The sequence below is a fragment of the Malaya genurostris genome, chromosome 2 (assembly GCF_030247185.1).
Source record: "Malaya genurostris strain Urasoe2022 chromosome 2, Malgen_1.1, whole genome shotgun sequence".
Lineage (NCBI taxonomy): Eukaryota > Metazoa > Arthropoda > Insecta > Diptera > Culicidae > Malaya > Malaya genurostris.
Window position 1 is genome coordinate 36750241 of NC_080571.1, and position 1153433 is coordinate 37903673.

Below are 1153433 nucleotides of genomic sequence, written 5' to 3' on the forward strand. Positions count from 1 at the left end.
AAGGTCATTCGCCTCTTCGGACCAGAAAAACTTTCTGACCCTATGTACGGGGTTGGGAATCGAACCCAGGCGGGCTGCGTGAAAGGCATCGACTTACCCATCACACTATACCCGTCCCCTAATAAGATTCTAATTTTAATTGTAATACAGCAGTTCTGGAAGCACCAAAAAAGCGGTCAAAAATTTCAAAGTTTTACTTACATCGATCAACTCAAACCTATATTCAAATGAAAATCATTTGATGAGTGCCAAAACTGCATAAGCCTTCACAGCAACAAAAGCAATCTGGATGAAAGTTACATTTTTATAAAACCCTCTCAATGTCCATTTGTGGACCACCATAAGGCTACAAGGTTACAAGGCTTGCGATGGTGCGATTTATTTTAGAAGATCATTCAAAAGTAGCATGAAAATGAGTGGTCCAAGGACTTCTTATTAATGTTTCTCAAACCTTCTCCAATTTGTAAGTCATATAAGTTGATTGCCATACAAACTTTCTTGGGCGGTTCCCGATTTCTGGATCCGAATGTAGCGGTTGAAAATTCCAAAATGAAGCTCAGATCAATTTCTTAGAGATGGTTTGAGAATTTGGAACAAATAAGCGAAGGAGTTGGGTTGGGGAAGCAATTTGAACTCGAAACCGTTTTTAGCGGCGTGATGTTGACTTTTTTCGGTATTCAATCGCTCCAATAATGCACATTAATACAGTTTTATTTCATCATTTGGCGAACACAGAAAACCGATGTCATGATCTTTCCGACCCATTGAGCCAACACACTTCGAGATACTCCTGCCGGCTTGAGTACATTCTAGGATAATCATTCTGTTCTCTGGCGTATAATAATAGATCAAGGTTCCGCACACAGTTTCTAACAGACACCAAAAGTCGAACTGAATCTGCATCTGCATAGCCAAACACGCTTCCCAAGTGCGCTCGCGTTCGTCTTTTTAGTTTTTTATCTTTTTCATTGAAATTGTTTGAAATTTAATTCTTCACGCACCTTCGATAAACTGGTTGCACTGAACATGTAAATTCGGTGACATCAGCAGGTGTAGAACCGGCTGCATCACACGATTTGTCGAAAAAAATGGGGTGCTGGTAACCGAAATCGGTAGACATTTTGAAAATGACAAAACAAATCTTTATTTGCGAAAATTTTGATAGCATCCGGTATTAAATCACGAAATAGATCGATTTCATCTCATAAATATTCAATCCATTCACCTTTCCGATTGATGCTCTTCAATTTATGATACTATAAAAAAGTCAGAAAAATTTTTTGTGTTGATTTTCACACAATTTAAATTTGTTTTGAACGCAGCAAAAAGTACAAGCGTTTGTTTGCTTCGGCATTCGGCACAAAAAGAACGTGCTGCTCTTACACACACACATGACATTTGTCGGAATGACGCTATCTGCTTTCTGTCAAAAGTTATGGTGGGATGCCGGCAACCGAACACTTTCCCCTATATATAAATTTTGCGGTGAAAAAACTGATTGCGCTTGTGATAGAGTAAAATGAATAGTGTTGAACGGAAATGATTTTTAATGGTGTTTCGTATATCATATATTCCAAGCAGGGGTCTTACATTAGCAGGCTACATTACGCAATTTAATATTATTGGCCCAAGATAAACATTGCAAAATTTATCAATATTTTTTCCAAGAAATGGTCTGTTCAGAACAAGATCTACGACTATTGTTGTTTATACTTTACCTTCATCCCTTAAATATTACCTTTGTATCCATAATCCATTAATATCCATACTACCCATTGTAAGTGCAAGAAATTGTACAATCTTCATTTTTGTGGTGTGGTCTATGATATACGTACTACATATGAAGTAGGTAATACACAAATTTCTAACGCCGAAAAATTTGGTTCAGATTCGATCCTTAAAGTCTGAGGCCAGTGTGTTTTAGAGGGCTTTTTTAACGCTTCAAATCTGATTTTCTCAGAGAGGGTGACGAATTTCAAAAATCTCAACTGATAATCTCTTAGAAAATTGACTGATTTAGTGGTCGGGAAAGTATTTTTTCTGAAGGTAGAATTACATAGCTAAAAACGCAGTCTTTCAACTTGTTCATTGAATATCTCGCCTTCAAAAGCATGGATAAAAAATCTATCTTGACAATGTGTAGATAATTTAATTTAAATGCGATTAGTGCATAAATACATAGATTTTGTTGCGATGAAAATGAAGTGAATGTTATTTTTGTGAAGGTAAGTCGATTTCTATGCACGCGCCATTGTTTTTGCTCCAGTTTCCTGGTAACGTAACGAAAAATGAGAGAGAAATAAAATCGGCTCAGAAAGGCTGCCAAACAAGCGGTAGCTTTATTGGATTTTATGTGATGTAGTCAAACTTGTAACCGAAAATATCAAAACTTTCTTGGCTACCAGGCCCATCGAGAGTCATTTTGCACATATGCGAGAGAGCATGGAGAGAAATGTAATACGCATACCGAGGCACGTGTTTTTACGCGACCTACTGGCCTCAGTCCTTAAATCAACATTTTAGTTGAAACAACCATTGTAATATTACTATACTATTACAATTTTGTGATCTAGAGGTTCTCCGTGGACTTAAATCGCGTCGAACCGGATGTCGTGCTTGTACCAATTTCGTTCAATTTCGGAAGTAACTAAACTCATTACATTCACGCAAGTGGCGATGTATCATCGCCTTTGTACAGCCCAATCACCGCAATTATCGAATCTCAACTTAAACCTGTTTTCATTTTCTCGGATTCGGCAGTCGTCACGAATCGAAATAAATATATTTGTTCGTGATCATCGTTTCCTGGTTGGTCGTTATATGCATATTTAATGCATTCAGTACAGTTAAGAGTTCAATTCGAAAACAACTACGAGCAAATCACTTTCACCTTTCCACGCCTTCTTCCTTGCTTCCGGCCATCCGTCCTTCCGTCGACGGTCAGTGAATAATTGATTGATTACTCGCTCCAAACTTTTCCCTTTTCTGTACGGCCGGTGGTGGTTGTTATTGTTGTTTGGACCGAATGTATCGAACACGAACGGACAGAGTTTGCCTTACCCTCCGTTTGTCAGGTCATTACTGGCGGTCGTCACCTTTCACCTTTGGGAACCCCCAAAGGACACGGCCCTACACTAAAAACTGTACTGTACTGGTCGGGGCATAGATCTATCTTCGTTCGAGTTAAGCTTCAATGAACCATCAAAAATCACATCACGTGATGATAGACAGAGACAGTGGAAAAAAGCACTTATCGACGTTGGAAAACCGAATTTCCACAGCTAATGTAATTTTTTATGTGGATTATATCTAGCTATCATTTTAGTTCTATACGGAACTACCAACGGCAATTGCTATTACTTTTAGGGGAACCATATTTAGGCAAGATAAAATCCATGAAGAAGCCAACCCAGGGTCAATTACGAACAGCCGTTTATTGAATTTGATATTTCCGATCCGAAAATAGATTCAAACAACGCGGAAATTTTCTCAATTAAGGAACTAGAAATGCCTACTGACTTGTACCCATATGAAGCTCATGAGTACATAGAGCTAGTTAATCGATTACTGATTGCTCCTATATTTATCCTAGTGCAGCACCTTCCACGAACATAAAGGTATTGATGATTCCAAAATAATACCTTTCCAGACATCAGTTGTGCCGGAAATAATTCCTAGTAGGCAATCATGTTGTCCAATGTTTTTCGAACTGGCAGGTCGTTCGTGGTTTTATCCGTCACAATCTTCCCATGTGCCCTTGGACTAACTTAGCAGAAACCTGAGTCCAAACGAAGGACACAATACCCTTGTTGTTGTTTCTAATTCTAAATGAATGCCTTTTTTAATAACACAAAGTCGCCATCAATTTAGTTTCAACCTGGTTTGCTATCAATTCTCGAAGAGAAACAGAAAGGTGGACGAACCAAATGGTGGAGACGAGAGCTTCTTTATAAAGTTAAGACTCGAACCTTCTTTAATCTGTGGCTCAGCTCTTCCGTTTGAGCTACTCTTGAGCAGAGCTGAATGGCCGTAGTTGCACTTCGTGATAGAAAATGCACAAATGAAACGAGAAAAATTGTTGAATAGCTATTTTCGGTCTTTCTATTTTAAAATTTATATAGGATGCTATATAATAACATTACTGGAGCAGAAATCAAGCAATATTGCAGCTAAATATTTCACCTTTTGTGGTTTCATATCAGCTCTACCGGTGAATTGACGATAGTTCCTTACCTTTTGTAACATCCGATTAGCCTATCGATATTTAAGCTCGTCATATCGAGTCTAAGACATCGAATTCTGGAATTAAATCGGTTTTACGACACCGCGAAGCTACCATTTATACACAGTGAAAATAAAGTCCATAGGACTATAGCATACCAATAGGGGCATCAATCAGTGTCATATGTGCTGAGATGATGCCATGCAGCAAGAAGAAATACGAAAATAGAAATGAAAAAAAAAGAATACGTGAATACGAATAAAACTAATAAACTTCTACCACAATTCCAAATATCGATAGTTACTCTTATTAAATGATCGATTGTGCGGATTGTGTTCCCCGTAAGGAGTGTATCAAAAATAAACTATCAACATACATTTGCGTTATGCGCATGTATTTGTGATGGTTTTTTATGCTCAGATCACAGCATGCTGTTCGTTTGGCTGTCAGCTTTCGTTTGTTTACTTGTTTGTGCGGTTGAAATTCTGCGTTTTCAATATGTCTCGTATTGAAAAGGAAGTAAAAATTAAGGTTTCGGACACATGGCTAAGTGAAAAGGGTATTACTTTATGAAAATTGGCGAAGCGGTTTGAAATTCATTATACCAGTATTAAAACCATCATTAATAAGTTTGGGGAACACTATTCTTTGGATGAGCTACCAGGAAGAGGCAGGAAACCCGGTTCTTCCAATCCGAAACTGGACCAGAAAGTGGTATCTCTAATCATGAAGAACAAATCAATGTCAATACGTGATTTGGTCAAAAAAGCAGGAACGAGTGTCGGAATGATCCAGCATATCAAGAGGCGAAATCACCTGAATGCCTACAAGAAGCAGAAAATCTCATAACAAAGTGTAGAACAGAAGAAGAGGGCAGCAACAAGGGCCCGGAATTGTATTCGCGTCTTTTGAAGTGTCCGGATGCATGCGTTTTGATGGACGATGAGACTTATGTAAAGGGCTCAAAAATCCTTCCAGGTCCACAATACTTTACTGTCGTCGTTGGGGAGGATGTGAGCGATACGGACAGGTCAATTCAAGTGGAGCAGTTCTGTCGAAAGGTGCTGGTATGGCAAGCAATATGTTCCTGTAGTTTGAAGTCAACCATTTTTACATTCCCGGAACTATAAATGCAGAAATCTATCGATCGGAGTGTCTCCAGAAGAGATTGCTGCCTTTCTATAAGAAGCATAGTACACCTCCACTGTTTTGGCCGGAATTAGCGTCGGCTCACTATATCAAAACCACTCTCAATTGGCTTGCGGAAAAGGTAATTTCGTTGCCAAAAATTTCAATCCTCAGTTTCGACCCATCGAACGTTACTGGGCAATCGTGAAGAGGGTCTTCAAGAAGACTGGTAAGGCAGCTGGGAACATGCAGGAGTTCAAAAAAATTTGAGCACAAGCGTCCAAAAAATGCGATGCAACACTTGTCCGGAACTTGATGAAGAGCGTTTGATCAGAAGTTCGAAAATTCGTGAAGGAATAGCTTAAATTTCATCCGGTTTTCATAATGCTCAAGTTTAGCCTCGTATAATAAAGGATCAATTATTAGTTTGAATAGTATATCGTTTTTTATCATAATTTGAAAGAAAAATTTGTGGATAGCTTATTTTCGATACACTCCTTAATGGCGATACTGATAATAAATACTGAATGTGAAGCTTTTGCTGCTAAACTTTGATGAGAATAATTACCACTTTTTCGGTCGATACGGTGCTCCAAACAAATTTTCCGTTTGTTGGTGTGTGATGAACGCAAGGAAAACAATGCCCGCCTGAGGAACTGCACATTGTGCTAATTGGCTTTTGACTGACACTAGATGAAGAAAGTGTTTCTTTAGGAAAAAAATTGCACGTTAACCGTCAATAAGGCGGGGCCAACGAGACGAAAAATATAACAAACAAAACTTCCTTATTGTCATTGTTCTTGACAAGTATAAATTATTCGTATTCTATAATTTCTTCTGGATCAGGATCAGCGGATTTACACAATCAGTAGCTGGTAGTAGCAGCAGCAGCACTGGTAACCACCAAAGACAGCCGTACAGAAGGTAAAATTTTATTGCCGTTTTGATTATGCCAACACTCAAAACCGCTGTTCATACCAAGTTGGTAAAATTTATATCCAACATTATTCATTTCATTTCACTAGATCTGACAAATTTTAGAAGTAAGCTGTTTGTGGCATTCGCCTCGAAAAAGTTGCAATTATTTTCATAAAAATTCTGCCGGATAAAATTCTCATTTCAGAAAAATAAATACAGACTAGTTTATAAAAGATGAAATTAAACAATTCGGATCTTTCAAAATCCCGAAATCGATCTTAATGATCTATTCGATATTTTCTTTCGTTGTTTCTGGATGTGCTGAGCATTCTCAGCGATTGTTCTTCAAAACAGCGGACCGGTAAATTTTCTAGGCTCAGTAAGAGTTTTTCGGAGATAAAACGAAAAAACGAAAAGATTCACAAGTTAGTGCCCCCTGTTCAGTTATCTCGGTTAACGGCACAGCCTTATAAGCCCAATGGACTTTACTTTTACTGACTACACGGAACCACCCGCGATCCCATTTCAACCAGAATATTAGTTGATTTTCTGAATTCGATTGGTTAAAATTTGGTATAACTAATCGATTGTTGTTTTACTAAACTGTCATTTTTGTTTTTCGACTAGCAGAAACGATGGTTGAAACAACTAATTTTACTGTTTGAAAAAAAAAAATGCTGTCAATTAGTGAGGACACATACCTTTCAATTTCAACAAATATTTTAGTTGAAAGAACTGGTGTTGTTATTGAAACAAAATTCTGTTAGTTGAAAAATAAATCGGTTTTATTTGTTTTAGACATGAGTATTGAAAGTGAAAAAAAATGAGTATTGAAAGATGATGCCTTCAAACGGTTGAACTAAAGTTATGCACTGATAATTTTAGTCAATTTATATGAGCTTGGGTGCACCGCTGGGAATTGGAATTTTGCGACGGCAACTCAAACGCGCCATTCAATCGCAGCGCGTTCTGTGTGTTTGAAACCCTTCGCTCCTGTTACTTTTATAAATTAAATTCATGTCAAAAAGCGTTTTATTGCTAATGCATGAACATCATCATCGGTATCAAACAGCTGGAAGTAAAACAGTCTGCTGGAAGTAAATCAATGATCGAATTTGAACCATAAAATTTTTGCGCATACCTGAAAGATTACGAGATGATCATTCATTAACATTTTCTAATTTGACACCAAATCTTTTTCATCTTAAACAATTTTATCACAACACCGCTGTTAGATAAACACTTGTTATCATAAATTTCTCAAATCGAATGAACACAATTTCACCAAACGCTTTAACCATCGATCTTGTTTTCATTGACATTTTGAAGCGACGCGAACAGATTTCAACTAGAAAAGTTGTTGATTTTGCATTGCGATTATTGTTTTGCTTTCAACTGTCTCCGGTATTTGACAGCATTCAAAACAACATATTTTTCAACTACTTGAATATATGCAAATCAAAAACCGTTTTGGTTGAATCAAAAAGAAATTAGTTAAGGCCATCGTCCAAGTACCATGCGCGCGGGTGGTTTTAGGAAATTTTCGATGGAAATTTCGAAAAATTTGCCAAAACCAAAAACATAAAGACCTTTGAAATACATTTATCTATCTACAGGGTGAAAATGGTTAGAAAATTCGGAAGATTCAAAAATCAAATCTTATCAAAAATAGCTCTGAAAAATGAGTGTTTTTGTGATCTTTCACAATTATCTGGAAAAATAAAGCGATGACATAAACTTTTTTTTTCAAATAAACTTTATTATGGATACACAGATTACATTCGGACACATTTTTGGAAAACCTTTTCACGCTTTTCATAGGAAATCCACGAATTTCAAAAATTTCCACGAAATCGGTTATATGAAATTCGTTGATTTTCCATGAAAAGCGTGAAAAGGTTTTCCAAAAATGTTTTCGAATGTGATCCTTGTTGCCAGCATGAGGTTTTTTTTGAAAAAAAAATTTCATTCCATCGAATTATTTTTTCAAATAATTGTGAAAAATTACAAAAAAAGCTCATTTTTTCAGCGCTATTTTTGATAAGACTCGTAAAATCCTCCGAATTTTTCAGTCATTTTCACCCTGTAGATAGATAAAAGTATTTCAAAGGTCTGTATGTTTTTGGTTTTGTCAAATTTTTCGAAATTTCCATCGAAAATTTCCTAAAACCACCCGCGCGCATGGTACTTGGACGATGGCCTTAAATCAACTATCGCAAAAATCAAAAACTGCGATATCGCAATTTTATGATCGAAGGGTTCTCCGTGTACCAGTGAAATCCTAGCGGTGATTATGTAATGATTTGATACCGCACGGAAAAATATTGTCTGCACTAGTATTGAAAAGACGTAATTCTACGTTGAGAGCCGCACAGAAAGTGCCTTCATTTTAATTCACTAGTAAGCAGACCCTGTCAGCTTAGAGCGAAATCAATCTTCAGTTCAGCACCGCCATCGCACGGCATCACATTCAACATATCATGTCAATTGTATGGGTGCACAGTGCTGCTATTTTGGCGCGCACGAATTTGACGTTTCTCTCCCCTGTTTCTCTGTACGAGATTCGATGCGGAATCGCTTGAGGGCGCCATGTTAGCAAAAAAGGATGTTGCCAATGATTTGTTCGGGAAATGTGAGAGATGGATATCTTGTTAATATGATGTCTTTGGACACGCTGTTTATTTTAAGCAGAGTTGCACTGAGTCGTGACGTCAAAGTATACGAAATACTACCTTGATCAAAAAGTTTCCGAAATTCATTTAGAAAATAAAAATACAAGATTATTCATCAAAATCGATATTGTCCCCTTCAAAGTACTCCCCATCGACTGCAACACACTTATGCCAGCGCTTGGTCCATTTTAAATTCAGTTTTCGGTATGGCCATCAGGGCCATCTGCGTTTTTTTTTCATAATCTCGTCTCGGGTGCTGAAACGCGTTCCACGGAGCGGTTTCTTGAGTCGACCGAATAGGAAAAAGTCGCAGGGAGCCAAATCAGGTGAATTCGATGGTTGCTGAATTGTATTAGTTTCTTCCTTAGTCCACTAATTGTTTGTCTACAAATCTGGTCTTTTTCGGAGAATTACTTCACGCGAATACTCCTTGTTGACAATTTGGCCTTGCGGAAGGAATTCACGGTACAAGAAAACTTGTAATCAATGAAAACTGTGAGCATAGTCTTCTTTTTCGACTGAAAACGACGTGGACTTCACTGCCACATCTGAAACGTTTGTGCCACTGATAAACGACTGTTCTCTTCAGAGTATCGTTGCCGAAAAACTCTTCTAACATTTTCAATGTCGTCGCACCATTGAAATCATTTTTAATGCAAAATTTAATGCAAACTTGTTGTTGCAAATTCAATTCAATTTTGAAAATTGCACAAAATCGAGAACTCGCACAATCGCAGATGTACTCAATACAGCGTAACTTTTACACATGTCCAGATATCAATCTGAAAATTTTATAGAATATCGATGACTTTATGATATCGTTGTAATAAAGCCTACTTTGATATTCATAATTATTTTCTGACATCACCTATCGTACAAGATGATGCAAGCAAATGCAAATAATAATACCCCTAGGTCTCATACAAACAGAACGTAAATATTTGGTTCACCAAAATGAACAAGTTAGAAAACTAATCATTGAAAGCATGAAATCTGTGAATGAAAAATTCATTGAAAATTCGTTATTCGTGTCTCTTAGACTCGTCACTTCCTTGCATTTTTTTCTTTTCCTACATCACTAGCACCCTAATAGCGGTTGTGCTACCTAAAATGGCATTTGTTTAAATTTTACATAAGTGTCTGGCACACGCGATCCAATCGGCCAGTTTCAACAATACGGTACGCTCTGCCTTCGAATCCCAATTACAGAATAATGGCCCTGTTGGAGTGATAGATACTGTGTCTTATTGCATCCCCCCAGTCCGCGGTGGTGTGACGGAGTAACAACCCTAAGCCCACGGATTGCTCGTCTGCCATGTACACAGTTTTCGTGTCGTCTTCAATTCACCACTCCGCGTGAACGACAGTCCGGAGGACACCACCAAAGCGGGGTAATCTATTTGAAATGCCTGTTTCCAGAGGGTCTTGGAAATGTTCAACTGGTTTCGAAAGCTAATTTGCGTTTCCAGTGTCTGTTGCAGCTGTTGCACTGGTTTTCGAGGAGCAAGTATCTGTGCCAGAACAGTGTAATTGTTTCTAGTATTTATTGAAATTGAATAAACACGATGTCAAATTCACAAATAATTTGTCTGGCTCAGTATTTCAATGTTATCACAAATGTCGTATTCGACTACTGAAGAAGACCTCAACTAGTGGGGAAATCTCCCCCAGGAGGCCTGAATCCAAGTTCTAGTTTGTTGCAGTCATCTTTCAGAAGCCATTTCCGAAATTCAGATTAAGAGATCAGATTTATAATTTAGTTTAAGAATCCAGATCTATAATTCATATATTGAATTTTCTTCTAAAATTGTGAAGTTTAATACTTGAATCCGAATTTTGGATACGAACTCCGAACATGAATCAACATCAAACTAAATTCAGTTTCAAAATCTACTCAAGGGACCAATTCTAAAAATTTAGTCACAGAGCCCAGAATTAAATTGCAATTTCAGAAACTGTTTCTGGAATCCTGGATCGAAATTCTTAAACTGAATTCTAAACCTGAAATTACAAGAATTGGACCAGAATTCAGGTTCTGAATTTAGTTCAAAAACTCTGATTCAGAACAGAGTTCCAGAGTTCAATCCAAACTTCAATTCCTGAATCCAGATGCTGAATTAGACTTTCTGATCATCTGTTTTCGCTACTACTAGTTAAAGGTCCTCATCACGAAGTCCAGTTTCGTTTAACCAAAGACACCACATTAACAAGATATCCAGCTCTCACATTTCCCGAACAAATCATTGGCAACATCCTTTTTTGCGAGCATGTCCCTCTCAGGTGAGTCCGCATCGAATCTCATACACAGAGATGCCAGGTAAAAATTTCAAATGTCTGCAGACAGGGTCTGTTAATCTGAAAAAAAAAATCTGCAGTCAGCAAGTATGTCTTGCTGGCAGCAATTTCTCTATAAAGTATGACACGCAAAACTGACTTGACGAGGAAAAAAAAAAAAAAAGGTCGCGGAAATTTCAATTACAGACCAAAGTCTGCGATAATTTCGAAAGTCTGCAAAAGTCTGCGAGAATTTCAAAAGTCTGCACAACAAAATATGTCTGCAGCACTATACCCCAAATCTGCAGATTTACAGACAAATCTGCAGACCTGGCATCTCTGCTCATACATAGAAGTATAGAGGAGAGAAATGTCAAATTCGTGCGCGCCAAAATAGCAGGGCTGCGCACCCATATAATTGACATGATATGTTGAATGTGATGCCGTGCGATGGCGTTGCTGAACTGAAGATTGATTTCGCTCCAAGCTGACAGGGTCTGGTTTAACGCACGTTTTTTTCGACCATGGTTTACCTTTTATACTCATCCAGTTGAACGAGGGCGGCCGTTTGGCATAAGATCATTTGGTATAAAGTCATTTAGAAGAATAGTTGTTCGGTATAATGCCATTTGTCATAATAATTATTGGACTCGGAATATTTTAATCTAATGTGAAATTTCGTCTGTGTTTCGATCGAGTAATATTTTGTAAGGTAAAATCGAAAGAAATGTGTGAATTTTATATAGCCAGGGGCTATTCCTCAGTAAAGTTCAAACGAGTGGTAGCGAGGTCGGACAGCAGGTCATCAAAAAGGATACGGCATATCTGCATTAGATCGTTTACAATCTCAGCAAGTTACAATAAATTGTATTAAGTTTTGTTAAACGACCATCACAAAACAAAAGATTTGTAAATTTTATGCCAAACGACTGTTATACCAAATGACCTCAATTGCCATTTGCCAAATAACCATTATGCAAAATAATTTTATGCGAAACAGAGAAAATTGGAATTTGCGGGCTTTTGCTATACGTTGGTGGCCATTTTGAGAGAGAAACTGCCATGAGCCCGTAATATTGCAGACCCCCATTACATTGAACTGAATTCGGTTCAAATATTTGCGTGTATCTGGCTACACTAAATTTGAAAAGCGTTCCCTTCCAGAGAAACCAGATTTCTTATGTAGTGCTGCAGACGGAGATATTCGTCAAAATTTATAGTTTTGAAAATGTCGTGATGTTTTTTTTTTTGCTTGCAAAGCCAGTTTTGTGTATTATATTTCATAGAGAAATTGAAGCCCGCAATCATTTTCTCGGATTTACAGACTTTAGCAACCCTGTCTAATGATATTTGAAATTTTTACCTGGCATATCTATTTCGTTATAACAAAACCCACAATATAATATGCTTTACCGATTCCGAACGGTTCCATATTTTGCGCAGATTGAATATTTCACGGAGTTAAATACTACCCAATGAATTTTGTCAAGTCTTCTCGGTCCAATCATTGGCGCGATCTATCTAACAATTTTGCTCTAATGAGACACAATGAAAACGTCAAATTGATTCAAACACAATTGTTTGTTTTGCGCACGATTTATCCGACGGACGAAATTACTGGTTGTCCACACTCAGTCTAAGTAGAGCGAAATTGGGTTTTATATTATTTCGAATATAAAGCAGAACAATTTGATAAGTTTACTTAGTAAAATATGGCGTCAAATGTCAAACTCTCCTTGTATAAGAATTATATTTATATCTTACAAAAATGATTGTCACTATAACCTTTTCCGTGACACATGTGGGAATACTAATAGCGAAACTAGTTGCATAAAAACCATAAATTTCACACTAGTTCGTTCAAAAAGACTTTTCCCAACCTCAATTGGTTCAGATAACGGAATTGCAATACACACGTGCGATCTTCTTTGCTTCGGCTCAATGTCATCCATGATGGTAGTATTTTTGGATACACTGATACGAATTCCTTAACATTCCCGCAGCACATGGCACTTCCTATGTGGCCCTGAACTATTCCATGAGCAGTCATTAATTTCCGTCCGACTGACATTTTGTCCAGTACGAATATGGCAGGAATGTTTCAATCGTTCAACAGTAAAGAACGACTCTCGCGTAATAGTACAATTTAATTAAATTCTAGTAAAGTTATGTTGACATCGTGAAATATGCACAAATCGACTGTTCATTGCATTGATGCACGCACACCACTCCGCCACTTCATGCAGCAGTACGCGAGTGCGGGTGTATGCGAAATGAAAAATGCATTCTATTATGAAACGACTTCCGTTGCTGTCCTGGGAAGGCAGTCGGTTATTTCCTGCAGTATTTTTCTTTTTTTTCCCTTCATTTCTTTTGTCGACATATGACCACAAAGAGTGGCACTGTGAAAAGGGGTAGGGTTGTGTTCACAGCAAACAACCCGCCTACTGGTTTTGATGGATACGATTTGTTGCATTTCGTTACAGACGAAATGAAAGGAACGAACTAACGGGTTCTGGTGGGGTGGGGGCTCAACGAGCACTTAGTTGAGCTTTCAGAATTTTACAACTGAATTTCGGCATTGGATGGCTGAGTCGTTCATTTATAGATTAATTTACTGTGAGAAAGGATAGAGAATGAGAAATTCCTCTATGAGAATGAAACTGTTGGTTTATGTGCAATGAAGTAGAAATTGAAATATGTCCGTAACATTTGCATTCTCATAGCATTTGAATGTTATATCTTAAAGTAAGTGTAAAATATATATTAAAAAAGGGTAGTTAAATTTATTATTGTCTCCAAAACATGAGATAAAGATAAAACATGAGAATCCTCAACTAAAAAGGTTGTCAAATTTAAACTTAAAGTTCATCATAGTAAGCCGTAACTGTAATTTTGTTGCTAGCTACACACTTAAATTTTATTGCTTAATCTCGGCAAAAAATGCCGAGGTTTTCTCAGCCGACTGATTGGTAATTGTCTCGGCAAAATGTATAACTCCTGAGAATCTCGGCAATCTTAAATTTGTTAACTGTCAATTAATGCCGAACATGTCAGCAGCAATTTTGCAGTTAGCTCAGCAAAGCAATCAGGATTGAATAATTGCCTAGTCATCAGTAATCGAACACAAATAAATATCACAAAAACTATTGTTTGGGAAAGAGGGTGTTTTAATAATGTTCATCTTAATTCAGCATACAAAAAAGAAAAGCAAACCTCGATAAAAAATCACGACTAAAAACAATTATTTGCTCATCAACGCCTCTACCAGCAAATAAGCAGATATTTATAAGCATATATGAAAAGTGGAAAGTTTTTGATTTCACTTATCTTTTCATGAAATTTAAAAATCCCAATACCCAATATTTATGGTTACAAGCTCCAAGCGCAAAGACGACGTGGTGCTTTGCAAAATCGAAAAGAGTCATTAGATGACAAGTGTCTTACCGATTTTCAATAAAAGCTAACTCACTGTTCGAAATCTCGGCGAACGAATTTGCTGATTTCGTAACATTTGCTGTTTACTGACAATTGCGGTATAATATTATGCCAAACTTCTGCAAAAAACACGTTTTACCGAGGTAACCGAGACATACTACTATCGGAAAAGAGCATTTGGATTGCTAAACAATCATTAAAATGTGTTGCCGATTTAATTCGCCATATCATTATGCCGAGCTCTAGAGCCAGGTTTAAGTATGTACGAACCTCGCGTACCAAGAATAATAAACAATAAAAAAAAACAATTGCGTTGTCGTCATAGTTCGATGAATATTAGAAAAAGTTCTATGACAAATTTCACAGTATAATGTTCATTTGATTCCTCGTTCAGTAATTTCGCGTATTCCAGTGTTTTAAAAAAACTTCTTCAGTGTAGATTAAAAGTTTGTGGTTTCAGTCATTATTCTATGTAAAGAGTTAAGAGAAAGGATAGTTGACAATATCGTAATAATCAAAAGAAAAGCTGTCATTTACTTATGGGATATTTTTTTATGTTTGTTGTCATAAAATTTTACTTACTCGTATTACTAAGATTTTGATAGTTATTTTCTATCTGAGAAAATAAGATTTGGATAGTTACTTTCTATCTAGTACGTAGTTTAATTTGACTTAAGCGCCGATTCATCTAAAAATTTCACAAACCGAAAATTTTTAGAAAACTGTATTCCACTGTAATAAAAATGGCAACAAGAAGTATGAATAATTTAATATTGATAGCATATAAAAAACCATGAGAAAAACTTACTTCGATTGGAAATGTATTCTCCCTTTTTGTTGTGGTATTTTATTTGACGAAGAGAATTGAATTCCGTTATACAATAGCAATTTTATCAAAGCTCAGAGGGCCAGAACCACTATGCTCTCGAGAAGCGTTTTTCTGACAATAGAAAAATGTGAGTGGGTAATGTTACAGACATAGTTTGAGGACGTGAATACGAATAAAACTAACGAGCTTCTTCCACACTTTTTGAATATATCCAGAATCCAATTTCCAGCATGCAGGTTCTGAATCGTGGAAATGTAATATGAAACTGAATTTGGGAATTAAGTTCTAAAACTGAATTCAGGAATTAAATTAAGAAACTGAATTGAAGAATTCCAAAACCTAATCGAGAAACCTGAAATCCAGAATTAGAATTCAGTTTCAGAGTCATAGTTTTAATTTCTGAACCTGTAATCTGGAGCTAAATTCAATTTTTTGTGACTATTGAATAATTTTTAAGTAATCTCTGTAATGTTCAAAGGAATATTTTCTGTAGTTATTAAAAGCTGTGTAGTTATTGATGGCTACGTAAAAACAAAATAGTGAAATGATGACTGAGCAGAACAGTGAGTGATTTTCTGACTTAAAATTCCAAAAGGAACCAATCGCTTTTCAAGCTTGTGATCGACTTTGAATAACAATGATATCTCGCGTTTTTTGTGATAACGAGCAGTACGCCACCTATCAACATTCACTTTAAAAATGAATTCCGAAAGACTCGGTACTCGCTGTGAGTAAGTCATAACAGTAAATGCTAGAGTAAAGTTTTCTCTTCCGTCTGGCGCTGTTGGGGGCTCGAATCTGTTCCAATCGATAGGTTTTGTCAATTGACGGCCAAACATATCCATTTCGGTTTCACCAGTCCCCAGTTACCAGTTCTGGAAGCATCCCCTTTGTGTGCGTTTGCGCGTAAATGAAATCACGGATCATTTTGATGGTTTTAAACCATTCTATTGAGGTCGCATTAGTTGGAGAAAATATTCAACTGTTTTTGCAAACCTTTGAGATCCTCAATAAGATAGAACAATTTAAAATCGTTGGCGAAAGATAACTTTAAACATTGTATCGAAAGGTTCAAATCGTTCAAATATAGTGTGAATAAAAGAGTTCGAGATGACTGCCTTAAAGTACCTCTGAGTTAGCTCGAATTAGGCCCATATATTTAATAAAACTTATACTGAGCTTACACCTGCAGAAAATAACATGTTTTAACGATAGTAATATAAAGTTGAAACCGAACTGTTCACACTTGGTTTACGTTATACGCATGACATATTGGTAGTTATTGTGTTGGCATAGAAACAAATTGCAAAATTGTCTTTGTCGCAGAAATTAAGCACTTGTGCAGCATTTTTCTTTCTTATTCAACTATTCAATGCTCCAGGTACGTTGTAGTTTCGATTCGTGATCGGAGGGAAGAAACTATACATTAAATTTACATCCGGAAAATAAGATAAAAGCCAGTTACGTCGATATGGATGTTGCCATTGAGAGACCATGGACACTAGTAAGGAAAAATTGTTTTTTCAACTAGCCCTAGTACAAGTTTTCAGAAGAATTCTGTTGTCACAAAAAACATTCACGTCCAACCTTGAAGTTTAATCATCGAAACGGGAGCGGGTCATATCGCCGAAAGCCATTTCGCCGAATAGGTCATTTCGCCGAAAGTCGTTTCGCCGAAAGGGTCATTTCGCCGAAAGGGTCATTCCGCCGAAAGGGTCATATCTCCTGCATGTTATGTCTCCTGTATAACTGATGTGGCGCAGCCACATAACCGAAGCCAAGATGGCTCGGCGGCACAAAGCCGCCGAGCCGACGCCAGCTGAGTCGGCCGCCGACCCGCCGTCGGAGGCGGCGGCCTCTTGCATACAAACCTGTAACCGCCTCGTTTGGCCGGTCTACTCAAAGCTAGGTTTCTTTGCTTTAGTTAGGTCCAAACGAGCGGTAGCGAGGTCGGACAGCACATGAACTAAAACGATGTGGCGTAGCCGCATTAGTATTTTTTCATTTTCACTTAATAAACGGAAAATACCACCTACATTTGCCTGGTAGATACACCTATGCAATTGCTTTGATGCTTACTAGCTAATAGTCAACAAGTTTCCTTGGGAACTACTTTCTGAGGTTCATGAATCAATCTTTATTCAAGAAGTACAATGGTAAGTTAACAAAACGGGCGTTAACGCTATCATCTTTCGTTTGTCTTTAATTTAAATCAATTCTAATTACGATTTCAAGACGATTTCAGGATTCGGCGAAATGACCCTTTCGGCGAAATGGCTTTCGGCGGAATGGCATTCGGCGAAATGGCATTCGGCGAAATGGCATTCGGCGAAATGACCCATTCGACGAAATGTCATTCGGCGAAATAACGCTTTCGGCGCAATGACTTTCGGCGAAACGGCTTTCAGCGAAATGACCCTGATCCCATCGAAACAACGATCCAGTCATGATAATTAATAGCATATACTTACAATTTTACTCAAGAATGGTTCTTTTTATGGAACAGAAATCAGTACTTTTGAAAAAAAGAATACCGAATGAATTTAGATGAGTACTTTAAACAAAATGTATTGTAAACCATCTGGCCAACTTTGCAATATGCTCCCACATTTGCAATACATGGACACTACTCTTCAAAAAAAGAGTTGCGGTTACTCTTTACTGTTTGGGGTTCTGTACGGAGTTTCGTAGTATTGTAAACTTGTTCGGTATAGGGAATTTTACATCATTTCGGTTTCAAGAAGCTGGGTTTTCCACAATGCCTTTTTTCCATTTTTCCATCTCAGAACCAGTTTTGTAAATTTTCTTCTAGGTATGAAAATTGGGTTACCACCCTTTTTAACTTTTCTCGTCCGGCAAGCAAAAATCTATTTGCACGTAAGCGGGGGGATCGTTGGATGTAAGGATGTCGTAATATCGATCGATTAATCGAGTAATCGATTGATAACTCAGATAATCGAGTAATTTTTAATTGAATAATATGAAACCAATATTCGATTATTTAGCTAATCGAATAGTTTGAAAAATTCAATAACAATAATCGAATAATTAATCGAGTAATCGATTAATAACCCAGATAATCGATTAAAATTTAATCGGATAGTTTAAAAACTATACTCGATTATTGAATAATCGAGTAATTAAAAAAATCCGACATCCCTAGCTGGATGAGTTGAGGAAAAATAAAACTGAACACCAATGAAAACTAATGTTTTGAAAATATAATACAGGTGGTAGCCCTGAATAAAAAATGTCTGTCATTTGTTGGTTTTAATATTTGAATCACGTTTTAATATTTATTGTCAACATTTAGTAGGTGGTACTTCGACACATTGGCCTTTAACGTAAAGTAAATGTGATAAAGTTACAAATGATCAAAAAGGGTCTTCTATCAATACAAAAAACAAAAATGGTCGTACCCGTTTGCAGTTTTTTATTATGATTACATGACTACATTGATGAAAAACTGATTCGAAGATAAGCTGTCAATTGACATAGTCGAAAAATGACGGAAAATGCTTGCAGGGTTGTGCTTGACTGGCAATTATCTTATTTTATACTATGTTCACATCTGCAGAAAATAACATGTTTTAACGATAGTAATATAAAGTTAAAACCGCACTGTTCACACTAAGATTATGTTATACGCATGACATATTACTTGGTATTGAGTTTATTCATAAACAAACTGCAAAAATGCCTACGTCGCAGGTAGGAAAGAAAAAAGTAGTTTGACAACATACGAAAAATAAGAAATAAGCCAGATACTTCTCCTAGTTATGAAGGATATTATCGTTTCATGTTTATTGCCAACGTTTCGAATATTTTTGAGCAGCAAATGATAAAAAAATCATCTTTTAATTCAAAAACAAAAGTGGTTGTACCAGTCTACGTTGCCAGGTCGTTTTTCCAAAATCTGTATTCGGCGCAAAAATCGATCTGTACCATATTGGTCTCTTCTACATAAGTAGTAGAAAATTTCACCAAGAGGTGAGCAAAAAAAAGGTCCCACGACAACCTTTTCTCATGTCTATTTAAGCTAAAAACCAAAATCGGTACTTATCTGTATGATTCGTGAGTTATCGGTATTTCGGGAGTACATATCTGTATTGCGGTATAGACGGCAAAAATCTGTATAAATACCGAGAAATCGGTATACCTGGCAACGTTGGTACCAGTTTCCAGTTTTTTTTTATTATGATTACATGGCTACTTTGATGGAAAACTGCTGTTGTTGAACAGCTTGTCCACTTCCGGTGAAACTCTCAACGGGTGAGCACGTTGCATCGTGTTAGTCCGGGGAAAATTCGAGTATTTCGCAAGAAAGAAAGGATTTTCAGCCGTACTTTGACGATTCGACGCAGCCACACAGCGAGATTTTCGCTTGTAGTCAAGTGAAAAGAAAGTCCACTGGACTATAAACGAAAATTAACTGGCAATATAGCCTTAGTTGCTGTGCCATCAATTCGGCGTCATCTCAAGTGAGGTGACGCCAACCAGAAAGGAAGAAGAAGAACAGCTTGTCAATTGACATAGTCGTAAAGTGACGGAAAATGCTAGCAGGGTTGTGCTTTACTGAAACATGTTTTAATGTTTTAATGTGACGTTTCTGAATATGAAATAACGCAAACGTAAAACATGTTATTACGCTTAAAACATGAAATCAGAGTTAAAACTTGTTTTAACTCATAGTGTGAACATAGTATTATTTAGAGAACACATGTTTTAATGTGACGGTTCTGAATATGAAAAACGCGAAAGGAAAAATGTTATTTCGTTTACAACATGAGATCAGAGTTATAACTCGTTTCAACTCATAGTGTGAACATAGTAATAGATTTACATATTCGGTATAGGTGATTTTTTTTTGTTTGTGATTAAAGGAGACATCAATCGGTGAGTTCTATAAATTTTCTTTAACTTTAACTAAGTCCATTTTCAAACTTCTTTTATCATTGTTGCCACTTCAGTGATTCAACTGATTTTTTGACTAGTGTATGATGGTTTTAAGCTCATTATGAGTTGCAGAGACACTAATTAACCTGTTGTAGAACATTAGTCTGCTTGCTATTTAGTACTTAAGCGAAAAACTGTAGTAGAAAACCTTTACTGAATATTACATTACCCATATCTCGAGAGTATCATGCGTAACCAACGATTTTCTCCGATCAGAAAATGCATATTTCATTTACCGGCTTCGGAAAATTGACTCGAATATCCCTACTATCCCACTGAATACAATTAAACGGTTTTCCCTTTTTAGAAGCATTTCATCCACCTACTCACTCTACCAACGATTTTCGACGAATTTACCTTAGGAAAACTATGATCATTTGCAAAACTGTCTCGAAACCAAATCTCCACATGTTTCATCGAACATCAGTAGTAACAAAGCACTAGGCACGATAGAATAAAATCCCACTGACAATTGCACCGAGTTTTGAACTAATTTGAAAAAAAAAATCTTTCCCACATTTCAATGGTTTCCCAAAATAATGATTATCAAACAAAAAAAAAAACAAATTGGCCTTAGATTGAAATAAAATAACGACACCTATGAAAATCGATTACAAATTCGAAAAACAACACATTTGAACTAAAAGCATAGACAATTGGAACAAATTTCTTTAACCACCATCGCATATTTGTTAAGCACAAGATGATTGATCGAAATTGCAACTATAAGCCGTTAGGCACGACAGTAGATCGTGAGGTGGCGTAATACGAACAATTTGTATACACTCTATGAATATAGAACACTGTAAGCAAAATTGTCAAGATTTAGAATAAAACAATCACACAGTGAATTGAATTTGTACTGAACACACATTCAAGCCCTCGACTCGACGGAAATCTCTTAGACCCCCAACACGTTTTACCCTTTATCTTCGGAAACAAATCAGTAGGCGGTGAGGAGATTGTTGACAGGAACGGAAACTTATTTTCAGTAAAATGGACGCACAAAACATTGATTTACAGGAAGAGAAAATATTAAAATAAACTAAATATTACTAAAAACTGTAACTGTAACTGTGGATCGTGCATACATCACGACATACAAAAAGCGAATGAAAACCGTAAGCCTAAACAAACAATAACAAAACAGTTCGACGAAGGTCTGAATCAACTGAGTGAACACAGGACATTCACAGTAAATAACCCCCATAATAACGGTCCAAATATGAGCGCAAAGATGATTTGATGTTGCTGTTTTAGGATAAAATCAATTTTATTAGATGTAAAGGAAGTACATATAGCTTCAAGTGAGCATTGAAGGCGCAGGTAAAACGAAGGAGTCGAATTCGCTGAACGAAACTAACCCAAATGACATCAAAGCAATGTTTGTATACATAAATAACTAGAGAAAAAAAGAAACAAACGACGCTCAGAACAACATGTTGAAAAAATCAAGGCGAAAAATTTTAGGAGAGAAAGAATAAAAAAATATAATATATAATAAAATTCGGAAACCAAATACCGAGCCGAGTACTTTGCCGTACAGCGTAGGGCAAAGATGAAGACAGACGGTAAACTTAACCAAACCAAACCAAAATTAGCAGTAACACAAAAAAAAACTTATACTAACGAAAATCTCGAGTATCGAGCCCGCTATAAATCACAGTCCCCTCGTGTCGCATAAACATATGCGAAACTACACAATACATGAAATTCACGTAGAGTTTGAAGGCCGGACGCTGTTGTTATTTTTCATTATTTATTTTTGTAAAAAAAAAGGTAATACAATGGGATGACAGTAGGTAATCATTGTAACCAAAGCGAAGCAACTGTCAAACTGAAGAGGAGGAGGAAAAAACAATAGAAAATAAATATAAAACAAAGAGCGACTTGTTCGTATTTTGACTTCTTCGAAAGAAAGTTCGTATCCCAAAAAAAAGCGTGCGGTTTTACACGAGTCAATTTTATTGTCAATTCATTAAATAAGACGATTTGACAATACTTAATATTAACAATAATATTGTCTCATGTGAGGAACGTTTTTGAGTGGAAACCTCGATGAAGTGGCTGGATGTGGGAAAAGCAGGTAAGGAACCGTTGATAAAATTCGTAGATTGTAATTTAGGGCACTTGAACCCCTATGTTTGCCTTCGTAAACATCAAGAAAAAAACCATCATATAAAGTTTTACGATGACATTTCAGTTTTACTAAAATTTTGCACCCTTCACCTTAACATATGTGACAAATGTTCTGAGTGTTCAAATCGAGATACACGACTAAAGCTTGCTTCATTTAGAATTGGAACAAACTTTTGCTCATATTGTGACGCTCCTGGTGGAAGGATTTGGAAGTTCTTGGCGCCCACGTGTCGGGAATTTTGTCAGCTTCACGTATGATTTTTGACATTCCGCAAATCGACTGTATTTTGTAAACAATCAACATGGAAGCCGAAAGAAGGGTAAAAATTGTGCACAGTTATTTGGAAAATCCATTGTGGTTTGCATCTAGGCTAGCTAAACAGCTGAAATTGCCCAGAAATACCGGCGCGTTATCAACCGGTATAAGGAAATATTGACGACGATTCGGAAGCCTCAAGTCAATCATCGAAGTGGAACTGTCGACCGGAAACTGCGCGATAAGATTTTGAAGACAATTAAGAGAAACCGAGATAAGGTCAGAAAATTCGGTGCTGCCCATAGTACCGTGAGGAGAACTCGACTCCGGGAAGGAATCAAGTCGTATCGGGCTAGCAAACAGCCAAATCGGACCATAAAACAAAATAGTGTGGTCAAAATTGTGCTCGGAAACTATATGACCAGGTGCTGACCAAGTTCGACGGGTGTCTTCTGATGGATGTGAAGGCTGATTTCGGGCAAATCCCAGGTCAAAAATTTTACTTGGCAACGGCTCGGGGGGATGTTCCAGCCAAATTTAAATTTGTTTTTGCCGACAAATTTGCAAGAAAATTTATGATTTGGCAGGGCATTTGCAGCTGTGGCAAAAAAAACGAAAGTTTTCGTTACAAATAAGACAATGACATCGGAACTATACCAAAAAGAGTGTCTCTAAAAACGAATTTTGCCGTTCATTCGATCCCACGATTTTGGAAAGATTTTGCAAGCTGTCATTACAGCGAAGTCGTTCAAGAAGAGAAAGGGTTCCAGTTTGTTCCGAAAAACCTTAACCCACCTAACTGCCCCCAGTTCCGCCCTATTGAGAAATACTGGGCAATCATGAAGAGGAGACTCAAGACAAAGGGAAAGGCTGTCGAAGACATCAATCAGATGACGAACTGGTGGAATAAGATAGCTAAAACAATGGACGAAGAAGGTGTGCGCCGCCCAATGAGCTGTGTTACAGGAAAAAATCGAAAATTCCTTCGAAACCGTGACGAATAATTGTGTCCGTATTTTTTCTTAAAAATATGAAGAAAACGCTACATTTCTATAAAAAAAGATCTTGAATTCAATAATAAATAACTGAAATACAGGCAATTGTCTTTGTTCCAATTCTATCTGAAGCAAGTTTTGAATATAAACTCGGTGTCAAGAAATATCATACAACACCGAAAGAAAACGAATGTCCAAAACAACCCAAATTCACATGAGAAAATGTCGGTTTGATCAAATTTGAATGTTCAAATCAGATAGATAAAGAAGACACACGTACAATCTACAATCTTCCGCATATAACGATAAAATTTTGACATGAATACGTTTTAATAAAATGTGGGATGCATTCTCAAAGTTTACCCTCTAGGAGGATGATAATTTCTTGATCGTAAATATCTTTTATTGTATCTAACGCACAACATATTTTTTGCTACATGCTGTCGGAAATATTATCCGCAATTTCTGAACAAATTTCAGTGGTATTAAATAACTTATAATTAAAAAATCAAGTTTTCTTAAATGTTTAGTAAAAACGAGCATCGAAGAGGTAAATTCACGATGCCTATCAGGCGCGTATACAAGGGAGGGTTTTAGGGGTTCAAACCCCATGGTTCATGATATGAAAACTCTTCTCTAGAAATCTGACGAATTTCGCGTCAACTCGAACAAATGTTGACAACACCCTGTCTGATTTAAATAAAACTTTCTGGACATGTAGACTTTGCGTCTAAAAGCCACTTTGCATACTTTGGGCTAAATATTTTCAACGAATTTGTTCTTAAGAGCTATTGTCGAAAATGATCAAAAAATTCCAGAAAAACGAGTCAAATTCAGTCAAATTAAAAAAAAACCATGAAGTTAGGATTTTAACGAGTCCTACACTAAAAAGGCGGGTGAGTAATGTCAGAGACATAACTGGATGTCGTGAATACGAAAAAACTGACACGCTCCCATCACTTTTCCGAATATCAGTTAGTTGATTGATTGTATGAATTGTGCAAGCTTTCCTCTTTTTCACTAATAGAATTTGAAGCGATACACCTACATTGAAGTACAGATTAGTTACATTAAACAGCTACTATTCTACTACTATATATTCCAAACTTGAAACAATTCCTTTTTAATTTGCTAATATAGGAAGCTAGGTACGACAAATTTGTAGTTTATTTTTATTGAAGCTATGAAGTTCGAAGATATCTGATTCTTCTCGAAATTTCAGTACGAGACAATTGCAATGGCCTGGTCTGAAATGTATCTACGATCTTCGGTATGCAAGAGTGATTCTAATAATAATAATGATAGTAATAATAATAATACAGATTAACCTGTATATATGGCAACCCTGTTTCGCATGGCATATTTTCACACGACCCCATACTAGTATAAAGATGTGTTCAACATCATCACTTTCGCTTTCGCATTGCCGTTCGTAATTGAATGTGTTAGTGACGGTACAAATCTGTTTTTCTACCTGTTTTCGGAGCCATCGTTCTGACGGTGTCTCGTACGTACAGAGTAGCTGCTTTAACTTAAATGACGCTATTTCTCACATCACATTTCCTTTTATACGTGCTAGTGGTAGCACGGTAGGACGTCCCCTTTGTTAGAATTCCTTTCCTATACGCAGAACGGGAAACAGTGAAACGATATAAAAGAGAGAGTTAGCAGAGCGGCAGCCAGTAATACTGAATGGGTCATCGAGCTGCTAACAGCATGTTGTGGAGGAACAATTAAGGGCAAGGTAAAGTCCCGCTCAAACCGTGCTGGTCTGAAGTGCCCAGTTGGCGGCAGAATCCATCGTTTGCCTCGGAAGGGGAACTACGCCGAGCATCGGTCTATCTGGCGGCAGTGATGGAGTACTTGGTTGCCGAAGTGTTGGAGTTGACCGGTAACGCTGCCCATGACAACGAAAACGAAAATCATCCCTCGCCATCTGCAGCTGGCCATCCGTTGAAAACCCCGTCCTTTTCAGGATGACCACATCACTGTGATAAAGAAATATTTAGAATTGCTTTAAGTTTAGCCAGTTCTGATACGCCTGGAAAGTAGAATGCGCAAATCAAGTGGAAACATTTGTTCTAACAATTTTTGTTTTCGGCCGCATACTAAAGTAATCGCGACAAAAATACATATTGATCTGTGGCAAATCTGTTTCGCACGGCATATTTGTAAACTAGTATAAAGATGTGTTCAAAATCATCACTTTCGCTTTCGCATTGCCGTTCGTAATTCAATGTGTTAGTGACGGTGCAAATTATTTTAACACCCATCTTGATGAATCTTTTGGTAGGAAATATTGAGATCTGAGATGGTTCTCGTGTGTGTCTTGTTTCGGCAATGGGCCTTGCTGGACTTTTTGGCTGCCTTTTTCGGTGTCATTGTGCTGACGGTGTCTCGTGCATTCATATCGGGAAACAATGAGACGACAGGTCCTCGATGTTGCTCTCGTGTGCCTTGTTTCGGGAACAGTTGCTCAGCAAATGGTAGGAAAAATGAACCACTCAACTTTTATATGGATGCTCTTGTATAGAAGCAGACATCTCGCGTTCTGATTGGCTGGTGCTTTCATGGGTTAAATCAAACAGGTTTTTCAATAGTGTACTATTGAAAAACTTCAATATTGTTGTGATACACGTTCAAGTTGAAGATTTTCGATTCTATTGGTAGTTAGATTATATAAATCCTTCTACAGATCACTGAGCTATGAGCTTTCAAAATACGAGAAAGGCAAACGCGCCATATGAATTATCCTCTTTGATACTCGTTTATACCAAACATTTCAGAAAAGTTTCATTGTGAACTATTTAAGAATATGTCACACAACTGAAAGTTTTATCATAAAATTGTGATCATATTTCCGATGGCATGTAGCAAGAATTATGTTGATTCGTTAGATATAACAGGAGATATTCACGATCAAAAACTTATCACTCTCTCAGAGGGTAAATTTTGAAAAGGCGCCCCATAGTAAAGTAAGTCGTATTCACGACAAAATAATTGATTTTAATAATTTAAAATCGATTTATAAAAAAACTATTTTTTGATTTTGATAAAATTTTGTCCCAGGATTGATGATTACCTTCCATAAAAACCGTTCGTACATTGCAAGCCGGGCCAGACATTGCTCACTTGTTTTTCAAAGTTAATCTAAGCTATCGATCGAAAAGGACTGGGCGTTTTTAACAATCTTTCGCAATGAATTAGAGTAGAAAAATGACAAATCATTACATAAAATGTGCTTGTGATGTTCTCAAAATAAGTCTAACTTTCGAATTAATACACCGAAAAATTTACTAATCGAATTTTACACTGCAAAAAAATTATCTTAAAAATTTAAACTCAAATTACAAAAAAAACGCCATTCTTTATTTGAATGAAATTTTGTTCCAACATAGATAATTATCTTCCATATTTTGTAAGATGGGCGTTTTGGATGGAAAAAGGTTTTGTAACAAAAAGTCTTTCTAACAAAAACTTTTTCTTATTCAGCATTGAATGCTGTCAACTTCTAATACGAATTTGCGCGAAATTCGTCTATTCAAATCCTACACTGAAAAAAAATCGGCTTTCGAAATCTATAGTCAACTTACAACAAAAAAACACCGAATTCAATGAAACTTTGTTCTAAGATAGGTTATTAGGCAATAAGTCATTTTAAGGGCTGAGGACAGTACCGTAAAGTGGTAGGTTTTTTGCTATTTTCCCGTTTCAAATTAAATTTTCTTGGGAACGGTGCAGAATATAGAAAAACCCACATGACAATGTCTTCGAAATATAGTTGAGAATATTCTGTGAAATTTTCAGAATGATTAATTGAGTTTAGCGGTCGAGTTGTATTTTTTTCTGACTGAAGAACTGCTGAAAATTGGAACGCTCGGAAATGCATACCTCTACTTGTTCATCGAATATCTCGGCTTTGAAGGATTGTATCATAAATCTACCGTGACAAAGTCTAGATAATTTGGTTTAGATACGATTTGTACATAAAAACATATATGTTATCGCGATAAAAATCAAGTCTTGTATTTTTCTGTGAAACAAAGTCAGTTTCAATGCATCCACCATTTTTTATCGCTTTGGTTTCCTGATAGCATTTTGAAAAAGGAGAGAGATATAAAATTGGCTCGACAAGGCTGCCAAACACACAGACATTCAATCTTTGTGAAAGTTGAATATTTTTTCATTGTTCGTTGGAACCCATGTAATGTCCAATCCATACGAGAGAGTACAAAAAAAATACGATGCGCAAAGGGAATTGAGCGAGCCACGTGGTCGATTTAAAACTCAACACGTGGCCCTCTGTCCTCAGACCTTAAGGGCAGAGGCCAGTGTGTTTTAGGGTGATTTGGAGGGCTATTTTCACGCTTCAAATCTGATTTTCTTAGAAATGGCGACGAATCTCAAAAACCCCAACTGACAATCTCTTAGACAATTAGTTTAGATTTTTCTGTGAAAATTTCAGATTGAGTTATTGACATTAGCGGTCGAAAAAGTCTTTTTTTCTGAAGGAAGAATTGCATAACTGAAAACGCCGTCTTTCAACTTGTTCATTGAATATCTCGCCTCTATCAAAAATCTATCCTGACAATGTCTAGATAATTTAATTTAGATGCGATTAGTGCATAAAAACATATATGTTGTCGCGATAAAAATGAAGTGAATGTTATTTTTGTGAAGGTAAGTCGATTTCTATGGCGGCGCCATTGTTTTCTGCTTCAGTTCCTTGGTAACATAACGAAACACGAGAGAGAAATAAAATCGGCTCAAAAAGGCTGCCAAACAAGCGGTAGCTTTTTTTGTATTTTATGCGATGTAGTCGAACTTGTATCAAATATCAAAACTTTCTTGACCACCCGGGCACATCGAGAGTTGATTTGCACATTTGCGAGAGAGTATGGAGAGAAATGTAATAACTAAGGGCTGAGGCAAGTAGGTCGCGTGAAACCACGAGGCTCGCTGTGCGTATTGACTGTTCTCGATATTTTTTAGCAAAGTTGGTTAACTAACCTCCTATCCTAGGAGAAATTTTGAACATTACACTACCCACTAAATTCAGTGCAACACTAGCGAAGACCTTCCCTGTTTTATAAAGCTTAATTTTATAATTGGCCAGAAATTGGGCTAAGCTCTAAGCAAGTTTGGTGGAGTTGTCTAATTCGGTACAGTAACAATTACGTTGATTTCGGGCAATGGCACGTTGCCAGATCCCACCAAATCATAGTGTCAGATTTGTAGGACCTAAGAAAGGACAACAGGCACTCCTGGAGGCTTTCTGCTCAATATATTTGGCCGTTGTTGGCGCCGATCGTTATGTGCGGCTTGCTGGATTTAACGCACCCACAGATCATCTGCCAAACCAAGTAACTCCAGGCCGGAGATCTGCTTGATGTTCGCTTCAACTTACGTTTCGTCATCCACACGATGCATTTTGGATTCATGTACCATTCGTGGTACAGCTCGACTGTCGATATTCGGAAGTGTGCAAAAAGCATATCAGCTTTTTTCGTATTCACGTACTCAAGTTATGTCTCTGACATTACTCACCCTTCTTTATGCATTCCGGCCGTAGCATTCAAAGGTACTTTAACGAATTTTTCACATCTAAGCAGAATTTATTTGATTTTTGCATTATATTAACTTATGAAGAAGTAGCACAACACCCATCTTGACAGTGTCCGAGTCAGTTGAATCAACCCATCAACAAAAAATCACTTTACTAATACGCTTGTTTATATTCAGGAACAACTTTTCCCTTTCAAAGTTTGGTTTTGCGTGGCTACAACACTTTCGAAAGTATAAGGGATTAACGTACAGCCCTTCGTGTTCTGTGGTAATTGCTTATGAAAACCGTTGTTTGTATCCACCTAGCGGCTATATTAACGCCCTTTTGATCTATATAAAATTGCGAAACAAATCCGAATGGGCAAAAGGTTTTCATTCAGAATTCCATATTAAACTCAGGGTGAATTCCGAATCAATGCGGACTTCAGTGCAATAATCAGAGCTCATAGATATCATTTTCATTGATTCAAAATAAACTTTTGCACGTATCAACATGAACAAGGGCTCACTCTTGAGATACTTTGAAATGTAAATTTTAGTGAATTAAGACGTTCCTTTTATGTGCAAGGGGGGAAGGGGGGGGGGGGGCGTTGGCGAGGGGCTCTGGCTCAGAAACAGAAATGAAAAAAAAAATTAGATTATACCCTGAGACAGAGATTTTGAGAATTACGGGACGGTCAAAACTCTACTGCCGATAAAGCACTTAACGGCAGGCCCTACGAAGCAGAATAGAGCCAAAACCGCATAAAATGGAGGATGAAACCGGGGTAAAATAAATGACAATAATAACAATACAAAAAATAGTAGTTTAGTTTTTGAAGCTATATACGTTACGAAGTTCTTGAGGCCTATCTGAGTCAACGTTTGAGTAAAGGTACTATGATTTTTTTCCGATTACAGAGGTTTTAACCTTAAGGTCATTCGCCTCTTCGGGCTAGAAAAACATTCTGACCCTATGAGCGGGGTTGGGAATCGAACCCAGACGGGTTGCGTGAAATGTATCGACTCACGCTATACCCGTCCCCAATATGGAAAAATGTGCCATCTGATGAAGCGCTTCACTCGATATTATCGTAAAATGGGAAGCGTTGCATTGCGTTAAAGTTTCAAATCATATGAGTTGTTTTGTGGAAATTATGAATGTTAAAAACCGTTATAAGGGTTTGATTCTTGCAGTAAACGAGTTACGATGCGTTACTTTCAAGGAAGATATAGGTGTTAGAAGCGTTACATGTGTAACTTTTTTGTATGTTATAGACGTAACGAAGTGTTACATGTGTCACTTTTTTGTAGATTGTAGTCACGAAGCGTTACATGCGTTATTGTTTGTATGTAATATACGCTATGGAGCGTTACATGCGTTACATTTTGCAAATTATAGGCATTACGAAACTTTACATGCGCTACTTTTTTGTAAGTTATAGGTGTTACGAAGCGTTACATGCGTTACTTTTTTATAGATTGTGGACGTCACGAAGCGTTACATGCGTTATTTTTGGTATGTAATATACGTTACGGAGCGCTACATGCGTTAAATTTTGCAAATTATAGGCGTTACGAAGCGATACATGCGTTACATTTTTTTGATATATAGGCATTACGAAGCGTTACATGCGTTATTTTTTTGTATGTAATATACGTAACGGAGCGTTACATGTGTTACATTTTGAAAATTATAGGCGTTACGAAGCGATACATGCGATACTTTTTTGTTAGTTATAGCGGTTACACAGCGTTACATGCGTTACTTTTTTGTAAATTTTAGACGTTACGAAGCGTAACATGCGTTAATTTTTGTGAGTCATAAGTATTACGAAGTGTTACATGCGTTACTTTTTTGTGATATATAGGCATTACGAAGCGTTACATGCGTTATTTTTTGTATGTAATATACATTACGGAGCGTTACATGCGTTACATTTTGCAAATTAAAGGCGTTACGAAGCGTTACACGCGCTACTTTTTTGAAAGTTATAGGCGTTACGAAGCGTTACATTTTGCAAATTACGAAACTTTACATGCGCTACTTTTTTGTAAGTTATAGGTGTTACGAAGCGATTCATGCGTTACTTTTTTGTTAGTTATAGCGGTTACACAGCGTTACATGCGTTATATTTTGCCAATTATAGGCGTTACGAAACTTTACATGCGCTACTTTTTTGTAAGTTATAGGCGTTAGTTATAGCGGTTACACAGCGTTACATGCGTTACTTTTTTGTAAATTTTAGACGTTACGAAGTGTTACATGCGTTACTTTTTTGTTAGATATAGGCATTACGAAGCGTTGCATGCGTTATTTTTTGGTATGTAATATACGTTACGAAGCGTTACATGCGTTACTTTTTTTGTAAATTACAGACGTTACGAAGCGCTACATGCGTTACATTTTGCAAATTATAGGCGTTACAAAGCGTCACATGCGCTACTTTTTTGTAAATTTTAGACGTTACGAAGCGTTACATGCGTTATTTTTTTGTGAGTTATAAGCATTACGAATTGTTACATGCGTTACTTTTTTGTGAGATATAGGCATTACGAAGCGTTACACGCTTTATTTTTTGTAAATTACAGACGTTACGAAGCGCTATATGCGTTACATTTTGCAAATTATAGGCGTTACAAAGCGTTACATGCGCTACTATAGGCGTTACAAAGCTATACATGCCTTTCTTTTTTGTCAGTTATTGCGGTTACAAAACATTACATGGGCTACTTCTTTGTAAATTTAGACGTTACGAAGTGTTGCATGCTTTATTTTTCGTGAGTCATAGGCGTTACGAAGCGTTACATGCGTTTCTTTTTTATAAGTTATAGACGTTACGAAGCGTTACATGCGTTACTTTTTTGTGAGATATAATCATTACGAAGCGTTACATGCGTTACTTTTTGCAAATTATAGGCGTTACGAAACTTTACATGCGCTACTTTTTTGTAAGTTATAGGCGTTACGAAGCGATACATGCCTTTCTTTTTTCTTAGCTATTGCGGTTACAAAACATTACATGCGCTACTTTTTTGTAAATTAAGACGTTACGAAGCGTTACATGCTTTATTTTTCGTGAGTCATAGGCGTTACGAAGTGTTACATGCGTTACTTATTTGTGAGATATAGGCATTACGAAGCGTTACATGCGTTACTTTTTTATAAGTTATAGACGTTACGAAGCGTTACATGTGCTATTTTTTGTGAATCATAGGCGTTACGAAGCGTTACATGCGTTATGTTTTTGTTAGTTATAGCGGTTACACAGCGTTACATGCGTTACTTTTTTGTAAATTTCAGACGTTGCGAAGCGTTACATGCGTTATTTTTTTGTGAGATATAGGCATTACGAAGCGTTACATGCGTTACTTTTTGTATGTAACACACGTTACGGAGCGTTGCTTTTGTTGTAAATTATAGACGTTACTAAACGTTACATGCGTTATATTTTGCAAATTATAGGCGTTACAAAACGATACATGCCTTTCTTTTTTATTAGCTATGACGGTTACAAAACATTACATACGCTACTTTTTTGTAAACTTAGACGTTGCGAAGCGTTACATGCGTTATTTTTTTGTGAGTCATAAGCATTACGAAGTGTTACATGCGTTACTTTTTTGTAAGTTATAGACGTTATGAAGCGTTACATGCGCTTTTTTGTGCATCATATGCGTTACGAAACGTTACATGCGTTACTTTTTTGTATGTGATATGCGTTACGGAGTGTTACATGCGCTACTTTATAGTAAATTATAAGAGTTACATGCGTTCTTTATTTGTAAGTTATAGACGTTATGAAGCGTTACAAGCGTTACTCGTTTGTAAGTGACATCTGTTACTCTATATAAGTTTTTAGCATTACGAGGTGTTACAGATCTGCTCCAAGATTAACCTGATTAGTTTAGAAAGTATCTTTACTTTTAAAAAAATATCGATTCCCGCCTTTGGTACATGTGCCAAACTTGGTGTCGATTCGTTGCGCTACTTTGTTTCGTAGTTATGCTAGTAGACATAAATACACTCGCGTTCATAGGCAGATAAAGTTTATTTTCCCTTAGTTCTTTGAATTCCCCGGCAAAATGGAACCAGATCTTTTGAAATTATTTAAAGAAAATTGCCACTCTCTTGTTTTACAAAAAATGGGACATGGAAATTGTAGTCTAAATATCGATTCTCTTCAAATTATATAAATTTCGTTATTGACATCCTCCCTCCATGTTAAGGACACTTGCAACACACGCTCCCGCTTGAAAATGTTCCAATGATCATTTCTTAAAAGCAAGAAATATCTGTGCCAAATTTGATAGCAATTCGTTCAGTAGTTCCGGAGTTATTGAGTTACAAATATACAAACCTGCATCCATACAGAAGATAGAAGAAGATGAATCCGACATCAGAATACAGAGTTGCTCTAAAGCAAGAATGAATATTGATTCCGACTGAAATGAACTGATACAAAATTGTGTATTTCATCGGAATCAAAAGTCTTGCTTGAAAAACAGACTTTTAGAATGATCGCAAAACTTTTCCACGTTGGATAGCCAGAAAATAAATTCGACAAAGTGGTCAATCGGTCGATTACTCACCCGACAAGCCTACATTGGTATATCTATAGCTTGGGTAGGCGATTCATTAAATCATGTTGTAGTTCTGAAAGTCGAAAAATGGACTCGAAATTGATGTACCATCACCGTTTGGTGTGTTGCCGCATCGGGAAAGCCCTTTACTTCCTGTATTTAGTGAAATTTATTTTCAGAAATGAAAATTTGACAGCAATACTTTGGAGTACCATTATGGAAATTATGCATGCTGCATAAATCAAATTCAACATTAGAATCAAGAGAAAGTGTTTCACGAGCAAACCGTGTGTGAGAGCTGCCATAAAGGACGAGAAGCTACAAGTTGGAGTGCAATCAAAACTTTGTACGGTTTCAAGACCGAATACTCCGGTAACAGGTTTACCTTTGCTGATGATACTTCTGGATCGAGTAAAACTGGGTTACATCCAGTTTTTTCCAACTTTCAATGTTGTGTCCTTTTAACTATGGATAACTGCCAGTAATACTACGGGGACATGATGAATAGTCGATGAACAATGAATGATGAGCACGGGTTTGCTTTATCATTGTCCTAGCGTCTCTCCGGCGATTTGACCAATCTAGTTATAACAATGAGCATGTTTATACCATGTGGGAAATTCGTTACCGGTGAAACTTTTACAGCACAGGTTATGTTATGTAGCAGCACACTACCGTTGGTCAAGCTGAAATTGACGTCGTTAAGAGTCTCGAAACAGTGCAGTGGTCTTGACCTCCCTGTACCAGCCACCCTTCCCGGAGGAGTTATGTTAGCAACAACCAATCTTCATCCCGATGACGACAGTCATGGTGACGTTTTTTTTGCCACCTGAATTTAGCGTGAGCGATGGAACTGGAAAAAGACCAAAAAAGAAGCCGCAGGAGCTTTCAGCCTCATTAATTAGCTGTGGAATAGTTTCAGAGTGGTAGCGTGCGAGCGGAAGTTACTCATTTTAATGAATGTTTGAATTAAGTAAACGATTGCACGTAACCACGGCTTAGCTCTAGAGAGCAGTAGGATTACTAGCAAGCTCTGCAGGTAGGACCATTCTTTGCCTTTCTCTTAGAGAAAGGGTATGTAAACTCACTTTTAAGAAGGTTGGGTTTTAAGAACGGGACCGCAGAATTGATTGTTATATCAGGTGTACAACTTTGCTTCCGCCGTTTTCAGATAGGTGGCTGTACCGGCTAAGGCTGGTTAAAATACATAGATGATAATGCCTTTAAAGTGAGTGTGTACAGTGCCTAACGAATTGTCATTGCCGTTTCAGTAACAGTTGTTCTTGTTTTCGTATTATTCACGCTCGAAAATGTCTCTTTATGTGTCCAATTCTCGCCATTTGCGGGAAGCTTTACTTTTCTGTTACAATTCGAAAAAAAAATGCAGCTGAAGCGCATCGAATGCTCTCAGAAACTTACGGTGATGCTGCTCTGAGTAAAAGAACGTGTTGGGAGTGGTTTCAAAGTTTTAAAAATGGTGATTTCGATGTCGAAGACAAGCATGGTGGTGGAAGAGAAAAAACCATCAAAGATGAACAACTAGAAGCATTGAAGATTCGTGCCAAACCCAAGAAGAGCTTTCCGAATCGTTGGGAGTGAGTCAGCAAGCCAATTCAAAACGTCTCGCTAGAAGAAAAGCGGCCACAATATCAAGAGCGACATGACAAAGTCATCCTCCAACACAACAATGCTCGGCCTCACGTCGCAAAAGTGGTTAAAAAAACCTGGAAACGCTGAAATGGGAAGTCTTGCCCCACCCGAGTTGGCGGTTCAATGCATTGGACGTTGGTCTTACAAGCCAGTTGTCGTATGTTCGAGCCCCGACCTGGAAGGATTCTTAGTGTCAGTAGGATCCATAGTACTAGCCATGCAATGATTCTGTACACTAAGAATCGGCTGCGAAGTCTGTTGAGACAGAAAGGCCAAATTCCACAAAAGGAATGTAATGCCAGGACTTTGCTTTGCCCCACCCGCCGTATTCCCCAGATGTTGCCCCTTCTGACTTCCACCTATTCTGTTCGATGGCACAAGGCCTGGTAGATCAACATTTTCAATCCTTCTAAGAGTTGGAAAAATGGATTGCTTCATGGATAGCGTCAAAAGAGGACTCCTTTTTTCGAGCCGGGATCCGAAGATTTCCGGAAAGATGGGAGAAAGTAGTCGCTAGCGACGGACAATACTTTGAATAATACATCTGTAAGCACTTTATCGCAATAAAGCTTTTAATTTTGGAAAAAAACGGCGGATAAAAGTTGTACACCTGATATAACAATTGATTATGTTAGTCAAGATTGAATAGTGATCATCATCTAATTCAGAAACGAAACAAGTTTGAAGATCAAATGGCTGTGACTTCTGATTTCGAAGATATAATGTCATAATTGACGTAACCGACGAAACGCGTTTTTTTTTGCGCTCAATTTTCTCGAAGATGGCCTAACCGATTTCAACAAGGCTAAGCTCGTTTGAAAGCTACTATTGGGCCATTGAATAAGTTTGAATATCAAAGGGATGTTCCTTCCAATTCCTGATATACAAAACGCACTTTATTTCTTACCACTCAATTTCCTCGGAGATGACTGGGCCGATTTAAACATGTTTGACTTAGACATGTTTGAAAACTAATATTAGGTAATTAATCGAGTTCGATGATCAAATAGCTGTGATTTCTGGTTCCGGAGATACAATGGTATAAGTGACGTAACCAACTAAACACGCTTTTTCTCTCCGCTCAATTTCCTCGTGATGGCTAAACCGACTTCAATAAAGTTCGGCTCGTTTGGAAACTACTGTAGGTTCATCAAACAGCTTGAAAGGCTATCACTTACGGTTCCGGTGATATAATGGCATAAGTGACGCAATCGTCTAAACTCATTACCGCTCTGTTTTCTTGGATATGGATCAGTTGATATCAATAATTTTTGGCTCGTTCAAGACTAAAATTGGGCTGAGGGTCGATTTTGATGATCAACTGGCTGACATTTCAAGAGATATAATCGTACAAGTGACGTAATCGACAAAATGTATTTTTTTCTATTCTTATAATTGATTTTGTTCGAATGTTTTATTGCTGATACGTTCGGTCTGAGAAATATTACCGAAGCATGGTTTTGTGAACTACCCGAATCAATTTGAAACTGTAGCACTGTCTAAACTGTGCTCAAATTAGTGTTAGAAATTATCTCCATAAAATGACAAAAAATATTTGATTGAGACTGTGTCGATGAAAGAGAAAGACATTATCACACTACTAAGTTGAAAATAGGTTTTTAGGTTTCGTCTTAGACCAGGGACCGGGATTTTTTCGAGTCGAAAGAGCCGAATATGTTATTTACAAAATTACAAACTTTTTTAAGATGCACAAACTATTTTCTTCACGTCAATTAGTAGTACTTAAAAAACTTGATTGTCGCTTCTGCATTATATGTCGGTGCAATTTTCGGCTGCCTGCAGTACACCGTGTTTGCTTGAGTGTATTTAATATCATTTTGTGGTTCTTTTGACATATCCTATGTATTTAACAATCTGAACGACAGGTTGAAACCGGGTAAAAAACGACAATAATCATAATACATAAAATGTACTGGATGACCGGAAAGAGAAAGTGCACGAGCATGTCATAGTTGAGCAATATTCTGCAGATGAAAAAGATATCCTGCCGCTGAATCCCGCACATACTTATTTAAACCTGAAAAGACGAACGCAAGCGCACTTCAAACACATGTTAGGCTGGATCCATTATCATAGGCCAGAGAACAGAATGATTATCCGACAATGGACTGACGTCAAAACGAGCGCTTCGAAACGATATAGGTGCCCCAAAGGAGGCTCAATTAGTCGAAAAGATCATGATGTCGGTTTTATGGGAATAACCTGATTTCGGGCACAGTCACCATTGTTTTTTTTAAATACTCAATAATGACAGTTCCAGTTGGAAAAGTTCTGTGTGTAAAAAAACCTGAACATCATTCGCGAGCTCTGCCTGCCTTTGCGCAAGTTTTTATGATATTTATCGTCTCAAGAAACATTATTTTTCACTAGTGTGCAGTATTCTTAAATACGAAGTTACAATTTTTTTCTATGAAAGACTAATTAACTATTTGGATTCCATCAAATTGGTGTTATTGTTCGTGTTAACTATGATTGTTAGAGTGGTTTTATTGACTTTGAATTGCTAAAATCTGTCATCATATTCATCTTCAATTTTTTCTATAACAGTACTAAAGTAATTTGTGTCAACAGATGCACTGGTTTTATCGCAAAATAAAGTACTTTTTCATTCACAATTCTTCTTCAAAATCGATTTTTCTTCGAAGCAAATCAATTCTTGTGTCAAAACATAGGCTGAACTTTGTAAAATTGCACGTTTCGCCTTCGGCTCATCAGTTTAAATTAAAGCAGTTCAAATTGACCTGCCATCTTCGCCTAACAGTTCAATTTGGACCACTAAGCAGACGCAAAGTTCACAGTAGCCTTTCTGGTGGTTAAGATGTGTATCGAAAATAAGCTATCCGCACATTTTTCTTTCAAATTATGATAAAAAACGATATTTTATTCAAACTAAAAATTGATCCTCAATTGTAGGTTAAACTTGAGCATAATGAAAATCGGATGAAATTTAAGTTATTCCTTCACGAATTTTCGAACTTTTGATCGAACGCTCTTCATCAAGTTCCGGACAAGTGTTGCTTTGCATTTTTTGGACGTTTGAGCACCAGTGTTCTTGAAGACCCTCTTCACGATTGCCCAGTAATGTTCGATGGGTCGAAGCTGAGGGCAATTTGGTGGATTGAAATTTTTCCCAACGAAATTTATACCCTTTTCCGCAAGCCAATTGACAGTGGTTTTTGCATAGTGAGCCGACGCTAAATCCGGCCAAAACAGTAAAGGTGTACCATGCTTCTTATATAAAGGCATCAATCTCTGCTGGAGACACTCAATTCGATAGATTTCTGCATTTATAGTTCCGGGAGTATAAAAAATGGTTGACTTCAAACCACAAGAACATATTGCTTGCCATACCAGTACCTTTCGACCGAATTTCTCCACTTGAATCGACCTGTCCGCATCGCTCACATCCTCCCCAACGACGACAGTAAAATATTGTGGACCTGGAAGGGTTTTTGAGTACTCCTTCACATAAGTCTCATCGTCCATTAAAACGCATGCATCCGGACACTGCAAAAGACGCGAATACAATTTCCGGGCCCTTGTTGCTGCTCTCTTCTTCTGTTCTACACTTTGTTTCGAGATTTTCTGCTTCTTGTAGGTCTTCAGGTGATTTCGCCTCTTGATTCGCTGGATCATTCCGACACTCGTTCCTGCTTTTTTGGCCAAATCACGTATTGACATTGATTGGGTCTTCATGATTGGAGATACCTCTTTCTTGTCCAGTTTCGGGTTGGAAGAGCCGGGTTTTCTGCCTCTTCCTGTTAGCTCATCCAAAGAATAGTGTTCCCCAAACTTATTAATGATGGTTTTAACACTGGCATGATGAATTTCAAACCGCTTCGCCAATTTTCGTATAGTAATACCCTTCTCACTTAGCCATGTGTCCAGAACTTTAATTTCCACTTCCTTTTCAATACGCGACATTTTAAAAACGCAGAATTTCAACCGCACAAACAAGTAAAGAATCGAAAGCTGACAGTTAAACGCACAGCATGCTGCAATCTGAGCATAACCATCACAAATACATGCGTACCACACAAATGTATGTGGATAGCTTATTTTCGATACACTCCTTTTCAGAGAATGCCGTACGGAACCTAATGGTGACTACACCACAGAAAGTTAAAGAATTTTACAGAAACATCCTAATCAATTATTTCAAATGTACATATAACTATTATCAGAAAATAAACAATCGATTTTGTTGAATTACGTGTAAATATTTTTTGTTACCACTATTTTGGTGTCCGAAATTAAACGTGGACAGGCTTTACTCAACTCCGACAGATTTGAAATCAGAATCGGCTCTGCAGTTCGTCATGAATTCCACTTAGAATTTCGAACGAAATATTTTTTTTCCTATCCTGGAATGGATTCAGAATGCACGGATTCGACACAGATTTATATGTCACGATTGTGCATTGGTGTGTAAAACATCAACTGACAACTGAAATAACAGGGGCATAAAATCCTTGGCTTTGATAAATCCAGACAAAACTAGTAAAACTTGACCAGTAGGGGCTAGTTATGGCTCCCCGTTTGTCATTGGACCACCTGCTGCTACCTCAAATGTCCCCCAACTGGTCTAACTCCGTTGTACAGATTACACGACTTTGAACAATGTAGGTTTTATTACCGTACTGGGAGCAGTAATTTTGGGAATTTTCATCGGACAGCAGCAACGTAGAATAAAACGGTAAAAGCTCGGCAATACACAATTTTCATTGACATATGCAAAATGCAAAGTGGGTTTACAGTGCCTAATTGGATGAGCCACGATTTGGTAGGTCGAGCAGAAAATTTGTTAGGTGGTGCATGTCAAACGGTCATTATCTAGTGCCATCGGTGGAACAGGTCGAAGTCCCACGACCCGAGACGATCATCAAATTCTGTCCTGGCTGAACGATAACAAATATTATGATTCGCGACCGGTAGCCGGTCACTGATTCTTGTTCTGTGCTATTTCACATATGAGTAGAAATCGGTGGACCGAGCATTCCGGCATTCGGGCAGGCGGACGGCTGAGAACATTTTAATTATCGAAATCATAAATGGCTTTGTTGAAAACGGACGGTCAAGGGAATGATGTCTGTGCGAGTTTAGTTAGATTACCCATGGGAGCTGTTGCCATTTGAAACATGCAAAGCTAGAGTAGTGCGCTTTGAAATGTGGACAGTTGACGGTTGATTCGTTAATTGATTTGACCTCGTGAGACTAATGACGGCTACATATGTTCCGCTTTGCTATAGATGACCTTCAGAATGACCCAGAACTTGTTGAGCTGAGGACAGTTTCGAAGTTGCAGTGCTATTCAAGGCTATTAAATTATTAAATTCAAATGTCAAAGTTTTACAACAAGGAAGTTGAAATATTTCAAAACTTTTTCCTAAGTCGACGTTGACCAAATTAGGGCGATTATAATTGGGGAACTAACTGACTTTCATATTCACTGCTGTTAAATTAAACATTTGATCCGATGCCATCGAAACACTTCTAGACAGAACCTTCCATATCTTCTGCTTTCGGTGGTGAAAATATCTTGCTGTTTGTCATTCGACCCCAAAAAGAGGACGGAATAAAAAGTGAGCGAAACTCATTTCGGATGCAAATCTTTTTATGTGCTGACTTCTGAATGCCCCAACACCCGAGATTGGCTGTTGATATCTGGCACCTCTTCTCGTTGAGGCCACCATACACCATAGAACGCTATATTACTTTAGGAACATGTGTAAACATTACTTTTTCTATGGTTGTGTACTTTGTATTGAATGTACGCGTTTGTGAGTTTGGTCTTAAGAGTCGGATATATCCTGGATTATAACATAAATCTTACTTTATTGACTGGTAAAGCTGTCAATAAAGTCAGATTTCTCAGGATGCTTGTTTTCCAAATGTTGACACACCTTCGCGGATATTAACTAATTTCGTTTTTTTTTATAACACTCAGCATATGATTTAAAAAAAACAAAACATTAAAAATTTAAAATGATGTTATATGATTTAAAAAAAAAACAAAACATTAAAATGATTTAAAAAAAACAAACCATTAAAAATGGCCTTCAAAAATTCTCAATACGACAAGGTGTTCTACGGTGTCTGGTATCAATAAATGGTTCGAAGAACGTCTGACTGTTGATCGGAAGCGAAGATTCGGGAAAAGCCGTCAGGATAACGAGAAAGATCTCAAACGTTTGGTTGAGGCCTTTAAATGGAAACCAAACGCTTCAGTTCAAGATGTAGCTAAAACGGCGGGTGGGTAATGTCCCAGACATAACTGGAAGACGTGAATATGAATAAAACTGATATGCCTCTTTCACACTTCCGAATATAGATAATCATTCGTATTCGTTGATTGGTTGCGTGATTTTTTAAACTTTCATCCAGCTTCCTGCTACGACATCATAAAACTGTGGCCAGTATCATTCTGCAAAAACCAAAACAATGAAGAAGAATGGCAAACAAAAAATTGGATATTACAAACTACTTGTTTATTCAGTACCCTTTACCGCACTGCCTCGCAAATTATCGATCAGAATATCATCTTTACGATAAGGAAATTAAGATTTAACTCGATTTGAAATGCTCGAATGTTTATTTACCAGACTCTGAGCGCTCTGATTGCCCACCAAATGCCCCAGATGTTGGCTGCGATAGCACTTGCTGGAGTGCCCTATCCTTGCCACCGTGCTGCTTTCACCACGTCGCTGTCAGAATTGTAACGGTGTATCTATTTTTAACTACAACTTATTGAAGAATCCAACCAACTCTTTTGCGATCGCTGCGCTGCCCGAGTGGCGAGCTTTGAACTAAGCGATGGTGATAATTTTCAGATTTTGCTTGAAGATTCGAACAAAATGCAGGGTTTTTATTTTTTTTTCTCATGAATCGAATACTAACATACAAAAACGTGTGAAAATTTGGTAAAAAAATCGATCAATAATGATTCAGTAACTTTCCGTGGTATGTTTGATTGATATTTATGGAGAAATCGTAACATGAAATACCAAATTCGAAGAAGTGAGGTTTGGTACTGTTTTTAATTTGGGATATTCTTTGTTTTTTTAGGTTGGATTTTGAGATTAATTGATAAATTATGATCAAAAGTTTTATGACTAGTCTATTTACTCATGTTTTATCATCTAAATCAAATCTGTATGTGAACTGAAAATTTCAAATTTCATCCGCGATTGTCAAGAATATAGGACAATTTGAAATCATATGTTTGATGACAACACGTGAACAATCGTTTTTCTTACCCATATTTGCAAGGTTTTGCCATCTGCATTCATTCAAACTCAAGTAAATTGAAAAATTTGTCAAAAATTTTTCTAAATACATGGGATATGTCAAAACAATCACCATAACGCTATCTCGTGGTGACCACGCTGATTGGATTGTTCAATTAACGACAAACATATTCTACGTACTACAAAAAGATTTAAAAAATAGTACAGTTTTTATTGGGGTTTACATACACAGTAGAGGAAAACCTCGCATAACCCTATGCACGGAAAAGCCAGAGATCGCAAAACAACTAAAATATTGGTTGTTTTTATGATTTTGATTGGTTAAAATTTGGTACAACTAATCGACTGTTGTTTTAACTAATCTGTCATTTTTGATTTATCGTGCTGGCAGCTTAGCAACGACACCCAACAAGTAATGAAACGTTTCAGTTGAGCAATGCCAAACACCCTGAGCGAACAATGAAACTTATCAATGAGATGTCACTCGTGCAATTGAGCAAAGACACAATCCCAGCAAAGTTACTTGTATGCATGAAAGCAAAAAAAAAATGTCTCAGTTGTTTCAACCAATTATTCAGTTATTTGAACTTAAAACGCCAATTGCAATAAATATTATTTACTGTTACCCTCTTCGGGGGGCAGCTAATCGTTCACTGCTTGAGCAACGAAATTTTACCTAATTAACTGCTTATATCTTTATCACTAAACTCACAAAGGATATGGAAATGAACCAAAAGATTACAATTCTCAAAAGGGAACTCTCCAGAAAAATGGTCACAGGAAATTAGGAAACTTTTTCCTTCACTTGCAGAATGGCTCATTGGTAAACCTAATGCTACAGATACACTTTCAAGAAAATACAAATAGTACCACTTCACGTTAGCAGCAAATTTTTAAGCGTTAAGCGGTTTTAATAACATTGACATGAATTGTCCTAGAATACATTACTCTCAGATGAAATTAAAACATGTATACTGTAGGAATATATATTTAACACATGGAAAACTTGTTTTACAATTAACTGTTATATTATTCTGCATACTTTCACTTACATAAAACGACCACTACGTAACTAACATATATGACGTTCATTTACCATTGAAAATTTTCAATATGAAACGCTTCTGGTGAAATGAAGAGGTTTTTTGTTCTGCCTTTTGCTGTCTTCGTTCTCCGCCAAGTGACAGCATTTGAATACAACAATTTCGGTTACCTGAATGGTTATGTCAAAATCAACAGATATGTTAGTTAAATCAACATTTTAGTTGAAACAACCAGGGCGTGAAACAACAATTGCAATATTGTAATTTTGTGATCTGCGGGTTCTCCGTGTGGGAATATTTGAACGGTTCTAAAAAAATTGATTTGAGGATTACCATTCAAACCTCGATGAACTCGATTCACCGTCAGTCGCAGTTCAATGCTCATCATAGTTGATGTTTATTTTCATATTAGTAGCAAATCGTGATCAAATCACCCCGGTGGCACGATTGTCATGTGCATACAATTGGCTTGAAGCCGAAAATTTTGGTTCTTTGGTTCTAGTTCGCTGTCAAATGCTGTGTTTTTCGGTTTTGCCTTCCTCAATGCTGTGCAATCACTGTGAAAACCAACTTTTGAACCGAGGTCCGGAGGATCGAAAATCATATACCATTCGACTCAGTCGTCTAGTACGTAAAATGTCTGTGTGTGTGTATGCGTACGTATTTAACCAAAATGTGCACTCGATTTTGTCGGAGATAGTTGGACCGATTTTCTTAAACTTGAGTTCAAATGAAAGATGCACTGAAATAAATAATTAAATTTAAACAAAATGTAAATCAATAGTAACATGGAATAGACATGGGTTAAATTAGAAGTTTGATTGAAAACCATCATCGATGCGAAACTAAATTGGATTGCATTAAATTTTCATTTAATAGAACAGTATCTATCTATTAACCCTTAGTTTTGCGATTAAATTGTATTGAACCGTACAAAGTTGTAAAGTAACTGTAAAGGCTGATAAGTATAATAATTTCTTTTTCAGGAGCGTGTTTTATACAAGACACGGAAATATTGAGAAAAATTTCTTCAACTAGCCATATAATTCTTCAATTGAACATGTTTGATTATTTCATGACCAAATACGTTGACTTCGAGTATACAGGATCATTGTCCCGGGTTCCGGAAGTACCGGAAAAGTGCTGGTGGGTTCCAAACCGGAAATCACTCCAATTGCTCAGAAACGGTCAGACCGACTTTCGAAAACGCAGATTCAAATGAATAGTATTATGTTTCCATAAGTTGATGTAGAATTTGATCCATATCCAGCTTCCGGTTCCAAAAATACAGGGTCGTCTGCGTGAAATTACAACCTGCCATATAGAACGATGAGGCAAAAAACGTAAAAATTCTTCTAAATTTGGTTCAAAACTGTTTCAATTTATAAGTTGTGCTAATTGCTGGCTAAACGACCTCATTTCATTTTAAACTTACGAAAGATTGTAAGAGGAGAAAGACTATGAAAATTATAGAGCCATAGTATTCAAGAAAGAGCAAGGATGTGAGATAGAGTGAAGAAAAGAGATACGTGACAATTTATTTTTTAGCAAACTACTTTTAGTACATGTTTACATTTCGTCTTCTTCGATTGATCGTTGTCAATGTTTACCATCAACAGTCGAATAAAACCCGACTCCGAATGGCATATAGTCGCAAAACTGAAATGTAGAGGCGCTGCTTGCTTAGAGATGATACTTTCAGCTAGTGATGGGCAATACGGCTCATTTCAATGAACGGCTCTGAACCGAACGCTCTTTCGTAAGAGCCGGTTCATTTGAACGGCTCATTGGCTCTTTTTCAATAAACGTCAATGTGGAGAAGCGGTTCGAGAGAGTGAGTGTGAGAGCCACGGAAATGCATGAGCGGTATGGGCGATCTAAAATTGTGTTTCACAACTAGAGGTGTCCGTGTGGGAACCGGGATATTGAAATAAATTAGTTGAAATTGAATTTGAAAAAAAAATCTTTTTTCTTCTCCTATTACGACAGAATTCTTTGAAAATTTACTGCTAAATAAATGTTCCTATGAATTTTTGACAGCTTCATTAGAAAACATCTTTTAACCAACAACGCATTCAAATTTGGGCGTACACATGCACACAGATTTTCCAAGATGAAACGCAGATTTTAAAATGGCAACTCTGCTTGAGAGCCGCGGTTCAATTTTGAAGAGCCGTGGTTCGTTCGCTCATTGCTACGAGTCGGTTCAAATGAACGGCTCGTGAGCGCTCGCCCATCACTACTTTCAGCAAGAGCTGTCAAATCGGTAGCAAAATTTCTAATTACTCCACCTTTTCAACAATTTCTTGTGAAAACGGGCAAATTCATTTGAAAGATCATAGTAGAAGTTGAAAAAAAAAGTTTTTACTCTGAGGTGGTAATGTTGATCTTAGTTCATTGTGCGAAATCTACCATTTATTCAGAATAAGGCTCTCTGACAGCTCACTTACAACCACAAATGCAAATGAGATTGGTTTGTTTTCATCGGGAAACGCATGCATTAAACACGATTCAGACGATCAATCAACTTCTGTTGACGTCCAGATTATTTTTATTAATTTTTTTAGTCAAATATTGCTCACGTATCCGACCGTAAAATTTTCCGTGAACTTGACGTAGTGTCCTTTCATATAAATTGCTATACATTCTATTACTTGAGAAATCAACATTACACTGGTTTCTGTTTAAAAAAAATGTTGATCCGAAAAAACCTTACCCAATTTCACACATTTTTGAAGATTTTCCATGTTGAATCGTAGTTTACTCTAAAAAAGGAGTAGTCATTACTTTGAAATCGATTTTCTTCTACTCCGAGTGTACTATTATTGCTTATATATATATATATTTGTACTATTGAATAAACGATAAAAATATTGCAAATCACTACTGCCGATATAAAAATTTCCGAAAGAATGGTCACATTTTTGATTGGCAGGTGTCGCTACCGGTAAATCAGCTTTGCGACAATGTGCCAAATGGATTCCACCATCAACTGAATGGTTTTGAAACATGACAGAATTCAGGAAAAGTAAACTTAGTTGACGTAACGAGTTTCTTTTTCTTCTCAATCATCATGTTCTTTTCGTACTGATTTTCATTACTTTCTGAATGAAAATTTGTTCAAAAAAATGTCTTATTTTAAAATAACTTTTTTCGAATGTAGCTAAACAGTCATCGAATATCAATTCATATTTTTCTTTGAAAGATCTCACATTATATGGGGAGAGTTGGCATCACTGGGAGTGCGATGCGGTGTCCTGGTGCTGCTCTCAAAAAAGTATAATTTTGAGTTATTTTGAGTGATAGTGCAAGTGTAGCAAGTGCGTGTTTAGTAGTGAGAGTGCTATTTATCGAATAATATTAATCCGCGAAACTAAAGATGCTCAAGCGGCGGAAACTGAGAATTTACCGCCCGACAACTCAACGATGTTAACCTGTTAACCGATCGAAGCGCCGTCTGCATGTCATTGTCGGTGTTGTCGGATTTCTATGGAATATGTGAAAGTTTACAAGTCGATCGTATAATTCAGACTGAAGGTCTAGGGTTGGTCTACAGCGGACCCTTGCGCAAGTGTTTTTATTTTATTCCTTCAGTGGTCGTGTTTCATCTCGCGCTACTGACAGCAGAGTGAGTAGGATAAAAGCAAAGACATCATATTAACAAGATATCCAGCTCTCACATTTCTCGAACAAATCATTGGCAACATCCTTTTTTGCGAGCATGTCGGCCTCAGGTGAGTCCGCATCGAATCTCATACATAGAAGTAGGGGAGAGAAATGTCAAATTCGTGCGCGTCAAAATAGCAGGGCTGCGCACCCATACAATTGACATGATATGTTGAATGTGATGCCGTGCGATGGCGTTGTTGAACTGAAGATTGATTTCGCTCCAATCTGACAGGGTCTGATAAAAGGGATACAGGTGGGATCGTTCCTTGGAGATATTTTATATTTTTCTTGCTTATATTTCTCCTGAGTATCGAAAATCAGGTTTTGTTGAGATCATATTGTTTACCAGAACATATCCGGATCTCTTTCCCTCCCTACTAACAAATCTCCTATCCCGTGATGCTCGTGGAGATGCAGTGGTAACCGCGGTCTCTAGAAACAACGAATGTCGGACTAACATTCCTTCCTTTCCCTTAGTAGCATAGCCTTTGGTCGTAGCCAGCGTCGTTATTGATCATTTAATAAAAAGTTAAGAGTGAGTGGGTATGTACAGTGAAAATGATTTGCTTCTCCCAAGCTTCATTTTCTTGATTCATTGTAGATTTCCACTCATTCGGGCAATCAAGAAGTGCAACTACGGGCGATCTGCTTCAGCTCAGCTCAGCTCACATTATATGTTTATCAATATAAATATAGCCCTTTTTGTAGCATTCTCTATAGTAACGGAATAAAAAAATGTAACTTCCGGTAATCACAAACGGAAGCTGGCGAACAAGAGTGTAATATAACTCCCGGAGCACAAAAATTTACTAGAAAATAACTGTTTCGATTAATTTTGAGTGCAACGATGACAACTTGCGACGAGTTTCGGCTTGAATTTTTGTACAATTTCTGTTTTGCATGAATGCCTACACATTTTAGGCATTCTCTGATGTGAGTTGAATTTTTTTTATTAAAAATCAAAGATTGTTATTTTGCTTTATCGGTAACACTACCTTCGCTTGTATTTTCTGGTCATAAATTATTATTTACATGTAAAACCCTATGAGTCCAAGATAATATGAATGTTGAGCTGCCGATGCAGAGTATAGGTAACTTTTATGTGACGCCGTTGATCATTGAAAACTACGACTAATTTCGAAATGCTCTATGTTCAATCTATTGTTGGATTTTCAGATAAATTACGGCGAAGCCACTATTGTCATATATAAATATTGTAATGCACTAGAAAGGCTAAGCATGCCTTACTAAGATTGAGGTTAGGGCATTCAATAAATATCAGCTATATATTATACGTTCTAATTATTGTATTCCACTCGACAATAAACAATTAAAACAATATTTCATAACATAAAAACACAGACAGCAAACACCCATTTTCGAACGTTGTGCGAAAAAAAACGTTAGGCCTGCCTCACCAATAAAACTCAAACTATTGAAACTCGCGCAATGGACGTTCGCTCTCTGTGATAAAACTATTATCTTTTCACATTAGATTTAGTCTATATCTCTTGAGGATATAGTCCTCCAACCCCTAGGAACCTTTCCGTCTGCTAGCCTTTCTTTGTTCGTACAGCTGCCGCCGAAGGGCGTCGATTTGGGATCGTTTCAGGTTCCCGGGAACCGTGAACACATTTTTCATGAACGTATGGCAGTCCATCAGGGTGGTGTTCTTTTCCAGTGCCCGGAACAGGCCAATCAACGTAGAAATATCGTCCGTCGCAAGTATTTCCCGTTTCAAACTGATCACGATGCAAATACCGACTCGTAGGAGAATTTTGTTACCTTCGAGAAATACGCAATCCCATATTCGAAGGGCTGTTTCCGTTGGAACTACCTCCGCGTACAGACAGATTAGCCACTTGGTGGCTATCACAGGCCAGGGTAGACCTGAAACGAAGGTTAGCAATTATTAAAAAATTCATTCCAGTCAAATAACATTTCTTCGCGGCATCGAACTTACCTAAATCGGCTATATGTTTATGCACATCAGGTATCCGTATTCTAATTAATTCGCTAAGCACATCGATATCCGTGATTAAGTTATCCATCTTCTTTGTATGATAGAGTGGGACGATGTTCTCTACCAGTACTTTGAGCAGCCAGAACGTTGATTCCTCGTTCTTGGTAATAATTAATATTAGACCTGTGTTAGAATGAAAGAAAAAACAGCAAATAAGTAGTTATAAACTGTTGATAGCTACGGTGCAAAAACTGACTCACCGGCTATATAATTCAGTCCCTGGCAGTAGCCGACCGCTTTGTTGTGATGTGCGTACGTTATGAGCACGTTGTACAGGCCCAGCTTGTACTGTTCAAAATGGATATTGTCCGGGAATGTTCGCGGCAGGTCAATTTTTATTTGATCGGCTAAAAGAAAAATCATAATTTAAACACGATAACACGTAGCGCAGCACCAAAGTGTGTACTCACATATTTCCTGATCGAACTCGTACCGCAGTAGGGTTTCATAGAGGGTCGGTTCCTTTTGCTGCAGCCGGAAGGCTCCGGACGATTTCATCCAGACCTCTTCTCTCAACGGACCCGGAATACCTTTCCGAACGAATCGTTTCAGTTTGCGGGGATTCGTCAGGATGTCGGTCTCTTTGGCGAACTTCTGCCACCTAATGCTTCGAGTTGTGAGCACCGTGTAGTAACTGGACATAATATTTTCGTACGATTGGTAGTCGAAGTCGGGTTCACGCTTGAAGCCGTACTCGTCTACGTCACTGGAATGAAAAATGAAATTTCTAGCGATTAGATTACACAACCATAACATTATTGATTTGATCAATTACATTGTGTGATGCCGATCATTTTAACGATTTCCATGTTAGGTTTCAAATACCAACTGCTCAGTCATTTTTTTCAGATTAACAAGCACCAACTGCTTGAAAATGTACCAACGGGTTGATTGAAATGAATATTTTTTTTTAAATCCTGGTAAATAAAATTTTAGTTGTCTTTTTAGACCAATTACGGTAATAAAACACTGTTTGCTTACCAGATATACCAGGTGAAAATTTAAATATCTCAAGACAGAGTTTCAAAAGTCGGTGAATCCGAAAAAAATGTCTGCGGGTTTCCATTTCTCTATAAAGTATGACGCACAAAACTGGCTTGGCGAGGCTTGGTCTGTGAATTTTGACGAAAGTCTGCGAGAAACTTATTTTAAAAAGTCTGCAAAAAAGTCAAATCTGCAGACCTGGCATCTCTGTTGCTCACTGTCTTTCCCAATCAAGGACGATAATATTGAAAGAGTAAAAGGCTATCCGCATTAGGCCGATCCGACCGATCCGAGCTCTCCGGCGTTTACTTTTTTTCTGCTTCGGCTATGGCTGAGCTGCACATGCACACAGCTGCATGTGCAGCTCAGCCATAGCCGAAGCAGAGAAAAAGTAAACGCCGGAGAGCTCGGATCGGCATAATGCGGATAGCCTTTAAGTGACGCGCGATACTGCTGGATAGGTAGAAAAGCATTGTTCTGACAGCGAACCGAAAGCTCCGTAGAACTGCGGTTTCGGAGATATCCCACGGGTCTACGGATCTGTAGAAAAGATCTACGGAAATTGAAATTTTTCTGCTTAAACTAGAGTTCCGGGGAAAATGTCAATCTACGAAAATTTTACTACAACTATCTGGCATCTCTGACCATTATCAAACCGGTACGACTCGGTGCGGCTCGATAGTTCCGGATTTATCCGGATTTCTGTCTTTTCTACGGATCTACGAATAAATTGGTCCAACAATTTCGAAAAATCATATTTTTTCTTTGTATTTTGTCAAAATAAAACATTTCAAGAATGTTTTTAAAATTTTCATGTTAAGCATGCCTCTGCTCAGTATGAGATAAGTAAAGATAAAGTCTCACTTAACTTCCAGAGTTTTGTTTCGATAGGCTTGAGAATTTATCAGAATTTTCTTGAAATGTTTTACTATGAGAAAAAAAACAATGAAAAAAATAAATGATTTTTAAAAAGTGTTAGACTCTACCCGCCCCTAATTGAATTTTTCACTTGACTAATTATAAAAAAAGTGTTTTTTCGGCGTGTAGATTATAAGAGTGCCCAACTAACTTCGTGATTTGATGATGTTGGAATAGTTTTTGCATTCCTCTATAGAAAGGAATTGCTGGAAAAACCGACTTTTGAACGGAGCCTCGGAGACCCATAGTATTATATACCATTCGACTCAGTTCGAAGAGATCGGAAAATGTCTGTGTGTGTGCGCGCGCACTTTTCGAAGATATTTATACGCGATCACTTTTCTCAGAGATGGCTGAACCGATTTTAACAAACTTATGTTCGTTTGAAAGCTACTTTCGGGCCATTGATCAAGTTCAAAGAACAAATGGCTGTGACTTTTGGTTCCGGAGATATAATGGTATAAGTGACGTAACCGACAAAACACCTTGCGAAACCAAATGAGATGAAAACAAAGCGCAATCAAGTGAACTAAGTGAAAAATTTTCATCTCATATTTTTTTTGAAGACTTTTATTGCTTGTCGGGTATTTTTTGAAGTTTTTAATCGTTAACTAAACAAGTGTCAAGTGAACATTACTAATTATGAAGTCATCCAGCATTCAATGGTAGTGTTATTGTGCGAAATAGTGATCATGCTTTGAGACGAATCGATTAGTAGATAATCAGAAACATGACGAACTGTAAATCTTTAGTCGAAAATGTGTCCAAAATCACCGATCACCGAAGAATTTAAAAGTATTTCTTTCAATGGGAAAGTGTGACAATAGCTTCTAAAATCATTTTGAAACATTCCAAAGTTTGGTTCAGGTAGGTTGTAAAATATTATTCATATTACCCTATGGATTTTAGAAATGAGAACAGAAAATCTTGTCTAGGGTTAAGAAACTGAATATCAGAACTAAAATCTAAAATTGGATTCTGGAATCGTATTCTGGTCTGAAGTGAACGAGTCAACCACGCCAATGTAGAATAAATGAAACTTCTAATTTTTACCTTCTTTACTTATCACATTTCAAAAAATTTTAATTTCGAGTTAATTGTGGTTATTTCATATCACTGAAAATTCTACCACAAATTTCTTATCGTATCTCCGAAGTCGTGGAGAAAAAAATATGTTAATATGTTGAATAAAACCAGAGGTATTCACAATTGAAAACTTATCACTCACAAATACGATAAATTTTGAAAAGGCGTCCCATAAGACGTATTCACGTTAAAAAAAACATATAAGATTCATAATAACTGAACGGATTCGTCGACTCATCAAGTTGTAGTGTATTGTTATACATTTATTTATTTATTTTGGAAGAAGGGAAAAGCCCGATGGAGATGAAATATAGCCATCTCTTTCTCCAGCAGGCATAAAGCTTCCTCATCTTTTGTATCAAAAAATTACAATGATCCAACAGATACATTTAGGTTATGAATTAGAAATGGTCGGTAAAGTATTTTTTTTTTTCGAACCCTAACCCAGCCTGTGTCCGATAAAAAATAAAAATCTACCCGAATCCGAAAAAAGTCTGCAAACCCGTTGAAAATGGAAAAATCTTCTTTTGTACCCGAACCCGACCAATATCCGTCGGGTTCGGATTGGTGTTGGGTTTCGGGTGAAAAAAATACCCGAAACCCGACAATCTCTGTTATGGATAACCAGAATCTTACTATTCTTTATGCCTATGGGACGATATCTGAGTATTAAAAAGTTTTTAAGGAATTACATAGATATGTGTAAGAAATTACATATGCCGTTTTTGTGCAATTTTTTTATGGTGTTTTATTGTTATTTTTGCTCGAAAGTGCAAACCGAATCCACGTCACCAGTGTTTTTCAATGAAAAAGGACAATAGGTAGGTATAGGTAATCAGTCGACCACAACAAGTATCACAATCAGCATTTACATTTCTCGCTTATGAACAGAATGAGCAGTACACAGTTCATGCCATATGTTTTGTTTTGTAACAAAGAATGAACAATTTCTCTATAGATGAGACAATCAGTTAGAAGAGCATTTTGGCTATAAACTGAATGACTAAATTGACCGTCTAACATAACATGCACAAATATGTCTCCCTCATATTAGTTAGTGTCTCTTTTACTAGCGAACAAAACGTGTCGTAAGCCCACAGCACTCAATCACTGAAAATATGCCGTACAATACGCTTTGTGCGATGATTCGTTCAATTCATGTGTTTGGAATATTGCGCGCCTTTTGGTACTGAATTCTACCTTAATGCTCGTGCATACCAAATATTTTTGAAAACTTCAAAACTTTTTCATATCTCATACTACTGTACTGCAATTTTTATTATAAAGCGTTGCTTTCCGATGGTATGGAGAAGAAATTTTTTTGCTACCTTGAATACAACAAGAGATATTCACGATTAAGTTCTACCCATTTTTGTACAGGGTAAATTTTGAAAAGGCACCCCTTATTAAAGGTAGTCGTATTAACGGCAAAACATTTGAGTGTGAGATAAAGGAAGGTGTAGTCCGACGTCAAAAGGGATATTGCGATTTACAAAGTTGAAAATTGAATTGAAGTCCACTAGTTTTCGGTATCAACTTGATTCTTTATGAAATCCATAATCACGTTTAAAAATGACATTTGTTCACAGGAGTGGCTAAAACAATGTGCAAAACCCCCATTAGTATGAAGATTCATTCGTCGTTACATGCTAATTGATCAATCATCACGATAATGACGTTGAATAAAATGTTAGAAAATTAATCCGTTAATATAAATTGATTCACTTTTTTCAATAGAATTGCTATTCTTAATCTAAGTGGGTATTCAAAAAAACATCTTTGTATTATTGTTACAGTTCGTCAGCTCAAGAGCATGTACTTGCCGCAAGAAAAATCATTTACATTGTCTTTAATTCAACGTAACCCCAGCGAGAACACATAATGATATTGTTATTTTTTGCAGTCCCCACTTTGATTAGGTGACATTACTCAATTTCAACCAATTCCCCGTACAACACACGGTGTCAGGCGCAAGAGCATGGTGACTCACCTGAATTTTGATACCGCCATCCCTGCGCCGTGCGTTCAACCTAACGCGTCTCGTTTGTTTGTTTCGGTAATGATAAATCTTCGCTCGCTATCCGGCTACTTACGCCTTCACTGGCGACACTAACGATGGCGCTGTGACGTCGCCGTCGAACTCAGTAACCTTCTGAACGAACGTTGTTATTGCTGTTGTATCAATCCTGGGTAGCAAGCGAGTCTCACGCGTACGAGTCTCATGCTACAACACCCACTTCGAATTGGTTGATTTTATAGCAGAACGAAACCTATTTCCACGGATATCTATGGGTGCCAAGCTACCGTGCCGAAGTGGTTCATTCAATGTGTAGAAGGGGTCATAAAATTTTCTGCGATAAACTTGCACAATTCAAGAAAGTTTCACCTAACACCACCAAACGTTGCCGCTACTGAGAAAGGTTAACATTTTTCCACCAATCAATTCACTTCTCATACACTTATACATAATATCACCACCCTCATGCAACATTCGTTTACGGAATCACGGAACACATCACCAGAACAGTACTGTTTACAGTTTTTATTCTTTTATGTTTAGAATTACAACTGTTCTGTAATCAGCAAACTGAACACAAGTAACTGGTTGAGAAACAGACTCGGTTGCACTCGGACCACTCTTCGAAGAACTCTTCTCTGACACACATTTAGTGGAACATTAAAAGACAAAAAATTGCTACTCCTATAAATCACGGCAAACGAGTGGGTGTTATTCTTATTTTGAATGGAGTAGCAGCTTTTCTCGAAGTAAACACATGATCATTGATTGCTGTCCCAATGCATAGCGAAGGTGTACCGCAGTGCATCAGACAGTCTGATGGATGAAGAAAAAACCAATGTTGGTGCGATTTGTTTTGGTTGTTCTGTCACTGTCTGATACGCGTGGAAACATTCGACATGCGCATGGTGTTTCTGGAGGGCATAACGGAAGACTGCGCACTATTCAGGAAAGTTTCTGAAAACTGTTTAAATCGTGGAATGGATTTTTCTATTCTATTCTATGGAATAAAAAAGCGTAGACTGGGGAAAGAACGTGTTTTATGATGTTCATTTGAATATAGCTTAGTCTAGTTGACCGCCCGTGAGTTTCCCGTGATTTATCAGAAACCAGTTGAAATTGCATGTTGAACCAAATGCATGATACTTGAGGAGTCGTAGATCATGTTCAACGTGCAACCTAAACTGACTTAGAACATGGACTGATCAATAACGTAGAAGGGCACGCCCATACAGATCAATATAGGAGGGGAAGGAACGTAAGCTCAACACTTGTTGCAACTAATGACCGAGGAATTCGATAGTCCCACGACAAAAGGGCCTAACTGCAAATGAGAGGCTCTCTTTGTTTACTTTCTCTTTTGATTATTACGGAGCCATTATTGCAAATTCTCTAAAGTTTCCAATATAAATCGAAAGATTGTAGTTTTACCTTTAAAGTTTTGCGAAGAGTAAAGCGTCAAATATAAAATCAGTTCGGTAAAACGAGAAAGAAAAAGTAAACAAAGAGAAACTGTCATTTGCAGTTAGGCCCTTTTGTCGTGGGACGGTCGAATTCTCTGCATCATCTCAAGCGTCACAGGAAAGGTGTGGTGTTATTAGGGCGAGGAAAATGATCAGGATTTGTCTTGGTAGATAATGTGATCTACTTATTACTTATAATATTATCATGTGTTTATTGCTCTGGGTAGTCGGCTTCCGAGAATCTCGTTTTGTATTAATATGTGCCTCCTACTAGAATACGAGAATTTTTTCCGAAACTCGTAAAATTCCGGACAGCCGGCTGTCGGCAGGTTCGCTATCAATTCATACATTTAATTCATTGTATTCTTTCTGCAATAAGCAGTCGTAATACTAGAAAGATAGCACTTTATCATCATTAAGGGGCGGGTAGGGTCTAACACTTTTGAAAAATCATTTATTTTTTCTTTCTGTTTCTTATAGTAAAACATTTCAAGAATATTCTGTGAAGTTTTCAAGCCTATCGAAACAAAACTCAGCTAGTTATGGGCCTTTATCTTTGCTTATCTCATACTGCGAAGAAGTGAGAGTTCGGCACACAGGCCCAAGATTTCTGCTTCGATTGACTTAAAAACGTGACAAAACATTCTTAAAATATTCCATTATAACAAATTCTGGAAGAAAAAATGATTTTTTTTTTTTGATTTTTTGTAAACGTTAGAACCTATGGGCTTCCTTGAGTAACAAATTTTTTCCATTGATTTTATAGACAAAAAACTTCGCAAGTAACCATATGCATTATATCACTGCACATTTACCACTCTATTTTTACATTGTTAATGTATAATTACACTAACCCTTCATACTTTAAAGCAATGTCCATTAAATTTGCATTCAAAATGTAACTGAGCATAATTTTACAACAACCTTCCGCCGTGCTATATATCGACATTCAATGCTATATTTGGGAGCAACGAAACTTTAATAATAACTATAAGAGTAATAATCCTATAAGAGTCTAATAAACGCCCTTTTCCGCTTTTGAAAGCTGAATTAATGTAAAATTATAATGCGTCGTGTTTACTTGGGTTTAAACGCGTTTTTCTCGAAAGCAGATTTTGAAAGTCCGTGTCCATCGTCATTCAAAAACTACTGCACCAATTGTTTTCAAATTTTGCACACACTTTCTACATATAAAAAACCAGACCCCAAAGTTTTCCTTTTTGCTGTTTGTTATTTTGCGGAGGTTTTACAGCTACAAAATTGCGGTTTTTTCGTGAAAAATCGTAGAAAAACAACCACCAAATATTCAAAAAAAAAAAAACAAAAATAATCAAGCAGAAACGTTGAGGTCTAGAAAAACTTCTACTCTAAAACTTCTACTCTTACTACTCTGCTTTGATTTGTTCACTTCTGATTAGTCTGCGCTGAGATACAGTGGACACCGCAAAGCATGATTTTTAAGAAGCATTCTCAAAAGTACCTCTTCACCAACTCATTTATCAATATCTTTCCACGAAAAAATTACAAAATGTTGTTCAAATGATGCTTTTCATTATGCAAAACATTTGATTTTATTTTGTTGAGCTATAGTTCTGAAAAAAATCGCAAAAATGTTGACTTTTTTCATCATTTAGACCCTACCGACAATGATATGCAGATGGCGCTTCGATCCGTTGATTTCATTTAATTTTGGGCGGTAAACTTACAGCCTTCGTCGCTGGAACATTTTTCATTTTCGCGAATCAGCAATGTTCAATAATAACACTTTTCACTAAACAACACACACTTGCCACAGCTACACTATTACTCAAAATAACTGTTTCGAGCAACCACTTTACTATAAGTTGCCTGATACACATTCAAATTAGAAGACACCGCATCGCACTCTCAGTGATGCCAACTCTTCTTATGATGTTATATGTTAATATAGCATACAAAAAAGAAAACATCATGTGTAAAGCCATTTTTTCTATTGCTCCTCAACTCCTTTACTTGGAAATAAGCAGACATTAATAATTATATTTGCAAAGCAAATAGTTTTTGGTTTTACTTATCTTGTTACGAAATAGAATTTTCCAATTTATATGTTAATAGATAAAATAATTTTAGATAACAATAAACAACTAATGTTGATTTACTTTTGTATTGAATCTCGTGAGTTCCATGATCATCTGCAATCAATCTGCAAGTTGAAAAAAAACTTCCAAAAGGAAAATTTTTGTTAACATAGACAATCTAGATATTTATCCGATCATCCGCAAAAAATGGATGAAAAAATATTTTTAAGCAGTTTTATTCTATTTTTTTTAACAATGGCGAATATTTAAAATGATCAATCAAAAATCCGTTTTAAGTAACAATTTAATGAATTTAAAAAATCTATCATTGAATCTACTCACAATCACACGAAAGTCTGATTGTAGAAACAAAACTTATTTGCTTTGAATCAAATAACAACAGTATTTGATTCCAAGTGATATGAAATTAGATCCAGATTGAAATAAAATATATTTGGATGAAATATTCTTGAGTTATTTTCAAGAATTCAAATTCTTGATAGAAAAAAATAGCCGATTAATCAGTAAAAATTGATATTCAAAAACAACAAATTTATTCAAATATTTAGACATAGAATTGAAAAACCTCAGATTTTTGTTGAAATGCACAATTTTTTTACTAATCATTGTGACTCCGACACTGTTAATTGTAGATACGAAAATGGTGTTTCGAGTTCCTGATGAACAATCGTCAGTCAGTCGGTCAGCGGAAATGATGATCTAACATATCAAGTATTTTCCATTATTTATTAAACATTCTACAAAAGCAATATGGCCAATTATCTATATTATCACCATTTAGGAGCGATGATCACATTTCCGGAGAATTCCTTCTAGAATTCCACAGGAAAGACATCTCGGACATTTAATATTTTTACTGTACTTCAACGATATCAATATCTACATTATTCACAATTTTGAAAACGCAGCCTTTGTCTAACGGCAATTGTTAATCTCTACCGTGTGATGTAAAAATGAACCGTATAATAATAAATTCAGACAAATGCTTGCCCACTACGTTCGAAAGATCCATTTCAATAGGAATAATTTCCGGATGGATCTTGGTTAGGGAGATCTAGGGCTAAATATCTTGTCGTCCATATCGATTACATTACTTACATTGATAATTATTTTAAAAAAATAACATGACAAAGTAGAATTTTGTCAGATGAAACTATTCTTAGAACCTCGAAGAAATAGAAAAGAAAAAATTCTCTTTACAAATCGACAACAAATATTGAAAAAAACTGTTGAACTAAGATGTGGTTCAGTAAGAAAAAGAAACCAGATTTGATACTTTGAAAATATGAACAAAAACCGTGATTAGTGAGCCAATTAATCATCAATCTTCACAGGACAGCCTTTCCCTAAAAAAAAGGCACCTGATATAATAAAAGTTATTTGATTTTTTTTATATTCATTGTTAAATATTACTTTTGAAGGCTCTGTTTAGCTCCTTCGTTCGGGTCCGATAAATGTTTGTTGAGGCAGTAGAATGTTCAAAACCACAAAAATGGCTACAGACAAATATTCAAATTCTCTTTCTGTGTATGAACTAAGGAAATTGAAAGGAATCCAAAAACGATACTGAATCAAAATGGCAGTCATACATAGTAATACAGATCGGAAATTGTGACTACAGGCATTTATTTCTGTTTAAACAGTTGCATATCGGAACAGTCCAACAAGTCAGCTTACGTATAACTTAAATAAAAATTGTCAGCACTCTTCAAATCATCATCTTATAAACTAGCGATCAATACTTATGTAACTAATAAGAAGTCTTCCCTTTCACCATTGATTGTGAGCGTCTCATTGAAGAGTTAAAACGTATATCTAACACATTTGGGTATATTTATAAAATAACATTGTCAGATATGATTATATTTGATAAAACTTTCCACAAGGCACTGGATTGCGGTCGAAAACACTATTTAACGTCCTGCTGTTTTTAACGAAAATATTAACAATTAAATGCTGAATGCCGAGCGGGTTCACATCCTTACGACGGTTGCGTTTTCTTTTCACCTTTCTCAAGCCTGTCTAAATTGAGCTTAGCATTTGAAACGGTCAGTTCTCCGCCGGATGAGGAACTCATGTGAACGGACGATATTCTCGACTCACCCGAGAACAAACCAACGGCAGCGCTGAGGCTGGGTTCCCTGGTTCTTTCGGCCAGGCGTGATGAGCTGGATGATGATTTCGATGCCACCGGAGTCGACGTGCGCTGGACATTCTTATCCGTTGTTGTTTGTGTCAGCAGTTCCGGTGTCGAAGTATTGATGTGACTAATGTCCAGAAGAGATTTCAGCAACAGACTGCATGGGCTGGACGAATCAGAGAGCGAGTTCAGATCGGAATGTGTACGGATCATTAGCTCGCGGGCGATGAATTCTTTCAGGTTCAGTGGTTTACCGGATATGGGCTGAGAATCCCGCTGCTCCCTGATAGAAGATGTTTGTTTTCTTTCTGACCCCCGACGAATGTCTTCCACCAGCGACAGAGAGGAACTGCTAGAGTGATCTTGCTGTAAGACTTCTTGATTTTTCTTCAGCATTGAGGAAGCCCAACGAAGTCCTAGTTGGTTTAGATCTCTCTCTAGTGAATCCGTTTTTTGAACTGTTGATTCACCGGTATCATCCGGTTTCCGGTAATGTTTTCTTTTCGTTGGTGACTTTTCAACGACTGGGACTGGTTGAAAGATTTCTATTGATCCGGAATCAGGTGTAGATCGGTTAGAATCGTCGAGTGAATTGTTAAACGATTTATCGATTATGTTACGCAGTTTTAATTCAGCTATTACATCCGGCAGAGACGCACTGGAGCTAGAATTACTCGCCTGTTCTGACTGTTTGTTAACACTGGTATCGCCCTTGAGAGTTTCCTCGGTTACATTTATCTCCGGAGCGGGATCCAAGTACTTCTGGTATCGTAACTGTTCACTTTTATCGGTCATCTCCAACAGCTCGTTCACACGTGAGAAGTTAGTCTTCTCCGGGTCGAACTGTGCACCTTCCAGTTTCTTTTGGTGCACGTATTCGTCGTAGTTCGGGAATCCTTCGTATCCTAAAGCACGAGCGTGTTCCAATAGTTTATCACGGGCTTCCACCAGCAATCGATCGGCTGGATCCAGTTTGTCGCTGGGAGGAATCGAAATATTTGCTCTCGATGCCATCGGAGTTTCCACCTCTAGAATCGTAGACAACTCGTGAGCCGTTGCCGCTTCATCCAGCTGCGGACTGTATCGGGTAATGGCAACCGGAGGTTTGGTGCGTTTGCTGGGAGCTGGATCTTTTGCCGCGTGAACTTGGACTACCTGTTGTGTGCCCCCGCCGTTCTTAGATTCAATAATGCGAGGGGTGACCTGTTCAAAATTCGAAATAAAGGGTGCACAATTATTAAAATATCAACAATCAAATGTGTTCAGACTAGATTCTCCTAAATATAAAATATTTAGAAACAATTTTCTGATACAACTACAAAGAGAATGCCTCCCAATGCTTGGTGAGACAAATAAACCTGCAAAGCGTTTCTAAAACCTGGAGGATAAATTCATTTTTGTTACCAGGAACCAAACACTAGAGCATACTTTGTGCCAAGAAGTGTAGCTATTGGAGGCATTTTGTCGAGAGTTGGTCTAAAGAAATCTTAATGATTACTCCTTGAAAGACGGCCTAGAGAAATACTTGAATCGATGTATGTTCGACTTTGCTAGCACAGTTTGTCCAGATTCTGTTCCTATGCATATTTGTAGCCACTTTTTTATTGCGCTTATGTCTTGTAACAATAATGCTCCTGGGTTGAACAGAACTAAATTCAACTTGAAGAAGAATCTTCCTGACATCGCGGGATGATGCTTGTTAAAATTTTTCAACAACTTTCTTGTGTCAAATATTGCTACACCTGACTGGAGGCAAATGAAAATTATCTTCATTCAAAAACCGAGGAAACCAGCTTTCATTTACAACTTATACGGGTCATTTATAACGAACGGTTTGTTTTCTGATGCTCAGTTTGGCTTCCTTGATAATAAAGAAAGAAACGATTGCCTTGCATTGCTAAATTTTGGATGTCCTGAAAACGACCGTTTAGTTTGTTGGTGTTGCTCAGAAAATCTGATCAAAGAACTACTTAAAAAGCAGCTCGGAAACCTTCTCAAAAAAACTGGTCAAAAATTGCTAAAAAAACTGCGGAAATCTTCTCAAAAAAACTGCTGGAAAAATTTCTCGAAGAACAGGTTCAAAATCGGGTAAGGTTGAATTAAAAAACTGCTGGAGAAACTCCATCAAAAACTACTCAAACTACCAGAAAATCTTCTCCAAAATAAGAATTGCAAAAAAAAACTGCTAAGTAATCTTATCAAAAAATATGCTCGAAGAACAACCACAAAAGCAGATCGGAAAATTTCTCTACTACTCGAAAAACTACCACGAAATCTCAAAAACTGCTTGAAGAGATGCCAAAAAACTACTAGGAAATCTTCTCAAAAACTGCTCAAAAAACAACTTAAAAAGCAGCCCAGAAAACTTTTCAAGAACCTACTCTAAAAACTGCTAGAACATAAACTACTAAAAAACTGCTGGGAAATCTAAGAAACATCTAGGAAAAAAATTGTAAAAAAAACTGCTCGAAGAATAACTTTAAAAGTAACTCGGAAAAGTTCTCAAAAAAAAACATCTGGGAAACTGCTGGAAAAAAACTGCCCAAAAAACTTCTTGAAAAAACTGGTTGAAGAATTGCTAAAAAAAACTACTCGGAAATCTTAACAAAAACTACTGGAAAAGCTGCTAAAAAACTACTCGAAAAAATGCTTCAAGAATATCTCCAAAAACTGCTTGGAAGACTTCTCAAAACATTGCTCAAAAACTGATCATGCTCGGAAAGCTACAAAATACTACACGAAAATAAAAAAAAATACTACACGAAAATAAAAAAACCCTTCTTAATCCACCTAGTGGTGTGATAATGCCTTTCTCTTCTTTCATAACAGTCTCATGAAAATATATTTCATACTTTTATTAAATTACTTTGGATACTATTTTTGACACCAATTGATTCAGATTGTTCGAGTAGTTCACAAAAGCATGCTTCAGTGTTTATGTCACACAGTCAGCATAATTTTTCCAAACTAGTACTTGACATTTGCGTTGTGTATGAGAAGAGTGATGCTAATCTAATAAAAAAGACTTAGAATTGCATGAAACGTCGAGATTTAGTGTCATCTCTAAAAAAAATTTTTTTGAAAAAATCGACTTTTTGGGACTTAGAAAAAATATGAAAATAGTCCCAGAAAGTTGATTTTTTCAAAAAAAATTTTTTTTTAGATGACACTAAATTTCGATGTTTTGTGCAGTTTTAAGAGTTTTGGCATCAAAAAAATTTTTCGATTTTAGAAATTTCATGTACTCCCCCCTATGGTGCTTTTTCAAGATCGAAAATTGTCAAACCTTTACCACCGGGCAGCACCCCTTAAGCATGTCCGATTTAGGTCAAATTTTGCATGAAGGCTTTTTTCGAGGTGCTTAAACTTTTGAGCACTAGAACTTTACGAAAATAGAGTTGATCCCAAAATTTTGGCACCCTTATATATATAAGAGCGGCAAAAATCAACGTGTTTTGTCGGTTACGTCACTTATACCATCATATATCTGGAACCAAAAGTCACAGCCATTTGTTCTTTGAACTTGATCAATGGCCCGACAGTAGCTTTCAAACGAGCCCAAGTTTGTTGAAATCGGTTCAGCCATCTCTGAGAAAATTGAGCGCGTTCAAATACAACGCTTTTTGTCGGTTACGTCACTTATACAATCATATCTCCGGAACCAAAAGTCACAGCCATTTGATCTTCGAACTTGATCAATGGCCCGATAGTAGCTTTCAAACGAGTCCAAGTTTGTTCAAATCGGTTCAGCCATCTCTGAGAAAATTGAGCGCGTTCAAATACAACGCTTTTTGTCGGTTACGTCACTTATACAATCATATCTCCGGAACCAAAAGTCACAGCCATTTTATCTTCGAACTTGATCAATGCCCCGATAGTAGCTTTCAAACGAGCCCAAGTTTGTTAAAATCGGTTGAGCCATCTCTGAGAAAATTGAGCGCGTTCAAATTGTTACGGCTTGCGCGGCCGGTCCCAACGAGCCCCCTCGGTCTGTTGAGTTTTCAAGCGAGCGAGAACAAGAAGTGTTAGCTCAAAAGGTGACTTAGTTGTAAGACAGTAAGATTAGTTGGCAGCTCGGATAAATAACGAGAAAAAATACGTTGAACTTTCATTACGGTAAGACGCGTGAATTCGGTTAGATTTAATTTAATAATTTACTACGAAGTGAACTGAATTTATTGTAACAGTGAGTAAACTAAATTTGTATTTCTAAGTTAAACACCTAAACTATTGTACATTTATAGCTAAATATTACTTAACTGAATTGTTGGGATGTACTGCAATTAAAACTTTGAGGTTATATATTATGTGAGTATAAGTATTATTGATTTCATAAAACAAAGTATAAAATTAAATAAAATTTTAGCTTTTAGCTACATTCACTGGCGAATGACTGCTGTGTGTTTTGCTATAAAGACGCCGAAACAAGTACGACCAACAAACTAAAAGATAATATCTTCGTGTCAATATGCCAGCGGATTTGGAATCCACGTCGGTGAAATACAGTTGCAAGGGATGCAATAATGTGGACGACAGCCGGATGGTTGCCTGCGATAAATGCAATTCGTGGTGGCATTACAATTGTACCGAAGTAAGTGACAGCATCAGTGAGAAGGATTTCATATGTAAATTGTGTGCTGATGAGGGTGACAGCGTGGCTGCAGCGTCCCTAACCTCATCATCCAAAGTCAGAATGAATTTGCAACGGCTTGAGGAACAGAAAGCTCTACTGGAGCGACAGTTAGAACTAGAGCAACGGGATCAGCAGCGGCGTCATGAGCAAGAAAGACTTCAAAAAGAAGGCGAGCTTGAGAGGAAAAAACTTGAGCTAGATAAACAGTTCTGTGACGAAAAGTATCGCGTATTGGATCAAGATCCCGAAGATGAGATCGACGATATACGGAGTCACAAATCGCAACAAAGCAGCATCAGTAAAGTCAACGGGTGGAGATTCGAGCGACATCTAGGAGGTGAGGCCAATTCTACAATGGCCCCGAACAACCAAGAAACAGCATCCCGCCAGATTTCGACTACGACAGCTGCCGAGAAAGGCGTGATAGATCAATGTATCCCGATGCAGCCAGGGATTGAAACATGTGATAACGAAGAACAAGTATTTCCAATGGAATTCAATCGGAAGAACGTGCCCGATGAAGGAGCTGTCAGAAATTGTCCGCTGCGATCAACCGCAAACTCACAGCTTATTGGAAATAAGCAATCTACTCGTCCTCTTGGACAATGCCATCCTTTGGGGGAACCAGATGTACTCTATCATCAATGGATGTCACGACTAAGCCAACGCAGATGGTGGGGATGGAAGCAACCCGCTGGAGGACAGACCAGTTCTATGGTTCCAGCTAGCCAAGATACAGCACCTCGCCAAATGACGACTTCGACAACTGTACCCTTTCGGACGGGAGAGAAACAGGAAGATGCTGTCGAGATTAATGACCCTAGAGCGAATATGCAATTTGCCTCTACGCGTCCAGCTGGATCAGATAAGTACTTAGGGGAAAAGCATATATCCTATCCACCACAGATGCCGAGATTGTATGACGAATACCAATGTTCGAACCTTCCGCGTACCAATCCTTATTCTGCAATTGATAGTGGGCAACGCAGCAATTTTCCGAAGCCTCATTATGATCCACCATTTGCTTTGCCAGCACGACAAGCACTTTATGAACAACCTTTGTCTCAGGGACGGGATCTCGGACCGCAGCAACTTGCTGCTCGTCAGGTTATGCCGAAAGATTTGCCGATCTTCACTGGCCATCCGGAGGATTGGCCTCTATTCGTTAGTTCATTTTCTAACTCAACCCAAGCATGTGGCTACACGAATGCCGAAAATTTAGTTCGTTTACAGCGTTGCTTACGTGGGCCTGCGTTGGAGGCGGTGCGCAGTAGACTTCTTCTGCCGTCCTCAGTGCCGCATGTAATTGATACCCTTCAAACATTATACGGGCGACCGGAACTTTTAATACACACTTTGTTAAAACGGTTAAGAGATATTCCAACTCCCAAACCCGAAAAATTAGAGACGCTTATTTCTTTTGGCATGGCGGTCCAAAATCTATGTGATCATCTTACGGCTTGTAATCAAAATGATCACTTGAGTAATCCGACATTGCTTTTCGAATTGGTCGAGAAACTCCCAGCGCATCTAAAACTCGACTGGGCATTGTATAAAAGGCAGTATTCGGTCGTCGATCTTCGGGTTTTTGCGCAGTATATGACTACTATAGTGTCTGCCGCATCGGACGTCACTCTCGTTATTGACTCCAAACCGGTCAGTAAACACGACAGGACAGAGAAGAAGAATGTTGTATTCACACACAACGAGGAATTTACCAAAACGGTTAGGCTTCCTACTACACCCGAGGTAGTAGGTAAACAATGTCTAGTATGTCATGACCCCAACCATAGAATCAGAGAATGTGAGGTTTTTCGGAAATTAGATATAGACGAACGATGGAAAACAATTCAGAAGCACTCTCTCTGTAGGTGTTGCTTGTTTTCGCATGGACGTCGTCCCTGTAAGATGAAAACGCGTTGTGGCATTGGCGGCTGCGAATACAAGCATCACCCGTTACTGCATTCGACGAACGTAGTGCGTGCGAAGTTGAGCGGGTATGCTAATGTAAACAATCACAATCGGGAAGGATTTTCATCATTATTCCGCATTGTGCCTGTAATTTTGCAAGCGAGAGACCGTGTAGTGAAGACGTTCGCATTCCTCGACGATGGCTCTTCGATAACACTCATGAAGAAGAGTATCGCCGACCAGCTAGACGTGAAAGGCGAAAGTGAAGATTTGTGTCTTACTTGGACTGCGAGCGTCAAAAGGGTTGAAGAGGCGTCGCTGAAAATCGACTGTCATATATCCGGGTCTAACTCATCACGAGTTTATAAACTTTCGAATGCACGAACTGTGCATAATCTCGCTTTACCAAAGCAGTCACTCAATTATGGTGATTTGCTTCAACGGTATCCGCATCTGCAAGGATTGCCTATCGAAAGTTACGTAAAAATTACGCCGCGGGTTCTGATTGGAATCGACAACGCTCATTTGGCTGTTCCGCTCAAGACGCGCGAGGGAAATATGGGTGATCCCATCGCTACAAAGACACGATTAGGATGGTCAGTGCACGGAACTGCTACATTAGGTATGGAAAACGATTACAATTTGTACATACGTGAGAGTGCGGAGGATATGGCGACTTTGCACGAGCTTGTCAAGCACTATTTTTCGGTGGAATCGTTGGGAATATCGCTGCAAGAAGCTCCCGACTCCAGAGAAAATCAACGCGCCCTACACCTTCTACAGACAACCACGAAGCGCGTCGGAACACGGTATGAAACCGGTTTGTTATGGAGACACGACGAATTTGAATTGCCAGATAGTTACGCCATGGCCTTCCGAAGACTGATATGTCTTGAACGACGAATGAAAGAGAATCCTGAGATTGGTAGAAGTGTTACAAAGCAAATGGATGAATATCAGCACAAAGGTTATATCCATTTGGCTACCGCAGAAGAATTGAATGACGCCGATCCGCGGAGGATTTGGTATCTTCCACTTGGGGTAGCACTAAATCCAAAAAAGCCTGGGAAAATACGGATTTTTTGCGACGCAGCGGCTACCGTAGATGGTATTTCCCTTAACACTATGTTAATTAAGGGCCCCGATCTTCTCACTTCTCTTTCCGGCGTACTCAGCGGTTTTCGAGAGCGCAAGGTGGCCATTTGCGCCGACATTCGGGAAATGTTCCACCAGATCTTGATGAAAAAGGAGGACAGACATGCTCAGCGAATCCTTTGGAGAAACGACTCATCCATGATACCTCAAGTTTACCTCATGGATGTTGCGACGTTTGGGTCGACTAGTTCGCCCTGCTCGGCTCAATATGTTAAAAACATTAACGCCCGAGAATTTGCAAATCAGTTTCCACATGCGGCAGATGCGATTGAACGCAAGCACTATGTGGATGACTATTTGGACAGCGTAGACAGCGTAGCGGATGCCATCAAGAGAGCGGAGGAAGTAAAATATATCCACTCCCGCGGAGGTTTTGAGATACACTCATGGTTATCGAACAGTGAGGAGTTTCGGAAACGGGTCGGAGATACTAAGCCCGTCACAGAGAAAAGTCTTGCGGTATCCAGTAATCCGCACGGGATGGAGCGAGTGTTGGGAATGCAGTGGATCCCAACGGAGGACGTGTTCACATATACAGCGGCGTCCGATCCAGTGCCAGTTTGGCCGACGAAACGAGAGGTCTTGTCAACCGTTATGAAAATATTCGATCCTTTGGGCTTACTTTCGCATCTCATTGTTCATGGGAAAGTTCTCATACAAGACATTTGGCGTAGTAAGACTGGATGGGATGATCCCGTACCGGAAGCCTTAACGGCTCGATGGCAAAAATGGACAGAGCTGCTTCGTAAGCTGTATTTAGTTCGGATTCCACGTTGTTATTTTCCCGATAAAATATCGCCAGAAATCGAGTCTATTCAGCTGCACGTGTTTGTGGACGCGAGCGAATCAGCGTATGCTTGTGCTGCATACTTTCGTGCTATTGTTTCGGGAAAAATCCAATGTTCACTCGTGGCGGGCAAATCGAAAGTAGCCCCTCTCAAGAGTTTGACGATTCCAAAGTTGGAGCTGCAAGCGGCAGTGATAGGTGCGCGGTTGCCTAAAAGTATCTGTTCCACTCACACTTTACCCATCCATCAGAGGTTTGTCTGGACCGATTCGCGTACAGTGCTTTCGTGGATTGTATCTGATCAACGTATCTACCGTCAGTTTGTCTCGGTCCGCGTAGGTGAAATTCTCACTCTGACGAGCCCGGCGGAATGGAGATGGATCGCTAGTAAGCAGAACGTGGCGGACGAGGCAACGAAATGGGGAACCGGCCCTAATCTAGAACCCGACAGTCGATGGTTTCGAGGGTCCAGTATTCTATATGATTCTCAGAACCGATGGCCAAAACAACCGGAAGTGATTTCCGGTACCAATGAGGAACGGCGAGTTTGTGTAATTCAGCATACGAAAACAGTAAAGCTTATTTCATGGGACAGGTTTTCGCGATGGACCAGATTATTGCGTACGGTGGGTTATGTTTTGCGCTACGTGGACAATCTTCGATTGAAGCGCATCGCACTTCCAATCAATGTGAAATTCTTACAGCAAAAAGAGTTGCAGATGGCTGAAATGCTTATTTTCCGCAACATGCAAAAGGAAGCGTACGCGAGTGAGATAGCTATCCTGTCTTCGTGGAAGAAAATGCAAAGCAGTGGAATAGATCCGACGTTCGAGAGTGATAGTAAACTGAATTCCCTTTCTCCCTTCTTGGATGAGGATGGAGTTTTGCGCATGGAAAGCCGTATAGCTGAAGCAGCCTTTGCGTCATACGACATGAAAAATCCGATCATATTGCCACGTGATCACTGTGTTACCAAGCTTATTATAGCATGGTACCATGAGAAATATCTTCATTGTAACGCGGAGACCGTGGTGAATGAAATTAAGCAACGTTTTCACGTTTCACGGCTGAGAGTGATAGTGAGACAAGTTACCAAAAGCTGTATGCACTGCAAAGTACGCAAAGCTACACCTGCAATTCCACGGATGGGTCCGCTGCCGGGTGCAAGGTTGAGTGCGTTTATTCGTCCGTTTTCTTTCGTTGGGCTGGATTATTTCGGACCTATGCAAGTGCGAGTCGGACGAAGCAGAGTCAAGCGGTGGGTCGCCTTATTCACCTGCTTGTCGATACGAGCAGTGCACCTCGAGGTTGTGCATTCTCTTTCTACGATGTCGTGCAAGATGGCAGTTAGGCGATTTGTGGCGCGTCGTGGATCTCCACTTGAGTTTTACAGCGATAATGGCAGCAACTTTGTGGGTGCAAGCAACGAGTTAAAATGCGAAATGAAATCGATCAACGGACAGTTGTCGGAAACCTTTACTAATACCAACACAAAATGGTTGTTTAATCCACCTTCTTCTCCACACATGGGGGGATCGTGGGAAAGGCTTGTGCGTTCGGTGAAGATAGCCTTTGCGGCCATGAGTACGTCCAGATGCCCTGATGAAGAGACGTTCGCTACTATATTAGCCGAAGCCGAAGGAATTGTCAACTCCCGACCTCTTACGTTTATTCCATTAGACGTTGGTACCCAGGAAGCCCTCACACCGAATCATTTTATCTTAGCGAGTTCCAGTGGTGTGATACAACCAACGAAGACTCCGATCGAACTAAGAGCTGTGTGCAAGAGTGATTGGAACCTTTGCCGGCATTTGATTGATCTGTTCTGGCGAAGATGGGTGAAGGAATATTTACCAACGATTACTCGACGGACGAAGTGGCACAAGGATACGCGATCGTTGATGCCCGGAGATCTGGTCATAATTATTGAAGAATCTGTGCGAAACGGGTGGATCAGGGGACGCGTGATTGAAACGCGGCCTGGACGCGATGGACGTGTACGTCAAGCTGTAGTTCAAACCTCTACGGGAACTGTACTGAGACCGGCCACTAAGCTTGCTCGTTTGGACTTAGAGGAAAGTAAAACTGTACCGTATTCCGAGAACCAGTGTTACGGGTCGGAGGATGTTACGGCTTGCGCGGCCGGTCCCAACGAGCCCCCTCGGTCTGTTGAGTTTTCAAGCGAGCGAGAACAAGAAGTGTTAGCTCAAAAGGTGACTTAGTTGTAAGACAGTAAGATTAGTTGGCAGCTCGGATAAATAACGAGAAAAAATACGTTGAACTTTCATTACGGTAAGACGCGTGAATTCGGTTAGATTTAATTTAATAATTTACTACGAAGTGAACTGAATTTATTGTAACAGTGAGTAAACTAAATTTGTATTTCTAAGTTAAACACCTAAACTATTGTACATTTATAGCTAAATATTACTTAACTGAATTGTTGGGATGTACTGCAATTAAAACTTTGAGGTTATATATTATGTGAGTATAAGTATTATTGATTTCATAAAACAAAGTATAAAATTAAATAAAATTTTAGCTTTTAGCTACATTCACTGGCGAATGACTGCTGTGTGTTTTGCTATAAAGACGCCGAAACAAGTACGACCAACACAAATATCTTCGAAAAGTGCACACACATACACACACACATACACACACACACACACACACACACACACACACACACAGACATTTTCCGATCTCGTCGAGCTGAGTCGAATGGTATATAACACTATGGGTCTCCGAGGCTCCGTTCGAAAGTCGGTTTTTCCAGCAATTCTAATACCTTTCTATAGAGAAAGACAAAAAGGTTCAAACAACTGCTCAAAGAGTCGTTCAAAAACAATCCAAAAAATGGTTTAAAGAAGTACTGAAAAAACGTTTCAAAAAATTACTCAGAAAAACTTCTCAAAAAATTACTCAAAAAACTGCGTGGCAATCTTTTAAAAAACTCTTAGAAAAGACTTCTCCAAAAAACCGCTTGAAGAATTGCTAGAAATCCTGTTCATGAAACTGCTTAGAAAACTTTTCAAAAAACTGCTTAAAAAACTCAAAAACTACTAGAAAATCATCGCAATATTTTTTTAAAAAGCTACACGGATAAGAAAATTCTATAAAAACTCTTGAAAAGCTTAAAAACTCGTCAAAAAAACTACTCGAAAAACTGCTCGGAAATTTCTCAAAGATATGTTAAAAAAACAGCTAGGAAGTCTTTTAAAAAAGCTACTCAAAAAACTACTCCGAAAACTACTAGGAAAAAATACCCATAAAAACTTGTCGAAAAAAACATTAAGTATTGCTAAAAAAACTGACAATTTTCTCAAATAACTACTGGCAAACTGCTAAAATAAACTAATCAAAAAACTGCTAGAAAACAATGCTCTGATAGACTTCTTGAAAAAACTACTCGAAGAATTGCTCAAAAAACTACCCGGAGAACTAAACAAAAACTACTGGAAGAGCTGGCAAAAAACTACTCGAAAAAATGCTCAAAGAATATCTCCAAAAACTGCTTGGAAGACTTCTCAAAAATTTGCTATAAAAACTACTAAAAAAAGGTCAAACTTCTAAAAATACTTGAAAATGTGCTAGAATAATTGCTTAAAAATTGATCGAAAAACTTCTCAAAAACTGTCGGACAAATTGATCAATAAATTACTAAAAAAAACTTCAAAAACTGTTAGAAAAAACTTCCTGAAAAAGCCGCTCGAAGAATTGCTTGAAGAACTAATGGAAAATCTAAAAAAACTGCTGAAAAAATGATCAAAAAACTATCAGAAAATAATGCTCAATTTTTTTTTTCAAAACTACAGGAAAAACTGGAAAACACTTCTCGAAAAATTTCCTCAAAAACTACACACACGGGAATAAAAAAAAACAAAATAGTTCCAAAAAATGCTTGAAAAAACTACCCAAAACACTACTCGAAAAATGTTAGAAAAAACTCCTCGCAAAACTTCTCGAAGAATTGCTAAAAAAACTGCCAGGAAATTTTCTCAAAAAACTATTCCAAAAACGCTCGGAAAACTTCTCTAAAAAACAGATTGAAGAATTGCTCAAAAAACTTAGAAAATCTTTTAAAACAACTGCTACAAAATAATGTTCGGAGATTTCTTACAAAACTGCTCAAAGAACAACTTAAAAAGTAATCCGGAAAATTAAAAAAAAAACTACTAGAAGCAACTTTTCGGAATAGCTGCTTAAAGAATGTCTGAAAAACTGCAAGGAAATCTGAAAAACAGCTAGGAGAACATCGTGAAAAAACTGCTGGGAGAACAGCTTAAAAAGTAACTCGGAAAACTTCTCGAAAAAAACATCTGGAAACCTGCCAGAAAAAAATTGTTAGAAAAACTTCTCGATAAAACTGCTTGAAGAATTGCTCAAAAAACTACTTGGAGATCTAAACAACAATTACTGGAAGGGCTGCTAAAAACTACTTGAAAAATTGCTCGAAGAATATCTCAAAAAACTATTAGGAAATCTTCTAAAAAACCATGCCCGGAAAACTACTGGAACTACTGGAAGAACTGCTCGAAAAATTCGGAAACTGCAAAAAAATACTCGAAAAATTTCTTAAAAAACTACACAGAAATAAGACAGCTAATCGAAAACAATTCCAAAGAATGTTTGAACAATTACTCGAAAACTGCTAGAAAAATTTACTCGGAAAACTTCACGAAGAATTGCTAAAACAACTGCTAGAAAATCTAAAAAAAACTGCTTGAAAGAACTGTTGCAAAATTATGCTCCGTAAACTTTAAAAATAAGCAGTATTCAAGTTTTCCAAACATTATTTTGTAGCAGTTCCCAGCAACTTTATGAGAAAATTATCTAAACTGGAAAGCTACTAGAATTCATAAACGCTTAGAAAACTACCCAAAAACTGCTCGCAAAAGTTTCATGAAGAATTTGTAAAAAACTACTCCGAAAACTGCTAGGAAAAACATACTCCCAGAAACTTCTCCAAAAAACACTCGAAGTAATGCTCAAAAAACTGGAAATCTTCTTAAATAAATACTGGCAAACTGCTAAAAAACTACACAAAAAACTGCTAGAAAATAATGCTCTGATAAACTTCTCGAAGAAATACTTTAAAAAATACTCGGGAAACGTCTCAAAAACTCGAAAAACTACTAGAAAAAACTTCTCGACAAAACAAAACATTTTTTCAAAACCTTACACGGAAGTCTCGAAAAGCTACTTCAAAATCTGCTCGAAGAATTGCTTCAAAACTGATCGAAACACTTTTCAAAAATTGTTGAAAAAACTTCTCAAAAAAAACTACTCGAAATACTACTCGAAGAATATTTATTAAAAATTTGCTCAAAAATCAACTTCAAAAATTGTTTGAAAACATCTTAAAAAACCGCTAGAAGAATTGCTCAAAAAACTGCTACAAAATCTTCTCAAATAAACTGCTAGAAGATAATGGTCGGATTAAAAAAAAATTCGCTAAAAAAACTCGAAAGCTACTGGAAAACACTTCTAGAAAAATTTCTTCAAGACTACACGGGAATAAAAGTGAACAAAAGCAATTCAAAGAAAATTCTTAAAAAACTGCTCGGAACACTACTCGAATAATCGCAAAACTTATCGAAGAATTGCTTAAGAAACTTCTAGGAAATTTTCTCCATAAAATTACTCCAAAAACGCTCCGAAACACTTATCCAAAAAACTGCTTAAAAACTGCTACAAAATAATGTTTAAAAATTTCTCAAAAAACTACTGGAAAAACTACTCAAAAAGCTAGACAAAATTCATCGGAATTTTTTTAGAAAAACTGCTCGAAGAATTGCTTTAAAAACTGCTCAAAACAAGACAAATTGCTAAAAAAAAACTGCTCGGAAAAATTTCTCAGTTTTTTGAGTAACTGCTAGGAAATCTTAAAAAAAAGAAATTCAAAATCTGTTCGAAAAAAAAATTCTCGGAACAACTGCATGAAAAACCGCTTGATTTGCCAAAAAAAACTGTTAGAAAATCTTCTCATAAAACAACTCAAAATTTTTTTCAAAAAAATGCGAAGAGCAGAATTCTTATGAAAGCCTCTGGTGCGAGGCGAACGGCGCATTAAGTTAATTCGCAGAAGGTCCACATGCTGATGAGCACAGCACCCTTCTTTACGTTATTAACGAACCGCACAGAATCCAAATCGGTGTAATATTAATTCGAATTGTTTGAAGAGGCTCTGTTGGAATAGAAGCGAAATACGAAATTATTGTCTCTTTTAGGGGAAATCATGAAAATGGCTAGAGAATTAGAGAAAAATAGACATTGTTCGTAAGCAATTGAAGTATCGATTACTAATTATTGGAAAAGGTTTTGTTTTGTCCACACGAATCGATGCGCAGAAAAATTTCCGAGCAGTAGGAGAGATGAAATTGAGAATTTGTTTAAAATTTCCAGTTCAGTAGGTATTCAAATACTGGTCACTATTTGAACGTATTAATTTGTTATATTTTGAATTTGCACCCATATAAGAAAAAAAAATAGTGTCTATTAAACTCACCTTGGGAATATCCTTCAAGACAGGTTCGAACGATACCGGTGCAGTTGTCGCCGTATCTTGCACACCAAAATCTTTCGCCGGTTCAAGCTGTTGCACTACAGCATTCTGTGGCCGTGCATCCGGACTGTCACGAAAATCGGACGAGGTCACCGGTCGTGACATCGCAATTCCGCTGTCTTTGCTGAGCCCAATCTGCCGTGAAGCGATAAAAATGGCATTGATTTCCTCACTGACCGGATCGTCTCTTGTCGATTGAGGACTCGTCTCGAGCGGGGTCTTGGGAGGAACTAGGTTATTGTCCCGTTGAATCGATGCACCCATCAAAGGTTGCGGTATGTCCATATATTTAGTAGATTCTTGCTGTTCGCTAGAAGACAAGCTGTTCTCAATCAATTTTTTCTTTTCTTCGCGTACCTTCTGAATCATGTCCGATAGTTCGCTGATGCGTTTACTGCAATTTTCGGTAAGTTGGGCATATTTTTCCAACACTTCCTGCTCCTCTCGATCGCTCAAATTGATGATCTCAACGTGTCCCTGTGGGGTGATAATCTTTGCCACCTTGGCATCGGGAGTTCTCTTGGGAGACTTAAGTATCGATTTTAGTGAACTTTCCTTTACCGGTGGCGACTGTTGCACTGCCGGTTGCCTGACACTATCTGACGTTTTGGTTTGTGAGATTTTCTTCTGACGAATTTCGTTTTCCTTTCGGCTCAGTGTTCTCATCCAAATGTCACCCACTCGACTGATGTTCTCGTCCAATGTGCCATTCAGTTCCTGTTCCTTCAACGTCTCGTCGATTTCATTCAAAAAGTTGTAATTTTCATTGATGAATTTCCGTAATTTATCCAATCGCGACTGATCTTTAAGGACGTCATCTTCGGCGCTAGACTGATTCTCACTGACGTTGACAACCGAATCGTGAGGTGTAGAAATTGTCGTCGATGAGCTAACGCCCAGTTGATCGATTGACTGGCGGGACATTCCTAGCAGGCGAACAATGTATTGCATCAACACGGGATCCAAGTTCTGTCTACCAGGCGGCACTAGAGCAGGAGTGGTTTCTTTTCTCAGCTGATGCTTCGGAATAACCTTTGCAGACGGTGGTTTCGGAATAGGAATCTTGTCAGCGGTGGTTTGTTTTTGATCAATTTGTTTCAATAATTGACTCATGCGGTTTTCAATCTTCGCTGGTGGCTGCCGGTATACAGTTGAGGTGGTTGAACTAATAGGTGATTGGTCCGGTTCCGGTAGAGCTTTGGATGGTGGAATAACTTTTTTCGGTGAAGGTCGAGATACCTTCGCTTCGGTTGGAACTTTCGGTTGGCATTCAGGAGCTTCCAGAGGAGGGTTCGCAGCATCCTTGGCTTTTTTTCTTTTCCGAACTTCAGAAACGACTTTTTTCGGAGTCTTTTTCACTTTCTTTTGCATTTTATCGTTCAGAGTGATAACAATTTTGACGGGTATCTCCGAACCAGATTGGAAACTACCGTTTGAATCGCTTGACGATAAATCCGGGACCGTCTGTACATCGCCCTTCGCTACTCCATGCGTCTCTACTTGAACAGGCAATGTCGGTTTCAATTTATCTCTTTCCAATCGATTTAATTTTTCCTTCAATTGTTTTTCAAGTTCTCGAATTTCCTTTTCCTTCCGTTTTAGTTCCTGCTGCTGCTCGTCCAGTTGTTTCTGACGTTTTTGCAAGTTCAAAATACCGTTATCAGTTTGACTTTTGGTAGACTTCAAACTCTTTTCGGGAACTTTTAGTACCCGGTCTATTTCTTCTTCCTTTCTAAGTTCTTCCGTCAGCAGCTTTTTCTGTTCATTAATTTTCTCCAGTAGTTCCTTCAACTGCGCCACCTTATCCGGTTCCTTTTCCGCTGGAACTGAAATGTTCGCTCTCACCAGGCATGGATCATTCCCAAGTAAAATAGAACTGCAACTATCCGAACTATTGGTTGCACGAATCAGAGAATCATCGCCTGGTAAAGTGACGGCATCGGTCCGCCCTGCAGCCACATTAATTTGAGACGGTTGGCTTGGTTGCGGAACGTGTCTGGGAGGATCTCGAACTCTTGGACAGGTGATCAGAACGCGTCGTTTGGTCAAATCTTCGACGGCTTCGTTCATACGTTTCTGTCGGGTTTCGTTTTGCTTTCGATGCTGAGCTTCCGTCAAAAGAGGTTTCTTTGTCTGAAAAACAGAAACAATGAAATATTTTTACCAACAAAACTCTAGAATGCATTATTACCAAATCAAGCCCTTTAACTTGACTTTCAGCCTTAACCAATTTGTCTAGTTCGGCCTTAAGGTTCTCGTAATCCTTTCGAGTTTGCAATTTTTCAAGAGCCAGCTTCGAACGATCTGCGATCGCTGGTTGTCTGTAAAATACACACAAAAATAAGAACAGTTATCGATACTAATCACAAACCTTATATCATTTTACCTTCTCGCGTTAAGCATTTCATTTTGTAACCGCTCCAGTCGGTTGGCTTCTTGCATTGCGTTCGGTTCGCCCGCAGACTTATCGTTCCGGTGCACAATCGAATCCGGCTGATCATATTCCTTCCGATACTTGGTATTATAGTCGTAGTACTGTACCTTAGTGCTGGCGGTGGTGGCACTCGATTGCTTGGACGGACTGACCAGCAGTGAGCTTTTTGTTTTCGACGGTGGAATTGGAGCGGCACTTCTAGTGCCAACCGTTGGCAGTGCTTTCGGTTGTTCTACCAACTTGCGAACCGGCTTACGAGGCGAGTCCAGAATCGATCGATCCAGTGCTGTACTCGTGGGAAAAGAAAGCGTATTTTCACTGTAATCATCGAATTGAACATTTTTCTGCGAAGAGTAACTGCCCGGATCTTTCACAGTCTGATGTGATGCCATCGGTTGTGGCTGATGTTTGTGTGATCGATCCTCTCGACGCTTTTTGATGAATTCGGATACTTGTGTGAAAGGTTTCAACGCAGGAACCTTGGCAGATTGTGTAGTTTGAGGAGGTAAATTGTGTAATGTGTCCGGTGAGGTGAACGAGTTCGCGTTGTAATATAAAGTTTCTATCCCCTTCTTTGATGGCATGTTATAGACGGGGATATTTTCTTTATTTTTACCTGAAGCTAGTAATTCGTCATCAGACGATATGAAATCCGGTGACAGGTGCCTGCTGTGACTTTCTGCGCCGGGTAAGGATTTCGATTTACCAGCTTTTTTGAATTGCTCAAAAGCGCTCAATGTGTTTGCAGATGAAATACTTTCGTCTGCTAGACCATCAGTTTCTTCTTTCTTCTCCTTTTCAATCCCGGAAACTTGAACTCCGACGGATTTAGACGGCTTATACTCCTTTTTCTTTTTCGGCTTTTTATTCTCACGTTCCTGAATTTCTCCAGCAAGCTTCGATTCGGCCTGTTTTCCACGCATGAGAGCTGCAGCTTGCTGGGCGGCCTTTCTTTCCTGAAACCAAATTTCGCATTGTTCGGCTGCCTCTGCCGCTTTGTGAGCTTCACCAACATCTTCTAGGCAGTTTTGATAATCAGCTTGCAATTTAGCAATGTGTTTCCGTTTCCAGTTATTGAGTTCGTCCTGTTTGACCTTTTGTATATAAGCTAGCTGTTTAGTTTTAGCCGCTTGAAAGTTTTTTCGAACTTTTGCAGCAAGTTCTTTGGACTGTTGACGTACCTGATAAAATAGCATTGCACTAAAGATTATATATTTAACAAAGTTTTAACCGTGAATTACCTGTTCTAAACGTTCTTTCCTTCTCCTTTGATTATCTGATTGGCGAACACTATCAAGGCTTGAGAAAAGATTACAGTTTGCTGTTACTGACGACGGCGTCGGTTGCCCTTTGGCATGCACCGTAATATTGACGGACATTCTTCACAGGAACACAATTGACACCATATTTATTACGTTACACAAAATATCGTTACAAAATATATAACCAATTCGACGAATTAGCTCGATTTTGATCACTAAAATTACAGCGAAGGCACATTCAAACGGTCAGACGGATGACAGTTTCGTAACAACATTATGCTTTTTTTTCATTTCATCTTCTCCGCTTTGAACGAATTTTCTCACATCTCTTTTGGTGTGACTTTCTTATTAGCCGCTGGTCTGGCTCTTCTGGAATTTTTGTTTGTAACGGAATCGTCGCTATGGTGAATACACGCTAGATGCAGTTGCGTCGGTTTAGAGTAAAATCATATTCTGTTCGATTGCTTTTAAATACAGTAGATATATAACACTAGATTAGTACTCCTATTCTGTATTTCATTTGATTTCTAGTTTAAATTGAAATATTTCGATCGAATGCGAAATTTTCCTTACAAAAGTGCCATTCGATCGGTATACAGAATGCAAACTTTCACATTCAATCGAAATATTTCGATTCTATCGAAATACAAAATACAGGTGTATGTAGGTGTATAATAGAGTCAAAAATATTAGAACCTAAACTAAAGTTTCAAAGATTTTGAGGAATTTAACCAATGTATCGAAGACACGACCTGCCACTCGTTTATTAAAACTGTATCGCATGATATCTGCCATCGCTTCTGGTTCGAATAAACTCGTGTCACTTGTATTGCAAAATAATTTACTCTCTATAATTAGTACTGATCTAAGCGTAAATATAGTAACATGTTCATTTCTGATTCTCAGCTTCAGCGGAACTTTTCTCCATTAAACTTCGCTACATTTATATCACTTTGAAGAGAAACGGTGGTATTATAAGTAAAAGTTCTTGCACAGGATTACGAGCTATAGAATTCGTTGAGGGGAACTTTATCAATTACACCGTAATAGATTGTCATGGCTAGCATACATTTTAACCGAGGACTGATAGTCCTGTATTTAGGCAGTTTAATTTATTATTACAATTCCGCCTCACAATCAAACGTAGCGTTTCCGTAAATAAAATACTTGCATCCACGCTTACAATTGCAATCACTTCATGCCCATTAGAGTGCCTATAACCAGAATGACGACAGTTGTTCGTTTGGAATGACAGCTTCCAGTTCCAAACGACCTGTCAATTATACAATGTAAAGCTAACGACACTGGCAACATTTCGGATTAAATGTTTCGAATTGTTCCCAATACATAAAAAACATAAATTGCATGTAATCTTTTGTTCCAATGTTGATGTTGGTTGGGTCTACCGAGGTTAACAAACGTGATTAATTTTTTCCTGTATCTGTCTATGAAAATGCACCCTCCTGGCGTTTAACACATGGTCTGAAAAGTCCCGGGCCTAACAAAGAGAACACGATTTTTTTGGTTCAAAATTAACTTTATTCAGCAACGTAATCTATATCAAGAGCAACGCAATCATTTCAGTGTCACTGTAACATTTCAATACCACTATTGTAGAACGATTTATCTTTTGCCTCAAAATAGGCCTCAATTTCAGCGATAACCTCTTCATCAGTGCGAAATTTCTTGCCGACGAGAATTTTTTTCAACAGGTCTGCGAACAGCCAGTGGTCGCTGGAAGCCAAATCTGGCGAATACGGTGGATGTGGGAGCAATTCGAAGTTCAATTCATGTAGTTTTGCCATTGTTTTGATTGAATTGAGACACGGTGCGTTGTTTTGTCGAAACAAATTATTTCTTTGCCATATGTGGTCGTTTATTTGCAATTTCAGCCTTCAAACGCTTTAATAACACTATATAATATTCACTGTTAATGGTACTTCCTTTCTCAAGATAGTCGATGAATATTACACCACGCACATCCCAAAATACCGAGGCCATATCTTTTCCAGCCGACTGTTGTGCTTTGGACGAGGTTCGCCAGTTGATGTCCGTTCAGATGACGGTCGTTTCGATTCCGAAGTGAAGTGATGAACCCATGTTTCATCCATTGTCACATATCGATGCAAAAATTCCGGTTTGTTACATTTAAACATGTGCAAACCTTGCTCAGAATCATCAACACGTTCTCGTTTTTGTTCAACAGTGAGCAAACGCGGCACTCACTTTGAACAGAGCTGTCTCATAGCAGACCCTGTCAGCTTGGAGCGAAATACACCTTCAGTTCAGCAACGCCACCACACGGCATCACATTTAACATACCATGTCAATTGTATGGGTGCGCAGAGCTGCTTTTTTTGGCGCGCACGAATATGACATTTCTCTCCCCTACTTCCACAGACTAACAGACATGACAGTATAAGTAAATTCTTAAAAAAATAATTTTTCGTGATGCACTAGTTCCACCTATATTGTACTGTGCGAACTATTTACTATCGGTACACCCCTTGTGTTATGTAAAATTTTTTTTACTAGTTGGTTTCCCCTCGTTTGTCAACACCGATCAGCTGCTTGCAGGGATGCCTGATTTCATCATAATATTTGAAAATGAATCGTCACAATAAATTATAGGATTACGTTGATAATATATTTAATTTTTTTAGCGATGTTGGAAGGTAACCATTTATTTTTCTCAACGTTGTTCATAAAGACTATTTTTTATTGTGTTGGTAATTTTCACCCGAAATTAAGACCAGAAGCAAGTAAATATTTTAACAAAACGGGTTCGATTTTGTATTGCGTTGGAGGATGAGAAGTAGGCACAATTATGTATATAGTTTTGGCAATATGTATTAAATCGGTATCCTGCATGAAATTCGCATGGACGTATACAAATCAATACATTACAGGTAATACTGTATGAATGGCAACTCTGTTGGTAAATGAAAAAAATAAACACAGTCTAGATGACAGACAGGATGTTTTTGATAGGGTAACGTGGCACCACCATGACATATGCGAGTACTGTCCCAACTAAAGGAATATTCAAAATGACCGTTAAAATGATTGAAGAATGTAATTTGAGTGTCCTGTCTGTTAGTCTGTGCAACTTCTACTATGTACGAGATTCGATGCGGACTCGCCTGTGGGCGCCATGCTCGCATAGAAGGATGTTGTCAATGATTTGTTCGCGAAATATGAGAGCTGGATATCTTGTTAATATGATGTCTTTGCTCATAGTCAAATGCTCATGCAATATAAAGCCAACACGTTCTTCTGATATCTTTACGATTTCAGCTAACACACGCAACTTCACTTTTCGATAAATCAAAACGAATCTGATGAAGCGGAGTCTCCATAACACTTTTCAAGCGTTTGCTTCGCTTGAACTGTATTTTTTCCCATCAAGATGCAGTGTAAATTTAAAACACGAAATTGTTTTTGGTCCATTGTACTAAAAATAACAAAAGTAGCGTCACTCTTAGCACAATAACTCACAAACTAAAAAATAGAATATCATTAAATTGTAACAGCTGTCTTTTGAAAGTTAGTATTAATTGAAAAAAGTTGACTGCAATAAAACTAGCGCCATCTATGCGATAGGCCCGGCACTTTTCAGCACATGTGTTATGCAATCATTCCTGGAATTACAAAATTTGAGTTCGGAATACACGCTATAAAAACAATTTTATTAGGGTAATTTAGAAGTACTCTCAATTTTTTCACTTTTTTCTGTGTAAATGTAAACGAATTTTTCATAACAACATAAAACTCCGACTGTTTCCGATTTTCGTAAAATGTATCAATAAGTGCAACTAAACAGCGATCCTTTTGTATTGCGGATTCTGATACTGATTGATGGTGCCTTTTTGGAAATCTACAGGAAATCGAAGCTCGTATTAGCTAAACGAGAATAGATACAAGAAGGAAACTGTTCATTTGATAAAAACCAAATTCCAAAATTTGAATACTCTCCTTCTCTTTTGCTAGCTCTATTGATGACTGTGGTATCTGGTTCTGTCGTTCACATCAAATAGTTTCTCTTCCTCACAAAATTTACATAAAGACCACTGAATAAAATATAATTGAGTTTTCGCAGCTTTCTTCAACTTTTCATTTGTTTACTGTTGGCCTTTTTGAAACAGAGTTGCTTCAGAATAATAATTTTATCATTACCAAGGGGTTGCCTAATGATAGTGAACCGTTCAAGAACACTTTTCATGCCGAGTGACTTGTCGTGTCGTCAAATACATTGGCACATTATCGCATATCTGATACATAGAGAGATGTAATAATTCCCACAGGACCGGAAATACTGTCAGCATTTAAAACTCTTTGCATGGTTTTTACAGTATTCGGTATCAAATGCGAGCCTTCCGATAATTTTTTTGTATGCTACATGCTGGCAACAAATTTGTAAGCCTCCTTTAAATGTTAATAAAATGAATTTTTGATTCTAAATGGCGTGTTTATAATGTTGAGAAATTACAAACAAAATTAATCGACTAGATTTTTAATTACTGATGATTCGGTAATATATTTTTTCATTTTTTCGTTTTATTGGATTACCGAATATTCAGTGAACGTTTCACTGAAAAAAAAACAGTAAATCTTATGCTGACGATTTCGGCAATATTTGACGTTTGTCAAATTTGAGGGTGCCGAGACGCTCAGTAATTTTATTTTTGCCGAGATGATTGCTGATTACTCGGCTAAGCGAATCTCGGCATATTTTTGCCGAGACTCAGCTATAAAATTCAAGTGTGTAGTTTACTCTTGATCCTTAATGCATGGCGAATCAGAGGAGTTGTATACACAGCACCATTTGTTGGCCACGGAAAAAAATTAGGAAAAACTACATATCATACAAGCATCCAAACTTTCTGATAATATCATATATTATATGCGTTACCAAAAAGGGAGAGAAATGAAGCGTCAAACTAAAATAAAGTCGTGTTCAGTACAGCACAATTTTTTTAGTGGGAGTTTTTTAACAAAATAAATAAAGTTGTTGCAAACGTATCCGCTGTTTATCAAGTTTTTTTTTATTCACAAAAGTAAATGAATCGAGTTTTTCCTTCCCACGAATAAATGCTTCAAAATTTTCAAATTTTGCCTAGAAATTCGGATTCTACAAAACTCAAAGAAACCATTTGTTTACACAAGTTTCGCCCTCCGTGTTCCATGTCAACTGCAAAACTATTCGACAGTCCCACGACAAAAGGGCCTAATTGCAAATGACAGTTTTTCTTTGTTTACTTTTCCTTTCACGATTTACCGCACTAACTTTATATTTGACGCCTTACTCTTTGCCAAACTTTCAAGGTAAAACCACAAGCTTTCGATTTATATTGGAAACTTTGGATGAATTGCAGTTATGGCTCCGTAATAATCGAAAGAGAGAGTAAACAAAGAGAGGCTCTCATTTGCAGTTAGGCCCTTGTGTTGTGGGACTATCGTATTTATTTGTGTTAGTTTAGATGGTTTCCGGTTGATATGTTTTTTTCGCGTGAGACGATACAATTACCCGTAGATTTGTCTTAGTCGCGGACACGTGCCAATTTCACGAAAAATGAGCGAGGGCGTAGTTTCATAATTCACAGCATAATAAACAAATTGAAAAAGGGCGAAACACTTTTTATGTTGACATATTCAGTATATGTAGAGGAAAAGTGGAAAAATTGTATACCTTTCAAAGATAAACAGACAGTTCATCGATTTATCTAAAATTGATCATAGAATCATTTCTAAATAAGGGACTGAAACCAGTTTCTAAAATTTGCGAGCACAAATTATGAGTTAATGTGATTTACCACTTATAAATGAAACATTCCTATTTTTTCGAGATTGTCATCCCATATATTTTAACAATAACCGCTGTTATTATTTTGTAGTAAAATAACCTCCTATCCTTAATGGGATCCATGTACGCTAAAACATGTAAATAAAGTTTACTCATTTGTTTGTACAACTACCGTTTTGATTTATAATAGATCATAAATATAAGTATAATTGATTTCACTCTAACTTTATATTTCTTATTGTTTATTGTGTTTCAAGATCACTCTTTCAGACAAATGTCCTAGCAAAACCGTAGGACAGGTGACCGTTGAAGTCCAATGCTCTTTCTGATTATTAGATTGATAATAGACTTGAAAAGTTACTCTTAAAATTGGTTAGAAATATATGTTGTTCGGCGGTAGCATAACCCATCTGCTGACAAACCAAAAAGATCAAGCTCACCACACGGAGCGTTGTTCCGTTGTACAGTAGTAGATCCTTATTAATACACACTCACTTATTTATGGCAGCCGTGCTAAAAAACTAGCTAAACAAGTTACTGATACCAGGGGAAAGATAAACCGTCGAAGCCTTAGCTTTCCCATATTTCATCCCGTTGTTTGGCAGCGAGAAGTTTCCGTTCTAAAATCAAACACAATCAAACAAATAATTAGGTTCATTGGAAGAGAAACTGTTTCATTTTTTTTTTGTTTACCCTTGGCTTCCCGCAGAACGCGTCGTTCATTTTCTCGCTCCTCGGGGGCAGTTTTCAGTCGTACGCCCAGGGCGGTAGTCACAAGCCTACGTGCCAAGGCAGCGCATGTTTCCGGCCGGGGTCGATATGGTTGCAGTGAGCTGGAACACTTCCTGGCCTTGGACCGAGATTCGACGGTTGCTTCAGCAAGCGGTTTCAGTTTAACAAACGTATGACCATTGGCGAGTACTTCGGCGGCTAAAAAAAAACAGTTTCCTTGTAATTACCAAATTAAAGAGAGTATGCTAAACTTACCAATTTTGGAACTACTGAACACCGCTAAGGCATGAGTGTCATCAACCCATTTGATGTCAAACCCAGATTCCTTATACTGCGAAAAGAGCATCATGAGATCCTGCGTTTTGAATTCCACCGGAAAATTGGACACCTCCAAGACATGGGGGAATTCTTCCTCATTGAGGGCAGCGTGTTTCGATTGGTATAACTGCAATTGAATGAGTTTTGATGTAGAGAAAAAGTATTATATTGTTACTGGTGTTAGCTTGTTACTACCTTATAATCCGATTTAGGAACCTCGATAGAAACCTTCCCCACAGCCGACGTCAACTCCTCCATGAGCTTTGGATTAAGGCAGTCTCCATTATCATCGTAGATCGATTCCCAGTCGTCTTCCTCGGGATTAACCTGTCGCGTAGCTTCCGATTTGGTTTGACCATTTGCCTGATCTATTTTCTCGGTCGCTACTTGTTCGGAAATTTCCAACACATCGGAGGCAAATGTTTGCTTGATGATTCTTCTATTGCTACGGTTAATCTCTTGGGAAGCTCTTCGGAGTTCTTTCTCATCTCTATCAAGCTTATCCGCAACTTCTGTGCCATTAATGATCAACGGCGCAGCAGTCGACTGCTGCTTGGCACTGCGATGCTTATTTGATTTATTCATACTATCTACTGCTTTCGGATTTGTACTTCCGTTCACCACTTCGCCCGAAATGCTACTTGCGGAACGTTCTCTTTTAGAAGATTCCTTCTTGCTATTGGATTTTGGTACGAGATCACAGCCTTGAGCAAAGGCGTTCTCGCGTGGAGCTTCTTCGGACTTTTGCTTTTTCAGTTTAACTATTTCCTGGTCGATTCCAGTCTTGGCTACTCCTTCCTCTACGCTATGACTACGATTCTTTCCAAAGCTTAAAGCCGTATTCGAATATTCGCTGCGAATATCAGTCCGGCAATCATTCGAAGAATGGTTCCCTATCACAGAATTACAATCGGCTGGGGGCGGTTTATCTTTCGTTTTGGATTTATGGTCCTTATCAGTGGAACCATGAGAGCTACGCTCTTTCCTGGCCGCCTTTGGCGGAAAGCTTAGAGAGTACGAGATACCAGAAGTGACTGCTGCCGAGACTGACGGGGTAGGGGCGTCTGCTCTCAGACAGAAAGCGTTTGTTGAGGAAGAAGTAGTACTAGATTGCTGTTGTTGAACCAGTTGGTGCTGCTGTTGGGGTAACTGCGCCGTTACCGGTGGAGTAGTCTGACTACGGCGGGCCCGTGGAATGTAGACGGCGCGATCTGGGCGTCGTTCCCGGTGCAAACGGGCCGGTCTAGAAAACAAAAAAAATTAGCAAAATTTTACAGTGAAAAACTGCGAACATGAAGCGTTTATATTGTATTGAATTCCTTAGTCATGTGTTAAGTAGTACTGTTGAATTTTTGCCTATACTAAAATTGTATCGAAGACTCTAAAAATTCCAAACGAATCAGAATTATTATCAATGGGAACCGACATCTGGTTCCGGTATTACAAGACCGCGGAGGATCGGCTGTGAATTGTCATGACAATGAGACCCCAAAAAAGTCAAAAATCGATTGCAAAATTAATTTAGTTAGCAGAAACTCGATGATGGATGGTCAAATAAATATGCCTTGAATCGCTAGTTTCTCCGTAACTTCGGAGAAAGTGGACAAAAGTATCGATTTTTTAGAGATCCGAAATTGAAATCTGTTTTAAAATTGTCCCGGGTTGGTGGTTCAATGCATAGGGCGCTGGTCTTACAAGCCAGTTGTCGTATGTTCGAGCCCCGACCTGGAAGGATTCTTAGTGTCAGTAGGATCCATAGTACTAGTCATCCAATGATTCTGTACACTAAGAATCGGCTGCGAAGTCTGTTGAAACAAAAAGGCCAAATTCCACAAAAGGAATGTAATGCCAGGACTTTGCTTTTAAATTCTTAACGGTGCGATCACTACTCATACACCTATTGCAGAGCAGTCATTTGTCTATCTGTGCGTACAGTAAACAATCGTTGCTCCAACCAACTATGAATCACGTGCTCATTGAGAGTTATGCATAGTTTATGGACCTACTGAAATGAGTGGAGGAAAGGTTAGTGTCGTGATTTCAGCAGTGGATGATTAAAACTTTATGACGAAGTGCGAATTGGTAGGCCTAGTATGCAAATCGATAAATTTAATAATAACATTCAATGACACTACATAATCTTGGTTAAACCAAGATTGTGTAAATTAGTTCGATCATCTCAACCAAATCGGAAACCTTTGACTACTACTTTGTGGGACAAAATGGTCATGTTATCTAGTAAGATATGAATATTATGTGACCTTTATTTCGGAATTCGAATCCAGATAAATTCGAACAATGTTCAGTCATATTGAACATATTGGAAACTTTGGATATGGACTACATACTTTCATTTAAATTCAAGTTTCAGAAAATAAATTCAACCCTATCCGAGAAACTGTTGTGAGTCCCGGAACTGGAAATCGGGGGCCAGTATGGCATAACCGATTTGGTTTGACCATCAACTGACAAGTTCTTTAAACTAGAAACTTTTATAAGAGAATAGTTTCCCCGCAAGGTATCAATATATGGCCTTTAATATTCGCCCTATACGTCAACGATAGAGGTATCTTGAATCAGAACGGCTTTTTTAGAATGTTTGCCTATATATTATAAATTATTTCTAAGGTTAAACAGCAATTTCAACGGACTATTTGACAAAGTTATTTTGTTTTACCGGTTAGATTTACACAAATCGAGTCGAGAATGGTAGCATCGATTTAATATACTGCTTTAGCCAAAAGTCTCTTCATCATGTCTTTACGTACAAGATAATACCTAAACAATAGCATGCGAACTAGAAGAACTTTCCCGACGACAATACAATTTCAACATTTTATCTTATTACTTTATAGTTATCAAATTTTTGACATTGAAAATGCCATACCCTTTTACAATATAAAGCCTGGAGCCAATAAAAATAGCAAAATTAGTCGCGTGACGTTTTTCCGCCCTAATTTTGAACGCATATAGAGCAGTTTGTTGATGGATTTATACAGCTCAACTATCAATCGATTCGAAAACATTTAACTTTAAATTGAACATAATTTCAATATTATAGCATTGAAAAATCGGTTTGCATGTTGTTGTTTTAACGAGCCAATCACAGCATGTCATAATAATGTCACCCCCATTGATTCCTGTAACACTGCCGACGGTTTTGACCATCGCTTCACACCTCGTATTCAAAGATGCTAGGTTCGCAGATTAATCTGGGTTGGAACAGATTTTCAACACACAGATGTTTACATATTTCCGAAAGTGAACACAGACTGGCAGTGAGTCTTCAAATTGCTAGGGGGAAAACGGAGCAAAATTGTATCATCAACATTGCACTAGAACGTGATGAGACCTTTTAAACGATCCCGCCCTACAATGTATTTTATGGGAAAAGGTCACAGATTTTGCACAGATTGACTCGTATTTCATTCAGTAGCAATTCTGCTTCGGTCGATATTGAAGAATTCAGCCAACTCTTCTGCGAACGCTGTACTGCTCAACTAGCGAGCGTTGAACTGAATAATGATGATAATATTCAGATTTTGCTTGAAGATTTGAGAATATTGCTGTTTTTTTTTTAAATTTTCTCATGGATCCAAACTGACAAACGAAAACACATGAAAAATGCGTAAAAAACTCGATCATTAATATTTCAATGACTTTCCGTGGTATGTTCGATTCATATTTATCGAGAAATCGTAAAATGTAATATCAAATTCAAAGAAGTGAGGTTGAGTGCAGTTTTCGAATCTGGGAAATTTTAAGTTTTCATGGATGAATTTAAAGATACGTTGATAAATCTGTATGTGAACAGATAATTTCAAATTTCATTCGAGATTTTTAAGTAGATAGAACAGTTTTAAATCATAGTTTTAAATGAATTGAAACCCTAATTGTTTTGGAAAATGTTGTCGACGAGACAAACTCACTCATAGTTGCAGCATATGAAGAGGTTTGTCCACTTCGGATTGTGCGAGCTACTAGAGGAACTCCTTGGTGGAATGCTGAACTTGCTAGACTAAGGAATCTATGCAGAAGAGCTTGGAACCACCGACGCAGAGATGGGTCGGAGGCATTCGTGTTCGCTCGAAGGGCTTACAAAAATGCTCTTTGATCGTCTGAGCGAAGTGGTTGGAAAAGCCTCTGCACAAATGTCTCTAGTCTCAACGAGGCTAGCAGATTGAATAAGTTACTTTCGAAATCTAAGGACTTTAATGTCGGTTTCTTAAGAACTTCAGATAGAGAGTACTTGTCGGATGAAGGTGATGTCTTTCACTATCTTTTTAACACTCACTTTCCAGGATGTATGAAGCCATCACCGACAGCTCTTCATGAAACTTTTTCGGGTAGTCACGATTCTTGGGCCCTTGCTCGAAGAATTGTGACGATTGAATCGGTCAAATGGGCAGTTGAGAGTTCCGTACAAGTCTTCTGGAAAGGATGGAGTTTTCCCAGTGTTACTGCATTAAGGGTATGAACATGTTTGGAAGAAAATACTTACTTTTAATCTTGCGACAGGATATATTACAAAAGCTTGGAAGGAAATAATTGTCAAATTTATTTCAAAAAGCGGTCGCGACCCTTATGAAGAAGCCAAGAGTTTGGGCGTGGTGGTGTACTATCCGCACTTTTATGGAATCTAGTCGCTGATGGTTTGTTAAGGAAATTTAATAACCTTGGATTCCTGACTTACGGTTTCGCCAGTTACATTTATTGGATCTAAACAACTATTGTTAGACCAATTTTATATGGATGTCTTGTATGGTGGCAGAAAGGAGAAGTTGCGACAATTCAGTGAAAGCTAAATCATCTTTAAAGGATGATCCTGATGGCTATGACAGGAGCATTCACGACAGCTCTTACTGCTGCTCTAGAGAAGCTACGGCGCATTAAACCACCACATGTGTTCCTAAGACAAGAAGCATTATCTTGTACATACCGTCTTAAGGTTACAGGGCTTTGGAACAGTAACCCTATAGACTATGCTACTAGCCACACTCGCTCGTGGTCTCAAATGGTTACGGGGGATGAGTATTTACTCGCTCCTAGTGACCCAACAACCTCTTCGTGAGGAATGGTTGTCTGGTTATTTGGACCGACAACTTGATGAACACATAGTTTGTTATACGGGCGGTTCTCTGTTTAATGGTCGTGCTGATGCTGGTGTAAAATGAGGCTAGAGCAGTCTCATTCACTTGGTAGATACTGTACTGTGTTCCAAGCAGAAATCTACGCCATTCTGTGTGGAATACAATCGGCACTTCAGCAGAGAATCTGTGGTAAACGAATTGATTGAACAAACGACAGCCAGGCAGCTTTAAAAGCTCTCAGTTCGAATGATTCACGGTCGCATCTATTGATCGCATGTCGAACTCAAATTGAAGCTGTTTACTTCTTATGGGTACCCGGTTATTCTCGTATTACTGGAAATGAATGGGCTGATGAGTTGGCTACGGCTGGTCCAACGAATGATTTCGTTGGTCCTGAACCTGCATTTTTTCCAAGCATCATTGCAGTATTCTGGTCAAAGCTTTGACTGGACATTGCAAACTTAATTATCACATGGCTACTATTCAGCTTGCTGAGTATTATTCGTGTGATTTGAGTAACCGCGATTGCGTACCTCGTAGCATCTGATATGTAACTGACCCGCATTGACGTAACTACTTATTCGGGTTTTTGGTTCTCCATACTTGGTTGAATCTGTGCATGGGGAGCTAAAATAAAAAGGATATTCTATCGTCGATATTCTGAAGTGAATGAATTATTTCTAAATTGACCTTAAAATGTTTAAGCAGATTATTTGGCATCCCTTATGGGGTGCCGAGTTTACTTCTGCTCATACATACTGCGAATTGTTCTGCAATCTTCCGGGAATGCAGAATTGTGTCACTTTCGTAAAATCTCTTAATCCTCTCGGGGTTTGGAGATTTTATTGAATGTGCGTTTTGGTACCTACAGATCGTTCAAGATCTGTAGAACAATGTTTTTTTTTGTCGTGAATACGGTTTACTTTACTGTGGGGCACCTTTTCAAAATAAGCCATGTGGAAGAATGGGCAAAACTTAATCGTAAATATCTCGACTTGTATTAACGGTAGCAACATAATTCTTTCACCATTTCATCAAAACTATGATCAGGAATTTAGGATAATATATTGAACAGTGTGAGATAACCACAAACAACACAAAAATTAAGTTTTCTCAAACTTTGAAAACAACGCGGAAAACTCTTTATTTTTGCTTGGCTTTTTCGCGCAAGGACGACGATTTTGAGGTCGTCAGGCACATATCTTCAACTGAATGCGTATCAAAGGGGAACCGTGATCGAAAATCGATCATTTCTTTTCGTGCGTTCTATGGAAGCAGACGTCGTGGGAGTGAAATCATCAACCAGCAGCGACGGAGAGTGCACATTCTGTGTGGTTAAAACCTCAAACGCTCAGGTCGCAGTTCTCATTTGCTTTTCGGTAGTCGTAGCGAGAAATTCAAGTTTCAGATTTTAGTTCCGCAATATGGGTTTAGAATTCTGAGCCTGCGTGCTGAAACTGGATTCTGGAACTACATTCCGGATCTGATTTCAGTTTCGAAATTATAGTTCTAGAATTGAAACTGAATTCTGAGTCTATTGGTTCTAAATTTAGTTCTTGAACTCAGGTCCAGTTCATTATTCCAGACTTCTTCTATTCGGTTCTTTTTAGAACCATAAAATTACTTCCAAAGAATTATGCGAAATTGTGCTTTGCTGTACTCTATACAACGCATTTTGGTCGTCATGGCGAAAAATCGTCTTCAAGTTTGAGAGCTTAGTTCCGGAATATGGGCTTAGAATTCAGAGCATGCGTGCTGAATTGGAATCTGGAAAATGATTCCGGAACTGATTTCAGTTTCAAAATTGTAGTTCTAGAACTAAAATCCAACTGAATTCTGAGTCTGTTCTTAGTTCTGAATTTAGTTCTTGAACTCAGATCCAGGAATTCGAACTCAACTCGTCACTCTCCATCCTGAACGCTTTCATAAAAGGTTCTTTTCAGAGCCACCGTTATTTTATTATAAAGAACTATACAGGTTATTCTATAATATTTATTTGCGTTTCATAATGTTTAATGTAACCAGTGGTGTCTCGTGACAAAATTTACTAGTTGTGCACTGTGCTTATTTGCTTATGTGGTGTGATAGCAGATGTTATTGTTGTTGTTCGTTATAAGTGAAAACTTTAGATTTGTTTGTGTTTTTCAATACAATGAGATAACGATATACATTCGGATGGGATTTTCTATTAAACAAACAAATCTCAGAGCTGAGCTGAGTATTTTTTTCTCATCTTGAATCTGTGCAGTAACTCATGTGCACGGAAAAGACACTAACACAGCGACAACAGATACTTGAAATTATATATTTGATGTATATGAGATGCGTGTAAATACACGCAATTTCGGTGCGATCCAACCTGCTTTTATCGAATAAATAAAGATTCCAAAAAATAGTTGAATTTGGATGGAGTTGGGGACGCAGTTCATTCCTTCAATTCGATCGGTTGTGCAGTGCACTAGGTGCACATGAGGACGAGACGCCACTGAATGTAACTAATCTGTACTTTAGTCTAGACGCATCGTTCGAAATTCTAGTAGTGAAAAAAGGGAATGTTGCACAATTCACACAATCGATCAACTATCAATTCAAATTCGGAAGTATAAAGAAAGCGTACCAATTTCATTCGTATTCACGACATCCAGTTATGTCTCTGACATTACACACCCGTACTTTTTGTGCTGTTTTACCACCTTACTCACTTCACAATTCCCTTCTATATTCTTTTTTCCGTCCCCTCCTACCAGGAGAATGAGAAGCCGCGGCAAGGCACAAATCTCCAAATAACTAGGGGAACGTACCACTTGTGCCAATTAGTTCCTGATATACCGCCATTGGGAACCAGATAATTCTGATATTACTGGTGATCATTGAACTGAATTGAGCTAACAGTGACCAGTTTAATTGGTCCCAGAACAGCCTTATCATTGTCTATTAGCTAGATTTATACTTGGGCAGCATCAAAAGCAGCAAGACAAATTTTGAGAAAACATAGAAAACAAAGTCATTTTTACGAGATACAAATCCTACCATATCTATGAATCCACATATAAAATATGAGACTTTGAAATCGATTCGGCTCTTTAAATTCGACAAAATCCTAAAACGAGGAATTTGGTTTCCTTCTAGTTGAACTTTTATTCCTACAATTTGGAAAAATACGAATTTAGGTTGATTTTTTAGTCAGAATCGAGGTGTGGTTCGAAAATTCTTACTTTCTCCTACTATTTTTTTTCTATATAATTGGCAAGCGTACAAACGCATCTGAACTATAAATTAGTGTAGTAAACGAAAAAGTAAAAAGAAACCTTCGTGTATAATAAACAGATTCTGAGCAGTGAAAATTGTTATCCAGACTGAGATGTCTTTACACTACTAGACGATATTGAAAAATTACAGCTTTCATCTCAGACACGTCAGTCCAATTATGTCTCTAACACTACCCTCTCGACCGTTTTGCATTGCAGTTATGGTAATCATCTTTTACTTACCTAGTATCACTGGCGCATGAATTTCCTTGACTAGTGTCTACGGCGTTTGTCGACTGCTCTAGTTGCTGGGCCGGTTCGTTATTACTATTATTATTGTTTCTATCTGCTAAGGATTGCGCTAAATCAGAGTCATCTGCTACCGGTTTGTCGCCAGCTAATGCCAAATTCAGCGATGCACTAATGTCACCTTTTACGCAATCGTAATTTTCCTCAACCTTGCCGGGGTAGCAACTATGTTTGGAGCTATCGGTAGTTCCGGTACAGGACCCGACACCGGGTAAGCTTGTTCCACTGGATGTACCGGTCGTCGCTACCGCTGGTGACACAGATTTAGTAGTAGTAGCAGCTGTTGCGGACAGGGCAACTGTCACATACTGCTTATGGGTATGCTGGGGAACGGCAAGGCCGTAGTCGTTGCTCGGGTGTTCACAGGCAGCCGGCGGAGCAAGTTGCACTACGTTGTCCGAGAGTTTTAACGCTTTCCGGACGGCCGGTGGCCGATAGATGCCAACGGAGGAAAGTTTGCTACCGGCGGTGGCTGATGGCGGCGATGACGCTAGCGATGGAACTGCAATGGCGGAGAAATAGAAATAGAACTTGTTATTACCGTGCGGTGGTTGGTGGCTGGTCAGTGTTTATGCCTAGAGTAGTTGGACTTGCAAATAACCCGCGCACTTGTGTTAACAAACACGCAATCTGGTGCGCTATTACAAAACGTTATCGGGTGATCTTGTTTACGGAGGGAGCTCTCACACTACACTAGTTGAACGCTTAGTCTGGCAGCCAGTAATTGTATTTCCTGTCAACAGACTGGGCATTATGAATGCAAGTAAACCGACAACTCAATACGGCGTGATTTTGGTCGATTATGTACGAACTAGTAATCAGGTTAATTGTGAATAAACCTCTGATTAAATAATTTTTAAACTATGCAATTGTGGAAAGAGGACTTCGTTTTCTTAAATCGGTTTAAAATTAACAGCATAATAACACATTAGCATCCCAAAAGATAGGTGATTAACGGCTTTAAACAAATTATTTTTTTACCTCCACATATTTCAATAATTCATCTATCCTAAACGCACTACTGTTCATTACTTATAATACAAATTGGACTGGTGCTGATAAACTCAATCAACAAATTATCAATTCTGGTTTGATCGCAAACCCACCGGCAGATGTGTTTGCCAACATGCGCCCAATTGGTAAGCAAGGTGTGTGTGTGTTTTTTTTTGTCGATGACCGCATGTTGCAATTGATCACCACCCGAAGGCTAAAGCTAGTGCACAATGCAGCACCCTTCACGTAGCGTCCGAATTCAGTGCTCCACGAACGCATCGCAAACCCGGCTGCATTGTGGTTTGGATATTAAAGGCCACGAGGAGATTGACTCGTATTGCAACAGATTTCCACATCGCACCGACGATAATGGCTCTCGGCGGTCCAAAGAAGAAACCGAAAAGTGTTTTAAGGTCAATATTTGAATCCAACACCGGTCCGCCGCTGGCGCTCACGAATGTTGCGATCGTCGGCTCAGCACCAGCAGCACCGTATTGCAGCAAAGCACGTAGAAAGGTTGGTCGTTGAACGTGCGAATGTGGGTTATGTTTTTGTTTTTGTTACTACTGGGGTCTCGGTTTCGACAGTCGCCGAGGGGATTGTACTCGGATGGCCGCCCGGTTGTGGCTTTTGTCGTTGGAACTTTTGCTATCAAGTTCAACCGCGGAACGGTAGATGATCTGCATAGCGATAATTTGTCCACCGCAGTCACGTCAGAGTTGCGTATCGCGCGGAGTATCGTTATGCCGCCGGTGGTTTGTGAGGAATGTGGATCAAGTTCAATTTTTACGATCGTGCATGCATGTGATCTATGACCAACAGTAGATTCGGTCTGTGAAATGATAGCAATTTTAAATTTTAAACAGTATTTTTAAACTACCGTGCAACTTTGAGTTTTGAGATCAGTATTTCTGAAAAAAAAACTCCTCGCTTCAACAGTTCAACTTCAACAGCTAAGTGAACGTAACTGTGAGATGATGCCTCGTAACTGAATCAATATTCGTTCGTGTTGTCAATTTTTAAAACAAGGCACTTGCAATCGATTTAATTATAAAAATGTATGAGCTATCACTTTGAGTGAATGTGAATTTGAGTGTGAGAAAATGCTGAATTTTTAAAATATCTTGAAAACACGTCACAATTTTTTTTGACAAAATGTTCAGTTTTTTCTAACAAAATTGTCAGTTTTTCTTCTAACAAATTTTTCAGTTTTTCCAAACACAATTTTTTCGATTTTTTTAGTACGGTTCTTTTTTTGTAAACATAATTGATGTTTACAAAAAAAAATCGTACTAAAAAAATCGAAAAAGTTATGTTTAAAAAACTGAAAAATTTGTTAGAAAAAAATTGAAAATTTTGTTAGAAAAAACTGAACATTTTGTAAAAAAAACTGTTGTATAACTAAAAAAGTAACCATCGAATCTAAAAACAAAATCACTAGTGTACTTGCTAACGAAGAGACTACTCATTTGTGCTTCGATCCAGCCGGATCAGGGTCATTTCGTCGAAAGCTGTTTCGTCGAAGGCCATTTCGCCGAAAGGGTTATTTCGCCGAATGACATTTCGCCGAGTGGGCCACTTCGCCGAATGCCATTTCGCCGAAAGCTATTTCGCCGAAAGGGTCATTTCACCGAATCCAGAAATAGTAATTAGAATTGATTCAAAATAAAGACAAATGAAAGATGATAGCGTTCACGTCCGTTTTGTTGACCTACAATTGTATTTCTTGAATGCAAATTGATTCTTGTACTCTTGAATAAAGATTGATTCATGAACCTCAGAACGGAATTCCCAAGAAAACTTGTTGACTATTAGCTACTAAGCATCAAAGCAATTGCATAGGTGTATCTACCAGACGAATGTATGTGGTATTTTCCGTTTATTAAGTGAAAATGAAAAAATATCTAATGCGGCTACGCCACATCGTTTTGGTTCATGTGATATCCGACCTCGCTACCTAACTAAAGCAAAGAAACCTAGTTTTGAGTAGACCGGGCAAACGAAGCGGTTACAGGTTGTATGCAAGCAATGTGGTAGAAACAGGTGGGGTAAACACAAGTCTTTTGTGTTAGTGAAATTATTTTGCTTCAGCAAGCCAAGTAAAACTAAAAACCACGTGCTTGCTTTCGTCACACCGTTTGGACTAGTTGGCATTGAATCAAAGCATGTTTATTTTTCACGTATGTCGTCATACCGAACTATTTACAAAGTTTTGGTTATCAACGTAAGCAAGCCAAGTGGTCTGCCCCACCTGTTTATATCACATTGGTATGCAAGAGGCCGCCGCTTCCGACGGCGGGTCGGCGGCCGACTCAGCTGGCGACGCCGAACCCTTTCGAAATGACCCTTTCGGCGAAATGACCTATTCGGCAAAACGACTTTCGGCGAAATGGCATTCGACGAAATGACTATCGGCGAAATGAGCCGGTGCCGATCCAGCCACCTATCTACGCCTCTTTGTTCTGCACACACACAGTTAGGGCAAGGGTCACGAAATTTTTTTCCAAAGTTTGAGTGAATTCTATACTTATTTTTTATACGGGTAGGGTTTTTATTAATTAATTGATTTTCTGTAAAATGGCAGCCCTTTGAAAATAAAACCGCATTTTTTCATCACAAAACTGTTCATAAAAAAATATATTCAAAATTTTCAAAAACCTCTACGTACCTCTGTGGAGATAACTATCGAGAATATTCTGTACAATTTTTGAATCGACTGGTACACAACGTTTTGCAAAGAAAAAAAAATTCCGATTTTTTGAAAATCCTACAGTGGTGTAACCACTTAAGCGATGGTATACAATTTTAAACACACTTTACCCTGTAATTCCGGAACCGGAGGTCGGATCCGGATGAAATTCAGAAGTTTTGTATAAAACCCAGTGGCGTCTCGTCCTCATGTGCATCTCGTGCACTGGACAACCTGTCAAATTGAAGGAAATAACTTCATTCCCATCCGTGTTCAATTACACAAAATGCACAAGTTCACCCTAAGCTGCTTGTGCTGCTCAATGTCTGTCAAACGTTCTTTCCATATCGCATTGCCGTAGCCAGTACAGGGCGCTCTGAACTCGAGCACTTTGCTTTGTGCTGTGTTGTTTCCGTGCGCATGAGTTACTGCACAGATTCAAGAAGCGAAGCAAGTACTTAACTCAGCACTGAGATTTGTTGTTCTCCCTGTCAGAACTTTTATGCACACTTCCGGGAGAGGCTTCAGTGACTTGTGCTTATGGCAGTTGAAAATAAATTGCTGTCTCAGTTGGAACGTCAAAGCGGTTTTATTGATAAAGTTATTGACAGATTTGCTCGACGTGCAGAGCACCATATTCTTTTATTGTATCGATGATACAAAATAAGTTTGATAAAAAATCCCATCTAGAAGTATATCGTTATTTCATTGTATTGGAAAACACAAGGGAAAATTCATTCTTCAGTTTTCTCTTACAACAAACTGTTATATCTGATATCATAAGCAGTGCACATACCGTAAATTTTGATAGACACCACTGATAGAATCATAAGGTCATTCATTTAAACATAAGTTTGTAAATATCGGTCACGCCATCTCTGAGAAATTAAATTTTTTTGGACATTTTACCCCATAACTCCGGAATCGAAAGCCAGATCCTAAACAAAATTCAGGAATTTTGTATGTGATCCCAAGACCAAAGTCTGAATCTAAGTTTGTGAAAAACGGTTCAGTCATCTACGAGAAAAGTTTATGCACTTCTTTTAACGATTTTTTGCACGTTTGAACCCATATTTCCGGAACCGGAATTCGGATCCAAATCCAAATATTTCAAGAATAGAGATTACAACGTTGAAGGCAAGCCTCGCTCTCGATGACCAAAAATATTCGAAGACGAACAATTGAAGGCATTACTCGATGAAGATCGGAGGAAACGCAAGAGGAACTTGCAGAATCATTGGAAGTGACTTAATAAGTAGTTTCTGTACGATAAAAAAATATGAGAATTATTCAAAAGCAAGGCAGTTGGGTGCTTTATGAACTGAAACCGAGAGACATTAAAAAGCGATTCTTCACTTGCGAGCAGGTGATTCAAAGGTAACAAAGAAAGAGTTTTGTACATTGAATTGTTACTGGGGATGAAATATGGATATTCTATGATAACCGCAAGAAGAAAAAATACTACGCTATACCCGGTCAATTGTTGTCATCGATCTTAATATCAATACCAAAGCCGAATATTCATGGTTCGAAGGTAATTTTGTGTCAATAGTTATGAAAAAATATGGATTTTTAAAAAGGTGCGGCATCTCACTAGAATTTACCCTAAGTGTTGAAAACATTACGAGGACGTTTTTGCGTTTCTTTATGGAAAGGTAATAGAGTTGCTGAAAATCCCGACTTTTAAACGGAGCATCGGAGACCCATAGTGTTATATACTATTCCACTCAGCTAGACGAGATCGAAAAATGTCTGTGTATGTACCTTTCAACAATTCTTTTCTCCGTCAAATTTTCTCGGAGATGGCTAAACCGATTGTAACAATCTTAGAACAGTTTGAAAGATATTCTTGGAAGATCAATTGCCTTTCACTTTCGGTTCCGGAGATATAATGGTATAAGTGACATAACCGACAAAATGCATTTCCTACTCTTCGCTCAATTTTCTCGGAGACGTCTAAACCGATTTAAACAATTTCGGGCTGATTTGTGAGCCACTATCGGTTCCTTAATAAAATTCGAAGCTTCCGACAAATCTGAAGTACACTTCTATTAACTACCCGAATCAATTTGGAAGAAGTCAAGAATCATGGATTGTATTTTGGGCTGAGACTATTTGAATGAAAAAATATTGTTAATGAGACTGATTGAATGACAAGAGAAAGTACCACTAGGTGGATCAGGAAGTTTATCTAATTTTAAAATTCTAGAAAAAGTATCCTTCTTATTTATCAGTGTATTCTTTAGAGTGCTTAATTGTCAATTCCTACAACTTTTTTATTAAAAAAATATTCCTACAACTTTTTTATTGAAAATATAGTAACATAATAAAATTGTTCCAACAGCGTTACAACTTTTCTACACCCGGTTTATGCAACGATTTTTCCTTAGTAATATTTCCAAATCTCTTTCCAACAAGATTCCTCTTTTAAATCTGAGAACAGAAAATAGTCGCTGGGGGGCAAATCTGGCGAATATGGTGGATGCGGTAAAAATTTGAATCTCAATCCATGGAATTTAACCATCATAACAATAGGTTCTTATTGAGTAGCTATGAGAAAATACGGTATCCACTTTGTAATCAATCTTTTTTTCGTATTCAAGTGCTTATGGAAAATTGTGAATACACTTCCTTCTGATATCTGTACTATATCGGCTATCTCTAGCAACTTCACTTTTCCATTCTTCATAAAGATGGAATAAACTTTTGAGGCGATTTTCGAAACAACAGTCTTATTTGGACGATCAGAGCGTGATGCATCATGGTGCAAAATTCAGCATACCAGTCAATAATGGTGAATTTTATTTGGTCAGAGTCCGAATAATGCATATCAAGCCATTTCTTTGTTCGCCCACGAAATTCTTTTCTCTTCATTATTTCTAATTTTCCTCTAAAAGCACTATAACTTACACACGAAAAGTCGGATTGGTTGCCATAGAGGAGTATAATTAAATGCTGTGGCGCCCGAGCAAAGCGAAGCATGCTCGGTTCTTCTAGTTGATTAGGCTATCTTTTCATAAGTTTTCACATGCAGGGTAGTTCAATTGTCAAAACAATTTCTGGGTAGTTTTTTGCCTTTCTCATATAGAAAGGTTATGCAATCACTTGAAAAACCGACTAGTGAAAAGTGTCATATACCATTCGACTCAGTTCATCGAGCTGAGCAATGTCTGTGTGTGAGTGTGTGTGTGTGTGTGTGTGTGTGTGTGTGTGTGTGTGTGTGTATGTGTGTGTATGTGTCAAATAATCTCACTAGGTTTTCTCGGAGATGGCTGAACCGATTTTGACAAACTTCGATTCAAATGAAAGGTCTCGTGGTCCCATACGGAATTCCTGAATTTCATCCGGATCCGACTTCCGGTTCCGGAATTATAAGGTAAAGTGTGTTCAATATTGTACACAGTCACTTAAACTGGCGAAACAAAAAACGTAAAAAAAATTCTAAACTGGTCTCAAAACCACACAAATCGAAAGTCATTATCAGTAGGTAACTAAACAAACTAATTCCGGCTATCCTTGTTCCCGGTATCCGGTTCCGAAAGTACCGGAAATAGTGGTCATGTATACCAAAATGGATCTCACTCACTTTTCTCAGCGATGGTTTGACCGATTTCCACAAACTTAGATTCAAATGAAAGGTCTTCCGGTCCCATACGGAATTGCTGAATTTCATCCGGATTCGACTTCCGGTTCCGGAGTTATAGGGTAAAGTGTGTTCAATATTGCACACCGTCACTTAAACCGGCGAAACAAAACACGTAAAAAGTTTTCTCAACTGGTCTCAAATGAACACAAATCGATAGTCATTATCAGTAGGCAACTAACCAAACCGATTCTGGCTATTCTGGTTCCCTGTATCCGGTTCCGGAAGTACCGGAAATAGTGGTCATATATACCAAAATGGATCTCACTCGCTTTTCTCAGCGATGGTTTGACCGATTTCCACAAACTTAGAATTCGTACCAAAAATTTCTGCATATCTTAGGATACAACAAACATTTAAATCGTAATTTAGAGTGCGTCCTAGTAGAGTTTGTATGTCATGTTAGTTGGTGGCCGTACGAACTGACTTTGATTATGCCGGTTCTCGGGTTCCGGTGCCGGAAGTGCATATAATAGCGAGCCCACTTCGTTTTCTTCTTCGTTACGCAATCAAAGCTTTGTATTATTCTGGGTTATACTAGTTATTGCACAAACAATCTCTTGGTTTCTTTCAAAAATCGAAGAGAAAATTTTTGAATAGAATACCACAATATTATACATGAGAAAGGCATCATTACACCACTAGGTGGATTAAAACAGGTTTTTTAGATTAGTTTTAGTGGCCTGTGAATTTTTTTTCTGAAGTTGTCACTATGTTAACCTTGAATTTTTCCCATCTCTCAGGAAATTGAGAAAAGCTATCAAAGTCCCAAAAATCGACCATATTGCTATTCGGTAGTTTCCTTCAAAAGAAAGAGGCTACACTTGCGTTAAAATTTTATTTTGCTTGCTTTGAAATTAACAAATTTTGAAAACAAACAACATTATGGTTTGAACTTCAACGAATTACAGAACTCTTGCCCAAACGAAACCGCAAGACTTTTGAAGAGCATCTTCTTATTTGAATATTTAGATTTGATTTAATCTTTGAAATAGAATTTCTAAAACCGACACTCTGTGTGTAGCCTCGTATAGCAAGTAACAACAGACTCTCCTAAGCCCTTTTCTCTTCCAGGCAGGTAAGGATATGTTGTCCTTTTACCTCTTGGGGTGATGGTGAGCTCAACTCACTCGCGTCCCGGTTCTGCATTTTAACATACAGATTTTTATTTATTATCCCAGGGAGTCGTTCAAAGTAAATTTGGTTTTGATAAAATGCATCAAATATTTAAAAATTCATTCGGAAAAAACTCAACTCGCACAGGCAAATATGTGAATAAGTGGTAACACTCTCGACAGCCGGCTGCCCTGAGTTACAAAAATTAATTAATTTATGAAGACATAGCGTTACCAATACCAAATGAGATCCAGTAGAAATAACGAGTATCCAGCTAACATTCCTACCCCTACTGAGTAACATAGCCTCTGGTACTCATCAACTGATTCGGGCTCTGGACAAAGCAGTGCGTATTCATTTCTAGTAATCATTTGCCATAATCAGAAAGAATGAGAGTCGTCTAAATTTAACCGACTGCAGATTTTACGCTAGGTTTTGCTGATTTTTCTGAACTAGTGATTGGTACACTTCGCGAAGAGCTCGCAAATCAAGCAGAATCATGCTATAAAACAATACCACGCCTATCGGGTACATTTTTCGGCATGCTTCGTCAACTGTATCGTGTTGGTCGTATTTTTTTAACTCGATTGCAAATATGACATAAACTCGCTACCACGATGCAAGACTCAACGGCCTTCGTAAATTGATGGCACGGTTATGGGCTAATGCTTAGTGGCATGTGTTGCACTCAAATTTATGTTTCTCAGGTGTTCTTCCGCCATATAATAAAACGGGTTAGTGCGATCTGAGTCAGCAGGTTTTCGGTTTGCAAAATTACACAAAATTCAAACCTGCTGAAAAGTTTTTAATCCTAGTTCGACACGGTAGAACTTGAATCTGACGCCTACCCAAAGCTCCAATCATCATCATCATCGGTACCGGCTGATGCAGTCAGTGAACGTGAATTGGGTCAAGCATATGATGAACGCACGATGGTTTTCTTCGTTTTACCTGATCTCGTAAAGTTTCAAAGCACGTACCAGGCGGCGTCGAACGGTGCTTCAATCATCTGCCCTTGACAGTTTCTTGAAATTATTGTTTGCTATTTCGCACGTTTACAGATATTACGCTGTCCGGTAGCACCTTTCGCTTTTGGTCTTCCCTCTTGTCATTCCGCCTTCCGACTGAAGTCATGCGAACGTACGACGAATCTAGTAGCTCTGTTCGTTTGTCACACTGGCCGGTTCGAAAGTGTCTGAATTGGAGAACCCCGTCTTCGGGCCAGGTCAGTTTATTTCGTTTGTCATTCGAATTTAGCTCAATTTGACTAGTGGTTTGTAAACAAAGGTCGACCACAAGCTACGCTCACTTCGAGTGTATATCAGCTCGACTGACTGACTGACTGACTGAGCGGTGACGGAGGTAAATGTGTGGTTCTCACGAGAGTACCCACATATCCATGCGCCAAATTTACTGCCGATGGTGCAATAAGTAGAAATAACAGTAACTGAATATGGTGATTTCAGAAGGACACCTGATTGAAACCGGTTTGGTGTTTATTTGCGTGCTGCGGTTGTAATTCCCAATTGATGGTTTGCTGCAATTTGCGCTAGTTCCTATGACGCATGGTAAAAGTGTCCTCATTTTGTTGCGATGTTTGGTACTAAAACAATAGAAAAAACTACAATGATCAGCCCCATGGGGTTGTTCGAGCCATTGCTGTGGAACAAGGCAACCAAAATTTCTAATGATCGACATTTTCAATTAATCGTCACACTTTTGAATCCGCAAAGTCTCAGTCTGCTTAGATTGATCTTTATTAGGAACTAACACCGAACACGCGAACCCAGAATATAGACTCTATTTATCGTGATTTGTATTTGTTTTGTAGCCGACGAAATTACATCAACAGCCCAAATGTATCCAATTATATGTTTGTACATACTTGCGATACGGATATCGATATTTAATCTTCTCTTCGCCAAGCTTGTGTTCAAGTTTTGTATGCAAGCAGTTATTTTTTAGCGTTTCTCCACCATTACTACCATTCTACGATTTCGGTTGAAGCGATAAACTATTTCTCATTATCAATCGAGTTCATCTTATATAAATTAAAAATAATCATGCACTCAAAATTTATCCTGGGGTAGTTGTCAATTTCTCAGGCGAAACGACATATCATGTGATTTCATCCAATCTTGCATGGCACAAGTTCAGAGCATACCAATTAAAGCTTTAAATCGTTTTATGGCACTTTTTGTGTTGCTGTCTAGCAACAACCTACCTCTAGCATGCTACACGTAGGTCTGACACGTTAGCTATAATTTTGCTTATATTTATAGCTTCGCGTGCTTCCAACAGCTTCGCTTTTGCTTCGATTGACCAATCAGAGCGATGCTTTCCCTTTGAAATATCGCTTACTCCTTCAAAACCGTCCACTATGGCAGGGAAATCTGGTATGCCGGAGATTTTTTGCAGACAATAAAGGACACTGCTAGCTATTAATCAAAATTTCAATGATATACAATTAAAAATACATGGCTATGAACATTCAAATCAATACGTAGAAACATTTCCAATCAAATGGTGACATAATATTAATAATTGATACAAAATTGACTGAGCTGTAATTGTTCAAAACCTGACCACGTTTCTACGTGTATTTTTCTTGAGTTTCTAATTTGCACCCCTATATAGAAAACAAAAATGTGTTCCACATTAAAACATCACCCTTATTAAGTGATAGAAAATATTTTTTTATCCTGCATTTCTTTCTGTACACACGTTATGTTGTTAAGCAGGAACTACACATCTTATGTTCTGAAGTGAAAGATCTTACACGTGCAAAAGGCATTGGTCACGGATTCTATTTTATTAAGAAAAAAAATCTTGAACGGTAACAGCTATGATAAGATCAAATACATGCAATAAATGCATATTTATCAACAATAGCTAACAAACCAAGCGTAAGAATGATTCCGAGACCTAGGTCAATTGTTATTGATTTTAAGCTGGGTCGCATTCGATCTTCGTTACAACAAACAAATATGCACGATGCAAGTTTTTTTTAGATACAACTAAACAAAACTTATAGTGCAATATACGTTCAGTTTGTCGTAGTGACCGAGGGAACTAAATTCGAAGCTGACAACAAACGATACTTATTGCAGGGTGGCAAGTGAATTGCCGATTTCAATTTCCCGTTTTTTCCGGTTTTCCCGGTGCGCGAGACAACAAATTCCCGTTTTTTTAACAGGCTCAAATCGCCTATGTTCAGTATTTTTTTGAATATTTCTAGAAATCCCATATCCAAAAGAACATCGAGAGTTGAGAAATAACGTATTTTTTGGGTATCTCGATCTAGAAATAGAAAATATTCATTATGCCAAGTGCACATAACCATGGTAAGAAGTCTTTTTTGGCTGTCTCATATAGATAAGTTATGCAATCACTGTGAAAACCGATTTTAAAACCAAGGCCCGGAGAGCTGGGTGTCATATACCATTCGAACGTAACGTTTTTGAGCGATCAATTTTCTCAGAGATGGCTAAATCGATTTTCCGAACTATTCAGTCCTTTGTAAAACTACCACTAAATAAGTCTCTTTTAGGCTATCTGGGAAATCAGTAGTTCTTAAGACTCTTAGGATTCAAACTAGGAGTGTATTCTAGAGATGGGCAGAACCGTTCATTACAAAGAATCACTCAAAACTTGATAGTTCTACCGAAAGAATTAGTTCTGTTGAACCGTTCTTTCGTTCTTCTATTTTATATATAATTTGTTTTATCCCGGTTATAACCTTTTAGATTTCGTTCTTCTGAAACTTTGTATGTTTCTTCGAAAATAATATGAGAGATACAGATTACAGATTCAATAATAGCGAGCAGTGCAGTAAAACTTCATTCAATTCAATTGAAACTGAATGTGGAACACATTGACGATCACCCTACTGCAGTAAACTTCACACTCTGACACACACAACGTTCCCTGGCGTACCTAACGAGCAGCATTCAGTTCTTCACTCTTCACATTTCCAATCGAAGCTCAGTTTCACCACCGTCAGTTGATCAGTTGAGGTTTATGTAAACATTAGAATTGGTTCAAGACAATACTGCCCATACCCGCATGTCAGTCCCATAACGATTTTCGCCAATATTGGGTTAGCTTGAGGAATGCAAACTATCCTCAATTTTTTCCCAGAAATTGCAATAAAAGTTGAGGGTTTGTTCAGTAAAATGTGAAAAAAATATCAACTCATGTCTGTCCCATATGTGAAATACCCGGATATCAGTCCCATTCAGTGTAAATTTCAATAATTTCATTTGTTGCAATATTGGAATAGCAAAGGTGTATTACCGATTATTAATTTCATGTAATAATACCATAATTTAGCATTAGGTAGCACAATAAATAAAAAAATTCGAAAATAAAATTTTAATCGTCTTTTTCTCGACATGCCGATTTTGCATATGGGACTGATATGCAAGTATGGGCAGAATAGAAGAAAGACAAATTCGATAGCTGAAATATCAATTACAGAATACACATAAATTAATGGTTTCCTCCTTCAGTTTTCATTTTTAATGCTTTACTCCATTTATAATTCTATTCATTCGCACTTGCTCACTACCAACAGCGAAGCCAATGAAGCAGCAAGACTACTTGGCACTGACCAGGAAATCATCATATGACTAGGTACGATTATTCAACTGACGATGAATTCTGGGAGCTTCACTTGAAAATGGCAGCAAAAGTCAAATGCATTAGTAGGAATATGCTGACGGTCGGCGGCCATAAATTTCATTTTCATCTTATATTATTCAATTGAAAATGAAATTTTACCGCACTGATAGGGAGTACTTTTTGCATGTATTTCTACCAACAATCATTCTCTTTTCATACGTTATCACGAATGTGTGTAACATCTACCCGATTCCTCGGACCAGCAAACATTCTGTAAAACGCAACTAACTTGTATACATCCTCAAAAAATTCGATTACTTTCATTTCTATATAGAGAATTATCATTTTTAAATAAAGAACTAAAAATTCACTCACTTTTCGAGGAGATATAACTTGTTGAACTGTTCGTGAACGGATTGCCCATCTCTAGTGTATTCCAATACTATATTAGCCTAGTATAGTTTAAAAAAAGTATGCCTAAGGTTAAAAATGAACCAGAAATAATTCTCCTCCCGATTCCATCTAACAACATATACGATATTCTTTCAAAATTGAATTTAAGTGAAACAGAACAAAATCCTTCTAAAATTCTTGAAATGGACTCTTGTCGCTTTGGAAAAACAACAATAATCTATGCCTCTAGTGACTGAGATGATCTAAGTTTGATTCTTCGTCGACATCAACACATGCATTCTTGTGATCCTACTATGAAATCCATCTTTAATATAAATTAAACATTAAACATTCACTGAAGAAATCAAACCATCTTCTACACCTTTCTAAGGTTTTTCACAAACTCTCAGAAACCAATTTCAGCTCTCAAAGAAGGAAATCAAATACTCATTGCAAACGGTGGACAAGGTCAAAGTCGACAGATTTTGTTATTTTGTGAATCCTATTGAAATTAATATCAAGATCAGTGCGGTAAAATTTCATTTTCAATCGACTAATATAAGATGAAAATGAAATTTATGGCCGCTGACAGTCAGCATATCCCTACTAATTCATTTGACTTTTGCTGCCATTTTCAAGTGAAACTCCCGGAATTCATCGTCAGTTGATTAATCGTACCTAGTCATTTGAAGTTTTGCTTGCTCAGTTTCGAGTGCCAAGTAGTCTACCTGCTTCAATGCCTTCGCTCTTGGTAGTAAGCAAATTCGAACGAATAGAATTATAAATGGAGTAAAGTATTAAAAATGAAAACTAAAGGAGGAAACAATTAATTTATGTGTATTCTGTAATTGATATTTCAGCTATCTGGTTTGTCTTTCATCTATTATCTTGAACCAATTCGAATGATTACATGAACCTCATTTGAAGGCCGCTCTCACACTATTGAAAGAGATATTTTGTCATTTCAAAAGATCAACTGACGGGGGTTAAACTGAGCCTCGATTGAAGAGAAACGAGTGATGAATTGAATGCTGCCCGTTCGGGCCGTCAGCAAACATTGTGTGTGTTAGAGAGTGAAGTTTACTGCATTAGAGAGATCGTCAATGTGTTCCACATTCAGTTTCAATTGAATTGAATGAAGTTTTACAGCACTGATCAAGATTACAACACAAGTATTGTCTCAAGATGCCATTACTGAGACATCATGATGAAATTAGGACAATTATTAACCCTCTTAGGCTCCTAAGAATTTTTCATAATTTTATTAAACATGTTACCTGATATTTCTTTTGCAATTATATTTTGCAAACTTATTCTGAAATTTAACAGAAATCCAGTAAAAGCATCCATTCGATGTGCTGTTGTTGATAACAACTAAGAAAGTTTTAATGCTGCCAAACCCTTACAAAAATTGTTGAACGAAACATGGGATTTTGGCCCCATCTCCAATGGATTATGTACCATAAAACCTGTGTGGGACAATACGATGTTTCAAAACTTTTATTGAACTTCTCACTCAAACACAAAATTGAGTATTGTCTCCAACTTTTCATTTCTTTAATCAGGAAAATCATGATGCTGAAAATCTTTACTAAGATTAGGACTAGTAATTTTTTTCCTGAATTTGCACTAAAATTCCCGACTTTTTCCCGGTGAAACGAAGTTCCCGACTTTTTCCCGGTTTTCCCGGTCACTTGCCACCCTGTTAGTGCTTTGAAAAGATGAGGTACGTTAAGAATATGACAATAGCAGTGCGCAGTTGGTGTGATTTGTAGATAACCTACGAAAACCAGCAAACACATGTCAGTACTGTCAGCGAACCGTTCTCTATGGCTAACTGAAGCTCTGGCCAGTTGGGATGAGGAACTACTGCTACTGCTCGCAGTACCGTTCGAAGAATTCGTTTGCGAGCAGGATAGCGTTTTTATCGAGCCAGCAAGCAACCAAACAGAACGTTGAAGCAAAATTTCGTCACCAAAACTCTAGCTTGGAAAGGGTACCAGATGATTTTGACGAAGTACCAAGGATGCCTGCTCATCGACAATGAAACCTACGTCAAAAGGATTTCAGCATCCTGGCCAAAAATTCTACATGTCGACGGAGATGTTCCTACAGCAACTAGCAATGAACACAAGACTACTAACAACAGTGAGAAGAGAATCTCGGAATCCACTTGCAATAATACGGCAATGGACGACGAGACGAACCAGGAACAAACTGTCCCTTAATCCTTAATCTCCCTAGTTGGGGCCTTAGCATATGACTACCGGTAATATCAGAGACTTATGCTTTGAACTATCAACTCAAGCAACATTTTGAAGCTTACTGATTGTAAAATAATGTGAAATAGAATTTCACAAATTTATTTCTGTGTAATTTCCAATTTGCTGAAAGAACATTCTTACAATATTCATTCTGTTATACCAGATTTTAACCGAGTTCAGAAAAAAACAACTAATATTATAGTGGTATTGCGTTCACGGACAGTTCCGTGTCGCTATTGAAGACTAAGATTGATTATAAGTATTTCAACAATAAACATCTCAATTTTATTGAAATGTTCTATGGAACAATCAGGACTGATATACAAATTATGTGATTTGATATTGCTTAGCATTAGCTCAACCCACCACACCGTAGAAAATGTATTAATTACCTGACTAAGGAAGGCACTTGCACCTGGAACCTTATCTACGTGACAACAGCACTCGCAGCAGTTACCACCCAAGGCAGAAGTTACTACCGTGACTAAGTGGTCCCCTAACCGTGGTTTTCCGAAATATGGAATTCCGCTTGAATGTGACGGTATGTAGGTAACCAAACCGACCAAGGCGCGCGCACCGGCTAGGTTAAATTGCTTCTGGTGTTGTTCCGCCGATAGACTGTGCCTCACTTTTGATTCGTTATTCAAATTCTCGAGCCACTGCTGCTGGTGTAACCACGGCGATGCGCCAAGCCGATCCGGACTTCGAGGTGTATACTATGTATGTGCACAAAGTAATAGTTTGCCGGTGCTTAGTAGCGTTTGTTATTGTTTTCCTTTCATTGAAAGGGAAATTTATTCGCGATTTTACTGCTTTTCCGCAACCGTCTCCGTTGATGTAATTGCTATTCCTTCACTGTTAGTTTGTATAACTTTCCGCCAACAGAAATTGAATAATTAGCTGCACCGTATGCTGAGAAACACTAAGAAATTGATAGACTATATGTTGAAATACGCTTGAAAATTGAGAACTCGTAGAACGACGTGAGGAACGAACACACTGAAATAGTACACCTAACTACATAGAAGTTGAAAATATTTTTTTCATTTGTAGCACACACAGATTATTCTTTCCACTAACACTACGCCGTAAGAACCGATTTTCGTGCAGTAAGACAATACGTATTTCCTGCAAATATTATTTTACTATAATCTTTTCATGAATGTAATAGAATTTTCCACTATCTGAATGAACTTTTTATCCTGAAAAAGCACCGGATCCTAAACATAATTTTCAATATAGAAAAAAATTACATTCTTCAAAAGAACCATTAGAACCACCTAAATATCAATAGTAACGAAAGAAAAAAATTACAAGCACACCTTCAAATACACAATATCCAAAATAAACATAAATTCCCGTGCAAAAAAAACTTGTCTGATAAAAATCAAATGTCACAATCCCGCACAGTGAATGCTCTAACAAGAACAATCGCTTTGAATCCGAACCGATCAACTTGCACTCGCTGACTAAACGAAGCAATCGGCGACGTGCGAGGAAAAAACAGACACAAAAGCAACAACGGCTGGTTGCTCCGCTTCACGAACGTACCGAAACCGCAATTCCACTCCCCACCAATGTTACCGCTATTCGTACGGCACACGGCACGTTCGCAGAGGCAAGTAAGCAAGCAAGCAGCGTAAATATTATACGTTCTACGAACCAGTACGATAGAATTCGATGAATCGGCACAAGGTTTTCTCTGTATAGATGCGTACGTACATCGCACCCCAAGCCCCCCGGTAGTGTGAGTGTCAGCGGTGATGTCGAAATCAGCACGAAAAGAACATTACTGTGCGGGCGCATGACTGAAGCGGCGCGTTCGATTTCGCATAAAGCGACGACTACAGGAGAGGGCAATGTTTTGTCTGTATACAAAGCTTTTCTTCTGCTGGGTGCATTGTGGAGATCATACGATGTGCATCAAACAAACAGAATGGAATTTTTTGACATTATTTCGTGTCGGTCGGACATGGTAGGTTATATTGTACCTTACATCTAGTTACTCGAACATTAACATTTGTGTCACATGAACCTCCAGAAGAGGGCTTTCCGTGTTTTCTCCTTCTGAACAGCATACGGACATATTCGTTAGAAACAATGACAACAAATTCATTCTGATGAAGATGATTAATATACGAATTACTAAGCACACTCTGTATAACATATGCAATAGTGAATTGTACTAAAAAAAACTATTCGCATCCACCTAATGGCATAATGAACATTTTCTCATATAAATTGTGTCTTTTTTTGCTGGTATCTTTTGGGCAACACTGTATTTGACAGATCACGCGTGAATCGTGTCTTGTGTCATTGTCAAACTTGTTCAGTTTGGCCTATAATTCGATCATTAATGAGCGGCGGCAAATTTAGAGGAAGATCCACTTTTTTCGAAAAATTGTGTTCAGCAACGAAGCTCATTTCTGGTTGAATGGATACATCAACAAGCAAAAGCAAGCAAGAGCTACCAATGCATCCCAAAAAAGTCACTGTTTGGTGTGGATAATGGGTGAGCCAAAATTGGACCTTGCCCGTGAGCCATCTAAAGCAGAGTCATGGCCAGCATTTGCATTAAATCATCTTCAAACATTGAATATAATTGATCGTTACATCGATTCCAATAATGTTTTTATCAATTTTCTCATTTTTTTTGTTTTCTGTGCCTATTAAAAATCACCCTTTATTAAACTAGTTTTATGTAAACAATAAAACTACAAATGAGCTAGTTGTTTTACGTTTCGCCTTCAGTTCATCAGTGCATTAGCAGACTATGTAGGACTGCTAATGCCACATCGCGGATCAACATAATACGCTAAGCAGACGTAAAGTAAATGCTATTTGCATCTCACTTATTTTGCACCGAAGTGCAACGTCTATTCTGGTTTCACAAACAAAAAAACCGCAAATAAGCTGTTTAATAGTATTACAGATAAACGTATGAACAAAGCGTAGATGATTTGTTGTCTGTGCAAGGATGACGCACAAAATCGTGAGTAATTCACACTACCTAGAATAAAGTCAACTTAGACAAAAGTCATCTGGCACACAAGTCCTGATAACAGTCATTCCCTTTCGGACGAAAGCGGCAAATTCAAAGTCCCGAAATCGAAACATGTTCTTTAGTTATGCTTTTTAGTTTGTACATTTCCAAAAGAGTCACAAGACAAAAGACAGTTAGTCCAAAGTACAGATAATATCTCAAGTTTCGCACTCTCTCTTAACTTATGTTGGTTGAACTGTTTACACTGTTGTACTGCTAAGTGGAATAGCAGCCTGAAATAAACTGTTATGTACTGATGGTCTTAGAAACCAGTTGTCGTATGTTCGAGTCCCGACTTGGAAGGATTCGTAGTGTCAGTAGAATAGTAGCACCAGCCATGCAATGGTTCTGTACACTCTGAATCGGCTGCGAAGTTTGTTGAAACAGAAGGTTAAATTTCACTACAGGAATGTAATACCAAGGCTTTGCTTTGCACTGATGAGTCGGAGACGAAACTTAAAAAAAATCGGCTATGTGCCGGAAGTTACGTGACGACGTAGAAAAAGTTCAGAATTGTAGAAAAAGTACAGGTCTCAAAACTGTTGAAATTATTTTATTGTTGTTCGAGAGGAATAAAATACAAAAGACAGTTCACCCAAAGTAGAGATAATATCATATGTTTCGAATTCTCGCTCAACTTATGTTGGCTTATGTTGAACTGATTACATTGAACTGCTAAGTGGCATAGCAGTTCAAAACAAACTGTTACGCACTGACGAGTAGGAGGGCAAACTTTGAAAAACTAATCGGCTATGTTCCGACAGTTTCGAGACAATGCAAAAAAGTACGGAATCGAAAAAAATGATCCGGAAACTATTAGATTTTTTATACCTTTATACCTTGTTAGTTGATGGCCAAAAAACTTACTTACTGATGGCTAAAAAAACGCTACAAAATGGAAGAAATCAATTTATCACATAAACTTAATGAATAAGAATGAGATTCTGTGATATTTTTACTGGAAAAATCGTCACTTTGGTCGCTATTTAGATATAAATTGACAAGCTTTTTTGAACAAATCTAATCTGTTTAATAAACTAAAAAATCGAGTACATGACACATTCCCAGAAGGTCACTCATAATTACATTCGAAGGAACATGTTGCAGTACGCACAGGTTAAAATATTATGTGAATTTACATCAATTTTCATGCACATATTTAGAGCAGGTAATTGAATGGAAAATTACTTTACATTTATAAGCGTTTTTTTTAATATACAGTCTTATTCATTGGAAAATCTATGCAATAGAATTTAATTTTACATCGATTATGGGTTTAAATCAAATTTTCGATTCAACTTATGTCATTTTAATCACACTATTGATTTACATGTCGTTTAAATTGTCATTGTTTTTTCTGTGCGGAGAGATTCTTTCCGTCGAAAACAAAGTGTAGCGAAATTTCTTTTCTGGTATCCGAAATGGCATCTGTGTGATGCGTATGTAATTAAATAAAGCTATTTTTACGCGTCTTTGGGTTACTTCATCTACGTCTTCATCTACTGAAGCTTCAATTGTAACCATTGCAAACATTGAAACAAGGCAAACCCGATACAAGATACACTGATTTTTACATTCCAAGCTGTACTAAGTAGGTAGAAATGCCGCAAAGGATACCATCGATATCACTAACAACAAGAAAAACAGCAGCAACAACGACGAAGAAAAAATGGCCGAAGATGCGATTTGTAAATCAACCGTCTCTAATCCTCGATGGATAGTAAATAAGAACACTTTTCTCTCTAGAAAAACGCAGTCACATTTTAGTAAAAAAATATCGGCCCATCTAAGGGCTGTACAAAAGAGCTATAAGAATTATTCAACATTTGAAATATGCAAATATGATGTTAAAATAATTAGTTTGGTGAACCATTCGCAGTTAAAACTTCGTACCGAACAAGTGCAAATAAAAGTAACCACGCTACTGGTCGTTTGCATAGGAGACAAATAAAACGAAAAACGAAAAGTGGACAACATTATATGAAATCAGCCGTCCTAATGGCTCTAAATGATATCTAAAAAATTATTAAGATTACTTCTTTGCAAATCGAAGGTGAAAAAACAATCAGTTTAGTGAAAAACCAAAATAATTTGATTTGCTTCGTGCACTTTTCGCTGTGCGAAAATCGTTCGAGAAAAATGTTCCGAACTGTGCTAAATATCGTAGAGAATGGTCCTTCTAAAAGGCAGGAATGAATCTTGTACATCTATCTTGATAGTTTCTTTCAATGCATCTTGATAGTTTCTTTCAATGAAATATGCAAATTCGAACTGAGATAATCGTCGTCAAAAATCGTTTAAAATTCTAGTAGTAAAAAGGGGGAAAGTTTCACAATTCACCAAATCGATCAACTATTAATTCGAATTCGAAAGTATAAAGAAATCGTGTCAGTTTTATTCGTATTCGCGACATCCAATTTTGTCTCGGATAATACACACCCGTACTTTTGTCGTGAATACGACTTACTTTACTATAGGGTGCCTTTTCAAAATAGCCATATGGAAGAATGGACAGAACTCAATCGTGAATATCTCGACTTGTATTAAAGGCAGCAACATAATTCTTTCACCATTTCATCAAAAATATGATCAGGAATTTAGGATAATATTTTGAACAGTGTGAGATAACCACAAACAACTCAAATATTAGGATTTCCCAAATTTTGAAAACAACGCGGAAAACTCTTTTCTTTTGCTTGACTTTTTCGCGCAAGGACGACGATTTTGAGGTAGTCAGGCACATATCTTCAACTGACTGCGTATAAAAGGGGAACCGTGGTCGAAATTCGATCTTATTCGTCATCTAACACTCGATGTGGATAGACGAATAACCTATTACGACTAATTTCGATTTTGTTTTATTTTTTATTCGCAGTTGTCTACCTACCCAAGCTATGGGTAAAAACCGCCATAGATCCGAGAAGGATCCAAAGGATGCTAAGCGTCTGAAGCCAAGTGATGTACAGGTAAACGACCGTTTGCTGAGTAAAAACCAATATGCTGATCTGCCAGTAGATGTCGAAGAGGAACTGCAGAAGAAGGAAAAAATGCCGCCTTTCTACCTGAAGGGCTTCCCACCAACTCTACGCTCGGATTTCAACACACTGATCAGCAAAGGACTACAGGCAACAATCCGTTTATGTACTGAAGGCTACAAAATAACTGTTCCGGCTTTGAACCACTACAAAGGAGTGGAATGCTATCTGAAGCAGACAAAAGCGGAATACTTCACACACGATATTGCCGCCAACAAACCTATGAAGGTTGTACTTCGAGGACTACCCGACATGATGGAAGCCGAACTAAAGCAGGCACTGTCGGAGGCTGGACTAAAGCCTTTGATGGTATTTAAAATGAAGCGCCATAATACGGACAAAAAGTTTAGAGATCAACTGTACCTGATTCATCTGGAGAAGGGCTCCATCACCATGAGTCAACTGAAAACGATTAAATCGTTATTTCACATAATCATCGAATGGCAAAAGTATAAACCGGTACATCGGGATGTCACACAGTGCACGAACTGTTTGAACTACGGCCATGGAGCGAGGAATTGCCACATGAAAAGTCGGTGCGGGAAATGTGCCGAACCACACAATACCAACGATTGCCTACTAGATGACATCGCTGTAAAATGTGTGAACTGTGATGGCGACCATCCATCTACTAGCAAATCGTGTCCCAAACGTGCTGAGTTCACAAAAATTCGACAACAGGCGTCCCGCAAACAATCAACGCGCAAGAATGTTCCACAGAAGGATGAAGTTAATTTCCCACGGCTCCCACCGAAGAGGGATATTCCGAATTTGCCGCCACTTCCTCGCAGCAATCCAAAGACTTCAGCCGCTGGATCTCAAAAAGAATCTTCCTCAAGAATCCCTCCTGGATGGGGCAATAATCAACCACAAGCAAAGGATGACTCTGGTGATTTATTCTCTGCTGAACAACTGATCGTCATTTTTGAAACAATGACAACAAAACTACGAAACTGCAGAACGCGGTTAGAGCAAATCAACGCCTTAGGCAAATTCATCATCGAATATGCAATATAATGAATTGGTTATAGTAAATTGGAATGCTTGCTCACTCAGGAGCAAAACTGCTGAATTGTCCGACTTTCTTCAAGAGAAGAATGCCGATATTGCTATTTTAACTGAAACTCATCTTAAACCTGAAATTTCTATTTTTATTTCCAATTACAGGATTCACAGGCTCGACAGGGCAACTACCAGAGGAGGGGGAGTTGCCATTGCCATTAAACGATCCATTCAGCACAGGCTTCTGTCAGCCTTTAAATTGCAACTCATAGAAGCCATCGGAATTGAGATTACAACGACGATGGGACCCATCATCATCATCGCAGCGTACTGCCCCAAACAAACCAATCTTCGAGATGGTACGTGTGCATCATTGAAGCGAGATCTGGCTATGCTCACTCGACGACAGAACAAATTCATCATTGCTGGGGACCTGAACGCACGGCATGAGCTGTGGGGAAACAGAAGACAGAATCGAAACGGATTCGTACTTGCCGAAGATTACGAAGCTGGACAATACAACATCTTCGCTCCGGATCAACCAACGCGACTTTCCAGATCGGGAGTTCATTCCATTTTGGATATATTCATCAGCAACATCGCCATAGACAGCTCTCCGGTTGTCTTCTACGAGCTCTCTTCTGACCACTTTCCAGTAATATTGACGTTGGGATCTTCACCAGAAACAGTGCCTATTCAACCACGGAGGAACTATTATCGCACCGATTGGGTCCAATTTCAACAAATCGCCGACCAACTTATTAATATCAATGTTCCACTAGATTCCCCGATGGAAATCGATGCGGCCCTATCTTCCTTCCAGCATTCAATCACAGTCGCTCGTGATAGGACGGTTCCAGTACAACATATGCCGAGTTCCTCTCTTCAAATCGACAGTGTCACCAAGAAACTCATCCGACTTCGGAATATCTACCGGAGGCAGTATCAACGAACTGGCATCCTAGATAGGAAGACTACTTATAACAACTTAACTAGGATAATCCAGGAAAGGATATCTGAGCTTCGCAACAGGAACTTCCAGCAAAAGCTTCGAGAAATTCTCCCACATTCAAAGCCCTTCTGGTCCTTAACGAAGGTGCTTAAGAAAAAACCGAAGCCTATTCCTCCTCTGATGTCACCCCAGGACGCAGCTGAAGGAATACCTTTAATCACACCAGTAGAGAAGGCAAATGCGCTAGGCCAGCAGTTTGTGTGTTCTCACAATTTAGGACTCAACATTGTTAGTCCATATGAAAGAGCCGTTGCTGATAGCGTAGCTGAGGTTGACCAATCAGACAGCTTAGTTCCTGAGGAAAGTAGAGTCACTGCGAATGAGCTGATGGCTTTTGTGAAAAAATCCAAAAATATGAAGGCCCCCGGTTTCGACAACACATTCAACATTGAGCTGAAACATTTGAGTATTCGCTCATTTGTCTTCTTAGCTAAACTTTTTAACAGGTGCTGGGAGCTTGGTTACTTCCCTTCAATGTGGAAGTTAGCTAAAGTTATCCCAGTTTTGAAACCGGGGAAAGATCCTTCCTTTTCCAAGAGCTATCGGCCCATCAGCTTACTCTCTGCCCTATCCAAGCTGTTTGAAAAGTCAATACAAAGGCGAATTCTTGCTTTTGCAGATGAACAGGATATATTTCTGGAAGAACAGTTTGGGTTCCGGAAAGGAAGATCCACCATCCACCAGCTCACAAGGGTTAACAACGTCATCCAGCAAAACAAATCAGTGTCCAAAACGACTGCCATGGCAATATTGGATATTGAAAAGGCATTCGATAATGTGTGGCACGATGGACTGGTGTTCAAACTGCATCGGTATAATTTTCCCATGTATCTTATTAAAATTATCAAAAATTATCTTGCAGATAGAGCATTCCAGGTTTCTCTGAATAATACACTTTCAGAAAGATTTACTATTCCTGCTGGTGTACCCCAGGGAAGTATCCTAGGTCCCATTCTATACAACATTTTCACATCAGACATCCCACCTCTTCCAGGTGGTGGTGTTCTGTCACAATTTGCTGATGATACTGCCATTCTTTACAAAGGTCGTGTCATTAATGCTCTGAAAAATAAACTACAGACAGGTCTGGACGCTTTAACAGAATATTTTACAAGCTGGAAAATTGTGATCAATGCAGCAAAAACTCAGGTCATCTTGTTTCCACATTCAAGATCTCCAAAACTTGTTCCATCAGACGAATGCAGAATACGATTCGGTGATGAGGTCATTCAATGGTCCGATGAAGTTATCTATCTAGGACTCACCTTTGACAGACATCTGATATTCAGGTCACATGTTGACAAAATCGTTCAAAAATGCAGCATACTCATTAGGTCTCTGTATCCGCTGATTTGTAGAACATCTAAACTATGCCTGAAGAATCAGATGGCTGTCTATAAACAAATCATCTACCCCGCAATTGAATACGCAGTCCCTGTTTGGCGGGGCTGTGCACGAACACACAAACTTAGGCTTCAACGCATTCAAAGTAAGATCTTAAAGATGATTCTAAATCTACCCCCTTGGACAAGGACTAGTGAAGTACATGAGATGGCCTCACTGGATATACTAGAACAAAAATTCGAACAATACTGCACGAAATTTGAAGAGAGGTGCTCAATCTCTGAAATACAAATAATTCAAAATTTGTACGTATTAGGTTAGGGATAGTTATAAGTAGGTAGACATTTTATAAATAATTAAAATAAATATTATGATTAAACATTAGTATGTAAAACAAGAGTAACTAAAACACCTATTATTAATAACGAATCGTATGAACAACAAAGATGAAAGGCCAAAGGGTCAAAACACTTGTACTGTAAAATGTTGATGTAATACACAAAAATAAGATTAATAAACAGATATTTATGCAAAATGCGAAATTCGATCATTTCTTCTTGTGCGTTGGATGCAAGCAGACGTCGCGGGACCAGCAGCTTCAGAAAGTGCATCTTCTGCGTGGTTAAAAACCTCAAACGCTCAGGTCGCAACTCTTATCTGGACTTCAGTCGTCAGGTGGAGCAGTCGGCAATGAAAGCAGACTTTTTGCGTGGTATAAAGCCTCAAACGCTTAGGTCGAGCTTTCATTTCGACTTCAATTGTCGGGAGCAGCGGTCGTCAATAATGAGAGCAGACCTTTAGCGTGGTGCCAAACGTCAAACGCTCAGGTCGTGCTCTCATTTGGACTTCACTCGTCAGGTGGAGCAGTCGTCAATGAAAGCAGAACTTCTGTTCTTGGTTCTAAATTTAGTTCTTGAACTCAGGTCCAGTTCCTTATTCTAGAATTCTATTCGGTTCTTTTTAGAATCATAATAATACTCTTTAAAAGAATTATGCGAAATTTTGCTTTACTGTACTCTATACGGCCCATTTTTATTAAAAAGAACTATCTAGTTATTTCATTATATTTAATTGCGTTTCAGAATGATTGATGTAACTAATCTGTAATTTAGTCTAGGCGCATCGTTTGAAATTCTAGTAGTGAAAAAGGGGAAAGTTGCACAATTCACACAATAAATCAACTACCAATTCGAATTCGGAAGTATAAAGAAAGTGTGTCAGTTTTATTTGTATTCACGACATCCAGTTATGTCTCTGACATTACACACCCGTACTTTTTAAACAAATTATATTAATAATTCAACTGCTTAAACAATATTTTTACATTGGTATTCCCAACGAAAAAAAATTGAGTGCGCTATGCATAACCATGGCCTAAAGCAAATATGCACTTTTTAGCTGAAGAATGTTGTGTAGGAAAATGAAATTGTTCCGATCAGTAGAACTGGAGATAATATATTTCGAAGACAAGGTATTTTTGCATATCAAAATTAATTTAAACTATAAATAATTATAACTACGAAGAAATTTTTTGTTATCGAAAATCCTGATCAAAGTTCAAACTTAATTCATAAGAATATGCTACAAAAAAGATTGATGAGATTTAAAATCTCAAAATTCGATTTGTAAAAGAGTACCCCATATAACACATGGATCAATAAGTATCGAGACTAAAGCAGAGATGGCGCTCGTAGTAAACCAGTAACCACGTCTTTCTAGAGTACTATCCTTTGTTTGAAACGGGTCAAAATTTTAAGTCAATCCGACCAGAAACAGCTGAGTTATCGAGGTTGGAGTAAAGTCATTTTGTAGTTTGTTTAAAAAATGGAAAAAACCGAGTTCAGTGTTTAGATAAAACATTGTTTTTTAATGCAACCGTGCAAGCGAAACAATGGTTTGAAAAATGTTATCCGGACTCTTGTCCATCAAAAGCAACGATTTGTCGGTGGTTCGCCGAGTTTAAACGTGGTCGTACCGACACAAATGACGCGGAACGCTCGGGTAGACCTGTGGAAGCCGTTACACCGGAAAATGTGAGTGAAGTGACAAAAATTATAATGAAAGATCGTAAAGTGAAGCTCCGTGAGATTGCTGAGATTACACAGATATCATATGGAAGTGTATTAACTATCCTTCATGAAAAATTGAGCATGAAAATGTTTTTTCCAAGTGGGTGCCGCGATTGCTTTCGATGGAACAAAAACAGCAACGAGTCGATGATTCAGAAAGCAGTTTAAATTGAACGAATTGGGCTTTGATCTGCTTCTCCAACCCCCATACTCGCCAGATTTAGCCCCCAGTGACTACTGGCTCTTTGCTGATCTTAAAAAAATGCTCCGGGGAAAAAGATTTAGCTCAAATGAGGAGGTCATCGCTGAAACTGAAGCTTATTTTGAAGCGAAAGATAATTTTTTTTATAAACATGGTATTGAAAAATTGGAAAAACGTTGGGACCATTGTATCACCCTAAAAGGTGATTATGTTGATGAATGAAAAAAATTGCAAAAAAAATGTTGTTTCCATTGTTAGTCTCGGGACTTATTGATCCATGTGTTATGATTGAATCGATGTTTACACATTTATATTCAAATGTAGGAGTATTATACGAATGAAACCTAACCCGGTGAACGACCAAAATGGTTAAAGCCGGGATGAAATAAATGATGAAATCTTCTAAGCCGTTTTCTAAACTTTTTAAATTTGTAGTATTTCAATGAATCCTGCTGTAATATATAGAAGATAACAAATAATACGCGAGAGGCATCATAACACCACTAGATGGATTAAAATAGGTTTTTATTATTAAATCTTGATAAAAAAATAAATGCAATCCTTCTAATCAAGTCCTCGATAGTATAGTGGTAAGTATCCCCGCCTGTCACACGGGAGACCGGGATTCGGGACCCCGTCGGGGAGGTATTTATTTATAAGTATTTGTGGCTTACTCACCTAGAGCTCGCGTTAGTAAACTACCTTTTCACCCTCGGTCAGAGAAATTCAAAAAGGGATAAAAATTCAATCGTTTTGAAATGTGACTCACTATCGTCGTTAGATCGGCTGTTCTAAGCTCGTCAAAAGATGGAAAAAAATACCGAATGAAGTTTAGTGTGTAGGTAAAGACATTGATTCGTTGAAGATTCGTTCAACAAGATTTTCGTTTTCGTTTTCGCTTCATGTCTGATTAGTGGATTATGTTGCACTGATAAGTTGCATAGCAGTTCAACATGAACGGTTATGCACTTACGGGTCGAAAACGAAAAAAAACTAAATTCAATTTAAATTATTTGAATTGGTTTGTGCTTTTTACGACAATAATATAAACAACTGTTTAAACATATGCAGTCTCTAACCCAATTGTATGCTAATTTTATTGGCCCCTATTTATTGCATGGTACAATCTACCCACATCTCACCGGTGCCAGCGAAACCTCAATAACTCCTGATGTTGGTAACTAAAACATTGTTTATATTGCTTTCATATATTGAACTGCACAACCATTAACCGATGCATAACCTAACTCGTCAATTTACTTTTCACACTTCTACTTGCCACAGTCACAATCAGGCTCTAAACTACTTCACAATCGAACACTTCACCGTAACGCAATCGGTATAGCTGGTGCAATAAACAGCTTCGGTTACCCTACAACTGGCGGAGCCCACTGCTCTACAGGGGACTATATGAACAAGTTTATACTGTTTCGCGGGTTCTCATTATTCGACGTTTACAATGCATATATGTTGCTCTGGTTGCCCAATAATGGGTCCAATTACGTACGGCACGGTGCAACTATGGGAGAAATGTAAAAACAATAATATCGAACCTGCGAAAGCACCCAAGCTAGTAATAATACCTATCTAACCATTTTATGGGGCGCAACGGAACGTCAATCAACCTGTTATTGGTGGTGTAGTTGCATTTATACGCGTATTTGTTTATCGTCATGAGGTGCAAGCTATCCCAGTAAGCTGGGGCAGCCATCAAATGTTTTCATTGGAAGTTCAACAAAAAAACAAGAAGGCCCTTGGAAATTAACGAAATGTAAACACAACTCCGAAATTGCAGCAACTTAACGCCGGTTTCAATTAGTGACATAATGAACACCATCAAAGAAGAACTTTGCAAAAACAGAATTCACACCCGGCTGCCATGATTGCCTACGGCAGCGGTGCGAAACGAGGCCAGTAGTGCCAAGAGGTGAGATCCAAAGCAGATAAGAGCAGTCGAGAGCGGCGCTTAAGTAACCCGTTTATCTGTGAAACCGAAGGTACGCCTAGCTGGAAGGTAAAATTTTATGGAATTTATGTTTTTTCAAGTGTAGTATTTTGAGAATAGTTTGTTGAGTTTCTTAATTACCAAATGAAATGGTAGAATGCCGGACACGAAGAAAGCGAAATGATCCTTTCAATCGGTCTCAAAATCGAAGTAGTTCCAGCTAGGCGCGGTTGGCTGCTAACTTAAACAGGGTCCAACATGGAAAATGCATCAACCTTGTATGTAATTCAAACTCTTAATAATACAATATACTAGAGAACCAGCGCATTCGAATAGTCCTGACGAACTCATCGTCATCGCATTTGCAGCTGTACCCTCCGATTACAGACAGATTAATTGCAACGTGCATGCCTATGCGGCTGAATACGAACCCGTCCTACCCGTCACTTGGTAATCTTGTGCGGAGATCTACTACTGGGGACCAGGGTAAGCGAAGAGAAAGAAGAATTCGTATTTTGCATCACCAACCAACCAAGCAACCACCGATCTCCCCCTGGTCTTCCAGCCGGTCGGTATTCGTGATTGGTACAGTACCGTGGACAGCAGTGTGACTACTAGCCGGGAAAGCCGGTCTTGTGAGTTTCGCGTGTTGTTGGTGGATTCAGCTGACTGGCTTCGGTTATGTGCCGAGCGTGATAACTAAACGTTGCAGTTGCCAAATAGAAGCTGCACTTTTACTCTCGGCTGCTCAACTCCATTGGGCAATACCGCAAGTGACGTAAGCGGCACATGCATGGTTGACTGGGATTTGGCCCAGATTGATGCTGATTCTATCGCTGTTAGACACACGAATTCTCTGTTCGGCTTGAGTAGTTTGATGTGTTCAACAGGGACAGGAATGTTTAATATTGAACTAAAACTTTACTTACTTTTCAGTGTTCCATACTCGCTGTTGACCGAAAACAAGCTGTTCGTTTGATGATTGTGACCATGAGTGAAGGCAGCTGCGTCCACCCCCATCGTAGTACCGTCACCGGCATTGGCGGCCGAATCACGCTTCGTGCGTTTCTTGCCAACGTTTCCACCACCAGAAGCGACACTTTTTGTGGTCGATGTACAATTAAAATTGCTATTGTTACTGGCAACACTTGAACAGCAACTGTTCTGGACTGAACTGCAGTGCGGGGAGTTGCTAACTACTAATGCGTCGCTGCCACTGACGGTGTTGGAAGTCGTAAGAGTCGTAACACTCGTTGGGCCAACGGTTGTACTTCGCCAACTTAACGGTGTTCCGTCGGTCGATTCCTCGAAACTGAAAAAATAAGGGAAAAAAATTATTAAATTGCTCGTGTAAGTAAACTTTATCAGCAGTAGAACTCAAGGACGGGCGAGGTAGAATTTTTTTTAACCCTTCTCAGTCAAAAACTTTTGTGATTAAGGTCGAGCGTTGTGAGGAAAAACTACGGTTTCGTGTTTGATTTTTTATTCAAGCTGTTTTTAATTCTGTTAGATACTATCTAACATTTCGTGATCTCACGATTTCGCTTTGACGTCGCTTGGAGTAGTTTTTTTGCTATTCATAACTGTTTCAATAAATCCAATTTTCGTCTCCAGTGATAATACCAGGATGGCAAGTGAATTAGCAATTTCAATTTCCCGGTTTTTTCTCGGTTCTCCCGGTTTTGATAACAGGCCCAAATAGCCTATGTTCAGTATTTTTTTTAAATATTTCTCTCATTCAAGCTTCAAGTAGGAATCCCATGACCAAAAAACATCGAGAGTTGAGAAATAAGTATTTTTAGGGTATCTCCTTGGAACTACGATTAAAAATATCATCCACAGTTTATCCAAACGTCCATCTTCTGAAATAACAGTAATAACCATCCAGCACAATGTATTCCATCTTAATTTTGTCGTTCACTTCGACAGTAACTTCGATGTAACAATAGGATCAAAACAAGAAACATATCTGGCCAACGGTGATGGAAGTGATCAGTTCTGCATTTCACGAAGGAATGAAGCATAAAAATTCTTGCAATTTTCTTGAAAAATCAATGCATTTTATTTGAACTTCTTGCTTTTTCCAATAATGCTCTTGAGCGCAACTTTCACTTTATATTCAATTATTGGTGGTGTTTTGAGGTTCTCCAGAAATATCATCAGTTATTTTAAAGCCTAATGATGAAAACATAAATTTAAAGTCTTCCAATTAAAATTAAAATAATTATTTTTCGAACTATTCAATATTTTGCAAGACTACCACTGAATCAATCTTTTTAAGGCTATCTGGAAAATCAGTCCTTCTCAAAATTTATTCTAATAAGGAGTGTATTCTAGAGATGGGCCAAACCGTTCATTTCGAAGAACTGTTGAAAACTGAATAGTTGTACCGAAAGAATTAGTTCTATTGAACCGTTCTTTCGTTTTTCTGAAACTGTGTATGTTTCTTCGAAAATAATATGAGAATTACAAATTATATTTTGTAGTAAACAGATTCAATAATAGTGAGTGCTTTTTGCATGTGTTCTACCAATAATCATTCTCTTGACAAAATTTACGGATTGTGCACTGCTTATATGGTATGATATCAGAACCGTTTCGACGTTGCAACTGAGACAGCAATTTGTTTTCAACTGACATAAGCATAAGCCTCTGAAGCCTCTCCTGAATTTGTGCATACAAGTTCTCACAGAGCCAATTTGGCCAGTTGTGCAGTGCACTAAGTGTACATGAGGACGAGACGTCAACACACTATCGCCAAAGATGCTAACATATACATACGATATTCTTTCAGAGTTGGGGTTTGGCGAGAGAACAAAATCCTAGATTTCTTAAAATGTACGCTTGTCACTTTGGAAAAACAACAACAATCTATGCCTCTAGTGAATGAGATGATCTAAATTTGAATCCCCTATCATCGGCAATCTTCGACTGCTCCTTCGTCCAATTCAATAGCCTCATCATAGCTGATAACCTTCGAAAAAAATTAAACATAGATTCACTGAACAGGCTCTTACGAACTCAGAAAAAAAAACAAATTCAGCTGTCGAAGAAGGAAATCAAATACTCTTTGCAAACGGTGGATAAAGTTAAAGTCGACAACTTTGTCGATTTTGTGAATCCTATTGAAATCAATACCAAAATTAAAAAACAAGTATTATCACAATTTGACATAACTGAGACAAATTTTAATGCAATTAGGGGTATCATTGGCTGGAAACTAAAGCCACGGCCCCTAAGAATTCTTAAAAAATTTATTAAACATGTTACCTGATGAAATTTGAAGACAAACACTAGAAAAGGTCCTAAGTGCAAATGACAGTTCCTCTTTCTTTCGATTATTACGGTCCTATCGGCCATCCTTTTTCGGCCTTACACTTTGCATAGGATAACGACTGAAACTATCAACTTTCGATGTGCTGTTAAAAAAATGTTGGAAAATACAGGAATACGCCGTAATAATTGAAAGCGAAAATAAACAAAGAGAAACTGTAATTTTACTTGGAACCTTTTCCAACATTTGTCGAGATTTAATAGAAATCCAGCAGAAGTATCCACATTATCCTTATTTTTCGTTATGAGCATTCATTGTGCTGTTATTGATGACAACTAAGAAAGCTCTTATTGATTTTAAATTGCTGTCAAACCCATACGAAAACCGTTGAGACATGGGGTGTTGACCCCATTTTCAATGGATTGTGCACCATTGAACCTGTGTGGGACAATGAGATGTTTCAAAACTTGTACTGAACTTCTAGTTCAAACACAAAATTGAGTATTGCCTCCAACTTTTCATTTGTTGTATCAGGAAAATCACGATACTGAAAATCGTTGCTAAGATTAGGACTAGTAAATTTTTCCCGGATTTGCACTAAAATTCCCGGCTTTTTCCCGTTAAAATCTGATTTCCGACTTTTTCCCGGTAACTTACCACCCTGTAATACCGATTCAAAGCCGATTTATTGCTAACCAGTAACATTTCCGACATCGTCTATCGATATCTCTCGGTTTCAATCCGTACTGTACCCAATTTCCAACCTTTTAGATGTTTCATAGATCCAATGGATAGAATGAATAGAACGTCCAATGAAGCAACAATATCAACTGTTGGTATAGACACGGGTTGTCAAGCAGAAAAGCCTACAAATGTTTGTCTTTCGACAATTCCGTGGAAAATCCGGAGTGGTCCGATTCCGAGTGCTCAAAATCTGAAAGGAAGACTTGAGTGTGGAAAGGAATAAGCGGATCTGCAAAAAAAACTTGAACTAGAGGCCGCCAGCTGAACAGGTTAAAGTTAAAGAGTGTTAAAGCGTCTTTCAATCTGATATGTGGTAGAGATGGTTTCGGGTTTCGAGTATTTGTACCCGACGGGGTTGGGTTTGGGTAAAAAAATTTGATCGGGTTTCGAGTTTTTTATCAGGTTTCTGGACTTTTTTCGGGGTATAAGATTTTTTTTTAACGGGTACGGGTAAGGTTCGGGAATGGAAAAAAAATTCATCTCGGGTTCGGGTCGGATACGGGTAAAATTTTTTTAATTTTAAATCGGGTACGGGTCGGGTTTGAAGAAATGCTTACCATCTCTATTGTGTGGACAGGAGGTACCGGGGCAACTTTCAAACGATACAAACATACGAACCGGTACATGAAGTAGAGTTTTGTGTCCAAGAAGCGTGCAATGTTCTTGTACGAGCATGTTTTGACGCCACACAAGCGCTGCATTTTGATCTATGATAAAACATCAAACGTCAAACACAATTTTAAGCAATCTCCCGGTCAGAACCTTGCAATTAGTGTTTGACAACAAGTTCGCGAAGAAGGTCACGATTTGGCGAGCGATTTGTTGTTGTGGTCTGAGAACGGAACCAAATCGTCAATGATGGCATACCTCGTTGAGAATGGCTGAAAAATCGGGCCATTTAAGCGGGTTTTATGTCCTTTTGATGACTACCTACGGTCATCCACTGCTATCTGCATATCATCAATGGTGATAAAGAGTGATTTTTTAGGAGGTATAGGATTTGATTTAAAAAAAATAAAAAACCAAAAATAATTAAGAAAATTGATGAAATCTTTATTGGAATCGATAGAACGATCAATATAATTTAATGTTTGAAGATGATTTCATGCAACTGTTGACCGCGGCTCCGCTTTAGATGGGTCATGCGCAAGGTGCAATTTTGGCACACACTCTCCAACATATCGGCCGATATTTCACGAATACATTCTTCAATATTGGCTTCCAGTGCTTCATTTGTTGCTGGTTTATCCTTGTAGACATGAACCTTAACATGTCCCCATAAAAAATAGTCTAAAGGTGTTAAATCATACGATCTAGGCAGTCAATTGACGGCCATAAAACGTGAGATAAACTGTTCACCGAAGGCGGCTCTTATTTTGGTCATTATTTCGCGTGCCGTGTTGGATGTGGCACCGTTTTGTTGAAACCAAATGTCAGATATGTCCAATTCTTCCATTTTGGGCAAAAATGGTACTACCGTGTACCATGTACCATTCACAGTAACGTTCCGTTCATCGTCGCCTTTGAAGAACTACGGCCCGATTAAGCCACCGGCCCATAATCCAAACCAAACAGTGACTTTTTCGGGATGCATTGGTAGCTTGTATTGCAATGCTTCTGACTGGTCTTCACTCCAGATGCGGCAATTTTGCTTGTTGACGTATTCATTCAACCAGAAATGAGTTTCGTCGCTAAACGCAACTTTTCGATATAAAGCTGGACCTTCCGAGCAAAAATTTTGATAGTAAAATTTATTGATTTGCAAGCGTTGTTCGCTCTTAAGTCGATTCATGATAAAATTATAGACCAAACTGAACAGGTTTGGCAATGGCACAACACACGATTCCCCGCGTGATCGATCAAAAACCGTGTTGCCAAAATGATACCAGCAAAAATCACCCTTTCACATACCGAAGCAATTCGAATTACGATTTAAGTAATTTCGCCATCATATCGATACGTTGTTTTCGATATGCTGTAAGAAAACGCGGTACTCACTTTGCAAACATTTTTTTCATTCAATTCGTGCAAAACACTCATCATTTTGACATTTTTTTAAGATACTTTTCAGAAGATTTCCAAATCAATTGAAGAATCCAATCAGAGTGTGAACTGACAATTTCAAATTTCATCCGAGGTTTTCAAGTGTGTAAGACAATTATAAATCATATGTTTGATGACAACACGCGAATAATCATTTTTTACCCGTATTTGTAAGGTTTTGCCATCTGCATTCGTTCACACTCAAGTAAATTGAAGATTTTTTTCTAAATACATAGGATATGTCAAAAGAATCACCATAACGCTATCACGTGTGTGAACGAATGCAGATGGCAAAACCTTATAAATACTGGTAAAAAATGATTATTCGCGTGTTGTCATCAAACATATGATTTATAATTGTCTTATACACTTGAAAATCTCGGATGAAATTTGAAATTGTCAGTTCACATACAGATTTGATTTAGAAGATAAAACATGAGTAAATAGACTAGCAATACAACTTTTGATCATAATTTATCAATTAATCGCAAAATCTAACAATAAAAACAAAGAAAGTCCCAGATATGAACCTCACTTCTTCGAATTTGATATTTCATCTTACGATTTCTCCATAAATATCAATCAAACATACCACGAAAAGTTACTGAATCATTGATGATCGATTTTTTACCAAATTTTCACACGTTTTTGTATGTTAGTATTCGATTCATAAGAAAAAAAAACCCGGCATTTTTTTTCGAATCTTCAAGCTAAATCTGAAAATTATCAGCATCGCTTAGTTCAAAGCTCGCCACTTGAGCAGCGCAGTGATCGCAGGAGAGTTGGTTGGATTCTTCAATAGTGAGAGTGCTATTTATTGGCCTTCTAATGACAGTTAGACATGTTGATGGTGCTGTTGTACAAACGATGATGTTTTCGAATGAAGCTGTCAAAATACATAGTAATGTGCCGGCGAACGACTAAAATCAGGTTAAAGACGGGTATAAATAAACGATATAAAAAAACATAGGAATGTTTATTCTCCAGTGAATTTTTATTTGTCGTTGAAATTCGAATAATCAAAGAATATTCTCTTGTAATTAGGAAAAAAAACATTGATTTCTATCAATTAGAATTTCAACCAATGTTTTTAATATACCACTTGAGAATAAATCTAAGTTTTTTTCCTTTCAGAATGACCTACAGATTGATAATATTGACTATACTTGTTGACACCGCTCTGAAATAATTGGTCTGGCCGTTTATTCCACCCAGAAGTTGTTTAAACCTTTTCGAAATTTCGATTACGAAAATTGATGATATAACCTCACTTAGCAATAATATCTAAATATAGTTTAGTATTGAAGAAATTGAAGATTTACTTTTTATACATAAGTTGAATGAATGCAAAAGTTTTACCTATTCCGTAGGGTTGTTTAAGGAAAAATTATTATGTTAGTAACTACTTCCATATTTAATATTCGATTCCTATATTGCTCCATGTGATAATTTGCTAACATCATCGTTTTCTTGATCCATAAAATGAAACATAGAAGGCGCGGAGTTTATTTAAGTTTTGCGTTAGAAAGTCAATTGAATAATGTTGATTGGCACATTGTCGCGAAACTGAATTACCGGTAGTGACACCTGCCAATGAAAAATGAACCAAGAAAAGGAGGATTCTTTCGAAAAGTTTCATATCGGCAGTAGTAATTTGCAACATTTTTATCGTTTATTTAATAGTACAAATAGATATAAGCAATAAAAGTACACTCGGAGTAGAAGAAAATCGATTTCAAAGTAATTACTACTCCTTTTTTTAGAGTAAACTACGATTAAACGTGGAAAATCTTCAGAAATGTGTGAAATTGGGTAAGTTTAGGTTTTTTTCGATCAACATTTTTTCAAACAGAAACCAGTGTAATGTTGATTTCTCGAGTACTAGAATGTATAGCGATCGAGTACTATTTATTTTGGATACATTATTTGTTATTTCCAGGCATTTGAAAAATGGTATTAAACCAAGTTTCATGCTCCATTCTAAATAAACGTTAGTTCTCGCACAATGAATTAAGAATGAATCAACATTACCACCTCAGAGTAAAAACTTTTTCATCAACTTCTACTATGATTTTTCAAATGAATTTGCCCGTTTTTATAAGGAATCGTTGAAAAGGTGGAGTAATTAAAAATTTTCCTACCGATTCGACAGATCTTGTTGAAAGTATCATCTCTAAACAAACAGCGCCTCTACATTTCAGTTTTGCGACAATGTATCAATTTGCAAAACTTAAAATGCTCAATCGGCGGAAACTGATAATTTACCGCCCCAAAATTCAACGATATTAACCGATCGAAGCGCCGTCTGCATATCATTGTCGGTTATATCGCATATCATATCATTCTATGGCATGTGTAAAAATCTACAAGTCAATCGTGTTGTTCAAGCTGAAAATCTAAAATTGCTCTGCAGCAAATTCATTCGGGATTGTTTATTTTATTTTATTTTTTCAGTAGTAGTCGTGTTTCATCTCGCGTTGCTGACAGCAGAGTGAGCAGGAGAAAAGGGATACTGGTGAGATCGTTCCTTGGAGATATTTTATATTTTTCTAACCTATATTTCTCCTGAGTATCGAAAATCAGGTTTTGTTGAGATCATATTGTTTACCAAAACATATCCGGATCTCTTTCCCTCCTTACTAACACAAATGTTCTATCCCGTGATGCTCGTGCAGATACAGTGGTACCCGCGGTCTCTAGAAACAAAGAGTGTCGGACTAACATTCCTTCGTTTTCCTCAGTAGCACAGCATTTGGTCGTAGTCGGTGTCACTATTATTCGTTTAATGAAAGGTTAGGAATGAGTGGGCATGTATTGCCTCTCCCCCTGGCTCATTTTCTTGGTTCTTTGTGCATTTCCACTAATTCTATCAATCACGAAGTGCAACTACGGGCGATCTACTTCAGTTCAGCTCAGCTCAGCTCAGCTCAAACACACATTTTTTGTCAATTAAAGGATGTCTCTACCAAACGATTTCTAATTAGTGACGCCATCTGTCTGTCAGACCGGGTATTTATTGACCGGTGTGTTAGGATAGAATCATAATGTTTGGCCTAGTAAAATTATCTTCTTAAAAAAACAATCAGCATACTAAAAATCTCCTTCCCTGTCTCTGTGAGTTATCCCCTACTAGAAAACAAAAAGCTTGAATAAATACCTAAAAATCAAGTGAAACAGCTCAGAGACAGACACTGCAAACGAATAGACTCACAAATTGGCCACGGTCAGTTGGGCGCCGGCGAACTGTGAGCAGCATTCGTTGACCTGAATTATAGAAATATTGGCAAACTATTGAATTTTGTAACACGGTAAAGTTAGGTTTCGCCTTTTACTTTTAAGCGGTGCAACACGTAGATTAAAGTATAGAATGGCCAACGCATTGGTGTGAAAAATTTGATTCATCCAACTGTACGATTTCAATCGTCAATGAAATTTAAAACGTGAATAATGCGTGAAGGAAAGACGGCTATTTATAGCGTTTTCAAGTTTACACCATTTTGCCACCTGGTCGGCCGATGATTTTATTTTTAGCTCCAATTCGAACAAATAACCGAGAAATCGGAGGTCGTCTAGTGTTTGTTTCTAATTCTATAAATGGATTGTCTATATCTAATGTTATCTGATTTTCTGGTTATTATCCCTACAGGCAAGTGGACTTCAACCCAGAACTCACCTCTTGCTCGATGTCGCCTTGACGTCTCGCAGCAGCTGATGACGGTAACAGACCACGGTGCGCCTTTCGCCACCGACGCCGATCGAGAATGTTACCAGCTGATGGTCCCCGGTAAGACTTTCGCTTACCTTGTGAATCAGGAACCGTCGGTAGTTGTTGACCGGTGGAAAGATTAGTACACTGAAATGAAACCAAAAAAAAAAACACAAAACAATCAAATTATCATTTGTTACTATACTGTCAGAAATCACGAAGGCGTTTTTATGTTTGTTTTTCACCTGCCCCCGAATCGCAGTAGGTCTGTGTCGCAAGGCAATGAATGCCCCAGAGCCCTGGAAACGAAGTCGGTTTGCCCCAGTAGCTGACTGACTCTCTACAAACTGACCATAAGTCCGACGACTTAAGTTGTAATTCCGCGGATTTCCGTGTAAACTGGCCCCGCAGGTTGCCTGTTTGCAAACTGTTTCCAAAGCAGATCGACACTGTTAACACGACGTATCCAATCGCCCAGTTGACGGGGTACCGCCGTGCCAACATTCGTCGCACCACACACACACAAACTTGCCGGTACGGGAAGTTCACAATAGCCGGCCACAAACGCACTTCTTATGGGCGCCGTTGGTATGCTGCCTAGGCTTCACCGATAGGGTGAACTGAACTTTTCGCACATGGCTTGTAACTGCGTATGGTGCGGGAAGGGGAAGGGAAGTTTATGTCAAACAATTTTACTTGCATTAGATCCGTATATGTAACTGGCAAGCGAAACGCATTCGGTTTACGCTATAAGCGAGGATTTGTTTTCTGTTGATCGCTGAGTTGAAGTTAACGAGGAAATAATTGTTCGAACCAATGAACAAACAAGTTGGCCATGGTTTTTGTTCACCAGTGTGAGTTTTACCGAAATTTGAGTCACACACCTAAATTTGAATCAGGATTGCTTGCTGACCAATCTCAATCAGCTACAGAACCGTTTCGTGGATGCCGAGTTGCCTTGCTGGAAAACTATGTTTTCTCTCATATTTTCGATAAATGGAAAGATCACTTCCTGCATAGAAAACTGATATACAGGTTCACATAAGAACTGTATATAAAATTTGCTCCTTCAGCGTGACGAATAATTGCAGATGTCACCGCGATCGACGGTGATTTTGGGTGTCGCTTCCTCATAACACACTATTTTGGGTGCTACATTCACTTTACGGTAGATTCTGGTTTTACTGTTGGTTGAAATCACAAGTTTTTGTTTTGTTTTATTCCGATTGAATTCACGTGTGATTTAAACGACATGGAAAAAAAAGGTTGACTTTTACACTTATATGGAAGGAAATCGTGTGAGAAGTGTTCAAATTGTTGCAATTGGAATATTATTCTAATAGGCAGAAGTACTTGGTTATCGTTCCGAAACGTAGTGGAACGTTTTGAAAGATCGAGGCGAATAAGGAGTGTATCGAAAATAAGCTATCCACATACATTTGTGTTGTACGCATGGATTTGAGATGTATTCTTATACTCAGATCACAGCATGCTGTGCGTTTGGCTGTCAGCTTTCGTTTGTTTACATGTTTGTGCGGTTGAAATTCTGCGTTTTCAAAATGTCGCGTATTGAAAAGGAAGTGAACATTAAGGTTCTGGACACATGGCTAAGTGAGAAGGGTATTACTATGCGAAAATTGGCGAAGCGGTTTGGAATTCATCATGCCAGTGTTAAAATCATCATTAATAAGTTTGCGGAAAACTATTCTTAGGATGAGCTACCAGGAAGAGGCAGAAAACCCGGTTCATCTAACCCAAAACTGGACCAGAAAGTGGTATCTCTAATCCTGAAGAACAAATTAATGTCAATACGTGACTTTGCCAAAAAAGCAGGAACGAGTGTCGGAATGATCCAGCGTATCAAGAGGCGAAATCATCTGAAGACCAACAAAAAACAGAAAATCTCGAAACAAAGTGTAGAACAGAAGAATCGAGCAGCAACAAGGGCCCGGAAATTGTATTCGCGCCTTATGCAGTGTTCGGATGCATGCGTTTTGATAGACGATGAGACTTTTGTAAAGGATTACTCAAAACCCCTTCCAGGTCCACAATACTTTACTGTCGTCGTTGGGGAGGATGTGAGCGATGCGGACAGGTCGATTCAAATGAAGAAATTCGGTCGAAAGGTACTGGTATGGCAAGCAATATGTTCCTGTGGTTTGAAGTCAAGCATTTTTCACACTACCGGAACTATAAATGCAGAAATCTATCGATCTGAGTGTCTCCAGAAGAGATTGATGTCTTTATATAAGAAGCATAGTATAGATTTAGCGTCGGCGCATTATGCCAAAACCACTCTCAAATGGCTTGCGGAAAGGGTATAAATTTCGTTGGGAAAAATATCAATCCACCAAATCGCCCTCAGCTTCGACCCATCGAACGTTACTGGGCAATCGTGGAGAGTGTCTTCAACAAGACAGGTAAGGCAGCTGGGAACATGCAGGAGTTAAAAAAAATGGCCTCAAGTATCCAAAAAATGCGATGCAACACTTGTCCGGAGCTTGATGAAGAGCGTTCGATCAAAAGTTCGAAAATTCGTGAAGGAATAACTTAAATTTCATCCGCTTTTCATTATGCTCAAGTTAAAACCTCGTACAATAAAGGATCAACTTTTAGTTTGAATAAAATATCGTTTTTTCATAATTTGAAAGAAAAATTTGTGGATAGCTTATTTTCGATACACTCCTTAGTCGAGGAGGTGGCAGTGGTGAACTATTTCCAATGTATAGCAAATTTAAAATTTACAGACTTTTGGAAAATCTGTTATCTGTGCTTCTTCCAACAACTGTTTTGTGCAAAAAAACATACATTTTTTCACCTTCTCTATGTTTCGCTTTCGGTTCATCGGTGCATTAGCAGTTCAAATTGGTCTGCTATTGCAACCTATCATTTCTACTCGATCCGTTAGGCAGACGAAAAGTTTACTACACTTGTCTCTTCCAATGCCATTTTTTCATGCGGTTCTTTTCTGCGAATTTTCAAAGTTTTGCGGTTTTTGCCTTTCTCATATAGAAAAGTTATGCAATCATTGCGAAAACCGACTTTTGAACCGAGACCCGGAGGGCCGAGCGTCATATACCATTCGACTTAGTTCGTCGAGTACGCAAAATATCTGTGTGTGTGTGTGTGTGTATGTGCGTATGTGTGCATGTAACGTTTATTTGCACTAACTTTTCTCGGAGACGGCTGAGCCGATTTTTACAAACTTAGAATCAAATGAAAGGTTTTGTGGTCCCATAAAAAATTCCTGAATATTATTTGGATCCGACTTCCGGTTACGGAGTTATGGGGTAAAATGTGCAAAAAAAATGAAAATATGTGTTCTAACTTTTCTCATAGATGGCGCGACCGATTTTCACAAACTTAAGTTCAAATGAAAGGTCCTGTGATCCCATACGTAATTCCTGAATTTCATACGGATCCGGAAATATAGGGTAAAGTGTGCTAAAAATTTTAGACCATCACTGAAAAGTTCAAAAAACCGTAAAAAATTTTCTAAATCGACCTCAAATCTTCTCTAATCGATAGTTTTTATCAGTAGACGGTCAAACAAACCGATTTCGGTTATTCTTTTAGGAATCGAATTATTTTGAAGAATACTACAGTATTATATATGATAGTATGATTGATATGAGAAAGACATCATTACACCACTAGGTGGATAAAAAAAAAGTTTTTTATGCAAATTTTCAAAGTTTTGCGGTTTTTTTGCGAATTTTTAAAGTTAATCTTATATTGTCTCAAAAATTAACGAAACGCCGATCTAGTGTTATTCGGCTAAAGTACGATTCACACGTTATATCAGGTAACTGTTTCGGGCAAGGAATGGAAAACGAAGCTGTTTGTAACACACACTATTTCAACCTCATGGAACATTTTCACATCCGGAACGTGTAAAGGTTTCAATAATGAAAGCATTAAACTAATCTAAACTACCGGCGAGTCTCCCGTTCGGAAGTCAACTGCTCGTCTGAATCGTTCTTAAAAATGTTTGATGGTAGGTGTTTTGTGGTGAAAAAGAATACATTTCAAAATGGCGACTTAGCATTTGCGATTGTAAATGAGCTGTCAGATAGGCTGCCCGCATGTGCCTAGCAGATTTCCTCCAAAACGTCTGGCAGCGTCCGCCAGAAGATTTTGCCGGAATATTGGTAGAATTCCGGCAAGTGTCTGGCAACAATGCAATGCAAGTTTTGTATGCAAGCAGTTATTTTTATAGCGTTAAGTTTCTCTACCATTCAGCGATTTCTGTTGAAGCGTTAAACTTTTTCTCATTATTAATCGAGTTCATCTTATATAAATTAGGAATAATCTTAAGCACTCAAACTTTACCCTGGGGTAGTTGCAAATTTCTCAGGCGAAAACGACATAACATGGAATTTCATCCGAGCTTGCATGACACAAAGTCAGAGCATACCAATTATAGCTTCAAATCGTTTTATGGCACTTTTTCGTCTTGTTGTCTAGCAACAACCTACCTCTAGCATGCTACATGTAGGACTGAAACGATAGCTATAATTTTACTTTTATTTATAGATTCGCATGCTTCCTACAACTTCGCTTTTGCTTCGACTGACCAATCAGCGCGATGCTTTCTCTTTGATATATCGCTTACTCCTTCAAAACCGTCGTCTATGGCAGGGAAATCCGATATGCCGGAGATTTAGGACACTGCTCGCTACTAATTAAAATTTCAATCATTTATAATTGAAATACGTGGTTTGATACATTCAAATCGAATCTTAGAAATATTTCCAACCAAATAATGAAATAATATTAATAATTGATACAAAATATACTGAGCTGTAAGTGTTTAAAACCTGACCACACCACTTATATTTTTTCTTGAGTTTCTGATTTGCACCCCTATATAGAAAATAAAGATGTGTTCCACATCAAAAAGAAGGAAGAGCGATCTTGCAAGACGCCACGTGGTGCAAGAATAACCCTATTTCGCCTGTAAAATTTTGACAGTTGCCGGAATATTGCCAGGCTTTTGTCAGCTGTCCGAATTTCTCACAAGCGGGTAATAGCGGCCCTTACACGAGCCAATGTCATTTTATTGATTACTAAAGTAATGATATTCCATATTTGTATGGAGAATTCATCTTACACGTTCATTAAAAGTTGCATTACTTTTTAGTAATGACACTTTTAATGATCATGTAAAAGCCGCTCATAGTAACTTTTAAACATCCAAAATATCACAAAACATTACAAATGAATGAAATGAAAGATTAGCAAACTTTTTAGATCCATGTGATATTTAAGAATGAGCCTGTTCATCACGAGATTACATGATCGTGTTTTTATTCTGACAAATCCCATGTACTAAGAATATTTTTGGACGATTTTCCAGGTTTCAAAACAGCTCTCAACCTCACTTATTTGAATTTGATATTTCATCTTACGATTTCTTCATGAATATGAATTCAATAGGTTGTGTTTTGTTATTACTGGCTCGTGAGATGAAGACAATTCTCAGTTGCAGGAAAATATCAACTTGGTGCCAATCGCAAAGGATGCTGCAAAGTCAATATTCGGGACGTTTCTCGATAGGAAAGGAGGCAACGACTGACTTTCAAATACCTCGGAGTGAAGTTTGATTCCAAATGCTCGTGGGGAGGACACATAAGGTATCTGATCACGAAATGCCAACAAAGAGTAAATTTTGTTAACAATAGTTAAGTTCAAGCTGAGAAAATATTGTACATGGATGGATAACAAATTGAAGAGACTACTGGGTTTGGTATATTTAACAATAATGTTTTGGCCTCATTTAGGCTTCAACAACCTGCATCTGTTTATATAGCAGAGTTAGCAACAGTTCATTATTGCTTGAGTGTGATCATCACATTATCTCCAAACCATTATTTCCTCTTCACAGGTAGTCTAAACGCAATTTAAGCCATTCGCTCAAACACTGCTGTCCAAAAAGAACCGTTTTTCTTGAGCAAAATAAAACAGTGCCTGAGCGACATATTGAATAATAATTATTGAATCACTAAGATTATTTTCTTATTGGTCATGAGACTATAGTCCTTGTACGTGGTTAATAAATACTCTCTAATTGAGTATGCAGCATCTCCTAATATGTGATAATGCTTCATTCCAAATAAACATTAGTTTTCGCACAATAAATTAAGATTAACATTACCACCTAAGAGTTAAAACTTTTTCTTCCACTTCTACTATGATTTTGTCGTGAATACGACTTACTTTACTATGGGGCGCCTTTTCAAAATTTACCCTCTGAGAGAGTGATAAGTTTTTGATCGTGAATATCTCATGTTATATCTAACGTATCTCACATCATTTTCGCTACATGTCATCTGAAATATGATCATCAATTTATGATAACATTTTCAGTTGTATGACATAATCACAAATTATTCAAAACTAGAGTTTTCTGAAATGTTTGGTATCAACGAGTGTCAAAGAAGAAAACTTATGTTTGCGTGTTTGCGTTACCCGGACCCGCGTTACCGCGAGGTCCACAGCTCAGTTCCAGCTGCAGTATCGAGAATTCTGTTTCTGAATAAAATTTCAGAATTTAGTTCCAGATACAGGTTCAAGCATTCATTCGCAGTGTCAGTTACACTTCAAACAAAAGGCGATTGCGTCATCCAGCTGCTGGCCGTTTGTATTGGAGAAAAATACAACGAAAAGTGAACAAAAATGGGAAACATTATACAAAACCAGCCCTTCAAAGGGCTCTAATTTGTCATTTAAAGAACTTTAAGAATTACTTATCTGTTGAAATATGCAAATCGGAAGTGAAAATAATTAGTTTAGTGAAGATGAACAGTGTGATCGATTCTAATTGGAAAATTTTCGCTTACTTTTCTCGACTTTTTTGGCCTAAATACGTCTCACTTTACTATGGAGCGCCTTTTGAGAGCTTATTTTTTGTTCCATTTAACATAATTTTCTTTCCAAGTCATTGGAGATATGATCAGCAATGTGTGGTAGAATTTTCAGTAGCATGAGATAACCACAAATAATTCGAATTCGAGTTGCATTTTGTCTAAATATTTCATAAGTGAATGAGATAACAAATTGATATTTCTTTCATTCTAGCCTGCGTAGTTAACTCAGACCAGAATTCTAGAGCTCAGTTCTGAATTTCAGATTAAGAATCCAAGACCAGATTGTCTTTTTTATTTCCACAATTCATGATCTTAACTTCAGCTCCTCGTCCAGAATCCAAGGCCAGAATCGAGTTCCAGAATTCTGCATCTGTGGCTGAAACCGAATTTTAGGATTTGATTCTGCGCCTGGATTCTGGAACTGAGATCATGGTTTAGATTCTAGATCTGGACTCTCAAACTAAATTTCCGAAATGAATTCTGGACTTAGATCTGAATTTTGAAATTGAATTCTGGAACTGAAGATGCGAATCAGACCAGAGTTCAATTTCAAAATTTCTGTCCGGAGTTCAAAATTCAGTATCAGAATCCTAAAGTTGAGTTCTGAACCTGCAGTTCTGAAACATCAGACCGAAATCTAGGATTTCAATTCAGATTCATAATTCGAATGTATGTCCAGAATTCAGTTCAAAAATACACTACTACTACTACAGAATCTATGTTCAGAATTCAGTTCAGTGCAGGATTAGAATTTGGTTCAAGAATTTAGTTCTACAATCTAGAAGAAAAACTGAAATCAGGAAATAGAATCTGAAGATGTTGAACTAAATTAATTTGAATTTCGGAGCTGAGTTCGGGATCCGAATTTTAAAACTGAAACCTGAACCGGAATTCGGTACTAATATGTGATTAGGGCATATCGTGCGATATGCCCTTTTTAAAGTTACGAAAAATAATGCTCATTACTCAAGTTTTAAACATGAAATTCAAGCATATTGCGCACAATTTCGTAGATTGGGCTTCTATCTACGAGATTATATTGATTATTGTGTAAATGGTGGTTGTAGAGCCGAGCAATGAGCATTATATTTTGTAACATTCGCAAGGGCCTATCGTGCGATATGCCCTAATCACATGCTACTACCGAATTCTGTACCTAACATTCAGCTGTAGAATCTAGGTCCAAAGTACATTACTAGGATTATTAGGTTAAGAATTCAGTGTCGAGCCAGAACCCTGATCTCGAATTTAGTTCAGCAATCCCGAATTAAGTTCTAGAGTTCAGCTTCAGAATTCAGTCTCAGAATCTAGCATCAAAATTGAGAATTCAGATTCAAAATTCAATTTTAGCAGTCTGCTAAAATCTGGTTCCAGAAATCCAAGTCCAAAATTCAGATTGTTCAATTGAAGCATCCAACCATCTTTTTTGCGATCGCAGCGCTGCCCGAGTGACGAACTTTGAACTAAGCGATGGTGATAATTTTCAGATTTTGCTTGAAGATTCGAACAAAATGCAGGGTTTTTATTATTTTTTCTAATGAATCGAATACTAACATACAAAAACATGTGAAAATTTGGTAAAAAAATCGATCATTAATGATTCAGTAACTTTCCGTGGTATGTTTGATTGATATTTATGGAGAAATCGTAACATGAAATACCAAATTCGAAGAAGTGAGGTTGGGTACTGTTTTCATATCTGGGATATTCTTTGTTTTTTTGGTTGGATATTGAGATTACTGATAAATTATGATCAAAAGTTTTATGACTAGTCTATTTACTCATGTTTTACCGCAGTCTATTTACTCATGTTACTTTCCTTGCCGCAAACGAAAACGCGAACCATGATCTGATCATCGGGCAGCAGTGCGTAGGCTGAACCGCAGATTCAATCATCTTCACCGGACGTGGGAATTCCATATGTGAGCCCCGCAAATAAATGCGGCAAATCAGTTGATCTTTACTAATGTGTTTAAGTTATATATGTTGCTATGTGCATCTGGATATTTCATTATTAATAAACAAATGCGAAAAAAATATGATGTGTGACAAATTTTCTGTTCGGTAGGACACACTCGCCAATTGATTTTCCGCGAACCGTATACTTAAGGAGTCAAAGTTTTCCTTGTCGGTTCTATAAGAAAATTAAAATTGATTTGTTGTTGTTTTAAACAACAAATTTTATAAAAATAATTTCCGTTCCATGGGAGTACCATGTTGCTTTACGTTTCAACTAATGTGGCCCAGAATGTGCAACACAGTCCCACAATCCCCGTCTTCATTTCACATTACCTTTTTTGGTTGCCTTTCTGGACGAATTCTCGAATGTCCTGATCTACCGCCCAAACGAACTCGTCATCAGCTGCGCTAAGATATCGATTAACAATTGAGTTATCCAGTTTGAAGTTGACACTTTGGGACTGCAAAGGCCCAGTTGCGGATTATTCCGAAGGTTAACTGTTCCGTTAGAATGTGGGTTTCCAGAAGAACACAAAAATAAACTCAACCTTATTATCACTTCACCTTTCAAAGGACACTTTTTCCGTCAAAATTAATCACTACTCGATTCGAAGCATCCAAAACTTCACAATCCCGTACACGGCCTCGAGCACAATTTTTTCACCGATGCTCCTACTTTAGGCCTTGAAACTGGGGCAGCTCTCCACAGCACTCGTTCGCAGATATTTCTTTTTGTTTTCCCCTTTAGTAAATTTTGTTCACTGGTGAAAAAGTCTTCCGCTTTTGGCGTTGAAGCGGATTTAGAAGTTTGTTGCGTTGCAACCGCGATAGCCCGGGCTTCGGAACCGAAATAGCAATCCGGCGAAAGAACCGTGGAACACCCCGAGACCGTGAATCCAGAAATCGAGCGACATTCGTTCGGTACGAGATGGATAGCCAAGTATTTAGCCTATAACAGAGAGGACGAAGACGACACACGCAAGAACCCCGTTAGACGTTTAGCAAGTGAACAGATATTTGGCTCTCACACATACTACTTTGTCGAATGCACTGAACAAAAAAGGTAGAATATTTTTGTTCAGAGTAAACAGATTAAATAGATTCAGGCTGTCGCGAATAATTGTGAAGTTTGGTTACAATTTTACGGTCGAGTATTTCTTCAATCCTTTGTCAAAAATATTTCTGCTCAAGAGCATGTTTATTTTTGATGGTTCGATAAGTATTTTCCGACACCAAGAAAAAATCTATAGTCGAAGTTTAAAGTTGTGGGTTGATCAGCCACAACTACCTAAAAGGTGCCAATTCCTGATCTCTAGTACAAATAACTTCTGTGTAATTTCTTTTTCAATTTTGGGTCAAAGGAAATACTACAATAAAAAGTTTTAAGTTATCTGTATTAACATTGTTATACTGTTTGTTATAATTTTATTTTAAGTTCAAAACAAATCCAAAACACTTTCAATCAGTCAAACTCTATAGAAAATAACTATCGGAATGTAAAATTTACATCAAAAGATAAAGATGCCTTACAACTTTCACTGATAAAAATGAATGTTATTATAGTATGTTAACATTAGCACTGCTATTAAGTGATATGCAGATATATAGAGGTTTTAAGCTGGACATAGATTGTAACGGAATCGTCGCAGAATAGCGAATTAAAGAGCGGCAGAGCCACAGATGCCAGGTTTGCAGATTGGTATGTAAATTTGCTATTTCGTTTGTTAGCAGACTTTACAATTAAGCAGACTTTTTTTAGATTTCGAAGTTTTTATAAACAATGGTCAAATTTAATGACTTTTGCTATTACTGTAGGGTTTTTGTTTGGTTTTTTTCGTCATACTTTTAAATTTTGAGCTCGTATAGGTGCATTTCTAGTACGCAGACGTCCAAAAGTTCACTTGACATCTCTGCCAGAATATTGGATAGTTGTTTTAACCCTTTTCGCTGTATGTTGTATTGCATTTAACTAGTGTTACAGCCACAAGAAAAAATAATCGGATAGTGTATTGAAGTCAATTGCAGTACAAATGTATATCTGTCAAGGACGATCAACTTTTTGGAGTGGACGATTTACGGTTTTTGGTAATACAGGGTCCGGCACTCGAAGTGTAACCAATTAAAAAGGCCATAAATTCAGTTTGGAAAATTACTTTTACTTAATTCAAAGTACAAAATGTGTAAAAATAATACAAAATTCAAAGTCAATTCACTTTTGCTCGATATGACCACCTTTTGCCTTGACTTGATGACTTGAGAGAGCGAAGGAGTTACTTCGTTTGGCCGAAAGCGGTCAATTTCCGAAGATTGTATTTTCTGACGAGAAAATTTTTCCAATTGAGCAATTCGTAAACTCTCAAAACGATAGGGTTTACTTGACCGACCGTTCATACGAGAATTTGAGTCATCGATTGGCCACCAGGAGGCAGCACCCGCAACATATAATGGTTTGGGCCGCTGTAACCGCAGATGGGCGCTCTCCAATCGTTTTCATCGAGCCTGGCGTCAAGGTAAATGCGACATATTATCGTATTCTGGAGGTTGCTTTGAAGCCGTGGGCAGACAAACATTTCGGTGGCAGACCATGGACGTTTCAGCAGGACTCGGCACCGTCTCACAAAGCTCGAGTGAACCAAGAAAGGCTGAAAAACAACGTTCCGAACTTCATCACGTCCACACAATGGCTCTCGAATTCAATGGATTATTCTCTTTGGGCCATTTTGGAGAGCAAAGTCCGAACTAAAAGATACACCAGTCTCGAGGCGCTGAAAAAAGTTATTGTCCGCGAGTGGGCCAAAATACCTGCAAGTCACATTCGTCCAAACGAAGCAACTCCTTCGCTCTCTCAAGTCATCAAGTCAAGGCAAAAGGTGGTCATATCGAGCAAAAGTGAATTGATTGTGAATTTTGTATTATTTTTACACATTTTGTACTTTGAATTAAGTAAAAGTAATTTTCCAAACTGAATTTATGGCCTTTTTAATTGGTTACACTTCGAGTGCCGGACCCTGTAGTTTATTTTTATAGTTAAAAGAGACAATGTTTTGAATAAAGCACGAGGTTGTGAATACCAAGGCGTCGATTATTACAAAATATTAATGAAAAGGAAACATACTAAGCACAAAAAACCATTATGTCAAATCAATAGCACTCGCTTAAGAAATCCGTGCAAGTTGTAACCGATGGCAGATCACATACGCATTATCAAAATGAATTCATTATGATTGAAGTTTACTTAATAATTATTCTGCTAATAGTAATTTGTCATTATAACGGTCAATTTAGAAAATATTTGGTGGTGTGGTCTCGAATCGATGAGTTTCGCTATCTTATTGCATCGCAATCTTTTCTAGCCGACAGTGAAAATTACAATGTTTGATATCCGATGATATCATGTGCCATATCTCTTGGCATCCCCACTCAAGTGTCAGATTTTAACCAAAAGTTAAAATAAACCGCGAAACGGTTCACAGCCTTAGAGTAGAATCAGTTTTCAGGTCAGCTACGCCATCGCGAGGCATCACATGTAACGTATGATATATGAGTGCGCAGTGCTGCTATTTTGGCGCGTACGAATTTGACATTTCTCTCCCCTACTTATATGTACGAGATTCGATGCTGACTTATTTCGTTTGACAATGTGTTGAAATATTTCATTGGGCTATTTTTGTTACTGAAAGTATAAAAAGAAATTACACATAAGTAATTTTTATTGAAAATCTTGAATCATTTTTTGTGAAATATTTTTCAAAGTCGGAAAACAGCCATCGAATTGTCAAAATTTACTATGCTTCCGATAGGGTTACTTTTGACGACGATAAAATAACTATTTGACTATAAAATTTAAACTAAAAATTAAAAAAATTCGCAAGATGGTTCACAACCTTAAAATGACAAATCGATTAAATCCATTTTTGTGATTTAAATGACATGGAAAAAACTGGTTTTTACACTAAGAGAAATCGTGTGACAGTGGTAAAGTTGATCTAGTTGAAATATTCCTAGTGAAATAACACGCAGAGATTTTTTTTAAAGATAACAAAATTTGGGGTTCATACCACTAACGAATTTCCGACATGACAGTCACGATCTTTTTTTGGCGCACATCTACGGTCCTCCGTGAAACTGGCACCAATGGTGATAAATTGGTTGCACTGCTGAGTTCCCATCATACATCCATAATGCAAATGTCAAACCGTGAGTACCCTTTTGATTCGGTAGCTTATTTGTATATATTGAGATTTTATCACAGACTAACAGACAGGACACTCAAATTAGATTCTTTAATCATTTTAACGGTCATTTTGAATATTCCTTTATTTGGGACAGTACTCACATGTGTCATGATGGCGCCACGTTACCCTATCAAAAACATCCTGTCTGTCATCTAGACTGTGTTTATTTTTTTCATTTACCAACAGAGTTGCCATTCATACAGAATTACCTGTAATGTTTTGATTTGTATACGTCCATGTGAATTTCATGCAGGATACAGATTTAATACATATTGCCAAAACTATATACATAATTTTGCCTACTTCTCATCCTCCAACGCAATTCAAAATCGATCCCGCTGTGTTACAATATTTACTTGCTTCTGATCTGCCGCCACTTAATTTCGGGTGAAAACTACCAACACAATAAAAAATAGTCTAGATGAACAACGTTGAGTCAAATAAATGGTTACCTTCTAACATCGCGAAAAAGTTAAATATATTATCAACATAATCCAATAATTTATTGTGACGATATTTTGATGAAATCAGGCATCCCTGCAAGCAGCTGATCGGTGTTGACAAACGAGGGGAAACCAACTAGCAAAAAAAAAATTTACATAACACAAGGGGTGTACAGATAGTAAATAGTTCGCGCAGTACAATATAGGTGGAACTAGTGCATCACGAAAAATTATTTTTATAAGAAATTACTCATACTGTCATGTCTGTTAGTCTGTGATTTTATGGCACACTTTGGTTGAAATGATAACAATGCAATTAATCTCGCGCTCCACCAAGCGGCGAGAGAGGTCATTTCTGAAGGTACCGGGAACGAACCACATTTTTTAAAAATATTTATAAGCACGTACATGTCTTTATTATTTATCTTTGGTTCATACAACGATTTATTTTATTAAAATAGTGACAAAAGAAAATCAGGTTTGATGTAGCAAATATTGCTGCTTGAATCCCTAAAACATAACAATATATTTCTATCAGTGGATTAGTTTGATTCAATCAATATTTTGATAAAAATTACAAATATTTTACAAGTGCGTTCTTGTCAAATTCTTGACAAATGATGTCGTAGTAAATTTAATTTAAAAAAATTGTTCGAAATGAACGAACTCTAGTTAAAGTTAATAATTGTAGCGCTTTGAATTGAAACTTTCAAGTTGAAATAAATTAACTTAAATTTAATTATTTCAACTTACACTTTTGTCTGTTATAATCATATATTTTGGTTTGTTTTTAAGAATGCAATGATTTCATTCAAACTAATTTGCAAGGTAATTAATGATATCATTTTTATTTCGCTTTATATTCGGTTTCAAATTCATAATTCAAATGAAGTTTTTGATTGAAATTGCCAAATTTCAAGACATGACATGGCTTTAAGTCGCAATACGATCGAACCATTCACATACCACAAACCCTGGTATTTAAATTAGTATCCAATGACTTGGTGTTTTTCTCTAATAGAGTTTGAAGTGATGCACTTACATTAAAGTACAGATTAGTTACATTAAACAGCTACTATTCTACAACTATATATTCCAAACTTGAAACAATTCCTTTTTAATTTACCAATATAGGAGGCTAGGTACGACAAATTTGTAGTTTATTTTTATTGAAGTTAAGAAGTTCGAAGATATCTGATTCTTCTCGAAATTTCAGTACGAAACAATTGCAATGGCCTGGTCTGAAATGTATCGTCGATCTTCGGTATGCAAGTCATTTTAATAATAATAATGATAGTAATAATAATGATAATAATAATAATAATAATAATAATAATAATAATACAGATTAATCTGTACATATATGTATGAATAAATAAAATACAGATTAACCTGTATATATGGCAACCCTGTATCACACGACCCCATACTAGTATAAAGATGTGTTCAACATCATCACATTCGCTTTCGCATTGCCGTTCGTAATTGAATGTGTTAGTGACGGTACAAATCTGCCTTTTTTCCGGTTTTCGGTGCCATCTAGCTGACGGTGTCTCGTACGTTCAGAGTAGCTGCTTTAACTTAAATGACGCTATTTCTCACATCACATTTCATTTTATACCTGCTACTGATAACGGTGTAGGGACCTCACTTCGCAGAACGGAAAACAATGAGACGATATAAAAGAGAGAGTTAGTATTGCAGCAGCCAGTAATACTGAATTGGCTGTCGAGCTGTTTACAGCATCTTGTGGAATTTTTACGCAGAAACACAGCAGGAAGAGTTAAGGGCAAGGCAAAGTCCCGCTCGAACCGTGCTGGTCTGCGATTCCCAGTTGGCAAAATCCATCGTCTGCTCCGAAAGGGAAACTACGCAGAGCGTGTCGGTCCCGGTGCATCGGTCTATCTGGCGGCAGTGATGGAGTACTTGGCTGCCGAAGTGTTGGAATTGGCCGGTAATGCTGCCCGTGACAACAAGAAAACGAAAATCATCCCTCGCCATCTGCAGTTGGCCATCCGTAACGATGAGGAGTTGAAAACCCCGTCCTTTTCAGGATGACCACATCACTGTGATAAAGAAATATTTAGGAATGCTTTAAGTTTAGCCAGTTCTGATACACCTGGAAAGTAGAATGCGCCAATCAAATGGAAACATTCGTTCATCTTTTTCATTTGTTCATCTCTGTTTCCTCGATGTTGCTCTCCTGTGTCTTGTTTCGGGAACAGTTGCTCAGCAAATGGTAGAAAAATGAACCACTCAACTTTTATATGGATGCTCTTGTATAGATGCAGACATCTCGCGTTCTGATTGGCTGGTGCTTTCATGGGTTAAATCAAACAGGTTTTTCAATAGTGTACTATTGAAAAACTTCAATGTTGTTGCAATACACGTTCAAGTTAAAAATTTTCGATTCTATTGGTAGTAAGATTATATTATTCCTTCTGCAGATCACTGAGCTATGAGCTTTCAAAATACGAGGATACGCGCCTTATGAATTATCTTCTATGATACTCGTTTATAAAGGGTGATTTTTTAAGAGCTTGAGAACTTTTTTAAACAATAAAACGCATAAAATTTGCAAAATCTCATCGGTTCTTTATTTTAAACGTTAGATTGGTACATGACATTTACTTTTTGAAGATAATTTCATTTAAATGTTGACCGCGGCTGCGTCTTAGGTGGTCCATTCGGAAAGTCCAATTTTGGGCAACTTTTTCGAGCATTTCGGCCGGAATAGCCCGAATTTCTTCGGAAATGTTGTCTTCCAAAGCTGGAATAGTTACTGGCTTATTTCTGTAGACTTTAGACTTGACGTAGCCCCACAAAAAATAGTCTAAAGGCGTCAAATCGCATGATCTTGGTGGCCAACTTACCGGTCCATTTCTTGAGATGAATTGTTCTCCGAAGTTTTCCCTCAAAATGGCCATAGAATCGCGAGCTGTGTGGCATGTAGCGCCATCTTGTTGAAACCACATGTCAACCAAGTTCAGTTCTTCCATTTTTGGCAACAAAAAGTTTGTTAGCATCGAACGATAGCGATCGCCATTCACTGTAACGTTGCGTCCAACAGCATCTTTGAAAAAATACGGTCCAATGATTCCACCAGCGTACAAACCACACCAAACAGTGCATTTTTCGGGATGCATGGGCAGTTCTTGAACGGCTTCTGGTTGCTCTTCACTCCAAATGCGGCAATTTTGCTTATTTACGTAGCCATTCAACCAGAAATGAGCCTCATCGCTGAACAAAATTTGTCGATAAAAAAGCGGATTTTCCGAATGGACCACCTAAGACGCAGCCGCGGTCAACATTTAAATGAAATTATCTTCAAAAAGTAAATGTCATGTACCAATCTAACGTTTAAAATAAAGAACCGATGAGATTTTGCAAATTTTATACGTTTTATTGTTTAAAAAAGTTCTCAAGCTCTTAAAAAATCACCCTTTACCAAACATTTCAGAAAAGTTTCATTTTGAACTATTTGAGAATATGTCACAGAACTGAAAATTTTATTATAAAATTGTGATCATATTTCCGATGGCGTGTAGCAAGAATTATGTTGATTCATTAGATATAACATGAGATATTCACGATCAAAAACTTATCACTCTCTCAAAGGGTGAATTTTGAAAAGGCGCCCCATAGTAAAGTAAGTCGTATTCACGACAAAATTCTTAAATTATTTGATACTGGCATTTCCTGATGAAAACAAACCAATCTCATTTGTAGTTGTGGTTGTAAGTGAGCTGTCAGAAAAAACAGTTTCGATCACAGATAGGAGATTTTTGTTACCGTTCCAGAATTTGTCCAACGCATGGCAAATTCGGATTTTGAAAATTTTTCATCTAGCCTATATATCTGTTCAATGGACCGTTTCTAGATCGGCCTCCCGTTGGTTGAATTCATCGTATTGGACCAACGGAGGACTTCTGTTATACGTTTTTTTTGCTTAGGGCATATTCAGGAGTGTTCTAGTTCTAGATGCATAATTTATGTCAGTTTTAAAATTTAAATCTAGAAATTATAACAAAATAAACTGGCAGCCCCAGTAGCGTTTTATCTGTGTTTCAAATATAGAAAAAATAGAACGGCAGTGTATACCAGTTTTAAATTTGACAGTAGAACTGGTCGAATAAATAAAACTAAAACGGATTGCTGGGGATACGTTTGTTTCAGTTTCATTTACATTACAGACCACTCATATGAATCTTGCAGCTGCTGAATTTGCTCTTAGAAGGTTATTTATCAGTTGTTGTTGTTGTTGTTGTATGTGTTTGCAATTGGCCCGAGGATTTTGCCTCATAAACGCCAGTAACTTTATTTATCAGTGATTTATTTGATTTTTAACACGGGCCCTTCAGAAACGCTATGTTTCGGTTTTTGGAGCAAAGAGACCACTGCTGTTGTTGAGTAGCGTAATACGAATAAAAGTACCACATGGGCTATGAAAACCGATGACGTTATTCAAAACAATTACTGATAATTCTGTAGTTTCCAATTTCTGATATCAAAGCAAACGAAGGTGATGTGTGAATTGCATCGAATCTCAATTATTTCGTGCTTTCCGATTAGCTAATAATGAATTGTTGATAATACACTTCAAAAATTGCGACAATCGAATGGTGATGAAGACATGGAAACACTTTACTTTCAAACCAACAGCTTAATCCAACAAACGCAGCAATGTTTTCAACAGTTGAACAATGTACGTGTCGATTCGGTTTCGGTTGAAGCTGACATTCAAACCAAATTAACGGCAATCAATGCGTAAGTCGGAAATTGAAATGAATTAATAACTGGCGAGCCTATGATAATTATTTCGAAATTGATTGCAGCAACTGCGACCGGTTGGATGTGCTGCTGTACAAAGTCCCGGTCGCTCAGCGACCCAGTGCAAAAATGCGGGTGGATCAACTGAAGTACGACTTGCGACACTTGCAGGCCGCTCTGAAACAATACCAAGATAAGAAGGCACGCAAGGAGCTTGAGATAGCCGAACGGGAGAGCTTATTAAGTAAACGGTTCACGGCTAATTCGGATACCTCGATCGATATCGACTATTCGCTGCAGCACAACAATGCTATGCAGAATGCTCACCGGGGCGTAGACGAGATGATATGGACCGGTTCGAGTATTCTGGACGGGCTTCGCAATCAACGAGACACGTTGAAAGGAGCGCAGAGGCGAATCATGGACATTGGAAGCACCCTAGGGCTATCGAATCAAACCATGAAGATGATCGAACGACGACTTGTCGAGGACAAGCACGTGATGATCGGAGGAATGATTGTAACGCTATTGATTATAGGGTTGGTTATTTACTTTTTTGTATTTTAGATATTTATCACTATTATAATACAGATGGCTTACGAATGATAGCACTATTCCAACAAATCTTCATCTCTTACTACGGTAAATTTACTCCATTTGGAATTCACCCTAGTGCTTGTAGATTCCTCTACATTTGGCCGAAGATTGCTATCGATTGATGGCTCGAAGGAAGTTTGAGAAATAATGTTTTCTTGTATCGAACTTAAATTTTCCGATTTCGATTTTTTACCAAAGGCCATCATCGGAACGGTTTTATCGAAGCTTTTGTTTTTCAGGCCAAAGTTTTTATCGGCATATGGTTTTGTCGACTTGTTTGATATACTTTCTGATTTCGAATTCTGCGAACTCAAAGGTAGACATTTCTGATAGCTTTGAGAACAGTTTTTCGATTTCCACTTGAATTGCATTTTCTCTTTTTTATCCATTCGATGGAAATCTGCTAGAGGTACGACTTGTGTTGGACTTGTTTGGGTTTGAGAAGGTTTTGTGGAATAGTAATTGTTGATCGATGGCGACGGATTTGTCTGCACGTTTTCTCTAACAAAAAAGTTTGTAGAACTTCGAATGGTCGGGCTAACTTGCTTTTCACCTTCTTCTGTTGGTTCGCCCTTCTGAAAGACAGCCCATTTGCTTGTCCCAACCACACGACTATTCTCACAATGACTGATCATTCGTTCAGATTCCTCCGCATTTATATTAGGAATAGTCAGCTGTCCTGTTAGGAAATGTTCTGCAACTAATTCCTCCAGTCGATGATTATTCATTTCACGACTGCTTAACTGCTGCACCAGCAAACGACATTCTCGGCCGGATCCACGTGCAAACTCTTTCTTTAGAGACTGCTTGGAACCGCACAGCTTGCAGGTCCATTTTAAAGCCTTTTTGACTATATCCGACTAGAACCAAAGATAAAATATTAGGTGTTACAAGAATGAAAGCATTTTATTCATACCTGAAATTTTTTGCATTGGTAACAACGAACTACGCGTAACTCTTGAGGCATTTCCTGAGAAATAAGATATTTTATATTATCAACAGTTTCTTTTTTTTTTTTTTTTTTTTTTATTTGCTGTGTCACTAACGTGACAGGCTAAGGCCAGTGATGGCCCATCTTGCCTTTGTATTGTTAGATTATAATTTAATTTTGTGTTTTAATTCGATTGTGTTTTTTGCACATGTATTGTTCATTTATTTTCTTGTAGGTTATGTTTGGTTGTATTATTATTTTCGAGTATTTTATATTTTTCGATTGTAAATTCTTTTACATTGACTCCCGATGATGTTTCGCGGCGTCGCCACAGGGATTCACTCTAGGACGAGAAAAAATTTTTCTTCCGCGAACAGAAATACACAAAATTTTATCGCACTAGTGCGAAACGATATGCTAACACTTTGAGAGCTTCACTGGAAGTGTATCAACAGCAGTGCTGTCAACTGTTTTTTCCAAAAATCTGTATTTGGCGAAAAAAACTATCTGTACAATATCTTTCTCGAAAAATCAAACATCAATTTAGTGCGAAAACTGATTTTGCGACCAAAAAAAAAAAAAAAAAAGGTCGCTCGACCTGGTTTACCCCTATGGAATCCAACACAAAAACTGAAAATCGGTATTTATCTGAAAATTGAAATATCGGTATTTTGAGAGAGCATATCTGTATTCCTGTATCGAGTCCAAAAATCGGTATAAATACCGAGAAATCGGTATAGTTGGCAGCGCTGATCAACAGTTTCGTTGAGTAACAATTCTTGCCACTAAACAGTCACAAATTCTTATTTTGACGCATTTTGATTACATTACACGCTAATCCAAAAATAGTTAAATTTGGGAGTAACGTTACACAGTCAAAAGTTTCCTCTAGTTTCGTTTCTTTTGATAACGACCAATCAACTGTCAACATTTACTTTCAAGTGGAGCTCCTAATGAAATTTAGGAATTCAGTACTTGATAAGAGTTGATTATAAAAGGCGGGATTGACGTGAATATGAATAGCATTGGCTCCCTGAAAATGAAACTATGCCCTTATAAAGCACGATATCAACACCGCCGAACGACAAATACAGAGCAAAATTCTGGCTAAATCAAGGACAACACACAACGAAAGTATATTATAGATTCACTCTTCCCTAAACTCTATTGATTATTGTCAGAAAACAAATCCGGAAGGAGCGAAAGATCCAAAATGAAACTCACATCGATTTCTTAGAAATGGCTTATATGGATACGTATGCTTGATACAGCGAAGGACACCTGAAGGCCTTTTTTTCGTGAATACGACTTATTCTACTGCGGGGCGCCATTTCAAAATATACCCTCAGAGAGAGTGATAATACACTTATGGCTTTTTTGTTTTTAATTTGCACTACACCGGTGTAGTGCTACACGGAGGCATGAATAAACGAACAAAAATGACGAAAACATAAACAGTAACCATTGACTACCATAAACGATTCCATTGCACAGAGCTTCACCAAACTTTTGTTGAGTGCTACACCAGTGGTATCGGTGCAGAAAAAAATGTAGCACCGGTGTAGTGCAATTGGCAAAACGAACGGTTTAAGTGCAACCTTACCGAAAATGGCAGCGCTTGTAGACGCGCCCTGTTATATATAAAAAGGCCTTTGATTGTGTTTATGACCACATACTTTCTAGATCTCTTGGACAGTGACAATTGCGTATACGCTCCCTGCAAATCTAGTGCATACGAATATTTACATTGGCGGGTTGGCAAACAAATCACTAGCAACTGGCAAAGGATAAGTATGGGGAATAATCATTTTATTTATTGAAATTTTACAGTGTATAACCAAACGAATATCATTATTTTGTTTTTTGATAATGACCACCACTGGGGAGGCCCACTCGCTCGTTTTAATTGGTGTTATCACTTTTTCGCGTTCTAGCCTTTGCAAATAAGTTATGACTCTATCCTTTAGCTGATATGGAACATCATACGCTCTTTTGAAACTTTTTTTTGGCTGCCAGATGGCTGACTAAACGCTGTCACCTGGAGAAATATGGCTGGCAGACATTCTAGTGACCGACTGCCTTACCGCTGCCAGATATACAACTCAAACGATACAACCGTATCCACCAGGATTTTTCAACATTGAAATCTTTGACATTTTCAGCGAAGGTGAGAAGATGAAAACGCTCGGCTAACTTAGATACAGGCGACAATGTTTTGACAAATAGTGTGATGGAAATCGATGTAACAAGCGACGTGTCATTGCAAACGACGTAATAAATAAATAATAGAAAACGATGTATCGAAAAAATATATGCGGATATCGAAGATTCTCAGGAACTTACAGATATTATAATGTGGATTTGGTAGAATCATGAAATAGATATGAAGTCTTATATATAAAGAACAAACTTAAGTTTATTTTTCTTACATTTCAAATAATAGTTTTTATTAATTGCAAATACAAGGTATCTAGTTTTTAAGTTTGGCCAGCTTCACCAATATTGTGCAGATCATACGCTGCTGCTGCCCTACAATGGTGGCTCTTGATCGAGTCCCTTTATTTGGTACTAATTTAAAAAAGTAAATCTGCAGGAATTCCAAAGTTTTGGAAAAATTTGTTGAATAGAAATAATAGTAAATAAAGTATGTTATAATTAAAAATTGAATGGCTGAAGCAAAACTGCAAAAATTTTCGCTTATTCTGTGACGCTGTGCATGTATGAAAAATTGCTGAGTTGAACCTGTGAATAGGAATCCTTCATTTATAACACCATTTTTTCATTGAAAGTAATCAATACTATCGAAACCGCTTGAATATTAAAAAAAAAACATGAAGACGGCTAGTCGATTACTCAAAAAACTAAAACAAAACATTTGATTTGAGGAAAAAATACTTGCAATATTGAAGAAAAATCATTTCTCCATTCTTAGAAGTAAACAAAACAAATTGATGAATTTACTTACATATTGTATTTCCCGGAGAATTACTTTCTTTCCTGAACAGACTTCTTAAAAGTAACGTCTTTTGGCTGTAACGTCTTCCGATAGTTATGTGACTTTCGAGCTTTTTCCGATACAGGACCTGAAAACAGAGATCAAAAATTGTGTGTAAATATTTTAAATAGAATAAATAATATCAATTCATCTTACTTACTTGCAGGAAAGAACGCCAGATTGTTTCCCATCTACATAAATAATGAAAGGCGCACAAACAGAAACTCAGCACTGCACTAAAAAAAACTTTCTTTTATTTAAAAATGCATTGTGTCGTGTAATATTTCGGTTAATTTTTCAAAAGGGCATATAAGCAAGTGACAGTTTCCCTTTGTTTACTTTTTCTTCTATTAATTACCAAGCGGTTTCCACGTTTATCACTCAACTCTTTGCGTGAAATATTACCCGAAACTTTCGACTTTCAAACAGAATAGTGATATCAAAGAAAATCTTTTTAATCACATCACAATAATTGATTAAAGAGAAACTGTCACTTGCTTATACGCCCTTTTGAAAATTTACCCGAGATATCACAATATTTCGATGGAACTACCCACTTGTTCGCGGCAGGCAGATTTCCCCCCAGACGGCTGGTTATGTCTGCCAGCCATTGCCAAGTCTGGCAACAATGCAACAACCGTTTCCGGCAGAGAATTTCGCCTAGCGGTTATAAACGGTTCTTTTCTGTCGGATTCTTGCCATACAATATTGGCAGAACCGTTTTGAATCGGTTCTACATTTCAAGCGTCTGGTTTTTTTTACAATAAAAGATATATATGAAAGGCAATAAGTTATTGCCCTTCATATATACTAATCATGGAAATGTTATTGCCAATAACATTGCTTTCTCACTACCAAACATACCCATATTTCAATCTCATTTACCTCGTCTCAAGATTCGTTTTTTGTACGTACAAGCGGAATTGACGAATATCAAATGAAGTCGAATAAAAAAAAGGCGGGTGGGTAATGTCAGAGACATAACTGGATGTCGTGAATACGAAAACAACTGACATGTTCCTTAACACTTCTGAATATCAATTGTATGAATTATGCACGCATTCCCCTTTTTCACATTTTTCGCAAAAACAAAGAAAGCTTCCGACGACACGACCAGGCACTTCGAAGAAAAATCGCAATGAAAAGTGTTCGTGAGCGATTTACCGCCAGTTACCAAAAATATAGCGACCCCTTGATGACGATCAAAATAATCTTCTTGAGCAACACTGTTTAAGTTGCTACGAACTAGTTACCAAGAAGCCCCATAATAAACAAACAAACCAGTCGAGAATGTTTTGAAATAGTTTTTTAATTTAATTTTTGTGCCATCAACGTAAAATTAAAAGAACTCAGAAACTAAGATTGTGAAAGTTGCACGAGACACCGCAAGCTATCGGCCGGGGACTGGTACCCCTGAAAAATTTAATTATTAAATACGACAAAGTTAGACGATTTCACAATACGCTAGGTACGAGGAATGAATTAATAATAATTAAAAATTATTAATATATAATTTATCATGAATTAGAGAATTATCCTGCACCAGAGCCCACGTTCAATAGTTGATCATGAACGAATTTTAATATTAAATGATACATTCATCTATCAAGTGAAGGTTACAACGTTCTTTTTGTATTCGCGCCGACCGGAACAATATCCAAATCTGACACTAAATGTAGTGCTACGATAGACAGGCTTCATTCTATATAATCATCAAGTTACGGCCTATGTTCTGCTTGAGAACCAATTATAAAATTATTTAAAGTAAATTAAACATGAATTCTATTTATAAGTGTATTCGCATCTGCATATGAAATGCAATTGCATCTCGTAGAATAGTACTGATATACCGGATTGACTCAGCTTTGTCATTCATATTTCGGTACTAAATCATCAAATTGATAATAAGATTTATTATGACGGATTCAATGACTCTTGCAGTTTGCCAACATTTTAAAACTCATTTATTTAGTTTGCTAACATTTTAAAACTCACGTCACAGATCTGATCTGAAGACTGATTACTTTGAATTATTTAACAAGTATCAACGGATATTGAAATGTTATGTGAAACCGACAACTTTGCCGCGAAATAAGGATCTTCCACCTGTGGCAGCTTATTTTGTTTACATTCCTGAAGTCTTCAATATACAGTAACCATGGTTTTGGTAACTGTTATTCAAAATCAACAATTCATCAACTTGTGTTGCCAGTTTGAATAGTTTTTCAGGAGATTTCATTTTGACATTACCAGTTACTGAGGGGTAGTTCAATTTGCGATACAGTTTTGATAACCGAGTGGCAGGTCGTGTCGTCGAAGCTTCACTTGATCTCGATTACTGTGAATTTCACACAGCGAAAAGTGCACAAATCTAAGCAAACTATTTTTGATTTGCAGTAAACTGAGGATATTTTCCTACGATTTGCAAACAACAAATCCTAATAGTTCTTTAGAAAACTTTTAGAGCCATTAGAACGGCTGATATTGTGCAATGCTCTCCACCGTTGTTTTTTTCCCAATGCTAATGACTGGCAGCTGTGACGTAATCGCTCTTGTCGAAAGCGTGCAGACGACACAAAACACATCTGCTCGCAGTGGCGATACAATCCAAACTGATTCAAGTTTTGTTGAGAGGCTTTTTTTCCATAAGTACGTTTATTTCTTAAGGCAGTTTACATAAGTTTTTCTTCGCCGTAGCATCACTTTTACATAATATTCTTATCCTAATTTAATTCTAACATAGTCACAACGTTTTGAATTTATTAAAACATATTCTCTTATAGCTTAAATATCATCTTAGGTAACTCGTCATTAATTATGAAATCTACTCGGAAATATTATTTGAACCAAACGATTAACTTCTATAAATTATAAAATAAGCTGTTATTTTCAGACATTTTGTTGATAATTTCATAAACTGTTTCGAGTTTGTTTGTATCATTACATAATTTTTATTCTAATTTAGCTATTGGTTGAACTCATGGACGCAGCTGGGATCAGAACTAAGTCTTAAAAGGGGCCTTTATTAAATTGAAACTCCAATTTTCTTTATGAAATGATAAATAAGTTTCATGTATGAAAGGTCACGACAAGCAAGAATGTCTCGAACTGGGATATTGGATAGTCTACCTTGGGTACGCAAAGAATTTATTAGTTGAGATCTGACATCACGATACTCCACGCATGTCCAAACGACATGATCAATATCCCGATAACCTTCTCCGCAAGCACAATGATTAGTCTCGGAGAGCCCAATTCGAAGGAGATGTGCATCTAACGTGTAGTGATTGGACATGAGTCTGGACATCACACGAATGAAATCCCTACTCACATCCAGTCCCCTGAACCATGCCTTTGTCGATATTTTCGGAATAATTGAGTGCATCCACCGACCCAGATCATCTCTATCCCAAGATGCTTGCCAGCTGGCAAGTGTTCTTTGGCGAGACGAGCTATAGAATTCGTTGAAAGCAATCGGTCGCTCATAAATTTCACCCTCAATAGCACCACGTTTGGCTAAAATATCGGCTCTTTCATTGCCAGGAATGGAGCAATGAGCCGGGACCCAGACTATAGTGATTAGATAATTATTGTTCAATATGTCGTTCAGGCACTGTTTTATTTTGCCCAGGAAAAACGGTTCATTTTTGCCAGCAGCGTTTGAGCGAATGGCTTCAATTGCACTCAGACTATCTGTGAAGAGGAAATAATGGTTTGGAGATAATGTGACGATTACACTCAAACTATAATGAACTGCTGCTAGCTCTGCTATATAAACAGATGCAGGTTCTTGAAGCCTAAATGAGGCCGAAACATTATTGTTGAACATACCAAACCCTGTCGCTTCTTCAATTCGCGATCCGTCCGTATAAAACATTTTCTCAGAGTCAATATGCCTGAACTTACTTGAAAATATTTTTGGGATTTCCGTCGAGCGTAGATGATCCGGGATTCCACGCACTTCACGCTGCATGGATGTATCGAAAAATAAAGTTGAGTCAGGGGCACTTAGGATGCTGACACGGATAGGAATATATCTTGAAGGGTTGATTTCCTGTGACATATGGTTAAAATATACTGTCATAAATTTTGTTTGAGATCGAAGCTCGACTAGTCGTTCGAAATTATTAATTACCATGGGATTCAGCACCTCACATCTTATTAGCAGGCGTGATGAAAGCTCCCAAAATCGATCTTTTAATGGAAGAACTCCCGCCAGAACTTCAAGACTCATTGTATGTGTCGAATGCATGCAGCCTAAGGCAATTCGCAAACAACGGTACTGAATTCGCTCAAGTTTGATAATATGAGAGTTTGCAGCGGAACGAAAACAAACGCATCCATATTCCATCACTGAAAGTATCGTTGTTTGATACAATTTTATTAGATCTTGCGGATGAGAACCCCACCAAGATCCTGTTATTGTTCGAAGAAAATTTACTCTTTGTTGGCATTTCGTTATCAGATACCTAATGTGTCCTCCCCACGTGCATTTGGAATCGAACCACACCCCGAGGTATTTAAAAGTTAAAACCTGTTGGATCATTCTTCCCATCATATGGAGCTGAAGCTGCGCGGGATCATGCTTTCTTGAAAAGACGACTAACTCTGTTTTCTCCGCAGAGAATTCGATACCAAGATGAACAGCCCAAACGGACAAGTTATCTAAGGTATCTTGCAATGGTTTATGCAGATCAATAGCTTTGGGTCCAGTAACTGAAACCACGCCATCATCTGCCAATTGTCTTAGTGTACATGGGGTTACTAGACAGCTGTCAATGTCATTCACGTAAAAATTATAGAGGAGCGGACTGAGGCATGAGCCTTGCGGGAGACCCATGTAGCTAATTCTGAATGTTGCCAAATCGCCATGTGAAAAATACATGCACTTCTCTGACAAAAGGTTGTGCAAATAATTATTTATAACCGCTGGAAGTCCATGTTGGTGGAGCTTGTCTGAAAGAACATCAATGGAAACTGAATCAAATGCTCCTTTAATGTCTAAAAATACAGATGCCATTTGTTGCTTTTGAGCGAAGGCAATTTGGATGTCAGACGAAAGTAATGCAAGGCAATCATTCGTCCCTTTATTTCTACGGAAGCCAAACTGAGTATCTGACAACAAACCGTTCGTCTCGACCCAAGTGTCGAGACGTCGTAGAATAATTTTTTCGAACAATTTTCTGATGCAGGACAACATCGCAATGGGTCTATATGAATTGTGATTGGAAGCTGGTTTCCCCGGCTTTTGAATGGCGATAACTTTCACTTGTCTCCAGTCAGGTGGAACAATATTTTGCTCAAGAAACTTGTTGAACAATTCCAACAAACGTCTTTTTGCGAGGTCGGGCAGATTCTTCACCAAGTTGAATTTAATTCTGTCCAACCCAGGGGCGTTATTGTTACAAGACAAGAGTGCTATAGAAAATTCCATCATTGAAAATGGGTTATTAATAAAACCATTATTTGGAGGAGATTCCCGTATAATGCTCTGCGTAGGAACAGAATCTGGGCAAACTTTCCTAGCAAAGTCAAATATCCATCGGTTCGAGTATTCATCACTCTCATTGCCCACGTTACGATTCCTCATTCGTCTGGCCGTATTCCAAAGAGTGCTCATTGAGGTTTCTCTTGACAAACCTTCGATAAAATGTCTCCAATAGCTACATTTTTTGGCTCGAAGTATGCTCTTGTACTTGGTTTCTAAAACCATAAGTTTTTCAAAATTCTGAGGAGTTCCTCCTCCTCGTTTTAGAAACGTCTTGCAAGCATTTTGTTTTGCGAGTTTAGCCTCTGAGCACTCTTTGTCCCACCAGGGGTTGGGAGGCCTTCTGTTAGTCGTTGGCCCAGGAAAGCGTTTAGTTTGGGATTGTTCTGCGGCCTCCAGAATCGAACAAACGAGGAAGTCATATTCTTCAAGTGGAGGGAGCTCTTCCATTGAATTCAAAATACTAGAGATTCTACTTTGGTATTTAATCCAGTCGATATTTTTTGTCAAATCATATGGAATACTAGCTGAATTAGCAATAGATTTGTTACAGCTAATTGAGATGATGATTGGTAAATGATCGCTACCGTGTAAATCAGGCAATATTTTCCAGGTGCAATCTAGTCGAATTGATGTTGAGCAAAGAGATAGATCTAATGCACTTGGGCGTGCAGGAGGTCTTGGGATCCGTGTCATGCTACCCATATTTAATACCGTCATGCTAAAATTGTCACAAATGTTTTGTATTAAAGATGATCTGCTATCATTGTAAACGGAACCCCACATCATTCCGTGCGAATTTAAATCCCCCAGAATCAATCGTGGAGCAGGAAGGGCTTCAACCATTTCATTAAGCTGTCGCTGTCCAACTTGTGCTTTTGGAGGAATATAAACCGAAGCTATGCAAATATCTTTGCCTTTAATGTTTATTTGGCAAGCAACAACTTCTGTACTAGAAGTTGAAGGGATGTTTAATCTATAAAAGGAACAGCATTTCTTAATTCCCAAAAGCACTCCACCATACGGAGAGTCTCTATCGAGACGTATAATGTTAAAATCATTAAAATTTAAAGCTATGTTTGAAGTAAGCCATGTTTCGCATAAAGCAAATACATCACATTTTTGACTATGCAATAAAATTTTAAATGAATCAAGTTTTGGCATGATGCTTCGACAATTCCACTGCAGGACAGTGATTGTATCATTTGCGGCGGGTGATAAATTATCCATCAAAAGATACAAAACCTGAGACAATTGGCCATTGAGCTGATAACTGCTTCAAAAAATTTCTAGCTATTGGAAGGAATGCCATTATGAGGGTCTTTAAGGGTTCAGATATATTGAATGCTGAGAAAATCCATTCAACAATTTCCGAAAACTTCAGTAATCCTGTTGGTGGCTGTGAAATGGAGCCCACAGGATTATTACCTTTTTCTGTGCTAGATCCTGGATTGGTTTGTGGATTTGACAAACCAGGAGGCACAGTCTTTGGTTTTGACTTTTTTTGTTTAACACGGGGATCTTTTTTTGAAGATGAAACTTTAGGTGTCTTTTTTGGTAATTTGGAAGAAGACTTCTTTCTCTTAACTGACCCTTGGGTAGTGATAAACGAATTACCTTCACTATTTTCGTCAGAGTCAGAGTCCTCTGTTTCCTCTAGATTTGAAAACCCGTTTTCGGTTTCCAAAGGGGGGACATCAATGACCGTTTTAAGCATTTCTGCATATGTGCGCTTAGACCGTGCTTTTAAAGAAAGCTTAATTTTGTCTTTGTGCACTTTAAATGCAGTGCATACTGAAATATCCTCATGAGGACTTTCCCCACAATAAATACATTTTTCAATTTCCTTGTTGCAATCATTATCTTTATGAGGCCCTTCACACTTAATACATTTTGGTTTATTACTACAGTAAGTAGTTGTGTGGCCGAATTTTTTGCAGTTCGTACAATTCATTACATTTGGAACAAAAAGCCGAACAGGGAGGCGAATTTTATCGACATAGACATGGGACGGCAACGCAGACCCGGCAAATGTCACTCGAAACGAGTCTGATGGGCGATAAACTTTTTTTTCCTCTTCATGGACTACTGAGTACAGTTGTTTGCACTCCAGTATTTTCACACCCTCAAGCATAGAGTTCTTGAAACGACCAACACCATGCTTGAGTAAATCATCTACCGAAAGACTCGCTTCGGTAACAACACCGTCAATTTCGACATCTTTGGAAGGTATGTAAACTTTATACTCTTTATTGAAATGTTCCGAAGAGACAATATCATTCGCGTGTTTCAAATTATTTACCACAACACGAATTTTATCGTTATTTACTTTTATGATCTCTTTGATTGAAGAGAATCGTGATGTCAAACCTTTAGAAATTTGGTAAATGTTTAATGGCTTTGATATACGTCTAAAAAAGACTATCCAAGGCCCAGAAGAGCTCTCCTGATATTTTTTCGTTCGTGGGGGTATAGGATTCATGCAAGGATTTACGTCCATGGATTCATCCATCACATTAAAATTTTTAATCAAACTTTAAAGTAAAAAATGAAACCAACACTACACAGTACTCAATCAAAAGGAAAAGAAAAAACTTCTACCTTGAAATTGTTGTCTATCTCCGTTGCACTGCCGTGTAGATCCTCGTTGCTCTAGATGTTCTTGTTGGATGCTGATTGTTGGATGTGATGCTACTGCTACCTGACATCCAGCACCACTCGATTTCCGATTTACTTTCGTCTTCGCCAGCTGTAACCAGCGCAGGTCACCGGTGTATACCTGCGTGTTGTATGGCAGTGGAAAGACCGAGTTGTCTTGTCTCCTTCTTCCTTGTGCTCCGCACCGATATGCTTCTGCACCGAAGTGCCTTCGCACCGGTGTGCTTTTGCACTCTCCTGCTTCTGTGTGCCTTTGCACTCTTCTTCTTCAATGTGCCTTTGCACTCTCCTGCTCAGCACTTGTGGCTGTATATTGTGGCCTGGGTAGAGCTTGGGAAACGCCCTTTGTTGTTTCCTTCACCAGCTTGGCCCAGCACTAGGGCTCTCTTATGCAGCACGATTTTACGTTTTAACGGCTGCTGCCAACAGGTCTCTACCTGTAGTTCAACCGTTGTCGTATTTAACGCGTGTAAACTAACCAGCGTTATTAAACTGTACGCTTCTATACACAACCTTCTCGGTTGAACGGCTATTACTGAATGGGTTGAGAGGCTTGTTTCTACCTGATTTCGTTTGTAGCTTTTTCACTAATGGGCGGTCCTAACGGCTATAAAAATAGCCGCATACAGAATTTTAATGTCGATTATTTCATTTCGGATTTGCATATTTTATTGAAAGAAACTATCAATATGCTGTAGGGATTCGTTTCCAGCATTCAGAAGAGTCAAATTGCGTAATTCTCTACGACATTAAACTCTGGAACATTTTTCGCAAAAAAAGGCTTCACTTGATCTCGATTACTGTGAATTTCACACAGCGAAAAGTGCACAAATCTAATGTCGTTTTCGTTTTCAAATTGCACTACACCGGTGTAGCGAAAGCTCCACCTAAACCGTTCGTTTTTACCAATTGCACTACACCAGTGCTACACTTTTTCTGCACCGATACCATCGGTGTAGCACTCATCAAAAGTTTGGTGTAGCTCTGTGCAATGGAATCGTGTATTGTAGTCAATGGTTACTGTTTATGTTTTCGTCATTTTTGTTCGTTTATTCATGCCTCAGTGTAGCACTGCACCGGTGTAGTGCAAATTAAAAACGAAAACGCCATAAGCAAACTGTTCTTGATTTGCAGTAAACTGAGGATATTTCCCTACGATTTGCGAACAACAAATCCTAATAGTTCTTTAGAAAACTTTTAGAGCCATTAGAACGGCTGATATTGTGCAATGCTCTCCACCGTTGTTTTTTTTCCCAATGCTAATGACTGGCAGCTGTGACGTAATCGCTCTTGTCGAAAGCGTGCAGACGACACAAAACACATCTGCTCGCAGTGGCGATTGAATCCAAACTGATTGAATTTTTGTTAAGAGATTTCCTTTTATGTGATTTCGTTTGTAGCTTTTTCACTAATGGGCGGTCCTAACGGCTATAAAATTAGCCGCATACAGAATTTTATTGTCGATTATTTCATTTCGGATTTGCATAATTTATTGAAAGAAACTATCAATATGCTGTAGGGATTCGTTTCCAGCATTCAGAAGAGTCAAATTGCGTAATTCTCTACGACATTAAACTCTGGAACATTTTTCGCAAAAAAAGGCTTCACTTGATCTCGATTACTGTGAATTTCACACAGCGAAAAGTGCACAAATCTAAGCAAACTGTTCTTGATTTGCAGTAAACTGAGGATATTTCCCTACGATTTGCGAACAACAAATCCTAATAGTTCTTTAGAAAACTTTTAGAGCCATTAGAACGGCTGATATTGTGCAATGCTCTCCACCGTTGTTTTTTTTCCCAATGCTAATGACTGGCAGCTGTGACGTAATCGCTCTTGTCGAAAGCGTGCAGACGACACAAAACACATCTGCACGCAGTGGCGATTGAATCCAAACTGATTGAATTTTTGCATAAATATCTGTTTATTAATCTTATTTTTGTGTATTACATCAACATTTTACAATACAAGTGTTTTGACCCTTTGGCCTTTCATCTTTGTTGTTCATACGATTCGTTATTAATATTAGGTGTTTTAGTTACTCTTGTTTTACATACTAATGTTTAATCATAATATTTATTTTAATTATTTATAAAATGTCTACCTACTTATAACTATCCCTAACCTAATACGTACAAATTTTGAATTATTTGTATTTCAGAGATTGAGCACCTCTCTTCAAATATCGTGCAGTATTGTTCGAATTTTTGTTCTAGTATATCCAGAGAGGCCATCTCATGTACTTCACTAGTTCTTGTCCAAGGGGGTAGATTTAGAATCATCTTTAAGATCTTACTTTGAATGCGCTGAAGCCTAAGTTTGTGTGTTCGTGCACAGCCCCGCCAAACAGGGACTGCGTATTCAATTGCGGGGTAGATGATTTGTTTATAGACAGCCATCTGATTCTTCAGGCATAGTTTAGATGTTCTACAAATCAGCGGATACAGAGACCTAATGAGTATGCTGCATTTTTGAACGATTTTGTCAACATGTGACCTGAATATCAGATGTCTGTCAAAGGTGAGTCCTAGATAGATAACTTCATCGGACCATTGAATGACCTCATCACCGAATCGTATTCGGCATTCAAGTTTTGGAGATCTTGAATGTGGAAACAAGATGACCTGAGTTTTTGCTGCATTGATCACAATTTTCCAGCTTGTAAAATATTCCGTTAAAGCGTCCAGACCTGTCTGTAGTTTATTCTTCAGAGCATTAATGACACGACCTTTGTAAAGAATGGCAGTATCATCAGCAAATTGTGACAGAACACCACCACCCGGAAGAGGTGGGATGTCTGATGTAAAAATGTTGTATAGAATGGGACCTAGGATACTTCCCTGGGGTACACCAGCAGGAATAGTAAATCTTTCTGAAAGTGCATTATTCAGAGAAACCTGGAATGCTCTATCTGCAAGATAATTTTTGACAATTTTAATAAGATACATGGGAAAATTATACCGATGCAGTTTGAACACCAGTCCATCGTGCCACACATTATCGAATGCCTTTTCAATATCCAATATTGCCATGGCAGTCGTTTTGGACACTGATTTATTTGCTGGATGACGTTGTTAACCCTTGTGAGTTGGTGGATGGTGGATCTTCCTTTCCGGAACCCAAACTGTTCTTCCAGAAATATATCCTGTTCATCTGCGAAAGCAAGAATTCGCCTTTGTATTGACTTTTCAAACAGCTTGAATAGGGCAGAGAGTAAGCTGATGGGCCGATAGCTTTTGGAAAAGGAAGGATCTTTCCCCGGTTTCAAAACTGGGATAACTTTAGCTAACTTCCACGTTGAAGGGAAGTAACCAAGCTCCCAGCACCTGTTAAAAATTTTAGCTAAGAAGACAAATGAGCGAATACTCAAATGTTTCAGCTCAATGTTGAATGTGTTGTCGAAACCGGGGGCCTTCATATTTTTGGATTTTTTCACAAAAGCCATCAGCTCATTCGCAGTGACTCTACTTTCCTCAGGAACCAAGCTGTCTGATTGGTCAACCTCAGCTACGCTATCAGCAACGGCTCTTTCATATGGACTAACAATGTTAAGTCCTAAATTGTGAGAACACACAAACTGCTGGCCTAGCGCATTTGCCTTCTCTACTGGTGTGATTAAAGGTATTCCTTCAGCTGCGTCCTGGGGTGACATCAGAGGAGGAATAGGCTTCGGTTTTTTCTTAAGCACCTTCGTTAAGGACCAGAAGGGCTTTGAATGTGGGAGAATTTCTCGAAGCTTTTGCTGGAAGTTCCTGTTGTGAAGCTCAGATATCCTTTCCTGGATTATCCTAGTTAAGTTGTTATAAGAAGTCTTCCTATCTAGGATGCCAGTTCGTTGATACTGCCATATGTTGTACTGGAACCGTCCTATCACGAGCGACTGTGATTGAATGCTGGAAGGAAGATAGGGCCGCATCGATTTCCATCGGGGAATCAAGTGGCAGATCGATATTAATATGTTGGTCGACGATTTGTTGAAATTGGACCCAATCGGTGCGATAATAGTTCCTCCGAGGTTGAATAGGCACTGTTTCTGGTGAAGATCCCAACGTCAATATTACTGGAAAGTGGTCAGAAGAGAGCTCGTAGAAGACAACCGGAGAGCTGTCTATGGCGATGTTGCTGATGAATATATCCAAAATGGAATGAACTCCCGATCTGGAAAGTCGCGTTGGTTGATCCGGAACGAAGATGTTGTATTGTCCAGCTTCGTAATCTTCGGCAAGTACGAATCCGTTTCGATTCTGTCTTCTGTTTCCCCACAGCTCATGCCGTGCGTTCAGGTCCCCAGCAATGATGAATTTGTTCTGTCGTCGAGTGAGCATAGCCAGATCTCGCTTCAATGATGCACACGTACCATCTCGAAGATTGGTTTGTTTGGGGCAGTACGCTGCAATGATGATGATGGGTCCCATCGTCGTTGTAATCTCAATTCCGATGGCTTCTATGAGTTGCAATTTAAAGGCTGACAGAACACTAAATTTCTGTTTGAGCTGTTAGTAGAATGTTGTCACTAATAGTACTGTTGTTGTACCGTTGAATTCCACTATGTTATATCACGTCATTACACTCTCACAAAGTCACTATTTTCACAGTCACTATTTTTCCGAAAGTGTATCAAACGTTATAATACAGATACGTATTTCGGAATGCTATTTGCATCCTTCTTCAGTGTATCGGGCTGACAGAAGCCTGTGCTGAATGGATCGTTTAATGGCAATGGCAACTCCCCCTCCTCTGGTAGTTGCCCTGTCGAGCCTGTGAATCCTGTAATTGGAAATAAAAATAGAAATTTCAGGTTTAAGATGAGTTTCAGTTAAAATAGCAATATCGGCATTCTTCTCTTGAAGAAAGTCGGACAATTCAGCAGTTTTGCTCCTGAGTGAGCAAGCATTCCAATTTACTATAACCAATTCATTATATTGCATATTCGATGATGAATTTGCCTAAGGCGTTGATTTGATCTAGCCGCGTTCTGCAGTTTCGTAGTTTTGTTGTCATTGTTTCAAAAATGACGATCAGTTGTTCAGCAGAAAATAAATCACCAGAGTCATCTTTTGCTTGTGGTTGATTATTGCCCCATCCAGGAGGGATTTTTGAGGAAGATTCTTTTTGTGATCCAGCGGCTGAATCTTTTGGATTGCTGCGAGGAAGTGGCGGCAAATTCGGAATATCCCTCTTCGGTGGGAGCCGTGGGAAATTAACTTCATCCTTCTGTGGAACATTCTTGCGCGTTGATTGTTTGCGGGACGCCTGTTGTCGAATTTTTGTGAACTCAGCACGTTTGGGACACGATTTGCTAGTAGATGGATGGTCGCCATCACAGTTCACACATTTTACAGCGATGTCATCTAGTAGGCAATCGTTGGTATTGTGTGGTTCGGCACATTTCCCGCACCGACTTTTCATGTGGCAATTCCTCGCTCCATGGCCGTAGTTCAAACAGTTCGTGCACTGTGTGACATCCCGATGTACCGGTTTATACTTTGTAGCCCCTCGACTTGCTCAGTGGGTGGTTAGAGGGGAAATTATGTTCACAATCACTACTACTTGTTTGAGCCTTGCATATACTCACCACGGTACTCACTTCTAACGGGAACCGTATGAAACCGAAACACCGATAACCGTCGAGAACCAGGGTGGACAACCAAAAGGTTGATTCAATATTTTAGTTTTACTCAAAGGCGAAACCAGAAGGTCTTCTTTGGGAGAACACTCGAAGACGAGTGATGGCGACTCCTTTAGAGTCCGGAGAACGAGATCAAGAATGGTGTACTTGTACTAATTTCGCTCATTATATAGAAACTAGGCTAACGGTTCCTAATTAACATTTTCAACATTTATTCTGACTAACTGAGTTTAACTTAAAGCTAGTGACGTCACTTTATGGGTTTTTCTACTTGCGCTTTTGCTCGGTTTTTGTTGGTGCAGGTCTGGTGGGGAAAGTTTGGCGATCCCGGATGTATATTTCCTCGAAGTAATCGGTGATCTGGCTTTCCTGACAGCTCATAGCGCGACAACCGTCAGCGATGGTAATGGCGCCGGAGCTAGTAATGGCGTTGAGAATGACCATGGACGCTGGAATTTGTAATGGCGTCTTCGATGACAATGGCTTCTCCGATGACAATGACGTCGTTCGATTAATAGTTTTATAATTGCCCTTCGCGGTGAACTTAATTCCGGATTAATCGTCGCTCCTCGCTCGAGACATTGTGAGCCTGCGAAAAGAAACTCCGAACAACGTTCGAAGCCCAAGAATAAAAGGCCCGTTGAGGACCTGCCCAACAGATAATTAGCATAGAGCGCATGTAACTCCTAACCTACACCAACTTTACACCCATATTGATTTTAGAATTTTACCTTTTATAACGTTTTAATTTGTATAAATGTTGTGTATGTCTTCCGTATTTCTATCGGCTTTTTTTATCACTATCTAAAATATATAACTTTTTTTCTATTTTAATAATTATGACATTTTCAATCCTTGACTTACTAAACGTACTAACACAATTTTGCGTAATTTAAGAACTTTTAAATCTCGAACTTTTACTTTCCTAACGTTATCTACAAAAATGAAACACTATTAATACTTTACACCACTTTACTAGAATTAAAATGAAAATACAATTAAACTACAAATACCGCGCGCACTTCTGACTTCTTCAAGCGTTCACATGCGAAAGAATTATTCTGGCACTCTGCCGAGTGAAGATAAATACCGGTAGTATCAAGATAAATGTCATCGTTATCCCAATACTATCAGCTCTGACAATTATGTTATCAAATATTGGCAGCCCTTTTCCTGGCTGCAACCGCCATAGGTGACATATACCGTAACGCAATGTTCACACCGTCATAATGAAACACCCTGGTTGAGTACATGCAACACTTTCCGTGATAAGTGACCCATCCGTATTCTATAGCTCGTCTCGCCAAAGAACACTTGCCAGCTGGCAAGCTTCTTGGGATAAAGATGATCTGGGTCGGTGGATGCACTCAATTATTCCGAAAATATCGACAAAGGCATGGTTCAGGGGACTGGATGTGAGTAGAGATTTCATTCGTGTGATGTCTAGACTCATGTCCAATCACTACACGTTAGATGCACATCTCCTTCGAATTGGGCTCTCCGAGACTAATCATTGTGCTTGTGGCGAAGGTTATCGAGATATTGATCATGTCGTTTGGACATGCGTGGAGTATCGTGATGTCAGATCTCAACTAATAAATTCTTTGCGTACCCAAGGTAGACTATCCAATATCCCAGTTCGAGACATTCTTGCTTGTCGTGACCTTTCATACATGAAACTTATTTATCATTTCATAAAGAAAACTGGAGTTTCAATTTAATAAAGGCCCCTTTCAAGACTTAGTTCTGATCCCAGCTGCGTCCATGAGTTCAACCAATAGCTAAATTAGAATAAAAATAATGTAATGATACAAACAAACTCGAAACAGTTTGTGAAATTATTAACAAAATGTCTGAAAATAACAGCTTATTTTATAATTTATAGAAGTTAATCGTTTGGTTCAAATAATATTTCCGAGTAGATTTCATAATTAATGACGAGTTACCTAAGATGATATTTAAGTAATAAGAGAATATGTTTTAATAAATGCAAAACGTTGTGACTATGTTAGAATTAAATTAGGATAAGAATATTATGTAAAAGTGATGCTACGGCGAAGAAAAACTTATGTAAACTGCCTTAAGAAATAAACGTATTTATGAAAAAAAAAAAAGTGACCCATCCGTCTCAGCCATAAGACTGGACGTGGAAGGCTATCACCCACACTGTGACGGTAATGATCTGAGTTGGGTTCAGGAATCTGGGAACTCGAGCATGTGTCTTCGCTACATTTGGATTGTGGCGGAGCCAACAATTAATCAATGTAACATATGGTTACAACTTTTGCCATTCGATGATTATGTGAAATAACGATTTAATCGTTTTCAGTTGACTCATGGTGATGGAGCCCTTCTCCAGATGAATCAGGTATAGTTGATCTCTAAACTTTTTGTCCGTATTATGACGCTTCATTTTAAATACCATCAAAGGCTTTAGCCCAGCCTCCGACAGTGCCTGCTTTAGTTCGGCTTCCATCATGTCGGGTAGTCCTCGAAGTACAACCTTCATAGGTTTGTTGGCGGCAATATCGTGTGTGAAATATTCCGCTTTTGTCTGCTTCAGATAGCATTCCACTCCTTTGTAGTGGTTCAAAGCCGGAACAGTTATTTTGTAGCCTTCAGTACATAAACGAATTGTTGCCTGTAGTCCTTTGCTGATCAGTGTGTTGAAATCCGAGCGTAGAGTTGGTGGGAAGCCCTTCAGGTAGAAAGGCGGCATTTTTTCCTTCTGCAGTTCCTCTTCGACATCTACTGGCAGATCAGCATATTGGTTTTTACTCAGCAAACGGTCGTTTACCTGTACATCACTTGGCTTCAGACGCTTAGCATCCTTTGGATCCTTCTCGGATCTATGGCGGTTTTTACCCATAGCTTGGGTAGGTAGACAACTGCGAATAAAAAATAAAACAAAATCGAAATTAGTCGTAGTAGGTTATTCGTCTATCCACATCGAGTGTTAGATGACGAATGATCGATTTTCGACCACGGTTCCCTTTTTATACGCATTCAGTTGAAGATATGTGCCTGACTACCTCAAAATCGTCGTCCTTGCGCGAAAAACCCAAGCTAAAGTAAGGTGTTTTCCGCGTTGTTTTCAAATTTTAAGAAAACTTAATTTTTGAGTTGTTTGTGGTTATCGCACACTGTTCAAAATATTATCCTAAATTCCTGATCATATTTTTGATGAAATGGTGAAAGAATTATGTTGCTACCATTAATACAAGTCGAGATATTCACGATTAAGTTCTGCCCATTCTTCCATATGGCTAATTTTGAAAAGGCGCCCCATAGTAAAGTAAGTCGTATTCACGACAAAAGAAAAAAGAATGAGGAGGGAAATAAACAAAACACGTACGGCGAGATAATGACGCAATTTCGCCTGGACAATTTTGACAGCAGCCGGAATGCAGCCAGCCTTCTGACGGTTGCCAGAATTCCTCACAAGCGGGTAGAGATGTGCAGAATTTTCAATGTAAAAGCACATTCAAGCGTGTGAAAGTACACATGTCATCGGATACAATATTACACGAATGGAATTAAATCTACGTTCTTATGCTTATTATCATATTATTTTAATGAAAAGCATTTCTACATAATTTTGAATGTGATATTATGTCGTTTTTCATACAAGAGTCAGGCAATTTAATGTAATATGTTCAGCGTTGTTTGGTTTAGAAGTTTCGCATATTATCACTTTGGAAAAATAAAATATTGTATCTGATTGACTATTACGTCTTCATTTTAGGCACATCGTTAGATTTTACATCTGCGATTATTACAATTCTTTTTGCTGTGTATCATTAATATTTTGGTCGAGTAAATTATTAACCCTGAAAGAATTTTTAAAAATTTCCTCCAATCCGGGAAGAATGCGTCCAACCAAGGACGACCCACTAACGGAATAAAATCATTATCGTCCATCAACACTAAAAGTTTCAATTTTGCTTCTTTGAAATCAATTTTTACCCTTGCTACCGTCTCCCCTTCAATTTGTAATTTTAAACCGTTGATTACAATCAACCGTTTATTGCATTTAACTAATGGTTTAGTAAAAACAGCAAAATACTGTTTTTTACTTATAACAGAGACCGACGCCCCGCAATCTACTTCCATCTTAATCAGTTTGTTTTCTATAAGAACGTCTATAACACAGGGGTCCCTTATCTTATTAATAGACGACACATGCATGCAATATAATTCACCTTCAATTTCATGATCATCCTCGCTATCTGTGTCCTTCGTCTTCATGCGGCTCAATAACTCCGACAGATTTCCGGTAGTTTGTCCGCTCTCGTCTGATGAAATGAATTTTACTGCATCTCTCTACACATTTTTTATCTTAAAGCATTTCCTTTTGAGATTACCTTTTAATCCACAGTAACTGCATACACGACCTTTATAGCTCGAACGATGCTTGAATTGAACCTTCTTCCGTCTACTTGAATGAACATCCATGGAATTTTATCCCCATTTCTATCATATTCCTGCCTATAAGGCCTGAAACCCAACCGACTGTTTACCGGCTTACGACCTCCATTTTGCCTTCTTGCCAGCTCAACTGTGGCTATGAGCTTGTCCAATGTAGTACCGTTTTTTCCTTGAAACGAGCTTTTAAGATATCCAATTTGAGAATCGAAAGGATCCATTTTCGAGTTATCATTTAACGTTGTAGCATTACTACTAGCCATCTCCCATGTCATTAAAATTTGTTCTGGCGTTTCTAAAGTCAAATTATCCTCATTCAAGAGCCGTTGCTGGAGAGTTTTCTCGCTAACACCTCCCACAATACGAACTCTGATCAGGTTGCTGAACCCTATTATAAAATTTAAACCTTTGAATGAGATTCGATTCTGTTTTGTCCAACCTTGACTTCAATCTAGTAATCATATCAGCATATGCAATCTCAGAAAGATTTCCATTTGGGTATAACAATTTTAACTTGGTGTATACCGCTGGGCCACTAAGCGTGATAAAATGTGCTTTCTTCGCAGCCTCAGGAATATTGTTAGCAACAAAAACGTAACCTTATCTATCAACCGAATCAGTAAAGGATGTGCCCTCACGATAGGGTGCAATAGTGGTAGATAGGCTGGTTTGTGCCATTTATATTATATATATATATATATATATATATATATATATATATATATATATATATATATATATATATATATATATATATATATATATATATATATATATATATATATATATATATATATATATATATATATATATATATATATATATATATATATATATATATATATATATATATATATATAATTGATGACCAAAATATTTTTTTAAAGCTGAATTAATGTGAAGTTATAGTGCGTCATGGTTACTTGAGCATCTAAGTGTGGAATTCCGTACCTTTTTTCACTTTACTTCAACATACACAAATCACGAATTACGAGGAGCTGCTGAATGTTTCCAAAATAGAAAAGTCTTTTGTGGTTTTTGGAACAGCACAATAAAAAACAATGTTTTGGTCAAACTTAGCCTCATGCCACTATTCTAAAAGCATTCTAGATGCTTGCTTTATTGATTGTTATGTTCATACTAAAGCTATTAGTGTAAACATTTGTTTGCACTAAAATTGTAAACCAGAGCGTGTCGCATTTTCTATACATCCATCTTCATCGAATAAATCGTGACGGCTCCATCATAAGGTCCTGTTACTATCCATTTCCTGAAATACGTTGAAATTTTATGCATAATTAGGAACATTCCCTATCAGTTAAAAAATTCTTATCCTACTTGTTTGCACTGGTCTTGATGAAGCTTGGCCTTCCAATCAGCTCACTATTTTCGATGATTTCCCGTGAACCGTCATCGATGTTGTACACTTCTAGTGTACCATTGTCGCGAGGGCTCAGTATAAAACGCATATCATCTGTGCAGAAAATTCGATTTTTGAATGGCAGCGACATCTTGATGATCAATGATGGTGTTGAGTTCTGAAATGGAAATGGTTTAGATTTCTGAGAAAATGTTTGTTTATTTCAAAACTATATGGCTCACCATGACATCTGTAGTGTCATGAAAATAAACTTCTCCAGTTAGGTCGCAACTAAGTAGAAATTTTTTATTGGGGTTTTCTATATTTTGCAGAGTTGTGACTGCGAACGAGTGCGATTTAAGTTCGACCATTGACGGTGTAAACAAACTTCTCTGGTTGGAGACAGTAGAATCAACGGTTGCTCCGGGAACCGATTGTCCCACGGTGGTTAGCTGAGTGACCCAACAGACTCGAATATGGCCACTATCCGCACCGATGACAAATTTTGAGTCGGTAATTGTTAAAATTCGGGTTAATAATAAATCTTCGCGAGACGTTGAAGAAGCAGAAAATCGTAACCTGAAATAGATTTTATCGCATTATTATTCCGGATGAAATTTACTATTCTAATTACGGTAATTTACGTTTTATCTTTAACGATGTGTTTGCCAACTTTCCAAAGTATTACGATTCCGTCAGTATGACATGATAACAGACCAAAATCATCACTTAACGGATATGGTTTCATCCATGCCATATCAACTACTTTCCCGTAATCCGTAGTCTCGGAAAATAATTCCGCGAAAGAATTTTGTTCATTTTTCAAGTTCTGCTCATACTGCCAAATGTAGACATCACCGGAAACCGTCCCTCCTGCCAGTACATCCTTGTTGAAAGGATTCGTTACCAGTGTTTCAATGCAGGCTTTAACAGGATTGCTGCATAGCTCAACCCATTGAACTGAATCGAAAGAATCTCTTTTCGGAGTAAAAACCGTTACTGAAGCGTACGTGTGTTCACACCAGGCTTCGTGCTGTTGACTGCACGAAACTACCAGAAGAGGTGCATCTCGTGTACGAATGGAAAGCCACGTGGCAGAACCCGTGTTAAATTTGGTAGTGTTGTTCTGATCCGTCAGAAACTTTTGCAGCGTCAGCTGTTGATGCTTCCGTATGATGGGTCTTTCGGGGCCGATTTCACTTAAATTCTCGTTTTCGTCGTATACCTCGGTAATACCATAGGACAACTCCTCCTCAACCAACGGATACACTTTTCGCAGCCAGTGGCTAAGTTTGGCATCATCACACGACGCTATCTCTTGACTGGGTTCATCCGTTTGTGTCTGGAAAATTGATTTTTTTAGATGTAATATAGTTCGAACATAAAAAAAACTTCTACGAACCCCAATGTGTTTCTGTTCGACGACAATCGTTTCGGCATCGTGTTTCGGTGGAGGTGGATCGGTACCGATCGACGAATCTGTTAGAGTGACAGTTTCGTCGGTTCGCCACGTAGATTTGAATTCCACAACCTCATTCGAGATCAAGGTGAAACGATCGAAATTCATAAGTTATTTGCAGCTTATAATGATGGTGTTTGAATCGAAAGTAAAAGCAAGATTATACCGGAAAAGCGGCTCAATTTGTTTATCGATATTCGTTGTCATGGCGATTTCCTGCGCATGCGAAGAAGGACGAAATGTGTTGTTATTATATAATGTTTATAAAGATCCCTGTTGAACGGACAATTTGTATTTAGGCTACGTGTACGTGTTAACCAACGTTTGATCCTAATCCAATAGCCGCTACCATTCTTACCTTTCAATGATGTGTTTTAATGCTAGAGAAAGTTTTATGAATCACCCACCCCATTCCGGGCGTTAGTTTATTCAATTGTTTGAATTTTTATAGACAAATCAGAGTATCAAGGATTATATATCTTGATGGAAATGTCAGAAGACTATAGTGCCTATAAGCACTATAATTCAACCCATTTTCAAAAACTTAGACTCAATTGAGAGATCTTCCATCGGCGCAAGGAGTTGAACGTTCGAAACGAAATTAGTTAAGTAATGTCCTGAAATCTCTGAATAATATTTCAAACATTACCACTATTTTTTCAAAAAACAATTAAAGTTTCTCGTGCAAATCTATTTTATTCATCTATAAGTGTAATATATTTACAGGTTGCTTTAAAAGAAATGCAATTTTTACTGTTCATTTCAACAATAAAATTAATAGTATCTTCCAACAAATGGTATCATGAAAATATGAAGGATTTCTTGGTTTAAATGTAAATCATGTAACTTTTATTTACATGTAGTAAAAGTTTTATTCATTTACCAATAAAGACAGTTGGAACATATAAATTTACCTTTCTCATATAGAAAGGGTATGCAATCACTGTGAAAGCCAATTATTAAACCAAGGTTCGGAAAGCAGAGTGTTGGACACAACTCGAATTAGTTCGATCGCCAAATATTTGTGTGTATGTATGTATGTTTGTATATTTCAAGGGGAGAGGGGGGTATCCAAAAGGCGAAAAGGCGCCTCATCCACTATATTGACAATGTAAATCGAATTCTGACATACTCGTGCCCAGAAATCATTACAGGGGGGGATGGTGGAGGGGTTCGAATTATGTCAGTTTATAAATTGATAAAAAATATGAATTGTCAAGTTATTTGCACTTTAATATAAAATTCTTCATGGGGGGGGGAGGGGGGGTTAAAACCCCCAAACTCCTCCCTGCGCACGGGCCTGATTTGTGGAACTTGTTATTTGATAGCAACATAAAATAACTTTGATTGTGTTGGTTCAGGTCTTCTGATATTATGAGCAATGGTCAGACAACTCCGAAATTCATCGATATCTCAAATAAACGTTAATGAGAAAAACCTGTTTTAATCCACCTAGTGGTGTAATTATGCCTTTCTCATATTTCACATATTCTCATATATAAATGTGTGGTATTCTTCAAAATAATTTTCTTTGATTCTTAAAAAACAAAAGATTTGTCCATAAACTAGTTTAACCTGCAGAGTGAACAGTACTCAGGTCGGCTAGGCCATCTCCGAGGAAACGAAAAGAGGTATTTCCGAAACCGGAATCTGGAAACCGGCAGAATCGAAGTTGGCTCGAGAAAAGTGACTGGGATCCGTTTTTGAGTCTATGGCCACAATCTCCGGTCATTCATCAACACCCCAAGAACAAGGAAAGCCAAATTTTAGAAATTATTTTACTTTTTATTTCCGGTGCTTCCGGAATCAGAAACCGAGAACCAGCATAGCTGGAATCGGGTTGTTTGGTTCTCTATTGACAATGGCTGCTGATTGGAATAGTTTCGAGGCAAGTTAAGAATTTTTTTTACGTGTTTCGTTTTGCCGTGACGTTTTGCAGTGACAGTATTCAATTTTTACACACTTTACCCTGTAATTCCGGAACCGGAAGACGGATCCGGATGAAATTTGAAAGTTTTGTATGAGGCAATGAGACCTTTCATTTGAATCTAAGTTTGTTGAAATCGGTCACGCCATCTCGGAGAAAAGTGAGGAAGTAGTTTGAAATAAGAATTTTTTCACTAATCACACTGTAACTCCGTAACTTTCATTTGAATCTAGGTTTGTAAGAATTTCTTCAGTCGTCTCTGAGAAAAGTAAGTGCACTTATTTTCATTTTTTGAGCGCATATCACTCTGTAATCCCGGAACCGGAAATCGGATTCGAATAAAACTCAGGAACTTTGTGTGGGCTTACAATACCTTTCATTTAAATCTAAGTTCATGAAAATCGGTTCAGCCATCTCAGTAATCAAACATTTTGCCGAGACGATTACCGAGCACTCGGCTGTGCAAATCTCGGCATTTTTTGCCGAGATTCAGCAAGAAAATTTAAGTGTGTAGAACAGTAAAAAAGACGTTTTAAACATTGGAGTGTGTGTAGAACACAGAGATGCCAGGTCTGCAGATTTGTCTGTAAATCTGCAGATTTGGGGTATAGTGCTGCAGACATTTTTTGTTGTGCAGACTTTTACAGACTTTTAAAATTCTCGCAGACTTTTGCAGATTTTTGAAATTCTCACAGACTTTCGTCTATATTTACAGAATTTTGAAATTTCCGCGACCTTTTTTTTTTTTTTTTTTGCTCACCAAGTCAGTTTTGCGTGTCATACTTTATATAGAAATTGCTGCCAGCAAGACATACTTCTGACTGCAGATTTTTTTTCAGATTTACAGACCCTGTCTGCAGATATTTGAAATTTTTACCTGGCATCTCTGGTAGAACAGTAAAAAAGTCGTTTTAAAGGTACACTGAAATGAAAATCTTATTTATATTCATTAGATTTGTCATATGAATCATATGCAGAATATAATTCATAGAAATTATATGGAAACATATAATCTTTATTTAATGTGTACGTCAAATCTAAATGGACGTTATCATAATGAAAGTTACGAAAATATCCCATATAATTTATATGGAAATCCAATGAAAGTCGTGAATAGTTGTGTCCTCGATATTCATCAACTGCTCCAGACCATTTCTTCAGGAGGTTCTGCATCTCAATGTAATTTTAAATTGCTGTCAAGACAGCTCATCCAACTTCGTTCAAGGATATGCGTTAACGGACCATGAAATATATATCCGGTACATTTCATTACTCTATCTGTCTAGTAAGATTCATTTTTTTTATTTTCAGTCTCGGGATCTCACTTCTCTTTCTTCATGAGGTGCTCCCTTACCGAACGGAATACTAGTAAAGCTTGAATCCTCAAAGAAAAGTAGTAGTTGGCGATTATCTGCTATTCGTATGAGCTCTATTGAAAGTTATATATATATATATATATATATATATATATATATATATATATATATATATATATATATATATATATATATATATATATATATATATATATATATATATATATATATAAATTTTATAAAACTAGTCATATGGTATATATGAACCTATCTAAATAAATTCGAAGTGAATATAATATGCGCTTCATAAATTGTTTCAATGTATGTTGTACGGATATCTAGTAATGGTTATAAGACGCGCCAATAAATTTGACTCAGACTGGAAATTTCATTCGTTATATGGAAATCCTGTAAATATAACGTTAAGAAGAGTTTTATGTTTCATAAGATTATCTCATATATTTGACATGATGTTGAACACATCTTGTAACTATTATTGGAAATGCTAATAGTGCAAAATCATTAGAATATCATATAATGTGAAAAAGAAAATTTAGCTCAGTGTAGCGCTTCGCCGTGGTCACGGGAGTTCGCTGCCTATCCCGGGGTTTCACGCACTTTACCCAAAATTGTGAGAAAACGGGGAAGAAAACGGGGAAGAAAACGGAAATTCCAAGAACATACGATTCTAGATAATTAATTTTTCTATCGGTTCGTATATAAATTGTGCCTGATAAACATATTTATCGAAAGATTTCGTGCGAGTTATAAAAATGAATGAGTTTTTCCTTATTCTTTCGCACGCACACAATGTCAACGCATGCATTGGGGTGTGCAAAATGCTACATGCGGTAGACGATAACAACATTTCTTTTGTTTTCGTTGTCCGTTCTCTCTGCGTAAACGTTGAATATAGATGAGTAGAAAATGTAAGTAAGTGTTACTACTTTGTAAAATAATTTCTATTCATGTTTCAGTAGAACCAGAAATCAGTAATGATTTTCATCGCTACTAGCTTTGACGCTTTGTTGAAAACGTAGCACATCCCTACATATGCGAGTTGTTTATAGCGAGAAAAGGAAAAACGAAAACCAAATTTTAACAAAACTCGCACGAAATCTCGCGAAAGAAAAGCTTTCTAACTGATATTTTTCGCCAAATGCATAGTAAAATCATTTACCTACAATCGTATGTTTTTGATTTTTCGTGAATCGGGTTAGTATTTTAGAAATTTGCAATTTAGGGTGAAATTTCGGCGACAAAGCAAGAGGAAGCAGTGAGTTGTCTTGCTTCGACCTGACCACGGCGAAGCGCTACCTTAAACATCTGTTTTCAATTCACGTCGTACATTGCAATATCATATCTCGGTTGATTTTTCAGAAGGCCGTAAGAGCAAGTGACAGTTTCTCTTTGTTCACTCTCTATTTCGATTATTGTGATGTGATTTTGATGATGATTTTCTTGGATTTCACAGTTCTGTTTGAAAGTCGAACGTTTCGAGCATCATTCTATGGAAAGAGTTAAGTGATAAACGCGTAAACCGCTTGGTAATTAATAGAAGAGAAAGTAAACAAAGATAAACTGTCACTAGCTCTTACGGCCTTCTGGAAAATCAACCGAGATATAGCGATAACTTTTTGCATTTAAGTACACTGAAAATAATTTGCGCGCTAGCATCATGTGCAAAGCATTTGAACTATCACTCCTTGTAGAACACATGAAATTCATGAAAACATACACTTAACTTATAAAATGAGTGTAAAACTGTTGATATTGAGAGGGAAACATGCTACATTTATCTGAAATGCACATCAAAACGATAAGATATATCGTTGTATCTACATTCTCAATTATTTTAAATGAATGACACATTGTTTTCCTCATAGATTTCAATTGAAACGCAGTTGCCCATAGTTCGATTCAATAGCAAAACATCACATCTAAAGGAAAAACACTTCAAAGCTAAGTGAAAAATTATCTGATCTTGGATCTTAGTGAATTTACACATAAAATCTTGAAACAAATCGCGTTGGTTATGTATTGAAATGAAAAAGTACATTAAATTGAAGTGCAATTTACATATGAATCGATCGTACAAATTTTTATCAGTGTAGACAGATTGACAAATTACACTGAGCTAAATTCTCATTTTCATATTATATTATATTCTAATATATTTGCACTATTGGAAATTCCAATGAAAATTTCATGGTGTATCAATATCATGTCAAACATATAAGATAGTCATATAAAACATAATACTTTTTTTAAAGTTATTTTCATAAGAATTTCATATAGCGAATGGAATTTCCAGACTCAATAAAATTTATTAGCACCCCCTATAACAACTATTAGATAATCACACAACATATATTGGGACAATTTATGAATTGCATATTCTATTCAATCACAATTTATATAGATAGATTCATGTAAAACATATGGCTTGTTGTATAACATTTATAAATAGCCTTAAATGCAGGTCATTATAGTCCCATATACCAGTAATATATACATCAAATGATTACTATTGAATTAAACAAGTGATGCGAATATGCAATATTGTTAAAAACAATGGGCTTATTATATTAAGAGGAATTAAAAGCTGCAATAAAAAATAGTTGCATTATTATAAAAACTTTGTTATTTATTTTTATCATTTCAAAATAATTTCGTTTTCACACTTACGTCTATCGGTGATTTTCTGTTATCGCGCTGTTCTTTCAGGATTCGAGCTTTACTACTGGTGAATCCCTGGAAGCGCTTTCTGATATCAACGGTAAAGAAGTGTGACCCAAAACTATTGAATAAAAAATAAATCATTTTACTAGTCAGTAATGAAAAACTGAAACATACCTTATTATTTCATGATTCGTAAATATATCCTTAATAGGAGTTGAAAGAGCTAACGTGTCTGCGATTATAAATTGCTTTATGATGCAGAAATCCCAGGTGAACTGCCTGAAGCAGCTGATGAATATCGAGGACTCACCACATACCTGATGAAATGGGATAAGTTCTATCGAGTTTTCATATATATTGTATGTGATATGCTTATCAATTCATTATTGTTACACTAATTTAGACTTCATGTTCATTCTTAATAAAATATATAAATTTCCATATGGCTTCAATGAGTTATACGATGCATACGATTCATATGACGAATCTAATGAATATAAAAAAGATTTTTATTTCAGTGTACGCTTTGAGCAAACTAATTTGAATTTGAGTTAGAGATGACATTGTTCTATTGATAGCTAGAATAGCTTTAAAATCTAGCAATAGATTGAATCAAAGCCATTATATTACCAAGATATCCAGCTCTCGCATTTCCCGAACAAATCATTGGCAACATTCTTTTTTACGAGCATGGCGCCCTCAGGCGAGTCCGCATTGAATCTCGTACATAGAAGTAGGAGAAAGAAACGTCAAATCCGTGCGCGCCAAAATAGTAGCACTGCGCACAAATACAATTGACATGATATGCTGAATGTGATGCCGTGCGATGGCGTTGCTGAACTGAAGATTGATTATTTCGCTCCAAGCTGACAGGGTCCGGTTGAATTCAATTGGGGTGACGGAAATGAACGAAAAATATGATATTTGGAATCGATAATTACACACATAATCTCGATAGTGTCATGCACTCAAAATAATAATCATGTTACAGTTACGTGAAAAGTTATGTGAATATTTTCCACCCTACTTTTCACATAGGTTTTAATGAACTGGCATTTAAAAATTGTTTAATGCATAATCCAGTTAAAGCTACATGTTTCATAGGTAAAATATAATGTACTGCTCCTATCGCATTTACCTATCAATTCATATAAAATTTAGATACCAGAGAATCACTATTTTATATACTGGTTGAAGTCAAAAGGGAGATTTCAGATTTTTAGAAATCGTTTTGTTGTCACTGTCATCCAAACGAAGCTGAGGTCGAGATCCGAGAACTCCCCCAACACTACCGATGCAGTTTGATGTCGTATTACATGGTTCCAGTGTCTCTAGCTTCATACCAATTTTGAACTCGTTCTTAGGTGGACCAACGGCCTGTTTGAAGCATTCGACAGGAGCGGGCACACTTCCGGACTCATGCAGGCACTCGGTCCAGTCGAACACATGGAAACTTTCATGCTGGAATGGTCCGGTCGATGTAGTAAAAATTGTAATTAAAGAACATTTCTCGCAACTATTTACACTACTCACACTTTGAGGGACATTGTGCGCCGTTTTCAAAATCGAGTTTTTTACACGGGAAATTCACGCACGCTTACTTGTAGCTACTCAAAATTGAGTCAAAAGTCCCTACCCAACCTACCCAAAATTGAGTAGAACGGGAATTATGCAATTTTGGGTAAATATGCTTTTCGCAAAATTTGAGTAGAACTTGACATTTGTAAATGAGTAGGAAACACTCATTATTTAAATAAGAATTAATGTATTCAATTTTTCAACGATTTCTCAATAAATTAAAAGAAAATTATTATTTTGTAAGGTTTATTTTTCTTTAGTTCTTTAATTCTTTACATCTGCTTGGTTTTCATAGCTTCCTGTAATACGCTGGCGATTGTATTAACCGTTTTTCGAGTACTATGGCTAGTTTTGTACACTTCATTGGACATAATATCGTGCAGCATTCTGACTCGTGTAGGAATCTACACGAATCTAGGAATCTACACGAAGACGGTGAACGCTTTGGAATATACGACTACAGCATTTCTGATGGAAGTGTCCTTTACCATCAGGCAACCACGCACGGGACATTGGAAATTTATTCACAATGTACTTATATTTCACACTGTAAACATGCATAAACATAATGTATTTTACTTACCAACTAGAGCCTGATACGACTAGCTGTCCACAAAACTTTATATTTTCTCCATTCTAAAAACACTCGAAAATTTCACACATGAAAATGTCGGTCGGTGCGACTAGGTAATTTTGCATCAGTGATAGTTTTAAATTCTACTCATTTTTTGACGTTTTGACGTTCACAGCTGCCGAAAATGAGTACTTTTGATTCACTCATTGAGTAGCCACAAGTAAGCGTGCGTAGATTGTTTGACGTTTGGTCAATTCACGTAAATCTTATGTGATGAGTAATTACTCTATTCATTTTAGGAGATGTTCGTGTAACATTCAATTTCGTTACGTAAAATATTCAATTTGACATTTGAAACCATTTTACGTGATTTTTCAAGTGAATCGAACGTGAATTTTTATTTGAGTGTGTTACAACATGCTCCATATGGTAGAAAAGATGTGTATTAGTAATCTCTGTTTGAAATTTGACTGCTTCATAAAGTGGGCCAATATATATATGTTATACCCTAATCGTGCCATACACCCGCATTGAACATAACTCAAAATTGAGTGACACATCACTCAAATTCATAAAAAGTGCACGTACTCTAAACTTGAGTTACTCTATTCATTTTTGCGCTAAGGGACGAAATTGTCAAAATTTGAGTAATTTTTACTCAAAATAAGAAAAAAATATTTTGTTCAAAATTTGAGTAAGTTCAATTCAAAATTTGAATTCCTTTCTCTCAAAATGAAGAAATTTTTTTTCGTTAATTTTCATATATAAAGATATTCTTCTTTCTTGTGAATGCGCAAAATAGTGATTCAAAACCGTTTCCTTTTGAACGGTTTGGAGTCAAAATTGAATTATTTTGATATCCTTATGTCGCGCTTTCACTAAGCACAATTGAAACCACAAAACATCTATGATTGACGTTGATTCATGTTTTCAAAACCGGATCTAGAAACGACAATGGAAAACGATGTATTCTTTAATTCGATAAGAATATTCTGAGAATGAAAACGCACTGAAGTATTTTTTTCACTCAAATGCAAGAAGTATTTTTTTCACTCAAATGTTTAAAAACTCAACGCTTACTCTAATGCGAATGAATAAATGCGAGAGAACTCATGGCAACGAGTTTATTTTACTCAAATCCATACTCAAATTTTGACATATTCGCCCTTATTCTGAATAACGTCGTATCGTTTTTTCGCTCGTATTTCATTTGTATTCCCCATAACGCTAGCAAAATTAAAGGTAGCTATGATTCGATTGAACCACATTCGAACGAAAAATCAATACGTCGTTATTCAGAATAAGGGCGATTGTTTCAGTTTATGAATTTGAGTAGTCGCAACTCAAATCATGAGTTATATTCAAACAGCATGTTTTAAAAAGTGGAAGAAAGTTATTCACTTGCCGATAATCATTTCAACCCTGATATATTGTTATCAGTCCCTTCAGAAACGAACGAAGTATGTTTTTGTCTGCGGAAAGTTTAACCTCACTTGGCGAAAGGTAAACAAAAAACAGCTGGTTTTGTGTATCCGCGTTCGTGATGATTGTTTTTTCGCCGGTCCGTTCAACGGTTTTCTAATTTTAGTGCTGTAATTGTTGATGCGTTATTTTGGAAGCAGTTTCTCATAATACAATCTAGTGAAGCTTTTGAATTTAGTGATTTCATTGATATTATTCTGGTCAAACATTCCTAATTTTGTTATAGTAGTGAAAGAACACTCAAGTCGATAATTATCTGTGCTGAAGTGCTTGGTTTCTTGATTCTCTTAGTTAAGTAGCTAACGAACACGCAGGTAAGTTTTACAAGTTTTACGATCATTAGCAATCATCATCAAATCGTACAGATTTACCCACTTTGATTATGTCTTCGCCTTCAATTTGGCCCTGATGTCGCAGGCTAAGCTCATCGTTGGAGTGATACGCCTTTTTAATTTCTTCATCTGGAATGATCGGTGATGGACAGTCGTGACTACCGGGTTGTGTCAGGCTGAACTGTTCCTTTCGCGCAACATCATTGTCAGAACTAAGTTCAGTTAATCGTTTATCAACCTCCCCAATTCCGTGTGTATCCTTTTCTGTTTGCTTTGCGGAACCATACTGCTTACAGTCTTCCTCGATTGCCTTTCGAAGATCATCTTTCAAATGACCTTCCTGCAAGAGATAGTTCTGGACTGCCTGAATAGCATCCATTGAAAACATCTCCGGGTGGGCTTGCATGTACCGATAAACGTACAAATCGGCACTGACTATTTGAAACCGGTGGGAATGGATGATAATCGTTGTTCCGATGAAGAAATCCTTGGCCGTGTAGTATTCTGGTTCATTGGGGTCGCAGTTTGGTTTCCACACCTTGGTAGACGCCAGAAATCGTCCTCCCTGAATGCCTGAGTTACGAATTTTCGATTCCATGATCGAAACGGTTCCATCTGCCAGTGAAAAACTAAGTACAAAACGACGTATTTTGTCCTCCGGGTGAGCTGTATCGAGCACACAGCCATAACGAAGGAATTTGTTCATGTTGATCAAGTAGGTAACCACATCTTTCCGGGGACTTTTGGGCATTAAACTATGATAGGAGGCCAGTGAGTCTTCCGGTGTTCCCAAACCCAGATAGTTAGGCAGTTCGGCCCGGGGGATGTGCGAGTGTGGTTTGTCCAGACAAACCTTGTCCGGTTGAATGATCTTGAGGACCCTCTCGTAGTAGTTTCGCGTGAACCGATCGCAATTCAGAAGGAGAAATTTGCGCCCGTACACGAAAATAGTTTCCCCCACCAGTAGGTCATCGGGGGAGTAATACTGGGACACTTCCACATCCGAGAGTTCCATGTAGATGGCGGGGTACGTCACTGGAAAAAGGATAATCAAAAAGTATATGTTTGGATGTAACATTGCTCACAACTCACCAGGCTTCTCCTTCCAATTTTTCGGTAGTTTTTGCCTTCGTAGTAACATCGGGAAATAATCTCGTCCCTCCTGATTCTCCTTCAGCTCTTTAATAGACACGGTATCATCTTCCAAGTAATAGAACAGTTTATAGGTCATTCGTTCCCCGCCTGGCCGGTCCAGTTCGTCCAAAAGACAATCAAAACTGAAAGGGAAAAAGCAACATTAGTTTTAAAAAATCCTTTCCCTGTTCTTCAATCACTAACTGTAGCACTTTTCCTTGATATTCAAGGTACTTCCTGAGCTTATCTTCCGTCACCGAGTACATCTTGTGGTGCTTGAAGCTCTGTCGGGCGCTGATCGAACGCTCATTCATTGCTGGATCCGGCGGGGCGAATTCCATCTCGTTCAGTTCGATGCCATTGCTGAGCAGAAATTCCTTGGTGAACGGATCACAGTCCGTTATGTGAAACACGTAACCATGGATTTCCAAATCGATTCCGATGTTCAAATCCTTCCAGCTGTACGTATCTCCGAGACAATTTTTCATAATTTTTCCTCGCCGAACCAACCGTCCCTGTGGGAATCCGCAGTTTTCGATGACCGGTTCCAGCACCGTCATCGTGTCGTCCTCCAGGAAATACAGGATGTTCACGTATCGAATGCGGAATGTTTCCTTCGGTGACTCGGGAACGGCTTGTCGGAAAAAGGCATTGAACTTCAGTGTCTTCTGATCGTAGAGTACGAAATGAGGTCGGTAGGGTTTCACCGGAAGTTTCTGAACCCGACCGTACGTCAGAATCGGATCGTACAGCACGGAATCGTTCTCATCGGTACAGTAGTAGATGGAATCTTCGTTCAATTGCTCCCCTCCGAGACCACAAATGGGTTTCTCCGGAATGGGATAGCCATTCCGGTACTTGAAGCACTGTGGCACGTGGTGATTTTGACGTAATCGGTTCGCAAAATCGTATCCCGGAAGCTTGGGAAGACCTTCCATTATGGGAGCTATTTTTTGGAAAAAGTTGATTCGTTTCACGGAACACCGAAGACTAAACCGAAATTGCTAGAAAATAAACAAATTGGAGCGGCGATTCGTTGCTAGGAAAATAACTGGAAGCGATTGGAAACCGGCTGACTTGATGTCAAGGTTTTTGGCATGTTCGATACTGTTGTTGCCCGAGCAAACAACGTTTGTTTGGATGGGTAGACCAATGAGGGGAATCTCATTGAGTGACGGGCACAGATAACAACTTGTTGCACCTTTTCCAAAGCACTTTCAAAAGGGGACTATCCAGGAATGAATTATATGCGAATCAGGATACGTTTTGTGTTTATTGTACATCACCAAGTTTGGGTTTCTTTACGTTTCGTCTTAGCCCCGATAGTGCAGAACTGGTCATATCATACTACTAGTACAGCTTAGTAGTTCAGCATGAATCGTAGGGCTGACGTAAAGCGTGTTAACCGGTTGTGTTAGCACGCCTATATTAAAAGAAATGTTGTGTATTGAATCGAAGGCGACAAGCAAAAACAAAATTATTTCGGAGATGTTATTCCTTAAGATCTTATACATATGACATTAAAAGTAACTGTATTATTACATTGTTTTTCAGAAAAAATGTTTCGCGTTTCCAACATGGCAATACTGTTCAAAAGCAATGGACGCTCAATTGCAAAGCGAAGTCTCACTGATCTTTCGAAACTTCCGAGGTATGTATTGTATTTTTTTTATCAATCTTTGAACTGTTTCCATATTATAGAAAAAAGTTCCAGAACCCAAGATCCGAATTCAATTCCAGTATGCTGATTCTGAACTCTGGAAATGTATTTTGAAACTGAATTTAGGAATTAAATTCTGAAACTGTAATCAGGAATTAAGTTCTCGTTCCGAAGACAGTTAAAAAATTCTGGTGCGGAGCTCAGATCTAATTTTTTTTCTAGAATCCATATCTAGAACTCATATCTTGAATTTTGTACCAAAATTGTTACTGAATCAAAATTTTGAATACGTTTTCCGAACTTAAATTAAGGTTATAAATTCAGTTCCAAAATCTAATCAAGAGACGATTTCCAGAATTTAGAATTAAGATTCAGCTCTAGAATCTTAGTTTTAACTTTCGAAACTGTATTCTGAAATTGGATTCTGAAACCTAAAATTAAGTTCCGAATTCAGGTGAATCTGAATTCAGGTTCTGAAATCAGTTTAAGGTTCAAACCCCTCCCGAAACTTAACAAAATAATTATGTTATGAAAACTCTTCTCCATCAATATGCAGAATTTTGTACCAACTCGATTTGTTATGCTAGGAAGTCACTTTGAATACTTTGTTTTTCCAAAATTCATTCAAAAAAATGGGTTAAAAATTTTTTAACCAATTTTATTTTCAAAGAGCTAAGGTCGAAAATGATAAATCCTACAAAAATGAGTTATACTAGTGATTTTCACAAAATGATTCCAATTGTTCAATAAATATACTGAAAATAATGGTTTTAAAAACACAAAATTGATTTACAAAACAAAACCATTATCAGTTTTGATAAAATTTTGTCCCAAGATAGGCGATTAAATTCCCTACTAACCAATTATACATTGCAAGATGGGCACATTCAAGGAGAAAAAACCTGTTTTAATCCATTTAGTGGTGTAATGATGCCTTTCTCATGTACATATAATATTGTGGTATTCTATTCAAAAATTTTCTCTTCGATTTTTGAAAAAAAACAAGTGATTGTTTATGCATAACATACAGAATAAAACAGTGCTTTGATTGCGTAAGCCATCCTTAAGAGAACGAAATGGGTTCACTATTATATGCACTTCCGGCACCGGAACCCGAGAACCGGTATAATCAAAGTCGGTTCGTACGGCCACCGACTAACATGACACACAAACTCTTCTAGTACGCACCCTATAACTCCGGATTCGGAAGTCGAATGAAATTCAGGAATTCCGTATGGGACCGGGAGACCTTTCATTTGAATCTAAGTTTGTGGAAATCGGTCAAACCATCGCTGAGAAAAGTGAGTGAGATCCATTCTGGTATATATGACCACTATTTCTGGTACTTCCGGAACCGGATACCGGGAACCAGGATAGCCGGAATCGGTTTGTTTAGTTGCCTACTGATAATGACTATCGATTTGTGTAGTTTTGAGACCAGTTTAAAATTTTTTTTACGTTTTTTGTTTCGCCGGTTTAAGTGACGGTGTACAATATTTAACACACTTTACCCTATAATTCCGGAACCGGAAGTCGGATCCGGATGAAATTCAGGAATTCCGTATGACCTTTCATTTGAATCCTAGTTTGTCAAAATCGGTTCAGCCATCTCCGAGAAAACCTAGTGAGATTATTTGACACATACACACATACACATACATACACACACACACACAGACATTGCTCAGCTCGATGAACTGAGTCGAATGGTATATGACACTGACAATTTTCACTAGTCGGTTTTTCAAGTGATTGCATAACCTTTCTATATGAGAAAGGCAAAAAGTTTTCAAACGAAAACAATTTCTTGTCCAAACTAAATTATTCATCCAGTGTCTTTTTACTAAAAACCATTGCCAAATGCCCGATCTTTGCAGAAAGTATTAGTGTTGGATAAGAAAAAGTTTTCGTTATAAAAACTTTTTTCCCTTCGAACGCTCCGGATTTGTCATTTTTCTACTATAATTATTTGCAAAAAGATGGTTAAAAAGTCTAGTCCTTTTTCAAAAGATAGTCTAGATCAATTATGGAAAAACAAAGTGAGCAAAGTGGCTTTTTGTAATGGTCTATATGCTGCCAACTTTGAATACGTCTATTTTGTGCGACATTCGTCTATTCGAACCCTACACTGAAAACAAAAATTGGTTTCCAAAATTTAAAATCGATTTATAATAAAAAAAACACCTCTTTCGAATTCAACGAAAGTTTGTCACAAGTTATTATGTTACCTCCCAACCGTCCATTTAAGGCCATGTAAGGCGAGCAGGTTTAAAAAAAAGTGTTTTTAACTCAATTTTTTTTTGTCTATCATATTACTGATACTTTTTGCAGATATCGGGCAACCAGAATTTTGTGAGATCGCCTCTCAAATTAAGATTCATTGAGTTCTAGGATGAACTTTTAGTTTAGTTAGTTTTCGATAAAAAGACACTGTAATTTTTTTTATCATAATGGAAAATGTTTTGAAATTGATTTTATATTTTTGAAGTCAGTTCGATATGGAAGTTTTTCAGTATTTTCATTGGTAAATTTGACTGGTTTTGTGAAAATCATTAGTATAATACTTTTTTGTAGGCTGTAGGCCATATTTCGTTTCAACTATTTGAAAAAAAAAATGATTAAAAAAGTTTAGTCCTTTTTAAAAGACAGTCTAGATTAATTTTTGAAAAACAAAGTTAGGACAAAGTCTACACGTCCAGAAAGTTTTATTCAATTCGGAAAAAACTCTGCCATTTGCAAATATGATTTAGCGCGAAAGTTGTCATATTTAAGTCAATTATAACAAGGATTATTTTCTATCAAACGACTTTATCAAAAAAAATCAAGTAATTATACACATATTTCCATGTGTGAGGAAATTAATCAATATGTTCCTAAACCTCCTCAAAATTTTTTTCTGGGTACACGCCTGGCTTCAGACAATTCTAAAGAATTTGGCAAAAAATCTTTGTTTTCGATTTTGGAAATTTCAGAATTTTTCGAAGCCTTTAGAAAGTCGATATTATAAAAAAAATATTTATTTTGTAGATGACACTAATGCTCGACATTTTATGCAATTCTAAGACATTTAGTTTAGACAAAATTTGAGTTCTAGAGTTGAATTTTCTCAAAAAAACGTTCGACGTTGCAGTCATTTGGAATTAACAAAAATTTCTTCGATTTTGAAATCTCAACTGCAAGGCATTGGGTACCAACAAAAATTTCTTCGAGATCTTCGAAGTCGATCTAAATTTTTTTTTAAATGACACTAAATCTCGACGTTTTAGAAATTTGTAAGACATTTGGCATCAAAAAATATTTCTATTTCAGAAATCTCAAAGTTTTAGTTTCAGATAGTTGATGTTTTTCAATAAAAAAATTCTAGATGACACTAGATCTCGACATTTCAGATAATTCTAATGCATTTGGCATAAAATTTCTTCGATTTTGGAAAACTCAAAATTGTTACAAGTCCCAAAATCGTTTTTTTTTCAAAACAATTTTTTTTGTATGACACTAAATCATTTCATGACTTTTGGCATAAAAAAAGTCGACTTCAGAAATCCCAAAATTTAAGTCCAGAAATCCTAAAATTTAAGTCCCAGAGGTTGATATTTTTCAAAAAAGAAATATTTCGAGATGACACTAGATTTCGATGTTTCAGACAGCCATTTGAAATCAAAAAAAAAATTTCTTCGATTTTAGAAACCTCAAAATCCCAGTCCCAGAAAGTTGATCTAAAAAGAAAAATTTTTCTTGATGACACTGAATCTCAACGTTTCATGCAATTGTAAGATATTTCACATAAGAAAAATCGATTTCAGAAATGTCAAAATTCAAGTCCAGAAATCCTAAAATTTTAGTTCCAGAATCGAATTTTCTCAAAAAAATATATTTCGAGATGATACTAGATCTCGATGTTGGGAGTCTCGAAATTCCCAATCCCAGAATGTCGACGTTTCTTGGAATTCTAAGATTTTCGGCATAAAAAATTACGATTTCAGAAATTTCATGTGGCTTAACCACCTCCCCCCCTCCCCCCTATGGAGATTTATCAAGATCGGAATTAGAATTCTGGAACTAAAATTTGAAGATTTCTGGACTTGAATTTTGACATTTCTGAAATCGATTTTTCTTATGTGAAATGTCTTACAATTGCATGAAACGTTGAGATTCAGTGTCATCTCCAAAAAAAAAATTTGAAAAAATCAAATTTCTGGGACTGGGATTTTGAGGTTTCCAAAATCGAAGAAATTTTTTTTGGTTCCAAATGGCTTACAATTGTCTGAAACATCAAAATCTAGTGTCATCTCGAAATATTTTTTTTTTTTGAAAAACATCAACTTCTGGGACTTAAATTTTAGGATTTCTGGACTTAAATTTTGAGATTTCTGAAGTCGACATTCATGCCAAAAATCATGAAATGATTTAATGTCATCAAAAAAAAATTGTTTTGAAAAAAAAAACGATTTTGGGACTTGTAACAATTTTGAGATTTCCAAAATCGAAGAAATTTTATGCCAAATGCATTAGAATTGTCTGAAACGTGGAGATCTAGTGTCATCTACAATTTTTTATTGAAAAACATCAACTATCTGAAACTAAAACTATAAGATTTCTGAAATAGAAATATTTTTTGTTGCCAAATGTCTTAAACTTGCATGAAACGTCTTGATTTAGTTTCATTTTGAAAAAAAATATTATATCGACTTCGAAGATCTCGAAGAAATTTTTATTTGTTTGCCGATTTAGCTCAAATGTTGTGAAAAAATATGAAAATAAGTGCACTTACTTTTCTAAGAGACGGCTGAACCGATTCGCACAAACTTAGATTCAAATGAAAGGTACAAGGCTTTACAAAGTTCCTGAATTTTATTTTGATTCGACTTCTGGTTCCGGAGTTACAGAGTGATTAGTGAAAAAAACTGATTTCAAATTACTTTCTCACTTTTCTCAGAGATGGCGTAACCGATTTCCACGTGTTGGCGGGCGTCTTACCGTTGAAAAATCGATTTTGGGATCTCTCATATCGATTGCTAATCCGATGCGATATTTTGAATACGATGGTGATTGAAAACCTCGAAAGGCTTGTCGAGCTCAATTCTCAGACCCGTTTTATGTCCTTGTATTTTGATTACATGGCTCAGAATATTAACCCTTCTTCGTTTGTTCCCAACCGTGTCCATTTCTTGGATACTTCTGATTCCACTGTATTTTTCGACACATCCATGAGAGAAGAGATTCGTGGAATTCCGGATCACGTACGCCCTCAAGTGGCCCCCAATATTTTTTATAACAAATTCAGAACAGTCAACTGTGAAAAGATATTCTACACTGACGGATCATACATCAACGAGTCCACAGGCTTCGGCATCTTCAATCAAAACATCACCGCTTCTTACAAACTCAGTGATCCGGCTTCAGTTTACGTCGCAGAATTAGCTGCTATTCAGTACACCATCGAGATCATTGAAACCATGCCCAAAGACCATTACTTCATTGTCACGGACAGTCTAAGTTCAATAGAAGCTCTCCGGGCAATGAAGCCAGGAAAGTATCCCCCCTATTTTCTGGGGAAAATATGGAAACACTTGAGAGCTTTATCTGGACGGTCTTATTTAATATCATTAGTCTGGGTCCCATCGCATTGTTCTATTCCAGGCAATGAACAGGCAGACTCATTGGCTAAAGTGGGCGCATTAGAAGGTGATATTTATGAAAGACCAATATGTTTCAATGAATTTTTCAGAATCTCTCGTCAGAAAACTCTCGAAAGTTGGCAAACTTCATGGAGCAATGACGAACTGGGACGATGGCTACACTCCATTATCCCTAGGGTATCGACGAAACCTTGGTTCAAGGGGATGAACGTGAGTCGCGATTTCATTCGTGTTATGTCGCGGCTCATGTCAAATCACTACACTTTCAACGCACATCTCCGGCGTATTGGGCTCGCGGAGAGTGGTCTCTGCACCTGTGGCGACGGTTATCAGGACATCGAGCATGTCGTGTGGTCGTGCGTAGAGTATCGCGACGTCAGGTCGGAGCTACTGGAATCCCTTAGGGCCCGAGGTAGAACGTCCAATGTTCCGGTTCGGGATGTGTTGGCGAGTCGGGATAGTTTATATATGCTTCTCATATACCAGTACCTTAAACACATTAATATACAAGTGTAATCCGTAGTTTCCTCTCTCTTGTCGAGACTAAGAATTATCTCCACCTACAGGTTCGAGACTAACATTCGCCCGATTCTCCAAATCCCTCGCGTCCACCATCTCTGTAGAAAATAACAAGATCTTTTTGCTGTCACTAACTTCTTCGTTCCCCCTTTCTCCGTTTCTCCACCATCTCCATGTCAACTAATTAGATCTTTATCGTTTTTGGTCATTCGTTCTCATACCCCCTTTTTCACCCCGTTTTCCACAAAATTACTTCTCTATACTTCTTTCATTCTCTTAGGCAAAATCATCGCCCACCGGAAAACTGCTTCAGTCGATGAACAACATGCGGGCCACCCGCTGGGTCTCTGTGACCTGGGGGTGTTTTCCGCGGACCGATTGAAACGTATAATCGTCATCTGGAGGACACTAATGTCATATTTAATCCACCGACCATTGCCGATCGCCAGCTGCAGACTGAATCTGCCAGAATCGACCATTGCGACCGGAATAATACCCTAGTTTTAAGTTAGTTATAATTTAAAATAAGAAAATGCCCTTGGCATCTAAGAGCTTAAGCAGTGTGCCTTCAAATATGTTACTATTGAATAAAAAAAAACGATTTCCACAAATTTAGACTCAAATGGAAGGTCTCATGGTACCATTCAAAACTTCTAAATTTCATTTGGATCCGACTTTCGGTTCCGGAATTATAGGGTGAAGTGTGCTAAATTGGATACCATTACTTCTTAACTTGCCTCGAAACTATTCCAATCGGTGGCCATTGTCAATAGACAACCAAACAACCCGATTCCGGCTATACTGGCTCTCCGTTTCTGATTCTGGATGCACCGGAAATAAGACGTAAAATAATTTCTAATCTTGCTTCAAAACTATTCCAATTGGTAGTCATTATCAGTAGACGGCCAAACATTATTTTGGCTTTCCTTGCTCTTGGGTTTTTGATGAACGACCGGAGATTGTAGTCATAGACTCAAAAATGAATCCCAGTCACTTTTCTCGAACCAACTTTGATTATACCGGTTCCCAGATTCTGGTTTTCGGAAGCACCTGCAATAGTGGAACTCTTTCCGTTTCCTCAGAGATGGCTTAATCGACCTGAGTGTTTCACCTTTTTGTTGTTCAAGAATGAAAGAAAATTATTTTGAAGAATACCACACATTTATATTTGAGAATATGTGAGATACGAGAAAATCATCATTACACCATTAGGTGGATTAAAACAGGTTTTTGAGATGCTTAAACTTTTGACCCAAAAATATTGGCACCCTAATGTTTAGTGTAAAAGGATATTTGATTTTTCGTTTGACCACAAATATATAAAATCTATGGATCAGTTTCACTGAAAGAAAGTGGTTGAACCTGCTTCAATCTTTTCTACAGTTAAAACGGTCAAATCTCTAGAAATTGATTTTATACACAAATTATGTCTTTACCAAAAAAGGGTCATATAATCTTTTCTAAACACACTTTTACTTTTGAGTGTCTTTTGATCATCTCTGTTGTTAGATATCTCTCAGACTTGCAAATTCTTTTGGCCTAGTCGCTCTTGAAAAGTTTTTTTGTGTGCATATTTTATGTAAATTAGATTGAGTTTTAAACGTTTTAAAATGTACTTTTGAGCAAGTGTGATTTTTATAATTATGATTAGTGTTGTGTTGGTCGGTGCCGACTAACTTTCTAGATTGACTGAATTATGGAATACTATTGGTAACGACTTGGCGATGAGTGTGGAATGCTTTACATCTTACTTTACAAATAGTTGTGTCAGTGTTAAAATTGGTCTCACTACTAGGAAAGTTTTCCCGAACCAGTGTGGAGTACCGCGAGGCAGCAGTCTTGGTCGGCTGCTGTTTTTGATTTTCATGAATAACGTCTCCTTATTGTTACCCCCGGGTAGCATTCAACATAGACTTCAGCTAATGCACTGATGAGTCAAAGACGGATCATTTTTGAAGTATCAAAACCTACAAATTTCTTTACGTTTGCTAAGCGGTTTCTGTTGAACCACGAGGTGGCATTAGCAGTTCAACATAGACTGCTAATGCACTGATGAGTCAAAAACGAAACGTAAAACCAATGAAAAAACCGGTTAATCTTTTTACTGGTGTGAACACTTTTGGATTTAGATTACGTTGAGGGCAAGTTATGTCCTCTGAAACGTGATTCCATTTTGTGCTGAATTGCCAGAGTAACACCGATTTTCAGCACCAATTTTTAGAAAGACCTTTAGCATAAAAAACTATAATATAAACCATTAATTTAAAGTTATATCAGTTATTTAAGAATTTATAAAGCTTTTCAATTTTGTGACCCAGTTTTTAACAGTTTCTTTGTTTGTTTCGTTTCTCAGCTCCCTGATCAACATCAAACCGGACGTAGCCGAAGCCCTCCGGATGGCTCCACAGTCCGTGGTAGCACTCGAGTCAACCATCATCACCCATGGTATGCCCTATCCGCACAATCTCGAGACGGCCCTCGAGGTAGAGGAGATTGTTCGTCAAAAGGTTTGTGTTTCTTTCTGTTTTTTTTTCTTCTTCCCTTTTTTTCTATTGGACAATCATAGCCACGCAGAACAAGCAGTCGACTTGAGCCAAAAATAACCATTTCAACGACGACGACGACGGCGCCGTGTGCAGGTGAACCGTCCGGGTTTCCATTATGACCAACAGTAGTACACCGTTTAACAGCTGCAACCGGGGGCAATTGCATCAAGTATTCAGCAAAGTTTTTGGATCACCGCCGAATATAACCACCAGGTCGTCGTCGTCATCGTCGTCGCTGGCGCCCGGTAATAGAAAAGTTGTTCGTTCATTCGTTTGGATGCGGACTAGTTTTTTTTTGTGGTGCATCTGCAACGGTAACTTCGAGCTCCCGACCGACCACCCTGAAGCAATGTTTTGAATATCCGAGTCAAATAAAATGAAACGACAGGGATTTTGTTTCCGCTTTGACTGTCCCCTTAAAAATATGTAGGCTCCGGCCTTGCATCGTGCAACGGGAGAAAACTGCAGCAACCGCACATTCAATTAAAAGCAAAGTTTTCACTGGTATTACCCAATCCCTGCATTCAGCAACGTTTCGGATGCTAGCAGTAGGCTTTACCGTTGAATGATGTGTTCGAGTTTGAGGTTTGAGGCAGGGAAAAGTTTTTCGTTCCTTCTGGTGCAGTGTATGAAAACACGATAAATTAGTGATATGTTTTAACTTAATCTGTTTCTGATTTAACACATACCCTTGTTTTCTATTGTAAAGCGTATTTTGAAACTGTTACTTTGAAAGTGTGTAGCATTTAAATAAGACACTTATAGGTCAGTCACTTCAGATTAGACAACCGGTTTTATTTCACGTACTGAATTGGGAAAAATATGAAGCAATTCGAATTTACTAAACTTATATTTTCATATGTCAAGCATAATCGAACCTTCGAATGTAAACTACACTGCGTTAGTTTAGTGTGGCATTTAGCCGAGAATAAGCATTGTTATTACGGACACCTAGTACTGAACGCTCACTAATGGAATTTGTCAAATCGTTCAGTATATTTTCAAAATTTGCTTCACAATTCATCTAGTAATATAATAATGGCTTTTTCTTTTCATTCAAATGATAAAAATCTAATTTTCTAAAAATCGGTCTCTCGATCCGTGCAAAACAAAATTCTGATTTTGTTCCTTTTTCTGCTGTTAATTTCTGGAATTGTTCAAAATTGATTTTCAGGTTTTTTCTACCGAACAAAATAAACCCTAACGTTTTGTTTCACAATGTATACTTTCTCCATATAGTCCCAATAGTTACTTAAAACATTGCCGAAGACTCAACATTTATCTAAAAACCTTTTTTAACCCACCTAGTGGTGTAATGATGCTTTCTTATATCAATCCTACTATCATATATAATACTGTGGTATTCTTCGAAATCATTTTCTTCGATTCTTGAAAAAATAACCGAAATCGGTTTGTTTGACCGTCTACTGATAAAAACTATCAATTGGAGAAGATTTGAGGTCGATTTTTTTACGGTTTTTCCCTGTTCAGTGATGGTATAAAATTTTTAACACACTTTACCCTATATTTCCGGATCCGGAAGTCGGATTCGGATGAAATTCAGGAATTACGTATGGGACTACAGGACCTTTCATTTGAACCTAAGTTTGTGAAAATCGGTCGCGCCATCTATGAGAAAAGCTAGAAAACATATTTTTATACTCATATTACCCCATAACTCCAGAACCGGAAGTCAGATCAAAATGAAATTCAGGAATTTAGTATGGGACCTAAAAAACTTTCATTTGAATCTTAGTTTGTGAAAATCGGTTCAGCCATCTCCGAGAAAAGTTGGTGCACTTATTTTCACAATTTTTTGCACATTTTACCCCATAATTCCGGAACCTGAAGTCGGATCCAAATAATATGCAGGAATTTTGTATGGGACCACAAGACCTTTCATTTGTATCTTAGTTTGTGACAATCGGCTCAGCCATCTCCGAGAAAAGTTAGTGCAAAAATTCGTTACATACAAACATACATTTTGCGTACTCGACGAACTGAGTCGAATGGTATACGACACTCGGCCCTCCGGGCCTCGGTTCAAAAGTCGGTTCTCACAGTGATTGCATAACCTTTCTATATGAGAAAGGCAAAAGGTTTATGAGATATAGTTTTTTGATAATTTGGAAAGATTTTTTTACTTAGACTCTTCTGAAAAGTAACGCTAGAGTTAAAACAACATATTGATACATGTGGAATTGCTCAAAAGCCGCTTACGTCACCTAACAATTCCGGTTACAATGCCGGAACCGAAAGTATCAGCAACAATTCATTTGTCCTTAAAGTGTCATATAAATTGTGTGAACTTTGCATCTGCTTAGCGGTTCATTTGGAACTGCTTTAAACACTAAAACGCGAAGAAATCGAAAAATGTTTTTCGATCTCGGTATTTTTTTTTTCGATTTCGGAAATCTTAAAACCCCAGAGTCTATTGTTTTAAAACAATTTTTTTTCGAGATGACACTAGTTCTCGACGTTTCATGCAATTGTAAGACATTCGACAAATAAAAACCGGTAATGGCAAGACACCAAACGCAGCCAAAATAGAACGGAACAATTGCTCTGTTCATGAAAAGGGATTTTATGAACTCCTGATCATAAATTTCGGTACAGTTTATCGTTTCAATGATGAGTCGAATTGATCCGGAAACGCGAAAGAAAATTCTGCACACTTGGTGCTCAGCAAGTGGTGTCACGTACAACGAAATTGCAAAACGGGTGAAAGTGCACCACATCAGTGTCAAAAATACTATCGAGAAGTTCGGTAAGACCCTTTCCATGAAGGATTTGTCCCGATCCGGTAGGAAAACGGGTCCCAGCAAGCCCGGCCGGGACTTAAAAGTGGTTGAATACATCAGGAAAAACCCATCGGCATCGACGCGGGATTTGGCCAAGCGGTTCAACACCAGCATCGGGATGATTCAACGGATCAAAGTTCGGAACTCCCTGAAAACGTACAAGAAACAGATACAGCAAGTTCAGGCCAAAACAAGAGCGCGAAATCTGTATAACCGGATTCTACAGAATAAAGACGGATGCATCATGATCGACGACGAAACCTACGCCAAGGAAGACTCTCGAGCGCTGCCCGGACCGCAATATTATACGAAATCGGTGTACCAGGACCTGGACGACGCTGACACCACGGTGGCGATGGAAAAGTTTGGGCAGAAGGTGTTGGTCTGACAAGCAATTTGTATCTGTGGTTTGCGGTCGTCGATTTTCTTCACGAAGGGCACAATTAACGCCAAGCTGTACGAGGAAGAATGTTTGAAGAAGAGAATGCTGCCACTGTACAGAAAGCATAAGGCTCCTCCTATCTTCTGGCCGGATTAGGCTTCAGCCCACTACGCCAACTCCGTTCTACAGTGGTTGTCAAAAAATGATGTACAATTCGTGGAAAAGGACATCAACCCACCGAACTGCTCGGATCTTCGGCCAATTGAAAGGTATTGGGCAATTGTCAAGCGGCACTTTCGGAAGGAAGGTTCAGTGTCCCAAAACATGCAGGAGTTGAAAAAAACTGGACAGCTGCCACCAGGAAAGTCACAAAAGTAACTGTGCAGAATTATTGAAGAATGTCAAGTCCAAAGTGCGAGCGTTTCACAGAAACTAGGATTTTCTTCAATACAATCCGTGAAATGCATAAAAATGTAATTTTTCTACAATAGGTATATCGAAAACTGATGTCAAAATATGTTTTTTTTGCTTTTTTATTCAATAATCAATGTTGCTAAAAAAATCAAAATCGAAAGCAAAAAAGTATTCCGATGATATCAAACAGAAAACTATTTCTGCTATTAGTGAATACAAACTAAAATCTGAATAAGATATAGAATTTCTCGTGTTGATAACATAATTTGTTCTCAATTTTAAGTTCAGTTTTTGCAATGACTGAGCGGAAATATATATTGGAGAAGCCAAGTGAAAGAAAAACCAACAGAAAAGATGAATTTTTGGAAAAAGATACGCTTTCCAAAAATTCGTCTTTTCTGTTTTTTTTTTATTTTTTTATTTTTTAAATAACTATTTATTGGAATATGAGTTAAAATTAAATTATTAAGATTTAAATTGGGTGTTCAGCCACAAGTGGTGACTTTTCAGCCCTGTTATATATATATATATGATTTGGTTATTACCATGAAGACATCATTTGCTTCCGCAATTCTGAGATATTTGTGTAGGGAAAATTCTAAACCTACTTGTATTGTGTAATGGGGAAAAGGAACTTATATACTAACTTACTAACTAATACAGAGAGCGAATCGATTCAATTGAAGATTGCATCGATTTTTGTCGGAATTTGCTTATAATATTATGTGACATTACATCTAATGGTTCTATATTTGTGAGTCTGTGTAACTCATTTGTACTAAACCAGGGAGGACGCTTCAAAATCATTTTCAGAATTTTATTCTGAATCCTTTGAATCGTTTTCTTCCTGGTGGAACAACAGCTTGACCAAATTGGTACCGCATAAAGCATGGCTGGTCTGAAAATTTGTTTATAAATTAACAATTTGTTTTTTAGACAGAGCTTAGAATTTCTGTTTATAAGAGGATATAAACATTTAATATATTTATTACACTTTGCCTGGATTCCTTCAATGTGATCCTTGAAAGTGAGTTTTTTGTCATACGTTAAACCTAAGTATTTAGCTTGATCAGACCATGTCAATTCCAAGCCATTCAATTTGAGAATGTGATTATTGTTTGGTTTAGGAAAAGAAGCTCTTGGCTTATAAGGAAAAATAATTAATTGCGTTTTTGCTGCATTTGGTTTAATTTTCCATTTTGACAGATAATCACTGAAAATATTTAAACTTTTTTGTAGGCGACTGCAGATCACTCTTAGATTTCTACCTGTGGCTAACAGACTTGTGTAGTCACAGAATAGCGATTTCTGACAACCAACGGGTAGATTTGGAAGATCAGAAGTGAAAATATTATACAAGATTGGAGCTACACTCGAACCCTGCGGAACACCGGCTCGTACGGGTAGCAATTCAGATTTACAATTCTGATAGCTAACCTGAAGAGTACGATCAGTGAAATAATTTTGAATCATTTTGATCAAATAAATAGGAAACTGGAAATCAGACATTTTTGCTATTAAACCTTTGTGCCAAACACTGTCGAATGCTTTTTCTATGTCTAGAAGAGCAACTCCAGTGGATAACCCAGAAGATTTATTTGATTTTATCATGTTCGTTACTCTGACAAGTTGACGAGTAGTTGAATGTTCATGACGAAATCCAAACTGCTCTGGTAAAAAAATTGAATTCTCATTTATATGAGTCATCATTCTCAACAAGATAATTTTTTCAAAAAGTTTACTTATAGAAGAAAGTAAGCTAATTGGGCGATAACTTGATGTTTCTGCTGGGTTTTTATCAGGTTTTAAGATAGGAATTACTTTAGCGTTTTTCCATCTTTTTGGGAAGTAAGCTAATGAAAAAGGCAAAAGGCAACATCGGGAAGATTTTTAATAAGAATATTAAAAATTCCATCATTACCAGGAGCCTTCATGTTTTTGAGTTTCCTAATAATTGATTTAATTTCATCAAAATTCGTCTCAATAATGTCATCGTGTGATAACACTTGGGTTGAAATATGATCATATTTCAGTGAGACTTCATTTTCAATAGGACTCACAACGTTTAAATTAAAATTGTGGACACTCTCGAACTGCTGAGCTAGTTTTTGAGCTTTTTCGCCATTTGTAAGAAGTATTTGATTTCCTTCCTTGAGAGCAGGAATTGGTTTCTGAGGTTTCTTAAGAACCTTAGAAAGTTTCCAGAAAGGTTTAGAATATGGTTTAATTTGTTCAACTTCTTTAGCGAAATTTTCATTTCGCAAAAGAGTAAATCTATGTTTAATTTCTTTTTGTAAATCCTTAACTATGTTTTTCATAGCAGGATCACGAGAACGTTGATATTGTCGTCGACGAACATTCTTCAACCGAATGAGCAGTTGAAGATTGTCATCGATGATAGGAGAATTTAATTTAGTTTGAGCTTTGGGAAAGATTTCTAGCTTCGATAATATAATGATTCAAATTATCAATTGCTGTGTCGATGTCCGCAGAATTTTCTAAAATAGTTTCATGATCCACATGATTTTCAATGTGAGATCTGTAATCCAACCAATTAGCTCTATGATAGTTGAAAATAGAACTAATTGGATTAATTATAGCTTCGTTGGAAAGTCTGAATGTTACAGGAAGATGATCTGAGTCAAAGTCAGCATGAGTAATCGGTTCACTACAAATGTGACTTTGATCTGTTAGAACCAGATCAATCGTAGACGGGTTTTTCACGGAAGAGAAATAAGTCGGATTACTGGGATGAAGAACTGTGAAGTAACCAGCTCAGATTATGAAGTATTTTACCATTACTGTTATTTTGCCTACAATTCCACTGGACATGCTTAGCATTTAAGTCCCCTATTACGAAAAATTTCGATCGATATCTTGTAAGTTTTTGCAAATCGCCTTTAAAGAAATTTAATTGTTCGCCGGTGCATTGGAATGGCAAATATGCTCCAGCGATGAAATAAATTCCATGAATGGTTTCAACTTCGATTCCCAAGCTTTCAATAACTTTAGTATTGAAAGAAGGTAAAATTGGATGTTTAATTTGCCGTTGGACAAAAATGGCAACTCCACCACCCATTCCAGTGAACCTGTCAAATCGATGAACCACATAATGTGGATTACTTTTCAATTTTACATTTGGTTTAAGAAAAGTTTCTGTCACAATGGCAATATGAATTTTGTGAACTTTGAGAAAATTATAAAATTCATCTTCACTCGATTTCAAAGATCGAGCATTCCAATTTAAAATATTCAAATAATTATTTAACATCACTGTTAAATTTTAAATTCATTATAATATTATTTGCAAATTTCCATCCGATTTGAAATGCTTCAAAAAGTGATGAAGTCGAATTCAGATCATTTTATTTTCAGTTATATCGACTAAATCGACTTCATTTAAAGAAGCGAATGGCATTGAAGGAATATTTGTAGGTAGACTGCCATTAGAAGAAGATGATTTGGCCGGTCTACCTATTAATAAATTGTTTTCGTTAGAAGAAGAACTGCAAGGCGGTCCTGTGTTTTGATTATTTACATTAGAAGAAATAGGTGATAGATTTCTACCTAATATACCAGCATAACTGACATTAGAAGAAGATGATGACGAGGTCGATCTACCTGTCAATAAATTGTTTTCGTTAGAAGACGAATTGGCAGGCGTACCTGTTTTTTGTTTCGAAGAAATCAGTGCCTTAAAAGAATTAGGCGTGGCATTTGTAACGGTTTTTTGATTTTCAGGTATGTTCTGTAAATTTAAGGTCGTTGATTTGACTTGTTGTCGAAGCGAACGAGCGTTTAAAATTTTTTCCCTGACAGGACATTTCAAATAATTGGATTTATGATTTCCATTGCAATTTGAACATGAAAATTTATCAGTGGTTTCATTCATTGGACAAACGTCTTTCGAATGCGATTTACCACAATTCAAACACCGTATATCCATATGACAATTTTTGGTTCCATGACCGAAGCCTTGGCAACGACGACATTGCGTTATGTTTGCAATACGATTATGCCGTTTATAATGTTCCCAATGAATTTTAATGTGGGAAATGAAACGTACTTTTTCTAAAGTTTTCAAATTGTTTACATCACTTCGATTGAAGTGTATTAGGTAAAGTTCATGGGAAATTCCAGAGCGTGGTTTAGAAGTACCATTCGCTCTTTTTTTCATAAGTATTACTTGGGAAGGGGCAAAACCAAGCAATTCTTTTAGTTCATTTTTAATTTCATCAATACTTTGATCATTTGATAATCCTTTCAAGACAGCCTTGAAAGGTCTGTCTGATTTTATATCATATGAATAAAATTTATTAAGTTTCTCGGACAAATATCGAATAAGACGTTCGTAATCTTCCAATCCATCCACCAAGACTCGACATTCTCCTCTTCGTCCGATTTGAAATGAGACTTTTACTTCCGGGAGAAAAGTAGAAAGCTCAGTACGGAATGCTTTGAAGTCGGAAATCATCACCGTCACTGGTGGCATAGATTGATGTTTCTTCCCAGAACGACAAGCGTCCATTTTGGGAATTTTTGAAGAATTTTCTTCTATGTCGCTACAATCGGATTCAGGAAGAATCTCGTAAATATTGTTAGACGGCATAGAATCAACAGAAGGGAAATCCGTCCGTTGTCTTTTATTTTTACATTCAGATTCTATCAGATCGTGAATGTTATTAGAAAAATGTTGAATAACGGATTGTGATTTATTCCGTATTGAATTATTTTTAGCCTTAGGCTTGTTGCCTTTCCGGTTGGACGCAGGCATTTTTGAAATTAATGAAATTTTAAATTAAAATAACTAGGCTAAATTAGTCTTCGATTAGACTCCTAGCTAGCCTTAAAAAAGGCTGATTAATTTCTTAGTCACTCTAATATCACTTAGTCACTCTAATATCACTCTTTGTATCACTTAGTCACTTAGTTAGTGATTCAGGTAGCCTTGAAAAAGACTGAAGCCTTGAATCAATGAAACTCTAGGTAGCCAGAAAAAAATTCCAGGAGCCAAGAGCTATACGCGTGCGGTGCGAACGACTGTTCAACACCGACTGTCGTCTTTTCTGTTAGAAAACACTTGGCTTCTCCAATATATATTTCCGCTCAGTCATTGCAAAAACTGAACTTAGTCATGGCGGCTTTACGTCAAACTAAAATTAATAAATCGTTAATTTTAAGTTGTTATCATACTTGCAACAACAAAAAAGCGTAGACGGATTGGGTTTCGAACCTAAGTGATTCGGCATCTGAACTCTCTATGAATGCTATGGACTGTGACTGTAAGCTATAAGTAGCTGGAAAATTTTTGATTATATGACAAGCAGTGTTAATTCACAAAGCTGTATGTAGGTAGTTTCAACCGATGCACACTCGTTTCGTCGCATCCACCATGAATAGCAGTGCGGCTATTTGATAAGTATGAAAATCTATTCATTCTCGGGTAATTTTTCAAAAGGGCGTATAAGCAAGTGACAGTTTCTCTTTAATCACTTTCTCTTTCGATTATTGTGATGTGATTAAAAAGATTTTCTTTGATATCACTATTCTGTTTGAAAGTCGAAAGTTTCGGGTATCATTTCATGCAAAGAGTTGGGTGATAAACGTGGAAACCGCTTGGTAATTAATAGAAGAGAAAGTAAACAAAGAGAAACTGTCACTTGCTTATACGCCCTTTTGAAAAATTAACCGAGCATTATCTTTCTCGTATCCTGTAAAAGCTGTAGCATGGGAACATCATAACATCAAGTTGAGTTATCTATTTGATGTCACTCTACTCGAATATGTAATCACTTTGAAATACGAATTTTGAGGTTCAGCTGATCGAGCGCTTTCGAGTTAAGTCTTCTACAGCAAAGGCTTACTGGACTAAATAAGGAATCTTGTAATGAGGAATCCCAGATCATATGTTATTTCGAACAAGTGTCTTGCTTCTGTCCACAATGTTGTACTGGCAAATTTTTAGTTCTTGTGTGGACTTAAAATTATATAAAGAATTAATTAGCAATTAGCATTGAGTAATTCATTTGCTTGCTACAGATAAATTAGGTTAAGCATTGATATTTCGTGAAAATCTGATTATTTGGAAGAATACGGGTTTTAAACACGTTTTCTAAGTATTTCAAACATTAATGCGATATCGCTGGAGCTAGTGTGCTAAGATTGATCTAGCTCAAAACCTGAAATCTAATTCACCAAGTAGTGTTAGAGTGCTCAAAAGGTTCTGATAGAAAACAGATTTCGATACATCCCTGAATCATGTTGATTTAGAACGTCTGTGATTTTGGAAAGGATGTCCGGCGGCTCGAAAGTGGTAGTGATTCTTTCATTTGGTGGCGCTAAAATGCAATCAAATATTTAAACTTCCAGTGACTGTGTACTGAAGTGCTAAGACCTACTAGATGATTGATAAAATATTTCTCATACTATCTATTAGATTTTGCACGATGACCACTCGAATGAACCACCAATGAACTGCCGATGAATCAAGTTCACTTTTTGACAGCTATCAGTGGTTTGTTTACATATCTATTAACACGTATTCAAATTATAATGAACGCAATGAACACATAAACAAACCACTGCTAGTTGTCAAAATTGATTTATTTTGTTCATTTTTGTAAGCTTTAGGTTTTACACGCACATGACATAACCTCACAAAATGAACAGAATGAACTTTTTTTTGATAGCCGCTGGTAGTTCGTTTACAATTTAAAAGTTCATGAGAGGTTCATCGGTAGAATTTAAAAATTAGGTTTATCCGTCACTGCTAACCTCAATCGTATGAACACATTTTGACTGTTCAGCAGTGCAGTTTGTAAACAGAGAATTTTTTCCTTGTCTGTTGACAAATTGGATGAGACGGTCCATATCGCCCAAATAAAGTTTCAAAAGTTTTGTTCATGATTGAACACGGTTTGTTTTTGAGATTTATTAAACAAAAACGACTAACGATTTATTAATTTTTAGTTTGACGTAAAGCCGCCATGACTAAGTTCAGTTTTTGCAATGACTGAGCGGAAATATATATTGGAGAAGCCAAGTGAAAGAAAAACTAACAGAAAAGATGAATTTTTGGAAAAAGATACACTCAGAGACAGGACTCGAACCTGCGTTCTTATGCATTCCGTGCATACGCGCTACCATTTCGCCACTCTGATCTTGTTTTAGCCACTCCAAAACTCGAAACAGACATAGTAGCAACGTACATCGAACATTGTCTACATCCTGGCCGTCACCCGACCGATACCTTACAACCAGACATCTTCTCTGTCCATCAAACACTAGTCCTCTCGCTTTATACCTATTTCTCCGATCAAGCATTGAGTAGGAGAGTGTATTTATAATCGCTTGTCACCTTCTTAATGGTGCCAGTCGCTGACTGGACATCGTACCGCTGAACTGTCAAGGATGAATGATTGTTCATTTGTGACGTCACGATAATCTAAATCTAATTGCAAGTCGTCTCAAACTAAACAGATTTATACAAATATCGGTCATTGATTCTGGAAACGTATACAGGATTATCTTTTTAGTTCTTTTTACTGTGGAACACGTTTTCAACAGGCACTTGTTCGTTATTTTTCAATTTTCAATTTGCAGTCGCAAAACAAAACAAACCACCGGCAGCTGACAAAGATGAGCTTGATTCATCCGCAGTTCATTTGTGTCGTCATCTTGTAAAACCTAATTCAATTATTAATTGAAACAAAATAACCAGCGTCTGGTCGCTACGCACGTGGAACTATGACAATGTTTGTTTATCTAAAATCAATCTCAAGTTACAACATAAAAGAAATTTCAGAATTTTGCATTATAACAAGTGGTTCTTTAAAAATAAATATACTATGAGATAATAAAGTGATTGGTAGTAACAAAATATGTTCATGTTCTCTTCCTTCCAAACTTGTATTGTTGCCAAGGTATTTTACCGTCGTTTTCCAATGTTTATCGACGCTTTTTAAAGGAGGGTCAATAAAACTACACTATTACTAAAACCGTTTTCGTTTATTGATCAGAGCAGCCCGAGAGCTAACCCAGAGTCGCCAGAACAACTTTTGATGAGTTTGTTTTAGCAACCTGGGGTCATGTAAGGTGATAAGTGACTATCACCTCCTGGTGATAAAGAGGTGATCACCAAAATGTTTTACTATCACCATCACCGGTGATTGAGCCAACTTCACTTCATTTATCACCTGTCAAGAAACGTCAATTTTTCAGGAGTAAAATATGAATGTGGCGTATACCGTTGATATTAGGAGGAGTAACATATGAAAGTGGCGTATACCCATATACTATTTTAAAATCTAAATTTTTATTCCTATAGTTTTCAATCCTTTTCATTAATTCGAGTCAGTTTATCAACGATGATTTGTATGGATCGAAGAGTAACTTTGAAAAAAATTGCATCGTGAGTATGGCGAACTGCGCATAAACAAATAAAAAAATTCACTTGTTGGTTTAATTTAGTGCCGATTTTTATTTTTCAATGGAAATCAATGTCACAGTCAGTTCTTTGGGATAAATTTGCTAGCTTTGAAATGACACGAATTTTTAGATCTTCTTGATGATTCACAACGGATGGCGTTCCTCTCGAATGGGAAAGATCCGGTAAATAATTTTGTGTATAGTTTTCGTTCACTTTACGATTATGGCATTTCACAGAGCTTTCAAATGCTAGTTCCATTTTGGAAATTTTACCCACCGGTACTACGAATATCCACTATGATTAGCAGCAACTAATTGTCCAAAAATATTGCCTTATTTAGTTCAACTCACAAGAAGAAAATTAAGAACGCAGTTTAATCTTTTTTACTCGTTCAGATGAACGAGACTGATATGTCGCTCACTAAGTCACGGCCATCTAATTCTACTGAAAATGTTAGCATAGATTTTTTATGTTGTTACGTTTGTGCAACAGGAGATATCTACATTCATAAACTTACCACTTTTCCACTTTTACTTATGTGTCCTAGCACAAAATTTGGCTAACTCCATAAATGACCAAACCTGCATCGGCCAGAAATAGTCGAAAACACGTTTTCGTTCGGCACGTCAGAAAAGGCATTGCACTTCGTTGCAAAACAAAAAGTGTTCTGTAAGTAGCAGAAACTTTACGTCTGCTTAGCGGTTCAAATTGAACTGCCGAGTTTAGCACTAAGCAGTTCAATTTGAACTGCTCTGCACTGATGAGTCAAAGACGAAACGTAAAAAGAATATTAATCTTTATTATTTCCGCTTTATTATTTTAATTACTTATTAAAATTATTAATTGGTTATATTGGTTGATCTGGGCAGCCGGCTACCGAGAAAAATATTAATTTATTGTTTGAAATATTAATATCAATGTGTACATGTTTAATATATCGATATATGTTATCTCTGTTATTAACTTTGTAATATCAACGGATTTGCGCAATAGTTATAGATTATTTATTTATTTATCATTCAATTTATAATCCTGACAGACAATCAATAACATGGAAGAAGAAAACATTCCGAATAAAACTTTTTTTCGAAGTTAGACGGAAATTGATAGGTTGAATGAAGAGATAATTTAGTAAAATAGAGTAATCAGAAGTGAAACATTGAAAATATCTGATAACTAAAAAGAAAAAGAAACTCCTGCAATTGTCGCCTTTTACGACATGGAAGCAGGAACCCAGTGGATCTATTCTTGGTTCATTTTTTTCCACCGGATTCCACACGGCATCTAGGCTGGTACTGTCCGGAGAGAGCTAATAGGTACTATCAATCTCCTAGTGCACCCCAGCCCCTACCGGTGAACAATTAAATTTCTTTAGAGGCGATTTACAAAAACTCACAAGATATCGACCGAAATTTTTCGTAATAGAGAACATAAATCTAGAGCATGTCCAGTGGAATTGTAGACAAAATAACAGTAATGGTAAAATACTTTACAATCAATTCTCTGCTGGTTACTTTATAGTTTTGTATTCCAATAATCCGACTTGTTTCTCTTCCGTGAAAAACCCCTTCAACAATTGATCTGGTTCTAACGGATCAAAGTCACATTTGTAGTTAACCGATTACACATGCTGACTTTGGCTGAAATCATCCTTCTGTAACATTCAGACTTTTCAACAAAGCTACAATTAATCCAATTAGTTCTATATTTAACTATTACAGAGCTAATTGGTTTGAATACAGATCTCACATTGAAAATCATGTGCATCATGACATTGACCCTTATTACTGGTATCACTTCACTGTGGAAAGCAAGTGAAGTGAATGTAGGTCCTAATTACGAAAGTCGCTTCAGAGATACAAGTAATTACTTGGATGAACTTGATGCCATTATGAACATCACACCACCAACATTTTGTTGAAAAAAATAGTTTTTTCCACCACAGTGATCACTTCACTATGCGTGATACTGGTAATAGGTAAAATCAAGTGAAGTGAATGTGAAAGTGGAAGTGAGAACGGTAATAAGGGCCATTGGTTTAGAAAACTCTGCGGAAATCGACACAGCAATAGATAATTTGAATCGAAGCTAGAAATCTTTCAGTTCCAAAGCTCATAAATTCTCCTTTCATCGATGGCAATCTTCAACGACTCATTCAGATTTAGAGAAACAGTCTCAATATTTGACATAGAAACTGCAAGTGTATCATAAATCGCATAGAAAAATCGGAAAAAGCAACACTTTACAGCTTACACTTACACTTCGTATAAGCTTGATAATTTTTCTACTACTCAAGTTCTAGTACTGGAAATGAGTGAATATTTAGTTTTGGGAATCAATCTAGGTAACTATTAGTTTTTGATCACTACTTCCAGGACTGTCAGTACCGGAAACAGTTCCTTAGAATGCAGACTCTTGCGTCATGATTTAAAAAGGAATTTTTTAGCAGACCGCACAAAACGATCCGTAATTTGAATTCTGATAAAATTTATTCACGATCTATGGGTTTCAATTCATTCATTTCAATTCAAGTGTTTTTTTTCAATCGTTAAAATAATGACTAACTCATTAACTTTGCAAGCAAAAGCAAACAAAATCTTTACCGGTGCTTTCCGAAAACATGTCTTTATCTGTTTTTTAAAGTAAACCTTTTTATGTTTCTTACCCTTTATCGAATGTCACGACGTATCTTATCTTTCGCTATCGCGATTAATCTCTCATTTCAGCCCAGCTATGTACAAAAATACCAGGACATTTTTTTATCTCGACGAAGACTCACTATCATAATATATTTCGGATAAAAATAATTAATATGAGTGCTACGAGAAAGGCAATTTCGAGCGAAAAACAATGGTAATATTAGTATTGTTTATGACAATAAGAACATTTTTATTGTAATTCGGAAAAACGAATAAAATCGAAATTATTGCATCATTTCTGATACCGAATTTCTCGGAGAAAACACGAGTCTATAACGAGAAAATCGTAAAAATTTTCAACCAACAGAGATGCATTCATGAGACTTTTCTTGTCTTCTAATTCCGTAGTAACTAACTGGAGGAAACATGAAAAGTACTTTTAACACTCCGAGTACCAAGGGGGTAAAAAGTTACGCGGACTACCAAGGGTACCATGAAAAGTGGTGGAAACGCTAATTTTGACTGACTATATCTTAGCCATTTTTGGACCGATTCCAAAATTTTGTTTACCATTAGAAAGATAAATTCATTCGGAATAAAACCCATTTGAAACGAAGGGAAACCGAATGTTCTATGCAAAATTATTATAAGAAGTTCCAACTAAAGTCCGTAGTAAAAAAGTGGGACCGCTTACTTTAGATGGCTATATCTCAGATGTTAGAAGGCCTGCAGTCTTTTACCATTTACTATCCGAACCGGCAAAAGAAGAATGCAGTATCAAGAAAAAAGTAAAAACTTCCTCTGGTAGACCGTGAAAGGTAAGTTACTAAAAGATTTCTGCATGATCAAATGATCCTTCTTACATCTCAACTTCTATATCTTCACATAAATAAAATCACTCAAAATATTTTGACGTAGGACTACGTTTTTGTTTTCTATATCTATAATATAATAAGTTTCAGATAATTGGTGATCGAAACTTCAGTTAGTAACGAAAATTATTGACAGTTTCGTATGGATCAGTTCACGTTTTCCATAAGATTTCTGTGTTTCAATGAGTGCGTTTGCGTTCAAGAAAATCACTCATACGTAGAAAAAGTTGCTAACGCGTCGTCCAAAAAGTCCAGGAACTAACTAGGAAAACATAATCTTTTTTATTCATCAACATTATCACCTTCAAATGCCATAAAATCGTTCTAGTACTTTTATAATTTTTCGACACCATCCGTATAGATTGATTTGTCAATGGTCCAAACATAGGTTTCAGTTGGAAGGACTAGCAGTCGCTGAGGGCTAGGTTATTGTGAATAAGGTAGGTGAGGAAACAGATCGCAGCCCAATTCGTTTAGTTTGTTTCATTGTTTACACTGACCACGGTTAACGGGGATTTTTTGTACTTCTTATGAGGCCGTTTTTTTACGATTTCGCATTTTTTTAAAGATATTTTTTATTCAGGCCTATTTGCGTACAAACTTTACGTGGCCGAATTAGCCGATTTTTTAAATAGAGAATTTTTTGAAGTGGATCTCGTTGTCACTCTTTTTCTAGGAGGAGAAGAGCTTTCATTTCCCTCCTGCGAGGGTTGAGGGGCACTTTGCTCGTGGCTCGTCTCGTCATCCATTGCCTCATCGGTTGTATTGTTGTTGGTGGCCGTTTTCGTTCCGTTTTCTTTGTTGTTCGTAGTCTTGAGCTCGTTGCTAGTTGCTTTAGATGCGGTTGCAGTTGCTGGTTTGTTTGATAGTGAAACATGAGTACTGCGCTCACTACTTTTCGTTGTTGAGCGGTTGACCTTGTCTTTGGTTGAAGATGTCTTTTTTGCAGTTTCAGTGCAAGGTTTACCGTAGTGTGCAGGTTGTTCTCAAAACTGACATGTAACCAGCTGATTTTCATAGGTAATCAACGTTTTACACGGACGTGTCCCACCTTGATGTAAGATGGAATTGCCTTACGTAGTTGCATACGTACCACTCGCACGCCATTCCGGATGGCGGGGAAAAATTCCGCCATATTTCCCCTTCGATGGAAAGGATTTCACCGTACTGCGACATATTCTCCCGAACGAACTTATCGGTGGCCTGCGGGGGAAGGTCATGCACGCGTACCTCTATGGCATTGTCCACCATGTGCACAGGCATTTTGTATTTAATGTTATCACACTCAACGCTGTGCACCTCGTTGTTAACTGAAGCGAATGCAATTACATCGCTTTCACGTTTAAACATAATGTACACACAGTTAGACGCCTTGTTGAATTGAATCTCACTTACATTATTAGCGTCTGAATGCATTCGTTCTTTAAGTAAGATTTCAATTTCGGTTGCTGCTGGTCTAACTTTGCAACGCTTGAAATCTATACAAATTGAATTTGGTCTTGCAGGCCAAATTTCAGGCTTTGTTAAATCGTTTTTGACCATTCCGTACACTCTATTGTTTACTGCACTGTATTGTCTTTGTTTCTGTTGTTTCGACCGTAAACGATTTTCGACTGTGTCGGGTGAGATGCGAGCACGAACTGATTTCGCACTTCAAACGTATCAATAACTCAAAGTAATAATTACCTTTGATGGTACTTTCCTGTTCAAGGAAGTCGATATTAATTATACCTCGAGCATCTAAAAACTGACGTCATGATTGTTTCAGCTATCTGTAACGTTATCAGATGGTTTCCCAGTCTAAATACTAATCTAACGAACTTTGATTTTGCCTTCATACATCACGATTATCAAAACTTGCTTAATTTATTTCCAGTTGACTGCTACACACTTAGAAAATTTCGCAGTTGTGTTTGTGATGCTAGTTTACCGAAATTTCTCGTCAAGAATATTACCGAACAAAGGAATTAAATCTTAGTGTGTATATTTGGCCACGATCAAAATCAGAATACCACAAACCTTTATTTTTAATGGATCTGAGTGATTAGAAATGTCACTTATATGTCGGCAGGTTCAGTGTTTGTGATGCTATTGATGTGCAAATTTGACCCATGTTCTCTGAAGGATGGTACTTTCGAAAAATGAGGTTAGTTTGACATTTGGGTCAGCCCCGGGACTTTTGGATTAATCAGCGGCTGGACTGTATATGGATTTGGTGTGTGCACCGTTCGACTCGCACAAGACACATTTTGATCGGAAATCGACTGTTTCAGTCCTATTCAAGGAAATGAAGGATGACCTTGAAGATCATGGAGTACTGGATGAACGAATTCAGCAATTTCCTTCATCAACCTCAACAAACTAAACGATCAGTACAACCAAATTTTCAAAGAAATAATTCCGATTTTTCTATAAATACGTTTATTTCTTAAGGCAGTTTACATAAGTTTTTCTTCGCCATAGCATCACTTTTACATAAAATTCTTATCCTAATATAATTCTAAAATAGTCACAACGATTTAAGTTTATTAAAACATATTCCTCTTATCACTTAAATATCATCTTATAATTCGCCAATATTTATGAAATCTACTCGGAAATATTATTTGAACCAAACGATTAACTTCTATAAATTATAAAATAAGCTGTTATTTTGTTGATAATTTCATAAAGTATTGTTTCTATCATTACATAATTTCTATTCTAATTTAGCTATTGGTTGAACTCATGGTCGCAACTGGAATCAGAGCTAAGTCTTAAAAAGGGCCTTTATTAAATTGAAATTCCAATTATCTTTATGAAATGATAAAGAAGTTTCATGTATGGAAGGTCACGACAAGCAAGAATGTCTCGAACTGGGACATTGGATAGTCTACCTTGGGTACGCAGAGAATTAATTAGTTGAGATCTGACATCACGATACTCCACGCATGTCCAAACGACATGATCAATATCCCGATAACCTTCTCCACAAGCACAACGATTAGTCTCGGAGAGCCCAATTCGAAGGAGATGTGCGTCTAACGTGTAGTGATTGGACATGAGTCTGGACATCATACGAATGAAATCCCTACTCACATCCAGTCCCCTGAACTTTTGTCGATATTTTAGGAATAATTGAGTGCATCCACCGACCCAGATCATCTTTATCCCAAGAAGATTGCCAGCTGGCAAGTGTTCTTCGGCGAGTCGCGCTATAGAATTCGTTGAAAGCAATCGGTCTCTCATAAATTTCTTCCTCAATAGCACCACGTTTGGCTAAACTATCGGCTCTTTCATTACCTGGAATGGAGCAATGAGCCGGGACCCAGACTATAGTGATTAGATAATTATTGTTCAATATGTTGTTCAGGCACTGTTTTATTTTGCCCAAGAAAAATGGTTCATTCTTGCCAGTCATGTTTTAGCGAATGGCTTCAATTGCACTCAGACCATCTGTGAAGAGGCAATAATGGTTTGGAGATAATGTGACGATTACATTCAAGCTATAATGAACTGCTGCTAACTCTGCTATATAAACAGATGCAGGTTCTTGAAGCTTGAATGAGGCCGAAACATTATTGTTGAATATACCAAACCCTGTCACTTCTTCAATTCGCGATCCGTCCGTGTAAAACATTTTCTCAGAATCAATATGCCTGAACTTACTTGAAAATATTTTTTGGATTTCCGTAGAGCGTAGGTGATCCGGGATTCCATGCACTTCGCGTTGCATGGATATGTCGAAAAATAAAGTTGAGTCAGGGACATTTAGGAGGCTGACACGGATAGGAATATATTTCGAAGGGTTTATTTCCTGGGACATATGGTTAAAATATACTGTCATGCAGGGTTGCAAACGGTACTGGAGAATGACACGAAACAGCAGACATTCAAACTGCGCAAATGACAGCAGTCGCCGATTGTACTTCGCCACGACTGCAGGAGATGAAAAATGTCATAGGTCTCATGACATTTTTTCTCGTGAATGTCGCCGTTTGCTCTCATCGATAGCTGTTCGAATCTTTTCAATCTGAGAATGGCTAGCCACAATAAACAGTAGCTCCTTCCAAATTCAACAACTTTCGAGAGGCAGTCGCCAACAAGGCTTAACTTTGAAATTCGTTTTATGTCGATTCTCATGAGGTGTATGGGGACATGCACAAGAAAGTCTTGCTTTCCAATGCAGACGGTTTTTTTTGTGTATCCTTACGTGTTTTGTTTCTCTGCACTCCCGTTGGAAGGAAGCGGTTCAGTGAGAAAAGCAAAGTAAATGCTTTGACTTCCAGAATTGGGATGCACTTTTTCGATCAAACAATTGAAGCCCGTTTAGCATGAACAAGAATTGTAGAAGTAATAGGATCGCAAAACTTATTCTCTCTGCTGTAAGATTTCTTGCCTTTGCGTCATATTAGAAAGGCAAAAGCTGCGCTCCTGATACTTCGTGTATGAAATTTGTGTAAATAATTGTAATATTTTTGAAACATCTGCATGAACAAGCTTTGTGATTGAATTTTTTCAAAACTGAAATTGAACCGATAATAAAAACACCGCCGTTCGCATTAAATTTATCGCCACAGATCAATCACAGCGGATATAACAGTCCCGTTATGAAAATGTCATGACATTTTGAGCTCGTGACATTCTCGAAACCCGTGACCAAAAGTGAACAAAGCAGCTACTTATCCAGTATGTACCTACACTACCACAAAGCGAACGCTGTGGCTTTGACTGCTGTGAGAGAGTGCGACAAAATTAACTGCTCTCAATATTGCTGTCGTGTGTCGTGGCTCTAATGATTGCGCCAAGCTCTCGTGTCATTGCGAGTTGGCTACTGTTGAACGTAGCAGCTGCGCATATCGTTGGCAGTGACTGTCTTACGCTTGGCAACAGTATAAAAAAATGTCAAATTTTCGCACCCCTGCTGTCATGCATCTTGTTTGAGATTGAAGCTGGACTAGCCTTTCGAAGTTATTCATAACCAGGGCATTCAGTATCTCACATCTTATTAGCAGTCGTGATGAAAGCTCCCAAAAGCGATCTTTCAATGGAAAAACTCCCGCCAGAACTTCAAGACTCATTGTATGTGTCGAATGCATGCAGCCTAAGGCAATTCGCAAACAACGATACTGAATTCGCTCAAGTTTGTTAATATGAGAGTTTACAGCGTAACGAAAGAAAACGCATCCATATTCCATCACTGAAAGTATCGTTGTCTGATACAATTTTATTAGATCTTGTGGATGAGCACCCCACCAAGACCCTGTTATTGTTCGAAGAAAATTTACTCTTTGTTGGCATTTCGTTATCAGATACCTAATGTGTCCTCCCCACGTGCATTTGGAATCAAACTACACCCCGAGGTATTTGAAAGACAAAACCTGCGCGATCATTCTTCCCATCATATGAAGCTGAAGCTGCGCGGGATCTTTCTTGAAAAAACGACCAGCTTTGTTTTCTCCGCAGAGAATTCGATACCCAGATGAACAGCCCAAACGGACAAGTTATCTAAGGTATCTTGCAATGGTTTTTGTAGTTCAACAGCTTTGGGTCCAGTAACTGAAACCACGTAACTGTGCAAATAATTATTTATAACCGCTGGGAGTCCATGTTGGTGGAGCTTGTCTGAAAGAACATCAATGGAAACTGAATCAAATGCTCCTTTAATGTCTAAAAAAACAGATGCTATTTGTTGCTTTTGAGCGAAGGCAATTTGGATGTCAGACGAAAGTAATGCAAGGCAATCATTCGTCCCTTTATTTCTACGGAAGCCAAACTGAGTATCTGACAACAAACCGTTCGTCTCGACCCAAGTGTCGAGACGTCGTAGAATAATTGTTTCGAACAAGCTGGTTTACACGGCTCTTGAATGGCGATAACTTTCACTTGGCTCCAGTCAGGTGGAACAATATTTTGCTCAAGAAACTTGTTGAACAATTCCAACAAACGTCTTTTGGCGAGGTCAGGCAGATTCTTCACCAAGTTGAATTTAATTCTGTCAAACCCAGGAGCGTTATTGTTACAAGACAAAAGTGCTATAGAAAATTCCATCATTGAAAAGGGGCTATTAATAAAACCAGTATTTGAAGGAGATTCCCGAGTAATGCTCTGCGTAGGAACAGAATCTAGGCAAACTTTCCTAGCAAAGTCAAATATCCATCGGTTCAAGTATTCCCCGCTCTCATTGCCCAAGTTACGATTCCTCATTCGTCTGGCCGTGTTCCAAAGAGTGCTCATTGAGGTTTCTCTTGACAAACCTTCGACAAAATGTCTCCAATAGCTACCTTTTTTGGCTCGAAGTATGCTCTTGTACTTGGTTTCTAAAACTATAAATTTTTCAAAATTTTGAGGAGTTCCTCCTCCCCGTTTTAGAAACGTCTTGCAAGCATTTTGTTTTGCGAGTTTAGCACTCTTTGTCCCACCAGGGGTTGGGAGGCCTTATGTTAGTCGTTGGCCCAGGAAAACGTTCAGTTTGGGCTTGTTCTGCGGCCTCCAGAATCGAACAAACCAGGAAGTCATATTCTTCATATGGGAGGAGCTCTTCCATTGAAGTTAAGACACTTGAAATATTACTTTGGTATTTAATCCAGTCAATATTTTTTGTCAAATCATATGGAATATTAACTGAATTAGCAATGCCTTTGTTACTGCTAATTGAGATGATGATTGGTAAATGATCGCTACCGTGTAAATCAGGAAATACTTTCCAGGTGCAATCTAGTCGAATTGAAGTCGAGCAAAGAGATAAATCTAATGCACTTGGACGTGCAGGAGGTCTTGGGATCCGTATTATTATTAAAGATGATCTGTTATCATTGTAAACGGAACCCCACATAATACCGTGCGAATTTAAATCCCCCAGAATCAATCGTGGAGCAGGAAGGGCTTCAACCATTTCATTAAGCTGTCGCTGTTCAACTTGTGCTTTTGGAGGAATATAAACCGAAGCTATACAAATATCTTTTCCTTTCATGTTTATTTGGCAAGCAACAACTTCTATACTAGAAGTCGAAGGGATGTTTAATCTATAAAAGGAATAGCATTTCTTAATTCCCAAAAGCACTCCACCATACGGAGAGTCTCTATCGAGACGTATAATGTTAAAATCATTAAAATTTAAAGCTATGTTTGAAGTAAGCCATGTTTCGCGTAAAGCAAATACATCACATTTTTGACTATCCAATAAGATTTTAAATGAATCAAGTTTTGGCATGATGCTTCGACAATTCCACTGCAGGACAGTGATTGTATCATTTGCGGCGGGTGATAAATTATCCATCAAAAGATACAAAATCTGAGACAATTGACCATTGAGCTGATAACTGTTTCAAAAAGGTTCCAGCTATTGGAAGGAATGCCATTATGAGGGTCTTTAAGGGTTCAGATATATTGAATGCTGAGAAAATCCATTCTACAATTTCCGAAAACTTCAGTAATCCTGTTGGTGGCTGTGAAATGGAACACACTGGATTATCATCTTTGTTTGTGCTAGATCCTGGATTGGTTTGTGAATTTGGCAAACCAGGAGGCAATAATTCCGATTATTCGCAGATACAAATAAGTTGAAACGGATCACAAAAGACTGCTGCCTGAATATAAAAATTGGCAGTGATTTTGAAACCATCTGGGTTGTCCTACGTCAACAGTTCGAACAACTACACCGTTCTATGTCTTATTAATATCTTAGATGCGAAATTTTGTTTTAAAACTCTCCAAAATTCGAATTTATGCAAAGTTTTATAGAAACAAAATATATATATATATAAAAAAAAACAACCTTGCACTCTCAAGGGATAAATATCATTTTCATTAAAATAGAGGAATAGTTCAAAGTAGTGGGTCGTTCTCCCCAGTATGAAAAAATACCCACCTGAGTTTAACATGTTTAACCGGCCCTGCACATTTTACCCTCTAGATCTGGAACCGGAAGTCGGATCGGGATGAAACTAAACAAGCAACCTATGCGATTATAGGAGCTTTTATTTGAGCCTAAGTTTGTGGAAATCGATCAAATGATCTCCGAGAAAATTGAGTGAGTCTCGTTTTAGAGTTTTTGATATTATTTGACACATACTCACACACAGACATAGGCTCGATGAACTATGTCGAATAGTATAGAAAAATCAGCCCTCTGGTTCAATTTTCTCTATTCAATTTTTCAAGTGATTGCATAAACTTTCTGTAATATTATAGAAAAGCATCGTTGTCATGATATTGAATAAAAGATTTACAAATTTACATATTTTTCACCTGAAAATTATAATCCCCTTTTTATCATACCGATAACGATCGGCTTACTTTTGTGATAACAGCTTAAAATTTCCGGCCAAAATTATCACCATTATTGATTCGGCTCATGCCCAAAGAAGACGTTTATTTCTGTTTTGCTGTTCACTAATGTGAGTTTTAAATTGGAGCAAGTGTTTCAAATCATATCATATCAAAAGGATTCTTGTAAAAATCAGCGTTAAGGTAGGAAAAGTTATAATACTAATGCGGGACACGGTTGTAATAGTATTTTTGAATATACACAGATTCAGGTTTTGGAAAAGGAAACTGCAATTCAAACGCGAGTGAAATTAAAAGAAGATCGAAGTAACTGATATTAGGACACCTTTAGTGTGTAATCAGTGAATTTCATAACTGATTTTCTGTTGAATCGTGATTATAACTTTGAACGAATGCTATTCCTTTAGCTGCATCGAAATACAGTTGTTAAAATGGCCGAAGGCAACACAAAATATAAGAAGACTGGTACACTGGGAGGAGCTCGCCACGGTGACTCGTTCCAGGTGCATTTACTTATGCTGATGTATCAAGGAGCTGCTAGTGATGAAAGTTTTACAAATTTCCGCTTAGCAACCGAATGGGAAGATGCCGAAAAATTCGACGATGCGGCTCTGGCATGGGAAACAGATGAAGGTAAAACTCAAAATTATTTGTTCGTCCAAGCCAAACACAAGCAGTTTCCGGAAATCAACGAGAAACATTTTTTCCCGGTGAAGGAAGACGAGAAAGTAAAAGGAGAGTTTTCGATGCACAAATACTTTCAATCGTTTTGTGACATTATGAACAACAGTAAGTTCAATGGTGGGAACCTTGATTTTGTGATTTACACTAATGCAAAACTACATGACAGTTCGGGGTGGTTTACCAAAGCTGATATCCAAACTGAGATACTGAAGTTACTAGGAAGCAGCGGAGAATTTTTTAAGGTACAAAGTATCGATGAACGCATAAACACATTATTAGATTTTAGCAACAAAGCTTTCCACGATTTACTAGAAGAGATAGAAAATGCCTTTACATATAGAAAGGAAAAAGATAAAAATGATGAAGCTGAAAACGGAGAAGATAAGTTTCAAACAGATTTAATTAAAAAGTACAGCACTGAATTGAACAATAAAGTGCTTTTTGTTAAAAAAGGTGCGGTTCGATTTACTACTAGATTTAAGAAATATGAAAATTTGAGTCCCTTAGAACGAAAGCTATATGAGTATTTCTCGAAGGAAGACAAAATGAAAACTATGATGAGTGAAAGTAAGAAACTGATTGGAGCGCTAACTTCTAAAAACCAATCGAAGAGTAGACTTCGTTTGTTTGAAAAAACAGATGTTGAGAAGTTTCTTGAAAAATGTATCATTGCCACTAGTCAGCCAAATAACGAAGAACTTGAAAAAGACATAATAAAAAAATTCAGAAGGTCACCGATTTTCGGCTCATAAGAACACTATGCCAATCTGATGTACGCACATCTACGCAAAATTATCAACAATTGGTTGGACTGCATGCAAGATAAACTTTGTCCTTTTTTAACGTTTACCGAATTGAAAAACTACTCAAACGATGTTATTCGTACTATTGCAAAGTCAAAGTTAGAAGGTCAGACACAAACTTTCGATGGCATGATGGAAAACTTTCGCATCAAATTTGCAAGTTGCAGTCCTCTAGAAAATTTGATTGCCTCTAGTTTTCCTATGGTTGTATATAAAAGTACCGAAGAAGGGTTTCTAACCTATCTTAAAGTGTATCAGATTTTTCATTACCACAAACAAAACTATTACTATTTGAAATTAACAGACTTGCCTCACTTTGAGAAAGAAATAAATAGTTTCAAGAACTCGAATTCGGATATTTATATTCTACTGGACGATAATTGTCCATCGCCTAATATATCATATGAGTTTTTCCAATCAGATTCGGTGAGCAATGAAATCAAACTCATTTTCTTAACATTCACGGAAGACCGCGCCACAAATTTCTTCAGAAGTCAGCATCCGTTTCATTCGATTGAAGATTCCAAGAACAACATGAATCTGTTGGACGAAGATAACCAAGAAAGACTTTTGAAGAAATCGGTGTCATTTCAAGGTGTTGAACTTACTTTGCATGAATTACTTCCGACTAAAAATCTTCGTGCTCGCATAAGTGACGAAATAGTCGAAAAGTTGATACAACAAAAACGTATTGAAATTGGATCTGCTTTACCTGAATTGCAACTTAATTGTTATATCGCACAAATTATAAGTGATAAGGCGCCTAGTAGTGAATATGATTCGATGATTCGACAAGCTACGAAAAGCTATAGCGAAGAACAATTTCTCAATCATTCTTTCCAATTTAACACGATTCTGCTGTCCTCATTACCAGGTATGGGGAAAACCACCCTTTGGAAAAAATTAGCTCAGGATGCAAAGAAGTTGCATTCTACTGATTGGATCCTGTTCGTTCGATTGTCTGATTGTGCTAAAAAACTAGAGGAGCCAAACGAACTAACGAATTTAGAAGACGCAATTAATCTGCTCTGTGAAATTCTGTCGATAGCATCCGACTTTGAACGAATATTATTTTCGAAATATCTACAGGAAACAGAACGCAAAATTACCATCTTTTTCGATGGTTACGACGAACTACCTTTGACTGTAATGGAGAAAGCTATTTCATTATTTTGTATGCTAAAAAAGGCGCATATTTTTATCAGTACACGATCACACCAACAGAAAGTATTGGAAAAGGCAATGAAAGTGAAAACATTTTACTTGCAACCGATCGACGAAAGTGACCAGATAGTCCTTCTGAAACACCTTCTCGATGTTTTGGATATTCGTGATCCGACAAATGCATTCGTAGAGAAACTGATCGAGAGCAGACCGATGATGACCCTTAAAGAAACTGCTGGCACTCCTTTAATCATCAACATGCTAGCCGAGATCTATAAACCATATGTGATTGAGCTACGCAATCCAAATGAAAACACTTCTTTCCAATCAATCGATCCGGAAAACTTGGATTTTGTGGAGCTATTCGAAAACTTTGGGCACCATTCATTCAAACGCCAGCATAAAGTAAAACATGAATTGGGCGATAATTTTTTGGACAAAAAAAATCTTTTATATGTAAGTTATGTCAAGCTCCATAACTACCTCGGTCTCATGAGTTTAATTGGGAAAGAAGCGATGCACTTGATTGAAAGTGACGAGCAAGAGCGCACATCACTAGAGGAACAAGCAAATCGGGTAGACTCTCTAATTATGCCAAAATACTCGAATGGAATTCCGCACTTCATCCATGCCACGATAGCTGAATTCTTCGCTGCAAAGTGTTTGAGTGAGTGTCTGCGTCGTATGAGCTTCGAAACAATGAAACATCATTTTTACAGGCACGATAAAGGTAGATATATCGCCAAAATCAAGCAAATAGCAGATATCTATGACTTGTACATGGTTTTATTAGAACACTACCCCTTCGTTCGGACGATCTTGTTTTTGTTTGCAAGACCAAATGAAGAATTTCTGGATAAATTATTGCAAATGTTTTCGTTGGTGTATCCGTATTCGTTTAAGTGGTATGCAAAATTGATTTGTACAATGTCGAACTGCGATAGAAATTACTGCGAAATGAAGGAATACATCTCAAACTATATTAACTTCCCTTCAGATAACTTTTGGGCAAACAACCCTAACGACCTACCATTACATGCTGCTGTTCAGATGGGTAGTGCTGAATTTGTTAGTTTGTTGTTGAACCAAGAAGGATTAATAAATTCTAGAAATGCTAACGGTGAAACTGCACTAGATATTGCTTTAAAACTTGGTGACGCCAAAATTGTCAAGCTTTTTCTGGACAAGTCAGCCATCATACAAAGGATTTCAATGGCTGGTATACTTTTGCGGTCTAATGAATGCGCCCAATTGTTTTTAGACCGAGGAAACCCTGCAATTATCAAGAAAGCTATCGATAATGATGAGTCTACTTACATGGGTGAATATATTTATTATATAGCATTTAAAAATTTGGCACTAATCAAAAGAATTATTTCAAATGCCGTTATTTCTCATAATACTAATAGAAGCAATCCGTTGAATTTTTTGATAGATGAAAACGATGATTCAGCACGTGTAATTATCAATCGATTTCTACAATATATGAAAGCCTTGCTCGAGGGAGGAGCTAAAGTCGATAGCACTGCCTTTAGTGTTGCTATTTTATTAGGAAATCCAGCATCAAAGGAATGTATAGAGCTGCTACTAGAATACGACGTTGATCCAGCAAAGGTCCGCAGAGAACATCTTACTCCTTTACATTTCGCTGCATTCTTTAATAACCCCGAGTGTTTGGACATGCTTATTCAAAGAGGATTTTCAGTACTGGCAGACGATAAATATGATAGAATCCCTCTTCATATTGCCATTGAAAGGAACGCTGATAAGATTATCGAAATATTGCTAAATCATGAAAAAGCACCAGAAATGGTGCTCACTTCGGATAAAAATGAACGAACTGCTTTACATTTGGCCGCAATCTCTGATAATTACGAGCTCGTAAACCTTCTTATTGAACGCGGTGCATCGGTAATGGCAGACGATAAAGAGTATAGAATCCCACTTCATATCGCCGTTGAAAAGAACGCTAAGAAGGTTGTCGAAGTATTGCTAAAACATGAACAAGCAACAGAAATGTTGGGCACTTCGGACAAAAATATACGAACTGCTTTACATTTGGCCGCGATCTTTCGAAACTACGAGCTCGTGAACATTCTTATTGAACGCGGTTCATCGGTAATGGCAAAGGATAACGATGGTAAAATCCCTCTTCACATCGCCGTTGAAAAGAACGCTATGAAGGTTATCGAAATATTGCTAAAACACAAACAAGTAACAGGAATGTTGCTCACTGCGGATAAAAATAGACAAACTGCTTTACATTTGGCCGCATACTCTAAGAATTACGAGGTCGTGACCATTCTTATTGAACGCGGTGCATCGATAATGGCAAAGGATAAGGATGGTAAAATCCCTCTTCACATCGCCGTTGAAAAGAACGCTAAGAAGGTTGTCGAAATATTGCTAAAACATGAACGAGCAACAGAAATGTTGGGCACTTCGGACAAAAATATACGAACTGCTTTACATTTGGCCGCATACCATAAAAATTACGAGCTCGTGAACATTCTTATTGAACGCGGTTCATCGGTAATGGCAAAGGATATATGTGGTAGAATCCCTCTGCATATCGCCATTCAGGGAAACGCAAATCGGGTTATCGAAATATTGCTAAAACATGAACAAGCAACAGAAATGCTGCTCACTTCGGATAAAAATGAACGAACTGCTTTACATTTGACCGCAATCTGGGGTAATTACGAGCTCGCGAACATTCTTATTGAACGCGGTTCATCGGTAATGACAAAGGATGAAGATGGTAGAATTCCTCTTCATATCGCCATTCAGGGAAACGCAACTCGGGTTATCGAAATATTGCTAAAACATGAGCAAGCAACAGAAATGCTGCTCGCTTCGGATAAAAATGAACGAACTGCTTTACATTTGGCCGCATACCATAAAAATTACGAGCTCCTGAACATTCTTATTGAACGCGGTTCATCGGTAATGGCAAAAGATGAAGATGGCAGAATCCCTCTTCATATCGCCGTTGAAAAGAACGCTAAGAAGGTTGTTGAAATATTGCTAAAACACGAACAAGCAACAGAAATGTTGCGCACTTCGGATCAAAATGAACGAACTGCTTTACATTTGGTCGCAATCTATGATAATTACGAGCTCGTGAACATTCTTATTGAACGCGGTTCATCGGTAATGGCAAAAGATGAAGATGGTAGAATCCCTCTTCATATCGCCGTTGAAAAGAACGCTAAGAAGGTTGTCGAAATATTGCTAAAACACGAACAAGCAACAGAAATGTTGCGCACTTTGGATCAAAATGAACGAACTGTTTTACATTTGGCCGCATACTATAAAAATTACAAGTTCATGAACATTCTTATTGAACGTGGTTCATCGGTAATGGCAAAAGATGAAGATGGTAGAATCCCTCTTCATATCGCCGTTGAAAAGAACGCTAAGAAGGTTGTCGAAATATTGCTAGAAAACGAACAAGCAACAGAAATGTTGCGCACTTCGGATCAAAATGAACGAACTGCTTTACATTTGGCCGTAATCTATGATAATTACGAGCTCGTGAAAATTCTTATTGAACGAGGTTCATCGGTAATGGCAAAAGATGAAGATGGTAGAATCCCTCTTCATTGTGCTTTTCTTCAAGAGCTTTGGAGGGTAGTCGAAATATTGCTTACACATGAGCAGTCATCAGAAATGTTGAACACCCCAGATAATGACGGATGCACTCCTTTGCAATATGCCGAACTCGATAAAAACCCCGATAGTTTTAGGAAATTTATCGAATACTTCTCCTACGCGTATGATGATGACACCGCTGAAAATATTGCCAATAAATTGATCGAATTGTTCAATCAATGTGGGCTGACAGAAAAGCTGGAAAACTTCGATGCAGAAGAACGTGAAGAATTTTGCGACGATGTGCGTTCCGGGTATATTTATTTAATGTCTAAAACGCTGCCAAATACACTATTCAAAAAAATTTGGCCTGAGTCCGCACGTGAAAACTAGTTTTTTTCCGCAATCCTGTAATTTTTTTTGTCAGAAAAACTATAATCCTACGTGTCTTTTAAACAGGAAAGTTTGATGTCGCGTATGGTAAGGTTTTCTTTTTGTCAGGAAATTATTGAAAACATTAAAGTTTTTTATTGTTATCGCCTACAAATGATTCGAAGTCTTGGAAATTTCGAAACAATATCTTATGAGGTTTTGCAATTCACTGGGATATGAATTTATTTCATCATCTATGGCTCAACGAATCAACGAATGGTTCCCTTTTATTTATTTCCGAACTTTCGATAGTTTTGTATTGAAAGAAGGAAATATTTTATATTTGAAGTGACGTTGAATACAAAAAGGCTGTCACAATAGCAAAATGAATTTTTATGAACTTTATTACAACTAGCCATTTCCTTCTTGCTAGGATTTCAACGTACGTAAATGATTATCTAAAACTTAATTATCCTTGCCTCGACTTTAGGAAGCAATATCACAGAAAAATTCGAAGCGAATGCACCAATTTTCAAATTTAAGCCAATACATCAAAGCGAGATAACAGATCTCACTTTAACTAATGGTTCTAGTATGTAGGGTGAATAGTGGAGCTGAGATGAATGAGAGTATCGTTACTATATTTTGACTTAGTCGCTCAGAAATGTTTGGACTCTGTTCGAAATGGGCATGCAAACAAAGCACACTTTCGAGACCAACTGAGTTTGATTTCCATTGATTTCAGTCTAGTATGAAAAAAGTAACGCAAGTTTGACTCATTGTTAAAAAGGCCGAACAATTAATCTGATGCGTGCAACAACGTCATATCTCGTCATTGTAATAAAATTTGTGATAACCTGTGAAAAACTTTAATGTTTTGTAAATAGGACATTCTAAAATTTCTTATTAACACAATAATCATGCGTAGATGATGTTGATGTTTGTACTTTAGTTTTGTATTTTACACATTGAGTTTAGATTATCTGAGTCACAAATGCACCATTTTCTCTATTTTATGTCTGGCGATAGGTGCCAATAAACAATCAGTAAAATTCAAAAGGAAAACTCCACAAATATCCTCAAATAGTAATACGAGGATTTCTACACTAAATTTTAGACAGGGTGTGCTTTTAGGATTTGCATTATATACACGATCAATTATAGGTAAGAATGAATGAAAATATGTGATTATTGAACACTTCACTGGTTTGTCTACCAAGGAAAAAAATAATATTCTTACGTTATGCGATTCATTCTGATCAAGTGTATGGAATTTATAACAGAAAGTATAGGAAAATATTAAATTAAGAAAAATGTAACATATAGATGTAAGATGAATAAAAAAATGTAACCTGGTTTATTCACGACTCTGTTTGCTATTGTCACTCACAAACGAATGCCTTTGTTCCGACAGATTTTAGACTGATCTTGCGTTACGTTTGAAACGATGGTCTTGACGGATTTCACTATCGTCTTGTTTTCTGCTGCTCGAATAATCAGTATAGTATTGGGAATGAATGTAATTTCTACACAGACTGAACATCTCAACAACCGGATCGTTCAGAGGAATAAAAGATGAAAAGTTGTTTTAGGTTTTATCAGAATCCAACGAGAAAAACTGATTGGAACAAAAAAATGACCCAAGAATATTGTTAAGAAAATGGCCGGACATTTCTCGCGGTTTCCACCCTTGTGAACTTGTGGTTCTTGCTCAAATTCACCCTTCTGACTCTAACGAAACCTAAAACACGGTCACAGCAGCTCTTCGTCTTATCAGGAACAAATCAAAACAAATCGCAAAATCGAGGGAAAGTTATTCTTCAAAATTAGACAAATATCACCGACTAAACCATTCCTGACAAATCCGGAGTCCATCCTTCATAATCACTAGTTTCCTGCAATCACCAACTTTAAACACAGGTAAGAAATTGGAACTTTGCTTAAATCACCACAAATATACAATCATATTGACTTCACCTATTTTTATTTTTCACAAAACGAGCAAAAGTTAATTTCCGAAAAATTTTGACGGGAGCAAAAAATTTTCGCCCAGTATTTCTCAATAGGTTTTTCGGAATAAACTGGACCCCTTTCTCTGCATACCATTCTTGAACGACTTTGCTGTAATGACAGTCTGCCAAATCTGGCCAAAACATTACGGGATGGTCTTGGGATCGAATGAACGGCAAAATTCGTTTTTGGAGACACTCTTTTTGGTATAACACATGGATCAATAAGACCCGAGACTAACAATGGAAACAACTTTTTTTTGCAAAATTTTTTTTTATTCAACAACATAATCACCTTCTAGGGTGATACAATGATTCCAACGTTTTTCCAATTTTTCAATACCATGTTTATAAAAAAATTATCTTTCGCTTCAAAATAAGCTTCAGTTTCAGCGATGACCTCCTCATTTGAGCCAAATCTTTTTCCCTGGAGCATTTTTTTAAGATCAGCAAAGAGCCAGTAGTCACTGGGAGCTAAATCTGGCGAGTATGGGGGGTGGGGAAGCAGATCAATGCCGAATTCGTTCAATTTCGCCATTGTTTCCATCGACTTGTGGCAGGGTGTTTTTGTTCCATCGAAAGCAATCGCGGCACCCACTTGGAAAAAACCTTTTTCATGCTCAATTTTTCATGAAGGATAGTGAATACACTTCCATATGATATCTGTGTGATCTCAGCAATCTCACGGAGCTTCACTTTACGATCTTTCATTATAATTTTTGTCACTTCACTTACATTTTCCGGTGTAACGGCTTCCACAGGTCTACACGAGCGTTACGCGTCATTTGTGTCGGTACGACCACGTTTAAACTCGGCGAACCACCGACAAATCGTTGCTTTTGATGGACAAGAGTTCGGATAACATTTTTCAATCCATTTTTTCGCTTGCACGGTGTTTTTACCCATTAAAAAACAATGTTTTATCAAAACACAAACTCGGGTCTTTCCATTTTTTAAACAAACTACAAAACGATTTTACTCCAACCTCGATAACTCAGCTGTTTCTGGTCGGATCGACTTAAAATTTTGACCCGTTTCAAGCAAAGGTTAGTACTCTAGAAAGATGTGGTTACTGGTTTACTATGAGCGCCATCTCTGTTTTAGTCTCGGGACTTATTGATCCATGTGTTGGTTCCGTTGTCATTATTTTATTTGTAACTAGTTTTTTTTTTGCCACAGCTGCAAATGCCCTGCCAAATCATAAATTTTCTTGCAAATTTGTCGGCAAAAACAAATTTAAATTTGGCTGGAACATCCCCCCGAGCCGTTGCCAAATAAAATTTTTGATCGTCGAACATGGTCAGCACCTGGTCATATAGTTTCCGAGCACGAATTTTGACCACACTATTTTGTTTTATGGTCCGATTTGGCTGTTTGCTAGCTAGTTCTCCTCACGGTACTATGGGCAGCACCGAATTTTCTGGCCAAATCACGGTCCGACAGATTAGGATTTCTTTTAATCGTCTTCAAAATCTTACCACGCAGTTTCCGGTCGACAGTTCCACTCCGGCGATTAGCTTGAGGCTTCCGAATCGTCGTCAATGTTTCCTTATACCGTTTGATAACGCGCCATACGGTATTTCTGGGCAATTTCAGCTATTTAGCTAGCCTAGATGCAGACCACAATGGATTTTCCAAATAACTGTGCACAATTTTTTCCCTTCTTTCGGCTTCCATGTTGATTGTTTACAAAGTACAGTCGATTTGCGGAATGTCGAAAATCATACGTGAAGCTGACAAAATTACCGACACGAGGGGGCCAAGAACTTCCAAATCCGTCCACCAGGAGCGCCACAATATGAGCAATAGTTTGTTCCAATTCTAAATGAAGCAAGCTGTACATTGCAATCACTTTAGAAGCCAAATTGTGTATAATTTACGTATTGAAAGATCTTTTTATTCCATTAAATAATACGTGAATACGAAAACAGCTGACATGTTCCTTAACATTTCCGAATATCAATTAGTTGATCAATTGTATGAATTATGCAAGCATTCCTCTTTTTCACATTTGTCGCAAAAACAAAGAAGGCATCACTTGATCTCGATTACTGTGAATTTCACACAGCGAAAAGTGCACAAATCTGACCAAACTGTTCTAGATTTGCACTAAACTGAGGATATTTCCCTTCGAGTTGCGAACAACAAATCCTAATAGTTCTTTAGAAAACTTTTAGAGCCATTAGAACGGCTGATTTTGTGTAATGCTCTCCACCATTGTTTTTTCACCAATGTAAATGACTGGCAGCTGTGACGTAATCGCTCTTGCCGAAAGCGAAACTAGCTTTGCAAACGACACAAAATACATCATGCTCGCAGTGGCGATAGAATCCAAACTGATCCAATTCTTGTTAAGATGTTTCTTTTTACGTGATTTCGTTTGTAGCTTTTTCACTAATGGGCGGTCCTAACCGCTATAAAAATAGCAGCATATAGAATTTTAATTTCGATTATTTCATTTCGGATTTGCATTTCATTGAAAGAAACTATCCGGATGCTGTACAGGATTCATTCCTGCCTTTCAGAAGGACCAGAATTCCTCAGAACACGTTCTGATTGACTGGTGTTGACATGGGTCAAATGAGACAGGTTTTTCAATAGTGTACTATTGAAATACTTCAATGCTTTTTCTATACACGCTTAAGTTGAAAATTTTCGATTCTATAGGTAGTATGTTTATATAAATTCTTTCACAGATCACTGAGCTATGAGCTTTAAAAATACGAGAAAGGCAAATGCGCCTTATGAATTATCCTCTTTGATACTCGTTTATACCAAACATTTCAGAAAAGTTTAATTTTGAATTATTTGAGATTATGTCACACAACTGAATATTTTATCATAGAATTGTGATCATATTTCCGATCGCATGTAGCAAAATTATGTTGATTCGTTAGATACAACAAGAGATATTCACGATCAAAAACTTATCACTCTCTCAGAGGGTAAATTTGAAAAGGCACCCCATAGTACAGGGTCCGGCACTCGAAGTGTAATCAATTAAAAAGGCCATAAATTCAGTTTGGAAAATTACTTTTACTTAATTCAAAGTACAAAATGTGTAAAAATAATAAAAAATTCAGAATCAATTCACTTTTGCTCGATATGACCACCTTTTGCCTTGACTATGGCCTTGAGACGGTCAAAAAACGAATCGCAAGTTGCCGAATGTGTATTTAGGCCCACTCGCGGACAATAACTTTTTTCAGCGCCTCGAGACTGGTGTATCTTTTAGTTCGGACTTTGCTCTCCAAAATGGCCCAAAGAGAATAATCCATTGGATTCGCATCTGGTGAATTTGAGAGCCATTGTGTGGACGTGATGAAGTTCGGAACGTTGTTTTTCAGCCATTCTTGGTTCACTCGAGCTTTGTGAGACGGTGCCGAGTCCTGCTGAAACGTCCATGGTCTGCCACCGAAATGTTTGTCTGCCCACGGCTTCAAAGCAACCTCCAGAATACTTTCCTGACAATATGTCGCATTTACCTTGACGCCAGGCTCGATGAAAACGATTGGAGAGTGCCCATCTGCGGTTACAGCGGCCCAAACCATTATCTGTTGCGGGTGCTGCCTCCTGGTGGCCAATCGATGACTCAAATTCTCGTATGAACGGTCGGTCAAGTAAACCCTATCGTTTTTAGAGTTTACGAATTGCTCAATTGGAAAAATTTTCTCGTCAGAAAATACAATGTTCGGAAATTGACCGCTTTCGGCCAAACGAAGCAACTCCTTCGCTCTCTCAAGTAAAGATTTTTTTTTCGCGTTCACTTTTGGCAAAATGCTTTCTTGCGCTTGTAAACAATACAACTCCGAACTGTCATTTAGCAAATTTCTAGAGAGCTGATGCCCGTGCGTCAGCTGCGCGAGCGGTCTAAAGTTGGGTACACTTCGAGTGCCGGACCCTGTAAAGTAAGTCGTATTCACGACAAAATGCGATATGAAGACGAGCGTGTTATTTAGAAGTAAATTGATCTATTTTAAAGGATTTGCTAGTTGATGCACGAAAAAACAATCACTTTGGCCATACCGATCGTCGATTTCTGGAAGCACAGACAATAACGGTCAAAACAACAACCGAAAACTATAGTCAAAAAATTCATCATTTTTTTAAACTGAATGGGAATACCCAAGCCGCTCGAAAGAGAATGAGGCTTTTTGGCCGGATCTGAAAGGCTTCGCATGTCAAGAAATTGCTAAAGGAGATAAATTAGCTTCAGATACACGTGGCCCAAACCTATCTAATGTCCTCCAGATGAAAACTGACAAAAGATCTTTTTATTGATCACGGTTGTGGTTCCGGCCAACTGCCACAGGATGTCGAAGAAATTTTGTAAAACGCAACATTGGATTAGGAATTAAATTAGGTCCTATTTTAATGCATCCATTAAGTTTTTACTTTTAATGTTATCATTTTTGGATTTTCAACTTTTGCCTAGTTAGTTTCATTTCCTACGCGAACAGCAAAAAAAAAAAATAACCTAATGTGATATCAATTGAAAAATTGATGAGCTGAAATCAAATTAAGATTTCAATGTGATGTTGCTATCATAATCAGATTTCGATTTGCTCTCGTTTTGATGTGCTTGATGGAGCTTTTCGCGGTTTTATTTTCGTTGGCGGTGATGAAAAATGGAAAAGCACGTATTCGTTAGTAATCGATCATCGATGCATTTTATCTTAGTTGAATCTAACAGAATCCAATTAGCAAGGTTATTAAATGGTTCTGTTATTGGAAGCTGCGAACTGCATCGAACTTGAAACACAATGTTAATTTGTTTGAATTTGTTCCACACAGGATTTTCGATAACCCCTGGATAGGCAGAACAGACAAAGCATGTAATTTCCAACAGTTCTAACTAACCAACACTCGGCTATTAGTTTAGTTTCTGAAGAGGATTATTCTCCCCTTGGGGTGGAGTCTCACTAATTGTAAATGTCAGCTTCTTTGTCTTACACTGTGTCTGATGTCATTTTCTTCATTTCTCTAGGGAGCCATTCCGGCCACCATCGGCATAGTGGACGGCCGTATTCACGTTGGTATCAGTGGTGATCAGTTGGTAAAACTGGCCAAAACCGACGGCAGACCCACAATCAAAACGTCCCGCCGTGATCTGGCATACGTACTAAGTAATGGTCTAAACGGAGGCACAACGGTGGCGGGAACACTGCTGGTGGCCGATATGGTTGGCATACGGGTGTTTGCGACGGGAGGAATCGGCGGAGTGCACCGTGGCGGTCATGATACGATGGATGTGTCAGCCGATTTGGTCGAACTGGGCCGAACACCGGTTGCGGTCGTTTCCAGCGGGGTGAAATCTATTCTGGACATTCCGAGGACGCTGGAGTATTTGGTTGGTATTTTTTTTTTGCTGTTGTTGTGTGATTCGAATATGATACTATTTTGTGTTTTGCAGGAAACCCAGGGAGTTTGTGTTGCATCCTATCAATGTCCGGATTTGAATTTTCCCGCTTTCTACACCAGATCCAGTGGTTCCAAAGCCGCTTATAATTTAAACACTGCCCTGGAAGCTGCCAATATGATAAGCGTAAACAGAGCGCTCGGTTTGCGATCAGGATTTTTGATAGGTGTGCCAATTCCGGAGGATTACTCCTTGGATCAACAGTTGATGAACGACGTTATAGAGCAAGCTTTAGTCGAAGCTGAATCGTTAAATATTCATGGCAAGGAAGTTACCCCGTTTATTCTGTCTGCCGTTTCCAAAATTACCGGAGGCCGAAGTTTGCATTCGAGTGAGTGGCAGTTGGATTGAATTGGTATGGTTCGCAAAAATAATAATTTTTTTTTTGGCAGATATGATATTGATAAAAAACAATGCTCGTGTTGCGGCAGAAATCGCAGTCGAATTATTGCGAATCGAAAACAATGGATCTGACAGTTTCAGCACTGGCGCGAACCGGCATTCATCGGAGATTCGAGATCAGCGAGCGCCGGTTAGTTGAGTTATGCATTTCTAGTTTAATCATTTTGTAAATATACGTTTCATTCATTTTAAGTCAACACCGTGAACAAAAATTCTCTGGAATGTCTTTTGATTGCACTCTTAAATATGGATGTAATTTGAAAGAAACTGTGGCATTCCGAAATTGAAATTCGTCTCGTAACTGTTGATCTACGATTCACGAAGTATTGATTTTTTCCAGGTGGTAATCGGTGGCTCCATTGTCGACACGTGCGTTTCTGTGTTGGACCATGATTTAAAGGTAAGTGTTCTGACGTTCTGAAAAAGTACATTGAAAATTTCATCTGTCTCGATTATTTCGAATCACCATTCGAATATGTTACGCAATGGTTAAATGTCATTTATTTCGGTGTACATACAGTTCAAGCAGCAGCACGACAAAGAATAAATTGCTGCTGTTGGTAATTATATTGATAGCACAAAAATAATGAGATTTACACGTCGTGGCATTTACATTTACAGTGGCGATGTGAATAATTTTCCAGTGAACTTTATGTAAATTCTGCTTCTACCGTATGCGTAGTAATGTTCACATCATTGAGAAATGTCCAAGTTTGGAACATTCTCAGAACTTTCGGTTTCGATTTTTTTTATTCATTCAAATGGGGGATGTTTCTCAGAGTCTGAAATTATTGTTATTCATCGATCGAGTTTCCGTTTGCTGCAATTACGGTCTCCACGTGCTCCCTAAACACACAGCATTTCCTACGAATGTAGACTGGATTCATTTCTGTCCAGGTACGGATCAATGTTTTTCTGAGCCTTGCTGAATCCTCTGATTTAAGATGTCAATTTCTGAAATCTCTAACAATATTCAGAATATTAATTTTAGATCTGGATGTTAGATCTGAACTCTAAACTTGAAGTTTGGAACTGACTTCTGAATAAGTATTTTATTTCTGAATTCACTTTCACAATTTGGAACATGGATTCTGGAACTAGACTTTGGAGCTTCATTTGTTCAAGTTCGATGATCAGGTTCATTCCATTTTAGATTATCATTAAACTTTTTTGCTTTTTTAACGTGAGTTTCCAATGTAAAACATAGAAAAATTGCAGTAAGACTAATTATCTTTCCAATCCTATAAGGTTAAAAAACATGTTAATTCAAGTTCCTTTCGAGCAAACATTGGTTAAGACAAACAGACGGGACAACAGACACAAAAATATCTCACATAGCATTGACCAGCCGAAAAATCAAAGAGATATTTGATTAGTAGGAAAATGGCTTGATAGATCACAGGCTTGAGACTCCAAAGTCCAAAATAGCTGACAGTTTCATACAAGATATTAGTTTTTGCATACAATTCCACGTCATCCGCAAACCATTAGCAATTAAGATTTATAGGGTAAGATTGCTATTAACAATTATCTCTACATACAACCGAACAGAAATATCTATATTAAATTTCAAAATCCTTCTGAGAAAATTAAAAAATTCTAAATGTGCGCAGAATTGCTGCAGATCTCCAACAAAATTTTGTTCGTGCATCTCTAAAATCCATGCTACTCGCACGCAAAATATATGAAATTTTATGAGCGTGGTCAAACTAATTTACCAAGTATTCAGAGAATGGTTGTCGAACGCGAGCAAGACTGAATCGAGGGGAAATCGAACGCCAGATAACGCAAAATCGTAGAAAAGAGATGTTAGAAAAGTGCATCGAGTTAAAGAACCAGCAGAGCTGTCAACTTACAAGAATGTGATGACTCCGAATCGTGCAAATCAAGTCAGTCGGTTGTGTAAGCAGCTGATGAAGTTTAATTGTAGGATACAAGATGATGAAAACTACATCAGGACTTTCAGAGCAGGAACCTTTTAATTCTACTGGAAAATAGATTTTCAAATACTTTGACTATTAAAGTTCACAAAAAAACATCTCGTTTGGTCTGTTATCTGTTCCAATGGATTGAAGAGCGACATTCAAATCACGATCAGAATCATAAACCAAAAAATTTATGTACTGGAACGCCATGGTAAACTTTCGTTACCTTTCCTGAAGGGGTTCTACGTCCATTAGAAAACGCGCAAAACTCAAGAAGAAACGACAAGCTATTGTCGGTGAGATTCAGTACAAGGCAAGCAGACAAGTATTTGCTAAAAAAAAGCAAGAGTGATATATTTTGCCTATACTCTGTATAAATTGAGCCTTGAATATTGACGGGATTTGAAATCTTAATAGTAACTACAAATTTTCGAATGCTCACTTTAATTTTCTTTCTTTCAAATTAGAGCTTATTCTAGAAGAATGAGTTAACAGGCGTTCTTTATTTAAGAATGATAGCTCTCAACTCTTTTCAAAACAAATAGAAGTGAAACTCTATAAGAGAGTATATTAGTTGATTAATTCAATTAACTCCGCTTGTATTTCTTTTGGCCTTTCGTCACCGAGAACGTAAAACTGCGACTATTTAAAAATATGCAGTTAAATAATTTAGGGCTACAATTCATAATATGAACAAAATATGACTGCTTTTTGCCTTTCTCATATAGAAAGGTTATGCAATCACTGTGAAAACCGACTTTTGAACCGAGGCCCGGAGGGCCGAGTGTCATATACCATTCGACTCAGTTCGTCGAGTACGCAAAATGTCTGTGTGTGTGTGTGTGCGTATGTGTGTATGTAACGTTTTTTTGCACTAACTTTTCTCGGAGATGGCTGAACCGATTTTGACAAACTTAGATTCAAATGAGAGGTCTTGTGGTCCCATACGCAATTCCTGAATATTATTTGTATCCGACTTCCGATTCCGGAATTATGGGGTAAAATGTGCCAAAAAAAGAAAATATGTGTTCTAACTTTTCTCATAGATGGCGCGACCGATTTTACGTTCAAATGAAAGGTCCTGTGGTCCCAAGCGTAATTCCTGAATTTCATGCGAATCCGACTTCCGAATCCGGAAATATAGGGTAAAGTGTGTTAAAAATTGTATACCATCACTTAAAATGGGGAAAAACCTTAGAAAAATTTCAAAACCGACCTCAAATCTTTTCCAATTGATAGTTTTTATCAGTAAACGGTCAAACAAACCGATTTCGGTTATTCTTTTAAGAATCGAAGAAAATTATTTTGAAGAATACCATAGTATTTTATATGGTAGTATGATTGATATAAGAAAGGCATCATTACAGTATCAGAATTGCGGAAGCAAATAATGTCCTCATGGTAATAACCAAACCATATATAATAGGGTTGAAATGTCACCACTTGTGGCTGAACACCCAATTTAAATCTTAATAATTTCATTTTAACTCATATTCCAATAAATAGTTATTAAAAAAAATAAATAAATAAAAAAATTAAAAAAAGGCATCATTACGCCACTAGGTGGATTAAAACAGGTTTTTTTTTCAATTATTGATAATTTGGTTCTATTTGGTCACCAAAATGACTTTCCAAAAGAAACTTTGAAAAAAAATTATTGATAACTTTGAAAAAAAAACCGTTAAAAAATTTACGTTCCAGCAATGAATGTAAATCTTATGACGAAAATCACTTGGCAACGTGCATTGGAAAATTCGCGCTTCGCAACACCCGGCGCGAAGGAAGATACCGTATTTCGTCATAATTTTTCCAACAAGTTTAGATTATACGATGGTTCATCGATTTATAATATTTTTTGCCGATTGTTGAAAGACCCCGAACATTGAAAAAATATCAAAAATTTAGTCATTTTAATGATCAAATAGAACCATATTATCAACAATTGAGCAAATGGTAACAACAGTTATGTTTTCTTAGCGATTGTACGAGTTCTGACCATATAGTAAAATTTTAATGCATCTTGAGACAACTTTAAAAGCGTTTTTCTCGAAACACGAACTTCAAAATCGGACAAACTCATAGCAGCTACAAATCTTGATCGATTGTTTACAAATTTTGAGGAGACTTTTATTAATACATTACTAGTATTCCACGTAGGGGTATCTTGATATGTTGTAAACTTTTTTTATAAATAATAGAATATGAAATCGCATACGTGGTATACTAGTTTATGATATATACTTAAAAAACCTGTTTTAATTCACCTAGTGGTGTTATTATACCTTTCTAATATCAATCATACTATCATATATAATACTGTGGTATTCTTCAAAATAATTTTCTTCGGTTTTACTTTTTTTATATATATAAAAAAGTTTTAAGATTCTATAAAACATCTTGCTTTTCAGTTAGATCCAACTTCCGGTTTAGAGAGATACATGGTGATTAGTATAAAAATGTCTATTTCAAATAAATCAATCAGATTTATCGGGTTAGCAGATTTGTATAGTCGATAACCAAAAAAACTTATTTCATTTTTGGTTGTACTCAGTTTTCAATTCGGAAGGTATTCAAAAATTTAATTTGCGCTACGATTTCTCAAAGATGTCTGCACTGATTTTTAAACATTTTAAATCAAATGTAAACTACATAGCTATTCAGATAAATTTGTCTGACTTCGGCTACACCGAATTTTGAATTCCGGTTCCAGTATCGAATCGTTTCTCAAAGCTCAATCGTTTTCTAAAAAAAAGCCAAATCGAATTTCAGAAACAAAAGTTCAAGTTAAAATAAATCCAATTTTATCCAATTCTGACTTCCGATTCTGGAATTGTTGGATGATGAATTTTTAAAATTCAAGGCGATATAGAAGATAACAATCCCGAAAAGATTCAAAGTTGGACTCAAAAATATTGCAATTTAATCGTCATATGGCCATACGATTGGGTTTGGGTTATGCTGGTTCCTGAATACCGGCTCTGGTAGTACCTTAAATTACCCTAAACTCTAAAGTGGAAATTATTTCGACATATCATGGAATGTTTAATCGATTGTTACACTTTTAGATTCAAATTCGATCCGATTTGCAGTTTCGACATTAAGAGTAATTCGAGACATTCGAGAGTAATGAGTGATTAAAATCTCAAATTGCCACTTGAATCGACGGACATTAGAATAATGTCATGAAAACTGAAACACCAAAGAATATTCATGCAAAAACACATGCGGATTGATAAAAAAGGTATCATCTCACTGCTAGGTGGATTAAGCACGTTTTTGAAAGAATAACCGAAATCGGTACTGATAAAAACTATCAATTGGAGAAGATTTGAGGTCGATTTAGAAAACTTTTTATGGTTTTTCGCCTTTTTCAGTGATGGTATAAAATTTTCGGAGGTAGGATTCGAATGAAATTTGAGAGTTTCGTATGGGACTACAGGAACTTTCATTTGAACCGAAGTTTGTGAAAATCGGTCGCGCCATCTATGAGAAAAGCTAGAAAACATATTTTCATTTTTTTGCACATTTTACACCATAACTTCAGAACCGGTAGTCAGATCCAAATGAAATTCAGGAATTTAGTATGGGACCTGAAGAGCTTTCATTTGAATCTATGTTTGTACAAATCGGTTCAGCCATCTTCGAAAAAAGTTGGTGCACTTATTTTCACAATTTTTTGCACATTTTACCCCATAACTCCGGAACCGGAACTCGGATCCAAATAATGTTCAGGAATTTTGTATGGGACCACAAGACCTTTCATTTGAATCTAAGTTTGTGAAAATCGGTTCAGTCATCTACGAGAAAAGTTCGTGCAAAGACACGTTACATACACATCTTCCTATATGAGAAAGGCAAAAACGCACTTAAAAAAGTTGGTTCTTTCGGTAAAAACGTGATTGATCCACCTAGCAGTGAGATGATAACTTTTTTTTTATCAATCCGCATGTGTTTTTTGCATGGATATTCTTAGGTGTTTTAGTTCTCATGACATTATTTTAATTATCGTCGTTTTAAACGACAAATTAAGATTTTAATCACTTATTACCCTGTAATGTCGAAACTGCAAATCGTATCGAATTTCAATCTTAACGTGTGACAATCGATTGAACATTCCATGAGATGTCGAAGTAAGTTCCACTTTAGAGTTTTTCGTCATTATTTATGGTACTTCCAGAGCCGGTGTTCAGGAACTAACATAACTCAAAATGATTCCTATGGCCATAAATTAATACGCCAAACAATTTATTTCTTCTATATTGGTATGAATTTTAAAAACTCATTATCCTGTAATTCCAGAATTGGATGAAATTTCCAATTTTGTATGGGACCATAAGTCCTTAAATTTGAATTTTTGTTTTTGAAGTTCGATTTGGCCTTTTTGAGAAAATGATTGAGCTTTGAGAAACGATTCGATACTGGAACCGGAATTCTAAAATCGGTGTAGCCGAAATCAGTTAAATTCACCTGAGGAGTGTGCAGACATCTTTGAGAAATTGTAGTGCGAGTTAATATTTGGGGGTACATTCCGAATCCAAAAAAGATAACCGCCTAAACTGAAATAAATTTATTTGGTAATCGACTATCCAAATCTGCAAACCCGATAAACCTGATTAATTTATGTGAGCTGGACTTTTTATACTAATCGTCCTGTATATCCTAAACCGGAAGTCGGATCTGACTAAAAAGTAAGATGTTTTATAGGATTTTAAGATCTCTCATTTGAATCATAGATGATTCTTAGATATCATTTGAATCTTAGATCGGTTCAGCCATTTAGGAGATAAATGAATTGCATAATTTTAATTTCGTTTCACATATCATCCTGTGGTTCCACGATCAGAAGTCGGATCCAAACGTAATTCAGGAACCTTGTTTAGGAGTATACTACTTTTCATATTAATCTGAGTTTGTAGAAAACGGCTTAGCCATCTCCGAGAAAATTGAGTGAAATTATTTGTCACACACGCATTTGCTGATCTCGACGAACTGACCCAAGTAACAATTTTTGTTACGCTAGCTTGTTTGTGACTAGTTTGCAACCAGATATTTGAGTGATTGTTACTAACATCTAACCACTTGCATGACTTAAAAAGCGCAGTTTCTACTAGTTGTTAGGTCGGCTAAAATAAGTTGTCGTTACGTTGTAATGGCATACTGAAAGAACTTATCTTTTCATAACTTGAAAATAACTTGTTTTCAAGTAAACTAGTTGAAACTTAGTCACCATCGACATTATAAACATTGAATGAATACATAACACTTTTCTATCATCAATAAAAAGGAAGAGGAGTACTTTAAATCACAAACTTGATACAAGGTACAAATTTCACAACGATTTTGAAACTGTCGAGCAGAATTAAATTTTACTTAACTGTTTTCTATGCGCCTTCAATCAAAATCGGTTTATAAAGATATAAAAAATAAACAACGAAATAACGCTATGTTCAGAATGCTCAAAATTATTCCAAGTAGAGTGATTTCTCATCATTTTTAATTCATATATCATGAGAATTATAATATTATCACAATCGATGTTCAACCCCTATATTATTTTCTTCGTGTTTATGACAGTGCATAGAACAAAAATGACTATTCTGCCTTTCACTATTTACGGCAAAAAGTAGTTTTGAAACAAGTAATATGATGGTTTTATTTATGTTTCATACACTTCTTGAGACTCCATATTGTGTTTGCCATATTCAAGCCAACAAAGGTTGTTTTGTTTGCATTTTCGTTATCATAACGTTGGGAAAACCTACCGATAGCTATCTGAATCAATGAAGAAATTATATGTTATAATCTTATAATATCTAAGTTATTACTACATCAATTCACAGTAACGATTTACATATACGCTTACGTATTTATAATGGTTTCGCAACGGAAAATAAACCTTTTTTCAACTAGTAGCTAAAAGCATAGCTGTGATTAAAGATATGTTAGAATCAAGTAACGATAACTTACAAATGATAGTTAGTTCAATGTTTACGTTATAAAGAAACAATGCTGTCACCTTGTTTTAACCAGTATAACATAAAAAACATGTTCGTGCTCTTGTTGCAACGCAGTTGGGTTAAGTGGTATAAAAACTAGTTACGGGTTGCTACTATTGAAGTCAAATAAACTTATTTTCAACTAGTAGCTAGAAGCATTGTTGTGATTAAAGATATGTTTGGATTAAGTAACGATAGCTTATAAATTATATTCAATTCAATATGACACAAAGATGTTATTATTGGAAACTATTTCGTAACTAGTTATGTCATGATGAAACATTGCTGTCACCATGTTCAACCAGCATAACATAAAAAAACATATTCGTGCTCTTGTTGCAACATAGTTTGCACTTTATCGTATCAGAACTAGTTGCGGATTGCTACTTGGGGAGTCGCATGGTATATGGAAGTTATTTTCTCCCAGCATTTATTGCTATAAGTCGTTTAAATCAATATAATTATGGAATTACTTTCAACTCGAAAATGCTGATATCATTTGGTTTACATATGCCATATTCGAACGATTATGTTGCCAAAAACGAACCGTGCTGAAATCGGTCCGAGGCAAATTGTCATGAAAAAGAATGCTGTACACAGTCTTTTTGGTACTTAGAAACAAATGTATGTAACAGTATAAAAAATCATGTTTCACGTTGCTCCCAAGCATTGCTTTGTCATACAGCGCTCAAAACTCCTACTGCTGGAACAGGGGAAAAAGTCGCTTATACGAAAATGTCGATATCTCCGTTGAAAATGAACGGATTTTAACAATCTATGGCTTGTTGGATAGGTATTACCGTGCTCTGAAAATATATTCTGTTTTCAAGGTTACGTGTGACAGATACTGTCAAAAAACTAAAAAATTTGACATAAAACTTCGTATAACTCAAAAAGTAAACATCCGATCTTAACACCATTCAATAGCGTTCTGGGTGACGGGGAGACCTTTCATTTGCGACTAGTTTGATCAAAATCGGTCCAGCCATCTCTGAGATCTCGACCTCTTAGTGGACAACACACACACATACACACGCGGACATTTGTTCAGTTCGTCGAGCTGAATCGATTGGTATATGACATTCGGCCCTCCGGGCCTCGGAAAATTTTTCTAAAGTTTGAGCGAATTCTATACCTATTTTTATATATATATAAAAAAAGGGAAAAAGTTGGTACTTGTTCCTTTTTTTATCAATTCGCATGTGATTTTTGCAGATCGGTTCATTTACGAGAAAAATGATTTACATTATTTTAATTTCGTTTCAAATGAAATTCAGGGACCTTGTTTGGGAGTATTGAAATTTTCATATGAATCCGAGTTTGTAGAAAACAGTTGAGCAATCTCAGAGAAAATTGAGTGAAATTGTTTGTCGCACACGTATTTGTTGATCTTGACGAACTGATTCGAATGATATATGGGTGTTATGTTTTTCCAGTATTTATTTCGGTAAGTAGTTTAAATCAATATAATTATGAAATAGTTTTAACTCGAAAATGCTGCCATCTTTGCCACAATCTGGTTTACACATGTCATATTCGAACGATTATGTTGCCAAAAACGAACCGTGCTAAAATCGATTCGAGTTAAAATGTCATGAAAAAGGATGCTGTACACAGTCTCTTTGGTACTTCACGTGCTTCAAGTTGCTCGCAAGCATCGCTCAAAACTCCTACTGCTGGAATAAGGGGAAAAGTCGCCAACACAAAAATATCGATTGTTAAAACCAATGGATTACAACAACCTATGGCTTGTTGGAAAGCTATTACCGTGTGAAATCTAAGGCTCAAAACATATTTTGTTTACAAGGACAATTGTTACAGGTATTGTTAAAAAACTCAAAATGTAATAATCCGATCTCAAAAAACATTCAATAGCGTTTAGGGTCACGTGGAGACCTTTCATTTGCGACTAGTTCGATCAAAATTGGTCCAGTCATCTCTGAGATCTCGACGTCTTTGTTGATAACACACATACAGACACACACACACACACACACACACACACGGACATTTGCTCAGTTCGTCGAGCTGAATCGATTGGCATATGACACTTGGTCCTCCGGGCCTCGGAAAATTTTACTGATGTTTGAGCGAATTCTATTGCTAATTTTTATATTCATAAAAAAGGTGAAAAAGTTGGTTCTTGTTCCAGCTTTAAATTTGAAGATGCAACCCGTTTTTAGCCACCCGGAAAACTAGCTGCAGCAACTTGGCCATGAAGAGACTATTATTTATCGGAATTATGTAACAATAATTTTTTGTACGTTGTATTTATTTATTTATTTTTTTTTATTTATATATTTTAATCAACAGACAAACTAAAGTCCTAATGATTATTTCTAAGAATATTAAAAAAATTCGCTTTTATTCTGCTACGAGGAAAATGAAAATCGAATCCCATCGATACGCCATTGAAGGTTCGCTGCAATCCAATAACGGCACCGTTGATTCCGTAGTTAGTACGACGTAGAGGCATTCTGAGGAGGTTGTTGTTGCGAAGAGCTCTAGAACAATCAAGGGGAATAAATATTGTTCGTCAAAATATCGGCAATCAGCATTGCACGGAACAGATCTCGGCGTACTTGTAGAGTATCGAGTCCGATGAGCATCGCACGGCTTTCATAACTAGGCAGCTGGTGAGGATTATTCCAGGGCAAACGACGAAGAGCGAAACGAACGAATCTGCGCTGTATTGATTCAAGTCTTAAAGCTCCATTATGAAAGTGAGGGTTCCATACTGACGAACAATATTCGAGTGTTGACCGTACAAGCGAGCAGTAGAGAGATTTCAAACAATATATATCTGTGAATTGCTTGGCGGTTCTCATGACAAATCCTAGACAACGAGAAGCTTTTGCCACGATGTACGAAATATGCTGCTTGTAATTCAATTGTTCGTCGAGAAGAACGCCAAGATCTTTGACACAATTGACTCTATCAATCACTGATCCTCGAAGACAATAATTGAAACGAATTGGTGTTTTTTTTCGTGTGAAGGTGATAATCGAGCATTTGCTGATATTTAGCGACATTTTATTAATTTCACACCACTCGGAGAAAATTTCAAGCTCACTTTGAAGGAGACAGGCATCTTCAAGAGTCTTGATAATTTGGAATAACTTTAGGTCGTCCGCGAAAGATAATCGTGCACCTTTCAATGAAAAGTTCACGTCGTTGAAATACAGTAGAAATATCAGTGGTCCGAGATGACTGCCTTGTGGAATACCAGAAAAAGCAAAAAACTCCTTGGAAACATTTTCATTGATCTTAACCGCCAGCCGTCGATTGCAAAGATACGATTGAATCCACCGAAGAATGTTGGAACCGAAGCCCAGTCTGTCCAATTTGGCAATAGTGATAGCGTGATTAATTTTATCAAAAGCAGCAGAGAGATCCGTGTAGACAACGTCCGTTTGATGACCTTTAGACATAGCATCCGTTATAAACGTCGTGAAAGTTAGTAAGTTAGTGGCCGTTGAGCGTTTCGGCATGAACCCGTGTTGAGTTTCAACGATGTACTGCTTGCAGTGATTAAAAATAGGTTCCAAAACGATAAGCTCAAACAATTTAGGAATGGCGCTAAGAGCGGTGATACCACGGTAATTGTCGACGTTCTTCTTGTCTCCTTTTTTGTGCACGGGAAACATATAAGCAGATTTCCAGATATCAGGAAATACTCCAGTCATGAGTGACAGTCGGAACAGAAGACATAGAGGTACTATAATACCACTAGAGCATCGCTTCAAAATAACTGCCGGGATACCGTCGGGTCCAGCAGAGTATGAAGACTTCATTTTTGCGATTGCTGTTTTTACGGAACTTGCGCTTATGTTCATTGAATTCATTGACTGTCCCAAAACGGGAACGTTAAGTGCCGCCTGGGTGATTTGGGAAGGTGCTAAGATTTCTCTAGAAAATATCTCAGAGAATTTTTTCATGAACATTTCGCAAATTTCCTGCATGCTAGAACTTGTCTGTTCATTGTAAAACATAGATGAAGGAAGATCTGACTCCTTCCTTTGCTCGTTAACGTGCTTTCAGAATGATTTTGGATTAGACTTTAATCTCCTCTGTACACAGCGTAAATAGTTGGCATAGCAACGTTCAGCTGTCTTTTTGTAAACTTTGTTGATTTCTACGTAGTTTCGCCGGAGCAACAAACCTCCGTTCTTAGAATATTTCTTTAGTGCTGTCCTTTTTAAACTTTTCAGTTGTCGTAGTTCTACGGTTTGCCACGGTACTTGTTCGGGTGGCTTACTAATTTGTTTAGGGACATATTGGTCAATAGCATACATCAGAACGTTGGAAAATGTTTGAGCTGCAAGATTAACATCGCCATTGTCAAGAATTTCACTCCAGTCAATGCTTGTAAGAAATGCAATAATACTATTGTGGTCAGCTCTTTTAAAATTATATCTGACGATGTGAGATATCTTGCAATTGTTCAACGATCGATTCCATTCAAGCTCAATGTGCAGAGGAGGATGATGCCTAACGGACTTCACCAGAGGGGAGGGTGCTGCGCTGATTTTAGGTGCACAGTCCGAGTTGCTTGAAAAACATAGATCGAGGATTCTATTGTGCTCATTTTTAACGTGATTTACTTGACGCAGTAAATTAAAACTGTACCGGTCAAGCAAGTTGATAATACCAGCGTGAAACGAGGAATGCATTGGATCTGCAAACAGAAAACCATCGGAAGCTGTGAGCCATTTCAGGCTTGGAAAGTTGAAATCACCGACGATAAGTATTTCATCTGCCGGATGCATATGGGCAGCAATGACATCTTCTTATGACTGAATATGCGAGTCAATCAATGATAAATCACGAGTCCGATTCGGTGGAATATAAACCACACAGAGAAACAACGAACAGTCGCTCAGTTTAATTTGCACCCATACCTGCTCGACACAACTCCCAGATGCGCTAATAATTAGCCGTCCTTTCAAGCGGCGGTGAATAGCAACGAGCACGCCACCACCGAAACTCTTCGAAATGTTGCATGGGTTACGATCGCCACGGAAAACTTCATAATTGGTGCCAAATGCTTGCGTAGAGAGGGTACTATCACTCAGCCAAGTTTCCGTTAACGCGATAATATCAAAACATTCATCCGAACAAGCCAGTTGAAGTACACTTGTTTTAAAACGTGCCCTCGTTGACCCTTTGTAAAAGTGCCTCTGTTAAACGCTGAAAAATAAATTTCGATAGCTTTCACTAAGGAGTGTTTCGAAAATAAGCTATCCACATACATTTGTGTTGTACGCATGTATTTGTGATGGTTTTCTATGCTCACATCACAGCATGCTTTGCGTTTGGCTGTCAGCTTTCGTTTGTTTACTCGTTTGTGCGGTTGAAATTCTGCGTTTTGAGGGTTGAGGTCCACAATACTTTACTGCCGTCTTTGGGGAGGATGTGAGCGATGCGGACAGGTCGATTCAAGTGGAGAAATTCGGTCGAAAGGTACTGGTATGGCAAGCAATATGTTGCTGTGGTTTGAAGTCAACCATTTTTTACACTACCGGAACAATAAATACAAGCGTCCAAAAATGCGATGCAACACTTGTCCGGAACTTGATAAAGAGCGCGCTGGATCAGATCAAATATTCGTTACTGAGTGCTTGTCTGGCAACCTTCGGTAAGTCGCACAAGTTCCGCCTTTTAAGCTTTTCAGGTTACATAGCAGTTATAATGCACGTTTCTATGTTTTCAACTTGTTCCATGATTTTATTTTTCATACAGGTTACTGCAATTGAAGTGTAATAACCTGTGTTACTTCGGTACGTACAATGGAAATCGAGCGCAGCGGTGATTTTTAACGACTGTTCACTTGAGTGCATTACTCAGGTTTTTAAAACAAATTTTGTATCAGCTGTAGCTGCAGCTGGATGTTTGTGCTCTGTGGTGTTTTGTTTGAAATAAGTTGAAATTATTGAATACTTACCCGGGAGTGTAGTTAAACGAACTCAATTTACCGAAGAAGTGTGATTATTTAACAAAAAAAAGTAGAATCTTCCAGGTGGTACCTAATTTTCACAACTACGAAAAAAAAAGAAAAACAACAGATGCATGTTTTGAAATATGTTTTTGTTTTATTTCTTTCCATTCTCACCATGGTTTTGCTCTTGTTTATTTTCGAATTATGTACAGTGTTTTAGTTTAACTTTTTTTTATCTTTAACAGGATAAATTCTCATAAAGGTCTATAATTATTATAAATACAATATATATTATATAATTTGTGTGTGTGTGTTCTGTGTTTTTGTTATTTTTTTTCTCCACATCCGGATCTGTTATACAAAGTTCCACCGATTCCACGGTACGTAGTTTTAATTCTCAGGTTCTCACACTGCATTGAAGTTCGTTATGGTATTCTTAAAGATCTACTACATCCTACGGTTTAGCTACGAATGACACTGGCGGCGAAATGATCCACACCGGAAATGGGTTTACAATATTTTCTTTGTTTGTTTGTGTTTTTTTTTCGTACTAGTTTATTTTTTGCAATCCTTACTACTTTTGTCAGTTGGTTTTTATTTTATTTCTCATCTTCCGTTCGGGAACAGTTCACCTAGTGGTCGAACTAAGTGATGGGGGGGGGGGGGGTCGTAACAAACGGAATGTGATGCTCGAAACTCAGTTCTCTGATGGTTGCCGGTTTTTTTTTGTCTCCAGCCATTTAAATATAGGATGAAAGAAGGAGTGGATTAACGGCAGTTTGTAAACAGGAGCAGTGTTTAATTCAGAATTTATTGGCCGAGCCTTTTGATTTATTGCTACTCGCATGTGTGTGTGTGTGAATACGTGAGCGTTCATGAATATGTGCCTGTTTTGTATATGTTTCTTTGTAGTTGGTTGCTATTTGGTCAGGCTTGAATGAGTGTGACAATGCGTGAAAATGTACTTTGTGACAATTGTAGTTGTTGTTCGATTTGTAATCCAATCATTTAATGACATACCTTCTGTACAATCATCATCGCAAGGACCACGACTCGGTGCATGTGGTTTCATGTGGTTAAATGAGTATCAGCTGCGCCATATTGTATTGTTTTCATGAAACTGCTGTTTGGTTTATCAGGTAGTGACAGAACAGATTTCAGTTATTATTTTGTTGGTTGTTTTTTGGTTAAAGTTGAATCTGAATGGGCCGCGCCCGCTTCTTCCCGTTGGGTGGCTGTGGTTTACCCAGAACCCAGGTTGTTTTTTACCGTTGCACAATTATTATGTAACGTGTTTTTTTTTGTTTGCATTCGTTTGTATCGTTTTGTATCGCTAGGCTTTTGTGCTGCATCGCGTTTGCTTTTCATGTATCATGAACTTGTTTGAATTTGTTATGCATATTCGAGTATGTTTTTTCACTGTATGGCTTTTTGATTAAAATAATCCTTTCGACTAGTTCATTTATGTTGCTGAGACTTATTTTTTTTGTTATTTTTATCTTTTAATTTAGTTGGCGATATTTAAATTTAATAATTTATTCACTCACGGAGTTATTTACGGTAATAATTCCCATACTGTAATTTAATTTTATTATTTAGTGTGGCTAGCTTCAGCACAGAGAGCTATCCGCTACTTATAATTTACATTTTGTATATAATTTATATTGAAGCTTTGATTTAAAAAAAAAAACATGTGACTATCTATCTTTACTAATCTACTACTCTATTCCTTTCCGTCTAGTTGTCAGCTCTAGAGCTGGTTTCGATTCCTAATCCGTTTTTTCGACTTTTGACTGCTGGTGAAACGGTTGAAGCGTAAATGGTCCTTGAAAATAACCTTTATACTCTGTGTGAATGTTTCTGGTTTTTGTTTTCCTGGACGGCGATAGCCACGTTATGAGAATATGTACAAAAGTTGAAAATCAAAGTTTGGTTATTCAATTCCAGGAAACAAAATGTCTTAACAGTTGTTGTTGTTGCGGAAGCATAGTTCCTCCTGTTCTGAAACAGTCTCAATACTTTTTTTTCATTCTACTGTCCGGTTGTCGGATCGTTCAGTGAGGTCCTCGAAAGTGGCTGCGGATCGGAAATTTCGCAACCGGTTTGTTTGAACATTTTTCACTAGCAGCACGTGCGCCGTGAATGTGTTTGTCTCATACAAAAATATGTCAGTATTCTCTTTAATCTGTGTGTGTGTTTAGTTTTTGCATGCAGTACAAAAATTAAGGCACTCGACGTTTATGTGTTTTTTTTTCTTCTCCCCGTTTAAGGTTTGTAGAGCTCTATTGTGAGTTTGGCTCTTTTTCTCGTTTACATCACTATACACATATTTTAGGTACGCACGTCGTTTATTTTCTTTATTATTTACTAAATATGTCTGAGTTTTGTATAGCAGAGAGGTCTGGCTGAATGTCGGATGCCTCTGAAGAAAATTTTTATTCTCGCATTTTTTTTCGAATGACTCACGTGTTCGAGAGGGAAGTGGAAAAACTGTACAATATTTCCTATGCTGACAGAAGATAGTGATGAAAATGAAACTGTAGCAGTATTAGATAGAAGGAATTTGTTTTTTTTTTCGAGTGGTAGAGTACCTCACTGAACAACTTCCTGAATCATTGATGCATTTTTCTTCTTTCTCTCTCTCTCGGTTTGTTTCTTTCATTTCATTTCTGGTCAGACGATCATTATTTTCTGTCATATCTACAATCTTTCACCTATAATTTATTATTTTTTGTTTTTGTTCTATGTATGTTTCTATGAATGAATATAGAAAATTATTTACACTCAGTTAAAGCAATTTCCCAAAGCAATTTTTGTTGTTTGTGTATTTTTTCTTGATTTATATAATAGTTTTCTGTATGTACTTCTCGCGCAGTTGGTGAGTTTTTTTCTCCGTTGGCTATCATCGTTAATGAGATACTAATGTTGAAATATTACTAACTTCGAATTAATGAAAAAAACTAGCTGAATAAGAGTAACCGTCGTAGGGCGGAAGTATTTTCTAAAGGATAAATTCTTAACATTTTGAAATAGACATAACTAGTATGGAAACGTCGCCTTTTATCAGCATCTTACGAGAAAAATAAAACGGAAAAATACTGACGAATGCAACAGCGAAATGAAATTTACGCGAGAAAGTTAACATAGAGACGGGGCTCGAACCCGTAACTTCTCTCAGAGAGAATTATAATATGCCCTTGGCATCATGGAGCTAAAGCAGTGTGCCCTATTAAATATGATATTCAATAGAAAATAATAAGAAATAATTTGCACAATCAATGAAAAACGCAAAATAATTTAGCAGTCATACAATAATGAAGAAGTAATTGTAATAAATTTGAATTCGAAGGTTCATATTTTACGGTGCCGAAATAAATACTCAAGTATACTGGGTATTTATTTACTCTGAAGACGTGCGTGAAACATTTAGAAAAACTTTTCTTAATCCACCTAGTGGGGTAATGATGCCTTTCTCATATTACTTATGTTTTCAAAAACATCACTTTCTTTCAAACTTCAATAAAATCAAAAACTTTCTTCGGTACAAACTACCATCACCTTTTTAATTTGTAAACAGTTATGTCAAGTTAATAAAGATTTGAATGTGGCAACCCAGCACGCTATACAAAATTGAACAAAGCACGTTGTGTGCTTGGCGGTGGCTTTTTGTTCTTCCGTACCAGCACGTACCGATTTTGCATCATTTTGTATGACAGTTTGAAAGTTTTGATTCTCATCGACCTCTATAATTTCGGAACCGGAAGTCGGATCTGGATGAAATTGCACAGTATCTTTTAAGACATCGAGTGCTTGAATTTGAATCATGATCTGTAAAAATTGGTTTAACGGTTGCTGAGAAATCGGAGAGAGTTCCGTTTTTGGAGCTTTGCTTCACTATTATCGATGCGTTCGGAAACTGTGACCTAGTAGTCCCAAAGTAGATTTATATATCCACCAACGAACAAGGTCTGCCAAATGGATGAATTTACCAGTAAATTTTATAAAAATGTGCCTCGTTTCAATAATAATGAAAATTGAAAATTTTTACTCATCGCACTGTAATACCGGAACCGGTAGTCGGATCTGGATTAACTTCACAGAGACTTTTTAAATAATTTCAAGACCTTTCATTTGCATCTTAGTTTGTAAAAATCGGTTGAGAAACTTTCGAGAAAATTGAGTGCGCATTTTCTCATAGATTTGCACATATTGCATTTTTAATCCGGAACCGGAATTCGGATCGGGATAAAATTCAATAGCGATCTATAGGACCTTAAGACCTTTCGTTTGAAGTTCTAGGTTTGTGAAAATCGGTCACGCCATCTCTGAAAAAAGTGGAGGAGCGACAATTTTTTTCATTTCACCCTGTAATTCCGGAACCGGAGTTCGGAACGGGATAAAATTCAATAGAGATCTATGGGACCGTCAGATTTTTCATTTTTCAGAGATTGTGTTGTTTGTTCAGTTCGTCGAATTGTGATATTTGTTCAGTTCGTCGAATTGAGTCGAATGGTACATGACATTCGGCCCTCCGGGCCTCGGTTCAAGAGTGGATTTTCACAGTGATTGTATAACCTTTCTATGTGAGAAAGGCAGAAAAAGACGAATGGGTAATAATAAGGAGAATTAGTTCATCGATGTAAATCCAGATCCGGTATCCTAGTGCAGGATCTGGTTCCAGAACAGGAACTTCCAAGTCTAGGATCTCAAACAATAATATGGTAGATCTAAGTCTAAGACCAGAATACGGCCTTGAATATGGTAAGTCTAGCTCTAGATCCTTATACATTGATGGATCATGCACCAGAACTTGAATACTGGATCTAGATTCTGAACCTGCTGTAGGATGCGGAGCCTAAATTCGTAATCAAACCATCGAGATTCAGCTGGGTACTCTACAGGTCCTCAGTTCAGTTCTAAATTCTAGTTTCAGAATTGATTTCTAGAACCCATATCTATAACTCAGGTTCAGAAATCAGATGATGGACCTGAGTTATAAAATTGAATTTTGGAATTGTATTTCAGAACGTACTGAATTCTGAACTTGACTTCTGGACCGAGATTCTGGAAATGAAATCTGAACCTGAATTACGAATCTGGATTCTGGAATTCAATTCATAAACTGATCAGTTGTTTAGGTACATGATTCATAAATTCAAACCTGTAGTTTTTCGTGACGTTTTGTCCGTGAAAGGCTCCGATCCTTAAAGTAAATTTAAAATCAAAAACAAAACGATATTTTGAGCTGTGTATGTAAATAAGTCAGAATAGTGGTTGAAATACGCTTCGAAATAGTTCAAACATGTTTTTGTTTTAATTATAGAGGTTTTAACCTTAAGGTCATTCGTCTCTTGGATCAGACAACTTTCTGACCCTATGTGTTGGGTTGGGAATCGAACTCAGGTGGGCTAAGTAATAGGCTAAAAAAATAATGATCCTATAGCCACAAATGCGGTTGTTAAATTTCATCTGGATCCGACCTCTGGTTCCCCTATTACAGAGCGACGAATGTTACAAATTTGAAAGCTTCACGCATAATGATGATGCAAGAAAACCTTACATCACTCACAATGTTGTTTTCTTCAACATACTTCTCATTGGCTTTTGAAAGAAACCCAGAAAGCGTGTTTGGGCTTCAACTAGCATGAGCCAGTTAGTTAGTTTTCTATGTTTGAGCCAGTTAGTTAGTTTTCTATGTTTAGGAGACTTTCAGTCGAAGGCTGATTCGTATCTTCGTTTGAGCGTATGATAGAAGCATTTTCACAGTTTTGCATCGTTTCTCCGAACATCAGTTCAAAATTGTGAACACTTAATTTCGGAGCTCTTTAATTACGGAACTGGAAGTCGCTTCCGGATAAAACTGGGGAATTCCGCATAGAAACGAAATGTTATATTATATTGATCAAATCGCTTCTCTGAGAAAAGTGAGTGAGTTCCGTTTTGAAGTTGTTTACCACTGTTTCCGGTATTTTCAAAAGCGGAATCTGGGAATCGGTCGGTTCGTACTAACTTGACTCAAAAATTTGAACAGTTTCTAGCCGTTGTTGTTGTACGGTTAAGTTTCGTCACTATATAACGGTACATTATATTTAACACTTTTAACCCAGTGATTCCGGAAACGTATCGGAATAAAATTCAGGAAGTCTCGTATGGAATCACATAAAATCATTTGAACCTAACCAGCCTAACTGAACAGGGAAACCGAGCATATTCAGCTGTGCTGTGAAATTATAGACGGTCGAAGGTAAAAGTTAAGTTACTAAAGGACTTCTGATTGCTTAAATGACGTTTGTCACGTCTCGCCTTTCCGTTTTGTATCTTCCCATCTAAGTCTATAGACTTTCATTCTATAATTTTCATCTTCTATTTCTACCAATTGCTAATTACCTTTTCGGTGAAATGTCCCTTAATTACCTTTTCGGTGAAATGTCCCTTTCGGCGAAATGACCCTTTCGATGAAAGGGTCATCTTCGGCGAAATGACCCGCTTCCCTCATATCGCATCATCAATCTAATTAGCCTTCTGCTAATCTAACATTATCTTGAGCTCCGACTATCGTTGCCAAATCAGTGGCAAAGAAGTCGAAATCCCCTTGATTCGAGTGTCATGACCTCTTATAGTTTATGGTTCCGTAAGCATATTAAAAAATAACTTGTTTTTATCCACCTAGCGCAGGGGTCGAGAACCTTCGGCTCTTAGGATGAGGTGCTGCTGTGCAAATATTGTTCATTTTAATAAAAAAAAAGTAGGAGAGGCCGGGTCGACCGGCCACTGAGCGAAAATGGTCAATTAGAACCAGTGTTGGTGATTGCCGAAAATTTGACAGAAGCTGCTATATTGCTATCTATATTGTATACAACATTTTCAATCCGGTAGAAGATGCTACAAGAACTCGAGTCTCTCAATGCATGAACCGTGAGAGAATTTTGCTACATTTCTTCGCTCCACTTCATATTCTGAGTATTTCACGCCCTTAAAAAAATACAGTCTGATAATGATCGTTGCTGTGTGGAACGGGAAGAACGTCGTTGCTTCCCAAGAGAGAATCGCTAGTTGACAATTATCGCAGAAAATCGAATCGATGATTCAACTTAATGATTCTCATACTAGGTTGCAACATTTCAAAACCCTTGTGTGGAGCATTCACATACATTTTCATAGACACAACTTATACAAAGGTTATATGCACATAGTTAGAATAAGTGGCAATAGTAAAATGATTCTATCGCAATTATCAACTGTCTGTATAGAATCGGATCGCGAAACAAGAATAAGCGACCGTTTGTTGCTTCAGAGAGGATCCCCACAGCAGCGTGCTAATCTTTGATTCTCAGAAATGTCATCGAGAGAAATTCGCTCTCGCACTGGTGTCTAGTCTATGTTAAATGAGCCATACCGAGTTTTTGTTGTTGCGATGAAAATCCGTCTCTCTTTGATGCCACTGATTCAATCATGTAAAGAGTTGCTAGTGAACGTTCTTTGATACGATAAAAGCCATCCTTGATTAGAACACAAAATGTCACATCCCATCGGCTCAGCCCTCCAAAAGTGGGCCCGAACATAAGCTACAATTAGCTTATATTCATTTGATGTATTTTAGTTGAGCCTCTGAAACCGGTAAGTGTGAAAAGTGTCGATTTTTTCGTCTAAAGTAAAATTTTCTAGTTCCCGAATTTTTGGGTTGTAGAATATATATTCAGGAGTAAATCATATTCAGTGAGTGTTTTTAGCTAACACTAAGATGCGCTGAATCGAATGGTACTAGTGATTTTCATGAAGCGGTGGAGCAAAAAAGGTCACTGCAAAAACTCACTGATTTTATGAAGCTCATCACTATTTTCGAGAAAAGGCCGACATATTATCGATGACGTGTGTACGCGTCTAAACGTTTCTAGACGTTGAAAACCGCGTAGATTCAATTTAATAAAATCGAAATCTGGCGTAATCTGAACAAATTTTTTTTTGAAAAAATCGAAAATTTTCTAAATATCAGAGAGTTGACTTAAATAAAACCGGGATAACACCAGATCTCGACGTTTCATGCATTTCTAAGACAAATCAAGAAAATTAGTTATTTTCTCTTGAAATTAACTTATTTGAAAAATTTAACAGAATTCGGACACATGTTTACCGAGTTTCCAACGTCTTACCGTTTGTTAATTAGTTCGAAATTTGAATTGATTATAAAGCGTTTGGTAATCAAATTTCTGTCAATTTGTCAAAATCTACCAAGCTGTTATGTGAACGCTGTTAACTCCAACGGAGGCTTTAGTGACCTTAATGTCCATTCTGACTATTTATTCGCTCGAAAATTCCAAGAGTGCTCGATTTTTTTATAATTGATGCCTCACTTTCTCCTTTTCAGGGTATAAATTTCAATAAAAAAATATGTGAAATGATAAAAATTGTAAATGAAATCCAGACACATACCTGGTATATGTATTTCTATGTTAGGCCCGGGATATTTGAGATATTCTTTAAAAAAATAACAATCAGCCATGCGCCTCCATTAAAATTCTATTAGATGGAAACATATGATACATAACTAAACATCATGCGTTTCCTCAGCTCTTCCGGACAATGCCTAAGACTTCCCAGATTTTTTTTGAAAATTTTCAATTAAATTAAATAAAATAAAAATCGATAGAACCACCATAGCTTCGTCAGTATGACAGTTGAAGGATTGAGATTTTGGAAAATTGTCTCCAGGCCAAGCTCTTCCAAATGTTGTACGTATGTAACAATTTTAATACTCTTTGGAGTCCGATTTCTCAAGCTTGGCTTGAGAAACTAGGCTTGGCTCTAGCTTTTACAAAGTGGTTGCAGTTTGACAGTTAATTGTCATTGAGTATCAAATTTACAAAAAATCGGTAGTTATAATTTGATTATACCGTTCATGTTATTTTTTTACCCTAAATATTTGCTGATTATCTAGATTTACTTGAAAATTATTTAAAAAGTTCTAACTTGAATATTATTTAAAAAGTATAATTTGAAAATTATTTAAAAAGTTCTTTAAAACAACGTGTGCCCAACCGATCGGTCTGTAGCACACGCATAATTTCAGTGAAACATAATAATCGAAATTAAATCAATGTATGTCAGGCTAAATTTAGAAAGTAGATCCGTTAATCGACTGAGTAGGCTAAATTGAATGAGTTGAATCGAATATCGTTTCACTTCTAGGTAACTGGGTTAGTTTCAGTTGAACACGACCAGGCACTCAGAAGAAAAATCAGCATTAAAACTGTTCGCTAACGATTCACCGCCAGTTACCACAAATCTAGCGACTCCTTGTAAATGATAAAAATAATCTTCTCGAGCAACACTGTTTAAGTTGCTATGTACTGGTTACCAAGGAACCCCAAAACAAATAAACATGTTTTGAAAGCGGTGGAATATTAGTGTTAAACTTTGTCCAAATTTAGCAGAAATGCATTTTCTGAATTTAATCGAAACTATGGATAAAACCAACGAACGAGGACAATGATCTACTTCCAGCGATTCATCCGTACACTTCCACTGCTAGCTTTTCTGGGCAGTAGGATTCGGTGTAATATGCCGGTGTCAAAGTTGTTTTGTGTCGGTTGATTGCGCAGCAGTGGAAACAGTATGTTTCCTTGTTGGCCACTATTCGAGGATTACTAGTGGAATTCCACAAAGAAATCATTTTACCGTACGTTATGCAGGTACCGCAGAGCACAAGCCTCGCTCAGCTCGTTGTCGGTCATTTCCATGTCTTCTTTCTCACACAACGGTTTCAAGTCAAGACCTGAATTTTGAACTTGGCTTTATAAAAGACATAACTCATACTCCTAAATTTTTACATTCCGCTCGAGTCAGGTAAATCCATTAAAATGTTCCGTAATATAATAACCGATCTGAAATTTATTTTTTTTACATTCATCTTGCCTTCGATATGCAGTAACCAAGGTTATGGTGACTGTTATTCAAAATCAATAAATAAATCAACTTGTGCTGCCAGTTTTAAAAAATTCACTAACGTTTCCGATTTGACATTTCCAGTTACTGAGGGGTAGTTAAATTTACGATACAGTTTTGATAGACGAGTGGCAGGTCGTGTCGTCGGTTCAACCCTAAGTAAAATCAGAGCAATTTGGCTCAAGTGGCACGTGCCCCTGATTACTTGGAGATTTGTGCCTTACATTTGACAGCAGTCGTACTCAGAACTGGGATTGGTTTGTTTCAAACGAAAACGCAATAAAACTGTGAGGACAAAATCCCTGACAAATGTTTTGACACACGAATCAATTTTTTTTGAAGAAGTATTTAGAGCGAAATGTTTCTTTGTTTTCAAATCCTATAGCAATATTGTGATAAAGCAAGTGCATCTATTGACACGAATTACTTCAGTACTGTTATAGAATTAATTGAAGATGAATTTTTTGACGAATTTCTGTAATTCAAAGTAAGTAAAAGCATTCTAATATTTATTGTAAATCCTGTTAACTCAAATAGTGATGACATCCACTTTGAGCCATATGGATTTAATTAGTTTTTTTTAATAAAAGAAACTTTATTTATTCAAATACTATTTATTGTTTATAATAAAACATTTTGATGCTCTTTAAAATGTTATAAATTTTGTAAATTGCGTTTTTGGCTCTTTCGGCTCAAAAAGTTCCCGATCCCTGAATTGGTTTTCAAAACCTCTAGAACCTCAATGAATAACGTCAAGCTTCAGTGATAATCGTTGCATGGATGATAGTCTTGGGAATGATTGTAAGTATTGTAGTGATGTTGATCATATTTCATTCTTACTCTCATCGTGTGATCATAATTATGACTGATTATGCGAATAGTGATAATCGATGCCGAATATCGCGCATGGTGTGGAAATTCGATTCGGACAAAATTCAATAGTAGACTGTGGGACCACGAGACCTTTCTGTTGATTCGAAGTTTGTAAAAATTGGTGCAGCCATCTCCGAGAAAAGCCACCATCTCGACATAGCCACGTACCTAACAAAAAATTGTGTAAATTCATGTCATCTGAGACCGACATAGTCGAGTATGAAAAAAATCATTTTTGCAATTGATGTAATGATTCATATGCATTCTGACATATTTTTACGTGCTGAAATATGTTTATTTGCCCACCTACTGGTCAGATGAGATATATTTGACACATATTTGAATCATGCTTGTGAAATTCAGTCATTTTACGTATTAACTTTTCAAGAATTGTGTCATATGGGGAATAGCATCATCTGTAAATTTCTTAATTTTCGTTTTGTTTCGATTATAGAGGTTTTAGCCTTAAGGTCATTCGCCTCTTCGGGCCAGAAAAACTTTCTGACCTTATGTGCCGGGTTGGGAATCGAACCCAGACGGGCTGCGTGAAAGACATCGACTTACTTATCACACTCCACCCTCCTCCTATTTTATTTTTTTATTGCTGTGCACACAGACCCGAACAAGTTTTTTAAGTATAAAATTTTCGCTTAAAGTGATCATTTAAAACGTAATATTGGTTCAAAACTGCACAGAAAAAAAAAGTTTGTGCATGAAAATTAATGTAAATTCACAAAATATTTTTATCTGTGTGCTGAAACTTACGTTAGTTTCCGGCTCAACGAATCTAGACTTCAGTGTTACCGGTTTGCAGTTCTCGGATTCAGAACTATCGGAAAATGTAGTCAAATTTTCAAAATCCACATTAAAAATCCCATATGATCCCGGTTCGAAAATTGTGATACCGTTGAAAGGTGACTAAATCTTCGTTGTGCAGTGCCCTAAAATTCTTTGGGAAAACTGCTGATCGAAAGCATCAACAATCGAATGATTCAAACGCGAAAAAAAAGTTAAAATTTACAAGCCTGTGATCTATAAGTCTTTTCGGGCAACCAATATACTCGCACAAGAATAAAAACGCCAAATATCAGAGACTAATACTCGTTAGGTAGGCTATGGATTTTTACAACTGTTCATAATGTTAATAATAAGATCGACAAGCCACTATCCGATGTTCTAGTGAAATTCCGGAGTTTGTCGACCCACTCCATTAACATTCCATCCCACTGCAACAGTAAACAGTAAATAATTCCGGTCACGACTACCGCGTGGTATAAAAAATTACAATATTTTATTCAAAGTTGAACAGTTCATATTTTCCCCTAGTGCAGAGATTGTGTCTACACTGAGAGAATTCACTGAGGGAATTCATTGGATTGCATCGATTTCTCATCATCCGAAACTCGTTTCAGCTTATGTTTTGCTCAAAAAGTATACTGATATAAGGTTCCAGCATAGTAGGCACAGCCATTGAACCTAGAATGTACAGCCTTACGTTTTTTTTCTCCCAGTGCATACCTCCTTGAAGAGACGATAGCTCGAGGTGTGATGCAATTGAAACAGTGAAAAAAGAGCGGACAGTTTGTTTGCTTTTCCCGTTATGCAGTAGGAAGAGGACAGGAAATAATCATAATAACAAGAACAACAACAACAACAACAACAACAACAACAACAACAACAACAACAACAATAATGGGAATAATAAAACAACAGCAACATGACCCCTGGGAGCATCACCGGAAGACGCCGACCCGGTAGTTGCTGTTTTTGTTTAGTTGTTTTTTTTTCTCCACTGTCACCCGCTTTGCTTCGTTTGCCAAGTAAGGAAGTAAGGCTGATTTCCTCGGAAATTGTTTGTGAGCTTTTTAGTAAGTAGTAAGTAATCCGTATGACAACGGGGTTCAGTTAGGGATCCGACGTAATTAAGTGACTGGAACAGGGAGAGGTTGGAATAGAATTTGGATCATTTGTTTTAGTGAGCAAGATGATGATAAATGATAGCAAGTTGGACACGATTAGGTACTGGTTGTCAAAACGAGTGCTAATGATGTTGAGTTAAAATGATGGAATTGTCGAAAGCAAACATATCTATTTTTATTTTTTTAAAGCATAGAAAAAATATGGATTCGCCTAAACTAAAATATACCACAGCATATTGAATGAAAAATATTCCACCAATTTTTCACGAAAGAATTCAAATTTTTGAAAAATCGTTATTTTTACACCTATTGTAATTAACAATTTTGTATGGATGAGGGAATTTGAAGAAGTTGACACTTGTTGGTCGAATAGCTCCAGCTTTGGCGCCAATCTGTCATCAGAATTTTTTAATGTAAATAGTAGTTCTGAAATTCGAAGTCACTTTCTCTTGATGAGGTAGCTGCATGGGAACATTAGGCGGATCGCTAAACCTGAAATACGAGTATAATAATTTTTGACAAGGACCAATACTGTCAATTTGAATGAAAATCTTGCAACCCGCATATCTTTGTTCTATGACTAACAGATTTAGAACTGATAAAGGTTGACAGCAAAACGCAAAATTTTTCATTGGAAATGCATACTTATTTGCCGTTTATTTGCTTATTATTTGCCAGGGAAATAAAATGTGTAGTAAGCCGGTGTTCACAAACAGAACCAATGTGCGACAAAAGAAATCAAATAATACTTGATCAAGTCACCGAAAACTCGTTCGAACTCACATATTAGAGGGAGAATAACAGTGTACCGTAAAAGTATTCGCTCTTATTCATTGCCTAACATAGATTGAGCTGAATCGGCCGTGTTAAAAGAATCTAGAGAATGACATCATTACGGGTCGTGCTGTGATTGGCTCGTGAAAACATGGCCACTTCGAACAGATTTTTCGAATGTTTTCGAATTGATTGGTAGTTATCCAAATCGATTATAAATTACTAAATAAATTTTATTTGGTACGGAAGAACAATTGTATCGTTATCCCTAGTGAAACTCTAGAAACTTATCACTTTCTACATAATTATTCTAGATGTATTCACGTCAGAACGAGTGGTTTATGAAAACGAATAGATTCATATTGGTGACCTTCGAAATCTTTCGAAGGCTCTATCTAACATGTACTGTTCTATTATATCAAACCATTTTAGGAGTTACTATGCAAAGGTGCTCACACGCGTCTCGATTATATATTATTTCCACGAACAAAATTTGTTGATTGGATGGTCTGGTCAGCAGGCTGCCGAGAAAATTTTTTTTTTATTGCTTAAATTTGAAGTGTGATATCAGGTGCTGAATTTGAAGTGTGATATCAGGTGCAATCAGGTGTGAAATGATCGATCATTTTAAGTAATTTTCTTTCATTTATCAAACATACTGCAAGAGCAGAATTGTAGATTAATCGACAATACAAAATTTTTTATTTATTTCATCCAAACTATAGGCTTAAAAGGCAAGGTTTTGTCTCATAAAACTAATCATAAACGCTAAAAAAACGGATGAAAATAAATTCTTCCGTAGAATTAAGCACAACTATTGAAAGTAAACTGTTCTTAATTCTCTCTCATCGACACAGTCTCATTGAAATATTGTTCGCGTATTTATTGAGACAATTTCTGATACTAATTTTGGCTAACCTTCAAGCCCAATTTATTCAAATTGATTCGGGTAGTTCACAAAAGCATGTTTCAGCGTCACATGTTTGGCAACATTTCTCAGACCAAGCTATCAGCAATAACACATTTGAACGTGATCATAGGTCACTATCTGAAATAATTTGTCGGTTACGTCACTTGTGCTAACTTGTACTTGTCTAACGATCCTAAAGACTGTCCCAGAAAGTATGGATGCAACCAAAAACCACTGCCATTTTGCAATGGTTCAGAATCTGTCAATTTTTATGGCTGCGTCCTGTTGTTTACACTCTTCTCTAACCACTTGTGCAGTTGTTTATTCGTTTTCATTAGTTTGTTTCGAAATGCGTGGACTTTCAGCAGAATAACGTCGAAAAATTGTGTTCAAATGGTGCACAGAACGCGGACTGTCACTGAGAAAGAGAGCAAAAATTGAAGGAGAAAGTGAAAGAGCCGTGCGAAATGCAATCAGGAAGTTCGGTGAGGATAACACCTTTGAGGATAAACCGAAAACGGGTCAAAAAAAAGGTCCTGCTGACCCTCAGTTGGACAAACGTATACTGAAGGCGTTCGAGCAAAAGAGCAGTGCGGGATTTGGCCAAAAAAGTGAGCACTTCGAAGTCAAATGTTCTTCGTGCTAAAGAACGTTTGAATTTTCGATCCTATAAGAAGCAGAAACAACCGAAACGTAGTCCGAAACAAGAAGCATCGATCAGGCCGAGGGTTTGAAAGCATGGACGACGAAACCTACGTGAAACTCGATTACAAATCCTTGCCGGGACCACAATATTATACGGTGCGAGAAGGGCAAGTGTTAAATCAGTCCGAAACATCGATTGAAGCCAAAAAATTTGGTAAGAAAGCTATGGTCTGGCAAGCAATTCGTAGCTGCGGTAAGATTTCGAAACCCTTCATCGCCACTGCTTCAATGAACAGCGAAATATACATCATAGAATGTTTACAAAAACGACTTCTACCCATGATTCGAAGCCACAAGGATCCTATTGTCTTCTGGCGAGATCTTGCTTCTTGCCACTACTCGAAATTAACGGTAGAATGGTAATGTCACATTCGTCCCAAAAGACATGAAACCACCAAATTGCCCACAACTTCGACCAAGTGAGAAATTTTGGGCATCAACGAAGGCACATCTTAGGAAACATGTCTCGGCAGCCGAAACCATTCAACAGATTGGAAAAAAGTGTCAACGTTCGCAAGAAGGTGCGCCTGCTAGTCTACAATGGCTAAGTAGCAAATGTTGAAAATAATAGTCTGTTTTTGTGGTCTAATATTATCAGTATATCGAATAAAATTTGAATATCTAACACTTGTGAATTATTTACAGCGAAATCAAAGTGCGTCCATACTTTCTGGGACAGTCTTTATAACCGTAACAACTCCACTGTTCGCCTTGAACTATGGAGTTGTCTACCGAGTCGTGGAAATGAAATTAAATCAGTTGATACAGCGTTATTGTTTGAGAAAAGTACTGTTACGTCTCGACAGTTGGCTGCCCAGAGTTTGATCACACAAATAAATTTTTGCCGATGTTCGGTGAGACAACGGAGAAAAGCCTTGGTAATAGATTCTTTGTATGGAATTCGACCTTCTGGTTCAACAGACTTCGCTGGCGATTCTTAACGTATAGAACCATTGCATGGCTGGTGGTCGGGGTCCGAACAAACTGTTAGGAACTGGAAAGTTAGCGTATAAAAGAAAAAAAAATCGTTGTATATAAATTGATGCGTTTGTTATCCGTTTGATTTCCTGAAAATTCATTTTATGCAGGTTAAATTCCCTGACTTTCCCTGATTTTTCGAAGATGCTAAGAAAAGCAAGATTGTCATCAAAACAACAGCAAGGTCTGTGTTTTGCATTTAATAGTGTGTTTAAATTCTCGTCTTGGCCACAAGAAAGAGATTTTGGAAATACCCGAACAATCAATTGTTCGGTAACGTACTGTTAAATTTCGGCAGTTGGCTGCCCAGAGTTTGAACACAAAAAATGTTTCGGTTGAATCGTACGATCTACTATTGTTTGGGAAACATAATGTTGAGTTTCGACAGTTGGCTGCCCAGAGTTTTAACACAAATAAAATGGTTCATCGAAAACTGTTGTTGTTTCAGAATTTCTGTGAAATTTTTGTTATTGCTGAAATTCTTTTCCTCTTTCAGGGAACGTTTCTATAGTTGAAGTTAAGAAAATGAAATAAAATTAAAATGCATTACATTATAAATGTATAACGATGATCATACGCGAAAAGAAAAAAACTCACCGACTGTTCACATACCACCCGTCGTCCATTTGTCTATCATCCGATTCGGCTCACGAAAAGTCGTGTCCACTTCGTACCACACTAACTATATCTCTAGCTTTCTCTTTACTACGGTCACCACACGGTCCTGATCGTACAGTTTATTGCTTTATCATTAAAACGGATTTTTTTTCCTACTACTCGTTCTCTACACTCTACAAGTCACACTTGAACAGCTCGCACATTCGAGACGTTCTCTGCATGATAATAATTGAATTTTTCTTCTTTTATTTCGTTTGTGGCGCGGAGCACTTTTTTTTTGTTTGCGTTTTGTTGCATGTGTCTCTCATTTTTAATTTGCATTCATTCACAATCTCTCTTTTTATACCGTAATTTAATTTACAGGCGCGAGTAAAAGTGTGGTAGTAAAAATAAAACTGTTGGCAATTACTTTTCAATTGGGCTCTGCCTCACTCACGGCAGCAAAAAAAAAGGAAAACAATTGGAGCTAGGGGAAAAGCACTTGAATTAAGTTTGAATTTCAGTTACGATATTTTCTAGGCTATTTTGGATTTTGTTTTGTTTTTTTTTTCTCTCTCTATCTCTCTCTATCTCGAAATTTTACTAATACATGTGTGTCATTTATTTCAGTTCATGTATTTTTGATATTTTCGAAGAAATCTTTGCTTTAGGTCCGGGGTTCACTATGCTCTCATAGATTTCGGTATTACGTTGATACGGATATATGGTTTTCACACTGGCTAACACGCAGTACACGTACGAACATTCAATTAGTGCTGGTAATCCGCGGGTTCGAGGGGTCTGACGTTTTTTTTGTCTGCTTCCATCCAGACAGTGATTTAATTTTTCTCCCCCCTGAAAGATTGCTTTCCGATTCGCACTGCGGAACATCGAGGAGGAGTCACGTAAAACGGATAACATGAATCTCTGGGTTCTGTACAGATTTCGTTTAGCACGTTCGAATAGTTTTTTTTTGGGCCTGCAGGGGCCTTCTTAAGTTTGCACAAAGGTTATAATCATCTGTCTTTCGTCGATCCCGTGCTAGTCTTGCAGTTTGCCCCTCTGCAACATTACTGGATTATGCGACACTGGAACGGGGAGGAAATAATGAGCAATCTGATTGCTATGACAGCGAACGCGGATACAAAACATGATGGTGGTGGATCCCGTGGAGGAAAGGTAGAAAAGAAAATAGAATGAAAAAAAATCTGCATTCGTTAAAAATGTAAGCGCGGTGATGGCGATGGCGAACGGATAATATGCTGCACTGGGATTTGCATTTCAGTATAGATGGAGCGAAAATAGCAGAAGAGCAGCTTCACTGGATAGCAATGGAATTTTATCATTACGATGGTTCAAGGCAAAACAAAAAAAAACTAACATAGCATAGCTTGTAAATGTAATGAGAGCTTTCGTTAAAAGTATTTTTTTGTCTGTGTTGTTGTCCACTGCAATTGTCCCAAGGGTAAATAAATCCAGAGCAACCGGTACTCTTTGTACTACGAGATCAGTTTGGATTGAAAAACGAGCCAGGTTGTAGAATGTAGTACCGGGGCTTTGGTTTTGTGTGGTTTTCAGTAAATGATAATTAGAGTTCTAGAGGTGCTACCGGGGAAGACCACAGACAGACAGGTCCTAGTACAAACAATTAGTATAGCCGATATGTGACCGAACTTTCAATGCTATTCCAATCGAAACTTTGTACATTTTACATCCCTGCGAATGTAATTATTTTGGCTTGTATCCACTTTGTGTTATAATTTAGTCAAGTAAAAGAAAGTCCTTTTGCCAAATGACATTTCACCGAATTTTACATTTGTCTTAATTCAAAAAAACCAAGAGGTTGCCCAATTTATCATATTTATGTAGTAATTATTCTTTATTAGAGCCAATGTTGCAAATATTGAAGAAGAAAAAAAAATGTCTCCTGTAAGCTGTACCGAACCGTTATAATAAACAGAATGTAACGGCTAAAACCCGGTTTCGTAAATTGTATGGCGAATATTTGACTGCGAATTTTTCCTGCATGATAATGGACTTATGTACTGGAAATCAGTTTTCCGAAATGTTGTTCTATACTGCGAACGGCGTGGAGGAACATTTCGCGACGAATGAAAAGGTTATGTGTCCTGAAACAATATTTAGTTTGGCAAGCAATATGCAGCTGTGGACGAACAAGCCAAAGTTTCATTACTACCGGAACGGTTAGCGAGGAATTATACCGGAATGAATGCCTAAAGAAGCGATTGTTAACATTCCTACGTAGCCATGACGTTCTATCTCTCTCTCTATTCTGGATTGATTTAGCATCTTGTCACTACGACAAAGATGTTTTGGAATGGTATAAAGAGAATGGAGCACATGTTTTTCCGAAGGAGGCGAATCCACCAAACTAACCAGTATCGAGCTATCGCGAAGGGATAACTTTCTCAACATAAACGACAAGCTATAACTATAGACAAATTTCAAAACAGTTCGTAAACTAAAAAGTTCGTAGTTTCTTCATGAAGCCTAATTAGCATAGCAAAGTCTTGGCATTACATTCCTTTCGTGGAGTTTGGTCGTTCTGTTTCAACAAACTTGGCAGCCGATTCTTAGCGTACAGAATCATGGCACGGCTAGTACTAAGATTCTACTGACCAGAGCTAATGAAAGTCATTTTCATTGACTGAAATAGACGAAAATGGCGAGAAATTACTGTCACTCTCAGCTTCGCTTGCAAACTATGAGAACGAAATCCATGTCCAGCCAATGACATAAGCGGGACAGTAGTTTCAAAATTGTGTTTTTTCTTTCATTTGTCCTTTCAGTCATTTGCAGTTTTCAGTGAAAATCCCATAGTCGATATTCAACCGAAGCTGTGAGAATCGAAAATGACAGAAAAAGGCTTCACAATAACTTTTACCTGTTGGTGCTCGAATTTGTAGTAGTTTTGGTTTCCAAAGAGGTTCTGGGATGTAATTACTTCGATTTGTCATATTTTAGTCACTATTTAGAGCCAAGCGTCACAGATTTTCAGTACATCGATGAAAGAATGATTATTGAAATTCTGCTGATGCTCGTTAGTTTGGTTTCGTCTTGTCATAGAGGAAAGTGTGACGTTGGCAATTATACTCTCTCTTGTTTGCATGAGAATCGAGAATGATTCGTCTTTCTTCATTTGTTTTGGTGTCGGTCATTTACGAATGAGACAGTAAAATATTGGATCGGATTCACGCATTGAGAATGCGTGACAATTTTAAGCTCTACTACTGGCACTAAGAATCCTTCCAGATCGGAGCTCGAACATACGGCAACTCAGTCGGTGTTGAACAGTCGTTCGCACCGCACGCGTATAGCTCTTGACTCCTGGAAATTTTTTCTGGCTACCTAGAGTTTCATTGATTCAAGGCTTTAGTCTTTTTCAAGGCTACCTGAATCACTAACAGTCTTTTTAAAGACAATTAGTCAGCCTTTCTCAAGGCCATACAAAGAGTGATATTAGAGTGACTAAGAAATTAATCAGCCTTTTTAAGGCTAGCTATTCAAAGAACTATTCTTCGTACTAATCAGTGTTTATTAAGACTACCACAAAATCAGTTTTTATCAAGACTTTCCCAAACTAGGAGTCTAATCGAAGACTAGTTTAGCCAAGTTAATTTAATTTAAAATTTCATTCATTTCAAAAATGCTTTTCGCTTAGACAACAAGTCAAATCAACGACCTTAAGTTTACCTTAAAAAACAGGTACGCCTTCCAATTCGTCTTCTAACGAAAACAATTTATTCACAGGTAGATCGACCTTGTCACCATCTTCTTCTAATGTCAGTTACGCTAGTGTAACAGGTAGAAATCTACCACTTAATTCTTCTAATGAAAATAATCAAAACACAGGACCGCCTTGCAGTTCATCTTCTAACGAAAACAATTGATTAATTGGTAGATCGGCCATATTATCTTCTTCTAATGGCTGTCTACCTACCAATATGTCTTCAATGCCATTCGATTCTTTTAATGAAGTCGATTTAGGCGATATAACTGAAACTAAAATGATCTACCTGCAAGATCAACTTTTTCAAATGATCATCCGAATGAATTCGAATTCATCACTTTTTGAAGCATTTCAAATCGGATAGTAATTTGCAAATAATATTATAATGAATTTAAAATTTAACAGCGATGTTAAATAATTATTTGAATATTTTAAATTGGAATGCTCGATCTTCGAAATCGAGTCAAGATGAATTTTATAATTTTTTAAAAGTTCACAAAATGCATATTGCCATTGTGACAGAAACTTTCCTTAAACCAAATGTCAAATTGAAAAGTAATCCACATTATGTGGTTCATCGATTTGACAGGTTTACTGGAATGGGTGGTGGAGTTGACATTTTTGTCCAACGGCAAATTAAACATCGAATTTTACCTTCTTTCAATACTAAAGTTATTAAAAGCTTGGGAATCGAAGTTGAAACCGTTCATGGAATTTATTTCATCGTTGGAGCATATTTGCCATTCTAATGCACCGGCGAACAATTAAATTTCTTTAAAGGCGATTTGCAAAAACTCACAAGGTATCGACCGAAATTTTTCGTAATAGGGGACTTAAATGCTAAGCATGTCCAGTGGAATTGTAGGCAAAATAACAGTAATGGTAAAATACTTCATAATCAACTCTCAGCTGGTTACTTTACAGTTCTTCATCCCAGTAATCCGACTTGTTTCTCTTCCGTGAAAAACCCATCTACAATTGATCTGGTTCTAACAGATCAAAGTCACATTTGTAGTGAACCGATTACACATGCTGACTTTGACTCAGATCATCGGCGAAATGACTTTCGACTAAACGGCTTTCGGTGACGTGAACCGCTCCCATGACAACCCACGGCTCAAGTCGATCGTTTTGTTATTATTTGTGATGTCGGTATGAAGGAAAATAAAATTTACAAATAAGTTTTGTCATTAATTTGTTCTAATTTTGTCTTGAAATATCCATGAAACGAATAAGCTGATTGCAAAAATTGGATAGGTGAAACTTAGTCCAAAAATCCCGATTTAAAACGCATAAGCGAGAGAGCAGCAAAAAGTGAACTTGGATTTTTCTATGCAAAGCAAAGTCCTGGCATAACATTCCTTTTGTGGAATTTGGCCTTTCTGTTTCAACAGACTTCGCAGCCGATTCTTAGTGTGACACTAAGAATCCTTCCAGATCGGGGCTCGAACATACGACAACTGGCTTGTAAGACCAGCGTCCTGTGCATTGAACCGCCAACCCGGGAGAATTTTTCTATGCAACAATCGTTTTAAAACCAATCATCTTTGAATACCAAAACCGGGTTAAAACTTAGTCAATTCTTCCGAACACATGTTTTTATTCGGTTTCAGCATTCAAAGTTGCAAAAAAGAAATGTTTCGAATCGACTTTTGCATTCGAAAATCCGTGTTTGGTTTTTGCTCTCAATGTTTTTATCCGAGTTTTGCACTTGAAAATATATAAACGAGTTTTCTAAACTTAGTTGCACCTATCTGATTTTTACATTCAGCCGTTTAAATGATAACTAAGAAGAAAGGCGAGTGAGTAATTTTAAAGACATAACCGGATGACCTGAATACGAATAAAAGAAGTCGTTTGGCGCTAAATACTGTCGAGTGCAATACGAAAAAGCAGTTGGGGCGGGACTTATTACTGGCCCAAATCCAAGTGCCGGAACTGGATCTGATGCTACCGTATTACTGGATCTGAAAACTGGATCAGTAACATGGAAAGTGTAGGCCCGGTTCTAGTTCCAGATACAGGATTTGGATTTCTAAATCCTTGATCGAGAATCGAGATCAGTAATATGGTAGGTGCAATTCCACAACCAGGATCTAGGCCTGGATCAGTAATTTGGTAATTTCAGGCTCAGTCCAAAATCCAACTTCAACTTCGTTAACACAAATGGAATTTGCGCCGGACGGAACTTTCAACTGAATTCTGGTACTGAGTTGTAGAACTTAAATGTTTCCTGGACATGAATTCAGGACCTGGCTTCCAAAGCTGAATTCTGGAACTTAAATATGAAATTGAATTCAAGAAATGTATTTTCAACTAAATTAATTTCCAGATCTGGATTCTGGCACAAAATTAACCTGGATTCTGGATCTGAATTATGAATCTGGATTTTGGAACTGAATTTGGTAACTGTAACACTGTAACTGAGTACTGGATTCTGAAACGTGGGAATGCTCAAAGCCCGGTTTTCCGAGCAAGAAATTTGTTGGAACTGAGTTCTGGAACTGAATTTCGAATACGAATCCTGGATTCTGGAACGCGAAACTGATCAAAACTGCCACGACGGGCTAGAGTAAGGCTGCAGACAGAGTAGAGGCCGGAAGCTGAGCCGAGTTTGGCGCTGACTAAAGCGAGAAATGTACTTACAGTATATCAAAGGAACCCTGTCAGAGTGAAAGCTGAGCAGATTTCTCGCTTGTACTCTGACAGGGTCCCTTTGTTAAAGCCGGGGTTCATTTGCTGCTAGTATGTATTATTCCCGCTCTTGGTTTGTTAATGTCAGTCACCTGCTCGGCTCAGCTTCTCGCGCCCACTCTGTCTGCAGCCTAAGACAATACAATTTTGGAGCTGAGTTCTGGAGCTGGATTCTGGACCTTAGTTTTCGAAAAGAAATTTGGAACTGGAGCTTTAATTCTGTAACTGAGTACTGAAGCTGGATTCTGAACCAAATCCTGAATTCTGAAACGCGGGAGTGTTCAAAATCGTCGTCCGTGCATGAAAAAACCCTAGCTCGCGATGCGTTTCTCCATTTGATATCCATTGATTCCTAAAGATTTTGAAAACTAAAAACTTTACATAGAAGATGGTTATCTCATACTACTGTTGATTTAATCGAAAATTGCTTATCGTATTTCCGATGTCATGAAACAAAAATGTCAAGGTGCTTCTGTTTGAATTTATACGTACCATTTACCAGTCAAGCAGAAGTGTGCTTCTGTAGCTCAGTTGACTAACGGGTGTACTTTGTAATCCAATGACTATTGGTTCAAGTCGCCGCAGTCTCTATCAGTATTTATTTTTTTTATTTCATTAAATATCATGTCATGTAATTTTTCCCCACAATATTAAATGTTTTTGCAGGGTGTAATTACTTCGACTTACCCCCTGGTGAATGATCAAAAAGGTTAAAGCCGGGGTAAAATAAATTATATGAGAGGAAACTTCGATTTATCATATTTTGACATTCTTCATAACCAAACATCATATTTTCATTATATCGATGAAAGAATGAGAATTGAAATTCGACTGATTCTCGCAGCAGATGTTTTGTTTTCGTTTCGATAGTAGAAGTTCTAACCTTAAGGTCATTCGGGTTGCGTGAATCCCTGTTGACATTATTTTGTTTTCGTCTTGTCGTAGAGGAACGAGTGACATTGGCATTGATACTCTCCTTTGTTGCAGTTAGAGAGACGAAAACGCTTCTTCTCTTTTCGTTTGTTTTGGATGCAATGTTGTTCAATGTATGTTAAATTATTCATAATTTCATTGAATTTGTTTTTGGAGAGATCAAGGATTTTCTGTCCGTCACCTGACCGATACCATACATACAAACATCGTCTCTGTCCATCAAACATTGGTTTTCTTCCGCTCAGGCCAGGATGTCGACTATGTTTGATGTACGTTCTACCATGTCTGACTTCGTGTTAGAGTGTCTAATAACAAGGTTCAGAGTGGCGAAATGGTAGCGCGTATGCACGGAATGCATAAGAACGCAGGTTCGAGTCCTGTCTCGGAACGTGTCTTTCTCCAATAAATCATCTTTCCCGTTAGTTTTTCATTCATTTGGCTTCTCCAATATATGTTTCCACTCAGTCATTGCAAAAACTGAACTTAGTTATGGCGGCTTTACGTCAAACAAACTGAAATTAATAAATCATTCATTAGTGGTCATTATACGTCTGTCTTTCTGAAGTATTAAAAGTGCAATCGATTGGATTCTGTAACTGAATTCTAAGACTGAATATTTGAACCGAATTTAGAGCCTAGCTTCTGGTCCATCTAAATTCTGAACTTAATTTAAATTAAGATTTTGAATTTAGTTTCAGTTTCTGAATTAAGTTCCAGAAGGCAGATTTAAAAGTTCAAACTAAGACTCTGGAACTGAGTCCTGATTCTAGACTCTGAAATCAGATTTTTGGAAATGGTTTCTGGATTAGATTTTGGACTTGAATTAGGTAACATAATTTAAGTTCGGAATCCGTGTTCAAAACTCTGATTCAGGAGATCAACTTCTGGAACAAAATTCAAGATATGGACTCTAGATCTGAATTCTGGATCAAAATCAGAAATAGAACGGAACAAAATTTTGATTCCTAAATTCAGTTCCAGGATTCAGAACTTGTATGCTAGAATTAGATTCGTAACTGAGGTTCTGGAACTAGATTTTGAAACTGAATTGAGCTCTTTAATTCAAGTTCGGAACTCAAGTTCAGAACCCAGTTCTAGTAATAAATTCAGAACTTGAATTCTTAGAATAAGTACAGTTTAAGAAGTCTAGAACTTAAGTTTTGATCTGGATTCCGATCATGAGTTGTGAAACAGAATTAGAAACCAGCCTCAGGCTCTGAATTTCCAGAAATCCTAAATGTCACACCAGCGCGTTCGTGCCTAAAAGCAATGGTGAAATTGAATGATTTGATTTCCACCATCCTTTGTATTCTCCAGACCTGGCCCCCAGTGACTTTTTCAACTATTTTCAAACCTAAAAAGGTTTCTACAGGAAAACAAATTTTCGTTGAATGCTGAGGTCATTGCAGAAACGGAAGGCTTGACAAATCGTTTTTTTTTCAAAGGGCATCAAAATGTTGGATTACCGATGGGTCAAGTGTATCGCTCTAGAAGGAGATTATACTGAGGAATGAAATAGTTTTCAGTGTAAAAAAAAGACTTTTTCTTTGTTAGGTCTGGGACATCTCGTTTCGTGTAGTATATAGTTGATAATATTGCAGATAGTACGTGAAAAGAATAATGTTGATATCGTAAGTAAAATTCTAAATGCTTGCGATAAAAAATTCACATTCTGCTCCATGGTAAATTTTGAAAAGTCGCCTCATAGTAAACTAGCATTGAAGTATTAAAGTATGCGAATGGCCGTCGATAAAAAAAGAGGAGTGAGAATTTTTTGTAAACGCGTTCGACGATGGCCGAAGAAGAGTAAGCCGAAACGTTGAACGGTACAAAAAAATGGCAATACAGGTTTCTTTATTCTCATCGAAAGCAATCAATAAAACATCAAATTATTCTTACCGATCTCATCGAACGGAGCCGAATCAAAAGCCAGTTTTATCGGTAATCGTTTCTGTAGAAAATGCCAGAACACGATTTTGGAAATTCGTGTAGAATGAACAATCTTTATGTGTTAAAGTGTTTCTTAAGAGAAGCTACTTCACAAATAAATTTTTCATGGAAAAATAGCGCATAATTTGAAAAAATCTTGGAGTAACCGGCAATAAACACACAGTTTTTAAGCGTTTTCTTTACTTTTCAGTGTGGCTAGCGGGTCATTTGGTTCACAGATCGCGTATTTGTACATTTTTTCATCTTTGCCTTTTATCTGTTTCAGGATGGGTAAAGGCTATTCGGTTATTTTATCATATTTGTTGCTGAACGGGATTTGTTGCGTTTCTAGGACTTTTTACGCCTAGTGAAACTGTTATACTGTATTCAAAAAGAGACTATCGAAATGTAACGTACACAAACGGGTTTCATGAATTCTCTTGGCTAGTAGTTTATACCTTTCTTAAAGGCGTAATTTGTAAGGCAAAGACCTAACACATGGATCAATAAGTCCCGAGACTAAAGCAGAGATGGCGCTCGTAGTAAACCAGTAACTACGTCTTTCTAGAGTTCTAACCTTTGCTTGAAACGGGTCAAAATTTTAAGTCGATCCGACCAGAAACAGCTGAGTTATCGAGGTTGGAGTAAAGTCGTTTTGTAGTTTGTTTAAAAAATGGAAAAAACCGAGTTTCGTGTTTTGATAAAACATTGTTTTTTAATGGGTAAAAACACCGTGCAAGCGAAACAATTGATTGAAAAATGCTATCCGGACTCTTGTCCATCAAAAGCAACGATTTGTCGACGCGGAACGCTCGGGTAGACCTGTGGAAGCCGTTACACCGGAAAATGTGAGTGAAGTGACAAAAATTATAATGAAAGATCGTAAAGTGAAGCTCCGTGAGATTGCTGAGATGGCACAGATATCATATGGAAGTGTATTTACTATCCTTCATGAAAAATTGAGCATGAAAAAGTTTTTTTTTTCCAAGTGGGTGCCGCGATTGCTTTCGATGGAACAAAATGCACCCTGCAATGAAAACAATGGCGAAATTGAACGAATTGGGCTTTGATCTGCTTCCCCACCCCCCATACTCGCCAGGTTTAGCCCCCAGTCACTACTGGCTCTTTGCTGATCTTAAAAAAATGCTCCAGGGAAAAAAGATTTGGCTCAAATGAGGAGGTCATCGCTGAAACTGAAGCTTATTTTGAAGCGAAAGATAATTTTTTTTTATAAACATGGTATTGAAAAATTGGGAAAACCATTGTATCACCCTAAAAGGTGATTATGTTGATGAATAAAAAAAAATTTTACAAAAAAAATGTTGTTTCCATTGTTAGTCTCGGGACTTATTGATCCATGTGTTATGATTATTTGTCGGCTCGTTTAAATTCGACCGAGGAAGCCAAAATACCTATGGCTTGATAAGATGGCGGAGAAATACATCCGTATGAAGGTTGAATCACGGGATTTTAAACTGGTCATGCCTACTCCAGAAAGGATATGTTTCCAGGAAATATGTAGCGTCACAGAAGTGTTTTTTTGTTAAATTTCGTGTTACTGATCAACGTTTCGAAGAACGATGTCATCATCTTCAGGGTCGTAAAAATACATATTTAATGTTTCCTTGGAAGGTGAAGAAAAATATTTCCGTTCCGATTTTTTTACTACTCATTCCTCTGATCGCAATAAACATAGAAAAATTCAGTCCTTGACACGGACTCGACCGACCATTTTCTCTGCAGCTGTTCATTGTTACCGTAGGTAGTGAGAGAACATTTATATCCGCCCGCCTTTCGCTGTGCTCCAAACCGAAACAGCTCCCGCGTGCAAATGGTAAAAGAATGTTTCAATTAATTCAATTTGTTGTGAATTTAGCTGAATGAAACCGTTCTCGGTCTTTTGCTGTGCAGCATACCAACAGCAACAGCGGCCCGGCACGGGGAAAATAAAAAAAAAAGAATTCCCACCCCTCCCTCCACCCAACAGAAGTAAAACTGAAACAAGCGAAAAAAAAAACAAACAAAACACGGCGAAAGGGTTACAACCAAAAACGTGATACCATTTTCGTCGGCATTATCCGCTGTTTTTTATTGTCTAGTTGTAAATTGAACAGAATAACCTTTCACGGAAACTATTTTAAATCGTCTGTTATCGGGCAGGTAGAATTGATTTTCGAGAGTTTTTACTTACATTGCTAACGTAGCTTACATTACCTGACTGGTATTATTTTTTTTCTTTCATTGGATTAAGTTGTTGATCTTGTTGAAGCGTTTTTATTCTTTCTTTTTTCCGATTTCTTCAACCGTGGCAACTCCTTCTCGCTAGAAACTGTAACAACGTAGTAGAAAAAAAACTTTTCACTTGTTCTGCCTTGGTGCGCTTTAATTTTCGCTTTTATTTTGCTTTCTCGCCTCTCAATTCTTCTGATGAATGTTTTCTTCCCTTCGCTAGTAACTAGGTTTGGTACGGGGAAATTCTATTTGACGTAACCTACAAACACCGGCCGGGGGGACGGGGCAAGAACTGAATTTCACTTACGAGTGGAATCATTTTCCGCTTACGAATCTCTCCCTCCATCTGTGCTCGTTCGTGAATAATGGAAACGGAGTCGGAAAGTGCAGTCCCGTTCACCGATTGCTCTTTCTTTCTTTCTTTCTCTCTCTCTCTCTCTCTCTCTCTCTCTCTCTCTTTCTCTTTCTCTATCTTCGCCTGACCGGTGATCTGCCCATTCGATGGGGTGGTTGGGAGTGGGTGGGCATCAGTTTTCTTTTCCATCTGGTCAAGAAAACTCCCCGCATCATCATATATCACACAATTAGGGCTGAAATGTGTCCGATTGTGTGATAAAGGGCTCGATGAGCTGGGGTCTTCTTCAACCGGCGATTTGTTGCTTTGTTTGCTTGAGCTGCCTTCGCACATCTCCGGTCTTTCGCACCGGTTCCCCTTTTGCTGACGGTGTGTGAAAATAATACCCAAACATATCTAGATTCGATTGGAAGTGTTTGAATATTTTATGCCGGGGTGTATTTCCCGAGAGTATTTTTTCGTCGTTGTTTTTGTTTCTGTTGTCGGACCAAATGATTTTCCTGAACGGGGATGATGATCTGAACGATGATCTGGTGGTGGTCGAGGCCCCTTCTGCGAAGGTGTAGGATGAATCGAAAACACGTGGAAACTTGCCTCGTGGCTCTACCAATCGGTGTGCGGTCGATATCGGTCGGTTGGCCGGGATGCCATTGGGATGGGATTTGGATATATCGAGATTTAATTTACTGTGAGAGTGATCCTAGCCGCTGGAGAATGGCTTTGCTAGGCTACTACTGGCATACTAAGGATTTGTTGCTGTGTTATCCCAAGAGAATTCTTCTGAGATATTTGATATTAGATTAAAATTCATGCGTCCTATGCATAACTTAAACAATGCCCGTATCTTGGGTTTTGATCGTTATTGGTTTTGGAGATATCGAATTTGAGCTCATCAGTAAGGTAATGCAACAAGTGGTTCAATAAATTCCGAGACTGATACAGAGATGGCGTTGCCAGCGAAAATTTCATATGTATAATTTTCCAATAGATACCTGTCAAAATTAGTGGTCTCCGAGCTTCAGTGATTTAAGTGACGCTAGTCTTGATTTTGTTTAAACAATACATTCGAAACAATTTTATGTGTTGATTTATTGTTGAACAATGGTACCAATTTTTTTCTTATCGAAAACAAATTGTACTTGAAGAGTTTTTTTTGTTTTATAAAAAAAATTGCAATTGTTACTGTTTGTGCTGACAGCATTTACTATAATTACTAAAAAAATACGGGTGGGTAATGTCAGAGACATAACTGGATGTCGTGAATACGAAAACAACTGACATGTTCCTTAACACTTCCGAATATCAATTAGTTGATCAATTGTATGAATTATGCAAACATTCCCCTTTTTCACATTTTTCGCCAAAACAAAGAAGGCTTCACTTAATCTCAATTACTATAAATTTCACACAGCGAAAAGTGCACAAATCTAATCAAACTGTTCTAGATTTGCACTAAACTGAGGATATTCACCTTCGATTTGCGAGCAAGAAATCCTAATAGTTCTTTAGAAAACTTTTAGAGCCATTAAAACGGCTGATTTTGTGTGATGCTTCCCAACGTTGTCCTCTTTTCTTTGTTTTTTCACCAATGTAAACGACTAGCAGCTGTGACGTAATCGCTCTTGTCGGAAACGAAATTAGCTTTGCAAACGACACACAATACATCTGCTCGCATTGGCGATAGAATCCAAAATGATCCAATTTTTGTTAAGAGGTTTCTTTTTACGTGGTTTCGTTTGTAGCTTTTTCACTAATGGGCGGTCCTAACGGCTATAAAAATAGCCAGATACAGAATTTTAATGTCGATTTTTTCGTTTTGGAATTGCATTTCATTGAAAGAAACTATTAGGATGCTGTACGGGATTCAATCCTGCCTTTTAGAAGGACCAAATTGAGGAACTCACTACGATATTAAGCACTGTTCGGAACATTTTTCTCGATCGATTTGTTGTACAGCAGCAGATATTTTGTTCTCTTCCTCAGAACGCGTTCTGATTGGCTGGGTTTGACATTGGTCAAATGAGACAGGTTTTTCAATAGTGTACTATTGAAATACTTCAATGCTGTTGCTATACACGTTTAAGTTGAAAAATTTCGATTCTATTGGTAGTTAGATTATATAAATCCTTTCACAGATCACTGAGCTATGAGCTTTCAAAATACGAGAAAGGCAAACAATCGTCATGTGTTTTCATCTTCGATACTCGTTAATGCCAAACATTTAAGAAAAGTTTAATTTTGAATTATTTGAGATTATGTCACACAACTGAAAATTTTATCATAAAATAGTGATCATATTTCCGATGGCATGTAGCAAAAATTATGTTGATTCATTAGATACAGTAAGAGATATTCACGATTAAAAACTTATCACTCTCTCAGAGGGTAAATTTTGAAAAGGCGCCCCATAGTAAAGTAAGTCGTATTCACGACAACAATTTGTCGGAAAATTTAATCTTCAATTTTTTCTATAAATGTGCTGAGCAAACTCGTTTCAGCAGTTTTGCTGGTTTCATCTCAATTGTAAATTGAAAACGAAAATTGAATCTTGCTTAAAATGATTATTTTTTCATCGAAACAAACCATTTCTTGTTTAGGCTCGGCATCCTTTCCTTGCAGTTCTGTTGCGTTTTCGCTTGAAGTAAAACTCAACCCAGTCCCGATTGCAGATTGCAGGTGTTATTGAACACTTTTGGTTAAGGCTGAGAAACTCCACAAATTAACAGCAGAAGAGGTAGCAAAATCAGGTCACCTAGTTCAGTTTAGAATAACATTTTGCACCCATCTTCAGTATGACAAATCATTTGCTTTGCGCAGAATTAGAGACCAATTTGAATCAAGACTGATTTTTAAAAAAGGCGGTGTAAATTTTCGCATGAAAGTTTTTTCCGAATCTTTTCAACTTCGAAACTATTATTGGAAGTCGATCGAGCAGTCTGAAATTTAACGGAAACGTCATATTAAAAACAAAAGTCTGGTCATCCAATTTTTAGAACATTTTTTGTCGTGAATACGACTTACTTTACTATGGGGTGCCTTTTCAAAACTTACCCTCTGAGAGAGTGATAAGTTTTTTAGGGTAAATATCTCTTGTTGTATTTAACGTATCATCATAATGTTCACTACATACCATCGGAAATATGATCATCAATTTATGATAACATTTTCAGTTGTATGACATAATCGCGAATAATTCAAAATTAAAGTTTTCTGAAATATTCGTGCATCAACGCGTATCAAAGAAAACTTAGGACGCGTTTCTCGTACCCGAGCCGACGGTTTTCATGTAATAAGTGAGATTTCATTTTTGCGTTAGCTAGGTGTAAAAGGTTAACACATATATTACGTTCATTTTAGCCTGCGCAGTTGATTGAGCAGGAAGTGAAGAAGTGCATCATTTCGATTGGTTCCGGTACAGAGCTTAGTTCCAGTTCCAGTTTCAATAATTTAGTTTCAGAATTCAGTTCGCAGTGTGAGTTTCGTTTGAAAAACGTGCCTAGTCCACCTAACAGTGAAATGATACCTTTTTTTTATCAATCCGCATGTTTTTTTTTGCGTGAATATTCTCTGATGGTTTTAGATTTCATTTAGATAATTTTCATGACCAATCGACGAATCGAAGATAGAAATAGTAAAAAACCCTAAAATTATTCCCTTAAATCTGAACGTGTGACAATCGATCAAGCAATCCATGAGATGCAGAAGTGAGTTCCTCTTTAAAGTTTTTATCATTATTTATGGTACTTTCAGAAATGGTATTCAGAGACCAGCATAACCCAAAAAAGATCGTATGACGGAAAAATTGATAAATTTATATGAAACTTTTACACTAATCACCCTGTATCTCCTGAACTGAAAGTCGAATCTGAATAAAATACAAGCAGTTTTTATGGGACCTTAAGACCTTTAATGTTAGATGGACAAAGTTGGCTCAGCCAGTTCGAGGTTTGAGCAATATGAGTGGCATTATTTTAATTTTATTACACATATCATCCTGTTGTTCTGGAGCCAGAAGTCAGATTCAAATGATATTTAGAATCGTTATATAGGAGCATAGGACTGTTTATATGAGTCGAAGTTCGTAGAAATCAGTTAAGCCATCTCCGAGAAAAATTAATGAAATTATTTTCCACAAACAAATTTTCTTATCTCGACGAACCTCTTCGAATGGTAAAAGGGTGTAAGAAGTTGTGTTCTTCCAGTAATTATTGTTGCAAGCAGTATGAATCAATATAAATATGAATCTGTTTTGAGTTTGAAAATGCTGTCATCAAATCTTTCTGATATGCCATGTTCGAACGTTTATGTTGCCAAAAACGAACCGTGCTAAAATCGGAACGTCATGAAAAAGCATAGTCTTTTAGGTGCTAAGAAACAATAGCATAAAACCGTGTTGAAAATCGTGTTGCACTTTGCTCCGAAACATCGCTTTATCATCAAGCGAAAAATCGCTTACACAAAAATATCGATATCTTAGTTTAAAATTGACGGATTTTAACATTCTATGGCTTTTTGGATAGCTTCAGACCCACACACATGCACACACACGGACATTTGCTCAGTTCGGCGAGTTGAATCGATTGGTATATGTCACTCGATCCTCCAAGCCTTGGAAAATTTTTCTAAAGTTTGAACGAATTCTATACCTATTTTGTATATTTATAAAAAAAAAGGTAAAAAGGGAAATTACATCGGCATTCAGCTGTTGATCCTTCGCATTGGAGCGAAACACACCGAAAAGTAAACAACAACCGTGAAAATTTAACAAATAAGCTCACTAAAGTACTATTTTAATTACTTATCCGTTGAAATATGCAAATTAGAAGCAAAAGTAATAAGTTTAGTGAAGGTATGATAGCCGCCAATTAGAAAACTTTTCCCCTTTTTCATTAATTAGATTTTTGTGTTTTAGTTTAAATGCGTTTGTTGGCTTCAGGGTCTAGAATTAAATTTCAGAACCCAAGACCAGATTTCCAGAATCCAGATCTAAAATTCAGTTCCTCATCCAGAATCCAAGGCCAGATTCGAATTGCAGAGTTCTGGAACTGAGCAAAATTCCAGAACTTGACTTTAAGCCTGGGTTTTGGAACCGAAATCTGGAATTGAGATCAAAATCTTGATTCTAGACCAGCACTTTGGAACTAAATTTCGGAAATGAGTTCTTGACTAGAATCTGAATATTGACACCGAATCCTGGTACTGAAATTGAAGTCAGAATTCAGTTCCAAAATACCTATCCGGAATTCAGGACCAGAATTTAGAATCAAAATTCAATTGTATTTCCAGTGTTATATTCTAAAATACATGCCAGAATCCAGGTTCTGGATTCTAGAACTGAATTTCAAGGCTGAATTTTGGATCCGAATTTGAAAACTGAATCCGGGACCGTAATTCTGAAGCTAAAATTCAGCTGCGTACCAGAATCCATGTACATATTTCAGTACTAGAATTCAGATTCAGAATTCCGTTTCGAATCAGAATTGTATACTGGGATTCAGTTCCAGAACACAGGTTCAGTGATCGGTTCAACAATCAATTTTAGAATTCATTTCCCCAGTTTAGGTTTGGAGCTCAGCACCAGAATCTAGCATCAAATTTAGGTTTCAGAATTCAATTCTAGCATTTGGCTCCAAATATTCGTATTCACGACATCCAGTTATGTCTCTGAGATTACCCACCCACCTTTTTGCCTTTCTCTATAGAAAGGTATTAGAATTGCTGGAAAAACCGACTTTCGAACGGAGCCTCGGAGACCCATAGTGTTCTATACCATTCGACTCAGTTCGTCGAGATCGGAAAATGTCTCTGTGTGTGTGTGTATGTGTGTGTATGTGTGTGCACTTTTCGAAGATATTTGAACGCGCTCAATTTTCTCAGAGATGGCTGATCCGATTTTAACAAACTTGGGCTCGTTTGAAAGCTACTGTCGTGCCATTGATCAAGTTCGAAGATCAAATGGTTGTGACTTTTGGTTCCAGATATATGATTGTATAAGTGACGTAACCGACAAAACACGTTGATTTTCACCGCTCTTATATATATAAGGGTGCCAAAATTTTGGGATCACCTCTATTTTCGTTAAGTTCTAGTGCTCAAAAGTTTAAGCACCTCGAAAAAAGCCTTCATGCAAGATTTGACCTAAATCGGACATGCTCAAGGGGTGCTGCCCGGTTTCAAAGGTTTGACAATTTTCGATCTTGAAAAAGCACCATAGGGGGGAGTACATGAAATTTCCAAAACCGAAAATTTTTTTTGATGCCAAAACTCTTAAAACTGCATAAAACATCGAAATTTAGTGTCATCTCAAAAAAAATTGTTTTGAAAAAATCAACTTTCTGGGACTTAGAAAAATTTTCATATTTTTTCTAAGTCCCAAAAAGTCGATTTTTTCAAAAAAAATTTTTTCGAGATGACACTAAATCTCGACGTTTCATGCAATTCTAAGCCTTTTGGTATCAAAATTTTTTTTTCGATTTCGAAAATTTCATGTACTCCCCCCTATGGTGATTTTTCAAGATATATGAAAATTCCACTAAGTGGACTAAGAAGGCTTTTTTTAGATTAGCATCACTGTTCTCATACAAATAGGCAACGCAAATGTCAAGCACTAGTTTGGAAAAATGATGCTGACTGTGTGACATAAACACTGAAGCATGCTTTTGTGAACTACTCGAATCAATCTGAATCAATTGGTGACAAAATTAGTATCCAAAATTATTTAATAAAAGTATGAAACATATTTTCATAAGACTGTTATGAAAGAAGAGAAAGGCATTATCACATCACTAGGTGGATTAAGAAGGGTTTTTTAAACTTGTTATTGAAAGCATCACATAGACGTTAATGCAATCAGCGGCTGAATAAATTTTTAGTTATTTTCAAGAATACAAGTTCTTGATAAAAAATAGCTAGAAAATGAATGTACTGGCTCACTACCCGAACAGATGCACATAACTAAACCACAACACAAGTATATCAACATTTGATATGTATAACAATTTGTGTTATTTTGAGATAGTTTACACATGAAAACGGTTGAAAGTTACAACTTATGATGACAATATAATAACAAAATCATTTCTGATGTTTCATTTTTATTTGCAAGACTCATGATAAAGTTCATTAATTGAAATAAATGAGTTCTTCCGTTGCGTTATATCGAACTATAATGATCAGAATTTCAAAATACTAAACGAAGAGATCAGAGTACTGAATAAATTATTCGTTTAATAAAAAAATCATTCAACCATTTCCAAATTCCTACTTTCGGACTTCTGTAGTTATATCAAATTCAGTAATAATTGTGATACATACGTTTCAAAATCTGTTACGATTTTGTTCTCTCAATGCTCTTTTTTGTTAAGATTTTTAACAGTTTACCAGCCAACAATATTTCAAACTTTATTACAAAATATTTCTGAAATAAATTACTCCAGATGTTATAATTCTGTTATTACCATCTGATCGGGTTGGGGTCCAGTGGTTTCTTCTAATTCTAATTGGAGCTCAGGAACTGTTATTTGTTCAGAAAAGGTTTCGACGAAGAAATTCTAATAAATTCAACGATTTAATAAATTGCATTTCATTTAGAATTATGCTAAAGTTTTTCTTGTCGTGCAGCATTTTTGAATTTCCACCAAAACTTCGGAAATCAAACTAAAAACACCGCATATCTTCGGAAATCCGCTAATCTTCGACAAATGCGCATAAAAAATCGAATAATTTCGGAACTCCGCATAAAAGTGAAATGAAGGTTCCGAAATCTGCATTAGAAAACCGCACATCTTTGGAAATCCGCATCAAAAAACTACATACCTTCGGAGATTCACTTAAAAAAATAAGTTCAGAAATCCACATAAAACAGCATATCTTCGGAAGGCCGCATCAAAAACCGAATAACTTGTCATTTAGGGGTTATTCTATGTTTGTACTTAGGGCACATAACCGTTTTCACTTTGCTAAGACGAAACGTGAAGAAAAACGAATAACTTGGAAAATCCGCATAAAAAATAAAAGGGATTTATACGGAAATCCGTATGAAAAATTAGTTCAGAAACTCGTTTAAAAAAGCGCATATCTTCGGAAATCCGTATAAAAAACCACATGATCTCGAAAATCCACCATAAAAAATCTCAAAGCGCATATCTTTGGAAATCCCCATAAAAAGAAGAATAACTTCGGAAATCCTCATAAAAAAACGAATGTATTCGAAAATCCGCATCTGAAATCCGTTCAAAAAAGAATAACTTCGGATATCCTCAAAAAACGCGTGATTTCGGAAATCCACATAAAAAACCGAATGCTTCAGGAATCCTCATTAAAAACGGAATAACTTCGAAGATCCATATAAAAAACGCATATCTTTGAATATCTACATAAAGCTAAGAAACCAGTATTGAAAAACCGTATATTTTCCGAAATTCGCGTAAAAAAACGGAATAACTTCTAAGTTCTATATAAAAAAACATGCTTAATCCACCTAGCAGTGAGATGATACCTTTTTTATCAATCCGCATGTGTTTTTTGTATGAATCGTTATCGAATTTCAACCTTAACGTGTGACAATCGATTGAACATACCATAAGATGTCGAAGTAATTTCCACTTTAGAGTTTTTCGTCATTATTTGTGGTACTTCCAGAGCTGGTATTCAAGAACTAGCAATACCAAAAATGATTCGTATGGCCATAAATTAATACGCCAAACAATTTACACCTTCTATATCTGTATGAATTTTAAAAACTCATCATCCTCTAATTTCAGAATTGGATAAAATTAACCAATTTTTTATGGGACCATAAGGCATCTTTGAGAAATTGTAGTGCAAATTAAATTTTTGGGTACCTTCCGAATCGAAAACTGAATACCACTAAAACTGAAATTAGTGTTTTTGGTTATCTATCCAAATTAACTATCGAAATCTGTAAACCCGACAAACCACTTCGTAAATACGCATAAAAATTCTCTTGACTTCAGAAATTCGCATTAAAAACCCGCACATCTACGTAAATCCGCGAAAAAAAAGGAGGTTTCGAAATTCCAAAAAAAAAAACGCATATCTTAAAAAATATGCATGAAAAGCCGAATAATTTCGAAAATTTGCATAAAAAATAAGTTTAAAAAATCGCATATCTTCGCAAATCCGCATAAAAAAAAGAATAATTTCGGAAATCCGCTTAAAAACCGCATGACTTCAGAAATTCACTTAAAAAACGCACAACTTCGGAATTTCGAATAAAAAAATATGTTCAAAAAATCCGTATAAAAAATAAGTTATAACCGAATGATTTCGAAAACCCATATAAAAACGTATAACTTCAGGAAATCTGCATAAAAAATAAGTTCGGAAATCCGCTTAAAAAACTGCATGTCTTCGGAATCCGACATAAAAAATTGAATAATTTCGGAAATCCACATAAAAAAGCAATAACCTCAGAGATCCGCATAAAAAACCGCGTTTCTTCGGAAATCCACATAAACTAGCCGCGTAAAAAAGGTATCAGTGATTGTTCTGGTATGTAAAGCGGCTGTTGTCTAACTTCGTAAATTCACAGAAATCCATAAAAAATGTATATCTTCGGGAATCTGCATAAAAAATCGCATACTTTCAGGAATCTGCATAACAGACAATAACTTCATAACCGCATATATTTGGAAATTCGCATGAAAAATTCAATAGCTTTAAAAGACCGCATTAAAAATGAATGACTTCGGAAATTCACGTGAATAGAATTTATTGAAATCCGCATATCTTGCGAAATCCACAAAAAAACATCGTATGGCTTAGGAAAATCTCATATCTTCGAAAGTTCTCACAAAAAAACCGAATAATTTCAGAAATCCTTATAAAAAATTGCATATCTTTGAAAATCCGCACAAAATAAAACCAATAACTTCAGAAATCCGCATTAAAAAAAAGCTCAGAAATCCGCATAGCCCCGGAAATCTCTATAAAAACCCGAAAAACTTCAGAAACCAGCATAAAAATGACCGAATGATTTCAAAATTTTACATGGAAAAAGTATCACTTCGGAGATCTGCAAAAAATAGCATATCTTTGAAAATATGCAAAAACAGATAAGTTAAAAAATTTCATATTCTCGAAAATCCGCATAAAAAACGAATAAGTTCGGAAATCCGCATAAAAAACCGCATGATTTCGGAAATCTTTAAGACTACGAAAATCCTCATAAAAAATTCATAACTTCAGAAATCTGCATAAAAAGAATAAGTTCAGAAATCCGTATAACAAAATGCATAGGTTCAGGAATCCGTGTAAGAAAATAAGTGCAAAAAACCCCAAAAAAACTCATATTTGTGAATATCCGCATAAATAAAAATTTCAGAAATCCACATAAAAAACCGTATGAGTACTGCAAATCCGTCAGACTTCGGAAATTTCTTCGAAAATCCGCACAAAAAATACGAATAATTTCAGGAATTCGCATAAAAACCGCATTACTTTGGAAATCTGCATAAAAAAATCGCATACGTTTGGAAATACGTCTAAAAAAGCCGAATAACTTCCGAAATCTGCATAAAAAATCGCATGACTTCGAAAATTGCTATGAAAAACTCATAACTTCGGAAATTCGAATAAAAAACAAAATTCAGAAATCCGCTTAAAAACCGAATAACTTCAGAAATCCGCTTAAGAAAATAAGTCTGCAAATCCGCAAAAAAAATCTGCATGACTTCGGAAATCCGTAAGACTTTGGAAATCCGCATAAAAAACACATATACAAAATCCTCATAAAAATAGGACAAACTTTGGCAATCCGTATAAAAAAAAACTTCTAAAGTCCGCATACAAAAATAGTTAAATTCAGATATCCACATGAAAACTGCAAAACTTTGGACATCGACATAAAAAAGCCGCAAAAGAAGACCGCAGTGTACTGTTCTTGTATGTAAAATTACGTTATTCATCAAAAATCTTTGTTCTTCGAAGATCACTATGAATAGAACCAAGTGACTAGAATCATCTTCTATTGTTTAAATGACTATTTTTCATCCAAATCTTCATGTTGCAAAAATGCCTAAAAATTATTTTAGCTTTCACTTCTTCACTTTTTTAGTTCACACCAATCACATTGACAACAAATAAGGACTCTAAGTTTATGTTCAATACAAAATAATAAGATAATTTCTTATTAAGATAATTAATAAGATAATTTCTGACACGAATTTGGACTCATTTTTGAAATAAATTTATTCAGCTTGATTCGGGTATGCATGCTTCAGTGCTCACGTCATATATTCGGCAACATTCCTAAACCAAATATATTATTAATAATACATTTGAACTCAGTCGTTGGACACTTTCTGAAATAGTTTTGCGGATAGGAAAAAGTTGATTTCTGGGTTACGTAATCCACACGATCCACAGACTAATGTTAGTATCGAACGAGGCTAAAATAATAGAAATCGGTTCGTCCATATCCGAGAAAACTGAGCAGTAATAAGTTTTGTCGTTTACGTCACCTATTCCATTATATCATTAGAACCTGGAGTAAGTGACAGACATTCGATCTTCGAATATGATCCACGACTCAATAGTAGCTTTCAAACGAGGCTAAGCTAGTTGAAATTGGTTTAGCCATGGCCGAGAAAATTGAGTGGTGAGAGAAAAATCTTGTTTTGTCGTTTACGTCACTTATACCATTGCATTTATGGAATCAGAAGAGACAGCGATTTGATCTTCAAACTTCATCAATGACCCAATAATAGTTCTCAAACGAGCCGAAGCTTGTTAAAATCGGTTCAGCTATTGGAGGAAAAAAGTGCGAAAAAAGAGTGTTTTGTCGGTTACGTCACTTATACCATTACATGTCCGGAACCAGAAGAAATCGCTGTTTTGTCTTTGAATTAAAACTCTGACCTAAACTTGTTGAAATAGCTTCAGTCATCTCCGAGAAAATTGAGCGGCAAGAAAAAACTATCATTTTACATTTTACGAACTCGTCGAGCCGATTCGAATGTTATACAACACAAGGGGTCTCCGTAGGTCGGTTTTCCGATTTTACCGGTACTTCCGGAACCGGGAACTGAGAACCGATATAGCCGTAGTCAGTTCATGTGGTTAGCAACTAAAAATACCTGCAAATTGAAATATTTTTAAGCCATTTTTCCCTTTTTTCACATCGCTGCTCTAAATGACGGTTTGCCATTGTTAATACACTTCATCCTGTAACTCTGGGACCGTAGGTCAGATCCGGAAATTCAACGCGTTCTATGAAAAAGTATGACCTTTCATATAAATCGATGTTTGCAAAAAACGGTTAAGCCATCTCCGAAAACACAGACATTTTGCGATCTCAACGGCCTCGGTTCAGAAGTCGGGTTTCACAGTAATGGCAAACCCTTTCTATATGAGAAAGACTAAGAGACATTGTTCACAATTTTTTTGGTAAGTTTTTTATTTCTTGAAAAAGTGTTTTTTGACTTTTTCACCAGTTTACATTTTTTTAGAGTGCTCAATCGATTTCCTAGTACTTCTTCTGCGACATAATCTTTTTTTTTACAATAAACACTTCCCAAGTTACAGTGATATGAAAAAATTGCATACAAAAATCATTGACCTCTTTGAAAATTGCTCTTTGGTTGGATTGGTCTCTTTATTAGCTGGTTTGTGTTTGTGAAGTCTGAAGACCTGCAACAAATTTCTGGTATTGCTCACCTGTATGATTCCCAGCGCTGTTTGTAGAAAATCAACAGAAATAAACCAGATCTTTCATCGTCGATATGTGACAATGGAGGAAAACTGGATCCATGAATACACTACAATACAACACAGAATCCAAACGATCGTCAGCAGAGTAAACAGCAGTCAGTGAGATCCATCCAAAGTGACCAGAAACGCAAATGTGGACCAGTAAGGTTATGATCTCAGTTTTTTGGGATGCTCATGGTACTTTTTCATGGATTGCATTGGAAAAGGCCAGACTATCAAAAGTGATCGTAACATTGGCCAGTTCATGTGTACAAAATCGGTAAGATACGGCTCCAAAGGACGATGGAAAAAGTGCTTTTTTACCAAGACAATGCTCCGTGTCATAAGTCGCTCAGATTTGCAATTACTTGTGTCTGTTGTATTTTACGGCGACGTTGTAGCGATACGATAGGTTGAAACAGTAATCAAACTATTGAAGCGTTCTTAAGAATAGGTGTAATTAGTGAGCAAAAGACCTTCAAGCAATGAGGGTCTTTCATATCCTCGGTGAATTTTGAAATAAATCACAACTGACTTTTGAAATGATCATAGGTCAATTTTTCATTTAACAGTTATCCTAAATTGTTCACCTGATTAACTCTTGTCAGTACAAAGTCACCAATGCTTCAAATAAATTACATGGATTGGGCTTCGAATTACTGCCGCTCCCACCATGTTCACCGGATATGTCCCCCAGAGACTGCTACAGGTTTGCAAGCTTCACAAAATGCTCCAAGAAAGAAGATTCTACTTCACCGAGGAAGTCATCGCTGAAACAAAAGCTTATTTCCAGGCAAATGATAAATCGTTTTACGAAGAAAGTTGAGTTTTCCTAAAAATGAGTTTGTTTGTTTATATTGTTTATTTTGCTTTAATCGAAACCACCTAAAAGTTTGTTTTGTACTCCACGTGTCGTTTCAATTAGTTATTGGCAAATCTAGAATGTGCAATCCAAATGTTGAAAACGGAAAATGCCATGTTCAAAAACTAACCATGAACATTCAAGCTCTCATGTTGTGTTGATAAAAGATCCATCATTTATTCACAGCACTCTGAAGGTATGAAACATTTGATTATTCGCATGACCATTTATTGTCACAAAGTGAATCCCCATGTCGATACTCTTTAAACTTCAAACTTCAGTGTGTCAGTGTGCCACCATGGTATAATGAAGCATACAAGCATCTCCAGTGAGTGGGCAAAAGATAAAGAGAGAGAGAGAGAGAGAGTAATCCATTACTCGTTTTCAAATACTGGGTTAACCCAGCCAAGATTAAAACAAAAGACCAATGGAATCCATCGTTGTGTATTTACTTGTTTGACGCTTCCACAAAACGATGATTCAATTTAACATGTGAAGTGAAATATATATATTACAGTACACTCCGTACGATTGCTGTGTCCTGTCAGGTTGCAATAAATAGAAATAGAAACATCAACACAGCAAGCGTTTGCTGTTGGTTCGTTGGTTGGTTGGTTGCTTGACTCTAGAGGTTTATGCTTTATTTATAAGACCACAGAATGAAAGATGCGACCGTACGTTTTATCCTGTGGCTATTTTACAACCGGGGTTGTGCAGTTGTGGCAGCGACGAGCATAGCACTATTTTGCACAGAAGTCGTTTCTTTCAGAATCAACTGATTATAAATTAAAGAAGTTCATCATTTCGTTAGACGTAATCGCATCTAGAATCACTCTGCTCGTTGGTTGGCAACACTTTTATTCTATTCTATAATAGCCTTGAAAGATGCTATCAAAGCGAAGAGAATTCATTAAATTAAATTGAAAGATTATCGGAGATTAGGCAGGAGTCTCTCCAAAAACTGTGCAGCGCATGTTAAATTTTTAAATAAATTTTTACATTTCTGTTTGAGACGAATATTGGAAAGAATATCTGGAAAATAGCGACCTTTAACCACAGCTCCATACAACCCCTAGTGTTATATACCGTTTGACTCGGTTCGACTTAATTGAAACATATTTTGAATACAGCTAAGCTTGCAGTTGCTAGTTGAAAATAAGTTTATTTGACGTTGCGAAACCAGTATGAACACGTAAACGTATGTGCCAATCGTTAATGTGAATCAATATTTCGGTAACATTCATGTAACTGCATTGTAACATACCGTTTTATGTTCTAATTCTGATGGCTGATGATTGATTATCACCACGTAATAACAACGAAATATGAAAATATACAGTGATGATCACTAGCAACTGATTATGAACATTTTCATCATGGTCCGATGCTTTCGTGACATTAGATGAATTGAAGCAGGGTGACACGCTCTCTAGTTTATTAATTAATATGGCGCACGAAAATGCGATACCGAAAAGCGACGGACAGAGAAACAGAACAATTCTTACAGAATTCTTGGTTCTGGCGGACGACATTAACAATACGGATGTTGATCGTAGAGCTGTGGAAGATGCTATTCTACGTTTTAATAGAGAAGCTGAGAGAATAAAACTGACGGTTTACTCTATCAAGTCTAAGTGAATAATGGCGAGGCAACAGTTTTGGACCTGATGTAGAAATTGGTGGGGTTCAAACATGCACAAGTCGTATATACTATCGTTTACCCTATAATGCCATGAAGCATGGTTGTTGAAGGCAAATATTCCGAGTATTCGGCGTGTTTGAGAGAAAAATCCCACACTTAAGGGCTGAGACCAGTAACACATGGATCAATAAGTCCCGAGACTAACAATGGAAACAACATTTTTTTTGCAAAATTTTTTTTTTATTCATCAACATAATCACCTTTTAGGGTGATACAATGCATAGTGGGGAAAAACGATCAAAAAACGCGACTTTGCTCAATAATTTTATAAAAAACATGAGTAAATATTTTCAAAATTAGTATTTCTTATGTAAATTTTTCTGTAGAATCGATTTATGATAGTTAGAAGATCCGCAAAATTCACTATCATGCCCGTTTTGCTCCAATTCCTCTTTTTTCTGACTTTACTTTGAAAACTAACTGTGAAACTCAGGAAAAAATTCAATTACACCAATCGGAAGGTATTCCTGACATGCTCATAAGTTATATAAATGGATTGTTTTTAATAAGATTGACCGCAAACAACTGTATTCTGTTTTACCTCCAGTCATCTTCTTCCGTGAATTTACAGAAAAAAAGTTCTACTGATCGGTGTTTGAACCAATTTTGGTTAAACAAGACAGTTCTATGTTTCGCATATAACCTCAAATAATAATTTACAGATAGTGTTCATGATCGCATGCTTCGTGCTACATCGTTTTACCCCAATTTTCCGACAAATATAATTTTATGTTGAATTCAGATTTATAATCCCGAAGCAGATCCAATATGACCTACCAATATTGGTTCATATTACGTGCAAAACATCTATGATCCAATTAAACACAATGAGAATGACAGTACCAGCTTGTTTAACCCGTTTTACCCCAATTCAATTCATAAGTCGTATTTCTGGTTAAACTTTCTTTCATATACTGAAAGCAGGTTAATTGCGGTTGATGAAAATCGATTGATATTACGAAAAAAAAGACCTGAAAATAGGATTACAAATGAATTCAATGACCGCACGAATCTAGTTATACCGTTTTACCTCAATTTATTTCATAAGTCGTATTTCTGGTTAAACTTTCTTTCGCATACCGAAAGCAGGCTGATTGCGGTTAATGAAAATCGATTGATATTACGAAGAAAGACCTGAAAATAGGATTAAAAATAAATTCAATGACCGCACGAATCTTGTTATACCGTTTTACCCCAATTTATTTCATAAGTCGTATTTCTGGTTTAACTTTCTTTCGCATACCGAAAGCAGGCTGATTGCGGTTAATGAAAATCGATTAATATTACGAAGAAAGACCTGAAAATTGGATTACAAATGAATTCAATGTGGAGCAAAATCTTAAGACTCAGTTAAAGGATAAATTGGGGTAAAACGGTATAACAAGATTCGTGCGGCCATTGAATTCATTGGTAATCCTATTTTCAGGGCTTTCTTCGTAATATTAATCGATTTTCATCAACCGCAATCAGCCTGCTTTCGGCATGCGAGAGAAAGTTTAACCAGAAATACGACTTTTGATATAAATTGGGGTAAAACGGGTTAAAAAGGCTAGTACTGTCATTCCCATTGTGTTTAATTGGATCACAGATGTTTTGCAGGTATCATGAACCAATATTGATAGATCGCATTGGATCTGCTTTTGGATTGTAGATCATAATTCAACTGAATATTATAACTAGGAACGAAATGGGGTAAAACGGTGCAACGAGTTTTCTGCTTTCAATAAAACTACATGCAATCGATTTGTTAGACTTTTTCACATCGGAAACACTCTATTCGCTCTTCTGCAGGTTCTTCGGTTTCATGTTATATAGTTAAGCTAGAATACAATGCAGTATAAAAAGGGAACTTGGGGTAAAATGAACATGATAGCGTTTCGTGCGGTCCTTCTAAATACATGGAATCGATTCTACTGACCATTTGACACCAAAAAAGTGCTTTGTGGTCAGCCGTATCATGCCTCCAAAAAAATCGTCGCGTTTTTGGTCCATTTTTTCCCACTGTGCAATGGTTCCAACGTTTTTCCAATTTTTCAATACCATGTTTATTAAAAAATTTATCTTTCGCTTCAAAATAAGCTTCAGTTTAAGCGATGACCTCCTCATTTGTGCCAAATCTTTTTCCCTGGAGCATTTTTTTAAGATCAGCAAAGAGCCAGTAGTCACTGGGGGCTAAATCTGTCGAGTATGGGGGGTGGGGAAGCTGATCAAAGCCCAATTCGTTCGAATAAACTGTTTTCTGAATCATCGACTCGTTGCTGTTTTTGTTCCATCGAAAGCAATCGCGGCACCCACATGGAAAAAACCTTTTTCATGCTCAATTTTTCATGAAGGATAGTAAATTCACTTCCATATGATATCTGTGTCATCTCAGTAATCTCACGGAGCTTCACTTTACAACCTTTCATTAGAATTTTTGTCACTTCACTCACATTTTCCGGTGTAACGGCTTCCACAGGTCTACCCGAGCGTTCCGCGTCTTTTTTGTCGGTACGACCACGTTTAAACTCGGCGAACCACCGACAAATCGTTGCTTTTGATGGACAAGAGTCCGGATAACATTTTTCAATCCATTGTTTCGCTTGCACGGTGTTTTTACCCATTAAAAAAACAATGTTTTATTAAAACACGAAAGTCGGTTTTTTCCATTTTTTAAACAAACTACAAAACGACTTTACTCCAACCTCGATAACTCAGCTGTTTCTGGTCGGATCGACTTAAAATTTTGACCCGTCTCAAGCAAAGTTTACTACTCTAGAAAGACGTGGCTACTGGTTTACTACGAGCGCCATCTCTGCTTTAGTCTCGGGACTTATTGATCCATGTGTTGGGTCGCGTATAACCACTTGTCTCGCTCTGCGTATTATATTTCTCTCCATGCTCTCTCGCATATGTTCAAAATGACTCGCGATTGGCCGGGTGACCAGAAAAGTTTCGATATTTTCGGTTATAAGTTTGCATAAAATGTGTCTGTATCCAATAAAGCTACCGCTTGTTTGGTAGCCTTGCTGAGCCGATTTTATTTCTCTCTCATGTTTCGTAACGTTACCAGGAAACTGGAGCAGAAACAATGGCGCGTGCTTAGAAATCGACTTACCTTCACAAAAATAACATTCACTTCATTTTTATCGCTAAAACACCTATGTTTTTATGCTTCAATTGGTTCCAAAATAATTTATCTAGACATTGTCGGGATAGATTTTTGATGCATGCCTTTCAAGGCGAGATATTAAATGAACAATTTGAAAGTTGCCGTTTTCAGCTATGCAATTCTTCCTTTAGAAAAAAGACTTTCCCGACCCCTAAGTCAATGAATCATTCTGAAATTCAGTTGAGAACTAGGAAGAGGTTGTCGACTGCGGAGAAAGAGGACCTCGTACTCGCTAGGTGTGTGCAATCGAATAAGAATACTTGGAGTGTGCAACTGGAAAACAGTGCGACTGAAGAAAATCGAGTATTCTGGAAGTTGACAAATCATTTTTTCATGTTTCGGAGACGTGCATCACCAAGTGAGTTCACAACAACTTATACTGAAAATTTCACATCTGGAATTTTCCCCCTTTAAAGTAATTTCCTTCTGTTTTCTTTTTGCAAAGAACGAGCACTCTCTTGATTGAATATAGAATTTCTGGGAAAGCTAATTGAGCTATTGATTACAATGTATCCCATTTAGCGGAACAGCTTTCAGTGAAATAACAATATTTTGCCACAATTGTCTATGAGGAAACTGTCTTCGGAGTAGGTGTTGCGTGCAATGACGGTGAATCGACATCGATAATGTGTCGTTGATCTATAGCGTTATTTGGAGCTGTTTCGCTTAAATAAACACGATTTTTTGCGTCGATATGTGACAATGGATGAAACATGGATCCATATCCGGAATCAATACGATCATCATATGAGTGGGCTGCACTACCGGTGAACCACGTCCGGAACAGTCAGGTACGCAAATGTATAATCGAATACCTTGGAAAAGGCAAGATTATCAATAGCGAACGTTACATTGCCCGCTTGCTGCGTCTTAAATACGAAATCGGTGGTAAATAAATCCACAAAAAGCTTTCTCACCAAGTCGTTCGCTACCATGGCCAATTTTTTTTATAGACGTTTTAACCTAAAGGTCATTCACCTCTTCGGGCCAGAAAAACTATGTGCGGGATTTGGAATTGAACCCTGGCGGACTGCGTGAAAGGCATCGACGTACCCATCACGCTGTACCCGCCACTCATTGCGAAATTCAATTATTCATTATTATTGTAATGCCCATTTTGAGTTGAACATATTATTTGTAATTCTCAAACAGGCGCGGTATCTTTTAATTAATCAATACAAAAATGATAATCACAATACAGATAAAAAACTGATTGTCACACAAAATCTTAAATGTTTGAATAAAATCAAAACATAGCAAATCGTTTAACTGGATGATTTTCCAAGCTCGAAATGATCCTTCACAGCGGTAAATGATCGAGTGGCAGTGTTCTGTTCGGTATTCAAAAATTAATTTCGGAACGTAAAACCTGATGCGCCGGTTCTCTGTGAGTTAGTTTTGCAATAACTAGTACCTGTTGTATTTTTTGGCGACGTTGCACTAACTCGGCAAAACAGCTTTCGGCACAATGGCCCAATTAGCAAAACTGCTTTCGATGAAATGGCCCATCCAACAAAAAGATTCCGGTGAATGATTTAGAGGGATACATTTAAGTGAAAAGGTTTATTCGGTGAAATGATCCATTCGGCGAAACACCTTTCGACAAAATGGCCTATTCAGCAAAATAGCTTTCGTTAAAATGACCCATTCGGTGAAATTATTTTCGTCAAAATCATCCATTCCTAAGAATTGGTTTCGTTAAAATAGAATGGTAAAATGGAATAAATGGAATGTAACTTCAAGGTTTGACTTCTATCTATGAATATTAGTCCTTGTCTGAAAAACACAAACGCGTGTCATGAGGATTCCAAAAGGACGCTTTATTACAAATCGAAAGAAAAAAAAACTTTTTTCCTTGCTTACGTTTTCAGTTACTTGTATTAAGCCATTCGTTCGCTTAATGAACTAACAACCGCCCAAGTAATGCTGAATGAATTGCAAACTAAAATGTGCAATTCATCCAGAGAAGCAGCTTGATCAAAGGCAAAAACTTACAGCGTAAAATTTCTTACTTGACGCATTTATTTTTCTGATCCAAGACTGGCTTTAAAAATGGACGACTTTTTTATATGTACTTTTTCTTATCACTTAGCTCAGAAACCACGAAAATGGTATCGAATAAGAAGTTCTAGGAAATCGATTGCGCACTCAGAAAAAAAAACACTGAAAAAATACAGTCGAATGATTTTTCAAGTATCAGATTTATTCAAATTTAAAAAGATGTCTCTTCAATTGTTTTCATAATTTTCTATCAAACTCAAACTCTAAATCCACATTTGATGTTAACTTGATTGATATCAATTACAAAGTGGCAGTCTTCAAGAAATCATGCGCCGCGTTGAACTTGTGTACAATTTTTCGTGCGCAAGTTCATTTTAAACTTGATCTCACTTCGTCAAATCAGAGCCGATTTTCAACCAATTTCTACAAACTATGATTCAAATGAATGGTCTTCTGGTCGCATACAAAATAGATGAACTTTATCTGCATTTGACTTCCTGGGACCTACTGGTTGATAAGTCTTCCAAATTTTACAATGCCATTAAGATGCGACGATGCAAGTAACGTAAACGGCTGACCATACGAACCATATCGACTATATCGATCACAGGTTTCTGGTTTTGAAGGTATCGGAAATAGAGATCAAAATCAATTTTAAACTGGGATTTCGGAGTTAACGGATGGATGGACATTTCGAGCAGTTAAGTCAATGAAGACTCAAATCCTAATCTAACTCTTTAAAGCTGATTTGTAAATTATTTCAATTTCAGGTCTTGTATGTTGCTGCCTGAACAATTTTTTTTCCACAAAATTCGGGAGAAGGTAATTGGAAGAATCCCAAAGTAATATATGTGATAATATGAGTGATATGAGCTAGGAACCATTACATCGCTACGTGAATTGAAACAGGGTTTATTTTATACACTTATATCATATTTTTATATTTCTATTTTCACTCGAATAATATGATCAGAAATTTTAGTTGAAAGGGTTTTGCAAAGAGCGAAGTTCAGAACTACTGCTCAACTGTTCGCATCGAAAGTACAAACGTTTACAGGTTTGCGCACTAGTTCAAAACACGCTGTTCAAACTTGTACAATGCGCTTGTGTACAAACTTGAGTACGATTCACCGTGTACAAGCTAAAAATTGCAGACGGTGTTCAAGTGCGTGTAAAAAAAAGACTGGAAAGTGAAGATATGACAACTGAAATAATTTCCATATATTTTTTAATATTTCTAAAACGATTACTTGTAAGAGACAGTTTGCCATGAGCAAATTTATACCTTGAATTCAGTTTTGTAAATCGCTTTAGGGGCTGTCCATAAAAGACGTCACGCTTTTTTGACGATTTTTGACTCCTCATCCCCCCTTTGTCACAAATTGTCACAGAAGCAAAGACCCCCTCCCCCTTGCGGCGTGACGTCTTTTATGAACAGCCCCTTATCGTGAACACAGTAGTTTCAATAACAGGTTTCAGAATAAAACTTTCCAAAGAGAATTTTCGGATGCGTTTTCTTTACTATATAATGTTATATTTTTTAAAAATCAATTTTGCAGTCTTAAAAAATATATACGACTTTTTGTTCAGTGTGTAGATTTTTTAGAGGAGAGCGGGTCAATTCGCCGAAAGCCATTTCGCCGAAAGTCGTTTCGCCGAAAGTCGTTTCGCCGAAAGTCGTTTCGCCGAAAGTCGTTTCGCCGAAGGGGCAATCGAAATGACAAACGGTGGAATGACCTTTTCGGCGAAATGACCCTTTCGGCGAAATGACCCTTTCTGCGAAATAATCCTTTCGGCGAAATGACTCTGATCCTTTTTAGAGTGTCCATTGGATTTCGATTTCATGTAATCGATGGCTATGAATCGGTTCAGTTTTGAGCACATGTGTAGAAAAATTGTCCTAAAATTCGTTTATCGAGCCAACCATATCAAGTTTGGGCTCGAGATAACTTTGAGAGTCCAAAATGCCGCTCAAAGAACTACTTTTACTCTGAAATGCACACAAGCAATACTGAGAAGATAGTGGCTCAAATTTTAATTTCTATATACATTCAATAAAACTTCAAATTGAAATGCTGCTTCAAATAGCCATCCCTGTCCGGAAAACGTAAACTTGTGACGTGACATTTTACTACTTGGTGCACATACACTTGTAAAAGTAGTACTACTCAAATTTTTTTCATGAATTTGTGGATACATTTAGGAATGAATGAAGAAAAAATGAGTATTTTCGTTTTCTATCATTTCCGAGTTCCTCTAGCCTAGAGTCTCATAGAAAAGCGACCCTTAGTTGCGTCAAAAGAAAACTAACATTTGAATAGTATGTAGGTATATAATCTCCGCGGACGTTACGTTTCAGTAAAACTTACAGTGAAATTGTCACGAACCGGAAAACTTAAATCATGAACTCTACATGTATTGAAAGTTGCGAAATTAGTTTCAGCTTCGTTAGTTGCCTTTTCCGAAGCAAATTTGAAACCTTAATTCAACGAGCACTCGAAACATGCAAATTACTTGAATCCAGTGCTTTGAACGAATGCTGATCCGCAACCGAGTAGAATTAGGGATTAGGAAGACCGACCGATACCTTCTTCGTTTTCTGTGTCACCAACCTGTGTCTGTCCGATAACGTTCGGAATGGAAGGGAAATCTTCGGGGCGTTAGTTCATTTCCAGGACTGTTTCCTTTTGTGCGAATCCATTGAGTCGGTTTATTTTCGGTAGCCGGGCTCCTTCCAGGAAGGATGGCGTGGTTAGGTGCGAAAGATCGGATCTGTTGTTGCTTTATTTGGATTTACGTCCGAAACGGTTATTTTTGGATTTCTGTTTGAATTTCCTTTTTTTTCGGTTTCTTTTCGGCCCGCCGTTTTTCAGTTCTTACCTGTCCTGCCGACTAGCCGACTAGGTTAGTTATGGTATAAAATCGAATTACGAAAGGTTTCCTTAATTTAGTAATACGAAAATGTGTGTACTTATGACGAACACCTAAGCCTAAGGTTAGTTTCGATTTCTTTTTTGTTGTGTGTGTTTCGTTTTCGCCTTCTGTGCACTTGTTGTCTGTTTTTAGCCTGCAGTTTTTTTTTCTGAAGGACTTTTACAGTTTATCTAGAGCTAAAGTTTCTATCTTTTTTTCTACAATCACTATGGTCTGGATCTTACATCCTAGGGGAACAGCGGTTTCAATTACCTTATGCTCAACAGCGGCTTATGATGTAACTCCAGTTAAAGTTGTACTGGAACAGAGACAGAGACAGATAGGATATTCGATAATATAAATCTTTGCACGTAACTTAATGTTCACAGCTTTGATTTTCTCACAGTTGATTCGTTTTCTTCTTCGCTCACCCGAAGACTTAATCCGTCGGCCACCGTCATCGCCTTCAAATATCTTCACAATCACAATCGTTGCTGTCGGTCGTTTCGGTGCCTCGGTAGAACCTAACCCCCTGCTCCCGGTCGTAGGTTATCCGGGATCGGCGCCTTCGCGAACCGGCACCTCCCTCGCCGGCATCGGTGTTACTGGCCGGGGTACCGCTGCTACAGCTGCTACTACCGGCCGTAGCCGTCGTACTCGCTCCGTTTCCACCGATCCCGCAACCACCGGAATCGTCATTGACTCCGCTGGTTCCACTACCGCCACTTCCACTCAACACACTACTGCCCGTGATGCTGTGCAACCGATGGACCATGCTGATCCGAAGGCCTTCCCTACTGCTACCACTATCGTGCTGTTGTAGCTGCTGTAGGGTTGGTAACTGGTGCTGTTGCTGCTGTTGTTGTTGCACTTGCTGCTGCTGCTGCTGCTGTTGCTGACAGTTGTAACTGCCACTTCCCTCACTTGGGTCATTTTGGGTGCGATTTCGTGTGTTTGGTCTCGCTTTCCGCCAGCGATCACCAAACAGTTGCTCCAGGTAATACCGTAGTCAGATTCTAGTTACCGTTGGTGCGTTCAGAAGTCTGTTGGCAAGGAAGAAGGTTAAAGCCATTAGAATCGATATTTCTTGTGCATTTGAATAAGTTTAAATGAACTTTTGTTTTTCAAATATTTCATTTAAAAAGTACGGGTGTGTAATGTCAGAGACATAACTGGATGTCGTGAATACGAATAAAACTGACACGTTTTCTTTACACTTTCGAATTCGAATTGATAGTTGATCGATTGTGTGAATTGCGAAACTTTCCCCTTTTTCACTACTAAAATTTTCAATGATTTTTGACGTCGATTATCTCATTTCGGATTTGCATATTTCATTGAAAGAAACTATCAAGATGCTGTACAGGATTCATATCTGCCTTTTGGAAGGACCAAATTGTGGAATTCTCTACACGGGCAAAATTCCGATTCTAGAAATGAGCAAAACGAGTCATGATTTGGGGAAAATAATATATTTTCGTAATATACAAGTGTAATCCGTAGTTTCCTCTCTCTTGTCGAGGCTAAGAATAATCTTCACCTACAGGTTCGAGACTAACATTCGCCCGATTCTCCAAATCCCTCGCGTCCACCATCTCTGTAGAAAATAACAAGATCTTTTTGCTGTCACTAACTTCTTCGTTCCCCCTTTCTCCGTTTCTCCACCATCTCGATGTCAACTAATTAGATCTTTATCGTTTTTGGTCATTCGTTCTCATACCCCCTTTTTCACCCCGTTTTCCACAAAATTACTTCTCTATACTTCTTTCATTCTCTTAGGCATCTAAGAGCTTAAGCAGTGTACCTTCAAATATGTTACTATTGAATAAAAAAAAAATATATTTTCTTGTTATGATAATACACCATGATTAAAATTTCTCGGACTGATTTCGATGAAATTTAAACGTAACGCACTTGAAGTTGTTGGGTATAATTTCAGGCGTGTTTCTGCTACGATGGTAATTTTTGCAACATCAATTCAGGCGTTGTGTGTGATTTTTGCAACGTTGATCATTTTTGCAATATAAATTCAGTGAAAAGCACGACGAGCTTCTTTTAAAATGAAATTATTCTGTTTTTGAAAAACGACGACGCAAAAGATAACGTGTTTACTTGCGTTCATTACTTCAGTTTTGATTTTGTGTTTCAGAATTTAAACACTTAAACGAACTGCATGAAAAAACACGAGTGAATCAAGCCTCTTAAAAAGAAACTCTATGTCGAATTCTTGCAAAAAAAATCGTCTTATTCATAATATTTAGGTACATCAATACAGCTTGTGTTGTTATATCTATGAAACAAATTAATCAAAGTGGTTGAACAAAATATTTTTCTGATTTTCGTTACATGGTGTTTCAAATTCACAATCGAATTAAACTAGCAACTATTCTAGCAACAACGATCACATCAAATATGTAATAATACATTCGAACAAAATGTAACATTGATATTTGTCAAATGAAAATTGTGTCTTATGATGTCGATTTTCGGTTCGTTATCTTTATTTTTATGTTATGTTGGTAGAACAACACGATTATTAAATAAACTAACATTTTCAGTAGGTCTTGCTTTTCAACGTCTGCTTTTTGCTTTACCATTAATCTATTAATCTATCACATCCTTTGAGGCAGAGGGTTCAAAGTGATATACGGGTAGAAAATTAGAGTTACGAGCTTTGAAAGAAATGCATTCTTCAAGTAACGCATTTTCGAACCATGATTAATTTTCAAGAGAGAAGAGTTATGGCTCATGATTTCATGACAAGTTAAAATGATTGGTTTCATGATTTTCTAATCGCAACAGCAGTAACGGATTTCTTTCCGTGTACGATATTTAGCGCAGGTCGGAACATTTTTCTCGAACGATTTTCGCACAGCGAAAAGTGCACGGAGCAAATCAAATTATTTTGGATTTTCACTAAACTGATGATTTCTACTTTCGATTTGCAAAGAAGTAATCTTAATAGTTCTTTAGATAACATTTAGAGCCATTAGAACGTCTGATTTTATATAATGTTGTCCACTTTTCGTTTCTTGTTTTCTTTCCCTCCAATGCAAAGCACCAGCAGCTGATGCAATATACAAACATTGTACAAATTCTCGCTGTTTGAATTGCCCCGACGTCTGCTTTCATCGAACGCACAAGAAGAAATGATCGATTTTCGACCACGGTTCCCAACGTTCAGTTGAAGATATGTGCCTGACTATCTCAAAATCGTCGTCCTTGTGCGACAAACCTAAGCAAAAGTTCCGCGTTTTTTTTTAATTTTCCGAAAACTTAATTTTTGAGTTGTTTATAAAAATTTTATCCTAAATTCCTGATCATATTTTTGATGAAATAGTGAAAGAATTATGAAGCTGCCATTAATACAAGTCGAGATATTCACGATTATGTTCTGCCCATTCTTCCATATGGCTAATTTTGAAAAGGCGCCCCATAGTAAAGTAAGTCGTATTCACGACAAAAATTATGGACACTATTTGACGGATACGGATGCCAACTCAGGGGTAGCAATTGACCAAAAATCGAAAATTCGAGCTATCATAGCTCAACTGTTTTTCAACGAATCTCAATAAATTTCACACCCTCGAATTCTGTGAGGTTCGTAGATTGATCAAAAACTACAAGGATCAGCCCCTGGGGTTGTTCGAGCCGTTGATGTGGAACAAGGCAACCAAAATTTCTAATGATCGATATTTTCAATTAATCGTCACACTTTTGAATCCGCAAATGCACGAGAGTGTGCTTAGATTGATCTTTATTAGGAACCAACACCGAACACGCAAACCCAGAATATAGACTCTAATAGTCGTGATTTGTATTTGTTTTGTAGCCGACAAAATTACATCAATAGCCCAAATGTATGCATTTATATGTTTGTACATGCTTGCGATACGGATATCGATATTTAAGCTTCTCTTCGCCAAGCTTGTGTTCAAGTTTTGTATGTAAGCAGTTATTTTTATAGCGTTTCTCTACCATTACTATCCTTCTGCGATTTTGGTTGAAGCGATAAACTTTATCTCATCATCAATCGAGTTCATCTTATATAAATTAGAAATTAATCTTATGCACTCAAAATTTACCCTGGGGTAGTTGTCATTTTCTCAGGCGAAACGACATAACATGGAATTTCATCCGATCTTGCATGATACAAGACCAAAGCATACCAGTTAAAGCTTCAAATCGTTTTATGGCACTTTTTGTCTTGCTGTCTAGCAACAACCTACCTCTAGCATGCTACACGTAGGTCTGAAACGTTAGCTATAATTTTACTTCTATTTATAGTTTCGCGTGCTTCCAACAGCTTCGCTTTTAGATCGATTGGCCAATCAGAGCGATGCTTTTCAATTGATATATCGCTTACTCCTTCAAAACCGTCGACTATGGCAGGGAAATCCGGTATGCCGGAGATTTTTTGCAGACCAAATAGGACACTGCTAGCTATTCATCAACATTTCAATGATATACAATTAAAAATACATGGCTATGTACATTCAAATCAATACGTAGAAATATTTCGAATCAAATAGTGACATAATATTAATAATTGGTACAAAATTGACTGAGCTGTAATTGTTCAAAACCTGACCACATTTCTACGTGTATTTCTCTTGAGTTTTTAGTTTGCACCTCTATATAGAAAACAAAAATGTGTTCCACATTAAAACTTTGTAGGAGACGATTGGTAAAGGAAAACCAACGAAAATTTGATTTTTCCCGTTCCAGGTTTTTTCACTCGCCCAATATGATGCCCTATCTGCTTTTCTATTTGCTTTCTTTAGGCATAAACGTCGCATAGAAAATATTGAACACTTCAATTTGACCGAGTCATAACTTGGTTGTTAGTCAACCGATTTCCGAAATTTGTTCACCATTGGAAAGGTACTACTTCTAGAAATAAAATGCACTGAAAAAACCGAACAATAGGGTTGTCTACCCTAAATTATAATGAGAACTGAAGAAAGATGGCCTCAGAAAAGGTGAGACTTTTTACAATGATCGTAAATATCTCGAATTTATAAATCTATATATTTGTACACATCATTCGATTGCTAGTGATACCAGCTACAATTTTTGTCTAACTACCATTCTTGCACTATCAAAAGAAAACCTTTAAAAATCGATGAATTTATAAATATATATATGTAATTTTCATTTTTTTCTCATGTTTGTATATTACTCAAAAATTAAAGCGATGACATGTACATTTTTCTACTCCAAAATATTGGAATCATTGCCAGAAACAATCTATTGATGAACAAAAATATATATCGATTCAAAGAATCTCAAGTAATTTGGTACAAATACATACAGAGAATTTCTATTATTAGGAAAATTTTGTCAAAAAAAAATCAATTTTGCCAAAAAAAAATCAAAAATAAAAACTTTTGAATTATATGACATATATTTTTTTATTATTTTTGTTGGAAATTTACTATGAGCAAAATGTACAAAAAAACTGAAACTTGGATTTCACTGACAATCTTTAAAATTCTGGTTTAATATACCTAAACTCTAAGAATAATTATATTTTTGTATTGCACAAAAGATCTAAACAACTTTTATGCACAACCCAAACGCAATTGACTACTAGAATTCAGATTTAGTTTTAGGTTTTCCGTAGAATCTCAAAAAAAATCGGTAGAAGATCGGAAATTTGAAAATTTAGATATTGCCATCCGTGTTGATTTCATCTATTTCATAGAGACGTTGAATAAGTTTTGTGACAATACAAAAATTTTAAATAATTTTAATGGTTTTATACAATAAGGAAAAAAACACAAAAAACAATTTTTGATTGGCAGGCGCATCCAGGTTACGTTTTCTGAACCGAAGTTATGAGCAAAACTAGTTCAACACAGGTTATTTTTAAACTGCTATATCAAACAATGAGGTAAATGAAAAAAATCCGTTTTTTGCATTTGACAGAAAATACTTTCGAACATGTTTATAAAAAAAGGCGGAGGATATATTTCTTAAAATTTTTTAAATTGTGTTCAAATATCGGGTTTTTCATTGAAAAATACTTTATCATGAAAGGCAATTATTAGCTATATCTGAAAATAAAGTATTTTTTCTTCTAGAGGGTTACCAGGGTTTTTACCACGTTTTCCACAATATTTACTTCTCTTTCATTCTCTTCGGCAATATCATTATCACCGCCCACGGGAGACAGCTCCAGTCGATGACCACCATGCGGGCCACCCGCCGGGCCTTCGTAGCCTGGGGGGTGTGCCTTAAAATTATAGTATAATATTGAATAAAAAAAAACAAAAATAAATTTTGAATCGTTTGGTCAAGATTTATTTGATTTATGTTTCCGGTCGTCAAAATGCAACACTTCCGTGGAAATGCCGCCAAGCCGCCATTTTGTTTTTCAATTTTTCAAACTGATAATTTTTTTTGTGCTTAAATATACATATTAAAAAGTGCTTTATGCCAAATTCGGATTACTCCATTTTTTGAATCCCAAAATAATTCCCCAAAAAGTCCTTCTCTTTTTTTTGCTACAGTGGTGTAACCCCTTAAACTGCAATAAAATTTGAATAGAATCTCGACGAGAAAAGCGGAGGTGGGACCTATATTTTCATTAGCCAATCACCAAGCGGACCAAAATTATGTCATTCCTTGATTTTTCGTGTACGGCCAACGGTTTCGATCGTTGGTCTACACTCAGAATTTCATATAGTAACAGATCGGCTGAAAAGTTCGTATCGTTTCTATGAGAGGGCGCCACTAGAATTAAATCCATACCATTTTCAGTTAGTACCAACCTTCAAAAGATACGTGTATAAATTTGACAGCTGTCTGATTATTAGTTTGTGAGATATTGCATTTTGAGTGAAGCTACTTTTGTTATTGTGAAAAAAATGGAAAAAAAGGAATTTCGTGTGTTGATGAAACACTACTTTTTGATAAAAAAAAGTGCCGGCGATACCAAAAAATGGCTTGATGAGTGTTATCCAGACTCTGCACCGGGCGAAGCAACAATTCGTAAGTGGTTTGCAAAATTTCGTACTGGTCATATGAGCACCGAAGACGATGAACGCAGTGGACGTCCAAAAGAGGCTGTTACCAATGAAAACGTGAAAAAATCCACAAAATAATTTTCAATGACCGTAAAGTGAAGTTGATCGAGATAGCTGACACCCTAAAGATATCAAAGGAACGTGTTGGACATATTATTCACGAATATTTGGATATGAGAAAGCTTTGTGCAAAATGGGTGCCGCGTGAGCTCACAATTGATCAAAAACAACAACGAATTGATGATTCTGAGCAGTGTTTGGAGCTGTTATATCGAAATGAAACCGATTTTTTTCGTCGATATATAACAATGGACGAAACATGGCTCCATCACTTCACTCCGGAGTCCAATCGACAGTCAGCTGAGTGGACTGCACGCGATGAACCGAACCCAAAGCGTGGAAAGACTCAACAATCGGCCGGTAAGGTTATGGCGTCTGTATTTTGGGATTCGCATGGTATAATTTTCATCGACTACCTTGAAAAGGGAAAAAACCATCAACAGTGACTATTATATAGCGTTATTAGAGCGTTTGAAGGACGAAATTTAAAAAAAAAACGGCCTCATTTGAAGAAGAAAAAAGTTTTGTTTCATCAAGACAATGCACCGTGTCACAAGTCGATGAAAACCATGCTGAAATTACACGAATTGGGCTTCGAATTGCTCCCTCATCCACCGTATTCTCCAGATTTGGCCCCCAGTGACTTTTTCCTGTTCTCAGACCTCAAGAGAATGCTCGCTGGTAAAAAATTTAGAAGCAATGAAGAGGTAATCGCTGAAACTGAGGCCTATTTTGAGGCAAAGGACAAATCGTACTACAAAAATGGTTTCGAAAAGTTGGAAGATCGCTATAATCGCTGTATCGCCTCTGATGGCAATTATGTTGAATAATAAAAACGAATTTTGGCAAAAAAATGTGTGTTTCTATTAAACGATACGAACTTTTTAGCCGAACTGTTAGCTTCTGCTTCGTTTGCCATTGGGAGGCTTCGCGTTATGTATAAAAAATACCGCATCATTCTGCGTAGTATGAAATTTGGCACAAAGAGGAATCTATAAATATCTCATTTTACCATTTTAGTCTTCAGCCGCTGCTGTGGTTGCCTATAAATGAAACACTTGCTTGTGTAGTGAGTGGATGACAGAACTTAGTTACATCTATTCGCTCGCTTGGTAGTTGCGTTTGCGTGTGTGAATGTCGAATTCAGGTTAATTCATGATTGCTAGAAATAATTTGTATCCAAGTTGGAATTTTGAGAGGTACAAAGTTCTCCGGGACAGCTAGTTTTGTTATCGTTTTTGTAAAAAAACAATGAAATTGTACAATGCACGCAATTTTCCTTTGCAAATATAACATGTCCCTACTTTGAGCAATCAAATCTCAGAAATGACTCCTGCATAAAATGTTCAAAACGACGAATGTAACATTTCAGCTGAACCAAGAAAAGCGATGTTGAAAAATAATCGCACAATTTTAAATCTTAATTAAAAATGAATAATTGAAACAACTTCATCTCTTCACAAAATCGTCCAATTTGTATGCGTGCAACATATCATAGTTACTAATTCACAATTTTCAAGTACAAAGATAACTTTTAGGCAAAAACGACACTTACGTCGTTTTGTTATTTCATCATGTACATTGGACAGTATGATAGGTCGTTTTTTCCTGGTTGACTTGACACATAAGTCGTTTTGCTTCTGTTAGTTACGTCGTTTTGCGAAAGTCACAGAGTTCATTCGTCGTTTTGTTACTCGCAGTTGTGTGAAAACCAGTTTTGCGCGAAAACATTAGTAAGAGCTAGTTTTGCATGTCAAGTGGAAAAAAATATGACAGTCGATTCGTTTTTAGTGCATTTTGATAATTTTCGCTTTTTTTTGACGAAGGATTCATAACGGTTTCTACGATTGGAAACAAATTAGTTTCTTGCTAAATTAATCCGCGTATTTTTCAACAAGCTTAATAGCAACTAGATCCCATTAAATATCTCATACTCTACAGCAAGTCTCACTTTCATAATATCACACTAGATCTGCTTTTTCGTGGAAAACTATTTTCTCGTAAGTCGGCGCATACACTTTTGTTTATGCTTTGGTACATTGGTCAAAACATTGCCAATTGACGAAAGTAGCATTAATGGTTATTTTTCATTTACTTCGACATACGTCAAATGTGTTGACAGATTTTTTAGTGAATCTATAGTCAATCGAGAAATGGTGTTCGGGTAGTGCGTGTATTAGGACATTCCTAACAAAATGCATTAAAATCTCGGTTTGTTTACTTTTGTTACTTAGGTCGTAATGAACATTTCATACAGACTTGACATTTTGCCATAAAAATAACACTGTGCGAGTCTCTAATGAAGAATAATTACTACGTAATGTTTCAAGATTTGGCAACCCAATGTTTAAAAATTTGTAAGCCATTTGGTAAAACGAATCTCTTCCTTAGATTTGTGATTTTTAAGCGAATTTTCAAAGTTATGAGGATTTTTATGCTATAGTTCTATACGGTTCGTATTTCCGCCAAAAAAAATAGATTTGAGTGAGGATGAATGTTGGTACCAAAGATGGCGCAAGTGTTTAACAGGATTCGATGGGGAGCGTAAAGTTCAAGGTGCATGAATACCAAAAACCTTTCTTTTATGTACCCACAATTCAACATTCTTTCTGAAAGATAGAATCCACACAGAGCCACAATTGTACCTTGTGTCGGTAGATTACCCGAAGATCCGGAAGCTACTTAAATATTAATCAATGCTACGAACATAACGAAAAGTCACGTCACGTCAAAGGGAATCACGAAATCGATTGAACCTTGAATTGACCTTTCCCTGTAGGTACCGTACCTATCTCAATTAATTATCACCCCGCAGTGTCTGCTTGCACAACACGCAGACAGCCGGGGTCTGTGTTTTCACCATTTCACAAGGAAGCGAGAAAGGATATGTCCTCGCGTGACACTAATTACCTAGTCCGCTTTCCGATCCATTGTCTAGTTGCTAACTTTAGCGTCTATCGGTCTGTCTATCTGTGTTTCTGTTGTCCGCGCACGTTCCGATCGATTGCCTGTGCCGCAAACCTGGCGTCAATTATGCATGTGCCCAACCGATGACGGGGAAGATACAAGGTCGGTCCGCAATTCAGCTGGAGACAGCTGATCGGTAATTTGAGATACACCCGCCGCGAGGGCACAGGGTTCGTGAGGAAGAAGATAAATTGAGGTGGATGTGCAGAGCAAACAATCGAGATCCTGGCGGACGAGGGAAATAATTGTTTCCTTCGACGGTGCTCATTTGCTATTCTATGCTTATCGTGTTCTCCGCCAATTCAGCACAAGAAATGAATTGAAATCAATTTCTTTTTTTCATCCGAACGTGCTGTGTTTTCATTAAAAACCCGACTCTAAATGATAAGTTATTTGAACGCTATAAATATTCTGGATATGTTGTAAACAAAAGTTTACTTTTTCGTGTCTGACGTTTGCAAATGCAAATCTAAAAATAACAACGCGAAACCCTGCATTCAGGTGCTATTAAGATCGCAATCGGAAGACCAATAGATTTTCTAGTGACGGGTAAATGGTGGCTTTGTTTAGGGGTTCACCGAATGGAAAATCGTTTTTTTCATTGTTTAAATCGATGTCATCAGATAACATAATTGCTAGAGTTCAAAAGTCGAATATAAACAAATACAAATAATAAACAAAAATTTCGTTATTAAATTTGTATTTGGTGTAAAGTTAGTACCTGTTTTAAGTACTACGCAACGAGGGAGACACATTTGTGCACGTTGTTTAAGACGGTCAATTTAGTCATTCAATTGATAACCAAAATGCTCTTATAATTGATTTTCTCGTCTGAATTCTGAACTTTATTTCAGGCTTACAATTTTGTTTCAAAATTCAGTTTCAGTGAAAGTAGATTTTACAGTAGAAAGATTTTGCATGATACGCTTTCTGTGATGATTCGTTCAATTCAGGCGGTTGATATTTGCGCGCCTTAGTTTGGCAATGAATTTCACCTTAATGCTCCTTCATACTAAACTTGAACTTTCAGTTATTTGTGGTTATCTCATTCCACTGACAGTTTCATTATATTAAATTTCTAAATACATTGCTGAACATACTTCGAGGGCATGGAGTTCCTGCGCTGAAGACAACAAGAAATATTCGCGATTAAGTTCTGCCCATTATATTACAGAGAGAATTTTGAAAAGGCGCCCTATAGTAAAGTAAGACGTATTCACGTCAAAATATGCTACGATAAGTGTTGGTACTCATTCAGTAATAGCCGTTCAACCGAGAAGGTTGTGTATAGAAGCGTACAGTTTAATAACGCTGGTTAGTTTACACGCGTTAAATACGACAACGGTTGAACTACAGGTAGAGACCTGTTGGCAGCAGCCGTTAAAACGTAAAATCGTGCTGCATAAGAGAGCCCTAGTGCTGGGCCAAGCTGGTGAAGGAAACAACAAAGGGCGTTTCCCAAGCTCTACCCAGGCCACAATATACAGCCACAAGTGCTGAGCAGGAGAGTGCAAAGGCACATTGAAGAAGAAGAGTGCAAAGGCACACAGAAGCAGGAGAGTGCAAAAGCACACCGGTGCGAAGGCACTTCGGTGCAGAAGCATATCGGTGCGGAGCACAAGGAAGAAGGAGACAAGACAACTCGGTCTTTCCACTGCCATACAACACGCAGGTATACACCGGTGCCCTGCGCTGGTTGCAGCTGGCGAAGACAAAAGTAAATCGAAAATCGAGTGGTGCTGGATGTCAGGTAGCAGTAGCATCACATCCAACAAGAACATCTAGAGCAACGAGGATCTACACGGCAGTGCAACGGAGATAGACAACAATTTCAAGGTAGAAGTTTTTTCTTTTCCTTTTGATTGAGTACTGTGTAGTGTTGGTTTCATTTTTTATTTTAAAGTTTGATTAAAAATTTTAATGTGATGGATGAATCCATGGACGTAAATCCTTGCATGAATCCTATACCCCCACGAACGAAAAAATATCAGGAGAGCTCTTCTGGGCCTTGGATAGTCTTTTTTAGACGTATATCAAAGCCATTAAACATTTACCAAATTTCTAAAGGTTTGACATCACGATACTCTTCAATCAAAGAGATCATAAAAGTAAATAACGATAAAATTCGTGTTGTGGTAAATAATTTGAAACACGCGAATGATATTGTCTCTTCGGAACATTTCATTAAAGAGTATAAAGTTTACATACCCTCCAAAGATGTCGAAATTGACGGTGTTGTTACCGAAGCGAGTCTTTCGGTAGATGATTTACTCAAGCATGGTGTTGGTCGTTTCAAGAACTCTATGCTTGAGGGTGTGAAAATACTGGAGTGCAAACAACTGTACTCAGTAGTTTATGAAGAGGGAAAAAAAGTTTATCGCCCATCAGACTCGTTTCGAGTGACATTTGCCGTCCCATGTCTATGTCGATAAAATTCGCCTCCCTGTTCGGCTTTTTGTTCCAAATGTAATGAATTGTACGAACTGCAAAAAATTCGGCCACACAGCTACTTACTGTAGTAATAAACCAAAATGTATTAAGTGTGAAGGGCCTCATAAAGATAATGATTGCAACAAGGAAATTGAAAAATGTATTTATTGTGGGAATAGTCCTCATGATGATATTTCAGTATGCACTGCATTTAAAGTGCACAAAGACAAAATTAAGCTTTCTTTAAAAGCACGGTCTAAGCGCACATATGCAGAAATGCTTAAAACGGTCATTGATGTCCCCCCTTTGGAAACCGAAAACGGGTTTTCAAATCTAGAGGAAACAGAGGACTCTGACTCTGACGAAAATAGTGAAGGTAATTCGTTTATCACTACCCAAGGGTCAGTTAAGAGAAAGAAGTCTTCTTCCAAATTATCAAAAAAGACACCTAAAGTTTCATCTTCAAAAAAAGATCCCCGTGTTAAACAAAAAAAGTCAAAACCAAAGATTGTGCCTCCTGGTTTGTCAAATTCACAAACCAATCCAGGTTCTAGCACAGAAAAAGGTAATAATCCTGTGGGCTCCATTTCACAGCCACCAACAGGATTACTGAAGTTTTCGGAAATTGTTGAATGGATTTTCTCAGCATTCAATATATCTGAACCCTTAAAGACCCTCATAATAGCATTCCTTCCAATAGCTAGAAATTTTTTGAAGCAGTTATCAGCTCAATGGCCAATTGTCTCAGGTTTTGTATCTTTTGATGGATAATTTATCACCCGCCGCAAATGATACAATCACTGTCCTGCAGTGGAATTGTCGAAGCATCATGCCAAACTTGATTCATTTAAAATTTTATTGCATAGTCAAAAATGTGATGTATTTGCTTTATGCGAAACATGGCTTACTTCAAACATAGCTTTAAATTTTAATGATTTTAACATTATACGTCTCGATAGAGACTCTCCGTATGGTGGAGTGCTTTTGGGAATTAAGAAATGCTGTTCCTTTTATAGATTAAACATCCCTTCAACTTCTAATATAGAAGTTGTTGCTTGCCAAATAAACATTAAAGGCAAAGATATTTGCATAGCTTCGGTTTATATTCCTCCAAAAGCACAAGTTGGACAGCGACAGCTTAATGAAATGGTTGAAGCCCTTCCTGCTCCACGATTGATTCTGGGGGATTTAAATTCGCACGGAATGATGTGGGGTTCCGTTTACAATGATAGCAGATCATCTTTAATACAAAACATTTGTGACAATTTTAGCATGACGGTTTTAAATATAGGTAGCATGACACGGATCCCAAGACCTCCTGCACCCCCTAGTGCATTAGATCTATCTCTTTGCTCAACATCAATTCGACTAGATTGCACCTGGAAAATACTGCCTGATTTACACGGTAGCGATCATTTACCAATCATCATCTCAATTAGCAGTAACAAAGGCATTGCTAATTCAGTTAATATTCCATATGATTTGACAAAAAATATCGACTGGATTAAATACCAAAGTAGAATCTCTAGTATTTTGAATTCAATGGAAGAGCTCCCTCCACTTGAAGAATAAGACTTCCTCATTTGTTCGATTCTGGAGGCAGCAGAACAATCCCAAACTAAACGCTTTCCTGGGCCAACGACTAACAGAAGGCCTCCCAACCCCTGGTGGGACAAAGAGTGCTCAGAGGCTAAACTCGCAAAACAAAATGCTTGCAAGACGTTTCTAAAACGGGGAGGAGGAACTCCTCAGAATTTTGAAAAACTTATGGTTTTAGAAACCAAGTACAAGAGCATACTTCGAGCCAAAAAATGTAGCTATTGGAGACATTTTATCGAAGGTTTGTCAAGAGAAACCTCAATGAGCACTCTTTGGAATACGGCCAGACGAATGAGGAATCGTAACGTGGGCAATGAGAGTGATGTATACTCGAACCGATGGATATTTGACTTTGCTAGGAAAGTTTGCCCAGATTCTGTTCCTACGCAAAGCATTATACGGGAATCTCCTCCAAATAATGGTTATATTAATAACCCATTTTCAATGATGGAATTTTCTATAGCACTCTTGTCTTGTAACAATAACGCCCCTGGGTTGGACAGAATTAAATTCAACTTGGTGAAGAATCTGCCCGACCTCGCAAAAAGACGTTTGTTGGAATTGTTCAACAAGTTTCTTGAGCAAAATATTGTTCCGCCTGACTGGAGACAAGTGAAAGTTATCGCCATTCAAAAGCCGGGGAAACCAGCTTCCAATCACAACTCATATAGACCCATTGCGATGTTGTCCTGCATCAGAAAATTGTTCGAAAAAATTATTCTACGACGTCTCGACACTTGGGTCGAGACGAACGGTTTGTTGTCAGATACTCAGTTTGGCTTCCGTAGAAATAAAGGGACGAATGATTGCCTTGCATTACTTTCGTCTGACATCCAAATTGCCTTCGCTCAAAAGCAACAAATGGCATCTGTATTTTTAGACATTAAAGGAGCATTTGATTCAGTTTCCATTGATGTTCTTTCAGACAAGCTCCACCAACATGGACTTCCAGCGGTTATAAATAATTATTTGCACAACCTTTTGTCAGAGAAGTGCATGTATTTTTCACATGGCGATTTGGCAACATTCAGAATTAGCTACATAGGTCTCCCGCAAGGCTCATGCCTCAGTCCGCTCCTCTATAATTTTTACGTGAATGACATTGACAGCTGTCTTGTATCCCCATGTACACTAAGACAATTGGCAGATGATGGCGTGGTTTCAGTTACTGGACCCAAAGCTATTGATCTGCATAAACCATTGCAAGATACCTTAGATAACTTGTCCGTTTGGGCTGTTCATCTTGGTATCGAATTCTCTGCGGAGAAAACAGAGTTAGTCGTCTTTTCAAGAAAGCATGATCCCGCGCAGCTTCAGCTCCATATGATGGGAAGAATGATCCAACAGGTTTTAACTTTTAAATACCTCGGGGTGTGGTTCGATTCCAAATGCACGAGGACACATTAGGTATCTGATAACGAAATGCCAACAAAGAGTAAATTTTCTTCGAACAATAACAGGATCTTGGTGGGGTTCTCATCCGCAAGATCTAATAAAATTGTATCAAACAACGATACTTTCAGTGATGGAATATGGATGCGTTTGTTTTCGTTCCGCTGTAAACTCTCATATTATCAAACTTGAGCGAATTCAGTACCGTTGTTTGCGAATTGCCTTAGGCTGCATGCACTCGACACATACAATGAGTCTTGAAGTTCTGGCGGGAGTTCTTCCATTTAAAGATCGATTTTGGGAGCTTTCATCACGCCTACTAATAAGATGTGAGGTGCTGAATCCCATGGTAATTAATAATTTCGAACGACTAGTCGAGCTTCGATCTCAAACAAAATTTATGACAGTATATTTTAACCATATGTCACAGGAAATCAACCCTTCAAGATATATTCCTATCCGTGTCAGCATCCTAAGTGCCCCTGACTCAACTTTATTTTTCGATACATCCATGCAGCGTGAAGTGCGTGGAATCCCGGATCATCTACGCTCGACGAAAATCCCAAAAATATTTTCAAGTAAGTTCAGGCATATTGACTCTGAGAAAATGTTTTACACGGACGGATCGCGAATTGAAGAAGCGACAGGGTTTGGTATGTTCAACAATAATGTTTCAGCCTCATTTAGGCTTCAAGAACCTGCATCTGTTTATATAGCAGAGCTAGCAGCAGTTCATTATTGTTTGAGTGTAATCGTCACATTATCTCCAAACCATTATTTCCTCTTCACAGATAGTCTGAGTGCAATTGAAGCCATTCGCTCAATCGCTGCTGGCAAAAATGAACCGTTTTTCTTGGGTAAAATAAAACAGTGTCTGAACGACATACTGAATAATAATTATCTAATCACTATAGTCTGGGTCCCGGCTCATTGCTCCATTCCAGGCAATGAAAGAGCCGATAATTTAGCCAAACGTGGTGCTATTGAGGGTGAAATTTATGAGCGACCGATTGCTTTCAACGAATTCTATAGTTCGTCTCGCCAAAGAACACTTGCCAGCTGGCAAGCATCTTGGGATAGAGATGATCTGGGTCGGTGGATGCACTCAATTATTCCGAAAATATCGACAAAGGCATGGTTCAGGGGACTGGATGTGAGTAGGGATTTCATTCGTGTGATGTCCAGACTCATGTCCAATCACTACACGTTAGATGCACATCTCCTTCGAATTGGGCTCTCCGAGGCTAATCATTGTGCTTGCGGAGAAGGCTATCGGGATATTGATCATGTCGTTTGGACATGCGTGGAGTATCGTGATGTCAGATCTCAACTAATAAATTCTTTGCGTACCCAAGGTAAACTATCCAATATCCCAGTTCGAGACATTCTTGCTTGTCGTGACCTTTCATACATGAAACTTATTTATCATTTCATAAAGAAAATTGGAGTTTCAATTTAATAAAGGCCCCTTTTAAGACTTAGTTCTGATCCCAGCTGCGTCCATGAGTTCAACCAATAGCTAAATTAGAATAAAAATTATGTAATGATACAAACAAACTCGAAACAGTTTATGAAATTATCAACAAAATGTCTGAAAATAACAGCTTATTTTATAATTTATAGAAGTTAATCGTTTGGTTCAAATAATATTTCCGAGTAGATTTCATAATTAATGACGAGTTACCTAAGATGATATTTAAGCTATAAGAGAATATTTTTTAATAAATTCAAAACGTTGTGACTATGTTAGAATTAAATTAGGATAAGAATATTATGTAAAAGTGATGCTACGGCGAAGAAAAACTTATGTAAACTGCCTTAAGAAATAAACGTATTTATGGAAAAAAAAATCCCATGGATAGTTGAATTGGAAAAAAAAAGTGTTGGTACTAATCTAGATGAAAATTATCAGCTATTTTCTGAAAAGTTTTCCAACGTTTTCTCCTATGAAGTCTTGTCACCGAGTCAAATTGCCCAAGCAGCAATGAACGTTCCAGTATCAGTCGTTGAGTACCACCAGTGTTGACCTAACTTCAGTTAAAATCGCTATCGCCAAAATGAAGTCTTCAAGCTCTTCCGAACCCGATAGTAGTCATGCAATATTTGTGAAAAAAATGCTCCAGGAATTTCATCTTTATCCGAACCTATTGAACCGATTTTCACAAATCTTGATTCAAATTAAAACTCTCGTTGTTTTAAATGATACTGTGCAATTTCATCTAAATCCGACTTCCGGTTCCCAAATTACACATCGAAACGTGTCAAAACTATCAAGCCGTCATGCAAAATGACGATGCAAAACCGGTACGCATCGGTACGTGCTGGTACGGAAGGAGAAAACAACACCGCCTTTGCGAACGAATCACTCAGCGTGCTTTGTTCAATTTCGTATAGCATGCAGGGTTGCCACATTCAAATCTACATTTTCAGGAGAATAATCTGTAAATCTGCATTTGAGGATCAAAATTCTGTATTGAAAATCTGTATATGAAAATGATAAGAAATAAAAGCGCAACGAAATGAAAAAGTTATTAGATCGAATCTGAAGATGACAGCTACTTTTTGTTCAGTGGTAGCATATTGTAGTCTCTTGGATTGCTTGTTGAATTTCACCCGGGTCCGACTTCGGGTTCTGTAACTAAACTGGTAAAGTGTGATTAAAATTTCGAACCGTCATTTAGTGCGACTATGCAAAATAAAGAAACATTCTTATGAACTTACATAATTGTTTACAAATTGAAAAGTTGATTTTCCTTCTTTTGTAATTTCGTTAATGGAAAACAAAACATAATACCTTGTTGATTTTTTGATGCGTTATATAAAAACTATCGATATTTCTTGATAACATATCATAGTCACTACCACGGAGCTAAATATAATGCTTGGGGTTTTCAGAGTAAGGTTACTTCCGGTAACTATTCAGTATTCAGCGAAAGGCAGACTAAAGAATGACCTATGATTGAAATAGTAGAAATGAAAGTTTGCAATTAATTATCTCAGAAACCGGACTTGAACCCATTCCCGGAAATCATTCTTGTCAATAGAACTACTCTCGATGTCATAAAGCACTATCCGGAAAGCAACCCAATTGAGTATAAGTGAGTACTTCGGTTTGAATTAATCAGCCATGCGTCTCCATAATTGCTCTATCTAAAGTGGACCGCATGGTGGTTAACTCAGGTAGCACACAGTTTATAAATTTTATGCTGATGACTAAGGAATTGATACTTCACACAAATGACAAAAAATATTTTCTTACATTGCCGTTTCAAACTTCCGAGCGAACTGACTGGCTTTGGGTTTACAGCGAAAGCTAAAAATCTCAAAATTTTGCTCTGTCACAGAGTTGAATTTATGCAAAAAAAATATAAGATGACACTAGATTTCGACGTTTCAGACAATTCAGACAGGGATTTGGCATCAAAAAATGGTGATTTCTCAAGATAGAAAATTTGTAAACTTTGATCCGATCCGATTTAGCTCAAATTTTTCATAGGGACTTTTTTGAGGTGCTTAAACTTTTGAGTACTACCACTTAACGAAATTTAAGATGACCCTAAAATATTGGCAATGTAGTCGTCAGTTTTTTGCGAAGCAAAATTTGAATTTACTGGGATGTTTCTATTTTGTTGATCTGATTGAGGTTCGGCGCCTGTAACTGTATCAAAGTGATAGTGGTACTTGTTTGAAATCATGGACTATTCGAAATGATTGAGTGAGCTGAGAAAAAATTCTGATCGTTTCTAGATGGACACAGTAAACATTGACATTTTCCAAAATATTTTTTCTCAACTGCAGATTTACAGGGTGCGCCATCTAGACAGGACCTTTTTCAGCCGATTTTGGAAAATGAATAAGATTTATTTTGGGTATACATTGCCATTTATTAGTAATTCACTCAGAACATCTAATGCCTGCCTTCGTTAGAAACACAATATGCGATCATTTGTGGACATTTTGCGTTGTATTAGACAGCATTTCGGGTGTAATAGCGTTTTAGTTTTTCAATAGCCTTTGGTTTTCTGGCATATATTTCTCGCCATAATACGGTCTTACAAGCCAGTTATTGTATGTTCGAGCCCCGACCTGGAAGGGTTCTTGGCGTCAATAGAATCGTAGCACTAGCCATGGAATGGTTTTGTACACGCTAAGAATCGGTTGCGAAGTCTGTTGTTTTTGTTTTGGTTGAGGAAACTTATGGAAATCCATTACCAACTGAAACCATTTTTCTTAGCATTTTCATCTAATCAGTTTATAAAAATTGTGAAGATTTTTTTCATCTAGATAACTCGAAATATTCTCAAAACTCATTAAATGCACTTTCATTGACTTGCAAGTAATTTCTGATGTAAATAATTGCTAATGTTTTCGCTACCTATTTCCAACATTTGTTCACAAGAACCCAGTTCCAATAGTTGCGAGAAACCCCCAAACCCCCTCCCCGACCAATTTGCACGGGCCTGGGATGACTGGAGAAAGTGTTTGTTTACATGTCAATAACAGCTGCGCAATCGTTTCGGTACGGTTTATCGTTTCAATGATGATTCGAATTGATCCGGGAACGCGAAAGAAAATTCTGCCCACTTGGTGCTCAGAAAGTGGTGTCACGAACAAAGAAATTGCAAAACGGGTGAAAGTGCACCACACCAGTGTCAAAAATATTATCGAGAAGTTCGGTAAGACTCTTTCCATGAAGGATTTGCCCCGATCCGGTAGGAAAACGGGTCCCAGCCAGCCCGGTCGGGACTTAAAAGTGGTTGAGTACATCAGGAAAAACCCATCGGCGTCGACGCGGGATTTGGCCAAGCAGTTCAACACCAGCATCGGGATGATGCAACGGATCAAAGTTCGGAATTCCCTGAAAACGTACAAGAAACAGAAGCTGCCGAAAAAGTCCCTGGTACAGCAAGTTCAGGCCAAAACAAGAGCGCGAAAACTGTATAACCGGATTCTACAGAATAAAGACGGATGCATCCTGATCGACGACGAAACCTACTCCAAGGAAGACTCTCGAGCGCTGCCCGCACCGAAATATTATACGAAATCGGTTACCAGGACCTGGACGACGCTGACACCACGGTGGCGATGGAAAGGTTGGGCAGAAGGTGTTGGTCTGGCAAGCAATTTGTACCTGTGGTTTGCGGTCGTCGATTTTCTTCACGAAGGGCACAATTAACGCCAAGCTGTACGAGGAAGAATGTTTGAAGAAGAGAATGCTGCCACTGTACAGAAAGCATAAGGCTCCTCCTCTCTTCTGGCCGGATTTGGCTTCAACCCACTACGCCAACTCCGTTCTACAGTGGTTGTCAAAAAATAATGTGCAATTCGTGGAGAAGCACATCAACCCACCGAACTGCCCGGATCTTCGGCCAATTGAAAAGTATTGGGTAATTGTCAAGCGGCACTTTCGAAAGGAAGGTACAGTGTCCCAAAACAGGCAGGAGTTCAAAAAAAAAAAAAACTTGACAGCTGCCACCAGGAAAGTCACAAAAGTAACTGTGCAGAATTTAATGAAGAATGTCAAATCCAAAGTGCGAGCGTTCCACAGAAACTAGGCTTTTCTTCAATATAATCAGTGAAATGCATAAAAATGTAATTTTTCTACAATATATCGAAAACTGATGCCAAAATATGTTTTTTTTCGCTTTTTTATTCAATAATCAATGTTGCTAACTACTTTTCGATACACTCCTTAACCGATTATTACAGACTAAGATGCAAATAAAGGGTCTTAAAATTCTTTAAAAAGTCCCCGAGAAATTGTGCAATTAGTGAATACAATTTCATGAGTTTTTTTTTTCTCCACAAGCGATGGCGAAACGAGGTGAAAATTTTTGTAAAACTCACTGCTTAATTCAGTTATTATTATAGTTGGCAGGTCCTGCTAGTTAGTGAATATTTAAAACTACTTTAGGACTACTAGTCTACGGTTTCCGCTTCCGAAAGCACAGCGATAACAGCGAAGAAAAGCTCCAAAAACGAAACTTTCTTCGATTTCTCAGCAACAGTTAAACCGGTTTTCACAATCATGATTCAAATTAAAGTTCTCGTTGTCTATAAATATACCGTTCAATTTCATCTAGATCCGACTTCTGGTTCCGAAATTATTGGGCGGTGAGTGTCAAAAGATTTAAATCGTCATTCAAAATGACGATGCAAAACTGGTACGCGTCGGTACGTGCGGTTTTGCTCCGTCCGCAGTGTGCCACATTTAAATTTATTTTTCAAGCGAAAAATATGTAAATTTGTAAGTCTTTTATTCAATTTGTACCTACTTGTTAGTGTAGGCACAAATTCATGATAACGATGATTTTCTATAAAAGTACACTTATTGCCTTTCTCACATGGAAAGTTTATGCAATCAATTGAAAAATTGAATAGTGAAAATTGGCTCGGACTATTCGACACAGTTCATGGAGCTGAGCAATGTCTGTGAGTGTGTATGAGTAACAGTTCGGCTGAAAAGTTCGTATCGTTTAATAGAAACACACATTTTTTTTACCAAAATTAGTTTTTATTATCCATCATAATTGCCATCAGAGGCGATACAGCGATTATAGCGATCTTCCAACTTTTCGATACCATTTTAGTAGTACGATTTGTCTTTTGCCTCAAAATAGGCCTCAGTTTCAGCGATTACCTCTTCATTGCTTCTAAATTTTTTACCAGCGAGCATTCTCTTGAGGTCTGAGAACAGGAAAAAGTCACTGGGGGCCAAATCTGGAGAATACGGTGGATGAGGGAGCAATTCGAAGCCCAATTCGTTCAATTTCAGCATGGTTTTCATCGACTTGTGACAAGGTGCATTTTCTTGATGAAACAAAACTTTTTTCTTCTTCAAATGAGGCCGTTTTTTTTTTAATTTCGTCCTTCAAACGCTCTAATAACGCTATATAATAGTCACTGTTGATGGTTTTTCCCTTTTCAAGGTAGTCGATGAAAATTATACCATGCGAATCCCAAAATACAGACGCCATAACCTTACCGGCCGATTGTTGAGTCTTTCCACGCTTTGGGTTCGGTTCATCGCGTGCAGTCCACTCAGCTGACTGTCGATTGGATTTCGGAATGAAGTGATGGAGCCATGTTTCGTCCATTGTTATATATCGACGAAAAAAATCGGTTTTATTTCGATATAACAGCTCCAAACACTGCTCAGAATCATCAATTCGTTGTTGTTTTAGATCGATTGTGAGCTCACGCGGCACCCATTTTGCACAAAGCTTTCTCATATCCAAATATTCATGAATAATATGTCCAACACGTTCCTTTGATATCTTTAGGGTGTCAGCTATCTCGATCAACTTCACTTTACGGTCATTGAAAATCATTTTGTGGATTTTTTTCACGTTTTCATCGGTAACAGCCTCTTTTGGACGTCCACTGCGTTCATCGTATTCGGTGCTCATATGACCAGTACGAAATTTTGCAAACCACTTACGAATTGTTGTTTCGCCCGGTGCAGAGTCTGGATAACACTCATCAAGCCATTTTTTGGTATCGGCGGCACTTTTTTTCATCAAAAAGTAGTTTTTCATCAACACACGAAATTCCTTTTTTTCCATTTTTTTTACAATAACAAAAGTAGCTTCACTCAAAATGCAATATCCCACAAACTAATAATCAGACAGCTGTCAAATTTATACACGTATCTTTTGATGGTTGGTACTAACTGAAAATGGTATGGATTTAATTCTAGTGGCGCCCTCTCATAGAAACGATACGAACTTTTCAGCCGATCTGTTATGTGTCAAATAAAGTCACTAATAAAATAAAAAAATCTCATAGTCCCGTAGCAACCTTGTATTTCATAATGTTTCCATAGGGTAAAGTGTGTTTAAAATTGCACACCGTCGTTTAGAGCGACGATGCAAAAAAAAGGTAAAATTCTTTTGTATTTGGCTCAAAACTGTTTCAATTAGTAGGCTATATAAGTTACTTACTAAACGAATTCGGCTATACTGGTTTCCAGTTTACGGTTCTAGATGTACCGGAAATAGTTTCTCAGAGATGATTTTATCGATTTCCACAAACTTATGCTCAAATAAAAGTTCCTATAGTATCATAGGTAGCTGTTTAATCATTTAGTGCGACGATGCAAAATAAAGAAAAATTCTTATTAACTTGACATAACTATTTACAAATTGAAAAGGTTATGTTAGTTTATACCCAAAGAAAGATTCTTATTTTATTCAAGATTGACTTCTGGACAGAATGATATTTTTTGAAATATAAGTAATACGAGAAAGGCATTATTACACCACAAGGTGCATCAAAAAAAGTTTTTTTTTCGGCATCGTTACTTCTAATGACGATTTGAAATTTTCAACGCTCATCACCCTGTATTTTCGAACCTATAATGCTTTGGGAACTGGTAATGTCAACTGGCCCCTCCCGAAACGAAATGCTGGGTACGAGCCTGGCCGAATGTCTGTCTTAAAATGCTGTTTATGTTGTCGCTCTGAACCGCATCCATCCATCAATAAATGTTGAAGTTTGTAAATAAATCCCGTATTTGGCAAGGGATATGTTCCTGTGGATTGCAAAACAAACTAAAAAAACCTTCTCACCTGTATGCTGTCGCTTTGCTGTCGAATTCGCTCAGCTCGTAGTTGTTGTTGCCGTTTATTGTCTTGGTGGCGCCCGCCCCGGAAGACAGCAGCGATGCGTTGTTCTCCTCGACGAGCAGGGCGCAATTCGAGTTCGTATCGGACTCACAGCCACCGACGGCAGCTCCACCGGATCCTCCACCTCCACCACCACCTCCACCACCCCCACTACCACTCCCACTGTACAGATGCTGCTCGTTGATGCAGGTGTACAGCTGTCGGTGCTTTAGCAACCTTGGAGTCTGATCCGATTGTTGCTGCTGCTGCTGTTGCTGTTGCTGCGGTTGGTGCTGAATGTTCAGCAAGGATTCTCGTTCACTTTCGGCGGCCTCTAACCGCGTCCGTTCCCGATCCCGATTGCCGACCTTCGGTTCGGCATGAATTCCACCGTTGATCGATGTACTGGTTACCTGCTGCAACAGGGTAAACTAGATTTTGTTTCAAATGTTCGTAAAGATTTGGTCACGCGGCAAACAGCGGTGTCAGCGCAGTGCAGTGCGTTTTTTTGTTTGTTTGTTTGAGAGCGTGTCGAGAAATGAGAAAAGGTGCAAAAAATCAGATATTAGAAGCAGTGCCTGAAAATATGTGGTAATTAGTTGAGCAATCAAACCCCAATCAATCAGTCAGGCCCCGGAAATCGAGAGTTTATGTACAGTTTCAACTCTCGATTGCGACTACCAAACTAGCGTAAAACTATGCCACTCGAAATGATCTGATCTGATTGCTGACTTTGGTTCCGGTTCCGGCTTACCTGCTGTATCTGCTGCTGGTCACAGTCAACTCCGTTCAGGATCGCTCCGGCCATCTCCGTTTGAAGCAGTTTGATTTTCTGTATCATTTCCTTGATCTCGTACCGGAGAATACCAAGGAAGCATAACTTCAGGAACGCTATCACGCAGTAGCCGAGCACAAACAGCACGTCCGCCGTGTGCCGCAACCAGGACACGATCCGGTCGGCACAGCCCTGTCATGAAATAATTGTTTTTTCAATCGGTTTCTTACAAAAACAAAAAAAACTGAGAAAAAATTGAATTGAAAAATGAAACAGGATATTTTTCATAGACGATTGCTTCCGTCGTCATGGAAGTGGTTTCCGATCTGACATTTTCATGTTATTCCTGCTCCAGATGTACATCGCCTGTAGGCCAATGCACCAGTTGATATCGAATGGAATTCCATCAAATTAATTGAAAATTCCAACAGGGTGAGTAATTTTCTATCGTTTGCATTGTTACCGAGAGTAAAAGGATTTTCACACTCTATTCTGCATCTAGGCAGGCTGTGACCTTGTGATGATAAATGCTTGTACAACTAGTTTTCTATAAGATAGAGAGACAGGGAGAGAGAGATCGGCAGAAGGTCTGCACTTGGTTGCAAGTGGCTTGTACCGAATGGGACACTCTTTTCAAAGTCACGTGACTAGTGTGGATGTAAAGTAAATCAATTTAAATTAATTGCTAGGAAGACAAACTGATAATAGTTTCCAGTTTTTTTTTTCCATAAAGCGGAAGGTTTTTTCATAGCCTACTCACCTGTGGATAAACCGCTCGGCATGCGGTGATCGTTCTGACACTGCCGCTATCACCTCCGGCACTGGCAACGCTGCTACCGCTGCGAACACTAAAACTGCCACCACTATTCGTACTGCTACTGCTACTGGAACTCAAGCTACCACTGCCGCTACCACTAATACTACTGCTACTGCTACTCGGAGCCGTTATGAGACTCCACGAATCGCTGATGTCGCTGAAGTTGTGACCAGCGGCCGCCGCGAGATCATCCAGTTCGTCCCCGCGGAATACCACCGCCGATGCCAGCGGTCTCCGCGATATGCTGATCTGTTCGGTGACATCCGAAGCGCAGCAGGAATCCGGGTAGGTCCGGTTTACGTGTATCGGAAAGTCCTGAAGGAAGTTGGTGAGATGGAGATAAATTTAAGTGTGGGAAAGATGAGTCATTTTTCACCAGTTCACAAACGATCGGCAGCAGTACCATCCTCATCGGACTTACAGTAGAAGATTTTATCTTCTTCATGGAATAACAAATTTTTATTTTGGCCTAAGCAGCATGGTTATCTTTTACACATATTTGTTCCCATTCACTTAACGTTTCGTCTCAGCCCTGCAACCTAATAGTATCCGAACTAACAAAAGCTTCCTTCACTTCACGATTCGTCTTCAGCTCATCAGTACATTAGCAGTTCAAATTGAACTGCCATTAATATCTAACCGTTCAATTTGGATCGTCAAGCATACATTCATTTACGGTTGGTCGAGTAGTACTGTTAGGTGGCAATGGCAGTTCAATTTTAACTGATTATGCACTGATAACCTGATGACGAATCGTGAAGTGAAGGAAGCTTTTGTTAGTTTGGATGCTATTATGTTGCAGGACTTGTCTGTAGCTTTCATGAAAAAAATACAAAATAATGATGCCGTTGATAAAGTTAGTCAAAAAGCAGAAAATATCATCGCGCTTGTAAGTCTCGTTAAAGTCTTAAAACACTTCCAGTTTCTTCCAGCCCTCGGAATCTTCGAGCTAATGCAAAGTGCTTTAAGAAATGTGTAATAAAATTAAAAAGACGGGTGGATAATGTCAGAGACATAACTGGATGACTTGAACACGAATGAAACTGACATGTTTCTTTCATGCTTCCGAATATCAATAATCGTTCGTATTAGTTGATTGAAAGTGTATGAATGTCAAATATTTTACTTTCTTAATTGAAGTTATAAATAAATTTAACTCATTGGAACCACCCCGAAAACACAAATTATGGAACGATTTGAAAAACTATCAACAAATCGAAAACCTTTTCGTCTTGAGAAAACTGAAACTGACCCAGGGTAATTTCATCAAACGAACACTTTTCACTGGTTTCAACGACTTACATTTATTTATTACTTCAGTTAAGAAAACTTAGAATATTTCGTTTCACATATTTTAATTGTATGGTAGAATAAGCTTGTCATTTGTACTGAAATATGGATTCGCCGTTATAACTCTGGAAGCGAAGCAGTACAATATTTGAAACTTACACACAGTGAAGTAAAACTTCATTCAATTCAATTGAAACTGAATGTGGAAGATCTCGCCAGAAGACAACAGGGTCCTTGTGGCTTCGAGTCATGGGTAGAAGTCGTTTTTGTAGCAGTGGTGATGAAGGATTTCGAAATCTTACCGCAGCTACAAATTGCTTGTCAGACCATAACTTTCTTAACCAAATTTTTCGACTTCAATCGATGTCTCGGACTGGTTTAACACTTGCCTTTCTCGCACCGTATAATATTGTGGTCCCGGCAAGGATTTGTAATCGAGTTTCACGTAGGTTTCGTCGTCCACGATTGTGCAGTTCAAATTTCCAGCAAGAATCATATTGTACAGCTTTCGAACCCTCGGCCTGATCGATGCTTCTTGTTTCGGACTACGTTTTGGTTGTTTCTGCTTCTTATAGGTTCGAAGATTCAAACGTTCTTTAGCACGAAGAACATTTGACTTCGAAGTTCTCACTGTTTTGGTCACATCCCGAACTGAAACCTCCTTCTTTTGTTCGAACGCCTTCAGTATACGTTTATCCAACTGAGGGTTAGCAGGACCTTTTTTTTACCCGTTTTCGGTTTATTCTCAAAGGTTATCCTCGCCGAACTTCCTGATTGCATTTCGCACGGCTTTTTCACTTACTCCTTCCATTTTTGCTATCTTTCTCAATGACAGTCCGCGTTCTGTGCAGCATTTGTACACAATTTTTCGACGTTGTTCTGCTGAAAGTCCACGCATTTCGAAACAAACTAATGAAAACGAATAAACAACTGCACAAGCTGTTAGAGAAGAGTGTAAACAACAGGAAGCAGTCATAAAAATTGACAGATTTTGAACCATTGTAAAATGGCAGCGGTTTTTGGTTGCGTCCATACTTTTTGGCACAGTCTTTAGTTCTTAGCAGTGCTTTCATCATTCATTCATCAATGCGAGGAACGAGCAAAAAAAGCGTTCAGCGCAGCTATAGCACTCATACCAACAGACTGAGTTACCGGCTTCGATGCTGAAAATATACACGAGCAAACAGAGTGGAGAACGAACCATTCCATACATACTTGCCGACGAGCGTGCTCTATTACGTTTAATAGTATTGAACCTTCCTGAAAAACAGTATTAAGTATTCTCTTTTCTCTCAAATATAGGCAACTCGTTCAAACAATTCCTCGGTAGTAGAAGTGATTCAAGCACACTATCGTTGGTGAACCATTCATCATCAAAGAATACTTTTGAATTTGAATGTAAAAATAATTTAAATCATTAATGTATTCAAGCATAAAAAAAATAAATTTAGAAGGTTTCACGCTGCTGTAGATTTTCCACATCATTTTTTACTACCAGTAGCTATGATTAATGTTCATGTTTATGAGATCTTAACTGCAAGCAATGGCCAAACAGAGTGAAGAAGAAGAAGTAAGCTTCATCTGTGCTTAACGATTTCACTGCTCACTCGTTGGGCTAGTAACCACATGAAGAGATTCATGTATGTACAGCCGACGATGAAGAACCAACAATACTCTCTCGTTGCTCCGCTCACTAATGTAAAAGAGAATGAGCAACAAGTAATACTTCTATACGCTTACCTTCCAAGTACAGAAGAGCTTTGATTCACTAATACATACCAATGTGAACCAACTCCGTCTGCTTAGAAGTGTCTGACGAATGGTTCAGTTGCTGGTGCATTCATGAACCATGAAGCGAATGAATGATGCTTACTTTTATTCAGTTCATTCATTTTCCAAGCACTGGTTCTTAGTGAACATTCAAATGGTTCCAAAAAGAATCGATTTTGGGAACAATTTTGTACAACTGTTGAGTACGTTTTGCCATCATTTATTTATCTACACCAGAATCTATATTCTGGATCTGGATTCAATAACTAAATTCGGAACCTGTGACAGGCTTAGAATAGAGTTGTGGCGAAATTTCCGAATTTAGTTCTGAACTTGAATGTCTGAAGTTCTAAATTTAGTTCCTGCATGTATGCTCTGAATTTTGAAACACACTTTTAGGAAATTAAATTCTGATACTGAATTCTGAAATCATGTTCTGGTTAAGAAGTCAGTTCTAAAATTCAGATTCGGAGCTCAGATCTAAAATTTATTTCCAGAACCTTAATCTAAAATTCATATCTCGAATTTTGTTCCTGACTTACGAATCAGAATTCTGGATTCGAATTCATAACAGAAATTAGGGAACTAAATTCATTTCCAAAGTCTGTTTGAGAAACCAGTTCTAGAAATTTAGCTCCAGAACCCAGAATTAGGATTTAGTTTCAGAGTCTTAGTTGCAAATTCTGAACATGTATTTTGGAACTAAATAGAATGAATATTTACGAAAAACCATTAAATCGTTTTGAATGATCGAAAAGTGAAGATACCAAAAGAACGTATTGGCTTTATATTGCATAAGCATTTGACTATGAGAAAGCTCTGTTCAAAGTGGGTGCCGCGTTTGCTCACTGTTGACCAAAAACGAGAACGAGATGATGATTCTGAGCAGTGTTTGGCCATGTTTAAACGTAACAAGTCGGATTTTTTTGCGTCGATATGTGACAATGGATGAAACATGGATTCATCGCTTTACTCCGGAATCAGAACGATCGTCATCTGAGTGGACAGCAACTGGTGAACCTCATCCAAAGCGCTCGAAAGCACTACAATCGGCTGGAAAGGTTATGGTCTCGGTAATCTGGGATGTGCGTCGTGTAATATTCATCGACTATCTTGAGACAGGAAATACCATTAACAGTGAATATTATATAGCGTTATTAAAGCGTTTGAATGCTGAAATTGCAAGGAATCAAAATCAAAACAACGCACCGTGTCACAAGTCAATCAAAACAATGGCAAAACTACATGAATTGAACTTCGAATTGCTCCCACATCCACCGTATTTGCCTGATTTAACTCCCAGCGACTACGGGCTGTTCGCAGTCCTGGAAAAAATGTTCTCCGGTAAGAAATTTCGCACGAATGAAAACGTTATCGCTGAAACTGAGGCCTATTTTGAGGAAAAAGATGAATCGTTCTACAAAAGTGGTATTGAAATGTTAGAGCGGCGCTGGAATGATTGCGTTGCTTTTGGTGGAGATTACGTTGATGAATAAAGTTAATTTTGAACCAAAAAAATCGTGTTCTCTTTGTTAGGCCCGGGACTTTTCAGCCCATGTGTGCCCAACCTTTTTGTATTTAAGCGATAATAATTTTTTCGAAAATAAATTTTTGAACAATTTGGATGCCCTGAAAAGGACCGTTTAGTTTGTTGGTGTTAGTTTGAAACCTTCCAATCACGAACATTTAGCACTCCTGCGTTTTCAACGGACGCAAAGAAACAGTAGAACATCAATGGAAATGTCTCTCGTGTGGGGCGAACGGCGCATGAAATCAATCCGCTGAAAGTCCACTTGTTAATGTGCATAACAACTTTTTCTATGGTATTAACGAACCGCACATAGTGCGAGTCGGTTCGATAGTGATTCTTGTTTTATGAAGAGACTTTTCATAAATGCGAATGCTAAATGACTCTTTCGCCGAAATGACTTTCGATTAAATGACTCTGACCCAGAAAAACTCCAACAATAACAAAAGAAACGACGAAGAAACGAACGAAGATGCGATTTGTAGTATAAATGAGTGAATAAAAAAGAAAAATGTTTTCCAACAGGAAGTGCAAGAAAATTAAATGAACAAGGTGAACAGTTCGGTGTTTATACGATTCAGGTAGCAGTTCAATGTAGAAAGTTTTATTACAGAAAATAGTTATTTGCATAATGAATGCATCAAATTAACATTATATAACACTTATTACATTAATTTGGTATGTAAGTGATGTTAACTAAACTTAGATAATGATATGTGCAATTTTTATTGTCTCGCTTTTATCGAAGTTTTCCGTTCAACTTCGAAAACCTTCGAAAGACATCCAGAATCGTAATGGCACACCGACAAAGCAACATTTCCCATATGGAACCACTACAAATAGTCAATGGCTTAGTTATTTTTAATGTAGCTTTGATTGCAACCACCATCATAAATCTTGCGCGACGTCATATCAGTTCGGCTAGCAAGAAACACCGAACACTATAAATCGTTAGCTACTACTGCAGCGATGAATCATTGAACCCATCTGGCAAACTCTCTCTCTCTTTTTCGCCGTACCGTTCCTTGCAAATCTTCGGTCGCTACCGATGAAACTGTGACCATTAAATGCAATCTAATATACCTTAATTATTTTCCCATTTGCTGTCGGGTTCCCAGATTTCCTGGCCCTCGTCTATGTGGAAAACGAGACGCAGCGATACCGCAAAATGAACGGTTATTTGTCGTAGGTAATGTGTTGTGACTGCTACTGAATTGCATCGATACTTACCCGTATCGATGAGTAGGACGATTTAATTTATTGAAGAGTGATTAAATAAGCTAATTAGATGGAAAGGAGCAGTCATTTTATGATTGATGTTCCCTAGTATGAAGTGCATCAAACTGTATTTATCATGTTTCTCCCGTATGTCACATAGCAGATGTAAAATGCAGCAGTTTGAAAATTTCCATTAGTTTGATCCATTTACTTGTATTAGTTTTAAGATGGTCTCGAATCACTTATCTCACTCGCAATAAACTTCCAACACATTTAATTCATTCTGAAAATTGAATTCTGATTGATTTACAGCAGATGAGCTCTCAGATTGCAGATTTAGAGCTACAAGAATTGTTGGTGCTCATAAAAGGCTATTTCACTGCCATTGTTGGTGCTTACTGGTTACCTGGGTATTCGCAACAGCTTGTAAATACTTTTCTCAGCTCCAACTGAAGCTCGAAAACGATCTTCCAGACGTTCGCCTCTAGTTGTGAAGCACAACGTTATATCTCCTATGCTGTGGGAGCGATTTTCTTACACGCGAAGAAATACATTGAAAATCAATGCCGCTCATACGAGGCTCACTGCACATAAAACCAACCCCTAGAGCTTACACTTGCTGATGTGCACAAGCAACCTTCTCTATGGCATTATCGAACTGAACCGAATGCAAACAGGTTCTAATGCAAACCGAATGCAAACAGGTTCTAAATATGATAAATATGATGATGATAAAGCGAATGTTTCACGCTGCATGAAGGCAGCTGTTGACTGTGTAGAAAAATGTGACAGAGCTTATATTTTGTTTGTGGGATAGCGTTTTTTTTTCATTTGCGGGTTAGCTTTTTGTTTTGGGTGCTGAAGGATAGTTGCAAGTTAAAAACTGAAAATGACTAAATCGAGTGATGCAAATTTGTTACAGGTTCTTACAGAATCTGAGGAAATTTACTTCTGAATGATAGTTTTCTTAAATTTTTACTTCTTTGTTTTCTTCAAGCAGGCCGACTTTCATTAAACATTCGAATCATTTCCTTCCGTTGGTTGAATTAGTAAATTGTCTGTACATTTATGTGTGTCGATGAGCGGGCATATTTGATATTTAATGAATCGGTTTTCGTAAATTTAGATTCGAATAAAAGGTCGTATTACCTCACACTATTGTGTAATTTTTGTTATAATCTGACTTCTGGTTTAGATGTTACAGGTTGATGAGCAGGTAAAATCGAAGTCACTGATTTCAACCAGCAACTATAAAGATCCAGCTCAGATTTTGTTTTTCGTTTATTGCACCTTCACTTTTAATGGCGTTTTGAAATTTTTAACGCTTATTCCTCTGTATTGGATCCCGGTAAAGTTGAAAAATTCAAGCATTCATTTGAATCAAAGCATGTAAAAATCATATCTGAGGTAACATTGCAGAATTCAGCGAACTGAACCGAATGATATATAACTTTTTCTTTCCGGCACAATTTAAATTCTAAGTCGAGTTTTCAAACGATGATTGCATAACCATTTTTAGTTCAGAGTGAAAAAGCGCAAAATTATTATGAAAATTATTCTTTTTTTTTAAATTTAAAAGAATGTGCTATTTTTTCAAATTTTAAATCTTGGCAGTCATTTCAAATCAAATGCCAAATTATTATTTTCATAAAGTATCTTCAATTATTTGAAATAGGAAAATGAGTTTGTTACTGTGCTAGTGCTACATAATTTCAAATTGAAGTTTTCTTTAAAGAGTATCAAAGAAGAAAACTCATGACGCCTTTCTCGTTCCTGGGTAGGTAAAAAAAGAATAACACTTGATATATTTCGTTCATTCTAGCCTGCGCATTTCACAGAGCAGGAGCTAGAGTAAGTGCATTATTCCGGTAGGTTCAGGTTCAAAGCTCAGTTCCAGTTCCAGTTCCAGTATCAAATTTTCCTTCAAAGAAGATCGATTGCGTCATCCAGCTGCTGGTCGTTTGTAATGGAGAAAAAAAACGAAAAGTGACCAATGATGGGGAAGATTATGCAAAATCAGCCCTTCTCATGGCTCCAAATGTTATCTAAAGAACTATTAAGATTGCTTCTTTGGAAAAATCAGAGATTGGCCTTCTGAATACCACAGAAATATGCAAATTCGAAATGAAATAATCGACATCAACATTCTGTATGTTGCTAGTTTTTATCTCATTTGTTCCGCGTTAATTAGTTGTGTGGTAGAAAATATTTGCCGCCAATAAGTCAAACTTTAATATAAATGCACCGTTACAGTTCTGGAAGTGAAGCAGTAAAAGTTGCGAAATTCACACAATCATCTAATACGAACGTTTATCATTTTTATTTGTAATCACGTCATCCAGTTATGTCTGTGACATTACTCACCGGCCTTTTTCAATTTTCCAGTATATTTTGACCTGAAATAATATGGCAAAGAAAATTCCTGACATTACATTCCTGTTGTGGAATTTGGCTGGTGTGTTTCAACAGACTTCGCTGCCGATTGTTAGCGTAACAGATCGGCTGAAAAGTTCGTATCGTTTCTATGAGAGGGCGCCACTAGAATTAAATCCATACCATTTTCAGTTAGTACCTAACCTTCAAAAGATACGTGTATAAATTTGACAGCTGTCTGATTATTAGTTTGTGAGATATTGCATTTTGAGTGAAGCTACTTTTGTTATTGTGAAAAAAATGGAAAAAAAGGAATTTCGTGTGTTGATGAAACACTACTTTTTGATGAAAAAAAGTGCCGCCGATACCAAAAAATGGCTTGATGAGTGTTATCCAGACTCTGCACCGGGCGAAGCAACAATTCGTAAGTGGTTTGCAAAATTTCGTACTGGTCATATGAGCACCGAAGACGATGAACGCAGTGGACGTCCAAAAGAGGCTGTTACCGATGAAAACGTGAAAAAAATCCACAAAATGATTTTCAATGACCGTAAAGTGAAGTTGATCGAGATAGCTCACACCCTAAAGATATCAAAGGAACGTGTTGAACATATTATTCACGAATATTTGGATATGAGAAAGCTTTGTGCAAAATGGGTGCCGCGTGAGCTCACAATCGATCAAAAACAACAACGAATTGATGATTCTGAGCAGTGTTTGGAGCTGTTATATCGAAATAAAACCGATTTTTTCGTCGATATATAACAATGGACGAAACATGGCTCCATCACTTCACTCCGGAGTCCAATCGACAGTCAGCTGAGTGGACTGCACGCGATGAACCGAACCCAAAGCGTGGAAAGACTCAACAATCGGCCGGTAAGGTTATGGCGTCTGTATTTTGGGATTCGCATGGTATAATTTTCATCGACTACCTTGAAAAGGGAAAAACCATCAACAGTGACTATTATATAGCGTTATTAGAGCGTTTGAAGGACGAAATTTCAATAAAACGGCCTCATTTGAAGAAGAAAAAAGTTTTGTTTCATCAAGACAATGCACCGTGTCACAAGTCGATAAAAACCATGCTGAAATTGAACGAATTGGGCTTCGAATTGCTCCCTCATCCACCGTATTCTCCAGATTTGGCCCCCAGTGATTTTTTCCTGTTCTCAGACCTCAAGAGAATGCTCGCTGGTAAAAAATTTAGAAGCAATGAAGAGGTAATCGCTGAAACTGAGGCCTATTTTGAGGCAAAGGACAAATCGTACTACAAAAATGGTATCGAAAAGTTGGAAGATCGCTATAATCGCTGTATCGCCTCTGATGGCAATTATGTTGAATAATAAAAACGAATTTTGGCAAAAAAAATGTGTGTTTCTATTAAACGATACGAACTTTTCAGCCGAACTGTTACAGAATCATTGCATGGCTGGTGCTACGATCCTATTGACACTAAGAATCCTTCCAGTTCGGGACTCGAACATATAACAACATGCTTGCAAAACCAGCGCCCTATGCATTGAACAGTCAATCTTGAACCGATTGTCAGGTAACTTATATAAATCCATCCACAGATCATTGAGCTATAAGTTTTTAAAATTATGATAAAAATTTTAACGCGGCTGGTTTTTAATTTTTAATTGACACCCGGCCTCGTATAGTGAATAGTAAGACATTTTCAAATACCAAAAACAAATCCAAGTGACTTTTCGTGACAAAGTCTACACTTCCGGAAAATTTCATAAAAATATTAAATTAAACTACACTATGCCACAGCAAGAACTACAACGGCTAATGTATATGTTTTGTTTGCTGTTCATATTTTTAGAGCTACACATTGCTCACTTGTCTATTTGTAGCTGTTTCAGGTATGTTCTCTGTCATCAAAGAACTTCAGTGAAAACAGGTATTGAGATCTACACGAGCAATCTGCAGCTTATGTGTAATTTTACAATTCTCATAGTCATGGAACTACATATTGCTTACTTGTGTATTCTGTTTCAGAGATATTTTCAGTTATCCGAAGACTTCAGTGAAACACGAGTATGGAGTGTTCTTCTGGTAGATTTTAGGGCCCGAACTTCAAATAGTTTTTGGATGACGTAGATCGTTCACAATAAGCGTATTAATTGCATGTGGTGCCACGAGTACGGGCCGAGGATAATAAGTTCGTTAATAATCTTAGTTATGCTGATAGATCTCAAGGTCTGAACTCCAGGTAGTTTTTGGATGAACAAGAAAAGAAGAAAACTAAATATTTTAAAACTTCATTCGATATAACCGATATTTGAAAAAGTTTCAAATGAATTTCATAAACTTTTTATCATTTTCTATATTGCTTGCGCGCTGCTGTTTCGTATGGTGGTGTTGTGTGAGAAATTCACAGTGGGTTCACTGGTATTATATCGTGAGCAAAAATTACATATATAGAAATGACAATTGCATTGGAATTTATGTTGAAATAACAACCAGTTGAAATCAATAAAATAAGTATTATAATAAATCGTTCATTTTCTAAGGTAACTGGCGTTTATGATTTATTTGTTGTTCAATATCATATAATAGACATTACTTAAGATTGTAGCAAAACTGAATTTTCAACCATTGCTATTTGATAACCTGGTGCCAGAATCACAATTTAAAAATGTATACGTTTATGGAAAACGTATTTATTTGGTACATTTTCGTTGTCTTGTGAATGTCCAGTAAATTCTTATTTCAACTGTTTTCTAATCAATAGTGAAATTCGACCACGTCCAAGCGGTGAGTTACTATTTGGTACTGAAAAGATACCGGAAATACTTGAATACTTTTATTGATTTCTAACGTTTTTTAGAAAGAGGATCTATACTTGCTACTAAGCTCAGATACATACATTGTTAGCATGTTAGTCAATAAATATACATATAACCTCATATTATTCAATTTTAAATACTAATGGTTCATAGTTCTAGTGTAAAAATAATCAATAGCAATAAAAATTGAATTAGGATATATTCAAATTGTGAAATATTCACAAATCTATTACAAATCAACAAGAGTATCTTTTTTACAAGACAACAAAATGTGTGGTAAACCCACTGCGCTCAATCACTGAAAATATTCTTGGTTTCTATGTGTCGGTATAGTCTGTCATGCTTTGTTCGATGGGCAGTTCAACTCAAGCGTTTATTTGGACGCAACTTTTGGGACTACATTTCACTGTAAGGTGATAACCCTTCTTCCCGTTACATTCTTGAACTTTCAATGGTATATCCGCCAGGCGCGTATACAGGGGGGTGTTTTAGGGGTTCAAACCCCCTCCGAAACTCAAAAAAGTATGATATTATGTAAACTCTTTTTTTCAAATAAGTAAAAAATAAAATGAATAATTTTCAACAAACGACTCCACAATATATAACAATTATATAAAAAAATTATAATTCCGTAGACTTATATAAAAAGTTCCATTTGTATGGAAATTGATCAACATGTTCTGAAACACCCTCCGAAATTTTTTTCTGGGTACGCGCCTGATATCCGCCATTAGGTTCCGCACGGTATTCTCAGATACGTCCGCAGTGACCATATGCTTTCTTCTTAGTTTTCGCTATCATTTCTCTATTGGGTGAAATTCTGAACAGAAATTCAGATAAATTGATTGTTTTTGGCACGTATTTGACGTCTTGTATCTTATACCATTCCGAGACGGATTTTCGCAAGAGGTCAAAACCGAGGCTGAGAATTTTACCTTCTGATAAACCGATTGCAACCGCTTCCGCAAACCTCGTACTTTTTACCGGTAGAAACGAAGATGTTCGACCACAACTACATGTGGCCTGCCAGAACAAATACTTCTCGGAAATTTGGAAATTTTCTTTGCAACGGCGTTTTTTCGCATTGCGGGATAACAAGCCAGATCCGGAAGCCGCTTTAAAGTATTCGAGTTCGTATGTTTCGTCGTCCATTATGGCACGAGAAAATTGGTGTAAAGCTCAGTTTTTGCACGAAAAATGGTGAAACACACTCAAGTTTCTTTTTATGCGATAATTAAAACGTTTTTTTTTAATTTTCGAAGTTATGATTTTTTTAATGTGATTGCTCAGTTATCCGGTTTTATGCGATGTTCCTAAGATATGCGGTATTTTTGTTTTTTTACTTAGAAATTCGCGAAACGTTGAGATCTGGTGTTATCTCGGAAAAAAAATTTATGTTCATTCTGGAACAATTTTTCATTTCTTTCAAAAAAAAACCGAAACGATGGCGAAACACAAAGAAGATGAACATAATAATTTTAACCAACAGCCAAACAAAAATCTATCGTGAAGTGAATGTAGCACACAAAATAGTGTCTTATGTGAAAGCGGCACCTAAAATCACCATCGATCGCGGTGACATCTGCAACTATTCGTCACGCTGAAGGAGCAAATTTTCTATACAGTTCATATGCGAACTTGTATATTTGTTTCCTGTGCAGGAATTGATCTTTCCATTTATCAAAAATATGAGAGAAAAGATAGTTTTTCAGTAAGACAACCCGGGCATCCACGAAACGGTTCTGTAGCTGATTGAAATTGGTCAGCAAGCAATCCCGATTCTTAACACATGGGCTGAACAAAGAGAACAGGATTTTTTTTGGTTCAAAATTAATTATATTCACAAACGTAATCTCCACCAAGAGCACCGCAATCATTCCAGCGCAGCTTCAACATTTCAATACCAGTAGTAGTAGTAGTAGAATGATTTATGTTTTGCCTGAAAATAGGCCTCAGTTTCAGCGATAACCTCTTCATTCGTGCGAAATTTATTACTGGCGAGAATTTTTTTCAGGTATGCGAACAGCCAGTAGTCGCTGGGAGCAAAATCTGGCGAATACGGTGGATGTGGGAGCAATTCGAAGTTCAATTCATGTAGTTTTGCTATTGTTTTGATTGGCGTTGTTTTGATGAAATACTTTTTTCTTTGCCATATGCGGTCGTTTCTTTGCAATTTCAGCCTTCAAACCCCCACAATAACGCTATATAATATTCACTGTTAATGGTATTTCTTTTTTCAAGATCGTCGATAAATGTTACACCACGCACATCCCAAAATACCGAGACCATAACCTTTCCAGACGATTGTTGTGTTTTCGGGCGCTTTGGGCGAGGTTCATCAGATGACGATCGTTTTGATTCCGGAGTGAAGTGATGAATCCATGTTTCATCCATTGTCACATATCGACGCAAAAATTCCGGTTTGTTACGTTTAAAGTTTAAACATGGACAAACACTACTCAGAATCATCAACACGTTCTGGTTTTTTTTCCAACAGTGAGCAAACGCGATACCCACTTTGAACAGAGCTTTCTTTTAGTCAAACGCTCATGCAATATAAAGCCAACACGTTCTTTTGATATCTTTACGATGTCAGCTAACTCACGCAGCTTCACTTTGCGATCATTTAAAACGAGTTTTTCATGTTTTATGGTGTTACCACCACATTTGGACGTCCACTGCGTTCTGCATCTCTACGGTGTCTGTACGACAACGTTTGAAGTCAGCAAACCAACGTTTTATTGTTGTTTCTGAAGAAGCGGTTTTTCCCATCAAGAAGCAGTGTAAAATAAAACACGAAATTGTTTTTGATCCATCGTTCTGAAAATAACAAAAGTAGCGTCACTCTTAGCACAATAACTCACAAACTACTGAATAGAGTATTATGAATTTTTAACAGCTGTCTTTAAAGGTTAGTTAGGGGAAGATGTTCGGTAGCCGGCAGTGTTCGGTTGTCGGCACCCCACCGTAACTTTTGACAGAAAGCAGATAGCGTCATTTCGACAAATGTCATTTGTGTGTGTAATAACAGCTCGTTCTTTTTGTGCCGTATACCGAAGCAAACAGACGCTTGTACTTTTTGCTGCGCTTAAAACAAATTTTGATTGCGGGAAAATCAACACAAAAGCTTTTTCTGACTTATTTTTAATATTAGGTGTACAACTTTGCCTCCGCCGTTTTTTTTTTCCAAATTTCAAAGCTTTATTGCGAAAAAGTGCTTACAGATGTATTATTCAAAGTATTGTCCGTCGCTAGCGACAACTTTCTCCCATCTTTCCGGAAATTTTCGAATACCGGCTCGAAAAAAGGAGTCCTTTTTTGACGCTATCCATGAAGCAATCCATTTTTCCAACTCTTCGAAGGATTGAAAATGTTGATCTGCCAGGCCGTGTGCTATCGAACGGAATAGGTGGAAGTCAGAAGGGGCGACATCTGGGGAATACGGCGGGTGGGGCAAGACTTCCCATTTCAGCGTTTCCAGGCACTTTTTGACCACTTTTGCGACGTGAGGACGAGCATTGTCGTGTAGGAGGATGACTTTGCCATGTCGCTCTTGATACTGTGGCCGCTTTTCTTTTAGCGCGCGACTAAGGCGCATCAGTTCGACACGTTCTTTTACTCAGAGCAGCATCACCGTAAGTTTCTGAAAGCATTCGATGCGCTTCAGTTGCATTTTTTTTCGAATTGTAACAGAATAGTAAAACTTCCCGTAAATGGCGTCAATTGGGCATATAAACAGACATTTTCGAGTGTGAATAATACGAAAACAAGAACAACTGTCACTGAAACGGCGATGACAATTCGTTAGGCACTGTACACATTCACTTTAAAGGCATTATCAACTATGTATTTTAACCAGCCTCAGCCGGTACAGCCACCTATCGGAAAACGGCGGAAGCAAAGTTGTACACCTGGTAGTATCATTAAATGAAGAGCATCAATCGAAAAGGTGAGTGGATTGATTATTTATAAAGTGAAATCGATCTATTTCGTGATTAAGTACTGGATGCTATCACAATTTTCGCAACCAAAGTTTTTTTTTTCTAGTAATTTTCATAATGTCTACCGATTTCAGTTACCGGCAGTCCGTTTTTTTCGACAAATCGCGAAAAATTGTCATTGATATGCAGAGATGCCAAGTCTGCAAATTTGTCTGTACACAGAAAAAATTTATGAATTTTACAGGTGACAGAATCCTACAAACGATACAATTCACAACTACTTAATTTTTCAAATGACGCAATATTCAACTCGCACAGAACTTTACACGCTCCGAGTGAAATTTTCACTCGGCTACCAAGTGCCACTGTATGGATTTATATGCATCAATTATTCAATGAACAGATATAAGCTCTGTGGTTCAGTCGAGTAACTGATGTGCTTGTGATCTAATGTTTCTCGGTTCAAGTCGCGCTGCTGCTAACGTTTACATTGTTTTACATGTTCTTGAATGAAAATTTGTGTGAAATACGACGCTCCATTTATGTGCATCTTATAAGATGTAAAATCACAAGATTTTTTCGAACTGTGTAAATTATCAAATTTCTTAGCTAACATGTAAATCTTTTTTCGTCTGAAAACTTTTCACAGACTTTTGAAACTTCGATTTTTTGCAGACCTTCGGCAGAAATTATAGACTTTTGTAAATTGGCACGATTTTTTCGTTTTCGCTAGCTAAATTTATTGTATTACCTGGCATCTCGATATGCAACACGTGGACAACTTGACGGCTTCCGTCGTATAAGTAAAAACTTTAGTTCTCTGGTTCTGTTAGCCATGGCGACTTCAAGCAAATCGTCCAAGTCAAGGAAAATGAACTTTGATGCACTGATTAATGCCGATAAACGTTGCTTAATGGATAAGAAGCCAATAAATTCGACTGAATTCAGTTGTTAGCTAGGGACTTTAGCTTTCCACTGATGTATATATGTCCGCATAATGTGCAGTCAGTCAGAAGTTATAAGCTTAAAAGATAAGGGTACCGGTAACCGAACACTCTCCCCTATTAATTGGAAAAAGGTGACTGCAATAAAACTAGCGCCATCTATGTGTCATGCCCGAGACTTTTCAGTCCATGTGTTATAAGATGTAAAATCACAGGATTTTTTTTTCGAAGTATGCTGACCGACGTTTCCACAATTGATTTTCGGTATTTTTCAAGGTTTTGCATTGGCATACGATATTTAAATGAGGAATGTAAAGATATTTCCCTTGGAAAAAGATTAAAACCTATTGTTAGTGTAAAACATTGGTTTTAATTTGGCACCGGTTAGGCCGAAAAATAACCTTAATTCTTTTTATAGTTCAAACAAATCGAGACTGTTTAATGTATTCACATCAATTTCTGTTATAAGCTTCAATCCCGAATCGGTGGACGATTGGCCGTAGTCCAAAATTAGATTGCCCTTGTTTACTGTTAGCCTTTCCTGATGGTACGGTGTGATTAACTTGAACAGGAAAAAAGACACACTGTACGAGTTCTAGGATATTTATGACTACCCGTTTCCAACAGTAAACGAGAATACATCAATTGCTGGCAAAACTGGTCACCAAATTGACAAGCTCCCCCTGTACCTAAAATCAGTATAAGCTCGGTTAGACTGCTACTGCGGCCAAGCTATCACAACAGATCCTATTTATCGTCAGGCAAATACTCCCCCCGGTCCCCCGCTTCCGGTGATCGGTTTATGGGTACAGTGTTTCACGCTTCAAAAACCTTCACAATACTCCCCCCGATTACTGTGCTGCTAAATCGAGCTTTGTTGTTGTTGTTTCCGTCGCCTACTGTTGCCAATGGTGATGCTGCTGCTGATGATGATGATGATGGTTATAGTGATGATAACGGATTCCGGTTTTCTAGTAAAACTGGGCTCCGAAAATTGTGTTTATACTCACTTGTGGTCCTGCTACGCCACAGCACCGTCCCTCGTTCTGCAGCCGATCCCAGAGATCTGTTAATTCGATTGAATTACCATATTCGTGGGCCAGACGATTCCTGTGGAATGGGAAGAGAACACGACGCAGAGATAAAAGAAAACTGTTAACTACAGATCACAACGGTTTTGCTCTGTCGAAGACACAGCGGCCGGCCATCCACTGATGGTGGATTTCGGTGAATTGGGCCATTAAGTCTCTGTGCACATACACACACACACACACACACACACACACACACACCAACAAAGTTTGCCAGTTTATTATGGCTTGCGCTTTTCGAGTTCGATATCTCTCTTTACAGTCCAGGGAACGGAAATTGATGGTTATCGATTGCCAGCTTTCGGAAAAGTTTAAAGCTAAGTTCCCGTTGGTGATTTGCACAAGGCAAATTGGATTGGAGCGATTCTCGATCGGATGAGGGAAAGCGCTTTTGAAAGTTGCATGAATGCTGAGTGGAATTCGTGGTTCGGTCGGGGGAAAAAACAAATCCGAAGAGTATCTCCGCTTGTTTGGGAAGATCATGGATGCGTATCGAAGCCGGTCCCGAACAGAGGATTTCTGTGTTGATACTGGGATGTGGTTTTGCACAGTGAACCGTATCTCTATGGCAAACAGCCCGGCAAAATCCCCAATTGTCTTTTTTTTTTTGTAAGGACACTTTGCTATGGAGCGAAAGTTGGTGCTCCATTCTTCAGCGATTGATTGATGATTAGAAGAAGCAAAGTTCAATTGACTAGTGGCATGTTTTTACTGCTTTGGTAATTGGCAGCAGCAGCACCGTTCGAAGTGGTCAAACACGTCATCGAAATACTCACCTCAGCATCGGTTGCAGGTCGTTCATCACCCGGTCGAATTTGAACATCCAAAATATGCCTAACATCGCGTCTCCTATTAACAATACGAGTAAAAGCAACCAGTAAGCGTTTAATAATTTCTCCGATAGTCGTAAGGCACCAAGACACCCTATCAGTTGTAAGAAACCTAAGAACGGAGAGAAGAGCACTTGTTACAAACGATTAGCAGTTATCATTATGGTTGTTTGGCGGTCAAGTGCGCAACGCAATTCAGTTGACAATAAATTTCGGTGTGTGGTTTGTCCTTTCTTTTTCTCTCTATTATTGTGGGTCTATTGGCTCACCTGATTGCACCAGCAACGCTAGGTACGCGTAGATGAAGCTCGGCTGCGTCAGACTGAGCCCGGTCACCAGCAAGCGCCTGTAGTCGGAGAGTAAAATTTTACCCGCAACGCCACAGAATACAATTACCGCCATCAAGAGCACAGCGTTGCATGTGTAGATCCACAATCTGTAGTACCTGTGAATAGAAAAGCCGGGTGGCATTCAGACACAGAGAGAGAGAGAGAGAGATAGATATAAAAAAACTGGCGAAATAAATAACAGCAAAGTCGGCGGAAGCGGCTAATTGTGTACCGTAATAGGATAACAGAGCCTTTGGGAGTGGTTGGGAGGGTTATTCAATAACGGTTATTTGGACGGCTTTGTACGACGTGGTCAATCATCGTTTGGAAAGGTAATTGCCGGTCACGTTGTTGTTCAAATGAAGAGCTCTTGAATTCGAGTACTAGTGAAACAGGATGCTCAATCAATTTCCTCGTGATTACATTTTTAATTTTGTTTTCAATTATGGATGTACTACCCCAACTGGCAACTGTACAACTGAACGAGCAACCGTTTTTCTCGAGTGCACCGCAAAGTTGTCGATACTCTAGCTCTGGTGGAAATTGTTTTTTGTTTTGTTGCTGGTCAATTTGAAATGGGAACATTTATTAAATTGGTTTCGATTAATTCTTTTATGAACGGCTTCGTTATAATTGCTATCATTATGTTGCTGTCGAGTTTTCGACCTGGTGATACTCAATTAGTGCAAATTTCACATTTGATTTTCAGCTCAAATTGATCTGTTAAGTTAAGTCGATCATTTACGGCTGCTCGGTCACCAATGGAAATTGATCTTCAATATCAACTTCTCTTTCTGAGTAGCCTAGAACGCCGTGTAGTGTCGGTAACGATTCTCAACTTGTTAAGAATAACACTACGTTCCAGCCGTCTCGATGACATAAGTCCACCAAACAGGTAAGCCGTGTGGCATCCGGCGGTACTATTTCAACCGAGAATCGATCCACTGGTTTCCTCATCCATGTCGTAAAAGGCCACTAAAACGGGAGCTCACAGGTCATGGTGTATTTCCGTACCGATGATTGAATGCCTGCAGCAGCCTAAAACAGGCTGTCGTAAACGGAACATTTGTGGGCTCTGCCCTAGTGAAGCTCAAAAGGGAATGGATCATTTCGCCGAAAGGGTGCAAATTCTGGTTATTCATCAAAATTATTCATGTGTTCTTATGTCTCCTGGACAATTGATAACCAAAGCCAAGATGGCTGAGTTGGCCGCCGATCATTCAAGTTTTTCTGGATTATATCAGAAGTTCAACACAACGGGAGTAACCATTGTCATTTTTCATTGGTTTTTATTGCAAATCAATACCAATCACGATATGAAGACTATTGAAGAATTCGGCGAAATGACTCTTTCGACGAAACGGCATTCGACGAAATGACATTCGGCGAAACGACCCTTTCGGTGAAATGACATTCGGCGAAACGACCCTTTCGGTGAAATGGTGTTCGGCGAAATGACATCGATCCGCTCAAAACTCCGTCTAACCGGTGTTCATATTCTTCATAGTATGTGATTTACAATGGAGCTAAAGCCGTCAATAGTAAATTCGTGTCTATTTATTTTCTCTCATACAATACTTAGTTGTTCATAGTATTGTAATATTAAGTGTGTGATATCCCACATAATCGTTCTTGTCTCTTATGAACACTGACGATTGCGGGTTACCCACGAGGTACCAAACCCCTGAATGACTAAAACCTGTTAGTGGTCAGTATGCCGTCAAATTTGTATCGTTCTTTCGGCATGTCAGGTTAGACATTGCGCTTCGGCGCATAAAGTGTTTTGCAAAAAGCATTAACTTTACGTTTGCTCAACGAATTATGTTGATCCGGGGGTTTGCATCAGTAGTTCAACATAATCTGCTGATGCACCAATGAGTCGAAGACGACACATAAAAAGATGAAATTATTTGTGCATTATATTTACAGATTCCAATAGAATTTGCATCTAAATTTTCCCGATCAGAATAAGGTCGTCAAATGGTGAGATAACTAAGTCCTCACAAGTTTCTACCTCATGACATTTGGTCAATAGAACGGCGTCGACTGGGTGCTATCGCCTTCTGCGTCAGTAGGAGAATGAGAGGGTGCGAAATGGCTTGTGGGTTGAAACCCATCCTAAAGTGCAATATTTATCATAGTATATTGTAACATGTTGTTCTGTTGTTTGTTGCATTATTTGTTATATAATGAATTGAATTATATTACATTGTTTTATATATTGTTGTTATTATTATTATTAATATTATTATTTACATCATTAATATTTTTTTTATTTAAAAGATATTTTTATTCAGGCCTATTTGCGTACAAGCTTTACGTGGCCGAATTAGCCGATTTTTAAATAATGTATTTTTTGAAGTGGATCTCGTTGTCACTCTTTTTCTAGGAGAAGAGGAGCTTCCATTCCCTTCCTGCGGGGGTTGAGGGGCACTTTGTTCGTGACTCGTCTCGTCATCCATTGCCGCATCGGTGGTTTTGTTGTTGATTGCCGTCTTCTTTTCGTTTTCCTTGATGTTCGCAGTCTTTAGCTCGTTGCTAGTTGCTGTAGATGCGCCTTGTTGTACATTGGTTGCAGTTGCTGGTTGGTTTGATGGTGAAACAGGAGTACTGCGCTCACTAGTTTCCATTGTTGAACGGTTGACCTTGTCTTTGGTTGATGATGTCCTTTTCGCAGTTTCGGTGCAAGGTTTACCGTAGTGTGCAGGTTGTTCACAAAACTGGCATGTAACCAGCTGATTTTCATAGGTAATCAACGTTTTACACGGATTTGTCCCACCTTGACCACAAATGATGTAAGATGGAATTGTCTTATGTAGATGCATACGTACCACTCGCACGCCAAAACATTGTTGTTTAATGAGTAAAAACACCGTGCAAGCGAAACAATGGATTGAAAAATGTTATCCGGACTCTTGTCCATCAAAAGCAACGATTTGTCGGTGGTTCGCCTGTTTAAACGTGGTCGTACCGACACAAATGACGCGGAACGCTCGGGTAGACCTGTGGAAGTCGTTACACCGGAAAATGTGAGTGAAGTGACAAAAATTATAATGAAAGATCGTAAAGTGAAGCTCCGTGAGATTGGTGAGATGACACAGATATCATATGGAAGTGTTTTTACTATCCTTCATGAAAAATTGAGCATGAGAAAGGTTTTTTCCAAGTGGGTGCCGCGATTGCTTTCGATGGAACAAAAACAGTCTGCCACAAGTCGAACAATGGCGAAATTGAACGAATTGGGCTTTGATCTGCTTCCCCACACCCCATACTCGCCAGATTTAGCCCCCAGTGACTACTGGCTCTTTGCTGATCTTAAAAAAATGCTCCAGTGAAAAAGATTTGGCTCAAATGAGGAGGTCATCGCTGAAACTGAAGCTTATTTTGAAGCGAAAGATAAAATTTTTTATAAACATGGTATTGAAAAATTGGAAAAACGTTGGAACCATTGTATCACCCTAAAAGGTGATTATGTTGATGAATAAAAAAAAAATTTGTAAAAAAAATGTTGTTTCCATTGTTAGTCTCGGGAGTTATTGATCCATGTGTTATTATATTATATTCCCGATCAGATGCACATAACAAAATCATAACACAAGTATGTCAACAGTTGATATGTATAACAATTTGTGTTATTTTGAGCTAATTAGCAAATGAAAACAGTTGAAAGGTAAAACTTATGATAACAATACAATAACAAAATCAGTTATGATGTTTTATTTTCATTTGCAAGACTCATGATAAATTTCATTAATTGAATAAATGAGTTTTTCCGTTGCTTTATATCGGAATATAATGATCAGAATTTCAAAGAATTGAAAGAAGAAACCAGATCACTAAATTAATTATTCATTTAATAAAATAAATCATTGAACAATTTTGGATTGAAACGATGCTAAAAGTTGGCTGTGATGTAATTTTTCTGTTTTAAATTTGCTATCTAATTTATTACAACCATTGGTAGAAATTTCTGCTTTCATACGTAGTTATATCAAATTACTTCTGTAGTTATATCAAATTCAATAATAATTGTGATACAAACGTTTCAAAATCTGTTACGGTTTTGTTCTCGCTAGAGTCTTTTTTGTTATGATTTTTGTTATTTTAAAAGCTTACAAGTCAAAAATATTTCAAAATTTGTTACAAAATATGTCTGAAACAAATGACTCCAGTTGTTATAATTCTGTTATTACCATCTGGTCGGGTTATGTTATATTGTATTGTATTATATTAAGTTATATCACATTGTATTGTATGATATTATATTATATTGTTTTGTATTGCATTGGGATGCGATATATTATGTTGTACACTAAAGTCTTTTTTATGCGAGTTTACGTACCGCATAAAAAAAACCGCATAACTCCGAAAATTCGCATAAAAAACACATAAAAAAAGACTTTAGTGTATTGTATTATATTATATTATATCATATTATATTATATTATATTATATTATATTATATTATATTATATTATATTATATTATATTATATTATATTATATTATATTATATTATATTATATTATATTATATTATATTATGCTCAATTATATCGACAACGGGGAGGGGCAGGGAGTGCATCAGGGTATCTCACAAGTGAATGACTGGATTAGGGAGTGGATTGCCAACGTGAGTCACGTGGGGGAAGCTTTGTGTTTTTCCCTAAAGGTCTGAAATGAGTAAGACGCACCCTTCTAACAAACAAACCATCAGGTGGGTTTAAGCTGGTACAGCGAAATTCTTTATTATATGGCCGGATGTTCTTGCTGGAAGGCATCGGGTCCTCAAAACCCATTTTGGCCTTCTTAACAGCAGTTATATGAAAGCTATCTGATAATCAAATTCGGATCTACTGTAAGTCTTCCCGCCATAAAAAAAAAGATTGGGAAAATTTTTAACACATATAACCATATATCTCCGGAACCGAAAGTGGGATTCGGATGATGTTCGGGAATTCCGCCTAGGATCACTGGACCTTTCATTTGAATTTAAGATTATTTTATTTCAATTTTATTTATTTTATTTCTGGAGCAGGGAAAATCCCACTGGAGATAAGTTATTATCAATCTATCACTATGTCTCCAGCAGGCATAAAACCTCCTCATCTTTTGTCCCAACAGATTGCAGAATATCCAAATGATACATTTCATATTATTAACTACATATTGCATATCATTAACTATTATAACTACATAGCTAAGTACTTAGAACCAACGATAAACTCCTAAAGAGATAGTATTCGACAAAACGATTTCCTGATAGTATCACGAGGTAGATGAAAGTCGATCTGAATTGAGCAGCGATTGAACACTCGGCACATACTGACAAATGACTCGTTGTGACCATAGTTGGTTCTGGCGGCAGGAGTGCGTAGGAAAGGATGAGTTCGAAGACAACGACGACGAATATCCAAATCTAGCAAGCGTAACAGCTCCGAGCAATCAATTCGTGACTGGAGAAGATCAGCAATGAAGACTGCCTTGAACACATTTCTGCGAACGGACAATAGATCGAGATCTATGAGCTTGTAGCGATCTTGGTAACTCGGAAGATTTAGGGGGTCTCTCCATGGTAGTTGGCGAAGCGCAAAACGAATAAATTCATGTTGAATATTTTCTATGCGTTGAATGTCGTTTTGATAGTAGGGTGACCAAACCACAGCTGCATATTCTAGTGTAGAACGGATCAAAGCACAATATAATGCTTTGAGGCAATATATGTTTTTGAAGTCTTTCGTCACACGAAAGATGAACCCTAACAGTTTCGAGGCTTTATTGATGGTATATTCAATGTACTGTTTTTAATTCATTTTCGAATCCAATATAACTCCCAAGTCCTTAATACACGATTTTCGTCTAAGAACAGTTTGTAAGATCGTGTAGTCGAATTCAATCATAGAATGTTTGCGAGTGAATGAAATAACAGATCATTTTGAAGCATTAACGGTCATTCGGTTTACTCTACACCAATTTGTAAAAATGTCCAGTTGTGACTGCAAGTTTTGATGAGGTGAAAGAGTTTGAAATCATCAGCATACGATAACTTCATGCATTTTAGCAAAATGTTTAAATCGTTTAGGTAGAGTAGGAATATGAATATGAATTTGTGAAAATCACTGAAACCACCGTTGAGAAAAATGATTGAGATCCGGAACCGTCTATTAATAATGATCACCGATTGAAGAAGTTTCGAGGCCGATTTAGAATTTTTTTACGTGTTTTGTTTGACCCTCTAAGTGGTGGTATAAAATCTTTAACGTACTTTACACTACAATTTCGGAATCGGACGTTGGATCCACAGAATTTCAGAAATTTTGTATAGCATCATAATACCATTCATTTAAATTTAAGTTTGTAAGAATCGGTTACGCCATGTCTGAGAAAAATGAGTAAGAAATTTAAAAATGGAATGTTGACACTAATCACTCTGTAACTCCGGAACCGGAAGTTGGATTCAGGTGAAATTCAGAAGTTTTGTAAAGATAAGGTCCATAAGATCATTAATTTGAATCCTAGTTTGTAAAAATCGGTAAGAAGTGTATCGAAAAGTAGTTAGCAACATTGATTATTGAATAAAAAAGCGAAAAAAAAAACATATTTTGACATCAGTTTTCGATATATTGTAGAAAAAATACATTTTTATGCATGTTTTGGGGCACTGTACCTTCCTTCCGAAAGTGCCGCTTGACAATTGCCCAATACCTTTCAATTGGCCGAAGATCCGGGCAGCTCGGTGGGTTAATGTCCTTTTCCACGAATTGTACATTATTTTTTGACAACCACTGTAGAACGGAGTTGGCGTAATGGGCTGAAGCCAAATCCAGCCAGAAGAGAGGAGCAGCCTTATGCTTTCTGTACAGTGGCAACATTCTCTTCTTCAAACATTCTTCCTCGTACACCTTGGCGTTAATTGTGCCCTTCGTGAAGAAAATCGACGACCGCAAACCACAGGTACAAATTGCTTGCCAGACCAACACCTTCTGTTCAAACTTTTCCATCGCCATCGTGGTGTCTGCGTCGTCCAGGTCCTGGTATATCGATTTCGTATAATATTGCGATCCGGGCAGCGCTTGAGAGTCTTCCTTGGCGTAGGTTTCGTCGTCGATCAGGATGCATCCGTCTTTATTCTGTAGAATACGGTTATACAGTTTTCGCGCTCTTGTTTTGGCCTGAACTTGCTGTACCAGGGACCTTCTGTTTCTTGTACGTTTTCAGGGAGTTTTGCAATTTCGTTGTACGTGACACCACTTTCTGAGCACCAAGCGTGCAGAATTTTTTTTCGCGTTTCCGGATCAATTCGACTCATCATTGAAACGATAAACCGTACCGAAACCAATCGATTGCGCAGCTGTTATTGTTTGAATGTTGCTAACTACTTATCGATACACTCCCTATATGAGAAAGGCAAAACCAATCACAAAGCATGTTATGCAGCTGATTAAAAAATATTACTCAATTTAGCTTGAATGGGTTATGGCTAGGCCTAGTCAAGCGCAGCGCCTGCTGTGTGCTCGAGACATGCAAAATGCTGCGTTCCTGTTACTTCTATAAATCAAATTCATGTCAACAGCGTTTTATTGGGTTTAATCTAAATAGTGCAGTGTAATAAACCAGCTGGAATTAAAACAGCCTTTCGTCGCTATATTCACTTTTTGAAATGTGGAACATATATATTGTACTGTCCACTTTACGTGCATCGAAAATATCGCAGTCAATATTTCTCAGTTGCGAATTTACTCAGCAGGGATTTTTTTTATTGATGAAAGTGTAATAATTAAACCTTGCACCAATCACTTCGGTGTCGAACTGAAGCGTAGATAGGGTTACCACCTCGAATGCCTCTGTCGCCCGGCAGAATTTTATTTAGGAAACAAGATCCTACATTTAGTGGTTCCCGGCATTTCAAATCATACATAAATTGTACTGTACTTCTTGATCCTATAGACGTATCTGATATAGATATACCTAACTGTATACTTAATTAGGTGAAATTCAACGATGCGTGGGTTATGCGCATTGTTTTGTTTAAGTGATCAACTACTTTGATTAACAACAATGTGTCAGTCAATGAGTGCTTATTTTCGGACTTACGGCTCTCGAATGGTGAGATCTAGTTTTCCATTGGAACGGAGGCTGCAGACCGAAATGAAATTTTTGTTTTAAGTCGTCTTGCTTTTAACTCTTTCAGCATCATTCGGCATAAAATTTTAAGAAGTATCTGTCAAGCCACGTCCCTTTTTTAATGAGATGTGACCTAATCGATAATGTATATTTGATTAGGACGCTCTCAATTTTATAACTTATATCTGAACTATAAAATTTCAATATTGGTTCTCGTTGTGGTTTTTTTTTTTTTTATTCAAGAATATAATGTTTAAGGCACACTGCTTAAGCTCTAAGATGCCAAGGGCTTTTACTAATTTAAAATTTACGACTAACTTAAAACTAGGGTTGTATCATTAATGTCGTTTTCGCTTGAGAACACTGACACTGACCCAGGGCAGTTTCATCAAACAAACACTTTTCACGAAACTGTGTTGATTTAGCACTTAGCAACGGGGGTTTGAGCAAACCTGATATAACAACCAGGTTCGAAACTGACTCGATTTTCAGTTCAACAACGTTAAAACTAGGTTCGAAACTAGCTTCAAACAAACGGTTTGACAGCAGTTAGAGTGGAAACTGGGTTAGGTTTGGCATCAAGCGAAAACGACATAAGTAATGTCATATTTGGGTCGCAGTGGTTGACTTTGGCAGATCCAGCCTTCATGTGGTGATCGGCCGGTGAATTGAATATTTCATGAGAGTCTTCCATATGGCGTTGGTGAATATTCATGTTGGCCGCATTCTTCGGTCCGTGTGGGTCCGCGGGAAACACCCCCAGGTTACGAATACCCGGCGGGTGGCCCGCATGCTGTTGATAAGTTTCCGTGGGCGATGATGGTGTTGTTACAGAAGAAAATGAAAAAAAAAAAATATAGCGAAGTAAATATTGCGGAAAACGGAGTAAAAAGGGGATATGGGAATGAAATGACTAAAACGACAGAGATCTAATTAGTTGACATCGAGATGGTGAAGAGACGGGGAGGGGGGAAGCGAAGGTTAGTGACAGCAAAAAGATCTTGTTAGTTCCGATGAAGATGGTGGACAGATGAGGAATCGGGATAATCGGCGGAAGTTAGTGTCGAACCTGCAGTTGAGAAATAATTCTTAGCCACAGTTGAAACAACGTCGATAAATAGGAGGAACTTTCTAAGCCAGATGTAACAGATTACACTTGTATATTAATGTGTTTGAGAAACTGGTATATGAGAAGCATATATGAACTATCCCGACTCGCCAACACATCCCGAACCGGAACCTCAGGCGGTCTACCTCGGGCCCTGAGGGATTCCAGTAGCTTCGACCTGGCGTCACGATACTCTACGCACGACCACACGACATGCTCGATGTCCTGATAACCGTCGCCACAGGTGCAGAGCCCGTTCTCCACGATCTCGATACGCCGGAGATGTGCGTTGAATGTATAGTGATTTGACATGAGTCGTGACATAACGCGAATGAAATCACGACTCACGTTCATCCCCTTGAACCAAGGTTTCGTCGATACCTTAGGGATAATGGAGTGTAGCCATCGTCCCAGTTCGTCATTGCTCCATGAAGTTTGCCAACTTTCGAGAGTTTTCTGACGAGAGATACTGAAAAATTCATTGAAGCAGATTGGTCTTTCATAAATATCACCTTCTAATGCGCCCACTTTAGCCAATGAGTCTGCCTTTTCATTGCCCGGAATAGAACAATGCGAAGGGACCCAGACTAACGATATTAAATAAGACCGTTCAGATAAAGTACTCAAATGTTCCCGTATTTTCCCCAGGAAATATGGGGGATACTTTCCTGGCTTCATTGCCCGGAGAGCTTCTATTGAGCTTAGACTGTCCGTGACAATGAAGTAATGGTCTTTGGGCAACGTTTCAATGATCTCGAGGGTGTACTGAATAGCAGCTAATTCTGCGACGTAAACTGAAGCCGGATCACTGAGTTTGTAAGAAGCGGTGATGTTTTGATTGAAGATGCCGAAGCCTGTGGACTCGTTGATGTTTGATCCGTCAGTGTAAAACACCTTTTCACAGTTGACTGTTCTAAATTTATTATAAAAAATATTTGGGGCCACTTGAGGGCGCACGTGAGCCGGAATTCCACGAATTTCTTCTCTCATGGATGTGTCGAAAAACACAGTAGAATCAGAAGTATCCAAGAAATGAGCACGGTTGGAAACAAACAAAGAAGGATTAATATTCTGAGCCATGTAATCAAAATACAAGGATATAAAACGGGTTTGAGAATTAAGCTCAACTAACCTTTCGAAATTTTCAATCACCAGAGGATTCAAAATGTCGCATCGAATGAGCAAACGATATGAGAGATCCCAGAACCGGTTTTTCAGTGGAAGAACGCCCGCCAGCACTTCGAGGCTCATCGTATGAGTCGATTGCATGCAACCCAAGGCAATACGCAAACAACGATACTGAATTCTTTCCAGCATGATGAAATGAGTGTTCGCCGCGGATCGGAAGCAAAAGCATCCGTATTCCATCACGGACAATATCGTTGTTTGGTACAGCCTGATCAGGTCTCCTGGATGGCCACCCCACCACGACCCGGTTATTGTACGAAGAAAGTTGATTCTTTGTTGGCATTTTCTTTTCAGATACCTAATGTGACATCCCCAGGTGCCTTTGGAGTCGAACCAGACCCCGAGATATTTAAATGTGAAGACCTGAGCTATGGTTTCACCCCCTAGTTGAAGCTGTAATTGTGCTGGTTCTCGCTTTCTCGAAAATACAACCAGCTCAGTTTTCTCCGTAGAGAATTCGATACCCATTTGAAGAGCCCATGTGGATAAGTTGACAAGAGTATCTTGTAACGGCCCTTGCAGATCGCCAGCTTTGGGTCCTATAATAGACACAACGCTGTCGTCGGCAAGTTGTCTTAGCGTGCAAGATGTGTTGATACATTTATCGATGTCGTTTACGTAAAAATTGTATAGAAGGAGGCTTAAGCATGAGCCCTGAGGAAGACCCATGTAACTGAATCGTATTGTCGACAAATCACCATGCGCGAAATACATGTGTTTCTCAGACAATAGATTATGTAAAAAGTTGTTCAAAACTGGCGAAAGACCATGCTGATGCAGCTTCTCAGATAGGATATTTATAGAAACTGAGTCAAAAGCCCCCTTAATGTCAAGGAAAACTGACGCCATTTGTTCTTTACGAGCAAATGCCATTTGAATTTCTGTTGAGAGCAACGCAAGACAATCGTTCGTTCCTTTACCCCTGCGGAAACCAAATTGTGTATCTGAAAGTACGCCATTAGTTTCGACCCAATTGTCTAGACGGAAGAAAATCATTTTTTCGAACAATTTCCGGATACAGGAAAGCATAGCAATCGGCCGATACGAATTGTGATCGGAGGCTGATTTTCCTGGTTTTTGAATGGCGATCACTTTCACTTGTCTCCAGTCATGTGGAACAATGTTGTCCTCAAGGAACTTATTGAATAAACTCAGCAAGCGCCTTTTGGCGGGGTCTGGCAGATTTTTCAACTAGTTGAATTTTATTCTGTCTAATCCCGGGGCTTTATTGTTACATGACAAGAGTGCAAGTGAGAGCTCTACCATCGAAAACGGTGTTTCGTTTGTATTTGGTGTCGCGGCGCGGGTGATCTTCTGTTCCGGAACAGAGTCTGGGCATACTTTTTTAGCGAAATCGAATATCCAGCGGTTGGAGTATTCCTCGCTTTCATTCGTGGTGTTATGATTGCGCATTCGTCGGGCTGTGTTCCAAAGAGTGCTCATAGATGTTTCTTTCGTTAAGCCGTCTATAAACCGACGCCAGTAACCGCGTTTCTTAGCTCTAATCAAGTTTTTAATTTTAACGTCTAACGCCGCGTAATTCCGGTAATTATCAGGTGTTCCATTTTTTCTGAATATTTTGTACGCGGAGGCTCTCTCCGCGTTTAAATTTGTGCACTCTTTGTCCCACCACGGGTTGGGAGGACGGATGTTAGTTTTCGCGCCGGGTACACGTTTCGTCTGAGCTTGAGTCGCGGTGTCGAGAATCAAGCCAGCCAAAAACGTGTACTCTTCCTCCGGAGGAAGTTGTTGAATTCTTTCAAGTTTCTCAGATATCGAGGTCGCATAGCTATTCCAATCAATATTTCGTGTGAGGTCATACGAAACATTGATTGTCTTCGATGGTTTTGAGCCGCTGGTGATTGATATTACGATCGGTAGATGATCGCTACCGTGGGGATCAGGAATTACCTCCCACGTGCAATCCAACCGTAGCGATGTCGAGCAAAGGGATAAATCCAGCGCACTTGGTATTGCTGGTGGTGCAGGAATCCGTGTCATTTCTCCCGTATTCAAGATTGTCATATTGAAGTTGTCGCAGATATCATGGATCATAGTTGATCTGTTATCATCGTGAAGACAGCCCCATTCCGTACCGTGTGAGTTAAAGTCTCCTAAAACCAACGTCGGTGCAGGAAGGAGCTCTACGATATCACTGAGCCACCGATGCCCAACCGAGGCTATTGGGGGAATGTAGATGGAAGCAATGCAAAGGTCCTTACCTTTGATTGTAACATGACATGCGACAACTTCAATACCTGGTATCGAGGGGAGGTTAATGCGATAGAAAGAATAGCACTTTTTGATCCCCAAAAGTACTCCTCCATAGGGATTATCTCGATCCAGACGAATAATGTTAAAATCGTGAAAGTTTAAGGGTATTTCAGAAGTTAGCCAAGTTTCGCACAATGCAAATGCGTCACATTTCAGATTGTTTACTAGAAATTTAAATGAATCTATTTTTGGGATAATACTTCTGCAATTCCACTGTAAAACAGTGATTAGATCCGTGACCTCGGTGGATGATTTAGCCATCGAAAGATACAATCGCTGAAAGAAGGGGCCAATTTGCAGTCAACTGCTTCAAATATGTTTTTACTGTTGGCATGAAAGCAATTAAAATGCTTCTAAGAGGGTCTGAAATATTGAAAGTTGTAAAAATCCAGTCCACAACATCAGAGAACTTTATAAGTCCAGCACCTAGTTGGTTCTCTGGTGGATTTTCAGGGACGCTTGGGGATTTTTTTGTCCCTGGAAGCGGTGGGAATTCCATCTCGGAATTGAGTTTTCCGAGACCAGGAGCTTTTTGCTTCGGTGATTTTTCCCGATTCCCGTTAGCTGTAACTTTTCGAAGCCCTTCGGAAGACACCTTCGAACCCTTACTAGGTAGCTTATGAGAAGATTTATTCATTCTTTTCCTACAGCTATGAGGGACCGCTGAAGATGGACCTTCCAAAGGGTCGTCAGAATCGCTCTCGTCAGTTGACAAGCAGGCATATGGATTCGTTGCCTGTTTAGGAGGGGTGGCACTCTTAACCATCTCGGCAAAGGAACGCTTGGAGTGTTCCTTTAGGGAACGCTTCATTCGATCACCTCGCAGTTTGTAAGCGGGACAGTCAGAGAGGTCATGCGGACCCTCCTTACAGTAGAGACACTTTTCAGCATCCTTACCGCAAGAAACGTCAGCATGAGCTTCCCCACAGTTGGTACAACGTGGCTTATTGCTGCAATGGGTAGCTGTATGCCCCAGTTGTTTGCAATTGGTACAATTCATTATCCGGGGTACAAATAAACGAACAGGCAAACGAACCCGGTCCAAGAGGATGTAGTTGGGCAATGCCGAGCCGGCGAAGGTCACACGATAAGAGTCTGATTGGGGATAAGACTTTGTTCCATCCCCGGCGATCGATACTGAATGCAATCGCTTGCAATCCAGTATCTTGACATTCTTAAGTGAGGGGTCTTTAACACAACCCGCCCCGTACTTAAGAATATCCTCGCAAGTCAAACTCGAATCGGTCCGGAAATAGACCGCGTAAGGCCCGGCCGGTAGTGCGAGCCCATCAGGATAGCTCTTTATGCGGGACTTTTTACTGACAAGGGAAGTCTCCATTTGAACATCGGGAGCGGTGGGGGGGGGGGGGGGCAGGATTTAAAATAGGCATAGCGGAACTACTTCCGCGCAAAAACAAATGATTCGGGGGGAAATATAATGGTCAAATAAAGAAATTAAAATAAACGACGTAAAGGTACTTAACTAAGATCCAACGGGGGACACCAAGCTGGACTTCGTCGATCGGCGTATCGCCGCTTTGATGGTGTGCAAAAAACCTCCGAGAGGAAAAGGCACACTTATTTATAATCCTCACACAATGGCCGCTTGTTTATAATCCTCACACTTGGCCTTGATCGGCGAAACAATAATCGGCTAACGGTACCGTTTCGATCGACCGCTCGCAATAAGGCACTGTTCTATTATATAATGCGAAAAAAACCTCTCAGAGGAAAAAGCACTATTGTCTATCACACAATATCGTCCGACCACTTTATCACACACACACAACTGGTTTTCAATGCTTTCGCAGTAAATCCAAATCACGTCCGTTCGCTCGGAAGGTTGAAACGGCAATGATCTCGTTGTGGTTGTTATATTTCAAAACTTTTTAAGATCTGACTAACACAACGAAAAATTGGAATTGATTTTATGCCACTCGGTAGAGTTTTGTCGTGAATACGACTTACTTTACTATGGGGTGCCTTTTCAAAATTAGTCATATGGAAGAATGGGCAGAACTTAATCGTGAATATCTCGACTTGTATTAATGGCAGCAACATAATTCTTTCACTATTTCATCAAAAATATGATCAGGAATAATGGATAATATTTTGAACAGTGTAAGATAACCACGAACAAATAAAAAATTAGGTTTTCTCAAAATTTGAAAACAACGCGGAAAACTCTTTGCTTTTGCTTGGCTTTTTCGCACAAGGATAATTTCTTCTTGTGCGTTGGATGGAAGCGGACGTCGTGGGAATGATTTAATCAACCACCAGCTTCGGAGAGTGCACCTCCTGCGTGGTTAAAAACATCAAACGCTTAGGTCGTGCTTTCATTTGGACTTCAATCGTCAGCTGGAGCAGTCGGTAATGCTTTCATTTGGACTTCGGTCGTCAGTTAGCATTGAATGCAGACCTCTTGCGTGGTATAAAGCCTCAAGCGCTCAAGTTGTACTTTTATTTGGACTTCAATCGTCGGGTGCTGCAGCCGTCAATAATGAGAGCAAACCTTTTGCGTGGTATAAAACCTCAAACGATCAGGTCGCAGAGCCAGTTGCCCTTCGAAGAAGATCGATTACATCATCCTGTTGGTGGTCGTTTGCATTGGAGCAAAATACAACGGAAAATGGACAACAATGTGGAACCTTATGCAAAATCAGTCCTTCTAATGCAATATAAAATGCATAGCACCGACTCAGAAGCCACTCACTTCGAATTTGGCTGTCGTTGTCATCGTGGTCATTATGGTGCGATCGAGGAATCTCCAAGCGAAATACAAAGCTTGTTACCGCAAGCGGAAGAAGCAGGAAACTCCAACAGAACACATATTAGTTTCGCATTCACGGACAACAGGTCATCCTGGAAGTAGAAGACGGAAGTCAGCGGTATCCATCGGAAGTCAATGATATCGATCGGAATTTAAACTCAACTCGTCACTCTCCATCACGAACGCCTTCTTAAAAGGTCACCCCCATTATTTTATCATAAAGAACTACACTGGTTATTTCGTAATATTTGTGTGTCAGAATGTTTAATGTAACTAATCTTTGCTGTAGTTTAGGTGTATCATTTCAAATTGTAATAGTGTAAAAGGGCAAAACTTGCACAATTCACACAATCGATCAACTAATTGATATCCGGAAGTATAAAGAAAGAGTATCAGTTTTATTCGTATTCACGACATCCAGTTATGTCTTTGACATTACACACCTGTACTTTTTATGCTAGGCGACAATATGGAAAGTCGTTAACAAAAGTTAACGGAAGTTCTTTCATGTCCAAAAAATGTCACCAGCTGTTAGAGTTATTGGGAAAATAGGATCCATTTTGCATGACCCTGGGATTAATTCATTGCTGACTTGTGCCAGTGTAAAAAGAGCTCCGGCTTAACAACCCACAATATTGTCATGACATAAAAGCACGACGAATTCACAGTGCACAGCGGCCTGACAGATTTTTTGTTAAGCCCGGCGAGGCCCGTGCAGGTTGCAACCCTAAGCGTCGAGGAAAATTCAGCATCTAAATATTATCGGAGACTTTTCTTACTTTCGATTATCTCTTTAGCAACATATCTGTGGGTGAAAACTCGTCATCAAGTTTCTCTGACACAAAAGAAATCACTTGTGAACTTCGAGGTTCAGAGTTTTCTGGAAGCTTATTTCATGAATGAAAATCTCGGAAGCGATTTTTTCAGTCACTGAGGTTTTTTCCTAGAAAAATTTTGATTTGAACTGATTTTTTCACGAGTGATAATGAAATGATCTTCTCTAATCATTATTTTACCAACACTGATGTTCATATCGTTTGCTTGTTTTGTTGGGAGTCCCGGGCCGATAGAAGAGTTTGATGAGTCGTTGACTCTCTGGTAAGTAGGTGTAGTTCTAAACCTTTTTTTACGTATATTCACTACCCTTCCTTGTGAAGGATGGTGATTGGGGCGTCCAGAAATGGAGGCTAATATGCTATTAAAATTGTCAATATGATCAGGAATGTAAATAATTCCAACACAGCATTTCCAGTGAAACATCATATTCCTATTTTTGTACGAGTCTATTGCAGGGAGTATCCTTCTTCAGATACTGGTCAAAAATGCCTTAATTACATTTGTTGTTTTGGAAAGTCTCCAAACGAAAACAACGTACTGCAATGTTGAATGTGCATATCCAAACAAATCCCATTTGGTCAAAATACGTCATGGGCAGTCGGAGGCATCGTCGTGCTTTCGTAACCAAATTATTATCGTTATGCATGGTTACCGTTAATGTCATTTTCATCCCACACAGCCGTAAATGTCAACATCTCACACGTATATTTTTTTTGCTGATTCCGCACTACCGCGTGAAAATCCCTCCGAAAACCTGTACCCAGCAAGATGAAATGTGATATATTGCCTCAATTTGATGCGATTTAATTGGATATCAAATTGCTACGGGGCTATCTTCATTCGCCGGCTTATCTCCGATCGCTCTGCTCTGTCTCTCTCTGTCTCTCTCTTTCTGTCTCTCCGTCGAGTGCACGTCTACAAACAGACACAGTGCCAGCAGAGTATATATCCTACCCTGGTTTCTTTACTATCCGTTTCCGGTTCCCGTACGTTTCCCGCATCACTGTCTCACGTGACTCAGTGTGAAACTTCTTGTGACAATGGAGTTTTAATTACGGCTGTAAAAACTGTTGCAAAATATTCTGCCTTTTCCGTTCGGCCAGGGAATGCCTTTCCCATAAAATGGTGCAAGTTATGGCTTAATTTTCGACTGACAATTTCCATTTGGGACATTTTTTCGGCCAAATCAGAGATACCGTCAGAAAATTGAGCCCGGAAAGAGGTTTTCCGGGCTGGCTAGTTTCGTTGGTTGGCCAAACGGGGGTAAGCAAAATACGAATTTCCCCATTGCATATTTTCCCTTGAATGCATTATGTAACAGCAGCTCAGTCGGCCGTAAATATAAAAGTGTTATTTAATTAAATTCTACTATTTGTACCGACGACTATCGGGTTTCCGTGTGATGCTGGAAGCTGTGCGTGTTTCTGTGTGTGTGTGAATACGCTTTTGAATCTGATGAAATGGATCGGTTGCGGTTGATAGTTTCAGGTGTGGGACTTGTTACATTTCGGGGATTCCAGCTAAATGTGTGCAAATTTATTTTTAGAAGATGAAATTTGATTCTGGGAATTGGATGTACGAGTTTGGGCACCATATTTTCCGAGCGAACTTTATTTCGTATTTTAATGGTCCCTCACTTTGTCATGCTATTTGGAACCGAATATAGTTAAGGGATAACCAGCGTGGAAGGTAGTATTGCGTACGCTCATGATTTTGGAGCTTTCAGCTGAAACCGTAATTATGGACGTTTTAATTAACGTCGAGAGACTGCCTTCTGGTGCTCTGGACTTGCGATGCGATTTGTTTTTGACAAAGCGGTACAAATTGCAACGCTTAGTTAGCCACGGGAATTACGGTGGCTAAGCGTTCCGGTCGGTTGGCTGAGTAAAGATTTATGGGTTGAATTTGCGTTCTATGAAACACGCAATACAGCTTTAATGGTCTAACAATTTTTGTTTAGAATTTTGGTCGCATCGCTTTTGAACTAAGTTATTTTAATAAATTAGAGATACTTCATACCTGTTGTTATCGTTTTTCTCTGAAAATATCCACAAGTTTCTCGTGTAACGAAAAAGAAATTCTCGTAATGGTCCTGATGGATAAAGCAATCAAATTCTCTCGAGTATTTTATTTTGTGCTCCGTATAGAAGAACAGACTCAGTTCACGTTCATACCTCGTCCGAGACAGTCAACAAAATAAACTGCCTTCGGCCGGGACGACAGAAACAAAGAAACACTGTATTGTGAGCTGTGGACAATTGGACGGTTTTGAACCGGGATGGTTTTCAGTTCTTTCAGCGAATTACTTTTTATGTCCTCGATCGGGTCATGGCGCATTCCCCGGAGTGGATATTCTAGTTTTGGAAATAGGAAAAAGTCACAGAGAGCCAAATCTGGCGAATACGGTGGATGAGCCACTTTCGTGTTTGGTCAAAAATTCAGTCACAATCATGCACAAAATTCAGTTCTTTCGGTACGAGCTTCAACCCAAAACACTAACAAAAGTGTGCTGAATGCTTTATGCCAATCGAATACTTGTGTTCTCGGAAGAGTAGACTCCCCAAAATACATCTAGAACAATTCCAATGATTCCGTAGCCGGAATTCTATTTGAAACACAAAATTTCAAGCAAACTCGTTGTTCCATTTGTTTTCCACTTAAACTAAACAGGAATGTCAAAGAATGTTGCACCAATCTACACGGAAAAACCGAAATCAGCATTTTGGCGAAAAAATTTGATTTTCTAATTTTAGTTAGTTATTCTTTGAGACAACTAAAAACATTTTACTTTTCCTAATTTAGATTTTTTATTCTCATTCCCTTAATAATAGTAAAATATTTCTTGAAATGGCTATTTTTTAGTTGAATTCACCTATTAAACGTGCTGTCATTTCTTAGCTAAGGCACACTTCATTTCCATTCAACTAACTTTTTAGTTGACTTGGAGAAATAAAACGTTGTTTTCAACCAACCTAAATAGTTGAATTGGCTTCTGCAATTTGCAGCTATATGGCGCACTGTCACCAAAAAAAAACGTCATTCGACTTCGCGAAATCGACTCACTCACTGAAAATTTTGAGCACTCGGAAAACAAAAACCGAATACAAGTAGTACACCGGAAGGCGTAGCCCGGAAGGTTGAAAGATACAAAAAAACATCATTTGACATATACAATTAGAGTGCAACATTCAAAACTCACTTCACGGTTCCGCGTAAAAACATTATTACGCACAATCGCTTCAAATGCGTACAAATTCTGAGTAAATCACTTTCCACTAAGAGTTTACGTTATTTTTACATTTCGGTTTAGAAATTTATATATTCATATGTGTTACGATGCGAAAAACATAAATCAATTTTCAATTAGTTTCAAAAAGACTGTCCTTTTTAGCTTTTTAATGGATTGTTTTGCTTTGACACTTCTCATGCGTTTTTGGCTAATAAACTTATGAATAAAAACCAATTTCATTTTAGGTTTCTTTGTGCTGTCCTTCAGCAATGATGATGATAGATAAATAGAAACCAGTTTTCTGATTTTAATAATAAAATTAGTTGTCAATAAGAATTTCGTGTTGGATTGAAATATTGCTGGTTTGTGTTCAGGATATTCGCCAACTAAACACATTCAAAAACAGTAATACGAATTAATAGTAAAGCATTAATCGGTCGTTCCGTGTAAGAATAAACAAAATTACCGATTGGGTTTACGCGCGCGGTTTGAATGGATTGTGAATCAGGCAATTCTGGCAGTCAAAATTATCACAGAAAACACATATGCACTATGTAGAGCATGAAAACGCCAACGACTTGATACGATTGTATACGTGGAGCATAATGGCATATAAGTGTGTGAGCATGATATTTCTTCACCCGCTGAGTATTCTTGTCGGGGTACGGAGAGATTCTTTCAATCGAAAGAGAAGAGTACGCCTGTTGCGCATGTGTTTGAAGAAGCCTATTCCATTTTATGTGCTTTCCTGTCAGCAGACAAAGTACCTCATGAAATCGCTGGTCACTTACGGCAATCGGATGGCTACATACCAGTATTGCCGGAAAGTTGTTTACTGTGGTAAGCCCTGCAGGAAACCCTAGGACAAAAGGACACCGCAAGGACAGTGAGTCAGTCAAAATAAGGCCATTTTGCTTCAGCTAACAACGGACAACGCTTAGGAAAACCGAAAAAACGGCAAAAACTCCCTTTAATTCCACTATATTAAATGTCACGAAGACTGTTAAGACTTTAGAACTGGTATACTGATAAATCTGGTAAATAGCACTTCGATATACTAGTTTCTGTGTGTGTGTGTTTTTATAAAAAATATTAGGTGTACAACTTTGCTTCCGCCGTTTTTTCCAAAATTTATAGCTTTATGGCGAAAAAGTGCTTTCAGATGTATCATTCAAAGTATGCCAAGATTCTCTTTCGGGATATTTGCGGATCCCGGCTCGAACAAAGGAGTCCTTTTTTGACGCTATCCATGAAGCAATCCATTTTTCCAACTCTTCGAAGGATTGGGGAATACGGCGACATCTGGGGAATACGGCGGGTGGGGCAAGACTGCCCATTTCAGCGTTTCCAGGTATTTTTGACCACTTTTGCGACGTGAGGCCGAGCATTGTCGTGTTGGAGGATGACTTTGCCATGTCGCTCTTGATACTGTGGCCGCTTTTCTTTTAGCGCGCGACTAAGGCGCATTAGCGATCTCCTGTGATGGTTTCGCCCGGTTTTAAGAGCTCGCAGTAAATTGTTATTCATCTTTGAAGGTTTTTTCTTTTCCACTATCCTGTTTGTCTTCGACATCGAAATCACCATTTTCAAAACCTTGAAAGCACTCCCGACACATTCTTTTACTCAGAGCAGCATCACCGTAAGTTTCTGGAAGCATTCGATGCGCTTCAGTTGCATTTTTTAGAATTGTAACAGAAAAGTAAAACTTCCCGCAAATGGCGAGAATTGGGTACAAAAACAGACATTTTCGAGCGTGAATAATACGAAAACAAGAACAACTGTCACTGAAACGGCGATGACAATTCGTTAGGCACTGTACACACTCACTTTAAAGGCATTATCAGCAATGTATTTTAACCAGCCTCAGCCGGTACAGCCACCTATAGGAAAACGGCGGAAGTTGCAAAGTTGTACACCTGATAAGTATATAATTTGCTCAAACTTTAGAAAAATTTTCCGAGGCCCGGAAGTGTGCATGTGTGTTGTCAACAGAGGTCGAGATCTCAGAGATGGACTGGACCGATTTTGATCAAATCAATCGCACATGAAAAGTATAAACGCTATTTAATGGTTTTGAGATTGGATGTTTACTTCTTCAGTTATACGAAGTTTTATGTCAAATTGTTTAGTTTTTTGACAATATCTGTCACAATTGACCTTGAAAACAGAATATATTTTTAGACTTAGATTCCGCACGGTAATAGCTGTCCAGCAAGCCATAGATTATTATTTTTACGTTTCGTCTTTGACTCATCAGTGCAGAGCAGTTCAAATTGAACTGCTTAGTGCTAAACTCGGCAGTTCAATTTGAACCGCTAAGCAGACGTAAAGTTTCTGCTACTTACAGAACACTTTTTGTTTTGCAACGGAGTGCAATGTCTTTTCTGACGTGCCGAACGAAAACGTGTTTTCGACTATTTCTGGCCGATGCAGGTATGGTCATTTAGGGGTTAGCCAAATTTTGTGCTAGGGCACATAACCGTTTTTATTATTTTTACGTTTCGTCTTTGACTCATCAGTGCAGAGCAAAAAAACGGTTATGTGCCCTAGCACAAAATTTGGCTAACCTCTAAATGACCATATCTGCATCGGCCAGAAATAGTCGAAAACACGTTTTCGTTCGGCACGTCAGAAAAGACATTGCACTCCGTTGCAAAACAAAAAGTGTTCTGTAAGTAGCAGAAACTTTACGTCTGCTTAGCGGTTCAAATTGAACTGCCGAGTTTAGCACTAAGCAGTTCAATTTGAACTGCTCTGCACTGATTAGTCAAAGACGAAACGTAAAAATAATAAAAACGGTTATGTGCCCTAGCACAAAATTTGGCTAACCCCTAAATGAAGCCATAGATTGTCAAAAGCCATCCATTTTTAACGGAGATATCGATATTTTTGTTTGAGCCGTTCTTCCTCTTATTCCAGTAGTAGGAGCTTTAAGCGCTTGATGATAAAGCGATGTTTCGGAGCAATCAGTGAAATACGATTTTCAATATAGTTTTATGCAATTGTTTCTTAGCACCTAAAAGACTGCGCACAGCACCCTTTTTCATGACGTTTTGATTTTAGCACGTTTCGTTTTTTGGCAACATGGTCGTTCGAACATGACATATGTGTTAGAAAGATGACAGTATTTTCAAATTCAAAACAATTTCATATTTATTTTGATTTATACTGCTTCCAACAATAATTGTTGAAAAAATACAGCTTTCTACAACCTTATACCATTTGAAGAAGTTCGTCGAGATAAACAAATTTTTGTGTGAAAAATAATTTCTTAAGTTTTCTCGGAGATGGCTTAACTGATTTTTACAAACCTAGACCTAAACCTAAACAGGCCTATGCTCACATATAAGGTTTCTGAATTTCATTTGGATCCACCTTCTGGTTCCAGAACTACAGGATGATATATATATATATATATATATATATATATATATATATATATATATATATATATATATATATATATATATATATATATATATATATATATATATATATATATATATATATATAATGAAATTAAAACAATGTCACTCATTTTGCTACTAGTATTTTTTTAATCAGATCCGACTTCCGAACATAAATTCATCGGGTTTATTGGGTTCACAGATTTGAGACTGGACGACCAAATAAACTTATTTTAGTTTTACCGGAATTCGGTTTTCGATCCAGGAAGGCAGAGATGTCTATCTCCTCTGTGTGACGAAGAGTTCTTCTCTTTCACATTTATACACCACTGTTGTTTAAAGAGTGCACGCATCATGAGTGCGTTTGTTTATTTCCTTTTACCTCTTCCACTGAATCGCACCAAAGTGCTAGAGCATTAGCTAATAAATTCTCTGAGGAGGATGCAGATACTTTCACAGAGGTGTACACGCCGGTGAGCACTCTGCTGTATGGTTTTCGTAGATGAAGCGTGGACACGCAAAATCAGCAAAATGAAACAATTTATCGTAAAATTTTCGGTTTTCCTTGCAAATTTTTCATAGCAAGGCCAGATCTACTCTCTATTAATTGAAGTTCACAGAAGTGTTCGCTCACCATCACGCGCCAGTGGTCACTTGGGTGTATTTAGACGAGAGCGCGTGTGAGCGATTCATGCAAAGAGAATGCGTTTCACTCGCGCCAGCTGCTTTAACCACAAGCACACACTCAAATGCTGTCTATTCGACACTGAGAAGAAGTGCGCTTTCCTCTTTGTGCGGTGCTTCGTTTTTTTCATCCTCGGTGTGGCAAAAATCTGACTCTAGCGTGTATCACTCTGGTGAAATGCCATCTCTGCAGGAAGGTACCCAAAAATGTAATTTAGAACGCACTACGATTTCTCTAAGATGGCTGCACTGATTTTCGAAAATCTCAAATCTAATGAAATGATTAACAATCCGTTAGGCGAAAGTATTGGGAATAGGGAAACTAAAAGAAGGCCATAACGAATTTAATAAACAAAAATGCAAATAAAAAAACCCTAATTCCCATACAAAATTGGTGAATTTTATCCAATTCCGATATCCAATTTTGAAATTACAGGATGATGAGTTTTTAAAATTCGAACCGTCATAGAAGAAGAATACCAAAAAATTTTCAAAGTTAGGCTTAAAACTGTTTCAATATATTGGTCATACTAATTCATGGACATACGAACTATTTTTGGTTATGCTGGTTTCTGAATACCATTTCTGGAAGTACCATAAATAATGACAAAAACTACAAGGATCAGCCCCATGTGGTTGTTCGAGCCATTGATGTGGAACAAGGCAACCAAAATTTCTAATGATCTACAATCAAACAGTTCAATCAATCGTTACACTTTTGAATCCACAATTGCACGAGAGTCTGCCTAGATTTATCTTGATTAGGAACCAACACCGAACATTGTTTGTTTTATAGCCGACGAAATTACACCAATATCCCAAATATATGCAATTATATCTTTGTACATACTTGCGATACGGATTTTGATATTAAAGCTTCTCTTCGCCAAGATTGTGTTCAAGTTTTGTATGCAAGCAGTTATTTTTATAGCGTTAAGTTTCTCTACCATTCTGTGATTTCGGTTGAAGTGATAAACTTTTTCTCGATATCAATCGAGTTCATCTTATATAAATTAGAAATTATTCTTATGCGCTCAAAATTTACCCTGGGGAAGTTGTTTATTTCTCAGGCGAAACGACATAACGTGGAATTTCATCCGAGCTTGCATGACACAAGATCAGAGCATACCAATTAAAGCTTCAAATCGTTTTATGGCACTTTTTGTCTTGCTGTCTTGAAACAACCTACCTCTAGCATGCTACGCGTAGGACTGAAACGTTAGCTATAATTTCGCCTCTATTTATAGATTCGCGTGCTTCCAACAGCTTCGCTTTTGCATCGATTGACCAATCAGAGCGATGCTTTCACTTTGATATATCGCTTACTCCTTCAAAACCGTCGTCTATGGCAGGTAAATCCGATATGCCGGAGAATTTTAGCAGGCAAAATAGGACTCGCTACTAATCAAAATTTTAATAATTTATAATTGAAAATACGTGGCTTGATACATTCAAATCGAATCTTAGAAATATTTCCAATCAAATGATGAAATAATATTAATAATTGATACAAAATATACTGAGCTGTAAGTGTTTAAAACCTGACCACATTTCCACGTGTATTTTTCCTTGAGTTTTTTTTTTTGTTCTCTTTTTAACATCTCTTCTGCGATTGTCATACGTTTGGATTGAAATAAATAATTTTAAGGTTTCATTCATTTTCTATCTTCTTTTCGTCTTGCAGTTCCAAGATTTTAATAATTTTATCATTAAGCGAGGTATGCTTGATATATTTTCTGGGTTATGGTGTCATCCATCGATTCTCGCGGCGAAGTGGAGAAAGGCAAAGCAGGGTATTGCACTGCACTTACCGACCTGCAATCTTATTTTGGCTGCAAACACTGCACTATGGTCCGAAACAAAAATATTTTCACTATTAAATATTAGTTTTTTGTGGTTGGTGTTTTCACAAAAGTTGTTTGTAATCCAATGGAGCTCCTTTTGATGAAAAAAGTTACTAGGGTGGTCCTCATTTAGAATGAAATCTGAAATCTGACTTTTTTAATTCAACTCAAAAATGATTTTGTTGTACAATAAAGTTGTAAGAAATTTTATTTTGAGCTGCTTTACTGAAAAAAGCACCTCTCTAGTTTTTCATTTGATCGAGTTACATCAATTTTCCCGAGTAAAAGTAGGGTGGCTCCTGAAAAATCACTTTTTTTGTTCTAATTTTTTTGTTAAACGTTCTACCGAAAAGTTGTCTTCAGATGAGTTGTTGAACTAATCATTGTGCACAACTTTGCTGAACCAAGCTTTTTCATATTTTTGTCACGCTAATTTCCCGTTTCGGACCACTGTGCACTGCATACAAACACTATGACTGATACAATTGCTATGTTAGAAAAAGAATCCATTTTTATTGTATTTTTTTCGACAGAGTGGTACAACCTTACAAACGTAACTTAATCGATGACGAAATATTGACTTCATGAACATAAATGTATGATAATGTAAACGGGTTAATGTTACCTATGACAGCGCAAATTTTTATACGCAATATTTCTTTTACATTGTAAAAATAATTAGGAAAAAATGAAATGACCCCGCTATGCCTTCGTTTCTCTACATTTAAAAAATAAATTGAGAGCTTTGAGATAGAGTAAACGTATAAATGGTCCCAAGTGACTGCTTCGAGGTATTTTACGCTTAACGGTGACCGATGGTGTCGTACAGAGCTTCAGAGAAAATGTTAGATCGTTGAGTTAGAGTAAGAATATAAACGTTCCCAATGTATCCTAATCTTATCTCCACAGTCAATTATGTCAATTCTGCTGAATTCAGAGATTGGTATGTAACGGTTCATTTTGTCAAAGGTTGATTGAAAATCGGCATAGCATTCCATCGGTTGGCTTGCTTATAGAGTTCATACAAAAAATAAATCGTTTAGTAGAGAATGTGTGTTTAATCAATCTCTTTTTCGATAATTCGTTGTTTAGTCTAAAAATTACGCTTCAATTGAGCAATTTTAGCTGCAAACTCGTGAATTTATTTCCTGAAAATTGAGGATAATTGAATAAATCCAAAAATGTTAACCCGCACTTAGAACGTTGTTGGTCTGTTTCCAGCGTTCCACCGACATAGCTAGAACTAGAACAGCAGGGTTTCTCTGTACACTTACCGCATGGCCTTAACGTCCGGCGAGTTACTTTGTAGCCCGGCGGGGTTCATAGGACTCATAGGGTTCGAGTTGGAGACTTTATTTGTGACTTTTGCTGGCGCAGGCACGGGACTGAGATCGTTGAGTATGGTTGCCACAGGTACCTACAGAGAGATAAAGAGAGATAGAAAAACGTGTAAACATCTGCACAATTGCTGCTACCGCCTCGAGCAATCACATCGCACTTTATGAGCGTAGTAAAGTTTTTATGAACTGGATCCGAAGTCGAAGGTTAAAATATGTATCGAATTAGGATATCGATGGTTTGAAAATAACGTAAGGATGCTAGCCAATAAATTGCTTGCTCAAGCACCTACAAGAGTTTATGGCTTATTGATAGGGCGTTTGATGTTTCAAGAGCTGCTTCAGACTTGCTTCGTGTATTTTACCCGTGTTAGGTGAGGATGCGTTTGTCTTTGTCGAGCTATGCTTCGTGACCGGTCCGGCTGGCTAACGTACGAGGACCCGTCACCCGGTAGCGATTTTATTCCTGTATGCACCGTTTGACTCGATGGATTGGTATCATTACTATATCAGAGAGTTTCTAGAATGCAGAGAATGACTGCGACAATTTTATAATTTGAGTAACGCCTTTTGTGTGAAGCTTTTATAACTTTGCAAAAAACACACCTGATTAAATTTGAGAATGTGATTATTGTTTGGTTTAAGAAAAGAAGCTCTTGGCTTATGAGGAAAGATAATTAATTGCGTTTTTGCTGCATTTGGTTTAATTTTCCATTTTGACAGATAATCACTGAAAATTTTTAAACTTCTTTGTAGGCGACTGCAGATCACTCTGAGATTTTTACCTGTGGCTAACAGACTTGTGTCGTCACAGAATAGCGATTTCTGACAACCATCGGGTAGATTTGGAAGATCAGAAGTGAAAATATTCTACAAGATTGGAGCTACGCTCGAACCTGAACCTGAATGAATTATGACAGCTAACCTAAAGAGTACGATCAATTAAATAATTTTGAATCATTTTGATCAAATAAATTGGAAACTGGAAATCAGACATTTTTGCTATTAAACCTTTGTGCCAAACACTGTCGAATGCTTTTTTTATATCTAGAAGAGCAACTCCAGTGGATAACCCAGAAGATTTATTTGCTTTCATCATGTTCGTTACTCTGACAAGTTGATGAGTAGTTGAATGTTCATGACGAAATCCAAACTGCTCTGGTAAAAAAATTAAATTCTCATTTATATGAGACATCATTCTCAGCAAGATAATTTTTTCAAAAAGTTTACTGATAGAAGAAAGTAAGCTAATTGGTCGATAACTTGATGTTTCTGCTGGGTTTTTATCCGGTTTCAGGATAGGAATTACTTTAGCGTTTTTCCATCTTTTTGGGAAGTAAGCTAATGAAAAACACTTGTTGAAAATTTTAACCAGGAGTCTCAAGGCGACATCGGGAAGATTTGTGATAAGAATATTAAAAATTCCATCATTACCAGGAGCCTTCATGTTTTTAAGTTTTCTTGATTTAATTTCATCAAAATTCGTCTCAATAATGTCATCTTGTGATAACACTTGAGTTGAAATATGATCATATTTCAGTGAGACTTCATTTTCAATAGGACTCACTACGTTCAAATTAAAATTGTGGACACTCTCGAACTGCTGAGCAAGTTTTTGAGCTTTTTCGCCATTTGTAAGAAGTATTTGATTTCCTTCCTTAAGTGCAGGAATTGGTTGCTGAGGTTTCTTAAGAACCTTAGAAATTTCCAGAATGGTTTGGAATATGGTATAATTTGTTCAACTTCCTTAGCGAAATTTGCATTTCGCAAAAGAGTAAATCTATGTTTAATTTCTTTTTGTAAATCCTTAACTATGTTTTTCATAGCAGGATCACAAGAACGTTGATATTGTCGTCGACGAACATTCTTCAACCGAATGAGCAGTTGAAGATTGTCATCGATGATAGGAGAATTTAATTTAGTGTGAGCTGTGGGAACTGAATGATTTCTAGCTTCGATAATGTAATGATTCAAATGTCGATGTCCGCAGAATTTTCTAAAATAGTTTCATGATCCACATGATTTTCGATGTGATATCTGTAATCCAACCAATTAGCTCTATGATAGTTGAATATAGAACTAATTGGATTAATTAAAGCTTCGTTGGAAAGTCTGAATGTTACAGAAAGATGATCTGAGTCAAAGTCAGCATGTATAATCGGTTCACTACATTGCCGTTTCAACCTTCCGAGTGAACGGACGTGCTTTGTGTTTACTGCGAAAGCGTTGAAAACCAGTGCCGTGTGTGATAAAGTGACCGGACGATCAAAACTAGATCGCTATTGTGTAATAGACAATAGTGCTTTTTCCTGTGAGAGGTTTTATGCACATTATATACTGAAGCAGTGTATTGTTGTGAGCGGACGATCGAAACAGTACCGTTAGCCGGTGATTGTTCGATCGATCAAAACAGGCCCAGCGGTGTACGTGATATCACTGTGCGGATTGAAAAAGAGTGTGCTTTTTCCTCTCGGAGGTTTTTTGCACACCATCGCAGCGGCGATACGCCGATCGACGAGGGCTAGGCCTTGGTGGCCCCCGTTGGATTTAAGTTAAGTATCATTATTTAGTTTTTTTTTCCTTCCTGCATTCGACTGTTCTATTTCTCCCCGATTCACTTATTTCTGTGCGGAGGTAGCTACGCAACATGTCTAGTCTAAATTCTGACCCCCCCGTTCCCGATGATCAAATGGAGACTTCCCTTGACTATAAAAAGTCTCGCATAAAGAGCTATCCGGATGGGCTCGCACTACCGGCCGGTCCTTATGCGGTCTATTTCCGGACCAAATCGAAAGAAAAAAAATTAAATATTTTAAAAATATCGCGGGACCTGTCCTCGCGATACAATACTATAAAAAGTTTTGATAAGATACGTCCAGACAAGCTCAGGGTCCTGTTTACCAGTTCAAAACAGGCTAATGAGCTCGTTCAAAATGATCCTTTTACGCGGGAGTACCGCGTCTACGTGCCAGCTCGCGAAGTAGAAATCGACGGTGTGGTCACCGATTCGAGTTTGACTTGCGAGGACGTTCTTAAGTACGGGGCGGGTTGTTTTAAAGACCCCTCACTTAAGAATGTCAAGATACTGGATTGCAAGCGATTGCATTCAGTATCGATCGCCGGGGATGGAACAAAGTCCTATCCCCAATCAGACTCTTATCGTGTGACCTTCGCCGGTTCTGCTTTGCCCAACTACATCCTCTTGGACCGGGTTCGTTTGCCTGTTCGCCTATTCGTACCCCGAGTAATGAACTGTACTAATTGCAAACAACTGGGGCATACAGCTACCCATTGCAGCAATAAGCCACGTTGTGCTAACTGTGGGGAAGCTCATGCGGACGGCTCTTGCGGTAAGGATGCTGAAAAGTGTCTCTACTGTAAGGAGGGTCCGCATGACCTCTCTGATTGTCCCGCTTACAAACTGCGAGGTGATCGAATGAAGCGTTCCCTAAAGGAGCACTCCAAGCGTTCTTTCGCAGAGATGCTTAAAAGTGCCACCCCTCCTAAACAGACAACGAACCCATATGCCTGCTTGTCAACTGACGAGAGCGATTCTGACGACCCTTTGGAAGGTCCATCTTCGGCGGTCCCTCATAGCTGTAGGAAAAGAATAAATAAATCCTCTCATAAGCTACCTAGTAAGGGTTCGAAGGTGTCTTCCGAAGGGCTTCGAAAAGTTACAGCTAACGGGAATCGGGACACAACACCGAAGCAAAAAGCTCCTGGTCTCGGAAAACTCAATTCCGAGATGGAATTCCCACGACTTCCCGGGACTACAAAATCCCCAAGCGTCCCAGAAAATCTACCAGAGAACCAACTAGGTGCTGGACTTATCAAGTTCTCTGATGTTGTGGACTGGATTTTTACAACTTTCAATATTTCAGACCCTCTTAGAAGCATTTTAATTGCTTTCATGCCAACAGTAAAAACATATTTGAAGCAGTTGACTGCAAATTGGCCCCTTCTCTCAGCGATTGTATCCTTCGATGGCTAAATCCACCGAGGTCACGGATCTAATCACTGTTTTACAGTGGAATTGCAGAAGTATCATCCCAAAAATAGATTCTTTTAAATTTCTAGTAAATAATCTGAAATGTGACGCATTTGCATTGTGCGAAACTTGGCTAACTTCTGAAATATCCTTAAACTTCCACGATTTTAACATTATTCGCCTGGATCGAGATGATCCCTATGGAGGAGTACTTTTAGGGATCAAAAAGTGCTATTCTTTTTATCGAATTAACCTCCCCTCGATACCAGGTATTGAAGTTGTCGCATGTCATGTTACAATCAAAGGTAAGGACCTTTGTATTGCTTCCATCTACATTCCCCCTAGAGCCTTGGTTGGGCATCGGCGGCTCAGTAATATCATAGAGCTCCTTCCCGCACCGACGTTGGTTTTGGGAGACTTTAACTCACACGGTACGGGATGGGGCTGTCTTCACGACGATAACAGATCAGCTATGATCCATGATATTTGCGACAACTTCAATATAATCTTGAATACGGGAGAAATGACACGAATTCCTGCACCACCAGCAAGACCAAGTGCGCTGGATTTATCCCTTTGCTCGACATCGCTACGGTTGGATTGCACGTGGGAGGTAATTCCTGATCCCCACGGTAGTGACCATCTACCGATCGTAATATCAATCACCAGCGGCTTAAAACCATCGAAGACAATCAATGTTTCGTATGACCTCACACGAAATATTGATTGGAATAGCTATGCGACCTCGATATCTGAGAAACTTGGTAGAACTCAACAACTTCCTCCGGAGGAAGAGTACACGTTTTTGGCTGGCTTGATTCTCGACACCGCGACTCAAGCTCAGACGAAACGTGTACCCGGCGCGAAAACTAACATCCGTCCTCCCAACCCGTGGTGGGACAAAGAGTGCACAAATTTAAACGCGGAGAGAGCCTCCGCGTATAAAAAATTCAGAAAAAATGGAACACCTGATAATTACCGGAATTACGCGGCGTTAGACGTTGGAACTAAGAACTTGATTAGAGCCAAGAAACGCGGTTACTGGCGTCGGTTTATAGACGGCTTAACGAAAGAAACATCTATGAGCACTCTTTGGAACACAGCCCGACGAATGCGCAATCATTACACCACGAATGAATAGCGAGGAATGCTCCAACCGCTGGATATTCGATTTCGCTAAAAAAGTATGCCCAGACTCTGTTCCGGAACAGAAGATCACCCGCGCCGCGACACCAAATACAAACGAATCACCGTTTTCGATGGTAGAGCTTTCACTTGCACTTTTGTCATGTAACAATAAAGCCCCGGGATTAGACAGAATAAAATTCAACTTGTTGAAAAATCTGCCTGACCCCGCCAAAAGGCGCTTGCTGAATTTATTCAACAAGTTCCTCACGGGTAATATTGTCCCACACGACTGGAGACAAGTCAGAGTTATCGCCATTCAAAAACCAGGGAAACCAGCCTCCGATCACAATCCGTATCGGCCGATTGCTATGCTTTCCTGTATCCGGAAATTGTTCGAAAAAATGATTCTGTTTCGTCTAGACAATTGGGTCGAAACTAATGGTTTACTTTCAGATACACAATTTGGTTTCCGCAGGGGCAAAGGAACGAACGATTGTCTTGCGTTGCTCTCAACAGAAATTCAAATGGCATTTGCTCGTAAAGAACAAATGGCGTCAGTTTTCCTAGACATTAAGGGGGCTTTTGACTCAGTTTCTATAAATATCCTATCTGAGAAGTTGCATCAGCATGGTCTTTCGCCAGTTTTGAACAACTTTTTACATAATCTATTGTCTGAGAAACACATGTACTTTGCGCATGGTGATTTGTCGACAATACGATTCAGCTACATGGGTCTTCCTCAGGGCTCATGCTTAAGCCCCCTTTTATACAATTTTTACGTAAGTAATATCGATGAATGTATCAACACATCTTGCACGCTAAGACAACTTGCCGACGACAGCGTTGTGTCTATTATAGGACCCAAAGCTGCCGATCTCCAAGGACCATTACAAGATACTCTCGACAACTTATCATCATGGGCTCTTCAAATGGGTATCGAGTTCTCTACGGAGAAAACTGAGCTGGTTGTATTTTCGAGGAAGCGAGAACCAGCACAATTACAGCTTCAACTAGGGGATGAAACCATAGCTCAGGCCTTCACATTTAAATATCTCGGGGTCTGGTTCGACTCCAAAGGCACCTGGGGATGTCACATTAGGTATCTGAAACAAAAATGCCAGCAGAGAATCAACTTTCTCCGTACAATAACCGGATCATGGTGGGGTGCCCACCCAGGAGACCTGATCAGGTTGTATCAAACAACGATATTGTCCGTGATGGAATACGGATGCTTTTGCTTCCGATCAGTGGCGAACACTCATTTCATCAAGCTGGAAAGAATTCAGTATCGTTGTTTGCGTATTGCCTTGGGTTGCATGCAATCGACTCATACGATGAGCCTCGAAGTGCTGGCGGGCGTTCTTCCACTGAAAAACCGGTTCTGGGATCTCTCATATCGTTTGCTCATTCGATGCGACATTTTGAATCCTCTGGTGATTGAAAACTTCGAAAGGTTAGTTGAGCTTAACTCTTAAACTCGTTTTATGTCCTTGTATTTTGATTACATGGCTCAGAATATTAATCCTTCTTTGTTTGTTTCCAACCGTGCTCATTTCTTGGATACTTCTGATTCTACTGTGTTTTTCGACACATCCATGAGAGAAGAAATTCGTGGAATTCCGGATCACGTGCGCCCTCAAGTGGCCCCAAATATTTTTTATAATAAATTTAGAACAGTCAACTGTGAAAAGGTGTTTTACACTGACGGATCAAACATCAACGAGTCCACAGGCTTCGGCATCTTCAATCAAAACATCACCGCTTCTTACAAACTCAGTGATCCGGCTTCAGTTTACGTCGCAGAATTAGCTGCTATTCAGTACACCCTCGAGATCATTGAAACGTTGCCCAAAGACCATTACTTCATTGTCACGGACAGTCTAAGCTCAATAGAAGCTCTCCGGGCAATGAAGCCAGGAAAGTATCCCCCATATTTCCTGGGGAAAATACGGGAACATTTGAGTACTTTATCTGAACGGTCTTATTTAATATCGTTAGTCTGGGTCCCTTCGCATTGTTCTATTCCGGGCAATGAAAAGGCAGACTCATTGGCTAAAGTGGGCGCATTAGAAGGTGATATTTATGAAAGACCAATCTGCTTCAATGAATTTTTCAGTATCTCTCGTCAGAAAACTCTCGAAAGTTGGCAAACTTCATGGACGAATGACGAACTGGGACGATGGCTACACTCCATTATCCCTAAGGTATCGACGAAACCTTGGTTCAAGGGGATGAACATGAGTCGTGATTTCATTCGCGTTATGTCACGGCTCATGTCAAATCACTATACATTCAACGCACATCTCCGGCGTATCGGGATCGTGGAGAACGGGCTCTGCACCTGTGGCGACGGTTATCAGGACATCGAGCATGTCGTGTGGTCGTGCGTAGAGTATCGTGACGCCAGGTCGAAGCTACTGGAATCCCTTAGGGCCCGAGGTAGACCGCCTGAGGTTCCGGTTCGGGATGTGTTGGCGAGTCGGGATAGTTAATATATGCTTCTCATATACCAGTACCTCAAACACATTAATATCCAAGTGTAATGTGTTATCCCTCGCTCAGAAAGTATAAACTCCACCTACAGGTTCGACACTAACATCCGCCCGATTCTCTCGATCCCCGTCCCTGCCCACCATCTTCATTGGAATTAACAAGATCTTTTTTTTTTGTCACTAACTTTTTCGTTCCCCTTTCCCTGTTTTTTCACCATCTCGATGGCAACTAATTAGATCTCTGTCGTTTTCAAACATTTTGTTCCCACACCCCTTTTTTACCCCGTTTCCCACAATATTTACTTCTTTTTTTCATTCTCTTCCGTAACATCACCATCACCGGAAGACATCTCCAGTCAATGACCAGCATGCGGGCCGCCCGCCGGGCCTTCGTAGCCTGGGGGTGTTTCCCGCGGACCCTCACGGACCGAAGAATGCGGCCAACATAGAAAATTACCATCGCCATCTGGAATCATCTCATCCTAAATTCAATTCACCGGCCACTACCGATCGCCAGATACTATATTACATAATGATACTACTCTAGTTTTAAGTTAGACGATAATTAAGATTAGTAAATACCCTTGGCATCTTAGAGCTTAAGCAGTGTGCCTTAATATTATATTATATTATTGAATAAAAAAAAATCGGTTCACTACAAATGTGACTGTGATCTGTTAGAACCAGATCAATTGTAGACGGGTTTTTCACGGAAGAGAAACAAGTCGGATTACTAGGATGAAGAACTGTGAAGTAACCAGCTGAGAGTTGATTATGAAGTATTTTACCATTACTGTTATTTTGCCGACAATTCCACTGGACATGCTTAGCATTTAAGTCCCCTATTACGAAAAATTTCGATCGATATCTTGTGAGTTTTTGCAAATCGCCTTTAAAGAAATTTAATTGTTCGCCGGTGCATTGGATTGGCAAATATGCTCCAGCGATAAAATAAATTCCATGAATGGTTTCAACTTCGTTTCCCAAGCTTTCAATAACTTTAGTATTGAAAGAATGTTAAATTCGATGTTTAATTTGCCGTTGGACTAAAATGGCAACTCCACCACCCATTCCAGTAAACCAATGATTTGGCCGATCTACCTATTAATAAATTGTTTTCGTTAGAAGATGAACTGCAAGGCGTTAGTGTGTTTAGATTATTTACATTAGAAGAATTAAGTGGTAGACTTCTACCTGTTACACTAGCATAACTGACATTAGAAGAAGATGATGACGAGTTTGATCTACCTGTCAATAAATTGTTTTCGTTGGAAGACGAATTGGAAGGCGTACCTGTTTTTTGTTTCAAATTCGAAGAAATAAGTGCCTTAAAAGAATTAGGCGTGTCATTTGTAACGGTTTTTTGATTTTCAGGTATGTTCTGTAAATTTAAGGTCGTTGATTTGACTTGTTGTCTAAGCGAACGAGCGTTTAAAATTTTTTCCCTGACAGGACCTTTCAAATAATTGGGTTTATGATTTCCATAGCAATTTGAACATGAAAATTTATCAGTGGGTTCATTCATAGTGTCGTAGTGTCAGTAGAACCGAAGCACTAGCCATGCAATGGTTCTTTACACTCTGAATCGGCTGCGAATTCTGTTGAAACAGAAGGTCAAATTCCACTATAGGAATGTAATACCAAGGCTTTGGCTTCATTCATTGGACAAACGTCTTTCGAATGCGATTTACCACAATTCAAACACCGTATATCTATATGACAATTTTTGGTTCCATGGCCGAAGCCTTGGCAACGACGACATTGCGTTAAGTTTGCAATACGATTATGCCGTTTATAATGTTCCCTATGAAATTTTATTTGGGAAATGAAACGTACTTTTTCTAAAGTTTTTAAATTGTTTTTATCACTTCGATTGAAGTGTATTAGGTAAAGTTCATGGGAAATTCCAGAGCGTGGTTTAGAAGTAGCATTCGCTCTTTTTTCATAAGTATTACTTGGGAAGGGGCAAAACCAAGCAATTCTTTTAGTTCATTTTTTATTTCATCAATACTTTGATCATTTGATAAGATTCAGGAAGAATCTCGTAAATATTGTTAGACGGCATAGGATCAACGGAAGGGAAATTCGTCCGTTGTCTTTTATTTTTACATTCAGATTCTTGAATGTTATTAGAAAAATGTTGAATAACGGATTGTGATTTATTCCGTATTGAATTATTTTTAGCTTAGGCTTGTTGCCTTTCCGGTTGGACGCAGGCATTTTTGAAATTTATTCAACTAGGCTAAATTAGTCTTCAATTAGACTCCTAGTTTGGGAAAGTCTTGATAAAAACTGATTTTGTGGTAGTCTTAATAAAGACTGATTAGTTCGAAGAATAGTTCTTTGAATAGCTAGTCTTAAGAAAGGCTGATTAATTTCTTAGTCTTGAAAAAGACATTATATTAGAATATCACTATTTGTATAGCCTTGAGAAAGGATGACTAATTGTTAGTCTTTAAAAAGACTGTTAGTGATTCAGGTAGCCTTGAAAAAGACTGAAGTCTTGAATCAATGAAACTCTAGGTAGCCAGAAAAAAATTCCAGGAGCCAAGAGCTATATACGTGCGGTGCGAACGACTGTTCAACACCGACTGATTTGTTTTAGCTTTGTTTTATCTTTTTTCCATTGACTCACAGTAAGTTTGAGGTTGGATATGTGCTTGAAACTTCGCGCACAGAGACAAAATTTACCAGCCCAGTGTTTAACTAGATAAAGTACCCCCATAGGCAGCGAAAGAGATGAAAACAAATCAGCGTCTGACGGCAAACCATGTTAAACGTAGAATGAAATTCATGGATCCTGTTTTGGAACCTATAAATCGATCGCAAAGAATCGAAGTAAGCAAATCGACACTTATTTTTATATTTCCGCTTTCGTTAGCTCTTCCTTTTTGGGTGTAAATGTGTAGTGACGCAAATATTTATGGAAATACCTCTCCTGGAGCCAGCAATGGAATTAATTCAAGCTAGACGAACTTTCTGAAACAAGCAACAAAGAAGTTGACTATTTGGTGAATATACTTTGTGCGCCGCTCGCATGTATGGAGAAGCAAATAACATATTTTCTTCATAGCTGACCCGCCGAGTTCGAGGAAATCGATGGCAAGATTAAAATTTGATAATCAAATAATTTTCATTTGTTTATTTGAGAGCAGGGAAAAGCCTAACAGATGGGTACTATTGTCAAACTTGCTTTCAAACAGACATAAAACCTCTTCATCTTTTGCATCAACAAATTGCAATCGTCGAAGTGATACTTTTTTTTGTAAATAGTATGCTGCTCAAGTATCTAAAAATTATCAGACAGTAATTTGAGGAAAATTTACTGAAACAGTCAAGTGATTGAACAGGCGGCACATTCTGGCAAAGGGTTCGGTATATTTATAGGTTAGTTTTAGCGTAGGGAATTCGAGGAAAACCAATCATAACAGCTCGAAGCAATCGATACGTGATTGAAGTAGATGTGTTGAAAAAGTTAGCTTGCAAACATTGCAAAGTACAGAGAATAGAATGAGGTCAATTAGTTTGCATCTGTCATGGAAATTCGGGAGGTTGGGCCCTTTTCCGAAGCAATAAATTGATTCCAAAGATTTTTTTCCTATCCGATGTGTGATGATTTAAATTTGTATTTATGTCAATCCGGCGTTACGTGCCGTTTTCGGTAAGTGTTAGGCGATCCGCCTTTGGAAAATAACTTTTCGGAAAAAGTTTGATGAAAAAAAGACATTCATTTCATTTCCAAAGAAGTTACTTTCTTCTCACCTATAAATTTTGGTAAGATTTTTCTAGCTGTCTCTAGAATTGAGTAAAACTTCAGTAACCGAACAGAGTTGATTTCATTGAATAGGACCTCGGCCAACCCTTCAACTGTCCTAAATCGGGCCTAATGGTGGAATAGGGGGCTTTCATTAGACGAAAACTGGTGATCTTCGGTTTATCGAAATTTTACAAAATAAAGGAAAATATTTCATTCAAGTTTCCCTTTTCTAGAAATTAGCGAAAGGGCCTTTCGTTGGAATCCTTCTATCAAGTTTTTCCACATCCTCCTTGGTCAGGTTTTTTTTCACATCCTCCTGCATCTCGTTGACAACTATCTTTCGCCTTCTTGAAATTCCACTTGACGATAGCCCAATATTTTTTTGTTTGGTGGAGCTTTTGTGTGTTTCGGGGACCATATTTTTGGGAATCATGTTGTTTGCGGTATACCACTCCATGGCCTATATTCAGTAATGGCAAACTATCAAACCCGACTAAATTAGAAGCAGGACAATTGTATCACTTGAGAATAGGTAGCAGACTCAAAAAAAATCCAGAACAATGATCTCGGTTGCGATGTCAATGTTGCTCTTCATGCCACTGAAACAGAAAGCTTGCCACCCGAGATATTTTTTGTGAGCTACCAAATCTAAATAATTTTGAAAATCTCTGTCATTCTTCGACTGTTGATTTTACCCTGAATCAGTTTTCTCGGCTTTCGACAAGTGTTCTCCAAACACTTTTATCACAGTTAACAGTTGATTTGATCATATTCAACATTTCGCCGGTTCGTTTGGCCTATATTCAGTAATGGCAAACTACCAAATCCTACTAAATTAGAAGCAGGACAATTGTGTTACTTGAGAAAAGGCAAAAACTCTAAAAAAAAATCCAGAACAATGATCTCGGTTACGATGTCTCTTCATGCCACTGAATCAGAAAGCCTGTCACTCGAGATATTTTTTGTGAGCTTCCATATCTAAATAACTTTGAAAATCTCTGTTACTGTTAGCTGATCGCTCTTCGACTGTTGATTTTACCCTGATTCAGTTTTCTTGGCTTTCGACAAGTGTTCCCCAAACACTTTTATCAATGATTTGGTCATATTCAACATTTCGCCGGTTCGTTTGGTCTATATTCAGTAATGGCAAACTACCAAATCCGACTAAATTAGAAGCAGGACAATTGTGTCACCGATCATAGTCATAGTTAACAGTTGGTTTGACCATATTCAACATTTCCGGTCGGTTTGGCCTGCGAGTAGGTCGGTTTTTAACGATGAGCGAGCTAAATTTTGTTGCTGTTCTTATCTCTATTTTCAGTACTGAACGGCTAATATCAAAATCAAACAATAGAGTTGATACTATGAGTAGTGTGCAGTTTTGTTCAAATTTGGATCGATGCACCCTCTGATTAGTTTACGTGGTATACCCCATATCCAGCAAAATAGACAAAAACAAAATCTCAAATCAGTGTCGGCGGCAAAGCAGAATAGAAAAGGATACACTTGTAGTGCGGTGTGTGTTTGTTTCCCGTTGAATTTGTTTCCTCCGATATGGGACTGTAAGTGGCCAAGTACAGTGAAGCAGGATTGGTTTTTCTAGTCAATTGGACTTTGTCCTCATGCGTTTTCATTTGCAGGGTAGTATAATTGGTAAAACAATTTCCCCGGTTAGAAGTTAGCTACGGGCTCGAGTCCCGTATCTGCGGTAATATATTTGCGGTTTTCAATACATAGTTTTATGAATTTAGAAAAACAAAATATGTTGTTCGTGACAAAATTTACATGTTCAGATAGTTTCATGAGTACCTACGAGGGTGCTGCCAACTTCGAACACGATTCGGTGGGAAATTCATCTATAAACCTGATGTTGCCGTTATGGTTTTCGAATCCACATCCAAAATTATTTTTCGGCATTTACTCGTCATGTTTGATCCGAAAATACCCATATTGTAAAAGATTTCATGAAAAATATCTATGATTCGGAATTCTCAGATTTTGTTTTTGAATTGAGTTCTCGCACCGTTTTCCAGTGTTCCCAAATAACAAATTTATTATTAAAACCGAGCATCTCAGTGGTAGAAATTAACATTATTCAGTTTGATATAAGAGTTAAAATATCAAAATTCATAACAAAGTCTTCATGAGAAAATGTTAACAAAATATAAAATTCTGTCATTGTAATATCAAACCAAAAACAAAATATTTAGAGAAGAAGAAATTTTCAGTTATTTTATATTCTAGTATTCAGAATTGAATAATGTAATAAGATTTTCTTTTATCTGATTCTGATGCAGTTTATTCAATTAAATTTTATTTGGATCAATTGTACTTAATAAAATTGGAATAACTCATCATTATCGAAATAAGATATAATAACTAATTTAGATGATAAACAGATATTGTACAATTTCTTGATTCTCTAGATGAAATATCAAGAAAATATCAAGTATCGCTATGATAGCTCAGAAAGGTCAAGACAAGATATGATTGTGAAATTTTTTATTATTTTGATCTTTGTTTGCCATTTATAACTACCCGGGATTATGCGCCAAATATTTCGTTATCTTGATAATCTATTTATAAACAAATAGATCTATGTCAATTGAATATTTTGTAACAATTAGACTGTGTAAATAAAATATTGAGCGTATTAATAGTTGTCTCGGGTTGACCGTTGAATGTATCGGGCACAGACCTTACAAGCCAGTTGTCATCTGTTCGAGCCCCGATCTGGAAGGATTCTTAGTATCAGTCGGATCATGGCACCAGCCATGCAATGGTTCTGTACACTATTAATCGGCAGCGAAACCTGTTTTAGCAGAAGGTCAAATTTCACAAAAGGTTTGTAATATCAAAGCTTCGCCTTGTGTATCAATTATGAAAGGTAGTTGAATTTGCGTTGGGTCGGGCAATTGATTACTCCAAGTTAGTCTATGGTTTTGATCTATTTAGAATTTTCGAAGTACCGCGAGTAATTCATAATTTTGAAAAGTAGAGTTCTATTTATGACCGGTTGTCATGCAACAATAATGCCCCTGGGCCGGACATAATCGAGTTTTACTTACTGAAAGTCGTCTTGATATTGAGTAATGCAAAAAGAAGCAGACTAAATTGCAGAACTAGTTAAATATAATCGATAGATGGTCATTTGATTGATTTGTAGAGTCTACGGATCGGATCGTTTACCCTGAGGAGTATGGTTTGATGAAACACAGAATGAAAGATGGCAGATTATAGATTGGAATAGTTTCCACCGAATCATACAATGCTTACCTGCACAGTTGGTGGCTTCCGGAAGTTGTTGAGCTCCGGCAGCAGAAACTTGGTTCTCGGCTCCTGATCCTGATGGCTGCTCTGGGTCTCGCTCCGCGGGTCGTGCTTCTCGGACGACGCAACCGCGTTGGTAGCCCCGATAGGCACACTCGCCGGCACGGGATCGTTCCGTTGCTTTTCCTCCTCCGGAATCTGTACCAGCCGGCCTGTAGGATGGTGGTGGGTTGAGCTCGTCGTTGATGCAATTATCTGAATCGACGTTTTATCGATCTTATCGGTTGGTTTCCGATAGCTATTCTTGTCCCTTCGTAGGTTCTTCTGGTCGTTGCTGCTGTTACTGTTGTCGCTATCGGCGCTGTTGTTGCTCTTTTTGTCGCTCTGGCCAAAGGGATTCGCGTTGTTCAAACTCTGCTGCGCTTTCTGATTCTTCTTTGCCTTCCGGTTATTGATGCTCCTGATGAACTGGTTTATGTTGATTGCCTTCTTGACCGTCTCGGCTGGCCGTTCACGAACGGTGGCTGTTGTGCGAACTGACAGCATCACAAACATAGCCCGTCGGTTTTCTTTTCCAACACTTTGGCATAATATTCTTATGAAGCGTGTGGTTAAAATTATAATTACTTTTGCCGGTTACGTGTTCTTCGTTCGTGGCTCTGCGTCGTCGGTTGTGTCGTCACCGTGTCCGTTCCCTCTAAACTATCTTCCGGTTGACCTTTTCTGGAAGCCTGCAGATTTTTCCTTTTTGATTCCTATCAAATTCCTATCACTTTTCTTTCGCAAACTTTCCTCTAGCACCGCAATAAGAAGCACTTCTTTTTTGTTTACCTAATATTACAAACTCATTGCACGGTTTTTCACTTAACTTGACTACGAAATGCGAACTAAATCTACACTACACTGTCACGCAATGTGGGGAGTGTGCTACGGAACAGATTAAATTGGAATTCTATGACACGCGAAACGCAAATTTACGACTTTACGAGTTTTTCCGCACTTTCCCTTTCTTCGTCCTGATCGTTCTGGCAATGGTGTTGGAAAATTTTCTCAACAACGTCGGCACAAGTTTCATACTTTATTCGATTGTACCGGTACGTACTGCTTCTGTTTCACTTTCACTTTCACTTTTTTTTGTCTACGACGCAACGGAAATTTTTTTTCGCGGGTCGAACTTTTTGAAACTTTACCAAAAAAACTGAAATGATGAAGCTGGCTGTTTCTGGCGCTGCTCCTGAACTGCTGCCGGCACTGATGCGTAAGGACAGTCAAGAGGATGATTTCGTTCTGAAATGAAACACGGAGAAGAGAAGAATGGCGTCATTGTTAGCATTTTTAAATCGTTGTAATGTTCCAATGGCATGTTAATACAGGATGTTGTAATTTGGCCGTTTTGATGGGCCTCTTTCCGGCCAAATGTAATCCGGTTTGCTTGGAATTTGAGCTTAGCAATGTGGGTATTATCACATGAAGATTTGCCATGAACGAATGTTCCGGTGGTTTTCGTATCTGGATGAGGAATTTTCATTTCAAGTCTTCGTTTTTTATTGCAATAAATTTAATTGCTCTCGGTAGGCGTGCGCGTACTTAAAAATGGTTAGAATCGCATTCAATCATTAAGACAGTCATTTCGGTTTATTCCCCACTTCGAATGAAACGGTCCTATAACTTGAAATGCTTTTCGTGATGTTCTTTCTTTCGCATTTCAGAAGTCTTCTGTTATCTGTTGGTTATAAAACCGAAGACTGATAACTGATTGAAAGATTATCCCATTCTGACATTGGGAAGTGCTACAATAATTCCGCAATTTCATATTTTAATCACTGGACTTAGTAACTTTAGGCTAAAAATCATTTGTTCCATGGAGAACCCTTCGATCATAAAATTGCGATATCGCAGTTTTTGATTTTTGCGATAGTTGATTTAACTAATTTCTTTTTGATTCAACCAAAATGGTTTTTGATTTGCATATATTCAAGTAGTTGAAAAATATGTTGTTTTGAATGCTGTCAAATGCCGGAGACAGTTGGAAGCAAAACAATAATCGCAATGCAAAATCAACAACTTTCTCAGTTGAAATCTGTTCGCGTCGCTTCAAAATGTCAATGAAAACAACATTGATGGTTAAAGCGTTTGGTGCAATTGTGTTCATTCGATTTGAGAAATTTATGATAACAAGTGTTTATCTAACAGCGGTGTTGTGATAAAGTTAATCTTGTTTAAGATTAAAAAAAATTGATGACAAATTAGAAAATGTTAATGAATGATCATCTCGTAATCTTTCAGGTATGCGCAAAAATTTTATACTTCAAATTCGATCATTATTTACTTCCAGCAGACTGTTTTACTCCCAGCTGTTTGATACCGATGATGATTAGCAATAAAACGCTTTTTGACATGAATTTAATTTATAAAAGTAACAGGAGCGAAGGGTTTCAAACACACAGAACGCGCTGCGATTGAATGGCGCGTTTGAATTGCCGTCGCAAAATTCCAATTCCCAGCGGTTGATGCACCCAAGCTCATATAAATCAGTGCATAGCTTAGTTCAACCGTTTGAAGGCATCATTTTAGGTAAATTTAATAATTTCGCTAATTTACTCGCCCCTCCGGGCACTTTTGCTGATTAAAAACGTTTTTCTACATCAATCATTTCCGATCGAATCAGAAGTATTTTTTTTTAGAATTTAGATCTTTACTGATCTCAAAACAAACAAACAAATAAAACCGATTTATTTTTCAACTAACAGAATTTTGTTTCAATAACAACGCCAGTTATTTCAACTAAAATATTTGTTGAAATTGAAAGGTATGTGTCCTCACTAATTGACAACATTTTTTTCAAACAGTTAAATTAGTTGTTTCAACCATCGTTTCTGCTAATCGAACAGTTTAGTTAAAACAACAATCGATTAGTTGTACCAAATTTTAACCAATCGAATTCAGAAAATCAACTAATATTCTGGTTGAAATGGGATCGCGGGTGGTTCCGTGTGGTTTAGCGGTTTTCGATTCACTTGGCCTCTTGTAAAATTATTCCATAATTATTCTTAATTTAGTTCTCCGAATATGGAAACTTCATAAATAGCTTTTCAGAATAGATGGATAGAGCTTTGACCTAATATCACATATTACAATGGAAAAAATGACTAAATATTAGTTCTGTTCTTAAAAAATATCGTCTTAGCAAATGGGAACCAAAAACTTCAATACATAAAAGTGTGATGAACTGTCCACCTTATTACAGACACGTTTCCAGTAGAAAGGGGGGAGGGGGTCAAGGGACCCGTTGTTATTTTGGTGCTAGTGCTCCTTCAGATTACACCGTGAAGTGGAAAAGCTACCTGCCGCTGTGTACTGCATATACATACTCTGGACTAAAAAGTCGAACGCGAGCACACTTCGGAAGCATTTTCGGTTATGGTGATTAGATTCGGATGGACTTTTGGTGTCGGTTGGAAACTGTTGACGAAACCAGGATCTATTATTATACGCCAGAAAGATTGGACTGAATTCTATAGAGATTGCATGTGGAGGAAAGGTCATGAAGGTGGAAAAGGAAAAAAAAACCATTAACAGCAAGCATACCATCGGTAATTTTCTTTCCAAGGTTGGTATAACTTTATTTGACATTCCTGTTGACTTTAAGCGGGATATGTCAATTAGTGTATGTTTGGGAGCTGCTGGTTTACGACACGAAAAATTTGTCTAGCTAGTTTTTACCATGGAAAAAAATTGAGTAACGAGTTTGCTTGAAATTTTGTGTTTCAAATGGAATTTCAGCTACGGAATCATTAAAATTGTTGCAAAAGTGTTTTGGGGAGTCTACTCTATCAAGAACGCAAATATTCGAGTTGCCTGAAGCATTCAGTGAGGGTCGTGAGATCGTAGAAAATTTGCCTCATTCTTGTTCATCGTTTTCTTCGATTACCGCGGAGTTGTTTACCATGAATTTGTAACCGACGGGCTAAACGGTCAACAAGGAGTACTACTTGGCCGTTTGGAATCTTATACGTGAAGTAATTCGTCGGAAATGTTCGGATTTGTAAGCTGACATTTCATGGATTTCACACCACGATAACGCACCGTCGCATTCCAGCATTATTGTGACTGATTTTTTTTGGCCAAACATGAAACAAAAATCATCTCTGAGTCACCGTATTTGCCAGATTTGCCCCCCTGTGACTTTTTCCTATTTCCAAAAATAAAGTATCCACTCCGGGGAACGCGCCATGATTCGGTCGAGAACATAAAAAGTAATTCGCCTAAGGTATTGATGGTCATCCCGGCCGATTGGAATCTCTGTATTGGTTCAAAAAGAGTCTATTTTGAAGGCGATAACAAAGAAATATACTAAAATCTAAAAAAAAAGAATTTTTCGTTCAGTCCGGGTCAATTTTGATCAGATGGTTTGTATGCATTGTTGGCGATTGAAAACCGAAAAAATCATGTTTTTGAGACAATTTACCGGTACATAAGAGGATCGCGTGAGTTCCATATTTGGAGCTCTGACCGCTACTTCCGGAACCGGAAACCAGGAATTCCCATTACCAAGTATGTATGGTCATCAACTAATATGACCTACAAATAAGAGCACTTTTTCTGTTCTTCACCTCTCGAAACAAGGAAGCCACTTAAGACAACTCCTTCTAAAGCTATTCGTGAATGATCTATGTAGTGAATTGTCGTCATTTGAAGTAATGCATGCTGATATCAAAAAGTATCGCATCATCGCAATCCAAATGGATATTGTGAGGGCCTCAAACTATTTTGGACTATTAGACCGCTACTAAGAAAAATTTCCTGTTCATCATCGTCACTTCTGATGACAAGTTGAAATTTTCAGTACTCGTCTGCCTATATTTTTAGACCCGGAAGTGGGATATCGATGTAATTAAGTCGGATCATATGAAACTAGGATAAAAACTCTTTAGTTGAATATAAGTTCATTAAAATCGGTTCTGGCATCTCTGAGAATCGATGTGAGTTAAAAAGGGTGATTTTTAACAGGTATAAGATTTGATTTAAGAAAACCACCTAGTGGTTTAATGATGCTTTTCTGGTATTGCTTATATTTTCAAAAACATCACTGGAATTTGAATTAAATCAAAAATTTTCATTGAAATAAACTACCACCACCTTTAAAATTGTAAACAGTTATGTCAAATTAATATAGATTTGACAACCCTGCACAAAATTGAACAAAGCATGCTGTGTGCTAGCCGGTTGCGTTTTTTTCTTCCGTACCAGCACGTACCGATGCGTACTGATTTAGCATCATTTTGTATGATCGTTTGAAAGTTTTGATACTCATTGCCCTATAATTTTGGAACGTTTTGATACTCATTGCCCTATAATTTGAACCATGATTTGTGAAAATCGGTTTAACCGTTGTTGAGAAATTGAAGTGAGTTCCGTTTTTGGAGCTTTCCTTCACTATTACCGGTGCGTCCGAAAGCGGAAACCGGGGACTAGAAGTCCAAAAGTAGAAAGGTCTGCCAACTAGATGAATTTTCTATTTTACTCTTTACTACTAAATTTCATAAAAATTGATACCTTGTTTCGCCATCACTTCTGAAAAAATCCTCGTGAAATTGAAAAATTCTCACTTATCGCGCTGTAACACCGGAGCCAAAACTCAAATCTGGATCATTTTCTCAGGGACTTTTTAAAGAATTTCATGGTCTTTTATTTGCATCTCAGTTTGTAAAAATCGGTTGAGAAATTTCCAAGACGATTGAGTGCGCATTTTCTCATAGATTTGCACATATTGCATTGTAATTCCGGAACCGGAAGTCGGATAAGGATAAAGTTCAATAGCGAGCTATGGGACCATAAAACCTTTTGTTTGAATCTAAGTGTGAAAATCGGTCACGCCATCTCTGGGAACACCGAGTGACATTATTTGTTACATACACACAGACATTTGCTCAGTTCGTCGAGCTGAGTTGGATGGTATATAGCATTCGGTCCTCCGGGCCTCAGTTCAGAAGTCGGTTTTACAGTGATTGTATAACCTTTCCATACGAGAAAGGCAAAATCACAAAAAATTGAGAAAATTGATGGAATCAATATAATTTAATTTTTGAAGATGATTTCATGCGAATGTTGGCCGTGGCTCCGCTTTAGACGGTCCGTGCGCTTTTGAAAGTCGAAAGTCATCGTATTTCGGTGGAACTGTATGGTGAGCATACTCTAGCTGAGCGAACGTATCGGAAGTGGTTTACACGGTTTAACAATGACTATTTTGATTTGGAAGACGAAGAACGAGCCGGGCACCACCAAAGATTGAAGATGACGAATTCAAGAAATTGCTCCATCAAGACCCATCGAAAATGCAAGAAGAACTCGGTTTACTTATCCAGCCATTTCCAACGTTTGAAAATGATCCGAAAGGTTGTAAATCGAGAGCTGTATGCATTAAAGCAGAGGGACATCGAACGCCGTTTCCTCAGGTGCAAACAATTGCTAAAATGACAATTGATGCGTTTAAACCGAGCATTGCCAGAGAAACGGCCACAATACACCGATAGACACAACAAAGTAATTTTGCTGTTATTCCAGAACCCGCAGTCGGTAGACCAGAAACTTCGTGTAAGAATGTTTAGTGCACAGAAATACTACATACATACATACACACATACATATTTGCTGATCTTGACGAGCTGATACGAATGGTGTATGACACTCGGCCTTTCACATCATTATGAGCAAATTTATTGCAATTGATCTGTAGAATCATAGTGGTTGACCGCAGTGTTGGGAAAATCATGATCAGAAAAAGTTCATATCATTATCACTCGTAAAAAATCAGTTCAGGAAAAAAGAAAATTCTGTGACAAGCATCCATAAAACCCTGAACCTCGAAGTTAACACGTGATTTTTTGAGTTAGCGAAACTTGTTGACGAATTTTCACCAAACGAAATATCGCTAAAGAGCTAATCGAAAAGGAGAAGAGTCTTCGATGATATTTTGATGCTAAACGTTTACTACGCTTCAGCTCGACATCTAAATAAATTCTATCCAGCTGGTTGATTACACTGCACTATTTAAAACAATCCTGTTACAACGCTATTTAGCATGAATTTGATTTATAGAAGTAACAGGTGCGCAGCATTTTGCTTGTCTCGAACACACAGCAGACGCAGCATTTCATGTTAAATTGGGTATTATTTTTCAACCAGATGCATAACATGCTTTGTGATTGGTATTTTATTATTGTTTTTATTATCATTATAACTATTATTGATCACAGCACTTGCTACTTTTAATGATGATATTACTCCACTGCCACGGCATTTCAAAATGAATTTCTAATACATCATCACTATTGATCCAACTTACCAACAAAGCATCAAATTGCTAGAGCTCAAAATTTTGTTTTTTTTTTCATTTTAACCACCCTACGCGTACTGGACATGTTCAGAAAGGTTCAGTTTTTGTTCATCAGCGAATTTATTCATCATGTATTTTTCAAAGGGTTCTTTTTTCTTAAATATCATCGAGGAGAATATTCGCTAGTGAACTTTTCACAACTGATTCTTTGCAATGTGAAATCAGTTTCATAGTGGATCGCACTTTAAAAAAATCAGTAGTGAACTTTTCTTTAGTGAGTTTTCTGATCGATGGTTTTTTCTGAAAATCGCCTGTGACAAATTTTAGTTGTGATTTTCAAAATTTCGATTTTTTCCCCAGGTTTTAATTTTATAGGGTTTTACAACTTTGTTTTATAAGGTTTGCAAGTTTCTTCACGTTGTTTCGGTTGAACCTTCTTCATTTTTAGAAAGAACTAATAAATTTAACGTCATATGTAACAGACTTGAAGTTACAATATTCCAAATAATTTATTATGCTTTTCTAATCTTATATTTTTGGATACCCAAAAAGTCTTTAACATATTTTTGAGTGTTTTTTAGAATGTTGAATTGATGTTGTACAATTTTATTCCTATGTCAAAATTTTGGCGTAACACACGGGTTTCAAGTTACAGTGCCTGCAAAATGCAAAAAAATAAATAGATATGCATTGAGCCGAATTGCTCTCTATATCCATACAAATTAATGACGTGAGACGTGCAGCCGTCAAACACAATGTGAGATTTGGAACACGTATTGGTCGATAAGCGAATCTCGTTTCGTTTTCCAAATCTACATGAATTGTTGATACTTAAAAACTATCTTCGAACACAATGGACGCCAACTAAAAGGATGTGATGAACTAGGAAAGATTTTCGCATTTTCACTGAGGGTTAATTTAAGATAAAACACTTCGACTGGTTTGAAACTTTGTTTGAAAACCCTACACGTTGGACTAGGAAGTTTTTCTCTGGTCCAAAGAGGCGAATGGCCTTAAGGTTAAAATGATTATAATCGAAACATGAATTCCTAATTACCTAACTATTTCATAAGAGATTTGTTTTTAGTCTTGTAAAGACGTAAAGTTGTCTTGAACTTTATCAGTATTGAACAAGAAAAAAAAACAGATTGGACAAAGATCGAGAAATAAAATAGCAACAATGAAAGTTTGCGAAAAAGTTACCGCATTGAGCAAATCGTTTTTTCAATCTTCTGTCTGTAAAACGCACGTAGAACAAGCCTAATTGAACAGCAGAATCGAACGTGTTCAGACGTGCTCGGCTGCCGCCCAGCTCAGGTAACTTTTTCGCATGTTTTCAATTCTGCTCTTTCATTCGTCAGTCGTTTTACTAATATCAGTTTTTGCAACGACTTTGTGGAAACATATATTAGAGAAGCCAAATGAATGAAAAGCTTTAAACAGAAAAGATGATTTTTTGAAAAAAAAAAAAAAGATACGCTCAGAGATAGGACTCGAACCTGCGTTCTTACGTATTCCGTGTATACGCGCTACCATTTTACCACCCTGAACTTTGTGATAAACACAGCTCTAAAACACGGTTATGCATGATAGAACGTACATCGAACGCAGGTTCGAGTCCAATCTCTGAACATACCTTTTTCCAAAAAATCTACTTTTCTGCTAAGTTTTTCATTTGTTTGGCTTCTTCGAAATATATGATTCCACTCAGTCATTTTGCAAAAACTAAACTTAGTTATGGCGACTTTACGTCAAATCAACTAGAATTAATAAATCGTTAATTTGTTTTTTCTTGTTAGATACTGATACTGACAGCTTATAGCATTATATCGCTGAGATTATATAAAAAAACTATTTTGAGAACCACTGCAATAGAGCTTAAAACTTTACAACGTTTAGAGCTTAAGGACTGTCGCAGAAAGTATGGACGCACTTTGATTTCGCTGTAAATAATTCACAAGTGTTAGATATTCAAATTTTATTCGATATACTCATAATATTAGACTACAACAACAGAATATTATTCTCAACATTTGCTACTTAGCCATTGTAGACTAGCTGGCGCACCTTCTTGCGAATGTTCCTCATTAAATTCCGTACAGACTTCTTGGCGACAAGTTTTGACACTTTTCCCAAACTTTTTCGAGCTATTCATTCATGTTTCGGCTGCCGAGACATGTTTCCTAAGATGTGCCTCCGTTAATGCCCAAAATTCCTCAATTGGTCGAAGTTGTGGGCAATTTGGTGGATTCATGTCTTTTGGGATGAAAGTGACATTTTTGGTAGTATACCATTCTACCGTTGATTCAGAGTAGTGGCAAGAAGCAAAATCTCGCCAGAAGACAACAGGATCCTTGTGGCTTCGAATCATGGGTAGAAGTCGTTTTTGTAAACATTCCTTGATGTATATTTCGCTGTTCATTGAAGCAGTGGTGATGAAGAGTTTCGAAATCTTACCTCAGCTACAAATTGCTTGCCAGAACATAGCTTTTTTACCAAATTTTTCGACTTCAATCGATGTCTCGGACTGGTTTAACATTTGCCCTTCTCGTACCGTATAATATTGTGGTCCCGGCAAGGATTTGTAATCGAGTTTCACGTAGGTTTCGTCGTCCAGGATTATACAGTTCAAATTACCAGCAAGAGTCGTATTGTACAGCTTTCGAACCCTCGGCCTGATCGATGCTTCTTGTTTCGGACTACGTTTTGGTTGTTTCTGCTTCTTATAGGTTCGAGGATTCAAACGTTCTTTAGCACGAAGAACATTTGACTTCGAAGTGCCCACTTTAACAAACTTTCAAAGTGCCCGGCTTAACACTAACAGTGCCACATCCCTAACTGGAACTTCCTTCGTTTGCTCGAACGCCTTCAGTATACGTTTATCCCACTGAGAGTTAGCAGGACAAAAACGAAACAACTGCACAAGTGGTTAGAGAAGAGTGTAAACAACAGGACGCAGCCATAAAAATTGACAGATTCTGAACCATTGCGAAATGGCAGCGGTTTTGGTTGCGTCCATGCTTTCTGGACAGTCTTTAAACGTTTCTGTCAAGTTCACATACGAATCTTGCTGTGTACTCTCAAGTTGTTGAGAACGTCACTCGGAACTTTCGCTGTATTTTTACGTTTGCTTACAATTTCACCTGTACTTTTTTTTGTCTGCAAAAAAAAGGACGGGTCGGTTATGTCAGAGACATAACTGGAGGAGGTTAATACGAATTTAATATCAACAATATCAACAACCCCCCGTTGATTACCCTTTTTTCACCATTTATTCGCACAACAAACCTTGAATTCTGGACAATCAGGGACTGGAACTGAATTACAGAACTAAATTCGGAACCTGTGACCGGTTTCGAATTAAGTTGCAAAATTCAGGCTCGGTATCCAGATCAAGAAACTCAATTCATGTAATAAATTTTTCACGCTCATTGTACGTGAGTCAAAAATGAGTGCAACATCACTCAATTTAGAAAAAAAGTGCGCGTAGTGCAAATTGGAGTTTCCATCCATCTGTTCATTTTTGAGATTTCTTTTTAAAATTGAATTTTTTTTTTAAATTTGAATTCAACTCAAAATTCGAGCTTTTCATTCAAAATAAAATATTGCTTTATCATACATATTGAAATTGAATGTGAAATTTACGTTTCAAATTTTTTTTATTACAATTGTTTTATTTTTAGGAGCATGAAAGCGATTCAAAATTGTTCAATATTGGTTACTCTAATTTTAGAATCAAAATTGGAGCGATTTTGAAACACCTATGTCGGATTTATCGATTGACATAATCCAAACCAAAAAGTTCTATTGAAATCATCAATCATTGATTTATTGATTATAGATTGATTATATATTTTGGGGGACAGTGAAAAGCCTGATGTTGATGAAATTTGGCAATCTCTCTCTCTAACAGGCATAAAACCTCCTCATCTTCTGTAGCAGGCATAAAACCTCCTCATCTTCTGTAGCAGGCATAAAACCTCTTCATCTTCTGTATTCAAAGATTACAATGATCCAACAGATTCTATTGGGCTTAGCACTAACAATTAAAACTAACAATCAAAACTAAACCTATAACCCTATAACTAGTTGATGGCACCAAGCATTACAGGCTAGCACTAATGTTCTTGCTTAAAATACCAGAGTGGGCAGAGAAATGTGGATAGGTAAATGGAAGAGTTGGTAAGTAGGGATAGTTTCTGTTAACGAATCTGATTAGTTTCCAATGGTGATGGGGGAGAGACGGAGTTGTGGGTGAACAACATTAACGGTTACAAACAGATAGTGATTCTGAAACTAGTCCGCCATGTGACTATGGAACAATTGTTTAATCATATTTTAAGATAGATAAAAGTCGGAAACATTGGAGCAGTTATTGAATATTCTGCACATACTGGCAAATGGATCATTGTTACCATAATTTGTTCGTGCGATAGGTAAACTCAAGAAGCAATGAGAGCGTAGATAACGTCGATGAATGTCTAGATTAATCAAATGCAGAAGTTCGGGACAATCGATAAGTGATTGTAATAAATCAGCAACAAAAACGGCTTTGGAGACAGCCATACGAATAGATGGCAGATCCAGGTCAATAACAGATCGGCTGAAAAGTTCGTATCGTTTCTATGAGAGGGCGCCACTAGAATTAAATCCATACCATTTTCAGTTAGTACCAACCTTCAAAAGATACGTGTATAAATTTGACAACTGTCTGATTATTAGTTTGTGAGATATTGCATTTTGAGTGAAGCTACTTTTGTTATTGTGAAAAAAATGGAAAAAAAGGAATTTCGTGTGTTGATGAAACACTACTTTTTGATGAAAAAAAGTGCCGCCGATACCAAAAAATGGCTTGATGAGTGTTATCCAGACTCTGCACCGGGCGAAGCAACAATTCGTAAGTGGTTTGCAAAATTTCGTACTGGTCATATTAGCACCGAAGACGATGAACGCAGTGGACGTCCAAAAGAGGCTGTTACCGATGAAAACGTGAAAAAAATCCACAAAATGATTTTCAATGACCGTGAAGTGAAATTGATCGAGATAGCTGACACCCTAAAGATATCAAAGGAACGTGTTGGACATATTATTCACGAATATTTGGATATGAGAAAGCTTTGTGCAAAATGGGTGTCGCGTGAGCTCACAGTCGATCAAAAACAACAACGAAAAACCATGCTGAAATTGAACGAATTGGGCTTCGAATTGCTCCCTCATCCACCGTATTCTCCAGATTTGCCCCCCCAGTGACTTTTTCCTGTTCTCAGACCTCAAGAGAATGCTCGCTGGTAAAAAATTTAGAAGCAATGAAGAGGTAATCGCTGAAACTGAGGCCTATTTCGAGGCAAAGGACAAATCGTACTACAAAAATGGTATCGAAAAGTTGGAAGATCGCTATAATCGCTGTATCGCCTCTGATGGCAATTATGTTGAATAATAAAAACGAATTTTGGCAAAAAAATGTGTGTTTCTATTAAACGATACGAACTTTTCAGCCGAACTGTTAAGCTTACAACGATCTTTTTAACTGGGAAGATTAGTGGGATCCCTCCATGGTAAGTTACGCAGATCGAATCAAACAAATTTACGCTGGACAGCTTCGATGCGTCAATTTGATAGTGAAGTTGAGATCATTGAGGTAGAGTAAAAATTAGAATGGTCCTAGGTGACTGCCTTGAGGGGCTCCAGAGTCAGACAGCGAAGGTCACTGTAATGAAGTCTCCGATTTTCACTGACATTTTGCGACCAATTAGATACGATTGGAGCCAATTTAGCAACGATCTACTGAAACCAAGTCTATTGAGTTTTGCTACTGCTAACAGTTCGGCTGAAAAGTTCGTATCGTTTAAAAGAAACACACATTTTTTTGCCAAAATTCGTTATTATTATTCAACATAGTTGCCATCAGAGGCGATACAGCGATTATAGCGATCTTCCAACTTTTCGATACCATTTTTGTAGTACGATTTGTCCTTTGCCTCGAAATAGGCCTCAGTTTCAGCGATTACCTTTTCATTGCTTCTAAATTTTTTACCAGCGAGCATTCTCTTGAGGTCTGAGAACAGGAAAAAGTCACTGGGGGCCAAATCTGGAGAAAACGGTGGATGAGGGAGCAATTCGAAGCCCAATTCGTTCAATTTCAGCATGGTTTTTTTGAAATTTCGTCCTTCAAACGCTCTAATAACGCTATATAATAGTCACTGTTGATGGTTTTTCCCTTTTCAAGGTAGTCGATGAAAATTATACCATGCGAATCCCAAAATACAGACGCCATAACCTTACCGGCCGATTGTTGAGTCTTTCCACGCTTTGGGTTCGGTTCATCGCGTGCAGTCCACTCAGCTGACTGTCGATTGGACTCCGGAGTGAAGTGATGGGGCCATGTTTCGTCAATTATTATATATCGACGAAAAAAATCGGTTTTATTTCGATATAACAGCTCCAAACACTGCTCAGAATCATCAATTCGTTGTTGTTTTTGATCGATTGTGAGCTCACGCGGCACCCATTTTGCACAAAGCATTCTCATATCCAAATATTCGTGAATAATATGTCCAACACGTTCCTTTGATATCTTTAGGAGTCAGCTATCTCGATCAACTTCACTTTACGGTCATTGAAAATCATTTTGTGGATTTTTTTCACGTTTTCATCGGTAACAGCCTCTTTTGGACGTCCACTGCGTTCATCGTCTTCGGTGCTCATATGACCAGTACGAAATTTTGCAAACCACTTACGAATTGTTGCTTCGCCCGGTGCAGAGTCTGGATAACACTCATCAAGCCATTTTTTGGTATCGGCGGCCCTTTTTTCATCAAAAAGTAGTGTTTCATCAACACACGAAATTCCTTTTTGCCTTTCTCTATAGAAAGGTATTAGAATTGCTGGAAAAACCGACTTTCGAACGGAGCCTCGGAGATCCATAGTGTTATATACCATTCGACACAGTTCGACGAGATCGGAAAATGTCTGTGTGTGTGTGTGCACTTTTCGAAGATATTTGAACGCGCTCAATTTTTTCAGAGATGGCTGAACCGATTTTAACAAACTTGGGCTCGTTTGAAAGCTACTGTCGGGCCATTGATCAAGCTCGAAGATCAAATGGCTGAGACTTTTGGTTCCGGAGATATGATTGTATAAGTGACGTAACCGACAAAAAGCGTTGTATTTGAACGCGCTCAATTTTCTCAGAGATGGCTGAACCGATTTTAACAAACTTGGGCTCGTTTGAAAGCTACTGTCGTGCCATTGATCAAGTTCGAAGATCAAATGGTTGTGACTTTTGGTTCCAGATATATGATTGTATAAGTGACGTAACCGACAAAACACGTTGATTTTCACCGCTCTTATATATATAAGGGTGCCAAAATTTTGGGATCACCTCTATTTTCGTTAAGTTCTAGTGCTCAAAAGTTTAAGCACCTCGAAAAAAGCCTTCATGCAAGATTTGACCTAAATCGGACATGCTTAAGGGGTGCTGTCCGGTTTCAAAGGTTTGACAATTTTCGATCTTGAAAAAGCACCATAGGGGGGAGTACATGAAATTTCCAAAACCGAAAATTTTTTTTGATGTCAAAACTCTTAAAACTGCATAAAACATCGAAATTTAGTGTCATCTAGAAAAAATTTTTTTTTGAAAAAATCAACTTTCTGGGACTTGATATTTTGATATTTTTTCTAAGTCCCAAAAAGTCGATTTAAAAAAAAATTTTTTTTTCGAGATGACACTAAATCTCGACGTTTCATGCAATTCTAAGCCTTTTGGCATCAAAAAGTTTTTTTCGATTTCGAAAATTTCATGTACTCCCACCTATGGTGATTTTTCAAGATATATGAAAATTCCACTAAGTGGACTGAGAAGGCTTTTTTAGATTAGCATCACTGTTCTCATACAAATAGGCAACGCAAATGTCAAGCACTAGTTTGGAAAAATGATGCTGACTGTGTGACATAAACACTGAAGCATGCTTTTGTGAACTACTCGAATCAATCTGAATCTATTGGTGTCAAAATTAGTATCCAAATTTATTTAATAAAAGTATTAAATATATTTTCATGAGACTGTTATGAAAGAAGAGAAAGGCATGATGACACCACTAGGTGGATTAAGAAGGGTTTTTTTCCATTTTTTTCACAATAACAAAAGTAGCTTCACTCAAAATGCAATATCTCACAAACTAATAATCAGACAGCTGTCAAATTTATACACGTATCTTTTGAAGGTTGGTACTAACTGAAAATGGTATGGATTTAATTCTAGTGGCGCCCTCTCATAGAAACGATACGAACTTTTCGGCCGATCTGTTATTAGGCGGTTTATTTTGTCAAAGGCTGCAGAGCTCCAAACGCTTCACTCGAATATCGTGCGTTTTAGTTTTCAACAATGGCAAGCAATCTTGAATCTTGAATCTTTAATCGGCACCCAATAGTGGACGCATCTTTTCCATTCACGAAAATTCCTCCGTGATTAGACAAGTCACAAAACAGCCTATTTGATGTTGATTCTTTGGCTGGTTTTGTCTGATTTTGTATGGTTGCTATTTTCCCGAAAGTTCCGAAACCAAACGGGCTATTACAGTGCTTTCGGATCATGAAAACCTAAATCACCCGAAAAAAAATGCTGAAACGAACCTCCCAGTCTCCATCCTGTTGGCTCTACCGTATTTTTGGCATTCTTCTAGGAAAATTTCCCGACGTCAGAGACGTTGGCACATTCATACGAAGAACGATGATTATTTTCCGTGTTCATCTTTGCTGTCCGACAAAACGCCGCTGGTGTGCTTAGAGTTCTTTTTTTGCCCCCGCGCGTCTTCCTTTCTGTTGCACTCTGAATAAACCATTTTATGCCCAGACCGGAAAACTGCTGGGATCGGTGTGGGGGAGTGTTTGTGTGGAGTAATGAACAAAAGAAATCTTCCGTTGTTTGTTTCGTTGATTTTCTCTCGCTCTTTGGTGGACCAGCGAGAAGGTGGATCAAGACAAGAACCAAGTGCAACTGCTTCATTGCGAGTGCAAACAAGTGCTGAGAGCTATGGAAACCTAAATTGGAGAAGAAAACTTCTACATTCCGCTGAAAGATTAAAAAGGAATGTTTCGTTTGTTCCTGCTTTCGCCGACCAGCCGGGGTGGTTCGAAGGACTGTTTTTTTTTCACAGTTGTAACCGAGACGGGAAAGGAAAAGGTGCTTCACCGGATGTTCCATTAGACGGCTGGCGGTTCGTAACGGGCATGAAAGCTTATCTAACGTGAAAGTAATTGTTTGATTAGCTTAAAACAAGAAATTCAATGCGAGAAACTTTTATTCGATTCCGGTAAGGACGGAACTTACGAAGAGTTTCGACAATACTACAATTCGTCTACCCACCCTACAGCAAACATGAAACCATTTCTGGTGAAGCTCTGGTTTGTGCCTGGCTGTTTTTTTTTTGTCTCTGCACTCAGAACAAGAAACAATATTATCTTGTTTTAAATATTTACACGATTATACCCCATTTTCCGGTGGAACAGAACCCAACGCAGCAAGCGGTTCGGTTTTCAGGTTGGAAAACATTCTCCACGGCACCTGGTCGCTGGTTGCTAGATGCGTAGTAGCTATGGTGTAATTTAATTTTCTCCCTACCAAGCGGAAAGATTGTCTGAAATTTGTTGTTTTGGTGATTGTTTTGCTGCCTCCCTCTTACTAGGGGTTGCCTTGTTTGTCAGAGAGGATAATATACATCTTATGCTGTATATTGTTCCCCAGATTAACACGAAACAAGATGATTCGGTGAAGCTTGTAGAAAAAGAATACATGCAACATACCACCTGACCCATAGACTGTATGAAACTTTCGGGTAATAAAAAATTATTGCGTTGATAGTAATTAAATTTGCAATGCCTAGCACGTATACGATTGCTGTAAACGTTTAATGGGCCATTCACATTCTACGGTAACCATTTACGGACTTACTTCAACGTTATCAAAATCAAGTCTGCAAATCGGCACTCAAAAAGAGCAAACTTTACTGTTTAGCGATTAAAATTAAGCTTTAAACTGCCACTGCATTGATAAATCGAAGACGAAATGCGAAAAAAAAGGAAATATGACAAGTCAACTTGAAAGACCGTCACATCGGAACATTTTGGACATCATCGCTCTAAAACATGGTTTGAAATATCAAGCACTCATTACCATGTTATTCCGGAACAGGAAGTCGGATCGGGATAAAATTTAATTGCAAACTGCGCGACTACTGACCCTTCATTTAAAACTGCTTGTTTATGAAAATCAATCTAGTTACTTCCGGAATCAGGTCTTCACTCAACATAACCTACAAATTGAATGATTGATTTTGACGTAGAATTACATCATTCTTTAGTATGCTCTCTTGGGTACATTTTCAAAATTTCACAACACTTCTTAATAACTTTTTCCCTGTTTTAGTAGTTTTTCTAATTTTTTCACGAAGAAGATGTAAGATTGTTATTAATACCATTACTTTAAATAGTGAAAGAATAGGTTCAAACGGATCAGGGTCATTTCGCCGAAAGCCATTTTGCCGAAAGCCGTTTCACCGAAAGCTGTTTCACCGAAAACCATTTCGCCGAATGACATTTCGCCGAATGGGCCACTTCGCCGATTGCCATTTCGCCGAATGCCATTTCGCCGAGTGCCATTTCGCCGAAAGCCAATTCGCCGAATCCTGAAATCGTCTTAAAATCGTAAGTAGAATTGATTTAAAATAAAGACAAATGAAAGATGATAGCGTTAACGCCCGCTTTGTTGACCTACAATTGTACTTCTTGAATAAAGATTGATTCATGAACCTCAGAACGGAGTTCCCAAGAAAATTTGTTGACTATTAGCTACTAAGCATCGAAGCAATTGCATAGGTGTATCTACCAGGCAAATGTATGTGGTACACATCGTTTTGGTTCATGTGCCTAACTAAAGCAAAGAAACCCAGCTTTGAGTAGGCCGGGCAAACGAGGCGGTTACAGGTTTGTATGCAAGAGGCCGCCGCTTCCGTCGGCGGCCGACTCAGCTGGCATCGGCGATCTTGGTTTCGGTTATGTGGCTGCGCCACATCAGTTATACAGGAGACAAAACATACAGGAGACATGACCCTTTCGGCGAAATTACCCTTTCGGCGAAATAACTCCTTCGGCGAAATGACCCTTTCGACGAAACGACTTTCGGCGAAATGACCTATTCGGCGAAACGACTTATGGCAAAATGGTATTCGGCGAAATGACCCGCTCCCGGTCCAAACACGAAACATCAAAATCAACCTAATCTATAAATCGACCCTCTTGCACGTTTGCTAGCTTCATTCTATGAAAATTCATAAACGGAGACACATCGAGTGCGCAGACCGCCATCTATGTCAATAAAGTGGAACTAGGCCCTGCATTATTCAACTAGTGTTTCAGTCAATGACGAATATGTGGTTCCGTTCCTCATGGCTAAACGCAGAAAACTAATTCTTCTGTGAGCATATCTGCTGTTGGACATTCGCTACAAACAAGAGTGATTGTATCATCCCGCTTCTGGTCGTTTGCATTGAAGGAAAAGAAAACGAAAAGTGGACAATGATGGGGAAACGTACACAAAATCAGCCGTTCTAATGGCTTTAAATGTTATCTAAAGATGTATTTAGATTGCTTCTATGCAAATCGAAGGTAAAAATCAATAATTTGATTAGTTTTGTATACTTTTCGCTGTGTAAATTTGCATCAAACGAGTGCGAATAAAACCAGCATCTGACTGCTTCGCGTTCGAGAAAAATACTCCGAACAATTTGGCCCTTCTGAATGCCAGAAATGAATTCCGTACAGCATTGTGATAGTTTCTTTTAGGGAAATATGCAAATTCGAAATGAAATAATCGACATAAAAATTCTATATGTTACTGTGTTTTTGTGCCCGTTGGGACCGCCCATTTGTGAAAAAGCTGCAATCGAAATCACGTTAAAGAAAGCTATGAACCAAAATTGGTTCAGTTTGGAATCAATGTGAGCAAATGTGTTGCGAGTTGTTCGCCAAGCCCGTTTCACTTCAAATAAGAGCGATTACGTCATCTTGCTGGTAGTCGTTTGCATTGAAGAAAACAGAAAACGAAAAGTGGATAATGATGGGGAACATTGTACAAAATCAGCCGTTCTAATGGCTTTAAGTGTTATCTAAAGAGCTATTAAGATTGCTTCTATGCAAATAAAAGGTAGAAATCATCAGTTTAGTTCACATCTAGAATGATTTGATTAGCTTTGTGCACTATTCGCTGTAAGAATAATAAAATAATAGACCATTTAACTGTTAAATCTGGTAAATAGACCATTTAACTGTTAAATAAATAAGTATCGAAAATCGAAAAAATTCTTATTAATAGTTGATCAATAGTATTGCAAACAAAATGGCGTAATATTTACTAAAATTGAACAATATGTTCGAAAGTTATGAAGTTTTTAAGAAATTTTGAAAAAAAGGTTAATTGTTCAAACAGCAACAAAAAAAATCGTATATTAAAATCGTTCGGCATTTTATGTTTTAACAACAACAGCTCATTGCAATTCACGATGTGGAGGTTCAAAGGTGGCCCATTTGAGAAATTCTTACCCAGTTGAAAGAATACTAAAATTTAAATTTCACAAACTTAAAATAAATTGTGAATGTTCAGAATTCTAGAATTGTTTAAATTTTCTGTTAGTGAATTCTACTAAAAAATCTACTAAAATACGTATTCTACAATTCAGAAATAGTGGTATTCCGAATTTAGCAGAAAAACTCATGAAATTCAGTAAAAATTCAGAATTTATTAAATTCTGTAATTTATTTGGGTTTAAACTCCAATTCTGGGAACGGGTACTGCTGTACTAAACTGTTGAAATAATACTAATTTTGTGGTTTGTCACTGAATTTTAAAGATTGTAATGGAATTTAATTTTTATATAAGTCTCACTCGGTATTGACTGAAAGTGCGTACTCACATTTTTTTTTCTAAAGAACAGAGTTTTCATAACATAGAGAAGACCGGGGCTAAACCGGACACTTAGGGAGTTAAAAAAAACATCCATTACAACTGGGTTTTTACCAAAGTTATCTGTGGTGAAGATTCAATCTTCAGCTACGATTCCAAATTTGTGATTTGGAAAAATATGCATAAATTTTCGTATAAATCCGAATTCAATATTTCTGGAACTGCGGAGCTAAACCGGACTCTTTATGGGGAAAATTACACTGGAAAGCTTCACACAAAAATTAAGAATGAATACATTGGGGTGCCAAATCTTAAGACACCTTAATTTCAACCTTTCGTGTAACTGATGTGTCAACCTCCAGCTAACTGACGTCAGGATTATGAAGTATTCAAGCTGTCCGGGTGACCCCGTGTCTAGTCTAGCTCCGGTCTCCCCTAATAATTTATTGAATTTTGAGGGTGGGGGGGCGGTGGGTCGAACGTCTCGAACGAGCCTTAAATTATTGATATCGGTTAAACCATATAGAAGAAATGAGTTTTGACGTTTACGTCACTTATGCCATTATACCACCGGAACCGTAAGTGACAGCCATTCGAACTTCAAGCGTTGAGTTTGTTGAAATCGGTTTTACCATCTTCGAGAAAATTTAGCGTAAAGAAAACAACGCGTTTTATCAGTTAAGTCACTTATACCACCATATTTCCTGTACCAGAAGTCACCGCTATTTTATCTTTGAACTTGATCAAAGGCCCAATAGTAGCTTCCAAACGGGTCTAAATATGTCGAAATGGGCTTAGCCATCTTTGAGAAAATTGAGTGCGAAATAAAGAACGCGTTTTGTCGGTTACGTCACTTATACCATTATATCTCCGGAACCATTAATCACAGACATTTGATCTTCGAACTTGATCAATGGCTTAATAGTTGCGTTTCAAACGAGCCTATTTTTGTTAAAATCGGTTCTACCAGCTCAAATTATATTCAATCATTACACCATTGCATCAAAGCTACACTAACTACCGATTTCCTAGAAAGCTCCTTTTAATAAACCAATAATAGGTTCAATCGTTTCAGTAAATGTTTTTGCTAAGAAAATGGTCAAAAAAGCACTCTATATTTTGTTGTCTCATTCACACATTTTAAAAGGACCACGCTACACACTTCGTAACTTTATATTACTTCATTTAAGCTTTCCAAAAAGTATACGTATGTGCCTTTTGGTCTGCGACCCTGCTTCCTAATAGTAGTTAAAGTTAGTGTATATAAAAATTTAAATGTTAAATAACTTTTTAGGGAAAAGGCCAAACCGTGCACAGTCTTCAACAAAAATGTGTAATTTTACGTTTTTAGTAATTGTCTCGAACATAGTAGACACTGAGAATAATTGCGAAAAAAGTTATGTACAAAAAATTGATTTTAAGTGCTTCATATATCCGAAACTATATGCGATATACCTATAGCTTCTTCGGAAAAGTTTTTTCTCGTTAGAAGCTCTAAAAGTTTGTAGTATACATCGTTTTTCTATCTCTTAAGGGAAAAAAGTTGTTGAAATGAACTTTTATCGTAGTAGGCTTTGCACATTTTTTATTGTGATCAAATCACGAGGAATATTTTTGTGAATGAGTTCTCCAAAGGAACTAACTATGTATATCCGATATTCTACCTAAAACGAAATCAGAATTTTACTATTTATCAATTGCGTTTGAGTTGTGCATTAAAATTGCTTAGATCTTTTATCCAATACAAAAATATAATTATTTTTTGAGTTCAGGTATATTAACCAAAATTTTTAAGATTGTCAGAGAAATCCCAGTTTGAGTTTTTTTTGTAAATTTTGTTCCAACTTGAATAGTAAAAAAAATCATGTCATAAAATTTAAAAGTTTTGACTTGATTTTGTTTGGCAAAATTTTCCCAATAATAGAAATTCTCTGTATTTGTACCAAATTTCTTGAGATTCTTTGAACAGATATATAATTTTGTTCATCAATACATTGTTTCTGGTAATTATTCCAATATTTTGGAGCAGAAAAATGTACATGTCATCGCTTTAATTTTTTAGTTACATACAAACATGTGAAAAAAATTAAGAATTCATATATATATTTATAAATTTATCGATTTTTTAAGGATTTATTTTGATAGTGCAAGAATGGTTGTTGGACAAAAATTGTAGCTGGTATCACTAACAATCGAATGATGTGTAAAAATATATAGATCATCGCTTTGAATTTCGAGATATGTATGATCATTGTAAAATTTCTTACCTTTTCTGAGGTCATCTATCTACTGTTTTTATTATTACTTTGGGTAGACAACCCTATTTTTCGTTTCAGTGCATTTTATTTCTGGTAGTAGTACCTTTCCAATGGCGAACAAATTTCCAAAATCGGTTGACTAACAACAAAGTTATGACTCGGTAAAGTTGAAGTTCTCAATATCCGATTCGCGATGCAGGTGCCGCATGAATGCAGATAGGGCATATTTCGAGCTTGAAAAAAAAAATTTGAAGCGGGAAAAAAAAAACTTGAAAAAAAAACTTGAAGCGGGAAAATTCATTGGTTTTTCCTTAACGATCGTCAATAATGGTATACTTAAAATAATCTACAAACTTCACAAAATTCGAGGGTGTAAAATTTATCGAAATTGGTCAATTAACAACTTAGCTATGATAGCTCAAAGTTACCGTTCCAACTTTTTTTGAGGCTTGGTGCTCCGCGTAATTTTTTAGGCTTGGTATTAGGAGTGTTAATTACAAACAACTTTTGTGTAGACACCAACTACAAAAAACTAATATTAAATAGTCAGCAATTCCAGAAATGAGTAGACGAAAAAGTGACAAAATCAGAATCGACCGTCTCCGATTTGGATGAAACTTTGCACATGGCTTCAGTATGGCAAACCATAAGTTTTGAACCGATGGAGAGGTCGATCCGACACACGACTGATTTTTAAAAAGGGCGTATGTATTTTTGCATTTTACAAAAATTGCCTTTTGCAAATCGTTGTAACTCGGAAACCGTTAATTGTACAAAAATGGCGTTCAGGAAGAAGTTGTAGGGAATCGATTGGGCACTCTAAAAAAAATATATACTGAAAAAAATTGATTTTTTTCTCAATAATTTCAAAATAAACCAAAAAAATAAATTAAAAAAATCAGGGTTTCGATTTTTTTCCGATAATTTTTATTTTAAAACTCTTATTAAAACCTACAGATTGATGGCTATCCCATCCGTGCCTTTTGAAAAATGAAGAAGTTGCAGCTAAAACAATTTACAGATATATTTCAAATTTCAAGTTCTCGTTGAAAAATAATCATTTTAACAGTAAACTAACGTAACTACGTCAAAGCGAATAAACGCATGTAGAATCAAGGAGGTGTGCCAGTTGACTACCTACTGTTTACAACCAACATACGTACCAGCGAATTGCTTACCTAAATTCTACCTGTCTCACATATAAATAGCTATGCATTTATAACAAATCTCTTTCGAAACAGTTACAATACTGCAATATGGTTTTCCCAAAGTGTTGTAAACCATTTCCTAGTTTTTTGTGTTCCGGAAATTTTCTCCAATTAACAGAAACCATAATTGGACAATTAGAAGCTCAAAAGCACAAGGTTAAATTGAATACCACGTTAAGCATTTGTGATCGCTGTCGTAGGTGGGCTTATATGGAAAGTCATACGTCGGAAACAGAAGGGCAATCAACAACGGAACCACAACCATCTACATCGCAATACGATTTAGAGGAAGTACCTTCAGCAGCTTCAATCAACTCAGCATCTTCTGAAGCATCAGTCGCGGCGGAGTATTCAAGAGCACACAACATCGAACTCTTCAACATGGGCATCGCAGGAATCAACGTGCCTCCGATATCAACGAAGAAAACCCGGAAGGTTAATTATCCTCGAGAAAAATATTTGGATATTTCACGAGGTATAAAAAAGCAAATATTCGGGTTCCCGGCGGATGAAGAAGATCCAGAATTACTCGAAACGAAAGCAGCAGAGTTGGATGAAGTGATTACTAAAATGATAGAGCAGTTTGCTAAGCCTAATTGCACTAGGAATGAAAAAGTGCGTTTGTTGTCAGTCTTGCCAAACTCGTGGTGCTTAAATATTTCAACAGCGATGACGTCAAGAGATTGCGTCACAGTCAAAATGAATGATAAGTGTGAACGCAAACAAAAACGATTACTTTATTCATCATTGGAAGAAATTTATTTGGGTTATAAGGAGGAATTTCCTGATCGAAATATTGGATTTAGTACATTTGCAGCATTAAGGCCAAAACACTGCAAGTTGCTTGGAGGTTCTGGTTCACATAACATATGTATTTGCACAATCCATGAGAATGTTTCAATAATGATTCATGCTGTTGAAAAATATTTCAAGTATGATGATAAGAATTATTATTTAAAAAAGCTATTATGTGACTCATCAAAAAGATCCTGCTACCTCCGTGAATGCAAAAGTTGTCCAGCGACACAAGATCTGGAGCGAAGCGTTTTAGACAATTTCGAGGAACGTGATTTGACTGAGATAAGATTTGAACAATGGGTTTCTACTGACAGATGTGATCTAGAGAAATTTGTCAAACCAGTAGAAGAATTTGCAGCATATTTTTGCGAAAAATTAGAAAAACTTGTGACTCATAACTTTATTAAAAATCAGCAATCTGATTTTCTTAAAAAGGCAAAATCTAATTTAAAGACAGGAGAAATTGTAATTATTTGTGATTTTTCAGAAAATTTTTCATTTGTGCTTCAGGATGCTGTTCAAAGCCACTATTTGAGAAATAATCAAGCAACCATTCATCCGTTTGAAATTTATTATAGAGAATCAGAAGAGCTTAAACATTTAAGTTTCATTGTGATTTCAGAAGTGCTTAAACACGATACCATCGCGGTTCAAGTGTTTATTTCACACTTAATGTCATTTTTGAAAGACAAAATTCAAGTTAAAAAAGCAATATTTATGTCTGACGGAGCTGACTCGCAGTACAAAAACAGAAAAAATTTTGCAGGTCTCTGTAAATTTAAATCAATGTACAACATTGATGCTGAGTGGCATTTTTTTTTGCAACTTCTCATGGTAAAGGACCATTTGATGCACTCGGGGGTAATTTAAAGCGAATGGCACGACGTGAAAGCTTGGCTAAACTACATGAACGCCCAATCACAACTGCAGAACAATTATATGAGTGGGCAGAGCAGAGACGTCGAGATGCATTCACGACCATGTCTTTTTGTTACGTGTCACAAGAAGAATATGAATGGGGTGTGACCGAGTAGAATAGTATTTATGATTCCAGGCACACAGAAATACCATTCTTTCGTTCCGATTTAAGAAACCAAAATCGTCACAAGAATGTATTCGAATGACGATGCACGTAGTACTCGTACAATTTTAAAAACTTAAAACCTTAAACATAATTAAGAATTATTTATGTACATGGAATAATTGTAGATATAGCAAGCAAATAAACAATTCATGGAAATATAAAAAATGGGGTTAGAATTAAATATCCAAGTATCTTAAGAACAGCTACTTTTAGAAGAAAGGATATCATGAACAAATTTATTGTCTTCAACCTGTAGAATAATATTCTACTGTTTAAATGATTATCTTTCAACGAGAATTAGAAATTTCGAATATATCTGTAAATCAATCTGTAGTTTGTAATAACAGTTTTAAAATAAAAATTATCAAAAAAAGAATTTAATCCCTGATTTTTTTTATTAAATTTTTTCGGATTATTTTGTAATTATTGAGAATTTTTTTTCAGTGTATATTTGTTTTAGAGTGCCCAATCGATTCCCTACAACTGCTTCCCGAACGCCATGTTTGTACAATTAACGGTTTCCGAGTTACAACGATTTGAAAAAGGCAATTTTTGAGAAATGCAAAAATACATACGCCCTTTTTAAAAATCAGTCGTGAGTCGGATTGACCTCTCCATCGGTTCAAAACTTATGGTTTGCCATACTGAAGCCATGTGCAAAGTTTCATCCAAATCGGAGAAGGTCGATTCCGATTTTGTCACTTTTTCGTCTACTCATTCCTGGAATTGCTCAGTAGAGAAATGGGCGAGCCGAAATCACAATAAGATTTAAATTTGATGTACACTATGTACCATAATCAGATTTCGATTTGTTCTGCATGTCATGTTTATCGTTTACTTTACCCGAAATTTCAATTCTGTTTCAATGTGACTGATGTTCGGAAAGTACTCAAAAAACTGCTCGAAAATTGCTACAAAAACTGCTCGAAAAACCATTTGGAAACTGCTCGAAAACTAGTATAAAAACTGCTCGAGAAACAGCTCGAAAAACCGCTCGAAAACTACTCTAAAAGTTGTTCGAATGCTCGAAAATTGCTCAAGATGGCTCCAAGGATGGCTTTTATCGTATCAAAGAACGTTCACTGGCAACTCTCCACACGATTGAATCAGTGCCATCAAAGAGAAACGAAAAAATCGCAACAAAACAAAACCGACATGGTTCATTTAACATAGAATAGACACCAGTGCGAGAGCGAATTTCTCTCGATGACATTTCTGAGAATCAAAGGCTAGCACGCTGCTGTGGGGATCTTCTCTGAAGCAACAAACGGTCGCTTATTCTCGTTTCGCGATCCGATTCTACATGGGCAGTTGATAATTGCGATAGAATCATTTTACTATTGCCGCTTATTCTAACTATGGGCATATAACCTTTGTATAAGTTGTGTCTATGAAAATGTCTGTGAATGCTCCACACAAGGGTTTTGAAATATTGCAACCTAGTATGAGAATCATCAAGTTGAATCATCGATTCGATTTTCTGCGATAATTGTCAACTTGCGATTCTCTCTTGGGAAATTTCACACAGCAACGATCATTATCAGACTGTAAATTTGTTTAAGGGCCGTGAAATACTCAGAGTATGAAGTGGAGCGAAGAAATGTAGCAAAATTCTCTCGCGGTTCTTGCATTGAGAGACTCGAGTTCTTGTAGCATCTTCTACTGGATTGAAAATGTTGTACACATTTTAGATAGCAATATAGCAGCTTCTGTAAAATTTGCGGCAATCACCAACACTGGTCGGCTCTACGACTTGACAAAGACTAAAACACAAATCGTCTTTAAAGTCATTTTTCTGTTGACTATTTCTCTGCTTAACTCTGATTATTCTTACACGATTTCCTTTGTAATATAGCTACACTCAGATATAGAATATCTGATGGAATTTTCAATTAGTAAATTAATAAATCTTGGAAAACTGGAAAATGGCTTTCTCAGTCTTATAATACAAACGAATGTTGTTTACTGTCCGACGTTTCGGCCTTTGGTGTAGGCCTTTTTCAAGGAAAACTGGAAAATTTTATTGTGTTACATTGACAAAAACATAAAGCGTTGAACAAATAATACAATGTAAGAACTTACTCAAGTCTATCGTTGGCAGTCAAAATGTCGATGTCTGACGCTACGTTGTCTGGTCAATTTTAGGACATGCTTTAAGATACTTACTTTAGTAAGTTTTTACATTGTATTATTTGTTCAACGCTTTATGTTTTTGTCAATGTAACATAATAAAACTTTCCAGTTTTCCTTGAAAAAGGCCTACACCAAAGGCCGAAACGTCGAACAGTAAACAAAATTCGTTTGTATTATAAGACTGAGACAGCCGTTTTCCAGTTTTCCACGATTATTACCCCAGTCAAAATGAAGTATAACTGTACATTAATAAAATCAACAGAAACATTATCCGAAACTGTTTGACAAATGAATAACTAAAATTACCCTACAGCTTCTATTGTTCACGAATTGTTGTAATGATGACCAAACTGTTTCTTGTTTAATAAGCCTGAAATCACTTACCTTATAGCTTTATGATGCTGCCTCAACGAACGCTACGTTGGCTGCTTCCAGCCTGCAACCGGTCGTTAAATTCGTTATATTTTCGACTTTGCCTGGTGGATTTGAAGCTTAATTTTCCTGCTGCTCTTTGTTCAGGGCATTTAATCCTCGAATAAAATACTGCAGCTTACGCGAAAGAAACAAAAACTGAAGCACAAAATGCTAACTGATTTTGTTCGAGCTTCGTGGTGAACCGGTGTACGAGAAGAGTGAGCCCGGCCAAAAATAAAACCGGCGGATTCTACCTCGCAACTAAACCATACCCGACGATGATTGCTTGTTTAAAACGTGGACACAAAGGAAAAACTGAAAAACTGAAATAGCACAATAAATTTAACAGTAAAAACTTTTCGCCACTTAATTTTGATTTTCTCTCTCTCTCTCTCTCTCTCTCTCACTTCACACCACAATCCTTTCCGTTTTTTTTTGTTTTGACTAACCGCCGCCCCCTAACCGTTAGAACGTTAGAAAACAGTATTCACTGCGAACGGTGGTGCTGCTTTCGGCTCATTTCCCAAGACTTGCTCTTCACTGGCTTTTTTCAATCCGGCAGCACCACTTCCATCTTATCTCGTACCGTTGGATTGTGATTTGCTGCAGCTGATGGTGGAATTTGGTGGGGCTAAGCTGCTGTCGAAGCTCGGCGGGACTACTGATGCCGGACAATGGCTTCATCATTTTCGTCAGTCTGTGCCACCCTTGCCCAAGCATCCACTACAGGCAGGCTGGCAGGCAGGCAGGACTGCACCATGGGATGGATTAGCGAGTAATGCTACTACGGCTGCTACTACTGCTACTATTACTACTACTACTGCAGATGATGATTATTAATGGTGGCGATAGTTTCAGAGAGTCTCAATGAGCACCAAAAAACCGCTTTCACCTGCTGTCAGTCTCCCGAAAATACCCGGTGCTTGATTTTCGTCCGATCCCAAATCCGCTGGTTGGGTTGTCACTGGAGAAAATCCTGTTGTTTCTGACAGCAGCGTGTAATGAAAATTTAGCCTGTTAGATAATTATTTCTTTTCAGGACAACTGTGGTGAGCTGTTGTTGGCTGGCCCATTCTTTGATGTCCCTGCAAGGAAAGAAAAGATACAACGGAAAAGGTTGAAATTAGAAACTTATGCTGTCGCATGGGTTTTTTTCTTCTTTATTGTTGCTGATTTTTTTTTTGCTTAGGATTCGGCGGTTTTGTTCTGATTTCAGTATAAAACCAACAACCTGAATGTGACACAAAACGGGCAAAGTTGCAATGTTTTTTTTTGCGGTTTCACTGCGGCTTCTGACGCGTAATGAGTTTTCACTTCATTATATTCTCATTAGCTTACTTTATATTTTGATGCGCTTTGTTGTTTGGCCGAAGGCTAAAGGTAAAAAATCTGTACCTTCGCTTGAAAGTGGTTGGGCCTATGGTATAATTAACCTCAGCTCCTCTGTTATAAGTTAATAAGGGTTGCTTTAATGTGAAAATTGAATTTTCGGAAGTGATGGATTGTGATAGGGGGACTACTACTGCCTAAACCTTTCTCAATCTTCGCCGACCCATCATCGCACCGAGCACAACGAGTGACGGATGAGATCTGTCCAGCTTCCGAACGGTTGTCATACACCATTCTCAGCACTGAACTGACCCACCGATCACCGTATTAATGCACTGGCGTTGTGTGCAACTGCATCGGATACTGGATGGAAAGCTACGCTCAATCTATCATCTGGTGTGTCTTTATATCCACTGTAGTATCGTTTTACCGGAGGCATCATTTTCCGCAAAAAGCAGCGATTTCAAAGTGCAATAAATCTCCGAAGGGATTCAACTGCTAAACTGATTCATCCATCCATCCATCCATCAGCGGGTTGGGCGAGTTTGCCGACAAGAGCCCTCAACACAGTCCCCTCCCATCCCTGTACGCCCTGTACCCCCAATACATCTCACTTGAAATCGGGAGGAAACTCACTGATCCGTTTTTCGTCGAAAACAACAATGGCGAATGAACGGTGTCGTTGCCGTCGTGTCGTATTAAGGCGGGTCAACATACCAGGGGCACTCCGGACTAATGGATTACTTTTCGGCGCTGTGCGACTCGTTCGCACTTGTTTGAGTTAGCGGAAAACGGAAAATCACACCGTATTGGAACGTCGATTGCTATTAGTTGGTTATTTTTTTTTCTTCTGTGGATTCCATCATATGTTGGCTTATTGTTGAGCATATTGAAACAAATTCATAGTGAATAATTATTCAGAGAATGCCTTTCTCTTGCCATTCAAATTATTTCATTAAAACATTCATACGATTATATCAGCAGAACAAAAATTTTTGACTCCACCAGGAGGAGTCAAACAGGTTTTTTTCTGCTTAATTGCTTCTTGGAGTCAAGCCGAATCGTTGATTGAAGGTCGAATAATCCCCAAAATAACATTGGCACTCTACTACTGAGATTAATAACAAAAACGCTATTATGATAAATTATAAATTTGATTTATAAAAGTAACAGGAGCGCAGGATTATGTATGTTTCGAACATACAACAGTCGCAGCGTTGTTGTTATCATTAAATTTTAATTACTATCGTTATTATCATAATAATTATTATTAGTCATAGCATGTATAATATATTTTGCTGTTTTTATTGTGGACTACCGGCTGAGAAAATTTTGTGTACATCGCAAAATGTATATCTTTTGGTCATTTACCTCTTTGGGTCAGAAAACCTGGTTTTATTTGCGGGACTCGAACCCAGGTGGGCTGCGTTAAAGGCATCGACTAACCCATTACGCTATACTCGGCCCAGCGAAAATCATATCAATTATACTATTGGCTGCTCGGCCATCCATGGAAGTTGACCATTAATGTCAACTTCCCTCTCTGAGCAGCCTAGACAGCCGTGTAGTGTCGGTAGCGGTTTCCCAACTGGCTAAGAATAACGCTACGGTCCACCTGTACCGGTGGTATAAGTCCACCAAACAGGTAAGCCGTGTGGCATGTGGCGGAATTATTTTCTACCAAGAATTGATCCACTGGTTTCCTGTTCCATGTCGTAAAAGGCCACAAAAATAGGAACTCCTAAGCCAAGGTGTATTTCCGTGCCGATGGCTGAATGGCTGCAGGAGGTTAAACAATGCAGTCGTGAACGGAATATCTTGGGGTTTTCCCTTACTGTGTTAAGCGAAGCTCTGGCACAGCGGACGACTTCTTTCTTCGTAACTCGTGGGATTTAAATGATTAAAACATTAAAAAATATCCTTACGTGGTTCGCTATAGGCGATTATAAGCCAATATATTTGGTTTCTTCTAGTTGTTGTACGATAAGTGCTGGAGATGGAGTGTTCATTACTCTAATTGATAATGGTTAGAGTAGCACAAATCAATATCCAGCTTAAACGTACAGCAACTATAAATCTATCCAGACTTCTGCAAGAAGGTAAAGCTTCTATAGCTTTGGTTCAAGAACCATATTTCCAAAAGGGAAACTTCTACGTTGGAAAATTGTTAAACCCAGTCTTTGTTCCCTTCAACAAGAACGGTATGACTAATCCACGTGAAATGCCTCGAGCATGCATACTTGCAAATAGTGCTCTCGAAGTTTCTCTCATATCTGAACTCACAACTCGGGATATTTGTGCTGTCACTGTTGGTATGAATATTGATGGGACAGGCAGAAAATATGTCTATTATTTGGCATATTTGCCGCATAATCAACCTTCGCCAAGCGATGATTTCAAAAAGGTTGTATCATTGTAATCGGCAATGACATAAATGCTCACCATATCATTTGGGGCAGCAATGCTTAGTAATCGACTTCTTTGTTCATCGCTTCGGCAAGCAGAGATTAGAAAACTGAGTGTCTGTGGGTGTCCTCAAGGTGGTGTACTATCCCCACTTTTATGGAACCTAGTCGCTGATGGTTTGTTAAGGAAACTTAATAACCTTGCATTTCCGACTTATGGTTTTGCCGACGATTATCATATATTGATGACCGGTATAAGCATTAACACTATCTTTGATTTAATGCAACAAGCTCTGCGATCTGTTGAACAATGGTGTTGTCAGGTTGGATTATCTGTAAATCCGGGCAAAACATCAATGGTGCTTTTCACTCATCGTAGTATAATCACAGGAGCTCGTCCGTTGCAGTTCTTTGGTTCAGAGGTCACTGTGGTCGATCAAGTTAAATACGTCGGGGTTATTCTTGACTCAAAACTGAATTGGTCTGCTCACATTGACTTCAGGATTGAAAGAGCTTGAAAATCATGGGGGCTCAAACCCAAATACATACATTCATGGGATCTACACAACTATCGTTAGACCAATTTTAGCATACGGATGTCTTGTATGGTGGCAGAAAGAATGTGTTCCTAAAACAAGAAGCATTATCTTGTGCATACCGTCTTAAGGTTTGGAACAGTAACCCATTAGATTATGCTACCAGCCACACTCGCTTGTGGTTTCAAATGGTTACGTGGGATGAGTATTTACTCGCTCCTAGTGACCTAACTCTCACATGCAGTTTTCCTTTCAAAACATTCAATGTGAGCTATCCTCTTCGTGAGGAATGGTTGTCTGATTGTCTGGAACGACAACTTGATGAACACATAGTTTGTTATACGGACGGTTCTCTGTTGAATGGTCGTGCTGGTGCTGGTGTCTACTGTCGTGAAATGAGGCTAGAGCAGTCTCATTCACTTGATAGATACTGTACTGTGTTCCATACAGAAATCTATGCAATTCTGTGTGGAGTACAATCGGCACTTCAGCAGAAGATCTGTGGTAAACGTATTTATTTTTGTTCCGACAGTCAGGCAGCCTTAAAAGCACTAACAGGAGCGCACGCTTTTATATGTCTCAAACATACAGCAGATGCAGTGTTGTTGCTATCATTAGATTTTCAATATTGTCATTATGATCATAATAACTAGCTGAATTACCCTGCATTGCTCGAAAATGGTTCGTGAAGACAAGGCCGCAAAAAATGTTTGTGCATTCAACTCCTCTTTTCGTAGTGAACTTACTACGGTTTTTCTTCATGAGTCAAAAAGTTTCGATGGGTGAGGAAATGAAAATTGATTTTCCAAACCCCCTCCTACTAGTCTAAATCTTCCGAAATCTTGGAAACATCTTTTCTCAAATTCTTCCTGTTAGCAAACCCTCACTACAAACCCTCCCCCCTGCTCCTTAAAATATTCCTTATATTCAAATTTTGTCATGAACCCCCTTCCCCCTTTTAAAACCACTTGCTACACACTCTCCCCCTAAATATCCATATTACCATCTCTGAACAGCAAAAATTACCTATGCCAAGTTAGGTTGCAATCCGTTCAGTAGTTCCGAAGCGAAGCCGATACAAACATTACATTACATAACATATAATCATATCTATGCAATATATTTCTATGGCCTTCAAAAAGTATCGATTGTCGTCCAATTATATGAATTTTTTCACAACAGCAAAAATTGCAGTCATTTCATAATTAGTAGTAAAAAGTAAGGAGAAAGTTAAAAATGATAACCGAATTAGTTGCTGCAAAATCGCAACAATAATAGCAGTAGAGTTAGCCACGAAAATGGTAACATAAAAATAGAAGCTAAAATATAAATCAAAATAGATTTAAAAATGACTGCAACAAAAATAACAGCAAAGTAATAGAAAAAAATTCATCCAAAAACCAGCTTGAAGTGAAGCGCGCAAAAACAACCATCAGAACAGTAAAAAACAGAACAGAAAAATAGTTACTAAAATAGCAGCAATAATGTGAAACAAAATAAAAGGTTTCAATAGTGCGAAAATTAGTAGAGAAAATTGGAGCCTAAACAGTTGCAAAAATAGTAGCAAAATTAACAGCATACAGTTTAAAAAGTAGCTCCCAAAATAGCAACATTTCTAGTACATTTGACATCAGAACAACAATGTCTTCAATTTTGCGGGTTTTTTTTTTTCTACGCGGATTTCCGATTTTACACGGTCTCAAATTCCCAAAGTCCCAAAGACGTTTCCTTAAAAAAAAATTTTAAGATTTCATCATATCTCAACGTTTCATACATTTCTAATACTTTTGTCATAAAAAAATCAGCATAAAAAAAATTCTACAGTTTGCGGTTTTTTTTCTACCCGGATTTCCGAAGTTTCAAATTAACTTTAAATCCCAAAGTCGTTTTTTGTACAAAAAATTTTATTTGAAACTACGCCTTATCTCAACGTTCCATGCATTTCTAAGACATTTGGGATCAAACAAAACTTTTCGATTTCGGATACCTCCAAATTTTTTCCAAAGTTGATTTTTTTCAAAAATTTGTGCATTTCATTTCTAAGATATTTATCATCGTAAAAAAAATTTCTTCAATTTTGCGTTGTTTTATGCAGATTTCTGAAGTAACCCGGTTTTTTTTTTTTTTTATTTAAAAGATGTTTTTATTCAGGTCTATTTGCGTACAAGCTTTACGTGGCCGAATTAGCCGATTTTTTAAATAAACAATTTTTCGAAGTGGATCTCGTTGTCACTCTTTTTCTAGGAGGAGAGCTTCCATTTCCCTCCTGCGAGGGTTGAGGGGCACTTTGTTCGTGGCTCGTCTCGTCCTCCATTGCCGCATCGGTGGTTTTGTTGTTGATTTCCGTCTTCTTTTCGTTTTCCTTGTTGTTAGCAGTCTTGAGCTCGTTGCTAGTTGCTGTAGGAGCGCCTTGTTGTACATTGGTTGCAGTTGTTAGTTGGTTTGATGGTGAAACAGGAGTACTACGCTCACTAGTTTTCGTTGTTGAACGGTTGACCTTGTCTTTTGTTGAAGATGTTCTTTTCGCAGTTTCAGTGCAAGGTTTACCGTAGTGTGCAGGTTGTTCACAAAACTGACATGTAACCAGCTGATTTTCATAGGTAATCAGCGTTTTACACGGATGTGTCCCACCTTGACCACAAATGATGTATGATGGAATTGCCTTACGTAGTTGCATACGTACCACTCGCACGCCATTCCGGATGCCGGGGAAAAAATTCCGCCATACTTCTCTTTCGATGGAAAGAACTTCACCGTATTGCGACATAATTTCCCGAACGCACTGATCGCTGGACTGCGGGGGAAGGTCATGCACGCGTACTTGTATGGCATTGTCCACCATGTGCACAGGAATTTTGTATTTAATATTGTCACACTCAACGCTGTGCACCTCGTTGTTAACCGAAGCGAATGCAATTGCATCGCTTTCACGTTTAAACATAATGTACACACAGTTCGACGCCTTGTTGAATTGAATCTCAGTTACATTATTAGCATCTAGATGCATTCGTTCTTTAAGTAAGATTTCAATTTCATTTGCTGCTGGTCTAACTTTGCAACGCTTGAAATCTATACAAATTGAATTTGGCCTTGTTGGCCAAGTTTCAGGCTTTGTTAAATCGTATTTGCCCATTTCGTACACTCTATTGTTCACTGCACTGTATTGTCTTTGTTTCTTTTGCTTCGACCGCAAACGATTTTGGACTGTGTTGGCTGAGATGCGAGCACGAACTGAAGTAACCCGGTTTGTTTTCCTCGAATTTCCGAAGTTACGCGATTTTTTTTGGCGAATTCCGATGTGACGTGTTTTTTTTTGCACGGTTTTTTACTCGGTGCGTATCCCCGCGTAAAAAGAGACCTAAGTGTATTGTTCTTTCGCCCACACTTCCTATAAAGTGGCTATGCTATTTTGTTCAACCGCAGCACTGTATTCAACCAAAATCAACCACCGGTATCAGGAATCAGAACTAATTGGCTCAAATGGCACGTTCCTTGTTTTTCGTAAAGGCGCTGTGTTTTCTTCTTCTGTACCAATACGTACCGGTTTTGCATCGTGACGGTTTCAAAGTTTTGACACTCTTCGCCCTGTAATTACGAAACCGGAAGTCGGTTTTTGCGACAATGAGAGCTTTATTTTAAATCAAGACATGTGAAAATCGGTTCTATCATTGCTGAGAAATCGAATCGAGTTCCTCTTTTAGAGTTTTTCTTCACTACTTTCGGTCCTGCCGGAACAGGCAACAGGGGAAGTGCCGAATTGATCAACTAACAAGCTTTGCAAAATAGCAGCATTTAGCACCTGATATTGTCATGCTATGAAACAGAAAATTTTCCACTTAACGCTCTGTAGCTCCGAAACCGGAAGTCGATTCGAGATGATATTCAACAGTAGGCTATGAGACCATAAGATTAGAATATAAAGACTGTCCCAGAAAGTATGGACGCAACCAAAAACCGCTGCCATTTCGCAATGGTTCAGAATCTGTCATTTTTTTTGGCTGCGTCCTGTTGTTTACACTCTTCTCTAACCACTTGTGCAGTTTTTTATTCGTTTTCATAAGTTTTTTTGGAAATGCGTGGGCTTTCAGCAGAACAACGTCGAAAAATTGTGTACAAATGGTGCACAGAACGCGGACTGTCACTGAGAAAGATAGCAAAAATGGAAGGAGTAAGTGAAAAAACCGTGCGAAATGCAATCAGAAAGTTCGGTGAGGATAACACCTTTGAGGATAAACCGAAAACGAGTCGAAAAAAAGGTTTTACTAACCCTCAGTTGGATTAACGTATACTGAAGGCATTCGAGCAAAAGAAGGAAGTTTCAGTTCGGGATGTGGCCAAAAAAGTGGGCACTTCGATGTCAAATGTTCTTCGTGCTAAAGAAGCAGAAACAACCAAAACGTAGTCCGAAACAAGAAGCATCGATCAGGCCGAGGGTTCGAACGCTGTACACTACGATACACTCTTGCTGGAAATTTGAACTGCACAATCATGGATGACGAAACCTACGTGAAACGCGATTACAAATCCTTGACGGGACCACAATATTATACGGTGCGAGAAGGGCAAGTGTTAAACCAGTCCGAGACATCGATTGAAGTCGAAAAATTTGATAAGAAAGCTATGGCCTGGCAAGCAATTTGTAGCTGCGGTAAGATTTCGAAACCCTTCATCACCACTGCTTCATTGTTTTCGAATTGGAAGTCGTACCTGGTTTTTGTTTTAAATTCGAAGAAATAAGTGCCTTAGAAGAATTAGGCGTGGCATTTGTAACGGTTTTTTGATTTTCAGGTATGTTCTGTAAATTGAAGGTCGTTGATTTGACTTGTTGTCTAAGCGAACGAGCGTTTAAAATTTTTTCCCTGACAGGACTTTTCAAATAATTGGATTTATGATTTCCATCGCAATTTGAACATGAAAATTTGTCAGTGGTTTCATTCATTGTACAAACGTCTTTCGAGTGCGATTTACCACAATTCAAGCACCGTATATCCATATGACAATTTTTGATTTCATGGCCGAAGCCTTGGCAACGACGACATTGCGTTAAGTTTGCAATACGATTATGCCGTTTATAATGTTTCCAATGAATTTTAATGTGGGAAATTAAACGTACCTTTTCTAAAGTTTTCAATGTGTTTACATCATTTTGATTGAAGTGTAGTAGGTAAATATCATGGGAAATTCCAGAGCGTGGCTTAGAAGTACCATTCGCTCTTTTTTTCATAAGTATTACTTGGGATGGGGCAAAACCAAGCAATTCTTTTAGTTCATTTTTATTTTCATCAGTACTTTGATCATTTGATAAGCCTTTCAAGGCAGCCTTGAACCAAGACTCGACATTCTCCTCTTCGTCCGATTTCAAATGAGACTTTTACTTCCGGGAGAAAAGTAGAAAGCTCAGTACGGAATGCTTTGAAGTCGGAAATCATCACCGTCACTGGTGGCATAGATTGATGTTTCTTCCCAGAACGACAAGCGTCCATTTTGGGAATTTTTGAAGAATTTTCTTCTATGTCGCTACAATCGGATTCAGGTAGAATCTCGTAAATATTGTTAGACGGCATAGGATCAACAGAAGAGAAATCCGTCCGTTATCTTTTATTTTTACATTCAGATTATATAAGATCGGGAATGTGATTAGAAAAATGTTGAATAACGGATTGTGATTTATTCCGTATTGAATTATTTTTAGCCTTAGGCTTATTGCCTTTCCGGTTGGACGCAGGCTTTTTTGAAATGAATGAAATTTGAAATTAAATTACATAGGCTAAATTAGTCTTCGATTAGACTCCTAGTTTGGAAAAGTCTTGATAAAGACTGATTAGTTCGAAGAATAGTTCTTTGAATAGCTAGCCTTGAGAAAGGCTGATTAATTTCTTAGTCTTGAAAAAAACTGATTATATTAGAATATCACTCTTTGTATAGCCTTGAGAAAGGTTGACTAATTGTTAGTCTTTGAAAAGTCTGTTAGTGATTCAGGTAGCCTTGAAAAAGACTGAAGCCTTGAATCAATGAAACTCTAGGTAGCCAGAAAAAATTTCCAGAAGCCAAGAGCTATACGCGTGCGGTGCGAACGACTGTTCAACACCGACTGTTGATTATAGTTGATTCTTCACAAGCTACTACACTTGAAAACACATGTAGATATTTTTCGTGCTATGTGTATCCTAGGCCAATTAAAACAGAATGGTCGAATGTTACAATCAGAATGTAATACTGCAGTTCAAGATATATTCTACAATAATTCTAACCTCTTCTACCACCAAAAATTCTTATTCACGTACCAATTTATCCGCGCAAGGCTTCCTGGTGTGTTTCACTCACAAAACGTCACGTCACCAAGCGCAACACTAAATGTTTATCCAATATCTCGGCCTCTCGGTGACACCGTGTAGGGTATAATAATTTCATTCCGGCCAAGGTTCTTCTCATTGCCCGGAACGACACGCCTGACATCGCTGTTGTTTGACGCGTGCTTGACAGATTTAATTTGCAGCCACGGAAACACGTTCCAACTGCCGTGCCGTGCCGTGCTCCCAGGAACCGGTGACAGACGCTGACCTCCAACCGGGATGTCACGCATCGGGTCATCATCCATCATGCATGCGATCGGGCTAAATATAGATTTCAAACTGTTTGTCGGAACAAATGCAAACAAAGGCACCATGGCAGTATGTGCAACGAGTCGGCTGGAAGGATCGAAGCCTAGCGATGGGTATGGGCAAACAATAACTCGGTTTTTGGACAAGGACAACAACGACGGACGGACGGACGGACCGAACCGACCCACCGACCAACCGCAGGAGACAATCAAATTAAATTTGCTGTTAAAATGAATTCATTTTTTTCTGCGATGGGATGGAGCTTTCGGTTTTTCTATGCTAGGAGACGAAATCGTTGAGGGACAAAACTACCACCTCACAATGGTAATTTTCGGCTGATTTCACTTGTTTCTAGACGAATGTTTCGTCATTTTCTAAATCGAAATCAATCGACAGTCGACAATTGTCCGGCGAAAAAAAATATGCATAACAAAGTCCGCCCGAGCACATAATCGTGATGTTTTGTCACCGCAATGAAAGCAATAAGTTGAAGTAGGAGCGTACGTGAAATCATCAAACTGGAAGGCCTAGCGGGAATCGAGCGTTATACCGCAGAGCCAACGCCAACCCAGTACCGACACAGCAAACCACCGCCTGAACCGACGTCGGTGGTTTTCACAGTCGTTCAGTCGTTACGTTTTACGAGCCTAAGGATGCCCACAATTGAATCTACATCATGGAGAGCTACATTTCTCGGTGTCGTCAGGACATTATCGGCCCGCTAGCGTCCCGGTTCATGAACGAAAAAGTAGAAGAAAAAAAAACGGGTGGTTAGCAGCTTTTCACTGTGCGTCGTCGGCAGACGGGGGACAGTTTTATGTGCCCGGGCGTTGAGTTGAGTGTGGGATGATGAAGTCGGGATTGGCCGCAAATAGAATTGCCCGAACAAAGAAACTGCCCGGTTGCTATTGTCGGACAGAATAGTTGGAAAGTTAGCAAACAATAGGTCCGCTGTCACGATGGTTGCGTGCGACTCGAGCAGTGCCATTTATGAATTTAATACATTTAGCAGCGCGTCTTGAAAGCGCCGAACAATTCATATTTAATGCTTTAGCTGTGATTTCATCCGTCGATTTTTCCACGGACTGAGTAAATCTGAACGTTGTTGTGATGTGAAAGTTGATTCAATTCTAAAGATTGTCCCAGAAAGTTTGGACGCAACCAAAACCCGCAGCCATTTCGCAAAGGTTCAGAATCTGTCAATTTTTATGACTGCATCCTGTTGTTTACACTCTTCTCTAACCACTTGTGCAGTTGTTTAGTCGTTTTCATTTGTATGTTTCGAAATGCGTGGACTTTCAGCAGAACAACGTCGAAAAATTGTGTACAAATTGTGCTCAGAACGCGGACTGTCACTGAGAAAGATAGCAAAAATGGAAGGAGTAAGTGAAAAAGCCGTGCGAAATGCAATCAGGAAGTTCGGTGAGGATAACACCTTTGAGGATAAACCGAAAACGGGTCGAAAAAAAGGTCCTGCTAACCCTCAGTTAGATAAACGTATACTGAAGGCGTTCGAGCAAAAGAAGGAGGTTTCAGTTCGGGATGTGGCGAAAAAAGTGGGCACTTCGAAGTCAAATATTCTTCGTGCTAAAGAAGCAGAAACAACCAAAACGTAGTCCGAAACAAGAAGCATCGATCAGGCCGAGGGTTCGAAAGCTGTACAATACGATTCTTGCTGGAAATTTGAACTGTATAATCATGGACGACGAAACCTACGTGAAACTCGATTAGAAATCCTTGCCGGGACCACGATATTATACGGTGCGAGAAATGCAAGTGTTAAACATCGATGGAAGTCGACATATTTGGTAAGAAAGCTATGGTCTGGCAAGCAATTTGTAGCTGCGGTAAGATTTCGAAACCCTTCATCACCACTGCTTCAATGAACAGCGAAATATACATCAAGGATTACAAAAACGACTCCTACCCATGATTCGAAGCCACAAGGATCCTGATGTCTTCTGACCAGATCTTGCTTCTTGCCACTACTCGAAATCAACGATTCAATGGTATACTACCAAATCTGTCACTTTCGTCCCAAAAGACATGAGTCCACCAAATTGCCCACAACTTCGACTAATTGAGGAATTTTGGGCATTAACGAAGGCACATCTTAGGAAACATGTCTCGGCAGCCGAAACCATTCAACAGTTCGAAAAAGATAGGCAAAAAGTGTCAAAACTTGTCGCCAAGAAGTCTGTACGGAATTTAATGGGGAACTTTCTCAAGAAGGTGCGCCAGTTAGTCTACAATGGCTAAGTAGCAAATGTTGAGAATAATATTCTGTTGTTGTAGTCTAATATTATCAGTATATCAAATAATATTTTAATATCTAACACTTGTGAATTATTTACAGTGAAATCAAAGTGCGTCCATACTTTCTGGAACAGTCTTTAACCATCTAACATAATGGGAAAAGTTGGGATGGAATGTATTTAGATTGTTGAATCAGAGTGTCCTGTATCCTCTCAGATTTTATCGAAACTTTCTGTACGGAAAGACTTTGTCAAAAAAAGCCACGTTGAATACTTTGTTTTTCCACAATTCCACCTTGACTGTCTTTTGAAAAAGGTCTAACTTTTTTGGCAACTTTTCTTCAAATGGCCTCAGTTGAATAATGACAAATCCTACACAAAGTGTAGTTTAAGTGATTTTCACGAAATTAGTCAAGTCTTCGAATAAAAATATTGAAAGCATTCTTAATCGACTCCTACACTGAAAAAAATCAATTTTAAAAATTTTAGGTTATTTGCAAAAAAAAACATTTTTGATTTGGATAAAATTTTGTTCCAAAATAGGTAATTATATTTTCTACCTACTGTCTAAAATTCAAATTTGGGCACTTTCAAAGTTATTTGAGAAAACTTTTTTTTGTCCAAACTAATTTATTTTCAGTGCGTTTTTATCGAAAACTAAACCATGAAAATTTCGGAATCGAACATAGTTTTTGATGCCGTAGGTCTTAGAATTGCATTGGAGTGTTATTTAGAAAAAAAATTTTTTTTTTGGTAAAAATCGACTTTCTGGAACTTATTTTTTTTTAATATTTCCAAAACCGAGATTTATTTGATGCCAAATGTCTTAGAATTGTACGAAACATCGAAATCTGGTGTCATCTCGAATTATTTTTTTTCAAATTCGACCCTAGGATGTTTGAGATTTCTGCAATTGAAAATTTATTTGATGCCAAGTGACATTCATTAACAAAGCAAAAATTTCGATTACGGAACTCTCAGTGTTAGAGTCAAGATTTTTCAAAAAAAAATTTTTTTTGAGATAGCACAAAATCTAGACGTTTCATGTATTTCTAAGGCATTTGACATCAAAAATAAAGTTTCTATTTCGGAAATCTCAAATCCCATCGAGTTAAATATTTTCAAAAAACAATTCTGTGATAACACTAGATCTCGATGTTTCAAACAATTCTAAGGCGTTTGGCATCAAGATGTTTTGTTCCAGAAAGTCGATATAAAAATAAATGTTTTCTTTTTTGAGATGACAGATAATATCTTGATATTTTATGCATTTCTAGGACTTGCATTGGACTCGATTTCCAAAATTTCAAATTTTAACTCCCCCCTTCGTGATGTTTTAAGAACGAAAATTTGCAAATTTTGTTGTTCAAATTCTGCATAGGAACTTTTTTTGAGGTTCTTAAACTTTTGGCCCTAAAGTATTGGCACCCAAGTGTGTATGTATGTGTAAGTGCTCCTATCATCAAATTTCGATTGAATTTCTCAGAGATGACTGAACCAATGTTAACCATCTTAGGCTCGCTTAAAGGTTGGTATCTTTTTGGAAGGAGGAAGATCCACTTTATTCGAAAAATTGTGTTCTAAGACGAAGCACATTTCTGATTGAATTAATACGTCAACATTCAAAATTGCCGCATCTGGAGTGAGGATTAGCCAGAAGCATTGCAAGAGCTACTAATGCATCTCAAAAAAGTCACTGTTTGGTGTGGACTATGGACCGGTGGCATCATCGGACAATACTTCTTCAAAGGCGACGATGGGTAGAACGTTACTGTGAATGGCCAGCGCTACCGATTTTTTTTTGCCCAAAATGGAAGAATTGGACATGCTTGACATGTGATTTCAACAAGACGGTGCCACATCCCACACGGCACGTGAAACAATGACCAAATTGCGAGCTGCCTTCGGTGAACAGTTTATCTCATGTTTTGGGTTCGTCGATTGGCTGCCTAGATCGGATCAGCCCCATAGGGTTGTTCGGGCCATTGATGTGGAACACGGCAACCAAAATTTCTAATGATCTACAATCAAACAGCTCAATCAATCGTCACACTTTTGAATCCGCAATTGCACGAGAGTCTGCTTAGATTTATCTTGATTAAGAACCAACACCGAACATTGTTTGCCTTGATTTGTATTTGTTTTATAGCCGACGATATTACACCAATAACCGAAATGGGCTCCCTATTTCATCTCATTGGTAAGGACGTTACCTTAGAACTCTGATTTAGCCACTAAAATTTCACTACGATTTTTCCATATTTCTGCATAACTCCTCTTGCTCCACATTGGGAATTGAGAAAATCAGCTAAAACACTTCTTAAATGTTCACTACTGTGCTCCTGATTTCATCACAAAAGTTTTATATAAATCCTATCGTTGTTCTTTTGATTATCCCATAAATTAGCAATGGCGACAGCAATCATAACCAAAATATTTCTCCATTACACTCTCAGGTTCAAAATGTCTGAATTTTCTTTAAAAAGGGCCTAATGCCAACAATGAGACAACATACGATATTTTTAGAAACATTTTGGAATCATTTCGAGGTTTAAATTTTTTTGGATCGTTTTCGTTACCTTTCGTTTTAAATTCAAAATTTTACTGTGCAATTAATTTGGAGAATTTAAAAAACAAAAAAAGTATTTTACTATCTAGGCATTAGCCCTTCTAAAAACAAAATGCAGAACCAGAGATGCCATTTATACAGATTTATCTGTATTGTATAGATTTTCGCATACTGATTCAAATCAGATTACAGATTTTAAAAATTTAATACAGATTTGTAGAGGTTCATAAAAAGTGAGAAGTAAAAGACTTTTCTCTTTGAGTATCGGTTAGTATTTAATTGCAGTACTTCTTTGAAAGCTTATAATTCAACGGACAAATCACATATTAAAATGGAAATCTTTTGTGCAAATATTTGATGATGAACACTGATAAACATTTATATTAAAATTTTAAACCAGTTTGAACTGATTCATTTTACTAGTGAAAACAGATAGAGCAGATACATGTTTTCTATGAAATTATCTGGCATCTCTGTGCACAACCGATGGAACACACACACTTACCAGTGCTATGGTGACGTATAGCGGAAAGAAACCAGCGTTACTAGTTTTGACACAATGGTTATTTCATTAGTATTTAACATGCCCTTTCTGGTAATATTCGAAGACGAAACAGTTCTATTGAAATGAATTGATGATGATGAAAACATTTTTTTCTGTAACATTATAAGAAAGCTTGGCAACTTTGCGAAACCAAATGAGATGAAAACAAAGTGCAATCAAGTGAACTAAGTAAAAAAATTGAAGACTTTTTTTGCTTGTCGGGCAATTTTTGAAGTTTTGCATCGTTAATTAAGCAAGTGGCAAGTGAACATTACTAATTATGAAGTCATCCAGCATTCAATAGTAGTGTAATTGTGCGAAATAGTGATCATGTTTTGAAACGAATCGATTAGTAGACATTGGGAAACATGACGAACTGTAAATCTTGAGACAAAAATGTGCCCTAAATTGAAAAGTGAGTTTGTTTTAAATGAAAAAAAAAACGATTACTGAAGAACTTAAACCCATTTCTTCCAATGAGAAACTGTGACAATAGCTTGAATAATCATTTTAAAACATTCTACAGTTTGGTTCAGGTACGTTGTAAGATATTATTCATGTTCTAAGTAATGAGGTGAAGCGATGAGATGGAAATAGGAGCCAAGCTTGTGTTCAAGTTTTGTGTGCAAGCATTTATTTCTAGCGTTAAGTTTCTCTACCATTCTGCGATTTCGGTTGAAGCGATAAACCATTTCTTATTATCAATCGAGTTCATCTTATATAAATTAGAAATTAATCTTATGTACTCAAAATTTACCCTGGAGTAGTTGACAATTTCTCAGGCGAAACGACATAACATGGAATTTCATCCGAGCTTGCATGACACAAGATCAGAGCATACCAATTAAAGCTTCAAATCGTTTTATCGCACTTTTTATTGGGCTGTCTAGCAACAACCTACTTCTAGCATGCTACGCGTAGGACTAAAACGTTAGCTATAATTCCGCTTCTATTTATAGATTCGCGCGCTTCCAACAGATTCGCTTTTGCATCGATTGACCAATCAGAGTGATGCTTTCCCTTTGATATATCGCTTACTCCTTCAAAACCGTCGTCTATGGCAGGGAAATCCGATATGCCGGAGATTTTTAGCAGATAAAATAGGACACTGCTCGCTACTGATCAAAATTTCAATCATTTATAATTGAAAATACGTGGCTTGATACATTCAAATCGAATCGTAGAAATATTTCCAATCAAATAATGAAATAATATTAATAATTGACACAAAATAGACTGAGCTGTAAGTGTTTAAAACCTGACCACATTTCTACGTGTATTTTTCCTTGAGTTCTCAACATCGTTATCATGATTTTGTGATAATACTAATAAGTAGGTACAAATTGGGGAAACCCTGCACGCCATACGAAATTGAACAAAGCACGCTGCGAACGAAGCAATGCCGCACGTACCGACGCGTGCCAGTTTTGCATCGTCATTTTGAATGACGATTTGAATCAGGAATCAGGAATCAGAACAAATTGGCTCAAATGGCACGTTCCCCTTGATATTTGGAGATTTGTGCCTTGCCATCAATATTGTTTTTAGCATCATTTTCCCGATATATAATAGGGAAGGATTGAAAGGAAATGGTAAGGGTTGGACTAGGAGGATGGGAAAAATTGACGACACAAAAACACATAAAAGCAGAAGTAAATTCTGCACCCCTAAAGGATGCCGAACAATTTGCTGGGGATCACATCTGGTGGAAGCAGAAGTAAATTCTGAACCTCTAAGAGGTCCCGAACAGTCTGCTATTAATAAAACCTCCAACCCCCGAGAGGATTTAGAGATCTTACAAAAGCGACACCATTCTGCACTCCCGGAAGAATGCAGAACGATTCGCAGTATGTACGAGCAGAAGTAAAGTCGGTACCCCCTAAAGGATGCCAAACAATCTGCTAAACCCTATTTAAGGTGAATACAGAAAGGATTCAGAGAATATCCTTCAATTTTAGCTCCGCATACACAGACTCAACCATGTATGGAGAACCAAAAACCCGGATACGAAGCTGCGTCAATGCGGGGCAGTTACATATCAGATGATATGAAGTACCGTAATCGCATTCACACAAATCACACGAATAATACTCAGCACGTTGAATAGTAGCCATGTGATAATTGAGTTTGCAATGTCCAGTCAGAGCTCTGACCAGAATACTGCAATGATGCTTGGAGAAATGCAGTAGACACTTTGACATTTTCAGATTTAAATCTGGTAGAAATGCTTTTGTCTGAGCGCAAGTTTGCAAGCTTCGCCAGTAGCTGGCATGTTTGGATGCAGCCCAAGAACGAATCTTGTGCTTTATCCAACTAGTTGAAAGTGGTAAAGCTGGTTCAGGACCAACGAAATCATTCGTTGCACCAGCTCTAGCCAACTCATCAGCCCATTCATTTCCAGTAATACCAGAATGGCCGGGTACCCATAAGAAGTAAACAGCATTTGAAATGCTGAGGTTCTCGATTTGAGTTCGACATGCGATCACTAGATTAGACCGTGAGTCATTCGAACTGAGTGCTTTTAAGGCTGCCTGACTGTACCGACGCGTGCCAGTTTTGCATCGTCATTTTGAATGACGATTTGAATGTTTTGACACTCATCGCCCTATAATTTCGGAACCGGAAGTCGGATCAGAATGAAATTGCACAGTATCTTTTAAGACAATGAGAGCTTTAATTTGAATAATTATTTATGAAAATCTGTTTAATCGTTGCTGAAAAATCAAAGTGAGTTCCGTTTTTGGAGCTTTTCTGCCTTATTATCGGTGCTTTCGTAAGCGGAAACCGAGGACTAGTAGTCCCAAAATAGTTTTTTATATTCACTAACTAACAAGATCTGCGAAATAGATGAATTTAGCAGTAAGTTTTATAATAATGCGAACCTCATTTTGCCATCGCTTGTGAAAAAATACTCATAAAATTGAAAATTTTCACTAATCGCACTGTAATACCGAAACCGGAAGTTGGATCAGGATCAGTTTGTGAATACCGGTTAAGAAATTTCCGATAAAATTGAGTGCGCATTTTTTAGCAAATTTGCACATATGTCCTTGTAATTCCGGAACCGGAAGACGAATCCAAATGAAACTTAGGAAAATTGTGTGAGGCCATAAAACCTTTTATTTGGATCTAAGTTTGTGAAAATCGGTTCACTCATCTCTGAGAAAATTTATTGACATTATTTGACACACACACAGTCGGGAATTTCGTCAGCTTCACGTATGATTTTTGACATTCCGCAAATCGACTGTACTTTGTGAACAATCAACATGGAAGCCGAAAGAAAGGAAAAAAATGTGCACAGTTATTTGGAAAATCCATTGTGGTCTGCATCTAGGCTAGCTAAACAGCTGAAATTGCCTAGAAATACCGTATGGTGCGTTATCAAACGGTATAAGGAAACATTGACGACGATTCGGAAGCCTCAAGCCAATCGTCGGAGTGGAACTGTCGACCGGAAACTGCGTGGTAAGATTTTGAAGACGATTAAGAGGAATCCTAATCGGTCGGACCGTGATTTGACCAGAAAATTCGGTGCTCCGGGAAGGAATCAAGTCGTATCGAGGTAGCAAACAGCCAAATCGGACCATAAAACAGAAAAGTGTGGTCAAAATTCGTGCTCGGAAACTATATGACCAGATGCTGACCAAGTTCGACGGGTGTCTTCTGATGAACGATGAAACCTATGTCAAGGCTGACTTCGGGCAAATCCCACGTCAAAAATTTTACTTGGCAACGGCTCGGGGGGATGTTCCAGCCAAATTTAAATTTGTTTTTGCCGACAAATTTGCAGGAAAATTTATGATTTGGCAAGGCAATTGCAGCTGTGGCGAAAAAATGAAAGTTTTCGTTATAAATAGGACAATGACATTAGAACTATACCAAAAAGAGTGTCTCCAAAAACGAATTTTGCCGTTCATTCGATCCCACGACCATCCCGTAATCAGTTTTTCCAATGACTGAGCGGAAACATATATTGGAGAAGCTAAATGAATGAAAAACTAACAGAAAAGATGAATTTTTGGAAAAAGATACGCTCAGAAACAGGACTCGAACCTGTGTTCTTATGCATTTCGTGCATACGCGCTACCATTTCGCTACTCTGAATCTTGTTTTAGTCACTCTAAAACGCCAGTCAGACACAATAGCGCGTACATCGAACATGGTCTACATCCTGGCCGTCACCAGACCGATATCTTACATCCAAACATCTTCTCTGTCCATCAAACAAGCATTGAGTAGGAGAGTGTATTTATAATCGCTTGTCACCTTCTTTAATGGTGCCAGTCGCTGGCTGGACATCGTCAGCGACAGACCCCTATGAAGATAGTATTGATTGTCTGCCCTTTCCTACCAGAAGCTGATTGTTACGGAAAATCAAACCGCAATTGTTTTTAACGATTTATTAGTTTTAGTTGTTTGACGTAAAGCCGCCATAACTAAGTTCAGTCCAGTCAGCGACTGGCACCATTAAAGAAGGTGACAAGCGATTATGAATACACTCTTCTACTCAATGCTTGATCGGAGAAATAGGTATAAAGCGAGAAGACTAGTGTTTGATGGACAGAGAAGATGTTTGGATGTAAGATATCGGTCTGGTGACGGCCAGGATGTAGACCATGTTCGATGTACGCGCTATTGTGTCTGACTGGCGTTTTAGAGTGACTAAAACAAGATTCAGAGTGGCGAAATGGTAGCGCGTATGCACGAAATGCATAAGAACACAGGTTCGAGTCCTGTTTCTGAGCGTATCTTTTTCCAAAAATTCATCTTTTCTGTTAGTTTTTCATTCATTTGGCTTCTCCAATATATGTTTCCGCTCAGTCATTGCAAAAACTGAACTTAGTTATGACGGCTTTACGTCAAACAACTAAAACTGATAAATCGTGCATCCCGTAATGTTTTGGCCAGATTTGGCAAGCTGTCATTATAGCGAAGTCGTTCAAGAATGATATGCAGCGAAAGGGGTCCAGTTTGTTCCGAAAAACCTTAACCCACCCAACTGCCCCCAGTTCCGCCTTATTGAGAAATACTGGGCAATCATGAAGAGGAGACTCAAGGCAAAGGGAAAGGTTGTCAGAGACATACATCAGATGACGACAGGGTGGAATAAGTTAGCTAAAACGATGAGCCTTTGTTCCAATGCTATCTGAAGCAAGCTTTATCAACGTATTCTCGGTAGCTGGCTACCCAGAGCAATAAACGCATGATAATATGATTCGAAAATTTACTAACAAACAACCCCTTCCTGTGATGCATGTGGAAATGCAGAGGATTCCTCGGTTTCTAGTAGCAACATGCATTGAACTAACATTATCCTTCCTTTCCAAGTAGATCTGCACTCAGACGTGGCCGGGGTCGGTATTGATCAGCATGCAGGAATCAATGCATTTTGCACAATGTGAAACTACGTGTCATTCCCAAGCAAGTTGTTTCAGGAAAACCTATTGCAAGCTTGATTGGTTCCGATCAATAACGTTCTTTTATTGCATTTATTTTCAAACTACATAACGTCAATCAGTTTCGCTCGGTCACGTATCATTCGAGTCAAGCTGTTCGAAAAAGCATATTTTGTCATTATTCTCCGGATTGAGAGCAATCAAAGTATGCTACTTGACCTGTGCAAAAATCTTGACAAGCCCCGAAAAACATCTTCTGTTTGCACAGGTGAGCCGACAGATGTGAAGAAAACTATTGTTTTAGGATCGTTCTTCTGAAAGCAATCTAGGTCAGCAGGTGCTTGAACTTTTATGAACAAAGCACTTCACTCGAACGGAACAACGCTATGCAGAAGAAGTTTATGTTATCTCATCCGAAGTCGTTGCTTTTCCATCTGTATTGTGCCACTGCTGCATACCACACACACACACGTGTCTTCCCCGAAAAGGACCAATAGTTCCGTTGTTGACTCTGAACGAGTTTCCCGAGTGCTAGTTTGCCCCTGCCCCATTCGTATCGGGATATTCTGCCTCCACAGAGCGGGTGGAAACTTTCGCTCGAGAGCACACTTTGCAGTTCGATGTTATGCTAGTCAAGCAGAGGGAAAACATAACATCGTCCGAAATGCTGACGGGAACAGGTCCGAACTTTTGCCAGAGTAGCTGGCGGAAATAAAACCCAGCTATATTTGGAACAAACTTTCCACTTTTCGGACCGAGCGCTGTTCTGTTCTGATTTTGATAGTGCCTGTGAGTGAGATGCGTTTGATGAATTTATCTTTCGAAGTGGAAAAGTTATTTCTGCCTGCATAATGAAGCGTCGAACTCCGTCGATTCGGTTGGTTCGGTGTTTGTTAGATAACAGTTGGTCAAGTGAAAAATGTTCCGGGTGAAAGTTATTGAATTGCGTCGATACGTAACAAGATTGGGGTTTAGAATAGTTTGTGAAATTCGTTGCCTCAGGAAAAATCCCATGAAAAATGGCAATTTCTTGAAAATGAAATTAATCTCTTTCGCCTGCTGGAAGCGATCTCGTTCGAAAACAAAACCCGATAATGATAGTCCAAAGCAAGCACTTTTTCGCCCGCCCGAAAAGGGGTACAATAACGATATTTTATCCTGCTTCCGCTAATGACCTTCAACCACTCACCCCGTAAGCACATTGAGAAGTTCTATCGCGAAGCCGTGGGTGAGAGCAGAAACCGAAAACCACAGGCAAGTGTTTCGATATTGATAGACTTCGAGTCGCCTGCCAGGACCAAATTAGCCTCGTGCTTGACCCAACCGTTGATGAAAAAAAAGTAATGAAATAAAAAAAAAGCTCGAAGGGGTGGTATGGGTGAGAAACCATACTGGGAACTCTGTCCAACTGGAAAGTTTCTGATAATTTGTAATGGTCCGTCGAACGATGTTGATAACGACGCTGACGTGGAGGAGTTCCAGTTTTGGTCGCAAGCAAGTCACTGTCACCATCGTCCCGGTTTCGGTGGCTCGAGCGACGGTTCGGTAACGGTTGACCGAGTAAATCGATCAAACATGACTCGTTCTGGGTACGAACCGAGCGTCCGAGACCATAATGAAATTGAAAGATTTGTGTTTTCCTTGGAATTGACTTTGGCTTTGGCTGTCCTTTTCGCAGCTCGTTGGACAGGAAATGAGAGTAATGTCCGTTCGGTAGATTGCCATTTCTTTCCTCCAAAATAATATTGACGTGGCGAAAGCAGTTTTCCATCGGTACAAATTCATCCATCGTTAAGTCATTAAGGATTAAATATTTTGCAAACATAATTTTTCATGTGTTCCACTGAGGCCAGGCAGTCATCGCCAGTAGGTCAGCCCTGTGTAAATCAGGCACTTCAAAGCGAATATTGAATGTAGCAAAAATGAAAACGAACAAAACCAATGGCTCCGAAGGCTATCGTTGTACCATCAATCAACGAAAACATCACAGTCATAAACGGAAATTAAAATTGCCCCCCTCTCTCTCTCTCCCAGCCCCAATCGACAAATCGATCGATACCAGTCGCTGCGAAGCCAAAACGGCTATCGACGGACACAAAGTTTTTCAATCATCAACCAATTAATTTAAACTCATAAATTAGTCTGGTGAGGAATCATGAATATTAATAATTGATGATGATAGCTCGAAAGTTGCTGGCTGTTGCCGCCATCCGTCCGGACGGATTCGATAATTGAAGGTGCCACCAGCGGGTGTCGAAGATTTACGGTTGAAAGCCTGATTTATACATGTTTTTTTTTCGTTTCGAGATTGGCTTGAGCGTGACTGCTGCCGGTGTCAAGTTACCTGTTGCTAGGTTGGAAATGAATAATATTATTCAATATTGTAATGTAGAATTATGTCCGTTCGTGCTACTGTCGATGCACGAATCTGAAGACTTGAGGTTGAATGCCACTACACTATAAAAAAAAAGCTGTACGATGATTTAAGGCATCAAAAGTCGAAAATCAAGCGACGACGACAAAATTGTTCAAAAAAACTCTAGATTCTAGATATAGTTTCGATAAAGTCAGGATTCCAAAGACACAAGAATCGAAAGAGTTAAAAGTAGAAAGAACGAAAAGTTGAGAGAGTCTATGGCCAAGATTTAAGAGTCGAAATAATTAAGAGGTGAAAAAGTCAATAGCCGAAAGAGTCAATAATCAAGTATCAAGAGCTCGGAATAGTCAAGAGTCGAATGAGTCTAGAGTCGATGAAGTCTACAGTCAATAGAGCCTAGAGTCAAAAGAGTCAAAAGTCGAAAGAATCTAGAGTCGAAAAAGTCTAGAGTCGAAAGAGTCTAGAGTCGAAAGAATCGAGAGTCGAAAGAGTCTAAAGTCAAAAGAGTCTAGAGTTGAAAGAGTCTAGAGTCGAAAGAGTCTAGAGTCGAAAGAGTTAAGAGTCGAAAGTCTAGAGTCGAAAGGGTCGAAAGACAAAAGAATCAAGAGTTCGAAAGAATCTAGAGTTCGAAAGAATCCAGAGTCTAGAGTCGAAAGATGCAAATGTCGAAAGAATCAAGAGTTCGAAAGAGTCCAGACTCGAAAGAGTCAAAAGTCAAAAGAGTTAAGAGTCGAAAGAGTTTAGAGTCGAAAGAGTCAAGAATCGAAAAAGTCTAGAGCCGAAAGAGTAAAGAGTCGAAAGAGTCTAGAGTCGAAAGAGTCAAGAGTCGGAAGAGTCTAGAGTCGAAAGAGTCAAGAGTCGGAAGAGTCTAGAGTCGAAAGAGTCTAGAATCGAAAGAGTCAAGAGTCGAAAGAGTCTAGAGTCGAAAGAGTCTAGAGTCGGAAGAGTCTAGAGTCGAAAGAGTCTAGAATCGAAAGAGTCTAGAGTCGAAGGAGTCTAGAGTCGAAAGAGTTAAGAGTTGGAAGAGTCTGGAGTCGAAAAAGACTCGAAAGAGTCAAAAGTCGAAAGAGTTAAGAGTCGAAAGAGTCGAGAGTCGAAATAGTCCAGACTCGAAAGAGTCAAAAGTCGAAAGAGTTAAGAGTCGAAAGAGTCAAAAGTCGAAAGAGTCAAGAATCGAAAGAGACTAGAGTCGAAAGAGTCAAGAGTCGAAAGAGTCTAGATTCGAAAGAGTCAAAAGTCGAAAGAGTCAAAAGTCGAAAGAATCAAGAGTCGAAAGAGTCTATAGTCGAAAAAGTCAAAAGTCGAAAGAGTCTAGAGTCGGAAGAGTCTAGAGTCGAAAGAGTTAAGAGTCGAAAGTCTAGAGTCGAAAGGGTCGAAAGACAAAAGAATCAGGAGTTCGAAAGAATCTAGAGTTCGAAAAAATCCAGAGTCTAGAGTCGAAAGATGCAATTGTCGAAAGAATCAAGAGTTCGAAAGAGTCCAGACTCGAAAGAGTCAAAAGAGTTAAGAGTCGAAAGAGTTTAGAGTCGAAAGAGTCAAGAATCGAAAAAGTCTAGAGCCGAAAGAGTAAAGAGTCGAAAGAGTCTAGAGTCGAAAGAGTCAAGAGTCGGAAGAGTCTAGAGTCGAAAGAGTCTAGAATCGAAAGAGTCTAGAGTCGAAGGAGTCTAGAGTCGAAAGAGTTAAGAGTTGGAAGAGTCTAGAGTCGAAAAAGACTCGAAAGAGTCAAAAGTCGAAAGAGTTAAGAGTCGAAAGAGTCGAGAGTCGAAATAGTCCAGACTCCAAAGAGTCAAAAGTCGAAAGAGTTAAGAGTCGAAAGAGTCAAAAGTCGAAAGAGTCAAGAGTCGAAAGAGTCTAGAGTCGAAAGAGTCAAAAGTCGAAAGAGTCAAAAGTCGAAAGAATCAAGAGTCGAAAGAGTCTAGAGTCGAACAAGTCAAAAGTCGAAAGAGTTAGGGGGCGAAAGAGTCTAGAGTCGAAAGAGTTAAGAGTCGAAAGTCTAGAGTCGAAAGGGTCGAAAGACAAAAGAATCAAGAGTTCGAAAGAATCTAGAGTTCGAAAGAATCCAGAGTCTAGAGTCGAAAGATGCAAATGTCGAAAGAATCAAAAGTTCGAAAGAGTCCAGACTCGAAAGAGTCAAAAGTCAAAAGAGTTAAGAGTAGAAAGAGTTTAGAGTCGAAAGAGTCAAGAATCGAAAAAGTCTAGAGTCGAAAGAGTAAAGAGTCGAAAGAGTCTAGAGTCGAAAGAGTCAAGAGTCGAAAGAGTCTAGAGTCGAAAGAGTCAAGAGTCGGAAGAGTCTAGAATCGAAAGAGTCTAGAATCGAAAGAGTCAAGAGTCGAAAGAGTCTAGAGTCGAATGAGTCTAGAGTCGGAAGAGTCTAGAGTCGAAAGAGTCTAGAATCGAAAGAGTCTAGAGTCGAAGGAGTCTAGAGTCGAAAGAGTTAAGAGTTGGAAGAGTCTAGAGTCGAAAAAGACTCGAAAGAGTCAAAAGTCGAAAGAGTTAAGAGTCGAAAAAGTCGAGAGTCGAAATCGTCCAGACTCGAAAGAGTTAAGAGTCGAAAAAGTCAAAAGTCGAAAGAGTCAAGAGTCGAAAGAGTCTAGAGTCGAAAGAGTCAAAAGTCGAAAGAGTCAAAAGTCGAAAGAGTCTAGAGCCGAAACAGTCAAGAGTCGAAAGAGTCTAGAGTCGAAAGAGTCAAGAGTCGGAAGAGTTTAGAGTCGAAAGAGTCTAGAGTCGAAAGAGTCAAAAGTCGAAAGAGTCAAAAGTCGAAAGAATCAAGAGTCGAAAGAGTCTAGAGTCGAACAAGTCAAAAGTCGAAAGAGTTGGGGGGCGAAAGAGTCTAGAGTCGAAAGAGTTAAGAGTCGAAAGTCTAGAGTCGAAAGGGTCGAAAGACAAAAGAATCAGGAGTTCGAAAGAATCTAAAGTTCGAAAAAATCCAGAGTCTAGAGTCGAAAGATGCAAATGTCGAAAGAATCAAGAGCTCGAAAGAGTCCAGACTCGAAAGAGTCAAAAGTCAAAAGAGTTAAGAGTCGAAAGAGTTTAGAGTCGAAAGAGTCAAGAATCGAAAAAGTCTAGAGCCGAAAGAGTAAAGAGTCGAAAGAGTCTAGAGTCGAAAGAGTCAAGAGTCGGAAGAGTCTAGAGTCGAAAGAGTCAAGAGTCGGAAGGGTCTAGAGTCGAAAGAGTCTAGAATCGAAAGAGTCAAGAGTCGAAAGAGTCTAGAGTCGAAAGAGTCAAGAGTCGGAAGAGTTTAGAGTCGGAAGAGTCTAGAGTCGAAAGAGTCTAGAGTCAAAAGGGTCGAAAGACAAAAGAATCAAGAGTTCAAAAGAATCTAGAGTTCGAAAGAATCCAGAGTCTAGAGTCGAAAGAGGCAAAAGTCTAAAGCATCAAGAGTTCGAAAGAGTCCAGACTCGAAAGAGTCAACAGTTGAAAGAGTTAAGAGTCAAAAGAGTCTAGAGTCGAGAGAGTCATAAATCGAAAAAGTTACGAGACGGAAGAGTCACGAGAAGAAAGAGTCACGAGTCGAAAGAGTCTACAGTAGAAAGAGTTACGAGTCGAAAGAGTCTAGAGCCGAAAGGGTCTAGAGTCGAAAGGGTCTAGAATCGAAAGAGTGTAGAGTCGAATGAGTCTAGGGTCGAAAGAGTCTAGAGTCAAAAGAGTCTAGAGTCGACAGAGTCATGAATCGAAAAAGTCACGAGTCGAAAGAGTCAAAAGTACAAAGAGTCACGAGTCGAAAGAGTCTAGAATCGAAAGAGTTACGAGTCGAAAGTCTAGAGTCGAAAGTGTCGAAAGACAAAAGAATCAAGAGTTCGAAAGAATCTAGTGTTCGAAAGAATCCAGAGTCTAGAGTCGAAAGATGCAAATGTCGAAAGAATCAAGAGTTCGAAAGAGTCCAGACTCGAAAGAGTCAAAAGTCAAAAGAGTTAAGAGTCGAAAGAGTTTAGAGTCGAAAGAGTCAAGAATCGAAAAAGTCTAGAGTCGAAAGAGTAAAGAGTCGAAAGAGTCTAGAGTCGAAAGAGTCAAGAATCGAAAGAGTCTAGAGTCGAAAGAGTCAAAAGTCGAAAGAGTCAAGAATCGAAAGAGACTAGAGTCGAAAGAGCCAAGAGTCGAAAGAGTCTAGAGTCGAAAGAGTCAAGAGTCGGAAGAGTCTAGAGTCGAAAGAGTCTAGAATCGAAAGAGTCTAGAGTCGAAGGAGTCTAGAGTCGAAAGAGTTAAGAGTTGGAAGAGTCTAGAGTCGAAAAAGACTCGAAAGAGTCAAAAGTCGAAAGAGTTAAGAGTCGAAAGAGTCGAGAGTCGAAATCGTCCAGACTCGAAAGAGTCAAAAGTCGAAAGAGTTAAGAGTCGAAAAAGTCAAAAGTCGAAAGAGTCAAGAGTCGAAAGAGTCTAGAGTCGAAAAAGTCAAGAGTCGAAAGAGTCTAGACTCGAAAGAGTCAAAAGTCGAAAGAGTCAAAAGTCGAAAGAGTCTAGAGCCGAAACAGTCAAGAGTCGAAAGAGTCTAGAGTCGAAAGAGTCAAGAGTCGGAAGAGTTTAGAGTCGAAAGAGTCTAGAGTCGAAAGAATCTAGAGTCGAAAGAGTCTAGAGTCAAAAGAGTTAGGAGTCGGAAGAGTCTAGAGTCGAAAAAGTCTAGAGTCAAAAGGGTCGAAAGACAAAAGAATCAAGAGTTCAAAAGAATTTAGAGTTCGAAAGAATCCAGAGTCTAGAGTCGAAAGAGGCAAAAGTCTAAAGCATCAAGAGTTCGAAAGAGTCCAGACTCGAAAGAGTCAACAGTTGAAAGAGTTAAGAGTCGAAAGAGTCTAGAGTCGAAAGAGTCATAAATCGAAAAAGTTACGAGACGGAAGAGTCACGAGAAGAAAGAGTCACGAGTCGAAAGAGTCTAGAGTAGAAAGAGTTACGAGTCGAAAGAGTCTAGAGCCGAAAGGGTCTAGAGTCGAAAGGGTCTAGAATCGAAAGAGTGTAGAGTCGAATGAGTCTAGGGTCGAAAGAGTCTAGAGTCAAAAGAGTCTAGAGTCGACAGAGTCATGAATCGAAAAAATCACGAGTCGGAAGAGTCACGAGTAGAAAGAGTCACGAGTCGAAAGGGTGTAGAGTCGAAAGAGTCTAGAATCGAAAGAGTCTAGAGTCGAAAGAGTCTAGAGTCGAAAGAGTCATGAATCGAAAAATTCACGAGTCGAAAGAGTCACGAGTCGAAAGAGTCTAGAATCGAAAGAGTTACGAGTCGAAAGAGTCTAGAATCGAAAGAGTCTGGAGTCGAAAGAGTCTAGAGCAGAAAGAGTCCTGAATCGTAAAAGTCATGAGTCGAAAGAGTCGCGAGTAGAAAGTGTCACCAGTCGAAAGAGTCTAGAGTCGAAAGAGTCTTGAGCCGAAAGGGTCTAGAGTCGAAAGGGTCTAGAATCGAAAGAGTGTAGAGTCGAATGGGTCTAGGATCGAAAGAGTCTAGAGTCAAAAGAGTCTAGAGTCGAAAGAGTCTAGAGTCGAGAGAGTCATGAATCGAAAAAATCACGAGTCGGAAGAGTCACGAGTCGAAAGGGTGTAGAGTCGAAAGAATCATGAATATTAATATTAATATTAATATTAATATTAATATAAATAATAATATTAATACTTTTATTCGAGTGACTAAATAATATTCAAAAAATTCAAGATTCAAGAGTGAAGAGTCGAAAAAGGGCAAAAGTCGAAAGAATCAGAAGTCTAATGCACCAGGAGTCGAAGGAGTCTAGATTTGAAAAAGTCATGATTCGAAAAAGTCAAGAGTCAAAAGGGTCTTCGGTCTTCGAAGTAATGAAATTTTCGAAGTAAAGAAGATTCGAACGAGTCATGATTCAAAAAGGTCAAAATCCAAAAAAGGCAATATTCGAAAGAGCCATGATTCGAAAGAAGCTAGATTCGATACAGTCGAGATTAGAAAAAACAAAGTAGTTGAAAATGTTGAGAATAGAAATAATTAAGATTTAAGAGTTACGATTCATAAGCCAATATATGAAAAAAATTTGACCTGAAAGAGTCGAGAGAGTCAAGATAAAAAAACTAAAATTCTAAAGAGTCAATAGTCGAAAGAGTCAATTTTCGAAAAAATCAAGACTCGAAAGAGTGAATATTCGAGAGAATCAAGATTCGAAAGCGTCGGGATTAGAAAAAGCATGTTAGATTTGAAAATGTCAATATTTGAAATATTCAATATTAGGAAGAGTCAATATTCAAAAGAGTGAATTATCGGAAAAGTGGAGTTTCAAAAGTGTCAAGTTTCGGTTTTCGAAATAATGAAATCTTTAAGATACTGAAGATTCGAACGAGTCATGATTCAGAAAGTTTCAGATTCGAAAAAGTCAATACTCAAAAATATCAAGATTCGAAAAAGTCAATATTCGGAAATATCAAGATTCGAAAAAGACTAATTAAGATTTAAAATTATCAAGATTCGAAATAGCGTATATTAGTAAGAATCAAGATTCGAAGGTGTCGAGATCCAAAACAGTAAAAATTCGAAAAAGTCTAGATTCGAAAAAGCCTAGATTCAAAAAGGTCAATCTTCCCAAAAGCCAATATTCAAAAGAATCAAAATTCGACAAAATCAAGATTCGAAATAGTCAATATTCTAAAGAGCCAGAATTTAAAAAAAAGTCATGGTTCCAAAGCGTCAAGATTTGATAGACTCAAGAGTCTAAAACGTTAAAACTCGAAAGCATCAATCCTCGAAATAATTCAGATTCGAAAGCATCGTGATTCGGAAGAGTCCAGATTCGAACGAGTCAACATTCGAAAGAGTCGAGAACAGAAATAATTAAGATTCAAAAGAGATAAGATTCGACAGTCAAAATTTAAAAAATTCTGGACCAGAAAGCATTAAGCATAAGCATAAGCATTAGAGACCGCCCGTGTGTTGCTACTCCGTTATTGATCTGGACCAATTGAGATTGCAAAATGATTTTTTGAAGTAACATGTTTGGGAATAACACATTGTTTCACACTGTGCAAACTGTATTGAACCATGCATGCTGATCAATACCGACGCCGGCCACGTCCGAATGCAGATCTACTTGGGAGGGAAAGGATTGTTAGTTCGATGCATGTTGCTACTAAGAACCGAGGAATCCTCTGCATTCCCACATGCATCACAGGAGAGGATACTTTGTTAGTAAATGTTTTAATAATGTTATCATGTGTTTATTGCTCTGGGTAGCCGGCTACCAAGAATGTTTTTAAGTATTATCGTTTTATGTGTTACTTTGTGCTGGCAATATAATGCACGAAACAGTCAATCTCCGAAATTGACAAAACTCCGGACAGCCGGCTGTCGAGTATGCAGTCACTCGTTTATGCATCTACCTTTCGCGTTTTTTTAGTCATGCAAAAAAAACACATTCGGATTGATAAAAAAAGGTATCATCTCACTGCTAGGTGGATTAAGCACGTTTTTATAAATGAAACTACGTGATACAAAATAAACGAGCGAATAGGATTTAGACAAAAAAGTTGATTCATTGCATTGAAATATTCTAAACAGTTATTATAAAATCATTTTAAATCACCAAACAAAGGTCAACAGATTTCACACGCGTCTTGATTCTTTATTATTTCCGCTTCATTATTTTAATTATTTATTAAAATTATTAATTGGTTATATTAGTTGATCTGGGCAGCCAGCTACCGAGAAAAATATTAATTTACTGTTTGAAATATTACTATCAAGTGTTTTTTTACTATGTATTCAATATACCGATACATGTCATCTCTGTTATTAACTTTGTAATATAAACGGATTTGCGCAATGGTTGATTTTTATCATTCATTTTATAATCCTGAAAGACAATCAATAACATGGAAGAAGAAATCATTCCTAATAAAACTTTTCTACGAAGCTAGACGGAAATTGATAGGTTGAATAAAGAGATGATTTAGTAAAATAGAGTAATCAGAAGTAAAACATTGAAAATATCTGATAACTGAAAGGAAAAAGAAACTCCTGCAATTGTCGCCTTTTACGACATGGAAGCAGGAACCCAGTGGATCTATTCTTGATTCATTTTTTTCCGCCGGATTCCACACGGCATCTAGGCTGGTACAGTCCGGAGAGAGCTAATAGGTACTATCAATCTCCTAGTGGACCCCAGCCCCTTCAAAAAATTCTGGACCAGAAAGAGTCGAAGAAGTCAAGATTCTAGATTTGAGAGTTGAATGAATCAAGAGTCGAAAAGGTCATGAGTCGAAACAATTAAGATCGTCTACATTCGAAAAAAGTCAAGGTTCGATAGATTTTAGAGTCGAATAAATCGAGAGTCGAAAGAGTCAATCTTCGATATCATGCATATTCGAAAGAGTCATGTTTCGAAATATTCAAGAATCCAGATTCGAAAAAGTTATGATTCGAAATGGTAATATTCGAAGCAGCCAGGCGTCGAAAGAGTCAATCTTCGAAATAATCAAGATTCGAGCGAGCCCAAAAAGTCAAGTAAAAGTCGAGATTAGAACAATCAATACTCGAAAACATTTATATTCAAAAGAGTCAATATTCGGAGGAGTCATGATTCGAAAAAGTTAAGATTCAAAAGACTCAAGGTTCGAAAAAGTTAAAATTCGAAGTAGTCAATATTCGAAAAAGTCGAGATCCGAAAAAGTCTAGGTTCGAAAGCATCAAGATTCGATAGATTGGAAAGAGTCAAGATTCGAAAGATTGAAGTCGTCGTCGAGAACAGTGATTATTATGGTTCAAATGAGATAAGAATCAAGGGCCAAGATCATAAAAATTCTTGGCCTGAAAGAGTCGAAAAAGTTAGCATTCGAAAGAGTCAAGATTCGAATGAGTCTAGATTCGATAGATTTAAGAGTCGATGTAATCAAGAGCCGAAAGAGACAATTTTCGAAATAAATGAGGTTTCGAACGAGTTATGATTCAAAAAAGTCGAGATTCGTAAAAGTCAATATTCGAAAAAGTCAAGGTTCGAAAAAGTCAACATTCGAAAACGTCAATATTTAAAAGAGTCATGATTCGAAAAAGTTATGATTCGAAAAAGTCTATGTTCGAAACAGTCAACAGTCGAAAGAATCAATCTTCGAAATAAATGAAGTCCCGAACGAGTTATGATTCAAAAAAGTCTAGATTCGTAAAAGTCAATATTCGGAAAAGTCAAGATTCGAAAGAGTCAAGAGGCGAATAAGTCAAACTTCGATATAATGAAGATTCGAACGAGTCATGATTCGAAAAAGTCCAGATTCGAAAGTGTCAAGCTTTGAAAACGTCAACATTCGAAAATGTTAATATTCGATAGAGTCAACATTCGAAGAAGTCATGATTTGAAAGAGTCAATGTTTGAAAAAGTCAACAGTCGGAAGAGTCAATCTTCGAAATAATGAAGATTCGAAAGAGTCATGATTCGAAATGGTCCAGATTTGAAAAAGTCAATATTCGAAAGAGTCAAGATTAGAAAGAGTCAAGGTTCGAAAAAGTCAACATTCGAAAAAGGCAATATTCGAAGGAGTCAAGATTCGGAAATGCCGTGATTATAAAAAGTCTATGCTCGAAAAAGTCAAAAGTCGAAAGAGTATCTGGTTAAAATTCGAAAAGTTTAATTTTTATAGTCATGATGAGTCGTGTATCGATAGATACAAGATTCGAACTAATCAAGATTAAGAAAAAATTAAAATTCGAAATAATCAAGATTCAGAAGAGTCAAATTTGGAAAAAATCAAGTTTCAAAAGAACAAATTTTTGAAAGAGTTAACATTTAGTATGTGTCAAGCTTCGAATGTGTGAAGATTCGAAGGAGTCAGAATTCGAAAGAGTCGAAAACGCCAAGAATCAAGAGTCAAAACTGAAGAGAGAAGACTGAAAAGTCAAGACTGAAAATTAAAGACTGAATAGCCATCAGTTAAGAGTTTAGAGTTAAGAGTTAAGAGTTAAGAGTTAAGAGTTAAGAGTTAAGAGTTAAGAGTTAAGAGTTAAGAGTTAAGAGTTAAGAGTTAAGAGTTAAGAGTTAAGAGTTAAGAGTTAAGAGTTAAGAGTTAAGAGTTAAGAGTTAAGAGTTAAGATTTAAGAGTTAAGAGTTAAGAGTTAAGAGTTAAGAGTTAAGAGTTAAGAGTTAAGAGTTAAGAGTTAAGAGTTAAGAGTTAAGAGTTAAGAGTTAAGAGTTAAGAGTTAAGAGTTAAGAGTTAAGAGTTAAGAGTTAAGAGTTAAGAGTTAAGAGTTAAGAGTTAAGAGTTAAGAGTTAAGAGTTAAGAGTTAAGAGTTAAGAGTTAAGAGTTAAGAGTTAAGAGTTAAGAGTTAAGAGTTAAGAGTTAAGAGTTAAGAGTTAAGAGTTAAGAGTTAAGAGTTAAGAGTTAAGAGTTAAGAGTTAAGAGTTAAGAGATAAGAGTTAAGAGTTAAGAGTTAAGAGTTAAGAGTTAAGAGTTAAGAGTTAAGTGTTAAGAGTTTAGAGTTTAGAGTTTAGAGTTTAGAGTTTAGAGTTTAGAGTTTAGAGTTTAAAGTTTAGAGTTAAGAGTTGAGAATTAAGAATTAAGAGTTAAGAGTTAAGAGTTAAGAGTTAAGAGTTAAGAATTTAAAGGTATAAGGTAAGAGTCAAAATTCGAAAGAATCAAAAGTCTAGACTCGAAAGAGTCGAGTATCGAAAAAATCAATAGTCGAAAGAAACAAGAACCGATGTGGTCAAGAAACAAAAAAACGATGAATCGAATAGTCAAAAATTAAAAGATTCAGTATTCAGAAGAATCGAAAAAGTATTTTTCATTCCTGGTGAGATAAACTTCGCGGAAGTTTGGTTGGAATTAGTATATATTTTTCCATTCAATTCAATTCAAAGCAAATTTCTACCGCATCATACAACTTTCTTAACATCGTATTCTATTTGATATTAAATAAAGAAAGATTAAAAGATCTGTTCTCACCCGTTTTGTTGACCGAAAATCGTACATCAGTGAAATTATTATAAAAAATAATTAAAAAATACGGATAGAATCACTTTCCCGTTTGTGGTTACAGAGGAATCGTTTCATGCTAGAAAATACTGTTTTGTTATCATTTTTTTCGTGTTTTTTCTTCGGTTCATCAGTGCTGTAGCAGTTCAAATTGAATTCAAAGCAAATTCAATAAAAGAAGAATCCAATTTTCGTTCTGAGAAACACACCAAAATGTTAACTTTAACCGTTTTTTAGACACTAAGCGGAATGAAGCCGGTTCTGTTTCCCAACCAGGCACGTTTCATTTGAACGCATGCCTAGAAAGTGCCTTTATACGAGAAAATTGCGACCTGATTGCGATATTGTTCAATATGAGTTGCACTAATCAGAGTTTCAGACTTTGTAGAGTGATATAGTAGCTTGGCTTTCCGTAAACTTATTTCGTAGCTGGCCGACTATTCGGTCCTCGTCTATGTCCTTGTGCGGCAATCTGGAAATTATTAGATAAAATTAAGCGCACATTCGGGGTGCACTTTGTTTCGTTGTTGTGATGCATAATACTTTCTTGTGTAGCCTAGATCATCATACTCTGAGGAACAAGTTTTTTAGTCAGACTGACGGAACACTGTCAGAATGAGGAACACACCGTGCGCCGCCACCAGTAGGGTGAACATGAAATTCATTAATTTAAACTACACAAACCGGCATCCTTCCGGGCTACAATATTCGTCCTCTAGAGCACTCGCAATGAATCTCTTTTCTCTGAATTTCGTCCTTCTTCACTTCGTTAATTTCGGAAAGAATCTTGTACCTCCACTTGGAAACGGAATTCGCCAGAGTGGTAACAACTTTCAGTACTCCGCTGCTCATCTCTGTCGTAGTTAGTTCAAGTTTATAATTTTCAACAATGAAACCTAACGCTGCGTTGGTAAGTGGTCTGAGTTTGAATTTCGCTTTTTCGCCAGAGAGATAGAGAGAGAAAAAGGGAAGGAGCACAGAAATAGTTTTGCAAGTGTTTCAATCAGGAGATCCTAGCTTAGAGGTTCCTTTTGATCCGATAATTATGTAGCGAATAGAATTTCTTGAATAATTACTTAAATCAGACATCTCAGTTTATCATCCTTCAATGACGTACCTGTCAGTAGTTTAATGGAATCATAACGCGTGGCTTAATATTCAGTGGATCCGGTCCTTCAGTCAAGAAATAAGACAATCCAGAACCAATGAAGATAAGTGTCACTCTTGTTTCACATTTTCACAGCACACCACAACAGGCCTTCCACTTCGGTTGCACTTTCCCTTAGTATTCAACGAGACCACCGGGACCGGGCCCAACCGTTGCGACAAAGTTAACGATGAAAGGCGGAAACTGAAGCAACTCGGGCAACGTCACGGACTCGAACGATGGAAAGAGTTTAGAACAATATTTTTACTTCTGCTCCGGTGCTTATTTTGATATTCTCACACTATTCGTCGGTTTCAGCCGTCAGTTTTCATCATACCGGCTCTGACTTCCCTGCCAGTCGTGGTGGTGGTGTTGGCTCGGCTTTTGTTACGATCCAACGCAGAAAAGAACATTCAGGTGAATGGCTTACTCGTTCCTGTGTCGTTATGCCGTTCGAATGACGCTCACATGAACGCCACATACTCACTTGCAATCATTGCCACCACAGGGCTGAGGTTTCTTGTGGGTTTTATTCTTTTCTTCCTTCCTTCCTTCTCCGTTACTCCGTTGAAGGTTGGTAGAGGACATGTGTGTACATAGCAGAAATGATGTTTGTTTTGTGATGGTTTTTTTTAATAGTTTCCACTGTTGTTTCAAACGGTGAGCAGTCGCTTATGGTACCGAAAAGGTGTTGAGATACAAAAAAATAAAAATACACTGCATTATCGTGGGATGGAAAGGTGAAAATTCCGTGAAACTGGTAACAAAGAAATTTTACGATATTTTCCAGCTAGTTAAAGTCGGCATCAAGAGCAGTCAATTTCGCTCGGCTGACGAAAACATATTCAAGGCAGAAAAGTGGGTGGGTGAGATCAAAAACAGAACCGGACTGACGTTAATACAAATATTAAGTCAAATGCAGAATATTGATAAACATAATTGCTACTGGTTTAATGCAAACAAAGAAAATAGACTAGCTAATTCTCTAGCTGAAACTAATGAAGCCGTGAAAGGGAAGTTTTCTTGTTAAATATTTGCATCAGCAAGCTTTCACACACAAAAAGGCGTGGTCAACGCGAGTAAAAATGTATCCATCCCGAAACGGTATGTGCTTTGATTTATTGATTCTATTTGTTCTTTGGTTCTTTGTAAAAAACAACATCGAAAACATTTCATTATTGATCAATTTACTGGTTTTGGAAAGGAGTCATTAAAATTCTCCATTAATTAGCAATAAGTGAATGTGATGTGGTACTGTAGTACTGAAAGGGAACTAACGAAATTTTTCTAATCACACGGAAAAGCCAACGATCGCAAAACAACTAAAATATTAGTTGTTTTTCTGAATTTGATTGGTTAAAATTTGGTACAACTAATCGATTGTTGTTTTAACTAAACTGTCATATCTCCGGTGAACGACTAAATAGTTAAAACCGGGGCAAAATAAAAGACATCTAAACTAATCTCATCCCAAGACCTCCTGCACGTCCAAGTGCATTAGATTTATCTCTTTGCTCGACTTCAATTTGACTAGAAAAGTATTTCCTGATTTACACGGTAGCGATAATTTACCAATCATCATCTCAATTAGCAGTAGCAAAGGTATTGTTAATTTAGGTAATATTCCATATGATTTGACAAAAAAAGTTGACTGGATTGAATACCAAAGTAGTATCTCAAGTACTTTGAACTCAATGGAAGAGCTTCCCCCACTTGAAGAATATGACTTCCTCGTTTGCTCGATTCTGGAGGCCGCAGAACAAGCACAAACCTAACGATTTCTTGGTCCATCGTCTAACAGAAGGCCTCCAAACCCTTGGTGGGACAAAGAGTGCTCAGATGCTAAACACGCGAAACAAAATGCTTTCAAGACGTTTTTAAAACGAGGAGGAGGAACTACTCAGAATTTTGAAAAGAATCTTGGTTTTAGAAACCAAGTACAAGAACATACTTCGAGCCAAGAAATGTAGCTATTGGAGACATTTTGTCGAAGGTTTGTAACCTCAATGAACACTATTTGAGTGCGGTCAGACGAATGAGGAATCGTAACGTAGGAAATGAGAGTGAGAAATACTTGAACCGATGGATATTTGATTTTGCGAGGAAAGTTTGTCCAGATTCTGTTCCTACGCATAGCATTATTAGGGAGTCGTCTCCAAATAATGGTACCAATGATAGCCCCCTTTTCAATGATGGAATTTTCCATAGCACTCATGTCTTGTAACAATAACGCTCCTGGGTTGGACAGAATTAAATTCAACTTGGTGAAGAATCAGCCCGATCTTGCCAAAAGACGTTTGTTAGAATTGTTCAACAAGTTTCTTGAGCAAAATATTGTTTCACCTGACTGGAGGCAAGTGAAAGCTATCGCAATTCAAAAGCCGGGGAAACCAGCTTCCAATCACAACTCATATAGACCCATTGCGATGTTGTCCTGCATCAGAAAATTGTTCGAAAAAATTATTCTACGACGTCTCGACACTTGGGTCGAGACGAACGGTTTGTTGTCAGATACTCAGTTTGGCTTCCGTAGAAATAAAGGGACGAATGATTGCCTTGCATTACTTTCGTCTGACATCCAAATTGCCTTCGCTCAAAAGCAACAAATGGCATCTGTATTTTTAGACATTAAAGGAGCATTTGATTCAGTTTCCATTGATGTTCTTTCAGACAAGCTCCATCAACATCGGTTATAAATAATTATTTGTACAACCTTTTGTCAGAGAAGTGCATGTATTTTTCACATGGCGATTTGGCAACATTCAGAATTAGCTACATGGGTCTCCTGCAAGGCTCATGCCTCAGTCCGCTTCTCTATATTTTTTACGTGAATGACATTGACAGCTGTCTAGTACCCCCACGTACACTAAGACAATTCGCAGATGATGGCGTGGTTTCAGTTACTGGACCCAAAGCTATTGATCTGCATAAACCATTACAAAATACCTTAGATAACTTGTCCGTTTGGGCTGTTGATCTGAGGATCGAATTCTCTGCGGAGAAAACAGAGCTGGTCGTCTTTTCAAAAAAGCATGATCCCGCGCAGTTTCAGCTTCATATGATGGGAAGAATGATCCAACAGGTTCTGACTTTCAAATACCTCGGGGTGTGGTTTGATTCCAGATGCACGTGAGAAGGACACATTAGGTTTCTGATAACAAAATGCCAACAAAGAGTAAATTTTCTTCGAACACTAACAGGATCTTAGTGGGGTGCTCATCCGGAAGATCTAATAAAATTGTATCAGACAACGATACTTTCAGTGATGGAATATGGATGCGTTTTCTTTCGTTCCGCTGTGAACTCTCATATTAACAAACTTGACGAATTCAGTATCGTTGTTTGCGAATTCCCTTAGGCTGCATGCATTCGACACATACAATGAGTCTCGAAGTTCTGGCGGAGTTCTTCCATTGAAAGATCGTTTTTGGGAGCTTTCATCGCGACTGCTAATAAGATGTGAGGTACTGAATCCCCTGGTTATTAATAACTTCGAAAGGCTAGTTGAGCTTCAATCTCAAACAAGATTCATGACAGTATATTTTAACCATATGTCACAGGAAATCAACCCTTCACGATATATTCCTATCCGTGACAGACACCTAAATGTCACTGACTCAACTCTATTTTTCGACACATACATGCAACGCGAAGTGCGTGGAATCCCGGAACACCTACGCTCGATGTAAATCCCAAAAATATTTACAAGTAAGTTCAGGCATATTGACTCTGAGAAAATATTTTACACGGACGGATCACGAATTGAAGAGGCTACTGGGTTTGGTATATTGAACAATAATGTTTCGGTTTCATTTAGGCTTCAAGAACCTGCATCTGTTTATATAGCAGAGTTAGCAGCAGTTCATTATAGTTTGAGTGTAATCGTCACCTTATCTCTAAACTATTATTTTCTCTTTACAGATAGTCTGAGTGCAATTGAAGCCACTCGTTCAAATGCTGCTGGCAAAAATGAACCGTTTTTCTTGGCAAAAAAAAGAGTGCCTGAACGACATATTGAACAAAAATTATCAAATCACAATAGTTTGGGTCCCGGCTCATTGCTCCATTCCAGGCAATGAAAGAGCCGATATTTTAGCCAAACGTGGTGCTATTGAGGGTGAAATTTATGAGAGACTGATTGCTTTCAACGAATTCTATGGGTCGGATGCACTCAATTATTCCTAAAATATCGACAAAGGCATGGTTCAGGGGACTGGATGTGAGTAGGGATTTCATTCGTGTGATGTCCAGACTCATGTCCAATCACTACACGTTAGATGCACATCTCCTTCGAATTGGGCTTTCCGAGACTAATCATTGTGCTTGTGGCGAAGGTTATCGCGATATTGACCATGTTGTTTGGACATGCGCGGAGTACCGTGATGTCAGATCTCAACTAATAAATTACTTGCGTACCCAAGGTAGACTATCCAATGTCCCAGTTCGCGAAATTCTTGCTTGTCGTGACCTTACATACATGAAACTTCTTCATCATTTAATTAAATCCATTGGAGTTCCAATATGAATTTTATTTTATGTTAGACTGTTTTCTCTTCCATGAGTTCAACCAATAGCTAGCTGATGAACTGATACAAACAAACCTGAAATAGTTATAAGATCATGTACAAAATAAATGAATTTTATTGATCGTAATTTAAAATAGTAACTTGCTTGATGAAAACAGTGTTTAGATTAACTAAGGAATAACGAAATACTAATAAGATATTCGAAATGTATTAGGTTTCAAGTACTATGTATTGTGGATGCCACGGCGAAGAAAAACTTATGTATATTGCCTATGAAATAAACGTATTTATGGAAAAAAGCCTTTCGTTATAAAATAATAATTATCGCAATTTTGAGCGATTAGGTGGGAATAACGATTCCATAAGAATTTTTATACCGAGGAGGGAGTAGCAAGGTGTTTATGACCATGGAAGCCTAAGGTATTGTAGATCGGGTGTGACGAGGCACGTTAATTCAGGTACGATACGAGCATAAGGAGTGTATTGAAAATATGCTATCCACAAATTTTTCTTTCAAATTATGATAAAAAACGATATTTTATTCAAACTAAAAATTGATCCTATATTGTACGAGGTTAAACTTGAGCATAATGAAAACCGGATGAAATTTAAGTTATTCCTTCACGAATGTTCGAACTTTTGATCAAACGCTCTTCATCAAGTTCCGGATAAGTGTTGAATCGCATTTTTTGGACGCTTGAGCCCAAATTTTTTGAACTCCTGCATGTTCCCAGCTGCCTAACCAGTCTTCTTGAAGACCCTCTTCACATTTGCCCAGTAACGTTCGATGGGTCGAAGCTGAGGGCAATTTGGTGGATTGATAGTTTTCGCAACGATATTCATACCCTTTTCGGAAAGCCAATTGAGAGTGGTTTTTGGCATAGTGAGCCGATGCTAAATCCGGCCAAAACAGTGGAGGTGTACTATGCTTCTTATATAAAGGCAGCAATCTCTTCTGGAGACACTCAGATCGATAGATTTTTGCATTTATAGTTCCGGTAGTGTGAAAAATGGTTGACTTTAAACCACAGGAACATATTGCTTGCCATACCAGTACCTTTCGACCGAATTTCTCCACTTGAATCGACTTGTCCGCATCGCTCACATCGTTCCCAACGACAACAGTAAAGTATTGTGGACCTGGAAGGGTTTTCGAGTCCCCCTTTACATAAGTCTCATCGTTCATCAAAACGCATGCATCCGGACACTGCAAAAGACGCGAATACAATTTCCGGGCCCTTGTTGCTGCTCGCTTCTTCTGTTCTACACTTTGTTTCGAGATTTTCTGATTCTTATAGGTCTTCAGGTGATTTCGCCTCTTGATACGCTGGGTCATTCCGACACTCGTTCCTGCTTTTTTGGCCAAATCACGTATTGACATTGATTTGTTTGTTCATGATTAGAGACACCACTTTCTGGTCCAGTTTTGGGTTGAAAAAACCGGGTTTTCTGCCTCTTCGTGGTAGCTCATCCAAAGAATAGTGTTCCCTAAACATATTAATGATGATTTTAACACTGGCATGATGAATTCCATACCGCTTCGCCAATTTTCGCATAGTAATACCCTTCTCACTTAGCCATGTGTCCAGAACCTTAATTTTCACTTCCTTTTCAATACGCGACATTTTGAAAACGCAGAATTTCAACCGCACAAACAGGTAAACAAACGAAAGCTGACAGCCAAAACGCACAGCATGCTGTGATCTGAACATAAAAAATCATCACAAATACATGCGTAGAACACAAATTTATGTGGATAGCTTATTTTCAATGCACTCGTTATACACTTTTTGGAACTTACTAAGAGCAAATTCGCTGCAAGATTCATATGGGTGGTCTATAATGTAAATGAAACTGAAACCAACGTATCCCCAGAAATCCGTTTTAGTTTTATTTATTCGACCAGTTCTACTGTCAAATTTAAAACTGGTATACATTGCCGTTCTATTTTTCGTATATTTGAAACACAGATAAAACGCTGCTGGGGCTGCCAGTTTATTTTGTTATAATATTTAGATTTAAATTTTAAAACTGACATAAATTATTCATCTATAACTAGAACACTCCTGAATATGCCCTGAGAAAGTATTTAGGGAGAAAGGTATTTTCAGGGTGGCAAGTGACCGGGAAAATCGGGAAAGCCGGGAAAAAGTCGGAAATTTGGTTTTACCGGGAAAAACCGAGAAAAAGTCGAGAATTGTAGTTCAAATCCGGGAAAAAATTTACTAGTCCTTATCTTAGTAACGATTTTCAGCATCATGATTTTCCTAATACAACAAATGAAAAGATGGAGGCCATTTTGTGTTTGAACTAGGAGTTCAGTACATGTTTTGAAACTTCTTATTGTCCCTCACAGGTTCAATGGTGCACAATCCATTGAAAATGGAGCCAACACCTCAGCAATTTTAAATCAATAAGAGCTTTCTTAGTTACCATCAGTAACAGCACAATGAATGCTCATAATGAAAAATAAGGATAATTTGGATGCTTCTGCTGGATTTCTATTAAATCTCGACAAAGCTGTCGACTTTCATTTTATCCACCGTTTGCAAGGAGTATTTGATTTCCTTCTTTGACAGCTGAAACTGGTTTTTCAGAGTTCGGAAGAACCTGTTCAGTGTCGATGATAAGAGAATCAAATTTAGATCATCTCAGTCACTAGCGGCATAGATTGTTGTTGTTTTTCTAAAGTGACAAGCGTGCATTTTAAGAATTCTAGAAGGATTTTGTTCTCTCGCCAAAACCCAACTCTGAAAGAATATCGTATACGTTGTTAGCAGTAGCGTCTCGTCCTCATATGCAACTCGTGCACTGCACAACTGATCAAATAGGCTCTGCGAGAAGTTGTATGCACACATTCAGGAAAGGCTTCAGTGGCTTATGCTTATGGCAGTTGAAAACAAATTGCTGTCTCAGTTGCACCATCGAAACGGTTCTGATATCCATACCATAAAAGCAGTGCACAACCCGTAAATTTAGTCACGAGACGTCACTGGTTGTTAGAAGGAATCGGGTTTGCGGGCGGTGTGTTGTGCTTTAGCTCATTCATTTTTAATTTTTAACCTTATACTATACCAGGCTAAAAAGTGTTGGAATACACTAAAGATGGTCAGTCCGCGACCGGTCCAAAAGAACTAGTTCTCCTCGAAGATTGCGTGAACTGGAGTTCTTTATTGAAGAATGATAGCTCTATATTCTTCTCAATAGAATAGTCTTTCGAAACGTTTGCTGGTTTGAGGAATCTGGTAGAAGTTCGCGAACTTTGCAAATGTATACAAAAGAGAATGATTATTGGTAGAACACATGCTAAAAGACTTCACTATTATTGAATCTGTTAACTACAAAACATAATTAATAGCTCTCATATTATTTTCGAAGAAACATACAAAGTTTCAGAAAAACGAAAGAACGGTTCAGTAGAACTAATTCTATCGGTACAACTATCAAGTTTTCAACAGTTCTTTGAAAAAGGAACGGTTTTGTCGATTTCTAGAATACACTCCTAACTTGCATAAGTTTTAAGAAGGATTGATTTTCCAGATAGCCTTTAAAAGACTTATTCAGTCGTAGTCTTGAAAAAGATTGAATAGTTCGAAAAATAATTATTTTATTTTAATAGTAAGACTTTAAATTTAATTTTTCATTATTAGGCTTTCAAATAACTGATGATATTTCTGGAAAACTACAGAACACCATCCATAATCGTCGAATCTGATGTGAAAGCTGGGCTTAAGAGCATTATTGGAAAAAGCATGAAGTTTAAATAAATTGTGTTGATTTTTCAAGAAAATTTCAAGAATTTTGATGCTTCATTCCTTCATGAAATGCAAGACTCTCATCACCGTTGTAGAGGTATGTTCGTTATTTTAATACTATTGTTACATCGAAGTTACTGGCGAAGTTAAAGACAAAATAAATATGGAATACATTAGACGGGATGGTACTGTTAGTTCAGAAGATGATCGTTTTGACGAACTGTGGATGAGAGTTTTAATCGTAGTTCCAAAGAGATACCCGAAAAATACTTGTTTCTCAACTCTCGATGTTTTTTGGACATGTTAAAAAAACCGGAAATTTTTAGTCTCGCGCACCGGGAAAACCGGGAAAAAACGGGAAATTGAAATCGCTAATTCACTTGCCACCCTGTATTTTAAATATTCCTAGCAAAAGACATCGACCATAAAACTGACCCGATTTAGCGAGAATTATGATCATTGTAAAATCTGATATGGGACATTGGCCGTGCAATTTTTCAAAAGGGCGTATAAGCAAGTGACAGTTTCTCTTCAATCACTCTCTCTTTCGATTATTGTGATGTGATTAAAAAGATTTTCTTTGATATAACTATTCTGTTTGAAAGTCTAAAGTTTCGGGTATCATTTAATGCAAAGAGTTGAGTGATAAACGTGGAAACCGCTTGGTAATCATTAGAAGAGAAAGTAAACAAAGAGAAACTGTCACTTGCTTATACGCCCTTTTGAAATATTAACCGAGAATTTTGAAACTACTATCCTGCTTATGTCATTGACTGGGCATGGATTTCGTTCTCATAGTTTGCAAGCGAAGCTGAGAGTGACAGTAATTTCTTGTCATTTTCGTATATTTTTCGGTCAATGAAAATGACTTTTATCAGCTCTGATTGTGAGATCTGAGATGGGACATTGGCCGTGCTCAACCTGAACATGTACGGAGTATTGTTCAACCGGGTTGCCGTCTAAGTTGTGTTTCACTACGATCTGAGTATTTCAATGGGCAAGACAATTTATAGATTTTTTTTGCAGCTTCACAAAACATTTCAGATGCTGTCCCTAATGATTCGTATAATGCCCCATATAATTGGAAAACACTCTATAATGTGGATCAACCAATAATAGTTCGACTAGTGGAAAAGTGCAACACAAACCATGATTGTTATTTATTTCAAATACTACAACTTAAAATCCGATCCGAACCGGAGTGGCAGTGCAGGTCATAAAAACTTTAAACTGCAGTCCGGTATAATAGGCTTCTTCAAAACGGGAGGGTCCCGCCGCACTGGTGGCAACCCTATCCATAGTGAAGTGGGAATTTCGACAGGATTGGATAGAATTGAAATCTGTCCAGTTCAACTCGCGTCAGCAAATTTGACTTTATTAAAAGTCAAACGTGTAGCCAGAACGTTTGCCAGCTGCCACCAGCTAAAAATAGCATGGTTCGATTGCAGTTGTCCTTCGCAGTTACTGAGTGCAAAATGGCGAAATGTGTTCGAAGTTTCATTTCTTTATCGACTGCAACATGACCTACCGCTTTTCAGACAGAAAGCTGGAATGTAGCAGTGACTTGGATCGAATCTGGTTTATCGACGTCATCCTCGACTGTTCTTGTCTGCATGTGCATGTGTCGGATTCACAATGAATTGCATTTTTGTCCCCATCACCCCATCATCAGCTGTGCTGGTGAATGGTGAAAATCACTTGTGCACTCTGAAAACCCCAATTGATTATTATTTTTCTCTGTCATTAAGTCTTCTATAGAAGCCAGGAAAGCCCATCAACTGCAGTTGCTTATGTCGTTTTCGTTTTTAAATTGCACTACACTGGTGTAGCGAAAGCTGCACTGAAACCGTTCGTTTTTGCCAATTGCACTACACCAGTGCTACACTTTTTCTGCACCGATACCACTGGTGTAGCACTCATTGAAAGTTTGGTGTAGCTCTGTGCAATGGAATCGTTAATTGTAGTCAATGGTTACTGTTTATGTTTTCGTCATTTTTGTTCGTTTATTCATGCCTCAGTGTAGCACTGCACCGGTGTAGTGCAAATTGAAAACGAAAACGCCATTAGTTTTGAAAGTGCAAAGGTTGCTTGGATCCTTGGGTTGGAAAATATCGTTCGGGGTTCTAGTGTTTTTTTCTTGTAGCTCTAACCTGATCCTGTTCCAGTGTTCTACTGAGAATTCGGTGTTCGGTAATGGAACAACATCTCACACCGCACCGCTGCCAGTTTACGCTCTGATTCTGGTTGAACCATGGTCAACCGAAATTGTGATGTAGGAACAAGTTTGCTGCCGAAAGTTCGTTACCGCAGGGTGACAGCACACACACAAACACACACCGAGTTGCCTGCTGTCGCCGGGATGGGTAATCCTGTTGGCCACTGTTAGCTGTTAGGCTAATTAAAATTCAACCCCTTCACGACGTCCCATTTGTTTATCGGGTGCGGCGCGCGTCACTCGGAAAAGTTTGCACCGGTTCAACAGAAAATTACGTTGAGATAAACGGTGCGAGATTGCAGCACCCATTTTGCGAGACAAGTGTTGTTAAATTCATCACGGATTTGATTCGATAATGCAACCGGGTAAACTTTTCAGCGAACTGTTCGTATTTTGACGAGATGCGACCAGCTGATGGCGTCGGATGATATCGCTTTGATGGGGATTATCACCGAAGCTGATTAAACTTACTAATGAAACGTGGGTGGTTTGATATATAACCTTCGTAGTTTGGGGATGAATTTCCAACAGGAGGAATTAATATTCCGAAAGTACCGCACTGTAAACTTGATAAATCGGTTTCATTAGTGTAGTTGTAGTTGAAAGTGCTTTTTAATTATACGGATGATATCGCTGATCCTGTCAACATTATCTGCTAAGTAAAGGTTTTGTGGCAAGCAGCAGAATCAAACTACAGGAGCTCTCGTTTAATGGGGTCAGTGGTTTTGATTTGAATACTTCTTACTTCGGTTTCGAAAGCCACATTCAATCCTTCCGTAACTACATTGGCAAACCAAGCGCTCCCAAATTCATTTTTCGTGCATTGAAACCATTACCTAGAGTAAGATCTCTCTAACGGGATGAAATGTTGTCCAATTGCTAAGAATTCTCGTTTTGCTAGAGCAAAAGCCATTAACATTTTCATTGTTAATTGTTGTGTGATTCTTTCTTGGGGTCGACGCGGCTCAAATCACATCACAATTCGTTGATTGTATTGAGAGTACAAATTATTTCGGTCCGTTCTCAAAAGATGGCTATGGCTGTTATGAATATTGAACAGTAACAGCTGATGTCGATAGTTCCAAGAGGTTAGGCAGCTGTCGAGTTTTTTTTAAACCTTGTTCTTCATTGTGTTTATTATGGGCAATTTTGTGTTAACTAAGCAGCATTTGCGGGAAGTTCTAGTTTCCTGTTCTAATTGAGAAAAAGGTGCAGCTGAAGCGCACCAAATGCTTGTGGATGTTTATGGTGGTAATGCTTCAACTGATAAATCATGAAAGGAATGGTTTCGATGTATCAAGAATGGCGAATCCAGCGTTGAAGACAGACCTCGCTCTGGACTACCAAAAAACTCGATGACAAACAGTTGGAGGCATTACTCGATGAAGATCCTAGTCAAACGCAAGAGAAGCTTGTAGAATCATTGGAAGTGACTTAATAAGTATAAGATTTTCAACTTGTGAGCAGCTGATTTAAAGGCAACAAAGAAAGGGGTTTTGCCCTTTTCTATAGAAAGTTATTAGAATGGCGGGAAAAACCGGACGGAGCCTCGGAGACCCATAGTGTTATATACCAATCGACTCAGCTCGACGAGATCGGAAAATGTCTGTGTGTGTATGTGTACCTTTTAACGATTTTTTTACGGCGCTATTTTCTCAGAGTTGGCAGAACCGATTTCAACAAGCTTAAACTCGTTTGAATTAAGTGGCTATGACTTCTGGTTCCGGAGATATGATGGTATAAGTGACGCAACCGACAAAACGCGCTGCTTTCGAAGATCAAATGGCTGTGAGTTTTGATTCCGGAGATATGATGGTATAAGTGACGTAACCGACAAAACGCGCTAAATCGTTTTTAACAATCTTAGGCTCGTTTGAAAGTTACTATCGGGCATTTGATCAAGTTCGAAGATCAAATGCTTGCGACTTCTGGTTCCGGTGATATGATGGTATAAGTGACGTAACCGACAAAAACCTGTTTTAATCCACCTAGTGGTGTAATGATGCCTTTCTCATGTACATATAATATTGTGGTAATCTATTCAAAAATTTTCTCTTCGATTTTTGAAAGAAACCAAGTGATTGTTTATGCATAACATACAGAATAAAACAGTGCTTTGATTGCGTAAGCCATCCTTAAGAGAACGAAATGGGTTCACTATTATATGCACTTCCGGCACCGGAACCCGATAACCGGTATAATCGAAGTCGGTTCGTACGGCCACCGACTAACATGACACACAAACTCTTCTAGTACGCACCCTATAACTCCGGATTCGGAAGTCGGATCCGGATGAGATTCAGGAATTCCGTATGGGACCGAAAGACCTTTCATTTGAATCTAAGTTTGTGGAAATCGGTCAAACCATCGCCGAGAAAAGTGAGTGAGATCCATTTTGATATATATGACCACTAATTCCGGTACTTCCGGAACCGGATACCGGGAACAAGGATAGCCAGAATCGGTTTGTTTAGTTGCCTACTGATAATGACTATCGATTTGTGTAGTTTTGAGACCAGTTTAGAGAAATTTTTACGTTTTTTATTTCGCCGGTTTAAGTGACGGTGTACAATATTGAACACACTTTACCCTATAATTCCGGAACCGGAAGTCGGATCCGGATGAAATTCAGGAATTCCGTGTGGGACCACGAGACCTGTCATTTGAATCTAAGTTTGTGGAAATCGGTCAAACCATCGCCGAGAAAAGTGAGTGAGATCCATTTTGATATATATGACCACTAATTCCGGTACTTCCGGAATCGGATACCGGGAACCAGGATAGCCGGAATCGGTTTGTTTAGTTGCCTACTGATAATGACTATCGATTTGTGTAGTTTTGAGACCAGTTTAGAAAAATTTTCACGTTTTTTGCTTCGCCGGTTTAAGTGACGGTGTACAATATTGAACACACTTTACCCTATAATTCCGGAACCGGAAGTCGGATCCGGATGAAATTCAGGAATTCCGTATGGAACCACGAGACCTATCATTTGAATCTAAGTTTGTGGAAATCGGTCAAACAATCGCCGAGAAAAGTGAGTGAGATCCATTTTGGTATATATGACCACTAATTCCGGTACTTCCGGAATCGGATACCGGGAACCAGGATAGCCGAAATCGGTTTGTTTAGTTGCCTACTGATAATGACTATCGATTTGTGTAGTTTTGAGACCAGTTTAGAAACATTTTCACGTTTTTTGCTTCGCCGGTTTAAGTGACGGTGTACAATATTGAACACACTTTACCCTATAATTCTGGAACCGGAAGTCGGATCCGGATGAAATTCAGGAATTCCGTATGGGACCACGAGACCTGTCATTTGAATCTAAGTTTGTGGAAATCGATCAAACAATCGCCGAGAAAAGTGAGTGAGATCCATTTTGGTATATATGACCACTAATTCCGGTACTTCCGGAACCGGATACCGGGAACAAGGATAGCCAGAATCGGTTTGTTTAGTTGCCCACTGATAATGACTATCGATTTGTGTAGTTTTGAGACCAGTTTAGAGAAATTTTTACGTTTTTTGTTTCGCCGGTTTAAGTGACGGTGTACAATATTGAACACACTTTACCCTATAACTCCGGAACCGGAAGTCGGATCCGGATGAAATTCAGGAATTCCGTATGGGATCACGAGACCTTTCATTTGAATCCTAGTTTGTCAAAATCGGTTCAGCCATCTCCGAGAAAACCTAGTGAGATTATTTGACACATACACACACACATACATACACACACACACACACACAGACATTGTTCAGCTCGATGAACTGAGTCGAATGGTATATGACACTTGGCCCTCCGGGCCAATTTTCACTAGTCGGTTTTTCAAGTGATTGCATAACCTTTCTATATGAGAAAGGCAAAACCGTTGTTTATTAGCGCTCTAATGTATATAAGGGTGTCAATATTTTGGGATCACCTCTAATTTCGTAAAGCGCTATTGTTCAAAAGTTTAAGCACCTCGAAAAAAGTCCTCATGCAAAATTTGAGCTGAATCGGACATGCGTAAGGGGTGCTGCCCAGCGGTTAAAGTTTGAAAATTTTCGATCTTGGAAAAGCACCATAGGGGGAAGTACATGAAATTTCCGAAATCGAATATATTTTTTTTGATGTCAAAAATTTTAAAATTGCATGAAACGTCGAATTTAAAAAACAAAAAAGTTATTTTTCGAGATGACACTAAGTAAATCTCGACGTTTCATGCAATTCTAAGACTTTTGGCATCAACGTTTTTTTTTCGATATCGGAAATGTCATGTATTCTCTTCTCCCTCCTTCCCCCCTATGGTGATTTTTCAAGATCTATGAAAATTCCACCAAGTGGGCTAAGAAGGGTTTTTTAGATTAGCATCACTCTTCTCATACAAATAGGCAACGCAAATGTCAAGCACTAGATTGAAAAAATGATGTCGACTATGTGACATAAACACCGAAGCATGCTTTTGTGAACTACTCGAATCAATCTGAATCAATTGGTGTTAAAATTAGTATGGATTTAATAAAAGTATGAAATATATTTTCATGAGACTGTCATGAAAGAAGAGAAAGGCATTATCACACCACTAGGTAGGATTAAGAAGGGTTTTTTGCATCGAATTGTTACTGGGAATGAAAAATGGCCACAAATGATACGTTTGAGCCGTGCATTACGACAAGAGCGGCCGGAGTACAAGCAAAGACATGACAATGTTACTCTCCTGCATGACAACGCTAGGCCTCATGTCATATTTCGAAATGCTCAAGTGAGACATTTTGCCGCACCCGCCGTATTCTTCTGATATTGCTCCTTCTGATTACTATTTGTTTCGACAGATGCAGTACGATCTGGCAGCTCGGTTCTTTCGTAGAAATTTGGCTTCAAACTTGAATCACCTCAAAAGACAAGTAATTTTTTCGAAAAGGAATTCGAAAATTGAAGTGGGAAAAAGTAGTAACTAACGATGGACGATGCTTTGCTTATTCTTTAAATTCTTTTTATTTTGAAATAAATGCATCTTTGACAATTAAAAACGGAACGATTCAATTCGTACGCCCCATCAATTTTAATGCACATATTTGGAGCAGGGAATTGAATGGAAAATTACTTTATAGTACTAAGCATATTTTGAAGCATACAGTCTTGTTAATTGAAAATTCAATGCATTTCAATATAGTTTTGCATAGATCTTTGTTTTAAGTGAGATTTTCGATTCAACTGATGTCTATTTCATAGTAATATTTATCTGCATGTCGTGCAAATTTGATTATTTTATTCTGTGCAGATATAAAATTCTCCAAATTCTTACCTCGTTCATTTGAACGTATAACATAGTAATAAGATTTTCTAAGCTATAACACGTGGTTGTATTTCTCAAACACGAACGACACTTTTGAGGTAGTGTGCAACGAATCAAGCAGAGCGACAGGAGTGAGTCTATTGTTGAGCATATCGGATACAGGAACAGAACTGAACGGCAAAACTACAAGCTGGTAATTACGAATAGTATGTGAAGATGTACTCGATAAATCGTTTCACGGCTTGGGAAAACGCTCCTAAACGTATCTGATCACGTTTCTGATGATTAGCTTGCTAGTAAATTTCTGATTATGCAAGCGATTTGTAGTTAGGAAATAATAATTAAAGTTAGACAAATTCCTGCCACCAGTCTATGAGCTACTGCATGGAATGAGAAGTTCCGGGTCGAACAAGGAAAAAGTCGATTCCTACCATGAAAACTTTTTTATTCTTCAGTATAATCTCCATCTAAAGCGACACTTTTCGCCCATCGGTCCTTCGATATTTTGATACTGCATGGAAAAAAAAGTTTTGTCATGGCCTTCAAAATAGGCTTCCGTTTCTGCAATGACCTCAGCATTTGACGAAAGTTTTTTTCCCTGGATAAACCTTTTAAAGATTTGTGAAAATTGGTTTAAGCATCGCTGAGAAATCGAAGTGAGTTCTACTTTTGGAGTTGTTCTTCACTACTTTCGGTGTTTCCGAAACAGGAAATTTAAATGCCCACAAACTAACAAGTTCTGTCAACTACAAGAATTTATAAGTCAATTTCATGGGATTTGTACCTGTTTTTGCCATAGTTTGTGAAAAAATACTCATGAAATTGATATTTTTTTTATTTCATCGCGCTTTAGCTCCGAAACCGGAATTCGGATCCGAATGAAATGCTCTAGAAATTTTTATAAAACTTTAAGACCTTTAGTTTTAATCTTACCTTTTGAAAATCGGTTGAGCCATTTCCGAGAACATTGAGTGCACATTTTTTTCCTTAATTTGCACATATTACCCTTTAACTCTGGAACGGGTAGTCGGATCCAATTTAAATACAATAGCACGCTATGGGATCATAAGACTTTGTATTTAAATCTATGTTTGTGAAAATCGGTTCAACTTTCTCCAAAAAATGTGAATGTATATTTTGTTACAAACATACCCACGTACACACACTCAGTCACACACACTTAGACACACCCACAGACAAAAATTTGCTCGATTCGTCGAATCGAATGGCATGTGACATTTGGCCCTCTGAGCCTCGGTTAAAAAACTGCTTTTAACAGTGTTGGAATAGCCTTTCTATACGAAAATTGCAGCCTAATTTTACGAAGAATCCGAAAAGGTAACCCGAAATTATAAAACTTTTGCCGAAATAAACAAAATTTGGAAAAAGTTTCATGTTGATTTCATAAAATTTTCACCAATTTCTGTATTGCTTGCGCGTTGCTACTTCCTATGAAAAATGCACAGCGGGTTCAGTAACGTTATATCGTGAGCAAAATATTAAAAAAATAACACGAACTCTTGGCATTCGTGTTGAAATAACAACGAGTTGTATGCAATAAAATGGGTATTATAAGAGCTCGTTCATTTTATAACGTAACTGGCTTTTATGATGCTAGTAATGCACAACTTTGTGTAGCTCAATGAATTGATGTTGATATGACACTTCGGTGTCAATAAGTGATTTGTAAGTAGCAAATACTTTACGTCTGCTCAGCGGTTTATGTTGAATCGTTAGGTGGCGTTAGCAGTTCAACATAAACTGCTGACGCACTGATGAGCTGAATGCGAAACGTAAAAATAAAAGCTAGTCATGTGCACTTTAGCACAAAACGGTACACATGAGGCACCAAACCCCTAAATGAATTGATGTTGATTTATTGTTTAATATCATTTAATTGATATTACTTCAGATTGTAGCAAAACTAAAACCTATACAATTGATAAGTGGATCAATTGCAGTGATGTATTCGAAATTCATTCAGCATTTCTATGGTGCTGGACTAATATCAATAAAAACTGCGAGTGCAGTGATTAATAATAGTTATAATGGTAATAAATTGAATATCGTATGCAGAAGTAACAACAGCGCAGATAATCGTCAATTCAAACGCTGCGCCTACTGTGTGCTCGAGATATGCAAAATACTGCGCTCCTGTTACTTCTAAAAATCAAATTCATGGCGAATAGGATTTTCTTATGTTTAGTCTAAATAGGCTGTTTTAATACCAGCCAGCTGGAATTAAAACAGCCTTTCGTCGCTATAATCACTATTTGGAATGTGGAAAAAATATTGTTGTTCATATTGAACAACCCTACGGGCATCGAATATGACGCAGTCATTAATTCTCAGTTACGATTCAATTGCAAATTTATTCAGTAGAGATATTTTTATTTATGAAAATATGATAACTAAATCTTGCACGAATCACTTCGGTATCGAACTGATGCGTAGGGCAAATCCAGCATTCAAATATAATATTTTGCATAGCATAAATGTAACTACTTTAACAGGAGTTTCTACACAATCAGAATTAGTATTGAACCGAATTGCAATATTTGTGCGATAACCGATCATAAGGAAAGAGCAATCTAATATCATAACAATAGTTTATTTAGTTATCATTTCTTATTTAGCTGCACAGATAGAAACTATGATCTTTACAGCTTCACAACATCGTCGCTCTTTAACGACTGTTTGAAAGTTTGAGCCTATATCACCTTGTAATTCCGAAATCGAAATTCGGATCCGCCTAAAGTTCACGAGTATCGTATAAAATTAAAATACTTTCTATTTGGACTTAAGTTTATGAAAATCCGCCCATTCAACACCGAGAAAACTCACTATTTTCTGGTACCTACGGAACCAGAAACTGGGGACCGGTCTATCTGCACCTTTTATATGAATTTAAGTTTATGAAAATCGGTTCAGTCAACTCTGAGAGAAAGGGCACTCAATTTGTTGTGCACACACATACAGACTTTGCCGATCTCGACGCACGGATTCGAGTGGTATATGACACTGGACCATCTGGATCCTGGTTCAATAGTTGATTTTCACAGTGATGTCACAACTTTTCTATATGAGAAAGGCAAAACAAAACAATCAGCGAATGTAAATTCGTAAATCAATGCAAAAATCGGAGAAGTACTACTTAGTATAAAAAACTCGTTTAAATATTTTTAAATACATACGCCGGATAAAACATTGGGTGTAAAAAACAGATTCGGATCGTATATTAATGCAAAAATTGTGGAAAAGCATCATTTCATTTCTAGAACCGGACAAAAATTGTACGCAAAAACAGGTTTATGGTTCTTCCGAAACAAATGCCTTTATCCGATTACTTTTGAGCCGACTGTCGTTCAGGAACGTAGCGTGGATCAGACCCCGTAACAAATAAGCAAACTGTTCTTCGTTCGCAGCGAAATTCGGTCAAAACTAAACTCGTTTTTTCGATACAAATATTTGTTCGGTTTCCGCAAAATAGATGTTTTCTATACGATATTAGTAATGTAAAGTCCGTGTTCGGTTTCTGCATTCAAATATACATACCGCTTTTCTAAGTTTAATTATATTCTTCCGATATTAACATATTTAAAGTTGTTTTAGTGACATGCTTTTGGTTGTAAATTTAAGTAACTTGAGACGTAAATTTACATGATTTTCTCGTAGTGTGTTCTTCACAAACATTTAAAAGGAGGCCTAATAAGTGATAGTAAGCAAACGTTGAATCTTCGTAGCAAACCCGGTACCACCCCGTTTTAATTCCACGAAGGATTAGAAATTTGCTTGTCGAAGTAAGTTTAAGCAAAGTATTTTTTTTATGCTCGAGAAATAATTGATTTTGGTTTTAGATTAATAATAGTAAACGCAGACCAGATTTAGCTATACGACTATTCATTATTACGGAAAGCGAAACGTCGAACGAAACGAAATAAAAACATCTAAATGGAAGGAAAGTGACAACAAATGAAACAGTTCGAATATCTGTGTTATGAAGTCATTTAGTAGGGTTTATAATATAATGGCTGTTTTTCCAATCACTATCAATCGGATGCCATGGCCTCATCTTTAACAAACATGTTAAACAAAATTCAGAACTAATTTAGCGTTCAAGTATGCAATTAAGCTCCACCCCCCTTCCATTTATTTTCTTTTGGCAAATTTCATACGTCTGAATGTTGGTTATAAATAAATTAAGTTTATGATTCTATTTTTAGATCAGCACGAATAAATAGTTGTAATCAGAATTGGGTATAAACTAATATTTTTTGGTATCCTAAATAGCTCAGCTTTTTATGAATCTGGTATGAGTGGTGTGAGTTTTTGATATTCGGTTTTAGTATTTTAGCTCTTACTTCAATCAATACCATTGGCCCGGATTGGTGGTTCAATGAATAGGGCGCTGGTCTTACAAGCCAGTTGTCGTATGTTCGAACCCAGACCTGGAAGGATTCTTAGTGTCAGTAGGATCCATAGTACTAGCCATGCAATGATTCTGTACACTAAGAATCGGCTGCGAAGTCTGTTGAAACAGAAGGCCAAATTCCACAAAAGGAATGTAATGCCAGGACTTTGATTTGCTTTGCTTCAATCAATATCAATACCAATTAAAACTATTTATTTTAGTTCGTTTGACGTAAAGCCGCCATAACTAAGTTCAGTTTTTGCAATGACCGAGTGGAAACATAAATTGGACCAGCCAAATGAATGAAAAACTTAACAGAAAAGATGATATTTTGAAAAAAGATACGCTTAGAGACAGGACTCGAATCTGCGTTCTTATGCATTCCGTGCATACGTGCTACAATTTCGCCAGCCTGAACCTTGTGATGGACACAGCTCTAAAACACGGTTAGGCATGATAAAACGTACATTGAACATGGTCTACATCCTCGCCGTCTCACAACCGGTATCATACAACCAAACATCTTCTCTGTTCATCAAACACTAGTCTTCTCGCTCTATACTTATTTTCCGCTCAAGTACTGTGTAGGAGAGTGTATTGATAATCGCTTGTCACCTTCTTTACTGGTGCCAGATGCCGGCTGGATCAGGGTGATCAGATATATGGATTTTTCAGTATTCTATTGATTTTCAAGTACATTCGTAAAATTTACTGAATTTTTTACGGATTTTGCAAAAAAAATACTAATACAGATTTTAGAAAGACTGTTTTTTCTATAATATAATGATAGAGGAGCGATTCCGGCCGATAAATTTCACTAGGTGAAATCATTGAAAACATGCGCAAGTTGAACTCAGTTGAGCTAATTAAGTCTTGAACTTCCAAAATGCACCCAAATTTTATAGTACATGTCATGATTTAGAACGATAATAACTCAGTCATTTGTTTTGAGTTTGATATAATTTAACAACCATTCGATACGGAAATATTTAACTTAAAACATGAATGGCAACGTTGTTGCAGTATTTCAGTAGCGTACTATTGAAAAATTGGTTTGGATTGACCTATGTTTTCACGAGCTAATCACAGCATGTCATAATGATGTCATCCTGTAGTCACTTTTGTCACTGGCTGCCTGCGAACGAAACATGTAGTTTGTCTAGTGAATGGGTGACAAAGCAGAGCAACATCCATTCGCTCGCTAGATTTTCCGTCTGCTGCATAGCGTGTTCGCTTGAGTTTATTGAATACCGATCGGCTGTTGATCAGCAGACAAATTTAGAACTATCGGCGATCGATTTTTCGTAGCTACTTTAAAGCGCTTGTATCTCGGGGTTATGTTGATGGATTTTGCCACATTTAACTTGATTCGAAAGCATTACTTGAATATTGTGACTTAAAAATGAATTGATTTGTCGATGTGGTCGTGCGTATACGGGAAACTTAAATTTCGAGCGAAACGGTGGCTTGCTAATGGATTCAGTTCAAAGTTGTGTTATAAAGATTCTTTTTCATAAAAGTGTGCAATCGACGATGATATATTAGGCTCTAAATTCCTTAAATTAGCTTTAGTTCAATAACATTTAGTAGAAAACCATGTCTCCTTCAATTGATATATATATTTTCGAAACCAATCAGTAGAAAAATGTAATTTTAAACACAAAACTTACAAGCCCCTTTCACCTAGCACAAAAGGCAGATTCTTCGCATTCAAGGAAAATACTGGATGACCTTGTTCATCGAGTGCTGAGTGGTCATGATCAGCACGACGACAAACTTAAAGGTCATTTTCAGGGCATCCAACATTTCCAAAGCATTTTTTTTTTTCGAAAGTGTGTTTCGGAAAGACACTAAAAGAACATCAGAACTAATTTACACGTTCCCCTAGTTATTTGAATATTTGTGCCTAACCGTATTGGAAAGCCTGCCGCTGCAAAATTCCACGGAAGTAAAGTTTCAACCACCACCACGAAACTTGAAACCAATATTTCACAGTGTGCCGTCGAAGGAACTCCAGTCTGATTATATCGGTTCAGCTTTTCTTTGACTTTCTTCACCGTTTCGGCCTTACGATTTGCTTTATGAAAGAATGAAACTCGTTATTTTTCATACTTAACAAGATGCCATTTTATTGTATGGGCTTTCGGTTCTGTTGCGATGCTCGGGTTTCGTAATTCAGATACGGTTATGAAATCAAAATTTTATGTTTATTTATAGAGCTCTCGTTGACGAGTTTGAAAACCATTGTGAGTAAATTTTAATTACGTTTTAATGAATCTGACTGTAAAAAGATCCAGAACACAACCCTTCGCCCACACCAGTATTCAGTCCCATCTTGTGACACAAATCACATTTCGTACGCCACGTATTTGCCTCTTTTATTATGCTGCCTAATTAACCATACTTCAATCAGCTCTGTTTTCTTTCATTATCACTTGATCATCTAGAAATTGGCACTCGCACGAAGCATAAGCTCGGGTTTCTACAACCAAACCGAGAGCAGCTTTTAAATAAAGTCCTTTTTGTGCCAGTGCGAGTGTGCCCTCCCTGCAGAGTAAGCCAAAGCAAGGGAAAAAACTGCATTTTTATAACTCTTTTATGTGGGTTTATCTCCTGGAGCCAGTCCCCGTGCACCTCGGATTCGGTATCTTTACGGGAAGCGGAAAGCTGAAGGATCGGGAGAGAGCATCCACTGAAGATAGGTCGCCAGCTACATCCGAATGAAATAACGAGCCCCAATGCGGAATCAAAGTGCCTGACTGTACACATTCATAGGACATAGGAATAAAAAATTCACGTTTTACGATGTCTCTGCTGATGTCAGATCCGTAGTCGTGGCGCAAGCTGCCGGACCGGACTCCTCTCAGTCAGTACGGACTGAATTGTACCGCGGACAGGAAGTTGTACTAATGCATCCCGTCGTTTCAAAAGGATACTGTTACTGCGTTGGCTAATGACACTGCTGCTTCGGGCCATTTTATTGCCCCTCATGGTTCCTCGATGTTGACTTTTGTGGGAAAAAACAGAAAGATGGCCTCTGGATCGACATATTTTTCCTGTCGACAAACTTAAATTTAAATCTTCGAAAGTGAAGTCCATTTTCAACAACATCACCAAAGATAACCGTGTGTCAAAGTCTCACTTAACTGTCGCGACCTCTACGGGTAATTGCCGGTCGTTTCGTCGGTCATCAAGCAAGCACTCGGTCACGATAATCCGCACGCTCATGAATATTAACCAGGACAAAATGTTTCTGCTAGCTTGTCTGCTGGCAACACGTGTGTCCGGGCTGTGTCAGTAGGTAAGTAGTAGGTCCCCCAGTACAGAAATTAGTGATGATGGTGGATGATTTGATGTTCCAGCGAAGCATTCATTAAAGTGTCACGTACAAAACTGCTTCATATTAGAACCGAAAAGCTGTCTTTTGAGTTGAGCGCTCTTTCTTTGAAGCACCATTGAATGCCAAATAATTTGGGAAAAAACAAATCAATTTCATGAGTTGATTATAGCAATGCTTTTATTTGAATTGTAAAAAAAAGTTTGTGTATATTTTTTTAAAAGTACCTCCTTATTTTTACGTATCGTCTTCAATTCATCAGTGCATTAGCAGTTTGTGTTGAACTGCTAACTTTACCTCGCAGGTCAACATAAACCGTTTAGCAGACGTAAAGTTAATGAAATTTGCTCTTCAAAGTAAAACGTTACGTTATATTGAACCGCGAGGTGGCATCGGTAGCTCAAAATAAATTGATAATGCACTGATGAGTTTAAGGCGAAACACAATGTAGAATTTATTTAGAATCCGGAATAATAAAATCATCTGTATCTCGGTAACGAATTGACGTCCAAATAAGATTTGTGCATCAAAACAAAGGTAATTTGCTGTACTTTAAATAAAAAATATAAACACAAATCATTTCTCTTCTCGTTTCTAATGAAAACTCGCACTTTCTTCTTGATTCCTCCCATCAAACGCTGCACACCTTCGGGGTCAACTTCCTCGGCACATTTCGGTCGGTCTGAGTCGCATCGCGAGCCGTTTTTCCATTTTTCGTTAGCTTCCGCTTCATTATTGCCCAAAACCGTTCGATGGGCCGAAACTGCAGGTGGATTTATGTTTTTATCGATGAAATGTACGTTACTATCGCGGTACCACTGGATGACTTCCCGGCTCTAGTGGCAACTCGCCAAACTGGCCAAAACAGTTCATAGTCATCGTCTTCGTCATGAACACTTTGGTCTTTGCTCCGTAGCGGCATATCCCTTGCCAAATCAACAGTTTTCTGACAAATTTTTCCATAAAAGAAAACTTAAACTTCGCAAGAACATCTCCTCGTGCCGTCATCATGTAGAAGTTTTGGTCAGGAAGCGGTCCGAAAGCCATTTTGACTTAGGTTTCATAGTCGATGAGCAAGCATTTTTTTTGGTTCATTTTTTGTCTTTTTGCCTACCCTTTCCAGTCTTTTTCTGTTTGTTTCTGTCATTTTTTTCTATCGTTTCTCTGACCTTTTTATGTCTTTTTTTGTCTAGTTTCTGTCTTTCTGTTCTTAATTTTGTTTTTTTTCGCTCTTTTTTCCTGTCTTTATTCTATTTTGTCTGACTCTTTGTTTCAATCTCCTGATTTACTTCTGTACATTTCTGTCTATTTTGCCATTTTCTCTATCCTTCTTCTGTCTCATTTCAGTATTTTTCTGTCTCTTCTCTGTTTTTCCTGTCTTTTTTTCTATTTTCTTTTTGTATTCTTTCATGTCTACCATTCTGTCATCTTTTCAGTTTATTTTTTCTGTGTATTTTTAATATTTTTCCTGCATTTTTTATGTTTTTTTAATGATTTTTCTGTCTTTTGCTGTCTTTGGTCTTTTTTATGTCCTTTTTCTTTCTTTATTTTTCCCTTCCTCAGCCTTTTTTGCCTATTTTACTATATTTTTATGTCTCTTTCTGTTTTTTAATGTCTCTTCTTCTGTCTTTTTTCTATCTTATTTCTGTCTATTCTGTCTGTTCTGTCTTTTCTGTTTTTTCTATCGTTTCTGTCTTTTCTGTCTTTTCTGGCTTCTGGCTTCTCGCATCTGGCTTCAGTCTTCGGTTCTTCTGTCAATTTCCGAGTTCGAGTTTTGGTGCCGAAACTTTGCTTCAACGTTCTGTTTGGTTGCTTGCTGACTCGATTAGAACGATATCCTGCTCTCAAACGAGTTCTTCGAACGGTATTGCGAGCAGCAGCGAATTTTTGTGCGATTTAATTATTTGATAGTCCAGGGTTTGTTCTGATGGTTTTTAACACCATCCTGCTCAACTTGCGATCATATGTTCCACTTTGGATTAATAAAGTGGGGGTCTCCTCTCGGTTTCCATTTGGACTAATTTTTGACTTCGTACACCGTGAAATTTATACCACAAAAGTGAGCACCTAGGTTAACAAACCGGTGTAAAAGAATTTTTGCAGCGGTCACTTTCCGTGCCCCTGCAACACAATATGTGATTCCGGATTCTAACTGGACAGAACTTTTCTCGGAGATAGCTGAACCGATTTACACAAACTTTGATTCAAACTAAAGGTCTTATGGTTTCATAGCGTTCTACTGAACTTCATCAAGATCCGACTTACGGTTCCGGAATTACAGGGTATTAAGTGCAAAATATTTAAAATATGCGTCCAACTTTCGAAGAGCTAGCTAAAGTTTTAGATTTTTTAACAAGCGATTAGTTCTTTCAGATTGCAGATCTTGTTTATAGAAGGCTATATAAATTAACTTAGGTATTACCGATCCGTGATTTCCGGTTCCAGAAGCACCAGAAGGATAACGAAAAAACAAACTCTAAAATGGAACTCACTCGATTTATCAGCGATGACTAAGGCGATTTTCACAAACTAAGGTTTAAATCGAAGGTCGAATGATTTTATAGTTGACTGTTGTGTAATTTTATCTGACTTCCGGTTCCGGAATTACTGGGTGATGAGTGTTAAAAAATTTCAATACTTCGTATAGAATGTCTTTGCAAAATCTTCGAAGATGCTCCAATTTGAAGGTCTTGTTTTTTGGGGATGGAATGAATCGATTTCGATTTCACTAGAAAGGCGATCCGACTGTAGGACTTCCGGATCCGGAGATGTAGGACGGCAAGTGTTAAAAAATCCAGGCCGTCTTTTAACTTGACGATGCCAAGTTCCTTTGTTGTCACTCCGTATTTGTTTTTTGCATGAATATTCATAAAAATCTTATGACCATTAATTATTATGACGAATAAATTGGAATAGTTTTGAGCCCAACTTTAAAGATATTATACTTCTATGATGGTTTGAATTTTATAACTAATTGGCTCAAGTGGCACGTTTCCCCAACACTAAAACACTTTCAGCGACGAATTTCCAATCAATATACAACAAGGTACGTCTGTCTCAGCTATAAAAAAAACCCAACGCAAGGACAAATATCAGTATCAACAGAGATATCGAACCAATGGACGAGGACGTAACTAGTGGACCATTGCCTCCTTTCCTCGTAATGCGTTGTATAGCAATGAAAGTGCTTTTCTTTAAAGGAAAAGATTGACAACGAGATCCAATAATTAAGAAAAACATATTTTCTTTTTAAAGTTGTACAATCGGTCACTTAAATCTTACGCAAATGAGCCTAGCAGTGAAATGAAACCTTGTTTTTATTAATCCGCATATGTAGAACATCGGAATCTGACATGTGCCTGACTACCTCAAAACCGTCGTCTGAGTGCGAAAAGGGCAAGCAAGCGTGATGAGTTTTCCTCGTTGCTTCCAAAAGTTTAAGAAAACTTTGTTTTTGAGTTATTTATGGTTATCTTACATTTTTGAAAATTCAATCACAAATTTCTGATAAAAGCTCCGATAGCTTGTAGAAAAAATTATGTTTTTTTTTTTTTTATTCAAGAATATAATGTTTAAGGCACACTGCTTAAGCTCTAAGATGCCAAGGGCTTTTACTAATTTAAAATTTACGACTAACTTAAAACTAGGGTTGTATCATTAAGTAATGTCATATTTGGGTCGCAGTGGTTGACTTTGGCAGATCCAGCCTTCATGTGGTGATCGGCCGGTGAATTGAATATTTCATGAGAGTCTTCCATATGGCGTTGGTGAATATTCATGTTGGCCGCATTCTTCGGTCCGTGTGGGTCCGCGGGAAACACCCCCAGGTTACGAATACCCGGCGGGTGGCCCGCATGCTGTTGATAAGTTTCCGTGGGCGATGATGGTGTTGTTACAGAAGAAAATGAAAAAAAAAAAATATAGCGAAGTAAATATTGCGGAAAACGGAGTAAAAAGGGGATATGGGAATGAAATGACTAAAACGACAGAGATCTAATTAGTTGACATCGAGATGGTGAAGAGACGGGGAGGGGGGAAGCGAAGGTTAGTGACAGCAAAAAGATCTTGTTAGTTCCGATGAAGATGGTGGACAGATGAGGAATCGGGATAATCGGCGGAAGTTAGTGTCGAACCTGCAGTTGAGAAATAATTCTTAGCCACAGTTGAAACAACGTCGATAAATAGGAGGAACTTTCTAAGCCAGATGTAACAGATTACACTTGTATATTAATGTGTTTGAGAAACTGGTATATGAGAAGCATATATGAACTATCCCGACTCGCCAACACATCCCGAACCGGAACCTCAGGCGGTCTACCTCGGGCCCTGAGGGATTCCAGTAGCTTCGACCTGGCGTCGCGATACTCTACGCACGACCACACGACATGCTCGATGTCCTGATAACCGTCGCCACAGGTGCAGAGCCCGTTCTCCACGATCCCGATACGCCGGAGATGTGCGTTGAATGTATAGTGATTTGACATGAGTCGTGACATAACGCGAATGAAATCACGACTCACGTTCATCCCCTTGAACCAAGGTTTCGTCGATACCTTAGGGATAATGGAGTGTAGCCATCGTCCCAGTTCGTCATTGCTCCATGAAGTTTGCCAACTTTCGAGAGTTTTCTGACGAGAGATACTGAAAAATTCATTGAAGCAGATTGGTCTTTCATAAATATCACCTTCTAATGCGCCCACTTTAGCCAATGAGTCTGCCTTTTCATTGCCCGGAATAGAACAATGCGAAGGGACCCAGACTAACGATATTAAATAAGACCGTTCAGATAAAGTACTCAAATGTTCCCGTATTTTCCCCAGGAAATAAGGGGGATACTTTCCTGGCTTCATTGCTCGGAGAGCTTCTATTGAGCTTAGACTGTCCGTGACAATGAAGTAATGGTCTTTGGGCAACGTTTCAATGATCTCGAGGGTGTACTGAATAGCAGCTAATTCTGCGACGTAAACTGAAGCCGGATCACTGAGTTTGTAAGAAGCGGTGATGTTTTGATTGAAGATGCCGAAGCCTGTGGACTCGTTGATGTTTGATCCGTCAGTGTAAAACACCTTTTCACAGTTGACTGTTCTAAATTTATTATAAAAAATATTTGGGGCCACTTGAGGGCGCACGTGAGCCGGAATTCCACGAATTTCTTCTCTCATGGATGTGTCGAAAAACACAGTAGAATCAGAAGTATCCAAGAAATGAGCACGGTTGGAAACAAACAAAGAAGGATTAATATTCTGAGCCATGTAATCAAAATACAAGGACATAAAACGGGTTTGAGAATTAAGCTCAACTAACCTTTCGAAATTTTCAATCACCAGAGGATTCAAAATGTCGCATCGAATGAGCAAACGATATGAGAGATCCCAGAACCGGTTTTTCAATGGGAGAACACCCGCCAGCACTTCGAGGCTCATCGTATGAGTCGATTGCATGCAACCCAAGGCAATACGCAAACAACGATACTGAATTCTTTCCAGCATGATGAAATGAGTGTTCGCCGCGGATCGGAAGCCAAAGCATCCGTATTCCATCACGGACAATATCGTTGTTTGGTACAGCCTGATCAGGTCTCCTGGATGGGCACCCCACCACGACCCGGTTATTGTACGAAGAAAGTTGATTCTTTGTTGGCATTTTCTTTTCAGATACCTAATGTGACATCCCCAGGTGCCTTTGGAGTCGAACCAGACCCCGAGATATTTAAATGTGAAGACCTGAGCTATGGTTTCACGAAAAAAAAAAAAAAAAAAAAAAAAAAAAAAATATTATGTTGTTGGATTAAGTACAATAAGAGATTTTTGCTATTGGGTTCTACCCATTCTCTTACTCTTTTACAATCTTATTATTTTATTATATCATTTTTTTTACTATTTTATTCATTTACCACATTTATTGTCGTACACGTTGTTTTACTCTCTTACTTTTTTAGTATCTCAATCACTATCTCTTATTATCCTACTGTCTTATTATCTAACTTGTTTACTAACTTACTCTTTTATTATCTCACTCTTTTTCTCTTTCGCTATCTTGCTCGTTTACTATCTTACTCTTCTATCGCTTTACTCTTCTGCCACCTTACTCTCATATCTCCTTACTCTACCACCATCTTACTCTTCTACGACCTCACAATTTTACTATCTTACCTATTTATTGTGCTACTTTTTCACTATCCTAATACCCTTTACAATTTTCCCCTTTTACTATCCTACTCTTTTAGTATCTTTCTCTTAAAATTTTTATCTCTTATTATTTTAATCTTTCTCTGTTCTACTCTTTTACTATCTCACTCATTGACTATCTAACTATTCTACTATCTTTTATTGTTTTACTCTTTTAGTTTGTTATTATTTTACTAGCTTAACTTCTACCACTTTACTATAATACTCTTCTAGTATCATAATCTTTCAGTTGATTACTCTTAATATATTACCCTTTACCATATTGCCATTTAACTATTTTACGTTTTGACTTCTACAGTCTTCATCTCTTACTATCTCACTTTTTCACTACCTTACTGTTTTACTATCTTATTCTTCTAATATATAACTCTTTTACCATTGTCCTCTTTCACTATCTTTCTCACTCTATTTTACTCTGTTACTTTCATACTCTGTTTACTATTCAATTTTTTACTATCTTATTTTCTACCATCTCAATCTTTTCCTATCTTGTTCTTTTACTGTTTTACTCTTGCACTATTTTACTCTGTTACTATCTTTCTCTTCCACTACCTTAAGGGGAGGAGTAGAGTCTAACGGTTGAAAAAAAAAAACACTTTAGTTGTGATTTTTTTAGAGCTATCCTTCCACAAAGTAAATTCAAATATGTTTGTTAATCAAAGCATCATTCTAACAACTTTGCTTAGTTTTTTTGTGGAGAAATATATAGAAATAAGCCGGTAAAGGAGTATTTCAGAGGAAGCTTCTCAGAAATCATTAAATCAGACTAATCAGAAACCAACAAATCAAAGCATCATAGTTATAATAGATGTTTTGCTGAATCCCAACGTTTCTGTATGATATTTTTTAAATTTTTTTGAAGTTTTGGTGGATGTTTAAAATCAAAAATGCGATTTTCCACGAAAAAATCCGCCATTTTGTAGTTGTAAAACCTCCCCAAAGTAACATCAAACGAAAAGGAAAACGTTGGGGTCTGATTTTTTGCATGTAGAAAGTGTGTGCAAAGTTCGAACAAAAAAATGGTGAAGTAATTTTTCTAATGACGATGAACACGAATTTTCAAAATCTGCTTTCGAGAAAAACGTGTTTAAAATTATTTGTTTATAAAATTGAAGAAAACAATTTATTACTTTAGGGAGTGCGTTGGGTCTAACACTTTCGAAAAATCTTATTTTTTCTTTGTATTTTGTCATAGTAAAACATTTCAAAAATGTTTTGTCAATTTTTTTAATCAATTGAAGCATTTAGCCATCTCTTTTAATATCTTAATTTTTTAATTCCTTATACTATTGTATGTTACTCATTTACTATCTTACTCTTTTACTATCTTGATCATTTCCTAACTTACTCTTTTAATTTTACATTTTTGCTATCATACTTGTTTTCTATCTTACTTTTTTACTATCTTAATCGTTTACTATCTTGCTCTCTCACTATCTTACTCTTTTACTGCCTTACTTTTTCACTCTTTTACTCTTTCACTACTAAGCCCTTTCCCTATCTTACTGTTATGCTATATAGCTCTCTTACTATTTTACTAGCTTACTCTCTTAGTATGTTTTTTATTTACTGTCTTACTCTTTTACTGTCTCCCTCTTCAAATATCTTACTTTTTTACTATCTTTCTCTTTTACTTTCTTAATCCTTCACTCTCTTACTTTTCTTTACTATTTTACTCTTTTACTACCTGATTTATTTACACTCTTACTCTTTTACTATCGTTCTCTATTAGTATGTTACTCTATTACTATCCTACACTTTTAATGTGTTACTTTTTTACTCTTTTACTCTCTTACCCTTTTACTATCATAGTCATTACTGTCTCATTTTTTCTATCTTAATCTTTTAATATCTAAATCACTTACTATCATTCTCTCCTACTATTTTTCCCTTATACTAGTTTACTCTTTACTATCTTACTGTTTTAATCTCTTACTCTTTCACTATCTTGTTCTTTTACTATCCTACTATTCTGTCACCTTAATATTCTATTACCATATGCTTTTACTCTCGTACTCTTTTACTCTCGTACTTTTTTACTCTCGTACTCTTTTACTCTAGTACTTTTTTAATTCTCGTACTCTTTTACTCTCGTACTCTTTTACGCTTGTATTCTTTTACTCTCGCACTCTTTTACTCTCGTACTCTTTTGCTATTTTACTCTCTTAGATGAGTAATTTTGACCAATTATCGTGAAGTGTTGGAACAATATTCTAATAAAGTATTCACGTTAATACGCCTTTCCATACACTCTTAAAAAATTTTAAATTTTGGATTGGATCGATGACTTGATATCACATCACATCTGCTTTGATGTCAAGTTCTGGTAAATTAGCTGTAAAGTTATTGACATAACATATTTGTACACGTTTCGGGTTGTAAATTTAAATCGATTACGACGCTCCTTTCATCTGCATCTAACGAGACGTAAATTTACATGTTTGGTTTTTCGTGCTGTGTAGGGTTCCTTCTCATTTTTTTTGTATGAGAGATTTTGATTGTGAATATTTCGCTCTGTACTAAACGTAACCATATCATTTTTTCTCCGTGTCATTGGAAGTATGATTAGTGATTTATGATTAAAATTTCAGCACTACGAGATAACCATGAAGAACGTAGTTTCAAACTTTTAAAATCTACGAGTTTCAAGGAAGACAACTTGTCACGCTTTCTTGTCTCTCTCGCCTTGAAGAATGTATACAACATTGGTTGCGATATTGAGTTTTAGCTGAACAAAAAAAACTGATTTTTACCGAAACTTAACAGTGTTTAGTTTAATTAAAAAATCTTTCTAGTTTCAATATGAAACTGCTATGAACGAATGCAGCACTGGTCACCATGACAACTAAATATTTTGCAAACCACAGTTTTCTGACAGTCGCAATAATGGTTGACTTACCGCCTGTCCTCGGGCTAGACAGTAACACATATTGCCAATAGATTGTATGTCGGAACCAGAAATCGAAAATCATCAGAAGGATGCTACTTGAATAAAGAGCAGAATCAGAAATCGAAGAAAAAAATATACCGTAAGAAAATTGGATTCTGCGGTTAGTCCTTTCATCTGGTCGAAAACAGTTGATACTAGCCAATGTCCAGTGTTTCGTTGTCTCTGGATCGATTTAGTTCATTTGTTACGGTTTTTGAAGGTGTTTACAATCCAGTGCCACAAGCATGGGGTAAACCACAAAGTCCAAAATTCGAAATCCATTCTTACAACGACCATCTGTCCGGTGCAGCGGGTTCGATCAGAAACATTCCGAAGCAAACTGTTATCATGGTCAGTAAATTCATCCGCCGATGGGATGGGTTGGGGCCTCATGTGAGTGCACATTTTCGATGTCCAGTAAGTTTGTTTACATTTGACAAGGATTGGTAGTTTGAGCCTGAAACTAGTCTCGGAACGGTAGCGAGAGGGGAACCGATGTCCGGATGGGCTACTTCCGGTCGGTACAGATTTGGTAACAAATGGTACTGATTGTTGAGAGATTGTGATAAAGTAGCAGTTCCGAGCTACTCTGGTTCGAACAAAGTGATTCTGGAAACTTTGCAGTGTATCATACAGCTTAAAACTCTTTCGTTACGTGAAAAGATTTACAGTGTGCAACGTTGCCGGGTAACGAGAGAAGAATCGAGCAAACTGTTGACGCTTTTCGGTCGGTCCCATCTGAGATTAGAGAGTGTGTGTGTGTGGGTGGGTCTGCTGGAGCAAATTATAATTCAATATCGATGCGATCACACTGCCATCCTCCAAACCGGCAGTTTCTTTATCCCTTTTCCCACGCCACCAACATCTCCGACAGGTTTAACAACGACTGTGAGGAATGTGGAAAGTTTCCATTGCTACCAAGCCAACCAAGAAAGAAACTTTCCTCCCCGGGAAAGGCGTTGTGTCATTTTTCATCGTCAATTGGGAAAACACATTTTCCAGGCGGAGTTGCCATGTCTGTCGCAGTGGATGCAATCTTGTTATGGATGTTGGCAGACCGGAGGAGCTGTCGTCCTGTCGTGGGCATTGACGGCTCACTGATCGTGGCTGAACGAAAGGGATTGAGCAGGGAAACGTTATTCCGACAGGGTTTGATCGAGAGGAATCACTCTCTCGATGCCCGGAAAACACTGCATCGTGATGATTAATTGTTAGTTTTCTTCTTGTTGAAGTAGATGTAGTGGGTGGGATGTGAAGCAGGGATGTTCAATTGCTGTCACTTTTAATCATTTTGGATTGAATAATTGGTTCCCAAAGAAAATGAATCATGTTATGGTACGCGTTAAAAGCAAATGAATTTAGTTTTGTTTTGCGTGATTACTGAAATGGCAGTCTTTCACAACTTTTGTCTAGATGATCTTTTATAACTGAATGCAAAATTTTCGCTGCCAAATATTGATGAAAATAATTTCCAATAATTTTCCACATGACTAGCATTTCAAAGACAGATTTTGGAGATCGATTTTTGGTTCTTAAAAGACCCGATTTGCGTATAGTTTTCCACATGAAATATGGTCGAGTGTATTTTACTTAAACGCAAAGCTTCTACTACTGAATATTGTTGGAAATAACTGCCATTTTATCGGTTCAAACGGCGCTCGAAAGTTCCACTGATTTTCGATACCATAAAATACACTGGTGATAATTGAAGCAAAATATATGAAATGAAAAGACGGAGAGGTATTCTAGTTACAATCAGTTGTACATTTAAAACAGAAAAGCTAGAGTAAGTATGACCAGAAGGACCTTTTACCTTCTACTTGAAAGTGTCGAAGTGTATCGTTTCTAAATATCTAGCATCAAGGCGAGAAAGGCAAGAAAGCTTGACAAGTTCTCTTCCTTGAAGCTCGTTGATCTTAAAAGGTTGAAACTACGCTAGTTATGGTTATTTCATTGTGCTGAAATTTTAATCATAAATTGTTAATCGAACGTCCGATGACATGGAGAAAGAATGGTATTGTTACGTTTAGTACAGTGCGAAATATTCGCAATCAAAATCTCAGTAGAGTAAGAGAGTAAAACAATAAGATGAAGATAGCAGAAGAGAAAAATAGTAAAAGAGTAAGATAGTAATAGAGGAAGATAGTAAATGATTAATATATTACAAGAATAACATACTAAAAAAGTAAGATACTAAGAGAATATGATGGTATAAGAGCAAGGTAATAAAAAAGTTAGGTAGTAAATGAGTAAGATAGTTAAGGAGTTTCATGGCAGAATATTAAGAAAGTAAAAGATTAGGATAGTGGAAGAAAAAAATAATAAGATAGGAGATAAGTAAGGTAGTAAAAAAGTAAGACAGTATAATAATGTGATAGTGAAAGTGTATGATAGTAAAAGATTAAGATAGTAAAAGATAAAGACGGCAAAAAAGAAAGATAATTGAAAAGTAGAGAGTTGAATAGTAAAACAGTAAAAAGTAAGAGGTAGGCTAATATAAGGGTAAAAAAAATAAGAGAGTGAGATAATAAGCGAGTTGACTATTAAATGATTAAGATAGAAAAAAATAAGACAGTAAACGAGTATGGAAGTAAAAGAGGACGATAGTGAAAGAGTTAGAGACAACAAGTAGACAGAGACAGCAGAAGAGAAAAATATTAGAAAAGTTTTACGCAAGATAGTAAACGGGTGAGATAGTAAATTGGTAGCGTACAACAAGACTAAGAAATAGTGAAAGAGTCAAATGGTAAGAGAGATAAATCGTAAAAGAGTAAGAGAGCAAAACAGTAAGATTATGATAGCAGAAGAGAAAGATAGTAAAATAGTAAGAATAGTAAATGAGTAATGTATCAAAAGAATAAAATACTGAAAGAGTAAGATACTAAAAGAATGTGATAGTAAAAGTAATGGTCAGGAAAACTGTCAAATAATAAGATATTAGAAAATTAATACAGTAAAAGAGTACGATAGTAAAGAATGGATACAGTAAAATAATGTGTTAGTAAGAGAATGTTATAGTAAAAGATTACAATAGTAAAAAAATAAAGGCTTTAGAAAAGAAAGATAATAAAAACGTACGATAGTAGAGGAGCAAGATAGTGAAAGAGTAAGATAGTAAAACAGTAAGATAGTAAAAGAGTTAGCTAATATAAGGGTAAGATAATAAGAGTTAGATACTAAAAGATTAAGGTAGAAAAAATAAGTCAGTAAATGAGTATGACAGTAAAAGTGTAAGAAAGTAAAAGTTACATATTAGAAAAGTAGGATAGTAAAAGGGTAACATACTAATAAAGAAGAATAGTAAAAGAATACAATAGTGAAATAGAAAGAGAGAAAATAAATACGGTATTAAAATGAAAAATAGGGAAAAGTTAGATAGTAAAAAATTAAGACAGTAAATCAAAAAAATAGTAAATAAATATGATATTAGACGAGGAAGACAGTAAACGGGTAAGAGATTTAAATAGAAACATACTTAAAGTGTTAGCTAGTAAAAAAGCTAAATAGTAAAATAGTATAAGAGTAAAAAGGTAAAATAGTGAACGAGGGGGCTAATAATAGAGTAAGAGAGTAAGAGAGTAAGATAGTAAAAGATTAAAATAGTGAAATAGTAAGATAATAAACATGTATGGTAGTAAAAGTGTAAGATTAAAAGAATAAGATAGTAAATAAGTAACATACAATACTATAAGATAGTAAAAGAGTAAGATAATGAAAGAATAAAAGAGGAAGATAGCATCGCTATCTATTTGAATTTACAACCCGAAACATGTAAATATATGTCATGTCAATAATTTCACAGTTAATTTACCTAATTTTGACATCAAAGCAGACAGGAAATTGGCATTTGATTGTTAATTGATGTGATATCAAGTCATCGATTCAACAAATACGGCATGCTTTGATTTACATCTTGTGCAGTTTTCAAATGTTTTTAGAGTTTACGGTATGGAAAGACGTATTAACGTCAATACTTTATTATAATATTGGTCCAACATTTCACGATAATTGATCGAAATTACTAATATGAAAGAGTGAAATAATAAAAGAGTGCGACAGTAGAAGAGTACGATAGTGAAAGTGTATGGTAATAAAAGAGTAACGTGATAGTACAGTAAGATAGTACAAGATCCAGATAGCGAAAGAGTAAGTAAGAGAATAAAACAGTATGATAGTAGAAGAGTAAGCTAGTATAAAGGTAAGATAGTAATAGAGTAAAAGAATAACATAGAAACTAGGATAGTAAAAAAATAACATACTACTAGATACTAGATAAGATATTAAAAGTAGAGCAAATAAATAAGGTAGTAAAAGAGTTATATAGTAAAAAAGTAAGTTAGTAAAAAATTGAGACAGTGAAAAAAAATATGGTAACAAAGTATGATAGTAGAAGAGTAAGCTAGTGAAAGTTAAAGAGTAAAACAGTAAGATAGTAAAAATGTAATAAAGTAAAAAAGTATCAGGTGTACAACTTTGCTTCCGCCGTTTTCCGATAGGTGGCTGTACCGGCTGAGGCTGGTTAAAATACATATATGATAATGCCTTTAAAGTCAGTGTGTACAGTGCCTAACGAATTGTCATCGCCGTTTCAGTGGCAGTTGTTCTTGTTTTCGTATTATTCACGCTCGAAAATGTCAATTTATGTGCCCAATTCTCGCCATTTGCGGGAAGTTTTTCAGAAACTTACGGTGATGCTGCTCTGAGTAAAAGAACGTGTCGGGAGTGTTTTAAACGTTTTAAAAATGGTGATTTTGATGTCGAAGACAAACATGATGGTGGAAGAGAAAAAACCTTCAAAGATGAATAACAATTTACTACGAGCTCTTAAAACCGGATGAAACCATCGCAGGAGATCGCTACCGAACGCAACTGATGCGCCTTAGTCGCGCGCTAAAAGAAAAGCGGCCACAGTATCAAGAGCGACATGGCAAAGTCATCCTCCAACACGACAATGCTCGGCCTCACGTCGCAAAAGTGGTCAAAAAGTATCTGGAAACGCTGAAATGGGAAGTCTCGCCCCATCCGCCGTATTCCGCAGATGTCGCCCCTTCTGACTTCCACCTATTCCGTTCGATGGCACACGGCGTGCCAGGTCAACATTTTCAATCCTTCAAAGAGTTGGAAAAATGGATTGCTTCATGGATAGCGTCAAAAAAGGACTCCTTTTTTCGAGCCGGGTTCCGAAAATTTCCGGAAAGATGAGAGAAAGACGGAGACGGACAATACTTTGAATAATACATCTGTAAGCACTTTTTCGCAAAAAGGCTTTAAGTTAAGTTTTGGAAAAAATGGCGGAAGCAAAGTTGTACACCTAATAAGATAGTGAAAGATTAAGCTAACGTAATAAAGTAAGAGAGGAAAATAGTAAGAGAGTAAGATAGTAAAAGAATTAATAAAGTACTATAATACATAAGTGTGAAAGTAAAAGTGTAAGATTGAAAGAGTGAGATAGTAAATGAGTAACAAATAATGCAATAGTATAATATAGTAAATGAATCGAAGAGAAAGATAGTGAAAGACTAAGGTAAATTAAGATAGATTGAAAGGAGAACATAGTGAAAGATTAGGGTAGATTAAGTGTGATAGCGAAAGTGTAAGATTAAAGGTGTAAAATAGTAAAAGAAGGAGATAGTAACCTAAACGAATAAGACACTGAAAGAGTATGATAGTAAAAGAGAAAGATAAGAAATGAGTACGATAGTAAAAGAGTAAGACAGTAAAGGTTGGAGATAATGGAAGAGAAGGATAGTAAAAAATAAAATAGTAAAAGAGTATGATAGTAACAGAGTAACATAGTAAAAATCGCAGACAGTAGAAGGAGAAAGATAGTTAGTAAGAACGATAGTAAGAGATAGAGACATTAGACGTGAAAGATAGTGAAAGAGTAGATAGTAAAGGGTAGTATATTGAAAGAGTAATCCATTGATAGAGTATGATTCTGAAAGAGTGGGATACTAAAAGTGTATAGTAAAATGGCAAGAATCCAAGCTAGTAAAAGAATAACATACTAAAATGGTAAGATTATAAAAGGCGGGTGAGTAACGTCACAGACCTAACTGGAGGGCGTGAATGCGAATAAAAATGATAATCATTCGTATTACTTCATTGTGTGAATTTCGAAACTTTGTAAATTGTAACGGTGCAATTAAACTGAAGATTGACTTATCGGCGAAAAATATATTTTCTACCATACAGTTAAATAGCGCGGAGCAAATGAGGGTATAAATATAGCAACATAGAGAATTTTGATGTCGATTATTTCATTTCGGATTTATTCATGGCATTCGATATTAAACACTGTTTGGAGCAGTTTTCTACAACGCGAAGCAGTCAAATGTCTTAATACTGGGACTGGAACTAAGCTCTGGACCTACACCAACCAGAATGATGCACTTTCTTTACTTCCTGTTCAATCAACTGCGCAGGCTAGATGGAACGAAGTATGTCGAGTGTTAACGTTTCATACCTACCCAAGTACGAGATAGGCGTCATGAGTTTTATTTTACTTTGATACCTTTCAGAAAACTTGAATTTTGAGTTATTTGTGATTATGACATACAACTGAAAATGTTATCATAAATTGATGATCATATTTCCGATGGCATGCATCAAATTTTGTTGATACGCTAAATACAACAAGATATATTCACGGTCAAAAACTTATCACTCTCTCAGACGGTAAATTTCGAAAAGGCGCCTCATAGTAAACTAAGTCGTATTCACGACAAAAGATTAGGATAGTAGAAGAGTAAGATACTAAACGAGTAAGATAGTAAAAGAGTATAAAAGTGAAAAAGTGAGATATAAATGATGAAAACTATAAGAGAAAGGTAGTAAAAGAGCAAGACTGAAAAAGGGAAAGGTTGTAAAGGGTAATATACAAGGATAGTAAAAACAAGTAACACAATAAAAAAAGTACAAGAGCAAAAGTAAGGAGGTAGTAGAGCAAGGAGGTGGAGAGTAAGGTGGCAGAAGAGTAATGTAATAGAAGAGTAAGATAGTTTAATATTAAAATATTAAAAAAGTAAGATAGTAAACGAGGATGATGGTAAATGTGTAAAATAGTAATATAATAATATTTTAAAATAATGAGATAGTGAAAAAGTGACATACTGAAGGAGTAGGATTATAAGAGAGTTAAATAGTAAATGAGTAAAAGAGTAATACAGTAGGATAGTAAAATACTAAGATAGTAAAAGAGTAAGATAGCAGAAGAGCAAGATTGTAGAATAATAATATAGTAGAAGAGTAAGATAGAAGAATAATTAGATAGTAAAATCGTGAGACAGTAAAAAGTAAAATAGTAAAAGCGTGTAATAGTAAAATAGTAAAATAGTTGAAGAGTTTTACTGTTGTTGAAAGAGTATCATATTAAATGAAAGAGTACCATATTAAATGAAAAACATATTGAAATTGAAAGATACAAAAACAGTAAAATAGTAAAAAAGTGCTAGTAAAAGAATAAAATAGTAAGCTAGTAAAATAATGAGATAGTAAGATAGTAAAATAATGAGATAGTAAAATAGTAAAATAATCAGATAGTAAGATAGTAAGATAGTACAAGAGTAAGAGAGTAAGATAGTAATATAGTAAGATAGTAAGATATTAAGATAGTAAGATAGTAAGATAGTAAGATAGTAAGATAGTAAGATAGTAAGATAGTAAGATAGTAAGATAGTAAGATAGTAAGATAGTAAGATAGTAAGATAGTAAGATAGTAAGATAGTAAGATAGTAAGATAGTAAGATAGTAAGATAGTAAGATAGTAAGATAGTAAGATAGTAAGATAGTAAGATAGTAAGATAGTAAGATAGTAAGATAGTAAGATAGTAAGATAGTAAGATAGTAAGATAGTAAGATAGTAAGATAGTAAGATAGTAAGATAGTAAGATAGTAAGATAGTAAGATAGTAAGATAGTAAGATAGTAAGATAGTAAGATAGTAAGATAGTAAGATAGTAAGATAGTAAGATAGTAAGATAGTAAGATAGTAAGATAGTAAGATAGTAAGATAGTAAGATAGTAAGATAGTAAGATAGTAAGATAGTAAGATAGTAAGATAGTAAGATAGTAAGATAGTAAGATAGTAAGATAGTAAGATAGTAAGATAGTAAGATAGTAAGATAGTAAGATAGTAAGATAGTAAGATAGTAAGATAGTAAGATAGTAAGATAGTAAGATAGTAAGATAGTAAGATAGTAAGATAGTAAGATAGTAAGATAGTAAGATAGTAAGATAGTAAGATAGTAAGATAGTAAGATAGTAAGATAGTAAGATAGTAAGATAGTAAGATAGTAAGATAGTAAGATAGTAAGATAGTAAGATAGTAAGATAGTAAGATAGTAAGATAGTAAGATAGTAAGATAGTAAGATAGTAAGATAGTAAGATAGTAAGATAGTAAGATAGTAAGATAGTAAGATAGTAAGATAGTAAGATAGTAAGATAGTAAGATAGTAAGATAGTAAGATAGTAAGATAGTAAGATAGTAAGATAGTAAGATAGTAAGATAGTAAGATAGTAAGATAGTAAGATAGTAAGATAGTAAGATAGTAAGATAGTAAGATAGTAAGATAGTAAGATAGTAATTATTGATGTTAGAACTGTGAAACGACATGAAAAGTGAAACGAGGCAGCTATCATGTTTAAAACAAATTGTGGTATGAATCTTTCAAACATTTGATTGCTATTAACCATTTTCGTGCTGAGCAGCACGTTGTAGTTCTCAATTTTTTTCACTCTTTGACGTTGAATTTAACAACCAGCAACTGTTGTGCGAGTTTTCTCAATATTTTTTTTTCATTTGTCTGTCGTTCTCCACTCTAATAGATACTGATTAAAAACTTACAGAAGATTTTTGGGCGAAGTGAAACTGTTGACTGGTAATAAAAAGTTTTTTTTTCCATTATGCTTCCAACAAAACAACGTCAATTTTTTTTATTTCGTTTGGTTTAAAAAAAATGACCAACTTCCCATGAAATATCTCGCATCACCGTTTGGAAAGTTTGTTCGTCAACTTCAGCTGCTATTTTATTTCACCACGTCTTAATCTTTGAAGTCTTCCTATTATACTTTCTTTAGATTTCTCAAAAATTTTCTCATAACTCTCGATTAGACTAGTCTAACCTGTTCTGGAACACCCACATTTCAAAGGCCTTCCAAGGAGTATCGATAAACCGGAAGTCGCGATCTTGGATTTTGGAACGACCTCAAATATTATTTTCCGGCACGTACTGTTCACATCCGCTTCTACCAGAATAACCAGAGTGTCGTTGCTATGAAATCGAACATAACAAACAAAATGGAAATTTTCAAAAAATTAGTTAAAAACGAACACATTTTAACGTGTACACGATTGACGCCAAACTGAATTGACTCAGTGTCGTTCAGCTAGCAGACGTATGTCTGTCACATAAAGCGCGTTTACAAAGTCAATCCATGGATCGACATAATTGCTGGTTTATAAAATATTGAAGCTTTTAAGCTTATTTGTATTTAAGATATTTAAGCTTATTTGTGAACCGGTGAACTAAAATAAGAGCGAATTGCAGTGCAGTGAACTTCCACTCAAACGAACACAGTGTGCAGCAAACGGGAACATGCTTGACACATTTGACATATCCGCATATAGCGCCGCACTGCAAAACGAATCTCATCCATCCGGTCCGCATGAAGACAGCCACCGAATAAACTAAAATATGTTACAATGCATATATTTAGAGAATCTGTTTTGTGCGAGAGTTCGGATGACATCATTATGGCATGCTGTGATTGACTTGCGAAAACATAGGTCAATTTAAATTGATTTTTTAATGGTGTACAATTCAAATATCCACAGGTGTTTTGGGTAAATGTTTCTCGTATTATAAAGAGTAAGGTATTTTTCATGCCAGAATCAAATAGTTCTATTGGTTTTAGGTTCCCAACACAATCGAACTGCTAAATTTCGTCTATGCTAAGCAAGTTCCGGTGAACATTTCTTGAAGGCAAAATGCTGCCTGACTTGGATCAGGCGAGCAACCCCCGAAAATGGTTTTGAATTGCTAGTAAAATTTTAAATGCATTGCATATGTAGTGTAAAAGAGCTACGACACATCGAATCCCCACGTTGTGCGTCTTCGAATGCCGGAAACATTTGAAATGATTTATAATCATCAGGAAATGTTCTACTTCTTAAGGACTTCTGCTTGTGCTAGGATGAACAGTAACAGTTCAAATAGCGGATGCTTGCTTCGCAACCATAAATAACTTCGTCTTCGGTAGCGATGAATGTATTAGCAGTTACGTATCGAAGCGCTTTGCTTTGATGGGGTTGCGGCGAAATTCAGATTATCCTTCCGAAATGTTTTCGCGAAGAATTACGCATTTTAGCTAGAGGTCCTTGTTCCTCAACTAGGAGACTGTCACCATCGAATTGTTTGTTTGGGTTTGAATATTCTAAACTAACTCCGTAGATTAGACAGTTGATTGTCCAATTCGAATTGATTATATGGAAGCGTGTAGCGACCTCTATTATCTAATATTCCAGTATCGAAATTATTCCACCCACTCGTTTCACAACCGGACAAATTGTGGACGTGTGTACAACTAATAATAGGTTGTTTTTGTTAGTATGTGTGTGTGTGCGTGTAAGTATCCGATATCGTTACCGTTTTGAATAATAAATGACCGGATTATTACGCTACTGACTGGTGTATGTTCCGGACCAACGTAGAATTTAGCTTGAAGCCATTTATATTTCACAAGCCTTAACAGATGAGCTATTATCATGTTGGTTATTCCGATATAACCATTAATTGAGACCCGCTTGTAATGGACTTTCGCCAGGGCAACGTTGCGACACCAATGTTGCAGGTGTTTTCTCAGGTGTGCACACACTCAAAGCCTCTAATTCAGTTCCTGTTTTGTTTGTGACGGGCCTATCAATTTGCATAATCCTATAAACTAGGGCCCAATGTTTTCACCGGTCATCGTTGCAACGTGGTCGTTGTCGGTCGACCTTCTCAAGGCAAGCCAGGCCGAGGTGCACTCCCTCGGCTCTCGGACACGGGAACCATTAATCACAGCAACACCTCGGTTCTGACTCGGTTCCGTCCACAACCTACGACAACGATGACGATGACGACGACGACGACGACGGATTCCGTGTTGCAGGATGTTTAATTTCACGCCGCATCATCGAGAAATCTAAGTACAATTAAAAGCAGCCGACGGGCAAGCAGTTTCCCGGTTTCGATGCAATTACGGCGGTCATTACTGTAATCAGATCATTCTTCGAATTAACATATCTTTACCGGCAGCCGGGCAATCGCGATTCAATTGACAGTTCAGCAAATTAACGGTTAGAGGGTGGATCTTCAATTAGTGAATTGAAGTGGCACTTGAAAATTCCGTGCCTCAATGAATGAAACTTGTGCTTGGTGAAACAGTTTTCCATACGAGTTCCAACGAGTTTCTCAACTTATGCAAAAATTTAATTTAAACACTTTTGTTTTTATATTTCATTCGGCGAAGCAACAAACAACAAACTGGTTTTGATTTGATTAAAAATCAGATACACTTTTCAACGAGAAAAAAAAAAACACAGAACGGACAGCAGCGTACTGCCACCCCGAACCTGTTTGCGTTGGCAAGGTTTGTCGGATTGATTCACTGGGGAAATTATGCTGAAATTAATTGGTTCTCTTCTGTTTACCCTGCTGGGAACTCCTTGGAAACGGTGAACAGGTGGGAAGAACGCGACAATCGATAGCCGTTGACTGTTTCGTTCGTACAAGGTCATTTGGTCAAATCAGTTCAACCTTTACAATGGAATTCACGTGACGAATGTTAAAGCTAAAGGTTGAGTAGGGTAATAACGAAAACATAACTAGGTAACATAGAAACAAATACACCCAAACCTCCGTTTACCTAAACTTTTTTTATGTTATTTTTTTTACGTAACTTTTTTTTACAAACAAAAACCCAAAAAACGTAATCTTTTTTTACGAGCCAAATCCCAAATAACTTAAACTTTTTTTACGAACCTACAATGACGGGTTTGACGATTAAATGTCGGAAACGATGTTTGAGGTGGTTCTGAATTCTGCTTTAGTTCCTTATGTGTAGAATTTCGATAATCTGATTTGACTGGTATTTTAGTATATGTTTTACTAAATCCGGCTATAATTTGTATTTGCCGTAGATATTATACTACTGCTTAAAAAATGTGAATGCCAACTCATGAAAACCGTTCCAAAAATATCCATATTGTGAAGGTATTCAGCAGTAATATTGTAAGGGTTTTCAAGGAATATTAATATTCCATCTTGGAATTCAGAATCACCTCAAACATCGTTTTCTTACATGTACTCATCAAACCCGTTCCGAAAATACCCATGATGTAAGGGTTTTCAAGGAATATCAATTAACTGGAAGTCGCCATGTTGGATTTCAGAACCACTTCAAACATCGACTTCCAATATGTACTCATCAAACCCGTTTCGAAAATACCCATATTGTAAGGGTTTTCAAGGAATATCAATCAACCGGAAGTCGCCATCTTGGAATTCAGAACCACCTCAAACATCGTTTTCTAACATGTACTCATCAAACCCGTTCCGAAAATACCCATATTGTAAGGGTTTTCAAGGAATATCAATAAACCGGAAGTCGCCATCTTGCAATTCAGAACCGCTTCAAGCATCATTTTTCAACATGTATTCATCAAAACCGTTCCGAAAATACCCATATTGTAAGGGTTTTCAAGGAATATCAATCAACCGGAAGTCGCCATCTTGGAATTCAGAACCACCTCAAACATCGTTTTCTAACATGTACTCATTAAATCCGTTCCGAAAATACCCATATTGTAAGGGTTTTCAAGGAATATCAATCAACCGGAAGTCGCCATCTTGGAATTCAGAACCACCTCAAACATCGACTTCCAATATGTACTCATCAAACCCGTTTCGAAAATACCCATATTGTAAGGGTTTTCAAGGAATATCAATCAACCGGAAGTCGCCATCTTGGAATTCAAAACCACCTCAAACATCGTTTTCTAACATGTACTCATCAAACCCGTTCCGAAAATACCCATATTGTAAGGGTTTTCAAGGAATATCAATCAACCGGAAGTCGCCATGTTGGATTTCAGAACCACCTCAAACATCGACTTCCAATATGTACTCATCAAACCCGTTTCGAAAATACCCATATTGTAAGGGTTTTCAAGGAATATCAATCAACCGGAAGTCGCCATCTTGGAATTCAGAACCACCTCAAACATCGTTTTCTAACATGTACTCATCAAACCCGTTCCGAAAATACCCATATTGTAAGGGTTTTCAAGGAATATCAATCAACCGGAAGTCGCCATCTTGGAATTCAGAAGCACCTCAAACATCGTTTTCTAACATGTACTCATTAAATCCGTTCCGAAAATACCCATATTGTAAGGGTTTTCAAGGAATATCAATCAACCGGAAGTCGCCATCTTGGAATTCAGAAGCACCTCAAACATCGTTTTCTAACATGTACTCATTAAATCCGTTCCGAAAATACCCATATTGTAAGGGTTTTCAAGGAATATCAATCAACCGGAAGTCGCCATCTTGGAATTCAGAATCACCTCAAACATCGTTTTCTTACATGTACTCATCAAACCCGTTCCGAAAATACCCATGATGTAAGGGTTTTCAAGGAATATCAATTAACTGGAAGTCGCCATGTTGGATTTCAGAACCACTTCAAACATCGACTTCCAATATGTACTCATCAAACCCGTTTCGAAAATACCCATATTGTAAGGGTTTTCAAGGAATATCAATCAACCGGAAGTCGCCATCTTGGAATTCAGAACCACCTCAAACATCGTTTTCTAACATGTACTCATCAAACCCGTTCCGAAAATACCCATATTGTAAGGGTTTTCAAGGAATATCAATAAACCGGAAGTCGCCATCTTGCAATTCAGAACCGCTTCAAGCATCATTTTTCAACATGTATTCATCAAAACCGTTCCGAAAATACCCATATTGTAAGGGTTTTCAAGGAATATCAATCAACCGGAAGTCGCCATCTTGGAATTCAGAACCACCTCAAACATCGTTTTCTAACATGTACTCATTAAATCCGTTCCGAAAATACCCATATTGTAAGGGTTTTCAAGGAATATCAATCAACCGGAAGTCGCCATCTTGGAATTCAGAACCACCTCAAACATCGACTTCCAATATGTACTCATCAAACCCGTTTCGAAAATACCCATATTGTAAGGGTTTTCAAGGAATATCAATCAACCGGAAGTCGCCATCTTGGAATTCAAAACCACCTCAAACATCGTTTTCTAACATGTACTCATCAAACCCGTTCCGAAAATACCCATATTGTAAGGGTTTTCAAGGAATATCAATCAACCGGAAGTCGCCATGTTGGATTTCAGAACCACCTCAAACATCGACTTCCAATATGTACTCATCAAACCCGTTTCGAAAATACCCATATTGTAAGGGTTTTCAAGGAATATCAATCAACCGGAAGTCGCCATCTTGGAATTCAGAACCACCTCAAACATCGTTTTCTAACATGTACTCATCAAACCCGTTCCGAAAATACCCATATTGTAAGGGTTTTCAAGGAATATCAATCAACCGGAAGTCGCCATCTTGGAATTCAGAAGCACCTCAAACATCGTTTTCTAACATGTACTCATTAAATCCGTTCCGAAAATACCCATATTGTAAGGGTTTTCAAGGAATATCAATCAACCGGAAGTCGCCATCTTGGAATTCAGAAGCACCTCAAACATCGTTTTCTAACATGTACTCATTAAATCCGTTCCGAAAATACCCATATTGTAAGGGTTTTCAAGGAATATCAATCAACCGGAAGTCGCCATCTTGGAATTCAAAACCACCTCAAACATCGTTTTCTAACATGTACTCATCAAACCCGTTCCGAAAATACCCATATTGTAAGGGTTTTCAAGGAATATCAATGAACCGGAAGTCGCCATCTTGGAATTCAGAACCACCTCAAACATCGTTTTCTAACATGTACTCATCAAACCCGTTCCGAAAATACCCATATTGTAAGGGTTTTCAAGGAATATCAATCAACCGGAAGTCGCCATGTTGGATTTCAGAACCACCTCAAACATCGACTTCCAATATGTACTCATCAAACCCGTTTCGAAAATACCCATATTGTAAGGGTTTTCAAGGAATATCAATCAACCGGAAGTCGCCATCTTGGAATTCAGAACCACCTCAAACATCGTTTTCTAACATGTACTCATCAAACCCGTTCCGAAAATACCCATATTGTAAGGGTTTTCAAGGAATATCAATGAACCGGAAGTCGCCATCTTGGAATTCAGAACCACCTCAAACATCGTTTTCTAACATGTACTCATCAAAACCGTTCCGAAAATACCCATATTGTAAGGGTTTTCAAGGAATATCAGTAAACCTGAAGTCGCCATCTTGGAATTCAGAACCACCTCAAACATCGTTTTCTAACATGTACTCATCAAACCCGATCCGAGAATACCCATATTGTAAGGGTTTTCAAGAAATATTAATAAACCGGACGTCGCCATCTTGGAATTCAGAGCCAAATCAAACATCATTTTCCGACAAGTGTTCATCAAACCCGTTCCGAAAATACCCAAATTCTGATGGTTTGTAACGAATATCGATTAACCGGAAGTCGCCATCTTGGAAATTGATGCGACTTAGAACATGCTTTTCCTGCAATTTCTAATATTTTTTTTCGTTGAAAATTCCAAACAGCGTAAACTTTTTTTACGTCATAATTCGATAAACAAAGTCCCGATTGATACGTACTTGGAGGTTTGGGTGTATAAGCACTAAGCTAATGAAAGTGAATTGATGCTGATGTCAGTTGCATTCAAAAGATCTCTTTAAATAATCGTGACATTACAGATGTACTGCCAATAAGGCGTAGGTAACGAGATCATTGGATAGTCAGTCATATTATTAAATATTTTGTTTTAGATTCTCTTATTTCGATGAAACAACATTAAAACCAGTTTATATCTTCTTATACCGTTTTCGTTTTAGAACCTACACGCGGGCAACTCTGAATCCGAGTAAAACGAACACGTGTTACGCGCCCTAGACAACAACTCATATAAAAAAAAATAAACAAACTCGCATGAATGCGTGGTGCGACCCGAGAAAATTTTCAGAGCGAAACTACGCGATTGGAGTCCGATCCATAGCGACACCAGGTTGCTAAAACAAACTCATCAAAAGTTGTTTTGGCGACTCTGGGTCAGCTCTCGGGCTGCTCTGATCAATAAACGAAAACGGTATTAGTGGTGTAACCGATATTCTTATTGATATTGCTGTTAGATTTAAAAAACAAAATTTCATTTGATTTTGAATTAAAACAACAAAGTTTATTCGGGAACATGATCTACAAATTGAAACAGTTTTGCACAAAAATTTCGATTTTCCTTTTTTTTGAATCGTCGCTCTGAACGACAGTTTGAAGTTTTTTGACGCACTTTATCTTGTAATTTTGACTGCAGAAGTCGGATCCAAATACACTAGAAACTCAATTTACGCTACATTTTTACGCGATTAATGAAGAATTTTTTTATTAATTCGGATACATAACAATCCAACATGCTGCTGTGATTAAAATATTATGAAATGTTTTGGTTCAATGGAATCTAGTGCAGATCGTGAGTATCCAAGAATTCTCTGGAGAAAACAAATCATTACATATAAATACGTGACGGATGAGGTTTGCACTAATTTTGAGTGCGGTATGTGCTCGTAGTACTATATTCAGCAAATTGACGTACTGTGATTATGTCTGCGAAAGTTCTTTTCTATCCAAAACCTCCTTGGAATAAAGGCCTTAAGGTCTACCAACGTAACCGATGACAGTAGTGAGTTTTTTTTTCTTGTGGTCCTTACTCGTAGTATCACATTCAATTTATGGGATCATTGTGATAAATTATGAGGAAGTACTTGTTTATTCAAAAACTTCCTGAAGTATAGACCTTTAGATCTACCAGCGTAACCAAGTGAAAAAATAAGATCCTTGTACACGGTCCATACTCGTGGTACCACATGCAAATTATTGACTTATTGTGAATGTTCTAGATCATTCAAAAACAACTACCTAGAGTAAAGCTTCATTTCAATCGAATATCATTAGATGAAAATAAAGTTTATGGCCGTTGACTGTCAGCATATCCCTTTTCATTCATTTTACTTTTGTTGCCGAAGCTCCCCGAATTCATTGTCAATCGAATAACCGCACCTGATCACTTGAAGTTTTGCTTGCTCAGTTTGAAGTGCCAAGTACCTGTTTCATTATCTTCTTTGACTTAACTGTGGGTAGTGAGCAAGTGCGTATGAATAGGCATAAACATCAATTCGACAACCAAAACTCTCTCCGACCATAATGATAAATAGAGGGGAGCGGTTCTCATTTCAGTTTTCAATAAACACCAGCCAGTTAAAATCGACAATTTCGACTGTTTGAAATGTACTGAGATGAGTTTCGAAATTTTAAAAATGAAAACTGAAAGAGCGAACAATTAATTTATGTTCATTTTGTAATTGACATTTCAGTTATCGTGACTGGTTTACCTTTTATCCATCATCTTGAACCAATTCGAATGTTCACATGAACGTAACTTGCAGGTCGCTCTCTCATTCAATTGTAAGAGATGTTTTTTTAGATAAACAGACGGTGGTCAGTTCGTGCTCGCATCTCAGCCAACGCAGTCGAAAATCGTTTGCGGTCGAAGCAAAAGAAACAAAGACAATACAGTGCAGTGAACAATAGAGTGTACGGAATGGTCAAATACGATTTAACAAAGCCTGAAACTTGGCCAACAAGGCCAAATTCAATTTGTATAGATTTCAAGCGTTGCAAAGTTAGACCAGCAGCAAATGAAATTGAAATCTTACTTAAAGAACGAATGCATCTAGACGCTAATAATGTAACTGAGATTCAATTCAACAAGGCGTCTAACTGTGTGTACATTATGTTTAAACGTGAAAGCGATGCAATTGCATTCGCTTCGGTTAACAACGAGGTGCACAGCGTTGAGTGTGATAACATTAAATACAAAATTCCTGTGCACATGGTGGACAATGCCATACAAGTACGCGTGCATGACCTTCCCCCGCAGTCCAGCGATGAGTATGTTCGGGAAACTATGTCGCAGTACGGTGAAGTTCTTTCCATCGAAAGGGAAGTATGGCGGAATTTTTTTCCGGGTATCCGGAATGGCGTGCGAGTGGTACGTATGCAACTACGTAAAGCAATTCCATCTTACATCATTTTTAATCAAGACGGGAAACATCCGTGTAAAACGCTGATTACGTATGAAAATCAACTGGTTACATGTCAGTTTTGTGAACAACCTGCACACTACGGCAAACCTTGCACTGAAACTGCGAAAACAAACAAAACAAACAAAAACAAGGACAACCGCTCAACAACGGAAACTAGTGAGTGCAGTGCTCCTGTTTCAAAATCACCTTCACCATCTAACCAAACAGCAACTGCAACCAATGTACAACAAGGCGATTCTACAGTAACTAGCAACGAGATCAAGACTGCGAATAACAAGGAAAACGAAAAGAAGACGGAAATCAACAATGCCACCGATGCGTCAATGGACGACGAGACGAGCCACGAACAAAGTGCTTTCAATCCTCGCAGAAGGGAAATGGAAGCTCCTCTCCCCCTAGAAAAAGGGTGACAACGAGATCGAATACAAAGAATTTTTTATTTAAAAAATCGGCTCAATCGGCCACGTAAAGCTTGTACGCAAATAGGCCTGAATAAAGATATCTTTTGAATAACAAAAAAAAAAAAACAGTCGGTGGTTAAACTGAGAGAAGCGAATGAAAGCCGGGATGATGCCCATTCGGTGCGACAGCAGAGGTTGTGTGTTAAAATTTGAAGTTTACTGCAGCAGAGTGCTTGTCAGTGTGTGCACACATTTGATTTCAATTGAATTGAATGAAGTTTTACAGCACTTCTCGTGGTACTACATGCAATTAATAGGCTTATTGTGAATGATCTACGCCATCCAAAAATTACTTAAAGTTCAGGTCTTAAGATTTGTGAATCACTGAAGTTCCTGGATGACTGAAAATATTCATGAAACATATCAGAATAGACAAGTAAGCATCGCTCCATGACTATGAACAGCATTGAACAATTATACATAAACTGCGGATTGCTTGTGCAGATCTTAAGACCTTTTTGCACCGAAGTTCTTGAAGTTTCTAATGAAATTTCTTCTTGATTCCTTCCATCAAACACTTCATACTTCCGGTGACAACTTCCTTGGCACATTTGTTCCACATTTTGGCCGTCTGAGTCGCGTCCCGAACCGTTTTTCCACGTTTCTTAACCGGAACTGCTGGCGCTTGGGTGAATTGATGTTTTTATCGATGAGATCTACGTTATTATAGCTGTATCACTGGATGACTTCCCGGCTATAGTGGTAACCCACCAAATCTAGCCAAAAGTTCACGGGACCTTTATGGGCTTTAATGAAATGGGCTGTGGTACGCGGTTTTTGAGGTTTTTTTCCCTTGTACAACTTCGAATCCATCTTCTTATTCGTCACGAACATTTTGGTCTTTTCTCCGCAGCTGCATACAACTTGCCAAATCATCAGTTTTTTGGCAAATTTGTTCATAAAAGCAAACTTTAACTTCGCAGAAACATCTTCTCGTGCCGTCGCCATGTAGAATTTCTGGTCATCCATGGCTCTTCGACAAAATTGCGAGTAGCAGCCTATTCTTGGGCGATTTTTTTTATCTGATGGTCCAGGGTTTGTCACTAATATCGGTATATCTCCGGAACCATAAACCCCCCCTTGTGCGATTCGGGTGGTAGCTTGGGAGTCTTTCCTAAGCGAAAACCGTTCACACACCCGTGTGGATTACCACCATTGGCACTTCCTTTTGGAGGTGACCGGGCTTCTGTGCCTTAGCCCAAACAACCGGAGTGCCAACCAGCACCTTAGGATCGACGCCAGTAAGACCCTAATTATTGCAAACTGGCAGCCCATGGATGTGGACACGAGCAAGGAATACGTATATACTACATGACGCTACAGAGCTGACAGCCGTGCTATTCCACTACCCTAGTAAGAATGGGTGACACCTCTCTGAAACGGCGAATGGGCTAATGGTACGATTGCCCCTGTCCCGTTAAATCCTTGGCAGGCCTCCAAGTACGTTCCGAACCCGCCACCCTAGCCGGTGGAAGTAGGCTCAGTTGAACATTCCTGACTAGTGCCGATCCGGCTCTGAACACGGCTCCCCATAAAGGACCGTGTCAACCTTAGCATGGCCTCACTGCTTGCAAAGATCACCATGGGATCACAACGGCAACTACTTATGACGGGCGAAGATAGCGGCTTGGAGGGGGGACCCAACCAGATGGAGAAGAAGCAAAATAACAACACAACGGAGGTAGAAGATGATATGGATGCGAGCGCATTCTTAAGAAGCAGTAGGTTGACACGTTCGCCGGTAGAATCTTTCAGTATCACGGCAACGGATAGCAGCGGCACGCCACGAGGTGGGCAACATGGACTCTTTGGAGCAAAAGGGGTAACGAGCCAAATGTCCACACCTAGCGGCAGCACTAAAGGAGAGCCTTCGGTGCCTACACCGAGCAGCAGCACCACTCAAGAAGGCCTACAACTTGCGAGGTCCAAGGTGTCAATGATGGAGTTGAACAGGAAGGTCATCGAGCTGCACGAATACGTAAAGGGCCGTAACAACGTGCACACCGAGATTAAGCTAAGGGTGTCGAGCCTCAGATATGCCGTGATGGAAGCTGACCGCGAGCACACAGCGTTGCAGAAGAGAGCAGAGTCTGCTGAAAAGGCTATGAAGCTGGCCTTGGAGCAGGTGGCGGCGGTGGAAGCGTCAACCGAAATGCAGGAGACCCCGAAAGGACGCAGAAATAAGAGCTCGAACAAACGGAGTCGACAAACACCAGGCGAGGAAGAAGACCCGAGGAAGACAAAGAATGTTCAAGGTAGTGAGGAGTCGAGAGACGAGAGAGCCAAGGGCGATTGGAACGTCGCCAAAAATCGCAAGGAAAAATCAGTCCAAAAAGGAGGAAACGAAAGGGTATAATCGGATCGAAAAGGGAAGAATGCCGGTTCGTGATAAAAGGAGATCCAAAGAGAGCTGGCAAGAACCCCGTCTACTCCATCCGGAGAGACACATGGGAGACGCCCTGCTGGTCAAGGCAAACGACCAACAGTCGTACGCAGCAATCCTCAAGAAAGTCCGAGAAGATCCGGAGTTGAAGGAACTGGGTGAGAACGTGGTGAACACCAGGCGCACTCAGCAAGGAGATATTCTTTTTGAACTGAAGAAGGATCCAGCGATTAAAAGTTCTGCCTACCGAGAGCAGTTCGCCAAGTCATTGGGCGACCTCGTCGGGGATGGCGGGAACGTGAAGGCGTTGTGCCAGGAAGCAACGATCGAATGCCGATACCTGGACGAGATCACAACAGTAGAGGAGCTTGGTAGTGTACTGAAGACACAATGCAAATTGGGAGAAGAGGTTCTAACGATCCGGCTGATGAAGGGGCACCAAGGCACACAAACAGCGATGATTCGACTATCGTTGCCTGCGGCCAGCAAATTGCTGAAGATAGGCAAGGTACGAGTTGGCTGTTCGGTGTGCCCGCTGAGAGTCGCCGCCCGATAAGTAAGGAGTGACAGCAAACGGGTTTTGCGATGCTTCAAGTGCATGGGCTTCGGACACATGTCGGTCAACTGCAAAGGCCCAGACAGATCTGAACAAGGCAGAAAATGCGGAGAGAAGGGACACGTTGCGAAGGACTGCTCGCAGGCGCCAAAGTGCATGCTCTGTACTACGGAAGAAGGAAACGCCCACTCGACGGGTGGATACAAGTGCCCTGCATATAAGAAGGCGATCGCAGATCAACAGTAATGGAGATAAAGCAGATAAACCTGAATCATTGCGACACCGCACAGCAACTATTGAGGCAGTCAACAACAGAAGCAAAGTGCGACGTTGCGATTATTGCAGAGCCGTATCGAGTTCCTCTCGGTAACAACAACTGGGTGGCAGATAGTACGAGAACGACTGCTATACATGTGACTAGAAGATTTCCTATTCAGGAGGTGGTTGCAAGCACGTACGAAGGTTTCGTCATCGCCAAAATCAACGGCATTTTCGTATACAGCTGCTATGCACCCCCAAGGTGGACAGCGGAGAAATTCGATCGGATGCTGGAGGAGTTAACCGACAAGCTGGTTGGACGCAGGCCAGTACTGATCGGTGGAGACTTTAATGCGTGGGCCGTGGAGTGGGGTAGCAGGCTAACCAACGCTAGAGGTTACAGCCTGCTGGAAGCGCTAGCGAAGTTGGAGGTACAACTGTGCAACGCTGGCACCGTTAGCATATTCAGGAAAGACGGGCGGGAATCGATCATCGACATTACCTTCTGCAGCCCATCGCTGGCGCGCAGCATGAACTGGAGAGTAAGCGAAGAGTACACCCATAGTGATCACCAGGCGGTCTGCTACAGCGTTGGCCAACGGAACCCCACGGCCATACAGGGAAGCAGAACATGCGAACGAAAGTGGTAGACGAAGGCCTTCGATAAGGACCTCTTCGTCGAAGCACTTCGTGCGAACAGCGATACTCCAGACATGGATGCAGTAGAGCTGACAAGAGTGATTACAAGGGCATGCGACACTACAATGCCACGAAAACGGGAGCCAAGGTACAGACGGCGTCCTGCACATTGGTGGAACGAGACACTCGGCACCCTCCGTGCTGCCTGACTAAGAGCCAGAAGACGCTACCAGAGGGCAAGAATCCTCCCGGATAGAGAGGAGCGGCAGTTGGCGTTCGAGGATGCCAGAGCCGCATTTAAAAAGGAGATAATCGTGAGCAAGTCGAACTGCCACAAGGAGCTATGCAGAGAAGCCGACGCAAACCCCTGGGGTTACGCGTACCGAGTCGTGATGGCGAAGATCAAAGGTCCAGCGACGCCAGCCGAAATGTGCCCAGATAAGCTGAAGATAATCGTGGAGGGTCTCTTTTCGAAGCACGACCCAACGACGTGGCCACCAACACCGTATGGTGAGGAAGACAAAGGTAGTGCGGAAGCTCGGCAGGTCTCCAATGTCGAGTTAGAAGCAGTGCCGAAAAAACTGAAAGTGAACAAAGCATCAGGTCCGGACGGGATCCCCAACGTGGCGTTGAAATCGGCGGTCCTGGCCTACCCCGATATGTTCAGGTCGGCGATGCAGAAATGTTTGGAAGAAGGCCACTTCCCAGACATTTGGAAGGTACAGAAACTGGTTTTACTGCCAAAGCCAGGAAAACCGCCGGGGGATCCAGCATCGTATAAACCGATATGCCTGCTGGACACACTTGGGAAGCTGCTGGAGAAGGTCATCCTTAACAGGGTGGAGCCGTTTACAGAAGAAGAGAATGGACTGTCACGGCTGCAGTTCGGATTTCGGAAGGAAAAGTTGACGGTGGATGCTATCCGGACGGTCCTAGAGAGGGCCGAGAAGGCGTCCAAACAGAAGAGGAGAGGAAACCGGTACTGCGCCGTAATCACAATTGACGTCAAGAACGCGTTCAATAGCGCCAGCTGGGAGGCTATCGCCGTAGCGCTGCATAGAATGCGGGTTCCAGACTACCTATGTCGGATCTTGAAAAGCTACTTCCAGAACAGAGTCTTGGTGTACGACACTGAAGCTGGACAGAGGAGGATGAATGGCATCATCGAAAACTGGATGAATGGAGTCAAGCTGAAGATAGCCCACCACAAAACGGAGGTGCTATTGGTGAGCAACTGCAAGGCAGTGCAGCGAGTGGAAATCTCCGTCGGAGAACACGAAATAGCATTGAAGCGACAACTGAAGCATCTGGGTGTGATGATCGACGATCGGCTAAACTTTAACAGCCACGTCGACTACGCCTGTGAAAAGGCGGCGAAGGCGATCAACGCACTGTCAAGGATTATGCCAAACACCGGTGGTCCAAAAAGCAGCAAGAGGCGGCTGCTGGTGAGTGTGTCATCTTCGATATTGCGGTACGGAGTTCCAGCCTGGGGTGCGGCGCTAAAAACCAAGCGAAATCGGGCGAAGCTAAACAGTGCGTTCCGGTTCATGGCCATGCGAGTAGCAAGCGCATATAGAACGATATCGTCGGAGGCAGTTTGTGTGATTGCAGGGATGATCCCAATCTGCATCACATTAGAGGAGGATATCGAGTGCTACGTGCGGAGGACGACCAGGCAAGTGAGAACGGCCTCAATGGCAAAGTGGCAACAGGAATGGGATTCCACGGAGAAAGGGAGACGGACCCATCGGCTCATCCCTAATGTGTCGACCTGGGTGAACCGGAAGCATGGAGAAGTGAACTTCCACCTAACCCAGTTTTTGTCTGGTCATGGCTGCTTCAGGCAGTACCTACATCGGTTTGGCCATGCCGCTTCGCCCTTCTGCCCGGAGTGCGTGTACGTGGAGGAGACACCGGAGCACGTAGTGTTCATTTGCCCCAGATTCGAGGCGATAAGAAGATCGATGCCGGCATTAAATGTAGAAAACGTTGTCGACGAGATGTGCCGCACTGAGGAGACGTGGAACGCGATCAGCAGGGCAGTTACAAAAATGCTGACGGAGTTACAAAGAAAGTGGAGCAAGCTGGGATCGCTTGAAGAGTTTGCGCAATACGATAAGTGCATGAGCACGGATTAGAAGCGACCAAAAGTGCATGAGCACAGCAATAGAAGAGTGCACATTGCCCCCCCCCCCCCCCCCCCTCTGAAGCAGTCGCATCAGTGGTACCAGGGGGATCGAGGCATATAGGTGTAGCAGAGTTTTTCCAATCGGTTTTCTCTGCTGAGGGAGGTTGGGAGGAAAAAAACACACATACACACACACATCACTGGCATTTGCCGATCTGGTTGAGCTGATTCGAGTAGTATAGTCTCCGGAGCTCCAATAAAAAGTCACGGTTTCCAGCAAATCTATTACCTTTCTATAGAGAAAGGCAGAAATCCAGCATTTTTTTCCAAAAGCTTAAGAATGATACTTTTTGTATATTATCTTTTAAACTATAATGAATTTTCCTAAGTTATTCCATATAAATAAAATACTAAATTCTCATTTGTATTTTTATACTACATAATAAATATTGGTTTTATTTTTCAGGTAAGGCAACGTTCAGAATCATCCCGTCAGGTTTTTTGTGTGGTAAGTGGTAAGTTTAAAACTTAGTTCAAGCTTTGATTAGTGTATTTTTGTTGTTGAAAATATGAACAACAGTATAACGAGCTTTTCAGAAAATAAACGAAAATAACTCAAAGACTCAAAAGGGTTACTTCAACGGAAATTATTTCATCGAATGAAAAAATTTAGATCGTGGGACGATCGATTCATCAGCTGTCGAAATGCACAGTGGTCCATTAATCCACCTACAAGTGAGATATTATTTAAGGTGCAAGATTAATGAACACTGTATGTTACAGTGCTACGTATGTATATATGTATGTACTACAAAAAGTAGCGATGTGACCGAATGGTTCACAGTTTGAAATGTATTTTTTTGTTGAGAATAGGTATATTGCTCCCTCGTCACATAAAGATTACCGAGAATGAATTTAAAAATATTAAATGACAAGTGAAAAACCTTTTCGAATATCGAACCACGTAAGTCGAAATGATTATTCTGTCATGCCATGCAACGCACACAACGTTTACGGTGTTTAATATTCATTATTTCGTCCTCTCGAAGCAGCAACAAAAAAAAAAAACGATTTAATCCAGTCAGCTCTAGCAACACATTTTCCATGCTTCGTGTCACACTTACCTTATAGTAGCAGTGTGGTGAGCATTTTTATTCACCGATGAGCACGGTATTCATGAGCAATTTCGATGCTAATCGGAATGCTGACATCGACTGTACGACCTCTGGTTACAGTAGCATGTAGCATTGTGCATTTTGCACCTTACCAGACAGACTGATGAGCGATTTTAGTGTGCATCCTAGTAGGTCTTGAAATTGTACAATTCGTCGGTAACCAATGATTACGCTGTTCTGGTTCATTAAACACTTTTCCCGGTGACACTTCAGATGAAGAACAATCGACAACGACAACAATCATGACACGAACAGCAAACACTGTTCGATTGTGTAAATAAAAACTAAGAGCTGAGGAAGGACAAGGCCATTGTTCAAAAAGGGTCGAGGGTGCTTGGAATTCGAACGCAATCCAACCCAGTCAACAAGTTATTCGACATGGTTCGCAACGTGGTAAAACAATTCCAACCGGTGGAATAAAGGTTGAAAGTTCAATATTTGTTTCCATCTCTTTCTAGGCTCTCCAGTGTGTCATTACTAATCGATTAGGTCATAGTGCTGCCGGGGGGTAATCTTTTCCGGGGTGGCCGACGGACTGGGTTTGTGTGCGAACCACTCAGGCCTAACCGATGCCAGCCAGTCATCAAGTGATTTCCCTGTAGCCTTATAAATCTCAACCCGGACTACAACTGCGGTCTGCAGAACGGCACAACGGAACCGCATAAGGTGGATCGGCATTGCAGCAACCACCGGGTTTTTTTTTTATTTCTTCTTCTGTCCGGTGCTGTTACTAAGGACACACGTGTGAAATCCAACCGTGGGGCTCTTTAATGTGTGTCGCACAGTGTGCCTCACACGGTTCACTGCCTTAAGATTGAAAACACAAATCCGTAGAATAAATTTGTATTTGCAGTGAACATCAAAACGAACGAATATGTCCCGGATGGGACATAAGTAATCCAACGGAGCGGTCCGGAGGAAACTATGTGATGCCTCCTAAATATTTCAAACATTACTCTGTTACACTTCCTCTATCTGACCAAGGAAATCAGCGTACCTGCGGATGCGTGAACCGATGGTGTAACGAGATGAAAATTCGAGTTATTCAGAGCTACCGAAGGAGGAGGAGGAGGCGGTAAATCATGAAGCACACATCGCGAAAAGCATGCTACCTGCGCTGACGCTGAACGGAGGGAAATAAAATCCTTCCACACAGACGGGTAACATCGTTCGGGTTCCCGTGTTATTCGAGCTTATTTAATGTAGTATTTTTTTCTTGTTTGTTGGGAAAGCGTACACCCATAAGCCGTAGCGTGTACACAAACACACTTACTCATGGGGTTAGCAGACATATGCAAATATTTGATGTGCTTTTGAGTATGCTTCTGTGGACCGAAAAGTTTATGTTTCTTTATATCATTACTTTTTCATCACTCGACCCGTTTCCGCTTGATCCCCCAGCCAGACGACTTCACTGGCATAGAAAAACGGAAGGCGATGAAACACCGGGATAGGGTTAAGATTGTCTGCAGTAATCCACATATTATTGCTGTTTCAAACTTGAGCATGTGCGTGTGTTTGTGTGTGTGTGTGAATGATGGCTCATTCCTTGGATCTCGATGAAAACGCTTTTCTTTATGGCACATACTTTTGATTATAAAGAAGACATAAATCAACATGTTTGCACTGCAGTGAAGGCTTGATGGGACGGAAATCATCCCTCTCTGTCATTGTAAGTTGAGGTCGTTATTATTTGACGAAATGAATATCAATCTTGAAAAAGGGAAAGGGTTTGGAAGGGAAGGGTGGAAATGGAGTCGTGGGAAACTTTCAAGCAAGAAGAGGGCATTCAAGTTGTTCTTTTGATTTGCTGTGGAACCGGAATTCGATCTTTAGTGTATTATGAGAGCACTGCATTAGACATAAGAAGCCTCCGAACTAAGCTATTTTGTTTAAGAATTTCTAATCCGCTTGAATATGCGAGTCAACTACGCATGACCTGTTTTGGTGATTGCCGAATTTGACAGAAGCTGCTCGATTTTTATCTATATTGTATACAACATTTTCAATCCGGTAGAAGATGCTACAAGAACTCGAGTCTCTCAATGCATGAACCGCAAAAGAATTTTTCTTCATTTCTTCGTTCCGCTTCATACTCTGAGTATTTCACGGCCCTTAAAAAAATTACAGTCTGGTAATGAACGGTGCTGTGTGGAATTTACCAAGAGAGAATCGCAAGTTGACAATTATCGCAGAAAATCGAATCGATGATTCGACATGATGATTCTCATACTAGGTTGCAATATTTCACAACTCTTGTGTGGAGCATTCACATACATTTTCCTAGACACAACTTATACAAAGATTATCGCCCTTATTCTGAATAACGACGTATTGATTTTTCGATCGAATGTGGTTCGATCGAATCATAGCTACCTTTGATTTTGCTAGCGTTATTAGGAATACAAATGAAATACGAGAGAAAAAACGATACGACGTTATTCAGAATAAGGGCGTATATGCACATAGTTAGAAAAAGCGGCAATAGTTAAATGATTCGCAATTATCCACAATTATATACAGCCCATACAGAATCGGATCGCGAAACGAGAATAAGCGACCGTTTGTTGCTTCAGAGAAATCATCGAGAGAAGTTCGCTTTCGCACTGGTGTCTATTCTATGTTGAATGAACCATGCCGGTTTTTTGTTGCTGCGATGATATCCGTCTCTCTTTGATGGCACTGATTCAATCGTGTGAAGAGTTGCCAGTGAGCGTTCTTTGATACGATAAAAGCTATCCTTGCGCATGACACTGTAACAGTGCTAGGCAACGATGCCATATTGTCACTATCTAAATCTCACCGATTTCAACTGGACGGAAACAGTACAGAAAGCGCCTAAAGTGTAATTCTTTAGAAGCAAAACGTTCTTCTCTACTCCTTCAAAATCTGGTGGCCAATGGATACAATCATCCTTATTATGAATAACGACGACCCTTATTACCGTTCTCGCTTCCACTTTCACATTCACTTCACTTACATGTCACTTCGCTTGATTTTTCCTATTACCAGTATCACGCACAAAGAAGTAATCACTGTAGTGAAAAAAATAATTTTTTGCAACAAAATTCTGGTGATGTGATGTTCGTAATAACCACAAGCTCATTTAAGTAATTACTTTTTTCTCTGAAGCGACTTCCGTAAAAAGAACCTACATTCACTTCAATTAGTTTCACCGTGAAGTGATACCTATAATAAGGGTTACAATCACTTCACTTGGTTTTCGTCGTGTGGTGATACCGGTGATAAGGGTCGACGCACAGTGGTCCACAACTGGAAAAAACGGTCAAAAGTCTGTACTGACTTTCACTGATTTTTAAGAGCTAACGTGTCTTCGAAGAAGTTTGACAAGATTATATTATCCTTCTTTTGAAAGTGGCACCTTAATTTTTGTTAAGAGGGTAGTACCAATTTCGAATAAAAATAATTTTCTTTTAATGTTTTTTTTTCTTCTCATATTGAAGAAAACAACATTTGAAGTATTTTTGCTGAAGATATAAATAATGCAAAAAAAATATTTTGTGAGATATATTCACTTTAATTTGAAAATAGTTTTTTTTTGGTTTTACCTATGTAAAATTTACCTCTATTACCTAAGTATCTACTACAAAGTGCGCGTAAACACGCATAAACAAGCTCATGCTTGCACACGCAACTTAGGCAAACTGTTGTGATTTTTATTTTGTTTACTCTTTGACAATTAACAATATTAGAAAAAATCTAAGTGGAACTCGATGCAATTTTTTTAGGCCGTTTCCAAATTTAGTTTTAAATATTGAAAATCCAAAAAAATTATCAAAAGTTCAACACATATTAAAAAAATGAAAAAATGTTTTCCAAACAAAATATGAAAAAGTATTGTAAAAGTACAAACCTTTTCGAAGAGATTTCATTTTTAAACGTGTAAATAAATTGAGTTATCGCAAAGCAACTTGTTTTTAAAGACGATATGTTGATCGTGCGACGCTCACTTGGAAATGTGCGAAGCAGCTCATGCCGGTGAGCAGCTCCGAACCGATCAGCTCACTAAAGGGAATCGATTCAATGTATCAACTCATCAGCTCATTAAGATTGTACTGAAGGTTTGTTTTGAGCGCCGCTTTTTTGTGCCGTTTTACTTTCATATGCATGATCGAAATCATTGATGCACAAAGAACAATGCTATGCGAACTAACTTATCTGCGAATTATTATTATGTCATATTTGAGAATATCTGCAAAAGTGGCATCCCTGAATATACCTTAGCCTACTGAGTGAGAGGTAAGATTTCTTATTGACAATGGCTCATTCAATCTGTTAAAGAAGGATAGATACACATTTGGAAGAACGAACAAATGCACACATTTCTTCTCATTTATAACTCTCTCTCCAAGAGCCGAAGATCCGTTCAGCTCGTAGCTTGTTTCCACCTTAGCAGGGATGCCAGGTCATTTTTTCAAAAATCTGTGGCCATCCAAAAACTCTCACTATTTCCTACCGCTCTTTAATTTTTGGTGCTAAACTGTGATCAATTTTAAAAATCTATGATCGATTTCAGAATCTGTGTAAATCTGTGACTATTTTCAGAAATCTGTGAGAATCTGTGCCATTTTTTAAATCTGTGCAAAAGGTTGAAAATCTGTGAAACACAGATTAATCTCTGAACCTGGCATCCCTGCTCACCAGTGCGGTGAACTGGTGAGCTGCGGTTCTTTTAAAAAGAGCTGTGAGCTATCAGCTCACTTTAAAGATTCGATTCACTGGAATAGCTCAGGAGCGAATTGCCCATCTCTACGCTCACTGCAAAAGTGAGTTACAGAAATAGCAGACGCGTGACGCCCTCCGTTTTTTAACCATTCAAGGTTTCAGCATGATCATAGTGAAAATGAGTCACACAAATAGTACTCAGAATATTCTCATTGGATAATAAATTGGATTAGGAATATATTTTCCAATAATTATTGTAAAAGTTTGCTGCATTAGGTTGAATATTTCGCTTCAGTACAAGGTTTCCTAGGTAAAAATAGATGAAATGATGTATAACTTTTCTAGAAACCTATGCATTACCTTCTACAAAATCATGGGATTTTATATTTTCTACAATTATTCCAAACAAAGTATGTATAAAAAATAACTTGAAACAAGTTATGATTAGAAAACTAGTTTTAAGGGGGTTGACATAATTCAACAACTAAAAATAACTTTGAAAGGCCTAAAAAAAAGTTCCATTGAGTTCCACGTAGATTTTTTTATAGTATTGAGCATATCTTTTCCTATAAATTTTGTAAAAATCAGCTAAATAAAGTTGTATATTTTGCTTCGGTGTAAGGTTTTATGATATAAGTAAAAAAGGTAAAATGTTGTATAATTTTGCCAGGAAACAACAAAAATATGGGATTTTTTATTTTTTTCAATTATCCCAAACAAAGTGTGCGTATAAAAACAACTCGAAACACAGTATGAATAAAAAACTGATTTTAAGGGGGTTGTCATAAAAACGCTTTGTATATCCGAAACGGTGCGATCTAGACTTTTGGTACATTTGATAAAGTAAATTATTTTCAATAGTTCTAAAACATTCTAGAAGAGAAAAAAAATTTATTTCTTCAGAAAAACATGTTATGGTTATATTTTTGTCAAAGTAGGCCATGAACAATTGGGGATAGAATCAAATTACGCGGTATATATTTGTAAATATTTTCTTAAAAGCAACTTTATGTATTTAAGGAACGGTTTGGCAGCTACTGATTTATGTCCACGTTTTTATTGATTCGAACCACTGTGCGATGTATTGATTTTTCGATCGTATTCCATTTATATTCCCAATAACTCTAGCAAAATCAAAGGTAACTGGGATTCGATCGATCCACATTCGTTCGAAAAATAAATACGCCGTTATTTAGAATAAGGGTGAACGTATTTCATTACAGTGAAACTAGGCTACGTAGTCCATTTGTACACTGAAACGGAGGCTATCGTATTTGTAAAGAAATTGTTTGCACTTGATACTGTTCGACAGAGATGGCATTTCACCAGAGAGATACACGCTAGAGTCAGATTTTTGCCACACCGAGGATCCAGAAAACGAAGCACCGCACAAAGAGGAAAGCGCACTTCTTCTCAGTGTCGAATAGACAGCATTTGAGTGTGTGCTTGTGGTTAAAGCCGCTGGCGCGAGTGAAACACATTCTCTTCGCATGAATCGCTCACACGCGCTCTCGTCTAAATACACCCAAGTGACCACTGGCGCGTGATGGTGAGCGAACACTTCTGTGAATTTCAATTAATAGAGAGTAGATCTGGCCTTGCTATGAAAAATTTGCAAGGAAAACCGAAAATTTTACGATAAATTGTTTTATTTTGCTGATTTTGCGTGTCCACGCTTCATCTACGAAAACCATACAGCAGAGTGCTCACCGGTGTGTACACCTCTGTGAAAGTATCTGCATCCACCTCAGAGAATTTATTAGCTAATGCTCTAGCACTTTGGTGCGATTCAGTGGAAGAGGTAAAAGGAAATAAACCAACGCACTCATGATGCGTGCACACTTTACACAACAGTGGTGTATAAATGTGAAAGAGAAGAGCTCTCGTTGAAGTTGTCAGTGCGAGGGGAGAAATTTTGCTTGCTCTTCGTCACACAGAGGAGATAGACATCTCTGCTGTTCGAAGTCGTTTTATATTTTTGATAAAATTACACTGAAAAAAATCAAGGATAACTTTTTTCCGTAAAAGTGACCAACTTGAATTTTTGACTGTAGGTAGGAAACATAATCACCTTTCTTTTAGCAAAATTTCATCCATATCAAAAATGTTTTGTTTTGCAAATCGATTTTTTAATTTTAAAATCAATGTTTGTCAATGAAGGAGTCGATTAGGCTTTTTTTATATGTTTTAATTCGAAAACTTGACTAATTTTGCAAAAAACACTCATACAACCCATTTTTGTAGGATTTGTTAGTTTTCGACTACAGCCCTTTTCAAAAGACAGTCTAGATCATTTTTGTAAAAACAAATTATGCAAAGTAGTTTTTTGTGATAAAGTCTTCATGTACAGCAAGTTTCTTTGAATTCGGAGTAGGTGCTGCCAACATTTGTTCGAATTAGAGCGAAATTTGTCATAACAAGCTTATTTTGAATCAACAATGCCACCACGCAGTTCAACATAAACCGCTAAGCATATGTAAAGGTAGTGGTTTTTGTTAAACATGCTTTATTTTTAATCAATGAAATTATTCTTTTCTAATCGAAAAATTTTCTTAGTTGTTCTACACAAACCTCACGGTAATAATGTCAAAATGATTTGTCTCAATTTTCGTTCAAATTTATTGGTTTTCGTTGTAATTTCAATGTCGGAAGTATCGGGAGCTCCGAATACTATTAGACTTTCATGTGATCAAATTCACAACTACAGATGCCTTGCCAACGAAAAACTGTCTTAATCTACCTACTTGTGTGATGCTTGCGTACAAAGTAGTACGTACAAATTGAACAAATTTGAATAACTAAATTTAAAACAATTTCTTCTTTGAATTTTTCTTTGTCGCTCTAAACAACGGTTTGAAATTTTGAACACACTTCAACCTGTAGTTCTGTAACCGGAAATGGGATTCGGATGAGATTCATCAGCACACATTTTCGTTTGAAACTAAAATATTGCAATTCGGTTCGTTCATCGCTGAGAAACTGATATCAGTTTCGTTTTGAAGTTTTTGACCCCGTACATCCGGAACCAGAAACTGGGGTTGTCTGGTTAGCAACTGATATAACTTTCAAATGGGAACAGTTTTGAGATAAATTTAAGAGGAAATTACTATTTCCTCACTTCCCTAACCGGGAACTAACAATTTTTCTATACATCACAATGTAATTTCGGAACCGGAAGTCATATCGTCGTTAGCATTGTGATACGACTATGAGAAACTTCTCATTCGAGTCTAAGGTTGTAAAAATAGGTTCAACCTTTGGTGAGAACATGCTCATTTTTTGCCATTTTTTGCACGTATCCCCCTGTAACTCTGGAACCAGAAGTCGGATCTGGAAAAAAAATTTAAGTTGGTAAATTCTATCGGAAAGTATGGCTTTTTATATGTATCTGAATTTGTAAAAATTGGTTTATCCATCTCCGAGAACATCAAGTGCATTTTTTTGCACATAGATATTTTGCGATCTCGACGAGCTGAGTCGAATGGTATATGACACCTGGCCGGTTCAAAAGCCGGTTTTGATTTGAAAAAGGTAAAACGTGGGTTTCAAATTTTAAAAACTGAAATTTTTGGTGATTTCGTACCGGATTTGATGAATAGATGCAGGAAGACGATGTTTTTGGTCGCTCCGAAATCCAAAATGGCGCCATCCGTTTTATTGATATTTCTTGAATAAACTTGAATATTGATAATCTTCCAATAAACGAATTTCGGAGCGGTTTGATGAGTAGATGCCAAAAATTTCAACGAACGGGAAGTTACCATCATGAATCGAATTATCTATTGCATCTAATGATCAAATTCGTTTCGAAAATGCCCATTTTGTTTTATTGTTTTATTGTTTTATTGTTTTATTGTTTTATTGTTTTATTGTTTTATTGTTTTATTGTTTTACTGTTTTATTGTTTTATTGTTTTATTGTTTTATTGTTTTATTGTTTTATTGTTTTATTGTTTTATTGTTTTATTGTTTTATTGTTTTATTGTTTTATTGTTTTATTGTTTTATTGTTTTATTGTTTTATTGTTTTATTGTTTTATTGTTTTATTGTTTTATTGTTTTATTGTTTTATTGTTTTATTGTTTTATTGTTTTATTGTTTTATTGTTTTATTGTTTTATTGTTTTATTGTTTTATTGTTTTATTGTTTTATTGTTTTATTGTTTTATTGTTTTATTGTTTTATTGTTTTATTGTTTTATTGTTTTATTGTTTTATTGTTTTATTGTTTTATTGTTTTATTGTTTTATTGTTTTATTGTTTTATTGTTTTATTGTTTTATTGTTTTATTGTTTTATTGTTTTATTGTTTTATTGTTTTATTGTTTTATTGTTTTATTGTTTTATTGTTTTATTGTTTTATTGTTTTATTGTTTTATTGTTTTATTGTTTTATTGTTTTATTGTTTTATTGTTTTATTGTTTTATTGTTTTATTGTTTTATTGTTTTATTGTTTTATTGTTTTATTGTTTTATTGTTTTATTGTTTTATTGTTTTATTGTTTTATTGTTTTATTGTTTTATTGTTTTATTGTTTTATTGTTTTATTGTTTTATTGTTTTATTGTTTTATTGTTTTATTGTTTTATTGTTTTATTGTTTTATTGTTTCATGGTTTCCAATACTAATAGTGTCTGTAAAATGCTTTCAGAATCATATCGTCTCCCTGTTTAATGGAGGTTAATCTGATGGAAGCAGTATTACCTTGCATGTGAATGTATGTCGGCTTGATGCTGGAAAAATCTACGAATAGAGATTTCCAATTCCAGTTTGGCCAGGAAGAAACAAATTATTAACCGAATATTCTTTCCAGAGACTAAACTATCTTTTATGATGTTATTATTTTTGAATCGTTTGCCAACTGCAAACATTCCAATTTCTCGATTCTTTTTTCTTGCCATAAAAATCCGTGTATGAAGTCGTTACTTTAATCATATAAAAAAACCACAAATGTGTAACAGACCGGTTCGGACAATATTTCACAATTTCGTAAGCAGATTATTTCTGTTCCGAATGAAAGCGTGGTCGTCATCGCTCAGCTCAAAACGAGAAAAAAGTTGTCCTTGCAGCAGATCCTTCCGTCAATTGGAGCTGCCTTCAGAGAGCTAGAATTTCATGAGTGCTCATTCCAATCCGATCCGGGGAAACAGCGAATTCGCAAAAGTATCATCATTCGCTTCGCATTGCCTTCCACTGATGTTGTTGCTGTTTATGTTATTATTATAACATGGCACCATTAGCAAATGACAAAGCTTTGTGTGGCGGATAACGATCAGAGGGCGCCATCAGCCATATCCGATACTCTCCGATACTGAAAGGAATTCATTCGTCGTCATCCCTGTAACAATGCAATTTCAAACATATGGAGTTATGTTTCATTTTTCGTTGATCTTTCCTCCCCTTACCTTTTCCTATAGTGTGTTCGGAATTGTGTTGTAATATCCTACAATAGTGGCATTAGCTTCAAAAAACGGTCATTGGAGTTCGATTTAATTTGATATTAATTTCAACTTTTTTTTTCATTTTTGTAAACTAATGCGATTTTTTTTACTCGAACAACTGTTTCGGAATGAATTTTTTTACTCAACCATTCGTTTCAAGTGAAATTCGTCCTTTCGCAGATTCCAGTAGAAACTGGAGTGGATTCAGAATCAATAGACCCACCATCAGCAGTCATCGAAGTTCAGCTGCGCTCAACTAACGGACGTCAAAAAAGTCAAACGATTACGAAAGTAGTTCTTGACGTTTTCCGTGTATAGAAACGAATAACATATAGTTTGGGGCAAAGTGCACGCGCATTTTTCTCTACTGCCCGTTATATAAAAAAAACGCGAATCTAAACTCACCAGAAATCAATGCTTCAATCAATCATCCTGAAATTTCCTACCAACCGAACCTACCCCACTGAAATTGGTGGGGAATGGTAATCGAATCGGAAAATGTGTTCGCTTTTACAGGCACTTTTACAGCACTGAGCGATACACATACATATTGCTGTCTCGAAACTTGAAATTCCATGCACTGAGTTTGACTTTCGATTCCGACTGATTCGGTGGGAAGTCAAAACCCGTCCCACCTCCACCCCTTTTCCCTCGCCCTTTCTTCGCGAAATGTGACTTTTGCTAGCGCAGAGAAATTGCATTCTTGGGACTTGGTTTCTTTATGGGTTTTATTTTTGTTCTTTCTTGGTAAGTTTTATTTTGGTGCTAGTTTTCCCTTTGGTATCAAAGCATGGTGATTGATGTTGGTTAGTCGAGAAAAAAAAACCATTATCGGCAGGAAGGAAACGAACTTGAAGATAGGAACTTGATAAGCTTGTGGTTCCGAAAGTCTGACAATTTCATTGCAGTTGATAGTTAGCACAATTCACGTAATCATTTCTTATCCTTCATTTAAGCATTCACTAAAACAATGATAGCAAAAAAGAAGATACCGGATGATAACGAGAATAAATCACTCGGAATCATCTGTTCGCCTCTATCTCTCGCATCATCCGCACCGGCTCCGAGGCTCGGAGGCTGAAATCCCGATCATTACTCCAGCCGGCAGCGGAAATATGACGGGGAAAATCCTTTTCTGGCGGTAGGATACAGGCATCATAAATTTTTCACATCCAGACTTCATTGCATTGCTACCGATACGGAGAATCACACGGCTCACGTTTGGAACATTTGATTAGAGCTGTGCCGAACGCTATTTCTGGCCATCGCTAGCGGCCATCGAAAGTGGGATGAGATTACGATTAATGTCTGCCATTGCCTTAATAGAAATGATAGGATCAATCAAATCAAATCCGTATCGAGTGTTCTGGGGCAGAGTTTCGGATGAACCTGTAGCTTTGTGCTTCGTGGGTTCCAATTTCACTTAGAGTACTATCGTCCCGGGTTGGCGGTTCAATGCATAGAACGCTGGTCTTACAAGCCAGCTGTCGTATATTCGAGCCCCGATCTGGAAGGATTCTTACGCCCTTATTCTGAATAACGACGTATTGATTTTTCGATCGAATCATAGCTACCTTTGATTTTGCTAGCGTTATGGGGAATACAAATGAAATACGAGCGAAAAAACGATTCGACGTTATTCAGAATAAGGGCGAATAAGAATAATGCAACATTATAGTCTGAATCTATAATTTCGGCTTCTGTGACGTTTGTAGAATAGGAAGGGAGGAATTTTTTTACGAACCTACTTCGTGAAAAGAGGTTTTTGCATACACAAAAAGATTATTTATATTCCATGGAAACTACTACAATATGATGATGTTTGAGGTATTCAGCAAATCCAAGATGGCGACTTCCGGTTTGTTGATATTTCTTGAAAACCCCTAAAATGTTGGTGTTTTCGAGCCGGTTTTGATGAGAATGTACCGAAAATTGATGTTTGAGGTCGATCCGAAATCTAAGTCTTCCGGTTACCTTTTTTTGCAATAAAATTTTTTATTCAGGCCTTTTCGCGTACAAGCTTTACGTAGCCGATTGGCTTATATTTTGTCGTGAATACGACTTACTTTATTATGGGCGCCTTTTCAAAATTTACCCTGTACAAGAATGGGCAGAACTTTATCACGAATATCTCTTGATGTACTGAACCCAACATAATTTTTTCTACAAGCTATCGGAATTATGATCAGGAATTTGTGACTGAATTTTCATCAGCGTGAGAAAACCATAAGTAGTTGAAAAACAATGTTTTTTAAAACTTTTGAAAATAGTGAGGAAAATTCACACGCTTTCTTGCCTTTTTCGCACTCGGACGACGGTTTTGAGGTAGTCAAGCACATATCAGTTCCGATTATCTACTGGACGTGCATAAAAGATAAACTAGGTATGAGAAAAAATCATAACGCATGCTTGCCTTTTAGCACCCGCAGTATAGAAGGAAAACTTTGATTGAAAATCGTTCATTTCTTCTAGTGCTTCAGACCAGAGCCGGTGAAACATATTAAGCCTAGGTAGGTAATTATTCGTACCGGGGAGAGCGACCCACTATTTTGAAGTATTATTTAGTCGATGTTTCGCTAATGCTAATATTTTGTGTCGATATAACTTTGCATGAGACGCATAAATTCAAAGCTTGAAGCGTTTTCGATATTTTGTTGTGAAACCAAATTGCGCATTTAAGGGTTAAATACAATATCAAACTACAAAATTTCTGCCAACATTTGTAGGGAATTTTAGGTTCCGTAAAAACTTATTTGTGTTTGCAAATTTTCAAAATTTTTTCTTTGAGAATTTTGGTTACCCTGATCGTTTAGTTGGTTGGGGTTGATGGTGAAAGATGCCTCGCATTAATCGAAAGCAATGTCTTGGCATTACATTCCTTCTGTGGAATTTGGCCTTTCTGTTTCAACAGACTTCGCAGCCGATTCTTAGCATACATAATCGTTTTATTGCTAGTACTACGATGCTACTGACACTATGAATCATTCCACTTCGGGGCTCGAACATATGACAACTGGCTTATAAGACCAGCGCCGTATGCATTGAACCGCAAACCCGGGCGAATCGAACGGTGCCCAAAACAAATCCAGCCGCTGATGTGCATATCACATTGTTAAAAAAAAAAAAAACTTTCTCATACGTTTTATATATATGTTATATAAAACTAGTATTTTTTGAGTAGCTCGGTCATGATCGATGTGTTATTGTTAAAAAAAGTCCCGGGGTGACTGAGATGACGTTTTTTAATGTCAAACTATCATCATCGTTCAGAAGACAAGTGTCAAATTTTCACGTCAATCGCACCACAAACACTAAACTTACCGACATATACGTGACCTTACTTTTTGATTTACGAAAACTTAAAAATAACGAATTCCGTTTATTGATAAAACATTGCTTCCTATAAGGAAAACCCGGGCAAGTCCAGCAATGGTTTAAGAAGTGTTACCCGCACTCAGATTAAAAACAAAGATTTGTGGTGTTCTGATTTTAACGTGACCAAATTAGGCAGTCATCCGGAAAAATGTGAGCATGTTTTGATAATCGTTATGGATGAACACAAAATCAAATTCCAACTGAACTGGAAGTGCTTTTATGATCGTATGCGAAGATCTAGGCATGAAAAACAATCTTTTCCAAATAGGGGGCCCCTCACAATCTATCAAAAGCAACGACGCATCAACAATCCAGAAAGCTGGTCGGCACTGTTTTTATGTCGCAATAAAAATAATTTCTTGCGGTGGTATGAAACAGTGGACGAAACATGGATCTATCATTTTTCTCCGGTGTTGTTTCAACATTTAGACATGGAAAACACAACAGATAGCTGCAACAAGTATGGCGTCAGTTTTTAGATGCTCGAGGTTTGAAGTATGGAATCGTAAAAAACCATCTCATGTGGAGCAGAAAAAATCATCTTTAACCAAGACAATGCACCGTGCCACAAGTCAATGAAAATAATGGCCAAATTGAACGTATTGGGCACCGATCTGTTTCTTCACCCACCATATTCTCAATAACCTAGCCCCCAGCGACTACTTGTCATTTGATGATCCGAGAGAGTCATCGCCGCAATTGAAGCCTATTTTAAGGCCATGGACAAATCATTCTATAAATATGATATAAAATATTTTGATAATAAATAAAGAAATTTTGCTCAAGAAATGTTGTTTTCCTAGTTAGTTTCTGAACTTTTTGGACGATGTGGAAGTAACCTTCTCTACGGCAGTATCGAACCGCACGGAGTCGATTCGACACTGAATTTGGTTTTCTGTGAGTAATTTTCTCAAATGCGAACGCACTCATTGAAGAGCAGAAATCATATGGAAACCGTGAACTTATGTATACGAAACCGTCATATCAATTAGAGGAATGACAATGGTTTGACAAACAGGGAGAATTAGACATTGTTGAGTTGTAGATGTTCAAAACCTAACCACTGTCTATATGGTTTTACTTCTATATTTTGAATTTGTTCCCCGACATAGAAAACAAAGACGCAATCCTACGTCACTAGATTTTGAGTGATTTCATTTATGTGAAGATAATGAATGGAAAGGCGAGATGTGACAAGGTTGATTTTAGCAAGCTGAAATCTTTTACTAACTTAACTTTCGCAAGAGGAGTTGAACTTAAGCATCTCATCAATGCAAATCACTCGAGTCTCTGGTATGCCGGAAAGTACCGATAAAGGTCTTTTACCACTTACTATCCGAACCGACAAACGAATAGTTATCAGAAGTTGTTACTTTCTAATTGCGGCTGCATTTTCGTACACAATTAATTCTTCACTATCTCTAATAGTGAAAAAGTAAAAATAGCATGATGGGTTTCCATCAGGTAGCGGTGAGTACAGCGCTACTGAATACCACTTACAACCTAGGCTAACCAGCCAGCACGCTTAGATTCTGGGGGCATAAGAAACAGTTCGAACAAACCTTTCATTCTGATGTTCAACTAGCTGTAAAGAGATTGAGAAAAATATGCATACAGTGAAGAACTTAATGTGTATAAGAATGCTGTCAAGTAGAAACTGACAACTTCTGGTAACTTTTCTTTTACCGGTTCGTATAGTAAATGGTAAAAGACCTTTTTCGGTACTTTTCGGCATACCAGAGACTCGAGTGATTTGCATGAATGAGATGCTTAAACTCGACCCCTTTGGTTGAAGGTAAAAGTTAAGTCACTAAAAGATTTCTGCTTGCTCAAATGATCATTGTCACGCCTTGCTCTACGTTGAGTACTAGAATTTTATAATTCAGATTTTATTTATTATTCTCAGTTACAATAAAATTATTTTTATAACTATTTTTAGAACCACTAATATATTCCCAAAGAACTATGCGAAATTTTACTTTACTGTACTATATATGGTCCTTTTTTCAACCAGTTGGAGTTCGTACTTGTTGTAGGAACTTTCTATTAATTTACTATATAACATGCATGGCACCGACTCAGTATAGGTGCATCAGTTCAAATTCTAGTATTGAAAAGGGGAAAGCTGGCATAAATAATACAAGTGATCAACTAATTGATATTCGAAAGTAAGACGAAGAAGAAGAAGAGTTTCAGTTATTTTCGTATTCACGACATCCAGTTATGTCTGTGACGCTACACACCTGTACCTTTTGTTACAAGAAAATAGTTTTGCTATTGGATCTCGTTGTCACCCCTTTTTCTAGGTGGAGAGGAGCTTCCATTTCCATCTAGCGAGTACGAGGGTCACTTTGTCCGTGGCTCATCTTATCATCCATTGCTTCATCGTCGGTGTTGTGTGTGATTTCCGATTTTGCCTTTATTATAAAGAAAGGTTATGCAATCACTATATCGTATACCATTCGACTCAGTTCGTCGGGTACGCAAAATGTTTGTATGTGTATGTGTGTATGTGCGTATGTGTGTATGTAACTTTTTTCGGAGATGACTGAAACGATTTTCACAAACTTAGATTCAAATGAAAGATCTTGTGGTCACATACAAAATTCCTGAATATTAATTGGATCCGACTTCCGAAGTTATGGGGAAAAATGTGCAAAAAAATTCGGAGATGGCTATTCCGATTTCCACAAACTTTGATTCAAATAAAAGTTCTTTAGGTTCCATACTAAAATCCTGAATTTCATTTGGATCTGACTTCCGGTTTCGGAGTTATGAGGAAAAATGGGCAACAAAATGAAAAAATGTGTTCTAACTTCTCTCATAGATGGCGCGACCGATTTTCACAAACTTAGGTTCAAATGAAAGGTCACGTGGTCCGTTACGAAATTCCTGAATTTCATCCAGATCCGACTTCCGGATGCGGAAATATAGGATAAAAAGTGTTAAAAATTTTATACCATAACTTGAAAAGGGCGAAAAACCGTAAAAAAAATTCTAAATCTTCTCCAATTGATAATTTTATCAGCAAACGGCCAAACAAACCAATTTCGGTTATTCTTTCAAGAATCGAAGAAAATTGTTTTGAAGAATACCGCACTACTATATATGATAGTATGATTGATAAGAGAACCCAAGTAGCAATTAGAACTTGTTAACATTGACATGTTTCACAATTGCAACAGCACGGTTATATTTGTTGGATATGTTAAACATTGATTCCAAGTATTTTGGTTACAAATGTGAAAATAATTCATATTACTGCTTGTGAAACCAAATCAAAAACCTGAAAGGGCTGTGTTCCAGATCGGTTTTATTAACTGACTGTACAATATGTTCATTTGAACAGTTTTATTTTTAGTGTTTTCTTAACAAAAAAAACTATTGTGAAACATGTCAAACAAGATACTTGTTGCACATCATACAAGCAAAGTGCGCTTTTCCAATCACACAATCGTTGCAGGCAGAGCTAAAAAATCCAATACAAGAACAATGTTTGCTACTTGGGAAAGGCATCATTACACAACTAGGTGGATTAAAACAGGTTTTTTTTTGTTGTTGGTCGTAGTTTTGGGCAGCGCCAATTAAAATGTCAAAGCAAAGTCTTGGCGTTACATTCCCTTTGGTGGAATTTGGTCTTTCTGTTTCAACAGACTTCGCAGCCGATTCTTAGTGTACAGAATCATTGCATGGCTAGTACTATGGATCTTACTGACACTAAAATGTCAGCACTTGCATTTTCCGGTGACCCAGCGAAAAACGCCGTGGTCGTAAAATTCGACTACAGAAACAAGGAAGCATCAAGTTTCAAATTGTTATGTCATCGAAAACAGAACACATAAACAAAACAACCTGTGTCACTTCCCTCTTCTACACATCCCTCATGTCCCACCATCGACCACAACCGATACCAGTCAGCACGACCTAGAATGACAGTAACCCAGCAACACACACTAATTCAAACCGACACTCACGAGAATAACCCAACATACTATCGCCCTCTCCTCTCCGTATCACACCCGCTCACGCTCATCAGGAAGCTTTACTTCCTCTCTTACCCACAAAATATACAATGGCCGACACGATACAACGAGTCCCATTGGTTAAAACCGATTTACATTGCGCGTTCTAACTCCTCCTCCCGGATTCTCAGAGATCCTAACTGTTAGAATTAATTAGCTAGGCTAGGATAGAATAGGCTATATAAGTAAACGAATCTATGACAATAAATGAATTTTTGAAAGTACGGACTAACAAGTGCGTTCAATCAATTCTCGAAGGTCATGCATGCGTACTTCTATGGCATTGTCCACCATGTACAAAGGGATTTTGTATTGAATGTTGTCACACTCAACACTGTGCTCCTCGTCGTTGACTGAAGCGAATGCAATTGCATCTCTTTCACATTCAAACATAATGTACACATAGTTAGACGCCTTGTTGAATTGACCTTAATTGCACTATTACAGGGTGGCAAGTGACCGGAAAAATCGGGAAAAATTTTACTAACCCAAACATGAGTAACAATCGATTCATGTTTTTTTTTGTTCAGCAAGTGAAAAGTAGAAGACAATACCCAATTTTGCGTTTGAGAGAGATGCTCAGTAAATATCCTGAAACAACTTATTGTCCCATACAGGTTCTTTGTTAATCATTCCATTGGAAATTGAACCAACACCCCATGTCTCGTCAAACGATTTGTAAGGGTTTAACAGTAGTTTTCAATCAATCAGCAAGCATCAGAACTTGTTTAGCTGTTATCAAGAACAGCACAAATATGCGTAATTTGTATTTATTAAGTCTTAGAATAAGTATTCAACACAAAGTCTCAAGGTAAAATCGGAAAAAAAAATTTATGAAATTTTTCAAAACTCTTACGAGCCTTTAAGTTTGTAAGTTTGCCTATGATGATCATCTTGAAATAATATTTGTGTTATGCTCATATATGTGTGAAATTTCAATGGAGGTCATCGAATTGGAAAAGTGGTTGACTTTGATCTTATCCACCGTTTGCAGAGAGTATTTGAGTTCCTTCTTTAAGAGCTGAAACTGGTTTCTGAGGACCAGTATAGAATCTTAGAAAGATTTAGAATATCTATGTTTAATTTTCTTTTGAAGGTCCACAACTATTCCATAGTAGGATCGCAAGAACGTTAATATTGATATTGGAAAATTGCATTTAGATTGAGCTTTTGGAACTGATAGCCTCCTAACTTGAATAATGTAATGATTTAAATAATTCAAAGCTGTATCGATATTTCCCAAAACAATATCACGGTTCACATTAAGTTCGATATGAGATCTGTTTCCTAGCTGACTAGTTCTAAGATGGTAAAATATAAACCTAATTGAATTAATCATTGATTAATTTGAAATCCTAAATGTTATTGGTATTTGGCTACTGATGCTTTATACATTCTAAATAATAAATAATAAATAATAACTCACACTACAATAACTACTGAATTCAACAAAACTGAAAAATCTAGAGAATAAATAGTCTATTCGTAACCAGTACTCGAACCGTGAAGTTAATGGTCCGAAAGACTCACGCCACACTGAATCAAAGTCAGTTCACTACTAATGTGACGTTATACATTCGAGAACTAGATCAATTGTAAAGACTGTCCCAGAAAGTATGGACGCAACCAAAAACCGCTGCCATTTCGCAATGGTTCAGAATCTGTCAATTTTTATGGCTGGGTCCAATGTTGCAAATATTCTTCGTGTAACTAATTCATTCACGCATCCTTGCTGTGATTATACTGCCTTCGAATATGCCAGTCTCGAACAACGTTGAACTATTCACTGCTCGAAAGAGAGAAAGGTGCAAAAGGAATAAGCAATAATCGTAGAGAACCCGAATATACTAATCCATTCTTCGCTGCTGGTATACATCGTGCATGTTCGTTTTATACATTCGTTTGTCATTCGTTCATGTATTTTATTCTTCGAATTGGTTCGAATAGTGTCACGGCGAAGATCGTTGGTTTCCATTCTTCGCGGAGCATTCTTCATCTAATAAATTCATCATATCTCGTTGGGTAGCAGTAATGGGAGAATGCTGGAATATGGTTCATCACATACACATAAGACTATGGTAATAGTGCGGGGGGAAACATTTTAATTTGCATGTTTCAAAGACAGCACGAACGATCTTCGCGAATTAGGTTTGGCGATGATCGCTGTATGAATATTCGTTCGATATTCGCGTTAAGTCATTCGGGGGTATGTCCAATGCGAATAACAACTGCAAGGAATAGATATTCGTGCTAGTAACGAAGCAGCGTCGGCTTCATTCGCGCCCGAATATACGGACAAGTCCGAATACCAGAACGATTATCGAACAAAAGCGAAGGAAAGCGAGCGATGATCATAGACATTCGTTGTATTTTTGATATTCGAGCAACATTGGCTGGGTCCTGTTGTTTACACTCTTCTCCAACCACTTGTGCAGTTGTTTATTCGTTTTCATTAGTTTGTTTTGAAATGCGTGGACTTTCAGCAGCACATCGTCGAAAAATTGTGTACAAATGGTGCACAGAACGCGGACTGTCACTGAGAAAGATGGTAAAAATGGAATGAATAAGTGAAAAAGCCGTGCGAAATACAATCAGGAAGTTCGGTGTGGATAACACCTTTGAGAATAAACCGAAAACGGGTCGAAAAAAAGGTCCTGCTAACCCTCAGTTGGATAAACGTATACTGAAGGCGTTCGAGCAAAAGAAGGAGGTTTCAGTTCGGGATGTGGCCAAAAAAGTGGGCACTTCGAAGTCAAATGTTTTTCGTGCTAACGAACGTTTGAATCTTCGAACCTATAAGAAGCAGAAACAACCAAAACGTAGTCCGAAACAAGAAGCATCGATCAGGCCGAGGGTTCGAAAGCTGTACAATACGATTCTTGCTGGAAATTTGAACTGCATAATCATGGACGACGAAACTTACGTGAAACTCGATTACAAATCCTTGCCGGGACCACAATATTATACGGTGCGAGAAGGGCAAGTGTTAAACCAGTCCGAGACATTGACTGAAGTCGAAAAATTTGGTAAGAGAACTATGGTCTGGCAAGCAATTTGTAGCTGCGGTAAGATTTCTAATCCCTTCATCACAACTGCTTTAATGAACAGCGAAATATACATCAAGGAATGTTTACAAAAACGACTTCTACCCATGATTCGAAGCCACAAGGATCCTGTTGTCTTCTGGCCAGATCTCGCTTCTTGCCACTACTCGAAATCAACGGTAGAATTGTATACTACCAAAAATGTCACTTTCGTCCCAAAAGACATGAATCCACCAAATTGCCCACAACTTCGACCCATTGAGGAATTTTGGGCATCCGCATAACTCTGAAACTTCGCATAAAAAAAACCGCATAACTCTTAAACTTCGTATAAAAAAACCGCAGAAGGGAAACCGCATAACTCTGAAAATATGACTATACGGGGGATGGATGTAGCAAGTTCCTTTAAAAAGGGGGGTGTAATGTTTAAAACGACATAACTCCGAAACTACTGACCGGATTGCCACAAAACTTGGAACATATATTTCTTACTCTTCTGAAAAGGTCATAAGGGCATTTTAATAGGGGAGGGAGCGTAGTAAGTGTTCTTTACAGAAAGGGTCATAAAAAAGTTTGTCTAATTTGACGAGAATCGATACTTTTTTAAGATCATAGAAACATTTTGCATACATTAGATATGATTATATAGGGCTATCAAACTTGGCGCATGGACTTCGAGCTCTTCAGAGATGATATTTTTATAGGAGAGGGAGCGTAGCAAGTGTCATAAACAAGGAGGGGTCATGAAAAAATTCATATAGAACATTTCGCATACTTTAGATATGATTATATGGGGGATGAATGTAGCAAGTGTCTTTAAAAAGGAGGATGTACTGTGTGTAATGGAATAACTCCAAAACTAATTAACGGATTGCTATCAAACTTGGCACATAAACTTCTTGCTCTTCAGAGATGGTTATAAAAATATTTTTATGTGTAACAAGTGCCCCCAAAATGAAAAGTGCAAAGAATGAATTATCGGGTTTAACGGAAAATTGGTACTTCTTTACGAGTATAGCATATTTCTAGCAATTAAGTGAGGTTCACAAAAATAATCACAAGAGGGAGGTATTCTCAACATTGATCTGAATTGACGAAGAAATCATACAATCAATATGCATTTTTTATGAAAATTGAGAAAACTGGTTAAAACCGGGGTGAAAGAAATTTTATAAAAACGTTATTCTATAGTACGAATGTAGTTATGATGTTAAACAGCCTTTTGTTATAAAATAATTATTACCAGATGGAAAATTTTGAGCAATTATGTGGAAATAATGATGGCAGTAAAATTTTTAATGAAGAGAGAGGAAGTAGCAAGTGTTTATAGCCATGGAAGCCACGGAAGTACGGAAGTACGTTACAAGCACATATACAAACTCGGAGGTTACTAAAAAGGTATTTATAGAGAGAAAGATGTTTTAAATGTTTCTAACAAATGGTTTCAATTATAAAACTAACCCAATTTGACATCAATACCGTGAAAATAATGATTATTGTGAGATCTGAGATGGGATACTGTTCATTCGCAATCTGAACATGAACGAAACATTTCAGAGCAACGCCGGGTAATTCAGCTACTATAAAAACAAAACTATACAGAGGCGAATCTAGCGTTTTCCAAAAACCGGGAATTTTCATCTCGGAAGCTGACTTGCCACCCTGATTATTAGCATCTAGATGCATTCTTTCTTTAAATAAGATTTCAATTTCGTTTGCTGTTGGTCTAACTTTGCAGCGCTTGAAATGAATACAAATTGAATTTGTTCTTGTGGGCCAAGTTTCAGGCTTTGTTAAATCGTATTTGCCCATTTCGTAGACTCTATTGTTCACTACACTGTATTGTCAATGTTTCTGTCGTGTCAACCGTAAACGATTTTCGACTGTGTCGGATGAGATGCGAGTACGAACTGTGTTTATATTTCTTGAAAACCCTTAAAATATGGGTATTTTCACCAATTTCAAAATTATTGCGTTGTTATTGCTACGATGTGGTTTCGTGTATTTAGAAATGTAGATTTAAATGTATACTCTGGAGCTCTTGAAAAGTTCGAAGACCGACTCATTGACCGTAAAGCCAAAATGGCCGTAAGATAATGCTCTGTGTTTGGTTCAATCAGTGTAGTGTAGTGTAGAATAATACGAGAACGCTATCGCTATCGACATAAAATTATCAATATAAATACCGTGTTGACCGAAAAACTACCGCCATGACGGACTCAATTGGGTAATATTATTGCACCCGTCGTACTCTCTAGGTCTCGCCCCGTTGGATTATCGCTTTTTCGCATCCATTGGAAACTCACTTGCCAAACAGCGTTTTGCCAAGCTTGACCGAAAAATGCTTCATCGAATGGGATGAAAATTTCTATATAAAATGAAACGAAAGTTTACTCAATAAAACATATTTGTGGCGTGATCCGGGAACAGTGCCTTCGTATTCCATCATCTGCCAGTAAGAAATTGATCCCGTAATAATTTTCATCAAGGTCTCTCTCTGTGCTGCATCTCCAATTCCCTAACCGAAGGCAATCCATCCTGTCGTATCAGTCGACAGCGATAACGAAATGCGATGCTTGCCTGTCAAGGCAGAAGACGCTTGCCCCGTCAACCCGGAGACTCATATCGGACAGCTAACGGTGGGTGGTGAAACTCCCACCCTGAACACCAGAGAAGGTCACGGTCGATAAAGTGAGAATAACTTACCGCTTGTTTGATGTGCTCAGTGGTGTGTCACGGTGTTCGCAATATGGCTGCCGTAAAATGGGCGACGAATTCTGCTACGCCTGATTGGCAACGTTGATGGTGACAATGCTCCACCGGATTATGGGCTCAATTGTGGGTAATCTCTGGAATAGACCGGAAAAGAAGACATGTTAAACAGAAGCGGCATCAGCGTGTTAAGCCCGAAAATGTTTTATTATCCCGTTCCGAGACTGACTTCAATCAAACTTAACAACAACAGCAGTGCTCTACTGTGATGATCATAAATATTGATGGTTGCGGCATTTATTGCTGCGAGATGTTTGTTTGCTTAAAGGTTTTTTAATTGTCTGCTCATGTGTCATGTGTACTCTGCCGGCAGCAAAAGTGGCGAGTCCGCTAACATTTCATTATCCTGTTTCTCAGATTAGCTGATTGTGCGTTTCAGTGAGCGACAGCTATTAAGCCTTCAATTTAAATTTATGTATGGGGAAAACCCTCCCTTGAATAGATGACACAAACGCTCGCATTCGACATGTCATCGATTCTGGCAGATGAATTCGAGTAATTTATGGTTAGCCTGTTTCCGATGCCGTGCACTGCCAATTACACCAATCAGCTCCAATCGAAGCGTAATGCAATCAGTTACGGATGATTTCATTTTGCTAGCACTAATTGCTGGAAACAACCTTGCCAGAAGCGAATCGTTTTGCAATCATCGGATCACCAGGCTTCGATTGATTTTACAACTCGGATCACCAGGCTTCGATTGATTTTACAACGCAAATTAAATTCACCATCATTGGTCCCCGCCCCCCCCCCCCTGGTCCGGATTGAGCGCTCCGTTTCCCCGCGAAAATTTGATCGAATTATTTGTGTGAAAATTCCATCGTAAAATTTTCTCGCTAGAACTGGTATCTGCTCGGAAAATTAGCTGCCAAAAGTTATGACCGAACTAAATCACATTAGTTTGATATAAAGACTCCCCCCCCCCCCCCCCCTCCCCCATAAAGGCGAGGTCTGGCTTTGAACTTTTATCCGTTTTTGGCTCTTTTCAATGTGAAAATACAAAAAGCTCTTTGCCAGAAGTTTTCTTTCCGGGGAGTTGAAACGAAGTTTTCTTCTCGAGTACGGAATCCACAAATTGCAGCTTTTCTGCTATTTCGGAAAAAGCACTCCAAGTCATCGTGTCTCGATTAGTGTTAGTCTCTCCACACACGGACAGTCGTTCGTTCCGTTGGTTCAGTGAACCAACAGCCTGAACCGGTCTCTCTCGTGTGCCGCAGGCGAAGATTTTATGGAGTGCGAAGCCAAATGGGGATAGTAAACTGACCTCTGGCATGTGATCCAAACGATAGCAATTCAATTTCAAACGAAAACGATTATTAATTTGATCGTTGGCACATTCAAATTATGCTCGGTTCGATGCACCGACATCCGGTTCGGTGGTTCCGGACGGAGTTGATAATTTTGAACTTTGGTGTAATTTGGATGATTGTTTTTTTTACCTAATCTTGAACGAACCTGAACTTTAACGTATCTTTAATCTCACATTTTTAGGTTTCGTCCTCGTAGCGTAACCTCCTAAGCAGACGAGCACTAAAAAAGGCGGGTGGGTAGTGTCAGAGACATAACTGGATGTCGTGAATACGAAAACAACTGACATGTTCCTTAACACTTCCGTATATCAATTAGTTGATCAATTGTATGAATTATGCATTATCATTCCCCTTTTCCACATTTTTCACAAAAACAAAGAAGACTTCACTTGATCTCGATTACTGTGAATTTCACACAGCGAAAAGTGCACAAATCAAATCAAACAGTTCTAGATTTCCACTAAACTGAGGATATTTACCTTCGATTTACGAGCAAGAAATCCTAATAGTTCTTTAGAAAACTTTTAGAGCTATTAGAACGGCTGATTTTGTGTGATGCTATCCACCGTTGTCCACTTTTCGTTGTTTTTTCACCAATGCAAACAACTGGAAGCTGTGACGTAATCGCTCTTGTCGGAAGCGAATCTAGCTTTGCAAACGACACAAAATACATCTGCTCGCAGTGGCGATAGAATCCAAACTGATTCAAATTATGTTAGGAGGGTTCTTTTTACGTGATTTCGTTTGTAGCTTTTTCACTAATGGGCGGTTCTAACGGCTATAAAAATAGCAGCATATAGGATTTTAATTTCGATTATTTCATATCGGATTTGCATTTCATTGAAAGAAACTATCAGGATGCTGTACAGGATTCATTCCTGCCTTCCAGAAGGACCAAATTGTGGAGCTCACTACGATATTAAGCACTGTTCGGAACATTTTTCTCGAACGATTTGTTGTACAGTACAGATATTTTGTTCTCTTCCTCAGAACGCGTTCTGATTGGCTGGTGTTGACATGGGTCAAATGAGACAGGTTTCTCAATAGTGTACTATTAAAATACTTCAATGCTTTTGCTATACACGTTTAGGTTGAAAAATTTCGATTCTATTGGTAGTTAGATTATATAAATCCTTCCACAGCTCACTGAGCTATGAGCTTTAAAAATACGAGAAAGGCAAACGCGCCTTATGAATTATCCTCTTTGATACTCGTTTATACCAAACATTTCAGAAAAGTTTAATTTTGAATTATTTGAGATTATGTCACACAACTGAAAATTTTATCATAAAATTGTGATCATATTTTCGATGGCATGTAGCAGAAATTATGTTGATTAGTTAGATACAACAAGAGATATTCACGATCGAAAACTTATCACTCTCTCAGAGGGTAAATTTAGAAAAGGCACCCCATAGTAAAGTTAGTCGTATTCACGACAAAAAAAATTTTACGTGTGACCTAATCCCACATACAATGCAATTTCATAAAGACTTAATTTGTCAACTGATGGAAAAATCAATTTACGATGATTTAATGTTGGATTAGCGTGAATTGTTTTGGTTCCAACTGTACCATTCACCATTATTTAGCAGATATGTGCTTCGGTGGCTCAGTTGAATAACGGACGTACTTTGTGATTCAATGATTCAGGGTTCAAGTCGCCGCTGTCGCTACCAGTTTTTTTTATTGTAATGAATTTAATGAATTTCAATGTTATGTAATTTTCCAACACCACAATAATATATGTTGTTCTATGTGAATTTGTGTGAACTGAGATGGTCCATTTATGTGCATCGTATAAGATGTAAAATTACAAGGTTTTATTTCGAAGTAACACATGGATCAATAAGTCCCGAGACTAACAGTGGAAACAACATTTTTTTGCAAAATTTTTTTTTCATCAACATAATCACCTTTTAGGGTGATACAATGGTTCCAACGTTTTTCCAATTTTTCAATACCATGTTTATAAAAAAAATTATCTTTCGCTTCAAAATAAGCTTCAGTTTCTGCGATGACCTCCTCATTTGAGCCAAATCTTTTTCCCTGGAGCATTTTTTAAGATCAGCAAAGAGCCAGTAGTCACTGGGGGCTAAATCTGGCGAGTATGGGGGTGGGGAAGCAGATCAAAGCCCAATTAGTTCAATTTCGCCATTGTTTTCATCGACTTGTGACAGGGTGCATTGTCTTGGAAAAAACCTTTTTCATGCTCAATTTTTCATGAAGGATAGTAAATACACTTCCATATGATATCTGTATCATCTCAGCAATCTCACGGAGCTTCACTTTACAATCTTTCATTATAATTTTTGTCACTTAACTCACATTTTCCGGTGTAACGGCTTCCACAGGTCTACCCGAGCGTTCCGCGTCATTTGTGTCGGTACGACCACGTTTAAACTCGGCGATCCACCGACAAATTGTTGCTTTTGAAGGACAAGAGTCCGGATAACATTTTTCAATCCACTGTTTCGCTTGCACGTTGTTTTTACCCATTAAAAAGCAATGTTTTATCAAAACACGAAACTCGGTTTTTTCCATTTTTTAAACAAACTACAAAACGACTTTACTCCAACCTCGATAACTCAGCTGTTTCTGGTCGGATCGACTTAAAATTTTGACCCGTTTCAAGCAAAGGTTAGTACTCTAGAAAGACGTGGTTACTGATTTACTACGAGCGCCATCTCTGCTTTAGTCTCGGGACTTATTGATCCATGTGTTATGTTAAGTTGATGCTACTTGTAAAACATTCTTTACACCGATGTACCATGACTTTTGTGATGTGCCGAAAGAACGAACCCTACTGACGGCTTACTGGTAGTCAACAGATAGTAAACACTTAAAAAAATCCCTGTGATTTTACATCTTATAAGATGCACATAAATGGAGCGTCGTTGTTCACGCAAATTCACTTGAAAAAACATTTAATATTGTGTCTGAAACTCCATGCATAAAATTCGTTGAAACAAAAAAAGAATACTGATAGGAAGCAACCGCCCTGACTTGAACCGAGAATCATTGGATCGCAAAGTGCGTCTGTTAATCGACTGAGCCACAGAAGCATACATCTGCTTGGTTGGTAAAAGGTGCATTTAAATTCCTACAGTCGCATCTGCTAGCAGAATGCAAGTAACAGTTGAAAACAAGTAAAATTCAAGCTATTCTTACATTAAGTCATTACAAATGAAATTTTCCGTCGTTTGACAAATTAGATCTTTATGAATTACATCGTATTTTTAGATTTTCGAAATCGAAAATTATTTTTTTTGATGCCAAATGTCTTAGAAAGGCCTGAAACATTGAGATCTGGTGTAATAAAAAAAAACATTTTTTTTTATCGAAAATTTTCTATGAGTTAGTTTACTTAAAAAAAATTCGAGATAACCAGATCTCAACGTTTCATGCGTTTCTAAGACAAAACAAGAATACCGAATGTATAAAAAAAACCTCAGTTAAAACTAAGTGTTATGGAAAATTGTGTTGTTTATTTGTTTATTTGTTTACTTGTTTATTTGTTTATTTGTTTATTTGTTTATTTGTTTATTTGTTTATTTGTTTATTTGTTTATTTGTTTATTTGTTTATTTGTTTATTTGTTTATATGTTTATTTGTTTATTTGTTTATTTGTTTATTTGTTTATTTGTTTATTTGTTTATTTGTTTATTTGTTTATTTGTTTATTTGTTTATTTGTTTATTTGTTTATTTGTTTATTTGTTTATTTGTTTATTTGTTTATTTGTTTATTTGTTTATTTGTTTATTTGTTTATTTGTTTATTTGTTTATTTGTTTATTTGTTTATTTGTTTATTTGTTTATTTGTTTATTTGTTTATTTGTTTATTTGTTTATTTGTTTATTTGTTTATTTGTTTATTTGTTTATTTGTTTATTTGTTTATTTGTTTATTTGTTTATTTGTTTATTTGTTTATTTGTTTATTTGTTTATTTGTTTATTTGTTTATTTGTTTATTTGTTTATTTGTTTATTTGTTTATTTGTTTATTTGTTTATTTGTTTATTTGTTTATTTGTTTATTTGTTTATTTGTTTATTTGTTTATTTGTTTATTTGTTTATTTGTTTATTTGTTTATTTGTTTATTTGTTTATTTGTTTATTTGTTTATTTGTTTATTTGTTTATTTGTTTATTTGTTTATTTGTTTATTTGTTTATTTGTTTATTTGTTTATTTGTTTATTTGTTTATTTGTTTATTTGTTTATTTGTTTATTTGTTTATTTGTTTATTTGTTTATTTGTTTATTTGTTTATTTGTTTATTTGTTTATTTGTTTATTTGTTTATTTGTTTATTTGTTTATTTGTTTATTTGTTTATTTGTTTATTTGTTTATTTGTTTATTTGTTTATTTGTTTATTTGTTTATTTGTTTATTTGTTTATTTGTTTATTTGTTTATTTGTTTATTTGTTTATTTGTTTATTTGTTTATTTGTTTATTTGTTTATTTGTTTATTTGTTTATTTGTTTATTTGTTTATTTGTTTATTTGTTTATTTGTTTATTTGTTTATTTGTTTATTTGTTTATTTGTTTATTTGTTTATTTGTTTATTTGTTTATTTGTTTATTTGTTTATTTGTTTATTTGTTTATTTGTTTATTTGTTTATTTGTTTATTTGTTTATTTGTTTATTTGTTTATTTGTTTATTTGTTTATTTGTTTATTTGTTTATTCGTTTATTTGTTTATTTGTTTATTTTTTTTTTTTTTTGTTTTAGAAAGAACTAGAACTAGGCTTGAGAGAGTATTTATGAAACTTTTTTTTTGCAACAGTTCTTGACAAGTAGACATTGAAAACATCGGAACAGCTGTTGAACAGGCAACACATGCTGATATATCATCGGCGAATGATAGTTCTAGGCACTTCAGCGAAATATTTAGATCGTTTAAATAAAGTAAAAATATGAATGGTCCGAGATGACTACCTTGAGGTACACCAGAACTCACTCGGAAAGGTGTAATAAAAAATGGACCAATACTCACAATTTACTACGATTTGTTTGATAATACTGAAGTCCAGCCAAAAGTGCGGCGTAGAATCCAAGCCTCGCTAAGTTAGCAACGGCTATTTGTAAGAAGCAGCTGAGAAATCCGTTCGAGAGTTTACCTAAAGTTATCAGAAAAAGTGTAAACCAAAGTCTTTTGAAAAAAAGTGGGAACGCTTAGTTACTTTCTCAGCTGTTAGTAGTCCGATTCATTTGAAATATATATTTTTTTTCACAAAATAAATAAGCGGCAATATCCTTCAATTACACATTGCTAATAAAAGTTCTGATTTTAAAAATAATAAAATATTCTGTCATAAGTTATGGAAAACGTCGAATTTGATAAGAAATTTGAAGGAGAAAAAGTTTAGTTTACCACCAAATTTATGCTAGGCGCACAACACAGACCCAGTGATCAACATAACCCGCTGAGTAGTGTTAATGTTAATGCTATTTGCACAACACTTTGTAATTACACACGAAGTGTAATGTCTGAACTGACGTCTGGGATGAAAAAAGTTTCGGACTGCTGGCCGTATAAAATGTATCTTAAGGCCATCGTCTAAGTACCATGCGCGCGGGTGGTTTTAGGAAATTTTCGATGGAAATTTCGAAAAATTTGACAAAACCAAAAACATACAGACCTTTGAAATACTTTTATCTATCTACAGGGTGAAAATGACTGGAAAATTCGGAGGATTTTACGAGTCTTATCAAAAATAGCGCTGAAAAAATGAGCTTTTTTTGTAATTTTTCACAATGATTTGAAAAAATAATTCGATGGAATGAATTTTTTTTTTTTCAAAAAAAACCTCATGCTGGCAACAAGGATCACATTCGAAAACATTTTTGGAAAACCTTTTCACGCTTTTCATGGAAAATCAACGAATTTCATACAACCGATTTCGTGGAAATTTTTGAAATTCGTGGATTTTCTATGAAAAGCGTGAAAAGGTTTTCCAAAAATGTGTCCGAATGTAATCTGTGTATCCATAATAAAGTTTATTTTAAAAAAAAAGTTTATGTCATCGCTTTATTTTTCCAGATAATTGTGAAAGATCACAAAAACACTCATTTTTCAGAGCTATTTTTGATAAGACTCGGAAAATCCTCCGAATTTTCCAGCCATTTTCACCATGTAGATAGATAAATGTATTTCAAAGGTCTGTATGTTTTTGGTTTTGGCAAATTTTTCGAAATTTCCATCGAAAATTTCCTAAAACCACCCGCGCGCATGGTACTTGGACGATGGCCTTAACAGAGTTATCGATATTTTTGTGTAAGCGACTTTTCGCATTATTCCAGTAGTAGAAGTTTCTCACGCTTGATGATAAAGCGATGTTTCGAAGCAAAGTGAAACACGATTTTCAATACTGTTTATGCAATTGTTTTTTGGTACCTAAATCACTATGCACAGCACCCTTTTTCACGACATTTCAATTTGAGCACGGCTCGTTTTTGGCAACATAATCGTTCGAATATGACATATGTATTAGAAAGATGGCAGTATTTTTAAATTCAAAACAATATTCAATATTTATATTGATTTATACTGCTTGCAACATTAATTGCTGGAAGAACACAACTTCTTACACCCTTATACAATTCGAATTAGTTTGTCGAGATAAGCAAATTTGTGTGAGAAATATATTTTTATTTATTTTCAGAGATGGCTTAACTGCTTTCTACAAACTTAGACTCATGTCCTATGCTCGCATATAAGTTTTCTGAATTTCATTTGGATCCAACTTCTGGTTCCGGAACTACCGGATCACATATGTAATGAAATTAAAATGATGTAACTCATTTTGCTAGTAGGTGGCTAAACTGATTTCGTCCAACATTCAAATAAAAGGTCATAAGATCCAACAAAAAACTGCTTGTTTTTTAATCAGATCCGACTTTCGGTTCAATTAGGGTGATTAGAATTTCACATAAATTTATCAGGTTTATTGAGTTCACAGATTTTGAGAGTCGATAACCAAATAAACTTATTTCAGTTATAGTGGTATTAAGTTTTCAATCCGGGAGGTACCCAAAAATTTAACTCACACTACGATTTCTCTAAGATGGCTACACCGATTTTCAAAAATTTCGAATCTAATGAAATGGTAACCAATCCATTAAAAAAATTTGATGCTACACCGATTTCCGAATTCCGTTTCCGAAAGAATCGGCAATAGATAAGCTAAAAGAAGGCTAAAACGAATTTGATAAATAAAAATTTAAAATAAAATAAATTTATGATACCATACAAAATTGGTGAATTTGATCCGGTTTCGACTTCAAATTTGGAAATTACAGGGTTAAGAGTATTTAAAGTTCAAACCGTCATAGAAGATGACGATACTGAAAAATCTTCAAAGTTGGGCTCAAAACTATTTCAATTTATTCGTCATACTAATTCATGGACATACGAACTATTTTTGGTTATGCTAGTCTCTGAATACCCTTTCTGAAAGTACCATGAATAATGACAAAAACTTTAAAGAGAAATCCATTTTTACAACTCATGGAATGCTTAATCGATTGTCACACGTTTAGATTGAGTGAAATAATTTTAAGGTTCATACCATTTCATCATTTCATCTTCGATTCGTGTTGCAGTTCCATAATTTTTATTACATTTCATTTAAAACGACGGTCAATAAAATAATTTCATGAAAATTAAACACAACGAAGAATATTCACGCGAAAAACACATGATGATTGATAAAAAAAAACCTGTTTTAATCCACCTAGTGGTGTAATAATGCCTTTCTCATGTATAATGTTGTGGTACTCTATTCAAAAATTTTCTCTTCGATTTTTGAAAAAAAAACCAAGGGATTGTTTGTGCATGAACTAGTATAACATACAGAATGAAACAATACTTTGCTCGCGTAGGTTATTCTTAAGAAAATGAAGTGGTTTCACTATTATATGCACTTCCGGCACCGGAACCCGAGAACCGGTATAATCGAAGTCGGTTCGTACGGCCACCAACTAACATGACCTACGAACTCTACTAGTTCTTATTCAAATTTTGAAGATTTTTTACAATTTTACCATCTAAATGACGATTTAAATGTTTGTTGTATCAGAAAATATGCAGTAATTTTTGATAGGACCATAAGACCTTTCATTTCAGCCTAAGATTGGAAATAAGGATTTTGAGCCCAGTTTACAACATTTTATTTTATTTTATTTTTTTTAAATAACTATTTATTGGAATATGAGTTAAAATTAAATTATTAAGATTTAAATTAGGTGTTCAGCCACAAGTGGTGACTTTTCAGCCCTATTATAAATATGATTTGGTTATTACCATGAGGACATTATTTGCTTCCGCAATTCTGAGATTTTTGTGTAGGGAAAATTCTAAACCTACTTGTATTGTGTAATGGGGAAAAGGAACTTATATACTAACTTACTAACTAATACAGAGAGCGAATCGATTCAATTGAAGATTGCATCGATTTTTGTCGGAATTTGCTTATAATATTATGTGACATTACATCTAATGGTTCTATATTTGTGAGTCTGTGTAACTCATTTGTACTAAACCAGGGAGGACGCTTCAAAATCATTTTCAGAACTTTATTCTGAATCCTTTGAAGCGTTTTCTTTCCTGGTGGAACAACAACTCGACCAAATTGGTACTGCATAAGCATGGCTGGTCTGAAAATTTGTTTATAAATTAACAACTTGTTTTTTAGACAGAGCTTAGAATTTCTGTTTATAAGAGGATATAAACATTTAATATATTTATTACACTTTGCCTGGATTACTTCAATGTGATCCTTGAAAGTGAGTTTTTTGTCATACGTTAAACCTAAGTATTTAGCTTGATCAGACCATGTCAATTCCAAGCCATTCAATTTGAGAATGTGATTATTGTTTGGTTTAAGAAAAGAAGCTCTTGGCTTATGAGGAAAGATAATTAATTGCGTTTTTGCTGCATTTGGTTTAATTTTCCATTTTGACAGATAATCACTGAAAATATTTAAACTTCTTTGTAGGCGACTGCAGATCACTCTTAGATTTCTACCTGTGGCTAACAGACTTGTGTCGTCACAGAATAGCGCTTTCTGACAACCAACGGCTAGATTTGGAAGATCAGAAGTGAAAATATTATACAAGATTGGAGCTACGCTCGAACCCTGCGGAACACCGGCTCGTACGGGTAGCAATTCAGATTTACGATTCTGATAGCTAACCTGAAGAGTACGATCAGTTAAATAATTTTGAATCATTTTTATCAAATAAATAGGAAACTGGAAATCAGACATTTTTGCTATTAAACCTTTGTGCCAAACACTGTCGAATGCTTTTTCTATGTCTAGAAGAGCAACTCCAGTGGATAACCCAGAAGATTTATTTGCTTTTATCATGTTCGTTACTCTGACAAGTTGATGAGTAGTTGAATGTTCATGACGAAATCCAAACTGTTCTGGTAAAAAAATTGAATTCTCATTTATATGAGACATCATTCTCAACAAGATAATTTTTTCAAAAAGTTTACTGATAGAAGAAAGTAAGCTAATTGGTCGATAACTTGATGTTTCTGCTGGATTTTTATCAGGTTTCAGGATAGGAATTACTTTGGCGTTTTTCCATTTTTTTGGGAAGTAAGCTAATGAAAAACACTTGTTGAAAATTTTAACCAGGAGTCTCAAGGCAACATCGGGAAGATTTTTAATAAGAATATTAAAAATTCCATCATTACCAGGAGCCTTCATGTTTTTGAGTTTCCTAATAATTGATTTAATTTCATCAAAACTCGTCTCAATAATGTCATCGTGTGATAACACTTGGGTTGAAATATGCTCATATTTCAGTGAGACTTCATTTTCAATAGGACTCACAACGTTCAAATTAAAATTGTGTACACTCTCAAACTGCTGAGCAAGTTTTGAGCTTTTTCGCCATTTGTAAGAAGTATTTGATTTCCTTCCTTGAGAGCAGGAATTGGGTTCTGAGGTTTCTTAAGAACCTTAGAAGTTTCCAGAAAGGTTTAGAATATGGTTTAATTTTTTCAACTTCATTAGCGAAATTTTCATTTCGCATAAGAGTAAATCTATGTTTAATTTCTTTTTGTAAATCCTTAACTATGTTTTTCATAGCAGGATCACGAGAACGTTGATATTGTCGTCGACGAACATTCTTCAACCGAATGAGCAGTTGAAGATTGTCATCGATGATAGGAGAATTTAATTCAGTTTGAGCTTTGGGAACTGAAAGATTTCTAGCTTCGATAATGTAATGATTCAAATTATCAATTGCTGTGTCGATGTCCGCAGAATTTTCTAAAATAGTTTCATGATCCACATGATTTTCAATGTGAGATCTGTAATCCAACCAATTAGCTCTATGATAGTTGAATATAGAACTAATTGGATTAATTATAGCTTCGTTGGAAAGTCTGAATGTTACAGGAAGATGATCTGAGTCAAAGTCAGCAGGTGTAATCGGTTCACTACAAATGTGACTTTGATCCGTTAGAACCAGATCAATTGTAGACGGGTTTTTCACGGAAGAGAAATAAGTCGGATTACTGGGATGAAGAACTGTGAAGTAACCAGCTCAGATTATGAAGTATTTTACCATTACTGTTATTTTGCCTACAATTCCACTGGACATGCTTAGCATTTAAGTCCCCTATTACAAAAAATTTCGATCGATATCTTGTGAGTTTTTGCAAATCGCCTTCAAAGAAATTTAATTGTTCGCCGGTGCATTGGAATGGCAAATATGCGATGAAATAAATTCCATGAATGGTTTCAACTTCGATTCCCAAGCTTTCAATAACTTTAGTATTGAAAGAAGGTAAAATTCGATGTTTAATTTGCCGTTGGACAAAAATGGCAACTCCACCACCCATTCCAGTAAACCTGTCAAATCGATGAACCACATAATGTGGATTACTTTTCAATTTGACATTTGGTTTAGAAAAAGTTTCTGTCACAATGGCAATATGGATTTTGTGAACTTCGAGAAAATTATAAAATCCATCTTCACTCGATTTCAAAGATCGAGCATTCCAATTTAAAATATTCAAATGATTATTTAACATCACTGTTAAATTTTAAATTCATTATAATATTATTTGCAAATTTCCATCCGATTTGAAATGCTTCAAAAAGTGATGAAGTCGAATTCATTTGGATGATCATTTGAAAAAGTTGATCTTGTAGGTAGATCATTTTATTTTCAGTTATATCGCCTAAATCGACTTCATTTAAAGAAGCGAAAGGCATTGAAGGATTATTTGTAGGTAGACTGCCATTAGAAGAAGATGATTTGGCCGGTCTACTTATTGATAAATTGTTTTCGTTAGAAGATGAACTGCAAGGCGGTCCTATGTTTTGATTATTTACATTAGAAGAAATAGGTGGTAGATTTCTACCTGTTATACTAGCATAACTGACATTAGAAGAAGATGATGACGAGGTCGATCTACCTGTCAATAAATTGTTTTCGTTAGAAGACGAATTGGCAGGCGTACCTGTTTTTTGTTTCAAATTCAAAGAAATAAGTGCCTTAGAAGAATTAGGCGTGGCATTTGTAACGGTTTTTTGATTTTCAGGTATGTTCTGTAAATTTAAGGTCGTTGATTTGACTTGTTGTCTAAGCGAACGAGCGTTTAAAATTTTTTCCCTGACAGGACATTTCAAATAATTGGATTTATGATTTCCATTGCAATTTGAACATGAAAATTTATCAGTGGTTTCACTCATTGGACAAACGTCTTTCGAATGCGATTTACCACAATTCAAACACCGTATATCCATATGACAATTTTTGGTTCCATGACCGAAGCCTTGGCAACGACGACATTGCGTTAAGTTTGCAATACGATTATGCCGTTTATAATGTTCCCAATGAATTTTAATGTGGGAAATGAAACGTACTTTTTCTAAAGTTTTCAAATTGTTTACATCACTTCGATTGGAGTGTATTAGGTAAAGTTCATGGGAAATTCCAGAGCGTGGTTTAGAAGTACCATTCGCTCTTTTTTTCATAAGTATTACTTGGGAAGGGGCAAAACCAAGCAATTCTTTGATTTCATTTTTAATTTCATCAATACTTTGATCATTTGATAAGATTTTCAAGACAGCCTTGAAGGGTCTGTCTGATTTTATATCATATGAATAAAATTTATGAAGTTTCTCGGACAAATATCGAATAAGTCGTTCGTAATCTTCCAATCCATCAACCAAGACTCGACATTCTCCTCTTCGTCCGATTTCAAATGAGACTTTTACTTCCGGGAGAAAAGTAGAAAGCTCAGTACGGAATGCTTTAAAGTCGGAAATCATCACCGTCACTGGTGCCATAGATTGATGTTTCTTCCCAGAACGACAATCGACCATTTTGGGAATTTTTGAAGAATTTTCTTCTATGTTGCTACAATCGGATTCAGGAAGAATCTCGTAAATATTGTTAGACGGCATAGGATCAACGGAAGGGAAATCCGTCCGTTGTCTTTTATTTTTACATTCAGATTCTATAAGATCGTGAATGTTATTAGAAAAATGTTGAATAACGGATTGTGATTTATTCCGTATTGAATTATTTTTAGCCTTAGGCTTGTTGCCTTTCCGATTGGACGCAGGCATTTTTGAAATGAATGGAATTTTGAAAAATAGTTCTTTGAATAGCTAGCCTTTAAAAAGGCTGATTAATTTCTTAGTCACTCTAATATCACTCTTTGTATAGCCTTGGCTGACTAATTGTTAGTCTTTAAAAAGACTGTTAGTGATTCGGGTAGCCTTGAAAAAGACTGAAGCCCTGAATCAATGAAACTGTAGGTAGCCAGAAAAAATTTCCAGGAGCCAAGAGCTATATGCGTGCGGTGCGAACGACTGTTCAACACCGACTGACCAGTTTACAACATTTTTTACGGTTTTATTCCGCCAGTTTAAGTGACGGTGTACAATATTGAACACACTTTACCCACACTTTACACACTGGATGAAATTCAGGAATTCCGCATAGGACCGTGAGACCTTTCATTTGAATCTAAGTTTGTGGAAATCGGTCAAACCATCCCTGAGAAAAGTGAGTGAGATCCATTTTGGTATATATGACCACTATTTCCGGTGCTTCCGTAACCGGATACCGGGAGCTAGAATAACCGCAATCGGTGTGTTAGTTGCCTACTGATAATGACTATCAATTTGTGTAGTTTTGAGAAGAGTTTAGAAGTTTTTTTTACGTTTTTTGTTTCGCCGGTTTAAGTGACGGTGTGCAATTGAAAGCACTTTACCCAATAACTCGGATCCGGATGAAATTCAGGAATTCCTTATGGGACCAGGAGATCTTTCATTTGAATCTAAGTTTGTCAAAATCGGTTCAGCCATCTCCGAGAAAATCTAGTGAGATTATTTGACACACACACATACATACACACACATACACACACACACACACACAGACACACACACAAATACACACAAACACATACATTGCTCAGCTCGATGAACTAAGTCGAATGGTATATGAAAATGACCAATTTTTACTAGTCGTTTTTTCAAGTAATTGCCTTTCTATATGAGAAAGGCAAAAAGGTATAATCTTTTGTCTTTCTCATGTAGAAAGGTTTTGAGAAACAATTTGAATAGCATACCACGTATATGAGAAAGGCATCATTACACCACTAGGTGGATTAAAACTGATTTCGTTGTCATTTCTGCTCGAAAGTGCTAAACCCAAGCAATCCACGCCAGCATTGTTTTTAAAGAAAAACGGCATTAGATTGTTTTGCATTTTTATTCTGATTCATCTAAATTTGGATCAAAACTTCTCCGATTTGGATGTCTGATTAGTTGATGGCCAAACAATCGAACTAACTACAAACTGAAGTTCAAATAAAAGGTTCTACGATCTACGCACGGAGAACCCTTCGATCATAAAATTGCGATATGGCAGTTTTTGATTTTTGCGACAGTTGATTTAACTAATTTCTTCTTGATTCAACCAATATGGTTTTTGTTTTGCATATATTCAAGTAGTTGAAAAATATGTTGTTTTGAATGCTGTCAAAGCCGGAGACAGTTGAAAGCAAAACAAGAATCGCAATGCAAAATCAACAACTTTTTCAGTTGAAATCTGTTCGCGTCGCTTCAAAATGTCAATGAAAACAACATTGATGGTTAAAGCGTTTGGTGAAATTGTGTTCATTCGATTTGAGAAATTTATGATAACAAGTGTTTATCTAACAGCGGTGTTGTGATAAAGTTAATCTTGTTTAAGATTAAAAAAATTTGATGACTAATTAGAAAATGTTAATGAATGATCATCTCGTAATCTTTCAGGTATGCGCAAAAATTTTATACTTCAAATTCGATCATTATTTACTTCCGGCAGACTGTTTTACTCCCAGCTGTTTGATACCGATGATGATTAGCAATAAAACGCTTTTTGACATGAATTTAATTTATAAAAGTAACAGGAGCGAAGGGTTTCAAACACACAGAACGCTCTGCGTTTGAATGGCGCGTTTGAATTGCCGTCGCAAAATTCCAATTCCCAAGCTCATATAAATTGACTAAAATTATCAGTGCATAACTTTAGTTCAACCGTTTGAAGGCATCATCTTTCAATACTCATTTTAGGTAAATTTAATAATTTCGCTAATTTACTCGCCCCTCCGGGCGCTTTTTGCTAATTAAAAATGTTTTTCTACATCAATCATTTCCGATCGAATCAGAAGTATGAATGTAAATCTTTACTGATCTCGACTTGACATGATCATGATCATACAAAAATCAATATCACTTAGAGATCAGATCAGTTCTGATTTCGTAATGATAATTTATTCCTTGGTTAAGATCACTTGAAATCAGCAGTGAACGGTGGTTTTCCCAGCCCTAATGATATTACATGCCAATAGAAAATACTGTTTATATTTTAACAACGATACTTACTTCATGAATCTCAACATATCGAATTTAATTCAAATAACTCATGACGTGTATCAGTAAGTATATTTTAATTATTTTTGCAAATCAATTACATTGTTCGAGTTGATTCAACTATTTGCAATGTCTAAAACAAATAAAACCGATTTATTTTTCAACTAACAGAATTTTGTTTCAATAACAACGCCAGTTATTTCAACTAAAATATTTGTTGAAATTGAAAGGTATGTGTCCTCACTAATTGACAGCATTTTTTTTCAAACAGTTAAATTAGTTGTTTCATTTATCGTTTCTGCTAATCGAAAAAAAAAATGACAGTTTAGTTAAAACAACAATCGATTAGTTGTACCAAATTTTAACCAAACGAATTCAGAAAATCAACTAATATTCTGGTTGAAATGGGGTCGCGGGTGGTTCCGTGCGATCTCAACGATTTCAAATAATAGGGGGATGAGTGTTAAAATTTACTAGACGCCCTCAAAAGTGATGTTGAAAAAATCGTACAAACCCGTTTCGATTTGTAGGCCTAGTTCGTCATGAAAAGCCTGCTAATCATAAAAAAAAAAATAGTAGAATCGATTTTTTCGAACACCGTTGAACCGATTTTTGCAATCATCGAACTTGCAAAACTCGGTTCAACCATACACATTTATTTAGCTATCTATGGCTTAGATTTAAAACGTTTACGATTTTGTTTCGGCCAAGTTAACTTTCACATAACATCCTACCAACGCCAACCCATCATCGAAAGTTGAAAGCCGAATCATTCCTAAGCCCGGTGCCACTCACAAAAGCCCGCCGAAGAAGATGTTTTCAACACATTAGCCAATTTATTCTACCGGCAAACCGGAGCACTTTTCTTCAGCACCAACAACCGTGCTAATAGACCGACGCTCGGTAAAGTCCCGGAAGCCGACCCACTCGTATTTGCCATTACGGGTTTTTTGCTTCTACTGGCAGCCTATGCCGTGGAAAAAAAATCGCATACTCGCTGTTATTCCAGCCAGTCAGTCGCTAGAATATTCAAAACATGAGAGCACTCGAGGCGCTGGCAGGCTCTGAGTTGGTAGTTGTTACTGTCTGGCAGTTGGTTTCAACTTCGTACATGTACATGGAACTCATCATGCGTTTGCCAGGATGGGCTAGCGATTCGTGTGGGCACCGAACAGAACGTCTAAATCTTCATTCGTCTGCCATCATCTCCGTTCACCATCGCCATCCCGCCGCCGCTGCTACCGGAGATAAGATGACGGTTTAGCAGAAGGATCCACGGTCGCTACGCGATAAGATCACTCCTACCGAGACACAAACGAACTCGGTTCTGGACTGTTCAAGTGTGGGACTGCGAAAATCATCACCGTCTCTGATTTGGTCTATTCATCGTTCCGTTCCGACTCCCGGCCAGGCAGGCAGGCAGCCAGCCACAGTCTCGAGCAACTACTCGACGATGCTGAGAGGACTTCCCGTGGCACTGGAACTCTTGTGCTGGCGAACTCGGCGCAGAAAGCAGAATCATTACACTTTCCGGATCGTAACAATGTTGCCACAATTGTAATATTTTTCTATTATTCTTTCCGTTCGGTTGTGCGGAGCTTTCTGGCACCGATCGGCAGCTAGGTTCTGCTGGGAAATTCGGTGTGCAATCTTTCTGTGGTTTCATTTTCCGACAATCATCACCGGCAATTGATGGTTTCGGAATGACATTACGGTTTCATGAGAATGTGTATGTAGGTAGCTGGCGAATGGACATCTTACTTACTTACTTACGCTCATGAAATTTTAGTTGGTGCTGCTGATTCTACGAACAGCGAAGATTGAAATGTCAGATAAGAACTGATCGACTATTTTTGCTCGAATGCACTGCGATTATTACCGCTACTAATGTGACGTGACATATGAGGTAGCATGAATACGCGAGTAGTAGGCCGGTTAAAATAAATTCATTTGAAAAATGGCAGACTTGTGTATTAGACATGATACATCACAATGGCTTTGAAAATGCAACCATTTCCAAAGTCTCACATGAATGCATATTAAACTGGTTTCAGAAAATACCTTCCATCTTGAATTTCATTTGAGCTGCAGTTATAGTGTCTTTTGAGAATGTAGTTGAAATTGTTTTCTATCAAATTTCCTTGGAGGCACTCGAATCCTATCCCGTGTGCCAGTTATTCTTTTAAGTAATAAGAAGTGCAAGATGTTTTATCCAATGAAGCATTTATTACATTTTTCATCCAACTCACTAGTACCACAGCGAAAAAGCCGATCACATTTGAAAGCGATCCAGTCTTGAAGGCATTTTCCACATCTTCAGTAAGTATGTGACACATCTCCGGAAACAAATGATAGTCGAAAAGAGTCAATTCTAGTGAGCGTAGCGTGTAGGGTAAACGTTCCCATGTGAACACAGAAATTATATTTTCGATCGCTTCCACTGTGGCATTCTAATTGTTTTTCAAAAGGTACTTGATTGAATTGCATCGTTCATTGTCGGTAGTGACTAGTATTTATAGTTCCTGCAGATTTGAAAAGCTTGTAGTACAAAGTACTTTATTGACTAAAAGCACAGTACCGTTACGGTTCCGAAGGGATATGAGGTTTCGCAGTTGATTCATGGTCGACCGCTAGGGATTCTCGATTCGAATCAATTTTTCATCTTCCGTCAGTTGCCATCACTGTGCGTAATAATACAACTTTTACCATTCTACTTCAATGACCGCGAGCAATTATGACCACGCTCTTCTGAAACCGACTCCTACATAGGTCATTTGATTATTCTCATTTTGTAAGTGCTCGAAATAATTTCCAACCATACGCCTGGACAGATGCAGGTACAGAACAAAGGGGAGCAAGAGTAGAAAATACAGGAACAAGTGCAGAAACTACAGAAGCAGATGCAGAAAATACAGAAGCAAATGCAGAAAAAAAGTTCAAAGTTAAAAGGGTTATAGCAAATGTCATTGAGGGAACAATTTTGACTGGTAAATTCAACGGTGAAAAGTTTTTATTCCACGCATTCCAATGATACCCACCGATACATCATTTGTATTTAAACGCCGATTTCTAATTCGTCTCAAGGGCAATTGTTAGAAATTTATGACGTAAACCGTAACGTAACCATCGGTTTTATATAATTTTACCGAATATGGAGAATCTAAAAAAATATAGTTTATCATAGAGCAGCTATTCCCAACCTATAGTCCGCGATATAAAAATGTTGGGAACCACTGTCTTTTTTTAATAACCATTGAAATTCCATAAAAGTAGTTTTGATTTATTTACTTTTAATCTAATACTATTGCGCTACGAAGTGTGCAGGGGTCCGCTAGTAAAAGAATAAAAGATGAGGAGGAAAAGAAAGACATTCAGAGTAAAATCCGACACCAGTAGGAGGCGCTGTCTCCGAAAACAAAACCTAATCAGGAGGCGGAGAATAATTGAAAATGAAATTAAAAAGAGTAAATCAGATCATTTGATGTGGTCTACCTTAAGGGGCGGGTAGGGTCTAACACTTTTGAAAAATCGTTTATTATTTTCTTTATATTTTCTTATAGTAAAACATTTGAAGAATTTTCTGTGAAATTTCCAAGTCTATTGAAACAAAACTCTGGAAGTTATGGACCTTTACTATGGCTATCTCATTCTACGGCGACGCAAGAGCTCGACGCACAGGCCCAAGATTTCTACTTCGATTGACTTCAAAACTTGACAAAACATTCTTGAAATGTTTCGTCATAATAAATTATAAAAGACAAAATACGATATGGCTCCCTGAAGTCATTAATTGTTTCCATTGATTTTATAGACAAAAACCTTTAAACGCGTTTTCCTCGAAAGCAGTTTTTGAAAGTTCGTGTCCATCGTCATTCAAAAACTACTGCACCAATTTTTTTTCAAATTTTGCACACACTTTCTACATATAAAAAACCAGACCCCAACGCTTTTCTTTTCGTTGTTTGTTACTTTGGGTAGGTTTAACAGCTACAAAATGGCGGATTTTTTCGTGAAAAATCGTAGTTTTCACTTTGAACTACCACCAAAAATTTAAAAATTTTAAAAAAATTTGAACAGAAACGTTGGGGTCTAGAAAAACTTCTACCACAAACGAATTTCCAGACATGACAGTTACGATCTTTTTTTGGCGCACATCTACGGTCCTCCGTGAAACTGGCACCAATGGTGATAAATTGGTTGCACTGCTGAGTTCCTATCATCGCATTCATAATGCAAATGTCAAACCGTGAGAACCCTTTCGATACGTTAACTCATTTGAATGTATTGAGATTTCATGGCACACTTTTGGTCGAAATGATAACAATGCAATTAATCTCGCGCTCCACCAAGCGGTGAGTGCGGTCATTTTAGAAGGTACCGGGAACGGACCAGATTTTTTTTTAATATTTGTAAGCACATACATGTCTTTATTATTTATCTTTGCTTCTACTCTAACTGTGCTGCTTTGATTTGTTCACTTCTGATTAGTTTGCGCTGAGATGCAGTGGATACCGCAAATTATGATTTTTAAGAAGCGTTCTCAAAAATACCTCTTCACCGACTTATTTCTCAATATTTTTCCACGAAAAAATTACAAAATGTTGTTTAAATGATACCTTTTATCATGCAAAAAATTTGAATTCATTTTGTTGAACGATAATTCTGGAAAAAATTCGCCACCCCCCTTCAAATCCTTCTTGCCGAAAAAAAATAGCTTGCCGAGCAAGAAGAAGTTGAAGTAAAAGAAAAATGTGTTCGCTGAAATCTTTCAAAATCACAAAATTGTGGGCAATGTATTTTTGCGTAATAACATTTTACGTACATCAGAGAGTATAAATAAACTAAGGACATCGAAAAAGATTAAGAATAAAAATGAAATCATTTTCATGAGGTTTCTCAAAGTGACGTGCTGTATGCGGACTTATTTATTGTGTTTATATGACAAACTTATGCATATTTACAAATTATTTTATAAAGTAATTTTTCAAGTCCTGCGGAAAGTTATCACCTGCGTAACGAGGAAATTTGGCGCCCGGGGCAAAATAGGAGATTTGCCGCCCTCATCGTTGGTTAAGTGAGCAAAAATAAAAACAAAGCTGCATTCCATACAGAAAGATGAGTTGGGGGAGCAAAAAAAAAAAGGTCCCAAGGTTTAGTTTGCCGCTCCCCCCCAAAAACGTTGTACCCGGGGCTTGTGCGGATGTCATGGTCTTGCGTTGAAGCTACCGACTTCCACATCAAAAGCGTAGGTTCGAAACTGTTTCATCTTTAACAAACATGTTCGATAAAATTCATAACTAATTTAGCTAGTCCACTAGTGCTGTAGTTGCGGTTAGTAGGGATGTCCGATACCGAGTCGATGCTTTGTGGTATCGATACTTTCTTTCAAGAATCGGGTATTTTTGTATCGATATCACATCAGAGCGATACTGTTAGTATTGATACTTTTGGTCTCGATACTTACAGTATCGCAACAGATCAAAGTCAATTCCCATTACGATGGAATATTTTTTGTTTGTTTCAATTATAGGGGCATTAGCCAGAAAAAAATCATAAGCCTATGTACGGGGTTGGGAATCGAACCCAGATGGGCTGCGTGAAAGTTATAGATTATACCCATCCCCAATGGAACATTTTTTTTCTTCGACGAAGTGCCAAGCTCGTGCATGGATTGGTATGACGTGTACTAGCCGTCGTTGAAACTCGTTCTCGACAATCTCGCTTCGTCCCACGAGTGCACTGAAAGAGAGTTCAATGAGAGCAAACCATCAACAAAACATGCACATATAGGCCATACTCTCAGAGGATTCAATAATATCATTTTTCACACTCATAGAACTTTCTCTCAGTGCGCTTGTGGGAAGACGCGAGATTGTCGAGAACGAATATCAACGACGATTAGTCCACGTCATACCAATACATTCGCGAGACTGGTGCTTTCGTTCTGTCTGTCCCCGGTCCCGTCGTAATACTAATAGTAATTGTTTCTATTTCTTTGCGTTTCGCCTTCGATTTATCAGTGCTTAAAGCAGTTCAAACAGCAGTTCAAGGCGAAACGCGAAGAAATAGAAAAAAGTGTTTTTGCACAAACCAACAAAATCCCTAAATATTCAATAGGAATATGCTTTTTGTGTAGTATCCGTGTATCGACATAAAGGTTATGACATGAAAATTTTTGAGAAAATAGGTGAAATGTGAAATCATCATGACTCCAACACAAAATGGCTTGCGGAAATTCTTTGACGTGGACCAAAAGTCGTGAAAGGCGAAATGCAATCTATGTGGCAAGAAATATACGTATATTGGTGACACAACAAATTTATGGAAAAACCTTTCTGTGCATCATAAAATAACGCCACAGTCGACAATTTTATTTTATTTCGAAATGATTGCAGCGCAAGTATCAATTGATACTTACAGGTATCGATACTTTATTGCCTTTTGATACCTTGTATCGATACCCAAAATTTCGATATCCCGATACCCTAGGTATCGATACTTTGCCTTCCGGGTATCATCCCCAGCGGTTAGTCACAGTTAGTCAGTGACTAACCAGCTCATAAAACTTCAACTTCTCAGGAATCGAGAAAATTTGTTTTTGGAAATTTTGATAATGACTGATTCAAGTAACCACGAAGAGTGCAAAAGCAATAATACCTATTGAGATATCGAATCGTTATTTATTTATTAGCTCAATAAATAACATCTTGTAAGGATAATTAGAAAGGGCGCCTTAGGAATGATTCCTGGGCACAGAATCACGATAGGAGAAATGAAAAGGGCGTCCATTGATTTATTCCAGGGCGCAGAGTTAAAGTATTTTAATATACATCAAATGATCCAACTGAGGGCGCAAATCATTATTTATTTTCAAGCTAAATAAATAACATCTTGTAAGGATAATTTGAAAGAGCGCCTTAGGATTGATTTATATTTTTTTCAAGCTAAACAAATACCATTTTGTGAGGATAATTTTCAAGGATGCCTTAAGATTGATTCCAGAGCAGAATTACGATAGTAGAAATGAGAAGGGCGCCCATATAATTTATTACAGGGCGCAGGGTGAAAGTATTTTAAAATACATCAAATAATTCTACAGAGGGCGTAAATCATTTATATTTTTTTCAAGCTAAATATAACATTTTGTAAGGATAATTTGAAAAGATTGATTCCAGAGCGAAGAATCAAGATAGGAGAAATGAAAAGGGCGCCCATATAATTTATTCCAAGGCTCAGGGTAAGGATAATTAGAAAGGGCGCCTTAGAAATGATTCCTGGGCACAGAATCACGATAGGAGAAATGAAAAGGGCGTCCATCCATTTATTCCAGGGCGCAGAGTTAAAGTATTTTAATATACATCAAATGATCCAACTGAGGGCGCAAATCATTATTTATTTTTATGCTAAATAAATAATATCTTGTAAGGATAATTTGAAAGGGCGCCTTAGTATTGATTCCAGGGCGCAGAATCCCAATAGAAGAAATGAAAGGGGCGCCCATATAATTTATTCCAGGGCGCAGGGTTAAAGTATTTTAACAATAATGTAGTTTTGAGCAAGCAATGATGAAGTTCACTAATTTTGAACGAGGTGAATTTTTATGAATACTGGCAGCTTTTCTTCAAACCCGGCCTTGTTTAGTGAAGGTCGGTATAGTAGAATTAATTACCACAAGAATTGAACTGATGGCGATTTCATTTGTATTTTCCTATTTCTTATATGCATCTGAGATAAGATTTTACCATTTTGATTAAATACTCACTCAATACATAGTGTGATAGTTCACCTTTCGATAACATACACAAAAGCATTAAATTCACTTGTGAAGAAGCAAATAACAGCAGACTTCTTTGACATTCTCATCACAAGGAAGACGGAAAACCTATCTTTTTTTATATATAGAAAGCTAACCAATACAGAAAGTATTATACGTTATACTTCTAATTATTCGCATCAGCTTAAAATGTTAGCTTTTCACCATTTGATTCATTGAATGCTTAAACTTGTCCATGGAAGAAATGCGGTAAGAAACGAGAAAAAATACATTCTCGATATTGGAATGCTCAGTGGATATTCGGAGCCATCAAATCCAAACAGTTTTTGATAAAAAGAAAAACTGTTGAAAAAGTACGGGTGTGTAATGTCAGAGACATAACTGGATGTCGTGAATACGAATAAAACTGACACGATTTCTTTACACATTCGAATTGATAGTTGATCGATTGTGTGAATTGCGAAACTTTCCCCCTTTTCACTACTAAAATTTTCAACGATTTTTGACGTCGATTATCTCATTTCGGATTTGCATATTTCATTGAAAGAAATTATCAAGATGCTGTACAGGATTCATTTCTGCCTTTTAGAAGGACCAAATTGTGGAATTCTCTACGATATTTAGCACAGTTCGGAACATTTATCTCGAACGATTTTCGCACAGTGAAAAGTGCACGACGCAAATCAAATTATTTTGGATTTTCACTAAACTGATGATTTCTACTTTCGATTTGCAAAGAAGTAATCTTAATAGTTCTTTAGATAACATTTAGAGCCATTAGAACGGCTGATTTTATATAATGTTGTCCACTTTTCGTTTCTCGTTTTCTTTCTCTTCAATGCGAACCATCAGCACGTTCAGTTGAAGATATGTGCCTGACTACCTCAAAATCGTCGTCCTTGCGCGAAAAACCCAAGCAAAAGTACAGAGTTTTTCGCGTTGTTTTAAAATTTTCAGAAAACTTAATTTTTGAGTTGTTTGTGGTTATCTCACACTGTTCAAAATATTATCCTAAATTCCTGATTATATTTTTGATGAAATAGTGAAAGAATTATGTTGCTGCCATTAATACAAGTCGATATATTCACGATTAAGTTCTGCCCATTCTTCCATATGGCTAATTTTGAAAAGGCGCCCCATAGTAAAGTAAGTCGTATTTACGACAAAAAACAATCACTTCCTACTTTAACCCAACCATTAGAAAATTCAAAAAGAGTTTCAGTAAGTAAAATTAGATAAGGTTTTCATTCCCAGTCAAAAATAGCTGAGTATGTTCAGAAAATTATGAACTTGCATGGAAACTAAACGTAGCTGAAAATTTAAGAACATATGTAAATATATTAACATTCCAAGTTACTATTTATTTATATGTAACTTAGCAAAATGAGTTATCTCTAAGATGTAAAATGATCACCTGTACTAGTACAACAGAGATAGCACCGCACTTTCCTCCCACTACTAACAGTTCGGCTGAAAAGTTCGTATCGTTTAATAGAAACACACATTTTTTTTGCCAAAATTCGTTTTTATTATTCTACATAATTGCCATCAGAGGCAATACAGCGATTATAGCGATCTTCCAACTTTTCGATACCATTTTTGTAGTACGATTTGTCCTTTGCCTCAAAATAGGCCTCAGTTTCAGCGATTACCTCTTCATTGCTTCTAAATTTTTTACCAGCGAGCATTCTCTTGAGGTCTGAGAACAGGAAAAAGTCACTGGGGGCCAAATCTGGAGAATACGGTGGATGAGGGAGCAATTCGAAGCCCAATTCGTTCAATTTCAGCATGGTTTTCATCGACTTATGACACGGTGCATTGTCTTGATGAAACAAAACTTTTTTCTTCTTCAAATGAGGCCGTTTTTTTTAAATTTCGTCATTCAAACGCTCTAATAACGCTATATAATAGTCACTGTTGATGGTTTTTCCCTTTTCAAAGTAGTCGATGAAAATTATACCATGCGAATCCCAAAATACAGACGCCATAACCTTACCGGCCGATTGTTGAGTCTTTCCACGCTTTGGGTTCGGTTCATCGCGTGCAGTCCACTCAGCTGACTGTCGATTAGACTCCGGAGTGAAGTGATGGAGCCATGTTTCGTCCATTGTTATATATCGACGAAAAAAATCGGTTTTATTTCGATATAACAGCTCCAAACACTGCTCAGAATCATCAATTCGTTGTTGTTTTTGATCGATTGTGAGCTCACGCGGCACCCATTTTGCACAAAGCTTTCTCATATCCAAATATTCGTGAATAATATGTCCAACACGTTCCTTTGATATCTTTAGGGTGTCAGCTATCTCGATCAACTTCACTTTACGGTCATTGAAAATCATTTTGTGGATTTTGTTCACGTTTTCATCGGTAACAGCCTCTTTTGGACGTCCACTGCGTTCATCGTCTTCGGTGCTCATATGACCAGTACGAAATTTTGCAAACCACTTACGAATTGTTGCTTCGCCCGGTGCAGAGTCTGGATAACACTCATCAAGCCATTTTTTGGTATCGGCGGCACTTTTTTTCATCAAAAAGTACTGTTTCATCAACACACGAAATTCCTTTTTTTCCATTTTTTTCACAATAACAAAAGTAGCTTCACTCAAAATGCAATATCTCACAAACTAATAATCAGACAGCTGTCAAATTTATACACGTATCTTTTGAAGGTTGGTACTAACTGAAAACAGTATGGATTTAATTCTAGTGGCGCCCTCTCATAGAAACGATACGAACTTTTCAGCCGATCTGTTAGTATCTATGTCTGTTACTATATCGTGACATTAGTGGGAAATAGTTAGGATATTTTTAATATTGTGGAAACAAATGGAATTTATTTTCTTCAACAGCTATCCACTAAGCGCTAAAATAAGCATTTTCTTCTGAATATGTGATATTCGTGTTTATCGATTACCCAATTTACTTATTATTGGTCCTCTTAAGGGGAAAAAACCAAAAACCTAAGCAGATAAATTATTCCAATTCATTAAATGGTGTGCTTGTAATCTAATGTTTCTCGGTTCAAGTCGCGCTGTTTCTATCAATATTTTTTTTGTCTTTTTATCCCAATTTGATTTCAATCCATGTAATTTTCAAATCACACAATTTCCATGTTCTTGAATATAAATTCGTGTGAAAAACGACGCTTCATTTATGTTCATCTTATGAGATGTAAAATCACAAGATTTTTTCGAACTGTGTCTAAATTGAAATGTTCAATAGAAATTTCGCAACTTTCGCAGCAAGATGTTTTCAAGTAGAATTGGAACTCTATCTCACAACCACACAATCGGAACTATTATTTGAAAGAATAATAAACATAGAAAGTGAAAATATTGACACCTGGGTACTTCGAAACATTCAGATTATGATAACACATTATGTCTATTGCAAATGAGTCTTCATGGTTGATTTGTGTGGCAATTATAGAGCTTCAGGAAACTTAAAAGAGAGTTAAAAAGGAGTTGTTGGGGAAAATACAGCGCCCCGTTCGCATCAAATAAGTCTGATACTAGAACTATATAACCGTTGTATACAAAAATACGAAGATGAAGAAACAACAATCCCCGTTATAGAAATCTAACTTCAGTCAATTGCAATGCGCCCCTGTACCATGGAAATCAAGGCGTCCCATCAACAACGTCAGCGACTAACCAATAATATTCGAACAACTACTGCACCTAAATGTTGACTATAAATACATTAAGTTTGTGATTCTTTTTTCTAGATCAGCACGACTGAATCATAGTAATCAGAATTAGGTACAAATTGGGCCTCAAGAAAGAAATTGGGCATAAACTAATATTCTTGTCATTTAGGGGTTAACCTTATTTTGTGCTAGGGCACATAACCAATTTCACTATCTTTACGTTTCGTCTTAGACTCGTCAGTGCAGAGCAGTTCAAATTGAACTGCTTACTGCGAACTTAAACAGTTCAATTTGAACCGCTAAGCAGACGTAAAGTTATTGCTATTTGCAACACACTTGTAATAAGCACCGAAGTGCTAAGTCTTTCCTGACGTGCCGAACGAATTACAAGTGTGTTGCAAATAGCAATAACTTTACGTCTGCTTAGCGGTTCAAATTGAACTGTTTAAGTTCGCAGTAAGCAGTTCAATTTGAACTGCTCTGCACTGACGAGTCTAAGACGAAACGTAAAGATAGTGAAATTGGTTATGTGCCCTAGCACAAAATAAGGTTAACCCCTAAATGACCATCTGAATCGGCCAGTATTAGTCGAAACTTGTTTTCGTTCGGCACGTCAGGAAAGACTTAGCACTTCGGTGCTTATTACAAGTGTGTTGCAAATAGCAATAACTTTACGTCTGCTTAGCGGTTCAAATTGAACTGTTTAAGTTCGCAGTAAGCAGTTCAATTTGAACTGCTCTGCACTGACGAGTCTAAGACGAAACGTAAAGATAGTAATATTCTTGTGATATTGTTTTGGTATCTTAAATAGCTCAACTTGTTATTAACCTGATATGAATGGTGACATTCTCTTCTGATCGGATACTTATGCCAAATTTTGTGTTTGACATAAGTAATCACTGAACCTAACTTGATATGTTTGCACTCTTCTATGTTTTGGAAACGTAAAGCATACTGCAATTGATACGTTGATACATTCTAGCACATATGACCAGGGTCTTAAAAGCTTGTTATCCCTAACATTGGCAGTGAAAACAAAAATCCGACTCTGATAGAAATCATTGGCTGTCACCGGGCAAATCGCAGACAGTTTGTCCAGTTTACCCTGTATTCATTCTACCCTGTAAAGTGATATTTCATCAACTTGTTCCGCAAATAAACAAGTATATTAACGAAAGCCACTTAGCAGCTGTCAGTCGGTGTGCGCTACAAATGTATAGATTTAGGCTAAATAAAGTAGCAGGCTGGTCTCAGAAGAGTACACGACACTCGGATTGTTTTGTTAATTTAGCTCTGTATTTCTATCGGTTTCGTTCCCGATTCGTATTTCCTATGCCGCAATCCCACTGTCAACAGTTTGAATCAATTATCATTCCATTGTCTATGGATTCCGTTGTCTGTCCTGTTTTCTGCTCTAATTCGCTTGTATTGAGAACCTAAAAACAGTGCCGGAACGTGTAGCATAGTATCGGAATTGGATTTTTCTTCCTTTTCCTCCTCTAGACTTATCAGACACTTTCACTAAGCCACTCATTATGGCCTATCGATTGCCAATTACACAGGGGATTTTCTACGTTATGCACCACTATATTGATTCCGTAAACAGGGGAGCTTATATCGACACTGGAACTCTGCCACAGTCACCAGTTTTTTTTTCGAGGTTAGCACTGGATTTGTCTACCGGTGTTGAAATCGGGAGCTTAAATAAGAGCTCATGGAATTCCAAACAACTTGGAGTGATGCCAGTGGCAGCTCAAGGACAGCCGAAATGAAACGAGCAGGATAATCTCGCTGCATAAAGTGCATATAAAGCGGACAGCAACTTCTCCGATGACCTCTAACTTTGTTAAAATAATCCCGACAGTACGAAGAAGAACTAGTAAACAATGAGCAAAGAAAACCCAACGCGAAGCTGCTCTCCAAACTCGAAGGGGAATGCAACAAAGAGTTTTATTAAAGTTCAGCGGTAAAAGGCAACCTTGCCCCTCCCTGGGATGATGACGATGATGATGGTGCAGTTTTGGTGTGCAACTGGAGGAGGATGGTCTCTCGCGCTCCTGGCGAAATTTATATGCAAACAAATATGATTAAAAAGTTATTCTGCTGTACTGCGCTGGAAAGGGGCTGATAATAGAAGTACTTTCCAGTGCATGAGCCAAAGTATCCGCTGGAATGTCGGATCGTTATTGCCCTGCAGAAGTTTTTTACTTTCTTCGGAAAAGTCGTCAGTATGAAAGTTCGGGCAGTTTACGCTTTTACGAATCGCTGATCGGACGTTGTCGAAGTTCTGTGGCTAGAGGATAGATTTTGCATCAGTAGAACGGGATAATTGCTTCATTTCCGTGTATGCATAGATTTCTGTAATTATCGGATCATGATACTTTTAAGTGAAAAAAATAGTTTTTAACATCAAAAAAATAATGTTTAAAAATGCGGACTGTATCGCTTAAGATGTTCACCTAGATCGTTTTCAAAACACAGGCAATCTTCCTTGTATAATTTCAAGTCCATTGTCTTATTCATCACGAACACTTTGGTCTTTGCTGCGCAGCTGCATGTCCCTTGCCAAGTCATCAGTTTTTTTGGCAATTTTGTCCATAAGAGCAAAATTAAACCATGTCCATAGAAGCAAACAAACGCAGGAACATCTCCTCGTGCCATCGTCATGCTGAATTTTTGACAAAGTAGCCAATTTTTGACGTAGGTTACTCTGACGGTTCACAACACCTTCTGGTTCAGCTTGCGGTCATATGTCCCACTACGACGCTTACCCCTTGAGGCACACGATCCACGCTCTTTCGCTCCCTGAAACGTTAGAGCACATCATACACGGTTGGCTACTTTCCGCTGCCGCTGCGACACAATGAAGGATTCCGGATTCTAACTGGACTGAACTTTAAGGCTTAATTGTAGACTGAAGACGTTTGAAAATTCAACGGTAAATCCTTGTGATTATCGGAAGGAATAAAATTGTTTAGAGCGGTTTTCCACAAACTGCTTCATCGCTAGTCTGGTAATATTACTTAAAGACTGTCCCAGAAAGTATGAACGCACTTTGATTTCACTGTAAATAATTCACAAGTGTTAGATATTAAAATATTATTCGATGATATACTGATAATATTAGACTACAACAACAGAATATTATTCTCAATATTTGCTACTTAGCCATTGTAGACTAGCTGGCGCACCTTCTTGCGAACGTTCCTCATTAAATTCCGTACAGACTTCTTGGCGACAAGTTTTGACACTTTTTTCCAATCCTTTTCGAACTGTTGAATGGTTTCGGCTGCCGAGACATATTTCCTAAGATGTGCCTTCGTTAATGCCCAAAATTCCTCAATTGGTCGAAGTTGTGGGCAATTTGGTGGATTCATGTCTTTTGGGAAGAAAGTAACATTTTTGGTAGTATACCATTCTACCGTTGATTTCGAGTAGTGGCAAGAAGCAAGATCTGGTCAGAAGACAACAAGATCCTTGTGGCTTCGAATCATGGGTAGAAGTCGTTTTTGTAAACATTCCTAGATGTATTTTTCGCTGTTCATTGAAGCAGTGGTGATGAAGGGTTTCGAAATCTTACCGCAGTTAAAAGTGCTTGCCAGACCATACCTTTCTTACCAAAGTTTTCGACTTCAATCGATGTCTCAGACTGGTTTAACACTTGTCCTTCTCGCATCATATAATATTGTGGTCCCGGCAAGGATTTGTAATCGAGTTTCACGTAGGTTTCGTCGTCCATGATTATGCAGTTCAAATTTCCAGCAAGAATGGTATTGTACAGCTCTCGAACCCTCGGCCTGATCGATGCTTCTTGTTTCGGACTACGTTTTAGTTGTTTCTGCTTCTTATAAGTTCGAAGATTCAAACGTTCTTTAGCACGAAGAACATTTGACTTCGAAGTGCCCACTTTTTTGGCCACATCCCGAACTGAAACCTCCTTCTTTTGCTCGAACGCCTTCAGTATACGTTTATCCAACTGAGGATTAGCAGGACCTTTTTTTTTCGACCCGTTTTCGGTTTATCCTAACCGAACTTCCTGATTGCATTTCGCCCGGCTTTTTCACTTACTCCTTCTATTTTTGCTATCTTTCTCAGTGACAGTCCGCGTTCTGTGCACCATTTGTACACAATTTTTCGACGTTGTTCTGCTGAAAGTCCACGCATTTCGAAACAAACTAATGAAAACGAATAAACAACTGCACAAGTGGTTAGAGAAGAGTGTAAACAACAGGACGCAGCCAGAAAAATTGACAGATTCTGAACCATTGCGAAATGGCAGCGGTTTTTGGTTGCGTCCACACTTTCTGGGACAGTTTTAGTCGAGTTTGATGAATGTTCTTAGCATGACAATCAGAGTATCAATTTTCCATTTACAATTTAGCGATAGAATGAAACATTCTTCTTAGACATCAGAATGTTCAAATTATCATTTTATGAAATATTGCGTCTATTGGCTTTTACATGAACACTGAATTCGTTTAATAATTGTATCAATAGTCGTCAAAGGAGTCGAGCAACCTCATTATTTTGCTTAGCACACGAACTACAATGTGCAATTCTTCTGTTATAGCGGAGGGAACATGAGGAGTGATTAAATCAGTATTCTTCTTATCGTTGAAGCCAATGCATAAAACAGTAGATCACACAACTAATGGTTTTAACATGCCACGATTTCTATTTCATATATAGTTTTTACGATTTACATTTGGTCAAGTAATCCAAAGTTCAGAAAATGGAATGATTCGGCAGCTTACAAATGTCTTGAACAGCATTCTAAACAGTCCGATTTTAAGTAATCCACCCTTGAAATTTATCCTGAAGCGGCTGAACGAACTTCAGCATGCTAAACGCAAGCAAAATCTCTTTATTTGACCTCATTTTTTCAACAGCAGAATCTAAGGAGTGTATCGAAAATAAGCTATCCACTTACATTTGTGTGTTGTGATGGTTCTTTTATGCTCAGATCACAGCATGCTGTGCGTTTGGCTGTCGTTTCATTTCGTTTGTTTACTTGTTTGTGTGGTTGAAATTCTGCGTTTTCAATATGTCGCATATTGAAAAGGAAGTGAAAATTAAGGTTCTGGTCACATGGCTAAGTGAGAAGGGTATTACTATGCGAAAATTGGCGAAGCGGTTTGGAATTCATCATGCCAGTGTTAAAACCATCTTTAATCAGTTTGGGGAACACTATGCTTTGGATGAGCTACCAGGAAGAGGCAGAAAACCCGGCTCTTCCAACCCGAAACTGGACAAGAAAGTGGTATCTCTAATCATGAAGAACAAACCAATGTCAATACGTGATTTGGCCAAAAAAGTAGGAACAAGTGTCGGAATGATCCAGCGAATCAAGAGGCGAAATCACCTGAAGACCTACAAGAAGCAGAAAATCTCGAAACAAGGTGTAGAACTGAAGAAACGAGCAGCAACAAAGGCCCGGAAATTGTATTCGCATCTTTTGCAGTGTCCGGATGCATGCGTTTTGATGGACGATGAGACTTATGTAAAGAACGACTCAAAAAACCCTTCCAGGTCCACAATACTTTACTGTCGTCGTTGGGGAGGATGTGAGCGATGCGGACAGGTCGATTCAAGTGGAGAAATTCGGTCGAAAGGTACTGGTATGGCAAGCAATATGTTCCTGTGGTTTGAAGTCAACCATTTTTTACACTACCGGAACTATAAAGGCAAAAATCTATCGATCTGAGTTTCTCCAGAAGAGATTGCTGCCTTTATATAAGAAGCATAGTACACCTCCTCTGTTTTGGCCGGATTTAGCGCCGGCTCACTATGCCAAAACCACTGTCAATTGGCTTGCGGAAAAGGGTATAAATTTCGTCGCTGCAAGCATTTCCTAAGGCGCCAGTAAGTCGTGGCTAGACTTACTAGGACATTACGTCATTTCACAAAGGCACTATCTTACCCAAAATAGTCGGGGAAGTCCTGATTTGAAGTATAGGAATTCGTCTATTAGGATATTTCTCGAACAATGCCCGACTGATGAAATGTTTTCAGCCTAAGCAATTCCGTTTGAGTGCGAAGATCGGTTTTAACGTGAATACGTCTTACTTGGGGGGCCGTTTCAAAATTAACCCTGTGAAAGACTGGGTAGAACTTAGCCGTGGATATCTTAAGCTGTTCCAAATGCAACAACATAATTCACTATCCATGCCATCAGGAATATGATCAGCAATTTATGATTAAATTTTCAACAGTGATAGATAACCTCGAACATCTTAAAATTAAATTTTTTCAATCTTTTGCAAACAATGGGGAAAACTCTAAATGAGTCTAAAATCGATCATTCCTTCTTGTGTTTTGGGTTGAACTGGACGCTAAGGACTTTTCCCTAACAGTAACAAAAACAGGCGTGATAGAAAGCCTCGTTTGGGTTGGATTCGTCTAAGATCTAGTCCACCAGAATTCTGAACTTAATTTGAGGTATAGAATTTAGTTATAGAATTCAGTTTTAGAATTTGGTTCAAGAATACAGGATAAAAAGTTTCTAGATTCTGGTACTATATTTTTGGAAACGATTTCTTGACTAGATTTTGAAACTGACTTTAGTGTCTTGATTTAAGTTTGGGAACTCGTATTCAGAATTCTGATTCAGCAATTCAGTTTCAGAGTTCGGAAACATTATTCGAAATATAAATCTTAGCTCTGGATACTGGAACAAAATTTTAGAACTCCCAATCAGAATTTGGAACTGTATTCTAAATCAAAATTTAATTTCTGATTCCAGATTTAGAATTTACTACAATTCAGTTTCAGAATTGATTTCTTGAATTAGGTTCCAGAAACCAGAACCAGTTCTAGAACTAAATTCTCACAATTAGTTAATACCCAAATGTTAAAGCTAAATTCTTGATCTGGATTCCGAACCTGGGTTTTTTTCTACAGAAGTTGGAAGTTCTTCAGTTCAGGTCCAGTTCCTGAATGTTCAGAATTTAGATTCTTGGGCAAATAAAAAAGTACTCAACAGTTGTACATAACGGATGAATTTCACAAATCGCTTCTACGCTAAATCCTAATATTTCCAAAAATCTATGAATAGGTTTCCTCCACTGAGTATGTAAATCTACAAAAATAAAAACCTGTTCTAATCCACCTAGTGGTGCAATAATGCCTTTCTCATATTACTATAACATCATAGATAATACTGTGGACTGGGAGCGGGTCATTTCGCCGAAAGTCGTTTCGACGAAAGTCGTTTCGCCGAAAGGGTCGTTTTGCCGAAAGGGACATTTCACCGAAAGGATAATTTCGAAAACGTCGGAAGCGGCAGCCTCTTGCATACAAACCTGTAACCGCCTCGTTTGCCCGGTCTACTCAAAGCTAGGTTTCTTTGCTTCAGTTAGGTCCGAACGAGCGGTTGCGAGGTCGGACAGCATACGAATCAAATCGATGATTAGATATTTTTTGATTTTTTGATGCTTAGTGGCTAACAGTCAACAAGTTTCCTTGGGAACTCCGTTCTGAGGTTCATTAATCAATCTTTATTCAAGAGCATGAGAATCAATCCTCATTCAAGAAGTACAATTGTAGATCGACAAAACGGACGTTTACGTATTACCATTCATTTGCGTTTATTTTAAATCCATTACAATTTTAATATCAGGACAATTGCAGGAATCGACGAAATAGTTTTCGGTGAAACGACATTCGGCGAAATGGCCCATTCGATGAAATGACCCTTTCGAAGAAATGACCCTTTCGGCGAAAAGGTTTTTGGCGAAATGACCCCGATCCGCAAGAACAACTGTTCATTGAATAGAAATAGGAAAGTTTGTTCGGACCTAATCTAACAAAATATACAAATCCTAGTTACCCTGTTGTTTCGAAACTGGAAGTAGTGTCCACAACAAATTGAGGAATTCCGTATGAAACTGTAAGACTTTTCCTTAGAACCTATAGGTTTGTGAAAATCGATTTGGTCATCTTGAAGAAAAGTGATTGCGATACTTTTTGCAGTTTCTGATCATTATTTCCAATACTTTTGAAATCGGATGACAGATGACCGGAATAGCCGAAGTTGGTTCGTTTGCCAGCTATAAATTGGAACAGTTTTGAACTTAATTAAACCTAGACTAGACTAGCTCATGCTCTATTTCGATTGAACCAATTGAACGAAATGTAACAAACAAAGCGAATCTACGTTTCTGTTATTTTTGCACATGTAGGTCAAGCTAAACAGCATTAATCAGCAGCATAAAACATGTAGTAGGATTATTATTATTATTATTATTATTATTATTATTATTATTATTATTATTATTATTATTATTATTATTATTATTATTATTATTATTTTTATTATTGTTATTATTATTATTATTATTATTATTCGTGTTGTGTTTTCTTCTTTCACGTTACACGGTATTGTACAGTCATTCTATATGCCAGTTTTAAAGCTTAGACTCTCGGAACCGGAAGTCGGATCCGGATGAAAATTCACAGTAGCTTTTGAGACAATGTGAGTTTTAATTCAAACCAAGATTTGTGAAAATCGGTTCAAGCGTTGCTGAGAAATCGATGTTAGTTCTACTTATGGAGTTTTTCTTCGCTACTTTCAGAGCTTCCAGAACAGGAAAAAGGGGGGGGGGGGGGGGGTTGAAGGGGGGGGGGGTGTGGGGCAAGTTGTGCCGAATTAAGTTTTTATGCCCACAAACTAACAAGTTCGGCAATCTTAAAGAATTTATCAGACAGTTTTATGGGATTTGTACCTGTTTTCGACCATCGTTTGTGAAAAATACTCATGAAATTGGTAATTTTCCACTTATCACACTTCAGTTCCGGAACCGGAAGTGGAATCCGAATAAAATATTCTAAAATTTTTTAGGGAACTATAAGACCTTCGATTTTATTCTTAGCTTATGAAAATTGGTTGAGCCGTTTCCGAGAAAATTGATTGCACATATTTTCTCTAATTTTCATATATTACTTTCTTATTAGGTGTACAACTTACAGATGTATTATTAAAAGTATTGTCCGTCGCTAGCGACAACTTTCTCCCATCTTTCCGGCAATTTTCGGATCCCGGCTCGAAAAAAGGAGTCCTCTTTTGACGCTATCCATGAAGCAATCCATTTTTCCAACTCTTCGAAGGATTGAAAATGTTGATCTACCATGCCGTGTGCCATCGAACGGAATAGGTGGAAGTCAGAAGGGGCAACATCTGGGGAATACGGCGGGTGGGGCAAGACTTTCCATTTCAGCGTTTCCAGATACTTTTTGACCACTTTTGCGACGTAAGGCCGAGCATTGTCGTGTAGAAGGATGACTTTGCCATGTCGCTCTTGATACTGTGGCCGCTTTTCTTTTAGCGCGCGACTAAGGCGCATCAGTTGCGTTCGGTAGCGATCTTCTGTGATGGTTTCACCCGGTTTTAAGAGCTCGAAGTGAATTGTTATTCATCTTTGAAGGTTTTTTCGCTTCCACCATCATGTTTGTCGTCGAGATCGAAATCACCATATTTAAAACGTTGAAACCACACAACAACCACCGACACGTTCTTTTACTCAGAGCAGCATCACCGTAAGTTTCTGAAAGCATTCGATGCGCTTTAGTTGCATTTTTTTCGAATTGTAACAGAAAAGTAAAAATTCCCGCAAATGGCGAGAATTGGGCACATAAACAGACATTTGCGAGCGTGAATAATACGAAAACAAGAACAATTGTCACTGAAACGGCGATGACAATTCGTTAGGCACTGTACACATTCACTTTAAAGGCATTATCAACTATGTATTTTGACCAGCCTCAGCCGCTACAGCCACCTATCGGAAAACGGCGGAAGCAAAGTTGTACACCTGATACTCCGGAACCGGAAGTCAGATCCAAATAAAATTCAATTGTAGGGTATGAGACCATAAGGGCATATTCAGTAGTGTTCTAGTTCTAGATGCATAATTTATGTCAGTTACAAAATTTAACGGATCGGCTGAAAAGCTCGTATCGTTTCTATGAGAGGGTGCCACTAGAATTAAATCCATACCAATTTCAGTTAGTACCAACCTTCAAAGGATACGTGTATAAATTTGACAGCTGTCTGATTATTAGTTTGTGAGATATTGCATTTTGAGTGAAGCTACTTTTGTTATTGTGAAAAAAATGGAAAAAAGGAATTTCGTGTGTTGCTGAAACACTACTTTTTGATGAAAAAAAGTGCCGCCGATACCAAAAAATGGCTTGATGAGTGTTATCCAGACTCTGCATCGGGCGAAGCAACAATTCGTAAGTGGTTTGCAAAATTTCGTACTGGTCATATGAGCACCGAAGACGATGAACGCAGTGGAAGTCCAAAAGAGGCTGTTTCCGATGAAAACGCGAAAAAAATCCACAAAATGATTTTCAATGACCGTAAAGTGAAGTTGATCGAGATAGCTGACACCCTAAAGATATCAAAGGAACGTGTTGGACATATTATTCACGAATATTTGGATATGAGAAAGCTTTGGACAAAATGGGTGCCGCGTGAGCTCACAATCGATCAAAAACAACAACGAATTGATGATTCTGAGCAGTGTTTGGAGCTGTTATATCGAAATAAAACCGATTTTTTCGTCGATATATAACAATGGACGAAACATGGCTCCATCACTTCACTCCGGAGTCCAATCGACAGTCAGCTGAGTGGACTGCACGCGACGAACCGAACCCAAAGCGTGGAAAGACTCAACAATCAGCCGGTAAGATTATGGCGTCTGTATTTTGGGATTCGCAAGGTATAATTTTCATCGACCACCTTGAAAAGGGAAAAACCATCAACAGTGACTATTATATAGCGTTATTAGAGCGTTTGAAGAACGAAATTTAAAAAAAAACGACCTCATTTGAAGAAGAAAAAAGTTTTGTTTCATCAAGACAATGCACCGTGTCACAAGTCGATGAAAACCATGCTAAAATTGAACGAATTGGGCTTCGAATTGCTCCCTCATCCACCGTATTCTCCAGATTTGGCCCCCAGTGACTTTTTCCTGTTCTCAGACCTCAAGAGAATGCTCGCTGGTAAAAAAAATTAGAAGCAATGAAGAGGTAATCGCTGAAACTGAGGCCTATTTTGAGGCAAAGGACAAATCGTACTACAAAAATGGTATCGAAAAGTTGGAAGATCGCTATAATCGCTGTATCGCCTCTAATGGCAATTATGTTGAATAATAAAAACGAATTCTGGCAAAAAAATGTGTGTTTCTATTAAACGATACGAACTTTTCAGCCGAACTGTTAAATCTAAATTTTATAACAAGATAAACTGGCAGCCCCAGCAGTGTTTTACTCGTGTTTCAAATATACAAAAAATAGAACGGCATCGTGGATCAGTTTCAAATTTGACAGACGAACTGGTCGAATAAATAAAACTAGAACGGCTTGCTGGAGATACATTTGTTCCAGTTTCTGCTCTATTATAGATCTTCCATATAGAACTTCTAGCTGCTTAATTTGCTCTAAGACCTTTTATTTAAATCTAAGTTTGCGAAAATCAGTTCAGCCATCTTTGAGAAAATTGTTTGCATATTTTTGTTACATGCATACACATATACACACTTACACACACAGTCATTTGCTGAGTTCATTGAGCTGAATCGAATGGTATATGATTGAGGTTTCAGTGTACCATATTTTAAATAATAGCTTCTACAAAATTTACTCTGTGTTCTTGCAGTTCCTTCAAAATGTGTGGAGTAACAACGTTTCATCGTAGTAGGCTATTACCGAGCGAGGACCAGAGCTTTATACGGATATTTTCTCACATGTTCATACAAAAAAGTTTCCACTTGTTCGGCTTTTCCCTGCTCAAATCACCAACTGGTCTCCAGTGCCGTTGATGTACAAAACATGAACTGGAACTAAATTGCAACTAATTTTCTAAGTTAAATTAACATGTGCTCGGCGCGTCCCGAAACGTCGCGTTCGCCGAAAATGTTTGGACATCAATTCGTTGAAAAATTTTTTTGTTTCACCATGTTCTTCCATACCATAACCGGAAATCGGAGGTGGAAATCGCGTACCAGCTACCATCTCCACTAGGCGGTGGAAAATTTTATAGCGACACACCCATGTTCACGCCCTCGTCCCGAAGAGAGAGAGAGGGCGCTTATCCCGCAGCAGTCATCTCGCGATACTCTGCTGTGCGCTGATCCTCGCGTAGGTACCAATTACACTGGCTGCCGTTTTTTTTTATTTGCCTCTCCCCTGCTGGTTGCCACACTGCCACTGCCACCAAAAGGGCGAACAAAAGCGTTATGAAGGAGCTGAGCTTATCTTTCCATCGAGCGTTGATTGCCGAGGCTTTATCCGGTTGCTGCCGCTACTGTGAAGCTTTAGTTCTATATCACATCACAGCAGCAGCAGCAGCCTGCTTTTGATAAGCAGTCACCAGTCACCAGTGACTCTGAGGCTTTTTTTTTCTGCCACACAACCTGGGTTGGAACATCGCATGTATGGTTTGGCACGGAGCAGATGTTTTAATTAGTATTGTGTTACGAACACGAGCTACGAGGATGCCGGCTGGGATCGAAGGACCGCGAACGATGTCGCATACAGAGTTTAGTTTATAGACGGAAAGAGTCCGTCGAATAAAAATTCAATTTTGTTGAGCTTGCGAGGGGGTGGAGAACTTGACATGCTTGACATAATTGCACTGTACGACATATTCTTGAAAATGCTGAACAGCTGAAAATGCAACTTTAAGGGAATATGTTTTAGATATTCTTTCAGCACAGGATGATAGTTTCTCGAGCCTCAAATACATCAGTGAATGCGTTCAGAACTAAGTAGAAAAAGTTCAATAAGCAATAAAAGGTAAAACGGCAAAACTATTTTCATAGATGTTAATGTACATTCTAATTCGAATTACGGCATCTACACATCAAAGGTCTCGTTAGTGATTCTCATTAGTAGAATTAGGCCAAGGGTGAGTTAATCCGCTCGGCCAAGACCGTCATCTCCTTCCACATTATTTATAAAGGTAACAAATTATATTCAAGTCAATTATTTACCTTCTGCTTATTTGTGTGGACGATGATATTCTAAGAAGTGCTGACCTACCCACCCTTCAAACGCTCCTATCGCTCGTAACGAAACTTTCCGAAGTATGCAAGGTACTGTGTGAGGGAATGGTTGTGAAGAAAACATATAAAAAAAACGAAACGTTCGTGATTTTGTCCCGAAGCGCGTTTTCTTGGAAACGGAAACGTTTCCAAGGCACTACCATAGCCGAAGTTCTACATCGTAGAGAAGTTCGCTTTTAGTTTAATTCATTCTCATTGCTACATAAACGATATCAAGAAAAGGTAATACATCTGGTTCTAGTTATTCGAATATTTCCGAACTTTAGTTGATAACCAGTGTTGTTTCCGTATTAAAAAATGTTTCAGACATTTCTCAATAATTTTACAAAAATATACCTCAAAAATGTCTCAAAAATTTTGAAAATATTTCAAAATATCTCTAAATGTGTCATAAATGTCTGGTGTGTCATGTCTCTAAAACGTTTACAACATATCTCAAGAGAATTTTGAATTATTTAGCGGTTTTTCAACCAATAGTGGATTGAAAAGAATATGTTTGTTTCAGTACCCAACGTTACAACTATATTCAATAATCCTGTAGAAAGGTTTCCAAGTAGATGTCTCAAAGTATATAAAAAAGGTTTCAAAAATGTTTCCAAAACACAAAAATATTGTCTTGAAAACGTCTCAAATTTTGTTGAAAATGTTACGAAAGGAATATTAAATGATTGATAAAGTGTCTCAAACATTTTCCGTTAATATCTCATAACTGTCTTGAAAAATGTTCAGTGCTTATAAATAATGTTTTAAAAATGTCTACAAAACGATTCAAAAATAATGACAAAGTGTCTCGAATATGTTTCATTAATGTCTCGAAGAAGTTTCGGAAATGTCTCAAAATATTTCGGAAAACTTCGGAAGTTCGGAAAACTTTCCTAAACTGTTTTTAACGTCTAATTAATGCCTAAAAATGGTCTCAAAAATGTTTCAAAGATGCCTCGAGATAATCTGAAAATTTGTTGAAATATTCAGAATGTCTCAATTCTCAATAAGTGTTAAAATACATTAAAAAAGAAAATGTCTGAAAAGTATAAAAATGTCTCAATGTCTGACATGGATTTTTTTTAATTTTTTCAAAAGTATCTCTAAAATGTTTCAAAGCTGTTTTCAAACCGTCCAACAAGCTTCATGAATATTATTTTTTTTTAGCGATATATTTAATTAATATATTTAATTCTCAGATGCCGAGGGCAAGCTTCATAAATATATCCGATCTGCAAATGTCTCACAAGTGTTTTAAGAAGATTTCACTAAACTGTTCTCGAATATGATTGGCTCAAAATGTGTAAAAATGTCAAACAATTCCAATTTCATTTTTCAAACAGATATATGTATCAAAAATGAATCAGAAGTATTTTGAAGATACCTCGACTATGTCACGAAATTGTTTAAAAACTGACTCAAAAATGTCTCAAACTTGTCTCGAAAATTTTTTCAGACTGATTTGAAAATGTTTTGAAAATGTCTCAAAATCATTGTTGTGAACCTTACCAAACAGGTGTTCCACCGAAAATTTTGGTCCGCCCCGATTTTATCGTGCACATCGATCACCTCCGAGTGACTTGATTTGCGTTTCTAACAGATCGGCTGGAAAGTTCGTATCGTTTCTATGAGAAGGCGCCACTAGAATTAAATCCATACCATTTTCAGTTAGTACCAACCTTCAAAAGATACGTGTATAAATTTGACAGCTGTCTGATTATTAGTTTGTGAGATATTGCATTTTGAGTGAAGCTACTTTTGTTATTGTTAAAAAAATGGAAAAAAAAAGGAATTTCGTGTGTTGATGAAACACTACTTTTTGATGAAAAAAAGTTCCGCCGATACCAAAAAATGGCTTGATGAGTGTTATCCAGACTCTGCACCGGGCGAAGCAACAATTCGTAAGTGGTTTGCAAAATTTCGTACTGGTCATATGAGCACCGAAGACGATGAACGCAGTGGACGTCCAAAAGAGGCTGTTACCGATGAAAACGTGAAAAAAATCCACAAAATGATTTTCAATGACCGTAAAGTGAAGTTGATCGAGATAGCTGACACCCTAAAGATATCAAAGGAACGTGTTGGACATATTATTCACGAATATTTGGATATGAGAAAGCTTTGTGCAAAATGGGTGCCGCGTGAGCTCACAATCGATCAAAAACAACAACGAATTGATGATTCTGAGCAGTGTTTGGAGCTGTTATATCGAAATAAAACCGATTTTTTCGTCGATATATAACAATGGACGAAACATGGCTCCATCACTTCACTCCGGAGTCCAATCGACAGTCAGCTGAGTGGACTGCATGCGATGAACCGAACCCAAAGCGTGGAAAGACTCAACAAACGGCCGGTAAGGTTATGGCGTCTGTATTTTGGGATTCGCATGGTATAATTTTTATCGACTACCTTGAAAAGGGAAAAACCATCAACAGTGAACATTATATAGCGTTATTAGAGCGTTTGAAGGACGAAATTTATAAAAAACGGCCTCATTTGAAGAAGAAAAAAGTTTTGTTTCATCAAGACAATGCACCGTGTCACAAGTCGATGAAAACCATGCTAAAATTGAACGAATTGGGCTTCGAATTGCTCCCTCATCCACCGTATTCTCCAGATTTGGCCCCCAGTGACTTTTTCCTGTTCTCAGACCTCAAGAGAATGCTCGCTGTTAAAAAAATAAAGAAACAATGAAGAGGTAATCGCTGAAACTGAGGCCTATTTTGAGGCAAAGGAAGAATCGTACTACAAAAATGGTATCGAAAAGTTGGAAGATCGCTATAATCGCTGTATCGCCTCTAATGGCGATTATGTTGAATAAAAAAAAACGAATTTTGGCGAAAAATTGTGTGTTTCTATTAAACGATACGAACTTTTCAGCCGAACTGTTACTCTCCCAAGTAATAGTGCCTTTCAACACTGGTAACTAGAAAACGCTTCACATCACACATAAAACATTAAACTTTTATTTTTTTAACTCACTTTACTTAACATTACTTTACTTTACTTTACTTTACTTCACTTTACTTTACTTTACTTTACTTTACTTTACTTTACTTTACTTTACTTTACTTTACTTTACTTTACTTTACTTTACTTTACTTTACTTTACTTTACTTTACTTTACTTTACTTTACTTTACTTTACTTTACTTTACTTTACTTTACTTTACTTTACTTTACTTTACTTTACTTTACTTTACTTTACTTTACTTTACTTTACTTTACTTTACTTTACTTCACTTTACTTTACTTTACTTTACTTTACTTTACTTTACTTTACTTTACTTTACTTTACTTTACTTTACTTTACTTTACTTTACTTTACTTTACTTTACTTTACTTTACTTTACTTTACTTTACTTTACTTTACTTTACTTTACTTTACTTTACTTTACTTTACTTTACTTTACTTTACTTTACTTTACTTTACTTTACTTTACTTTACTTTACTTTACTTTACTTTACTTTACTTTACTTTACTTTACTTTACTTTACTTTACTTTACTTTACTTTACTTTACTTTACTTTACTTTACTTTACTTTACTTTACTTTACTTTACTTTACTTTACTTTACTTTACTTTACTTTACTTTACTTTACTTTACTTTACTTTACTTTACTTTACTTTACTTTACTTTACTTTACTTTACTTTACTTTACTTTACTTTACTTTACTTTACTTTACTTTACTTTACTTTACTTTACTTTACTTTACTTTACTTTACTTTACTTTACTTTACTTTACTTTACTTTACTTTACTTTACTTTACTTTACTTTACTTTACTTTACTTTACTTTACTTTGCTTTACTTTACTTTACTTTACTTTACTTTACTTTACTTTACTTTACTTTACTTTTCTTCACTTTACTTTACTTTACTTTACTTTACTTTACTTCACTTTACTTTACTTTACTCTACTTTACTTTACTTTACTCTACTTTACTTTACTTTACTTTACTTTACTTTACTTTACTTTACTTTACTTTACTTTACTTTACTTTACTTTACTTTACTTTACTTTACTTTACTTTACTTTACTTTACTTTACTTTACTTTACTTTACTTTACTTTACTTTACTTTACTTTACTTTACTTTACTTTACTTTACTTTACTTTACTTTACTTTACTTTACTTTACTTTACTTTACTTTACTTTACTTTACTTTACTTTACTTTACTTTACTTTACTTTACTTTACTTTACTTTACTTTACTTTACTTTACTTTACTTTACTTTACTTTACTTTACTTTACTTTACTTTACTTTACTTTACTTTACTTTACTTTACTTTACTTTACTTTACTTTACTTTACTTTGCTTTACTTTACTTTACTTTACTTTACTTTACTTTACTTTACTTTACTTTACTTTACTTTACTTTACTTTACTTTACTTTACTTTACTTTACTTTACTTTACTTTACTTTACTTTACTTTACTTTACTTTACTTTACTTTACTTTACTTTACTTTACTTTACTTTACTTTACTTTACTTTACTTTACTTTACTTTACTTTACTTTACTTTACTTTACTTTACTTTACTTTACTTTACTTTACTTTACTTTACTTTACTTTACTTTACTTTACTTTACTTTACTTTACTTTACTTTACTTTACTTTACTTTACTTTACTTTACTTTACTTTACTTTACTTTACTTTACTTTACTTTACTTTACTTTACTTTACTTTACTTTACTTTACTTTACTTTACTTTACTTTACTTTACTTTACTTTACTTTACTTTACTTTACTTTACTTTACTTTACTTTACTTTACTTTACTTTACTTTACTTTACTTTACTTTACTTTACTTTACTTTACTTTACTTTACTTTACTTTACTTTACTTTACTTTACTTTACTTTACTTTACTTTACTTTACTTTACTTTACTTTACTTTACTTTACTTTACTTTACTTTACTTTACTTTACTTTACTTTACTTTACTTTACTTTACTTTACTTTACTTTACTTTACTTTACTTTACTTTACTTTACTTTACTTTACTTTACTTTACTTTACTTTACTTTACTTTACTTTACTTTACTTTACTTTACTTTACTTTACTTTACTTTACTTTACTTTACTTTACTTTACTTTACTTTACTTTACTTTACTTTACTTTACTTTACTTTACTTTACTTTACTTTACTTTACTTTACTTTACTTTACTTTACTTTACTTTACTTTACTTTACTTTACTTTACTTTACTTTACTTTACTTTACTTTACTTTACTTTACTTTACTTTACTTTACTTTACTTTACTTTACTTTACTTTACTTTACTTTACTTTACTTTACTTTACTTTACTTTACTTTACTTTACTTTACTTTACTTTACTTTACTTTATTTTGCTTAACTTAATTTTACTTAACTAAACCTAACTTAACTGTTAGAAGTAGAAAGTAAAGTTATTAAAAGACTGCTTGCTGTTCGCTTTCAAATAACAAAGAAAACCCATCCAAAGTGTTTCGAAAATGTGTTCAAAATATTGAAAAAAAAAAATAAGAAATCCAAAAAAAGCAACAAGTAAACTACGTTGAAACTATCTCAGAAATATTTCAAACAAGTCACCATAATGTCTCAAAAATAGAATACGTCTTGAAAATGTTTCGAAGATTTACAAACATACCTTGAAAATGTCTTTAAAATGTTTAAAAAGATAATTTTTACTTTACTTTACTTTACTTTACTTTACTTTACTTTACTTTACTTTACTTTACTTTACTTTACTTTACTTTACTTTACTTTACTTTACTTTACTTTACTTTACTTTACTTTACTTTACTTTACTTTACTTTACTTTACTTTACTTTACTTTACTTTACTTTACTTTACTTTACTTTACTTTACTTTACTTTACTTTACTTTACTTTACTTTACTTTACTTTACTTTACTTTACTTTATTTTGCTTAACTTAATTTTACTTAACTAAACCTAACTTAACTGTTAGAAGTAGAAAGTAAAGTTATTAAAAGACTGCTTGCTGTTCGCTTTCAAATAACAAAGAAAACCCATCCAAAGTGTTTCGAAAATGTGTTCAAAATATTGAAAAAAAAAAATAAGAAATCCAAAAAAAGCAACAAGTAAACTACGTTGAAACTATCTCAGAAATATTTCAAACAAGTCACCATAATGTCTCAAAAATAGAATACGTCTTGAAAATGTTTCGAAGATTTACAAACATACCTTGAAAATGTCTCTAAAATGTTTAAAAAGATAATTTTTAAAAATATCTCGAAAATAACTCAAAAACTGCTATTAAAGGTTTTTTTTAGGACTAAACAAGAGATTGTTTTATAGTTCTTACTATTACACTACGAATCAAACCTGTTGTTTTTCTGGGATTTCATCATTCCTTCTAAATATCGTTAAAATTTCTTTTTCACCAGACGTGGACGATGAAAATAATAACTTATCGAAAGATGTAAACTTGTAAAATGGTTGACGAGTCGATAAGGCATTTGAAATGTTTCGTCTGCTTGAAAGACAAATAAAACAAAAGCTAAATCTCAATTTTTTTTTCTGGCAAATGACGTACTAGAAAATGGGACGATCTTGTTTTTATTATGAGGTAACTAGAGGCATGGTTTAAAATAATACCTCACCGATCGTACACAGTAAAAATGTAGTTTCTCTACATCTCGGCGATGGCTCAAATGGAAAAGCAATTCCTCAAATTGGAGAATGTGCGCAGTTTTCCATTCGCTATGATATTCATATCACGTTCACAAAATGAGCGTATTGAGATTATCTTAATGGCATTTTTCTGGTGGGTAATTAGTATAACATAAATTTTAAAAAAAAGTGCCCGCTTAAATATTCAACTTTTACAATGGCACTTATCGTATAAGGATAAGTAAGCAGTAAGACACCGCCTACTACATAGAAGGTTTGACGACTCGCTCCGACAGCAATAACGATAACGAAGTGAGACGGCCTTCTTTGTTGCAAAGTAGAAGAGGTGAGAAAAGAGCGAAGATATCGCACTGGAAGCGGATTGCCGCGGACTAGACTGGAAAGCTGCTAATGTGCGTTTTCCGTAAGTGAGCGCGTGGTGGAAATCAGCGGAAATCGCATTATCACCGGAGCAGGTACCGGGATGGGGGTGGGCATGCTTTCATGCGTGCCACAAGCGTCGGTCCCTAATTGACCGTAACGACCGGGTACCATAAATAATGCGTCTGCCGGGTAAGTAGTAAGTACACTTACGTGCCATGGCGGAAGTGGTTCAAGAGTTGATTGTTTCGGTTGACAAATGGTAAAGTATGGTACACTTTCTGTTATGTTGGTCTTTTCTAGTGCTAGTAGGCCGTGACTTGACTTCATAATTGGAGCTAATGGCGTTTGCTTCTTTTTTTTTGGCATTAAAAATGCCTTACTCTTCACTATACGGGGCCGGGTGTCAATTAAAAGTTTCAAAATAGCCGCGTAACCTTTTTGTGTCATAATTTTGAACGTTAATAACTCGGTCATTTATTGATGGATTGTTATAATTTAACAACCAATCGATTCGGAAACTTTTAACTTAAACATGTATGACGACGTCGTTTCAGTATTTCAATAGCATACTATTGAAAAAATGGTTAGAATCGACCTATGTTTTCATCCACCAATCCCTGCTGTACAAAATGACGTCAACTTCTTGTTCGGCATAGGAGGCTTTGCGTCATGCATAAAAAACGCCGCATCGTTCTGCGTAGTATGAAGAGAAATCTATAAATATAGGCTGCACAATATTTCTTTGCCTAGTTGATGTTTGACTGCGAATGAAACAAGTAGCTCGTCCAGTGAGCTGATGACTGGATTGTATATGCGACGCATATTATGCGTTCACTTGCTGGATTGTCGCTTTTGCATTATGTGTTAAAACATGCAAAACTAATCGCGTAACATTTTTCTGCCATAATTTTGAAAGCTCATACCTCAGTCATTTGTTGATGGATTTATATAATTCAACAACCAATCGATTCGGAAACATTTAACTTAAACTTATGAGATAACGTCATTTGAATATTTCAATTGCATTCCATTGAAAAATTTATTTGAATTGAGTATTTTATTTTGGTTCTCTGGTAACTATCAGGCTAATTTAGTATTATCGGCAATAGATCTAATTCGGATCTAATTTGCAGCGCTTGTTCCTCGATGATTTGTTAATGGATTTTCCTTATTTAAATGATTCCAAAGCTTCAATATTGTAAGCTAAAAAATGTTTTAATTTGTCAACGGATCGGTTTGCATACTTAAATCTCCATTCCCATACGAACAAAACGGTGGCGCGAAAATGGATTCAGTATAAAGTTGTGTTATGATGATAATCATAGATACTTCTTCTTCATTATATGTGACTGAACAAGTTGTTGTCCCACCAGTAATTAAACGCTTCAAAAGATTCAAAATTAAATTCTGAAACTTATCTAAAAGCGGCCTCCTCGGTTTGGTAGTATAAATGAGTTCCACAGGCTCACATATACAGTACAATTAGATGCAATATCGTATAGTATCAAAGATAAACTAAAGGTAAGTTTACTTGCGAATTTACATGTATCGTTTGAATAGCAACCCTTGTAGAATTTGGTTAACCGCCAGTTTCAGTTCAATTATTATTTGCTTCAAAACACGCGTTGTAATTATGACAATGTTCATTCATGTGTTAATAACATCAAGTTACAATATGAACAAAATTTCTGAATTTTGGTGCGTATCCATTTCGTATAGCGAAAATCAATGTAATTAACTAAATATTTTATGCGGACTGTTTCACATTTTTCTTCCTCGTATTGTTGCCATATTATTTACCGACACTTTCCGAAGATTATCGGCGATTTTGAAGAAGGATTAATAAAATTACACTATTACTGAGCTTACTGGTACAACATCTTTCGTTAAAATAAATAAAATCTTCTCTTGGATCGATTAACTGTTTATAAAATTAATAAGTTTGTACGTTTCTCGAAGATTATTATCATAAAATAAAACAGTTTCATTTGTTCAGGATCAAATCTTTAGGTTGTTTGTATCTAAAATTGAGCTTTCAAGTAACTTTGAATTCTAATTAAAGGACGTTATTCAAAATCTTAACAATGTAAAAAATTGTGGAAAGGGATCAAAATTGAATATAATTAATTATCAAGAAAGAATCTAATTGTCAATTTTATCATTCGCTAACAATCTAAGCGCTTAAACTAGAGCAAGTTTGTAATTAGTCAATTGAAAAAGTTTTTAGTTTAGTGTATCATCATCATTATCATCTTTATTTTTGTATATATTATGAAGACCCTAGAAACGTACCATTTTTAATGTTATTGTGCTCGGTCGTGTCTTGAATACAACCCTCTAATTTTTGTTATCGCTCACGCACCTTGATTGGTACGATAAATGCTGGCACGGGGAAATGCTTTTGGAAAATGGAAAATTCGACCTTAAAGTGGAAATTTTAATTTTTTGATAATGTGATTTTTACTCTTTCTGGGTTTCAATTCCGTTTTTCGATCAAAGTCGAGTTTGATTGGAAAATGGATTGCTAGCAGCATCCGTGACAAATCTTGTATGATTTTTTTTTCTTCAAGGTCGTCAATATGGCTGATGGTAAGTCTCCGGTGGAAACATGCTGTCGCGTAAATTTATCACAATAAGCCATTGTCTATATCATTTCGCTGGAAGTCAAGGACAAATCAAATCGACTGACTGGAATTTGAATGAGCTCTTCGTTCTTTACTCTTGACACGCGGATACAACCGGATTCGCGGGATTGATCCAAGCGGAAAAATCGACTCGATGGGACGGGTTTGTTACCCGCACCACCACCAACTGCAGTGTTGATGAGCCTAGTAGTGGCTTGTCTGTCAGGAATATATTTTTCGCATTCTCATTCTCAGACTCGATAATCCGGTATCGGTGAAAATCTGTCGGGATTATACGAACGGAGCATCCGTTTCTCTCTGGTTGCTCGAGCAGGAAATGACTATATTGAGGAACTTCGAAAGCAAATCCGTCAGAAACTCCCCGCCGCGGTGGTGTTCGGGTCGGGGAAGAAAATTCTATTACCGCGCGCTGTCAATAAATGATGCGATAGCTATTGTTGTGAAGGAAGGCGGAATCCGTCCGAAGATTGAGTTCCTACAGCTTCGAACGAACGAACGGGACTATAAAAATCAATTTATCGCCAAGCTAGGATACTGGGAAAATCATTAAAAAACTAGTACGTTGCATTCGTTTCATGTTATCAATGTTTGCTCTTTTGGTAATCGATGCGCTATTGATATTCTTCCGCTCGTTTCGGAACAATTTTGCCAGTACAGATGTTCTCTTTGTTCGATGCTTGTTTTTTTATCAATCACTTTCGGATGCAGACGTACGCTTTCGTTTTGTAGTACACTGAAACTTGTATCTACGAAGTGTTTATTTTCTAGTGATTCGAAATAAAAAAGTCACGTAGAATGCGTCAAATGCACTGAGAAACGATTCAATTTTGAATCCAGTGACTTTCAATTTGAAGATACTCTCCAGAAATATGCATTTTAACGATAACGATTTAATAATTTTTAGTTGGTTTGATGCAAAGTCGCCATAACTAAGTTCAGTTGCCGAGTTTCACATTTATTAGGCTTCTACAATGTATGTTTCCACTCAGTTATTCGTCCAGTTTTTTGAGTTGATGCACCGCAATTGATTAAATTTTTTGCGACTTCAGATTTTGAATGCGATTAAAAGTTTCGGTTTCTTAAATTTTTTAATGTGGACGATCACAAATTTTGTTTGTTTTTCTTCTTGAAGGTAAATTAACAATCAACCATACGTTTCCATTGGAGTTCTGTTAGAAGGGTACGCATGGTGCTTGGTTCTAGTAGTTATGCACCATTTCCTTCTAATCGAATTTTAATGCAGACGCGTAATCGTTTTTTTCTTTTGAAAACCCAAAATTAACCCCAATTAACAAATGTGAAACTTTAAAACAAGGTCAAAAATTATTTATTTACTAGCTGATTTACCCGGCGTTGCTCGGAAATGTTTTTTGAAGGCAAGGGCGAAAAAAATTCTAGAAATTGTCCTCCCCATTCATACTTTGATTGCAATGAAACATAACTTAGACGACAACCCGGTTGAACAATACTCCGTTCATGTTCAGATTGCGAATGATGAGTGTCCCATCTCAGATCTCACAATAATCATAATTTTCATGGTATTCTCGACAAATTGGATCAGTTTTGTCGTGAATACGACTTACTTTACTATGGGGCGCCTTTTCAAACTAATGGGTAGAACTTAATCACGAATATCTCTTGTTGTATTTAACGCAGCAACATAATTTTTTCTCCATATCAGCGGAAATATGGTCAGTAATTTATGATAGAATTTTCAGTAGTATGAGAAACCAACATCTAACTCAAAATTGAGGTTTTCTTATATGTTTGGTGAAATTCAGTGCCAAAATAAGGCGCGCGAAATTCCAATCGCATGAAATGAACGAATCATCGCACAAAGCGTATCGCGCAAAATGAACACAGTGAACCCAGGGGGCGCCAAAACATGATGGAATTGGTGAAAATTTATTGTACAATTAGTTTATGAAAACATGAATTTCTCGCAGATTTTTTCCGAGAAATCTATTTATATTGGATTAAGTTTCTGATTCTGATAAGTATTATACTGACATAAAAACCCGATGAGAAGCCACCGTAATCATTATCATTGATATACATGAAAATCCAGTTCTACAGTCATTTAGAATACAAAAGTGCCATTCAGTGACAATCGTAACAATCATTTTTCATGAGCAAGAGACACTCTCTTCTCGATTGTGGATGTGGACCTACCAAAAATCTAATTCTCAGAAAGCAAACCTGCGAAGCTTTTAATGAGCAAAAATTAGATTTTCTAAAAGCCATTGAAGATGTTTTTAAAAGGCTGCTGTTATCTTCAGACCCTATCTTGGCATTGTCGAACAAACAAAATAGGAGAAGTTCAGAAGACTTACCCGAACAAGCAAAATGTTTATTGTTCAGCAAAAAATCTATTTTCGGCTGTAGTTTTTGTGTGTCTCATTTCTCGAATGGACAATGGAACACTTGTAGGGCTAACTTGATACTATTATTTTGCTGAAGGAAGTATGTTGATACGTTAAGGCGTTTAAGAGTTATGCAATGTTTTTGAGTTTTTTCAAGGTATTTTCAAGACTAATTTAAACGAGTTAAAGGAAAAACACCGTCCCAATTTTCTCTTGAATGTTTACTTATATTATGAACTTTCAGTAGCTGCATAGGATAAATTTAATCGATCTGGCATCTAATGAATTTTGATATTTGAAGGTTGACTAGTTTTTGATGAAAAAACAATCATAACTTTTTACTGGTAGCTCATATGAAAAAGCTTCACTCAGCAAAATTATGCGCAATATTTATTTCAATAACTCTTCTGAAGACAACTTTTCCATAGAACGTTTCCCAAAAATGTTAGAACAAAAAAATCGATTTTTCGGGAGCCACCCTACTCTTACCCGGGACAATTGATGTAACTCAGTCAAATGAAAAGCTAGAGTGGTGCTTTTTTCAGCAAAGTTGCTCAAAATAAAATTTCCTACGACTTTATTGTACAATAAAATCATTTTTGAGCTCAATTAAGAAAGTTAGATTTCATATTTCAATTTAAATAAGGACCACCCTAGTAATATTTTATATCAAAAGGAGCGCCATTTGATAACTTTTGTGAAGACACCAACTACAAAAAACTAATATTTAATAGTGAAAATATTTTTGTCACGCTAATTTCCCGTTTCAAACCATAGTGCATTGGGAAGTTTTCCCAATTTCCGGGATTAGCATTTCCGAAAATTGACTATTGGAAGATCCGAATTTAATCGTATGTGCAAGTGTGTAGATGTCTGTGCTACTCTTCACTGCACTGATATAAGAATGCGAATTCAAAATTCGAAACAAAACGTGCCAACAGTGGTCAAGTCGAATCGATTCGAATAGATAAAACTATATGTTTGAGATAGTTAATAAATAAATAACAAACAATGTATAATTTTCCATGTTTACCAAGTCGTATTCATAGTTTTCCCTACCAGAGATGACAATTCCGTATACGTTCAATCTCTTTGCATAGAATGGACGCGAGCGACTTCACACAATATAAATTAGTATTGAATCGAGTTGATTCGCTTACGGTGCCTTGCAATGATTTTTGTCAAAATTCTTATCATTTTTTTTTCAATTCGAGATGCTGAACGACCTCGATGATCGAATGCAGGATAATTTTTATCAGGGGTGATATTATGCATCCAAGTAGAATCGACTTGTCCGTACAAAACAAAGCAAAACCTTGGCATTACATTTCTTTTGTGGAATTTGGCCTTTCTGTTTCGACAAACCTCGCGACCGAATCTTAGCAATCAAAATCATTGTAGGACTAGTACTACGGTCTTACACTAAGAATCCTTTCAGCGCCTTATGCATTGAACTGCCAACCCTTGTCCGTACAAGGACTCGTACAAAAAGTGTTTCGCTTTCAATTGATTAATGTTGACACAACACCTGTTTCCATCAGGCTATTCAAAATTCTTAAAAATATCGAAAGTACATTTCATCATGAAGCTTATAAGGATATGAGGAACGCGAAAGATAACTGCTTCCTAAATGTTCAAACCAGAAATTAACAGATTTTAGCAATATTTGTGTAGTCCTACGTTAACAATTCGAGCAGCTCACAGGACTGTTTCTTGTAGTTTTTCATGCTATGTATGTTAAGGTGCCAATATTTTGAGGTCATCTCTAATTTTGTAATGTGGTAGTGCTCAAACGTTAAAGTACCTAAAAATCCCTATGCCAAATTTGAGCTAAATCGGATAAAGTTTGAAAACTTTCGATCTTGAAAACTCACCATAAGGGGCGGAAGATTTTTCGGTGCAGATTTGTCTGAAACGTCGAGATTTCCGAAATCGCTAATTTATTTTCAAGGCGAAATATTTTACAATTACCTTAAACGAGATAACACCAGATGTTGACTTTTTATACAATTCTTAGACATTTAAAACTCGATTTCAAACTTTCAAAGTTGATTTTCTTCCACAAACAATTTTTTTAAGATGACACTAGATCTCGAAGTTTCAGGCAATTCTAAAGACAATTGGTATAAAAAAAAAGAATTTTCGATTTCGAAATCTCAAAATTTTTCTAAGGTGCCTTGTCGATTTTACTTAATTATTTCCGATATGACACTAGCTCTCGATGGCAATTCTATTATATGCGACATAGAAATTTTATTTTTTTTTATTTCGGTACACTTAAATTTTTTCTAAGTTCTAGAATCGGAGTTTATCATATCAGTATATAAGCGAATAACATTTTATCTTTTGTCATGAATTTTTCAAAGAATTATAGACACTTTTTGTCCTCGCTTGGGAAGTTGATTCCAATAATTTAACTTTTAAAATTTTTAAAATCGATTTGTGGAAAGAATATCCGCTATACAGTTTGTATTTTAGAGATGGGTTTGACTAGTGAGTTATTGAGATTAATGTCATATTGATTCCCAACATAGATTTAGGAACCCTAAATTTAAAAATCCTATAAAAACGCTTTGTTGTGGATTTTTTTAAATTTATGGATGAATATGAACATTGCTTTTATCAACATTTGGTGTTTTTGTTTGTTTGTGCAAGAAGCACATGTTTTGTTTCTATTTCTTCGCTTTTCGCCTTCGGCTCAGCAGTGCTTAAAGAAGTTCAAATTGAACTGCCATCTCGTGCCTAGCAGTTCAATTTAAACCGCTAAATAGACGCAAAGTTTGCACTATTCATGCAACCCTTAAATAATATAACACATGTGCTATATTATTGCTTTTATAATTTATTCGGTCCACAACCCCGTAATTTTGTACTCCTGTGTGATCCTCCTTATAATTGTACCGTTACAATTTTGCAAGTGATGCAATCGCAAATTTATTTTTAAGGCCAAATAATCAACTAGTACGTGTGATTATCGATATTCGGATGTTTGAAAAAAAATCATGTCAGTTTTATTCTTATTCACGTCATACATTTAGGTCTCTGACATTACCCTCCCGCCTTTTATATTTGAACCCCTTTAATTAGAAACATTTAAAATACCTTTATGTCTATAAATACCTTCTTAGTAACCTCCGAGTTTCATATGTGCTTGTAACGTACTTGAATTATTATGTATATGTTTTTGTAACGTACTTCCTCGTCCGTCACATTCGATCTACAATACCTTTGGCTTCCGTGGCTATAAACACTTGCTACTCCCTCTTCGTTAGAAAAATTCTTATGACATCATTATTTCCACGTAATCGCTGATAATGATTATTTTATAACGGAAGACTGTTTATCATCATAACTACATTCGTACTATAGAATAACTTTTTTATATAATTTATTTTACCCCGGCTTTAACCATTTTGGTAACCTATAGAATCACGAATTAGTTAGTAAAAATGTTGTTGTAAACTAATTACCATCGGTTATGCCGTCGACAGTTTTCTCCATTTACTTGAAAAAAAGACACATTGATGGTACGATTTCGTCAATTCAGATCAATGTTGAAAATACTTAAAATCTCACTTATTTGTTAGAAATATGCTGTGCTCGTGAAGAAGCACCAATTTTTCGTAAAACCTGATCAATTTTCTCTTACACTTTCCATGTACGGGGCACTTGCTACACTCGCTCACCCTCAAAATAGCCTTATAATATATTTTGATTTAACTTCCCTTTTGTCAGTGAACTTACTACAGATCTCCTCCATGGTTACCCTGAGTAGTGTAGAAAGTATCTGTGCTCTTCTAAAAGTACCGATTCCCACCTTTGGTACATGTGCCAAACTTGGTGGCGATTCGTTTAGTTGTTTCGTAGTTATGCAAAGACTTAAATACACTCGCGTTTATAGGCAGATATGGATTAATTTTCCTTAGTTCTTTGAATTCCCCAGCAAATTGGAACTAGATTCTTTGAAATTCTTGAAAGAAAGTTGCGTTGCATTCAAATTAACAACAGCAATACTATTTATTACCGTTCAGTAGTTCCGGAGTTTTGCCGTTACAAACATTACACTCCCTTTTTAGAGGCACTTACTACACCCTCCCCCACAAATATCCTAATAAACATATCTAAGTTGTGTAAAAAGTATCTATGGTCTTCAAAAAGTACCGATTCTCGTCAAATTAGATAATTTTTTAATGACCCCCTTTGGCAAGGAAACTTGCTACGCTCCCTTCCCGCATAAAAAAATATTTTCATGACCATCTTTGAAGAGCACGAAGTACATGTGCCAAGTTTGATAGCAATCCGTTCAGTAGTTTCGGAGCTATGCCGTTTTAAACAGTACACCCCCCTTTTTAAAGGCACTTGCTACATCCATTTCCCATAAAATCATATCTAAGGTATGCAAAATGTTTCTATTGCCTTCAAAAGTCGATTTTCGTCAAGTCAAATGAATTTTTCATTAACCCCGCTCTCGTTTATGACACTTACTACGTTCCCTCCTATGAAAATACTCCTTAAACCATCTCTAAAGAGCTAGAAGTATCTGTACCTAGTTTCCCGAAAAAAAAATATTGTAGAAAAACAATACGATTTGTTGTTACAAAACCTGCCATAATTTTGCTTTGACCATTGAAAAATATTTTAATGTGTTGTTACACACTATTCAATTAATTGTGAAAATGCTTTTTACAATAGAATGTATAGGTTGTTAAGTATCGTAACAATTCAATTCATAAAATTTTCTTATACATGTTTTCTTGGAAAACCATCAAATGTACAGTTTGCATATTGTTTGAAACACCACGTGTACAATAAGTCCAATTGTAGAATCGTAGAAACAATATATTGAATCGTTGGAAATGAAAAAAAAATTGTCAAGATACAATAAAATGTATTGTAACCCATATATCTAATTGTGAATCAATTGTTTATGCTGTAAAATCAATGGTTTATTTTTTTACGGGTTGGTGGCAAGTTATGGCGTTACAAACATACAAACTTGCATCCATTTTTATATGGGGCATACCACGCAAAATCAGACACTTAAATTTATTTTTTTAAACTAACTATTTTTTTCGGTAAAGAACTCTAAAATATCCGACACGTATTTTTTTAACTCAATATGGTGTAATTTTCGAGATATGATTTTTTGAAATTTCGCGTTTTCAAGAAAGAGCCTTTTTTCAACAGCCTACACTGTAAAATCTAATAAAGATACAAAAATTAGTCCAAGACATGAAATGTGTGTCTTTTCCTTAGCTTTCAAATAAGCGATTCCATAAAACAACCTTTAAAATTCATATAATGAAAAAAGATAAAAATTAATAAACAAATTAAAAAAATTCAAACTTGGGCCTAATTTTTTTTTCTTTTTTTTTAGTTGAAAAAAGAAACCTTAGGGGTCTAACTCAATCTTGGTAAAGTTTCAGAGTGGAAAGATCAATACTTCCGGAGCAGTGAATTTTTCAATTACGACCCGCACGCGCGGAGTGTACCGCAGCGCAACTCGCTCGAACACGGGCTTAACTTGTCGACACATGTCGCGCCACAGATCAAATCCTAACTTTGTCAGTTTATTGTTAGCAACGTTTCAGGCAGAAAGCGAGTAAAATTGGGACAAAGGATTTACGTGAGTAATAAAATAATGGTGACATAAAGTGTTTGCACAGTTGCAATGTTTCTATGATTTGGTTTTTCTGGTTTACGAAAACTCAATGATTCAATCCGTGTCCTGGAAAGAGAAAACTTTCATTTTTAATTACTTGTCTCCGTGCGGCTCAACATAGTGAAACGATCAAATCGTAATCACTAGCGAAGACGATCGCTTATGATTTTTCCCAATAGAGATCTCTACTGATCAATTGATTAGTGATCTTTGAATCACGTCGATCAAAATAAATACTGATCTTCTGTCGGTAGTAACTTGGAGCTACTAGTATTACTGATTCCAGTAATATCTTATCGATCAGCTTTTGGCATCGTGGAAGAAAATATGAGCAAGATTAGACATGAGTGCCGATTGATTTACGTCTAAAATGGTTGATTCCAGTGATGAGTGTGTACATTAGTGACAATAGCAATCCTACAGGCTTTCAAAATCGTGGAAAATTGCCAATTTCGTATCTATAGTATAGTGATGAGTGATAAGGAATAATGCAGGAGCTTGTACATCAGTGGTTTTTGTCAATGTGTATGCATGAGGGTGCTCAAATTGGAGAAAGTTGTCAATTTGCAACTTTCAGGAATGCTCCTTAAACAGTTCGCATTACCAGAGTTGGAAAAATACCGGATTTCGCAACTTGTTGTTCAGTTCGCAATACAAATCATACTAGATGAAGGGTTTATTGACTTTGTTTTACTTTCAGTTTGTTGATGCTGATGATGACGTTCATGCACTATTTAGATTAAACCCAATAAAACGCTATTTGACATGAATTTGATTTATAGAAGTAACAGGAGCGCAGCATTTGGCGAAAAATCGCGTCTCAAGGCATTGCTTATAAGGCACTTTTGAGATATTGTAATCATTCTTGAAGCGTTTTTGAGGCGGTTAGGGATATTTTTGCAAGATTGTTTAAGATATTCATTACACACGCTAAATCATTTCTAAGACCTAAGTTCGAAACGATTTCAGATATTTTCGGAATTTTGTCAAAATATTTTAATATTTTTCTTCGAAGACACTTTTTAGACATTTTAAATGGCGTTTTTGCAGCTTGTTTGAGACTCTTCTGAGATACATTCGAGTTATTTTTGTGAGACTTTTGGGACATTTTCAAGACATTTTGAGACAATTTGGAGAACATTTTTAAGACATTTTCGAGGCATTTATGAGACGTTTTGGAACGCCTTTCTGGGACAGCATTTGGCGCAGTGTTTGATTGCTGCGTTTAATTTCTCGTAGCAAAATCCTGCAGTCCTGTTACTTATGTGTATAATATTTAAGCTAAATAAGGTTATATTATTCAGCTCCGTAGCACGCTTTGTGATTGGACATGTTTTTCTTATCATTATAATTATTATTCATCGCAGCATGTACGAGTATGTTAATATTATTAGCTGTTTTAGTTGGTAATGTTACTCCACCACGACGAAATTACTGAATACATTTCAAATTTATCACGCAGCATGGAATTTCGATGCGACCGACCAAATAAACACGATGCGACCGACGAAATAAACACACCTAAAATGATTGATATCGGATAATCCATATCCGAGAAATTTGAGCGGTAATCAGTTTTGACGTTTACATCACTTATACCATTATATCACCGGAACCGTAAGTGACAGCCATTTGAACTTCAATCCATTAGCATTAAAACGAGCCTAACTTTGTTGAAATGTTGATTCCGAATCATACAGTGGTACTGATAACGATGAAGACATTTTTAAATTCTAAGTAAAACTAGAATTTATCTTATCAAAATTCATTCGTCTAAAAATTCATTCTAATATCTACAATGAATATGTGATATGAAAAGATAATAGGGACTATTTTTTTTTACTGTGAATCAAAAAATTGGCCTATTTCCACTCCTGCTTTATGGGTCACTCTTGCCAAGGTTGTGGGTTTCAATGTTTCACACATTCCATTCCGGATGAATTAGGCTACGTCGCCCAAATGAACAGTAGTAATTTTTGATACTTTCGCATTGTTTCCGCTCCAGTCTTGGCACTGCTTGCCAATTATTTAATTTTTATTAAATTAATATCGGAAAATTTTATTTACTAACACTATTTTCCCTAGTATACTTTAATATTTCTTTTCTTAGTAAATGTTACACATGAAGATACATAAAAAATTCAACAATTCAATAAAAATTAAAAACAAATATCCAGGCTCCCTGGAGTGGATTTTAATTCCATTTTTGTTTGTGCTTATAAAGAAACTAGAAATCGGTTTTCTAGTCTGGCAAAAAATTCGCAGCAGCGGCCTTAAAACAGAGTCGAAGGAAGAATGAACGAAGAGTGCATTACTTATACTTTTCGTAAAGGCCTACGATGATCTGGTCAGATGTCACTGTGATTTGTGTGGAATCACATTATTCACAAATTAAATTAATTCCAACAACACTTTAGTTTTCTGTGTCCGAATTTTCAATGTGGCAGACTTTATTTAACTTTCAAATAATTTAATCTTTTAGATGGAGCAAAACGATACTGACCAAAAACCGTTTGCATTGCAAATGACCAATGGAATATTGGGTGTCAATTGAATATGAGTCCATAATTAGCCCGACCTGACAACGGTCCAAAGCTTCATCCACATTCATGCAATCGCCTGTAAATTCATTGCTCGTCAAATATTGCAACTGACGATTGAACCGCATCTGGAGCCGGAGCGTTTAAATCCTATTATGGGTACGATAATTCCCTACCGGGTACAGTCTTACGGATACACTTTCCATCTGTTCGGCACTATCTCTTCCTTCTCGTTCGCATTCGCATTTCCCAAAACCTCCTCCTGAACGGTACGGCACGGTACGGTTCAGCAACGTTGCAACAGTGAATGCGAAAGCTCAACGTACCGTGAATGGTCTGCTATCGTGTTCGGTAAAGTAACTCTTGCAAACTGAATTTATGCTTCTGTTTTCGTCGGATTCCAGATTTCGCACACACACTGGAGGTGCGATTGCTAATGGGCTGAGTTCTCTTCGCTGCATATGCCCCGACCCCATTTGCTCTTCGGGGTTCGCCCAGTCCCCGTCATGTGCCAGTAAAATCAGAATGCAGCTCTTACAACGTTGCAGCAGTGTTCGGTTTGCTCCAGCTCTAGCCTCGTTTCGTGTAGGGATGTGCGGAATTTCGAAGTTTGATAAACGACGATTCACCTGCGTGAGACCTCGATTGAACCGCCGGAAATTGAAGTTTGAGCGTTACTAAGAAACGACATCCCAGCTATAAATATATTGAAATGAATTTAATGAATAAAAGATATGGGCTAACACATCCTAGCAGGCCGGTGAATTTGAATACCAGGAACAGCCTTGTGGTACTGGGCGGGCTGACAGGCACTCAGGGGGGAGCTCCCCGTGTGTACATGTTTAACTGAACTGGCAACTGTTCTCGATGGTAGCTCTTGATAGGACTGTACAAGCATCATTCGTACGTATTTGACAGCACATTCGGTCCTACCCACCTCTAACAAATTCGATTGTATTTTTACTCTCCTTTCGGAATGTCTGATTATTCAAGTTACACAATCAATAAGTAATCGAATGTAACTTTCAAACACAGTCGATTTGTTCGGTTTGGTAATTACATAATTACTGAGTATATTTAATCAGTAAAAATTCCATATATTCGTATTTGGATTTCACGATCATTATACTTATGAAGATATCTGCAAGTTTCATGTGAACAAGATTATTATGTAATAGGTTTGAGTATTAAAATCTCATTTAAAAAACCTGTTTCAATCCACCTAGTGGTGCAATGATGCCTTTTTCATATTACTCATTACATCATAAATATTACCGTGAAATTCGCAAAAATAGCTGATAAAACCTAGACTTACTCATGCTCTATTTCGATTGAACCAATTAAACGAAATTTAACAAATGAAACGAACCTGCGTGTTTGTTACTTCTCAATATGAGAATCAAGCTAAACAGCATGAACCAGCAGCATAAATTATTATTATTATCAGTTTTGACATCAGTACACCACCGGCACAGTATTACTGCACTACCGGTTGAGAAAATTGCATATTTTTTCAAATAAACTTCAATTCTTTTATTTTTTAATATCATTCATTTTACCCCGGCTTTACATTCTTTTATTCTTTCGGTCGCACTAATAAAATAGCAGTTTTTTCTATCAACCGCAGCAGTCTTTTACCAATATCACACACTAGTAGCAGACATCCGGAACCGTTTCGTTTTCTTTAGAGCGTGTACGAAATAGTACAAAGCGCGCATCGTTCGTTTTGTGTTTTCTTCTTCTACGTTACACGCTACGCGCGTATTGTCATTCTATATGCCAATTTGAAAGCTTCGACACTTATCGCCCTGTAACTGCGGAACCGGAAGTTCGATCCGGATGAAATTTCACAGTAGCTTCAAAGATATGATGAGCTTTAATTCAAATCAAGATTTGTGAAAATCGGTTCAAGCATCGCAGAGAAATCGAAGTGAATTTTATTTTTGGAGTTTTTCATCACCACTTTTGGTGCTTCCGGAACTGGAAAAGAGGAGAGACCAGTAGTGCCGAATTTAGTTTTTATACCCACAAACTAAAAAGTTGTACAAACTAAAAAATCAGACAGTTTTATGGGATTTGTACCTGTTTTTTATAATCGTACGTGACAAAATACTAATGAAATGTGTAATTTTTCACTTATCACGCTTTTGTTCCGGAACCGGAAGTCGGATCCAGGTAAAGTGATTTTTAGGAAACTATAAGACCTTTTATTTGAATTGTAGTTTGCGAAAATCAGTTGAGCTGTTTCGGAGATAATTGAGTGCAAACTTTTTCTCAAATTTTCACATATTACCATGTAACTCCGGAATTCGGATCGTAATGACATTCAATTGCAGGCTATGGTACCATGAGATCTTTCATTTGAAGTGTTTTGTGACTATTATAACATTAGAAAGACTTACCAAAAAATAATAAAGGAGAAAAGAAAAAATTTTCCAAAAGTTTTAACAAAAAAAAATATTATTGGTCTTTTTTTTCAACAAAATCATGCCATTCTTCAACAAAAGAAAGATATTCGAATGATACTTTCGCAGATGATACCAGAAACTCAAACTATTATGAATTTTTCTTTTCATTATTATTTCATACAGTTTTTAGAAACAATTGAATTTGGTCTAGAACACTTTGAAATATTGGGAGCAAATATCGTAAATTTAAAACAATTGCTGGTGCTCGATTTCTCAAAGGGTTTAGATTCTACGATCTTTTATTGTTACATGATATTTTTTCCTGATTTTTCAAAGGTCCAGAGCATTGAGGAAATTCAAATATTTTCAAAAATTGCATAGAATAATAATGAAAAGCGAAATTCATAATTGTTATACAATAATTTTAAATAATTTGTTTTAGTCTTGGTAAGACGTAGAGTCGTCTTGAGCTAGTTTTAAATTTGATCAGTATCAAACGTGGAAAACAGATGGAAAAAATGACATGTAAATGAAACTTTGTAATGAAAACCGCGAAAATGTTACCGCAGAGACGGGACTCGAACCCGTAGCTAGCTCCTATCCGGGGAAATTTTGTTGCCAATTAAACTAGCCTGCATATGAAAACATATGAAGAGGAAACCTAATTGACTAGAAGAATAAAGTACAGCATTCAATTATAGCATTGTATCTTTGAAAACACAGTCAACAGCAACACACAACCCGCGTCAAAGCTCTATCCTCGCTATTTGGCCTTGCCACCAACCACTGATTTGAGATTTTGTTTTTGTCTCTTTTGCTGCCTACAGCTTTACGTCTTATCAAGACAAGGAACAAATCGGTGAAACTAAATCGAAGATTTGCTATTATTATACCATACGATTCGCACTTTCTTTGGAGTGTTGATTACCAACACGTAATCCGGAAATTAAACTATGCGTGAGAGATGCGCATAGTTTTGTCTGAGTGGACCGATTATGTCCACAAAATATGATTATCTTCTAAATTACCGTTATCGAGATTTTTTTCAGAGCTTTCTGAGATTTTGTTGAAACATTCTTGAGATACTTTCGAAACATATCTGAGCCCACTTCGAAGCATTTTTGTGACATTTTTTAACATTCCTTCTTTGGGGTCTTTAGAACATTTTTTAGGCCTCTTGGAAAAATTTCACGAGACATAGTTGAGGTATTTTCGAAATATTTTAAAATTTTCATGTAATAGGTTAATTTTTAGCTGGTATCTTTTTGGCAACACTGGTTTTGACAGATCACACGTGAATCGTGTTTTGTGTCTTTATCTAACTTGTTCAATTTGGTCTATAATTAAATCATAAATCGACTTACGAACGAACAACGTAAATTATTGAATGTTACTATCAGAATTCATGCTAGGTTATCATATCATTTTTATCGAAAAGTTGTGTTTAGCCACGAAGCTCATTCCTGGTTGAATGGATACGTAGACAAACAAAATTTCCAGCACCTGGAATGAAGACCAGTCAGAAGCATTGCAAGAACTATCAATGCGTCCCAAAAAAGTCACTATTTGGTGTGGATTATGGGCCGAAGGTATCATCGGGCCGTAATTCTTCAAAGGCGACGATGGGCGGAACGTTACTGTGAATGGCGATTGACGATTTGTTTTACCCAAAATGGAAGAATTGGACATGCCTGACTTGTGATTTCAACAAGACGGTGCCTTATCCCACACGGCACGCGAAACAATGACCAAATTGAGAGTCGCCTTCGGTGAATAGTCACGTTTTTGGTTCGTCAATTGGCCGCCTGGATCATGTTTCTTATCGCCTTTAGAATATTTCTTGTGACCCATGTTAAGGCTCATGTCTACAATGATAAATTAGCAACGATTGACGGACTGGAAGCCAATATTGAAGCATTTATTCATAAAATACCGGCCGATATGTTGGAGAGAGTGTGCCAATGCGCATGGGAAATCTAAAGCGGAGTCGCGGCCAACATTTGCATGAAATCATCTTCAAACATTAAATTATATTGATCGTTCTATCGATTTCAATAACGATTTCATCAATTTTCTCAATTTTTTTGAGAAATTCTTGAGACGTAGTTTGAACGTTTTCATAATATTGTGAAGGTTTCTTTGATACATTATGGTACATTTTGATGATAACCATACGGCAGAATGAACTTTTCGGAAAAATAGTTTTCGCCAAAACGGCTTTCTGCGAAACGGTTTTTCTTAGAAAAGGTTTTTTGCGATATGGCTTTCTGCGAAACGGCTTTCTACGAAACGGTTTTCTACGGAACGGCTTTCTACGAAACGGATATCTGCGAAACGGCTTTCTGCGAAACGGTTTTTCTTAGAAAAGGTTTTATGCGAAACGGCTTTCTGCGAAACGGTTTTCTGCGAAACGGCTTTGTACGAAACGACTTTCTGCGAAACGGATTTCTCCGAAACGGCTTTCTGCGAAACGGATTTTTCGGAAACGGCTTTCTGCGAATCGGCTTTCTGCGAAAGGGCTTTCTGCGAAACGGCTTTCTACGAAACGGATATCTGCGAAACGGCTTTCTGCGAAACGGTGTTCTGCGAAACGGCTTTCTACGAAACGACTTTCTGCGAAACGGATTTCTCCGAAACGGCTTTCTGCGAATCGGCTTTCTGCGAAACGGCTTTCTGCGAAACGGCTTTCTGCGAAACGGCTTTCTACGAAACGGATATCTGCGAAACGGCTTTCTGCGAAACGGTTTTTCTTAGAAAAGGTTTTATGCGAAACGGCTTTCTGCGAAACGGTTTTCTGCGAAACGGCTTTCTACGAAACGACTTTCTGCGAAACGGATTTCTCCGAAACGGCTTTCTGCGAATCGGCTTTCTGCGAAACGGCTTTCTGCGAAACGGCTTTCTACGAAACGGATATCTGCGAAACGGCTTTCTGCGAACCGGTTTTTCTTAGAAAAGGTTTTATGCGAAACGACTTTCTGCGAACGGTTTTCTGCAAAACGGCTTTCTACGAAACGGCTTCCTACGAAACGGCTTTCTACGTAACGGATATCTGCGAAACGGATTTCTGCGGAACGGCTTTCTGCGAAACGGCTTTCTACGAAACGGCTTTCTGCGAAACGGCTTTTTGCGATACGGCTTTCTGCGAAGCGGCTTTCTGCGAAACTGCATTCTGCGAAACGGCATTCTACGAAACTGCTTTCTACGAAACGGCTTTCTGTGAAACGGTTTTCAGCGAAACGGCTTTTTGTGAAACAGATCTCTACGAAACGGCTTATTGCGAAACCGCTTTCTGCGAAATGGCTTTCTGCGAAATTTACGTCAATACCGACTTTCATAATTTTTCTAGGCAAGAATATTTCGTTGCCAAGGCTATGTTTTATGTTAGGGAGGATGTTCGAAAAAAGAAATTAGAAGTGCCTGATGTGGCTAGCGATTAGTGGATGTGCTGGAAGAAACACTTTCTTCATAACTTCCGGAACAATCAACGATGCGATTCACACGGACGAGTGCTTTCTTGCGATTCATAAGAAAGCAACAAAGATCAACTCTGGTTTGGCTTGATCTAGCATCCCGCCACTACATTCGGAACGAGTTTGAGTGGTACTGAGCCAATGGAGTCAATTTTGTTTCAAAAGATATGAACCCATCAATTTCATTGAAGCCTCTCATAATGGAAAAATTCTGGACAATGATGAACACGAAATTTCGCAAAAATCTCAAAACTATTGAAGCATAGCTGGAGTAGAAGAAAAATTTGGTTAAAATAACAAAAAATACTAAGAAACCGGTTGCCCAAAATTTGATGGGTAGAGTGAAAAGGATGGTGCGAAATTTGGGGATGGAAGACGAAAAAGTGTTGTTAATTATGACTTATTAGTAGTATTGCGTTCCCTGAAAATTTCAAGAAAATCTGACAATCGGTATAATTCTGGTAAGTAAATCTATATGTGCCACTTTTATCCAATACACCTTTCAACTACATTAAAAGAATGGAAGTGTATCAATTTCAATCCCTATTTTGCACTTATCGAAATATTAATCATGGGAAATTACGAAAGGAACCTAATCGATGATACAGGATCGATCGATAGATCGATAATCGAACTTCCCAACTCTCATAACTCAATGTTCGAATGGAGAGCTAAATTTTGTAATGGTTTGTAACTGAAATCAATGAAAAATTATAATTGTAAGAATTTGTTATCCTTTGCAGACAAGACAGTCTGAACCAATGAAATCCTATCCCAGATTGGTCTGTTATTCCAGTTTTTTTTTTTCTATTCCATTCGTTCCCCTTCTGCTAAACCGCCAAACGAAGCAATCGCAGATAAATCAACCTACTATGATTGGCCGGTGGTTAGCTCGTTAGTGGAAAACCATGTCGGAATTTCGCGTGAGATAAAACAAAAACCGAGTTTGGTTTGACCAATCAGCTGCAAAATTTCCCGTCAGCAACCAGCGCTGCGATGTGTACTGTCACGATGGCAACTGCCAACAGCAAAACCAACAGCGGATGCCCGAGCAGATGACAAGCGAAGCGGATGTTGTTGTTGATGTTGTTGTTGTTGTTGCTGCATGGATGCTCAAACTTCCATTGGTTTGAAAACGGGTTGTAGCTAGCTAGTGTTTTCTTGTGACACCACCGGCGGTCTTTGTTTAGAGTTTAGTATCTGAATGAATTCCGATTTCGAAAAACCACCACCAAGAAAGTTGATTATTTTCCATCTTTGCTTTTCGCCAGACCCATTAGTTTCCGAACTCGAGAAACCGGAAACATTTCTTAGGTTCGTGAAATATCAAACTCGCTTCGATTTGCATACAACCACATGCCGCAGGATTTGTTGTACCAGTGTGCATCTTTCGTCTTTTGATAAGTTTGCTTCAGTTCAGTTTCGTATTGATGAACTTGTGGGTTGGGTTGCGTTGCATTTTTAGGAAGTTTCACATTCCACCAGATCGTCGAATTGCAAATAACTCATTCTAGTTTTAGTTGAAAATGGAAAATCAAATATAGATTTGAAACAGGACGTTTGAATACTGAATTCATACTCGATTCGATTCTTGGGGTGAATGAATAATCTGCCTAGCAACACTGCCAACCAACTGTCAAAAACCTGATACGAAAATTTGGCATCACTGTGCACAAAATCAACAATCCGAAGCTTAAAGCAAAAAAAAAAACAGCACTAAACTGAAACGCTTAGCAGTTGCCACAACAGTTCCCGCCCCGGCTACTATGTTATTACCGTTCCGAAGCTTCGGTATCGAATGTCACCGTCCTGTTCTGTCATGCCGCTGGAACTGGTATATGTTTGCTACTAAGCAGCTGCAAATGTGTGAACTGTTACAGTGGTGCAAGAAAGAATGACAGCCGGTTCACATTTTCACACGCTCGGGGTGTGGGTGTGGCTCCGTTTGTAGAATGGAAACTTGTGAAAACGGTGTCGTTTTCCAAATTTTGCCATCCGAGACTGCCGGAGTGGAAAGCGAAGAAACGGTCGACTCTTCTTTGCTGGTACCGAATCGATTGAAAAAGTTCTTTGATGTGTTCTTTTTTTCTGCGAACCAATTGAAGATTTTCCGTCCTTCGGCGGTGTAGGAAGTGATTTTGTCTGATGTAGGCGAGGCTTGTTCAAACATGTCTCAGACCAATCGAGCTTTGGTGTGCGACCTGGAGTTCGAAAGTGTACCTGAAACTTTATCCATCCGAACGAGCATTTCGGAAGCGCGGCTCCACTCTCACCTGTGAATGAAAAAGAAAAGAGAAAAGAAATTTAATAAAGATAATATTAAATTATACGACAATTCATGAGCAATGTTCCGAAACGGAACGGGTTGTGTTTATTTTTAAATATGATGAGTAAAATATCTAGCTACTAATCACCAATTATTGGATGGTTTTATTTTTTGTAGGGGAATATGGGGAATTTCGAATTAATAATCTTATCTGTCATTATCTAACATCGATCTAACCGGAACTTCTATCATCGTATTGTTTTGGCTTCATCTTATTGTTTTAGAAACAGCCGAGTCGATGAAACTAATGACAATCTAATATTTTAAAAACGGATTTGTTTTTTAACATTTTTTACGTATATAGGGGAGAGTCGGCAGCCTTGGGCCGCTCGTGGCTTACCGAAAAGTATTGAAGGAATTGGTTTGAATTTTTTATAGTAAGTAAAGTGAATAATCTCTGCGATCTTCTGCCAAATTTCGTCAAAATTATTTTATTACTTCGAACGAAAAAGGCGGGTGAGTAATGTCGCAGACATAACTGGAGAACGTGAATACAGATAAAAATGATAATCATTCGTATCGGTTGATTGTGGGAATTTTGCAACTTTTACTGTTTCGCTTCCAGAATTGTGACGATGCATTTTTACTAAAGATTGACTTATTGGAAGCAAATGTTTTCTACCATACAATTAAGTAACGCGGAACAAATGAGATTGTTGTCAATGACATCATTTCGAATTTGCATATTGCAGTGAATCAAACTATAAAAATAATGTACGGGAGTAATTTCTGGCATTCGGAAGGAACAAATGGTTAAACACTGTTAAGAGCATTTTTCTCGAACGCGAAGCAGTCAAATGCTGGCTTTATTCGCACCCGTTTGGTGCGAATTTCTCACTGTGGAAATTGCTTTTTGCCTTCCTCATATAGAAAGGTTATGCAATTACTTAAAAAACCGACTTCCGGTTCCGGAGTTATAGGGTAGTGTGTTAAATATTGTACACTGTTACTTAAACCGGCGAAACAGAAACCGTAATAAAAATTTAAAACTGGTCTCAAAACTACACAAATCGATTGCCATATCAGTAGGCAGTTGAGCAAACCGATTGCGGCTATCCTAGTTCCCGCTCTCCGGATCCGGAAGTACCGGAAATAGTGGTCATATATTCCAGAACTTTGAATAAAATACTACAATATTATATTTGAGAAAGGCATCATTAAACCACTATGTGGATTCAAACAGTTTTTTTATTGTATTTTGCTCCATTGCAAACAACCAGCAGCATGATGACGCAATCGATTTTCTTTGCAGGGAAACTGGTTCTGCAAACGTCCTCCGCAATTGATTGGATATTGAACTGAATATTTGTAACTTATAGGAAAACTTCGTATAGTTCTTTGGAAATATATTAATAGTTCTAAAAAGAACAGATTTATGCAATTCAGAAACTGGACCAGAGTTTAAGAACTAAACAGACTTAAAACTAAGTTGCAATTTAGTTCTCGAACTGTATTCTCAATTTGAATTCAGCTCCGAAATGCAGTTCCAGCATGCAGGCTTTGAATTCTGGAACTAAATTCTGAAACAAAATTTCGAAACTAAATTCTAAACCTGAAGCTAAGTTCAGAATTCCGGTGGACCAGAACAGATTCGGAATTCAGTTTTAGAATTAATTTACAGAAATCAATCCAAAAAGCAGCTGCCAAATCCAGATCCAGTATGCGATTTGCGTCCAAATGACAGCACGACCTGAGCGTTTGACGTTTTATACAAGCCCAAGTAACCACGACACATATTATTTCAGCATTGAAAATTAGCGTAAAGAAATTGATTAAATGCAACGGAATTATACATAGTTTTATAAAGCTATTATAAATCTGAAAAGGACGATCGTTAGACTTTTCTGTTTTTGTTGGTCCTGTCTGAATTAAAATTTTCCTTTGTTCGGATTCAAAGTCGTTATGACCGTGGCTTCGCAGCTCGCACGTTGCAACCTCAGCACAAACAGTAGCTGTCATTTTCAAATGCGATTTTCTGACCTTTTCATTTCCTTGTGCTTTAATTTCTTGTCATTTTCGTGTACAGATTTTCAAAACAAAATTCTGCTTCTCCGATACAGGTTTACTGATTTTTCTTCTGAAAATATAGATTTAAATTTGGCAACCTTGCACGCTATACGAAATTGGACAAAGCACGCTGTGTGCTGCGTTCGAAAGGCGGTTGCGTTTTCCTTTTCCGTACCAGAGACACCATTTATGTAGATTTTTCCGTATTATACAGATTTTTACATGCGCATACAGATTTAATACAGAATACAGATTATATTTGAATTTCCTAAATTTAATGGCGATTTATGCGGGTTTCACTTAAAGCAAGGAAGAAAATGTTGAATTTTCCCATCTGAGCTCTCTATTTTGTTTATTTTGAAAATTTTAAAATCGGTTTAACCGTTGCTGAGAAATTCAATGTTGTAGCTTTTTTTCACTATCATCGGTGGTCTCGGAAGCGGATGCCGGACACTAGTAGTCCCAAAGTATTTTTATATATCCAATTTTACAAAATTTCAAACATTCAACTGCCTTGTTGACGGAGCTAGAGAGGTTCTATTGATTTTAATTACAATTTTAATTTTAATTTTGATTGTGAATATCTTCGGCTGAAAAGTTCGTATCGTTTAATAGAAACACACATGTTTTTGCCAAAATTCGTTTTTATTATTCAACATAATTGCCATCAGAGGCAATACAGCGATTATAGCGATCTTCCAACTTTTCGATACCATTTTTGTAGTACGATTTGTCCTTTGTCTCAAAATAGGCCTCAGTTTCAGCGATTATCTCTTCATTGCTTCTAAATTTTTTACCAGCGAGCATTCTCTTGAGGTCTGAGAACAGGAAAAAGTCACTGGGGGCCAAATCTGGAGAATACGGTGGATGAGGGAGCAATTCGAAACCCAGTTCGTTCAATTTCAGCATGGTTTTCATCGACTTGTGACACGGTGCATTGTCTTGATGAAGCAAAACTTTTTTCTTCTTCAAATGAGGCCGTTTTTTTTTTAAATTTCGTCCTTCAAACGCTTTAATAACGCTGTATAATAGTCACTGTTGATGGTTTTTCCCTTTTCAAGGTAGTCGATGAAAATTATACACTGCGAATCCCAAAATACAGACGCCATAACCTTACCGGCCGATTGTTGAGTCTTTCCACGCTTTGGGTTCGGTTCATCGCGTGCAGTCCACTCAGCTGACTGTCGATTGGACTCCGGAGTGAAGTGATGGAGCCATGTTTCGTCCATTGTTTTATATTGACGAAAAAATCGGTTTTATTTCGATATAACAGCTCCAAACACTGCTCAGAATCATCAATTAGTTGTTGTTTTTGATCGATTGTGAGCTCACGCGGCACCCATTTTGCACAAAGCTTTCTCATATCCAAATATTCGTGAATAATATGTCCAACACGTTCCTTTGATATCTTTAGGGTGTCAGCTATCTCGATCAACTTCACTTTACGGTCATTGAAAATCATTTTGTGGATTTTTTTCGCGTTTTCATCGGAAACAGCCTCTTTTGGACTTCCACTGCGTTCATCGTCTTCGGTGCTCATATAACCAGTACGAAATATTGCAAACCACTTACGAATTGTTGCTTCGCCCGGTGCAGAGTCTGGATAACACTCATCAAGCCATTTTTTGGTATCGGCGGCACTTTTTTTCATCAAAAAGTAGTGTTTCATGAACACACGAAATTCCTTTTTTTCCATTTGTTTCACAATAACAAAAGTAGCTTCACTCAAAATGCAATATCTCTCATACTAATAACCAGACAGCTGTCAAATTTATACACGTATCTTTTGAAGGTTGGTACTAACTGAAAATGGTATGGATTTAATTCTAGTGGCGCCCTCTCATAGAAACGATACGAACTTTTCAGCCGATCTGTTATCAACATAATTTTTGCTACTTGCCATCGGAAATTTGATCGTCAATTTATGCAACAATTCAAAATTAAAGTTGTTTGGAATGTATGGTATCAACGAGTATCAAAAATAAATTCTTATGACGCCTTTTTCATACTTGCGACGACGGTTTTGATGTTGTAAGCGATATTTCATTCTTGCGTTACCTAAAGACTGTTCCAGAAAGTATGGACGCAACCAAAAACCGCTGCCATTTTGGTTCAGAATCTGTCAATTTTTATGACTGCGTCCTGTTGTTTACACTCTTCTCTAACCACTTGTGCAGTTGTTTATTCGTTTTTATTAGTTTGTTTCGAAATGCGTGGACTTTCAACAGAACAACGTCGAAAAATTGTATACAAATGGTGCACAGAACGCAGACTGTCACTAAGAAAGATAACAAAAATGGAAAGAGTAAGTGAAAAAGCCGTGCGAAATGCAATCAGGAAGTTCGGTGAGGATAACACTTTTGAGGTAAACCGAAAACGGGTCGAAAAAAAGGTCCTGCTAACTCTCAGTTGGATAAACGTATACTGAAGGCGTGCGAGCAAAAGAAGGAGATTTCAGTTCGGGATGTGGCCAAAAAAGTGGGCACTTTGAAGTCAAATGTTCTTCGTGCTAATGAACGTTCGAATCTTCGAACCTATAAGAAGCAGAAAAAACCAAAACGTAGTCCTAAACAAGCAGCATCGATCAGGCCGAGGGTTCAAAAGCTGTACAATACGATTCTTGCTGGAAATTTGGACTGCATAATCATGGACGACGAAACCTCCGTCAAACCCGATTACAAATCCTTGCCGGGACCCCAATATTATACTGTGCGAGAAGGGCAAGTGTTAATCCAGTCCGAGACATCGATTGAAGTCGAAAAATTTGGTAAGAAAGCTATGGTCTGGCAAGCAATTTGTAGCTGCGGTAAGATTTCGAAGCCCTTTATCACCACTGCTTCAACGAACAGCGAAATATACATGAAGGAATGTTTACAAAAACGACTTCTACCCATGATTCGAAGCCACAAGGATCCTGTTGTCTTCTGTCCAGATCTTGCTTCTTGCCACTACTCGAAATTAACGGTAGAATGGTATACTACCAAAAATGTCACTTTCGTCCCAAAATCCACAAAATTGCCCACAGCTTCGACCAATTGAGGAATTTTGGGCATTAACGAAGGCTTATCTTAGGAAACATGTCTCGGCAGCTGAAACCATTTAACTGTTCGTTAAAGATTGGAAAAAAGTGTCAAAACGTGTCGCCAAGAAGTCTGTACGGAATTTAATGAGGAACGTTCGCAAGAAGGTGCGCCAGCTAGTCTACAATGGCTAAGTAGCAAATGTTGAGAACAATATTCTGTTATTGTAGTCTAATATTATCAGTATATCGAATAAAATTTGAATATCTAACACTTGTGAATTATTTACAGCGAAATCAAAGTGCGTCCATACTTTCTGGGACAGTCTTTACTATATGGATTAATCCGCACAGAAAGCAGTTCTGCTGCGGGACATTCACAGTGCGAGTTTCGCTTCAAACAATAGCGATTTCGTCATCAAAAGCAACGCCATCATTCCAGTGCCGCTCTGACATTCCAATACCGCTTTTGTAGAACGAATCATCTTTTGCCTCAAAATAGGCCTCAGCTGCAGCGATAACCTGTTCATTCAATCGAAATTTTTTACCGGCGAACATTATTTTAACGAGTCTACGAAAAACCAGTAGTCACTGGGAGCCAAATCTGGTGAATACGATGGATGTGGGAGCAATTCGAAGTTCGATTCAGGTAGTTTTGCCATTGTTTTGATTGACTTGAAACATGGTGCGTTGTCTTGATAAAACATTTGTTTTTCTTTGTCATATGCGGTCGTTTCTTTGCAATTTCAGTTTTTAAACGCTCCATTATGGCTTTTCTCAAGATAGTTGATAAATATTACACCACGCACATTCCAAAATACTTTTCCAGTCGATTGTTGTGCTTTCGGGCCCTTTGAACGAGGTTCATCAGTTTGGTGTTCACTCGTTTTGATTCCGGAGTGAAGCGATGGACCCATGTTTCATCCATTGTCACATATCGACGCAAAAATTCCGGTTTGTTACGTTTAAACATGGCCAAACACTTCTCCAACGCTCATGCAATATAAAGCCAACACGTTACGATGTCAGCTAACTCAAGCAACTCGACGATAATTCAAAACGATTTTGTGGATTTTATTCAAAACGATTTTGTGGATTTTTTATGTTTTCTGGTGTTACCGCCTCTTTTGGACGTCCCCTGCGTTCTGCATCTCTACGGTTTCTCTACTACCACGTTTGAAGTAAGCAAACCAACGTTTTAATGTTATTTCTGATGGAGCGGGGGTCTCCATAACCAGATCCGGTGAAACATATTAAGCCCAGGTGGGTAATTTTTCGTACTAGGGAGAACGACCCACTATTTTGAAGTATTATTTAGTCGATTTTTAAATAATATTTTGTTTCGATATAACTTTGCATGAGACGCTTAAATTCAAAGCTTGAAGCGTTTTCGATATTTTGTTGTAAAACAAAATTGCGCATTTAAGGGTTAAATACAATATCAAACTACAACATTTCTGTCGATATTTGTTTGGAATATTAAGTCAGCAGTCTTTTAGGTTCCGTATAAACTTATTTGTTTTTGCAAATATTCGAAATTATTTCTTTGAGAATTTTGGTTACCCTGATCGTTTAGTTGGTTGGGGTTGATGGTGAAAGATGCCTCGTATGAATCGAAAGCAATGTCTTGCATTACATTCCTTCTATAGAATTTGGCCTTTCTGTTTCAACAGACTTCGCAGCCGATTCTTAGCATACAGAATCATTTTATGGCTAGTACTACGATCCTACTGACACTATGAATCATTCCTCGCTCGGGGCTCAAACGTATGACAACTGGCTTATAAGACCAGCGACGTATGCATTGAACCACAAACCCGGGCGAATCGAACGGTGCACAAAACAAATCCAGCCGCTGATGTGTATAGCACATTGTTAAAAAAAAAGTCCCGGGGTGACTGAGATGACGTTTGTAATGTCAAACTATCATCATCGTTCAGAAGACAAGTGTCAAATTTTCACGTCAATCGCACCACAAACACTAAACTTACCGACATATAGGTGACGTTACTTTTTGATGTACGAAAACTTAAAAATAACGAATTCCGTTTATTGATTAAACATTGCTTCCTATAAGGAAAAACCCGGGCAAGTCCAGCAATGGTTTAAGAAGTGTTACCCGCACTCAGATTAAAAACAAAGATTTGCGGTATTCTGATTTTAACGTGACCAAATTAAGCAGTCATCCGGAAAAAAGTGAGCAAGTTTTGATAATCGTTATGTATGAACACAAAATCAAAGTCCAACTGAACTGGAAGTGCTTTCGTGATCGTATGCGAAAATCTGGGCATGAAAAAAATTTTTTCCAAATAGGGGGCCCCTCACAATCTATCAAAAGCAACGACGCATCAACAATCCAGAGAGCTGGTCGGCACTGTTTGGTCGCGACAAAAAGGATTTCTTGCGGTGGTATGAAACAGTGGACGAAACATGGATCTATCATTTTTATCCGGAGTTGTTTCAACATTTAGACGGGGAAAACGCAACAGATAGCTGCAACAAGTATGACGTCAGTTTTTAGATGCTCGAGGTATAATTAACATCGACTATCTTGAAAAGGAAGTACCAACAAAAGTTTTCAGTTATTAATGCGTTTGAAGTATGGAATCGTCTTTAATCATCTTTAACCAAGAGAATGTACTGTGCCACAAGTCAATGAAAATAATGGCCAAAATGAACGTATTGGGCACCGATCTGTTTCTTCACCCACCATATTCTAAATAACCTAGCCCCCAGCGACTACTTGTCATTTGATGATCTGAGAGAGTCATCGCCGCAACTGAAGCCTATTCTAAGGCCATGGACAAATCATTCTATAAGTATGATATAAAAAATTTAGATAATAAATAAAGAAATTTTGCTCAAGAAATGTTGTTTTCCTAGTTAGTTCCTGAACTTTTTGGAAGATGTGGAAGCAACCTTCTCTACGGCAGTATCGAACCGGGCGGAGTGCAAGTCGATTCGACACTGAATTTGGTTTTCTGTGAGTAATTTGCTCGAATGCGAACGCACTCTTTGAAGAGCAGAAATCATATGGAAACCGTGAACTTATGTATACGAAACCGTCATATCAATTAGAGGAATGACAATGGTTTGAAAAACAGGAAGAATTAGACATTGTTCGTGGTTGAGTTGTAGATGTTCAAAACTTAACCACTGTCTGTATGGTTTTACTTCTATATTTTGAATTTGTACCCCGGTATAGAAAACAAAGACGCAATCCTACGTCAAAAGATATTGAGTGATTTCGTTTATGTGAAGATAAAGAATGCAAAAGCGAGATGTGACAAGGTTGATTTTAGCAAGCTGAAATCTTTTACTAACTTAACTTTCGCAAGAGGAGTTGAACTTAAGCATCTTCTCAATGCAAATCACTCGAGTCTCTGGTATGGCGGAAAGTACCGATAAAGGCCTTTACCACTTACTATCCGAACCGACAAAAGAATAGTTATCAGAAGTTGTTACTTTCTACTTGCGGCTGCATTCTCGTACACAATTAATTCTTCACTATCTCTCATAGTGAAAAAGTAAAAATAGCATGATGGGTTTCCATCAGGTAGCGGTGAGTGCATCGCTACTGAATACCGCGTACAACCTAGGCTAAACAGCCAGCACGCGGAGACTCGGGGGGCATAAGCAATAGTTCGAACAAACCTTTCATTCTGATGTTCAACTAGCTGTATAGAGATTGAGAAAAATATCCATACAGTGAAGAACTCAATGTGTATAAGAATGCTGTCGCAAGTAGAAACTGACAACTTCTGGTAACTTTTCTTTTACCGGTTCGTATAGCAAATGGTAAAAGACCTTTCTCGGTACTTTCCGGCATACCAGAGACTCGAGTGATTTGCATGAATGAGATGCTTAAACTCGACCCCTTTGGTTGAAGGTACAATCAGTTACAATAAAACTATTTTTATTGTTGTAAATGATACTAATATTACTATTATTTTACGTTAGAAATTTCAGGTGGGTAATTACCCACCTTTGGAATTTTCGGGAGGGTAGAAACAGTTCGGCTGAAAAGTTCGTATCGTTTAATAGAAACACACATTTTTTTGCCAAAATTCGTTTTTATTATTCAACATAATTGCCATCAGAGGCGATACAGCGATTATAGCGATCTTCCAACTTTTCGATACAATTTTTGTAGTACGATTTGTCCTTTGCCTCAAAATAGGCCTCAGTTTCAGCGATTACCTCTTCATTGCTTCTAAATTTTCTACCAGCGAGCATTCTCTTGAGATCTGAGAACAGGAAAAAGTCACTGGGGGCCAAATCTGGAGAATACGGTGGATGAGGGAGTAATTCGAAGCCCAATTCGTTCAATTTCAGCATGGTTTTCATCGACTTGTGACACGGTGCATTGTCTTGATGAAACAAAACTTTTTTCTTCATCAAATGAGGCCGTTTTATTTGAAATTTCGTCCTTCAAACGCTCTAATAACGCTATATAATAGTCACTGTTGATGGTTTTTCCCTTTTCAAGGTAGTCGATGAAAATTATACCATGCGAATCCCAAAATACAGACGCCATAACCTTACCGGCCGATTTTTGAGTCTTTCCACGCTTTGAGTTCGGTTCATCGCGTGCAGTCCACTCAGCTGACTGTCGATTGGACTCCGGAGTGAAGTGATGGAGCCATGTTTCGTCCATTGTTATATATCGACGAAAAAAATCGGTTTTACAGCTCCAAACACTGCTCAGAATCATCAATTCGTTGTTGTTTTTGATCGATTGTGAGCTCACGCGGCACCCATTTTGCACAAAGCTTTCTCATATCCAAATATTCGTGAATAATATGTCCAACACGTTCCTTTGATATCTTTAGGGTGTCAGCTATCTCGATCAACTTCACTTTACGGTCATTGAAAATCATTTTGTGGATTTTTTTCACGTTTTCATCGGTAACAGCCTCTGCGTTCATCGTCTTCGGTGCTCATATGACCAGTAGGAAATTTTGCAAACCACTTACGAATTGTTGCTTCGCCCGGTGCAGAGTCTGGATAACACTCATCAAGCCATTTTTTGGTATCGGCGGCACTTTTTTTCATCAAAAAGTAGTGTTTCATCAACACATGAAATTCCTTTTTTTCCATTTTTTTCACAATAACAAAAGTAGCTTCACTCAAAATGCAATATCTCACAAACTAATAATCAGACAGCTGTCAAATTTATACACGTATCTTTTGAAGGTTGGTACTAACTGAAAATGGTATGGATTTAATTGTAGTGGCGCCCTCTCATAGAAACGATACGAACTTTTCAGCCGATCTGTTACTACCCACCGTACCCACCTCTTTCACCGGCCCTGTTCATAATACTTTCACAAGCCATTGCTTTACTTGAACGGTATTTTTCTCACCAAGAAGCAGTGTTAAAAACGTAAAATACGAAATTGTTTTTGATTCATTGTTCGGAAAATAACAAAAGTAGCGTCACTCTTAGCACAATAACTCACAAAGTAATGAATAGAATATCGTGAAATTTAATAGCTGTTTTTTAAAGGTTAGTATTGACTGAAGTAAAGGTGACTACAATAGAACTAGTGCCATCTATGTGCTAGGTCCGGGACTTTTCAGCTTTTTAAATTAATGGTTTATTTATTCTTAAATAAACTGTTGTGTATTTTTAAAATTTTAGTGCATAGCCCTGTTCCGCCTGTTATTTTATTGTGTGGCAGAGTATGTTTGGCGCCAATAAGTCGTATTTTAGTGAAAATGCACCAGAATAATTCTGGAAGCGAAGCGGAAGAAGTTGCAAAATTGGCACAATCAAGCAACTAATACGAACGATTTTCGATATTCGGAAGCATTGAGGAAGTATTTGCCAGTTTTATTCGAATTCACGTCCACCAGTCATGTCTCTGACATGACCCACCCGCCTTTCTTCTATTCAAAGGCATAGCATTTGAGACAGTAGTTAAAGTAAAAAAATGAATGCATCGCGTGAAAGTCTGTTTATCACTTCTTTTCATTTAATTCATATTTGAAATCTACATTATTCAAAAAAATACGCCTAAATTTATGTTAAAAAATCACGACTCGTTTTGCTAATTTCTAGAATCGGAGTTTGGCCCGTGCGGTTGAACCCGTTCTTACGCAATCAAAACCGAACCTATCTACTAATTAATTGATTACATAACCGCGTTTAATATTGATATTAACTATAGTGAACCTAACTGTTGAGCTCAGATAGGAGAAAATAATGGTGAAGAAACCAGCAATTGATATATAGTAACGGTAAAAATAACCCGTTATTGGCCACTCGCATTGCATGGTGAATGTCTGCAGCTGCTGTTCTAGAGGAAAAGTTCCACGAGAACATTTTCGCCACCCACGCCACTGAAATGTAATTTTTCCGTGCTCACCTATAACCTCGTGCCATAAATTGCATTGTACACCTTTTCTTTAAGCCGAACAGGGGCGGCAGCTATTTTTAGCTCCATCTCCATAAATATTTCATAATACACTTTTTGCCGCTGTTATTTCCTATCTTGGGACTCCTCCCCACCACCTCCCCACACGCGCACGGTTCTCCGGCTCTCCCGGACGTTACTTCTGAATGTTCTATGTTCAGGACTATCCGAAGAACGGCACCGGCTTTACTCTCCGGTGAAATGCTTGCAAACTTATGGAACTTTTTCGGTGAATTTACATAGTGCTTTTGTCGTTCGTGCTTTCCACCGTGCACTGCCAAATGGGTTGTTCGCCGTTACGTAAGGCTAGTATGGTCGGCTGGAGATTACAGTGAAGACATCAAATCGAGCTCAAAACATTCGGAAATTCACTTCACTGCCAGCGCGGCCAACAGAACAATCGGTGCAGTAAATAATTCAACTTTCAAAATGTGTGCCAAATCCACAAACCCGTTGGTCGCGAACGGTTGCGGTCCGAATAATTCCTCTTACTAATGGCAACTAACAAATACACACATACCTATAGGACTTGGCTTCCCAAGTAGCGCCATATTAAAACTGAAATCATGATCTACCCAGCAGCATCACATCGTTGCCGTTAAATTAAGTTCCTTTCAGAGCTCATTCCGGGAAGACTACTGAGAACTGCAATGTTCGGGGCTTCAATCTGACATTCCAATAAAATCCATTCACACACACACACACACACACGCGAAAATTTACTCCAGAACACAATAGATTCGGATTGTACAACAATTCGGTGATAGTGTGGTTCACATTTTCTGTTTGCTATCACTAGTATTACAAAATTAAAAATTAAATCATTACTTGAATTTGGGTGAAATTTACGCACACAACACGAAATGCGTCGTGCGTGCCGGTTCGTTCAAATTTCCCAACAACCACCCTAACAAAGTCGTACATTCATCGAAATTGCTTCGCTCCATGCTGTAACATTTCATACGTGCAGCAGCTTTTCCCAGAAGCGACGAAACGCTACAAACCGCTGTATAACAGTTCTCCTTTCCTCCCCCCTTCCCTCCCCCTCATCACAGCATTCTCTACAGCGGAGCTATATTCCCTCACCCGGCTGAAGCTGCACACGACCAGTAACTGCATTTCTCGCGCGGAAAGCTTACATCGCATTGCCGGGCGGTAACGGAACAGGGAGCGTGGTGGAACCCCGTCAGCGAAATAAATCGAAGGATCGGTTTGAAAGAGCTAGGGCATGGTTTGGTACGAAAAGGAAAATCTATACATGTATTTTGTTCCCACCAGTAGTGTTACGTTACTTTTCCCACGTGCGCGCACGAAATGTTACTGTTCCCGAATGGGCAAACCATCTCGACCCCCCCCCCAACCAACATCTGGAAGGATATTTTCGACTGTTGGCAAACTGACAGCCAGTTTGATGGACGGTGGCAAGTTTTGAAACGAGTTTCGTAATTCAAATTAGTCGGGAAGCTATCAAGCTACGAATAATTCATTCCTCGACTGTTTCGACCTCGGCTTCACCTGGAGTGAATGTGGGGCACGAGCACCACCTGAACGCGAACGAAGACATGTTTGGTTCGGAGAAAATCGCAACCGACGCCGATGGTTGGCCAAAGACCTACCCCCTCGCATTAGAAATTCTCTCAGTAAAACCCGTATCTGCTACGAAGCGAAAGCCATTAAGCTTCTCCGGGTTTATCAATATTTCAGTGTGTTAATTAGACAAGCTATTATTTGTAATCTTGTTTTAGATAAGAAATTTTGAGCAGTAACAATATGGTATATGCTAGAATTGAAACAAGGCTTTCAAATTGATACAAATTCTCCATGGACAGTTTAGATAATTACGAAAACTCGTTGCATGATCCTTTCATGCTCGAATCATTGAAAAAGGATTAAATTTTCTTTCAGGAGTAGGGACCTTAGACGAAATTAAAGATGGCTCAATTTTTTCTATTAAAAAAAGCTCAGAACAATTTACAAAAATTACTTAGAGTAGGCAATATCAGGAAAAATAACCACGAGATTGGCATAGGACAGCAGTCAAGCAAAATAAAAATTATGTGTCTTAACACTACTCAAATTCCTGCAGTTGATATTTAGAATTTTCCGATTGCGCTCGTGTCGGATTTTTTGAGGTTCTGAAATTGAAGACTTTAAAACTCAGAAAGGGCTGTTTTTTGTTATCAATAATATTATCGTACCATTGTTGGTATTATTCCTCCGAAGTTTGCCACTGTTCAGTGTAATTTCCTTCCATGTCTTAATGCTGAAGGTCGCACAGTGGTCCAAAACTGGAAAAAAACGGTCAAAAGTCTGTACTGACTTTCACTGGTTTTCAAGATCTAACGTGTCTTCGAAGAACTTTTACAAGATTATATTACGCTTCTTTTGAAAGTGGCACCTTAATTTTTGTTAAGGGGGTAGCACCAATTTCGAATAAAATTTTTTTTTCACAAAAAAAATTTTTTTTCTATCTCATTTTGAAGAGAAAACATTTGAAGTATTTTTGTTGAAGATATAAATAGTGTAAAAAATATTTTTTGAGATATATTCACTTTATTTTAAAACCAATTTTTTTGGATTTATCTACGTAGAATCTTCCTCTATTACCTAAGTATCTACTACAAAGTGCGCGTAAAGACGCATAAACATGCTCATGCTTGCACGCGCAACTTAAGCAAATTGTTGGGATTTTTATTTTGTTTACTTTTTTAAAAATTAACAATATTATAAAAAGCTAAGTGGAACTCGATGAAATTTTTTAGGCCTTTTCAAAGTGGGTTTTAAATATTGAAAATCCGAAAAATTATCAAAATCTCAACACATATTAAAAAACGTGTTTAATCCACCTAGCAGTGAGATGATACCTTTTTTTTACCAATCTGCATGTGTTTTTTGCATGAATATTCTTCGGTGTTTAAGTTTTCATGACATTATTTTAATGACCGTCGTTTTAAGCGACAATTTGAGATTTTAATCACTCATTAATCTGTAATGTCGAAACTGCAAATCGGATCGAATTTAAATCTAGAAGTGTGATAATCGATTAAAGATGCCATGATATGTAAGTTCCACTTTAGAGTTTACGGTAATTTAAGGTACTTCCAGAGCCGGTATTCAGGAACCAGCTTTGGGTATAAACTAACATAACCCAAACCGATTCGTATGGCCATATGACGAATAAATTACAACAGTTTTGAGTCCAACTTTGATGCTTTTCGGGATTGTCATCTTCTATATCGGTTTGAATTTTAAAAATTCATCATCATGTTATTCGAGAACCGGAAGTCATAAGTGGATAAAATTAATTAATTTTGTATATAAGTTTATTTTAATTTGAATTTTTGTTTCTGATATTTGATTAGGCTTTTTTGAGAAAACGATTAAGCTTTGAAAAACGATTTTATACTGGAACCGGAATTCTAAAATCGGTATGGCCGAAGCCAGATAAATTCTCCTGAATAGCTGTATAGTTTACATTTGTTTCAAAATATTTGAAAATCAGTGAAGACATCTTTGAGAAATCATAGCACGAATTAAATTTTTAGGTGCCTTCTGAATCGACAAAAAGTTAATTTTTTTATCGGCTATCCAAATCTGCTAACCCGATAAACCTGATTAATTTATGTGGAATAGACATTTTTATACCAATCACCCTGTATCCCCGAAACCGAATGTTGGATCTGGCTGAAGAGCAAAATGTTTTATAAAATCTTGAAACTTTTCATTTGAATCTTAGATGATTCTTAGAATTCATTTGAATCTTAGATCGGTTCAGCCATCTACGAGTAGAATGAGTTACACAATTTTGATTTCGTTTCATTTATCATCCTGTAGTTCCGGAACCAGAGGTCGGAACCAAACATAATTCAGGAACTTTGTTTGGGAGCATACGACTTTTCGTATGAATCTGAATTTGTAGAAAAGAAATTTTCCGAGAAAATTGAGTGAAATTATTTGTCACACACGCATTTGCTGATCTCGACGAACTGATTCGAATGGTATATGGATGTTATGTTCTTCCAGCATTTATTGCTGTAAGTAGTTTAAAATAATATAATTAAAAAAAAATCTGCCATCATCTGGTTTATATATGTCATATTCGAACGATTATGTTGCCAAAAACAAGCCGTGCTAAAATCGGTCCGAGGCTAAATGTCATGGAAAAGGATGCTGTACACAGTCTTTTTGGTACTTAGAAACAATTGTATGTAACAGAATAAAAAATCGTGTTTTCCGTTGCTCCCAAGCATTGCTTTGTCATACAGCGCTTAAAACTCCTACTGCTGGAATAGGGGGAAAAGTCGTTTACACAAAAATTCCGATATTTACGTTAAAAATGGACGGATTTTAACAATCTATGGCTTGTTGGATAGGTATTATCGTGTGGAATCTAAGTCTGAAAACATATTCTGTTTTCAAGGTCAATTGTGACAGATACTGTCAAAAAACTGAAAATTTTGACATAAAACTTCGTAATTAAAAAAGTAAACATCCGATCTCAAAACCATTCAATAGCGTTTTGGGTGACGGGGAGACCTCTCATTTGCAACTAGTTTGATCAAAATCGGCCCAGCCATCTCTGAGATCTCGACCTCTTAGTTGACAACACACATACAGACACACACACACACAGACATTTGCTCAGTTCGTCGAGCTGAATCGATTGGTATATGTCATTCGGCCCTGCGAGCCTCGGAAAAATTTTCGAAAGTTTGAGCGAATTCTATACCTATTTTTTATATATATAAAAGGTAAAAATGGAAAAATGTTTTCCAATAAAAATATGAAAAAGTTTTGCAAAAATACAAACCTTTACGAAGAGATTTTTTGAGAATATCTGCAAAAGTGGCATCCCTGAATTTACCTTAGCCTACTGAGTGAGAGGTAAGATTTCTTATTGACAATGACTCATTCAATCTGTTAAAGAAGGATAAATCTGTATAAAATGTTCAAAACGACGTATGTAACAATGAGAGATTCTCTTTGTTTACTTTCTCTTTCGATTATTGCGAAATATTCCTGCTTTTTTCGGCAATTTCTCCAGAGCAGATTAAAAGATGATAGCTTTAGTTATTATTATCGGTAAATGATTGAAGAGAAGGATTGCTAAGAGTGCCGTAATAATCAAAAGAGAAAGTAAACAAAGAGAATCTCTCATTGTTAAATACGTCGTTTTGAACATTTTATACAGAAATACACATTTGGAAAAACGAACAAAAGCTCATGCACACATTTCTTCTCATTTATAACTCGCTCTTCAAGAGCCGAAAATTAGTTCAGCTTGTAGCTTGTTTCCACCTTACCAGCAGGGATGCGAGATCATTTTTTAAAAAAATCTGTGATCAAGCCAAAAACCTGTCTGTAAAAAATCTGTGCACGGTTCCCCGTTTCCATAATAACTAATCGGAATCATTTTGGTAAGCAAACAAAGGTCTCACTATTTCCTAACGCTCTGTAATTTTTGGTGATAAACTGTGATCAATTTCAAAAATCTGTGATCGATTTCAAAATCTGTTTAAATCTGTTACCGTTTTCAGAAATCTGTACCATTTTTTAAATCTGTGCATAAGGTTGAAAATCTATGGAACACAGATTACTCTGTGAACCTGGCATCCCTGCTTACCAGTGCGGTGAACTGGTGATCTGCGGTTCTTTTAAAAAGAGCTGTGAGCTATCAGCTCACTTTAAAGATTCGATTCACTGGAATAGCTCAGGAGCGAATTTCCCATCTCTACGCTCAAGCAAAAGTGAGTTACAGAAATAGCAGACGCGTGACGCCTTCCGTTTCTTAACCATTCATGGTTTCAGCATGGCCATAGTGAAAATGAGTCACACGATTAGTACTCAGGATATTCTCATTGGAAAATAAATTGGATTAGGAATATAATTTCCTAAAAGTATTGTAAAAGTTTGCTGCATTAAGTTGCATATTTCGCTTCGGTACAAGGTTTCCTAGGTAAAAATAGGTAAAATGATGTATAACTTTTTCAGAAAAGAATAAACCTATGCAACCTTCTACAAAATTATGCGTAAAAAAAATAATTCGAAACATTGATTAGAAAACTAGTTTTAAGGGGGTTGTCATAATTCAATAACCAAAACTAACTTTGGAATGGCCTAAAAAAATGTTCCATCGAGTTGCACTTAGAAAGTGAATTATTTTTAATTTTTCTAAAAGTTTGTCGAAGAAAAAAATTTCTATCTCTTCAGAAAAAAAAGTTATGGTTATATTTTTTGTCAAAGTAGGCCATGAACAATTAAGGATAGAATCAAATTACGCGGTATATATTTGTAAATAATTTCTTAAAAGCAACTATATGCATTTAAAGAACGGTTTGGCAGCTACTGATTTATGTCCACGTTTTTATTGATTCGAACCACTGTGGGTCGGTGCGAAAATTGATCCTTTACAGAACTGCCCACCGTGCGAATTAATTCAACTTTAAAGGTTGAATTTCGCACTAACTCGAATAAATGTTGGCGGCACCATCTCAGATTTGAATGACTTGTAGAGCTTGTCACAAGAAGTTATTTTGTGTGCCTTAAAAATTATATTATTGAATAAAAAAATTCAAATCGGTAATCAAATTATTCTAGATTTGCACCGAACTGATGATGTTTGCCCCTTTTTGCAGAGAAGTGATATTTATAGTTCTTTAGATAACATTTAGAGCCATCTGTATAATGTTCCCCATCGTTGTCCACTTTTCGTTGTATTTTTCTCCAACGCAAACAACCAGCAGCAAGATGACGCAATTGCTGTTGTTTGAAGTGAAACTGGCTCTGCGGATGTCCCGCAGCAGAACTGCCCACAGAAGCATTAGTTTTTGTTGTTGTTTTTCTGTGTTTAGGCTTGATGAATGGAGCCTCATAGACGCCATTGACTGAAGCACCAGTTAAAAAATTTATTTATTTATTTATTTTTATTTATTTGTCGTCAATCAAAAGTAGACCATAGGGATAATTACAATAATCGTCTTAAATTAGTAAACTATTCTAAATAGATCACTAAATAATGTATAATTTATTATGAGTTAAATAATTATAATTGGCTTACCGAATAGAACTGAAATATTGCTTTAGTTTGTTTTTTGACATAATGAAAGCGACTGCTTCTGAATGCTTGTTGTATACAGCCATCAATTGATTTATTGGCCCATTTTTTGCATAGTTTGTTTGCTGGTGGTTTGTAATAAAAATATTTCGATTTCTTAAAGGCCGAGATGGTATGTAAAAATTTAGTTCGGACAGGAGTTGACTGGAATCTACGCGATTCGAGACAATGTCATTTACAAATGAGACCATTGAAAATTCTCTGCGTTCTTTTAATGTTTGAATACTGATCAGCATACAGCGGGCTTTATAGGATGGAAGAGGAAGTCTTGTCCAACCTAATTTACGAAGTGCAAATAACAAAAATTGTTTTTGAACTGATTCAATTCGATCTTCCCATGTGATTAAGCAAGGTGACCAAACTAAGCTACAGTATTATAGTACTGACCGAACATCGGCAATGTATAATGTTTTAATTGTATACGGATCGTGAAAACAGTAACAGAATCGTTTTATGAATCCTAGCATGTTATTGGCTCTGTTTATGATTGTATTATAATGGTCAACAAAAGTCATTTTAGAATCTAGTATTATTACTAAGTCCCTAATTCTTTCGCATTTTTGAACTGTTTGACTTCCAAGAGTAAGTATCAAGTCAGGTGTATTTCGTTTTTTACTGAATGTTATTCTACTGCATTTTTTCACATTTAGTTGAAGAAGACTTTTGTTACACCATGTATTAAAAGAAAGAATTTCTTCTTGATAAACCTTGGCATCCTCACTTTTCTCTATTTCTAAAAATAGTTTTATATCGTCTGCGTATATTAGAATTTTTATTTTTTTTAAAAGAAAGGTAATGTCGTTTACAAACAAGATAAATAAAAGAGGACCTAAATGAGATCCCTGGGGGACCCCGGAACTGACGTGAATGGGGCTCGACTTTTTACCCTTAAATTTTACAATTTGTTGACGATTTGTTAGATAAGATTCCAACCATTTAAGAAGACCTGGTAAAATTCCCAATTTCTGTAATTTGAACATAAGCATGGGTATGTCAACACGATCGAATGCTTTGCTGAAATCTGTATAAAGAGCTTCAATGTAATTTCCCTTGTCCATAGCGGTCAGGGTATAGTGGACGAATTCAAGCAAATTAGTAGTAGTGGAACGTCCTTTGAAAAATCCATGTTGCATGTGAGTAATTCTATTTTTTATTTGACTAAACAGTTTGTCATTAACGATCGCTTCAAAGAGCTTCGGAATGCAAGAAAGAATAGCAATCCCGCGATAGTTGCATATGTCTGCTTTTTTCCCATTTTTGAAAATTGGTATAAGGAAAGAGTTTTTCCACGTATCTGGAAAAACTCCAGACTGAAGCGAATTATTAAAAAGCCAGCACAAAGGGGTCGCAAGATCTAATGCTAATTTTTTCATAAATATGGGTGGAATCCCATCAGGTCCGGCACTTTTAGAGACATCCAATTTGTTTAGGGCATCTATTATGTCTAGCACTTCGATTTGATTTACATTGATATCTTCAGTAAACTCTGGAAAGAAATTAAAATATTCACGATCGCGGTCATCTTCAGAAAACTTCGTATAGATTTGTTGAAAAAATTTAGCGAAAAGATTACAAATTTCTTGTGAGTTATTACCAATGTTTTCCTGTAGATACATTCTTGACGAAAAGTTTTCTGATTTCAATTTGTTTCTAACATAACTAAAGAATTTTTTTGGGCAAGACTTTATTTCCTGTTCAGTTCTTGAGTTATACTCTTTGAATGCAGTATCAATTGCTAAACTTAGTTGGTCACAGATGTGTATGTAATTCGATAAATTGTCACTATTATTTTCTCTTTTGTACTTTTTTTGAGCTTTTTGTTTTCGATTTCTTAGGTTTCTAATATGCTCGTTATACCAAACAGGATACTTTGAATTATTTTGTCGCCTAATTTTCTTTAATGGGACATGTTCATTTATTATGTCGTACAGCCGTGCGTAGAAAATATCGACTGAAATTTCGACATTTCCTTCGTTTCTAGGGAGTTCTTGCCAATCTATTTCTCGTAGCTTACGACTAATACTATCATAATTTGCTGAGTGGTAATCGAAAATCTCCTCATACTCGTAGTCGTCGGGTCTATTAATCTGATGTATAAATATTGAGAATTCGATTGCTGTATGAAAAACTTCATTTTTCCACAATGGAGTTGGTGATTCTATTACACAAAAATCATCGTGAATATTAGTAAATAAAAAATCTAAATAACAGTTTTGCTGATTTTTTACATGATTAATTTGATTAAGACCTAAACCAGATATTTTGTCGAATAAGTAATGAAGTGTTTCATTCTCCCCAACGAGAGGTAGTAAAATGCTATCATTTTCAGCGTCTTGAATAAAGTCGATATTGCGCTGATTAAAGTCTCCATATATATGAACTTTAACTTCCGATGGAAGCTTAGTCATTATTTCATCAGCAACATGCAAAAACTTTTCATATGTGGCTTTTTAGGCATTGTTAGGAGGAAAATATACTGAAACAAAAATATGTGTTTCACCTGCTAAATGAATTCTTACCCATACGTGTTCAAATTCTTTAAATTTCGTAGTGGTTATCATTTCGGCGTCAAATTCTGCTAAAACAGCAATGAGAACACCTCGCCCCGATTTTTTATCAGATGTATGGAGCTCACGATCGTTTCTAAAAACGTTGTAAATGTTTCCGAAGACTTCCGTGCTGTTAACGCTATCATCCCAACTAGTTTCGGTTGCTAGAATAATTCCATACGAACACCCTAAAATATTTTTATGGATTTCATTAATCTTAAGTGCGCTCTTCATACGGTTAAAATTTTGACAATATGCTACGATTTCTGTCGACGACGCTAGATGAGGAGATCTTATTGAACATGATTGTTGACTTATGATAATATTGTCATTATTCTCTTCTTCTGGGTAATGCGTCAAAATTGTAGAAAACACGAATGTTGAGCACGACACGCCACGCACGTATCAGTTGACGAACATTCAGCAGACATTTGATTCGGCGTCGTTAGTTGCAGGTTGTGCTCTCGATAAGGATTAATCGTCGGTCCTCTTTGAAAATTAATTGTAGGTCTGTAATTTGTTGGTGGTCCCGAAAATCGATCCTTAGCTGCAGCAAGAAGTATTCTATCAGGTGGAAGATTATTTCGGCTGTTGTTGTGGTTGTTGTTATTATAGTTGTTGTTATTATAGTTATTGCAATTATTATTCATGTTGTGATTAATAATGTTATTACAATATCGTTTTGTAGATGAATGATGCGTTGGAAGAATATTGGATCTGTTATTGTAATTTTTTCTTGAATTTCGCTTTTTGCGCCTTCTTGACTTGTCAGCCTCATTTTGCTGACGTCGGAACCTAGATTGGCGTGCGTCGTACTCACTCCAATCTGCTTTCCATACTTTTTTGGTGCCTAATAAACTCCATCCAGAATAGTCGGGTTTTTTACAGTTCAATTCGTCATCCAAACTGGGGCATGAGTCGGGTGTCGATGATGATGATACAGCAATTTGAATTCCAGCAATATTTGTTGATAAAGACTTCAACTCCTCTAGAATGTCCAACTCGACCATAGAATTCGGATTGTTAGGTAAACAGGTTGCTGTGTCAAGTGATAGCTGGCTGAGTTGACTTATTTCGTTACTCAGGTCTCGCAAATTTGTAGAAAATTCTGACGTCACGGTTTGCAGTGTCGAGAACACACTTTCCTTTGTCGACTTTAAAGCTGTATCTAGCAGTGCAGTCATGTGATTTTTAATAAAATCGATTATGTTTGTTGAAAATATCTTTCAAGGTGGCCGGCATGTTAAATATGTTTTGCTAAAAGTTATTTTTGTTGGAAATTTTATTTGAATTACAATTATTTGAATTACGATTATTTGAATTACCCTAAAACTATATTGTTAAAATTATTTACTTACATTACTAAACAACCACCCTACACTATACGTAACAATAGATAACAAAACTGAGTTGAAGAACATATTGTCTCCAATTGTTAGGATCTTACACAGTCGGCCACGCGTTGTCTATTATAAACCAGTCAGTTGAATTAAATAGCTTGGATCGGACACAACGTTGTCGTCATTAGTCCGAAAACCTAATCCGCCTACAGTCAAAGAGCTTAAAAAACTCCTTTCCACTCGCGAACCTTGTCGTCGAAAATTTCTTAGTGTCGTCTCGAACATGGTCCTTCGAGCCGGATTGCGCGTCGACACAATTTTCACCGTGATAACAAAGTGCAAGTGAAACAATAGAACCACATGTGAATAAGATGCCGACCGCAATCCTCTGAGTTCAGAAACAAAGAAAAAACGTGGCTTCACGAGTGTAAAAAGTGGACTGAAAATATGTGCAAGACTAGTATTTCGTGCTGTTAAACGAATGAAAATAAATCCTGGAAGTGATTAAACGATTAATTGTGGCTCCCGAATTTCGTGATTGAGCCAACGCTTGAATGCTAAATTAGTGAAGTGATATCAAAATTTCAAGGTCATCAAGGCTATTGTGCATTGTTCGTGCTGTCGCTTAGATTATAGCACGTGTTAGCTTTGCCGTCGAATTGGTAGCGATCGAAGTTGTTCTTGTTCAACGCACTCAAAACTCAGGTGGGTCCATTCCAAATTATTTTCAACGGAAACGCGAGCGAGTTTTTGCTTCGACGAAAGCATGTCGACCGATGTTAAGAAACCGGCCGATTCCGATGAAAGGATCGCCATTTTCCAAAGGCGTGCAGAAAATGCGCGTAGATCGATAAAAAAGATCGGTGAATTCGTCAAGGCATATACTGCAGAAAATGACTCGGGACAGGTTTCTGTTAGGTTGGCTCGATTGGACGAATTATTTAATGAATTTCGCGAAGCAGTGTTGATGGTTCAGTCACTTTCGGCGAATACAGCGGTTAAAAATTACGACGAGATAATGGATGATGTCGAGGAGCGTTATTATTCATACAAATCCAGCCTTTCGTCATTTTTACAAAAAATGTCTGTCTCAAAATCAACCAAATCAAATGAATCGGTAGTACAAACGTCGCACGTTAAATTTCCGGAGCTCAAATTGCCTGAGTATAGTGGAAAATTAGAAGACTGGCAAGCATTTCGTGACAGTTTTGATGTAGCAGTTAATTCTTGTGCACAATTGAGCTCAATACCAAAAATTTCAATATCTTAAAGGGTGTTTAAAGGGAGATGCTTTGCGTGTGATAGATACTATTCCGATTTCCAACGACAATTATTCCCTAGCTTGGAAGACCTTGACCACGCGTTATAATAACAAACGATTGCTTATAAAATGCCATGTTAAAGCAATATTTGACACACCGCCAATGCGTCGAGAGTCTTCTGAGTCGCTTTTATCTTTGGTCGATAGTTTCGAACGTAATATTTCCATCTTGAAACGCCTCGGGGAACCAGCAGATCGCTGGAGTTCGATATTAGTTTACCAGTTGAGCCTGCGTTTGGACAACCGTACCTTGCGAGAATGGGAGCAATATTCTTCCAGAGAACCAGCTCGAGACGACGGAGTAGTGAATGATGGAATGCCTCTCTACATTGACATGATACGATTCCTACAGGACTACGCCCGAATGCTTCAGACTATCGCACCCCAACACACAGCGATGACTCATAGACCGACAGATTTCAAACCAAAATCAAACGCCGCTGCTTATGTCGCAGTAGAGCCTACTTCTCGATCGTGTCTTAATTGTGGTCAAGGTCATTTTCTCGGGAATTGTGGACAGTTCAGGAAATTATCGCCGCATGAACGTCTCGATTTCGCAAAAACTCATCGCTTGTGCTTAAATTGTTTGAAAACAGCGGCTCACAGTTGCAAGAACTGTCCCTCGTCCAATTGTCGAAAATGTGATCGCAAGCATAACACGCTTCTCCATTTACCCCCTCTCGATGGTTTACATACACAGCAATCTCAAGGCACAGCTGGTTACATTCAATCGCAAGCACCGTCGTCGTCGTCATCGTCGTCTCGTTCACCATGCCTGCCCAGCCAAACCTCGCCTGTCCCGTCATCATCGGCATCGCAAATGGCAGTTTCAATGGCAGCCTCTCGAGCGGCTCCCATATCTTCATCGCATTTCGCAAGCTCCGATTCTGCGGCAGGCCCACCTGAAGTTTTAACAACTCGATCACATCTACCCAACGAAATAGTGTTTCTTTGGACGGCACTGGTTAACTTTGAGGATTGTAATGGGACGACGTATCAAGTGCGAGTTCTCTTGGACTGCGGTTCACAGTGCAATTTCATGTCGGAGGCATTATACCGCAAACTTCATCTCGCATCTGTCGCCTGTTCCACTGAAGTATCTGGGATCGGTACAAGCTTGACTCGAATCGAACGCGCTGTTACCGCCTTTGTTTCATCGCGATGCTCTCCATACCGAAAACAAATGTCGTTTCTTGTTCTACCTTCGATAACAAGAATGTTGCCTTCTCGTCCAGTGGATGTCACCAGCTGGAAGCTTCCACGTCATGTTCGATTTGCGGACCCGACGTTCAACACTCCAGGCGTAATTGACGCTATTGTCGGTAATGAGTGTTTTGCAGATATACTACAATACGGTAAAATAGACTTTGGTGAAAAGTTACCTGTTCTACAAAAGACAGTTTTCGGATGGATCATTTCTGGAAAATGTCAAAACACCAATGAGAAGGCATCTTTTGTGTCGTATCATGTAAGCCGCCTCGATAAGCTGGAAGCCTTGGTGGGAAAATTTTGGGAATTGGAATCGTGTGCGTCACCCAACAACTGGTCGCCTACGGAGCTTGAATGTGAACAACATTTCAAGAAAAACGTTATACGCAATGCTCAAGGCAGGTATGTCGTAAAATTACCTAAGAGAGTGGAATTACTACCACAGCTGCATGACAATAGATACAACGCACAGCGACGTTTTCTATCGCTAGAGCGTAAACTCGATTCAAATATCGAAATCAAGAAACTTTATCACGAGTTTATCCAAGAGCGCATCTCGCTGGGTCACATGCAAGAAGTTCCACCAGCTGAGGAAGATTTGTCCCCTCAATATTTCTTGCCGCACCACGCCGTATTACGACTGAACAGTTCGACCACCAAGTTACGAACCGTGTTTGACGCTTCATGCAAATCGCAATCTGGTATATCGCTCAACGATGTCCTTTTAGTGGGACCAACGATTCAAGATTCGCTAATTTCAATAGTCATGCGATTTCGGATGCACGCTTTTGTGGTGAGTGCGGACGTCGCCAAAATGTACCGCCAAATTTTGGTACATCCTTCTGATCAAGCACTACAAAGAATCTACTGGCGGGAGTCTAAAGAGTTTCCGCTGAAAATATTCCAGCTTCGGACCTTGACCTACGGAACCAACAGCGCATCCTTTCTTGCCACTCGGGTAATTCAGCAGCTTGCTGAGGACGAGGCTAAAAATTTCCCGCTCGCTGCGCCAGTAGTTCGTAAAGATTTTTACATGGACGATATGTTAACCGGTTCCAACGATCTCAAAACCTTAAAGAACGTGTGCATTCAAGTAACTGCTATGCTAGAGTCGGCTGGCTTCCCGCTTAGAAAATTCTCTTCTAATTCTCAAGAGATTCTCGATCTTATTCCCGTATCGCAGAGAGAAACGAAAACTTTGCTAAAATTTGACAATCATTCGTCTGTAAATGCTCTCGGTCTACTTTGGGAACCAGCTTCCGATTTTCTGAGCTGCAAAATTCCGGAATGGCCAAGAATTAAAACGTATACAAAACGCACCGTACTGTCCCGTATGTCGAGCCTATTCGATCCGTTAGGATTACTTGGTCCAGCAACCGTAAAGGCCAAGATATTTATGCAGACGCTATGGAAGACAACGTTATCGTGGGATTCCAACCTGCCCGTTCCGTATCAAATCGCTTGGGAAGAGATACAAAGCCAAATTCCTGAATTGAAAGAACTTCGTATTCCTCGTTTCGTTTTGTCGCTCCGTAGACCAAAAATCGTCGAAATGCACGGATTCAGTGACGCGTCTGAACAAGCTTACGGCGCCTGCGTCTATATTCGTTCGATCACCGATGATGGATACTGTACAGTTCGGCTTTTCGCTGCCAAGTCAAGGATAGCTCCTTTGGAGGTCAAGTCCATCGCCCGTCTTGAGCTTTGTGCCGCCCTTCTCTTAGCAAATCTATCCCAAATGGTTGCAGACACCATCGCACACAACGGCAAAGTATTTCTCTGGACCGATTCATCCATCGTACTCCATTGGCTGGCTTCGTCGCCGTCTAAATGGCAAACATTTGTTGCGAACCGTGTTGCGGAAATTCAAAGGCTGACCACCAGTGGAATCTGGAAACATGTTCCCAGTAGTGACAATCCCGCCGACCTAATTTCGCGAGGAATGTTTGTCTCGGAATTGTACAACAGCTCTCTTTGGTGGAACGGGCCTAACTGGATAACGTCTGTCGATCAGCCTTGGCCTGAAACCGTGGTAGTACCCGTCCACGACTCGATGTCGGAGGAAGTGCTCGAAATGTTCGCTAACAACAGCTCAACGAATAAAGTTTCTCGTCTGGGACCGATATCCACTGTCGAAATGCGTGAAGCTATGTTAGCACTCGTACGCGTTGTTCAACAAGAGTGCTTTGCCCCTGAGATAGCATCTCTTTCTGCCAACCAAGATGTACCTCGATCGTCGACTTTGCGATTTCTTCACCCAATCCTCGAAGACAGCCTGATACGTGTTGGTGGCCGGCTACAACATGCATCGATCAGCTACGATAGGAAGCACCCTTTAGTATTACCAGTGAAACATCCATTAACGCTACTGATCGCCGAATCTGTTCATCGGCGAACCATGCATGGCGGGCCACAGCTTACATTAGCAATCATGAAACACGAGTTTTGGCCATTGCGTGGTAGAGATCTGGTACGGCGAGTAGTACACAGCTGCGTAACGTGTGCAAAGGCCAGGCCCAGGAATCTCGAGCAACTAATGGGACAGCTACCACCGGAGAGGGTTAATCGAGCATACCCCTTTCAATACGTCGGAATAGATTTTGCGGGACCAGTGTATCTCAAACCAAGCACACGCAAAGGAGCTCCTGTAAAATCATACGTTGCAGTGTTTGTTTGCCTGGCGGTCAAAGCAGCGCACCTTGAGCTCGTGTCGGATCTCACGTCGGCTGCATTCATCGCGGCACTTCGTCGTTTCATTGCGCGCAGGGGATTGCCGAATACCATCTTCTGTGATAACGCAACAAATTTTACTGCAGCTCACAGGGAACTCAAAGACCTTCGACAGATGTTCCTGTCGCAGCATCACAAAAATGCTGTTGTACTAGAAGCAAGTACCCAAAAAATTGCTTTTCATTTCATACCACCACATGCCCCTACGTTTGGTGGGTTATGGGAGGCTTGCGTCAAGTCTTTCAAGCATCATCTTCGCAGAATAGTTGGGAATAGTCAGCTGCCGTATGAGGCCTTTAGTACCGTGCTTGTGCAAATTGAGGCATGCCTTAACTCGCGACCAATTACTCCACTGTCCAACGATCCGAACGATGAAGAAGCACTTACTCCAGGACACTTCATCATCGGACGACCGCTTTTAGCCGTACCTGAACCCGATTTAGCGCACATTCCAGAAAATCGTTTGGATCTTTGGCAGAAAACGCAAAGTCTCACGCAACACTTTTGGAAACGATGGAGCAAGGAGTATCTGTGTACCTTGCAGCTCCGGTACAAGTGGTCTACGGTGAATCAAAATTTGCTGAAAGATTCCATCGTTTTGATTCGGGATGACAATCTCCCAGTTGGAAGATGGTCGATGGGCAGAGTAATTTCTGTCAATTTCGGAGATGATAACCTCGTTCGAGTTGCAACTGTAAAGATTGCCGGTGTAGCCAAACCAGTAACACGTCCGATTACGAAATTGTGCCTTTTACCGATCGAGATAGATCCAGGAACCATCGAAGCGTGTCCGTCATCAACCCCCGACCAAGACGTGACCTATGGTATGTAAACAACTCAACAAGCAGGAGTTTGTCGACCATTGAATGCTGTGAACTATCAATAAAATCGATTATGTTTGTTGAAAATATCTTTCAAGGTGGCCGGCATGTTAAATATGTTTTGCTAAAAGTTATTTTTGTTGGAAATTTTATTTGAATTACAATTATTTGAATTACGATTATTTGAATTACCCTAAAACTATATTGTTAAAATTATTTACTTACATTACTAAACAACCACCCTACACTATACGTAACAATAGATAACAAAACTGAGTTGAAGAACATATTGTCTCCAATTGTTAGGATCTTACACAGTCGGCCACGCGTTGTCTATTATAAACCAGTCAGTTGAATTAAATAGCTTGGATCGGACACAACGTTGTCGTCATTAGTCCGAAAACCTAATCCGCCTACAGTCAAAGAGCTTAAAAAACTCCTTTCCACTCGCGAACCTTGTCGTCGAAAATTTCTTAGTGTCGTCTCGAACAATGACAAAGTCATCCTTCAGCATGACAATGCTCGGCCTCACGTCGCAAAAGTGGTCAAAAAGTACCTGGAAACGCTGAAATGGGAAGTCTCGACACACCCGCCGTATTCCCCAGACGTCGCCCCTTCTGACTTCCACCTATTCCGTTCGATGGCACACGACCTGGCAGATCAACATTTTCAATCCTTCGAAGAGTTAAAAAAATGGATTGCTTCATGGATAGCGTCAAAAGAGGACTCCTTTTTTCGAGCCGGGATCCGAAAATTGCGGGAAAGATGGAAGCTTTTAATTTTGGAAAAAAACGGCAGAAGCAATGTTGTACACCTGATAAAAATCATAATTTGGGGTTAGTATCATTTAAATTTTAAATCAGCAAGCTCTTAAATAAACAGCCTTTATTTGAGTTTAGGTTTGTAGAACCCGAGTGTGCCATTCCTGATAAAGCGAAGTAAATGGAGTTTGGGCTGAGCATTCAACCGCTATACAACAATGTTCATTGACGTGTTTTTGTCAGATTTACGAAACTTACTGCAGTGAACGTGAAAGTAATCTCATGAAATCAGTGTTATTATCATAGGTTATCAGCGATTTATGTGGTTACATTCCGTACCAAAGGTTACGAAAGAAGGAATAGACTTCTACCATCGAATATGCAATACATGTACGCCATTTCGAACAATCAAACTGTGTTCTTGTGAAATTGTTAGTTTTGTTCAACTGGATGTCTTGCACTTCATTCACATAAGATAAAAAATCAATTTCTTCTTGAAACCAATTGTGATTTACATTGATATATAGAAAACTGCAGTGCCTTCGCCAAAACAATCATCACAAGCGGTCTTTTCCGAACATCTCGGTAGAGCTTTCAGTTTTTCTGGAATAATTCTGAATTACTTTATTGTACCGAATACCTTATTGCTCCGACATTAGATAAAAGTATTAGTGCTGGATAAGAAAAAGATCTTTGTGAAAGAACTTTTTTCTCTAAAAAATGCCCATTGTGATTTTTCTTCAAATTTTTAAAATCAATTTTTCAGTGTATAGTTCGATAAGTAATTTTTTCAGTATTCTTATTCGAAAATTAAACTGATTTGGTGACATTTAGGGGTTAGCCAAATTTTGTGCTAGGGCACATAACCTCTTTTATTATTTTTACGTTTCGTCTTTGACTCATCAGTGGAGAGCACTTACGTCTGCTTAGCGGTTCAAATTGAACTGCCGAGTTTAGCACTAAGCAGTTCAATTTGAACTGCTCTGCACTGATGAGTCAAAGACGAAACGTAAAAATAATAATTTTGTGAGCTTCACTAGAACAACCATTTTTTGTCGATTTGTTAATTTTCGACTAAATTTGTTTGCAAAAAAACTTGGAGTAGGTAATGTCAATGAAATAACCCGAGATTTACGTGGGACTACTGTCGAGCTAAATAAACATTCTGACCTACATAAAATTCTGCAGATAGTGATACATAAAATTCTGCAGATAGTTCGAATTTTTCGAACACGTTCATTATATTTTTGGTATTCTGATCATTTGAGGCTTTGAAGATTTAACAAGGGCTATTTATTATATAAATTGCTAATACCGCAATGACTACATTACATGTTACCTCTCTAATGTATTACGGTGTTCACTGAATTTCACTCAAATACAAAAGAACCAAAACTGAAAGTCGAAATAAAAATTGTTCCTGGATAGAACTGCACACAGTGCGAAATGATACAACATTGCAGAGATTAAGGTTTTTTTTTTAAATAAAGTACAATAATAAGGCGAACAATTAGTTTAATGCACGCAAAAACCTAAATGGACTACAAATCCATTAACGAACCGCACATAGTGTAAATCGGTTGAATGCTCAAGTATGAACACGTACAAAGGCAAAATACATTGAGTTTAGTATTGAATTGCGGATTGTTCTTTGGTAAATTGAGTTACTTCAAAATCATTCATTTCAAGTTAAATCTCATGAACAGTAAAATTCCGAACAAATCGGTTGCCTCTCGTGTAGCAAACAGCGCACAAAATAAATCTGCCAATTGCTTGTGAGCCTTCCTCTACAGCGCTAAGATGGCACCCGTACTGAAGTTGGACGTTTTGTTTGTTAGTGACGATACTTATTCTGATGATTTTTTAAATAATTTCATTCAAATTAATGTAAGTATGAGGCAATGGAATTAACGCTTTGCTTGATTTGCATTGGAGACACTGAAAATGGTCAGATTATAGTTCTTAGAAATGATCGATATGTATATTGTTCTCGTTGTGTTCATACTTCGATGTATTTTTCGCACTTGTTTGAAGCGAACGGTGCACTTCACAAATCCAACGGTATGAACGATGATCAAAATAGATCAACATCGTTCGTTTGTCCCGTGGCTAGAAAGCTTCACTATTTCCGTCCATCTTGCAGCAGAACTGCTCACAGTGCGGATCGATTCAATTGTGAAGCAATTTTTGTTTTCTTTTTATGTGATTTCGTTTTCATGTTCTGACAAATGGGCGGTCCTGACGGCTGCAAAAATAGCAACATACAGAATTTTGCGGTTGATTTCTTTATTTCGGATTTACATTTTACAGAAGTGCTGAATTGTGAATTTCCTATGATATTGAACACTGTTCGGTGTATTTTGTAGAATGCAAAGCAGCTGAACGTCGAATTTATTTGCACTTGTTTGATGCGAACGATATTCTTAATTGATCATATTGTAAAGGATTTGCACTAAACCATTCATTTTAATTTCGACTAGGATACACATTTCAATTTGTGAGAGGATTTTTTGTAGCCCTTTGGGAAAACTTTGTGGCCCTCAGAAAAGCCAATTAGTTGACTTTTTTTCGCTGTAGTTTACATTTCGGTGAATTTTACTCGAATGCAAACGACCAGCAACTGCAACTAAATTTCATCGCCCTGAAACAGAACTTGCACTGCGAACACTGCACTAAACGAACGTTCTCTACTAACGCAGTAGGCCAGGGAAGTGCTCTCAGTTCACTTTTCTCATCTGTCCAGCAACATGACTGCTTCAATACTGAAGCAATTTTATGAAGGGCTTTGATTTGCAGCTTAATGACAAATGGGCAGTCCTAACGGCTGCAAAAATAGCAGAATACGGAACTTTAATGTTGATTATTTCATTTCGGATTTATATACTTCAAAGATATAAACTATCAAAATGCGATAGGAGATTTATTCTAGGCTTTCAGGAGGGTATAATTGTGATATTATCTTCGATAATGAACGCTGTTCGGAACATTTTTCTCGAACGCGTAGCAGCCAAATGTTGGCTTTATTTGCACTCGGTTGGTACGAAGTTCACACTGCGAAAAGTGAACAAAGCTAATTAAATTATTCTAGATTTGCACTAAATTTAACTTCCGATTTGCAGAGAAGTAATCTTTATAGCAGAGGTGGAAATAAGCCCATTTTGCGCACGAGAATGTGAATCAAGATTTCTAATTGTGAATCAAAAAACCGAACACCGTGAATAAAAAAAAATGGGTAACAAAACTAAAATTGCGATTATTTTTTTAAATTGTGGAAACTGTATATTACACAGAGTAGCAGCAGACCTTATGCGCACTTTTTATTGCACTGAGACAAATTTGTTCTCATTCTCAGAAGACAACCATGGCGCAGGCGAAGAGCTGCTCTCACAAAAACTCGTTTGCGCATTTGTGCACCGCGGCAGAACTGAATGTACAACACTTCGTTCGCTCTCGGCGCATTTTGCCAAGAACGAGGTACGAGTGCTCCAGTTTAATAACATTTATACAATTTTGTAAGAATGTTAAACCCTACATTTTTTATCCTACGGCACAATTGTTAATAATTAGGTTTTCAAAAGCGAGAAAAAGTATCTGTAACTATTCAATCATTCTAAAGCTTTTTTATCTACTTCTTGAAAATCATTGTGCGGTCTTTCTCAACACCACTTTAGGATTTATTTAAAATTGTTTGCGTGGTCATACATCATTCAAATACGATCTAGAATGAATTATAATAATCTCATTAGTAATTTCAATCATATTAAACTACTTTTCGAACCTGATAATATTGATAATTGGTGAATTTTTGAGCACTAACCGAACTTAATTCATCAAGATAAAAATATTTAATTTTTTATACAATTAGATAAAAATGAAAGGCTCGTCAACAATATCCAGTCTTAAAAAATCTTTTAGATCTCAAACAATTTGTAGGTTTGATAATAGGTTGCAAGCGCATACGTTTTATTAATAATGCAAACGATTTTGAATCTGTTAGATAAAATACATAACATTCAAAATGTGGAATAAATCCCCAGCCGAGGGAAACACGTAGAAAGTTTCCATGCAAAAATCAACACATTTACTCTGAATACAGCGACTGAGATTTTATCCGGTTATCCCATTGAAAGTTAAATAAAATAAATAAACCATATAAAAAACGGTAAGTTTGGCTTATTAGCTATTCATATAACGCTCAATCACTGTTTGAAATCTGCTATGATTCAAACAGTAGGGATTTTCTGATAAAAAGCTTTAAAAATATATGTTTCATTCATGTCTATTCATGCTAACTTGAATATGTGAATTAGGCCGCAAAAAAACTTTTGGTGTTGTCGATGTAGAAATTTAAAATTACAGTGGTCTATACCAAAATGGAACTGGTATCGGTCGATTTTCACGAACTTAGATTCAAAGTTTGAAGGTGCGTTTGATTTGGCGTAGCGAAATCCTGCACTCCTGTTACATCTGTGTATGATATTCAAGCTAAATAGGGTACTATTATTCAGCTGCATAGCACGCAATAAGATTGGATATATTTTTCTTATTATTATAATTGTTAATAATCGCAGCATGTATGTTAACTCCTCAACGCTCAAGGGAAATATGTTTCCTTTCTATAGAAATCGTTGTAGATATTTCAATTACAATTAAAACGATGTTTTTTTTTACTGGATGTTAAAGAAAACTTATTTCCAAGGCGACAAATGTGTTTCTGAACGAATAAGTAAAAAGAACTATCAATCTTTATTGCACTTAAAAAAGTTTGTGCAAAATGACGTATAGAACATAGAACACATAATAAATGTGTTATGTGCAACGTCCACAAGATCTTGAAATCGTTTCGTAGAATGCCATTACTAACTATTTCTTTTACTATTCTGATAATTAAAGCAATTAAAGCAATAAATTAATTTACGATATAATAAACCCAACTCTTCTTTTATTTATTTCTAAGAATCACAGGAAAAAAATATTTCCCATATATATATATATATATATATATATATATATATATATATATATATATATATATATATATATATATATATATATATATATATATATATATATATATATATATATATATATATATATATATATATTTTATGCCGTGTACTATCGCGGTTTGAATAAAAAAAACTTTATTTCACTTAATTTTCGGTTACATGGATTCGCTTACGTATCTCACTCAAGACTGCCTAAAAATTCCTATCGCTAAACCTTTTGTTAATTTGGATTTGACAATTCAGCAAAGTTCGATATCGTCGATCGGCCACGTTGTCTTCGATGTCGTGTGGTTGGCGGCTGGAACGGTTGCTATGCCGGGTTTACCCCGTGTCAGCATTTTCCTTGCTGCGTTGGTCGGCGGACTCTCGGCTGTCGCTATGTTGAACTATGGGTTCTTTACTGTTGACGTTGCTGTTCCGGATCCGGTATTTCGTAACACCTCCCCTCTAAGAGCGTCGATCGTCCTCGGTCGACTGTTTGGAAGCTGTATTGTTGGAAGCTTTTTGAAATGTATCGTCTTCGGTTCGGTTTTTTCGATTCTGATCTCCGAAATTTCGGGATCCGCAGATTTTCTTGTGGTGTGTTTATCTTCAGTGAGTTTCCTGTTCTTCGTGGTAGCGATTACCAGGATGAGAAGGCTAATGATTGCTATGGTGACGATTGTACTTCCGACGATGGTGGTTTTTCTGTGTTGGTAAGATTTTAGGTTGATCTCTTCTAGGAGTTCCAGATTTTGTATACTGAGGTCTTCACTTTTCTCTTGTATGTTATTGGTTGTTTCTGGGTGTTTGTTGTAAGTTGGCACCAGGTATTCTTCTTTTGCTGAGAATTCGTCTTCTTTGTGGAAAGTATAGTTTAGTACGTTTATGGTGCAGTTCTCTGTCTCGATGACGGTCGGTTCCGTTATGACTGTGGAGTCGCCGCAGGAGCTAGAGACTTTTAGATGAATGTTTGTATCGATGAGGCGTCATGCCTCTTCTGATTTCTTTTATTTTAGTCGTTTGATCTGTTTTTCTTATAGGACATCTTGGTTTCTGGTGTGTTAGAATTCTATAGATGCATTCGTCTTCCAGCGGTGTTGAATTGTCGCAAATTTTACATTTTTGTAGTTGTGGCAATATGTGGTTCTGTCTTTTAGCTGCAAATTGGATTTTTGTGCTGATTCTTGTTTGATTTATGCTGGTAGCCTGTAGTTCTAGTAGCTCGTAGGGGTTGCTGTCCAGTATTGGTATCTTTATCAGAATAACGATGTTGTCCTTGATGATTGTTGAACTTGCTGAACTGAATTGAAAAATCTCGTCTATGAATTTAAGGTTCATGTCCTGCTGTACTAGTCTATGGAAGATGTATTCTTTCTCTTCTAACGATAGTATATTTTTATTCAATAGATCTTGTTTAGAAAATTCAACTTGTTCTTCTATGTCTTCTAGTGTATGGATGAGAGAATCTATGCTGAATATTAAGTTAATGTGTTCTGTAATAGTATCTTCTCTAAGTGTGTTGTTTATTAATGTTATTTGAGAACTAATTTTCCTAATGACATTTGTGACATTATTTATTCTGTTTTGGAAACTAGTATTGATATTGATTTGTTTCATTTGGTTATTTACAATTTTGTTTTCATGATCCTGTAACATTTCTAGGCTTAGTTGTATGGTTTTTAAATCTTCTTCGTCGGGATTACCTGCTATGTATTTAACCATTGTTCCTAATGCGTTGATTAATCCGCGTTTCTGTCTGTGGGGCTTAAGGCTTTTAAGTTTCTCTCTAGCAATTTTAATTTTTCTTGAAAGTGTTTCGTGTAAGTGATCTCTAGTTTTGAGGGATAGGGTTATTTTCTCAATATGGTTGATGTTTAGTTCGATGTTGCCTAGATCGATTTTTTTAACGATTCGTTCGTATCCTAATCTAATTCTAACTGTGTCAAGTTTAAAGGCTATAAGTCCATTGTTATTTGTCACATCTTTGTAGATTGTAGACGATACGTAGTGAGTCAAGAAAATTCTGAAATTAGAGTAGTAGTGTGTGGTTACTTTTTCAGTCGGTTCTTGTGGATTTTTATATTGTTTGTGTCTCTGAAAGTGAGTAGATTGTCGGTCTTCGTTTTTACTAATTTGAATGGGTCTTTGTCCTTTGTCTGTCTCTGTGATATTCTAACGTATTTTGTTTCGTCAGGTTTAAGTTCGAGTGGTGTTTGCTTATTTTCGTGTTTCTTTTCATGTCTTTGTTTGTTTTGTTGTAGTTGCGTTTTGACTGCTGATTGAATATTGTCTGCTGCCTCTTGTAATTCTTCTACGTTCGTGGAGTTTGAAACGTTGAAGATGATTTCTCTAGGCTTCCTTTTTGTAGCTGAATGTATAGTGTTATTGTAAATGTCGGTTAAAAGATTCATTACTTCAATAATTGGTTTGTTTGGAAATTTATGCTTTAATGTTCGATATAACTCAATTATTGTAGAATTAAATCTCTCGATTATTCCGTTTGATTGAGAGTTACTGGCATGGTGGATGGAAATGCCAAGATCGTTCAGAAACCCTGTAAAGTCTATGGATATGCATGCTGGTTCCTGGTCGCTGACGATAGTTAGTGGTCTGCCAAATATTCTGATATGTTCACTAAGTGCTCTTTTTAAGTCAACTATTGTTCTAGTTTCTAAAGGAATTATGTTAGCGAATTTTGAGAAGGAGTCCACTATCGTCAACCACTTTAGTCCTTTCATGAAAAAAACATCTATGTGAACTCGTTCGAAGGGTTTCTCCCCGAAAATGCTTTTCTGTATTAATTGTGGCGGGTTTCTATCGTATTTGCTTTTCTTGCAAACGCCGCAACTATCTATTAGGGCTCTAACCTTTCGATCGAGTTGGGGAAAATAATACCTTTGTAGTATTTGGGCTTTGTTTTCTTTTATGCCCCGATGTGCGTATTCATGTGTAACTCTTACTAGTTTATCCTGCTCTGCTTCCAGCCTGACGTCCTCCAGTAAAATTTCTGAAATTAGAACTTTGTAGATGTGATTAGATTCGAAATGTTTCTTGTAAGTTTCCTGAACCAGTTGTCTCAATCCTATGGGTACGCGTAAGCAATTTATTCCTCTGGGGTTGAGATATCTTTTGAATAATTGTACTATATCTATTTCGGTGTAATTTGGTTTGAGGATTGTGACACGTCGACGATTCGGAAATATTTGCTCTGACACTTCGGAATCAATGTTTGAAATTTTCAGGATGAGTTGTGTCTTGAATGTGTTAATTGGTTTTTCTGTACACCAAATGTAGTAATCATCACTAGAGTCGGCGGAATGTATGGTTGTTCCCTCACTCTCTGTTTCTTCATTACTGGTCTCGTGTTGTGGGTTCGCGTTAATCTCGTTTGTCTTTATTCTTGAAAGTGCATCCGCGACAACATTGTTTTTGCCTGGTTTATAAATTAACTCGTAGTCGTATCCTTCAAGTTCTAGTTTACCTCTAAAAATGCGTTTGTTTGTGTTTGAAAGAGAGTAAGTTAGTTTGAATTTCCTCCCCCAGAGATAGTGTTCGAAATGTTTAACGGCCCAATACATTGCCAGGAACTCTTTTTCAGTTGTTGAATAGTTTTCTTCTGACCTGTTTAGAGTTCTTGACGCATAAGCTACTGGACGATCTTTTCCGATAGGTCCTTGAGAAAGTACGGCTCCTATCGCAAAGTCACTAGCGTCAGTAGTTAAGTTAAATTCTTTAGAGAAGTCCGGATGAATCAACACTGGATCTCTCATTAAGATTTGCTTACATTTTTCGAAGCAGAGTTCTGTTTCTGGCCCAATGATAAAATCCTGGTCTTTACGTAGTAAGGTAGTAAGCGGTTTCACTAGTTTAGCAAAATCTTTAATAAATCTCCTATAATATCCCAAAATTCCGAGAAATTGTCTCACTTCTTTTTCTGTTTTCGGTAGTGGCCAATTTTTAATTGTCTCGATTTTGTCCTGATTCGGTCTTACGCCATCTTCCGAAACTGTATGTCCTAGAAATTGGACCTCTTTGCGGAAAAATTCGCATTTATCAAGCTGTATTTTTAGATTAGCATCTTTTAATTTTCTCAAAATTTTGTCCAGGTCGATTTTATGTTGTTCTAGAGAGGGTGAAAATACAATGATGTCGTCCATATATACCAGACAACATTTCCCAATTTCTTCTCTCAATATGCAGTCCATTACGCGTTGAAAAGTCGCAGGGGCGTTTTTCAACCCGAATGGCATACGCGTAAACTCGTATTTACCAGAGTTTACTGAAAATGCCGTTTTTTCAATGTCTTCGTCATCGAGCTGAATTTGGTGAAAGCCTGATGCGAGATCTATAGTAGAAAAATAATTTGTTCTTCCCAGCTTATCTAATATATCGGTAATCTCCGGTATAGGATATCTATCACTGATTGTTTTTTCGTTCAGTTTACGATAGTCTATTACCAGTCGAAATTTTTTTTGTCCTGAAGAGTCTGCTTTCTTGGGTACTACCCAAACTGGTGACGTATATGGAGAGATAGATTCTCTTACAATACCGTCTTTCAAAAGTTTATCTACTTGATGTCTCACTATTTCTTCAAAAGCTTTGGGGTATCTGTAGGATTTGGTATGGATCGGTATGTTGTCGGTGGTTCTAATTTTGTGTTTTATTTTGTGGGTAAAAGTGAGGTTGTCGTCGTTGCAGTACAAAACTTCCTTGTTTTTATCAATTGCTTCTTTCAGAGCAATCTTTTCTATTTCGTTTAGGTGTTCGTCCCTTATTTCGTACTTGGTCGTCGTATGTTTTAGGGGGATTTTCTCAATTTCGTAGTAGTCCTTCCCTAGTTCGAGCTCATTAGAATTTATTTCGACAGATCTTTCATCGGTGTTTTTCTTAATTGCCAAAATTGCCTTTCCGTTCATTTCTTCGTATAGTCCTGGTAGTATTGAAAAATGTTTGAGAACGATTTCCTGATCGATTATGAATGAACCATTTCGTCTCACGGGTATCTGGATGAATTGAAATTTGTGTTCAGTTAAGTTCAATTTTTGTTCTCCTGGGAACATTTTTTTCATTTTAATTAATTTCTTTCCTATTTTCAAGGTATTGGTGGATGTATTAAGTGTCGCTTTAATTTCGCGTAGAGACTCGTAACCAATAAGGCCATCAAAAAATTTATGGAAGTTAAAAACGTAAAATTTTAATTTTTTTCTGATTTGGAAAATATCTATTGAGGCTGATTTGTTAATCTTATATTCGCCCTTGATATTTGTTACTGTAGAAGGTGGTTCATCTTTACAGTCTTCAATGTTGACGTGAGCCGGAGAGATATAATTTTTGTTCGCTCCTGTGTCGACTAAAAACTTTAACTCTCCTTTAGAGGTCATGATTGAAATATATGGTATGAAGCTATTCTGGCTCATCATTTGTTTCGATTTCTTTCTTGGGCAAGCTGAAAATTTATCTCTTCTGAAATTAAATATTCGTCGTCTTCGGAATCGAGCGTAGTGTCTCTTGTGTTTTTGTTATGGTATTCTTGTTCTAGTTCGTCATCGGAGTCGAGTTCCGTGTCTATTTGTTTTTGTCCGTGGTTGTTAATATGCATTTTGGAAACATGAGTCCGCATAGATATGTCCTCGTCATTTTGTGAACGGTTTTTAAATTTACCTGATGGGGTCTTATCGTGCTGACGTGGGTTAGAATTCCCTGCATTTAGTTTTGTGTATTTATTTTGTCCGCTATTCTGTTGAGTGGAATAAGGTGTCGGATTATGTGCTTTTTTGTCGAGTCTAAATCTATATGCCGCATTAGAGTACTGTTGCGTAATTTCGAAAGCATGTTCTAATGTTTCAGGTCTGCAACTTCTCACGTGCATTGATATTTCCTCGTTCAACCCGTCAATGAACCGTGTTAGTGTTATGAGGTTTATGAAAGAATTGATTGCTTTTGTGGATGATTTGTAGTCGTCCATATTGGCGGCTGCTGATTTAATAGCAGTATCTATTGCTCGGATTTTATTATAATATTCAGACAAATTTTTCTTGCCCTGCTTGACATAAAAGAGTGACTGGATATAACTTGTTATATCGCGACGGTCACCGTACGCAGTAAGCAGCGCTTCTTTAATTTCCTCCCACGTTGTGGGGTTACCGGAAGCTATCAAGATTTCTCTTGCTTCTCCCGTGATTTTATTTTTTACACTACGGACTATTTGTCCATAACATATATCATTTTTGTATTGTTCAAAAAGTTGTAGCGTTTGTTCGGTGTCTTGCACCCAGGCTAAGACTTCCTTCTTATTACCGCTAAAATTTGGAATATTCCTGATCGGGTCAGGTGTAGTGTAGCTAAAGAATGGGTCATTCTCTTTGCTCTTTAAAGAACTTATCGTTTGGATTAGTTGAGCTTGGTTTTCGGTCAGTCGCTTGACTTGTTCGACCAGCTCTTGCGTGTCAATTGGTTCCACCATAATTCTATTTGCGTCGAACCTTGCACTAGTTTTTGGAATTTTTAATTTTTGAATATCACGGTCTCTAATTGCCAGTGATATGTTCTGCAGTTTATTTTGTGAATTTTAAACTTCTAGTCACACAGAGTTCAGCTACTAATGATATACCCTCACTATTTGCCTACTACCTCGTTTCTAGTTTTTCACTGTTTTTAGGCCACTCTTAGGCACTCGTTTTCACTTCTTAATAATAATAATAATAAGGTGAAGGTTACTTACAAGATGATTCTTTTCATCAGGGAGTCTGCTCTTTGAGTGTGTAGCGATTATGGGATGGTTCCAGGTGGCGGGCTCGATCCTTTCCGATATCTCAAATTCCGGATGTCCTCTCCGAAATAGCTAACGCTGGAATGTCGGTGTCCTCCGTGTTCCCCGTTGGACGTCGAATCGTACAACTTTTTTCACGATAAAAGATGTTCTTGAATATTCACTTCACTAACACTTTTTGTTTCGTTTTTTACCACTTGGCTTACAGACTGCGCCAATTATGCCGTGTACTATCGCGGTTTGAATAAAAAAAACTTTATTTCACTTAATTTTCGGTTACATGGATTCGCTTACGTATCTCACTCAAGACTGCCTAAAAATTCCTATCGCTAAACCTTTTGTTAATTTGGATTTGACAATTCAGCAAAGTTCGATATCGTCGATCGGCCACGTTGTCTTCGATGTCGTGTGGTTGGCGGCTGGAACGGTTGCTATGCCGGGTTTACCCCGTGTCAGCATTTTCCTTGCTGCGTTGGTCGGCGGACTCTCGGCTGTCGCTATGTTGAACTATGGGTTCTTTACTGTTGACGTTGCTGTTCCGGATCCGGTATTTCGTAACATATATATATAAAATATATTATGGGAAACTTATGCACCCTGCTATGTTTTTCTGGTGATATTCTCTTAATGTACACCCCCAATAGCTAAAATATTGTCTTGTACTGACATATTTCGTCCTGGACATCTTATGGTTGTGGAAGGGTTAATATTATTAGCTGTTTTGATTGATTTTGATTACTCCACCACGACGGTATTGCTGAATAAATTTCAAATACATCACGACGCATGGATTTTCGATGTAACCGACGAAATAAACTCACCCAACGAGGCCAACATTGTTAATATCGGATAATCCATATCCGATAAAATTGAGTGATAATCAGCTTTGACGTTTACGCCATTATATCACCGGAGTGACAGCCATTAGAACTTCAAACATGTTCAATGAACACAGAGTAGCATTAAAACGAACCTAACTTTTTTGTAATGTTGAATAGCGATGAAGATATTTTTAAATTCTAAGTAAGACCAAAATTTTACTCATCAAAAATAATTTGGTTTTAAAATTCATTATAATATCCACAATAATTATGTGATATGAAAAGATAATACTGATTATTTTTATTTACTGAGAATCAAAAATATTGCTTATTTCCACCCCTGCTGTATAGTTGTTTAGACAAAATTTAGAACCCTTAGATGGGCCGATGCTGTTGAATATTCCCCATCGTTGATCTCTTTTCGGTATATTTTTCTTGAATGCGAACGCTGGATGATGATGCAATCGATCTCGAAGTGACTGCGAACGTCCCGCAGCAGAACTACTCACAGTGCGGATTGATTGATAACTGAAGTAATTTTTGTGAAATACTACAGAATTTTGGTACTGATGAATTCATTTCGGATATGCATATTTCAACGAAAGAATCTATTATAATTCTAAACGGAACTCATTTCTGTCTTTCAGAAGGGAAGAACTGTGGAATTTTCTTCGATATTGATCACTGTTCAGTGCATTTTTCTGTAGCGAAAGGCAGCTGAATGTTGATTTGTTAGGTGCGAGGCTTTAAAATTACGATTATCACTGACAAAACCTAGCAAAAGTTCAACGTGGGTATATTCCATTGACTTCCATACAAAAGTACTAGCTAACTGTTAAGAATTTAGGTTGTTGGTAAGTAATATTACTAACATTGTAGCATTCACACGGATGGTAGTCTATTTGAATGACTGAGCAGAGCTTTACATTATATTCACTTTTATTTCCAAATAATCGCAAAACTTTTCTGCTATAAAACAAACAATAAATAGGTGAAAATAGTCACTTCCCTTAAACCCAATCATCAGTTTGTCAGGCAACGATCCCCCAACTTAGGAACGGGTGATTGGAAAAGTTTTGCTTTTTTTATTTTTTGTCGAGTTGGCCAGCAAAGCCAATGAAGCAATCCTCTTACCTAGAGCCAAATCGTATACCAATCGTCATCGAGAAACATTTCTTGGCAACTTTCCGGCAACGGGACGGTGGCTGCCAGAAAAAAAACCAATTGCTTCAGCGGTTGCCGTTGTGAGGCAAAATCCAATACCATTCTCAGATCGCTTGAAGCATTGTTTCATCTGGCAGCTTTATTAGTTCACTGCAATTTATAGAATACTACCCGGTGAACCCGTTTTCCGACTTCCACGACGTTGCGGCTTCCAAGAGAATAATAATAAGAAAAAGAACAATTCAATATAAACATTGCCTCAGCAACCCGTGAGAGAAAAAAAACCCCTATGAAATATCTCCTTTAAAGTCATATTTCATTGTTTGTAGCAGCGCGCGCGGAAGCGAAGGAAAACCCCAGTCAAAGTATCGCATTATCTCTGCCAGGGACCATATTCGACGCAGTAAGAAGACGCATCTCGGGGTACGAAAACCATCGGAAGCATCGCTATGCGAGTTTACCGCACTTGGTGGGTCTAAATTTAATCGCTGCCAATCCTCCCACTTGCACTGAACTCGCCAAGCCAGACCAGGTCAGGAACTCGAGCTTACATCGGGGTAAGTATGATTTACGTACTTGACCGAGTTGCGTTAATCTGACATTATTGGAGTTCTTCGGTTCGGTACGGACCATTTGTGCAGCGCGATGCCGGTTCCTGGTGTTGCTAGGGAAGGTGTAATAATTGAATTCAAGCCGCCTGGTTCCGGCTGGGCTCTTGTGAGTTGTGGGATATTTGGAGTACTTGAAGATCTTTCTGTAATTTGTATTGGATCGAAGAAAATCGTTTCGCAGAATGTCATTTCATCGAAAGGGACACTTAGCCGAAAGCAATATTGCGAGCGCCCCTGTTTTCCACGGTATCCTTGATGGCGTATGTTTTTGACGTAGGACCACGATTTTCTTTACTATGCTCATCTGGATGCCTTTTCGAAATTTCACAACACGAAAGTGTAACGAAATTAATCAAGATTTGATTTCTTCATAACTTTTTCCTTGTTTGAGTATTTTCTGGTGTAAAATTCTTGTTAATACCACGTTTATTACGTAAATATTGTTTGAATAGTGAAAAAATATGTCCAAACACAAAACATCAAAATCAACCGAATCTATAAATGGCTACTGTCATAATGATCCATGAACGGAGACACATCGAGTGCGCGGGCTGCCATCTACGTCAGGACAGTGCAACTACACCCGGCATTATTCAACTGGTGCTTCAGTCAATGACGAATATGAGGCTCTGTTCCTCGAGCCTAAACACAGAAACTAGTTCTTCTGTGAGCACATCTGTTGTTGGACGTTTCAGCTGCTAGTCGTTTGCATTGAAGCAAAATACAACGAAAAGTGGACAACGATGGGGAACATTACACAAAATCAGCCGTTGTAATGGCTTCAAATGTTATCTAAACAACTATTAAAATTGTTTCTATGAAAGTGGAAGATAAAAATCATCAGTGCCAATCTAGAATAATTCGATTAGCGCAGTACGAAATTAACACCAAACGGGTGCAAATTAAGTTATCATTTTGCTGCAACGCGTTTGAGAAAAATTTTCCGAACAGTGTTCAATATCATGGAGAATTCCATAATTTGGCTTTTCTAGAACTGAAAATGAATCTTGTACAGCATTTTTATAATTTATTTCACGCAAATATTAAGATGTATAAAATATTGAAATATATGAGTGATTGTACGAATAAAAACTGACGAATACATTTGCGAAATTAAATATGCAAAAAAAAATAAATTAAACGCATTCTTTGTGTACTCTTTAGTTTCCTTATCGATTTCTGCACGCATCTTAAAGACAAATTTTTTACTGATCATTTTCCAGTTTCCATGTTGACATCTATCTTATTTTTCTATCTTCCATTTCTCAGATTGACGATCAGTAATTTTATATTTTTTTACTATCCTTTTCTCACTTTAATTCGTTTTTAAACTATTCATCATCTGTCGGGGAAGCCTCGGGAATCCGAACAAATTGACTCAAGCAGTACTTTCCCATGGTTATTTAAGAATTTGTGGGAGTTCTCGTTTTACGTTTTCATTTAAGTAAGTTTGCGTTTTTCAAACTCCCATATTTCTATTTTTTACTATCTTCATTTGTGCTTTACAATCGAGCAACACCAGTGATGAAGTTTGCACTTTTCTATTTCGTTTATAACTTTAATCGTTTTATTATTTATTATTGCTAAAGTTTTACGAATTAATTTAGCATATTTTTAGTTTGTAATTTGTTCCTCTTTTTCCTTCTGCAAATAATTAGCAGAAATAGCATCAATTTTGTACATTTTATTTCCGCATCAATTTTGTACATTTTATTTACATATTTTCTCTGATGTAATTCCAGATTTGATACATTTTGATTCCCCAACTTTCAACTACCATGACCCTACTAGTTGCTATTCAATTTTTGATGATTTTATACGATTTTGACATCGTACTTTAACCGACGGTGTTAAATTTAGTTGAATCCGAAGAATGTGTTTAATTAAAGGTGTTTTGGGAATATCGGTTCTGCCATCTCTGACGAGACTTCAGAGCGTTAAAAGAATGGATTGTCTTGGATCACGATAGCAAAATAGTTGCAAACTGGGATGGTTTCTAACGTACCAAAGAACGCTCTCTAGCAACTCTTCATACGATTCAATCAGTGCCATCAAAGAGAGACGGATATCATCGCTGCAACAAAAAACCGGCATGATTCATTAAACATAGAATGGATACCAGTGCGAGAGCGAATTTCTCTTGTTGACCCGTCTGAGCATTACGGCTTAGCACGTTGCCGTGGGGATTCGCAATGAAGCAACTAACGGTCGCTTATTCTCGTTTAGCGATCCGATTCTATACGGACAGCGGATAATTGCGATAGAATCCTTTGTATGAGTTGTGTCTATGAAAATGTCTGTGAACTCTCCACACAAGGGTTTTTTTGAAATATTATAACCTAGTATAAGAATCGTCAAGTCGAATCATCGATTCGATTTGCTGCGATAATTGCCAACTTGCGATTCTCTCTTGGTGAATTCCACACAGTGCCGACCTGTAAAACTGTATCTAAGGAGTGTATCGAAAATAAGCTATCCACAAATTTTTCTTTCAAATTATGATACAAAACGATATTTTATTCAAACTAAAAATTGATCCTCTATTGTACGAGGTTAAACTAGAGCATAAAGAAAACCGGATGAAATGTAAGTTATTCCTTCACGAGTTTTCGAACTTTTGATCGAACGCTCTTCATCATGTTCCGGACAAGTGTTGCATCGCATTTTTTGGACGCTTGAACCCAAATTTTTTTGAACTCCTGCATGTTCCCGGCTGCCTCACCAGCCTTCTTGAAGACCATCTTCACGATTGCCCAGTAACGTTCGATCGGTCGAAGCCGAGGGCAATTTGGTGGATTGATATTTTTCTCAACGAAATTTATACCCTTTTCCGCAAGCCAATTGAGAGTGGTTTTGGCATAGTGAGCCGACGCCAAATCCAGCCAAAACAGTGGAGGTGTACTATGCTTCTTATATAAAGGCAGCAATCTCTTCTGGAAACACTCAGATCGATAGATTTCTGCATTTATAGTTCCGGTAGTGTAAAAAATGGTTGACTTCAAACCACAGGAACATATTGCTTGCCATACCATTACCTTGCGACCGAATTTCTCCACTTAAATCGACCTGTCCGCATCGCTCACATCGTTCCCAACGACGACAGTAAAGTATTGGGACCTGGAAGGGTTTTTGAGTCCTCTTTTACATAAGTCTCATCGTCCATTAAATCGCATGCATCCGGACACTGCAAAAGACGCGAATACAATTTCCGGGCCCTTGTTGCTACTTGCTTCTTCTGTTTTACACTTTGTTCCGAGATTTTCTGCTTCTTGTAGGTCTTTAGGTGATTTCGTCTCTTGATACGCTGGACCATTCCGACACTCGTTCCTGCTGTATTGGCAAAATCATGTATTGACATTGATTTGTTCTTCATGATTAGAGATACAACTTTCTGGTCCAGTTTCGGGTTGGAAGAACTGGGTTTTCTACCTCTTCCTGGTAGCTGATCCACAGAATAGTGGCATGATTAATTCCAAACCGCTTCGCCAATTTTCGCATAGTAATACCCTTCTCACTTAGCCATGTGTCCAGAACATTAATTTCCATTTTCTTTTCAATACGTGAAAACGCAGAATTTCAACCGCACAAACAAGTAAAGAATCGAAAGCTTAAAGCCAAATGCACAGCATGCTGCGATCTGAGCATGAAAAACCATCACAAATACATGCGTACAACACAAATGTATGTGGATAGTTTATTTTCGATACACTCCTTATTCTCATAAGTACCGTGAAATACTTAGAGAAATGAAGAAATATTATCTCACGATTTATGCATTGAGAGGCAGCGAGTTCTTGTAGCATCATCTACCAGTTTCACGATGTTGTATACAATGTAGAAAAATATCGAGTCGCTTTCTACCAAATTATCGGCAATCACCAACACTGGTTGCAAATTGCGAGTTGATTCATCATTGGTTCGAATGCAAATCCGAACATGTACTTGGCAGAATTCACAAGGCCAGCGCTCCATAACGTTTGTAAACGAGAAGAAATACGAGAGATGTAACTATTGCGCTCCGCCGCACAGTGGTTCGAATCAATAAAGACGTGGACATAAATCAGTAGCTGCCAAACCGTTCTTTTAATGCATATAGTTACTTTTAAGAAATTATTTACAAATATATACCGCGTAATTTGATTCTATCCCTAATTGTTCATGGCCTACTTTGACAAAAAATACAACCATAACTTTTTTTCTGAAGTGATAGATATTTTTTTTTCTACCACAAAGTTTTTGAACTATTGAAAATAATATACTTTGTCAAATATACCAAAAGTCTACACAGATAAAAATATTTTGTGATTTTACATTTATTTTCATGCACATATTTGGAGCAGGCAATTGAATGGAAATTTACATTACAAAACGAAGCGGTTTGTAAATATACAGTTTTGTTAAATGAAAAACTAAATGAATTTTAATGTAATTTTACATCAATCATGGTTTTAAATCAGATTTTTGTTTCAACTGATGTCTATTTCATAGTACTATCGGTTTACAGGTCGTGTAAGTTTCATCTTTTCTTTCGGTGTAGTTCGCACCGTTTCGGATATACAAAGCGTTTTTATGGCAACCCCCTTAAAATCAGTTTTTTTCCATAACTTGTTTCGAGTTATGTTTGCCTTTCTCATATAGAAAGGTTATGCAATCACTGTGAAAATCGACTTTTGAACCGAGGCTCGGAGGCGTGTGTCATATACCATTCGACTCAGTTCGTCGAGTACGCAAAATGTCTGTGTGTGTATGTGTGTATGTAACGTTTGTTTGCACTAACTTTTCTCGGAGATGGTTGAACCGATTTTCACAAACTTAGATTCAAATGAAAGATCTTGTGGTCCTATACAAAATTCCTTAATTTTATTTTGATCCGACTTCCGGTTCCGGAATTATGGGGTAAAATGCGCAAAAAATTGTGAACATAAGTGCACTAACTTTTCTCAGAGATGGCTGAACCGATTATCACAAACTTAGATTCAAATGAAAGGTCTTGAGATCCCATAAAAAATTCCTGAGTATTATTTGGATCCGACTTCCGGTTCGGGAGTTATGGGGTAAAATGTGCAAAAAAAAAAAGAAAATATTTGTTCTAACTTTTCTCATAGATGGCGCGACCGATTTTCACAAACTTAGGTTCAAATGAAAGGTCCTGTGGTCCCATGCTTAATTCCTGAATTTCATGCGGATCCGACTTCCGGATCCGGAAATATAGGGTAAAGTGGGTTAAAAATTGTATACCATCACTGAAAATGGGAAAAAACCTTAAAAAAATTTCTGAATCGACCTCAAATCTTTTCCAATTGATAGTTTTTATCAGTAGACGGTCAAACAATCCGATTTCGGTTATTCTTTTAAGAATCGAAGAAAATTATTTTGAAGAATACCACAGTATTATATATGATAGTATGATTGATATGAGAAAGGCATCATTACACCACTAGGTGGATTAAAACAGGTTTTTTTATACACACTTTGTTTGGAATAATGGAAGAAAATAAAAAATCCCATATTTTTGTTGAAGGTAGTGCATAGGTTGTTTGTTTCCTGGCAAAGTTATACAACATTTTACCTTTTTTTTACCTATCATAAAACCTCACACCGAAGCGAAATATGCAACTTTATGCAGCTGATTTTTACAAAATTCATAGGAAAAGATAGGCCCAATACTATAAAAAAATTCTAAGTGGAACTAGATGGAACTTTTTTTAGGGCATTCCAAAGTTAGTTTTAGTTATTGAATTATGACAATCCCCTTAAAACTAGTTTCCTAATCATAACATGTTTCAAGTTATTTTTTTTACATATTTTGTTTGGAATAATTGTAGAAAATTCTAAAATCCCATAATTTTGTAGAAGGTTGCATAGCTTTATTCTTTTCTGGAAAAGTTTTACATCATGTTACCTATTTTTACCTAGGACACCTTGTACTGAAGCGAAATATGCAAATTAATGCAGAAAACTTTTACAATACCTATAGGAAAATATATTTCTAATCCAATTTATTTTCCAATGAGAATATCCTGAGTACTATTCGTGTGACTCATTTTCACTATGGCCATGCTGAAACCATGAATGGTTAAGAAACGGAGGGCGTCACGCGTCTGCTATTTCTGTAACTCACTTTTGCAGTGAGCGTGAAGATGTGCAATTCGCTCCTGAGCTATTCCAGTGAATCTAATCTTTAAAGTGAGCTGATAGCTCACAGCTCACACCGCGCTTGTAAGCAGGGATGCCAGGTTCACAGATTAATCTGTGTTTCACAGATTTTCATCCTTTTGCACGGATTTCAAAAATGGCTCACAGATTTCTGAAAATAGTCACAGATTTACACAGATTCTAAAATCGATCATAGATTTTTAAAATTGATCACAGTTTAGCACCAAAAATTACAGACCGGTAGGAAATACTTAGAGTTTTTGGATGGTCACAGATTTTTAAAAAAATGACCTGGCATCCCTGCTGGTAAGATGAACTACGAGCTGAACGGATCTTCGGCTCTTGAAGAGCGAGTTATAAATGAAAAGGTTTGTGTACATGAGCTTTTGTTCGTTCTTCCAAATGTGTATCTATCCTTCTTTAACAGATTGTATGAGCCATTGTCAATAAGAAATTTTACCTCTCACTCAGTACATTCAGGGATGCCACTTTTGCAGATGTTCTCAAATATGACATAATAAAAATTCGCAGACAAGTTAGTTCGCATAGCATTGTTCTTTGTGCATCAATGATTTCGATAATGCATATGAAAGAAAAACGGAGTAAGAAAAACAGCGCAAAAAAAACGGCGCTAGAAAAAAACCTTCAGTTCAATCTTAATGAGCTGATGAGCTGATACATTGAATCGATTCCCTTTAGTGAATTGATCGGTTCGGAGCTGCTCACCGGTAGGAGCTGCTTCGCTCATCTCTAAGTGAACGTCGCACGATCCACATATCGTCTTAAAAAACGTATTACTTTGCGATAACTCAATTTATTGAAACTTTTCAAAATGAAATCTCTTCGTAAAGGTTTGTACCTTTACAATACTTTTTCATATTTTGTTTGGAAAACATTTTTCCATTTTTTTAATATGTGTTAAATTTTTGATAATTTTTCGGATTTTCAATATTCAAAACTAATTTTGAAATTCCGCTTCGATTTTTTCTAATATTGTTAATTGTCAAAAAGTAAACAAAACAAAAATCATAACAATTTGCTTAAGTTGCGCGTGCAAGCATGAGCTTGCTTGTTTTTGCGTGTTTATGCGCACTTCGTAGTATGTTAGATACTTAGGTAATAGAGGGAGATTCTACGTAGATAAATCCAAAAAAACTGTTTTTAAAATAAAAAAAACATGTTTAAAAAATATTTTTTCAACATTATTTATATTTTCAGCAAAAATACTTCCAATGTTTTTTCTTCAAAATGAGATAGAAAACAAAATTTTTTTTCTGAAAAATAAATATTTTTTTTTCGAAATTGGTACTACCCCCTTAACAAAAATTAAGGTGCCACTTTCAAAAGAAGCGTTATATAATCTTGTAAAACTTCTTCCTAAGACACGTTAGCTCTTAAAAATCATTGAAAGTCAGTACAGACTTTTGACCGTCTTTTTCCAGTTTTAGACCACTGTGCGCCGATCGGGTGTTGCTTTAATTAATCGGGTTTTCAGTAGAAAGCACCGAGTGAACATAGATACGATTATTCTCTTCCTTGATCTTGAGATGGCGTAACTTGAATTTTTTTCAAGTGATTTACTTTTCCAAGTATGAGTCATCACAGTTTCAGAATCTTCCGGGATGACATGGGTTTCGGTAAAAAAACATTTATATCAAATTTTTATTCATGGTGATGAAAGATCTAGTGAAATCCTTTGAACTAACCATACACTTCTTATATTAATTATTAGACAAAACATTTGATTTCTCATATCCCGTTTCCCAGTTCCTGGTTTCAGAAGTACAGTGGTCAAAAACTCCTAAACGAAACTCACTTCATTTCCCCAAAGATGGTTGAGCCAATTTTCACAAACATCGGCATGACTGAAAGGTCCTATAGGCTGTTATTGATTTTAATCCGCTTCGGGAAGTACAGGGTGAAGTGTGTTTAAAATTTCAAACCGTCATTTGAAGCGATGATGCAAAAAAAAAACGGAAAGTCTTCTAAATTCGGAACCAAAGTACTATTCATGAAAGATATTCAATTTGCACGCCGCGTGGCGGGTTCATCATTACGGAGTAAATCAGTTCGTTCGTTGATACCCTTTTTTATGAGCTGCTAATTCTCCAGTTTATGTAACACCCAACCACCCGCGATTCGAACTGTGAAATTTGATAATTTCGCAAAGTCCCAAGAAATTCACACCAACCATCCATCAACCATCCTTCCACCCTTGAAACTTTCTTTATCCCGGTCATCAATACCTATCTAATTCCGCATCTAAACGCTGCTCGGTTTTTCCCCAACCCGGCCTTCGAACATTTTTCGCCCCAAAAGGAAGCCGAAAAAGATTTCCCCCATTTAAGTAACTAGCACTCTCGTTCTATTGGATTACTTACTTTAGGCTTTCGAGTTCATCTTTGGGTAAACGAATTCAAACTGTGACACTTTTTTTTTAACCTAAATAAAGAAAATCAGAAAAGGGGCCTCCGGGATCGATACAACCGGGAAGCAAATGGAATCTTCGGCAAGACCGGATATCGGTATCGCGAACGTTCAACGTCAGGTCGTCCCGGTTCCCCACGAAGACGCCGCTCCGGGAGTTTCCCCCTTATCGGTTATCATTTGACTTGTGGGCTGCCGACATTCTTTCATTTTTTTTTTTTCGTTTTGTCTGCCCCATCCGAACGACCCGAATACTAAACTTAAGCTTCAGCTTTTTTTTTTCTCTGCCAATTCGGGAGTTGTTAATTTTTTACCAATTGAATGGGACAGCAACCGTGGCTTCTGGCTTCGGTGAATGGGAAAACTAAAGGCTTTGTGGCGATCGTTCCGTTTACGGTTATGGCTGTTCCCAAGCGAGAGAAAGAGAGAGAAGACGAATTTTATCCATTGTAGGATCCGGTAACACGATTATGGGTGGGATTACATTAGTTTCTATTCGGCAATCCATTGGAGCTTTTTTTTCTTCGTCTCTTCTTCAGCACACGACAGCCGGATGTGAGATTCTACCTGAAGAAAAGCAAATCCTTGGATTTCTCAGCCTTACTCTTCTGACACACCCAAAAAAAACCATTCCTTGTCGGAAAACTTTCTACGAGTCGGATTCAAATTTTACAAGCTCGCCAAAAGCAGCTGCTACTTGTAATGATACGAATTCCACGATTATTATGTCACATCATTCCGAGTAGTAGGGATGGCTCTCGTTTCTCGTTTCATGTGCATTAAGTACTGCAGTCCTTTCGAGTATACTGCGACTGGGAATTTCACGAGGTTGCACCGTTTGAAGTTCCGTATCTCTTGGCAGAGATATGTCTCAAGGATCTGCCATCCTTATGCTTCGGGCACGGTGAATAACAACTTGTTCCGGGCCTCGCTTTGAGAGAAAAAAAAAAGGTTGATTGGTGTTTGTATTTCTTCTTGAATAAAAAAAGGGCCTCCGGCTGGGTGACAATGAAAAAAGGCGTTAAACAAAACATCTCCGCCTACGGGGTCGGTTCTAGTTGCTGTGTTGATAAATTTATCTTTTGAAAAAAACAGGAATGGCAGTGCAAATGTGTAGCTAAAACTTTTCGAAGGCGTTATTTGCCTTATTCGTTATTCAGATTTACTGCCAATTCACTAATAAGAAAAAATAGTATTCGAAATTTCTACCAATTCAACACAAACTCAACGTTTCAACAGCTTAATAGCCACCATTTTTGTCCCGGCATCCCGAACGGCGTTCTTGCGTTGCGTGTGTGATTAAAGAAACCAATTCCTTCTTATGTGATTTTCGTTCCGAACACAATGTACCCATATAAATGGCTAGTCATCTACGATAATCAACGGGTCACATGTCTCTATTTACAGAAACTCGTACACTACTGCAAGCTTTGCGAAAAAAAAACTAGACGAGACAATGGGCCGTATGAATAAAATGTAGTATGCTTGATTTTCGGTAGTAAATGCTACATGTGGATCACGTTCCTGTCGAAAGCAGAGACTTTACTACACCAAAAGCTTTCTAACATGCTACAAACTGTACTGTCAAAACAAATTGGCTCATATGGCACGTTCCCTAACTAACTCTATTTTTTTCTAAATTACATTACCTGCTACAAAACAAACGAGTGAATATGATTTAGACAAAATAGTTGATTTCTTGTAGTTGCATATTCTATAAATCATATCAAATCATCAAATTACCAAATAAAGGTCAACAGATTTCACGCGCATCTTGATTGTCTGTTATTTTCATTTTATTATTCATTGCGAACAATCGGTAATTGGTTATATTGTTAGATCTGGGCAGCCGGCAACCGAGAAATTTTTTTTTAATTTATCAAAAGAACAAGTATTTTCCTATTATTCACTCAATACACCGATCTATGTTATCTCTGTTATTACAATTTAATATTAACGGATTGACGAGCGATAGTTGATTTTTATGATTCAATTTTTTATCTTGAAAGACAAGCGATAACATGGAAGAAAAAAAAACACAAAATAAAACTTTTCTCAGAAGCTACCCGGAAATTGATAAGTTGAATGAAGTTTAGTGAAGAGATAATTTTGTAAAATAGAGTAATCAGATGTGAAACGTTGAAAAATCTGATAACTGAAGGAAAAAGAAACATTCCTGCAATTGTCGCCTTTTACGACATGAAAGCGAGAACCCTGTGGATCTATTGTTGGTTTGGATTTTTTTCCACCGGATTCCACACGGTATCTACGCTGGTACTGTCCGGAGAAGGATAATAGATACTACATAGGTACTAGCAATCTCCTAGTGGACCCCAGCCCCTGATTTCGGAAATAAAGACTGTCCCAGAAAGTATGGACGCAACCAAAAACCGCTGCCATTTCGCAATGGTTTCGAATCTGTCAATTTTTATGGCTGCGTCCTGTTGTTTACACGCTTCTCTAACCACTTGTGCAGTTGTTTAATCGTTTTCATTAGTTTGTTTCGAAATGCGTGGACTTTCAGTAGAACAACGTCGAAAAATTGTGTACAAATGGTGCACAGAACGCGGACTGTCACTGAGAAAGATAGCTGAAATGGATGGAGTAAGTGAAAAAGCCGTGTGAAATGCAATCAGGAAGTTCGGTGAGGATAACACCTTTGAGGATAAACCGAAAACGGGTCGAAAAAAGGTCCTACTAACCCTCAGTTGGACAAACGTATACTGAAGGCGTTCGAGCAAACGAAGGAGGTTTCAGTTCGGGATGTGGCCAAAAAAGTGGACACTTCGAAGTCAAATGTTCTTCGTGTTAAACAAAGCTTGAATCTTCGAACCTATAAGAAGCAGAAACAACCAAAACGTAGTCCGAAACAAGAAGCAACGATCAGGCCAAGGGTTCGAAAGCTGTACAATACGATTCTTGCTGGAAATTTGAACTGCATAATCATGAAGGAAGAAACCTACGTGAAACTCGATTACAAATCCTTGCCGGGACCACAATGTTATACGGTGCGAGAAGGGCAAGTGTTAAACCAGTCCGAGACATCGATTGAAGTCGATCATCACCACTACTTCAATTAACAGCGAAATATACATCAAGGAATGTTTACAAAAACGACTTCTACCCATGATTCGAATCCACAAGGATCCTGTTGTCTTCTGGCGAGATCTTGCTTCTTGCCACTACTCGAAATCAACGGTAGAATGGTATACTACCAAAAATGTCACTTTCGTCCCAAAAGACATGAACGCACCAAATTGCTCAGAACTTCGACCAATTGAAGAATTTTGGGCATTAACGAAGGCACATTTTAAGAAACATGTCTCGGCAGCCGAAACCATTCAACAGTTCGAAAAAGATTGGAAAAAGTGTCAAAACTTGTCGCCAAGAAGTCTGTACGGAATTTAATGAGGAACGTTCGCAAGAAGGTGTGCCAGCTAGCCTGGAATGGCTAAGTAGCAAATGTTGAGAATAATATTCTGTTGTTGTAGTTTAATATTATCAGTATATCGAATAAAATTTTAATATCTAACACTTGTGAATTATTTACAGCGAAATCAAAGTGCGTCCATATTTTCTGGGACAGTCCTTAGTTATCAAAAACTCAGAAACGGAACTAACTCACTTTATTTTCTCTGAGACACCAGAACCGAATTATACAAATTTAAACCCAAATATGAGGTCTTGCGATCTCATCAGTTGAATTTCATCCGGATCCGACTTCCGGTTCCGGAGTTCAAAATCTCATACCGTCGTTTAGAACGACGGTGCAATGTCTAAAGGCATTTTCAAAATTTAAATCTAGAAATTTTAACAAAATAAACTGGCAGCCCCAGCAGCGTTTTATCTGTGTTTCAAACATAGAAAAACCTGTTTTAATCCACCTAGTGGTGTATTATGCTTTTCTCATATAAATCATACTATCATCTCTAATACTGTGATATTCTTCAAAATAATTTTCTTCGATTCTTGAAAGAATAACCGAAATCGGTTTGTTTGACCGTCTGCTGATAAAAACTATCAATTGGAGAAGATTCGAGGCCGCTTTAGAATTTTCACGAATTATGTTTTTTCACCTGACGGAATAAAATTTTTACTACTCTACTACCCTATATTTCCGGATTCGGATGAAATTTAGGAATTCTGTGTGGGACCACAGGACCTTTCATTTGAACCTAAATTTGTGAAATTCGGTCGCGCCATCTGTGAGAAAAGTTAGAACACATATTTTCATTTTTATGCACACCCATGATTCCGGAACCGGAAGTCGGATCCAAATAATATTCAGGAATTTTGTATGGGACCCAAAAACTTTTCATTTGAATCAAAGTTTGTGAAAATCGGTTCAACCATCTTCGAGAAAAGTTAGTGCAAAAAACCTGTTTTAATCCACCTGATGGTGTAATGATGCCTTTCTTATATATAATACTGTGGTATTCTATTCAAAATGTTTCTCTTCGATTTTTGAAAGAAACCAAGGGATTGTTTGTGCATTAACTATTAGTATTACATAGAGAATGAAACAGTCCACTGATCGGTTAGGGCATCCATTAGAAAACGAAGTGGGTTCACTATTATATGTACTTCCAGCACCGGAATCGGTATAATCGAAGTCGGTTTGTACGTCCACCGACATGACGTACAAATTCTACTAGTTTTTATTCGAATTTTGAAGATTTTATACGATTTTTCCATTGTACTCTAAACGATGATTTAAATTTTTGTTGTATCCGAAAATATGCAGTAATTTTTGGTAGGACCATAAGACCTTTCATTTGACCCTAAGATTGGGAATAACGGTTTTGAGTGCAGTTTAGTTTAGTATAAACGAGTATCAAAGAGGAAAACACATGACGCGCGTTTGCCTTTCTCGTATTTTGAAAGTTCATAGTTCAGTGACCTGTCGAAGGATTTATATAATCTAACTACCAATAGAATCAAAATTTTTCAATTTGAACGTGTATTGCAAACAACATCAAAGTTTTTCAATAGTTCACTATTGAAAAACCTGTCTGATTTGATCCATGTCAGCAAGCGCCAATCAGAACGCGTTTTGAGGAAGAGAACAAAATATGTGCTGCTCCAGCGATATAAAAGCTGAATATTTCACATTTTTTTCATTTTGTGAGCAACGGTTATAGAAGCAAGACACACACGAGAGTAACATCGGGCCGAGCACACAGCGTTACCATACCAGAAGTCATCAGTCGTCATGGGAGCGCTGCTCAGTTAGGTTGTGGTAGCAACATCGAAGACTTCACGCTGGAATGCAGAGAGCGGCAGTTGCAGTCGGGCCGCGGCCATACAGGACAATCACGCCAAGAACCATCTCGGATCTAAATGCAGATCCTGTTGGTCGTGACAATTCAAAGCACTTTTCGCTGCTACGACATATCATTAAAAATGAATGGAATTTTCTCCATTTCGTACCAAAAGCTTCAGAGTCATCAAAATGGAAGTAGACAAAATTGACACCGCCACTAACACATTCAATTACGACTCATGCAATGCGAAAATGAAAGTATTGATGTAGAACACATCTTTATACTAGTATGGGTGTCGCACAGTGGTTCGAATCAATAAAAACGTGGACATAAATCAGTAGCTGCCAAACCGTTCTTTTAATGCATATAGTTGCTATTCAATTTTTTTTTACAAATATATACCGCGTAATTTGATTCTATCCCTAATTGTTCAATGCCTACTTTGACAAAAAATATAATCATAACTTTCTGAAGAGATGGAAATTTTTTTTCCTCGACAAACTTTTAAAATTATTAAAAGTAATTTACTTTGTCAAATATACCAAAAGTGTGCGACCTACACGTTTACGTTTCGTATATACAAAGCGTTTTTGTGGCAACCAATTTTTTATTCATAACTTGTTTAAAGTTACTTTTTTATGCATACTTTGTTTGGAATAATTGAAGAAAATAAAAAATCCCATATTTTTGTTTCCTGAGCTATTCCAGTGAATCGAATCTTTAAAAAGAGCTGATAGTTCACAGCTCTTTTTAAAAGAACCTCAGGTCACCAGTTCACCGCACTGGTAAGCAGGGATGCCAGGTTCAAAGATTAATCTGTGTTCCACAGATTTTCAACCTTTTGCACAGATTTAAAAAAGAGGCACAGATTTTCACAGATTTCTGAAAATGGTCACAGATTTACACAGATCCTGAAATCGATCACAGATTTTTGAAATTGATCACAGTTTAGCACCAAATTTACAGTGCGGTAGGAAATAGTGAGACCTTTTTTGCTTACCAAAATGATTCCGATCAGCTATTATGGAAACGGGGAAACGTGCACAGATTTTGCACAGACAAGTTTCTGGCTTGATCACAGATTTTTTAAAAAATGTGCTTACATCCCTGCCCTTAAGGTGGAAACAAGCTACAAGCTGAACGGATTTTCGGCTCTTGAAGAGCGAGTTATAAATGAGAAGAAATGTGTGCATGAGCTTTTGTTCGTTTTTCCAAATGTGTATTTATCCTTCTTTAACAGATTGAATGAGCCGTTGTCACTAAGAAATCTTACCTCTCAGGTACATTCAGGGATGCCACTTTTGCAGATATTCTCAAATGTGACATAATAATAATTCACAAACAAGTTAGTTCGCATAGCATTGTTCTTGGTGCATCAATGATTTCGATCATGCATATGAAAGAAAAACGGCGCTAGAAACAAACCTTCAGTTCAATCTTAATGAGCTGATGAGCTGATACATAGAATCGATTCTCTTTAGTGAGCTGATCGGTTCGGAGCTGCTCACCGGCATGAGCTGCTTCGCACATCTCTAAGTGAGCGTCGCACGATCTACATAGCGTCTTAAAAAACGTGTTGCTTCGTGATAACTCAATTTATTTACACGTTTAAAAATGAAATCTCTTCGTAAACGTTTGTACTTTTGCAATACTTTTTTATATTTTGATTGGAAAACATTTTTCCATTTTTTAATATGTGTTGAACTTTTGATTTTTTCGGATTTTCAATATTTAAAGCTAATTTTGAAAAGGTCTAAAAAATTGCATCGAGTTCCACTTAGATTTTTTCTAATATTGTTAGTTGTCAAAAAGTAAACAAAATAAAAATCACAACAATTTGCTTAAGCTGCGCGTGCAAGCATAAGCATGTTTATGCGTGTTTACGCGCACTTTGTAGTTAGATACTTAGGTAAAAGAGGTAGATTCTACGTAGATAAATCCAAAAAAAATGTTTTTAAAATAAAGTGAATATATCTCAAAAAATAATTTGTTTACACTATTTATATATTCAGCAAAAATACTCAAAAAAATTTTTTCTTTAAAATGAGGTAAAAAAATTATTTTTTTTCGAAATTGGTGCTACCCCCTTTACAAAAATTAAGATGCCGCTTTCAAAGGAAGCGTAATATAATCTTGTAAAACTTCTTCGAAGACACGTTAGCTCTTAAAAATCAGTGAAAGTCAGTACAGACTTTTGACCGTCTTTTTCCAGTTTTGGACCACTGTGTGTCGTTTGGAAATATGCCGTGCAAAACAGGGTTGCCACATGTACCGATCAATCTGTATTTTTTATCTTCTGAAAAATACGAATATGAATGTTGCGAAAGGGAAGAATTTCTTAAAACCGCTGAAAATCCACATTTGTCTAAAAAGTGTTTGAAGTGAGCGGGATTCATTTGCTTGTTATCCGTTCGAGTTCGACAAGTTCGAAATTGAAGAAAACATTTTATTTTCTCGCCATCTCATCCTATCATCTAGCGATTGTTGTCCGGTAGCGACACAGCCTGACGAAGTCCATGCTGACGGCAACCCGACAAGTTCTGAGTAAACACAGAATAGGTTAAAATACATTTCCCATGAATTTTAAACTCTAACTTGAAGCAACCATTCCTTGACACCCTGACGTTTATGCAATCGGGAACCAAAACCCAATGCTACCGGTCCTGTGCTGCAGCAGTCCTTGAAAGCTGCAGTTCCGGGTAAAAAACTATGACTTTGGGTAAATAGAACCCAAAGGACAACGGAGCATGGCTTTGTCACGACGACTGACTGCCGGATGAACTGCGTCGGAAAATGTGTTCATTAATCAGCGGAAATACTGTTGGATGGAAGAACGTAGAAATTTAATTAAAACTTTCCTTTCGTTTCTATCAAGCGGCACTTGACGAGCGACGGCGGCACGTGATCCGAGGTCCCTATTGTATAGTAGAGCAGAAAAAAAATTACAGTACTTAGCTTGGGGTTGCCATCGTTCAGCAGAAACAGTGTCGCGACAGCCAGCTGTCGTGGAATGGCTAAAGTGTCACTGGTCAAGTTGATACAGAATACCGAGTTTAAGGTTCTCATGGATGGATGTCCCTGCTTGCTAGATCTCTTATCGTATTATCGAGGCCGGATTTAATTAGTCTTTCCAAGTAGAGCTTTCTCATTACCATGATTCCTGTCTCAGCAGCATTCTCCGAATTCTGTGTTATTAACGAAATAATATTGTGCCATTCGAGACTTATTGATATTTGTGGCTCCCTTTTGTAGGAATGTTTATTTCCCGAAAGCACTTCTCAGATTGACAAGCATTCTCCTGCTAATTACTTAATTGCTCGAATCAAATTATACTTGCAAAACCTTATTTCTTTGTAGTACATAAATTATTTAATCAGACTAGAAAGCGGATAACTTGAAGCAGAAAAGTGATCGTCATATCCAATGACAGCCGTGTTCTCTGAACTGGTAACCTTTAATATTGTAATTGTTAAGTGGAACCAAAAAAGAACTTCAAACTGGAATCATTTGTTTTATATTTACACCAAGGTCTCAATTTACTCGCTTTAAACTGAGCCGTAGGGACGTTACCGCAAAAACCAGATTTAGCCACTAAGATCACTACAATTATTTCATATTTCTGCTTAATTCGCCTTGCTTCACATTGGAAAAGAATTCACATTTGTTGGAAATCAAACTAGTATTCAAAAACCCACTCAAAGTGTTTCTGATATGTTCACTACTCTGCTCCTAATTTCATCTCAAAGGTTTTTTATTCATCCTATCGTTGGTCCTTCATTCTTCCTATAAATTAGCAATGGCAACAGCAATCAGAACAAACTATTCCACTATTAAACTCTCAGGTTCAAAATGTCAGAATTCTTCTTAAAACGAGCCAAATGCCAACTACGAAACAACACACGATCGTTTTAGAACCGGTTTAGAATCATTTTGACGTTTAAAAATTTTTGGGTCGTTTTCTTTTCCTTTCGTTGCAAATTTAAAATTTTCCTGTAAAGGTAATTTGGTAAACTTAAAAAAGAAAAAAACAAGAAATGGTTACTATTTAGGCATTAGCCCTTCTGAAAATAAAAATCAGAACCAAAGATGTCATTTCTACAGATTTATCTGTACTGTATAGATTTAAATCAGAGATTTCCTGAATATAATACAGATTTGTAAAAGTTTATAAAAAGTGAGAAGTAAAACGTTAGACTTTTCTCTCTGAGTTTCTGTTAGTATTTAATTGCAGTACTTCTATAAAAGTTTATTAATCAACGGACAAATCACATGTTAAAATTGAAATCTTTTGTGCAAATATTTGACGATGAACACTGCTAAACATTTATTATTTAAACCAATTTGAACTGACTCATTTTATTAGTGAAAACAAATACAGAGCAGATACATATTTTCTATGATAATATCTGGCCTCTCTGTGCACAACCGATGAAACACACACTTAACAGCGTTGGGTTGACATATAGCGGAAAGAAACCAGTGCTACTAGATTTGCCACAATGATTATTTCATTAGTATTTAACACGATCTTTCTGCTAATATTCGAAATCGAAACAGTTTTATTGAAATATAAATATCAATAATATAACAGAACTAATGTCAAGGATACCAAAAAAATACTTGTTGATGATGATTTGAAGAAGAAAAAAAATTTTTTTTGTAGCATTATGAGAAAACTTGGCAACTTTGCGAAACCAAATGAGATGAAAACAAAGCGCAATCAAGTGAACTAAGTGAAAAACTTTCTTCTCATATTTTTTAAGACTTTTATTGCTTGTCGGGTAATTTTAGAAGTTATTAATCGTTAATTAAACAAGTGGCAAGTGAACATTACTAATTATGAAGTCATCCATCATTCAATTTTAGTATAATTGTGCGAAATAGTGATCATGTTTTGAGACGAATCGATTAGTAGATATTCAGATACATGACGAACTGTAAATCTTGAAACGAAAATATGTCCCCAATTGAAAAGTGAGTTTGTTTTAAATGAGAAAAAAAAACGATCACCGAATAATTTAAAACCATTTCTTCCAATGAAAAAGTGTGACAGGGTTTCTAAGACATTTAAAACGTGCCTAATCCACCTAGCAGTGAGATGATACCTTTTTTTATCCATCCGCATTTGTTTTTTGCATACATATTCTTCGGTGTTTCAGTTTTCATGGCATTATTCTAATGTCCGTCATTACTCTGTAATGTCGAAACTGCAAATCGGATCGAATTTGAATTTAAAAGTGTAACAATCGATTAAACATTCCAAGATATGTCGAAGAAATTTCCACTTTAGAGTTTAGGGCAATTTAAGGTACGTCCAGAGCCGGTATTCAGGAAGCCATATGACGAATAAATTGCAATATTTTTGAGTCCAACTTTAAAGCTTTTCGGGATTGTCATCTTCTATATCGCTATGAATTTAAAAAATTCATCGTCCTACAATTCCAGAATCGGAAGTCAGAATTGGATAAAATTAGATTAAAATAAATCTAATTTTATCCAATTCTGACTTTGAACTTTTGTTTCTGAAATTCGATTTGGCTTTTTTTGAGAAAACGATTGAGCTTTGAGAAACGATTCGATACTGGAACCGGAATTCGAAATTCGGTGTGGCCGAAGTCAGATAAATTCGCCTGAGTAGCTGTATAGTTTACATTTGTTTCAAAATGCTTGAAAATCAATGTAGACATCTTTGAGGAATCGTAGTGCGTAATAAATTTTTGGGTGCCTTCTGAAACGAAAACTGAATACAAGCAAAAATGAAATAAGTTTATTTGGTTATCGACTATCCAAATCTTCTAACCAGATAAAACTGTATGTAATTTATGTGAAATAGACAATTTCATACTAATCACCCTGTATCTCCGAAACAAGATGTTTTGTAGAATCTTAAAACTTTTCATTTAAATCTTAGATTATTCTTAGATTTCATTTGAATCTTAGATCGGTTCAACCATCTACGAGAAAAATGAGTTACACAGTTTTAATTTCGTTTCACATATCATCCTGTAGTTCCGAAACCAGACTGATTCGAATGGTATATGGTATATCTTCCAGCATTTATTGCAGTAAGTAGTTTAAATCAATATAATAATGGGATTGTTTTCAATTCGAAAGTGTTGCCATTTTTGCCATCATCTGGTTTGCATATGTCATATTCGAACGATTATGTTGCCGGAAACGAACCGTGCTAAAATCGGTCCGAAGCAAAATGTGATGAGATCTGAGATCTGGACCTGTTAGTTGACAACACACATACATAAACACACACACACACACACACACACACACACACACACACACACACACACACGGACATTTGCTCAGTTCGTCGAGCTTAATCGATTGGTATATGACATTCGGCCCTCCGGGCCTTGTAAATTTTTTTTAAAGTTTGAGCGAATTCTATACCTATTTTTTATATATAAAAAAAAAGTTTAAAAGGCGGATGGGTAATGTCATGAGATATAAGTGGATGACGTAAATGCGAATAAAATGGACGGATCTGGGTCTGGATTCTGAAACCGAATTTTGGAGTCGAATGCTAGAACTGAATTCTGAACCTGAATTCTGAAACTCAATTTTGATGTTATATTCTGGAACTGAACTCTGGATCTGAGCTTTTATATCGCATTTTTATATCCGGCTTTAACCGTGGTCGTTCGCCGGAATCTGAACTTAAAAAAGGCGGGTGGGTAATGTCAGAGACATAACTGGATGTCGTGAATACGAAAACAACTGACATGTTCCTTAACACTTCCGAATATCAATTGTATGAATTATGTACGCATTCCCCTTTTTCACATTTTTCGCAAAAACAAAGAACGCTTCACTTGATCTCGATTACTGTGAATTTCACACAGCGAAAAGTGCACAAATCTAAGCAAACTGTTCTTGATTTGCAGTAAACTGAGGATATTTCCCTACGATTTGCAAACAACAAATCCTAATAGTTCTTTAGAAAACTTTTAGAGCCATTAGAACAGCTGATATTGTGCAATGCTCTCCACCGTTGTTTTTTTCCCAATGCTAATGACTGGCAGCTGTGACGTAATCGCTCTTGTCGAAAGCGAAACTAGCTGTGCAGACGACACAAAACACATCTGCTCGCAGGGGCGATAGAATCCAAACTGATTGAATTTTTGTTAAGAGATTTCCTTTTATGTGATTTCGTTTGTAGCTTTTTCACTAATGGGCGGTCCTAACGGCTATAAAAATAGCCGCATACAGAATTTTATTGTCGATTATTTCATTTCGGATTTGCATAATTTATTGAAAGAAACTATCAATATGCTGTAGGGATTCGTTTCCAGCATTCAGAAGAGTCAAATTGCGTAATTCTCTACGACATTAAACTCTAAAACATTTTTTGCAAAAAAAGGCTTCACTTGATCTCGATTACTGTGAATTTCACACAGCGAAAAGTGAACAAATCTAAGCAAACTGTTCTTGATTTGCAGTAAACTGAGGATATTTCCCTACGATTTTCGAACAACAAATCCTAATAGTTCTTTAGAAAACTTTTAGAGCCATTAGAACGGCTGATATTGTGCAATGCTCTCCACCGTTGTTTTTTCCCAATGCTAATGACTGGCAGCTGTGACGTAATCGCTCTTGTCGAAAGCGTGCAGACGACACAAAACACATCTGCTCGCAGTGGCGATTGAATCCAAACTGATTGAATTTTTGTTAAGAGATTTCCTTTTATGTGATTTCGTTTGTAGCTTTTTCACTAATGGGCGGTCCGAACGGCTATAAAAATAGCCGCATACAGAATTTTATTGTCGATTATTTCATTTCGGATTTGCATAATTTATTGAAAGAAACTATCATTATGCTGTAGGGATTCGTTTCTAGCATTCACAAGGACCAAATTGAGGAACTCACTGCGATATTCACCACTTTTCGGAACATTTTTCCCGGACGATTTGTTGTACAGCAGCAGATATTTTGTTCTCTTCCTTAGAACGCGTTCTGATTGGCTGGTGTTGACATGGAGCAAATGAGACAGGTTTTTCAATAGTGTACTATTGAAATACTTCAATGCTTTTGCTATACACGTTTAAATTGAAAAATTTCGATTTTATTGGTAGTTAGATTATATAAATCCTTTCACAGATCACTGAGCTATGAGCTTTAAAAATACGAGAAAGGCAAACGCGCCTTATGAATTATCCTCTTTGATACTCGTTTATACCAAACATTTCAGAAAAGTTTAATTTTGAATTATTTGAGACTATGTCACAAAACTGAAAATTTTATCATAAAATTGTGATCATATTTCCATGTCGGCATGTCGCAAGTATTATGTTGATTCATTAGATACAACAAGAGATATTCACGATCAGAAACTTATCACTCTCTCAGAGGGTAAATTTTGAAAAGGCACCCCATAATAAAGTAAGTCGTATTCACGACAAAAATGGGTTGTGTAGAGGTACAGTAAAGTAAATTCCGCATAATTCTTTAGGAGTATTATTATGGTTTTAAGAAGAACCGAATAGAAGTCTGGAATAGAGAACTGGACCCTGAGTTCAAGACCTAAATTTAGATCCAATAACAGACTCAGAATCCAGTTTCAGTCGCTGCTGGTACTCGCCTTGATGGCCAGCAAGCGAATGAGAGATGCGACCTGAGCGTTTGAGGTTTTTAACCACGCAGAAGGTGCATTCTCCGTCGCTGCTGGTTAACTCCCGCTGCTGCTGCTGGTTAAGGTCCTCTCGCCTCGATGGCCAGCAAGCGAATGAGAGATGCGACCTGCGACCACGCAGAAGGTGCATTCTCCGTCGCTGCTGGTTGATGATTCCACTCCCACGACGTCTGCTTCCATCGAACGCACGAAAAGAAATGATCGATTTTCGACCACGGTTCCCCTTTTATACGCATTCAGTTGAAGATATGTGCCTGACTACCTCAAAATCGTCGTCCTTGCGCGAAAAACCCAAGCGAAAGTAAAGAGTTTTCCGCGTTGTTTTCAAATTTTAAGAAAACTTAATTTTTGAGTTGTTTGTGGTTATCGCACACTGTTCAAAATATTATCCTGAATTCCTGATCATATTTTTGATCAAATGGTGAAAGAATTATGTTGCTACCATTAATACAAGTCGAGATATTCACGATTTAGTTCTGCCCATTCTTCCATATGGCTAATTTTGAAAAGGCCCCCCTTAGTAAAGTAAGTCGTATTCACGACAAAACTAAGCCCTAGAACTGAATTCTGCATCTATATTGTTGAACTGATCACTGAACCTGTGTTCGGGAGCTGAATTTTGGAACTACATTGAAGTCTAGGATTCTGGTTAGGGACCGTTCATAAACCGCATAGACCAACATTTGGAAATTTTTTACCCCCCGCCTTCCCCCCCCCCCCCCCTCGTAGACTTGCGTAGACTTTTCCCTCCTTAGGAAGACTACGTAGACTTTTCGTTTTCACAAAATTTTCTTGATTTCATTCACTGATAGCTAACATTGAGTTTTATAATTTCCCCTGGGGAAATTCATGAACACGATTAAAAGAATATATCCAGTGAATTTTTAACCATGAACGAGAATGCTTCAAATTGGTGTTACTAATAAACTCGACGAACTGAGCAAATGTCTGTGTGTGAGATAATTTTTTCTAGTTTGCAGAGCTTGTTTGTTTGTGGGCATAAAAACTTTATTCGGCACTACTACTCCCGCCCCTTTTTCCAGTTCCGGAAGCACCGAGAGTGGTGATAAAAAAACTCCAAAAATATAATTCACTTCGATTTCTCTGCGATGCTTGAACCGATTTTCACAAATCTTGATTTGAATTAAAGCTCATATTATCTTTGAAGCTACTGTGGAATATCATCCGGATCCAACTTCCGGTTCCGCAGTTACAGGGCGATGTGAGTCGAAGCTTTCAAACTGGCTTATAAAATGACAATACAATACCGTGTAACGTGGAAGAAGAAAACACAAAACGAACGACACGCTGTAAAGAAAACGAAACGGTTACGGATGTCTGCTACTGGTGTGTGATACTGGTAAAAGACGGTGCTGCGGTTGATAAAATTGTTTACTATTTTATAAGTGCGACCGAAATGTAATATAATATAATAACGTAATATAATGATATAAAAAAAAAGAATGACATTGTATTGAAATTTATTTGAAAAAAATATGCATCCGGTAGTGCAATAATACCGTGACGGTGGTGTAGTTATGTCAATGATAATAATAATAATAATAATAATAATAATAAAAATAGTAATAATAATCCTACTACATGTTTTATGCTGCTGATTCATGCTGTTTAGCTTGACTTACATATGCAGAAGTAACAGAAACGCAGGTTCGGTTCATTTGTTAAATTTCGTTTAATTGGTTTAATCGAAATAGAGCATGAGATAGTAAGTCTAGGTTTAACTAGATTCAAAACTGTTCCAATTTGGAGGTCATATTAGTTGCTGGCAAACGAATCAACTATTCCAGTCATCTGCATCCGGTTTCGACAGAATTTGAAATGTTGATTGAAAACTACACCAAACTTACTTCAAGATGGCCAAATCGATTTTCACAAACTTATAGATTCAAAGAAAAAATCTTACAGTTTCATACGGAATTCCTATACTATTCCCGGAACTACAGGGTAAACAGGATTTGTAGAGTTTGTGAGATTAGGTCCGAACAAATTTTCCTATTTCTATTTAAAGAACAGTTGTTTTTGCGAATTTCACGGTAATATTTATAATGTAATGAGGCATCATTACACCACTAGGTGGATTAAAACAGATTTTTTTTTAAATATTCAGTCTTGTTCATTGACAAATCAATACATTCCAATTTAATTTTACATCGATCATGCTTTTAAATCTGATTTTCGATTCAACTGATGTCTAGTTGATAGTACTACATATATACATGTCTTGTAATTTTCATTATTTTTTTCTGTGTGCTCGATTGTTAAATATTTAACTAGCAGTTAAAATAATTCGCGAGCTGGTTCCACAACTTTGATGTTACTAGACATACTTAATAAGTGGAATAGATAAACTTTGTTTTTCAACAAGACGATACTACTACTGATGTCTGATTTTTCGTATTAATCGCTTATTAGGTATTCGATTAACAAAAAAGGTGTCGATTAGTTAGTGTAATCGATTACTATCAAGCATTAATCGATTAATGTAATTAATCGATCAAATTATTCTAAACAGAAACAGAAAGCTGCCAAATAAAAATCTGTGTTGAATATCACGCAGAGAAATGAAGCATGTTTAAACTAACGAAACTGTTTGTAGATTTTTAAATTTGGTTTAGATTTTTAAATTTGGTTTATGATGATGAATATGATTGTTTTGAACGATTTTTCCGATGTCAACCAAAGTTTAATTGATGTTATCGTCAATGTCTTTATTAATTCAATCCTGTTATATTTGTATATCACGACAAAAATTAGTTCAATTTATTTGTGATCTTATTTGTGTTAGGATAAAACAAAGTTTACTATTTAAATGGACAATATTAAATTTTTTTTCTTAAGAGCAATTTTTTTCCGCGTGAATAAATAGCATTTTTTTTCTCGCGAAAAAAGATTGTGCGCGTTTTGAAGATGAATTTTAATTACTTCTTTTATTTCATAATGGGTTTTAAACAATCCAAGCGTATGTATTGAGATTTTAAAATATTCTTGAAAATTGCATGACATTAAATAACACATGTTTTACAAAATAATTATTAGATGCAGATATTTTGACCGGACTGATGAAGAACCAAAACATTGGAAACTAATCAAAATATCCGGGCTTCAATGTGATTTTTTTAAAGAATTTGAATACGAGCATAAATTGAAATAAAATAGCATCAAAAATTTTTCAAGGTGATTCAAAAAAAATTAGAAGAAATTATTTCATTCTTAAAACCAAACCAAAATACGTGATTATAACAAACAAAAGTGTTATTAGAAATAGCTAAATTTAAACTCATTTATTTTAACTAAAAAGTTTGTAAATTTAAACTGCTAAAAATAAGTAACTTAAACTAGGGTTCGTTCCCCAAGTAACAATTTTTGTTACGCTAGCTTGTTTGTGACTAGTTTGCAACCAGATATTTGAGTGATTGTTACTAACATCTAACCACTTGCATGACTCAAAAAGCGCAGTTTCTACTAGTTGTTAATTCAGCTAAAAATAAGTTGTCGTTACGTTGTAATGCCATACTAGAATAACTTATCTTTTCATAACTTGAAAATAACTTATTTCCAAGTAAACTAGTTGAAACTTAGTCACCATCGACATTATAAACATTGAATGAATCCAGAATACTTTTCTATCTTCAATAAAAAAGCAGGAGAGTGCTTTAAATCACAAACTTGATACAAGGTACAAATTTCACAACGATTTTAAAACTGTCGAGCGGAATTCAATTTTACTTAACTGTTTTTCATGCGCCTTCAATCAGAATCTGTTTATAAAGATATGAAAAATAAACAACAAAATAACGCTATGTTCAGAATGCTCAAATTAGAGTGATTTCTTATCATTTTAAATTCATATATCATGAGAGTTATAATATTATCACAATCGATGCTCAATCCCTATATTATTTTCTTCGTATTTATGACAGTGCATAGAACAAAAATGATTATTCTGCCTTTCACTATTTTCGGCAAAAAGTAGTTTGGAAAAAAGTAATCTCCTGGTTTTATTTACGTTTCATACACTTCTTGAGACTCCATATTGTATTCGCCATATTCAAGCCAACAAAGGTTGTTTTGTTTGCATTTTCGTTATCATAACGTTGGGAAAACCTACCGATAACTATCTGAATCAATGAAGAATTTTATGTTATAATCTCATAATATCTAAGTTATTACTACATCAATTCACATAGTAACGATTTACATATACGCTTACGTATTTATAATGGTTTCGCAACCTTTTTTCAACTTGTAGCTAAAACTAAAACTGTGATTAAAGATATGTTAGAATCAAGTAACGATAACTTACTAATGATAGCTAGTTCAATGTTTATGTTATAAAGAAACACTGCCGTCACCTTGTTTTAACCATAACATAAAAAAACATGTTCGTGTTCTTGTTGCAACATAGTTGGGCTAAGTGGTATCAGAACTAGTTACGGGTTGCCAATATTGGAGTCTAATAAACTTATTTTCAACTAGTAGCTAGTAATAAAGTTGCGATTAAAGATATGTTTGGATTAAGTTACGATAGCTTATAATTTATTATTAATTCAATATGACAAAAAGATGTGGTGATTTGAAACCTAAATAACTATTTCGTAACTGGTTAGGTTATGAAGAAACATTGCTGTCACCTTGTTTTAGCCAGTATAACATAAAAACGTGTTTAATCCACCTAGCAGTGAGATGATACCTATTTTTATCAATCCGCATGTGTTTTTTGCATGAATATTCTTCGGTGTTTAAGTTTTCATAACATTATTTTAATGACCCTCGTTTTAAGCGACAATTTGAGATTTTAATCACTCATTACTCTGTAATGTCGAAACTGCAAATCGGATCGAATTTGAATCTAGAAGTGTGATAATCGATTAAACATGCCATGATATGTAAGTTCCACTCTAGAGTTTACGGTAATTTAAGGTACTTCCAGAGCCGGTATTCAGGAACCAGCATAACCCAAACCGATTCGTATGGCCATATGACGAATAAATTACAACAGTTTTGAGTTCAACTTTGAAGCTTTTCGGGATTGTCATCTTCTATATCGGTTTGAATTTTAAAAATTCATCATCATGTAATTCGAGAACCGGAAGTCATAATTGGATAAAATAATTATTTTTTGTATATAAGTTTGTTTTAATTAAAATTTTTGTTTCTGAAATTTGATTAGGCTTTTTTTGAGAAAACGATTGAGCTTTGAGAAACGATTTTATACTGGAACCGGAATTCTAAAATCGGTATGGCCGAAGTCATATAAATTCACCTGAATAGCTGTATAGTTTACATTTGTTTCAAAATATTTGAAAATCAGTGAAGACATCTTTGAAAAATCATAGCACGAATTAAATTTTTAGGTGCCTTCTGAATCGACAAAAAGTTATTTTTTTTATCGACTATCCAAATCTGCTAACCCGATAAACCTGATTAATTTATGTGGAATAGACATTTTTATACTAATCACCCTGTATCCCCGAAACCGAATGTTGGATCTGGCTGAAGAGCAAAATGTTTTATAAAATCTTGAAACTTTTCATTTGAATCTTAGATGATTCTTAGATTTCATTTGCATCTTAGATCGGTTCAGCCATTTTCAAGAAAAATGAGTTACACAATTTTGATTTCGTTTCACATATCATCCTGTAGTTCCGAAACCAGAGGTCGGAACCAAACATAATGCAGGAACTTTGTTTGGGAGCATACGACTTTTCGTATGAATCTGAATTTGTAGGAAAGAAATTTTCCGAGAAAATAATTGAAGTTATTTGTCACACACGCATTTGCTGATCTCGACGAACTGATTCGAATGGTATATGGATGTTATGTTGTTCCAGCATTTATTGCTGTAAGTAGTTTAAAACAAAATAATTAAAAAAAATTCTGCCATCATCTGGTTTATATATGTCATATTCGAACGATTATGTTGCCAAAAACGAGCCGTGCCAAAATCGGTCCGAGGCTAAATGTCATGAAAAAGAATGCTGTACACAATCCTTTTGGTTCTTAGAAACAATTGTATGTAACAGTATAAAAAATCGTGTTTTCCGTTGCTCCCAAGCATTTCTTTGTCATACAGCGCTCAAAACTCCTACTGCTGGAATAGGGGGAAAAGTCGCTTACAGAAAAATTTCGATATCTCCGTTAAAAATGGACGGATTTTAACAATCTATGGCTTGTTGGATAGGTATTACCGTGCGGAATCTAAGTCTGAAAACATATTCTGTTTTCAAGGTCAATTGTGACAGATACTGTCAAAAAACTGAAAATTTTGACATAAAACTTTGTATAACTCAAAAAGTAAACATCCGATCTCAAAACCATTCAATAGCGTTTTGGGTGACGGGGAGACCTTTCATTTGCGACTAGTTTGATGAAAATCGGTCCAGCCATCTCTGAGATCTCGACCTCTTAGTTGACAACACACATACAGACACACACACACACACACAGACATTTGCTCAGTTCGTCGAGCTGAATCGATTGGTATATGTCATTCGGAAAATTTTTCGAAAGTTTGAGCGAATTCTATACCTATTTTTTATATATATAAAAATAGGTAAAAACATATTCGTGCTCTTGTTGCAACATAGTTTGGACTTGGTCGCATCAGAACTAGTTGCGGATTGCTACTTGGGTCATTACAAACTAATTTTTCAAATTGAATTTACTGTGAAATTGTTTGACAAAGAATTGACAGGAACGCATAAGTGAAATATTTGTTATTTCTTTCAAAATATTAATTGAAGCGAACTAATCCACTGAGAAAAAATAAGCTTGTTTTGTAGTTTCAAGTAGCAATATATGCAATATCAACCAAGATTTTCTTTTGTAACTATTTCAATAAAAAAAATAACAATAAACAATTGAATAAAAACTGATTTGTTTTATTTTTACAATATTTTTCTCTAAGTGATCAAATCTTTACCATTAGTGTATCATACAGCAAGCAAACATATGAGAAAATGTGGTTGAAATGTTTAGAAAATTCAATAAAATCTATGATCAAACGGATGGAAAAATCTTGAACATTGTAACGGTGGGCAGAATGGATCAAAAACATTATTTAAATTGAAAGTCGTATTTCCTTGAATTATGACAGATGAAACTGGAACTCTCATCAGATCAACATTTAGCCTTAGGCTGCAGACAGAGTGAGCGCGAGAAGCTGAGCTGAGCTTTTTGCTGACCAAAGAAGGAAACGTACTTACAGCAAAACAGAGGGACCCTGTCAGAGTGAAAGCTGAGCCAATATCTCATTTGTACTCTAAAAGAGTCCTTTTGATTTGCTACTAGTATCATTCTCGCTTTTGACTTACCAATGTTAGTCACCAGCTCGGCTTCGCTTCTCGCGCCCAACTTTATAAATCTCGATTAATTGATTGCTATTAATCGATTAGCTCGATTAGTGGTACTATCGTTAATCGATTACAAATACTCGATTACTTTAGCCTTTTAATCGATTATTTTGATCAATCGAGTAAAAAATACATCACTAGATACTACAAACCTCAAAGCGAGCAAAGCAATGTGCCATTTGTGTTGAAAGCTAGATTAATTATATCGCTTTTAACTTTGAAGGTCGTTCACCGGTGGTGTCATCAATTCTTAGTTATTACAGACAGTGTTGGGAAAAAATCAAAATTTCGAAAATCGTGACTAAAATTTTACACAAGAAAAGGCGATCTGTAGATGCGGTAAATTCAACAAGCCGTACATAATGACAGGCACCATCAACAGCTAATTACATAAAGAAGTATGCCTCCAGAAGCGCAGCCTACCCTACCTCTGGTTCCACGAAGGTATGCACTATGCTTCAACCGGATCCGATATCGTGCCAATGCGTGAAAACGATGATGAAATGTCAACGATGTTGTTTGTGTGCCGAGGGGGCAAATGGAGGGTAACTCTGGACAACAAGGAATGTCTTCCAAAGCAACAAGAATTTGAAGAAGGGGAACATGAAAGTTCGCGAGAAGCATGGATGGATTTAGCATTTGGCCAATTGTGAAAAGCAATAAAGCTTCCGACTCAATGGGAAATCAGAACATACAATTCAACAGCTTCAAAAATAGACTAATTACCCTTCAGATGGAAAAATAAACGCTAAGAACAGATTAAGCCAACTCAGACCAAATCATGCGCATCCCCCTCGCATCGTAGATTTTCCGATGATTAGATTGCTAGATACATACTCTCCTAACAAAATGTGAATAGCATATCCGGCATATCAAGGAAAGTTCAAAAAAGCAACGCTTTTTTTCGAATTCAGGATCTCTATTCTCAAAATTGCTGCCGTGCGAAGGATGCACTCGAGATGGCAACGCATCTCAGAACTAACATACAAGTATCTTACCTTCGCTAGGATGCAGAAAATTTTCCATTAGTGACATTGTTTATAGTGATTCTAAGATAATTTGTTCCTAGCTTCCGCATTAGGTAAACCGTACTTAATGATTCAGATTAGACTAATGTGGATAAATAACATAATGAATTGACATTCTGTGACTCGATTCATTCAGTGTCAATTATACCACTTCAACCTAGTAGCATTCTACAATCTCAACTAAAGTTATTTGAAGTGTATAATCGTTGCCGAAATTCATTCCAACCTGCTACCAAAACATGCATAGAATCCGTGCTGAAACAGCAAATCAAAAGCATTAAATAACATTCACCGGAGCGGCAAAAGCGACAGCTCCGACTCCTGCTGTCCCGCCGGATTTGACTTTCGTGTCGCATTTTCTTTTCTCATCACTGAAAAACCACGAAGCAATGCTACCGGAATGTTAGCGCACCGGCAGTGGGAGTCCAGTAGAGTCCTCCAGAAAGGTCCGAACTTCAGGTGGGCTGCATTTGCGGCGCAATACAGGCCAGCATTTCTCCTTGCATCAGTGTGGCCACTGTTTCGATCGTCCGGAGCGAAATTTCATGTCCCGGTCGCTGGAATGCGCTTATGTTAGAACAAGAATAACAAGAACCTCTACACGGACCGGAAAAAAAACATTTTTCCCGTGGGATTTGTCCTGCGAAAGAAAAAAAACCACTCTCAATCCCGTTACATACCGTACCGGCCCCGTACGGAGACTTAGACAGAGCCCGAATAAGAACGAAGATCCAGGCTGACATTTTCCATTATTCTCCCGAGTGTAGCTAGTCAAGTTTGAACTCACCGACGTTTTGCGATGGTGTGCGAGGTACCAGTGGAACAGTTTTCGACTTACAATGGTTTATGAGGGAGATCTTTTTGCTGCCAACCCGAGAAGTGTAGAGTTGCGATTCCCGGTTGCGTAACCGTTTTTTTTTCTTCTAAACTGTCTAATTAGTGCTTTTCCCAGCAGCCTGGCAATTCCGTATCACATGTGGGAAAGTGTTTTTTTTGTTTTGTTCTGTGTGCTGCCTATTATATAATCTCCGTGAAACTATAGTAGGCTTTGCCCGAAAGTGCTTTCCCCGTGGTTTCGAGGCGGTATGAATCGGTATGAATAATTTAGTTCTAAGCGAAGTGCTCAATCATCCGCAAGCGTTTCTCAGAACTGGTAACCATGGAAGCGTAGAGCATGCAAGCAAGCAGGCGTATGCTCTTTGCTGGTTTGAGTAATCGCTTGGAAGTAACTTTTTTTAATTATGCGTGTTTCAGATTCAATTCATGCTTGCACGAGCGATGTTCTTCGTCTCATTTATTCATCAAATCTAGGTAAATTTTGCATACCGGCGGGTTAGTGAGGGCTTTGGAATGCTTTAGGCGGTTTACTTGTTTCCACCTCCTATTTTAATAACTAAACTAAAATTCATTGCAAGTTTGAATTAATTATTGACGAGCAATCTTAAAATCAATTTTAAAATATCTATGAAAACGAGTTTTGTAATTTTTAAAGCAACATTTTTTTCCAATACGTCAAATCAAACATCAGTTAATCCTGTAGTTGAATGTTGTAAACGGTAGGCGTACGCAGAACAATTTGTCATTCGAGTATGCTTACTATATTCATAGCAAAATACAAAATTCTGTTCGGCGTTGAATGGAATTATGTTGAAAATATTACTCATTACATTTGGTTTATTACAACAATCGTGAGGTTACATTACACAACACTCGAATGTATCTGTTTTTCAATTAAAGTCGAGTCAAACAGATCATTTTGCCACCAAAGAAATATCAACCAAACAAGTTTTGTACTCCGTTTGGTTGATTTTATTCTTACAGAATTGACAGACGAGCAATTCTAGAAATCAACAGCAGAAAACATGGTTTTTGAACGTTTCAACAGCTGCCTCAGAAGTATTGAATCACTCTCCATACACAGTTTATTCTTCACGGAGAGTAACGAATAGAAGTTGTTATGTGCCCAGTCAGGACTATACGGCGGGTGGCCTATCAATTAATCGTTTTGGGTGCTCAAATATTCGGTTGTTTGAGCCGATGTGTGAGAGCTTGCATTATCGTGATGAAGAATAATTGTGTGTCTTGCGTTTGTTTTCCTTATTTCACAAAAAAAATGTGGTATACCAATCAAAACGGACGGTTCTACGGTCCTCTAAAGCAACGGTAGCGATATGTTCGTTTGTACCGAAAAAACAAGCCACTATTTTGTTTGAAGTGCTTCGAGTGCGAACAACTTTTGTTGGATTTGGCTCTTCTTGGAACACCCATACAGTTGACTGCTGTTTAGTTTCGGGCTCATATGAGTGAATCCATGTTTCGTCACTTGTGCAGATATTATACACCAAATTTGAAGCACCACGATTGGATTTTCTCAGCATTTCTTTGCACCAATCGACACGGGTCTTGTTTTTTTAGCGATTGTCATATTATGTGGGATCCAACTTGAACTATTTTGCTAATTTTTTTTCACACCTAACTGTTCATGTAAATTAACATATAAGCTTTTACACTAATGCCTCCATTTTACGGTATGTCTCATGGCAATCTTCCATTATCAGATTTTTCACAGTATCGATTCTGTGGGTTTTCTGGTAAAACAACACACAAAGGATAAATATATGCGCCGACATAAACTCAGTTCAGTAAACGCTTGACTGTGAGCGAGCCAAATGGTTTGATTGTGGAGTAAGTGGGTGACGAAGCTAAAGGCTACATCTTTTGCATTTGTACTGAATGCGGTTTGTGGATGCCGTTTTACATGCTGTCTATCGTGTTTGCTTGAGTATATTGAATATCAATTAGCAGTTGATTCTGAATTCGTATAACTAGCAGGCCAATTTAGAACTATCGGCGAATTTTAATTACTTATACTACACATCGAGTTTTGAAATCTTTTGATTTGAAATAAGAATCTTTTATTTTATAAATTTAGAGGTGAGCCAAGTTTTGTGCTTTCATTTTATTATTTACCTTAAAAATGTGTTGAGCAATACAATCATGACGTATATACGCCTTATTGTACTGAAAAATCCTGAACTTATATGATAAAAATCTTACTTTCAAGAATCCAAATGAAACAGAGTTAAGTTATATGCAACACGTAACATTGGAAACAGTGAAAGGGCTCCATTCCTCGAGTATACCGAGTAGACCTTCCATGACACAGTTTCAATTCCATATACACAAGTAACTGTAGAGAGATTACTTAGCCAGTTCAAACTATTAATAACTGATTCTAGAACGCGCCTTGTGGATGAAATCATAATCTTGAGATCAAGATAAATATTTGTTATGGTTAGACGGCATCACGATACTCGAACTTTCTTTCATTTTGAAATATTCCTATCTAAAGACTGTCCCAGAAAGTATGTACGCAACCAAAAACCGCTGCCGTTTCGCAATGGTTCAGAATCTGTCAATTTTTATGGCTGCGTCCTGTTGTTTACACTCTTCTCTAACCACTTGTGCAGTTGTTTATTCGTTTTCATTAGTTTGTTTCGAAATGCGTGGACTTTCAGCAGAACAACGTCGAAAAATTGTGTATAAATGGTGAACAGAACGCGGACTGTCACTGAGAAAGATAGCAAAAAGGCCGGGCGAAATGCAATCAGGAAGTTCGGTTAGGATAAACCGAAAACGGGTCGAAAAAAAGGTCCTGCTAATCCTCAGTTGGATAAACGTATACTAAAGGCGTTCGAGCAAAAGAAGGAGGTTTCAGTTCGAGATGTGGCTAAAAAAGTGGGCACTTCGAAGTCAAATGTTCTTCGTGCTAAAGAACGTTTGAATCTTCGAACCTATAGGAAACAGAAACAACCAAAAAGTAGACCGAAACAATAAGCATCGATCAGGCCGAGGGTTCGAAAGCTGTACAATACGATTCTTGCTGGAAATTTGAACTGCATAATCATGGACGACGAAACCTACGTGAAACTCGATTACAAATCCTTGTCGGGACCACAATATCATACGGTGCGAGAAGGGCAAGTGTTAAACCAGTCCGAGACATCGATTGAAGTCGAAAAATTTGGTAAGAAATCTATGGTCTGGCAAGCAATTTGTAACTGCGGTAAGATTTCGAAACCCTTCATCACCACTGCTTCAATGAACAGCGAAATATACATCAAGGAATGTTTACGAAAACGACTTCTACCCATGATTCGAAGCCACAAGGGTCATGTTGTCTTCTGGCCAGATCTTGCTTCTTGCCACTACTCGAAATCAACGGTAGAATGGTGTACTACCAAAAATGTCACTTTCGTCCCAAAAGACATGAATCCACCAAATTGTTCATAACTTCGACCAATTGAGGAATTTTTGGCATTAACGAAAACACATCTTACGAAACATGTCTCGGCAGCCGAAACCATTCAAAAGTTCGAAAAAGATTGAAAAAAAGTGTCTAAACATGTCGCCAAGAAGTCTGTACGGAATTTAATGAGGAACGTTCGCCCGAAGGTGCGCCAGCTAGTCTACAATGGCTAAGTAGCAAATGTTGAAAATAATATTCTCTTGTTGTAGTCTAATATTATCAGTATATCGAATAAAATTTGAATATCTAACCCTTGTGAATTATTTATAGCGAAATTAAAGTGCGTCCATACTTTCTGGAACAGTCTTTAACACATAGATGGCGCTAATTTTTTTTGCAGTAACCTTTTTTCAGTTAATACTAACCTTTAGTTTGTGGGTTATTGTGCTAAAAGTGGCACTACTTTTGTTACTTTCAGAACAATGTATTAAAAACAATTTCGTGTTTTAATTTTACACTGCTTCTCGATTGGAAAAAAAACCGTTCAAGCGAAGTAATTGCTTAAAAAGTGTTGTGGAGACTCCGCTGCATCAGAATCAACAATAAAACGTAGGTTTGCGTTGTCGTAGAGTTGATGCAGACCACAGTGTCCAAATGAGGCGGAAACACCAGAAAACATAAAAAATCCACAACATCGTTTTGAATGATCGAAAAGTGAAGTTCCGTGATTCGGAGCAGCGTTTGGTCATGTTTAAACGTAACAAATCGAATTTTTTGCATCGATATGTAACAATGGATGAAACATGGATTCATCACTTCTCTCCGGAATCAAAACGATCGTCATCTGAGTGGACAGCGAAGTCCAAAAGAACAACAATCGGCTGGAAAGGTTGTGGTCTCGGTAGTTTGGGATGTGCGTGGTGAAATATTCATCGACTATCTTGAGAAAGAAAATATTATTAACAGTGAATATTATATAGCGTTATTGGAGCGTTTCAAAGCTGAAATTGCAAAAAAACGACCGCATATGACAAATAAAAAAATTTTTGACGCATATCGTACGATTAGTTTTTGTTTGGCGTCTATACAAAGAAGTTGAAAAATTTTCGTGTGGCGGTTTTTATGATGGATGAAAATTTAGAACAACGTGCGTGCATCAAATTTTGTGTTGCAAATGGATTTAAGTGTTCCGAAACGTTGAAAATGTTAGAAAAGGCCTTTGATGAATCGTGTCTAGGAAAAACACAGGCATACGAGTGGTATAAACGCTTCAAAGGTGGTCGTACAAGTTTGGATCATGATGAGATCCCTGGCCGCCCAACAACATCTGTTACTGAAGAAAACATTGAATCGGCGAAACAAATCAAACATTGCGGGGAACGCGTTTTGAGACCATAGAGACCATAAAAGAGAATTCGCTGCGTGAACTAAAGGCCATACCTTCGGAAAAGGATAATGGAAAGCGTTGCATGTATTGCCGCAGGAGGAGAGTACTTTGAAGGCGATACTAAAGAAATTTATTAAAAAATGAAATTTTGCGTTTTTTAATGAAATTCCGGTTATTTTTTTATCCTAAGGTATAGTTTGTAGTTTTTGACACAAATAATCTCGAAAAAAAAAACGATATTTCATTCAAACTAAAAATTGATGATTGTACGAGGTTAAACTGGAGCATAATGAAAACCGGATTCAATTTAAGTTATTTCTTCACGAATTTTCGAACCATTGATTGAACGCTCTTTATCAAGTTTCCGAAAAGTGTTGCATCGCATTTTTTTCTACGCTTGAGCCCAATTTTTTTTTAACTCCTGCATGTTCCCAGCTCTTGAAGACCCTCTTCACGATTGCCCAGCAACGTTCGATGGCTCGAGCTGAGAGCAATTTGGTGGATTGATATTTTTCTCAACGTAATTTAAACCCTTTTCCGCAAGCCAACTGATAGTGATTTTGAGCCGACGCTAAATCCGGCCAAAACAGTGGAGGTGTACTATGCTTCTTAGATGCAGGCAGCAATCTCTTCTGGATGGAGACACTCAGATCGTTTGATGTTTGTAAAAAATTGCTTTTGTTCAAACCACAGGAACATATTGCTTGCCATACCGGTACCTTTCGACAGAATTTCTCCCCTTGAATCGACCTGTCCGCATCGCTCACATTCTCCCCAACGACGACAGTAAAGTATTGTGGACCTGGAAGGGTTTTTGAGTCCTCCTTTACGTAAGTCTCATCATCCATAAAAACGCATGCATCTGGACACTGCAAAAGACGCGAATACAATTTCCGGACCCAGGTTGCTGCTCGCTTCATCTGTTCTACACTTCGTTCCGAGATTTTCTGCTTCTTGTAGGTCTTCAAGTGTTTTCGCCTCTTGATACGCTGGATCATTCCGACGCTCGTTCCTGCTTTTTTGGCCAATTCTACTACTGGTCCAGTCTCGGGTTGGAAGAACCGGGTTTTCTGTCTCTTTCTGGTAGCTCATCCAAAGAATAGTGTTCCCCAAACTTATTAATGATGGTTTTACCACTGGCATGATGAATTCCTTCTCAGCCATGTGTCCAGAACCTTAATTTTCACTTCCTTTTCAATATGCTACATTTTGAAAACGCAGAATTTCAACCGCACAAACAAGTAAACAAACGAAAGCTGACAGCCAAACGCACAGCATGTTGTGATCTGAGCATAAAAAACCATCACAAATACATGCGTACATCACGAATGTATGTGGATAGCTTATTTTCGATACACTCCTTAATAGGCGAATACGCTTTGAAAGTGGTCTAAAGAAAAACAGTTTACTATTGGGACATCAAACAACTCAGATCAACCGTTATAGCAGAATAAAAGGAAGTCAAATCATATTACGATCACTACCAGCAGTGGTTAATTAAGGAATGAGCCATTGTTGGGACTTAGTGTCGATTTAACTTTAAGTTTTTCTACAAATGTCGGATTGTTCTGCAGTCTTCGAAGGTTTTCCTTTCCAAATAAACTTTCTATGAAAGTAATACTAAATCCTATACAAAGCGTAGAATCGTTCGTATCACAAATCCGTCGGATTGCAGAATCGGGGTGAATACTTCCCATTTGAGCGATTCTAAGTTTGTTTGATCGGCTGTAAAAGATTGGGAAGAGCATTTTTAAGTTGCTAAATTACCTTGTCGTGTCTATCGGCTTATTGTGTCCGTGTTTTTTTTTTGCAATCATGGCTCAAATGCATCAATTGTCTTTGGTAGACCGTGTCACCCGTAAACTTTTCACTCGGTTTCAGTAGCTCATAAGACACCACACCTAACTGATTGCACCATAACCTTCAGATCATGAATATTCAAAACGGCTGTAGGAGATGATGATGAGTGGCTGAGGTATCGATAGGTGTCCCGAGGTTTTGAATTGTTATGAAAGACCCTCTTTTCATCGCTAGTAACAATCCGATGGAAAAACTACAAGGATCAGCCCCATGGGGTTGTTCGAGCCGTTAATGTGGAACAAGGCAACCAAAATTTCTAATGATCTACAATCAAACAGTTCAATCAATCGTCACACTTTTGAATCCGCAATTGCACGAGTCTTCTTAGATTGATCTTGATTTCGAACCAACACTGAACATTGTTTGTTTTATAGCCGACGAAATTACACCAATATCCCAAATGTATGCAATTATATCTTTGTACATACTTGCGATACGGATTTTGATATTTAAGCTTCTCTTCGCCAAGCTTGTGTTCAAGTTTTGTATGCAAGCAATTATTTTCATAGCGTTAAGTTTCTCTACCATTCTGCGATTTTGGTTGAAGCGATAAACTTTTTCTCATTATCAATCGAGTTTATCTTATATAAATTAGAAATTAATCAAGCACTCAAAATTTACCCTGGGGTAGTTGTCAATTTCTCAGGCGAAACGACATAACATGGAATTTCATCCGAGCTTGCATGACACAAGATCAGAGCATACCAATTAAAGCTTCAAATCGTTTTATGGCACTTTTTGTCTTGCTGTCTAGCAACAACCTACCTCTAGCATGCTACTCGTAGGACAGAAACGTTAGGTATAATTTTGCTGCTATTTATAGATTCGCGTGCTTCCAACAGCTTCGCTTTTGCATATATTGACCAATCAGAGCGATGCTTTCCCTTTGATATATCGCTTACTCCTGCAAAATCGTCGTCTATTGCAGGGAAATCCGGTATGCCGGAGATTTTTAGCAGACAAAATAGGACACTGCTCGCTACTAATCAAAATTTCAATCATTTATAATTGAAAATACGTCAAATCGAAACTTAGAAATATTTCCAATTAAATGATGAAATAATATTAATAATTGATACAAAATAGACTGAGCTGTAAGTGTTTAAAACCTGACCACATTTCTACTTGTATTTTTCCTTGAGTTTCCGATTTGCACCCCTAAAAGATGTGTTCCACATAAAAAAAACCCTTCACTTTTGTACAGTTGAAGCAGTTGTACGCCCGTGAATAAACGGAGTTCGACGTCCTTTGGCATTTTTTTTTCAATTCATACGGCACCCAATTGCCTACCCTTTGGATCATTCCCCTCAGTTTTAAACGTTGGCAAATGGCTGGCTGTGTAACTTTGAGTGATTTTGCAAGTTATTCTTGCGTTTGAGATGATTCTTGATCGAACCATTCTTCGTCTTCAAATCTTAGTGACGCTTCGATTCGTTCTTCGTTGTCAAAAAAAAAAAATTCGCTGACTGTTTTGTTCATATCGAATTGTTTTGTTGGCATTTAGAAAAAAAATTACGATAATTCATACTGGAACACGTGAATACAATATTTAGTCTTAATATTGTCAGAAAACGTTACGGTTTTTGAGTTATTCTTTCGAAATAAAATACAATATACTTTGTTTGCATTTTACTTCATCTGCGAACGGATTGAAATCCTCATTCTCCTTTTGTGAATAGATTTAAAGATTCGATCAATTTTTGATACAATAGAATTACACACATGGTAATCTAAGTAAAGCCTCTGTTCCGATGGGAATTCGGATCCCTCAGTTTGAGCGCCATAAGTCTTCACCAATAAGCAAATTACTCATCGACTGAAACAAACCAACCAAAGAGTCAGTTCACTTTGACATAACAATGCGCATCTTACACGCATTCCAGGTGATAACCCTCCTGCTTTGTAACGTGAGAATCAATTGCAATATAAATTGAATCGCTTGCTTTTCGAGGGTATGAAAACAAATTTACTGTCAAATGATTTTGGTTCCCTTCCTTGGAGGTGCGTTAAAGAAGCAATTTGGGGCGTCCAAATTATCTTTTAGCCAGACTTTACAGCACATTTACGCTATTCGACGTTTTTTTATCGGGTTTCACTCTAACGCCGCACGAAAACCCTCATCACAAATATTACAGTTTGTCAAAGGTCGACCAAAGAACGTCTTTTATTTCCGATTCAATTCGAGGCGAGTGCCGTTAAGGTAGAAATGGATCTTTTGAGTTTCTTTTGACAGTTTTGAAACGAATAGTCGTTCTTGGCAGTGGAAGTAAGAAAATCTGAAAACAGATTGCTAAAAAGTATGAAAGAATGAGTTCGAAAAGTATTCCAGTGAAATTAAGTGAGGGTCTGTCGTACGAATAAAGTTTCAGTAATGAATCGAAATGTAATACTGACGCTATTTATTTTGCCATGATTAAGTAACGTGTTAAATAAATTCCAGTACAGAGAGAAACCATCACCAGATAATGTGATGAATTACATTGATTTGATCAAATGATTCCACCCCTCAAATTAAAACTAGTTCGCAGTACTTTAGTATGAATACCTGTTCGGTACAGAATTTAACTTGTTCTGTTTGTGAAAATATTCAGCATGCAAACATTAAAACACACATCAAAGCGCGAGAACAAAGAAGCTGTTAAACGAACGAAAAAAATTCTGAAACAGTAATCTATTTCACACATCAAAAGATACAGGATATTATAAAAACGTGTGTGGAATGATTAATGGAGGCTGGTTTAAAATCAACCGGTTCTTAACACCTATTAAAAAAAGCCTCTTTGTGAACACCTCAACAATTATTGCCCAAAACTTTCCAGTACCAGTTGTACGAAAAACAAAGCTCAAAGTAGAGCCATTTAATTCCGACCGGGTGCCCTTGAAACTTCAGCTTCATCGAGTTTTTTTTTCACCCGAAAGCAAAGTTCATTACATCCAGCTGCGTGCTACGTCCTCCGAACCGTAGAACCTTTCCGTGGGTAGATTTATGCCACTCGAACAAAGATCTATTGCTGAAACTTATGTGTTCCTGGTTCCTTCTTCTGCTGTGTGTCCTTTTTATTGAAGCTTACCGTTTTTCTTTTTGGCATAACTTTCGGGTGCGGATTTTTTTCTTCACTGTCACAAACTGCAATTTTCTTTCTTTTCTTTTTTTTTGCTGCTCACACGAAAAGTAATAGGTTTTGTTCGGTGTTTTTCTGTTCCGACACCGCGCATCAATGGAAAACAGTGTCACGTGCCGGAGAAACTTTAAATAGCACCTTGAGGCTGACGAAGTCCCGGGGACCAGGCTAATGAAAATGTCAACCGTGATGTGTGTTATATTTCTTCTTTGGCATCGTCCTTCCCCCAGCTAAACCCCGCGCTTAGAAGGAGGGAGAAGCAGGAGGACTGAGAGTTTTCGCACCTTTCGCTTTGAATACAACTTTTTCCACTTATCTAGTTGTAGGACAGGAGTCACCGTCGTCGTCGTCGTCGTCGTCGTCGTCGTCGTCTTTGCCACTGTTTGGCGTAATTAGAATTACGTGAAAGTTACTTTCTTTCCCCGGTGGAACAAAAAAAAATGACCAGCTGAGAGAGCTAATTTGCGTTTAAGATGTGCGGCCGAAGGCGCACATGGCGACAGGGATGACGGAGATTGCCGTCACCCATGAAATGTTGCTTGCGGCGAGTGCGTATAATCGATTCTCGCTTTGCGCTTTCCCAACTGGAAGCGGATGAAGGGACCTGGGTCAGAGAAAATTGTTCACAACAAGTGCGGTGCATCGAATCGCCAAGTGTCAATGATCACCCGGCAAAAAAGGAGAAGTCAGCGAACGAAGAAAGAAGTCAAAGAAATGGTTTGTTTAGGATGGTCAACAGTCGGTAATTCACAATAAATTGGCTTTTCGATTGGGTGCTTTAACTTTGGGTGCGCTTTAGCAGTTCTTTACTTGGAGCACCAAAAATGTGTTACAGTTTTTTGTTTCACTAGAAAGGAGACGCGTAACTGTAAGACTGTAGACTGTAAAATATTTCAATTCACCTTTCGTTGCTGGGCCTACCCGAAATCACACAGAATATGAAAATCATGATTTTTCTCGGATGAAGTACCTTTTTGATCGTTGGGTTCCAGTGAAGCGTTCCTGGTTGGGAAACGGTACCGATTTCGTTCAGCGCATTGTTAAACATTGGGTAAGAGTGATTATTTTAGAGGACTGCTTTCTAAAGTAAGTTTTTTTTTTGTTTTTGATTATAGAGGTTTTAACATTGTGGTCATTCACCTCTTCGGGCTATAAAAGTTTTCTGACCCTATGGAATCGAACCCAGGTGGGCAGCGTGAAAGGCATCGACTTACCCATCACGCTATACCCGTTCCCATGTAAAGTAAGTGGAACGACGCACTTTTTCTTATGCGCTCAATTTTCTCGGAGATCGCTCAACGGATTCCGACAAACTTTGGCTCATTGAAAAGTTACTATGAGGTCTTTGATCAATCAGAAACTGGGTCAAGGCCAACGTTTCCGGTTCGGAATGTACAATCTTATAAGTGACGTAACCATCAAATCGTAGTGTTTTTTTTTATTCACGGAACAACCGGAATCAGCACTGAACCTAATTCATTTTACTGTTTTTGCATTAGTTTAAACAACAAAATTGCCAGAATAACTAATAAATTAGTTAAAATTCAAAATTTACTTTGCTGAAAAACAGCTTTTGTTTTAAGAGAATGTGATTAGTTGGCAAATATTCTGGACACAAACCACCAAACTTTCAATCCAATACGAACTTTTCATTACCTGCTAATTTTGTGGTTGAAATCATAAAAATTGACGCTGTTTTGCTGTCACCATAACTTAAACCGATATCTAAAAATGCCGTAAACTCTTAGTGGAAAGAGTTTTTTGTGCACAATTGATATAAATGTAAATAACAATATTCCGTACAACATCCGTTGTATATTCCAACATGCAAGGATGGCTTTTATCATATCAAAGAACGCTCACTAGCACCTCTTCACACGATTGAATCAGTGCCATCAAAGAGAGACGGATATCATCGCAGCAACAAAAAACCGGTATGGTTCATTTAACATACAATAGACACCAGTGCGAGAGCGAATTTCTCTCGATGACCTGTCTGAGAGTCAAAGGTTAGCGCGCTGCTGTGGGGATTCTCTCTGAAGCAACAAACGGTCGCTTATTCTCGTTTCGCGACCCGATTCTGTATGGGCAGTGGATAATTGCGATAGAATCATTTGACTATTGTCGCTTATTCTAACTATGTGCATATAACCTTTGTATAAGTTGTGTCTATGAAAATGTATGTGAATGCTCCACACAAGGGTTTTGAAATATTGCAACCTAGTACGAGAATCATCAAGTTGAATCATCGATTCGATTTTCTGCGATAATTGTCAACTTGCGGTTCTCTCTTGGTAAATTCCACACAGCACCAATCATTGTCAAACTGTATTTTTTTAAGGGCCATGAAATACTCAGAGTATGCAGTGGAGCGAAGAAATGAAGAAAAATTCTCTCGCGGTTCATACATTGAGAGACTCGAGTTCTTGTAGCATCTTCTACCGGATTGAAAATGTTGTATACAATATAGATAAAAATCGAGCAGCTTCTGTCAAATTTCCGGCAATGACCAACACTACCAACATGACAATATTGCAGCTGGATATGGTTTATTCAGCAGAAAGCTTCATCGAAGCAAGAAGAAAGGTAAGTTTTATTCTGCTCACAACATAGTTTTGGATCCGAAAAATAAGATCCATTACAGTTTGCATAGAATACTCGTAGTAGGCGGTTGCTTTTCTCTGTAGCTCCTTGTTGTCTTCGCTTGGGCTACGCCGTTCGGAGTACTATTTGTATTCGGTTTTTGCTTTCGGAGTGCAAAAAGTTCTCAGTGAAAGAGTCCCTGTCGCACAATTGAATGTAGAAAATAGTGATTTTGAATAAAAATAGTTACGCTGATGGCAGCCTGCCTGAGTTTCACTTTTTTCGTTTATGTGTTTTCCGTAAATACAGCACGGAATGTCGCAATCGTATTTATACCTGCCAAAATAGTAAAGACAACCGCAAATGCAAAATTTTTTCTAGTGTCTAGTAGTCATTACAGTATACAAAATTTTTCGGTCACAGCTGCAAATGACAGAATCTAATGACAGAATAACCAACTAAAAATTTCACACTTCTCCAATTTCACCATCCACCGACGAAAACGGTAGTCTGCAAGATCGGTTGTATACCCAAACCTCCGTTTACGAACACTTTTTATACGTTACCTCTTTTTACGTACCAATTTTCAAATAACGTAAACTTTTTTTACGAACCTACCTAAAAAGAGGTTTTGTCATTCATCGAAAGCGATTTCTTTGGAAACTACTACAATATGGTTTTTTTTTGGAACGGGTTTAAAGAGTAGATTCCGGAAAATGATGTTTGAGGTATTTTGGAAATCCAAGATGGCGACTTCCGGTTGATTGATATTCCTTAAAAACCCTTACAATGTGGGTATTTTCGGAACGGAATTGATGAGTAGATGTCAGAAAACGATGTTTGAGGTAGTTTTGAAATCCAAGATGGCGACTTCCGATTTGTTGATATTCCTTGAAAACCCTTACAATATGGATATTTTCGGAACGGTATAGTGTTTTAAAGGAATACCAAGTTAAAGGAAAATGGCAAAGACTTTCAAAAGATACTAATAAACCGGAAGTCACTGCTTCGCATTTCAAAACCACCTCAAATATAATTTTCCGACGTTTACTTTTAAATCCGAAAGTACCCATATTGTATCAGAACAAATTGGCTCAAATGGCACGTTCCATATTGTAAGGGTTTTCAAGAAATATTAAGAAACCGGAAGTCGCCATCTTGGATTTCAGAACTACCTCAAACATCGTTTTCTGATATCTACTCATCAATCCCGTTCCGAAAATATCCATATTGTATGGGTTTTCAAGGAATATCAACAAACTGGAAGTCGCAATCTTGGATTTGAGAACCACTTCAAACATCATTTTCCGACATCTAATCATGAATTCCGTTCCAAAAATACCCATATTGCAAGGGTTTTCAAGGAATATTAATCAACCGGAAGTAGCCATCTTGAACTTCAAAACTACCTCAAACATCGTTTTTTGATATCTACTCATCAATCCCGTTCCGAAAATATCCATATTGTAAGGGTTTTCAAGGAATATCAACAAACCGGAAGTCGCCATCTTGGATGTCAGAACCTCTTCAAACATCGTTTTCCGACATCTACTCATCAATTCCGTTCCGAAGATACCCATATTGTTAGGGGTTTTAGGCAATCTCAATAAACCGGAAGCCGCCATCTTGGATTTTGAAACGAGCCCAAACATCATTTTCTTGCACTTACTCTTCACATCCGTTCCGAAAATAAACATATGATGCGCGGTTTCCACAATAATCACACAGAACTTTTTTTACGAAGTAAATCCCAAATAACGTAAACTTTTTTTACGAACTACCTCTTTTTACGAACCCCCGTTTAGTTCGTAAATTGAGGTTTCGGTGGATTGAAGACTGATTTCGTCATGTATCATCGACTGTTGTGATATTTTAATATATTATATTTTATTATATTATAAACAAAAAAAAATAAAGTGATATAAAAACAACCAAATGATAATCCCGTATGCAATATATGGCTATGGATAAATGCGTTCGTTTAAACATGTTTTTTTTTTGTAATTCGGAGATATATACTGAGAAATTTTGTCAGCATTGTTAAAAATTATAATTGATTTCTAATACCTAGTTGAAATAGAGCAAAATTACACGAATTATTAAATGTGGTGTCCAAGATCATTATTTTAATGTAACCAATATCAGTGGAAATATTATATTATATAAATTATTTTTACTAAAATTAACTGTCGACATAGGTTCAAATAATAAAAAAAATTGTAGATATCAATAACGACTTTAGTTACATTCAACATTTTTAATTAGTTGTAAACACTAAAACTAATATCAAAATCAACAAATATTTTGGTTAAAATCAACTAATAATATCTATTGAAATCAACAAAAATATTATTTATTCTGTTCAATTCAACCATTCATATTTGTTGAACAAAATATTTTTTTTTGCTAAGTCAACTAAAAGATTAGTTGAATGAATATGGAGTTTGTCTTAGCTAAGAAGTTCTAGCATTTTTAAAGGAATAAGAGTTATCAAACCTAAATTAGCAATATTGAGAGTCATTTTGGTTTTGGTACCTCGTGGGTACCGATTTGTGCAGAAGTGCACATGACTGTTTTGATTATTTTACGTTTCGCATTCAGCTCATCAGTGCATTAGCAGATTATGTTGACTGCTAATGCCACCTCGCGGATCAACATAGGATAGACATAGCACTTCGGTGTAAATAAGTGCATTGTAAATAGCAATGACTTTACGTCTGCTTAGCGGATTATGTTGATCCGCGAGGTGGCATTAGCAGTCAACATAATCTGCTAATGCACTGATGAGCTGAATGCGAAACGTAAAATAATCAATATTGAGAGGTTTTTAGTTGTCCTTAAAAAATAACTAACTAAAATCAGTAAATCAACTAATTTCTTAGCAAAAATGCTGTCTTTGCGGGTAGTAGTGTCATTTCCGTAGATTGGCCTTTTTCTCGGAAGCGCTTGCGATGGAAACCTTTTTTTTCTGCTCGCCAGACAAAACCGGTACCCGTAGCTCTCCGTTGATAAATTCAAACTTCTGTAGGAAAAAATCTAATTTCCGTAGATTTTGTCTATGGATCCGTAGGTCCGTAGAAAATCTTCGAATCCGTAGATCTACGGAGATTTCCGTAGATTTGACATCGCTGTTCACTTCAGAAAAAGAGAAGAATAAATTATTTGATACCAGTTTAGCAGAATGTAATGTAAATTTTCGGATATCTTTTGATATTTTTTCACCTCCAGATTTTCGTTGGCTCCCGAAAGATTTTGAAAGTTTTTAAAAGATGTTCAATCGAATTATCTTTGGAAACTTTGTTGACCTCGCCAAATCAACATAATTTTCCACGTTCTTAGGAGCATTTCGAGTATGCAGACTTAGCAGATCATCAGACTCGACCTTCTCCGATTTGGATGAAACTTTGCACATGGCTTCAGTATGCCAAACCATAAGTTTTGAACCGATGGAGAGGTCAATCCGACTCACGACTGATTTTTAAAAAGGGCGTATGTATTTTTACATTTCACAAAAATTGCCTTTTTCAAATCGTTGTAACTCGGAAACCATTAATTGTACAAAAATGGCGTTCAGGAAGAAGTTATAGGGAATCGATTGGGCACTCTAAAAAAATATACACTGAAACAAATTTTTGATTTTTTTTCTCAATAATTACAAAATAATCCAAAAAAGTTAAATTAAAAAAATCAGGGTTTTAATTTTTTTTGATAATTTTTATTTTAAAGCTGTTATTAAAACCTACAGATTGATGGCTATTCCATCCGTGCCTTTTGAAAAATGAAGAAGTTACAGCTAAAACAGTTTACGGGTGCATGCAAATGATCAAGTTTTTCTCGTTGTAATTCGGGAACCGTTAATCGTACAAAAATGACGTCCAGGAAGAAGTTGTAGGGAATCAATAGGGTACTCTAAAAAATATATACACTGAAAAAAATTTATTTTTTTTCTCAATAATTTCAAAATGAACTAAAAAAATTAAATTAAAAAAATCAGGGTTTCGATTTTTTTGGCATTAAAAATGCCTTACTCTTCACTATATGGGGCCGGGTGTCAATTAAAAGTTTCAAAAATAGTCGCGTAACCTTTTTGTGTCATAATTTTGAACGTTAATAACTCGGTCATTTGTTGATGGATTGTTATAATTTAAAAACCAATCGATTCGGAAACTTTTAACTTAAACATGTATGACGACGTCGTTTCAGTATTTCAATAGCGTACTATTGAAAAAATGGTTGGAATCGACCTATGTTTTCATCCACCAATCCCTGTTGTACAAAATGACGTCAACTTTTTATTCGGCATAGGAGGCTTTGCGTCATGCATAAAAAACACCGTATCGTTATGCCTAGTATGAAGAGAAATCTATAAATATAGGCTGCACAATATTTCTTTGCCTAGTTGATGTTTGACTGTGAATGAAACAAGTAGCTTGTCCAGTGAGCTGATGACTGGATTGTATATGCGTTAACTTGCTGGATTGTCGCTTTTGCATTTTGTGTTGGTGAAATTTCCTGTTGTCTGTGCAACACCGTGTTCGCTTGAGTATCTTATATATCATCTAGCTATTGAAGAACCGAATCAGCGTGGTTACCGATTCTTTTGAAATATCCCATGTATTTGGCAAATTTTTGGTCGATTTTACCATTAAAAATGCCTTACACTTCGCTTCCCGAGGCTGGGTGTCAATTTAAAACATGCAAAACTAATCGCGTAAAATTTTTCTGTCATAATTTTGAACGCTTATGACTCAGTCATTTGTTGATGGATTTATTTAATTCAACAACTAATCGATTCGGAAACATTTTAAACTTATGAGATAATGTCATTTGAATATTTCAATTGCATACCATTGAAAAATAGGTTTGAATTGAGTATTTTATTTTGGTTCCCTGGTAACTATCAGGCCAATTTAGAATTATCGGCGATAGATTTTCCGGATCTAATTTGGAGCGCTTGTTACTCGATGATTTGTTAATGGATTTTCCTAATTTAAATGATTCCAAAGCTTCAATATTGTACGCTTAAAAATGTTTTAATTTGTCAACGGATCGGTTTGCATACTTAAATCTTCATTCCCATACGAACAAATTTTACATGTATCGTTTGACTATGAACCCTCGTACAATTTAGTTAATGACCAGTTTCAGTTGAATTATTATTTGCTTCAAAACAATAAGCGTCTGATGGCTACACGCGTTGTAACTATGACAATGTTTATTCATGTGTTAAAAAAAAAATTCGGAATTTTTTGCGTATCCATTCCGTATATTCCTAATATGTCAAAGCGAAAATCAATGTAAGTAACTAAATATTTTATGCGGACTGTTTCACATGTTTTCTTCGTCGTATTGTTGCCATATTATTTACCGACACTTTCCGAAGATTATCGACGATTTTGAAGAATTCATAAAATTACACCATTACTGAGATTACTGGTGCAACATTCTCTTGGATCGATTAATTGTTTATAAAATTAATAAGTCCACCCAGTGAACGACCATTATTAGGTTGAAACTGGGGGTAAATAAACGATATAAATCGAATCAAATTAATAAGTTTGTACGTTTCTCGAAAATTATCATCATAAAATAAAATAGTTTCATTTGTTCAGGTTTAAATCTTTAGGTTGTTTGTATCTAAAAGTGAGCTTTCAAGTAACTTTAAGGTGTAGTGAAGTTTAGTGTATCATCAGCATTATCATCTTTATTTTTGTATTTAGTATGAAGACCCTAGAAACGTTTCATTTTTAATGTTATTGTGCTCGGTCGTGTCTTGAATACAACCCTCTAATTTTTTTTTGATAATTTTGATTTTCTATTATCTTGCACCAATTCGAATGTTTACTCAAACCTCATTTGAAGGCCGCTCTCACATTATTGAAAGAGATATTTTGTTAATTCAAAAGATCAACTGACGGTGATATGTTTTCGTAAAAAATCACAGTTTTAACTTGAAACAACCACCAAAAATTTAATTAGGTAAAAGGAATATCAAATAAAAACCTAGGGGTCTAGAAAAGCATCTACTACAACTATGTCTCTTGGATTTGTTGACTTCTGATAATTTTGCGATGGGATTCAGTGGATGATCATGATTTTTAGAACGTGTCCTCGAGAATACTTCTGCACCGATTTATTTCTCAACATTTTTTTTACGAAAAGTTACGAATTATACATTGATGTTGTTTTTTCATCCGTTCGATCCTGATCAAAATACTTGTCTCAAGTGCAGGTATTATAAGAATGTTAAATATTCAGCGTCATATAACAGATCGGCTGAAAAGTTCATATCGTTTCTATGAGAGGGCGCCACTAGAATTAAATCCATACCATTTTCAGTTAGTACCAACCTTCAAAAGATACGTGTATAAATTTGACAGCTGTCTGATTATTAGTTTGTGAGATATTGCATTTTGAGTGAAGCTACTTTTGTTATTGTAAAAAAAAAGGAATTTCGTGTGTTGATGAAACACTACTTTTCGATGAAAAAAAGTGCCGCCGATACCAAAAAATGGCTTGATGAGTGTTATCCGGACTCTGCACCGGGCGAAGCAACAATTCGTAAGTGGTTTGCAAAATTTCGTACTGGTCATATGAGCACCGAAGACGATGAACGCAGTGGACGTCCAAAAGAGGCTGTTACCGACGAAAACGTGAAAAAAATCCACAAAATGATTTTCAATGACCGTAAAGTGAAGTTGATCGAGATAGATGACACCCTAAAGATATCAAAGGAACGTGTCGGACATATTATTCACGAATATTTAATTATGAGAAAGCTTTGTGCAAAATGGTGCCTCGTGAGCTCACAATCGATCAAAAACAACAACGAATTGATGATTCTGAGCAGTGTTTGGAGCTGTTATATCGCAATAAAACCGATTTTTTTCGTCGATATATAACAATGGACGAAACATGGCTCCATCACTTCACTCCGGAGTCCAATTGACAGTCAGCTGAGTGAACTGCACGCGATGAACCGAACCCAAAGCGTGGAAAGACTCAACAATCGGCCGGTAAGCTTATGGCGTCTGTATTTTGGGATTCGCATGGTATAATTTTCATCGACTACCTTGAAAAGGGAAAAACCATCAACAGTAACTATTATATAGCGTTATTAGAGCGTTTGAAGGACGAAATTTAAAAAAAAACGGCCTCGTTTGAAGAAGAAAAAAGTTTTGTTTCATCAAGACAATGCACCGTGTCACAAGTCGATGAAAACCATGCTGAAATTGAACGAACTGGGTTTCGAATTGCTCCCTCATCCACCGTATTCTCCAGATTTGGCCCCCAGTGACTTTTTCCTGTTCTCAGACCTCAAGAGAATGCTCGCTGGTAAAAAATTTAGAAGCAATGAAGAGGTAATCGCTGAAACTGAGGCCTATTTTGAGGCAAAGGACAAATCGTACTACAACAATGGTATCGAAAAGTTGGAAGATCGCTATAATCGCTGTATCGCCTCTGATGGCAATTATGTTGAATAATAAAAACGAATTTTGGCAAAAAAAATTGTGTTTCTATTAAACGATACGAACTTTTCAGCCGAACTGTTACAGCGCGTTTCTATAGTATAAACAAAACTAAAAATCATTATCACTGAAATATGATCATATTTCAACCCAAGTGTTATCACAAGATGACATTATTGAGACGAATTTTGATGAAATTAAATCAATTATTAGGAAACTTAAAAACATGAAGGCTCCTGGTAATGATGGCATTTTTAATATTCTTATTCAAAATCTTCCCGATGTTGCCTTGAGACTCCTGGTTGAAATTTTCAACAAGTGTTTTTCTTTAGCTTACTTCCCAAAAAGATGGAAAAACGCTAAAGTAATTCCTATCTTCAAACCTGATAAAAACCCAGTAGAAAGATCAAGTTATCGACCAATTAGCTTACTTTCTTCTGGTTTCCAGTTTCCTATTTATTTGATCAAAATGATTCAAAATTATTTAATTAATCGTACTCTTCAGGTTAGCTTTCAAAATGGTTCGAGCGTAGCTCCAATCTTGTATAATATTTTCACTTCTGATCTTCCAAATCTACCCGTTGGTTGTCAGAAATCGCTATTCTGTGACGACACAAGTCTGTTAGCCACAGGTAGAAATCTAAGAGTGATCTGCAGTCGCCTACAAAGAAGTTTAAATATTTTCAGTGATTATCTGTCAAAATGGAAAATTAAACCAAATGCAGCAAAAACGCAATTAATTATCTTTCCTCATAAGCCAAGAGCTTATTTTCTTAAACCAAACAATAATCACATTCTCAAATTGAATGGCTTGGAATTAACATGGTCTGATCAAGCTAAATACTTAGGTTTAACGTATGACAAAAAACTCACTTTCAAGGATCACGTCGAATGAATCCAGGCAAAGTGTAATAAATATATTAAATGTTTATATCCTCTTATTAACAGAAATTCTAAGCTCTGTCTAAAAAACAAATTGTTGATTTATAAACAAACCATGCTTTATGCAGTACCAACTTGGTCAAGTTGCTGTTTAACCAGGAAGAAAACGCTTCAAAGGATTCAGAATAAAATTCTGAAAATGATTTTGAAGCGTCCTCCCTGATTTAGTACAAATGAGTTACACAGATTCACAAATATAGAACCATTAGATCGCTCTCTGTATTAGTTAGTAAGTTAGTATATAAGTTCCTTTTCCTCATTACACAATACAAGTAGGTTTAGAATTTTCCCTACACAAAAATCTCAGAATTGTGGAAGCAAATAATGTCCTCATGGTATCAACCAAATCATATATATAATAGGGCTGAAAAGTCACCACTTGTGGCTGAACACCCAATTTGAATCTTAACAACTTAATTTTAACTCATATTCCAATAAATAGTTATTAAAAAAAAATTATCACTGAAAACTAAAAAAATCTTAATTTGAGAGGAGATTTCCTAGAATACTGGCTACCCGATATTTGCAAAAAGTAATGGAAAAGATAAAGTTTTCACACGGAACGGCATGAGGTAGGAAGTTGTTAGCACTCAGATATCTCGTCTGTAGATGATCAAAACACCTTGGAAGCGATGACAAATCAAATCTACCCTTTTTATATGGGTCAGTGCAATGACCGCACCAATAGGAGAAAAGAAAAAAAATGCCAGGAATAGAACCCGAATGCTTGTCCCCGTTTTAGTGGAGTGGCATGTAGGTAGGTAGGTTAGATACGGAACTGCCGACACTATCATTCAATCTATCGACAAAACTGGTCTCGTTTTATGACCACCGAGCCTGTCGACAGCGTCTTGCCACCTTTTTCGATGCAACATTTGTGCGGTTGAAAACAAAAGATGTAAGCACACCGATAAAAGTTGAAATACAGGTGAGTTTTTCCACCGCTTCCGCTTCCCGAAAGCAGGAGAAGGAGAAGGAGGAAGTCAAAATCGAGTCCGGGAACGGGGAAAACCACAACAACAACAAATTTAATTATTCCCGCAATTTATGACCAGTAAGCACGCGATAGGTGCATAACCCTGCGCTGAGTTGCGACTGTTGCAGTCCGTTTAGTGAATAAAGGAACGAAACACAGGGAACTCGGTTCCAGGTCACCAAGCAAATGAGTTGTCATTATAAATCTTACGAGTAACCTGAATAGCTGAAGTGGCAACCGGTTCCGGACGCCTCCACGAGTCCACACGAGAGGTGGTAAGCGGAACAGGAGGCAATGGAAAATGGGGCCTTAGAGCCCTACAGCGAACGAATGAACGAACGGCTTTTCCCCAGGGAATAATAAACCATGTTAATCCCACCAGCAGTTGCAAAGAATTAGTAATTGCTTCCAGTTTGCCGACCGGCAGCCAAATTTTCCAAGAAATACGTGCCATTCAACCAATGAAACGTCGTTGCATAAGTGCAAACCGGAGTGGAAGAAGTTTGGGCACCCGTTTTCTTTTTGGGACTGGAATTGTTCTGTTTGAATCGGTTCACTTTGCCAATGACACATATGTCACCGATCTCCACCACCTTAGCTCAGGATTATCCCATCTTAAGGTGATTGGTTTTGGGTGTAGGTAATATTGCGAGACAGTTCCAAGTGCTAGGGATTTACCTTGAATTTCCACAGCTTAGCAGAAACATTTGTGCTTCATCTCCGCTTTTCAGTAAGCCATCTTTTGAGGTCCAACTAATTTTTGTTATAACTTTTAATAAAAAGCAACCTCTGCAGGACCTAAATACGATACGAGGGTGCTCTACCTGCAGCCAAATCACGGTATTAAACTAAACGGGTGTGGTTTACCGTACGATAAAGTTTCATCTAATTATCACCCTGTACCGAACGCCGCCTACTTACCCAACAGAAGGTAGAAGGCCCCCAACCCCTTCATTGAATCGATAGTTCTTTACTTCTCCCAGTAGCTCATAAACACAAACGCTCACGTTTCGGGTCTGTCGAGGCAAACGAACTGCATAAATCCGCTCCTTATGGTATTAAAACACTTTACTGGGCTTCATTTGAAAATTCCGGCTTCCGGCCCTTGGCAGGGTGGGTGGCGGTCGGAGAACACAGGAGAGACAAATAAGCACAGAATTATAGTGATATCGTGCGAAAATGCTATGCAGTATTTGATTTATGCAAACACTACATGTATAAAGGAACTGGCACTGGGAATGGATCCGGAAAACATTAACGCAGCCATAATATCGTTTCTTCGACGACGACGGAACGGGAGGTCACTGGGTGTTTCAGGTCACGGGAAGACGGAGAATTTATATGGGATATGAATCGTTTATGATAAGCAGGATAAGTGGAAAATAGTTGGTAAATCGAAGGAACAAACGAACGAAGAAATGAACTCACATTAGTCGCCGTAATGATGGGAACGGTTGTGGGTTTGTTTTTTTGACCTTGATTTGTTATAATTATATTCAAACTGAAGAGAATTTTTTTCAGACGAACTTGGCTACACCTGCCACGTGAACACTGGCTATGTATAACCACTCCTTGTAAAAAAATACTTCCAGTCAAAGATTAGACCATTAATTTGCTTTCACATATAATCCTAGACATTTCACATTTCGACTTTCGCTTCATGAACTTGAAAGGTAGCTTAAGAAACTTGATTTAAAGCAAGTGCCTTTGATTCAACCGAACAAAAGTAATGGTGTTGTATACATTCGATGCTAGAGGGAATGCAAAGCTGTTGAATTCACTAAAGGCAACTGCTATGTGCACTATGTGGAGTAAGGAAACATTACGTATACCATATCAGTATGTATTGAGGATAGTACGTAAATTTGATCTACCTTTTTCCGATGTTGACAATTTTACACGATTAACCCTATCGCAGTACGGGGAGATTCTTACCATCAAAATAGAAGTGTAAAAGATTTTTTTCCCAGCACCTTAAATGGTGTTCGTGTGTTACGCACGCGCTAGAACAAAAACTATATGTTCTTATGTGACTTTCAGTTCCACATAATTCGCGGGTCACCTATGACAATCAACTGGCTACTTGTGAGTATTGTCAGAAAGCTGTTCGCAATGGTAGGTCCTGCGAGAAACTGATCAGCAAGTCATTTACTGCCGACGATAATCGAGCTTCTAATTTATTTGTCAATTATTAATTATAATACGAGATAGGAGCGAAAAGAATCTTAGAATCGGAACTAATTGTTTCAAGTAGCACGTTCCCCTGGTTATTTGGAGATTTTTGCTGGCTGCTGCATCCTAGTCAGAACTCAACCTAGAATCACTAATAACAACAATCGTTCGATCGGATAACGGTTTGATTGAGTTCCAACTTTTTTTGGTTATGATTATAGAAGCCTTAACCATAAGGTCATTCGTCTTTCCGGGCCAGAAAAGCTATCTGACCCTATGTGCGAGGTTGAGAATCTAACCCAGCTGGGTATCGACCTATTACCGCTATACCCGCTCCCGTGGGTTCAACTTGATTTCTTTTCAATTGCCGTTTTTCTCAAACTTTCTTGTATAAATTTGACCCTTTTCATTTATTCTAGTTTACTCTGTTGACTGAGTAGGACATTTTGAATTAGTGCGCTGAAAGCATATTATTTTTGTTGGCTTGTATACAAAATCCAGTTCATGAATTCAGTTTCTGATTTTAGGTTAAGAATCCGAACTCAATACTCAGGTTAAGGTTTTAGGTTAACAATCCGAACTCAATACAATAGTCAGAATCTTGGTACAGAATGCCAGATTTACGTCAAAAATCTAGCCCCAGGTCAAAAAGCGATGATTTACAGTTCAAGTCCAGAATCCAGGTTTCGATCCAAAGTCAAGGTATAGATCCAGAACAATCAAGATGTAGAAGTCAAAGGCATAATTTAGGACCGGATCCAGATCCAGATCCAAAACCACGGTTCAGTTCTAGGCCCAGAATTTGGATTCGGGTTCAAAGTTCTAGTCCAGGTCACAAGTCAAGGTCTACTCCAGGATCAAAATCAAGGTTCCAGGTTCAGAAATTAGAATCGAGGTCTAGAATTCAAACGCTAATCCAAAACCATGACTCAAGCCTAAGTTCAACTTCAGAAATCAGGTTCAGAACCCAAGCCCAAAATCCAGATCCAGAGTCCTGGTACAGATTTAAAATCAAGATCTAGTTCCAAAGCCCAAGTGCCAAATTCAGGTCAAAAACTTTAATTTAGAACTGAGGTTCAGAATCCAAATCTACGTCCAAAACCATGGTCCAAATCTAGGTTCCATGTCAGAATTCCTGTTCAGGCTTCAGGCTTTTGGAATTCAGTTCTAGAATCCATACCCAGAATTCAAGGTAATGGGAGGGGGGGGGGGGGGGGGGGGAGAGGGAGGGTCTAAATGATGAAAAAATCATCATGTTTGCGAATTTTTTTCAGAACTATCTTTCAACAAAATAAATTCAAATATTTTTTATAATAAAAAACATCATTCGAACAACATTTTGAAATTTTTTCGTGGAAAAATTTTGAGAAATAAGTCGGTGAAGAGGCATTTTTGAGGACGCTTCTTAAAAATCATGATTTGCTGTGTCCACTGTATCTCAGCGCAGACGAATCAGAAGTGAACAAATCAAAGCAGCATAGTTAGAGCAGAAGTTTTTCTAGACCCCAACGTTTCTGTTTGAATTTTTTGTTCAATTTTTTTAATTTTTGGTGGTGGTTTAAATTCACGATTTTTCACGAAAAAATCCGCAATTTTGTAGCTGTAGAACCTCCCCATAGTAACCAACAACAAAAAGGAAAACGTCTGTTTATATGTAGAAAGTGTGTGCACGATTTGAAAATGATTGATGCAGTAGTTTTTGAATGAAGATGGACACGGACTTTCGAAACCTGCTTTCGAGAAAAACGCGTTTAAACTTATTGTCAATAAAATCGAAGGAACCAATTTATTACTCAAGGGTGCACGTAGGCTCTAACATTCTCAAAAAACCATTTTGTTCCTTTTGTATTTAGTTTTAATGAAACATTTCGAGAATGTTTTTTCAAGTTTTTAGGTCAATCGAAGCAGAAATTTTGGGCCTGTGTGCGCAGCTCTTATTTCTTCGTAGTATGAGATCGGCAAAGATAAAAACCCATAACTTGCTGAGTTTTGTTCCGATAGGCTTCAAAATTTCACAAAATATTCTTGAAATGTTTTGCTATCAGAAAATAGAAAGAAAATAATAAATGATTTTTCAAAAGTGTTAGACCCTACCCGCCCCTTAATGTTTAAAAATAAATGTCCATCTCAATTCAAGATTTTTCGAAACCTTTAGTTTGTTTTGGATCAAAAAGTGAAAGTCAATGCTCTAAATAGCTTCTTATATTCACTAATCTTGTTATCGACAAATTTATGACGTAATTAATTTATTTACACGGCCTATGCGGAGCAATAATTCGGCCAAGATTTGTTAGTAATATTACATCGAAAAATAATACTTAAGGTAATAATATTTCAATATAATGTACTATTTATGTTAAACTTACACTATTTATTTCGAATATCTCAACATAGTGAATTTTATCAATTTTATAACGTATATCTATAAGTATATTTTGATAATCATCGCAAATCAATAACATTGCTTGAGTAGGTTAAAATTATTGTAACCTATTAATTTTCAACGAACAGCTAAACTGATTTAATTACAAAAAGGACAGTTTAGAAAAAAACAACAATCGATTAGTTGTAACAAATTCTATCCAATCGAATTAAAAAAAACCCTGTTTTAATCCACCTATTGGTGTAATGATGCCTTTCTCATATCAACCATATTATCATATATAATACTGTGGTATTCTTTAAAATAATTTTCTTCGATTCTTGAAAGAATAACCGAAATCGGTTTGTTTGACCGTCTACTGATAAAAAACTATCAATTGGAGAAGATTTGTGGTCGATTTAGATATTCTTTACGGGTTTTCACCCTTTTTAGTGATGGTTTAAAATTTTTAACACACTTTGCCCTATATTTTTGGATCCGGAAGTCGGATTCAGTTGAAATTTAAGAATTCTGTATGGGACCACAGGACCTTTCATTTGAATCTAAGTTTGTGAAAATCGGTTTAGCCATCTCCGAGGAAAGTGAGTGACAATTTTTTTCACATTTTAGTGCATATCACCCTGTAATTCCGGACCCGGAAGTTGGATCCAAACGTAATTCCGGAACTTTGTATGAGACCACGAGACCTTTCATTTGAATCTAAGTTTGTGAAAATCTTTTCAGCCATATCCGAGGTATTTGACATTCGGCCCTCGGTTCAAAAGTCGGTTTTTGCAGTGATTGTATAGCCTTTCTAGTTGAGAAAGGTAGAAATATATGCAACGCTCAAGTGGGACATTTTGTCACACACGCCGTATTCTCCTGATATTGCTCCTTTTGATTACTGGTTGTTCCGATGGAAACTTTGAATAATCTTTAAATGCTTTTAATTTCGACATCTTATTCTAGAAATAACAGATCTTGATACTCCAACCCATTTTGTTCAGCCGAAAACCTTCATTTAAAATTTGGCCTGATAAAAATCTGATAAAGAATAATTCTATGACCGGAAGCAAGTAAAAAACAGACTGATGATGGGACTGTTCAACGTAAATTCAATAGATTTCTGCTCCACATTCCATCATGGATAGACCCATTTAATCTTCCAAGTTACAAAGACCGCTTATACAAGGGTTGAACCGACGACACGATCAGACACTCCGAAGAGAAATCGGAATAAAAAGTGCTCGTGAGCGATTTACCACCAGTTACCATAAATAAAGGGTGATTTTTTAAGAGCTTGAGAACTTTTTTAAACAATAAAACGCATAAAATTTGCAAAATCTCATCGGTTCTTTATTTTAAACGTTAGATTGGTACATGACATTTACTTTTTGAAGATAATTTCATTTAAATGTTGACCGCGGCTGCGTCTTAGGTGGTCCATTCGGAAAGTCCAATTTTGGGCAACTTTTTCGAGCATTTCGGCCGGAATAGCCCGAATTTCTTCGGAAATGTTGTCTTCCAAAGCTGGAATAGTTACTGGCTTATTTCTGTAGACTTTAGACTTGACGTAGCCCCACAAAAAATAGTCTAAAGGCGTCAAATCGCATGATCTTGGTGGCCAACTTACCGGTCCATTTCTTGAGATGAATTGTTCTCCGAAGTTTTCCCTCAAAATGGCCATAGAATCGCGAGCTGTGTGGCATGTAGCGCCATCTTGTTGAAACCACATGTCAACCAAGTTCAGTTCTTCCATTTTTGGCAACAAAAAGTTTGTTAGCATCGAACGATAGCGATCGCCATTCACTGTAACGTTGCGTCCAACAGCATCTTTGAAAAAATACGGTCCAATGATTCCACCAGCGTACAAACCACACCAAACAGTGCATTTTTCGGGATGCATGGGCAGTTCTTGAACGGCTTCTGGTTGCTCTTCACTCCAAATGCGGCAATTTTGCTTATTTACGTAGCCATTCAACCAGAAATGAGCCTCATCGCTGAACAAAATTTGTCGATAAAAAAGCGGATTTTCCGAATGGACCACCTAAGACGCAGCCGCGGTCAACATTTAAATGAAATTATCTTCAAAAAGTAAATGTCATGTACCAATCTAACGTTTAAAATAAAGAACCGATGAGATTTTGCAAATTTTATGCGTTTTATTGTTTAAAAAAGTTCTCAAGCTCTTAAAAAATCACCCTTTATAACGACCCCTTGAAAATGACAAAAACTAACTATTCGAGCAACACCGGCCCACTGTCACGACGCCATCTTGATGAGATAAAAATCGGAACTTCAAAATCAGCTGATTTCAACGTAAACAAATAAACAGTAATGCATTTGTTTAACGCGTTTACCTTGTTTAGTGCACGAAAATTAGTGAATTTTGTGTCGACTCTCTCACAATACTTGTCGGTTTACCTAAAATACAGCAGACAGTGTTTTGGGACGTGGAGATAATTTACACAATTTGAGAGTCGCGATGAGTATCAAAACATCGCAGTGTTTGGGGCTCGAAACGCGAGGGGCTCAACGTAATCGGTATACTTTCAAATGGCTGGTGCTCACATACCGGTGTCAGATGGCTGAGCAACACTGTTTAAGTTGCTTTGAACTAGTTACCAAGGAGCACCATAATAAATGAACAAACAGTTTGAAACAGTTGTGGAATAATTCCACATTTCATGGTTATTAAAATTTTTTTTCAAAAAACTGCAAAAAATAACAATAATTCATTCGAGGGCTGAACTGTATATAAAGTTTGTCAAACGCCGATGCTTGGTGAGAGTAAATGATATTCTAATTCGTATAAATGAATTTCTAATCGCTTTGTGTTTTTAGTTCGATCTCGAAAAAAGTTTTCTGGAACCAAATACTTAGGAAGCGAAGCTAAAAACTTTAAATGAGTTGTACAGCATTGAAACGGGGCAGCAATCCTCCAGCATGTTGGATGATGTATTTTCCAGTATTCGGAAGTGCATTCGACGTTCAAATGGAACGCAATCGCTAGACGGAGTGTGTGCTGTTGTTAATAACGCTGCTAGTTGCTTGGAACAAGACTTCATAAATGCTTTGAAATCACCTCTGAAATCTGGTTACCCTACCGGTTACATACATCTAGCCCGATCGGCACTTCAAAGTTCAGTCCAGCAAGGGCGATTACAAACTAGTGACGTTGAACAGGCACGTGCAAAATTTTTTTAAACCTCGTTTGCATCCGTGGGTTGCCAATTTATCAATCACAACCTCGCTGAGGAAGAGTTGGCATCGTATGAAGCTTGGGAAACATTTATACAATTCCTGATAGTGCAACTCGACGCCTTATTAACGGCGTTCAAAACTGCCCTCACACCAAGAAATTATGATGGATTATGATTATTCGGTTAGTATCATTACTAGTGAAGTTACAAGTCGTCTGGAGCGAGTTATCAAAAAATCTACATTCAATAGGCTTGGTGGACTAGTTTTAGTTTTTTTGCTTAGTTATATGAATATATTCCCCCTGAAGATAACACACGAGAAGTTTTTTGTTGCCTTAAACCACCGAAATCAAATTTTTGATAGTGAATAATTTGCGTTGCGGTACGGTACGCCACTGCGAATTACATATTCGTTATGAGACAAGTACTCCAAAAGTGTCGAGAATACAACGCGCCATTGACTTCAAAGCGGCATACGACACAATCGCTATGGCAGATTATGCAGCTTTGGCAGATCTCTGAAAGAATAAATTTAATACCTGCCAGCGGGCCAACTTCACTCAGTGGTTTCGTTTTAAGTGAGAATCTCTTGTTTTTGTTTACATTCCTTTTGTGGTTACCAAGGCTACTGGTAACTGTTTTTCAAAATCAATAATTTACCTACTTGTGTTGCCAGTTCCAACATTTTTTCAAGCGATTCCATTTTGACATTACCAGTTACTGAGGGGTAGTTAATTTTGCGATACAGTTTTGATAGTCGAGTGGCAGGTCGTGTCGTCGGTTGAACCAAATACAAATTATAAAACGGAGTACTCCGACATATTTTCGAAAACACATTTTGTCATATGCGGTACACTACCATAGCACATTGTCAAAGTGACAGTAGTACTTTCATAATTTTTTTTTTTTTGGAGCTGGCAACGGTGAATGGTAAAACGGAATTCACCATAGTTACTGTTTATTATGAAGCAAAAGTAAAAAAAAGTTTAGTGACGAATATTTATCTTCAGCTGCTCCTACTGATTCTTTTCAGGTTTGTTATATTAGTAGATTCAATTTGATTTTCCCATAGATAAACAGATGAAATTGATGAATGATTTTTAATGTGAGGTCTTTTAAACGAAACAAAAGAAAAGGTATAAAATAAATGCAATATTGATTCTAAATGCAGATATGTAAAGCTAGCCAAAACTTCGTTTTTAATCTTCACCAGAAAATTTCAAGAAGATTTTTAAAGCCGTGCTGTTTAAGGAGAATAAAAATTTTTCTAACTTAATTAATTATTAGACATAGTACAATTAACGCTCATCCGTGCGGAAGATAAACATGCTTTCTTGGTAAATGATCACACATTTTGCAATAGTTCGACAGAATGTATAATTTTTAACTTATCTATTGAATCCAAATTTTCAATAAAAGTACATCGCTCTAAAACATTCACACTACATCAACTACATTAGTTTTGTGTACAGTTGCATGCACAATTATCAATATTTGGTTTTAGTTTCCTTTATACATAAGTATCTTAACGCTCCCATGCAGGTACATGCAGTTTTTTTTTAAATCTGAGTCAAAACAGAGTTAAGGTCGTCGTAAATTTGATACAAAATTCATAACGATTCCTAAACAGATTCCGGTTCAAGCGCTACAATCGCTTGGGATGTTTGTTGTATTTTAATCCGAATCCAGTTTGGAATCCTAATGAATTACATTTGAAATTTCTACACAGATTGACGAAAAACTTTCCGTGAAGCCGGATGTGTATTAGGACCTTAGCTTTGTATCTTTTATCTGTATTCCAACAAAATCAGACGGTTTAGTCAGTTAAAATAATGCTGTAAACAAACAAAAATAACAAATTTAATATAACCATAGCAACTTTAATTAATGTTGCCAGTTGCTAATATTTTGTTTTATTTTCCATTTACAAAAACAGAATAGAAGAATGTGCTAGGCCGACTTGATTAATCGATGAACCAAAATATAGTCATCTGTTTGTATGGAACCTAGGGGTATCATTATTTGTATTTGGTTGAACCGCTGTCCGTTTTCGTAGGCTGTAGGACAGTTTTCTTTGTTGATTCGAAAACCATCACGTCTTGACTGTGGTCTGATCTCCGTATTCACCGTTGCAGTCCTCGTTTTCATCCACTTTTATGTTACATTTTTGTTTTTGTTTGTTTAATATTTGCTCGCAGAACTTAATTTTAAAATCAAGTCTGGATACTACATTTCTTGCGAGATTAAATCAACCTGTTTCAACAGATTTTCCACAATATTCTTTAAGTGCGAAATCACTGTGTGGCTTGTGCTACGATTCTATGGATTCTTAAGATTTCTTCCAGGTCAAAGTCGGAACATACGACAACTGGTTTGTTTGACCAGCGCCCGAAGCATTGAACCGCCAACCCACTCGATTTTTGGCTCTTTCGAAATACGTTGAAACGATTATTCCGTGTGATTCCTTATTGATTCAGTAAAATGATATTATTCGTGAACAAATACAACAATACCTCATGTTACAGGACTTTAATGTAGCATTTGGATATTATAAAGCTATTGATATAAAAGATAAGGAAGTTTTATGACGTTAAACTTGATTACAATCCAGAACAAAACTGGGAACTGGAGGTAAAATGAACATGATAGTGTTTCGTGTGGTTCTTCTGAATACGAGAAATCAATTTTTTAGACTATTTTACTAATAAAAAAAAGCTTTGTGCTCCACTGTATCATGCCTCCAAAATAATGGACGCGTTTTTGTTTCCCCCTTCTAATAAACTAATCTCGCAAACCATACATTATAAGCTAATGAAATGGTAAAAGAATTATTCGATACTTGTGTCGGTTTCCAGGAATCGTAACTCACAAAGCTCGTTTATTCTTCGGAAAAGGAAAACTCCATCAATTATTACAATTCAAGGTTATGCTATGATACCAACAACGTGACAGGCCCCCATTATTTATCATATCTTTCTTTACGATCAAAACAAGGATACAATCAACCTTGCGTTCCCATGGGAACAGAAAACAGAAACTTGCTGGAACAGCAAAACGGTTCGAATGATATACCACGAATCCACTTCCGACGATTTCCAATCACATTCAAATTGATCTGAAAATTGCAGTCTCGGTAGCGAAAACTTTCCGGTTGTCTCGGTTAACGGGCGGGCAGCTTCTTGCATCCTGTACTCTCACAAGTATGACCCAATTCTACGTGCTGCCACAGAGAGGCCACGACGGCACTTTAGTGCACTGTATTATACAGTAGAGCATGCAATTTTCTATTATCATGCAGGCAAAAAAACTCTCTCTCTCTCGCTCTCTCTCTCTCTCTCTCTCTCTCTCTCTCTCTCTCGTTCTGGAAACAGCAGTTTTCAATGGACGCTTGAAAGTGTATTACATAATCTTCAAGACGCTGTCATCGGCAGAATAAATTGACGATGACTTTACTTCAAATGGCCGAAGTGCCGCACACAATGCTAATGGAACAGAACACCAGTCAATCAACGTGCATCAAGAGGTTGAAAGATGCATTTTTGAAGGAAGCAAAAATATCGTTTATTTCTACTGCCGCCGAGAGCACATAATTCTGTCTACGAAATACTGTTTCGGTTCAATTATTTCACAGCCCCCCAAAAAAAAAAACGAAACACGACGGAATGTTACCCGAGATAAGATAATTGCTTTTACCACCAAAAAAAAGCAATCTTGCACAACCAATGGAATTGTGATGAAGATTCCATCTTTTTGCTTCCGTTTTCGCCTTTATGTTTCCTGCTGGTAGGGTGGTAGGTTTTTTTTCTGGCAGACTTCAAGGCAGGATCATATAGGAAGACAAATCACGGTAACAATACGTACAAGACCCTATCACAAAACTGACGCATCTTCGCATCTTCGTGATTTGCCTGTGGCGAAGAGGCTTGGGTACCTGCGGGCTATAATCATTCATTGAACCAATTTAGACTTCCAGATTATTATCAGCCACGCATCGTCTCCTCGCCGGCACCCGGCAGTTCTGGTGTCGTTAACACGCCAAGAAAGTGGCAATTTTCCCCGTAAAATTTATGCGTTAAATTGCCATACTGTTCCGGCATTCTTCGGCGGAATGGCAGGAATTAAAGTCAAATTAGGAATGCCGACGGTCGTCGTTTTGTGAAGCGAGAAAATATCAATTGAGATGACAATCTCTCGGATGCTCCCGGTCACATTCCTGATTGTTGAAAAAATAAATGTTCCGGTGTGGAATTATTCGTACAAAACTGTACCAGAAAAGCAATGACAGCAGCTATGTAGCCATCTTTGTTCAATACGGTAATAAGCCGCTTACGGTCAGGATGGTAGTAATGAAGAAAAAAATAGTGTTGGGGACAAGAAGACGGCTTGAAGGTGAACAAATTTTGGTGAAAAAATCACAGTATCGAACCACGCAACCAAAATAAACAGTGTTAAGAATACAAACAATGACTGCCTTCTCACTCTAATAATTTGCAAACGTCACCAATTGTTTAAATCGTCGTCTTGAACCCATAGAGCAATAGTTTCAAGTGGTTTCCAGATTGGGGTCAAAAATGCATTTAAGGAGTGTATCGAAAATAAGCTATCCACATACATTTGTGTTGTACGCATGTATTTGTGATGTTTTTTTATGCTCAGCTCACAGCATGCTGTGCGTTTGGCTGTCAGCTTTCGGTTGTTTACTTGTTTGTGCGGTCGAAATTCTGCGTTTTCAAAATGTCGCGTATTGAAAAGGAAATGAAAATTATGATTCTGGAAACATGGCTAAGTGAGAAGGGTATTTCTATGCGAAAATTAGCGAAGCGGTTTGGAATTCATCATGCCAGTGTTGAAAACATAATTAATAAGTTTGGGGAACATTATTCTTAGGATGAGCTACCAGGAAGAGGCAGAAAATCCGGTTCTTCCAACCCGAAACTGGACCAGAAGGTGGTCTCTTTAATCATGAACAACAAATCAATGTCAATACGTGATTTGGCCAAAAAAGCAGGAACGAGAGTCGGAATGATCCAGCGTATCAAGAGGCAAAATCACCTGAAGACATACAAGAAGCAGAAAATCTCGAAACAAAGTGTAGAACAGAAGAACCGAGCAGCAACAAGGGCCCGGAAATTGTATTCACGTCTTTTGCAGTGTAAATGTAAAAGTATGTAAAAGAGGACTCAAAAACCCTTCCAGGTCCCAATACTTTACTGTCGTCGTTGGGAACGATGTGAGCGATGCGGACAGGTCGATTTAAGTGGAGAAATTCGGTCGCAAGGTAATGGTATGGCAAGCAATATGTTCCTGTGGTTTGAAGTCAACCATTTTTTACACTACCGGAACTATAAATGCAGAAATCTATCGATCTGAGTGTTTCCAGAAGAGATTGCTGCCTTTATATAAGAAGCATAGTACACCTCCACTGTTTTGGCTGGATTTGGCGTCGGCTCACTATGCCAAAACCACTCTCAAATGGCTTGCGGGAAAGGGTATACATTTCGTTGAGAAAAATATCAATCCACAAAATTGGCCTCAGCTTCGACCCATCGAACGTTACTGGGCAATCGTGAAGAGGATCTACAAGAAGACTGGTCAGGCAGCTGGGAACATGCAGGAATTTAAAAAAAATTTGGGCTCAAGCGTCCAAAAATTGCGATGCAACATTTGTCCGGAACTTGATGAAGAGCGTTCGATCAAAAGCTCGAAAACTCGTGAAGGAATAACTTAAATTTCACCCGGTTTTCTTTATGCTCAATTTTAACCTCGTACAATAAAGATCAATTTTCAGTTTGAATAAAATATCGTTTTTTATCATAATTTGAAAGAAAAATTTGTGGATAACTTATTTTCAATACACTCCTTATTTCAAGTTAAAATATAAAAATTTAAATATTAATCAAAGTATCGTCCATCGCTAATTACTAATTTTCCCCCTTCTCAGATAATTTTCGAATTTCATTTGTCTCATGTCTCGGTTTTTGAGACGATTTTGGTTCAAAGCTAATGATAAACAATGATGATCGGCATTAAGCCATTTCTTTGTTTGGTTTATCAAAATTAACGTCCTTGAATTCCTTTTAGATTATTTTCGACCACGCCCGATTAGATATTTTCCGGAAGGTCTGCACAAACCTATTCTCCGAGGCATCGACAAAAAAATGTAAAAATAAGTACACCAACTTTTTTCGGAGATGGCTGAACCGATTTTTACTACTCTCCTCTCCTAACAGCTATAGTCCTGGGGTGTCCTCTGCTGTATCAAGCATACGTCTCCACATAACTCGGTCCATGACTGCTCATCGCCAGCCACTCAAGTCATGGACATCCTTATGACATGTCCAGCCCATCGTAGACGTCCGAGTTTAGCTGTGCGTACGATGGGTGGTTCCCCTAGCAGCTGTTGCAATTCGTGATTCATACGCCGTCTCCACGTTCCGTCTTCCATCTGCACTCCGCCACAGATGGTTCTCAGCACCGTTCTTTAAAAAACACTGAGGGTGCGATGGTCCTCTGCCAACCTAGTCCAGGTCTTGTGACCATAGAGAACAACCGGTCAAATGTGCGTTTTGTAGATGGTCAATTTCGTGCAGTGGCGTACTTTTCTCGATTGAAGGGTTTTACTGAGTCCAAAGTAGGGAATCGTGCCCTGCCAAAATACGTCTATGAATTTCTCTGCTGGTGTCATTGTCGGCGGTCACCAGTGAGCCCAAATACACGAACTCGTCAACCACCTCGATATCGTCACCGTCTATCAATATTCGTGGTGGGAGGCGTAGTGTTTCTTCTCTAGAGCCTCTTCCTCTCATGTATTTTGTTTTCGACGCATTTATGGCCAGTCCAATACGCCTAGCTTCAGCCTTCAGTCCGATGTAGGTTTCCGTCATCTTCTCAAGGTTACGTGTCACAATAGCAATATAGTCAGCGAAGCCAAAAAGGTGTACGGACTTTCGGAAGATCTTGCCACTCGTGTCGATCCTCGCTCTTCGAATCACACCTTCCAGGGCAATATTGAACAAGATACAAGAAAGTCCATCACCTTGACGTAGCTCTCTCCGAGATTCGAAGGGACTCGAGAGCGTCCCAGAAACTCGGTCGTAGCACATCACTCTACAAAGTTCCGGAATTACGTTTGGATCAAACTTCCGGTTCCGGAATTACATGGTGATATGCACCAAATATGTGAAAATAATGTCACTCACTTTTCTTGAAGATGGCTAAACCGATTTTAACAAACGTATATTAAAATAAAAGGTCTTGTTGTCCCATACAAAGTCTCTGAATATAATTTGGATCCGATCTCCGCTTCTATAATTACAGCATGATATGCATCAAAATGTGAAAAAAATGTCACTCACTTTTCTCGGAGTGGCTTAATCGATTTCCACAAATTTAGATTCAAATGAAAGGTCTTATAATCCCCTAGATCGCTATCGAATTTTATTCCGCTTCGACTTCCGGTTCCGGATTTGCAAGGTAATATGTGCAAATCTATGAGAAAATGCGCATTCAATTTACTCGAAAGTTTCTAAACCGATTCGTACAAACTAAGATGCAAGGTATTAAAATTATTTAAAAAGTCCCAGAACAGTTGATCCAGATACTGTGCAATTTCGTCCAGATTCGACTTCCGGTTCCGAATTTATAGGGCAATGGGTTTTAAAAACTTTCAAACTATCATACAAAAAATGCAAAATCGGTACGTGCTGGCACGGAAGAAGAAGAATACGCACCCGCCTAGCACACAGCGTGCTTTGTTCAATTTTGTATAGCGTGCTGGGTTGCCACATTTAAATCTTTATTAACTTGACATAACTGTTCACAAATTGAAAAGGTGATGGTAGTTTGTACCGAAGAAAGTTTTTGATTTTATTCAAGTTTGAAAAAAAATCTTGATAGAATCTTCTAGTGATGTTTTTGAAAACATAAGAGCAATTCCAGGAATGAGTAGACGAAAAAGTGACAAAATCAGAATCGACCTTCTCCGATTTTAATGAAACTTTGCACATGGCTTCAATATGGCAAACCATAAGTTTTGAACCGATTGAGAGGTCAAGCCGACTCACGACAGATTTTTAAAAATGGCGTATGTATTTTTGCATTTCACAAAAATTGCCTTTTTCAAATCGTTGTAATTTGGAAACCGTTAATTGTACAAAAATGGCGTTCAGGAAGAAGTTGTAGGGTTACGATTGGGCAGTCTAAAAAATATACACTGAAACAAATTTTTGATTTTTTTCTCAATAATTATCAATCTGGCTGTAAGTTTCGAAAGGCTTAACGAAAGACAGTATATCTTTTCTCCGGCACTCAAACTTGAACAACTGAAATATTTGATTATAATCCGCAGCTGCAAACTCCTTGCCCGATCGTCATGTTCTGAGCGCATTCATCGGCAATAACAAACACATCTTTTGATTTGTTTTTTCGTTCATTGGAACCCCTTTCCTGTGCTTTGACAAATCTCGGAAGATCAGCATATGTTTTAGTTTATCGTTCTGTACTGTTACCTAGATTTACAGAATGATTTTGCACCGTATTTTTGATGATATTCTGATTGACGTTTGTTGAAGAATCCGACAAACCGTGTCTAATGTCATTTTGTGGTAAGTAGTGAGAGTGGTAGCTCCCACTTCCGGTTGATAAATCCAATTTTATGATCATAAATTTTGATTAATCATACGGACGATAAACCGCCTCTAACGATTTGAAACCCCTTTTGATAGAACCCAAATCGCACCAACCAAATCGCTGTCAGCAATTACATGACTGTACGCGATGTAGCTCATCGTTTCGGAATCATTCAATTTAATTGCCTCGCGTGCCGGTAACTCCCCTTGGCAGCAGTTCCGGTGCGGTTGACCCAAACAGAACAGGAATTGCTTTTTTTTTTTGCGGTCGCACATTGCAACGCGACACACTTTTCATCGTGATGAAATATATTTCCGCACTAACGGGTTTTCTTTATGCCGCGCTTCACCACGCAGATTCCGCCAGGATCGGCTTCGAAGTGACCGACGCTTGGGTGTCTTTCTTTCCGCTTGCCGTACCGCACCGAACGCGTTGACTGTTGACCTGATTTTTGCTGTTTCCGCATGCGGAAGCTTCGCCGTTTCCTTCGCTTTCCGGGGAGAATCACGGAATGATTCCCGGCACTCAACAAGTGCTTCGTGTCAATCTGCACTGTGTAAAAGTGACTTCATTTGAATAAAGGATATTGCCTTAACGTGTTCTTGCCAACGCCACCATTGGAACCGGTAGCCACCGGACAGGTACAAGGATATGGCCTTTTTTTTGTTTTTGTTCCGAAGGTTATTAGATATTAGCAAGTGTGGAATTAAATGCTGTGTCCTGTGTTGGGGTTGACCGTCGCGGTGTGTCGGTGGCTCGTGCTGCCGAGCAATCGTCGTAAATTCATTTGTTGGTCACCAGTTGTACCCCCCCTCCCTTGGGCGGATAGTGGCAACATATTGTCACGTTCTTCGGGCATTTTTTTTTTCTTCTTTACTCTTTTGGAGAGGATATCGTCCCAACGGTTAAACCGACATCCGTTGTGAATCACCGCGCTGCTCCTGTTGATTGTCTCCACTGCGATCTGCGGACCGAGCCACGAAACTGTCGTGTTGATTTATTACCGTCACACCCCGGTGACGGCTGCGGTCTGTCAGTTTTCGCCGTTGTACGACAATCCCTTTGCCGGATCGAGGAAGAAACCAACAAAAAAAAGACGAAATCGAGCGGGAATTTGTTGACGCTTTTGGCATTTCCGAGGACGATTCTGCCGAGGACGCTGCGAGTTTAATTGTGCACAATTAATTGAGAGTTTTATTTCATTTCGTGACTTCTATCTTGATGAAGCTAATTTTGTTACTATATTAGAGCACATTTTTCGTATTCAGACACACAGAGACACAGAGAGAGAGAGAGAGAGAGAGAGAGAGAGAGAGAGTGAGACAAATGTGCTGTTGTGTGCAGTGCATGTTTCGGGTCCGGCTCGTTGGGTTAGGTTCACTTAAAATTGCAACTAATTACCTTTTTTTTGTTCCGGTTTTATGCTGAGGCAGTAATGTGTTGTATGTTGTTGTTTAACAAACCGGTGGCGAAACGGTGGTGAACTTATTGCATTCTTGCTGTAAAAGAGCTATCAACCGAGCGAAACAAGCCCGCATACTTTTTTTTTGCACGAACACACAAATTTTGTCTCGGGATTTTTTGGGGTCGAGCAAACGGTAGGAAGACTACCTGTATCTACGAATCTACGCATCACTCGAGTCGATCCAAATTTTAACTTTTTCGAAAATCTTTACCCTCTTCGATCGAAGTAAGTGGTAGTAAGATCAGTTCGCTTTCGTGCCTTGTTCGAAACAGTCGACAGTCGAATGGTTTAATCGTGACGACTATCGCGAACGAACGAACGAATACAAACTGATCTTACTACCACTAATATCTTGCGACAAGGACGGTGGAAAAAAAGAATAATTTTGTGTTGTAAACAATTTCGTGGCCTAGATAACGAGTGCCCATTAATATGCACGAAGTGGGAGCACTCCTCCAATGCGTTTTGGCAAATCGAAATGTATGTGAGCATCTTGATAGCCGTACGAGTATGCTATTTTTGTCTGTGTATATATATAATTAGTTTAAGCCCAATTAAATGCTTGATTTTGTAACAGGAGCGCAGGGTTTTGCGCTGCGTTTGAACCAGCCCTCTGCTGAGAAACCATTTACCGGTGGCAAAAATGCTTCTGCCAAAAACAAAGCAATTAATAAGAATGGCGAGCAAAACAAAAAGTCATTACACTGAGGTCTCTATTTACGCGGGGGACCGCGTAAAAAACCGCGCAAAAAAACCGCTTAACTTGGGATATTCGCGTTACAAAACGACCGAAATTAGCTCTGCGCCTAATTCGTATTACTGTTTTTGAATTAGTTGATTTTAACAACAAAATTTCCAAAATAACTATAAAATTAGTTAAAATTGAGAATTTACTTTGCTGAAAAAACTCTTATTTTTAGAGAATGTGTTTAGTTGGTGAATATCCTGGACACAAACCAGCAATATTTCAATCCAACACGAAATTCTCATTGACAACTAATTTTGTTGTGTCATTCAGTAAAAACCATTCAAGCGAAGAGGTTGTGTTTCGATTGTACTGGCTCGTGAGTTAACGGCTGCTACCGAGACAATTCTAAGCTTCAGGTAGTTAAACTGCCCATAGCAAACGCAATATTCGGGGCGTTTCCCGACTGGAAAGCTAGCAACGAAGGCCATCCCGTTCATACGCACAGAGGTGTAGAGACACAGAGGTGCGAGAGCATAGAAGTGACGAGTCACAGAGGTGCCATCGCATAAAGGTGCGAAGACGAAGGGGTGCAAAGGCACAGAGGTGCTAAAGCAACCCAGTGCTGATCTACCAGGTACCAGAATTTGTACGCTGCGTAGGATCAAAAGAGACGGCATATATCGCGAGGTGCTACACTGCAAGCATCGCATTTGATCGCCACCAAGAGCAAAAGCACTGTACCTGGGGTCAGGTACAGCAAGTGCAGTGGTGTTCACAACGACGGCAGAGCAACTGAGATAGCAGTAAACGACAGAAGACTGCCAATTGGAAACAGCAAAAGACTGCCAATTGGAAATCGTTGGAAGAGCTTCACGTCGTTCTTCACGATAAAGGAACAGAGACATCAGCTACAAGGTAGATTTAATTTAATTTATTTTTTATTTCTTATATCTGAAATTTTACTAAACATAAGTTTTTATTTTGGTATTATTAATTTACAAAAAAAAATTAATGTAATGGATGATCTCATGGAAGATCATCCGAATCCGATTCCGGATACTAGTAAAAGTTTAAATACTCCGAGGGCTAAACATTATCCACAGGGTACCACTGGGCCATGGATAGTCTATCTTCGAAAAAAAGAAAAGATTTTAAACTTGATGCAAATTACAAAGGATTTGACATCACATTTCTCTGAAGTTAAAGAAATCTGTAAGGTTAATAGAGATAAAATTCGAGTTGTAGTTAACGACTTGAAACAGGCAAACGATATTGTAACCTGTAAATTATTTGCTATTGAATATCGAGTTTACATTCCATCGAAGGAGGTAGAAATTGACGGTGTTGTGACTGAAGCAAGTCTGACAGCAGATGATTTACTTAAAAATGGAGTTGGCCGTTTTAAAAACTCCATGCTTGAGGGAGTTAAGATACTCGAGTGCAAACAATTGTACTCAGCATCTATTGTCGATGGAAAAAAGTCTTATCGTCCCTCAGATTCGTTTCGCGTAACATTTGCCGGATCTGCATTGCCTAGCCATGTCTATATCGATAAAATTCGTCTTCCTGTTCGGCTTTTCGTACCGCATGTTATGAATTGCACGAACTGTAAAAAAATCGGACATACAGCTACTTACTGTAGTAATAAGTCCAAATGTATCAAATGTCAAGGGCCTCATAAGGATAATCTTTGCGATAAAGATGTTGAAAAATGTGTTTATTGTGGGGAAAGCCCTCATGATGATCTTTCAGTGTGCGCTGCATTTAAGCTGCGTAAAGACAAAATGAAGCTTTCTTTAAAAGCACGGTCTAAGCGCACATATGCAGAAATGCTCAAAACGGTCATACATGTCTCCCCTTTGGAAACCGAAAACGGTTTTTCAAATCTTGCGGAGCCAGAGGAATCTGACTCTGACGGAAATAGTGAAGATACCTCGTTTGTCACTCCTCAAGGGTCTGTTAAGAGGAGATTAACAAACCACAAAATACCAAAAAAGACACCTAAAATTATACCTTCAAAAAAAGATCCCCGTGTTAAAGCTAAAAAGCCAAATTTAAAACCAAAAACTGTGCCTCCTGGTTTGTCAAATTCACAAACCAATCCAGGAACTAGCTCAAGAAAAGACAATAATCCAGTGGGCTCCATTTCACATTCACCAACAGGATTACTGAAATTTTCGGAAATTGTAGAATGGATTTTCGCTGCATTCAATATTTCTGAACCTCTAAAGACCATCATAACAGCATTCCTTCCAATAGCTAGAACTTTTTTGAAACAGTTATCAGCTCAATGGCCAGCTCTTTCAGGTTTTGTATCATTTGATGGATAATTTATCATCCGCCGCAAATGATTCAATCACTGTCCTGCAGTGGAATTGTCGAAGCATCATGCCAAAACTTGATTCATTTAAAGTTTTGTTGCATAGTCAAAAATGTGATGTATTTGCTTTGTGCGAAACATGGCTTACATCAAACATAGCCTTAAATTTTAATGACTTTAACATTATACGTCTCGACAGAGACTCCCCGTATGGTGGAGTGCTTTTAGGAATTAAGAAATGTTATTCCTTTTATAGATTAAACATTCCTTCGACTTCTAGTATAGAAGTTGTTGCTTGTCAAATAAACATTAAAGGAAAGGACATTTGCATTGCTTCGGTATATATTCCTCCAAGAGCTCAAGTTGGACAACGACAGCTTAATGAAATTGTCGAAGCCCTTCCTGCTCCACGTTTGATTTTAGGAGATTTCAATTCGCACGGAATGATGTGGGGTTCCGTTTACAATGATAGCAGATCATCTCTAATATATAATATTTGCAACAATTTTAGCATGACGGTACTGAATATGGGTAGCATGACACGGATCCCAAGACCTCCTGCACGTCCAAGTGCATTGGATTTATCTCTTTGTTCGACTTCTATTCGACTGGATTGCACCTGGAAGGTGTTTCCTGATTTACATGGTAGCGATCATTTACCAGTCATCATCTCAATTAGCAGTAACAAAGGCATTGCTAATTCAGTTAATATTCCATATGATTTGACAAAAAATATTGACTGGATTAAATACCAAAGTAATATTTCAAGTGTCTTAACTTCAATGGAAGAGCTTCCCCCACTTGAAGAATATGACTTCCTCGTTTGTTCGATTCTGGAGGCCGCAGAACAAGCCCAAACCAAACGATTTCTTGGTCCATCGTCTAACAGAAGACCTCCAAATCCTTGGTGGGACAAAGAGTGCTCAGATGCTAAACACGCGAAACAAAATGCTTTCAAGACGTTTTTAAAACGAGGAGGAGGAACTCCTCAGAATTTTGAAAAATTCTTGGTTTTAGAAACCAAGTACAAGAACATACTTCGGGTTAAGAAATGCAGCTATTGGAGACATTTTGTGGAAGGTTTGTCAAGAGAAACCTCAATGAGCACTCTTTGGAATACGGCCAGACGAATGAGGAATCGTAACGTAGGAAATGAGAGTGAGGAGTACTCGAATCGATGGATATTTGATTTTGCGAGGAAAGTTTGTCCAGATTCCGTTCCTACGCATAGCATTGTTAGGGAGTCTTCTTCAAATGATGATTCCATTGATAGCCCCTTTTCAATGATGGAATTTTCCATAGCACTCATGTCTTGTAACAATAACGCTCCTGGATTGGACAGAATTAAATTCAACTTGGTGAAGAATCTGCCCGACCTCGCAAAAAGACGTTTGTTGGAATTGTTCAACAAGTTTCTTGAGCAAAATATTGTTCCACCTGACTGGAGACAAGTGAAAGTTATCGCCATTCAAAAGCCGGGGAAACCAGCTTCCAATCACAACTCATATAGACCCATTGCGATGTTGTCCTGCATCAGAAAATTGTTCGAAAAAATTATTCTACGACGTCTCGACACTTGGGTCGAGACGAACGGTTTGTTGTCAGATACTCAGTTTGGCTTCCGTAGAAATAAAGGGACGAATGATTGCCTTGCATTACTTTCGTCTGACATCCAAATTGCCTTCGCTCAAAAGCAACAAATGGCATCTGTATTTTTAGACATTAAAGGAGCATTTGATTCAGTTTCCATTGATGTTCTTTCAGACAAGCTCCACCAACATGGACTCCCAGCGGTTATAAATAATTATTTGCACAACCTTTTGTCAGAGAAACGCATGCATTTTTCACATGGCGATTTGGCAACAACCAGAATTAGCTACATGGGTCTCCCGCAAGGCTCATGCCTCAGTCCGCTCCTCTATAATTTTTACGTGAATGACATTGACAGCTGTCTTGTATCCCCATGTACACTAAGACAATTGGCAGATGATGGCGTGGTTTCAGTTACTGGATCCAAAGCTATTGATCTGCAAAAACCATTGCAAGATACCTTAGATAAATTGTCCGTTTGGGCTGTTCATCTTGGTATCGAATTCTCTGCGGAGAAAACAGAGCTGGTCGTCTTTTCAAAAAAGCATGATCCCGCGCAACTTCAGCTTCATATGATGGGAAGAATAATCGAACAGGTTTTGACTTTCAAATACCTCGGGGTGTGGTTTGATTCCAAATGCACGTGGGGAGGACACATTAGGTATCTGATAACGAAATGCCAACAAAGAGTAAATTTTCTTCGAACAATAACAGGGTCTTGGTGGGGTGCTCATCCGCAAGATCTAATAAAATTGTATCAGACAACGATACTTTCAGTGATGGAATATGGATGCGTTTGTTTTCGTTCCGCTGCAAATTCTCATATTATCAAACTTGAGCGAATTCAGTACCGTTGTTTGCGAATTGCTTTAGGCTGCATGCATTCGACACATACAATGAGTCTTGAAGTTCTGGCGGGAGTTCTTCCATTAAAAGATCGATTTTGGGAGCTTTCATCACGCCTGCTAATAAGATGTGATGTGCTGAATCCCATGGTAATTAATAATTTCGAACGACTAGTCGAGCTTCGATCTCAAACAAAATTCATGACAGTATATTTTAACCATATGTCACAGGAAATCAACCCTTCAAGATATATTCCTATCCGTGTCAGCCTCCTAAATGTACCTGACTCAACTTTATTTTTCGACACATCCATGCAGCGCGAAGTGCGTGGAATCCCGGACCACCTACGCTCTATGGAAATCCCAAAAATATTTTCAAGTAAGTTCAGGCATATTAACTCTGAGAAAATGTTTTACACGGACGGATCGCGAATGGAAGAAGCGACAGGGTTTGGTATGTTCAACAATAATGTTTCGGCCTCATTCAAGCTTCAAGAACCTGCATCTGTTTATATAGCAGAGTTAGCAGCAGTTCATTATAGCTTGAATGTAATCGTCACATTATCTCCAAACCATTATTTCCTCTTCACAGATAGTCTGAGTGCAATTGAAGCCATTCGCTCAAACGCTGCTGGCAAAAATGAACCGTTTTTCTTGGGTAAAATAAAACAGTGTCTGAACGACATATTGAATAATAATTATCTAATCACAATAGTTTGGGTTCCGGCTCATTGCTCCATTCCAGGCAATGAAAGAGCCGATATTTTAGCCAAACGTGGTGCTATTGAGGGTGAAATTTATGAGAGACCGATTGCTTTCAACGAATTCTATAGCGCGTCTCGCCAAAGAACACTTGCCAGCTGGCAAGCTTCTTGGGATAAAGATGATCTGGGTCGGTGGATGCACTCAATTATTCCTAAAATATCGACAAAGGCATGGTTCAGGGGACTGGATGTGAGTAGAGATTTCATTCGTGTGATGTCCAGACTCATGTCCAATCACTACACGTTAGATGCACATCTCCTTCGAATTGGACTTTCCGAGACTAATCATTGTGCTTGCGGCGAAGGTTACCGCGATATTGACCATGTTGTTTGGACATGCGTGGAGTTTCGTGATGTCAGATCTCAACTAATAAATTCCTAGCGTACCCAAGGTAGACTATCCAATGTCCCAGTTCGCGACATTCTTGCTTGTCGTGACCTTCCATACATGAAACTTCTTTATCATTTCATTAAATCCATTGGAGTTCCAATTTAAATTTTATTTTATGTTAAACTGTTTTCTCTTCCATGAGTTCAACCAATAGCCAACTATAGGATATTGAATATAAGTGGTGAACTGATACAAACAATCCTGAAATAGTTATAAGATCATGTACAAAATAAATGTATTTTATTTAATGTAATTTAAAATAGCAACTCGCTTGATAAAAACAGTGTTTAGATTAACTAATGAGTACCAACATACTAATATGATATTCGAAATGTATTAGGTTTAAACTACTATGTATTGTGGATGCCACGGCGAAGAAAAACTTATGTATATTGCCTATGAAATAAACGTATTTATGAAAAAAAAAAAAAAACTAATTTTGTTATTAAAATCAGAAAATTTGTTTCTATTTATCTTTCACCATCATTACTGAAGGACAGCACAAAGAAAACAAAATTGAAATGGGTATTATTAACAAGTTTATTAGCCAAAAACTCATGAGAAGTGTCAAAGCAAAACAATCCATTAAAAAGCTAAAAAGGACAGTCTTATTGAAACTGCTTGAAAATTGTTTTGATGTTTTTCGCATGTGTTCGATATATCTTTATTTAAATTTCTAAACCGATATGTAAAAATGTCGTAAACTGTTAGAGGAAATCGTATTTATTCAGAATTTGTGCGCACTTGAAGCGATTGTGCGTAATAATGTTTTTACGCGGAACAGTGAAGTGAATTTCGAATATTTCACTCTAATTGTGATGAAGTTTTTTTGTATCTTGAAACCTTCCGAGCTGCGCCGTCCGGTGTACTACTTGTATTCGGTTTTTGTTTTGCGAGTGCTAAAAGTTTTCAGTGAGAATGAAGAAAACAGTGAATTAGAAGAAAAAAAATTCAAAAAGATGTTTATGTTTCGTTTATGTCTTTTTCTTAAATACAACATCGTATTTATACCTGCCAATATAGAAAGGACAACCGCGCCTGAAATTTTTTCGGCAGTAGTGTGCCATCTAGTGGCTAGTAGTCATTATGGTGTTATCGTTTCGGTGACAGGGCGCCATATTGCTGCAGATTGCAGAAGCCAATTCAACCATTCATATTGGTTGAAAACAACATTTTATTTCTTTAATTCAACTAAAAAATTAGTTGAATGGAAACGAAATGTACCTTAGCTAAGAAATGACAGCACGTTTAATTTGTGAATTCAACTAAAAAAAATAGTCATTTCAACAAATATTTTATTATTATGAAGGGAATGAGAATAAAAAATCTAAATTAGCAAAAGTAAGATTTTTTTAGTTGTCTCAAAAAATAACTAACTAAAATCAGCAAATCAACTAAATTTTTCGCAAAAATGCTGATTTCGGTCGTTCCGTGCGTATATTCGGAAATCCGCGTAACAAAAACCGCCTATATTCGGAAATCCGCGTTAGAAAAACCGCGGAACTTCGAAAATCCGCGTAAAAAAAACTCAAAACTAAAAAAAAAATTTATACAAAATATCTTAGAAATGCATGAAGCTGGTGTAATCTCAAACAAATTTATTTTTGTAAAAATCGACTTTGGGACTTCGAATATCCGTGTAGGAAAAAAACCGCAAAATGGAAGAAAAAAAATTTCTTTTGATTTCGAATGTCTTTTTTAAGCGTCAAAGACTTGACTTAAAAAAAAACTTCGGGATAACACCAGATCTCGACGTTCCATGCATTTCTAAGACAAAATAAAAAACGTATAACTTCGGAAATCTGCGTCAAAAAAAGTGTAACATCGAAAAAAAACCACATAAAAAACCGCGTGAAAAAAGACCTCAGTGTACTGACTAAATATTCATTCAGTACCTGTTCCCTTACTTCCAAGCAAATTATCGATCAGAATATTTTTAATGCGAGCAAGGAATTAAGAGTATTCGATATTTTGTTCACCATATTTTGAGCACTCTGATCGCACAAACAATAATCGACTGTGCTTCGCCGTGACTGTAGCAGATAAAAAATGTCATAGGTTTCATGACAATTTCTCTCGTGAATGTTTGCTCTCATCGGTAGCTGTTCTACTGTTTTCAATCTGAGCCACAATCAACAGTAGCTCCTTCCAAACTCAACAACTTTCGAGAGACAGTCGCCAACAAGGCTCAACTTTGACATTCGGTTTTATGTCGATTCTTATGATTCTTATGTACGGAAAGTTTTGCTTCCCAATGCAGACGGGTGTTTTTATTTCTGTATCCTTACGTTTTTTGTTTCTCTGCACTCGCTTTGGAAGGAAGCGGTTCAGTGAGAAAAGCAGAGTAAATGCTGTAACTTCCAGAATTTGCTGTTCGGGTGATTTTGTTTTATTTTTAGTTGGTTGGTTTACTCCAATGCACCTCTACGATCGAACAATTAAACCCCGTTTAGCATGAACCAGAATTATAGAAGTGACAGAAGCGCAAGATTTGTTGTCTCTGTTGTAAGATTTCTTGCATTTGCGTCATACTTGAAAGGCAAAAGCTGCGTTCCTGGTACTTCGTGTAAACTTAAGTAAATAGTTGTAATAATTTTCAAACATCTGCATGAACAAGCTTTGTGATTGTATTTTTCAAAACTGAAATTGAACCGGTAATGAAAACCACACCGTTCGCACTCAATCCATCGCCACAGATCGGTTAAGGAATGTATCAGAAATAAACTATCCACAACTTTTTTCTTTCGAATTATGATAAAAAACGATATTTTATTCAAACTAAAAATTGATCCTTCATTGTACGAGGTTGAACTTGAACATAATGAGAACTGGATGAAATTTAAGTTATTCCTTCACGAATTTTCGAACTTTTGATCGAACGCCCTTCATCAAGCTCTGAACAAGTGTTGCATCGCATTTTTTGGACGCTTGAGCCCACATTTTTATGAACTCCTGCATGCTCCCAGCTGCCTTACCAATCTTCTTGAAGACCCTCTTCACGATTGCCCAGTAACGTTCGATGGGTCCAAACTGAGGGCAATTTGTTGGATTGATATTTTTCTCAACGAAATGTACACCCTTTTCTGCAAGTCAATTGAGAGTGGCCAAAACAGTGGAGGTGTGTACTATGCTTTTTATATAAAGGCAGCAATCTCTTCTGGATACACTGAAATCGATAGATTTCTGCATTTATAGTTCCGGTAGTGTAAAAAATGGTTGACTTCAAACCACAGGAACATATTGCTTGCCATACCGGTACTTTTCGACCGAATTTCTCCACTTGAATCGACCTATCCGCATCGCTCACATCCTCCCCAAAGGCGACAGTAAAGTACCTGTGGACCTGGAAGGGTTTTTGAGTCCTCCTTTACATAAGTCTCATCGTCCATTAAAACCCATGCATCCGGACACTGCAGAAGACGCGAATACAATTTCCGGGCCCTAGTTGCTGCTCGCTTCTTCTGTTCTGCACTTTGTTTCGAGATTTTCTGCTTCTTGTAGGTCTTCAGGTGATTTCGCCTCTTGATACGCTGGATCATACCGACACTTGTTCCTGCTTTTTTGGTCAAATCATGTATTGACATCGATTTGTTCTTCATGATTAGAGATACCACTTTCTGGTCCAGTTTCGGGTTTCTGAGAACCGGATTTTCAGGGTCCGGCACTCGAAGTGTAACCAATTAAAAAGGCCATAAATTCAGTTTGGAAAATTACTTTTACTTAATTCAAAGTACAAAATGTGTAAAAAGAATACAAAATTCAGAATCAATTCACTTTTGCTCGATATGACCACCTTTTGCCTTGACTATGGCCTTGAGACGGTCAAAAACGAATCGCAAGCTGCCCAAATGTGACTTGCAGGTGTATTTTGGCCCACTCGCGGACAATAACTTTTTTCAGCGCCTCGAGACTGGTGTATCTTTTAGTTCGGACTTTGCTCTCCAAAATGGCCCAAAGAGAATAATCCATTGGATTCGCATCTGGTGAATTCGAGAGCCATTGTGTGGACGTGATGAAGTTCGGAACGTTGTTTTTCAGCCATTCTTGGTTCACTCGAGCTTTGTGAGACGGTGCCGAGTCCTGCTGAAACGTCCATGGTCTGCCACCGAAATGTTTGTCTGCCCACGGCTTCAAAGCAACCTCCAGAATACTTTCCCGATAATATGTCACATTTACCTTGACGCCAGGCTCGAAGGTCTGAAGTTGGTTACACTTCGAGTGCCGGACCCTGATAACTTACTGCAGTGTATTTTCACTATCGACCAACACGTGGCGTTCTTAACAGAGAGAGTGCGACAAAATTAATTGCTCTCAATATTGCTTTCGTGTGTCGAGGCTCTCATGATTGCGCCAAGCTCTCGTGTCGTTACGTGTTGGCTGCTGTTGAACGGAGCAGCTGCGCGTATCGTTGGTAGTGACTGTCTTATGCTTGGCGACAGTTTAAAAAAATGTCAAATTTTCGCACCCTTGCCCTGATTGCTCGCCGAACGGCAGAGATGTTTGCTCCAGTAGAATTTGGTAGAACACTTTATCCTTGTCACCTGTTTGTGCTTGCTCTAGCCAAGTGTTGCGCACCTGTTACTTCTGTGATGGAAATTCATGTGAATAGTGTTAATAATTTCGAAACTGTTACACAAACCATGCTCTGATATTGATTTTTATTATTGTCATAATAACTGTTTTTTAATCACAGCATGATCGAGCTTGATCAGATTGCACATTTGCTCTCCGCGCGTAGGCACACGAGTGAGAATTGAGATTGCCAGACTGTATAGATTTTGTTAAGGGCCGTGAAATACTCATCAGAGTATGAAGTGGAGTGAAAGTATGAGGGTAGGAAAATTCTCTCGCGGTTCATGCTTTGAGATTGACAATGTTGCCTACAATGTAGAGAAATATCGAGCCGCTTTATGCCAAATTATCGGCAATCACCAACACTGATTGTAATTATTGTTATTCATATTTCTGTTACAAAAAATGATGATTTTTGTACCCATTTGCACCCCTCGTCCGTTTAGATTTTATATCCGATGGACATAGTAATGATAATGAATAAATAAATAAATTCCATCATCCTTCGTTCAGAACCTCAATTATTGGGATATGGCAAAAAAATCGACTACACTAAAATATCGATATCTCCTCGAATAGTTGACGAACTCTTACAACCTTCGACTAGTTTGATTGGTATTACGATAAGGTATCTTAATTTGGTACAAATTTCTAGTTTTCAAGCTCGATTGTGACCGATATTGTCAAAAAAAAACGCAAATTTTGAAATAAGAAAGTTTGTCTAACATGGAAAGTAATCAACAGATCCAAAAACAATAGCCTGGAAGACCTTTCATTTGCGACTAGTTTGATAAAACTCGGTCCAGTCATCTCTGAGACTTTGTTGACAACACACATACAGACACAACCACACGGATATTTGTTCAGTTCGTCGAGCTGAATCGATGTTTTCGACAACAAATAAAATATGTACTAAGTAATACGAGGTCTGTTCAAAAAGTACCCGGAATTCTCATTTTTCTAAAAAAATATTTATTTATTCGTCTACATCTATATGGTCCCCTTCAAAGTAATCCCCCCTAGATATAATACACTTATGCCAGCGTTTTTGCCGGTCTTCGAAACACCCCTGATAGTCACTTTTTGTAATGCTCTGTAGCACTCTCAGCGATTCTGCCTTTATCTCTTCAATCGATGAAAAACGCTGTCCTTTCATGGGTCTCTTCAACTTTGGGAACAAGAAAAAATCACACGGAGCGATATCTGGTGAATAAGGAGGTTGGGGCATGATTAAAGTCTTGTTTTTAGCCAAAAAATCACGAATAAGCAATGATGAATTCAGCAGTTTTGAAACGAATTTTGCTGCCATTCATTTCATGCCCAAAACATTTGAAAAAATATGATGGCATGAGCCAACTGATATGCCAACTTCATCAGCAACTTCTCTAATCATCCATAATTATTTTTTCCACTTTTCCCACATTTTCATCGATTATTGACGTGTTGGGTCGACCGGAGCGTTCGTCGTCTTCAACGTCCTCGCGGCCATCTTGGAAACGCTTATACCACTCGTAAACACTTGTTTTTTTCATAGCAGACTCACCGTAGGCTCTCTGTAACATTTCGCACACTTGGTTACACTTTATTTCATTTTTCACGCAAAATTCTTTGACTCTTCAATTCTTCCATTGTTTAAACTAACAAAAATCGCCGAGCTCAAAAAAACACGTCTACACCAGCCGCTACAAGACAGAATGTAAACAATGAATACAGCTGAAAATTTCACCATACATTAGGGACATATGTACCAACACAATAAAAAAAAATTTGACCACCGGACTCTCCAGATGCGCGCAATAAAAAAAATTCCGGGAACTTTTTGAACAGACCTCGTATTTTGAGTCAAAACTAAAATTATCAGCAAAATGGTTCGCTGTCATAATTATTGTTTGAAACGAAAATCGATGGATTGGAATCTGAGTACAATTTTATCTAGCAATTGTTTTCCAATTTGCCGGGCACATTTTTCCATCTAAACCTCGTTAAAAGTGTTTTCATGGACGGACTATAATCTCTTGATCCATTCTTCAGCCCGAACGTAGGTCGATCGCCGGCGACAAAAAATATTCGATCTGAACTGTAGCGGTGTTGGCTTTTCTATTTCTAGCAGAAGCTGGTAAACTGCCGCGAACCAAGCGTTCAAAGCGTAAAATTAATGCTGTCAAGTTAAAGGGGAACAGGATTTATGAGCAAACGGTAAATTTAGTTACACGAAATGCGACGCACTACTCAACCGACCCGGGTACGCCTTTCTCTAGTTGCGATGGTACTCCTTCGCTGCTTCGATGAATTGCAGTGTCGGGGACTCGCGGTAGCAAAAGTTGAACAAAATATTTGTGCTTCGTTTTAGGTAATTACTATGAGGCAGTGCGAAATAGTGCTATTGTTTAATTACGGCAGCAGTTCCTGCATGAACGCATTTTGCCTCTTCGACCGTACACTGACCGTATATGTACGGTTTGCTGTTGCATCAATTTACTTCCTGGTAAACTCAATTGGCAGCGCAGTTACACGAATAGAAAATGGTTTGCAGGTTCTGGATGGTCCTTATTTTCGATGTCCGACAGACTTATCGTGTCGTCGAAAAACAGTTCATGGGCAGTTTTGGCATTACGATACTCATACGTTTCATTTAAACTCAACGTTCCCGAAGACATTGAAAAACGTATACTTTCATCCAACTTTTGGCCCGAAAGTATTTCAATCACTCCTTTTCTGGAGCGCAGATCAAATTCATTCAAGCGAATGACACTCAACCGAGAGTCTCCATTCACACTCACACCGAGGAATACTCAACGTTTTCGGAAGTGGGATATATCGTTCCCCTCGCACCAGCAGAGCTTGCAACCAACTTATCCGCGGATTCGTCGGTCAAACCAGTCCACACTCGTTCATTTCTTAAACGCACAGCCAGGTCACAATAGCATCTCCATCGATACTCTACCATAACTACCAACAGCGGATCCAGAGAAGTCTTAGAACGAACCCGAAAAGCTTCTGGAGTTACGTCAACGAACAACGTAAAGAAACGGGCTTTCCAACTCAAATGTCACTTGATGGAGTTCAAGCATCAACATCTCTTGAAATCTGTGATCTGTTTCGTAAGCATTTTAGCAGTGTTTTTCGGACGAAATTTCAACTGGCGATCAAATTCATGAAGCAACCGGTAACGTTCCTCTGCGTACTCCCTTTGGCTCTCATCCAATTATTACGACCACTGAAGTTAGCAAAGCGTGCTCCAAGCTTAAGTCAGTCATTCAGTGCTGGTCCTGATGGGATTCCATCTATATTACTAGAAAGATGTTCAAATGGTATTTCGCTTCCACTATCGATACTGTTTAATAGCTCTTTCAAAGCAGGACATCGTCTTTAAGAAAGGCAGTAAAACCGAGATATCAAATTATCGTGGAATAGCGGCGTTATGCGCAGTATCCAAATTATTCGAACTAATCACACATAATTGCTCGAAATATATATCTGAAAGTCAACACGGTTTTATGCCAAAACGATCTACCATTAGAAATCTCGTATATTACACTTCATTTATCATTAAATCCCTGCAAGCGCGACTGCAAGTAGAAGCTATATATACCGATTTCTCTGCTGCTTTCGACAAGATCAATCACCGGATCACAATTTCGAAATTGAGTAGACTTGGTTTCAATTGACCTTTTCTTAATTGGCTGTGCTCATATTTAACTGATCGCGACATGTCAGTGAAAATAGGAGATTGCACTACGTCTCCATTTACGGTCAGTTCCGGAGTTCCTCAAGGCATTCATCTTGGGCCGTTCATATTCCTACTCTACCTGAACGATTTGAACATTTTGCTAAAATGCATGAAGTTATCATATGCTGATGATTTCAAACACTTTCATCTTATCAAAACCGTCGAAGACACCGGTTTCTTGCAGTCACAACTGGACATTTTTACAAATTGGTGTAGAGTAAACCGAATGACCGTTAATGTTTCAAAATGTTCTGTTATTTCATTCACTCGCAAACATTCTATGATTGAATTCGACTACACGATCTTACAAACTGTTCTTAGACGAGAATCGTGTATTAAAGACTTGGGAGTTATCTTGGATTCGAAAATGAATTACAAACAGCACATTGAATATACCATCATAATAAAACCTCATAAAACCTCAAAACTGTAAGGGTTCGTCTTTCGTGTGACGGAAGACTTCAAAAATATATATTGCCTCAAAGCATTATATTGAGCTTTGGTCCGTTCTACACTAGAATATGAAGCTGTGGTTTGGTCACCCTACTATCAAAACGACATTCTAAATCTTCCGAGTTACCAAGATCGCTGCAAGCTCATAGATCTCGATCTACTGTCCATTCGCTGAAATGTGTTCAAGGCAGTTTTCATTGATGATCTTCTCCAGTCACGAATTGTTTGCTAGGAGCTGTTACGTTTGCTAGATTCGTCGTCGTTGTCTTCGAACTCATTCTTTCCTACGCATTCCTGCCGCCAGAACCAACTTTGGTCACAACGAGTCATATGTCAGTATGTGCCGAGTGATCAATCGCTGTTCAAGTCAGTTCGACTTTCATCTACCTCGTGATACTATCAGGAAATCGTTTTGTCGAACACTATCTCTTTAGAAGTTTATCGTTAGTTCTAAGTACTTAGCTATGTAGTTATAATAGTTAATGATATGAAATGTATCATTTGGATATTCTGTAATCTGTTAGTACAAAAGATGAAGAGGTTTCATGCCTACTGGAGACATAGTGATAGGTTAACAATTTTTTGGCAACACTGTTCAAACAGAGCTTGTTGTGTTATTGCAGTCCGTATTATTTGCGTTTTTTAACAGTTTACACGTTAGTTCTTAACTAAAGTTAGTTCTTTTATCAGTTAGTGACTATTTGCTGCCCGAGCTTGTGTGGAGTGTTATTCTTAACATTTGACTGCTGATCGCATAGTGAATCAAGTTCAGTTGTGTTGTACCTACGGTTAGTCTGTTTGCCGCCGTCGTGTTGTTGCTTTGATAACAAACAATATCGTTTCACACTGTGCTTTGTATAAAGCCTAACTGAAGGCGTTCTATTGCATATATTACGAGTATGGAGAAAACCTGTGGACAATGCAGTCAAATTATCACTGGCATTGATTCCGTTGCTTGTCGCGGCTACTGTGGATGCATGTTCCATTTGGCATGCTCGGGCTCTGTTGGGGTACTTTACATCGCATCAGAAAAATCTATTTTGGATGTGTGATGAATGTGCCAAATTGTTCGAGAACTCGCATCTCCGATCTATCACCAAATCGGCAGACGAAAATTCGCCACTTGTGTCACTTACGGAAGCTATCAATGGTCTACAAAAAGAAATCAAGTCGTTATCAAAACCGACACCATCACAATTAAATCTTCGCTGGCCTTCTATCGAGCATCGTCGTCCGGCCAAAAGACCTCGCGGACCTGATTTGGACGCTTCTGAGTGTATAGCTGGATCGAAAAGAATCGTAGAGAACGTCGTCAGTGTTCCAATCTGCGAAAAACCAGCAGACAAATTTTGGCTGTATTTGTCTCGTATACGACCGGATGTCACCAACGACGAGATTTCTGCTATGGTGCGAGCCAACCTTGAGCTAAGTCAAGACCCAGTGGTAGTTAAACTGGTTGCCAAAGGTTCTGATATTAGCAACATGACCTTTGTGTCTTTCAAAGTTGGCCTTGACCCTGCATTGCAATCTATCGCTTTGGATCCTTCAACTTGGCCGCAAGGAATATATTTTCGCCAATTTGAGGAAAAATCGACCCAAAAATTTTGGAAACCTTTGGCGAGTCCGTCTTTAACGCCCACACCAGGAATATCTCAGCATTGACTAAATGCAGCTCACTGGGACGCACCGTAAATTATACTATGGAAGCCTCTGACTCTCCTGCCTCAGTCGTGCCACTGCAGCCTGCGATCGACAGCCGTCCCGGTCCTTAGAGCAGGTGCGGAGAAGGGGGCTTCCAAACTACTAGCCTGGGCAAGTATCCATTCGTTTCCAGTATTTCAAGCGCTGAATCGTGTTCTAGTTCCAGTTTGGTGTCATCAATCCACCGGCCGCTGGGACGCACCGAAGTTGGTATAATCGAAGCCTTTGACCCCCCGCCTCAGTCGTGCCACTGCAGCCAGCGTTCGACAGCCGTCCCGGCCCTGAGTGCGAGAGCGGAGATGAGGTCTTCCAATCAGCCACTGTCGGCAAGTACAATAGTACCTTGTACAGTTCAAGCATTCACTACCTTCCTGATTCCAGCACAAATCGGTCTCGTTCGCGCTCTCAGCCAGTTTTATCAAACATCTTATTGTATTATCAGAATGTTAGAGGGCTACGTACGAAGATTGACGATTTGTTTACTGCAGCGGAATGTGGAATATGATGTAATTGTGTTAACTGAAACGTGGCTGAATAGTGAAATTAATTCACTTCATTTATTTGGCTCGATGTACACGGTGTACCGTAACGATAGGGATCCAGTAAATGCTGGAAAAAAACGCGGCGGTGGTGTGCTTATTGCTGTCTCCAAACGGCTTTCGTCCAAACGTAAATCTGTTCTGAATCATGCTCTTGAACAGCTTTGGGTAAACATTCGCAGCCATAATACTGACATATGTGTAGGTGTGGTATATATTCCCCCCGATTCTGCCGATAACGTTGAAGTTATTCAAAGTCATATTGACTCCGCACTTGACATCGCTCAATCTATAGATCCTAGCACAGTGCATTTACTGTTTGGGGACTATAACCAACCAGGTCTAGTTTGGATGGAAACTTATTCCGGTTTTGCTATCCCTGATCCATCTGGATCAACCTGGACAAGGCCGAACGTTTCTTTGCTGGATGGAATGTCGCTACTGAACATGGTGCAAAAAAACACTGTTACTAACATGCGCAACCGTACGCTAGACCTGCTTTTCGTAAACGAGGAAAATTCAAGGAACTGCATCACTACTGAAGCAATTGAGCCTTTAGTAGCCGTTGACGCAAATCATCCTCCGCTTTCTGTCACTTTGACTTGTCCTCGGCTTGTGCGGTTTGACGATGTGTCTGAAGATACGCTGTTCAACTTTTCGAAGACTGACTTTTCCGGACTCAATAATGCACTGTGTGTTATCGATTGGGATTCTCTACTGGATAATGTTGCTGACGTGGATTTCTTAGTACATGTTCCCGCACCCCGCCCTCGCCCAAAGCCACCTTGGGGCAATAGAAACCTACGTGAGCTTAAAAGGTTACGAGCAGCTGCACTTCGGCACTATTCCAATCGACGAAACCCAATAACAAAGAGGGATTTTGCTCAAGCTAGTAACAATTATCGGTCGTACAATCTCTATCTCTACTCGAAGCACGTACAAAAAACTCAATCCAATCTGACACGAAATCCGAAGAAATTTTGGTCATTTGTTAATGGCAAACGCAAAGAAAACGGACTTCCCTCCAGCATGTTCCTTGAAAATGAAACATCGAACACTCTAAGAGGCACCTGCAACTTATTCGCACAACACTTCTCGAGAGTATTCAATACAGACTCGGCTAATTCAACTCAGGTGGAATGATGCCTTCGAAACGTTCCATATAATGTGATAAATATTGCAAACATTCGATTTTCTGATGAGGATATTATGGCGGCAATAAGTAAGTTGAAATCCTCAACATCAGCTGGGCCAGATGGAATTCCGTCTATAGTATTGAAAAGATGTTCAAGAGCATTGTATGCGCCCCTCAAATTAATTTTCAACCAATCAATGTCGCAGTCACGGTTTCCTGCATGCTGGAAAAAATCGTACATGTTCCCGATCTTCAAAAAAGGAGATAAACAAAATATTGCAAATTACCGAGGTATAACTTCTCTCTGTGCTGGATCAAAGCTGTTGGAGATTTTAGTGGGGAACGTTTTATTCCGTGAAACAAAGGCATATATCTCTAATGATCAGCATGGTTTTTATCCAGGCAGATCTACAATCACTAACTTGACACAATTTTGTTCCCTTTGTATTAAGAACATTGAAACTGGATCACAGATAGATACAATATATACCGACCTGAAAGCAGCGTTTGACCGTGTAAATCATACGCTCTTGATTGCGAAACTGGAGCGTCTAGGTGCATCGTCTAGTTTCTCTCAGTGGCTTAAGTCATATCTCGTAGGCCGAATTTTATCAGTGAAGCTAGGAAATGTCGAGTCACAAAACTTCGCTAACGAATCAGGTGTTCCTCAAGGAAGCAATCTCGGACCATTGCTGTTTTCATTATTTTTTAATGACATTTCTTTTTTCATTCCACCAGGATGCAGACTTATGTATGCGGACGATTTGAAACTGTTTCTTGTTGTGCAATCGACAGCTGATTGCATGGAACTTCAGCAGCACCTAAACAATTTTTGTGAATGGTGCAATCTCAACCTCTTAACTATAAGTGTGTCCAAATGCTCTGTGATTTCTTTCACACGTAAGAAAAGCCCGATAGTCTGAAACTACTTTATTTCTGGGGAAACACTTGAAAGAGTAACTGTTTTCAAAGATTTGGGTGTGCTTCTTGATTCTCAGCTCTCCTTCAGACATCACTACTCGCATATAATTGCTCAGGCAAATAGAAACTTAGGTTTCATCATGAGGATCGCCAAAGAGTTTACTGATCCATACTGCCTGCGAGCGTTATATTACGCGTTAGTACGGTCTACCCTTGAAACCGCAGTGCACATTTGGTGTCCTTACGCCAGTGTTTGGATCAATAGAATTGAAGCAGTACAATCACGATTCCTGCGATTTGCTCTCAGATCTCTGCCATGGCGTAATCCGTCAGAGCTTCCACCATACATTGAGCGCTGTCGTTTGCTCGACATGGACACACTAGACAAACGACGAAATATACTCAGAGCAGTATTTATAGCGAAATTGCTGAATGGAGAAATTGATGCTCCTGAGATTCTCTCGCAAATATGTATTAATGTCCCTCCAAGAACGCTAAGAGCGCGGAATTTCTTGCGACTCGACTTACGAAGAACGGAATATGGTCAGAACGAACCGATTAGGGCAATGTGCAATGTTTTCAATAGTGTGTACGACCTTTTTGACTTTTGTGTATCTAGTGTTGTTTTCAAGAATAGGCTTAAGAGACTCGGATAGAATATAAGTAGAACTTAATTATTTTTTAGCACTGGACAATGTTTGTATTCGTTAGGCTAATGTTTTTGAATTGTAACTATGTAAACAAATATGTAAAATGTTAAAAAAAATGATGGGTTTTTACGCGAATTTCAAATGGGCTTTTCCCACTCCACCAAAAACTCCATTGAGATCAATCCAGGTCAGATGGAAAGAAATGGATAAATAAATAAATAAATAAATAAATAAATAAATAAATAAATAAATAAATAAATAAATAACTTATCTTCGGTGGGCTTTCCTTGCTCCAGAAATAAAATAAAAAAAAATTAAAAATGCCTTTCTCTTCGATATATTTTCATAACTCAGTCATTTGTTGATGGAATCATATAATTTAACTACCAATCGATTCGGAAAAATTTAACTTAAACTTATGAGGTAACGTCGATTCAGTATTTCAATTGCATACCATTGAAAATGTGGTTTGAATTGACCTATGGTTTCATGAGCCAATCACAGTAGCAGCACATGAATGATGTCATCCTGTCGTTCGATTTGCGAAGCATGAACTATAGCACAAAGGGGAATCTATAAATATTTGCCCGATTACATTACTGCTTTAGTTAACCACTGGCTCTGAGCGAGCATGCCTCGTAGGACGGTGAATGTGTTTGAATAGTGAGTGGTTGAAAGTCACATCCATTCACTCGCTGGATAGTCGCTTTTGTATGTGTGCGGTGTGTTCAATATAGTATACTATCAGGCCAATTTAGAATTATCGGCGATAGTTTTTTTTGCATCGTCGCTATGAAATCTTAAACACACTTTACCCTATGATAGCATGATGAAATTCAATAGCAACCTATGGGACTATGATCTTTTTCATTTCATGAATGACATTATTTATTTAAGGTTTCATTTATGTCTGACGGAGCTGCCTCGCAGTGCAAAAGTCTCTGAAATTTAAATCAATGTATAACATTGATGCTGAGTGGCATTTTTTGCAACTTCTCATGGTAAAGGACCATGTGATGCACTCGGGGGTAATTTAAAGCGAATGGCACGACTTGAAAGCTTGACTAAACTACATGAACACCCAATCACAACTGCAAAACAATTATTTGAATGAGCAGAGCAGAGACGTCGAGATGCATTCACGACCATGTCTTTTTGTTACGTATCACAAGAAGAATATGAACGGTGTGTGACCGAGTAGAATAGTATTTATGATTCCAGGAACACAGAAATACCATTCTTTCGTTCCGATTTCAGAAACCACAATCGTCACAAGACTGTATTCGAATGACGATGCACGTAGTACTCGTACAATTTTCAAAAACTTAAAACCTCAAATATAAATAAGAATTATTCATGTACATGTAATAATTGTAGATATAGCAAGCAAATAAACAATTCATGGAAATATAAAAACTGGTGTTATAATTAAATATCCAAGTATCTTAAAAACAGCTACTTTTAGAAGAAAGGATATCATGAACAAATTTATTGCCTTTAACCTGTAGAATAATATTCTACTGTTTAAATGATTATTTTTCAACGAGAACTTGAAATTTCGAATATATCTGTAAATTGTTTTAGCTATATCTTCTTCATTTTTCAAAAGGCACGGATGGGATAGCCGTCAATCTGTAGGTTTTAATAAGAGCTTTAAAATAAAAATTATCAAAAAAAATCGAAACCCTGATTTTTTTTAACTTAATTTTTTTGGTTCATTTTGAAATTATTGAGAAAAAATTTCAAATTTTTTTTTTCAGTGTATATTTTCTCTACAACTTCTTCCTGGACGCCATTTTTGTACGATGAACGGTTTCCGATTTACAACGATTTGAAAAAGACAATTTATGTGAAATGCAAAAACACATACGCCCTTTTTAAAAATCAGTCGTGAGTCGGATTGACCTCTCAATCGGTTCAAAATTTATGGTTAGTCATACTGAAGCCATGTGCAAAGCATTTCTGCAATTGCTCATCTGCCAATTAGATGAATTTGACAGTAAAGTCTATAATAATGTGAACCTCGTTTCGCCATCGCTTGTGAAAAAATACTCTTGAAATTGAACATTTTCACTAATCGCACTGTAGTCGGAGCCGGAAGTCGGTTCTGGAGTCTTTTCGGAAACTTTTAAAAGAATTCTATGACCTTTCATTTGCTTCTTTGCTTAGTTTGTGAAAATCGATTAGGAAATTTCCGAGAAAATCGTGTTCGGATGTTTTCATTAATTTGTACATATTTCCTTGTAATTCCGGAACCGAAAGTCGGATCCAAATGAAATTCAAGAAACTTATATGAGGCTATAAGACTTTTCATTTGTAACTAAGTTTGTGGAAATCGATTGAGCCATCACTGAGAAACATGTGTGACTATTTTTGTTCTTTATTTAGGTGCATATCACCCTGTAATACCGAAACCGGAAGTTGGATCGGGTTAAAATTTAATTACAGTCTATGGGACCGTGAGACCTTTCATTTGAATCTAAGTTTGTGAAAATCGGTTCAGTAATCTCTGAGCAAATTGAGTGACAACATTTGTCACATACATACATACATTTTGTGATCTCGACGAATTGAGTCGAATGGTATATGAAACTCGACCCTCCGGGCCTCGATTGTAAATTCGAATTTCACAGCGACTGCATAACCTGTCTATATGAGAAAGGCAAAAAACTGTCAAATTTTAAGCATGAGAAATACTATATGAAAAAGTTACTTATTTCCAAAATAACGAAAATTTTTGCAATATACTTTCAACAAAACTTTTTCTAAGAACGCTAAATTTCCAACAAAAAATATGTTCATCAAAATTTTACTGTATGCTACCGGTCTCGAGATATGCCGGTATGAAAATGAAATTTTTATTTTTAGAACGATTTTGGATGATCTTTGAATCTTGTTAACATAGAAGTAAATTTTTTTGAAATAGTTGATAAATTGTCAAACAAAAGCTAATATTCATTCTATGATATGGCTTTTGCCTTTCCCATATAGAAAGGTTATGCAATGACTTGAAAAATCCACCTAACCGGCGAAACAAAAAATTTCTAAACTTGACTCAAAACTACACAAACCGATAGCCATTATCAGTAGGCAGCTAAACAAACCAATTTCGGCTATCCTGGTTCCCACTTTCCGGTTCCGGGAGCACCGGATATTCTCAATCTTAGGGTCAAATAGATCTTAAAGACTGTTCCAAAAAGTATGGACGCAACCAAAAACCGCTGCCATTTCGCAATGGTTCAGAATCTGTCAATTTTTCTGGCTGCGTCCTGTTGTTTACACTCTTCTCTAACCACTTGTGCAGTTGTTTATTCGTTTTCATTAGTTTGTTTCGAAATGCGTGGACTTTCAGTAGAACAACGTCGAAAAATTGTGTACAAATGGTGCACAGAACGCAGACTGTCACTGAGAAAGATAGCAAAAATGGAAGGAGTAAGTGAAAAAGCCGTGCGAAATGCAATCAGGAAGTTCGGTGAGGATAACACCTTTGAGGATAAACCGAAAACGGGTCGAAAAAAGGTCCTGCTAACCCTCAGTTGGATAAACGTATACTGAAGGCGTTCGAGCAAAAGAAGGAGGCTTCAGTTCGGGATGTGCCAAGCAAGTGGGCACTTCAAAGTCAAATGTTCTTCGTGCTAAAGAACGTTTGAATCTTCGAACCTACAAGAAGCAGAAACAACCAAAACTTAGTCCGAAACAAGAAGCATCGATCAGGCCGAGGGTTCGAAAGCTGTACAATACGATTCTTGCTGGAAATTTAAACTGCATAATCATGGACGACGAAACATACGTGACACTCGATTACAAATCCTTGCCGAGACCACAATATTATACGGTGCGAGAAGGGCAAGTGTTAAACCAGTCCGAGACATCGATTGAAGTCGAAAAATTTGGTAAGAAAGCTATGGTCTGGCAAGCAATTTGTAGCTGCGGTAAGATTTCGAAACCCTTCATCACCACTGCTTCAATGAACAGCGTTATATACATCAAGGAATGTTTACAAAAAACGACTTCTACCCATGATTCGAAGCCACAAGGATCCTGTTGTCTTCTGGCTAGATCTTGCTTCTTGCCACTACTCGAAATCAACGGTAGAATGGTATACTACCAAAAATGTCACTTTCGTCCCAAAAGACATGAATCCACCAAATTGCGCACAACTTCGACCAATTGAGGAATTTTGGGCATTAACGAAGGCACATCTTAGGAAACAGCCGAAACCATTCAACAGTTCGAAAAAGATTGGAAAAAAGTGTCAAACCAAGAAGTCTGTACGGAATTTAATGAGGAACGTTCGCAAGAAGGTGCGCCAGCTAGTCTACAATGGCTAAGTAGCAAATGTTGAGAATAATATTCTGTTGTTCTAGTCTAATATTATCAGTATATCGAATAAAATTTGAATATCTAACACTTGTGAATTATTTACAGCGAAATCAAAGTGCGTCCATACTTTCTAGGACAGTCGTTATGTCAATTAAAAAAATGCGAAACTAACCGGGTTACATTTTTCTGTCATAATTTTGAGCGCCTATAACTCATTTGTCATTTGTCGATGGATTTATATAATTTAACTGCCGATCGATACGGAACCATTCAACCTAAACTTATGAGGTAACGTCGTTCAAATATTGCAATAGCATATCATTGATAAATCGGTTTCAGTTGACTTCTATTTTCACGAGCCAATCAGTACGAACTACACGTTAAACTCAATACAAAAATAAAATAGAATTTGATTCAACTTACTTAGTTATCTTCTTTTATTTTCCTGTAACAACACCAAATTTTACATAACTTTTCTACTAACGTTCTGAGTACTACAGAAGTATTTACTTGTAGGTGCATCTTTTTCACGGTGTATTGCTTAAAAAGGCATCTATGAATATATGCACTGATACATATTTTGCCAGTCAGCGCTTGGCTGTGAGCGAGGCAAGTAGTTCGGCTGGTGAGTGGATGACAAAACTGACAGTTGGATAGTCGCTTTTGTTCACTTGAGTATATTGAATACCAATTTCCGGCAACTAACAGGCCGTAGATTTTTCGGACATTCAACGAGAGCACTTCAATATTGTATGCATCAAAATTAGGTAGTGTGCATACTGGAATCTCCATTTATATACGAGCATAACGGTGGCTTGCGAATGGATTCAGTTCAAAGTTGTGTTATGATGATAATCATAGATACTTCAAAAACTTGATGATAAAAATAGAATAATATTAATTATCATGAAATAATTTAAATGTCAATTTTATCATTCGCAACCAATCTAAGCGCTTAAACTAGTGAAAGTTTCTTATTAGTCACTTGAAAAAGTTTTCAGTTCAGTGTATCCCTTATCATCTTTATTTTTGTATTTATTATGGGAACCTTAGAATTGTTTCATGTTTAATGTAATTGTGCTCGATCGTGTCTTGCATACAACCTTTTGTTTTTTTCGTAATAATTAGCCTCACTGGCTTCTTGGGAAACTATTTCTATAATGGTAAGCAAACATTGCATCCTTTCCTGTTTATCACCAAATCGTTGGACTCGGTATAATCAACACCATCGTGCAAATTAATATATAAATATCCCCCGCAGACACGTTCACAGATTTGTTATTTATGGCAGCGGAGCGATTGTATCAGTTAATTAGAATAGATAATCATTATCAGATATATAACCCCTAACCAGTCTGCTGTTATGATCAAATATCTGTTTTGTTTACTTACAGGTTAGTGTAACCGTGTCACAAATCTGAATAGAGGGGCTATTTGGTTTTATGGCTTCAAACGGCTCATAAATCGTAAGTAGTTCGATAGTGAAATATATATCAGCAAAATATTGCGGTTCAGCAATTTACTGTAATGTGCCATAGTCGACAAAACCCGCGCTTGTTTGTCACGAAATGAGTAGGAAACAACTTCTTTGGCGTGGCATTGAAAGCCAGAAAAGTTATAAATATTAATTGTCTTCGTTTTTCCTTCCCATGCAGAGTAAGTTCTAGATTAAACGTGACAATATACAGCCCTCATTCGCTTACTCCCCGCCCACCCAGGAAGGGCAACTTATCGATTCAATTACAGTTTGATATTGTTTTTTTTCCGGAGCACCTTCTCGCTGGCACCGTTTTACTTAAAAACTATACAAATGCCCATAGTTTGCGACAAAACATCACACGATGCTTTCAAGCCATGATTGCGTTTAGCACGCAACCGAAGTTGCAGCAAAAAAAGCAATCTTCGGAAGCAGTTAAAACTTAAAAAAATAATAATTACAAAAGTTACTCAATATCGTCAAGTTGCACAGTTTATTTCCGTTAACGGCCGCCCCCCTTGGTGCTATTTCTGGGTAATCATCTTCACAAACTCTTCGTAGTCGATCTGTCCGTCGCAGTTGGCTTCTTCGTCGCTGAGCTGCTCACCGAACGATTTCAGCGCCGCCCGAAGTTCCTCGGCCGAAATCAACCCGTTCCCGTTGCGATCGAAAATCCGAAATGCCTCCCTCAGTTCGTCCTCACTGTTGAAATCCTGCAACCGGACCGACATCATCGCAACAAAGTCCGCGAACTGAATGCGACCGTCGTAGCCGGCGTTCACCTCCTTCAGCAGTTCTTCCACCTCGGCGTCGGAAACGTTTTTGCCGAGCGAACGCAGCACCGTTCCGAGCTCACCGCTCGTGATGGTCCCGTCCGCGTTGGTGTCAAACAGGGAGAATGCCTCCCGCAGTTCTTCGATCTGCTCGTCGGATAATTTGGTGGCACGGGATTTGCTTGCTTGTTGTTTGGACTTTGACATTTTGACGTTGCGAGCCGAAAATTCGAAAACCGGACTACTGAGTTTTTACTAGTGTGGTGCCACGTGGAATCCCGTTGTTGGAATAATATAATTTCTCTAAATTTTGATAACATTTTAAACTAAATTGGTGACATTGTGCTAAATGTATCATGAGTTAGAGAGCACTGACTGATGCAGCGGTCTGGAAGTTCGAATTGTGTTAAGGACGTAGGCATTTATCCGAAGGGTTGAAAATTGGATGCCACACAAGTTGGAGTTCAAACTAAAATATTGCCGGAGATGCTCTGCTCGAAATGGGATCATCAGCGTTTCGTAGTCGTATTCGAAATATTTCCAAGTGGTCATAATATCAAAGGATCATTCGAATACATGAATACATGACTACTCGGACTACTCGGACTACTCGGACTACTCGGAATACTCGAAATACTCGGAATACTCGGAATACTCGGAATACTCGAAATACTCGGAATACTCGGACTACTCGGACTACTCGGACTACTCGGACTACTCGGACTACTCGGACTACTCGGACTACTCGGACTATTCGGACTACTCGGACTACTCGGACTACTCGGACTACTCGGACTACTCGGACTACTCGGACTACTCGGACTACTCGGACTACTCGGACTACTCGGACTACTCGCACTACTCGCACTACTCGGACTACTCGGACTACTCGGACTACTCGGACTACTCGCACTACTCGGACTACTCGGACTACTCGGACTACTCGGACTACTCGGACTACTCGGACTACTCGGACTACTCGGACTACTCGCACTACTCGGACTACTCGGACTACTCGGACTACTCGGACTACTCGCACTACTCGGACTACTCGGACTACTCGGACTACTCGGACTACTCGGACTACTCGGACTACTCGGACTACTCGGACTACTCGGACTACTCGGACTACTCGGACTACTCGGACTACTCGGACTACTCGGACTACTCGGACTACTCGGACTACTCGGACTACTCGGACTACTCGGACTACTCGGACTACTCGGACTACTCGGACTACTCGGACTACTCGGACTACTCGGACTACTCGGACTACTCGGACTACTCGGACTACTCGGACTACTCGGACTACTCGGACTACTCGGACTACTCGGACTACTCGGACTACTCGGACTACTCGGACTACTCGGACTACTCGGACTACTCGGACTACTCGGACTACTCGGACTACTCGGACTACTCGGACTACTCGGACTACTCGGACTACTCGGACTACTCGGACTACTCGGACTACTCGGACTACTCGGACTACTCGGACTACTCGGACTACTCGGACTACTCGGACTACTCGGACTACTCGGACTACTCGGACTACTCGGACTACTCGGACTACTCGGACTACTCGGACTACTCGGACTACTCGGACTACTCGGACTACTCGGACTACTCGGACTACTCGGACTACTCGGACTACTCGGACTACTCGGACTACTCGGACTACTCGGACTACTCGGACTACTCGGACTACTCGGACTACTCGGACTACTCGGACTACTCGGACTACTCGGACTACTCGGACTACTCGGACTACTCGGACTACTCGGACTACTCGGACTACTCGGACTACTCGGACTACTCGGACTACTCGGACTACTCGGACTACTCGGACTACTCGGACTACTCGGACTACTCGGACTACTCGGACTACTCGGACTACTCGGACTACTCGGACTACTCGGACTACTCGGACTACTCGGACTACTCGGACTACTCGGACTACTCGGACTACTCGGACTACTCGGACTACTCGGACTACTCGGACTACTCGGACTACTCGGACTACTCGGACTACTCGGACTACTCGGACTACTCGGACTACTCGGACTACTCGGACTACTCGGACTACTCGGACTACTCGGACTACTCGGACTACTCGGACTACTCGGACTACTCGGACTACTCGGACTACTCGGACTACTCGGACTACTCGGACTACTCGGACTACTCGGACTACTCGGACTACTCGGACTACTCGGACTACTCGGACTACTCGGACTACTCGGACTACTCGGACTACTCGGACTACTCGGACTACTCGGACTACTCGGACTACTCGGACTACTCGGACTACTCGGACTACTCGGACTACTCGGACTACTCGGACTACTCGGACTACTCGGACTACTCGGACTACTCGGACTACTCGGACTACTCGGACTACTCGGACTACTCGGACTACTCGGACTACTCGGACTACTCGGACTACTCGGACTACTCGGACTACTCGGACTACTCGGACTACTCGGACTACTCGGACTACTCGGACTACTCGGACTACTCGGACTACTCGGACTACTCGGACTACTCGGACTACTCGGACTACTCGGACTACTCGGACTACTCGGACTACTCGGACTACTCGGACTACTCGGACTACTCGGACTACTCGGACTACTCGGACTACTCGGACTACTCGGACTACTCGGACTACTCGGACTACTCGGACTACTCGGACTACTCGGACTACTCGGACTACTCGGACTACTCGGACTACTCGGACTACTCGGACTACTCGGACTACTCGGACTACTCGGACTACTCGGACTACTCGGACTACTCGGACTACTCGGACTACTCGGACTACTCGGACTACTCGGACTACTCGGACTACTCGGACTACTCGGACTACTCGGACTACTCGGACTACTCGGACTACTCGGACTACTCGGACTACTCGGACTACTCGGACTACTCGGACTACTCGGACTACTCGGACTACTCGGACTACTCGGACTACTCGGACTACTCGGACTACTCGGACTACTCGGACTACTCGGACTACTCGGACTACTCGGACTACTCGGACTACTCGGACTACTCGGACTACTCGGACTACTCGGACTACTCGGACTACTCGGACTACTCGGACTACTCGGACTACTCGGACTACTCGGACTACTCGGACTACTCGGACTACTCGGACTACTCGGACTACTCGGACTACTCGGACTACTCGGACTACTCGGACTACTCGGACTACTCGGACTACTCGGACTACTCGGACTACTCGGACTACTCGGACTACTCGGACTACTCGGACTACTCGGACTACTCGGACTACTCGGACTACTCGGACTACTCGGACTACTCGGACTACTCGGACTACTCGGACTACTCGGACTACTCGGACTACTCGGACTACTCGGACTACTCGGACTACTCGGACTACTCGGACTACTCGGACTACTCGGACTACTCGGACTACTCGGACTACTCGGACTACTCGGACTACTCGGACTACTCGGACTACTCGGACTACTCGGACTACTCGGACTACTCGGACTACTCGGACTACTCGGACTACTCGGACTACTCGGACTACTCGGACTACTCGGACTACTCGGACTACTCGGACTACTCGGACTACTCGGACTACTCGGACTACTCGGACTACTCGGACTACTCGGACTACTCGGACTACTCGGACTACTCGGACTACTCGGACTACTCGGACTACTCGGACTACTCGGACTACTCGGACTACTCGGACTACTCGGACTACTCGGACTACTCGGACTACTCGGACTACTCGGACTACTCGGACTACTCGGACTACTCGGACTACTCGGACTACTCGGACTACTCGGACTACTCGGACTACTCGGACTACTCGGACTACTCGGACTACTCGGACTACTCGGACTACTCGGACTACTCGGACTACTCGGACTACTCGGACTACTCGGACTACTCGGACTACTCGGACTACTCGGACTACTCGGACTACTCGGACTACTCGGACTACTCGGACTACTCGGACTACTCGGACTACTCGGACTACTCGGACTACTCGGACTACTCGGACTACTCGGACTACTCGGACTACTCGGACTACTCGGACTACTCGGACTACTCGGACTACTCGGACTACTCGGACTACTCGGACTACTCGGACTACTCGGACTACTCGGACTACTCGGACTACTCGGACTACTCGGACTACTCGGACTACTCGGACTACTCGGACTACTCGGACTACTCGGACTACTCGGACTACTCGGACTACTCGGACTACTCGGACTACTCGGACTACTCGGACTACTCGGACTACTCGGACTACTCGGACTACTCGGACTACTCGGACTATTCGGACTACTCGGACTACTCGGACTACTCGGACTACTCGGACTACTCGGACTACTCGGACTACTCGGACTCAGTGCGGTAAAATTTCATTTTCAATCGAATAATATAAGATGAAAATGAAATTTATGGCCGCTGACCGTCAGCATATCCTTAATAATTCATTTGACTTTTGCTGCCATTTTCAAGTGAAGCTCCCGGAATTAATCGTCAGTTGAATAATCGCACCTAGTCATTTGAAGTTTTGCTTGCTCAGTTTCGAGTGCCAAGTAGTGCAGCTCCTCCATTGTCTTCGCTCTTGGTAGTAAGCAGGTTAGAACGAATAGAATTATAAATGGAGTAAAGTATTAAAAATGAAAACTGAAGGAGGAAACAATTAATTTATGTGTATTCTGTGATTGATATTTCAGCTATCTGGTTTGTCTTTCATCTATTATCTTGAACCAATTCGAATGTTTACATGAACCTCATTTGAAGGCCGCTCTCACACTATTGAAAGAGATATTTTGTTACTTTAAGAGATCAACTGACAGTAGTTAAACTGAGCCTCGATTGAAGAGAAACGAGTGATGAACTGAATGCTGCCCGTTCGGACGTCAGCAAACATTGTGTGTGTCAGAGAGTGAAGTTTACTGCATTAGAGAGATCGTCAATGTGTTCCACATTCAGTTTCAATTGAATTTAATGAAGTTTTACTGCACTGCTCGGACTACTCGGACTACTCGGACTACTCGGACTACTCGGACTACTCGGACTACTCGGACTACTCGGACTACTCGGACTACTCGGACTACTCGGACTACTCGGACTACTCGGACTACTCGGACTACTCGGACTACTCGGACTACTCGGACTACTCGGACTACTCGGACTACTCGGACTACTCGGACTATTCGGACTACTCGGACTACTCGGACTACTCGGAATACTCGGAATACTCGGAATACTCGGAATACACAAAATATTCCAATTCCAAAATATCCTGAAAATACTGAAATTACTGAAAATACTGAAAATACTGAAAATACTGAAAATACTGAAAATACTGAAAATACTGAAAATACTGAAAATACTGAAAATACTGAAAATACTGAAAATACTGAAAATACTGAAAATACTGAAAATACTGAAAATACTGAAAATACTGAAAATACTGAAAATACTGAAAATACTGAAAATTCTGAAAATACTGAAAATACTGAAAATACTGAAAATACTGAAAATACTGAAAATACTGAAAATACTGAAAATACTGAAAATACTGAAAATACTGAAAATACTGAAAATACTGAAAATACTGAAAATACTGAAAATACTGAAAATACTGAAAATACTGAAAATACTGAAAATACTGAAAATACTGAAAATACTGAAAATACTGAAAATACTGAAAATACTGAAAATACTGAAAATACTGAAAATACTGAAAATACTGAAAATACTGAAAATACTGAAAATACTGAAAATACTGAAAATACTGAAAATACTGAAAATACTGAAAATACTGAAAATACTGAAAATACTGAAAATACTGAAAACACTGGAAATACTGAAAATACTGAAAATACTGAAAATACTGAAAATACTGAAAATACTGAAAATACTGAAAATACTGAAAATACTGAAAATACTGAAAATACTGAAAATACTGAAAATACTGAAAATACTGAAAATACTGAAAATACTGAAAATACTGAAAATACTGAAAATACTGAAAATACTGAAAATACTGAAAATACTGAAAATACTGAAAATACTGAAAATACTGAAAATACTGAAAATACTGAAAATACTGAAAATACTGAAAATACTGAAAATACTGAAAATACTGAAAATACTGAAAATACTGAAAATACTGAAAATACTGAAAATACTGAAAATACTGAAAATACTGAAAATACTGAAAATACTGAAAATACTGAAAATACTGAAAATACTGAAAATACTGAAAATACTGAAAATACTGAAAATACTGAAAATACTGAAAATACTGAAAATACTGAAAATACTGAAAATACTGAAAATACTGAAATTACTGAAAATACTGAAAATACTGAAAATACTGAAAATACTGAAAATACTGAAAATACTGAAAATACTGAAAATACTGAAAATACTGAAAATACTGAAAATACTGAAAATACTGAAAATACTGAAAATACTGAAAATACTGAAAATACTGAAAATACTGAAAATACTGAAAATTCTGAAAATACTGAAAATACTGAAAATACTGAAAATACTGAAAATACTGAAAATACTGAAAATACTGAAAATACTGAAAATACTGAAAATACTGAAAATACTGAAAATACTGAAAATACTGAAAATACTGAAAATACTGAAAATACTGAAAATACTGAAAATACTGAAAATACTGAAAATACTGAAAATACTGAAAATACTGAAAATACTGAAAATACTGAAATTACTGAAAATACTGAAAATACTGAAAATACTGAAAATACTGAAAATACTGAAAATACTGAAAATACTGAAAATACTGAAAATACTGAAAATACTGAAAATACTGAAAATACTGAAAATACTGAAAATACTGAAAATACTGAAAATACTGAAAATACTGAAAATACTGAAAATACTGAAAATACTGAAAATACTGAAAATACTGAAAATACTGAAAATACTGAAAATACTGAAAATACTGAAAATACTGAAAATACTGAAAATACTGAAAATACTGAAAATACTGAAAATACTGAAAATACTGAAAATACTGAAAATACTGAAAATACTGAAAATACTGAAAATACTGAAAATACTGAAAATACTGAAAATACTGAAAATACTGAAAATACTGAAAATACTGAAAATACTGAAAATACTGAAAATACTGAAAATACTGAAAATACTGAAAATACTGAAAATACTGAAAATACTGAAAATACTGAAAATACTGAAAATACTGAAAATACAGAAAATGATGAAAGTTCTGAAAATACTCAAAATACTCAACTTTTGGAATTACTTACAGTACTCAAAATGCTCGAAATATTCAAGATACTCTTTGTACTTTGCAAGATATTTTCAGAACATTTTTTCTGTCCTAAGATATTTTGATGATTTTTTCTAGATTCTCTACAATTGCTTCTTAGACTTTTATGAAACATTCTGCAACATTTTTGAGACACTTTCTAGATACTTTTGAAAAAACATTTGAATACATTGAAAAGTCATTTTAAATTAAATCCGAGACATTTTGGAAGTTACGAGACATATTTGTGATGTTTTGGAGATATGAGACATTTTTGAAACCTTCCAGAAATGATTTTTAACACATTTGAATGAAATTTAAAACGTGCAAAAAAAAAAATATTTTGGATACATTTTTAGTTCTTTTCGAAACATTTTAGAAGACACGGGACATTCATGAGGCACATTATGATATTTTGGATGTTTGAGATGCTTTCAAAAACATTTTAAGGCACTCTTGTAACATTTATGAGACATTATTGAGACGTTTTTGAGACATTTCGAAGATTGTTTCTAGATATATGCTAATACTATCAGAGTCATCAATAGCCATGAGACATTGTTGAGAGATATTTTCGATGTACATTGCAAATTGTAATTTGCAAATTTGAGTTTTGTGGGAAATAGATGCTTTTGTACTAGCAATTTTCAATATTTCATTTTTTGTCAATGTGAATATATTTGTTGTTAGGTAAGTATTGGTTCATTTACCTAACAAAAATCAAATTATTCATAAAAAAAAGAATTATAGTTGTTCAGGGGTTACGGTTACTCATGGTAACCGGTTTGTGAGAAGTGCCTTCTTTTCTTGTTTCGTCTTCAACTTATCAGTGCATTAGCAGCATAACCTGTATAGAGTAATTCTACAACAAATAAACATATTTGAGTGATATTTTCAAAGATCGCTGTTCAACAATAAGTTCTTTAATTTAAACTGATTGTTAAAAAATACGAAAATATTTTTTTCAAAATTATTTTGTACAGTTAATGAAAATAATTGATTTTTTTCGAAGTCCTGGATCTTTGAAAAATCGGGAAAAAATATCACAATACAATGAAACGCGGGTCATACTTTTCGTCAAAGGTTTCGAAAATTATTGCAGGCCTACAAATATTCCAACGAATGATACGATGTTTTATTGTATTTTGATGTATTTTCCCGATGCCTTTCACGTAGCACACCTCGGTTCGATTCCCAACCCCACACTAAGGGTTAAATAGTTTTTTGTTTTGGCCCGAAGAGACAAATGACGTTAAGGTACAAAATAATTGTGAACAACATTTTTTTTCGTTATTTTGAAACAATAAGTTTAGGTTTACTGTTTTGTATGAATAACTTTCATAAAATGAAATGTTTCTTTTGGAAAGTCTTTTTAATGATCGAATAGAACTCGAATTGTCAACACTTGAACATAAAATAAAAATTGTCATTTTTTCCGAGCGATTCTAGGAGTTCGGGCTCATCTACAGATATTTAGATATGAGATTTAAGAAGCACCAGGTTTTGTAAATTACGTCGAGCTTTCAGCTCATGGACTCTGTTGTAACGAGTGCTTGGGGTTTTTCCGCAACTGCAAATCGCTTGCCAAATCAAAAAAAAAATCCCTACGACACATAGTGCTCCAAAATTGGAAAAAAATGGTCCAAAGGCTGTACTGACTTTCACTGATTTTTAAGAGCTAACGTGTCTTCGAAAAATTTTTACAAGATTATATTACGCTTCTTTTGAAAGTGGTACCCTAATTTTTGTTAAGGGGGTAGTACCGATTCCGAAAAATAATAAATTTTTTTCTCAAAAAAATTTTTTTTACATCTTATTTTTAAGAAAAAAACATTTGAAGTATTTTTGCTAAAGATATAAGTAATGTAAAAAAAATATTTTTTGAGATATATTCACTTTATTTTAAAAACAGTTTTTTTTTGGTTTTATCTACGTAGAATCTACCTCTGTTACATAAGTATCTACTTCAAAGTGCGCATAAATACGCATAAACAAGCTCATGCTTGCACGCGCAGCTTAAGCAAATTGTTGTGATTTTTATTTTGTTTACTTTTTGACAATCAACAATATTAGGAAAAAATCTAAGTGGAACTCGATGCAATTTTTTAGACCTTTTCAAAGTTAGTTTTAAATATTGAAAATCCGAAAAATTATCAAAAGTTCAACACATATTAAAAAAATGGAAAAATGTTTTCCAAACAAAATATGAAAAAGTATTGTAAAAGTACGAACCTTTACGAAGAGATTTCTTTTTTAAACGTGTAAATAAATTGAGTTATCGCAAAGCAACACGTTTTTTAAGACGATATGTTAATCGTGCGACGCTCACTTAGAGATGTGCGAAGCAGCTCATACCGGTGAGCAGCTCCGAACCGATCAGCTCACTAAAGGGAATTGATTCAATGTATCAGCTCTTCAGCTCATTAAGATTGAACTGAAGGTTTGTTTCTAGTGCCGTTTTTCTTACTCCGTTTTTCTTTCATATGTATGATCGAAATGATTGATGCACATAAAACAATGCTATGCGAACTAACTTGTCTGTGAATTATTATTATGTCATATTTGAGAATATCTGCAAAAGTGGCATCCCTGAATGTACCTTAGCCTACTGAGTGAGAGGTAAGATTTCTTATTGACAATGGCTCATTCAATCTGTAAAAGAAGGATACATAGATACACATTTGGAAGAACGAACAAAAGCTCATGCACACATTTCTTCTCATTTATAACTCGTTCTTCAAGAGCCGAAGATCCGTTCAGCTCGTAGCTTGTTTTCACCTTACCAGCAGGGATGCCAGGTCATTTTTTCAAAAATCTGTGACCATCCAAAAACTCTCACTATTTCCTATCGCTTTGTAATTGTTGGTGCTAAACTGTGATCAATTTTAAAAATCTATGATCGATTTCAGAATCTGTGTAAATCTGTGACTATTTTCAGAAATCTGTGAGAATCTTCGCCATTTTTGAAATCCGTGCAAAAGGATGAAAATCTGTGAAACACAGATTAATCTGTGAACCTGGCATCCCTGCTTACCAGTGCGGTGAACTGGTGAACTGCGGTTCTTTTGAAAAGTGCTGTGAGCTATCAGCTCTTTTTAAAGATTCGATTCACTGGAATAGCTCATGAGCGAATTGCCCATCTCTACGCTCACTGCAAAAGTGAGTTACAGAAATATGAGTTACACGAATAGTAGGGTAACAAAGGTATTTTGGCCACTTCATATATTTTGGCCCATCTAACAAACTTTATCGATATCATCGGATTTTATCGATGTTAAGTAACTCATTTTGCATCAATTTGAAGCTAATCACATTAAATTACCTATTGCGGAAGGGGTTTTCAAAGATATTACAATATTTAGTGGATATTTTTATAAAGTGGGCCAAAATAAAATCAATCCTAAAGTGGGCCAAAATACCTCTGTTACCATACTCAGGATATTCTCATTGAAAAATAAATTGGATTAGGAATATATTTTCCTATAAGTATTGTAAAAGTTTGCTGCACTAAGTTGCATATTTCGCTTCAGTACAAGGTTTCCTAGCTAGAAATAGGTAAAATGATGTAAAACTTTTCTAGAAAAGAATAAACCTATGCAACCTTCTACAAAATTATGGGATTTAATATATTTTATACAATTATTCCAAATAAAGTATGTATAAAAAACAAACTTGAAACAAGTTATGATTAGGCAACTAGTTTTAAGGGGGTTATCATAATTCAATATCTAAAACTAACTTTGAAAAGGCCTAAAAAAAGTTCCATTGAGTTCCACTTAGATTTTTTTTATAGTATTAAGCATATCTTTTCCTAAAAATTTTGTAAAAATCAGCAGCATAAAGTTGCATATTTCGCTTCGGTGTAAGGTTTTATCATAGATAAAAAAAAGGTAAAATGTTGTATAACTTTGCCAGGAAACAATTAACCTATGCATTACCTTCAACAAAAATATGGGATTTTTTATTTTCTTCAATTACTCCAAACAAAGTATGCATGAAAAAATAACTTGAAACAAGTTATGAATAAAAAATTGATTTTAAGGGGGTTGCCATGAAAACGCTTTGTATATCCGAAACTGTGCTACCTCGACTTTTGGTATATTTGACAAAGTAAATTATTTTCAATAATTCTAAAACTTTGTAGAAAAAATAAATTTCTATCTCTTCAGAAAAAAAAGTTATGGTAGGCCATGAACAATTAGGGATAGAATCAATAGATGGATGTAATTATTGCTGTCACAATGCGCTGAACTTTCATCCAAAAACGGCAAGATTTGAAGTGTGCAATGGAACAATTCCATTTGAATCCAAAGGATGTTTTATGTTTTTTTCGGCTTAAATTTTACATAAGCATTACCAATGCCCGAAAAGTAAAACTAGCATCACCAGTTGGGGCCATTGGTTCATGTTTTGGTCCAGACACGATCCAAATTATATCAACCCGTTCGAGATGTTTTGGGCATATTTTTCTCTAAACATCGGTTTCTGCAGAGTACTTCGACATTCCAAATTATTTGCGTTTATGTGACTAAGAACAAATCCGTACAATATACCCTAACTGACAACTTTGGGTTTGGAAATCATCACATTGACATTTTTCACCTGTTTGAAACGATTCATCGACATTCTCACAAGCTGAAAAAATGCTGAGATTCATTTTATCATTCAATTTCATTGATCGCGAACAATCATGACCACAGTCTTCTGATACCGACTTTCACACAGGTCGTTTGATTATTCTGATTTTGTTAGTGTTCGAAATAATTTCCATCCAAAGATAATTTTTCAGCGGTACGAAGTTCGCCTGGACAGCTGTAGGTACAGAAATAAGGGGAACAAGTGTGGAAGGTACAGAAGCAGGTAGAAAAAGTGAAAAAATACAGAAAGTTCAGGAACAAGTACCGACATGAGAGAACAAATACTGAAAATACTGAAACAAGTGCAGAGAGGACAGGAACATGTAGAGAAAGCACAGAAATACAGAGTACTGAAACAGGTACAGAAACTGATACACACAATTCAGAAACAAGAGCAGAAAGAACAGGAACAGGTTCAGAAAGAACAACAATAAGTACAGAAAGTACAGGAGCAAGTGCAGAGAAAAAGTTCAAAGTTAAAAGGTTAATGTCAAATTCCAGATTCCAGTGACACTCACTGACATGTCATTCAAATTTAAACGTCATTTTCCCGTCCGTTTAGCTTTCATATTACCGCCAATAAAGCACAAGAGTAATCGTAAGGAGTTTGTGTCATGAAGTTTGAGTTTTTACATTTACATTGTATGTTGCCTGTTCGTGTGTTGGCAACCATCGGTTTGACATACATTTACCGAAAATGGAGAAACAAAAAATGTTTTTTATCGCAGAGCAGCTATTCTCAACCTGTAATCCGCGATATAAAAAGACAATAACCATGAAAATTGATTGAAAGAAGTATTGATTTATTCATATCTAATCTAATATTATTGCGCTACGAAGTGTGCAGGGGTCCGCTAGTTTGTAAATAATTTCTTCAAAGCAACTATATGCATTAAAGGAACGGTTTGGCAACTACTGATTTATGTCCACGTTTTTATTGATTCGAACCACTGTGCGACATTTTCTAGAGCCTCGATTTTGCACCTTGAGAAGTTACTCGGAGTCCGGAATCCTGGGTAGCTCTTGAGTTGTTTCTACTTCCCAAGCACTCCGCTGCCATCGGACTTGGCTATTACTAATGGCGCCATTTTTTTTTCTATGTGCAGAAATTTTCCTTCTGGACCTGAGCGTGAAAGAACACATTTAGCGATTCCTACGCATCACATTTTTTTTGTTCAATTTCAATGTCTCAAAAAATGAAAGTCAACATCCCACTTTTACACTGTGTACTTCCAAACGAAAAAAAAAATATTATTGAAAACGTAGATAAATCATTCCAACGTGGGTAGTTAGACAGCTTGGAGCCTGATGCTGCTAGAAAAACGATGAGACTGCTTTCTCATCAAAAAGAAAGTATTATTTTTGTGGCACTGCGTGCTCAGAGATAATTTGTTCGATAACAAAACCCCCTGTTTTTGACTATATATAGCACTGCATGAAATGCTCCATTTTTATCATCTTGGACGGTTTTGAATATGGTTGACTGTTTTTCGTGTTATTCGTGCAACAACAACAACAAAAAACATTATGTCTAACGGCGTTTTCGTTTTTAATTTGCACTACACCGGTGCAGTGCTACACTGAGGCATGAATAAACGAACAAAAATGACGAAAACATAAACAGTAACCATTGACTACAATAAACGATTCCATTGCATAGAGCTACACCAAACTTTTGATGAGTGCTACACCAGTGGCATCGGTGCAGAAAAAGTATAGCACTGGTGTAGTGCAATTGGTAAAAACGAACGGTTTCAGTGCAGCTTTCGCTACACCAGTGTAGTGCAATTTAAAAACGAAAACGACATAAGAGATGTAAGAGTAGAATAATGGACGATGCTCCAGATAGTTAAATTATATCCTGTGTTTGCTAGGATCGCCATCCACAATGCGTGTGTGCATGTCGCACTAAATCAACCTCGCACGCACGTGTCGCACTGGTCGAGGACTACTTTGTTACCGGTGATCATTCATCAAGACGCATGTGTGCGTCCGACCAATGAATGACGGCGAGGTGACCGACCGACCGGTTCAGTACGGAAAGGAATAAGACTAAGGAAGAAAGTGTGTTCCACCAGATGGTTCCCGACCTCATTTGTCTTAATGTGAGATACGTGCCGAGATTCACGGAGGCGGAAGGCTTCTTAATTTATATTTATGCACACCCCCCGTTTTGCTACCCCCACGCGACCACGACGGTCATTAGTCAACGAAGAAGTCTGGGACAAATAAAAGTGAGTTATTTTTGGTTTCACGAAATTCTTCCATCCTGGAACGATCCGTCAGTAAACAAACCGCTAAACAAGTGATTTTAAATGACCTTGAGATTAGAAACCTTAAGAAAAACGGAAAAAACGCTCCGAAATTAACGAGCTCCAGTCCAGTGATGCACTGCAACCGGCAATGATTTCCATTTCCTAGAACGCACCCGCTTCGGGAGGCACCCTTCCGGAAGACATACTCTACTTCTCGGCAGCTGGTTTATTCCATTAAACTGTCCGGAGCACTTCATCCGTTCCAGGAAGCAGCTCAATCACGGCTCACAGTTTCTGCCGCTCGTTCAGCGTTCCAGCGTTGCTCCACAACCGGAATGGGGAACTACATCCAAGGTCGTCCCGGTTTCGATTTTCCGCACTCGACATCAATGGGGAAGCTTTAAACTGCAAGGTAAGCTGCACGCTGGTTGTTGGTGGCCTTTTTTTTATACCGACCTGTGCAAAATTGTGTGTTCAATTGAGTTCGAAATTTGGTGCCCCCAATTCCGCCCAGGTCGAACCAGGGCCGATGGGGTTATGGTGTACACATACGCCTCGATTGCCGATAGGTCTTCCGCAAACTACAGTAACGTCATGCCGGGCATAATCAATTTGCTACTGGCTGGTATATTTAGATTCCTATTAAGATCGACATTTGAGAACTGTAAACTGGCGCTGTAGAGCCTTCCCATCAACTTATAACTCCTGGCTTTCGTGGGCTTCGGACTACTAACGAGAAATGTAATGATGATGATGATGATGATGATGGTGATTGGTGGGATTGTTAGTGCAGTTTACCGTGCAGGCTGCGTAGGTGGCATCGATTTATTCGATAGTGGGAAGAAACATCGCGCTCGGAACGCAATTAACCATCCATGATGGAAACGGATTCTTCATGCGGCACTAGGGTGGAAGGATTATTGCTTGTCGGTGATGATAGAAGTGATGTTTCAATATCATGAATCTCATCCGGGAAACGTTCGAGATTGGCAATTGTTGGAAATTGCTTTATCAGCAAAGGTGGAAATGTTTACCTCTAGTAAGGAGTGTATCGATAAGTAGCTAGCAACATTCAAACAGTTATTACTCTGAAATGGTTTAATTTTTTGCAGCGTGTTTTGCGGTGACATGTCAATAACAGCTGCGCAATCGATTGGTTTCGGTACGGTTTATCGTTTCAATGATGAGTTGAATTGATCCGGAAACGCGAAAGAAAATTCTGCACACTTGGTGCTCAGAAAGTGGTGTCACGTACAACGAAATTGCAAAACGGGTGAAAGTGCACCACACCAGTGTCAAAAATATTATCGAGAAGTTCGGTAAGACCCTTTCCATGAAGAATTTGCTCCGATCCGGTAGGAAAACGGCTCCCAGCCAGCCCGGCCGGGACTTAAAAGTGGTTGAGGACTTCTGGAAAAACCCATCGGTGTCGACGCGGGATTTGGCCAAGCAGTTCAACACCAGCATCGGGATGATTCAACGGATCAAAGTTCGGAACTCCCAGAAAACGTACAAGAAACAGAAGGTGCCGAAAAAGTCCCTGGTACAGCAAGTTCAGGCCAAAACAAGAGCGCGAAAACTGTATAATCGGATTCTACAGAATAAAGACGGATACATTCTGATCGACGACGAAACCTACGCCAAGGAAGACTCTCGAGCGCTGCCCGGACCGCAATATTATACGAAATCGGTGTACCAGGACCTGGGCGACGCTGACACCACGGTGGCGATGGAAAAGTTTTGGCAGAAGGTGTTGGTCTGGCAAGCAATTTGTACCTGTGGTTTGCGATCGTCGATTTTCTTCACGAAGGGCACAATTAACGCCAAGGTGTACAAGGAAGAATGTTTGAAGAAGAGAATGCTGCCACTGTACAGAAAGCATAAGGCTCCTAATCTCTTCTGGCAGGATTTGGCTTCAGCCCACTACGCCAACTCCGTTCTACAGTGGTTGTCAAAAAATAATGTACAATTCGTGGAAAAGGACATCAACCCACCGAACTGCTCGGTTCTTCGGCCAATTGAAAGGTATTGGGCAATTGACAAGCGGCCATTTCGGAAGGAAGGTACAGTGTTCCAAAACATGCAGGAGTTAAAAAACACTTTTTCAATAGCAGGGGAGCGATGATTTGAAAGGGGCATTCGCCCCAGGCGCTACGAGTTTTGGGGGCGGCATTACTATCTTTGGTGACCATTTTTTACTTTTTTGTTGGTCCGTTTTCAATGCTGGAGTCGAGGGCGGCAATTCATATTTTGACCTGAGTGCAATTTTTCCTAGGTACGTACCTTTATAAGGAGTGTATCGAAAATAAGCTATCCACATACATTTGTGTTGTACGCATGTATTTGTGATGGTTTTTTATGCTCAGATCACAGCATGCTGTGCGTTTGGCTGTCAGTTTTCGTTTGTTTACTTGTTTGTGCGGTTGAAATTCTGCCTTTTCAAAATGTTGCGTATTGAAAAGGAAGTGAAAATTAAGGTTCTGGACACATGGCTTAGTGAGAAGGGTATTACTATGCGAAAATTGGCGAAGCGGTTTGGAATTCCTCATGCCAGTGTTAAAACGAGCATTAATAAGTTTGTGGAACACTATTATTTGGATGAGCTACCAGGAAGAGGCAGAAAACCCAGACCAGAAAGTGGTATCTCTAATCATGAAGAACAAATCAATGTCAATACATGATTTTACCAAAAAATCAGAAACGAGTGTCGGAATGATCCAGCGTATCAAGAGGCGAAATCACCCGAAGACCTACAAGAAGCAGAAAATCTCGAAACAAAGTGTAGAACAGAAGAAGCGAGTTGCAACAGGGCCCGGAAATTGTATGAGACTTATGTAAAGGAGGACTCAAAAACATTTCCAGGTTCACAATACTTAACTGTCGTCGTTGGGGAGGATGTGAGCGATGCGAACAGGTCGATTCAAGTGAAGAAATTCGGTCGAAAGGTACTGGTATGGCAAGCAATATGTTCCTGTAGTTTGAAGTCAACCATTTTTTACACTACCGAAACTATAAATGCAGAAATCTGTCGATCTGAGTGTCTCCAGAAGAGATTGCTGCCTTTATATGAGAAGCATAGTACACCTCCACTGTTTTGGTCGGATTTAGCGTCAGCTCACTATGCCAAAACCACTCTCAATTGGCTTGCGGGAAAGGGTATAAATTTCGTTGAGAAAAATATCAATCCACCAAATTTATCGATCGTTACTGGGCAATCGTGAAGAGGGTCTTCAAGAAGACTGGTAAGGCAGCTGGGAACATGCAGGAGTTCAAAAATTTGGGGCTCAAGCGTCCAAAAAATGTGATGCAACACTTGTCCGGAACTTGATTAGGAGCGTTCGATCAAAAGTTCGAAAACTCGTGAAGGAATAACTTAAATTTCATCCGGTTTGAATTATGCTGAAGTTCAACCTCGTACAATAAAGGATCAATTTTTAGATAAAAATATTTAAAATATCGTTTTTTATCATAATTCGTAAGAAAAATTTGTGGATAGCTTATTTTCGATACACTCCTTACTATTATTTCTCGGGAAACGGAAGTGACAGTCATTTGATTTTCCGAACTTGATCAAACAGTCAATATTAGCTTTCAAACGTGCCGAGATTTGTTCAAATCAACTGAGTAATCTTTGTGAAATTTATCGGTAAATAAACAACACGTTTTGTCGCTTACGGCACTTATACAATCATATCTTGGGAAACAAAAGTGAATCATAAGTTCCTGTCAAAATTTTCATCGGCAGAAGTGTGTGGTGAGCCTTCTCTAGTTGATCAAGCGTGTTGGTAGTTGGTCACACGGCAAAATTGGAAATGGAAAATTTGAATTGAAAGATGAAGAGAAGTTTAAAGCCGAAGAATTGGAAGAATCGTCATCAACGCAAGAAAAACGTGCAAAATCACACTGAGTTACTCAGACAGCCATTTTTCAATTAACAATGAGAATAATCCGAAAGGTGGGAAATTGGGTGCCGTATGAATTGAGACCCAAGCATTATGCATCATTATCGACGGCCGTTCAAAATATCTACGGTCCTAGAGTTAGTTATGCTCTGTATATGGTGGTGTATTATGAACTGCTGCAATTGTGTGAAAGAATCACGGTGGAGGTCTACCGACGACAATTGATGCGTTTGAGCCGAGCTATGCAAGAAACACGGCTACAATATACCGATAGGTACGACAAAATAATTTTGCAAAATGACAAGGCTTGCCCACATGTTTTACAGCTGGTAAAAACATACTTAGAAACGTTTAAATGCGAACTTCTACCGCAACCGCTGTATAACCCAGACATTGTTCCTTCCGATTACTAATATTTGTTCCTGTTGCTGACCAGCACCTCTTCAATTATGAAGAAGTCAAAAAATGATTTAATGCGTGTATTGCGGCCAAACCGGTCGAATTTTCTAAAAGAGTACCTGTGAATTGTCAAAAAGATCGGAAAAAGGTAAGGCTAGCGATGGACAACACTTTGAATATTGAATTTATAATTATTTTATGCCAATCAAGTTTCAAATTTCGAACCGGAACGAACATATTTGTACCTCTAATATATTTTTTCGACATTCTGATATTTTATATTAAAAAAACAGATTGATTTTTTTACCATTAAAACACGTTTATTCGAAGGCGCCTAAAAATGTGAGGCCTAAAATTATAGGTTTAAAACCGTTTTTGAAATTTAAAAAAAAATAATAGAAATCGAATTAAAAGCAATATCAACAAATGCCTTGCAAATTAGTTCGTTTTATTTTTCGAAAATTACCAAAATGTATGATTTTAACCAACAAAAGCATTAGTTGAAATAACTGAACTGAGTTTGTGATTTTGTAGCGCTACAATTACTAATTTACTCTAAAGTTCGATCATTTAAATTTACTGTATTTGCTGTAGAATAGTTTGTCCAGAAACAATTATTCGCAATTTGTTTTTAAAATATCGATTGATGTAAATAATTCCACTGAGAAACATTAATTACGCTTTGTAATTTCAAGCAGTCTGTTTACGCCAAAGTATAAGTCTCAGAAGACAGTTTAAGTAAGCTTTACTGTATACACAACAGAAACCGATTAGTGATAAGATTCGAGCAGTTATACAAGCAGCAGACAGTATTAAAGATACATACTTTCCGGTACATCTTACGATATGTGCTTTCCGGTAGATACAAATTGTGTTCCTATAATAATGTACGCAGACTATAAAAGCGTAGTGCAGATCAGATCAGGTGCGATCGTTCGATCGTACGACAGTACGATAGTATGATTAAACGTTAAGTCATATATGTTAGTCAGTCCAAGTCTTATAGTGATCGTTGCAATAAATATAGTTAGTGTTAAATAGTATCCCCGAGTTTTCACTTCGTCGCGAGAATCCGAACACTTGTCCGACAAAACCACAAACATTAATGTGCGCAAACACAGTCTTTGTTATATAAAACCAAATTTTCTTTTGTCACTACTTCAATAAAAAAAATTGGGCAGTTTTTACAATTTTTCTCTGCGTGTGAATGTAAATCGCCCTGAATTTAGGTAGACGGGTAGGACCTAATACTTTTATGTCATCATTTATTTTTTTCTTTGTATTTGTAAAACATTTCAAGAATATTCTGTAAAATTTTCAAGCCTATCGGAACAAAACTCTGGAAGTTATGCGCCTTCATCTTTTCTTATTTCATACTGCGAAGAGGCAAGAGCTGGGCGCACAGACCCAAGAATTCTTGATTTTTTTTTATTATCACAAAATACAAAGAAAAAATATAATTAGCCTATTACCTAAACCAGACCAAAGAGTGATAACCTCAATATTAAGGTAAATGGAAGATTACCCAAAGTGTTGTCATGGCAACTTTGGCAATGCTCGCCACCTATCTTTTTACGATCAAGTCAAAATTTGATAATGAACTCACAAACGATTAATTTACCTAAAATTTATCAACACGTCAGCAGCTGTCAAGTCCAAACCGAGACCGAGGTTAAAGGTTAGGCTAGATTGATCATTCGGCGACTCTAACAATTGCTATCGATTTGTATGGAATCGAAGGATATCATCATTTGTAATTGCTATGATATTTATTGAGATTTGTTTAAAGTTTTCAAAGAGAAAGCGGCATAAGAAAAGCTGTTCTAATCCACCTAGTAATGGTGTAATAGTGCCTTTGCAAGTTTCATGTTGCACATTTTGAATAACTGCTTCCGGAACCGGGATCGGGAGACTGTCACAGTTGCAGTAAGTTTTTAGGGCCATGAAATAGCCGGGCCAACAAGCTCGAATAGTTTTACAATCTGCTTCTGGCTTGTTCCAAGGAATTTGTTTCATTTTCAATACCCACTAACCATAAATAAAATGAAGAAAATATTTCATATTGATTATAGAGGCAAAGTCTTTGTTTTAATTCCAGTTGTTTGGCTTATCTCTCATGCTCTATTTCGATTAAACCAATTATTCGAAAATAAACAAATAAAGCGAAATCCTTAACTTATGTTACTTTTGTATATGAAATTCTTAATTATTATTTAATCAGCTGTATAAAATACACTTTGTGATTTCAATGGATGATTTTCAATCATCCTTGGTCACAGCATGCATGTAAATATTAGAGTGCCTATAACCAGAGTGACGACAGCTGTTCGTTCGGAATGACAGCTTTGTCCCAAACGAGCAAACGAACTGTCAAATATAATGTAAAGCTATTGGAACTGCCAACATTTCGGATTAAATCTTTTTAATTGTTAACTGTTTTAACCTTTTGGTCGTTCGCCAGCAAAGCAATATACTTGAATCTATTGAAATTCTTTCTACCTTTCGAGCGCACATCTCGTAAGGTGGTAATGATTTGTCTCTATCTCAGCACCGTATCGTGCTTCGTTCGTTGAGGCGGTATTGTGTTTTCTTCTTTCGTACCACCGCATGTACGTACCGGTGCGCTTTATAAGACGGTTTGAAATTTTGAACACTGATCACCTTGTAATTTCGGAACCGGAAGTCAGATTCGGATGAAATTCAGGAGTTATGTATGAAGACTGTCCCAGAAAGTATGGACGCAACCAAAAACCGCTGCCATTTCGCAATGGTTCAGAATCTGTCAGTTTTTATGGCTGCGTCCTGTTGTTTACACTCTTCTCTAACCACTTGTGCAGTTGTGCAGTTTGTTTCGAAATGCGTAGACTTTCAGCAGATCAACGTCGAAAAATTGTGTACAAATGGTGCACAGAACGCGGACTGTCACTGAGACAGACAGCAAAAATGGAAGGAGTAAGTGAAAAAGCCGTGCGAAATGCAATCAGGAAGTTCGGTGAGGATAACACCTTTGAGAATAAACCGAAAACGAGCCGAAAAAAAGATCCTGCTTACCCTCAGTTGGATAAACGTATACTGAAGGCGTTCGAGCAAAAGAAGGAGGTTTCAGTTCGGGATGGTGCCAAAAAAATGGGCACTTCGAAATCAAATGTTCTTCGTGCTAAAGAACGTTTGAATCTTCGAACCTATAAGAAGCAGAAACAACTAAAACGTAGTCCGAAACAAGAAGCATCGATCAGGCCGAGGATTCGAAAACTGTACAATACTGGAAATTTGAACTGCATAATCATGGATGAAACCTACGAAACTCGTTTACAAATCCTTGCTGGGACCACAATATTATACGGTGCGAGAAGGGCAAGTGTTAAACCAGTCCGAGACATCGATTGAAGTTGAAAAATTTGGTAAGAAATCTATGGTCTGGCAAGCAATTTGTAACTGCGGTAAGATTTCGAAACCCTTCATCACCACTGCTTCAATGAACAGCGAAATATACATCAAAGAATGTTTACAAAAACGACTTCTACCCATGATTCGAAGCCACAAGGATCCTGTTGTCTTCTGGCCAGCTCTTGCTTCTTGCCACTACTCGAAATCAACGGTAGAATGGTATACTACCAAAAATGTCACTTTCGTCCCAAAAGACATGAATCCACCAAATTGCGCACAACTTCGACCAATTGAGGAATTTTGGGCATTAACGAAGGCACATCTCAGGAAACAGGTCTCGGCAGCCGGACCATTCAACAGTTCGAAAAAGATTGGAAAAAAGTGTCAAAACTTGTCGCCAAGGAGTCTGTACGGAATTTAATGACGAACGTTCGCAGGAAGGTGCGCCAGCTAGTCTACAATGGCTAAGTAGCAAATGTTAAGAATAATATTCTGTTGTTGTAGTCTAATATAATCAGTATATCGAATAAAATTTGAATATCTAACACTATTATTATTATTATTTACAGCAAAATCAAAGTGCGTTCATACTTTCTGGGACAGTCTTTCTAGTACTCAACTTTTTCGCTTGAGAAAACTGAAACTGACCCAGGGCATTTTCATCAAACAAACACTTTTCACAAAACTGTAGTAGATTCGCACTTTGAGCAAACCTAATATAAAAAACGTGATTAATCCACCTAGCAGTGAGATGATACCTTTTTTATCAATACGCATGTGTTCTTGCATGGATATTCTTAGGTGTTTTAGTTCTCATGACATTATTTTAATTGTCGTCGTTTTAAACGGCAAATTGAGATTTTAATCACTCATTACCCTGTAATGCCGAAACTGCAAAACATATCGAATTTCAATCTTAGCGTGCGACAATCGATTGAACATTCCATGAGATGTCGAAGTAAGTTCCACTTTAGAGTTTTTCGTCATTATTTATGGTACTTCAAGAGCCGGTATTCAGGAATTAGCATAGCCCAAAATGATTCGAATGGCCATAAATTATTACGCCAAACAATTTACATGAAATTTATAAACTCATCATCTGTAATTCCAGAATCGGATAAAATTCACCAATTTTGTATGGGACCTTAAAGTCCTGTAATATTTGTTTTTGAAGTTCGATTTGGTCTTTTTTGAGAAAATGATTGAGCTTTGAGAATCGATTCGAATTCTAAAATCGGTGTAGCCGAAATCAGTTAAATTCACCTGAGCAGTGTGTAGACATCTTTGAGAAATTGTAATGCGAATTAAAATTTGGGGGTACATTCCGAATCCAAAAACGAATACCGCTCAAACTGAAATAAATTTATTTGGTAATCGACTATCCAAATCTGCAAACCCGATAAACCTGAATAATTTATGTGAAATGGACATTTTTATACTAATCACCCTGCATTTTCTAAACCAGAAGTCGGATCTGACTAAAAAGTAAGAGGTTTTATAGGATTTTAAGACCTCTCATTTGAATCATAGATGATTCTTAGATTTCATTTGAATCTTTCAGCCATCTACGAGAAAAATTAATTTTGTTTTTTTTTATTTCGTTTCACATATTATCCTGTGGTTCCGCAATCAGAAGTCGGATCCAAACGTAATTCAGGAACCTTGTTTGGGAGTATACGACTTTTCATATGAATCTGAGTTTGTAGAAAACGGTTTAACCATCTCCGAGAAAATTGAGTGAAATTATTTGTCACACACGCATTTGCTGATCTCGACGAACTGAGTCGTATGGTATATGGAAGTCATGTTCTTCCAGCATTTATTGCTGTAAGTAGTTTAAATCAATATAATTATGTAATTACTTTCAACTTGGAAATGCTGATATCATCTGGTTTACATGTGCCATATTCGAAAGATTATGTTGCCAAAAATGAACCGTGCTAAAATTGGTTCGAGGCAAATTGTCATAAAAAAGGATGCTGTACACAGTCTTTTTGGTACTTAGAAACAATTATATGTAACAGTATAAAAAATCGTGTTTCATGTTGCTCCCAAGCATTGCTTTTTCATACAGCGCTCAAAATTCCTTCTACTGGAATAAGGCTTACACAAAAATATCGATATCTCCGTTAAAAATGGACGGATTTTAACAATCTGTGGCTTGTTGGATAGGTATTACCGAGCGAAATCTAAGTCTGGAAACATATTCTGTTTTCAAGGTCAAATGTGACAGATACTGTCAAAAAACTGAAAATTTTGACATAAAACTTCGTATAACTCAAAAAGTAAACATCCAATCTCAAAACCATTCACTAGCGTTCTGGGTGACGGGGAGACCTTTCATTTGCGACTAGTTTGATCAAAATCGGTCCAGCCATATCTGAGATCTCGACCTCTTAGTTGACAACACACATACAGACACACACACATACACACACAGACATTTGCTCAGTTCGTCGAGCTGAATCGATTGGTATATGACATTCGGCCCTCCGGGCCTCGGAAAATTTTTCGAAAGTTTGAGCGAACTCTATACCTATTTTTTATATATATAAAAAAAGGTAAAAAGGTATAACAGGTTCGAAACTGACTCGATTTTCAATTCAACAACATTGAAACTAGGTTCGAAACTAACTTCAAACAAACGAGTTGACAGCATTCAGGGTGAAAATTGGGTTAGGTTTGGCATCACACGAAAACGATATATGAGAATGTCAAAAAAGAGTAGGCTGTCAAAACATAGTACGCGTTGCGTTGTCGTTTGACAAATGTCTTGAGTAGACAGTTGAAAAATTGCACTTGTAAAAACGAAAGCACTGGCATCAAGCGTTGAATTTCCCTTCTTCCGAAGAAGCAGCGACAGCTTCGACGAATATTTATAGAAAATAAAATAGCAAAAAGCCGAAATTATTCATGTATGTAAATGATAGCACTGAAAAAGCCTGAAGCTTCCACATATGTTTGAGATGAAAATTGAATTAAACCAAAAGAATAGTCATCTCTGTTTGCACTTGCTTTTGCATTTAATCTGCTTGAATACCAGAAGTCTATGACCTCGCAGGCTTCTCCCCTGCCATTTCCTACGCCATATCAAATTAGTCGTCATCGCAATAGGAAAGTAAACGTAACCTTTCACTAGCTCGTCGTCATTCAATTCGAGCTACGTTTTCGTTTCCGTTCCTAGTCTGAGAGCATATGCAAATAAGCAGCAGGAGGAGGTCCAACCGGTTGGTGAGTTATTAAGCACAAAGTTGCCATTATGAGCAGAAGCTTGCGCGTGTTCCGCCGAGCAACGAACCATCATTTACATCAATGATCCCAATCGCGCAATCAACAACTTTCACCACCGTGGCAAGTTTACATTTCATTTCTCACCCACGCCTGCGGCTTCTGCTGCCACCAACTCCAATGCAAAACTTATCGTTATATTTTCACTCTAATGAGCTTCCTCGGAGTGGAAAACTTTACCGGCACGATACGTAGCTTCCAATCCCGTCATTCTGGGGAGGAGTAGAGCATTTCAACCCAACCCAAAAATTTGACGATTTGACGTCACAACACTCGGGTGGGCCACTTAGCACACAAACACACACATACCCACACACACACACGCCACAATTTTCTATTTTCGAGAGATTTACGGATTATGGAAATAGTTTGCACAGTCTAAGGCGAACATTTCATAAATAGGTTCGGCAAAACTGACAACAAAACATTACCACCCTCCTCGCCGAATCAGCTACAAGCTTTCCCACCACAGCCGTGCCATTGTTGTGTTGATAACAAATCATGTCTGTTATTGCCGAACAGGCAGGATATTGGCGGGACACACAACAACAAAAAAAAAGCTAATATCAGTAAAATGTTTTCCCTGCCTCCAACCAGTTGTTGCCGGCGGGAGTTTGGGGGGTTTTTCACTCCATCCGTTCGAATTCGGAGGCTTATTCTTCGGTCATCCTTCAACCTCCGCACTGACCGACTGGCGGAAAATCACTGCGGATCAGTAAGGAAACGGCTCGGACAGTTCAATTTCCTAAGGGAAGAGCGGCTCTCCCTGCGAGACATTGCGTCGGCAGTTGGTAGCTCCGCAGGCTACCAGCCACCAGGCCTTTCCCATTAGTCTTCATTAATCACATTAACAGGAGGAAAACGCGTCAGTCCCGATTCGATAAACGCGTCAGTCCCGATTCGATACGGGCCGAGAATGTTTGCTGAGTCAATTAGTTTGAGTTCATGTTCGGCTGTCCGCCACGCCACGAGTGCCAGGAGATTCATCCAACTCCGGCCGACCGATCAACCGACCGGGTGAGGGAAGAAAGTTTTCGATTGCCTTTTCCTGTTCGGAACTCGTAAACAAATTTGGGGCCGTGATTTTAAATTAATTATGTCGGGTTGATGGAGATACGATCTCCTGGCTGGGAGATGCCGGGTCGTAATTGAAGAACTGATATCAACACAAGTCATTCCTGTAGTCCTTCAAATGTACGTCCCACTACGAAATTCCTTCATCCAGCTAATCGGTACCATCAAGGAATATCCCTGGATGATGGACTCTCCGTACGCTGTAATGTTGTCCATCTTTAGGAAAAGAAAAAAAGACTAGTCCATACTTGAACAAAACTTTGGATCGATGGTGGAAAGTTTCTCGTCAGCGAACACGACACATAATTGGGTGTTCTTTTTCTTTCAATGAGGGCTGCCGACGCTTTGAGCGCTCACGTCGTAAAGTCTCGAATTGGCCACTTGTTAGAAGTTACCACTACGATTTTAATGTCCCTCTTGACCTTTGACTAAGCTTCGCTGATGTAGGATAATTTTATATCTCGATTTCATAACAAACAGTCGTAAATAGTCAAACATGGCAGCGTGATATCATGAAGTTCTATTGCTTGAAACTATTTGGAAACATGTTTGTCTGAACTTGCAGAAACCAAGAAACCCAGAAATCAGAAAAACAGGAAAAAGAACAAATAAAAACAGAAAAGGAATAGAACAATAGAAAAATAAAACAAATATAGAAAAACAGTAAACCAGAAATAAAACAAAAACCTGAAAATCAGACAAACTGAAAACGAAAATAAAACAGAAAACTATGAAATCAATAAAACTCAAAAACCTAGAACCTGAAAACCAGATGTTCTGAAACCCGAAAATTTGAAAACCTGAGAACCTCGAGGCATTTGGCTACAGTTGATACAATTTAAAAACATGCTTGCCTGAACTTTGAGAAACTATTCGCGCCTACAACAATCACTCATAGGACAACCAGGCTAATAGAAAAGATCCTGACAAGAAAAACACGAAACAATAAACCACATAAATCAAGAACCAATAATTCCTGAAACGAGATAAACAGAAACATAGAAAAAAATCGAAGTGAGGAAAGCTGGAAACAGAAAACAGGAAAAGAGAAAGCAGGGAAACAGAAAAACAGAAAAATAGTAAAACTTAAAAATTAAAAAATTAAAAAAAAACATAGACAGAATAATAAAAAAACGAATAACAGGAACGACAGAAAAACGCAAAATATAAACAACAGATGAATAACAGAAAAACAAAAAAAAATGAAACACAACCAGATTAAAAGAAAAATAGAAAAATAGAAGAATTACAGATAAAAAACAATGAAACTGGAAAATAGTAAAACCGAAAACAAAAAAAAATACAAACAACAGCAAAACGGTGAACAAAACGAAAAAAAAACAGAAAAACAAAAACAAATAAGAAAGCAAAAAAAAACAGAAAAAGCGAAAACATAAAAATATTAATAGTTTTATATCTCGATTTCATAATAAACAGTTTTAAATAGTCAAATATTGCAATTTGAAATCATGTTTGGCTGAATTTGAAGTACCTATGCGAGCAAAAAACAACCAGCCATAAGCTCCTGACAACAAGAAACAAGAAACCGAAGAAACCAAAGAAACCATAGGAACCAGTGAAAGCAAACAAACCAAAAAAAAAAAATCAAAGAAACCACAAAAAAAACATATAAAAGCTAAGAAACTAAAAAAGATGAAGCAACCAAAATAACCAAGGAATCTAAATCAACCAAGAAACAAGAATCAGTAACTCTTGAAACAAGAAACAAGAAACAAGAAACAAGAAACAAGAAACAAGAAACAAGAAACAAGAAACAAGAAACAAGAAACAAGAAACAAGAAACAAGAAACAAGAAACAAGAAACAAGAAACAAGAAACAAGAAACAAGAAACAAGAAACAAGAAACAAGAAACAAGAAACAAGAAACAAGAAACAAGAAACAAGAAACAAGAAACAAGAAACAAGAAACAAGAAACAAGAAACAAGAAACAAGAAACAAGAAACAAGAAACAAGAAACAAGAAACAAGAAACAAGAAACAAGAAACAAGAAACAAGAAACAAGAAACAAGAAACAAGAAACAAGAAACAAGAAACAAGAAACAAGAAACAAGAAACAAGAAACAAGAAACAAGAAACAAGAAACAAGAAACAAGAAACAAGAAACAAGAAACAAGAAACAAGAAACAAGAAACAAGAAACAAGAAACAAGAAACAAGAAACAAGAAACAAGAAACAAGAAACAAGAAACAAGAAACAAGAAACAAGAAACAAGAAACAAGAAACAAGAAACAAGAAACAAGAAACAAGAAACAAGAAACAAGAAACAAGAAACAAGAAACAAGAAACAAGAAACAAGAAACAAGAAACAAGAAACAAGAAACAAGAAACAAGAAACAAGAAACAAGAAACAAGAAACAAGAAACAAGAAACAAGAAACAAGAAACAAGAAACAAGAAACAAGAAACAAGAAACAAGAAACAAGAAACAAGAAACAAGAAACAAGAAACAAGAAACAAGAAACAAGAAACAAGAAACAAGAAACAAGAAACAAGAAACAAGAAACAAGAAACAAGAAACAAGAAACAAGAAACAAGAAACAAGAAACAAGAAACAAGAAACAAGAAACAAGAAACAAGAAACAAGAAACAAGAAACAAGAAACAAGAAACAAGAAACAAGAAACAAGAAACAAGAAACAAGAAACAAGAAACAAGAAACAAGAAACAAGAAACAAGAAACAAGAAACAAGAAACAAGAAACAAGAAACAAGAAACAAGAAACAAGAAACAAGAAACAAGAAACAAGAAACAAGAAACAAGAAACAAGAAACAAGAAACAAGAAACAAGAAACAAGAAACAAGAAACAAGAAACAAGAAACAAGAAACAAGAAACAAGAAACAAGAAACAAGAAACAAGAAACAAGAAACAAGAAACAAGAAACAAGAAACAAGAAACAAGAAACAAGAAACAAGAAACAAGAAACAAGAAACAAGAAACAAGAAACAAGAAACAAGAAACAAGAAACAAGAAACAAGAAACAAGAAACAAGAAACAAGAAACAAGAAACAAGAAACAAGAAACAAGAAACAAGAAACAAGAAACAAGAAACAAGAAACAAGAAACAAGAAACAAGAAACAAGAAACAAGAAACAAGAAACAAGAAACAAGAAACAAGAAACAAGAAACAAGAAACAAGAAACAAGAAACAAGAAACAAGAAACAAGAAACAAGAAACAAGAAACAAGAAACAAGAAACAAGAAACAAGAAACAAGAAACAAGAAACAAGAAACAAGAAACAAGAAACAAGAAACAAGAAACAAGAAACAAGAAACAAGAAACAAGAAACAAGAAACAAGAAACAAGAAACAAGAAACAAGAAACAAGAAACAAGAAACAAGAAACAAGAAACAAGAAACAAGAAACAAGAAACAAGAAACAAGAAACAAGAAACAAGAAACAAGAAACAAGAAACAAGAAACAAGAAACAAGAAACAAGAAACAAGAAACAAGAAACAAGAAACAAGAAACAAGAAACAAGAAACAAGAAACAAGAAACAAGAAACAAGAAACAAGAAACAAGAAACAAGAAACAAGAAACAAGAAACAAGAAACAAGAAACAAGAAACAAGAAACAAGAAACAAGAAACAAGAAACAAGAAACAAGAAACAAGAAACAAGAAACAAGAAACAAGAAACAAGAAACAAGAAACAAGAAACAAGAAACAAGAAACAAGAAACAAGAAACAAGAAACAAGAAACAAGAAACAAGAAACAAGAAACAAGAAACAAGAAACAAGAAACAAGAAACAAGAAACAAGAAACAAGAAACAAGAAACAAGAAACAAGAAACAAGAAACAAGAAACAAGAAACAAGAAACAAGAAACAAGAAACAAGAAACAAGAAACAAGAAACAAGAAACAAGAAACAAGAAACAAGAAACAAGAAACAAGAAACAAGAAACAAGAAACAAGAAACAAGAAACAAGAAACAAGAAACAAGAAACAAGAAACAAGAAACAAGAAACAAGAAACAAGAAACAAGAAACAAGAAACAAGAAACAAGAAACAAGAAACAAGAAACAAGAAACAAGAAACAAGAAACAAGAAACAAGAAACAAGAAACAAGAAACAAGAAACAAGAAACAAGAAACAAGAAACAAGAAACAAGAAACAAGAAACAAGAAACAAGAAACAAGAAACAAGAAACAAGAAACAAGAAACAAGAAACAAGAAACAAGAAACAAGAAACAAGAAACAAGAAACAAGAAACAAGAAACAAGAAACAAGAAACAAGAAACAAGAAACAAGAAACAAGAAACAAGAAACAAGAAACAAGAAACAAGAAACAAGAAACAAGAAACAAGAAACAAGAAACAAGAAACAAGAAACAAGAAACAAGAAACAAGAAACAAGAAACAAGAAACAAGAAACAAGAAACAAGAAACAAGAAACAAGAAACAAGAAACAAGAAACAAGAAACAAGAAACAAGAAACAAGAAACAAGAAACAAGAAACAAGAAACAAGAAACAAGAAACAAGAAACAAGAAACAAGAAACAAGAAACAAGAAACAAGAAACAAGAAACAAGAAACAAGAAACAAGAAACAAGAAACAAGAAACAAGAAACAAGAAACAAGAAACAAGAAACAAGAAACAAGAAACAAGAAACAAGAAACAAGAAACAAGAAACAAGAAACAAGAAACAAGAAACAAGAAACAAGAAACAAGAAACAAGAAACAAGAAACAAGAAACAAGAAACAAGAAACAAGAAACAAGAAACAAGAAACAAGAAACAAGAAACAAGAAACAAGAAACAAGAAACAAGAAACAAGAAACAAGAAACAAGAAACAAGAAACAAGAAACAAGAAACAAGAAACAAGAAACAAGAAACAAGAAACAAGAAACAAGAAACAAGAAACAAGAAACAAGAAACAAGAAACAAGAAACAAGAAACAAGAAACAAGAAACAAGAAACAAGAAACAAGAAACAAGAAACAAGAAACAAGAAACAAGAAACAAGAAACAAGAAACAAGAAACAAGAAACAAGAAACAAGAAACAAGAAACAAGAAACAAGAAACAAGAAACAAGAAACAAGAAACAAGAAACAAGAAACAAGAAACAAGAAACAAGAAACAAGAAACAAGAAACAAGAAACAAGAAACAAGAAACAAGAAACAAGAAACAAGAAACAAGAAACAAGAAACAAGAAACAAGAAACAAGAAACAAGAAACAAGAAACAAGAAACAAGAAACAAGAAACAAGAAACAAGAAACAAGAAACAAGAAACAAGAAACAAGAAACAAGAAACAAGAAACAAGAAACAAGAAACAAGAAACAAGAAACAAGAAACAAGAAACAAGAAACAAGAAACAAGAAACAAGAAACAAGAAACAAGAAACAAGAAACAAGAAACAAGAAACAAGAAACAAGAAACAAGAAACAAGAAACAAGAAACAAGAAACAAGAAACAAGAAACAAGAAACAAGAAACAAGAAACAAGAAACAAGAAACAAGAAACAATAAACCAAAGTAATCAAAGAAACGAAAGAAACCAAGAGCCAATTATTCATGAAACGAGACAAACAGAAAACCAGGAAAACGGAGAAGCGAAAACGCTGAAAAACAGAGAAAGTAAACATAAAAAAATACAGAAAAACAGGAAAACAGAACAACAAAGGAGCAGGAAAAGAGAAAACAAAAAAAAGAATACCAAAATAAACAGAAAAACAGAAATACAGAAAGGCAGAAAACAATAGAAAAACTGAAAAACTGATGAACAGAACAAAAGAAAAGCAGGAAAACAGAAAAATAGATAAACAAAAAAAAACAATGTAAAATAGAGAAATGAGAAAACAGAGAGAAAGAATAATAAAGAAATGAAAACAGGAAAGACAGAAAAAATGCAAACTATGAAAACAGATGAACAGATAAATTGAAAAACAGAAATAAAATTAAAAAAATAAACACAACCAGATTAACAGATTAATAGAGAAATAGAAAAACAAAACGGATAAACAAAAAAAAGAAAAACATTAAAATTGAAAGAAACTAGAAAAACAAATAAGAAAGTAGAAAATCAGAAAAATGCGAAAAATGAAAAAAAAAAATAGTTTTATATCTCGATTTCTTTACAAACAGTCGTAAATAGTCAAATATGGTAATTTGAAAACATGTTCGGCTGAATTTGAATAAACCATGAAACCAAGTGATCATAAAAACAGAGTAATAGAAAACATAAAATCAGAAGAACAGATAAACAGTGAACCAGAAATGAAACAACAACAAAAATAAAACAACAAAAATGTAGAACCTGAGAATTTGAGAACCTGTAGGCATTTTACTATAGTTGATACAATTTGAAAACATGTTTTATCTGAATTCGAAGTACCTATGCGAACCGAAAACAATCACTCGTAGGAGAAACAAGCTGGCTGATAGCAAAGATGCTGATAACAAGCAAAAAAAGCTAGAAACAACAAACAAGAAACCAAAGAAACTAAAGAAACCAAAGAAGCCAAAAAAACAAAGAAACAAGAAACCAAAGAAACTAAAGCAACCAAGAAACAAGAACCAATAATTCTTGAAACAAGACAAACAGAAAAAAGACAGAGAATTAGAAAAAAAAAACACAGAAAGACAGAAAATCAGAAAAAAACAGAAAAACAAAAAAACGAAAAACAGAAGAACAGGAAAATAGAAAAACTGAAAATCCGAATAACAGAAAGTAGAATAAACAGACAAACCGAATAACAGAAAAACAAAAAAAAAACTGAAAATCAGGAAAACAGAAAAATAGATAAACTAAAAGTCAGAATGACATAAAACAGATAAACAGAGCCAAACTTCAGAGAGAGAGAGAAAATCAGATAAACAAAAAATTAGATTAACAAAAAACATAAACAGGGAAAAGAATTACTGGAAAATAGGAAAGCAGAAAAAAAGGATCGAAATGACAAAAAAGACAGAAAAACAGCTTATCGGAAAAAACAAAAATTACAAAATCAAAAAGACAGCAACATAGATAAACAGGAAGACGGAAAAAACAGAAAGACAGAGAAACAGATAAATAGAGACAGAAAAACAGGATAACAAAAAAGATATAAACAGAAAAACAGAAACATAGGAAAACAAAATATCCGGGATATAGAAATATAATATCACACAACAACAGAAAAACTGTTAAACAGAAATACAGAAAGACAGCAAGACTGAAAGACTGAAAGACAGAAAGACAGAAAGACAGAAAGGCAGAAAGATAGAAAGATAGAAAGACAGAAAGACAGAAAGACAGAAAGACAGAAAGACAGAAAGACAGAAAGACAGAAAGACAGAAAGACAGAAAGACAGAAAGACAGAAAGACAGAAAGACAGAAAGACAGAAAGACAGAAAGACAGAAAGACAGAAAGACAGAAAGACAGAAAGACAGAAAGACAGAAAGACAGAAAGACAGAAAGACAGAAAGACAGAAAGACAGAAAGACAGAAAGACAGAAAGACAGAAAGACAGAAAGACAGAAAGACAGAAAGACAGAAAGACAGAAATACAGAAAGACAGAAAGACGGGAAGAAAGGAAAGACAGGAAAGACAGGAAAGACAGGAAAGACAGGAAAGACAGGAAAGACAGGAAAGACAGGAAAGACAGGAAAGACAGGAAAGACAGGAAAGACAGGAAAGACAGGAAAGACAGGAAAGACAGGAAAGACAGGAAAGACAGGAAAGACAGGAAAGACAGGAAAGACAGGAAAGACAGGAAAGACAGGAAAGACAGGAAAGACAGGAAAGACAGGAAAGACAGGAAAGACAGGAAAGACAGGAAAGACAGGAAAGACAGGAAAGACAGGAAAGACAGGAAAGACAGGAAAGACAGGAAAGACAGGAAAGACAGGAAAAACAGGAAAGACAGGAAAGACAGGAAAGACAGGAAAGACAGGAAAGACAGGAAAGACAGGAAAGACAGGAAAGGTAGGAAAGACAGGAAAGAGAGGAAAGACAGGAAAGACAGGGAAAACAGTAAAGACATGAAAGACAGGAAAGACAGAAAGATAGAAAGACAGAATGACAGAAAGACAAAAAAACGGAAAACATAAATAAACAGAATAATAGTAAAGAAAGAGCAGGAAAACAGAAAAATAAAATAAAAAAAATAGAAAAACAGATAGACAGAAAAAACAGAATATCCGAAAAACAGACAACCAGAACAACAGAAAAACGAAAAAACAGAAAAATAAAAAAAAAACAAAAAACAGAAAACCAAAAACCAGAGGTAAAAGTGATGAGACTAAGACGAAACGTGCATTCAACTAAATTCAAGCAGAACAACAGATGAACAGAACAAATAAACTAAAAAACAAAAAATAGGAAAACGAGAAAAATAAACAAAACCCGTTGAAAAACAAAGAACAGTATAACTGAAAACAGATTAACAGAGCGACAGAACATTAGAACAACAGAAAATCAGAACGAGAGAAAAACAGATAAACGGAAAAATAGAAAAACAGAAACGCAGTAAAACAGAAGAACGATTAAAATCAAAAACAGAAAATCTGAGAGACAGACATTCAGATCGACAGAAAAACAGATAAACAGGAAAACAAAAATGCTAAAATAGAAAGACAGGATAGCGGAAAAACAGAGAAACAGAAAACAATAAAATAGAAAAACAGCAAAAAAACAGATATACAGAAAAACAGAAACAGAAAAGCAGCTTAATGGAAAACCAGAAAAACAGAAAAATGGTGATCAGAAGGACAGAAAACAAATTTACGGAAATACAAAGCAACAGAAAAACAATAAGACAGGAAAACAGCAGAAACAAAAAGACAAAGAAACAAATGAACAGAGACAGAACAAAGAATTAACAGGAAAACCGAAGAGCTGAGAAACAGAATAGAAAAAAAAGTAAAACTGAGTAATAGAACAAATAGGAAAACAGAACAATAGAACAAACAGAAAAATGCGAAAAATTGAAAAACAGAAAAAAACAGAAACACAGAAAACTAGTAAAGTCTTGGTATTGCATTCCTTTTGTGGAATTTAGCCTATCTGTTTCAAAAGACTTCGCAGCCGATTCTTAGCGTATAGAATCATTGCATGGCTAGTACTATGAATCCTTCCTGGTCGGGGCTCGAACATATGACAACTGGCTTGTAAGATGCATTGAACCACGAACCCGGGCTTAGAACTACACACTCAAAAAATTTTACATCTTATTAGATGCACATAAATGGAGCGTCGCAATTCACGCAAATTTACGTGGAAGAACATTTAATATTGTGTCTAAAACTCCATGAAATGAAATTCATTGAAACAAAAAATAAAGGATATTGAGAGCAACCGTCGCGACTTGAACCGAGAATCATTGGATCGCAAGTTCGTCTGATAATCGACTGAGCCACAGAAGCATGCATCTGCCTGGCCGGTAAAAGGTGCATTTAAATTCATACAGTCGCACCTGCTAGTAGAACGCAAGTTACATTCGAAACCAGTAAAATTCAAGTTCATCTAACATTAAGTCATTACAAATAAAATTTTCCGTCATTTGACAAATTAGGTCTTTATGAATTACATCGAATGAGGGATTAAGTCACCTGTAAAATTCATATTTTTTTAGAATGTAGTACAAGTATTATAAACACAAGAGAACATGAAAACAGAATTACAGAAAATAGGTGAACAGTACAGAAAAACAGAAAAACGAAAACAAATAAAAACACAGAACTGTAGAAAAAAACAAAAAATCAGAAAAAAAACGAAAGCAGAAAAACAAAAAGAAAACAGATAAATAGAAAAACAGAAGAAAAAAATCAGAGAAAAACGAAAACAAAAATAAAACAGAGAACCATACAACTAGAAAACCACAAAACTAAAACACCTGACAAGCTTAGAACATGAGGGCCTGAGAACAGGGTTGCCACATATACAGATTAATCTGCATTTTACAGATTTTTCAGATAAATTTGTGACCAAGATTCTGTATATGCAGATTACAGATTTTTGGCAAAAAATACAGATTTGTACAGAGTTTTGATAGCGTGGACTTAAAATTGTATAATGATCGTGTTAAAATGTATTAAATAATTGATAGATTTTTTTTCAAAGTAAAACATTATCCTGATTGTGTGTTAATTCTAAAAACAGGATAAAACTTATATAAAAGGGTATGTTAAGGATAGTAAACACAGATATAATATCTGTAATAAAGATTTGTTTATGCTTACTTTTAGTTACAACTAGTGTAGCGTAATTCTGTATGCTTTCAAAAATTGCTTCCGATAAGATGGAAAGATGATGGCCTCGGCCATAACGTAAGGTAGTAAAGAAGAAAGATTGCTAATTCCGTTATATCTAATGAACGAAAGTGAAAATAATCATACTAAGTTCTCATTTTCAGATTGTATTTTAAAAGTTTTTTTTCAAATCATTATTTCGAGAGGCTCAAACGCAAAAACATCTTCCAGCGTTTTTATTTTCAACCAGAACATCATAAAATTTAGACTAAGAAAAGTTTTGGTTTCTTTAAATTTGGGTTCTAAAGACTTTTTATTCCGTTGTGCTTCGATTTCTTATAACTTTTATATACAGATTTTCAATACAGGTTTTTGAGCTCCGGATACAGATTTACAGATTTTTCTTCTGAAAAATGCAGATTTAAATGTGGCAACCCTGCCTGAGAACCTGTAAACTTGAGAACCTGAAAACCTAAAAATCTGAAAACCTGAGAACCTCAGAACCTGAGAGCCTAAGAACCTGAGAACTTGAAAACCTGAAAACCTGAAAACCTGAAAACCTGTAAATTTGAAAACCTGTAAAACTGAAAACCAGAACTTAAAAGAATCTGAAATGCTGAAAACCTTAGAATTTGAAAACCTACAAATTCGAAAACCAAAAATCGAAAAAACCAAAAGAAAATTGAAAAACTAGAATACTTTAAACTATTAAACCAAGAAACCAGGACACACCGGATACCGAGGATTCCGAGAACACCGAATGTTCCATTGTTCACTGTACGCACGGATAGGCAAATGATTGCCGAATCAAAACAACATCAAACACGTTTTACAATTTGTGTATTTTGTGAAATGAGCGAAATTGTTTTCGAACCTTCTTCTTATAAGAAAATTTAGAATCCAAAAATTGAAAATATGAAATTTTACCACCTGAAATTGTTTGTATTTAATGAAAATTCGTGATTAAACAGTTTTTGAAGTTCTGGTTTTCGGAAATTATTTTTCAACAATATTGTTTTGCCAGTGTTTTGTCGTAACAGTTAGCTTTGCTCTTGTGAACTGACGGAAAAAAATCTATTTCTTCTTTGAATAATTTTAGGATGAATTTATACTCAACCGATCAATTTTTCACACTCAACCGATAAAAATCTCATATGTAGAACATAATAGTGATTTATGATTTCCCATTCGCTGGCATCCTGTGAAAATACCGGCGAAATGGTCATATGCTTTCTAATCAATCTTCTGCCGGAATCGTAGCTCATCAATTATTATTTGTCGTCAATCTCGTCCAAATATTCTTCGGGCTTCCTTCATGATCTACCCGAGTGACATCCCAGAGGTGGAAAAAAATCAAATCAATCTGTCACCTATCAGTTCAAAAGAGCAACTAACTCATCTTTGATCGTCAACCTCTTCGACCAGCCAGCAGCGGAGAGAGATTCTTCATATCGTGCACCCAGCGGAGCACACGAAAAAAGTCCATTATTTCTAGCTTTATCTTCTTCGGCAATGATGGATTTTTTTGGTTCTGCTCCCAGCTTGCTTTGTCCGAACGGTATTCGGTCGGTAGACTGCTGACAAAAATTACGGATTGCTTCGATGGTGAATCGCTTTTTTCCAGCTTCCGACTACTGCTTTGACCGACCAACCAACCAACCGAAATGTCACATTAACATGCGGTTCATAAAAAAATATAGTTTCCTATTGTTCAGAAGGAAAAAAAACCCTCCTCTTGCTAGATCCGACAGATGGCTTGTGCTGAGCCACACACATTAGTCAAGACCGGAAGCGATTCGGTCGGGAGTAAATTTCGGTTCGTATTCATGCGTCGCCCACGTGGGTAATGTTTGCTTATGAATTACGGTACATTTGGAATCTACGGAAAGTGGATCATTATTCATCGTTCCAAGGAGAGTGGCTTTCGATCCGTGTATTTTTCTTCTTCTTTTTTCATGGAGTATGACGGCAATCGTTTAATCAAGCCTTTGTTTTTTAGCAGTAAAAACAACCTTTTGCTCGAAGGTTCAGAAAAACTTCGTGGAAAACATTTCGGCGTAGGAAAATAACCAACATCTTCCGGGCCTGAAGTAGCAAATTCGCTCGCAATATTCCCACTGTTTCGGGTGGTAAACTCAGCGTGACGATTTGGCTCGGATACCGTGTTTAAAAGGCCGAACTTTCGTGTCATGTCAGGAACTTTGCTTTCCACTGTCCGGGGTGGTTCAATCGGGGAGGGGGGGGGGGGGGGGGGGGAGGTGTTGGAGGCAGATTTGTTCTGCTGTTTGAATGAGTTCCGGTCCACAAGCAACCGGGCTCTATTTGCTACAGGAAATTGAGTACATGCTCGTTTGAATAGACAAAACGATTGATCGAGTGTTTGCGGTGATGTCTGCTGTAGCTGCGTTTGGCACATTTCCAATCTGTCAGTGAGTGATGAAAATTGGACCATTGATGCCTGCAAACAGGCATGGCATGCTTAGTGTTGCGTTTTCACGTGTTCAAATATGGCAAGGCAATTGTTTGATAAATGGTTGAAATGGTGACAGAAATTGCGAAAAGGTACAATATTGAAAGCGAATAGAATCAATTTTCCATGAGCTTTTTCAAACCGGTACCTGGTTTCCTATCTGACTTAGCTGCTCAGTGTTCGTGAAACATATTTCCTACAGCAATTCAGGTAACATCGGAAACACGCACTTACTTTTGCTATGCCAATCAATCTAGTTTCCATTAAATCAGAGGATGTTTCTATTTATTATGTACGTCATCGTTCCAAAGCACTTCCTCAGTTGTAAACAGTTGTTTTGGGTACCAACACTAGCAAGTGAAAATCGTGTCCATTAATTCCTTTGCATTGCTTTGTCAATTATTGAAAGCGAAAAAGATAAACTTGTTCGAAAAAAAATATAAACATATTTTACATTCTATTTGTTGTTTCAAACTTGTTTATTAAAAGAAAACACTAGTGAATAGTATTATTTATTGGATTGAGCTAAGCAATTCCATAAATAAACAACACAAAAGTTGTCAAGAATACTGAAAAACAAAACGAAAGCTGAATCAACGACGTTGAATAGTTTTTCAAGAATTAGAACTAAATAAATTACGGGTCCAGTATATCTAAAAACATTTCGTATGGTCAGCAACCAACATGACCTACAAATTGGAACAGTTCCGAGCACAACTTAGGAGATATTTTACGATTTTCTATGAAGGTTTGATATATTAAAAACTTTTCACCTTGTAATGCTAGAACCGAAAGTCGAACTTGTTTGCTTTTATAGGACTATCAGACCTGTTAATTTGAGTTTGATTTTATTAAAATCTGATATGAGTTTATTTGGCCTTACCTGGATTTGCAAACTGCAATCGAAAAAAAAAAATACTCTTGAAATTTTTGGCATTTTTACTACATGCACCCTATCTCCGGATCCGAAATATGGATCAGAATAGAGATCGGGATGTTCTCATGGTATCTGAAAACCTCTCAGTGGTGCTTATCACCCTACGACCTTTCATTTGAATCTAAGTATGTGAAAATCGATTTAGTGTTCTCCGGTTAAATTGAGTGACAATTTTATAACTACTTCTCTTTCAATCAATGAAGATGTTGTGTCTTTCAAAAATTGAGATTGTTTTTCTTTATGTGGAACACATCTTTTTTGCCTTTCTCATATAGAAAGGTTATGCAATCACTTGAAAAACCGACTAGTGAAAATTGGCCCGGAGGGCCAAGTGTCATATACCATTCGACTCAGTTCATCGAGCTGAGCAATGTCTGTGTGTGTGTGTGTGTGTGTGTATGTGTCAAATAATCTCACTAGGTTTTCTCGGAGATGGCTGAACCGATTTTGACAAACTAGGATTCAAATGAAAGGTCTCGTGGTCCCATACGGAATTCCTGCATTTCATCCGGATCCGACTTCCGGTTCCGGAATTATAGGGTAAAGTGTGTTCAATATTGTACACCGCCACTTAAACCGGCGAAGCAAAAAACGTGAAAATTTTTCTAAACTGGTCTCAAAACTACACAAATCGATAGTCATTATCAGTAGGCAACTAATCAAACCGATTCCGGCTATCCTGGTTCCCGATATCCGGTTCCGGAAGTACCAGATATAGTGGTCATATATACCAAAATGGATCTCACTCACTTTTCTCAGCGATGGTTTGACCGATTTCCACAAACTTAGATTCAAATGAAAGGTCTCGTGGTCCCATACAGAATTCCTGAATTTCATCCGGATCCGACTTTCGGTTCCGGAATTATAGGGTAAAGTGTGTTCAATATTGTACACCGCCACTTAAACCGGCGAAGCAAAAAACGTGAAAATTTTTCTAAACTGGTCTCAAAACTACACAAATCGATAGTCATTATCAGTAGGCAACTAATCAAACCGATTCCGGCTATCCTGGTTCCCGATATCCGGTTCCGGAAGTACCAGATATAGTGGTCATATATACCAAAATGGATCTCACTCACTTTTCTCAGCGATGGTTTGACCGATTTCCACAAACTTAGATTCAAATGAAAGGTCTCGTGGTCCCATACGGAATTCCTGAATTTCATTCGGATCCGACTTCCGGTTCCGGAATTATAGGGTAAAGTGTGGTCAGTATTGTACACCGCCACTTAAACCGGCGAAGCAAAAAACGTGAAAATTTTTCTAAACTGGTCTCAAAACTACACAAATCGATAGTCATTATCAGTAGGCAACTAATCAAACCGATTCCGGCTATCCTGGTTCCCGATATCCGGTTCCGGAAGTACCAGATATAGTGGTCATATATACCAAAATGGATCTCACTCACTTTTCTCAGCGATGGTTTGACCGATTTCCACAAACTTAGATTCAAATGAAAGGTCTCGTGGTCCCATACGGAATTCCTGAATTTCATCCGGATCCGACTTCCGGTTCCGGAATAATAGGGTAAAGTGTGTTCAATATTGTACACCGCCACTTAAACCGGCGAAGCAAAAAAAACGTGAAAATTTTTCTAAACTGGTCTCAAAACTACACAAATCGATAGTCATTATCAGTAGGCAACTAAGCAAACCGATTCCGGCTATCCTGGTTCCCGGTATCCGGTTCCGGAAGTACGAAGAGAAAATTTTTGAATAGAATACCACAATATTATATGTACATGAGAAAGGCATCATTACACCACTAGGTGGATTAAAACAGGTTTTTCTATATAGAGGTGCAAATCAGAAACTCAAAGAAAAATACACGTAGAAATGTGGTCAGATTTTAAACACTTGCAGCTCAGTATATTTTGTATCAATTATTAATATTATTTCATTATTTGATTTAAAATATTTCTAAGATTCGATTTGAATGTATCAAGCCACGTATTTTGAATTATTGGTCAATCGATGCAAAAGCGAAACTGTTGGAAGCACGCGAATCTATAAATAGAAGCGAAATTATAGCTAACGTTTCAGTCCTACGCGGAGCATGCTAGAGGTAGGTTGTTGCTAGACAGCCAGACAAAAAGTGCCATAAAACGATTTGAAGCTTTCATTGGTATGCTCTGATCTTGTGTCATGCAAGCTCGGATGAAATTCCATGTTATATCTTTAAACCTGAGAAATTGACAACTACCCCAGGGTAAATTTTGAGTGCTTGATTAATTTCTAATTAATATAAGATAAACTCGATTGATAATGAGAAAAAGTTTATCGCTTCAACCGAAATCGCAAAATGGTAGAGAAACTTAACGCTATAAAAATAATTGCTTGAATACAAAACTTGAACACAAGCTTGGCGAAGAGAAGCTTAAATATCAAAATCTGTATCGCAAGTATGTACAAAGATATAATTGCATACATTTGGGATATTGGTGTAATTTCGTCGGCTATCAAACAAACAATGTTCGGTGTTGGTTCCTAATCAAGATAAATCTAGGCAGACTCTCGTGCAATTGCGGATTCAAAAGTGTGACGATTGATTGAACTGTTTGATTTTAGATCATTAGGAATTTTGGTTACCTTGTTCCACATCAATGTCTCGAACAACCACATGGGGCTGATCCTTGTATTTTTTATTTAGTCACGAGTTACAAGTTTTTCTAGTTTTTCTGTCAAGTGTGCTACCAAATCATCAACTGGGTTTGTTAAGATTCCTGTTGCCTTCAACGATTTTGGAATACTTTTCTTGACGATCATTGTCAGATCTGAGAACTGCTATAGGAGCTACAGTAATTCTAGACATACCTTTATTAAATAGATCATCATTTTGATTCCTCAAATCATCCACTAGATCACTATGTTGGGTGGATGCTGAGACGAGTGAAGCCGCTGATGGTATTTCTTCTAAATCATATCTCGTTATATTTCTTCTAAATTTCTTCCCGATGTTGCTGGCGAAACTGTCATAACAAATGGATTAATAAGTCCCGAGACTAAAGCAGAGATGGCGCTCGTAGTGAACCAGTAACCACGTTTTTCTAGAGTACTAACCTTTGCTTAAAACGGGTCAAAATTTAAAATCGATCCGACCAGAAACAGCTGAGTTATCGAGGTTGGAGTAAAGTTGTTTTGTAGTTTGTTTAAAAAATGGAAAAAACCGAGTTTCGTGTTTTGATAAAACATTGTTTTTAATGGGTAAAAACACCGTGCAAGCGAAACAATGGATTGAAAAATGTTATCCGGACTCTTGTCCATCAAAAGCAACGATTTGTCGGTGGTTCGCCGAATTTAAACGTGGTCGTACCGACACAAATGACGCGGAACGCTCGGGTAGACCTGTGGAAGCCGTCACACCGGAAAATGTGAGTGAAGTGACAAAAATTATAATGAAAGGTCGTAAAGTGAAGCTCCGTGAGATTGCTGAGATGACACAGATATCATATGGAAGTGTATTTACTATCTTTCATGAAAAAAGGATAACGAAAAAGGTTTTTTCCAGGTGGGTGCCGTGATTGAGACAATGCACCCTGCCACAAGTCGATGAAAACAATGGCGAAATTGAACGAATTGGGCTTTGATCTGCTTACCCACCCCCCATACTCGCCAGATTTAGCCCCCAGTGACTACTGGCTCTTTGCTGATCTTAAAAAAAGGTCCAGGGAAAAAAATTTGGCTCAAATGAGGAGGTCATCGCTGAAACTGAAGCTTGTTTTGAAGCGAAAGATAATTTTTTTTATAAACATGGTATTGAAAAACTGGAAAAACGTTGGAACCATTGTATCACCCTGAAAGGTGATTATGTTGATGAATAAAAAAAAATTTTACAAAAAAAATGTTGTTTCCATTGTTAGTCTCGGGACTTATTGATCCATGTGTTATAATCTGACATCTCGTTGTCACTGGGGGCTAGTTGTTGTGCACTTTCAACAGAAACAGATTGACATGAATATAATCGACATGAGTCGCAAATATGCATTGTAGTATTCATAGTAATTGTGCACTTCTTGGAAGCATCGTGTGGAAGTGTTCAACCATACTATCTGTTACTTTACGACGCTTAGACAAACAAGGTTTTTGGATGGTAGTTTTCACATTGTCGCTTTGTAAAATGCGCTTCCATAGTTGAGAAAATCTTTTATACTATAGGTAAACTTTTAAACAAGAAATTGGCTCAAACCTTATTTTGGATACCTGAACCGGTATTTTTTCCAATATGGCGGTTACTTCCTTGTTTAACCTGTGATTTTTATAAAACGGTGATTTTTCTTTGATTTTGTTGTCAAAATATATAAAAACATCACCTTAATGTCAAAGAGTAATTTATTCACAATTTCATGAGAATTCCGCAAATAATAAATTTGGCGATGGAAAACCACGATTAGTTTCTAAAAACGGCCTATTCTCATGAAATATCCATTTTCTTGATTTTGTATCTCATATATTTCGAAAATAACTGCATTTAAATAGTAGCACTATCCGGACTTTTTCATTGAGCGCGGCTTAAAGAATAATATTTCCTTGCTCAGACACATTCATTTTTTCAAAACATCTTAATATTTTTATCGATCAAAGTTAAGTTAACGTAAGTTGACGTTTTTTTTTGTGGTATGAAATAAGAAAAATCGTGCGGTGAAAGATATTTTTTCAGTGTGTACTTTTTTGGAAAGTTCAATTGATTACCTACAGCTTCTAATTAGACACATTTTCTGTAGAAACTGTAGATTTTGAGTTTAAAAATAATGTGGCTCAAAACACATACGTCATTTTCAGAAATCAATTTTAAGTGAGAAAAATCTCTAAACCAATGAAAAAATATTTCACTTGTCGAATATACCGAACACACACGCAAATTGAAGGGGGTCGTGCCAACAGCCGGTCGTTACCCCTGGCCGGCAGTAATTTTGATAAAAAAAAAACAAATTACCTGAAGATCTACGATGCTTAGGAGATCCGCATGATTTTGTCTAAGTGGGTTAATAATGGTCTCGGTAACAATTTTTCATCCGATGGATAATCGGACAATTAGTGGAGACTTTATGCTCTCGAATAATGAGTTTCAATTTCTCATAAAATTGGCAGTCGCCAGCTTGGATTTTAAAATTATCTCAAGCATGTCTTTACCGGTATCTAATGATAAATCTGTTCCGAAAATATCCATATTGCAGTCGCCATCTTGGATTTGGATCGAACTCAATTCGTGTTTTTCGGCAACTATTCATTGAATCAGTTTCAAATATACTCATAGAACATATTTTCAGCTCGTTTTACGAACAGGGTTCGTAAAAAAATAATTTATGATAGCTGGAATTCACTTCGTAGAAAAAGATGTACGTCATCATACTGAAGTGCCTTTGAAATGTTTACAAAGTGTTGGATACCATGTGCTCTATACCAAGAAAAGGTCCGATTTAAATCGTCCATTTGTGTGAATTCTAGACTCAATTTATCACAATGGGCCGTATGAATAAATCATAGCAAGCTTTAATTTTCGGTAGTAAATGCTACATGTGGATCACGTTCCTGTCAAAAGCAGAGACTTTACTACACAACAATTTACGAACGTGGTTGTTACTCGTGTGTTTGCTGATAAAGTGAAGTAGAAAATTCAAACGAAGTGGCATTTTTGCAGCCGCAAGTACACATATGTATATGATGGAATAATGTTCTGTTTTCGGTCAATATTGCAAATAAATCACACATTATTATATCGAAACCACGTGTTGAGAAAATCGCATCAGCTTGACTGAATACTGTATACGATTTTGATAGGAAATAATGCTTCTTTTCGTGTAACATTACAACCTTCAGAACGACACCGTGATTGTTGTGATCAAGGATGGCTTTTATCGTATCAAAGAACGCTCACTGGCAACTCTTCACACGATTGAATCAGTGCCATCAAAGAGAGACGGATATCATCGCAACAGCAAAAACCCGGCATGGCTCATTTAACATAGAACAGACACCAGAGCGAGAGCGAATTTCTCTCGATGACATTTCTGAGAATCGAAGGTTAGCACGCTGCTGTGGGGATCCTCTCTGAAGCAACAAACGGTCGCTTATTCTCGTTTCGCGATCCGATTCTATACAAGTAGTTGATAATTGCGATAGAATCATTTTACTATTGTCGCTTATTCTAACTATGTGCATATAACCTTTGTATAAGTTGTGTCTATGAAAATGTCTGTGAATGCTCCACACAAGGGATTTGAAATATTGCAACCTAGTATGAGAATCATCAAGTCGAATCATCGATTCGATTTTCAGCGATAATTGTCAACTTGCGATTCTGTCTTGGGAAATTCCACACAGCAACGATCATTATCAGACTTTATATTTTTTCATGGGCCGTGAAATACTCAGAGTATGAAGTGGAGCGAAGAAATGTAGAAAAATTCTCTCGCGGTTCATGTATTGAAAGACTCGAGTTCTTGTAGCATCTTCTACCGGATTGAAAATGTTGTATACAATATAGATAGCAATATAGCAGCTTCTGTCAAATTTTCGGCAATCACCAACACTGGTTGTGATATTATATCGTAATCGCTGCTCATCAGTAGCGAGTAGTGATGTGCAGCAATTTCGAAGTAATATTTATTCATAACATCAGAAATATCGCAAAAATTAGTTTTTTTTCTTGCAAACAATAAGAAAAACTTATTACGCTTGCTTGCCTTTTTCACACTTGGGCAACAGTTTTGAGGGATCAGGGTCATTTCGCCGAAAGCCATTTCGCCGAAATCGTCTTAAAAACGTAATTGAAATAGATTTGAAATAAAGACAAATGAAAGATGATAGCGTTAACACCCGTTTCGTTGACCTACAATTCCACTTCTTGAATAAAGATTGATTATTGTACTTCTTGTACTCTTGATTCATGAACCTCAGAACGGAGTTGGCGTCGGTTATGTGGCTGGGCCACATCAGTTATACAGGAGTCATAACATACAGGAGACATGACCCTTTCGACGAAATGACCCTTTCGGCGAATCGACTTTCGGCGAAATGACATGTTCCTATGCTCCCGTTTTGAGATAGCCAATCAAATGTCAGTCCCGATATTCAACTGAGTGGAATTTATTCGGATTCAGGAATTCAGTTTCTAAATACTGGAACAAAATTTAAAAAAAATGAATTCTGTCAGTTTTATTCGTATTCACGTCTTCCAGTTAAGTTATGTCTGTGACATTAGCCACCCGCATTTTTGGAGCTAGTGATTACTTTTCGAGTTATACAAGCTTTTATGTCAACTACTATATCGATAAATACCAATCGAGCAAGCACGGAGATATCGATATTTTTGTGTAGTGGACAGGGTTTGGAATATTCATTCACCGGTGAATAAATATATAGAGTCCATTGCCATCACTCATTTAATTTGAGCCAAGTTAATAGAAGGTAGGATTTCTTAGTTATACTTGAATATTATAAAACAAAAAATAGCAGGAGCGCAGGATTAGCGATGGTGATCTGACGATCTCAGCAAATACTGCGAACAAACAAGCACTTCGTCTGCTGGCTGCTAGAGAGAAACTAACTCCTGCTCTTCTGTTACTTCTATAAGTCAAATTCCTGCCAAATAGTGTTTAGTTGGGTTTAATCGAAATAGAGCATGAGAGTGAATCAACCAGTTGGATAAAAAATAAATCTTGCTATGACTTGCTGAGAGCTGTAAAAAACACATGTCCCCATTATAGCATCATACCCTCATTCAAATAACATTCGACAGTTAAGAGCCAGTCATCAATCTGTCAGCGAAAACTGAATATTTAATCTTGAGCTCTATCTAGCCCAGTGAAGATAGTTACTTGCTATGAATTATGGGGTTAGACATGCTCTCTTACCGAGAGAAGGAGCAACAGTAGTATGAGTGAACATTTTTCGCTCTCTTCCATTAGCGTGCATGGACAGCCATTCCAATGAAATAACAAGCCTTACGTTTCCTCAAAAGCGGCATAGTTCATAAAGCAGATAAATTTATGAATATCACACGCCGTGAAGCATTATCTTCACTGCTTCGTACATCCAAACCAAGGTAGTCGATTTCCCCCCATATCCCAATTGTAGGCTTAATTTACTTTTAGCACGGTTGCTTTTGACAACATAATTGTTCGACTGTGATGAGTGAATCCTTACATTGCGAATTCTGCATTATTTTCGAATTCAAAGTGATAACCCACAAACTTTTATAACTAAATCGATTATAACGATCTTAAACTACAACCATTGAAAAAACGAAATACTCAAATAACTCAAACAAATTCAAGAAAATATGTATGTTTATTGGGATTGTACTATTTCAATAAATGTTTAGTTCTATTTATTTTAATAAAGCAATCGATTACTATTCCTTCTAGTCACATGTTGGAATGATTGATATCTTTTTACTCACTGCTGTCGGGTGTCGCCATCAATTATTATTACCTGTGAAATACAAACAAAAAAAGAAGAAAACAATATTAGCGAAATTAAAAGACATTTATCTATGACGACAAATGAAACATGGAGTCCGTTAAAAAAAACTGTTTTCAGCATCCGGTTGGAGTTTTTTCTAGTGCCAACACATTTATTATTGAATTACTTCAACTCCTAGACCATTTTGATTTGCTAGTAGAGAATTGAGCTACTAATTTACTACCTATTGCTTCGTCAAATGCCATCACACTCTCTGTTTGCACTTCCTACGCAAAACTGTTATTCGCACCGGTTTCCACAGGGCACACGAACGTCACAGTACTCCGAAACATTCAACAATAAATTATTACGCCTTTATCGACAGAGCAAGCGTTGGAAAATGCTTAAAACTGGAACAACGAGCACATAAACTTTTCTCATCAGATTTCAGAAAGCAAGTTGCTAAAATGCTATTACGCAATGCTACTCACATCTATTGAATTGATTATAGGGGTACCATTCGCTTCTGGGCAAATTTTAATTTCTAGTAAGTCTTGTGGAAGGAGAAATCTTTTTTTTTTCATCGGTCCCATCTATCTAACAGTGCCAGCAGTTTCGCTTCGACCACTGGTAAAATACATGATTTTAATTAATGGCGTTTTCGTTTTTAATTTGCACTACACCGGTGCAGTGCTACACTGAGGCATGAATAAACGAACAAAAATGACGAAAACATAAACAGTAACCATTGACTACAATAAACGATTCCATTGCACAGAGCTACACCAAACTTTTGACGAGTGCTACACCAGTGGTATCGGTGCAGAAAAAGTGTAGCACTGGTGCAGTGCAATTGATAAAAACGAACGGTTTCAGTGCAGCTTTCGCTACACCAGTGTAGTGCAATTTAAAAACGAAAACGACATAAGTTTCAATCAAGAAATATTGCCAGAGATATATTTCGAACGTGCCGAACAGGAGTGGTTTGTCACATTGAACGGACCGGACCGCCTACTGAGTGTTCGAATTAATGTCGTCCTTTTTCACCTGTCAAACCGATATTGACCGGGCAGAACTGCAGCCCTCGATGGTTGCAAAACGGAACAATCATATGTTCAACAGAGAAATTCATCGACGTTATTTGCAGTAGCGATCTTGTGAAGCGAAATTCTGGTCAATGTAATGAAAACGCAAGCCCAGCGAGTGGAATGAGTTCAGTGTAACAATATTTCATCATCCTTGTTCGTTGCCCAAGGCTGGTTAGACGACCGCCGTTTTTCCCCCGCCTGGAGCAGATGAAATTGCATAATCAAATATAACAAAGAACAGAAAATGAGTTAATTTTCCAACGTGGGAAATCTTCTGACCGGTGGTACACTAGGAGTTTGATCACGTTACGGTTCAGCTGAGCTTACAGCTCGGAAGAAAATATGTACCACTGAGCACGGAAAGAAGAAGCAGAGATAGCAATCCGAAGTGGGTTTCCGTTTTCGCCAACTGGCACTGGTATAGTTGTGCTAGGAATTCCGCCGTACGATTGAGTCTGTGCGTCTTGCAGCAGTCCTGACAAGCACATCCGGAGCATCGTGTCCGACAGTGACTGATATGATGAATTAATTCGTCAAATCGAGTAAACTACAGCCGAAGCGTGGATGATACGAGTCGATATCCAATTCAAGTTAGTGAAGTGAAACAAGATGTAATCAGCTTAAGACGAGAGGCATGCGTGTTTTTTTATGTTTATTCGAGTTGCAGAGGCGATATATCGAACCCAAAACCGCATTGAAAGACAATTAGCTTGAAATTATTGTTATTGAGGATTGAGAGATAAATGAGAAAGAATCTGAGAAAAAGAAATATAAGGAAGAATTTTCTCATTCATTCATACTAACTACCTTTCCCTGGTTCTTCCCTTTTATCTCTCTTTCGCATTTTTCAGAACATATAAGCTAGAACTGAGCGATTATAGTGTAAGAATAACGAAGCAGATAGAAAATTTGATAAAAAAAAAAAAATATATTCGCCCTTATTCTGAATAACGTCGTATCGTTTTTTCGCTCGTATTTCATTTGTATTCCCCATAACGCTAGCAAAATCAAAGGTAGCTATGATTTGATCGAAAAATCAATACGTTGTTAATCAGAATAAGGGCGAATAGAAAGGATGAGAGTAGAAGGAAAAGAGCAAGCATACCATAGGAAATAGAGAAGATGAGCTAGATGTTAAAAAGTGAAATAAGAGATGAAAAGAGCGGGAGCGAAAAAGAGAACGTGAAAAACCATTTCTCACCCATTTGCAAATTTGGAGGAGGGAATTGAGAAAGACTATTAATTGAACCAATTTTCGACGGATTTTCTGATGTTTTCTATATATCTATCTGAAACTTAGTTCCATAGTTCTCATTGTTAATGCGTGAATTGTGCGTTTCCTTCTAATTGAGCTTCGATGGAAACGCATGGTTGATTGCTACTAATTTGATGTACAAACTCAAAATTTTGTTGTTTTTCACATTTAAACCTCAACGTATCGCAAAATTGTTTATGCATCACTAGAAATCCAAAGTTTCAATAGAAGAAACAAACTAGCTCTGTTAATATGGCAGTTATTGGGTTGAAATTTTGAGGTCCAGTCCAAGCTCGTTCGAATGGGGTTTGATGATATGAATTTCCTTTGGGGTAAAACTTCGTCTTTCCAAAGATTATTAGATTTCTTTTATACGTTCATTATCTTTGCTTGCTTGATTTTTTTTAAATTTTTGAATTTCAGGAGATACTTATATTTCTTGGAATTGAATTTATTGAAGATGTTGAAGATATTTTATCTTAATTCGTTTTAAATAATTCGGATTTCTTAAATTTTCGATTTTTTTTCTTAATTTGCATGAATTTCTCGAATATTTTATATTTTAAAATTTCCTGGATTTTTCTGAATTTCAAGAATTACTAGAATTTCTGGCAATCATAGGATTTTTTAAATTTCATGAAATTCTTAAATCTTGAATTTCTTGAATTTCACGTTTATTCTTTAAAATTAGACTTTTTTTACAATTTCTTTAACTTCCTTATTTGCTTGCATTTTCTGAACTATTTGAATATCTAATAATAGTTCTAGAATTTCAAGCATTTTTGAAACATATTTTTTTGAATTCATTGAATTTGTTGATCTTCTTGAATTAACTATTTATTAAATTTCGTGGTTTTAATATATATATATATATATATATATATATATATATATATATATATATATATATATATATATATATATATATATATATATATATATATATATATATATATATATATATATATATATATATATATATATATATATATATATATATATATATATATATATATAAATATAGTCATTTCTCCCAATGCATTGAATTTCTTTTGTTTTGTAAATTTCTGCGGTACATAAATTCTTAAATTCTTAAATTGTTCCAAAATTTCCTAAATATTCTACATTTTCTAAATCGGTTAAGTTTTTTAAGTATTTATGATTTCAATCTCGTATTCTTCTTGAATATCCTTAATCTGCTTGAATTGCCTAAATATCTTTTTTAAAGATCATTTATTTATACCTGATTTTCACCTTAAAAGGTCCTTCGCCGTTTATTTTATAAATATCTCTTAAATTTTAAAAGCTTTAAATTGAAAAAATTTCTAAAATTTCTAGAATTTCTAGAATTTCCAGAATTTCCAGAATTTCCAGAATTTCCAGAATTTCCAGAATTTCCAGAATTTCCAGAATTTCCAGAATTTCCAGAATTTCCAGAATTTCCAGAATTTCCAGAATTTCCAGAATTTCCAGAATTTCCAGAATTTCCAGAATTTCCAGAATTTCCAGAATTTCCAGAACTTCCAGAATTTCCAGAATTTCCAGAGTTTCCAGAATTTCCAGAATTTCCAGAATTTCCAGAATTTCCAGAATTTCCAGAATTTCCAGAATTTCCAGAATTTCCAGAATTGCTAGAATTTCAAGAATGTCCTGGAAAATCTTTCAGGAATGTACTGGAAAATCTTTCCAGTATTTCTAGAAATTATAGCATTAAGAAAATTACTAAAATTTGTAGATTTTCCTGATTTTTTAGAAGTAGTAGAATTTTCAGAATTTGTAGAATTTGCAGATTTTTTGAATTTCTGCAATTTTTAGAGTTTCTAGAATTGCTGAAATTGTTAAACTTCTCTTAATTTCTAGGTTTTCTTAAATTTCAATAATGTCTTGTATTATACGAGTTTCTTGAATTTCACGTTCATTGTTTAAATTTAGACTATTTTTAGAATTTCTTTAACTTTCTTATATGCTTGAATTTCTGAACTTCCTGAATATCTTGAATTTCCAAAAATCTAAAAATTCAAGCATTTTAAGAATATGTTTTTTTTTTAATTTTTGATTTAGTTGATCTTCTTGAATTAACTATTTATTGAACTTCGTGTTTTTTTTTATTTATTTAAATATATTCATTTCTCTCAATACATTAAATTTCTTTTGTGTCATGAATTTCTTGAATTTCTTGAATTTCTTGAATTTCTTGAATTTCTTGAATTTCTTGAATTTCTTGAATTTCTTGAATTTCTTGAATTTCTTGAATTTCTTGAATTTCTTGAATTTCTTGAATTTCTTGAATTTCTTGAATTTCTTGAATTTCTTGAATTTCTTGAATTTCTTGAATTTCTTGAATTTCTTGAATTTCTTGAATTTCTTGAATTTCTTGAATTTCTTGAATTTCTTGAATTTCTTGAATTTCCAGAATTTCCAGAATTTCCAGAATTTCCAGAATTTCCAGAATTTCCAGAATTTCCAGAATTTTCAAAATTTCCAGAATTTCCAGAATTTCCAGAATTTCCAGAATTTCCAGAATTTCCAGAATTTCCAGAATTTCCAGAATTTCCAGAATTTCCAGAATTTCCGGAATTTCCAGAATTTCCAGAATTTCCAGAATTTCCGGAATTTCCAGAATTTCCAGAATTTCCAGAATTTCCAGAATTTCCAGAATTTCCAGAATTTCCAGAATTTCCAGAATTTCCAGAATTTCCAGAATTTTCAAAATTTCCAGAATTTCCAGAATTTCCAGAATTTCCAGAATTTCCAGAATTTCCAGAATTTCCAGAATTTCCAGAATTTCCGGAATTTCCAGAATTTCCAGAATTTCCAGAATTTCCAGAATTTCCAGAATTTCCAGAATTTCCAGAATTTCCAGAATTTCCAGAATTTCCAGAATTTCCAGAATTTCCAGAATTTCCAGAATTTCCAGAATTTCCAGAATTTCCAGAATTTCCAGAATATCCAGAATTTCCAGAATTTCCAGAATTTCCAGAATTTCCAGAATTTCCAGAATTTCCAGAATTTCCAGAATTTCCAGAATTTCCAGAATTTCCAGAATTTCCGGAATTTCCAGAATTTCCAGAATTTCCAGAATTTCCAGAATTTCCAGAATTTCCAGAATTTCCAGAATTTCCAGAATTTCCAGAATTTCCAGAATTTCCAGAATTTCCAGAATTTCCAGAATTTCCAGAATTTCCAGAATTTCCAGAATTTCCAGAATTTCCAGAATATCCAGAATTTCCAGAATTTCCAGAATTTCCAGAATTTCCAGAATTTCCAGAATTTCCAGAATTTCCAGAATTTCCAGAATTTCCAGAATTTCCAGAATTTCCAGAATTTCCAGAATTTCCAGAATTTCCAGAATTTCCAGAATTTCCAGAATTTCCAGAATTTCCAGAATTTCCAGAATTTCCAGAATTTCCAGAATTTCCAGAATTTCCAGAATTTCCAGAATTTCCAGAATTTCCAGAATTTCCAGAATTTCCAGAATTTCCAGAATTTCCAGAATATCCAGAATTTCCAGAATTTCCAGAATTTCCAAAATTTCCAGAATTTCCAGAATTTCCAGAATTTCCAGAATTTCCAGAATTTCCAGAATTTCCAGAATTTCCAGAATTTCCAGAATTTCCAGAATTTCCAGAATTTCCAGAATTTCCAGAATTTCCAGAATTTCCAGAATTTCCAGAATTTCCAGAATTTCCAGAATTTCCAGAATTTCCAGAATTTCCAGAATTTCCAGAATTTCCAGAATTTCCAGAATTTCCAGAATTTCCAGAATTGCTAGAACTTCAAGAATGTCTAGATTTTCCAGTATTTCTAGAATTTATAGCATTAAGAAAATTATTAAAATTTGTAGATTTTCCTGATTTTTTAGAAGTATTAGGATTTTCAGAATTTGTAGAATTTGTAGATTTTTTGAATTTCTGCAATTTATAGAGTTTCTAGAATTGCTGAAATTGTTAATTTTTTTTTAATTTCTAAGTTTTCTTAAATTTCAATAATGTCTTGTATTATACAAGTTTCTTGAATTTCACGTTCATTGTTTAAATTTAGACTATTTTAAGAATTTCTTTAACTTCCTTATTTGCTTGAATTTCTGAACTTCTTGAATATCTTGAATTTCCAAAAATCTGAAAATTAAAGCATTTTAAGAATATGTTTTTTGTTAAATTATTGAATTAGTTGATCTTCTTGAATTAACTATTTATTAAACTTCGTGTTTTTTTTATTTATATGAATATATTCATTTCTCTCAATGCAGTAAATTTCTTTTGTGTCATGAATTTCTTGAATTTCTTGAATTTCTTGAATTTCTTGAATTTCTTGAATTTCTTGAATTTCTTGAATTTCTTGAATTTCTTGAATTTCTTGAATTTCTTGAATTTCTTGAATTTCTTAAATTTCTTGAATTTCTTGAATTTCTTGAATTTCTTGAATTTCTTGAATTTCTTGAATTTCTTGAATTTCTTGAATTTCTTGAATTTCTTGAATTTCTTGAATTTCTTGAATTTCTTGAATTTCTTGAATTTCTTGAATTTCTTGAATATCTTGAATTTCTTGAATTTCTTGAATTTCTTGAATTTCTTGAATTTCTTGAATTTCTTGAATTTCTTGAATTTCTTGAATTTCTTGAACTTCTTGAATTTCTTGAATTTCTTGAATTTTGTTGAATTTCTTGAATTTCTTGAATTTCTTGAATTTCTTGAATTTCTTGAATTTCTTGAATTTCTTGAATTTCTTGAATTTCTTGAATTTCTTGAATTTCTTGAATTTCTTGAATTTCTTGAATTTCTTGAATTTCTTGAATTTCTTGAATTTCTTGAATTTCTTGAATTTCTTGAATTTCTTGAATTTCTTGAATTTCTTGAATTTCTTGAATTTCTTGAATTTCTTGAATTTCTTGAATTTCTTGAATTTCTTGAATTTCTTGAATTTCTTAAATTTCTTAAATGTCTTGAATTTCTTGAATTTCTTGAATTTTTTGAATTTCTTGAATTTCTTGAATTTCTTGAATTTCTTGAATTTTTTGAATTTCTTGAATTTCTTGAATTTCTTGAATTTCTTGAATTTCTTGAATTTCTTGAATTTCTTGAATTTCTTGAATTTCTTGAATTTCTTGAATTTCTTGAATTTCTTGAATTTCTTGAATTTCTTGAATTTCTTGAATTTTGTTGAATTTCTTGAATTTCTTGAATTTCTTGAATTTCTTGAATTTCTTGAATTTCTTGAATATCTTGAATTTCTTGAATTTCTTGAATTTCTTGAATTTCTTGAATTTCTTGAATTTCTTGAATTTCTTGAATTTTTTGAATTTCTTGAATTTCTTGAATTTCTTGAATTTCTTGAATTTCTTGAATTTCTTGAATTTCTTGAATTTCTTGAATTTCTTGAATTTTTTGAATTTCTTGAATTTCTTGAATTTCTTGAATTTCTTGAATTTCTTGAATTTCTTGAATTTCTTGAATTTCTTGAATTTCTTGAATTTCTTGAATTTCTTGAATTTCTTGAATTTCTTGAATTTCTTGAATTTCTTGAATTTCTTGAATTTCTTGAATTTTGTTAAATTTCTTGAATTTCTTGAATTTCTTGAATTTCTTGAATTTCTTGAATTTCTTGAATTTCTTGAATTTCTTGAATTTCTTGAATTTCTTGAATTTCTTGAATTTCTTGAATTTCTTGAATTTCTTGAATTTCTTGAATTTCTTGAATTTCTTGAATTTCTTGAATTTCTTGAATTTCTTGAATTTCTTGAATTTCTTGAATTTCTTGAATTTCTTGAATTTCTTGAATTTCTTGAATTTCTTGAATTTCTTGAATTTCTTGAATTTCTTAAATTTCTTAAATGTCTTGAATTTCTTGAATTTCTTGAATTTTTTGAATTTCATGAATTTCTTGAATTTCTTGAATTTTTTTAATTTCTTGAATTTCTTGAATTTCTTGAATTTCTTGAATTTCTTGAATTTCTTGAATTTCTTGAATTTCTTGAATTTCTTGAATTTCTTGAATTTCTTGAATTTCTTGAATTTCTTGAATTTCTTGAATTTCTTGAATTTCTTGAATTTCTTAAATTTCTTGAATTTCTTGAATTTCTTGAATTTCTTGAATTTCTTGAATTTCTTGAATTTCTTGAATTTCTTGAATTTCTTGAATTTCTTGAATTTCTTGAATTTCTTGAATTACTATAGTTTCTAGAATTTCTAGAGTTTTTCTTGAATTTCTAGAATTTTTTGAATTTCTAGAATTCCGAGAATTTCCTGAAGTAGTAGAGTTTCCATAATTTGTAGATTATGGTAGAGTACATAAATTCCTAAATATGCTGACATTTTTCAATTTATTTTATTTTTTAAAATGTTCCAAAATTACCTAAATATTCTACATTTTCTAAACCTGTTAAGTGTTTTAAATATTTATGATTTCAATCTCGTATACTACTTGAATATGCTTAATCTGCTTGAATTGTCTAAATATCTTTTTTTAAGATCGTTTATTTATACCTGATTTTCACCTTAAAAGGTCCTTCGCCGTTTATTTTATAAATATCTCTTAAATCTTAAAAAACTTTAATATCTGATTTTATTTTCTACATCTTGAATTGTTTTTTTTTTTCAATTTTCAATTTGACTTTGCCTATTATTACATTTTTCCTAAACCTGGTGATATTCTCAATATATTGTATTTTTTAATTTCTTACAATTCCCGAAGTGTTTTATTTTTCATTATTGTATTTCTTGTATATTTTTTATTGTTCTTGTATATCTTTAACTTTCTAATCGTTTGAGAAATTTATGTATATTTTGAATTTAAATAACTAAGAAATTTTATTTAAATTGCTCAATTATAGGGGACGGGTGGTAAGTCGATGCCTTTCATGCAGCCCACCTGGGTTCGATTCCTAACCCCGCACATCAGAAGGGTCAGAAGGTTTTGCCTGCTCGAAGAGGCGAATGAATTTAAGGTTAAAACCTTTATAATCGAAAACAAAAAAAATGCTCAATTTTTTCAAATTTTGTTTATTATTTGTAATATCTCAATTTACTTGAAGTTCTTGATTTTTCTGAAGTTATTGATTCTCTTGGTATTTCTTGAATATTTTTAATAATTTTTAAATTTTTGTATTTATTCTTAACTGCTCAATTTTCTTATTTTCTTGAATAGATTAAATTTTTTTAATTTCTCAATTTTTTTTATTAACTTGTTGTTTTTTTCTTTATTGTGAATTTCTAGATTAACTTGAATTAATTTAACTTCTAGAACCGGTCTCGTTTTGTCTTAGTATTTTCGATTCTTGTCTTTTTTCTTTTATTTGCTATTTTCTATGTACTAAATCATTGGATTTCAAAATCTTTCCAATTCCTATTTATATTACTCATAGGGATTTGTCTAGAGCTTTTATCTCTTTTCAAATTTATTTTTTTTCCTATATATTATATAATTTTGATGCTTTTGATTTAGGTATTGTGATTGTATTATTTTCTCAGTTCTAAGGACTAGATGCAATTATTTTAAGTTTCAATACTTCAATGAGAACTTCGATTGTCTAATGCATTTGCTGTTCGACTCAGTTCGTCGGAATCCGAAAGTATCTAAATGTGTACGTAGTTTTGTACTCTTGGGTAAATATTTTATATGAGGGCATTGGTTGAAAATGTCTTCTGTTTGACATTTGAAATATGCTCGTAAGCAAATTAAGTGTTAATGCAGAGAAGGATCGAGCTTGTCATTTTCATACCAAACGGAATCGCGTTTTTAAGTTGAAAAAATCATATAAATTTACTTTTCTCTAGATGCACACAAAAGGAGCGTCGTAATTCACTTAAATTCACATCTCAATTCTCAACCTTCACAGCTAGTTTTGCTTAAAGATGTAATACTCTGTCATAAGCAAGAAATCATGGCATGCTTGAATCTACGTCAAATGTAATTTTCACATTTCTTCTAAGAGTGTATATCTGCTCATGTGCAGATGCTTTTTCCGCCGATTAAGATTTCATCAACTCGTTTTCTTTGAAGATCATTGAACCGTATCGGAAGCAAATAGAAAACTAAATCACACAGATATTGACAAAGATCGCTTCGTTCGCTCCGTTCGAAAGTTGCAGCAGTAGCAAAAATCGTGGGCGGATTGTGGTTTATCTTCTATGCATGGATCCTGTACAATGTGGGCGTTGCTTGTCATCTTCGACAGAGTTTTTTTTTGTTGCTCCACTGTTTCTGAGGTAGCATCACGTTTCATCGTTTGCTACGATGATCTCCGGAAATGGTTGAGTGCAAAATGCAAATCATTGGGTAAATGCTCAAATCCAATACTGTTGTGTGGAGTGTGGGGATTCCTGTTTTTTTTTCCTGGCCAGGCTTTATTTGCGGACGGTAAGAACAGATTTGCTTGGTACTTTCCGATTTATTGAATTTTTCAATGGAGCTCAAATAATAGCGTTATTTACCATAGAAAGCCATGACCACAAATCTAGGATGCTTTTGATTCGGAAGCGATGCCTCCGTTGCCATACCAACAGCATGCTCTTATTTACGCGCACTTGTGTTGAAGCAAATTTCATGAACTCATCCCGGACATACGGTTCCGGACATCGGGAGAGACTGTTTACCGGATAGATTTCCCCCGTACTCTCTTAATTAATAGTCATTCGCCTTGTTTGTCTTTCCTTTCTCGCTATTTGATGAGCGATGAATTTTTCATGAAAGCCCAGAAGTACCAGCTAGCCCCGACCAGTGTGCAAGTACACAAATTAATGCGGGAAACAAACAAAGAAAATTACATTTTTCTTGCGTCGTCCTCCTTTACCACGGTTTCCGGCTCGAATAGAGCACCCGGCTCGAATTGAGCACCCGCCGGCTCGAGTCAGTAAAATCTATATTGGATCGCACTATTCAGCCGTTTTCTGTTCAGTCGAGCACGAGTTGCTGCGGCTTGGAAAACTTTGGAATGAAGGAATTTCAACTTTTTCGGTGAAATAGCTTTAGGTCTGAATGTTTAAGCGATTTAATGAAAACATAACGGTTCTCAAGTCCGATGCCAGTGAAGAACAATTCCCATTGTCTTAGGTTGTAGCGGTCTGTTTAGTAGTTTCCATGCTAAGCTTACTCTAGTTGTTTACCAAGATGACAAATAAACAGCTGATTTTCGTAGGTGACCAACGGTTTACATTCACCAAAACTCACATATGAAAGGCACCCAACCTTTATTCGTTTGTTTTTCCTATTATGAAGCTCACGATTGCGTCCTGATGAAGAATGAATTGGCACTGAAAACGTTACTATTTTCAGCTGTACGTGTTCCCGAAGAAACAGCATGAAATTAATATAGTTTAGCTGAATGACAGACATGGTTTAGTGTCGAAATTCAATTAGTCTCTTGCATTTAGTTCTGCAATTAAATGCTCAGTAGGCCCAACACGGTGACTTTTGAAATAGAGGGAATTAATTTGATCATGAAAGCACAAGTGTCTTCGTTATTTACATTAGCTAATTAGCTTCAAATCGTCCTACCGTTAACAAACCCATCGTTCTTTTTCAAGAGTTTCTTTTTTGTTATTGTCATCTCGAAGACTTGTAAACGTTGGTTCCAAAATCTCACAGCGGGTGATTTTAATGTTAATAGCAAAAATCCGTCAGTCATGGGAAAAATTCAAAAGGTTGGTAAATGGGTACCACACAAACTGAACGAACGACGGGCAGAAAAGCGAAATACTTTGTGCAAAATGCTTCTTTTGTGCTAAGAAAGAAAGAGTTTTGCTTCGAATTGCAACTGACTACGAAAAATGGATATTTTTGTAGAATTCGAAACGTAGAAAATCATAGGTAACGTCAGAACAACCATCAATCAGCAAGTGCAAGATCGAATCGTTCTAGGAAAAAGACAATACTATGTGTGAGGTGTGATCTGAAGCAAATTGAATCTTAAACAAGATGAAACAGTTAATATGGGCTCGAATGGTATTCAAATCCAGTCAAAGTGGAAAATCTACCATACCTGCTATATACAGCAGATCTGGCACCTTCTGATTATCACCATCTGAGCAACACTTTCAAACTTTCGTTGTTGTATGAAAATGGCTTGACGGATGGATGTCAATAAAAGGTTTCTTTTGGAATAGTACCTATCAATCGCCAATAGTTTAGTTAACAGATCGGCTGAAAAGTTCGTATCGTTTCTATGAAAGGGCGCCACTAGAATTAAATCCATACCATTTCCAGTTAGTACCAACCTTCAAAAGATACGTGTATAAATTTGACAGCTGTCTGATTATTAGTTTGTAAGCTATTGCATTTTGAGTGAAGCTGTTATTATTGTGAAAAAAAAATGGAAAAAAAGGAATTTCAACACACGAAACACTACTTTTTGATGAAAAAAAGTGCCGCCGATACCAAAAAATGGCTTGATGAGTGTTATCCAGACTCTGCACCGGGCGAAGCAACAATTCGTAAGTGGTTTGCAAAATTTCGTACTGGTCATATGAGCACCGAAGACGATGAACGCAGTGGACGTCCAAAAGAGGCTGTTACCGATGAAAACGTGAAAAAAATCCACAAAATGATTTTCAATGACCGTAAAGTTAAGTTGATCGAGATAGCTGACACCCTAAAGATATCAAAGGAACGTGTTGGACATATTATTCACGATTATTTGGATATGAGAAAGCTTTGTGCAAAATGGGTGCCGCGCGAGCTCAAAATCGATCAAAAATAACAACGAATTGATGATTCTGAGCAGTGTTTGGAGCTGTTATATCGAAATAAAACGGATTTTTTCGTCGATATATAACAATGGACGAAACATGACTCCATCACTTCACTCCGAAATTCCCACTTCACACACGAAATTCCTTTTTTCCATTTTTTTCACAATAACAAAAGTAGCTACACTCAAAATGCAATATCTCACAAACTAGTAATCAGACAGCTGTCAAATTTATACACGTATCTTTTGAAGGTTGGTACTAACTGAAAATGATATTGGTTTAATTCTAGTGGCGCCCTCTCATAGAAACGAAACGAACTTTTCAGTCGAACTGTTACAATTTATTTCGCCATCTTTCAAAAATTCTCGATTATTGTTAATGAAAAAACTGTATTCTGAACATGCGCACGTGGTATTCGAACCTAACGTAGGACTACTCATGTGAACTTTGTATGTTTCAAGGAATAAGTTACTATTAGTGTAAACTCTGGTCAGATATTTTATATTGATTAGTAGTGGAAGTTCGTTGAAACTGAGTGTAGAGTTTAGTGAATGATTAAGAATATGTATTTATTATTTTGCGAATATGGACTACACTAAGGTCTTTTTTACGCGGATTTCTAAAGTTACGCAGTTTTTTACGCGAATTTTCAAAGTTATCCGGTTTTCTTGTTTTTGTCTCTCTCATATAGAAAGGCTATGCAATTGCTGAGAAAACCGACTTTACAACCGAAGTCCGGGGGGCGAGTGTCATATACCATTCGACTCTGATCGTCGAGATCACAAAATATCTGTGTGTGTATGTGACAAATAATGTCACTCGATTGGATACTACACAAACTGAACGAACGACGGACAGAAAAGCGAAATACTTTGTGCAAAATGTTTCTTTAACGCTACGAAAGAAAGATTTATTTGCTTCAAATTGGCGACGAAAAATGGATATTTTTGTAAAAATCGAAACGCAGAAAATCAAGATGTCACTCAATTTTCTCAGAGATGGCTGAACCGATTTTCACAAACTCAGATTTAAATGAAAGGTCTTATCGCCTCATATAAAGTTTCTGAATTTCATTTGGATTCGACTTCCGGTTCCGGAATTACAAAGAAATATTTGCGCATTCAATTTTCTCGGAAATTTCTCAATCGATTTCCACAAACTAAGAAGTGAAGAAGGTGAAATTTTTTCAATTTAGTGAGTATTTTTTCACAAGTTATGGTAAAACGAGGTGCTATTTTTCATAATACTTACTCTTAAATTCATCTAGTTGACAGATTTTGTTAATTACAGGATATATAAATCTACTTTGGGATTACTAGTCTTCGGTGTCCAGTTCCGAAAGCACCGGTAATAGTGAAGGAATACTCCAAAAACGGAGCTCACTCCAAATTCTCAACAACGGTTAAACCGATTTGCACAGTTTATGATTCCAATTAAAAGATAGTCTGCAATTTCATCCAGATCCGACTTTCAGTACCGAAACTATAGGGCGATAAGGGTCAAAACATTCAAACCGTCATACAAAATGACGCTGCAAAGCCGGCACGCGTCGGTACGTGCTGGTACGGAAGAAGAAAACACCATCAGCTTTGACGCGTTCGCAGCGTGCTTTGGTTAATTTCGTATATCGTGCATGGTTGCCACATTTGAATTTATATTTTTCAAATGAAAAATATGTAAATCTTTTATTCTATTTGTAAGTATTATCACAAAGTCATGATAACGATTTTTTTCTATAGAAGTTTTGCCTTTCCTTTTTTTTACTAGTGAAAATTGGTGGTAAATAAAGAAAAAAATTTATTAACTTGATATAACTGTTTACGAATTGAAAAGGTTATGTTAGTTCATACCCAATAAAACTTTCTTATTTTATTCAAATATGATAAAAAAAATTCTTGACAGTATCTGATATTCTTGAAAATATAAGTAATATGAGAAAGGCATCATTACACCACTAGGTGGATTAAAAAAAGGTTTTATTTTTGAGATTATACCTTATCTCAACGTTTCATGCTTTTCTAAGATATTTTTTTCTTTTGTTTTGCGGTTTTTTTTATGCGGATTTCCTAAGTTACGCGGTTTTTTAAGGGTTTTTTACGCGGTGCGTATTCCCCGCATAAAAAGAGACCTTAGTGTAAATATTTTATTTGAATAAATGTATGGTGTTTAAATTTTTAAACCAAAATTTAAATACCATCTTTTCTAGCATTTAAAATGTCGTTTTGAACAACGTTTGATATATTCTTTGCCTACAGTTGGTCTGCTTTAGCCCATTCTCGAAACTGCTTTGTATATCTAAAATGACAGATGCTATTGCTTCTCTACACTTTAACCCTGAAATAAACAATGTTGCTTTAAAACAACATATTGGAAGAGCCTTTGTATTGTCGCGTCTCATGCAAAGTTATATTAATACCAAAATTAAAATAATATCGATCTGGTGTATTTAAGGTCAATGCTAGATATTCAGTTTGCTCAGAGTATTTAGTACACTGAAAATCATTTCTACCTATTTTTTAAGGAGAAATCACTCATTGTCGAGCTCTTCTATAAGCTATCCAAAATTAGGTCTTTATCTACTCAAACTTTGAGTTGATCGGTAAAAGTGGGTAGCGTGCAGTTTGAGGTCATCACTTGTTACCCAAAAGTGGGGAGATGGACTTTAGTTGATTTTGGGTAGGTTTTGATTCAAAATTAGGTAGCGGCTTAACTTCCTTTTCCCCGTTACACAATACAAATAGGTTTAGAATGTTCCCTACACAAAAATCTCAGAATTGAAGAATCAAATGATGTCTTCATGGTAATAACCAAATCATGTATATAATAGGACTGAAAAGATACCACTTGTGGCTGAACACCCAATTTAAAAGTTAATAATTTAATTTTAACTCATATTCCAATATGAGTAAGTAAGAGAGTACCTTCTTTTTAGAACTATGATTCTAACTTCATCATAGTAAGCGGTGAAGTAATATCAACGGCTCGCTAAAAAATTTCTCAACCTCTCTCAAGAATAGAGGGATAAAATCATAAACATTAAGTGGTCCGATATTTACAAATATTGAAGGAAGTTGGGGGACTACAACTTCAGAATCAGTTAAAAAACTGTGTTACAACAGCATGTCAAATGCAGGATTTTTAAAAGCGTAAGACCCTGAGAGAAACAAGTGTTCACAATCAATAATCAAAACAAACAACGTGGATAATCAGAGTAATTTCTTAAAACTAAATCACAAACCAACCCGTGGCACTAAAAGTGCCTCAGGGGAGAAATGGGTACTTAAATGTTTCGAAAATGTATGTATAAAGTTGCCTGCACATTTCACACTACTACAGTATGTATTGGAAAAAAAGTACACACACTTCTCACTTGAAGTGCTGTCAGTGTCTCCGTAAAGAGAAAAATATAGGTTTTCTTCATTGTTAGTTAGTTGACAATTTTACCTCAGCAAAAAAAATGGAATGGAATCGTGAACATTTTCGTGCAATGATTTTTTACGATTTTTGTCAAAACAAGAGTGGTGCTAAAGCTAATATGTTGTTTTGCATGAAAAAAATTTGTTAACGTTGGATCCCACATAATTTGACAATCGCTCAAAACACAGACTCGTGTCGATTAGTGCAGAGAAATGCTGAAAAAATTCAATCGTTTTGCTTCAAATTTGGTGTATAACACTACATAGTTCAAAGCTCTTCCCAAAGGGAATCTACAAATAAGAAATAGTCTACCGTTAATGCAAAACACGCGGATGGGTTTCATAAATGACCAAACTATGACTTGATCTATACTCAAATGAACCGAGAAAAAATTCGCATGTAAGAGATTGTGCGTTTAAACTACTCGTCGAAATTTTGATTCACGCTTCATAGTATGATTTCCATTGAAATCATATATGATAAATTTAGGAGAATCCAGATAAATGCATCTTGAAATAGACACATACACACTCTTAGTTCTTTCTGAGCTCGTTTTGATGTGAAACACATCTTCATTTTCTATATAGGGGTGCAAATCAGAAACTCAAGAAAAACTACACGTAGAAATGTGGTCAGGTTTTAAACACTTACAGCTCAGTCTGTTTTGTATCAATTATTAATAATATTTCATCATTTGATAGGAAATATTTCTACGTATTAATTATAGCGCCACGATAGGTCCTGATGTCGATAATGTCGGAGAAGTGGCTTCCACCAATCAGAACGTGGTCGATTTACGATTCCGTATTCTGTGGTGATCTTCAGGGAGGCTATGTTGGAAGAAGGTGCTACGAATAGCCATATTCTTAGAGGTGGCAAAATCGATGAGTCGTAGTCCGTTTTCGTTTGTCAGCTGGTAGGCGCTGGCTGAGCTTTCCAATCGTCGGTCTGAGCTCTGGCCTACCTTATCGTTCAGATCTGCTTGAGTTCGAACTGCGCGTAGAATGCGTCCTTGTCATCGGAATGAAGGCGGTGCACGTTGATTATGCTAAAGTTCAAGAAACGGTCTCCTAAACCTTCAATAGATCGGCAGTTCCATGTACTGAGCTTCCAATCGCAAGTCCAGGGGTCATTGCCATTGGTCTCAATTCGTATTTCTCTCTTGCTGACTTTCCGTTGCAGTAGTTTTTTACGGCTGGTTCGCAGAGCCGGACACCAACCCCCTAAATTTCCAGGGGACCATAGTGCACAGTTGAGCTTATAATCCTCCACTGGCACTCGGACGTCGATCAGCCGCCCCTAACATGGGGAACAGACGCTGTTGTGAGCCGCTTCTAACCTGGAGAACAGACGCCTAGGCTTGCAGAAGCAAACTCCCCCTTCCCTGTCTGCCTACGACCAAAGTTCCCACTGGTGTTGGTTACCCGATCTTCCCTAAGGTTGCTCGCAGCCCAGCCGGTTTGGCGGGAAGAGGCTGATGACCTCAATAGGGTCTGTGTTGCGCGTTAACCTTCACCAACCAATCAGCTCTACGTCTTAACAAAGACTAAAACACAAATCGTTAAAACGGACTGATGGAAAAGCGTTTAGCTTTCAGTTCTAGATTTATTATCCATCTCTCAATGTAAAATTTCCATCTGCTTTTTTCGCTCTCACTACCACTGAAAGAGAACCTCTGCTGCTGTCAAAACACCACCTAAACCCACGATGTAGAATTAACACTGGTGGCCAGATGGAGCGCTTTTGACTGTGTTTGTGATTTTCTCACGAAATTAAATTTTCGGGTATGTAGTTCAATTTCTCCAAGTTATCAAGTAAAGCTTGCTTCATTTAGAATTGGAACAAACTTTTGCCCATATTGTGGCGCTCCTGGTGGACGGATTTGGAAGTTCTTGGCGTCCACGTGTCGGGAATTTTGTCAGCTTCACGTATGATTTTTGACATTCCGCAAATCGACTGTGCTTTGTAAACAATCAACATGGAAGCCGAAAGAAGGGAAAAAATTGGGCACAGTTATTTGGAAAATCCATTGTGGTCTGCATCTAGGCTAGCTAAACAGCAGAAATTGCCCAGAAATACCGTATCGCGCGTTATTAAACGGTAGAAGGAAACATTGACGACGATTCGGAAGCCTCAAGCCAATCATCGGAGTGGAACTGTCGACCGGTAAGATTATGAAGACGATTAAGAGGAATCCTAATCTGTCGGACCGTGATTTGCCCAGAAAATTCGGTGCTGCGCATAGTACCGTGAGGACTCGACTCGACTCCGGGAAGGAATCAAGTCGTATCGAGCTAGCAAACAGCCAAATCGGACCATAAAACAGAATAGTTTGGTAAAAATTCGAAACTATATGACCAGGTGCTGACCAAGTTCGACGGGTGTCTTCGGTGTTCGGGCAAATCCCAGGTCCAAAATTTTACTTGGCAATGGCTCGGGGAAATGTTCCAGCCAAATTTAAATTTGTTTTTGTCGACAAATTTGTAAGAAAATTCATGATTTGGTAGGGCATTGGCAGCTGTGGCAAGAAAACGAAAGTTTCGTTACAAAAAAGACAATGACATCAGAACTATACCAAAAAGAGTTTTTCCAAAAACGAATTTTGCCATTCATTCGATCCCACGACCATCCCGTAATGTTTTGGCCAGATTTGGCAAGCTATCATTACAGCAAAGTCGTTCCAGAATGGTATGCAGAGAAAGGGGTCCAGTTTGTTCCGAAAAACCTTAACCAACCCAACTGCACCAGTTCCACCCTATTGAGAAATACTGGGCAATCAAGAAGAGGAGACTCAAGGCAAAGGGAAAGGTTGTTAAAGACAATAAGATAGCTAAAACGATGGACGAAGCAGATGTGCGCCGCCTAATGAGCCTTGTTACAGGAAAAATTTGAGAATTCCTTCGAAACCGTGAAGAATTATTTTATCCGTATTTTTTCTTAAATGTATGCAGAAAACGCTACATTTGTATAAAAAAATATCTTGAATTCAATAATAAATAACTGAAATACAGGCAATTGTCTTTGTTCCAATTCTATCTGAAGCCAACTTTATTCCCGACTTGGTTAATATGAAATAAAACTTTTTTCTCGGATATAGCAACTGGACGTGATTCGACGGAAGATCGTGAAACGCTCGATTTTTACACTTTTTACCCCATATCTTCTTGCAAGTAGCACTGTAAAAATTCAAGTAGGGTGTCCAGAAGTCAAAAAATGATCGAGCGTCAAAACAGGCAAGTAAAAAAAATTCAACATTTCAGGACAATTTTCAATGTGTCTTGAAATTATTATCTGAACAAGGATTTATCTTTCGATTTAACACTTATGTGCTATTCCGAATTTAAGTAGACAAAACCCGTCCGAATTTTTTAAACATGCCAAACAAAACACGATCGAACAAACTTCCTTCCTTCCTTCTTAGCTATATTCATTTTCCCAGTCCATAAATCCCGTTGGAGTGTTTCCAAATTGTACTGATGATGCTGTCGGCTGAGGATAAAAATGATGATTCTATCAAAAATCGCGATCAATCCCAGAAACAGTGATGTTCCAAACTAGCCTACTATGCTCGCCGAATTTCGCTAGGAAAATTTGCGAATGACTGTCAGGAAATTCACAGCGGCTTCCGTTGCACCACGAGACAACGTGGCTCCACGAGAAGGCAACGGAAATAGGTTTTGCTCTGGTCCTTTGGTTGCCACGCAGCTTCATCCATGGGAACTGCTACATAAAGGAAAACCTGATGGCGGACTCGGAACAGTGAACGGATGAATTTTGACACGACGCGACCAGTGGAATTATGTCGCGAATGGAATGCGCCCGTGGCATAGAACAAAAAGAAACTTCTGATTGGATTTTCTATATTTAGATTTTTAATTGGAATGGGTGTATCAATAGAATTCCAAAAACTAATTGAATTCTCTTCGTTCCTCTGCTTCCAAGTTAAGCCCGACATAAGCATTCCAAATTCTATGCAAATTCCATAACGAATTCGGAAGCTTTGCACAATGTTTACACTTTACCGACACAGAAAAAAAAAACACCGACTCCTCCGGTGCCAAGAAGTATATCAACTCCGAACATAAAGTGGTCCCATTCATCGTTGGTACAGGAACGAAAGTTGGTCCCATCGGAAAACTTCTGCGAAATTGAAAAAAGCGCCAAATTGAAAACAATGCTTATCGATCCGTTCGGATGTGACTTTCATACTGATGCTATCCGACCGGTTGGCAGCATTCCAAACCACGAGAAAATGATTTGCCAACTGAATGATAATGATGAAATCATCACAAGTTCCATTTTGGACTGTGGGACTGCAAAATTTAAGGCTCTGAAAAGAGTCTTGGAAGGGGCCGTTTTTAGAATGCGTTTAAAAAGGTACGCATCAAAATTGATTCCCTAATTGGAGCGGATGTGCTTTCAAATGTACGGGAATGGGATTTTTTCCTCTTTCTTTTAATGATGCAATGAATTGGAGGGTTTTTTTCCTTAATAAACCGCATAAGGGGCGGAAGTGCTCGGGGAGCCATCGAACCATCGAATCCATTTTTATTATTATTTTTTTTATTATATTAAATATAAATATATTTAAATAACATTTCTGCAGTTTGAGTTACGCCACAAAATGTCATTCCTGCTTTGATGACGAGACACGAAATGTCTATCTCATGTTGAACGTAAAATCGAACCCATTGTTGACGTATTACCGGATCTTTTGGGAATCAAAAAAAGTCAAGTTTGGATAGAAATGCTTAGTGCGACAACAACACTTTATTCTTCTTGTAAAAGTGTACACTCTTTTTAATTAACACTAATTTTAAAGATCTTTTTTGGTAACACTTTGATTCACCAAAAAGAAAAACGGTTTGATGCTGATTTTAATTACACAGTGCTGCCACTATAAATAGTTATTACAGATGAGGTTGAAAAAAAAAACATTCTCTGAAAAATTTCAATTTTCATTGGAGAGCCAAAATTAGACATTTTATTAAACTTGTTTTTGGATTTTCTTTCTACTTGGCATCATTGCAAAAGTTTACCCTTTTCACAATGTACGGTTAGCAACATCAAAATCAGCCAATCGAAAACTGATCTATTCTGACATCAAATTGTAACAAAAGCAGCCCCCAGGCTGTTAGGTCTTGTCGTAGATAAGCGCAAGTTATTCATTGTAGTGCAAACTAAGAAAGTGAATAAAATTAAATTATGAAAAACCGTAATTTAGGAGTTACCCTATGTTTGCGCTTGAGGCACAGAACCGTATTTATTATTGTTAGGAAAATTTACGTTACGTAATTTTAGTTAGTTAATCCGTTTACATTTTCAAAATATCTACAAAGTCAGAGTGTATCAAATCAGATATTTTTGCTCAAAAACTTGTTCCCGCATTGATTATTTGCCGTAATTGAATTACATTTCTAATGGAAAATGTTGCAAGATTGTTCTCCATATCACCTAAAAATGATCGAATAGTGAAAAAAAAAAAATTTCCACTTTATTTTTCATTTTCGCTCTACATAACGGTGTAAACTTTAAACATACTTCACCCTGTTGTTTCGGAACCGAAAGTCGCTTCCGAACAAAAGTCCATGGAAGTCTATGGGACCGTAAAATCATTAATTTAACTCTAAATTTGTGAAAATCTACTTATACTCGTCTCCGGAAAAAAAGAGAGTTCCGTTTTTACCACAATTTCTGGGAATTTAAGAACCAGGAACTGGAGACCGGGATAACTCAAATCGGTTCATTTGACTAGCAACTAACATAACCTAACTTTGGGTAGACCGGTAACAGATTGGTATGCAATAATCCAGCGCTTTCGACTGGCCATTGGACTAATCGGACTGCGATTGCCTTATCCTTGCCATGAAATTAAAGTTTTGATTGAAAACGGGCAAACGGGTGGGTTACAGGTTCGCTTGCGAGATAAGTGGAAGCAAGATTAGTGCAGCACGCGCACAAAGCAAACCGTGTTGGACATATTTTTTCTTGTACCCGGATAACGGAAAAGTACCAAATTCACAATTTAGCATGGATGAAATTAAACAGCTATAGAGACTATAGAAACTTTTGTTTGATTGTCTGTTTGTGGAAATCGATAGAAACATCTCTGAGGTAATTTAGTGAGTCTCGTTTTAGAGTATTGACCACTATTTTCGGTGCTTCTGGAACCGGGAACTTGGAACCAGTATAGCCAAAGTCAGTTCGTTTAGTAAGTAACTAATATAGCCTACAAATTGAATCAGTTTTGAGCCAAATCTAGAAGAATTTTATTCTTTTTTGCATCGTCGCTCTAAATGGTGGCCTGTAATTTTAAACCCCCTTTACCCTATGAAAGCATGATAAAATTCAAGAGCAAATGAGATTTTAGGTGAGTGACTTTATTTGACACATTCTTATACACATACATACATTGCTCAGCATTGGGCCAATTTTCACCAGTCAGTTTTTCAAGTGATTGTATAAACTTTCTATATGAGAAAGGCAATAAGTGTGCTTTTATAGAAAAGCATCGTTATCATGATCTTATAATAACACTAAAAAGTAGGTACAAATTGAATAAAAGATCTACACATTTTTATATTTTTCACCGAGAAAATACAGATTTAAATGTGGCAACCCTGCACGCTATACGAAATTGAACAAAACACGCTGCGCACGGATCAAACCCGGTGGTGTTTTCTCCTTCTTTAGCACGTACCGACGCGTACATGGTTTGCATCGTCATTTTGAATGACGATTTAATTTCGATTTTTAAAATGGTGAACAGTGAGTCCTTCAAGTGTTTGAAAATTCGCGAGGATTTTTTTTAGTTACAGTGTTTTACGACAAAGCAAAATAAATTGTGAATTTTGTGATTTAAATTAATCTGTCAACTATGCCCGTTTTGTTAGCCTCACCAGACCCACGATGTTAGCACACCACCATTAAACTTATATGCATTTTTTCTGAAATAAATGTTCATTTTTTCAAGGTAATAATCCTAATGATTCATATGAAAATTTGAAAAAATCTCCAAACAATATTTAAAATAACAGTTCTCTGGTATCTAAATGTGATATGAGTACTACACTACATTTTATCTATGAATCACGTAATTTTTACTGGATTATGCATCAAAAAGTTTCCATTAAAACTTACGTGAAACTATCTTCAGCATCTTAGAGCTACGGTAGTGTGTCTTATTAAATGTATTATAAAAAACGTGATTAATCCACCTAGCAGTGAGATGATACCTTTTTTTATCAATACGCATGTGTTTTTGCATGGATATTCTTAGGTGTTTTAGTTCTCATGACATTATTTTAATTATCGTCGTTTTAAACGGCGAACTGAGATTTTAATCACTCATTACCCTGTAATGCCGAAACTGCAAAACATATCGAATTTCAATCTTAGCGTGTGACAATCGATTGAACATTCCATGAGATGCCGAAGTAAGTTCCACTTTAGATTTTTTCGTCATTATCTATAATACTTCCAGAGCCGATATTCAGGAACTAGCATAACCCAAAATGATTCGTATGGCAATAAATTAATACGCCAAACAATTTACATCTTCTATATCGGTATGAGTTTTAAAAATTCACCATCCTGTAATTCCAGAATCGGATTAAATTCACCAATTTTGCATGGGATCTTTTTATTGAATTTTTGTTTTTGAAGTTCAATATGGCCTTTTTGAGAAAATGATTGAGCTTTGAGAAACGATTCGATACTTGAACCGGAATTCTAAAATCGGCGTATCTGAAATCAGTGAAATTCACCTCAGGAGTGTGTAGACATCTTTGAGAAATTGTAGTGCGAATTAAAATTTGGGGGTACATTCCGACTCCAAAAACGAATACTGCTTAAACTAAAATAAATTCATTTGGTAATCGACTATCCAAATCTGCAAACCCGATAAACCTGATTAATTTATGTGAAATGGACATCTTTATACTAATCACCCTGCATTTTCTAAACCAGAAGTCGGATCTGACTAAAAAGTAAGAGGTTTTATAGGATTTTAAGACCTCTCATTTAAATCATAGATGATTCTTAGATTTCATTTGAATCTTAGATCGGTTCAGCCATCTACGAGAAAAATTAATTGCATTATTTTTATTTCGTTTCACATATCATCCTGTGGTTCCGCAATCAGAAGTCGGATCCAAACGTATTTCAGGAACCTTGTTTGGGAGTATACGACTTTTCATATGAATCTGAGTTTGTAGAAAACGGTTCAACCATCTCCGAGAAAATTGAGTGAAATTATTTGTCACACACGCATTTGCTGATCTCGACGAACTGAGTCGTATGGTATATGGAAGCCATGTTCTTCCAGCATTTATTGCTGTAAATAGTTTAAATCAATATAATTATGGAATTACTTCCAACTCGATAATGCTGGTATCATCTGGTTTACATATGCCATATTCGAAAGATTATGTTGCCAAAAATGAACCGTGCTAAAATTGGTCCGAGGCAAGTTGTCATAAAAAAGGATGCTGTACACAGTCTTTTTGGTACTTAGAAACAATTATATGTAACAGTATAAAAAATCGTGTTTCATGTTGCTCCCAAGCATTGCTTTTTCATACAGCGCTCAAAATTCCTTCTACTGGAATAAGGCTTACACAAAAATATCAATATCTCCGTTAAAAATGGACGGATTTTAACAATCTATGGCTTGTTGGATAGGTATTACCGAGCGAAATCTAAGTCTGGAAACATATTCTGTTTTCAAGGTCAAATGTGACAGATACTGTCAAAAAACTGAAAATTTTGACATAAAACTTCGTATAACTCAAAAAGTAAACATCCGATCTCAAAACCATTCAATAGCGTTCTGTGTGACGGGGAGACCTTTCATTTGCGACTAGTTTGATCAAAATCGATCCAGCCATCTCTGAGATCTCGACCTCTTAGTTGACAACACACATACAGACACACACACACATACACACACACACACACACAGACATTTGCTCAGTTCGTCGAGCTGAATCGATTGGTATATGACATTCGGCCCTCCGGGCCTCGGAAAATTTTTCGAAAGTTTGAGCGAATTCTATACCTATTTTTTATATATATAAAAAAAGGTAAAAAAAGGTAAAAATAGCAGGGTAACTTTTCACGTAACTATGATGTGATCATTTTTCTTTTTGAATAAAGAAGAGAAATGATTTTCTAGAAAAAGATGCCAGTTGTCAGGTCTAGTCCTAGGCGCGAATGTTAAAACTCCTTGAATCAAATTGTTTATTTTTCGGAAAAGCTGTTGTGCAATAAAAAATTCTTCTCGTTAACGTGTAAACAGATTTATGTGAAGTATAGATGGTTTCTTATGCCTGTAACGGATTTAAAAAAAAAATTTACCCGTACCCGATTAAAAATAAAAATTTTTACCCACACCCGACCAAACACCCGAAATTTTTACCCGACCATCTCTAAGTTTACGCCTACTGCGATCGTTCCTTCAAATATTAATTTAAAAAAAAAATGAACATTTACACTCAGGCAAAATGATCTGCGATAGTAATATGAACGAATTATGACTTTCAGATAAAAGCAAAGTCTTGACATTACAATCCTTTTGTGGAATTTGGCCTTCACGTTTCAACAGACTTCGCAGCCGTTTTGTAGAAAAGAAATTATTCTTCATTTTTCGTATTTCGAGTCTTATGGCTTTGGGCCCAGTCATGTACCCAGAGGAGGAGCCCGAGGGGCCCGGGCCCCTCCCGAAATCAAAAGCAGATATATAATTATTTAGAAGGTTTAAGACATGTGTTGCAGAAATAACAAGACAGTAAACGTAGAGAAATGTAACACAATAACAGTTCCAGTGGAAAAGTTTAAAGTGTCTCTTAAAAACACCCGTAAAAGGCACACCGAGAATTAGGTACATAAGCAAAAACATTAACATTTGTAACATTTCAGTAACATTATTTTTTTATCTGGGGGCCCCTCCCGAAACGAAATCCTGGGTACGGGCCTGACTTTAACCTGGAGACATTGCAGCTCCTTACACTGACGAGTCGAAGACGGAACGTAAAGACTAGTACTTTTTGATTGTTTATCACTAAACTTTTCGAGCGTCCCTCGTTACGGGGTATGAAATCGAACCAAAGTAGGCTGCGTGAATGATGATAATTTTACCCATCACGCTATATGATTTTTCTGACGGATCGGAATCTATTCACCCAAAACCGTTTTGCCGAAGGCCATTTCTTTTAATGAATTCGCCGAATGATACAAATGCTTTGAAATCGTATTTTAATCGGTTTCAAACAAAGCAAAATTGAAGATATTAGAGTTCAAATCTGTTTGTATACCCCAAATCGTGCATCTTAAAGTTTACCTATTTGAAAAACTATTTACCAAATTAATTTGAGATCCTCAGAACGGAACTACCAAGAAAACTAGTTGACTAGTTCATTTATTATGACGCATCAAAGTATTTGTTATGGAGTATTTACCAAAAAATATTTGCGATATTTTACATACGCATAATTAACTAATGCGGGTCTGAGGAATCGTTTTTCAATGTACGCTGTCCGACGTCGCTGCAGCTTTGCGAACCTAACTAAGGCAAACATAGAAACCAAGTTGTAAGTAGACCGAATAAACCAAAGCGTTTTCACGTTGATAGAGATGGGCAATCCGTTCGCGAATGGTTCAGAAGAGCTTCTGGAAAAATGAGTGAACAACAGTGCTTTGTTGAAGAAAGAAAGTTCGCTAAATCTTTTCAAAATAAATAAATCAATTAATATTTATAAGAAAGTTATTAATTGTATGTCTCGAAACGGTCGTACTTTCCAAAATATTAAGTGAACGATTGCTATTTAAAATACATGCAAAAAAAGTCTCTGCATTTCCATTAAAGAGTATTTTTTACCAACGACATAAAATCATTTGCTCTCGTACGGTTTTTTCGGAACCATACAAAATTTCTGAAAAACGAATGAACGGTTTTGGAGTACTAGTTCTTTCGGCAAAACTATCAAGTTCTGACCGGTTCTTTGAAATAAACTGTTTTGTCTAACTCTACATATTACGATCCGGATGGTGGACTGACGGCCAGCTCAAATGTTCAAATAATTTCATTCACTTTATGTACCAAAGGTAGTAAAAAAAAGTGCATGCAAAAACTCATTGGCCCTTTTGAAAAATCAAGCTTGAATCGTTTTGGTCCCTTTTATTCGGGCCAAACGAATGGTTTGTCATACTGAAGACATGTGCAAAGATTAATCGAAATCGAAGTTTGTGTAGCCTAATGATTTGTTACCCATTTCTGAAACTTCTGCCCAGGATTTCCGCATATATTATTTATAGTCATCATGTTTCAGAAAATAATCTACACACTTTAAAAAATAAATGCACATGAAATGAGCGACGCGATTTACTTATATTCACAATTGACAGCATGGAAAGATAAGTCATATCATTAATTTCGCAGCTGATTTAGCTGAAGTTTACATCGATACAGACGCAAAATTTATTTTTACATGTGAGTAGATGTAATATTACGCCATGTCGGAAGAAATTACGAAATGCTTGAATTTACGTCAAGCATAAATTTCATTTTTTCTAAGAGTGCATTTTACAAATAATAGCCGCTGGTAACACGCTAAGGTTTCTGTTTACGCGGGACATAGGCACCGCGAAAAAAAATCGCGCAAAATAACCGCGTAACTTCGGAAAATTGCGTAAAAACCCGCAATTTTCCGATGTTAAATTTTTTTATGCCAAGTTTCTTAAAAATGCATAAAATATTGATATATGGTGTTATTTAAAAAAAATTGTTTGGAAAAATCGATTTTGGGTATTTTGAGATTTCCAAAAACGAAAATTTTAAGATTTGTGAAATCTTTGAAATGCATGAAACATCGAGATCTGGTGTAATACGGAAATAAATTTTTTTTTTGAAAAAAAACCTGCAAATTTTCCAAGCGTCTTTCGAAAAAAACACAATTTCGGGATAACCCCAGATCTAGACATTTCATGCATTTCTAAGACAAAACAAGAAAACCACATAACTTCGGAAATCTGCGTAAACTCGGAAATCCGCGTAAACTCGGAAATCCGCGAACAAAAACGCATAAAAAGGGCATAAAAACCCGCATAAAAATTGAACTTAGCGAGGCTCCTATCACCGATGATAACGCAAATAGGTAAATGTTACTAATTAGTTGTTAATTAATTATGGTAATTTCAAATTTGTTGCTGATTTTTGTTTAATTTTTTGAGCACTTCACTAAGTTCGTATGAAGTCAACGAAGCTCCCCTTCTAAGTAATTCTCATAACAAATCGAAATCCAGTGGATAAGTTGTTGCTAATTAGTTGCTAAATAGTTACGGTAATTTTAGGCAACATTTTTTCATTTCTTTGAACATTTCAATAAGTTCATATTAAATTATCGAAGCACTCCTTCTTATTAGACCCTTAAACAAGTGGAAACCCAGTGGTTAGTTTGTTGCTAATTAATTACTAATTAGTTACAGAGGGTTTGAATTTGTTGCTTAATTTATTTTTTACTTCTTCAAATACTTCGCTAAGTTCATATGAAAATACCCCTTGTAAAAACGCTTGAAAACAAATCGAAATCCAGTGGATAATTTGATGCTAATTAGTTTCGGTAATTTTGATTTTGCTGTCCAATTTTATGTTTTTATTTTTTTAGTACTTCGCTAAGTTCATTTGAAATTAGCGAAGCACCCCTCCTAAATAAGGATTAAAACCAAACGTGCCATTTGAGCCAATTTGTTCAATATGAACATAGCGAAGAACTCAAAAAAATAAAAACTTAACAAAGCAACAAATTCAAAATTAAGGTAACTTGTTAGAAACTAATTAGCAACAAATTATCCACTGAGTTTAGATTTTCTTTTATTTTTATTCGGCAGGACTGCTTCGTTAAATTGATATACACTTAGAAAAGTACTCGAAAATATAAAAATAAATTGTGCAACAAATTTATAATTATCGTAGCTAGTTAGCAACAAATTATCTACTGGATTTCGATATGTTTTTAAGCTTTTTTGCGAGTGGTGCTTTGTAAGCTTCATGTGAACTTTGTGAAATTAAATTAAATTAAGTAACTTATTGGAAACTAATTAGTAACAATTTACCCACTGGGTTTCAACTTGTTTTCAAGCTTATTTTGAAGGGGTGCTTCGTTAAATTCATATGACCTTTGCGAAGTACTAAAATTGAGCATCAAATTTTAAATTACCGTAACTAGTTAGCAACTAATTAGCAACAACCCACTGGATTTCGATTTGTTTCCATGCTTATTTACAAGGGGTGCTCGCAAAGTTCGTGTGAACTTTGCGATGCCGCGAAAATTTTTTTAATAAAATTTGGACCCAAGCAAAACAAACAAAAAAACTAATTAATAACAATTTACCCACTGGGTTTCAATTTGTTTTCAAGCTTATTTAGAAGAGGTGCTTCGTTAAATTCAAATGAACTTTGTTAAGTACTCAAAAAAAAAGTTGAGCGACAAATTTAAAATTACAAATTATTCATCGGATTTCAATTTGTTTTCAGCTTGTTTAGGAGAGGTGCTTTTTGAACTTCTTGTGCACTTTGCGAAGTACTAAAAAAATGTTTAAAACCATTAAAAATATAATTAAGTAACCTATTGGAAACTCATTAGTAACAAATTACCTACTGGGTTTCAATTTGTTTTCGATTTTATCCAGGAGAGGTGCTTAATTAAATTCATATGAACTTTGCAAAAAACTCGAAAAAATGTAACAAATTCTAAATTACCGCAACTACTTAGCAACCAATTATTCACCTATTTGCGTTATCATCGGCTTCACTAAGTTAAAATTTGCAGCTTAAAATTGACAAAAGAAACCAACAGTCATTTGATGAAGGTGAACGCTTGAACGCACTCTGTATAACGAATGTTAAAGCTGTACCGTTCGTCATCAGTCCCATTTCGTTCAGTTCAAATTGTTTGTCATGCTTTGTCCAGCCAGTAAGAGTTCATTCGCACACATACACTCACACACACGCACTTATGCCGTCTTGCATATTGCGAGGGTCATGAGAGCAGAACACATAACGAAAGAGTATGTAGTCCCTTCCAGAACAAGGACACACGTCAATCAGGATCATCGTTCGACGAACATTTGACGGAGTGACGGACGGAAGGACGAACGGTAAACCATTTCCTACGGGATGAAATCGGTTCGAGTCGATCCGGTCGGTTGGCCCAAATCAGAAATGAGATTAGTGTCGCCGGTTTGTGGCCCTGCTACGTGACACTCATATTATTTTCGTGCTGATTCCAGAATGTCGATTCACGCGATCCGAAGATTTGACATTGTCACGCCTCGGTGCCAGTCTCGGGAATACCTTATGGCAATATTAAATGGAAGGCAGTGGGGTGAGGTGAAACTCTTCTAAGTCGCGGAATCGATGGAAAATTACACATTTCGGTATTACTGTACTACTATAAATGCGTCGAGACATGCAATGAAATGTTCGCTGAAAGACAAGCAAATCGAATTCAAGTTTCATGAGCCATGTCCGCAGTCAAGGCAAAAATGCAAATTTTTTTTGCTGTTACATTGCGAAAAAATGGGCATTTCGTCTGTATTTGACCTAGTCGTGCAATCCTCGCACAGCTGGGCTCCCACCGAACATGACCTTTGCTGGTGTGATTCCGTGGAACACGGACTGACGGCAAACAAACGGACGCAGTTTTTAGATTGAATGTTGGTGTCATTATTTTTTTTTGCTTTGTTCAGAAAGTAAAGAATTTATTTTCGAAAGGCACGTTCGACATTGATCGAAAGAATGCTGAAATTATTCATGTTACTTTTTATGGTCCAGAAGAATCGTGGTGAGTATCATGATTTGGATTCATTTTCTCCCTAAATGAACACATCTGCTGAGCACTGCCGACTGGATTGTTGTAGAATAAGCTCTTGTTGTAAGAGAAAGAGAACACCGGGTTTTTTTTTTTGTTTTTCCATATGTTGATTTGAAAAACATCAACAGTTGTTGATTTTCTTCTGCCATTCTTCTTCGAACTGCTTCGAGATTTCTTACCTCGTTTACATTTTCTCCCGTGTTACTTTGTTTTTGCTGCAGTTTGTTCTGCTGTCAATGATTTCATAGTGGATACTCTGCTAGTATCTTGTTTTCTTGAAATAGACAAATGTTTTGAAGAATTTCGTAAATACTCTGAGTAATAAACTGGATCACCCTTTGAAGTTATCATCTGCTAGTGAAATCATGAAGAATTCGCTAAGCCCTGAAACAAACTCTACGTATTTGCCCAGCTCGACCATTTTTACGTTTTTTTTAAATATAAAAAATGGATATAGAATTTGCTCAAACTTCAGAAAAATTTTCAGCGATCCGGAGGGCCGAGTGTCATATACCAATCGATTTATCTCGACAAACTGAGCAAATGTCCGTGTGTGTGTTGTCATCAAAAAGGTCAAGATCTCAGACGCTATTGAATGTTTTTGAGATCGGATGTTTACGTTTTGAGTTATACGAAGTTTTTAGTCAAAATTTTCAGTTTTTTACAATATCTCTCACAATTGTCCTTGAAAACAGAATACTAGACTTAGATTCCGCACGGTAATAGCTGTCCAACAAGCCATAGATTGTCAAAATCCGTCCATTTTTAACGGAGATATCTATATTTTTGTGTACGCGACTTTTTCCCTTATTCCAGCATTAGGAGTTTTCCGGGCTTAATGATAGTGCAAAGTGGAACACGATTTTCAATACTATTTTATGCAATTGCTTCTTAGCACCTTAAAGACTATGCACATCGCCCTTTTTCAGGACGTTTCCATTTTAGCACTATTCTTTTTTGGCAACATAATCGTTCAAACATGACATATGTATTGGAAAGATTGCAGAATTTTCAAATTCAAAACAGTTTCATATTCATATTGGTTTATACTGCTTGCAACAATAATTACTTGAAGACCACAACTTCTTACACCCTCATACCATTCGAAGAGGTTCGTCGAGATAAGTAAATTTGCGTGTGGAAAATATATTTTTTTAATTTTTTTCGGAGATGGTTTAACGTCGTCGGTTTAACTGCTTTCTACAAACTTAGACTCTTATGAGCAGTCTATGCTCCCATATAAGGTTTCTGAATTTCATTTGGATCCGACTTCTGGTTCCGGAACTACAGGATGATAAGGAGTGTATCGAAAATAAGCTATCCACAAATTTTTCTTTCAAATTATGCTAAAAAACGATTTTTTATTCAAACTAAAAATTGATCCTTTATTGTACGTCACGAGTTTTCGAACTTTTGATCGAACGCTCTTCATCAAGTTCCGGACAAGTGTTGCATCGCATTGTTTGGACGCTTGAGCCCAAATTTTTTTGAGCTTCTGCATGTTCCCAGTTGCCTTACCAGTCTTCTTGAAGACCCTCTTCACGATTGCCCAGTAACGTTCGATGGGTCGAAGCTGAGGCAATTTGGTGGATTGATATTTTTCTCAACAAAATTTATACCCTTTTCCGCAAACACATTTGACAGTGGCTTTGGCATAGTGAGCCGACGCTGAATCCAGCCAAAACAGTGGAGGTGTACTATGCTTCTTATATAAAGGCAGCAATCTCTTCTGGAGACACTCAGATCGATAGATTTCTGCATTTATAGTTCCGGTAGTGTTGACTTCAAACCACAGGAACATATTGCTTGCCATACCAGTATCTTTCGACCGAATTTCTCTACTTGAATCGACCTGGCCACATCGCTCACATCCTCCTCAACGACGATAGTAAAGTATTGTGGACCTGGAAGGGTTTTTGAGTCCTCCTTTACATAAGTCTCATCTTTCATCAAAACGCATGCATCCGGACACTGCAAAAGACGCGAATACAATTTCTGGGCCCTTGTTGCTGTTCGCTTCTTCTATTTTACACTTTGTTTCGAGATTTTCTGCTTCTTGTAGGCCTTCAGGTGACTTCGGCTCTTGATACGCTGGATCATTCCGACACTCGTTCCTGCTTTTTTGGCCAAATCACGTATTGACATTGATTTGTTCTTCATGATTAGAGATACCACTTTCTGGTTCAGTTTCGGCTTGGAAGAACCGGGTTCTCTACCTCTTCCTGGTAACTCATTCAAAGAATAGTCTTCCCCAAACTTATTAATGATGATTTTAACACTGGCATGATGAATTCTAAACCGCTTCGCCAATTTTCGCATAGTAACACCCTTCTCACTTAGCCATGTGTCCAGAACCATAATTTTCATTTCCTTTTCAATACGCGACATTTTAAAAACGCAGAATTTCAACCGCACAAACAAGTAAACAAACGAAAACTGACAGCCAAACGCACAGCATGCTGTGATCTGAGCATCAAAAACCATCACATCTACATGCGTACAACACAAAGGTATGTGGATAGCTTATTTTCGATACACTCCTTATATAAACTAAAATTAAAACAATGTCACTAATTTTACTAGTAGAAGGCTGAACCGATTGTGTCCATATAACATTCCAATAAAAGACCCTGAGGTCCCATAAAAAACTGCTTGGGTGATTAGTGTCAATGTTTCGCATAAATTTATCGGGTTTATCGAGTTCACAAATTTTGAGAGTCGATGACCATATAAACTTTTCTTTTCTACCGGTATTCGATAACGGAAGGTACAGAAAAACTTTCTGTGGAACGCACTACGATTTCTCTAAGATGGCGGCACTGAATTTCAAAACTTTCGAATCTCATGAAATGTTTAACAATCCATTAGGCGAATTTGACTGACGTCGGCTACACCGATTTCCGAATTCCGTTTTCGAAAGTATCGAGAATAGAGAAGATAAAAGAAGGCCAAAACGAATTTAATAAACAAAAATTCAAAAAACTAAATTTATTATCCCATACAAAATTGGTGAGTTTCATCCGATTCCGACTCCCAATTTTGAAATTACAGTTTTTAAAATTCAAAACGTCATAGAAGATGACAATGCCAAAAAATCTTCAAAGTTGGACTCAAAACTATTTCAACTTATTCGTCATACTAATTCATGGACATACGAACTATTTTCGGTTATGCTGGTCTCTGAATACCGTTTCCGGAAGTACCATCAATAATGACAAAAACTTTAAAGAGAATCTTACTTCTACATCTCATGGAATGCTTAATCGATTGTCGGAATGATTTAAAGGTTTCATACAATTTCTATCTTTTCTATCAACATTATGGATGAGATGTCGTCACTCTGATTATAGGCACTCTAGCTGCCAATTGTAAGCGTCTCTACGACACCTATTTGATCATCTCGAACAATAATTTATCGCTCACTACAATGGCTTAGCGAGTCTAAACTTTTTATGGCCTAACCTTTCGTGGTATTCAAAAGTAATGAACTTCTTTCGGTGGCTATCAGCCACAACTTTTGACGTGATACTCTGGAGCGCCTTTTAAAAATTCACTCTGTACAAGAATGGTCAGAACTTAACCGTGTCTATCTCTTGTTGTATTTAACGTAGCACCATAATTTTTTCTCCATGCCATTGGAAATATGTTCAGCAATTTTTAACAAAATTTTCAGTAGTTTAAAATAACCATAAATAACTGAAAACTGAAGTTTTCTAAGATGTTTGATACGAACGACCACTAAGGAGAAATTTAGTGTCAAAAAAAAAGGCGCGCAAAATTTCAACCGCATGATTTGAACGAATCATCGCACAAAGCGTATCATGCGAAACCGACACATAGAAATGCGAAATATGTTCGGTTACTGCGCGCAGTAGGCTTACGACACGTTTTGTTCGCCCGTAAAACAGGCACCAACGGCGTTATTTTAGACGGTAAATTTAGTCATTCAATTTAAAACCAAAAAGCTCCTATAATTGCCAATAGCGAAATTGTTGATTATTTATTTACAGACCAAAATCTTTGGCATGATGAAAATACTTCATCTTGCTGATCATTTTATAAAAGAACTGAATAGTATTCAAATATGTTCAATTTCATATAAAAAACCATAGATACTTCGAACAGACCGTTTTAGGGTCAAAATAGTTGCTCGCGAAGTAGTTTATGTACACGCAGAATAATCTCGATTATTTAAAACAACAAAACGAATAGTAGTCTATCAAACCAAAAAAAAACAATTGTTTTTAACCGAGAGATCATAAATTCAAGTGCATAAATGCTTACTGTAAACTAGAGTTTGATTGTTTAGAACAAATGTTGGTTGTTTTGAGAAATCTTCGGCTGAATCAATTCAGATTTTTTGTTATCATTATATCACCCTATAAACGTTTTGGAATTACAATAATGTACCGGTTACCGGTATTCGAAGGCTCTCAAAAAAGAGAAATTAGAGTAGATTATGTTTATGGTTGAGGGAAACTGAGGTGAAATTTATTATTGATTTGCTTCATTTCATTTGAATGTTTTAAAATTTCTCATGAAAGTTTGAAGCAATTATATATTCATTTTTTCCACGCTTGGCGAGTGAATATCAATAATTTATAGTTGTAGGATGAATAGGCGGCTTTCAATTGGTGTATATTCTTTCAAATAATTTGCTCTAAAATTTGTAATGTAACGAAATTGGTACCATTGATGTTCTTAACCCTAATTTAGACACCTTCAATGGTCAAAAACGATTTGTCTTGGATTTTCAAATTTAATGAATTTCAACACTGCATTTTTAATGCTGTCGTAATCGGTCTTGTCGATCTACACAACCTTGTAATTTTTTGCACTCGTGTATTATAAGTCAGCTTGATTCGTATTCATGTCATCCAGTTATGTCTCTGACATTACCCACCCAGCTTTTTAACAAATATTTATGAATCGTAACTAAACATTCTCCGCTGAAAGAGGACCGTTTCCCGTGCAATCTACTGTGAAATCACCAAAACCAACCACCCGGAGAGTTGTTCAGTCCGTTTGTTTGGAGTAAAAAATGCATTTATTTCAAAATAAAAATAATTAAAAAATTGAAGTCTCTTCCATCGCTAGTTACTACTTTTTTCCAGCTCTTAGGTAATTTTCGTATTCCATATCGAAAAAATGTCTCGTTTTTTGAGGTGAAACCAATTTTGGATTTCTGCGAAAGAAGTTAACCGATGACCTGCTAGATCGTACATCCTTCGGAACAAACAGTACTCAGAAGGAGCAATGTCGGAAGGATACGGCGAGTGCGGCAAAATGTCCCACTTGAACGTTTCCAAATATTTCTTCACGATTTTTGCGACATGGAGCTGAGGGTTGTCATGCAGGAAGTAACTTCTTCATGTCTTTGCTTTTATTGTGCTATATTATTTGCACTTTGTTAGAGGCAACTAGAGACTTTTAAACCGGCCTACCTGCGATTCGTAGGAGATGCGCATGGTTTTGTCTAAGTGGGCTAGTTCTGTTCTTAGTAATAATTTTTCATTGGTAATCTGGTAGCTATGGAAAACTTGTAGCATTGTGAGATCTGATTTTCCATTGGATCGAAAGATTTGTATAACTTTTTTGTCGAAAAGTATTGATGAAATTCATTTGAATTTGAAAATTTATTTTCAGTTTTGCAATCGAGTATCAGAGAATTCGATTTTACTGATTTCATTATAATTCGAATATGGCTAGAAATTTTTGATAAGAGAAAATCTTAAAATCCACAATCGGGTACCTTGGACCACAACGCAGCAAGCAGCTCTTTGGGTCACTGCTCATGAACAGAGAAAAAAAAAAAAGAAATAATCAGCAACGACCTTTGTGTACTACAAAAAATGTAAGAAGTTCTCAACAGCTAGAAAATCAGTAAAAAGTGAAAGTATTGCGTGAAGCTTAAAAACCAATTTTGTTCCAAGTAAATATTTTTTTTCAGTTTTACTTTCATGATATTGTTCATTATTATTTACGACATTACTTCATATCAGGGCTTCCGGTCTTAGGGGTCCCCGGACAGGATCTGATTCCTTCTTTCAGTTTTTTGAAATTTTGATCATTAAATTTCGATATAAAGCTACGGAAGAACTTATTTTTTCAATTAGTGAACTTGATCATGAGTCTTGCAAATGAAAATAAAACATAACTGATTTTGTTATTATATTGTTATCATAAGTTTCAACTTTCAACTGTTTTCATTCGTTAAATATCTCAAAATAACTCAAATTGATAAACTTATCAACTGTTGATATACTTGTGTTATGATTTTGTTATGTGCATCTGATCGGGTTTAGGGGTTAGCCAAATTTTGTGCTAGAGCACATAATCGTTTTTATTATTTTTACGTTTCGTCTTTGACTCATCAGTGCAGAGCAGTTCAAATTGAACTACTTAGTGCTAAACCCCTAAATGACCAAACCTGCATCGGCCAGAAATTGTCGAAAACACGTTTTCGTTCGGCACGTCAGATAAGACATTGCACTCCGTTGCAAAACAAAAAGTGTTCTGTAAGTAGCAAAAACTTTACGTCTGCTTAGCAGTTCCAATTGAACTGCCGGGTTTAGCATTAAGCAGTTCAATTTGAACTGCCCTGCACTAATGAGTCAAAGACGAAACGTAAAAATATTAAGAAGAATGCAGGTTTATTTTCACGTAAAAAGAAAAACGTGCACAACACATCATTCAATTAGTCGTTTAGCTTACTAAGAAAAACTTATTTTCTTGCAAAAATTCATCAATGTAATCTCCTTCAAGAACAATACAATCCTTCCAACGCTTCTCTAACTTCTTGATGCCGTGCTTGTAGAAGGATTTGTCATTTGTCTCAAAATAGCCTTCACATTCGGCACTTGAGTCTTCATTTGAGTAAAATTTCTTACCAGTGACCAGTTTTTAGATCAACAAACATCCACTAGTTACTGGAGGCCAGATCTGGACTATATTGCTTTATTTTTGCATTCAAACAATCTTACAGTGCTATGTATCATTCGCCTTTCTCAATTCGGATTCGCCTTCCCCAAGGCTGTCGATGAAGATTATACCATGTGCATCCGAAAATATTGAAGTCTTAGCCTTCCCTACTGTGCTTCTAGACGCTTCGGACTCGGTTTACCGACTGCAGTTTACTCAGATGAGGTGAAGTGATGGATCCATGTTTCATTCATTGTCACATATCGACGCAAAAAATCTGATTTATTATTTATAAAAATGGTCAAACACTGCTCTGAACCATCAACACGTTATTGGTTTTGATCGACTGTTAGTGTATGTGGTCAAATGTTCATGCATAATTGTAAACACACTTCCCTCCTGATAAATCTACGGCTTCGGTTATCTCATGCAATTTTAATCTACGATTAGATATAATTAATTTTGAGCCTTTTTTATGTTTTCTGGTGTAACCACCTGAATCACACCATCATCGGTGTATGTATTCATTCCAACATTTCTCTAGCTTCTTGATGCCGTGCTTGTAGGAGGATTAGTCTTTTGCCACTAAAAAGGGTTCACATTTAGCCCTCTTCTTCTTTATTTGAGTAGAATATCTTGCCAGCAAGCATTTTTTTATATCAAATTATATGTCACTAGTTACTGGAGGCCAGATCTGGACTGTAAGGGGTAAGAGGAAGCAATTCAAAGTGTAACTCGTTCAATTTAACTAACTTTAATTCAACTGGTGAATCGACGCATTGTCTTGGTGTAGCAGTACTGAAATCATAATCTTCGGACGTGGTTTACCGATTGCAGTCCACTCGGAGGCTGATCGTTTTGATCCCGAAGTGAAGTGATGGATCCATCTTTCATCCATTGTCACATATCGACGCAAAAAATCTGATTTATTAATAATTATCATTTGTTGCTATTAAACAAGGCCAAACGCTGTCAAATCAAATGATCCAATGTTCATGAAAAATTGTAAACACACTTCCTTCTGATAAATCTACGGCTTCGTCTGTCTCACGCAATTTCAACCTTCGATTACATATAACCAATTTTGGGACTTTATATATTGATGGTAATCAGCACTTTGTCTTTAAGAGAATCTCTTCTCCAGGCGTTAGTACAAATCAAACAAAAACCCATCCGACCAAACACTTTCCACAGCAGGACACCGTTTTTGGGCTCGAGGCTCGTAAATTGTGCGTGTGTGTGGTAACACCATTCTCGACGGAACTTTTGTTTTATTTTCGCCTTGCGACAACTGCCTTCTCCTCAAACTACACAATTCTCCATTAGACAACAATCAACCCCCGCCGTCAACATAAGAACATGAACAACAATCAGGATCCGGCGGTTAATCCGACAGTTTGACACACTGGAAAATAATTAGAAAGACTGTGTGTGTGCGTCTGGGATATTGGACAGTAATCTGGACTTGGTTTGACTGGCACGAGCAGGACAGTCTTTGGCATCCTTCGTGAATTCGAGGTAAACTCGGCTTCGTTTTGGAACTTGTTCGAATGTTTCACCCAGCAAGCCCCATGTCGCCGTAGGAATTTGTTGCGAAATTCGATCAGAACAAAAAACAAGCCGCCCAATCCCTACACGGGTGTCATAGCAGAATTTGGCTACAACCCCCGGCACAATCCAATTTGCTCCGGCCCAATCTCGGAGCACGCTGGCGCCAGATCAAGTTCAACCTCCAACCTTCAACACCGCAGTCCGATGACAATAAATCAAGCATACCCAACCAGACGCACACACACAAACACACGAACGCAGGAGAGACATGACCAATTTTACATGCATGTCGTATTGTTTTGATAAGCGGGTCATATCTCAGCAGTTTGCCTCGAGCTTTCAACTATTCATGTGGTCACTTTGGACAGGACATAGCAATTTTTTTTTCACCCCAACTCAACAGGACACTTCGCTCGGTGCCTGTGGAATAAACGCAGCAAGGGAGCTGAATGAGTCGCAGGAACGACAGAAAAAAAAATGGAAACGAAACGAAAGGCTATCCCCGATTGCTTCGATCGGCATAATAAATGTGTATCGGAATATGTATTTCCAAAAAAAAAAGAAAAAAGAAAAAAAAACAGACAGCTCTTATGTGACCGGAATGTGTCGCATGTCGGTTCGAGCTTCTCGCTTACCAAAAGACGCACTTGGGTAACGAACAGCAAAAAAAAATTGTGTATAGTTACAAAAAAACAGAACAGGCTATTTCTGTTCAGTGGAGCTTTTAGCTGAGCATTGCATACGAAGCGAGGGTAAACAAGCTCGGCTGGTCAAAGTCATGATCCTTCGACTGACTGCCAATTGAAATATCGTGTGCCAGGGCAGTGCCGTGGAGTGTTTTTTCTTGACGTTCGCATCATGAAGGTTCTTTTTTTTCCTGTTTTTATTATTTTGTATGTTCGAACCCAAGACCGATTGTAAATATTCATGACGAGTGAAACCAATTACCGAAACAGGGGCATGATAATGATGCTGACAAAGTGAGGACTGTACGAGAGGGGGGATGGAATGTTTTTGCAAATGTTCTTGGGAATGAGTGCCGCCGGTGCACGATTGAAACATTCGTCGGTGTTCCGTTCGATGATAAAGTTACGTTTGATGATGTTGCTTGTTACTTGGGTTTAAATGTTGCCATATCAAACAGGATGAGGGTTTCTCAGCTTTATTCAGGTGATGTTTTTAAAAGTATTTCGGATGGTGACGATAAGAAAGTAATTTTTTCTTTGATGACACAACAGTCGATAATAAAAACGAAACAAAAATTCAATGTCCTATACGTATTTCATCGATGTGTTGAAAGAAAATGAACAAATGTCATTTGCTAAATTTTCGGGATATCTTGAACATGTATTTAGAATCATTAGAAATATATTTGTGAATTGTAAACTAAAAAATCAAAACACTAGTTAGAAATGAAATGTTAAGTGCGTAGCAAGAGCGCATAAGCAGAGCTATTCATGCTTATGTAGTCTTTTGTTCGAGCGGAAAACATCCTTGTACATTACCGGTAACCTACGAGAATCAGCTGACTTCATGCCAGCTCGGTGAATAACCTATGGTTATCCTAACATTGAAACTGCCAAGAAGTCATCCATAACCGAATGCAAGGAAAACCATTCAACTCCAACCATGTGGAAGTGTTTCTGCTTTACTTTACTATGGGGAGTCTTTCAAAATTTACCCTGTACAAGAATGGGTAAAACACAGTCGGGAAAATCTCTTGTTGGACTGCGCTCAACAACATAAGTTTTTCTACAAGCTATCGGAAATAAGATCAGAAATTTGTGATTAAATTTTCAACAATGTGAGATCACCTTAAATAACTTAATAGCAAAGTTTTCGAATATTTTCGGAAATAATGAGGAACACTCATCACACTTGCTGACCTTTTTCACACCCGGACGACGGTTTTGAGGTAGTCAGATACAGGAGGACGTCAGGAGGAGCAGTTGTCCTTAATGAAAGTAGACCTTTTGTGGGGGGTATAAAACCTCAAACGATTTAGTCGTGCTCTCATTTGGGTGCAACTCGTATTCGGCTGCTTAATACTGGATCTGGATTCGGGAGTTGAATTTTGGATTGAGTTCTGTAAATGAATTTTAAAACTGAATTCCGAATCCAATCTGGTCCACCTAGTTTCTGTACTTAATTTCAGATTTAGGTTTTAGTTTCAAAATTCTGTTTCAGAATTTAATTCCAGAATTCAGAGCCTGCATGCTGGAACTGGATTTCGGAGCAAAACCAAGGATGGCTTTTATCGTATCAAAGAACGCTCACTGGCAACTCTTCAACGATTGAATCAGTGCCATCAAAGAGAGATGGATATCATCGCAACAACAAAAAACCCGGCAAACATAGAATCGAAACCAGTGCGAGAGCTAATTTCTCTCGATGACATTTCTGAGAATCAAAGGTTAGCACGCTGCTGTGGGGATCCTCTCTGAAGCAACAAACAGTCGCTTATTCTCGTTTCGCGATCCGATTCTATACAGGCAGTTAATAATTGCGATAGAATCATTTTACTATTGCCGTTTATTCTAACTATGTGCATATAACCTTTGTATAAGTTGTGTCTATGAAAATGTCTGTGAATGCTCCACACAAGGGTTTTGAAATATTGCAACCTAGTACGAGAATCATCAAGTTGAATCATCGATTAGATTTTCTGCGATAATTGTCAACTTGCGATTGTCTCTTGGGAAATTCCACACAGCAACGATCATTATTTTTTAAGGGCCGAGAAATACTCAGAGTATGAAGTGGAGCGAAGGAATGTAGAAAAATTCTCTCGCGGTTCATGCATTGAGAGACTCGAGTTCTTGTAGCATCTTCTACCGGATTGAAAATGTTGTATACAATATAGATAGCAATATAGCAGCTTCTGTCAAATTTTCGGCAATCACCAACAACAAAAACAAAACGGAACAAAACGTTTAACAAAGCTCGCACGAAATCTCACGAAAAAAAATGCTTTCTAACTGATATTTTCCGCCAAATGCATAGTAAAATCGTTTATCTACAATCGTATGCTTTTGATTTTTCGTGAATCGGGTTAGTATTGGAGAAATTTGCAATTTGGGGTGAAATTTCGGCGACAAAGCAAGAGGAAGCATTGAGTTGTTTCGCTTCGACCTGACCACGGCGAAGCGCTGCCTTAATATCCCAAGATACATTGAAAGAAGGGCAGTTTAAAGGAAAAAAATACTCATTTTGATCAACCTGGTAGTGTGATAATACCTTTTTCTTGCTATTTAAATAGTCTCATTAAAACATTTGTAAGATTCCATCCTCGATCATTGGTATTATAACTTATCAAATAACCTAATAGTAGCTATCAAACGTCTAAGTCTAAGTCTTTCTAAATCGATTCTTTTATCTCCGAGAAGTTTTGTTGCATTGAAAAACACTGGGATTTGTCGGTTACGCACATTTAACATTACATCTCTCGAACAGGAAATGCTCACCATTAACCTTCCAAATTTGATTGACATTGTTTGCCCGCAAATAAGCCTATGTTTATCGAAATTTGTTGAACCATCTTCAAGAAAATTCAGCCGGTTATTCGTTTTTCATTTACGTCACTTATATCATTCTATGCTCGGAATCAGAAGTGACAGCCATTTGATCTTCGAACTTTTAACTAGTTTAATCGTAGCTTTCAATTGAGCCTAGACTAGTTAAAATCGGCTGAACCAACTCTTCCGGCTAAGCCAGAAATCAACAAATCCTAGTAACATTTTTTTGTAGTTGATGTTTTTCTTTCTCCTACGATTTTATTTGATTTTTTAATTATTTTAATTTTTTGTAGCTATCTAGAGTCAAAACCCTGACTTCCCATAAGTAACAAAAACGAAAAGGAACACATTAGGATTGGGTACTTTAGTTGTAAAAAGTGTGTGCAAAATTTTAACATGATTGGTGTAGTGATTTTTAAATGCTATGAACGCGGACCTATAAAACGTACTTTCGAAAAAAACGAGTTTAAATTTTATTGTTTCTAAATCGAAGGAAACAATTTATTTTTCTAGGGGGCGGGTAGGGTCTAACAGTTTCGAAAAATCATATTTTTCCTTCGTATTTTGTTATAATAAAACAGAATCGATGGGCCTATGCGCCAAGATCTTGCTTTTTCATAGTATAAGATAAGAAAAAATAAAGGCCCATAACTTCCCGAGTTTTGTTCCGATAGACTTGAAACGTTCTACTATAAGCAAAGTAAGACATTCTTGAAACGTTCTACTATAAGCAAATACAAAGAACAAAAATGATTTTTCAAAAGTGTCAGACTCTACCCACCCCGTGAACAGAGATAAATTGATGTCTGTTTTGCGGTTTATGTTGAACTGCTGAGTGGTGCGGCAGATCAACATGAATTGATCTGTCGAGTCGAAGAGTAAACAAAAAAAACAATAATTTAAATAATTACCTGTGGTGATGTGATGTGATGATGTGATGTGAAGTGAAGCCACTATCAGTTCAAGGACTTGCCAGTGGATGCGGGTAGACTTACAGTAGCCCCGATATGACTCATCCATTCACCTTCTTACTATAGCTGTTACCGAAAAGCGAACAAATAGGGTTGGGCGGATACGTAAGTAGAGTCACTTACTCGTATTCCGCGGGAATAAAAGATGCTCTTCCAACCATAATATCCAGTGCATGGATGAAGCATATCGCTATACATGCTTGAACCCACCTGATGGTTTGTTTGAGAAGGGCGCGTCAGACTCATTTCAAACCTTCAGAAGAAAACAAGTTTCCTTCAAGTGACTTGGGCTGGCTATCCACAATCCCTCGTCCAGTCATCAATTCGTTCGATGCCCTGATGCTCCCTCCCCTTTACGCCCCCGTGCAAAATGTTTTATATTGATAAATACAATGAAACATAGTGTAATGAAATTAATATAACATAAAATGATATAATAGTTTACAAAATAATATAATATAACATAATATAATATAATATATTTTAATTTAATATAATATAATACAATGACATTGTATAATATAACAATATAATATAATATATTATAAAACAATATATAAAATAACAGTGAATGTAGAATGTCCGTTATGCTCTTCTATCTTCGCAATACTGCAGGAAGTAGAATATTTCTCTTCTAATAACAATAATAATAATAATAATAAATATAATAATGAAAATAATAATAAAAAACAATATAATATAGTACAATGAATTATATAATAAATAATAGATTGAATAAAATGATATATTGTGATATGCTATGATATTATATTACTTGAATTTATATGTCATTTCTCATCCTCTCATTCTGTCATCAACGCATTCCATCGACCAATTATCACCACAGACACACGTGTAGGCATGAAACAGGAACCAGTGAGGACCAAGCTCACCTTGTGACGACCTTGATATTTAGTTGAAAGTTACTTTAAAAATGATAACTTATAAGGAAAACAAATTTATATTTTGCGCAGAGGTACGTAGTACTACTCATAATAAACCCTATAATATAATATAATACAACCTAATGCAATACAATATAACATAATATAATATAATATAATATAATATAATATAATATAATATAATATAATATAATAAAATATAATATAATATAATACAATATAATATGATATAATGCAATGCAGTATAATACCATACAACATAGTATATAATAACATAAAATAGTGTAAGACGGTAATATATGAAATAATATGCCACGATACAACACAACAGGTAATGTCGCAGTGTAAGTTACGCTCTTCTAATAATAATAATAATAATAATAATAATAATAATAATAATAATAATAATAATAATAATAATAATAATAATAATAATAATAATAATAATAATAATAATAATAATAATAATAATAATAATAATAATAATAATAATAATAATAATAATAATAATAATAATAATAATAATAATAATAATAATAAGAATAATAATAATACATGATGTAATAAACAACAGAATTATATGTTGTAATATACTATGATAAACACTGCACTTTAGGATGGGCTTCAACCTACAAGACATTTGGCACCCTCTCATTCTGCTACTAACGCAGAAGGCGATAGCACCCAGTCGACGCCGTTCTATTGACCAAATGTCATCATAGACGCTCGGGGAGGCATGAGATAGGGGCTTGTGAGGACTTAGTTATCTCACCATTTGACGACCATAATTTAAATAATTACCTGTGGTTAGCACAAACCGTTTTCTTTCAACCTAAAACTCTAGATACTGTATAGGGAATTTTTACTAAATACCTGGACATCGAAAAGATGAAATAAATCTCAAGTACATCCAACTGGCGTGAGATGGGAAAAGATGAGTGGAAAAGATTTAGGAATATACGCCGTACAAATTTCTAGAATTTCTCCAAACGCACGCAGTGTTCATGTACGGTACGTTGAACCGTATTTGGTTTTGCACGAACATGACATAACCTCTCAAAAATGAACAGAATGAACTTTTTTTGACAGTCGACGTGTACTTGTTTACAGTTTAAAAGTTCATCAGAAGTTCATCGTTCGAATGTAAAAATTGCAAGTCACGTCACACTCAACAGATTCATACATATATCGCTCCTTGATGGAAACACATACAGGGCAATCTTTTTAGATATTTTCACTGTGGAATTCGTTTTAAACAGGCACTTAATCTTATTTTCAATTTTTAACTTGCAGTCGCAAAACAAAACAAGTACACGGCAACTGTCGAAGATGAACTTGATTTATCGGCAGTTCATTTGTGTCGTCATCGTGCAAAACCAAATTTTGTAACGCAAACTTCATTACCAAAGCGGATAATTTGTGTCATCAGTTCACTATTTTGACTTTTTTATTAGAAGGACCTTCCACTTTCTTAAAAACAGTTGGTTCAATTGATTTAGTGTCTTTGGTCTTTCATGTTGGCCGTCTGTTCGTTGCCGATTCTTAGCGTACAGAAACATTGCATGGCTAGTATTACGATCCTACTGACACTCAGAATTCTTTCCAATTGTATGATAATATGCAACATTCCTAATAAACAAGATTATTAATTCGAGCTGAAAACTGTGATTATTCTGCAGCTTCCCGATATAAATATAATCAGTATCTAACGGGGAAAACAGATTAGAAACTTCTCGCTGCTGGTTTATAAGACCAGCGCCCTATGCATTGAACCGCCAACCCGGGACACTGTACTTGGTCACCACAAATTGTTTCAGTTTGTATAGATAAGAAACATATTTTGTAATTATAGTTTTTCAGATTATTCAGAATTAATGAGCTTCAAAGAGAAAATTCGAGCTCGGACAACGGTTTTGAGGTAGTGACCAAGTTCAAATCCAGGTTCAAAATCCGAGCGCCTTTCCAGAATTCCGGTTCCGACGCAGATTCATATTTGTGCCCTAAAACTCAAATCCAAGTTTCAAATTCAAATCCAGAAAACCGTCTCAGGTTCAGAACTCAGGTTCAGAACTTAGATCGTGAAGTCAGCACCAGAACCCACATCCTGAGTTACGGCCCAAAATCTCAGTCAACAATCTAGGTCCGAGATTCATGCGTAGGTCATGAATTTAGATTCGGTTGACCGGTACAGAATTTAGGTTCAGAACTAAGTCTAGAACTCAAGTTTAGTATCGCGGCCCAGAATTCTAGTCTAGATTCTGAGCTCAGATTCAGAATCCGGGTCATTGTTAAGAATTTAGGTCCAGTGCACCGGTCCAGAATCCATGTTCATAGTTTAGATCCAGAATTCAAGTTCTGCAATGGACAAGTAATATGTTAATACCAAATCCAGTTCCTCGATCTTGGGCTTGGACCAAAGTTAGAGGAAGCCTGCCTCGTTTGCGTTCGAAGCATCAATCAGTGTTTTATATTGTGCGAGATTCTTTGTTATTCGTATTCATGTCATCCTGCTATGAATCTGACATTACCCACCCACCTTTTTTGTCCTAGTTGTTTGAGATGGTGAATTTTTTTAGAGAATGTACCATTAGTTATTTTTTTTAATGACAAAGCTGAAGTAATTTCACAGTGTGTTCCCCATGACACAGTTTTTTAAAGAAATTTACCAACAAAAACACAAACTATACGAAACATTTGAATAATCGATGAAAACGGTGGCAAACTATCACTTCGGTGAATTGGATAGGTGTGTGATAATGCTGACAGTTCACTGTTGAACTGCGATCGCTTTGTAAAAATGTGAATCGTAAGATTTATAGCCTGTCCACGTTAAAGTTTAGATATGAAAATAACTTACACATTTACACAAAATCTGTTGTTTATTCCAGAACAAGAGAGTTATATGTATATTCGAAACAGTTGATTAAGATGTTAATTCTTCTCTCTTTTAATTTATCGCACTTTCTGTGGACTACCCGCCGTTGGGTTTCGTACGATATTCTGAAATACGCCCACGGTGATGATTCTCTATCATTTCTTAACATCAGCAGCACCATTTGCTTTCTTCTTAGTTTCGAAGCGTTCATTCTTGAAAATTGAACTTTTTTTGGTATATACTTGACCTCTTGTACCTTATACCATTCCAGGAGAAAATTCGCATAGTGACAAGATGCGAAATCAGCCCAAAAATGAATCATAATCGTCAAACAATACTGGGGCGTGGGGCTACTTGAACCACTTTTTTTGTTAATTGATATATCTTTTAAACTATTTGGGGTAAAACATGTTTCACCTACGGTTAATCAAAACAAACCTTTCTTTTCGATATTCAATGTAATCAATAAATGTAAATTCGCTTTTTGACATAAATAGAAGCTTTTTATAATATTATGTTAGATGGTTCAAGTATCCCCATGCAGAGGGATACTTGAACCACCCCATGGGGATAATTGAACCACCTTTAAGGAAAGAATAAAAATATATAGAACTATATGAAAAAAAATTTTTAACATGTCTCTTTTTTTAAAAAAATAAAAAATAAATATCAGATTTATTTAGTATAACGTATGAAATGACTTTGTCTGCCTTTGTTTGAGAATCTGTAGCGGTAGCTTTTGGGAACCCTCGTATGTTTTCTGGAGATTGTCTTTGTAGAAAGCCACATTTATTTAGCAATCTATTGCCTTTTTTGGCACTATGGATGCCAACGAAATATTGTCAATGTTAGAGAGCATGTCAGACTAAATTGAATCAATGTTAGAATTTTCGACGATGTTCTCGGTGCTAAAGCTTCTGTTGGTATATTTACTTCCTAGAAAGTCTGATACAGAAAATGTTTGTGGATTAAAAGGAAAAATTCCCGTCTTTTGAAATCCAGATTTTATATTCGTTGGAGTAATTGAAGTGTCATGCGCAGTATTCACGCATTCTGCAACCTCGTAAATTGTAAATGGTTACTGCAAAGATCTGCATGCAGAGAATGGTTGTAAGCTGTTTTAAATGAACTGTAAATGAAGTTCTGTCTAATGGTCGCATCTTATTGTGTGGTGGTAAAGTTAAAATTGTAACGCCATTTTTCTTTGCTAAATCCAAAAATCCCAATGTACAGGTGGCCTTCGTGGTTTTCGAAATTTAATAATTTCAGATTTGTTTTCAACGCGTTCGAAAATTTAATAAAATGCTTCAACACCTCTAAAAACTATTCTGCATTCATGCATCCTGTTTTATTTGCAAGGTCGAGTGTATTCGGCACACTGTTTTTCAACATTTTAGGAATGAAGTTATCCCGTGGAAATACCATCGCATGTGGTAGAAAACCTCCAGCAGCATTGACGAAAGTGGTTCATGTAACCCCACAAAAAGTGGTTCATGTATCCCCACAAATCATTAACAGATTGGAAGTGTTTTCAAGACGGCAAGAATTTTTTTATCTTTTCAAACTTTTTGTGAAAATGAATGAATTTGTATGTATTTACGATAACAATCCATGTTATGCAGTTATGTACCACAGGTGGAACACAATAAACATTTTCCAGAATAAAGTGAGGTCGCGATTCGTGCAGTTTCATGCACAAAATAACTTCTGTAATTAATAACAGTAACAACAAACGTCAGAAGCGTGCACAAATATGTGTGAGGTTAGGTTACCGATAGGATTACCGGTACACCTTATGATCGCAGAAAAGTTTTTAGTCAGTGAAGAAATATCCCTAATGGTTCATGTATCCCCGTGGTTTAACTAACCCCACTCTCCCCTATATCTCGTCAATCAGAATTTGAACCGGATATCGATTGCTGATTTTCTGCCTGATTGATGCCACAAATTTTCCAGAAGGTTATCATTTATCGGGACGGTAATTTGAAAAAAAACTTCTTCGCAACAACAGACGAAAATTAATCCCTTAATATCAATCCGTAGAACTGTTCTGTTAATTGAGCCCGGAAAAAATTCCCCAGTCAACCGTCAGTAATTACATAATATTGCCCCCAATAGTTACCTAAAATATTGCCGAGGAATCCCAATCAATCCATCCGATCTATGAAATATATATTTTCGAAAATATTCATGGAATTTTCGGCTAGGCCCTTCTCGACAGTTATGAAGATGATGCCAACTGTCTTTTTTGATTATGAAGGCTGCTTATGCAAAAATTGAGTCATATCTAAATGTACGAAAAGAATTAACCTGCGAATTCAAATGGAACTGCTCAGAGAAAAATCTCCTGTGAGATGCAAATTCAGTTATCGCCCCAAGCTAAGAGCAAATTCAGCAGCTGCAAGATTCATATGGGTGGTCTGTTATATAACTGAAACAGAAACAAACATATCCCCAGCAAGCTGTTTTAGTTTTATTTCTTCGAACAGTTCTACTGTCAAATTTAAAACTGGTATACGCAGCCGTTCTATTTTTTCTATATTTGAAACACTGATTAAACGGTGCTGGGGCTGCCAGTTTATTTTGTTTTAATTTCTAGATTTAAATTTTAAAACTGACATAAATTATGCATCTAGAACTAGAACACTCCTGAATATACCCTAAACTCTGTAAATTGTATGTCGTTTTTTCGCTTGAGAAAACTGAAACTGACAAAGGGTAGTTTCATCAAACAAACACTTTTCGTGAAACTGTGTTGATTTCGTACTTAGCAACGGGGGTTTGAGCACACCTGATATTACAATCAGGTTCGAAACTGACTCGATTTTCAGTTCAACAACGTTGAACCTAGGTTCAAAAGTATGGCTTCAAACAAACGGTTTGACAGCAGTTATAATGGAAACTGGGTTAGGTTTGGCATCAAGCGAAAACGACTTTAAAGAGGGGTAGTTCACGATCAAGTTAGCTTTGACTTTATTCACAGAAATATGTAAAAAGGTTCAACTGGAATATTAAGGTCTGAGGACAAAGGGTCACGTGTTGAGTTTTAAATCGACCACGTGGCTCGCTCAATTCCCTATGCGCATCGTATTTCTCTTGTACTCTCTCGTATATGAGCAAACTGTGCCGGGTTGCCAGCATACATTTTATTATTTTGATGAGAAGTTTTATTACATAAATATATCGTATGGGTTGGACATTACATGGATTCCAATGAACAATGAAAAAATATTTCACTTTCACAAAGAAAGAATGTCTGTGTGTTTGGCAGCCTTGTCGAGCCAATTTTATTTCTCTCTCCTTTTTCAGAATGCTATCAGGAAACCAAAGCGAAAAAAATGGCGGATGCATTGAAACTGACTTTGTTTCACAGAAAAATACAAGACTTTATTTTTATCGCGATAACATATATGTTTTTATGTACTAATCGCATCTAAACTAAATTATCTAAACTTTGTCACGGTAGATTTATGATACAAGCCTTCAAAGCCGAGATATTCGATGAACAAGTAGAGGTATGCATTTCCGAGCGTTCCAATTTTCAGCAGTTCTTTAGTCAGAAAAAAATACAACACGACCGCTAAATTCAATGAATCATTCTGAAAATTCCACAGGATATTCTCAACTAAATTTCGAAGACATTGTCACGTGGGTTTTTCTACATTCTGCACAAGAAAATTTAATTTGAAACGGGAAAATAGCAAAAAAATCTACCACTTTACGGTGCTGTCCTCAGCCCTTAAGAGAATTGCTATATTTTTTTGTGTTTGCTCTAGAAACAAGTTCAAGAAATGATGACGTAATGAATTAAATATATAGAAATTATGTAATATGAATTCGTATTAGAAACAATAACTATGAATGTTATTTGATATTCGAATAACAAACGTGCAGTTGAAAAATTAATTTCTCGCTTTGTCGAAATTTTCGGTCACTGTTTCTTTACTTACTGTGGAACTCGGCTGGGCAAAATTACCTGCAAGCAAAAATGAAGAAAAACGAATTACTGATGGCATCTTTGGTTAACGTCTTCTGTTTTTTTTTTCATTTCGGCAGTACAACCTGATAGCATGTCGCAACATCTGAACCGGGAACAGTAACAAGTTACTATTTTTAGCCTCAACAGAGGATGAGAATTTTCCGCTTGAGATCTACGTTCAAGTTTGCCAAACAACGGAAGCCATTCTTCTCGCACACGTTCGGTGGCAATTCAAAAAAATGTTCCGTTCTGACAAGTCTAACTGTGCAAGTACTTAACGAACGAAACCAAGCAATTAAATTTGTACGCCGAAAGTCAGTCCATTGTCTCGTTTTAGGCACCTTTCGGCAGACAATGGGATTCTCGAAATCATGACGTTGAGCACGAGACCATGGACTGGAGGTGTTAGGTTTGAATTAATTAATTAAATTTTCAAGGAAAATCCACAACCTCAATTTAAATCTGCTTCCATATTTTGACCTTTGTCAAAAAAAAATCTGATTATCCAATGTTTCGGAAAATTTATTAAAATACGGAACATTATCTTTCTTCTACTTTGCTCAAACTTTTAAAACCAACCTTCAACCACTCCGGCTAACTGACGGCCTGCTTACAGCCAAGAGCGGGGGAGGACATATTTGAGATCTTTGTCGTCAACTTGTCTCTCATCCTGTCACTTTGATATTATACTCTGCGTCGAGTCGAGTTGAGTCTAGCGGAAGGTTCCGAAACGAAAAGAGTGGGGCGAGGAGGTGATGAACAAAACAAAACAGAACTCCATCATAACATATCTCACCGGCAGATTGTCCCAACAGCTGGCGGTGTACGATGACGATATATGCTTCCCGAAGCGCGTCTGTCCCAAGCCGTATGAAACCGCCCGAAAGATCCCTGGGAGACAATGTCACCGAAGGAAAGTTCTACGGTTGATATGCTATCATTTCCGGCTACAGTCACCGAGATGTTTGCAACAGCACCCGATTCGGAAACTTTCAGGTGCATATCTACATATATGTATACATTTGTGGCAGGAATTCGCTTTTATTGGTCGGTCGGGTGTGCGTTTAATTGTGGATTGGCTTCCGGTAAAGGGTGTACCGGTACATTTCCGAGACAAGCGAATATCGAGAGTGGAATCTTCTTCGCCTACTTAGTACCTGTCGTTTCACTGTCAGGCAGAGATGAAGACTAGGTGTCAGGAAATCTGAGAACTCAGACGGTATGGGATAAGAGAAAATGAAATACTAGGTTAAATACTACTAAGGCAGAGTCTAGGTAGTGTATTTTAATGCGGACCTTGAGTTTTCGGTTTTGACAGACTATTTGCGCCTATTTATTTTTTACAGTTTTTAACAGACACGTTAAACATTTTCACTGGAACTGTCATTATGGAGAATTCAAATAAAATTTGTGACTGTGCCCGAGAGATGGTTATTGTCTTACTGGTTTCGGATTCAGGTGCCGGAAGTAGTGGTCTTCAATTTCAAAACGAAACCTACATAAATTCTCTGAGATAAATTAACATTTTTGAGTACAATACGAGGAAGCCAAATCAGTTGAATGAGGGTGATGCCCAAGTAATTGAAACCTAAACCGTTGATTTTAACCATGGCAGCGAAGCTCATGTGCTTCATGTAAGGCTTCATCAATACACGCTAATACTGGCTTCTTTCTGATTTGAGGTTGCCCTCCAAAAGTATACTATGCCGATCCCAGAAAACCAACATTGTGATCTTTCCATACCATTGAGACCCCCTTCGAGGCACTCGTGCCGCTTCGAAACGCTCGTGCTGATTCCGGTCTATTGTCGGGTGGTCATTCTGGTCATTAATAATGGATTCAGTCAAACATGTACCCGAAGTGCGCTTGCGTTCGTCTTTCTAACCCTAAATAATTATGTGCACGATTCGGCATTCGGGAGGGAACAGAGCCTCTCGGCTCCTTCCCCCTCTGGGTACGTGACTGTCGGAACCGTTTAAAATATTGAAACCGTTGAATCATGCGAAATAACATTTCAATTCACTGAATACTGTCATTTCAAGAAAAGAAGTAATGATTCCTTCGCGAATAGAATAGAACAATTAATTAACTTGAATATTATTTATTCTCATTTTTCTTCAAAATTAGACACCAGTTTTCGTTTCGATATCGATATCAATATGTAACACATGTAACACTTCCTAATACACAAAACATTCAAAAGAATAACAGATGTAACACCTCGTAACGCTTGTACCATTCAAAAATGTAATGCATGCAACGATTTGTAACGCTTATAACTTACAAAAAAAATAACGCACGTAACGCATACAACTACCAAAAATTAACGCATGTAACGCTTCATAAGACATATAACTTACAAAACAGTAACTTTTGTAAGTCTTCGAAACACCTGCAACTTACTAAAAAGTAACGCATGTAACGCTTGGTAAAGCCTATAACTTACTAAAAAGTAACGCATGTGACGCTTCGTAACGCCTAAAACTTAATAAAAAGTAACGCATGTAACACCTTAAACGTACAAAAAAGTAACGCTTGGTAACGCTTTGTAACGCCTATAGCTTACTAAAAAGTAACGCATGTGACGCTTCGTAACGCCTAAAACTTACTAAAAGGTAACGCATGTAACACTTTGAACTTACAAAAAAGTAATGCTTCGTAACGCTTTGTAACGCATATAACGTACACAACAGTAACGCATATAACGCTTCGTAAAGCCTATGATTCACGTACAAGTAACACATGTAACGCTTCCTAATACACAAAACTTACAAAAGAGTAACAGATGTAACGCCTCGTCACGCTTGTAACATTCAAAAATGTAACACATATAACGTTTTGTAGCACTTAAAACATTCAAAAAAAGTTACGCATGTAACGATTTGTAACGCCTATAACTTACAAAAAATTACGGCATGTAACACTTCGTAGCGCCTGTAATTCATAAAAAAGTAACGCACGTAACGCCTACAACTACCAATAATGAACGCATGTAACGCTTCATAAGGCATATAACTTACAAAACAGTAACGTTTGTAAGTCTGCGTAACACCTGCAACTTACTAAAAAGTAACGCATGTAACGTTTCGTAACGCCTAGAAATTACTAAAAAGTAACGCATGTGACACTTCGTAACGCATATAACTTACTAAAAAGTAACACATGTAACGCTTACAGCTTACAAAAAAAATAACGCTCCATGACGCCTGTAACGTACAAAAAAGTAACGCATGAAACGTTTCTTAACACCTATGATTCACGTAAAAGTAACGCATGTAATGTTTCGTAACACCTGCAACTTACTAAAAAGTAACGCATGTGACGCTTCGTAACGTTTAAAAATTATTAAAAAGCAACGCATGCAACGCCTTAAACTTACAAAAAAGTAACACTTCGTAACGCTCCGTAACCCCTATAACGTACAAAAAAGTAACGCATGTAATGCTTCGTAACGCCTATGATTCAAGTACAAGTAACGCACGTAACGCTTCGTAACGTCATAATTCACAAAAAAGTAACGGTTGAAAAGCTTCGTTACACCTATAACTTACAAAACAGTAACACAGGTAATGCTTCGTAACGCCTATGATTCACATAAAAATAACGCATGTAACGCTACGTAATGTCTATAAATTACAAAAAATAACGCATGTGACGCTTCGTAACGCCTATAACTTATTAAGAAGCTACGCATTTACGCAATTTACTAAAAAGTAACGTTCTGTAACGCCTATAACGTACACAAAAGTAACGTAAGTAACGCTTCGTAACGCCTATGATTCACGAAAAAGTAACGCATGTAACGCTTCGTAACGCCTATAACTTACAAAACAGTAACGTTTGTAACTCTTTGTAACACATGTAACTCACTAAAAAGAAACGCATTTAACGCTTCGTAACGCCTATAACTTACTAAAAAGTAACGCAACTAACGCTCCGTAACGCCTTTAACTTACAAAAAAGTAACACTTCGTAACGCTCCGTAACGCCTATATAACGCTTCTTAACGCCTATAACTTACAAAACAGTAGCGTTTTTAACGCTTCGTAACACCTGTAACTCACTAAAAACTAACGCATTTAGCACTTTGTAACGCCTATAACTTACTAAAAAGTAACGCATCTAACGCTCCGTAACGCCTTGAGCAAGTGACGCTTCGTAACGCTCTGTAACGTATAGAACACTTCGTAACATCTATAACTTCCTTAACAGTAACGCACCTCAAGTCGTTTACCGCAAGAATCTAACCCTCATAACGGTTTCAACATTCATAATTTCGACAAAACGATAATATCGAGTGAAACGCTTCGTCAAATGGAACAATTTTTCATATTGGGGACGAGTATAGCGTGATGGGTAAGTCGATGCCTTTCACGCAACCCACCTGGGTTCGATTCCCAACTCCGCAGTTTTCAAGCCGTCTTTCTAACCCGAAGAGGCAAATGGCCTGAAGGTTACAACCTCTTAAATCGGAGGAAAAAACATTTCCATTGTACCTTTACCCAGGCGTTGATTCAAATAGGCCTCAAAAAACATTGTAATGTAAATAGATTCAAAAACTTAACTACGCTTTTATGTATTTTATGTATTATTATTAGTATCATTTATTAAACCCCGGTTTCATCCTTCGTTTGTTTTGACTTTGTACTGCTTCGCTGTGTGCTTTATCTGCAGTCCCATAATATTTCTCAAACTGTTTTTTCGTTTCCTTTTTTTTCGATTTCGGGAGGGACAAGGGTCCATGTCCAGTCAACGACAACAGCGGAATAGTAGTTTCAAGATCGTTTTTTTTTTTTTTTAAATAACTATTTATTGGTTTATGAGTTAAAATTAAATTATTAAGATTTAAATTGGGTGTTCAGCCACAAGTGGTGACTTTTCAGCCCTGTTATATATATATATGATTTGGTTATTACCATGAAGACATCATTTGCTTCCGCAATTCTGAGATTTTTGTGTAGGGAAAATTCTAAACCTACTTGTATTGAATTTCAAGATCGTTGTTTCGTTCAACCTCTGAATCTTTTTCGGTTTCCAGCGAAAATTGCAAACTGTGCAGTATATATATATCAAACCGAAACCTCGAGAATCGATAATGAAACGATACTTCACAATGACTTTTTCTTGTCCGTGCAGGCGAATGAAAATTCGACTAAATTCCCATGCAAAAGACATTTCGGTTTCGTCTTGTCGGAGGGAAACGAGCGACGTTAGCATTGATACTCTCTTTTGTTGAAGTGTGAGACAAAAATTCTTCCTCTCTCTCTTCGAATGAGACCGCTAAAAACGAAGGCCATTTGTATTTCATTCTGTAATTGAAAATACGAGACAAGTTTAAGCTCTGATTATATCTACTATGGAAAATTTTTCGACTTTTTTTTCAAATTGCAATAATTATTTATCAATTTCTAGTCTGATTTTTTGTAATTTTTTTTATTTCAGTTCATCCTTTCCTATTCGGTTTTATTGCTTTTCAGAAACTCTTTTGTTTTCCTTCTTCTACCTTGTAGCAGTTTCATTTAGCTTATTTCGCTTTGTTTTTTTTCTGCTCGTTTCATTGAACAAATGGCTTCACTCAGATTTAAAGTTCTGTGTCACTTTGAATTTTTGTTTTTTCTATTTCCGCACAATGTTTCAATGCTCTATTAAAATATTTTTTCATTCACGTTTTTATTTATTCATGTTGTATTCTCTTTTTCGTTCCCCAGTTTATTCACTTTTATAATTGTTTGCTCTTCACAGATTTTAATTATGTTTTCTTCCAATAATTTTTTCGCTGTTTTGCAGTTTCCTATTTGTCTACTTTTCCAATAATAATCTCATTCATTTATTCGATATTCAAATTCGTCTCTTTTTTATTCGCGGAACTAATAAAATTTCATTATTCAAATTTATTCTTTTCAATTACTGAAGTTTTAAATTCAACCCTAGATTCTTTCCGTTTCATCGCGTTTTTTTAATTTATTATTTTTCCTCTTTCAATTTATTTTTATTCTTCAAGGTTGTTAAGTTTTCTGCACTTATATAGCTTATATAACACATAAATGAAAAAAAAAAATTTCTGTGAAAATCCGGAGCGACTTGCTTTGATTTGGAAGGAAACTTTAGACTCGTCTTCAGTATGGCAAACTATTTTTTATTGCATAGATGGAGAACCCAATTTGTCTCAAGATCGATTTTTGAAATGTGCGAATATATGTTTGTTTTTGTTGGCTATGTTAGATTATTGTAGCCTGGATTATAGTATTTGTATAAAAATGGTGTACAAGAAGAAATACGAATGTTCAAATCGGAATACTATGATTTAGTATCAAATTTCAGCACATTATGTGTGTTTGTTTAACCTATCCCAAGCCCCACTGTCTGGCAGCGGTTTATAGAGAAAAAATGCTTCCACGTGTTTTGCTTAGGTATGCAAATAACGTTAGTCCACGGTTCAGGGATTGATTGTTGATTCAATCGAATTCCGATGACCCATTTCTTATATAGAGCAAATCGTGTTCCGTGGTCGATCAGCCCCGCCTAAACAAAATGTTTGCATCAAATGGATTCAGAAATTACAGAAATACTTTCGATCTTTTGCAATTTGCAAGCACGCGTATTCAGTTCATGTTCTTCAGTTTTGCATGAATAATTAACATTTTCTAATCTTGCCTATACTCGAGTTTGCATTCAATGTTCCATTTCTTACCGTATCGAAACCTTCCAAACCTTCTTCAGTCTTCTGAACCTGATAATTACACCTCTAGAACATAGCAGGCCCGTGCGTAGAAATCATTCAAAAGGGTGGCTAAAAAGGTGGGGAAGGCGCAAAATTTGAAAGAAAAGTGCGTCAGTTAATCGCACTTTTATATAATGAATACTATATTGTTCATGGAACTTAATGTTGAAAAATCTTCCATGAACCCTTCTGAATATTTTTTCTATAGACTATCCAGCATAAAACACTAATAAAAATAATAGAATTATTAGTTATACACAAAAAGTTATTTCTACGTCTTAATTTTGCTTTATGTGTCAAACTATTTAAGGATGATATGCCAAATGCTAATTTATGAATTGCAAGGAATGCTGCAGACGGTGTTCATGAAAAAAAGTTGACAATTTAAAGTCACACTAAAGGTTTAAATACGCTTGAGTAATAGGACGTCAAGGTGAAATACTTGACCTATTTGAAGAATTTTCAATAATTTTCTCGTTTCAAATGAATTATTACGTGCAAACCAATTCACACCCTCTCATTCTGCTACTAACTCAGCCGACACCATTCTATTGACCAAATGTCATCAATGAAACTTCTAAACAAGTTTAATTTTTTTATAATATCCAAATGTTGTTATAGTTTTTGAGTAAACATCGACTAGTATGGATTGAACAATATTAGATATTGATTTCGTTCAAGATCAATTTGGCCAATCGAGAATTTATCGAAAAATTCGGAACCAGATTTTCATGTACTAGGTGACTCAATGTCAGAGCAGTTCGACAAACTGGAAAAAGTTCTATTTTGCCTTTTTCATAATTTTGTCGTGAATACGACTTACTTTACTATGGGGCGCCTTTTCAAAATTTACCCTCTGAGAGAGTGATAAGTTTTTGATCGTGAATATCTCTTGTTGTATCTAACGAATCAACATAATTCTTGCGACATACCATCGGAAATATGATCACAATTTTATGATAAAATTTTCAGTTGTGTGACATAATCTCAAATAGTTCAAAATTAAACTTTTCTGAAATGTTTGGTATAAACGAGTATCAAAGAGGATAATTCATAAGGCGTGTTTGCTTTCTCGTATTTTGAAAGCTCATAGTTCAGTGATCTGTGGAAGGATTTATATAATCTAACTACCAATAGAATCGAAAATTTTCAACTTGAACGTGTATTGCAACAACATTGAAGTTTTTCAATAGTACACTATTAAAAAACCTGTTTAATTTAACCCATGACAGCACCAGCCAATCAGAACGCGAAATGTCTGCTTCTACACGAAGAACCCTTCGATCATAAAATTGCGATATCGCAGTTTTTGATTTTTGCGATAGTTGATTTAACTAATTTATTTTTGATTCAACCACTTTGGTTTTTGATTTGCATATATTCAAGTAGTTGAAAAATATGTTGTTTTGAATGCTGTCAAATGCCGGAGACAGTTGAAAGCAAAACAATAATTGCAATGCAAAATCAACAACTTTTTTAGTTGAAATCTGTTCGCGTCGCTTCAAAATGTCAATGAAAACAACATCGATGGTAAAGCGTTTGGTGAAATTGTGTTCATTCGATTTGAGAAATTTATGAGAACTAGTGTTTATCTAAAGCGGTGTTGTGATAAAGTTAACCTTGTTTAAGATTAAAAAAAATTGATGACAAATTAGAAAATGTTAATGAATGATCATCTCGTAATCTTTCAGGTATGCGCAAAAATTTTATACTTCAAATTCGATCATTATTTACTTCCAGCAGACTGTTTTACTCCCAGCTGTTTGATACCGATGATGATGTTCATGCATTAGCAATAAAACGCTTTTTGACATGAATTTAATTTATGGAAGTAACAGGAGCGAAGAGTTTCAAACACACAGAACGCGCTGCGATTGAATGGCGCGTTTGAATTGCCGTCGCAAAATTCCACTTCCCAGCGGTTGATGCACCCAAGCTCATATAAATGTACTAAAATTTTCGCAAATCAATAACATTGATTTAACAACAACATTCAACTAACAGAATTTTGTTTCAATAACAACACCAGTTATTTCAACTAAAATATTTGTTGAAATTGAAAGGTATGTGTCCTAACTAATTGACAGCATTTTTTTTCAAACAGTTAAATTTGTTGTTTCAACCATCGTTTCTGCTAATCGAAAAACAAAAATGACAGTTTAGTTAAAACAACAATCGATTAGTTGTACCAAATTTTAACCAATCGAATTCAGAAAATCAACTAATATTCTAGTTGAAATGGGATCGCGGGTGGTTCCGTGTATACAAGAGCATCCATATAAAAGTTGGGTGGTTCATTTGCTGAGCAACTGTTCCCGAAACAAGACACACGAGAGCAACATCGAGGACCTTTGGTCTCACTGTTTCCCATTCTGCGAACAAGAAAAGGAATTTTGGCAAAGGGGCTGTCCGTACACCGCTGCCAGTAGCAGGTATAAAATGAAATGTGATGTAAGAAATAGCGTCATTTAAGTTTAAGCAGCTACTCTGAACGTACGAGACACCGCCAGCACGATGGCACCGAAAACCGGTAGAAAGGCAGCCAAAAAGTCCAGCAAGGCCCATTCAAAGAACTTTTCAATGCTTTTCAGACAATTCAAAGCACTTTTCAGTGCTAGGGATTATCACAAAGAACTAGTTGAATTTTGTCGCTTTCCTACCATTTTCTGGGCAACTGTTGCCGAAACAAGGCACACACGAGAACCATCTCAGATCTAAATGCAGATCTTGTTGATTGTGACAATTCAAAGCACTTTTTAGTGCCACAGATAATCATGAAGAGTTAATTAAACTTTTAATATTTCCTACCAAAAGATTCATCAAGATGGAAATTAAAATAACTTGTACCGTCACTAACACATTCAATTACGAACGGCAATGCGAAAGCGAAAGTGATGATGTTGAACACATCTTTGTACTCGTATGGGCTCGTGTGAAAATATGCCATGCGAAACAGGGTTGCCATATATATTGTTATTATTATTATTATTATTATTATTATTATCATTATTATTATTATTATTAAAATTACTCTTGCATACCGAAGATCGTCGATACATTTCAGTACTGAAATTTCGAGAACAATCAGATATCTTCGAACTTCATAGTTTCAATAAAAATAAATTACAAATTTGTCGTACAAATAGAAGGCTAATATTAGCAAATCAAAAAGGAATTGTTTCAAGTTTGGAATATATAGCTGTAGAATAGTAGCTGCTTAATGTAACTAATCTGTACTTTAATGTAGGTGCATCGCTTCAAACTCTATTAGTGAAAAAGAGGAAAGCTTGCACAATTCATACAATCAATCAACTGATCAACTGATATTCGGAAAAGTGATGGGAGTGTGCCAGTTTTTTCGTATTCACGACATCCAGTTATGTTTCTGACATTACCCACCCGCCTTTTTTATTCTGAAATAGCGCGAGAACGATCGAGTGATTCTGTCCTGAGAAGGCAATCGCTTTCAGTAATGAAAATCTCTTCAGACGAACGGCAAATGAAAAATGATATCGAATTACAGTGGCTGCGTAGATGATGATCTGCGGCTACGGATGAAATCACAACGAAAGTGCCGGTGCACAGTGGTTCAAAAGCGCAATTTCACGCTCTTAATTGATAACTCATAGGATCGTGGTTTTTGAGGTACAGTATCTTCAGCAAAGTTGCTCAGAATGATAGACGCCATCTTTTTTTTGGCTAATTTTATTTATGTGATTATTCCCTCTAAAAGTGAGATAAAAATATTATATTAGTTCAGAGCCAACATAGGGGCTAAATTACTTCGAAAAAGTTGTTCAAAAAGTTATTTAAAACAAATTTGCTGAAGATACTATTCCCGTAACTTGAGTGTAATTAATGATATAATGTATTTTCTGAAAAGGTTGTTCTAAAACCAGTTTTTGTAAGAAAACACATATATACTGAAATCTTATCTGATATACAATGAACCTTATCATTGCAAAAGTCAAGGACAAGGATATTTGAAATGAACATATCTCGCCTGCAGACGATGGCAGACGAGTAATTAAACAATGGTATGAAAGCTCCTTTGAAGTATTTAAATATGTAAGTAGTCTCATCTGCACCTTTCTGCACCTTTTGATGATAGACAAGTTGAAATTTTGTAAAAAAAAAAACATGAAAAATGGTTCTATTTCATTAAACTGAAATGATAGCAGCATAGTATGTTTAAGAAAGTTGTGTAGTTTTCAATGATGAAAAACTTTGTATAACATGAAAAACTCATATAAATTGAAAATATATGTGTTTTCTTACAAAAACTGGTTACACTCAAGTTACGGGAATAATATCTTCAGCAAATTTGTTTTAAATAACTTTTTGGACAACTTTTTCGAAGTAACTTAGCCCCTATGTTGACTCTGAGCTAATATTTTTATCTCACTTTTAGAGGGATTAATCACATAAATAAAATTAGTCAAAAGATGGCGTCTATCATTCTGAGCAACTTTGCTGAAGATACTGTACCTCAAAAACCACGTTCCTATGAGTTAACAATTAAGAGCGTGAAATTGCGCTTTTGAACCACTGTGCGGTGCTTGTTTGGTATTTTGGCTGCTATTTCGGAAAATGCAGCCAGTGTCTGACACGTTACACTAATTTTTTTCGCATTCGCCCGAAGGGGATGGGAATGTTCTCCTTTGTTTTTTTTTGTTTCTGCTAGAAAGTGAAATTAAAAACGACTGCTCCTCAGCTGGACCGAGAAACCGAGGAACTTGATGCGAATTTCGAAGCCAAATTTCAACCAACAGAAGCGAACTGCATTCCGTATGAAATGCGGAATTGGTTGTGGAATGGAAAGTTTAACAAATTCAATTTTCAAACACATTTAATCATTGTTCTTCGGTTATGCTCGCATCCGGAATTCAATAGATTTTCCCATTGAATTGCTCTGAATTCGATGGAAACATTCTAACTAAGTGAGTTTTGTTCAATTTAAATCTCCGCCCAATTCCGGACCGGGTTGATGTGATTCTGATTAAATGCGGTTGGATGTGAAATTGAATTGTGAATATGCAATTGGTTCATGCGGCGTGAACCTGACTGATGAAAGTGAGCATATTTGAAACGGTATGTGTTGGTTGGGTGCTGGAGCAATTTGGTAACAAAAAAACATATCCATTCCCAAGCTGACATATTACACAGCAACACTTCTTTTTTAATTCTAGCACGGTGTGATATTTTCAAATGCTGCAAATTTCCAAACCAAAAAAAAATAAACATTGACTGTGCGAACTTCCAACGACATACAGGGAGTACGAAGTTCGTATTCATTTCAGCTGCTCCATGCATCCCATGCATTTAAAACCACTAGTTAAGGTGGGAGTTAGTAGCTCCGATCAACACATTGGTCCCATTTTGAGGCCGACTGAACGGAATGAGAATCGTTGGGTTTGGTACAATTTTTTTCGTATTTTCACCAAGGCCAAACTAGGTACAACCACCCTCATGTTAGTAGAGAGTAAACACCAGAAGAGCATGACTAGCAGCGATACATCTTTGTTTGTGTAAACTGACTGCGGGTGACAGCTACGGGATGTTTTTTGGAACACGCTGGCACTCGTGGAACGTGGCGGTTAAAAATAACGTGTTCTTTGCGTAGATTGGAGCGCACCACACCACACCGTCGTCCGACCGTCCGACCCACGTCCCACGTCGATTGCATTACTTTATTTTCAATCTAATGACGACATCAATCAGCTGTGTTTTACTCACCAGCTGTCAGAGTAGTTTGCTCGTTCGGAATTGAGTCGATTGAGTCAAATTGATTTATTTTTGGTTGACAGAGTCTATTTGTCCGAGAGAGAGAGAGAGAGAGAGAGAGAGAGAGACAGAGTGTAATAAACACTTTTCATGTAATTGATGTCTAACCCTTTTTCAGCAATTACTAAACAGGAAACGAAGTGGCCGCAGTAATAATCCGACAAACAACACAATCACAGCATTTACTTCACAATTGGAAGCACGTGTTTGTAATTACTAGTATTTTTTTCTCTCTCTCTCTCCCCGACTGACCTATGGCTCTCCAATCATAGCGTTATAAGCCTTTTTCAAACACTACACGACAGCAATAAGCATGAGCTCTGGAAGCCCTGCCTCGAAATTGTTATCGAATATCCTATGTAGCGGGGATTCACGGCACGGAGCACGAAGAGGTCTTCTAGCTAAAAATACCGCCCTTGTTTGCCGTTTGCTTTCACACCTATTTCCATTTGCTAATCTGCTTTGGAAGTATTGAAATGTGATCGGACGCGTGCCACCGTCGTTTTTCCGTAGAAACGTTGAATGGTTGCCCAGACTCAGTGGCGTACCGAGAAAATTTTTGGTTTAGTGAGCAACCCCCCTTGATACCACACTGTCCAGACTATATAGGAGATTTTAGGTATAAAAATAGTATAGTATAGTTTCCCATGTAAGCGAGAAGATTAGGACCGACTGTTTAGTAGACGGTTGACGGACTTCAGAGAAGAAGGAAGGATCGCACTAGCTGTGATAGGAGGGACAGGTCCGTTTCGCCGAAAGGGTCGTTTAACCAGTGATAACTGATCAGCAACGAAAAAACCGACACGGTTCATTTAACATAGAATAGACACCAGTGCGAAAGCGAACTTCTCTCGATGACCCGTCTGAGCGTCATGGGTTAGCAAGCGATAGAATCATTTTACTATTGCCACTTATTCTAACTATGTGCATATAAAGACTGTCCCAGAAAGTATGGATGCACTTTGTTTTCGCTGTAAATAATTCACGAGTGTTAGATATTCAAATTTTATTCGATATACTGATAATATTAGACCACAACAACAGAATATTATTCTCAGCATTTGCTGCTTAGCCATTGTAGACTAGCTGGCGTACCTTCTTGCGAACGTTCCTCATTAAATTCCGTACAGACTGCATTTTTCCAATCTTTTACGAACTGTTGAATGGTTTCCGCTGCCGAGACATGTTTCCTAAGATGTGCCTTCGTTAATGCCCAAAATTCCTCAATTTGTCGAAGTTGTGGGCAATTTGGTGGATTCATGTCTTTTGGGACGAAAGTGACATTTTTGGTAGTATACCTTTCTACCGTTGATTTCGAGTAGTGGCAAGAAGCAAGATCTGGCCAAAAGACAACAGGATCCTTGTGGCTTCGAATCATGGGTAGAAGTCGTTTTTGTAAACATTCCTTGATGTATTTTTTGCTGTTCATTGAAGCAGTGGTGATGAAGGGTTTCGAAATCTTACCGCCGCTACAAATTGCTTGCCAGACCATAGCTTTCATACCGAATTTTTCGACTTCAGTCGATGTCTCGGACTGGGTTAACACTTGCCCTTCCCGCACCGTATAATATTGTGGTCCCGACAAGGATTTGTAATCGAGTTTCACGTAGGTTTCGTCGTCCATGATTATGCAGTTCTAATTTCCAGCAAGAATCGTATTGTACAGCTTTCGATCCCTCGGCCTGATCGATGCTTCTTGTTTCGGACTACGTTTTGGTTGTATCTGCTTCTTATAGGTTCGAAGATTCAAACGTTCATTAGCACAAAGAACATTTGACTTCGAAGTGCCCACTTTTTTGGCCACATCCCGAACTGAAATCTCCTTCTTTTGCTCGAACGCCTTCAGTATACGTTTATCCAACTGAGGGATAGCAGGACCTTTTTTCGACCCGTTTTCGGCTTATCCTCAAAGGTTATCCTCACCGAACTTCCTGATTGCATTTCGCACGGATTTTTCACTTATTCCTTCCATTTTTGCTATTTTTCTCAGTGACAGTCCGCGTTCTGTGCACCATTTATACACAATGTTTCGACGTTGTTCTACTGAAACTCCACGCATTTCGAAACAAACTAATGAAAACGAATAAACTACTGCACAAGTGGTTAGAGAAGAGTATAAACAACAGGACGCAGCCATAAAAATCGACAGATTCTGAACCATTGCGAAATGGTAGCGGTTTTTGGTTGCGTCCATACTTTCTGGGACAGTCTTTAACCTTTGTTTACATTGTATGTATAAAAATGTCTGCAAATACTTCACACAAGGGTTTTGAAATAGTATGTGAATCATCAAGTCGAATCATCGATTCGATTTTCTGCAATAATTGTCAACTTGCGATTCTCTCTTGGTAAATTCCACACAGCGCCGATCATTGCATAATTGTATATATTTTGGTAAGGGCCGTGAGTATGAGGTGGAGCGAAGAAATGTAGAAAAACGACTCTGGTTTGTTGTTGGCCACGTAGTTCACTCAAGTATCTGACTTTCAAATACGGGATGATGTAACTATTGCATCTTCTTCCTACGAGACCTCATAAGATGAGGTTTTCACCCGCCTTTGAAAATTCGGATGCTGGAAATTGTCAGTCTCGTCAACTATCTCGGACGAGTTGGCTAGAGCTGGTATCACGAATGAAAGATCCAACTGTATCACTGTCAAGTAGTTGAATATAGCACTGGATTCGTTCTTGGGATTCATCCAAACATGCCAGCTACTAGTGCGCTCAGACAACAGCATTTTTACCAGATTTGAATCTGAAAATGTTAAAATGTTCCGTTGTTAAAATTTTTCCGAGCACCATTGCAGGATTCAGGATGTCAGAGCTCTGACTGGACATTGCAAACTCAACCATCACATGGCTAGTATTCGTCGTGCTGAGTATTATTTTTCTGTAAGTTCGATTGCGTTTGTTCCGCATAGACGCAACAACGTATCCAGGTTTTTGATTCCTCTTCACATGGTTGAATCTGTGTATGGGTAGCTAAAATTGAAAGATATTCTATGGTTTCTCACGGAGTAATAGCCAAAGGAGTTTATCGTTCTTCCTGGAATGAATGCATCCCTTCTGTTGACTAATGGCTACCAAGTGGAACGAGCCAAAAACTTTTATAAGGATAGAACCATTTTAACAGACTTAAGAGAGAGAGAGAGAGAGAGAGAGAGAGAGAGAGAGAGAGAGAGAGAGAGATGTGGCGATTGGTGTGCACATAAGCTTTTTGAGGTATTACACAAACTATATCTTTTTTCCAAGATCTCAACACGTCTACGGAAACTCAAGGTGAAATGTAGCAGAATGCGCGCGTCGTGTTTTTGATTAATTATTCAATAACTAGACCGATTTTCGAAAAACTAAAAACACTTAAGTTTCCGCATTTAAGATTATCACAACTAAGGAGTGCATCGAAAAGTAGTTAGCAACATTGATTAAAAAAGCGAAAAAAACATATTTTGACATCAGTTTTTGATATATTGTAGAAAAATTACATTTTTATGCATTTCACTGATTATATTGAAGAAAATCCTAGTTTCTGTGAAACGCTCGCACTTTGGACTTGACATTCTTCATTAAAGCTGTCCAGTTTTTTTTTTGCCGATTGCATGTTTTGGGACACTGTACCTTCCTTCCGAAAGTGGCCTTTGACAATTGCCCAATACTTTTCAATTGGCCGAAGATCCAGGCAGTTCGGTGGGTTGATGTCCTTTTCCACGAATTGTACATTATTTTTTGACAACCACTGTAGAACGGAGTTGGCGTAGTGGGTTGAAGCCAAATTCGGCCAGAAGAGATGAGGAGCCTTATGCTTTCTGTACAGTGGCAGCATTCTCTTCTTCAAACATTCTTCCTCGTACACCTTGCCGTTAATTGTGCCCAGGCATGTCTGAACATTGCACTGCACTGCGTGCTTCATATAACCACTGCCACCGCGTGTATTGAGAATGACATTGCGTGCCAGTGCATAAAGAGAAACACGAAACGCAATATCCGAAACCACGGTGCTCGTGGCGCTGTTTTATTTTCGGCACTGGTGTTTCAAGCTTCGGCATACACCGAAACCGCGTGTTTTCAGTTTCGTTAAACACCGGAGCCGAGTGTTTTCAATTTCGCGAAGGCACCGAAAAGCACCCATGCGTTGGTTATATTGTCAATCAATTGAATTCAATCAGACGCGTATTGATGAAAAAAGAATAAATCGTTCAAACGCATTTTTCGTCATACCGTGGCGCTATAGGTGCTTATAGTACAAGCAACGTATATGTCAAAATCGAAAACACTCGGCTTCGGTGTTTGCTGAAGTCAGGAATACTCGACTTCAGTGCTGCCCGAAAATCCAAGCACCGGTGTTTGACAATTACACGACCACCGCTACGGGTACTTTTTCTACTGCGTTCGGTGTGTGTTTTTCAACACGGGCACGAAGCGTAGCATTCTATACTCCTGGTGGTGTGCTCACGAGTGAAGGTAAGTACCGTGCAGAGCGGATCCGAATTTTTGCCATGCCTGATTGTGCCCTTCGTGAAGAAAATCGACGACCGCAAACCACAGGTACAAATTGCTTGCCAGACCAACACCCTCTGCCCAAACTTTTCCATCGCCACCGTGGTGTCAGGCTCGAGAGTCTTCCGTCGTCGATCAGGATGCATCCGTCTTTATTCAGGGAGTTCCGAACTTTGGTCCGTTGAATCATCCCGATGCTGGTGTTGAACTGCTTGGCCAAATCCCGTGTCGACGCCGATGGGTTTTTCCTGATGTACTCAACCACTTTTAAGTCCCTGCCGGGCTGGCTGGAACCCGTTTTCCTACCGGATCGGGACAAATCCTGCATGGAAAGGGTCTTAACGAACTTCTCGATAATATTTTTGACACTGGTGTGGTGTACTTTCACCCGTTTTGCAATTTCGTTGTACGTGACACCACTTTCTGAATACCAAGTGTGCAGAATTTTCTTTCGCGTTCCCGGATCAATTCAACTCATCATTGAAACGATAAACCGTACCGAAACCAATCGATTGCGCAGCTGTTATTGACATGTAAATAAACATGTCACCGCAAAACACGCTGTAAAAAATTAAGCCATTTCAGAGTAATAACTGTTTGAATGTTGCTAACTACTTATCGATACACTTCTTAGGCTCCTACATGTATTCTTCGACCGCGACCTTTACTACATACTGATCTACGCAATACCAGCTACGCTACAAACAGCCCGATGATTGGTAATGATTCGCCACTTTAACGAGTTCAGCGATTTGTTTGACTTAGTCACAATGTCATCGGTTACTATAGCACTTGTCCATAATTATTTGTATTCCGTTAAGACAACTTGTTAGGTTGCTTTTAGTACTTCATTATGACTTACTGTCAGATGAGCATTATTGTCCAAATAAATAAATAAATATGTATCAATCATTCAACATGCAGATATGTGCTTCTGTGGCTCAGTCGATTAACCGACGTGCTTTGTGATACAATGTTTCTCGGTTCAAGTCGCGCTGTTGCTATCGTTCTTTTGTTTTCCATTTCATTCGATTTCAAGTCATATAATTTTCAAATCACACAATTTTATATGTTCTCGAACATAAATGTGTGTGATATTCGACGCTCCATTTGTGTACATCTTAAAAGATGTAAAATCAGCTTAGTTTATCCACTGTCGAATGTATGAAATTCCCACACATAAAGAGCTAAAAAACATTCTTCTGTCATGGAGGCTGCATGAGTAGGCAAAAGTTTCTACAGAAAAAGGCTTCAACTATCCCGAAAAGTTTATATAAAAAGGATACACAAAATGGCACTCAATCGAATCATAAAATAACAGGCATTTCACCTCCCTGGGTTAAATCATCTTACACGTGAACTCAACAAATTGATGAGTTTTATGTTTGTTAAAGCGAACCTGGAAACCTTCAGAAGCTGGTTCAAAAATTCTCTTTGAAGTATCGCTGCACATTCCGAAGAAACCTCTAAAGAAAGAAGCATACATATTTGATTGATGGCAAACGACGACTGCTAGTTCATCCCGTTCGTGCCCGTTGTACCACCTGTCGGATTGATGTTCCCCGTTTGGAAGGAAAATAGAATATATGATGGCAAATATAATTACGTTGATTGATTTGCAGAGCTACCTTGCCGTTCAGAACCTGACAAATGGAAAAGCAAGCGGCGAATATTCGTGATCGTTGGCGTTGGCATGGTTGTACCAGTTCGCATCAGTTGATTTTTCGTCTTGACGTTACTGACGTTTTCGTGAACGGAGAAAAAGACATTGTTTTTCTTTCCTCTAGCTGATACGAGTAAAAGTGTTTTCTACGGGTTTGACAAATTCTTTTAAATCATGCGAGACATGCGAACGTTTGCTATTAATAAGTTTTTTTGAAACTACGGTGCATTTGCAAATTTTCGGCAATGCGTTTGCAGCTGTCTGGCAGCATTTCATCACACACTGCACGATGCGCTCCCATGGGAATCAACGATGTAACGGTCTTCGAATGACATCCGTTTGACTCTGGTTTGCGTAATTTTCACTCGCCGCAACCTGTACTGAAGAAGTGACGAGTAACGAACGGGTACACACATCAGTCAGTAGCCGTGTGAAACCACGGCCAATCGAAGAAAAAAAGAAAAAACATTTCCCAAGCGTCAACGTCACAACGTTGACAGCGCAAAGTGCGCCGTGCAATAAACGAAATGAATCTCCGTGAAAAATCGTAATGTCAGACCAGATGCTGCGAGAGTCGTAAGTTTCCCCCTTAGAGACATGCGACGGGCGAAAATGGGCAAAACAAAGCCATCACCAACTCAACCGAAGTTTCCGAGATGTCGGTCGGTATTATTGGCGGCGGTGGGTGTGAATGAAGACGATGACGACGACGACGACGCCGATGGGGCGCGTTCACAGGTTTTCCCACCCGTTCTAATAGATGTTCTGTGCGTGCGTTAAATTTGACTAGCATGTCTGGTGGCGGTCGGTGTTTGGAATGGTAGGTCGGAAATTTATGTTTATTATTCTAATATTCATTTTGTAATGATTAATTGAATGTTAAATGAGCCTCTCGAAGTTTTTCTGTGCGGGGAAAAAAGGCTGTAACAGATATTAATGTCTTGTTCCGGAGGAAGTTTCTGAATATATTGCTGTTGCGGGAACAAACAACCCAGCTGGAGCTATTCCGATTGCGATTCGTTCGAGTAATGAATTGTAAATGGCTGAACAGTTGTAATCACTTTTCTACTTTTTTTTTTGCAACTTTACAGAACCGATTTGTCGCGCGGGGTAAGAATCACCCGAAGCAAGGGTCGAATATCGACAGGAAAAAAAATACTCAAATCAGATCGATGATTTCCTCTTCAATCACTGACGGAATAATATTGGAATATCATTAAGCTGCTGAACTTTGCCCCGAGCTTCAGCGAGTGCAATCTTTCTTCCGTCCGACCGACCGACCGACCGACCGACCGACCCAGCTCCGCAAAGGCCACAAATCGATGAACGTGGGAAAGAAAAACTTCTTTTCTTCTTATCGGACTGGCCCAATCGAAGTACGGCACGCAATTTGACACGGCAGTCGAACACCGCCGAGTAGCCGAGAACGAAGGTACAACTCCGTAGGCAAGGCAGAAAGGCAAGAAAACGGTGCCAGATAATGTTGTTTTATTGTTTACCATTAAACTGTAACATCGACGGTTGGCGGGTGCGAGCTTTTATGATGATCGATTATGACATCGTTCAATGGGGTTCGAAAGGTTTCCGATTCCGAATGGCGCGGAAACGAGCGGGGAGTATTTTTTTTTTGGCCTGTCGTATATTTGTACACCGAAAAGTGATACCACGAATAGAACTCGAGTATACTTAATGGGAATGGAAGGATCAATTGATGAACTGATGCCATGCGAAAGGAATATAATGAATATGAAGGTAGAAATAGTTGGTTCGGTTCGTCATTTTCTTTTATGGCAATGAGACTGTCGTAGATTTTTCGTCTTACGCCCACGCCTTTTCTCATGCCAAGTGCTTTTATTTTATGATCGATTGATTGCTACTTTTTTGTTTGTTCTTCAAATATAAAAGAATGAACCCGAAGGCATCAAAACAATTGGATTCTAACACCTCAATTGATAATTGATCAGTTTATGATTTCGTTTTCGAGTCCATTTCCATTTAGATCGTTGTCCACTTTTCGTTCTATTTTGCTCCAATGCGAACGACCAGCAGCAGGATGACAGTAAAGTTAAATAACTCGTATTCACAATAAAAAAAGCCGTCCAAACATCACTAAAACACAACAATGTTACACTGAGGCCTCTTTTTACGAGTACCGTGTAAAAACACAGCGCAAAAAAAAAATCGCGTAACTTCGGAAATCCGCGTAAAAAAACAAACTCAAAAATAAAGAAAGAAAAAGTTTTATGATAAATATTTTAGAAATGGATAAAACGAAAGAAATCGACTTTGGGACTTAGATAATTTGAGTAACTTTGGAAATCCATGTACAAAAAAAAATGCAACATGGAAGAAACTTTTTTTTGATACCAAATATCTTGGAATTGCACGAAACGTCGAGATCTGATGTAATCTCAAAAATTTGTAATTTTAAATCGAAAATCGCGTGTGCATTCGTGCATCAGAATAAGATTGTAAACCTTCATTTCGTAAATCGAGTCAATTCGCAAAAAAAAGTTTACGTATTTTGATATTTACTTCGTAAAAAAATTGCGTTATTTGGGATTTACTTCGTAAAAAAGTTTATTGTAATGAATGTGAAATCATTCATATGAATAATTTCGGAACGGATGTGAAAAGCAGGTCCAAGAAAACAAAGCTGTTTATGTTTGCTGTTCCACAAAATCCATTACAATATGAGTATTTCCGGAACAATGACTAAATGCCGGACAAGAAAGTTTGAGGTGGTTCCGACTTTCATGAAAGTAACTTCAGGTTTATTGAAATTTCTGCATCTACTCATCAAATCCGTTCCGAAAATACGCATATTGTAAGGGGTTTCAAAATTCAATAAACCGGAAGTCGCCATCTTGGATTTTAAAATCACCTCAAACATCACTTTTCGGCATCTACTCATAGAATCCGTTCCGAAAATATCCACATTGTAAACGTTTTTAAGGAATTTAATTAAACCGGAAGTCGCCATATTGGATTTCAGAACCACTTAAAACATCACTATTATTTATTGAACCAAGTCCATCGGACTAATGTCTTAATGGACTATCAGAGTGGGAAAAAGCCCATCTGAGTTGAAACCAGTGGCGTACCGAGGAAATTTGACGCCCGGGGCAAAATAAGATTTGCCGCCCCCCATCGTTGGTGTATCGAACTTCATCGTAGTAAAGATGATTTGGGCGAGCAAAAAAAAAAAGGTCCCAAGGAGTGGTTTGCCACCGTTGCGCTCGGGGCGAGTCCTCCTTCGCCTCTTCCCTAGATACGCCACCGGTTGAAACAGTTTTATATAACTCTCAAATAGGCATAAAACCCATCTTTTAAAAACAAACACAAACAATTACATGATGAATACACAACATTTAAAAATTAGTACAAACAATTTATTCAAATTAAATGATAAAAAATTAAAATAAATTAAATTAAACGTTTTTAGGAATTTCAATAAACCGGAAGTCATTTTGGATTTCAGAACCACTTCAAACATCACTTTTCGGCTTCTACTCATCAAATGCATTCCAAAAACATCCATAGTTAATTTTTTTTATTTATTTTAATTAACCGGAAGTTCCGAATCCGTTCTGAAAATATCCATATTTTAAACGTTTTCAAGGAAGTTTATTGAAACGGAAGTCGCCATGTTGGTTTTCAGAACCACTTCAAACATCGTTTTCCGGCATCTACCCATCAAATTCGTTCCGAAAGTATCCATATATTAATCTTTTTTGAGAAATTTCATTAAACCGGAATTCGCCATCTTAGATTGCAAAGGTTCATCAAACATCACTTTCCGCCTTCTACTCATCAGATCCATTCCGAAAATACGCTTTTTGTAAAGGGTTTCAAAAAATATCAATAAACCGGAAATCGCCAACTTGGATTCGGAAACGAATTGAAATATATATTTTTCGGCTACCATTAATCATATCAGATTCAAAATTACATAGGATATTGACATAGCACATATTTTCATATATTCTGAAAATCTTTTTTCACGAAGTAGAATCCTGAAAAAAAAACCGATTACGTTATTAGGAATTTTCTTCGGGAAAAAGGTTGGTTTGGTCTAGTTTTGGTCTAATTTCGGTCTACTTTAGTCTAGTTTGGGTCTAGTTTTGGTTTAGTTTTGGTCTAGTTTCGGTCTAATTTCGGTCTAGTTTTGGTCTAGTTTGAGTCTAGTTATGCTCTAGTTTTTTACTAATTTTTGTCTAGTTTTGGTCTAGTTTTGGTCTAGTTTTGGTTTAGTTTTGGTCTTGTTTCGGTCTAATTTCGGTCTAATTTTGGTCTAGTTTTAGTCTAGTTATGCTCTAGTTTTTTACTAGTTTTTGTCTAGTTTTGGTCTAATTTCGGTCTAATTTCGGTCTAGTTTTGGTCTAGTTCGAGTCTAGTTATGCTCTAGTTTCTAACTAGTTTTTGTCTAGTTTTGGTTTAGTTTTGGTTTAGTTTTGGTTTAGTTTTGATCTAGTTTCGGTCTAATTTCGGTCTAGTTTAGGTCTAGTTTGAGTCTAGTTATGCTCTAGTTTTTACTAATTTTTGTCTAGTTTTGGTCTAGTTTTGGTTTAGTTTTTGTCTAGTTTCGGTCTACTTTCGGTCTAATTTCGGTCTAGTTTTGGTCTAGTTTGAGTCTAGTCATGCTCTAGTTTTTGTCTAGTTTTGGTTTAGTTTTGGTCTTGTTTCGGTCTAATTTCGGTCTAATTTTGGTCTAGTTTGAGTCTAGTTATGTTCTAGTTTTTTACTAATTTTTGTCTAGTTTTGGTCTAGTTTTGGTTTAGTTTTGGTCTTGTTTCGGTCTAATTTCGGTCTAGTTTAGGTCTAGTTTGAGTCTAGTTATGCTCTAGTTTTTACTAATTTTTGTCTAGTTTTGGTCTAGTTTTGGTTTAGTTTTTGTCTAGTTTCGGTCTACTTTCGGTCTAATTTCGGTCTAGTTTTGGTCTAGTTTGAGTCTAGTTATGCTCTAGTTTTTGTCTAGTTTTGGTTTAGTTTTGGTCTTGTTTCGGTCTAATTTCGGTCTAATTTTGGTCTAGTTTGAGTCTAGTTATGCTCTAGTTTTTGTCTAGTTTTGGTTTAGTTTTGGTTTAGTTTTGATCTAGTTTCGGTCTAATTTCGGTCTAGTTTTGGTCTAGTTTGAGTCTAGTTATGCTCTAGTTTTGGTCTAGTTTCGGTCTAATTTCGGTCTAATTTTGGTCTAGTTTCAGTCTAGTTATGCTCTAGTTTTTTACTAATTTTTGTCTAGTTTTGGTCTAGTTTTGGTTTAGTTTCGGTCTACTTTCGGTCTAATTTCGGTCTAGTTTTGGTCTAGTTTGAGTCTAGTTATGCTCTAGTTTTTGTCTAGTTTTGGTTTAGTTTTGGTTTAGTTTTGGTCTAGTTTTGGTTTAGTTTTGGTCTAGTTTCGGTCTAATTTCGGTCTAATTTCGGTCTAGTTTTGGTCTAGTTCGAGTCTAGTTATGCTCTAGTTTTTGTCTAGTTTTGGTTTAGTTTTGGTTTAGTTTTGATCTAGTTTCGGTCTAATTTCGGTCTAGTTTTGGTCTAGTTTGAGTCTAGTTATGCTCTAGTTTTGGTCTAGTTTCGGTCTAATTTCGGTCTAATTTTGGTCTAGTTTCAGTCTAGTTATGCTCTAGTTTTTTACTAGTTTTTGTCTAGTTTTGGTCTAATTTCGGTCTAATTTCGGTCTAGTTTTGGTCTAGTTCGAGTCTAGTTATGATCTAGTTTTTTACTAGTTTTTGTCTAGTTTTGGTTTAGTTTTGGTTTAGTTTTGGTCTAGTTTCGGTCTAATTTCGGTCTAATTTCGGTCTAGTTTTGGTCTAGTTTGAGTGTAGTTATGATCTAGTTTTTTACTAGTTTTTGTCTAGTTTTGGTCTAATTTCGGTCTAGTTTTGGTCTAGTTTGAGTCTAGTTATGCTCTAGTTTTTGTCTAGTTTTGGTTTAGTTTTGGTCTTGTTTCGGTCTAATTTCGGTCTAATTTTGGTCTAGTTTGAGTCTAGTTATGCTCTAGTTTTTTACTAATTTTTGTCTAGTTTTGGTCTAGTTTTGGTATAGTTTTGGTCTTGTTTCGGTCTAATTTCGGTCTAGTTTTGGTCTAGTTTGAGTCTAGTTATGCTCTAGTTTTTTACTAATTTTTGTCTAGTTTTGGTCTAGTTTTGGTTTAGTTTTTGTCTAGTTTCGGTCTACTTTCGGTCTAATTTCGGTCTAGTTTTGGTCTAGTTTGAGTCTAGTTATGCTCTAGTTTTTGTCTAGTTTTGGTTTAGTTTTGGTTTAGTTTTGGTCTAGTTTTGGTTTAGTTTTGGTCTAGTTTCGGTCTAATTTCGGTCTAATTTCGGTCTAGTTTTGGTCTAGTTCGAGTCTAGTTATGCTCTAGTTTTTGTCTAGTTTTGGTTTAGTTTTGGTTTAGTTTTGGTTTAGTTTTGATCTAGTTTCGGTCTAATTTCGGTCTAGTTTTGGTCTAGTCTGAGTCTAGTTATGCTCTAGTTTTTTACTAATTTTTGTCTAGTTTTGGTCTAGTTTTGGTTTAGTTTTTGTCTAGTTTCGGTCTACTTTCGGTCTAATTTCGGTCTAGTTTTGGTCTAGTTTGAGTCTAGTTATGCTCTAGTTTTGGTCTAGTTTCGGTCTAATTTCGGTCTAATTTTGGTCTAGTTTCAGTCTAGTTATGCTCTAGTTTTTTACTAGTTTTTGTCTAGTTTTGGTCTAATTTCGGTCTAATTTCGGTCTAGTTTTGGTCTAGTTCGAGTCTAGTTATGCTCTAGTTTTTTACTAATTTTTGTCTAGTTTTGGTCTAGTTTTGGTTTGGTTTTTGTCTAGTTTCGGTCTACTTTCGGTCTAATTTCGGTCTAGTTTTGGTCTAGTTTGAGTCTAGTTATGCTCTAGTTTTGGTCTAGTTTCGGTCTAATTTCGGTCTAATTTTGGTCTAGTTTCAGTCTAGTTATGCTCTAGTTTTTTACTAATTTTTGTCTAGTTTTGGTCTAGTTTTGGTTTAGTTTTTGTCTAGTTTCGGTCTACTTTCGGTCTAATTTCGGTCTAGTTTTGGTCTAGTTTGAGTCTAGTTATGCTCTAGTTTTGGTCTAGTTTCGGTCTAATTTCGGTCTAATTTTGGTCTAGTTTCAGTCTAGTTATGCTCTAGTTTTTTACTAGTTTTTGTCTAGTTTTGGTCTAATTTCGGTCTAATTTCGGTCTAGTTTTGGTCTAGTTCGAGTCTAGTTATGCTCTAGTTTTTAACTAGTTTTTGTCTAGTTTTGGTTTAGTTTTGGTTTAGTTTTGATCTTGTTTCGGTCTAATTTCGGTCTAGTTTTGGTCTAGTTTGAGTCTAGTTATGATCTAGTTTTTTACTAGTTTTTGTCTAGTTTTTTTCTAATTTCGGTCTAATTTCGTTCTAGTTTTGGTCTAGTTCGAGTCTAGTTATGCTCTAGTTTTTTACTAATTTTTGTCTAGTTTTGGTCTAGTTTTGGTTTAGTTTTGGTCTTGTTTCGGTCTAATTTCGGTCTAATTTTGGTCTAGTTTTAGTCTAGTTATGCTCTAGTTTTTTACTAGTTTTTGTCTAGTTTTGGTCTAGTTTTGGTTTAGTTTTGGTTTAGTTTTGGCTTAGTTTTGGTTTAGTTTTGGTTTAGTTTAGGTCTAGTTTTGGACTAATTTTGGTCTACTTTTGGTCTAATTTTGGTCTAGTTTTGGTCTAGTTTTGGTCTAGTTTTGGTCTAGTTTTGGTCTATTTTTGGTCTAGTTTTGGTCTAGTTTTGGTCTAGTTTGGTCTAGTTTGAGTCTAGTTTGGTCTAGTTTGAGTCTAGGTTAGTCGTAGTTAGTGTGCAAGATCAACTTGTATCTATCCAAGTTGCATACAAGTTGTTGTCTTAAATATGGTATTGTAATGTTCTACAATTGAGAGTTAAATGAGATGAGTGATTATTGTTTCATGATCTAGCATGTTTCTAGCAATTAGTTCAAGATCATCAGTCAAAGCTGAGCACTAGTTGTTTATGATCGAAGAAAAAATCTGAGCTCATGGATGCATGTAGTCACCCTTATTCCGAATAACGACGTATTGATTTTTCGATCGAATGTGGTTCGATCGAATCCTAGCTACCTTTGATTTTGCTAGCGTTATTAGGAATACAAATTAAATATGAATACGCATTCAACACCAACCTAGTGATTGCGTACTAATAAGCCAAAAAAATTACAACTGTAATTGTTGCAAGTATCAGAGAAACAACTCTGTACAAACCAGGAGTAATGACCGCATGGCCTCGAGGACCAAAGCGGCTGCGCTAACGAGTTTTTTTTTTCGTCGTCACTCTCTTCGATTGAATGCGCCACGAACTCGTGTGGGCAATGTTAAATTTTTATTGGAATTTAAGTCCCATAGGTCTTGGTTTTTCTTTGGCCCAGCTTTATTTGCTGGGAATAGGCGAACCAGAAAACATAATCGCGAAATTCGATATCGCATGAAAAGGGGCGGCTTGGATTTCCTCCCAACCAACCAACCAACCGATGAATCTTTCTGTGGCTCCGGTATTGTTTTTGCGCGAGCAGAAAACGGCATCATCTTGACGAGTAAGCGCTCATGTAAACAGTGATCTAATTTACATAAGCGTGCTTCACCGTTGCCGTTGTTGTTCATTCCAAATTTGGCGAAATTCTCTTCCGAGTACAGGTAAAAGGAATATCACAGGTGGTGCACGAGTGGAGCAACCCAAACCCAAACCCACCGGAAAGGATGTGTCTTTCTCACGTCGAAGACAATCTTTTCGTATTTTTTTTTCTCCTCTTTCCAAGGACGGGCAACGATTGAAGCCTGAAGAGCAATAACCATACCGTGGAAAAGCACATATTTATGGGAACATGGCTCCGACGATGCTGCGTGACGATAAGAGCAACGGGGAAAGTGCGCGTCTTGCATGCATGTATGGCGCGCTGAGATGAAATCACATTACGACAAATTTACAAAGAACCTCTAAAATGGCACTTCTGGTGGAATAAAGGTGAATCGCGTTGGATCGTTGGGCTTCGGTTGTGTGATTTTGGCATGGTAAACAAGGTCAATAACTATGTTTAGGATGTCAATAACACGCAAAATGGTATGGGAGTACTAAAATTTCAATCTGCGAACATTCGAAAAAACGACGTTTGCGAAAAATTATTGAACACATTAATTCTGATGCTTTTCTGGAGCTTCCGAACGGAGTTGATTGTGGACGTTAGTGGACTGGACAATTTAATGGAACTGAATCCAAGTAGGCTGCATCCTAAAAGCATCAACTATTTAATATATTCCGTTCCGTATGAGTTAAAATCTCCTAAAACCAACGTGGGTCCGGGAAGGAGCTCTATGATATCACTGAGCCGCCGAGGCCCAACTAAGGCTTTTAAGGGAATGTGAATGGAAACAGTACAAAGGTCCTTGCCTTTGATTGAAACATGGCATGCGACAACTTCAATACTCCGAAACCTCGAACTGAACGGGGGTTCGTAAAAAGAATAGTTCGTAAAAAAGATCACGATATTTGGAATTTACTTCGTAAAAAAAGTTTTGTGGCTATTTTCGGAACGGGATTGATAAATAGATGTCGGAAAACAATGTTTGAGGTGGTTCCAGAAATTCTTGACGGCGACTTCCGGTTTCTTCATATTACTTGAAAAGCTGTATAATAAAGGTATTTTTAGGAAGAATTGGATTTCAGAACGACCGCAAATATCTCTTTTTTGGTACCTACACACCATATCTGTTCTGGAAATATTCATACTGTGAGTATTTTCAAGGAATTTCAAACGACCGAAAGTAGACATTTTGGATTCGGAATGATCACAAACATCATTTCTATGGCACCACGACAAATCCTTTTCGAAAATACCCATACTGTTAGGGATTTCAAGGAATTTAGATGATACGGAAGGTGCCATATTGGATTTTGGAACGACCCTAAACATAGTTTTCCGGCACGTTTTTAACAATTCTTTTATCAGGTGTACAACTCGGCTTCCGCTGTTTTTTTCAAAATTAAAAGATTCCTTGCGAAACAGTGCTTACAGATGCATTATTAAAAGTATTGTCCGTCGCTAGTGACAACTTTCTCCCATCTTTCCGGCAAATTTTCGGATCCCGGCTCGAAAAAAGGAGTCCTCTTTGGACGCTATCCATGAAGCAATCCGTTTTTCCAACTTTTCGAAGGATTGAAAATGTTAATCTGCCAGGCCGTGTGCCATCGAACGGAATAGGTGGAAGTCAGAAGGGGCGACATCTGGGAAATACGGCGGGTGGGGCAAGACTTCCCATTTCAGCGTTTCCAGGTACTTTTTGACCACTATTGCGACGTGAGGCCTTGCATTGTCGTGTTGGAGGATGACTTTGCATTGTCGCTCTTGATACTGTGGCCTTTTTTCTTTTAGCGCGCGACTAAGGCACATCATTTGCGTTCGGTAGCGATCTCCTGTGATGGTTTCACCCGGTTAGAAGAGCTCGTAGTAAATCACACCGAGCTGATCCCACCAAATACAAATCATAACCTTGGCTCGTTGAATATTCGGTTTTGACTTCGACGAAGTAGCATGCCCGGGCTTTCCCCATGATTTTATGCGTTTAGGATTATCGTATTGAACCCACTTCTCATGACCGGTTACGATTCGATGTAAAAACCCATTACAATTCTGTTTTTAAAGCAGTTTCTCACATACAAATAGACGGCGCTCGATGTCCCTCGGTTTCAACTCGTACGGCACCTAGTTTCCTTCTTTCTGAATCATGCCCAGGGCCTTGAGACGTTTTCAAATGGCTTGCTGACTCACTCCCAACGATTCGGCAAGCTCTTCTTGGGTTTGGCACGAATCTTCATCAAGCAATGCTTCTAGTCGTCAATCTTTGAATGTTTTTTCTCTTCCACCACGTTTGTCTTCGACATCAAAATCACCATTTTGAAAACGTTGAAACCACTCCCGAGACGTTCTTTTACTCAGAGCAGCATCACCGTAAGTTTCTGAGAGCATCCGATGCGCTTCAGCTGCATTTTTTTCGAATTGTAACAGAAAAGTAAAACTTCCCGCAAATGGCGTGAATTGGGCACATAAACAGACATTTTCGAGCGTGAATTATTCAAAAACAATAACAACTGTCACTGAAACGGCAATGACAATTCGTTAGGCACTGTACACACTCACTTTAAAGGCATTATCATCTATGTAATTTGACCAGCCTCAGCCGGTTCAGCCACCTATCGGAAACCGGCGTAAGCATAGTTGTGCACCTGATTTTGGATTTCCAAAATACCTCAAATGTCATTTTGCTGAATCTACTCTTTAAACCCGTTCCAAAAATACTCATTTTGCAGTAGTTTCCATGGGATATAAATGAGCCGGAAATTGCTTTCGATGCAAGCCAAAACCTTTTTTTACGAAGTAGGTTCGTAAACAAAGTTAACGTTATTTGGGATTTGGTTCGTAAAAAAAGATGACTTAAAAAAGGTAACTTATAAAAAGTGTTCGTAAACGGAGGTTTGGGTGTACCTGGTATCGAGGGGAGTTTAATTCGGTAAAAAAGAATAGCACTTTTTAATCCCCGATACAATGTTGAAAGAAATTAGCTAAATGTTGAACAATACTAGAAATTTGAAAGGGTCTATTTTTGAGATGGTACTTCTTCAATTCCACTGTAAAAAACAGTAATTGAATCCGTGAGCTCGGTGGATGATTTAGCCATCGAAGGATACAATCGCTGAGAGAAGGGGCCAACTGGCAGTCAACTGACCAAGAGCTGTTGGTGGTTTGTCACGATTCCCGTTAGCTGTAATGTTTCGAAGCCCTTCGGAAGACACCTGCGAACCCATACAAGGGAGCTTGTGAGATGATTTATTTATTCTTTTCCTACAGCTATGAGGAATCGCTGAGGATGAACCTTCCAAAAGTTCGTCAGAATCGCTTACAGTAGAGACACTTTTCAGCATCCTTACCGCAAGAGCCATCCCCACAGTTATAAAAACGTGGCTTATTGCTGCAATGGTAGCTGTATGTCCCAGTTGTTTGCAATTGGTACAATTCATTACTCAAGGAATAAAAAGACGAAGTCGGTCCAAGAGGATGTAGTTGGAAAAAGCCGAGCCTGTGAAAGTCACACGATAAGAGTCTGATTGGGGATAAGATTTTGTTCCATCCCCGGCAATCGATACTGAATGCAATCGCTTGCAGACCAGCATCTTGATGTTCTTAAGTGAGGGGTCCTTAAAACTCGCAAGTCAAACTCGAATTCGGTTACCACACCGTCGATTTTTTCTTCTCGAGCAGGCGCGTAGACGTGATACGTCAAAGGATCGTTTTGAACAAGCTCATTAGCCTGTTCTGAGCTGGTGAACAGGATCCTGAGCTTTTCTGGGCGTATTTTACCACTAAGGAGTGTATCGAAAATAAGCTATCCACAAATTTTTCTTTCAAATTATGATAAAAAACGATATTTTATTCCAACTAAAAATTAATCCTTTATTGTACGAGGTTAAACTTGACCATAATGAAAACCGGATGAAATTTAAGTTACTCCTTCACAAATTTTCGAACTTTTAATCGAACACTCTTCATAAAGTTTCGGACAAGTGTTGCATCGCATTTTTTGGACGCTTGAGCCCAAATTTTTTTGAACTCCTGCATGTTCCCAGCTGCCTTACCAGTCTTCTTGAAGACCCTCTTCACGATTGCCAGTAACGTTCGATGGGTCGAAGCTGAGGCCAATTTGGTGGCTTGATATTTTTCTCAACGAAATTTATACCCTTTTCCGCAAGCCAATTGAGAGTGGTTTGGCATAGTGAGCCGATGCTAAATTCGGCCAAAACAGTGGAGGTGTACAATGCTTCTTATATAAAGGCAGCAATCTCTTCTGGAGACACTCGGATCGATAGATTTCTGCATTTATAGTTCCGGTAGTGTAAAAATGGTTGACTTCAAACCACAGGAACATATTGCTTGCCACACCAGTACCTTTCAACCGAATTTCTCCACTTGAATCGATTTGTCCGCATCGCTCACATCCTCCCCAACGGCGACAGTACAGTATTGTGGACCTGGAAGGGTTTTCGTTTACAGAAGTCTCATCGTCTATCAAAACGCATGCATCCGGACACTGCAAAAGACACGAATACAATTTCCGGACCCTTGTGCAGTTCGTTTCTTCTGTTCTACACTTTGTTTCGAGATTTTCTGCTTCTTGTAGGTCTTCAGGTGGTTTCGCCTCATGATACGCTGGATCATTCCGACACTCGTTTCTGCTTTGGCCAAATCACGTATTGACATTGATTTGTTTCTTCATGATTAGAGACACCACTTTCTGGTCCAGTTTTGGGTTGGAAGAACCGGGTTTTCTGCCTCTTCGTGGTAGCTTACCCAAAGAGTGTTCTCAAACTTATTAATGATAATTTTAACACTTGGTATGATGAATTCCAAACCGCTTCGCCAATTTTTCAATAGCAATACCCTGTTCACTTAGCCATGTGTCCAAAACCTTAATTTTCACTTCCTTTTCAATGCGCGACATTTTGAAAACGCAGAATTTCAACCGCACAAATAATTAAACAAACGAAACCTGACAACCAAACGCACAGCATGCTGTGATCTGAGCATAAAAAACCATCACAAATACATGCGTACAACACAAATGTATGTGGATAGCTTATTTTAACTAATTAGCAACTAACTTGCAACAAACTGTACACTGGGATTCGATCTCTTTTCAAGCTTATTTGGGAAGGGTGCTTCGTATGAATATAGTGAAGCACTCAAAAAAATCGAAAGAAATGGAGCCACAAATTAGACAAAAATTGCAACTAATTAGCTACAAATTTTTCATTATGTTCAAGCTAAATTAATTTTTGCTTGGGCACATAACCGTTTTTAATTTTCTTCGATATGCAATAAGCACAATATTATGTTAACTCTTATATAATCAAAACTGAATCGGTCAGCAGAAGAACAAATAATCCTTTTAGTGGCACACAGTAAGGACGCATTCTTGTTGAAGCTTGCGTGCTTAATCGGACGCGACTTGAGAACGCTGGTTCAAACAATGATTTCAATGTGTCATCTCAAAAACTTTGACGTTGCCGAATGGCAAGTACTGTTGAACGAAGACAACACCCATACTCAAAATAAAAATGATGGAGAGTTTAAAAGTCATATGGAGATTCATGAGGTGGAAAAATAGACTCCTCTCGAGTTGAATGGTAGACAGCATGAAAAGTGAAAAACGAAGAGTGAAATCTCGCTTTAGAGATTTAACAAGTTTGGTATCAACAAAAATCTCCGATTTCAGAAATTTCATCAATCGATTTAGAATTTAATGGTGACTAATGAAGTGTTGTAAAAATGGTACTCGGATAAAATTATGCTTTTAATCTATTCGAAATACAAAGTTATATTTTTCATTGCTTTAGGAATCCAATCATTCAGCTTTTCCTGCTGGCAGCTCAAGCAGAGCGTTCAGCATCTCTTGGGAGAGCAGAATGCTTTGTACTTCATGTATTTTTTTTGTGCTGTAGACCCCCTTTCCTTAATATTCGTTTTTCCAACTTTTTTTCCATCAGGAAAGTAATAGAAAGACAGTTACGAAAAAGGTATAAATTTTCGAAAAACGTGAGAAACGTGCCATCTGAGCCATTATGTCTTGATTCCCAATTCGGTATTGTATCTCCCTCACTTGTTTTCGCACAAAAATTCCACCAATAAGATCAGGTACAGATTTGAAGTTACACATCAGGACAACACTCGAGCAGAAAGCGTTGCCCTCTTGTCTACAAAGAAGAATATTGTTCGAGATAACAACAAATTTCGACATTTCGACATTTTCAATTTCGATAATTTCACCATTTGTTTTGGATTTCAATGCTGTCAAACATACCAATAGAAAAATAATGAGAAATCCTAGCATTTAATTTTACTATTTCAATAGGCTAGATTTTCGGCTCCTTAACGATCCTTCTATCAAGATGCTAAATTGAAGGAATAATTAACAAAGCGTAATTCTATATCAATTCTACTTAAATCTTTATCAAAATTGGTTAACTTAACTTTTATAGTTTTGTAATAGAAATACTAATTAAAGTTTAGGCTCGCCAATTTTGGCCCGAAATCTGCTGATCTGGCAAGTAATTTTCAGCGGTGGTTGCAAAATCAAACAAAACCAAAACGATAGACCCAAATCGGTAGTAACTCTCTTGCACTGACTGACCCGTGCTAGCATGGGAATGTTGAAATTAATTTAATCTTGCGTCAGATTTCGTTAGACATCCACTGCCTCTGTTGTAAAAAAAGCCTCACGAAGGCTTGCCGGATTATTAAATGACAACGCCAGCAGCAAAAGATTCCGCCGCCGCCGCAGCGTGGATTGGCATGAAAATGGTATTTGTTGGGGGAAAATCAGTGCCCCGGCAAATTTAAATTTATTTGCTTTTCTTTTTGTTTCTGCTTTGTTCAGAAGTTCGAAATTTTTGCCGGCACTTTTGCGCTTCACCGAAGCCAAAAGACTGTCGGCTGACAGTGACCACTGTCTGGATGCGGGTGCCGGGTAACCGGTATTTACAAATTAAGAAGTGACACATTTGCAGAAAACTCACATTACTCAAGAGTTCAATTTACTTTCGTTCTTATTTTGTCTTCCGTTTAGCTCCCCGTGGGTATAAAAGCGCAAACTTGTGGTAGCCCTAATAATATTCGGGTCTATGACTTGTTCAAATTTTCATTGTATATTGAGATATAAAGACTAATAATTAACGCTATCACAGGATTGCTTCGATTTAAAAAAAAATTGATGTTTGCTGGACCCGATGATTGTTCTGCAACATTCAATAATTTACATCAAAAATAAATCATTCATTAGTACATTACGCTGTGTTATTTTCAGATTTTTGAAAACTGTGGACGGGTATAATATCAGACTTTTAAAAAAAGAAATCAATCGAAAAACCGTGCGTCTCCAACAAATTATCATCTGATGGAGACGCATGGTATTCAGTTTAAAAATCATACATCACATGCCTTTAGAACAGCGATTCCCAAAGTGGCCCCTGCATTTTTAGTGGGTAATAAACTCAAAATTGACAACAGGTGGGTAATGAGTCGCAAACAGTGGGCTTCGCTAATTGAAAAAAATTCTGAGATAGGCCCTGAGTAAATGTGGAAAACTTTTCGATATATCATTGCGGAATACAATCCAAAATCAGGCCAATCTGTTAGTAGTAAGAATGATGTGATTAGTAAATCATTGAATTTTTGTGAGATTTGTGAGTAAGAAAATGAAAGTGAGAAAATGAATGCTTAGGTGATGTTACGGTCATAAATTGGTCAAATAAGAATGAGTAAAAAAAGTTTAAATGCTTCATTAGAAATTAAAATCATGTATTTTTTTCCAAATTCAATCCATACAAAATACAGAAAGAAAATTTAGGTCTAGGCTCAGAATTCAGAATTAGAATCCAGGTCCAAATTCATGATTCAGGGGTACGCTCGAATCTCTGTTGAATTTTCAGAATTCGAGTCCAAAGTCTTGTTCAAATACAGAATTAAGGTCCAGAATGTTACTTCTCGGATCAGAATTTAGGTTCAGATCGAACAATTCTCCAGCAGTTCTGGAATAAGAATTCATGTCCAAAACTGAAGTCCAGGTCCATGTTCAGTATTTGAGTCACGGAAATCTATTAATTCCTATCTGCAGCTCAAGTTTAGAGCCCAGTTTCAAAATTCAGGCCCAGATTTCGGATCCCGATTTCCGCTCATTAATCCAGGTGCATGTTCTGAAACGAGGTCCAGAATTCAGGTGAAGAGTTAAGGTTCAGGATCTAGTTTCAGGTTTCTGTCAGGAGATCCGGGATCAAGATTCTGACCCAGAACCAAAGTCCAAGTCCAGGTTGAGAATTATTTTCCAGAATCCAGCTTCGGGTAAAAACTCAGTCAAGAATTTCGGTCCAGAATCTGGGTCCAAGTTCAGAACCCATATCCATAGGTCAAGAGTTGACGTCCAGCATCTCATTCCAGAATCCAGGTCCAGACTAAGAATTCTGGTCCAGAATCGAAGTCCTGAGTTTAGGTTCAGAACACATATTCTGCACTCAGATCTCAAATTTAAGGTCAAGTTATTCCATTCAGGTCCAGGTTCTGAATCTAAGCAGAGAATACTGGTTCAAAGTCAGAATACAGATCCAAGGTCAGAATATTTATCCAGAATGCAGGGACAAAACTCAGATCCAGAATTAAAGTCATTAATCAGCCTACAAAATTCAAATCTAGATTCCAAGCCCAGAGTTCTGTTCCTGAATACGATTCTGGTGCCTGGTGGAATCTGGTGGAATCCTGAATCCAGGTCCAGAATACTGCTCTAGATTTAGACTCAGAATCTACGTCAGTAGTTCAAGTCAAGAAACTAGGTTCAGGTCAAGAATCCGAATCCAAGCTTAGAATCCAAGTGCAGATTTCTGCTTCAGGTTCAGAATTTGTCTGTCAGAATTCTGGTTCAAAATTCATGTCCAGATTCAGTATTAGGATCCAGAAAACTTGTCGGGCCCTGGGGTTCAGAATCCTCTAGGTTTAGAATTACTGTCGATGAGTCAGGCTCAAGTTTAGAATTGAGGAATCCTAGAGAACTCAGGTCCAGAATCCAGTCCGAATTCACAGTCCAAGGGCAAAATACCAGTCATGAATCCAGGCACAGAACTCACGTCTACAGTCTAGGTTCAAAGTTTAGTTTCAGAAACTTGGTCAAAAGTTCCCAGATCCAAGTCCTAGCCTATGTTTCGAATTCATGTTTAGATTCAAAATCTAGGTTAAGGTCTCTGTCAAGAGTTTAGGTTCACAATCTCGGTCCAGGTCTAGAATCCAGATTCATGTTCCGAATCCAAGGACACCGAAACCTCCATTTACGAACTAAACGGGGGTTTGTAAATGGAGGTAGTTCATAAAAAAGTTTACGTTATTTGGGATTTGGTTCGTAAAAAGTGGGTACAAGAAAATGATGTTTTTGGTCGGTTCAAAATCCAAGATGGCGACTTCCGGTTTATCAATATTCCTAAAAACCCTTACAATGTGAGTATTTTCGAACCGGAATTGATGAGTAGATGACGGAAAACGATGTTTGAAGTAGTTCGGAAATCCAATATGGCGACTTCCGGTTTGTCGATATTCCTTAAAAATCCTTACAATGTGGGTATTTTCGGAACGGGATTGATGAGTAGTTGACGGAAAAAGATGTTTGAAGTGGTTCGGAAATCCAAGATGGCGACTTCCGGTTTGTCGGACTTTGGACGATGTTGTCCACGTTGTTTGCGGCTCCCATAAAGGTGATAAAGAGGACATTCCCTTTTCTGAGCCAAAGGACAGGGAAAACAGAAATATTTAGTTAATACACATTGCAATCTATGCACACATACAAAGCACCAATCATGCGAGAAAACAATTCTCATTTTTTACATTTATAAGCAAACGAAAGATCTCGAAATGGTCTGACTGTTTTCAACATTTCGACCTTGTAAGAAGTGTAAATTTACTCCCACCCCCGTCCACCAAGTGGAGGTACGCGCCCTGTAGCCCACCAACTAAAACCTAGGAATTTCTTTTTTGGGGCAGTTTTGTCGTGAATACGACTTACTTTACCATGAGGCTATGGTTTCAAAATTTTCCCTCTGACAGAATGATAAGTTTTTGATCGTGAATATCTCTAGTTGTATTTAACGCATCAACATAACTTTTGCTACATGCCATTGAAAATATGATCATCAATTTTTGATAACATTTTGAATTGTATGACACAATCGCAAATAATTCAAAATTTAAGTTTTTTAAAATGTTTCTTATCAACGAGTATCAAAGAAGAAAACTCATGATGCCTTTCTTGTACCTGGGTGGGTATAAAAGGTTAACATTTAGTGCATCATTTCGGTTGGTATTCCAGAATCACGAACTCAGCTGCTGGTGGTTTGCATTGGAGTAAAACACAACGAAAAGTAGACAACGATGAGGAACATTATGCAAAATAAACCCTTCTAATGGCTGCAAATTTTATCTAAGCAATTACTAAAAGATTGCTTCTTTGCAAACCTGAGATAAAAATTATCAGTTTAGTGCAAACGCAAACCAAACGAGTATTAATAAATAATACATTTGACTGCTTCGCGTTCGCGAAAAAATTCTCCGAACAGTCTTTAATATCGTAGAGAATTCCACAATTAGGTCTTTCTGAATGCTAGAAATGCATCCTTTACAAATCCGAAATGAAATAATCGACATCAATTTTTTTTATGTTGCTATGGTTCAGTATGAAATCATTCGGAACTAGGAGAAGCTCGCAAAGCCAGTTTCGCTTCAAACCAGAGCAATTGAGTCATCCTCCTGCTGCTTGTGTGCATTGTAGCAAAATCGATGAAAACTGGACAACGATGAGGAACATTATGCAAAACCGGCACCTTCCGATAACTCCAAATGTTATCTAAAGAACTATTAAAATAACTTATCTGTTGAAATAAGGAGTGTATCGATAAGTAGTTAGCAACATTCAAACAGTTATTACTCTGAAATGGCTTAATTTTTTGCAGCGTGTTTTGCGGTGACATGTTTGTTTACATGTCAATAACAGCTGCGCAATCGATTGGTTTCGGTACGGTTTATCGTTTCAATGATGAGTTGAATTGATCCGGGAACGCGAAGAAAATTCTGCACACTTGGTGCTCAGAAAGTGGTATCACGTACAACGAAATTGCAAAACGGGTGAAAGTGCACCACACCAGTGTCAAAAATATTATCGAGAAGTTCGGTAAGACCCTTTCCATGCAGGATTTGCCCCGATCCGGTAGGAAAACGGGTCCCAGCCAACCCGGCAGGGACTTAAAAGTGGTTGAGTACATCAGGAAAAACCCATCGGCGTCGACGCGGGATTTGGCCAAGCAGTTCAACACCAGCATCGGGATGATTCAACGGACCAAAGTTCGGAACTCCCTGAAAACGTACAAGAAACAGAAGGTGCCAAAAAAGTCCCTGGTACAGCAAGTTCAGACCAAAACAAGAGCGCGAAAACTGTATAACCGGATTCTACAGAATAAAGACGGATGCATCCTGATCGACGACGAAACCTACGCCAAGGAAGACTCTCGAGCGCTGCCCGGACCGCAATATTATACGAAATCGGTGTACCAGGACCTGGACGATGCTGACATCACGGTGGCGATGTAAAAGTTTGGGCAGAAGGTGTTGGTCTGGCAAGCAATTTGTACCTGTGGTTCGCGGTCGTCGATTTTCTTCACGAAGGGCACAATGAACGCCAAGCTGTACGAGGAAGAATGTTTGAAGAAGAGAATGCTGCCACTGTACAGAAAGCATAAGGCTCCTCCTCTTTTCTGGCCGGATTTGGCTTCAGCCCACTACGCCAACTCCGTTCTACTAGGATTTTCTTCAATATAATCAGTGAAATGCATAAAAATGTAATTTTTCTACAATATATCGAAAACTGATGTCAATATGTTTTTTTTCGCTTTTTTATTCAATAATCGATGTTGCTAACTACTTTTTGATACACTCTTTATGTTAACCGAAAGTCAGTGCAATCAGTTTAGTGAAGTTTTACAGTCTAATAGATTCTAATTTGAGATCTTTCGCATTTTTTCCCGGCTCTTTTTGACGTGAATACTAGTCTTACTTTACTATGGAGTGCTTTTTCAAATTTTTCCACATGGGAGAGTGCTAAGTATTTGATCGTGAATATCTTCTGTTTTATTTAACATTTTTTTCTCGAAGTTATCGGAGATTGCTCATAATCAATTTGCGATAGAATTTTCAGTAGTATGAGATAATCACATACAACTTGATATTGGATTTTTTCTAAAATGTTTGATAAGTAACGAAGGTATTAATTTTATTCCTTCCTTCATGCTGGTCGAAATACACAGATGATAATACCTTTAAAGTGAGTGTGTAAAGTGCCTAACGAATTGTCATCGCCGATTCAGTGACAGTTGTTCTTGTTTTCGCAATATTCACGCTCGAAAATGTCTGTTTATATACCCAATTCTCGCCATTTGCGGGAAGTTTTACTTTTCTGTTACAATTCGAAAAAAATGCAGCTGAAGCGCATCGAATGCTTTCAGAAACTTACGGTGATGCTGTTCTAAGTAAAATAACGTGTCGGGAATGGTTTCAACGTTTTAAAAATGGTGATTTCGATGTCGAAAACAAACATGGTGGTGGAAGAGGAAAAACCTTCAAAGATGAACAACTAGAAGCATTGCTTGATGAAGACCGGGTGAAACCATCACAGGAGATCGCTAGCGAACGCAACTGATGCGCCTTAGTCGCGCGCTAAAAGAAAAGCGGCCACAATATCAAGAGCGACATGACAAAGTCATCCTCCAACACGACAATGCTCGGCCTCACGTCGCAAAAGTGGTTAAAAAGTACCTGGAAACGTTGAAATGGGAAGTCTTGCCCCACCCGCCGAATTCCCCAGATGTCGCCCCTTCTGACTTCCACCTATTCCGTTCGATGGCACACGGCCTGGCAGATCGACATTTTCAATCCTTCGAAGAGTTGGAAAAATGGATTGCTTCATGGATAGCGTCAAAAGAGGATTCCTTTTTTCGAGCCGGGATCCGAAAATTGGCGGAAAGATGGGAGAAAGTTGTCGTTAGCGACGAACAATACTTTGAATAATACATCTGTAACCACTTTTTCGCGCAATAAAGCTTTTAATTTTGGAAAAAAAAACAGCGGAAGCAAAGTTGTACACATGATAGAAGTATAACTGAATTCAGAAACTAGATTCTGATGATTTTGTGGATTTTGTAATGATTAACTCTGGATCCGGATTTGAAAAGTGTAACTAAAATTTAGTTTCAAACCAGAGTCTAGAGCTCAGTGTCAAACCAGAATCCTGGTGTTGAATTCAATTCCAAAAGTCAGTTCCTGAACACAAGTTCACTAATCAGTTCAACAATCCAGTATTCAGTTCCCGAGTTCAACTTCAACATTGAGTTTCAGAATTCAGCTCTAGCATTCGACTCCAGAGATCGGTTCCAAAATTCCCGGTCCCGAAACTTTCATTTTATTCGTATTCACGTCATCCGGTTATGTCTCATGACATTACCCACCCGCTTTTTATATGTAAACCCGGCTACTCTTTAATGGTTAAATCGAAATAAATGGTTCGCTTCAACCCGTGATTTACAAAATTTCCTTTGAACATTTCTCTGGCCAACAGAAAAAAACGATGCAATTTTGCCTTGAAACATTTGAATGTGATTTTGTATTAAAAAAGTCCCTCTACAAAACGTACCTAATCTTTTACCAGGAAGATCGAAAAATTAAAATGAACTTAAAATGAAAAAATCCGGTCCGCTCAGCCCAGTTTCTCACTAGACCGTGACGTATCTGTGTCGGTTGAAGCACGATCAAAGCATGCGTTTGTTCGAAGATTTCAGTGCGTTGACAGTTTGTTTGTAAACAAGTTCAAGTGTCTTTGACTATTAGCAACACAATGAATGAAGAACATTTTATTCAGTTGGTGCGAAAATATCCGATTTTGTACCAACTATCGAATCCAAAATACATGGATTGTCACCGCTACAAAGCAGATATAGGACGGTAAGTTCACAAGCTCTTTCGTCTTTCTGTCTGTAACTGTTTTTGCTCTGTCTTGTTTTTGCTGACTTCAAAGATTTAAGTTCAAGACTGCAATTTTAATGAATGCATCGATCGAAAGTGTAAACTCTTCACAACAATATTTCTTCAACCCTGAGTGGATTAGCATATAGATGGGATTTTATTTGATATGAATAATGTTGGGAAACCATAGCAATATCAGAAAATTCCTCGAAATCCCTAAAATTATTGAACCCCGATCCCGTTCCGATAAACTAGATAGAAAATTAATGGTCGCCTGGTTTTACATATCAAGCTTTATCCCTTTATTTTGTACTGAAATCAAAATCCGATTCAAAGGCTGATTGATCCCACTCGGCTGCCTAGTCAACCCTGCCTCATTAAATATTCCTTCGCTCCGAGTGATTCATTCACTTTCAGATAGTTGGCTGATCCGGTCCGTGTCCTGCTTCGTCGAGAGAGTGCATGTTTCACTATAGTGATGCATAAATTAAAAATTCACTCCGCTTTGCACCGGAGTTGGGACGGAAGTTTCGGGCTCAAAACTTCAGTCCGGTTCTTTTAACCGACCCGGTTTTCCGATGTTTTCCTAGTAGTGTGCCGATGGGACTTTATTCCATTGAAAAGTTAGGAACACTATCAGAAAGTAACACTATCAGAAAGTAACAAGAAGATTTAAAGCAAACTTATGTCGTTTTCGTTTTTAAATTGCACTACACCGGTGTAGCGAAAGGTGCACTGAATCCGTTCGTTTTTGCCAATTGCACTACACCAATGCTACACTTTTTCTGCACCGATACCACTGGTGTAGCACTCATCAAAAGTTTGGTGTAGCTCTGTGCAATGGAATCGTTTATTGTAGTCAATGGTTACTGTTTATGTTTTCGTCAGTTTTGTTCGTTTATTCATGCCTCAGTGTAGCACTGCACCGGTGTAGTGCAAATTAAAAACGAAAACGCCATTAATTTTGAGTTTTTTGAACAGTCGATAGCTGGCTGGGTTTCTGCCGAAAGATTTGTGATAGATTTACAGTTCCTCCGGTGGTTGTCAAATTACGAGCACAATAAACTAAGACCTTCAAACTTCCAACTAAGAAATGTAAATCAACAAATTATTTTCACCCCAGTCTCCCCAGTTGGCTTTCATTAGACCACACGACCTTTTCCTCCCAGGATGGATAACGAAAATCGCCATTATGAAATTGATTATATTCAAATTTATTCTAGCAGGTCTTATTTAGAATTCAAAAGGCTTGGTCTATACCCGGGCTATGGCTTGGCAAACCGAGAACCGGGTAGTTCATTCATTCACTTTTCACGTCAGCAGTGGATTCTCGGTACAGGATCGGAATGCCGGGCGCCCCAAACTTGGCTCGGATCGGCGATTCGTGTGCTTTTTCTTTAACTATAAATCTTGTTGCTTTGCGTGAACCAGAATTCGGTCGCCTTGTGGTGCGAAATACATTCCCAAATTTGATGGCCCTAGTAAGTAAGTATGATAAAGGATGTACGGATGGGGAAGCCGATTCAAGATGGTACGATGAATCATGAAAATTGAGACGATTCCAGCGAAACGTTTACTCGATAAATTAAGAGACATGCTTTTATCTACTTCGGTGTAGTTTCATTTCTCGCCACAAAATAATTCCGCGCTTTGAGCTTGAAGTTTGCCAACCACAACTGCTGCAGATCTGCAAGTAACAGAAAACACCAAACAGCTCTCCTCTTTGCGTTGTGGATTACTCTGGCACTGGCACTGTTTGGGAAGAGACCCTTCAACAAGCAGTAGAGTGCCAGACTTAGCGCCTACCGCCCACTCTAGGGCATTTAAAGAGCGTAGTGATGCAACTTGTGACCTGTGATCTGGTTGCAAGGAAGTCTGTAAGTTACACAAGACCACCTATTTCTTCACTGTCTCAATATGGTTGTGCGAAACAATTCGCTGAATTATGGAGTAATTGTAATATAATAATTAGGATCGAGTAGACGTCTAACCATTTCTGTCAGAAAATCACTGAAATTATGGTTTGACAATTATGTGTGCTGGAATTCTTATGGGGGATTTTCGTTTGAACGCCCCCATCAACGCTGGCAGCACTTATCAAGTTGCATTCACGCACACCCGCTTGTGAGGAATTCTGGCAACAGTCAGAAGGCTGGCTGCATTCCGGCTGTTGTCAAAATTGTCCAGGCGAAATTGTGTCATTATCTCGCCGTACGTGTCTTGTTTATTTCCCTCCTATTTCTTTTTTCTTATTTATTACTCGACTTCATTTGATATTCGTCAATCCCACATGTCCATACAAAAAACGAATCTTGAGACGAGGTAAATGAGTTTGGAATATGGGTATGTTTGGTAGTGAGAAAGCAATGTTACTGGCAATAACATTTTTCATGATTAGTATAAATGAAGGGTAATAAGACGCTTAAAATGTAGAACCGATTCAAAACGGTACTGCCAATCTTGTATGGCAAGAATCCGACAGAAAAGAACCGTTAATAACCGCTAGGCGAAATTCTTTGCCGGAAACGGTTATGGCATTATTACCAGACTTTTTCCGGAATTGTGGCAGAATTCCGGCAAAAATGGCTGGCAGACATAGCCAGCCGTCTATAACTATGCACTGCTAAAAATCGACACTTTTTTAAAATGTGTTTCTATAAATACATTTCCAGTTCTAAACTCACTAACATTTCAAGTATGCTTCAAAATGTTAACACATAGAAATAAAGTGTGTCATCATATAACTTAATCAAATACCATCACATTTTAAATCTAAATGCAGACATGTTGTTTCGAATATAAGTCTAAAGTGTGTAGCTTTATGACATAGATCGATGTTATTGATGTATATGTGTTTTTCTAGATAATTCTTACATTTCCTTACAATTGCGGCAATAGTAAGTGTCAAGCATATAATAAAAAAGTTTTGAAAAAAAATGACTGCAAGAATCTTCGTGGAAGTGATTGAATCAGTTTTTCTACCGCCTAGCTTGGAAAGTCTACACAGTAAGTAACACATGGATCAACAAGTCCCGAGACTACACGGAACGACCGAAATTAGCTCTGCGCCTAATTCGTATTACTGCTTTTGAATTAGTTGATTTTAACAACAAAATTTCCAAAATATCTATGAAATTAGTTAAAATTGAGAATTTACTTTGCTAAAAAAAACTCTTATTTTTAGAGAATGTGTTTAGTTGGCGAATATTCTGGACACAAACCAGCAATATTTCAATCCAACACGAAATTCTCATTGACAACTAATTTCGTTATTAAAATCAGAAAATTTGTTTCTATTTATCTATCACCGTCATTACTGAAGGACAGCACAAAGAAAACAAAAATGAAATTGGTTTTATCAACAAGTTTATTAGCCAAAAACTCAAGAGAAGTGTCAAAACAAAACAGTCCATTAAAAAGCTAAATGGGACAGTCTTGTTGAAACTGCTTGCAAATTGTTTAGATGTTTTTCGCATGTGTTACGATATAGCCATATATGAATTTCTAAACCGATATGTGAAGATGACGTACACTGTTAGTGGAAAGTGTATTTATTAAGAATTTGTGCGCATTTGAAGCGATTGTGGGTAAAAATGTTTTTACGCAGAACATTTAAGTGAGTTTCGAATGTTGCACTCTAACTGTACACGTCAAATGATGTTTTTTGTATCTTCTAACATTCCGGGCTACGCCGTCCGGTGTACTACTTGTATTCGGTTTTTGTTTTTCGAGTGCTCAAAGTTTTCAGTGAGAGAGTCGATTTAGCGAAGTCGAATGAAGAAAACAGCGATTTAGAAGTAAAATTTTCAAAAAGAAGTTTATGTTTCGCTTATGTCTTTTTCTCGAATACAACATCGTATTTATACCTGCCAATATAAATAACCGCGACTGAAATTTTTTTCGGTAGTAGTGTGCCATCTAGTGGCTAGTTGTCATTACGGTGTTTCGATCACAGAGCGCCATATAGCTGCAAATTGCAGAAACCAATTCAACCATTTATGTTGGTTGAAAACAACGTTTTATTTCTCTAATTCAACTAAAAAAATAGTTGAATGGATATGAAGTGTGCCTTAGCTAAGAAATGACAGCACGTTTGATTGGTGAATTCAACTGAAAAAATAGCCATTTCAACAAATATTTTATTATTATTAAGGGAACTAGAATTAGGAAATCTAAATTAGCAAAATCAAGATTTTTTTAGTTGTCTCAAAAAATAACTAACTAAAATCAGAAAATCAACTTATTTTTTCGCCAAAATGCTGATTTCGGTCTTTCCGTGCAGAAGCTGTTTCTTTTTTAATTGCAAGACTCATAAAATGTTTATGTTTTCAGCCAATGAAATCGTTCAATACTTTCAAGGTGAATGTATGAGTCGATGAGACCGGAAATTAGACATTAAAATCATAAAATTTTATCATATGTAAATAAATGAACGTTAATAATTTATATATAGCATTTTAATAAGAACCTAGTATCTAAATGATAACGTTTCTATTTCAAATTCCTATGCACTTCATATGAAAAACGTGCTTAATCCACCTAGCAGTGAGATGATACCTTTTTTTTATCAATCCGCATGTGTTTTTGGCATGAATATTCGTCGGTGGTCCAGTTCTCATGACACCGTCGTTGTTTAGCGGCAATTTGAGATTTTAATCACTCATTACTCTGTAATGTCGAAACTGCAAATCCAATCGAATTTGAATCTAAAAACGTAACAATCGATTGAACACGGAACGACCGAAATTAGCTCTGCGCCTAATTCGTATTACTGTTTTTGAATTAGTTGATTCTAACAACAAAATTTCCAAAATAACTATAAAATTAGTTAAAATGTAGAATTTACTGTGCTGAAAAAAACTCTTATTTTTAGAGAATGTGTTTAGTTGGCGAATATTCTGGACACAAACCAGCAATATTTCAATCCAACACAAAATTCTCATTGACAACTAATTTCGTTATTAAAATCAGAAACTTTGATTCTATTTATCTATCACCGTCATTACTGAAGGACAGCAGTGTCAAAGCAAAACAATCCATTAAAAAGCTAAAAGGGACAGTCTTGTTGAAACTGCTCGCAAATTGTTTAGATGTTTTTCGCATGTGTTACGATATATCCCTATATAATTTTCTAAACCGATATGTAAAAATGACGTAAACTGTTAGTGGAAAGTGTATTTATTCAGAATTTGTGCGCACTTGAAGCGATTGTGCGTAATAATGTTTTTACGCGGAACAGTGATGTGAATTTCGAATGTTTCACTCTAATTGTGATGAAGGTTTTTTGTATCTTCAAACCTTCCGAGCTGCGCCGTCCGGTGTACTATTTGTATTCGGTTTTTGTTTTCCGAGTGCTCAAAGTTTTCAGTGAGAATGAAGAAACAGTGATTTAGAAGAAAAAAAATTCAAAAAGATGTTTACGTTTCGTTTATGTCTTTTTCTCCAACACAACATCGTATTTATACCTGCCAATATAGAAAAGACAACCGCGTCTGAGTTTTTTTCGGCAGTAGTGTGCCATCTAGTGGCTAGTAGTCATTAAGGTGTTACCGTTTCGGTGACAGGGCGCCATATAGCTGCAGATTGCAGAAGCCAATTCAACCATTCATATTGGTTGAAAACAACATTATATTTCTTTAATTCAACTAAAAAATTAGTTGACTGGATATGAAGTGTGCCTTAGCTAAGAAATGACAGTACGTTTAATTTGTGAATTCAACTAAAAAAAATAGTCATTTCAACAAATATTTTATTATTATTAAGGGAATGAGAATAGAAAATCTAAATCAGCAAAAGTAAGATTTTTTTAGTTGTCTCAAAAAAATAACTAACTAAAATCAGCAAATCAACTAAATTTTTCGCGAAAATGCTGATTTCGGTCGTTCCGTGAACATTCCATGATTTGTCGAAGTAAGTTCCACTTTAGAGTTTACGGTTATTTAGGGTACTTTCAAAGCATAACCCAAATCGATTCGTATGGCCATATGACGAATAAATTGCAATAGTTTCGAGTCCAACTTTAAAGCTTTTCGAGATTGTCATCTTCTATATCGGTTTGAATTTTAAAAATTCATCATCCTGTAATTCCAAAATCGGAAGTCAGAATCTGATAAAATTAATTGATTTTGCCTTTGTCGAACATGTTTTCACAAAAAAAGAAAACGATTGATCTTTGAGAAACGATTCGATACTGGAACCGGAATTCGAAAATCGGTGTAGCCGACGTCAGATAAATTCACCTGAGTAGCTGTATAGTTTACATTTGTTTCAATATGCTCCAGTACCGGAACCAGAGGTTGGAACCAAACATAATTCAGGAACTTTGTTTGGGAGTATACGACATTTCAAAAATGAATATGAGTTTGTAGAAAACGGTTGAGTCATCTCCGAAAAATATTGAGTGAAATTATTTGTCACACACGCATTTGCTGATCTCGACGAACTGATTCTAATGGAATATGGGTGTTATGTTCTTCCAGCATTTATTGCTGTAAGTAGTTTAAAACAATATAATTATGGAATTGCTTTCAACTCGAAAATTCTGCCATCATCTGGTTTACGTATGTCATATTCGAACGATTATGTTGCCAAAAACGAGCCGTACTAAAATCGGTCCGAGGCAAAATGTCATGAAAAAGGATGCTGTACACAGTCTTTTTGGTAGTTAGAAATAATTGTATGTAACAGTATGAAAAATCGTGTTTCACGTTGCTTCCAATCATTGCTTTGTCATACAGCGCTCAAAACTCCTACTGCTGGAATAGGGCGAAAAGTCGCTTATACAAAAATGTAGATATCTCCGTTGAAAATGGACGAATTTTAACAATCTATGGCTTGTTGGATAACTATTACAGTGTGGAATCTAAGTCCAAAAACATATTCTGTTTTCAAGGTCAATTGTGATAGATATTGACAGAAAACTGAAAATTTTGACATAAAACTTCGTATAACTCAAAAAGTAAACATCCGATCTCAAAACCATTCAATAGCGTTTTGGGTGACGGGGAGACCTTTCATTTGCGACTAGTTTGATTAAAATCGGTCCAGCCATCTCTGAGATCCCGACCTCTTAGTTGACAACACACACACACACACGGAAATTTGCTCAGTTCGTCGAGCGGAATCGATTGGTATATGACATTCGGCCCTCCGGGCCTCGGAAAATTTTTCGAAAGTTTGAGCGAATTCTATACCTATTTTTTATATTTATAAAAAAAGGTAAAAGCATTCTGTATGAGAATTAGGTATAAATCTGTTGAAAATTAAGCTTTTTCATTAGTTCATATGCACTTGTGTGACAATTCGACTGTAAGTATCAAGCGAATTTAATACAAAAGGTCATACATTTGCAGTTTATCTGCTGTTTGGTGGGTGGAATTGAAGTGTATTACATATAGAATTTAATATGATTTCATTTGTATAAGATTTGAAGAGACTTACACTTGCAATTTAAGTGTCGAGACAAACGCGGCGAAATTAAGTGTAAAACACTTCAGTCCAACGTGTTGATTTTTATCAGTGTGTGATTCACTCTGACACTACACACGGAACTGCAATACAACCTAATTTTAAGTACATTCCACTCAATTTGGAGATTCCATTTTAAAGTGGCTCTAGGTAGTTTCCATAAGACACGTGCAGAAAATACTTAAAATGTGTTATATCTACTTATTGATAAATACTTAGATGTTTACTCTACAGTTAAGTCGTATTGATTCAATTTCAGGTTGATACGGTTTACTTAATTGGCAGCTTATTGAACGAAACCCCAACAGCGAGGGTGGTTTTGCTATTCGTATTTTGACAACAATGGAAAAATATTCAATAGAACTAAAAGTTAAGTTAAAAGTAGTTAAATAATAGATAGTTTTACTTTTCCGTATAACTTTCAAATATCATAAGAATTAATTATGACTCTCTCGTAGAGATGGGGAATATCGACTAAAATCGGTTATCGATAATATCGATATTTTGTAGTCCGATAGGATTTTCTCAGAAACGGTGACGAATATCAAAAACCCAGAAAATCCAACTGCCGACAATCTCTTATAAAATTAGTTCAGATTATGCGGTGAAAATTTCAGAATGATTCATTGACTTTAGCGGTCGGGAAAGTCTTTTTTCTGAAGGAAGAATTGCTTAGCTGAAAACGCCGTCTTGTCAACTTATCCATTGAATATCTCGCCTTCAAAAGCATGGATTGAAAATCTATCCTGACAATGTCTAGATAATTTAATTTAGATGCGATTGGTGCATAAAAACATAAATGTTGTCACGATAAAAATGAAGTGAATGTTATTTTTGTGAAGGTAAGTCGATTTCTATGGCGGCAGCAATTTTTTTCTGCTCCAGTGTCCTAGTAACGTAACGAAACATGAGAGAGAATTAAAATCGGCTCAGAAAGGCTACCAAACAAGCGGTTGCTTTACTGGATTTTATGTGATGTAGTCAAACTTGTAACCGAAAATATCAAAACTTTCTTGGGCACTCGGCCACATCGAGAGTCATTTTGCACATTAGCGAGAGAGCATGGACGGAAATGTAATACGCAGAGCGAGCCACGTGGTTATACGCGAGCTACTGGCCTCAGCCCTTGATTGAAATGGAAAAAAATGAACGCCTCCAAAAGGGTAGTTTCATACTAGAAGAATATTGTAGCCAAATTTCCAAACTATGACTGCCCCCAAGCACAGCACTGGTTCGAAGATAAATTCACTACCAAGCACAAACTGCTGTCTGTTTCTAAATAAATCCTTGACTTTCAGGCTGAACCTTGAACTAACGCCGTACTCTCATTAAAGTACGTTCCGTGACACGTGTCAGTCATTTAAACATGCATCATCAGTGCTCCATGACAACAAACATAAAAGCTAAGTTGTGTCGCATCGTTCCGCTGCAAACATTGCCCGAAACGATACCATCTTTCGCTTGTTTTGTTATTTTTTAAACTTTAGAAATTTCCATCCAAGTAAGCATCGCCGATAACACTGACACCAAACCCACACCAATTCAATGAGCGCCGAAAAAAAAACAAGCCAAACAAAAACTGTTCGGGATACTTCCGTCGATCGAAAAACATGAACCCGGAGGTGTAAACTTTTACTCCCTCCATCCCTGTACCGTCGGTATCGGCGAAATTCGGCGGTAGAACATCCCAAACATCCGAAACACATCGGCCAGCTCGACAGGAAAATTTCCAACCGATAATGTTAAATTCGCCTTGCAGAAACTGATTTTGTTGATATGGACGGCCCGCCGCGCTGTCAGTGCTATTATGAGGGGTGACATTCACCCGGTGCAGTGCCTGCTTCGGTTCAACTATAGTTGTTTTTCCACCAGTTCCACGATCTCGCGTGGGCACGCGTGCTGGAGTCGGTCCAGAGCAGAGCAAATTGAGACTGTGCGAATCGCAAAATTTTCATTTCCGACAGTAATTGGAAAATAAAGCTAATCATGCTCTTCCTTTCTGACAAGTTTATAATTATGCGTACCGCCGCCACTAGATGTTAATTGCTCTTTTGACAGCTAAACTTTCGCCGTTGGAGGGGCAGGGGGCAGAGCCGGGGTTTCAATTTGCTGCTTGAAGGAACTTTCGACATTAAGATTAGTTTATGTATTCGCTTGGTGGGCACGAAAAGGAAAACTTGTTATTGCTTATCGTTTTCCCGGGTATCCGCGCCGCCCCGTCGCTTGAATAAATTGAAGGTTAATTACCAATCATCTTTTACTTCGAAACGAGCTTATTTTTGAACCGGAATAAATTCTGACTTTGTCGGAAAGGACGGTCTTCTTCGTATTAAAAATCATTCGAAACAAAGGCTACTGAGGAAAGTAATTTTGAGCAAGGCATGCTTCGATTTCAAATTTGGCACTATTCAATATTATCAAAAACTGCATATTTTGCAGGAACTACAATCACTGAATAGTTGAGAAAGTTCAATAAGATGAGGGTGGAAGGTACGAAGAAACAAAAGAATGTTGATGTGTTGTGTTGAGTGTTAGAATACAAAAGCGACACCTGGGAAATATGTCGATATCATAACTAAGATGAATCTTACCAAAGAAGTTATTCATGCCAATCTCAAACCGAATCAGGTGCCGTTCACAAGAAGCTAATCTCCAATACTATAGTTCTTTATACTAGCATGAAATATTTGCTGCGTCCAACTCACAAAGCAAAACAACCTGACCTCAGTAAAAAAGCATAAGGATAAAGCACGATTGGTCAACAATGACAAAGTTTAGATGTGAGATAGAGTGATGCGTACCTGATTGGAAAACAGTATCGTTTATGTTCGGTACTCTTTCACACACATCGGATAAAAGTGGATGTCAGAAAGCGCTTCTCAGTGCAAGGATTTAGTTGCTTGAAGCTAGCTTCTCATGCAAATTCTGAAAATAGCGAAAATGTTCGAAACCTAAAAAAACTAACCTTAAAAAGACGACCAAGAATATTATTTGGATCTGATAAAAGGAATTCGATCCATCAAGAGGACACTGGGGTCCAAAGCATCGGGCGAACTCTTTCGCACTTGGAAGGAGAAAATTTGGCATCGCCACCTTGGACTGATTCTTCCTCCCAATCTCATGACGCAAACCGTATTGGAAATTCATTCTTAGTTTGAAGCAGCCATCTCGGGTAAATCGGAAGATTTGGCGTGCTCTTCCACAAAATATGCTGAAAACCTCGTTGAAAACATGCTTTAAAGATGTCATGCCATTCTCAGCAGCAATTCCAGGAATGAGTAGACGAAAAAGTCACAAAATCAGAATCGACCTTCTCCGATTTGTATCAAACTTTGCACATGGCTTCAGTATGGCAAACCATAAGTTTTTTGGGATTTCCATCGAGCGTAGGTGTTCCGGAATTCCACTCACTTCAGGGCATTTAGGAGGCTGACACGGATAGAAATATATCTTGAAGGTTTGATTTCATGTGACATATGGTTAAAATATACTGTCATGAATCTTGTTTGAGATTGAAGCTCAACTAGCCTTTCGAAGTTTTTAATAACCAGGGGATTCAGTACCTCACATCTTATTAGCAGTCGCGGTGAAAGCTCCCAAAAACGATTTTTCAATGGAAGAACTCCCGCCAGAACTTCGAGACTCATTGTATGTGTTGAATGCATGCAGCCTAAAGCAATTCGCAAACAACGATATTGAATTCGCTCTAATTTGATAATATGAGAGTTTGCAGCGGAATGAAAGCAAACGCATCCATATTCCATCACTGAAGGTATCGTTGTCTGATACAATTTTATTAGATCTTCCGGGTGAGCACCCCACCAAGATCCTGTTATTGTTCGAAGAAAATTTACTCTTTGTTGGCATTTTGTTATCAGAAACCTAATGTGTCCTCCCCACGTGCATTTGGAATCAAACCACACCCCAAGGTATTTGAAAGTCAAAACCTGTTGGATCATTCTTCCCATCATATGAAGCTGAAGCTGCGCGGGATCATGCTTTCTTGAAAAGACGACCAGCTCTGTTTTCTCCGCAGAGAATTCGATACCCAGATGAACAGCCCAAACGGACAAGTTGTCTAAGGTATCTTGCAATGTTTTTGCAGATCAATAGCTTTGGGTCCAGTGACTGAAACTACGCCATCATCTGCCAATTGTCTAAGTGTACATGGGGTTACTAGACCGCTGTCAATGTCATTCACGTAAAAATTATAAAGGAGCGGACTGAGGCATGAGCCTTGCGGGAGACCCATGTAGCTAATTCTGAATGTTACCAAATCGCCATGTGAAAAATGCATGCGTTTCTCTGACAAAAGGTTGTGCAAATAATTATTTATAACCGCTGGGAGTCCATGTTGGTGGAGCTTGTCTGAAAGAACATCAATGGAAACTGAATCAAATGCTCTTTTAATGTCTAAAAATACAGATGCCATTTGTTGCTTTTGAGCGAAGGCAATTTGGATGTCAGACGAAAGTAATGCAAGGCAATCATTCGTCCCTTTATTTCTACGGAAGCCAAACTGAGTATCTGACAACAAACCGTTCGTCTCGACCCAAGTGTCGAGACGTCGTAGAATAATTTTTTCGAGCAATTTTCTGATGCAGGACAACATCGCAATGGGTCTATATGAGTTGTGATTGGAAGCTGGTATACCCGGCTTTTGAATGGCGATAACTTTCACTTGCCTCCAGTCAGGTGGAACAATATTTTGCTCAAGAAACTTCTTGCACAATTCCAACAAACGTCTTTTTGCGAGGTCGAGCAGATTCTTCACCAAGTTGAATTTAATTCGGTCAAACCCAGGAGCATTATTGTTACAAGACATGAGTGCTATGGAAAATTCCATCATTGAAAAGGAAGTAGTAATGCTATGCGTAGGAACAGAATCTGGACAAACTTTCCTTGCAAAATCAAATATCCATCGATTCGAGTACTCCTCACTCTCTTTTCCTACGTTACGATTCCTCATTCGTCTTTCCGTATTTCAAAGAGTGCTCATTGAGGTTTCTATGACAAACCTTCGACAAAATGTCTCCAATAGCTAAATTTCTTGGCCCGAAGTATGCTCTTGAACTTGGTTTCTAAAGTCAAGAAATTTTCAAAATTCTGAGGAGTTCCTCCTCCTCGTTTTAAAAACGTCTTGAAAGCATTTTGTTTCGCGTGTTTAGCATCTGAACACTCTTTGTCCCACCAAGGGTTTGGAGGCCTTCTGTTAGACGATGGGTCAAGCAATCGTTTGGTTTGGGCTTGTTCTGCGGCCTCCAGAATCGAACAAACGAGAAAATCATATTCTTCAAGTTCCGTTGAGTTCAAGTTACTTGAGATACTACTTTGGTATTTAATACAGTCAACATTTTTTGTCAAATCGTATGGAATATTAACTGAATTAGCAATGCCTTTGTTACTACTAATTGAGATGATGATTGGTAAATGATCGCTACCGTGTAAATCAGGAAATACTTTCCAGGTGCAATCTAGTCGAATTGAAGCCGAGCAAAGAGATAAATCAAATGCACTTGGACGTGCAGGAGGTCTTGGGATCCGTGTCATGCTACCCATATTTAGTACCGTCATGCTAAAATTGTCGCAAATATTATATATTAGAGATGATCTGCTATCATTGTAAACGGAACCCCACATCATTCCGTGCGAATTGAAATCTCCTAAAATCAAACGTGGAGCAGGAAGGGCTTCGACAATTTGCCGCGGATGATAAATTATCTATCAAATGATACAAAACCTGAGAGAACTGGCCATTGAGCTGATTACTGTTTCAAAAAAGTTCTAGCTATTGGAAGGAATGCCGTTATGATGGTCTTTAGAGGTTCAGAAATATTGAATGCTGCGAAAATCCATTCTACAATTTCCGAAAACTTCAGTAATCCTGTTGGTGAATGTGAAACGGAACCCACTGGATTATTGTCTTTTCTTGAGCTAGTTCCTGGATTGGTTTGTGAATTTGACAAACCAGGAGACACAGTTTTTGATTTTAATTTTGGCTTTTTAGATTTAACACGGGGATCTTTTTTTGAAGGTGTAATTTTAAGTGTTTTTTTGTGGTATTTTGTGGTTTGATAATCTCCTCTTAACAGACCCTTGAGGAGTGACAAACGAGGTATCTTCACTATTTCCGTCAGAGTCAGATTCCTCTGGCTCCGCAAGATTTGAAAAACCGTTTGCGATTTCCAAAGGGGAGACATGTATGAGCGTTTTAAACATTTCTGCATATGTGCGCTTAGACCGTGCTTTTAAAGAAAGCTTCATTTTGTCTTTGGGGCTGTCCATAAAAGACGTCACACTTTTTTTGACGATTTTTGACTCCCCCTCCCCCCTTCGTCACAAATTGTCACAGAAGCAAAGACCCCCCACCACCCCTATGTCACATGTCACGAATTCAAAATAAATAAAATTCATTTCAATACATTATCAATATGTATGACAAACCTTACAAATATGAGGGAAAAATCGATTTATTACATGCTGTCATTAGATTAAAAAATATCCCTAAAACTACAAAATCATCGGAATTATTTGATTAATATCAATTATATAAATTAACAAAAGTATTTGGTTGGAATTGATGAAACATTTAAACCATCTGTTTTATTCCTCCTAGGAGTACACAGATATATTATTGTTTTAGGTAAAGAATAATATTTCCTTAGTGTAGCATACAGGGCTGAGAAAATAAAGACCAAAACCTCATCAAAACGAGATCACTGCCGGAGAATCTTTTCATGATCAGTTGATCAGTGAATTTTAAATCACATCGATCAATATCGGTACTGATCTTCCGTCACACAATGGGTAGTGATTTTGAGCTAAAATGATTCTTGATTTATGTAAGTTAAATCATTGGATGATTCGATAAGCTTTGATGTTGGTGGAGGAAAATCACATATGATCAAGATAAGACATGACATGATCTACGTCTAAAATCGTTGATCTTCCACCCTTTTTCAAATGGAGAACAATTGAATAAACTGCATCAGAATCAGATAAGAGAAATTCTTATGATATACTATTATCAATGCTAGAAAATCAAATTACTGAAAAAATTGTCAGTGCATAACTTAAGTTATACCGTTCTGTTTTTAATTCTTTTTCTTTTTTACTCATATTAGGAAAAATTTATTAATTTCGCTAATTTACTCGCTCCTCCGTGCACTTTTGCTGATCACAACAGAAATGATTTCCTGCATCATTAATTTCCGAATTTACACGAAGAAGCTTTTACATCAACAAATACACGTTTTCCTGTAGAATGGAAACGTTTATTGTGGAGATTTTTTCATAATTAGGTATTTCAAAAATGCGCTCATTGAAAATATTGGACGTCACATTCCAAAAACCTCCCCCCCCCCCCCCTTCCCCCTGTCACAAAAGGTCACGTTTTATGAAACACTCCCCTCCCCCTTGCTGCGTGACGTCTTTTATGGACGGCCCCTTTACGCAACTTTAATGCAGCGCATACTGAAAGATCATCATGAGGACTCTCCCCACAATAAACACATTTTTCAACATCTTTATCGCAAAGATTATCCTTATGAGGCCCTAGACATTTTATGCATTTGGACTTATTAAGCGAAATTTGTTTATTGGGATAAAAAAAAACGATCGTATTTCGTTCAGCCCACATGAAACTCTGGCAAAGCAGTTTGAAAGACTTTATTTCAGCACACTGCAAACGTCATAATCTGATGAAACTGAACTTTTTTTTACCCCATATGCATACCTTCGCATCGAAGAGAAACTTTTTTTCGTTGTTTTATTTTTTTTGCGCTCGTAAACTCTTTAAGATCAACGATTCAACACGCTCCGACCTTTCGTTACGTCAGTGTCTGCGTTTAAACCGTACCACCAACCGAGAGCGAAAGGTAATCTCCCCTTTGGCAAGGTGAGCGCTCCTGCATGTTTTTGCCGTTGTTCCTCCCCCGTCCATCATCACGCCCCACACGCGCCGTTCATTCCAACGGGGTACCCACCTACGCGCAATTAACGCAGCCAAAATATCAAAAGCAGAGACCAGCCGGTCCGGCAGGGGGTGGGCATCAAGCAATGGCATCAGAAACATAAGTCGAATAGCTGAAAATTGCCCAGCATGGGAGCAGGGGAGAATACGAAGGGAAAACAACGTGGATTCCTAATGCTCCGCTTCACCTTCGCAGAGGCGATTCACCGACTGTGCACCAACGCGCGTACTTTCGGTTTTGTGGAAAAACAATTTTCCTAATAAATCACTTCCCGCATTTCAGCTAGTCGACCGAACGTTCGTCCCGTTTGTTTCGGACGATCGTTCCTACATTCGACTAGATGTGGATGTGAATGCGTTTGCTGTCACATGAACAGCAACATATTTCCGTTGAGTTGAACTTTTGAAGACCTATGTGGGAGACCCCCGGTTTCCCACGCTGAAAGCTAATGGCTAGTTAATAGACTTGCTCTTGTCCAGTGCAGTATTTGACAGCTGCTACGGATTCTGAACCTCTATGTTCAATCATCTGCCACAGTCCATTACAGGTGACCTGGCAGTGACAGGCAGAAGTTTCAAATGAGCAATTATGTAGTTAGGTAACAAACAATAGTACAGCTTGTTCAGAAGTTGATAAAAATAAATGACTCTCGCACTGCTGATCAGAGCACTTCCGCTGGTTTTAGACACTCCGGGTTCATCATCAAACTAGTTTCGCCGGGCAGACAGTGCTCATGTCCCGAACCGTGGTTATTTTGGTTCTACAAGAAGCGACTCGAAAAAAAATGTGAAAATTTCTACGTGGCTACAGCAGTTACGGGTTTCATTTCTGTTTATTTTGTCTAGCAACACAGCTGCTAAATAACAGTGACAGCATTGTTCGCTTACCTTTCGGATCTTCGGAAAGAAAGCGACTGAACTTTGATTCGAAAACAAAGTAGCCCGAAGAAGTTCTGTTTTGAATGATCCGTAATCCACATGAAAATCACAATTTAAATCCAATTTACCGAATACCCTTCACATGAGCAAAGCTCAATTCGACTGTTGCGTGAACTGAACCGTTCTCGTGTCAAATGTGGTTCCGAGATCATAAACATGAGTTTCGCTTGTGTGTGGACGATAAATTGTAAAACGCACTGCTTTTGTTTTTCCTCAATTAATTTATACGTTTTTATTATCTTCGCTTGGGACGTTGACCTACATAAATTTCTAAATGTGCCATAAAACCTGCCAGAATAGGGCGCGATAATTATGATGATGATGATGATGACCGTGGCAGTTGAATACAAAACGTTTTTGGTGGGTAAACATTTTGTTAAGGGTCATTAAGAATAGACGCATCATATTAAGTTGTTATTGAAACATGTGTGCAGAAAAGTGCCAACTCCTGAAGAACCGTTCGTAAACTATGTAGACCAAAATCTGGATTTTTTTTACTCCCCCCAACTCCCGCCCCCCCCTCGTAGACTAAGAAAGAAAATGTGATTAAAATCACGTATTATGTAATCAACCGTTCTTGGGCATACGATTTTTAGGCGAGGAACGATAAGATAGTGAGTTAACACACAGTTTTAATGTTTTCGTAATATCTTTCATAACCAATAAACTTACAGTTTCCCTTGAAAAAGACTAGAACGTCGGGCAGTAAATAACAGCCGTTCTTCTTTAACAGATCGGTAAAGCCAAAACCATAATTATTGCAAATTAAAATCAACAATTTTATGGGTGCAAGTAGTTGTTTGGTTCGATTTCAACCTCTGGGATGTATTTTTATCCGTTTTTTTTTTGTCGAGAGAGTGATAAGTTTTTGATCGTGAATATATCATGTTGTATCTAACGTATCAACATCATTTTTGCTACATGCCATCTGGAATATGATCAATATGCTGGTGAACAAAGCAATCAACTAGGAAAGGAACTACAAAATCAGCCCTTCAAAGGGCTCTAAATGTTATTTAAAAAACTTCTAGAATTACTTATCTGTTGAAATATGCAAATAGGAAGTGAAAATAATTGGTTTAGTGAGTGTTGACAGTCTGATAGATTCGAATTAGAAAATTTTCGCATACTTTTCTCGTCTCACTTCACTATTTTAAAAGCTTATCATATGTGTTACTGGTAAGTTTTTGATCGTGAATATCTTTTGTTCCATTTATCGTTATTATCTCTCTAAGTCATTGGAGATATGATCAGCAATGTGTGATAGAATTTTCAGTAGCATGAGGTAACCACAAATAATTCTAATTCGAATTGCATTTTTCCTAAATCATAAGCTAACAAATTGATACTTCATTCTTTCTTGCCTGCGTAGTTGACAGTTCTAGAGCTCAGTTCAGGATTTCAGATTAAGAATCCAAGACCAGATTTTCTTGTTCATTTCCACAGTCCAGATCTTAACTTCAGTTCCTCGTCGAGAATCCAAGTTCCAGAATTCTGAAACTATAGCTGAAACCGAATTTTAGAACTTGATTCTGCGTCTGTATTCTGGAACTGAGATCATAGACTCGATTGTAGACCTGGGCTTTCGATTCAAATTTCAGAAATGAATTCTGGACTTAGATCTGAATTTTGAAAGTAACTTCTGGAACTGAAAATGCATATCAGACCAGAATTCAGTTTCACAATTTCTGCCTGGAATTCAGTTTCAATGTTTTTGTCCGGAGTTCAGAATTCAGTATCAGTAGTTTCAGAATCCTGAAACTGAGGTCTGAACCTGAAGTTCTGGAGCTTCAGACGGAAATCTAGAATTATAATTCAGATTCAAAATTCAATTGTATTTTCAAAATTTAGTTAAAAAATACACTGCAGAATCCATGTTCAGAATTCTGTGCAGTGCAGTATTAGAATTTGGTTCAAGAGTTCAGTTTTACAATTTAGAAGAATAAATGAAATCAGGAAATAGAATCTGCAGATTTTTGAACTAAATTAATTTGAATTTCGGAGCTGAGTTCGGGATCCGAATCTTAAAACTGAATCTAGGTCCAGAGTACATTACTAGGATTCAGGTTAAGAATTCAGTGCCGAACCAGAATCCTGGTCTGGAATTTAGTTCCACAACACAGATTTAGTAATTAGTTCTGCAGTCCAGATTTAAGTTGTAGAATTCAGCTCCAGAATTGAGTTTCAGACTCTAGCATCAAAATTGAGAATTCAGATTCAAAATTCAGTTCTAGCAGTCGGCTCAAAACTTAGTTCCAGAAATCCAGATCCAAAATTCAGATCCTTCAATATCAAAGAAACTGAACCATTCATTTTATTCGTATTCACGTCATCCGGTTATGTCTCTGACACTACCCATCCGTCGTTTTTTTTTTTGTTTGAAGAAACCACACTGACAACTACTTCACGTCAGAACAAAAATATGGATAACTTTTTAGACTTCCTCGCGATTTGGTATTTTCATAATTAATTGCTTTTTCTTATTCGTGATCGGCTACAGATGAGTGATAGATTTTTGATCATTTTGTCACACTACTAACATCGGTCCTTTACCGATTTCTAAAATTCTGTGGACATTTCACTCGTCAGAACGCTCATGGATTGCAGAGGCAATTGACATTGTCTTCATTTCTCCTTTCACTGCTTGATTACGATGTGACTAAATAATACTCGGAAAGCATAAAAATTGAAATTTATTCATTTACTCCAATAAACTTAAAGTCCGGTGACTTTTTGCAAATAATAATGAGCATTTTCAATTTATTTTTATGTTTCTTACTTTCTTTTATTTTTTCACTGCGATAGGGAATAGAAGAATGAAAGAAAAAACAATAGTGTCGCGAACTACGGAGTATTTCATTTGATAATAACTTTCACAGTACAGATTACAGTCGACGATGTTTTTAGTCAGTCTGTCAAGGTTAATCGACGTGACAAATTGCAATTCTGCTCTTAAGCATCACGCAATTTAAACTGTCTTTTTGATCAATCGAAGGAAACGCGCGGCCGGCTAATTAAACTAATGCCGTTTTTAATTGAAAAACATTCTGACGGTGTTTCATTGCAATTTCTGCTCGAAAGGGCAAAATCAGAGCAATCCACGCCACCAGTGTTTTTCAATGAAAAACGCCATAAGTAAATTGCTTGAAAAATTAAAAAAAACGTAGACTTTAAGAAAAACCTCCCTCCTCCCTCGTAGACAAACGTAGACTTATGTCAGACCCCCCCCCCCTCCACCCAGTGAGTCTACGTGATTTATGAACGGTCCCTGATTATAATCAAAATCAAGCAATTGTAAGTACAACAATCAAAAATGGATTGGCATCACTGAAATGTGTAAAAACATATTAAATTCTCATATATCTTCAAAAGCTCTAAATAGGAAATGAGTGCGACAGAAGTGTTTTGGTTCTATTATAATCTTGTGAAGTAAAAAAATAGACCATGAAACTTTAAGTGCAAATGTTCAACAGCGGCTTCAGTCGGAAAGTATACTTTTAACAGGGAGATCTATACGCATCTAGGTTGCCTTTGTAGTCAAAAGATGCATACAAAAATTTCAAAGATGAAAATTGGGACGACTTATACCGTTTTCGTTTATTGGTCAGAGCAGCCCGAGAGTTGACCCAGAGTCGCCAAAACAACTTTTGATGAGTTTGTTTTAGCAACCTGGGGTCGCTCTAGATCGGACTCAAATCACGTAGTTTCGCTCTGAAAATTTTCTCGGGTCGCACCACGCATTCATGCGAGTTTGTTTATTTTTTCTTTTTTATATGAGTTGTTGTTTAGGGCGCGTACCACGTGTTCGTTTTATTCGGAGTCAGAGTCGCTCGCTTGTAGGTTCCAAAACGAAAACGGTATTAGTAACCAATTGAATAAAAAGAGAGAGAAACAGGACCTATGGCCCCAGTCTGGGTTTTTGAGTTTCATCCGTGTCCGGTTTTTTTAGTTTCAGAACTGCGGGCTGAGGAATATTAAAAGTTTTATACCGCCATTTACTGCCCATACTGAAAATCGACAAGTTGAGAAAAAAATGAATCCATATTTCGATAATAATTCACTTTTTCCGCTACTATGATGATCGATCAGTGATAATTCCATGATTATAGATAATTCCTATTTAAAATATTCGCCTATGGCTACCACTAATTTTGGACAGAGTTAAATGGCAAAAGAGCTGATTTTTTTCTCCAAAAGTTGTTGGTTCGGCAGATGAAATTGTGAGTATAAATGGGAGCAACACGTGTGATTCTGAAGGAAACTATTTTGGCGAAAAACTGAGATCGAAACGCAGAATATCTAAAAAAAGTTATCGCACCGGCTATATCCAAAGATCAATTCCAAGATCGAACTTTAGCTTATATAATCTGTTTGTTTTTTGCATGCACTGCCAGCGTTAAATATTGGTACAGTGACTAGAAAAAAAAATTAATGCTATCTTTTCATTTTTTTAGTTACTAAAACGTGGGACAGATATTCGAGTGCTTTCCAGATGGGACAAACCTGACCTGATATTTTTTTTCAAATTTTACTGAACTAACCCCAAATTGTTTTTTTTAAATTTCTGGAATTAGGGTAAAAATAGACGTTATCCGTCGGGCTAACTCGAAAGTAGCCAAAACCCATATGGGACTGATATGCGAGTTTAGGTGAGGCAAAAAAACCTAACAAAAATTTCAAAACTAGGCTAAAACCTTCCAATTGGTAGTCATTGCGATTGGACGGCCAAACAGCCTGAAATGGTAAACGGAGAGAGACTGTCAATTGTTTGTACGGCCCACAGTGGTTCGAATCAATAAAAACGTGGACATAAATCAGTAGCTGCCAAAACGTTCTTTTAATGCATATAGTTGCTTTGAAGAAATTATTTACAAATATATACCGCGTAATTTGATCCTATCATTAATTGTTCATGGCCTACTTTGACAAAAAATGTAACCATAACTTTTTTTTCTGAAGAGATAGAAATTTTTTTTCTTCTACAAAGTTTTAGAACTATGAAAAATAATTTACTTTGTCAAACATACCAAAAGTTTAGATCGCACCGTTTCGGATATACAAAGCGTTTTTATGGCAACCCCCTTAATATCAGTTTTTTATTCATAAATTGTTTCGAGTTATTTTGTTATGCATACTTTGTTTGGAATAATTGTAGAATTTATAAAATCGCATATTTTTGTTGAAGATAGTGCATAGGTTTGTTCTTTCCTGGCAAAGTTATGCAACATTTTACCTTTTTTTACCTAGGATAAAACCTTGCACCGAAGCGAAATATGCAACTTTATGCAGCTGATTTTTACAAAATTTGTAGGAAAAGATGTGCCCAATATCATAAAAAACAATCTAAGTGGAACTCGGTGGAAATTTTTTTTAGGTCTTTTCAAAGTTAGTTTTAATTACTGAATTATGGCAACCCCCTTAAAACTAGTTTTCTAGTTATTTCGAGTTTTTTTTTATGCGTACTTCGTTTGGAATAATTGTAGAAAATATAGAATTTCATAATTTTGTAGAAGCTAATGCATAAGTTTATTCTTTTCTGGAAAATTTATGCATAATTATACTTCTTACCTAGAAAACCTTGTGCCGAAGCGAAATATGCAACTTAATGCAGCTAACTTTTATAATACTTATAGGAGAACATGTACCTTATCCAATTTATTTTCCAATGAGAATATCTTGAGTACTCTTCGTGTGACTTATTTTCACTATGGTCATGCTGAAACCATGAATGGTTAAGAAACAGAGGGCGCACAGTGGTCCAAAACTGGAAAAAGACGGTCACAAGTCTGTACTGACTTTCACTGATTTTTAAGAGCTAACGTGTCTTCGAAGAAATTTTACAAAATTATATAACGCTTCTTTTGAAAGCAGCACCTTAATTTTTGTTCCGGGGGTAGTACCGATTTCGAGAAAAAAATAATTTTGTTTTTGACGAAAAAATTTTTTTTTCTATCTCATTTCAAAGAAAAAGACATTTCAAGTATTTTTGCTGAAGTTATGAATAATGTAAAAAAATATATTTTTTGAGATATTCGCTTTATTTAAAAAACAGTTTTTTTGGATTTACCTACGTAGAATTTATCTCTATTACCTAAGTATCTACTACAAAGTTAGCATTTAAATGAGTAACTTTTCCCAATACTTTTCACAACCTAGTCAATCAACTAGGTAGTTAATATTACCTAATAAATCATTACAATATGTCACTTATTCGCATTGCATTCGATCAATCAGTATCAGTCACGCTATCGTCCGAGTTTTCCGTATCGCTAATTTCTTGTTCTGTTGTAAGTTCTAGCATATCAATTGCTTCCAGTGACAATTTCTTTCCAGTTTTGATAGGTTTGTAATAATTATTCGAAATCAGTGGGTCAGACGCAACTAGGAGTCTAAAAAAACATCTGTCATCGTTTTTTCACGGCTGTTTTTCCTCGTGCCCAAGTTTCGATTTTTTTATTTGTTTATTAATTTTTAACTTTTTTCATTCAATAAACTATAAAGGTTGTTTTATGGAATCGCTTATTTGAAACCTAAGAAAAAACCGTACATTCATGCCTTGGACGAATTTTTGTATCTTTGTTATATTTTACAGGCTGTTGAAAAAAGGCTTTGTGTGAAATACCCCATGGATTATTACTATACATGCTATGCACGTATGCAAATATATGAAAGATATTTCTATCCTATTTCCGACTACCAGTCTGGACGCGCGTAAACACGTATAAACAAGTTCATGTTTGCACGCGCAACTTAAGCAAATTGTTGCGAGCAAATTGGCCTTTTCAAATTTAGTTTTAATTATTGAAAATCCGAAAAATTATCAAAACTTCAAGACATATTTAAAAAATGGAAAAATGTTTTCTAGACAAAATATGATAAAGTATTGTTAAAGTACAAACCTTTACGAAGAGATTTCATGTTTAAACGTGTAAATAAATTGAGTTATCGCGAAGCAACACGATTTTTAAGACGAGATGTTGTTCGGGCGACGCTCACTGCAAAAGTGAGTTACAGAAATAGCAGACGCGTGACGCCCTCTGTTTCTTAACAATTCATGGTTTCAGCATGGCCATAGTGAAAATAAGTCACACGAAGAGTACTCAAGATATTCTCATTGGAAAATGAATTGGATAAGGTACATGTTCTCTTATAAGTACTATAAAAGTTAGATGCATTAAGTTGCATATTTCGCTTCGGCACAAGGTTTTCTAGGTAAGAAGTAAAATTATGCATAAATTTTCCAGAAAAGAATAAACTTATGCATTAGCTTCTACAAAATTATGAAATTCTATATTTTCTACAATTATTCCAAACGAAGTATGCATAAAAAAATAACTGACTAGAAAACTAGCTTTAAGATGGTTGCCATAATTCAGTAATTAAAACTAACTTTGAAAAGACCTAAAAAAAAAGTTTCACCGAGTTCCACTTAGATTTTTTTTATGATATTGGGCACATCTTTTCCTACAAATTTTGTAAAAATCAGCTGCATAAAGTTGCATATTTCGCTTCGGTGCAAGGTTTTATCCTAGGTAAAAAAAGGTAAAATGTTGCTCAACTTTGCCAGGAAAGAACAAACCTATGCACTATCTTCAACAAAAATATGCGATTTTATAAATTCTACAATTATTCCAAACAAAGTATGCATAACAAAATAACTCGAAACAATTTGTGAATAAAAAACTGATATTAAGGGGGTATGTTTGACAAAGTAAATTATTTGTCATAGTTCTAAAACTTTGTAGAAGAAAAAAAATTTTATCTCTTCAGAAAAAAAAAGTTATGGTTACATTTTTTGTCAAAGTAGGCCATGAACAATTAATGATAGGATCAAATTACGCAGTATATATTTGTAAATAATTTCTTCAAAGCAACTATATGCATTAAAAGAACGGTTTGGCAGCTACTGATTTATGTCCACGTTTTTATTGATTCGAACCACTGTGCGGCCGTTTGAAGAGTTCACCTAGACTTTAAGATAGATAGTCTTAGATATGATCTTTTTACGATAGATAGTCTTAGATAAGATCATGCTAGCGGCCTTGTAAACAATTGGTCAGCTTCATATCTATCTATAGATATAAAATAATGTTGGAAAAAGTGTGTGTAGCCAGTGTTCTCTGGTATGCGTGAACCGATCTGCAAATGATTTTTTTTTGCTCAAGAGGTGACGTTTACGCGAAGTTTCTGTTTAGGCTATATTATATACACTATTACCAGTCGATACCTAATTTTAGGACGAAACCTATCCAAAATCAGCTGAAGTGCATCTCCGCATTTTTAGGTAACGAGTGATGACCTCAATATTTAGGTAAATGTAACATTGCCTAAAGTGGTAACTTTGGCAATGCTCGCTACCTATTTTTTACGATGAAGTCAAAGTTTGAGTATATAAAAACCTAATTTTGGGTAGCTCATAGAAGAGCTCGTAGAAGAGCGATTTCTTCTCAAAAAATAAGTAAACTTGTTTTGTCTTAGACATGCATTTCCGATATTTTTCAAAAAAGAACTTTTTTAGATTACACCATATCTTAACGTTTCATGCATTTCTAAGACATTTGGCATTAAAAAAACCTTCAATTTTGCGGTTTTTTTCCACGCGGATTTCCAAAGTTGTTTTTTCCAAATATTTTGTTTTTAATTGCAACATATCTAAACGTTTCATATATTTCTTAGACATGTGTGGAGTGTCATATGCCATTCGACTCAGTTCGTCGAGATCGCAAAATGTCTGTCTCTCTGTGTGTGTGACAAATAATTTCACTCAATTTTCTCCAAGATGGCTGAACCGATTTTCACAAACTTAGACTCAAATGAAAGGTCTTAAGGTCCCATACAAAGTTTCATTTGGATCCGACTTTTGGTTCCGGAATTACAGAGTGATATGCACGAAAAAAAGGAAAAAAAAGTCACACACGTTTATCAAACATGGCGAGACCGATTTTCACAAACTTAGATTCTAATGAAAGGTCTGATGGCCTCATACAAATTTCTTGAATTTCATTTGGATCCGATTCCGGAATTATAAGGAAATATGAGCAAATTTATTTAAAAATGCGCATAAAATTTTCTCGGAAATTTCTTAACCGATTTTCACCAACTAAGAAGCAAATGAAAGGCTTCATTTTTTTAAACAGTCCCTGAAAAGTTGATCCAGATCCAACTTCCGGTTCCAGTATTAAAATGCGATTAGTGAAAATTTACAATTTCATGAGTATTTTTTCACAAGAGGTGCACATTTTTATAAAACGTACTCCTAAATTCATCTCGTCGGCAGATCTTGTTAGTTAGTGAATATATAAAAAATACTTTGGGACTACTAGTCTCCGGTTTCCGCTTCCGAAAGCACCGATAATGGTGAATAAAATCTAAAAAAACGGAACTCCCTTCGATTTCTCAACAACGGTTAAGCCGATTTTCACGAATCATGGTTTAAATTAAAGCTCTCATTGTTTTTAAATATATTGCCCAATTTGATCTTGATCCGATTTCTGGTTCCGAAGTTATAGGGTGATGAGTGTCAAAACATTCAAATCGTCATTCAAAATGATGATGCAAAACTGATACGCGTCGGTATGTGCGGCTTTGCTCCGTTCGCAGCGTGCTTTGTTCAATTTCGTATAGCGTGCATGGTTGCCACATTTAAATCTATATTTTTCAGGTTAAAAATATGTAAATTTCTAATCCTTTTCTAATCCGTTTATTCAATTTGTACCTACTTGTTAGTATTATTGCAGGATCATGATAACGATTCTTTTCTAAAAATGTGCACTTATTGCCTTTCTCATAGAGAAAAATTGAAAAATTGACACAGTTCATCGAACTGACCAAAGTATGTGCCTGTGTGTGTATGTATGTGAGTATGTATTAAATAATGTCACTCATAAAAAAAGCTCGTAGTCCCATAGGTTGCTATTGAACCTCATCATGCTTTCATAGGGTACAGTGTGTTTAAAATAGCACACCGTCATTTAGAGCGACGATGCAAAAAAGGGTAAAATTTTTCTAGATTTGGCTTACAACTGATTCAATTTGTAGGCTATATTAGTTACTTACTAAACGAACCGACTTCGGCTATACTGGTTTCAAGTTCCCGGTTCCAGAAGTACCGGAAATAGTGGTCAAAAAGTTTAAAACGAGACTCGCTCAATTTTCTCAGATATGATTTGATCGATTTCCACAAACAGACTCAAATAAATGTTCCTATAATCTCATAGGTTGCTGTTCAATTTCCTACGGGTCCGAGTTCCGGTTCCAGAACTATAGGGTAAAGTATGTTTAATCATTTAGCGCGACGATGCAAAATAAAGAAAAATTCTTATTAAGTTGACATAACTGTTTACAATTTATTAGTTTATACCCAAAGAAAGTTTCTTATTTAATTCAAGATTGAAAAAAAAATTATTCGCAAAATCATCTCTTGATATTTTTGAAAATATAAGTATTTTGAAAAAAGCATCATTACACCACTAGGTGGATTAAAAAAGGTTTTTTTTTATTAAATAACATAAGTTTGAAGGCACACGGCTTAAGCTCTAAGATGACGAGGTCACTAATGGCAAATGCTATCGAGGCAACAATTTCGACTTGAAAATTCAAAGGTGAAAAGGTTTTATTTTCACGCATTCCAATGTGGCGTGAAATTGGAGTTTTTTTCACATGAACAAAGCGTGTCGGCAAGCAATCGGTTTTAGTTTTGCAATGACTGAGTGCAAACATATTTGAAAAAGGTAAATGAATGATAAACTCACAGAAAAGACGATTTTTGGGAAAAAAGATAAACTCAGAGACAGCCCGAGTAACAATTCGAATGCCTAATGGTTTTGATTGTAATTTATAGGAGTTTTGTAATTGATTTTTCAATCACTACCTGTTTTATGACGACTATAATACATGTCTCTTTTGACAAGTAATATCATAGTTTTTAAAGCTTCTTTAAAACTTTTTACCCAGACTAACAACTGGACTAAAAATAAAACAATGTGTACTAGAATAAAACCATGCAAACACTCTTAATATTGCCTTCAAACATTTTCTTTAAAACATTGAAACATTTCGCAAAAACTGCATTTATTTCAAGGCGATTAGTGATAACCTCAAACTTGTAAATAAAATCTAATATATTCTTACTGGTTGCATTCAAAGCAGACATGGCACACACACAGCCATGAAAAATATTATCAAAACGACAATTTAGTCATAGCGGAATTCATTCCTTCCGAATAAATTAAATGTTGATCGTAAAGCTGGTTTTAAAATTTTCTTGAACTTGAAGTTTTAACACAGGTTTATGCTAATTCTTCACTTTGCTTTATAAACCTTATGAAGAATGGTCCACTCGGCAGGTACATGCTCTTATAGAGGTTTTCAGTAGGCTTTCGTGGAGTTTAAAGTTTTAATGCAGGATTTATTATGTAGCATTGAAGACAGCTACAAGTATTTATTAATATAAAATTGTTACTTGGGAGGACTCGAACCTGCTTTTCAATACAATCCGTGCATACGCGTTTACCCTTTCCGCCATCCTGAGCTGTGGTAGACACAGTTCTACCGCAAAACTGGGTTGGTAAGCGTATATCGATGGTTTGATTTTTCGTAACAATCTGCTTCTCATGCACGGATTGCATAAGAACGCATGTTCGAGTCCTGTCTCCGGCGTACCTTTTTCCAAAAAAAAAATCATCTTTCCTGTGAGTTTCTCATTCATTTGGCTTAGTTGTGGCGACTAAAAACTAAAAAACCCAATCAAAATCAAAAAATCAAACCAACTAAAAAATAAAAAATAAATCGGTTTTATAAATTTTACCGAAATTGTACAAAACTGAAAAGAGCAGCTATTCCCAACCTGTAGTTCGCGATATACAAAACGTTCGGAACCACTGTCATAGAGCATTATTCTACCTTTTTTTTAGGAAATCATTATGTGATTTACTATTGTGGTGATACCACTACGTGGATGTGGAGAGCGAGAGGAGAGAGAAAGAGAGGAGAACAGGCATTTTGGAGGTGAGCAGATACGTTAAAATTAGACGGTCTTTGGAGTGAGTCGATACAAGAAGGAAGCAAAACCATACTGTTGGATTAAAAAACAAATATCTAGATAGATTGTTTAAAGATTTTCATTATAAAATAAAGTTAAATGAATGCTGGAATGATAGAAGTTTAAAGTGAACAATAAAATGTTCAAGAGGAGAAATTAGATTTTTCAACCCGGGCTGGCGGTTCAATGCATGCGGCGCTGGTATTACAAGCCAGTTGTCATATGTTCGAGCCCCGACATGGAAGGATTCATAGGTCAGTAGGATCGTAGTAACGGCTGCGAAGTCTGTTGAAACAGAAAGGCCAAATTCCACAAAAGAAATGTAATTTCAAAACTTTGCCTTAAATTAGGTTTTTACTAAAAATAATGGCTGCAAGATCACCCTATAGACTCTAAAAATCAGAGCAGGAATTATTAGGAAATTCAACGAGATGAAAACAATCCAACGTTTGTAGAAAAAAGCTAGAAAAGGTAAACCGAAACAATGTCCGAACAATGCACAGTGGTCCGAAACGGGAAATTAGCGTGACAAAATTATTTTCAATATTAAATATTAGTTTTTTGTAGTTGGTGTCTTCACAGAAGTTGTTTGTAATCAAATGGCGCTCCTTTTGATGAAAAAAGTTACTAGGGTGGTCCTCTTTTAGATTGAAATCTAAAATCTAATTTTCTTAATTGAACTCAAAAATGATTTTGTTGAGCAATAAATGTGTTGGAAATTTTATTTTGAGCAGCTTTGCTAAAAAAAGCACCTCTCTAGCTTTTCATTTGATCGAGTTACATCAATTTTCCCGAGTAAAAGTAGGGTGGCTCCTGAAAATTCACTTTTTTACCTTTTTTGCCTTTCTCATATAGAAAGGTTATGCAATCACTGTGAAAACCGACTTTTGAACCGAGGCCCGGAGGGCCGAGTGTCATATACCATTCGACTCAGTTCGTCGAGTACGCAAAATGTCTGTGTGTGTATGTGTGTGTGTGTGTGTATGTGCGTATGTGTGTATGTAACGTTTTTTTGCACTAACTTTTCTCGGAGATGGCTGAACCGATTTTCACATACTTAGATTCAAATGAAAGGTCTTGTGGTCCCATACAAAATTCCTGAATATTATTTGAATCCGACTTCCGGTTCGAGAGTTATGGGGTAAAATGTGCAAAAAAATGAAAATATGTGTTTTAACTTTTCTCATAGATGGCGCGACCGATTTTCACAAACTTAGGTTCAAATGAAAGGTCCTGTGGTCCCATGCGTTATTTCTGAATTTCATGCGAATCCGACTTCCGGATCCGGAAATATAGGGTAAAGTGTGTTAAAAATTTTATACCATCACTGAAAAGAGCGAAAAACCGTAAAAAGTTTTCTAAATCGACCTCAAATCTTTTCCAATTGATAATTTTTATCAGTAGACGGTCAAACAAATCTATTTCGATTATTCTTTTAAGAATCGAAGAAAAATAATTTCGAAGAATACCACAGTATTATATATGATAGTTTGATTGCTATGAGAAAGGCATCATTACACCACTAGGTGGATTAAAACAGGTTTTTATATATATAAAAAATAGGTATAGAATTCGCTCAAACTTTCGAAAAATTTTCCGAGGCCCGGAGGGCCGAATGTCATATACCAATCGATTCAGCTCGACGAGCTGAGCAAATGTCTGTCTGTGTGTGTGTGTGTATGTGTGTGTGTGTGTGTGTGTGTGTGTGTCTGTATGTGTGTTGTCAACTAAGAGGTCGAGATCTCAGAGATGGCTGGACCGATTTTGATCAAACTAGTCGCAAATGAAAGGTCTCCCCGTCACCCAAAACGCTATTGAATGGTTTTGAGATAGGATGTTTACTTTTTGAGTTATACGGAGTTTTATGTCAAAATTTTCAGTTTTTTGACAGTATCTGTCACAATTGACCTTGAAAACAGAATAGCTATCCAACAAGCCATAGTTTGTTAAAATCCGTCCATTTTTAACGGAGATATCAATATTTTTGTGTAAACGACTTTTCCCCTTATTCCAGTAATAGAAGTTTTGAGCACTGTATAACAAAGAAATGCTTGAGAGCAAAGGAAAACACGATTTTTATACTGTGACTTACAATTGTTTCTAAGTGCCCAAAAGACTGTGTACAGCATCCTTTTTCATGACAATTTGCCTTGGACCGATTTTAGTACGGTTCGTTTTTGGCAACATAATCGTTCGAATATGGCATTTATAAACCAGATGATTTCAGCATTTTCGAGTTGAAAGTAATTCCATAATTATATTGATTTAAACTACTTACAGCAATAAAAGCTGGAAGAACATAACTTCCATATACCATACGACTCAGTTCGTCGAGATCAGCAAATGCGTGTGTGACAAATAATTTCACTCATTTTTTTTCGGAGATGGCTAAACCGTTTTCTACAAACTCAGATTCATATGAAAAGTCGTGTGCTTCCAAACAAGGCTCCTGAATTATGTTTGGCTCCGACCTCTGGTTCCGGAACTACAGGATGATACATGAAACGAAATTAAAACTGTGTAACTCATTTTTCTCGTAGATGGCTGAATCGATCTAAGATTCAAATGAAATCTAAGAATTATCTATGATTCAAATGAGAGGTCTTAAAATCCTTTAAAAATTAGTCAGATCCGATTTCTGGTTTAGGAGATACAGGGTGATTAGTATAAAAATGTCCATTTCACATGAATTAATCAGGTTTATCGGGTTTGCAAATTTGGATAGTCGATTACCAAATAAATTTATTTCAGTTTAAGCGGTATTCTTTTTTGGATTCGGAATGTACCCCCAAATTTTAATTCGCACTACAATTTCTCAAAGATGTCAATTAAAGGACTTAAGGTCTCATACAAAATTGGTGAATTTTATCCGATTCTGGAATTACAGATGATGAATTTTCAAAATTCATACCGATATAGAAGATTTAAATTGTTTGGCGTATTAATTTATGGCCATTCAAATCATTTTGGGTTATGCTAGTTCCTGAATACCAGCTCTGGAAGTACCATAAATAATGACGAAAAACTCTAAAGTGGAACTTACTTCGACATCTCATGGAATGTTCAATCGAATGTCACACGTTAAGATTGAAATTCGATACGATTTGCAGATTCGAAATTACAGGGTAATGAGTGATTAAAATCTCAATTTGCCGTTTAAAACGACGATAATTAAAATAATGTCATGAGAACTAAAACACCTAAGAATATCCATGCAAAAAAACACATGCGGATTGATAAAAAAAGGTATCATCTCACTGCTAGGTGGATTAATCACGTTTTTGTTCTAACAGCTACCAGTAAAAAGTTATGATTGTTTTTTCATCAAAAACTAGTCAAGCTTCAAATATCAATATTTATTAGATGCCAGATCGATAAAAATGTACAACAAAATCATTTTTGAGTTCAATTAGATATTAGATTTCAGATTTCAATCTAAATGAGGACCACCTTAGCAACTTTTTTCATCAAAAGGAGCGCCATTTGATTACAAACAACTGTTGTTAAGACACCAACTACAAAAAACTAATATGTAATAGTGAAAATAATTTTGTCACGCTAATTTCCCGTTTTGGACCATAGTGCAATAGCTTATGCGTTCATACAGGGTGGATCAGTAGAAGTGGAAGCATCGGGCAATCCAAAAATCATTATGCCAGGCGAGACACATCTTACGTTAAATGGATGCGTTAATAAACAAATTGGTCGGTTCTATGTCACTAAAAAACCTGAATGAATTGAGGAACAGCCTCTTTACGACCAGGAAGTTACAATTTGGTGTGGTGTTTGTGCGGATATGGTGATTGATCCCTATTTTTTGCAAGACGATGATGGAGTAACGAAAACTGTTAATGGCGATCGTTATCGATAAGTTGTCCGTAGCTCGTGAAAATTGTTTGAATGACTACTGGTTTCAACAGGACGGTGCAACATGCCATACAGCTCGAATAACAATCGATTTGTTACGACCATTGTTCCCCGGACGAGGCTCCCGAGATCACACGATATGACGCCACCAGACCATTTGAAATCCGAGGTTTACGCTGATAGGCCAAGCACCAGAGATCAACTCAAAGATAACATACGATGTGAAATGTCGAAAAAATTTCACAGGGATATATTTGAAAACCGATACGTAAATTCACATTCGTCAACATAATTTTATGCAAAATCGACGCTGTCAAGTCTGTTTTAGTCAGGTTTAAAAGACACTCAAAAAAAAATATAACCACTGTTGTTTGTGTATTACATTTACAAATTAAATGACTAAATAATTCAGTCTGGAAAATATCCTTCCCAAATCAGTGCCTTCAATTTGTATCTACGATTCATTTGTTCAGAATAATCCGCCTGGAGTGCGGTTTTATCAATCCACTCCGGTTCGATGAGATGAGTCGAAGAACATTCCGACTGTCCACAGTTTCTGGTTTAGAATTCAAATTCATCCTCGATATCAAAATGGGGAAGGAGGGTTTTTCGTTGGAATTTTGTTTTTAACAAAGTATCACCGAATGCAAACAGCTCCCGTTTACCAAAACGAAGTTAATATTGTGATTGCTTTGAATTCTCGTTGTTTACGGTGGACAAATATTTTCAATTTAGAATTGAACTCGTTGTTTGAGTAAAATAAGGAAAATTCACCTTTTAAATGCGTTCCTCAATTTTCGTAGTGCCGTTTTGACTCCCGGAGACTTCTTGGAACACCAACGGGCTCGCACTTTTCTTTTGTGTCGCTTTGTAGAACGATTGATTTATTGATTTATTTTCCACTGAATTCACCAATGCCTTCGCTGTTGGCTTGAATTTTTTTTTTTTATCTCAATAAAACTTCAACATTTTTTTCTTCTACTTTCACCACTACACTGTGTTTTTTTTTTCTCATCAGATTTCACCGTCACTGGAATATCTTTGCACGACTATTACGACTGGGTTTCAGAAATTTTCCCCTTTCACGGAACAATCTGCCGAACCGCACCGTACGAACTGTAGCGGGATGTCGATCTCCAAATTCCACAGAATTTTTCACCGTAACGCTCGAAGAGCGAAGGAAACCATTGCCAGAAGAAACAAAAAAACACTGCTTTTCCCACCTGAAACCGGTGTCTTTCTCTTTGCTTGATTCTCGTTATTTATGATTTGGATTGCTTCTTCAGCGGGTCGTTTATTATTGCACCTATAAACACAGGGCGAAATCCACTCTTCACACCAACCAAAAAACGCGCACCACCCCGGGTCCGGAAGAATTCACGATCCACAATCGGAACGATTGGAATATCCCAAAAGAATACTTTTTTTCTCCTCAGTCCAACCGCAGCATCATTCCCCGGTAGAGACTCTCGTACACCGGGTTCTAGAGAATGTGACAGATTTCGATTTATTGTTTCCTACCAGTCACGCATTCTTCCTGACAGCCAGAGCCAGAACCACCCTAGTTTCGCCGTATCCGTCGTGTTTTGAATATTTACATGCAACGACGTTTTTTTTCCGTTTTCCTATCCTCACGTTTCTAACGAGTCTAATTTTCTTCTCACTGAATATTTCTGCATGTGGGTCCTCCTTTCCCCCCTCCCTTCTTGTTTGGTTTTATATTTCTTTTTTTTTACAATGAGAAAAAACACAACGCGAGCACTCGACGACGAACCGCAAGTGAACGTTTCTGAAATCAAACTAAAACCAGTGGAAAAGGTTATGGCTGTTCGTGATGGGCAGGCTTTGATCCTTTTCTCAGCTGATGCGAAGATGAGGGATAGGAAAACACACTCCCAGTGGAGCGGCACGTTATCGGCCGCTAGAGCAGAGAAAGAGAGAGAAAGCAAGGTACTCTCCGGGAAAAACATGAGAGAACCGGGCTCACACGCGAGAAAAGACCGGTCACTATTGCTCACGTGTGCGAATAATCGTTGCCATCCGTCCCCCTATCCAAAGACGGCGATCGCTCGAAAAACTGCTCGAATTTTCACCGACACCGAAACCGAAAGAGCGATTTGATTTTCCATTCCTTACGACACTTTTCGAGAGCCGTTCGTGATAGCTTGTCCTCGAAGCTCGTTTATTTGCCTACATTTCAAACAATCACCTTCTGCGTTTCCCCGCCGGGTTTTCCGCCTGACACCGGGATGCGTTTGATCACTTTTCCTGCTGTGCGGCTGACAGATTGTTAGTAAATATTTCCAAATCTACTTAGTGACGCCTGTTTCGGTGCCCCAGCAGGGTTCTCCCCTGCCATCCAAACGCGGTGTTGAGAAGGGAAGGGAGGCGCAACACCGACATTGACATCGAAATGCGTGTTGTGTCACTTTTACCGATCGGTCTGTCGTTCGTTCGCAAAGCTGAAACCATGACTGCTTTGATTTCCAGCTCCACGCAAAACAGAGTACGCGAAATTACGACACGGAAAATACCGGCGTGTGCGTTTCAGCATGGCCAGCTGGGATTTGAAGGTTTTCCCCCGTTGGCACACAACGCAATCAAAGGTAACGTGGGTCAGCGTGGTTCAATCAACGTGGACCAAGGCAAAAAAAATCCATTTTAGTTCACTGCCTGCCGATAAAGTGAAACCAGCGGCTTTTTATCGCGTCCGTTACGCGAGTCGGAAAATATTGGCTCTCCCGGGGCACCGTGGGAGGCTGGCTCGTCGATCAGCTGCTGGTCAGTTGGATGCGGTCAGTGGCAAACGATACCGAGGTTAGCCGCGTTTGAGTGAAATATTGTATTTACAATAAAAGCCACCTTTCCTGTGGATTTGGGTTCGGATCGGAACGATTGGAATTTGAATAAGTGAATTTGAACGTTTAGGAAGTTCATTTGGCAGAAGCTTGGTACGCAACTAACCGGAAGTGGGATGTCATTGATCTCATTGGAGTTGAAGTTTTGAAATTTTTAAAGCAGCGACGGAAGGCTAAAACATTTGCTATATTTTGACGGTCTATTTGCACAGTACGAAACAAAACGTTGTGGTACCTCTTTGCTTAATGCTTTCTTGTCCTAAAAGTAATTTTAGATAATATACCTAGAATGGATGTTATTTCAACCTTCGATACTAGTTAGTTGCCATTGGTCATCATTTGTTAGCACCGCCTACCATGATTTCACAAAAAAAATAAATAAAGGAGACGCATGGTGATTTTGTGAAGTATGTTTCCGAATCAAACATCACAGTAAGAGGTTTTCGGACAAACCAATTGAAAAATGTCTTTTGTAAAAAATTCTAATAATGCTAACTACAGAAAGATTTTTAACTATCATAAATTTTCTTCCTATTGCACACTCAAGTCTTTTTGGCAATAAAAATGCCTTTCTCTTAACCATACATGGCCGGATGTCAATTATAAATTAGAAAACTAGCCGCGTTAGATTTTTTGTCATGAAAATCCATCCACAGATCACTGAGTTATTAACTCAGTGATCTGTGGATGGATTTATACAATTCAACTTCCAATTGGAAACATTTACCTTAACCATGTATGGCAATGTCGCTTTCGTATTACCATACCATACCATTAAAAAATTAGTTAGAATCGACCTATGTTTTCCCTAACCAATAACAGAAGGGCAAATGATGTCATCCTATTGATTTTTCGTGCACGGCCGTCGGTTTCGATTGTTGGTCTGCACCTAGTACTTCATAAAGACTGTCCCAGAAAGTATGGACGCACTTTGATTTCGCTGTGAATAATTCACAAGTGTTAGATATTCAAATTTTATTCGATATACTGATAATATTAGACTACAACTACAGAATATTATTCTCAACATTTGCTACTTAGCATTTGTAGACTAGCTGGCGCACCTTCTTGCGAACGCTCTTCATTAAATTCCGTACAGACTTCTTGGCGACAAGTTTTAAAACTTTTTTCCAATCTTTTTCGACCTCTTGAATGGTTTCGGCTGCCGAGACATGTTTCCTAAGATGTGCTTTCGTTAATGCCCAAAATTCCTCAATTGGTCGAAGTTGTGGGCAATTTGGTGGATTCATGTCTTTTGGGATGAAAGTGACATTTTTGATAGTATACCATTCTACCGTTGATTTCGAGTAGTGGCAAGAAGCAAGATCTTGCCAGAAAACAACAGGATCCTTGCGGCTTCGAATCACGGGTAGCAATCGTTTTTGTAAATATTCCTTGATGTATATTTCGCTGTTCATTGAAGCAGTGGTGATGAAGGGTTTCGAAATCTTACCGCAGCTACAAATTGCTTGCCAGACCATAGCTTTCTCTTAAAATTTTTCGACTTCAATCGATGTTTCGGACTGGTTAACAACTTGCCCAGCTTGTACTGCTTTCGAACCCTCGGCCTGATTGATGCTTCTTGTTTCGGACTACGTTTTTTTTGTTTCTGATTCTTATAGGTTCGAAGATTCAAACGTTCTTCAGCACGAAGAACATTTGACTTTGAAGTGCCCACTTTTTTGGCCACATCCCAAACAGAAAACTTCTTCTTTTGCTCGAACGCCTTCAGTATACGTTTATCCAACTGAGGGTTAGCAGGACCTTTTTTCGACCCGTTTTCGGTTTATCCTCAAAGGTGTTATCCTCACCGAACTTCCTGATTGCATTTCGCACGGCTTTTTCACTTACTCCTTCTATTTTTGCTATCTTCCTCAGTGACAGTGCGCGTTCTGTGCACCATTTGTATACAATTTTTCGACTTTGTTCTGCTGAAAGTCCACGCATTTCGAAACAAACTAATGAAAACGAATAAACAACTGCACAAGTGGTTAAAGAAGAATGTAAACAACAGGACGCAGCAATAAAAATTGACAGATTCTGAACCATTGCGAAATGGCAGCGGTTTTTGGTTGCGTCCATACTTTCTGGGACAGTCTTTATGGAACAATATCTGCTTCACTCGGTATGCAAGAAAAAGATCCCTTCTGCATCGTATGAACGTTCACACAAAAGGGAATCTGTAAATATATTCCATCTTACAATATCCACCGCATAACTTTGAACAATCGCATGAAAAAAACCGCATAGCTTTGAGGATCGCTCAAAACGATAAACTTTGAAAATGCGCTTTTAAAATCCGCGTTAGTTTGAAAGTTTGTATAAAAAACCGCATAACTTCTAATCATCGAATAAAAACCTGTTTTGATCCATCTAGCGGTTCTAGAATGCTTTTTCCATATAACTCATGTTTTCATGAATATTACTAAGAAATTCATCAAAGAAACTTTTCTTTGAATAATAAATAGGAACAAAAAAGTTTATTTGGTCATACATTCCGACTACTATTTCCGGTACATCCGGAATCGGGAGCTGAAAGAAATCTTAGTGTAGTAGTACCTTTCGGGATCTAAAACCGAATACCGGTAAGTTTAGGTGGGCGTCGACTCTCAAAATCTGCGGACTCGATGAATCTGATAAATTTATGTGAAATTTCTATACTAATCACCCTGTATCTCCAGAACCGGAAGTCGGATCTGATAAAAACACAAGCAGTTTTATGGGACCATAAGACCTTTCATTTGAATATTAGAAAAATAAAATCGGCTCAGATATCTAGGTTGCCGAAAACGAACCGTACTAAAATCGATACATCATAAAAAAAAGGGTGCTGTGCATAGTCTTCCAGATGCTTAAAAACAATTGCATAAAACAGTATTGAAAATCGAAAAAAAAATTGCTTGAATTGAATTTGTAGGTCTTCAGGTGATTTCGCCTCTTGATACGCTGAATCATTCCGACACTCGTTCCTGCTTTTTTGGCCAAATCACGTATTGACATTGATTTGTTCTTCATGATTAGAGATACCACTTTCTGGTTGGAAGAACCGGGTTTTCTGCCTTTCCTGGTAGCTCATCCAAAGAATAGTGTTAATGATGGTTTTAACACTGGCATGATGAATTCCAAACCGCTTCGCCAATTTTCGCATAGTAATACCCTTCTCACTTAGCCATGTGTCCAGAACCTTAATTTTCACTTCCTTTTCATTACGCAACATTTTGAAAACGCAGAATTTCAACCGCACAAACAAGTAAACAAACGAAAACTGACAGTCGAACGCACAGCATGCTGTGATCTGAGCATAAAAAACGTACTTAATCCACCTAGCAGTGAGATGATACCTTTTTACCTTTTTTTTATATATATAAAAAATAGGTATAGAATTCGCTCAAACTTTCGAAAATTTTTCCGAGGCCCAGAGGGCCGAATGACATATACCAATCGATTCAGCTCGACGAACTGAGCAAATGTCTGTGTGTGTGTGTGTGTGTGTGTATGTGTGTGTGTCCGTATGTGTGTTGTCAACTAAGAGGTCGAGATCTCAGAGATGGCTAGACCGATTTTCATCAAACTAGTCGCAAATGAAAGGTCTCCCCGTCACCCAAAACGCTATTGAATGGTTTTGAGATCGGATGTTTACTTTTTGAGTTATTCGAAGTTTTATGTCAAAATTTTCAGTTTTTTGACAGTATCTGTCACAATTGACCTTGAAAACAGAATATGTTTTCAGACTTAGATTCCGCACGGTAATACCTATCCAAAAAGCCATAGATTGTTAAAATCCGTCCATTTTTAACGGAGATATCGAAATTTTTCTGTAAGCGACTTTTCCCCCTATTCCAGCAGTAGGAGTTTTGAGCGCTGTATGACAAAGCAATGCTTGGGAGCAACGGAAAACACGATTTTTTATTCTGTTACATACAATTGTTTCTAAGTACCAAAAAGACTGTGTGCAGCATCCTTTTTCATGACAATTTGCCTCGGACCGATTTTGGCACGGCTCGTTTTTGGCAACATAATCGTTCGAATATGACATATATATACCAGATGATGGCAGAATTTTTTTAATTATATTGTTTCATACTACTGACAGCAATAAATGCTGAAAGAACATAACATCCATATACCATTCGAATCAGTTCGTCGAGATCAGCAAATGCGTGTGTGACAAATAATTTCACTCAATTTTCTCGGAAAATTTCTTTTCTACAAATTCAGATTCATACGAAAAGTCGTATGCTCCCAAACAAAGTTCCTAAATTATGTTTGGTTCCGACCTCTGGTTCCGGAACTACAGGATGATAAATGAAACGAAATCAAAATTGTGTAACTCATTCTACTCGTAGATGGCTGAACCGATCTAAGATTCAAATGAAATCTAAGAATCATCTAAGATGCAAATGAAAACTTTCAAGATTCTTTAAAACATCTTGCTCGTCAGTCAGATCCAACTTCCGGTTTCGGGGATACAGGGTGATTGGTATAAAAATGTCTATTCCACATAAATTAATCAGGTTTATCGTGTTAGCAGATTTGGATAGTCGATAAAAAAATTTAACTTTTTTCAGTTTTAGTGGTATTCAGTTTTCGATTCAGAAGGCACCTAAAAATTTAACTCGTGCTATGATTTCTCAAAGATTCACTGATTTTCAAATATTTTGAAACAAATGTAAACTATACAGCTATTCAGGTGAATTTATCTGACTTCGGCCATACCGATTTTAGAATTCCGGTTCCAGTATAAAATCGTTTCTCAAAGCTCAATCGTTTTCTCAAAAAAGCCTAATCAAATTTCAGAAACAAAAATTCAAATTGAATTAAACTTATATACAAAATTAATTAGTTTTATACATACATACAAAAATTAAGGAAATTTAATCCAATTAAGCTTCAAAGTTGTACTCAAAACTGTAATTTATTCGTCATATGGCCATACGAATCGGTTTGGGTTATGCTGGTTCCTGAATACCGGCTCTGGAAGTACCTTAAATTACCGTAAACTCTAAAGTGAAACTTACATATCATGGCATGTTTAATCGATTATCACACTTCTAGATTTAAGTTCGATTGTATTTGCAGTTTCGACATTACAGAGTAATGAGTGATTACAATCTCAAATTGTCGCTTTAAACGACGGTCATTAAAATAATGTAATGAAAACTTAAACACCGAAGAATATTCATGCGAAAAACACATGCGGATTGATAAAAAAAAGGTATCATCTCACTGCTAGGTGGATTAATCACGTTTTTTTTACCAATCCGCAAGTGTTTTTTGCATGAATATTCTTCGGTGTTTTAGTTCTCCTGACTTTATTTTAATGACCGTCGTTTTAGGAAACAGTTTGAAATTTCAGTGATTCCGACATTACCTTGTAATGTCGAAACTGCAAATCGGGTCGAATTTGAATTTAAAGTTAAGCTGAAGTCAATTAAATTTACCTGAGTAACTGTATAGTTTACATTTGATTCAAAATGTTCGAAAGTCAGTGTAGACAACCTTGAGAAATCGTTGTGCGAATTAAAAAACCGAAATAAGTTTATTTGGGTATCGACTATCCAAATCTGCAAACCCGATATTTGAAATGGACATTTTTATATTAATCACCATGTATCCCTAAACCGGAAGTTGGATCTGACTAAAAAGCAAGATGTTTTTTAGGATCTTTCATTTGAATCTTGTATGGTTCTTAAATTTCATTTGAGTCTTTGATCGGTTCAGCCTTCGTCGAGAAAAAATGAGTTACGTTATTTTAAGTTCGTTTCACATATATTGTAGTTCAGGAAGTTGGAACAAATTGAAATTCAGGAACCTTGTTCAAGAGTATACCACTTTTCATATGAATCTGAGTGTGTAGAAAACGGTTGAGTCATCTCCGAAAAAAATTGAGTGAAATTATTTGTCACACACGTATTAGCTGATCTCGAAGAACTGAGTCGAATGGTATATGAGAGTTATGTTCTTCCAGCATTTATTACTGTAAATAGTTTGAATCAAAATAATTATGGAATTACTTTCAACTGAAAAATGCTGCCATCATCTAGTTTACATGTCATACTCGAACGATTATGTTGTCAAAAATGAATCGTGCTAAAATCGGTCCGAGGCAAAATGCCATGCAAAAAGATGCTGTACACAGTCTCTTTGGTACTTAGAAACAATTGTATGTAACAGTATAAAAAATCGTGTTTCATTTGGCTCCGAAACAGCGTTTTATCATCAAAACGCGTAAAATTCCTACTACTGGAATAAGACGAAAAGTCGTTTACATAAAAATATCAATGGACGGATTTTGACAATCTATGGCTTGTTGGATAGCTATTACCGTGCGGAATCTAAGTCTAAAAACATATTCTATTTTCAAGGTCAGCTGTGATAGATATTGTCAAAAAAAGGAAAATTTGGACATAAAACTTAGGGGCTGTCCATAAAAGACGTCACACTTTTTTTGACGATTTTTTACTCCCCCTCCCCCCTTTGTTAAAAATTCTTCACAAAAGCAAACACCCCCCACCCCCCCTATGTCACATGTCACGAATTCAAAATAAATAAAAATCATCTCAATACATTCTCAATGTGTATGACAAACCATACAAATATGAGGGAAAAATCGATATATTACATGCTGTCATTAGATTAAAAAATATCCCTAAAACTAGAAAATCATCGGAATTATTTTATTAATATCAATTATATAAATTAACAAAAGTATTTGGTTGGAATTGATGTAACATTTAAATCATCTGTTTTATTCCTCCTAGGGGTACACAGATATATTATTGTTTTAGGTAAAGAATAATATTTCCTTAGTGTAGCATACAGGGCTGAGGAAATAAAGACCAAAACCTCATCAAAACGAGATCACTGCCGGAGAATCTTTTCATGATCAGTTGATCAGTGAATTTTAAATCACATCGATCAATATCGGTACTGATCTTCCGTCACACAATGGGTAGTGATTTTGAGCTAAAATGATTCTTGATTTATGTAAGTTCAATCATTGGATGATTCGATAAGCTTTGATGTTGGTGGAGGAAAATCACATATGATCAAGATAAGATATGACATGATCTACGTTTGAAATCGTTGATCTCCCGCCCTTTTTCAAATAGAGTACAATTGAATAAACTGCATCAGAATCAGATAAGAGAAATTCTTATGATATACTATTATCAATGCTAGAAAATCAAATTACTGAAAAAATTGTCAGTGCATAACTTAAGTTAAACCGTTTGAAGGCATTTTTTTCTTTTTTACTCATATTTGGCAAAATAGATTAATTTCGCTAATTTACTCGCTCCTCCGTGCACTTTTGCTGATCACAACAGAAATGATTTCCTGCATCACTCAGTTCCGAATTTACAAGAAGAAGCTTTTACATCAACAAATACACGTTTTCCTATAGAATGTAAACGTTTATTGGGGAGATTTTTTCTGGAAATAGGGCAAAGCAGTAATATAATTAGGTATTTTAAAAATGCGCTCATTGAAAATATTGGACGTCGCATTCCAAAAACCTCCCCTCCTCCCCCCTGTCACAAAAGGTCACGTTTTATGAAACACCCCCCTCCCCCTTGCGGCGTGACGTCTTTTATGGACAGCCCCTTAGTATAACTCAAAATATAAACATCCGATCTCAAAACCATTCAATAGCGTTCAGGGTGATGGGAAGACCTTTCATTTGAGAGTAGTTTGATCAGAGTAGTTTGATCAAAATCGTTCGAGCCATCTCTGAGATCTCGACCTCTTAGTTGACAACACACATACAGACACACACACGGACATTTGCTCAGTTCGTCGAGCTGAATCGATTGGTATATGACACTCGGCCCTCCGGGTCTCGGAAAATTTTTCTAAAGTCTGAGCGAATTCTATACCTAAGTTTTATATTTATAAAAAAAAGGAAAAACGCATAAGTTTAGAAATTCAGATAAAACCAACACCCTAAGTTGCTCTTTAAAAATAGCTGTAAAACTAAAACCGTTGGTGATACCACAATAGTGTCCTCAGTAAAGCTGCTCCAAATAAGTTTATCTACAATTTTGCCGAAGCCCTCTATCTCAACACATCCGGAAAATAATTTTTGGATCACCTTAATAATAAGAGCCTAACACCATGTACATCAAAATATGGCTTTTCGTTAGCTGATCCTTTGTTTTGAAGACATTATAACTCTAAAGTAAAAGTTTAAGCCAAAAATGTTTTTGTCCCCCTAAATTGTGGATCCGGACCACTGTGCAATGCAATATAATTCGGAAATTTTAAAATTTCCGATCTTCTACCGATTTTTTGAGATTCTACGACAAATTTAGAATAAAATATGAATTTTAGTAGTTATCAATTGCATTTGGGTTGTGCATAAAAATTGTTTAGATCTTTTGTGCAATAAAAAAATATAATTATTCTTAGAGTTTAGGTATATTAACCAGAATGTTTAAGATTGTCAGTGAAATCCAAGCTTTAGCTTTTTTGTACATTTTGTTCATAATAAATTTCCAACAAAAATATTAAAAAATGTATGTCATATTTAAAAGTTTTGTTTTGATTTTCTTTTGGCAAAATTTCCCTATAATAATAGAAATTCTCTGTATGTATTTGTACCAAATTACTTGAGATTCTTTGAATGGATATATAATATTGTTCATCAATAGATTGTTTCTGGAAATAATTCCAATATTTTGGAGTAGAAAAATGTACGTGACATCGCTTTAATTTTTGAGTTATATACAAACATGGAAAAAATAAATGAAAAATTCATATATATTTATAAATTCATCGATTTTTTAAGGTTTTCTTTTGATAGTGCAAGAATGGTAGCTGGACAAAAATTGTAGCTGGTATCACTAGCAATCGAATGATGTGTAAAAATATATAGGTCATCGCTACGATCATTGTAAAAAGTCTCACCTTTTCTGAGGTCATATGTCTAAAGTTCTCATTATAATTTAGGGTAGACAACCCTATTTTTTGTTTTTTTTTCGGTGAATTTCATTTCTGGAAGTAGTACCTTTCCAATGGTGAACAAATTTCGAAAATCGGTTGACTAACAACAAAGTTATGTCTCGATAAAGTTGCAGTGTTCAATATTTTCTATGCGACGTTTATGCCAAAGGAAAGAAAATTGGAAAGCAGATAGGGCATATTGGGCGCGTGAAAAAAAACCTGGAACGGGAAAAAACCAATCGTCTGCTACAAAGTTTTTGAATCAATTTACGAACTTCATAAAATTCGAGGGTGTAAAATTTATTGTGATTCGTTGAAAAACAGCTGACCTACGACAGCTCGAAGTTATCGTTCCAACTTTTTTTCAGGCTCTGTAGTGTGATCATAGTGTTAGACTCATACATATAAGCGAGACGCAGTGAGGTCTTGTACAACGAGGATTCGGTTTTGCCGGTATTCGTTGTTGTCGGATTCGTTATTGCCGGATAACCGCGATAAACGGGACCCAGAGCATATGGGATTTCGACTGATTGGGGCTGTGAACGGTTATCTCGCTTCGGTCGACAGATAGAGCCACACAATCTTCGGTAAACTTGTTGTAGATACTTAGACCGACAATTTAGTGTAGTTCGACAGACAATTAGTTGAGAACTGTTCCGCGAGGGGCGGATATAAATCATTCGCTTAATACAGACAAAACGATTTGAGCTTCAAGTAACTCGCAAATTATAGTATTTTGAAGAATGCGGGAATTCGGAAGTTTGTAAAACAGCAAAAGTATTAATTCGGACTTACTCCATCAGATGTAGCTAGTGTGTTTGAATACAAATGTCAATTATCAGAATCATGTTCTTATAATAAACTAAAAGATAAAGAGCGGTTTTGTTTGTTGGAAACTTGTTAGGAATGTTATAGTTTACATTATGAAAACTATGTTAGTTGAGAACTTTTCCACAGAATGGCACCAGTTTGATCACAATCTTACAATATAAAATTTATTATGTGATATCTCTAAAACCAGATGATATAGATTGGCGGTGTTTTCGGAAAGAAAGTAGAGGAGGTAAAAACAGAATAAATAGTGTGAACATTTGTAAAAATTTTTCTCACTTGGTGACGCTGCACAGTGGTTTGAATCGACAAAAACGTCTAGCTGCTAAACCATTGATCCGATATACACAGTTCCTTTGAAGAACTCATTCACAAAAATATACCTTGTAATTTGATCACAATAAAAGTTGTGCAAAGCCTACTACAATAAAAGTTCATTTCAAAAACTTTTTTCCCTTAAGAGATAGAAAAACGATGTTTTCTACAAAGTTTTAGAACTTCTAACGAGAAAAAATTTTGCCGAAGAAGCTATAGGTCTAACGCAAAAAGTTTCGGATATATGAAGCAATTTCGTTTGAAATCACTTAAAATCAATTTTTTGTACATAACTTTTTTCACAATTATTTTCAGTATCTACTATGTTCGAGACAATTACTAAAAACGTAAAATTACACATATTTGTTGAAGACTGTGCACGATTTGGCCTTTTTCTTAAAAAGATCATCGAGTCTTTCGGAATTCCTCTTCAAAGTGAATGTTGATAGATGATCGTTATCACAAAAAAATCGCGAGACATTACCGACTTCAGTAGAAAATGTAATAGAATTGCAGTTAGGAAACAGATTAGTTACAAATTCCCTGAAACCAAACAAACTTGGTTTTGTTGGTTATTATTCTTTATTCTTAGTCTGTGCACGTTTTTATACTCAAGTCCAGACATTTCTCTTTAAAAAAATGTCTAGACTCATAATTTACATAATTTAATTTGATACTTTACCGTGTACGCCTGTATGTAACGTTGAACCACTCACGCATTTTATTGTAATATTATCATCGACCAAATGCTCCAGCATTTGTATTATCAACCAACTCTTTTCTGATCTTAAAAATAATATTCAGCGCTGCTCTCGCCAACACCAACAGTGCATATTTGGAGCAGGTAATATAATATAAACTTATTTCATATTTTATTATGCTTCATATTTCAATATACTTTAAAAGTAAAACTAAGCGTCAATATAAATAAACGGTCATATTCATTGAAATTAATGTATTCCAATTTAGTTTTACATCGAGGATGGTCTTCATCGAATTTTTTATTCAACTGATGTCCATTCCATAGTATTATTTATTTAGAAATAGTGTAAATTTCATTTTTTTTCTTAGTGTATTTTTTAATTCATAAGAACGTATTTGTTTTTAGGCGTACTGGTAATGGTGTGAGATATCATCCTCGAAATGAATTGGATTGGAATTAAAAGAACAGATAAGGAATATTCTATTAAAAGAATAAGTAAAACTTTTCGAAATTTAATGATCACATTAACATGCTTCTTTACTGTTCTTTACGTTTCGTCTTAGACTCGTCAGTGCAGAGCAGTTCAAATTGAACTGCTTATTGCTAACTTAAACAGTTCAACTTGAACCGCTAAGCAGACGTAAAGTTAATGCTATTTGCAAAACACTTATATATTTGGTACCGAAGTACCACGTCTTTCCTGACGTGCCGAACGAAAACGTTGTTTTCGGCTTATTCTGGCCGATGCAGGTATGGTCTGCTTAGCGATTCAAGTTGAACTGTTTAAGTTAGCAATAAGCAGTTCAATTTGAACTGCTCTGCACTGACGAGTCTAAGACGAAACGTAAAGAACAGTAAAAACGGTTATGTGCCCTAAGCACAAACATAGGCTAACCCCTAAATGATGCTTCTTTAGTTTGATCAATTGCATACAAGAATGCATCATGAAATTATATTCAATCATTGCACCACTGCACCAAAGCTACACTAACGACCGATTCTAATTTTTGAATATTTCCTACAAAGCTCGAAAATAGTCGTTTTAGCAAATGTTTTTGCTAAGAAAATGGTCAAAAAGCACTCTATATTTTGTTGCCTCATTCACACATTTTAAAAGGGCCACGCTACACACTTCGCAAGTTTATATTACTTGATTGAAGCTTTCCAAAAAGTATATGTATGTGCCTTTTGGTCTGCGACTCTGCTTCCTTTTGGTAGTTAAAGTTAGTGCATATAAAAGTTTAAATGTTAAATATCTTTTTAAGGAAAAGGCCAAATCGTGCACAGTCTTCAACAAATATGTGTAATTTTACGTTTTTAGTAATTGTCTCGAATATAGTAGACACTGAAAATAATTGTGAAAAAAGTTATGTACAAAAAATTGATTTTAAGTGATTTCAAATGAAATTGCTTCATATATCCGAAACTTTTTGCGTTAGACCTATAGCTTCTTCGGCAATATTTTTTCTCGTTAGAAGTTCTAAAACTTTGTAGAAAACATCGTTTCTCTATCTCTTAAGGGAAACAAGTTGTTGAAATGAACTTTGATCGTAGTAGGCTTTGCACATTTTTTATTGTGATTAAATCACGAGGTATATTTTTGTGAATGAGTTCTTCAAAGGAACTATGTATATCGGATCAATGGTTTAGCAGCTAGAGAATTAAGTTCATGTTTTTGTCGATTCAAACCACTGTGCGCTGGTAAGCAATTCTGGGTTGGAAATTCCTGTGATCTTGATTTATTTTGATTTATTATATTCATTTTTTCGAGGGTTTACAAACTGGTTAGAAGATTGAAAAAAGCTTGTGTGTGACAATTTAAGAGCAGTGTATCTTCCTCAACATTGCTTGGGATATCAAAAAGTATTCGATAATGTGAACAGTAGTTCAGTATTCGAAAAAAAAGGTTGCGCTATTGCGATCATGATGACTTAGAAAGCTATTTTTTGGGAAAATTATATTTGTTTGTTTCGTGATTTATACTAGTTAACGGTAAATATTTCTTCTACAATGCTTGTGTAAGAATTAATAGCTGTCTGGTCGCGGACAAACTTGATAAGAAAAATGATTACTTTTATGGGATTTCTTAAGTTTAGAAATATGCGGTTTCTATATAGTTTCCTGAATTTTTTTGTTTGCTAAAATAGCTGTTATTTCGGAGGATTCGCAAAATGATGCGAACTCAAGTGCTTCCCTCCGTCATAAAATGATTTTGTGTCATGCGATTCTCTAACAAATCTACTAAGCATACATCCTACGCGACGCTATCGTAATTGTGTTAGTGTGTTTCTGCAGAATTACTTTCTTGCATACATACTACTATATACTAGTTGAGTCGCGTTTAAATCTAGAATATAAAAACAACTACAGTGCAACAGAGAGAACGATCTCAGATTCTTTCTTTCGTTTCATTTGGTTGTGTTTGAGATGTGAATATATAATTGATTCCTAATTATACGCAGAGATGTCTATCTCCTCTGTGTGACGAAGAGCAAGCAAAATTTCTCCCCTCGCACTGACAACTTCAACGAGAGCTCTTCTCTTTCACATTTATACACAACTGTTGTGTAAAGTCTGCACGCATCATGAGTGCGTTTGTTTATTTCCTTTTACCTCTTCCACTGAATCGCACCAAAGTGCTAGAGCATTAGCTAATAAATTCTCTGAGGTGGATGCAGATACTTTCACAGAGGTGTACACACCGGTGAGCACTCTGCTGTATGGTTTTCGTAGATGAAGCGTGGACACGCAAAATCAGCAAAATAAAACAATTTATCGTAAAATTTTCGGTTTTCCTTGCAAATTTTTCATAGCAAGGCCAGATCTACTCTCTATTAATTGAAATTCACAGAAGTGTTCGCTCACCATAACGCGCCAGTGGTCACTTGGGTGTATTTAGACGAGAGCGCGTGTGAGCGATTCATGCGAAGAGAATGTGCTTCACTCGCGCCAGCTGCTTTAACCACAAGCACACACTCAAATGCTGTCTATTCGACACTGAGAAAAAGTGTGCTTTCCTCTTTGTGCGGTGCTTCGTCTTTTTCATCCTCGGTGTGGCAAAAATCTGACTCTAGCGTTTATCACTCTGGTGAAATGCCATCTCTGATTATAGTTGTAGCTAACTTTCTGACTATCCAGTAGAATTTAAGCAGATAAGGCATTTTGGGCGCGTGAAAATAAAAACCTGCAACGGGGAAAATTTTCTTTTACCAATCGTCTGCTACAAAGTTTTTGAATCAATTTACGAACTTCACAAAATTCGAGTGTGAAAAATTTATTGAGATTCGTTGAAAAACAGCTGAGCTATGACAGCTCGAAGTTACCGTTCCAACTTTTTTTCAGGCTTGGTATTTGGAGTGTTCATAATGTAACTAATCCACGTGCTTTAAAAGATTTACAGCGTTCGAATCTCCCAGTATACCGGAGCAATAGAAAAGGCTGGATGACTCGAGAAATTTTCCAAGATTGGGTGCAAAACTGTTTCATTCCCGAGTCAGAACAATTTTACTTAAATCGCAACATCGGAATTGCTTTGATTGCATTCAATCAGTTTTAGTTCAAATCAACGTTGAAAAATTGCTAGAAAAAACTACTTCCATCTTCTTTTGTTTTAGCCTGGAACACAACTCGATGATATTGAGAACGAAAGAATAATTTCTGAAATTAAGGATTTCGGTGAAAAGATGTGTGCTGAACATTTTTCTTGTGAGGAAATTGATGACATCATCGCTGATAATTTGATTACGGCAGAATAAATTGTCGCTGATATTACGCAGATACAGATGATATAGAGGATATTATATTCCACAACCAAGCGCTGAAGAAATCAACTCAAAAATTTTGCAACTCAACAAATTGGAGAAGACGAGAACAAATGCAACACATCCTTAGACAATCTAATACACAACCAAAGAACATATTGATTGAATGGAAGAACGATCAGAGTGAACAAAACTAACCACAAATATAACTTATTTTACGATTAATAATTTGAATAACATCTTCATTTTCGACTATTTTTGATACTATTTGTTATTTAAATAAAATCAACCTTCCACAACAATTCCTAAAACTAACATTAGCCAATGATTTCAAATTAATTAATCCTTTCAAAGATCTGGGTAATACCTAATTCCCGCAGAAACAGTTCGATTTTTTTCTCCAATTGAAGCGGTCTCAATGGAATGGTTTTGTATGCATCAAAATAATTCGTAAATTCTTTCTATCGCAAACGCTCAACAGTCGTATTCGACCATATCGTTTCCCGAAATGTTACGGAATTCGACCGTAGAGGATTTGAGAGTCCTGTTGTAAACAAAACTTAATTTTGAGGATAACATCAAATTCATAATATTCGAAGTACTAGGGTTTACATTTAGTATCACAAAGACCTTTAAAAACTGTGAACTGTTTTGCGATTCTTGAAAATGTTACTGTCTTTTTGGCTCTTTATTGTTAACTCGACATTCACCGCGTCGAAGCCATTCAGAATAAACTTCTTCGGTTTGATTTTCGTAGTTTCCCTTGCAGTGATCCCTACGAATTTTCCAGCTATCAGGAGTGTTATAAATTTATCGATTTTTACTTTTTATCAGTTCACCGAAATATGTCTTTGGTCGTTTACGTAGCAGCTTTTGTTACAATCTCGAATTGGTTATCCGCACTTGTTACAAACACTGAATTTAGAGATTTACTGCCTGATGAAGAGTGTGACTATGAAATTTTCGCTCCATTGGGCTTTTCGCTGTTCAATAAAAAAGGTTTAATTTAAATAAAAAAGAAAATGATACTATATGTGCAATATATGTCACATTTTATGTACCTAACATTATATATAATTGTATAAATAATCAAAACATTGAGTATGAAATTCGAGTTTTCACTCTATCAAGTTCCTCAGATTTCAGATGTCGATAGCTTATTCATCTTAACACTTTAGTAACTTACTAATGCCTTCTAGAAAAAAAGTTTAAAATCTGTCTCTCCTTCATCAACTCATTCAAAAACTGATCGATAAGATCACTATCATAAACAAGTATGGTATTCAGTTACAGAAGATCACATTGTAGATACAATAAGAACTGTTTCATCAATCGTTCAATAGGTATTGGAACCTTAAAACACCTTCTCGAAGAAACCATCTCAATAAGTCAACATGATTTTGAGTCGCAGGAATTTCGAACGCTGAATTGCACACTAGAGTCAGCCATGCGAGAAATTTCAATTACTGTTTACACCATTTGATCTGTTTTGACCTCTGGAACATTCATTCCGAAAACACTGACACCACCGAAAGTAAAATATTCGCGATATTTCATGTTCAAACTGTTTTTCTATTGTGAACATATGAATTATTTCATGCTCTTTCCAAAGCGCTCCTGACGGAGCAGTTCTCAACAAATTGTCTGTCAAACTACACTAAATTGTTGGACAAGTTTGCCGAAGATTGTGTGGATCTATCTGTCGACCGAAGCGAGATAACCGTTTCACAGCCTCAATCAGTCGAAATCCCATATGCTCTGGGTCCCGTTTATCGCGGATTTCACGCCCCCGGTGTACCGCGTTATACGAGACCTCTCTGTACCAGTCATCAGTTTGTTACCCGTGGCAAATCATTCTGATCGTTACCTAAATTTCGGCGCCATATTGGTCCGATATTTCACTGTCTGTTTTGCAAATAAATAAATCGTTACCGCATTATGTGTTCCTGGTGTTGCAGTCCGAATTCGGCAAATGGCAATGGCATCAGATAAACATTAATGCAGGGAATGTCCTCGGTGTTGCAGTTCCAGTTGGAAATCGAGTCCAAGCCAGCATCATTCAACCACACTATTCTGATCTGTTAGGCCTAGCCACACTTTCACCGGGATGACCAGATTGCGTTCCGACCGACCGCTTGATAAACAACACCGAATTTCGCACGACTACATTTCAAATCACCGGCCGCCCTTGACGAAAAGCATACAAACCGAGCGATATTAATCAGTTTCATTTTACGTTGGAAGCGTCGTCGTCCACTCGGTTAGCTTTATTGGCTCGTAAAACTCGTCTACTCCAAAACCCCGACCGCCGCGCTTCTGCCAATCTGGTTTGTATTCAAATGAGACCCGTTTGTTGTTGTTTTTTTTACGGTCCGCTCAAGGAAAAAAAACGTGGATTTCCATTCAGATTCGGGATGTCAGCGTGGGTTCGTCAGCAATCCGTTGGATATTTTTCAATTAAAATTAAAGTTTTATGTTTACCGCCCAGTTTATCGCGATCGAAGCGATCATCCAACCCGTAATAGCCGGCCAGTTACTGGCGGAGAAAATCAATTTTATGCCTTTCGCAATCGTCTGTGTTTCAACTACAAAAAGGGGGAAAATTAATTTCCTAATTGATTGTGTGACGTGAATTCTAGTTCTATGAAGGATCGATTGGGCGTTTTTTTTTCAGAAAATCCTGACCGACGACAAATTTCATGAATTGACCGGAACCGCCAGTCCCCCTGAAAATGGCTCCAAAAAACTCATCGCACATTCATGTTTCGGTAGGCGGTTTGATATCAGCTGTCGCCGAAAACTACACGAGCGCAGAATAAATTAAACCTTTTGTTGGCCGTCGAGTGCCATTTACGACCAGTAGCTTCAAATGTCATCACTTTCCGGCTCGACAACACCAGGTTAGTGATTGACCTGTGACGACAGTCAGGGAGGCTTTCGGTGTTTGAAATGTTGCCAGTTGCAACAGATCAGTTTTCATCGACTGAGCCTGTAAAACGAAGAGCCAACCGCCCACCGATGCTCTGAGCCCCGTCGTCGTTGATATTGATCCGTCTGGAATGAAATTCCATCGAAGCCGAATACCTGAACGCGACGGGTGGAGAAGGATGACAGCGAAAGGCGGAGGCAATTGGCAGACCGGTGAGTTATGTGCCTCAAAGAGCTACGACGTATCCCGGCGGTAACAGAGCACCGGTGAGCTACAGCAGGATGCCGTCACATCATGCAGTGCTCTACTGTACCAATTCTCTCAACCTGAAAAATTTATTGTCCGGCTGATTTATACTCATTGCAGTTTTGCTACTCAATTCCTCGCAAGGCAGAGTCAGCTTTACGGACTTCAATCACTTATTTCACCTGTACTGACGGCACAGGAAGTCTTTGCACTGGTCGATAGTGTGTCCTATTTTTCACAAACTGCTCATTTTTCTAAGTAAAAAAAAACGATCACATCTCTACTATTAATATAAACTTTAAATGCTTAGGTTCCTTCGGATATCCATTCGATAGAACGCCAGTGAACGAGTATATGTCAAATGGGGTCAAATAGAAGGAAAAGTATTCTACTCCTACAAATTGCTTGCCAAACCTTGTTTTGATATACAAATTTTTTCCCAAAAAAAATTTCGTTGGCATCATCAACAAATTATATTTGTGATGTAATTATATCATCCGGAAATCAAACTTCTCATAGTTTCCAACTTTCATAGTAAGCCATGATGATTTACCTAAAATAAGATTAAGATAGAATTTTCGACCTTCAGGTTGTGGCTTGTTTTAGCCTTTCTTATGAAGGAAGGCTATGCAATCGCTCTGAAAACAACTCTGTAACATACTCTCTGACTCAGTTCGTCGAGATCAGAAAATGTGCAATAAATAAAAAAAAAGGGTGGGTTATGTCAGAGGCATAACCGGAGGACATGAATACGAATAAAACTGTCATGACTTGCGAAAATCAATAATCAATAATTAGCTAGTTTTAAATTGGATCAGGATCTAAGGGGGAAAACAGATTGAAAAAATGACATGCAACTATGTAATGAAAACCGCGAAAACTAAATTACCGTAGCTACAGGACTCGAACCCGTAGTTAACTTCTAACGGGGAAAATTGTTTTGCCGATTAAACTACCCAAACAACTGGAATCATCAAATAGATGCATGACGCTGCACAGTGGGAAAAAAACACAGGAAACCCGCAAAGAAATCGGGAACCATGAAAAAAGGCAACAAACCTGAGTGTTTCTTATGTAAAAAACTCCAAGAAATTCAATGGAATGGTTTTTAATGGTCGCACGAATCGCCATCCTGCTCGTTTTATCCCAAAATACCCAGCAGTTTTAGGGTTTCCTGTAGTATTTCTTCTGTAACTTGAAAAGAAATCGAGTCTACTGAAATAGCTTGATTTTATGTAAAAAAGTCTGGAAAATGGAATGGAATAGTGTACACTTGGCGCACGAAACGTTTTGGTAGCGATTTTACCCCATTTTGTCCATATCATGATATCTTATTGTAAATCGTCCTTAAATCTCGGCAAAACTTATTGGAAGTTTACTAAATCTAGCTTATCTTATATAAAAAATTCTGTAGAATCGAATGCCAGAACTTATACTGGCCGCACGAAACATTTTGGTGGCTATTTTACCCCAATTCCTCTATTTCATGATATCTTATTGTAAATCGTCCTTAAATCTCGGTAAAACTGAAAGTTTACTAAATCTAGCTTATCTTATATAAAAAGTCTGTAGAATCGAATGCCAGAACATATACTGGCCGCACGAAACATTTTGGTGGCTGTATTACCCCAATACCTCTATTTCATGATATCTCATTGTAAATCGTCCTTAAATCTCGGTAAAACTTATTGAAAGTTTACTAAATCTAGCTTATCTTATATAAAAAAGTCTGTAGAATCGAATGCCAGAACTTATACTGGCCGCACGAAACATTTTGGTGGCTATTTTACCCCAATTCCTCTATTTCATGATATCTTATTGTAAATCGTCCTTAAATCTCGGTAAAACTTATTGAAAGTTTACTAAATCTAGCTTATCTTGTTTAAAAAAGTCTGTAGAATCGAATGCCAGAACTTATACTGGCCGCACTAAACATTTTGGTGGCTATTTTACCCCTATTCCTCTATTTCATGATATCTTATTGTAAATCGTCCTTAAATCTCGGTAAAACTTATTGAAAGTTTACTAAATCTAGCTTATCTTGTTTAAAAAAGTCTGTAGAATCGAATGCCAGAACTTATACTGGCCGCACTAAACATTTTGGTGGCTATTTTACCCCTATTCCTCTATTTCATGATATCTTATTGTAAATCGTCCTTAAATCTCGTTAAAACTTATTGGAAGTTTACTAAATCTAGCTTATCTTATATAAAAAAAAGTCTGTAGAATCGAATGCCAGAACTTATACTGGCCGCACGAAACATTTTGGTGGCTATTTTACCCCAATTACTCTATTTCATGATATCTTATTGTAAATCGTCCTTAAATCTCGTTAAAACTTATTGGAAGTTTACTAAATCTAGCTTATCTTATATAAAAAAGTCTGTAGAATCGAATGCCAGAACTTATACTGGCCGCACGAAACATTTTGGTGGCTATTTTACCCCGATTCCCATATTTCATGATATCTTATTGTAAATCGTCCTTAAATCTCGTTAAAACTTATTGGAAGTTTACTAAATCTAGCTTATCTTATATAAAAAAAAGTCTGTAGAATCGAATGCCAGAACTTATACTGGCCGCACGAAACATTTTGGTGGCTATTTTACCCCAATTACTCTATTTCATGATATCTTATTGTAAATCGTCCTTAAATCTCGTTAAAACTTATTGGAAGTTTACTAAATCTAGCTTATCTTATATAAAAAAGTCTGTAGAATCGAATGCCAGAACTTATACTGGCCGCACGAAACATTTTGGTGGCTATTTTACCCCGATTCCCATATTTCATGATATCTTATTGTAAATCGTCCTTAAATCTCGATCAAACTTTTTCAAAGTTTACTAAATCTAGCTTATCTTATATAAAAAAAAGTCTGTAAAATCGAATGCCAGAACTTATACCGGCCGCACGAAACATTTTGGTGGCTATTTTACCCCAATTCGTCTATTTCATGATATCTGATTGTAAACCGTCCTTAAACCTCGTTAAAACTTATTGGAAGTTTACTAAATCTAGCTTATCTTATATAAAAAAAGTCTGTAGAATCGAATGCCAGAACTTATACTGGCCGCACGAAACATTTTGGTGGCTATTTTACCCCAATTCCCATATTTCATGATATCTTATTGTAAATCGTCCTTAAATCTCGTTAAAACTTATTGGAAGTTTACTAAATCTAGCTTATCTTATATAAAAAAAAGTCTGTAGAATCGAATGCCAGAACTTATACTGGCCGCACGAAACATTTTGGTGGCTATTTTACCCCAATTACTCTATTTCATGATATCTTATTGTAAATCGTCCTTAAATCTCGTTAAAACTTATTGGAAGTTTACTAAATCTAGCTTATCTTATATAAAAAAGTCTGTAGAATCGAATGCCAGAACTTATACTGGCCGCACGAAACATTTTGGTGGCTATTTTACCCCGATTCCCATATTTCATGATATCTTATTGTAAATCGTCCTTAAATCTCGATCAAACTTTTTCAAAGTTTACTAAATCTAGCTTATCTTATATAAAAAAATCTGTAGAATCGAATGCCAGAACTTATACTGGCCGCACGAAACATTTTGGTGGCTATTTACCCCAATTCCCATATTTCATGATATCTTATTGTAAATCGTCCTTAAATCTCGATCAAACTTTTTCAAAGTTTACTAAATCTAGCTTATCTTATATAAAAAAAAGTCTGTAGAATCGAATGCCAGAACTTATACTGGCCGCACGAAACATTTTGGTGGCTATTTTACCCCAATTACTCTATTTCATGATATCTTATTGTAAATCGTCCTTAAATCTCGTTAAAACTTATTGGAAGTTTACTAAATCTAGCTTATCTTATATAAAAAAGTCTGTAGAATCGAATGCCAGAACTTATACTGGCCGCACGAAACATTTTGGTGGCTATTTTACCCCGATTCCCATATTTCATGATATCTTATTGTAAATCGTCCTTAAATCTCGATCAAACTTTTTCAAAGTTTACTAAATCTAGCTTATCTTATATAAAAAAAATCTGTAGAATCGAATGCCAGAACTTATACTGGCCGCACGAAACATTTTGGTGGCTATTTACCCCAATTCCCATATTTCATGATATCTTATTGTAAATCGTCCTTAAATCTCGATCAAACTTTTTCAAAGTTTACTAAATCTAGCTTATCTTATATAAAAAAAAGTCTGTAAATCGAATGCCAGAACTTATACCGGCCGCACGAAACATTTTGGTGCTATTTTACCCCAATTCGTCTATTTCATGATATCTGATTGTAAACCGTCCTTAAACCTCGGTAAAATAGTCATCAAAACGTTTCGTGCGACCAGTTTAGGTTCTTCCATTCGGTTCTACAGACTTTTTTACATACGATAAGCTGGATTTAGTAAACTTCCAATAAGTTTTACCATGATTTAAGACCGATTTACAATAAAATATCATAAAATGTAGGAATTGGGGTAAAATAGCCACCAAAACGTTTCGTGTGAGCTACAGAATTCTTTGCGGGTTTTCATAGATTTTTTCCCACTGTGCGCTTGTGTAGCCCATAGGTAGCAAAAGGAGACCAAAACAAAATCTCAAATCAGCGTCGGATGGCAAAGTAGAAATTGAAGATAGACATGTCGTGTGGTGTGTGTTGATTTTCTGTTCGATGTGTTGTCATAGGAATAGGACTATAATTGAATACTGTGGTGGCCGAGCAAAGCGAAGCATGTTTGGTTCTTCTAATCAATTTGGACTATCTCTTCTTGTGTTTTCATATGCAGAGTAGTTTAATTCAGCAATTCCGTGAGAAACTGATATAGGATCTCTCAGAATTTCGCAATATTTGGAAGAATCATTCTACATCGAAAAATATTAGATCCGTATTTTTTTTTATCAGGGTTACAATTTCCCCGTAAGGGTGGATAAAAAAATAGATTATTTTCGATTTTCTTCAAAAAATACTTTTTTTTAACCATTGTCATTTTATATTTTTATTTGAAAACTTAAACATTTTTACATAACATATCCAAAAATAAGCCATGTATGGTTTTTGTTTTGTTTTTGAGTTATAATTTATTGAAAATTTCAAGCTTTCGTAGTTTCCATTTTCTCTCGATTGTGTTTGAAAAAGATGTTCTTGATTAATTTATAACATTTGAACCATTTGTCAAGAAATGTCTGCAGTTTCTGGGAAAAAATATGTGAATACTACAAAGCTGAAGTTTTGTGTTCATATTATAATCAACATAACCAAAAGGAGGCACATGGTCACAAACAACGAAGACTTGAAAATTTCAAAAAAATTTGTCTCAAAAATAAAAAATATCGCATCGCTAATTTCTGAATATGTTATGTAAAAATTTTTAAGCTTCCAAAGGAAAATATTGAATGACATAATGTTTATTGGTCGCAAACCATGAAATCCGTTGAAAAGTTATACAATTGATTTTTTCAAACACAAAACTTCACTTTTTCAATATTCGCAAAGTTTTCCTAAAAACTATAGGCATTTATTGAGAACATATCCTAAAATTAGTAGAATCGACTGAGTGGTTCAAAAGTTATGATTTTAAAAAATGTATTTTTTGAAGAAAATTAAAATGATCGATTTTTCGATCCACCCTAACAAAGAAATGGCCACACTAATGACTGAATAAAAAAATACGGGTCTAATATTTTTCGATGGAAAACCATTCTTTCATAGACTAAGAAATTCTGAGAGATCGTATATCAGTTTCTTATGGAATTGCTGAATAGGTAAAACAATTTGCATTCGCATATAATTTTGTCAATCTGTCCCTCAACCATCGCGACTTGAACTGAGAATCATTGGATCGCAAGTACGTCTGTTAATCGACCGAGCCACAGAAGCATGCATCTGCTTGGCTGGTAAAAGGTGCATTTGAATTCATACAGTCGCACCTGCTAGCAGAACGCAAGGTTCAGTCGAAACTAGTAAAATTCAAGCTAATCTAACATTAAGTAATTACAAATGAGATTTTCCGTCTTTTGACAAATTAGGTCTTTATGGATTACATCGTATAAGGAATTAGATCACCGGTAAAATTCAAATTTTTTTGGTGTGTTGAATTGAATTCTGAGCTTGAATTTCGAACCTAAGTTGAGGAACTGAAATCAGTTCCGAAATCAGGTTCCAGAGCCAAAGTTCTGAGTTCAATTTCAGCATGTAGGTTCTAAATTCTGAGACTGATTTCTGAAACTGAATTTATTAGTCAAATTCTGAAATTGTATTCAGGAAGTAGATTTAGAATTCACATCTTGAATTGTTTTTTTCTGAATTCTGAACTCTGTTCCAAATTTTTCCTGAATCATAATTTTGGATTCGAATTCTGAACTCAAATTAAGGCCACTAAATTCACTCCCAAAATCTAGTCAAGAAACCGATTTCCAAAAATTAGTTCCAGAATCTAGAATCAATATTCAGTTCCAAATTCTTAGTTCTAACTATGTATTCTGGAACTAAATTTTGAACATGTATTCTGAAAAAAAAACTAAATTCGGAACATGTATTCTGAAAAAAATGTGACTGAAATCTGTTTTTTATTCCTTCGGTTTGGATAAAGCGCGCGCTTTGATGATGTTCAGGAAAAACATTTAATATATATTATATTAATGAAAAACAGTATATATTCTTGTCCGTAATTGCGTTACTATTATTTTTTAACTGTATAAATTCGTTTTTTCTTGCCGAATCTACAAAGTTTCATGATTATCATGGAATCAAATTACTAGGTGTTTATGTAAAACCTTTAATTTCGTTTTTTTCTCTAAGTAATGAAAGAATACTGAAGCAATAGTTAACTTTGGCTTACATAGAAACTGAACATATTGAGCATCATTCCCAGTGGACGGGTAAAGCGTGATGAATAAGCCGATGCCGTCCTCGCACGTAGGATCAAAAAGTTTTTCTGGTCCGAAGAGACGAACGACATTAAGTTTAAAACTTTAAAACTATTTCTTTCAATAGCGAGGAAGCATACATTTCAGTATGCCAATGATTACGTAATGACAGTTGAGGAGTATCAATAACAAAACTGGTAAATTTCATTGTACATATTTACTAAATTACAAAAAAAAAGTCATAAACTGACTATGCATGTTTGGATCGTTCCCGGAGTATACTCCGAACGAAAAAGCATAAGTAATCACCAATACAAGCACAATCAAAACAAAATCAGAGGTGCAGCAGTGTCTACAATGGCTAGTTTCATTTTCCGAACAAATGGTATATGCAATTATCAAACTCTTGCGTTGTGAATCAGTTTTGTATTCGGTGTACAAATGACACAGTTCTCGGAATCAATGCGGAACAGCTGACTCAGGAGTGAATTAAATTATATTAAATCAACTGGCAGGGAGATGGAATAATTATGAATGTGCTATGCATTCCGATGTTTTACTAGTATAAGTTTCTCTTCTGAGCCATGATAACAAATTCGAAGTTTAAGTAATACCGTTTGGCAACAACGAGTGTTGATACGTGCCTGGGTACATAGCGATTCTACTGCTAGCCTACTATGCTTAAGACGAATTACTTTTAATCCCTCAGATAGATCTACATTTTCTTTGTTTGACAGGTTGGTTCTCCATGTAATTGAAAATCTTATATGATTTTATTCAAGGCTCTAAGTTGCCAGTGCAGAATATTCCACAGCAAACAATGGCAAGCTTTCAAATCACTAGCCTAGATTACTTTGATTGAAAAATTTTCAAACTAAAATTACTCGTGCTTCCAGCGGAAAGTTACATTGGTTCAACCAATAGGAAAGTTTTAATTTATACAACAAAGCTTCAAATTTTTATTATTAGTGACATTCCGTTCAGCTACGTGTTGTGTTTGGTAGGCTGTTTTAGAAATCGTTTTGGCATATCTATATATATATAAAAATGCAGAGATGATTCTTTATAATCGCATCACGTAAGAACGGGTGGATGGATTTACATGATTCTTTTTTTGTTTGATCAGTTTTTACCCCCATCGGGTTCGTACATAAAAAAAATTGGGAAAACTTGCCGGAAAAGTGGGAAAAATCAATAAAATTATTTTTGTATGGACAATGGAATTTTCCGTTGAAAAAGTCGTCTATGCCTGCTAGATCTACGATTGGTGTTTGGCGCGCAACGAGTTGCATAAGTGCTTGGCCGTCGAAGGAAAGAATACTAGATCGTTGAAAAAATTGTTTGGCGCGCAACGAGATATTTGGTGTAGAGATTTCACATGCATACTTGATGGATGTGATTCGTCATTTCGAACCACGTGCTTAAATGGTTATCAAAATTATCGCTTACTAATGTCGTTTTCGCTTGATAAACTGAAACTGACTCAAGATAGTTCCATGAAACAAACACTTTTCACGAAACTGTGTTGATTTCGAACTTAGCAACGGGGGTTCGTAACTGACTCGATTTTCAGTTCAACAACGTTGAAACTAGGTTCGACTTCAAACAAACGGTTTGACAGCAGTTAGCGTGGAAACTAGGTTAGGTTTGGCATCAAGCGAAATCGACATAAATGACTCAATGACTGTTTTAGCAAAACCGTTGTAGGCAGGAGAAGAAGTTTTGATATCATTTACCAGTTGATGAATTGTGTTCAATTGAGTCAAATGAATAGTATTGGTCATTGTAGGGGCAAGATTAACAAATCAGAAATTTTTTTAATGAATCAATGAAAAGATTGTGCTGTAACAAAGCGCTAAGGTCAAACCAAGAGATTTTCCTTGCATTTTTCTTTCTAATGATTTAGATTAGACTAAGCGCACACTGTAAGTGGTTATTAGATATCAATGTTCAAGATGATTACCATAATGAATTGAGACTGTCATTTCATGTTGCATATTCTGTGAAGAATGTTCAAACTGGTAAGATCAATATCAAATTACAATTTAAGCGTCGTCTCCAAGCAATCAAAAGTTCCACAATACCTAAAAATATTCACTTTATTAGAGATCTAAAGTACGCATGGTATTTTTTGATAACTTGAACGTACAGAACAGATTTTGAGAAAAATTTCTCACTGCTTAAAAGCTGTACACACCGAATTATTTTTACGGATGTCGGTACAGTTTCACTGACCTTCAAACAGCTGAATATTCAGTAATCCGTTCAGTAAAAGTTTTATTTGCTGAATGATCGGTACAATTCCACTGAACTTCGATCTGTCATAATTCTAATGACTTCTTCATCATTCACGTTCGGCGAAATTTACAAAACAATTCTAAAAATATGTAAACGTCTTGACCCGTAAAATATTACTGTTTTTTGGTAAATTGTATTAGAGATCTGGAAAAGGAAGGAGCAATTTAGTTATCAAAACATATTTCTATCCGATTAATTAATTTATTTGCGTTTTATTTATTTTATGAATTGAATTACATTTGCTCTCCAGAAATAATTTATTCAAATAAAATGGGATAGAATATAGGTAAATGGAACAGTAGAATATGGGATCACTCTTCATATTTTTAGAGTGCTGAAATTAAAAGTTGTAAAAGCTTTTTGAATAAATTCACTAAATGAAAAATTTCCGCTAGGAATCAGTGTTATCTATTTTTAGCAAACAATTAATTCGCACCATTATTTTTTCTCTACAAATCTAGAAATTTTCACATTTTTACGTCCAAAAATTATGTTATTTGACAGATCTGTATTTCTGCTGAATGTATAGTGATGGTTACTGAAATTTTTCATTATTTTTTATTAATTTTCCGAATATTGGTAGAACTTTCACTGAGTTCGTCAAGAGAAATGACATTTCAGAGTTCACAGACCGTGTCATTAAATAATAAATAACCGTAACTTTTACATAGGAGTTGGATAAATTTTACGTATCTTTCAGTAAAAATAATATTTTACAGATCGTTGCCGCAAAAATTATTACCGAACAAAAATAAAAAATTTTTGGTGTATAAGAAACTGTTTCAAAGCTTGTTCTGTCGGGTGAACATTCACGTATGAGTAATTTCATAAAACGGACTGTTCAGAGCAGAAATCTGTGCATTTGTTCAATTTTCGCTTAACAGAAGTATTTCATATTTTCACATTAATGTTTGGTGATGTTTCTTCTTTTAGAGCTAAAGCGAGTGTGTGTCGAATTCCGTTAATTGTAGGTTAAGTAATCAGAAAAATAATGGAGAGAAACGTTCATCACTTAGTCTTTTGACAATTCTTCTGACGAGACGAAGTTCGACGGGTCAGCTAGTAATCATATAAAGACTGTCCCGGAAAGTATGGACGCACTTTGATTTCGCTGTAAATAATTCACAAGTGTTAGATATTCAAGTTTTATTCGATATACTGATAATATTAGACTACAACAACAGAATATTATTTTCAACATTTGCTACTTAGCCATTGTAGACTAGCTGGCGCACCTTCGGGCGAACGTTCCTCATTAAATTCCGTACAGACTTCTTGGCGACAAGTTTTGACACTTTTTTCCAATCTTTTTCGAACTGTTGAATGTTTTCGACTTCCGAGACATGTTTCCTTCGTTAATGCCCAAAATTCCTCAATTGGTCGAAGTTGTGGGCAATTTGGTGGATTCATGTCTTTTGGGACGAAAGTGACATTTTTGGTAGTATACCATTCTACCGTTGATTTCGAGAAGTGGCAAGAAACAAGATCTGGCCAGAAGACAACAGGATCCTTGTGGCTTCGAATCATGGGTAAAAGTCGTTTTTGTAAACATTCCTTGATGTATATTTCGCTGTTCATTGAAGCAGTGGTGATGAAGGGTTTTGAAATCTTACCGCAGCTACAAATTGCTTGCCAGACCGTAGCTTTCCTACCAATTTTTTTGATTTCAATCGATGTCTCAGACTGGTTTAACACTTGCCCTTCTCGCACCGTATAATATTGTGGTCCCGGCAAGGATTTGTAATCGAGTTTCACGTAGGTTTCGTCGTCCATGATTATGCAGTTCAAATTTCCAACAAGAATGGTATTGTACAGCTCTCGAACCCTCGGCCTGATCGATGCTTATTGTTTCGGACTACTTTTTGGTTGTTTCTGTTTCCTATAGGTTCGAAGATTCAAACGTTCTTTAGCACGAAGAACATTTGACTCCGAAGTGTCCACTTTTTTGGCCACATCCCGAACTGAAACCTCCTTCTTCTGCTCGAACGCCTTCAGTATACGTTTATCCAACTGAGGATTAGCAGCAGGGCCGGTGAAACATGTAAAACTCAGGTGGGTAATTTTTCATACCGGGGAAATGACCCACTATTTTAAAGTACACTAAAACCGCTATTTACGCGAACTTAATTAACGCGATTTCATTCACGCGTTTTATTTGAAACAACGCGATTGTTTATTTTATTTACGCGATGATCGCGAAAAAAAAGGTTTTTGTATAATGATGAAAATTTCAAATTATTGTGAAATGTACATTAATGAATTGTTTAATTTCTAATAATCTTGATAAGAGCGTGGGCATCCAAGAATTATTTGGAAAACAAATACTTCATATAACTATTGAGTGCGGTATGTATTCGTAGTACTATTAACAGAACTTGCTCATTTAAAACCTCCTCGGAAAAGGCCTCAAGGTCTACCAACGTAACCGATGATCTATCCGAAAACTTCCTGCATTGAGATATACCTGTGTAAAAAAGTGTATTATCAAACTTATCGTTCTCGGTCTGCTAAATGCTCGTGCTGTTTTCACTGAAGTTCTCGGATAAAAGATAAAAATACACAAGTAAGCGGTATGTAGCTTTAGGACTATGAGCATCATTGAAAAACTATACATAGACTGCTGAATGCTCGTATAGATCTTAAGATCTGTTTTCACTGAAGTTCTTGGACGACTGGGAATCTACCTGGAACAGCTATAAATAGACAAGTAAGTAATGTGTAGCTCTAAAAGTTTGAACTACAAACAAAAAAGGCATTCGTCGTTGTAGTTCTTGCTGTGAAACCGTGTAGTCCCTAAGGACAATACTCCAAGTAGTTCTTGGATCTTGGCCATCAGGTGCTAAAGCATCGGACATAGTAGGATTGTTAATTTTATTTATACTAAAATCTAATGAAATTTGAAAAACCTTTTTTTACGCGAAAAATTTGAAATAACGTGATGCTTCATTTAATTTACGCGAAAACTAAATTAAACACCCCCGGCTCTGCGCGTAAATAAAGATTCCAGTGTATTCCTTTATTCTAACGGAAAATATATTTATCCCATAAAAGTGCAAGATAGTTTTTTTTTTAATATTTTGTTTCTATAAAACATTGCATGTAACGTTGGACTACCCAGCTAGTTTCAAAATCAATGCCAACATTTGTTTTCAATACAAAGGCAGCAGTGTTTTGTGATCCGTTTTAACTTATTCGTGTCTGCGAAATTTCGAAATTATTTCTTTGAGAATTTTGGTTCCAGCATTTTCTTGAATACAAAGAAACAACCTATCTTCGGTCAAAATGTGGCGCGAGTCGAACGGCGCATAAATCAAATCCATGAACAGTCCAGCCGCTAATGTACATAACGCATTGATCAATAAGTCCCGGGACTGACCCAGAGATGACGTTTGTGATGCCGAACTAATCTCATTTTTCGAAAGTACCCACTTTCAGAGAACATGTGTCAAATTTTCACATCAATAGCATCACAAACACTGAATGTAAGTGACGTTACATATAAGCGATGTTACAAATTCATTTATGAAAAATGGAAATAACGAAATCCGTGTAAAACATTGCTTTTTAAAGGGAAAAATCAGCGCAAGCCAAGCACTAGCTTGAGAAGTATTTCCCTCACTTGGATACATTAAAAATAAAGGTTTGTGGAGTTCGATTTTGAGCGTGGCCAAATAAAACAGTCAACCGGAAAAAATAAGCAAATTTTAATAATCGTAATGTACGAACGCAAAATCAAAGTTCGTTATATTAGATGTTCTGCACATGAACTGGAAGTTCTTCTACGATCTTGTACGAAAATCTAGGCATCTTTCCCAAATGGGTGTCGCATTCGCTCACAATGCGTTTGTATGAAACAGTGGACGAAACATGGATCTACTATTTTTATCCGGAGTCATAAAATCGACTACCTGGAGCTAGAAAGTACTTTCAAAAGTGATTAGTACATTGATTTATTGATGCGTTTGATGTGTGGAATAGCAAAAAAAGGCCTCATAAAATGAATAAAAATATCACCGTTAACCAAGACAATGCATCGTGACATAAGTCAATGAAAATATTAAACGAATTGGGCTGCAATCTGTTTCCTCATCCACCTTATCCACAATAACCTAGCCCCCGGTGACTGCTTGTCCTTTACTGATCAGAAAGAGACACGCAAGTGAAAAATATTTAGCTCGAACGAGACAGTCATCACTAAAACTGAAGTCTATGTTCATGTCATTGACAAATAATTCTATAAGGATGGAGTCTATTCGATACAGAATCTTGTTTTGTATGAATAATTTTATTAAATGCGAACGCACTCATTGGAACTCAGAAATCTTATGAAAACCGTGTACAGACGAAATTGTCTTATTTGCTAAAGGAAACCATGACAATGATTTTCGTTCCTAACTGAAGTTTCAATCACCAATGATCTAAAATATGCGTAGAAATATTTCCAAGCAGTTTGTGTAATGATATTGAAAATCAATTCAAAATGATTGAGATATTAATGTTCAAAACCTGTTTGAACGGTACTATTTTCTGTATTTTGAATTTGCACAATGGTGAAGAAAACATAAACGTAGTCCTACGTCAAAAGATTTTGAGTGATTTTATTTATGTGAAAATATAGAAACTGAGACGATAGACAAGTATCTTAGTACCTTAGCTATCAATTTTTACCGAAGGAGTCGAGCTTAAACATCTATTGGGAAAATTCCGATAAACCCCTTCTACCATTTACTATTAGATTCGTGAAAGCTACCAGAAGTTGTAACTTTCTTCTTGCCACTGCATTCTTCTTTTGCCGGTTCGGATAGTAAAGTGTAAAAGACCTTTTTCGGTACTTTCCGGTATATCGGAGACACTCAAGTCTTATTCTCACATTTACATTGATGACGTGCTTGAGCTCGGCTCCTCTGCTGGAAGGAGAATGTTAAGTTACTGGAAGATTTCTGCTTGCTCAAATGATCCTTGTCAGGTCTCATAAATATATTGTTAAATAAAAAAAGTCTCATCTTTCTGCGGTATATCTTCACATCCTTGCTCTACCTTCAGAACTAGCATTCTATAATTTGCATTTTATTTATTATTCCGAATTACAATAAAAATATTCTTATTGTTATGAATAATACTAATATGACCGTTGTTTTTCGCTCGAAATTTCAGGTGGGTAATTACCCACCTTTGGAATTTTCGAGTGAGTAGTACTACCCACCGTACCCACCTCTTTCACCGGCCCTGGTCAGGGTAACCGAAATTCTCAAAGAATTGAAGACACAAAATACTGCTGCCCTAATATTTGACACAAATATTGGCAGTCACTAATTGGGTAGTCCTACGTCAACAGTTCGAACAACCCTACAGTAGTTTTATGTCGTATTTAACCCTTGAATGCACATTTTTCTTTAAAATCAAAATACCGAAAATGCTTCAAACATCGAATTTACGCGTTGGATGCAAAGTTATATCGAAACAAAATGTCATAAAAAAAGACATTGCACTTTTAAGGGATGAATATCTTTTAGAATTAGGAAATACTTCAAAATAGTGGGTATCTTCCCCCAGTACTAAAAATTACCCATGTGGGTTTGACATGTTTCACCGGCCCTGACCCTGACCATATAGTTAGTTGGGATTAATGAAGGAATGTGCTGAACTCGTTCATCTAGTACTCTATGATCGAGGTCATCCTACATTTCGTCGAATATGAAGAAACAGCCGATTCTCAAATTCGAATCGAACGGCGCACAAAGCAATTCCATAAATAGTCCAGTCGCTGATGTGCATAACAAACTGTTCAAAAAGTCCCGGGACCAACAGATGACGTTTGTAATGTCAAACTAATCTCCCTTTTCGAAAGTACCCACCTTCAGATGATGAAAAAAATGGGAGTAACGAATTCCGGTGGTAAAAAAATGGGAGTAACAAAGATTGGTGGTATTCTGACTATAAATGTGGCCGAATGAGCCAGTCATCCGGAAAACAATGGAGCAAGTTTTGATAATCGTGATGGAAGAACACAAAATCAAAGTTCGTGAGACATCAACTGGAAGAGCTTTTACGATCTTACCCGGAAATCTGGGCATGAACAATGTCTCTTTCACTCACAATCGAATAAAAGCAACAATGCATCAACGATCCGGAGAGTTTTTCGGCATTGTTTAGTCGCTATAAAAAGGATTTCTTGCGTTGGTATGAGGCAGTGGATGAAATATGGATCCACCATTTTTCTCCGAAGTCATATTAGTCAGATGGGAAAGCAGTCCGAAAACGCAACAGGTAGCTGGACAATCATGGAGTTAGTATTTAGATGCTCGAGGTATAATTAACATCGACTATCTTGAAAAGGCATCGACTATCTCTACGGCAGTATCGAACAGCATAGAGTGTAAGTCGATTCGATAGTGAATCTTGTTTTGTGTGAATGATTTTCTTAGATGCGAACGCACTCATTAAATAGCCAAATGTTTATGGAAACCGTGAACTTATGCATACGAAACTGTCGTATCTGTTAGTGGAAACCACGACAATAGTTTGAGAAACATGGAAAATTAGACATGGTTCTTAGCTTAGCTAACCTGGGTTGGCGGTTCAATGCATACGGCGCTGGTCTTACAAGCCAGTTGTCGAATGTTCGAGCCCCGACCTGGAAGGATTCTTAGTGTCAGTAGGATCCATAGTATTAGCCATGCAATGATTCTGTACACTAAGAATCGGCTGCGAAGTCCGTAAGATTTTCATTTCTGTTTTTTTTTTTTGAATTTACACCCTGGTATAGAAAACAAAGATGTACTCCTACGTCAACAAATTATGAGTGATTGATTTTTTTAATGTGAAGATATAGAATGGAAAGGTAAGACGTGACCATGTTCATTTGAGAAGGCAGAAAGCATTTAGTAATTTTACCTACACCTTCTACCAGAGGAGTCGAGCTTTAGCATCTAGAGATTTCGGGTATTTGTACCCGAAACTCGACCCGAACTCGAACTTGGCGGGTATTGGACGGGTTCGGGTAAAGAAAAGATATGTTATCCGGGTCGGGTAGGGGTTAAATAATTTTGTCTGGTTCCTGGACTGGGTTCGGGTTTCGGGATTTTATTTATTATTCCAAAACACAATAAAAATATTGTTATTGGTATACATAACACAAATATTTCCATTGTTTTTCGCTCACAATTTCGGGTGGGTAATTACCCACCTTTGGATTTTTTGGATGGGTAGTATTACCAGCCGTACCCACCTCTTCCACCGGCCCTGCTAATGCTAATAAATCTTTATTTTTTTGTAAATGAAGCTTGAAAATTTTTTGGAAGTCAATACAAAATAAATAGAAAACTATATGTGAACTAAAAAAATAATCCAAAAGACTCAATTAAAATGCTAAAATAGAAAAATGAATAACTAAAATTAACTCCAAATGATTCAAAATAAACTGAAAATCAATTGAAAACAAATCCACAATTAACTGAAACCATCCAAAAAAAACGTGGCAAATCTACTACCGCCGATTCGATTTCGATCTCATCGGCATCTCACACCTCCGAGAAGCGGGTGCAACCACCAAGACGGCAAAACGACCAGACATCAAGAAAGCATCGCTCTCATTAGTAGCCACTTCATAATTTGCTCCAAATGAGTATCTCCGTCGCGCCTACCACCTTGTGCCCGAGCACGGTTCTTCGCCTAGTTCGGAATTCGGATTGATTTATTAGCTTAGCGTAGTGTGAACGAATAACCAACTCAGCAGCCAGCTCACGGTTGGTTGAATTTATCAAAACAAAACTCTGAGGGAACCATCAAAACATTCTCACGCCTGTCTCGCTGTTGCCCCGCGCTCGAGCACGTGTGTGTGTGTTGTGTTTCGTCTTGTCGGAAAACCAGAACGCGAAGGGGAGCACACCGGACTCAAGTGGTGTGTGATCTAAAAATAACCGGCAAATCCATGTCTCTGTACATCAAGAACATCTCCGAGTCCGAGCAGTAGCAGTTTTACTGGTTGGGAGGGAAATCCGATATTCCGCGAAGTAAACTTTTCACCGGGTGGCGTTAATTAATTTGCAATTTGCTAGTTCTGCTGAGTATTGCTGGGGGGAAGGCCACGGAATGTTGATGAAGAAAATGGAAAATCGAAACGGGACTTCTTCGAACAGTTTGGTTTATTTGTTATTGGAAATATTATTGGCACTGTTTTCGTTTTTTTTTGTGTCACAAAACGAACGTCGCCTAGGAAACACAACAACACAACTTCGTTTGATTTCTTAAATGAATGATTATTTTCGTTCCGAAGAGTGTGCTCTGAATTGATTACGCACTAATGTTAGTGAGATTGTTGCCTGAATAAACACATTTTGCTACGAAATAGCAAACTCGTCTCGAACACAACATCTTCATTAACGTGGATGCCGTGGTCCAACTTTGCGGTGGTCGTGGATAAATATTTACTTCAAACTTAATTACGGCCCGTAGTCTCACAGCGTGGCAACACTGGCTGGCAACTAAAATCGATACCTATAAAATGGATGAACGTCTTCTTCTTTCAGTTTCTTGACCGAAGGTGTTCTTGCTTCTTGCCACATGGGGGAGGAAGTAATGATTGTTTGGATTAGCTTGGTTTGGTTTGTCTTACGTTTCGACCCACTTCGGTTGTTCTGCCAATTATCGAAACTATATCAGCACTAATTGAAAAAGTATCAGCATCAAAAGCAAAAATATTGACCTTGTTGCCATGCTCTCACCGGTATGCCAATACTAGTTGTTTTTTTCGGTTGAGATATCGGATGCATGTGGGAAACTTGAAGGTGCGAAAATGGCTTCCCAAGCCCGTTGAATGTTACTCCCGACCTTCGGAAAGGTGCTCTCCATGTTCATCGCAATCGAAATTCCAGGTTTGTTGTCAGCCCGTTGTCAGTAATATTGCAAAACTGTCCGATCGTAGAACAACCGTCTATCATCCTGAGTACGGCGATAAAGCCGGACGGAAGGCAGTATCATGCTTCCAACGGCTCGTGTAGGTTGCAGCTTAAATTGCATTCCCGCCCACTCACTCACACACACAGACCAACAAATCTGATTTACACAAAATGTACATAACCGGACTCCGCACAACCGGGAAGTGATAGCACACCTGATGTCCGATCTTGGCATTTTCGTGTGTTTGTCAGTGTCGTCGCTATCGGCCTCCCACTGGTGAGGTGGGTTTGGATTAAGCCCAGTGGCGCGTGGGCTCATGGGCATGCTGGGTACGTGCAAGGGGCCTTCGCAATATATAGGAATACTGATTTTTTGGTAACAGTTGACAAATAAATTCATTATAAAGGCTTTAACTACTAGGATCGAACTTTTCGAAGTGAAACCAAGATAAGCAGCTTGAAACATATCCAAAATTAAACATTAAAGGAAGTATTTTATAAAAATGACACACCAAAAATCTCCAGTAACTTTTGAATCATATGCTTTGCGTTTCACCGCGTAACTTGGAAATGTAGCCGTTGATGTCCTCTACTTTCCGTGAAATCTTCCAATGATTCCTGCGTCACCAACAGGTAATTTTAATCCTTCGAGCTGCCGGTTGTCCGATATAAGGGTTGGTTCACCCTCCAGTCAACTTCCCTTTCTGAGCCTAAATAAAGCCTTTTCCTAGATAGCCTTGTAGTGTCGGTAGCGGTTCCCAACAGGCTAAAAATAACGCTACGGTTCCCCTGTCCCGGTGATATAAGTCCACTAAACAGGTAAGCCAACCAAGAATGAATCCAGTGGTTTCCTGTTCCATGTCGTAAAAGGCCACTAAAACGGGAGCTCATAGGTCAAGGTGTATTTCCGTACTGATGACTAAATCATTTATGGTTTTTACCCTTGCGGAGCTCAAAACTCCATGTTACAGTTTATACTGACTAATTGAAGGCATAGACAGAAAGTAGGGTATGGAGCTTCTAGTTCACCACTGTGGGCGAAGTCGCCACATAACCTAACCAAAAAATTATCATAAGGGTTTCCGTTTGACAGCGTCCGTGCAGTTGAAATTATTTGTGCATCAGAAATTTCATTATCTTCGAATTTGCTGAAGTACCTAACGGTATGTAAATGTTTGGGAATTTGTTTTACACTAGGTGCGTTTCTTTGTTCCTACTGCTTTCTTCTGGTATAACCGATTTTTGAATAGCCTCTGTATTTCAGTGTCTTCGGTACCTTCAAAACAGCACTGAAAAAACAATTTTATTCATTCATGCGCATGAATCCTGGACGCACAGATCTACGACATATCTTCAATGGTTCCCCAAGCATTAGAAGTTGGTACCGCCGTAGTTAATATCAAATCGCGCTTTAAAGTAACATGAACTCGGCCAATGGATTCCGATATCTTCCACCACATCGACTTTTTGTCAATCCCGAAGAGCCACCGTGTAGAATGAGAAGCAAATTACGAGGCTGAAAACCAGGATGAACAACTATTTTAACTTCTGATACAGAATTCCACAATGTTGCCAACGAAGAAGAACACCATTCTGCATATTGTTTCTCAATGACAAATTATGTCAATACGTATACCTTATGATAAAAAAAGAATCGGAATTTTCATTTTAAAACTCCCGCGCTTGTCCAATCGGTAAACTTTTATTCTCTCAACGTTGGTAACCATCCATTATAAAAATCGCCACACGAAAACTAATCGTACGATATGCGTCAAAATTTGACAGAATGTGTATAAAAGTGTTGCCAACGTTAAAAGAATTAAAGTTTACCGATTGGACAAGCGCGGGAATTTTAAAATGAAAATTCCGGTTCTTTTTGATCATAAGGTATTTCCTCCATAAACCAGCTCAACCCACTAATTTCTTGAAATCAAGTGTAAAAATTACAGGGTTGCATGTTAGACACGACCGATCAAAATGACATTAAAAATGCAATTTTTAAACGCTCTCGCATCAACAGATTTAAATTTGATAGATAGCAAAAAAATTGTGAAACATGTCGTAACTAAACCTAAGCACATAGAAAACCGCTTCGTTCGCTGTACGAGAAGAGTTCTCGTTTTCATCGTATCAACAAGTCCGTAACATGTGCGTATCCATCTCAACGAAGTGCAAGTCAACAAGAAAATAACGGTTACCACGGTTACGCTACCTTTGATTTTCAGTGATATCAGTTTCACCAAAATAAACTATCACTTTAGTAGTTGCATTGAATTTATAAAACAAATTTTTCTATTTCAATTGTTCAATGTTTTATTCTATATTCTATTCACCACAAAACACTATCTTGGATTGTGAAGCTAGTTTTAGGAAGCTAGAACCTTCAGTTACTAATATGCGTCAAGTGCGTTCAAGAAGTATTTATAATAATATTCATAACAAAACTTTTTTTGCAAATTTTCGCTTCCGTTCGTGAATAGAGATTTCTGTTCACGACAAGCGCAACCGGTGACATGTTCGCTATTTTGATGCATATTATTGAGTAACGTTGAACAATGGTGGTACGTGAAGTCCACAACAGATTGGTGTTTCCGATAAACCTATATGAAAATTTCTAATTTGTATATCTACGGTTTCTGCTTGCTCTACGGGTCTACTTTTTTGAAACTTATATATTTGTGTTTATTCCTTTAGCAAACCACTGAAAATTGAAATTAAAAATTATTCAATTATTACTATATAATTTTTGAATACCAAATAAAAGAAAATTATTTCTCTCCGGTTTTCCTTATCATAAATCTACAATATAGTTGACACCTATATCTACTTTTTGATAAACTGCATTTATCCCTTAAAGATAAGTAGTACATTGCGATTCAGTTCCTTATATTGTGTTTATCGGATATATTTCGATTTAATACAGATTGACATCAGAAAAAAAAACTGGAATCACTGATGCTGTAGGATATTTGACGCACAATCGAATAAATAAACTAGAACGGCTTGCTGGGGATACAACAACAATTTGTAAGGGCATATTCAGTAGTGTTCTAATTCTAGATGCATAATTTATGTCAATTTTAAAATTTAAATATGAGTTTTATAACAAGAAAAACTGGCAGCCCCAGTAGGGGCTGGGGTCCACTAGGAGATTGATAGTACCTCTCCGAACAGTACCAGCCTAGATGCCGTGTGGAATCCAGCGGAAAAAAAATGAACCAAGAATAGATCCACTGGGTTCCGTCTGCTTCCATGTCGTAAAAGGCGACAATTGCAAGAGTTTCTTTTTCCTTTCAGTTATGAGATATTTTCAACGTTTCACTTCTGATTACTCTATTTTACTAAATTATCTCTTCATTCAACCTATCAATTTCCGTCTAGCTTCGGAGTAAAGTTTTATTTGGAATGTTTTCCTCTTCCATGTTATTGATTGTCTTTCAGGATTATAAATTGAATGATAAAAATCAACTATTGCGCAAATCCGTTGATAATACAAAGTTAATAACAGAGATAACATATATCGGTATATTGAATGCATAGTAAAAATATACTTGATATTAATATTTCAAACAATAAATTTATATTTTTGTCGGTAGCCGGCTGCCCAGATCAACCAATATAACCAAATAATAATTTAAAAAAAAAATTAAAATAATAAAGCGGAAATAATGAAGAATCAAGACGCGTGTGAAATCTGTTGACCTATATTTGGTGATTTAAAATGATTTTATAACAACTGTTTAGAATATGTCAATGCAATGAATCAACTATTTTGTCTTAATCCTATTCACTCGTTTATTTTGTATCACGTTATTTCATTTATAAAAAATAGGGAAGTTTTTATTCTTTACGCGGTAGTATTGCAAATTTTTGTTCAGTTTCCTCGAATAAGAGCAGTGAATCAAGACTTCCCGGGACTTCAATATAGGATATGGTTGAAACGTTCACTCGGGAAGTCAGTGAGTTTTGTGGTGCATCCGAGCATCTTGAAACCGGAACATATTGAGTCGCGCGCGAATAATACCAATACTGAAATTTTTACTAACAAATATCCTTCTCCCGTGACACTTGTGGAGTGCGCAGTAGTATATACGGTCTCTAGTAACAACAAGTGTTGGACTAACATCCCTTCCCATTCCTTAGATGATCTACGTTCGGGCCTGGCTGGCGCCGGTACTGATGAATGAATTGTGGGATTACCAGAAGATGTACATTGAAGGATGATTTACCAGTCCCAGGTCAGATCATCTAGAAACTCCCAGTACAATTTCAACTAAAACTCGTACTTTGTTGGTACCAGAACAACACAACAAATTGTTGTTTTGACTCTGTACCAGGCTGATATTACAAAATATATTTCTGGGTGTATTAATATCTTCGATATAAAACTTCTAACTGCTGAATTTGCTCTTAAGCTACTCTGATTAGTTTGAACGAAAAATATAAAGAGTCGTTTCATTTTGACTTTTAATAAGGAGTGTATCGAAAATAAGTTATCCACAAATTTTTATTTCAAATTATGATAAAAAACGATATTTTATTCAAACTAAAAATTGATCCTTTATTGTACGAGGTTAAACTTGAGCATCATGAAAACCGGATGAAATTTAACTTATTCCTTCACGAGTTTTCGACCTTTTGATCGAACGCTCTTCATTATGTTCCGGACAAGTGTTGCATCGCATTTTTTGGACGCTTGGGCCCAAATTTTTTTGAACTCCTGCATGTTCCCAGCTGCCTAACCAGTCTTCTTGAAGACCCTCTTCACGATTGCCCAGTAACGTTCGATGGGTCGAAGCTGAGGGCAATTTGGAGGATTGATATTTTTCTCAATGAAATTTATACCCTTTTCCGCAAGCCAATTGAGAGTGGTTTTGGCATAGTGGGACGACACCAAATCCAGCCAAAACAGTGGAGGTGTACTATGCTTTTTATATAAAGTCAGCAATTTCTTCTGGAAACACTCAGATTGTTAGATTTCTGCATTTATAGTTCCGGTAGTGCAAAGAATGGTTGACTTCAAACCACAGGAACATGCTTGCCATACCAGTACCTTTCGACCGAATTTCTCCACTTGAATCGACCTGTCCGCATCGCTCACATCCTCCCCAACGACGACAGTAAAGTATTGTGGACTTGAAAGGGTTTTTGAGTCCTCTTTTACACAAGTCTCATCGTCCATCAAAACGCATGCATCCGGACCCTGCAAGAGACGCGAATACAATTTCCGGGCCCTAGTTGCTGCTTGCTTCTTCTGTTTTACACTTTGTTCCGAGATTTTCTGCTTCTTGTAGGTCTTTAGGTGATTTCGCCTCTTGATACGCTGGACCATTCCGACACTCGTTCCTGCTGTTTTGGCAAAATGACGTATTGACATTGATTTGTTCTTCATGATTAGAGATACAACTTTCTGGTTCAGTTTCGGGTTGGAAGTACCGGGTTTTTTGCCTCTTCCTGGTAGCTCATCCTAAGAATAATGTTCTCCTAACTTATCAATTATGTTTTTAACACTGGCATGATGAATTCCAAACCGCTTCGCCAATTTTCGCATAGTAATACCCTTCTCACTTAGCCATGTGTCCAGAAATTTCCACTTCCTTTTCGATACGCGACATTTTGAAAACGCAGAATTTCAACCGCACAAACAAGTAAAGAATAGAAAGCTGACAGCCAAACGCACAGCATGCTGTGATCTGAACATAAAAAACCATCACAAATACATGCGTACAACACAAATGTATGTGGATAGCTTATTTTCGATACACTCCTTAGCAAAACTAACGGCTGGGAATGTCAGAAACAATAGTGCAGGGTCGACGTGGATACAAGATGGTATGTCTCTGGTATTGTCTACAACTACATGCTATCGGAACTTTGATGAAGATTGTTTGCAGCCTTGTAGTTAAAAACTAGAGGTTGGTTTATGATACACTACCATTACTGGGGCCAAAACTAATGTGAAATTTTTGAACATCAACAAGCCGGATATCGTCATCTAGATTTTTATAATAACTTAATACATCTATTTTCAAATCCTACTATACAACACAGAAAGTCACCATATTAGTATTGAAAATAGTTCAATATATTACATCACTTCATCATACCCATACGAAAAATAATAACATTGTTAAAATTTGCAATAACCTCGATAGAGCGAAAGTCGCCAATTTGGGTTTAATAGTGACTTGAAGCTTCAAATTCAAAGCTCTCATTGACACGTTATAAACAAAATCTTGGCAATGCATTCCTTCTGTGGAATTTGTAAGTTTGAATTTTTGTAAATTCATCAACCAATAGAGACACAAACTCTTCATATTAGGTACGAAAAATCTACCGCCGATAGTTTTAAATTGGCCTGCTAGTTACCGCAGAGTCAAAATCAACATCTAATTGATCAACACACCGCACACATACAACAGCAACTCGAATGAATGTAATTTTCAGTTTCGTCATCCACTCACTAGACAAGCTAACTGCTTCGTTGGTGACTGGCTGTCGACTAATGTTAAATATGTAAAATGGCAAATATTGAACAATTTCCTTCTTTGTGGAGGTTCATACGATGCCTATCCCTATACCGATCGAAGAAGAATTGCTACTAAATGAGATTCGAGATGTAAGCCACATTTAAGTCTGTATTTATCAGCAGAAAATTTTGTAAATCTGTATCGATCTGTATGATATTGGAAATCTGTACATGAAAATGATAAGAAATCGAAACGCAACGGAATGAAATAGTCTTTAGAATCCAAATTTAAAGAGAACAAAACGTTTCTTTGCCCGAATTTTATGATGTATTTATTGATGAAAACCATTTAAATTATCATCTGGAAACTGGTTCTGTTTATTTTCACTTTCGTTTATTGGATGTAATCTAACTTGCAATCTTTACACCTTACACTCTGAGCGAGGCCATTCTCTTTCCATCTTATCAGAAGAAATTTTTGAAGGCATAGCGAATTACGCTACACTAATTGAAAGCAAAAGTGAACAAAGAAAAATCTTCATTAGCAGATGGGACCATTTGTAGTGTTAACCGTCCTTGGATTCCTTTTTTGTGTAAGTTTCATTCTCTTTTTGACATCAAAACAAAATCAGAATAACGGTTTTACTTCGAGAAAAAACAGTACCATTAATTATTCAATATTTTATTCAAGCAATCTAAAATATATCTCAAATTTATCTGAAAAATCTGTAAAATGCAGAGTAACCTGTATATGTGGGAACCCTGGGTGTAAGCAATGATCGAAACCGTCAGCCGTACGAGAGAAATTAAACGGATGACATCATGCTGACATGTTGTGATTGGTTCGTTAAAACACAGGTCGATTCAATCAATTTTTTCAATAGTTTGCTATTGAAATACTGAAACGACGACGCCATACATTATATCAATCCATCAACAAATGACTGAGTGATTTCTGTTCAAACTAATGACAGGAAAAGGCTACACTGCTTTTCATTGACACCCGGCCCCGTATATTGAAGAGTAAGGCATTTTTAATGCCAAAACTGACTAATTTTACAAAAGTCAACACTACCAATCTGCAAATGTGCTTCTAACATACAGACAGAACGAAAACAATAATTCAATATTATTCCCAATGAACTACAAGAGCATTTCGCCGGAATTGAGATAAATGATGAGAGAAATTCAATTTACGTTCCACGGTTTGACCTCATCTATATATATAAAAATGGATGTAAGTTTGTATGTTTGTAACGCGATAACTTCGAAACTACTGAACGGATCGCCACCAAACTTGGCACAGATGCTTCTTGCATTTCAGAGATGGTTTAGGGAGTATATTCATATGGGAGGGAGCGTAGCAAGTGTCATAAACAAGGGGGGGTCATGGAAAAATTCATATAACTTGACAAGAATCGATACGTTATGAAGACCGTAGAACCATTTTGCATACCTTAGATATGACTATATGGGGGGTGGATGTAGCAAGTGCCTTTAAATAGGGGGTGTAATGTTTAAAACGGCATAATTCCGAAACTACTGAACGGACTGCCACCAAACTTGGCACAGATACTTCTTGCTCTTCTGAAATGGTCATAAGGATATTTTAATGGGGGAGGGAGCGTAGTAAGTGTTCTTAACAGGGGGAGGTCATGAAAAAATTGGTCTAATTTGACGAGAATCGATACTTTTTTAAGATCATAGAAACATTTTGCATATATTAAGATTATATGGAGGGTGGATGTAGCAAGTGCCTTTAAAAAGGGGGGGTGTAATGTTTGTAATGGCATAACTCCGAAATCACTGAACGGATTGCTATCAAACTTGGCACATGTACTTCTTGCTCTTCAGAGATGGTCATAAGCGTATTTTTATGGGGGAGGGAACGTAGCAAGTGTCATAATCAAGGAGGGGTCATGAAAAAATCCACATAACTTGATGAAAACCGATATTTGTTGAAGATCTTAGAAACATTTTGCGTACCGTAGATATAATTTAATGGGAGATGGATGCATCAAATGCCTTTAAAAAGAGGGGTGTATTGTTTGTAATGGCATAACTTCAAAACTACTTAACGAATTGCTATCAAACCTGGTAATATTGGTCAAACCAATATTATCTAATTTGACGAGAATCGGTACTTTTTGAAGACACTTTTTGCACAACTTGGATAAGATTATAAGGATATTCTGTGGGGAGAGGGTGTAGTAAGTGCCTCCTTAAAAGGAGTGTAATGTTTGTAACGGCATAACTCCAGAACTATTGCACGAATTGCTATAAAATTTGGAACAGTTATTTCTTGCTCTTCAGAAATTTTCATAAAGGTGTTTTTATAGGGGAGGAAGCGTAGCAAGTATCATTAACAGGAGGGGCCATGAAAAATATCATAAAATTTGACAAGAATCGATTATTTTTGAAGATCATGCAAACATTTTCCATACCTTAGATATGATAGATATAGGGAGTGGATGTAGCAAGTGCATTTGAAAAGTGGGATGTAACGGCATAGCTCCGACACTACTGAACGGATTGCTATCACACTTGGCATAGCTGCTTTTTGCTCTTCAGAGATAGTTGTAAGGGTATTTTTATGGGGGAGAGAGCGTAGCAACTGTCCTTAACAGGGGCCATGAAAAAAATTATTCAATTTGACGAGAATCGATACTTTTTGAAGACTATAGATACTTTTTGTGCAACTTAAGGTATTTGTGTGAGATGGATGTAGTACGTCCCTCTAAAAAGGAGATGTAAAGTTTGTAACGGCGCAACTCCGGAACTACTGAACGGATTGCTTTCAAATTTGGCACAAAGAAGCTCTTCAGAAATGATCATTAGGACATTTTCAGAGGGGAAAGTGTGTAGGAAGTGTCCTTAACATGGGGGGAGAGGGTCAATGACGAAATTTGAAGAGAATCGATATTTAGACTAGAAGGAGGGGTTTTTGAAAATAAATTTTAATCTCCCATTTTTTATAAAACAAGAGCGTGGCAAGAATTTCAAGGTCGAATTTTTCTTTAAATAATTCCAAAAGATCTGGTTTCATTTTGCCGGGGAACTCAAAAAACTAAGGGAAAATAATCTTTGTCTGCCTATGAACGTGAGTGTATTCAAGTCTCAGCATGTGCCAAAGGTGGGAATCGATATTTTTTGGAAAGCACAGATACTTTCTATACTACTCAGGGTAATAATGAAAAAGATCTGTAGTAAGTTCACTGATAAAAAGGAAGTTAAATAAAAATAGATTATATGGTTATTTATAGTGTGAGAGAGTGGGGTAAGTGCCCCGACTTGGAAAGTGAAAGGGAAAATTGGTCGGGTTTTACGAAAAATTGGTATTTCTTTACGAGTACAGTATATTTCTAGCAACTGAGTGAGGTTCACAAAAATATTCACAAGAGTGAGGGGGAATAAGTATTCTCAACATTGATCTGAAATGACGAAATCATACAACCAATGTGCATTTTATTATGTAAATTGAAAAAAACTGTCGACTCAAGGTAATGGAAATAAGTTTACAACAATATTTGTATTAACTGAATCGTTATTCCATAAGTTCCATTCCCCGATGAACGGCCAAAATGGTTAAAGCCTTGATAAAATAAATTATATAAAAATGTTATTCTATAGTACGAATGTCTTTATGATGTTAAACAACCTTTCGTAATAATCATTATCAGATGGAAAATTTTGAACAATTCATGATGTCATAAAATTTTTATAAAGAGGAGGGAGTAGCAAGTGATTATATCCATGGAAGCCAAAGGCATTGTAGATCGATTGTGACGAGGAAGTACGGAAGTACGTTACAAGCACATATAGATATGAAACTCGGAGGTTACTAAGTAGGTATTTATAGAGAGAAAGGTGTTTTAAATGTTCCTAATAAAAGGATTCAAATATAAAACTGACCCAATTTGTGGAGAATACCATGAAAATTATGATTATTGTGAGATCTAAGATGAGACACTGATCATTCGCAGTCTGAACATGAACGGAGTATTGTTCGATCGGGTTTCCGTCTAAGTTATGTTTCACTACAGTCAGAGTATTTCACTAAGCAGGACAACTTCGAGAATTTTTTTTCGGCCTTCCCTTCACGAAACATTTCCGAGCAACGCCGGGTAATTCAGCTAGTAAAGTCATAAACTGTTACCTAAGTTGATAAGTTGACGAACGTTTGCGGGGTCCTGTTTTCAATATGGTCTCAAACTCGTAAAACAATCATTCCAACATCTGAACACCGGATATTTCCGCTTAATGTGGAACCTGTAAAAATAAACTTCCCAGAATTCGAACAGCAAACAAACAAAACGGCCCTGCCTTCACCAGTTCTAAATTCGGTGCTACATTTGCATACATTCGCTCTTACAGCCGAAACAGCAGGAACAAATGACAACAGTTTTTCGAGTGCCTTCCAGTTCCGTCTTTCGCGATTTTTCCGACAGGTTCTTCGGTATCGTGGCATACGTTGTACGTACATTGTGTGTGTGTGCAACGAAGTAAGTACTTACGCTTCCACTTTGCCGAAAAACACATCCTATTTTGAGAGGAGTACTTTTTTTTCTCCTTGTTCACGCTAAGTTTGAAGTGGGTAGCATTGAGCAAACCACTTCACAAGCTGAAAGAAGGAAAAAAACGAAAGAAATCATTCCAGGAAAACAGTAAAGGACCAAATCATTTCTCACCGGAAAGCGTTTGTGTTCTTGTGCGTAGAAAAAAAAATTCGAAAGAATCGACAATAAAAAATGCGATCTCATTTGCAACTCTCCTCCGGGGACCCATTCACTTTCGTTAGTGATGCTTACTGGCAGTGAAATATTTGTGAATACTTGACAATGCGTATAAAAAAAATTGAAGAAAATGTTTCACAACAATCAACAAAAAGCACAAGTAGAATTTATTTTTTGACGTATCGGTGCCCGATGGCTTGCATTAAATCAACCTACTTTTCGATACCGGTTTCAGTTGGTGGCAGCAAAGCGTTTTTCTTTCAATAAGTTTATTTCAATAATAACAGAAATTCACTTCAATTTCTCCAGTAACAGAAATGTCTATTGCAGTGAGAGTAATTTTTCTTATTAGCACTTTGTTAATTTGGTTGGAAAAGATTTCTTCCTCCTTCTTATAGCGCTGATTCGACGACGCTTCATCAGTTTCCAAACATTTGCATAGAACACGGCAAATTATCAACGGCTGGAGATCGTAGCAACCTTATAATAGCTCCGTTCGGAGAAACGTCATAAAGCAAATCACCTAACTTTCGGTGAAACTCTCAACGAGTGAGCACACATTATATCGTGTTAGTGCGATGGAAATTCGAGTATTTCGCTAGAAAGAAAGAACTTTTTCCGTACTTTGACGACTCAACTCGCCTGTAATCCAGTGAAAAGAAAGTCCATTGGACTATAAACGAAAATTAACTGGCAATACATCCTAGGTTGCTGTGCCATCAATCGGTGTCATCTAAAGTTAGGAGGTTTGAGTGACACCGAAAGCGCCGTCTGGTGGGAAATAGATGGGTAAAAGATTGAAATTATTGTCGTTTTCGCATGAGGAACTGGTCTAGGATAGTTTCATCAAGCAAACACTTTTCACGAAACTGAGTTGGATTCGCACTTAGCAACGGGGGTTTGAGTAAACCTGATATCAGAATCAGGTTCGAAACTGACTCGATTTTCAGTTCAATGAAGTTGAAACTAGGTTTGAAACTGTGCTCAAACAAACGGTTTGACAGTAATTAGGGTGGAAACGGGGTTAGATTTGGCATCAAGCGAAAACGATATAAATGTATAGCATTCAAATATTTATAAACTGTTGGTACAGAGGATGAGGAGGTTTCATGCCTGCTAGACAACGAGTTCAAAGATTACCAATACCTCAACTCCTTTGGGGTTTCCCTGATACTAAAACAGCTAAATAAATCAAAATAAATAAATGATCTCGTTTGTGAATGATATTGTCTAGCATTGCATTGAAATTTTAGAAATAGCCGCTTCGTACAAAATAAACATGTTCAGCAAACATGTCGCGAATGAAGCAATCCGGTCTCTGATACTCTAAAAAGTCAACTCTGCTAGAACGAACTCGCTCGTCCACACGCACCTATGATGAGCGATCTACCTCCAGCACGTTTAGCTGCCTACAGTCGTCCTTTCTGTCACATGGGGGGGTGGATTACTTCGGCCAAATGGTAGTACGTATCGGTCGTCGCACAGAAAAGCGCTGGGGTGTTCTAGTCACTTGTCTTACTGTACGTGTCATCCATTTAGAAGTCGCTCACTCGCTAACAGCTGACTCCTGCATAATGGATCTACGCAACGTAATCGCTAGGAGGGGAATTCCAATTACCATATACAGCGATCGTGGGACAAACTTTGTGGGTGCAAACAAAGAACATAAAATGGCTTTAGAGGAGTTGAATCATGATAAATTGTGGCAGAGTTTACGACATCACACACGACGTGGAGTTTTATCCCTCCTTTATCATATGGGAGGTGCATGGGAAAGACTTATTCAAACGGTCAAACAAAACTTGAACAAACTGCTTCCAAGCCACTTACCAAATGATGGAACTTTGAGAAATATGCTGATAGAGGTGGAATATATCGTTAACTCGAGAACATTGACAGATATCCCTCTCGATGACGAACAATCTCCAGTACTAACACCCAACCACTTCATAACCGGAACGTCCAATGGGTTGCCTCCGTGGACTTGCTTCAATGATAATCCGTTGGCGTTGAATCAAAGTTGGCGCTTATCACAGGCAATGGTAAACCAGTTCTGGAAACAGTGGATCCATAACTACCTTCCCACTATAACTCGCAGAACGAAATGGTTTACGAAAGTGAAGCCAATCAAGATCAACGACATCGTAATAATCGTCGACACGAGGCTCCCTTGCAATAGCTGGCCCAAAGGACGTATAATAGCCACCAAAGTAGCTCCGGACGGCCAGGTGAGAATGGCTACAGTGCAAACAGCTCACGGTATCTTCGAGCGACCAGTCGTTAAACTCGCCGTATTAGACGTTGGCGTGAATGGGAATGCTGCTCAGACGAAGCCTAAGCGCATTGAAGGGGGGAGTGTTACATGCGCGACGTCTAACAGCGAGAGTTCTTGTACCGCGAACGAAATTCCCCGTCGAGACAACCACGGAAGTTAAACACACCATTCGACCTACTCTCCTATGAACTGGCAGCCGAGATGAGTAAACAGAAATAAGAGAGAAGAAGATAAACATATAAGAAAAAGTGCACATTCTTAAGTCTGGAAATATTACTTAAAAATTTATTGATTTTTCTAACTAAAGCTACATATAATCGCTATTTAGAATAACTTTATATTGGTAAGAATTAATTATACAACTGTGCAGAGAATTATATCTAAAATTAATACTATTTAGGCTTCTAAAGTATTTAACTAAAAATTGCAAAGTTAAAACTCAACCTAATCGCGTGGATTAAAACGTAAAGGTTAAGGTAAAATTTGTAAAATTGATCAATCTAATGCTAAAAAAGTAAAATTAGTTCTTTCTGAAGGTTCAAGTATCGAGTTCCAGACAGTTTCTTTGATAAATTGTTGGTCGGTAGCGAAAAGACACTGCAGTAAGTACCCTTTATTATTAAAAATGAACCCACTTTAAATTATTCTCACTCTTTCAGAAATTTGTAAATCTACCATTAAAGTTTTCACAAAGCAGAAACACCCTTTTTTCTTTATCGCCAACAAAAAAAATCCGATTAGGCAGGCGATTTGCAACTGCAAATAATAGCTCAAATTTTCGGTTACAAATGAATCTATTAATTCTGATTCTCATCCTACTTCTCATTAAAGTTCAATTGAAAATATTGGAGCAAATCCAAGCGATAGCTAAAAAAGATTGGAAAAGTAATGTAAGCATTTCTTCAGAGATCAAGAAATGCTCAAAAAAATTACAACTGAACTTGACGCAAAATGTGACCGGTAGATTATGAGAAGTATTTAAAGACAAGTTCGTTATGTCATCAAAACGGCTCATAATTTGGCTGCTAAGAACAAAATTCATAGCTGTGTCCGCTGCTACTCCGTTTTAACAAAAGAGTAAAAAATGCCAACGTCACAACCGGTATGAACTTCAGCTTCAGCTGACAAAACCTCGAAACAGCATCACACAAAACGCAATCCAACGGGTTGAGTTAAAGAAACTCCTAGCACAATATTTCCATTTGTTCGGTATCTTACTTTTCCTTTCGTATTCTTTTTCATCCTCGCATCAATGCTTTTTATCGCATAAATTGATCGATATTCGCTCGCCTTCTGTTATTTACTGCCTCCGCCCTGCCATCCTACGCACCATGCTGCCGCTTCAGCTGACTACACACGTTACGAGAATTACATCGTTCTCTCCGGTTTTTTCCCACAAGAGCATGACTCTCAGCTGGGAGAAAGTGTGTTACGTGCTCCTCGGAGCGAACTGCCGAAACAGCTGTTTCTCCCCTACCCGCGCTATGATCCTTGAATGGAATCCATTTCTTTGCACGAAGAGCTACGGCCATTGCTGTGAAAAGCGGGGATGCCCAGCAACCATTAACTGCTAAATATAACCATTGTTATCCTTTCCGTTTCACGACTGGCTGAATGCCGCGAAGGGCGGCAAAACAAAATAAACTCGAAAATTTCGTCGTTTCTCTAATCAAACTGTCAACATCTGCTGTCGGATTCGATTGTGTGCTGATTGGAATATCTCACCGTCGTCGGCAGGCTCTGAGGCTCTGAGGACCAACGAACTGGATTCAAATTTTCGTGATTTTCCTTTGTCAAACAACGTAGCGAAGTGTCATAATGGGGCACAAGCTTGCGCTTGTTCGTTTTGCGAGCAATAAAGCAAACCATGACAATCTGTTTGCTGTACAATGCAAGACCGTTGACTATGATGACGATGATGATGATGATGGCGTTGATGATGCCGACAGCAAGCAACCGTCGGATGGGCGCGGATGGGGAAACGCTAGTAGGCGAATGGAATAGAGAATTGATTGTGCGACGCAACAAGTGGTTGCTGAGTTCAAGCGCACCCTCGTCGCACTCCGACTCGCTGCTGTGTTACATTCGTCGGTAGAATGTGCTATCCATCCAATTAGCGGGTTGACTTGCGCCAGTGGCAATTGTAAAAGTTCACGTCAGGCTGCTAGAACCGTCCCCACACCAGTCACTCCAGGGAATCTTCTCCTAACGAGACGTGAGAACGCCACCCGTGGAATGATCCTGCGTATGATCCAGCATCCAGCAGTAAATGTTCAAATTGAATTTCCCCATTTGCCCGATGGCACTGCTACTGTTTCGATTTACCGGCGGATTAACAAGGGGAACCCGTTGCATGCCGATACAGTTTGATGGATGGTTATATTCTCCTTTCTTTCGTATGCCTTTACTGACTTTGTCTTAGGACACCGACTGTAGGATGGGTCATGATAGATAGTTAGGAGGTACATAGCAAACAGTGGTTTCCGGAAATCAAGTCAATAACGATCTGTTAATATTAAACATTCTTCATCGCATATTTATGCCGCATTCACATATTGCCTGTCAGTCGAAGAGTTTGTCTGGAGGCTTCGATTTAGTGCTTTTTTCAAGTCATTGATCAAGTTTGAACATCAAATATCTGACGTTTCCGGCTCTGGAAATGCAATGAAATGACATCTTAACCATTCGATTAAAGGTCTTTATCAGTGAATAATTTGTTACTAATTAGTTGGAAATTATCAGGTGTACAACTGTGCTTCTGCCGTTTTCCGATAGGTGGCTGTACCGGCTGAGGCTGGTTAAAATACATAGATGATAATGCCTTTAAAGTGAGTGTGTACAGTGCCTAACGAATTGTCATTGCCGTTTCAGTGACAGTTGTTATTGTTTTTGAATAATTCACGCTCGAAAATGTCTGTTTATGTGCCCAATTCTCGCCATTTGCGGAAAGTTTTACTTTTCTGTTACAATTCGAAAAAAATGCAGCTGAAGCGCATCGAATTTTTAAAATGGTGATTTCGATGTCGAAGACAAACATGGTGGTGAAAGAGAAAAAACCTTTAAAGGTGAACGACTAGAAACCTTGCTTGATGAAGATTCGTGCCAAACCCAAGAAGAGCTTGACGAATCGTTCTGAGTGAGTCAGCAAGCCATTTGAAAACGACTCAAGGCCCTGGGCATGATTCAGAAAAAAGGAAACTGGGTGCCGTACGAGTTGAAATCGAGGGACATCGAGCGCCGTCTATTTGTATGTGAGCAACTGCTTCAAAGACAAAATCGTAAGAGGTTTTTACATCGAATCGTAACCAGTGATGAAAAGTGGGTTCGATACGATAATCCTAAACGCAGAAAATCATGGGAAAAGCCCGGACATGCTACTTCGTCGAAGGCAAAACCGAATATTCACGGCGCCAAGATTATGATTTGTATTTGGTGGGATCAGCTCGGTGTGATTCACTATGAGTTCTTAAAACCGGGTGAAACCATCACAGGAGATCGCTACCGAACGCAACTGATGCGCCTTAGTCGCGCGCTAAAAGAAAAGCGGCCACAATATAAAGAGTGACATGACATCGTCATCCTCCAACACGACAATGCTCAGCCTCAGGTCGCAAAAGTGGTCAAACAGTACCTGGAAACGCTGAAATGGGAGGTCTTGCCTCACCCGCCGTATTCACCAGATGTCGCCCCTTCTGACTTCCACCTATTCCGTTCGATGGCACACGGCCTGGTAGATCAACATTTTCAATCCTTCGAAGAGTTGGAAAAATGGATTGCTTCATGGATAGCGACAAAAGAGGACTCCTTTTTTCGAGTCGGGATCCGAAAATTGCCGGAAAGATGGGAGAAAGTTGTCGCTAGCGACGGACAATACTCTGAATAATACATCTGTAAGCACTTTTTCGCAATAAAGCTTTTAATTTTGTAAAAAAACGGCGGAAGCAAAGTTGTGCACCTGATAGCAAAGGCAATTTTGAATCCCCTACTAAATAAGCTAAAAGACAAATCGAAACCCAGTGAATTATTTGTTGCTAATTAGTTACGGTAATTTTGAATTTGTTGCTCAATTCATTTTTTCTTGGGCACTTCGCAAAGTTCACATGAATTCAAAGAAGCACCCCTCCTAAATAAGCATAAAAACAAATCGAAACCAAGTGGATAATTTGTAGCTAATTAGTGGCTAATTAATTACGGTAAATTTTAATGTGTCGCTCAATTTTTTAAAAATTTTTTAGTACTACGCCAAGTTCATAGAAAGTTAACGAAGCTCCCCTCCTAAAAAAGCTTAAAAACAAATAGAAATCCAGTGGATTGTTTGTTGCTAATTAGTTTCTGATAAGTGATGGTAACTTTGAATCTGTTACTCAATTTATTTTTTCTTGAGCACTTCGCCAAGTTCATATGAATTTAAAGAAGTAAAGCCAAAGCCTTGACATTACATTCCTTTTGTGGAATTTGGGCTTTCTGTTTCAACAGACTTCGCAGCCGATTCATAGCGTATAGAATCATTGCATGGCTATTGCTACGATCCTACTGACTCTAAGGATCCTTCCAGGTCGAAGCTTGAACATTCGACAACTGGCTTGTGAGACCAGTTGCCTATGCTTTGAACCGCCAACCCGAAGAAGTACCCCTTCTAAATAAGCTTCAAAACAAATCAAAATCAAGTGGACAATTTGTTGCTAATATGTTACTCATTAGTTACGGTAATTTTTAATTTGTCGCACATTTCTAATAAGTTACAGGTACTTTGAATTTGTCGATCATTTGTTTTATTTTTGAGTACTTCGCTAAGTTCATTTGAATTAAACGAAACACCCTTCCCAAATAATCTTAAAACAAAACCCAATAGATTATTGGTTGAATGTTTCTAATGAGTTACGATAGTTTTGAATTGGTTGCTCATTTTTATTATTTTATTTTTTGAGTACTTTGCTAAGCTCAACTCCATACTCAATTCATTCACCGCTGGCTAACGCAATGAATGGGTAGCACTCAGTTCTTCAATTGAGCAACAAACTCAAAATTTCCGTAACTAACGTAACTATTGTGACTTCGACTTGGCTCTCTTGGTCGAATATTTTGATGGTGGCGCCTTTGGTATTAACTTGTTTTTTTCTTAGCCGGACCATCTGCTGTATGAGCAGCTAGATGTTTGTCTCGACAGCAGCCTGCATATCACTGACAATTTTTCACGATTTGTCAAAAAAAGTGGTGTCGCTAACCGAAATTGGTAGACATTTTGAAAATGACAAAAACAATCTTTGGCTGCGAAAATTTTGATAGCATCCGGTATTAAATCACGAAATAGATCGATTTCACCTCATAAATATTCAATCCACTCACATTTTCGTTTGATGCTTTTCAATTCATGATACTCTAAAAAAAGTCAGAAATAACTTTTGTGTTGATATTCACATAATTAAAAGTTATTTTGAACGCAACAAAATGTAACTGTAACTGTTTGCTTCGCAATTCGGCACAAAAAGAACGTGCTGCTAACAGTTCGGCTGGAAAGTTCGTATCGTTTAATAGAAACACACATTTTTTTGCCAAAATTCGTTTTTATTATTCAACATAATTGCCATCAGAGGCGATACAGCGATTATAGCGATCTTCCAACTTTTCGATACCATTTTTGTAGTACGATTTGTCCTTTGCCTCAAAATAGGCCTCAGTTTCAGCGATTACCTCTTCATTGCTTCTAAATTTTTTACCAGCGAGCATTCTTTTGAGGTCTGAGAACAGGAAAAAGTCAATGGGGGCCAAATCTGGAGAAAACGGTGAATGAGGGAGCCTTTTGAAGCCCAATTCGTTCAATTTCAGCATGGTTTTCATCGACTTGTGACACGGTGCATTGTCTTGATGAAACAAAACTTTTTTTTTTCTTCAAATGAGGCCGTTTTTTTTAAATTTCGTCCTTCAAACGCTCTAATAACGCTATATAATTGTCACTGTTGATGGTTTTTCCCTTTTCAAGGTAGTCGATGAAAATTATACCATGCGAATCCCAAAATACAGACGCCATAACCTTACCGGCCGATTTTTGAGTCTTTCCACGCTTTGGGTTCGGTTCATCGCGTGCAGTCCACTCAGCTGACTGTCGATTGGACTCCGAAGTGAAGTGATGGAGCCATGTTTCGTCCATTGTTATATATCGACGAAAAAAATCGGTTTTATTTCGATATAACAGCTCCAAACACTGCTCAGAATCATCAATTCGTTGTTGTTTTTGATCGATTGTGAGCTCACGCGGCACCCATTTTGCACAAAGCTTTCTCATATCCAAATATTCGTGAATAATATGTCCAACACGTTCCTTTGATGTCTTTAGGGTGTCAGCTATCTCGATCAACTTCACTTTACGGTCATTGAAAATCATTTTGTGGATTTTTTTCACGTTTTCATCGGTAACAGCCTCTTTTGAACGTCCACTGCGTTCATCGTCTTCGGTGCTCATATGACCAGTACGAAATTTTGCAAACCACTTACGAATTGTTGCTTCGCCCGGTGCAGAGTCTGGATAACACTCATCAAGCCATTTTTTGGTATCGGCGGCACTTTTTTTCATCAAAAAGAAGTGTTTCATCAACACACGAAATTCCTTTTTTTCCATTTTTTTTCACAATAACAAAAGTAGCTTCACTCAAAATGCAATATCTCACAAACTAATAATCAGACAGCTGTCAAATTTATACACGTATCTTTTGAAGGTTGGTACTAACTGAAAATGGTATGGATTTAATTCTAGTGGCGCCCTCTCATAGAAACGATACGAACTTTTCAGCCGATCTGTTATTACACACACCTGACATTTGTCGGATTGACGTTATCTGCTTTCTGTCAAAAGTTACGGAGGGGTTCCGGCCCTACGAATAAAACCTTTTTAATTCAACTAGTGATGCCTTTCTCATATTACTTATATTTTCCAAAACATCACTAGAAGATTCTGTCGAGATTTTTTTTCATACTTGAATAAATTCAAAAACTTTCTTTGGTAAAAACTACCATCACCTTTACGATTTGTAAACAGTTATGTCAAGTTAATATAGATTTCAATATGGCATCCCAGCACGCTGTATAAAATTGAACTAAGCACGCTGTGTGCTAGGTGGTGGCGTTTTCTTCTTCCGTACCAGCACGTACCGATGCGTACCGATTGTGCATTATTTTGTTTGACAGTTTGAAAGTTTTCATACTCATTGGCCTATAATTTCGGAACCAGAAATCGATTCTGGATGAGATTGCCCAGTATCTTTTAAGACAATGCTTTAATTCGAATCATGATTTGTGAAAATCGGCCTAACCGTTGCTGAGAAATCGAAGAGATTTGGAGCTTTTTTTCACTATTACCAGTGCGTTCGTAAGCGGAAACCGGGGACTAGCAGTCCCCAGCAGTCGTTTCGCCATCACTTTTGAAAAAATCCACATGAAATTGAAACTTTTTCCTTTATCGCGCTGTAATACCGGAACCACAAGTCGGATCTGGATCAATTTTTCAGGAATTTTTTGAAGAGTTTCAAGACCTTTCATTTGCATCTTAGATTGAATTTTTCGAGAAAATTGAGTGCACATTTTCTCATAGTTATGCACATATTGTCTTGTAATTCCGGAAACGGAAGTCGGATAAAAATGAAACTCAATACCGAACTATGGGACCATAGGACCTTTCGTTTGAATCTAAGTTTTTTGGAAATCGGTCACACCATCTTTGAGAAAAGTGAGTGATATTTTTTTTCATTTTGTGGTGCATATCACTCTGTAATTCCGGAACCGGAAGTCGGATCGGGATAAAATTCAATTGCAATCTTTGGGACTATAAGATCTTTTATTTTAATCTGAGTTTGTGAAAATCGGTTTAGCCATCTCTGAGAAAATCGAATTACATTATTTGTCACATACACACAGACATTTGCTAAATTCATCGAGCTGAGTCGAATGGTATATGACATTCGGCCTTCCGAGCCTCGGTTCGAAAGTCGGTTTTCACAGTGATTGTATAGCCTTTCTATACGAGAAAGGCAACAATTAAGCAACCAAATGTACTAATTAGCAACAAATTACCCACTGGTTTATTTAGGTGGGATGCTTCTTCAACTTCATGTGAACTTATCGAAGTATTTGAAAAATTCGACTGAGTTTCGATTTATCTTCAAGCTTATTTAATAGGGGGCTTCGTTAACTTCAAATGAACTTAACGAAGTACTCAAAAAAAAATTGAGCAACAAATTCAAAGTTACCGTAACTAATTAGCAACATATTAATCTTTGGAATTCAATTTTTTCAAGCTTATTTGGATGGAATGCTTCGTTTGATTCATCTGAAATTAGTGAAGCGCACAAAAAAAATTGAGCAACATACTCAACATTACTGCAACTAATTACTAACAAATTACCCACTGGCTTATTTAGGTGGGGTGTTTCGTTAACTTCGTGTGAGTTTAGCAAAGTACTTGAAAAAACTTGAAATAAATGGAGTAACAAATTCAACATTGTCGTAACTAATTAGCAACAAATTGTCGACTGAATTTCGATTTATTTTCAAGCTTATTTAGTAGAAGTGCTTCGTTAGCTTCATATGAACTTAGCGAAGTGCTCAAAAAATAAAAATAAATTGAGCAACATATTTCAAATTATCGTAACTAATTAGCAACTAATTAACAACAAATTATTCACCTATTTCTCGTTATGTTCATGTTCATTATAAGTAACGTAACCGACAAATCGCTCTTTTTAATTTTCATAGGAATGGCTGTACGGATATCGACAAACTTAACCAAACTTTGTTCGAACATTTAAAATTTGTTTGAAACCTACTATTGGGTTATTTGAAAATCACAAAACATGTTTTATGCAGTTGGTTGAAAAATAATTCCGTTTAGCTAGAATTTCATGCAGAAGTGCAGGATTTTGCTTGGTTCGTTTGTTTTGGAATAATTGGTTTATTCGAAATAGAGCATGAGATTTGGATTACCAAACTACTGGAATTAAAAAAAAAGACTTTGTCTCTATAATTAATATTCAGAATGAAATATTGTTTTCATTGAATTTATCATTGGTGGTTATCCGGATCTGACTTTCAGGATAGTTAAAAATGAAAATATCTATCCGACGGCACTGAAAATACGAAACTTTCTAAGCAGATTTTTCAACTACTTGAACTTGTAGACCTGGTAGCTTACTGCAACTATGACAATCTTCTGATTCCGGTTCCGCAAATGTTAATGAGAAAGACACCATTGCACCAGGGCAGTGAATACACACACAAACGAACACATATTTGACATACAATGCCGCACTGCACACACGTTAAATGTGGCAAATTCATTAACAAATTACCGAGATACAAGCGCTTCAAATTAGGGCCAAAAAACCGATCGCCGAAAGTTTAGAATTTGCCTGCTAGTTCCCGTAGAATCAACAACTGATAATACATTAAATATACTCAAGCAAACATGACGACGCGCCACAAAAATCCAGCATCCAGCGAGCAACAAGCTAGCTGCTCCGTTAGCGACTGGCTGCCAATTGAAATTAAAAATATAACATCGGCATATATTTATACAGTCCTTCTTGTGTAAACGTTCATACGATGCAGAAGAGAACGATGCAAACCAACGATCGAAACTTGCCCTAGGCATCTTAAAGCTCGAGTAATGTGCCTTTAAACTTTTATTATTAAATGAAAAAAAACGATCGAAACCGTCGACCGTGCAGGATCAAATTAACAAGATGACATCATTTGCTCTTCTGTGATTGGTTAATGAAAACATTGGTCGAATCTAACCGATATTCCAGTAGTATTTTATTGAAATACTGAAACGACGTTGCCATACATGTTTAAGTTGAAAGTTTCTGAATCGATTGGTTGGTAAATTATATCAATCCATCAACAAATGATTAACGTTCAAAATTATGACAGAAAAAGGTTACGCGGCTAGTTTTGAAACTTTTTATTGACACCCGGCTCCGTTGAGTGAAGAGTAAGGTATTTTTAATGCCGAAAACAAAATACAATTTTTTTTTTTGGATCTGACTACCGGCCTCGGAGTTACGGGGTAAAATGTGCGTACTAACTTGGTTTTATGATCCCAAAGAAAATTCCTAGATTTCATCTTGATCCGACTTCGGGTTTCAGAATTACACGGTGATTAGTGTAAAAATTCCAATTTAAAATTACTTAATTAGTACCGATTTTTACAAACTTAAATTCAAATGAATAGTCTTGAGGTCGTCTTATAAAGCGCACCAGTACGTACATTCGGTGGTACGGAAAAAGAAAACACAACACCGCCTCTACGAACGAAGCACACCGTGTGTGGTGTTCGATTTCGTACATGCGATAAAGAAAACGAAAACCAACAACGAAGCTCGATTTTGACAACACAAGCGAGTCCATTGGCACCGAGCACTCATGATTCCGAGTTTCCAACCGTTTTGAGGAGAACAGAATCACCGTTTTGAAGAAAACAGAATGTCTATTACCGGTGTGTAATTTTTGTTGAATACGGTGGATAGTGAAAGATTCAAAACATTTCAAATGAATCGTTTCAATTAACAAACTAGCATTTGAATTTAAATCGCTCGGTAAACGTATAATTTAGCTCTATTCCGACAATACTTTCCTTATATGGGCTGAGCCGAAATACTTTATCTGCTGTCACGAACGAAAGTAATTATTACATTGAAATGCTCACCCATATGAAAATGACAAATTATTTCCACATTCATTAGTTGAAAGTACTAAACTTCTTCTCCATTTACATAAGAAGAGGATCGTTTGTAGCATCTCAACCCCGTAAATACCGTACACTCATTTTTCACTGGATTCCCTTATTACACCGTTGCCCGATTCTAGTTTCCGTTTGTGGTCGGTTGACAGTTCCCACGCGTTATGCAATACCGAATACCGCAAGTAAAAACTATTAGTGCAGCTAAATAAATTTGACTGGCTTGTAGCTCGGTGATTGTGTGCATACAAATAACACCCAACATGTTTGCTGTGGGTGCTTGTTTTGCTCTCCCAGAACATGATATGTTTTACCAACCCCCTGACACATGCAGGCGACCCGACTCGAGTGGGCTGCAACATGAGCCGAATGATTGCAGGATTGAGAAAACACAACAGAAAAGTGCTGTTTGTCGGTTTGATGGTACGATATTTATTTTCGTTGGACGTAGAATGTTGTGGCCAGATCTGATATACTGACCTCGGAATCGTTCCAATGTTTGCGGGAGACTACATTTTAGTCTTGGTAAGCCTGCTAAATTGCTTGGTTATTAGGTATAGATCGAATAACTTGAACTTCTGTTGGTGAGATTGTGATTGCACAATGAATCATATCACGTTGCTGTTAATCAGAAATAGATAAATACTGGGTCGTGAATTGAACTACTACCTGAAATGTTAAAACGAACTCGCTTATTTACCTGGGAACCAAGCTTTCATATACCTTTCGAATCAGATCGCCTGATCGGATCCGGAAATTCAACCGGAATCGACTTCCGGTTCCGGAGTTATCGGGTAAAATGTGCTTTTCACTTTACTCTTCCCGGAGATGGCAGAACTGATTTTCACAAAGTTAGAATCAATTGAAAGCCCAAGTAGCAATTAAAACATGTTAAAATTGGCATGTTTCACAATTGCTGCAGAACGGTTATTTTTGTTCGATATGTTAGACAAGAGATTTTACGTGTTTTTGTAACAAATGTGAAAATCATTCGTATTACTGCTTGTGAAACCAACTCAAAAACCTGTAAGGATTATGTTCTACCTCGGTTTTATTAACTGACTGTACACTATGTTCATTTGAACAGTTTCATTTCCGGCTTTCTCTTAACAAATATTACTGAAGTGAAACATATCAAACAAGAAACTTGTTGCACATAATACAAACAAAGTGCGCTTTTCCAATTTCACAATCGTTGCGAGAAGAGTTAAGAAATACAACTCAAGAACAATGTTTGCTACTTGGGAGGTATATTTGAAAAAAAAAATCCTTAATTTTGTTTGGATATATTTACATGTTACAGAGTGGCAAGTGTATAAATGTTGATTTCAAATTAATTGCTTACTTTCACCAGAGACGACTGGACTGATTTTTTACAAAAACTGTGGATTTTTTTTACGAGCCCGCTTCGTAAAAAGTGGTACTTGCATACAATGAAAGCGATTTCCGGATCAATCACATTCGATGGAAACTACTACAATATGGATATTTTTGGAACGGATTTAAAGAGTAGATGTCGGAAAATTAGTTTGAGGTATTTTGGAAATCCAAGATGGCGACTTTCTTTTCATTGATATTCCTTGAAAACTCTTACAATATGGGTATCTTCGGAAGGGAATTGGTACCGCAAAACGATGTTTGGATATTTTCGGAACGAGTGTGATGAATAGATATCAAAAACCCTTCTTAATCCACCTAGTGGGGTGATAATGCCTTTCTCTTTCTTCAAAACAGTCTCATGACTTTTTTTTTATCATTTTATGAAATAATTTCTGGCACTAATTTTGGCTCATTTTTGACACCAATTAATTTTAATTGATTCGAATAGTTTTCAAAAGCATGCTCCAGTGTTTATTGTCACATACTCGGTTTACATGAAATTTCCGAAATCGAAAAAAAAAAATTGATGTCAAAAGTCTTAGAATTGCATGAAACGTCAAGATTTAGTGTCATCTTGAAAAACATTTTTTTTGAAAAATCAACTTTATGGGACTTGGAATTTTTCTAAGTCCCAGAAAGTTGATTTAAAAAACAATTTTTTTGAGATGACACTTGACTTTTGGCATCAAACATTTTTGTTTTTCGATTTCGGAAATTGCATGTACTCCCCCCTACGGTGATTTTCCAAGATCGAAAATTTTCAAACCTTAACCACCGGGTAGCACCCCTTATCCATATCCGATTAAGCTCAAATTTTGCATGGGAACTTTTTTCGAGGTCTTAAACTTTTGAACAGTAGCGCTTTTTGAAATTAGAGGTGATCCCAAAATATTGGCACCCTTGTATACATTAGAGCTGTAAAAAACAACGTGTTTTGTCGGTTACGTCACTTATACCACTACATCTCCGGAAACAAAAGTTACAGCCATTTGATCTTCAAACTTGATCAATGGCCCGACAGTAGCTTACAAACGAGCATAAGTTTGGTAAAATCGGTTCAGCCATCTCTGAGAACATTGAGCGCGTAAAAATATCTTCGAAAGGTGCACACACACAGACATTTTCCGATCTCGTCGAACTGAGTCGAATGGTATATAACACTATGGGTCTCCGAGGCTCCGTTCGAAAGTCGGTTTTTCCAGCAATTCTAATACCTTTCTATAGAGAAAGGCCAAACGATATTTGAGTTCCTTCAGAAATCCAATTGGCGACTTTCAATTTATCGAAAACTATTCAAGTTCTATGAAAACCTTTAAAATAAGGAATTTTCGGAACAGATGTTTGAGCTCGTTTCGAAATTCAATATGGTGACTTCCGGTATTTCGACATTTCTAGAAAACCCTTACTGATATTGAAAGGATTTTCAAGGAATATCAATAAATTGGCAGTTGCTATCTTAGATTTTGAATCGACCTCATCATCACCATCATCATCATTAATAATAATCATGAATGTGTGTTACTTGAGGAATGTGTTTCCTTCAAAACACGTAAGTCCAATTTTCTACCCGTACATAACTTTAAACCTTCTGTCTATCTCTGTGGGTGATGGATTACTTAATAGATTAATGGTAAGGCAAAAAGCAGACGTTGAAAAACAAGAACTACTGAAAATGTTTACTTAATCCTGAGGCGTATTCATTTCATCATTTTAATAATTGACAACATAAAGATAATGAACAGAAAGTTGACATCTTAGAATTCTAAGCACGGCCAAGCTTTTCATTTGACAACAATTTGCATTTTGTATGAATATATCTGTATGTATTCTTACATATTTGATATGCCTGTTGTTGTAAGAGTAGTGATGGGCGAGCGCTCACGAGCCATTCATTTGAACCGACTCGTAGCAATGAGCGAACGAACCACGGCTCTTAAAAATTGAACCGCGGCTCTCAAGCAGAGTTGCCATTTTAAAATCTGCGTTTCAACTTGGAAAATCTGTGTGCCTGTGTACGCCCAAATTTGATTGCGTTGCGTTGATGTTTTCTAATTAGGCTGTCAAAAATACATAGGAACATTCATTCAGCAGTGAATTTTCAAAGAATTCTGTCGTAATAGGAGAAGAAAAATAGATTTTTTTCCAAATGGAATTTCAACTAATTTATTTCAATCTCCCGCTTCCTCGCACACGGACACCTCTAGTTGTGAAACACAATTTTAGATCGCCAATACCGCTCATGCAATTCCGTGGCTCTCACAATCACTCTCTCGAACCGCTTCTCCACATTGACGTTTATTGAAAAAGATCCAATGAGCCGTTCAATTGAACCGGCTCTTACGAAAGAGCGTTCGTTTCAGAGCTGCTCATTGAAATGAGCCGTATTGCCCATCACTATGTAAGAGTAGTATTTCGAGAGCTAGCGGAAACCGAAAAATAAATTCGACTGTAAATTGGGAACACCATCTAACGAAAACCAGATAAATATCCTTGTTCAACGATTTTGTTTAATTTGTTTCATAGATGAAACTGCACATACCATATTATTTACCGGAATACGAATCAAAACTATAGTCCGTATTTCTTTCAGTTACATTTTTTTGTTCCCATCATGTTTGATACATTTTGTTTTCGGAGCAGCAGAGAAAAAGGAAAGAAAAATGAAGTACTGACATGAAATTAAAACGTAAAGGACGCGTATGTTTTTCTCGTCTATTTCCACCCAAAAGAAGATGTCCAAACTGGTTCAAAGACGTTTTATAAACATTACCTAAACATTTTGAACATTTTAATTTTGAAAACGATTAAAAAAAGGAAAAATCGAAGTTTGATTCACATGTGTTTTTTATGCAATTCGTTAAAGTGTTTAAATTCTCAAAGACAAAATCAAAACCGGGGCAATAGACGCAAGTAATCACCCGATCAGATGGTAATAACAGAATTATAACAATTGAAGTAATTTATTTCAGAAATATTTTGTAACAAATTTTAATTTAATTTTTGTTAAAATAACAAAAATCATTAAAAAAAAGACTCTAGCGAGAACAAAATCGTAACAGATTTTGAAACGTTTGTATCACAATTATTATTGAATTTGATATAACTACAGAAGTTCGATAGCAGAAATTTATAACAAAAGTTATAATAAATTAGATAGCAAATTTAACACAGAAAAACTATGTCACAGTCAACTTTTAGCATCGTTTCAATCCAAACTTGTTGAATAATTTTTATCTTGTTTTAGATTTTTGAAATTCTGATCATCACATTTCGATATAAAGCAACGGAAAAACTCATTTTTCTCATTAAAGGGGGGAGGGGGGTGGGGGGGGGGGGGGTTTGTAGGGTCTAAATGATGAAAAATATCATCGTTTTTGAGAATTTTTTTCAGAGTTATCGTGCTACAAAATAAATTCAAATTTTTTGCATGATAAAAAGCATCATTCGAACAACATTTTGTAATTTTTTTATGGAAAAATATTGAGAAATAAGTCGGTGAAGTTTTGAGGACGCTTCTTAAAAATCATGATTTGTGGTGTCCAGTGTATCTCAGCGCAGACTAATCAGAAGTGAACGCAGCATAGTTAGAGTAGAAATTTGTCTAGCCCCAACGTTTCTGTTTGATTTTTTTTAATTTTTGCCTTTCTCATATAGAAAGGTTATGCAATCACTGAGAAAACCGACTTTTGAACCGAGGCCCGGAGGGCCGAGTGTCATATACCATTCGACTCAGTTCGTCGAGTACGCAAAATGTCTTTGTGTGTAACGTTTTTTGCACTAACTTTTCTCGGAGATGGCTGAACCGATTTTCACAAACTTAGATTCAAATGAAATGTCTTGAGGTCCCATAAAAAAATTCTGAATATTATTTGGATCCGACTTCCGGTTCGGGAAATATGGGGTAAAATTTGCAAAAAAAAATATAGTTAACCCTATATTTTTTTTGCAAATTTTACCCCATTTATTTTGCAATTTTTTTTTTGGGTTAAAAATTGTATACCATCACTGAAAATGGGGAAAACCTTAAAAAAAAATTCTAAATCGACCTCAAATCTTTCCCAATTGATAGTTTTTATCAGTAGATGGTCAAACAAACCGATTTCGTTTATTCTTTCAAGAATCGCAGAGAATTATTTTGAAGAATACCACAGTATTATATATGATAGTATGATTGATATGAGAAAGGCATCATTACACCACTAAGTGGATTAAAACAGGTTTTTTTTAATTTTTGGTGGTTGTTCAAAGTGAAAACTACGTATTTTCAAGAAAAAATCTGCCATTTTGTAGCTGTAAATCACCCCAAAGTAACAAACGAGGAAAAGGAAAACGTTGTGGTCGGGTTTTTTATATGTAGAAAGTGTGTGCAAAATTTGAAAAAAATTGGTTTAGTAGTTTTTGAATGACGATGGACACGGACTTTCAAAACCTGCTTTCGAGAAAAACCCGTTCAAAGTTTTTGCCTTTCTCTATAGAAAGGAATTAGAATGACCCATAGTGTTATATACCATTCGACTCAGTTCGACGAGATCGGAAAATGTCTGTGTGTATGTGTGTGTGTGTATGTGTGTGTGTGCACTTTTCGAAGATATTTATACGCGCTCAATTTTCTCAGAGATGGCTGAACCGATTTTACCAAGTTTGGGCCCCCCCCCTCCCTCTATGGTGATTATATGAAAATTCCACTAAGTGGACTAAGAAGGGTTTTTTTAGATTAGCATCACTCTTCTCATACCAATAGGCAACGCAAATGTCAAGCACTAGTTTGGAAAAATGATGCTGACTGTGTGACATAAACACTGAAGCATGCTTTTGTGAACTACTTGAATCAATCTGGTGTCAAAATTAGTATCTGAAACTATATAATAAAAGTATGAAATATATTTTCATGAGATTGTTATGAAAGAAGAGAAAAGCATTATCACACCACTGGGTATATTAAGAAGGGTTTTAAATTTTTTTTTTTAATTTTTAGTGGTTGTTAAAAATTGAAAACTTCGATTTTACACAAAAAATACGCCATTTTGAAACTGTGAAACTTTCCCCAAGTAACAAACAACGAAAAGGAAAACGTTGTGGTCTGGTTTTTTATATGTAGAAAGTGTGTAAAATTAAAAAAAAATTGGTTCCGTAGTTTTTGAATGACGATGGACACGGACTTTCAAAACCTGCTTTCGAGGAAAACGCGTTTAAAGTTTTTTGTCTATAAAATCAATGGAAACAATTTATTACTCAAGGGAGCCCGTAGGGTCTAATATTTTCAAAAAAATCATATTTTTTCTTTTACAATTTGTTATAATGAAGCATTTCAAGGATGTTTTGTCAAGTTTTTAAGTCAATCGAAGCAGAAGTATTGGGCCTGTGTGACGAGCTCTTACTTTTTCGCAGTATGGGATAAGCAAAGATAAAGGTCCATAACTTGCTGAGTTTTTTTCCGATAGGCTTGAAAATTTCACAAAATATTCTTGAAATGTTTTACTATAAGAAAATACAAAGAGAAAAATATATGACTTTCGATTTATTGATATTTCTTGAAAATCCTCACAATAACAAAATTTTCGGAACGGATTTGATGAAAAGGTTCCAGAAAACAGTTTTCCTTCCAAAATCCAAAATGGTGACTTCCTGCTTTCAGATATTCTTTGAAAACTCTTATAGTCGGGATACATTTGGAACTGATTTGATAATTAGATGCAAGAAAACAGTGTTTGAGGTTGTCCCAAAATCCAAGCTGGGGACTTCCGGTTTATCGATATTCCTTGGAAATCCTTGCAATATGAATATTTTCGGAAGGGGTTTAATGAACAGGTGCCGGAAACGGAACAGGTGTCGTTTCGAATTTCAAGCTGCCAATCTTTGGTTTATCGATATTCCTTAAAAACCCTTAAAATTTAAGGGACAGATTGAATATCAATTATCGATGTTTGAACTGGTTTTGAATTTCAATATGCTGACTTCCGATCTATCGACATTTCTTGAAAACACCTTCTAATATTGTAAGGGTTATCAAGGAATACCAATAAACCGGAAGCCACCGTCTTAGATTTCAGAACCACCTCAAACATCATTTTACGACATCTACTCATCAAACCAGTTCCGAAAATTCACTAACACTCACTAATGCATCGAAAGTGGAAAACTTGGGACAATCCCACTTTTACTGAATATACATGCACAAAGCATTTCACGTGATTTAGTCGATTTCACCAGGTTGGAAATCGCAATGGCAAGCGGTCAACAATTGATCATGAATGGGTTGGAATCCGATAAATCACGAAGAAGTAAAACGCCCAATGTGTCAAAATTTCAGTCGGAATAATATTTTTTATCGCAATAATTCTTCGTAGTTTTGCTTGAAATGAGCAGTACTTAATGGTAGTAGAAAACGGATAGTAATAACGTAGCGACAATAGTTCGAAACGGACGCCGGTAGTATCAAATTATTACCGATTTTTTGCTTTTTCCTTTCTCGGGCCAAGAACAATTTACAATCCTTTCACGGAAGTGCCGTTAAATTCATCGAATTTGTCAGGACAAATTTCAACCCGGGTAGCATTTGGCCGGCGGAGGTCTTGTGTATGTGCTTGTGTTGATTGGGTCCTTTTTCGATTTGCTCATTTTCCGTATGGCGACCAGCTTGGCCATTGGAAAACCACAACGCTATATCATCAAATGGGTCATTTATTTTTCATCAGCTCGTTGCAACGAACGTGTTAACCATCATGATGAGCATCTATCCCGTTTATCATGGCGATCATTGGTCGTCAATTGTGCGTTCCGATGAAAAATGAACCCACGCAAACAGTTAGCTCAAACGATAAACTCATACAATTAGACTAGTTCGTAAAAATTGTGTAATTTTTCCTGGTGCAAAATTCAAAATTAAATTAAACACGACAAATTGCTTCCGGTCAGTGTTCGAGCTTGGGCCGATGCCAAAGTAAAAGTTCGCTCTAGTGTTGTTACATTTAATCCCCACCAGCCCAAATTGACTTTGCCAAATAGCGTACATCAATTTTCGCCACCACCGATGCCAGCTGGGAACGGATTTTTTTATGTCTTTGTTAGAGAAACATACTCTTTTTTTTATCGGCGCTGACATTTCTCCCATGCTAACCATCAAGGACAAGTACAAATTTATTCTATTACAGAATCTCAATTTATCGGTTGCCAACAATCATGTGCCCTCTGGCCAGCTGCCACTGTGACCTCAGAGCTTACATGCAACAATAGCAACACTTGCACCGAAGGGTCGGCGAACGAAAAGTGGGCAAATAAATAAATAGCTTGCATAATTTCATTATGCACAATAAAGTGCTACCTCCCGTTTGCAGATTCCAAGTGAAGTGAGAAATGGAAAACCTCTTGCTGCACTTGACCGTGCTCTGTTCTATACTGTCCGGATGTTGCTCGTTCTTTCATCAACACTATTTACTCTGTTAGGAAGAAAAGAACGGGAGGAAAAACACGCTAAATATAGCCTCGGGCAGCTCATTCGGAAAAAAAATATTTAGTTCAGCTGTTGGCAGTCATTTTAATGCCCCACAATGCATTAGTACTACTAATCGACTGCACTTGGGGCGACCGAAAGAGATTTATGCTGTCAATTAAAAGCATTCATGTCCCTGACCGCCTCAAGCCTGACTTCATGTCCCCGGCCAAAAACAATGGTTCTTCTGCTTGAAAAAAAAAAACGTGTAGCCTAATTGCTCGTGTCCATCAATAGATGACACCATCCTGGCAAGGCTACCACAAGTACGTTTGAAGTACGGTCCATAAAATTTTGCTTACCGTGAAGCAATGTGCCACCTTCCCGGATGTCCACTTAACGTCTCATTATCCTGGACCAGTGAAGCGGAGACTTTCACTACTGCCTACTTCACTAGGCCAGTTTCTGTGCCAGCTGGCATCAATCGACGGGGACACATACCTAAGAAAAAAAATCGGAAGATTCCACGAGGTTAGCCGGGGAAACGCCAATCCAAAACAAGGTGGCAGTCGGTAGCGGTGGAATGAAAATCAATTTTTCCTTTCGAGTCTCGACATTGAAGCCCTGTTCAAAGCTCTTCACCGGTTGATTCTTGAAGTGTTGCAAAACCATAACGATGTCGGAAGAGTGAGCAGTTCAAGAGTGTAGCTTAAAGTGAAAATCGGTTCATGTCTCTCGCACAAGTCATTTAAAGTCGTCAAAATCGTAAGATAACCGAGTGCTCACATGTTCCAATCTCATGCCTCTCCGTGTTTATGATGATGAAGAAGTGCTGTCGGTCTCTGCGCTAGTAGAAGAATGAGAGGGTGCGAGTAAGATTATGAGCTGTTGCCTTTCTGAAGCTGTAGCTCCACAATGACTAATTGAAGAGTTCTTCGAATTTATCAATTTATTAGAGTAGTATTTTAAGAACTTTTGAACTTCTCACGAAGAACCGATCAGCGTGCAATATCGTGAGTTTTTAAGAGAAAAGGAATTCTATTATAAATTTTTCCTCGCTAGTCCTTGAAATACCATTCGAATTAGTTTGTCGAGATCGAAAAAAGTCTGTGTGTGAGTGTAAAGACTGCACTCGACAACAATGCAATACTTACTTTTGTGTAAAACTTTTTATTGCATTGGTAAACATTGCACAGTGGTCCGAAATGGGAAATTAGCGAAACAAAAATTTTTTCACTATTAAATATTACTTGGCGTCTTCACAAAAGTTGTTTATAATCAAATGGCGCTCCTTTTGATGAAAAAAGTTACTAGGGTGGTCCTTGTTTAGATTGAAATCTTTCTTAATTAAACTCAAAAAATGATTTTATTGTACAATAAAGTTGTAGGAAATTTTATTTTGAGGAACTTTGCTGGAAAAGCATTTCTCTAGCTTTTCATTTGATCGAGTTAGATCAATTTTCCCGAGTAAAAGTAGGGTGGCTCCTGAAAAATCACTTTTTTTGTTCTAACTTTTTTGTGAAACGCTATATGGAGCAGGTGGCTTCAGAACAGCTGTTGAACTAATTATTGTGCCCAATTTTGCTGAACGAAACTTTTTCATATGAGCTACCAGTAAAAAGCTATGATTGTACCACGTATTTGTTTTACTCGGAGTCAGAGTCGACCGCGTGTAGGTTCTAAAACGAAAACGGTATAAGAAACGGCTTTAGGGGAAATTATCCTGACCCCGAAATTATCCTGACGATGTTACCACACGAGACACGGTCGAATGTATGATACTGAACTGTTTTGCGATTTTATAAATATAAAGCTACACCGACGACACGACCAGACACTTCGAATAAAAATCGAAGCTATCGAAGTGATCGTTCACGATTTACCGCCAGTTACCAAAAAATGAGCGACCCCTTGTTATTGATGAAATTAATCTTCTCAAGCAACACTGTTTAGGTTGTTCGCAAGTTACTAATGGCGATTTCGTTTTTAATTTGCACTACACCGGTGCAGTGCTACACTGAGGCATGAATAAACGAACAAAAATGACGAAAACATAAACAGTAACCATTGACTACAATAAACGATTCCATTGCACAGAGCTACACCAAACTTTTGATGAGTGCTACACCAGTGGTATCGGTGCAGAAAAAGTGTAGCACTGGTGTAGTGCAATTGGTAAAAACGAACGGTTTCAGTGCAGCTTTCGCTACACCAGTGTAGTGCAATTTAAAAACGAAAACGACATAAGAAGCTTGAGAATAAACAAACATTTTGAAAGCACTCCAGATACGTATAAACAACACAAATTCAAAATGTGAAACAATTTGTATATAGTAGAAAATATTGATTCGTGTTTCAAGGATACAAGGATACGTGAACGACATTGACGGTATCAGTTACTGGACTCACAGCTATTAATTTGCAAAATCCCTTGTAATATAAATTGCATAACTTGTTCGTTTTGGCTAGGTATCGAATTTTCTGCGGAGAAAACATGGTCGAATTTTCAAAGAAACATGATTACGCTCATCTTCAACTTCATATGGTATTCGTCCAGATTTAGACTTTCAAATACATCGGAATGTGAATCGATTCCAAATGAATCTCATAATGACTAGGCCCAGCAGATCATTTTTGTCCGGAATGGTTAGTTGTAAATTTTGGCTTTCCTTAAAAAAACAGTCGACTGCTTTTCTTTTCTTCATGAAAGAGAAGGAATATTCTAGTACACGGAAAAGAAATTGGGCATGTTGAATCAACAGTAATTATATTTCATATTAGGTGTGAGTTGGTTCGACATTAAATAAAAAAATAGCGTACCAAATAATTAGTTTGAGCAAACTCTATATTGTATCCTCTTTGCATTCTGCCATTTTGGTGCTTTTGGCTATGGCTTTTCTGTAAGAATAAATTTCAAATCTGCTGTCAGGTCAGCCGCTCTCAGTGGTGCGGTTTCATGAGAAAATTAAATACGATTCCGTCAATATCAGGTACCTATGTAATGAATTACTTCTTTGTAATTTTTTACAATACATTATTTTTTATTATTAACAAACCTGATTCACCTTAAATTTAACGGGAGCCTCTATCTGCCATGTCATATTTTCAAAATCGGTTTATTGGCAAATTCTACTAGTGGTTTGGGTGGGCTTAGAGTAGGTAGTCCAAAACGGGTTCCATATTCACCGAGTAAGATAAGCGCTTGGCCCATGACTTCTCGTTAAAGTAACTCTGACACGCAATGAGGCTTGAGTCTTTGCAGCTTACCGCGAGAAGACAATATTCCACTCGGGCTAGTCGGAATTAGTTTTGTTTACATTCCTTATGCTTTCCACACGCAGTAACCAAGGTAATAGTAACTGTTATTCAAAATCAATAGTTTTTCAACTTGTGTTGCCAGTTTCTAATTTTTTAAAGCGATTTCATTATGACATTATCAGTTACTGAGGGATAGTTAAATTTGCGATACAGTTTTCAATAGCGAGTGGCAGGTCGTGTCGTCGGCTACACTCTAACATAGTTTTGCTCCAAATTCCATCAATGCACTATGGTCCGAAACGGGAAATTAGCGTCACAAAAATATTTTCACTATTAAATATTAGTTTTTTTGTAGTTGGCTTCTCACAAAAGTTGTTTGTAATCAAATGGCGCTCCTTTTGATGAAAAAAGTTACTAGGGTGGTCCTGATTTAGATTGAAATCTGAAATCTAACTGTCTTCTGTGTCTCATTTCTCGAATGGACAATGTATGAAACCCTTGATACTATTATTTTGCTGAAGAAAGTATGTTGAAACGTTAAGGCATTTAAGAGTTATGCAATGTGTTTTGAGTTTTTTGAAGGTATTTTTAAGACTAATTTAAATAAGTTAAAAATAACACCCTTCCAATTTTCTCTTAAATTTTTACTTATATTATGACCTTTTAGGAACCGCATAGAATACATTTTAATCGATCTGACATCTAATGAATATTGATATTTGAAGCTCGACTAGTTTTGAATGAAAAAATAATCATAACTTTTTACTGGTAGCTCATATGAAAAAGCTTGGTTGAGCAAAATTGTGCGCAATAAATAGTACAACAACTTTCCAGAAGACAACTTTTCCGTAGAACGTTTCACAAAAAAGTTAGAATAAAAAAAGTGAATTTTCAGGAGCCACCCTACTTTTATTCGGGAAAATTCATGTAACTCGATAAAATGAAAAGCTAGAGAGGTGCTTTTTTTCAGCAAAGTTGCTCAAAATAAAATTTCCTACAACTTTATTGTACAACAAAATCATTTTTGAGTTCAATTAAGAAAGGTAGATTTCAGATGTCAATCTAAATAAGGACCACCCTAGTAACTTTTTTCATCAAAAGGAGCGCCATTTGATTACAAACAACTTTTGTGAGATGCCAACTACAAAAAACTAATATTTGATAGTGAAAATATTTTTATCACGCTAATTTACCGTTTCGGATCATAGTGCATTGATGGAATTTGAAGTAAAACTATGTTAGAGTGTAAGCTTTATATTTACAAAATCGCAAAACAGTTCAGTATCAAACATTCGACCGAGACACGGTGTGGTAACATCGTCAGGATAATTTCGGGGTCAGAATAATTTCGCCGAAAGCCGTTTCTTAGAAAGTCGATTATGCCGAAAGGCGTTTTTGCTGAAAAGCATTTCTTCCGATAGGCGTTTTGCCGAAAGACGTTTTTGCAGAAAGGTATTTTTACCGAAAGAATCGCAAAACAGTTCAGTATCAAACATTCGACCGTGTCTCGTGTGATTACATCGTCAGGATAATTTCGGGGTCATTTTTACCAAAAGGTACAACTTTGCTTCCGCCGTTTTTTTTCCAAAATTTACAAGCTTTATTGCGAAAAAGTGCTTACAGATGTATTATTCAAAGTATTGTCCGTCGCTAGCGATCCCGGCTCGAAAAAAGGAGTCCTCTTTTGACGCTATCCATGAAGCAATTAATTTTTCCAACTCTTCGAAGGATTGAAAATGTTGATCTGCCAGGCCGTGTGCCATCGAACGGAATAGGTGGAAGTCAGAAGGGGCGACATCTGGAGAATACGGCGGGTGGGGCAAGACTTCCTATTTCAGCGTTTCCAGGTACTTTTTGACCACTTTTGCGACGTGAGGCCGAGCATTGTCGTGTTGGAGGATGACTTTGTCATGTCGCTCTTGATACTGTGGCCGCTTTTCTTTTAGCGCGCGACTAAGGCGCATCAGTTGCGTTCGGTAGTGATCTCCTGTGATGGTTTCACCCGGTTTTAAGAGCTCGTAGTAAATTGTTATTTATCTTTGAAGGTTTCTTCTCTTCCACCATCATGTTTGTCTTCGACATCGAAATCACCATTTTTAAAATGTTGAAACCACTCCCGACACGTTCTTTTACTCAGAGCAGCATCACCGTAAGTTTCTGAGAGCATTCGATGCGCTTCAGCTGCATTTTTTTTCGAACAGTAACAGAAAAGTAAAACTTCCCGCAAATGGCGAGAATTGGGCACATAAACAGACATTTTCGAGCGTGAATAATACGAAAACAAGAACAACTGTCACTGAAACGGCGATGACAATTCGTTAGGCACTGTACACACTCACTTTAAAGGCATTATCATCTATGTATTTTGACCAACCTCAGCCGGTACAGCCACCTATCGGAAAACGGCGGAAGCAAAAGTTGTACACCTGATATTTCTACCGAAAGGCGTTTTTTTGTCGATAGGCATTTTTGTCGATAGGCGTTTTTGCTGAAAGGCATTTTTTGCCGAAAAACGTTTTTACCGAAAAACGTTTTTGCTGAAAAAAGTCAAACGAAGACATTTTTGCCGAAAAGTATATTTACCGAAAGGAGTTTTTGCCGAAAGGCGTTTTTTCCGAAAGACATCTTAAGCGAGAGCATTTTTGCTGATGGTTATTTTTGCCGAAAATTGTTTTTATCGAAAGGCGTATTTGTCGAAAGGCGTTTTTGACAAAAGACGTTTTTGCCGAAAGGCTTTTCACCGGATAGCGTTTTTTCCGAAAGCCGTTTCACCGAAATGCGTTTTTTATCGAAGGGTGATTTTCCCGAAAGACAATTTGCCGAAAGACATTTTTTGCCAAAAGGCGTATTTTGCCGAAAGGCGTTTTTTCCTAAAAGCGTTTTTTCCTAAAAGCGTTTTTTGCCGAAAGACATTTTTAGCGAAAGAATATTTGCCAAAAGGTTTTTTTTGTCGAAAAGCTTTTTTTGCCGAAAGGAGTCTTTGCCGAAACGCGTTTTACCGAAAGGCGATTTTGCCGAGAAGCATTTTTACCGAAAGGCGTCTGTCAAAAGGTGTTTTTACCGAAAGGTGTTTTTCAAACTTACCCACAAGTAATCGAGCGATACTCGAAACCAGAATAACTTTTTTATAATTTGTTTGTTTATTTGTATCAATAGGACGCCTTGGTAACTAACTTGTAAGGAGTGTATCGAAAATAAGCTATCCACATATTTTTCTTTAAAATTATGATAAAAAAACGATATTTTATTCAAACTAAACATTGACCCTTTATTGTACGAGGTTATACTTGACCATAATGAAAACCGGATGAATTTAAAGCTATTCCTTCATGAGTTTTCAAACTTTTGATCGAACGCTCTTCATAAAGTTCCGGACAAGTGTTGCATCGCATTTTTTGGACGCTTGAGCCCAATTTTTTTGAACTCCTGCATGTTCCCAACTCTTGAAGACCCTCTTCACGATTGCACAGTAACGTTCGATGGGTCGAGCTGAGACCAATTTGGTGGATTGATATTTTTCTCAACGAAATTTATACCCTTTTTCGCAAGCCAATTGACAGTGGATTTGGCATAGTGAACCGACGCTAAATGAATTCCAAACCGCTTCGCCAATTTCCGCACAGTAATACCCTTCTCACTTAGCCATGTGTTCAGAACCTTAATTTTCACTTCCTTTTCAATATGCGACATTTTGAAAACGCAGAATTTCAACCGCACAAACAAGTAAACAAACCAAACCTGACAATCAACACTGCATGCTGTGATCTGAGCATAGAAAACCATCACAAACACTTGCGTGCAACACAATGTATGTATATGGATAGCTTATTTTCGATACACTCCTTAGCAACCAGAACAGTGTTGTCTGAAAAGATTTTTTTTATTGATTTACAAGAGGACGCCCAATTTGTGGTAACTGGAGAAGTGTTGACTAACAGTTTTCATTCTGATATTTCCACGGAATGGCTCGTCGTGTCGAGGCTAGATTTGGAGAAAATGGTTGGTGAGAAAAGATGTCGAAACTCAATTTTTTCAACTTGACCATAGCTTTCATTGAATTGAATCTCACGAACTTTGATTTTTCGGTCACCCATCACTACTTTCGAAACTTGCTTAAGGTGCGAGCCACAAATGGCAACCAAGAAACCGCCTACCCTCCCACTCCACCTTCCGCTATTTTGCCCTGCTCTTGATGTAAACAAACCATGAAACACATTTTTTCTATGCGTAGGGGTAAATTATTGCGTAGAATTGCTACTGCAGTTTGGTGACATAATCACAAATCGTATTGATATATGTTTATGATAAACTATCAACTCTGAAGAATGATTTGTGCAAAACTTTTTCGGACCTTTATTAGCAGGTTTCTTCTTAGAATGTTATTATTTTTCACTCACCTCAAGATTTAAACTGCTGATTATAGCTCTGTGACATAAGTAAGCTTTATGAAACTCTTTTGAGTTGTTCTTCACCGGTAAACTTATCCTCTGATCTAAACATTTTATTATAAAACCTTTGGATAACACACAGTTGTGGTTTTAAAAATTTCCCAAAAATCCACGATAAAAAGTTTGTCGGCCTGTTTTAGTATTGGTAATACCACCCTTTTATATTGGCAGTGATGCCATACATAATTTAAAAAAAAAATCCTTGCAATACACTAAAAATGGCAATATTTTCAATTAGTCGCACATTGATATAGTTGAAATTACGGATCAAAACTAATTTCGTAAGTCACCATCTAAAATTTCAATATTTAAAAAAAACGATAACATTTGCCTAATTTCCATTTCAAACACTGCTTCCACTCCCAGTTATCCGCAACCCTGTTGTTTTATTTACCGTCGCTATGGAATGCAAAAAATAAACAAACAGTTCAAGTATTGCAATCTTTTCAAAATGCCTCATCCATCTAAGAAGAGGAAAACAGCGCTCACTCGCGAAAATCAATAGAAAAATGGATGGAATACGTTGATAGAGTGTGTTTTGGGTAGTGAGTATGTGCGGGACTCATCAGTTCAAACAGTGGAAGAACTGCCAAGAGTGAAGGTTCAAAACATTACCACAGAATTTAGAAACTGTACTGGATCCAATAATTTGGTATCAATAGGTAAAGTTCTAAAATATTTTCGTCAATATTTGAAATTATATCTTCAAATTTGCATGATAAATCTTTTCAGAGCAAATAGCCGATTTATCATCAAGCCAAGTTGACTGTTCTCTGGGTGAGGTTGCTTCCCTATCCGAAAACGATAAAGTGGTCGACAAAACGGAAAATGTAGAACTTGTTAGTTTGTACTTTTTGAATATGTGAGCTTCATATTCAAACATTAAAATTAATACAAAAAGCCATTGCAACAAAGTTTGTTCTGATTTCGTGTGATGTTACTATACTTAATCCATCAATGTAAAAGCTTCCTTTTTACTTTGTAATGTAAGAAAAATGTCTAGAATCAAACGACGGCAAATAGTCGACTATCTCCTTTGGCACAGTCATTATATTCTTTTGGTCACATGATTGCAATTTGCTAACTCCAGAATTAGCATGAAGATGAGATAAGTCCACTCTGTTCTGCTAGGTGATTTGAATAGTTTCAATGTTTTCATTTTGTTCTTGCAACTGTATTCCTTTCAGCACACAAATATTATTATTTCATTCTTCTCTACTCACAAATACTATTACTATATGAAAAAGTATTGTTTTACCAATACTTTCGCATTTATTTTCCTTGGCTTCTGTCCACGGTCACCTTAAGGCCATCGTCCAAGTACCATGCGCTCGGGTGGTTTAGGGAATTCGATGGAAATTTTGAAAAATTTGCCAAAACCAAAAACATACAGACCTTTGGAAAACTTTTATCTATTTTCAGGGCGAAAATAACTGAAAAATTCGGAGGACTTTCCGAGTGTTATCAAAAATAGTTCTGAAAAATGATTGTTTTTGTGATCTTTCACAATCATCTTCTATGTAAAACTTAGAAAACTTTACAAGACTAACATTATTCCGTTTATAAATTGAATTAGCACAGTTGAGCAATTTCAGGAATGAGTAGACGAAAGACAAAATCAGAATCAGTCTCCGATTTGGATGAAACTTTGCACATAGCTTCAGTATGGCAAACCATAAGTTTTGAACCGATTGAGGGGCCAATCCGACTTACGACTGATTTTTAAAAAGGGCGTATGTATTTTTGCATATCACGAAAATTACCTTTTTCGAATCGTTGTAACTCGGAAACCGTTAATTGTACAAAAATGGCGTTAAGGAAGAAGTTGTAAGGAATCTATTGGGCACTCTAAAATAAATATACACTGAAAATTTTTTTTGATTTTTTTCTCAATAATTACAAAATAATCCGAAAAAGTTAAATAAAAAATGCATGGTTTTAATGTTTTTTGATAATTTTTATTTTAAAACTCTTATTAAAACCTACAGATCGATGGCTATCCAATTCGGCCCTTATTACCGGTGTCACTACACGTTGAAAACCAAGTGAAGTGATTGTGACCCTTATTATCGGTATCACTTCACGGTGAAAATCGAGTGAATTGATTTTAGGTCCTCAGTACGGAAGTCGCTTCAAAGGCAAAAGTAATTATTTGGATGAATTTGATGTCATTATGAACATCACGCCACCAACATTTCGTTGAAAAAATGAGTTTTTTCCACTACAGTGATCACTTCACTATGCGCGATGCTGGTAATAGGGAAAATCAAGTGAAGTTACATGTAAGTGAAGAGAATGTGAAAGTGGAAGTGAGAACGGTAATAAGGTACTGAACTAATATTTTCCGGATTGATGGCTTTATTTGGCCTACCTATCCTACCTGAACTGAACGGAAAATCGTAGTCATTCGAGAATTCAATGGAACTCAATTTGTGAGAACTTATTTTGTTTTTTTTTTTTAAATAGCCGGATGTAACTCGAAATATGGAAAGTAAATTTTATAAGAAATGGAAGTGATTGTGACCCTTATTATCGGTATCACTTCACGGTGAAAATCGTATGAAGTGAATTTAGGTCCTTATTACGGAAGTCGCTTCTGTGACAAAAGTTATTATTTGGATGAACTTGATGTCATTATGAACATCACGCCACCAACATTTCGTTGAAAAAATTAGTTTTCTCCACCACAGTGATCACTTCACTATGCGTGATGCTGGTAATAGGGAAAATCAAGTGAAGTGACATGTAGGTGAAGTGAATGTGAAAGTGGAGTGAGAACGGTAATAAGGGCCATGGTTTTCTAGAAAAAAAAACAAAATTTCTGATGTATCGAATAGGATAGAAATATATTGAAATTCGGTGCAATTATGAACATTGTGGGAAAAGCTTTTTCTGTTTAACTCGCTTAGTTGTCGTTGCAGCTGAATTAGCACTGACTTCCGTGTCTTTTAAAGATAAATCACAACAACCCTTGTTTAAATTTCAAATTAGATTAAAAACCAAACAAACAGTCAACTTTCCGGATCGTTGACCCCGTGTGTCAGTTCCTAGTGTGGAATATGCACTCAACTACAACAAAAGGCAGAACATAAATAAACGGTTTTATTGAAATAATTTGAATTTCGAACAGGAAACTATGTTTTTCCTGATGTGGAAACCAACCGGATCAAATGCAAAGCTACCTCCGTTGACTTGGGAAACCGGTCGACTTGCCGCAGTGGGTGCAGTTGGGATTGGTACAACCGCCGGGTTGATTCGCCCGGCCAACAGGAAATTGGTTAAGGGGCTGCGGCTGTTGCTGACCAACCGGAACCGTACAGGCGGCGTCTATGTAAATCAGACAAAATGGAACGCCATTTATTAGCAAGCCTATTGCATTCCGATGCGACATAAAATAAAATAAAGAGAAATAAATAAAAAACAACCCACCGACAAAGTACTGCCCGGCCGCCCCGAAAGATGGATACGCCCCGGGCTGTGGCGACTGCGGAACGGCAGTCATTTGTCCCGGCGACGAAACTGACATGGCAGGTGACTGATGGTTTATCATTTGCATGTTCGGCGGAAACCCGGGGTTGATGGAATAAGCCGGATGTTGCTGTGGCTGTTGGCCGCTCGGAAACTGCTGCTGAAAGTATTGCTCCGGGCTGTAGTACGGTGATCCGGTGGGCATGACAGCAGCTGGTTTGCTACCTTCGTTCGATTGTCTCGTGGCTGGTTTAAATTTCAATTTGATTATTTTATTTCGATCGATATCCAACGACTCACCTGGGTGCTTAGAATTTTGGCTCATGATTACAGAAAGTTAATTTGACGGTAATTCAGCTAATAATGATTCTTCAGATTTTTGCTTTTTCGACAATTCTTTACAGCGTTGAAGTTTCAAATAAAAACTTCTTACGAAAAAAAAAGCAACGTTTGCTTTGATTGCCTCAGCGGAATTTTTCCACAACAGCAATAATTGCATTAATGAATTCTGTGATTTTTTCCCTGCAATTTCAGTTGGACGGAGCAACCTACAATGGAAGGATTAATAACTCCTGTGGTGGCGTCGGTCGGAACATTGCGGAATCCGTCTGGAAAATATTTGGATCTGTCAATCTAATATCAGCAGTTGGGAACGATGAAGTATGGCGTCATTTTATGTGAATAGCAAACAAAATAAAAAACAGTCATATCTTTCCATCCGTTAAACACAGAACGGCCTATACGTGAAACGACTGTTGCCGAGTCATTGTGCCGCATCGATTGTCACCACGGACGACCACCAAACCGCGAACTGTTTCGTCGTCCTGGACAGCGAAGGAGACTGTAAGCTGGTGGTTGGGGATATGGCCGTTCACGGTGCCATCTCGGCCGAATGGGTAAGTTCCCCAGTCTCTCCGGAACTCCGCTTGCTAACAATCAAATTTATTTGATTTCTACACGGTCGGTTTCATTTAATTTTTAATCAAATGGAAGAGGGAAGAGGAAGAGAGCATTGGGTTTGATGTCAAGTTATTTCCTTTTTTCGTCGCATTCTTGTTCTGAGTCGGTTATTCAATTTTGGTAAATTAATCTCCTGCATAATTTTCAACACTCAGATTCGCTCCCACTCCGGAATGATTCGTGACACACCGCTGGTGGTGATGGATGCCAATTTAAGCACCGATGCAATTAACGCTGTTTTTCAGCTGTGTATTCAATATGGAAAACCAGGTGAGTTTTAGTTGCATTTTTAAAGCATTTGTTTATTGTTTCATGAAAACATATCCGATGAAAAACCCTCCATACATACGATCTAATCTTATGAGGAGCGTTCTATGAAAAGGATTAGAAATGTTTTTATTCTATTACTTTAATCGATAGATAAATTACGTTTAAATTTACTCGCACCCAGCCTTTTTTAGGCGCCTAAGTTTTCTGGTCCGTTTTCCCGAAACCACATTTTAATAGTCGATTCACATGATAAGAGATAAACTATTGAACAAATTGACAATAATCTGGATTCAGTTTAGGAGGTACATCAATCTCAGACATGTAGAAAACAATCTTTTTGACGTGAGACTACGTCGTTTTCTATTTAAGCTTGCAAATTCAAAATACGCAAATAAAACACTATAAACAGTGATCAGGCTTTGAATACCTTCTGCTCTGCCAATTCTGAACAGGTTCGAACATTGTTCAATAAAGAAAGTATGGACGCAACCAAAAACCGCTGCCATTTCACAATGGTTCGGAATCTGTCAATTTTTATGGCTGCGTCCTGTTGTTTACACTCTTCTCTAACCACTTGTGCAGTTGTTCATTCGTTTTCATTAGTTTGTTTCGAAATGCGTGGACTTTCAGCAGAACAACGTCAGAAAATTGTGTACAAATGGTGCACAGAACGCGGACTGTCACTGAGAAAGATAGCAAAAAATGGAAGGAGTAAGTGAAAAACCTGTTTTAATCCACCTAGTGGTGTAATGATGCCTTTCTCATGTACATATAATATTGTGGTATTCCATTCAAAATTTATCTCTTCGATTTTTGAAACAAACCAAGAGATTGTTTGTGCATTAACTAGTATAACATACAGAATAAAACAATGCTTTGATTGCGTGAGTCATACACATTTCCACAAACCAAAGAACCGACCACCAACTAACATGACACACAAACTCTTCTAGTACGCACTCTAAATTACGATTTAAATGTTTGTTGTATCCGAAAATATTTTAAGTGACGGTATACAATATTGAACACACTTTACCCTATAATTCCGGAACCGGAAACCGGATCCGGATGAAATTCAGGAATTCCGTATGGGACCACGAGACCTTTCATTTGAATCCAAGTTTGTCAAAATCGGTCAAACCATCGCTGAGAAAAGTGAGTGAGATCTATTTTGGTATATATGACTACTATTTCCGGTACTTCCGGAACCGGATACCGGGAACCAGGATAGCCGGAATCGGTTTGTTTAGTTGTCTACTGATAATGACTTTCGATTTGTGTGGTTTTGAGACCAGTCTAGAACATTTTTTACGTTTTTTGTTTCGCCGGTTTAAGTGACGGTGTACAATATTGAACACACTTTACCCTATAATTCCGGAACCGGAAGCCGGATCCGGATGAAATTCAGGAATTCCGTATGGGACCACGAGACCTTTCATTTGAATCCAAGTTTGTCAAAATCGGTTTAGCCATCTCCGAGAAAACCTAGTGAGATTATTTGACACATACACACACACACACACACACACACACACACACACACTCACACTTGAACTGCATAATCATGGGCGACGAAACCTACGTGAAACTCGATTACAAATCTTTGCCGGGACCACAATATTATACGGTGTGAGAAGGGCAAGTTTTAACCCAGTCCGAGACATCCAAAAATTTGGTAAGAAAGCTATGGTCTGGCAAGTAATTTGTAGCTGCGGTAAGATTTCGAAACCCTTCATCACCACTGCTTCAATGAACAGCGAAATATACATCAAGGAATGTTTACAAAAACGACTTCTACCCATGATTCGAAGCCACAAGGATCCTGTTGTCTTCTGGCAAGATCTTGCTTCTTGCCACTACTCGAAATCAACGGTAGAATGGCATACTATAAAAAATGTCACTTTCGTCCCAAAAGACATGAATCCACCAAATTGCCCACAACTTCGACTAATTGAGGAATTTTGGGTATTAACCCTCAGGGTACGGACTATAAAAAAGTTACGTTCAGTACGGACAGGGTTAGCCTAACCCGGCGACTTTGATTGGATGTATATCGAGCTGTACTTTGTCAATTTGAATAATTTTTTTTTATTTTGTGTGAAATTGTCTCAAAAATATAATAGAGTTATCAGATTAATCATTCAACTGATTGAAAAAAAATTATAATGAAAAATGTGAACGGGTCTTGAATTTTTTTTTGTAAAAAACGTTTTTTTTTTTTCAAAATGCTGTAACTTTTTGAAAAAAAAATATTAACATTGTATAACTCGCATTTGAAAGGTGAAAAGTAGTTCTTACAAATGTCCATAACGGTTTTTTGATTTATTCCAAAAACTATATTTTTTTTGAAAAAAGAAAATACGCGTTTTTTCGAGTTAGCGAAAAAACGTTGTTTCGTTGATTTATGATGATAAAGGTTAAAATTAATTACTTTGAGCGTAAAAAAATTGTTTCTCAGATATTGTTGAGTAGTATCAAATAAATACATACCAAACATAATTGTTAAAGGCGAATATTTATTATTGAAAAGTTACACAAGTCATGTTACATAATATTGCCGCACTCGCAGCACAGTTTCGCTACGTGCTCTTTACACATCGCCTTATGACATCTAAGGCACTTATAATACGTTTTTCGGTCAAAGGAACTTGGACATAAGTTTCAGAATCGTGAGAACTTTCCTCTTCCGCACCTACGGCGTCGTCGGTGTCACTGTCATTCTCTGTAACGCTGTCCTCCTCGTTTTCCTTGTACAACTCCTCCAAAGCAGCAACGCTTCGAGTGATTCGACGCGTTGCCATGTTTTTAATGCGTGTTCTTTAACAAAAAATTACAATAAACAAAATTTAATGAGTTATAATTCACTACGAGCAGCAAAGATTTCGATATAAGACGTACGTTCAAGTGATTGAGATCTACTACAATACTTCGCTTACACCATGTACAACGCGTTATTTTGAGGTTAGAATCTACAAAATTAAGTAAAGAGTACGTATTCTTACTTACCTTTTTATTCCTCAGCGGCAAACAGACGAAAATTAAAACTTAATTTTTTTGAAAATTTTGGATTTTGTAACGTTTGATACGGACTGGGTGTACCACACCCGAGCACAATGTTTATATGTGTCTAGCTCGGACACAAAGCGGAGACTGACTCTGCCGCTTGGACCTCTAATAGTGTGTACCTATAAGTTTTTCCCCCCCCCTGGTCCGGACCCCCCTCGCCGACTTCTCTTCGTATGGCGCTTCTTTCAAATTTCGCTCGGGTTACGGTAACCCAGTCCGTACCCTGAGGGTTAACAAAGGCACATCTTAGAAAACATGTCTCGGCAGCCGAAACCATTCAACAGTTCAAAAAAGATTGGAAAAAAGTGTCAAAACTTGTCGCCAAGAAGTCTGTAAGGAATTTAATGAGGAAGGTGCGCCAGCTAGTCTACAATGGCTAAGTAGCAAATGTTGAGAATAATATTCTGTTGTTGTAGTCTAATATTATCAGTATATTGAAACTGACAAAGGGTTTGACTGCAGTTATGGTGGAAACGAGGTTAGGTTTGGCATCAAGCGAAAACGACATAAATGTTTATAATTTGTTGATACAAAGGATGAGGAGGTTTCATGCTCGAGAACGAGATTAGAAATTAACAATAGCTTAACCCCTTTGGGGTTTCCCTGCTCCAAAACCAAATAAATGAATCGAACTAAATGTATGGTCTCGTTTGTGAATGAAATTATCTAGCATTGCATTGAATTTTTAGAAATAGCCGCTTCGCACAAAATTAACATGTTCAGCAAACATGTCGCGAATGAAGCACTCCAGTCTCTGATACTCTAAAAAATTATTTGAATTTCTTTTGGTATAAAACCCTTTCTACTCTTGTACAACAAACAATAAATCACTTATGATTCCAATCAGAATAGAAATGAATAAAAAGAATCATTAAAATGGAAGGAACTGAAAGAACAGAAAGGACTGAACGAACACAAATAAAAGAATGGAGAGGATAGTGAAAACAATATTACCTCAACAGGTAACAGAGCATAAAAATTAAGTGAAACGAACGGAAGTAATCATGGCGATAATTAGCGATGTGATACAGTAGGGGAGACCGGGGTTAGCACGGACACGGACCTTAACGCGCTTTCATGTGACAGACAGACGCCAGTTAGCTGGATCACGCTAAGTCATCCGGCGTTAAAAGGTTAAGTTTTTAACTGAATTTTTCTTTCAATTCTCTAATTTGTTGGGAATATTTGATTCATGTGCATTGCAATGACGGTCTGGTTAAGCATTTGGAAGCTAATTTCAGGCTGAATCCAGTGATTATTGAGTTTTTCTGACAACATGGGAAACAAAATTGTTATTATGTCTCGAAAATGGATTGTCTGTGCGGGCCTAAACCAGACAAAAAAGTGGGACTCAATCGGACAGATAATTTTCTACATGAAATTCATAACAGATTCTTGAAACATACCTAAATATTAATAACTCAAAGAGGTGATTAAACGTGACTATTATATTTCGAACCTGACAGAGAAAACGAAAAAATACGTTGAATGTTGTGTCAAATGCATTTTGGCAAGTCGGAAACGAGGAAAGGTAGATGGATTTTTAGCCCCGATTCCGAAAAGTGACGTGCCTTTTGACACGTATCACGTGGACCATTTAGGACCCATGGATGCCACTGAAAAATTGTACAAGTATCTGTTCGTTGTTGTCGATGCTTTTACAAAATACACCTGGATATATCCAACTAAAACTACCAACGCTAACGAAGTAATCCAGAGGCTGAGAAATCAAAGTGAGTTTTTTGGAAATCCACGACGAATCGTGAGTTTATCAGGAGCTGCGTTTACATCTAACGATTTTCGGGATTACTGTGGAGATCAGAACATTGAGCACGTAGAAATCACTACCGGTGTACCAAGAGGCAACGGTCAAGTAGAACGAGTAAACCACGTGATCATAGCGATGCTTACGAAACTTAGTGTGAGTGATTCTACAAAGTGGTACAAACATGTCGGAAATATACAGCGATGGATAAATGCGAGCGTTCATCAAAGCACGACTGTATCTCCGTTCGAGGCTATGTTCGGCGTACAGATGCGTCATGAGTCAGATATACGATTGTGTGAGTTGTTGGAGGAAATTCGTTTGTCACAGTTCGATGAGCAGCGGAGCGATATCAGAGCAAGAGCCAGAGGAGCTATTGAGAAGGCACAGTCTGATCAACAGCGATACTACAATCTACGAGCACGACAGGCACCTACCTATCAAATCGGCGATGTAGTTGTGATCAAGCGAACCCAGTATGGCCCAGGGAGGAAGTACGCAGCCGAGTTCCTCGGACCGTACAAAATAACCGATTCTAAACCTAACGACCGATACGATGTAGAGAAAATTAGCGGAGAAGGACCGAAGATAACATCGACGGCAGCGAGTCATCTGAAGCCGTACCGGATCTGGGGGCCAGAACCTCTGCAGGATACCCGAGTTGTAGGAGTGAGCAAGACAGTCATAGAGAAATAAACCAAACCTTGATTCCCTAACGACAGTGTGTCGAGAGCTACCGTGAGAGTAACACTACTATTTTATAACCGCGTGTAATAATCTGAGTTAAGTGATTTGTGCAAACACTACATTGGCAATACCTTCTATTTAATTAATATAAGAAAATGTTACACACAGTGTCTTTTCTTTACATGTATAGAAAAATTAGGTAAAAATCTAGGAGTAATGGCTGTTTTTTTCAATCCCCTAAAAGTTCATCGGGACTTTTCACAGAAACTAATGCATTTATTTTAATGGTTTATGTTGAACCGTTAGGTGGCATTAGCAGCTTAGCAAACTGCTGACGCACTAATGAGCCGAAGGCAAAACGTGAAAAATAGAACTATCACATATTTTTCCAAACCACAAGTTGGTAGTTGTAGCTGAAGGTTTGAGCTACACAACGGCATTTATATCCTGGGCAAAACCCTAATAGAAATGGATACTTCCAGCATCGGAACCCTAGAATTGGTATAATCGATGTCATTTCGTACGGCCACCTGCTCACATGACGTACAAACTCTACTAGTTTTTATTTAAATTTGGAGATTTTATACTATTTTGAAATCGAACTCTAAACGACGATTTAAATTTTTGTTGTATTCGAGTATGCAGTAATTTTTGTTAGGACCATAATAACTTTCATTTGACCCTAAGATTGGGAATATCGGTTTTAAGTCCAGCTTAGAAATTTTTTTACGGCTTGTGTTTCGCCGTGTTTGTGTGTGACAGTGTACAATATTTAACATATTTTACCCTATAACTCCGGAACCAAAAGTTGGATCCGGATGAAATTCAGGAATTCCGCATGAGACCGTAAGACCTTCCATTTGAATCTAAGTTGGTCAAAATCGGTTCAGCTATCACCGAGAAAACCTAGGAAGATTATTTGACACATGCACACACACATAGATATTATATGGGAGGTGGATGTAGCAAGTGCCTTTTCGAAAAGGGGGGTGTAATATTTGTAACTACATAATTCCGAAACTACTGAACGGATTGCTATCAAGCTTGGCACAGGTACTTTTTGCTGTTCAGAGATTTTCATTTTATCTTATCTTATCTGACGAGAATCGATACTTTTTGAAGGCCATAGAAACATTTTGCATACCTTAGATATGATTATATGGGGGGATGGATGCAGTAAGTGCTTTTAAGAAGGGGGGGGGGGGGGGGTGTATTGTTTGTAATGACATAACTTCGAGACCACTAAACGGATTGCTATCAAATTTGGCACAGATACTTCTTGCTCTTCCAAGACGATCATAAAAGGGGAGGAAGCGTAGCAATTGTCCTTAACAAAGGGGGTCATGAAAAAATTTATCTAAATTGATGAAAATCGATACTTCTTGAATACTATAGATACTTTTTGCACAACTTAGATATGATTATAAGGGTATTCGTAGGGGAGATGGGTATAGTAAGTGCCCCTAAAAAGGGGGGTGTAATGTTTGTAACGACATAACTTCGGAACTATTGAACGGAATGCTATCAAACATGGCATAGATACTTCTTGCTCTTCATAGATGGTCATAAGGATACTTTTAGAGGGGAGAATGTGTAGCAAGTGTCCTTAACAGAGAAGTCATGACAAAATTTATCTAATTTGACGAGAAACGATACTTTTTGAAGACCATGCATACTTTTTATGAAACTCAAAAATGGTCTTAAGGGTGTTTGTGGGAGTGGATGCCTGTAAAAAAGATGGTTTAATGTGAAGTGTCTCTATTCAAGAGCTATTTGTCCAATTGTTTGTATATATCGGAATCATTCCATAACAATTCAGTAAATTATCACCAAACTTGGCACAGGTACTGTTTGCAATTCAATTTGAACAAAAGAGTAGAGTTTGTAGCACGTGCTTCTGAAAAGGGGTGTTTATTGTAAAATCTTATTGGTCGACAAACGAGGGGGCAATATCAACGAGAGCTCTTCTATTTCACACATATACACCACTGTTACATTAAGTGCGCACACATCATCAGAGCGCGTGTTTATTTTCTTTCACCTCTAGCACTGGATTACACCAAATTGCTAGAGTCAGACCAAAATTCTCTGAGGTAGATGCAGATATTTTCACCGAAGTGTGCATGCATGGTTCGCATAAGAGAAGCACGGAGTACGCATATTCTGTAAAAACGCAATTTATCGTTGAAATTTAGTTTTTCCTTGCTGCAAAAAAGATTTTCAGTATTGTAGATCGTATGTGACGAGGAACGTTAATTCGAGTACGTTACGAGCATATATGGTGTTTTAATGATCCTAGCATAGAATTTCCAGAATTTTTTTTTTTTGCGGCCTTGCCTTCACGAAACATTTCCGAGCAACGTTGGGTAATTCAGCTAGTATTAATATAAAACATTTAACACGGGACGTAATGGAAGGGAGCATCAGGGCATCGGACGAATTGGCGAATATTTGGCTTCCTTCCAAAAACCCAAGGAAATCATCCTCTTAAAACGTATTTGATTATTAAGAACCGGAAAATTATGTTTAAGGTTGTTCCGAAATCCATTATGGCGACTTCCGGTTTATAGATATTTTTTGAAAACTCTTATAATAGGAATACCTATAAACCATCTTGGCATTCGAAACCACCTCAAACATCGTTTTCCGGCATCTACTCATCAAATCCTTTCCGAAAATACACATATTTTATTGATGCTCAAGGATTATAAATAAACCGGAAGTCGTCATTTTCAAATTCAGAACCACCTCAAACACCGTTTTCTGAAATATACTGATCAAACACGTTTCGAAAATACCCAAATTGCAGGGGTTTTCAGGAAATATCAATAAACGTTTAGTTCATAAACGGAGGTTTCGGTGTACTAGTTTTCAATTCTACGCCTGTAAAAGTTTCAGTGCTAAAACCAGATGAAAACTTTGACCATGTATCCGTTTTTTACTTTAAATCTTTTTTATGCTGTTTTGCACTGATTGTATTCTTTTTTAAGTTTTATAATAATACCGGTTTCGGAGCACTAAATATTTATTTGGTAAAATATGAGGGGAATTTATCCGGATAAGAGAAATTTCAAATTTGACTCCTAAACTTTGCTTTCGGATGAATGAAGAGCAACAGGCGTGCTTACTACAACATTTGTTTCCAGTAATTAGTAAGATGAATATTATGTAGCGATTCGTAAAATTGCATTAAAAACTAGAGACTACTGTTTGTATACGGTTTATAAAATACCATCAAAAGGTGTTCCTAACAAAATCCACAAAATGCAAATTAAGCGTACATTTTGTCCGGATGTCACTATTCTGTATGTATTAATTAAACTTAATCGAATGGACGGCGATAGTACGAGATTCGTCGTTAGCTAACATATTTTGTTCCATTACAATAGAAGTTACAACTATAACATAACCGCTGTTCGTTCAAAGATTTTTAAATTAAAACAAATGTTTTCCCGTTTTGTCGTGGCACAACCGGACCAGAATGGCATTGCATTATTATATTCATTGGTTAGGTTTCTTCAAATCTGAGGAACTCGTTGCTGATGAGAGTCCCTTTGAAGCTATACTGAAATATAACGAATGTCAAACGACACATCAAGTCACTGCCATGAACGTGCCGCTTGAGCCAAATCGATATCTGATATAATTGTGCTATGCTGTTCTGATCTGGAAAGCTGCCAATAAGAAGATCGTCGGAACGGATGATGGGTGACCCGAGTAAAACAACATTGTGGACGGTATGAGTGCCAGAGTGAACAGAATCAATACGTTACACCAAGCGAATGTCCCTTTTACTATAGCTAAACATATATTGCGAACACAGAACAAACACTAACAATGCAACGTAACCAACTATCGAAACTGTCTAACTTGATATTTGTACGGATAATCAATGTAATAAGGATTCACATCTTATCATGTTTTCTCCAATCATCGTCGGACGGGGGACATGGAATTGGTAAAAAAAACGATGGTTCCGACGATGTCTGGCTGCGATAGAAATATAGACAGGTATTTGTTTTTGTTTTTGTTTCTGATTTCTGCTCGTTTGATTCTTCTTCTGTAAGGCCACATTTAGTGCGATGTTTTATGTCCTTCGAGACCAATTTGTTGATAGTGTTTAGTTCGTTGAGGTTATGTGTTTTTCTCTCCCAAATAATTAGAAACGAGAAAAAATCGACAATGGAAGAGAACGTGAGTGTCGTACAACGCGAATTGGCAGACGTTTTCTTGCTGGATCCTAAAATATGGTGTGAGTGTGCGTTTCTCGAAGCACATTGATTGAACTGTCTAAAGCGAGACACATTTGTAATAAAATTAGACGTTTGATCGTTCGTTCGCCGCCTACTTAGATGTATCCCCCGCTGTGTAGGCTCCGGCTGGTGTGGTGCGATGGATGGTAGCCGGGTTCCTGCATTTGCATCTGCATTACCAGGTTCTTAGCCTCGCGACGTAGTTCGTACGATTTTTTGGCTTCCTTGTACAGCAACAGTGCTGCTAGTCCCAGTATCATGAAGCTCACCACGGCCAGGGCGTAGGACCACGACAGCACGTTAAACTTCGGGTACATCAACCAATCGCGCCGGTAGGCATTCCCGCCGAATATGGCCACCGCCAGGAACATGAAAAATGCTGGAATGGGAAGAAAAAAGTGTTTTTTGTAAGTACAAAGGAAATGACGTTAACAAATAAGGTGAATAAAGCAGGGCCTGAATGAGAACCTTAGGGAAATGACGTGAATCGGGCTCAATATTTTACCCTTGAATTTTACAATTTGTTGACGATTTGTTAGATAAGATTCCAACTATTTGAAAAGAACCTGGTGAGGTTTCTGATTTTTTTTGTAATTTGGACATAATCATGGGAATGGTAATACGATAAAATGCTTTGCTGAAATCTCCACGAATTCAAGTAAAGTAGTAGCAGTGGAACTCCCGCCAAAAATTAATGTTGCAAATAAGTAATTCCAGTTTTGATCTGACTAAACAGTTTGTCATAAACTATCACTTCTAAAGGCTTCGGAATAGAAGAAAGAATGGCAATTCTCCGATAGTAACATATATAACCCCATTTTTTCAAGATTGGTATAAGGATTTACTTTAGTGACATACCTCGTGGATCAATAAATCCCGGGACTGCTGCATAGATGGCGTTACCAACAAAATTTCTGTATATCACAGTTAATGAAACCCCCACAGAATTTCACTCAGGCAGATATCTGAAAATTTCTTCGGAATTGGAGTGCATCTTCCAGACCCAGGGGCTTTCTTGTTGCATGACAAGAGAGCAATTGAAAATTCCACCGGTTGAAAACGGTGTTTCTTCGAAATGTTATATTAAGCGCTTTGATTAGTTCACTATTCCAAAGAGTGCTCAATGATTTTTCTCTTTATAATCCGTCTATGAACCAACGCGAGTAACTGCGTTCGTTAGCTTCAAAAAGTCTAGCACCACAAATTTTTGTATGGTTCTATGGTTGCTTCTGTAAACATGGAACCTTGGCCCCTTTCAGCACTATGTACTTTTCATTCTTTCCTTCCGAGTTAGGAGAACCAATCTGTATAGATTTTTCATTACGGCCTAAGTGAAAATGACAGATTTTCTTTCTTTCACTCTTTCTCTATTGATTATTACGGTACTCCTAGCAATCGTTTTCTCCCTAACTATTTATAAAGAATCAAAACTAAAACTCAACCATATCAATCTTTTAGAAATACCTACCAAAATGTTCATGATATTTTGATTACAGTGATTTAATTGACGTTAGTCTTAATACAGAGAGATGGTAAAACCAATTTTCACAAACTTAACCTAAAATGAAAGATTTTATGATACGCAAGGATGCTATTGAATTTCATCCGAATACGATTCCCGGTTCCGGAACTACTAGGTATGGTGTTTTTAAAATTTTCAAACTATTGTTTAGAGCTACGATTCAAAAAAGGATTTTTTTCTGAATTTGACTTAAGTTGCTGGCAACATAAACCAACTTCGGCTATACCTTCAGCTCCCGGTTCCGGAAGTACCAAAAATAGTTATTCAAAAACTCTAAAACGGAACTCACTTGTTTTTCTTAGAAATGACAAAACAGATTTTCACAGACTTAGGCTCAAATTAACGGTCGTGTGATCCCATTGAATGCATCGAATGGATACAAAAACAATCCCAACCTTACGGACGGAGAGCCGCAGCATGAGAACAAATTCTTTTTAGTATGCTTCGCCACCATTTTTGATAGTAATAACTTGTTTTCGGCTTAACTCTCTCTTTCTTTCAACCAGAGTTTTGGACAAATGGCACCTGATTGCTCTATTTTCTTGTTTATTTTTCAATTGTTTATTTAGGAGCAGGGAAAAGCCCACTGAAGTTAGTTTCTGTCCAACTTGCTCTCCAACAGGCATAAAACCTCCTCATCTTTTGCATCAACCGATTACAATCATCCAACTGACACATTCTCCTTATATTTAATTCAATATTAATAATAATAATTAGACTACAACTAACCAAAACTAATTAGACAGCAATCTGAGGAACAGTTTCCTAATAATTCTGGCGGACAAATAATAAATCGAGTCCAATTTATTTGCATCTATCATGTTTCTTCATAAAAGCCGACGAAGTGCAAAACGGACAAATTTGCTTTGGATTGCTTTAATGCGTTGGATATCGTTTTGTTAGTAGTTATTCAAGCGCAGAACGTACTAATGCGCAATAAAGTGTTTTCAAGCAGTGTCTATATTCGAAGTCTTTAGTAACGAGTAATATGAGTCCTAATTGCTTTAAGGCTTTGGAGATAGTAAATTCAATATCCTGCTTAAAATACAATTTAAAATTTAGGAGGACACCCAGATCTTTTACCGATGATCTGCGTTCGAGAATAGTATGAGAAATATTATAGTCTAATTTGACTGAAGATAGTTTTGCGACTGAAAGAAATGGAGGAACTTTTAGAGGCATTCTAAAACCATTCTGTTGATATAACACCAATTTGTCAATTTATCCAATGTTTCCGGTAAGAACTCTGAATCAGATGTGGATTTGATAATATGGAATAGTTGGAAGCCATCAGCAATGCCCTTGCACTTGATCGAAAAATTTAAATCGTTCAAATAAAGCAAAAATATGAACGGTCCAAGATGACTTCCTTGAGGAACTCCAGAGGTAACAGCGAAAGGTTGTAGTAGTACAGTCTATTATTTTCATAATTTTTCATTTCGCGGCCAATTCAAGTATGAACCGCTGAATCCCAACTAACTCAACTTGAAAACTGTTATTTGTTGATTGATTTTGTCGAACGCAGCGATGAAATCGGATTTCCTCCATATTTCAGGAAAAAATCCTGAATGTAAAGTACAATTAAATGTATTTGGTAGTGGATCCAACAGACTGTTAGAGTAATTTTCTCTTACTATGGATGGAATCCCAGCCAACTTTTGAAGAATGTTTCAACTTAGGACATGCTGTGCTCAAAGTAGCAGCCGTGATTATATGATGACAAACCAATTGTAGAACGAACAGAGACATTATCGGCAGCCAAAGATAATTTTGACTAGCTAGGATTACTTCGGTGGAAACACACCTAAAATGATTGCGAAATAAAATGCAAATTTCGAGCAAGGTGGAAGCTTCAACGCCATCGAGTGACATGAGAGACGGTAGTACTGATTCCTTCCCCTCGTTCTCGTTCCAATTGCCTGAAACCGTACGCTGGTTTTCCCATAAGATTTCTATTATTCCCCACACAAATTCAATTAGGTTAATATCTGAAAATTTATCCGGTATTGGAGTACACCTTCCTGACCCAGGAGCATTATTGTTACATGACAAGAGATCAATTGAAAACGGTGTTTCGTCACTTTTGGTGTGTTCGTCGAACAGTATTCCAAAGAACGTTCAATGATTTTGATCTTTATTATCCGTCTGCGAGCTGACAATGCGTTTGTATGCTTCAATCAATGTTTCCGTTCAAGAGTCTCACGCCGTGTATTTTTTTATCATTCTAAGGTTGTTTCTGTAAACATAAAAGCTTGTCCTCTTTCAGTGCTTTGCACTTTTCATCAATTCCTTCCGAATTAGAATAACAAATCTGTATAGAATTTTCATTTCGACCTAAGTGCAAATGACAGAATCTCCTTATTTCAATCTTTATCTATAGAATGTTACAGTACTTCTAGCAATCCTTCTCTCTAACTGTATACAGAGAATAGAAATTTAAACTATCATCTGAACAGCAGAAATTTTCGAAAAATAGATGATATTTCCGTAATAATTGAAAGAAACCGTAAACCGAGAGAATCTGTCATTCCAATCAAAGCAACCAAAATCATGTACCCTTCCTCTTGTGCTAAATTCAATTTCTAGAAGATCAAGTTCTCTTAACTTCTCCAATCATCATTTTTTCTCGTTTGGTTCACTCCGGTTTTAACCTTGAGGGCGTTCGCCAGGGAAGTAACTAAAATTATATTCACTTGCTACGGTTTCCTCATTTATCCCTGTATCTTGTTGTTACCCTCAGTATCAGAGTCGAACAAATCTCATGATAATATAGTTAATATCATTGGTTCACAGGACGCGTCTTCGTCCATTATATAGCTGCTGCTGGGAACGGGTGTCGCACGACGGGTTAGATGATGTCTTTTATGCAGCCCACCTGCGTTCGATTCCCAACCCCGCACATAGGGTCAGAAAGTTGTTCTGGCCTGAAGAGGAGAATGACTGCTATAATCGAAACAAGAATAATAGTTGCTGCTTTTGGAGCTTTGGTTTTCGTTGTAGGAAGTTATATTTCATATTCGTCTCTACTGTTTTCCAATTGTTTGTGTTTCGAATGTTTTTTTTTTGATGAAAATGAAATTTCTGACATTTCGCTGTCAGTATATTCTAATGAATTCAATTGACTTTTGTTGTCATACTCGAATGAGATACACTGGATTCATCGTCGATTGAATAACCATACCCAGTCTTTTGAAGTTTCTTTCGCTCCGTTTCAAGTGCCCGTTTACCGCCGGCAGTAAGCAAAGGTAACTCATTTGGTAACGGAGTAATAGTAGTACTTTCATTGTCCTTGGATGTAACTGTCTTCTTGTCCAGTTTTTAGCCAAACTTACCATAGGGAACGTAATTCTGGCAATATTGACATGTGGCTAGTTGAGGTGTCGTAGGTGACCAACAATTTACATGGGTACACTTTCCTCTGACCGAAAATCCACATAATAAGGAATTGGGATCCTTGGGCGCTTGCGCAACAACACACCATTCAGGATACCGGGAAAAACTGTATTGTTCTTATCTTCTTAGTCAGTCCTGGTCGTAAACAGAAGATTGTATCGACTGCCTTAGATCCAGATTTATGAGGCATAAATTCCAATAGGGCATACGATATTGATTCCATCTTATTGCTCTTGCTGGTGGTACGGAAATGCGTGTCTTTTCAAATTGAAACTGTCACTTTTATTGTAGGGTGGTGAAGGGTGATTTTTTAAGAGGTATAGGATTTGATTTTCAAAAAAAAAAAACACAAAAATATTGTGAAATTGATGAAATTTTTTTTGGAATCGAAATGGAATGTTGGCCCATACGCAAGGTCCAATTTTGGCACATTTCGGTCAGTATTTCACGAGTAATGCCACCGGTCCATAATCCACATCAAACAGTGAGTTTTTTTTTGGATTGAATTGGTAGCGCTTGCAATGCTGGCTGGGCTTTACTCCAGACCCGGCTATTTCGCTTATTGATGTATCTATTCAACCAGAAATGAGCAACGACGCGAACACAGTTTTTCGATAAAAATGTGTACCTTCCTCCAACTTTGCCAGCGCCATTTATAATTAAATTATAAACCAAACTGAACTAGATTGATGAATGACAGAAAGCACGATTCACGCGTGAGCTGTCAAAAACAGTGTTGCCAAAAAGAAATCAGCAAACAAAATCACCCTTTAATTGCTGAAGGTTAACATTATCAAACGAGATTAAAACATTACAATTTTCGAACGAGGCCATATGTAAATTGTACGAAACTCAATAAACTTTCTAAATATTCCTTAATCTCAGAAGTTGGCCAAGTTTTTCATAACGCAAATACTAGACGAACCAGTTTGCAGTCAACAGCTTCCAAAAGAGGTTTCATTGTGAATACGTTGATCATCAAAACATTTTTAAGTATCCGAATTGTTGGAAGAAATCTACACACATACAAGAAGGTAGAAAAATAACGATCAAATATAAATAGTTCATTTTTATTCTTTGAATTAATCTTATTTCGTAACACAAAATAGCGTTGCAACAACCAGACACTTGATTCATATCCGACTTCACTCGTTTAGATTTGTACTATAGGCATTAGTTCTGGATGTTCAACCCCCGCAATCACATCTCAGTGCAATAGCGAAATACTTTCTTGGTAATCGAAACTGTCGCACTGTTCCTGAAAGTTTGCTTCTATTATGTTTGAGAGCTCCAAGTGGAATGGAACAAACTTTCGTTCGGGATTAAAACCTGGCAAAATAATCCTAAAGAAAGTTTGAAAACTTTGTCTTTCCTTGTTGACCTCTAACCCTGACGCATCTTTGGAGGGAGTGGGAAGGTTTATCTTTTAGATATTTATTGCTACTTCTGTGGCAGAAGCATCCAATTCTGCTAGGTTATCGGAAGAAAGGTATGCTGGCTTGTGATCGTCATTGCAGCATTGCATATCTTTGCACTTTATTGCCAGTAATACTCTTTCACAAATTCAATGACTCTTCATTCGAGCAGGGGAAAATTGGCTAAATATTTCTCATCTGTTTGTAGATAATTGTGCAAAAAAAATGAAACTTCGATTTAAACTATGCTCACCAAATTTTAAACAAACACCTTTTGATCATAAAATTACGATATCCCAGTTGTTGGTTTTTGCGATAGTTCATTTAACTAATTTATTTTTATTCAAACAATATGGATTTGCATATCTTCAAGTAGTTAAAAAATGTGTTGTCCTAAAGCTGTCAAATGTCGAAGACAGCAGAAGGTAAAACAAAACTCTCTTTCACATTTCTATAGGAGACTTATTTCGGTTGATTGAAATCGATTGATATTACTTAGAAAAAAAAATTACAAATAAATTAAATAATCACATGAATCATGTTAAACCATTTTACCACAATTCATCCTTTAACTGTGTCACATATTTTTCAACGCGAACTCTTTGGACATTTTCATGGTGGCAAGTGACCGGGAAAATCGCGAAAAAATCAGGGATTTAGTTTTGCTAGGAAAAACCGGAAAAAGTCGGGCATTTTAGTGAAAAACCTTGGTACAATTTTACTTGCCCAAATCTAAGTAACAAATTTCAGCATCATGATTTTTCTGATTCAACGAATCAGTCGGAGGAAATCCCAATTTCGCGTTTGAGCGAGAAGTCAAAGTCAAAGTTTCAGAACAATCCGTTGGAAATTGGGACAACACCCCATGTCTCGTTCAACGATTTTTGTAAGCGTTTGACAGCAACTTGAAAGAACCAGCCTAGAACTGAAATCTTCCTAAATAAAGACAAGGTCCTCAACTATGGATTCCATAGTAGGATCACAAGAAATGATGTCTATAAAGGAGCAGACAAAAATTGTCGATGATAAGGGAAAAAAACTTCAATCATGTAATGATTCATATGATCTACTAGCGGACCCCTGCACACTTCGTGGCGCAATAATATTAGATTAGATATAGAAAACCAAAACTACTTATCATTATTATTATTGACGGTAACAGAAAAGTAAAACGGATGAGAAAATGACTTGGAATGAAAACTTTTTCTTATGTTAATTTGCCATTCAAAATTGTTGCCTCATTAACATTTGCGATCAACTTTTGAACTGTACTTGTTCCTCTATTTTCTGCACTTTATTTTGTAGTTTGTGTGCTTATTTCTGTAATTTATGTGTTTGTTCCTGTACTTTCTGTGCTTGTTTCAGAATTTGTTCCTGTAACTTCTGTATTTATATCTGTACCATCTGCCCATTCTGTACCTGTTTCTGCACTCATTTGTGCCAGTACTTCCTATACTTGTTTCCACTTATTTCTGTACTTGGTTTTGTACTTTCTGCACTTGTACATTCTTTATTTTTTTCTGAACTTAGCTTCTGTACTTGTTCCTTTTATTTTTGTACCTGTAGCTGTCCCTGTGAATTTCTCACAACTCAAAAATTATATTTTGATGGAAATTATTCCGAATACATTTAAATTAGAGTAATCGAACGACCCTCATGATTGCTCGAGATTAGTGAAGTAGAATGGTTGAGTGTTCTGTAAAAATGAATCATCTGACAATTGTTTTTAATTCGATCTAAACATTTTTCCCCAATTCAGGTACACACGTACACTTCGCACTTTAAAGCTGTTTTTTCCTGCTCTTAAAAGTCCCCAATAATTTAAGCAAAATACAACTAAAATCAGTTTGATGGTTTATGAGCAAGAGAGTGAATCATTCGAATAGTAAAACATGTCGATGAGTTCTCAAATCTCGGTTCAATCGATGTAATTTAAAAACAGGAGGCAAACGGGAGTATATCGAACGAAACTGTTCATAGCTACTAAAATGCAAATAATTTGAAATTTCGAAGTTTGGGTCAATTGACGAAATTTGGAGGTCGTTTCGAGAAAAATTTACACAAAATCTCGTCCAATAAATTCTTCAAAGGTATAGCATGGGAAATGCTTATGAAAAAATTTAAGCCGAGAAAACTTCCTTCTAATTCGAATGGAATTGTTCCAAAAAGTAGAGAGCCGAACTGTTTTTTTTGTTTGAGTCTTAATTTGAAGTGGCAGCACACCTCAATCCTGTTGTCTCAGTGCATTGTGACAGCAATAATTATATCTATCAAGAAAATAAGATTCACATTTCTGGAGTTTTAGTAAAACAACGAATCATAAAAAAACGTTAATCACTATCTTTTCTTATAGTCGTTTTATAATTTGATTTCACGGCATTGAATCCAAATTTTTATATCGGAAAATGGAAACGCTGTTCATTTGGAGCCCTTACTAAGTTGAACATGTGATTCGAAATAAAGAAACACGTGAATCAAGTAGGCTCAGTGAAATTTTTACACAAATCAGCTCGTTTGGCGCCAAACGGTTTTATTAATGTCGTTTTCGCTTGATACCAAACCTAACCCAGTTTCCACCCTAACTGCTGTCAAACCGTTTGTTTGAAGCTAGTTTCGAACCTAGTTTTAACGTTGTTGAACTGAAAATCGAGTCAGTTTCGAACCTGGTTGTTATATCAGGTTTGCTCAAACCGCCGTTGCTAAGCGCGAAAACAACACAGTTTCGTGAAAAGTGTTTGTTTGAAGAAACTACCCTGGGTCAGTTTCAGTGTTCTCAAGCGAAAACGACATAATAATCTAGTATTCATATTTGGCTCTCCAGCGGGCAGCAACATTGCATAACTCGATACACGCCAAACAATCATTGGAGATCTAGCATGCGTTGAGTGGAAAATTTCCAATTCTAAATGCACCAATTTTTTAGTTTTTCTCTACTTTTCCGGAGGATTTTCTTTATGTACTATAGCCTAAAACCTCGCATTAACGTCACCTTTCGAACAAAAAAAATCATTTTAAGATCGATCCACTCATACATTAGCAACACACACTTTTTTCACTATTATTATTATTAGATATATATATATATATATATATATATATATATATATATATATATATATATATATATATATATATATATATATATATATATATATATATATATATATATATATATATATATATATATATATATATATATATATATATATATATATATATATATATATATATATATATATATATATATATATATATATATATATATATATATATATATATATATATATATATATATATATATATATATATACATATATATATATATATATATATATATATATATATATATATATATATGAAAAAATTTGTCTAATTAGACGAGAATCGATACTTTTTTAAGACCATAGAAACATTTTGTTTATATTAGATTTGATTATATGGGGGTGGATGTAGCAAGGGCCTTTAAATAGAGGGGTGTAATTTTTTTAATGGCATAATTCCGGAACTACTGAACGGATTGCTATCGAACTTAGCACATGCACTTCTTGCTCTTCAAAGGGATATTTTTATAGGGAAAGGAATGTAGCAAGTGTCATTAACAGGGGGGAGGGGGGGTATTTGGTCCTGTAACTTCTGTACGTATATCTGTACCATCTGCACATTCTGTACCTTTTTCTGCACTCTCTGCAATTGTACCAGTACTTCCTGTACTTGTTTCTCTAATTTCTGTATTTGGATTTGTACTTTCTGCACTTGTTCCTGTATCTTCATTATTACTCTTACTGTACTTGTTCCTCTTATTTCTGTACCTGTAGCTGTCCCGGTGAACTTCTCACAGCTCAAAAATTATCTTTAGATGAAAATTACTTCGAATATTCTAAAGTCAGAATAATCGAACAACCCTCATGATTACTCGCGATCAGTGAAGTAGAATGATATTTTTCTCGCACAGTGAGAAGTACTATGCTTCATGTTCCGTAAAAATGAATCATTTGACAATTGTTTTTGATTCGTTCTCATCATTTTTCCCCAAAACAGGTACACACGTACATTTCGCACTTTAAGGCAGTTTTTTATTTGCCTTGATTTTACTTTTCGTCTTAGACTCATCAGTGCATAGCAGTTTATGTTAAACTGCTACCTCCGACCTGACGGTTCAACATAAACCGCTAGGCAGACGTAAAGTTAATGCTATTTGCAAAACACTTCTTTGATATTACACCTAAGTGTAATATCAAAACTGACGTCCCGAACGAAACAAGTTTCGGTTTACTAGCCGTACAGATTGTGGTAAGTTTGAGAGGTAAAGAGTTTTTACCCCCTAATTTATGCTAGGCGCACATAACCAATTTCACTTGATTTTACGTTTCGTCTTAGACTCATCATTAACATTACGTTTGTTCCGTTTCTTCAAATGAATTTTAGCGACATTACGAAACAATTAACCGCTGAAGCGGCTGACAATTAATTGAAAAATGGTAATACAGATGTCAAGGTGCTGTCGATTTTAAAAAATAACATAACAGTTTTTTTCTAATCTCAGTCACATTTCAACCTTTTTTCTGATGTGCTGAAATCCTGCTTTGAATCTTAAGGCTCAGTTCAGTGATAAATTGGGGTAAAACGATATGACATGATTTGTGCGGTCATTGAGTCTATTTGCGGCCGTTGGGTGATGCATTCAACTACAATTTTTTTTCTACGATTTTAACAAACTTTCTGTTAGCTTATGGTTATTGTTTGATCATCACTGCTTTAGACTAACTGTTCAAGGTAATACAAACATTTTACATTAGTAGACGCTTCAGAAACTGTTATTTTTTTTATCGAAAAATTTTCAGTTAGTCCTCAATTCGGCGTTGAATGATCATCTGAGAATTAAATGTCCAACCCTTCATTTCATTTTTTCATATTAGAAAAATTTCACATAAGAACAATTTAAAGATAACATGAATTTTACACCATGATTCTCAAACTCAATCATCAGGCTTGTCTAAAATTCCTATTGGAAGTTTATTTTGGCAAGCACCCTTGCCTGGTCAGTTCTAATTTACTGCATTGAAGATTTTACTTACACGAAGATGCAATTCCGACGAACGAAATGGTGGTCAACAGCCACTCGTAGCGCAGTACCAGCTTCAGAGGCCATCTAACCATCTCACAGGCCATAATTACCAGCGAACCGAACGTGAAAATGAATGACAGTGTAACAAAGGTCTGCACTATCATCAACCAGCCTGGCAGCAGGTATTCTCGAATAACGTAATATTCCTAAAAAAAACACGAATTGCTCAGTTCTACCCGTAGTCAATACATTTGTTGCTTACCTGACTAAAGATATGATGGCATCCGTTGAACAACTTCGGGAACTGATAGTACGGATAGCTAAAATCTTTAAAACAATACTCCCACAATCCCATGTTCTTAAAGCTGCTAAACGATTCGTCGTACGACTCGATCCAGTAAGGCGAACAGAAGCTCATCATTAGGAAGATAGACGCCACATAGGACAGAATGGCTCCCAGCACTAATGCATCTATAAAAGTAAAAGAAACAGCACGATTAGTTGAAACGCACTAATGACTTTCATCATTATGCGAAAGAGAGGGCATTTCAAAACTTTCACCCCTCACTGTATCACTAGGTGTGTACTTTTGATTCACCCAAAACGACATCACGGCAGAAATGTAGGAGGGTGTCAATTTTCAATCGAATTCCCACCTACTTGCCAGCCCGTATTGTCCCTGCGAAGCCCATACTTACTGGAAGCCTTCGGGTATTCGTTCTTCTCGATAGTCGAGGACATGGCTAAGGCACTGCAACCTGCTTAATAATCCTAAAAACCGTACACAATCACTCCAGACGCACTTGACTCGACCCGTCCACCACCAGACTCTGTTGATTGAATGAACCGATCGTTTCATTTGAAAATGAATTCCCTGCCGGAGCTGCCAACGGTAGAGAAAGAAAACCAAAACTATTAGGTTTTTTATCGTGACGACACAAATGAACAAGTATTCATCCTTGACAGTTCAGCGGTACTGTTTACAAACAAGCTTAAACAAAAATCGAAGAGCACATCTAAAACAATCATCTTTACACTTTGCAACTAGTCACTTTTATTTAATAAATATCAAAAACGAACCGTATTCAATCGTGAACAAATGTTTTAAAACTTTATTTAGGCGATATGGACCGTAAATGGTCTGATCAAATTTGTCAATAAACAAACAAAAGAAATTTCTGTTTACAAACAGTACTGCTGAACTGTCAAAATGTGTTCATCCGATTGAGGTTAGCAGTGACGGTAAAAAACCTAATTTCATTGATCGTAGCTGTAGTAGTTTGTCACGCTTGGCAACTTTGTTTACGTTCATTCACACGCCTTGCGAACGAGCGTTCCAAACAAAAGCCTCACTACGATAGCGAAGAGTGCTGCGTTTGTTTGAGTTAGTGGAGTAGGTGAGCTTCGATATACGCTGACGTGACGTACGCTGCGGCATTTAGTGCCTACTGCTACTACACAGCACTGACGCGACACGCCTCGAAATGCAAACAGCATAAGCAACGGATGAGTCACGCCGCCAACAGAGCGAGTCGAGCAAAGTGTCGTATGGTCGTCGACATTCGATGTATGTACGTAGTTTGAGTTGGCCGTTTAATCGATCTAACGAACACATTTGCTGCTTTTGACACTGTGGCACTTGACAGGTTCGCTTCTTACTGCTCGTGGAAATCTTCTGAGAAAACTGATTCCAGGGGGAATGGCACAAATAGGTGCGGGGTGGACCAAAACCGATTGAAGACACAGTACGAACAGGAGAAATTATGTAAAACACATTTTCGCGAGAGTTACCGTTGGCCCACGTGACAGATAAACCTTCGTGGAAGATAGTTTTTCAATCACAGGCAAAGATTTTTTTTCCATTGTCATTTGGAATTGAGCGGTGTCTCTAGTAAAGCGGAAAATGTAGTGGTTATAATGTTGTTAAAACATGCGATTTCATTTTAAATGGTGTGGATTCCAGAGCACCATTCCCTAAACAACTCGTTTTTAGCTGATTAGTAGAAAACTTTAGTAGAATTTAGTCACGTCGTAGTGCAACGAAAATATCTCCGGCACTTCTTTAAATAGATGACCTTCAGGTTGAAATTTTAACAAACTTAGATTCAAATGATAGGTTTTCCGTAGCCTCTGAAGTAGCAGTTCGCAACTAGTTCAGATATCACTAAGTGAAAACTATGTTGCTACAAGAGAACGAACATGTTTCTTCATAACATAATTAGTAACCAAATATTTTTTTAGGTGTCCAATCACGACAGCTTTTTGCCATATTCGACTAATGATCATTTTTGTTGGTACTCAATTCGAACATATCCATATTCAAGTCACTAATAAGAATTTAGTGTACATATATTAATTTTAAGTGTAGAGTGATTTCATAATTTGTTCTTTATATTTATTTATAAACAGATTTTGGTTGAAGGGGCATCACAAAACCACTTTATTATAATTGAAATTTGTGGTTTGAAATACTATGCTGCTCTTTTATAGTTAAAAGAAAAGCATTCTGGATTCAAACAATGTTTACAATGTTGTTGGTGACTAAGATTTAACTACTTTACTTGAAAACAAGTCGTTTTCAACTTATTTTTTGAACGATCTCCAATACGTGATTAGTCGCTAGTCAAAACTACGCTCTTTGAGTCCACTAGTGCATAGTGGCTTGAATCGATAAAAGGCGGGTGGGTAATGTCAGAGACATAACTGGATGTCGTGAATACGAAAACAACTGACATGTTCCTTAACACTTCCAAATATCAATTAGTTGAACAAGTGTATGAATTATGCAAACATTCCCCTTTTCACATTTTTGGCAAAAACAAAGAAGGCTTGATCTCGATTACTGTGAATTTCACTCAGCGAAAAGTGCACAAATCTAACCAAACTGTTCTAGATTTGCACTAAACTGGGGATATTTACCTTCGATTTTCCAACAACAAATCCTAATAGTTCTTTAGAAAACTTTTGAGCCATTAGAACGGCTGATTTTGTGTAATGCTCTCCACCGTTGTTTTTTTCACAAATGCTAATGACTGGCAGCTATGACGTAATCGCTCTTGTCGAAAGCGAAACTAGCTGTGCAGAGGTTTCTTTTTATGTGGTTTCGTTCGTAGCTTTTTCACTAATGGGCGGTCCTAACGGCTATAAAAATAGCCGCATACAGAATTTTAATGTCGATTATTTCATTTCGGATTTGCATTTCATTGAAAGAAACTTTCAGGGTGCTGTACGGGATTCATTCCTGCCTTTCAGAAGGACCAAATTGTGGAACTCACTACGATACTAAACACTGTTCGGAACATTTTCCTCGAACGATTTGTTGTACAGCAGCAGATGTTTTGTTCTCTTCCTCAGAACGCGTTCTGATTGGCTGGTGTTGACATGGGTCAAATGAGACGGGTTTTTCAATAGTGTACTATTGAAATACTTCAATGCTTTTGCTATACACGTTTAAGTTGAAAAATTTCGATTCTATTGGTAGTTAGATTATATAAATCCTTTCACAGATCACTGAGCTATGAGCTTTAAAAATACGAGAAAGGCAAACGCATGAATGAATTATGAATTATTCTCTTTGATACTTGTTTATACCAAACATTTCAGAAAAGTTTAATTTTGAATTATTTGAAATTATGTCACAAAACTGAAAATTTTATCATAAAATTGTGATCATATTTCCGATGGCATGTAGCAAAAATTATGTTGATTCGTTAGATACAACAATAGATATTCACGATCAAAAACTCACTCTCTCAGAGGGTAAATTTTGAAAAGGCACCCCATAGTAAAGTAAGTCGTATTCACAACAAAAACGTGAATTTAATTCACTAGCTACTAAACCGTTGATCTGATGCACATAGTTCATGAGGAAAACTTCGGAAACAAAAAAATGATTTTAAGGTGTTTTAAACGAAAATGCTTCTTATATCCGAAACTTTTTGTGTTAGACCTATAGTTTTCTAGGCAAAGTTTTTTCTCTTTAAAAGTTCTAACACTTTGTTGAAGGCATCGTTTTTCTAAATCTTAGGGGAAAAAAGTTTTAGAAATAAACTTTTATCATAGGCTTTGCACATTTTTATTGTATTAAAATTATGAGGTATATTTTTGTGAATGAGTTCTCCGAAGAAACTATTGTCGTTTTCCTAACCCAGTTTTCACCCTAACTGCTGTCAAACCGTTTGTTTGAAGATAGTTTCGAACCTGGTTTTAACGTTGTTGAACTGAAAATCGAGTCAGTCAAGTTCAGCAGAAAAATGACGTGTATGTCAGAGTGAGTGCGATGGGATCGGTCAGTAGTCGCTTCGCAACGCATCGAGTTCACTCTGACATACTTGTCATTTTTCTGCTGAACTTGAATGGACGGAGCTCTGCCGCGCGACTTCGTGCGATCTGTGAAGTTTCACATCGCGTCACTTGTCGCTTTCTCTCTGGCTTCACCTTAAGGGTGAAGTCAGAGTGGGCGCGACACGCGACGCGATGCGTAACGCGAAAGTTTTCCGATGAAAAATAGTAGCGAGTGTCAAAGTGACACTAATAACAAAATAATACAATTTAAAATTATATTCTTATAAATTGAAAGGAACACTCTGATCAATAACTGCAGCTCTATCCGAAGTTGTAGCTTTTTTTGCAAAATGCTAATATTTCTCATGCGACAATGTTTTTTTTTTGTCTCCAGTAGTTTCAACTTTCAAAGTTCTCCTTCCAGAAGTAATGCCGATATTCTATTCGGAGTTCTCTTCCACTTTCTTGCTGAGAGGCGGAGTAGAAGAGCAACTTGGCTAGTTTGAATATTTTAATCTGGCTAAATGCCATTTCAAATAACCCTTCTTCGACGGTATCAATCATGTCTTTACCGTTGTAATATACAGGAGACTTTATATTCCTCGAAGATTTTTATGGATATGTTTGATGGCGTAAAATGCCTGTTGAAATAAAGCCACCTTCTTAACATTTTCAACTAAACATTTATAGTAACTTGTATAAACTTTTTCCATCGAGATAACTCGAAATATTCTCAAAACTCATTGCACTTTCATTGATCACTTTTAATATTTTCGAAATCTCTTTCCAACACTTGCGCATTCCGTTAAAACTGCTCCGATTAGAGCTTTGATATCAATAAAAGTATCTTCTTCCGCTATAACGAAATTAATAACCTTTGGTCGCTCATTAATCGCATGAAAAACTGTTCACGTGCTGCTCCGTTGTTTGTCGCACCGGAAATCGCTTATCACTACGCAACGCCTCGTGCTTACTCTGAAATACATGTTAATTTTTTGCTGTAAACAAATGAATGAAATACAGCACTTTAATGATCGCATCGCATCGCTTCGCGTCGCGTGTCGCGCCCACTCTGGCTTCACCCTAAGAATCGACTGCGACGTCTGTTGAAACAGAAAAGCCAAATTCCACAAAAAGAAATGTATTGCCAAAACTTTGCTTTGATTTCTGCTTCGATTGACTTAAAAACTTGTCAAAACATTCTTGAAATGTTTCATTATAACAAAATACAAAAAGAAAAAATATTATTTCTTTGAATATGTTAGACCCTGCGGGCTCCCTAGAGTAATAAATTGTTTCCTTCGATTTTATAGACAAAGAACTTTAAACACGTTTTTCGAAAGCAAGTTTTGAAAGTCCGTCTCTATCGTCATTCGAAAACTACTCTCCCTTTTTTCAAATTTTGCACACAATTTCTACATGTTAAATACCAGGCCCAACGTATTCCTTTGTGTTGTTTGTGACTTTGGGGAAGTTTTACAGCTACAAAATAACGGATTTTTTCGTGAAAAATCATAGTTTTGACTTTAATCAACCATCGAAAATTAAAAAAAAAAACATCTACTCTATCTATTCTGCTTTGATTTGTTGACTTCTGATTAGTTTGCGCTGAGTTACAGTGGACACCGCAAATTATGATTTTTAAGAAGCGTCTTCAAAAATATCTCTTTACGGCCTTAGTTATCAATATTTTTCCACAAATAAAATTACAAAATGTTGTTCGAATATTGTTTTGTAGTATGCAAAAACGCTTGAATTTATTTTGCTGAACGATAGTTTTGAAAAAATCGCAAAAATGATGTTTTTTTCATCATCATTTAAAAACAGTCTGATGAGTCGTCGTCCTTCTGTGAAGTAGGTGAAGCATCGGCATTTCCTTTAATTCCATATCCTCATTGGTCCGCCAGTGATGACTCTCATGTTGTTGAGATGTTTAATCTGAATAGAAATGATATATATATATATTTTAAAGTACCATTTTCTTAGCAACTTTTATTAGTCAGTCGGCATGAGACATGATGCTCAAATCTACCGATACCATTTTCACAACACAACGCAATTCTTCCGATCTCACTTCAGTTATTTATGTGGACAATTTCACAAACAATGTGTCGTTTGTCAATGTGAATTCGTCTGAGGAAGACGCATATTTTTCGAAAAGACGAAAAAACCATCAAAGAAATGAGGGTAGCAAACCGACAAATCGAAGCAATAGTAGACGCTTTTCTAATTTATTACTCAAATAGTTTTTCGTTTAGCCAACCTCACTAAAGACAGTGTAGGTTTAATCTGAGGTTAAGAAAATCAGTTCAATCAGTTCAATAGAGAAAGTAAGTGTAGTTCAATTCTTAAATTCGGATTTCTTCAATCTTCACATGTATTTTCAGAACTAAAAAAGAATGCTTCTTTCTGATCCAGTTTTTATTTAATTCGTATCAAACTTATTGGTATTACAATTTCATCTTATCTAAAACTTACACTGAGCTCAGCGCCGTAGAAAACAGATTGCGCCGAATAAAAACTATTTCGCCTAAGTTAATATAAAGATGAGCCAATTGCGATCGCTTCCTTTGCTTGCGACCGACGATGTCACGTAGATTTGCTTACCATCAAAAGTCAACGATTCGGATCTAAATCAATATGTGTTATCTTATTCAAGGCAGCATATCGGATTCATTTTTCCCGAAAATAAAACGGGGATGGGAAGAACGAATCCGGAAAGAAAACAGAAATAAAAGATAGAAATAAAACAATTTTTTGTTAAAAAAAATAGTTGATCTAACGATGCTAAAACATCCACGCGTTTAAGTTGCTTGACACTCGTGTGAGATTCGTGTCCGGATTACGGCGTTACTGTTCTAATTTGGCATTACGAATTGGAGTGTACTTCGCTGTGCACAGAGGCTAATTGATTGCGTGGAACGTTTGACTTAAACACTATTTACATTTAACTGTAAAGATTCAAACGAACATTTTAAATTCTAGATGTGGACGGCATCGTTTTTTTCCAGTTAGTACGTCAGATTGTTCAACAACATAAAATAAAGAAGTTTGTAAAATTGCAGCCTATTTTCTAGCAACTGCGACCCAGATTCTGGAGTCGATAGTTTAAAATTGTTTGGAAAGTTCGTAAAACGGTTTCGATAAAAGTTTTCTTTTGTCTGGATTGTACTGTCAAATTTATACGTAGAAAATTTTCGCTGTGCGTTATCTTGTTTTGTTGTTCTTCGTTCAACCACCGACTCAAGCCTTCGTTTCGCTGTCGATCTGGAACCGCGTTTGGGACTCCTTCAGCTGCCGTCGTTTTTTGGCTTGCACATGAGCTTCGGTCAAAAACAGAGATGCCGCAACACCGCAGGCAACCGCACCGATACAGGCCAGAATGAAGGACCACCCGAACCAGTTGTTGGCGTGCTCCGGCATCCATTTATCCTTGTTTCCGAACACGGCAAAAACGATAACACCGATGCCGCCGCTGATGCCCGCTCCCAGATTGAGATAACCAATTGTCTGGAATCGGAGAAAAAATAACCCAATTAGTCAACTAGATGGTCTTCCAGTCACGGGTGAATCCATCGACCTACTCTAATCAATTTGACGAAGAACTTCTGATCTGGACCGGCGCACAGGAAGAACAGCAGCACCAAGATCATCGCTAGCAGCACTCCGATTGCACATAGCGTGTAGAAGAATTGGGTTGCGACCATAAAAGCTGTGAGGAAAAAAAAACAGAAAAACTAGTGTGAGAAACGATATGTGACAAGTGTCGAAGGCGTTAGATCATAAAATTGGCCACATGGAATACAGTGGCTGGCTTTGTCGAAAAATGATAATGTAGAAATATGGAACAACGTTCCGATGCTCGGTTTCAATGCACTATCCATCCAAGCAGTCGTCGTCAGACACCGCGTATATTTTTTTTTTGTTTTGTTTTGAAATGTTTGCCATTCGTTATGGCACCAGTACAGTGTGTCATGACATGAAAGGTTACACTCAGGAAAGATTAGATAAATAAATTTCGACACGCGAATGTTTCACCTAATTGTTGATAGTTACATGTTACGTATGAGCGATGAGTTGTGATGAGTGATCGACAAAATAATGTCTAATTTTTCCTCCCTGCCAGATATCCAGGAACAGCTCTGGCTCGATCTTATTTACACGATTTGACACTCTCAATCTACTTTCTGTTCAACATTTTCTAACATCAGGTTTAGAAATTTGTTTCAGAATTTAGTCCCAGATTACAGATTACAGAAATTATGACTCTGGAACTGAATTCCAATCCTGGATTCTAGAATTGTTTTCTCGACTAGATTTGGAACTGTATTTAGTTCCTTAATTTATGTTCGGAATTTGAATAGGGAATTTTGATGTAGGATTCATAATTTAATTCCAAACAACCAAACAACCTACAAGCTGGAACTACTACCTTGATCAAAATGTTCCCGGAATTTATTCAGAAAATTTGAAATACAGGATTATTCATCAAAATCGATATCATCGACTGCACAACACTTATAGCGAAAAAGTCGCAGGGAGCCAAATCAGGTGAATTCGGTGGTTGCTGAATGGTATTCGTTTTAAGCCAAATGTTCACGGATAACGATGGCATTGTGTGACGGTCCACGAATTGTTTACCGACAAATCTGATCTTTTTCGACGAATTGCTTCACGCAAACGTCTCATAACACCCAAATAATACTCCTTGTTGACGGTCTGGCCTTGCGGAAGGAATTCATGATACACAACACCTTTGTAATCAGTGAAAACTGTGAGCATCGCCTTCTTTTTTTTCATTCACAGACTCACGGCCACTTCAAAAACGTTCGTGCCACTGATTAACTACTGTGACATTGACACCGTTTTTAACGCAAAACTTAATGCAAACTCGTTGCTGCAAATTTAATTCCATTTTGAAAATTGTACAAAATCGAAGATACGCACAATCGCAGGTGTAATTAACAAAGTATAACTTTTACAAATATCCTGGTATCAAACAAAAATTTGATGCAATATCAATGATAGATGTTGCAACCTAAAAAAAATCTATACGGGTGATTGAGAGCACCACACAGTGATAATTCCGGCAACTTTTTGATCAAGGTAGTACAACCAAATATATTAGAGTAGCCGAAATATCTCCGTTACCCTACAATTGATTATATTTTAAAGCGAAAATATAAACCTAATTTATTTGTACTCATTTTTTTACCTTAAAAATATGTACATTTCTAATCAAATTCAAGAAAAATATTTTTAAATACCTGATCTGGAGAAACACAACTGTTGACTGTCATTTAAAATTGTTTTCAGATAATTAAGAGTATCACAGTTTTTCAAAAAGAATGTTTGTAAAGAATGGTTTTGTCGCAGTTTAGACAGTAAAAATATATCATTATTCCATGACAACTATTCCAATCAATTGATAAATTTAGTTATAACAGTACATATCTCGCGTTTTTTGTGATAACGGCCATTAAGCCACCTATCAACATTCATTTTGTAAAGGAATTCCTAAAGACTCGGTACTCTTTGAGAGTGATGCTTCAAAGGTTGACCAAAGAATCAAATATCATATACAATTCAACTCAGTTCAAAGAATCTTTTTCTCGAAGATGGCTGAACCTTAGCTTAGGCTCGTTTCCTAGTTCAGGAGATACAAAACTATGGTAAGCGTAACCGACAAAACGCGTTGTTTTTCACCGGTCCCCTTTCTCAGAGATGGCTAAACCGATTTTCACAAGTCTTGTCTCGTTTGAAAGCTATTATTGAACCATTAATCGAGTTCTAAAATAAAATGACTGTAGCCTTCGGTTTCAGAGATATAATGGTATGAGTGACGTAACTTAAATTTTCTCGAAGATGACTCAAAGAAATTCGATAAACTTAGGGTTATTTACAAGCTACTGTGGCGAACATTCCGATTCGGGATATATAATCTGCTATGTAAATAAGCAAAATAATGATTTGGCCTTTACATCATTCCTTTTGTGGAATTTGGTATTTCTGTTTCAACAGACATCGCAGCCGATTCATAGCGTACAGGATATCATTGCATGGCAAGTACTATGATCGTACTGACATTAAGAATCTTTCGAGGTCGGGGCTCGAACATACGACAACTGGCTTGTAAGACCAGTGCCTTATGCATTGAACCGCCAAACCGGGCTCTCGTATGAGATGTAACCGACGAATCCCAGTGCTAGAAGAAGTATTTGTTTCTGCTCTCAAGGAAGGAAATCAAATACTTCTTACGAATGGTGAAAAAGCTCAAAAACTTGCTCAGCAGTTCGAGAGTGTCCACAATTTTAATTTGAACGTTGTGAGTCCTATTGAAAATGAAGTCTCACTGAAATATGATCATATTTCAACCCAAGTGTTGTCACAAGATGACATTATTGAGACGAATTTTGATGAAATTAAATCAATTATTACGAAACTTAAAAACATGAAGGCTCCTGGTAATGATGGAATTTTTAATATTCTTATTAAAAATCTTCCTTGTTCCTGGTTAAAATTTTCAACAAGTGTTTTTCATTAGCTTACTTCCCAAAAAGATGGAAAAACGCTAAAGTAATTCCTATCCTGAAACCTGATAAAAACCCAGCAGAAACATCAAGTTATCGACCAATTAGCTTACTTTCTTCTATCAGTAAACTTTTTGAAAAAATTATCTTGTTGAGAATGATGTCTCATATAAATGAGAATTCAATTTTTTTACCAGAGCAGTTTGGATTTCGTCATGAACATTCAACTACTCATCAACTTGTCAGAGTAACGAACATGATGAAAGCAAATAAAGCTTCTGGGTTATCCACTGGAGTTGCTCTTCTAGATATAAAAAAAGCATTCGACAGTGTTTGGCACAAAGGTTTAATAGCGAAAATATCTGATTTCCAGTTTCCTATTTATGTCATTATTATTGTCATGGTCTGATCAAGCTAAATACTTAGGTTTAACGTATGACAAAAAACTCACTTTCAAAGATCACATTGAAGGAATCCAGGCAAAGTGTAATAAATATATTAAATGTTTATATCCTCTTATAAACAGAAATTCTAAGCTCTGTCTAAAAAACAAATTGTTAATTTATAAAAAAAAATTCAGACCAGCCATGCTTTATGCAGTACCAATTTGGTCAAGTTGTTGTTCCACCAGGAAGAAAACGCTTCAAAGGATTCAGAATAAAATTCTGAAAATGATTTTGAAGCGTCCTCCCTGGTTTAGTACAAATGAGTTACACAGACTCAGAAATATAGAACCATTAGATGTAATGTCACATAATATTATAAGCAAATTTCGACAAAAATCGATGCAATCTTCAATTGAATCGATTCGCTCTCTGTATTAGTTAGTAAGTTAGTATATAAGTTCCTTTTCCCCATTACACAATACAAGTAGGTTTAGAATTTTCCCGACACAAAAATCTCAGAATTTCGGAAGCAAATGATGTCCTCATGGTAATAACCAAATCATATATATAAAAGGGCTGAAAAGTCACCACTTGTGGCTGAACACCCATTTTTTTTAATTGCCCGCCACACTCCCCCACACCAAAAAGCTCAACAAGGAGCCCCCTGGTGAAGAACTGAGATTAAAACAATTTATTTTAAGATGTGCAATTAACTAATTTATAGGTGTGGAATCCCAGTGGAAATAAGTTTCCTTTTAAGGGATCCACGTTTAATATCTAAAATTGAATCAAATAATACTGTTGACGTTTAACTAACATTGATATACAGATAGGTTACGTTTGTTTAAACTTTACGCTTATTGTATAAAAATTTCATTCAGTCTTTGTCTAAAGTAGTGCTTCAATCTAGATCTAAATATGGTACGGATGTTGATTTGTTGTATGTCAAGAGTAAGTGCATTAAATTTTGTAGGACCAACAAACAGAATACGCCTTTGGCCCAGAGTTGTGGTTGTTCGAATGCGTTGCAAGTGGCCATTACGGCGCGTCGCGTACAAATGGTTTGGAGTTGAAAACTGCATGTTACGATGTGTCGTGGCATGCAAGGTGTCATGAACGAACAACAAGGTTTGCATGTCACATAAGTAAGCTATTGGTAGAGCATTATGAGCTTGGTCGGAGTACAATGAAAGCGTAGAGAACAGCAGAGGTCTATTAAAAAAGGTTTTAAGACACCTATTCTGAAGAGTTTGTATTTTTTTTTTCAGATGAGAGCTAGCTGCACGGCCCCAGACTGATACAAGATTATTAAGTTGTGAGTGAATATAAGCATAGTAAAAGCTCAAAAGTGCACGCCGAGGAACATATGAACGCACTCTCCACATGATACCACAGTAAGATGCGATACGCTTTTCAACAAAACTTATATGATGAGTCCTATATAACGTAGGGTCAATATGTATGCCCAGGTATTTAAAGCAATTTACATTTCCAATCACGTAATCTGTTAGCTTCGGGTTGTCATGAATTGGTAACACTTTTCGCATGGAACGAAAAACCATATATTTCGTTTTAAGTAAATTCAATGACAATAAATTAGCGTTGAAATATTTGTCAAGGGCATCTAGGTCACTGTTCATCGAGCTTATAATGACACTGATATTATGATGAGGATAGGATAAGGCTGTATCATCGGCAAAGAGTCTTGGAGTACCGTTAAGATTCAAGTTGCCTAAATCATTTATGTATAAGAGAAATTAAAAAGGTCCTATATTACTACCTTGTGGTACACCAATTTTCGTAGGAGCGAGGTTGCTACGTTCCCCATCAATGGATACAAATTGTTGCCTATTTGTCAAGTAACTACGAATAACGCTGTTGGCAATGCCTCTGTATCAATGGTATCCATAACATTCGAGCTTTTCGAGTAAAATCGAGCTTTTTTAAGGTCAAGAAATGAGCCACCGACAATATTCTTACGATCTATGTCACTCATTATCTTGTCAACTAGTTCTATAATAGCAGTTTGTGTGCCAGAGCCTTGTCTAAAACCGTATTGAAATTGGTAGAAGACGCTATGTTTATTTAAAAAGTCAAGCAATCTGGTGACTAATAGGTTTTCAAAAATTTTGTTAAAGACGGATAATGTAGATATGGGACGATAATTATTACAATCACAACGATTACCGGACTAAATATAGGAATGACTTTAGAGATTTTTAGACAATCGGGATAATAACCGGTCAGAATAATTTCATTAAAACATTTAGAGAGAATCCTAGAAAACGTTGTACAATTTTCTTTTAGTAAACTAAATCTTAATAATTTAATTTTAACTCATATTCCAAAAAATATATCATATTTTAAAAAAAATTAAAATAAAGTGTTTTGCACATACATTTGTGCTGTACTCATTTCCACAAGAATATGAAGTGTTTAACCAGGGTCGCCGAGAGAAATTTCGGGTCCCTAAACATGAGATTTAAAAAAAATTGTGGCCAGGCGCGAATACAGGGGGTGTTTTAGGGGTTATTTTGTCCGGTACGCGTGATTTTAAACGATTCTTGCATTGCAAAATTCATGTCCGTTTTTTGCATTCAAAAATACTTGACCGGGTTTTTGAAACTAATGTCGTTTTCGTTTTTAAAATGCACTACACTGGTGTAGCGAAAGCTGCACTGAAACCGTTCGTTTTTGCCAAATGCACTACACCAGTGCTACACTTTTTCTGCACCGATACCACTGGTGTAGCACTCATCAAAAGTTTGGTGTAGCTCTGTGCAATGGAATCATGTATTGTAGTCAATGGTTACTGTTTATGTTGTCGTCATTTTTGTTCGTTTATTCATGCCTCAGTGTAGCACTGCACCGGTGTAGTGCAAATTAAAAACGAAAACGCCATAAGATGAACTTATCCGATTTTTGATTTCAGCTGTTCATATGAATCAATCGTGCAAATTTTTATCAGTGTATGAACGTGCGATTTTGAAAAATTGATCGCAGTATGCTATGCAAAGAAATATAAACATCGGCTCTATAGTTTACAGATAAATGTGTTTATGCTTTACAGATAAACTTTTGCGGTTGAGTGATCATCTTAATTAAATTGAAATGATTGTTTTGACACTTACGTGGTATCAGGAATCCTCGAATCTCGTCGTACCCCTTGGTGAACGGATCGAACACCCAACGGCAGCCGACGAAGAACCGGCGCTGATAATCGTCGTTAACGTCCGGTAGCGAGCGGAAGCAGTGCACCCACAATCCGAGCCGATCCAGCTTGGCACCGGTGATGCGGTAATCGCTCACCAGCCAACTTGGCGTCGCAAAGGCCACCAGCACCGTAACCAGAGCTATCACGAACACTCCCACTCCACAGTTCCCGGCCAGCGAACGGCGCTTCATCATGGCAATATCACTGCGGAAAAAGAAACCAAACGGGGGGGAAATAATTTAATTAGTGTGTGTAGAAGTTTGCTAATGGCAGGTGAAGTAGCAACGATTCAGAAAAGTTCTATGATGGTGCTGCACTTTTTGTTTGCTTCAACAATGCAACTTCATTAGAATACGAGCGAGGGGGAATTCAATTGGCGGTGGCACTATTTGCAAAACTTCTTCTTCATCTAGTGTCTTCCCGATGCACTTTTTCGAACCAGTCGTTTTTGTTTATTAGGGGGAAATCGATGCACTTCCCTAGGGGAACCGTCCAACCATGACACTTGCTAAATTTGCTTGCAGTAAGTCCTATACAACAAAAGAATACACTTGTCCGGAATGCACGTCACGTGAGACATTCCCCGACTGTGGTACGGGGAAAACTCCGACTATCGTTGACTTGTTGCTTGTTGTTAAAAAGTTTTCCAAATTACAGCACATTGCACATTAACACCGATCCTGCACGCAAGAACACGGAACGAAAAACGGATACCTCTTTTTGAACTTCCACATTGCTGAGAGGCTCATGATCGGATTTGTTTTGCTTCCACTTTGGAACTGATGAAAGCTTATCGAAACCTGCGAATCTTTATAGCTAGTAGTAAACAAATAGATAACACACAATCATTAGTCATGTTGCGATCGATGTAAACAGTGCTCAACCAACCGCATCAATTGATTAGATCATGACCCAACCTGGCAGGACCTTGTAATCAATCCTCTTGGCTTGCTGAAAACTTAAGTCGTTCAACATGGCCCAGTGCACAGTAGCTAATTAACCTTAGCGCTTAAATGCTACTTACTATAAATAACTTCCGAATGTCTTATTGAATCAACCGTTTGTTTACAAAAAAAAACTCTGTTGAACATGTAACATAAGAAATCTCAAACAATGCTGCCATGAATGGTCATATTTAAACTTTTCGCCCTATCAAAGGTCACCTGCAACTAACTGACAGGCATTGTTCGGTTCGTTCGTTTGTTCCGCGCCTAGTTCCACACATTTAACCGAGGTCCGTTGTCGCATATATGTCAATTAGATCCATTCGGCATACAGCAGAAACTCACCGCGGTTAATAACCGTTAACCACGGCAACCAAACCACATTTTTCTTCATTGTTCTTCGGTGCTGTACTGCACTGAAGGTTACCGACGATCAACCGCACGATTCCAAAACGATTGTCTCCTTTCCGTATGCACTCCGGTAAGAACGTTGGTCCCAAGTACAAGTCCGATTGTTGCAATTAAACTCAACCTGTTGCGTGGTAATGTGACATCACCGTGGTTGAAAATATTTTACCATGAGGCGAATAAAAAAAAACAAAACATCACGCGGAATCAATTTGTTTGTTTGCCACTTGTTCGCCTGGCGGTTTTCCTCAAGTCAAGTCAAACCAAGCGAGATTTTCACAAGTGATAACCAGCACTTGCGAGTGGTTTGGTCCATTACAGCTGAGAATTAACCGGTCAATATGTTTTATTTTTGCTTTTTCCTTGGGAACAAATTTCTCGTGGGATTCAAAGTTCGGATTCTGTTTTCATATAGGACTACGTCTTTTGGTTAGGTTTAGAATGCTGAATCATCCGTTTTTTCTAAACATTCTAGAAATGATTGCGACAATATGGATTGTATTTCGTTCTGATGACAGTCTTGGCTGATTTCCATTGATATCATCTTGCTTTTTCTCTGATTGACTAATAATATCTCAAACTAAGTACTTCAACAGCATGATAACCATCATTGTCTGGCCATCCCCATCTTAATTGGATAAAAAATATAGAATGAAGGGGAATTTTCACATTTCATCTACTTTCATACGTGATTTAGTTGAAGGTCAACTTAAACATAGAGCAATGGTGAAATTTTCACGACATGTTAATCAATAGTAATATGGAATAGACACTAGTTGAATCGAGAACTTGATTGAAATCCACCATCAATGAGAAACTTATGTCGTTTTCACTTGATGCCAAACCTAACCCTGGCTGGCGCAGCTTGCAAACTTGCGCTCAGACAAAAGCGTTTCTACCAGATTTAAATCTGAAAATGTCAAAGTGTCTACTGCATTTTTCCAAGCATCATTGCAGTATTCTGGTCAGAGCTCTGACTGGACATTGTAAACTCCATTATCACATGGCTACTATTCAACGTGCTGAGTATTATTCGTGTGATTGGTGTGAATGCGAATATGGTACTTCATATCATCTGATATGTAACTGTCCCGCATTGACGCAACTACGTATCCGGGTTTTTGGTTCTCCATACATGATGGAGTCTGTGTATGCGGAGCTACAATTAAAGAACATTCTCTCGTTTCTCACCCAATGTGGTAAGGAGCTATAGGCAGAAGGGTTCATCTTTCTTCCTGGAGTGGAGGAATCCTTTCTGTATTCACCTAAAATAGAGTTTAGCGGATTGTTTGGCATCCTTTAGGGGGTACCGAATTTACTTCTGTTCGTACATACTGCGAATCGTTCTGCATTCTTCCGGGAGTGCAGAATGGTGTCGCTTTTGTAAAATCTCTAAATCCTCTCGGGGGTTGGAGGTTTTATTAACAGCAGACTGTTCGGGACCTCGTAGAGGTTCAGAATTTACTTCTGCTTCCACTAAATGTGATCCCCAGCAGATTGTTCAACTTCCCTTAGGGTTGCAGAATTTACTTCTGCTCTTTTGAGTTTTTTGTGTCGTCAATTTTTCCCATCCTCCTAGTCCAACCCTTACCATTTCCTTTCAATCCTTCCCTCTTGTATATCGGGAAAATGATGCTACAAACATATTGATGGTAAGGCACAAATCTCCAAATATCAAGGGGAACGTGCCATTTGAACCAATTTGTTCTGATTCCTGAACCCAGTTTCCACCCTAACTGCTGTCAAATCGTTTGCTCGAAGCCAGTTTCGAACCTAGTTTCAACGTTGTTGAACTGAAAATGGAGTCAGTTTCGAACCTGATTTTTATATTAGGTTTGCTCAAACCCCCGTTGCTAAGTGCGAATCCAACACAGTTTTGTGAAAAGTGTTTGTTTGATGAAACTGCCCTGGGTCTGTTTCTGTTTTCTCTAGCGAAAACGACATCAATTTCACTACATCGATTATTCAATGAAAAGGACTAGAGTACTACTGTAGTAAAACTTCTGAATTATATTTCGTGCGGAAACCTGACATTTGTGCCAGAAAGTGTCACGTCAAAATATTCATTAGTGTTTAGTATACGTCTGCCTTTCTGAAGTATTAAAAAAAACAATCGGCGATTTTTACCATGAGTGAAATTATTCAACAAAGAAGTTCCATAAAATTTTGTGTACGGAATCGAATTTCTGGTGCCGAATGTTGTTCAGAAAGGCCTGATGAAAGGTGATAAATGTATGTCGCAACGAACAACTTCCAAGACGGCCATCAACACCAACTGATGATGAACACGTCAATAAAATAAAAGAATTGGTGCTCGAAAATCGACGACTAACAGTCATAGACTTTACTGGGATCGTTGGAATGTTGAAAGATTATGTTTGCGTAAGAAAAGTGAAAGCACGATAGGTTTTAGAATCGCTCATTTTTTTTTAGAAAAACAGCGACCCCAAAAATTGTCGTTTTTCGTCAAAAATGCAACCAATATCGTTCCGCAACTTCCGTATTCGCCTGATTCAGCTCCATGTGGCTTTTGGCTATTCAGCAAACTCAAACGACCGCTCCGGGGAAACCGTTTTGAGTCAATTGAAGACATCAAGTGTGATTCGCTACGCGCATTAAATGCTATTCCGGAAATTGTTAATTTTTGTTACCTGTTAGAAAAGTTTTGTTTTTCAACTACTAACAAGACTACACTTTTGTCGAAAACATCGAAAGCGCGAAACAAAAAAATAGACATAATATGTCATCATTTGAATTTGGCTTCTATTGGTCGAAATTATGTCGAAAGCCCAAATAAATGCAATTTCATGTATAGTGCTAGCTGTTGCTTGATATAGTTATATCGTGACGATTCGTGGTGACGCCAGGATTGCCACATATACAGATTAATCTGTATTTTACTGATTTTTCAAATAAATTCGGGAACAAGATTCTGTATGTAGAATTTTGGTCAGAAATTCAGATTTCACAAGTGTTTGATTGCATTAAATTATAATTCAATAATGATCGAGTTAAAATATATTAAATACTAGTGCTGTTTTTAACGTAGTAAAATCGTTATCCTGAATTTGTGGTAGTCAATTTAATTTAATTATCCAGTTTTGACATGTTTCTAAATGTTTGTATACAAAAATTAACAATGTGGACCAAAAAATCTTGTCAAAACTAATTCAAGAAATGTATTCAATAAGAATTAATAAGTCTAGTACTGACTTCGTTTATTATCATTATAATGGTCAACGAAGCCCAGTTTCGTATCTGAATGAATCTAAATTCCAACCAAAGGCTTTGAAAATATTTCCCTCGTATCAAATATTCCTGAAATCACATCAAACAATTTACACAAATTTTCCCGCTTGTTTTCCAGTGCTCTTCGAACCAACCGACATGCGAATCGCTTCGAAGCCCTTCACCGCCTCGGCAGACTTCTCTAAAGTCATTCGTTTCATCACTCCCAATCTGTACGAACTGCGAGACATTGCCAAAACTCTCGGTTATCCGAACGTGATCGCAACCACCACAGTTGATGATTTCCAAGATTTCACCGAACTTCTAACCGAGGTTCACTCGTTAGCAACGTTCGTGAACCGGTTCGTAGACAACGTCATCGTTACGCTGGGAAGCCACGGAGTTGCGATTATTCGCCGAGTTTCCGAGCGGGAGGCATTTTTCGACGCAGATGGCAACTACCTACACTGCAAGGAACTTGGAACCGTCAACGGTAAATCGAAGCTACGATTTTACCGCGGCCGTCAGATGGATAACATCGTTAATGTTTCCGGAGCGGGGGACAGTTTCACCGGTGGCTTCATCGCGGCCATGTTGGATCGACAGTCGGAACCAGTTTGTGTGAACGTTGGATTCGAAGCAGCTTGCTGTGCCCTCGGTTCCAGTGGAGCCGTTGCGGGGTGTTACTTTGAAAGGAGTCATTCCTGCTGGCAAACGGTCCGAGGAGCTGAATTCAGTACGATCGAAATGTGAGTGCAACGGAAGGTAAATGCGGGTACTGAACTCGTTTGGGAAAAGTTTTTTTTCAGATGACGGCTATTTGTTGAGTTTAATTTTATACAGATAACGATTTTTATTACATACGGTAAGTGATGACTGTGGGAAGCAGTCAAACGGTTACAAAGAAAACAATGGGCTAATTATAGTTGTATTGTCTATCGTAAGAACGCAAAAATCTCGTTGATTGTGAATTGCATTCGATGACTGTCCCTAGCTTAGAATATGGCATGCAAATGTTTTGAGCTTGATATGGGATCTGATTCAGTTTTGAAACGAAGTAATCTGAAGCTAAGATTCTAAGATTCAAAGCCTTTAAATTGAAAGTTTTATATAAGACGCAATTCACAGATTTTTCCAATTTGTGCCAGATTCAACATTATTAAGTGGAAACAACAATTATTTCATTCCAGAGAGCATTCGGAACCGAGTATCCGAAAGTAACTAGAACAATGTGACTTTAGTGGGCCATGTAGATGTTGCTTCTTTTGAATACCACGACGAATTGGCATTTTGGACCGCCCGCATTCTTCAATCGCTTAGATGAAAATGCCTATGAAAAAGTCTATCATCTAAATCTTAGTTTGTGGAGATTGGTTCACCCTTCGCCTAGAAAAGCAAGTGCACCTTATAGTCACATACATAGCGGGGTCATTTCACCGACGGCCCGTTTCGATTAACGAGTCACCTCGTCGACAAATTTTTCCACGTTCAACTGAATTTTTATCACTTCACTGAAAATATCGCACAGAACAATAATAACGTTTGTTTAAAAAAATTATACGGTTGTATGCTAGACACGACCGATCACGATTTCATTAAAAATTCAAAATTCTTCGAACTAATCAGTCTCTATGAGGACTACCACAAAATCAGTCTTTATCAAGACTTTTCCAAACTAGGAGTCTAATCGAAGACTAATTTAGCTTAGTTAATTTAATTTCAAATTTCATTCATTTAAAAAATGCCTGCGTCCAACCGGAAAGGCAACAAGCCTAAGGCTAAAAATAATTCATTACGAAACAAATCACAATCCGTTATTCAACATTTTTTTAATAACATTCACGATATTATAGAATCTGAATGTAAAAATAGAAGACATCCGTTGATCCTATGCCATCTAACAATATTCTTCTTGAATCTGATTGTAGCGACATAGAAGAAAATTCTTCAAAAATTCCCAAAATGGACGCTTGTCGTTCTGGGAAGAAACATCAATCTATGGCACCAGTGACGGTGATGATTTCCGACTTCAAAGCCTTCCGTACTGAGCTTTCTACTTTTCTCCCGGAAGTAAAAGTCTCATTTAAAATCGGACGGAGAGGAGAATGTCAAGTCTTGGTTGATGGATTGGAAGATTACGAACGCCTTATCCGATATTTGTCCGAGAAACTTCATAATTTTTATTCAAATGATATAAAATCAGACAGACCTTTCAAGGCTGTCTTGAAAGGCTTATCAAATGATCAAAGTACTGATGAAATTAAAAATGAACAAAAAGAATTGCTTGGTTTTGCCCCTTTCCAAGTAATACTTATGAAAAAAGAGCGAATGGTACTTCTAAACCACGCTCTGGAATCTCCCATGAACTTTACCTAATACACTTCAATCGAAGTGATGTTAACAATTTGAAAACTTTAGAAAAAGTACGTTTCATATCCCACCATAAAATTCATTGGGAACATTATAAACGGCATAATCGTATTGCAAACTTAACGCAATGTCGTCGTTGCCAAGGCTTCGGCCATGGAACCAAAAATTGTCATATGGATATACGGTGTTTGAATTGTGGTAAATCACATTCGGAAGACGTTTGTCCAATGAATGAAACCACAGATAAATTTTCATGTTCAAATTGCGATGGAAATCATAAATCCAATTATTTGAAATGTCCTGTCAGGGAAAAAATTTTAAACGCTCGTTCGCTTAGACAACAAATCAAATCAACGACCTTAAATTTACAGAACATACCTGAAAATCAAAAAACCGTTGCAAATGCCACGCCTAATTCTTCTAAGGCACTTATTTCTTCGAATTTAAAACAAAAAACAGGTACGCCTTCCAATTCGTCTTCCAACGAAAACAATTTATTGACAGGTAGGTCGACCTCATCATCATCTTCTTCTAATGACAGTTACGCTTTGATAACAGGTAGAAAGCTACCACTTAATTCTTCTAAAGTAAATAATCAAAACACAATTTATTAATATACTAAAGTTATTGAAAGCTTGGGAATCGAAGTTGAAACCATTTCATCGCTGGAGCATATTTGCCATTCCAATGCACCGACGAACAATTAAATTTCTTTAAAGGCGATTTGCAAAAACTCACAAGATATCGACCGAAATTTTTCGTAATAGGGGACTGAAATGCTAAGCATGCCCAGTGGAATTATAGGTAAAATAACAGTAATGGTGAAATATTTCATAACTATCTCTCAGCTGGTTACTTCACAGTTCTTCATCCCAGTAATCCGACATGTTTCTCTTCCGTGAAAAACCCGTCTACAATTGATCTGGTTCTAACGGATCAAAGTCACATGCTGACTTTGACTCAGATGATCTTCCAGTAACATTCAGACTTTCCAACGAAGCCTTAATTAATCCAACTAGTTCTATATTCAACTATCATAGAGCAAATTGGTTGGATTACAGATCTCACATTGAAAATCATGTGGATCATGAAACTATTTTAGAAAATTCTGCGGACATCGACACAGCAATTGATAATTTGAATCCTTACATTATCGAAGCTAGAAATCTTTCAGTTCCCAAAGCTCAAAATAAATTAAATTCTCCTATCATCGACGACAATATCAACGTTCTCGTGATCCTGCTATGAAAAACATAGTTAAGGATTTACAAAAAGAAATTAAACATAGATTCACTCTTTTGCGAAATGAAAATTTCGCTGAAGAAGTTGAACAAATTAAACCATATTCTAAACCCTTCTGGAAACTTTCTAAGGTTCTTAAGAAACCTCAGAAACCAATTCCTGCTCTCAAGGAAGGAAATCAAATACTTCTTACAAATAGCGAAAACGCCCAAAAACTTGCTCAACAGTTCGAGAGTGTCCACAATTTTAATTTGAACGTTGTGAGTCCTATTGAAAATGAAGTCTCACTGAAATATGATCATATTTCAATTCAAGTGTTATCACAAGATGACATTATTGAGACGAGTTTTGATGAAATTAAATCAATTATTAGGAAACTTAAAAACATGAAGGCTCCTGGTAATGATGGAATCTTTAATATTCTTATTAAAAATCTTCCCGATGTTGCCTTGAGACTCCTGGTTAAAATTTTCAACAAGTGTTTTTCATTAGCTTACTTCCCAAAAAGATCGAAAAATGCTAAAGTAATTCCTATCCTGAAACCTGATAAAAACCCAGCAGAAACATCAAGTTTTCGACCAATTAGCTTACTTTCTTCTATCAGTAAACTTTTTGAAAAAAATATCTTGTTGAGAATGATGACTCATATAAATGAGAATTCAATTTTTTTACCAGAGCAGTTTGGATTTCGTCATGAACATTCAACTACTCATCAACTTGTCAGAGTAACGAACATGATAAAAGCAAATAAATCTTCTGGAGTTGCTCTTCTAGACATAGAAAAAGCATTCGACAGTGTCTGGCACAAAGGTTTAATAGCAAAAATGTCTGATTTCCAGTTTCCTATTTATTCGATCAAAATGATTCAGAATTATTTAACTGATCGTACTCTTCAGGTTAGTTATCAGAATTGTAAATTTGAATTGCTACTCGTACGAGCAGGTGTTCCGCAGGGTTCGAGCGTAGCTCCAATCTTGTATAATATTTTCACTTCTGATCTTCCAAATCTACCCGTTGGTTGTCAGAAATCGCTATTCTGTGACGACACAAGTCTGTTAGCCACAGGTAGAAATCTAAGAGTGATCTGCAGTCGCCTACAAAGAAGATTAAATATTTTCAGTGATTATCTGTCAAAATGGAAAATTAAACCAAATGCAGTTAAAACGCAATTAATTATCTTTCCTCATAAGCCAAGAGCTTCTTTTCTTCACCCAAACAATAATCACGTTCTCAAATTGAATGGCTTGGAATTGTCATGGTCTGATCAAGCTAAATACTTAGGTTTAACGTATGACAAAAAACTCACTTTCAAGGATCACATTGAAGGAATCCAGGCAAAGTGTAATAAATATATTAAATGTTTATATCCTCTTATAAACAGAAATTCTAAGCTCTGTCTAAAAAACAAATTATTAATTTATAAACAAATTTTCAGACCAGCCATGCTTTATGCAGTACCAATTTGTCAAGTTGTTGTTCCACCAGGAAGAAAACGCTTCAAAGGATTCAGAATAAAATTCTGAAAATGATTTAGAAGCGTCCTCCATGCGTCCTTAGTACAAATGAGTTACACAGACTCACAAATATAGAACCATTAGATGTAATGTCACATAATATTATAAGCAAATTCCGACAAAAATCGATGCAATCTTCAATTGAATCGATTTGCTCTCTGTATTAGTTAGTAAGTTAGTATATAAATTCCTTTTCCCCATAACACAATACAAGTAGGTTTAGAATTTTCCCTACACAAAAATCACAGAATTGCAGTAGCAAATGATGACATCATGGTAATAACCAAATCATATATATATAAAAGGGCTGAAAAGTTACCACTTGTGGCTTAACACCCAATTTAAATCTTAATAATTTAATTTTAACTCATATTCCAATAAATAGTTATTAAAAAAAATAAAAAAAGTACGGGTGTGTAATGTAAGAGACATAACTGGATGTCGTGAATACGAATAGAACTGACACGATTTCTTTACACTTTCGAATTCGAATTGATAGTTGATCGATTGTGTGAATTGCGAAACTTTCCCCCTTTTCACTACTAAAATTTTCAACGATTTTTGACGTCGATTATCTCATTTCGGTATTGCATATTTCATTGAAAGAAACTATCAAGATGCTGTACAGGATTCATTTCTGACTTTCAGAAGGACCAAATTGTGGAATTCTCTACGATATTTAGCACAGTTCGGAACATTTATTCAGAGCGGTTTTCGCACAGCGAAAAGTGCACGAAACAAATCAAATTATTTTAGATTTTAACTAAACTGATGATTTCTACCTTCGAATTTCAAAGAAGTAATCTTAATAGTTCTTTAGATAACATTTAGAGCCATTAGAACTGCTGATTTTATATAATCTTGTCCACTTTGCGTTTCTTGTTTTCTTTCTCTCCAATGCAAAGCACTAGTAGCTGATGCAATCGTTCTTGCTTGAATTGAAACTAGCTTAGCTTTGCGTACAAACCGACACATCCGCACGCAGTGCCAAATGATGCGAAACTGGACCGGAAGGCAAATGAGAACTACGACCTGAGCGTTTGAGGTTTTTAATCACGCAGAAGGTCTGCTTTCATTGACGACTGCTCCACCTGACGATTGAAGTCCAAATGAGAGTTGCAACCTGAGCGTTTGAGGTTTTTAATGACGCAGAAGGTGCACTCTCCGAAGCTGCTGGTCCCACGACGTCTGCTTCCATCCAACGCACAAGAAGAAATGATCGAATTTCGACCACGGTTCCCCTTTTATACGCAATCAGTTGAAGATATGTGGCTGACTACCTCAAAATCGTCGTCCTTGCGCGAAAAAGCCAAGCAAATGTAAAGAATTTTCCGCGTTGTTTTAAAATTTTCCGAAAACTTTATTTTTGATTTGTTTGTGGTTATTTCACACTGTTCAAAATATTATCCTAAATTCCTGATCATATTTTCGATGAAATGGTGAAAGAATTATGTTGCTGCCTTTAATACAAGTCGAGATATTCACGATTAAGTTCTGCCCATTCTTTCTTATGGCTAATTTTGAAAAGGCACCCCATAGTAAAGTAAGTCGTATTCACGACAAAATTAAAAAAAAATGTACACTTGGACCTTCTCAAAGAGCAAACCTGCAAACTTATTAAAAAACAAGAATTTGATTTTCTGAATACAAAAAAGATGAGTGGGTAATGTCATGAGAAATAACCGGATGACTTGAATACGAATTCAGTTTCTTTGATGTTAAAGCATCTGAATTCTAGACCTGGACCGTATTTCGAAGCAATATGCTAGAACTCAATTCTGGACTTGAATTCTGAAACTCAATTTTGATGCTAGATTCTGAAACTGGACTCAGGTACCGAATTCTCAAACTAAATTCTAGAACTGAGCTCTAAACATGTGTTTTGGGACTAAACTCAAGAACAGGATCCGGTTAGACACTGAATCCTGAACCTAAATCCTAGCACTAAACTCTGAACCCAGATTTTGGTTTGCTGCTGAATTTAATTAATTTTTAAGAATTCAACACAGAGATATAGTTCCAAAATTTAAATCCGGATTTTAGTTCTAAAATCTTGGGAATCTAGTTTCTGAATTCACTTACCCTTCTAGTATTGTGGAACTGACATTTGAACCCAAATTAGACTTGCATTCTGGAACTGAACTCTGAACTTGGATTTTTGAATGCATTTTAGAACTGAATTCTAGAAATACGACTAAGTTTTTGATCTGAATTTTGGTCCTGGTTTTCGGTCGGAACTCAGTTTTAGAATTCTAAACCAAAATTCTGAAACTTAATTTCCGACCGAATTTTGGAACTGAATTCTGGTTTGCGTATGAGTAATGTTTATAATGTGTGCGTAAAAACAAATTCCTGCGCTTCTTTATCTGATTTTGATCAATAATTCTTCCATATAGTTGAAAAATAAACCAATCAGTTGAAATGCAATTCAAGAAAAGCGAAAATCTCAGTCCAAAACTCTTCCGTTTTTCTGAAAACTGCTCGTAAAAGGCGGGCGGGTAATGTCAGAGACATAACTGGAAGTCGTGAATGCGAAAACAACTGACATGTTCCTTAACACTTCCGAATATCAATTAGTTGATCAATTGTATGAATTAGGCCAGCATTCCCCTTTTCCAATTTTTCGCAAAAACAAAGAAGGCTAACTTGATCTCGATTACTGTGAATTTCACACAGCGAAAAGTGCACAAATCAAATCAAACAGTTCTAGATTTGCACTAAACTGAGGATATTTACCTTCGATTTGCGAGCAAGAAATCCAAATAGTTCTTTAGAAAACTTTTGAGCCATTAGAACGGCTGATTTTGTGTAATGCTCTCCACCGTTGTTTTTTTCACAAATGCTAATGACTGGCAGCTATGACGTAATCGCTCTTGTCGAAAGCGAAACTAGCTTTGCAAACGACACAAAATACATCTGCTCGCAGTGGCGACAGAATCCAAACTGATCCAATTTTTGTTAAGAGCTTTCTTTTTACTTGATTTTCTTTGTAGCTTTTTCACTACAGAATTTTAATGTCCATTATTTCATTGCGGATTTGCATAATTTATTGAAAGAAACCATCAACATGCTGTAGGGATTCGTTTCTAGCATTCAGAAGGACCAAATTGAGGAACTCACTACGATATTAAACACTGTTCGGAATATTTTCCTTGAACGATTTGTTGTACAGCAGCAGATATTTTGTTCTCTTCCTAAGAACGCATTCTGATTGGCTGGTGTTGACATGGGTCAAATGAGACAGGTTTTTCAATAGTGTACTATTGAAAAACTTCAATGCTTTTTCTATACACGCTTAAGTTGAAAAATTTCGATTCATTTGGTAGTTAGATTATATAAATCCTTTCACAGATCACTGAGCTATGAGCTTTAAAAATACGAGAAAGGCAAACGCGCCGTATGAATTATCCTCTTTGATAATCGTTTATACCAAACATTTCAGAAAAGTTTAATTTTGAATTATTTGAGATTATGTCACACAACTGAATATTTTATCATAAAATTGTGATTATATTTCCGATGGCATGTAGCAAAAATTATGTTGATTCGTTAGATACAGAGGGTAAATTATGAAAAGGCACCCCATAATAAAGTAAGTCGTTTTCACGACAAAAATTATTTGTGTTTCAGCTTACTTCCACCAACACATTTGATTAGCAACAAACACATTCCTATATGGCTTTTCTCTTGCAGAAATTATTGCGTTTTAAAGGTTTACGTGCATTCTTCAAGTAAACCCGCAAAATAGGAACCTTTAATTCAACACGCGAAAGGCAATCAATATGGAATGTTGTCGTAAAACTATTTATTTTTCCGGAAAACTGCTTTTGTAACGAAAAAATATTTAGTTTTGTTTATTTTGTGTAGCGCAATCTAATGCAAATGCATTGAAGCAGTGTTGCTAACTTTTTTATTAGGGAATTGAAATCTACAGTCATGCTCATTGGATAACAATTTCACTTATAGTAACCAATTAAGGGTTTGTAGTATATTTTTGATACATACGTTGTTTGCTACAGTACTTATTATTTTTTAGGTTAAGTGCAATTTGCATAAAGAAAAATTCCATGTCCGGCATTTTTATGTAACATTTATTGACATAAAAAAATTCAAAATACAAATAGGAGGAATTATGATCGACATTCATGTTTGATTTTCAGAACGCACAAGTTTTGATTACCAAAATGACGAAGAATCGCAAAAAATATGTTTGTAAATCATGCAAGCTCTTGCAAAAAGCGCATTTATTTGAAGAAAATAGTTATAATTTTTTTATCCATATAAATCCTCAAAGTCGTAAATAAAACCTAGGATATTCCTACTCTGGAATTCCTTCGAATAAATTTAATGTGGATCGAAAAGTAGATTTTAAAACTTTCTTGAGTTTTGAATTATTTCGAAATAGATTTAACGCAGGTTTATGCTGATTCCTACTTTATGAACGAAACGACAAATTATTCACTAGCGGAGTTAGTAGTTTCAATGCGAGATTTATGATGTTTCAACAAGTATTTATTAAAATTCAAAATGTTACTTAGGATAACCTTATACTGAAAAATAAAATAATGTGAGGTCGTCTTCACGATGCTTTTAAAATAAAATTGTGGGGCTAATATTTTTGAGTTCACCTCGGGCGTCAGAATCGCTCACTACGGCTCTAATCTAGAGAATCGGTGTTGTTGTACACAACAAATCACTAAAAGTATCAACTGATACTAGTTAGTGTTGGCATGATTCAATTTCCAGTTGCAACTGTCTTCCGCTTTGCGACAAAACTAATTTTATTTTAATAGACATTTGAATGCAAAGCTGCAGTTGTTTTACTGTTACTGAATGTAATGCAAAGTAAAATACATTTGAAAAAAAATCTTGTACACACTTAGTTGTCTTACTGCAAGCTGCACTGATAAAAATTTGTACGTTCGATTCATATGTAAACAGCACATCAATTTATGGTGCTTTTCCATTTCAATACCTAACCAAAGCGATTTGATTTAAGATTTCATGTGCAAATTCACTAAAATGCAAGAGGAGATTATTTTTCACTTAGCTTTGATGTGTTTTTCTTTTGGATGTGATGTGTTTTAATATTAAATCGAACTACATGTGTTAAACACTTCATTTTCAAGTGGAAATGAGTACAGCACAGATGTGTGTGCAAAACACTTGATTCGGTCAACTCTGTTTCAATTGAAATCTTTATGTAAAACAATGTGACATTCATATGAAATTCATATTGAATATAGAGGTAACGATAACGATAACGGAAGGTATATACAAAAAAAAATCAATATATAATTTAGTCCATGTATAAATTAACCGCATTGCTGCCCAACTCCTCTGCTTGTAGTAGAACAATGTAGGCCATACAAAGAAAATGCATTCTAGCGGGATTCAGATTCAATAGAGGCGATTTTGAGGTCACGCGTGCAAAAGTTACCACCGTCTGTCTTACTAGACGTATGTTGTCTAAAACTATTGCAAACAAAATCTGTGTTTACATAGAAATGCAGAGTAGCACTGATAATCAATGATAGATCACGAACACTATTTTCAAAACATTTCCTTACGTTTCCGTCACTATAGTCGATGCCTGAAAAAAAAATCAGCAAACACAGTTGTGTAAGGCAGCAGCACAGCCCACGTCAGAAAAAAAAACTATAGGAACCGATCGTTTTGTTGGTCAACAATTTGATGACCTGCTCAGTGGCTGTCTTGTCACGGTGCATAAATTGTAGTACAATTGCTGGGGCGCGCATTGAGATCGGATGCGATCGACCGGCGGCGGCACCCAAAAGGGCAACCAATTAACGGGAGCACCAAGACACTGCCAACACTGTGTCAGTCACTTGCTGAAACTGTCGTCTTTCGTCTAACGACAGTTGCGAGCTAGAATTACTCATAGGGTTCGGTGCACGGAAAGTTCCTGCCGTATGAAAACCGTAAACATCTTCTTGCCTTATTGCGGATAAATACAATTGCTACTAACACATACGATACGAAGTTACTCATCCAATCACTTTCATGCGAAGATATTCTCTTTATGTTTTCACAACCGTGGTTACCTCACCGACGATTTTCTTCGACCTTTCCCCGTACCTACTGCGATTGAATTTGGTTAAGTTTCCTTTGCTTTTCGATTGTGTTCACTTCACTGAACCTTTTAATTCACCAAAAAAAAATTCATCGTAGCTGGCTGGTGCTATTCCTATTGGAAACACCTTATTTGGGAATAGTTTGACACGCACTCACGCACTTTTCCGTTTTGCCTCACGGGGAACAAAGGTAAGCTAGAATAATGACGCTGTAGAAAATGAGCCTAATCAACGAGGTGCCACCGCCATTTTCCGACCTTTGATTCAAATTACCATCCACTGGCTAACCTTACTACTGCACGCAATTTCTTCACTTCCCCACATTCGACTGCGACGTCGTTCGACGTTCGAAATTCTGAACGTTTCGGATGCTGGAACAAGACTAAGCTACTAAATACCGACATACAGAAAAAAAACTTACACTGTCTTGGCACGCCCAGATATCAGTTCCGAATTCGGTTGCATTACACGGTGGGAAAAGATGCGAGTGAAACATAAAGACGCAGACGGACGGTCCCCTCCAAAACCCCCGTTCAGACTGAACACTTTAGTGGCGCGAGTGTGACCTGTGTGTTCCCGTCACCTCTCTCTACTACCGTACGTACGACGACGCTACAAAGGCAAAAACCGGACTGTTGGCTGGCAGGCAAACAGGCGGCAGACCGCGTAACAGCCCGTGCCACACAACCACCGTGAGCCACCAGTCTGTAGTCTGTGTGTACCCGCATCACATCGCAGTGTGAGGTGTGTCACCTGTTTCTGGCTGTAGTGGTTTTGCCACTAGTAGTTTTGCTGCTGCACGCGATAGTTGTTGTTTCTTCGTTGAGGCCTTCGAATGAACGCATACCTGAGCGAATGCGGGGGATCTCCTCTACCAGTGGAGTTTTCCGCGAAGTTATTCATTAGAGCAAATTAGTCATTCAATTAAGCTGCCAACCCTGCGGATTTGAAACGACGAACAAGCCAAGTGTAGGATTTCTGACAGATTGAGATACGGTCGTTCATTACGATAAATGACCACTCAGACAAGTCGATAATGATGCTTCCAAAAATGATCACCTGTTGACGTATAGTTTTTGTTACACAAAATTTATTTTTTCGTGAAAAACTTGAATCTTACATAATTATTCGATACTGAGTAAATGCACTCTCCTATCTTAAACCTGAAGACCGCTGTCGCGGGTTGGACGGAATGTGAACATTTCCAAGTACAGTCCTAGCTAATAAAATAATGAGTCCAACCAAAAGAGATAATGCTGTCAAGAGATTACAAGATGACGAGTCTAATGCTAGTATATATTAAAAAAATCGGACTCCCTAACTGCTTACTATACAGAAGGCTCTAGCCCCTCTCATGTTCAGATATCCGTGTGTCCTCCACGGTACTTCCGTTCATCCATACTGTAGGCAGCCATTTCGGAATTGGCAATGTTGTTCAACCGTCGGTAGGTCGCTCTTCGGGCTTCCACGATGAACAGGATTCCGGCCGGAAAGAGAGCAAACACCCCGACAACCCCAACAGCAAATGCCCAGCCCATATCGTTGTGTTCCCAGTTTGGCATCCAATCTCGGCTATCACCGTAACACCCGAACGTAACGACCGCAATTAGCCCGCAGATGGCACCGACGACCAAGGTCGTCCCGTTGGTCAGCAGCAGCATAATGTAGCGATCGTTATCCCTCGAGCAGCCCAAAAATAGCAGGGTCATTACGATTCCCATCAGCAGCAGGGTGAAGCAAAGGGTGAAAAAGAACTGCACCGCAATGAAAAACCCAGGTAGAATGTAGTCATGCAATATGTAATACTCTTCCTCGAATATCCACATGCAACCGGTGAAGCGTGTATCGTAGAACCGATGGATATCCTGGAAATCATTCAAGCATAGCTCCCACAGTCCTGAAAAAAACCAAAACAAACGCTTGTTTACATTCTCGAATGTGTCAGTCGGGTGAAACAAATATTCATCAATGGCGACACACCCAACCCAGTCGCCAGTCGCCTCATCAGCGAAGATTGATTTTGCAGGCCGTACTACTTACCCAGATTGGTGAATTTCGGTTTCACCAGCTTTCCGTCGGTTGTCAGCCAGTACGGCGAACAGAACGCAATCACGATAAACAGGAACGCGAATGCCGTAAATCCGACGGCAAATTTTCCCGTCTTGGTACTTGCTCCCATCTTGATGGTTTGCGATGGTGACACAACTGTGAACACAATGACAATGACAGTCACTGCCTGCTACCATCCGTGCCAGTGAAGCAATGAATTCGATGAATGAATTCTTCTGTCATTTATGTTGTACATGTTGGTAGCTCTGACCGAATGTTTTTGCAATTCAAAAACAGGTTAGTGGTGTTTTGATTTCGGCGACCGGCTTTTAAATTGTTTGGGTTCAGTCAAATAATAATTTCCTATTTTACCGAACAGAGCTTTTCAGTGTGCGACGATGGCCGATCCAAAAAAGGAACAATCTGCAACCGTCAAGTTGTATCTGATTCTTTACAACAGTATTCAATTTCTAGGGTTCGTAAACCAATCGTTTATTTACTAACGTTTCTGATTTACAATTCAATGTCTAATTTTGTAGATGGTTCTACATTTACATACAATTTCTTATGCACTACTTTGTACATGGTAAAACAACGGAAACCCTGTGGGATCGAGTCGGATCGGTGACGTACTATTTTCAGCTACTTTGCATTTTTGAGGTATTTCAAGCCCCGAATTGATCGATTTTCCCATCGAATGCAAATTATCTCTTCCGCGTCGTTTGCAGTTCTTCCATGCCTTGTTCGGTCTGGTTCCCAGCAATGCTTTGATTACGTTGATGCAGGTTTTTGGACGCTGTCTGGTTGTGGTCGGAGCCATTGATGCCACACCAACCGGAAAACTATCGCCCGGTCTACCGATTGCACTGTTCTGCTGGAGCCTCACGGAAACCATTCGCTACAGTTACTACGTGCTGCACCTGGCACTGCCAACCGTGCCGGGTTTCATGAGCTGGCTGCGATACACCATCTTCATTCCACTTTACCCGCTGGGATTTTTCGGTGAACTGCTATGCTTCTACTGGGCCCAGAGTTACATCGGCGAAACGGATATGTGGAGCGTTTCGATGCCAAATCCATACAATTTTACCTTTTCCTTCTACTATTTTGTGTGGATAATGGCCATCGGGTATCTGCCGATGTTCCCGCAAATGTATCTGCATATGTTTTCCCAACGAAAGAAGATTCTTGGCGGTGAACGGAGTCAGAAAGTTGCGTAGATGTCACAGAAGATTTATGTTCCAAAGTTAGGATACTAGAATTTACTTCATTGCCATGGGCAATATCAAACCGGAATTTTGAATAGGCATTTAGGTGTTGTTTAGGTTCAAAGTAAAATAGAAGCACTGATAACAAAAGTTCCAGGCAAGTTTTTTGAAGAATTGAAAAATTGAACTTTCATTTAAAAACTCATAAAGTAGACCTTGTAAATAGACCGTCCCACAACAAAAGGGCCTAGCTGCAAATGACAGTTTCCCTTTGTTTACTTTTTCTTTCACGATTTACCGAACTAATTTTATATTTGACGCTTTACTCTTCGCAAAACTTTCAAAGTAAAACTACAATCTTTCGATTTATATTGGAAACTTTAGAGAATTTGCAATAACGGCTCCGTAATAACCGAAAGAGAAAGTAAACAAAGAGCGGCTCTCATTTGCAGTTAGGCCCTTTTGTCGTGGGACTATCGAAATGTTTAATCCATGCACTGAATATAATTTACTCACAGAATGAGTGTAACTGTCTCTGTTTACGTAGTTTCCCTACATACACGGAAAATTCTTTCAACTGTGATATGAGATCAAGGGTAGAGTCGAAATGATTAAGGCTATATTTACCCAAGTTCCTGGTTGCTTTCTTCACCAGGGTCGTTTAACGTTTGGTCTTCGGTAAAAAATTCACTTTTATTCGCGAGCTTCCCTCCCAACCTTCGGTCATTGAGCGAATCGTTCTATATTTGACAACTACTACAAAGTTGAACAAAATAAACGGCACAACTTTAATACAAAAGCACGTACAGTTTTAAGCTTTTAAATACAATATTCTTTGTTCATTCTTGTTCAGGGAGCGTCATAACAGTTTTATGAATATTTGTTAATTCTAAACATAAGAAAAATCTCTCCTCCAGAAAGAATAAACAAGCTAAATTGGAATCTTCGTTGAAATTATCCGTTTCTAAATAAAACAAAAAATAAAGCAAAGTTTTGTGCAGAACAGGTGGTGCAATAAACTAAGATTTAATTCCTTTCTTCGGTAATATTTTTGACGAGAAATTTCGGTAATCTATAGAAATTACCGATATTTCGGTACATGAGTTTTACTTTACAATAATTATGCAAATTTTTACCGGACGATCAGTTTTACGTAAATTTTCATTACAGAATTTTGTAAATAGATATACAATTCATACGGTAAATCTGAATAGTCGCCGAGTACGGTAAAAACCATACTGTCCGTATGGTAAAATTACCTTCCAATAACCGAACTTCTGTGAAAACTGATTGTCGTGAAACTAACTGTCAAACAGTTATTAAAATTTTGAGTAAGTGTCTTTGTATTAACCAAACGGAAAAAAAACTTGAAGAGTTCATCGAATGGATTGAGATACAGTTGCAAAAATTTTTAAAACATTTGAACCACTAAAAGCTTTTTGTTTACTTATAGGCAGAAAAAAATTGTATCACTTGCTGCCTACACAAATCGTTCGAGGGTAATTTCTGGTGGACTCGACGGATTGTGCAATGTTTTGGAATGCTCTTAATTCCGGTCAGCCGGAACATTTGACAATTTTTTCATGGCCACAACAGATTGGAATTTTCTTCATTCGTTTTTGTGAATTTGTGTCGTTTTTTAGAATCCGAAAATCCAGAAAACAAACAAACAAAAAATTACCGACAATCAGTTATATCCATTTGGTTTACAGTTTACGGTAGTTGTTTGACAGTTCAACAATTACCGAGCGATCGGTAATCAATTTAATTACAGAACTGATTACCGAACGTTCAGCTGTTGAAAATTCGGTAAAAAATTACCGAATTCTGCGAAATTTTCTAAGTGTGTAGGCTGTTTCTATGAAATAAAAAGAAAAAAATACTATTGATATCTTTTAAATTATTCATGTACTGAAAACAAAAACTTCGAAGTCGATATTCAGCATCTTTTTGAATTTTCGGCAAAATGCAAATGTTTATCGTAAAAAAAAGGTGGTGGGTGATGTCAGAGTGATAACTGGTTGACGTGAATACGCATAAAATGGGTCGTTCAGTTTCTTCGACGTTGATGATTCTGAATTCCTTAACTGTAATTCAGGAACCGAATTTTTAATCGGAATGCTAGAATTGAATTCTGAAACTCAATTTCGCTATGCTAGACTCGGGAATTGAATTCTGAATAGTTAAACTCACCACTGAACCTGTGTTGTGTAACTGAATTCTTTTTCGGCTCTGAATTCTGAACCTGAATCCTAGCACAGAACTCTGAGCCTGGATTGCTCAGTAGGCTTGGTGCTTGAACAGTCAGGAAAATTTTCTTCACGTGTCATTTTTTGTTTGTTCATAAAATATTGGAAAGTCTCGTTGTTGACGGCGTGGCAAGTGCCGTGGGCTAGTGCTGCTTGGACGTTTGGATCAGACATTTAAAGTGAAACAGTGGACCGGTGCTTTTTCCTCTCAGAGGTTTTTTGCACACGGAGGCACAACTAATCAACTTGTGGCCCCAGCGGCCGAGTTTTGCCTCAAATTATTCGTTAAGTATAGTGTTTTTTTCCCCTTCATTACTTTTTATCGTATATCTCTACTCTGATTACCCCCTATAATACGCGCGGAGAATCAGCCGCGCTATGACAAGTCCTTCTGATAGTACCCTTCCCCCCGCTGATACAATGGAGACAGATTCAAAATCTGCTCCAAACAATAAGACTACCCGAGTTTAACAGTATCCCGATGAACCCTCTATCTCGGCTGGCCTTTATGTGGTTTATTTCCGGACCGTAGAAAAACCACTTAATTTATTGCAAATTTCTAAAGACCTGACGTCACAATATATAACCGTGCAAAATATATTGAAAGTTCGCTCGGATAAGCTCAGGGTCTCGTTAACCAGTTTGAAGCAGGCTAATGAGATCGCTCGAAACGAGCACTTTACGCGGGACTACCGTGTTTACATACCAGCTCGCGAAGTCGAGATAGACGGAGTGATCACAGATCCAAGTCTGACATGCGAGGACATTCTCAAACATGGGGTTGGATGTTTTAAAGATCCCTTGCTTAAGAATGTCAAGATACTGGACTGCAAACGTTTGCATTCAGTATCGACCGCCGCGGATGGGACAAAGTCTTATCCCCACTCGGACTCGTATCGGGTGACCTTCTCCGGCTCGGCTTTGCCGAAATTCGTTCTCCTGGACAGGGTTCGTCTGCCTGTACGACTTTTCGTACCACGGGTAATGAATTGCACTAGTTGTCAACAGCTAGGACATACAGCTTCCCATTGTGGAAATCGGCCCCGCTGTTCGAAGTGCGGAGGGAGTCATGCGAGTGGCACTTGTGAAAAAAACATTGAAAAGTGTCTTTACTGTAACACAGGTCCGCATGATCTCCCAGCATGTCCAACGTATAAATTACGAGGAGATCACTTGAAGCAATCCCTCAAGCAACGCTCACAGCGCTCTTTCGCAGAAATACTGAAAAATGTTACACCACCGAGACAATCAACAAATCTCTACACTTGCTTGTCAACGGACGAGTGCGACTCTGATGATCCTCTCGAAGGTACATCTTCAACTGTCCCTCAAAGTTCTAGGAAAAGGAGAAACATATCATCTCCTAAGCTTCCTAGCAAGGGTTCGAAGGTATCTCTTAAGGGCCCTCCAAAAATAACATCAACAGGGAGTGCTGGTGGAAAAAACAAAAATACAAAGCCGAAAGCTCCTAGTTCCGGAGACCTACAATGCGAAAAAGAATACCCAGCACTTCCGGGGACACCAAAAACTCCCAGAGAGCCAAAGAACATACCATGTGCTGGACTTGTAAAATTCACTGACATTGTGGACTTCATATTCTCTACCTTCAACATTTCTGACCCCCTTAAGAGTCTTTTGATGACTTTTATTCCAGTAGTTAAAACGTTTTTGATGCAGTTGACTGCAAAATGGCCCCTTCTTTCAGCAATCGTATCCTTCGATGGCTTATTTTTCGAACGAGGTCATGGATTCGATTACTGTTTTACAGTGGAACAGTAGAAGTATTATCTCTAAAATAGATTCCTTCAAAATGCTAATAAGAAACCTACAATGTGATGCATTTGCATTATGCGAAACTTGGTTAACTTCTCAGGTACCCCTTACCTTCCACGATTTTAATATAATACGCTTGGATCGAGAAACCCCCTATGGAGGAGTACTTTTAGGGATCAGAAAGTGCTATTCGTTCTATAGAATTAACCTCCCTCTGACTCCAGGCATTGAAGTAGTCGCATGTCAAGCTAGAATTAAAGGTAAAGATCTTTGCATTGCTTCTATATATATTCCCCCTAGAACCTCGGTCGGGCACCGACGGCTTTGTGATATCATAGAACTCTTTCCTGCACCTACGTTAGTTTTAGGAGACTTTAACTCACATGGTGTGGGATGGGGTTGTCTTCTTGATGACAATAGATCAACTATGATCCATGATATCTGCGACAACTTCAATATGACAATTTTGAATACGGGAGAAATGACACGGATTCCTGCACCACCAGCAAGGCCAAGTGCGCTGGATTTATCCCTTTGCTCGACTTCGCTACGATTAGATTGCAAGTGGAATGTGATCAATGATCCTCACGGTAGCGATCACCTGCCTATCGTAATTTCAATCAACAGCGGTTTAAGACCATTGGAGACAATCAATGTTTCGTATGACCTCACACGAAACATTGATTGGAAAAGCTACGCGTCCTCGATATCCGAGAAGATCGAATCTACTCAAGAGCTTCCTCCGAACGATGAATACACGTTTTTGGCTGGCTTAATGCTCGAAACCGCGATTCAAGCTCAGACGAAACGTGTACCTGGCACAAAAACTAACATTCGTACTCCAAACCCATGGTGGGACAAAGAGTGCTCAGAACTTAACGCAGAAAAGTTTTCAGCGTATAAAAATTTTAGGAAATATGGAACACCGGATAATTACCACGAATACGCGGCGCTAGAAATTAAAATGAAAAGTTTGATTAAAGCTAAAAAACGTGGTTACTGGCGTCGATTCGTGGATGGACTAACAAAAGAAACATCAATGAGCACTCTTTGGAACACCGCCCGACGAATGCGCAATCAAAATAATACGAATGAATGTAAGGAATATTCAAATCGCTGGATATTCGACTTCGCGAAAAAGGTATGCCCCGACTCTGTTCCGGAAGAGAAGATCACCCGCGTCGCGACATCGAACATAAACGAAACACCGTTTACGATGATGGAGTTCTCACTTGCGCTCTTGTCGTGTAACAATAAAGCCCCAGGGCTAGACAGAATTAAATTCAACTTGTTGAAAAATTTGCCTGACTCTGCCAAAAGGCGCTTATTGAATTTATTCAACAAGTTCCTAGGGGGTAATATTGTGCCACATGACTGGAGACAAGTGAGAGTTATCGCTATCCAAAAACCAGGGAAACCAGTCTCTAACCACAATTCGTATCGGCCGATTGCTATGCTTTCCTGTATCCGGAAATTGTTCGAAAAAATGATTCTTTTTCGTTTAGATACTTGGGTCGAAACTAATGGCTTACTTTCAGATACACAATTTGGTTTCCGCAGGGGCAAAGGAACGAACGATTGTCTTGCGTTGCTCTCAACAGAAATTCAAATGGCATTTGATCGTAAAGAACAAATGGCGTCAGTTTTCCTTGACATTAAGGGGGCTTTTGACTCAGTTTCTATAAATATCCTATCTGAGAAGCTGCATCAGCATGGTCTTTCGCCAGTTTTGAACAACTTTTTACATAATCTATTGTCTGAGAAACACATGTATTTCGCGCATGGTGATTTGTCGACAATACGATTCAGTTACATGGGTCTTCCTCAGGGCTCATGCTTAAGCCCCCTTCTATACAATTTTTACGTAAACGACATCGATAAATGTATCAACACATCTTGCACGCTAAGACAACTTGCCGACGACAGCGTTGTGTCCATTATAGGACCCAAAGCTGGCGATCTGCAAGGGCCGTTACAAGATACTCTTGCCAACTTATCCGCCTGGGCTATTCAAATGGGTATTGAATTCTCTACGGAGAAAACTGAGCTGGTTGTATTTTCAAGGAAGCAAGAGCCAGCCCAATTACAGCTTCAACTAAGGGGTGAAACCATAGCTCAGGTCTTCACATTTAAATATCTCGGGGTCTGGTTCGACTCCAAAGGCACCTGGGGATGTCACATTAGGTATCTGAAACAAAAATGCCAACAGAGAATCAATTTTCTTCGTACAATAACCGGAACTTGGTGGGGTGCCCACCCAGGAGACCTGATCAGGCTGTACCAAACAACGATATTGTCCGTAATGGAATATGGATGCTTCTGCTTCCGATCCGCCGCGAACACCCATTTCATTAAACTGGAAAGAATTCAGTATCGTTGTTTGCGTATTGCCTTAGGTTGCATGCAGTCGACTCATACGATGAGCCTCGAAGTGCTGGCGGGCGTTCTCCCACTGAAAAACCGGTTCTGGGATCTCTCATATCGTTTGCTCATTCGATGCGACATTTTGAATCCTCTGGTGATTGAAAATTTCGAAAGGTTAGTTGAGCTTGATTCTCAAACCCGTTTTATGTCCTTGTATTTTGATTACATGGCTCAGAATATTAATCCTTCTTCGTTTGCTTCCAACCGTGCTCATTTCTTGGATACTTTTGATTCTACTGTGTTTTTCGACACATCCATGAAAGAAGAGATTCGTGGAATTCCGGATCACATACGCCCTCAAGTAGCCCCTAATATTTTTTATAACAAACTTAGAACAGTCAACTGTGAAAAAGTGTTTTACACTGACGGATCAAACATCAACGAGTCCACAGGCTTCGGTATCTTCAATCAGAACATCACCGCTTCGTACAAACTCAGTGATCCGGCTTCAGTTTACGTCGCAGAATTAGCTGCCATTCAGTACACCCTCGAGATCATTGAAACCTTGCCCAAAGACCATTACTTCATCGTCACGGACAGTCTAAGCTCAATAGAAGCTCTCCGGGCAATGAAGCCAGGAAAGTATCCCCCATATTTTCTGGGGAAAATACGGGAACACTTGAGAACTTTATCTGGACGGTCTTATTCAATATCGTTAGTCTGGGTCCCTTCGCATTGTTCCATTCCGGGCAATGAAAAGGCAGACTCATTGGCTAAGGTGGGCGCATTAGAAGGTGATATTTACGAAAGACCAATCTGCTTCAATGAATTTTTCAGTATCTCTCGTCAGAAAACTCTCGAAAGTTGGCAAAGTTCATGGAGCAATGGCGAACTGGGACGATGGCTGCATTCCATTATCCCTAGGGTATCGACGAAACCATGGTTCAGGGGGATGAACGAGAGTCGCGATTTCATTCGCGTGATGTCTCGGCTCATGTCCAATCACTACACATTCAACGCGCATCTCCGGCGTATTGGGCTCGCAGAGAGCGGTCTCTGCGCTTGTGGTAACGGTTATCAGGACATCGAGCATATCGTGTGGACGTGCGTGGAGTATACTGACGCCAGGTCTTTATTGAAGGACTCCCTCAGGGCCCGAGGTAGACCACCTGATGTACCTGTTCGAGATGTGTTGGCAAATCGGGATATTTCATATATGATGCTCATATACAAGTACCTTAAACACATAAATATACAAGTGTGATCCGTTGCATCTGGCATAGAAAGTTCTCCTATCCTTGGCGAGGTTAAGAATAATTTTCACCTACAGGTTCGGCACTAACATCCGCTCGATTCTCCCGATCCCCTGCCTGTCTACCATCTCTATCGAAACTAACAAGATCTTCTTGCTGTCACTAACTTTTTCGCATACCCCTTCCCCCGACTCTTCACCATCTCGATATAAACTAATTAGATCTTTGTCGTTTTTAGTCATTCGTTCCCATACCCTTTTTTCCACTCCGTTTTCCACAACATTTACTTCTCCATGTTTTTTTTTTTCATTCTCTTCGGCAACATCATTATAAACGCCCACGGAAAGCCGCCCCAGTCAACATGCGGGCCACCCGCCGGGTTCTCGTAACCCGGGGGTGTTTACCGCGGACCCACAAAAGAATGCGGCAACCTTTGAAATGTTTCCATGTCACGAGAATTATTCCCATGTTTCCATCACCACCGCCACGAAGAACCACTCCCATCGATGAGGGACACACGCCGGATCTTCAAAGATACAAGAGTGTTTCCTGAGGACCCACAGGGACAAGCCCTTGGCATCATAAACTGTAACAGATTGTGCCTTAATAAAATATATCTCTGAGCCTGGATTCTGATCCGCAGCTGAATTTTAATTACAGAGTTCCGATGCAGGATTTCGTTTTCAAACTCAGATCCAGAATTCAGCTCAGAAGTTTCAGAATATAGTTCAAAGATCTTCCGAATTTAGCTCCTAAGTTCCGTTACACTTCTAAAATTGTAGAACTGAACTTTGGAATCAAATTCTACACTGAAATGAAAATCTTATTTATAATCATCAGATTTGTCATATGAATCAAATGCAGAATATAATTTATAGAAGTTATATGGAAACTTATAATCTTTATTTAAAGTGTACGTTAAATCTAAATAGACGTTACCATAATGAAAGTTATGAGAATATTCCTTATAATGTATATGGAAATCCGATGAAACCTAACTCGTTACATAATTTATATTCATTGGATATGTCTTATGAATCGTACACAGATGGTATTTCACAAAAGACATATGACAACTTATGACCTTTAATGGAACTCTACATAAAATCTAAATGATGTTCAATAAATTTTATATCTTCATAATCTTTATGATATTGATAAAAATAATATATACAAGTTGAAGCTGAAGAAGGAGTTGTGTCCTCGATATTCATCAACTGCTCCAGACAGTTTTTTTTTAGGAAGTTCCGTTATTTTAAATCGCTGACAAGACAGCTCATTCAATTTCGTTCAAGAATATGCCCTAACGGATTATGAAATAATTACCCGGTACGTCTCATCATTCTTTCTGTCTAATAAGAGGATTTAAATTATTTATTTATAGTTTCGGGATCCTACTTCTCCTTCGCAAATATCATAACGACTAGTATAGCTCAAATACTCAATAAAAGAAGTAGTTTCCGATTCGTTGTGCATCTGATTCGTCTGGTAACTGTAAATATCCTATGAAATCAGCCAGTTCCAAAGAAGTAAGTGTAGTTGAAATATTAAAATAAATTTTCATTATGAAACTCTTAACATACGAAAAATATAACAAGTGTTTAATAAGACAATTATATTTATTGTATTTGATTCCCTTATGTACCATTATCCCAGTATTTTAATTAATTTGAATCTTATATATATCACTTATTCAATCAAATAGCAATAATTTGATCTATATATAACTGCTATATAGAACTGGGATGACATCCATCAAAAGTTATATATAAATTTTATGAAACTAGTCATATGGTATAGATAAACCTATCTATATTGATTCGAAATGAATATAATATTCGCTTCATAAATTGTTTCCATGTATGTTGTGTGGATATCTAGTAATGGTTATAGGGGCGCGCCAATAAATTTGATTCAGACTGGAAATTTCATTCGTTATATGAAAATCTTGTAAAAATAACGTTACGAAGAGTTTTATGTTTCATAAGGTTATCTTATATATTTGACATGATGTTGAACACACTTTGTAGCTATCAATGGAAATGCTAATAGTGAAAAATCATTAGAATATCATATAATGCGAAAATGAGAATTTGGCTCAGTGTAGTAGAATAATATTTTAACACCATTCAATTCCACTATAAATAGTAGAACTGAATGGTGTTAAAATATTATTCTAGTGAAATTATTCTTCAAAGTGACAAACTAGTGACCAACTTCTAGACTTGCTTTCTGGTCTAGAACTCCAAACCTGGACTCTGAAATGCAGCTTAGAGCTGAATTCATGAAATACAATACATGCTTGCAGCAATGCCTGATTTCATCAGACTTTGTATAATATTTGAAAATGATTCGTCGCAGTTAATTATGGGATTACGTTGATAATATATTGAGCTTTTTAGCGATGTTTAAAGGTACCGAGACTATTTCTGATTGTGTTGGTAACTTTCACCCGAAACTAAGTGGCGGTCGACCAGAAGCAAGTAAATATCGTAACAAAACATGGGTTCAATTTTGTATTGCGTTGGAGGATGAGAAGGAGGCACAATGCTGTATTTAGTTTTGGCAATATGTATTAAAACTGTATCCTGCAAGAAATTCATATGGATGTGTACAAATCAATAAATTACAAATAATTCTGTATGAATGGCAACTCGGTTGCTAAATGAAAAATATAAACACAGTCTAGATGATAGACTGGATGTTTTTTATAGGGTAACGTGGCGCCATCATGACATATGCGAGTACTGTCCCAACTAAAGGAATATTCGAAATGGTCGTTAAAATGATTAAAGAATCCAGTTCGAGTGACCTGTCTGTTAGTCTGTGATTAAGTGTCGTAATTCTCGGTTGATTTTTCATTAGGGCGTATAAGTGACAAGTTCTCTTTAATCTCTCTCTCTTACGATTATTGTGATGTGATTAAAAAGATTTTCTTTGATATCACTATTCTGTTTGAAAGTCGAAAGTTTCGGGTATCATTTCATGAAAAGAGTTGAGTGATAAACGTGGAAACCGCTTGGTAATTAATAGAAGAGAAAGTAAACAAAGAGAAACTATCACTTCATTATTTTTACGTTTCGTCTTTAACTCATCAGTGCAGAGCAGTTCAAATTGAACTGCTTAGTGCTAAACTCGGCAGTTCAATTTGAACCGCTAAGCAGACGTAAAGTTTCTGCTACTTACAGAACACTTTTTGTTTTGCAACGAAGTGCAATGTCTTTTCTGACGTGCCGAACGAAAACGTGTTTTCGACTATTTCTGGCCGATGCAGGTGTGGTCATTTAGGGGTTAGCCAAATTTTGTGCTAGGGCTGAGTCAAAGACGAAACGTAAAAATAATGAAAACGGTTATGTGCCCTAGCACAAAATTTGGCTAACCCCTAAATAACTATCACTTGCTTATACGCCCTTTTGAAAAATTAACCGAGAATTTTGAAATCAATTTGACTGTTTGATGAAATTCAAGTGTATTATCAATAAAGACTGTACCAGAAAGTATGGACGCACTTTGCATTCGTTGTAAATAATTCACAAGTGTTAGATATTCAAATTTTATTCGATATACTGATAATATTAGACTACAACAACAGAATATTATTCTCAACATTTGCTACTTAGCCATTGTAGACTAGATGGCGCACCTTCTTGCGAACGTTCCTCATTAAATTCCGTACATTCTTGGCGACAAGTTTTGACACTTTTTTTCAATTTTTTTCGAACTGTTGAATGGGTTCGGCTGCGACTGAACTGTTGAATGGTTTTGGTAGTATACCATTCTACCGTTGATTTCGAGTAGGGGCAAGAAGCAAGATCTGGCCAGATAATAACAGGATCCTTGTGGCTTCGAATCATGGGTAGAAGTCGTTTTTGTAAACATTCCTTGATGTATATTTCGCTGTTCATTGAATCAGTGGTGATGAAGGGTTTCGAAATCTTACCGCAGCTACAAATTGCTTGCCAGACCATAGCCTTCTTACCAAATTTTTCTTTAGAAATCAATATTATTTGATTTCAATCAGATTTGAAGAGAATTACATTTGCAATTGAAGGGTCGAATCAAATGCGATAAAAGGTGCGAATGGTACTTAGAACATGAGCATTGCATCAAACTCATCTAACTAATCCTGAATGTAGTCTAATCATAAGGCAAAATATTCATACGCTTCTCCAACAGTAGGATGTACAAATAATTATTTAACACCGTCGAAAGCCCATGCTTGTAGAATTTGTCTGAAAGAACATCAATGAAAACTGAATCGAAAGTTCCTTTTATATCTAAGAATACAGTAGCCATATACTATTTTTGAGTAAAAGAAATTTGATAGTAGTTGAAAAAATGCAAGACAATCATTCGTCTCTTTAATTTTACGAAAGCCAAACTGACCATTTGATAACAAACCGTTAGTTTCGACACAAGTAACAAGACGTCGATTTTTGTAATAATTTCCGAATGTAGAACAACATTGTAATGGGTCTATATAAGTTATAATGGGAAACTGGTTTCCCCGGTTTTTGAATGGCGATAACTTTCACTTACCTCCGGTCTGGTGGAAATGCATTATGCTCAAGAAACCTGTTGAACTATTTTAGCAAGCATTTCCCTGGGAAGATGCATTTAATTCTGTCCAGTCCAGGAGCATCATTGTTACAAGACAAAAAGTGCTATTCCATCTTTGAAAAGGTGCTACAAAAAATTAATCATAATTTGGAGGAGCTCTAGTATTTCTCGTTCGCATTATCCACGATTTCTCATTCGTTTGACTGTGTGCTCATTGAAATTCTTTATAGGCAGACCCTCTACAAAATTTACCCAATTTTTTGTTTTTTTTTTAATTCTGAGAGTTTCTTCCTCCAGGATTTAGAGATGCTTCGCAAGCATTCCGTTTCCTTTTCGTTTAGCATCATGGAACGCTGTCCCACCAAGGGTTAGGAAGCCATCTATTTGCAGTTGTACCAGGAAATCGTTTTGTTTGGGATTATTTTTTCAGTCCCTAGAATCTAATGCCATTTTCGCTTGATACCAAACCTAACCCAGTTTTCACTCTAACTGCTGTCAAACTGTTTGTTTGAAGCTATTTTCGAACCTAGTTTTAACGTTGCTGAACTGATAATCGAGCCAGTTTCGAAACTGGTTTTTATATCAGGTTTGCTCAAACTCCCGTTGCTAAATGCGAAATTAACAAAGTTTCGTGAAAAGTGTTTGTTTGATGAAACTACCCCGGGGCAGTTTCAGTTTTCTCAAGCGAAAACGACATAACAAACGAAGAATAATATTTTGGTGATTTGTTGTCAATCAAATCGTATGGTATATCTACTACACTAACAATGTCTAAGCTACTGCTAATTGCGATTAGTTCTAGGTGCTATCTAATTGATTTGAATCGAGCAGATGGACAAACCAAAAGCACTTTCGCACAAAAATTATATGTTTAAAAGAATCGGTTATCATTGTAGAGGAAACCTCATGAGACTTCGTGCAGATTGAAATCTCCCAGAATTAAGTGTGTAGCAGTGTGTGGGTGCAAACGAGTTTATAATAACTAATGTATAGTATGCCATGACAAATTGCGGTAGACATCATTGCACCAGGTCAAGCGAGCTGTAACAGAATTGCTTTGCACATTTCACCACGAACAACCTTACAGGTAAGAAGTGTACCGCTCTGGGTGATTCCGTTTCCGATTAATAGTTATAAAATGCACAATGGCGATCCTGCCAGGAGTTGCAATTCAAATAGCATAGTTATTCAAAACGGAAACGGAATCACCTAAAGCAACAGAAAATTATTCAAATATTTGGCACAAAGATTTTCATTTTCAAATGAAAAAAAAAAGAAGCGTCGGTGGAGATTACGTAACGTTGAAAATAACTGGAACAAGCGGATCATTATGGTCGCGCATCATAAGCGGACCAGGAAGGTCGCGCATCATAAGCGGACCAAGAAGGTCGCGCATCAAAGCGGACCAAGAAAATCGCGCAATAAAATACATTTAAAAAAATGTTGACGATTTTTTTTTTTAATTGAAAAAGGCGGATTCATAAAATCGCGCATCACATAGCGGATCTGGAAGGTCGCGCAAATATTTAAATATAAACGAGCGAACCGAAAACGTCGCGCATAAAGGGAGCAGGCAAAGTGGCCGTGAAAATGGAAAAAAGAAAATTAATGAGCGGATTTTCAATAATCGCGCATCGTAAAGCGGATCGTTAGATCGCGTACATTTCAGTTATAAGTTATCTCACGCATATATTTTTGTGTATAATTCCAGACCACAAAAAGGCGTTAAACTAAAGTAATATGGCAAACGACGGAAAATATGTCCGATTGGGCAACTCAAAATATATACCAATATTCGGCTACAATCGTACTATCTGGTACGCAGATTTTCTCGTTCAATTGTGAAAAGAAAATGGCCGAAGAGAAAATGAAATGAATGAAAAAGCGGATCACTATGGTCGCGCATTATAAGCGGACCAGGAAGGTCGCGAAATTTTAATAAAAATGGCGGATTCTCGATATCGCGCATCACAGAGCGGACCAGGAAGGTCGCGCAAATATTTAAGTTTAAATAAGCGGACCGGAAACGTCGCGCACAAAAGGAAGCAGGCAACGTGGCCGTGCAAATAAAAAAAAAGCGGATTTGAATAATCGTGCATTGCAAAGCGGATTTTGAGATCGCGCACATTTGCTTCGTAAGTAATCTTACGCGCATATTTTTGCGTGCAATTCCAGACCACAAAAAAAGTGTTAAAAGCAAGATATATGGAGAATAACGGAAAATATGTCCGATGGGTCAGCGGTACGAGCAATGCAGAGAATCAGACGACATTTGACGCATCTGTTGATCAGACTGACGAGGAGTCAACGATTTCAGTAACGCCGTGCAATTTGAGCATGTTATGCTTCAGGTAGTGAAATCGAACTCGAAAACATGTTGACAATGATCTAGAAAATGTACAAACAAATAATGTAGGAGTTTCGCTTCGCCATCATGATACACCACACACACAAACAAAATTTTACAGGTGTACTCATAAAGACCTGGGAAATTTCATTTGTAATGGCTTAATTTTTTTCCATAAGTACGTTTATTTAATAGGCAATATGCTTAAGTTTTTCTTCGCCGTGGCATCCACAATACATAGTACTTTAAACGTAATACATTTCGAATATCATATTAGTATGTTTTTATCAAGCGATTTACTATTACTGGGACATTGGATAGTCTACCTTGGGTACGCAAGAAATTTATTAGTTGAGATCTGACATCACGATACTCCACGCATGTCCAAACGACATGATCAACATGCGATGTGTAGTGATTGGACATGAGTCTGGATATCACACGAATGAAGTCCCTACTCACATTCAGTCCCCTGAACCATGCCTTTGTCGATATTTTAGGAATAATTGAGTGCATCCACCGACCCAGATAATCTATATCCCAAGAAGCTTGCTGGCAAGTGTTCTTTGGCGGGACGCGCTATATAATTCGTTGAAAGCAATTGGTCTCTCATGAGTTTCACCCTCAAAAGCACCACGTTTGGACAAACTCTTTCATTGCCTAGAATGGAACAATGAACCGGGAGCCAAAACCAAAGTGATTTGATAATTATTATTCAATATGTCGTTCAGACACTGTTTTATTTTGCCCAAGAAAAATGATTTATTTTTGCCAGCAGCGTTTGAGCGAATGGTTTCAATTGCACTCAGACTATCTGTGAAAAGAAAATAATGGTTTGGAGATAATGTGACGATTACACTCAAACTATAATGAACTGCTGCTAACTCTGCTATATAAACAGATGCAGGTTCTTGAAGCCTAAATAAGGCCGAAACATTATTGTTGAACATACCAAACCCTGTCGCTTTTTCAATTCGCGATCCGTCCGTGTAAAACATTTTCTCAGAGTCAATAGGACTGAACTTACTTGATAATATTTTTGGGATTTCCATCGAGCGTAGGTGTTCCGGAATTCCACGCTGCATGGATGTGTCGAAAAATTAAGTTGAGTCAGGGACATTTAGGAGGCTGTGACGGATAGGAATATATCTTGAAGAGTCGATTTCCTGTAACATATGGATAAAATATACTGTCATGAATCTTGTTTGAGATTGAAACTCAACTAGCCTTTCGAAGTTATTAATAACTAAGGGATTCAGTACCTCACATGCTATTAGCAGTCGCGATGAAAGCTCCTAAAAACGATCTTTCAATGGAAGAACTCCCGCCAGAACTTCAAGACTCATTGTATGTGTCGAATGCATCCAGCCTAAGGCAATTCGCAAACAACGGTACTGAATTCGCTCAAGTTTGATAATATGAGAGTTTGCAGGGGAACGAAAACAAACGCATCCATATTCCATCACTGAAAGTATCGTTGTTTGATACAATTTTATTAGATCTTGCGGATGAGCACCCCACCAAAATCCTGTTTTTTTTTTCGAAGAAAATTTACTTTTTGTTGGCATTTTGTTATCAGATACCTAATGTGTCCTCCCCACGTGCATTTGGAATCAAACCACACTCCGAGGTATTTGAAAGTCAAAACCTGTTGGATAATTCCTCCCATCATATGAAGCTGAAGCTGCGCGGGATCATGCTTTCTTGAAAATACGACCAGCTCCGTTTTTTCCGCAGAGAATTCGATACCCAGATGAACAGCCCAAACGGACAAGTGATCTAAGGTATCTTGCAATGGTTTTTGCAGTTGTCTTAGTGTACATGGGGTTAGCTGTCAATGTCATTTACGTAACAATTATAGATTCTGTTCAAGTATTCCTCACTCTCCTGTCCTACGTAACGATTACTCATTCGACTGGTCGTATTGACAAACCTTCGACAAAATGTCTCCAATAGCTGCATTTCTTGGCTCGAAGTATGTTCTTGTACTTGGTTTCTAAAACAAGAATTTTTCAAAATTCTGAAGAGTTCCTCATCCTCGTTTTAAAAACGTTTTGAAAGCATTTTTTTCGCGTGTTTAGCACCTGAGCACTCTTTGTCCCACCAAGGGCTTGGAGGCCTTCTGTTAGACGATGGACCAAGAAATCGTTTGGTTTGGGCTTGTTCTGCGGCCTCCAAATAATGGCTTAATATTTTACTAGTTTGATTGTAGTGCATGAATTTTACTAGTTTGATTGTAGTGTGCATTCGGCTAGCGGGTTAGACTGTATGAATACAGATGTGTTCTTCTGTTGCTCATTCGATCAATGGACGTACTTTGTAATCCGATTATTCTCAGTTCAAGTCACAGCGGTCGCAATCATAACCTTCTTTTTATTTCAATGAATTTCATGTCATGGAATTTTAGGTATAATATTGAATGTTCTTGCACGTAAAATTGCTCCATTTATGTGCATTTGATAAAATATAAAATCACAGGATTTTTTCGAAGTGTGCAGTGTTAATTCTACATCGTGGATCCGAGCGATATACCACTAAGGGATATACTCGATACACCCAGGGATGCCAAGGGTTAAAAAAAAAATCTGTGCATTGCGAAAAATCTGAAAACTTGAGTGAAACTGTATGATTACACTGAAACGTTATTCCTTCTCCGACATAAGTTCTCGTATATCGACCTATAAGATTATTTTATTTGTTTTTTATTTTGATTTATTAGAAGTAAAGCTAAGAGAACTAGTATTTCATTTTTTTTTTTGAGAAGAGGGTGGATGTGTGGGTGCAAACGAGTTTATAATAACTAATGTATAGTATGCCATGACAAATTGCGGTAGACATCATTGCACCAGGTCAAGCGAGCTGTAACAGAATTGCTTTGCACATTTCACCACGAACAACCTTACAGGTAAGAAGTGTACCGCTCTGGGTGATTCCGTTTCCGATTAATAGTTATAAAATGCACAAGCAGGATTCAAGAAGGGCGTTTACTACTTCATTAAGCTGTCGTTGTCCGACTTGAGCTCTTGGGGGAATATATACTACAGTTATACAAATGTCTTTGCCTTTAATATTTAATTGACCAGCAACAATGTTCAATCTATAAAGGGTATAACATTTTTCAATCCCTAAAAACATTTCACCATGCGAAGAGTCTATATTGAAACAAATAATTATTGAAAGTATTACAATTTAGAGTCATGTATGACGTAAGTCATGTTCCGCACAAAACTTGGAATGAATCAAGTTTAGACAAAATGCTTCAGCGGTTCCACTGGAAAAAAATGATTGATTTATTTCGAAGTGGATGTACCAGTTATTATTTTATGCTGTGACCCAATTTGTAACAATTTCCCTGTTAATCCGACCGATATTTCATTTGGAATTCGTAATGATTTCCAAAACAAACTACCGATTCGGATTCGAAATGCATTTATAAATCATAAAAAGTCCCGAATACAAATTTTTGACAGTTCAACTGGGCTTTATTCGACATTACTTGACGGACGTAAAACTTACACTGTGGACTAGTTTTAGGCAAATTTCAGGAATATTCATCGACACACTGAAAAGTTGAAAACAAAGGAAACTGCCTCATTTGTTCGTTTTTTTTTCGAGTACAGTCTTTAAATAAGTTTTTGATAACGCCAATTTAAAAATTTTTATTTCATCCGAACTGAAAAAAAATTATACCTACTTTTTTTTAATTCGATCATTGAGCAAACTGTCAAAAATTCACCTTGAATAGCAATTCCGAACGATTTCTACTTTTTTTATGTATGATCGTTTACTGTGGTGTTTCCGGTTCGCACTCCGGTGTTCCTCCTCAGTGTGAATTTTGACAAGTTGTCGGTCCCAAATCTATTCCTAAAGAAGTACCTAATTCTGTCGGTTGTTTGTCGATGTCTCGTCTTCTGTATCTCCGTTGCAATTGCCTGGAGAGAATTTTTTTTGTTATAATTATAAGCTTTGCACCGAGTTATTTCCCTTTCCTGGATGCTGCAAAAGGGTTTACTAGCCACCATAAACAGTACAGAAAACAGAATCAACCCTATTCTATATTCCGATCGAATGAGGTTTTTGTATGGAAAACTTTAACTTGATCGAGGTACAGAATTTCGCATTCAATCGAAATACAAAATAGGAATCACTTCACGATTCATTTCCAACAAATTTTGCCCCTATAGTTTCTACGAAATTCATCGTTGAAAAATCGAACTAATAATTTTAAAATCGTGCAATGTTGATTCCATTCTCGTCACAAGTTGAACGAAAATCGTTCAATGATAAACGACTTTTTCTCAGAGGAAAGGAGGGTGAGACAGTGGACTTTAAGTAATTGGTGATATTTACAGATTTGGAAAGTTAGTGTGCATTAGGTTTTAGACGGATAGAAACAAACTGTTTCGAAGTAGTCAACGTACTTTTATTCAAACTCGCACATATTCCCCCACCTGCCGTAATCTCAGAATGTAGTAAAGTTTTTAGATTATTTTAGCAATTGTAAACCTTCCCTGAATAAACTTAACGTAATTGTTATCGGAATAGTAAAGTGTCACAGACAAACATGCGTAACAGTTTGAATCAAATCTCGTTAAATGACATCTGTTGGATATGTTTTGTTTGTTCCGGAACAAACGGCAAGTGCTGGAATAAACGTAGTTTTGTTTCAGTCTTTCAAATACACTTTTATGCCTTCAGTTAACTAGCAATATCACAACTAGATTCGTTCAATTTTCTACTAGTTCCGCTTCATTGAAAGCATTCTTGGTGTGTCAGGTAAACAATTCAGTTGTTGACTACGTTTATGTCGTAATCAAATTTTACCTACAGACTGGTTTGAAGCGCAATCGAATTGCTTGTACCTTAACCTTCTATGTGTTGTGGCAGAATCAATGATAATGATATTGCATAACTAAATGAATTCGTTTTAATGATGTTCGGGTCGATCACCTAACCCTCAAACGTGTTACGTCTGTTTGTCCGTGACTTTGAAGCCCACACCGTGCAAGCAATTTATTTAGTTTTCTGTTTGCTACCAGCTGGTTGACTGCCACCGCCCAAGATTTTCCTCCTCTGGGCGAACATATGCAGATACATCTGCGGGAACAGCGGAATGTACAACAGCATAACCAGCCACAGGAAGTAGAAGTACGAGAAGGTAAAGTTGTACGAATTGGGCATCTCGATGCTCCACTGTTTCGATTCGCGAACGTAACTCTGGGCCCAGTAGAAGCACAGCAGCTCGCCCGTCACTCCGATCGGGTAGAGGGCGATGAAGGTGGTGTACCGAAGGAAAATCAGAACCTGCGGTACCGCGTTTACCAGGTTGAGAGCATAGTATCCGTAACGGATGATTTCCGTGATTGACCACGCCAGTAGGGCCAGCGGAAGTCCGGGAGAAGATTTTCCCGTTGGAGTCGCCAATACGACACCGCACACCACCATCACCCGGGAGAGAACCTGAAAGGTGGTGATGACCGGGTTGCTCGGCACAATACGCGTAGCTGCGTGTACTATCTGTTAAAGAAAGACGACACCGACGACGGTGGAAAATGAACTCTTGGTAATGGAAGAGAAAGTTGTTCGATCTCACCTCAAGGACGGCTGCGTTTTGGAAAATAATTACAGTAGTTCCTAGGTAATCCCACAGTGGTTTTCCGTTGCCATTGTCGAATGTGTAGTAAGCCACGAGCTGGTACAGCATGTAGGACCATCTATCGACCGAGAAATTATGCAGTTCTTATCAAAATCAACTCGAATTCCTAGTATACTTACCCTAAAACCTGAACACCGTTATACAGAATGAGGTAGAGTTTGGCTAACGGCGATGGTTCTTTCGGAGCCATTTTATGTGTTATATAATCGATTGCCCTTTGCACTCAGTAACAAAAAAAATTGTTTTTGCCTTATAATAACAGAAACATATCCAACTTCACAGAAATCGAATTACTACAATATGACAGCCAAGCAACTATCCAACAGACAGAGCTGCTTGCGTGTGCGAATGTGACTGACGGACGAACGACAAACGATGGCTAAGCACGAATCGAGTGTTCATCGCAAAGTAAATAATCCAAAAATCGTAGAAGCTTGCCGAGTCGCGATTCATTCTTCATTCATTTTGATTATCATGAACATTTTCATCAAATGTTGACGACTCCATGAACTCATCAACACTCAGAAAATAATGAGTAGTGAAAATCGTGAAGTAATATCTTTTAATGCATCAAAAATTATCAGTTTGGTGTGTAAAAACATACCCCAATTATTGTGTTCTTTTCTTTTATATGTATTATATTTATCACAATAGCGGCCCTTACACGAGTCATTAAAAATATCATTATAAAAAGATTGTCCCAGAAAGTATGGACGCACTTTGATTTCGCTGTAAATAATTCATAAGTGTTAGATATTCAAATTTTATTCGATATACTGATAATATTAGACTACAACAACAGAATATTATTCTCAACATTTGCTACTTAGCCAATGTAGACTAGCTGGTGCACCTTTTTCCGAACGTTCTTCATTATATTCCGTACAGACTTCTTGGCGACAAGTTTTAACACATTTTTTCAATCTTTTTCGAACTGTTGAGTGACATTCGTAGAAGTCGTTTTTGTAAACATTCCTTGATGTATATTTCGCTGCTCATTGAACTGTAGGGACGGTCTGAATCGTACTTTATGAGACATAATCGGATGATACGTGAATACGAATAAAATGAATTGTTCGGTTTCTTTGAATTTAAATAATCTGAATTCTAGACCTGGAACGCTGTAAACGAATTTTAAAGCCGAATTCTTGAAACTGAATTGAATTTTGATGCTAGAACAAAATTTTAACGGACTTCGATTGTATTTACATTTCAAACTTAATATGAAACTTCATCGAATTTAGAATCCTCTGTTCCGGTTTGAAAAATTTATGATTTTCAGTATAAGGCGGAAATTCATTTGCAGGCATTGGTAGCCCTGTTCATAAACGTATTCCTAATTCGCAAAATAATTTTAGCTAGATAGTGGCCGGAATCTATGTTAGCTAAACTAAACTAAAAACTTTCTTCTATATATTGGATCTCGATTCTTATGGATACTGTACGTTGATAATGTAGTAATTAAAAACGGCCTTTGATCTTCAATACGCATATCTGATCTTGCCACATAATTGCGCATCGACGCTTCTTGCCCAGTTCCACAATTCTAGTGGTAGGTAGCCAATACTCAATGCGATATAAATCACGCTGATCAATGTCCGTTTTTGCACACCTATCGTTACAGTGCTTTATGCGATGAAAATTTGTGTATTTCTTGTTCGAGGAAGAAAGATTTTTTGCGTCCTTTACAATCCAACATATCTCGATGAACATTAGAAAATGTCCCAAGTGCAAATGAGATTCTCTTTGTTCTTGCTCTTTTTTACGGCTTATTCCTGTATTTTCCAACAATAGATCAAAATTCGATGGGTTCAGTCGTTATTCTATGTAAAGGGTTAGAAAGAGGGATTACCGATAGGTCCGCAATAATCGAAAGAGAAAGTAAATCAAGAGAAACTCTCATTTGCACTTAGGACCTTTCCTCGTGTTTGACACACCAGCAAATAAAAAAAAAACTTTTTTTCTTGCATACCTCAATATAATTGAGATAATTTCTTTTATTAGATTTCAATGCATTTTTACAACCTAACTCTCATCCAGGTACCAACAAGTGCACCGGCCAGCTCACTGTCCAGCGGCCTGGGCTTCCGGCAGGGTACGAATGATGTCCGAATCTCCGGCATCGGTAATCGACAGGGTGCACACGCGGAAATACTTGCCGCAGGCCGTTCCCAGTTCGATATTGTTTCCGTTATAGTGGTGCACGCCGGTTTTCGCCAACATGGCGTAATACTCGATCTCGGATTTCCTGTTGAGAGACAAAACATTCCGTTGGTTAACTTGCCGATACCTACCGAGAGATCGATTTCCGCGCTAACCTCTGAAAATTTGGAACCATCCTAGCGTCTGCCACCTGCTCTCTGCCGGAGATTACTCCATAGCCTTTTTCCCTTAGTATTTTGGAAACATACTTCTCAGTAGCAAGACTCCATATGGTTCCAAAATCAACTTCAGTCAAGCGGGAAATGCTACTTCTCAGTAATCTTTGCGATCACGACCATTTACCTGAGATGTGGGGTGTTGTTGGCAATGATGATCAGTTTAGCTTTGCCTTGACGAAGAGTTTTCAGTGTTTGCTTATATCCGAGATGGTATTTGCCGGATTTCATAACCAGGGCAAGGCGAGCGTTTATGCTCTCTAAAGCTTTTTTCTGTAAAAAAAAATAAATGGGAAGTTCAAATGCACGTGGCTTTTCCCTAGAATAGAAAATCGGTTTTACCTGCTTCTTGGCGGTGACCATTTTGGCAAAATAACTTCACACAAGAAATTATAGCTGTGAAATGGATTAGAAAAAGATTATTTCAAATAGGAGCCAAATTTAGACACGAAAACATATAATTTAACACGAAAACATTTTACTTACGTGCGAACTTGACAAAGCCGGATGATGGAAAGAACAGACAGAAACAGAGATGCCAGGTAAAAATTTCAAATATCTGCAGACAGGGTCTGTAAATCTGAAAAAAAAATCTGCAGTCAGCAAGTATGACTTGCTGGCAGCAATTTCTTTATAAAGTATGACACGCAAAACTGACTTGGCGAGCAAAAAAAAAAGGTCGCGGAAATTTCAAAAGTCTGTAAATATAGACGAAAGTCTGCGAGAACTTCAAAAGTCTGCAAAAGTCTGCGAGAATTTCAAAAGTCTGTAAAAGTCTGCACAACAAAAAATGTCTGCAGCACTATACCCCAAATCTGCAGATTTACAGACAAATCTGCAGACCTGGCATCTCTGGACAGAAACGTACCTACACCTAGTGCCAACTTTACGCAACCGAATGTTGTGTTAGAAATATCGATTAGCCCATGAAGCAAAAGTCAATATATTCTACATGTGATACACCCAGCCTCCTGCTATGACGTCATGAAACTGTGGCCAGCATCATTCTGCAAAAACCAAAACAATGAAGAAGAATGGCTAACAAAAAATTGGATATTACAAACTACTTGTTTATTCAGTACCCTTAACCGCACTTCCCCGCAAATTATCGATCAGAATATCATCACTACGATAAGGCAATTAAGATTTTACTCGATTTGAAATGCTCGAATGTTTGTTTACCGTACTCTGAGCGCTCTGATTGCCCACCAAATGCCCCAGATGTTGGCTACGATCACGATGTAAAATACCTGGTGATCACGTTTTTCTATGTGTTAGTGCGGTTGTCATTTTATTTTGGAATAACAGAGAGACGTGAAGAAGAAAAAACATAAACAAATGACGTTTCGGGAGTTGCTTTTATGAAATATTTAGAGTTGGTTCTGTTTGCGAAATTATTGACAGTGAAGCGGTGTTTTGTTCCGGGATGTTTCAGTCGTTTTCATCACCTGCATTTGACATGCCACCCACAGCACAATCACTCCATTATTCATAATAACTGTAATAGATACCACAGTGCGATCCGCCAAATCCTTCCTCCAACGAAATGAACAGAATCGGATGTGTGTAAAATTTTCTATATTTCTACGTTACCTTGCAAGCCTTTGAAAAAAAAATGTCCAGATTTTCAATTAGTGCCAAAGATTCGCCAGGCTGCGCGACAACTGGAGTAACTTAGAAGTGAAATCCCGATCTGAAATGGTCGTTTGTTTATGTTTAAATGCTTGAATCCCGGCGCGCCATACTCAATTTCGTGAGAATATTACCAACACAACCAAAACTGTCTTATCACGCCACCAGTGTATTTTACGTCGTGGGCTACGATATCACTTGCTGCAGCGTCCTATCGTTGCCACCGGGCTGGAATACACCACTTAATTCATCAAAAAGTGCACGTACTCTGAAGTTGAGTCAAATACAAATTATAATACGGAATACTCCGATAAATTTTCAAGGACACATTTTGCATCGTGCGGTACACTGTCATGATACACTGTCAGAGTGACAATGTACTTTAACAAATTTTCTGTGAAACTAGCAACGCTGAAGTCCAAATTGTCGAAAAGGCTGCGTATCCATGGATATTGTTTATATTCGGCGAAAAAAAAATTTCAGCAGGTAAAATAGTATTTAAAATTTCACAATAATAATCTGTTTTCAGACACTAAGAAGCAAATATTGGACTATATTGGGATCAAATAACTTCGTATGACTGATGGTGTGATATCAATCTATTTCGTTCTATATTATTGATGCCACAGAAATCGGGACTGTCACACACAAAATCAATAAATAAGATATAACGTTTCGAAAAGGAAATTATTGGCAAAAGTTTACTAGTACCTTGCGCTTTACTCCTGACATGCTATTCGAAGTTATATACTCGAAAGAATAAAAACTGATCTCGAAAATTCCTGGATTTCGGAGATAGATTTTGATTACACCTTTTTCCAAAGTTCAAAACCGGTTGATCATGGAATACGTCGCACAAATCTATTTCTTATTTGGTAATTGCTCATTATGTAAAATCTCATTATGAAAGAGTAAATTCATTTTATACAATTCAAAAAATGTACGGCTACGTACGTAAACCGTTTTTTTCAACTAATGTATCTGTCTTGTTTATAAATAATTCTAAATCATTGTATAAATCCGAAGATAAAGCATTTATTAGTATTTCACAAATAAATCGAAGTGGACGATAATTAGCTTTTAATATAATCACTATTCCGAAGATCGATTTGTATGATAGCTATATTCATTTAATTATTAGACCCTATGGCCCTTATTACCGGTGTCACTACACGGTGAAAACCAAGTGAAGTGACTGTGACCCTTATTATGGGTATCACTTCACGGTGGAAATCAAAAGAAGTGAATTTAGGTCCTTATTACTGAAGTCGCTTCAGAGACAAAAGTAATTACTTGGATGAACTTGATGTCATTATGAACATCACGCCACCAAAATTTTGTTGAAAAAATTAGTTTTTTCCACCACAGCGATCACTTCACTATGCGTGATACTGGTAATAGGTAAAATCAAGTGAAGTGACATGTAAGTGAAGTGAATGTGAAAGTGGAAGTGAGAACGGTAAAAGTGCCTATATTACACTCTCAACTCACCGGAAACGTTTCTTTGAATTCTGTTTTCGGAAGAAATAATATTATTATCTCTTATAGCACGTAATAAGCATATAAAAATTTCTAACCAAATGATGTAAAGATTACAAACTATTTTGAAGTAAACATCAGTTTATTAAAAATAACTGAAATTTCAATCGTACAAGATACACAGAGGTTTTTCTTTTCGAAGATTCTTCTCAATGGCCAGTTATCTCGTACAATTTCAAGATTATAAATAACAACTTCGGTTGGAAAGAGTATCGAAATTTTCATGTTCTGCCGTCTTACATGTAGCAAGTTGTAAGTGCAAATGCGTAAGTTCCCTCAAATAAATGCCTTCCTTATTTGGTTCATGCTTTCGTGAATAATATTTCAGCCGACCGGAAACGTAACAACGAAACCAGTTACTGTACAAAACTGATACTGGAAAATAATTTGATAACCTATCAGAACATTTAATTCATCTTTATTTATCTTAATACCGATATTTTGAGGTTCAAAGAACATCTTCGAAGACTGGTTAGCTGAGCAGTGGCATGGAATTGAAGTTGTTATTTTTCATTTGGTTTTGAAAACAAACGAAAACAACGTGATCAAAAAACCCATAGCAACATAATATAGAGTTGCCAGTAATGAACATTTATGTTAATTTTCACATGTCAAGACTGAATGGAAGAACAGGCTAGGCTAAATTGATCTTTAGGTGAACCAAATAATAGCGATCCGTTTGTATGGGACCTAGGGGTATTATTATTTGTATTTGGTTGAGTTACCATCTATCTACTCATTTTTGAGTAAGGGACGAAGCTGTCTAAATTTGAGTATATTTTACTCAAAATAAGGAATAAATATTTTTTTCACAATTTAAGTTTGTTGCACTTAAAATAAATAAAGTCTTTTTCGTTAATGTTTATAAAAAGGATTCGATAATTAAAATCATTATTCTCTCTTTTAAATAGGAAGGGAAAAAGTTATTGAAAACCGTTCAATTTGACCGCATTGGAGTAAAAATTGAACGATTTTGATATCCTTATGTAGGATCTCTCACTTAGCATAATTGAAACCACAAAATTACTATTGAACACAACTATGATTGATGATTCATGATTTCAAAAGCCGGATCTAGAAACGGTAATGAAAAACGACGTATTCTTGCATTCTTAAATTCGATTAGAATATTCCGAAAATGAAAATGCACTGAACTGCTAGAAGTATTTTTTTCACTCAAATGTTTGACAACTAAACGCTTACTCTAATGTATGAATGAATGCGAGAGAACTTATGGCCTTAGTAAATTTTACTCAAATCCATACTCAAATTTTGACATATTGTTCCAGTTTATGAATTTGAGTAAACGCAACTCAAACCATGAGTTATGTTCAAAGAGCGTGTTGAATATGTCTCGTGATTTGAGTTGCCGCTACTCAGATTCGTAAACTGGAACAATACGTCCAAATTTATATGAAAGTATGGGTAAAAGTTACTAAAGTTAATTCTCTCGCATTTAATCATACATTAGAGTAATTTTTGCCAACCACAAATCATTGATGATTCCAATAGAAACTTTGTGGTTTCATTATGCTAATAGTGAGAAAATTTTAGTTGGAAAGCTCGGTATTTATTCAGATTTTTGACCTCTATACCGCAATACAGATATGTACTCCCAAAGTACCGATAATTCACGGATCATACAGATAAATACCGATTTTGGCTTGAATACACATGAGAAAAGGTTGTCACGGGACCGCGTAATGCCAAGCAAAAATGTAGAAAAATACACTTTGCCGAAAAATCAGGAAATTTATTAAACGAATCTTGGAAAACATAATGTTGATTACTGAGCAATCAGTAAAATTGTCTCGGCGTTTGATTTTACCGAGCTAGAGAATTGGTTTTAGGTGTGTATACATCGTTCACAAAATTTCTGAACAACTCATTTCTGTGTGTGTGTGTGTGTATGTGTAGAATCTACTCGCCTAGAGATAGACAACAATGATTTTGCTGTAAGTAAGTAAGTGAAAGATTAAATATGAAAGATTACGAATGCCTACCCAAGTAGCATGTTAAGTTGCTGTCCTGTATTTTTCTACTGATTGTGCAATTTATCAAGTTAGTTTATATCACTATTCTAGTAACTGTTGTGTTATGGAAAAAGTGCAATTTTTCTGTGTTGTGCAACATACTTTCAAGTTCATTCGTTTTTCAATGCAACTGCTCTTAACACAAACATGGATCTTGTTAAATAATCTGCACATGAAAAATTATAATGCAACATATTGTAGAATTGATCTTTAGTGTTTTTGTAAATTAAAAATCGACAAGGAACTGCATTTTTATGGTGAAACATGTTTTCGTACCCCAGAAATTTTCAAGCGCCTTTGAATTAACGTGCTTTGATGATTGTGCACCAATTTCTGTGAAAATAACAGTCTATTATTTTTAATGAGAATCATCGGAATGGTGTTTAAAATACGTGTACTCGAACATTCTTCAAAATTCTCAAACGATTTTGATCAAACTAATGTGTAATTAAACCTGAAAAATCTCGAAATGAATTTTTCTTGAATATTTTCCAATATGGCATCGATGGTAACAGTGAGTTGAATAGAAAATGGTTCACCCAACGTAATGACATATATTATCTAAATAACAGGAAACATCAACATGTTAATATTTCGGAAAGAAATTCTCTTTCGTTTTGTTTTTTTATCAGTTTAAATCTTCTAGTTGAATTAAACAACAATACAGTAAAGTCATTTATCTTAGAGGGCCCGACTTTTGTGATACGCACTGTAATATATAACTATGGGAGTAAGCAAAGCAAAGTCTTGGCATTACATTCCTTTTGTGGAATTTGACCTTTCTGTTTCAACAGACTTCGCAGCCGATTCTTAGTGTTCAGAATCATTGCATGGCTAGTACTATGGATCCTACTGACACTAAGAATCCTTCCAGGTCGGGGCTCGAACATACGACAACTGGCTTAGATGACTATTAACTTTTCGTTTAATATCTTTAAAAAGTGATGTCAGGTCTGCTTATTTTTTTTCGCGAGATTAAAAACGAACACAAATTATCTGGTTTATTTTTGTTTTCATTGCGTATGTAATGCTGTATTCCTGCAACTTTTATGATAATAATCTCATGTCTGCAAGTTTTGCGTTTAATTCAAACAGATAAATCTTGCACAACTTTTTTGCAAGTTTTGAATTGTATATCATTGTTTTTCTAAAACTGAAGAAAACTGAGCACACTGATCTTAAAATTCATGAGGCAGCCAAAACAATGCGGACTCTGCAGAAATATGTTTTTGCAGCAAGGTTATCAATTCGGCTTAGCATTTTTTGCCTTGCGGAGAGCATCAATCATTTCAATAATTTTTCTTCCAGAGATTGATAGCGATTTCGACGTATATTGTGTCCGGTACAATTATGACAGCCGTTTGGAAAGTTTTTGATAAGTTGCACAATTGTTATAGTTACTCCCGTTTTACATGACGATGTGAAATTTTTTGTAGAGCTTCTAGTGAAACATTAACAAGTTGGTGATTTACTGCACAATCGTTTTAGATGTACTTAAAGTTGTTCTACAGTGATTTTTTCGGTAGTATTGTGAAACTTAACAGTGATAAGTTGCACAACCAATTTTAATATATATTTTTAAACATATCTAACATAAGTAACATTTCTAAATCAATTATAAAACATCTTGAAAGTTCAATAAGTTACATTTGCAACTTGGATACGATGGTGCATACAAGATCATACTGATATAGTTAAGTATTCTGTTTCATTATAGTTTAATAAAATGGAAACTGTTGGATCCTTTGAAAAAACTTTGTTTGTTACTAGCTAGGAAGTCTACGGGTGCAAGCGTAACGATAGCTGCTTATTTAACAATTATGTAAGCCATATCAACCTAAAGCAAAGTTGCAGTTAGAAATATTTTCGGTTACATCCACATGTCAAGACAGAATAAAAGAATAGGCTAGGCCAAGGGGAAAGTCGCCTAACACAAACTGTGTTGTGCATCTCTAAACAACACATGAAACAATTGGAAACACTTTTTTGAAACACCTAGTCTCTGTCAAGATATTGAAACAGAAGTTTGATTACAATATTTTTGTTTAGAATTTCATAAAAATTTAAGCATGGCGAGATTGGCCGATGTCGCTTTTCGTCCTAGACTTAAATCATGAATGCGTTCATGAATGGCTTGATATGATTCTTTTCCGCTTCGGACCGTCCCTATTTTTTGGCCAAAATCACTTCATCCATTGCAAACTTAACAGCAAGAAGAGACACAATATTTATTTCATTTGTGTTCATTTTACATTGCGAGACTTTTATTAATCTAGTATTTACGCTATAGGGCAACAGAGGTATTTTGGCCCACTTGAAGATTGATTTTATTTTGGCTCACTTTGTAAAAATATCCACCAAATGTTGTAATATCACAGACTAACAGACATGACAGTATGAGTAAATTCTTATAAAAATAATTTTTCGTTATGCACTAGTTCCACCTATATTGTACTGCGCGAACTATTTACTATCGGTACACCCCTTGTGTTATGTGAAAGTTTTTTTACTAGTTGGTTTCCCCTCGTTTGTCAACACCGATCAGCTGCTTGCTGGGATGCCTGATTTCATCATAATATTTGAAAATGAATGATCACAATAAACTATTGGATTACGCTGATAATATATTTAACTTTTTTAGCGATGTTGGAAGGTAACCATTTATTTTTCTCAACGTTGCTCATCTAGATTATTTTTTATTGTGTTGGTAATTTTCATCAGAAATTAAGTGGTAGACCAGAAGCAAGTAAATATTGTAACAAAACGGGGTCGATTTTGTATTGCGTTGGAGGATGAGAAGTAGCACAATTATGTATATAGTTTTGGCAATATGTATTAAATCTGTATACTGCATGAAACTAGCATGGACCTATACGCATCAATACATTACAGGTAATTCTCTATAAATGCAACTTTGTTGGTAAATGAAAAAATAAACACAGTTTAAATGACAGACAGGATGTTTTTGATAGGGTAACGTGGCGACATCATGACATATGCGTGTACTGCCCCAACTAAAAGAATATTCGAAATGACCGCTAAAATGATTGAAGAATCTAATTTGAGTGTCCTGTGTGTTAGTCTGTGGTAATATCTTCGAAAAACTCTTCCGTTATAGGTAATTTAATGTGATTAGCTCCAAATTGATGCAACGTGGGTTACCTAACATCGATTAAATCCATAAAGTTTGTTAGATGGGCCAAAATATATGAAGTGGCCAAAATATATTATATTATCAAACGTTTTAACTGCTTCCGAACGTCGTCACACTATTTACGTTCTACTTCGGAAGAAATAAAAATAGCTAGGAGTCACCATAATTTCAACGCTTTGCACAATCTGAATTGAATTGAGGAAATCTGTATGCGGAAGTGTAAATCCGTATAATGAAGATAATAGTATGTTCACATTAGCGCTGATATCAAGTGATATACGGATAGACTTGATATCCGATGATATCATGTGCGATATCACATGATATCCCATACAATTTGATGTCAACGCGTATCACCATTTTGGCATGATATCCGGGATATCATGTTCGATATCATGTCGAGTTGTCAAAAATCGCAACTAGCAACACGGATAATGGCATTGAACGCACTCATTTATGAACGTCACTTTGAAAGGGACAATAAAAAATCATCATAATTTCGAATTTTTCAACGAATACCATTTATGCAAGACTTCAATTATTGATTGAATTGTAGGAGAGAAAAGCAATATTACTGATCTTACTCCTAATGGGGACATTCAATATGACAACTTGATTGTCAAACGATATCATTTCGATCATATGTGAACACTTCCACGTGATGAGCATATCATCTCGGTATATCAAGTGATATAAGCGCTAATGTAAACATGGAATAAATCGTTATAAATGACATTTCTATCATATTCACTTTGTACAGAAGAATCACACTGATTTTAGATTAATTATACGGATTCGTGTATTATTCTTCAAAAATTTTGCTGCATGCGTAATCAACAACGAATGAGTGACATTGAGTTGTCAATTATATCGACACTGTCAACAGTCGGAACGTGCTGCCAACCTAAACCCATCGCCAACAAATCGCTCTCTCGTGACTATATTTCTGACCTGTTCACTTGCCCGTTAGAAAGCCCTTCGCCGGAACGAGCTGGCAATAGCCGAAAGCTCTCTTTTGGTTGAATCTTGTGTCGGCCATGTTGTGATACGTACGACGTTTCGTGCTCATCGCCGGACGAACGGAACAAAAGTTTTTTTTCCGCTGCTGCCAAGCTCTCTCGCTGTCGCGGCTGCTATTATATTCGCGTATACGTTGTCGAGTGGCTCTGAAAGAAGTCGTTCCGCGGTGTGGAAAAACTTGGAAAATTGGGACTTTTTTCGCTGTTTTCCAGCAGTACTTTCTTGGACTGGTTGAAGTAGTTCGTGTGTGACGCAGAAGTCGTATCGGTGAGATCAAATTGCGTGTTTTTCCGTCGAAATTTGCGAAGAAAAAAGGAAAGTTCGGAACGCAGAAGGCAGAAATTTTTTTTGTGGTAACTTTTCTGCGGTGGCGGACGCTCTCTTTGTCGCCTGCAGCGAGTGGAAAGGTTTCTCCTTTCATTGTGGGTTATTTTTTTCTTTCGTCGGTGAAAACTACGTGGAAAAGTGGCAGGATAGTCGGAGTTCCGAGTGCGTATTTGGGGAGGCAAATCCAGCCTTTGTGGCCTCGATTGCATTGCAGCGAAAAGAAAAACCATAGACTCTCGGTTCGGGACGAGATCAGTGCTAGGCGAGTGTGTGTGTGTGCGAAGAGCGGAAGTGAGAACAAGGAACAAGATTTCGTTCCTGGTCGCCGTCGTCGTCGCCTTGCCGTCACGTCACAGTAGTGCCAGTGAAAAGTGCTTCTCCGGAAAATAAAAGTTGTCCATACCGGAACGGATAGAATCGGTTCAATATTTATTGAAGAAGGAAATATTGTTGCAAACCAAAAAAAAACGCCAAGTTTGCTTGGATTTTGTGTCTTGTTTGTGTTGTGATCATTTTTCCGCTTCGTTTCCTCCAGCCAGAGGACTCTGAACTCGTCCGGTTAACTACGAAGTTTGGTGGGACTGAGATTCTTGTTTTTTTTTTGTTTTCATTGTTGACACCCAGGAGCCGGAAAAGCAATCGCATCCACCAATGTCAACCGTGTCAGATCAGGTGAGTGCTGCTTCAATTAAAAACATTTTCCCTACTTTCCACCTCCCATTTGGAATACGTGACTAATAGCGGAATGTATTTTCTCTTTTCTGTTCTTTTTTTATTTGCAGCGAATGAAAGGACAAGGAAATCACGGTAAATTCCACTGACGAAATGTTTTTTTTTCATCTATTTTTGCCTGATAGTGTCTTTCAGAGTTTAGAAAAAAAATAAGGCTTTCTTTTCACTTTTGTGTTCTGTAGAATGCACATTTTCATTTGAGAGCCGTTATTTCAATTAGAATTTTTTTCTCTTTCGATTCGTTGTTTGTTGCTTTCTGTCATGATGTGGTTGACGTTTCGCCATTTTTCTTTGCACGCAAAAACGACTAGTGTGTTTTTTGATTGTTTCTTGTTAGAAGTCGTTTCACTTCCGGTGAAACCCTCAACGAGTGAACACGTCGTATCGTGTTAGTGCGGTGAAAATTCGAGTATTTCGCGAGAAAGAAAGGATTTTCATCCGTACTTCGGTGACTCCACGTTGTCACATAGCGAGGGTTTCACTTGTAGTCCAGTGAAAAGAAAGTCCATTGGACTATAAACGAAAGCTAACTGGCAATATAGCTAAATCGCTGTGCCATCAATCGGCGTCATCTCAAGTGAGGTGACGCCACCAGAAGTGAAGAAGAAGAAGAAGTCGTTTCGAAATAGTTTAGAAATTTTTTCATCAACTCATTTTCTCAAACACAATTTCCGGAACAAGTTTCCAGTTCAAATTTGCGTTGCAATATTGATTTTTTTTTCGGTGCACAGTAGAAAAGAGTGCGTTGAGAAAATCTATAACCAAACGTCAGAAGAAACTGCGAATAATGCAGTAAGCAAAACAATCCTTCAGTTACTGGATTAAAATAAAATGAGACAACCGTTTTTTTTGAGCTGGAAAGTTGTCTCTCTTTCAGTCACACACCACGATATCGTTTTTTATTTGCTCGTGCTTTTGATCGTTTGTTTGCTTATCAGAAGTGATTCTTAGTATCTGTAATTTATTTTGGAATTTTGTTGGATCGTTCCATCATTTCACTGTTTCATTACCAGTATAAAAATGAAAGCACTCTCGCAACGGTGTTGGTAACATTTCCCAGGCCTTCCCTCAAAACTGATACTACCGATCGGATTAAATTTAAGTCGCTGGTAATTGACAAGAAAGCAGTTCTCCCTAGAATTCAATTCCAGTTGACAAATCAGTTGCTACAGGCGGATCAGCTCCCGAGACTTATACAATATGTCGACGTGGAGAATTATTCTAGCGACGACGTGATGGGAGTTTCGGAAGGAGGGAACCTTCTCTTTTTGATCAACTACCCAACCAAGCAATGACCTACGGCTGGATGGATGGATCAGTGGATGAATGGATGGATGCTGTAGTGTTGGTAGCAGCAGAGGTACCGCGATCATTATCATCATCAGCAGCCCAATCGTCGTTGCGTTCGTCTCTTAGGAAAGCAGCAAAAGCAAGAAGAAAAAAAAATCTTCAAACCGGAACAGCACGGAAACCGGACCGGACTACATGCGCGCTGCACTTTAGGCTGAGTGCGAAATCTCGAAACGGCGAAACCCCGTCCGTATAAACAACGGACGATGATCAGACAGGCAGGGGACTTTCTCTCTTTCTCGGCCGCTCTCTGTCTCTTTCGCGCTAGCCCTGTGAGTCTCGGCAAGAGATTCGATGGGGGTTTTTGTTAGGACCCAACGTGAGCAACGCGCGTCGCCGCCGCCACTGTGCGAAAAATGCGAATGAACGAGCGCCGACTTGGGAAGGGATTGCGGCGGCGGCCGGTTCTGTGTGAGCTGAGCTGAGCTGAGCTGAGGGAGCTGTTGAGCAGAAAAGCAAAAGTACAATGAACTTGATATTGAACTAGTTTGAGTGGTTCACGGGTTGTTGTCTCGGTTTGTGTCGCGACTGGAAAGAAGAGAGAGAGAGAGCGCACGCGCCGGCGGATGGTCGACGGACGTGCAGAATTGAATTGAAGGATGATGATTCGGGGTGCGGTTGTACACCGGTTTGTCTAGGGACCGGTTCGCTGCGATTCGGTGTTGGAATGTCGGGATGTCGATTCACTAGAAATGTTTGGACCGTTTTATCTTGGGATTCTTCTCGTGGCAAAAAACTGGAGAAGGGGGTTTTGCGAACCAATTGTTTTCTATTGATTGACCATTTTTTCTTGAACGTTTGCGTAAATCTGACTCAAATAACGGTACGCATGACTACGAGCAAAGAAAACATGAGTTTTTTCACGTTTCATCTTCGACTCATCCGTGCGACAGCAGATCATGTTGAATTGCTGGTGCAACTTAGCAGTTCCACATTACCGCGAAATAGACGTGTCTTTTTTTTATTTTTCAGACGAAACGATGGCCGAAAATAGACATTTAGAGGCACTTAACGTTTTCTTTAGAATTATGTTTTAAGTTTCGTCTTCAATTCATGAGTGCGTTAAATCATATCAAAACGTGTTTTTATTACACACTTTGGAATCTATTTTGGACTCATTTGAACAATTCGAACACATTTCAAACACATATTGGACACATTTAGAGGTATTTTTGAACACGTTTTACACACTAATATTGAGCACATTTTTAGTTTTTTATTTTTGGACACATTTTGAGCACATTTTTGGAACGATTCGAACACCCTTTGGAAACACATTTTGGACACAATGTGAGCACATTTTTAATACGATTTGGACGCATTTTAGACAGATTGTGGAAACTTGTTTAGACACTTTATGAGCACAAGGCCGAATGGCCTTAAGGCTCAAACCTCTATAATCGAAACAATTTGTGCGCATTTTAGGCACATTTCAGACACATTTTGATCAGGACTTTTGGAACATATATTTGGTTTAATTTGAACGCACTATGAATGAATTTTGGACATATTTTTGAAACTCTTGGTGTTCGGAACTACTGTAAACCGAATTCACAAAAAAACAAAACAAACAAAATTTCCGTAGCAGCTCTTTTGGTTGAGTCAGCTCAAAAATTTATAGTTTTCTCTTCTATTTCAGGTTACTAGTTCGAATGCTTACGAAATCTCTCCTTATATAAATTTCAAATTTCCTTCTTTCAATTCACACGCCCTTTTAACCGACTATAAAAATATTTCTAAGTAGCTTTATCTATCACCTTTCTTGCACTATTTAGACTATGCTTTTCCTGTTTTCTGACTTATGCTATACTTTTTTTCTTCTCCCTCTTTCGCATAACAACTTTACATATATCTTTACCTGTCACCCGTCGGTATAACGGTATCTCCTTTCAAATGTATGTTGTCCTTACTCCGGCGGTACTCACTGATTGCTGTTTTTGGATGGTGCGTCTACAGCCCCTCCCCGTAACTCTGGTGAAGTCTCTTCGATTGAACCAGATTTACGATCCTGCACTTCAAGAACAGCGAGCTTCGTAACGGGCCGCTTCAGTTTACCTTTCGCTGTTTTCACCAGGGCTTGTCTGATTCTCCCATCTGCTCCCTTGTAGACTTCAACGACGATTCCACGGATCCAGTTCTTCCGTACGATATCATCTGCTATGTAAACCAAGTCACCATTTGCTAGTGGAGGTGACTCCGTGTGCCATTTGGTTCGCTGATTGATTGACGGCATATATTCACGAACCCACCGAGTCCACAGTCTGTCTGCTAACAATTGCGATCGTTTGTAACGGTCTCTTAGAGCTACAGCGTCATTTGTTGGGGGAACGGCGCATTGTGTTCGTATAGTTCCCACGGCTCGGACAAAATGGTTAGGTGTCAAGGCTTCTTCAATTCCTGGATCTAGTGACCTGTACGTTAGAGGACGCGAATTAATGAGATCTTCGGCCTCCGCCAGTACAGTTAGCAATACTTCGTCGGTTATCGTTCGTCCGTCATCGATGACGGCTAACGCTGCCTTAAGAGACCGCACCAGTCTTTCCCAAACCCCGCCCATGTGTGGGGCACTCGGCGGATTGAAGTTCCATTGGGTTCTGGAGTCGTTGAACATTTCTGCAGCTTTGTTTCCGATATCCCTAGCGATTTCTTTATTTGCCGCTTGAAAATTTGTTCCGTTATCGGAAAAGAACTCGATCGGTTTACCTCTCCGACACACGAAACGACGTATCGCCATCAAGCACGCTTGAGTCGTCAAGCTATGAGCGACCTCAAGGTGTACGGCCCTCGTTGTCAAGCAGGTGAACAACGAAACGTATCTTTTCTCCGAACGACGTCCTACGGTTACTGTAAATGGGCCACAGAAATCTACACCGGTATAGCTGAACGGTGGTTGGTTTGGTGTTACACGTGATACTGGAAGTGGTGCCATTCTTGGATGTCTCGGTTTGCACTTCTTCACTTTGCAGCGTACGCAAGCTTTCTCTATCTTTTTCATTTCTGTTCGAAGATGCTGGATGCGGAAGCGTTGTCGTATTTCATTTACAGCAGTTTCAGTATTACCATGGGCCATCTGCTGATGGTAATATTCAAGAAGTTTGTCGGTAATCGTATGCCTTTTGGGCAGAATTATCGGGAATCTCAGTTCAAATGGTAATGATGAACCTCGGGCAGCCCTACCTTCCATCCGTAATACATCCTGTTCATCCAAAAAGGGACTCATGCTGTAAAGATAGCTGTCATGTTCTATTTCGTGCATTTTTTCGTACGACAGCTTACGGTTTTTCTTTAGCACCTTTATTTCGTCCGGAAACCCGTCTGCTTGCGCTGATTTCCAGAGATACGCTTCTGCCTTCTGGAACTCCTTTCGTGTTAAAGGTACTATTATCGCAGGTATACTACGCTTTACTCGCTGCTGCCAGTCAACAGGTACCGGAATTGCTTCAATCTCTAAGCCATCTCGCTTCCTTCGACAGTTTGACATGAACCGATAGATGCACGCTACTGTTCGAACTAGAATCTTCCATCGGGAAAAACGTGTCACATCCACAATTTGTTCTTTTGTTTCAACATCGTGAAATAGAAAACATGCTCGTAACTCCTCTTGCACGTTCGGTTTAATCCTATCCTGCTCAGGCCAGGTTTCTTCCAACTGATATAAAAAACATGGGCCACGGAACCAGGGACCATCAGATCGCATTGTATGATTTTTGTTCCATTTGGTCATCGCATCGGCTATGTTGAATTTGCTTGGAACCCATCGCCACTCTGTTGGATTTGACAGATCAAGGATTTCTCCAATGCGGAACGCAACGAACTGTTTATATCTTCGGTGGTCCGAATGAATCCATGATAGCACCGTCCTCGAATCACTCCAAAAATATCGCTGTTTCAGCTTAAAGGATAGTATTTCAGCAACAGAATTCGCCAGCCTGGTTCCCATTACTGCCGCTTGCAACTCCAAACGAGGAATCGAAAGGTGTTTTAGCGGAGCGACCTTTGATCTTGCCATCACCAGAGAACACTTCGGTCCATCAGCTGCCCCTATTCTAATGTAAACTGCTGCTCCGTACGCGATCTCGCTTGCATCGACGAACACATGGAGTTCTACGCTGTTGTAGTCCAGTGTATCAGTGCGTCGGAAAAAGTATCGAGGTATGCGCACATCTTCGACCTCTGGCAGTCTGCTTATCCATTGGTTCCACTTCTCAGCACTCTCTCCAACTATTTGCTGGTCCCAATCACATCCACTTCGCCATAGCTCCTGGATTATCAGTTTTCCGTAGAACGTGAAAATCGACAACAGCCCTAACGGATCGAAGAAACTCATCACGCAGCTCATGACGATTCTTTTCGTTGGCAGCTTTTCGCTTGAAATATATGGCACGAGATCGTCCCTTAATTGGATTGAGAACGAAAATTCGTCGTTAGTTGGACTCCAGACGATTCCCAACACCCGTTCTAGACCCGTTTCTTTGTCCTCGCTGAAACGAACGTCATGGTCGGTTCGTTCTTTTCCCATGGCTTCCAGAAACTCCTTGGAATTCGATACCCAGTTGCGAAGTTCGAAACCTCCTCTTGCGTGTACAAGCCGAACTTCTTTTGCCAACCTTACAGCTTGTTCAACGGTGTCTGCGCTATCGAAATAATCGTCGACGTAGTGGTTTTTGATGATTTTCTCAGCTGCTTCTGGAAATTGCCTGGCAAACTCTTTCGCGTTCAAGTTTTTTACATATTGCGCTGAACAGGGTGAGCTGGTTGAACCGAAAGTTGCCACGTCCATTACATAGACCTCTGGAACAGTATTGGGATTGTTACGGAATAGAAATCTCAACACGCGCTTGTCGGACTCGCGTATTCTCATTTGATGATACATTTCTTTTATATCTGCTCCGAAACCTATCACTCGCTCACGGAATCTGCAAACAACTGCTGGAAGTGCAGTTAACAAATCTGGACCTTTTAATAACTTCGAATTCAGTGACACTCCATTGACTGCGGCTCTAGCATCCCATACCAGGCGATACTTCTTTTTTCTTGAGTTATGCACTATGTTTAGAGGCAAATACCAAACTTTTCGACTCTCGAACGCAGCCAACTCAGACAGCGTAGCTTTATGAGCGTATCCCTTCGCCAGATATTCTGCAATCATCCCGCGAACTTTCTCATACAGCTCGGGATCTTTAATTAAGCGCTTTTCAAGACTCTGTAGACGTTTCAGAGCCATAGGGTAGCTGTCAGGAAAACTTGGATCATCATCTTTCCATAGAAGTCCTATCTCAAATCGATCTCCTATTCTCACTGTCGTGGCTTTCAGTATTTCGAGAGCACGTCTGTCTTCTTCCGGTTCTGGAAGCAATGCCACCGAAATTCCCGTTTCCTCCATGTCGTAATGACTTTTCAGTAGATCGTGAAGCTCTTGATTTGATACGGTGTTACATGAATGATGTCCGACTAATCCGGTATCGAAATGTGCTTCGCTCGTCGGTCCATAGACAGTCCATCCGAGTTTCGATCTAACAGCAATCGGTTCCTCCGGTTGACCTATTCTTGACTCTATTGGTGCGTACAAGTGTATGTCTTTTAGTCCAATGAGAATTTGTGGAGTGGATTGCTGGAATTTTGCCACCGGAATCCCTTGAAGGTGAGTGTATTGCTGTATCAACTGCGGCACATCAAGCGAATGTTGCGGCAGCTTGAGATTTTCTACTGTATGGACGCCTTTCAACGGATAACGTTGTCTTGAACCTTTCGCCGAAATACACAAATCTATTTTTTGCGAACCTTTTTCGAGTCGCGAGACTCCGGCGGTCCATGTCACCCGAAGCGGTTGAATCACACCTCGAGCTCCTAGCACGTCCTTCAGCGATCTCTCAATCAACGTGTATGAAGAACCTTCATCAAAGAATGCGATCGTGTTCACACTACAGCTTCCGCAATACAAGGTAACAGGCATCATTCGGAATACAATGGAAGGTTTGCGTTGAATTGCATGAACGTTACAATTTGAGCGTATGATGGGTACCGTTGAATGCAGCAACGAATTGTGGCGCTCTCTACAAGACTCAACATTGCAACGGATGTTCAACTTGCACTCAGCATTTCCGTGTTCATTTAGACACACCTGGCATAACTGCCACTTTTGGACCGCATCCCAGCGGTCAGCTAACTGTAATCTGCGAAACATTTCACAGTTTCTTATTCTGTGATCCACTCTACCGCAAATCCGACAGGGTTTTCGTTCCTTCGTCGTGGAACTCTTACCTCTTGCTTTCACTACGCTTGACTGTTCTACACTATGAGTGTGTACGAATCCATCGTACTTTTCCTTTTTTCCTTTTCGGAACCCTTGTTCTATATATCGTGCTGCATCTCCATACGACGCCACTTCGCTTGCGTCTTTCACGATATTTGACAGAAAGTTGGACAGTGTTCGCAGCGTTACTACTTTGCTTTTCCTTCGATAACGCACCCATTGTAGCTGCGTGGCCGCCGGAAGCTTATCAGTCAGCTCTTGGATAAGCATGGGATTTACTAAATGAGCTGTAAGATCGGTGGCTTCGAGATGATCAGCTAACTGCTGCACTATTATCCCAAAACTAATGAAACTAGACAGACGATCTGCTTTCGGGGACGCTGTACTTCGAACTTTAACTAATAACATGTTGAGGAGTTTCTCTGGACGGCCAAATAACATCCTTAGCGTTTCAATAATCTTTGGGACAGCTTTTGGTAACAGTAGTCTGCTTCTTACCGCTTCCAACGCTTCACCTTTCAAGCATTCCTGAAGACGTGCCAAATTTTCTAGATCTGAAAATCCGCACGCTTTCGTTGACGTTTCGTAGCTGCTTATAAACATAGGCCATTCTTCTAATTTCCCAGAAAAGACTGGTAACTTTTTTGAAAGAAACTGACGCGCAGAAAGCTGAGCCTTTGTCGGGTCGTATTGGCTACGATGCTTGCGAAGTTGCGTCTCCTTTTTTCTTCTTGCTGGTACTTCATCATTTTCACTTTTACCAGAACTCTCTTTTTCCATTTCGCTGCCATCTTCTTTCTCGAATCTATCTTCTTCATCCACCGAGCTATTTTCGTCTTCTACGTAACTTTCTGTATCGCTATAGCTATCTTCATCCGAAATGTCATTTTTATCCGTTGAACTATTTTCACTTTCAGACTCCGTAACTTCAGGCACTATTTTCATTTTCCCGCCGCTATTGTTTTCCTTCTTTTTCGGGATTTCCGGATGACCGAATGGTGTAACGTCATTATCTCGATTCAAAGGAAAGCTCTCTGGTAGATTGTATGGGATGCCGTCCTGTTTGTTGATAACCCTATCCGTCACCTTCGGTGTAGAATGTTTACGGTACGCTCCTCGAATATCGGAACAACTCGTTAATATCGGATCAGCAGTTTCCGGCTTTCCTTTTCTCGACTTTTTATTCTCGAGCTCTATTTTTCCTGCTTTCGCTTTCTCCGCTATTGTTCTGTTTTGACTTTTCTCCTTTGAACCTTCCTTCTCTACACGCCCGACGGCAGATTCTTTATTGCTCTGCAACTCTCCAACATCACTTTCAACAGTTCGCTTCAGCTTCAACAATTTCAACTTTTCATTCATATTTGCCCGCATTTCGTTCAGATTCTTCTGATGCTCTTCTTCTTCCGCAATTTTCTTTTCCAACTGCGCCTTCTCAAACTCCAATTCCATATTCCGCTTCTCCCGTTCCAGCTGCTGACGCATATCAAGCAATTCCTGCTGCATTTGCAGTCTCTTCCGGTGCAAAATCATCTCTCTTTCAATTTGCCGTTTTTGCTTTTTCTTCTCTTCCTCTAACTGTTCCAGTTCTTTCTGAAGCTCAGACGAATCAGCAACATCCGACTCACATGCTTCGCAATCCGGACAACTCCAGGAAATGTTTCGTACGTCGTCATTAACACCTGCACAACCGAAATGATACCATCTTTGACAGTGATCGCAAAATACCATATTCGTTTCATCGTTATCGGGACGATGGCAAGCCGCGCAATTGTAGCCAGACTGTTCGGGATTCTCGGGGTTAGGGTTTGAACCAATCATTATAAATTTTTGAGATTGTTCGGAACTACTGTAAACCGAATTCACAAAAAAAAAACAAACAAAATTTCCGTAGCAGCTCTTTTGGTTGAGTCAGCTCAAAAATTTATAGTTTTCTCTCCTATTTCAGGTTACTAGTTCGAATGCTTACGAAATCTCTCCTTATATAAATTTCAAATTTCCTTCTTTCAATTCACACGCCCTTTTAACCGACTATAAAAATATTTCTAAGTAGCTTTATCTATCACCTTTCTTGCACTATTTAGACTATGCTTTTCCTGTTTTCTGACTTATGCTATACTTTTTTTCTTCTCCCTCTTTCGCATAACAACTTTACATATATCTTTACCTGTCTCCCGTCGGTATAACGGTATCTCCTTTCAAATGTATGTTGTCCTTACTCCGGCGGTACTCACTGATTGCTGTTTTTGGATGGTGCGTCTACACTTGGATTCATTTTCAGCACATATTAAATACATTGAAGGCACATTTTTGGCTAGCCTTATTCAGGAATTATATTGGACACAATTTGAATTCACTTTCGACCTATTCTTAGCATATTTTGGACACGTTTTTGATAAATTTTAGGCATATTTTGGACACATGTTCGACACATTGAAACATAATTTGAATACATGTTGGGCTCATTTTAGACCCATTTAAGGCAAAAAGCGAATTCATATTACAACATTTCGGACCGAATATCAGATATTCAAGACCTTTATCGTGTTGAGTATTTAGTTAAAAACTGTGGTGACGCTCTTAATGATTACACAGTAAAACGCATTCGAGCACCCCTTGTCGTTTGGCAATGAATAAGAAGAAGAACTGGAATTGCGCAGTTATAAATGAGAACACGAATAAACAAGTTAGAGAGTACGCCGCGCTCGTCTTTTATTTCTCGTCTCGCGGAACTTTCCCACATTGGTGACCCCGACGTGATTCATTCCATTCGATAACGTAATCGTCGCGACATAATAAAAATGCTCGAGGACAACAACGGAAACAATTCTCAACAAATAGCGGCACTCGCCGCCGGAGTCACGGTAAAGCTACCGGATTTCTGGAGACACGATCCCGCGATGTGGTTCGCCCAAGCGGAAGCACAGTTCGCCCTCGCTAATGTTGTCCGCGATCATACCAAGTTTTACCACATCATCGCGAAAATCGATCAAACCGTTATATGCCACGTAGCGGATTTGATCACAAATCCCCCCAACGAAAACAAATACGAAGCGGTCAAAACGAGATTAATATCTCGCTTTCAAATTTCGGCACAGGCACGTTTGAAACGCCTTCTTGGAGCTTGCGAATTAGGTGATATGCGACCGACACATCTTTTAGCAAAAATGCAGGAACTGGCTGCCGGATTGAACGTCACGGACGATCTGCTGAAAATGTTTTTCCTGCAACGAATGCCTTCGCACGTAAAAGCAATTCTCGCCATCAGCGATGGAACGATGGGGAAGCTCGCTGAAATGGCTGACAAAATGTTAGAAAATACCGGTTCGTCACATATCGTTGCAACTAGTAGCTGCTCGGAAGTCTCACCGATAGCTGATCTACAAGGTCAGATCGCAACGCTGACCGCGGAAATTCATCGACTTAAGTCAGAGCGCAGTACTTCCCGGAGCCGGTCTACCTCAAGATCCAGTCGCAACGCTAACGACGACATCTGTTGGTTCCACAGGAAATTCGGTGGCCGAGCCACTAAATGCCGCGATCCTTGCAGATTCCATTCAAAAAACTAACGGCTCGTTCATTCGAAACGGCGGAAGTGAACGCTATGCCGGAAAGCCGCCGTATACTTCTTTACGATCGCACCTCAAAAACTAAATATTTAATCGACACTGGCTCCGATGTTTCCATCATTCCAGCCACCAGTAAGGACAGAAAACACGGTGCGGCTTCATTTAATTTACATGCAGCTAACGGGTCCAAGATCCACGTTTACGATAAACGTTTTATCACAACGGACTTGGGTCTAAGACGACGATTCAACTGGCTTTTCTTGGTTGCGGATGTAGGCGTACCGATAATCGGCGCAGATTTTCTTGCTGCTTTTGGGATTTTGGTAGACTTAAAAAACCGTCGTCTGATTGACGGGCTTACCAAGCTGACTTCCACTGGCGGATTAACCAACACACCGATTCACAGTGTTACAGTTGTCGCATCAGATCATCCTTTTCGCGAGCTACTTTCGGAATTCAGAGAAGTCACGCTACCAACATCAATCCAAACAACGGTTCAAAACGACGTCACCCACCATATTCAAACTAAAGGTCCACCGGTAGCAACCAAGTGTCGACGAATGGCACCTGATAAGGTGGATGCGGCTAAATCAGAGTTTCAGGTAATGATGAATCTGGGTATTTGTCGGCCCTCCAGCAGCTGTTGGGCAAGCCCCTTGCATTGCGTTCCCAAGAAAAATGGGAAATGGAGATTTGTAGGGGATTACCGGGCCTTAAATAAAATCACCGTACCAGACCGTTACCCCGTCCCTCACATCCACGATTTGTTAAACGATTTTCAGGGAAAATCCGTATTCACTACCATCGATCTCGAGCGAGCATATCATCAAATTCCGGTGGAGGAGGAAGACGTACCCAAAACCGCCGTCATAACACCCTTCGGATTGTACGAATTCACTCGTATGCAGTTCGGGCTCTGCAATGCGAGCCAGACGTTTCAGCGATTTATGCATAAGGTGTTCGGTGACATGAATTTCGTGATAGTGTTCGTAGATGACATCTGCATAGCATCACGTTCATTGGAGGAACATTACATGCATGTACGAGCGGTATTTGAAAGATTGAAATCCTTCGGTCTGGTTATAAATGTGGAGAAATGTAGGTTTGCTGAAAAATGCGTTGACTTCCTTGGTTATGCGATAAGTGCGGAAGGAATTTCACCACTGGCAGAGCGCGTAAAAGCGGTCACTCAGTTTGCAACACCTTCCACCGTAAAAGAACTACGCCGATTTCTCGCACTCATTAATTGCTACAAAAGATTCATCCCGCGTGCCACGGATGTACAGCTAGAGTTGCGCCAGTTAATTCCTGACAATAAAAAGAACGACAACCGGAAGCTGAAATGGTCGGATGAAGCTAAAAAAGCTTTTAATAAGTGCAAGCAAGCTCTAGCAGATGCGACCCTCCTACACTACCCGGACACATCGAAGCAAATGAGCTTGATGGTAGATGCATCCAATTCGGCAGCAGGAGCAGTACTTCAACAGTTCGACAAAAACAAGTGGGTTCCGCTCGGTTTCTATTCGGAAAAGTTTTCACCAGCACAGATGAAGTACTCAACGTTTGGGCGAGAACTAACCGCGATGAAGCAGGCAGTACAGTACTTTCGTCACATGTTGGAAGCTCGGAAATTCGTCATCTATACCGACCACAAACCGCTAACCCACGCTCTGTCGTCCAGCCCGAACAGTCGTCTCCCGCACGAAGATCGATATTTGCGATTCATATCGCAGTTTACTAGTGACATTCGTCACATCAGTGGACAATCAAATACCGTAGCAGACGTTCTTTCTCGAACAGAGGCTATCTCTACACCGATGCCGATTGACTACGAAGGAATAGCGGTCGCCCAGGAAACTGACGATGAACTTAAAAGTCTACTACATTCTTCGACAGCGTTAAAGTTAATGCTACGCAAAACACCGCTAGCCACACGATCTCTGTACTGCGATACGTCGTACAGCAAAGTAAGACCATACATACCACCTCAGTACAGACAATCAGTACTGCAGTACGTTCATGGAATAGCTCATCCCGGACTGCGAACTACTCGGCGACTAGTAACAGATCGCTTTGTGTGGAAAAATATGCATAAGGACATAAAGCTTTACGTCCAGACGTGCATACACTGTCAACGTTCTAAAGTTCAACGCCATACTAAAGCTCCCTTGGCAAATTTCCCCTTACCAGATAGTCGCTTTCGGCACGTTCATGTAGACATCGTTGGCCCGCTTCCACCATCCAATGGTTATCGTTATTTGCTGACGATGGTTGACCGTTTCTCTCGTTGGCCTGAGGTTGCTCCTATGCATGACATGTTGGCCGAAACCGTTGCACGCGCTTTGTGTTCGATATGGATATCACGATTCGGCGTACCCGAGACCATCACTACCGACCAAGGCAATTCGAGTCCGAACTCTTCAGAGAATTATCAAAAACAATGGGCGCACAGCATATTCGCACAACAGCGTATCACCCACAAGCGAATGGCTTAGTTGAACGATTTCACCGTGCCCTTAAAGCTGCAATTATGGCCGTTGATGCAAAGCATTGGAACGACCAACTTCCTATGATAATGTTAGGATTGCGCGCAGCCTTTCGAACGGATTTCGGCTGCTCAGTATCAGAACTCGTCTATGGACAAGCATTGCGGCTACCCGGCGATTACTTCGAGGCGACAAGCCAACAGACTAACAGAAGTGAGTTTGCGGAAAAATTGCGAAATACAATGGGTAAGCTGAAACCAACACCTCCAAACCACCACGCTAAACCAACCATCTTTATGAGCCCTGAACTTTCAACGTGTACCCACGTTTTCGTCAGGATCGATGCAGTTAAGAAACCCTTGGTTCAACCGTATGAGGGACCCTTCAAGGTGATTCTACGACATGCAAAGTATATGGATGTTTTCATCAACTCCAAAGTTCAGCGAATCTCGATTGACCGAATCAAACCAGCGTTCATCTGCGACGAAGAAATTCCAAAACCAGCTCCGAAGACCAAAGTTACACAATCAGGACACAGGGTCCGGTTCCTGGTGTAACTGGGGGGGATTCTGTGGTGACGCTCTTAATGATTACACAGTAAAACGCATTCGAGCACCCCTTGTCGTTTGGCAATGAATAAGAAGAAGAACTGGAATTGCGCAGTTATAAATGAGAACACGAATAAACAAGTTAGAGAGTACGCCGCGCTCGTCTTTTATTTCTCGTCTCGCGGAACTTTCCCACAAAACTATTGTATTTTTTTTCTATTATTGGATCTTCTAGTTTTTTTTTTCCAAGAGTAGGAAGCGCTCTCGTTGCTATCCGGCGGATTAAAGGGGGGTTCACTTTTCTTGTCTTCATTCATTTTGGTCCAATAGTCACTATTGTTTCTGGAATAACTGTTGGGATGTATCGAGTCAACTGTTAGTATCTGATGAGTTATATAATTGAACTGTTACTTACTTACTCTTTCAGTCGTAGACCACGCGGATCTTTGCTGTATTCAGGAGGCGTCTCCATTCAACTCGGTTCATGGCTGTAGGCCGCCAGCCTCGGTAGCTGCGAAGGGTCCGCAGGTTGTCCTCAATTTGATCGATCCATCTTGCCCGCTGTGCCCCTCTTCTTCTTATACCGGTCGGATCATTATCGAGAATCATTTCAACCGGGTTGTTCTCCGACATTCTAACAACATGCCCGGCCCACCGTAACCGCCCGACCTTGGCCGTTTGGACGAGGGTTGGTCCTCCCAGCAACTGGTGCAGTTCATGGTTCATTCGCCTTCTCCACGTACCGTCTTCCATCCGCACTCCGCCAAAGATGGTTCGCAACACCTTTCGTTCAAAAACACCTAGTGCGCGTTGATCCTCCGCAAGCATTGCCAAGGACTCGTGCCCGTAGAGGATAAACGGTCTAATCAGCGTTTTGTTGGTAGTTAACTTCGTACGACGGCGAATTTTGCTCGATCGAAGCGTCCTGCGAAGTCCAAAGTAAGCACGATTTCCTGACAATATGCGTCTCTGAATTTCTCTGCTGGTTTTATTATCGGCAGTCACCAGTGAGCCCAAGTACACGAACTCGTCGACCATTTCGATTTCATCACCACCAATCAGAACTCGTAATGGGTGGCTGACGTTATCTTCTCTCGAGCCCCTGCCTTTCATGTACTTTGTCTTTGACACATTGATGTCTAGTCCGATCCGCTTGGCCTCAGCTTTTAGTCCGATGTACGTATCTTCCATCTTCTCAAAGTTGCGTGCTATAATATTAATATCATCAGCGAAACCAAGTAGCTGGACGGACTTTCTGAAAATCGTGCCACTCGTGTCTATCCTCGCTCTTCTTATCACACCCTCCAAAGCAATGTTGAATAGCAGACACGAAAGGCCATCACCTTGCCGTAGCCCTCTGCGAGTTTCGAAGGGACTCGAGTTTATCCCCGAAACTCGAACAACGCACATCACTCGATCCATCGTAGCCTTGACCAATCGTATCAGTTTGTCCGGGAATCCGTAGTCGTGCATGATTTTCCATAGCTGTTCTCGATCGATTGTGTCGTAGGCTGATTTGAAATCGATGAATAAGTGATGTGTGGGCACATTGTATTCGCAGCACTTTTGCGACACCTAGCGGATGGCGAACACTTGGTCCGTGGTAGCGCGTTCGCCCATGAATCCTGCCTAATATTGTCCCACGAATTCGTTTGCAATCGGTGAAAGTCGACGGCATAAGATTTGGGAGAGTATCTTGTAGGCGGCGTTCAGCAGAGTTATCGCGCAGTAATTGCAGCAATCCAGCTTATCGCCCTTTTTGTAGATGGGACAGGTTCCTTCCATCCATTTCTCCGGTGAAATCTCGTCCTCCCAGATCTTGGTAACGATCCAGTGCAGTGCTTTCACTAGTGCATTACCACCGTGTTTTAGTAGCTCGCTTGGTAGTTGGTCAACGCCAGCGGCCTTATTTTTCAATCGGCTTACCACCTCCTCCACTTCTTGGAGGTCTAGGACCGGCAGTCTATCGTCCTCCGCACGCGTTCCCAAGTGCGTTACCGCGCCGCCACTTTCGTATTCCGTCACATCGCCATTGAGGTGCTCGTCGAAATACTGCCGCCATCTCTCGATTACCTCACAGTCGTTCGTGAGAAGATCCCCGTTGGTGTCCTTGCACATATCGGCCTGTGGCACATGGCCACAGCGCGATCTCGGTCTTCCTGTTGGCGCTTTTTTCTGCGGGATACCGAGCTTAGTCTGTTCCGCGTTTGTCTGTATCGCTCCTCATTTGCTCTCGTCCGGTGTTGCAGCTTGCTCGCCCAAGCTGCATTCTTCTCGGCCACTAACTGTTCACATTAGTCGTCGAACCAGTCGTTCCTTACGTTCGGAGCCGCCGTACCTAGCGTTGCTGATGCAGTGCTACCTATGGCAGAACGGATGTCCCTCCAGCCATCTTCAAGAGTAGCTGCACCAAGCTGCTCTTCCGTTGGTAGTGCCACTGCCAACTGCTGCGCGTAATCTTGGGCTACTCCAGCATCCCGGAGCCGCGCGATGTTAAACCGCGACGTTCGGTTTCGACGTTGGGTAGCCACCGTCGAAAGTTTTGAGCGCATGCATAGAGCAACCAAGTAGTGGTCCGAATCTATATTCGCACTGCGGTAGGTGCGAACATTGTTGATGTCCGAGAAAAATTTTCCGTCGATCAAAACGTGGTCGATTTGGTTTTCGGTCTGTTGATCAGGTGATCTCCAGGTAGCTTTGTGGATATCCTTGCGGGGAAAGAAGGTGCTTCTGACTACCATTCCTCGGGAGGCCGCAAAGTTGACACACCGTTGGCCGTTGTGATTCGATGCGGCATGCAGGCTGTTCGGCCCGATTACCGGTCGGTACATTGCCTTCCTTCCTACCTGGGCATTCATGTCACCGATGACAATTTTTACGTCATAACGGCTTGTTCCAGCTGCACGTAGAACGCTTCTTTCTCGTCATCGGGTCTCCCTTCATGTGGGCAGTGCACGTTGATGATGCTGTAATTGAAAAAACGGCCTTTAATTCTCAACTTACACATCCTAGCGTTGATCGGCTACCACCCAATCACTCGCTGACGCATCTTGCCCAGCACTATAAAGCCAGTTCCCAGCTCGTTTATTGTGCCACAGCTTTGGTAGAAGGTAGCCGCTCGATGTACGCTTTTCCACACCTTCTGTCGCATCCAACAAAGCTCCTGCAGCGCTACGACGTCGAAGCTGCGAGGATTTAGTTCGTCGTATATTATCCTGTCGCAGCCTGCGAAACCTAGCGACTTGCAGTTCCATGTTCCAAGTTTCCAATCGTAGTCCTTATTTCGTCGCGTGGGTCTATGCCGATTGTTCCGGGTCGTATTCTCTCCTGTATTGTTTGTAATTAATGTTTTCTGGGTGGCTTATTAGGCCAACCCCCTGTCTCGCCGGAGGATCATCGTGCTTGCTCTGTTTAACGTCCCAACTAGCACTAGGACGATCCCGTTGGTGGGGTTGCCACCTTGGATTTAGCTGAACGGGATCCAGCATTTCATACTCAGCCGCTGGATATCAGAACAAACGCTGTTTGAAACCGCTCCTAACATGGAGTACAGACGCTCCGACATCCTCTAAAGAGGACCCCCTTCCCTGTCAGCATACGACCAAGGTCCCACCGGGGTTGGTTACCCGATCTTTCCTATGGTTGCTCGTACCCCAGCCGGCACCGCGGGGAGGTAGGGATAAGAGTTACTGGACAAGAGGCTAAGAGCCACACTGGGGCCTGAATTACGCATTGTCCAGTCGTTTACCAACCAATAATCGAACTGTATAATGTGTTAATTTGTCATTAGATATTTTTCCTGCCGTGACTGTGTGTCCTTATTGGAGATACTGCTTTCATTATAAGAATTTTAACACTGAGAAGTTATCTTAGCTAACAAAACCCTGGCTACTGCAATGTCTTCTGTGCTGTGATACAATAAAGGCGATTTTTGCCTTTAGAACGCAGAAGTAAAATGTGCTGGTCGACATAAGGGGCACTGCATGTCCCCTTAGCTCCTTTGTTTGAATGGTGTCTCGAGAGGAAAGCGACATCAGAAACTTTTTGTAAGAAGTTGGATTTTTTTATAGAATGAATTAGTTTTCAGCTCCTTTAATTGCTGAAAATTATCATTTAATGTAAAAATTGTTTTTAAATAGACTTCAAAATGTTTTAATTTTCGACCCATAATTTCTAATTTGAATAATGATTTAGGTTAAGCTTTTTTTCGATTACACTGTGCTATAAGAATAAATAAGTTAATATACTTTTAATGTTACATAGTAGAGATTATTTATCTGGTCGAACATAACACAAAACCGTATTAGAAATGATTGTAGCATTCTAGAATTCTTTATTTATTATTAAAATAATACTGTTTTCGATTAAAAACTCCTACACGGGCTTCTTCACCATTTCCAAAATTTCCGGCGATTTTGAATAGTTTTGCATTGTATTTTGACTGCTAAAACTCGGATTCGCAAGTTGTATCGCGAATATTTGATGAAGTTTTCCTGCGTGACAATGAACGATGAAAGTTATGTGTTGGAATACTTTAAGCAGCTTCCCGGAATAAAAAGACTACGAAATGCTACGAAACGGCGTCGAGGAGCAATTCAGGGCGGAGAAAAAAAACGGTAGGCAATATGCAGCAGTGGTCGAGCAAGCCAAAGCTTCATCACTATCGAGATGACAAACAAGGAAATATTCCATGAACAATACCTAAAGAAGCGATTGTTACCATTCCTACGCAGCCATGACACTCCCTGACTGGATCAGCCATGACTGGCTCAGACGACACGTTCTCCATGTGTATTGGAGATTTTTCGTGAATGTATTCTCATCATGAGAATGAAATCTAAGTTGGGAAGGCTCGGGAAAAGAAAAAAACAACACAAATCCAGATTTCTGCATACCCGATGATATACTGAACGCTCTGCTGGACCAGTGATACAGACTGAAATAATCAACTCCAATGGAATTTAAAAATTGATTGATATTTTTACTGGTTCCTGATGAAGACTGTAAGGTTCAATCTATGTTCAACCTGTGTCCAACCTTTGAAGCTGGAAGTGCCTGAAGAAGAAGGAGTTGTCATAAATAGATTGTTTCTTACCAGATCGTTTAAGATCGATCGAACCTGAATACGATTGTCAATTGAAGGTCTAGACATCTTTTCAAAGAATGTATTGACAGAATCAACAGAATCTTTGGAACATAATATTTCGAAATCGCATTTTTTTATGTGGAACACATCTTTATTTTCTATATAGGGGTGCAAATTAGAAACTCAAGGAAGAATACATGTAAAAGTGTGGTCAGGTTTAAAACACTTACAGCTCAGTATATTTTGTATCAATTCTTCATATTATTTCATTATTTGATTGGGAATATTTCTAAGATTCGATTTGAATGTATCAAGCCGAGTATTTTCAATTATAAATGATTAAAATTTTGATTAGTAGCGAGCAGTGTCCTATTTTGTCTGCAAAAAATCTCAGGCGTACCGGATTTCCCTGCCATAGACGACGGTTTTGAAGGAGTAAGCGATATAGCAAAGGAAAAGCATCGCTCTGATTGGTCAATCGATGCAAAAGCGAAGTTGTTGGAAACACGCGAATCTATAAATAGAAGCGAAATTATAGCTAACGTTTCAGTCGTACGCGTAGCCAGCGATGTCAGATCTACGGAAATCTCCGTAGATCTACGGATCCGTAGACAAAATCTACGAAAATTGGATTTATTCTACGGAAATCTACGGAAATTACAATTTATCAACGGAGAACTACGGGAACTAGTTTTGTCTGGCGAGCAAAAAAAAAAGCTTTTCACCGTGAGAGCTTCCGAGAAAAATGCCAATCTACGGAAATGACACTACTACTATCTGGCATCGCTGCGCGTAGCATGCTAGAGATAGGTTGTTGCTAGACAGCAAGACAAAAAGTGCTATAAAACGATTTGAAGCTTTAATTGGTATGCTCTGACCTTTGTCATGCAAGCTCGGATGAAATTCCATGTTATATCGTTTCGCCTGAGAAATAGACAACTACCCAGGGTAAATTTTGAGTGCTTAAGATTAAATTCTAATTTATATATGATGAACTCGATTGATAACGAGAAAAAATTTATCGCTTCTTTCAAAATTGAAGAATGGTAGAGAAACTTAAAGCTATAAAAATAACTGCTTGCATACAAAACTTGAACACAAGCTTGGTGAAGAGAAGCTTAAATATTTTTGGGATTTTGGTGTAATTTCGTCGGCTATAAAATAAACAATGTGCGGTGTTGGTTCCTAATCAAGATCAATCTAAGCAGACTCTCGTGCAATTGCGGATTCAAAAGTGTGACGATTTTTTTGGACTGTTTGATTGTAGATCGTTAGAAATTTTGGTTGCCTTGTTCCACATCAATGGCTCGAACAACCCTATGTAGCTGATCCTTGTAGTTTTTATGTCAAATGAATTAGAATTGCATAAAACGGATTTATTGTCATCTCGATTGTTTTTATTTTTTAAATGACTTTCTAAGACTGAACTCTAGCGCAGCTAACGTGTCGGAAGTAGTTTGCACGGTATAAAAGTGACAATTTTTGTTTGGAACACAAACAACGAGCCGGAGCGCCACCACATTTTAAAAAAGAAAAATTGGAGGAATTACTCGATCGAGACCCGTCGCAAACGCAAGAACTTGCAATATCATTCGAATTTACTCAACCAACCAACGACTAGAAACAATGAGAAAGATCCGAAAGGTAAGCTATTGGATGCCGTATAAATTGAAGCCCAGGAACGCCGTTTCTTCACGTACGAGCAACTGCTGAAACATCACAAAAGAAAAGGATTTTGGAATCAAACTGTTATTGGGGACGTGAAAGTTTGTCGATTACCCGGCTATGCATCATCATCGACGGTCGTTCAGCAGAATATTCATGGCTTGAAGGTTTGGCTTTGTATATGGTGAGACCAGCTGAGTATGGTGTGTTATAAGCTGCTCCAACAGTGAAAGGATACACCGATAGACACGACAAAGTAATTTTGCCACATGACAATGCTTGCCCGCGCAAGTGGCACTGCTGGTGAAACATACTTACAAACGCTCAAATGGTAACTCCTACCCCACCCGCTGTATAACTCAGACGTTACACCTTCTGATTGCTATCTGTTTTGGTTTCAGCATGGCCTGGCTGATCAGCACTTCTCCAATTATGATGAAGTAAAAAAAAATGAATCGAATTGATGTTATCTGTTTGCAGATATTAGAACACTTTTACGATTCACTTAAACGAAATGAATTGATGAGCATGATTTGCCATGCATTTTCCGACAAAGTTTATTAGTCTCTCGTAGGATTGTGTTCAAGTGTCAATATTGCTGATATGACATTTGTAACGTTAAATGGATTGAAGCAGGATGAGGCGCTCTCTAGCTTTAACCGGTATGCAGATAAAGATATTAAAGTCTCTCTGCATCTGAGCAAACAAAAACGAAGCGACACACACAAATTGAACAACAAAATCGGTTTAGTTTTCTCTAAGACTGGTCGTCATTTGGCTAAAAAACTGAACACCTTGAAATCCAACGTTCAACGAATCAATCAGGCAATTGATGTGCAAGGGATAACAGCCAAAAAGAAGTCCTACACTGGCGGCCAGCTTGAAACCAGTGGCGCGAAAATTGTACGACACAGTTTTTGCCACGCACTAGTACGAACGAAACGTATTCGATGTGGGTCGGACTATAAACCCCAGTTTAAGAAACGATTGGTGAAGATGACACCTACAATATTCTAAACCGGTGTTGTTGACAAGGCGGACAGCTACAATGACAATCCTACCATATTCTAAACCGATCTCGCCTCGTGTCATTGAATCCAAGCAGATGACTCCTCTAAATTTTCCTGAAACTCGTCTCGTAAATCTCTCAATTTACTTTTTTTTAGATGGTATATATAATATCTCAATTTGCTTTATTTTTTAGATCATATGGTCAGTCCTTTACGACGCAGTTCCTTTATATATCTAGGCGTTGCCCAAAACTTCGAATAGAACAGTCATTCCTCGAAATGTGTTCCGTGTATCTGAATTGCTACAGAATTATCTAAACCGAACCGAAGTTATCGTGTTGTATGAAAGCTAAAAAGTTGCTAAAAGCTAAAAAGTTGAGAGTTGAAACGTACAAATATACAAAAAAAGGTTTGATGACTTTCCTGAATACGAAAAATTGAGCGACATCCAGAAAACAAGACAAAATGATTGCACCGATGGTCTGGAATAACCCTTGAACTTTGTACCGACTTGAAGCCAATTGGCCAAGCTCACCAGCAATCTAATACATGCCAGTCTTAACACTTATCAGTCGACGCTTGCAACCAGCCAAGCTGCATCTTTTTAGTGTATCCCATATGGAACAAAGTCTGAGCTGGATGGAGAAGCACGAGTGTCGCAACAGGTCTAAAATGAAGCTACTTTTCAAGTGTAGGTTCCAGTGAAGCGTATCTGGTTGAGAAACAGTACCGATTTCTTTCAGCAAACCTCACAAACATCCAGTGGAAGTGAACGTTTGTTTTGATGCTTAGGTAGTTTGGAGCTTTTCCCGTAGAATTTGAATGCAGCAAACATGCTCAACATTCTGAAACAAAACCTGATGAGGTCACCGCCGAGAAAATGTTCGGACCTGATAACAGAAACTGGGTTCTGCAACAGAACAATAACCTACAATTTTTATAAAATCCTGTTCAGCAGTTATTTAGGGAAAAGCAAAGAGGCATTGAAGCAAACACTTTCATTACCTTCGAAATATTCACACCTCCAAACAGACTCTAATTATCGAACAGTAGAAAATAACTGCTCCCGAGAGAACGAAGTGAACAACTACTGAACTGTCACGAGTTTAACCAACCAATTGACGAAACGAAAGCGCCTCAGGAAACGCAGGGTATAGGCCCCCGGTGGAATACAAAGTCCGGATATGCACGTGAAATGCTGTTCTTCCAATTGACACACATACACCCGCATCCAAAACAAACGAAAAAACAACGCACCGCCAGCTAACTGCCTGCGGAGACTGTGGCACCAGAGTTTGTTGATTGCATTTCAACTTCTGCTGTGCCGCATCGGTGTCGCCCAAAACCGCATCCAAAATGGGTTGACGGGGTTTTGTTTGTGGCATGTGCTTTTTGTTCGATGTTGCGTTTTTCGTGCTTTATAAACCGCCCGCGAAGGTGATCGGATCGCTGCTGTCTGCCGTTGTGGTGTTGAATTCAATTAACGCGGTGTTTTGTTTTTTTTTTCGTTTCCGTTGTTTCACGGTTTTGTTATTTGTTTGCTGATGACCTTGAACCTGCGCCTGCCTGAGCGATTGTTGGCATTGGAACCCCTCCTGCATTCGGGGGATGCGCAGCGGCGGCCCACACAATCATTGAATATGTTTCATTCAGTAACAGAACCCAGACCGGCCAAATGGATCGAAATTAAGTTCTGAGAATATTACGTTTCGGATTGTAGCAAGATCTCCGATGCCCCCGTTCTGCGTGGTTGGATGGGCGAATGGAGAGTCAGTTTATTTTAAAAGTTTACTTGGGTATTGTGTGATTTTCTTATGATATCGAAAAAATTCTTCGGTCGAGAAAAATAAACTCCACCACACGGAATTGAAAGTCTAGAAAAAAATCTTCAAAGAGCAGAATTCTATGGTCACGAGATTTGGACTGTGTTGGAAGGGGATCAATGCACTCTTAGAACTTTCGAAAGTGAGACAAGATGATGCTACGGAACGAAGCGCGGAAGAAAAACAGAACGAGAAGACCTCGTATGGACCAAGAATAGCTACTTGGAGAACTTTCTACTCTATGAACGTATGGAAATTGAACGACTGCTTGAAACTTTTCTCAAAGCCCAAATGCTACTCGATCTAAAGCAGGTGCATTGTTTTCAACTGAATAAAACGAGCTGTGTTATCTACATTCAATTCTGGAAGGAGTGTGTTAATATTGTAACACGTACCTTTGAGAAGATGACGGAATCAAAATAGTTACCCGCGAATTGTCCCGAAGCTGCAATTTTATTTCGTGCGATGCAAATCAAGCTGAATCTGTTCTAAATGTTCGAATGTACGGAAAGATCGATCAAATCGAGCCAACTGCTCCACGAAAGAATTGAATGAAAAAAGACAGGAAATTGGTTTCATTGATGTAAATTAAGAACAGCAGAGGTGCAGAGCGATTTTTCTGTGGTACACCAGAGCTCGAGGTTCAAGATTCATCGGTAGTATCACATTTTGCTGTCAAAGTGAACAGTAGACAATCAGAGCGCTTAATCTGAATCGATCTAATCGATTTAAACGGACATGAGTGCTGTTCATTCTTCATTACACGATGATGATAGACGATAAATAGCATTGTTGAGCGCGCAGAACCGATATCTCAGAGAAGTGACTATCGGCGAAAAAATCCTGACTCATAGGACAATATTTTTAGAGTGTCAAAGATAACATCAGAAATGAGGGATGACAATCATCAATTCTCAGAATTTCCTGATAATTCCCTATAAATAATCGACTCGTATTTTTTGTGCTGCATTCACATAGCCGTTTTCCGGTTAGTGTAATTGAAAAAAAATTGATCTGAAAAAAATTGTTGTTCTCTCGAAAAGATGTCTTAATTAAATGAACCGATCTCAGTGTTCTAAGGTCAAATGAAACTTTCTCTTCTGTTAACACTCCGACTACCAAGGGGGTAAAAAAAGTGAGAACGCTAATTTTGACTGACCTCTTTTTACCATTAGAAAGATAAATTCATTCGGAATAAAATCCATTTGAAACAATGGAAAACAATTCTATTCAAAGTTATTATAAAAAGTTCCAACTAAAGTCTGTTGAAAAAAAGTGGGAACGCTTTCTTTGGCTGGCCATATCTCAGCTGTTAGAAGTCCGGTTTTTGAAAATTTGTTTATCTCTCGACAGGTACGTCTATCACAACATAAATGGAACAGAAAATTTTTCTATTACACTTTAGTAATGAAAGTTATAATCAAAAACGTAACCAAAAGTCCAAGCATAAATGATCGAAAACTTCGTGTTTTCGACATATCTTTAAATTCAAAGCGACGACATATGCATTTTGATATACCAATAGATTGCATTTGATATCAGCTATATGTCTTAGAAGAAATCAATTTCAACTTTACTGAAAATGTCTCAAAAATTCGATACTTTTACAGAAATTTTAGTATATTAGAAGTATTAGAAGAATGAGCTAAATAGAGATAAGCATTTTTGTATACCAATCGATTGAATTTGATACCAGCTATAATGTACGGGAAAAAATAGTTTCAAATTTACTAAAGAAAATCCAAAAATTAGATATTTCACAGAAATTTTAAAATTAAAACAGAATTAAACCTGTTTGACATTTAACATAAAAAATCATATCGAACATTTATGCATTTTGGATCACCAATCGATTGAATATTATTGCTTCAATTAAAATTTTTAACAGGAAATTCTATTATATTTACTAAAAATCTCAAGAAATTTTGTATTTTTACAGAAATTTTTGAATCCTAGAGTTTTTTTTGTGACTTAGCTAAGCGCGCATTCAAGAATGTTCGGGTACCAACCGACTAAATTTACTTCCAGCTAAAATTTCAAAAATTTTATATTCACCAAAAATCTCAAAAAATCGATATTTTCACATAAGCTTTTAAAATTGAAGAAGTTGTAGGCACTTACGTGGATTTGACGTAAGTGCACGTCTACGAAATTTTGCTTACCAACCCAATGAACTTAGCAACGTGTAAAATTTTAGGAGTACAATCTTATGTTTACATCAAAATCTTAAAAAATCTACATTTTCGTGGAAGTTTTCGAATTTAATATATTGGAAAATGTAAAACAAACATCTATGATCTTTTATGTAGATTGAATTTGGTATTTCGGAGTTTCGGTTATTCCCACGTTTACCGCCTAAATATTCGTGTAGAATGATGCCCAATGTTTTCGAGTTGCTGTCAGCCCGAGATAGTTATCGAACATTCGCATGAAAAGGTAGAAATAATCGAACGAGGAAGTAATCAAAGAGAATCAGCCATTTGTTTTTGGGCACTTTTGAAATGTTTGCATCGAGTTTTTTTTTCATTTTAGACTTTTAGATAGCAGAGATAATAAAATTCATGTTTTCAATTACTCAAAATGGACGAAAATGGTGAAAAATAAATGTTATTCTCAGCTCCAGCTCGCGAATTTTGAACACCATGTCCATGTCCAGTAGGGTGCCAATATTCAACGGTCATCACAAGTTTCGTTAAGCGGTAAAACTTTGGTACCTTAATGTCCAGCTGATGACAAAAGCGGAATAGTAGTTTCAAAATTGTGTTCTATTTTTCGTTTACACTTTCAGTCATTTTCGGTTTTCGGAATCGTTTGATCGAGAATCGCTCTCATATCTACAGTAGTTATGGTTTCCAAAAAGCTCTGAAGAATTTCCGGAGTGTGATAACATTGGTTTATCATATTTGATACATTCTTTAAAGTCAAACTTTTCAGATTTTTAATATGTTGAAGACATAATGGGAGTTAAAACTTCCATGCAAAAGATATCTCGGTTTCGTTTTGTCGCAAGGGAACGAGTGACGTTGGTATTGATTCTCTCTTTTGTTAAAGTGACGGATGAAAAATGCTTCGTCTCTCTTCGTTTGTTTTCAATGCGATTATTTACGAATGAGACAGTAAAAAACATAGATGAAAGCTGTTGGATTATATTCTTTTGTTGAAAGTACGTGACAATGTTAAGCTCAGCTAGGTAGTAATTAAACGAGTCTGAGATTTCTCAACAATTAATAAAACCGCTTATAATTACTGAAATCTTGGAAATCAATACACTGAAGTCTTTTTTACGTACGTACCGCATAAAAAACCGCATAATTCTGAAAATTCGCATAAAAAAACCGCAGAACTGTGAAAATTCGCATAAAAACCGCATAAAAGAAAATCGCATATTTCTGAAAATTCGCATAAAAAACCGCATAAAAGAAAACCGCATAACTCTGAAAATTTGCATAAAAAAACCGCAGAACTCTGAGACTTTGCATAAAAAATACCGCATAACTCTGAAACTTCGCATAAAAGAAAACCGCATAACTCTGAAAATTCGCATAAAAAACCGCAGAACTCTGAGACTTCGCATAAAAAACCGCATAACTCTAAAAATTCGCAGAAAAAAAAACCACATAACTCTGAAACTTCGCATAAAAAAAACCTATCTTTTTTTCGCGTAAATACGTCTTACTTTATTATTGTGTGCCTCTCCAAATTTACTACGGGGGGAATAGTTTTTGGTTGCGAATATCTTGAGTTGTACTAAATATAACAAAAACAATGACTAAAGTCTGTTGGCGGCCCAGTATGGCGCTAATTTGGAAAGACATTGCCCTTCGGTGCACATAAGTGAGTTATAAATAGCAAAATAGCTTTACGTCAAAAGCAGTCGGATTATGTTGATCTGCGAGGTGGCATTAGCAGTCCAATATAATCAGCTAATGCACTGTTGAACCGAAAGCGAAACGTTAAAATTAACATCAATCTTACCTCGTGCCATCGGAAATATGGTCCGCACTGTTTGAGCAGTATTTCTTCAGTAGTATGAAATAACTATAAATAACTCAATTTATGCTTAAGAATCAAAACTCATCACGTTTACTTGCCCTTGTCACACAATTAAACGCTAGCAGGCCATCAGGTGTAGGAGGTAAAATTGTGCCGTTTTTGTGATCAGGACGCCACTAATTGCTGCCAAGAAACTAAAAACTGTATCCTGCATTATTTAACTGGTACACGCTTCAGACTAAACATAAAAGTAATTCAACGATTTGTTTTTTTTATGAAACCAAAATCGATCCCAAAATACGGTTTGATATTTTCTTCCATTGAATAGGTAGTGTCAATATGTTATGTTCTCTGTTGAACCGCCTGATTGTCCGCAAACGTTCAATGACGTAATATTTAAAAAAGAGTCTTTTTATTTAATGATTTATTTTAGTCTTGTTGAGACGTAGAGCCGTCTTGAGCTAGTTTAAAATTTGATCAGTATTTAAAGGGGGAAACAGACTGGGAAAAATGACATGCGATGTGCAACTATGTAATGAAACCGCGACAATCTTAGCGCACAGATGGGATTCGAACCCGTAGATAGCTCCTAACCGGGGAAATTGTTTTTTCCAATTTAACTACCCTGCATATGAGAACATTTGAAAGGACAGCCTAATTTACTAGAAGAACCAAGCATGCTTTGTTTTACTTGGCCGTCACAGTATTCAATTATAGTTCTATCTCTATGGAAATGCCGAAATTGCTGCTTTGCCGTCAGACACTGATTTGAGATTTTCTTTTTGTCTCTGTACCAGATAGGCAGCAGAGGCATCAAAAACAAAATTTCAAATCAGCGTCTGACGGCACAGTAGAAGTGAAGATAGACTTGTGATGCGGTGTGTTGTTTTTCTGTTGGATGTGTTTCCATAGAGATAGGCCTATAATTGAATGTTGTGACAGCGAAGCATGCTTGGTTCTTCTAGTCAATTGGACTGTCTCTTCATGTGTTTTCATATGCAGAGTAGTTTAGTTGGCAAAACAATTTCCTCGGTTAGGAGCTAGCTACGGGTTCGTGTCCCGTCTCTGCGGTGACATTTTCGCGGTTTTCATTCGTATGTCATTTTTTCAATCAATTTTCCCCGTTAGATACTGGTCATCTTAGTGAAAGGACGACCGTTTGATAGATTTACTTTGTACGCCGTTCGCTTTGATCCAGAGGCCAATTATTGTCAATAATATTCCACATTCGAGGAAAATACACTCGCGCTTGTTACACATAAAAATTTTAAATATTGTCTTACAAAATTGTATGAAGGATGGGCGTTAATTTTAATAGTATTTGGGTCACCCAGTTATGTTCCTGATATTATTAATTCGTCTTTTTAATTTCAGAGATATTATTTTTGACAATAAAGCTCAGTCATTCTGCAGATTGCGAATTTTATAGCGTTAATTATCTCCGTTGAGTAAGGAATAATGCGGAAACAATAAACTTCTCTTTATCGTTGCCTAGAAGACTCTGGTCTTTGAACAGCTTGATGAAGAATTAGGTATGTCTGGACGATATTAATGTCGTTAGTATCTACATGTTTGTCATTCATTAATAATTCATTGATCTACTTCAGACCGACAGAAGACGCAGATGCGAGAACTGGGATTAAACAGAAGCTGCTGAATGCAAAATTTGTTTAAAATGACGATGAACCGTTTACAAAAAAAATACACGAGCATGACACGATGTCAGCTGTGCAATTGGCGTTGACATTGGCGAAACGAAATGAATCGAAAACTAATTGCGCTATGCTGCAGTCCGTCCCGGCAAAAAAGTGATAACAGTCGAACGCTGGTACCTAAACAGATCCTTCGGTGTCGCTTAGCTGGTTGAAAATATTTTTCTGACGGCTCGGATCGATTGGCTCAAATCATCTTGCCTTTTGGCAATAAGCAAACGACCTGCTAATCACAAGCTCTGCTCTGCTTGACCGAGCACCGCTTCCAGGCACCACGACGACACACACGCAAACAAAACAAAAAGGTCCCACCCCGAACACCGAGGGGTACAACGGCAGATCATTACCGGACAGTTATTGCGTGTGGGCTGGAAAGGTCAACAAACTGCTGTTCCGAGTTGTGGTGGTGGTGGTGGTTGTTGTTTCAGAAACTACTCTGCCTTGAGAATTTCTGCCTGCTCGACTGCTTTCAGAATCGTTTCGGAGAACTGATTCGACTGGTGATGCGTTCGTCACCGTTTCGTCTACTCGTGTGATGTGTTGTTACACAGGCTTGTTTGGTCAGGCAGACGATCCACCGTCGTTATCAGTAGAAAGTGGCCCGGTGGGGTGTGTACGTATACGTGTGTACTATTAGCATTGGCCGACAGTTTGATAGCACCGTATTTTCGTACGATTTAGCTGAGTCTTACCGTAGCTATGATGAATCGATCAATGACTTTTTAGAAGTAGGTCGACTGATATTTTATATTATATTGGTTTACTGGATTCAATTATCGATCCGAAAGAGGTTCAAGCCAAATCCTTGTTCTTACGATTGAAACTTGAAACTGTATAAAAATTAGCATGCAGGCTTCGTAATAAGACATGGTAAACAGAGATAGGCTGAGCATTTCCAGAGAAAGTGACAAAATCAGGAGTAACATCATGCAACCAACTCGAATCAACGTTCTCGTACAAGCGCTGTTCGATACGAGTCTCATAATGCGATTCTCCGATTTTTATGAAACTCTACCAGTTCGGTAACATTTCATTTTCAATGGAATTCAATTGAATTCTGTTGCCATACTTCATCGTCAGTTCAATAACCGGACCTAGTCATTTGAAGTTTTGCTTGCCAAGAGTGCCAAGTTACCTGCTTCATTGTCTTCACTGTTGGTAGTGAGCAAGTTAGACTGAATAGGCATGAACATCAACTCGATAAGCAAAACTCGACGACCAGAATTATAAATAGAGGGTGGCGGTACACATTTTAGTTTTCGATTATCATCACCACCAAGTTTGAATCGATAATGTTCGACTGTTTGAAATGTATTAAGATGTGTTCCAAAGTATTAAGGTAGCGCTTCACCGCCGTGGTCAGGTCGAAGCGAGACAATTCAATGCTTCCTCTTGCTTTGTCGCCGAAAGAGCTAATTTCTCCAGTACTAACACGATTCACGAAAAATCAAAAACATACGATTGAAGATAAATGATTTTACTTTGCATTTGGCGAAAAATATCAGTTAGAAAGCATTTCTTTCGCGAGATTTCGTGAGAGTTTTATTAAACAATATGTTTTCTTGCGTGTTGACATTGTGTGTGTGTGTGTGTGTGTGTGTGTGTGTGTGTGTGTGTGTGTGTGTGTGTGTGTGTGTGTGTGTGTGTGTGTGTGTGTGTGTGTGTGTGTGTGTGTGTGTGTGTGTGTGTGTGTGTGTGTGTGTGTGTGTGTGTGTGTGTGTGTGTGTGTGTGTGTGTGTGTGTGTGTGTGTGTGTGTGTGTGTGTGTGTGTGTGTGTGTGTGTGAAACAATAAGGAAAAACTAATTTATTTTTACAGCTCGCACGAAATCTTTCGATAAAAACGTTTATCAGGCACAATTTATATATGAATTGATAGAAAAAATAATTATCTAGAATCGTATATTCTTGGAATTACCGTTTTCTTCCCCGTTCTCTCGCAATTTTGGACAAAGTGCGTGAAACCCCGGGATAGGCAGCGAGCTTCACTTGATCACGGCGAAGCGCTACCTTAAAAATGAAATCTGAAATTACATTTCATTTGTGTTTATTCTGTAATTTATATTTCAGGTATCGTGATTGCTCATTCATTCTTTCAAAAGAACCGATAGAAACCGAAAAAACGACGAACGCTTTCCATAAATCGTTGTAACTCGGAAACAGTTTCATTCGCATAAATGGTGTCAACGAAAAAAAATGTGGGAAATCGTTTACAAATACAAATAATATATCCACTAAAAAAGTTGAATGCTAAGTAAACTGATAAAAAATGACGTTAACTTATCCAGTGCACAGTGAGGAAAAAACTATCATAAACGCGACTTTGCTCAATAATTTTATAAAAACCTAAACAAATATTTTCAAACTATACAAATTTCTTATGCAAAAATTACCGAAGAATCGATTGATTATAGTGAGAAGATTCACTAACATGACCATTTTACCCCAATTTCTGTTTTTTTTTCTGACGTTACTTCGAAGACTAACTGTGAAATTCTGTAAAAATCAATTCGACTAACCGGAAGGTACTCCTAACATGTTCATTAGTTCGATAAATGGATTGTTTATAAGAAGAACGACCGCAAATAACTATTTTCTGTTTTACCCCAAATCATCTTCTTCCATGAATTTACAGAAAAAAGTACTACTGATTTGATTTTTTTTGAATAAAAATGGAAAAATTTTGATATTTCCGAAATTAAATATTTAACATGTATAAAACGTTGAGATATGGTGTAGTCTTAAATTTTTTTTGGAATTAATGACTTTGAAGACTTGAGAATTTGAGAAACTTCAGAAAAAACCGCAAAATTGAAGAAATTTTTTTTGATGCCAAATATCTTAGAGATGCATGAAATATCCAGATCTGGTGTAATTTCAGAAAAAAATTGAGAAAAATCCACTCTGGGACCTTAGACCAATTTTGAGATTAGATGTAAACTGGAAATTTTTTTTTTGGAAAGTGTTGAATTAAAGAAAAAATCGGGATAACACTGGAGTTCGACGTTTCATGCATTTCTAAGGCAATACAAGAAAACCGGATAACTTTAAAAATTTGTGTAACTTCGGAAATACACATAGAAAATGTCGCGTAAAAAAACGCGGGAAAAAAGACCTTGAAAAAGCTGAATGCTAAATGTTGATGTTAATTTAACCAGTGTTTTTAAAAAAAATCAAGGCATTACTGCTGAAATATTTTAAAAATATTTGAAAAACTTCAAGTTCCTAATGATAATAATAGAACGAATACAGGCAGAGTAATAAATTTGCTCGTAATCACCTTTCTCCTAGACTTTCTCTTATGATATTTAGACATAAAATTCTAAAAACTCAATTTTTTGTTGAATTGTATAGTTTTTGTCTTTCTCATATAAAAAGGTTGAACAATCACTGCGAAAATCGACATTTGAACCAAGTCCCGGAGGGTCGAATGTCAAATAACATTCGACTTAGCTCGACGAACTGAGTAAATGCCTGTGTATGTATGTGTGTGTTTCGGGTTGGCGGTTCAATGCATAGGGCGCTAGTCTTACAAACCAGTTGTCGTATGTTCGAGCCCCGACCTGGAAGTATTCGTAGTGTCAGTAGAATCGTAGCACCAGCCATGCAATGGTTCTGTACACTCTGAATCGGCTGCGAAGTCTGTTGAAACAGAAGGTCAAATTCCGCTACAGGAATGTAATACCAAGGCAATGTATGTGTGTGTGTGACAAATATGGTCACTCGATTTTCTCGGATATGGCTAAACCGATTCTCACAAACTTAGATTCAAATAAAAGGTCTCATGGTCCCAAACAAAGTTCCTGTATATCATTTGGATCTGTCTTCCGGTTTCGGAGTTACAGGGTGATATGCACCAAAACTGTGAAAAAAGTGTCACTCACAGCTTTCTGACAATATTGACAAGAGGCCAGTTGATCGTTATAGGTGATCAGTGGTTTGACTGGGTAACCTGTTTCTTGGTCAAAAAATCTCATAAGAAGGTATTCTTTTTGATCAAAATTGACGCGGAATGAATTAAAAAACATTTTTTCTATATTTAGTATTTTTCTTTATTATCGCTTTCAAAATAGGCTTCTTTTGAACCAACACAAGCATTCCAGCGGTCATTCCAATGTTCCATACATTTGCCAAAGGTCTCGGTCGGAATGGCCTTCAGTTCCTTCAACGAATTAATTTTGGATATAGGAAAAAGTTACAGGGGACCAAATCTGTCGAATACGGTGGTTGAGCGATGACTTTCGTTTTGTGTTTGGCCACAATCATTCCAAAAAAAAAAAACAGTTCTTTTGGTACGAGCTTGGGCACGATGATTTTCAAGCACAATTTCCTTCATTTTTACGATGTTATCGTCGTTAAGAAAGATTTACACAAAATTTCAGGCTAACTCGTTGTTCATTTTTTTTGCCGTAGTAAAAATAACCAGACAAATTTTTCGTGTCGTAAACAGACAGCTGCTAGACACACACTAATTGACATATCCCGCTCAAATTTAACAGGAATGTCAAAGATATGGGTTGTACATAGGAAAAATTTTTTTTCCTGTTGGACTTACGCGCGCGGTTTGAATGGACCAGTCCGGGTCGATTTTGATCAGGAGGTAAACCTTTTTAACCGCATGCGTAACTAAGCAAAGTCAAAGTCTTGGTATTGCATTCCTTGTGTGGAATTTGGCCTTTCTGTTCCAACAGACTTCGCTGTCGATTCTTAGAGTACAGAATCATTGTGTTCAAAATGTCGTGTATTGAAAAGGAAGTGAAAATTAAGGTTCTAGACACATGGTTAAGTGAGAAGGGTATTACTATGCGAAAATTGGCGAAGCGGTTTGAATTTCATCATGCCAGTGTTAAAACCATCATTAATAAGTTTGGGGAACACTATTCTTTGGATGAGCTACCAGGAAGAGGCAGAAAACCCGGTTCTTCCAACCCGAAACTGGATCAGAAAGTGGTATCAAATCAATGTCAATACGTGATTCGGCCAAAAAAGCAGAAACGAATGTCGGAATGATCCAGCGTATCAAGAAGCGAAATCACCTGAAGACCTACCAGAAGTAGAAAATCTCGAAACAAAGTGTAGAACAGAAGAAGCGAGCAGCAACAAGGGCCCGGAAGTTGTATTCGCGTCTTTTGCAGTGTCCGGGTGCATGCGTTTTAATAAACGATGAGACTTATATAAAAGAGGACTCAAAAACCCTACCAGGTCCATAATACTTCACTGTCGTCGTTGAGGAGGATGTGAGCGATGCGGACAGGTCGATTCAAGTGGAGAAATTCGGTCGAAAGGTACTGGTATGGCAAGCAATATGTTCCTGTGGTTTTAAGTCAACCATTTTTTACACTACCGGAACTATAAATGCAGAAATCTATCGATCTGAGTGTCTCCAGAAGAGATCGCTGCTCTTATATAAGAAGCATAGTACACCTCCACTGTTTTGGATGGATTTAGCGTCGGCTCACTATGCCAAAACCACTCTCAATTGGCTTGCGGAAAAGAGTAGAAATTTCGTTGAGAAAAAAAATCAATCCACCAAATTACCCTCAGCTTCGACGCACCGAACGTTACTGGGCAATCGTGAAGAGAGTCTTCAAGAAGACTAGTAAGGAAGACTCAAGCGTCCAAAAAATGCGATGCAACACTTGTCCGGAACTTGAGAAGAGCGTTCGATCAAAAGTTCGAAAATTCGTGAAGGAATAACTTAAATTTCATCCGGTTTTCATTATGCTCAATTTAACCGCGTACAATAAAAGGTCAATTTTTATCAAGTTTTGCGAATTTTTTAACGCGGATTTCCGAAGTAACGTGATTTTTTTGCGCGGTTTTTTACATGGTACGTATCCTCCACGTAAAAAGAAACCTAATTGTAATATCCACTTTTAGTTGCGTGTTTCACTTATAGTTCTCTTATACGTTGGGTATATCATTCAAGATTGAATTTTTTTTACAATAACTTTTTTCTCAGTGAGCATTTTTGCAAAAAAGGAAATTGTCATCTTTTCGAAATGGCTATAAATTAAATATACAATTTTTGGTAATGCATTCCACACAGAGGAGGAACCTTTTTGGGCAAGAAACATCCTCGGATGCGTATTTCTTCAGGACTTCCTGTTTTCTATCGCTCGACGGGTAGAGAAAACTGTATGCTTCAAAAAGCTCTATAAAGGATATTAATTTGCTCACATGTTTTGAGCAATGAAGACGTTTCGCTACCGTCTCGTTGTTAGGAGCAAATTTACAAGAGGACTTTCTCGAGTTGAACAAAAATCAATAGAACAAAAAACACAGCAGTGGCTTTTCCAAACACCAAAGCCATTTGTTATGGACTACAGAAAAAACAGTATTGGACCTTCAGTAAGTGAAATTGAAAGATTGTTGAATGCTCCTCAGCATAAAAAAACGGGTACAAGATCTTCAGCTGAACAAATCGAACAGTGCAATTTACGTACAGTTCACGAAGAAACACGAATCGGAGGCGCAGTACGGAGAGGTTTTTTTTTCCATCGAGAGGGAAGTCTGGAGGAGCATTTTCTCTAGCGTACCAAACGGTATCCGTGTGTTTCGTATGCGTTTGAAGAAAAAAATTTTTTTTGCTTTGGTTTTTAAATCCAGAAGACTCCAATTCAAATCGTTGATCACCTACGAGAATCAACTGGCTGTCAACAAATTATCCGCTCTCGCGCTTCTGGGACGAGAACTGACATTCGCTTATTCCAATTTGGAATGAACAACTGAAACTTAATTCAAATCAATATGTTTACGTTTCGTCTTTGACTCATCAGTGCATAGCAATTCAAATTTGAACCGCTAAGCAGACGTAAAGTTTCTGATATTTACAGAACACTTGATTTGCAACGAAGTGCAATATCTTTACTGACGTGCCGAACGAAAACAATTTATACAACTGTTTTTTTTTCCTGACAAACTCAGTAGTCGATTAGCGGATCTTGACTGTGCGGGAGAGTTGCGCATTGTTTTGTGCGCGTTAGTCGTCAAATTCTGAAATTCTTGTTCATTCGGGACTAGAAAACGGCTCTTGAATATAACAATCGGACTGGATAACGGCCTTAGAAATTTTCGACGTTGGAGAGATCATTTGCAGATAGGACAAATAACTTCATAAAGAATGCAATTTGAAGGCGCTTATCGACACATTCATCATAACATCTCAAATGATAAATTCTATCCGTAGCTTTATCTGTAGTTTCGAGCTGCGTCAATCAAACGTTCCGCACGTTTTCTAGCATTTCATTCATGTAACCTAAATACCGCCCGGATCCCATTTAGCTTTTATTATGTAAATTTCAGTTCTCATTTCCTTTTTGTCGCGTACTTGCGCTGTTTTTTTATGTACTCTGGTTTGGTGCCACGGAATTTGCGTGTGTGTATGTCCGGTGATGGTTCTCCGTTCGGTTCTAGATTCTAAAGAAGGCGCTCGAGCTGCTTGTACTGTGTTGTGTGTGACTGTCACGCGGACACCCGACCCGCTGCCACCCGGGCGCGGGGCATGGGCCGAACCCGCGGAAGCGGAAACAGGAAAGGAACTCTGCCGCAGAACAGTGGGAAACAACTGCAACGGCGCACGGAACAGCCAACCAGCCAGCCAGCCGACGTGCATCGGATTTCTCCTACTTATACACAAACAAAAGATGCATGCCGAGCGGGGAGCGGTGACATGAATACTCTGATAAATTGAACAACTATCGGAACAGACAGACTCATGTTCCCGAGTTACGTTTCTTGTTTTTTTTTGGTTGCTTTTAGGATAGACGGATCTATTTTTACTTCGCCGACTGACTTATGTATGTTGGGTTGGTTGATAAAAATCCTCAACATCGGATGTCCGAAAAATTTTAACACTTCCATTTCAGTTTTGGTGCAATTTTTATATATTTTTGTTGTTGAATGTAGACAATTGTTTCATTGTTAGAAGTGCTCTATTTCCATGTTCTATTTTCCTCGGTGTCATCAACTCTGAATCCTGTAAAACATGCAATGACATAGTGAACCGAAAGACAAGAACAACAGTCAAATGTACAGATATTCTTCCTCTCTTTCCCGTTTTTTCTCTTTTTATGTCTCTTTCTCTCTCTCTCTGTTTCTCTTCGTGTCTCATCCATAACTCTACCGCAACAAACGAACCCGGTGGAACCGATGTAATCACGGGGTGGTGTGCGTAGGTTATGGTTATGGCTCGCAGCAGACGACAACTGGTGCACAGTTCCAATATCCTCCGTTCAGCGGTGTAGGCGAGACGGCTGCTTGGTCCAATGGGAACGAAAGTATAGCTATAATCGGTGGTGGGTACAACTGCAATCATACTAACATGATAATACAATAATAGTTCACAACCACAAACCAAACGCCAAACGCCATTTATTATCCGACCGCGAAGTTTTCGTTCATTCATTCATTCATTCAGAAAGCAGTTTTTGTTATCATCATCTTCCATCGTAGCACAGACACAACATGTAAACAGTACACTCTGCCTGCTACTCACTCACTCACAACCAGATCGGCTCAAGTTTTCTGTCATTTGTTACACCACCCATGCATTGTTTTATTTCTATTTTACGACGGATCAAATGGTCAGTGCATCGAGTTTCACGGTCGATGTGTTTCCTCTGGCTGGCTTCAATAGTCCATTAATAATATTTCTGCTTTCTTTTACGTTTTTACAGCATTTACGATATATTCAGTTCATTTATCCTCTATAAAAATGTATATCTTCTCCGTCATCACAGTTAAGATCACTAGTGGCAAAAGTATCACCTTTAAATACTCTACCAGAACACTGATGCACAATCTGGAAGCATAACGATTGTGTAACCGAACAAACGACTGTCCCAAAAAAAATAGACGAACCGAAGTTTTCAGTGGAAATGATACACAAATGCTGGATATTTAAGTTTTATTGGAACTACTGTTACTACATGGAATGAAAAGATCCGGGCCTCTCACATACCAAATTTCATGACAATCTATCTATCCTCATCTGATCGTGTCAGACGAGTTCTAGTTTTCATCAAACTATGGAAAAAGACGAACATTAAAGTAACGGTAAAGTTGAATGATTTGCGGTACGGATTGGTCCACCATTCCTCGTATTCTCCAGATCTGCCCCCCCAGTGACTATCATTTATTTTCAAGCCTGAAAAGGTTTCTCCAAGGAAAGAAATTTTCGTCGAATGCTGAGGTCATTGCAGAAGCGGAAGCCTTTTTTGACTGCTTTGACAAACCTTTTTTGTTTTCAAAGTGCATCAAAATGTTCGAGGACCGATGGGTGTCTGAAGTGTATCGCTCTAGATGGGAGATTATATTGAAGAATAAAAAAGTTTTCATGGTAAAAAATTGACTTTTTCTTTGGTAGGCTCGGGACTTCTCATTCCATGTACTTACCCACGCGCCTTTTCATTCTACTCGATCGCTTTCAGTATGAGTTCATACAAATGCGAGATTGCAGGACTGAAGTTCTCTTCACCGAACTCCCAGATCGCTTTTCGCACTTACCTTATGATCAAAAAAGAACGGGATTTTTTATTAAAAAACGCAAAATTTCAATTTTTAATAAATTTCTTTATTATCGCCTTCAAAGTACTCTCCTCCTGCGGCAATACATGCATGCCAACGCTTGATCCAATTTTCCATACAAGTTTTATAGGCCGCCGAAGGTATGGCCTTTAGTTCACGCAGCGAATTCTCTTTTATGGTCTCTCTATGGTCTCAAAACGCGTTCCCCGCAATGGCAATTTGAGTCTGGGGAAGAGGAAAAAGTCACACGGGGCCATATCTGGAGAATACGGTGCTTGGTTGATGATATTGGTTGAGTTTTTTTTTCCAAAAACTACAGGGTGATTTTTTAAGAGCTTGAGAACTTTTTTAAACAATAAAACGCATAAAATTTGCAAAATCTCATCGGTTCTTTATTTTAAACGTTAGATTGGTACATGACATTTACTTTTTGAAGATAATTTCATTTAAATGTTGACCGCGGCTGCGTCTTAGGTGGTCCATTCGGAAAGTCCAACTTTTTCGAGCATTTCGGCCGGAATAGCCCGAATTTCTTCGGGAATGTTGTCTTCCAAAGCTGGAATAGTTACTGGCTTATTTCTGTAGACTTTAGACTTGACGTAGCCCCACAAAAAATAGTCTAAAGGCGTCAAATCGCATGATCTTGGTGTCCAACTTACCGGTCCATTTCTTGAGATGAATTGTTCTCCGAAGTTTTCCCTCAAAATGGCCATAGAATCGCGAGCTGTGTGGCATGTAGCGCCATCTTGTTGAAACCACATGTCAACCAAGTTCAGTTCTTCCATTTTTGGCAACAAAAAGTTTGTTAGCATCGAACGATAGCGATCGCCATTCACTGTAACGTTGCGTCCAACAGCATCTTTGAAAAAATACGGTCCAATGATTCCACCAGCGTACAAACCACACCAAACAGTGCATTTTTCGGGATGCATGGGCAGTTCTTGAACGGCTTCTGGTTGCTCTTCACTCCAAATGCGGCAATTTTGCTTATTTACGTAGCCATTCAACCAGAACCAACCAGCCTCATCGCTGAACAAAATTTGTCGATAAAAAAGCGGATTTTCCGAATGGACCACCTAAGACGCAGCCGCGGTCAACATTTAAATGAAATTATCTTCAAAAAGTAAATGTCATGTACCAATCTAACGTTTAAAATAAAGAACCGATGAGATTTTGCAAATTTTATGCGTTTTATTGTTTAAAAAAGTTCTCAAGCTCTTAAAAAATCACCCTGTACAAGTATCAGCCCCATGGGGTTTTTCGAGCCGTTGATGTGGAACAAGGCAACCAAAATTTCCAATGATTTACATTTTCAATTAATGGTCACAATTTTGAATCCGCAAATGCACAAGAGTCTGCTTAGATTGATCCTTATTAGGAATCAACACCGAGCACGCGAACCCAGAATATAGACTCTATTAATCGTGATTTGTATTTGTTTCGTAGCCGACGAAATTACATCAATAGCCCAAATGTATACAATTAAATGTTTGTACATGCTTGCGATACGGATATCGATAGTTAAGCTTCTCTTCACCAAGTTTGTGTTCAAGTTTTGTATGCAAGCAGTTATTTTTATAGCGTTTCTCTACCATTACTACCATTTTGCGATTTCGGTTGAAGCGATAAAATATTTCTCATTATCAATCGAGTTCATCTTATATAAATTAGAAATTAGTCTTATGCACTCAACATTTACCCTGGGGTAGTAGTCAATTTCTCAGGCGAAACGACATAACATGGGATTTCATCCAATCTTGCATGACACAAGATCAGAGCATACCAATAAAAGCTTCAAATCGTTTATGGCACTTTTTATCTTGCTATCTAGCAACAACCTACCTCTAGCAAGCTACGCATAAGACTGAAACGTTAGCTATAATTTCGCTTCTATTTGTAGATTCGCGTGCTTCCAACAGCTTTGCTTTTGCTTCGATTGACCAATCAGAGCGCTGCTATCCCTTTGATATATCGCTTACTCCTTCAAAACCGTCGACTATGGCAGGGAAATCCGGAATGCCGGAGATTTTTTGCAGCCAGAATAGGACACTGCTAGCTATTAATCAACATTTCAATGATATAAAATAAAAAATACATGGCTACGAACATTCAAATCAATACGTAGAAATATTTCTAATCAAATGGTGACATAATATTAATAATTGATACAAAATTGACTGAGCTGTAATTGTTCAAAACCTGACCACATTTCTACGTGTATTTTTCTTGAGTTTCTAGTTTGCACCGCTATATAGAAAACAAAAATGTGTTCCACATTAAAACTGCGACACAACCAACGCTTCAAATTCAGCTTTTTTGGCACCAGCCGAGAAGCGACGCGCTTCAAACACAAAACATCAGTTAAAATGTGTTCGGCTGATCCATAAGAGATGCCCAACAACACAGCAATCTCTCTAATCGGTACAGAACGATTTTGCAACACGATTTGCTTCGCCGATTCAATGTTTTCTTCAGTAACAGATTTTGTTGGGCGACCAGGGATCTCATCATGATCCAAGCTTGTACGACCACCTTTGAAGCGTTTATACCACTCGTATGCCTGTGTTTTTCCTAGACACGATTCACCAAAGGCCTATTCTAACATTTTCAACGTTTCGGAACACTTAAATCCATTTGCAACACAAAATTTGATGCACGCACGTTGTTCTAAATTTTCATCCATTATAAAAATCGCCACACGAAAATTTTTCAACTTCTTTGTATAGACGCCAAACAAAAACTAATCGTACGATATGCGTCAAAATTTGACAGAATGTGTATAAAAGTGTTGCCAACGTTGAGAGAATAAAAGTTTACCGATTGGACAAGCGCCGGAATTTTAAAATGAAAATTCCGGTTCTTTTTTTTATCATAAGGTACTACTTCCAGTTTTGCCATCATTCTCAGCGACAGTCTAGGCTCTGTGCACCATTTGTACACAATGTTTCGATGTTGTTCTGCTGAAAGTCCACGCATTTTGAAACAAACTTTTGGTAATGAATAACCAGCTACACAAGTGCTACGAAAAAAAGTGTAGAGTGTACTGATTTCGAATTATTGCAAAATTTTGGCGATTTTCGACTGCGTCCATACTTTCGGGGACAGTCTTTACCTGTGACTAGTACTACTACTAGCATAAAGTAGTAGTGAAAATAAATACGAGTGAATTGAATGCGGTTTCGACTGCAAGAAGCTAAGAATGTCTTTATTGATTAAAATATTCTGATTTGGCAAGAAATTAGTAGTCCCGAAAGCTCGCTATGATATGGAGTAGCTAAGATGATCTCTGGGAAATTTTAGAACAAGAGTTTCATCCCGGAAAAGATAAACTCAACGAATATATCAAAACATTTATATCATTGAAATACCTGCTTTGGTAATACACGGGTAAAAATCTATTGTCGGTACCATAATTTTTTAATCATGAAATCATGAACCATGTCTTCTTATGAAATTCCATGAGCAAAATGATTGATATCATGAAAAGGTTCATGAAAGATGTGTTATTGTTCATGATAGACATGATTTTTAATCATGGCTCCGGAAATAGATTTTTATCCGTATAGTTTCGGGGCCATTAATCAACCACGTAGACACTCTGGGGGATGGAGCAAGAGGGGGTCTCATAAATGACTATGTTTGTCTGCTAGAGCGGAGAGGAGGTTTTGTTCAAAATCCACGTAGTCTCATAATTTTGTTTATCCACGTAGTCTCATTTATTTATTTATTTACCCAGCTAGAATTTAATTTTTTGACATTAAAATATCGTCAACGAAAAGCGGAATCGGGGAAGGTACATAATAAAAATGTCGAAAGATAAAATATGCGTAAAATGCATCATTTAGGCTAAACTCGAAAATGTAAACTCTTCGCTTGTTCATTTGAACATCATGTTTTGTTTCCTATCATCCGGTAACAACGTTTAAGGAATTTCGTATCCCTCTTCAGCTTGTGTATCTTTAATGAAAAAGAATTCTTGGCACCATTTCAAGATAAAGAGATTTTTATATATTGGGAAAAAAATTGCACGGTTTTGAAATTCCGTAACAATAAAATTTTTTTCACCAGGACTGGATCGCGAAATAATAATTTGAGTTCAGTCAATGGGTTAAATAACCATTTCTAAGTTCTCAATAGAATAAACAAATCTTTTGTTAAAAGTCCCAAATTTTGGTCTACGTGGTTTATGAATGGTTCCTCCCGTGGAAAGTGTAGTAAAACTTTCGTCACAACAGACACAATCAATGGTGCAATTGAAATTGAATGCCAGCGCAATAAAAAACTCTACTTTGGTAGGATTTAGCTTTATGTTACTATTTTAAAAGCATGCAAGAATGGTATGAGATCAAACTGACAACTGAATGACAATTAGCTAATTTGGACGCGAATAATCGGAAAAGCCACGGAGAAAGTAAATGATTCATGTGAAATATTTAGCAAGTTAAAAAATGAAATAATAGGTCTGGATACGATTTATGGAAAGCGTGAAACGTACGAAATCTGCATTTTTATCTAATAACCTTCAAAAATTTACTACAGCATTCTAACTTTTTCATCTAACAATTTTTTTCGGTAAAGAATTCGAAAATATTCGACACGTATTTTTTTTTATTTCAATATGGTACGTGAAATTTTCGAGACATGATTTTTTGAAGTTTCGTGTTTACAATAAAAAACCTTTTTTTCAACAGTCTATACTGTAAAATCTAATAAAGATAAAAAGTTTGCCCAAGACCTGAAATGTGCGTATTTTCCTTAGCTTTCAAATAAGCAACAACTTTTATAGTTTATTTAATGAAAAAGGTTAAAATATAGTGAACCAATAAAAAAAAATTCAAACATGAGCCTTATTTTTTTCTTTTTTTGGTTGAAAAAAGAAACCTTAGGGGTTTAACTCATTCTTGGCAAAGTTTTAGAGTGGAAAGGTTAATACTTTCGGAGCAGTGAATTTTTCAATCACGCCCCGCACGTGCGGAACTTAATGCAGCGCAACTGTCGATGAAATCACAGAGATAATCAAAATTAATCAGCATGTTAAAAAATGTGTGCATTGCACAGGAGCTAAATACCAGATTTTATTCAATTTTGAACCATTTGAATCTAATTTCTTTCTACGAAGCTTTGTTACACGGAATGTGACTAAGGACGAAAAGTCATATACGATAGCATTGTGCGTAAACGATCGTGGTGAAGCAACTCAAAGGATGGGTTAGCCAGAACTAGCGGTATGGAAGGCTTTTGCTCTGAGAAATTGGTGGAACTTGCTGGGGATTATTTATTGTGATTTAAGGATTATTTAAGTTCGAATCTCTGCTGTGAACAATGGATCCGTTTAAAGCTCCCAAGAAAATGTTCCGTGTTCCATTAGAACAACATCTGATCACACACATCTGTGGTATAGTGTCTCAAAAGAAACCCAGCTTTGGAAGTTTTGATTCATCCACCACATAGGCCGAAACTGGCTCAAAACGATTGTCATGTTTTCATTGCACTGTGAAATTTTCTTATTTATAAGAAATCGGCATCAAGATGTTTTTTCCACGAGAGAGGAAGATTAGTGTTTTTAACATAATATAAATAAATTATGGTATTGGGCGGAACAATGATCAATTGAAGATATGGATTATGAATAAAATTGAGGTAAAACGGAATAAGTAGTTAGGTATGTTCATTCCTAAAATGTGTACTTGAATCGCTGGCGTTCGCTACATAATATGATTACCTTTTGTAAGGTCTTATTGAACTTGCTTCATGATTGTAGATCAAATTCCAGCTTAAAGCTCAGATAAAGGAAAAAATTATACAACATCGGAATACCACGATTCGTGCAAAACTATTGGAACTATCTGCCTTTCAATTTGTTGGGTTTTCTACATTACATAGAAAATGTTGGTTAACCCTAATCAGGCCTAATAGTCGTCAGTGGAGCAATCTTTATGCTTAAAAATATCATGCATTTTGAATGAAAGAACCCAATCCAATTCGGATTCATTTTTTACTGTCTCATTCCTAAATAATCGCATCCAAAACAAGTGAATAGAGACTAAGCATTTTCGTCTTCCACTGCAACAAAAGTGAGTATCGATGCCAACGTCACTCGTTCTCCTACGACAAGACGAAACCAAAATAACGTCTGCAAGGAGAATCAATCGAATTTCAATTCTTATTATTTCATCGATATAATGAAACCCGGTGAAGCTACGAGCACCAACAGGTAAAAATCATTAAGAATCATTTTCTGTTATTATCGATTCTCGAAGCTTCGGTTGAATATCGACACTGCAGAGTATACGTTTTTCACTGAAAACCGAGAATGACTGAAAAGGTAGGGTAAACGAAAGAACGAATCATTTCGACAAAAGACAAAATTGCGGAGTCTCGGCAATCTCAAATTTGACAAACGTCAGTTATTACCGAAATTGTCAGCAAAAAGTTTACTGTCTGTTCGGTATAACCTTTACTGAATATTTGTGCCAAATTAACTAAGTGAAATTTATGAACTACTGAGCCTTCAGCAAGTGGAAGTAAAAAGCAAAGTCTTGGCATTACATTCCTTTTGTGGAATTTGACCTTTCTGTTTCAACAGACTTCGTGGAAGTAAAGAATTGATTATTTTAAAATTCTACACATTCAGTTGGGGGTAAAGATTTTATTTTATTTTCGTATAAACATACACATAATATACATTACCTTACTTATGTTTAGAGAACATACAATCGTAAAATATGCGATTCACACTAAACGCCGATTGTTGAATATGTTGGTTGACATACTCTATAATGACTTCCCGACAGTTAAAGCAGGATCTGGAAGCTGCTTTCTAAAAAAAATCTACAATCATTTGTAGTTATCATACTTACTGGATAGATCGTAGATTCTCACGTCTTTCTTCTGGACTAATTAAATTTGAAAAAAAATCAAGAAAATAGCTGCGTAGTACTAAGCGAATATATAAAATGTAAATGACAGTTGTCTAGTCGCAAAAACTAACACATATTTCGAAATCTCGGCAAACGCATTTGCTGATTTCGGAATAGATGTTAATCACCGGTGAGTTCAGCACAAGATACTAAACGAATCTTGGAAAACATAATATTAATTACTGAGTAATCAGTATAATTGTGTGTTATCGATCTGTCTCAGTATTTTACTTTATCAAGCTCAAGAATTGGCTCTAAATGCGTACTGTTCCGCTTTTGTCGTTTATTTCTCGTCATTTTCGTTTATTTTAAGTCAATGAAAATGACATTCATTAGCTCTGGTCATGGGCATTTGGTACCAACCGACTACCCATGCAGGTACAAAACCCTTAAAAAGAATGGATTGGTTAACAAATTTATCTAGTTTTTGTAGATCTTGTTAGTGGATGATTTCCGCTTCCGAGTAAGGAGTGTATCGATAAGTAGTTAGCAACATTCAAACAGTTATTACTCTGAAATGGCTTAATTTTTTGCAGCGTGTTTTGCGGTGACATGTTTGTTTACATGTCAATAATAGCTGCGTACCGATCGATTGGTTTCGGTACGGTTTATCGTTTCAATGATGAGTTGGATTGATCCGGAAACGCGAAAGAAAATTCTGCACACTTGGTGCTCAGAAAGTGGTTTCACGTACAACGAAATTGCAAAACGGGTGAAAGTGCACCACACCAGTGTCAAAAATATTATCGAGAAGTTCGGTAAGACCCTTTCCGTGAAGGATTGGCCCCGATCCGGTAGGAAAACGGTTCCCAGCCAGCCCGGCCGGGACCTACAAGTGGTTGAGTACATCAGGAAAAACCCATCGGCGTCGACGCGGGATTTGGCCAAACAGTTCAACACCAGCATCGGGATGATTCAACGGATCAAAGTTCGAAACTCCCTGGAAACGTACGAGAAACAGAAGGTGCCGAAAAAGTCCCTGGTACAGCAAGTTCAGGCCAAAACAAGAGCGCGAAAACTGTATAACCGGATTCTACAGAATAAAGACGGATACATTCTGATCGACGACGAAACCGACGAAAATCGGTTTACCAGGACCTGGACGACGCTGACACCACGGTGGCGATAGAAAAGTCTGGGCAGAAAGTGTTGGTTTGGCAAGCAATTTGTACCTATGGTTTGCGGTCGTCGATTTTCTTCACGAAGAGTACAATTAACGCCAAGGTGTACGAGAAAGAATGTTTAAAGAAGAGAATACTGCTACTGTACAGAAAGCATAAGGCTCCTCCTCTCTTCTGGCCGGATTTGGCTTCAGCCCACTACGCCAACTCCGTTCTACAGTGGTTGTCAAAAAATAATGTGCAACTCGTGGAAAAGGACTTCAACCCACCGAACTGCCTGGATCTTCGGCCAATTCAAAGCTCTTGGGCAATTGTCAAGCGGCACTTTCGGAAGGAAGATACAGTGTCCCAAAATATGCAGGAGTTCAAAAAAAAAACTGGACAGCTGCCACCAGAAAAGTCACAAAAGTAACTGTGAAGAATTTAATGAAGAATGTCAAGTCCAAAGTGCGAGCGTTTCACAGAAACTAGGATTTTCTTCAATATAATCAGTGAAATGCATAAAAATGTAATTTTTCTACAATGTATCGAAAACTGATGTCAAAATATGTTTTTTTTCGCTTTTTTATTCAATAATCAATGTTGCTAACTACTTTTTGATAGACTTTTTCAAATTCGACCAATGACTCAATAGTAGCTTTCGAATGAGTCTAAGCTTGTTTAAATGGGCTCAGTCTTCTCCGAGAATATTGAGTGGTAAAAAAAACTAGTGTTTTGTCGGTTACGTCACTTATACCATTATATCTTCGGAATCATAAATCACAGTCATTTGATCTTCGAACTTGATCAATGGTGGGAAATCCCGACGAGGGTGGGAAATGTCAGTGTGTGTTTGACGTACTTCTGTCAAAGACTTCTCTCCGCACAATTTTCTCAGAGATGGCTTAACCGATTTTAACAATCATAGGCTCGTTTGAAAGCTACTCATGAGATGTGAATTAAGTTCGAAGATTAATTGGCTCTCACTTCCGGCTCCAAGCACATAACGACAGAAGTGACGTAACTGACAAAACGAGTTTTTTTTCTCCGCTCAAATTTCTGGGAGATGCTTAACCGCTTTCAACAAGTTTAGGCTCATTCGAGACTATTATTGAGTCATGGATCAAGTTTGAAGATCTGGTACTTTCGGTAAAGGAGATAAAATTGCATAAATTATGTAATTAACCTCATTTAGATTAACCAGCAAGCATTTTACTCTCTTAAAACAAGAAGCCTTGTGAAGATGGTGGAGACATACATTGCATTGAAAGTCAGGAACAGGGGATTGGACTAGTCTGAAGTGTTTTGAAAACAATAAAATTGTGAGACAAGGCTGGTTAATTAAAATAAAATGCTGATACTAAACGCACAATTGATAGCGATTTATGAGTCGAAATTGTCAATATACTAGAATATCTTCACGAAGCAAAGTGTCTCAAGACAATCGTGTTCTGCGTCTATAATTCTTCTCTGTCCTTACAGACGCTTGGTTGTAGATGCTGTCCAACCGCAGGGTGGCAAGTGACCGGGAAAATCGGGAAAACCGGGAAAAAGTCGGGAATTTGGTTTTATCGGGAAAAACCGGGAAAAAGTCGGGAATTTTAGTGCAAATCCGGGAAAAAATTTACTAGTCCTAATCTTAGTAACGATTTTCAGCATCATGATTTTCCTGATACAACAAATGAAAAGTTGAAGGCAATTTTGTGCTTGAACTAGAAGTTCAGTACAAGTTTCGAAACATCTCATTATCTCACACAGGTTCAATGGGGCACAATCTATTGAAAATGGGGCCAACACCTCATGTCTCAACGATTTTTGTATGGGTTTGACTGCAATTTTAAATCAATGAGAGCTCTCTTAGTTGTCATCAATAACAGCACAATAAATGCTCATACTGAAAAATAAGGATAATTTGGATGCTTCTGCTGGATTTCTGTTAAATTTCGACAAATATTTGAAAAGGTTCCAAGTGCGAATGACGGTTTCTCTTTGTTTATTTTCTCTTTCAATTATTACGGCGTTTTCCTGTATTTTCCAACTTTTTTTTAACAGCAGATCGAAAGTTGATAGTTTCAGTCGTTATTCTCTGCAAAGTGTAAGATAGAATGATTGCCGATAGGACCGTAATAATCTAAAGAAAGAGTAAAGAAAGAGGAACTGTCATTTGCACCTTTTTCAGTGTTTGTCTTCAAATTTCAGAATGAGTATGCATAATGGTAATAGTAGCATCAGGTAACATGTTTAATAATTTTTTTAAAGAATTATTAGGAGCCGTGTTTTTTGTTGCCAGCTAATGAGAATACTTTTTCCAGCATTTGCAAGGAGTATTTCCTTGATTTCCTTTTTTGACAGCTATGTTTAATTTTTTTCAAAGATTATTAGCTGTGAGGAGGATATTGATGTCGACAAAGGAGCAATCGAAGATTGTCGATGATAGGAGAATCAAATTTATATCGTCTCAGTCACTAGAGGCATAGATTGTTGTTTTCCAAAGTGACAAGCGTACATTTTAAGAATTCTAGAAGGATTTTGTGCTCTCGCCAAAACCCAACGCTGAAAGAATATCGTATATGTTGTTAGCAGTGGCGTCTCGTCCTCATGTACATCTCGTGCACTGCACAACTGGTCGAATAGGCTCTGTTAGAACTGAGAACATTCAGGAGAGGCTTCAGTGGCTTATGCATATGGCAGTTGAAAACAAATTACTGTCTTAGTTGCAACGTCGAAACGATTATACCATATAAGCAGTGCACAACCCGTTAATTTTGTCACGAAACGCCACTGGTTGTTAGAAGGAATCGGTTTTGTGGGGGGAGTGTTGTACTTTAGTTCATTCATTTTTAATTTTTAACTTTATGCTTTTTACAGTCTATACCAGGCTAAAAAAAGTATTGGGATACACAAGAGATGGTCAGTCGGCGAACGGTCCAAAAGAACTAGTTCTCCTCGAAGATTGAGTGAACTGGAGTTCTTTATTGAAGAATGATAGCTCTCTATTCTTCTCAATGGAAATTAAAGTAATCGAGTTTTTTGAGTATGTATATAAATAAGTTGCGTCCTTCGGAATGTTTGCTGGTTTGAAGAACAATTGTTGAACACATGCAAAAAGGACTCACTGTTATTGAATCTGTTTACTACAAAATATAATTTGTTGCTCTCATATTATTTTCAAAGAAACATACAAACTTTCAGACTGATCACTTACATCACCGTTGGCCAGATATGTTTCTTGTTTTAATCCTATTGTTACATCGAAGTTACTGGCGAAATAAATAACAAAATAAAAATGGAATACATTGGGCTGGATGGTACTGTTACTGTTAGTTCAGAAGATGAACGTTGGGACAAACTGTGGATGAGATTTTTAATCGTAGTTCCAAGGAGATACCCGAAAAATACTTATTTCTCAACTCTCGAAGTGTTTTTGAACATGGGATTTCAATTTAAAGCTTGAATGAAAGAAATATTTAAAAAAACCTGAACATTGGGCCTGTTAAAAAACCGGGAATTTTTAGTCTCGCGCACCGGGAAAACCTGGAAAAAACCGGGAAATTGAAATCGCTAATTCACTTGCCACCCTGCAACCGTCACTTCATGATTGTTTTTAGATAGGATTATTGTACCAATAGTCATCTCTTTAGTAGAGTCTTCGGCATGCAAATCTGCTGGTTACACGACTTTCAATCAACGAATTTCTTTTAAATAGAACCTATTTGAAAAGTTTATTTAGGCTACCGACAGTCAATTTTTGTTGCATTAGGGTTCAGAACTGTGCTACGGCAAACAGACAAGCCATGCAATACTGAGAAGCCTTACGAGTGCACTGATGCAACCCCTTCAGGAAAGTGCCTCATTTATTTTGAAAACGAACACCGTCATCATAGGGAACGAACGGCACCACATGTCACACAACACCACCCGTCTAGACAAAAGCAGCCTACATACAAGAAGACGGCAATATTGCCTACTTTCGATACTATTTTTGCCTCCCCCCTCCCCAGTTCGCTTCGCTCCAGTTGGCAATCGATGTGATGGCAGTTCAAGTAAAGTGTACTAATTAGATTCTTTCATTTTTTTTTTACTTTTCCTTCTCGTTTTATACTTCGTATCCTTCCAACAACAACAACAACCAATCAACCCAATAGGAAATGATTACAATAACTCATGGGGATCACAACAAATGAACCACGGTCATGCTGGTGCTGGTGCCGGAGGACATTCGCAGAGAAAGCCGTACGATGACTATTACCACCGGAATCAGGGAGTCTACCAAGGTCAGGATGGAATTAAGGTAGCGTATCCGTCTCATTTCTCGGAGCCAGTTGTAACCAATTCGATTTGACATTTCCAGAACGTTGAGCAAGGAATGCAGGGACTCGGCCTCGGTGCTATGCACCACGACAGAGATACAAACCATCACCCCTCCTCACGCAGTGGCAATCCACTATCCAAATCGGATCAACATCACCAGCAGCAAAAGGAAGCTCCCAAAAAGATGACCTGGGCGTCGATCGCATCGCAACCGGCTAAACCGCAAGTGAACACCACGAGTACAACGGTGAAGAAGAAGGGCCCGGGTATGCCCCCACCACCGATGGTTCCTGGCAAGCACAATATGGACATCGGTACGTGGGATTCACCGTCCAAGAACGGACCGAGCGCGATGGTACCGACACCGACGCCACCGGCTATTGTTCCACCGCCGTCGATCGAACCATCACCCCTAGCCGATCCGTCGAGCGGCGGCGGCAAGGGACCGACCAGTGTTGCTGCAATGGTGGCCGGTCATGCGGGCGGTAGCGGCGGCGGTGGCGGCGGCGGTCATCACCAGCATCACCCACAGTCGCAATATGCGCAACAGAATATGGGACCACCAGCAGGAGCACATCACGCACGCTGGCCTACTCCTGGTCAGGCACAGAATCCACTTCCGCAGCAACAAGCACCACAGCAGCAGCAGCAGCAACAACAAGCGCAGAACCAATCTGCTGGGGGAGGTGGTAATATGGTTTCTCAGCAGCATCATTCACAGCGATCTGATCATCGTCAGTATCAACCTCCACAACAAAACACCCGTAACAATTTCTCTGGACCGCCACCATCGATGAACCAGGGAGGGCAAAGCTATCACCAGCCTCCTCCATTCCATCAGCAGCCGCCTTCGATTCAGCATCAATCACATCCACGTCAAAACCAGAATCATCATGGACCACCACCGGTACATCATCAGCAGCATCAGCAGCAGCAGCAACAACAGGGAGAACGAGGAAACTATCAGCAACCTCCTCCATCGCATCGTCAACCATTGGATGACCGACGAGGAGCCAACAACGGTCCTAACAGTTTCCACGAGAACCAGTCTTCTCAGCCTCCACCGCAGCAGCAGCCGCAGTCGCTCCTGGTGCAGCAACAACAATCTGCACAGACGCAACAGCAACAATCACAACAACAACAACAACAACAACCCCAACAGCAGCCACCGCAGGCTGCCACGGCGCAATCTCCTACACCACCAAGCGGCGCAGAACTTGGTGTTGCCAACGCACCAGCACCGATTCCGAACCTTCTGCAGAGCAAGAACAATTACAATCCGCCCACATTGGATATGTTGGATACGGCGCATTTAGCTAGGTAAGATCTTTGCTTGATAGCGATAGTTAGCAAACAAACAAAAATTACCCTTATTCGCCCATTCAGGTTCTTCGTAATCAAATCCTACTCGGAGGACGACATCCATCGCAGCATCAAGTACGAAATCTGGTGCTCCACCGAGCACGGAAATCAACGGCTGGATCAGGCATACCGCGAACGCGAGGAAAAGGGCGGTATGGTGTATCTGTTCTTTTCGGTTAACGGTTCGGGTCATTTCTGTGGAATAGCCCAGATGATGACGGCCGTCGATTATAACTCCATTTCGAGCGTTTGGTCGCAGGACAAGTGGAAGGGCACCTTCAAGGTACGCTGGATCTACGTGAAGGATGTACCGAACGGACAGCTGCGACACGTTCGGCTGGAGAATAACGAGAACAAACCGATCACGAACTCGCGTGACACCCAGGAGGTACCGAATGCAAAAGGTTTGCAAGCACTGAAGATTATTCACAACTACAAGCACACCATGTCGATATTCGACGATTTTACCCACTACGAGAAACGCCAGCTAGAGGAGGACACCAAGAAACACGACGTACCATCACAAGGGCCGCCACAGTACAGACCCCAACAATACGGTGGTGGTGGTGGTGGTGGTGGTGGCTACGATAGTGGACCGGGCAAGTATCACAACAACTACAACAAATATAACGATCGTGGTGATGGCGGTGGCGATGGCTACAATTCCCGTGGGGGTTACGAAGGAAGAGGTTATCAAGGAGGGTATAACAAGGGTTACGGTGAGAACGTTGAAGGTGCTCAATTTTGGGAAACGCTTGATTAAAGTTCAAAAATACTTGCTTTTAGGTGGTTACAACAATCGTAACCAGTACAACAACCAGGACGGTGGTCGGGGAGGCTATCAAAGCTACGATCGACGTAATAACAACAATAGCAACAACAGCGGCAACGGTAGTAACAGCGGAGACGATCGGGAAGGCAGTAGCTATCAGGACCGCGCGAGGGATGGCCACGATGGGGGCTATAATAATCAGCGCAGTGGTGCCTACAGTCGACCGAATCGTGACTACTATGGCCGAGACGATAATCGTGGTCGTAGCGATTATCGTGACGGGGGAAACGATAACTACAACAGAGCTTCGCGACCGAATGCCGGTGATCGAGGTGGTTCGGATGCCGAAGGTGGTTCCCGGGATGGTGGCGATAACAACGGCGGTGGTGGCTATCGAGGCGGATCGAGAGACCACTATCGGGTGGGTAACTAGAGTGCAAGCAAGGGTTAGTGTGTTTTTGATTTTCTTCTTCTGCTACTTCTTCTGTATTTGGTGCGAGATGTTGGTCATTAGCAATGGGTTCATGGTGGATAGCAATTTGGGTAAGCAAGCATCATTACAAGATTGGAAAGACGTTATGCTAAACGGTTTCGTGTTTCATTCTTTTTTTTTTGAGTCAATTCCCAAGTCGAACATGGCGGGAAATATGGGTTGATTCCAAAGTGGTCCTTAGTCCAACCTGGAGTATCATGTCTTTTCCATTTAGTGGATGCCTGAAAGTTTTTCCTCGTGAACGTATTGATCGGGTTATGGATAATGTAGTAGAGATCTTGACAACATCAGCAATGGATAGTCAAGGATCATGCAGAGAAAAATTGTCATCGCTGAAGTACCGTAAAAATATGACAGGTCCGAGATGGTGCCGGTGCCCCTGTGGAATTCTGAATGATGCGAGGAACTATTCGAAAATGTGATCGGCAATTTTGATTACTAAAAGATGATTCCAGCGGTATGAAAGTTGAAAGTCAACGAAAAATGTGCGTACTCGGTCCAATTTTTATAGTTTGGGATACAATATAAAAAAGATTTTTTTCATGTCACTACAGTATCATTACTTAGACTCGTAGGGCTCTTAATTTGCAATTCTTTCGAAGAGTCTCAATGCATTTAAGTGCAGAGTAATAGTTTTTTTCTGTTCAGCGAAAGCAAACACGCTTCTTTGATGTAACACGGATTTTGCATCCCTTTTACACACAGTAACACAATTTGGGTTTCACGAAACGGATTTTTTTACTGAAATAGTGACAAAAGGTAAACGGGCATATAAAAAGCAAAGTCTTTGCATTACTTTTCTTTTGTGGAATTTGGCCTTTCTGTTTCAACAGACTTCGCAGCCGATTATAAGCGTACATAATCGTTGAACGGCTACTACGATTCTATTGACACTATGAATCCTTCCAGGCCCTATATACGGGATTATATCAAACCAAATATTGCTGTTTGAAACTACAAAACAAAGCAGTTAATTTTCCTGAGTGGTTTAGTTTGTTTCAATCAATATTTTACTTGTGTGTTTCTGTTAATTTCACAGTAAATTTAACTTGAAAAATATGATTTTGAATGCACTGATTTTCAAGTTGAGTTAATAATTGTAGTGCTTTAAATTTACAAACAACTTTGTAGTTGAAATAAATGAAATTCAAACTTCGATATTTCACTATTACTTTTGTTTGTTAAAATCATACATACATACACATACAGTTCTGTTGAACGTTGGTATTCGTAGCAGTTCTAATCTAAGCTTGTTGAAAGATTCACGTCTTGAAAGAGTTTTGTATTGATATTCACGATCCATGCACTTCACATTTCAGCCTTCTTTCAATGTGGTAGCCATTGCACAAACTCATTCCATTGTATTGATGGTAGTCGGTTTACGTCGTTTGTATTGATTGTAATTGCTAACTACTTATTCAAAATAGTTGCATTCGAAAACTGTGCAAAATGTCTATCTCATGTCTTGTCTAGTACATATTCTGGTCATTTTCCGAGCAATTCAGGGTTCAATTTCATTATTCCCTATATTTCCACCTCGCAGCAAAAAAACAACTTTTCGATCTCTTCCAAACGAACAGCGTTTCCTTTCCGAAACGATTGGATTTTGCAGTTGACGTCGATGGTTAAATCCATTTCTTATCTACCGTCACGATCCGGTGCAGAAAATCGTTCGTTTCATATCGAGAAAGCATTTAGCTTATCGAATTTCATTTTCCCATCTGTCTATCATTCAGCTCATGAGAAACCCATTTTTCCACCTTCTAAATTTTTCCAATGACGTGTACAGTATCGGAAATGACATAGTGGCTAACGTTTAACTTCTCCATTTAATAAAAATTAATTGGGATGACCTGTGCGTTCTTTTTTAACAATATTCACCGGTCACGACCAAAAGTGCATGTTCCCAGTAAGCTTTAACAAAAATTCCATATGATTCAGAACAAATTTTTCAAACAAAATATCGATTTAACACTTTCCGCAAATGACTTTTATTTGGCATGAATGCTGACATTTTCTTTGAAACGATTATGAATATCGAAAAATCCACCAGACAATGTCTTCAAGATTTAATTGAGAATATTCTTTGATATTTTCAGAATGATTTATTGAATTTACCGCTTGAGTTGTAATATTTTTTTTCTGACTGAAGAACTGCTGAAAATTGCAACGCTTGGAATGGTAAACCTCTACTCGTTCGTCTAAATCTTGACTTTTTTTTGACAAAGTCTAGATAACTTTGTTTATATGCTTACTCTTACTTACTCTTTCAGTCGTAGACCACGCGGGTCTCTGCTGTATACAGGAGGCGTCTCCATTCAACTCGGTTCATGGCCTCGGTAGCTGCGAAGGGTTCGTAGGTCGTTCTCAATTCGATCGATTCATCTTGCCCGCTGCGCGCCTCTTCTTCTTATACCGGTCGGATCATTATCGAGAATCATTTTAACCGGGTTGTTCTCCGACATTTTAACAACATGCCCGGCCCACCGTAACTGCCCGACCTTGGACGTTTGGACGAGGCACAGTGATGCCTCTCCACACAAAAGTGGGCAAAAAGCTTAAATACGTCGATAAACATCTGCTGGATGATTTTTCATTAATAATTTGAGGTCTCTGAACATATTTCCATCTTGATAATGTATGAAAAAATATTCGATCCACCTAAAAGTGACATGATGCACCGTTCACCGGGAAATGACGACATTTTTTAATAAATTTACATGTGTATTTTTATTTATTTCGTGATTGATTAAGAGCTTTCACTAATGTTTCAAATAATGATTAAACTTGTGTGGAAAATGTATGTTATACACTGAGAAAACAAACTTTTTCCTTATATCTTGAAAACATCAATTTTCTCCAGAAGGGCTTATCTTAATATTTTTATTTCCTGATATGTTCTAACTTACAACTGATGAAGTTTATTGCACTATGAGTAAAGATGGGAGAGTAACAATTAAAAAAGTGTTTTTTTTTGTTTTTCACAAAACTATTATTTTTTGGAAAATGCTCTGTATTTTGCATTTTTTAGTTTTTTCGACTTTATGAAAGAACACAAACACAAGTACAAAATAAAATTTGGGGAATATTACCGCTTTACTAATAATAGTGGATTATTAAAGTATCTTATTAAACTATGCAAAATGTAAAATGGCGAAAAAAATAACGCTGAGTAAACATGCATAAAGTGGTTTTCGTGGTTCAAATTTGGGAATGTTTTTATATGGACTACAAGAAAGTTCCGGATAACAGAAAAAGTGCATGTGGTGGGATCAACTGGGCGCTATTTATTATGAGTTACTCAAACCATCACTGGTTTCATATAAATATTACACTTACTGCGTTTGTACAGAGCATTGCATGAAAAGCGGACGCAATATGAAGATCTTCATGGCATAGTATTTTTGCTTTATGACAATGCAAGACTCCATGTTTCCAAAGTTATAAAAGCTTTTATTTTGTAATTGCTGTAATGAAAAGTTCTGCCCAGGCCGCCATTTTTTATCAGATATTGTTCCATACGGTTGCCATTTGCTCCAATCCATGGCGCATAACTTTTCAGGTCAGTTTCAAAAACTACGACACCACCAAAAATTGGATCGATTCATTCGTCGAATCTGAGGAAAATGAATTCTTCAAACGTGGTATCCGAGTCTTACCATAAATATGAAAGTGGTACATAACGATGGACTATACTTTGAAAAACGGTACTGCAATGATACTCTCACACAAAATCATTAAACTTAGCAGAAGGAACGCTACTAATTTATTTCTAACGCCTATAAATAGATTCATATAACGACATTAATACAGTGCCAAAAAAAATAAATTTATTTTTTGGATTTCTGCACCTTGGCATCACTGTGCGAGGGTTGGTCCTCCCAGCAACTGGTGCAGTTTATGGTTCATTCGCCTTCTCCACGTACCGTCTTCCATCCGCACTCCGCCGAAGATGGTTCGCAACACCTTCCGTTCAAAAACACCTAGTGCGCGTTGATCCTCCGCAAGCATTGTCCAGGACTCGTGCCCGTAAAGGAGAACCGGTCTAATCAGCGTTTTGTAGATAGTTAACTTCGTACGACGGCGAATTTTGCTCGATCGAAGCGTCCTGCGCAGTCCAAAGTAAGCACGATTTCCTGACAATATGCGTCTCTGAATTTCTTTGCTGGTGTCATTATCGGCAGTCACCAGTGAGCCCAAGTACACGAACTCGTCGACCATTTCGATTTCATCACCACCAATCAGACCTCGTAATGAGTGGCTGACGTTATCTTCTCTCGAGCCCCTGCCTTTCATGTACTTTGTCTTTGACACATTGAACTGAAAATTTTCTAACAAATTTCGTAGCTTCCCATTCAAACAATTGCATATTGCTTATCGAATATGTACCAAACCTAGTTGCGTGACCTGTCGACAACGCATGACAACTTCTCAGAGATCACAAAAAAGAAGTAACCAAACTGAAATTTTCCTTTTCCAACGTCGAAATTTTATTTCGCAGAAATAAAATTCTCGGTATCTCGTTCGCAGAACCGCAATGACCCTCCTGGCCAGCCGAGCGGTGGCGGTAAGCGGACCGTTCATCCTAGTGACCGCGCAGAGGCTGTCGGACGTGGTGGCGCAGCAACACACAGCAACAATTGAATCGGTCGATCGGTCGGTCGGTTGGCGGCGAGGTAGAACATCTTTTAACGGTTTGATTGATTTAATTAGGAATATCAAGCACCTCCAGGCGTATTAGAGAACCGAGAGAGACACACGAAGAAGAGCGGTACGAGAGCAATAAAGACAGAGATGCATACCCAAAAAACCACACGCAGGATTACAATAAATCGTATGGGCGAGGGGGGAGACAACCGAGAGAAAACAAATACATTGCTTGGTTTGAGACTCAGAAGAAGAAAAATTGAAAATTTAATATATCGATTGAAACAATATTTAATAAAAGTTAAGAAAAAGTAAAGCTCTTCATGAAAGTAAAGTTGGGGTGCGTATCGAACCCAGCTGATGAGAGAGAAAAAAAGAGGATGATTATGGCTTGTTAAAATATTATAGAACAGATCATATATATATCTAAGTAAAAAAGTAATCAAACAAATAAACGTAAAGTTCTTAAGTTTTCTTTTTATCACAATATACAAAATGAAAAGTAAAGTAAAAAAAAACAGTAAGAGAGTGTTAACAAGATAATATTCCTAAAACAGTTTGATTTTCTACTTTCTCACGAATCAATGCTAGAAAAGAAAACAATTGAAAAAATGAAATAAAAAAAAATCGCTGCCGTTAGTTAAAGTAAAACCGATGCAAACTTACAGAAATTTATGACAACAAAACAAAAAAAGATGCACAGTTTTTACGTTTTCTTTTTCAATTCGCTAGAATACAGAGCATGACGGTGAGGTGTTTGCGGAAGCGGATTGGCTGACAGTGTGAGAGTGCTGCTGCAGAGTAGATGGATGATGGTGGGAGAATCGACGACCGGAACTCGCTCGCTTTGTCCCCTGCTGGACGGTGGTGACTGGTGACGAGACGACAGTCATTGCCTCCGGCAGTTTGCGCGAGCGTACAAGTGTGTGCTTTCGAAGCGAATTTTGGATACTCAAAGACTGCTTAAACGGAGAAAATCGAAACGGAAGAAACAACCAAGTGCAACAAAATATGTGTTTACTTTCCGAACTGAAAGAATATCGAACTAAATGAAACCAAAACTAATTAAAACTAGAAAGTGCAACGTTGACTGAAAAGTACTACCCTTTTTTTAATAGAGACACGAACAAATTGCCAAGTATTACGCAGTTCAAACAAGTTCTTTTTTTAACATGATGATTTTGTTTTTCTGTTAATTTTTTTTTGTATTTTAGTGTTGTCCATTTAGCAAATGCAAAGTAAAAAAAAAACAAACGAAAAGTATTTCCCGCCACAGTTGAAAGACGCATCGTCATTGCCGAACAAAATAATTCAATCACCGAAATATGATTCATTTTTCTCCGAAAAACCAATGGGAAGCTACTTTCCGCCGCCGAAGAAAATGTACACCGCGTAACAAAGGACACAATGTTCCGTGCTGAAAATGGACCTTTTTATCATTAAACAAACGCATATATGAACACTTTTATAAGTGGAAACCTATTTGTGATACACATCGTTGGTACTGTGAATTAAAAAGTGTGAGAAATCCGTCGAAAGTGCGCCAAACAAAAACAAAACAAAACAAAAAACCGTGTGTAAGTAATGGACATTACTCCCGTGCAAGAAGTTGCTCCATCGTCCGGCCCTGCGGCCGCAGCCGAATCAAAAACAGTGGGCTGCCAGCTGTCGAGAACCAAAAAAAAAAAAAAATAGATAAATGGTGTCTGATTTTTCCTTTTTCACTGTAGTTTTGAGATCAACATCAACAATTGTGCTACTTTTAAGCAAACAAGTTCACTAAAAGCAGACAAAACGAATTATAACTAAATAATCACTACTAGATGGTCATTTAGCAAAAAAAAAATCGCTGTTCACATTCGTCGGATCCAAGGTGTTTTAAGACTAAATCGTATAGAGAAAAAAATTAACAAAAATATTGAAACAAACACAATTTTCTATTTTTGGGGTATAATAATCTTAAGATAACGTGGTAGAAAAGCGTCGTTTAAATCAATACCATGAGTTCAAAACACACATACTCCACACAGAAACCAAGCTGAACTAGTTGGGTTTTTTATACAAACAATGAGTTTTTTCTGTACAACGTTTCTGCATACTATTTCAACGTGCGATGTTTCCTTAGATCCTTGTTTGTCAGCGGTAAACTGAAATTATACTATTCATGGAAACAAAAAATTGAAAAAAAAATTATAAATCCTGAGCAACTATAATCGAACCTCAGTTTTCCCCTATTTTTTATCGAACCGAATATACTTTAGATTAGGAGTTTTTGTTTTGTTGTTTATCACTATAGATAAACGAATAAATTAACCAGATAGAAACACAAAATTCCGCATCAAACCAATTTATTAATCTCTTTCTTTCTTTACCGAATCAATGAAGGCTAACACATAACCGAGTTAATTTAACTGCTGCGGCGCGTTGGCTGTTAGGGTACGTAATCAATTGACACGAGCAAAACGAAAGTCTGTCTAACAGGAAGAGTGTGGGAGTATGATTAAAAAGCAAACTAAGTAACCGTAAGGAACAAACACATATATTCAAACAAACACAAAATATAAAGATTCTAATTAAGTTTATGGAGAAACGCGCTGAGACAACAACAAAAAAAAATAAAGCAAAACAAATGAAGTAGGATGCTATTATAGTGAATGAAACCAATTAATATAAATGTATAACTAAAATCTTTGCAAATACAAATTACACTGTTGTTTGACGGCTAAAGAAGTGTGCAGAGCGAAAGAAGAAAAAAAAAGAAACACGATTAACCGAACGCAGAACTAGTGATGACTATTGATACGTGAAAACAGTATGGAAAACATGGACCATACAAACAACAACAACAACAACAAAATGAAAGGAGAAGAAAAATGAATAATATACGAAGAAAAAGGAAGCAAGAATGCAACTACTTCTAATCGACTATTATGATGAATTAAGTAATAAAAAAGCCAAGCATAAACAAAATGATAATGATGATAATGATGATCATGCATATTGGGAGATGTACATAGACGTAAGGAATACAAACAAATTAAAGAATTCATTGAAAAAAGTAATAAAAGGCATATTGATAATATGTAATTATGTTCAATTTTAAATGTTTTGAAGAATCACAAACTGTAATATTCTCACTGTATTCTTCGTCGTCTTCACTTCACTTCGCTTGAAGCCGAAACTAACCCACTTCCATACATTTGACAGCACTTTGGGGTCGAAACTGGGTTGGGTTTTGCTACAAACGAAAATGCCATGAAAGATTCGCAATCAGGACGGACAAGGACTGAAAGGAGTCGCAGTAGGCTTTGCCAAATCTGACGTGAGAAATTTTCGTCTCCATGTTTTTTGTTCATAACTCGCTTGATGAATAAAATTGATACTTTCAAGAATATTCGGAACAGTTCCTTCCAAGTGCAGAGTGCGGTTTTATTTGGAAGATATTTTCGCGCAACGGTGATTGAACAAATTGATAAATTGGATTAACTAAAGATTGCTCTTGGAGCTCAATCGGACGTGATGATCCTAAGCATTAAAGGTGAGTAATTTTATCGTTTCAATGCGGCCTAAAATAAGTCTGTCGTTGGTGCCATGTTCTCCCAATCGAGGAATCGGGCTAAAATAATCATCAAAACGTGCGGCAAGTAGAGGGTTTTCCATTCGATTCTTTGAACTTGTTTTGCCTTTCCTATATAGAAAGGATATGCAATCACTGTGAAAACCGATTTTTGAACTGAGGTCCGGAGGTCCGATTGTCATATATCATACGAGTTCGTTGAGTATACGCAAAATGTCTACATGTGTGTGTATGTAACGTTTTTTAGCACTTTTCTTTAAACGGTCTTGCGGTGTCTTACAAAATTCTTAAATATTATTTGGAATGTTATTCCGGTTCCGTAATTATGCCGGAAAGTGTGTTAAAAATCATTGTACCATCACTTAACGGGCGAAACAAAAAACGTAAAAAAAACTAAACCGACCTCAAAACTACTCCAATCAGTATTGAGTATCA

General features: G+C 37.5%; 22 protein-coding genes and 3 long non-coding RNA genes across 36 annotated transcripts; 10 read left to right on the forward strand and 15 right to left on the reverse strand.

Moving 5' to 3' along the window:
* Nucleotides 1–48584: 48584 nt before the first annotated feature.
* On the reverse strand, nucleotides 48585–55467 carry LOC131431184 (growth hormone-regulated TBC protein 1-A). The gene is made up of 5 exons (XM_058596746.1): nucleotides 54587–55467; nucleotides 50019–50314; nucleotides 49809–49955; nucleotides 49549–49731; nucleotides 48585–49475 (listed from the first exon to the last, which is right to left on the reverse strand). Exons 1-5 carry the CDS (start codon nucleotides 54604–54606, stop codon nucleotides 49120–49122), a joined length of 1002 nt encoding a protein of 333 aa, XP_058452729.1. The 5' UTR covers nucleotides 54607–55467; the 3' UTR covers nucleotides 48585–49119.
* A 4296-nt stretch (nucleotides 55468–59763) lies between these two features.
* On the reverse strand, nucleotides 59764–79419 carry LOC131429614 (titin). Of its 2 annotated transcripts, XM_058593845.1 has the most exons (6): nucleotides 79024–79419; nucleotides 78399–78963; nucleotides 77735–78068; nucleotides 77540–77669; nucleotides 75292–77481; nucleotides 59764–61497 (listed from the first exon to the last, which is right to left on the reverse strand). In XM_058593845.1, exons 1-6 carry the CDS (start codon nucleotides 79159–79161, stop codon nucleotides 60136–60138), a joined length of 4719 nt encoding a protein of 1572 aa, XP_058449828.1. In that variant the 5' UTR covers nucleotides 79162–79419; the 3' UTR covers nucleotides 59764–60135. The 2 variants fall into 2 exon arrangements, with proteins under 2 accessions (XP_058449828.1, XP_058449827.1); XM_058593844.1 differs by having other exon boundaries at nucleotides 77735–78963.
* A 5518-nt stretch (nucleotides 79420–84937) lies between these two features.
* LOC131427836 (uncharacterized) lies at nucleotides 84938–142994 on the reverse strand (the record flags this gene model as incomplete). Its single annotated transcript, XM_058591378.1, has 8 exons — nucleotides 84938–85467; nucleotides 85541–85777; nucleotides 85835–86024; nucleotides 86093–87140; nucleotides 94479–95046; nucleotides 124847–125229; nucleotides 133652–133831; nucleotides 142846–142994. Coding segments are annotated over 8 exons (2805 nt in total), but the record flags the coding sequence as incomplete, so codon positions are not given.
* Nucleotides 142995–151646: 8652 nt separating this feature from the next.
* LOC131430853 (probable Golgi SNAP receptor complex member 2) lies at nucleotides 151647–152584 on the forward strand. Its single transcript, XM_058596083.1, has 2 exons — nucleotides 151647–151957; nucleotides 152026–152584. Exons 1-2 carry the CDS (start codon nucleotides 151824–151826, stop codon nucleotides 152525–152527), a joined length of 636 nt encoding a protein of 211 aa, XP_058452066.1. The 5' UTR covers nucleotides 151647–151823; the 3' UTR covers nucleotides 152528–152584.
* Nucleotides 152493–153919, reverse strand: LOC131430852 (MRN complex-interacting protein). The gene is made up of 2 exons (XM_058596082.1): nucleotides 153474–153919; nucleotides 152493–153417 (listed from the first exon to the last, which is right to left on the reverse strand). Exons 1-2 carry the CDS (start codon nucleotides 153522–153524, stop codon nucleotides 152572–152574), a joined length of 897 nt encoding a protein of 298 aa, XP_058452065.1. The 5' UTR covers nucleotides 153525–153919; the 3' UTR covers nucleotides 152493–152571.
* A 16469-nt stretch (nucleotides 153920–170388) lies between these two features.
* LOC131430626 (uncharacterized) lies at nucleotides 170389–171529 on the reverse strand. The gene is made up of 4 exons (XR_009229546.1): nucleotides 171255–171529; nucleotides 171123–171193; nucleotides 170990–171062; nucleotides 170389–170906 (listed from the first exon to the last, which is right to left on the reverse strand). It is a non-coding gene; the product is annotated as an uncharacterized LOC131430626 (long non-coding RNA).
* Nucleotides 171530–175769: 4240 nt separating this feature from the next.
* On the reverse strand, nucleotides 175770–177811 carry LOC131430770 (uncharacterized). Its single transcript, XM_058595973.1, has 5 exons — nucleotides 177446–177811; nucleotides 176688–177385; nucleotides 176286–176622; nucleotides 176022–176221; nucleotides 175770–175953 (listed from the first exon to the last, which is right to left on the reverse strand). Exons 1-5 carry the CDS (start codon nucleotides 177608–177610, stop codon nucleotides 175887–175889), a joined length of 1467 nt encoding a protein of 488 aa, XP_058451956.1. The 5' UTR covers nucleotides 177611–177811; the 3' UTR covers nucleotides 175770–175886.
* Nucleotides 177812–187090: 9279 nt separating this feature from the next.
* Nucleotides 187091–237689, forward strand: LOC131428584 (pseudouridine-5'-phosphate glycosidase). The gene is made up of 8 exons (XM_058592630.1): nucleotides 187091–187375; nucleotides 190082–190178; nucleotides 198699–198852; nucleotides 236309–236671; nucleotides 236735–237071; nucleotides 237133–237272; nucleotides 237483–237542; nucleotides 237663–237689. The coding sequence occupies exons 2-8, from the start codon at nucleotides 190087–190089 to the stop codon at nucleotides 237687–237689; spliced, it is 1173 nt and encodes a 390-aa protein (XP_058448613.1). The 5' UTR covers nucleotides 187091–187375; nucleotides 190082–190086.
* On the reverse strand, nucleotides 187228–189605 carry LOC131430022 (EF-hand domain-containing protein 1-like). The gene is made up of 3 exons (XM_058594632.1): nucleotides 188732–189605; nucleotides 188486–188670; nucleotides 187228–188428 (listed from the first exon to the last, which is right to left on the reverse strand). Exons 1-3 carry the CDS (start codon nucleotides 189463–189465, stop codon nucleotides 187401–187403), a joined length of 1947 nt encoding a protein of 648 aa, XP_058450615.1. The 5' UTR covers nucleotides 189466–189605; the 3' UTR covers nucleotides 187228–187400.
* Nucleotides 222633–224790, forward strand: LOC131430023 (uncharacterized). Its single transcript, XM_058594633.1, has one exon. It carries the CDS (start codon nucleotides 223127–223129, stop codon nucleotides 224129–224131), a length of 1005 nt encoding a protein of 334 aa, XP_058450616.1. The 5' UTR covers nucleotides 222633–223126; the 3' UTR covers nucleotides 224132–224790.
* A 13442-nt stretch (nucleotides 237690–251131) lies between the features above and the next one.
* On the reverse strand, nucleotides 251132–920904 carry LOC131432900 (uncharacterized). 2 transcript variants are annotated; one of them, XR_009229989.1, is made up of 13 exons: nucleotides 919870–920904; nucleotides 534245–534387; nucleotides 416317–417431; nucleotides 388167–389447; nucleotides 373460–373602; nucleotides 346663–346838; nucleotides 346340–346505; nucleotides 345483–345582; nucleotides 328554–328925; nucleotides 327773–327985; nucleotides 326983–327449; nucleotides 274396–303976; nucleotides 251132–274323 (listed from the first exon to the last, which is right to left on the reverse strand). XR_009229989.1 is itself a non-coding variant. In XM_058599478.1 (12 exons), the coding sequence occupies exons 4-12, from the start codon at nucleotides 388713–388715 to the stop codon at nucleotides 303943–303945; spliced, it is 2220 nt and encodes a 739-aa protein (XP_058455461.1). In that variant the 5' UTR covers nucleotides 388716–389447; nucleotides 416317–417431; nucleotides 534245–534387; nucleotides 919870–920904; the 3' UTR covers nucleotides 251132–303942. The 2 variants fall into 2 exon arrangements, 1 of the variants encoding a protein (XP_058455461.1); XM_058599478.1 differs by having other exon boundaries at nucleotides 251132–303976.
* Nucleotides 599883–601060, forward strand: LOC131428585 (keratin-associated protein 4-12-like). The gene is made up of 2 exons (XM_058592631.1): nucleotides 599883–599991; nucleotides 600378–601060. Exons 1-2 carry the CDS (start codon nucleotides 599883–599885, stop codon nucleotides 601058–601060), a joined length of 792 nt encoding a protein of 263 aa, XP_058448614.1.
* Nucleotides 627292–631959, forward strand: LOC131428586 (uncharacterized). The gene has a single exon (XM_058592632.1). The coding sequence runs from the start codon at nucleotides 627292–627294 to the stop codon at nucleotides 631957–631959; it is 4668 nt and encodes a 1555-aa protein (XP_058448615.1).
* Nucleotides 742918–745470, reverse strand: LOC131432902 (calmodulin-like). Its single transcript, XM_058599479.1, has one exon. The coding sequence runs from the start codon at nucleotides 745455–745457 to the stop codon at nucleotides 745002–745004; it is 456 nt and encodes a 151-aa protein (XP_058455462.1). The 5' UTR covers nucleotides 745458–745470; the 3' UTR covers nucleotides 742918–745001.
* Nucleotides 746497–747525, forward strand: LOC131432903 (uncharacterized protein DDB_G0283697-like; the record flags this gene model as incomplete). The annotated part of the gene is made up of 1 exon (XM_058599480.1): nucleotides 746497–747525. A coding segment is annotated over one exon (1029 nt), but the record flags the coding sequence as incomplete, so codon positions are not given.
* Nucleotides 920905–1001300: 80396 nt separating the features above from the next.
* On the reverse strand, nucleotides 1001301–1002361 carry LOC131431104 (uncharacterized). 2 transcript variants are annotated; one of them, XM_058596604.1, is made up of 4 exons: nucleotides 1002214–1002361; nucleotides 1001875–1002159; nucleotides 1001608–1001772; nucleotides 1001301–1001514 (listed from the first exon to the last, which is right to left on the reverse strand). In XM_058596604.1, the coding sequence occupies exons 1-3, from the start codon at nucleotides 1002236–1002238 to the stop codon at nucleotides 1001624–1001626; spliced, it is 459 nt and encodes a 152-aa protein (XP_058452587.1). In that variant the 5' UTR covers nucleotides 1002239–1002361; the 3' UTR covers nucleotides 1001301–1001514; nucleotides 1001608–1001623. The 2 variants fall into 2 exon arrangements, with proteins under 2 accessions (XP_058452587.1, XP_058452586.1); XM_058596603.1 differs by lacking the exon at nucleotides 1001301–1001514 and having other exon boundaries at nucleotides 1001527–1001772.
* A 9421-nt stretch (nucleotides 1002362–1011782) lies between these two features.
* On the reverse strand, nucleotides 1011783–1025162 carry LOC131427501 (uncharacterized). Its single transcript, XM_058590744.1, has 4 exons — nucleotides 1025008–1025162; nucleotides 1024572–1024780; nucleotides 1024320–1024515; nucleotides 1011783–1013293 (listed from the first exon to the last, which is right to left on the reverse strand). The coding sequence occupies exons 1-4, from the start codon at nucleotides 1025048–1025050 to the stop codon at nucleotides 1013010–1013012; spliced, it is 732 nt and encodes a 243-aa protein (XP_058446727.1). The 5' UTR covers nucleotides 1025051–1025162; the 3' UTR covers nucleotides 1011783–1013009.
* Nucleotides 1025163–1030996: 5834 nt separating this feature from the next.
* LOC131427500 (uncharacterized) lies at nucleotides 1030997–1055161 on the reverse strand. Of its 6 annotated transcripts, none has more exons than XM_058590740.1 (4): nucleotides 1054946–1055161; nucleotides 1038641–1038927; nucleotides 1032178–1032305; nucleotides 1030997–1032103 (listed from the first exon to the last, which is right to left on the reverse strand). In XM_058590740.1, the coding sequence occupies exons 1-4, from the start codon at nucleotides 1054987–1054989 to the stop codon at nucleotides 1031837–1031839; spliced, it is 726 nt and encodes a 241-aa protein (XP_058446723.1). In that variant the 5' UTR covers nucleotides 1054990–1055161; the 3' UTR covers nucleotides 1030997–1031836. The 6 variants fall into 6 exon arrangements, with proteins under 6 accessions (XP_058446723.1, XP_058446722.1, XP_058446721.1 ...); XM_058590739.1 differs by lacking the exon at nucleotides 1054946–1055161 and adding an exon at nucleotides 1054813–1054945; XM_058590738.1 differs by lacking the exon at nucleotides 1054946–1055161 and adding an exon at nucleotides 1054798–1054934.
* A 433-nt stretch (nucleotides 1055162–1055594) lies between these two features.
* Nucleotides 1055595–1056750, reverse strand: LOC131430957 (uncharacterized). The gene is made up of 2 exons (XM_058596273.1): nucleotides 1056565–1056750; nucleotides 1055595–1056421 (listed from the first exon to the last, which is right to left on the reverse strand). Exons 1-2 carry the CDS (start codon nucleotides 1056701–1056703, stop codon nucleotides 1055883–1055885), a joined length of 678 nt encoding a protein of 225 aa, XP_058452256.1. The 5' UTR covers nucleotides 1056704–1056750; the 3' UTR covers nucleotides 1055595–1055882.
* Nucleotides 1056743–1058702, forward strand: LOC131430956 (very-long-chain (3R)-3-hydroxyacyl-CoA dehydratase hpo-8-like). The gene is made up of 4 exons (XM_058596272.1): nucleotides 1056743–1056870; nucleotides 1056953–1057048; nucleotides 1057113–1057233; nucleotides 1057302–1058702. Exons 1-4 carry the CDS (start codon nucleotides 1056800–1056802, stop codon nucleotides 1057791–1057793), a joined length of 780 nt encoding a protein of 259 aa, XP_058452255.1. The 5' UTR covers nucleotides 1056743–1056799; the 3' UTR covers nucleotides 1057794–1058702.
* Nucleotides 1058703–1076728: 18026 nt separating this feature from the next.
* Nucleotides 1076729–1078360, reverse strand: LOC131431348 (very-long-chain (3R)-3-hydroxyacyl-CoA dehydratase 2). Its single transcript, XM_058597002.1, has 3 exons — nucleotides 1078103–1078360; nucleotides 1077921–1078041; nucleotides 1076729–1077844 (listed from the first exon to the last, which is right to left on the reverse strand). The coding sequence occupies exons 1-3, from the start codon at nucleotides 1078171–1078173 to the stop codon at nucleotides 1077341–1077343; spliced, it is 696 nt and encodes a 231-aa protein (XP_058452985.1). The 5' UTR covers nucleotides 1078174–1078360; the 3' UTR covers nucleotides 1076729–1077340.
* A 1602-nt stretch (nucleotides 1078361–1079962) lies between these two features.
* On the reverse strand, nucleotides 1079963–1080889 carry LOC131431931 (large ribosomal subunit protein eL30). The gene is made up of 4 exons (XM_058597903.1): nucleotides 1080848–1080889; nucleotides 1080704–1080757; nucleotides 1080489–1080634; nucleotides 1079963–1080231 (listed from the first exon to the last, which is right to left on the reverse strand). The coding sequence occupies exons 2-4, from the start codon at nucleotides 1080722–1080724 to the stop codon at nucleotides 1080048–1080050; spliced, it is 351 nt and encodes a 116-aa protein (XP_058453886.1). The 5' UTR covers nucleotides 1080725–1080757; nucleotides 1080848–1080889; the 3' UTR covers nucleotides 1079963–1080047.
* An 8899-nt stretch (nucleotides 1080890–1089788) lies between these two features.
* On the forward strand, nucleotides 1089789–1152503 carry LOC131432418 (YTH domain-containing family protein). 4 transcript variants are annotated; one of them, XM_058598667.1, is made up of 8 exons: nucleotides 1089789–1090738; nucleotides 1090849–1090873; nucleotides 1128466–1128585; nucleotides 1141982–1142127; nucleotides 1142188–1143467; nucleotides 1143534–1144228; nucleotides 1144296–1144702; nucleotides 1149276–1152503. In XM_058598667.1, the coding sequence occupies exons 1-8, from the start codon at nucleotides 1090718–1090720 to the stop codon at nucleotides 1149279–1149281; spliced, it is 2700 nt and encodes an 899-aa protein (XP_058454650.1). In that variant the 5' UTR covers nucleotides 1089789–1090717; the 3' UTR covers nucleotides 1149282–1152503. The 4 variants fall into 4 exon arrangements, with proteins under 4 accessions (XP_058454650.1, XP_058454648.1, XP_058454651.1 ...); XM_058598665.1 differs by having other exon boundaries at nucleotides 1149305–1152503; XM_058598666.1 differs by having other exon boundaries at nucleotides 1089791–1090738; nucleotides 1144296–1144727.
* On the forward strand, nucleotides 1099394–1101228 carry LOC131432421 (uncharacterized). The gene is made up of 3 exons (XR_009229860.1): nucleotides 1099394–1099508; nucleotides 1099986–1100198; nucleotides 1100347–1101228. It is a non-coding gene; the product is annotated as an uncharacterized LOC131432421 (long non-coding RNA).
* Nucleotides 1109776–1116276, forward strand: LOC131432420 (uncharacterized). Its single transcript, XR_009229859.1, has 3 exons — nucleotides 1109776–1112083; nucleotides 1112154–1112890; nucleotides 1112957–1116276. It is a non-coding gene; the product is annotated as an uncharacterized LOC131432420 (long non-coding RNA).
* Nucleotides 1152504–1153433: the final 930 nt, after the last annotated feature.

What these genes read in the sequence shown, in the direction of transcription:
- LOC131430022 (XM_058594632.1), bottom strand. Translation starts at nt 189,465, where the DNA reads ATGGAAGGTCTTCCCAAGCTTCCGGGATACGATTTTGCGAACCGATTA. An exon ending in TATCAAGGAAAAGTGCTACA is followed by an intron (nt 188,671 to 188,731) that starts GTTAGTGATTGA and finishes TTTCCCTTTCAG; the next exon opens with TTTTGATTGTCTTTTGGACG. An exon ending in AAATTGGAAGGAGAAGCCTG is followed by an intron (nt 188,429 to 188,485) that starts GTGAGTTGTGAG and finishes TCCTTTTTCCAG; the next exon opens with TGACGTACCCCGCCATCTAC.
- LOC131432902 (XM_058599479.1), bottom strand. Translation starts at nt 745,457, where the DNA reads ATGTCAAAGTCCAAACAACAAGCAAGCAAATCCCGTGCCACCAAATTA.
- LOC131428584 (XM_058592630.1), top strand. Translation starts at nt 190,087, where the DNA reads ATGTTTCGCGTTTCCAACATGGCAATACTGTTCAAAAGCAATGGACGC. An exon ending in GATCTTTCGAAACTTCCGAG is followed by an intron (nt 190,179 to 198,698) that starts GTATGTATTGTA and finishes TTCGTTTCTCAG; the next exon opens with CTCCCTGATCAACATCAAAC. An exon ending in AGGAGATTGTTCGTCAAAAG is followed by an intron (nt 198,853 to 236,308) that starts GTTTGTGTTTCT and finishes TCATTTCTCTAG; the next exon opens with GGAGCCATTCCGGCCACCAT.
- LOC131430023 (XM_058594633.1), top strand. Translation starts at nt 223,127, where the DNA reads ATGGCCGAAGGCAACACAAAATATAAGAAGACTGGTACACTGGGAGGA.
- LOC131427500 (XM_058590738.1), bottom strand. Translation starts at nt 1,054,928, where the DNA reads ATGTCGGTATTTAGTAGCTTAGTCTTGTTCCAGCATCCGAAACGTTCA. An exon ending in TCGAGGATTCCTGATACCAC is followed by an intron (nt 1,032,306 to 1,038,640) that starts GTAAGTGTCAAA and finishes TTTTCCTCACAG; the next exon opens with CTTTTATGGTCGCAACCCAA. An exon ending in TCTTCGTCAAATTGATTAGA is followed by an intron (nt 1,032,104 to 1,032,177) that starts GTAGGTCGATGG and finishes CTCCGATTCCAG; the next exon opens with ACAATTGGTTATCTCAATCT.
- LOC131430770 (XM_058595973.1), bottom strand. Translation starts at nt 177,610, where the DNA reads ATGAATTTCGATCGTTTCACCTTGATCTCGAATGAGGTTGTGGAATTC. An exon ending in CACATCGTTAAAGATAAAAC is followed by an intron (nt 176,623 to 176,687) that starts GTAAATTACCGT and finishes AATCTATTTCAG; the next exon opens with GTTACGATTTTCTGCTTCTT. An exon ending in ATGACACTACAGATGTCATG is followed by an intron (nt 176,222 to 176,285) that starts GTGAGCCATATA and finishes TTTCCATTTCAG; the next exon opens with AACTCAACACCATCATTGAT.
- LOC131430957 (XM_058596273.1), bottom strand. Translation starts at nt 1,056,703, where the DNA reads ATGGGAGCAAGTACCAAGACGGGAAAATTTGCCGTCGGATTTACGGCA. An exon ending in ACCGAAATTCACCAATCTGG is followed by an intron (nt 1,056,422 to 1,056,564) that starts GTAAGTAGTACG and finishes GGTTTTTTTCAG; the next exon opens with GACTGTGGGAGCTATGCTTG.
- LOC131429614 (XM_058593844.1), bottom strand. Translation starts at nt 79,161, where the DNA reads ATGTCCGTCAATATTACGGTGCATGCCAAAGGGCAACCGACGCCGTCG. An exon ending in GGAAAGAACGTTTAGAACAG is followed by an intron (nt 78,964 to 79,023) that starts GTAATTCACGGT and finishes CTATTTTATCAG; the next exon opens with GTACGTCAACAGTCCAAAGA. An exon ending in AAGTTAAAGGGCTTGATTTG is followed by an intron (nt 77,482 to 77,539) that starts GTAATAATGCAT and finishes TCTGTTTTTCAG; the next exon opens with ACAAAGAAACCTCTTTTGAC.
- LOC131432900 (XM_058599478.1), bottom strand. Translation starts at nt 388,715, where the DNA reads ATGTTTGTGATGCTGTCAGTTCGCACAACAGCCACCGTTCGTGAACGG. An exon ending in GACCTGCAACCGATGCTGAG is followed by an intron (nt 345,583 to 346,339) that starts GTGAGTATTTCG and finishes CCCATTCCACAG; the next exon opens with GAATCGTCTGGCCCACGAAT. An exon ending in ACCAGCAGCAGATACAGCAG is followed by an intron (nt 327,450 to 327,772) that starts GTAAGCCGGAAC and finishes AACAAAATCTAG; the next exon opens with TTTACCCTGTTGCAGCAGGT.
- LOC131430852 (XM_058596082.1), bottom strand. Translation starts at nt 153,524, where the DNA reads ATGCCTCAAGAGTTACGCGTAGTTCGTTGTTACCAATGCAAAAAATTT. An exon ending in ACCAATGCAAAAAATTTCAG is followed by an intron (nt 153,418 to 153,473) that starts GTATGAATAAAA and finishes CTTTGGTTCTAG; the next exon opens with TCGGATATAGTCAAAAAGGC.
- LOC131432418 (XM_058598665.1), top strand. Translation starts at nt 1,090,718, where the DNA reads ATGTCAACCGTGTCAGATCAG. An exon ending in TGTCAACCGTGTCAGATCAG is followed by an intron (nt 1,090,739 to 1,090,848) that starts GTGAGTGCTGCT and finishes TTTTATTTGCAG; the next exon opens with CGAATGAAAGGACAAGGAAA. An exon ending in AAGGTCAGGATGGAATTAAG is followed by an intron (nt 1,142,128 to 1,142,187) that starts GTAGCGTATCCG and finishes TGACATTTCCAG; the next exon opens with AACGTTGAGCAAGGAATGCA.
- LOC131431184 (XM_058596746.1), bottom strand. Translation starts at nt 54,606, where the DNA reads ATGGCGGTATCAAAATTCAG. An exon ending in CGAGTTCGATCAGGAAATAT is followed by an intron (nt 49,956 to 50,018) that starts GTGAGTACACAC and finishes TTTTTCTTTTAG; the next exon opens with CCGATCAAATAAAAATTGAC. An exon ending in GGGACTGAATTATATAGCCG is followed by an intron (nt 49,732 to 49,808) that starts GTGAGTCAGTTT and finishes ATTCTAACACAG; the next exon opens with GTCTAATATTAATTATTACC.
- LOC131428585 (XM_058592631.1), top strand. Translation starts at nt 599,883, where the DNA reads ATGGCTTTCTGCGAAACGGCTTTCTACGAAACGGTTTTCTACGGAACG. An exon ending in AACGGTTTTTCTTAGAAAAG is followed by an intron (nt 599,992 to 600,377) that starts GTTTTATGCGAA and finishes GGTTTTTCTTAG; the next exon opens with AAAAGGTTTTATGCGAAACG.
- LOC131427501 (XM_058590744.1), bottom strand. Translation starts at nt 1,025,050, where the DNA reads ATGTCCTCGACTATCGAGAAGAACGAATACCCGAAGGCTTCCA. An exon ending in CGAATACCCGAAGGCTTCCA is followed by an intron (nt 1,024,781 to 1,025,007) that starts GTAAGTATGGGC and finishes TTACTTTTATAG; the next exon opens with ATGCATTAGTGCTGGGAGCC. An exon ending in GCCATCATATCTTTAGTCAG is followed by an intron (nt 1,024,516 to 1,024,571) that starts GTAAGCAACAAA and finishes TGTTTTTTTTAG; the next exon opens with GAATATTACGTTATTCGAGA.
- LOC131431348 (XM_058597002.1), bottom strand. Translation starts at nt 1,078,173, where the DNA reads ATGGCTCCGAAAGAACCATCGCCGTTAGCCAAACTCTACCTCATTCTG. An exon ending in AACGGTGTTCAGGTTTTAGG is followed by an intron (nt 1,078,042 to 1,078,102) that starts GTAAGTATACTA and finishes CTCGGTCGATAG; the next exon opens with ATGGTCCTACATGCTGTACC. An exon ending in AAAACGCAGCCGTCCTTGAG is followed by an intron (nt 1,077,845 to 1,077,920) that starts GTGAGATCGAAC and finishes TTTCTTTAACAG; the next exon opens with ATAGTACACGCAGCTACGCG.
- LOC131431931 (XM_058597903.1), bottom strand. Translation starts at nt 1,080,724, where the DNA reads ATGGTCACCGCCAAGAAGCAG. An exon ending in TGGTCACCGCCAAGAAGCAG is followed by an intron (nt 1,080,635 to 1,080,703) that starts GTAAAACCGATT and finishes TTTTTTTTACAG; the next exon opens with AAAAAAGCTTTAGAGAGCAT. An exon ending in AACAACACCCCACATCTCAG is followed by an intron (nt 1,080,232 to 1,080,488) that starts GTAAATGGTCGT and finishes GTCTCTCAACAG; the next exon opens with GAAATCCGAGATCGAGTATT.
- LOC131431104 (XM_058596604.1), bottom strand. Translation starts at nt 1,002,238, where the DNA reads ATGAGCCAAAATTCTAAGCACCCAG. An exon ending in CCAAAATTCTAAGCACCCAG is followed by an intron (nt 1,002,160 to 1,002,213) that starts GTGAGTCGTTGG and finishes AATTTAAACCAG; the next exon opens with CCACGAGACAATCGAACGAA. An exon ending in GGCCGGGCAGTACTTTGTCG is followed by an intron (nt 1,001,773 to 1,001,874) that starts GTGGGTTGTTTT and finishes TGATTTACATAG; the next exon opens with ACGCCGCCTGTACGGTTCCG.
- LOC131430956 (XM_058596272.1), top strand. Translation starts at nt 1,056,800, where the DNA reads ATGAATTCTTCTGTCATTTATGTTGTACATGTTGGTAGCTCTGACCGA. An exon ending in TTTTTGCAATTCAAAAACAG is followed by an intron (nt 1,056,871 to 1,056,952) that starts GTTAGTGGTGTT and finishes TTTACCGAACAG; the next exon opens with AGCTTTTCAGTGTGCGACGA. An exon ending in AACAGTATTCAATTTCTAGG is followed by an intron (nt 1,057,049 to 1,057,112) that starts GTTCGTAAACCA and finishes CTAATTTTGTAG; the next exon opens with ATGGTTCTACATTTACATAC.
- LOC131430853 (XM_058596083.1), top strand. Translation starts at nt 151,824, where the DNA reads ATGGAAACACTTTACTTTCAAACCAACAGCTTAATCCAACAAACGCAG. An exon ending in AAATTAACGGCAATCAATGC is followed by an intron (nt 151,958 to 152,025) that starts GTAAGTCGGAAA and finishes AATTGATTGCAG; the next exon opens with CAACTGCGACCGGTTGGATG.
- LOC131428586 (XM_058592632.1), top strand. Translation starts at nt 627,292, where the DNA reads ATGCGTCGAGAGTCTTCTGAGTCGCTTTTATCTTTGGTCGATAGTTTC.